The 1153433-nt window shown below is 35.9% G+C and overlaps 4 protein-coding genes across 5 annotated transcripts; 2 read left to right on the top strand and 2 right to left on the bottom strand.

Moving 5' to 3' along the window:
• Positions 1 to 426614: 426614 nt before the first annotated feature.
• On the bottom strand, positions 426615 to 428846 carry LOC141390980 (phenoloxidase 2-like). The gene is made up of 3 exons (XM_073963897.1): positions 427244 to 428846; positions 426938 to 427173; positions 426615 to 426869 (listed from the first exon to the last, which is right to left on the bottom strand). Exons 1-3 carry the CDS (start codon positions 428844 to 428846, stop codon positions 426657 to 426659), a joined length of 2052 nt encoding a protein of 683 aa, XP_073819998.1. The 3' UTR covers positions 426615 to 426656.
• Positions 428847 to 454019: 25173 nt separating this feature from the next.
• On the top strand, positions 454020 to 456209 carry LOC141388793 (phenoloxidase 2-like). The gene is made up of 3 exons (XM_073959144.1): positions 454020 to 455622; positions 455695 to 455930; positions 455997 to 456209. Exons 1-3 carry the CDS (start codon positions 454020 to 454022, stop codon positions 456207 to 456209), a joined length of 2052 nt encoding a protein of 683 aa, XP_073815245.1.
• A 25058-nt stretch (positions 456210 to 481267) lies between these two features.
• Gfrl (Glial cell line-derived neurotrophic family receptor-like) lies at positions 481268 to 1099531 on the bottom strand. 2 transcript variants are annotated; one of them, XM_073959142.1, is made up of 18 exons: positions 1098735 to 1099531; positions 949454 to 950431; positions 715538 to 715660; positions 690652 to 690822; positions 686127 to 686274; positions 671344 to 671471; positions 584194 to 584496; positions 565875 to 565930; positions 556477 to 556661; positions 556038 to 556196; positions 538230 to 538435; positions 537920 to 538146; positions 529850 to 530465; positions 515278 to 515342; positions 509681 to 509903; positions 503298 to 503425; positions 503014 to 503124; positions 481268 to 497496 (listed from the first exon to the last, which is right to left on the bottom strand). In XM_073959142.1, the coding sequence occupies exons 2-18, from the start codon at positions 949686 to 949688 to the stop codon at positions 497191 to 497193; spliced, it is 3390 nt and encodes a 1129-aa protein (XP_073815243.1). In that variant the 5' UTR covers positions 949689 to 950431; positions 1098735 to 1099531; the 3' UTR covers positions 481268 to 497190. The 2 variants fall into 2 exon arrangements, with proteins under 2 accessions (XP_073815243.1, XP_073815244.1); XM_073959143.1 differs by lacking the exon at positions 584194 to 584496.
• On the top strand, positions 719040 to 727903 carry LOC141388791 (serine/threonine-protein phosphatase 2A regulatory subunit B'' subunit gamma-like). Its single transcript, XM_073959141.1, has 2 exons — positions 719040 to 720440; positions 727236 to 727903. Exons 1-2 carry the CDS (start codon positions 719173 to 719175, stop codon positions 727324 to 727326), a joined length of 1359 nt encoding a protein of 452 aa, XP_073815242.1. The 5' UTR covers positions 719040 to 719172; the 3' UTR covers positions 727327 to 727903.
• Positions 1099532 to 1153433: the final 53902 nt, after the last annotated feature.

Genomic DNA, 1153433 nt, shown 5'->3' with positions numbered 1-1153433 from the left:
ATTATATTCAAATCGGTTCAGATTTGGATATAGATCCCACATACATATATTTTCAGCCGATTTCCTTATTTTATGTACCAAACATGCTATTTATGCCCAATTTCGATGAAATTTTGAATTTCTCACGGAATTTGTTCTAGAAATAAACGTGCTAAATTATATAGAGATCGGTTCAGATTTGAATATAGCTCCCATATATATATTTTCGCCGATTTCCTGTATTTTATGCACCAATCACGCTATATATGTCCAATTTCGCTGAAATCTGAAATGTGTAACGGAATTTGGTCTAGACATAAATGTGCCGAATTATATCGAAATCGGTTCAGATTTGGATATATCTCCCTTATATATTTTCGACCGATTTTCCGCATTTGATGCACCAAACACGCTATATACGTCCAATTTCGCTGAAATTTGGAATGTGTAACGGAATTTGGTCTAGGCATAAATGTGCCGAATTATATCGAAAACGGTTCAGATTTGGATATAGCTCCAATATATATTTTCGGCGGATTTTCCACATTTTATGCACCAAACACGCTGTATATGTTCAATTTCGCTGAAATTTGGAGGGTCTGACGGAATTTGTTCCAGAAATAAACGTGCTAACTAATGTAGAGATCGGTTCAGATTTGAATATAGCTCCCATATATATTTTCGGCCGATTTCCTGTAGTTTATGCACCAAGCACGCTATATATGTCCAATTTCGCTGAAATTTGGAATGTGTTACAGAACTTGGTCTAGAAATAAATGTGCCAAATTATATCGAAATCGGTTCAGATTTGGATATAGCTCCTGTATATATCTTCGGCCGATTTCCTGTATTTTATGAACCAAACTCACTATTTATGTCCAATTTCGGTGAAATTTGGAATGCGTAACGGGATTTGGTCTAGACATAAATGTGCCAAATCATATCGAAATCGGTTCAGATTTGGATATTGCTCCTATCTATATTTTAGGCCGATTTTCTGTATTTGATGCTCTAAACACGCTATATCTGTCCAATGTCGCTGAAATTTGGGATGTCTGACGGAATTTGTTCCAAATATAAATGTGCCAAATTATATCGAGACCGGTTCAGATTTGGACACACTACATATGTCCAATTTCACTGAAATTTGGAAAGCGTGACGCAATTCGTTCTAGAAATAAATGGGACAAATCATACCGAAATCGGTTCAGATTAGAATATAGCTCCCATATATATTTTCGGCTGATTTTCTGTATTTTATGCACAAAATGTGAATGTGAGACGGGATTTGGTCTAAAAATAAATATGACAAATTATATCGAGAGCGGTTCATATACGAATATAGCTACCCATATATATTTTCGGTCGCTTTCATGTTTTTGTTACGTATGTTCAATTTCAATTAAATTTTGAAGTCTTAGCAGTCAGTAAAAGTCATCATTATTTACAGAAGTACTTATAGTCGGGAAGGAATTGACCAAGGCTACAGCTATTAAGTATCATGTCTTTGAGAGACTTCTTAAGATTTATGTTTTATTATGATATATCTAAATCATTAGGAATACTTATAGTCGGAAAGGCTTTCGGAGGAGTGTTACCTCCTGAAACATACAAAAATACCATAGTAGCTCCATAACAACCCTGAATAGGTATATAACGCCTTCATATCTCCTATATTTATTTGTTAAAATATTAAAAACGTTAAAATAATTCTGGCATTCCATTATATTTTATCGTAGTCGGGCAGCAAAGCGCACCGGGTTCAGCTAAAAACAAAAACAAAAAACAAATTTTTAAGGGTTTTTTTCCTATCGAAATGGGACTAAAGAAAATGTTGTAGCTATGGAAATTCTCTACAAGATTTTCTACAAGACTTTTAGGATATCTTCGCAGTTTTTACCGTTATTGGGATATAGAAATTCAAACTAGAACAATGGATTGACTATATCGCCTGCTTATATTACAATGTTATGCACAGTGCACCTTAACCATCTTTAAATGAAAACCGCTTACACAAGGAAAGTTTATGCGGATTCTGAAACAGCAATGTTTAAAAATGAAAAAAGTCCGAAAACAAGAAAAAAATCGCTGGATGGAGTTTTCAATAAATCGCGATTAAAGTTCACATTTTTAGGTTTTGTTTGGAACCGTCCTATCCAGATGGGAACAAGTCCTATCGAAATGGGACTTAAGAAAATTTTGTAGCAGTGAAAATTCTATAGGAGGTTGGCTGATTGATATTTTCCTAGGTTTTACCATTTTTAGAGCTTGAAAACTGCAAAGCCTTTCGAAATGGGACTAAAGAATATGTTGTAGTTGTAAAATTTATCTACAAGATTGTCTTTCGTTATCTTTCCTAGGTTGTGCCATTTTTCAGATATTTAAGTTTAAGTTTGAAAATTGTAGTCATTGTCCTAATTTGCACTTCTATATCTCAATGATATCATAAAAGTTATCTTGTAGAGAATTTTCATATCTACAGCGGCTAGCGGTTTCTAAGCAAAATCGTGAAAACCTAAAAAATCCTTAAAAATGTCAACTTGAGTCGCGATTTATTTAAAAAGCGCTCCAGCGATTTTTTTTCGATTTTTCTCGCCTATGAACATTTTAACGTTTCAGAATCCGCAAAAACTTCCCAGGTGTAACCACCATAGTTTTATTTGTTATACCCTACACCACTATGTGTATGTATGTATGTATGCGTATTATAAGTTTGTTGTGGCAAAAATTCATCTAACACCGCGAAATAGTCGTAGGAGACCCCCAATGTGGTATACCAAACTTCATATCTCGACGATATAAAACGATTTTGAGATGTGTGTCCGTCCGTCCGTCCGTCTTTCTATTATAAATTGTAATCAAACTCCAGGCCGCAATTTTGGACCAATCGTCACGAAGTTGTGTATGGACGTTAGGTTCACACCGGAATAGATCCCTATTTTTATTGGTTATGATCGTGAAATATTAAGAGGGTGAAATGGACCAAACACATAATATTTATCCAATTTTGTAGCAGCTCTGTAGGTCGCTATAATAGCCCGATCAACGCGAAATTTTAAATAATGTAAGAGTATATCGCTCATTTACTCAAAGAATGAGTTTTCTGAATTAGCAATTTTTTCTATGACTTCTACTTTATCTTGTGTCAAATTTTCATACTGATATCTCTTAAACTCGACGAGTTACAGCTCATTTACTACGAGTTTCGCATAATTCAACACAAAAGTTTTTTGAGTTTATGAAGCACAAAACACTTCAAGTCGTGCTTGATCTTGCACAGGAATTTAGCTCTGATATCCGGCTAGCTCTTTGCAAAATATAGCCCTAGTAGTTATTTTAGTTTTAGTGTAATAATTTTTTTTATGTGGGGAAGACAAATTTTAATAGCCAACTTAAATCGCGTTTTTCTCGAAACTGGATTTTTTGAAATGTGTCACTCTTTGCGTAAATGAGCGATATGACAAAGAAGAAGCTTGCAGTTTGAGATGACTATCAGATAATATTTAGAGGGTTAAGTGGATCAGAACTTTTATGTGAACATTTTTAATATACAGCTTATATCTTCATTCCTGGAAGAGACATTCCGGGCAAGTAAGCTATGTTTGGAAGAGGAACGCTTGACCTTTCTACTGATGTCAATTGTGTTGGTGTACATGATAAGATAGCAGAGTTATAGCCTAATATACACAGTTACTTGTTTGTAGTGTAATCATAAACACGCTAGAGGTCGCAATTATAATCACGAAATTTTGCACGAGGTAAGAGTTTAGGTAGAAAAAGATGCCTACAGTTTTGGATGATGATTTGATCTTATTTAGTGGATGACATGGACTGTTACTAAAAAATATTTTTGGTCTATATTTTATTTCCTGGAGGATATCTACCGACAAAGTACTCTACTTATGAAAAAAGATCTACTGACCTTTCCTCCTGATACAAATTGCAATCACGCGTATGCTGGCTAACGGACCTAATGCCTAATATATAATGGGTTTTGTGTAGAGAACCACATTTTCCCATTCCCAATTTTTTGCATTATTGCAAATTACATGGCGCCAATTTGATCTTTATACATACATTGCACCATGGGTCGCTTTGCCACCTTTTTTCAAAACGATTCCCCAGCCAGGCAACATCGAATTTTCAACGGTGGCAAAATACCCTTCAGTAATGTTGGCGACATTTTCTGAGTATTTCAGCCATGTAAAACTTCTCTACAAGCTGTGTCTTAGGACACACCGTTCGGACTCGGACATAAGCTGTGGGTCCCGTATCATTGAGCGAATATGAATCGGGGTACACTCACTCATTGATATGAGAGAAGTCTCCCTTGTCCCTTCTGGGATGTTTGTAAAACAATTATTATAATATTTTTTAACCTTGGTGTAATACGGTGCCACTGTGCAACATTTTTAAGGTGGGATTTTTTGAAAGTACAGACCCAAACGACAAGAAACCCTAGTTGAGTTTTGTTGTGTCAGATCCAGCTCGGATTTTATGGCCCCATCTAAACATGGTTAAATATTGGGTTTTTAAAGAAATTCGGGGCTATATCTCTGAAACCATTGCGAATCTTCTTCTGACCTCTGAAGCAAATTTGTAGATAAGGACAAGAATAAAACATTTGGAGAAATAATGAACTCGAAAACCTACATTTATTGCCTCAAATTTCAAAATATATGCAAAAATTCCACAATTTTTATACATTTCGCGCCGTATCTCGAAAACCATTAATTTTTTCTGAATATTTTCTTTTGGAAAAATATTCCCTGGAATGTAGTACACAACTCTTCAGAACATGTCATTGTTGTAAGCCGTTGTTTTCAGTACATTTTTCAACGACGATTTAATAAAAATGTCAAAAATGTAGTGAAATCCGAAAAGCGAGAATAAACTCTTGGTGTGAACTGTGTTTGAAATACGTGTTGTAAAAGATATGATGCAAAATACCGCTGAAACAACATGAAGTAAGCATTTCAGAGTTTCAGAATGTTCTAAAAAATTGTTGAGAACTTTATTTGGAAGATTTTTGCAAAAGGTTACACGGTTCAACTCCCAATAGTTTAGCCGATACTGACCAGAATTTCAGCAATTATGTATAATTTTCTTTATTTTATAGATTTTGATGCCCTAGATGCAGTTTTTCATATGTAGTTTTTTCAAAAGATAACTTCTTCTGGTTTAGGGCTACAATATTGCTAAAGACAGCAAGGCCAAATTCCTATTCGTTTCTGAGATAAAGGCCTAATAAATGCAAAAAAGTGTAGATTTAGCCCGGTTTAGATGAGGCCATAAAATACGAACTGGATCTGACAGGACAAAACTCTACTAGTGGCTTACTTGTTTTTCATTGTTGAATTGTATTTTGAATAGAACGGAGTAAATTGTTTCGTAAGTTTTTCATTTGAAATATCTTAAATATATATGGTAATATTCAAAAATGTTTTACAATCGTTGAAGTTGAGGTTCACCATTTAATAAGTCGCGAACTGCCAATATATTTTATATAATATGAATATATTTATATTAATTGAAGTGTTTTAGCCGGGGTCTCATAATATAGACCATAATAAATAAATTACGTGGAAGCTGTGTTGGTGGTAATATAAAAAAATGGGTAAAAATGTATTGAAGGTAGCAAGTTTTTTTGTGTTTTTTCTTGATTTCTGGTCAAACCAGGGAAAATTCAAACCTGAGCTCAAAGAAAGAATAGAAGAATACCCCTTGGGCAACATGGTTCTAATGTATGACTTATCGATATATACAGTGCATCCCCCTTAAATCGATACTGACATTTTGAAGTTTTGAAATCGGGGTTTTTTGAATTTTTCTTATAATTAAAGGGCGCAACCAGATAATGACCTAAACTATTTATTGGATAGTAGAACTCGTGATTCCACGTTGTTTGATGTATATCTCATGAGTGTGCTCCGTACAGCTCCCTAGTAATAGGAGTCCAAAGTCGAATTTTTGGTGCGTAAATTTTCTTTAAAAACCTATTTTTTGGCTTCAAAATTTACAACTGTGACTCAGGTACCCTTGAACCCCGCGTGATTTTAGTTTTTTTCCGCGCCGGATTTAATGAGCCCTACCGCGATCGAATCCACCCACTAAAACCGCTGATATAGATACCCTGAAAATAAGCAAAATTTTATTTTGACTAATCGCCATACTAAACCGCGATTTCCCTTAAAATTTTTTACATAAATGGAATCCTTTATACGCGATTATAATATTTGTCGAAAAGGTGTGTCATAAATTACAGAGATTCGGGAGTAGTATTCGTATTTAACCAAAAATAGAATCAGGTAGCACATCCGCGGTTCTTGACGAATCTGTATAAAATTTGTCTTATTGACGTATTTTTAACAGGGGGTCACTGAAATCGGATGCGCCTTATAATCATATGAACATCGCGTTATTTTTACCAAAATGAAGCATTTTGGTGTAGTAAGATGCAACTGATGGCACACTTTGGTCGCTGAATGAAACATGGAAAAATGCAAACATATTGACAGAGATGCACTCGCTCTATGCGAAAAGCACATGCGCCTCAACTGATTTTAACTATTTCGCGAGTTATACGGTTTTTAACTTTTATGTTTTTTCTTTGATTGTAATATCAATATCACTCTTAATTTTCTAATTCTATTGCTTATCACACTAAGCAAATATACTTTCACGATGATAAACTATTTTCCTTGAAGAGGTTTTAGCAAAATAATTCAGGTTTTGTTTGGAAATTTAGCGAAATAGTAGAATATCTCCCAAAAAATGTTCTTAAATTTTTCGTATTAAACCAAAAAATATGTTCTTGAAATAATGTTCCAACAATAAACTTTTGTCTTTTGTTGTAGCTGCAATATGCCATTTAAAATCCTAATCTATAAAGTTTTGGTCTCACATTTTTCTGGACATTGTCTAGATTCTGTACGTATTTTTAATTTATTTTTTTAAAGATTTTTATGGAGTCTGAGTTAGAATAAATAAAATTTACTCCAAGATTCCTTCATTATTTTTTGATTTTCCGCGAAAATGAAAATAAATTTAGCAAATATTAAGGCGTCTATGTATAGATATTAAATGTTGTTACCGATTTATATATACATTTTGGTATTACAACACAATGGGAATTTTTAAATATTTTTTCTTTATAAGGGAATAAAACCCCCCATAACTTTTGGGCGCAGCATCCAATTTTGTGAACGCGAACAGATTTGAAACCACGATTTTTTTCTTAACCCATGTACCAAAAATCGTGAATGTGCTTGTAAAAAAATTTTGTAATTTTTTTTCGATGGAATTGTAAAGGAAATTTGAAATTTACCATATACCAAGTTTATGTCAATATTTTTCCTTCTTAGAATAAAAAGTAGTTTTTAACAATAAACTGGCCTTTTATGAGCCCAAGACCCCACAGGCAATTAACAATTGTTTTATTAAATCAATTTTGGAGCTGTTTTTAAGATCCTGTGGACATGAGTCCGTATTTTACTCGTAGGTCGGGATATTGTCAGCTGAATCAATAAATAGAAGATGCCGTTCTATCGAACTCCCAAGAGAGGAAGAGGAGGTAAGAATACGTTAGACCAAACGCGTGAAGGAAGTGAAGAACATAACCATGAAGAATCAAGGGATATTGCAAATCAGTTAAATAACAAGTAAGAAAAGTGTTAAGTTCGGTCGGGCCGAACTTTTTTACCCTCCACCACAATTTTCAGTCATTTCGGTGGATTAATGTGGCCACAACCTTCAAAATACCGAAAATCGGAAGGTACAGTTCTATGGGGGCTATATGATGGCGTGGACCTATACCTACAAATTTCTGGGGGAAAGTTTCATACCCCCAACGAACACTAAATACCAAATTTCAGCCATCTCGGTGTGATAACGAGGCCAAAACCTTCAAAATACCGAAAATGTGGACCTATATAAACGTTTTATGGTAGAAATGTTTCTTAGCCTCTGGAAACACAAAATACAAAGTTACAACCGATTCTGTTGTCAAATGGGACTAATACATTCAAAATATATTAAAATGACGCGTACTTTATATGGGGCGTTATATGGTGGCTATACCAAAACGTGGACCTATATAAACCAACGTTGGTAGGAATGTTTTTTTGGTCTCTGGAGGCACAAAATACCAAATTACAACCAATTCGGTGGTTAAATGGGACAAATATCTTAAAAATTCCTTAAAACGACGACGCGTCACGCGTCATTTTGTATGGGGGCTATAAGAAAGCGTGGACCTACATAGCCCGCTTTCAATACCAAAAGTCCTACGTACATATAATAGATTTTCCCAAAATTTCATCCACCTACGTCAATCCGTTCGGACGATAGAGTGATTTCCACAGACGGGCAGACGGACGGACATGGCTATATCGATGTAGAATTGCACGCTGATCAGGAATATATATAGTTTGTGGGGTCTACAATGATTATTTCGAGTAGTTACAAACGTAGTGACAAACTTAATATACCCCCATCCTATGGTGGAGGGTATAAAAATGCCCAAGGCCATAGTAATTCTGTATAGAATGTTCAAGATTCGATTGTAAGTGTGACCCAACGACAATTTGAACATTGGTGATAGGCAAGATTTGGAAGCCAGAATTGATAGAATGCAGCAAAAAATTTTGGATATGCAAAATATGATATTGCCCCAAATCCAGACAGTAAGTTTGCAGAATTCCCAATGTGTTGGCGTTTAGTCCGAGAATGTTTCAAGCGGTAGGACTTAGGCAGGGAATCTTCCGGTTCAAGCAAGAGTAATAACAACTGATGGTACCGTAAGTGCACAATTGCCAGTGAGAAAAAACTTAACTGGAGCTGTGCCAAAACCAAAGAAAATTTATCCATTGGCTGAATTTCGTGGCATGCCAGAAGAATTGGCAATTTTCATAGAGGATTTTAAGTTTTCCACGCGGAAATTTGGCTATTTACCACTGCAGAACCTAATGGGGTTACGCGATTCTTTGAAGTGCCGCGCCAAGGAAACTGTGGAAGCCCTTCTAACCAATTCGTCGAATGTGGATGAAATAATACATATATTGGAAGGGACGCCAAATTTATAATATTAGGAAAACCAGACAGGTTGTTGATAACCACATGGAAGGTTTAGTGATATTTGCCAACGAGGTAATAAATATAGTTACATTCTTACGTAACACAAAAGGAAAACACCATCTGTCGAACCCATCACTTTTGAGTGAACTCGTTGCCAAATTGCCACAGAGTCGGCAAATCCAATGGGCTGAGAAAAGTTTAACATTGAGTGAACCAGCAACTGTTACAGATTTTAGTGCATGGTTACTCGCAGTCCGCAAATTTGCACACGTAGTCATCGATTCACTTCCTGTAACAGATTCGAAATGCCAAAGATCTAGTGACATTAAGAAAGTACACCATGCATCAACTACAGTCAATGCATGCGCTATTTGTGGAGGAAGTTGCAAACAAGCAGATCTATGTAAAATGTTTTTGGATTCTGACATTGATAAACGCACCGAGATAGTGAAACGATTAGGAATGTGCTGTAGTTACCTCAAGATTGTCCATTGAGTTTCCCGGCATTTTAAGAAGGTAAGATGTAAAAAGTGCAACGAGGTGCATCATGTTTTCCTTCACAATGCCGATTTTCGGTATTTTAACCCACTTAGCGCCAAGATTTTTTTTGCGAGATAACTTAAAATTTTCTATGAAAATTATATTTTTGAGATTTTTTAAGCATTTTTTAACAAATAACTTTTTTTCTCTAAAACGTATAGTTTTCCTGCAATCGGGCCTTCTTTTAAAAGTTCCAAAAACTTTGGAGGGTAATATAGGTGTATCTTTACATGCCAATCCCTTGGTTTTTTATTGAGAAAATACTCTTACTATATTCCTAACAAATCCATGACTTTATATGATTCTAACATTTTTGATTAAATTTTTATCGCATATTTAAATTTTTCATCAGAAGTCGAAAATTACAAAAAGTCGATTTTTTGGCCAATTGCGTTGGTCTAATGAAGCGTTATCAGCGTGAACTTACAGATAACAGACAATACTATAACAAAATGCAAAAAACCCCACAAAAATATTCGAAAAAACCAGAGTTTTACGTCAATTTTTGCAACCATTTTTTGTGGCGTTTAAACGACCAGTGGCTTTATCTGGGTTAAAGGTTGTTGCCTCATAGAACAGTACCTGAATAGTTCCTCCGAAATGGCTGAAATTTCTATAGGGGTTTAAAACTTTCCACCTGAACTTTTTCGGTATACATAGGTCCACGTCTTCATGTAACTCCCACAGAAGTGTACGTCCAGATTTTCGGTATTTTTAAGTTTGTGCCCTCAATATTTAAAAACTTTTCACCTGAAATTTGGTATTTCATTTAGCATATTTCACTTCTCTGAGGAATAAGCCTTGATGTGGCTCAAAATTTAGTACTTTCATAAACGAAAGTTAACTAATTGTTCCATTTGACATCAATGCAACTCATGGTGGCGGTTATAAAAAGTTCGGCCCGACCGAATTTAAGACCCTTCTTACTTTTTCTTGTTTTATATTACCACCAACGTAGCTTGAATAATTTCTTATTGTCCGTATTTTGGGATCTGGCTAAAACACGTAATTTTATGGAAATATATTTAAATTGTATAAAATACATTAATAGTTCCAGAATTATTAATTGGTGAAACTCAGCTGCAAAGAGTGCAAAATATTTTTGAATATTATCATATGTAAGGCATTCAAAATGTGAAGTATTCGAGTTTCAATATGTATATCGACACTAATCAACTGCTGTTCAACGGAAATTGGAATATTTTTATGTCAACTCTCTCTCCTTGGTTTGATAATAGATTGACAAATTAACATCACTTTATTTGTCATATTCTACAAAACAAATCTCTGCCACTCAAAAAGAACAACTTAATTTATTTAGACAATTTACTGGCTCCTCTATATAAAAAATTTGCATAATAATTTTTGGGGTCATGACAACAATTTAATCACTCGAACATTGAGTTCTTTATTTTATGTTATTTCCTAATAAATCATAAATAACTCAATTCAGTGGGAGGCCCATTACTCATAGTCAACAACACAGAATCGAAACGGACGAACGCACGCACGCACTCACACACCATATCAGACATAATATATATGCATATTTTATACCCACACTTATGGCCATTCTCACATCCATACATACACACGTAGACAATTTTATTTTCTTCCTCTGTTTCAACATTCATGGTACACAACTAGACTTGTTATTCCACAGAATTCCACACAGACTACCGGAGCAGACCAATGTGTACGCTCCCTGTTCTTATATGGAAATGAAAACGAATACCGAAAATGAACAGAAAAGTAGCGAAAAGTCTTGAGAGCGCACGTGACCTGCTTTGGATGTCATCATAGCCTATTTAACCCCAAATAGGTGTCATAATGAAACGAATGAAACGAAAAAGATGCTACCTAAAGTAAATTATTATCAAATCGTGATTGGCATACTATCGCCGGCAAGTAGCTGCTTCAGTTTAGCTAGAATAGCAGATTGGATGGATGGAAGGATGATGGTGTGGCTGGAGTTGTGAGATTGTAAACAAACAAAATCATAGATTAGGACCATTATGGGGTAGATTGAAATAACTAAGGCTGTTGAAGAGACCGTGTTATGATGCCCTTAATAGCCGGTGGACAAAAAAGTTTGTATTTGGTGTCACGTTGATAATATCTCTTCAGAAACATATCAATCTGTTTAATGCCACAATCATTATTCTCAATCTGCCCAATCTAACTATGTAACGACCAATCAATGCGGCATTATTAACGCCATTATTTTATTGTTAGGCCAGGCAATTGACCTCTCTGACCTAAAGTTGTAATGATGAACATTTAGCAGATTTCTGCTGCTGTGAATAATAATTTGCTTCCTAAATGCATTATCATGAAATAATAAAGAATTATGAAGACAATCGTGGGTAACGTAGATGCTGATACTTAAAAAAATATACGCATATGGTAAAATCAAATTTCATTAGCTATTCCATTTGAAAAAAAAAAAAAATAAAAAAAATTTTTGCGAGCACATCTAAGATTTTTGGTATACAGGTATGCGAGCACATCTACGATTTTTGGTATACAGGTTAAGAAAAACATTTTGGTTCCAAATCCGTTCGCGTTAACAAAATTGGCCGATGCGCGCAAAAGTTATAGCGGTTCTCAAAGTCTGGGGTTGGAAAATTTCTTTTGAAGATGAAAGCCCTTGATGAGTATACTAAGAACCCAAAAAGAAATTTTCGCCATAGGTCAAGTTTCTGAGATATCGCGCGATGATGTCTTTGATTTTTTCCCTATAATACTTGGGAAAATAGCTCCATATCTCTGTTTGGCGTTGTTGTAGCTTCGTTTATGCATATTCCGATGTTTCACTCAGCGATCAAAGTGTGCCGTCGGTTGCAACACACAATGCAAAAAAAAAAATTAAAGGTAAATGTAAAATGTAAAGTTAAGCCAGAAATCGTTAGGGAACAGAAAAAAATTTTTGGCTAGAACCCATTTTTCTACATTGATGTGTTGGCAGCTTCCACGCAAATTAATTTTAATGGTCGAAATTAGGAGGGATCCCATAAAACACTTCGTTTTAAAGAATTTCAGTCATACTGTTAACTGTTCGCAAATTCTAGGAGGGTTCGGATTCATCGATTGTAAAACATATTTGGTTTTTAAATGGTTTTATTTAGCTCACCCCGTTTGTTTTATTATTTATTCTTGGGTCAAATTTAGTAATTCAAATTTGACCCTCTTCCTGTTAACCGATTAATCTGAAATTTTGTATACACTTTGGATTTTGGTGACAATACAATTATGTTTATTCATTATCATTATAAATTCAAGATGGCCGCCGCTACAAAATGACGGATAACGTAGGTTTTATCAATCCCATTAATATGGGTATCAAATGAAAGGGCTCAACAAGCAGAAAACAAAATACTATAAAAAAAATTTAAATCCAAGATGGCGGCCGCTACAAAATGGCGGATTATGTAGGTCCTATCAATCCCATCAATATGGGTATCAAATGAAAGGGCTCAACAAGCAGAATACAATATACTATAAAAAAATTTAAAACCAAGATGGCGGCCGCTACAAAATGGCGGATAACGTAGGTTTTATCAATCTCATCAATATGGGTATCAAATGAAAGTGCTCAACCAGTAGGATACAATGTACTATATAAAATTAAAATCCAAGATGGCGGCCTCTACAAAATGGCGGATAACTTAGGTTTTATTAATCCCATCAACATGGGTATCAAATGAAACGTCTCAACAAGTAGAATACAATTTACTATGCAAAATTGAAATCTAAGATTGTCGCCGCCGCTACCAATTGGCTGATAACAATTTTTTATCAATATGGGTATCAAAAAAAGGGCTTGACAAGAAGAATACAGTGCACTATACAACCTCAATATTTAAGATGGGCGCAGCCACTTAATGGCGTATAATTAAGATTTAAATTTAGAAATTGAATCTGTAATGTAGGTATCTGATTAATCCAGCCTGAATCCACCACCCAAGTCAAGATTTTTTATCGTGTTGAGGACTCTGTGGCGTTAGGGTGGCAAAAAATGATACGTCGTTAGCGGTACACCACCCAAGTTAAGGTGAAAGGTTAAAACGCGCCGAGAACTGTATGGCATTAGGGTGGATAAAAATGATATGTCGTTAGCGTTTTCCCCTCAAGACTCAGGCGCATCTTGTTGTACATAGCCTTGCCCCTTTATTGGACCTCTGGGGGGGTCAACCGTTTAAATGTCCATTACTCGTGGGAACAAAATGGTAAAAAAATATAAAAAATACAAACACAAATAAAACGAAAACTGCAACACAACGTAAACGAAGGCTTCAAAAAGCGAAAGAAAAGTATAAAGCAAAACGAGCTAAGGAAAGTGAAGGTGATAGAAATAGTCGATTACAGAAACGGCGGGAACAATTAGCGTCAAAAACACCTAAGCAATATGAGGCCAGGTTAAAAAAGCAACGTCAGCGATATACACAAATGACGGCGTCAGAAACGCCTGAAGAATAGAAGCCAGGTTAACAAAGCAACGTGAGCGATACACACAGATGATAGCGTCAGAAACACCTGAAGAATATGAAGCCAGGTTAACAAAACAACGGGAGCGATACACACAGATGTGTGTTGCCTTTAATACTATCATGGGATTCTACAATACATAAAATGCAGGGCAGCACTGTGGATCACGCAGTCGTATACTTAGGTGCGAAACTGTTTGAAGAAGGTCAAGCCTACGTGGCTCTTAGTAGAGTAAGATCTTTGCAGGGACTACGTATGGAGGAGTGGGACTGCAATAAACTAACGGGCAAGAAACCTTGCAATAATGAAGCACTAAATGAATTAAACAGAATGCGAAATAAAAACTAAAAACTAGAAAATAAAAATAGGTAAACAACTTTTTAAGTTAAACGGTTTTATGTTAAACATACATTGCAATGTTTAAGATAAATGTACTAAAAACAAAAAAATAATAAAGTAGATACAGTCGTGGGAATTATAAACATATGCATAGACTAGACTAAAATAAAACCGTGGGGCACGTCAATTGTCTACAAATTATCGACTTAATGTGCGATAGAAGAATCGTTTAATTCGTCGTTAGGCAGTTGGCCCGCAGACGGTGAGGAAATTACTTACTATTTTCTTGCTCATGGAAATTCCAATAGTTATACACTCCATGTAAATAAAAGAGATGTTTCAACTAGTTTATCGTTGGACATTCACACTGCTGGCTGACGAGGAATCGTTTCACTGCTCGTAGTTTGCCTTTAATCAACAAAGTACTACTCGCTCACCACTATGAAACCCTAAAACTCGCTTATAATCGAGCTTGCTAGCTTGTTTCCACATTCTAGCCCTACTTATCACACGTCCATCGTTGTCGGTTGAACAACTGCCTAATTAAAGTGTAACATTACAAAACAAACATTTTAATCAACGATTGTAGAAAATTGACGTGCCCAACGGTTTTATTTTAGTCTAGTCTATGCATATGTTTATAATTCCCACGACTGTATCTATTTTATTATTTTTTTGTTTTTAGTACATTTATCTTAAACATTGCAATGTATGTTTAACATAAAACCGTTTAACTTAAAAAGTTTTTTTTACCTATTTTTATTATACCCTCAGCCTTTAGGCTATGAAGGGTATATACACTTTCATACGGGCAAAATGTGCCTCATCGAAATAATGGTTTTAGACCCCAAGTATGTTTGGACGAAATGTGTTTCAGACAATTTGGAGTCGATTGAGCAATGTCCGTCCGTCTGTCTGTCTGTCTGTCTGTCTGGCTGGCTGGAGCGCACGATAACTCTCGAACGGATGAACCGATTCGGTTTAAATTTTGGCTTTCGTAATATTTTGCCCAAACTTAGTTTAAGTTCGAAGATGAGCTATATCGGTCCACTCCTTCCGGTACCTTTCCCACGAAAGTTCGGAAATGTTCGGAAAATTTGTGCGCACGATAACTCTTGAAGGGAGTAACCGATTTGGTCCATACTTTGCCCATCGTGGAGCGTGTACCAGACTTAGATCAGGTTTTAATATGGACTCAATCGGTCCACTCCGTTGGGTACCTCCCACACAAAAATTTGGAAAAGTTCAGTTTAGGACCATCTCTCGAATCGCTTTGATTTTTGCTTTAGCTACTTGTATTCACTGCCCTCCATACGACGGTATAAGTTTCATCAGGGGCAAGTCCATACTTCCTGAGGAAACAGCCTGAAAGTTGCAAAAAACCCCTATGACACCGTGTGAGGAGGTTGGAGGGCAAAATAACTCTCGAACAGGTCTGCCGATTCGGTCCAAAGTTTGGTCTTAGTAATATTTTGTCCAAACATAGTTTAAGTTCGAAGATAAGCCATATCGGCCCACTCCTTCAGGTACCTCCCCCACAAAAGTTCAAAAATGTTCGGAAAAATTGTGCGTACGATAACTCTTGAAGAGAGTGGCCGAATTGGACCATACTTTACACATCCTAATATATCTACCAGATATAGATCAGGTTCAAATATGGACTATATTTGTCCACTCCATCCGGTACCTCCCACACAAAATTTCGGATACATGTTCACTTTAAGACCTGCTTTCGAATCACTTTGATTTTTGTTGAAGCAACTTGCATTCGCCGCCTCAATTGCGATTGTTTCAGGGGCAAGTCCATACTTCTTGAGCAAACAGCCCGAAGGGTGTAAAAACCCCCTATGGCACCATATGTAGTGGCTGGAGATCCACTTCCATAATGGTCAATGTCGATCCATTCCTTTTTGTATCTCCTCCGCAAAACGATTGATCTTTAATCATAATCAACATTTTTGTCGGTTCAAACGCCCAAAATTTTTAAAACCCCCTTAATACATACGTTTTTTGGGAAAAAAAGTTTCAATATATTCAGGCTGAGGGTATATCTCTGTCGGCAAAGCCGACTGATACTTTTTTACTTGTTATTACAGTGTTTTATTTAACTTGCTTTGGTCCGTTTAGTTTAAATCTGGTAACTAATTTTTAACACAGTTGCAGTTGACCAAACGAACTGAAACTTTGCACACTTTTAAGATTTAGATGACAATACATGAATATGGAATCAAAACCAATATTGGTCCATTTTATAGTGTTTTAACGGTGTTTTATTTAAATTGCATTTCAAATCTGGTAACTCAATTTTGACACAGTTGCAGTTGACCAATCAGACTAAAACTTTGTACACTTTCCAGATTTGGGTTACAATAAATTAATATGAAACTGAAACTTTGCACACAATACATGAATATGAGCCCAATTTTTGCTACAGCCCCCATATAGCGGTACCACTCGATTTCAGGTATTTTGAGGATTTATCTTCATGTTTGCCCGAATTAGCTGTCATTTGGCATTTCCAATGATACATACATTTCCCCACCAAGAATTGTGAACATAGGTCCAGGTTTTGGTATAGCCCCCTTATAGCGGTACCACCCGATTTCAAGTATTATGAGGACTTTATCTTCATTTTAAGGCCGAATTTGCTGTAACTTGGCATTTGGAGTCCCCAGTGGTACAGAAACTTCCCCATTAAAAATATGGACATAAGTCCAGGTTTTGGTATAGCCTTTATATAACGGTACTACACGATTTCAGGCATTTTAAAGTTTTTATCTAAATTTTCGGCCTAAATTGTTTATAATTTTGTTGTCAGTGGTCAAAAAATGTATTTACTAAAAAGTTAAAAATAAAATATAATTTAAAAAAATTAAGTTTCAGTGTTTTATTTAGAAATGCACTTAAAACTTGGAAATTATTTGTCGCTTAGCCTCAATAAATATATTCTTTCTCATGATGGAATATCTCAAATAAAACGCTTGCATTTAAATTATAAATGGTGGGGAAATTAATCGGCAAGCGTTTTATTTGAGAGATTCCATCATGAGAAAGGATATATTTATTGAGGCTAAGCGACAAATTATTTCCTAGTTTTAAGTGCATTTCTAAATAAAACACTGAAACTTAATTGTTTTAAATTATATTTTATTACCTATGGACAATTTTTAGCCAATAAGTTTTCAATCTTCTAGGAACACATAATTGCAATTAATAACCAATTCGGTAAAAATATGTGATTAAAATATTGGAAAAATTTAAATCGGATGGTTCCCTTATACGGTGTAATCTTCTACCAGGGATGTTTTGTAGCTGTAATAATGATTAATTGGGGTACCCTACCGAAAATTGGGAGTGTCAAAACGTGGAGCAGTACCGAGAAATTTCTGAAGGAAAGTTTTGTAACGCCAACGAAGGCTAAATTCCAGCTTTTAGTCGTTTTGGTCGAATAACGGGGAAAAAACTTTAAAAATACCGAAAATTGGTGGGGGGTGGACCTTTCTATGAAAACGTGGACCTTTACCGACAAACTTTTGGTGAAAACGTAGACTAAATACTAATTTTCAGCCATTTCGATGCGACATTGATGCCACAACCTTCAGAAAATCGAAAATCGGAAGGCATTGTTTTACGCGGGCTACATAAAAACGTAGATCTATACCCCATCTAAGACTATGTACAAAATTTATGCCATTTCTGTTTGAAAATAACAAAAAATCGGGGACAGTTCTATGGGGACTATACGAAGGCGTGGAAAAACTTTCTGGTGGAAAGTTTTATACCCCCAACGAAGACTAAATGACAAATTTCAGCCATTTCGGTTGGATATTGGGGGTCACAACCTTTAAAATACCGAAAATAGGAAAGTAACGTTCTAAGGGGGCCATATGAAATCGTACTCACTGAAAATTCTCTTCTGGAATATTTTATTACCCCGTCAAAGACTAGTTACCAAATTTCATCAATTTCGGTTCGATAATGTCGCTGAAACCTTTGCCACCAGACAAGTCCACCCTTGGTTAAAATGGACAGGACCTTTGTTACATAAAGCCAATGTATGACTTGTGGTATAAGTCCCCAACTTTTGCCAATAGAGTTTTTGAATGAGTAGGGTGCAATAAGTCCTTTCATTGGCCGCACCTCGTTACTTCCATTTCCATGTCAAGGAATGTTCCAAGGAATTTAGCTTCTGGAGAAATCGCCAATGCAACTCCGTCCAAATTGGAGACTTAGAATCGGGAATTTTATTGGGAGTAGTACAAGTCCCGTCTTCTCTGGATTGACTACAATACCATTTTCATTAGCCAGTTGCCACTGATAACGCTACTAGGTCATCAGCCTATGCCACCACCTTGATTCAACCAGTCAAGAGGCACAAGAATTCCGTTTATAAGCAGAAGACAGAGCAGATAACAAAAACCAAGAAACTAAAATAGGGGAAATATTTGAGTTAAGATTACTTGGAACCCTTGCACTTTACGTATACGCTGTCTTTGGCTACTCTACTGACAAGAATGCGAGGAATATTTTTCTTAAAAAATTTAACCCTTTAAAATCTCTTAAAAAATGTGAGATCAGGTCAAAATATTATAGAAATTTGTTCGCCATAAAATTTGACTATAGGTCCTAGAATACACTAAATACCCTACACACTATGTGGAAAGTATTATAAGTTTATTATAAGTTTATTTTTCAGAAATTTCATGGACAATAATTACGGCCATTAAAGCAATTTCGTAAAAATTCACCGTTGACCCCTTACAAATTACTATGGAAACTGTTTACATCTTCCAAATGTGCTTAAACTTTGGCAGCTTTGGGGTGCCGCCTAAAAAATCCGACATCGATTTTGCCAGTTAAAACCATCATGTTTGGATATGGCTAAGATATGTCGCAGGGTTAGTGGTGTAGATTATCACAGGTCTGCCCCGCCCGATTATAGCCCTTTCTAACTTGTTTTTTTTTTAATTTTCTGAATTAACTAAAGTATGTACATATATATCTGCAAGACAAAATATCACATAAAAACGAAAAGTGCAAATATATTCAGGATGTTTAGATGAAAATTGGTAAAAAACTCTTCGCTTTTTATGACACAGACCAACTCTATTGAACTTGAAAAAATCAACAAGTTATCGGACATCAGTTATTAAAAAAAAAATTAAACATTCATTAAAATTACAAAAAAAAAAAAAAAATAATAAAAAAGTTTTTTTTTTTTGATATTACCACAATGTGTAAGTTTGTTTTACTGAAAATGTATGCACCCAAATTCATATCTAGACGAGATAAAGGGATTTTGAGATGTGTATCCATTCGTCCGTCCACTAAAAATTATAATCAAACTACAGGCCGCAATTATGGACCAATCGTCACGGAATTTTGAGTGGACGTCGGTTTCGGACATTTAGGAGGTTTAACATGATGATCAAAAAATATTTAGCCAGTTAAATGGACCAAAACTTTTGTGAGAAAATTGGTAAAATTTTCAATATTTATCATATATTTTTATTTCTGCCCACATGAGTTATATTTAGAAGAGGACCTTTCCATTGATGTAAATTTTATTGATCAGATAACCGAGTTCAATTGCGGAAAGAAAACTTGAAAACCAACTGTTTACCTCTCCTTCGATGGTAATTATATCAATGTAGCGGTTAGAATACGAAACTACTGTCTAATATATGTATAGAACTATCACGGTGCTCTTGAATCAAATTTAAATGGAAGGTGCTTACACCTGAGAACTTTTTGCGGATTCTGGAACTACAATGTTCATAGATGAGAAAAATCAAAAAACAAAAAAAAATCGCCGGAGCGCTTTTTAAATAAATCGCGATTCAAGTTGACATTTTTATACCCTACACCACTATGTGGGGAGGGTATTATAAGTTGGTTTTGGCCAAAAAGTTTGTAACGCATCGAAATAATGGTCGTAGACCCATACTTATATATATCAAAATTAATGTCTCGACGAGCTGAGTCGATCTGGCTATGTGTGTCCGTCCGTCAGTCCGTCCGTCCGTCCGTCTGTCCGTCTGTCCATCTAAACCTTGTAATCACGCTACAGGTCGCAATTTTGATCGGATCGTCACGAAATTTTGGATGTTGATGGGGGTCCCGGAGGGGAAGAAGCCTATTGATTTTGGTGACGGTCGGATAATATTTAGGGGTCGGAAAGGGCATAAAACTTAGGTGGGTAAAAAGACAACGTTTTTTTCCAAAGCCAATATCTCATTTTCTGTATGGGGTATACCAAAAGCAAAACCTGACAATGAAAGTAGAAAATATCACCTTTCTAATGATGTAAAGTAGGTGCTCGTAGGTGATCAAACAACGAAGATATCGCAATAGTAGCAAATAAAACCCCAATTTTCATTTTTGCGATTTTAATTATATTGACAAATATCACAGCTTTGGTTGAAAATTTTCCAAAAGCAAAGCCTGACTATGAAAGTAGAAGATCCCGTCTTTACAATGATGCAAACTAGGTCGGCGTAGGTAACCAAATAACGGAGATATCGCAATAGTCGGTAATACATCCCATTTTTCTATTTTTTTGGAAATCACGCTACAGGTCGCAATATTGATCGGATCGTCACGAAAATTTCAGGGTTAATGGGGGTCTCACAGATGAAGAAGCATATTGATTTTGGTGATGGTCGGATAATATTTAGGGGTCGGAATGGGCAAACACTTATGTGGAGAAAAGTCAACATTTTATTTCAAAGCCAATATCTCTGTTTCTTTAAGAGGTATATCAAAAGCAAAACCTGGAAAGGGAAGTAGAAAATATCACCTTTACAACGATGTAAATTATGTTGTCATAGGTGGTCAAATAGCAGAGATATGGCAATAGTCGATAATGCATCCCATTTCCGATTTTTTGTAATCACGCCACAGGTCGCAATTTTGATCGGATCGTCACGAAAGTTTAGGGGTTAATGGGGGTCCCACAGAGGAAGAAGCCTACTGATTTTAATGATGGTCGGGTAATATTTAGGGGTCGGAATGGGCAAACACTTATTTGGAGAAAAGTCAACATTTTATTTCAAAGCCAATATCTCTGTTTCTTTAAGAGGTATATCAAAAGCAAAACCTGGCAAGGAAAGTAGAAAATATCACCTTTACAACGATGTAAAGTAGGTTGTCGTAGCTGCTCAAACAACAAAGGTATCGCAATAGTCGGTAATGCATCCCATTTTCCGATTTGTTTGTAATCACGCTACAGGTCGCAATTTTAATCGGATCGTCACGAATTTTTTGGGAGTTGATGCGGGTCCCACATAGGAAGAAGCCTATTGATTTGGAATGGGGAAAAACTCATTTGGAGACAAATTCAAAATTTTATTCTTTGTGAATATATAGGCTTCTAGTAGGGGTATTCCAACGACAAAGCCTGTCAATGGAAGAAGAAAATATTACCTTTACATTGGTGTAAAGCAGGTTGACGAAGGTGGTCAAACAAGGGAGATACCACAATAGTCGGTAATGCATCCAATTCTTCCATTTTTTTGCAATAAAGCTACAGGTCGTAATTTTGATCGGATGGTCACGACATTTTGGTTGCTTATGGGGGTCCCAGAGACGAATAGGCATATTATTTTTGGTGGTAGCCGGTTTATATTCCCTAAAAGAAATGTTTACCAGTGAAAAGCTTATGCACAGGGGTAGTGGTGTAGGGTATCACATGGTCGGCCCCGTCCCGACTATAGCCTTTGCTCACTTGTTAGGGGTTGTTTAGGTTTTCACAATTCTGCTTAGAAACCGCACGTCCTATCAATATGAGACGGAAGAAAATGTTGTAGCTATGAAAATTCTCTACAAGATTGACCTTTATGGTGTTTTCGTAGGATTTACCATTTTTGAGATATTGAAGTTCAAATTGGGACAATGCACTGACTGTATCGCCCCCTCTGTAAAACAATGTCATGAAGGGTGCCCCTTAACTAACTTTTAATGAAAACCGCTTACACAGGGGAAGTTTTTGTGAATTCTGAAACAGCAATGTTCATAGATGAGAAAAATCCAAAAACAAGAAAAAATCGCTTTAGGGATTTTTAAATAAATCGCGGTCAAAATTCACATTTTTAGGTGTTTTTTAGGTTTTCGTGATTTTTCTTGGAAACCGCAAGTCCAATCGAAATGTAGCTAAAGAAAATGTTGTAGCTGTGAAAATTCTCTACAGGATTGATGTTTATGATTTGTTCTCAGGCTGTACCATTTTGGAGATAAAGAAGCTCATCTTATAGCTGTGAAAATTCTCTACAAGACTGGCTTATGTAATTTTTCCTAGGTTGTAAATATATAAGTTTTTTAAATATATAAGTTTAAGTTGGGAATTTGCAGTCATGCAGGAGACTATACAGAATTGAATTGAATTTGAATTGTCCCAATTTCAACTTCTATATCTCACAAGTTGTAAAACCTACGAAAATATCATTAATGTCATTCGTGTAGAGAATTTTGATAGCTACAACATTTTTTTTATTCCCATTTTGATAGGACTTGCGGTTTCCAAGCAAAATCGCAGAAACCTAAACAACCCCTAAAAATGTCAACTTCAATCGCGATTTATTTAAAAAGCGCTCCGGCGATTTTTTTGTTTTTTTGATTTTCCTCATCTCAGGTGTAAGCACGTTCCATTTAAATTTGATTCAATTTGCCTTCCATGCCACAAAATGTCGGAAACATGTCAGAAGAGTTAAGAATTATGATAGAGGAATTCCAAATATTTTTAAATTGATGCAAATTACAAAGTCGTACGGGGTCTTGAAGTTTTTGTGCTAACTTTTGTAATACCTCGAAATACTGGTCGTTTATTCATTGGTCGATAAAAATCGCCCAAAAGCTATTTCTAAATGTCTTTTGATATTTTTTTTTTAATACATAATGGTCCGTCTGTCCAATATAAAATAAGGAAAATTACACATAACTTTTCCAGTAATGATGGTGTATGTATGTTCAATAGTTCTGAGACGTTATCATGTATATCAACTTTTGTATGTATTATCGGACGGCAAAAATATTACGCAATCATATTAAATACTTACTTACTTAGCTAGCCCATTACAGAACATTTGTTCTATAGGCCGAACTAAGAAGAGATCTCCATTCCTCTCTATTTGTTGCTTCGCAGTCTGGAATACCGCGCCTTTTCATCTCATCATCCACTTGTTTGCGCCATCTATTCCTTGACCTGCCATGTGGCATGTATTCATACGCCTTTTTAGCGGGTTCATCATCGCTCATTCTTATGATATGGCCTAGCCAACGCAATCGCTGCATCTCAATACGTTTAACTATATTGATGTCGTTGTATAGCAGATACAGCTCGTGGTTCATGCGACGTCGATATTCACCGTCAACGCAGATTGGTCCGTAGATCTTTCGAAGAATTTTTCTCTCAAACACACCAAGCACTGCCATATCTGCATGCGCAAGTACCCAGGCTTCGGAACCATACATCAGCACGGGTAGTATCAGTGTTTTGTAGAGCGTTATTTTTGTTTGACGAGATGTGGCTTTGTTTTTAAACTGCTTACTTAAACCAAAGTAGCATCTGTTGGCCAATACAATTCTTTTTTTTTATTTCACAACTGATGTCGTTTGTTGTGTTTATGGAGGTGCCGAGGTAGACAAAGTCTTTTACTACCTCAATATTATAGGAACCAACATCCACAGTCGGCCCGAGCTCAATGGATGCATTGCGCGTCGACACCATCAACTTGGTCTTCTCACCGTTTACCGCCAGACCCACTTTAGCAGATTCTCCTTCGACCTTTATAAAGGTATCAGTTACTTCTTTTACTGATCGGCCCATAATGTCTATATCATCAGCATAAGCAAGTAACATGTGACTATTGGTGTAGATTGTGCCACTTCTTTTGACGTTTGCCTCTCGTATAACCTTTTCTAGCAGGATGTTGAAGAGGTCACAAGAAAGGCTGTCTCCTTGTCTGAAACCTCTTTTGGTACCAAACTCTTCGGAGAGGTTCTTTCCTATTTTAACTGAGGACCTCGTGTCAGTTAAAGTCATTTTACAAAGCCGTATGAGCTTTGGGGGGATACCAAATTCAGACATGGCTTGGAATACCTTTGAACGCAGCGGGCTGTCGAAGGCTGCTTTATAATCGACAAAAAGGTGGTAGGTGTCGATCTGCATCTCTCGGGTCTTCTCCAGGATTTGCCGCAGGGTAAATATCTGGTCAATGGTGGACTTGCCAGGTCTAAAGCCGCATTTGTATGGTCCAATTATCTGGTTGACCATAGGCTTTAGTCGTTCGCACAATATCCCTGACACGATCTTGTAGGCAATAGGGAGTAGACTTATGCCCGTATAGGTAGAGCATACAGTCTTATCTCCCTTCTTGTGGACGGGGCACAGGATACCAGGTTCCAATCTTCGGGTACTCGTTCTTCCTGCCAGATGGTGCTAACTAGCTGATGAATACACCTTATCAGCGTGTCGCCTCCGGGTTTGAACAGCTCGGCTGGTAAGCCAACGGCCCCTGCTGCCTTATTATTCTTCAGCCGATTTATTGCTGTCTTTACCTCATCTTGGCTGGGCGGTATACATTCAATACCATCTTCTGGGATTGGGACTGTGGTATCTTCGTCGTCTTCGCTGCTATTGGATACTAACAGATTTGAAAAATGTTCTTTCCATATCCTGAATACACTATCTGTATCAGTTACCAAATTACCTTGCTGGTCTCTACAGGAGGATGTGCCTGTACCAAAGCCATCAGTTTGATGCTTGACTCTTTGGTAGAATTTTCGGACTTCATTCTGGCTCCTGTACATCTCGATTTTTTCACACTCCCGCTTTACCATCTCTCTCTTTTTCCTGCGGTAAAGACGTTTCTCCTCTCTCCTTTTCTCCCTGTATCTCTCTCGTGCGCTACGCGTTGCTACGGATTGTAAAGTAGCCCTATATGCCGCACTTTTCTCTTCGGTGGCAGCACGACACTCCTCATCATACCATGGATTCCTTGGTGGAGGTCTCTGGTATCCAAGTATTGATTTTGAGGCTGTTTGCATGGAGTGGGCAATGCTTTGCCATTGCGCTGATATGTTATCGGGATGAGGAGTGCTTTGATTAAGCAATTGGGCTAGTTGAGTGGAATATGCTGTGACTATCTGTTGTGATTGCAGCTTACCGATGTCTAACTTTCGTGTTGTGTCTGTTCGTACTTTGTTTGCTACGTTTAAGCGGGTGCGTACCTTTGCTGCAACAAGGTAGTGGTCCGAATCAATGTTTGCGCCTCGGAACGATCGTACATCCAACACGCTCGATGAATGCCTTCCATCTATCACAACATGATCAATTTGGTTTCTTGTTTTCTGATCTGGAGACAGCCAGGTGCCCTTATGAATATCGAGATGATTAAATCTGGTACTGCTAACTACCATGTTTTTTGCAGGTGCAAAGTCTATCAGCCTCATACCATTGTCAGATGTTTCACTGTGGAGACTGAATTTCCCGACTGTTGGGCCAAAGATATTCTCCTTTCCAATTTTGGCATTAAAATCGCCTAGAATGATTTTAATGTCATGGGCAGGGCAACGGTCATATGTTTCTTCTAAGCGCTCGTAAAATATATCTTTGGTCTGTTCGTCCTTGTCTTCAGTGGGAGCATGAGCGCAAATAAAGCTGATGTTGAAGAATTTAGCTTTTATTCGAATTGCAGCAAGTCTTTCATTCACTGGGGTGAAGCTGAATACCAGCAACGGTCCTGACCCGATTTCACATATTTTGAAGATTTTATCTACGTTTTCGGTCCATATTGGATATCATTTGACTTTGTCAGTATTAGGACAAATATTTCTAGTGATATAAAACGAATTTACACATACATATATGCGTTTTTGATGACCGCCTACATTATATAGGTATGCACATATGTTTGCAGAATACCAAGTAATCTTTCATTCGCATTACAACGATCTGGAAAAATCCACTTTATTTGTATTTTAACAAACATTTTACAAATCGCAAAAGCATTAAATTAAATGTTCGTAATTAATTATGCGAACACATGACTTACAACAGTCATGGCGCACACATACCCACATACATATGTACCTAGAAAGAGCATCCTGCCAACAGTCAACGTTAATTTGTCGAGCAAAAGCGAAATGGAATAAAATGACAAAATGAAATAGAAAAAAAATGCCATGGTAAATTAAACATAGAAAACACTCACAAATACAAAGACACAAGGGGAATATGTTGGCAAAAATACATTAGGAATCAACCACCCCTTCCCCATCAGGAAAAATATTTATGGCTTTTATAGCGGAAAAAATACTTAATTTCAAACACACATTAAATTTACATTGTATTTGATTTTGCCAGTCTGGAGAAAAAAGTATTGTAACATTTATTTAGAACAGTTCTAACAAGTAAAATATGGAGTTTGCAAAACTAGAATGGGAAGGGCAGATAATGTTAAACAATTTTTACAAGATCGATACAGAACTCATAATTATCCTTTTAGATGTGCGGAAAATCTCAATCAAATATTAAAATTTCAAGTTTCAATTGCGTAGTTTTTCACATTCCATCCCTTCCACGGCCTTTTTACCATTTCAATCTCTATTCAACAACGTACGAAACTACATCCCATATCTATTGTCATAAATTCCAACATGTTCATTAAGTGGATAAACATAAAGCTTCTCTCGTACAAGCTTTATGTTTATCCACTTAATGAACATGCTGGAATTTCTTCTATTAATTCAATGATGTTTTTCTATCTTTTCCATTGAATTACTTAATAAATTAAATACACTACCGGCAACTAGTTCATAGTAAATTGAATTGCTTTTAATTACAAATTCGCAGAATAATGTCATCGTCGTACGACCAACGATATATTTATTGTGAACGGATTGTCACATTTGTCCACTCTTTTTAAAATATATTTTTAATTTTCAACTTTAATTGAATTTTATTACTACCATTAATTGTTAACATTTAACGGCATTCGTTGTCTAATTTTGTTGAACAAATGAAAAGAGGAGACATGTTGACTTTTTGTTGGGTTGAATGGATACGGGTGTTAAATTAGATTGATAAGTAAACTTTTATATATTTTATATTTAAAAGTGTTAAATAATGATGACTGGCTGATTCACTGATTCAACGCCCAGGCTAAACGGCTAACGCTAGAATCTTAAAATTTTGGGTGAGGTCACTCTTGGTCCGAAGGTGTCAGATTTTATTATTATTATTTATTCCTTTTTACTCCAATGTGCAGCATAGGGCCACAACAAAATTGTTCCATTCTAGTCTATTTAATGGTAAATGTTTAACTTCACTCCAACTTCGACCCGTACTCGCTGCTTCTGCCTCGACAGACCTACTCCATGTATTTGCCGGTCTACCTCTCCTCCGGCTACCTTGCGGATTCCACTCAAGCGCTTGTCTGGCAATGTCTTCTCTGTCCTTCCGTAGGGTATGACTTATCCATTTCCATTTCCGTCTCGTTATTTCTATGCTAACCGGTTCCTGTTTAGTTTCCCGCCACATTGAGATGTTCGATATGGTGTTGGGCCAGAATATGCCCATTATTCTACGCAAGTACCTGTTTATGAAGACTTGCAGCGGTTTAACCTCATTTGTCGCTACGTGTCAGATAAGACAGTTTTTATACCCTTCACCATAATATGGAGGGTATAATTAAATTTGTCATTCCCTTTGTAACACATTGAAATATACATCGCCGGCCCCCTATAATGTATGCATATCCTTGATCAGGGTAAAATTCTAAGTCGATTCTAAGTCGCTCTCAATTTATAAGATAGAGCTTTGTAATTTGGGATAAAAGTTTCTAATACTCCTAGGATGTTTGGTATTGCAAATGGGATATATCGGTCCACGTTTTGATATAGTCCCCATAGAACGGAACCACCCGATTTTCGGTATTTTCAAGGTTTTAACTTCATTATCACACCGAAATGGCTGAAATTTGGTACTTAGTCTTTGTTGTGGGTATAAAACTCTTCCCCAGAATTTTGTTGGTATAGGCCCACGCCTTCATATAGCCCCCATAGAACGGTACCTACGGATTTTCGGTATTTTGAAGGCTGTGGCCACAATAATCCACTGAAATGGAACGGTACATCCCAATTTTCATCCCAATAAATATAGCACCATTTGTATTTAGCAAACCAGTAGAGTTATAATTCTAAAATTTGGAATGACGGTGACTGATGGAATGTAGAACAGATGTACGAAAGGGTTTTATACATTTAAGTTCAATTCAAATTATTTAAATTCAAACTAGAAGGGTACGAAAAGTACTATAATGTACTAAACTTGGTGTCATTTGGAATTTTTTGAACGGATAGAGCTAAAAGCTTGAAATTTTAAATGAGAATCAAGGTTGAGGAGTAGGGTTGATATATTGGAGGTGGTTTTGGAAATGTATAGTCAATTGTAAGAAAAATGCTAAATGGTAATAAATTTAGTACAATTTGGGTGTTAGAGCTGGAATTCTGAAATTTGGAACTAAGATTGTTGTTGGAGTGGAGGATTGTGGTAGTTTTGGAAATTTGTACTTATGGGAACGAAAAGTAGTGAATGGTAATAAATTTGGAACAATTTGGATTTTGGTGAACGGATAGAGCAGGCATCTTTAGGTATGGAATTAATATTACTGTCGAAGTGTAGGATTCAGGTAGTTTTAACAATTCGTGCTTAAATTTCGTACAATTTGGAATGTGGAATTAAGATTACTGTGGGAGAGCAGGTTTGAGTTGTGGAGATAATTTTGGAAATTTGCATTTCTGTGTTCGAAAAGTGTAAAAGTACTAAATTTGGTACCATTTTGCTGTTGCATAAACGATAAGATAAGGAGTTTTTAATTGCGAACAAATTCTGAATTTTGTTTAATTGTATTTTGTTGAATTTTGTTTAACATACAATAAAACAAAGACTTTTACTTTTGGCGCGCTAAATCGGTACTTTTTTCCACTGTGCAGCGCTTTGAAATTTCTTATGAGGATCACTGTTGGGATTAGATCAAATTGGTTAGGAAAATTCGCACTTAAAATAAATGACATGTTGACAAAATAAAAAATGTTAATAAAGATTAAAAGTCAAAATTTAAACGCAATTTGGCAATAATCTAATACGTAGATATGATATTCAGAGGAAGGGTGGTTATTAAAGCTTACTTTTAAATATCATATATCAAAATATTTGAAACCGTGCTTAAATTCATCGCTATCCACTTGTGCTCAAAAGCGGGCCTGTAAATCCTAACAAATTGTAAAAAATTATACTCGCGGTGTGACAATTTTTGTTCGTTATGATCGTGGACGTTTTAAAAAGTTGAATGTGTATACAAATATTAAGAAAAATTCGTTGGAAACCGATATGGATCAAAGTAGGAATTTTTCATTCCTATGCTCTCATAAGTATTTGTACAAAAATTCATAAATCTAGGTCAACTCCTTCTGCTTTTGTCCACGTTTACAAGGAAGCGGCAACGTTGTGGGACGCACAGTGGTTTAGAATAGTTTTCTCCCGGTCAAAACTCTGTACCTTTTCAACGGATAGAGATATTTTCATAATTTTTTTCGAAAGATAACATAATCAGCTTTCCAGTGCAAAAAAAAAGTTTGAGTTTTTTTCGTTTTTTGCATCAAAATGTGAGACTTTTTGAGTTTTTATATGTTCTAACTTTTTAGAATGGTCAAACAACAATGAATAAACGAAAAGTTTTCAAAAAATTTAAATGTTTTCCAAAATTAAAAAAAAAAACTCTTGTAAAAACTCACATATTAACTAAAATGTCCATTTGTGTGGGTGACGTAGGGGATGAAAGATACCAAGGAACGGTCCTGACCGGCTTTAACATGGCAAAGCCCAGGATTTATCTTGGTCCCTCTTTCATCTCAAGTGGACACTGACCTCCTCGTGGTGTCACCTGGGAAGCTGCCTTTAACACCCGTTAAAGGTAGTGAGCTAAAATATGCCGCACGTTCACCCATAAGAACGTTAAAAACTTGGGTTTGGGCGTCGGGTTAGTAACCCTCCCCTAGAAAAAGCACCCTACTATGAAAAAACGAAAGAAAAGAAAAAAATCCCTCTAAATTTGACGAACCCCGCAAATGTTTTAACGACCATGATCTGCGAATCTGCACCTGGAATGTTCGCACTCTTTATAGAAAAGGTGCAGTTTAGGCATTGGCAGATGTACTTGAAAAGTACAAGGCCGACATTACTGCCATACAGGAAATACGATGGATTGGGAAAGGCGTAACAACAACACCTAAAGGTGACGCACTGTATTATAGCTGCCATGACACAAAGCATGAGTTTGGTTGCGGATTTGTAGTTGGTGGGAGGTATAAACATCTGGTCTCCAGCTTCACCCCAGTGAATAAAAGACTGGCTGCAATTCGACTAAAAGCTAAATTCGTCAACATCAGCTTTATTTGCGCTCATCCTCCCACTGAAGACAAGGACGAACAGACCAAAGGTATATTTTACGCGCGCCTAGAAGAAACTTATGACCTTTGCCCTGCCCATGACATTAAAATTATACTAGACGATAGATAGATAGATAGATAGATAGATAGATAGATAGATAGATAGATAGATAGATAGATAGATAGATAGATAGATAGATAGATAGATAGATAGATAGATAGGTAGGTAGATAGATAGATAGATAGATAGATAGATAGATAGATAGATAGATAGATAGATAGATAGATAGATAGATAGATAGATAGATAGATAGATAGATAGATAGATAGATAGATAGATAGATAGATAGATAGATAGATAGATAGATAGATAGATAGATAGATAGATACCAGATTTAAGCATCTCGATATTATTAAGGGCACCTGGTTGCCTCCAGATCAAAGAACAAGTAATAAAATTGATCATGTTGTGATAGATGGAAGACATTCATCGAGCGTGTTGGATGTACAATCGTTCCGGGGAGCAAACATAGATTCGGACCAATACCTTGTTGCAGCAAAGTTACAGATACAACGTGGAAGTTGGACATCGGTAGGATACAAACACAATAGATAGCTACAGCATATTCCACTCAACTAACCCAATTGCTTAATGAAAGTACTCCTCGTCCCGATAACATATCAGCACAATGGCAAATCATTGCCCACTCCAAACAGCCGCAAAATCGGTACTTGGATACCAGAGACCTCCACCAAAGAATTCAGGGTATGACCAGGAGTGTCGTGCTGCTACCGAAGAGAAAAATGCGGCATATAGGGCTACTTTGCAATCAGTAGCGCACAAGAGAGGTATCGGGTGAAAAGGAGAGAGGAGATGGAAAAGCGGGAGTGTGAACAAATCGAGATGTACAGGAGACAGAATGAAGTCCGAAAATTCTACCAACGAGTGAAACATCAAACTGATGGCTTTTGTACTAGCACATCCTCCTGTAGAGACCAGAATGGTAATTTGGTAACTGATACAAATAGTGTGCTATGGATATGGAAAGAGCATTTTTCTAAACTTCTGGTATCCAATAGTAGCGAAGTCGACGAAGATACCACAGATCCAATCCCAGAAGATGGTATTGAATGTATACCACCGGGCCAAGATGAGGTAAAGACAGCAATAAACCGGCCTACCAGCCGAGATGTTTAAAACCGGAGGCGAAACGCTGATAAGGTGTATTCATCAGCTAGTTAGCACCATCTGGCAGGAAGAACGAGTACCCAACGATTGGAACCTGAGTATCCTGTGCCCCGTCCACAAAAAGGGAGATAAGACTGTATGCTCCAACTATAGGGGCATAAGTCTTCTCCCTATTGCCTATAAGATAGTGTCAGGGATATTGTGCGAACGACTAAAGCCAATGGCCAACAAAATAATTGGACCATACCAATGTGGCTTTAGACCTGGCAAGTCCACCATTGACCACATATTTACCCTGCGGCAAATCCTAGAGAAGACCCAAGAGATGCAGATCGACACATTTCACCTTTTTGTCGATTATTAAGCAGCATTCGACAGTCCCCTCCGATCAAAGGTATTCCACGCAATGTCTGAATTTGGTATCCCCGCAAAGCTCATCCGACTTTGTAAGATGACTTTAACTGATACTAGGTCCCCAGTTAAAATTGGAAAGAACCTCTCCGAAGAATTTTGTACCAAAAGAGGTTTCAGACAAGGAGACAGCCTTTCTGGTGGTAAACGGCGAAAAGACCAAATTGATGGTGTCGACGCGCAAAGCGTCCATAGAGCTCGGACCAACTGTGGAAGTTGGTACCTACAATTTTGAGGTAGTTAAAGACTTCGTCTACCTCGGCACTGCCATAAACACAACAAACAACATCAGTTGTGAAATAAGAAGAAGAATTGTATTGGCCAACAGATGCTACTATGGTCTAAGTAAGCAATTTCAAAACAAAGCCACATCTCGTCAAACAAAAATAACACTATACAAAACACTGATACTACCCGTGCTAATGTATGGCTCCGAAGCATGGGTACTTGCGAAAGCAGATAAGGCAGTGCTTGGTGTGTTTGAGAGGAAAATTCTTCGAAAGATCTACGGGCCGATTTACGTTGACGGTGAATATCGACGTCGTATAAACCACGAGCTATATAAGCTATACAAAGACATGAATATAGTTAAACGTATCGAGATGCAACGATTGCGTTGGCTAGGCCATATCATGAGAATGAGCGATGATTAACCCGCTAAAAAGGCGTATGAATACATGCCACATGGCGGTGCACGCAGAATCGGCAGGCCTAAGCTTCAATGGGGCATACAAGTGGATGAAGAAATGAAAAGGCGCGGTATTCCAAAAAGTCACGCGAAAAACAGAGAGGAATGGAGATCTTTTCTTAGTTCGGTCTATGGAACAAATGTTCTGTAATGGGCCAACTAAGTAAGTAAGTATGTCTCTCTTGGTCCGAAGTTGTCAGATTTTATTATTATTTATTCCTTTTTACTTCAATGTGCAGCATAAGGCCACAACAAAATTGTTCCATTCTAGTCTATTTAATGTTAAATGTTTAACTTCACTCCAACTTCGACCCGTACTCGCTGCTTTCCTCGACTGACCTACTCCATGTATTTGCCGGTCTACTTCTTCTCCGGCTACCTTGCGGATTCCACTCAAGCGCTTGTCTGGCAATGTCTTCTCTGTCCTTCCGTAGGGTATGACCTATCCATTTCCATTTCCGTCTCGTTATTTCTATGCTAACCGGTTCCTGTTTAGTTTCCCGCCACATTGAGATGTTCGATATGGTGTTGGGCCAGAATATGCCCATTATTCTACGCAAGCACCTGTTTATGAAGACTTGCAGCGATTTAACCTCATTTGTCGCTACGTGTCAGATAAGACAGTTTTTTTACCCTTCACCATAAAATGGAGAATATAATTAAATTTGTCATTCCCTTTGTAACACATTGAAATATTCATCGCCGACCCCCTATAAAGCATGCATATCCTTGATCAGGGTAAAATTCTAAGTCGATATAACCATGTCCATCTGTTGAAATCAAGATACAGCTCTCAATTTATAAGATAGAGCTTTGTAATTTGGGATAAAAGTTTCTAATGCTCCTAAGATGTTTGGTATTGCAAATGGGATATATCGGTCCATGTTTTGATATAGTCCCCATAGAACGGAACCACCCCATTTTCGGTATTTTCAAGGTTTTAACTTCATTATCACACCGAAATGGCTGAAATTTGGTACTTAGTCTTCGTTGTGGGTATAAAACTCTCCCCCAGAATTTTATTGGTATAGGCCCACGCCTTCATATAGCCCCCATAGAACGGTACCTACGGATTTTCGGTATTTTGAAGGCTGTGACCACAATAATCCACTGAAATGGCTGAAATTTGATATTTAGTCTTCATTTGGGGGTATTCAACTTTTCCCTCTAAATTTGTAGGTATAGATCCACGCCTTCATATAGCCCCATAGAACGGTACATCCCAATTTTCTACATTTTGAAGGTTGTGGCCCGTGTTTTTTACTTGTTTTCTTTTTTTGGGAATCCCTACCAGAGCGGTACAAAAAGTACTAAATATAGCACCATTTGTATTTAGCAAACCAGTAGAGTTATAATTCTAAAATTTGGAATGACGGTGACTGATGGAATGTAGAACAGATTTACGAAAGGGTTTTATACATTTAAATTCAATTCAAATTATTTAAATTCAAACTAGGAGTGTACGAAAAGTACTTTAATGTACTAAACTTGGTATCATTTGGAATTTTTTGAACGGATAGAATGAGAATCAAGGTTGAGGAGTAGGGTTGATATATTGGAGGTGGTTTTGGAAATGTAATTCAATTGTAAGAAAAATACTAAATGGTAATAAATTTAGTACAATTTGGGTGTTAGAGCTGGAATCCTGAAATTTGGAACTAAGATTGTTGTTGGGGTGGAGGATTGTGGTAGTTTTGGAAATTCGTACTTATGTGCACAAAAGTACAAATTGGATTTGGGCGAACGGATAGAGCTGGAATCCTGAAATTTAGAACTAAGATTGCTGTTGGAGTGGAGGATTGTGGTAGTTTTGGAAATTTGTACTTATGGGAACGAAAAGTGGTGAATGGTAATAAATTCGGAACAATTTGGATTTGGGTGAACGGATAGAGCAGGCATCTTGAGGTATGGAATTAATATTACTGTCGAAGTGTAGGATTCAGGTAGTTTTGGAAATTCGTACTTATATTTCGTACAATTTGGAATGTGGAATTAAGATTACTGTTGGGGTGCAGGTTTGAGTTGTGGAGATAATTTTGGAAATTTGCATTTCTGTGTTCGAAAAGTGAAAAAATACTAAATTTGGTACCATTTTGCTGTTGCATTAACAATAAGATAAGGAGTTTTTTTTTAATTCTAAGTTATGTTTAATAGTGGGCTGAGCCTTGGAAGTGGTATTGGAAATACGAAAAATACTAAATGGTACTAAATTTGGTGTTGCAGCGCTTTGAAATTTCTTATGATCATGATCTTATGATGGGATTAGATCAAATTGGTTAAGAAAATTCGCACTTAAAATAAATGACATGTTTCTACATGTAAAACAAATAGGAATTGGGTTAACAGTTAAGGCTAAAACTTTTAGGTCGTGGGTTTTAAAAATTGTATTGAATATTGTACCAATGAACTATACGTAATTTGGACAGGTTTTTAGGCAAAAAGTAGATTTTTGCAATTTTAATAACGCGAGTTTTCTAATTTGATTCGTAGAAAGAAAATTTCAATTTAAACGGATGTGCAATTTGTTTTCAAAAATGCTCAAAATTCGCGGTATATATCGATGTTAAAATCAAAATTTGGAAGACAAAATAAAAAATTTTAAAAAAGATTAAAAGTCAGAATTTAAACGCAATTTGGCAATATTCTAATACGTAGATATGATATTTAGAGGAACGGTGGTTATTAAAGCTTACTTTTAAATATCATATATAAAAATATTTGAAACCGTGCTTAAATTCATCGCTATCCGCTTGTGCTCAAAATCAGGCCTGTAAATCCTAACAAATTGTAAAAAATTATACTCGCGGTGTGACAATTTTTGTTCGTTATGATCGTGGTCGTTTTAAAAAGTTGAATGTGTATACAAATATTAAGAAAAATTCTTTGGGAACACAAAACTGTGTTATTCTTTGTTTTAGCTTACTTTTGCACATAAAGCATCAAACGTGTATAAAAAGCTCAGGACAAATTACCTATAGTGCGTTGGTTTCATGAGATCGAGAAGGTGCTTTCTATATTTTCAACAAAATTGTTTTTTTATTCTGAACGTTTTTGTAAGTTCATCTGGAATCGTAGACCTTTGCGCATTTTTTTCAAGAATGTTTTTACTCCCTGAATCCCCAGAAACCCCTAAATATAAATACCTCAAAAAATGCGGGTAGATTTTTATGTGTGGGGGGAAGAAAATCGAATCGAATCGAAAATCTATTAAATGAATAATAGTTTTATCTTTAATTTTTAACTTTCGTTATATTTTTCGGTAGTAGAACATACCCTCTTTTTCACAGAAAAAATTTAATTTTTTTAATTTCAAAAGCAATTTTGTTATGGATCAGGATTCGTCCAGGTCATATTTTTTTGTTTATTGAATACCTTACACATTCAGCTTTTCTATAAAGAAAACAATAGCCGCCGAATCCCGCCTATTTCGTAAATACAGCAGTTCAAAGTATTTTGTTAAAAAAAAATTAAAAAAACATTTTTTTATTTTATGTTTTTTGTTAACTATGGAGATACCTAGTTCGTCGGGGGTGAAAATAGTGACCCGTAAATGTCTGTTTGAGCAAATTCAACTGCAAAATTTACCAAGTTTGGATGAGAAATTGGAGTTTTTAGAAAACCACTTGCTATTGTCTTGCGGAGACTCTGTGGAAAGAAAAAAGAGTTATCAACCCTTAACGAAATTGAAAGAAAATCATTAACGATAATTTATAAATGGGGGTGTGACGGGTCACAACAAGCACGGTACAAACAAAAATTCTCGGAAGACGCCGAATCCGATGCTAGTATATTTTTGGGTTCTTTTGTCCCACTTCAAATTATTTGTGGTAAAGAAAACAATAAAGTGTTGTGGCAAAACCCAACACCATCATCACCACGATTTTGCCGCCCCATCAGATTTCGGTATGTGAAAGAAACTACAGATGTAACAAAGGAGGAAATAAGTTATGTGCAAAATGAAATTAAGAACCTCACTCCTACAAAAGTAAATATTGATGGAAAAGAATTTGCTTATAATCACATTTTAAAAATGACCATGGTTGATGGCAAAGTTTGCAATGCTGTAACCAACACGACCTCAACTAGCCGATGCTATATATGTGGCACCACTTCCAAAGATTTCAATAATTTAAGCAAAAAGAACAAGATAAGTCAAGATGCTCTTGAGTTTGGAATTTCGGTATTGCACGCAAAAATACGTATTTTTGAAAGCATTCTGCATTTGGCATATAAATTGCCCGTGAAGAAATATGGAAAGAAAAGGACCCAGGAAGAGAAAACATTAGAAGAAGAAAGGAAAAAATAAATCCAAGAAAGATTCCGCTTAGAAACTGGGCTGTTGGTGGACATGCCTAAAGCCAATTTTGGTAATACCAATGATGGCAATACGAGTAGGAGATTTTTTGAAAACACATAATTAGCGGCGGACAGAACAGGCATTAACCACGAATTAATACATAGATTTAAAATCTTATTAGAGGCGATTTCAAGTGGACACAAAATAAATACAACAAAATTCGAAGAATATGCCTTCAACACCGCGTAAATGTATGTGGAATTATACGACAGCCACCCATGACTCCAACAATACATAAATTACTATTACATGGGGCGACCATCATAGATAATGTACTGCTGCCAATCGGTCAATTGTCGGAGGAGGCTGCAGAAGCTCGAAATAAACATTTTCGGTCATACAGACAGAATTTTTCAAGAAAATGTTCAAGGGAAGAATGCAACCGTGATATTTATCAAAGATTGCTTCTTACTTCAGATCCACTAATAAGTAGTGAAAGATCGTTAAAGAAAACTTCACACAAGATGTTTTCCAGTGAAGTCATAGAACTATTAGAACCTGCCGAACTCCACACACAATCATGCATTGAGCACGAAGAAGTCGAGATAGAAACATCTTTTAATAAGACAATTTAATTTATTTATAATTTTTATTTATTTATGATTTATGAAAATAAAATGTGTTTTTATTATAATATATATGTTTTTCTTATTTATTTTGTTAAATAAATACATATTTTTTAAAAATACTGTCTTTCGAAGCCATTAAAGTCCAAAAATATTTTTGGCCGCCTAAATATTTCAAATCGACCACTGTGCGAGGGTATATACACTTTCATACGGGCAAAATGTGTACGTACGATAACTCTTGAAGGGAGTAACCGATTTGGTCAATACTTTGCAAATCGTGAAATGTCTACAAGACTTAGATGAGTTTCCAATATGGACTCAATCGGTCTACTCCTTCGGGTACCTCCCACACAAAATTTGGGGAAAGATCAGTTTAGGACCAGCTCTCGAATCGCTTTGATTTTTGTTTTAGCATCTTGTATTCACTGCCCCCATACGACGGTACAAGTTTTATCAGGGGCAAGTCCACACTTCCAGAGAAAATAGCCCCAAAGTTGCAAAAAAAAACCCTATGACACCGTGTGAGGTGGTTGCTCCAACCAAAATTTGGCCTTAGTAATATTTTGTCCAAACATTGCTTAAGTTCGAAGATAAGCAATATCGGTCCACACCTTCAGGCACCTCCCCACAAAAGGTCAAAAATGTTCGGAAAAGTTTTTCGTACGGCAACTCTTGAAGGGAGTAGCCGGATTGGTCCATACTTTACACATCCTAATATATCTACCAGATATAGATCAGGTTCAAATATGGACTATATTTGTCAACTCCATCCGGTACCTTCAACATAAAATTTCGGATAAATTCACTTTAAGACATGCTCTCGAATCACTTTAATTCTTGTTGAAGCAACTTGCATTCGCTACCTCAATTAAGATGGTAAAAGTTTTTTTAGGGGCAAGTCCATACTTCTTGAATTTTGAACGGTACGGTATCTATGGACCAGAATCGGAGAAAAAAGTATAAAAATCTAATATTTTCAAAAGTTTTTTTTCTATTTTGACCTTTAAGAACAGTTCGTAGTGGGTTCTGATGTTCCACAAGGTTGTATACTGATATATTCGCTATTATTGTGGTTGAATGTTTTCTTGAATTTTGAATGGTTTGATTTCTATGGAGCAGAAACCGAAAAAAGAAAATAAAAAAGAAAAAATTGCATTTGTTTTGCTATTTTGACCTTTAAGAACCATTTCTACAGGGTTCGTATGTTCAAGAAAGTTGTTTATTGGGATCTAAGGTACATTTTTGTAGTTGGTTGTTTGATTCAATTTTGATCGGTTTGATATCTGTACGCCAAAATCTGAGAAAAAATTATAACGGAAACTTGACCTTAACGATTTTGACCTTGAAGATAAGGTTGAATGGATTTTATGTCTTCACAATTATTATTCTTTAAGATGAGAGCTACTAATTTGCCTCCACGAGTAAACCAAAATTCTTAGCGGTTTAGAAGATATGAGCCTGACAAAATGGTCATTTTTGACATCAAGGCCTCAGGTCTTTGGGGGCCCATAACCGCGAAATTCGAAGTAACAGGGAAAAACGCCGGGACACGTGTCTTCTTATTTTTCGTCTTCTATCACGCTGCTGTGTCAGAATGTGGTTAATTTTCCATGACACAAAAAATTACACACATTGTTTTTGTTGAAGCAACTTGCATTCGCTGCCTCAATTACGATGGTAAAATTTCTTTCAGTGGCAAGTCCATACTTCTTGAGCAAACAACCCGAAGGGTGTGAAAACCCCCTTTGGCACCATATGTAGTAGCTGGAGATCCACTTCCATAATGGTCAATGTCGATCCATTCCTTTTAGTATCTCCTCCGCAAAACTTTTGATCTTTTATCCTAATCAACATTTTTGTCGGTTCATACATCCAAAATTTTTAAAACCCCCTAAATACATACGTTTTTTTGGGAACAATTGTTCAAATATACACAGGCTGAGGGTATATCTCTGTCAGCAAAGCTGACTGATACTGTTTAACTTGTTTTATTGTTCCCTTTCCGCTTACGAAGTAGCGGCCACTTTGCTAGTTTAATATAATACAATTTATAGGATCATAAAGAAACATATTAACATGGAAATGAAGTTGTGAAAATATATGTTCATATATTACAAACGGAATTACAAAGATAGTGTATTCAACCTAATATGATAGAGGTATAAAAAAACAAGGAAAAAAGTATCTATAGCCACACTATCCGAGGGGTTGTCTTAAACTGAGTTAAACCACAAAAGTGTTAGAATTTTGCGTAGAAGGTACCTGAAAGAATTAAGGGAGCCACTGCAGTCGATACACGGAAAAAGGTCTCTCTAACATATGCCCCAAACATATTTTGCAGTTCGGGTCTTCTAAGCAAATAAATGTTTGGGTGCGAGAGCCCTGTTGTTACGCTCTTTGACAAAAATCCTCACTCGACCCATAAAAAATATGTTCTAACATAAAAAATATGTTGGTACCCAAACAAATAAAATTAAGATATATTACAAAATGTTGCAAAGAGCCTGACTATTTTGAAAAAAATATATGCAGGGACTATATCCAAATGTGAACCGATTCTTGTCTTAATCGGTAAAACTGATCAGGGGCCCATGAAAAGATCGCATATTGAACTTGAGGGTTATTCAATTAAAGTTCACCGAGTTATAGCCAAATCTGGGGTCTCTATCCAAATCGGAACCGATATGGAGCAAAGTAGGAATTTTTCATTCCTATGCCATCATAAGTATTTGTACAAAAATTCATAAACTTCTTCTGCTTTTGTCCACGTTTACAAGGAAGCGGCAACGTTGTGGGACGCACAGTGGTTCAGAATAGTTCCTTTCCCGGTCAAAACTCTGTAACTTTTCAACGGATAAAGATATTTTCATAATTTTGTTCGACAGATAAAATAATCAGCTTTCCAGTGCAAAAAAAAGTGTGAGTTTTTTTTCATTTTTTGCATCAAAATATGAGACTTTTTGAGCTTTTATATATTCTAACTTTTCAGAAAGGTCAAACAACAATGAACAAACAAAAATTTTTCAAAAAATTTAAATGTTTTCCAAAATTAAAAAAAACTCTTGTAAAAACTCACATATTAACTAAAATGTCCATTTGTGAGGGTGACGTAGGGGATGAAAGATACCAAGGAACGGTCCTGACCGGCTTTAACATGGCAAAGCCCAGGATTTATCTTGGTCCCTCTTTCATCTCAAGTGGACACTGACCTCCTCGTGGTGTCACCTGGGAAGCTGCCTTTAACACCCGTTAAAGGTAGTGATCTAAAATATGCCGCACGTGCACCCATAAGAACGTTAAAAACTTGGGTTTGGGCGTCAGGTTAGTAACCCTCCCCTAGAAAAAGCACCCTACTATGAAAAAACGAAAGAAAAGAAAAAAACCCTCTAAATTTGACGAACCCCGCAAATGTTTTAAAGACCATGATCTGCGAATCTGCACCTTGAATGTTCGCACTCTTTATAGAGAAGGTGCAGTTTAGGCATTGGCAGATGTACTTGAAAAGTACAAGGCCGACATTACTGCCATACAGGAAATACGATGGATTGGGAAAAGCGTAACAACACCTAAAGGTGACGCACTGTATTATAGCTGCCATGACACTAAGCATGAGTTTGGTTGGGGATTTGTAGTTGTTCGGAGGTATAAACATCTGGTCTCCTGCTTCACCCCAGTGAATGAAAGACTGGCTGCAATTCGATTAAAAGCTAAATTCTTCAACATCATGACATTAAAATTATACTAGGCGATTTTAATGCCAAAATTGGAAAGGAGATTATCTTTGGCCCAACAGTCGGGAAATTCAGTCTCCATAGTGAAACATCTGACAATGCTATGAGGCTGATAGAGCTTGCAGCTGCAAAAAACATGGTAGATAGCAGTACCAGATTTAAGCATCTCGATATTCATAAGGACACCTGGCTGTCGCCAGATTAAAGAATAACAAATCAAATTAATCACGTTGTGATAGATGGAAGACATTCATCGAGCGTGTTGGATGAGCAATCGTTCCAAAGTGCAAACATAGACTCGGACCACTACCTTGTTGCAGCAAAGGTACGTACCACATTAAACGTAGCAAATAAATTGCGAACGGACAAAACACGGAAGTTGGACATCGGTAAGTTGCAATCACAACAGATAGCCACAGCATATTCCACTCAACTGGCCGAATTGCTTAATCAAAGCACTCCACGTCCCGATAACATATCAGGAAAATGGCAAAACATTGCCCACTCCATGCAAACAGCCGCAAAATCAGTACTTGGATATCAGAGACCTCCACCAAGGAATCCATGGTATGACCAGGAGTGTCGTGCTGCTACCGAAGAGAAAAATGCGGCATATAGGGCTACTTTACAATCAGTAGCAACGCGTAGCACTCGAGAGAGGTATCGGGAGAAAAGGAGAGAGGAGAAACGTCTTTTCTGCAAGAAAAAGAGAGAGAGATGGAAAAGCGGGAGTGTGAACAAATCGAGTTGTACAGGAGACAGCATGAAGTCCGAAAATTCTACCAAAAAGTGAAACATCAAACTGATGGCTTTGGTACTAGCACATCCTCCTGTAGAGACCAGAATGGTAATTTGGTAACTGATACAGATAGTGTGCTAAGGATATGGAAAGATCATTTTTCCAAACTTCTGGTATCCAATAGTAGCGAAGTCGACGAAGATACCACAGATCCAATCCCAGAAGATGGTATTGAATGTATACCACCGGGCCAAGATGAGGTAAAGGCAGCAATAAACCGGCCTACCAGCCGAGCTTTTTAAAACCGGAGGCGACACGCTGATAAGGTGTATGCCTCAGCTAGTTAGCTCCATCTGTCAGGAAGAACGCGTACCCGACGATTGGAACCTGAGCATCCTGTGTCCCGTCCATAAGAAAGGAGATAAGACTTTATGCTCCAACTATGGGAGCATATTGGAAGTTGCTTATAAGTAACTTCGGGCCGTTGAGGTAGACTTCATGGCATTAATAAATTAAAACAAGTTTATTAGAACATACAAATTGCTTGTTATTTATTCTTTAAGAATCATTTTTGATATAATATTATATATTATATCAATAATACCTTAGTATGATGGGCAAGAAAACAATTTTATTTGTATTTGAACATAGATGAACACCACACAGGTGTTCCTGTCTTGCTAAAACGACGTCGACCTTTTTCGCCCATACCTCCCAATGGCGAATTTGGCAGGACGTAAGTAACTTTACGGCGCTTGGAACTGGAACATGACGCTCGACCCTCTCTGGATACTTTACAACACGTAGTTCAATGGTGCTATCTTGTAGCAAATTGATCTCTATTTCTTCACCTCTCTCCAAAATTTCGTTCAAACCATTCTACATAAACTCTTCTTCTTCATCTTCGCGCTCTTCATCAGAAGATATGTTTCAGTCGAACTCCATAATGGCTTGGATATTTGTTTCCAGAGACGTTTAGGTGGTTTGTTCATATTTTCGATTTCAATGGTTTTCACTATCACCGTGGACCAAAGTTGCTTATAAACAACTTCAAAAAAGAAAAAAATATTGTAAAGGAACAATGCCACATTTTTTCAAAATGTTATTTTTGTTTTATAACTATACCTGTTAGTAATAACAATGCGTATTTGTTTTTTAAAATTATTATTTAAAAATATTTTTTTTTAACTTTACTTTATGCACTATTTTTTTAGAGCGCGCGATTTGCTAGACTTCATAGTGAATAATGCTTAATAAATAGGTCGATCGTCACATAACTGATATTTTTGCTGTTGTTTTTTATTCTCAGAACTTCAATTAACTAAACCATTGCCAGTTTTGATGAGAAAATCCGATCAGTTTCAAATTAAATCATGCTAAAAATCGAAGTTGCTTATAAGCAACGTTGGGGTCGAAAGGGTTAAGATGGGAAAGAACCTCTCCGAAGAGTTTTATACCAAAAGAGGTTTCAGGCAAGGATACAGCCTTTCGTGTGATCGCTGAAGAGATCCTGCTTGAAAAGGTTATACGAGAGGCAAACGTCAAAAGAAGGGCACAATCTACATCAATAGCCACATGTTACTTGCTTATGCCGATGATATAGACATCATGGGACGATCAGTAAAAGAAGTAACCGATACCTTTATGAAAGTCGAAGGAAAATCTGCTAAAGTGGGTCTGGCAGTAAACGGCGAGAGGACCAAGCTGATGGTGTCGACGCGCAATGCGTCCATTGAGATCGGACCAACTGTTGAAGTTGGTTCCTATAATTTTGAGGTAGTAAAAGACTTCGTATACCTCGGCACCTCCGTAAACACAACAAACGACATCAGTTGTGAAATAAACAGAAGAATTGTATTGGCCAACAGATGGCTTAAGTAAGCACTTTAAAAACTAAGCCACAACTCGTCAAACAAAAATAACGCTTTACAAAGCACTGATACTACCCGTGCTGATGTATGGCTCCGAAGCCTGGGTACTTGCGCAAGCAGATAAGGCAGTGCTTATCGTGTTTGAGAGAAAAATTCTTCAAAAGATCTACGGACCAATCTGCGTTAACGGTTAATATCGACGTCGTATGAACCACGAGGTGTATCAGCTATACAACAACATCAGTATAGATAAACGTATCGAGATGCAGCGATTGCGTTGGGTAGGCCATATAAGAATGAGCGATGATGAACCCGCTAAAAAGGCAGAATTGGCAGGCCAAAGAATAGATGGCGCAAGCAAGTGGATGAAGAGATGACAAGGCGCGGTATTCCACAGAGCGAAGCAATAGGCAGAGAGAAATGGAGATCTTTTCTTAGTTCGGTCTATGGAACAAATGTTCTGTAATGGGCCAGCTAAGTAAGTAAGTAATTAAGTCCATTTGTGTAAAAAAGCTATAATTTATATGGGAAACGGTATGGAAACAAGTAAGAAAGTATCAGTCGACGGCCTATGTGAACTAAAACTTTGTTGCCTTTTTGGGACATTTGATCTTGCGATCTTTTGAATCACTATGTAAGGAAGCATTGACTTACCCACAAAACATAATATCGATTTTGTGGGGGAGGTACCACAAGGAGAAGACCGATATGAACCCTTTTCCAACTTAAACTACATTTGGGCAAAATATTAAAAGATCCAAATTTGGACCAAATCGGTTGCTCCGTTCAACAGGTGTAATGTGTACCATTTTAGTGTAATTTTTTTATCTTATTTTTGGTGGTGGGTCTATAACCATTATTTCGATGAGGCACATTTTGCCCGTATGAAAGTGTATATGGGCAATATTATTGAAAATTTAACATCGGTGAAGCCAAGGTTTACCCCTTTATAACTCGCGAATAGTAGTTGTATATTGTACAATTTAAATGCTTTTGGATAAAATGAAATGTTTTTAGACTTGGCAAAAAATATTGGCCTTCAAAATTGATTTGCGTGGAAGCTGTGGCTATATTTATGTTAAACAAGTAAAAAAGCATTAAGTTCGGCCGGGCCGAACTTTTCATACCCTCCACCATAAAATATTCTGAACTAAAATGGAATAATTACTTTTCATTCCTGTCCCCAACTTTAAGTGGGTACGTTAAAATGTCAGATAATGTTTATGTACATTTATGCTTCATTCGGGAGGCCCTTTTTTATGGTGCCTATATCTAACTATGTATGTCGACAATTTTTGGTGGGCTAGAAATTGGGAGGTACTGTTATATAGGGGTTATAATAAAACATGGGCCTATGTTGACAGTTTTTGATGGGAGCCTTTAATGTCAAATAACTCCTAATTCGGTTAAAAATTTAGCTAGAATCTTCAAAATATCGAAAATCGGTACATAACGTGGGAACTTCATGTCATTAACAGCTAGTTCGGAGGTATCTGGGCTATACGAAAATATGAACTTAAATGAACCGTTATATGGGGGCTATACCAAAACGTGGACCTATGTCCACAAGTTTTGTCATATAAGTTTATTGACATTTAAGAACTTTAAATGTCAAATTATAGCTACATCGGTCTGAAAATGTAGCTACAAACGTCAAAACACCGCAAATCGGGGGTACCGTTATATGGGGGCTATACCAAAACGTGGACCTATGTCCACAACTTTTGTTATATAAGTTTATTGACATTTAAGAACCCTAAATGTCAAATTATAGCTACATCGGTCTGAAAATGTAGCTAAAAACGTCAAAATATCGCAAATCGGAAGGTACCGTTATATGGGGGCAATACCAAAACGTGGACTTATGTCCACAACTTTTGTTATATATGTTTATTGACACTTAAGAACCCTAAATGTCAAATTATAGCTATATCGGTCTAAAAATGTAGCTAAAACATCAAAACACCGTAAATCGGGGGGCACTGTTATATGGGGGCTATATCAAAACGGGGACCTATGTCCAAAACTTTTGTTATATAAGTTTATTGACACTTAAGAACCCTAAATGTTAAATTATAGCTACATCGGTCTGAAAATGTAGCTAAAAACGTCAAAATACCGCAAATCGGAGGGTACCGTTATATGGGGGCTATACCAAAACGGGGACTTATGTCCACAACTTTTGTTATATAAGTTCATTGACACTTAAGAACCCTAAATGTCAAGTTATAGCTAACTCGGTCTGAAAATGTAGCTAAAAACGTCAAAATACCGCAAATCAGGGGGTTCCGTTATATGGGGGCTATACCAAAACGTGGACCTATGTCCACAAGTTTTGTTCTATATGTTTATTGACACTTAAGAACCCTAAATGTCAAATTATAGCCAAATCGGTCTGTAAATGTAGCTGAAAACGTCAAAATACCGTAAATCGGGGGGTACCGTTATATGGGGGCTATACCAAAACGTGGACCGATATATCCCATCTTCGAACTTGATCTTCCGACGGCTAAAAAAATGGTATTCCCCAATTTTCAGCGAAATCGGTCAACAAATGCGACCTGTATGTTGCGAACGGACGGACGGACATGCATAAATCGACTCAGAAAGTGATTCTATGTATATCCCTAGGAGGAACTATATGTCTATCTCGCTTCCTTTTGTATGTTACATACAAATGCACTAACACATAATACCCCTTACCACATAGTGGTGTAGGGTATAAAAATGGGTAAAAATGGGTTGAAGCCAACGTGACTTTTTTTGTTTTCTCTCGATTTCTGATTAAACCACATTTTTCCCGATTTTCCTGTCAAAGTGAAAGTAGAAGACAACTAAATAAGGATAATCCCACCAATGTATAACTTTTCAAAATTTGATCTGCGTCTATCATAAAATGATGCTGACATTTTGAAGCCAGATTTTTAGTGTTTTTTGAAATTTTGTTATAATTTCGTTCCGCAAACAGGTTTTTCAAAAAATCATATACAGGAATGAAGAACTCAGGATTCTGATTTATTTGATATATGTGTCGTGAATGTAGCCTACACAGCTTCAGAAAAATCAAATACGAAAATTTTGTGCGAACAAATTTCTAAAAATCATATAATTCGGGTCTAATTTGTACAATTGGCATTCGATTTACTCGTGCATGATTGCAAATTTTGGATTTTTACGTTGCGGATCTAATAAATCATTATTCGTTAAAATCCATCTACTAATAGATAGGAGAAATTCCAAGGTAGGAAAATCACCTAATATTGTTTTTGAAAATATCGCGCATTTGCGCGCGCTTGCACTACTATGAAAAAACTAGTGCACCATCTTCCTTTTTGCGGAAACAGAGATTTAAAAACTTCACTGATAAGGGAACTACATTCATTCCATCCCAAAAATAGTGTGTGATGCTACATCCACGGTTCTTGACTGATTGCCCTGAAATAGGTATATATCGACGCAGATTTTCATGGTGACACTAAACCCGGATGCGGAACGAAATTGTATGAACTTTGCGCAAATTAGCGATATTTTATAGGTTTTTTAATGCTAAGATGCAGCCGATGCTACATCTTAGCATCCAAATTATATTTCGAAAAATATATACAAATTAAAAGATATGGTCTTGCTGTACATGAAAATCACATGCGTACAAAACGATTTTGATAATTACGCGATTTACACATATTTTAATAATGCATATAAGTTAAAGCGGTTTATTTTCAAAAAATTCGGATTACATTTTAAATTTTGACAATTTTTTGTAAATTCCGCGAATGCTGAGTAACATTTTACAAATATTATGCAATCTACTTAATGACGTCACTTCGTGATAACTTTTTAGTGACAATTGTGCTCAATAAAATAATTAGCGTTTTTATAATAATTTTTTCTTAAAAAACAGAAGTAAAACCGCGATAACATTTGTCCGCAACAACCAAAAATTTGTTCGCGAGCGGATTTGTACTGGGGAATTTTTTCTTAACCTATGTACCAAAAATCGTTAATGTAGCGCGAAAAGAAAAAATTCAATTTTTTGGAAATGGGATATGAAATAATTGGCAACATTTCCCATATACCCTCGTTACCATAAATGCTGAGGGTATAAAAACACAAATTTTTACCCATGTAATTTCAAAAAATTAAAAAATGTGTTAAACGGACGGAACAGACGATTACAAAAGTATATACGGAACGGAACTTTGTTCCAAGCTGTTCTCTAAAAGCTCTAATCCACTAAAACTGGAGTTTCACTATAACTTCGTGAACACCAATGAACACAATACCTGTTATAGTTTCCTATTTCTTTCTCCAGAAATTTGCAAATTTTCCAAAAATTGTTAAAAAATGCTCGTCTTTCAATATTTTGACATTTTACTTGCAAAAGTTCATATTTGGTACAACCAAATCGGTTGGAAAATGTGGCTAGTATCCTCAAAATACTGAAACTCGTGCGGTACCTTTATATGGGCGTTATACCTAAACCAAGACCTATATTAAATATTTTTTTTCAAGGAAGTATTTTGTTGACTCAGAATTCCAAATGGAAAATTACAGCCAAATCGATAAAAGTTAATTTAGGTAAAGTCGTTAAAACACTAACAGTCGGATCACAGTTTATACAGTTGGCCATTCAGCCCAAACTAGTTAGCCCTGACTATTTAGTTTGCTGTCAAATAGATAAAATACAAAGGAAATCAAATCACAATAATGAACAATCTATTATGTTTGTTGTCAAATGTTGTTAACAGAACTCTGAATGGCCAACTGTATAAACTGTGAGTCGGATGTACCTTTATAAGGGGGCTACATCTAAATGTAAACCTACATCCACTCAAATGTTTTTCTAAATTTTAGGCTCCCCTTTCCATACAAGTGGGATCCTGTGCATTGCACCTATCACGCAATAGTATCTAATATATTTTGATTACGATACTTTGCATACTTTTGCGATAGACTGTTTACATATTTATCTTTACTTATTCAAATATATAATCTGTTAATATGTGAAATTTACAAATGAATAATTCATTATATTTACATTTATACATTAAACCACAATCAAGTCGATTAATTACATTATTACAAAACCTCAAGGCATTTACGCAATTCACTAATTCATCAATAGGTGTTAAGTCAAATAAATTTAATTTTGATTTGAATTAAATTGATCTTTAAAGCCACAATTGAATGCAATATAAATTGATATGGTGCCTACGATATAAATGATATGCATTTCATGAAATTGTAATAATTAAATACTGAAGTCGATACGATATTCTATACCACATAAATGATTGTATTCTCGTTTTAGTTAATAAGACATTCAATTTGTGGTCTTAATGTGTGATAACTGTTTACATTACTTAAATACCAGATATACATACATCTATAGCACATATTTATGTTTCATTAAGCTACATGTAAGTTGACATTTGAGGTCACAAAACAATTTTACCAAATTTCACAAAAAAGTGTTGGTTACTTTTCTATAAGTACCAAATTCGGATATTTGCCCGTCAAATATTTTCCCCAAAACGAACATTTAATAATACTTTTCTCGGGGTATTACTCGCACTGGTGTATTTCTGAGACAATCAATTTCGATGACTACGTGAATTGTGATGAAGATGTCCAGAGATATGTTATGGTATTATGCTAACTGATGACAACTTGTTCAATTGATTAAATAATTTACCTCATATATTTTAAGACTTGAAGTGAAATACTCTACAATACACCGTTTTGATTTTTGACGATAATGTTCTACTTGTTGTCCTTTTGCATAAAGTTGAGATGAGATTTTTGTAACTACCAAGATTGGACCAAATCGATTGTTCCCTTCGAGAGTTATCGTTCACAACATTTTACAGAAAATTTTGTATTGTTGTGTGTGAGGTACCCGAAGGTGTGACCGATTATGGCCCATCTTCGAACTTAAACAAAGTTTAAGAAAAATATTACAAAGTGCAAAATTTGGTTAGATTCTGTTGATTCAGTCGAGAGTTATCGTGCACCAGCTAATCAGGCAGACAGACGGACGGACATGGCTAAATCAACTCCTAATTTTCTGAAACGGTTTTCGTCCAAAAATACTTGGGGTATAAAGCCGTTATTTCGATGAGACACATTTTTGGTCGTATCAAAGTGTTAGCCTAAAGGGTGAGAGTATAAAAAATGTTCAAGAATATCAAAAAGTACAATCATTAATATTTATAAAAATTTGCTTAAAATAATAAATCGCGAAAATTGCTTCCCATTGTGCAAAACATTTTTTTACTTTTTATTAGATAGCTGAAAAAAAAACAAAAAAAATATTTTTTCTCATATACTTTCTATAGAATTCTACTAATGGGTGCGGAGATACCGCCCTTTAATATCTCCGCAAAATCTTAAAATCTACTGAAATGTTTTGCTGATGAGCAGCATCAACACTGCCAAAAATAAAGGAAATCAAAAACCCCTCTTTTCTGAAGTGTCCGATTTTAATCAGAATTCCCCATATACATACAAATGATTATTGTAATAAAAATGTAGTGTTTTTCACTATATCATAATATAAAATAACATAAAATCAAAATATGTAAAAATGTAGATAATAAAACAAACAGAAAATTATATGTACAGTATAGTCTCGATAATCCGGACACTCGTTAATCCGGACAACGCGGTAATCCTGACACTAAAATATTTTACATTGTAGACTCTGTAATCCCGACACCACATATTTTTTTTTACCTCGATAATCCGGACACCAACATTTTTTTCTATCGTCAGCATTAGATTCTTATTTATTTAAGTAATGTTTTTGTTCTTAGCAATAACAATTGGAGTATAAATAAGAAAAAAAAAATAGTTTTTCAAAGTTTTCGATACAAATCTCGACTTTTTAGCTAGCCACTGTTGACTTAGTCATACATTCAATACGGAATTAATAACCTGAATATTTCGAATGATTTTTCTACTGTGAAAATAAGAAAAAAATAGTTTTTCAAAGTTTTCGGTCCAAATCTCGACTTTTTAGCTAGCCACTGTTGACTTACTCGTAGTTGTACAGTAGGGATATAACTTTTTGCACTTTTTTGCAAATATCAAAAATACCACCACATAGCCGTGTAGAGCATGAAAAACTATTATGAAAAAAGGTGTAATTTTTTCTCTATCGCGAAAAAAGTTTCCGCACCAAATGCATTGAAGTTCAGTAATGCATTTTTTAATTTTAGCTGTTATGACAACATATTTGCTTTTAATTAAATTTTTTATTTTTTTGTAATCTAATTTAAAATCAATACCAAAGCGTTCTGGACCAATTTGTTCTCAAATCGCGCCATTTCGGAGCATTTTATGCATTTTTGACACTATTGCAATTTTCGGTTTTTCTTTATAAACTCGTGAATTTTATGTTTATATTTTTTGTACCTATCGGACAAGAGAATATGGTGTCATTTGCAACAAATTCGCGAAAGTTACAGACAGTTTTTAATGACTTTGCCTGTGAGAATTGTATTTTTTCTATGAATATTTATTCAAACAAAGCAAATTTAAAATTATAAGTAGAAAAAATATCAAAAGGGTTTTAGTAATTACAGTCGGCGCGGAAACTTTTTTCACCGAATCGATCTTAGAAACGCGTTTTCATTATTAGGACAAAATTCCCCACGTGGTACTGGTGTTGTATTTTTGTAAAAAACAAATACGATTCTCACAGGCAAAGTCAACAAAAACAGCCTGTAACTTTCGCGACTTCGTTGCAAATGACCCCATATTCTTTTGTCCGGTAGGTACAAAAAATATAAACATAAAATTCACGAGTTTATAAAGAAAAAGCAAAAACTGCAATAGTGTCAAAAATTCATAAAATGCTCCGAAATGGCGCGATTTGAGAACAAATTGGTCCAGAACACTTTGATAATGATTTTAAATTAGATTACAAAAAAATAAAAAATTTAATTAAAAGCAAATATGTTGTCATAACAGCTAAAATTTAAAAATGCATTACTGAACTTCAATGCATTTGGTGCGGAAACTTTTTTCGCGATAAAGAAAAATTGACGTCGTATTTCATAATAGTTTTCCATGCTCTACACGGCTATGTGGTGGTATTTTTTTGGTTATAGCCCTATTGTACAGTCAATACGGAATTAATAACCTGAATATGTCAAATGATTTTTCTACTCTTCAACCATGGATGACAGACTATAATAAGCAACAGTATTTAAAACCTAGTGTCGGGTAGTGTAGTTCCCTCAAAAATTAATGTTGAGTCTTACTTTCCTCTAAAGGAATTAGTTCATTAGCCTTCCGATTAGTGAGAATGTCCATTGGGAGCACGTAATATATTCCAAGAATGTTTTACCTACAAATTTGTAAAACATTTAACGATTTGGAATTAATAGCTTAGTTTATTGGCATTTAAACCTGAACGTGGAAACGAGTAGAGACCTTGTATAGAATTTCAATAAATTATTCAAAAAATGCTTATGTTTCGCTTCTCTTATTTTCTTTCATTGACATTCAAAATCACATGTAAGGCTAGGGATTGTTGTATTGTACTCGCGCAATTATGAATTCAATAGATTTAAATTCCATTTTGTCTTATTCGTAGGCTATATATAACATTTATATAAAAAAATATATCCTTTATGTTTTGAGGGCGAGATGAAGCCATTTGTTGATGTTCATAGATAAGGTTAAAATAAATTCACCATAATGAGTGCATTTAAATTCTGAAGTTCTATTCCGAGTCGTAAGAGACTCATGTTCACAAGTCGTGAAATCAATGTATACACATAGGCTATGAAGTTTATATCCTTAAAAACACTTTAAATAAATATAAATCAATTGTATAGAGGTTTTAGGCAACAAAAATAATCGGGAAATGTCACCTAAATTATACTGGAGGAATATAAGAAGTAAATGTGGTAGTCAGGAGAGCGGCTCCCAGTCTTAAAATGGTCGCAGCCCGTGATATTTGCTTAAAATGAATTCGATTACCTTAGATATCAGTGTATTATCTATTAAACGTCCGTTATTAATGATTAAAACTTGCAAACTTATATGTTTTTGTTACTACTCGGTAATACGGACAATTCGATAATCCGGACACCGCCGAAACATGTGGTGTCCGGATTATCGAGATTATACTGTCCCCTTTTGAAGGGCTATGTAGTACATAAGATCTATATAATATGATTCTATTTTCCAGTTTATTTTATAGAATTTGTAAATATATATTAATAATTAATATAATTAAATTAAATTAATTAAAATAATTAATAATGAATAAAAAATAAACTACAACAAAAAAAAAAAAATGATTATTGCGTAAATGTGTATGTACACTACACAACTAACTGTTAAAATTTCGTTGATTGTGCTTCGTGGGATTTCTGGTAAGATACAACAGCTTTAAATGAAATATTCTGCTTAATGACTTATTTCCGTTTCCTTAAACGAAAAATGACTTTATGGTCGACACAGATTAAGCTACAACATTGTTACAGTGGATGTAGATGAGCAGACACTGAGGATGTTACTTTTGTTCCCAAAGTGGTTGGTCTATTAATTCAGTAAAAAAGGAGTGTACATTACATAGTACGAGTACATATTCCTCTCTTAACATTAGAGATATATTAGATATATATTAGAGATAAAATAAAAAACATTTTAAGGAACAAAACCAAAAATTTTTTTCAACCGTCCTCGTTGGTAATATTTCAACACAAAATTTGGCAAATGTTTTCTGTTGTTCTTTTCGCATTTTGCAACATCATTGTGACCGTAGTAATTTCATTTCTGACTCTGGTTATTTGAAAAGACTTCTTGAAGTTGCTTGTCGAGTCTGTTAACAAACTTTCGTTTATTTTTGTATATTTTGTGTTAATTTTGGGGGTAATTAAAGTTAATTAAGCTGAAATAATTGTTTTTCTTTGCTAGATTATTTTTGAGTTATTTATTTGTGCCAACTTAAATACTTATATTAGTTGCATTGTTTTTCTCTATTAATGGTAATAATGTGATTATTTTCTTTGAAATATATGGGAGCTATACAATAATTGCTCTGTTCCAGAACCTGCAAGAAGCTACTATTTTTTACTACGATAACATTTTTTCCTTATGTTATCGGAAAAAATAGTAAAAATTAGTAGATTCTTGCAGTACTGGAACAGACCAAATATTAAATAAAGCAAGTAAGAAAAGTCTATAGTCGGACGGAGCCGACCATGGGATACCCTATACCACTATCCCTGGACAATCGCTCTCCACGGAACTTCTTTTCAATGATTGTGAAAATTTAATTATCAAATATCAGAGATGTAATGTATAATACTTATGACCAAACCAAAAAGTTATCTAGCATGACAAAGACATTTTTGTAGCAGGAAAGGACAATTTAGTTCACACAAACTAAAATGTAATGAAACCCACTTATGTAGTACTACTACTTCCGTTGTTTAACCGCTACGTTATTGAAATTTTTACCAATTTAACACAAAAGTTTCAGTCCATATAACCCGCTAAGTATTATCTGTTCTTCACGTTGGTTTGTACGCTTCTTCATCAACATAAACTCAAATTTTGTTTAAAATTTTGCGGGTTATTATTTTGACCTACAGAGCCGCTACAAAATTGGTTAAAATTTTGTTTTTGGTCCATTTCATCCCCTGAACATTTCACGATCATCACCAAAAACTAATCATTTCTATTTTGGCCCGAACCCAACCTCCTTTTTTTACAATCGGTCCATAATTGCGGCCTTAAGCTTGTTTACAATTTTTAATAGACGGACACACATCGCTAAATCGCTTTATCTCGTCGAGATATGAATTTTGGCATACCAAATAAGGGGTCTAGGACGAATATTTCGTGGTGTTACATAAACTTTTGGAGAGACAATATGTAGCATGAAATAAAAATGTGGTTCTCTAGACAGAACCCATTATATATTAGGCAGTAGGCCCGGTATCTAGCAAACACTTTATTGCAATTTACATCAGAGGAAACTTCAGTAGTTTTTTCCATATGTAGACTACTTTGCGAAATCCGATCGCCATCTCAAATTCCAAGCTTCTCCTTTGTGATATACTCTTACCTTATTTAAAATTACGCGTTGATCGGACTATTATTGAGACCTACAGAGCCGCTAGAAAATTGGATAAATATTATGTTTTTGGTCCATTTCACGATCATCACCAAAAAGAATAGGGATCTATTCTGATCTGAACCCCACCTCCATACAAAATTTCGTGACGATCGGTCCATAATTGCGGCCTGGAGCGTGTTTACAATTTATAATGGACAGACGGACGGACACACATCTCAAAATCGCTTTATCTCGTCGAGATATGAAGATTTGTATACCACATTGGGGGTCTCCGACGAATATTTCGCGGTGTTACATACATTTTTACCAAAACAAACTTATAATACCATTTTCCACAATGTGGTATAGGGTATAAAAAATAGGCTGTGTGAACATTGTTTGAAATATATGTTGTAGAAAGTATACTATGAAATGAAATACCGACTAAACAACATGAAATAAGTATTTTGGAGTTTCAGAATGTGCTGAAGAAATACTGAGCACATTATTTGGAAATTTTTTGCGAAACGTTATTTGGTTCGCCTCCCAATAGTTAAGCTGCTATTGACCAAAGTTCCAGAAATTTTGTAGACATTCATATATTTTATAAATTTTTACCCGCTAGAAGCAGTTTTTCCCAGTTGACCTGTCCGGCTGAACACCACAAAGCAAAATTCTAATTAGTTTTTGAGATAAAGCCTCGAACAATGGGAAAAAGGGTTGTTTTTGCCGGATATAGATGGGCTGTAAAATCCAAACCCCATCTAACAATGCAAAACCCAACTAGGGTTTTTGTAGTCTTAATATGTACTTTCAGAAAATGCCCATTGTAAGTTGTTTGCATTTCCAGTGTTGCACAGTGTAATCAATAATACGTACGTATTGTTTAATAAACGAATTATTTGAATTATAATTTTCAAAAATATGCAAAAATCCGATGTCTAGTAATTATTGTAAATATATAATTTTTAAACAATAGGGTATAGTGGAAGTTCCCCGCCCCTAAGAAACTAAGTTTGTTTCCTATTTTAACCGGGAGGACATCCCTGTGCATTCTCTGAAAATTTCAGAAAAATCGGTTCAATAGTTTATGTAGAAAATATTAAAATTGAAAATTGAAAAAGGGGGCATAAAAACCTAAGTTGGGTTATGACGAACATTTCAAATCGGTCCAGCCGTTCTTTACCGATGCCATTACCAACGAACGGCATTTGAATTTTATTTATAAAGATTTTACCAATTTTCACACAAAAATGTTGGCCTATTCAACCAGCTAAATTGGTTGTTTTTTACATTGTTTTGCAGATTGTTTTGTTTCCCCATGCTAATTTTTTGCATCATAGGATAATCGGTACTTCTGTTCAAGACATCTTGTATTAACAGCATAAAAAATTCATAGCATACACCCCCTCCAAAGGTGAAAGAGGAGAATGCTACGCTCATGGTTTCGTATAACAGTCTTAGCTGATGTTATCTGTTCTAAAGCATGATACGCTACTTCTGAGACTGTGTTTATCAATATTAGATATTATAGTGTTGGTGTATGAGTGAATGTACAGTGGATCCAAGCGAAAGTCGTAAACCTAATGGAACTTATTTAATTGACTTATATCTCCCACACAAAAAGGGATATGAAGAAAATATTTACGCAGCTTTTTAGTCCATTTAGTCGACAATTTAAGAACACGAAATAAGAAAATAATCAACCCAGTTTACATTGTTGAAAAACTAAATTAGCTTAAATACTAAGAACTTTAGCACCAAAAGTCATACAGCAATTATAAAGATGAAGTATTTGTTAATATTATTAATCAAAGTACATGTTTATACCCTAAGCCTTTAAGTTAGAAAGGGTATATACATTTTGATACGACAAAAAATGTGCCTCATCGAAATTACGGTTTTAGACCAAATTCGTTTCATACAATTTGGAGTCGATTTAGCCATGTCCGTCGGTCTGTCTGTATGGCTGGTGCGCACGTCAACTCTCGAACGGATCAACCGATTCAAACCAAATTTTGGGTATCGTAATATTTCGTCCAAGTTTAGTTAAATATAGAAGATGGACCATATCGGTCCACTCCTTCAGGTACCTCCCCGACAAAAGTGCAAAATTGTTCTGTAAACTGGTGTGAAGGATAACACTCGAAGGGAGCAATCGATTTAGTCCGGACTTTGCACATCGTATTACACCTTCCAGATATAGATCGGGTTCGAATATGGACTTAATTCGTCCATTCCGTCGGGTACCTCCCACACAAAATTCGGATAAAGTGAAGTTTAAGAGCTCCTCTCGGATCTGCAAGGACAACCTACTGAAACGTCCTTGCGTGCTGCTCCCTTTACGACGGTACAATTTCTTACTTGCGCAAGTCCTTAGTTCCTGAGGTATTGGCCTAAAAGCTCCAAGAAACCCTGACGGCACCAATCAAAATGGCAAATCCGCAAGATAATTCTCGCAGGGAGTTTCTGATTGGTAGAGACTTTGCACATCATATTATTTCATCCAGTCAGTATCAGGTTGGAATATGGACTAAATCGGTCCACTCCTTCGGGTAGCTCCCACACCAAATTCGGATAAAATGAAGTTTAAGAGCTCCTCTCGCATCATTTTGATTCTTTTTTCAGTAGGTTGTTCTAGCGGCCTCATTTACAATGGTACATTTTTTCCGGAGTAAGTTAATACTTCCTGAGATAATGGCCCATGCTCCAAAACCCTGCTGGCACATGATAACATGGCTGTTGTGCCAGATAACTCTAAAACTTTTTAAAAAATTTCATTCAAACTTAGTTTAACGTAATTTAATATTTCGAGTTCTTTATGAAGATGTTTGGTTATAAAAATGCTTGGTATAGTTCACATTACGGTACATACAGATTTTAAAGCAAACTTGTGATACAAAGTCAATACATTTTATATAGAGCATAATTATTTTGTTAAGTTTGTTTTTTTGTCAGTAACTGAGGTATATATCCGTCAGCACAACTGACTGATACTTTTTTACTAGTTTTATTTTTTATTAAATCCTACGATTGATTTAGCGTAACATCACTACTTCCTTATAACACAGTGCGACACGAAAAAAATTAACCACATTCTGACACCGCAGCGTGATAGAAGACGAAAAATAAGAAGACACGTGTCTCGTGTTCCAGGAAGTTGTTAACTGACATCTTAGGTACATTTTTGTAGTTGCTTGTATTCTTGAATTTTGAACGGTTCGGTATCTATGGACCAGAATTGGAGAAAGAAGTATAAAAATCGAATATTTTCTAAAGTTTTTTGCTATTTTGACCTTTAAGAACAGTTCGTAGTGGGCTCTGCTGTTCCTCAAAGTTGTATACTGATATATTCGCTACATTATTGTGGTTGAATGTGTTCTTGACTTTTGAATGGTTTAATTTCTATGGAGTAGAAACCGAAAAAAGAAAATAAAAATAGCATTTGTTTTGCTATTTTGACCTTTAAGAACCAATTCTACAGGGTTCGTATGTTCTAGAAAGTTGTTTACTGAGATCTAAGGTACATTTTTGTAGTTGGTTGTTTGATTCAATTTTGATCGGTTTGATATCTGTAGGCCAAAATCTGAGAAAAAATTTTAACGGAAACGCGACCTTAACGATTTTGACCTTGAAGACAAGGTTGAATGGATTTTATGTCTTCACAATTATTATTCTTTAAGATGAGAGCTACAACTTTGCCTCCACGAGTAAACCAAAAATTCTTAGCGGGTTAGAAGATATGAGCCTGACAAAATGGTCCTTTTTGGCATCAAGGCCTCAGGTTTTTGGGGGCCCATAACCGCGAAATTCGGAGTAACAGGGAAAAACGCCGAGACACGTATTTTCTTATTTTCCGTCTTCCATTATGCTGCGGTGTCAGAATATGGTTAATTATCCATGACACAAAAAATTACACACAGTGTAATCTATTAATTCTGGAAACTTAAATAAGATTAAGTGGACAGATTTTTATGAAACCAAATGACAAAATAATTAACTCTACTTTACAAAATATTTTTTTTTTCGATTTAGCAGATATCGAAAATTGAAACTGCATTAAAACACTATCCAATACTTTGATGTGTGAATTTAAAGAAAAAAAAACATAAATTATTTAAAATAACTCAAAAATTAAAAGAAAAATATTTTCTTGTGGATAGTTTAATACACGAATTTCAAAATGAGTTGATCATTAGCTATACATAAATGTTATCCAAGAGCAATGTTTAGAATATCAAAACAATACCAATGAAGGCATAACAATTATAAGAAGAGTGTTATTTTATATATGCAACAAATTTTGTGCGGATCCAGACCTTATATAGCGAAAGAGTCCCACTATCTAATACAGGAATACTAAAACATAACTCATCGGTGTATCAGTGAGGGTGTGGGGATTATCTTTCAGATATGAATTTTAGTTTTAAGGTTTTTTGAAGTTGCGGTCCGAACTATCCGATTTTACAGTTTAATGTATTGTACAGTTTAATGTATCACTACCTCGTGAGTGATGTATTGGTCAAGGTAAGTATAGTTCTTTCTGCCAAAACTCTGACTTCAAGCATAAAAGCTTAATATTTGGGGTCAACGCTATATATTAATGTTTTCGATAATATTGGTTCGCTAGAACGTAGTCCAATCTTAAAAATAAATCATCTATAGTGGTTGTAAACCTGGAAAATTTCTCCATATGATCTGTTCTTCCAAACATCTTTATAGGAGATCTTCTCATAACAAACGGCGACATATTTCATACTACAGTTGTATAGAACCGGCTAAACGTATTCTTAATCGATTACAGAATTCAAATGAAACCAGAAATGTGTACAAGGATTAATTATATTAACAAATACTGTGTCTTTATAATTGCTGTAAGACTTTCGGTTGGTGTTCTTCCAAACATCTTTATAGGAGATCTTCTCATAACAAACGGCGACATATTTCATACTACAGTTGTATAGAACCGGCTAAACGTATTCTTAATCGATTACAGAATTCAAATGAAACCAGAAATGTGTACAAGGATTAATTATATTAACAAATACTGTGTCTTTATAATTGCTGTAAGACTTTCGGTTGGTGCTAAAATTCTTAGTATTTTAACTAATTTAATTTTTATACCCTACACCACTATGTGGAAAGGGTATTATAAGTTTGTTTTGGTAAAAATTCATGTAACACCGCGAAATATTCGTGGGAGACCCCCAATGTGGTATACAAATCTTCATATCTCGGCGAGATAAAGCGATTTTGAGATGTGTGTCCGTACGTGTGTCCGTCTGTCCATTATAAATTGTAATCAAACTCCAGGCCGCAATTGTGGACCGATCGTCACGAAATTTGGTATGGAGGTCGGTTTCACATCAAAATAGAACGCTATTTTAATTGGTGATGATCGTGAAATATTTAGCGGCTGAAATGGACCAAAAACATAATTTTTATTGGATTTTGTAGGTGCTCTGTAGGTCGCAATAATAGCCCGCTCGCGTCGGAAATTCGAACGAGATAACAGTATATGACAAAGAAAATGCTTGCAATTTGAGATGGTGATCGGATGATGTTTAGAGGGTTAAATGGACCACAACTTTTGTGTGAAAATTGTGAAAATTTTTTATATACCGGTTATATCTTTATTCCTGGAAGACCCATCCCGGCCACGTGAGTAATATGTGGAAGGCCAACTCTTGCTCTTTCCATTGATACCAATTATGTTGATTTACGTAGTCAGACAACAGAGTTACAGCCTAATATACCCAGTTTTTTGCTTGTAGTGTAATCATAAGCACGCTAGAGGTCGCAATTATAGCTCAATAGTCACGAAATTTTGCACGAGGTAAGGGTTTAGGTCAAAGAAGATGTCTAAAATTTTTGATGAAGATCTGATATTGTTTAGCTGGTGATATGGACCATTACTTTTGTACGAAAAATAAAAACAAAATATTTTTGGTCGATATTTAAATTCCTGGAGGGCATACACCGGCAAAGTCGCCAAAATATGGAAAAATAACTACTGACCTTTCCTCTGATGAAAATTGCAATAATATGTGTGTTTGATAACGGGTCTACTGCCTAATATATAATGAGTTCTCTGAAGAAGACCATGCTACAAATTGTCTCTATCATGACAGAGAAATTATCAGTTTTTTTATTGCTTGGAGCCCAATTGTCCAAAAGTAAAAAATGTAGCAGAAGGGATTAAAGAACGCCAATTTTCAAATTTAAGATCATTTATTAGAAATGTATAATATATAACTGTTCCACTCATATCAGTGAGTGTACCCCAATTAATATTAGCTCAGTGATATGTAGACAGTGGAATTTTATAAAACCTCTACTTTTGTCAAATTTTGGGACTGGGCATATTTTTGGCTTCTGGTTAAATTGTAATCGAAATATATCACAGAAAAATTCGGGTATTTTACAAATTTTCGTATGCATTAAATATTTCAATAATATCTTCTAAAATGTTTGTGAGCACATTTTTTTTCTGTTAAAATTCTCCTCAGACAGAAAATAGGGAAATCTGTAACCACAGCCACAACCTTCAAAATATCGAAAATGGGGAGATATCGTTCTATGGGAGGTATATTAAGACTTAGATCAATACCGACAAATTTCAAGTGGAAAATCTTATACCCCCAACGAAGACTTAATACCAAATTCCAGACATTTCGGAGGGATATTGAGACCATAACCTACAAAATACAGAAAACCTGCAAATTTCAGGTTGAAAGTTGTATACCCGCAACGAACAATTAATAGAACATGTCAGCCATTTGAGTGGGATATTGAGGCCACACCCTTCCAAATGCCGAAAATCGAGGGGTATCTTTCTAGGGGAGCTATATGTTGACGCGGACCTATAACGACAAATTTCAAGTGGAAAGTTTAATACCCCCAACGAAAGCTTAATACAAAATGTCAGCCATTTCAGTGGGATATTGAGGCCACAGCCTTCAAAATACCACATATCGGGAGGTACTGTTCTATGGGAGCTTTATGAAGACGTGGACCTATACCGATAAATTTCTATTCGAAAATTTTATACCCCCAACGGAGATTTAATACAAAATTTCAGCCAATTGGTGGGATATTTGGGCCACAAATCCTTGCATATGTTTTTGCTTATGTTCATTTTAATGCAAATATGACAAAATATGCAAAAATAGGTCAAGACTAATTCGTTTTATTTTATTATAAAACGAGTTTTTGTCTAATCACATTACCTCTACGACATTCCTAACCATATGTGCATTCACATAGAATTACGCTGTCTGATGATATGGAACCTACTGTTTATCGCCGAGTCCGAAAGGCGTGTCCTAAGACACCACTTGTAGAGAAGTTTTTCATGACTGAGATACTCAGGAAATGTCGCCAAAATTACTGAAAGGTATTTTGCCATCGTTGAAATTTTGATACCATTGCACCATGTTGGCACCCTATTAGAAATGTCATAACATGGGAATTTTACATTTTCTGATTTTCAAAGAATAGACGTCCTATACATTTACTCGTAATATGATCAATGCCAAAAAATCATTACGTATCTTCGTTTTTAATATTATGCCACAGAGTGGAGCTATATCAACTTCCTCAAATTTCCATTATAAAATTATTTATTGGTGCCACCGTGGTTCAATTGTATGCACACCCGCCTTGCACGCTGAAGGTCGGGGGTTCGATTCCCGGCCAGCCAACATCAAATTTGTAACGATGGCAAAATATCCCTCAGTAAAGTTGGCGACATTTTTTGAGTATTTTAGGCATGTAAAACATCTCTACAGGTGATGTCTTAAGACACGCCTTTCGGACTCGGCGATAAACTGTTGGCCCCATATGATTGATGTAATATGAATAGTGGTGCACTCCCCGTCCCTTCTGGGATGTTTGTGGAACTTATATATTGTAAGTTATTTCTTACAATAATATTTGTCCTAAAGGAATTTTGATTTGCTGAAAGCTAATTCGCAGGGTGGTGGTGTAGGGTATTGCATGGTCGGCCCTGTCTGACTATAGCCTTTGCTTACTTGTTTAATAATGTAAACGGGTTTGATTATTTTCTTCTATCGTGTTTTCAAATTGTCGACCGAGTGGACTCAAAAGCTGCGTAAGTACATTCTTCATATCCCTTGTTGTGTCGGAGATAAATATAAGTCAATTAAATCCATTTCATTAGGTGCGCGACTTTCGCTTGGATCCACTGTATGTGTTCTTAATAAAAAGTTACGCTTTCGGATATATGACAATTCGTTTAGTGAAGACCATGGATTAACTGTCGATTCCAGTAACGGAATTTTGTAACAACTTTCATTATAAGTTTGCAGCGCTATTCTTCTCGATTTTCAAAATGATATTTTCACAACTGTCACAACTGTTTGTTTTCGGCTACAAATAAAAAACTAAGAAAGAAAACTGAGTTAAAATACCAACTCCTGGCAAAAAATGTGAATTTATGATAATGGGAAACATGATAAAGTGCAATATTTTACGTACATACACTAGCGGTCATCTGAATAGGTTTGAATTTTTTTCTTTTTATATGTTAAGGTATCTTCTGATGTGTTCGTATTGCAGACCCATACTATTTAGTTTTTGAGAGTCCTATACTATGCCAACATTCCCAAGAAAAAAGTTGACGGCGTTGCCATATTTTCGGAAAATATCCCAATTATAATAAAAAATTTACAAAAAAGTGTCCAATTTTTGCGATCATCAGAATAGGTTTGAATAAAAAAAATTGAAAAATTGTACTACCCAAGCAAATATTGCGCAGTTTTTTGGTTTAGTTTAGTAAAATGGAACATTCTGATAAATCCTACAACAAATTTGATCCGCTTTATTTGGAACGTGGGTTCAATTCTCAACATGGAAAAGTTACCAAGAACTTTCAGATAAAATCAAGAAATATTCAAACAAAAACGTTTTATAAACTTGCTTTAAATGACTTTTTGATTTGGTTACATCTCTTCTGAGCTTCGAAAATTGTCTGAAAGCAAATACCAAGTGTAGCCATATTATTAGGATCGATAATTTAGAAAAGTCATTGAAAATAGTTGGTATTTTAGTTCAAGTTTCATTATTTAATTAACCTTGCAGTACAAATTTATGCATTATCATGCTCACAAATCCACCATAGTTGACCACACGTATCATAAATGTTCGAAAATTGGTCTGGAACAATGTTTCTTCGAGGACAATAAAGTAGAAAATTGTAATTCAAATTTAACTCAAAGGGGCATGATATCGCCGACTTTTATAGTGATGTATAACCTCAGTAGTCCATTCTTTTGTACTTATTCGTGTTTGTTTTATGACTTGTGAACAGAAAAAAACTTTTTGACCTGACTATATAGGAATTACAGCACTATAAAAGTCGGTGATATCATGCCCCTTTGACTTAAATTTGAATTACAAATTTCTACTTTATTGTCGTCGATGAAACATTCTTCCATACCAATTTTCGAACATTTATGATACGTGTGGTCAACTATGGTGGATTTGTGAGCATGATAATGCATAAATTTGTACTGCAAGGTTAGTTAAAAAATGAAACTTGAACTAAAATACCAACTATTTTCAATGACCTTTCTAAATTATCGATCCTAATAATATGGCTACACTTGGTATTTGCTTTCAGACAATTTTCGAAGCTCAGAAGAGATGTAACGAAATCAAAAAGTCATTTAAAGCAAGTTTATAAAACGTTTTTGTTTGAATATTTCTTGATTTTATCTGAAAGTTCTTGGTAACTTTTCCATGTTGAGAATTGAACCCACGTTCCAAATAAAGCGGGTCAAATTTGTTGTAGGATTTATAAGAATGTTCCATTTTACTAAACTAAACAAAAAAACTGCGCAATATTTGCTTGGGTAGTACAATTTTTGAATTTTTTTTTATTCAAACCTATTCTGATGATCGCAAAAATTGGACACTTTTTTGTACATTTTTTATTATAATTGGGATATTTTCCGAAAATATGGCAACACCGTCAAGTTTTTTCTTGGGAATGTTGGCATAGTATAGGACTCTCAAAAACTAAATAGTATGGATCTGCAATACGAACACATCAGAAGATACCTTAACATATAAAAAGAAAATAAATCAAACCTATTCAGATGACCGCTAGTGTATGTACGTGTAAATACACATTTCCTCAATCTGCAGGTGTTTTGTATCTTTTATAGCTATTAACTCATAATGATTGAACTTAAAATTCAAATAAATTACTATTATTTGCATGACAAAGGAAGAAACGAAGTGGGACTATACTACTCCGCAGACACACACCCATTCCATCAGGAATATATGGCGCATCATTGTAATAAATGTGATTTTGTCAGAAGCAATTTTTTATTGTGTCAGACATTTGATACATAGATGTTGTAATATTTTATCATCAAAGGAGAACGAACACCAGCATCCCAAGTGAACAATGAAATGCGGAAGCTCGCCGAGAAAGATCTATTGATAAACGATATGTCTGCACATTCGTACATGCAGGTGGGGTACAACATATAAATCATGTTCCATGAAAAATCATGTCACAATACTTTACTGTTAGCCGCTCTATTGAACATACATATGTAGAATCATGTGCGCGTGTATACTCTTCAATGCTTTCCCAAACACATTTGCAGGTAAAATAATAGTTAAACAACATTTTCCAATTCATTGAATTTCAATTCGTATTCTTTTCATCAACATGTCGTTGCATTGTATCCGAAAACAATATGAGAAATGATTATCCGTGTGTAATTTTTAGATGAACAAAAGTAGATTAGGAAGTTGTCACCGAACCGGAAGCGAATATTGTGCACATGTGAATTCTATTCTTAGAAAAATACCAGACGCAATTCGAAGGATTCACAGTGACAGGTATAACTTTTCCTATGAATTTAATATTCCTGTTGACTTAGAGGAAATATACATATCGTGCCCAAACATAGTATTTGATTGTTTTTGAAGTTCCAACGTGTTTTACGTATACACAACTTATTTCCAGGTAACGCAGTAATCATACGACATGTATATCCATTATACATATACCCAAAAATTAAATTACAGTGTTTTATATAGCTTGCTTATTTGGCTATATGGCTCAAATCTAGTAATTCATTTTTAACGCAGTTGCAGTTGACTAATCGTATCGAAATTTTGCACACTTTCAGATGACAATACATAAATATTAAAAAAATAAATAAATTAAGAAAAAAAAACAACCAACAATATTAAAACAAATTGTTAAAAAAAATAAAAAAATCTAAAAAATTTACATATAACAAGTAAAAGAAACTTTAAGTTCGGCCGGGCCGACATATGTTACATGAATTTTCCGAAAAAACAACTTTTAACATTGTGGTGTAGGGTATAAAAATGATCTTCGCCCTAATAGGCAAAATTTTCAAATTAATTAAAATTCTTTATGCCATACGTAGATATACAACACCATAACGTGAAATTAAAATCGAGTATTATGCTAAACGTATCCTATTGTAGTAATTTTATGATTTTTGTAACTAAATTGAAGGTACCTACTTTAATTACACTGTGCAACATTTTTAAGGTGATCTTGTGCAAACAATTCGAACTGAGGATTTTTTGAAAGTACAGACCTAAACGACAAGAAACCCTAATTGGGTTTTCTTGTGTCAGATCCAGCTCGGATTTTATGGCCCCATCTAAACATGGTCAAATATTGACTTTTTAAAGAAATTAGGGGCTATATCTCTGAAACCAATGCGAATCTTCTTCTGACCTCTGAAGCAAATTTGTAGGTTAGGACAAGAATAAAATATTTGGAGAAATAATGAACTCGAAAAACTACATTTATTGCCTCAAATTTCAAAATATATGCAAAAATGCCAAAATTTTTATACATTTCGAACCGTATCTCCAAAACCGTTAACTTTTTCTCAATATTTTCTTTTGAAAAAATATTCCCTGGAATGCAATACACAACTCTTCAGAACATGTCATTGTTGTAAAATGCCTTTATCCCGTTGTTTTCAGTACATTTTTAAATGACGACTTAATAAAAATGTCAATAATGTGTGTGAACTGTGTTTGAAATACGTGCTGTAAAAGATATGATGCAAAATACCGCTGAAACAACATGAAGTAAGCATTCTAGAAATTCAGAATGTTCTAAAGAATTGTTGAGAACTTTATTTGGACGATTTTTGATAAAGGTTACTTGGTTCAACTCCCAACAGTTTAGCCGATACGGACCAGAATTTCAGCAATTATGTAAAATTTTCTATATTTTATAGATTTTGATGCCCTAGATGGAGTTTTTCTTATGTGTTCTGTTCAAATGATAAGTTCTACTAGTTCAGGGCTACAATATTGCTAAAGACAACAAGGCCAAATCCCTATTCGTTTCTGAGATAAAGGCCTGATAAATGCAAAAAAGTGTAGATTTATCCCGGTTTAGATGAGGCCATAAAATCCGAACTGGATCTGACAGGACAAAACCCAACTAGGGTTTTTGTAGTCTAAATATGTACTTTCAAAAAATCCATACTAGAAGTTGTTTGCATTTTCAGTGTTGCATAGTGTTAACTGCTAGAATATGTTTCTCTTCGTGGATTTTAGAATCAGTTTTGATTATTCAATGAAAAACATGTTTCTTTTTTGCATTATATTTAAATTACAGTTTATGGCTTCGCCGCTTTTTCACATTTTGTAACTTTTCAAAAGTTACATTATAACCATTTATTTATCAATATTTAGTCAATATATGCTAAAATTTCTATTAAAAATAATATTTGAAAACATTTTAACAGTGTCGATATAAGAACATTTAGAACAAATGGGTGGCGGAGGCGCCTCATGTAACCATACATCATAGGTGATTATTTCATTGCATTGCAAACGAAAAAAAACAAGCTTAACATACCTCCCATATTATGGTGGAAAATACCAAAATAAAGTGACCCCAAACACCAAAGTTATTGTTGCGAATATTTATTTATTTATATAATTTATATAAATATAAAATATAATTTATATATATAATAATTGTTCCACAAACATCCCAGATGGGACAAGGGAGACTTCTCTCATATCAATGAGTGCACGCCGATTCATATTGGCTCAATGATATGGGACCTACTTCTTATTGCCGAGTCCGAACGGCGTGTCTTACGACACCACTTGTAGAGAAGTTTTTCATGGCTTAAATACTCAGGAAATGTCGCCAGCATTACTGAGGGGGAATTTTGCCACCGTTGAAAATTTGATGTTGCTTGGCCTGGGATTCGAACCGCAGACCTTCTGAGTGCAAGGCGGACGTGCTAGCCATTGCACCACGGTGGCCCCCATAATTTATATATAATTTATATAAATATATAATATAAATATAAGATAAATTTGGAGAATAGCATTAGCAGCTTAGGCCATCAGCTATAAATTGTTGCGAATATAACGGGTGGGTTTTAGTTAATTTAGATGAATTTCTGTTAATTTAAGAATTTGAATTGTAACATAAACTTTTGTTAAACATTTAGTATATTTTTATCAGTTTTTCAACAACAACTACTGGATGGAGTTTATTACAATCTTGAAATGATCGGTTAAAGCCTTTTTAGACTAGCACATTTTATGATTTCGTTTTACGCAATCCTAGAAATAAATGAAGTTTATTTACATTTGCTTTTTGCGTCATTTCTTTACACATACACACGCACGCAATAACACTAGAGTTGGGTAATCTAGTTCCTAGTTCCTTGTACTAGTTCCAAAACGTATGAGTAACATCATGAAATAAAACGTGTGATAATAAGTATACGCAGTTTGTTCAAAGAAAAAATGTGGGCCATTGGAACTGCGAAGTGAACTATATAATTCCATATAGTTCCTTTGGCACAACTCTAAATAACACAGACACACGCACACAACACACGTACACAATAATTTTATTCAAAAACAAGTAAGAAAAGTCTATAGTCGGACGGAGCCGACCATGGGATACCCTATACCACTATCCCTGGACAAACGCTCTCCACGGAACTTCTTTTCAATGATTGTGAAAATGTAATTATCAAATACCAGAGATGTAATGTATAATACTTATGACCAAAACCAAAAAGTTATCTAGCATGACAAAGACATTTTTGTAGCAGGAAAGGAAAATTTAGTTCACACAAACTAAAATGTAATGAAACCCACTTATGTAGTACTACTACTTCCGTTGTTTAACCGCTACGTTATTGAAATTTTTACCAATTTCACACAAAAGTTTCAGTCCATTAACCCGCTAAGTATTATCTGATCTTCACGTTGGTTTGTACGCTTCTTCTTCATCATAAACTCAAACTTTGTTTAAATTTTGCGGGTTATTATTTTGACCTACAGAGCCGATACAAAATTGGTTAAAAATTTGTTTTTGGTCCATTTCATCCCGTGAACATTTCACGATCATCACCAAAAACTAATCATTTCTATTCTGGCCCGAACCCAATCTCCTTAAGATTGTTTACATTTTTTAATGGACGGATCACATCGCTAAATCGCTTTATCTCGTCGAGATATGAATTTTGGCATACCAAATAAGGGGTCTAGGACGAATATTTCGTGGTGTTACATAAACTTTTGGAGAGACAATATGTAGCATGGGATAAAAATGTGGTTCTCTACACAGAACCCATTATATATTTGGCAGTAGGCCCGTTATCTAGCAAACACTTTATTGCAATTTACATCAGAGGAAAGGTCAGTAGTTTTTTCCCATATGTAAGCTACTTTGCGAAATATATATGTATGTCCTCAAGGAATTAAAATATCGACCAAAAATAAAATTTGTATATTTTTCATACAAAAGTAATGGTCCATTTCACCCGCTAAAGTATATCAGATCATCATTCAAAATTGTAGGCATATTTTTCGACATATACTCTTACCCGGTGTAAAATTTCGTGACTATTGATGTATAATTGCGACTTCTAGCGAGTTTATTATTACACTACAAACAAATAACGGAATATATTAGGCTGTAACTCTGTTATCTGATCATGCACACCAACATAATTGGCATCAATTGAAAGGTCAAGCGTTCCACTTTCAAGTATATCTCACTTGTCCGGAATGTCACTTCCCGGAATTAAGATATAAGCTGTATATTAAAAATTTTCACAATTTTCACACAAAAGTTTTGGTCCATTTAACCCTCTAAATATTATCCGATCGCCATCTCAAATTGCAAGCTTCTCCTTTGTGATATACTCTTACCTTATTTAAAATTACGCGTTGATCGGACTATTATCGAGACCTACAGAGCCGCTAGAAAATTGGATAAATATTATGTTTTTGGTCCATTTCACCCGCTAAATATTTCACGATCATCACCAATAGGAATAGGGATCCATTCTGATCTGAACCCGACCTCAATACAAAATTTCGTGACGATCGGTCCATAATTGCGGCCTGGAGCGTGTTTACAATTTATAATGGACAGACGGACACACATCTCAAAATCGCTTTATCTCGTCGAGATATGAAGATTGGTATACCACATTGGGGGTCTCCGACGAATATTTCGCGGTGTTACATGAATTTTTACCAAAACAAACTTATAATACCCTTTTCCACATTGTGGTATAGGGTATAACAAGTAAAAAAGTATCAGTCGGCTTTGCCGACAGAGATATACCCTCAGCCTGTGTGAAGGTACCCTAAAGTGAAGATCGATATGGACAATTTTGGAAGTTAAACTACATTTGGATTTTCTGTGTTTTACAGGTTGTGGCCTACATATTCCTCCGAAATGGCTGAAATTTGGTATTTAGCCTTCGTTGTGGGTATAAAATTTTCGCCCAGAAATATTTCGGTACCTGTTCATGCCTTTATATAGCCCCCATAGAACGGTACCTACCGATTTTTGATATGTTGAAAGTTGTGACCACAATAATGCATCGAAATGGCCAAAATTTGGTATTTAGTCTTCGTTGGGGGTACAAAACTTTCCACTTGAAGTTTTTAGGTATAGGTCTACGCCTTCATATAGCCCCCATAGAACGGTACATCCCGATTTTCGGTCTTTTAAAGGAAAAAAATCCCCTTCTAAAATGGACTATGTCAGTTCAATTTAAGCCAGATGCATATTTTTCGGCAAGTTCGTAAAGACATACATTTTTGGGGAGAACGATTTTGGAGTATCGATCTTTCCGTAGATGAAAGTTTCAATTCACACAGGCTGAAGGTATACCAGTCGGAAAAGCTGACAGATACTTTTTACTTTTTTTATGAGACACCTTTTAGGCATTGTATTTATACCCTATTCCACAATGTGGAAAAGGGTATTATAAGTTTGTTTTGGTAAAAATTCATGTAACACCGCGAAATATTCGTCGGAGACCCCCAATGTGGTATTCCAATCTACATATCTCGATGAGATAAAGCGATTTTGAGATGTATGTCCGTCGGTCCGTCCGTCTGTCCATTATAAATTGTAAACACGCTCCAGGCCGCAATTATGGACCGTTCGTCACGAAATTTTGTATGGAGGTCGGGTTCAGATCAGAATAGATCCCTATTCTTATTGGTGATGATAGTGAAATATTTAGCGGGTGAAATGGACCAAAAACATAATATATATCCAATTAGTGGCTCTGTAGGTCTCAATAGTAGTCCGATCAACGCGTAATTTTAAATAAGGTAAGAGTATATCACAATGGAGAAGCTTGCAATTTGAGATGGCGATCGGATAATATTTAGAGAGTTAAATGGACTAAAACTTTTGTGTGGAAATTGTGAAATTTTTTAATATACATCTTATAACTTAATTCCTGGAAGTGACATTCCGGACAAGTGAGATACACTTGAAAGTGGAACGCTTGACCTTTCAATTGATGCCAATTATGTTGGTGTGCATGATCAGATAACAGAGTTACAGCCTAATATATTCCGTTATTTGTTTGTGGTGTAATAATAAACTTGCTAGAAGTCGCAATTATACATCCATAGTCACGAAATTTTGCACCGGGTAAGAGTATAGGTGGAAAAAGATGCCTACAATTTTGAATGATGATCTGATAATCTTTAGCGGGTGAAATGGACCATTACTTTTGTATGAAATATATAAAAATTTTATTTTTGGTCGATATTTTAATTCCTTGAGGACATATATATTTCGCAAAGTAGCCTACATAAGGGAAAAAACTACTGACCTTTCCTCTGATGTAAATTGCAATAAAGTGTTTGCTAGATAACGGACCTACTGCCTAATATATAATGGGTTCTGTGTAGAGAACCACATTTTTATCCCATGCTACATATTGTCTCTCCAAAAGTTTATGTAACACCACGCAATATTCGTCCTAGACCCCTTACTTGTTATGCCTAAATTCATATCTCGACGAGATAAAGCGATTTAGCGATGTGATCCGTCCATTAAAAAATGTAAAAAGGCTTAAGGCCGCAATTATGGACCGATTGAAACGAATTTTTTAAGGAGGTTGGGTTCGGGCCAGAATATAAATGATTAGTTTTTGGTGATGATCGTGAAATGTTCAGGGGATGAAATGGACCAAAAACAAAATTTTGACCAATTTTGTAGCGGCTCTGTAGGTCAAATAATAACCCGCAAAATTTTAAACAAAGTTTGAGTTTATGATGAAGAAGAAGCGTACAAACCAACGTGAAGATCAGATACTACTTAGCGGGTTAAATGGACTGAAACTTTTGTGTGAAATTGGTAAAAATTTCAATAACGTAGCGGTTAAACAACGGAAGTAGTAGTACTACATAAGTGGGTTTCATTACATTTTAGTTTGTGTGCACTAAATTTTCCTTTCCTGCTACAAAAATGTCTTTGTCATGCTAGATAACTTTTTGGTTTTGGTCATAAGTATTATACATTAGATCTCTGATATTTCATAATTAAATTTTCACAATCATTGAAAAGAAGTTCCGTGGAGAGCGATTGTCCCGGGATAGTGGTATAGGGTATCCCATGGTCGGCTCCGTCCGACTATAGACTTTTCTTACTTGTTTTTTCATTTGACAGTTTTCTCCTTTATAAAAGTTTTCATTTCACTTTAGTACGTTGTAATCAGAATACCAGTTTAAACAACACAATTATAACAGTTAATCTGTGTATTTCGAATATGCGCTAACCACGCTTTATTTAATTACATGACGTGGATAAACATATATATATATATATATATATATATATATATATATATATATATATATATATATATATATATATATATAAAGGACAATTTAATGTTAATCTTTAAATTCCTTGATATTGAAACTTATGCGTGAATCCTTGATACTGGGACTTATGTTGCTTATGTTTATTTGGTCCTGGGAATGTGCAACTCAAGTGTGCTTCAGATAATTCAGATGTACCTGAAATAAAATACATTAAAGTTTATTAAGATAATTAAAAAAATGTATTGTCCCAAAAAGTATCTATACTTACCAAATATTATTCTAAAAATATTCATCCTTTTTTAATTTAGCCCAATAACATGTTTGTTGCATCTTTATTTAACAACTAGCTGAACCCGATGCGCTTTGCTACCCCGACTTAGATAAAATATAATGCAATGTTTTTTTAATATTTTAACGTATAAATATAGGAGATATGAAGGCGTTCTCTACCCATTCAGGGCTGTTTTGGAGCTACTATGGTATTTTTGTATTTTTCGACTATAAGTATTCCTACGGTAGTTATACACTCTTACAATATTAATTTCTCTTTATTTGTACAGATTGGATTTGGAGTGAATAAAATTAAGAATAGAACTAGGTTTGAGAACCTTAGGTTTGAGGGTAGTTGTAATTTATTTTATAAATGGGACTTATTATTTCCAGGTCATATACATATTAACATATTGTGATATCTGAAATTACTTTTATGATAACTCCCACTCGTATTCATAATTTTTACTCAAATAATGATTTAGTTATATCATATTAAAACATTATTCTTAAGAAGTCTCTCAAAGATATAATATTTAATGCTGTAGCCTTGGTCAATTCCTTCTCAACTATAAGTACTCGTACTTATGTATATAATGATGACTTCTAAGTATCTTCAAAATTTCTTTCAAATTAGACATATGTAACAAAAATATGAAAATATATATGGGAGCTATATTCCGATCTGAACAGATCTCGATATCATTTTGCACATTTATTTTTACACCAAATCCCGTCTCGCATTCCAAATTGCAATGAATTTGAACATACATAACGTGTTTGGTGCACAAAATGCAAGAAATCGGTCGAAAATATATATGGGAGCTACATCCCAATCTGAACCGATTTCGATATAATTTGGCACATGTTTTTCTAGACCAAGTTCAGTCACACTTTCCAAATTTTATTGAAATTGGATATCAATAGCGTGTTTGGTGCCTCAAATACATGAAATCGGCAGAAAATATACGTAGGAGCTATATCCAACTCTGAACCGATTTCGATATAAATTGGCACATATATTTCTAGGCCAATATCCATCACACATTTTAAATTTCAGCGAAATTGGACATATATAGCGTGTTTGGTGCATAAAATAAGGAAATCGGCCGAAAATATATGTATATGGGAGCTACATATATCCAAATCTGAACCAATCTCCATATAATTTGGCATATTTATTTCTAGAACAAATTGCGTCAGACATTCAAAATTTCATCGAAATTGGACATATATAGCGTGTTTGGTACATAAAATAAAGAAGTCGGCCGAAAATATATGTGTATGGGAGCTATTTCCAAATATGAACCGATTTTGATATAATTTGGCACGTTTATTTCCAGACCAAGTTCCGTCACACATTTCAAATTTCATTGAAGTTGGACATAAATACCATGTTTGGTACATAAAATAAGGAAATCGGCCGAAAATATATGTATGTGGGAGCTATATCCAAATCTGAACCGATTTGAATATAATTTGGTAAATTTATTTCTACATCACATTCTGTCACACATATAAAATTTGGAGATTGTATCTGTAATAGTTCTAAAGATATTTGCATACAAATTCTACATTTTCTGGAGATACCTCCGGTTTTGATGCTATATCTCCAGATCAACGCGAAATTTCAAAAAATGATATAGCCTATTTTCATTCCAGGCCATGTAGCAATGTACCCTAAAAATTTCAGTAAGATCGGTTCAGCGGTTTTCGAGTCTATAAGGCACAAACAAACAAACGTACAAACAAATTTCAATTTTATATATATAGATAGGCCAATTCTACCACACATTCCAAATGTCATTGAAATCGGACATATATAGCGTGTTTGATACATCAAATACTTGAAATCAGACGAAAATATATGTGGGAGCTATATCCAAATCTGAACCGATTTCGATGTATAATGGAACATATAGTTATAGACCAAATTCCGTCACACATTCCAAATTTCATTGAAATCGGACATGTATGTATAGCGTGTTTGGTACACCAAATACTTGAAATCGGACGAAAATATATATGGGAGCTATATCCAAATCTGAACCGATTTCGATATAGTTTGGTACATTTACTTATAGGCCAAATTCCGTCACACATTCCAAATTTCATTAGAATCGGACATATATAGCGTGTTTGGTACATCAAATCAAATATGGGATCTATATCCAAATCTGAACCGATTTTGATATAGTTTGGTACATTTTGTTACAAGCCACGTTCCGTCACGCATTCCAAATTTCATGGAAATCGGACATATATAGCGTGTTTGGTACATCAAATACTTGAAATCGGACGAAAATATGTATATAGATATTTGCATACAAAGTTTACATTTTTTGAAGGTACCTCCGATTCTGATGCTATATCTCCAGATCAGAGAGGAATTTCGAAACTTTTTATAGCCTATGTTACTTTCAGGCGATGTAGTAATATACCCTGAAAATTTCAGCAAGATCGGTTCATCGGTTTTTGAGTCTATAAATTTCAAACAAACAAACAAACATACAAACATTTTTTCTATTTTATATATCGTCTGCTCCGTCGGAGGAAGAAAAAACTTTCCAGCGCTTTCTGCATTAAAGATTTTATTATGGTGGTAAAGGCAGTATTCTTCGTTTATTTATTCCGCTTCAATACCTGTACTTTGTTTGTTAAAATTCCGTCGCGTTTGGGAGATAATTGGATGTCTTTGGACTTACGACCTTTTCCTTGTACAGTTTTGTATTTTTGTGGGGACTTACGACCTTTTCCTACAATTTACGGACGTTTTTAAAATAAAATATTTATACTTTACAAAACAATGGGGAAAGGTTTGTTTTGTCCAATATCCGTGTAACATCGCGAATCCCCTTGCCATTTTTTCATATCTTGACGATATAAAGCGATCTAGCTATGTGTCCGTCCATCCATTAACAATTGTAATAAAACTCCAGGCCTCAATTTTGGACCGATCGTCACGAAATTTTGTGGAGAGGTCGGGTTCCGACCAAAAGTGACCCCATTAGATGTTGGCTGTGATCGAAAGGTGTGAAATGGACCAAACCCATAAAAAGTTGTCATCAAACCTCATTACGACGGGTCAGCAACACGGACCGGGGTCTGTTAGTATTTAATATAAAACATGATTATTTTAATTTATACATCTTTATTCCTTTAATGATAATATTAACTAAGATATACGACAGAAAAAAAACCAGTGATATTTTAAAAATCAGTATTAATGAAAAGATCAGAAGACAATCTTTAATAATCAGTTCGCTTGTAGAATAAAATATATTTCTAATGTAAAATTTCGTTGAAATATAGAAATTCTCACATTTTTGTTCAAAAGTTTGGACCACTGGCTCCGCCAAATTTCATCCGATTATCATCCAAAGGTCTAGGCTAGTTCTTTGCATTTTACCCCAACCGTGGATGCCTTCAAACATTATATCTGAACTTCATTAGCTGTAGCATTCTTTTAAAGTATAAATTTTCCTGTGGACTTACGACCTTTCGTACTCAAATTTGTACGTTTTATGGACTTACGACCTTTTCCGACAAGGGCAAAACATATAGAGAAACGCGACATACTACCATTTTCTTTGTATCATACGACGTGTTTTGACTTGTGCTATCATTCTGTAACAAAAAAGCGAATTCCAAAAAAAGTGGACTTACGACCTTTTCCGACGGAGCAGACGATATGGTAAATAACAAAAATGTTTTGCAATCGATGAATCCGAGTTTCACCCTTTCAGAATTCGCGAACTGTTAACATATTCAACAAAGTATGACTACAAATCTTTAAAATGAAGTGTTTTAGGAGGGATCCCATAATGTCGACCATTAAAATTAATTTTCGTGGAAGCTGTGTTGGCATCAATGTAGAAAACTGAGTAAAAATGGGTTGAAGCCAACAAGTTTTTTTATGTCCCCATACGATTTCTGGCTTAACCTTACATTTTATAGACCTATCCCCAAAGAAAGAATCACAGAATACTCCATGGGCAACATGATTGTAGTGTATGATTTTTCGATATATCCAGTGCATCCACCTAAAATTGATGCTGACATTTTGAAGCCGGAATTTCGGGGTTTTTTGAATTTTTTTAATAATCCGGACGCGCAAGAAGATAATATTCCAAACTCTTAACAGGATTGTAGAACTCGTGATTTTGCGTTGTTTGATGCATATCTCATGAGTGTGCTCCTTACAGCATCCTAGTAATTGGAGTCGAAAGGCCAAAATTTGATGCGTGAATTTTCTTACAAGACCTATTTTTTGCGTGTAAAATTTACAACTGTCATTCCATTTCCTTTGAAACCCGCGTGAATTTAGTTTTTTTAAGCGACGGTTCTAATGAAGACTTCCGCGATCGAATCCATCTACTAAAACCGCGGATATAGATACCTTGAAAATCGGAAAATCAGCAAAAATATATTTTGGCAAATCCGCGTACTAAACCGCGATTTTCTTTAAAATTTTTTACATAAGTGGAATCCTTTACTGGCGATTATAATATTTGCGAAAACGCGTGTCATAAAAGAAAAGAGATACGCGAGTAATATGGGTCTTTCACAAAAAATTGAATGTGGAGGCACATCCGCGGTTCTTGAAGAATCTAATTAAAATTGGTATATTTTGACGTATTTTTGATAGGCGCTGATGAAACCGGATGCGCATCAAAATCGCATGCACATTGCGCGACTTTTACCAACTTTAAGGTTTTTTGCAGTGTATGATGCAACTGGCGGCACACAATGGCCCCTGTGTGAAACATCGAAATATGCATAAATTTTTAAAGAGATTGATTCGCTGTATCCAAAAACGGATGCGCATCAACCGACTTTAACTAATTCGCGAATAACGAGCTTTTTAATTTTAATATTAATTGAATGATTGTAATTTCAATATTACTCTTAATTTCCTACCCTTATAAGTTATCACAGTAATCAGTTAAACTCTCGCGATGGTAAACCATATTTTTTGATGAAGTTTTAACAGTATACATTCATTATTATATGGGATTTTAGCAAAATAGTTGTAGAACTCCCAAATATTTTTTTCTAATTTTTAGAATCAAACCAAAAAAATATTTGCAACAATATTTTCCAACAATAAATTTTTCTCTTTTGTTGTTGCTATAATATGCAATTTATGACCCAATCTCTATAAATTGGTATCATATTTTTCTACGCATTGTCTAGATTCCGCATATATTATTTAATTTATTTTTTGAGGGTTTGTACGGATTCTAGGACAGGATAATTTGGATGTACTTCAAAAGTTTTTATTATTTGTTGCTTTTCCGCGAAAATAATAATAAATTTAATAACTATTTAAACATCTACTAATAGATATGGAATGCTGTTAACGATTTATGCATACATTTTCTCATAACAACAAAAAATATATTTTTAAATATAGCTGATGGCCTTAGTAGCCAATGCTACCTTCTTATTAACTTTGTATTTACTACTAGTTAATGTAAATAAAATAAATAAATAAATAAATAAATATTTTTAAATATTTTTTCTTTATATGAGAATAAAAACCGCTATAACTTTTGCGCGCATTTGCCAATTTCGTGAACGCGAGCAGATTTGAAACCGAATTTTTTTTCTTTACCTCTATACCAAAAATCGTAGATGGGCTCGCAGAAAATTTTTTTAATTTTTTTCAAATGGAATTGTAAAGGAATTTTGTTATTCGCCATATATAGATACGTTTTTGCACATCAAACGCACCAAAAAACTTTTTTTAAGTTCAGAATAAAAAATAAATTGTATACAAAATGACAATACATTTATTCTATTTTGTTTTCAAAAAGAGAAATAATGTTGAAGAGAGATTACAAGAGAGAAACATTGTCGATTACACTATCCATCGGTAGTCTATAAAATAGTCAATATATTACACACCGCATTACCTGTAACTAGTGAGTTGGCATGATAGACAGGGACGCCCTTTTCCAGTGAGAAAAGCAAGCTATTGGCTATTTTATTTGACATTTTTGAGTGTAAAGTAACTAGGAGCAATGAGTAACTAGTTACATGCCTATGTAAAAGTAGACAATTGCTATTTATTGAACAACTGGGTACTGAAAACACCAAAATTGTGAGAAAAAATAGAAAAGATGAATGAAAATAATAGAATTTAATATTAAATAGATATCTGAAAGAAGGATACATATTTTTTCAGTTCATATCAATTACCTTTATTCGTCTTTTGGCTGAAACTTTCTTTAAAATCAGTAAACAAAAACCATGAAAATATGAATCATGTTGCAATGAATTGTGTTCCATGTCATATGAACGGGTTAATTCGTGTATGTAATTATGAGAACGCACAACGTGATTCAAATGCTGGTATGAACATGGCATAAGGAATAAGGTGGTGTTTCATTCTTAATTCCTTACACATTTCTTGCCCATTTGTTCAAAATCGCGTAAAAAAGTTAGAAGTAACAAGTGAGAAAAGCCTATAGTCGGGACGGGGTGGACTATGTGATACCCTACCCCACTTCCCCTGTGTATAAGATTTTCATACGTAAACATTTCTTTTAGGGAGGTACTAAATTTTCGGCTATCTGGCTTTTATAACAAATTACTTAATGCAAACTGAAACAAAATAATTAAAATTGAATTTTGACTACTGTCGTCATCTACTTGGTAATGATTGAATGCGTTGCTGGTCTTCTTGATTAGCATTTTATATGTCTTTAATACATCAAATAGAAGCAGAAGTATTTGTCATTAAAGTAAAAGCTTCATAATATTAAAATTGTGATAGCTCAGCGCCTTTGGAAATAACTCTGATGTTTTATTAGGAGGGTTGGCGTTTTTTATTTGGGAAGACGACTTCTATTTTGGTTTTCAAAATAGGCAGGCTTAATCCTATAGTCGTTGTTTTAATATTTTATTAAAACAACTTTAATTTATTAGTGGGAAAAAAATTGGCGATGTTTACCAAAGGGGTAAGGCAGGGAAGACTATAGTTTCAGATCTCGCCACAGATCTTCATTAGTTCTCTTGTTTCTTGTTCTCAAAAAGAAACTTTTTATACCCAATCATAATAAAGGTCATATTTTCCTCATCCATTGACTAGCTTTCCTTTTGGAATACGACTACTGAAAGCGGAGATATTCGCATTCGAATAAAACTTTGAAGGTTCTCCACATAAGTTTCTTGCCCATTCCGACCCCCGAATATTATCCGACCATCACCAAAATCAATTAGCTTCTTCTTATCTATGGGACCCCCATTAACCCCCAAAATTTCGCGACGATCCGATCAAAAGTGGGAAAAATTGGATGCATTACCGACTTTTGCGATATCTCCCTTATTGTAAAGATGGGATTTTCTACTTTCATAGTCATCCTTGGCTTTTGGAAGGTCCCCAACCAAAGCTGTGATATTGGTCATTATAATTCAAAACGCAAAAATAAAAAATTGGGTTTTATTAGCGACTATTGATATATATTCGTTTTTTGACCACCCACTACAACCTACTTGACACCGTTAGAATGTTGATATTTTCTACTTTCATTGTCAGACTTTGCTTTTGGTATACCCCTTATAGAAGCTGAGATATTTGCTTTGGAATAAAACGTTGACTTTTTCTCCAAATAAGTTTTTTTGCCCATTCCGATCCCTGAATATTATCCGGCCATCACTAAAATTAGTAGTCTTCTTCCCCTCCCCTCGAAAATGCAACCTGTAGCGTTATTTCAAAAAAAATAAAAATGGGATGTATTATCGACCATTGCGATATCTCCGTTATTTGACCACCTACGACAACCTTCTTTGCATCATTGTAAAGATGGGGTTATCTACATTCATAGTCAGGCTTTGCTTTTGGTATACCCCCTATAGAAGCTGAAATATTCTTTTTGGAAAAAATTGACTTTTTCTACAAAGATATTTTTTGTCCATTCCGACCCCTAAATATTATCCTCCCATCACCAAAATCAATAGGCTTCTTCCCCTTCAGGACCCCCATCAACAACCAAAGTTTGGTGACGATCGGATTAAAATTGCGACCTGTAGCGTGATTACAAGGTTTAGATGGACAGAGGGACGGACACACTTAGCCAGATCGACTCAGCTCGTCGAGACATTCATTTTGGTATATATAAGTATGGGTCTACGACCATTATATCAATGCAAACTTTACAAACAAACTTTTTGGCCAAAACCAACCCCCATATAGTGGTGTAGGGTATACAAAATTAGAAATTTCCAAGAAATCGTTAGGTATGTGTGACGATTGCACAAAATCAACATTGGGACGATGGCTGAACAAATTTGTGGGAAGCAATGGGCGGAAAACGTTCATTTATGCGCAAAGACTGAATTGTCCTATTTGCTAATATTACCATAATCCAAAGAAGACAAATCTATCATCAATACCGATATAGACTTTTACTTTTGCTTGTCAGTGTCCTAATGTCATTTGCAAAAATACAAATCAATACAACGATCCAAAATTTTTGTTTACATGTCTGTCTAGAACAGGGATTTATAAAAGGTTTTTTTATATTTTTCCTCCATATCAACAACGACAACACTCACCTATAAGTGTTTTTTTTTTGTGTTCACCAATGAAACACACAAAAGACAACATTCACATATCCTTTAAGATTTCTCTTTGTTTGGTCTTCTCCATCTTCACTCGTGTACATTATTCACCATTTTTGTGACGCTGCTGCGTGATGGATGACACTGTGACGTGATATGTTGATAGAAAGGTGGAATGTGGCCTCACCAAAGGCTTTAGTTTCGAATTCCTAAGATTCCATTTCCATTACAATTTTTAGACTTTCTATGTTTTGTGATTTTTGATTGGGTGTTTTTTTGTTGTTTTCAGATTCGTCTTGTTTTTAGCAGGCACTTTTCCAGCACAGAAAACAAAGGGAACACATACCCCTTAAAGTATGAAGTCAATGATGTAGTAGTGGAAACTTTGCATGTGTCAACGAATGTCAATAAACGATTTGTAAAAATGTCGTACGTTTGGTTTTCTTTTGCCAGTCAATATTTTTTGTGTGTAAGCGACAGATTTGTGCTACCAAGTTTTTGATGTTTTCAGTTTCTGTTTGTGTTTTGCGAAACATTTGGGACGCTTTTAACGTTCACATGAGTTACAAGAGTCTGCTGCTATCCACGTTGTGCATGGAACACCTGCACATCAATACCTTTGTCCTGATTCTGTCAAAAGCAATTTGCATATTCGTTCAAGCAGAACAATAACAATTATTAAATTGACTTTTGGTATGAACCACCAGCACCAGTTGTGCTCGACTTAAGGTCGTGACTCTATTCCACTTGAATGAACTTTAAACGATATATTAGCTGATACTCAATTTTCGATATGTACATACATTCACATGTACATCCATCTTTGTGGTGGTGTGTCCTTACGTTCAACAAGATATGAAATTATTGTAAATTGTTTGTATATTCAAAAACAAGATAATCTATCTTCTATATATATCGTCACCATAAATGCCCGAAGACGTAACCCACAAAAACAAAACTTTACAGGAGAAGCAAAAAAAGGTTAAATAATGAAAAACTGTTTTATAGAATATCAATCTTATGAGGGGGAGTTTTGGGGTATTATCACTCACGTATGAATGAAAGTAAATAATAAATGCAAACCCGCGAAAAAACTTGGTTTTGTGATCCGCCATTACAACAAAATCTGCAATGATATCCCATTTTCCGAAATGCCATTTCTTGAATAGGATCGTTATTTTTGAACGTGGAAGCTTGAAATTTTGCCGAATCATGTATTTTAGCGTTATGTATAAAATTCCATCAAAAACCAATTCCGATTTTCATGTGGGTTACGTCTTTGGGCATTTATGATGACGATATATAAATGAGCTTGGTGATAAGTGATTGACTGACTGACTGACTCATCATCAACGCCCAGCCAAAACGGCTAAAGCTAGGAGCTTGAAATTTTACCAGTGGGTCACTGTTGATGCAAATGTGCGAGATAAGGCCGGGTTTTAGAAAATTCGTCCTGGAACCACAAAAAATAACAAAAACAAAAATCCTTTTTTTCATTATTATTACGTACTTATTCACTTAGTTGGCCCTCTGCAAGACATGTGTCAAATTAACAATGCTATAACTTCATGATACCGTAAACGATCACACATAATTTCAAATTTTGTAGTTTACTTCTAGGCGCACTTATTTTATCGTAAACCACTAAATAATAGAAAGACAACACATTTGTTATCTTCCATTGCAACAGATGTCGCAGTTGGTGATAATGATATAAACATCAATTACGCGAAAAATACAAACCGATCCTGATTTAGTTTTCACATAACAGGTGTCGCACAAAAGATTTTCATTCGTTAAAATACAGTTAGAAAAAATGATTACAAACGATGCATTTGTAAAAATTTTAATTTTCAATTTAAAATTAAAACAAAAATTCTTTCAATAGAGCTTCTAAAAGGAAATGGTTTGGAAAATTACCAATCATGTGTACGAAAAGTACTAAATGGTACTAAATTTAGTACAATTTAGATTGGGTGAACGTAAAGAGCTGGAAACCTGAAATTCGGAACTAAGGTTACTGTTGTAGTGTAGGATTGAGATATGAGGGTAGTTTTGGAAATTCGTGCTTATGTGTACGAAAAGTACTAAATAGTACTAAATTTGGTACAATAGGGATTTGGGTGAACGGATAGAGCTGGAATCCTGATATTTGGAATTGAGATTACTGTTGGAGTTTAGGATTGAAGAACTTTTGGAAATTCGTACTTATGTGTATGAAAAGTACTAAATGGTACTAAATTTGATACAATGGGGATTTGGGTGAACGGATAAAAGCTGGAATCTCGAAATTTGGAATTGAGAGGTAGTTTTGAAAATTCGTACTTATGCGTACGAAAAGCACTAAATGGTACTAAATTTAGTACCATTTGGATTTGAATGTAAGGAAAGAGCTGGAAACCTGAAATTTGGAATTAATATTACTGTTGAAGTGTAGGATTGTGTTTGAGTCCTGAAATTTGAAATTAGGATAACTATTGGAGTGTAGGACTGAGGTAGTAAGGGTACGAAAAGTACTAAGTGGTACTACCTGTGGTACAATTTGGATTTGGGGGAACGGATAGAGCTGGAATCCTGGAATTCGGTCAGACTGCTGTTGGAGTATAAGATTGAGATGGAAGTAGTTTTTGAAATTCGTACTTATGGGTACGAAATGTACCAAATGGTACAACTTGGATTTGAGTGCACGGATAGCGCTGGAATCCTGTTATTTGGAATTATGGTTACTGTTGAAGTGAAGGATTAAGGTTGTTTTGGAAAATCGAATTGTACAGAATTTGGTACAATTTGTTTTTGTGTAAAGGGGTTTTTGGAAATTCGTCGTAGAAAGGTACGAAAAGTGCTAAAGTGTACTAAATATGGAATCCATTGTATTAGGCAAACGCGAAGAGCTAGAATTCTGAAATTTTGAACGAGTGGTCATTGATGGAGAGTTAGGAAGATGTACCAAAGGGTATTTAGAAACTCGACCTATAAGTGTACGAAAAGTACTAAAAGTTTCTAAATTTGGTACCAATTGCATATTTTTAATGGATAAAGCTAGAATGTTCAAATTTGATATGGGAATCAAGGTTGGGAAATGGCGTTGAAATAAGGATATGGTTTTGGAAGTTCGTATTTATGATTACGAGCAGTACTAAATTTGGATTTGGGTGAACGGATAGAGCTGGAATCCTAAAGTTTTGAATTAAGATTACTGTAGGGGTGTAGGATTGAGATAGTTTTGGAAATTCGTACCTTTGGGTACGAAAAGTACTAAATGGTACTAAATTTGGTACAATTTGGATTTGGATGAACGGAACTAAGATTACTGCCGGACAGTAGAATTGAGGTAGTTTTGGAAATTCGTACTTATGGGTACAGAAAGCACTAAATTTGGTACAATTTGAATTTTAGTAAACGTATAGTGTTGGAATTAGGAATTAAGATTACTGTAGGAGTGTAGTATTGAGGAAATTTTGAAAAGTCGTACGTATGGGTACGAGAAGTACTAAATGGTACTAAATATGGTACAACATGGATTTGGGTGAACGGGTAGAGCTGGAATCCTGAAATTTTTGTTTGGGAAAGAAATGGTACTAAATTTGATACAATTTGGATTCGGGTGAATTAATAGAGCTGGAATCCTGAAATTTGGAATTACGATTACAGTCGAAGAGTAGGATTCAGGTTGTTTTGAAAAAGCAAACTTATGGTACTAAATTTAATACAATTTGTATGTAGGTGAACGGATAGCGGTGGAATCCTGCAATTTGAAAGTATGATTATTGTAGCCCTGTTGCGTTGAGGAAGTTTTGAAAATTGGTAGAAAATTCTAAATTGTTCTAAATTTAGTACAATTTTAATTTGGTTTAACGGATAGAGTTTGAATCCTGAAATTTGGATGTAAGATTACTACTAAAGTGAAGGATTGAGGTAGTTTTGGAAAATCTTACTTATGGGTACGAAGAGTTCGACTTGATACTAAGTTTGGTACAATTTGGAATTGGACGAACGGATACAGCTGGAATCTTGAGATTTGGAATTACTGTAATTATTATGGAATTTACTGTAATTATTTTGTATTAATGTCCGTGTATGGCTGAGATATGTCGTCGAAATACGTACCATAAGTATGCGAAAATTACTTAATGGTACTCAATTTGTTTTTGGGTGTAGGGACAGTGCTGGAATTTTTATTTTTTGGAGTTAGGGTGTGTATTGGTGTGCAACGTTGATCTCGCTGTTAATGTGTAAGGGTGAGATACGGCTGATCTTTTTGAAAATCGAACTTAAGGGGATACGTACAGTACTAAGATAAAAATAAATATTGATTAAAATTGGTATTAGTGCGACTAAATTTTCAGTGTTTGTCATTTCCATATTATATATTGTTTATTTGTTTTTTTTTATATCCTTTCCGCATACGAAGTAGCGGGCATTTTGCTAGTAAATTATATAAAAAGTAACGACTTCTGTGCAATTATAATATATCAATTTAGCAATAATTAATAACATTGTGCAACAAAATGGAGGTGAAAGTCTGGGGCACGGAAAATTCCTCTTGGGGAAGAAAGGCCTTGGTGAGTATATTAAGAACCCCAACGTACAGATCCGCAGTGAGTCGGACTTCCGCGTTATGGCGTGATGAAGTTTTTGCTAGAGACCCTGTAACCCGTCAGGAATTGGCGTTATATCTTTCTACACTGTTGCTTTAGCTTATGTTTGAGATGACATGTCTTCAGTCGAACCGAAGCACAGAGGGGAAACATATGCCTAAAGTTGCTCAAAACTCAAAATATGAAAATCGTTTTTTATGAAAAAAAAATGTTGATAAGCGGCAACCAGACTCTTTTCTACATTTGCTATAACCATCCTCGACTTTGTAAGATTAACCAATCCAATGCAGCAGTCGATTGAACTCAGCCATACTGAAAACAAAAAGTAATTTTTCGAAAACTAAGAAATTAGGTGAACATTAAAATGACATTATTTTCGCGAAAATTTATATTTTTCAAGATTTATTGTTTTTGTACAGTCTCCGAATAAGATTAGCATTTAAAATTTTCAGATTGATTTTACATCTTTGCTCTTTAATAATGGTGATACATATCCTCTTTATGAAAATTTTTTATGATAATTTTTAAGATTACTACAATTTCAATAGTGAAAAAGTCTATTTCCCCGTCGTTTCCCGAAACATTCACGGCTTTTCTCATGTGAATTGAGAAAAATTTAATTTAAGTAAGTTTCAAAAAATAAAATTTGGAATAAAATATATGCATATGGGACTATATATGGTAAATTTCAAATTTCCTTTGCAATTACATAGAAAAAAAATTAAAAACTTTTTTGGCAAGCACTTCCGCCATTTTTGGTACATGGGTTACGAAAAAAGTCGTGGTTTCAAATCTGTTCGGGTTCACAAAATTGGATGCTGCACTCAAAAGTTATATGCGGTTTTACTCTCTTGTAAAGAAGAAAATATTTAAAAATGCCTATTGTGTTGTAATATGAACATGTATATATGAATCGTTAGCAGCATTTGATATCTATCCATAGATGCTAAAATAGTTGCTAAATTTATTTTTATGTTCGCGGAAAATCAAAAAATATTGAAGAAATCTTGGAATAAATTTTATTTATTCTAAATCAGAGTCCAAAAAATCTCTAAAAAAATAATTTAAAAATACGTACAGAATCTAGACAACGCGTAGAAAAATGTGAGACCAAAATTATAAAGATCGCGTTTATAACTTGCATATTACAGCAACAACAAAGAACGCAAACTTATTGTTGGAAATTATTTCAAAAATATATTTTTGGTAAAATACGAAAAATTTGAAAAATAAATGTTGGGAGTTATTCTATTATTTCGCTAAATTTCGATTCAAATCCTGAAGTATTTTGCTTAAACTTCTACGAGAAAAGTAATTAGTCATCGTGAAAGTATATTTGCTTTCTGTGATAAGCAATAGAAATAAGAAGTAGAGAGTAATATTGAAATTACAATCAAAGAAAAAACATAGAAGTTAAAAACCGAATAATTCGCGAATTGGTTAAAATTGGTTGAGGTGCATGTGCTTTTCGGATACAGGGAGTCCATGTCTATCAATATGCATGGATTTTCCCATGTTTCATTCAGCGGCCAAAGTGTGCCATCAGTTGCATCTTACTATTCAAAAAAACTTCAAGTGGGCAAAAATTACGCGATATGCATATGGTGATAAGGTGCATCCGATTTCAATGGCCCCCTATTAAAAATACGTCAATATAAATTATTTTAGGCAGATTCGTCAAGAACTGCGGATGTGCCACCGCATTCTATTTTGGGATAAATAGGGATATTACTCCTGAATCTTTGTAATTTGTGACACACCTTTTTGGCAAATATTATAATCGCATATAAAGGATTACATTTATGCAAAAATAATCAAAGAAAATCGCGGTTCAATTCGAGGAATTGTCAAAATATATTTTTGCAGATTTTCCTACTTTCAAGGTATCTATATCCGGCGTTTTAGTGGATGGATTCGACCGCGGAAGAGCTCATTAGATCCGGCACGTAAAAAAACTAAAATCACGCGGGGTTCAGGGGTACCTGTACGACAGTTGTAAATTTTAAAGCCAAAAAATAGGTTTTTTCAGAAAATTTACGCACCAAATTTTCGCCTTTGGACTCCTATTACTAGGAAGCTGTACGGAGCACACTCATGAGATATACATCGAACGACGTGGAATCGCGAGTTCTACAATCCTATAAACTAGTTTGGATTATTATCTAGTTGCACCCACTATTTATAAGAAAAATTCGAAAAACCCAGTTTTCAAAACTTCAAAATGTCAGCATCGATTTTAGGGGGATGCAGTGTATATATCGAGAAGTCATACATTAGAACCATGTTGCCCAAGGGGTATTCTTCAATTCTTTCTTTGAGCTTATGTCTGAATTTTCCGTGGTTTGACCAGAAATCAAGAAAGAACACAAAAAAACTTGTAAACTTCAACACATTTTTACCTATTTTTTAATATTACCACCAACGCAGCTTCCACGAAAATTATTTGTTATGGTCCATATTATAAGATCATGGCGAAAACACTTCAATTAATATAAATATATTCGTATTTTATAAAATATATTAACAGTTCGCTACTTATTAAATGGTAAACCTCAACTTCAACGATTGCAAAACTTTTTTGAATATTACCATATACATCTGTACCGATTTGTTTTAAAATTGGCTCAATGTTTTTTAAGCTAGTTCAGGTTGCATGTGTCAAATTTCAGTGATTTTGGTGCATTTTTATCTCACATCAGATGCGAATATATATGGAAGTTGCATCCAAATCTGGACCGATTTTCATTATTTTCTATAGGATTAATCCTTGTACAGAAGATATGCTTTGTGCACAATTTTATATCAATCCGACTATAAATGAGCTTTCTAGGGCTTTTGATTAAATTTTAACACACATTTCCCTTCTGTGCGAAGAACGAAAAGGGCATCGATGGAAGCGAGTTAGAAGGTTGAAGTGCTCTACGAAAATAATCCTCATTCGATTCGACTGAAGACATGTCATCTCAAAACTAAGCTAAAGCAACAGTGAACAAAGATAAAACGCTAATTCCTGACAGCTTACAGGGTCTCTAGCAAAAACTCCATCACGCCATAACGCGGAAGTTCGACTCACGGCGGATCTGTCCTTTGGGATTCTTAATATACTCACCAAGGGCTTTCATCTCCAAAAGGAATTATCTCTGCCCCAGTGTAATCTCAGTGTAAGTTGTATCAGAAATATATCCTCATCTATAAATTAAAAAAATTCATACATTATTAATGCAAGCTCTCCAAGTGCAGATTTTATAGGTGGCTATTTTCTATCGCAAATTAAGGTAGTCATGTATACAACGCGAAATATTCGTCGTAGACTCCCAATGTTACATACATTTTTTCATATCTCGACGAGATAAAGCGATATAGCGATGTGTCCGTCCGTCCGTGTGTCCGTCTGTCCATTATAAATTGTAATCAAACTCCAGGCTGCAATTATGGACCGATCATCAAGAAATTTGGTATGGAGGTCGGTTTCACATTAGAATAGATCGCTATTGTTATTGGTGATGATCGTGAAATGGATGAAATGGGTGTAATGGATCAAATTTTTTTTCCGAATTTGTATCTTTTCTGCAGGTCGTAGTCATAGTCCGATCAGCGCGAAATTTTAAATATGGTGTGAGCTTATGATAGAAAGAAGCTTGCAATTCTACATATGATCAGATAGTTTTTAGCGGGTGAAATGGACCGAAACTTTTCTGTGAAAATTGGAAAAAATGTTTATATATACCTTATATCTTTATTCCTTTTAGACACATTCGGACTACGTGAGGGTTTTTTTGAAAAAAAAAAAAAACAATCTCTCGACTTTCCATAGATGCCAATTATATTGATGTACGTGTGCAGATAACAGAGTTACAGCCTAGTATATACAGAAATTCCGCAGTTTTTTATTGTGTGTATAGTAACCATAACCACGTTAGAGTTCGCTGTTATAGTTTAATACTGAACAATTTTTACACGAGGTAAGAATTTTGGTCAAGGAAAATGCCAACAATTTTGGATAATGAGCGGAGAGTTTTTAGCGGGGGAACTTTTGTGGGAAATATATCCAAATTCGGTTAGATATCTGAACTACTGCCTAACATATATGTTAGTGGGTTTTTATACCCTCCACGATAATATAGTGGGTATAATTAAATTTGTCTTTCCGTTCGTAACACATCGAAATATTCATCGTAGACTCTATAAAGTATGTATATAAGGGCTATAACCAAAAAATACCACCACATAGCCGCGTAGAGCAGAGAAAACTATTATGAAATACGGTGTAAATTTTTCTCTATCGCGAAAAATATTTCCGCACCAAATGCATTGAAGTTCAGTAATGCATTTTTTAATTTTATCTGAATTTGAAGTCAATTTCCTCATGTCCGTCCGCCTGTCTGGCTGGCTGGTTAATCTGTGTTGAACACGATAACTTTCGAAGAATCAACCATTGTAAATTTTGTCCAAACTTAGTTTAAGTTGGAAAATGGATCGCTCTACCCTTTCCGTTAATTACCCCCATTTTCGCTTAGATTATTCGCACGATAGTTCGAGAAGAGGCTAACCGAATTGTTTCAAACTGGGGATGTGGAAATATTACTTCCATGCATATATCACGATGGAATATGGACTTGAAAAATGTTCGCCTTGGTATTGACTTTACTTATTTTCTTTGTGTCCGAGGTAGAGGGTATATCTCGGCTCAGCTGACTGATACTTTCTAAGTTGTTTTAATAATATGTAGCGAAAAAGCCCCGATTTGTCATTATAAAATACAGAAAATAATACCTTACATTTCCAGTAAGGACGGCGTATGTATTTATGTTCTATATCTCTGGTATGTTACCATGTATATACATCAACTTATGTATGTATGACCGGACGGCTAAAATATGTCGCAATCATATAAAAGAAAATCAATTCAATCATTCCTTGAAAAATTGTGCCCAGGTGTAGTGGAGTAGGGTATCACATGGTCGGCCCTATCCGACTATAAACCTCTTTTACTTGTTATTTATATTGTTTCTCACATATAGTTTTTCATTCGACTTATATTTCTTATTTAGGATTAAGTAATAACTACAATTTTTGGTATAATTTAACCTTTTGGTATCTAACTCAACTTTTTTGGTCTAATGCATTTAAAATATATATCTGAATCAATATTAGAATTAATACAAATGCAATCCTTCACCCTTGTCTTAAATAAATTCAATATTTGCTTTTTTTTACATTGTTTATTTATTAGTAGAGTACAAATGTAAACATGCAATCACTTTCGAAACAAGTTGTCTGTCTGTCAGTATGCCAACAGACAGCTCTCACCTTTTTAAAAATCCACGATAAGACATTCGCTGGCACATTCTACAAATCAAAATTGAACATTCAAGGTTATTTTTGACATATTTCGCAGAAAAGTAAAACTATTTGTGCTATCTTGCAACAACATCTTGAAGACATGGCACACAAGAAACATTTTGGATTGACAGGGTTTGTTTTCTTTAGCAAAAGATAGTGCATTGTAATGACGTAAAGACAATTTTCATAATAACTGAATATTTTGTAGATTTCAAATGTAAGTTTCATGAATAACATTGTCACACGAAGAACTGCAAGGTTGTCGACATGCTAAGATGTAGTAAGGATTACTTAATGCAGAATGGATAAAATTGATTAATCATTCGAAGTAATGATATCGGATATTACACCATCGTTTGGGAATAAGCTAACAAATTGCCTTCAAAACTTATAACGAAGGCAGAGGTTAGCTCAGCCGTTACCAGGGTCGACTCAAGGACCCACAAACTTAAGTAAATGAAACACGATGGAAGTGTGCTTCAGTGTTTTACTTATATTACTTCGTAAGCATACGATTCTGACAGTATGGAGATTAGCTAATGTTGTAATATATGTTGGTAAAGTTGGGGAACAGCTTCGAATTGCTCGGTAGAAAATAGGCGATAATCGGCTAATACCAGATGGGGTTGGTCGTCGACAGTCCGTCGATAACACTTGGCTTGGCAACCTTGAGATCGGTAATCCTCTGATAGGCGGTCCTCATTTGGCAATACTCGTGTCGGCAGTTTACGATGTTGTGGTATCGCACGGCTCGGTGTTATTCGGATTGCTATCGGCTCGCTAGTCTTCGGCTGTGGAGTTCGGTTCGGTAGTCTTCGACTGTGGAGTTCGGTTCGGTAGTCTTCGGCTGTGGAGTTCGGTTCGGTAGTCTTCGGCTGTGGGGTTCGGCTCGGTAGTCTTCGGGTGTTGGGTTCGGTCCGTTCGTATTCCAATTGCTGATCTGTAAAGAAAAGAGTCGGGTATAGTTAGACAACAGAGCGAACGAATCGACAGGAGCGAACGAATCGCCAGGAGCGAACGAATCGGCAGGAGCGAACGAATCGACAGGAGCGAAAGAATCGACAGGAGCGAACGAATCGACAGGAGTGAACGAATCGATAGGAGCGAACAAATCGACAGGAGCGAACGAATCGACAGGAGTGAACGTATCGCACGGTCGATGACTGATGTAGTCTTCGGTTCAATCGAATAGGACTGCGGACAATGCCACACGTCTTCTCTTTCACGTCTGTTAACGCCAGCACTCGACAAATTCAGCGACGAAAACTAAACATCTTATCCATCTGAGTTTACGGAGTGAATGAGAATTATTTGTAACGCGAGACAACCAGGAAATACACTGAAGTGTAAATAATGTGTAAATAATGTAATGGATTATGCATGCACTGATAAGGTCGTTTTGTATTGATACTGGATGTAATATCAGAGGGGCGTTTCGCAATGTAGCGGTCACGTTACAAACTTCAAACTAATTCAGGAATTGATTAGCCTGTGGAAACTATAAATGCTAAGATATGTACATCTACTTTGCTCACCTATTACCCATTTTGCATCTCACATTTCCGTACTTGGAGAAAAAATGACTCAAGGTTTACGAGTGCAATATTCCATGACAACAACACGGTGATCTTGAACCAACTTTAAATGAAAGGAGTTTTCACCGGGGAAGTTTTTGCGGATTCTGAAACTAGAATGTTCACAGAGGAGAAAAATCAAAAAAACAAAAAATCGCCGGAGCGCTTTTTAAATAAATCGCAGTTCACATTTTTAGTGATGTTTTGGTTTTGACAATTTTGCTTGGAAAATGTAGTAGCAGTAAAAATTCTCTACAAAATTGTCCTTTATGATATGTTCGTAAAACATTTTTGAGAAGTTAAAATTGGGACAATGCACTGACTGTATCATCCCCTTATAATTAACTCCTAACTAACTTTAAATAAAAACCGCTTACACCTTGGACATTTTTGCGGATTCTGAAACTACAGTGTTCATAGATGAGAAAAATAAAAAAACAAGAAAAAAAAAAAAAACGCCGGAGCGCTTTTTAAATAAATCGCCATCAACGTTTACATTTTTAGGTTTATTTTAGGTTTTCGCGATTTTGCTTGGAAACCCAAGTCCTACCGAAACGGGGCTCAAGAAAATATTGTAGCTGCGAAAATTCGCTAGAGAATTGGCCGTTATGATTTGTTTCTAGGTTTTACCATTCTTGAGATATAGAAGTTCAGGTCACATTTTTAGGTTTTAAGTTGGGAAATTGCAGGCGTGACATTGTTTTATAAGGAGACGCTGGTAAAACCTAAAAAATCCTAGAAAAACATTGACCGCAATTTATTTAAAAAGCGCTCGGGCGATTTTTTGTTTTTTGATTTTTCTCATCTATGAACATTGTACTTTCAGAATCCGCAGAAGTTGTTTCAAGAGCACAGTGACAAGATTGTCCATGCCCAAGATATTTATAACACAGATTTTTTTAATGCCTATTAAATAATTATATAAATACTAGCAGACCCAGGTCCGCGTTGCTGGCCCGTCGTTTTGTTTTTCAATGGAAACTTTTAATGCATTTTACACTTTTCAATTTAAAACAAGTAAGAGAAGGCTATAGTCGGACGGGCCGACCATGCAATACCCTACACCACTTCCTCGGGATACTATTTTATGTGATTGAGACACGTTATGTGATATTTTCTTTATTTTATATTGAACAGACGAACCGATTTTATGAAAAAATTAAAATTTGTATTAAATATATATAAAAAAGTAAAAAAGTATCAGTCGGCTTTGCCGACAGAGATATACCCTCAGCCTATGTGAATTGAAACTTTTATCTACGAATTGAACGAACGTATTTTGTGGCCCTTTTTGGACATTTGAACTTGCCACCAGAAATGTGGATTAGGAGTAAAGTTCAAAAGTGTTGTGGAGGAGGTACGTGAAGGAATGGACCGACATAGTTCATTATGGAAGTGGATCTTATTTTGGAAGTCATATCTTTTTGATAGATATCGCGCACACTAGTCATTTCAGTTGCTCATCGTATTACTTTGGACCAGTATGCTGTAAGCAGGACCACAACGAACAACACCGGTATACATTTCCAAAGGATCTTCGAACAGACCCTAAACTGCACTTGAATTTTTGGAGAGTACCGATATTGACTGATATAGATTTAACTAAATTTGGACAGAATATTAGGATATCCAAAATATGGACCAAATTGGTTGCCCCGATCAAGAGATATCGTGCATCCCATGTTAGTGAAATTTTTCTAAATTTTGGGGGGAAGTACAGGAAGTTGTGGACCGGTATTGCCCGTCTTCGAACTGAAACTAAGTTTGGACAAAATATGACGAAGGCCAAATTTTGGACCAAATCGGCTGATCAGTTCGAGAGTTATCATGAACTCCAGCCACTACATATGGTGCTATAGGGTTTTTTTACACCTTTTGGGCTGCTTTCTCAAGAAGTATGGACTTGCAGCGGGCAGCGAATGCATGTTGCTTCAACAAAAATCAAAGTGATTCGGTAGCAGGTCTTAAAGTGAACTTATCCGAAATCTTGTGTGGGAGGTACGAAGGAGTGGACAAATATAGTCCATATTCGAACCTGATCTATATCTGAAAGATATATTAGGATGTGTAAAGTATGGACCAAATCGGTCACTCGCTTGAAAAGTTATCATGCATACAATATTTCCGAACATTTTTGAACTTTTGTGGGGGAGTGGACCGATATGGCTTATCTTCGAACTTAAACTAATTTTATACAAAATATTACGAAGGCCAAATTTTGGATCGAATCGGCAGATCCGTTCGAGAGTTATCTTGCGCTCCAACCTCTACACACGGTGTCACAGGGGGTTTTTGTAACTTTCAGGCTATTTTCTCAGGAAGTATGAACTTGCCCCTGATGAAAATTGTACCGTCGTATGGGGGACAGTGAATACAAGTTGATACAATAAAAAGGAGTGTACCAATTGAGTCCATATTGCAACCTCATCTAATTCTGGTAGAAATTTCACAATGCGCAAGGTATGGAGAAAATCGGTTAGTGCCTTTAAGAGTTATCATGCACACAAATTTTCCTAATATTTTTGAACTTTTGTGGGGGAGGTACTGGAAGGAGTGTACCGATATAACTCATCTTCGAACATAAACTATGTTTTTACAAAATATTACGAAAGCCAAATTTTGGACCGAATCGGTTTATCCGTTCAAGATAAACCAGACAGACGGACGGACATTGCTAAATCAACTGAAACGGATTTCATCCAAACATACTTGGGGTCAAACCCATTATTTCGATAAGGCACATTTTGCCCGTATGAAAGTGTATATGCCCTCGTTAGCATAAATACTGAGGGTATAACAAGTAAGCAAGTGCTATAGTCGGACGGGGCCGACCATGTGATACCCTACACCACTACCCCTGCAATTAGCTACTAGCACATCAAAATTCCTTTATTTATCAAATAAATTTATTGTAAGAAATAACTTTGTGGATTCTCCCGTGTCCTAAGACTCCACTTGTAAAGAAGTTGTTCATGGCTGAAATATTCAGGAAATGTCGCCAACATTACTGAGGGTTATTTTGCCACCATTAAAAATGTTATGTTGCCTGGCTGGAAAAGTTCATATTCAATTATACGTCAGGAGGCTTTGGATGTCTTCGCCTTCACCAAAATTAATATTAAAACAAGCAAGAAAAGTCTATAGTCGGACGGAGCCGACCATGGGATACCCTATACCACTATCCCTGGACAATCGCTCTCGACGGAACTTTTTTTCAATGATTGTGAAAATTTAATTATCAAATATAAGAGATGTAATGTATAATACTTATGACCAAAACCAAAAAGTTATCTAGCATGACAAAGACATTTTTGTAGCAGGAAAGGAATATTTAGTTCACACAAACTAAAATGTAATGAAACCCACTTATGTAGTACTTCTAGTTCCGTTGTTTAACCGCTACGTTATTGAAATTTTTACCAATTTCACACAAAAGTTTCAGTCCATTTAACCCGCTAAGTATTATCTGATCTTCACGTTGGTTTATCTTCTTCATCATAAACTCAAACATTGTTTAACATTTTGCGGGTTATTATTTTGACCGACAGTGCCGCTACAAAATTGGTTAAAATTTTGTTTTTGGTCCATTTCATCCCCTGAACAGTTCACGATCATCACCAAAAACTAATCATTTCTATTCTGGCCCGAACCCAACATCCTTAAACAATTCGTTACAATCGGACCATAATTGCGGCCTTAAGCCTGTTTAAAATGTTTAATGGACGGACACACATCGCTAAATCGCTTTATCTTGTCGAGATATGAATTTTGGCATACCAAATAAGGGGTATAGGACGAATATTTCGTGGTGTTACATAAACTTTTGGAGAGACAATATGTAGCATGGGATAAAAATGTGGTTCTCTACACAGAACCTATAATATATTAGGAAGTAGGCCCGTTATCTAGCAAACACTTTATTGCAATTTACATCAGTAGTTTTTTCCATATGTAGGCTACTTTGCGAAATATATATGGGCAATATTATTGAAAATTTAACATCGTTGAAGCCAAGGCCAAGCCCTTTATAACTCGCGAATAGTGGTTGTATATTGTACAATTTAAATGCTTTTGGATAAAATGAAATGTTTTTAGACTTGGCAAAAAATATTGGCTTTCAAAGTTGATTTGTGTGGAAGCTGTGGCTATATTTATGTTAAAAAATGGGTAAAAATGGGTTGAAGCCAACGTGACTTTTTTTGTTTTCTCTCGATTTGTGAATAAACCACATTTTTCCCGATTTTCCTGTCAAAGTGAAAGTAGAAGCCAACTAAGTAAGGATCATCCCACTAATGCATAAATTTTCAAAATTTTATCTGCGTCTACCATTAAATGATGCTGACATTTTGAAGCCAGATTTTAAGTGTTTTTTTGAAATTTTCATATAATTTCGTTCCGCAAATAGGTTTTTCAAAAAATCATATATAGGAATGAAGAACTCACGACTCTGATTTGTTTGATATATGTATCGTGAATGTAGCCTACACAGCTTCAGATAAATCTGTATCCAAAAACGAAAATTTTGTGCGAACAAATTTCTAAAAATCATATATTTCGGGTCTAATTTGTACAATTGGCATTCGATTTACTAGTGCATGATTACAAATTTTGGATTTTTACGTTGCGTATCTAATAAATCATTATTCGTTAAAATCCATCTACTAAAACGCGAGATAGGTGAAATTCCAAGGTAGGAAAATCACCTAATATTGTTTTTGAAAATATCGCGCATTTTATCGCGAATTCTGTCGGCCGCTTGCACTGCTATGAAAAAACTAGTGCATAAGGGAACTACATTCATTTTATCCCAAAAATAGTGTGTGATGCTTCGTCCACGGTTCTTGACTGATTGCCTTGAAATAGGTATATATCGATGCAGATGTTCATGGTGACACTAAAACCGGATGCGGAACGAAATTGTATGAACTTTGCGCAAATTAGCTATGTTTTATAGGTTTTTTAATGCTAAGATGCAGCCGATGCTACATCTTAGCGTCCAAATTATATTTCGAAAAATGATTGTTTAAGTCTGGAGTTTCCCCCATTGGCTTAACTTCATCACTTTCCTCTTTGCAGAGAAAAATGTTTACAAAACGCACTGACAGCTTGCAAAATTTACTGATCGCTACCAATATCATGATTTCATCCCGACGAAGGGAATTATCAATTGGCTTTTCAGTTTTTGAAATGATGATTTTTTTAGTGAAAACCTGAACTCTTTAAGCATCGAGTATTCTCATGTTAATGAGAATGATGCTCACTTTTCGGCTTTCCCAAAAAAACACCAGAACAAAATATTTGCAAGCTGACAGCACGATTCAACTAAGAAATCATCGATTTCTGTTAAGTTGAAATAACATCAACACAGTTACCTGTGTAAATAAAATTCCAACGACATACTCACAGGTAACTGTGTTGATGTTATTTCAACTTAACAGAAATCGATGATTTCTTAGTTGAATCGTGCTGTCAGCTTGCAAATATTTTGTTCTGGTGTTTTTTTGGGAAAGCCGAAAAGTGAGCATCATTCTCATTAACATGAGAATACTCGATCCTTAAAAAGTTCAGGTTTTCACTAAAAAAATCATCATTTCAAAAACTGAAAAGCCAATTGATAATTCCCTTCGTCGGGATGAAATCATGATATTGGTAGCGATCAGTAAATTTTGCAAGCTGTCAGTGCGTTTTGTAAACATTTTTCTCTGCAAAGAGGAAAGTGATGAAGTTAAGCCAATGGGGGAAACTCCAGACTTAAACAATCATATGATTGAATCTTCAACTAAAACAAAACAAACATTTCGAAAAATATATACAAATTAAAATATATGGTCTTGCTGTACATGCAAATCACATGCGGACAAAACGATTTTGATAATTACGCGATTTACACATATTTTAATAATGCATATAAGTTAAAGCGGTTTATTTGAACTCTATTTCCGTTTAAGAAGTCTAATGATTTATTTCAACAACCCCATAACTTGCCTCAATGGGTAACCTTCTATGAGAATGTAGATAAAGAAAATCCGCTCATTTTCTTGGTAGTTTCAAGAAAAATAAAAGAAGTACTCCTATAGATTTTCTCCAATATTTTCAACTATAGAATGCATGTGAAAACTATTATTCCAAACCAAAATTTGTTTTTTGTAACACAAATATGTGTTTATTTTGGCTATAACATCCTAACTACTATCCCGATGATTATAAGCTTGGTCTCATTAGATTCCCCATGAAGTCTTTCTTTAAAACTGATAATTTTTTTTTGCAATTTTTGACGGGTAAATGGACCCATATTTTCAAAAAATTCGGATTACATTTAAAATTTTGTAAATTTTTTGTAAATTCCGCGAATGCTGAGTAACATTTTACAAATATTATGCAATCTACTTAATGACGTCACTTCGTGATAACTTTTTAGTGACCATTGTGCTCAATAAAATAATTAGCGTTTTTATAATAATTTTTTCTTAAAAGCAAAAGTAAAACCGCGATAACATTTGTGCGCAACAACCAAAAATTTGCTCGCGAGCGGATTTGTACTGGGGAATTTGTTCTTAACCTATGTACCAAAAATCGTTAATGTAGCGCGAAAGGAAAAAATTCAATTTTTTGGAAATGGAATATGAAATAATTGGCACCATTTCCCATATGTCCTCAAGGAATTAAAATATCGACCAAAAATAAAATTTTTATATTTTTCATAGAAAAGTAATGGTCCATTTCACCCACTAAAGAATATCAGATCATCATTCAAAATAGTAGGCATCTTTTTCGACCTATACTCATATCCGGTGCAAAATTTCGTGACTATTGATGTATAATTGCGACTTCTAGCGAGTTTATTATTACACTACAAACAAATAACGGAATATATTAGGCTGTAACTCTGTTATCTGATCATGCACACCAACATAATTGGCATCAATTGAAAGGTCAAGCATTCCACTTTCAAGTGTATCTCACTTGTCCGGAATGTCACTTCCAGGAATTAAGATATAAGCTGTATATTAAAAATTTTCACAATTTTCACACAAAAGTTTTGCCCCATTTAACCCTCTAAATATTATCCGATCGCCATCTCAAATTGCAAGCTTCTCCTTTGTGATATACTCTTACCTTATTTAAAATTACGCGTTGATCGGACTATTATTGAGACTTCCAGAGCCGCTAGAAAATTGGATAAATATTATGTTTTTGGTCCATTTCACCCGCTAAATATTTCATGAACCCAACCTCCATACAAAATTTCGTGACGATCGGTACATAATTGCGGCCTGGAGCGTGTTTACAATTTATAATGGACAGACGGACGGACGGACACATATCTCAAAATCGCTTTATCTCGTCGAGATATGACGATTGGTATACAACATTGGGGGTCTCCGACGAATATTTCGCGGCGTTACATGAATTTTTACCAAAACAAACTTATAATACCCTTTTCCACATTGTGGTATAGGGTATAAAAACATTAACGACAGCTACACCGAGTACATTTTGCAAAAAGTATGTATAAAAATCCAATGGACCAATTAATACGCTGAGGCTCCACCTAATTTGCAATAATGCCAGAACTGGGAATTTCTCCGTCATGATAGAGACAATTTGTAGCATGTGAGGAAACGGTGGTTCTCTACAAAAAACCTACTATATATTAGGGAGTAGGCCCGTTATCTGGCCTAGGCAACACGCAGTGTCGCCAGGCGTCATTTGACATTTTTTGTGGAAAGTTTGACAGTCTTTAGCCTAAGCGTACTCAGGACACTTTGACATACGACCATGTCTTGTGTTGTTTATAGTGACTTGAAAAAATCACTTGCCAAAAAAAATGGAATTTACTTGTGAACATTTTCGTCCTATAATTTTTCACAAATTTCCATAATGGGCCAACCGATATCACTATGAAAATCTGGCTTAATGAATACAATCGTGGCCGACACTCGCAAAAAAACGAAGGTCGACCCAAAATCGTCCGTTGTGGCAGCAAAGAAACTAAGCCGTGCCTGAACGGATAATGCAATATCGCCATGTTATATAGCGTGAGATAGAGACATCCTTTGGCATTTCATCCACCAGCTAAGATTTGATATTGCATTTACACTTGCCCGCAAAAATGGATTTTTATCGCTGGCTCCAGTAAAATTGGTCAATCGCTCAAAAAAGGCTCTTCTGGATTTGTGCAATAATTGTGTATAAAAACGCGGTGCTTCAAACGACATTCATAAGAACGTCACAGACGACGAATCATGGATCTTATGCGGAAACAAAACTGGAATCGGCCATTTGGGTCTTCGAAAGCGAGCCCAATCCAATGAAAGTTGTTCATGGAAGAAGACCTTCGAAGCAAATTGTCCCCTGCTTCTTCGGCAAAACTGACCGTGTGGCGACTACACGGCTTGAGATATGTAGGACGGAGTTTGATTACAATTTATAATGGACGGACAGACTGAGGAACGAACAAAACCTATCTCAAAATCGCTTTATCTCGTCGATATATGAAGATTGGTATATCACATAGGGGGTCTCCGACGAATATTTCGCGGTGTTACATGAATTTTTGCCAAAACAAACTTATAATACCATTGCCACATAGTGGTGTAGGGTATAATTACCAAAGGCATTATACCTTGCTTTCGCTGATTTTACCGAACCCGGTGCGTCTGAATTAACTGCAAACACAAAAAAAACCCTCGAGATATTTTTAAATAAATCGCGGTAAAAAATTCACATCCGACAACAAGTTATGGTCAATTTCACTCGCTAAATACTATCCAATCATTATCCAAAGTTATTGGCATTTTCCTTGACCAAATCTCTTACCTCGTGCAAAAAGTTGTCAATATTGATGGTAGAATGTTGAAAAGATCACCCTATGGGCTGTGTCTTTGTCTGAAGTTATTTTAAAAGCTTTTTGAGTTTTGCAGATATGGTTTGGCTTCCCATTCCGCAGCCACCTTGGCCTAAGAAAATACTGCTGCCGGATTAAAACCGAATATCTTAATTTTATCTCCTGTTCTAATATCTAAAGCTGCTTCCATGTTTATAAGAAAATCATTATTTGTCAACATTTCAAAATACGTTATCCCAGATTATAAAATGTTGTGACATATAAATGCTACTTCGAAGGACTTTTGCACTTGCATTCATACATATGCAACAGAAAGCCTTTTTTACATTTCCAAAGTAAAGAAAAACATATTTTAATCCGTACTAATGTGAGATTAAAAAATTATGTTATTTTCATTCTTAATTTTTTTCTAGTTAAACCCTTTTACGTTCATGCGTACATATATAAATCCTATTAGAATTGCATACTAATATGAATGTTACTTTGTTTCGAATATCTGGAAAATATAAAAATCTGCTTAAATTGTAATTCGTATTTGCAATGTTAACTATGACCTTAATAACCTAAACATAAACCTTCGTACGTAGATATACAAGTTATGAACACATACTAAGTGAAAAGTCATAACTGTAGAACTGTAAATGTTTGTTTGCTAAATCTAAATGGTTGGACTGTGAATAGGGTTTTGGGTTTTCCCGGTTTTTATCATTCCCGGGAAACGGGAATCATAAAATCGCCATTCCCGGGAATCCGGGAATTCCCGGGAAATTTTAAAATACGAGAGTGGATCAATACTTCCGTGATTTTTTATCTTCCCATAGTAATTCTAAATATCTAAAAATGCACCATGTTGCCCGTATTTTGCCCACATTGATCATTTCCAATATTCAATAATAAGGAAATCGCTCGATGGAAAGTGATTTGGCTCAAACATTGAATTTATTGATCAGAAATTCCAATTTTACGGACCTCGAAAATCGTATGTTTTATTCTTATGCTTAAGACTGCTTGAAACAAGTAAGAAACTATCAGTCAGCAGTGCCGACAGCCTCGGACATAAAGAAAATAAGCAAACAAAATATTTCTGACGTTTCCAGGGCCTTTTTGAGTTTTTGGGTCAATTTCTCAGGAAGTATGGATTTGCCCCGAAAAAAATTTGTACCGTTTTAACTAGGGCCGCACACAAAACATATTGCCAAACACTTAAAAGAGAGACTATGTTAGATTTATCTTACGAACTTCCTCCTAACTCAGGAAGAGTGGACTTGCCCTCCCAAAACAAGTTGCGCCGTCGTAACAGGGCCTTCAAGTTGAACTTTTTGGATAGAATTTAAAAAAAAAATTGAGATGAGCTGTTAATGTGCACTTTTCCTAAATTTTGTGTTGGAGGTAACCGAAGGACTTGACCGATATAGTCCATATTCCAATCTGACACATGACTAGATGAAATAATATTATGTGCAAAGTTTTGCCAATCAGAAACTTCCTGCGGAAGTTATCTTGCCAATTTTCCATTTTAGTTGTTGTCGTCAAGATTTCTTGGAGCTTTTAAGGCATTATATCAGGAAGTATGGACTTGCCCCCCGACAATATTTGTACCGTCGTAAAGGGGGCCGTAAAGACAAACTGCGGAAAACATTTCAAATCGATCCGAAAGGAGCTCTTAAACTTCACTTTTTCCGAATCTTGTGTCTTGTCCGTTCTATCCGTTCTAATATTCCAATATGCAAAATTATGACCGATTCGGTTACTCCCTTCGAGAGTTGTCGTGCGCACCATTTTAGCGATAATTGTTGAACTTTTATGGGAAAGGTACCGGAAGTAGTGGACCACCGATATGGTCCATCTTCGAACTTAAACTAAGTTTGAAAAAAGTATCGAATGCCAAATTTTTGACCTGATCGGTGGCTTTGTTCGAGAGTTATCGTGCTCACCAGCTAGCCGGACCATCTTTAGACCAATGGGTGAGGGTGTAAAAATGGGACTTTAAAATAGAAAATATTGCCTCGTACTTAAATGGAACAGAATAAAAATCCGTCATTATAGTCCATGTTTTTGGTGCGGCTCATATAACTTTTTCCCTGAAAACACTTTTGTAGATTAAAGGTATTTCCAAATCTTTTGTAATTTATTGATTCTGTAAAATCTAATCGAATTCTGATCCTATGGTATATAAGTGACGGACATAATTTATTCATTCATTCAATATTTGTTGTGATAAATGTAAAAAGATATTTCCCGATTTCCCGGGAAATATGAGTTTGTTTCCCGGGAAAATCCCGTCACCAAAAAACCGAGAATTCCCGGGAATTCCCGGTGCGGGATTTCCCTACCCAAAACCCTAACTGTGAAATGCAATGCGGTAAAGTGAAAGTAATAGAATTTAATATACACTGAACAAGATCTATATGCTTTGCATAAGGTTAACATATTATCAAATCTATATAAACAAAAAACAAATGTCGTTCGTTGGTAATTGCATCAGTTGAGAACGGCTGGACCGATTTGGATAATTTTTTAATGTTCGTCATGGGCCAACTTAGGTTTTTATGGAAAGAAAATATGTATTCTATATGTATTATATCTTCAAACCTACTTACCAATTTTCCTGACATTTTCAGGGAATGTTCGGGGATATTTCCTCTTAAAAAAGGCAACATATTTTGTGAATTTCGGAGTGGGCGGGGTACTTCCCCTATGCCATATTAAAACAAGTAAGAAACGTCTATAGTCGGACGGAGCCGACCATGGGATACGCTATACCACTATCCCTGGACAATCGCTCTCCACGGAACTTCTTTTCAATGATTGTGAAAATTTTATTATCAAATATCAGAGATGTAATGTATAATACTTATGACTAAAACCAAAAAGTTGTCTAGCATGACAAAGACATTTTTGTAGCAGGAAAGGAAAATTTAGTTCACACAAACTAAAATGTAATGAAACCCACTTATGTAGTACTACTTCTTCCGTTGATTAACCGCTACATTACCAATTTCACACAAAAGTTTCAGTCCATTTAACCCGCTAAGTATTATCTGATCTTCACGTTGGTTTGTACGCTTCTTCTTCATCATTAACTCAAATTTTGTTTAAAATTTTGCGGGTTATTATTTTGACCTACAGAGCCGCTCATAATTGGTTAAAATTTTGTTTTTGGTCCAATTCATTCCCTGAACATTTCACGATCATCAGCAAAAACTAATCATTTCTATTCTGGCCCGAACCCAACCTCCTTAAAAAATTCGTTACAATCGGCCCATAATTGCGGCCTTAAGCTTGTGTACAATTTTTAATGGACGGACACACATCGCTAAATCGCTTTATTTCGTCGAGATATGAATTTTGGCATACCAAATAAGGGGTCTAGGACGAATATTTCGTGGTGTTACATAAACTTTTGGAGAGACAATTGTGACGACGTGTTATCTCACTTTGAAGCTGGGGTAGGTTCAGCGGGGCCAGGGTCGTCACAAGAATTTATTTCAGATATTGGACGTAAGGGAGAGAAACTCACACTGATATATTTTGTTCAATAAATCGTTATAAATGTCTTTATTTACTTAAACACTATCACTACACTACACTGAACACTTTGTCTGCACGGCAACAATAACACAAAAACAGCTTATCGTTAATACGGGAGCATTGTAAATTCAGCAGCGGATCTGTTGTTGAAGTTATTAACGAGATGCAGCAACAGCGGCACGATGAGTTAGGTTGGATGACGGCGAGTTGTATTGGCAGCGGCTTGGCCACAGCGGCGACCCGATGTGGATGGCGTAGATTGTTACTGGCGGCGGCTTTGGTACAGCGGCGGCCCGATGCGGATGACGACGAATGGTTATATTGGCCACTTGGACAGTAGCGGCACGATAAAGATGATGGCGGCAGCTTTGCCCAACTGCCCGATGATGAAGCGCTATGATGGTGGCAGATTTGGCACAACAACTGTCCGCTGATGATACGCTATGATGACGGCAGCTTCGACACAACAGCTGCCCGAAGCTCACAACGATGACACGTGGTGACGCTATGCTGACACGGTCAATGTACGATAAGTCGGCGTCGGCGCAGCCCTAAGAATAGGGTGTATTGCTACAGCCCCCACTTGGCCCTGCGGTCAGTCGGCGTCGGCGCAGCCCGAAGAATAGGGTGTATTGCTACAGCCCCCACTTGGCCCTGCGGTCAGTCGGCGTCGGCGCAGCCCGAAGAATAGGGTGTATTGCTACAGCCCCCACTTGGCCCTGCGGTCAGTCGGCGTCGGCGCAGCCCGAAGAATAGGGTGTATTGCTACAGCCCCCACTTCGCCCTGCGGTCAGTCAGGCGTCAACGCAGCCCGAAGAATAGGGTGTATTGCTACAGCCCCCACTTGGCCCTGCGGTCAGTCGGCGTCGGCGCAGCCCGAAGAATAGGGTGTATTACTACAGCCCCCACTTGGCCCTGCGGTCAGTCAGGCGTCAACGCAGCCCGAAGAATAGGGTGTATTGCTACAGCCCCCACTTGGCCCTGCGTTCAGTCGGCGTCAGCGCAGCCCGAAGAATAGGGTGTATTACTACAGCCCCCACTTGGCCCTGCGGTCAGTCAGGCGTCAACGCAGCCCGAAGAATAGGGTGTATTGCTACAGCCCCCACTTGGCCCTGCGGTCAGTCAGGCGTCAACGCAGCCCGAAGAATAGGGTGTATTGCTACAGCCCCCACTTGGCCCTGCGTTCAGTCGGCGTCAGCGCAGCCCGAAGAATAGGGTGTATTACTACAGCCCCCACTTGGCCCTGCGGTCAGTCAGGCGTCAACGCAGCCCGAAGAATAGGGTGTATTGCTACAGCCCCCACTTGGCCCTGCGGTCAGTCAGGCGTCAACGCAGCCCGAAGAATAGGGTGTATTGCTACAGCCCCCACTTGGCCCTGCGTTCAGTCGGCGTCAACGCAGCCCGAAGAATAGGGTGTATTACTACAGCCCCCACTTGGCCCTGCGGTCAGTCAGGCGTCAACGCAGCCCGAAGAATAGGGTGTATTGCTACAGCCCCCACTTGGCCCTGCGCACGGTCCAGTCACCACAACGAGTTACGGCTTATTGTTCAGCTTACTAAGGCTCAGACCAACCAAAGTTGCGCACCTTTTCTTCTTCCCAATCAACCTCACTCATCAGCCATCAACAGACGACTGTCCAGAATGTGTGAACAACAGCTCCTTTTATAGCAGAACGGCCGCTCACTCCATCCACTCACTGCTTTCCCACAGGCAATGTTTACAGTACGTTGTTCTGTCAGTGGTACTATTAATTGTCGCTTTAGTCTCATTCTTAGCCGCCAGGGGTGCATATATGTGTTGATGTTTAATATCCTCACTAGGTGGCCTGTTTGACCGTTAATATTTAAATGATAATTTAAATAATTTATTATTTCAAATATAAAGAAAATAAAGTTTACTTCATCCATTAAAGGTAAATATATGAAAATTAATTACAAAGTATAAAATAAACACATTAATATTCATAGATACTTCGGTAACATATTGAATAAAAAAAATAATATTTATAATGAACCCCAAAAACAAGCGTAGGGACTTTTGGGCGTTACATGGCCCCCTTTTTTTCCTCTGATTTTTTTTTTGTTTTCCCCTTGTGTGGCTGTCTCGCTGCGGTTGGTTACGAACTGCAGGGAAGCCCGGTGGATTGTTCTTACAGTTTTATCATCAGCATAGGAGCTTTCGTTCGACTTGATAAGTGTCGAATTCTAAGGTATGTCTGCGACTGATGCAGAGGCTCGGCGGGACACTTTAACGACCCCGTCCGCTGTTATCACGATCCGGTACTGCTGCCCTTCGGATTTAATAATACGCTTCAATTTGTATCCTCTCTTCCAATTTTCTTTAATTTTTTGTATACGGGCTTGTAGGGCTACTGGGTACTCCACCACATCGGAATATTGATCGCCCACATTTTCCTTTGGTATGGCCCCTGTTGTATGATCAGGCAGCTGGGGCTTCGCCGTGTTTGGAGTATCATCAATGGGTGTAAATATTTCATTGATATATTGCACACTGCGACATACTTTATTTGGTGGCACTGACGAATTGGTCGACGTCGATACGCTAGTTGACGATTCCGACATCGATCGGGAACTGGATGAAACTGACGAACAGCTAGTAGAGTTGGGACTGTTTTGTTTTCCACTCTCTTCATCTGAGGTGTCTGGCTTAGGGTTTGACCAGCCATAGCAGGTACCTGTTGTGGTTGGTACTTTGAACGCTTCGCCTTGTGATATATTTTCCTCTACTGGTATAGACAGAGGGGATGGTGGCGGGACACCAACTAATGTTTGCCACTGTGTCCACCACTCCATACTTGGTTCCTCTGAAACTGTCACGAAACTGTTCTGGGAAGATCGTGAGTCTTCTTCCCACTGAGGGTTCGGGTATGACGATGAAGGGACGTCCTCCTCGGTAGGTGCTAGGGCGGGACTTTGTATAGCGTGTTTTCCCATTCCTTGGAGGGAGTTCATCTCATCACTCCTAGCGACGACGTCAGTGTGGGTGTCCCCAGTTGATTTCTGCTGTATGGTCATGTCACCTGCTTCATCGCTATCGGATGTCTGTTGGGCTGCTACGGTCAGTGGGGGTTCACCTTCTACGTCGCCGATAGCTGGTACCGTATCTTGATCGTTATCTGGTACTAGAAGCTGGACAGTAACCGTCCTTTCGTAGCAACGGCAGCCTAGATATTTGTATTGACGATCTGTTTGGCGTATGAAACCCAAGCCACGTCTACGGGGTGGGGTGGGTGTATGGAAATCTTCGTCTCCCGATCCCTCCATTGAAACATCACTCTCTGACAGCGGTGATCGTGATCGGCGCATGACATCTCGGTCTAAATAACCATACAGCGTGTGACGATCCCCTTCGTCCATGTCGCCTAAGGTTTCTGTTTCTGACTCATCATTTATTGATCGAGGGATTGTTGATTCATCATCGGAGTCAAGGCACCACCCTCTACCCGGGGTAATGGGTATTTCTGAGCCTATCGACGTGGATGGTGTTACGGTTGTGGTGGTCTGTTTATTGCTCCTTGGGGACTCAAAATCTCTGGCATAGGTTGGTGTGCGAGGGACGTCCATATTGGGCTGTGTTTCTTCGTCCACCGGGCGGTTTTCTTGCTCAACACTGTCACTCGTTTTCTGGTCTGTCTCCACCTGTTCATTGAATGTTTCATTTGGCGTAGTATGTTGCATTCGATAAAAAATTTGTTGTGCGGATGACATTGGAGTTTGTTGGCTACTAGGCGTTCTTTGATTTGGCTTACGACTTGTTCTCCCTCTGGATGCTTGGCTTGTACTCGGGCCCTCCTCTAGCCAGATCGTTCGACGTTTTTGCGCTTCCGCTTTTTCCCAGTTCGCTCGAAACTTCTGTTTAGCGTTTTTGAATTTTTGTGTATTTGGACTATCTGGCTCCATGGTTGCCGTGCAGAGTAGCGTATGTTATTTAATTTCTGATTATTCGGTTGGTACTTAACTATCGATTTTAATTTTACTGATTTCAATTTGTGGTCTATAAATAAAAGAATGAGAAACAGTTGTTAGGAAATTAAAGTGACTCGACTACCATGCAACCGAACTACGATTTACTACGAATCTATGAATCTACGGACTATTTCTACTTTGTTCTGCTTCAAAATAAGGTTTCATATCGCTCAAGTGGGCCACTCGCGTATCATTGTCCTTTCCCCTAACGACTGCGATGACGGGGGATTTATATGTCTGGACTATAAAAGGACCTCCGTATTTTGGGGCTAATTTTGCAGCGAAACTGTCGATGGCTTTCGATTGTGGGTGGAGACGAACCAGTACTTTCTCACCAATTTGAGGCTTCCAGACCCGCCGTCTTAAGTTGTACTGTCGTCGTTGGTTTTGGGAAGCTTTAGCCAGATTCCTTCGAACAATAGTAAAGATCTCCTTCAACTCTTGGGCACGATCATCGGGTAGCACCTCTCTTGCGCCGGTCCCCGTCGTTACCTGATCATACAGAGCCTGGGGTAGCCTTGGTTCTCGGCCCTGTGTCAGGTATGCCGGTGAGTATCCTGTAGACTCCGATGCGCTGGTATTTATAGCCAACATAATTTCTGGCAGCTTATCGTCCCATTTGTTGTGATGTTGCTGTGACACCTGGGCTATCATCGTTTTTACTGTCCTATTTGCTCTTTCCGTGGGATTTTCCTGTGGCGTATAAGGAGCCGTCAGCTGGTGTCTAATGCCCATTTCTGCGAGGAATTTCCCAAATTGCTTGCTCGTGAATTGTGTACCGTTATCGGTTATTATTACTTTTGGGACTCCATATCTGGAAATTATTCTTTCCCTGCATCCTTTTATCAGTCCTTCCGATGTAGCTTTTCGCAGTGGGATCAATTCGGTCCATTTTGAGAACCGGTCCACAATTACGAGAAGCATCGTGTTTCCATGCTTCGATCGTGGAAGTGGCCCTACGAAATCGGCACAAATAGTGGCCCATGGTTCCTCCGGTATTCTCGTAAGCATTTCCCCGGCTGGCTTCTGTTGACTGACCTTGTATTTCTGGCAAGATTCACAACTGGCCAGTAATACCGGTTTGCCACTTTGTTGCTGGTCTTCCTAATACCCATGTGCCCTCCTGTCACGCTATCGTGGTTTTCTTTAAGCACCTGTGTTCTTGAAGCGGTAGGCACGCACAATTTCCACGGCGTACAGTCTTCATCGTTGATTTGTTTCGGTAGATGACGATACACGTTTCCTTCAATGATGGTGTAATCGGCGTGCTTTGTGGGGTTTTTCTGAATGGTTTTTTTCAACGTCTCGATCCAAGAACAGCTACTATTGTCGGTTTTTATCGAAGCCAAGCCCAGCATCTCTACCGGCTGCCTAGAGAGAGCATCAGCGACAACATTCTGCTTTCCTCGACGATATTTAATTGTAAAATTGAACTGTTGAAGCTCAAGGGCCCAACGAGCAAGTCGGCCGGTGGGACTTTCAATAGAATTTAGCCACTTTAAAGCTAAATGGTCCGTAATAACGATGAAGTTATAGCCCTCTAGGTATGGCCTCATCTGCCTAATGCCCCAAATAATAGCCAAACACTCCTTTTCTGTGGCCGAGTAATTTCGTTCGGCCTTGTTGAGGTGTCGGCTGGCATAGGCTATTACTCTTTCTTCACCCTCCAATTCTTGCGTCAACACTGCCCCAAGTCCATAATCGCTGGCATCTGTTTGTAGAGAGAAGGTTTTGGTAAAATCTGGGCATGCGAGCACCGGAGCCTCCGTTAATTTGGTTTTCAGTGTTTCAAAGGCTTTCTCCTGTTCTGGTCCCCATTTCCAGTGCCTTCCTTTCTTCAGCATACTCGTTAGTGGCTGGGATATGGTCGCAAATTGAGGCACGAATCTCCGATACCAAGATGCTACCCCGAGAAATCGTCGTACTTCCTTCACGGATGTTGGCGGCTTCATATCAGCAATGGCCGCAACCTTGGCGGGATCTGTTTTTATGCCATCGCTGCTGACGACATGGCCTAAATACTTGGTTTCCGTTCTGAAAAATTCACATTTCTCCACATTAATTTTGAGGTTAGCCGCTCGTAGTCTCATAAAGACCTTCCGCAGGTTATCCAGGTGCTCCTCAAAAGTTCTGCCAATTACGATTATATCGTCGAGGTATGCGAAGGCGTGGGGATCCATTTCTGGTCCAATTACACTATCTAGTGCTCTTTGGAAGGTTGCTGGCGCAGAATGCAACCCGAACGGCATCACCTTCCATTGATACAACCCTCTTCCAGCTACTGCAAATGCGGTATACTTTCGACTTTCTTTTTCCATGGGAATTTGCCAGTAGCCATCTTTGAGATCCAAACTACTCACATATTTGGCGTTCCGGAGTCGATTTAATATTGAGTCTACGCGCGGCAAAGGGTATGCATCTGGAACGGATCTTTTATTTAGTTGGCGAAAATCCATGCATGTCCTCCAGTCTCCATTTTTCTTCCTAACTAGGGTTATAGGGAAACTATATGGACTTTTCGAAGGCTCAATACAACCACGTTCGATGAGTTTATTTACTTCAGCATCAATGACGGCTTGCATAGCAGGATTTCTTGGCGCATACCGCAACTTAATGGGCCGATCGTCTGTCATACAAATTTTGTGTTCTGCTATCGTTGAGAGACCCCTTAATTTGTTGAACAATGGCAATTCTTGCGATAAAAAGTCTTTGATGATATCTCTTTGGGATAACGTTAGGCGATCATTAAGCACATTTAGTTCTTCTAGGACATTTTCTACCACTGTCACTGACTTTCTTACCTCATTCGACGTATCATCACTTTCAATGACCATTGTACAGCGCTCGGTCGAAGTAGTGGGCTTTCCTAGGGTGACACTTAATCCTGCACAATGAATAGTGGTCGGAAATAACTTCAAGAATTCCAATCCTAAAATTATGTTTTCCTTAAACTGCGGCATGATGAAGAACGGGCAATTTGAACTTTGGTTTCCAAAAGTGACGTAAAGTAAGGTTGATTTGGTGATGTTTACCGCCGTGCCGTCTGCAAGGATGACACTGGATTGTTGTCGTGTGTAGGCTACATTCTTCTTTAAACTTTCAGCAAATTCCCTCTTGATAAAACAGCTGGTGGCCCCTGTGTCGACAGTTGCTTTAACTAATCGTCCTTCTATTAAAACGGTAGCAGTAAGCCGGTGTTCTTCACATACAAATGATGTGGCTTGGCGATCACTCTTTCTGGTGGGGGGTTCATCCCGTTGCTGTATTGCACCCGATGAATTCCTTCTTTTCGACTGATTGTCTTGTTCCGTTCTGTAGAGATTATTCCGGTGACTGTCTGTTTGTCGACTATGATGCGGCATATATCTCTGGGGCTCAGGACGACCAGGATTCGGAATGCTCTCCAGTTCATCTGCTAGCGCAATCAATTCTGGTAGCGTAGTAAAGTCTTTACGGCGAATATACCATTGATATTCTGGCTGCGAATTCCGAAAAATACGCTCCAATTTTTGTTCCTGGGTCATGTCGATGTGTTGCATCAGGTTCTGAATAGCCAGTACATATTCCTTAAACGGCTCTCTATGTCGTTGTGATCTCTTCCGAATTTCATCCTCCAGTTTCTCGAAGTATCTTGGTGGTAGGAAGAAATTCAGGAAATCTCGTTTGAATTCACTCCACGTAGACCAGTGTCCATTATTATTCCTTAACCAGATTAAAGATTTACCTCGCAACAATTCAGGAATTACTTTGGTTAAGAGATTTAATTGCACACAGTATGTGGTTGCCAATTCTTCAACCCGTTCCACAAATCCAATGGGGTCCTTTCCGTTGTCGAATGTAACATTCCATTTATGAATTTGATCGAGGATTATATGCAATTGGCGGGGGGAGTTGTTGGCTGCTTCAGGTAGCGTAATTTTACGGCGGGCACCCTCAGTTTGTACAGGTGATAACTTTTTCGTGTTTTTTTCGTTTAGCACTCCATTAGGGACTTGTGTCTCTTTAGTAGGATCCATCTTGGATGAAGAGTGTGGTAGGAGGTTCTCCATTAGCGCAGGTGTCGGGGTTACTATTATAAATGGCAACTTATTTCGTGACGAGGTAGGAGTGACACACTCGTGTTTGCTTTGTAATGCCAGGAGTCTTGAGTAGACGCTTTCGTCGTGATCTTCGTGCAAAAATTTCGCCAACCTTTTCCGAAGTTCATCCACTTTCCCGTTTGTATCAAGTTTGAATTCGGTTAGATATTCAACCAAATCTTCTTGTTTCAGCATGTAAGCCCAGGATACTTTCAACGATGTATTATCTTTTTGCATGGTTTCTATTATTTTTTTCACTTCACCGAGTTTCTTTTTTTTTCACGTCTTTTATAAATTAATTGTTTTATTGTTAATACATATATTTTTTTCTTTTAATATCTCTCCCTTTTAATGTCCCTGCTCGGGCGCCATTGTGACGACGTGTTATCTCACTTTGAAGCTGGGGTAGGTTCAGCGGGGCCAGGGTCGTCACAAGAATTTATTTCAGATATTGGACGTAAGGGAGAGAAACTCACACTGATATATTTTGTTCAATAAATCGTTATAAATGTCTTTATTTACTTAAACACTATCACTACACTACACTGAACACTTTGTCTGCACGGCAACAATAACACAAAAACAGCTTATCGTTAATACGGGAGCATTGTAAATTCAGCAGCGGATCTGTTGTTGAAGTTATTAACGAGATGCAGCAACAGCGGCACGATGAGTTAGGTTGGATGACGGCGAGTTGTATTGGCAGCGGCTTGGCCACAGCGGCGACCCGATGTGGATGGCGTAGATTGTTACTGGCGGCGGCTTTGGTACAGCGGCGGCCCGATGCGGATGACGACGAATGGTTATATTGGCCACTTGGACAGTAGCGGCACGATAAAGATGATGGCGGCAGCTTTGCCCAACTGCCCGATGATGAAGCGCTATGATGGTGGCAGATTTGGCACAACAACTGCCCGCTGATGATACGCTATGATGACGGCAGCTTCGACACAACAGCTGCCCGAAGCTCACAACGATGACACGTGGTGACGCTATGCTGACACGGTCAATGTACGATAAGTCGGCGTCGGCGCAGCCCTAAGAATAGGGTGTATTGCTACAGCCCCCACTTGGCCCTGCGGTCAGTCGGCGTCGGCGCAGCCCGAAGAATAGGGTGTATTGCTACAGCCCCCACTTGGCCCTGCGGTCAGTCGGCGTCGGCGCAGCCCGAAGAATAGGGTGTATTGCTACAGCCCCCACTTGGCCCTGCGGTCAGTCGGCGTCGGCGCAGCCCGAAGAATAGGGTGTATTGCTACAGCCCCCACTTCGCCCTGCGGTCAGTCAGGCGTCAACGCAGCCCGAAGAATAGGGTGTATTGCTACAGCCCCCACTTGGCCCTGCGGTCAGTCGGCGTCGGCGCAGCCCGAAGAATAGGGTGTATTACTACAGCCCCCACTTGGCCCTGCGGTCAGTCAGGCGTCAACGCAGCCCGAAGAATAGGGTGTATTGCTACAGCCCCCACTTGGCCCTGCGTTCAGTCGGCGTCAGCGCAGCCCGAAGAATAGGGTGTATTACTACAGCCCCCACTTGGCCCTGCGGTCAGTCAGGCGTCAACGCAGCCCGAAGAATAGGGTGTATTGCTACAGCCCACACTTGGCCCTGCGGTCAGTCAGGCGTCAACGCAGCCCGAAGAATAGGGTGTATTGCTACAGCCCCCACTTGGCCCTGCGTTCAGTCGGCGTCAGCGCAGCCCGAAGAATAGGGTGTATTACTACAGCCCCCACTTGGCCCTGCGGTCAGTCAGGCGTCAACGCAGCCCGAAGAATAGGGTGTATTGCTACAGCCCCCACTTGGCCCTGCGGTCAGTCAGGCGTCAACGCAGCCCGAAGAATAGGGTGTATTGCTACAGCCCCCACTTGGCCCTGCGTTCAGTCGGCGTCAACGCAGCCCGAAGAATAGGGTGTATTACTACAGCCCCCACTTGGCCCTGCGGTCAGTCAGGCGTCAACGCAGCCCGAAGAATAGGGTGTATTGCTACAGCCCCCACTTGGCCCTGCGCACGGTCCAGTCACCACAACGAGTTACGGCTTATTGTTCAGCTTACTAAGGCTCAGACCAACCAAAGTTGCGCACCTTTTCTTCTTCCCAATCAACCTCACTCATCAGCCATCAACAGACGACTGTCCAGAATGTGTGAACAACAGCTCCTTTTATAGCAGAACGGCCGCTCACTCCATCCACTCACTGCTTTCCCACAGGCAATGTTTACAGTACGTTGTTCTGTCAGTGGTACTATTAATTGTCGCTTTAGTCTCATTCTTAGCCGCCAGGGGTGCATATATGTGTTGATGTTTAATATCCTCACTAGGTGGCCTGTTTGACCGTTAATATTTAAATGATAATTTAAATAATTTATTATTTCAAATATAAAGAAAATAAAGTTTACTTCATCCATTAAAGGTAAATATATGAAAATTAATTACAAAGTATAAAATAAACACATTAATATTCATAGATACTTCGGTAACATATTGAATAAAAAAAATAATATTTATAATGAACCCCAAAAACAAGCGTAGGGACTTTTGGGCGTTACACAATATGTAGCATGGGATAAAAATGTGATTCTCTACACAGAACCCATTATATATTAGGCAGTAGGCCCGTTATCTAGCAAACAATTATTGCAATTTACATCAGAGGAAAGGTCAGTAGTTTTTTTTTCCATATGTAGGTTACTTTGCGAAATATATATGTCCTCAAGGAATTAAAATATCGACCAAAACTAAAATTGAACATTGGTGGCGTTTATTTAATTGGGATAGCTGTTACAATTTTGATTTTTCAAAATAGTCTGGCTTAATCCCTTTTGTTGTTTGGTATATAAGCTACCAAACAGCATTTGGGTATGTGCATTTGTTGAAAAATCAACGACACATACGAGTGGAAGAAGATTTACTTTGTTTCGTAAACACTTTCGTCGGAGTTGTGTTAGGTTACCAAAGAAAAACTTCTCATTGAAGGGTTTTCTTTGTTTATGTTTATACTTCGAGCTGACGATTGATGTTTGGGTATAAAAAGTTCCTTGTTGAAGAAGTTATTGAAAAATAACTTCGGTGGAGAATATCCACAAACAAGAAACAAAGGGAACTGATGAGATCCAGTGGCGTGGATCGAAACTAGTCTTCCTTGCCTTACCCCTTGGCGAACAATGCCAAACCTTCTCCACTAATAAACTTGTTGTTTTAAATATTAAAACAACAAAAGGGATTAAGCCAGACTATTTTGAAAAATCAAAATCAAAACTAAAATTTTTATATTCTTCATACAAAAGTAATGGTCCATTTCACCCGCTAAAGAATATCAGATCATCATTCAAAATTGTAGGCATCTTTTTTGACCTATACTCTTACCCGGTGCAAAATTTCGTGACTATTGATGTATAATTGCGACTTCTAGCGAGTTTATTATTACACTACAAACAAATAACGGAATATATTAGGCTGGAACTCTGTTATCTGATCATGCACACCAACATAATTGGCATCAATTGAAAGGTCAAGCGTTCCACTTTCAAGTATATCTCACTTGTCCGGAATGTCACTTCCAGGAATTAAGATATAAGCTGTATATTAAAATTTTTCACAATTTAACCCTCTAAATATTATCCGATCGCCATCTCAAATTGCAAGCTTCTCCTTTGTGATATACGCTTACATTTTTTAAAATTACGCGTTGATCGGACTATTTTTGAGACCTACAGAGCCGCTAGAAAATTGGATAAGTATTATGTTTTTGGTCCACTTCACCCGCTAAATATTTCACGATCATCACCAATAAGAATAGGGATTTATTCTGATCTGAACCCGACCTCCATACAAAATTTCGTGACGATCGGTCCATAATTGCGGCCTGGAACGTGTTTACAATTTATAATGGACAGACGGACGGACGGACGGACACACATCTCAAAATCGCTTTATATCGTCGAGATATGAAGATTGGTATACCACATTGGGGGTAAAGGGTATAAAAACGCTAAATTTGCAAAAGTCAAATTTTCGAATTAATGTAGAATCTAGGTACTTCTTTGGGGTCTTCTTTTTAATATGTTATACCTCCAACACTACTGAGCCGATTTGCATAACAAGGTTCGCCGTGGTAATGTATATTTTATGAATTTCTCGGGAGGTGGGGTACCTTCCATAGGCCCTTCTTGTAAATGCCAAACTAATGACCCTATCCGTTTCAACATTCGGCTTTGCAAATTAATTTTCGAGACAACGGTAGTTGCGATCAAATATTCTTACTAGGGGCCCGAAGTCCCGAACATTGGCACTTTTTAAGTATCTCTTTATCCGCCATTATTATAAGTATTCTATTGCTATAGTTTAGATTTACCCAACAGATTTATAGCTTTCTGGTTAATATAAAGTGAAAAGTGATGATTAAATTTCAAGGAGGAGCTTCTTGGAAATAACGTTCAATGCAAAAATTATATTTTTAATGTCTGTATATTAGTTTATTTCGCGTTTTCAAATCCACCAGATAGTAAAACAACACATATAATAATGGTCCTATATCTTGAAAACTAAGTCCAGGCCCACACTAGAGTAATTTCATGGAAAAAAAAATCATGAAGCTTGGCGTTCTTAGGTCGAGTTCCCCACTACAGCAAATTTCATGATAATTGCACGACATTTTTTCAATGAAATTACTCTAGTGTGGACAGAGACTAAGGAACCGATTTTCATGAAATTTTGTGGAATGTGCAGTGGTACACGTGATACAAATTGCCTTATATGATGAAGTTCAACGGTCTATCAGCCATGGAAAACTAAAAACATATAATATAATATATAATTGTTCCACAAACATCGCTGATGGAACAAGGGAGACGGGGGAGACTTCTCTCATATCAATGAGTGCACCCCGATTCATATTAGCTCAATGATATGGGACCTACTGTTTTTTGTCAAGTCTGAACAGCGTGCCTATGACACCAATTGTAGAGAAGTTTTACAAGACTGAAATACTCAGAAAATGTCGCAAACATCACTGAGGGGTATTTTGCCACCGTTGAAAATGTTGATGTTGCCTGGCCTGGAAATCGAACCCACGACCTTTAGCGTGCAAAGGGGGTGTGCATACCACTGCTTCACTATGGCACAAAAAAACATATAATAAGCGGGTGAATTCGAATTTAGCATTTTTATATCCTCCACCAAAATATGGAGGTTATAATTAAATTTGTCATTCCATAAAGCTTTCCATATGAAATTTGTCGGTATAGGTCCAAGCCTTTATATAGCCCCCATAGAACGGCACCTCCCGATTTTCTGCATTTTTAAGGTTTTGGCCTCAACATTCTAATGAAATGGCTGAAATTTTGTATTTAGTTCCCCTTTGGGCTACAAAACATTCCCACGGAGATTTGTCGGAGGAGCTGTTTTTAACACCCGTTAAAGGTAGTGAGCTAAAATGTGCCGCGCGTTCAGCCATAATAATGTTAAAAACTTGACTTGGGCAACCCTGCGAAAAACATCGTACTATGAAAAAAGAAACACGACAAATCTAACCCGTTTAAAGGCCATGATCTGCGAATCTGTACCTGACATATCCAGACTCTTTTCAGAGTAGGTGCAGTTTGCTCACTGGCAGATGTACTTGCAAGGTACAAGGCCGGTATTACTCCCACTCTACAGGAAATACAATTATGAAAGGCGTCACAACAACACCAAAAGGTGACGCACTGCACGGTGCTCTTGAATCAAATTTAAATGGAAGGTGCTTACACCTGGGAAGTTTTTGCGGATTCTGAATATACAATGTTCATAGATGAGCAAAATCAAAAAAACAAAAAAATCGCCGGAGCGCTTTTTAAATAAATCGCGATTCAATTAGACATTTTTAGGGGTTGTTTATGTTTTCACGATTTTGCTTAGAAACCGCGAGTCCTATCAAAATGGGACTGAAAAAAATGTTGTAGCTATGAAAATTCTCTACAAGATTGACCTTACGGTGTTTTCGTAGGTTTTACCATTTTTGATATATTGAAATTCAAATTGGGACAATGCACTGACTGTATTGCCCCCTTATAAAAAAATGTCATGAAGGGTGCGGCTTAACTAACTTTTAATGAAAACCGCTTACACAGGCGAAGTTTTTGTGAATTCTGAAACAGCAATGTTCATAGATGAGAAAAATACAAAAACAAGAAAAAATCGCTGTAGGGATTTTTAAATAAATCGCGGTCAAAATTCAAATTTATAGGTGTTTTTAGGTTTTCACGATTTTGCTTGGAAACCGCAAGTCCAATCGAAATGGAACTAAAGAAAATGTTGTAGCTGTGAAAATTCTGTACAGGATTGACGTTTAAGATTTGTTCTCAGGCTGTACCATTTTTGAAATAAAGAAGCTCAGTTTAAATTTTTAGGTTTTTTTGTTAGGGTTTCGCGATTTTGCTTGAATACGGCAAGTCTTATCGGCATGGGACCTGAGAAAATCATATACCTGTGAAAATTCTCTACAAGACTGGCTTATGCAGTTTTTCCTAGGTTGTACCATTTTTTTTAGATATATAAGTTTAAGTTGGGAAATTGCAGTCATGACATTGTTTTATAAGGAGACGATACAGAATTGAATTAAATTTGAATTGTCCCAATTTCAACTTCTATATCTCACAAGTTGTAAAACCAACGAAAATATCATTAAGGTCAATCTTGTAGATAATTTTGATAGCTACAACATTTTCTCTATTCCCATTTTGATAGGACTTGCGGTTTCCAAGCAAAATCGCAAAAACCTAAACAACACCTAAAAATATCAATTTGAATCGCGATTTATTTAAAAAGCGTTCCGACGATTTTTTTTTGTTTTTTGATTTTTCTCATCTATGAACATTGTAGTTTCAAAATCCGCAAAAACTTCCCAGGTGTAAGCACCTTCCATTTAAATTTGATTCAAGAGCACCGTGACTGTATTAAAGCTGTCATGACATAAATCATGCGTTTGGTTCCCACTTAGTAGTTAGTCGGGAGTTGACCATGTTCTACAGCTTCCCCAGTTCAGATTAATGTAAAATTCTTCAACATTAGTTTTATCTGTGCTCAAGCTTTCACTGAAGACAAGGACGAACGGCAAAATATATATTTTAAAAGCGATTATAAGAAAGATATGACCGTTGCCCTGCCCATGACATTAAAATTATTCTAGGCAATTTTAATGCTACCATTGGGAACTTCAGTCCCCACAGTGAAACGTCTGACAATGGAATGAGGCTGATAGACTTTGCAGCACCAAAAACATGGTGGTTAGCAGTGCGAGATTTAAGCATCTCGACATTCATTAGAATACCTGGCTGGGTCCAGAAGAGCGTGCTGGATGTACGATCATTCCGATGCAGCAAAAGTACGTACCCGATTAAACATAGCAAATGAAGTACGAACATATACAGCGCGGAAGTTAGACATTGGTAAGTTGCAATCACAATAGATAGCCACATCAAATTCCACACAACTGGGTCAATTACTTAATAAAGGCACTCTTCGTACCATAATATATCAGCACATTGCAAACTGCCGCAATATACATACATATGTTCCCACTACATCCCCGAAGGGACAGAGAAGACTTCTCTCATATCAATGAGTGCACGCCGACTCATATTGGCTCAAGGATATGGGACTTAATTTTTTTTTGTCGAGCCCGAACGGCGTGTCTTACGACATGGTTTTTCATGGCTTCACTGAGGGGGATTTTTGCCACCGTTGAATATTTGATGTTGCTTGGCCTGGGATTCGAACCGCAGACATTCTTAGTGCAATGCTGACGTGCTAACCATTGCACCAAGGAGGCCCCTAATATCCATACTTGAATACCAGAGACCTCTACAAAGGAACACATGGTATGACCAGGAGTTTTGCGCTGGTACCGAAGGAAAGAATACAGCATATAGAGCTACTTTACAATTAGTAGCAACGCGTGGCGCACGAGAAAGATATCGGGAGAAAAAGAGAGAGGAGAAACGTCTTTTCTGTAGGACAACGAGAGAAACGGAAAGGTGGGAGTGAGAAAAATGAAGAGGTACCAGAGGTAGAATAAAGACCAGAAATGCTACCAAAGAGTGAAATATGAAACCTATGGCTTTGGTACATGTACAGGTACATCCCCCATCCTCAGGATTTGTAAAGAACATTTTTCCAAACTATTGGTAACCCATAACGAAGTGAAAGAAGATACCACAAACCCAATCCCAGAACATGGTATTGAGGGTATACCACCCGCCCAAAGATCCGGTAAAGACAGCAGTAAACTGGCTGAAGAATGATTAGGCAGAAAGAGCCAACGGCTTACCATTCGAACTATTCAAATCCGGACCCGACACGCTAATAAGTGTATGCATCAGCTAGTTACCACCATCTGTCAGGGAACACGTACTCGCGATTGGGACCTGAGCATAAAGCACCCGGCAAGCAACGACATCAGTATAGTTAAACGTATCCAGATACAACGATTGCGTTGGCAAGAATAAAGAATAAGAATAAAATGTTGCTGAGCATTTTTATTCGATGGTTCTCACTTCATCATGGACTCCCTAGCCTCTTCCCATGGTGTGGCTCGGAAAACCAAACAACCGGGCAGCTTTAATTCGCTTTCGAACAAAACTTTAGCTGGGGTACGACATGTGGAATCATCGATGACCGATCTATATGACAGCCAAAACGTTGGTATATACTCATCCTGTCCACCACTTTCCGTAGATATTCTTCCAGAGTGCGATTAAAACTTTCCACAATGCCATCAGACTGGGGATGTAAGGAAGTTGTTTTGGTTTTCTTAATTTCGTAGGTGTCGCACAATTTCTTGAATATAGCTGGCAAAAAATTTCTGCCTTGGTCGGAATGCATCTCGGATGGAACATAAGGGCGACATACCCAATTTTGGCTGAAGACATCCACAATTATCTTGGTTTCTTGCTTTGGAGTGGCCTATTTCACATATTTGCTGCACCAAACACACTATATATGTCCGATTTCAATAAAATTTAGAATGTGTGACTGAATTTCGAAATCAGTTCATGTTTGGATATAGCTCCCATACATATTTTCGGCCGAATTCACGTATTTGCTGCACCAAACACCGAATATCTGTCCAATTTTGACGGAATTTGGTCTAGTAATAAGTGTACCAAATTATATCGAAATCAGTTCAGATTTATATATATTTTACATGTTCACAGTGGTGTAGGGTATCGTATATTCGACCCCGCCCGACTTTGATAATTTCCTTACTGGTTTATTATTTTACTTGTTCCTATGCAACATTTTTTCCCGCACAGAGTTTTCAATAGTTTTTGCTTCCATACTTTTCTAAAAGTTTGTACATATGTTTTCTATGCTTTAATTTTTGTTGGAAATATTGAGTGCAACCGTGGGAATTTATAGAACTTTCCAACGACATTTAACAACTTTATGACACATAAGGTGTATTTAGATGTTAAAAAGTTTCAAATACAAGAACATTTGTACAGCATTTTTTTCACTTTCGATGCTTTGCACATTGGCAAACTTTTTGACATTTAAATGATGTTTTGTTCCTATAAATGGCTACGAAGTATAAATGTAGCAAACATTGTTAAGACATAAAATGAATTCGTTTTGATATAAATTAATATACTTTAAACACTTATATATTACATTAACAACGAGGCTGAGTGAAGGTGCAGCAGCAGGAAAAAATTTGACGTTTTTTCGAGGAAAGTTTAACGTCGAAGCAGATTATTTTTAATTGTAAGGTAACATTTGTAAGGTAACACATGTAAGGATAAGTAACATTTCAGCAAAATTTCGTCAGCCTACGTCAAGTGGTTCGGCAGTTAAAGAGTTTTTACCCATGGTTAGGGTAAATACTTGAAATCGGGGTACCCTTATATGGGGGCTATAAGAAAGCGTGGATCTACGTTGACAAATTTGTGCAAGGATATATTATACTCCTTGAGGACTCACTTTGCCAAATTACGGCCACATTGTTTGTAAAATGTGGCTAATAGGTGAAAAACACCTTAAATCGGGAGGTACGGTTATATGGGAGTTATATCAAAACATGGACCCAGAGACCCCATTTTCAATACCAGATGTTCTCTTGATATAAGTAAGATTTGAGCCAAATTTCGTCAGGCTACGTCAAGTGGTTCGGCAGTTAAAGAGTTTTTACCCAACATTTGGGTAAATACTCGGGTATTTACCCACTTGTTTAAAGTATTGTAAAACTATCCATTTTGAAACGATTTCACAACCTAAACCCAGAAATAGGGTGTAAGATGTCTTATTGGCGATTCAATATAGTAAATACCCAAATAAATACCCACAAATGGGTATTTTCCCGGTATTTACGGAATTTACCCAATATACCGGGTATTTACCCATTGGGTATTTACCCACTGTCCATCTCTAACTGTACCCCAACGTGGGGCATACCAACAAATTGGCCTATATTGACAATTGTTCAAAAGGTGAATTCTTAGGCATTCAGAACTATAAATATTAGCTTGATCAAAAATTAACATAAATAAAACCGTAAAAATACATAACAAGCTGGTCACGATTCTGTGTTTCCTTCGGACGACTTAAATATGATCTCGAATATTACACCCTATATCTGGCAGTAGTTAGTGGTCGGAATTACGACACCATCGAACAATATGTTCAGGGGGAGTCTCATTTCAGCCTTCAACTTAGAGGGCAACTTGGAAACAGTTTCTAATCATGAAGAGGAGTAGTGTCTCTATTGGCTACTGGCGACAAGTGGAAAATCGGCACGTACGATTCGCCTTTGATGGCATCCTGGCTCTGCCTCAGTAGCGCGAATAGTCTGCCAACTTTTCAGTCTTCTGGTGCAATATGGGTGCCCAAATACTTGATTTCTGACTAAAAATCCAAAAAAATATATATCAATTTACACTGCGTGTAGTTATACAAAAAACATTTACGTTTCTTTGTGAAATGTTTTTTTTATAATTCGACCTATCTCTATGTTTAAGACTTTGTCTAATGGGCTAAAAGTTCATTTTTTGTTCAATGAAAATAAAGATTATTTATTTCATTTTTTCGTTGGTATTTTCCAACATCTTCAGGGATACGTATTTTATTGAATCTGCTCTGTTCCAGAACCTGCAAGAATCTAAAATTTTTTACTACGATAACAATTTTTCCTTTATGTTATCGGAAAAAAATTGTAAAAATTAGTAGATTCTTGCAGTACTGGAACAGACCATTTATTAGTTTATGCTTTACACATTTTGTTTTTCTTAGCACTATGGAATGGTGTACTTACATACATATAATCTTTCGTAAAATTTTACATTTATATATCGTCAAAATTAAGGTTGATAAAATACACAACAATTAAACTAATAATAAATGCAAATGAAATTATATAAATGCAATTATCTTTAATTTCTATCGTGAATTGCAACTTTTTATGGTATCTGTTTAGTGTTTCCAGTATTTTTATTTCATCCCCTCGTTTTATAAAGACAAACATATCGCACCTGTTCAACGAAAGGGTAGTAACTCAAAATTTTGAAATTTTCACTTTTCATCAAAAAACGATACATAATAATCAACTCCACCTATTGTAAAAAATTCCCAATGTTTTGTCTACTCTTTCGTCAAAAAATGTCGATTTGTCAATTGTCTTCTCTTCAGAATAACTACTCTGTATCGACAAAAGAGACTTTGTTCAAGTTGAGCCCACATGTTTCAGGCGTTTACATCGCGATTTTTTCAGCAAAAGAGTAGTATTTCGAATTGTTCCCTCTTAATGTTATCAATCGCCGCCCATTTTTTCAGTTAAAGGGGCACAAGTCGAAATAATTTCTTTACTAAAACAAACATTTGTTTCAACAAAATGGTAGTAACTCGATAAATGGTTAGACATATGGCCAAATAGTTAATGAAATATAAAGAAATCCAGTGCTGTAGTGTAGTAAAAAATATATCTTTACGATGGCATAATTTTTTTGTGTATTATACATACATTAACATAAATCGTTTTTTGTCTCTACTGAAAAGTAGAAAATTTTGAGTTACTACCCTTTTGTTGAACAGGTGCGATATCGTCTACATATTTAGTTAGGTATTTGAGTTAGGAGAGTATCGAGGACTATGTCGGCAATTGTTGGAGAGAGGGGATTGCCCATCGGAATGTCATATACTTGCGAATAGTAATATCCGTCCTATTTGAAATAAATGTTGTCGTTGAGGCGACAATATGTTTTGGTAGCTTGTAGCATGGGACTTCTACTGAAGTGGGTATAAAGGCAGGTCAAAGTGACCCTGTTGGAAAATAATTTGTATACCCTCAGCATTTACGCTAACGAGGGTATATACACTTTCATAGCCTGAAAATTACAAAAAATCCCTATGACACCATGTGTAGTTGTTGAAGGGCAAGATAACTCTCGAATGAATCTGCCGACTCGGTCCAACATTTGACCTTCGTAATATTTTGTAAGCCATATCGGTCCACTATTTCAGGTACCTCTCCCATAAAAATTCAAAAATATTCGGACGAATTATGCTCACGATAAATCTTGAAGGGATGCGGTCCATATTTTACACATCCTGATATATCTACCAGGTATAGATCAGGTTCGAATATGTATATTTTATTAATATTTTTTTCACTAATTCGGGTACCTCCCACATAATTTTTTGGATAAGTTCACTTTAAGACCTGCTCTCGAATCACATTGATTTTTGTTGAAGCAACTTGCATACACTGACCCCTTTACGATGGTACACGTTTCTTCAGGGGCAAGTAAATACTTCCTGAGAAAAAAGATCGAAAGTTGTAAAAATTCCTATGGCACCATGTGTAGTGGCTGGAGCGCACTATAGCACACGAATTGGTCAACCGATTTGGTCCGAAGTTTGGCCTTCGTCACATTTTGTCCAAACTTAATTTCAGTTCGAAGATGGGCAATACCGGTCCACAACTTGCAGTACTAACCCCAAAATTTAAAAAGTGTCAATACAATGGTATGCACGATACACTCTATTAAACGGGGTAACAAATTTGGTCCAAACTTTGGTTCTTCTAGTATTTTGTCCAAATTTAGTTTAACTTCTAAAATTGCCCATATTGGTCCTCTCCTTAAGGTAACTCCCCTCCAAAAACCCAATATTTTTGTTTATGTGGAGTTTAGTGTCTGTTCGAAGATCCTTTGAAAATGTATACCAATGCTATTCGTTGTGGTCCTGTTTACAACAATATTATTTATGTTTTCTGTGGACAAGTTCACGGTTCCTGGCCTACTACTCCAAATGTTATACGATGACCCACTGAAATGACTAGTGGGTGCGATATCTACCGAAAAGGTGTCTCGCAATATAAGATCCACTTTCATAAGGGACTATGTCGGTCCATTCCTTCAAGTACTTCCTCGGCAAAACTTTTGAATTTTAATCCTAATCCACAATTTTATCGGCAAGTTCAAATGTTCAAAAAGGGTCACAAAATTCTGAAAAGACCCTAAATACATTCGATCTTGCCGTAGATGAAAGTTTCAATTTACATAGGCTGAGGGTATATCTCTGTCGCCAAAGCCGACTGATACTTTGTTATTTCTTTTTTTTTCAATATTTAAGTTGTTTTTTTAATATTATAATATCCAAAATAAGCAACGGTTTTTAAATATTTTGTTTGTAATTGTGTGAAACGAATTTAAAATGTTCAGTGTCGCCAATGAAGTGCACGTTTTTTTTATAATTTGTATCCGTACTTGTTGAGTTTTTTTACTTTTTAACAATAAATCATGAAAATAGTTGTGAATAAGATCGAGTTGGGTTATATACCTTATCATTTCATTAAAACGAGAGAGTTTTTTACCAATTTCCATCGGAACATCCTGCACATATTGCACTTTTCGTTTTTATGTGATATTCTGTCTTGCAGAATATAGTATAGGTCACTTCCTGGCGTTTGGGTTTAATTTAGAGCTTTGACGTATTCTAGGACCTATAGTCAAATTTTATGGAGAACAAAGACCCCTTTTATGACTCGCACAAGGGTTAATTTTTTTAAGAAAAATATTCCTCGCATTATTATTAGTAAAGTTGCCGAAGACACCATATACCTAAAGTGCGAGTATTCCAAGCAATCTTAACTCAAATATTTCCAAAACTGTAGAAAGTGTAGACGCTTGCCTCCCTATTTTAGGTTATTGGTTTTGAAAAAATTGATACCGATATTTCCTTGGTATGTAATGCAAATACAGATTTCATTTCTTTGGTGACGTACAGTGAAATTTGGCGGAGAACTCTTTTGTCTTTGACATCATTCTTGTAAAATGATGTTTTGTATGACAACGTGAAGAGCGGCCTTAAATCTAAAATGTGTTTTTAATTTTGCATATTACTGGAGTTTAGGTAAGATATATGGCGAACAAATTTGTAGAATATTTTGACGTAATACTATCATATTTTATTGGAGAAGGGACCAAAAAGACCCCTTTAATGACCGTCTGAGGGGTAAAAAATATGAAGAAAGAAACCAGCGGCCCTAAAAACATAAGTACCCAAGGTTAGGTCCAGATCCATTAAATTTTCGTAAAATTAGCCACTTTGAAACGCTTTGGGTGAGATCTGCAACATGGCATATTGTAAATTGGCTGGGAGGGCTGCCCTATCACTTTCAGAGTGCTCTATAAATTTTCGGTTACCATAAGACGCACCTTTTCTGATCTGTCAGCTTTTAGAAAGTAACAAAGGTTTGTGGCTTCGATTCCCCGGCCAGGCAACATCAAAACACTCATCAACGGTGGCAAAATACCCCTCAGTAATGTTGGCGACATTTCCCGAGTATTTCAGCCATGTAAAACTTCTCTACAAAAGTGGTGTCTTAGACACGCCGTTCGGACTCGGCGATAAACTGTAGGTCCCATATCATTGAGCTATTATGAATCGGGGTCACTCATTGATATGAGAGAAGTCTCCCTTGTCCCTTATGGGATGTTTGTGTAACAATTATATTATGATGAAGCACATCCCGCGCATGAAGACATGGAGAAATAACGGAAAATTGTAGGTGGAAAATTTTATACCACCAACGAAGACCAAATACTAAATTTCAGCCACTTCGGTGTGATAATGAGGGTAAAATTCTCCAAATACCTAAAATCGGGTGTTACCAGTCTATGGGGGCTATGTGAAGGCGTGGGCCTCTACCGACAAATTTCAAGTGAAAAATTTCATACCAAATTTCTGTTATTTCGGGGGGAAATTGAGGCTAAAATCTTCAAGATAGCGAAAATCGGGAGGTACCGTTCTATGGGGGCTATCTGAGGACGTGGATATATATCGACAAATTTAAGGTAAATAGTTTTAGACCCCCAACGAAAACTAGACCCCAAATTTCAGACATTTCGGTGGGATATTTAGGTAACAACTTTAAAAATACCGAAAATCGGGAGGTACCGATATATGGGGGTTTTATGAAGGCATGGACCAATACCGACAAGTTTCAGGTGGAAAGTTTTTTACCCCTAACGAAGACTAAATACCAATTTTCAGTCATTCCGATGTGATAATGAGTGTAAAATTCTCAAAATTCCGTAAATCGGAAGATACCTTTCTATGGGGGCTATATGAAGGCGTGGACCTATACCGACAAATTACAGGTAGAAAGACTAAATACCAAATGTCAGCGATTTCGTTGTGATAATGAGGTTAAAAATCTTCAAAATACCGAAAATCGTGAGGAACCATATACCGATATAGCCCATTTTCAATACCAATTCAATTTGAACAGATATCGCCTTAGAATTTTATGCTGATCAAGAATAAAAATATGGGGATTTCTGAGTGAAATCGGACACTTTTTCAAGATGAGGTTTTTGATTTCCTTAATTTTTTGCTATGGTGATGCTGCTCATCAGCAAAACATTTTAGTATATTTTCAGATTTTTTTTGACTAACGGTTCCAGAGATATCGCGCCTTGAAAAAGTAAAATTCTGTAAAAACTATGTGCAAAGAAATACTCATAACTTCTTTAATTTTGGTCCAAGTGGAAAAAACATACAAAATAGAAAAGAATTTTGCGCAGTAGGCTTGGATGCAATTTGCGCGATTTAAAATTTATAATCAATTATTATCAATTATTGTAATCTTCGATTTTATTGAATTTTTTGTATTAAACGCCGATTAATTACTAAAATTTTAAGACCTGGGATTCGAACGATTACTATTTCTTCTTCATTTCTAAAAATTTGTTAATACAATTCTTCCTTAATACCAATGTGAAACATTTGTTACTTTACCAAAAAAAAAAAAAATAAGAAATGAAATTTGTCTACATTTGCTTTCTACTTTCATTTGGGAATTTATCTAAAAGGTCTTAGAAACTTCGCCTTTTTTCGAATTTGAAAATGGCTTAGTTGTAATTGTACCAGCCGTACAATAAATTAAGTAAATTGATGATCAAAAGACTACAGCTTGGAAATTATATGAATGGGCATCCTAGGCGAATAATCTACCAAATATTAAAGTGATATTTTCACCAGAAAAAGGATTTGAATTTGACATATTAAATGACCAAAGTTATCGCGGGCACATTCGGTAATCCGCACTAATGCTGGTACACTAATTGCAAAACCATTCTTTAAATCGCAAAATGAAGAAATCAAAAGGAAGGAAGGAAATCAAAAACCTCATCTTGAAAAAGTGTCCGATTTCACTCAGAAATCCCTATATATACTTCGACAAATATTTCGATGTGTTACAAACGGAATGACAAATTGAATTATACCCTCCATATTATGGTGGAGGGTATAATAAAACGGGTACATTTCGCGTGAGATACCATACCGTCAAAATGAAGACCCGAATCCAACGAAATATGGAAAGAGCACAATTCCAGAATTAGCGATGAAGACAAGGCCACAGAACCAATCCCAGAAACTGACATTGAAGGTAAACTGGATGTTTTCAAGTCGCAATCACCATAAAGGCAGCATTAGTAGCGGGTTTACCACTGCTGAGGACAGGAGCACACTGATAATATTTGTGCATGTTAAATGCTCGATATAGACCATCTTAGAACACGTATGTGCAGAGGTTGGACAAATGTCAGTCCCTTCTTTCGATTATCGTGAAAAATAGGCATTTAAGCTGGTCGTCGCAGGATTTATACCCTAGACAGACGGCAGCGTTAATTGCCTTCTTCTTCTTTATTTGCCAATCCGTGTTCGGATGTTAGCGATCATACAATTATAATGCAGTGTTACATAATTTAACTTAACTAATTGTTAATATTATAGTACAATTAAATATGTTCTATTCAATTATCGAAAGGCTTCGGTTTCTGGCGGCATTTAAAAGAATTCGTTCCTTTTGCACACCCGTCCATTCTTTAATGTTACTTATCCATATTGTTTCTTTTCTTCCTCTGGGTCTTTTTCCTTCGATATTGGTCTGTATAATGGCTTGGAGCAGCTTATATTTTTCATTCCTCATTAAATGGCCCAAATAGGCAGTTTTTCTGGTTTTTATCATACGTGTAATTTGAAGTTCGGTATTCATGCGTCTAAGCACTTCTTCATTTGAGATACGTTCAGTCCAACGAATTTTTAAAATGCGGCGATATATCCACATTTCAAACGAATTTAATCTTTTCTGATCTGTTACTTTTACCGTCCAGGTTTCGGCTGAGTATAATAGTACTGGCCATATGTAACATTTAACAAAGCGCATTTTTGTTGTTAGGCTTATATCATGACTTGTAAGCGTTTTTTTATATTTAAAAAATGAATTTCGTGCCATTTGAATTCTGCACTTGATTTCTTTCGACATATCTCACTGATCGTTAATCTGGACTCCCAGGTATTTAAACGTTTTAACTCTTTCTATTTCGGTATTGCTTATTAACATAGGTGCAGTTGTTTCCACAGACTTTCTGCTCACAATCATATATTTGGTCTTTTTTATGTTAATGCGTAATCCATATATTTCACTTGTTTTCACAAGTACATCTAATAATCTTTGTAGCCCCGCAAAACTGCTTGAAAGTAACGTAGTATTCTATTAACTTGAGTACTTCGACAGGTATATCATCTGGCCCCGGTGCCTTTTTGTCTTTCATAGATTTTATTGCCGATTCTAATTCTTCCTCATTGATTAGTCTTCCTGGAATACCGATTTGGGGTGTATTGGTTAGGAACTGGGTTCGACTCTCGTCAGTAAATAAATTTCTGATATATCTCTCCCATAGTTTACTCTTATCCTCACGTTCGTAGTGAGCTACATTATTATCGTCGCAAATAAACGCGGACGTTCTTTTTGCATATATACCGGATGCCTCTTTCATTTTTTTGTGGAGATTGAAATCGTCATGGAGAAGTTGTAATCTTTCAATTTCCTGGCATTCTCTGTTTATTTGTACATTTTTCGCGGCACGAATTGCGGTTTTAATTTCTTGATTCAATTCCCAATATTTTTCATAGTTATTATTTCTGTATTTGCTCCGTTCTTCTCGAAGTGCACGTATTTCTTCTGTTATCCAGTTGTTCTTCTTCCGTCTAGTTGTAGTTGTACCTAATACATCTTTCGACACGTTGTTGATTGATTCTTTTAAACTGTTCCACTGCTGTTCATTGTTGTCCCCAACGAAGGCTAGTTTGGCGTTTATTTGATATTTCATTGTTTGTTTCGTAAAGGGGTCGCTAAGTATTTCGAAATCTATTTTCTTCCGGGGGTTTCTCCTGCGGGTGATAGCCAATTTTATACCAATTTTACAAAGTAGGAGGGTGTGATCTGATGGAACGTCAGCACCGGGATATGTGGAGCATCTACTCACGCAGGAAGAATATCGCTTATTTATAATTATGTAGTCGATTTGGTTTCTGACTATATTATTATTGCTGTCTTGTGGCGACTTCCAAGTATATAATCGTCTCGGATGGAGCTTGAACATAGTGTTACTAATTTTAAACTTGTGTTCTTGGCAAAATTGAATTAGCCTTTCTCCTCTTTCGTTACGTTGGCCCAACCCAAATTTACCTGTAACATCAGTTGTTTCTTCCTTTCCAACTTTCGCATTAAAATCCCCCTGTATAATTGTGATATCATGGGGTTTCGTCATTATCAACACTTTTTCCACATCACTGTAAACTTGTTCTACCTCGAGATTGTCGCCATCACATGTGGGTGCATACACTTGTATTACGTTCAAGTTAACCGGTTAATTGCCTTAATTCATATTAATTCGTGCATTATCCACATGTTTAATGCACAAAATCAAAGTGAATATAAACTGAATTTAGGTATTTCAATATGGCAATACTGTAGAAGAGAGCCCATACTCATGTAAGGGATAGAGCATATTCATGCTCTGAGACACAATTTACATAGCAAACAACAACAAAACACTTTTTTACCTGGAATCAGCTGTGTCGTAAATGCAGAAACTGTCGTCTGTCACTGTAAAATTAAATGCAGTTCTTAATGCAAATTAACGCTGCCGTCTGTCTAGGGTATTAAGCTTTTGACCATTATGTCTGGATGCATGGTTATGCCCACTATCGCAATAAACAGGACCACTATGAGTACCTTAAGTATATTTTAAAATTTATCCTCTAACAGCCAGGGCTTCGGAGTCGGAGTCGGTGTCGGAGTCTGGAGTCGGAGTCTAGCAAATTTTGCTGGAGTCGGAGTCGGAGTCTGGAGTCGTGAAAAAAAGCTCGACTCCGACTCCGGGCAAAATGTTTTTTTCTACATTTATCAAAAGAGTTTTTATTTTTTTATGATAGAGAGATTAACTTTATTAAAATTTTGATAAATCGTTTATTCATTTTATAGGAAATCTATGAGTAAACTTGTAAGCAAAGGATTTATTATATTTAGTAATGTTCCATGACAATAGAATTATAATTGCATATTTCAATATGAATCGATTTCTTAATATACCATCACATTTATGACAAAACGTATATGAGGAAAAGTCAAAATTTTTTAGTTTCCATGAAGCCAAGGTTTGCACTATTATAATACGCGAACTATTGTAGTTTACCAGTAACTATGACTTTTGCTGGATTAATTTAGATGTTTTTGTACAAAGCTCAAAAATTTAGCAAAAAAATTAATTTACGTGGTAGTTACGACCGCGTAAAGGAAAAAACATAGTTAAAAACACGTTGAAGCTAAACAGGTTTTTTACATTGATATTCGATTTCTGATTAAACCATTCAAATGACGGACATCTGTCCAAAGCAAAAGTAGGAGAATACAAAATGAAGATTACACTTCTAATGTAACACTTTCCAAAATTTCCACTGCATCCACCTTTTATGGATGCTAACATTTTGAAGCCGGATTTCAGGTGTTTTTTGTATTTTTTATGTAACTGGGACGCGCATTCGGATATTTCGAAAAAACAATTATAGGATTAAAGAACTCGCGATTTCGCATAATCTTATATGTATATAGAGTATGTAGCCCACACAGCAGCAGAGTAATCTACTGCCAAAGGCCAAAATTTAGTGCGATATTTTTTCTAAAAAACCTATTTTTTGGGTACAGTATTTACAATATCGTTTTGAGTGTGCTGGTACCCCGCGATATTTTAGTTTTTCGACGATCCGGATCATATGAATCACAAATCGTATAAATCCATCTTCTAGAACGGCGGAAATGGCTACTGCAAAAATTGAAAAATTTGCGAAAAATGTTTTTCAAAATATCGCTGACTAATTCGCGCTTTATGTGGATCGTTTCCATTTCAATGAAGAAAGTGAATCATCACTCGCGTTTGTGCGAAAACAGCGGTTTGAAAAATTTAGTGGCATGGGAGCTGTATCCGATTTATCCAAAAAATACTGTGTGATGCTACATCCACGGTTCTTGATGGATTTTATTGAAAAATGTTTAGATCGATGTATTTTTTCGCGGTTGATAGTGAAATCGGATGCGCATAAAAGTGTGTTTGTTGCACACTAAATTGCAGACGATGCTACATCTTAGCGGCCAAAGTAAATCCTGGCAAATGTGTACAAATTAAAAGAGAAGAATTCGCTGTATTGGTAAACCGCATGCGCATCAAGTGATTTTGAGGATTTCGCGATTTACACGAACTTCAAAATGAACATTACCCGATACAATTTTATTTCAAGATTATACCCCATTTAAAGGAACCCAACATTTATTTGAAAGATATCCATATCTTCTGCTAGATGCTAGCGTGTTTTCGAGAAGTGATTAGAATAAAAAATGTGATTTATTGCGTGAAATTTAACTAAAATAGAAGAAAAACTCCGACCTATTTTTCTTACTTTTTGTTCAACTAACTCACAAAATAAATTTTAATAAATATTTTCTCTTACAAAAATTTTATAAATTTCCTCAATATATTTTTTGTTTTTTGCTATAATATGCAAACCGCTAAACGGATTTGTATAGTTTTGGTTTCACTTGAATCTTCGCGATGTTTAGATTACGTACATATTTTTTTATATATTTTTCAGATGCATAGACAGCTTGAATTTTATTAGAACAAGTTGTAAACTACCAATTGTTTTGAATGCCTTCCTAATTTCCGCGAAAATTTAGAACTTTTTCACTAAAGTTGTGGGACCTCAGTACACATATAGTATGTAGGGAGCCCCTAATTAAGAGAGTTTCTCAATATAATGAGTAGAGTCTTTTAAAGATTTTTTTCTTTTTATCAGAATTGAAACCGCCATAAATTTTGCGCGCAACAACCAAAATTAGTATCTCGAATACATTTAAGAATGGGTCTTTTCTTCATATACACTCTGGAATACTAGTTTTAGATCTCACATATTTATACTTCACAATATAATGTGGAAAAAGTATTATGTATAAGTTTATTTTGTCCACAATTAAGGGGTTATGGTCACTAATTGTGCACGAAATATGAAATTTTTCATGAATTTTTACAAGTAATCTACCAATATTTTCAAAAAGATATTGTTTTCATCTGATTTATAATACCTTGAGCTACATTCAGATTCTTTTTTTTTTTTTTTTGAAAAATATTGCACATTTTTCTGACAAATGGCCACCTACGAAACACTGTTTTTACTAAAGCAGTTTGCGGTGACCACTATAGCTCGAAAACGAATAAACCGATCAGCATATGTTTTTGTGGGATCATTAAGAACATAATAATCGTGTACTTAAGCGAAACGAATTAAAAAATATGCATTTAAAAAAAATGTGAACTGTAGAAGTCAAAATTTCAATTTTACCTAAAAAAGTTTAGAGTTTTTTCGCCATAAATCCGTCAAAATTTTTTGTAAAAAGTCTCTTGCTTAAGTACAATCTTTTTATACGTATAATAATCCCAAAATGCTATTTTGAGAAAACCGTGTTTCAAACTTCGATGTTACATACAAATCACAATGAATTTTCTGACGCTCATATCTCAGCTAATTTTTATCCGTTCGACATATTCTATTCTACATGTACTTTAAAATGAGTCAGCAAAAAATTATCGCCTTCGTAAAATCTGTAAGTAACAAATTACTGTTGGCATACCCATCTTCATATTTCGACAAAATTAAACGAAAAAGATATGTGACACGTCCGTACAAAAAAATTTAATCAAACTCGTCAGTTCTACTTGTTTTTGTTTTAAATTGATAATCTGAGGGTATACTCGTACATATATTTCGGCAAAATCTACTGAAACTTTCTAAATTCTTTCTGTTGTTTTTGTTCTTTTTGATATAAGATACAGCAGATTCAATACGGAACATCAATTTTACATCGCATTGCATTACAAATTGTCTTAGAGAAAAGAACAGATAAGCATATAGGGTCCTAGTATAGGAAAAGTTGAAAAATTTAGCAAATTTTATTAATTTTTGGTGGTATAGGAAATTACCCTCGGAGTCGACTGCGGAGTCGGAGTCGTGAAAAAAAACTGGCCTGCAGTCGGAGTCGGAGTCGAAGGAAAAATGGCTCGAATCCGAAACCCTGCTAACAGCCCTTAAAATGAACTTCACCAAAAATTTGAGGGAAGTGAGACTTTCTTGGGACTTACGGGATTTTAACCATTTTCGAACTTGATTAAAGCTTGGACAAAATATATAAAATATTGTTTGTACTAAATTTGGAACCAACTCGGTTGATCTGTTCGATAGTTATCGTGCGCTCCAGGCAGCTAGACAGACTAACTATGTGTGCGTAGTGTGTATTTAATGGTGAACCAAACATTATAATGACTTCATATTTCAATTGCATTTGATGGTATTGTTAAACGTTTACCAAATGTTGCAAACGTTTAAATAAAACATTTTAACACATCGCTATTATATCGTGTGTGAATTTTAGCTATTTGGTAATGGGATTTTTACAGTTTTCAAACCATTTGCTTTGATTTGATACCTTTACTAGCATCATTAAATGTACCTGCAATACAATCAACATCAACGCCACTCCACCACCACCATAATCATCGGCACCAGAGCAGCATCATAAATGATGTAATGTAACAAACGAGAATCAAACTTTTCCCCATGTGATTTGTTACAAAAATTACAACGATATAAAAAACAAACTTCGAAGTCTTCATGTGGCATAACATGATTTTTACATTTGTGTATGTGTGTGTCTTCATAATGGGATCGACACATTTTTAAGTGCATATGTTAGAGAATGTGTGTTTGTGTTAAAGAAAAAGCCTAATAGTGGAAACAAGATGTCGCTAATATGCTTGTAAGTTTCCGCCGGTAACGGAAACAACATGCTTCAACTGATTTCCTACAGTTTTAGAAAATAATGGGGATATTAAAAAAGCTATACGGAAATATCAATAAGTGTACTCTCCAAAACATCCGTTAAAGACAGTGGGCTAACATGTGCCGCTCGTTCACCCATAAGAACGTTAAAAACTTGGGCCCTAGAAAAAAGCAGCCTACTATGAAAAAACAAAAGAAAAGAAAAACAAACCCCTCTAAAGTTGACGACCCCCGCAGACGTTTTAAGGACTATGATCTGAGAATCTGTACCTGGAATGATCGCACTCTTTATAGAGAAGGTGCAGTTTATGCGCTGGCTGATGTACTTGAAAAGTACAAGGCCTTACAGGAAATACGATAGATTGGGAAAGGCGTCACAACAACACCTAAAGATGACGCACTGTATTATAGCTGCCATGACACAAAACATGAGTTTGGTTGTGGTTTTTTAATTGGTCGGAGGTTAAAACATCTGGTCTCCAGCATCATCCCAGTGAATGAAAGACTTGCTGCAATACAGATAAAAGCAAAATTCTTCAACATTAGCTTTATCTGCGATCATGCTCCAACCGAAGGCAAGGACGAACAGACCAAATATACATATGTTCTACGAGCGCCTAGAAGAAACATATGACCGTTGTCCTGCCCATGACATTAAACTTATTATAGGATATTTTAATGCCAAAATTGGAAAGGAGAATATCTTTGGCCCAACAGCATCCACAGTGAAACATCTGAAAATTGAATAAGGCTGGTAGTTAGTAGTACCAGATTTAAGCATATCGATATTCATAACGGCACCAGGTTGTCTCCAGATCAAAGAACAATAAATCATATTGACCATGTTGTGATAGATAGAAGACATTCATCGAGCGTGTTAGATGTACGATCGTTCCGAGGAGCAAACATAGACTCGGACCACTACCTTGTTGCAGCAAAGGTACGTAAGCAAACACAACTTATAGCCACATCATATTCGGCTCAACTAGCCCAATTGCTTAATGAAAGCACTCCTCGTCCCGATAAGATATCAGCGCAAATGCAAAATTTTGACCACTCCATGCAAACAACCGCAAAATCTAAAAGCGTAGTGCTGGAGGGAGGTGTAAGGGGAAAAGGAGAGAGGAGAAACGTCTTTTCCGCAGGAAAAAGAGAGAAATGAAATAGCGGGAGTGTGAAAAAATCGAGATGTACAGGAGTCAGAATGAAGTCCGAAAATTCTACCAACGAGTGAAACATCACACTGATGGCTTTGGAACTGGCACATCCTCTTGTAGAGACCAGCAAGGTAATTTGGTAACTGATACATATAGTGTGCTCGGGATATGGAAAGAACATTTCTCCAAACTGTGGGTATCCGATAGTAGCGAAAACGGCAAAGATACTGCAGATCCAGTCCCAGAAGATGGTACTGAATGTTTACCGCCCGGCCAAGATTAGGTAAAGACAGCAATAAACCGGCTGAAGAATAATAAGGCAGCAGGAGCCTATGGCCTGCCAGCCGAGCTGTTCATATCCGGAGGTGACAAGCTGATAAGGTGTATACATCAGCTAGTTAGTATCCTATGTCCAGTCCTTAAGAAGGGAGTTAAGACTGTGTTCTCCAAATACAGGGGCATAAGTCTGCTTCCTATTGCATATAAGGTAGTATCTGACATATTGGGTGAGCAACTAAAGCCTATGGTCAACGAAATAATTGGACCCTATCAGTGCGGCCTAAGACCGGGCAAATCTACTATTAACCATATATTTACCTTGAGACAAATCCTGGAAAACACCAAAGAAATACACATCGACACCTTCCATATTTTTGTCGATTATAAAGCAGCCTTCGACAGTCCTATACGTTCAAAGGTGTTCCAAGCCATGCCTGATTTTGATAATCCCGCTAAGCTCATTCGTCTTTGTAAGATTACATTAACTGATACTCGGTACTCAGTTAAAATAGAAAAGAACCTCTCCGAAGAATTTATTACCAAAATAGGTTTCAGACATTGACATCATGGGTCGATCGGTAAAGGAAGTAACTGACACCTTTGTAAAAGTCGAAAGGGAAGTCGGTCTGGCAATAAACGGTGCTAAAACCAAGTTGATGGTATCGACGCATAATACGTCCACAGATCTCGCAACATCTGTGGTACCTACAATTTTGAGGTAGTAAAGAACTTCGTCTATTTCGTCACCGCCATAAACACAACAAACAACATCAGTTGTGAAATACGAAGAAGAATAGAGTTGGCCAACAGATGCTATATTGGGCTGAGTAAGCAGTTAAGGAATAAACCCACATCTTGTCAAACAAAAGTGACACAATACAAAACACTGATACTGCCCTTGCTAATGATAAGGCAGTGCTTGGTGTGTTGGAGAGAAAAATTCTTCGAAAGATCTACGGGCCAATCTGCGTTGACGACGCATATCGACGTCGTGTGAACAACGAGCTGTATTCGTTGTAGCGAACAAGTGAAACGAGACATCAGAAAGCTACATATCCCACATTGGGAAAATACAACAGCAAACAGAGAGGATTGGAGATATTTTCTTAGTTCGGTTTATGGAACAAATGTTCTGTAAAAATTCAGCTATCTAAGTACTCTCAATTAAGTCATACTGTCGAGTGTTTGTATAACTTGTGTGGAATATATTTTATGTGGAAAGGGTATTATAAGTTTGTTTTTCCGAAAATTCATGTAACACCGCGAAATATTCGTCGTAAAGCCCCCATTTGGTATACCAAAATTCATATCTCGACTAGATAAAGCGACTTTAAATTGTAAAAATTGTAATCAAACTCCAGATCGCAATTATGGACCAATCGTCACGAAGTTTAGTATGGAATTCGGGTTCCGACCAGAATATACACCTATTACTATTAGCGATGATCGTGAAATATTTAGGGGGTGAAATGGACCAAAAACAACATTATGTCAGAGAAGAAGCTTGAAATATAAGATTATGATCAGATAATATTTAGCGGGTTAAATGGACCAAAGCTTTTGTGTGAAAATTGGTAAAATTTTTAGTATAACGACTATAATCGTTTTCCTGGAAGATATGCTCCACGCACGCAACTTATACTTAAAAGAAGAACTCTTGACCTTTCCAATGATGCCAAATATGTTTATGTACGTGGTCAGATAACAGAGTCAGAAGCTAATATTTACATTATCCCACATTATCTAATTGTGAGAAGTGTAAACATATTCAACCTAGAGGTCGCAGATATATGTAGTTCTATACCGACAAATTTGTTCACAAAGTAAGAATTTTGAGCAAGGACAACGCCAATATTTTTTCGAAAATGACAGGATAATATTTACCTATCAAATTTACCACAATTTTTTGTGAGAAATATATCCAAATTTGGTTTTTGGTAGATATTTTAAAAACTGGGAGGCATATTTTGACATATTCCAACAAACTACGAAAACGAAACTAAAAAAAAAACTTTTGACCACTCCCTTGATGCAAATTCTGTTAGTGTAGCGGTAACATATGAGTCTAACATATAAGTGGTTTTCTTTATCGCTTCGCTTTGTTTGGAAAGAAATACCATTACCTTCCATGCTACAAATTGTCTCAATCATGATAGAAAAGTTTTCAAATCGTGATAGGGAAATTCCCGTTTTAACAGTGTTTTATTTAACTTGCATTGTTTCATGTCTGCTTGGTTCAAATCTAGTAACTCATTTTTAACACAGTTGCAGTTGAGCAATCGAACTAAAACATAGCACACTTTTAACATTTCGATGACAATACATGAATATGAAACCAAAACCAATATGGATCCATTTTATTCGTATAGCGGAACGGTACCACCCTAGTTCAGGTATTTTGAGGATTTTGTTTTCAATCCTATCCCGAATTGCCTGTAACTTGGATTTTGGGGATCCCAAAGCTACAGACACTTCCCCACTAAAAATTGTGGACATAGGTCCAGGTTTTTGGTATAGCTCCCCATATAACGGTACCACCCGATTTCTGGCATTTTAATAAAAATAGGTAAAAAACTTTTTAAGTTAAACGGTTTTATGTTAAACATACATTGCAATGTTTAAGATAAATGTACTAAAAACCAAAAAATAATAAAATAGATACAGTCGTGGGAATTATAAACATATGCATAGACTAGACTAAAATAAAACCGTGGGGCACGTCAATTGTCTACAAATTATCGACTTAATGTGCGATAGAAGAATCGTTTAATTCGTAGTTAGGCAGTTGGCCGCAGACGGTGAGGAAATTACTTACTATTTTCTTGCTCATGGAAATTCCAATAGTTATACACTCCATGTAAATAAAAGAGATGTTTCAACTAGTTTTTCGTTGGACATTCACACTGCTGGCTGGGAAGGAATCGTTTCACTGCTCGTAGTTTGTCTTTAATCGGCAAAGTAGTACTCGCTCACCACTATGAAACCCTAAAACTCGCTTATAATCGAGCTTGCTAGCTTGTTTCCACATTCTAGCCCTACTTATCACACGTCCATCGTTGTCGGTTGAGCAACTGACTAATTATAGTGTAACATTACAAAACAAACATTTTAATCAACGATTACAGACAATTGACGTGCTCCACGGTTTTATTTATCTAGTCTATGCATATGTTTATAATTCCCACGACTGTATCTATTTTATTATTTTTTGGTTTTTAGTACATTTATCTTAAACATTGCAATGTATGTTTAACATAAAACGGTTTAACTTAAAAAGTTTTTTACCTATTTTTATTTTCTAGTTTTTAGTTTTTATTTCGCATTCTGTTTAATTCATTTAGAGCTTCATTATTGCAAGGTTTCTTGCCCGTTAGTTTATTGCAGTCCAACTCCTCTATACGTAGCCCCTGCAAAGATCTTACTCTACTAAGAGCCACGTAGGCTTGACCTTCTTCAAACAGTTTCGCACCTAAGTATACGACTGCGTGATCCACAGTGCTGCCCTGCATTTTATGTATTGTAGAAGCCCATTATAGTATTAAAGGCAACACACATCTGAGTGTATCGCTCCCGTTGTTTTGTTAACCTGGCTTCATATTCTTCAGGTGTTTCTGACGCTATCATCTGTGTGTATCGCTCACGTTGCTTTGTTAACCTGGCTTCATATTCTTCAGGCGTTTCTGACGCCGTCATTTGTGTATATCGCTGACGTTGCTTTTTAGCCTGGCCTCATATTGCTCAGGTGTTTTTGACGCTAATTGTAATCGACTATTTCTATCACCTTCACTTTCTTTAGCTGGTTTTGCTTTATACTTTTCTTTCGCTTTTTGAAGCCTTCGTTTACGTTGTGTTGCAGTTTCTGTTTTATTTGTGTTTGTATTTTTTATATTTTTTTACCATTTTGTTCCCACGAGTAATGGACATTTAAACGGTCGACCCCCCAGAGGTCCAATAAAGGGGCAAGGCTATGTACAACAAGATGCGCCTGAGTCTTGAGGGGAAAACGCTAACGATATATCATTTTTATCCACCCTAATGCCATACAGTTCTCGGCGCGTTTTAACCTTTCACCTTAACTTGGGTGGTGTACCGCTAACGACGTATCATTTTTAGCCACCCTAACGCCACACAGTCCTCAACACGATAAAAAATCTTGACTTGGGTGGTGGATTCAGGCTGGATTAATCAGATACCTAAATTACAGATTCAATTTCTAAATTTAAATCTTAATTATACGCCATTTAGTGGCTGCGTCCATCTTAAATATTGAGGTTGTATAGTGCACTGTATTCTTCTTGTCAAGCCCTTTTATTTGATACCCATATTGGTGGGATTGATAAAAAATTGTTATCAGCCATTTGGTAGCGGCGGCCATCTTAGATTTCAATCTGGCATAGTAAATTTAAATTCTACTTGTAGAGACCTCTCATTTGATACCCATGTTGATGGGATTGATAAAACTTAAGTTATCCGCCATTTTGTAGAGGCCGCCATCTTGGATTTTAATTTTATATAGTACATTGTATTCTACTGGTTGAGCACTTTCATTTGATACCCATATTGACGGGATTGATAAAACCTACGTTATCCGCCATTTTGTAGCGGCCGCCATCTTGGATTTCAATTTTTTATAGTATATTGTATTCTGCTTGTTGAGCCCTTTCATTTGATACCCATATTGATGGCATTAATAAAACCTACGTTATCCGCCATTTTGTAGCGGCCGCCATCTTGGATTTCAATTTTTTATAGTATATTGTATTCTGCTTGTTGAGCCCTTTCATTTGATACCCATATTGATGGGATTGATAAAACATACGTTATCCGCCATTTTGTAGCGGCCGCCATCTTGGATTTAAATTTTTTATAGTATATTGTATTCTGCTTGTTGAGCCCTTCATTTGATACCCATATTGATGGGATTGATAAAACCTACGTTATCCGCCATTTTGTAGCGGCGGCCATCTTGAATTTATAATGATAATGAATAAACATAATTGTATTGTCACCAAAATCCAAAGTGTATACAAAATTTCAGATTAATCGGTTGACAGGAAGAGGGTGAAATTTGAATTACTAAATTTGACCCAAGAATAAATAATAAAACAAACGGGGTGAGCTAAATAAAACCATTTAAAAACTAGTAAGCCATGGCTATATTCGGACGGGGCCGACCATGTGGTACCCTACACCACTTTCAACAAACCGAAATTTCTTTATGGAACTTGGGAAGTGTTTTGCGGAATCTGAAACATCAATGTTCAAAGATAAGAAAAATCCAAAAACAAGAAAAAACGCTGGAGGGATTTTTAAATAAATCGCGGTCAAAGTTCACACATTAAGGTTTGTTTTAGTTTTTCAGAATTTTGCTTGGAAACGGCTTAAAGAAAATGTTTAGCGCTGAAAATCCTCTACATCATTCTCTTTAGTCCCATTTCGATAGGACTTGCCGTTTTCAAACAAAATCTTGAAAACCGAAAATAAACCTAAAAAAGTGAACTTTGACCGCGATTTATTTAAAAATCCCTCCAGCGTTTTTTCTTGTTTTTGGATTTTTCTTATCTTTGAACATTGATGTTTCAGATTCCGCAAAACACTTCCCAGGTCACTTTGGTCATTTAAAGTTAGTCGAGGCGCACCGTATGTAAGAAATGATTTTGTGGATTCAGGCACCGTATCACACCAAGCTTAAATAAGAATATAATAATTGCTTCACATATATCGCAGAATTGACATAGCCCAGTCAAAGTAGCCATTGAAATAGCAAAAATTCCAACAGAGCTGAATTTTGGTGGAGAGCTAGAAGCAACGTCCTAAATGTCACCATCGATCACATGTGTGCAAAAAAACTTATTCGGGGTCAAAGGTCAAATTTTAAGGGTTTTTAGGTTTTCGGATTTATTTATTAAAAAGGGTTGGTCTAATCAAAAAGTGACTAAAGTAAATATTGTAGACAGAAAAATTATCTACAAGTTTGATTTTTATAATATTTTTCCTAGAAAGAACCGTTCTTGAGATATAGCTGTTCTAAAAAAACACATGATTTTTATGCTCTTATAAGGGAAATATGCACATATTCAGACGAACCGGCTAAAATAAGCGAAGTAACCGGGTCTGTCCCCCCAACAAATATATATTTTCTTGAAGAACGAAATTATACCTATCTTTTAAAAAAATTCCAACAGAATCGGAGCGTGTTTATAAGAGTTATTCAATGTTAGAGTAATTTAATGCAAAAATAGTCCATTTAACCCACATGCGTAATCGAAAGCCCAACGGGAACGACCCCAACGAAAACTCTCTGATTATTTTTTAATTTTGTCCGAAGGTAGGGTTTGTTGCGCTGATTACGGAAATGTATAATTTTTAAGGGTGGCGAATCCGGTTCGCCGTTTATTCGACCCGAAAGGCTAAATATAAAAACCGGGTTAGACCCGGTTCTACTGAACCGATTACTGCAAAGTGGATATCGTTTGAAAGCTTATGGAAGTACCTAACACATAGTGCCGTTACTCTAACCGGTTCGCCTAATAATGTACTTACGCGGCTAATTTTTTATTTGACCTTTAGATCGCAATATCTCGAAAATGGTAAGTCTTTTTTAAAAATCATAAAGACCACTCTTGTAGACAATTATTAAATCTACAACTTTTGCTTTAGCCGGCTTTTACTAAGTCTTACCGTTTTGAGAAAAATTAAAAAAAAAACTGAATAATGCCTCCAAAAATTACCTTTGACCCCGAATAACTTTTTTTTGCACACATGGGATCGATGAAGACTTTTAGGACGTTGCTTCTAATGGTGCACCCTAGCTCTCCACCAAAATGCAGCTCTCTATCGTCCCATTAACACCATGAAACCGCTAGAAATTGAGTTACATAACTTTTTACACTTGCAATAAAGAACCACCAACCCAGAATTCAACGCGCCATAACTCAAACTTTCGATTCACGGCGGATCTGTCCTTCAGGTTTTTTTATATATTCATCAAGGGCTTTCACCTCCAAAAGGAATTCTCTACCCCCAGGTTATGATTATAATTTTTTTGACGCACAGAAATGTGTCCTCTCAAACGTTAAGACGCGGTTCAAGAATTCGGTTTTTTGTTCCAGCACCATAACCGCTTAAAATGTCTAAAGCATATTAATCACATTTGATTGACAATTTTAATAGCTTTCAAATGATATACATATACGGTTAATCGGTTCATAAAAACCGAATAAAAATTAGGTTTAATATCAGAATATCCGGTTCCCAAAATTCGGAAATCCGGATATGTATTCCAAAAAATAATGATATTAACGGGCAAAACGAGATCAAACTGTGCTCAGTATTTTAAATGACTCCGAGAATTCTAGATCATCAATATATTTAAATAAATAAATATAGGGTTGTATGAGCAAGATTCGGGTGAAAGTGAAAAAGACCACTTATACAAGATAATATTGATATCATGTCTTCGGGAACCGCACCTAAAATCTCCCGAGTGGCATTTTTGCAGAATATTCCGAAGCTGAAAAATGTTATCTTGTGGTACTTTTATTGCGGTTCTTGAAATAAAGGACGAAAACCAAAATATTCATCACGTCATAATGCGAAAATTCGACACACGGCGAATCTGTCCTTCGGGGTTCTGTGTATACTCACCAAGGGCTTTCATCTGCAGAAGGAATTTTCCAAACGCAGACTTTGAGCTCGATTTTGTTGCACAGTCTAATTTGTCTATGATTTGATATTGCTCCCTTGGAAAGTTTTTACCGATTTAGAGAATTTTGAAGGTTTTAGCCTTTTAGTCTTCATGTGGGCTACACAACTGTACCCAGGAAAGTGTTAGTACAGGCTATGCACGTTTTGATACAGACCAGCCGGACTTATAAAACATTCTCCCAGAAAATGGTCGCTACAAGTTCAGGTTTTAATATCCCTCATTGAATGGTACCTCCCGATTTTCATTATTTTTAAGATATTAGCCACATTATTCTGCTACATCATCCAATCGAAATGGCCTAAATTTGTTTTCAATAAAACTTATGTTTTTATACCCTCCACCATAGTATGGAGGGTATATTAAGTTTGTTTTTCCGTTTGTAACGCATTGAAATACTCATTTGCGACCCTATAAAGTATATATATTCTTGATCAGGGTAAAATTCTGAGTCGATCTGTGCACGTCCGTCCGTCCGTCCGTCTGTGGTAATCACTCTAGCATCCACAAAAATGGAGATAGGACGCTGAAATTTTGGGAAAATTCGTCTTTTGTGTGCAGGCAGGTCAAGTTCGATGATGGGCTATATCGGTCCACGTTTAACCCCCATATAACGGTACCCCCCGATTTACGGTATTTTGACGTTTTCAGCTACATTTTCAGACCGATTTAGCTATTTGACATTTAGGGTTCTTAAGTGTCAATAAACTTATATAACAAAACTTGTGGACATAGGTCCACGTTTTGGTATAGCCCCCATATAACGGTACCCCCCGATTTACGGTATTTTGACGTTTTTAGCTACATTTTCAGACCGATGTAGCTATAATTTGACATTTATGGTTCTTAAGTGTCAAAAAACTTATATAACAAAAGTTGTGGACATAGGTCCACGTTTTGGTATAGTCCCCATATAACGGTACCACCAGTTTACGGTATTTTGCCGTTTTTAGCTACATTTTCAGACCGATTTAGCTCTAATTGACATTTAGGGTTCTTAAGCGTCACTAAACTTATATAACAAAACTTGTGGACATAGGTCCACGTTTTGGTATAGCCCCATATAACGGTACCTCCTGATTTTGGGTATTTTGAGATTTTTACCTACAAGTTTTAACCGAATTAGCTGTAATTTGAACATTTGACATTTGAAGTTCTTAGTGGTCACCACACCTCTCCACCAAAATTGTCTGAAATTTTGGGAAAATGCGTATTTTGTTTGCAGGCAGGTCAAGTTGGATGATGGGCTATATCGGTCCACGTTTTGGTATAGCCCCCATATAACGGTACCCCCCGATTTACGGTATTTTAACGTTTTTAGCTATATTTTTAGACCGATGTAGCTATAATTTGACACTTAGGGTTCTTAAATGTCAATAAACTTATTATCACTAAACTTATATAACAAAACTTGTGGACATAGGTCCAGGTTTTGGTATAGCACCCATATAACGGTGCCCCCCGATTTATGGCAATTTGACGTTTTTAGTTACATTTACAGACCGATTTAGCTACAAATTGACATGTAGGTCTCCTAAATGTCAATAAACTTATATAACTAGTGGACATAGGTCCATGTTTGGAATAGTCCCCATATAACGTTACCGCACGATTTCAGGTATTTTGACGTTTAAATTCACATTTCTAGACCGAATTAGCTATAATTTGATATTTAGGGTTCTTAGTGACCAAAAAACTTATATTCGAAATAATTATGAACGTAGGTCCATGTTTTGGTATAGCCCCATATAACGGTACCTCAGTATAACGGATTTCGATATCCCCATTTAACGGATTTTCGGTATTTTGAGAATTTTACTTACAAGTTTTAACCGAATTATCTGTAATTTGAACATTTGACATTTGAAATTCTTAGTGGTCACCACACCTCTCCACCAAAAATTTTCAAGAAAGGTCGATGTATTGATAAAGCTCCTATATAAAAGTACCTCCCGATTATCAGTAATTTGATGATTTTAACTACAATATTAAACCGAACTAGCAGTAATTTGACATTTGAAGTTCTTAGTGGTTACAACACCTCTCCATAAAAAATTGTCAACATAGGTCCATGTTCGGATATAGCTCCCATATAACGGTACCTCCAATTTTCAGTAATTGACAATTTTAGCTAGAATTTTTAACCGAACTAACTGTAATTTGACATTAGAAGGTTGTAGTGGTCACCACACATCTGCATCAACAATTTTCAACATAGCCCCAATATGACGATACTTCCCGATTTTCGGTACTTTGAGGATTTTACTTAAAATGTTTAACCGAACGTAGGTCCATGTTTTGGTATAGCCCCAAAACAAACCTCCCGATTTTCCGTACCTTAGCTTTATTTTTTGGACCAACTTTCTGTAATTTGAAATTTAAAAGCCAACAAAAATTGTTCATTTAAGTTCATATTTTCGTATAGCCCACATACCTCCGAACTAGCTGTTAATGAAATTTGAAGTTCCCACGTTATGTACCGATTTTCGGTATTTTGAGGATTCTAGCTACAATTTTTAACCGAATTAGGAGTTATTTGACATTAAAGGCTCCCATCAAAAACTGTCAACATAGGTACAGGTTTTATTATAACCACTATATAACGGTACCTCCCAATTTCTAGCCCACCAAAAATTGTCAACATGCATAGTTAGATATAGGCACCATAAAAAAAGGGCCTACCGAATGAAACATTTTATGTACATTATCTGACATTTTAAGTTGGGGACAGGAATGAAAACTAATTATTCCATTTTAGTTCAGAATATTTTATGGTGGAGGGTATGAAAAGTTCGGCCCGGCCGAACTTAACGCGTTTTTACTTGTTTTTTTGTTAGAATTATTGTTGACCTTTGGACTGTATTAACTTCTTGATTTGTTTGGCTTTAGGTCAGAAAATAAAAACGATAGGATTTTGTTTTTTAAATGGTTTTATTTAGCTCACCCCGTTTGTTTTATTATTTATTCTTTGGTCAAATTTAGTAATTCAAATTTCACCCTCTTCCTGTCAACCGATTAATCTGAAATTTTGTACACACTTTGGATTTTGGTGACAATACAATTATGTTTATTCATTATCATTATAAATTCAAGATGGCGGCCGCTACAAAATGGCGGATAACGTAGGTTTTATCAATCCCATCAATATGGGTGTCAAATGAAAGTGCTCAACAAGCAGAATACAATATACTATAAAAAATTCAAATCCAAAATGGCGGCCGCTACAAAATGGCTGATAACAATTTTTTATCAATCCCACCAATATAGGTATCAAATAAAAGGGCTTGACAAGAAGAATACAGTGCACTATACATTACATCTTATACACCCGAAAGCCATACAGTTTCCAGCTAAGTACAATTACGGGACGGCTGAAAGAAAACTGTTGCCTTTATTACTATCATGGGCTTCTACTATACATAAAATGCAGGGCAGCACTGTGGATCACGCAGTCGTATACTTAGGTGCGAAACTGTTTGAAGAAGGTCAAGCCTACGTGGCTCTTAGTAGAGTAAGATCTTTGCAGGGACTACGTATAGAGGAGTTGGACTGCAATAAACCAACGGGCAAGAAACCTTGCAATAATGAAGCACTAAACGAATTAAACAGAATGCGAAATAAAAACTAAAAACTAGAAAATAAAAATAGGTAAAAAAACTTTTTAAGTTAAACGGTTTTATGTTAAACATACATTGAAATGTTTAAGATAAATGTACTAAAAACCAAAAAAATAATAAAATAGATACAGTCGTGGGAATTATAAACATATGCATAGACTAGATTAAAATAAAACCGTGGGGCACATTCTAGCCCTACTTATCACACGTCCATCGTTGTCGGTGGAACAACTGCCTAATTATAGTGTAACATTACAAAACAAACATTTTAATCAACGATTGTAGACAATTGACGTGCCCCACGGTTTTATTTTAGTCTAGTCTATGCATATGTTTATAATTCCCACGACTGTATCTATTTTATTATTTTTTGGTTTTTAGTACATTTATCTTAAACATTTCAATGTATGTTTAACATAAAACCGTTTAACTTAAAAAGTTTTTTTACCTATTTTTATTTATTTTAGTTTTATTTTTCCAATATTTCGAACCTCTCCGAAGGTCATCATCAGGGAAATCGACTTTAAAATAACAATTAACAATTATTATATAAATATTAAACAAAAATATTTAACATAATTACATTTTGTTCTCCTTTTTTAGCGATAGTCAATTATGCACATCTTATTTTTTGCACGAGTATTTAACAAATAAACTAAAGTCTTTTTATGTCTCTCTATTGCATTTCTATAAATTTGTGCACAGTGTTCCGAATCCATTTTGTGGTTTATAAGATTTTCCACTGGCACGTTTATGATATGTAGCATCTCCAGCATAAATCTTCGTTTGTAATTTCTTTCATGTGCCAATACTTATGGTTGAGGGTATTAAAATTTCGGCCGGACAAACTTCGATGCAATTTTACTATTTCTTAAGATAGATATTGCATAGTTTTCATACTGAGAAGGTAGTCCATAACGGGAACTTGTATATTGGGAAACATGTTGCCATTTTTCATACACATATCGAATAATGATATTAAAAGCGAGACACATCACATCATAATGGGCAAAAACTCGATACCATGAAACAATCCAAAGAAATAAATTATTTGGTATAATTAAAATATTTTTTATTGATTACAATTGTATATTTGTTTGGCATTACAACTTATTGGAAACTTTCCATCTCTGCAATTTAGAAAATATTGATGCCAATATCATAATATTTTTCAATAAAGTTTCGGTTTTACTTAGATAACCCTTTTCGAATTCAATTTTTTCCTACTTACGAAAAGTTCTCCTTATATGTATACATATACTCGTATGTATGTTTTCACACTAAGGGATTTTAGTTACAAGTTACGTGAGTCGCTTAAGTCATTTGCTTTTTATTGCATCTTCTGATGGCGTAATGTATGTACATGAACATTTAGTTTTAGTGAAATTCATATTTGTATTTAAGTGCATACCGCTGTAAATAATGACAAGAGTTTGTGATTGAAAAGAATGGGGAACGTGTGGCTCGTTGCTATTAAAAAATATATTTTTTTAGATAATATTGAAGTAGGTCATCAATGTGGCAGAGGATAAATGTACAATATCATATTATATATGGAAGTTACATATAACCAAATCTGTACCGATAAGCATAAGCACCTTTGAATAAAAGTGGACCATCCTCAATTTTCAACCGGATATCAAAATAAATAAACATGCACAAATTGACTCAGAATGTATGTTAAGCACATACTAAAAAGTAACATTGGACTATTTCGTTTCCTTTTGCATGTTGCATACAAATGTAGAAAGACATAATAAATACCCTTTACGACAGTGTGGTGTAGGTGAGGTGGATAGTACTTGAACATATCCCCTTTGACTACTCCCATTTGTGTTGCGACTGACGCCTTCGGGAATTCCTTAGAGGAAAATCCTGCTCTGGCTATTTTTTCTGTCTTTTTCTTATCAAAAAGTCCGTCCGATCCGTCCGATCCCATGTCATCTCTGTAAGACCTACTCTAGTTAGATGCCCTAACTTCACCAGTTTGATTACATTCTTTCACTAGCTTTGAGGTGACACTGTGACACTTGTTTAGCTTGGCTGTATCTTTGGGGCTATATAACGATCCGCAAATTTCAACCCAGGATTGTGTTTTACAACGACATGATTACAGTTTTGATAGCTCGGACGTCTACCATTGTGATTTTCGAGCGCTTCAGTGGGCATAATATTTTAAAAGCTGTATTTAAGGATTTGCCTAAAATCGTTTCAGCTTTTTCTATATTAGCTGAAGTAACATCTCTGTGTGCAATATTGCAAAGTTTATCTTTCAAAGCCCTGCCCTCCCAGTTTGTTGTTTTAGGATTGGGGAGACATTTAAACAAATTTAAATTTCAATGTTAAAGAGTGTCCAATTTTTCGTACACAAGAGTGAGCCCGATTACCATGTGCGCTTCTTATATAATGTCTATCTCTAGTTCCTCCTCAAACTGAAGGATCTGCAGGTTATCATAAGCAACTATACCGTCCTTCAGATTGATCTACAATAAATTAAGTATCAGTTTTGTGGGAAATATACGGATTTTTCATCCAGCTACATATTGTGCGGCAGCTTTTCGGCGTCGTCAACGTCATCTATATACGTCGTCTTCTTTATTCAACCATGTACGTAAGATTTCAACTTTGACTCGTTTATGCCAAATAACAGCTTGTCTCCCAATCTCTCCAATATCTCCTTTCAGAAGCTTTTGACCATCGCCCAGGATACTTTTGAGAAATAGGAAATAGGGACCAAGGCAATTCCTCACTTTTGTTACGTAAATCTCAGACAAACTTCCTTTATGCCGGTGGCTACAGCCCGGATCTATATGCATATACTTCAATAATAACAACTAAAATAGTTCATAAATATATCCTTAGCCAATGACATGAAAAATAAAAAAATGGGGGACCCGACCGTGTTCCATTTGCTTGGACTTACGGATAGAAACGGCGTTGTTAAATTCTATGTATTTCAACTTTTAACCTAAACCTAACATTTTCAGAGTTTATACTCGGAATTCCTTATCTTAGGACATGTGGACGTTACGTAAATTACACCTTCTTAGCAGGGTCCCAACGGATATATGCATTAAAAATCGTAAACATTGTCTAAATTATGGACTTAAACTGGATTTAGCATAAATGATCTTTTTGAGGGAGGTACTCGAAAGAGTAACATGGACTCCCATGGACTTTTTGTGGGAAGTACTAGAGCAGTGATGGCCAGCAGAGACAAATCATATGCCTGCGGGCACAGGCATTTTCTGCTTGCGCTTCACGCAGCTTTACATACACAAAACACTGAATTGTGTGCAAAGCCAATGGTTTGTTTCTGCTGCTATACGTCGCACAATGGTTCAGGAATCGATTTTCCTGGCCAAAAATCAAAATTTTGTTTTGTCAAAGATATTTAATTTGTTTATGGGATTCGATAGTAAACATATTGAAACTAAGGAAGCCAAAAAACAAGTAAGAAAAGCCTATAGTCGGACGGAGCCGACCATGGGATACCCTATACCACTATCACTGGACAATCCCTCTCCACGGAACTTATTTTCAATGATTGTGAAAATTTAATTATCAAATATCAGAGATGTAATGTATAATACTTATGACCAAAACCAAAAAGTTATCTAGCATGACAAAGACATTTTTGTAGCAGGAAAGGAAAATTTAGTTCACACAAACTAAAATGTAATGAAACCCACTTATGTAGTACTACTACTTCCGTTATTGAAATTTTTACCAATTTCACACAAAAGTTTCAGTCCATTTAACCCGCTAAGTATTATCTGATCTTCACGTTGGTTTGTACGCTTCTTCTGCATCATAAATTCAAACTTTGTTTAAAATTTTGCGGGTTATTATTTTGACCTACAGAGCCGCTACAAAATTGGTTAAAATTTTGTTTTTTGGTCCATTTCATCCCCTGAACATTTCACGATCATCATCAAAAACTAATCATTTCTATTCTGGCCCGAACCCAACCTCCTTAATAAATTCGTTACAATCGGTCCATAATTGCAGCCTTAAGCTTGTTTACAATTTTTAATGGACGGACACACATTGCTGAATCGCTTTATCTCGTCGAGATACATTTTGGCATACCAAATAAGAGGTCTAGGACAAATATTTCGTGGTGTTACATAAAGTTTTGGAGAGACAATATGTAGCATGGGATAAAAATGTGGTTCTCTACACAGAACCCATTATATATTAGGCAGTAGGCCCGTTATGTAGCAAACACTTTATTGCAATTTACATCAGAGGAAAGGTCAGTAGTTTTTTCCCATATGTAGGCTACTTTGCGAAATATATATGTCCTCAAGAAATTAAAATATCGACCAAAAATAAAATTTTTATATTTTTCATGCAAAAGTAATGGTCCATTTCACCCGCTAAAGGATATCAGATCATCATTCAAAATTGTAGGCATCTTTTTCGACCTATACTCTTACCCGGTGAAAAATTTCGTGTCTATTGATGTATAATTGCGACTTCTAGCGAGTTTATTATTACACTACAAACAAATAACGGAATATGTTAGGCTGTAACTCTGTTATCTGATCATGCACACCAACATAATTGGCATCAATTGAAAGGTCAAGCGTTCTACTTTCAAGTATATCTCACTTGTCCGGAATGTCACTTCCAGGAATTAAGATATAAGTTGTATATTAAAAATTTTCACACAAAAGTTTTGGTCCATTTAACCCTCTAAATATTATCCGATCGCCATCTCAAATTGCAAGCTTCTCCTTTGTGATATACTCTTACCTTATCTAAAATTACGCGTTGATCGGACTATTATTGAGACCTACAGAGCCGCTAGAAAATTGGATAAATATTATGTTTTTGGTCCATTTCACCCGCTAAATATTTCGCGATCATCACCAATAAGAATAGGGATCTATTCTGATCTGAACCCGACCTCCATACAAAATTTCGTGACGATCGGTCCATAATTGCGGCCTGGAGCGTGTTTACAATTTATAATGGACAGACGGACGGACGGACGGACGGACGGACGGACACACATCTCAAAATCGCTTTATCTCGTCGAGATATGAAGATTGGTATACCACATTGGGGGTCTCCGACGAATATTTCGCGGTGTTACATGAATTTTTACCAAAACAAACTTATAATACCCTTTTCCACATTGTGGTATAGGGTATAATTAGGCCCAAATACTGGAAGGTGTGGGCGTGGCGTGCCCCTAAAGACAAGCATTTTCCCCATTTTTGGGAAATACGTCATTTTTGCAAATTTCTGTAGAAAGACGAAGCTATTTCTCTGAAACTATAACAGCTATTGTGTTCATTGTTTTTTTATAAGGTAGGTAGGATTGTGGCCTTTAAAAATCGTTTTTGTAAATTACCGTAGCGTTTACACAACATGATCTATTTTATTTTTCCTCGGGTACTCAATTTTATGAAATTCCAAATTTAATGGACTAGAACTTTTGTGGAACAACATGGAACAAAGTTCTGTTTTCACAGAAAGATGCCCAAAAGTCTCCTCTTCCAGCCCATATATACTTCTGCACCCGTCCCGTTCCGTCCGTTTAACACTTTTTTTTAATTTATTGAAATTACATGAGTAAAAATGTGTGTTTTTCTATACTGTTTCCATATGAATTACAGTTTTTTGACACAAATTACAACTTTTTTGAGTATATGAGTTTTTATACGAGTTATATAAGTTTTATTAAAACCTAAGGAGAATTTTTTTAATTTTTGAAAAAATGTAAATTTTTTTTGTAAAAAAATTTTTTACAAATTTTTGAAAAAAAAAATTTCCGACATTTTTTCGAATTTTTTTTTAGTTTTTTGGTAATTATTTTGTTTATTTGTTGGTGTTTGACCATCTTTAATACATAGGAAGATATAAAAACCACAAAAACACTCATATTTTGATGAAAAATAGGTAAAAAACTTAAAAGTTTAACTTTGACCTTGAATTTCTCTGCAACTACCATACCGAACTTGACCGCTTATAATTCGCCTGAAAGCTGATTGTGTTATCTGTCTAACAAAAAAAGAATTGTGAATATATCTCTCTATCCGTTCAAAAGTTACAGAATTTTGACCAGGAAAAAACGATTCTGAACCACTGTGCGTCGTAAACAGAAATGTCGCTGCAATTCTTGGCCCACAGAGACTATAACGGTTACTCATGGTGCGCACGAGGCAGTTTAGTAACTATCAGTAGGGTTTTTGAGTTTTCGAACAATTCTTTTAGAAATTATGAAAAAAAACGAAACTGGCACAAAAATGCATTAAACTGTATGGAGAGACTTATTCCATCTTCGAACTTGATCTGGGACTGGCAGAAATATTACCACATGCAAAGTTTGGACCAACTCGTAGGGGGTCTTAGTAGTTATCGGACCAATTTCTAGGGGGAAAAACTTGTAACGTCGGACAACATGTTACCAAAAAATTCAACACGATCCCAGAGGTGGTCATAAACGGCACTTTTGCGAAAAATTTTGAAATTTGTTGTGGGAAGTAAGCGAAGGAGTGCAGCTATATACTCCATATTCGAACTTTATCTATGGGTGGAAAAAATATTGTGGGGGAGGTACCCGAAGGAGCGGACCGATGTAAAACTAAGTTTGGACAAAATATTACGAAATTCAACATTAGGACCCAATCGTTTGATCCGTTCGAGAGTTATCGTGCGCTTCAGCCAGCCGGATCGACTCTGAATTGTCTGAAACAGATTTTGTCCAAATATACCTGGCATCTAAGCCCATTATTTCGATGAGAAAAATGTTGGTCGTATGAAAGTGTACATACCTTGTTTAGCTTAAAGTCTGAGGGTATAAAAAGAGGTGATAACAAGTAATAACGGCTTGAAACTTGTTATATCATCCACCACGAACTGTACTGAAGTGAATAAGAACAAATCCTCTTATTCCTTGCAGGAGCAGAGTATCTTAACCCCCTTAAAAATAGCTCATATGGGTCATGTATAATGTATATGTACATTATATGATATGTTACAAACGGAATGACAGTTTTAATTACACCCTCCATATTATGGTGGAGGGTATATAAAGTATATCGCACCAAAATGGCTGAACTTTGGTGCTTAGTCTTCGTTGCAGGTATAAAACTATTCTCCAGAATTTTGTCGGTATAGGACCACGCCTTCACATAAACCCCATAGAACAGTACCTCCCGATTTGCGGTATTTTGAATGTTGTGGCCTCAATATTCCACCGAAACTTTCCATACGAAATTTGTCGGTATAGGACCATGCCTATATATATCCCCCATAGAACGGTACCTTCCGATTTTCGGTATTTTAAATGTTGTGGCCTCAATATTCCTCCGAAATATCTGAAATTTGGTATTTAGTCTTCGTTTGGGGTGCACAACTTTCCACCTGAAACTTGTAGGTATAAGTCCACACCTTTATAATGCTCCCATAGAAGTGTACCTCCAGATTTTCGGTATTTTTAATGTTGTGGCTTCAATATTCCACCAAAGTGGCTGAAATTTCGTTGGTGGTATAAAACTTTCCACGTTTCAATATAACCCCTTTTACTTTCCGATGTTCGTAATCCCGCCGAAATGACTGAAATTGGTTATTTAGTCTTCCATGGGGTTATAAAATATTCCAGAAGAGAATAATCAGTATAAGTGCACGACTTCCTATATCGCCATAGAAGCGTATCTCTTGATTTTCGTTATTTTTAAGGATTTATGTATATTACCTTATCGGAAATTTGGTCTTCCTTTAGTCTAAAAACTTTTAAGAAATTTTTCGGTATAGACCGACTTTTTGGTATAGCCCCCATAGAACAGTACTCTCCGATTTCGGTATTTAGAAGGTAAGCCACATTGTTTTACCGAAATTGCTAAAATTTGGTATTTAGTCTTCTTCATAAACGAAAGGAAACTAATTGTTCAGTTTTACTTCAATACAACTCGTGGTAATGGGTATAACAAGTCCGGCCCGGGCGAGAACTTTATATAAAACTTTCCCCGAGAAATATGTCGGTTTAGGTCCACGCCTTCATATAGCCCCCAAAGAACTGTACTTCCCGATTTTCGGTATTTTGAAGGTTTTATCCTCATTATCTAACCGATATGGCCGAAATTTTGGTCCTCCACCTAAATTTTATCGGTATAGGGTCATTCATCATATTCCCGATTTTCGGTATTTTGAAGGTTGTGGCTTCAAATATCCCACCAAAATTTCTGAAATTTGGTCTTCGTTGGGGGTATAAAACTTTTCACTTTAAATATGTCGGTATAGGTCCATGTCTTCAAATAGCCCTATAGAACAGTACCTTTTGATTATGATTATGAATAAGTATTAATTTTGAAGATTGTGGCCTCAACATCCCACCGTATAAAACTTTCAACCTGAAATTGTTCGATATTGCTCCACCTCTTCCTGTAACTCCATAGAATGGCTACTCCCAATTTTTGGTATTTTGAAAATGTTGTCTCCAATATCCCACCGAAATGGTTTAAAGTTTGGTATTTAGTCTTCGTTGGAAGTGTAAAACTTTCCACTAGAAATTGGTCGATATGCCATAATCTTCATATAGTTCCCTAGTCTTCATATGCAGTCGACTCCGCTTTACTGTAAGTCGCTTAACTGGAAAATATCGGATAACTGGAATTGAGTTCCTGCACCATTACATTTTAAGGTCAATTTCTCACATTTTACTCCGTATTACAGAAACTCCGCATAACCGAAAATATCGGATAACTGAAATGATTTTTGAAGTCAATTATTGCAATTTCTATTGAAATTACTCCGCTTTACTGAAAAAAATGCCATTTGGTTTACATAATATCAACTGCTCAAATTCATTAAAAGGTAAAATAATGACGGAATTGGATATCTATTATTCATATTTAGATAAGTTGAATCTTCTAATTCCTTTTAACTTGAATAAGTGAAACAAAAACAAAATAAGCAAAGAATTAAATGAACATTATGTTCAAAGAAATCAAACATGTCCAGTAAATATAAGTGTTTGTCTATTAAAGAAATTATTAACATTATAAGTGTAGTGCCGCGACAGTAAGTCGAATTGTAAAATATAAGCAATGTATCACCAATGTAATGGATCAAAACAGAAATGTTTTGATGAAAAGACAAAGGACAAGATTACATAAAAATTTTGAGGATGCTTTACTAATTTGATTTAAAGTTATGCGATCAAAACAGGCCACAATAACTGGGCCATTGTTTTTGGAGAAAGCAAATGATTTTGCGCATAAGTTCAATGTGAATTTTAAACCATCGAATGGTTGGTTCGAACGGTAGAAGAAGTGAGAGAATATTCATATCAATCAATTTCAGTGGTGAAACCAGTGTGACTAGACAAAATTCTCCCAAAATACCTTGCAGAATATTCAGCTGACAACATATATAGTGCTGATGATTCGTCATTATTCTACAAACTTGCGAAGTTCGAATAACTGAAAAAATTTTCACTTATGCGAAGTTCGGATAACTGGAAAAATGTTCAGTTATCCGAACTCCGCTTAAGCGCAAACTTCGGATAACTGAAACGAACAAGCCGTTTCTGTAAAGCGGAGTCGACTGTAGTACCCTCCTATTTTCAGTATTTTTAAAGTTTTAGCCACATTATTGAACCGGAATAATTAACTACATATTGTTCTATTGTAATTCAATAGAACTCCGTTCTTACTTGCTATACAAAACTAATAGAACTGATGATAATGTGTGGCGACATCCGAAGTTATAGTTTTAATCAATCTAACTATATTAAATATGTTTAAGTTTTTAAAAATTTCAACCAGCAAAATATGGACAGTAGCTAAAATAAATACACCCTTTCGTTACCAGTCGAAAAATAGACATTTTTTGTCTAAAATTTTTCTAATATTACGCTTATTTACTCTTAAAAATTTCATATTATAATTGTTGCCTATGCCTTGCAAATCACAATTTAAAGTTTATTTCAACAATTACCGCATTCAAGTAGTTATGTCATAAAGTTTCATAATAATTTATGTTTGTTGTTTTATGATTCTTTGTGTTTACAATTTTCAATCTCAAATAATAACAATACTCAACTTTTACATTAGTTTACTAAGTGTCTGGCTTCCGTACGTTTGTCTATTCATTGTGGCCTTTGTCTAGTTTGTCGTTTTTTAATTATACAAAACACAAATCTCCAAATCCGACAATTGGGCTTTACTTGCAACCATCCTTGGTTGTAGAATACCAGTGACCACGACCCGCCCACAAAAAGTTACTTGTGTATGTGTGATTCAAGTGAATGCTCTTCTCCCAAAAATGCAAACATATCAGAATTCTTGTAACTAGAGTTAACCCATATTTGATTTGCATAAATTTTTAGGCAAAACATGTTTCTATTTTGGTTTTGCTCCGTAAAACATGTTCAAAATTACAAGGATCCAATTCAAAACTTTGTTTGGCAACAATTGTGTACATTTTTGTAAATAGGTTTTGATACATATTAATTCTGGTTTTTTTAGATATTCAAAGTATTTTCACTGATGATATGAGAAGATGTATCAGACCTTGCATTAATCTACAAAATCTTGACGACATATGCAGATAATTTATAATATCAAAGAACCAGGAAGCAGTCTATTTTAAGAATGATAAAAAATATTTTGCACTAATATCTCATGTTTGGATTTCTTCACATAAGATTACTGTTCTATTCCGTTAGAAAAGGCGCGTCGAGTGTGGTACTACACAACTCATAGAAAACTTTTGCATGCTGAAGAATTTTACCACCGCCACAAATGCGATTTTGGCCAGCTATATTATCATATTAAGAACGGGGCATAAAACTTTCCACCTGAAATTTTTCGGTACTGCTTCACGTCTCCTATAGAACCGTCACTCCCAATTTTCGGTATTTTGAAGTTTAAGCCACATTATTCAACCGCAATAGCTGAACTTTTGTATTTAGTCTTCGCTAAAGGTACAAAACATTTTTACGGTTACAAAACATCCCTTGCAAAAAATCAGACAGTACAGGTCTACGTTTTGGTATAGCACCCATATATTATCTCATTCTATGTTCAAAATCAATACAGTTTGTAGGGTACTATTCCAAATTTACCTATGTTTAGAACACAAATAAAACTAATCCTAATGATAACTTGTTTGCCTAGTAAAGAAACTCTTAAATATTCCATGAGGTTTAGGAGTGATAGATTTCAGTAATTAATGCCAAATGTTTAATATATACTAATGATTGTGGCTATAACGTAACTTTTGTTTGTGTCAATGTGAAGGCAAATGTAGAACAGTATTCCAAGTCCTTCGAGGAATTTAGCTGAGAGTTTCGAACCAAATGTTCGAGTATCCATGATGAAAGTTAATAATCATGCGTTAAGATGATTTTTGAATAAAATGAAAGAAATGATGAATGAATCCTCTTAAAGTGAAATCATCTTAAAGTTTAGAAAACATCCGAATAAAAATTCTATAATATCAGTCTTAACTGCGTCCATACCCCGGCCGAACACATGCACGATTAAACCATAAAAACATTTTATGAAAACCTTGGAAGAGCACAGACCGATGCCCAGACCATTACATTAAAATTATTTTATTCGATTTTAATGCCAAAGAGTGGAAAGGATGGTATGTACTGCTGAAAAATGTAGAAACTAAACATCTGCACAATCCACTTGTTTCTCCATTCAAGCATTGGAACAAAAAACAAGTTAAGTCGTTCTAGGTCAAGTAAATCAACTCAACGAAATTTTCAAGACCAATCAAGCCTGCCTACTCAACGAACACATCTATAGCACTGTGATACAAAAGTTGACAAAAATTTTTGCATTGGTTCTGATGCATAAATTCGATTTTGTGGGATTATTAAGTAGAAAAATTCAAGTTACAATCAGTTACAAAGAAGTAGCTTGCAATTTGAGATGGCGATCAGATAATATTTAGAGGGTTAAATGGACCAAAACTTTTGTGTGAAAATTGTGAAAAATTTTAGTATACAGCTTATATCTTTATTCCTGGAAGAGACATTCCGGGCAAGTAAGCTATACATAGAAGAGGAACGCTTGACCTTTCTATTGATGTCAATTGTGTTGTTGTACATGATAAGATAACAGAGTTACAGCCTAATATACCCTGTTATTTGTTTGTGTTGTAATGATAAACACGCTAGAGTTCGGTTCAGGTTAAAAGTTCAATAATGACGAAATTTTGCATGAGGTGAGAGTTTAGGTCGAAGAAGGGGCTTACAATTTTGGATGATAATCTGATATTATTTAGCGGGTGAAATGGACCATTACATTTGTATGAAAAATACAAAAAAAAATATTTTTGGTATTTTTTTTTTCCTGGAGGGCATATACGGCAAAGTAGACTACGCATGAAAATAGCAATAAAAAAAAATTGCAATAAAGTGTCTGCTAGATAACGGGCCTACTGCTTAATATATAATGGGTTATGTGTAGAGAACCACATTTTCCCATTCCCAGTTGTTGCATTGCTGCATATTACATAGAGCCCTATCGTTTTAATTGTCCAATTGGATTTTTATACATACATTGCGGCATGATTCGCTTTGCCACCTTCTTTCAAAACGATTCCCCAGCCAGACAAAATCAAATTTTAAAACGGTTTTAATACGCGATGAGTTAATACATATATGTAGTGGTGTAGGGTATCACATGGTCGGCCCGTCCGACTATAGCCCTCTCTTATTTGTTTTTTAATAATATTTGCGCTATTTCATGCAAAATTAATTGTTTTCATTTTAACGTATATGACATTTATTTATTTTTGTTATTTTTATTTATTTGCTTTGCAATAAATTGTGGCCAATTTATATAATTACAAAGAATCCACCTAAATACCATAGCTACAATAAAAGCAATTTCATATATATAAAACATTTTTTAATCTAGAAATTGGAGATCTAATTATTATGGTTACAATTATGTTATTTCATTTTTTAGACAAATTTTCATTACTTCATAGCTACTCCAATGTTACAACAACTCGTAAATTGAATATAAATTAATAATAAATATGTCGTATAAGTTACAAGTTAAATTATGAAATGATAATTATGTAAATGATAATCAAATTACGCGTAAAAAATTAAGTTAAAGCTAATTATTTTGACTACAGTTATGCTCTTTCATTTTGTTTTTAGAAAATTCTTCATTACATCATAGCTTCTCCAATGTTAATGCAACTCGTATGTTGAATACAAATTAATAATCAAACATAACAATTTAATATTAATGATAATTAACAGATATATGATATGGTATGTGAATGATAATGAATTTTTGCGCAGAGAAAAAAACTCGTTAAAGCTAGATATGGGAGATCTAGTTATTTTGATTGCAATTATTCTCGTGCAGTTTTTCAAAAATTCGTCATTACATCATACATAGCTACTCCAAGTATTTGCTGCACCAGACACCCTATGTCTGCCAAATTTATTAGACAGCTGATAAAAAAAAAAAAAAACAAAAAATAACAATTACCGAAGTTATGAGTATTTGTTTGCATATAGTTACATAGCTTCTATAACATATAGTTTTATCCGCTCAGAATTCCCCATATGACCACAATGGTGTGTATATTGTGAAAATGGCACGTTGGCACTTACAGTCAAACAAACTTGTGGTCGATGTGGTCAAGCCTATACAAGCCATCACACAATGTCGTACATGAACGAGTCCATAACTGTGATGTGAATGATGCGGCTTCGGGCGAATGGCTTGAATAAATAAAATAACAGGTATTTCGGTCAAAAAAAAAAAAAAAAGCTAAAATCCCCAAAATACCTAAAATCGAGACTTAACGTTGTAAGGGGGTTTTAATAAAACATCAACCAATGTCTACAATTTTTGGTGTATAAGTTTTTCGACCACTGGGAACCTCAAATGTCAAATTAACCCTATTTCAGTAAAAATGTAGCTAAAATTCTCAAAATACCGAAAATGAGGAGGTATCGCCGCACAGTGTCACGACCGTGGCCAAAAATGGTAAAAACTAAATACTTCGTTGAACAAATTTATTGATGGGGAGTGATAGAAAACATATTAATTAAGAAGAATCTGAATTTTGGTACTAATACGTGAAGTAGCCCAGCGAAATTTGAAGGAAGGGGTTCTTTGCGATGACGTGATTTCATGTCATCTTTTGCAATGGTTCAAAGGAAGTCGTGAAAGATCCGATCTTTTCATCAGCATTTGTACCCATTCCATTGATCCAATAGAGATGATGTTTGTGTTTTTATTTACACACCTGTTTATTTTCATTTTGGTATGTTCCAGTACTGCAAAAATCCACTAATTTTTACTATTTTTTTATAAAGGAAAAATTGTTATCGTAGTAAAAATAAGTAGATTCTTGCAGGTTCTGGAACAGACCAAAGTTGTTAGAACTGTCGTCGTGATGTTGTCTTACATTTCCTGCATATCAGACAACTAAAACTTCTAAACAATTGGAATTGTATGAAGCTAGAAATGTCTGCAATAAAAATGAAGTCCCAATCATCGAGCTAAAAATAGAATCGGACTGCACACATTGCTATTTTAAAAGTTCCCTTGTCTGTTCTAAATCTGACATAGAATGAAATCAATCAAATCTCGCTTCTTGGAATTTGAAAAAAAGTCCGAAGCGAAAAGGAACAAGAATCTGAAAATAAAGAAGAAACGACTTTGGGAAAGAAACAATTAAAAATAAATTAATTAAGCAAAAATGGTATTTTCCAGAAAAATTCTCTCCTCCCCGTTCGTTACATTTTGTTCTTAGAGATCCCTAAAGCAAGCCGGGTTGTAGATCCCTACATATTTTCGTCACTAAACAAAAGAGTATAAATTTCCAAAATGTTGTTATAAAATAAGAAAATTATAAAATAAAAGTAATTTACGAAATAAAAATACTTAAAGGAGTACTTTTGGAGTCCATGTCGAAATTTGAACTGGTGATGGGAAGATAATAAAAACAAGTAAAAAGTCGTTAAGTTCGGCCAGGCCGATCTTTTTATACCCTCCACCATAAAATAGTCTTTCACAATTTTCGGTGGAACAACTTTTCGACAATGGATAGACTCCTATTGCCTCCCACTTTTGCTTAAATTACACTGTGAACACAAATGTTGGGGCAGAGATAATTCCTTTTGGAGATGAAAGCCCTTGGTGTGTGTATATTAAAAACCCTGAAGGACAGATGTGCCGTGAGTCGAACTTCCGCGTTATGACGTGATGAAGTTTTTGCAAGAGACCCTGTAAGCCATCATGAATTAGCATTATATCTTTGCTTGTTGTTTTTGTAGAGCACTTAAGCAACAGTGAACAAAGATATAACGCTAATTCCTGATGGCCCACAGGGTCTCTAACAAAAATTTCATCACGCCATAACGCGGAAGTTCGACTCACAGCGGATCTGTCCTTCGGGGTTCATAACATACTCACCAAGGAATTTCTTCCCCAAGAGGAATTTTATGTGCCCCAGACTTTCACCTCCATTTTGTTGCACAGTGTTATCTAATCTAATCTAAAAAAATGTGTTCAGCTAGGTAAAAGGTACCACCTACGGGGCTATATCAAAGAGTCAACCTATCTTTAAATTTTTTGGCGGAAAAGTTTCATAGCTGCACGGAACTTATAGAGTCACATTGAGGGTAGTTTCATCAAAACAATGTAGACCCTCAAAAATGGACCCATGTTGACGAATTTTGGTGAAGAAATTTCGTGACCACCGAAAATCGGGAGGTACAGTTATATGGGGGGATATACCAAAACATGGACCTATATTGACTATTATTTTTGAATAGACAAAACTGTAGCTAAAATTCTCAAAATACCGATCATTACAGCTAGTTCGGTTAAAAATTGCAGCTAAAATTCTGAAAATACCGAAAATCGGGAGATACCGTTATATGGGGGCTATACCAAAACATGGACCTATGTTGACGATGTTTCGTTGGAGATGTTTTATGACCATTGAGAACTTCAATGTCAAATTACAGCTATTTCGGTTAAAAACTGTAGCTAAAATTCTCAAAATACCGAAAATCGGGAGGTACCGTTATATACATAGGGGCTATACCAAAACGTGGACCTATGTTGACGATGTTTGGTGGAGATGTTTCATGAGCACAGAGAACCTCAAATGGCAAATTACAGCTTGTTCGGTTAAAAATTGTATCTAAAATTCTCAAAATACCGAAAATCGGGAGGTACCGATATATGGGGGCTATACCAAAACATGGACCTATGTTGACGATGTTTCGTGGAGATGCTTCATAACAACTAAGAACCTCAAATGTCAAATTACAGCTACTTCGGTTAAAAATTGTAACTAATATGCTCAAAATATCGAAAATCGGGAGGTACGGTTATAAGGGGGCCATACCAAAATATGGACCTATGTTGACGATGTTTGGTGGAGATGATTCACGACCACTGAGAACCTCAAATGGCAAATTACAGCTAGTGCGGTTAAAAATTGTAGCTAAAATTCTCAAAATACCGAAAATCGGGAGGTACCAATATATGGGGGCTATACCAAAACATGGACCTATGTTGACGATGTTCCGTGGAGATGTTTCATAACCACTGAGAACCTCAAATGTCACATTACAGCTAGTTCGGTTAAAAATTGTAACTAAAATGTTCAAAATATCGAAAATCGGGAGGTACGGTTATAAGGGGGCCATACCAAAACATGGACCTATGTTGACGATATTTGGTGGAGATGTTTCTTGACCACTGAGAACCTCAAATGTCAAATTGCAGATAGTTCGGTTAAACATTGTGCCTAAAATTCTCAAAATACCGAAAATCGGGAGGTACCGTTATATGGGTGCTATACCAAAACATGGACCTATGTTGACGATGTTTGGTGGAGATATTTCATTACCACTGAGAACCTCAAATGGCAAATTACAGCTAGTTCGGTTAAAAATTGTAGCAAAAATTCTCAAAATATCGAAAATCGGGAGGTATCGATATATGGGGGCTATACCAAAACGTGGACCTATGTTGACGATGTTTAGTGGCGATATTTCATGACCACTGAGAACCTCAAATGTCAAATTGCAGATAGTTCGGTTAAAAATTGTGGCTAAAATTCTCAAAATACCGAAAATCGGGAGGTACCGTTATATGGGGACTATACCAAAACATGGACCTATGCCCATATCCTTTGGGATATAAGTTTGCTGATCACAAATGTGGCGAAGAACGTCAAAATACCTCAAATCCGAGGTACCGTTATATGGGGGCTATACCAAAGAGTGGACCGATATAGCCCATCTTCGAACTTGACCTGCCTATGGAAAAAAAACCCTCGGGTGCAAAATTTCAGCACTCTATCTCAATTATTGCGGACGCTAGAGTGATTACAACAGACGGACAGACGGACGGACAGACGGACATGGCTAGATCGTCTTAGAATTTTATCCTGATCAAGAATATATATACTTTATAGGGTCGCAAATGATTAGTTCGATGTGTTACAAACGGAATGACAAACTTAATATACCCTCCATACTATGGTGGAGGGTATAAAAAATGTGTTCAGCTAGGTGAAAGGTACCACTAACGGGGCTATATCAAAGAGTCAACCTATCTTTAAATTTTGTTGGCGGAAAAGTTTTAAAGCTGCAGGCAACTTCAAGAGTCAAATTGAGGGTAGTTTCATCAAAACAATGTAGATCCTCAAAAATGGAACAATGTTGACGAATTTTAGTGAAGAAATTTCATGACCACTGAAAATTCCCGAAAATCGGGAGGTACAGTTATATGGGGGGATATACCAAAACATGGACCTATCTTGACGATGTTTGGTGGAGATATTTCATGGCCACTGAGAACCTCAAATGGCAAATTACAGCTAGTTCGGTTAAAATTTCTAGCTAAAATTCTCAAAATACCGAAAATCGGAAGGTACCGATATATGGGGGCTATACCAAAACGTGGACCTATGTTGACGATGTTTAGTGGAGATATTTCATGGCCACTGAGAACCTCAAATGGCAAATTACAGCTAGTTCGGTTAAAAATTGTGGCTAAAATTCTCAAAATACCGAAAATCGGGAGGTACCGTTATATGGGGGCTATACCAAAACGTGGACCTATGTTGACGATGTTTGGTGGAGATATTTCATGGCCACTGAGAACCTCAAATGGCAAATTACAGCTAGTTCGGTTAAAATTTCTAGCTAAAATTCTCAAAATACCGAAAATCGGAAGGTACCGATATATGGGGGCTATACTAAAACGTGGACCTATGTTGACGATGTTTAGTGGAGATATTTCATGGCCACTGAGAACCTCAAATGGCAAATTACAGCTAGTTCGGTTAAAAATTGTGGCTAAAATTCTCAAAATACCGAAAATCGGGAGGTACCGTTATATGGGGACTATACCAAAACATGGACCTATGCCCATATCCTTTGGGAAATAAGTTTGTTGATCACTAGGAACCCTAAGTGCCAAATTATAGCTAATTCGGTCTGCAAATGTGGCGAAGAACGTCAAAATACCTCAAATCCGGAGGTACCGTTATATGGGGGCTATACCAAATTGTGGACCGATATAGCCCATCTTCAAACTTGACCTTGACCTCGGGTGCAAAATTTCAGCACTCTATCTCAATTATTGCAGACGCTAGAGTGATTACAACAGACGGACAGACAGACGGACAGACGGACATGGCTAGATCGTCTTAGAATTTTATCCTGATCAAGAATATATATACTTTATAGGGTCGCAAATGATTACTTCGATGTGTTACAAACGGAATGACAAACTTAATATACCCTCCATACTATGGAGGAGGGTATAAAAACCTTTTGTAAGATGAAAGAATATCTGTTGTGGAGAACGGAGGAAGTAAACTTTTGCGTTGCAGCGGTGGTGATTATATTGCAATTTTGGATGTAAACTTTTTGCTGATCAATTAATTGTAGTTATTTCATAAATTCGTTTGAATTAATAAAGTTTTGTTTTTCATGAAATTCATATTTCAATACAGCATTTCCATTTTCCAAACAAGACATGAAAATTTCATGCCAAGGGGTTGGTGAAAATGACATGCCAAAGCATTGGTTAAAATGACATGTCAAAGCATGGGTGAAAATGACGTGTCAATGCATTGGTTAAAAAAATTACATATCAAAGCATTGGTGAAAATGACATGTCAATGCATTGGTTAAAATGACATGATTAGGATCCAAAAAAACGTAATCTTTTGGGGGTCACGCTCATATAAAATTCATGAGTGAAAATGACAAAAAGATGACATGCCAGATCACTTGCACCCATGATTCAACTCATGATTTGTCATCGAAGATTTTACTGGGTAGTTTTTGCTATATGAGGATTTAAATCCGACAATTTTAGTTAATACGTATTTTTGTGTTTTTTTTGTTCTAAAATTAATAAATTATATTATGCGTTAATATTTAAATTTAAAAGTAACGGTCGCTGCAAAAATGTTTCCTAAGTTCTCCTGGGATGTAATAAACTTGGCTATACTTTTGTTTGCATGTAAATATTAATCATATGGTGTTTACATTTACCCAAACATTTATTACTAAGTTTATTAATTTTCTGAAGCAAATTTTAAATTGATTGGAGTGGGAAAAAATTGTATAAAAGTGTATATCGATATTTTTTCTGTATGAGTAGTAAAAAGTGAGTACTTCAAATATATAAAGGTCCCAGCTGCAGAGGTTTGCAGACGAATGTGTCATTTCTCTTTTTCAGCGACCACCTCACTGAGAGGATACCGCATTTTTTAACAAATCGTTTTGCGGTGTTGGCTATAGCGCGAAAACGAATGAACCGATCATCATATATTTTGTGGGCTTATCTAATAATCTTGCTTTCAATTTTTAAAAAAACTAATTTTTAAAAAAATTGTGAGCAGCGAATATGAAAATTCGAATTTTTACAAAAAATTTACCGTTTTTTTGACCACTAATCGGTCAAAAATGTTTTTAAAGGAAATTTCTCATATATAAAGACAAAAGTTTGATATATTCAATATGCTCACAAACAATATGAAGACTAAACACCAAATTTCAGTCATATCGGGTGGATATTGAGGCCAAAACACTCAAAATACCGAAAATGAGGAGGCACGGTTCTATGGGGGCTATAGGAAGACGAGGACCTATACCGACATATTTCTGGTGGAAGGTTATAAGTCCCCCAACGGAGACTTAATACCAATTTTCAGCCATTTCGGTGTAATAATGAGGCTAAAATCTTCAAAATACCGATAATCGGGAGGTACCGTTGTATGGGGGCTATATCAAAACGTTGACCTAAGCCCACAATTCTCTGTTGGAATGTTTGATACCTCTGCCGAAGGCTAACCACAAAATTTGAATACTTTCGGTTGGTCATTGTGTCTAAAAAATTCAAAATACCGAAAATCGGGAGGTACGGTTCTATGGGGGCTATATCAAAACGTGGACCGACCAACCCAATTTGTTGTCCTGAAGATTGCAAGTCAATATTAGGTACGTGTACCAAAATTGATGCACCTACGACAACTCCTTCTATTTTTGGCCACAGTTAATGTGAACTCGCGACATTGTGCCCCGCCATATGCGGGCTATACAAAAACATGTACCTATGTATGTTGAACATTTTTGGTGGAGAAGTTTCGTGGCTGCAGGGAACCTAAAGTCTCGAAAAAACCTTCAAGTTTCTCGCGGACAAAAACTTGAATTTGGAATTGTTCTCCTTAAAACAAAACAAACAATGGAAAAAAATAAGAAAATGAAGATAAAGTTACAGTGCAGGCCATAAATAACCCCGTACTGGCGGGGATCAGTGATCTGCCGGCGAATCACACCTCGTATCACAAAGCGATCGTGAGCAATAATCTCCCACAGGAATTCGTGCTTTGATATCTTTGGTCGAAGGTACTGCTACCATACAACATGAAGGAAAAAGGAGGATGAGAAATGGAAGCATAGGGAGAGGTTAACCGTTAGAGACTGGCAGCTGACTTGGAATCTGACAGCAATATCAAATTAACAAAAACGGTGTGGAAGTTTTCACTTAATAGATGCCGTATGAAGTGAGCGAGAGCATTGCAATGCTCACAACGAAAAGAAAGGAGCTCAACGACGGAAGTTCAAGTAGGACCTGTAATAACTAAATAAAAACCACTAAGGAAAGGATCAAAGTCGGGGGGGCCGACTATATGATACCCACTGTGAATATGTAAAATATAAATCGGAGCTATATCCAGATCTTAACCGATTTCGATATAATTTGGCACATTTATTTCCAGACCGAATTCAGTCACACATTCCAAATATCATTGAAATCGGACTTATATAGCGTGTTTGGTGCAGCAAATCGGCCGAAAATATATATGGGAGCTATATCCAAATCTGAACCGATTTCGATATAATTTGGCACATTTATTTCTAGACCGAATTCAGTCACACATTCCAAATTTCATCGATATCGGAAAAATATAGCGTGTTTGGTACAGAAAATACGTGAAATCGGCCGAAAATATACTAAAACCATGAAAACACCGAATTTCGGTATTTTCAAGATTTTAGCCTCATTATCACACCGTAACGGCTGAATTTTGGTGTCTAGTCCTCCTTGGGGCTACAGAATTTTCGCCCGGAAATTTGTAAGTATAGGAAAATGTCTCTATACAGCTCTAATAGAAGGGTAACTCCCGATTTTTTGAAGCTTGAGGCCTCAATATCCAACTGAAATGGACGAAATTTAAATAAATATAAGATTTTCCCGAACAGAATTGTGAGTATAGGTCACAATTTTATATTTTATATTTATTTATTTTTATTTTTATATAGCCTCCTCCATTCCTTACAAAATTCAGACAGCATAGGTTAAAGTCTTTAAATAGCCACCATATAAGTGTTACAGTTGTCCCAATATTGTTCAATTGAACGATCTAGTTAACTACGTACGTGCTTAGTTCTACCGAGATGACTGTAATTTGGTATTGGATACAAATGCTGAATTCCCAAAGTTGTAAATATGGATCCATGTTTTGGAAAGAACAAGGTATCAGTTAAGATATTCTATTCCTCTAAAGAAGAAGTCTTACCGTGAAGAAAGAGCTTAACCAAAGGAGATTTAAGCTAGGGTAAAGCTAGGGTCACACTAGGCAAATATTTGCTCCAGCGACAGGGAGTGTGTGTTTACTGAGAGCAATTGAGCATAAATTTCAATGCATTATTCAGCGTTGTCTGTATTGGGGATTTTTCCCCAAATTGGGGAATTTTTATTTGATATGGGGAAAAAAATTTCGACTTGGGGAATTGGGAAAATGTTGAGGAAATCTGAAAAATATTTGGGGATTTTTGGGGAATTTCTTTTTTGACTAATTTGGTCTGTTCCTTTACTTTTGAAAGTGGTAAAACCGGCAAAAGTAGCAAAAGTTGTAAACTGCTCCCATATGAATTGTATGGTGTCTGAAGTAAAGGAACGCTTTTCGAGTAAAAAGTGGTAAAACTTGAAGATTCTTGCACGTAAAGGAACAGAGCTATTACTTCAGATTATCTGATCTTTTTAGTTCCAATACTCTTGTGCCAGACACTGAAAATAACACATGAAATTTGTTTAGCTTTTAGGAGAGAGAGGAGGTGAAGGAGCTCCCTTTCTCCCTTCTTACCCATAAGCTCAAACCATTTTCATGAAAATTTTCATAGTCTGGCACAAGAGATACGTGAATATTAGTAGCGCATGCCTGACGCACAAATAACGTGCATCATATACTAACTGCTCGCAGCTGTAATAATTTATGACAGATTTGAAGTGTTATCATGTGGTTCGACGACTGACAGCGTACTAAAACAGTGCGTTGAATTGAAATAACATTTTCCATAATTTCTACTGCTGAAGAGGACATAACTGCAGAAATGATTTCTGGATTGATGGGAAATGATGAAATAAAACTTTATTTAACATTCGTGGCTCCAATTATAAAAGAGATAAATATGCTTAGGCCCTTAATTTTGTTTTTTTATTTATTTTATTCTTTTTGTAGTTCAATGTTGGCCGATTTTGGACAGATAACCCGTTTTTATTCCAAAAGTTTGCTTTAATAATTAAGTGTCAGATAAATTAAAAGGAACTTTTTGTTGCTTTTAAAATTTAAAGTGCGCGCAAAAACAAGAAAAATTTGAGAGCAAGTTCAAATCAACCCATCCGATTTGAGTAAATTTGATGTATACAGACTGTTTTGTTTGAAATGGAATGGAAGATGTAATAACAAATCCCTGGTAATGCGAACTTTATTCCTTATTTTTCTTAAAGTAGACTAATATGCATTTTCCCTGTACACTCAAATATTGAAACCATTTATAAAACAAGTAAGAAAAGTCTATAGTCGGACGGAGCCGACCATGGGATACCCTATACCACTACCCCTGGACAATCGCTCTCCACGGAACTTCTTTTCAATGATTGTGAAAATGTAATTATCAAATATCAGAGATGTAATGTATAATACTTATGACCAAAACCAAAAAGTTATCTAGCATGACAAAGACATTTTTGTAGCAGGAAAGGAAAATTTAGTTCACACAAACTAAAATGTAATGAAACCCACTTATGTAGTACCACTACTTCCGTTGTTTAACCGCTACGTTATTGAAATTTTTACCAATTTCACACAAAAGTTTCAGTCCATTTAACCCGCCAAGTATTATCTGATCTTCACGTTGGTTTGTACGCTTGTTCTTCATCATAAACTCAAACTTTGTTTAAAATTTTGCGGGTTATTATTTTGACCTACAGAGCCGCTACAAAATTGGTTAAAATTTTGTTTTTGGTCCATTTCATCCCCTGAACATTTCACGATCATCACCAAAAACTAATCATTTCTATTCTGGCCCGAACACAATCTCCTTAAAAAATTTGTTATTGAAGTTCAAATTGCATTAAGCTTGTTTACAATTTTTAATGGACGGACACACTCCGCTAAATCGCTTTATCTCGTCGAGATATGAATTTTGGCATACCAAATAAGGGGTCTAGGACGAATATTTCGTGATGTTACATAAACTATTGGAGAGACAATATGTAGCATGGTATAAAAATGTGGTTCTCTACACAGAACCCAATATATACATATTAGGCAGTAGGCCCGTTATCTAGCAAACACTTTATTACAATTTACATCAGAGGAAAGGTCAGTAGTTATTTTCCATATGTAGACTACTTTGCGAAATATATATGTAATCAAGGAATTAAAATATCGACCAAAAATACAATTTTTATATTTTTCATACAAAAGTAATGGTCCATTTCACCCGCTAAAGAATATCAGATCATCATTCAAAATTGTAGGCATCTTTTTAGACCTATACTCTTACCCGGTGCAAAATTTCGTGACTATTGATGTATAATTGCGACTTCTATCGAGTTTATTATTACACTACAAACAAATAACGGAATATATTAGGCTCTAACTCTGTTATCTGATCATGCACACCAACATAATTGGCATCAATTGAAAGGTCAAGCGTTCCACTTTCAAGTATATCTCACTTGTCCGGAATGTCACTTCCAGGAATTAAGATATAAGCTGTTTATTAAAAATTTTCACAATTTTCACACAAAACTTTTGGTCCATTTAACCCTCTAAATATTATCCGATCGCCATCTCAAATTGCAAGCTTCTCCTTTGTGATATACTCTTACCTTATTTAAAATTACTCGTTTATCGGACTATTATTGAGACCTACAGAGCCGCTACAAAATTGGATAAATATTATGTTTTTGGTCCATTTCACCCGCTAAATATTTCACGATCATCACCAATAAGAATAGGGATCTATTCTGATCTGAACCCGACCTCCATACAAAATTTCGTGACGATCGGTCCATAATTGCGGCCTGGAGCGTGTTTACAATTTATAATGGACAGACGGACGGACGGACGGACTGACGGACGGACACACATCTCAAAATCGCTTTAGCTCGTCTAGATATGAAAAATGGTATACCACATTGGGGGTCTCCGACGAATATTTCGCGGTGTTACATGAATTTTTACCAAAACAAACTTATAATACCCTTTTCCACATTGTGGTATAGGGTATAAAAATTAAGAAGATATTGAAAAAATAGTGGAATCGATCGAAAATGATTCGGCATATTTGCCATGAGGAGCCATGGACCTAGGCTTAATTTTTGACTTGTGTTTTTATGAGTAAACAATTATTAAAGTTAAAAAGACCAGTGCCGAATATCTTAAACGCTGTTAATTCAAATGCTGAAACCGATGCCTACAAATATGCAATTTTTTAAACTTACAAGCAATTTTACCCCAATATTCAATATTCACAGGATCAACGCAATTTTAGCTCTCTACGAACGTTTTTGGAACCAGTTGTCAACACAAAAATCTCCACTGATGTTTCCGAATCGCAATGGAGAAAATTATCATTAGTAAATTGGAGATGGTATTAAATATGCTTTCCGTTCCAACAAGTAATTCTTAAGTAGAAAGAGTCTTCTATTCTGAACCATATTCAGGAATAAAATGCTGTAAAAGTTACTAGAGTAAATAATCAATTTTCTAACAACTCCATTTGTTGTACAAATTTTGACCCACCTAAAGAAATTTTACAACTCATTCAATATAAAAAGTTACATATGTAAATCCAATGAGACTAATGATTCTGAATCACTTGAAAGTGAAGTTTTCAGTATCGTTATTTTAATTCATATATAAGTGTATAGAATACTTTACAAGATTAATGATATGAATTTCAATAGTAAAATAAGACTACTTTTTTTGTAAATTTTTTTGTAATTATTTGTTAAAAAATGTTTGGGGATTTTTTTGAGGAAATTCAATAAAATCTGGGGAATTTTGGGGAAAAGTTTTGGACAAGTTGGGGAAAAGAGGCTAAAAAATACTGGCAACACTGGCATTATTTACGTTCATTTGCTCTCAGTAAGCGCACACTGCCGCAGGGGTGCCAAGTTGGTGGTTTTCCCGCTACTTGTGGTGATTTTTGACGTACAAAAACCACTGTTTAAGCAGGAACGTCAACTGTTATAAGGTAAAAATCGCTACAGACCTATGGTGCGTATGTGGCTGTAGCGATTTTTACCTCGGAACAGTTGGCATCCCTGCACTGCCGGTCGCTAGAGCAAATATTTGCCTAATGTGACCCTAGCTTAACATTAGGCAAATATTTGCTATAGCGACCGGCAGTGTGCGCTTACTGAGAGCAAATGAGCGTAAATAATGCATTGAAATTTATGCTCACTTGCTCTCAGTAAACACACACTCCCTGTCGCTGGAGCAAATATTTGCCTAGTGTGACCCTAGCTTAATTATTCCTTTTGACGTCAATACAATTCTTGGTGAAGGGTATGAAAAGTTCGGCCCGGTCAAAATTAATGCCGATCTACCTTGCTTCTTATTAAATTCATAACATCATAACATTATAACTCCGGCCTATTCCGGCTCAAGCAACATTGTACAACTCAGACATTTAGACCCTAACTTCGGGACCTGAATTTAAATGTCAAATTTGGCATTCAAAAATTATTCGTAGGAAAAGCTTAGGCTTAAAAATAGATTTTCTGGTTTTCTATCACCCTACAATTCCCCGCCTTTTCAAATATTTGTGACATGTTGTCACATAGTTCACAATTGTTTTACTTGTTCTTGTACAAACAAATCTAACAGAAAAGTTTTGAATGTGCATACATATGCATCCATTATATGCAGCATAATACCTAACATTTGTATTTACTTCTACAAATAAAACTTTGCCCTTTTTGCACAGATTTTAGCACTGATACGAAAAAAGAATGGTGCATCACTGACTGGTGGGCAAGCGGCAGGAAAAGAGAGAAATGTTGTCAAATAAATAAAAGTGTAGAATTTCGGTTATTACAAAACTTCTTTGTTCAACATTGTGATGTTATTGTCCATATTGCAATTGGTTGTTGCTGTATTACTATTAACAGTTGGTCGCAGATTTTGTTGGTATTGTAGTTGTCGGTTTTTAGCCGTCACCGTCATCATCTCCGCTAACGTTGTATGCAAACATTTGCTGCATGCAACATTAAATGTGTCAATGTGTAAACATTTACAAGACTTTTTTGTTTGTTTGGTTACATTGAATGTGGTGTTAACATCAGTTCTTCGTACCGTTTTAATTCCCGTGTATGTAGATGTATGTATGCCTCTCGACATTTTTGGCAATCATTCTATGTTTTTCTCTGAAAAAAACAAAGCCAGACTTTTTGTGCATCATTTTTCTGCCTTGTTTGTTTGATTGTTGGTTGGTTGGACTTGGTAAACAACGTAGAGAATAGCAAAAACTATTTGTCTCTGCCGAAGGATAAAGCAGTGCAAGTAACATAAAAACGGAGGACAATTTTATGGTCAACATCTATTTTTTTGTGGGTTTTGGCGGAAAGATGACTGTTGTGATGTGTCTATTATTGTTTTTGTGTTTACTGTCATGTGTTTTGTTTTTGTGTCTTATTCATTTGTTCGGATTTGGAGTTTTTCTTAGTTAACTAAGTTGCAAAATGCAATATGTGTCATTTCAAATATTTGTATAATAGCATTGGAAGGACACTAAATCTAAACGTTACATGAATTTAAGTAATATAGGTTATGTAAATAAAAAAAAATATTCTTTAAAAATCCACGTTTCTGTGGTCTGATGGTGCATAAAATATTTATAACGATTGGTTTTATCTAGGGCTAAGGTGAACTCAGTCGCTGCCAGGCTCGACCTAAGAACCCACAAACCTTAAGTAAAACGCGAGTGTTTACGATTTAAATCTTTATTATAAACTCTCGGTGTTTGTTAAACGAATAATATATATGTGAGGAAAATGGATGCGGTATGAGCTATTAGTTGAGTTCGTTTCTGTGTTGCGGTAATTGTAGGCTCGTGCTAAGCGCGCTTGCTACGAGCTGGGAGCGTGCTAAGCGCAGAGAGCTTGCTATGAGCTGGGAGCTTGCTATGAGCTGGGAGCGTACTAACCGCTGAGAGCTTGCTAAGAGCTGGGAGCTTGCTATGAGCTGGGAGCTTGCTATGAGCTGGGAGCGTACTAAGCGCTGAGAGCTTGCTAAGAGCTGGGAGCTTGCTATGAGCTGGGAGCTTGCTAAGAGCTGAGAGCTTGTTATGAGCTGGATCGATTCGTGGCTAACTAGTATGGCTAACTACTAAGTTAAATTTGTCCACTATGCTGACTGTGTAGTGTTGCTTGATGGTAATGAATGCATGTAGAAATACATGCATTCATTACCATCAAAAACCACGTTTTTTGGTCTGATGGTGCATAAAAATATTCTTTAAAAAATCACATTTTTGTGGTCTGGTGGTGCATAAAAATATCCTCCAAAAAATCTACGTTTTGTCGTCTGATGGCGCATAAAAATATTCTTAAACAAGTAAAAAAGTATCAGTCGGCTTTGCCGACAGAGATATACCCTCAGCCTATGTATATTGAAACAATTTTTCCCAAAATACGTATGTATTTAGGGGGTTTTAACAATTTTGGGCATTTGAACCGTCAAAAAAGTTGATTAGGATTAAAGATCAAAAGTTTTGCGGAGGAGATACTACAATGAATGGATCGACATTGACCGTTGTGGAAGTGAATCTCCAGCCACAAAATATGGTGCCATAGGGGGTTTTTACACTCTTCGGGCTGTTTGCACAAGAAGTATGGACTTGCCCCTAAAAAAAACTTTTACCATCGTAATTGAGGCAGCGAATGCAAGTTGCTTCAACAAAAATCAAAGTGATTCGATATTAGGTCTTAAAGTGAACTTATCCGCAATTTTGTGTGGGAGGTACCGGAAAGGTTGGACAAATATAGTCCATATTTGAACCTGAATTATATCTGGTAGATGTATTAGGATGTGTAAAGTATAGACCAATTCGGCCACTCCCTTCAAGAGTTACCGTACGAACAATTTTTCCGAACATTTTTGAACTTTTGTGGGGGAGGTACCTGAAGGAGGGGACCGATATGGCTTATCTTCAAACTTAAACTATGTTTTGACAAAATATTACTAAGGCCATATTTTAGACCGAATCGGCAGATCCGTTCAAGAGCTATCTTGCGCTCCAACCACCTCACACGGAGTCATAGGGGGTTTTTGCAACTTTCATGCTATTTTCTCAGGAAGTATGGACTTGCCCCTGATGAAACTTGTACCGTCGTATGGAGGGCAGTGAATACAAGTTGCTTAAACAAAAATCAAAGCGATTCGAGAGATGGCCCTAAACTGAAACTTTTCCGAAATTTTGTGTGGGAGGTACCTGAAGGAGTGGACCTATTGAGACCATATTGGAACCTCATCTATGTTTGGTAGAAAGTTCACGATGTGTAAAGTATGGAGCAGATCTGTTACTTACTTCAAGAGTTATCGTTAGCACAATTTTTCCGAACATTTTCGAACTTATGTGGGGGAGGTACCGGAAGGAGTGGACCGATATAACCCATCTTCGAACTTAAACTAAGTTTGGACAAAATATTACGAAAGCCAAAATTTGAACCGAATCGGTTCATCCGTTCGAGAGTTATCGTGCGCTCCAGCCAGCAGGACAGACAGACAGACAGACAGACAGACGGACGGACATGGCTAGATCGACTCCAAATTGTCTGAAACACATTTCGTCCAAACATACTTGGGGTCTAAAACCATTATTTCGATGAGGCACATTTTCATCGTATCAAAGTGTATATACCCTCCTTAGCCTAAAGGCTGAGGGTATAAAAAATCTAGTTTTTTTTGTCGTCTGATGGTGCATACAAATATATTTTTTTTAAATCCACGTTTTGTGGTCTGATGATGAATAAAAATATTCTTTGTGAAATCCACGTTTTTGTGGTCTATGGTGCATAAAAATATTCTTTAAAAATTCACGTTTTTGTGGTCTGATGGTGCATAAAAATATTCTTTAAAAAATCCACGTTTTTGTGGTCTGATGGTGCATAAAAATATTCTTTAAAAAATCCAAGTTGTTGTGGTCTGATGGTGGATAAAAATATTCTATAAAAAATCCACGTTTTTGTGATCTGATGGTGCATAAAAATGTTCTTTAAAAAAAAACACGTTTTTGTGGTCTGATGGTGGATAAAAATATTCTTGACAAAATTCTCGCTTTTGTGGTGTGATTGTGCATAAAAATATGCTTTAAAAATCCACGAGTTTGTGGTCTAATGGAGCATAAAAACATTCTTTAAAAAATCCACGATTCTGTGGTCAGATGGTGCATAACATATTTTTTAAAACATCCACGTTTTGTGGTCTGATGGTGAAAAAAATTATTCTTTAAAAAATTTACGTTTTTGAGGTCTGATGGTGCATGCAAATATTGTTAAAAAATCCACGTTTTTTGTGGTTGATGGTGCATAAAAATATTCGTTAAAAAATCCACGTTTTTTGGGTCTGATGGTGCATACGAATATTCTTAAAAAGTCCACATTTTTGTTGTCTGATGGTGCATAAAAATATTCTTTAAAAAATCCATGTTTTTGTGGTCTTATGGTGCATAAAAAGATTCTTAAAAATCCGCGTTTTTGTGGTCTGATGATACATACAAATATTCTTTAAAAACTCAAGGTTTTTGTGGTCTGGTAGTAAAACAAAAATATTCCTTAAAAAATTTACGTTTTTGAGGTCTGATGGTGCATGAAAATATTGTTAAACAATTCACGTTTTTGTGGTCTGATGGTGCATGAAAATATTGTTAAAAAATCCACGTTTTTGTGGTCTGATGATGCATAAAAATATTCTTTAAAAAATCCACGTTTTTGTGGTCTGATGATGCATAAAAATATTCTTTAAAAAATTCACGCATTTGTGGTCTGATGATGCATAAAAATATTCTTTCAAAATTCCACGTTTTTGTGGCCTGATGATGCATAAAAATATTCTTTAAACAAGTAAGAACGGCGTTAAGTTCGGCCGGGCCGAACTTGTTATACCCTCCACCACAAGTTGTATTGAAGTAAAATGGAATAATTAGTTTCCTTTCGTGTATGAAAATTTCAGCAATTTCGGTAAAACAATTGTGAGGCACCATTCTATAGGGGCTATTTCAAAACGTCGATATATACCGACGAATTTCAGACGGACAGTTTTTAGGCTCAAAGAAGACTAAATACCAAATTTCCTATAGAGAATGTGGCGAAAACTTAAAAAAATACCGAAAATCAAGAAGTACGCTTCTATGGGGATATAGGAAGACGTGGACCTATACTGATAATACTCTTCTGGAATATTTTATAACTCTTGGAAGACGAAATAACGAATTTCAGCCATTTCGGTTGGACATTGACGTCACAATCTTCAGTATTACGAAAATCGGGAGGTACCGTTCTATGGGGGCTAATCGAAACGTGGACCTATACCGACGAATTTTAGTCAGAAATGGGGCAATATTAAAGCGTGGACCTGTACAGACATATTTCTGGCGAACAGTTTTATATCATATTGAAGACTAAATACCAAATTTCAGCCATTTTGGTGGAATATTGAAGACACAACCTTCAAAATACGAAAAATCGGGAGGTGCCTTTCCATGGGGGCTATACGAATGCGTGGACCTATACCGACAAATTTAAAGGGGAAGTTTGAGTACCCCAACGAAGTCTAAATACCAAATTTCAGCCATTTCGGTGGAATATTGAGGCCACAACATTCAAAATACCGAAAATCGAGAGGTACTGTTCTATGGGGGTTATATGAAAGCATGGACCGATACCGACAAAATTCTGGGGGAAGTTTTATACCACCAACGTAGACTAGGTACCAAATTTCAGCCATTTCGGTGTGATAATGAATCTAAAACCTTCAAAATACCGAAAATCGGGAGGTACCGTTCTATGGGGGATATATGAAGGTGTGGACCGATACCGACAAAATTCTGGGGGAAAGTTTTATACCCCTAAAGAAGACTACGTACCAAATTTCAGCCATTTTGGTAGGATAATGCGGCTAAAACCTTAAAAATACCGAAAATGAATGAAGGTGTGAACCGATACCGACAAAATTCTGGAGGAAAGTTTTGTACCCCTAAAGAAGACTACGTACCAAATTTCAGCCATATTGGTAGGATAAGGAAGCTAAAACCTTAAAAATACCGAAAATCGGGAGGTACCGTTCTATGGGGGCTATATGAAGGTGTGGACCGATACCGACAAAATTCTGGGGGAAAGTTTAATACCACCAACGTAGACTAAGTACCAAATTTCAGCCATTTTGATAGGATAAAGAAGCTAAAACCTTCAAAATACCGAAAATCGGGAGGTACCGTTCTATGGGGGCTATATGAAGGTGTGAACCGATACCGACAAAATTCTGGGGGAAAGTTTAATACCCCTAAAGAAGACTACGTACCAAATTTTAGCAATTTTGATAGGATAAAGAAGCTAAAACCTTCAAAATACCGAAAATCGGGAGGTACCGTTCTATGGGGGCTATATGAAGGTGTGAGCCGATACCGACAAAATGCTGGGGGAAAGTTTTATACCCCTACAGAAGACTACGTACCAAATTTCAGCCATTTTGGTAGCATAATGAGGCTAAAACCTTAAAAATACCGAAAATCGGGACGTACCGTTCTATGGGGGCTATATGAAGGTGTGGACCGATACCGACAAAATTCTGGAGGAAAGTTTTATACCCCTAAAGAAGACTACGTACCAAATTTTAGCCATTTTGGTAGGATAATGAAGCTAAAACCTTAAAAATACCGAAAATCGGGAGGTACCGTTCTATGGGGGCTATATCAAAACGTGGACCGATATATCCCATTTTCAATACCAACCATCCTGCAAGTAATAAAAACCTCTGTACCAAATTTTGACTCTCTATCTTTAAAATTGCGAGCTGTATCTTGATTTCAACAGACAGACGGACGGACGAACGGACGGACAGACGGACATGGTCAAATCGACATAGAATTTTATGCTGATCAATAATATATATACTTTATAGGGTCTCCGACGAATATTTCGATGTGTTACAAACGGAATGACAAATTTAATTATACCCTCCATATAAAAATCCACGTTTTTGTGGTCTGATGATGCATAAAAATATTCTTTAAAAAATCCATGGTTTTGTGGTCTGATGATGCATAAAAATATTCTTTAAAAAATCCGAGTTTTTGTGGTCTGATGATGCATAAAAATATTCTTTAAAAAATCCACGTTTTTGTGGTCTGATAATGCATACAAATATTCTTTAAAAAAATCCACGATTTTGTGGTCTGATGGTGCATAAAATATTCTTTAAAAAAATCCAATTTTTGTGGTATGATGGTGAAAAAAATATTCTTTAAAAATCCCACGTTTTTGTGGTCTGATGGTGCATAAAAATATTCTTTAAAAAATCCACCTTTTCGTGGTCTGATGGTGCGTGAAAATATTCTTTGAAAAATCCACGTTTTTGTGGTCTAATGGTGTATAAAAAATTCCTTGAAAAATCCACGTTTCTTAAGACACACTGTTCGGACTTGGGGATAAAAAATTGGTCTCATATCATAGTATGACTTTTAACCGTTTAAATTAAGGTCCAGTATTTTGCTGTATTCTGAAAGATGTATGTCGAAAAATTTTTGGAAGATTTCGACTTTTGAACTCCTGTTTTCAAGGAGTATCTAAATTGTATTTGAAAAAATGGACTGAAAAGGCCTGTTCAGTGGCTCTATGGGGGGAAGAGAAAAATTTTGCTCTGCAACATATTTTGCCTTTTTACGTCATTGGTTTGTCGTTGTCGGTCTAATTAACGGACATTCTTGGTGTCTTATTTATTTCTTATAAATCGATGTAAACAACCTTACACAATTCTCTTGAAAGCATTTTCAACAAAACACATTTTGAACGTTTTATTTCCATGTAAGTCTGTACGGTATTGGCTGTTTCCAAGCAATTTTGTTTATTTAAGCACGTAAAAGGAAAATATTTTTAAAAATAAATTTAATGATCTCTAATCCAACGTGAATGCTTAATATGAAATATAGAAATTTAATAAACCAAATCGTTATATTGTATTTATGGTTTCCGGGTGCTTCTTTCATTCCTTCCTGCTCAATGAATTATAGCTAATCCCTTGGTTATATATTAAACTTAATTTTCCGTCTCAAATCATCCTTAAAAGCTAAAAGATGAACAACAACATCAGCAGCAACAGGAGCAACAAATTGACTAACAGTCATAAATGCAAATACATTAAAAATTATGTTCGGTTCAGTGGGGGCATAATAACGCTCCAAAAGAAATAAAATACAAATTAAACTAAATTGATTTATCTGAATGCTTACACCCCATATATGAGCAAACACGCGCCAAGCATTTTAAACACACACACATACACAAATTCCACTTATAATTTAAATAATAAAAAAATAAAAAAGCACGACAAACTCTCACACATACTTACATATATACATATGTATATTAGGGTTAGTCATTTTTTCATTTTTTTTCGAATATCAAAAATCTGTGGAAATGGCATGTAGGGCAGGCAAAAATAATAAGAATTGCGTTTTTACTTTTTCGAAATTGTAAAAAAACCTTCCGCACAAAATGCAATTACTTTAGCTAAAAACAAACTTTTTTAGTTTACTTTTTTTTAAATTTTTAAATTTGAGAAATTTTTTTCTGCAATAGTTGTTCTTGGAAATAATTTTTTTTAGTTGGTTTTAGTGCATCGATTTCAAATATGCAAAAAAAAAAAAACGATATAAATTATGTATTATGACATTACTTCTTTATTGTCAAACTTTTATTAGAGCAACTCGTTTAAAATTTTTAAAACTGGGAAATGAAACCGAGTTGCAAATTTTAAAATCGATGTAGCTTAAAAACTAAATGACAGATTTTTGATCAAATTGCATATTTGAAATCGATGCACTAAAACCAACTAAAAAAAATTATTTCCAAGAACAACTATTGCAGAAAAAAATTTCTCAAATTTAAAAATTTAAAAAAAAGTAAACTAAAAAAGTTTGTTTTTAGCTAAAGTAATTGCATTTTGTGCGGAACGTTTTTTCACAATTTCGAAAAAGTAAAAACGCAATTCTGCTTGTTTTTGCCTGCCCTATATGCTATTTCCACAGATTTTGAATCTAAAAAAAATGACTAACCCTAATGTATATGCATATGTTTTTTGTAATAATAAACCATATGCCAGCCAGCCAGACAAACAAACATTTACATTTGGTGATGATGGTAATGGTGATTGCCATGACGGGGACACGGGGACATCAGTGGGAGCAGCAATGAAAAGCCATTGCCCGAAGAAAGAATTTCTGCAAAAGAAATGAATGTGACAAACAAACACAAAACGTGAACGAAAGCGGCATGGTAATCATTGGGGACACATTAACTGTGAGGTAGATGACAAACACATTTACACACACAATCATACATAGGCAAAAAATGGAAATAAATAACCACATATGAATACAAATGAAATAATATGTGCTACATATACACATCCCCTCAACAAATATTCTCACAAATTCAACCACATTCATTCGAGAATATTTGTGTCCATGCATATGCAAAATTTTGAAATAAATGATTACACTTACAGGTTTAGGAAGAGTTTTGGTAAAAAAAACTTTTAATACATACATCCTGTGCAATATTAAGGTGTCCAGTTTATCCAGGGTCTCCTTAAGGATCCTCTAACGGATGTTGGCTTCGGAAACCAATCATTGATGTACGCTTTTCTGTCTAGCTATCGGCAATGGGTTGATGTCGAATGGAAGTGAATCCTCGACGAGTTGGCAGCGAGGACAAACGCGAGTGGTTTTAACACAGTTAAGATCAGGTAGATGCAGACGTAACAGTATTATACACGAATGGACAAAACGATACTTAACACACGTCCTGTGTGTTTGGTTGAGATCATTTTCGACCACTTGGAACACTAAACGTCAAATTATATAATAACAAAATTACGTTCTTATATCAACCATATATACAAACCGTGATTCTCATTTCCAACTCTATCAGTTCCCGCGAAACCCATTTATAGTACTTTACATATAAATACATAAGTACGAATTTCCGAATCCTCCTCCTTATATTTCAAAAATGCCTGCCAACCTCTTTATACAATAACAAATGCATTTCCAAAGCCATCACCATTAATTAACGCCAAATACCAACAGTGACCCTAAGAACAAATTTCCAGTTCTTTTTCTACATCCTATACAACATTGTGACCGCTTTAGTAATTTGCGTAGACCTATGGTACGTATTTTTTAAAACACTTACAAATACGAACGTTACACACCAATTATCACCCTAACTCCAAAATATACAGCTTCTAGCTCTGCCCCTACACTCAATAACAAATGGACTGTCATTTAGTAATTTTCGTATACTTATGGTTAGACATCGGATTTTGCATATTTGCATATTTTTTAATAATAGAGATACGAAGATTCTGATTGGACCAAAATTCGTTTCAAAGAAATCTAAATTCAATGGCAGGTTCATATTTCGTATTTATTTTGCATATTTGCATATTTTGCATATGCACAAAATATGCAAAAAATATGCAAAATATGCAAAAAATATGCAAAATATGCAAAATATGCAAAAAATATGCAGAATATGCAAAAAATATGCAAAATATGCAAACAGTTTTTGGCCGAAAATCGTCATAAAAGTCGTAAAATTGACAATTAAAGTTGGGAAAAATCATCAAAGTGTCCTAAATTAAAATTGTTGGCCGTTTAACGTCGCCTTTTTAGCAGATTATTATGCTATTGAGACCCCTTACCACAGTGTGGATATACAAATATATATGTTATATGTATATTGTAATACCATTTTTTATTATTAACCTATTAAAAAATAAAAAATTTGTTAAATTGTCAAATATTTTATTTAAAATTCAATATTTTCTTTGTCTTAATTTGTTGCATTAGTCTGGTTTTAACTCAAAGGGAAAACATCGATATCGGATTTTTTTATGCGGCACTCCCCTAAAGTGTTTAGTTTGGTTAGATTTTAAAATTATTAAAGTTTGAACACAATTGGAATATGTTAACACAGGCCACTGGGTCCTCGTAGTTATCAAAATCTCGACTTTTTGGCTATTTGACGACTTCAGCTACCCATATCTATGGAACGGTTACAACTATTTACCCGTGTTATGCATTAAATTAAATGCCATACTATTCTTAATATTTCTTGCCGAACAACAAAATACGTAAGTAATACTGAATTCAAGATAATAAAGCCAATGTCCCGAAAACGCCTTAGGGTGAAAATGGAGTCTTTTGTGAAAAAACCCTTTTTACAGTGTTTAATTTAACTTGCTTTTGTGTCTGTTTAGGCCAAATCTAGTAACTTATTTTCCACACAGTTGTAGTTGACCAATCGAACTAAAACGTTGCACACTTTTTAGACTTGGATGACAATACATGAATATGAAACCAAAACCAATATCGGTCCATTTTTTTCTTAGAGCCCCCATATAGCGGTACCACCCGATTTAAAGTATTTTAAGGATTCTGGTAAAATTTTTAGGGCGAATTGGCTATAACTTGGCATTTGGGGTTCCCAAAGATACAGAAACTTCCTCACTAAAAATGTTGGACTCAGGTCAAGGTTTTGGGATAGCCCCTATATAACGGTACAACTCGATTTCAGGTATTTTAAAGTCTTTATCTACATTTTCGGCCTAAATTGGCTATAATTTTGTTATGAGGTTCCCAGTGGTCAAAAAAATTAAATGCTGAAAAGTTAAAAATAAAAAAATATTTAAAAAATAAGTTACAGTGTTTTATTTACAAATGCACTTAAAACTAGAAAATATTTTTAATGATTAAATCTCTCAAATAAAGCGCTTGCATTTGAGTTAAAAATTGTGGCAATATTAAACGGCCACCAGCGTTTTATTTGAGAGAATCTATCATTAAAAATTATGTTCTAGTTTTAAGTGCTTTAGTAAATAAAACATTGTAACTTAATTTTTAAATTATTTTTTATTTCTTCCCATATTATCAATTTTTGGGAATGAAAACAAATGTCTTTTACATTTTGTTCATATTTAAATTTATTTAAGGGGCTGACATAATGTGATTTTGGAGACATCTGGGTAAAGATGACTACTTGGTGATGAACTCGACTCCTTGTTCTGCTATGTCGTTCACAACTTTCAAGTTGTTTAACATCCTTTCCTTCCTGGTAATTGATGTTCTGCGGTCAAGTTACAGGATCTTTTTCAAGAAATTCGGAGTTAATGCTTAATCTCTTGAACAACAAGTAAGTATACCCTGTAATTACGCCTGGTAGACTTTTTCTGGAAATTTCGGCAGTTGTTCTTTTGTTATACCCCGGTTACACTTAGCCGGATTAACCGAGTGGGTTTGGATTTCAAATGTCAATTCCATAGCGCAAACGTCAAATCCTCTCGAAGTGGGTTAACCCGGCAAAAAAAACTCTAGTGTAACCGTACTATTAGTTTGGTTTTTTCTATTTTTTTTTTCTATTTTTCCATGCCAGTGCACGCAAATCCTTGTTTTGGGGTATCTTCCTTGAAGTTGTTGCGAGTATTTTCGCTGTTTATTCTCCGGAATAAACGGATAAAGCTTCTAAAGATCACATATTTTTTGGGGGTCCTCTCCGAGAGCTTCAGCTGTAGAAAAAATGATACGACTAACGTTCCTATAGGACACTTTACAGGGATCCAGCAGCAATGACAATTTCATGGTTAGGAGTTTTTGTTGAAGCTGCGCTTGATTATTTTCGGGACAGATGGTTCTTCAGATTCTACGAAGCGTTTAGCATCAAAAGAAGACCTAGACCTCATTGAAAATCTATTTAAATACAAAAACATAGAGAGTAAAAGGAAATAAAAAATGATAAATCACCTGTGGTATCTTAGTCCTGAACTTGTTGGCTGGGCATTGTTTGATCCGACAGTGCAAAACACCGTAAAGAGTCAAATGGCGACAAAAATCTTAACAAAGCGAAGATGGAAACTTCTCCGGAAATATTCGACCCAAACTTACAAAAGAACAACTGTTCGAAATTCATAAAAAAAGTCACATTAACACATTTTATAAAAATAGTATTACAATACCATATACCCTACACCACACCGTCGTAAGAGGTATCAATAACAGAATAATCTGCTAAAAAATCGACGTTAAATGGCCAACAGTCTTAATTTAGGACACTTTAAAGTTTTTTTGATGATTTTTTCCAACTTTAATTGTAAATTTTACGACTTTTTTGACGATTTTCGACCAAAAACTGCTTGCATATTTTGCATATTTTTTGCATATTCTGCATATTTTTTGCATATTTTGCATATTTTTTGCATATTTTGCACATTTTTTGCATATTTTGCATATTTTTTTCATATTTAGCATATTTTTTGCATATTTTGCATATTTTTTGGCATATTTTTTGCATATTTTTTGCATATTTTTTGCATGTTTTTGATATGACCCCAAATATCGAAAAATTGACCCTCAAAACGGCTAGATCCAAAATTTGAGTCCAATCGGATGAGAAATAAAAAACATGCAAAAATCCGATGTCTACTTATGGTACTCATTTGACATATATCTCACCCCTCCAGAGACATTAACACAAAATAGTAACAGTAATCTTAATTCCAAATTTCCAAATTTAGTACCGTTTAGTAATTTTCGTAACAATAAGTACGAATTTCTAAAACTATCTTAGACCTACACTCCAGATTACTTTTGGATTAAATTTCTGGATTCCAGCTCTATCCGTTTACCCAAATCCAAATTGTACCAAATTTAATACTTTTCGTAACCATAAGTAAGGATCTCCAAAACTTCTTCAATCCTACTTTCCAACAGTAATCTTAATTCCAAATTTCAGGAATCGAGCTCTGTCCCTTCACCCAAATATAAATTGTACCTAATTTAGTACAATTTAATACTTTTCGTACCCTTATGTACGAATTACTCAATCCTACACTCCAACAGTAACCTTAATTCCAAATTTCAGCTTTCCAGTTAAATCCGTTCGCTCAAATCCAAATTTTACCAAATTTAATACTTTCCGTACATATGTATAAGAACAAATTTTTACAACTTCCTCCATATGTCAATCCTACACTCCAATAGCAATTTTAATTCCAAATTTCAGGATTATATCTCTATTTGTTCATACAAACCCAAATTGTACCAAATTTAGTACCATTTAGTGCGTACACAAAAGTACAAATTTCCAAACTACCTCCATATTTCATTCTAATACACCAACAGTAACTTTAATTCCAAATTTCACGTCTCCTGCTCTATCCGTTCGCCCGAACTCAAGTCGTACAATTTCATACACATGAGTAAGAATTTCCAAAGCTACTTCCATATCTCAATCCTACACTACAGCAGTGATCTTAATTCCAAATTACAGAATACCCGATATTGCCGTTCACCCAAATCCAAATTGTACCAAATGTAGTATCATTTAGTATAGATAAGTAGGAATTTCGAAAACTACCTCCATTTAGTACTTTTCATACACATAAGTACGAATTTCCCAAACTACCTCAAAGATATATTCCAACAGCAATCTTAATTCCAAATGTCAGGATTAAAGTTCTATCATTTCACCAAAATCCAAATTGTACTAAATTTAGTACCACTTAGTACTATTCGTACACATAAATACGAATTTTCAAAACCATATCATAACTCAATCCTACACTACAAATGTAATATTAATTCAAGACTACAGCTCTATCCATTCATCTAAATGCAAGTTGTACTAAATTTGGTACCATTTAGTACCTTTCTTTCACATAGGTACGAATTTCCAAGCCTATCTCAAACCTTTACTTCAAAGGTAACCATAATTCCAGCCCCATCCGTTCAGCCAAATCCAATTTGTACTAGATTTAGTACTTTTCGTACACATAAATACGAATTTCCAAAACCATTTTGTTATATCATTAGAATCATCATTATACCCTACACCACTATGTGCAAAGAGTACTATAAGTTTGTTTTGGGAAAAATTCATGTAACACCGCGAAATATTCGTCGGAGACCCCTAATGTGGTAAGATTGGTATACCAACGAGATAAAGCGATTTTGTGATGTGTGTCCGTCCGTCCGTCCGTGTGTCCGTCTGTCCATTATAAATTGTAATCAAACTCCTGGCCGCAATTATGGACCGATCGTCACGAAATTTGGTGTGGAGGTCGGTTTCACATCAGAATAGATCGCTATTTTAATTGGTGATGATAGCGAAATATTTAGAAGGTAAAATGGACCAAAAACATAATTTTTATCCGATTTTGTAACAGCTCTGTAGGTTGCAGTAATAGTTCGATCGCCTCGACATTTTAAATAAGGTAAGAGTATATGACAAAGAAGAAGCTAGCAATTTGAAATGGACCACAACTTTTGTGTGAACATTGTGAAAAGTTTTAATATACAGCTTATATCTTTTTTCCTGGAAGAGACACTCCGGGAAGAGGAACGCTTGACTTTTCTATTGATGTCAATTGTGTTGATGTATGTGATCAGATAACAGAGTTACAGTCTAATATATCGAGTTTTTTGTTTGTAGTGTTATCATAAACACGCTAGAGGTCGCAATTACAGCTCAATAGTCGCGAAATTTTCCTCGAGGTAAGAGTTTAGGTTGAAGAAAATGCCTATAATTTTGCATGATGATCTGATATTATTTAGCGGGTGACATAGACCATTGCTTTTGTATGAAAAATATATAAATTTTATTTTTGGTCCATATTTTAATTCCTGGAGGGCATATACCGGCAAAGTAGCTTACATATGGAAAAATAACTACTGACATTTCCCCTGATGCAAATTGCAATAATGTGTCTTCTAGATAACGGGCCTACTGCCTTATATATAATGGGTTTTGTGTAGAGAACCACAATTTCCTCCCATGCTATAAATTGTATCTATCATGACAGAGAATTTTTCACTTCAGTTGTCCAATTGGATTTTTCATACAAATATTGCAGCATTTGGTCGCTTCCCCAACTATTTGATACTCTCGGCCTCATCGAAATAATGGCTTTAGACCCCAAGTATATTTGGACTAAATTCGTTTCAGGCAATTTGGAGTCGATTTAGCCCTGTCCGCTGTCTCTCTTACTGTCTAGCTGGCTGGTGCGCAGAATATGTAACCACAATGAACTATTTATATAATTGTTCCACAAACATCCCAGTAGGGACATGGGAGGCTTCTCTTATATCAATGGATTTATATTAGATCATTGATATGTGTCTTAGTTTTTATTGCCGAATCCGAAAGGCATGCCCTAAGTTGACACTTGTGGAGAAGTTTTTTATTGCTGAAATACTCAGGAAATATCGCAAACATTACAAAGAGGTATTTTTCTACCGTTGAAAATTTTAGGTGTCCAGGCCTGGGCATCGAAACCGGCATTCAGGGGGTTGTGGTGTAGGGTATCACATGGTCGGCCCCGTCCGACTATAGCCTTTGCTTACTTGTTTTATTATATGTAACACCACTTCCCAACCTTGATTCCCATACCAAATTGCAATCTTCTAGATATATCCGTTCAAAATATGTAATTGGTACCAAATTAAATAACTTTTTGTGCTTTTCGCACACTTATAGTTTCTCCATCCGTGACCCTCACTTCAAATTTCCGAATTCTTGCTCCTCCAATTTGCCTACTACAAAGCATGCCCTATTTAGTACCTTTTATTACTTTTCGTACCCTTCTGGTTCGAATTTCCAAGAACCCGGCCTTATATCACCGCTACACGCCAACAGCAACCCACACCCGAAATTTCAAGGTTCTTGCTTCAGCGGTTTCGTCTGGGCGATGATATTTCTGTCACTTACTCAGTTAGTCACTAAGCTCTTTTATATATAGATAGGGTCACAAACGATTATTGCAAAGCGTTACTAACGGAAACTAAATGTATTCTCTTTACTATGGCGGAGGGTATACAAAACGTAATAACAAATCGATAGGAGGAACCGACATCGTACAAGTTTTGTTCGGGGATCAATGTCGATGTTGAAAAAATGTTGAAAAAATTCGCTTTGTGTCCCGATGCACTGTGGCCCTAACCTGCGGCAAAAATCAAAAAATCGATATCAACAAATGTCAAATGACAATTCGGCGAATTGTCTCTAAATATATCATAATATTCCAGCAAAATTTTTGTAATTTATAACGGTACTGTTCGAAAACAAAATTATCCAGCAAAAGAGATCCAGTTTGGAGAGTTTTGTGACTGAGAACTTGCAAATTTTTTCTGGGAAAATTTGTCCCGCAAAAATTTGCAAGTCTGATCAGCTGACTTTTAATCACCTGTTCAATGTAAACAACAACGAAATGTTAACATTTTAAACAATTGCACATTTTTTAGATTCTAAAGCATTGTAGATAGGATTAAAGCATTAACTAAGTAACCTGCAATTTTAAAATGTATGTTTTTGTTCCGTTTAGTTTAAAATATGAAAAGAAACAAAAACAAATTTCATACATTTTCGGAAATAGCTGACTTTCTTGCAAGTTTTTTTGCAAAATTATGTTCGATAACTTTCTGCAATTTTTCTTGCCTGAGAGAGTAAAATTCACTGAGAGAGGTTGCTGGAACTGACTGAGTAATTATTGCTGGGAAAGTTATCGTACACACCTATTGTCATTTAAGTATGTCCCAATTTACATTGGGCGAGTTTACTTGCGGCAATTGTCATTTTGTAGGAGAGAGAGGTGAGGCATATGGTAACCCTTTGCCTCTCAGCACCCTCTCTCACCTACAAACTGACAATTGCCGCAAGTAAACTCGCCTAATGTAAATTGGGACTATGATAACTTAAGAATTTTAAAAAAAACCCCAGTAACGTACTGACTTCTTACACCGGAAAAAAAAAACAAAAAATTTAAAAGATAAAATATTTTTTTTCGAAATGGAAGTTTTAGTAAATATACCACGGTGCTCTTGAAACAATATTAAATGGAAGGTGCTTACACCTCGGAAGTTTTTGCGGATTCTGAAACTACAATGTTTATAGATGAGAAAAATCAAAAAAAAAAACAAAAAAAATCGCCAGAGCTCTTTTTAAATAAATCGCAATTCAGGTTGACATTTTTAGGGGTTGTTTACGTTTTCACGGTTTTTCTTAGAAACCGCAAGTCCTTTCAAAATGGGACTAAAGAAAATGTTGTAGCTACAAGATTGACCTTTATGGTGTTCTCGTCGGTTTTACCGTTTTTGAGATATAGAAGTTGAAATTGGGACAATTCAAATTCAATTCAATTCTGTATCGCCCTCTTATAAAACAATGCCATGACTGCAATTTCCCAATTTAAACTTATATATCTAAAACAAGTGAGAAAAGGCTATAGTCGGTACGGGGCCGACTATGTGATACGGGGTCACTACCTCTGTGCATAATCATTTCACTCGAAAACATTTCTTTTAGGGAGATACGAATGTTTTCACCTATCTGGCTTTTATACCAAATGACTTAAGGCGAACTGAACCAAAATAATTCATATTTAATTTTATATTTGACTACTATCGACATCACCAATATCAATATGCTGCTATCTCTGTGAGAAAATTTCGTGATGTATTACCGACTATTGCGAAATCTCTATTATTTGACCACCTACTTTGCATTATTTTAAAGATTGAATTTGCTACTTTCTTAGTCAGGCTTTGCTTTTAGATGGTCCCCAACCAAAGGTGTGATGTTCGTCATTATTATTAAAATCGCAAAAATGAAAAGTTGGGTTCTATCAGCGACTATTGCGATATCTTCGTTGTTTGACCACCTACGACAACCTACTTTACATCGTTGCAAAGGTGATATTTTCTACTTTCCTTGCCAGGTTTTACTTTTGGTATACCTTATATAGAAACTGAGATATTAGCTTTGGAATAAAACGTTGTCTTTTTATATAAATTAGTATTTTGCCCATTACGACCCCTAAATATTATTCGACCATTACCAAAATCAATAGGCTTCTTCATCTGTGAGACCCCCATTAACCCTCAAAATTTCTTGACGATCCGATCAAAATTGCGACCTGTAGCGTGATTACAAGGTTTAGATGGACAGACGGACGGACGGACAGCTCGACTCAGCTCGTCGAGACATTCATTTTGGTATATATAAGTATGGGTGTACGACCATTATTTCGATGCGTTATAAACTTTTTGGCCAAAACCAACTTATAATACCCTCCCCACATAGTGGTGTGGGATATAAAAATGGTACAACCTAGGAAAAATTACATAAGCCAGTCTTGTAGAGAATTTTCACAGCTATAAGGCTTTCTCAGGTCCCATGCCGATAAGACTTGCTGTAATCAAGCAAAATCGCGAAACCCTAACAAAAAAAACCTAAAAATGTAAACTGAGCTTCTTTATCTCAAAAATGGTACAGCCTGAGAACAAATCCTACAAGTCAATCCTGTAGAGAATTTTCACAGCTACAACATTTTCTTTAGCTCCATTTCGATTGGACTTGCGGTTTCCAAGCAAAATCGTGAAAATCTAAAAAACACCTAAAAATGTGAATTTTGACCGCGATTTATTTAAAAATCCCTACAGCGATTTTTTCTTGTTTTTGGATTTTTCTCATCTATGAACAGTGTTTGAATTTGCTGCTAGTTTTTCACAGCACAGCACAAGGTCTGTGCTGGCGCTGTGAAAGTGACGCAGCATAGCACATAGTCACAGCATCAAAAATAAAAACGAGTGCTATTGGTATGCTGTGCTGTTTTCAAAAACAAAATCGAAAACTGTTGCTGTGCTGTGCTGCGAACATAAAAGTAGCATAGCACTTGGTCTATGCTGTGCTTCTGAAATCTTCACAGCACATAGCATAGCATAGTCATCAAAATCAAAAACGAATGCTATTGCTATGCTGTGCTGTTTTCAAAAACAAAAACGAAAACTGTTGCTGTGCTATGCTACGAACATAAAAGTAGCATAGCACATAGCATAGTCATGAAATCGAAAAACGATTGCTGTGCTCTGCTGTGCTGTAAACATTTCCACATAGCATAGCATAATTAATGTTAACCCAGCAAACTCACTAACCCCCATTATTATAAATAAGCTTTCTTTGGTTATAGTTTGGATTTTTCGATCAGATTTTTTAGCGTTCCGGTTAAAATAATATTAAAATGTGAAAATTATATTTTTAATGTCTTCAAATTCGTTTATTTTGCGTTTTCAAATACATCCAATAGTAAACGAAAACTTATAATAATGGCCCTATGAGTTGTTCAGTGCTGTTTATTGCTTACAAGGTACATAAATGGTACTTTTTTGATCAATTGGATAATAAATGTGGTCTATAGAGTGATTTTCTGAAAATTCGCCATTGGCCCTATAAAATTTTAATTTTAATTTGTATTGGCGAATTTTCACTTTACAGATCACATTTATTGTTCAATCGATGAAAACAGTTTACTAGCTGCTAAACAAGTAATCCCACAAAAATTTTTGAAAATCGGGTCAGATTTTACTTTTGGCTATATAAAGGGCCCATGGAAACTTTGAGGCACCAGTGGCACGTGTTAACATACTCCGATTGAGCTCAAACTCTGTCAATCTTAATTTTTAACAAAACTAAACGTTTTAGGAGGGTGCCGCATAAAAATTGGACATCGATTTTTAAAACCACTCTAGTACATATATTAAAACAGGTACAAGTGGCAATAACATGCATTTAGAAACTCGCAGTTCGCTTCCATAAGCCATAGACGCCAATAGCGAGAATTTTATTAAATTTCATGAAATTAGGCGTTCTTAGATCGTATTCTCCACTACATCAATTTCACGATTTTACTCTACTGTGGAACTTGATCTAGAAACACAAAATGTTATTAAGTTGTTTGATGAAATTCATGCTAGTGTGGTTACCGACTAAATAAATTAGTTTCAAGAAACTATTGTTACTATATTTATACCCCCAGCCTTTAGGCTAAAGAGGGTATTTACACTTTGATACGACCAAAATGTGCCTCATCGAAATAATGGTTTTAGACCCCAAGTATGTTTGTATGATATCCGTTTCAGACAATTTTGAGTAGATCTAGCAATGTCCGTCCGTCTGTCTGTCAGTCTGTCTGGCTGGCTGGCTGGTGCGCACGATAAGTCTCGAACGGATCAATCGATTCGTTTTAAATTTTGGGTATCAAAATATTTTGTCCAGATTTGATTTAAGTTCGAAGATGGGCCATATAGGTCCACTCCTTCAGGTACCTCCCCCACAAATGTTCAAAAATTGTCGCAAAATTTGTGCGCACGATAACTCTCGAACCCCCCACACAAAATTTGAAATAAGTGCAGTTTAGTGACACCTCACGAATCGTTATGAAATTTTTTGTAACAGAATGTTCGTGCGGCCTCTTTTACGTCATTGTAATTTTTTTCGAGGGCAAGTCCATAGTTCCCGAGATAATGGCGCATAACCTCAAAAAACGCTGCACTATGTCGCGAGTTCGAATAAACGGTGGCCAAATATAAAAGGAGTTGGCGTTGTCAGATGAATTTTGGCATAAATATTTATAGTTCACTGACAATGTTGAGACTCAATCGGTCCACTCCTTCGGGTACTTCCCACACAAAATTTCGGTAAAGTTCAGTTTAGGGCCTGTTCAAGAATCGCTTTGATTTTTGTTGTAGCAACTTGCATCCACTGCCCCTCATATAACGGTATAATCTTCATCAGGGCCAAGTCCATACTTCCTGAGAAAAGTCCACAATTTGGTCTTTGTAATATTTTGTGCAAACTTAGTTTAAGTTCGAAGATAAGTCATATCGTTTCACTCCTTCATGTACCTCCCCCACAAAATTTAAAAAATGTTCGGAAAAATTGTGCACACGATAACTCTTGATGGGAGTGACCGATTTGGTTCATACTTTACACATCCTAAAATATCTACCAGATATAGATCAGGTTCGAATATGGACTATATTTGTCCACCCATTCGTGTACCTCCCACACAAAATTTTGGAAAAATTCACTTTAAGACCCGCTCTCGAATCACTTTGATTTTTAATTAAAAGACAATAATAAATAAACACTTTGATTTTTGTTGAAACAACTTGCATTAGCTGTTTCAATAACGACAGTAAAAGTTTTTTCAGGGGCAAGTCCATACTTCTTGAGAAAAGAGCCCGTAAGTTGTAAAAAACCTCTATGACACCATATGGAAGGCTCGAACCGAATATAGCTATATTATGTTTTTCGCTGGCTAGTGTGATAATCCTATTAATACTTTTGTCGGTGCATACGGCCAACATTTTGAAACCCCCCCTAAATACATAAGTTTTTTTTTTTTTTGGGAAAAAAGGTATGTCTATCCATACAGGATGAGGGTATATCTCTGTCGACAAGGCCGACTGATACTTTTTTACTTGTTTTATAATATTTTGTGTCAAATTTGTTATATTTTAGCGGTCTATCGAAATGTTTTTATATTTGTCCTAAGAATAGTTTTAGAACGATCAATTATTCAATATTTTTTTTGAAATTTTGTTATCTATAACAACAATTATTTAGTTGCAGAACATACAGGAATGTTTGGGCTTTTTACAGTAGACCAATAATAATAATCAGCAAATAGTCATGGGGTTTCTTTCCTTATTTCTCAAATTTTTCATTCAGGTAAAGAGATTCGTAACAATTTGACATAAGAGATTTTTTGGTACTTTAAAAAATTATATATTACTGTTTTGTCAATTAACAGACATAGTAGTGTGTTAAAAATATCGAAATGTGCATTTAGTCATGGTTTCACAGGTCAATAGCAAATTCTGTTACATTTAAAATACATACATACTTCTTTGCCATCAAACATTTTTCTGGGTTATGTTTGATGCTATGCTGTTGACTTTGTTCATAGCACAGTACAGCAATAGTTTTCGTTTTTGTTTTCTAGACTGCGGCTGTTTACTATGCTGTTAAAATGTCTGCAGCACAGCATAGCAACAGCATTCGTTTTTGATTTTGATGACTATGCTATGCTATGTGCTGTGAAGATTTCAGAAGCACAGCATAGACCATGTGCTATGCTACTTTTATGTTCGCAGCACAGCATAGCAACAGCATTCGTTTTTTGATTTTGATGACTATGCTATGCTATGTGCTGTGAAGATTTCAGAAGCACAGCATAGACCATGTGCTATGCTACTTTTATGTTCGCAGCACAGCATAGCAACAGCATTCGTTTTTGATTTTGATGACTATGCTATGCTATGTGCTGTGAAGATTTCAGAAGCACAGCATAGACCATGTGCTGTGCTACTTTTATGTTCGCAGCATAGCACAGCAACAGTTTTCGATTTTGTTTTTGAAAACAGCACAGCATAGCAATAGCATATTTTTAGTGATTTCAGTGCTATGCTGGTAGCAAATTCAAACACTGTCTATGAACATTGCTGTTTCAGAATTCACAAAAACTTCCCCTGTGTAAGCGGTTTTCATTAAAAGTTAGTTAAGGCGCACCATTCATGACATTGTTTTATAAGGAGTCGATACAGTCAGTGCATTGTCCTAATTTGAACTTCCGTAAAGGTCAATCTTGTAGAAAATTTCATAGTGATAACATTTTTCTTCAGTCTCATTTGATAGGACTTGTGGTTTCTAAGCAAAATCGTGAAAACCTAAACAACCACTAAAAATGTCAATTTGAAACGCGATTTTTTTAAGAAGCGCTCCTTCGATTTTTTTGTTTTTTGATTTTTCTCATCTATGAACATTGTAGTTTCAGAATCCGCAAAAACTTCCCAGGTGAAAGCACCTTACATTTAAAATTGTTTCAAGAGCACCGTGATACTTCAAAATTTATTTATTTATTTTTTTTTTTTTGAAGTCATCAATATTGAAGTTGAGTTGTACTAATTAGATCATCAGAGGCTATTCTCAATTTTTTTTTCTGCAGAATCTTCAAAATAAATACTAACGATGCCTCTATGCTGTATATGTGAACATGCTGTATGGTTGTGTTTTTATACCCTACACCACCCTGTGGTAAGGGTATTATGTGTTAGTGCATTTGTATGTAACATGCCTAAGGAAAAGAGATAGACCCATAGTTCCTTCTAGGGATATGCATCGATTCACATTCTGAGTCGATATATGCATGTCCGTCCGTCCGTTCGCAACGTGCAGGTCGCATTTATTATTCGATTTGGCTGAAAATTGGGGAAGATAATTTTTTTAGCCTAATGAAGAACGCTAGTGCTTTTGGTGAAAATCGGTTCAGATTTGGATATAGTCCCATATATATTTTCGGCCGATTTGAAGTATTTGATGCATCAAACATGCTGTATCTGTCCAATTTTGATGAAATTTGGAATGTGTTACGGAATTAGGTCTATAGATAAATGTGTTAAATTATATCAAAATCGGTTCAGATTTGGATATAGCTCCCATATAAATTTTCGGCCGATTTTTGGTATTTGGTGCACGAAAGGCGTTATTTATGTCTGATCTCAATGAAATTTGGAATGTGTGACGGGGTTTGGTCTAAGAATAAGTGTGCCAAATAATATCAACATCGGTTCAGATTTGGATATAGCTCCCATATATATTTTTGGCCGATTTTTGGACTTTAGTTCTCGAAAGACGTTATATTTATATGTCCGATCTCAATGAAATTTGGAATGTGTGCCGGTCTAGAAATAAGTGTGCCAAATTTGATGGAAATCGGTTCGGATTTGGATTTGAATTTAAGGTCTTTGATGCACCTAAGACGCTGTGTGTCTAATATTGATGAAATTTGGAATGTGTGACGGTGTTTGGTCTAGAAATATATGTGTCAAATTATATCGTAATCTGTTCACATTAGGTTTTAGCTCCCATATATATTTTACCTATTCACAGTGGTGTAGGGTATTATATAGTCGGTCGGGGCCGAGATTTAGACACTTGTTGTTTTAGGATCTAACTAGCAAAGTTCCCGCTACTTCGTATGCGGAAAGAGAATAAAAACACAAATAAACAATATTTAATATGGAAATGGTGAACATTGAAAATTTTGTTGTACTAATACCTATTTTTATTGATATTTAATTTCGGACAAAACGGTTATTCCAAATCATATAATTCCAGCTTTATTCCTGCACCAAATGTAGTGCCATTTAGTAGGTATTTCATTACCACCATCATAGCTCAGCTCTCAGCGACCTTCATATCATATTGCAGAATTCGTACACATTTCAAGAAAACTCCCTATCAATTCGTTTATGCAATACCAAAATGATACCAAATTTAGTACTTTTTGTATACTTGGGTATGAGCTCAAAATTGCCTCGTTATATCAACCCTATAACATAACATGAGCATTCCAAACTAAGTGCACGAACGCCATAATTTACCCCTAAAAGGGGCTAATTTGGGAATTATATGTAATAAATATAGATCAATATTCTTCCAGAATTATACGAGCTCAACAGTTTATGGTTTTCCACATCATATGTAATAAAAATATAATAATAATTCAAAGACTTAAGAAACAAACTGTGTTAATTTTTTTCTACCCATAATGCCCAATGTTGCCAACAGCCAATTTTTGGTAACTTCCTAACCGCAAGAAATTAATAAGAATTTTTTTCACAGACTGCTTATCATAATAGATAAAAACAATATTTTTATCTCGATGGACAAAAACCATGTGGATCTTGATTACAACGGGCTGATAACAATGAACTTCGTGGCAAATTCGTGCTTCCCGAATCATGGAACCGAAACTTTTAAAAGTCCTACAGTTTTTTTTTTTTTTTTTAATAGGGATGTCATTTCAATATTTAAGTCTATTTCAGAACCACATTACAAATTGTGAATTCTTTACTTCAAAGCAACATGAGGATTTTAAAAAAGATATAAATTTATTGAAATCCCGTCAAAATATGTTTGGATTTTTTCAAGGGTGGGACTCAAGCCTGAAACGTCTGTTTTAATATGCCTACCTTGAATGGGTCTTAAAATTAGTGCTCTGGAGTTTTGTGCATAGAGTGTAGCATCCTTTAAGTGTAGCATCATTCATTTGCCAAAGGCTGTCAGTGCACACAAATGCAAATTACAACCACAAATAAAGGAATAAATAAATAAAACGAAAAACGAGAAAACCGTGAAGGAATGTCAGGTTTTTCTACCGGCTATAAAAATGAATTTTTTACCGTTTTTTTTTTGTTATGTATATATTGTTATTGTGGTTACAAAAATGTATTATTTGGATAATTTTACATTTTTACTTCAATATATCTCCTGATATTATTTTATTAATTCATTGGTAAATATTTTTTGTAGATTAAAAAGTCATGTAAATGCAACAAATGTGTCTTTGTACTTTTGCAGCTTTATGATTTTCTGGCAATCGGATGAGATTTGTTTGTTTATGTATTAAAAAATTATAGAAAACTTGTTGAAGCTAAATTTATGAAGTTCAACCTTGACTCAAAATTTTGAAATATTAAAATAATGTGAACCCTTACGTAAAGCTATTTAAAAGATTGTTGTTAGTTGATTTTACATAGAAAAAATGCATTTTAGGAATAGTGTTCATAAAGTTAAAATTTCTGCATTTCATTAAAGCCTTTCATAAAGCAAAAATACTGGTTTCTTCTGAGAGATTAAAACACAATTTTGGCGAGTTATTTTGTTTTTATTGACTAACCAACCAAAACCACCAACAAAACTAGAGACTAGTCTTGATACTTTTTATAATGGTTTAATTATACCCTCAGCCTTTTGGCTAGAAAGGGTATATGGTAAAAACCTAATTTCCTTTGCAATTCCATCTGAAAAAATTTAAAAAAAATTTTTGCGAGCACATCTACAATTTTTGGTATAGAGGTTAAGCAAAAAATTCTGGTTTCACATCTGTTCGCGTTCACAAAATTGGACGATGCGCACAAAAGTTATAGCGGTTTTTATTCTCATATAAAGAAGAAATATTTAAAAATATCTTATTTGTTGTTATGAGAAAATGTATGCATAAATCGTTAACACCATTTCATATCTATTCGTAGATGTTTAAATATTTACTAAATTTATTTTTATTTTCGCAAAAAAAAAACACAAATAATAATAAATTAAAAATATCTGCGGAATCTAGACAATGCGTGGAAAAATATGAAACCAAATTTATAGAGATTGGGTACATAAATTGCATATTATATCAACAACAAAAGAGAAAAAATTATTGTTGGAAAATATTGTTAGAAATATATTTTTTGGTTTGTTTCGAAAAATTTTTGTTTGTTTCGAAGTTCTCGAACTATTTCGCTAAAATGCAATACAATCATTAATGTGTTCTGCTAAAACTTCATCAAACAATTTTGTATACCATCGCGAAAGCTTAGTTGATTACTGTGATAACTTATAAGGATAGTAAATGTAGAGTAATATTTAAATTACAATCGTTCAAAAAACGTGAAAATTAGAACGCCTATTATTATAAAATCAGTTGATGCGCATCAGTTTATGGATACATCGAATCAATCTCTTTCAATATATATGCATATATCGATGTTTCAGTCAGGGGCCAAAGTATGCCGCCAGTTGCATCACACCATGCAAAAAACCTTAAAGTGGGTAAAAGTCGCGCAATGTGCATACGATTTGGATGCACATTCGGTTCCAGTAGCACCCATTAACAAGTAAGAACGGCGTTAAGTTCGGCCGGGAGGAACTTGTAAAATGTAATAATTAGTTCCCTTTCGTGTATGAAGAAGACTTAATACTAAATTTCAGCAATTTCGGTAAAGCAATGTGAGGCACCATTCTGTGGGGGCTTTTTTAAAACGTCGATCTATACCGACATATTTCTGACGGAACGTGTATAGGCTCAAAGCAGGCTAAATACCAAATTTCCTATATTTCGGTAGGAGAATGTAGCTGAAACTTAAAAAATACCGAAAATCAAGAAGTACGCTTCTATGGGGATATAGGAAGACGTGGACCTAGACTGATAATACTCTTCTGGAATATTTTATAACTCTTTGAAGACGAAATAACGAATTTCAGCCATTTCGGTTGGATATTGACGTCATAATCTTCAGTATTACGAAAATCGGGAGGTACCGTTCTATGGGAGCTATGTCGAAACGTGGACCTATTCCGACGAATTTTAGTCAAAAATGGGGCAATATGAAAGCGTGGACCTGTACAGACATATTTCTGGCGAACAGTTTTATATAACACTAGCAAGTGCCCGCTACTTCGTTAGCGGAGAATTCACACGAATATAAAGGAGGATAATAAATAAATAAATTAAAATGCAGAGTATAGTTTCACCCGTTCCTATTTACAAATTCTTTAACCAGTAAAGTACGACAGTTTAAGGTATTACCACATATTCTTTCGGTAATTACAGAAATTATAAGCATTTTAATTTTACCGACACTTGTCGGTAACTCACAAAATTAGTTTGTGAATCGCACTACTGAACAGATTTAATTACACATTTGTTTTAAAATAGTTGTTTGGTGGATAGAATATACGGAATCGGGAGAATATATGGGAGCTATATCCAAATCTCAACCTATTCTCGTCAAAAGCAATGGCTATAGTCCTTTGGTCTAAATTGCGACCATCATAAATTTTAACCCGGATAGGATAATAAATGCGACAAAAGTGCATTAACGGATGGACGGGCACGTATAAATGGACTCAGAATGTGATGCTATGTAGATCATCGAAAGGAACCATTGACCTATTTCGTTTCCTTTTGCATGTTACATACAAATGCACAAATTGATAATACCCCTTAAGCTACTTTGCTTCATCAAAAAAGTCATCCCAATGAGCAGTGGGAAAACATATATGATCGGGAACTTTGTTTCGCAACTATTTCTTAAACTGGGAAAGAAAAGGCAATTCAAAACATATTGCACGATTCGTCAGTCTTCGAATCTAAACAAAACCAAATGATAAACTTGCTGATCTCTACAATTTTATCGTAGTTTGCGTTCGATCACCACAAAAAATATTTTAACTGATATTTTTCCTCATAAACCACTGTTTTGTTTTGACACATTGTGTGCGCAATGTAATACTAAAGTGGACTTCAATAAGAGCGCTGTTGAAAGATATTGTTTATTAATTCGTTATAGGGAGGTTATTTTGTGTGGGAAATATAACTTGTGCTTAAAAAAACTTCTTTATAGAGAAGTATTCGTTATAGGGAAGTTCGTTATATAGAGGTTAAAATAGGTGAGCATGGACTGAAAAAACTGTGTTTTCAATATTTCTTCGTTATAGAGAAAAATTCGTTATTGGGAAGTTCGTTATAGAGAAGTTCGCGCCATACTTTTTGTGTCCCCTCGTAATAATACAACATAATGTTCGTCTCATTAGAAAATATAACGTCATCAAAGTACTTTAAAGGGCTTGAAATCTTCTCTGTAGAAAATTCGTTTCCCTATATTTTATGGGGAGAGCAGTGGTTTTTCCTATCCCTTCGTGATAATGCTTTTCTGATTCCAAAATCGTTTTCAATTACAAAACCAAAATTTGATTCTGGTTTGTGGTCTATTATTGATTTCCTAAATTATTTAGTGACGAAAAGTTATAGACTCTACATTTCTTATACCAAGAACGCCATAATAATTCTTAATTGCAAACAGAACAACTCAATTAAAAACGCAATTTTTAAAACATCTTCTTCTAACATTACAGTATGTATAGCATTTTTATTTTCCAGGGCTGTGAGAGGGTTGCGCCATATTTGTTGGGTTCCGTCGTAATAGTGCAACATAATTTTCATCTCATCAGAAATATAACGTCATCAAAGTACTTTAACGGGCTTGAAATTAGTAGCAAATCTGATTCGTTCTTTAAATTTTGCGGGGAGAGAACTTTTTCCTAACCCTTCTTGATGAATACTTGTTATGTATTACGTTTCTGCCTTTTTCACGTAACACACATACTCCAAAATCGTTTTCAATTACAGAACCAATCTTTTGTCTCTGGTTTGGGACCTTTTATTGATTTTATTAATTATTTAGCCATTTCTTCAAATTACAGATTTTGAAATTGAAAATTGAATAGTTATGACTGTACATCTCCATAGACGATAAAATTCTTAATTGCAAATAAATCGGGGTAATATGCACCATTTTATTGCACTTTCATTGATTTGCAAACATTTAGTTATTACTAAAAAAGTCAAGTCCATACAATTTTTAGTTGTTGTTATTTCTGGCCGATTTCTGAATTTATTCCCCTAATGTTGTCTTCAACAGCAACTCATTTGTTCAACAAACCCAACATTATTTATTGAAAGAATTTTTGTTTTAATTTTAAATTGAAAATCAAAATTATTACAAATGCATCGCTTGTAATCATTTTTTCTAACTGGACTTTAACGAATGAAAATCTTTTGTGCAACACCTGTTATGTGAAAACATAATCAGGACCGGTTTGTCTTTGTCTTTCTATTATTAGTGGTTTGCGATAAAATAAGTGCGCCTAGAAGTAAATTACAAAATTTGAAATTATGTGTGATCGTTTACGGTATCAAGAAGTTATAGCATTGTTAATTTGACACATGTCTTGCAGAGGGCCAACTAAGTGAATAAGTACGTAATAATAATGAAAAATAAGGATTTTTGTTGTTGTTATTTTTTGTGGTTCCAGGACGAATTTTCTAAAACCCGGCCTTATCTCGCACATTTGCATCAACAGCGACCCACTGGTAAAATTTCAAGCTCCTAGCTTTAGCCGTTTCGGCTGGGCGTTGATGATGAGTCAGTCAGTCAGTACCTTATCACCAAGCTCATTTATATATATAGATTGAAGACTAAATACCAATTTTCAGCCATTTTGTTGGCATTTTGAAGACACAACCTTCAAAATACGAAAAATCGGGAGGTACTTTTCCATGAGGCGTGGACCTATACGGACAAATTTAAAGGGGAAGTTTGAGTACCCCCAACTAAGTCTAAATACCAAATTTCAGCCATTTCGGTGGAATATTGAGGCCACAACGTTCAAAATACTGAAAGTCGGGAGGTACCGTTCTATGGGGGCTATAAGAAAGCATGGACCGATACCGACAAAGTTTTATACCGCCAACGTAGACTAAGTACCAAGTTTCAGCCATTTCGGCTAAAACCTTCAAAAAAGCTAAAACCTTCAAAATACCGAAAATTGGGAGGTACCGTTCTATGGGGGCTATATGAATGTAGACCGATACCGACAACATTCTGGGGGAAAGTTTTATACCCCTAAAGAAGACTACGTACCAAATTTCAGCCATTTTGGTAGGATAATGAAGCTAAAACCTTAAAAATACCGAAAATCGGCAGGTACCGTTCTATGGGGGCTATATCAAAACGTGGACCGATATATCCCATTTTCAATACCAACCATCCTGCAAGTAATAAAAACTTCTGTACCAAATTTTGACTCTCTATCTTTAAAATTGCGAGCTGTATCTTGCTTTCAACAGAAAGACAGACGGAATGACGGACGGACGGACATGGTTAAATCGACATAGAATTTTATGCTGATCAATAATATATATACTTTATAAGGTCTCTGACGAATATTTCGATGTGTTACAAACGGAATGACAAATTTAATTATACCCTCCATATGGTGGAGGGTATAAAAATACGTAAAAACACACCTGTGCCTCCACATTTTTTTTTTTTTTTGCGTAAGATACCCATATTACTCGCGTATCTCTTTATGACACGCGTTTTCGCAAATATTATAATCGCGTATAAAGTATTCCATTTATGTAAAATTTTTTTAAAGAAAATCGCGGTTTAGTACGCGGATTTGTCAAACTATGTTATTGCTGATTTTCCGATTTTCATGGTATTTATATCCGCGGTTTGAGTGGATGGAAGGGCTCATTAGATCCGTCGCGTAAAAAAAAAACTAAACTCACGCGGGGTTCAAAGGAAATCAAATGACACTTGTAAATATGACACTCAAAAAATAGGTTTTTTAAACAAATTCACGCATGAAATTTTGGCCTTTAGATTCCAATTACTAGGATAACTTTAGAGTCCAATTACTAGGATGGTCATGAGATATACATAAAACTATGTAAAATCACGAGCTCTAGAATCCTATTATGAGTTTTGAGCATTATCTTATTGCGCGTCCAGATTATAAAAAAAAAATCAAAAACCCCGGTTTCATCATCGGTTTCACATCAGAATAGATCGCTATTTTAATCGGAGATGATCGTGCGATATTTAACGGGTGAGATGGACCAAAAACAAAATTTTTACCCGATTTTGTAGCTGCTATGTAGGTCGCAATAATAGTCCAGTCGACGGGACATTTTAAATTAGGTTTGAGTTCATGACAAAGGCGAAGCACGCAATCTTAGAAGATGATCAGATAATATTTAGCAGGTTAAATGGACCAAAACTTTTGTGTGAAAATTGTAAAAAATTTAATGTACAACCTGTATCTTTATTCTTGGAAGACCCATTACAGTCCAGTATGTGATATTTGGAAGAGGAACTTTTGACCTTTCCATTGATATCAATTATATTGACTTAGGTGGTCAGATGACAGCATAATATATACAGGGTTCACACATTTTTAATTGTATGTCGTTTAACATAATCACGCTACATGTTGCAGTTATAATGCAATTCTGACTAAATTTTCAACTCAATGAAGATACCAATAATTTTGGATGATGATCGAATGGTGTTTATCGTGGTTAATTGGTCATAACTTTTGCGTGAAAAATATTTAAATTCAAGTTTTAGTCCATATTTAAATTTCTGGAGGTATATTTCTGCCAACTAGCTTATATAGACAAAATCAACTCTTGATATTTAACTTTCTGCTTATTGTTATATTGCAGCGGTTTGATAACGGAACTGCTCCCTAATATATATACATAGGTTGGTTCCATAGTTTTTTGTTGCGTGTCAAAAACCTACATTTTTATTTCATGCTACAAAATGTCGCTTTCATTATAAAGAAATTGTCGCTATCATGGTGGAGAAACGACGATGCTGAGGGTCTTTAAATTTCTGTATAATTTTTGAATTTGCTCAAACGTAATGTTATACCACAAAATGTTGGTGCCTTAAGTATAGCGATCCCATTTTATTCATAAAAATATTATAACTAAATGAATTATATCGTCTGCTCCGTCGGAAAAGGTCGTAAGTCCCTCTCAATAAATTTTTCAGGAGGAAGAAAAAACATTCCAGCGCTTTCTGTATTAAAGATTTTATTATGGTGGTAAAGGCAGTATTTTTCGTTTATTTATTCCGCTTCAATACCTGTACTTTGTTTTATAAAATTCCGTCCCGTTTGGGAGATAATTGAATGTTTTTGGACTTACGACCTTTTCCTTGCACAGGTTTGTATTTTTGTAAGGACTTACGACCTTTTCCTACAATTTACGGACGTTTTTAAAATAAAATATTTATACTTTACAAAACAATGTGGAAAGGGTATTATATGTTTGTTTTGTCCAATATTCGTGTGACATCGCGAAGTATTCGTCGTAGACCCCCTCCCCTTGCTATTTTTTCATATCTTGACGAGATAAAGCGATCTAGCTATGTGTGTCCGTCCATCCATTAACAATTGTAATAAAACTCCAGGCCTCAATTTTGGACCGATCGTCACGAAATTTTGTGGAGGGGTCGGGTTCCGACCAGAAGGGACCCCATTAGATGTTGGTTATGATCGAAAGGTGTGAAATGGACCAAACCCGACTTTGTAGCTGTCCTGTAGATCGCAATAATATTCCGATCAGAGCGAAGTTTTAAGCATGATTTGAGTTTAAGACATAGAATAAGCTTACAATTTAACATGGTGATGAAATAATTATTAGCGGGTTTGATGGACCAAAACGTTTGTGTGAAATCTTATGTTTTATGTTCCGCATAGACTCGAAAAACGGCTGAACCGATTCTTTTGAAAATTTCAGAGAATATACAAGGAACAACCGAGGTGAAAATAGGCTTTATATTTTTTGAAATTCGGAGGGGGCGGGGGCAGGCCTTTTTGCAAAAGTTATGAAAGTATCGCAGAAAATTAATTTACGAGGCAACGGTTGTTGAATCTCCGACCCTAAGTACTTATTCCATGTAATTTTCACAGGGATGTCCCTTGGTGGAAGTAGGATATATATTTTGTTGAATTTCGGAGTAGCGGGTTTCACCTGTGCCCTATTTTTTAAATGCGCTATAAATATAAAACTTACGAACGATTCCGTTTTCCCAATCCTGGGTACATATTTTAGCAATAAGACCCGACCAGTAGTGCGATTCTCTATCTCATTTTTTGAGTTACCGACAATTGTCGGTAAAATTAAAATGCTTATAATTTCGGTAATTAACGATATTTTTCGGTAAGTTAGCGACAAATAAAAAGTAGTCGTAAAGTTCTACCGATAGCAAGAGTGTTGTCAACTTTTATTTGAACTTTTCATACACAATTTTGTGTTCTAATTTTACCGATTTTTGTCGGTAACTCAAAAAATGTGTTACAGAATCGCACTACTGAGTAAAACTCTAAGTCAGTATAACCATGACAGTCTGTCCGTCTTTTGAAATTAAGATACAGCTCGCAATTTTTAAGATAGATCTTCGTGATTTGGTATAGAAGTTTCTATTACCTCTAGGATGTTTGGTATTGACGCCTTCATATAGCCCCCATAGAACGGTACCTCCTGATTTCCGGTATTTTGAAGATGTGGCCTCAATATTCCTCCGAAATGGCTGAAATTTGGTATTTATTCTTCGTTTCGGGTATAAAACTTTCTCCCATAAATTTGTCTATATAGGTCCACGCCTTCATATAGCCCCATAGAACGGTGCTTCCCGAATTTCGGTATTTTGAAAGTTAGCCACATTGTTTTACCGAAATTGCTGAAATTTGGTATTTAGTCTACTTCATAAACGGAAGGAAACTAATTGAAGTAAAATTCAATACAACTCACGGTGGAGGGTATAACAAGTTCGGCCTGGCCGAATTTAACGACGTTCTTACTTTTTATTGATATTCACTTGCATATCCCAACTAATTTGCGATGCAAAAACATTTAATTGACATAAGAAAAGGTAATATAAACTGTTTCAAGGGCCAGCAACGTGGACCGTTTCGGCTAATATTTAATAAAACAAGTAAAAAAAGTATCAGTCGGCTTTGCCGACAGAGATATACCCTCAGCCTGTATATTGAAACAAATTTTCACCAAAATAGGTATGTATTTAGGGGGTTTTAAAAATTTTGGGCATTTGAATCGACAAAAATGTTGATTAGGATTAAAGATCAAAAGTTTTTCGGAGGAGATACTAAAAGTAATGGATCGACATTGAACGTTATGGAAGTGGATCTCCAGCCACAACATATGGTGCCATAGGGGGTTTTTACACTATACGGGCTGTTTGCTCAAGAAGTATGGACTTGCCCCTAAAAAACTTTTACCATCGTAATAGACGCAGCGAATGCAAGTTGCTTCAAAAAAAATCAAAGTGATTCGATATTACGTCATAAAGTGAACTTATCCGAAATTTTGTGTGGGAGGTACCGGATGGAGTGGACAAATATAGTCCATATTTAAACCTGATCTACATCTGGCAGATATATAAGAATGTGTAAAGTATAGACCAATTCGGCCACTCCCTTCAAGAGTTACCGTACGAACAATTTTTCCGAACATGTTTGAACTTTTGTGGGGGAGGTACCTGAAGGTGTGGACCAATATGGCTTATCTTCAAACTTGAACTATGTTTGGACAAATTATTACTAAGGCCGTATTTTGGACCGAATCGGCAGATCCGTTCGAGAGTTATCTTGGACTCCAACCACCTCACACGGTGTCATAAGGGTTTTTTGCAACTTTCAGGCTATTTTCTCAGGAAGTGTGAACTTGCCCCTGATGAAACTTGTACCGTCGATTGGAGGGCAGTGAATACAAGTTGCTAAAACAAAAATCAAAGCGATTCGCGAGATGGCCCTAAACTGAACTTTTCCAAAATTTTGTGTGGGAAGTACCCGAAGGAGTGGACCTATTGAGACCATATTGGAACCTCATATTACTCTGGTAGAAAGTTTACGCTATACAAAGTATGGATCAAATCGGTCACTCCCTTCAAGAGTTATCGTGCGCACAAACTTTCCGAACATTTTCGAACTTTTGTGGGGGAGGTACCGGAAGGAGTAGACCGACGTAGGTCATCTTCGAACTTAAACTAAGTTTGGGCAAAATATTACGAAAGCCAAAATTTGAACCAAATCGGTTCATCCGTTCGAGAGTTATCGTGCGCTCCAGCCAGCAGGACAGACAGACAGACGGACGGACATGGCTAGATCGACTCCAAATTGTCTGAAACATATTTCGTCCAAACATACTTGGGGTCTAAAATCATTATTTCGATGAGGCACATTTTCATCGTATCAAAGTGTATATACCCTCCTTAGCCTAAAGGCTAAGGGTATAAAAACATGACACGTTGTACTTACGACCTTGTTTTTTGCCTTACGACCTTTTCCTTCTTAGCTACATTGTAATCCCAAATAGTGTCCTTTTTTGTCTTCCCAAGTATTTCTGCCTAACTCACTGCATCTTTTGTTTTTGTCTGCAAACCATATAGAATCTTCCGCATGTAATGTCTTCCTGCGTTTAGGAAGTTTATCATCAGAGCTTTCAGAATCACCGTGAAAACAATAGGGAACTAGACCTATGACACTATCGTCTAATTCCATTCCAAATTCATACTTTGTTAGCAAAAACCATGATGTCTTCGTAGTTTAATAACATTTCAATCAATTATTATTTTAACATCATTAAATAATATAAACATTGCACTTACCCGTCCGTAAGAAGGTATTACATTATTGAATTCAGAATACCAACTAATCTCGTTATGTGAATAAAAATGTCCCTAGAGAAACCACAAATTACCAGTTGACAAAGTTAAGTAAGATATACGACAGTAAAAATTTTGATTTTTTTACAAATTTTTCAATATATGAGGTATTACAGCATCTCAATTTGTATCAATGAAAAGGCCAGAAGTTCATCTTTCATAATCAGTTCGCTTATAAGGGAAAATAGATTTCAAATGTAAATTTTCGTTGCAATATAGAAATTATCAAATTTTTGTTCAAAAGTTTGGTCCACAGGCTCCGCCAAATATCATCAGATTATCATCCAAAGGTGTACGCTAGTTCTTTACATTGTACCCCAACCATGGATGACGTTAAACATTATATCTGAACTATATTAGCTGTAGGATTCTTTTAAAGTATACATTTTCCTGTGGACTTACGACCTTTTCGTACTCAAATTTGTACGTTTTGTGGACTTACGACCTTTTCCGACAAGGGCAAAACATATAGAAAAGCGCGACATACTACCATTTTCTTTGTAGCATACGACGTGTTTTGACTTGTACTATCATTCTGTTACAAAAAAGCGATTTCCAAAAAAGTGGACTTACAACCTTTTCCGACGGAGCAGACGATATGTAATTATAATATATTATAATTATAATAATATTTTTTTATGAATAAAATGGTATGGAGCTTAGCGTTGGTATTGGGAAGGGTTAATGAAAAAAATCGCGCGATTTTTTCATTAACCCTACCGATCCCTTTAACCATCCTGACGCTAAACTCCATACCATTATATTCATTAAAATATTATAACTAATTAAATTATATGGATATGGATATTAGCTGATTTTTTCATGATGTTGGTGAAAAAGGTCGACATGGGAAATACAAAATTGCGCAATTTTTTATTTCCCATGCCGAACTCTTTCGCAATAATAGCGTTAACATCTGTATCTGACGGAATTTGTTCTAGAAATAAATGTGCCAAATTATATTGAGATTGGTTCAGATTTGGATAAAGCTCCCATACACATATATTTTCGGGCGATTTCCTTATTTTATGCACCAAACACGCTATATATGTCCAATTTCGCTGAAATTTGGGGGCTCTGACTAAATTTGTTCTAAAAATAAATGTGCTATATAGAGATCGGTTCAGATTTGAATATAGCTCCCATATATATTTTCGCCAGATTTTCCGCATTTGATGCACCAAACACTGTATATATGTGCACTTTCGCTGAAATTTGGAATGTGTAACGGAATTTGGTCTAGAAATAAATGTGCCGAATTATATTTTATTTTATGCACCAAGCACGCTATATGTGTCCAATTTCGCTGAAATTTGGAAAGTGTTACAGAACTTGGTCAAGACATAAATGTGCCAAATCATATCGAAATCGGTTCAGATTTGGATATTGCTCCTATCTATATTTTAGGCCGATTTTCTGTTTTTGATGCTCTAAACACGCTATATGTGTCCAATGTCTCTGAAATTTGGGATGTCTGACGGAATTTGTTCCAAACATAAATGTGCCAAATTATATCGAGACCCGTTCAGATTTGGACACACTACATATGTCCAATTTCACTGAAATTTGGAAAGCGTGACGGAATTCGTTCTAGAAATAAATGGGACAAATTATATCGAGAGCTGATCATATAGGAATATAGCTCACATATATATTTTCGATCGATTTTATATTTTTGTTACGTATGTTCAGTTTCAATGAAATTTTGAAGACTTAGCAGTGAGTAAAAGTCCTCATTATTTACAGAAGTACTTATAGTCGGGAAGGAATTGACCAAGGCTACAGCTATTAAGTATCATATCTTTGAGAGACTTCTTAAGATTTATGTTTTATTATGATATAGCTAAATCATTAGGAATACTTATAGGCGGAAAGGTGTTACCTCCTGAAACATACAAAAATACCATAGTAGCTCCATAACAACCCTGAATAGGTATATAACGCCTTTATATCTCCTATATTTATTCGTTATAATATTCCATTCCATTATATTTTATCGTAGTCGGGACAGCAAAGCGCACCGGGTTCAGCTAGTATTTGTATAAAAATGGAAGCAAGACTCTTTGAAAATATGAGTATTATTCCCCGAAAATCGATTCTTATGAAAATAGGCGTTATGATAACCCTACCGATCCCATCAACCATCCTGACGCTAAAATTTATATAATTTTCTCATAAAAATATAATAACTAATTTAAAACTTCCTTGAATATGCCTATTGATTTTTGCGTGATTAATGTCAAAGAAGTCGGCAAGTGAAATAATATAATTGGATTAATTTTCATTGAAAACCCAAATGACCCCAACCTAAAAGCAACTTCGAAGTTGGGGTGATATTGCACTTTCTGGTTTTGGGGCAATTTTTCAATTGCATTGAAATGTAATTATGCCCCAAAAAAATTATGCAGAAATATCCCAAAAAAGTGAAAATTTGCCCCAAATTTCGTGTTGTTGTAACCCATACTTTATTTTTGGGGTCATTTTGCATTTTTTGTTTGGGGCAATTATGTTTTGGGGCCACTATTCGCAGAGCCGTACTTAGCTACCGATTACAATAAAAATTTCATTAATGTTATGTAATTTCAAAATTTCCCGAAAGTTCCACTAAATTTCGGACTGTGTGTTGGTGCATTCCTTTAATACAGTTTAAGACCACTCTTCGGATCATGTGTCTCTCGATAAAGCTGACTGATAGATTCTATTTATACCATACAGCACAAAGTAAAAAGGGTACTATAAGTCTGTTTTTTTTTCGAAAAGTTCATGTAACACCGCGAAATGTTCGTCTTAGACCCCCCATGTGATATACCAAAATTCATATCTCGACGAGCTAATGCGATTTTGAGATATGTGTCCGTCCATTAAAAAGTCGTGAAAGATCCGATTTTTTCATCAGCATTTGAACCCATTCCATCTATCCGATAGAGATGAATGTTGCGTTTTTATTTATAAAATGTTTTCTAAATATATATGATTAACTGTCGGAGACTCTTGATGTTGTCGGAGACTCGAAATCAAAAACAACGTTGTTCAAACTCTCGTCTTAATGATAATGTCATTGTAAAAGGTTGGTGGAAATGACATGCCAAAGTATTGGTGAAAATGACATGTCGAAGCATTGGTGTAAATGACATGCTTTGGATACAAAAATGAATAGCCTATTTTGGGGTCCACGCTCATATAAAATTATCGATGAAGATGCTAAAAAGATGACATGCCAGCTCACTTGCACCCATGATTGAATGGCATCTTTGGCATCGAACATTTTGCTGGGTGCTTAGTTCATGTTGATTCAGCGATATTTTGCATCATATCTTTTACAACACGTATTTCAAACACAGTTCACACCAACAGTTTATTCTCACATTTCGGATTTCAGTACTTTATTGAAATTTTTATTAAATCGTCGTTGAAAAATGTACTGAAAACAAGGGGATAGAGGCATTTTTCAACATGTTCTAAAGAGTTGTGTATTACATTCCAGGGAATATTTTTCCCAAAGAAGATATTCAGAAAAAAGTAACGGTTTTGGAGATACGGTGCGAAATGTATAAAAATTGTGACATTTTTGCATATATTTTGAAATTTGAGGCAATAAATGTAGTTTTTCGAGTTCATTATTTCTCCTAACCTACAAATTTGCTTCAGAGGTCAGAAGAAGATTCGCATTGGTTTCAGAGATGTAGCCCCGAATTTCTTTAAAAACTCAATATTTAACCATGTTTTGATGGGGCCATAAAATCCGAGCTGGATCTGACACAACAAAACCCAACTAGGGTTTCTTGTCGTTTGGGTCTGTACCAAGATCTATTTAACAGGTCACGTAAGTAGCACAACAATAACTCAATTTTGGACGAAAATTCTTCAATATGTCAAAATGTTTGTTTACGTTTTCATACAATTTATTCACAATAACAAAATATTTGACAGATTGAAACCAATCAGCTGGCCGTTTTACGCCACCTTATAATTTCATCATGGTCTGTACTCTCAAAAAATCCTCAGTTCGAATTGTTTGCACAAGATCACCTTAAACATGTTGCACAGTGTAATTAATCTTATATATTTAGAAAAATGTGTATAAGTAAAAACACAAAATTCATCTCTATTGGATCCATGGAATGGGTTCAAATGCTGATGAAAAGATCGGATCTTCCACGACATCCTTTGCATGGGTTCAAATGCTGATAAAAATATCGGATCTTTCACGACTTCCTTTCCATTGGTTCAAATGCTAATGAAAATATCGGATCTTTCTCGACTTCGTTTGAACAAATGCAAAATATGCGATGAAATCATGTCATCGCATGGAACCCATTCCTTCAAATTTTGCTGGGGATTAAGCGGGTCAAATGGACCAAAATGACTACATATTTATTCCTGAACTTTGAACTTAAATTCCTCCGAAATTGATAGTTTTTGACACACCGGAAATCTGAACAAAAAAATTATGACGAGGTAAAGACGATTCTGTGTCACTGCAGCCCAGCAAGTAGTGATTGAATAGCTTTTTTTGAAGCAGTCCACGCAGAGTCATGAAAAATGCAGTCCGTTCTTCACATTTTGACAATGTCCGATTTGAATCCATTTCATAAATTTTTCACGTTTTAGAAATTTCAAAATTTTGCAAAAAAAAAAAAAAAAAAAAAAAAAAAACTTAAAAAGACAAAGAACATAATTTGTTTCATGTTAATTATAATAACAGCAATATGTTTGCATCCATAAAAAGTAATTTGTATACAAAAAATAATAAAAGTGATTTCGAACTACATCTTTGTTTGTAGCCAAAGAAGTAGTTGAATCATATGTTGTTGTGATTTATTCACTACAAAGAACTAATGCAAAATGTGTGCCTAAGAAGTAAATTAGACAGTATCCTCACTGCACCATGCCCTTGTAAAAATCATGACTTCTTTCACGTAAAAACATGTAGTCCAGAAGAACTTGCACTCATGATTCAACTACTTTTTTGGCTACAAACATTTTGCTGGGAGGCAGTAAAATTTTCCCGCATTTCCACTTTTAAATATGGCCCCTATTACCCACTAATTTTATGCAGAACCAAATTGTGATTAAATTGACAAGAAACGTTTGTTTTGCTATCGTAGAAGATACAATTATATGATTGTTTTTTGTTTGATGATTTTTGGTTTAAAATCGAGCTCTTTAAGTATCGAGTATTCCCATCCAAAACACTTCTCGCCTCTCCCAAAAAAAAGCAACTCAGCGAGTTCTATAAGTTCTACACAAAAAATAATATTTCACGAATTTTTACGTATTTTCGTTCATGATGTAGTTTTACCCTACACCACTATGGGTATTATAAATTGATTTTAGCCAAAAAGTTTGTAACGAATCGAAATAATGATCGTAGACGCACACTTATATATACCAAAATGAATGTCTCGACGAGCTGAGTCGATCTGGCTATGTGTCCGTCTGTCAATCTAAAACTTGTAATCACGCTTCAGGTCGCAATTTTGATCAGATCGTCTCGACCGTTGATGACGGTCCCGGAGGGGAAGAAGCCTTTTGATTTTGGTGATGGTCGGATAATAATCAGGGGTCGGAATGGGCAAAAAACTTATTTGGAGAAAATGTCAACGTTTTTTACCAAAGCGAATATCTCAGCTTCTATAAAGGGTATACCAAAAGCAAAACCAGCTAATGAAAGTAAAAAATATCACCTTTGCAACGATGTGACGACGAGCATCCTGTGTCCCGTCCACAAGAAAGGAGATAAGACTATATGCTCTAACTATAGGGGCATAAGTCTGTATTGTATACGAGGCAGTTCGGAAACTTCTCACCCTAGCACAAAAAGCGCGGTATAAACAGAAAAAAGTTAAGTGTTTGGAAACCTCCATCCCTGTTATGAACACATGTTAAATTTTGTTTCGTTCTGGCACCTCCTTCATATAGAAACAGGTGTTCAAAAAAGACGCATCCGCAATTTTTTTACTATGAAAAAATTAAAATTGTCATTAAATATTTACATAAAAAAGGTTTATCGGGACAAGAAATTCATAAAGATATGGTGAATGTGTTAGGTGAAAGTGCTCCTTCATATGCAACAGTAAAAAATTGGGTTGCTGAATTTAAGCGTGGTCGTACAAGCATTGAAGATGAACCACTTAGTGGACGTCCAAAAACAGCAACAACAACAGAAATTGTTGCCAAAGTGCATGATATGGTATTAAATGGTCGACGAATAAAAGTGCGTGAAATTGGTAATATCATGGGCATCTCAAATGATCGAGTCCATTTAATTTTACATGAAGAACTACAGATGAAAAAGCTTTCTGCAAGATGGGTGCCGCATTTGTTAACAGTCAATCAAAAACGCATAAGAATGAACATTTCTCAAGTTTGTTTGGATCGTTTTAAGCGAAATAAAATGGATTTTAAGCGTCGTTTCATAACTGTTGATGAGACATGGATCCACCACTATACTCCAGAGACAAAAGAACAATCCAAACAATGGACTGAAGCTGGAGGAAGTGCCCCAAAGAAGGCAAAAACAATTCAATCGGCTGGTAAGGTTATGGCAACGGTTTTTTGGGACTTCAAAGGTATTTTATTGATTGACAATCTGCAAAAGGGTAAAACAATAAATTCAGAGTACTATTGCAACCTTTTGGATCAATTAAATGTACAAATTCGAGAAAACCGTCCTGGCTTACAACACAAAAAAATATTTATTCATCGAGACAACGCACCAGCGCACAAGAGTGTTTTAACAATGGCTAAAACCAAATAATTAAAGTACGAGTTGCTTGACCACCCACCTTATTCTCTTGATTTAGCTCCCAGTGACTTTTACTTGTTCCCAAATCTAAAAAAATCCTTGCTGGCAAGCGTTTTACTTCAAATGAAGATGCAATTACAGTTGTAAACCTCTATTTTGAAGACCTTGAGGAAAACTATTTTAACCAAGGGATAGAATTGCTAGAAAAGCGTTGGACTAAGTGTATTAAAGTTTCAGGAGATTATATTGAAAAATAAAAATATTTTTGAAAAACTAACAATTCTCTTTCATTGATAGGCTAAGAAGTTTCCGAACCGCCCTCGTATTGCCTATAAGATAGTGTCAGGGATATTGTGCGAACGACTAAATCCAATGGTCAACGAAATAATTGGACCATACCAATGTGGCTTTAGACCTGGCAAGTCCACCATTGACCAGATATTTACCCAGCGGCAAATCCTGGAGAAGACCCATGTCTCGACACATATTACCTTTTTGTCGATTATAAAGCAGCATTCGACAGTCCCTTCCGATCAATTATATTCCATGCAATGTCTGAATTTGGCATCCCCGAAAAGCTCATCCGGCTTTTTAAAATGACTTTAACTGATACTAGGTGCTCAGTTAAAATTGGAAATAACCTCTCCGAACAGTTCAGTACCAAAAGAGGTTTCAGACAAGGAGACAGCTTTTCGTGTGACCTATTCAACATGTTGCTGGAAACGGTAATACGAGATGCAAATGTTAAAAGAAATGGCACAATTTACACCAATTTACACCAATCATGGGCCGATCAGTAAAGGAAGTAACTGATACCTTTAGGAAGGTCGAAGCAGAATCTGCGAAAGTGGGTCTGGCGGTAAACACAAAAAAATCCCAGATTGATGATATCGACGCGTAAAGCGTCCATAGAGCTCGGACCAACTGTGGAAGTTGGTACCTATTATTTTGAGGCAGTTAAAGACTTCGTCTACCTCGGCACTGCCATAAACACAAGAAACAACATCAGTTGTGAAATAAGAAGAAGAATTGTATTGGCCAACAGATGCTACTATGGTTTAAGTAAGCAATTTAAAAACAAAGCCACATCTCGTCAAACAAAAATAACACTATACAAAACGCTGCTCTACCCGTGCTAATGTATGGCTCCGAAGCATGGGTACTTGCGCAAGCAGATAAGACAGTGCTTGGTGTGTTTGAGAGGAAAATTCTTCGAAAGATCTACGGGCCGATTTGCGTTGACGGTGAATATCGACGTCGTATGAACCACACGCTATATCAGCTATACAAAGACACGAATATAGTTAAACGTATCGAGATGCAACGATTGCAACGTATCGAGATGCAACGATGAGCGATGATGAGCCCGCTAAAAAGGCGTATGAATACATGCACATGGCGGTGCACGCAGAATCGGCAGGCCTAAGCTTCGATGGAGCATACAAGTGGATCAAGAAATTAAAAGGCGCGGTATTCCAGAAAGCGAAGCGAAAAACAGAGAGAATTGGATATATTTTCTTAGTTCGATCTACGGAACAAATGTTCTGTAATGAGCCACCTAAGGAAGTAAGTAAGACTACGAGGGCAGCACGAAAACTATCTGGCCTAGGCATCACCGCGTGTTACCAGGCGCCATTTGAATTTTTTTGGAAAGTGTGACAGTTTTTAGCCTTTAAGTACTCAGGACAGTTTGTCATACGACCATGTGTTGTTTACAGTTACTTTAAAATTTACTTTGCAAAAAAATGAAATTTAGTTGCAAACACCATTTCTCACAACTTTCGACGTGGATAATCACGGCAAGAGTGCTCGATCAAATTAAATCCTTGTATGTCGATAAAGGGCCATTCTATAGCATTATGAAAAACTGGTTTAATGAATTCAATCGCCTAAAAACATAAGTTTTTCAAAAAAATACATGTTGAGGGTGATTTAGGCAGCATTCCAGTTGACACCATTGAAAGTTTTTGCCCACTTGACTTGAAATAGTATCGAGATAAAACTCGTACTTGACACGTTAAAACCGATCAGGACCTTTTCTTGCTAACTTTTACGGTTTTCTTTATATTTACCTTTTTAATACATTCTTTATTAAGGAATTTTATTCAGAACAGGAAAATAATAATATTTATTCAAATTATATCACTTAATTTTCTCTTATCCATTTCCAAATGCATACGAATATCTACTTTATTATGATGAATAAATTTATGTATGTTTGTACATATTTCAAAGGATTTTTTTTCAATTTCATTCTTTTTATGTGTTCCGATTTTTTATTTGCTCATTTTTTCAATCCGATGTGCCTTTTTTGGTACTTTCAGTTTATAATAGCCTAAGGTAAGTTAACATATTTTATATTTTTATTTTGTTAAATATGACCTTTTTCATATTTCTGCGTTTGTTCTTTTTTTTTTTTTTTGCTTCTGTTGAATAAATACACACAGCCATTCAAACGAAACACTGAATACAAAAAAAGAAGATTTGCATAAATGGTTTTATCGAAGTATAAATGACTTGCCAGCTTCATAAATTTATTCTTTACACTATATTCACATATTCATTCATACTAAGTATTATTTGGATATATGTTTGTTAGGGCTATAACTTTTCCGCATTTCTTGCAAATATCAAAAATACCACCACATAGCCTTATAGAGCATGGAAAGATATTAAGAAATTCATTATCGCACCGATTGCATACAGTTTGTTCTTATATGTTTTCCATTATAATAGCATATTGAAATTTAAAATAATTTAAACTGAATACATATAAATGTATACATATAAATGTTTAGCTGGTTTATACTTATGATTCGAAATCCACTGGATTTCACGAAATCCTGAAATACCCCCCTTTGTTTACATTTTTATACCTTCCACCATAGTGTGGAGGGTATATTAAGTTTGTTTTTCCGTTTTCAACGCATTGAAATAATCATTTGCGACCCTATAAAGTATATATATTCTTGACAAGGGTAAAATTCTGAGTCGATCCATGCATGTCCGTCCGTCAATTTACAATTTTTAACCGCACTAGCTGCAATTTGACATTTGAGGTTGGCAGTGGTCATGAAACTTATCCACCAAACATCGTCAACATAGGTCCATGTTTTAGTATAGCCCCCAAATAACGGTACCTCCCGATTTTCGGTATTTTGAGAATTTTAACTACAATTTTTAACCGAACTAGCTGCACTTTGACCTTTGAGGTTCTCAGTTTTTATGAAATTTCTCCGCCAAACATCGTCAACATAGGTCCATGTTTTGGTATGGCGCCCATATAACGGTTCCAACCGATTTTCGGTATTTGAGAATTTTAGCTACAATTTTTAACCACACTAGCTGCAATTTGACATTTGAAGTTCTCAGTGGTCATGAAACTTATCCACCAAACATCGTCAACATAGGACCATGTTTTGGTATAGCCCCATATAACGGTACCTCCCGATTTTCGGTATTTTGAGAACTTTAGCTACAATTTTGAACCGAACTAGCTGCAATTTGACAACTAACTGCAATTTGATTCTCAGTGGTTATGAAACTTCTCCACCAAACATCATCAACATAGGACCATGTTTTGGTATAGCCCCATTTTCGGTATTTTGAGAATTTTAGCTACAATTTTTAACCGAACTAGCTGTTATTGGCATTTGAGGTTCTCAGTGGTCACGAAATGTACTCAACAAAAATCGCCAACATAGGTCCATGTTTTGGTATAGCCCCCATATAACGGTACCTCCAAATTTCGGTATTTTAAGGATTTTAGCTACTTTTTTTAACCGAACCAGCTGTAATTTGACATTTGAGGTTCTCAGTGGTCCCGAAATGTCTCCACCTAATATCGTGAATATTGGTTAATTTTTATACCCTACACCACTATGTGGAGAGGGTATTATAAGTTGGTTTTGTCTAAAAAGTTTGTAACGCATCGAAATAATGGTCGCAGACCCATACTTATATATACCAAAATGAATGTCTCGACGAGCTGAGTCGATCTGGCTATGTGTGCCCGTCCGTCTGTCCATATAAACCTTGTAATCACGCTACGGATCGCAATTTTGATGATCGGATCGTCACGAAAAATGGGGGTCCCACAGAGTAAGAATCCTATTGATTTTGATCATGGTCGGATAATATACAGTGGTCGGAATGGGCAAAAATTTATTTGAAGAAAAGTTCAACGTTTTATTACAAAGCCTATATCTCTGTCTCTTTAAGAGGTGTATCAAAAGCAAAACCTGACAAGTAGAAAATGTCACCTTTACAACGATGTAGTAGGTGTAGTAGTAGATGGTCAAACAGCAGAGATATCGCAATATCCGGTAATGCATCCCATTTTCCGATTATTTTGTAATCACGCCACAGATCGCAATTTTGATCGGATCGTCACGAAATTTTGGATGTTGATGTTGGCGTATTGATTTTGGTGATGGTCGGACAATATTTAGGGGTCGGAAAGGGCAAAAAACTAAGGTGGATAAAAAGACAACGTTTTTTTCCAAAGCGAATATCTCAACTTCTATATGAAGTATACCAAAAGCAATGAAAGTAGAAAATATCACCTTTCTAATGATGTATAGTAGGTGCTCGTAAGTGATCAAACAACGAAGATATCACAATAGTAGCAAATAAAACCCCAATTTTCATTTTGCGATTTTAATTATATTGACGAGTATCACAGTTTTGGTCGAAAACTTTCCAAAAGCAAAGCCTGACTATGAAATTAGAAGATCCCATCTTTACAATGATGCAAACTAGGTCGGCGTAGGTAACCAAATAACGGAGATATCGCAATTGTCGGTAATTCATCCCATTTTTCTATTTTTTTTTTTTTTTGCCATTTTGATCGGATCGTCACGAAATTTTGAGGGTTAATGGGGGTCTCATAGATGAAGAAGCCTATTGATTTTGGTGATGGTTGCATAATATTTAGGGGTCGGAATGGGCAAACACTTATTTGGAGAAAAGTCAACATTTTATTTCAAAGCCAATATCTCTGTTTCTTTAAGAGGTATATCAAAAGCAAAACCTAGTAAGGAAAATAGAAAATATCAACTTTACAACGATGTAAAGTAGGCTGTCGTAGGTGGTCAAATAGCAGAGATATGGCAATAGTCGATAATGCATCCCATTTTCCTATTGATTTTGATGATGGTCGGATAATATTCAGGGGTCGGAATGGGCAAACACTTATTTGGAGAAAGGTCAACGTTTTATTTCAAAGCCAATATCTCTCTCTTTAAGAGGTATATCTAAAGCAAAACCTGGCAAGGAAAGTAGAAAATATCACCTTTACAACGATGATGTTGTCGTAGCTGCTCAAACAACAGAGATATCGCAATAGTCGGTAATGCATCCCATTTTTCAATTTTTTTTTTTTTCGAAATCGTGCTACAGGTCGCCATTTTGATCGGATCGTCACGAAATTTTGGGGTTAATGGGGGTCCCACAGAGTAAGAAGCCTATTGATTTTGATCATGGTCGGATAATATACAGAGGTCGGAATGGGCAAAAATTTATTTGAAGAAAAGTTCAACGTTTTATTACAAAGCCAATATCTCTGTCTCTTTAAAGGTGTATCAAAAGCAAAACCTGACAAGGAAAGTAGAAAATGTCACCTTTACCACGATGTAGTAGGTGGTCAAACAACAGAGATATCGCAATATCCGGTAATGCATCCCATTTTCCGATTATTTTGTAATCACGCCACAGATCGCAATTTTGATCGGATCGTCACGAATTTTTTTGGAGTTGATGCGTGTCCCACAGAGGAAGAAACCTATTAAGTTAGGTGATGGTCGGATAATATTCAGGAGTCGAAATAAGCGAAAAGTTTATGTGGAGAAAAGTCAACGTTTTTTCCTTATGCGAATATCTCCGCTTCTGGTTGGAGTATTCCAAAAGGAGAATAGTCAACGTTTTTCCTTATGCGAATATCTCAGCTTCTGGTTGGAGTATTCCAAAAGGAATACCCGTCAATGGAAGAAGAAAAGATCTCTTTTATATTGGTGCAAAGTATGTTGGCGTAAGTGAGCAAACCGAGATATTGCAAAATTCAGTAATATACCAAATTTTTCAATTTTTTGTAGTCACGCTAGAAGTTGGAATTTTGATCGGATAGTGACGAAATTTTGGGGGTAGATGGGGTCCCCACAGAGGAAGAAGCCTATTGACTTTGGTGATAGTCGGATAATATTTAGGGGTCGGAATGGGGAAAACTCATTTGGAGACAAATTCAAAGTTTTATACTTTGTGAATATGTCGGCTTCTAGTAGGAGTATTCCAATGGCAAAGCCTGTCAATGGAAGAAGAAAATATTACCTTTACATTGGTGTACCACAATAGTCAGTAATGCATCCAATTCTTCCATTTTTTGCAATCAAGCTACAGGTCGTAATTTTGATCGGATGGTCACGAAATTTTGGTTGCTTATGGGGGTCCCAGAGAGAAAGAGGCATATTATTTTTGGTGGTAGTCGGATTATATCCCCTAAAAGAAATGTTTACCAGTGAAAAGCTTATGCACAGGGGTAGTGGTGTAGGGTATCACATGGTCGGCCCCGTCCCGACTACAGCCTTTGCTCACTTGGTTTTTCTTTGTAAAAATTTTGACCTTAACCTTTTGAAAAAATGCTTGGTTTACATTCGGCATCGTTTGGGGATTTCGCAGGCGTCTGGTGATTTCACGAGAAACCAAACAAAATTCACCATGATTTTGCATACAAAAAATGGAATCATCTCCTTTCGTGATTTCAGCAAAATCAACATCGACAACCCTGTTTTTGTCTAAAAAAGGTCCAAAAGTTACAACGCTTATTTGTAAGCAAAGCAAAAGAAATTAAATTACTTTATTAGAAGGTTAAATTTTGATTGTGCTGCTTACTTTTTTTCGTCGTAAAATTAGCAAATGAGCGAAATGTGAAAAATACTATCCTATACAAATTCGTTCCAACAGTCCGGGAACGGAAAAATTGCAGAAATTGCAAAAACTCTAGCAGAAATGTCAAAATCAATTCTGCTCCATTTTTGTTGAAAGAGAAGTGCGAGTTTAGTACGGAAACGCGTTTCTGGCTTAAAAGGGACAAACATAATGCGCGTAGTACTAGTTTGCGGGTTCTGGAACATAACTTTATGCCTATTCCAGAATCTTCAAGAATCTAAAAAAATTTTACTACGACAACAATTTTTCCCTTATGTTATCGAGAAAAATAGTGATTGATAAATGGAAGAAGACCTTCGAAGCAAATTACCCCTATTTATTCCACAAAACTGATCATGTGGCGACTATACGGCTTGAGATATGTAGGACGGTTAATTCTGAGTGTTACACTACAATTTGTTTGTCTGAAGTCTCCTGAGAAATTCGAAAAACGAACAAGTCGGATCGTTCCGCATTATGACAAGGCGAGCTCTCTCACACAGCGATTCAAACCAGCGCCTGTTTTACCGGACAAAACGTGGAATTGATGGGTTATGCGCCGTACATCCCTGACTGGGGATACAATGATTTCATTTAATTGCAGATTTGTATACCACATTTTAGGCCTCCGACGAATATTTCGCGGTGTTACATTCATTTTTGCCAAAAACAAACTTATTATACCCTTTCCACATAGTGGTGTAGGGTATAGTTATCAAAAGGTCTTTAGAAATCTTAGTCGGTGCGGAAACTTTTTTCACCGAATATATCTAAAACACGCGTTTTCGTTATCAGGACAATATACCGCACATGGTACTGGCGTGGTATTTTTTGGTTATAGCCCTAATGTATGTATGAATGTATGTACATATGTATATCTGTTTGAATAAAAACATACAGGCATTTATGTATGTGATTCTACACAATCACATGTAGCTTTTTGCACAATCGTATATACATACACACGTACACGCACGATTATAGAGGCATAAACTTATGGAATTTTATAACTCTCAGAAGGCTCATAATAAAACATACTTAGCATATAGACACTTTCATTCATATTTATTTAGCCATAAATTGACAGTAGAACAAATTGCACTAAAAGAAGTTCCGCTGTTTTTTTTTTACATTCTGTGTTTTGTGGAAATGGCTGGATGTCTATTATTAGGGATTTAGAATTTTATTTAGTATTACAGATTACGTTAGTATCAACCTCAAACTGTGACATAACGCAAAGAACCAAATGCAGCACAGTTTGTTTTTCCAAAACATTACTTTGCTGATGAGTGTTGAGAGAACTATTCGAAATAAAGCCTAACGTTTGAACTTTTGTTTCGAATTTAACATAAGTTTGGAAGAACGATAACGAGTGAACAAAATGCAAGACTTACTTTAAGAGCTATAGTTGGTGACCATAGGGATTTTTACAACTTTAGGTTAAATATTTCAGTCAGTATGGCTTACCATTTATTACCATCTGGCTTATCCTTGATATATCGTAATATCAGCCGCGAGGACTACCTGCTGGAAGACATTCAATACGCTCCTAGATATGTCTCTAAACTGTACATTTGCGAACAGATTTAAAGCTTTTTTTGAAAGGTACCCGAAGGAATGGCCGAAAAAATCCATATTCGAATATAATTTAAGAGTAAAAGAAATATTATTATGCACCATTATATTGCTGTAAAAAGGACAACCACAAGAAGTAATTTCGGTAAATATTTGCAAACTATCCTCGAACAGTCATTAAACAGCACTTAAGCTAAAATATTGAACTTTTGTGAGAGACGTACCAGAAGGTGTTTTCCAATAGAATCCTTCTTAGATGTTGATGTAAGTTTGGAAGGAATTTTACGATGTGAAAATTTTCGGCCAAGTCGGAAAAAATGATATGATATATGATATGATATATGATATATGATATGATATATGATATGATATCAAATTATGCATTTTCACTCATGATTTTTACAAGGGAGTGACTACTGAAAGAGACACTCCATTGCACCGCATTTTAACTGACCCTTTGGCATTGCATTTTAACTGAACCTTTGGCACTGCATTTTAACTGACCCTTTGGCATTGCATTTTAACTGACCCTTTGGGGTAGAATATGAGGCAGTTCAGAGCACGTGTTTTGAATAACAAAATAAAATGCATTTATTAATTGTGTAAAACAAAAATATTAATAACTTTATTAAATTAACACAAATTATGAAAATTCTCTATTGTATTCAATCGCAAACATGTGTGTGCTCTTCATTTAATCCAAGCTTAAGTGCTTTTGCTTCATCTGCTAAATGGGTTTGATATTGTCTTTCCATCACCAGTTAAGATTTCGACATGTACTCCAACAGCACTCCATTGGGAAAGTTTCTTCTCGTGAGTTACCGGAAAAATGTTCACAAATTAAATATTATTTAGTTTGTATTAACAAATGTTTGGAAATGTTAACACGATTATCTCCTTTTGGAAATGTATTCCGGTGCCTGTAGAGATGTACAAACTGATTTATGTACATGTAGCGATCTCTAACAACTGCTAATAAAATGTAGTGAACGGAGTGCCTTTTTCACGACTCCGTTTGCACTGCATCCGGATGCTGTTAAATTGTGAGGAATTGGAGTGCCTTTTTCACGACTCCGTTGAACTGCCTCCGGATGTTGTTAAAATGTGACAAATGGATGTGATTCTTTGGATTGCTCCCAAATGCGGTTAAAATGTGGGGAATGGAGTGCCTTTTTCACGACTCCGTTTGAACTGCATAAAAACATGCCGTGAAAGAACTAGTCTACATTGCACTACTTCCAATTTATTTTGCTGGGTAGTAACGCTCTTTTAAAAATCATGAGTGAAAATGACTAAGTTAACTGCGTCTTTGAAGCCAAACTTTTTGCTGGGTAGTAAACGCGATGCAGAGAAACGTTGAATCTATATATGGTAACATGGGGCGGCTTCGCCACTGGGGCGCCTTCGCCAGCGCCGATTTTCTTGATAACTATAACTGCTAGAGAAATGCCGTTAAAGGGAAAATTGTGAGTTTAACGAAGATCTTTCATCTTCCAATAATTGGCATTTCTATCAAAAATATAATTGCTGATGCACGCGGTTTCATGTTTTTGGGGTATTGCGAAAAATATTCATGGTAGGTATATTTTTTGATATCTTTTATACCTTTGGTGATATCAAAATTATATTTTATACCGTTAATAGACAACTACCAAAAATTAAATTTGGAAAAACTTTAATGATGCCGATATGAGAACATATTGAACAAAAACGTGGCGAAGGCGCCCCATGTTACCATATATGTTTAAAATAGCTTAGTGATGACTGAGTGACTGACATATCAGACTGACATAAAGTTAAAATTTTGACTGTGGGTTGCTGTTGGTGTATAGGGGTGAGATAAGGCTGGGTTTTTGTAAATTCGTCCTAGAAGGGTACGAAAAGTACTAAATAGAATTCTTAAATTTGGAACGAGGGTCACTGATGGAAAGTTAAAAAGATATACCTTAGGGTTTTTTCGAAATTCGTACAATAAGTGTACGACAAGTTACTAAATTTGGTACCAATTTCTGGGTTGGGAAGTAGTGTTTATAAAATTTTAGTACAATTTGGATACAATCTGGAAACCTGAAATTTGGAATTAAAATTACTGTTGAAGTGTAGAATTAAGATATGAGGGTGGTATCGAAAATTCATATTTATGTGTACGAAAAGTACTAAAATTGGCACAATTTGGATGTAAGAGAACGGATTGAGCTGGAAACGTGAAATTTGGAATTAATATTATTGTAGAAGTGTAGGACTAATATATGAGGAAAAATACTTAAAAGTACTAAATTTGGTACAATTTTGATTTGGGTAAATGGATAGAGCTAGAAACCTGAATTTTGGAATTAGGATTACTGTTGACGTGTAGGATGAGAAATTTGGAAATCCGTACTTATGTGTACGAGATATACTAAATGGTACTAAATTTGGTAGTATATTTATTTTGGAGAACGGATGGAGTTGGAATCCTCACATCACACATTAATATTGGAGTGTAGAATCGAGTTATGGAGGTATTTTTGGAAATTCGTACTTAAAATGTACTAAATTTGGTACTATCTGGATTTGAGCGGGGTGAGCGGATAGAGCTAGGATCCTGAAATTTAGAATTAATATAACAGTTGGAGTGTAGGATTGAGATATGGAGGCGGTTTGGGAAATTCGTACTTACGTGTACGAAAGCTACTAAATGGTACTATATCTGGTACAATGTTGATTTGGAATTGAGTTTTGGAGGTATTTTTGGAAATTCGTACTTAAAATGTACTAAATTTGGTACTATTCGGATTTGATTGAACGGATAGAGGTTGAATTCTGAAATTTGAAAATAAGATTGCTGTTGGAGTATAGGATTGAGGTAGTTTTGGAAAGTATTACTAAATTTAGTAAAATTTGGTTTGGATAGAGCTAGCATCCTGAAATTTAGAATTAAGATTACTATTGGAGTGTGGGATTGAGATAGTATTGTGAATATCGTACTTATGTGTACGAAAAGTACTAAATGGTACTAAATGTGGTACAATTTGGATTTGGGTGAATCGATAGAGGTGAAATCCTGAAATTTGGAATTTAGATTACTGTTGGAGTTGAGGATTGAGATTTGGAGGGATATAGTTTTGGATATAGGGATGTAATTTTTATGAGTCTTATACATATTATAAGTACTGAATTAGGTACCGTTTTGAAGTTGCATAAAGGGATATAGCTGGAGTTTCGAATTTTAGTATTAGTGTCTTTGTTGATATTTAGATAAGGAGTTTTTGAAATGCATACCAATTCTGGAAGTTGGTATAGAGGTCGCTACTAAGGACTGAGTTTTTGAGTTGGTGTTGGAAATACGAAAAGTACATAATGGTACTAAATTTGGTGTTGGGTGAAGCTGGAATTATATAATTAGTATGCAAAAGAACGAAAGTGCAAGAAGTATGGCATTGGGCTAAGGAATAAAAGTTGAATTCTGATTTATTATTTATTTGTTAGGTTCACTGTTAGAGGTGGCAGTACAATAATGTAAGTATTAAATAATACCAAATATTGACGCAATTGTATTGAGTGAACCGATAAATGAATTTTGTTATGAGGATCACTGTTGAGATTGGATCAGAATGCTTTTGAAAAGCCGCCTTTAAAATATATGAAATGTTTCTACAGGTAATACCATGATAAGGTACTATTGCTTTTATGTTAACGCGAATGCGGTTTCTAAACAAGTAAGAAAAGTCTATAGTCGGACGGAGCCGACCATGGGATACCCTATACCCCTATCCCTGGACAATCGTTCTCCACGGAACTTCTTTTCAATGCTTGTGAAAATTTATTTATCAAATATCAGAGATGTAATGTGTAATACTTATGACCAAACCCAAAAAGTTATCTAGCATGACAAAGACATTTTTGTAGCAGGAAAGGAAAATTTAGTTCACGTAAAATGTAATGAAACCCACTTATGTAGTACTACTACTTCCGTTGTTTAACCGCTACGTTATTGAAATTTGTTGTTTTTGATCCATTTCATCCCCTGAACATTTCACGATCATCGCCAAAAACTAATCATTTCTATACTGGCTTGAACCCAACCTCCTTAAAAAATTCATTACAATCGGTCCATAATTGCGGCCTTAAGCTTGTTTACAATTGTTAATGGACGGACATACATCGCTAAATCGCTTTATCTCGTCGAGATATGAATTTTGGCATACCAAATAAGGGGTCTAGGACGAATATTTCGTGGTGTTACATAAACTTTTGGAGAGACAATAAGCAGTATGGGATAAAAATGTGGTTCTCTACAGAGAACCCATTATATATTAGGCAGTAGGCCCGTTATCTAGCAAACACTTTATTGCAATTTACATCAGAGGAAAGGTCAGTAGTTTTTTTCCATATGTAGGCTACTTTGCGAAATATATATGTCCTCAAGGAATTAAAATATCGACCAAAAATAAAATTTTTATATTTTTCGTACAAAAGTAATGGTCCATTCCACCCGCTAAAGAATATCAGATCATCATTTAAAATTGTAGGCATCTTTTTCGACCTATATTCTTACCCGGTGCAAACTTTCGTGACTATGGATGTATAATTGCGACTTCTAGCGAGTTTATTATTACACTACAAACAAATAACGGAATATATTAGGCTGTAATTCTGTTATCTGATCATGCACACCAACATAATTGGCATCAATTGAAAGGTCAAGCGTTCCACTTTCAAGTATATCTCACTTGTCCGGAATGTCACTTCCAGGAATTAAGATATAAGCTGTATATTAAAAATTTTCACAATTTTCACACAAAAGTTTTGGTCCATTTAACCCTCTAAATATTATCCGATCGCCATCTCAAATTGCAAGCTTCTCCTTTGTGATATACTCTTACCTTATTTAAAATTACGCGTTGATCGGACTATTATTGAGACCTACAGAGCCGCTAGAAAATTGGATAAATATTATGTTTTTGGTCTATTTCACCCGGTAAATACTTCACGATCATCACCAATAAGAATAGGGATCTATTCTGATCTGAACCCGAACTCCATACAAAATTTCATGATGATCGGTCCATAATTGCGGCCTGGAGCGTGTTTACAATTTATAATGGACAGACGGACTGACGGACAGACACACATCTCAAAATCGCTTTATCTCGTCGAGATATGAAGATTGGTATACCACAATGGGGGTCTCCGACGAATATTTCGTCGGTGTTACATGAATTTTTACCAAAACAAACTTATAATACCCTTTTCCACATTGTGGTATAGGGTATAATAATGCACTGAAATCAAAAGTCTAACGTATCTTTTGAATTTTTTTTATTCTTGACATTTTAGAAAGTATATTTGAAAACATAAATCTATGCGACTATTATTTTGCAAGTTAAATTAAAATGTCTCAAAAAATTAACTGTTGTATAGGGACCAGGTCAAAACGTGCGCATTAAGTAAAATTTTTTGAATAAAAGTTTCCTACATTTTGATATCACAAATTCCGAAATAACAGCTAATTCGGTTGGAAATGTGGATAAATCATCCAAATACCCGTACCGTTCTAATAAAACCTGGACTGAAATTTAAAATATGGTTTGCTGTTTATGTGTAGGAGTGCGATATGTTCTTTTTGGAAATTTTGAACTATAGGCATTCGAACTGTATTTAAATGAAATTAAATATCAATTAAAATTTTCAGTGTCCACTATTTTCGTAGTATTTTCGTAATATTTTCCAAATACGACGTAGCGGGCATTTTGCTAGTATATTGATATATCTCCCTTTCACATTTGGGCGCCAGTGTCCAGCATAGAACCATTTCCTTAAAATGTTGCTGGGATATTTTAAATGTCGTTGTTTGTTTCTTAAACGTAACCAGCATCAGCTAACATTTTTGCAGCAGGACTATAATTTTGTTATTAAGCTTCCTGGTCCCATTTTTGGACTTCATTCTAAGACGTAAATGTATTTTTCTTAATTTTTTCTTGACTAGTTCTGAAAAAGGGGTGCCAACGTGGTGCAATGGTATGCACATGTAAAACTTCTCTACAAAAGTGGTGTCTTAGGCACGCCGTTCGGACTCGGCGATAAACTGTAGGTTCCATATCATTGAGCTAATATGAATCGGGGTGCACTCCTTGATATGAGAGAAGTCTCCCTTGTCCCTTATGGGATGTTTGTGGAACAATTATTATATATAGTTCTGAAAATGATTTAATTGCTTATATAGTAAAAAAGTTTCAAACTCACAGATACTAAATTTCAAACTGGTGTTAGTTTCTATTAGTTAAATGTCTAGAAAACTCTTCACTGAGTAAAGCCAAAATCTCTCAACTATTCATGGAGCGTAAATATTATTTCTCACTTTCTTTCAATTAACGACTGACTAAAATAAAATCCATTAAAAACCTATTCAGATATCTTCAATATATATATGTAGTTAATCATTTTACGAGACTATTTCCAATGATTCCAAGATAGCAGACATTTTGCAATTGGAAAATATAAGAACAAAACGCCATTGTGAAGAAAAAAATGAAAATGGCATTGGTGGCAGCCGAGTGAGCCCCCTAATCGTTTTCAACACTTAACATCATAAGTCACAGCAATTGTTATAAATGACTGACAGTAGTCGTCATCAGTACCATTATCATCATCTCCGACTCCTGTCCGGCATAAAACGAACATACAAACAAAAATTCCATTCATTGTTCTTGCATCCATCATTCTCACTCCTTCACTCGTTTCAGATGATAGCCTTATCTTATGTCATACTTGGCGGAATCTTGTTGTCTGCTCTAAGCCTAAAGCTTCACAATCATTTTCTATTTGTTTTCATTTCTATACTTCAGCTTCTTTTTTACTGTACGACCTTGTTTGCTAATGGTAACGGTTTCATTGTCAAGGCAATGGGATGCTGATGGTGGTAGTGGTGAATCAATGCCTTTCAATGTTCGTCTTGTTGTCTACAGAAAACACAAGCCGGAGTAGAAAAAAAAAACAGAAACGTTTAAATCCCATTGGCTTGATTTACCGCAATAATACTTCACAAATCTATTGTAATATTCAGACGTCCACATAGCTTTAGTATTTTGGCAGAAATCTTGAAGGGTAGATGTAACATTTTGGCATCATTAGCATTGATTTATGGTTTAAAATTCATTTTTAATTTCTGGTAAGCCAATATTTAAAAAGATTTAAAACGTTTGCTACCCAAAGACAGAGAGATATTTTAAATGCCAGCAGAGACATTGGAGCCATATTGAATGGATATGCTGTGTTTAAAGCGTATAAAATCAATAAGGCGATACTTTGTTTAAATTATGTAATTAGCTATGTCGAAGGTTGTACTTGATATCAAAATGAAATACAGTAGTGTATATTCTATCCATAAGTATTAATTAATTTCCGTCTTGTGTGACCTTTGATCCGTGATATATTTCATGAATATGGCCAAACATAATGAAGTTATTTTATTATTTTGTACAAGGACTTGCCGAAGTTTATTACGAGTATAAAAGCTAAGACAAAACCCAATGAATACAATTCGACACCTCCAAATAATAGTATGCTAAGTCTAAAAAGTGAGTTTTGCAGTAGAAGCTCTCAAAGTGTGGAAATTTTTTTGAACTTCAGTACTATGCTAAGTCAATATTTGTTTATAACTTCTGTTCGGATTGACCGATAATTACCAAAATTTGACAGAATTTAAGTTAAAGGACGTTCGACACCTCCGAATAATAGTTTGCTAATTCTGAACAGTGAGTTTTGCAGGACAAGCTCTAAAAGTTTGGAAATTTCTTTGACCTTCAGTACTATGCTAAGTAAATATTTGTTTATAACTTCTGTTCGGATTGTCCGATTATTATCAAAATTTGACAGAATTTAAGTTAAAGGACGTTAAATATAAAAATGTAAAGAACTTGAAAACATGCTAAGTCGACTTAGCATACTATTGTTTGGAGTCGTCGAATTGTAATCTATATAATCTATGTGTTCCTCCGTAACTTGATCACGCTATCAGTATCTGTTATGAGAATACCTTGTTTGTATCTAAGGAGAATATACATTCACCAAGACCGTCAGCTGGATGTTTCACTCTTTGGTAACATTTTGGGAGTTTGATCTAACTCGTATAAACACTCCTTTTATGTTTTTTTTACTATTCTCCCGATACCTATCCCGTTTGCTACGTGTTGTTGCTGAATACAGATTATTAAGGTCTTATCTTCTCTAACTCCGCCATTGCCGCTCCCAAGCCCTGATGAGAAAGGACGAGGGTATAGGCGAAGGGTTAATAACCCTCCCTTATAAAAAGGCTACTACCATGAAAAACAAAGGGAAATAGAAACAAATCCCCAAATGTTGACGACCCCCGCAAACGTTTCAAGGACCATCATCTGCGAATCTGTACATGGAATGTACGGACACCAAATTCAGATGGTGCAGTTCGTGCACTAGCGAAAGTACTTCATGAGTTCAATGCCGATATCACTGCCATACAAGAAAAACGATGGACAAAACAGAAAACCACGCAACCAATACCAATACCTAAAGGTGGCGTATTATACCATAGCTGCCATGACACCAGACGTGAATTTGGCTGTGGATAGACAGAGGCTTAAAGAACGTGTCTCTAGATTCACTCCAGTAGATGAAAGACTAGCAACAATTCGGATAAAAGCTAAATTCTTCAACATCAGTCTAATCTGTGCCAATGCCCCGACCGAAGAGAAAGACGAGCAAACCAAAGATATTTTCTACGAGCGACTTGAGAAAACGTGTGATCGATGCCCTGCTCATGACATTAAAATCATTCTAGGTGACTTTAATGCAAAAATTGGAAAGGAGAATATTTTTGGCCCTACAGTCGGTAAATTTAGCCTCCACAGTGAAACATCCGATAACGGAATGAGGCTGATTGATTTCGCAGCTGCCAGGAACATGGTAATTAGCAGCACCAAGTTTAGACATCCCGATATACACAAGGCCACATGGAAGTCACCAGATCATAAAACAAGAAACCAAATTGATCATGTTGTGATAGATGGAAGGTATGCGTCGTGTGTGCTGGACGTGAGACACGGTGCGCCTTAACTAATTTTAAATGGAAGGTGCTTACACCTGGAAAGTTTATGCAGATTCTGAAACTACAATGTTCACAGATGAGAAATATCAAGAAACAAAAAAATCGCCGGAGGGATTTTCAAATAAATCCCGATATAAGTTCACATTTTTAGGGGTTCATTAGGTTTTCACTATTGTGCTTGGAAACTGCGACTCCTATGAAAATGGGCCAAAATAAAATGTTGTAGCTGTAAAAATTCTCCACAAGATTGATGTTTTTGACATTTTAGTAGGTTTTACCGTTTTTGAGACATAGATGTTCAAATTGGGACAAGTCTCCAATTCAAATTGGGACAAGTCTCCTTATAAAAAAATGTTATGACTGCAATTTCCCAACTTAAACGTATATATCTCAAAAATGTTACAGCCTAAAAAAATCAGCCAATCTTGTAGAGAATTTTCACAGGTACAAGATTTTCTTTAGTCCCATTTTGACATGACTTGCGGTTTTCAAGTAAAATCTTGAAGACTTAAGATAAAAACCTAAAAATTTGAACTGAACCTCCATATCTCAAAAATGGAAAACCCAACGAAAAAGCCTAAAGGTCAGTCTTGTAGAGCTACAACATTTTCTTTAGTCCCATTCCGATAGGACTTGCGGTTTCCAAGCAAAATCGTGAAAATATAAAAAACACCTAAAAATGTGAATTTTGACCGCGATTTATTTAAAAATCCCTATAGCAATTTTTTCTAGTTTTGGGATTTTTCTCATCTATGAACATTGCGGTTGCAGAATTCACAAAAACGTCCCCTGTGTAAGCATTTTCCACTAAAAGTTAGTTAAGGCGCACCCTTCATGATATTGTTTTATGCATTGTCTCAATTTGAACTTCTATATCTCAAAAACAGTAAAACCTACAAAAATATCAAAGAGGACAGTCTTGTGGAAAATTGTCACAGTTACAACATTTTCTTTATGCCCATTTACATAGAACTCACGGTTTCCAAGCAAAATCGTGAAAACCTTAAGAACACCTAAAAATGTAAACTTAAATCGCGATTTATTTGAAAATACCTCCGGCGATTTTTTTTGTTTCTTGATATTTCTCACCTATGAGCATTGTAGTTTCAGAATCTGCAAAAACTTCCCAGGTGTAAGCACCTTCCAAATAAATTTGGTTAAGACACACCGTGGAGATCATTTCGAGGAGCAAACATCGACTCGGATCACTACCTTGTTGCAGCCAAGGTACGCACGCGGCTGAACCTGGACATCGGAAAGCTGCAATCCCAGGGGACAATTACAGCATATTCCACTCAACTAACGCAATTATTGCATATAAACACTCCTTTTCCGGTAACAGAAAAGCACAATGGCAAAGGATTGCCTAATCCATGCAAACAGCTGCAAGAACTGTGCTTGGATACGAAAAACCTCCACCAAAGAACACATGGTACGATGAAGAGTGTCGTGCTGCTACTAAAGAAAAGAATGCAGCGCACAAAGCTACATTACAATCAGTAGCAACACGTAGTACACTAGAGCGATATCGGGAGAAAAGAAGAGAGGAGAAACGTCTTTTCCGCAGAAAGAAGAGAGAAATGGAAAAGCGCGAATGTGAAGAAATCGAGATGTATAGGAGTCAAAATGAAGCCAGAAAATTTTACCAAAGAGTGAAACATCAAACTGGTGCCTTCGGTACAAGCACATTCTCCTGTAGAGACGAACATGGAAACCTGGTAACTGATACCGAAAGTGTACTCAAGGCATGGAAAGAACATTTTTCTAAGTTATTGATAACAAGCTGCAACGATGATGACGAGGCGACAGCACCAATCCCAGATGACGGAATTGAATGCATTCCGCCCAGCCATAGTGAGTTTATGACAGCAATAAGTAGATTGAAAAATAATAAGGAAGCAAGAGCTGACGGGATACCGGCTGAACTGTTCAAAACCGGAGGGGACGAGTTGATAAGATGCATGCACAAGCTCATTAACACCATATGGCAGGAGGAAAGCATGCCTGATGATTGGAACTTGAGTATCCTGTGCCCCGTGCATAAAAAAGGTGATAAGACTGTATGTTCCAATTATAGAGGCATAAGTCTGCTCCCTATCGCCTATAAAATTATATCCAGTATACTATGCGAACGACAAAAGTCAACGATATAATAGGTCCATATCAATGCGGCTTTAGATCTGGTAAATCCACCATTGACCAGATTTTCACCCTAAAGCAAATACTGGAAAAAACTCAAGAGAAAGAGATCGACACCTACCATCTTTTTGTCGACTACAATACTGCCTTTGACAGTCCATTACGTTCAAAAGTATTTCAAGCCATGACTGAGTTTGGTATCCCCGCAAAGCTGATACTACTTTGCAAGATGGCGCTAACAAAAACGCGAACATCAGTTAAAATCGGGAAGAACCTCTCTGAGGATTTCACCACCAAAAGAGGCTTCAAGTAAGCATGTGATCTATTCAACATACTGTTGGAAAAAATCATACGAGATGCTGAGGCAAACAGAAATGGCACGATATACTATAAGAACCACATGCTACTCGCTTATGCCGACGACATCAACATCATAGGTCGATCGGAACAAATAGTGATTAACAGCTTTATAAGAATAGAAGAAGAATCTGCTAGAGTAGGGATGGCAGTGAACGGAGATAAGACGAAATTGATGGTATCGACACACAATGCATCAACTGAAACCAGAAAACTTTGGAAGTTGGCACATACAATTTTGAGGTTGTCAACGACTTCATCTACCTCGGCACCGCCATAAATAAAACAAATAACATCAGTTCTGAAATAAGGAGACGAATAATATTGGCAAATAGATGCTACTTTGGACTAAGTAAGCAGTTTAGAAACAAGGCCATCTCTTGTGATACTAAAGTCACACTCTACAAAACACTGATACTACCTATGCTAATGTATGGCTCCGAAGCATGGGTACTTGCGCAAGCAGATAAGGCAGTACTTGTTGTGTTCGAGGGAAAAATCTCCGAAAGATATACGGCCCAATCTCCGTTGGTGATGAATATCGTTGTCGAATGACCCAGATATATGAGGAAAAGTCAAAATTTTTTAGTTTCCATGAAGCCAAGGTTTGCACTATTATAATACGCGAACTATTGTAGTTTACCAGTAACTATGACTATTGCTGGATTAATTAAGATGTTTTTGTACAAAGCTCAAAAATTTAGCAAAAAAATTAATTTACGTGGAAGTTACGACCGCGTAAAGGAAAAAACATAGGTAAAAACACGTTGAAGCTAAACAGGTTTTTTACATTGCTATTCGATTTCTGATTAAACCATTCAAATGACGGACATCTGTCCAAAGTAAAAGAAGGAGAATACAAAATTAAGATTACACTTCTAATGTATCACTTTCCAAAATTTCCACTGCATCCACCTTTTATGGATGCTGACATTTTGAAGCCGGATTTCAGGTGTTTTTTGTATTTTTTATATAACTGGGACGCGCATTCGGATATTTCGAAAAACCAATTTTAGGATTAAAGAACTCTCGATTTCGCATAATCTGATATGTATATTGAGTATGTAGCCCACTCAACAGCAGAGTAATCTACTGCCAAAGGGCAAAATTTAGTGCGATATTTTTTCTAAAAAACCTATTTTTTGGGTACAGTATTTGCAATATCGTTTTGAGTGTGGTGGTACCCCGCGATATTTTAGTTTTTCCACGATCCGCATCATATGAATCACAGATCGTAAATATCCATCTACTAGAACGGCGGAAATGGCAAAAATTAAAAAAATTTGCGAAAAATGTTTTTCAAAATATCGCTGACTAATTCGCGTTTTATGTGGATCGTTTCCATTTCAATGAAGAAAGTGAATCATCACTGCCGTTTGTGCGAAAACAGCGGTTTGAAAAATTTAGTGGCATGGGAGCTGTATCCGATTTATCCAAAAACAAGTAAGAAAAGGCTATAGTCGGACGGGCCGACCATGTGATACCCTACACCTTTACACCTTGGAATTAGCTTTCCATATATCAAAATTTCTTTATGGAACAAATAAGATTATTTTAAGAAGTAACTTTGTGCATTCTTGTACCTTATCACACCAAGCTTGTATAATAATACTAGCAAAGTGCCCGCTACTTCGTATGCGGAAAGGATATAATAAACAGTATAAAATATAAAAATGGCGAACACTGAAAATTTTATTGCACTAATACCAATTTTAATCAATATTTATTGTTATTTTAGTACTGTTCGAATCCTCTTTAGTTCGATTTGAAAAAGATCAGCAGTATCTCACCCTTACATATTAACAGCGATACCAACTTTGCACACCAATACTCACCCTAAATCCAAAGAATACAGATTTCAGCACTGTCTCTACACCCAACAACAAATTGAGTGTCATTAAGTACTCTTCGTACCCATAAGTACGAATTTCCAAAACTACCTCAATCCTACTCTTCAACAATAATCTCAATTCCAAATTTCAGGATTCCAGATTCCAAATCCCAATTGTACGAAATGTAATACTTTTCGTTCTCATAAGTACGAATTTCCAAAACAACCACAATCCTACACTCCAACAAAAATCTCAATTCCACATTTCAGGATTCCAGTTTTATCCATTCACCCAAATCCCCATTGTACAACATTTAGTACCATTTAGTACTTTTTGTACTCTAAGTACGAATTTCCAAAACTCCTTAGTTCTACACTGCAACAGTAATGTCAATTCCGAATTTGAGGATTCCAGCTCTATCCGTTCACCCAAATCCAATTTGTACTATATATAGTACCATTTAGCACTGTTCGTACACATAAGTAAAAATTTCCAAGAGTACCTCAATTCTATACTTCAACAATAATCTCAATTCTACCCTCTAACAGTAGCCTTAGTTCAAAATTTCAGGATTCCAGCTCCATCCGTTCGCCCACGTCGTAATTGTACCAAATGTAGTACAATTTAGTACTTTTCGTAACCATAAGTACGAATTTTCAAAACTACTTCCATGCTACCCTCCAACTGTAGCCTTAATTCAAAAATTTCAGGATTCCAGCTCTATCCGTTCAACCTTTATCCAAATTGTACCAAATTTAGTACCCTTTAGTACTTTTCGTACCCATAAGTACGAATGTTCAAAACTACTTCCATTTTACTCTCCAACAGTAACCTTAGTTCAAAATTTCAGGATTCCAACTCTATCCGTTCGCCCAAATTATAAGGGTACCAAATTTAGTACCATTTAGTACTTTTCGCACCCATAAGTACGAATTTTCAAAATTACGTCCATTCTACTCTCCAACAGTAGCCTTAATTCAAAATTTCAGGATTCCAGCTCTATCCGTTCAACCTTTATCCAAATTGTACAAAATTTAGTACCCTTTAGTACTTTTCGTACCCATAAGTACGAATGTTCAAAACTACTTCCATTTTACTCTGCAACAGTAACCTTAGTTCAAAATTTCAGGATTCCAACTCTATCCGTTCGCCCAAATCATAAGGGTACCAAATTTAGTACCATTTAGTACTTTTCGCACCCATAAGTACGAATTTTCAAAACTACGTCCATTCTACTCTCCAACAGTAGCCTTTATTCAAAATTTCAGGATTCCAGCTCTATCCGTTCGCACAAATCATAATTGTACCAAATTTAGTACCATTTAGTACTTTTCGTACACATGTGTACACTTTTCCTAAACCACCTCCTTATGTCAACCGTACCTTTTAACCTTGATTCTCACACCAAATTTCAACCTATAACCTTTATCCGTTCGCAAAGTACGAATTGGCACCAAATTTAGTACACTTTAGTACTTTTCGTACACTTATAGTCCGAATTTCTAAAAACCCTTTGGTACACCTTTCTAACTCTCCATCAGTGACCTTCATTCCAAATTTCAAAGTTCTAGCTTTACCGGTTCGCCAAATACAAACGGTACCATATTTAGTACCTTTTAGTACTTTTAGTACCCTTCCAGTTCGAATTTCCAAAAACCAAGCCTTATCTGTCACCTTCGGACCAAGAGTGACCCTCACCCAAAATTTCATGATTCTAGCTTCAGCCGTTTCGTCTGTGCGTTGATGAATCAATCAGTCAGTCAGTCAGTCAGTGAATCAGTCACTCTACTCTTTTATTAATATAGATAATAAATGTTTCACAAGCATCCTATAAGGCACAACGGAGACTTCTCTCATATCAATGAGTGAGTGTTTTGAAAAAAGGTGGCAAAGCGACCCATGCTGCAATGTATGTTTAAAAATCCAATTGGACAATTAAAACGTTAGGGCACCATGTAATTTGCAATAGTGCAAAAATTGGGAATGGGCAAGTGTGGTTCTCTACACAAAACCTATTATATATTAAGCAGTAGGCCCGTTATATGGCAGACACGAAGATCAGTAGATCTATTTCCATATGTAAACTACTTTGCCGGTATATTTCCTCCAGGAAATAAAATATAGACCAAATTTTTTTTTTATTTTTCATACAAAAGTAATGGTCCGTTTTACCCGCTAAATGTTATCAGATCGTCATCCAAAATTGTAAGCATCTACTTCGACATAAAGTCTTACCTCGTGAAAAATTTCGTGATTATTGAGCTGTAATTGCGACCTCTAGCGTGTTTATGATTACACTACAAAGATATAACAGGGTATATTAGACTGTAACTCTGTTATCTTATCATGTACACCAACACAATTGACATCGATAGAAAGGTCAAGCGTTCCTCTTCCAAGTATAGCTTACTTTCCCGGAATGTCTCTTCCAGGAAAAAAGGTATAAGCTGTATATTAAAATTTTCACACAAATGTTGTGGTCCATTTAACCCTCTAAATATTATCTGATCGCGATCTCAAATTGCAAACTTCTTCTTTGTCATATTTTCTTACCTTATTTAAAATTTCGAGGCGATCGGACCATTATTGCGACCTAGAGAGCAGCTACAAAATCGGATAAAAATTCTGTTTTGGTCCATTTCACCCGCTAAATATTTCACGATCATCACCAAATAAAATAGCGATCTATTCTGATATGAAACCGACCTCCATACCAAATTTCGTGACGATCGGTCCATAATTGCGGCCTGGAGTTTGATTACAATTTATAAGGACACACGGACGGAAGGACGGACGGACACACATCTCAAAATCGCTTTATCTCGCCGAGATATGAAGATTGGTATACCACATTGGGGGTCTCCGACGAGTATTTCGCGGTGTTACATGAAGTTTTACCAAAACAAACTTATAATACCCTTTCCACATAGTGGTGTAGGGTATAAATACTGTGTGATGCTACATCCACGGTTCTTGGTGGATTTTATTGAAATATGTTTAGATCGATGTATTTTTTCACGGTTGATAGTGAAATCGGATGCGCATAAAAAGAGTATGCACTTTGTGCAAATTATAAGCATTATACAGTTTTTTGCACACTAAACTGTAGACGATGCTACATCGTAGCCGCCAAAATAAATCTTGTTAAATGTATTCAAAGGAAAAGAAAACAATTCGTTGTATCGGGAAACCGCATGCGCATCACCTGATTTTGAGGATTTCGCGATTTTCATGCATTTCGAAATATAGAGTTTTATTTCAAGACTATTCTCCCATTTAAAGGAACCCAAAATTTATTTGAACGTTGCCCATATCTTCATCTAGATGTTAGCGTGTACTCGAGAACTGATTAGAATAAAAAATGTGATTTTTTGTGTGAAATTTGACTAAAATAGGAGAATAACTCCGACCTAATTTTACTACATTTTCTTCAACCACCCCTAAAACAAATTTGAAAAAAAAAATTTCTCTTAAAAAAATTTTATAAATTCCCACAATATATTTTTTGTTTTTGCTATAATATGCAAACCGCTAAAGAGATTTGTATATTTTTTGTTTCATTTGAATCTTTGCGATGTTTAGATTACGTACATATTTTTTAAATATTTTTAGAATGCATAAACAGCTTGAATTTATTAAAACAAGTTGCAGACTTCAATTTCTTCAATTCTTACATAATTTCCGCGAAAATCTACAACTTTTTCACTAATGTTATGAGACCTCAGTAATCATACAGTACGTAGGAAGCCCTTAATTAACAATGTTTCGCAATATAATGATTAGAGTCTTTTAAAGATTTTTTTCTTTTTATCAGAATTGAAACCGCCATATCTTTTGCGCGCAACAACCAAAATTAGTATCTCGAACAGATTTAAGAATGGGATTTTTTTTCCCAATCTATGTACCAAAAACCTTTCATGTAGTTAAAAAAAAATTAATTTTTTTTATGGAAAACTAAAAAATGTTGTCTTTTCTTCATATACTGACATCGACATAGTTTAGCGTATTAAGTTACAACGATTGCGTTGGCTTGGTCATACGAATGAACGGTGCTTCCTCCGCCAAAAAGGCTTATGCACATGAGCCACAAGGCGGTAAACGAAATGCTGGTAGGCCAAGACTTCGATGGAAAGAACAGGTGAAAGTTGATATCGAAGATCGTGGTATTCCCACTAACTAGGAAGAGATTGCTAGAGATCGGGGAAAATGGAAATCTATCCTTAGTTCGGCTTATGGAACAAATGTTCTGTGCGCCAACAGAGCCACCTAAGTAAGTAAGTAATCTTCTCTTCGGTAGTTCTACGACACTCGTGGTGGTATAACGGGTTAATTTAAGAGCTTTTTGCTTCGCGTAGGCAATACGTGGCAATGGTATTTTGTTGTTATTGTAGCAGTGTTTAATATTGTATGTTTCCGTCTTCGTTCTTCTGCTCTGGGTATATGGTAAAAACCAAAAATGTTTTACAATAGATGAATCCGAGTTTCACTCATTCAGAATCCGCGAAATGTTGACATATTCTATATAATATGACTGAAATTGTTTAAAATTAAGTGTTTTAGGAGGGATCCCATAATATCGACTATAAAAATTAATTTTCGTGGAAGCTGTGTTGGCATCAATGTAGGAAAATGTGAAAAATGGGTTCAAGCCAAAAGCCATAACCATACATTTTATAGACCTATGCCCAAAGAAAGAATGGCAGAATACTCCATGGGCAACATGATCCACCTAAAAATGATGCTGACATTTTGAAGCTGGAATTTCTGTTTTTCTTTTTTAATTTTCTTAATAATCCGGACGCGCAACAAGATAATATTCCATATAGAACTCGTGATTTTATGTCGTTTAATGTATATCTCATGAGTGTGCTGCTTACGGTATCCTAGTAATTGGAGTATAAAGGTCAACAGTTGATGGGTGAATTTTCTTAAAAAAAAACTATTTTTTGCGTTTAGAATTTACAATTGTCCTTCAATTTCCTTTGAGCCCGGCGTGAATTTAGTTTTTTACGCGACGGATCTAATGAGCCCTTCCGCGATCGAATCTATCCACTAAAACCGCGGATATAGATTCCTTGGAAATAGGAAAAACGAGATTTTCTTTAATTTTTTTTACATAAATGGAATGCTTTATACGCGATTATAATATTTGCGAGAACGCGAGTCATAAATTACAGAGATACGCGAGTAATATGGGTTTTTTACGCAAACTAGAATGTGGAGGCACATCCGCAGTTCTTGAAGAATCTATTTGAAATATGTGTATATTGACGTAGTTTTGATGGGTGCTAATGAAACCGGATGCGCATCAAAATCTAATGCACATTGCGCGTCTTTTACCCACATTAAGGTTTTTGGCATTGTGAGATGCAACTGAAGGGCACACAATGGCCGCTGAGTGAAACATCGAAATATGCATAGATATTGAAAGAGATTGATTCACTGTATCCAAAATCGGATGCGCTTCAACCGACTTTAATTAATTCGGGAATAACAGGCTTTTTAATTTTCATATTTTTTTAATGATTGTAATTTCAATATTACTTTTAATTTCCTATCCTTATAAATTATCACAGTAAGCAGTTAAGCTTTCGCGATGGTAAACCATATTTCTTGATGGAGGTTTAGCAGTATACATTAAGTATTGTATGGGATTTTAGCGAAATAGTTGGAGAACTCCCAAATATTTTTTTCTAATTTTTCTATTCGAACCAAAAAATATATTTGGTATAATATTTTAAAAATAAGCTTTTTCTCCTTTGTTGTTGCTATAAGATGCAATTTTTAAAGCCAATATTTTTTAATTTTGGTTTTATATTTTTACGCGTTGTATAGATTCTGTACTTATTTTTAATTTATTTTTTAGAGGTTTACACCGACTCTGATGTAGTATAATTTAGATTTGCTCCCAATTTTTTTTTAATTTTTTTGATTTTCCGCGAAATTAAAAACAAATTTTAGAAATTATGGTGCATCTACGGATGGATATCAAATGCTGTTACTGATATGTAGAAAATTTCTCAATACAACAATATTAAAATATTTATTTTTACAAGAGAATAAAAACCGCTATAACTTCTGCGCGCATCGGCCAATTTTGTGAACGCGAACGGATTTGAAACCAGAATTTTTTCCTTAACCTCAATGCCAAAAACCGAAGATGTGCTCCAAAAAAAAATTTAATTTTTTTCAAATATATAGATAGAGATATATAGATTTATATATAGATTTCTTTACTTATTTATTTATTTAGTCTAAGGAATAGACATATTTCCTTACAGACAATACTTATATTACTTTTATCTAAAAAGTATATTCAATCTAAAGTGTAAATAAATTTTGACAATTGATCAGAAAAATCTATATGACTGATAGTCCTATTGGTAAATTCATTTTGCTCGTGCTATAGGTTTTTCTCTATCCTGGCACGGACAAAATTGCTCAGAGCAGGCACTCCATTCCACACTGAACAAATACACGAACACAAACTCATACTTATTGGTGTGACGTCCCCTGTTGGAATATTTCTCCGAGTCAATTCGGTCCATAAAACCGACCGTCGTGGGATTGTTCTGCAGTTGTCATATGTGTTTGCAACTTTTCGATGTCTAGCGTTCGGGTCCATAGCTTTGCTGAGACAAAATAGTGATCAGAATCAGACAAAAGTTAGGTATTTGTTGTCAAAAAACTTCTCCACCTAATATTGTGGGCATTGGTACTTTCGTAACAGAGTAATAAAATTCTGCCCGGCCGAACTTAAGTCTTTCTTATTTTTTTACTTACCCCTTTTCTACCCAAGTTTCCTTTACACTAAGTTTTGCTAGTTTTGCCTTTTATGCTGCATTCTACTGCCGCTTGAAGGAAAATAAGCTTTCATTAATACTAGGAAAAGAGCTGCAAATTTGATGTGGCAAATACATATATACATACCAAGTATCATTGATTTCCATTTCAAACAATAATAATCTGTATATATATGAATAATAAAAATAAATAACTAAGCGATCTTAATTCAAAGTATGTAGTATAAACATATATTAACATAGATATATACGTATATATTTCATGCACCATTAATTTCAATATACACACACTGCTAATATAACTCAACAAATTATTTTAGCTCCACCATAGATGTCTAGAAAACCCCTGAGCAAAACCCATCTCTACCGTTTTTGGCACATAAACATATATCATTTTTGTCATTTCATACGATTTAACCATAGTCTAACATTTTTTACGTGAAATCAGATTTCTATTTGTTTCCATTTTTATTTCAACAATTCATTTTTTATATTTCACTTTTTTGTTCTCCTTTTTTGCCTAAATCCATTTTCAAGCATTAAATTTGCTATCTTTGTTCTCTGGAGTGTGTGGTAGTGTGTGGAAGAAGAAAAAAGACATTCTACCCCCCACACACGCACATTGTTTGGATCATTTTAGCGTTTAGGCCTTTTTGTTTGTCTGAGTGTTCCAATTCGTTTGTTATTATTTATGATGTACTGAAATACGATTCCATTTCACCACCTTCTCTGTTAATGGTTGTGTGCATGTTTGTTGGTATCAGGAAATAGAAACAAGGTAAACCCACACACACCCACACATTCATGATTCTATCGTTAGGGCAACATAATTGAAAGAGATCGACGTTACGAGTATACACATCAATGATTTCATATGCCTTGCCACACAATTAAAGTTAAAGAAGCTGTTAAATTGGATAACATGAAACGAAACAATAAATAAATGACGGAATAGATGAATTATTCAGTAGTCATTCATTCATTCATTCATTCATTCGGTGAATGTGAAATGTCATTTCTCTTAAAATTGTTGTCTTAGCAGTCGTATGAAGTTTGAAACGATTACATGTCAATCATACGCCTCAATGACATCTATCACATTGCCACATTAACATGTTAATGGAAATGTACATTTTTTGTTTGCTTTTGAAAATAAAGACAATTGAATTGCTAATATCGGAATTGTTTGTTGGATTACATTATACTTTGTTATTTTAAATTCCAATAATTTTATAAACTTTGAAACTGTGTGCCCAATATTTCTTTTTGGAATTTTGTTGTGCATTATTCCATACATGAAGAAAAGATTTTTTCAGAATTTGTGGCCGAAAGAGAATTTTGATTTAGCATTGTTTCAGAAAATACGCAAGCTTACATACAAACATAGGTTCCCTCAACATACCCGAAGGGACAAGGGAGACTTCTCTTTTATCAATGAGTTCACGCCGATTCATATTGGCCCAATGATATGGGATCTATTTTTTATCGCCGAATTGGGACGGCATGTCTTACGACAACACTTTTAGAGAAAATTTTCATGGATGAAATACTCAGGAAATGTAAGTCAGTATTACAGTGAGGGGATTTGTAACCGTCGAAAATTAAGATGTTCTGGTCAAGGATTGAACAGCAGACCATCTGAGTGTAAGGCGGGTGTGCTTGACACTGCACCACATGCATATCAAAGTATTTCCTTCGGGCATATCTTAGGAGGCAATCATCGTCGGAGTAAGAGGTACCCCCACAGTCTTCCCAACAAATACAAACGTAACACTTTACACCACATATTGTTGTTGGATGAATAGTTGTGATCTGTGTTATATGGCTGATATGAACTCGCTTTTCGAGGGAAATAACTGTCTGGTGCTAGGGGACTTCTATGCCCCGGCAGACATCGCCATTGTGGCACCTTGTCTAATAAATGGCGATTCCTGGCAACGCATCATGGCAACCCGTCATCGGCTCAGACCACCTTCCTATCATCGTCTTCCTACCGCGGCACAGTGGTTCACAATAATTTTTGCTGGTCAAAAATCTGACACTTCTGAACGGTAGAGACAGATTTCAGCTCTCCGATGCATTAGAAACATTCAAATTCGGTCTAGTAGTTGCAGAGGAATTCAGAGTTAAAGTAAACAATTTTAATTTTCTTCATATTTTGCATCAAACTATGAGTGTTTTTGAGATTTTCATATGTTCCAACTTTTTAAAAAGGTCAAACACCAGTAAACAAACCATAAAAATAAAAACAAATAAAATAAAAAAAATATTTATTGCTGTCTTATTAAGACAAAGGTCATTTATTTGTGAACGTTTTATTTTAATTGAATTAATTGAGTTATCATGACCTATGAAGTTTGTATGTGATATCTAGTGAAGTCCACACACATCCAACCAATTTGCTACGATCGTTTTGCGCAGCTCATCAGGCATATCAAATGTGGACTTCGCTAGATATCACTTTTTTCAATACAAATGCCTTAGGTCATTCAATTAATTCAATTAAAATAGAAAGACAACAATAAATACAAATTCACAGAAGAGCCCGGCTTCCCAGGCAGAGGTTTGAACCTGGGACCTCTCCAACAAACAGACAATGTTGCCGACGACTTAGCGTTTTAAGCCACTGCCAATATATCAACACTTCCGAACTGGAAGGCATTACAAGTCATGAAGGAAAAACACCTTCGAGTGAATATACTACAGAGACACTAGGTTGACTTGATAGTAAAAAGGCTTCAAAAATACTTCGCATTTGCAAATTTGCAATAAGTTTAGTATTTATACAAGTTTTCAAACTCAGGCTTCGTCTAGCACCTCATCTGATATGCCTGATGAGCTGAATTAACCACCAGCGAAACGATCGTAGCACATTGGTTGGATGTGTGTGGACTTTTTCAATACAAACTCCAACCTCTGATAGCTCAATTAATTCAATTAAAATAAAAAAATCTATATTACGAGACATGTGCACCTATAGAAGCTATGGAGAAAAACGAACTGACAACGGACACCTCAATTGCACCTTGGATTTACGGTCTTCCTAAGATCCACAAAGAGGGAACACCATTACGACCCATTTGTTCTTCCATAAATTCACCCGTATATGGACTTTCTAAATATATTGTCAACATTTTAAAACATTTGACAAAGGGATCGACTTACAATATTAAAGATGCAGACACAAACCTGAATTTAAAAACGTTGACATTCTTGCACAAGAAAATAACTATAAAAGACGATTTACTCTAGAGATGCTCATTTTATTAATATACCTAATGACAAGAGAACTAATTATAAAACAGGCACAGACCACTGTGCACACATATGTATAGGAACGTAGTTCATAAACACCGACGAAAGCTCAGTTGACGTTGACATTAATAAGACAATAGTCGCACTTCTTCCGTAAATAAAATTAAAAATACAAAATATAAAATAAAAACAAGTAAGCAAAGGCTATAGTCGGACGGGGCCGACCATGTGATGCCCTACACCACAACCTGTACGAATTAGCTATGTGCAACCGCCTTGCACGCTGAATGTCCGGGTTCGATACCCATCAAATTGTCAACGGTGGCATGAGTATTTCAGCCATGAAAAACGTCTCTACAAGTGGCAACTTAGGACATGCCGCACAGTGTTGCCGCGTGTACAAAAATCAAAAAATGTGATGTTAACATTCACATATGTTTATATTTTTTTCTTACAGTAAACACATCCGATACGAGGTATCTGAAAGAATTTTGTCGATATGTGCATCCATAATGAAGTTATAGCTCTTTAAATATGAAAAATATTTCCCAGGTAATCTAAGGCGATAATCTTATAAAAATAAGGCGACATTTAAAATAAAATTTTCTGAAAAATTTGTTGATAATACTAAAAGTTTTGGATGGGGATTTGATGAGTGGGCTATAAATATAACGTTTTAGTACAAAAAGTTGACATTAACTGCACATGGGCAATGTACCGTTATCAACAAATCAAAATTTAAATTTTATAAAAAAATCAAAATTCTTAATATTTAGTGGAGCAGATCTTTTGATTGCCACCTATTGGCCACCTTGGCTCCTGCTTTCCGTTAATTGGACATATCTTCCAAATCAAAATGTGTAAAAACATTCTGCCCATCCTTGCAACCTTCTGAGATATATCGGTTCAGATTTTATATAGCCCCCATATATATCTTTTCCCAATTTTGCTACAACTCGTTCAATTTTGATCGAATATCCTTTCAAATTTAGTATGTGTTATTTTCTTAGGCTCCTGAGTAGTTTCACCGATTTTACCAAAAATCGGTTCAGATTTGGATATAGCCCCTATTTATATCTTTCCCCGATTTTGCTATAATTCGCTCAATTTTTGATGAATAGCCTTCAAATTTAACATGTAATATTTTCTTAGGTCCCTGAATAGGTTCACCGATTTTCGTAAAAATCGGTTTCAGAGACAATGGGGTTGTGTGTACCCTAGGTACATATTTGAAGCCAAAATAGCGGACCACGCCCACTTTTTAAATATGTTACATCTTGAAGACTGATGACCACACGCACTCTTTTCAATACAGTTTTTTTCCAAAACTATTGAACCTAATTTCAGGAATGTCCCGTGGTCCAAAATGCTATATATTTGTAGACGAATTTCGGGGGCCTATTTTTTTATAATCGCTATATTTGCTAAACTTACAAATTAATTTTCGAGATAACGGTGGCTGCGCCCCCGATAAAGAAAAACGATATATTTACAAACTTCCTTAAATGGTGAGCCTCAACGTTCCATCAGCCATGAAAAACTAAAACATATAAGTCTCCATAAGCGGGAGAAGCATTTTTGAAAAACTTTAATAATTAGATCGCTTTAGGATAAAGACAGGGACATGGACGATAACAAATCCTAAACAGAATCAATAGTTGAAAAAATCCGACAAAGTCCGTAAGAGAAAAGGAAGGTTAAAGACAAAATCTATTGATAAATTTAATATCCTCCTCGGTTTGAAAATGGATTAAATGGAAATTATCAAGCATAAAGTTCATAAAAAGTTGTCATTAATACTCATTACAACAGGCCAGCAACGCGGACCGGGGTCTGCTAGTGAAAAATAAAAATTAAGACAACAAAATAAACAACAGTTTTTTAATGACCTACAGTCAAACTAGAAGAAATAAAAATGTTTCGTCAAAATTTGTTCCAATTGTTATACCCTACACCACTATGTGGAAAGGGTATTATAAGTTTGTTTTGGTATAAATTCATGTAACACCGCGAAATATTCGTCGGAGACCCCCAATGTGGTATACCAATCATCATATCTCGACGAGATAAAGCGATTTTGAGATGTGTATCCGTCCGTCTGTCCATTATAAATTGTAATCAAACTACAGGCCGCAATTGTGGACCGATCGTCACGAAATTTTGTACGGAGGTCGGTTTAAGACCAGAATAGATCCCTATTCTTATTGGTGATGATCGTGAAATATTTAGCGGGTGAAATGGACCAAAAATATAAATTTTATCCAATTTTGTAGCGGCTCTGTAGGTCGCAATAATAGTCCGATCAACGACATAAAATAAATATGGTAAGATTATATGACAAAGAAGTAGCTTGAAATTTGAGATGCTGATCAGATAATATTTAGAGGGTTAAATGGACCAGAACTTTTGTGTGAAAATTGTAAAAAATTTTAATATACAGCTTATATCTTTGTTCCTGAAAGACACATTCATGCCTCGTGAGTTATATTTGCAAGACGATCTCTAGACCTTTGCACTGATGATTACGTTGATGTACGTGATCAGATAACAGAGATATAGCCTAATATATCCAGTTTTTGTTTGTAGTGTAGTAATTAACACTATAGAGGTCGCAATTATAGCTCAATAGTCACGAAATTTTGCACGAGGTAAGAGTTTAGGTAGAAGAAAATGCCTATAATTTTGCATGATTATCTGATATTATTTAGCGGGTGACATAGACCATTACTTTTGTATGAGAAATATACAAATTTTATTTTTGGTCCATATGTTAATTCCTGGAGGGCATATACCGGCAAAGTAGCCTACATATGGAATAATAACTACTGACCTTTCCCCTGATGCAAATTGCAATAATGTGTCTGCTAGATTACGGGCCTACTGCCCAATATATAATGGGTTTTGTGTAGAGAACCACAATTTCCTCCCATGCTACAAATTGTCTCTATCATGACAGAGAAATGTTCAGTTCAGTTGTCAAATTGAAGTTTTTATACAAATATTGCAAAATGGCGAACTTGCCACCCATTTTATACCTCAGGATTTAGGGTAAAGGGGATACAAACAAAATACAACCAAAGAAGTGTTTCATTGAAATATTGGGTTTAGACCCCAAGTATGTTTGGACGAAATTCGTTTCAGACAATTTGGAGTCTATTTAGCCCTGTCCGTTCATCTGTCTCTCTTAATGTCTAGCTGGCTGGTGCGCACGATAACTCTGGAACGGATCTACCGATTATAACCAAATTCTATACTTCGTAATATTTTGCCCAAACTTTGTTTAAGTTCGAAAGTAGGCTATGTAGGTCCACACATCCTCCAAAAAAGTTCAAAATGGTTTTCGAAAATATGTGTGAACCATAACTGGCGAAGTGAGCAATCGATTTGCTCTAAACTTTCCATATATTATTATTCCTTCCAGATCGGATAAGACTATATCGGTCCACACCTTATGGTACCTCCCACACAAATTTCGGAAAAGTGAAATTTAAGAGTCCTCTCGAATCGTTTTGATTTTTTTTCACCAGATTTTACTTGCACCGCAAATCCGCAAGATAACTCTCAAGGGGATTTTCTGATTGGTCGAAACTTTACACATCGTATTATTTCATCCAGTTATGTATCAGGTTGGAATATGGTCTATATCGGGCCGTCCCCCTCACAAAATTTGGGAAAAGTGCAGTTTGAAGAACCGTATCGGATCTATTTGATTATTATTATTATTTTTTTTTGTTAAGAAGGTTCTTTTCACGGTCCCTATTCTGGTCCATTTTCCGGGGTAAGTCATACTTCCTAAGATAATAGTCCAGAAGTTCCAAAAACCCCTGCCGGTTCGAACTAAAACAAGTAAGCAAAGGCTATAGTCGGACGGGGCCGACCATGCGATACCCTACACCACAACCTGTAGGAATTAGCTATGTGAAACCGCCTTGCACGCTGAATGTCCGGGTTCGATTCCCATCAAAATACCCCTTAGTAATGTTAGCGATATCTTCAGCCATGAAAAACGTCTCTACCAGTGGCAACTTAGGGCACGCCGTTCGGACTCGGCGATAAAAACTAAGTCACATACCAATAACTTAATATGAATCCATTGATATAAGATAAGCCTCTCATGTCTTTGCTGAGATGTTTGTGAAAAAATATAAATTATACATTTCTAAAAAATATTCGAAAATTGGAAAATTCACATTGATTAGCCCCTCCTGCTACATCTTCAAATTGTCTTTGAATATCAGGGCCCTTTTTGGAATACGCCAAAAAGAAATAAATAAATATATATACCATGCAATTTGGTATATTTGATATATTTCGTCCAAAAATTGTGCACTTGTATCTCACATATGCTTCGAAAATAGTTCATATATTGCATATATTGTGATATCAAAAATATATTTTATACCGGTAGAAATAACTAACAATGAATAGGAATTCAAAAAACTTTCATGTAAACAAATTTATAATTCCCAAAATAATTCATACTCATTTACACACTAAAGAAGATAGTATAAGTCAGATGCGCTAACGGTGATATACCCTCAGCTTCTGCTGTATAAAAATATTTTTATTTTATAACACGAGTTTGCTTCAAAATACGTGGAATCTGTAGGTATCGTAATATAGGTCTATACCAAATCAATTTTAGTAAGCTAACTTTTGAGTATTGGAAAAGTTTGAGAATTATTTTTTCAGATTTGTAATTTTAGTTGGAGCCGGCAGAGGTTTTTGGAACTTCTGGACTATTATCTCAGGAAGTATAAATTACCCCGGAAGAGGGACCGTGAAAAGAACCTTCTTCAAAAAAAAAAAAATAAAAATAAATAAATAATCAAATAGATCCGATACGGGTCCTCAAACTGCACTTTTCCCCAAATTTTGTGTGGGAGGTACTCGAAGGACGGACCGATATAGTCCATATTCCAACCTGATACATGACTGGATGAAATAACTCAATGTGTAAAGTTTCGACCTATCAGAAAATCCGCTTGAGGGTTATCTTGCGGATTTGCGGCGCAAATACAATCTGCTGAAAAAATTTAAAACGATTGGAGAGGACTCTTAAATTGCACTTTTCCGAAATTTGTGTGGGAGGTACCATAAGGTGTGGACCGATATAGTCTTATCCGATTTATATCTGCAAAGAATAATAATATATGGAAAGTTTAGAGCAAATCGATTGCTCACTTCGCCAGTTATGGTTCACACAATTTTTCGAAAACCATTTTGAACTTTTTTGGGGGAGGTGTGGACCGACATAGCCTACATTCGAACTTAAACACAGTTTGGGCAAAATATTACAAAGTATAAAATTTGGTTCTAACCGGTAGATCCGTTCGAGAGCTGCGCACCAGCCAGCTAGACATTAAGAGAGACAGATGAACGGACAGGGCTAAATAGACTCCAAACTGTCTGAAACGAATTTCGTCCAAACATACTTGGGGTCTAAAACCAATATTTCGATGAGACACATCTTTGGTCGTATTTTGTTTGTATCCCCTGTATTTACGGTAATCCTGAGGTATAAAATAGGTGGCGACGCGACCTCATGCTGCATTATTTGTATAAAAAATCCAATTTGACAACTGAACTGAAAATTTCTCTGTCATGAGAGAGACAATTTGTAGCATGGGAGGAAATTGTGGTTCTCTACACAAAACCCATTATATATTAGGCAGTAGGCCCGTTATCTAGCAGACACATTATTGTAATTTGCACCACGGGAAAGGTCAGTAGTTATTATTCCATATGTTCACGTTCGTGAAGGATCGAAGTTTGGAATCCCTATCTGTTGTGTCAAACCATTACATCAAGGGTTGATCTGGCCACTCTGTCTGAAGCGTGGGATATTTTTCACTGGTTGCTAAGATGGCGCACTCGTTGGAATTTGATGGAGCGAATATTTAGCTTTTTTATTGTTTTTTAAGTTCATTCGTTGTTAATCGTTGAACGGAGAACACGTCCGAATAGCGCAATCGAATAAATTGTATCTATTTCTTTATTAAATCGAATTCGACACATTTACTCTCTTTTTAATTCAATAAAAAAAAGGAAAGTGTTTTTTTTTTTTGATTCGCATACTGCGGGAAAATAAGTGTTTTTTTATTTCTCATTAAAAGTGCCTGTTTTTCGCAGTCGTTGGTTCCAGTTGTGCTCCACCGGTGTTTTTATTTTCTTGGTTTTGGGATTTGCCCTTAGTTTTGTTTCGGAACAAAACATCGTCCTTCGAGCCGGATCGCGAGTACGAGGTTCATTTTTTCTCTTTTGTTGGATATTGGCGAAATTCAGGTAACGATATCGTTTTTGCATATAATTTGTTTAATTTTTATATAAAATTAACATTTTTGTTAATAAAAAATTATTTGCAACAATTCCCAAAAATTTTTAAAGTTCCCCATTTTTGGTCGAAAAATTTTTGATCTGGCAACGCCATCACAGCTGATCGCCGTTTTTGACAGATAAACACAGAAAAACACCAACAACTAATAGTGGATTACTCGTTGGTCTTCTTCTTGTTAGTTGAATTGTGTGTTTTGGTTTTTCTTTTGTATTTTTCCTTCTTATAATATTTTGCAAATCGTTTTTATTATTTTATTAAATTAAAATATTTTTAAAAAAGTGAAATAGCAAAATTAAGGAAAAACAAATAATTGAATACCAAGAATTTTGTGAAAGTGATCGCTAGTGGTGTTGTTGTTAAGAAAAAAAAAACCAAGAACAATATTTTTCGTGCATTTTTTCGTTTAATTGCAATAGCAAGTTTTGTGGTTTTTTATGCAAATTTGTGTGGGTTGTTTGTTGTTGCCCACTGCTATTGACAGGTGCAGTCTATGCTAGAAGGAGACTTGTTATAACAAGGTGAGTGAGTCACTTGAATACCAAGAATTTTGTGAAAGTGATCGCTAGTGGTGTTGTTGTTAAGAAAAAAAAAACCAAGAACAATATTTTTCGTGCATTTTTTCGTTTAATTGCAATAGCAAGTTTTGTGTTTTTTTATGCAAATTTGTGTGGGTTGTTTGTTGTTGCCCACTGCTATTGACAGGTGCAGTCTATGCTAGAAGGAGACTTGTTATAACAAGGTGAGTCGTCCTTCACATTACGATAACATATTATTTGTGTGCTGGGTATCAAACATCGCCAAATTTTGGTGGTTATTTCTGAGTTTCAACAGAGTTCATTGTCCGTAAAAATATTTTGTTGTTCTGATATTTACGTTTTGAGATTTTTTTTTAAAGAAAGAAATGGCAGAGTCGAAAGTTTTACTGAAATTTAAAGCACTTGCAGCTTTGTTGTTAGAATTTGAGACAGACTTTAACGCCACTAAGAGTAGTGTAACCATGTTTGATGTGGAGCCTCGAAAGGCTGAATTAAAAAGGCTATGGGCTAGAATTAACTCTACATATGAACATGTTTGTATTGAGTGTAGTGGGTCCAAGGACGAAGTAGCCATTCTCTATAGGCAGTGTAGAGAAGCTTATATGAGTTGTTCTGCTCAAATGGGTGAATTAGCTCAAACCTCCCGCGGGAGTTTGTTAGTTCTCCTACCGGGCGCGTCCCCACCGGCGGATATGGGGAGGAGGATGGTCGTACCACTCTGTCCAATACCTATTGCATGGTGGGTCTGGGGCAGAGAGGTGGGATTATCCACCTCTGGAAACCTTGAGTTTCCCGCGGACAAAAAACTGACTATGGGGGTGTTCCCCTAAAACAAAAAACAAATATGGAAGGAAAAAAAGAAGAAAAAGTTACGGTGCAGGGCCTAATAAACCCAGTGCCGGCGGGGACCAGTGATCTGCCTACGAGTCACACCCCGTCGATATCATGCGATCGTGAGCAATCTCCCATAGATGTGGGTGCCTTGGCATCTGTGGTCGAAGGTAATGCTACAAGCACACAACCTAGTGTAAAACCTAGTGTAAAAACGGAGGAGGATAAAGGGCAGCACAGGGGGAGGATTAACTTGACCCAACTATCTGATGATGGTAGCGACCCTGATTCCGAATCCGATAGCTGCGGCAAAACAAACACCACCGTTGTGGAAAATCCCATGAAAGAGGAAGTCCACAAGATGGTAGAAGAAGTGAGCGAGAGCATCGCAAAGCTCACGACGAAAAGAGTGCAGTGGTCTGGGGCCCAAAGGAAGAAACTTAAGAGGAACCAGGCAAAACTAAAGAAGGAAAAACAGCTGGCTGCTTCAAAGGTTACCACAGAAAGTCCCTCCACTTCTTCGGAAGCGGCGAAGAGGACAAGGTCTCCTGAGGAGCAGAACGTGGCAAAACCCAGTAAGAAGAAAAAGGGCTTCCCACCTTCAATTGCCCAGAACAAACCTCGTCAGGACAAAAGCCAAGGAGACTGCCAAAAGGATCCTTCAAATGATACTGAAGAGGCGAGTTCTGACAAAAAAAAGGTGAGCGCGACGTCGGAATCTTCTGCGGTGGCCAAGGACTCAGTAAAGAAGCCTACTACCACCCAGAAGAGGAAGATGGACGCTGAAACCGGAACGGAGCCGCCATCGACTTACGCCAAGGTAGCCAAGAGATACTACAAGGACGAGCTGTGCTACGCAGTAATCGATACTAGTAAAGGATCTGGAAGGCTACACAAAGAGTACTTACCGGAGATCGAGAAATCGATCAACGATAAAATATTGGAACAAATCCTGCAAGGACGAGTCTCAATAAAAATAAACTGCTGTGAGCCAAGGGGGGACCTCCTATTGTACCACCTGGACTCACACGCAAACTCTGCAGCTCTCGGGGAGGTAGTCAGCAGTATAGCAACTCCATGGGAAGGTGGCAGACTAAAACTGGTGAGGAAAGACGAAATTCCTCACCTAACCAAAGCATCGGTGTACGTCAAGGGGTATGGCTGCAAGCTCGAGACGGAGCGCATGCTCGAGGTCTTTGGCGTACAAAACGAGGCCCTTAAAGGTGGAAAGATGGGAGGTCTTCCACAGGGAGGAGAAGGAAGACGGCACTCTCCTTGTGATGGGGATCGACGATCTCTCGCTAGCCGGGCTCGTCAAAACCAAGGGCAAGGCATTCTTCGTCTCGAACTCGGTCTACTTCAAAGTTGGAAAGGCAAGAGTTGGTGAGGAGGAGATTGCCAAACCAAATAACCAAGAGGTCAACCTACCAAAAGGCTTTCAGAAGGGAGGAGCAGACGAAATTAGCGACTCCCAAGAAGCCAACCTTCTGGAGGACCAATGATTGAGGTCATCCAGATCAACCTCCATCGGAGCGAAACGGCAACACTAGCCCTGATGGACAAAATAACTAAAGGTAATATACATATTGGTTTAATCCAAGAACCTTGGACCATAAAAAACAAGGTTTCTGGACTTAACCATATAAATTATCAACTTTTTTACGCAAATACGGGATCCCGACCGAGGACCTGCATTATATGCCACAAAAACTTATGCTTTCTTTTTTCTCCAGAGTTGTCATCGTCGGACGTTACAGTATTGAAGCAGGGGAATGGTAACATATACCTAGCATCATTATACCTGCCGTTCGACTCCCCGACATTACCACCTTCGTCGGAATTGCAGCAACTGGTGAGAAGGATAAAGCAAACAGGTAACGAAGTACTAGTAGGTAGCGATGCTAACTCTCACCACATCTCGTGGGGTAGTACTAACATTAACAAAAGGGGACAAGCCCTTATAGATTACTTAAATACTAACGACCTAATTACACTTAACACCGGGAATACGCCAACCTTTGTTAATAGAATTAGGGAGGAAGTACTAGATATAACGATATGTTCAGAAAATTTAATAAACGAGGTACACGAGTGGAGCGTCCTGGAGGAACACTCCTTCTCAGACCATAAGTATATTAGATTTAAAATAGCTAGGCCATCGCCTAACCCGATAACCTTCCGAAACAAATCCAAAACAAATTGGACAAAGTTCGGAAAACGAGTAAAAGAAAGACTTGGGCAACCAGATGAGGAATGCCTAAGTAAGGAGGACATAGAGAGAGATGTCCTAAAGTTAACTGAGGCACTAGTAAAGTCTTTCGAGGAAAGTTGTCCCCTTCGAGAGAGGAAATCCGCCTACGAAAAACCCTGGATGACAGGGGAAATTCGGAATAAAGGCAAGGAGGTCCGCAGACTTTATAATAGGGCCAAACGTAAAAAAGCAGCTGTATTCTGGGACAACTATCAGGCAAAATTAAAGGAATACAACAAAATAACAAGAAACGCCAAACGAAACTCCTGGAAGCTTTTCTGCGAACAGGTGGATAGTGTAAATGACGTTTCAAAGATTAAAAAGTTTCTATCTAAAACCCATACACAGACCGAGCAATTGGTCGATGGAAATGGAAAAAGGATTGAAACAACAGAAGAAACTCTAGGCCTTCTGATGAAAACGCACTTCCCGCAGAATACCATGGTTAACACTGAGGCATCGACGGAATGTATTAACTCATCGGAAGAAGCACCAAAGATCGACAGCTTAATGGTCCAACAAGCCATTTTAAGCTTTTCACCATATAAAGCAGCTGGACCAGACCAGATCTTCCCGGCTTTATTACAGAGGGAAGTGGACTTTATTGCGTCCAAACTGGTCGGGATCTTTAATGCATGCTTAAAACTTGCATACACTCCTATAGCCTGGCAGGAGGCAAGGGTAGTCTTTATACCCAAACCTGGCAAGGCAAGTTATGCAACACCAAAATCTTATCGACCGATAAGTTTAACTTCATTCTTACTCAAAACAATGGAACGGACAGTCGACACCATGATAAAGAGTAAGATCCCCAACGATATGCTTAAATTCAAACAACATGCATACGTTAAAGGCAGATCAGTGGAAACCGCATTGCATGAGGTAGTACACCACATAGAAAGAACCTTCGAAATGAAAATGTACACACTTGCTGTATGCATCGACATCGAAGGCGCTTTCAATAACGTAAGCACCGAGACACTTATCCACTCCTTAGACGAGTTTCAGGTAGACAGGGCCTTAAGGAACTGGATAAACCACATGCTAAGGAATAGATGGATAAGCTGCGGGCTATACGACGTGAAAATAAGAGACAAAGTTGGACAAGGAACGCCACAGGGAGGGATACTTTCACCTCTGTTGTGGGTTACCACCATAAACAGTCTCTTGAGGACCCTAACCGAAGAAGGATTTGACCCAGTCTGCTACGCAGACGACGTTATAATACTTCTGAGGGGAAAGAATCCGAATCAACTCTGTCGTAGAGCAGAAACGGCTCTAAAAATTGCTTTTAACTGGGCCAGGCCGAGAGGTCTGAACGTCAACCCAGAAAAAACAGAATTATGTCTATTCACTAGGAAAACGAAAATGGGGCACTACGAGGAACCAGTTTTTCTAGATAAGACAATAAATATCTCCTGTACAGTTAAATATCTAGGAGTAATTCTGGATAGGAAACTTAAATGGAAAGACCACATACAAGAAAGGGCCAACAAGGCCCAAATATGTTGGTCAACCTGCAGAAGGGCGATAGGCTCAAAATGGGGGTTCAATCCTAGGATGATACACTGGCTATACAGAAGCGTAATTAGACCAATTCTAACCTACGCGTCTGTGGTATGGTGGACAGCCATGGACAAAAAATGCAATGTGGAAATATTCCAAAAGGTCCAAAGAACATGCTGCCTAAGCATTAGCGGAGCAATGAGGACCACACCGACTAGGGCTCTAGAAACAATTTTGTTTGTACACCCAATAGAGATCAGGTAAGGTATGAGGCAGCCATCGCAGCTGTAAGGCTAAAGTCGATGAGCGAGTGGATCGAAAAGAGCCACCAAACATACCACCAAAACATATTAAAGGTCACAACGGGTGAATCTATAAATCAGGTAGTATCGGACCGTATACCTGAAACTAGTGAAGTAGCCTTGTGTGAAGTGTCAATACCTGACAGAGACATGTGGATCGAGGGAGCTCTAGCACTGATTCCCGCTGGAAGCTGTGGGTTTAAGGATGGGGCTGTGCTAGGGGGGAGAACCGGACTGGGTCTTTATATAATGGAACCGGAAATCTCCCTCCGTCTGCCGGATCATAACACGATCCTGCAGGCGGAACTCCGGGCGATAACAGAGTGTCTGCTTTGGTTTGATACACACACAAGGCCTACCACTGTAAATATCCTTACGGATAGCAAAGCAGCCATTAGAGCTATATCAACCAAGACAGTGAAATCTAGAACTGTCTTGGAATGTATTAAATCTATAAATAATTACTCCCAACACGGTAAGGTAAACATTATATGGGTACCCGGGCATACCGGGATTAGGGGTAATGAAATAGCAAACTCCTTGGCAAAACAAGCCAAGGAGCAACCAACGGTAAGTCTAGAAAACGCTAAGCCGTTTAAAGCTACGCGACTAGAACTAAAGACATGGGCAAAAAATGCACATGTATCCCTCTGGAGTAGTGGAGAGAAGGGAAAAAACACAAAAATCCTATGGGGAAACCCAGACGAGGACAAAACAAAAGAATTACTTTTACTAAGTAAAAAAGATATTAGTAGACTGACAGGAATCCTTACAGGTCACCTAGGTCTAAAAGCGCACCTGCACAAAATAGGTTGTGCAGAAAACAGTGAATGCAGAGCATGCGGAGAGGACGACGAAACGTTGGAACATTACCTCTGCCATTGTCAAGCCTTCACAAATCTGAGAACCCAGTTACTAGGGAATGACATTATACCAGGACTCGACCAAATTAGGACAATCGAGTTCAAAAAGATCAGAGACTATGTAAATAGGACAGAGATCCTAGACTAAGTCAAAAAAAAAAAAAGTATAATCCTCCATAACCCAAAATTAGAGCGCACAACAGGCCTACTTATGGCTTAAGTGTATGTCCACATGGGCATGTGGTGATCTAGTATCACCCCTCTTATCAACCTAACCTAACCTAACCTAACCCTAGCTCAAACCTTTGTTGACAACTCTACTTTGTCGTCCACTATGGCTAGCCCGAGGCATCGAACAAATTTTTCGGAAGGCAATGTTGCCGACCATCGTTTACGTTTACCTCCGTGCACGACGGAGATCTTTTATGGTGATTATTTGTCGTGGCCGTCTTTTAGACATGTTCACCGCTGTATACATTAATTGTAAATCTATAACTCCGGTGGAAAAATTATTTTATTTACGCCAAAGTACTCAGGGTGAGGCTTTGGAGATTGTTAAAAAATCACCTTTGACAAACGATGGTTTTGCGAATGTTTGGTCAAATCTAAAAGATAGATACGAGAACAAGCGGATCTTAGTGAATAGTCAATTAAAGATCCTATTTAGTTTGGGAACAGTAAAAAATGAGTCAGCTGGAGAAATTAAACGACTCCAAAGGGACGTTAACAATTGCATCACGGCCCTGAAGTTACATCAAATAGACATTGATAGTTGGGATCCAATTTTTGTATTTTTATGTTCCATCAAATTGCCCACAAATACCTTATCGCTTTGTGAGCAGACTGTCAGAAATAAAACTGAGGTATCTAAATGGTCTGAGCTTGATGAGTTTTTGACAGCCAGATTTCAGTCATTAGAGACAGTGCATGACTTAACGCGTTCGCAAGATGTTAGGTCTTCTGGATCCAAAAGTTCTCATGATGTTTCTCGTCCGAGCAAAGGAGTGAAGTCTTATCAGACGAATACAAATAAAAATGTTTGCTTTGTTTGTTCTCAAGATCACTGGTTGAAGTCTTGTCCGAAATTTTTGAAGATGAACCAGGAACAACGATTTCTTGTAATAAAACGAAATAATCTTTGTTTAAACTGCTTCAGCAACAATCAAAAGTTGAATCAATGTGCAAAGAAGATGAGTTGTTCAAAATGTTATTTAAAGCATCATACTCTTTTGCATAGAGATTCTAAGCAGAGTAATTCAGCTGTGATTACCGATTCTGATGCGCAACCTAGTACTAGTCGACAGGCTGCACAGACCATAAATAATACTGAGTCCAGGGTGCAGAATTGTTTTGTTGCTACTCAGAAACAGGTTCTATTGGGAACGGCCATTGTCCAAATTGACGTCAATGGTGTTATTTTTACTGCCAGAGATTTGATTGATTCGGGATCTCAGGCAACATTTATTTCCGAGAAGCTTCAGCGACGACTTAACCTTCCAATTAAGAAAGTCAACGCAAGAATTTCTGGTCTTAATGATGCATTAGCGGGATCTACTGAAAAGCAATGTACGTTTTTGTTGAAATCGCCTCATAGTGATAGTTTTGAAGTCCAAGTTTCTAGTTTGGTTTTGCCAAGATTGACTGGAAAACTACCTAGTTACACTCTGGACATTCCAGATATTTATTCGTTGGGCATTGCGCCTTTAGCTGATCCCAAATTTGCTAAGAGTGACCAGGTCGACATTCTATTGGGTGGAGATATTTATCCACAGATTTTGTTGGGTGGCGTGCAACAAAATGTGCTAGGGTCGCTTTTGGCCCAAGAGACTATTTTCGGTTGGGTTCTGACAGGTCCGATTGCTAGCGCGAACACGGGGTCATTTACGACCTGTGTCTCTTTTTGTACGGCAGTCGAAATGGACAAATTGTTAGAGAATTTTTGGAAGTTAGAGGAACCACCGAAAATTTCAGAATACAGTCCAGAAGAAGAATATTGTGAGGATGTATACCAAAAGACCACGAGAAGATTGTCAGATGGTCGTTATGTGGTTTCCTTGCCTTTTAAGCCTCAGTATGAGAATGGAAAGGGTCTAGGTCTGTCAAGAATGAGAGCTTGTAGACAGTTTTTTCGAAACGAATCATCATTGTGCAAGAAACTGGAATTCAAAGTTATATACGATAACGTGTTGGAAGAGTATGAGTCTTTAGGTCATATGACTGAGGTGACACAAGATGATGAGGACTCCAGTTCTTTTTATCTGCCACATCATGCTGTCATTAAACCTGAAAGTTCTTCAACCAAGGTTAGAGTGGTTTTTAATGCCTCCAGTAGGTCCACTACAGGTTTGAGTTTGAATGATACTCTATATCCGGGTCCGATTTTGCAAAACGACTTGATGTTACTGATAATTCGTTGGCGTTTTTATCGTTATGTCTTCAATGGTGATGTTGAGAAAATGTATCGCCAGATTTGGTTAAATGAGGATCATACAAGGTTTCAAAGATTGGTTTTTCGTACGGATCCTAAAGCCTCTTTAAAGAATTTTTAATTGAAGACAGTCACGTTTGGTGTAAATTGTGCACCTTTTTTGGCCATTAGAACTTTGCTTCAGTTAGCGTCAGATGTTGAAAAGGACTTGCCTTTAGCGGCCAAAGTTTTGCGTCGAATGATGTACGTGGATGACGCCCTAGCATGTGCTCATGAATTAGAAGTAGCAATAGAAGCTAGGGATCAATTGGTTTGTGCTCTATCTTCTGCTGGGTTTTCTATGAGGAAGTGGACTTCTAACGAAGAGCACATTTTGCAAGGGTTACCACCAGATCATCATCTGTCTGAAAAGTTTCTAGAGATTGAGGATGAGAGTAACGCCAAAACCCTAGGCATTAGATGGAATGCCAAGAGTGATTTTTTCTATTTCTCCGTCAAGCCCATCCAGATGAAGTCGAATTTTACAAAAAGGGAAGTTTTGTCTATTATTGCAAGTTTGTTTGATCCCGCAGGTTGGTTAGGCCCTGTGATCGTCGTGGAAAAAATGTTGATGCAAGAGATCTGGAGTGAGGGAATTGGATGGGATGAAGTAGTGCCCGCGAAAATACTCCATAAGTGGGAACAATTCGTTGCTGACTATCTTTCGTTGAACAATATTAAAATCCCTAGATGGGTGGGTTTTCACCCAAGCGCTCAAGTTGAAATTTATGGTTTTTCAGACGCTTCTGAGAAAGCTTATGGGGCTTGTGTTTATGTGAGGGTTGCATCTGATGATGGATCAGTGCAAACTCATTTGTTGTTGGCAAAATCAAGAGTGGCTCCGTTGAAAGTTGTTTCGTTGCCTAGGTTGGAACTATGCGGGGCTCTTTTGTTATCAGAATTGATGGGATCTGTAAGAACCGATTTGTGTCTTGATGAGAAGAACACTAAATTTTATTGTTGGTCTGATTCCATGGTCGTACTCGCATGGCTACAAAAACCACCAAGTTCATGGAACACCTTTGTTGCTAACAGAGTGTCGAAAATTGTTGATAAGGTTGGAAAACACAATTGGAGGCATGTTCGATCAGAATTTAATCCTGCAGACCTGATCAGTAGAGGTATTCGACCTCAAACTCTTGTAGATGAGCCGCTCTGGTGGTATGGACCCTCATGGCTTAAAGATTCGAGTAGCCAGTGGGAAGGAGACATTGGTGATTTCGATACGCAGGAAGAAGGGAGAAAAATTTAAGTATTCTCTACTTTTATCAAAGAGTATGATGATGTCTTGGGCGTATTTTCATCGTATGCCAAAGCTCTACGTCTTATGTCATATGTTTTCCGTATCGTTGATCGTCTCAAAGGGCAGACAAGTTTCTCCAATAAAGTGGTTGGGTCCGAAGAGCTCCAAAGTACAAAAGAACGTTTAGTGATTATTGCTCAAAAGGTTTATTACATTGATGAGTACCATTGTTTATTGAATGGCAAAAAGCTTTCTTCTAGAAGTAATTTACTTAGCTTAAATCCCTTTATTGACTCGAGGGGTTTAATGCGCGTTGGTGGCCGGCCGGCAAATGCAACAGAGCTGTCGCCTCGCGAACGGCATCCACTCATTCTGCCGTATAATTGTAAAATGTCAAGTCTGCTTGTTAACTTTATTCATCAAATTACTTTACATGGCAGTAATCAACTGATGTTTCGGGTTCTTAGAACAGAATTTTGGATACCGAGAGCAAAGAATCTAATTCGATGGTCTATTGGTCGTTGCCGAATTTGTACCATCATGGCCAAACAGACACGAAGTCAATTAATGGCTCCATTGCCGATCTCTAGGACTATACTTGATAGGCCTTTCACTCGAACTGGTGTTGACTTTGCTGGCCCCTATGATATTAAGAATTATACAGGTCGGGCTTGTTTAATTACCAAAGGCTACGTGTGTCTTTTTGTGTGTTTTGCCACACGTGCCATCCACCTAGAAGCAGTAAGTGACTTATCGTCGCCTTCTTTTTTGGCAGCTTTTTCCCGCTTTGTTTCCCGACGAGGTTGTCCTAAGGAGATGTATTCGGACAACGGAACGAATTTCGTTGGGTCATCGAAGATTTTGAGAAGTGAATTTCTCACATTTATTCAATCAGTTGGCCCCGAACTTATGAAAAATTATTCTGCGAGGGGTATGAGTTGGAATTTTAACCCTGCGGGTGCACCACACATGGGTGGTTTATGGGAGGCTGGTGTGAAATCCTTTAAACATCACTTCAGAAGGATAGCAGCAAATCTGAAGTATACGTTTGAAGAGTTTTCTACGCTTTTAGCTCGAGTAGAGGCATGTTTAAATTCGAGGCCCTTGTGTCCTATGTCAGAAGATTCCTCTTCTCTTGATGTGTTGACTCCGGGACATTTTTTGATAGGCGGGCTCCGGAACCCGAAATCCACGAGGCTCCTGAATCAATTCATAACAGATGGCAAAGAGTCAAAGCATTAAACCAACGCCTATGTTTACGTTGGAAGGAAGAGTATTTAAAGGAGCTCACAAAACGGAATAAATGGAAAAATCCAGAAGAAAATGTTAAAGTTGATGACATGGTGGTTATCAAAGAAGACAATATTCCACCTAACGAATGGAGGTTAGGTCGTATTGTTAAAGTGTTGCCAGGCGTCGATCAGCTTGTGCGCGTTGCAGAGGTCAAGACTGAACGTGGTCTTATAACTAGGCCGGTAGTTAAATTGGTCGTGTTACCCTCCAACTAGATTTGTTTTTTTTTTTAGAATCATGGTTAAAGCTAAAAAGTACAATGCCGAAAATCGTGTGAGCAAGAAACGGATTGTTTGTCTCAACGATCATCCACTTCGTTTTTGTAAGAAATTTTTGAGCATGGAGTACGCTGAGAGGATGAAGATGGTGTCCATTTACCAACATTGTGCCGGTTGTCTGGGACACGACCACACATGGCGCACATGCACAAGTAAAGGGGAGTGCAAAAAATGTGGAGATACGCACCACACTTTGCTTCACAAACCTGGACCTCGTTCGTCTAAAGATTTAGTGAAGAAAGGCGCTGATGAGAAAAGACCTAGTTCGTCCAGATCTCAACCGAAGAAAGGACCGCGTTCGTCTAATTCTTCGGATAAGCCAGAACCATCGCATAATGGACCTAGTTCGTCCAAAAATGCGTCTCAGAAGGGACCCAGTTCGTCCCAAGCTTCTAAGCAAAAGGGACCCAGTTCGTCCCACGCTTTTAAGCATGCATCCTCCACCAAATCATCGAAGGAGTCCTCCAATGAAATGGTTCCGTACAATGGTCGGAAGAGTAAATCGTATAGGCGAAAGGAAAAGTCGACAGAATTGATCCCTACGTGCAGTCTGCGGGAGACGATATTGTTGAAAGCAACAGCAGTGGTCAAGATCATCTGTGGGGATCGGTATATCCACGAACGTGCCGTGCTCGACCCCAGTATCGAGAGTTCGATTATTGCCGAGTCTTTGGTGCATAGAATGGGGCAAAAGGTTGTTCGAGTCGGGAACAAGAACAGGTGCCTTCTTCAACTTAGAGGAAATTTCGGGATGTCGACTACTGTGGAAAGTTATGCGGAAGTTCGTCGCAACCATGTAGTGGTTACTCCTAAGAAGTCGGTAGATGTACGCATTGTGGAAGAGTTCCCGGGATTGCAGCTAGCCGACGAGCATTTCCATACTTCGGCGCCAGTTCACATAACCTTAGGTGGTGATTTGTATGCGAAGATGATTCGGAATGGTGTTAGCGGAGGTGCTTTTGGAAAACCTTTGGCGCAATTCACTATTTTCGGATACGTTATATCCGGGACATATACCCCTTAGATTTGCGTAAAGCAGAATGTATATTTGCTTTAACCATGATGCACTTTATGTATTACTCTTTTGCAGCCTGTGTCCCAATGGATTTTATTTTGTTAAATTTAACAGAGCTTTGGATTTTGCTGTTGGATTTAACAAAGTTTTTATTGCTGTTTTAATTACTTTGTATTATTGATGAATGAATTTATCATTACTTTTTTTGAATTGAATTTTTATGGTTTCAAAACTGAATTAAAATGAAACCAATGTGCATAATTTGCACTTTTATGTAGTAACCCACTAATGCTCCTTATTTTTTTGTTTCTTTTTTTATTTTTTGATATCTTTCCATGAGTTTCGAGTTCTTTTCGGGACTGTCTGGCTCCAAAAGACTGAAAGGTGGCCGGGATGTTCACGTTCGTGAAGGATCGAAGTTTGGAATCCCTATCTGTTGTGTCAAACCATTACATCAAGGGTTGATCTGGCCACTCTGTCTGAAGCGTGGTATATTTTTCACTGGTTGCTAAGATGGCGCACTCGTTGGAATTTGATGGAGCGAATATTTAGCTTTTTTATTGTTTTTTAAGTTCATTCTTTGTTAATCGTTGAACGGAGAACACGTCCGAATAGCGCAATCGAATAAATTGTATCTCTTTCTTTATTAAATCGAATTCGACACATTTACTCTCTTTTTAATTCAATACAAAAAGGAAAGTGTTTTTTTTTTTTTTGATTCGCATACTGCGGGAAAATAAGTGTTTTTTTATTTCTCATTAAAAGTTCCTGTTTTTCGCAGTCGTTGGTTCCAGTTGTGCTCCACGGTGTTTTTATTTTGTTGGTTTTGGGATTTGCCCTTAGTTTTGTTTCGGAACAAAACACCATATGTAGACTACTTTGCCGGTATATGCCCTCCAGGAATTAAAATATGGACCAAAAATAATAAAAAATAATAATTTTTATATTTTTGATACAAAAGTAATGGTCTATGTCACCCGCTTAATAATATCAGATCATCATGCAAAATTATAGGTATTTTCTTCTACCTAAATTCTTACCTCGTGAAAAATTTCGTGACTATTGAGCTACAATTGCGACCTCTAGAGTGTTAATTACTACACTACAAACAAACAAGTAAAAAAGAGTTAAGTTCGGCCGGGCCGAACTTTTCATACCCTCCACCATAAAATATTCTGAACTAAAATGGAATAATTAGTTTTCATTCCTGTCCCCAACTTTAAGTGGGTACGTTAAAATGTCAGATCATTTACATAAAATGCTTCATTCGGGAGGCCCGTTATATAGGGGTTATAATAAAACATGGACCTATGTTGACAGTTTTTGATGGGAGCCTTTAATGTCAAATAACTCCTAATTCGGTTAAAAATTGTAGCTAGAATCCTCAAAATACCAAAAATCGGTACATAATGTGGGAGCTTCAAATGTCATTAACAGCTAGGTCGGAGGTGTGTGGCCTATACGAAAATATGAACGTAAATGAACAATTTTTGTTGCAGAATTTATGTTGGCTTTTAAATTTCAAATTACAGAAAGTTCGTCCAAAAATAAAGCTAAAATACGGAAAATCGGGAGGTTTGTTTTGGGGCTATACCAAAATATGGACCTACGTTCGGTTAAACATTTTAAGTAAAATCCTCAAAGTACCGAAAATCGGGAAGTATCGTTATATTGGGGCTATGTTGAAAATTGTTGATGCAGATGTGTGGTGACCACTACAACCTTCAAATGTCAAATTACAGTTAGTTCGGTTAAAAATTGTAGCTAAAATTGCCAATTACTGAAAATTGGAAGGTACCGTTATATGGGAGCTATATCCGAACATGGACCTATGTTGAAAATTTTTTATTTTTGTGACCACTAAGAACTTCAAATGTCCAATTACTGCTAGTTCGGTTTAATATTGTAGCTAAAATCATCAAATTACTGAAAATCGGGAGGTACTTTTATATGGGAGCTTTATAAATACATCGACCTTTCTTGACAATTTTTGGTGGAGAGGTGTGGTGACCACTAAGATTATTCGGTTACAACTTGTAGGTTATACCGAGGTACCGTTATATGGGGCTATACCAAAACATGGACCTTCGTTCATAATTATTTCGAATATAAGTTTTTAGGTCACTAAGAACCCTAAATATCAAATTATAGCTAATTCGGTCTAGAAATGTGAATTTAAACGTCAAAATACATGAAATATGGCGGTAACGTTATATGGGGGCTATTCCAAAACATGGACCTGTGTCCACTATTTATATAAGTTAATTGACATTTAAGAACCCTAAACGTCAATTTATAGCTAAATCGGTCTGAAAATATAACTAAAAATGCCATAAATCGGGGGTACCGTTATATGGGGGCTATACCAAAACGTGGACCGATATAGCCCATCATCGAACTTGACCTGCCTGCAACAAAATACGCATTTCCCCAAAATTCCAGACAATTTTGGTGGAGAGGTCTGGTGACCACTAAGAACTTCAAATGTCAAATGTTCAAATTACAGCTAATTCGGTTAAAACTTGTAGGTAAAAATCTCAAAATACCGAAAATCAGGAGGTACCGTTATATGGGGATATACCAAAACATGTACCTATGTTCATAACTTTTTCGAATATAAGTTTTTTGGTCACTAAGAACCCTAAATATAAAATTATAGCTAATTCGGTCTAGAAATGCGACTTAAATCGTTAAAATACCTGAAAGTTATATAGGGCTATTCCAAAACCAAAACCTTCCAAAACATTGACACTTAAGAACCCTAAATGTCAAATTATAGCTAAATCGGTCTGAAAATGTAGCTAAAAACGGCAAAATACCGTAAATCGGGGGGTACCGTTATATGGGGGCTATACCAAAACGTAGACCTATGTCCACAACTTTTGTTATATAAGTTTATTGACACTTAAGAACCCTAAATGTCAAATTATAGCTAAATCGGTCTGAAAATGTAGCTAAAAACGGTAAAATACCGTAAATCGGGGGGTACCGTTATATGTGGGCTTTACCAAAACGTGGACCGATATAGCCCATCATCGAACTTGACCTGCCTGCAAACAAAAGACGCGTTTTCCCAAAATTTCAGCGTTCTATCTCCATTTTTGTGGATGCTAGAGTGATTACCACAGACGGACGGACGGACATGCACAGATCGACTCAGAATTTTACCCTAATCAAGAATATATATACTTTATAGGGTCGCAAATGAGTATTTCAATGCGTTACAAACGGAAAAACAAACTTAATATACCCTCCATACTATTGTGGAGGGTATAAAAGCTGGATATATTAGGCTATATCTCTGTTATCTGATCACGTACATCAACGTTATCGACATCAGTGTAAAGGTCACGAGATCCTCTTCCAAATATAACTCACGAGGGAAGAATGAGTCTTTCAGGAACAAAGATATAAGCTGTATATTAAAATTTTTCACAATTTTCACACAAAAGTTCTGGTCCATTTAAACCTCTAAATATTATCTGACCGGCATCTCAATTTGCAAGCTATTTCTTTGTCATATACTCTTACCATATTTTAAATTTCGCGTTGATCGGACTATTATTGCGACTTACAGAGCCGCTACAAAATTGGATAAAAATTACGTTTTTGGTCCATTTCACCCGCTAAATATTTCACGATCATCTCCAACAAAAATAGGGATATATTCTGGTCTGAACCCGACCTCCATGCAAAATTTCGTGACGATCGGTCCATAATTGCGGCCTGGAGTTTGATTACAATTTATAATGGACAGACGGACGGACGGACACACATCTCCAATTCGCTTTAACTCGTCGAGATATGAAGATTGGTATACCACATTGGGGGTCTCCGCCCAATATTTCGCGGTGTTACATGAATTTTTACCAAAACAAACTTATAATACCCTTTCCACATAGTGGTGTAGGGTATAATTACAAATCTGAAAAAATAATTCTCAAGCTTTTCCAAAACTCAAAAGTTAGCTTACAAAATTGATTTGGTATAGCCCCATATTACGATACCTACAGATTCCGCGTATTCTGAAGCAAACTCGTGTTACAAAATAAAAATATATTTTTATACGGCAGAGGCTGAGGGCATATCACCGTTAGCGCAGCTGACTTATACTATCTTCTTCGGTTTCCCAGCAAAAATTCGGATTCATTAGTCATTACGTAACCCATTACAAAGTAATGTAAACAAGCTTCTTTTCCCATTACAAGTAATCAGAAAAGTAATGGGATACTTCTTAAAAAAGTTACAAGGCAAACCTACTTACTTTGCTCCTCACTAAGTAATGAGGACGGTGGCACAGTGAGTGTGTGTCCGACTATAAATCCTAGGGTTGTTTTAATTAAAAAATAACAGTTCGTGGTGCACATGTGCACTGCACATTTAAGTTCTTAAGCAACCGTTAATGTTCGTGTGCGTGGCATAGTATGTAGTGTCTTTGGCTAGAAATCAGAGGGTTCGTGTGTTCAACTCGCACAGCGAGCGAAATAAAATAAAGTAAAATAAAAGTAAGAATTGTGGTGAAATTAAAAAAAATCTCTACATCAACAGTTCTAAAAACTGAATTTTTTTCAACTTACTTTTCAACTTCTAGTGACCAAAGAATAACTAGTTATTCTAGTGGTCATAAAATAACTAAAAACTGAGTGCGACATGCCCTTGTAAAAATAATGGGGAAGAAAGGGGGTTTGCGAGTAGTTACGGCTGCCAAAAATCCCATACAAAACCCATGATTTTGGGAGGACTTTTTTGCTGGGTTGTAATTGAATATGAATAATTTTGGGATTTATAAATTTGTTTGCATGCATAATTTTTGAATTTCTATTCATTGTTAGTTATTTCTACCGGTATACAATATATTTTTGATATCACAATATATGCCCACAATGAACTATTTTCGAAGCATATGTGAGATACAAGTGCACAATTTTTGGACGAAATATATCAAATATACCAAATTGCATGGTATATATATGTACTTATTTCTTTTAGGCGTATTCCAAAAAGGAACCTGATATTCAAATACAATTTGAAGATGTAGCAGAAGGGGCTAATCAATGTGAATTTTCCAATTTTCGAATATTTTTATACCCTCCACCATAGTATGGAGGGTATATTAAGTTTGTTTTTCCGTTTGTAACGCATTGAAATACTCATTTGCGACCCTATAAAGTATATATATTCTTGATCAGGGTAAAATTCTAAGTCGATCTGAGCACGTCCGTCCGTCCGTCCGTCCGTCTGTGGTAATCACTCTAGCATCCACAAAAATGGAGATAGGACGCTGAAATTTTGGGAAAATGCGTCTTTTGTTTGCAGGCAGGTCAAGTTCGATGATGGGCTATATCGGTCCACGTTTTGGTATAGCCCCCATATAACGGTACCCCCCGATTTACGGTATTTTGACGTTTTTAGCTACATTTTCAGACCGATTTGGCTATAATTTGACATTTAGGGTTCTTAAGTATCAATAAACATATATAACAAAACTTGTGGACATGAGTCCACGTTTTGGTATAGCCCCCATATAACGGTACCCCCCGATTTGCGGTATTTTGACGTTTTTAGCTACATTTTTAGACCGATTTAGCTATAATTTGACATTTAGGGTTCTTAAGTATCAATAAACATATATAACAAAAGTTGTGGGCATAGGTCCACGTTTTGGTATAGCCCCCATATAATGGTACCCCCCGATTTACGGTATTTTGACGTTTTTAGCTACATTTTCAGACCGATTTGGCTATAATTTGACATTTAGGGTTCTTAAGTATCAATAAACATATATAACAAAACTTGTGGACATGAGTCCACGTTTTGGTATAGCCCCCATATAACGGTACCCCCCGATTTGCGGTATTTTGACGTTTTTAGCTACATTTTTAGACCGATTTAGCTATAATTTGACATTTAGGGTTCTTAAGTATCAATAAACTTATATAACAAAAGTTGTGGACATAGGTCCACGCTTTGGTATAGCCCCCATATAACGGTACCCCCTGATTTACGATATTTTGACGTTTTTAGCTACATTTTCAGACCGATGAAGCTATAATTTGACATTTGAAGTTCTTAAATTTCAATAAACTTATGTGACAAAATAGGGGACATAAGGTCCACGTTTTGGGATAGCCCCCATATAACGGTACCCCCCGATTTACGGTATTTTGACGTTTTTAGCTACATTTTCAGACCGATATAGCTATAATTTGACATTTAGGGTTCTTAAGTCTAACTAAACTTATACAACATAAGTTGTGGACCTAGGTCCACGTTTTGGTATAGCCCCCATATAACGGTACCCCCGATTGACGGCATTTTGACGTTTTTATCTACATTTTCAGACCGATTTAGCTATCAATTGACATTTAGGGTTCTTAAATGTCAATAAACTTATATAACTAGTGGACATAGGTCCATGTTTTGGAATAGCCCCCATATAACGTTACCGCCCGATTTCAGGTATTTTGAGAATTTTACCAACAAGTTTTAACCGAATTATCTGTAATTTGAACATTTGACATTTGAAATTCTTAGTGGTCACTACACCTCCCCAAAAATTGTCAAGAAAGCCCCCATATAACGGTACCTCCCGATTTTCAGTAATTTGATGATTTTAGCTGCAATATTAAACCGAACTAGCAGTAATTTGACATTTGAAGTTCTTAGTGGTCACAACACCTCTCCATGAAAAATTGTTAACATAGGTCCATGTTCGGATATAGCTCCCATGTAACGGTACCTCCCAATTTTCAGTAATTTGGCAATTTTAGCTACAATTTTTAACAGAACTAACTGTAATTTGACATTTGAAGGTTGTAGTGGTCACCACACATCTGCATCAACAATTTTCAACATAGCCCCAATATAACGATACTTCCCGATTTTCGGTACTTTGAGGATTTTACTTAAAATGTTTAACCGAACGTAGGTCCATGTTTTTGTATAGCCCCAAAACAAACCTCCCGATTTTCCGTACCTTAGCTTTATTTTTTGGACGAACTTTTTATAATTTGAAATTTAAAAGTCAACAAAAATTCTGCAACAAAAATTGTTCATTTAAGTTCATATTTTCGTATAGCCCAGATACCTCCGAACTAGCTGTTAATGACATTTGAAGTTCCCACGTTATGTACCGATTTTCGATATTTTGAGGATTCTAGCTAAATTTTTTAACCGAATTAGGAGTTATTTGACATTAAAGGCTCCCATCAAAAACTGTCAACATAGGCCCATGTTTTATTATAACCCCTATATAACAGTACCTCCCAATTTCTAGCCCACCAAAAATTGTCAACAGTTAGATATAGGCACCATAAAAAATGGTCTCCCGAATGAAGCATTTTATGTACATTATCTGACATTTTAACGTACTCACTTAAAGTTGGGGACAGGAATGAATATTTTATGGTGGAGGGTATGAAAAGTTCGGCCCGGCCGAACTTAATGCTTTTTTACTTGTTTAGAAATGTATAATTTATATATTTTTCCACAAACATCCCAGGAAAGACAAGGGAGGCTTCTCTTATATCAATGGATTCATATTAAATTATTGATATGTGACCTAGTTTTTATCGCCGAGTCCGAACGGCGTGCCCTAAGTTGCCACTTGTAGAGACGTTTTTCATGTCTAAAATATTCAGGAAATATCGCCAATATTACTAAGTGGTATTTTACCACCGTTGACAATTTGATGGGAATCGAACCCGGACATTCAGCTTGCAAGGCGGTTGCACATAGCTAATTCCTACAGGTTGTAGTGTAGGGTATCACATGGTCGGCCCCGTCCGACTATAGCCTTTGCTTACTTGTTTTGTCTTCTTATGGTTTATTTTGGCTTGAGGTCAGCTGAAAATAAAAACAGTGTTTGTTTTTTATTTTTGATTCTTATTTTTCCGATATTTCGATCATAATCTATGATCATCAGACACAGAACACTGTGCCCAAATATACAGGAACGTAATTAAAAAACACGGAAAAATTTCGTTTATAATCAACTTAACGGATTGGCTATATTTAGACACATATCAGGAATACAGGTATTTTCATAGGTTTTGTCTCATCTTCGATTAACATCAGCTGAAAATGTTCGTTTAGGGTTATGGATGAATGGAAAGGATGAAAATATTCCTTGAAAAGTTTTCGAGATAAAATACTTCCTACTAATGCCCTCTTTAAGCGGTGAGTCAGTTTTGAATGATAGTTTTTATCGATTTCCGACAAACATAGACTGTCAAGCAACCGATATTTGAGCTATAAGCTGTCATTCAAAATTGACAAAGAGTACCCAACTTTACCTTGCTGTATTACTGCAAAATCGATAACCATAGGGAAACCTATCTTCTGAAAGCTGTTTTATAACGGTATTTAAGAGATATTTTGTTCGATTTATTGCTGTGGGTTGTATATTTTATGTTGTCAGTCTCATTGAGAAAACTATCTGCGAAAAAATCGTATAAAATGTTAACCAAACCAAACATAGGTTTGGATATTTTTGACGATTTTCCAAATTATGTTGACTATTTTTTGACGATTTCCGATCAAAAACTATCGGAAACGCTGACCACAGTACATCGGTGCAAAGCTGGGATATTCGGCATTATAATTCAAATCAAAAAATGAAAAATGGCATGTATTACGGACTATTGTAATATCTCCGTGGTTTGACCACCTACGCCAATCAAATGTAAAGGTGATCTTTTCGTCTTCCATCCACGTGCTTTCCTTTTTTCCTTTCCTTACTTTCCTTTCCTCTACTAGACGCGGGGATATTCCCATATGAATAAAACGTTGAACTTTTTCCACATAAGTTTTTGCCCACTCAGAACCCTGAATATTATCCAGCATAACCAAAAAAATAAATAATAATAATCAACTGGCTTATTCCCTGTGGGACCCCCATCAACCCCCAAAATTTGTATGATCCAATTGTTGGTGTTTGACTACATATTGAAGAAAAAAGGACATGCAGGGAATTGATTTAGAAGGCTAAATATCCTACAAAAAGATTCGGAATTCGATTTTACTTGTAATCTGAGACATGAAGCTGTTTTTTCAAGCATTATAGGGAGACAATCCAAAAATGTATCACGCCATAACTCAGGTACCTCTAGCAAAGTTTTCCTTCTGCATGTACTCACTAAGCGCTTGCGGTAGGTGAAAGCGCCAAGTCTTGGTTACAAATTTGTGTCACACATCGCATAAATTGACCCTGATATCTAAAAAATTAAATCTATTTTATACTCTCATGAAGACGGGATAAACATGATGACATGGTTATAATATTAATGCCTTGGATCTTCCTCAGATCTGAATTGATTTAAAAATATAGCTTTAAGAAAATTGTACTTCTTTGTAAATGAATGGAGCTTTGTTTTTGCAACAAGTCATTCACATGCCGCATGTTGAAAGGCAAACTAACAACAAAAAGATAACTTAAACGTTATATAATGCCATGAAACAGGAGCCATCCGTCATTTCGCTTTACATCACATCCTCACGTACGTTTTTGCTGCTTACCCTCAGGCTGTGTTTTTGTCACACTCGTTACTCCTCTCGTTGAATTCCACTGAACTTTTGTATGACTGTGCCTAGGGTTCTTTGTTTTTGTTCGTATCGAACAGAATTGATTTCATTTATTTTGTGTATGAATTTGTGCAAAGTGTTTTGCTGTTCCTACTGTTGTCACTGCTGCTGCTCCTGATGATGATGTTTCCACCTATACCATGTTATACGGGTACTCACCATGATTCGTTTGTTATAAGAACCGCACTCAGATTCATGAACAAAATGAGACTTTTGTTTTGTGTCTCTTTGTTGTTTTTGAGTTGGGGGTATTGCTTTGTTATGTTTTTTTTTTTTTTTTGGTTATTTAGCCTTAATGTAAAGTAATATTGAATGGAGTTGTGGAGTACCATACTGAAAAAAACACAAAACAGTCTCTCAACATTGCATTCATAAAAGCTTGTGGCTTTATTAAATTTTCACTAGCATTTCATATTGAATTTGTATTCACAATATTCGGTTAAAACCACACACTAGAAATGAAATTGAATTGTTGGAAAGTAATGTATTTATTATTTTTTGATAGGATTTTTGTAGTGTAACAAAATATTTGTCGCGATTTTTTAATACTGAAAATAAAGGGTTGTGATTTGAATTACAGAAACCCACACAAAGAATCCCCAAAAAAAAAAAAAAAAAAATATTAGACACGAAAAAATGAAGGCAACAAGCGGAGAGTGAAAAAAATAATCAAATCGCTATGAAAGCTTCCACTAATGAAAATTATGACAAAATTAACAGTAAGCGGAATCAATCTATTTGTTCAATCCTGAAACGACGCATTTATATGTGTGGCAATCTTGGTCCATGAAGAAAACGGACAAAGGTTATTGAGTTATACTATTCCCAGTCAGTACCTTGTACCTTTTTACATGGAATGTTTTGTACCTATTATAATGTTTTGTACTCCAGCGAAGACTAAATACAAAATTTCAGTCATTTCGGTTGAATAATGTGGCTAAAATTTTCAAAACACCGAAAATCAGGAGGACCGTTCTAAGGCAGTTCTATCGAAACCTGGACCTGTACCGAGAAATTTAAGGAGGAATAAGTTATAAGTGGTCTTCCAAATTAACTGGTGATTTTTATGAAGCAGTATTTAAAATGGAAGCTGTCTTAGGCATTGAACATCAACATTGCGATATTAACATTTGCGCATATATTCGCAACAAAAAAGTCGTCATCGTAAAATTCAACAACATTTAAAAAAAAAGCTAAACATTGGAACTTGGAATGTCCGAAGTTTATACGAAGTCAGTAGATTTAACAACACCATTAATGAATTGAATCGACTTAAGATTGATATACTAGATATCAGCGAAACCTGGCGGACAGAATATGGCAATTTTGAATCACAAGTTGCTGTAATATACCACTTAGGCATATACCACGTATGCATTATTGTCAAAAAAGGCATTGCATACTGTGTGATTGGATCTTTCTCAATGTTTGAAAGGGCTATGAAGATAAAAATCTCAGCACAGCCATTGAATTTAAATATTATCCAAGTATATGCCCCTACATGTGATGGAAACAGCGATGAGTTTGAACATTTTTATTAAAAAATAAGTGAACTACTAAAAATGACGAAATCACATGAAATAATAATAACACTGTGCAACATTTTTAAGGAGATCTTGGGCAAACAATTAGAACTTAGGATTTTTTTGAAAAGGACAGACCCAAACGACCAGAAACCCTAGTTGGGTTTTGTTGTGTCAGATCCAGCTCGGATTTTATGGCCCCATCTAAACATGGTTAAATATTGAGTTTTTAAATAAATTGGGGCTATATCTCTGAAACCAATGCGAATCTTCTTCTGACCTCTGAAGCAAATTTTTAGGATAGGACAAGAATAAAATATTTAGGGAAATAATGAACTCGAAAACTACATTTATTGCCTCAAATTTTATAAAATATCGAAAATTTCCATAATTTTTGTACATTTCGCACCGTATCTCCAAAACCGACGATTTAATGAATATGTCAATAATGTACCGAAATGCGGGAATAAACTATTGGTGTAAACTGTGTTTGTGATACGTGTTGTAAAAGATGTGATGCAGAATACCGCTGAAACAACATGAAATAAGCATTTTAGAGTTTCAGAATGTTCTGAAGAATTGTTGGGAACTTTATTTGGAAGATTTTTGCAAAGGGTTACTTGGTTCAACTCCCAATAGTTTAGCCGATACTGACCAGAATTTCAGCAATTATGTAAAATTTTCTATATTTTATAATTTGCCATTTGAGGTTCTCAGTGGTCATGAAATATCTCCACCAAGCATCGTCAACATAGGTCCATGTTTTGGTATAGCCCCCATATAACGGTACCTCCCAATTTTCGGTATTTTGAGAATTTTAGCCTCCCGATTTTCGGTATTTTGAGAATTTTAGCCACAATTTGTAACCGAACTATCTGCAATTTGACATTTGAGGTTCTCAGTGGTCATGAAATATCTCCACCAAACATCGTCAACATAGGTCCATGTTTTGGTATAGCCCCCATATAACGGTACCTCCCGATTTTCGGTATTTTGAGCATTTTAGTTACAATTTTTAACCGAACTAGCTGTAATTTGCCACCGTGGTGCAATGGTATGCACCCCCGCCTTGCACGCAGAAGGTCGTGGGTTCGATTCCCCGGCCAGGCAACATCAAAATTTTCAACGGTGGCAAAATACCCCTCAGTAATGTAGGCGACATTTCCTGAGTATTTCAGCCATGTAAAACTTCTCTATAAAGTGGTGTCGTAAGACACGCCGTTCGGACTCGGCTATAAACAGTAGGTCCCATATCATTGAGCTAATATGAATCGGGGTGCACTCATTGATATGAGAGAAGTCTCCCCTGTCCCGTTTGGGATGTTTGTGGAACAATTATTATTATAGCTGTAATTTGCCATTTGAAGTTCTCAGTGGTCATAAAACATCTCCAACGAAACATCGTCAACATAGGTCCATGTTTTGGTATAGCCCCCATATAACGGTATCTCCCGTTTTTCGGTATTTTGAGAATTTTAGCTACAATTTTTAACCGAAGTAGCTGTAATTTGCCATTTGAGGTTCTCAGTGGTCATGAAATATCTCCACCAAGTATCGTCAACATAGGTCCATGTTTTGGTATAGCCCCCATATAACGGTACCTCCCAATTTTCGGTATTTTGAGAATTTTAGCTACAGTTTTTAACCGAAATAGCTGTAATTTGACATTTGAAGTTCTCAGTGGTCATAAAACATCTCCAACGAAACATCGTCAACATAGGTCCATGTTTTGGTATAGCCCCCATATAACGGTATCTCCCGATTTTCGGTATTTTGAGAATTTTAGCTGCAATTTTTAACCGAACTATCTGCAATTTGACATTTGAGGTTCTCAGTGGTCATGAAATATCTCCAACGAAACATCGTCAACATAGGTCCATGTTTTGGTATAGCCCCCATATATCGGTATCTCCCGATTTTCGGTATTTTGAGAATTTTAGCTGCAATTTTTAACCGAACTATCTGCAATTTGACATTTGAATTTCTTAGTGGTCATGAAATATCCCCACCAAACATCGTCAACATAGGTCCATGTTTTGGTATATCCCCCATATAACGGAACCTCCCAATTTTCGGTATTTTGAGAATTTTAGCTACAGGTTTTAACCGAAATAGCTGTAATTTGACATTTGAGGTTCTCAGTGGTCATGAAATATCTCCAACGAAACATCGTCAACATAGGTCCATGTTTTGGTATAGCCACCATATAACGGTATCTCCCGTTTTTCAGTATTTTTAAAATTTTAGCTACAATTTTTAACCGAACTAGCTGTAATGATCGGTATTTTGAGAATTTTAGCTACAATTTTGTCTATTCAAAAATAATCGTCAATATAGGTCCATGTTTTGGTATATCCCCCATATAACTGTACCTCCCGATTTTCGGGAATTTTCAGTGGTCACGAAATTTCTTCACTAAAATTCGTCAACATGGGTCCATTTTTAAGGTCTACATTGTTTTGATGAAACTACCCTCAATTTGACTCTTGAAGTTCCCTGCAGCTATAAAACTTTTCCGCCAAAAAATTTAAAGATAGGTTGACTCTTTGATATAGCCCTGTAGGTGGTACCTTTCACCTAGCTGAACACATTTTTTTAGATTAGATAACACTGTGCAACAAAATGGAGGTGAAAGTCTGGGGCACGGAAAATTCCTCTTGGGGAAGAAAGGCCTTGGTGAGTATATTATGAACCCAGAAGGACAGATCCGCCGTGAGTCGAACTTCCGCGTTATGGCGTGATGAAATTTTTGTTAGAGACCCTGTGGGCCATCAGGAATTAGCTTTATATCTTTGTTCACTGTTGCTTAAGTGCTTTACAAAAATAAAAAACAAAGATATAATGCTAATTCATGATGACTTACCGGGTCTTTTGCAAAAACTTCATCACGACTCACGGCGCATCTGTCCTTCGGGATTTTTAATAAACACACACCAAGGGCTTTCATCTCCAAAAAGAATTATCTCTGCCCCAACATTTGTGTTCACAGTGTAATTTAAGCAATAGTGGGAGGCAGTAGGAGTCTATTGTAAAAGGACCCTAATTATTCCATTTTAATTAAGACTATTTTATGGTGGAGGGTATAAAAAGTTCGGCCCGGCCGAACTTAACAACTTTTTACTTGTTGAAATATAAAACCGTATTAACCAATCACGACGCACAGTGGTGCCGCTTCCATGTAAACGTGGACAAAAATAGAAGGAGTTGACCTAGGACGACGAATTTTTGTACAAGTATTTGTGACGGCATAGGAATGAAAAATAGCAACTTTGGTCCATATCGGTTCAGATTTGATTATAGTCCTCATATATATCTTTCCCCGATATTGGTATTACTCGGTCAACTTTCAAAGAATAGATTTCAAATTAAATATCTGATATTTTCCTAGGCCTCTAATCCGTTTCACCGATTTTGATAAAAATCGGTTCAGATACATATCTTTTCCCGATTTTGCAATAAATCAGTCAATTTTAATTGAATATCGTTCAAATTTAAAATGAGCAGTTTTTTTTAGGTCGTTGATCCGTTTTATCGATTTTGACAAAAAATCGGTTCAGACTTTGATATAGTCCCTATATATTATTTTCCGATTTTGCTATAACTCAGTCAATATTAATTAATACCCTTCAAATTTAATATGCGATATTTTTTCAAGTTCAATTTTACCATAGTCATGTTTATACTAACGGTTTTTTATCTCGATTTATTTGACTTGAAATATCCGAAAACACATGCCAACTAAATCAAGATTATCTTGACAATGTAAAATTTTTTAAGACCAATGGACACTCTTTAATTCCCAATTCAAAAGTTGTAATATACTCTTTGTCCAAAATTAGAACGTTTGTAGGTTGAATTTATCATACATATAACAACAATATCCCACTCCTATCAAAATAGTGGCATTAACTATCGGCAAAATTATTTCATTTTCGAGCTTTTTCAAGTTTTTTCGACAACGTATTAACAAAAATTACAGGAGGTAGTCAAATAAAGTGAATTGGTAAACTGAGGCAAAATGCATGTTTCGTAGATACTGTTTATGAAAATATGGTTGTGTCTCAAAGAGTCGGATTTTGTCGGATGTAATTTTTGCATACTTTTATTCGAAAGGGATGCCTGTTTCATGTACTAAATGGCCGAAACTGCAATTTGCTGCAAGTTTTTGATACCCTTCATGAAAGAAGCGATATTCGTGAGTAATGTATCACATGCTATTGCTTCAATCAACATTACGGTACTTTGTGTATAAACATTTTATTTAAAAGTTTTTGTCCACAAAAAGGGCGTCTATTGGCCACTCTTTAATTCCCAATTGAAGAGTTTTAATAAACTTTAATAATAACTTGTTTATATACAGTTTCTTGAACATGTGGTCCATTATTTTATAAATTTCAATATAAGCTACCTACGAATAATGTTTATGTTTGAGGAGCTATAGCTTTATAGTAACAGCATATATCGGCAAAATTCATTCACGATCTCCTATTTGAAGTGTTCTCAATAAAATAAAACCATACAATTATAAAAAGTCGACTACACATTTTTCGATTTTTATCCACTGAAGCACCATTGTGCGACGTAAGCCTGTCAACAAAGATAAGATTTATGAAATGCTGCATTTAGTCTGTGCTATTATATGTAGTCGAAACCTGGACAATCAAAAGTGTAGATGAAAAGAAAATCGAAGCGTTCGAAATATGGTTATATCGACAAATTTTAAAAATACCCTATACTGCACACAAAAAAACCCAGGATGTTCTGAGAAGAATTAACACTATTTATTTATTTAAGCATTTATATAAATGTATTAAACATTTATTTTTGAAACGAATATGGGTGAAGGTTGTATTATTTAAAAAATGGAAGATACTTTAGGTAGGAACATTAACGCTACAGCAATATGGTGTCTGGACCTCAGTACTGAAAACTTTAATATAATTCACTTTAATGCTCAAAGTTTGGTAAGTGGCTTAAACACTGGCAAAATTAATGAAATGCGTGATATTTTCTCTGATAAAACGGGTTGAAACCATTTTTTTCCCATTCCCACATTTTCGTATTCTGAATAAAATTTTGTGGGAGTTTTATCCCATTTCCCATCTCCCCTCATTCTGAATGCAGTTCGAATTGAAATTTGTTCCCATGGGAAAAAGTATGCATTCTCTATCTTGAATTGAGGGAGAAATTTGTGTCTTTTTGTCGGAAAAATCTCCCCAGCAAACAGTGTGGGAGTTTGAAAAAAGTTTCAAGAAATTTCACATTTTTATGAAATTTTATATTTTTAGACATCTACATGACAAAATCATTGCAAATATTTATAATCGGCATGTGTATGCTTAAAAAAGCATACATACTGTATTGTAAAATATGGCATTAGTAGACTTCGGATTTTGCATATTCTTATATGATGGAAAAATATATACTACTACAATTGTTGTAAGTTTTAGCGTCTTAGATCCATAAAATATCGAAAGAAACAAAACAATTTCATGATCCTGAGGACGGATTTATTGGGTTAAACAGAGCATTTGTTTTTTGATACGACAAATGGAATCTAAAATTTTTTACACCGATAAAAAATTGTCCTTTCTGTTATCGAACAAAAAAAAAATAGTAACAAGTAAGAACGGCGTTAAGTTCGGCCGGGCCGAACTTGTTATGCCCTCCACCACGAATTGTGATTAAGTAAAATGAAACAATTAGTTTCAATTTGTTCAGCAATTTCGGTAAAACAGTGTGGCTAACCTTCGGGAGGTACCGTTCCATGGAGCCTATATTAAGGCGTGAACCTATACCGAAAAACTTATATGGGAATGTTATATACCCCCAACGAAGACAAAATACCACATTTCAGTCATTTCGGAGAAATATTGAGGCCACAATCTTGAAAATACCAAAAATCTGGAGGTAACGTTCTATGGGGGCTGTATGAAGACGTGGACCTATACCAACAAAATTCTGGGGGAAAGTTGTATACTCCTAAGTACCAAATTTCAGCCATTTCGGAGTGATAATGAAGCTAAAACCTTCAAAATACCGAAAATCGCGGGGTACCGTTGTATGGGGACTATATCAAAAATTGGACCGATATAGCCCATTTGCAATACCAAACATCCTAGGAGTAATAGAAACTTCTTTACCAAATTGCAAAGCTCTGTCTTAAAAATTGCGAGCTGTATCTTGATTTCATGGACATGGTTATATCGACTTAGAATTTTACTCTGATCAAGAATATACATACTTTATAGGGTCTCCCAACTTGACCAAATATCATGAAAAATTCAAATGTTGTGTAGCGTTACGTAAACCTATTTTAAGGGGTTATGACCGCTTATAAGCATCAGAAATGCCATTTTCATGCATTATTTATAAGAAATCTATTAAACTTGATTTACCTTCTAATTTATTTATTTATTTTTTTTAAATATATACAGCACTGTTTTTACTAAAGCAGTTTGCGGTACCCACTGCAGTTTAAAAAGTATAAATCGATCAGCATATATTTTTGTGGGATCATTACGAACCTAAATGGGTGCCACCGTGGTGCAATGGTATGCACACCCGCCTTGCACGCAGAAGGTTGTGGGTTCGATTCCCCGGCCAACCAACCTGAGTATTTCAGCCATGTAAAATTTCTCTACCATTGGTGTCTTCAGACACGTCGTTCGGACTCGGCGATAAACAGTAGGTCCCATATCATTGAGCTAATATGAATCGGGGTGCACTCATTGATATGAGAGAAGTCTCCCTTGTCCCTTCTGGGATGTTTGTGGAACAATTATTATATTACGAACCTAATAATCTTGTCCATTATCGAAACGGAATTAATTAAAATTAATTTTTAAAAATTTTGAACAGTTAAAATCATAACTTCGATTTTAACAAAAAAAAAAAAAAACAACACTGTAAAAAATTGATATTTTTCGGACTCCGTCAGCAGTTTTTTAAAGACTCTCTCGGTTAAGCACATGATTTATGTGTATAATAGTCCCACAAAAACATATGAAGACCGAAGCATCCGTTTTCGAGTTACAGTGGGTACCGTTTTCAAAAGTGTCACTTCGAGGAAAAGACGTTTTTAGTTTCTATGCTACATACAAAACACAATAAATGTTTCCCTTCGAATGCTAATATCTCGGTAAATATTTGTCCGATGGACTCGAAATTTTGGCACATATTCTATTCTACACGTACTTTAAAATAAAACAAAAAAATTGGATTTTTCGAATTTTGTATAAAATATTGGTTTAAAGTATATAAATTCAATAGAAAGAATTCATAATATTTAGTATACAATTTTAAATATTTACAGAGTAGGATATTTAGAATTGAAATTGAATATCGGACCACTTTCGGTAAAGTCGCCATGTAAAATGTACGCCCCGTTTTTAGTGTATTGAAGTTTTTAATCATACAGGCGCACATTATAGTTTATCGGAGAATTTTACAACCACAAAGAATTACCGGTGTCTTTGCTATAGCAAGATTTTTACTATTTCTATGATCTTAGTCTATCTTTTAAGAATATCGACTGCCGTTGTCGTTGATATGTTTCCAAATGAAAACATTAAGAAAAATTTAACAGTTTTGGAGATATGGTGCGAAATCTATACAATTATGGAATTTTTAGATATATTATAACATTTGAGGTAATAAATGTAGTTTTTCCAGTTCATTATTTGTCCAAATATTTTATTCTGACCCTTATCTACAAATTTGATTCAGAGGTCAGAAGAAGATTTGCATTGGTTTCAGAGATATAGCCTCGAGTTACTTTAAAAAGTCGATATTTAACAATTTCTGGGTGGGGCCATAAAATCCAAGCTGGATCTGACTCAATAAAACGCAACTAGGGCTTTTGTACTTTGGGTCTATACTTTCAAAAAATCCTCACTTCAAATTGTGTGCACAAGATTACCTTAAAAATGTCGCACAGTGTTATTTACCGGAAGAGATAGGGTCTGATTCCAGGATTATTTTTACTTTTAATATAATGTTAAAAAATAAGCGTTATATTTTTTCTTAATTTTACGATTAGAAGTTTTTAGACTCGATGACAAACAATTTGATGGACTTAGTTCTATATACACTGAAAGAAAATTACGTTGTATCAATGAAATTTGTCATTGATTTTGAACCAACGTAAGACTTTCTTTGTATTAATGAAGAAGTTCATTGAGTTTCATAAAATAGCCTTCATTATTGTTGCATAGTATTAATGTGAAAATTTAATAGCAATAATAGAATTGTGACTTCTAATTACTTTATTGAATATAATAAAGAAGTATCATTGTATAATTGAGGAAATTTCATTGGAATAATGACGAAACTCATTATTGTTAATTAATGAAAGTTTTCATTTATTCAATGCAACTCTACGTTGGTTCAAAATCAATGAATCATTTTTCTTTCAGAGTAGTTTTGACAAATAACAATCGATCCTTATTGAACCCCACTTAATTGTTCGCTAATAATAAGCTAATTAATTTTAGAAATGGATCTTATTTTGAGAGACACTCCTCTCGTTAGTTACCGCGCCCATAAGCTATTTTAGTTGGTCACCGTAGTATTTAGAGCTTTGCCAGGAAGCATGAACTTGTCCACGGAAAATAGGATTTCGCTGTAAACAAGACTACAAAATGTCCAAAGGATCCTCGAGCAGTCTTTAAACTGCAGTTATGTTAGTCTTGTATGAGGGACCTGAAGATGTTGTCCAAACATATTCTCTTGGAAGTTGATGTACTTTTGGAAGTAATTTTGCGAGTGGACCGAGATAGTCCAAATTAGGTTTGATTTTAGACCGAATCGGTTAGTCCCTTCGACCATTTTAGTGAACATTTTTGAACTTTTATGGCGGTGGTACCGAAAGGACTTAAATTTAATTTGGACAAAACATCACGAGATCCATAACTTGGACCACATCGGTTGATCCGTTCGAGAGTTATCATGAGTTCCAACCTGCCAGACAAACAGAGATACAGACGGACGGACGGTGGTATGTACTTCCATCTTGTCTGAAACGAATATCGTCCATACATATGTATGTGGAGTCTAAAATCATTATTTGATGAGACCTATTTGTATCGTATCCTAGTGTATATAATCTCGTAACCTTAAAGTCTGAGGCTACAATTATACTTCGGTGATAAAAAGGAAAAAAAATCAAATGACGCACAAAAATTAATTTGTCTTCATTATTTTCTCATACTGTTTAGCAGCAAATTTGTCTAAAAAAACAATAAGAAAATTTTGGCGATGTCAGTAAAACAAATTTCTAATTGGCTTTCAAGATGAAGTCCACGAAGCACCGGACCTTCATACATTTTATCCAATAGACATTTCTTCATATACTTCCATTCCCACCATACTGAACTCGTTTTTTTGTTGTTACACAATGAGTTTTAAGCCTCGAGAGCTCTATATAGTTCGAATATGACATAAACCTGGAGTATATTCATTATGGAATTCGAATTTGATAGTGGAATGATATGACATGAAGAAGTAACTCAGATTGCATTGGAAGTTTCTCTCAAAAACAGCATACAAACAAACATTTCTTAAATATTTTCTTACAAAACTTGTTAATGATGTACATTTTCTGTTCAGAAACTTAAGAAAATATTTAAGTTAAGTTTATTTTAATTTGAAATCTGCAAACATACAAACATTTTTATTAGAAAATAACTAATAATAACTAGTTACAGTATAACTGGTTACAGTAGCTTAACAAATTTTGTTCGACCAAACCTGCCCACCATATTATGGTTGAGGGTATAATAGTAGATTTTTGCTATTCTGGAACAATTGAAATACGAGAAGAGTCATGGTTGAATCTATTAACGCAGTGCAGAGAATAAAAACAAATCAATTTAAAAAGAATTTTTGGCAATAATTATTAAAATATATTGGAAAATAACCATAATATATACAATCTTTACAAATTTTATTAATTTTCGTAATATAACCTTCTGGTTTTTTAATCAGATGACTAACGTTCTCCTCATCGACTACGACAACGATAACACAAACGTACATAAATACATTCCAAATTATTGCAATTCTATTCCTTTTTCCGAAATGCCTTATCTTGAATAGGATCGTTATTTTTGAGCGTAGAAGCTTGAAATTTTGCAAGGACATGTGTTTTAGTTTTTAGTCTTAGATTCAATCAAGAAACGAATTTTATTCTTTTGGAGATACGTCTTCGGAAAATTATGGTGACGATATATAATAACACGCAAAAATTTGTAATAACCGAGAAAAATATCCGAATTTATCTTTTTGAATTTTTTTAATAATATGCAAAATACGAGTTCTAGCGATCATTAGGAATAAGTAAAACTAGCGATATACTCGTTAAACCCCTAACTAAAATTATTCCGAATGGACATCAACATACATTTTTTAAATTCGTTACAAACTTAAAAAGTTCGTATTACTTTATACACAAACATTATGTTTGCCTACTAATTTGAAGAAAATGTGCTTATTAGTACAACACCACACAACGTTTGACTCCATTCACTTAAAAATTCCATAAATCAATACACGGTTGTTGAATTATGTGAGTTGTGCTTTTGCTAATCTAATTCAAAAACCGTGAATTCAATGCAAATATGCATTTTGTATTACAAAACAATATTACAGCATCCATAAGTATGCTGTAATAATTTGGTGTGACTAATTTCGAATTTTGAAATTGAATGGGAAATTTGTATCCCATGGGAAACAGTTCCCATGAGAATATTCAGAATAGGGCTGCATATATTTCAAATAAAGCCGTTGATGTGGAGGGATACTGTTTGTATAGGATGAATAGAGATGTAAGCACCATTAAAGCTAAGGTTGTTTGCGAGATATCAAATTTTTGTGTATCAGAAGGCATATTTGTTGAAGTGGAAGTTCAAAATGGTAGGAAAATGTTGGTGGGTGTCCTATATCTTCCCTATCACAATATGAACATATGGTTCTGATGTGTGACTTTAATATAAATCTTTTATCTAGGAGTACTGAAATGCGCAACCACATTTTACCGAGTGGATTGGAATTTTTACACAATTCCATTCCAACTCATTATTGCATTCAATCAAATACCACAACATTTATTGACAATTTTTTAGTTAGTGATAGTAATTTTGTTGAATCCAAAGGCCAGTTTCTATTTCCGTCATTGAACTCGCACCACGCTGCAATATTCATGTCGTACGGTGTTACAAAACTCGAGACTCCAACCAAAACAAAACAAGTAAGAGAGGGTTATAGTACGTTTAGACATACGAAATCCACTCGATTTATAATGTCAATTCCATATCAAATACGTCAAATTAAATCGAGTGGATTTAAAACTAGGATTTATTTGACATATATGCTATGGGAATGACATTTGAAATCGAGTGGATTTATAAATCTAAACGTGGTATTATAGTCGGACAGGGCCGACCATGTGATACCCTACTCCACTAAACCTAGGCACTATTTTACAAAGAATTTATTTTATATGATTGCGACATATTTCAGCTGTCTGGTCATACATACATAAGTTGATATATACATGGTAACATACCAGTCATATAGAACTTACATACATATATACGGCGACATTACTGGTAACGTAAGGTATTATTTTCTGTATTTTATTATGACCAATACGGGGCTTTTTCGCTACATGTTATTAAAACAAGTTAGAAAGCATTAGTCAGCTGTGCCGACGGAGATAAATATACCCTCAGCCTCGGGCACAAAAAAAATTAAACTCAATACTTATAACGTCTCTATGTTTTTTTTAAATTTTGGGCCAATTTCTCCAGAAGAATGGACCTTCACCCAAAAAAAAAATTACCTTCAAGGGACACAAAGAAAAAAATGCAAAAAAAATATTGAAACAATCCGAGTAGAGTTCTTAAACGGCTCTCTTTCCGAAATTTGGGAGACACCCGAAGGAGTGTTCCGATGTAGTCCATATTGGGACGTAATCCAAGCCTCTAAGAAATAATACGATGAACAAAATTATGACCAAACCGGTTTCTCCCTTCGATGATTATCTTAGGCACTAGTCAGTTTAGTTGGCGTCACTCAGGAAGTATGGACTTGCCCTAAAAAAATTGCACCGTCGTAAAAGGAGGCGCAAGGCGAACATGTTTTAAGCAAATTCAAAACGGTTCGAGAAGAGCTGTTAAACTATACTTTTCCCATAGGAGTGGACCGACATAGTCCATATTCGAACCTGATATTTACATAGAAGTAATATTTCCACATCCGTAGTTTGGAACAATTTGCTTAGTCCCTTCTGGGACTAACGTGCGAATAATCGTAGTGAAAATTTTTGAACATTTGTGGGGTAATTAACGGAAGGGGTTGACCGATGTGGTCCATATTCGAATTTAAGCTAAGTTTGAACAAAGAATTTACGAAACCTAAAATTTTAACCAAATAGGTTGATTCTTCGAGAGTTGTTGTGCGCACCAGCCAGCCAGACAGACGGACGGACATGGGTACATCGACTTCAAATTGTCTGGAATGAATTTCGTCCAAACATACTTGGGGTCTAAAATTATTATTTCCATAATCTCGTTGGCCTTAATGTTGAGGGTATAAACAAATATTAAAAGAATTTTAGAAATAGTTTTCGATGATTTTTATCGAATCGATAAATGAAAAAAGAACAATATTTCGAGGTACTATTACATTACTTTTTACCAAAGGTACCACAAAAATTTCAAGGCCCCGTACAGCAATGTAATTTGTAGCAATTTAAAAACGTGAGAATTCTTCTTACATGATTTGAAAACTTTTCTATCATGATTTCGACATTTTGTAACATCCCAGCAAAAATACTCATTACATATTGGCCTACTTTCTCATTATTTTAACACGGGCATGTCATAGGGAGTAAGTACTTATTTTTTGGCCACTAAAAAGTAGATAAATAGGTAGTTACTCCCTGGTTACTTTAAGTCGTAACTACTTATTTAAGTACTTATGTATTTACTTTTAAGTGTCAAAAAATAAGTACTTACTCCCTATGACATGCCCGTGTTAAAATAATGAGAAAGTAGGACAATTTTTTATGAGTATTTTTGCTGGGATGGAATGTAAATGTAGTTCTATGCAAGAAAATCACAACAATAGAAAGAAAACCACTTATATGTTAGGCAGTAGTTCAGTTATCTAACAGCTATATTCATGTTGGTTTTCAAGATTATTTTCGTAGATTGCCGAAATATGTCTCTTAGAAATAAAATATAGACCAACAATTTAATTTGGATATTTTTCCACAACTGTTCTCCCGCTAAGAACTATTCGCTTATTATCCAAAATTGTTGGCATCTTCCTTGACCAAAATTCGTACCTCGTGTAAAAATTTGTCAGTACTAAGTCATAACCGCGAACTCCAGCGTGGTTATGGTTACTATACACACAACTAAAACTGTGGAATTTCTGTATATGGGTGAATATTGCGAAAAGACTAGGTTCTGTGTCCCGAGGCATTTAGGGTTAAAAATATTGAAAACAAGTAAGCAAAGGTTATAGTCAGACGGGACCGACCATGTTATACCCTACACCACTGTCCCTGGGAAGTAGCTTTCAGCAAATCAAAATTCCTTTATGGAACAAATAAGCTTATTGTAAGAAATACTTTTTTTGGATTCTGCCACCTTATCACATTAAGCTTGGGACCTACAGTTTATCGCCGAGTCCGAAGGGAGTGTCCTAAGACACCACTTTTAGAGAAGTTTTATACGGCTTAAATATTCAGAAAATGTCGCCAACATTATTGAGGTGTATTTTGCCACCGTTGAAAGTTTGATGTTACCTCGCCGAGGAATCGAACAGACGATGTTTGTGGAACAATTATGTATATCATTATACATGTCTGATAAAAGTTCCAAAATTGGAAATTTGACATTGGTACCCTCTTCTGATACATCTATAAATTTTCTTTGAATACCAGGTTCCTTTTTGGAATACACCTAATATAAATAAATATATAAGCCGCTGCAAATATACCCAGACGGACATTGCTCGACAGACCGACTATACTCCAATTTAATTGAACAAATGTAAATGCTATATACAAATTTTCAAAGGGAACATTGTGAGTTTATTGAAGATCTATCGTCCAAAAAAAAGTGCACTCGTACCATACATATTGTTTGGAAATGCACGCGATTTTGTGTATTTCGAAAATAGTTCATGGTGGATATATATTGTGATATCAAAAATATATTTTAACCGGTAAAAAACAACTAATAATGAGTAGAAATTCAAACAATGTGCATGCAAACAAATTTATGGCTAGGGTTCCACATAATTTGCAATAATGCTGGGAATTTATATATCATGATAGAGACAAATTGAAGCATGGGAAGAAAATGTTGTATTCTACACAAAGCCTATTATATGTTAGGCAGTAGGCCCGTTAGTTACCCAGGATACACATTATTCCAATTTGCATCAGGGGAAAGATCAGTAGTTCATTTTCCATATGTAGGCTACTTTGCTAGTACGTGGATGTAAAATATGGACCAAATTTTAAATTTTTATATTTTTCATGCAAAAGTAATGTTTCATTTAACCCACTAGATCATATGAGATCATCATCCAAAATTGTAGGTATGTTCTTCGACCTAAACTCTTACATCGTGCAAAATCTCGTGACTATTGATCTATAACCGCGACCTCTAGCGTGCTTCTGATTACACTACAAACAAATAACTGGATATATTAGGCTGTAACTCTGTTATCTGAGCACGTAAATCAACATAATTGGCATCAATGGAAAGTTCAAGAAATGGCCTTCCTAATTTTATTTACGTGGGCGGAGTGTATCTTCCAGGAATACATATATAAGCTGTATATTAAACATTTTCACAATTTTCACACAAAAGTTGTGGTCCATTTCACTCGCTAAATATTTCACGATCATCACCAATAACAATAGGTGTCTATTCTGGTCTGTACCCGACCTCCATGAAAAACTTCGTGATGATCGGTCCATAATTGCGGCCTGGAGTTTGATTACAATTTATAATGGCCAGACGGACGGAAGGACGGACACACATCTCAAAATCGCTTTATCTCGTCGAGATATGAAGATTGTTATACCACACTGGGGGTCTACGACCGATATTTCGCGGTGTTACATGAATTTTTCCCAAAACAAACTTATAATACCCTTTCCACATAGTGGAGTAGGGTATAAAAATTAAATTTTTACCCCCAGGTTTTGTAAAAAAAATTATTCTTCTCACACGAATTGTCAAATTTTCTAGATCGATTTACTCGCCTTAGCGTAAATGTACAGCTCTGATTTTTAAATGAGGAGTTCTCTACTAAATACGGAACGCGTTTAAGAATAATTAGGTATGTATGTATGTCATCTGGGGGCAGAGCTGTGGATGCTTAAATTATTACGAAAATAGACTAACGAACAAAATTTAGCTACAAAAACAGGGGGTTAGAAACAGAATAAGTAAAACAAAATGTCCTTTAACGAGGTTCGAAAAACAAAATAAAATATTTTACATATTTATATCCAAAAAAATTGGTCGCAAGGTGCAAAACGTCATTACAGTGCGTGTACCCAACAGATTTGTGTTAAAAAAACACTGATATTCATTAATTTATTAAAATCTTATAAATAAAAGGCAATGTGTGTATGTTAGTATGTTCCGCATAGACTCAAAAACCGATTTTCTTGAAAATTTCAGAGAATGTACAGGGAACACCGTTGGTGAAAATAGGCTATATATTTTTTTGCATTTCGGAGGGGCGGGGTACCTCCCCCATGCACTACTTTTTTAAAAGAAAACTCTATTTTAGCGCTCCCACTTTTTAAATATGTTATGTTATGAATGTACAGGGAGGAACCTTGGCTATATATTTTGTTGATTTTTTAAAAACGCTATTTAATTAAAGCTGAAATGAAAGATTGAATTAATTCCAAACCACCCCTCTCCGAACCACCCTGCTCCGAACTTCCACCCTGCGCTTCACCCTGCTTCGAACTTCCACCTTACAAATCGATGTTACTCGATTGTACTCTAAGACTAAACTTTACTTGAGAGTTCAATAAATCACATATATCTTCTTATATATAAAAGACAATGTGTGTCGATATGAACCGATATTCTGAAAATTTCAGAGAATTTACAGTAGGGCTATAACCAAAAAAAATACCACCACATAGCCGTGTAGAGCATGAAAAACTATTATGAAATACGGTGTCAATTTTTCTCTACCGCGAAAAAAGTTTCCGCACCAAATGCATTGAAGTTCTGTAATGCATTTTTTAATTTTATCTGTCATAACACCATATTTGCATTTCATTAAAATTTTTATTTTTTTGTAATCTAATTTAAAATCATTATCAAAGCGTTCTGGACCAATTTGTTCTCAAATCGCGCCATTTCGGACCATATTAGGATTATTTGACACTATTGCAATTTTTGGTTTTTTGTATAAACTCGTGAATTTTATGTTTATATTTTTTTAACCTATCGGACAAGGGAATATGGGGTCATTTGCAATGAATTCGCGAAAGTTACAGGCTGTTTTTGTTGAATTTGCTTGTGAGATTCGTATTTGTTTTCTACAAAAATACAACACCAGTACCATGTGGGGAATTTTGTCCTAATAATGAAAACGCGTTTCTAAGATCGATTCGGTGAAAAAAGTCTCCGCACCAACTGTGATTACTAAAACCCTTTTGATATGTTTTCTACTTAAAATTTTAAATTTGCTTTGTTTGAATAAATATTTATAGAAAATAAATACAATTCTCACAGGCAGTCACTAAAAACGGTCTGTAACTTTCGCGAATTTGTTGCAAATGACACCATATTCTCTTGTCCGATAGGTACAGTAAATATAAACATAAAATTCACGAGTTTATAAAGAAAAACCAAAAATTGCAATAGTGTCAAAAAATCCTAATATGGTCCGAAATGGCGCGATTTGAGAACAAATTGGTCCAGAACGCTTTGATAATGATTTTAAATTAGATTACAAAAAAATAAAAATTTTAATGAAATGCAAATATGGTTTTATGACAGATAAAATTAAACAAGTAAAAAAGCATTAAGTTCGGCCGGGCCGAACTTTTCATACCCTCCACCATAAAATATTCATTCCTGTCCCCAACTTTAAGTGAGTACGTTAAAATGTCAGATAATGTACATAAAATGCTTCATTCGGGAGACCATTTTTTATGGTGCCTATATCTAACTGTTGACAATTTTTGGTGGGCTAGAAATTGGGAGGTACTGTTATATAGGGGTTATAATAAAACATGGGCCTATGTTGACAGTTTTTGATGGGAGCCTTTAATGTCAAATAACTCCTAATTCGGTTAAAAAATTTAGCTAGAATCCTCAAAATATCGAAAATCGGTACATAACGTGGGAACTTCAAATGTCATTAACAGCTAGTTCGGAGGTATCTGGGCTATACGAAAATATGAACTTAAATGAACAATTTTTGTTGCAGAATTTTTGTTGACTTTTAAATTTCAAATTATAAAAAGTTCGTCCAAAAAATAAAGCTAAGGTACGGAAAATCGGGAGGTTTGTTTTGGGGCTATACAAAAACATGGACCTACGTTCGGTTAAACATTTTAAGTAAAATCCTCAAAGTACCGAAAATCGGGAAGTATCGTTATATTGGGGCTATGTTGAAAATTGTTGATGCAGATGTGTGGTGACCACTACAACCTTCAAATGTCAAATTACAGTTAGTTCTGTTAAAAATTGTAGCTAAAATTGCCAAATTACTGAAAATTGGGAGGTACCGTTACATGGGAGCTATATCCGAACATGGACCTATGTTAACAATTTTTCATGGAGAGGTGTTGTGACCACTAAGAACTTCAAATGTCAAATTACTGCCAGTTCGGTTTAATATTGCAGCTAAAATCATCAAATTACTGAAAATCGGGAGGTACCGTTATATGGGGGCTTTCTTGACAATTTTTGGGGAGGTGTAGTGACCACTAAGAATTTCAAATGTCAAATGTTCAAATTACAGATAATTCGGTTAAAACTTGTTGGTAAAATTCTCAAAATACCTGAAATCGGGCGGTAACGTTATATGGGGGCTATTCCAAAACATGGACCTATGTCCACTAGTTATATAAGTTTATTGACATTTAAGAACCCTAAATGTCAATTGATAGCTAAATCGGTCTGAAAATGTAGATAAAAACGTCAAAATGCCGTCAATCGGGGGTACCGTTATATGGGGGCTATACCAAAACGTGGACCTAGGTCCACAACTTATGTTGTATAAGTTTAGTTAGACTTAAGAACCCTAAATGTCAAATTATAGCTATATCGGTCTGAAAATGTAGCTAAAAACGTCAAAATACCGTAAATCGGGGGGTACCGTTATATGGGGGCTATCCCAAAACGTGGACCTTATGTCCCCTATTTTGTCACATAAGTTTATTGAAATTTAAGAACTTCAAATGTCAAATTATAGCTTCATCGGTCTGAAAATGTAGCTAAAAACGTCAAAATATCGTAAATCAGGGGGTACCGTTATATGGGGGCTATACCAAAGCGTGGACCTATGTCCACAACTTTTGTTATATAAGTTTATTGATACTTAAGAACCCTAAATGTCAAATTATAGCTAAATCGGTCTAAAAATGTAGCTAAAAACGTCAAAATACCGCAAATCGGGGGGTACCGTTATATGGGGGCTATACCAAAACGTGGACTCATGTCCACAAGTTTTGTTATATATGTTTATTGATACTTAAGAACCCTAAATGTCAAATTATAGCCAAATCGGTCTGAAAATGCAGCTAAAAACGTCAAAATACCGTAAATCGGGGGGTACCATTATATGGGGGCTATACCAAAACGTGGACCTATGCCCACAACTTTTGTTATATATGTTTATTGATACTTAAGAACCCTAAATGTCAAATTATAGCTAAATCGGTCTAAAAATGTAGCTAAAAACGTCAAAATACCGCAAATCGGGGGGTACCGTTATATGGGGGCTATACCAAAACGTGGACTCATGTCCACAAGTTTTGTTATATATGTTTATTGATACTTAAGAACCCTAAATGTCAAATTATAGCCAAATCGGTCTGAAAATGTAGCTAAAAACGTCAAAATACCGTAAATCGGGGGGTACCGTTATATGGGGGCTATACCAAAACGTGGACCGATATAGCCCATCATCGAACTTGACCTGCCTGCAAACAAAAGACGCATTTTCCCAAAATTTCAGCGTCCTATCTCCATTTTTGTGGATGCTAGAGTGATTACCACAGACGGACGGACGGACGTGCTCAGATCGACTTAGAATTTTACCCTGATCAAGAATATATATACTTTATAGGGTCGCAAATGAGTATTTCAATGCGTTACAAACGGAAAAACAAACTTAATATACCCTCCATACTATGGTGGAGGGTATAACAAGGGCCAGGAACGCTGACCGGGTCAGCTAGTATATTATATAAATGAAGTACGCCGAATTATTCTAGAAGAATGGACCAAGTCAATTTTGATTTCATAAATATAATTTTATTTTTTAAATTATGTTTTCGCGACATTTTAGTCGTGTCCCAATTTTTTTGTCATTCCCGTGCGTCAATGTGTTTATTAAGAAACAATTCTGTAAACCGGTATTTCCCGTTCCCGTTAGTTTTAAAGATAATCGACAGAAGTGAAAAATGTAGTCAGTTGTGTTAGAGCTGTTGAAGTGTTCAGTGTTTTGTGCATGTTCCACAAATTTCGGCATTCCCGTGGTGAGTATATTTTCCGTTATTTATGTTATAATTTCCAAATTATTGGTATGTGTATGTTAATCTTTTTAGTCTGCATTTAATTATTTTAAATTTTATAAAAAAAATAAGATTTGCACATTTAAATCCAAGAATACTCACGTTTCCATCATTACCGTGTCGTCATTACCGTGCGTATAATTAATGTAAATTCGAGATTACTCAATCTATGATAATTATTAAATAAATTTATCATAGGATTTTAAAACAAACCATCAAATACAACATGGAACCATAAAGAAAAAGTAGAAATGTAGAGAAAAAATAAATAGTCAATAATGAAAGGATCATGTCGACCGGACCCGACTATACGATACCTTACACCACTATGAATATGTTAAATTGTATTTGGGAGCTATATCAAAATAGATCACTTTAAAGTCAAGGCTGTAGTTAATTAAAACAATGGAAGGACAAATATATATAGTCCTTTTAATTCCGACTGGAACATAGGACCGTCACAAATGTTTTCCATCTATCTCTATCCATGGCAAGGTTTTTCATTTCACTCTTTTAATTCAGATTCTACTTGGCGCCTCCAGGTGTTTTTCGGTCGACCAATACGTCTCGAACCTTGGGGATTGTACTCGATTAGTTGTTTGGTTACGTCAGTCGACGCTTTCCTCATGGTATGACCAAGCCATCTGTATTTCTTTCCTTTAATTTCATCTTCCAGTGGTTGTTGATTCGACATATTCCACAGAGCATTGTTGGTTATGGGGTTGGGCCAGTAAATACCATATATGCGACGCAGGCACCTATTCGTGAATGCTTGCATGGAGCGCATTGGGTTCTTTGGAATCAACCAGGTTTCACATCCATATAACATAACAGATTTTACATTGCTGTTAAATACTTTTAGTTTGGTTCCCGAGGATATAGTCCTATCTCTCCATAGTTTATTAAGCATTCCAAATGCAGTTTTAGCTTTGTTTAGTCTACATTGTATGTCTTTGTCGCTACCGCCATTTGTAGTTATAATGCTGCCGAGATAATTGAATGAGGATACATCTTCAATTGGCTGGTTCATCACTTGGAAGTGGTTGGTGTTTCCGCTATGTATTCTCATTGATTTGGTTTTTGCTATATTGATGTGAAGTCCAGCTCTAACAGCTCTGTCCGTAAGATTTGTAAGTTTTGAAGACATGTCGGAGAAACGGTGTGACAGGAGGCAAATGTCATCTGCGTAGTCAAGATCATCTAAATTTCCTTGTAGGCCTATTGTCACTCCACATTGTTCTGCCATAGCTCTTCTCATAATAACATCAAGAACAATGTTAAATAGAAGCGGCGATAGGACGCAACCTTGTCTCACTCCAACATTAACCTTTATTTCTTCACTTACAAGGCCTTCGTGAGATATACGGCAATGTGCATCTTTATATAGCTCTTTGATCAGGTTAATTATTTTACGGGGTACACCTTTACATTCCAATGCATTCCAAATAGCATTGTGGTGGATTGTGTCGAACGCTCGTTTAAAGTTCACAAATATTAGATACAGTGGAGAACGCCATTCAGCAGACTGTTCCACGATCACTCGGATGCTGTTAATGTGGTCTACACATGACTTGTTTGGTCTGAAACCTGCTTGCGCTGGTCTTAGTTGGGGTTCAATAATTGTTGATATGCGCTTATGAAGAATAAGTGCAATGATTTTATTTAACATATTTAGCAACGTTATTCCTCTCCAGTTGCTAACGTTTTGAAGATCGCCTTTTTTGGGTAACTTTATGACTAATCCCTCTTTTAGTTGTTTCGGCAGGTGCTCATTTGTCCAAAAGTGATTAATAATTGGATATATTAACCTTGTCGTTAGCTGAATATCAATTTTTAAGATTTCAGGAGGAATGCCGTCTGGCCCTGCCGCTTTGCCACTTTTAAGTTGCTGGACTGCTTCCGATATTTCGGCCGGTGTTGGAGTTAAAACATTAATATCTTCTCTGATGTTGTTTGTGTGCTGCATTGGATCACAGTCACATATATCGTCTGCTCCGTCGGAAAAGGTCGTAAGTCCCTCTCAATAAATTTTTCAGGAGGAAGAAAAAACATTCCAGCGCTTTCTGTATTAAAGATTTTATTATGGTGGTAAAGGCATTCTTCTTCGTTTGTTTATTCCGCTTCAATACCTGTACCTTGTTTGATAAAGTTCCGACGCGTTTGGGAGATAATTGGATGTCTTTGGACTTACGACCTTTTTCTTGTACAGTTTTGTATGTTTGTAGGGACTTACGACCTTTTCCTACAATTTACGGACGTTTTTAAAATAAAATATTTTACTTTACAAAACAATGTGGAAAGGGTATTACAAGTTTGTTGTGTCCAATATTTGTGTAACATCGCGAAATATTCGTCGTAGACCCCCTCCCCTTGCCATTTTTTCATATCTTGACGAGATAAAGCGATCTAGCTATGTGTGTCCGTCCATCCATTAACAATTGTAATAAAACTCCAGGCCTCAATTTTGGACCGATCGTCACGAAATTTTGTGCAGAGGTCGGGTTCCGACCAGAAGTGGCCCCATTAGATGTTGGTTATGATCGGAAGGTGTGAAATGGACCAAACACACTATTTTTACCCAACTTTGTAGCTGTCCTGTAGATCGCAGTAATATGCCGATCGGAGCGAAATTTTAAAAATGATTTGAGTTTAAGACAAAGAAGGCACCATAATGATACCCACCATAAGATGGAGGGCATAGTTAAATTTGTCATTCAGTTTGTAACATATCGATATATTCAGCGGCGACCCTATAAATTATATATATTCTTGATCAGAGTAAAATTCTAAGTCGGTATAACCATGACCGTCTGTCCGTCTTTTGAAATTAAGATACAGCTCGCAATTTTAAAGATAGATCTTAGTGATTTGGTATAGAAGTTTCTATTACTTCTAGGATGTTTGGCATTGACGCCTTCATATAGCCCCCATAGAACGGTACCTCCCGATTTCCGGTATTTTGAAGGTGTGGCCTCAATATTCCTCAGAAATGGCTGAAATTTGGTATTTATTATTCGTTTGGGGTTTTTTGTTTTTGTCTGCAAACCATGTAGAATCGTCAGCATGTAATGTCTTCCTGGGCTTAGGAAGTTTATCATCAGAGCTTTCAGAATCACTGTGAAAACCATAGGAAGCTAGACCCATGACACCATCGTCTAATTCCTTTCCAAATTCATACTGCTATTTGTTAGCAAAAACCATTATGTCTTCAATCAGTTATTATTCCAGAATCATTTAATAATATAAACATTGCACTTACCCGTCCGTTAGAAGGTATTACTATATTCAATTCAGAACACAAACTAATCTCGTTATGTGAATAAATGTCCCTAGAGAAACCACAAATTACCAGTTAATAGAGTTAAGTAAGATTTACGACAGTAAAACAGTAAAAATCTTGTCTTTTTTTTTTAATTTTTTCAATATATGAGGTATTTGAACACATACAGCATCCCAATTTGTATCAATGAAAAGGCCAGAAGTCCATCTTTCATAATCAGTTCGCTTATAGGGGAAAATAGATTTCAAATGTAAATTTTCGTTGCAATATAGAAATTATCACATTTTTGTTCAAAAGTTTGGTCCAAAGGCTCCGCCAAATATCATCCGATTATCATCCAAAGGTGTAGGCTAGTTCTTTACATTGTACCCCAACCATGGATGACGTTAAACATTATATCTGAACTACATTAGCTGTAGTATTCTTTTAAAGTATACATTACGAGTGGACCTACGACCTTTTCGTACTCAAATTTGTACGTTTTGTGGACTTAAGACCTTTTCCGACAAGGGCAAAACATATAGAAAAACGCGACATACTACCATTTTCTTTGTATCATACGACGTGTTTTGACGTGTACTATCATCCTGTAACAAAAACGCGATTTCCAAAAAAAGTGGACTTACGACCTTTTCCGACGGAGCAGACGATATTTATATTTTCATTGTTGCTCGTTGTCAATAGTCCTTTATAGTACTTTTCCCAGATTTTCAACTGCTTGTCCTTATCGCATGTAAGGATTCCATTTTCATTTTTGAGGGGTTTTGCGCTGCATTTGTTGTTTCCTGCAATTTGTTTTGTTATTTTGTACAGGTCTTTCAATCTTCCTGTCTCGCTGGCTTTTTCTGCTTCTTCTGCAAGACTTTGTATCCAGTTCCTCCTATCTTTCCTGGCACTTCTTTTTACTTTCTTATCTTCAGAGTTGTATTGTCTTAACTTTTCTCCTAATTGATTGGGGGAATTGGCCTTGTTGATTTCGGCTTTCAACTGTTTCCTCTTTACAATGTGTTCCCATGTTGTGTCTGAAATCCATGGACAAATGAATCTTACAAAATTTAATATTTAAATATCATTCCCGTGCGACTACCGTCATTCCCGTGCTTTGAAAAATAAGGCATAAAATAGTCTTATACAACAGTATCAAACGAAAAATAGTTATTTCAAGCCATTTTCGCACTTTGCCGTTTTCTACCCCAAAAACTAGTCTTTTCGCAATATTCACCCATATACCAGCCTGTAACTCTGTTATTTGAGCACGTACATCAACATAATTAGCATCTATGGAAAGGTCGTGAGATCGTCATTCAAAAATAACTTACGTGGGCGGAATGTGTCTACGAGGAATAGAGATGGACAGTGTAAATACTCGGTAAATTGGGTAAATTGGGTAAATACCGGGTAAATACCCATTTGTGGGTATTTCTTTGGGTATTTACTATCATGAATCTCCAATACAACATCCTACACCCTATTTCTGGGTTTAGGTTGTGAAATCGTTTCAAAATGGGTACACGCACAGAAACAATATTTTTCGCTTTTGTTGGAACAAAAATATATGTTTTGGTTCCAAAAATGAATTTGTTTTGTTCAAACATTGTAATCCAAATCCAAAAATACTATCTTTTGTTCCAAACATAGAAAACAAAAACAACTTTCGAATTTCCGCAATATTGTTAAAATCGTTAACAATACCGATTGTAGGAACTATCATAATCTAATTTTGTTTACAAAAAGTATTGTCAATACAGAAAACCAGCCCAGAAATTTTTGATTTGAGTGCATATACTTCTCATATACACTTTTCGCATAACTTGGATATAAATGTCGCGTATAATATTGCAATCATTGATGAACACAATACATGGTTTGCTGCATTGGCTGACAACAAAGACAAACAAAAAGCCACAAGAACCCACCACAACATAAGGAATAATTAAACACCATAACAAACATGTAAAGGAAAGAAGAATGAAACAAAACAGAAACAAATAAAAACAAGAGTCTCACAAGACATACACACAAAAACAAATGTAAAGGCAGCATGTCATACAAACACACCACAACTCACCAAAATTGTTTTTTCAACACGGCATCGAATAGCGAGAGAAGAGAAACAAATTTTCGAAGAAAAGAGAGAAATATTGTTCAGTTGACACAAACTATTTTTGGATTTACAATACTACATGAGGAATCCAACAATATGTTAACAATACATATTTTGCTCTTGGAATATTGTTGGATCAAACATATTTTTTTCTCTGCGTGTAGTTTTACAATACTTTAAACAAGTGGGTAAATACCCAAAAGTGGGTAAAAACTCTTTAACTGTCGAACCACTTGACGTTGGCTGACAAAATTTGGCTCAAAACATTCTTATATCAATAGTATTAAAGGTATTGAAAATGGAGTCCCTGGGTCCATGTTTTGGTATAGCCCCCATATAGTCGTACCTCCCGATTTAAGGTATTTTTCATATATTAGCCACATTTTTACAACCAAATTGGCTGTAATTTGGCGCAGTAAGTCTTCAATGAGTATAATATATCCTTGCAAAAATTTGTCAACGTTGGTCCATGTTTTTTGTAGCCCCCATATAAGGATACCCCGATTTCGAGTATTTACCCAAAAGTGGGTAAAAACTTTTTAACTGCCGAAACACTTGACGTAGGCTGACGAAATTTGGCTGTTATCTTAATTATATCAAGAGAACATCTGGTATTGAAAATGGGGTCTGTGAGTCCATGTTTTGATAACCGTACCTCCCGATTTCAGAAACCCATATTGGGGCTGCAAGAAAACGTGGACCTACATACGTCGACAATTTTTTGCAAGGATATTTTATACATATTGTGAACTCACTGTACCAAATTACAGTCAGTATAAATGTAAAATGTGCTAATATGTAAAAAATACTTTATATCGGGAGGTACGGCTATATGGGGGCTATATTTTTAATACCTTTAATACTATTGATATAAGAAAGTTTTGAGCCAAATTTCGTCAGCCTACGTCAAGTGGTTGCAAGTGCGAGCAGCTACAAATTCGGATCAAAATTTTGTTTTTGATCCACTTCACCCCTTAAATATTTCACGATCATCACCAATAACAATAGCAATCTATTCTGATGTGAAACCGACCTCCATACCAAATTTCGTGACGATCGGTCCATAATTGCGGCCTGAGGCGTGTTTACAATTTATAATGGACAGACGGACGGACACACATCGCTATATCGCTCTATCTCGTCGTGATATGAAAAACGGTATATAACATTGGGGGTCTACGACGAATATTTGGCGGTGTTACATTAATTTTAACCAAAACAAACTTATAACACACTTCCCACATTGTGCTGTAGGGTATAACTACCGAAAACTATAATAAATATTCGAATAAAACAGCTTAAGTTTGAATGTTTTCATCATTCTATGTTTTTTCAGAAATAATGAAACCTGCCTACATTCACTTTGTTTGCTTCCATAAAGTTATCCATTTGAATGATTTAACCAATGAATCCGAATAAGGTAAAAGGAAATATTTTAATTGTTGCGATATTTGCTTTCGATTTCTTTTCACACTATATCTGCTAGCCAGATACATTACGTTCCGCACTTTCATATAAAATTCAATATTGCAACATTATCCTTTGCATTCAATTAAAATTCAATACGCCGCCGCAACACATAATCCTACAGCCATTCGATAATTTGTTGTTACCACTGAAACACCAGAAACAGCAGCAGCGGTATTTGCGTATTAAAGATCTGTTTAAAAGAGTGTAAATTGTAAAAGGTGTTGTTTACACATTCACACGTAATTTCAATAAGTCGCAGGCTATGTTTTAAATACCAATTTACAGCAAACAGCTTAAATGGAAATGTGTTACGAGAAAAAAATGAGTGGAAATGAAATTAAGAACAACAATGAAAAATCGACAAATAAATAACGAAAAAAGAACATAATAGCCCGAGATGAGAAGTGTCATCGTATAAGTTTAAATGTTTTTCTCCTACGTTCTACCCAATGTAATGGAGAAGGGAAAAATATAGCAAGATTACCATATAGTATTTTGCATAGCCTCGGTTCGTTACAGAAGTGTTGTCGCTTGATTATTATGCCAGCGACTGCTCAAAAGGAAACACCAGTATGATCTCATGGACATGTTAAAATGTAAAATAAGGAAACGGAAATGTAACAACGTATTGACATTTTTTCATGTATTGAACATACATACGTACGTGTACCACACACACTTACACTTGCTGACATCCATTTGCAAGCGTGAACGTTTTAAGCATTTCTTTAATTTATTTACAGGAGATGTGTGTATGCAGAAAAAAGAACGAATCCTGAACTAAAGGAAATTACGCAAAAATGTTTTATATACGACAACCGTAAATTTATGCAAATTTTTATTCATGCATCGATTTAAGATGGTTCATCGTTCAAAAGGAAATGAAAAACACGGTTGCTTTACACAAAATTAAGTTCATATCAATGAATGTTATAAAAATCTGATAAAAATATATGGTAGTGAAATAAATAAGCAACATGCTTGACTGAAATGTCGTAACACGTTTAAAATAAGTAAACAAGAAAGAACAGAGTTCAGTTCGGCTGGACCGAACATTTATTATGCTCCACCAAAAGATATATTAAAACCAAATTTCAGCAATTTCGGTTGGTTGATGTGGCTGAAACTTAAAACTTCTGAAAATCAAGTGGTACCATTCTGTGGGGGGCTACGTATAAACTTGGACCTGTACCAACAATTATCTGCAGGAATGTGTAACAACCCCAACGGAGATCAAATTTCTGCCATTTCTGTTGAAGTTGGGAGTTACCATTCTATGGGGGCTAAACCAAAACGAAGACCAGTACTGTAAGACTAAATAAAATTTGTAGCCATTTCCGTGTGACATTGAGGCAAAAATCTTTAAAATACAGAAAATCAAGCGGTATCGGTTTTTCGGGGCTATTTCGAAACGTGGTCTTGTGCCGACCATTCTCGAGATGAATACAGAGAATTCTCTGAAGGAATATCTTAAATCCCCATCGAAGACAACATACCAAGTTTCAGACATATATGTAGGAAAATGCTGCTAAAACAGCTAGGTGAGGTCTATGGTTTCTTTAAAAGTACGTTTACATTTACCTGCAGATTTCTGGGGGAAAGCCCCAACGAAGACTCAGTAACCGTTTTAAGCCGTTACTGTGGTAAAAACTTTCAAAATATCGAAAATCAGAAGGTATCGTTGTGTGTGGCCTATACTGCCTGCGTAAAGGTGAGTAGTGTTTAAAAACGCCGATGAATAGTTGAGCTTGCGTTATATGCCTGATATTACTTCGCTTTTGGGTGCCAATAACCGTCTGGTTCTAAGGGACTTAGATGCTCATTTTGAGTTTTCGGACTCGGCGTGTTCTCATTGATATAAGAGAAGTTTCCCTTATCCCTTCTGGTATATTGTGGGGACGCACATATGGCACTTGTTCATCAAAAGGGTAGTAACTCAAAATTTTATCGGACATTTTGTGGAATTCACTGTGTATCCACTTTACATCACACATGTACTTCCCCTGTAAAGGCAATGGTGTTTCTGTACTTCAAGTCAAAAGAACTTTTAAAAGCTTTATTAGAGCTTTTAATATTTATCATGAACATTGAATAACACCCCGCTTGACATTGAATAACACCCCTATAACTGCGTCTCGACTTCATAACCTCTTTTCTTAATCATGGGAAAGTTGATGGGCAAGGGTTCGCAGGATTTACTGTTCCAGAGAACTTTCAATTCCCTTAGATCATCAAATAACTAAGAGAATTTTCCGGGACATTATCACCCCTGCTACCGCTCTCTACATACCTGCTGGTCGAATACCGGAAATTAAACGCGTGTTATTTTATCCGGCAATTTATAGAGCACACCGTGTAGTTCGTTGGGCGAAGACCAGCAAACTACACGGTATAAGATTCCTCTCAGCCGATTAGCGAGCGATGTTGCAAATGTTATCAGAAACGGGAAAACATTGAAAGCGTTACGCCCATACAGAATCTCAATGGTAATGCCTAAGCAACTGGATTTGACAAGTGTCCTCAATTTGTCGGTTGGCATCGATATTGTGCCTGATAGCTAGAAAGTTGGCAGGGTGGTCCCGCTGGTGAAGCCATGTAAGACTGCACATGCCATATTCACACATATCAGTCGAGGACTGACCTAGAAGAGGGCGTGCGACCGAAAAGTCATAATGGCTCTTGAGCTATCAAAGGTCTTCGATACAGTCAACCGTGCCAAGTTGTTCGAGGACATAGAGTAGACTTTCCTCTAGCCGTGTTTAAAACGTTGGATAATTCCTTTTGGAGATGAAAGCCCTTGGTGAGTATATTAAGAACCCCGAAGGGCAGCTTTATTTTAAAATAACAGTCAAATCGAATGAGGATTATTTTCGTTGAGCACCTTCTAACTCGCTTCCTTCCATGTCCTTTTGGTCCTTTATTTTAAGAGCCGCTATAAAAGTACCACAAGATGACGTTTTTCAGCTTCGAAATCTTCTGCAAAAATGTCGCTCAGATAATTCCAGATACGGCTCTAATTTTAGATAGAGCCATCAGGCACATCCTCCTGTAGAGACCAGCAAGGTAATCTGGTAACAGATACAGATAGCGTGTTCAGGATATGGAAGGAACATTTCTCCAATCTGCTGGTATCCAATAGTAGCGAAGACGATGATACCACAGATCCAATCGCAGAAGATGGTATACAATGTATACCGCCCGGCCAAGATGTGGTAAAAACAGCAATCAACCGGCTGATGAATAATAAAGCAGCAGGAGCCAATGGCTTACTAGCCGAGCAGTTTACAACCGGAGGCGACGCACTGATAAGGTGTATGCATCAGCTAGTTAGCACCATCTAGCAGGAAGAACGCGTACCCGACGATTGGAACCTGATCATCCTGTGTCCCGTCCACAAGAAAGGAGATACGACTGTATGATCCAACTATAGGGGCATAAGTCTTCTCCCTATTGCTTATAAGATAGTGTCAGGGATATTGTGCGAACGACTAAAGCCAATGGTCAATGAAATAATTTTACCATACCAATGTGGCTTTAGACCTGACAAGTCCACCATTGACCAGATATTTACCCTGCGGCAAATCCTGGAGAAGACCCAAGAGATGCAGATCGACAAATTTCACCTTTTTGTCGATTATAAAGCAGCATTCGACAGTCCCCTCCGATCAAAGGTATTCCATGCAATGTCTGAATTTGGTATCCCCGCAAAGCTCATCGGGCCTAGTAAGATGACTTTAACTGATACTAGGTCCTCAGTTAAAATTGGAAAGATCCTCTCCGAACAGTTCAGTACCAAAAGAGGTTTCAGACAAGGAGACAGCCTTTCGTGTGACCTATTCAACATTTTGCTGGAAAAGGTAATACGAGATGCAAATGTCAAAAGAAATGGCACAATTTACACCAATAGCCACATGTTACTTGCTTATGCTGATGACATAGACATCATGGGACCATCAGTAAAGGAAGTAACTGATACCTTTAGGAAGGTCGAAGCAGAATCTGCGAAAGTGGGTTCGGCGGTAAACGGCGAAAATACCAAATTGATGGTGTCGACGCGCAAAGCGTCCATAGATCTCGGACCAACTGTTAAGGTAGTAAGAGACTTCGTCTACCTCGGCACTGCCAAAAACACAACAAACAACATCAATTGTGAAATAAGAAGAAGAATTTTATTGGCCAACAGATGCTACTATGGTTTAAGTAAGCCATTTAAAAACAAAGCCACATCTCGTCAAACAAAAATAACACTATACAAAACGATGATATTACCGGTGTTAATGTATGGCTCCAAAGCATGGGTACTTGCGCAAGCACATAAGGCAGTGCTTGGTGTGTTTGAGAGGAAAATTCTTCGAAAGATCTACGGGCCGATTTGCGTTGACGGTGAATATCGACGTCGTATGAACCACGAGCTATAGTAGCCATACAAAGACATGAATATAGTTAAACGTATCGAGATGCAACGATTGCGTTGGCTAGGCCATGTCCTAAGAATGAGCGATGATGAACTCGCTAAAAAGGCGTATGAATACATGCCACATGGCGGTGCACGCAGAATCGGCAGGCCTAAGCTTCGATGGAGCATACAAGTGGATGAAGAAATGAAAAGGCGCAGTATTCCAAAAAGCGAAGCGAAAAACAGAGAGGAATGGAGATCTTTTCTCAGTTCGGTCTATGGAAAAAATGTTCTGTAATGGGCCAGCTAAGTAAGTAAGTAAGCTTACAGGGTCTCTAGCAAAAACTTCATCACGTCATAACGCGGAAGTTCGACTCATGGTGGATCTGTCCTTCGGGGTTCTTAATAAACTCACCAAGGCCTTTCTTCCCCAAGAGGAATTTTTTGTGCCCCAGACTTTCACCTCAATTTTGTTGCACAGTGTAATCAAATATGTGTGACCAGTTGTTTGTGAATTTCTGAAATAAGAAGTCGAATACACGTAGAGTGGAACAGGTAAACAAGTAAAAAATATTAGCCGATTTTCCCGACAGAGATATACCACTGTGGGTTTAAACTAACTTTAAATGAAAGCTGCTTACACCTGGGAAGTTTTTGCGGATTCTGAAACTACAATGTTCATAGATGAGAAAAACTAAAAAACGAAAAAATCGACGGATGGATTTTCAAATAAATCGCGGTCAAAGTTCAAATTTTTGGGGCTTTATTATGTTTTCATGATTTTGCTTAAAAACCGCAAGTACTATTGAAATGAGATTAGAGCGTGTGCTGTAGCATTGAAAATTCTCTACAAGATTGACCTTAATGTTATTTTCGTAGGTTTTACCGTTTTTGAGATATTGATATAAATAAATATATATATATATATATATATATATATATATATATATATATATATATATATATATATATATATATATATATATATATATATATATATTTCCACCGTTAAAAATTTGATTTTGCTGGGGAATCGTTTTGAAAAAATAATACAAAAACTGGGAATGGGCAATTATTATATATTAAGCAGTAGGCCCGTTATATGTAGTCTACTTTGCCGGTATATGTCCTCCAGGAAATAAAATATAGACCAATTTTTTTTTGTATTTTTTCATACAAAAGTAATGGTCCATTTTACCCGCTTAATATTATCAGATCATCATCCAAAATTGTCAGCATCTACTTCGACCTAAAGTCTTACCTCGTGCAAAATTTCGTGATTATTGAGCTATAATTGCGACCCCTAGTATGTTTATGATTACACTACAAAGAAATAACAGGGTATATAAGGCTGTAACGCTATTATCTTATCATGTACACCAACACAATTGACATAAATAGAAAGTATAGCTTACTTGCCTGTAATGTTTCTTCCAGGAATAAAGATAAAAGCTGTATATTAAAAATGTTCACAGTTTTCACACAAAAGTTGTGGTCCATTTAGCCCAGGGTTTCGGAGTCGGAGTCGGAGTCGGAGTCTACGAGTCGGAGTCTACGAGTCGGAGTCGAGCAATTTTGCTGGAGTCGGAGTCGGAGTCTGAGTCGGAAAAAATAACTCGACTCCGACTCCGGGCAAATTTTTTTCCACGTTATAGAAACATAAGATTAAATTTGGAACAAGAATCATTAATCATTATTTATTTAAAAAAAAAATTATAAGAAAATATATGTGCAAACGGTAGTTTATACTAATTTAAAGGACAATTCGCAGGATATTTACTATCCTCTGAAGTGTAGTCTATTCATCCCTATTTTGTTGATCCAAATTATTCTTTACATTTTTGCAAACAAAAGTAAAGTTATATGACAATAAAATTAAGATTGGACCTTTAACCTTTTTCATCAGAAGTCTTACTGGTCTTCTCACAAAGGTCTATTGGTATTCTCATCCTGTTTTTTATGAGAAATCATCCTTGTCCTCTATTAAAGACATTGTGGTCTTTATGTATTTCGGTAAATTTCACATAATCTATTAAATATATATGTAATTCAGATTAAATTCGTTGTTTGTCAACGACAGATTCATCCCGCCATAATTCAGAAGTCTGACAAACGGCGAATCTTTCTTCTAGGATTCTTTATGTACTCAATGAGGGCATTAGATGTAGACATTCAAATAACCGGATCTGTCCGCCAGGAACAGACATAGTTCATGTGTATCCGAGTTTTCTAGACAATCAATAGCATATACGAAATTCAATGAAATACATAACCATAGAGTTTTCATGAAAAAGGATCGGGTAAAAGTGATAAAGTCTTAAAAGTCTTAGTGGACCGACCCTACATAAAATTTTTCTAGCAACATTTTTGTAGAATATTTTCATGCTAATTTTTTCGTGTGCTAATTTTTCAGTTCCAGAAAACATCTGTCTGCCTACGTGATGGGTGGTTTACACAATATATCTAAAAAAATTTCAATAAAATTATCCACTCCACACCAAAGTTCAAAATGTGAGCGCTGAATTTTAGTATTAATAGCATAGCATAGAATATGTAATCAAATTTTTAAGTCGATCGGAACAATATTGTCATAGTATAAGCGTTGGATGGAACAATTTATTTTATTTTGTATGCAGCAAATAAACTGTGTTTTTCTCGAAATCGGCCACCAAAATATATGACAATTGGCTTATATGTTTTCGAGGTAGAGTTGGTTGGCACCGCAAAATGCTTTAATATTCGTATTATTCGTAATATTTTTCGCTTTCAGATGAAGAAAAAAATCACGCAAAAAGTTACGTAGTTTTCTCGGAAAAAATCATGAAAAATGGCTTTTCTTGAGCTTTACAACTGGGGGTCTCCTTTTAAGGCTAAGCGCACTAAAAGTTGGGTTACATCCAGTTTGAATTGCTTATAATTTTTATTACATGTAGTCCTTATGATTTGTATTGCCCCTTCATTTTCACATATTTTGAAAGCTTAAAAATTTTCTTACGCAGAAGAATTCCATCCAGAATATAATAATATAATATAATTGTTCCACAAACATCCCATACGGGACAAGGGTGACTTCTCTCATATCAATGAGTGCACCCCGATTCATATTAGCTCAATGATATGGGACCTACTGTTTATCGCCGAGTCCGAACGGCGTGTCTTAAGAAGTTTTACATGGCTGAAATACTCAGGAAATGTCGCCAACATTACTGAGGGGTATTTTGCCACCGTTAAAAATTGTTTGATGTTGCTTGGCCGGGGAATCGAACCCACGACCTTCAGCGTGCAAGGCGGGTATGCATACCATTGCACCACGGTGCCACCCGTCCAGAATATACTCGTGCAAAAAAGGAAAACCGACAAAAACTTTCGAGTCGTCGGCTTTCCTTTTTCAGATGAATTATTGATCATTAAGCTCGATTTCCAACGAGAAATTAATTAAAAATTAATACTAAAAAGGCAAACTTAACAAAAAAAAACTTTCTAAATTTGCTATTTTAAATGTAAGATTCGCGGAAACAATATTGATATGTTCGAATGTATTCAAACGAATGCCCTTTCTAATGAATTTGTAAGGAAAAACTAACACATTAACCTATACAGGCCAAAATATAGGAAAAAGTTAAAAATGTGTGCACCTTTTATTCATTTTTAGTGGTATAGGAATTCACTCTCGGAGTCGACCCGGAGTCGGAGTCGGAGCCGGAGTCGTGAAAAAAACTCGTCTGGAGTCGGAGTCGAGCCAAAAATACCTCGACTCCGAAACCCTGATTTAGCCATCTAAATATTATGTGATCGTAATCTCAAATAGCAAGCTTCTCCTTTGTCATATTCTCTAAGCTTATTTAAAATTTCGCGGCGATCGGACTATTAATCCGACCTACAGAGCAGCTACAAAATCGGATAAAAATTACGTTTTTGGCCCATTTCACCCGCTAAATATTTCACGATCATCACCAATTAAAATATTCTGATGTGAAACCGACCTCCATATAAAATTTCGTGACGATCGGTCCATAATTGCGGTCTGGACTTTGATTACAATTTATAATGGACAGACGGACACACGGACGGACGGACGAGCATTTCGCGGTGTTACATGCATTTTTACCAAAACAAACTTATAATACACTTTCCACCTAGTGGTGTAGGGTATAATTAATAATATTAATAATTGCTAAATCGACTTTTTGCCTCAAAAACTGGGCAAATTACCTATAGTTCAATGGAAGAAGTGGACCGATATAGTCCATATTGGAACAAGATTTAAATATGGAACAAATATTGAACATGATTTAACACAAGAAGTACATTCGGTAAAAAATTTTTAAAGATTCTCGAACAGCCCACAAAATGGACTTAAGCAAGATATTGTTAGAGAGGTACGCGAATGCCTTTTCCAATATAGATCTTCTTAGAACTTGGTGTATGTTTGGAGGAAATTTAACGATGTGCAAAATTTCGGCATATCAGATACCAAATTCGTATATCTTCGTGCTTAGCAGTCATTCGCAAAAAGTATGAACTTGCCCCCGAAAAAATTATACCGTCATTACGTCATTGATAATTTGTATGGGAGGTACACGAATGGGTGGACCGATCTAGTTCAAGATCTAGTTTTGGACAAAATATTGCGGGAAAAAAATTAGGACCAAATCCGTTGATCCGTTTGGGAATAATAGTGCGCTCCAGCTAGCCAGACAGACAGATGGACTGACATGGCTAAATCGCCTCTAAATTGTCTGAAAGAGATTTCCTCCGTCCATTATTTCGATTAGGCACATTTTCATCGTATCAAAGTGTGTATTCGTATGCCCTAAAGGCTGGGGATATAAAAACCTATATAGGTGACTAAGTGCAGTTCTCTCATCTGAGGAATATAAAAATAACCGTCACTAAATCTACTGTCACATTGTTTATCACATGTACGGCTAAAATGATGATCCCCATGAAAATATTGATCAATGGTGTCCTGATACTGACCATTAACTTCCAAAGATATTGAGTATAACGTTTGATAGCATGATTTAGTCGTCCGCACAGGCCATAGGTATTTGCTACAAGATGAAAAGTAGGAACACGGTACTCAACCGACTTGAGGTAGAACTTAGAGTACTGACAAAGAAACCTTGTTGACCTGTATACAGCAATAGGCTGTTCTGTGGTAAGCTGTGTTATGATTTATCGGTGTATCAGTACAACAAGATATATCTGCTTGTGGAAAGGCTTCCCACACTCAGGCACGCCAAGAGAGATTTTCATGATCTAGAGACAAAGGTCCAAAGTTTAAAACGGGAACCTCTAAATCAAAGAGCCTACCAGGCAGATTTAGATAGCATTCACTCTGATGCAGTTGCAAAGGCAATTCAAAGGTATAGTGGTGGAGATCACACCTATCCATCGCAGCAACTGGTGTCCAAGGCATTCCAAGTCTCTGACTGACTGCATTCTAAATCGGTCGTGTGTAATGGATCCTCCTGCAAACACTTTGTGCGCGAAATGTTTTAATGCGCTAAAATCTAAGTTTATTGCCTGCCATTTATGCAGAGCAAGATACCATCTAATTTGTGCAAAAATTGAAGATAAATTCGGTGAACTGTTTTTACAAAATCCTAACATTGTATACAATTGCAATGATTGCCTAAAAGTTACGTCTAACCTAATCTCTCATGTCTCTTCATTGTCTAGTGAAGTGAGAGAGTTACGTGAGCTAATAAAAAACTCAATATCTGCTCAATTATCTGAACTAAAAGAAAAGATTATGGAGGACGGCAAACAAGAGAGTCAAGCAAAACATGAAGAAATAAACAAACAACAAAGTAACCATCAAGCTGTTGTTGTATCGCATTCCACATCTAAAACGCAACAAAAGGCTAATGATAAAAACAAGAAAATAATATTCCCCCCTTTATCTTGTTCGTCGCTATCGTCACAACACACAGATGCTAATACAGTAAGTCATGCTGATACTGATAATGCTAGCAACGACATGTTTGATGCAACTGTCCAACCTGCAGTTAATACCCATGACTGGGTTGATGTTCAGAGGCGTAGGCATAGAAGACGTAGAATTGTTTTTGGTGCTAACTCAGAACCTAATGAGTTAGATGTTATTAAATCAAAAAAATGGATACATTTGGCATCCTTTAAGCCGAGTGTTTCTGCTGATCAAGTTATTGATTATGTGGCAAAGAAATCTAGTATTGCGAAAGAACATATGCAATGTTTTAAATTATTAAAAAAAGATGCTGACACTTCGAATTTGAAGAAGGTTAATTTTAAATTTGGCATTTCTTCCTGTTTTTATAACGACATTTTGGATCCAAAGATTTGGCCTATGGACATTAAGGTCCGTCCCTTTATAAATTTTCGGAGGAACCTAACCCAAAATCAACAAAACTAGCTGACGTCAATAGCAGATTATCAATTTATTACCAGAATGTTTCTGGCATGCGTACAAAATCTAAGCAAATTTTTGAATTTTCGTCCCAATGTGACTTTGATGTTATTGCTCTTGTGGAAACGTGGCTAAATGAGGACTTTTTTAGTTCTGAATTCTTTGATGCAAACTTGTTTGATGTCTACAGAAAAGACCGTAATGGCGATATCACTGGTTGTTCGAGAGGAGGTGGAGTGCTTTTAGCAGTAAAGAAGGAGTTAAAATCGGAGCTTTATGATATATATAATGATAATGGCTTACTTGATCAGCTAATTATATGCGTTCGTGGTGACAAGGTCAAAATATACTTATGCATTTCATATGTACCACCTGGCAGTCCTGGGAGTTTATACGATAAACACGTTTCTAATATATTAACGCTGGATGGAGTGGTCAATAACAATTCGTTTTTGTGTGTATTGGGCGATTTCAACCTACCAAACATCTCATGGGCCCGTCATGATTGTAGTGAGTTTTTAGATCCTATAAATGTTACTAGAGATTATGAAATTTCTTTTATTGATACTCTTCTTGCCATGGGCTTAGTTCAAATTAATCATGTCTCAAATAACCTTCAACGTTTTCTTGACCTTGTATTTGTATCTGATGAATGTAAATTTTATCTTAGTGAATCTTTATCACCTCTATCGCCGTCGAATATACATCACAACCCATTGGTAATTGAAATAGATTCATTTCTTTATATGCAAAGTTCTTTAAATAATGATACTGCAAATTTTAATTTTTATAAATGTAATTTTGAATTGCTTAATTCTATATTGGCCTCTGTTAACTGGATTGCATTGTTTGAAGGTAGTTCGACTCAGCACTGTTATGACTTATTCATAAGAGAAATGTCTAATATTATAAATGAACATGTTCCGCGAAGGACAAACACATCTTATAAACAGCCTTGGTACAACAAAAATCTGAAGAAAATTAAAAATCTTCGTAATAAATTTCAAAGAAGATTCATCAAATCAAACTCCCCTTATGATAGGGAAAAATTTATTCACTATCAACGTGAATTTAATTTCCTAAACAAATATCTATATAAACATTATATACTCAATAAGGAATCAGAAATAAAATCTAATCCCAAAGCATTTTGGTCATTCATAAATTCTAAAAAGAAACAATCTGATATCCCTACCACAGTCTCTCTGAATGGTAGGACCTCTATTTCAGGTAATGATGCTGTTAACTTTTTTGCCGAATATTTTAAATCTAATTTTGAAGTTCCCACATCTTTTAATGGTGAATTTTGTTTATCGCAAACCAATTTGAATATTGGATCTATGTGCATTTCAAAAGATGAGGTTTTTGAAGCAATACATGGTTCGAAGAACGACACTAAAATTGATGCCGATGGTCTTTGTTATTTCCTCCTTAAAAAATGCAACAATAGTCTGTGCATTGCTATCACGCATATTTTCAATTTGTCCCTCAAAGAAGGTGTTTTTTTAAACTGCTGGAAAACAGCATCAATCACCCCAGTTTTTAAAAGCGGCAATAAACATGATGTTTCTTGTTACCGGCCTATATCTAAATTATCCTGCGTGTCAAAGTTATTTGAGCGTATTGTATACAAAAGGTTGTTTTTCTTAACAAAATCTGTTATTTCTCCGCAACAGCACGGATTTTTCACTGGCAGATCCACAGTTACAAATCTTGCAACATTTAGTGAATATTGCATCTCAGCATTGGAGCATAAAAGCCAAGTTGAGACAATATATACGGACTTCTCCAAAGCTTTTGATAAAGTGTCCCATTCGATATTAATATACAAATTACAATGTTTAGGCTTCCACTCATCTTTTTTACAATGGATTGATTCCTACTTATCAAATAGAATCTGTAGAGTAAGGATTGCTGATTTCATTTCTACACCATATGTTCAAACATCTGGTGTTCCACAGGGGAGTGTATTAGGTCCCTTGTTCTTCAATTTGTTCATTAATGATATTTCTTCTTGTTTCTTTAGATCCCAATTTCTGCTTTACGCAGACGATCTTAAGATTTTTTCGAAAGTAGATTCATTATTGGATGCAGTTTATCTGCAGGCTGATCTTGATAATATATACAATTGGTGCATTTCGAATAGAATACCTTTAAATATCTCTAAATGTTTTCACATATCATATAACAAATCCCATCATCCTATTTCATACCGCTTTAAACTTGGTGAACATACATTGACGACAGTTGAAACTATTCGTGATCTTGGGGTTGTTTTCGATTCAGCCATGTCGTTTGTGCCTCATATCGATTACATGCTTCCGAAAGCTTATAAAATGTTAGCATTTATTAAGAGAAATTGTAATGACTTTACTGATCCTTGCACTCTAAAAGTTATTTACACAGCTTTTGTGAGATCTAGAGTTGAATATGCTTCAATTATTTGGGATCCACATGGTATATCCCATACCTCCCGCGTAGAAAGAATTCAACGATTATTTATTAAACATGCTTTAAAATCTTTTCCTTCCATTTGCCATTCCACATACATTTCTAAGTGTTTGTTTTTGGGATTACAAACTCTTGAGCATCGTAGAAAAATTAATTCGGCTCTCTTTGTTTTTGATTTGATTAATGATTCAATTGATTCTCCAGAATTAATATCGCGTATACCGCTTTATGTACCACCTAGGCAAATGAGATATACCGATGTGTTTAACGTTTGCCTACACCGCGTTAACTATGCTAATCATAGCCCATTAACACGGGCTTTTTGTTTTATCAATTCCATTAACATGAAATACCAAAAGAAATTTAACCAGTGTATAGAATTCAGCATTTCAAAAGATAATTTTAAATTATATTTTTTAACTAAATTTGATTAAAAATATGTTTTTCTTTTTTTTTTTTTTGTAAATATTTATATTTTTTAAATCATAGTCTGTAAGGAAATTATGTTCCATAGACCGAAATAAATAAATAAATAAATAAATAAATAAAAAATTAGTGGTTTAAGTAAAATTAATGCAGCCAGTCCTGGTTGCAGATTTTTTTAATCTGGATAGATAACTGAAAGAGATATACGATAATCGCATTAGTTTTAAAATGATATAAAGATAAACAATTAAAAACCTATTAATTTCGGTCGGGCCGAGCATAAAATTGTGTAAACGAAGTCTTATAAAGTTTTTAGAATCTACAGGAAAATCATGGAGCGAAATAAAAGCAGTAGCAAATGACAGGTCATCCTGGAGGAGGTTTGTAGGGGCCTTATGATCTTCAAGGAGTTAGGCGGAAAAGAAGAAGAAGGTCCTAAATTCCAAAATTTGGGAAAATTTAGTAAAAAGCTCAAAATGCCTAAAATCGGGTGGCACCCTTATGTGCGGGGTTATTCCAAAACATGGACTTAAGTCCACAATTTTGTAGTGGAGAACATATCTTACGCTAGGAACCCTATGTCTCAAATAAAGTCGAATTTATAACGAAAATGCTGATAAAAATTCAAAATACCTCAAATCATGGTTCTAAGTCCACAATTTGGATGAGACGTTTTTGACCACTAGGTTAGGGGTTCCTAAACTACATCCAATTTGGACCGAAAATGTGGATAAAAACTTTAAAATGCCTAAATAGGGGCTATTCAAAACGTGGTAGTATATTCCATAATTCTTGGTGGATAAGTTTTTTAACCACGTTGAACATTAGATGCTATATTACATTCAATTTGGGACGAAAATTTCTTAATAGTTGTAATCCTGCACTGTAATTTATAAGATCTTGATCTTGTTGTGCAGGAAGAAATAAATAAATAAAAATAAAATGTAGCCAAAAACTAAAAAAAATGCCTGAAATCATTCTATGGGGGTTATTCCAAAAACATGGACCCACGTGGTGAAGATATTTGTTAACCACTCTAAATGCATACTTATATCTTATTCTTGCAGAAAATGTAGCTAAAAACTAAAAATACCTGGAATTGGCCGGTACCATTATATGGGGGCTATTCCAAAACGTGAATCTCTTTCCGCAATTTTTAGACGAGAATTTTGTTTACAACTTTGAGCACCAAGTGCCAAATATTTCTAATTCGTACAGAAAATGTAGCTGGAATCGGGCGGTACTAATATGGGGCTATTCCAAAGAGTGGACCCAAGTCCACAATTTATGATGGACAACTTGGAACCCTAATTGCCAAATAACATTAAAATTGGGCCGAAAATATCGATAAATTCTCCAAACATCTGAAATCGGCTGGTGCAGTTATTTATTCAAAGAATCCTTGCCAAAGCAGAATATACGGGTGTATCCTTAATCAGAAGGGATATACTTTTAGTGAATATTACTGAAAGTACTTCGTTTTCAATATAAAGTGATTATGTATCGCTATTCTAATACAATCTTTCTGTATTCCCAAGTTTTAAATGGGGATTCTATTCAAATGACCCAACATTTTTACTTCAGTTTTTATACCCTATACCACAATGTGGAAAAGGGTATTATAAGTTTGTTTTGGTAAAAATTCATGTAACACCGCGAAATATTCGTCGGAGACCTCCAATGTGGTATACCAATCTTCATATCTCGACGAGATAAAGCGATTTTGAGATGTGTGTCCGTCCGTCCGTCTGTCCATTATAAATTGTAAACACGCTCCAGGCCGCAATTGTGGACCGATCGTCACGAAATGTTGTATGGAGGTCGGGTTCAGATCAGAATATATCCCTATTCTTATTGGTGATGATCGTGAAATATTTAGCGGGTGAAATGGACCAAAAACATAATATTTATCCAATTTTCTAGCGGCTCTGTAGGTCTCAATAATAGTCCAATCAACGCGTAATTTTAAATAAGGTAAGAGTATATCACAAAGGAGAAGCTTGCAATTTGAGATGGCGATCGGATAATATTTAGAGGGTTAAATAGACCAAAACTTTTGTGTGAAAATTGTGAAAGTTTTTAATATACAGCTTATATCATAATTCGTGGAAGTGACATTCCGGACAAGTGAGATATACTTGAAAGTGGAACGCTTGACCTTTCACTTGATGCCAATTATGTTGGTGTGCATGATCAGATAACAGAGTTACAGCTTAATATATTCCGTTATTTGTTTGTAGTGTAATAATAAACTCGCTAGAAGTCGCAATAATACATCAATAGTCACGAAATTTTGCACCGGGTAAGAGTATAGTTCGAAAAAGATGCCTACAATTTTGAATGATGATCTGATGTTCTTTAGCGGGTGAAATGGACCATTACTTTTGTATGAGAAATATAAAAATTTTATTTTTGGTCGATATTTTAATTCCTTGAGGACATATATATTTCGCAAAGTAGCCTACATATGGGAAAAAACTACTGACCTTTCCTCTGATGTAAATTGCAATAAAGTGTTTGCTAGATAACGGGCCTACTGCCTAATATATAATGGGACCTGTGTAGAGAACCACATTTTTATCTCATGCTACATATTGTCTCTCAAAAAGTTTATGTAACACCACGAAATATTCGTCCTAGACACCTTATTTGGTATGCCAAAATTCATATCTCGACGAGATAAAGCGATTTAGCGATATGTGTCCATCCATTAAAAATTGTAAACAAGCTTAAGGCCGCAATTATGGACCGATTGTAACGAATTTTTAAGGAGGTTGGGTTCGGGCCAGAATAGAAATGATTAGTCTTTGGTGATGATCGTGAAATGTTCAGGGGATGAAATGGACCAAAAACAAAATTTTAACCAATTTTGTAGCGGCTCTGTAGGTCAAAAGAATAACCCGCAAAATTTTAAACAAAGTTTGAGTTTATGATGATGAAGAAGCGTACAAACCAACGTGAAGAAATAGACGATTTGCAAAAGAAATAGACGATTTGCACGGTTGAAAATCTATGCTTAGTTTGGCTTAAGGACCATTTTTGTAATTACATGGTGATTGTTTCCGCAGAAGTGAAGTTTCAACCTACATATGTAAGTAAGTTTATTATTGGTTACCATTACAATTTATGTTAAGCATATTTATTTACACTAAAGATTATTACAAAACTCATAACATGAATTATAAATTTTATATATGATTTTATAATATAACATTAACACTATCGCTGTTGAAATATTCATTGGCTTTTTTTATTTGAAAGTAAATATTTGAATTTCATCACAGAACGGTTATTGTAGGAACTACAAAGCATTTCCTCATAGTGGTATTCTTTCTTCAGCATACTCATACCCATACATAAAAATGTATATGTATGTTTTTATATTCCATATAGCCACCTACAACTGATGGATATTTGCATTCTCCTTTTTGTTATCTGTTAATATCGACATTCATGTCGACTATTGCATTGACGTCGATGCCAAACATCAGCATATTCGGAAATAAATAACTTACACCCCGTCGTTGTCGGTAACAAGAAAAAGGTGTGATAAAAGAACAAACTGCAACTGAATTCCGATGAGAGATGCTCGACGTAACGCTATGGAAGGACCAAACAATTGTTATACAAGCATGGCGACAGACAATTTGCACTTTGTAAGCGACAGATGCCCACCATAGACAATTCCTGTGTTTGTGTAGGTGTTTTCAGAATATTTTGTATTGAATCGAATGCACAAAGAGCATTTGGTGAATTGTTGTTGGTTTTGCGACGTAGACATTTTGTTTGATGCATGTTTTGACTTTTTGTATTTTCATTTATTGAATATTTCTCCAATAGGCCTTGGTCGTTGTGTGATGACTGGATAGAATTGAAGTTAGATTTGGGTTAGGTCAAAGGACGCCCAGTTGTTGTTATTGATAGACACTTCACTCGGAGACCCTTGTGGACCATTGTGTTCATCCTGATAGAGTGCAAAAAATAAAGTTATGGAGGAAATATGTATTGTGGAAAGAAGAAAAAGACGTGTATCAGAGATTTGAGACAAATACTGAAAATATATTGAAGATTTAGGTATAAAGGAGAGAGAGGATGGGCCAGATTGCCTTGTATACCTTATAGCTAGGGTCGTGGTTCCACATCGGCTAGCATTGTCTCGATATCTTTGTTCCAACTGCAGCATATAGTGGCACAAGGGTGGCTTGATCGAGTTGTCGACTTCAATATCGGTTGATTCTAATCCGCAACGTGCCAGTTCTTCCGCTAATTCCCCTCAATGTTGCGATGACCCGACATGCAACACAAGGTAGCGATTGATTTAAGCGCCCCAAGATATTACTACAGTCCAAAACCGCCGAAAACCTGATAGAGTGCGATTTAATGAATTTGATGGTCGTTTGGCTATCAACATAGATAATCACCGGTCCAGCAATGTCCCTTTTATGTTACTTACCAGCTCTGCAGCTTTTCGGACCGCAAAGATCTCAGCTTGGAAGACACTATAATTTCCGTTCAACCTGTATGAGAGCCGTAAATTGAGGATACCGCTAAAGACGTCTGTTCCCGTTTCCACCTTGGAGCCATCGGTATATACCTTTATACATAGTAGCTGTGGAGTATTTCGAGACCAGCCCTCTCTATGGGGTATTTTTACGTTAAACTCGTTGAAGTGCACTTGTGCTTATATACAATCACTGATTACCTCCGATCTCAGTGGTATTCCCGATCGTCGAAAGATTGCTCGTGACCATACTCAGTGTTGCGCCATGAGCATATCTCCTTTACTTGGACAGCACTACAGCTCCTGTACTACAAGATTGAACGGGTCAAGGTCAAGCAGTACATTGCGGGCAGCCTGTGGAATGCTTCTCATGGCACAAGTGATTAGTAGTGATGCTGCTTTTGGACCTTGTTTATTTTAGGAAGATACGATTTCTTAGCACCATAGCAAAGAACCATAGATAAGAATAGATAAGAATTGGGCGGAGGGATTTTCAATCAATATAGGTTCATATTGGGATATTGCACTAACTCCATCGCCAGCTTATAAAACACGGTGCGCTTTAATTAACTTTAAATGAAAACTAATTTTAAATGGGAAGCTTTTGCAGATTCTGAAAAAAAAAAACAATATAAATAAATATTAATTCAAAAACTGAAAGCATTACAATTCATGAAGGAAACCCCCCTTCGATTGTATATGTGTATGTACCCAGTTGTTCAAGAAATAGCAATTGTCTACTTTGACATAGTTATGTAACTAGTTACTCATTGATCCTAGTTACTTTACACCCAAAAATGACACACAAAATAGCCTATAGCCTGCTTTTGTCACTGGAAATGGCCTTCCCTGCCTATCATGTAAATTCACTAGTTACTGGTAATGCGGAGTGTGATATATTGACTATTTTATAGACTACCGATGGATAGTGGAATTAACAATGTTTCTCTCTTGAAATCTCTTTTCAAAATTATTATCTCTCTTTTTGAAAACAAAATAGAAAAAATGTCAACTTAATTTAATTTTTTTCTGAATTTATAAAAGACGTATTTTGATGCGTTGATGTGCAAAAATTTGTTGTTAAATTAAGATACAACAAACATGAAGAACAGAAGAATATTTGGTAAGTATCGATATTTTTGGGACAATAAATTTTTTATTATCTCATTACATTTTCTACATTTTATTTCAGATACTTCTGAATTATCTGAAAGACACTTGAGATGAACATTTTCAGGACCAAATATACCGTTCTAGTTCATGGATTCACACACAAGTTTCAATAACAAGAATCAAAAGATTAACATTAAACTGTCCTTTGTGATATATGTACGCATATACACGTCATGTAATTAAATAAAGCGTGGTTAGCGCATATACAGATTAACTGTTATAATTATCTTTTTTAAACTGATATAATATCCGTTACACGTTAAGAATTTACCCATTTAACTGATCAAAACATACTAGTGATTTTGGCTATCATTTCTAACTATCGATTTAACTGGTTACTGGTAATGCAATGAAGGGACAATTGAGTTTCCCAAGACTATCCAATTACCTGGTTACTGGTAATGCAATGAAGGGACAATTGACTTTCCAAGACTATCGAATTGTCTGGTTACTGGTAATGCAGTGAGGGGGCAATAGACCCCTTCCTATGACATCCCCATGTTAAATTCACCAGTCTATAACATTGCGAGTAGATTGGGCGGTAACTATGGGTGTTTACCACAGAGGTCCGCAAAATGCATATAAAAGGCACACTCTATTGCCTTTTCCCAAAAGCGAATAGTGCAGTGCCTTGCATATAAAAAATATGAATGTGCAAAAAGCAGATTCACCCCAAAAAATGATTCACTGCTTTAGTGCATGCTTGCTTGCTTTTACATTTGTATTCACACGATTCGCAAATGCAGTATGCACAATACTGCATACCAACACACAGTATCGTACCATCTTCTGTTTGAATAAATAAATACATTTGCCAAATTTCGCTTTTTTCTAGTAATTGTTTTTATTGTCTCAACATTAATTTTTTATGTTTATTAACATGTAAATTTGACCAGAAATATCTACTGCTTTTTGTAATGCAACGTGCTTTTTCGAAGGCAGCGTGCAAAAAAAAAGGCAACGAGCTCTTGTAGTGTGTTGTGTGTGTGCAATTGGCACACACTCATGAAAGTAAAGGCAAAGCAAGCAATAGCATTAAACAGAGATGGCAATAGCAAGCAATGAAAAAAGCACGAAATCGCGAATATGCATTAAAAGCGAGTGGCATTTTGCGGACCTCTGGTTTACCAGTAGCTAGCAAAATTGCTAGTTATTCCCTAGTTACCCGAACAACTGGGTATTGAAAAAATGATTCCTAGACAAGACACTAGGGTGACTTGATAAAGAAAAAGACTTCAATAAATACTTCATAATTACAAATTTGTAAAAATGTTTGTAGAAATAGAAGTTATCAAAATCAGAAGTTATCAAAATCTAGCCATTATCATTCAAATGCGCCTGATGAGCCTGGATTAAACCACCAGGCGAAACGATCGTAGCGTAATGGTTGAGTGTGTGGTATTTCGCTAGAATTCATTTTTCAATACAAAACTCCTTAGGCCATGTTAGCTCGATTATTCCAATTAATTAAATCGCGGTCAAAAGTCACATTTTTAGGGTTTTTATACCTTCAGCATTTATGCTAACGAGGTCTATTGTTTGTTCAGTTTCCGAAAATTGCTTAGTCTTTTTATACTCTCAGCCTTTAGGCTAGAAAGGATATATACACTTTCATACGGACACAATGTGCCTCATCGAATTAATGGTTTTAGACCCCAAGTATGTTTGGACGAAATCCGTTTCAGACAATTTGTAGCCGATTTAGCCATGTCCGTCCGTCTGTCTGGCTGGTTCGCACGAGGATGAGCCGATTTGGTCCAAAATTTGGCCATGGTAATATTTTGTCCAAACTTAGTTTAAGTGGTAAGCCATATCGAAAAAGTTCTAAAATGTTCGGAAAATTTGTGCACACGATAACTTTTGAAGGGAGTAACCGATTTGGTACATACTTTGCTCATCGTGAAATTTACACGATACATAGATCAGGTTTGAATATGGACCATATAAATTTCGCAAAACTGCAAAGCATGCCTTTCGAATCGCACATACTTTGCACATTGCGAAAGTTCTACCAGACATAGATGAGGTTCCAATATGGACTCTACCGTTCCACTCATTTGGGTACCTCCCACATAGATTTTTGGAAAAGTTTAGGACCTCTTCTAGAATCGCTTTGATTTTTGTTGTAACAACTTGTAGTCGCTGGCCCCATTACGAAGGTAACAATATCAGAGGCAAGTCAATATTTCCTGAGAAAATAGACCGAAAGGTGTAAAATCAGGTTCGAATATGGACTATATATGTATGTCAACTCCTTCAGGCACTTTCCACTCAAAATTTCGGAAAAATACCTTCTTCCGAATCGCATTTATCTTTGCTATAACTGATTGTATTCGTTGCTACTCTTCAAGTATTTTCAGGGGCAAATTTATAGTTCTTGAGAAAATAGCGAAAGCAGGCACCATGCGTACGATAACTCTCGAACAGATGCGCCGCTTCGGTCCAAAAATTGGCCTTCGTAATTTTGAGTTTAAACTACTACGTTTATGTTTGAAGATGGTCACAATCGGAGCGCACCTTCCGGAACCGTGGGCAAGTCCATGCTTCCTGACGACGTGGCACTAAACCTCTAAGTTATACGGTGACCAACTGAAATGACTGGTGGGCACAATATCTATCGAAAGGAATGACACCCAAAATAAGATCCACTTCCAAAACTATGAACTATGTCGGTCCATTCCTCCACAACACTTTTGAGCTTCAAACCAAATATATTTTTTGTCGGCAAGTTTATACTTCCAAACAATGCCACAAAATCTGAGAAGCCGGCCTTAGATTCGATATGTCAATAGATGAACGTTTAAATTCACACAGGCTGATGGTATATCTCTGTCGGTAAAGCCGACTTATACTTTTTTACTTGTTTTTAGGTTTTCGCTATTTAGCTTGGCTATCAACATAGACAGTCACCGGTCCAGCTAAGTCTCTTTTGTGTTATTTATCAGCTCTGCATCTTTCCAGAGGGCAAAAATATCAGCTTGGAAGACACTACAATTTCCGTTCAACCTGTAAGAGAGCCGTAAATTGAGGATATCGATATAGACGCTGCTCCCTCCCGCGATTTTTTGTCTCATTTCGATAAAACTTGCTGTTTTCAAGGAAAATCCTGAAGACGTAAAAATTGTACAAATGAGAACTTTGACCGTGATTTATTTAAAAATCACTGCGGCGTTTTTGTTTTTGTTTTTTTATTTTTGTTTTTCGATTTTTCGCATCTATGAACATGGTCGTTTCAGAATCCGCAACATCTTCCAGGTGTAAGCTCCTTTCATTTAAAGTCAGTGTTCAAATACTTTGAACAGAAATTTATAGCTGCCATATCGTTGCGAGTGGGCAGCATGTTCAATATACTTTGAACAGAATTTTATATTTTTATGTATTTGGTCATTGAAGATTAAAAAATGTAAATGTAAATTAAAGATGCCTCAGCATCCAACAACACCAGACAGCCCCAGCTCATCTGTGTTCAAAATAAGAAGAGAGACCAACACGTCCAAACTCGTTGGGTATATATAAGGCACTCCGAACGTCTGCATCAAGTGAGTGGTTGTAAGGCACTGATTTGTTTAATAATATTTTACCTAACTGTAACAATACATTCCAATGCTTAACCTATTCTATTACAATTCATAATTCTTATCAAGTAAGTCGACGCTCTAAAAATACAAACACTTGATAATTGAAGAATTTTCCCATAATGCATGTGCCATTAAAAGGGTACCCCTGCCTGTGGGATCTTAAAGTTTTATCTTCAATGACAAAATCAATACAAAATATAAAAATCTGTCCCAAGCTAATTTAACAAGCTGCCCACTCGCAAAGAGATGACAGCAACAAATTTCTGTTCAAAGTAGTTTGAACAGTCAGTTCAGGCGCACTGTACTTAGTTTGAGAGACCAGTATGGATTGATTCATGCTTAAGGTTATTAAAGACATCTTCTATGTCAAGTAAACCTGCTAACGTATAGTTTGAGCCCTCCATATTCCTCTTAATAAGACACACGACACCATTCAATGTGGTCTCCACTGATTTGCCTTTGATATATGTAGGCAAGTTGGGCAGGACATATGGCAGTACTTGAAAGCCTGGCCCTGATTTCAAGGTCCAGAAGCCTTTCTTAGGTTTTTTGTAGAAAGGAAGATAGGCTGATCGGTCTATAGTCTTTATGAAGCATGCGGCTTGACTTCCCTGTTTTGGGGATGTATGTCACTTTGACCTCCTACAAGTTAACCGGAGTGAACGACAGACACAGACAAACCCTGAAAATTTGATCCAGATGTGGGATCAATACCTCCAGGGCATATTGTAGCATTGCAGGAAAGATACCGTCTGAACCGGGTGATTTAAAAGGCTTGAAGGTGTCTATCGCCAAAGCAATTTTCTCTTCAACCCATTGGCCTGGTTGCATACGGTTGGAGCGCTTGAGCATTCATGCAGTTGGGAAAGTGGCTATTGGCTAAGGGATCCAGAGTTTCTAGACCGGAATTAGTCTATTTGTCTTCTTTCCGTTTGTTACAGCCGATGGATTTGGGATCCTTCGAAAATAATCTGTGAAATCTGACTACGTCTTTTACACCCCGCGTCGACTAGCTAAAGCAGATCCAAGATCAGCGCTTAGCCTTCTTTATTTCACTGTTGTACTTACGCGGTGCGTATAGCATTCAGTTTCATAGTGACGTTAGATGTCGTGAATGCTATAGCATTCACATGCAAAGTCAATTTTTAGTCATTTACATGTATACAATCGTAAGTTTTGGTGATTAATGTACATAATACGACTAATAATATAATAAATGATAAAAACAAGTAAGAACAGACTATAGTCGGACGGGGCCGACCATGTGATACCCTATACCACTATCCCTGTGCACTAGCTTTCCGGGCTAGCTTTTGATAAATGATAACTTTTATTTAAATGTATACACAAAAGTTTTGATCAATTTAACCCGCTAAATATTATCCGATCATACCGTTGACTTGCACGCTACTTCTTCATCTCAAACCAAAACTACGTTTAAAATTTCGCGCCGATCGGACTATTATTGCGACCTACAGAGCGGCTACAAAATCGAGCAAAAATTTTGTTTTTGGTCCATTTCATCCCTTTAACATTTCACGATCATCGCCAAAAACTAATCAGTTCTATTCTGGTCCAAACCCGACCTCCATACTAAATTTCGTGACAATCGGTCCATAATTGCGGCCTCTAGCTTGATTACAATTTTTAATGGACGGACAGACGGACGGACGGACGGACGGACACACATCGCTAAATCGCTTTATCTCGTCGAGATATGAAGTTTGGTATACCACATGAGGGGTCTACGACGAATATTTCGCGGCGTTACATGAATTTTTGGGAAAACAAACTTATTATACCCTTTTCCACATTGTGGTATAGGGTATAAATAATATTAATAATCTATATATATAAAATAGAAAAATGTTTGTATGTTTGTTTGTTTGTTTGTTTGTTTGTTTGAAATTTATAGACTCAAAAACCGCTGAACCGATCTTGCTGAAATTTTCAGGGTATATTACTACATCGCCTGAAAGTAACATAGGCTATAAAAAGTTTCGAAATTCCGCTCTGATCCGGAGATATAGCATCAGAATCGGAGGTACCTCCAAAAAATTTAAACTTTGTATGCAAGTATCTATAGAACGGTTATAGATACAGACTCCAAATTTGAAATGTGTGATGGATTTTTGCCTAAAAATAAATGTGCCAAAATATATCGAAATCGGCCCGGATTTGGATATAGCTCCCATATATATTTTCGTCCGATTTCAAGTATTTGATGTACCAAACACGCTATATATGTCCGATTTCCATGAAATTTGGAATGCGTGACGGAACGTGGCTTATAACAAAATGTACCAAACTATATCGAAATCAGTTCAGATTTGGATATAGATCCCATATATATTTTCGGACGATTTCATGTATTTGATGCACCAAACCCACTATGTATGTCCAATTTCAATGAAATTTGGAATGTGTGACGTGGTGCAATGGTATGCACGCCCGCCTTGCACGCAGAAGGTCGGGGGTTCGATTCCCCGGCCAGGCAACATCAAACATTTTTCAACGGTGGCAAAAAACCCCTCAGTAATGTTGGCGACATTTTCTGAGTATTTCAGCCTTGAAAAACTTCTCCATAAGTGGTGTCTTAAGACACGCCGTTCGGACTCGGCGATAAACAGTAGGTCCCATATCATTGAGCTAAATATGAATCGGGGTGCACTCATTGATATGAGAGAAGTCTCCCTTGTCCCGTATGGGATGTTGTGGAACAATGTTTTTTTTTTGTTTGACTAAATTTGTTGTAGAAATGAGTATGCCAAATTATATTGAAATCGGTTCAGATTTGGATATAGCTCCTATATATATTTTCGGCCGATTTCAAGTATTTGATATACCAAATTTCAAGTATTTGATATACCAAACACGCTACATATGTCCGATTTCAATGAAATTTGGAATGTGCGACTAAATTTGTCGTAGAAATGAGTATGCCAAATTATATTGAAATCGGTTCAGATTTGGATATAGTTCCTATATATATTTTCGGATGATTTCATGTATTTGATGCACCAAACCCACTATGTATGTCCAATTTCAATGAAATTTGGAATGTGTGACTAAATTTGTTGTAGAAATGAGTATGCCAAATTATGTTGAAATCGGTTCAGATTTGGATATAGTTCCTATATATATTTTCGGATGATTTCATGTATTTGATGCACCAAACCCACTATGTATGTCAAATTTCAATGAAATTTGGAATGTGTGACTAAATTTTTTGTAGAAATGAGTATGCCAAGTTATATTGAAATCGGTTCAGATTTGGATATAGCTCCTATATATATTTTCGGCCGATTTCATGTATTTGATGCCCCAAACACGCTATGTATGTCCAATGTGTATCTAAATTTGGTGTAGAAATAAGTATTGAAATCGGTGTTGATTTGGCTATAGCTCCCATATTTATTTCAATGAAATTTGTGCGGTATTCTATATCTATAAACGAGGAAAATGTTTGTACGTTTGTTTGTTTGTTTGTTTGAAGTTTATGTACTCAAAAACCGCTGAACCGATCTTCCTGAAACTTTCAGAGTATATTACCACATGGCCTGCAAGTCTCACAGGCTATATAAATCTTAAAAATTCCGCCCCAATCTGGAGATATAGCCTCAGGATCGGAGGTACCTCCAAAAAATGTAGACTTTGTATGCTGATATCTAACGAACGATTATCGATACAGTCTTCAAATTTCGAATGTGTGACGGAATTTAGTCTAAAAATAAATTTGCCAAGGTAATTTGAAAGGTAATTTGAAATTTGGATATATATTTTCGGCCGATTTAATGCATTCGATGCATAAAACACGTTTTGTATGCCCAATTCCAATGAAATTTGGAATGTGTGACGGAATTTATTGCAGAAATAAATGTTCCAAACTATTTTGAAATCGGTTCAGATTAGGATAAAGCTAACATATATATTTTTTGTCGATTTCATGTATTTTCTACACCAAACACGCCATGTATGTTCAATTTTGACGAAATTTGGAATCTATGACGGAATTGATCCTAGAAATTAGTTTGCCAAATTATATTGAAATCGGATCAGATTTGGCCGATTTCATGTATTTTATGCAATAAATACCTTATGTATGTCCAATTTCAATGAAATTTGAAAAATTTGGCGGAAATTGATCTACAAAAAAAATTTGTCAAATTATATTGAAATCGGTTCAGATTTACATATAGCTCCCATATATATTTTCGGTCGATTTCATGTATTTGATGCACCAAACACGCTATGTAATAAGCCCAATTTCAATGAAATTTGGAATATGTTGCGAAAATTGGTCTACAAAACAAATTGGTAAATTATATTGAAAGAATTTCAGTCAATAGAATTTCAGGACTCTTCATGTATGGGGCCTAAATTTAGCATGTTCTTGCTTTTCTCATGGTCAGCTCTACGTTGCATGTTCACGTGTTGGTAGACCGGCCGATTTGTTTGTTTACGCTCCTGAAGGAAAAACAAAAAACATTGTATATCCTAAAGCATTACAATAAATACTTTACTTTAAATTTTTTAATTTGATTTCTTTCTGATTTCAAAAAATCCGTAAAATTTCAAATGCATATCAATCTAAAGGGGTAGCGAAGCGCACCGGGTTCAGCTAGTTAATTAATAAATGCAAAAAAAACTAATTTCGAAATAAAATTGGGTGTCATCCTTCGCACCTCTCTGAGTTTTTTTGGTCAGCGAACGTGTTAAATGCATGGTGCTTACACCTGGGAAGTTTTTGCGGATTTTGAAACTACAAGGTTCGTCTACAGATGAGAAAACTCCAAAAACAAAAAAAAAGTTGCGGCGGTCAAAATTCACATTTTTAGGGTCTTTTAGGTTTACGGCTTTGTTTGGAAACCGCAAGACCTATCGTAACCGGACTAAAAAAAATGCTGTAGCAGTAAAAATTATCTACAAGACTGACCTTTTTGACTTTTTCCTAGGTTTTACCATTTTTGAGATATAGAAGTTAAATTGGGACAATGCACTGTCTGTATCACCTCCTTATAAAACAATATAATGTACGGTACCCTTAACTAACATTAAATGAAAACCACTTACACCTGGGAAATTGTGTGCTGATTCTGAAACAGCAATGTTCATAGATGAGAAAAATCCAAAAACAAAAAATCGCTGGAGGGATTTTTAAATAAATCGAGGTCATTTTTCACATTTTCAGCTTTATTTTAGATTTTCAGGATTTTGCTTGGAATCGGCAAGTCCTATTGAGATGTGACTAATGAAAATGTTGTAGCAGTGAAATTCCTCTACAACATTTTCTTCAGGTTAATTTTGATAGGACTTGTGGTTTCCCAGCAAAGTCGCGAAAATCTAAAATAAACCTAAAAATGTTAACTTTGATAGCGATTTATTTAAAAATCCCTCCAGCGACTTTTTCTTTTCTTTTTATACCCTACACCACTATGTGGTAAGGGGTATTATGTGTTAGTGCATTTGTATGTAACATACAAAAGGAAGCGAGATAGACCCATAGTTCCTTCTAGGGATATACATAGAATCACTTTCTGATTCGACTTATGCATGTCCGTCCGTCCGTCCGTTCGCAACATACAGGTCGCATTTGTTGACCGATTTCGCTGAAAATTGGGGAATACCATTTTTTAGCCGTCGGAAGATCAAGTTCGAAGATGGGCTATATCGGTCCAAGTTTTGGTATAGCCCCCATATAACGGTATCTCCCGATTTAAGGTATTTTAAGGATCTTAGCCGCATTTGTTGCCCAAACCTGCTGAAATTTTACATTTGAGGTTCCCAATGGCCGCGAAATTGCTCCACTAAAAATTTTCAAGATAGGTCCACGGTTCGGTATAGTCCCCATATAACGATACCTCCCGATTTAAGGTATTTTATGGATCTTAGCCACATTTTTTGCCCAAACTAGCTGAAATTTTACATTTGAGGTTCTCAATGGCCGCGAAATTGCTCCACTAAAAATTGTCAAGATAGGTCCACGGTTCGGTATAGTCCCCATATAACGATACCTCCCGATTTAAGGTATTTTAGGGAACTTAGCCACATTTTTTGCGTGAACTAGCTGAAATTTTACATATGTGGTTCCCAGTGGCCACGAAATTTCGCCACTTAAAATTGTTAAGATAGGTCCATGTTTTTTTGTAGCCCCCATATAACGGTACCTCCCGATTTTAGGTATTTTAACGATTTTCTCCAAATATGGCTCCAATATGCCATTTGGAGTTTAATGAGTTCAAAAAATTTACTTTAATGTTTGTTTTGGGTTATTAAAAAACTTCTCCACCAAGAATTATGGACATACATATGTCCACGTTTTGATATAGCCCCGAATTTTGGTATAGCTTCCATATTAAAGTACCGCTAGATTTTATATACTTTTTATACCCTACACCACTATGTAATAAGGGGTATTATGTGTTAGTGCATTTGTATGTAACATACAAAAGGAAGCGAAATAGACCCATAGTTCCTTCTAGGGATATACATAAAATTACTTTCTGAGTCGATTTATGCAAGTCCGTCCGTCCGTTCGCAACGTATAGGTCGCATTTGTTGTCCGATTTTGCTGAAAATTGGGGAATATCGTTTTTTTAGCCGTCGGAAGAACGCTATTTATTTTGGAGAATCGGTTCAGATTTGAGTATAGCTCCCATATATATTTTCGGCCGATTTCGCGTATTTGCTGCACCAAACACTCTATATAAGTCCGATTTCAATGATATTTGGAGTGTGTGACTGAATTCGGTCTGGAAATAAATGTGCCAAATTAAATCGAAATCGGTTAAGATCTGGATATAGATCCGATTTATATTTTACATATTCACAGTGGTGTAGGGTATCATATAGTCGGCCCCGCCCGACTTTGATTCTTTCCTTACTGTTTTTTTTTTTTGATTTTTCCAAATTTCAAAGTTCGCAAAAACTACCCAGGTGTAAGAACCTCTAATTTAAAGTTAGTTAAAGCGCACCGTGCTTAATGAAATACACTTTGTAGTTCTCCCAATCTGTGGACAACTTCGTTTTATTTGCTTTGTTGTAATGCCTTCTGCTAATCTTCCTAAGATTTGCTATATCTTTCAACCGGTTGACATCTTCTGCCCGGGTGAGTAAGCGGGCAGGCGGTCTCATAGCTGTCCAAAAGAACCTTTGTAATTTGTTTCACTGCGCTATCAACCTCGTTGGCTGTTGAAGGGTAATGTGATACCCCCAGCTTGGAGTTTACTAGTTCGGCGAATTTGTTTCAATCAGTCTTCCGTGGATTTATATGTGGTGGTTGTCGAATGCCGTCATCCGTCGGTCATCCTAAGTGGAGCACTCCAGTCAATGATCAGAGATTGGTCTCTGTTAATGAGGGTTAGGTTAACAACATAATCCCTGGTTCTATTTTGAAAATTGCCCTCATTTCCCCTGTTACATATTCTTATATTATATTTCAAAATTAAAATAAAAGAATTGAAGTTACAATGGTATTTGGTTTTGATTTCTCCAAAGAACCGAAATGACAAAAGAAATATGTTCAATGTCGGACGAAAAAGCTTTTTGTGATCAAATTGCTCATTTACTCAAAGTGACTTAAGTCAAAAATTTATATTTTTGGCATAATTAAACAAAAACAATTAATAAGGCAAAACAAAGAAATGATTTCAGCATGAGCTGAGATTCGAACCTGGGTCTCCGACAACCAAGTCACACGGTTGCCGGCGTCTTAGCGTTCTAAGCCACCATCAACTTGTCAAAGCTTCCGTTGACAAATATTGATGATAAAAAAATCTTCTATACAGAAGGACAAATACTAACAACGGTGGAATAAAGCTGCTATAGTATTTGTAATAAGCATTGAAAAATAGGGTTGCCATAAGTCGGACTATAGGAAAAGTTTGGAATTAAATAACTGGCATTAAAATAAATTAAACAATTCGAAAATACAATTTTCGAATGATTTGTGGTATAAATACTAGTTACCAAGCTTAGCCTTCGTCCACCCACTAAAAATAACATTCTAATATGCCTGATGATCGGATTTAACCACTGTGAAACGTAGCATAATGATTGAATGTGTGGGACTTCGGTGGATTCCTAATTTTTCAATGTACCTCTTAGGTCTAAACAGCTAAACTCGAAAGAGAATTAATTAAACAAAAAAGTTGTTTATGAAGCACTAAAACACTTCAAATCATGCTTGATCTTCCACAAAAATGAATCTGGGTAGTTGTTTGCAAAATATGGTAGTTGTTTAAATTTTGGTCAATCGCCAACTTAAAACGCATTTTTCTCGAAAAGTTAAGGACTGAAATGTTCTGTACCTATAATTATAATTCATGAGGCCATGACTGTGGAAATTGCATACTCAGATGTCAGTATGTGTGTAAATACATATGTTTTTAGCTCCTTCTTCTTCATCTACTTCAGTCACTGGAGTATTTGTTGAATTGTTTCCGCTCGTTTTAGTACTAAAATCGATAACAACAAAAATATTCATATTTGCATTTGCCAATGTCATGTTGTGAACGATGTGTATTTTTACTCGAGGAATGCAATCAATTTACAAATTTGTACCTACTGCCACTACAGTTGTTGAAGTTTTTTCTTCCCTTTTTATACCCTCCACCATAGGATGGGGGTATATTAAGTTTGTCACTACGTTTGTAACTACTCGAAATAATCATTGTAGACCCCACAAAGTATATATATTCTTGATCAGCGTGCAATTCTACATCGATATAGCCATGTCCGTCCGTCTGTCCGTCTGTGGAAATCACTCTAGCGTCCGAACGGATTGACGTAGGTTGATGAAATTTTGGGAAAATATGTTATATTTACGTAGGACTTTTGGTATTGAAAGTGGGCTATGTAGGTCCACGCTTTCGTATAGCCCCCATACAAAATGACGCGTGACGCGTCGTCGTTTTAAGGAATTTTTAAGATATTTGGCCCATTTTACCACCGAATTGGTTGTAATTTGGTACTTTGTGTCTCCAGAGGCCAAAAAATATTTCTACCAAAGTTGGGTTATATAGGTCCACGTTTTGGTATAGCCCCCATATAAGGCCCCATATAAAGTACGCGTCATTTTAATATATTTTGAATGTATTAGACCCATTTGACCACAGAATTGGTTGTAATTTGGTATTTTGTGTCTTCAGAGGCCAGAAAACATTCCTACCAAAGTTGGGTTATATAGGTCCACGTTTTGGTATAGCCCCCTCATAAGGCCCCTTATAAAGTACGCGTCATTTTAATATATTTTGAATGTATTAGACCCACTTAACAGAAGAATCGGTTGTAACTTTGTATTTTGTGTTTCTAGAGGCTAAGAAACATTTCTACCATAAAATGTTTATATAGGTCCACGTGTTGATATAGCCCCCATAATACAATATCTCCCGATTTTCGATATTTTGAACGTTTTAGCCTCATTATCACACCGAGATGGCTGAAATTTGGTATTTAGTCTTCTTTAGGCGTATAAAACTTTCCCCCAGAAATTTGTAGGTATAGGTCCGCGCCATCATATAGCCCCCATAGAACGGTACCTTCCGAATTTCGGTATTTTGAAGGTTGTGGCCACATTAATCCACCGAAATGGCTGAAATTTGTGGTGGAGGGTATAAAAAGTTTGGCCCGACCGAACTTAACGCTTTTCTTACTTGTTTCTTTTCAATTCTTTGTTGGTATTTATTTTGTGAGTGCATCCAACATTAGTTCAATCACTACTACCACCATTACTATGTATATTCGAAGTCAGAATAAAAGATTTCTGCATATAATTCGAGAAAATTGTACGTCTATTTCATGATTTCTTATCACTCTTTATATTGTTGTCAGTGAATTGATGCTACTTTACCATCATTTGGTCTAGTCAAAGTATGTGTTTGTTTTCCCATTGTAATTCTTTCAAGATTTGTGTTATGTTATGGATGTGAAATGAATTTTTAGAGGGTTACAAATATACTAAGTGATAGGATAGTTACAGTCGAAATCACTTATAAGGTCTTCCCTTATAAAGACACAATTACACATAAATATAGGATATACGAATGCGTTCTCAGTCAGATCTGTTCTGTGAAGAAGTTTATAAGGTATATTGCAGGAGGTAACGCTCTTCTTATATCCTTTCTGACTATAAGTACTCCTACGTAGGTCACATTTAAAAAATGTATATGGTAAATAACAAAAATGTTTTGCAATCGATGAATCCGAGTTTCACCCTTTCAGAATTCGCGAACTGTTAACATATTCTATAAAGTATGACTACAATTCTTTAAAATGAAATGTTTTAGAAGGGATCCCATAATGTCGACAATTAAAATTAATTTTCGTGGAAGCTGTGTTGGCATCAATGTAGAAAAATGGGTAAAAATGGGTTGAAGCCAACAAGTTTTTTTATGTTCCCATGTGATTTCTGGCTTAACCTTACATTTTATAGACCTATTCCCAAAGAATGGATCACATAATACTCCATGGACAATAAGATAGCAGTGTATGATTTTTCGATGTATCCACTACATCCACCTAAAATTGATGCTGACATTTTGAAGCCGGAATTTCGGGGTTTTTTGAATTTTTTTAATAATCCGGACGCGCAAGATAATATTCCAAACTCATAACACGATTATAGAATTCGTGGTTTTACGTCGTTTGGTGCATATCTCATGAGTGTGCTCCTTACAGCATCCTAGTAATTGTAGTCAAAAGGCCAACATTTCATGCGTGAATTTTCTTACAAAACATATTTTTTGCGTGTAAAATTTACAACTGTCATTCAATTTCCTTTGAAACCCGCGTGAATTTAGTTTTTTTACGCGACGGTTCTAATGAAGCCTTCCGCGATCGAATTCACCTACTAAAACCGCGGATATAGATACCTTGAAAATCGGAAAATCAACAAAAATAAATTTTGACAAATCCGCGTACTAAACCGCGATTTTTTTTAAATGTTATTATCGAGATTTTGCTGTATTTAAAAAATGTATCTTTACCTAGCTATTCCAAGGACTGAAATCAATGCTCATGAAGTTTCACTTCCCACATTTTGAGATTTTATCCGTAATTATAATATTTTCAAAAATCGAACACGATCGAGGTATTCTGATTCCAATGATGATATTGTTTTGTATATCAATAACTTTGTCTGATTTCCAATGGATCTTTCTGGAATTTCGATCTTGTGACATCTCAAGTTATCCGGATTTTACTGTATTCCAAAATGTGGAGTTGATCGCGCTGTCCCACTTATTGTTTAGTGTTCAGCGTTTATAGCGTTTTTTAGGCACGCTTACAAAATTATGTATATTATCTGAAATAATAAATGTTTGCAAATTTTGCGATGACTGCGATATTTCACTTCCGCGAAGACCGTTTAGGGTCAGTATTGCAAACAATCTGTAAACAATACGTTCAAAAATATCATGGATTTCAGATTAAAAAAAAAATTTTTTTTGAAGGAGAACCTCCGTTCACTACACTTAGCCGTATTAAAATAGCTCACGACCGCGCTATCCCACTTGTTTAAGCTAGTGTTTATATCATTTTTGTATCACGCTTACTAAAATTATGTATATTAATTGAAATAATACATTTTTGAAAACTTTGTGATGACCGCGATCATTCAGGAAAACAATCTGTAAACAATACGTTCAAAAATATCAAAGATTTCAGGTTTTCTTAAAAACATTGTGGGGGAGGACCACCGGTCACTACTCCTAGCCGTATAAAAACATCTTACGACAGTTCTAATTAATTGAAATAATACATTTTTGAAAATTTTGGGATGACCGCGATTTTCACTTCCGCGACGACCATTCAGGGTCAAGACTGTAATTACCATAGCATTGCAAACAATTTGTAAACAATATATTAAAACGTATTTTAAATTTCGCGGTTTTCTTAAAAAATTGTGGGGAGGACCACCGGTCACTACACTTAGCGGGATAATAACATAGATTACGACCTATTCTAAGCCTAAAAACTCCACATACAAAATTTCATAAGATTTCCCAATCGATTTTTCGGAATTTCTATATAGTGACATCTCAAGTCATCGGGATTGTACTGTATTCCAAAATATGGCGTTGACCGCGTTATCGCACATATTGAAGCCAGTGTTATAGCGGTTTTGTAGTCACGCTTACTAAAATTAGGTATATTATCTGAAATAATACATTTTTCAATAATTTGGGATGACCGCGATATTTCACTTCCGCGACGACCATTCAACAAAATATATAGCCTATTTTCACCACCGGTGTTCCCAGTACATTATCTGAAATTTTCAAGAAAATCTATTTAGCCGTTTTTGAGTCTATTCGGAACATACAAACATAGTAACATACACACATTGCCTTTTATATATTAGACTAGCTGAACCCGGTGCGCTTCGCTACCCCTTTAGATTGATATGCATTTGAAATTTTACGGATTTTTTGAAATCAGAAAGAAATCAATTTAAAAAATTTAAAGTAAAGTATTTATTGTAATGCTTTAGGATATACAATGTTTTTTGTTTTTCCTTCAGGAGCGTAAACAAACAAATCGGCCGGTCTACCAACACGTGAACATGCAACGTAGAGCTGACCATGAGAAAAGCAAGAACATGCTAAATTTAGGCCCCATACATGAAGAGTCCTGAAATTCTATTGACTGAAATTCTTTCAATATAATTTACCAATTTGTTTTGTAGACCAATTTTCGCAACATATTCCAAATTTCATTGAAATTGGGCTTATTACATAGCGTGTTTGGTGCATCAAATACATGAAATCGACCGAAAATATATATGGGAGCTATATGTAAATCTGAACCGATTTCAATATAATTTGACAAATTTTTTTTGTAGATCAATTTCCGCCAAATTTTTCAAATTTCATTGAAATTGGACATACATAAGGTATTTATTGCATAAAATACATGAAATCGGCCAAATCTGATCCGATTTCAATATAATTTGGCAAACTAATTTCTAGGATCAATTCCGTCAAAGATTCCAAATTTCGTCAAAATTGAACATACATGGCGTGTTTGGTGTAGAAAATACATGAAATCGACAAAAAATATATATGTTAGCTTTATCCCAATCTGAACCGATTTCAAAATAGTTTGGAACATTTATTTCTGCAATAAATTCCGTCACACATTCCAAATTTCATTGGAATTGGGCATACAAAACGTGTTTTATGCATCGAATGCATTAAATCGGCCGAAAATATATATCCAAATTTCAAATTACCTTTCAAATTACCTTGGCAAATTTATTTTTAGACTAAATTCCGTCACACATTCGAAATTTGAAGACTGTATCGATAATCGTTCGTTAGATATCAGCATACAAAGTCTACATTTTTTGGAGGTACCTCCGATCCTGAGGCTATATCTCCAGATTGGGGCGGAATTTTTAAAATTTATATAGCCTGTGAGACTTGCAGGCCATGTGGTAATATACTCTGGAAGTTTCAGGAAGATCGGTTCAGCGGTTTTTGAGTACATAAACTTCAAACAAACAAACAAACAAACGTACAAACATTTTCCTCGTTTATAGATATAGAATACCGCACAAATTTCATTGAAATAAATATGGGAGCTATAGCCAAATCAACACCGATTTCAATACTTATTTCTACACCAAATTTAGATACACATTGGACATACATAGCGTGTTTGGGGCATCAAATACATGAAATCGGCCGAAAATATATATAGGAGCTATATCCAAATCTGAACCGATTTCAATATAACTTGGCATACTCGTTTCTACAAAAAATTTAGTCACACATTCCAAATTTCATTGAAATTTGACATACATAGTGGGTTGGGTGCATCAAATACATGAAATCGGCCGAAAACATATATAGGAGCTATATCCAAATCTGAACCGATTTCAACATAATTTGGCATACTCATTTCTACAACAAATTTAGTCACACATTCCAAATTTCATTGAAATTGGACATACATAGTGGGTTTGGTGCATCAAATACATGAAATCATCCGAAAATATATATAGGAACTATATCCAAATCTGAACCGATTTCAATATAATTTGGCATACTCATTTCTACGACAAATTTAGTCGCACATTCCAAATTTCATTGAAATCGGACATATGTAGCGTGTTTGGTATATCAAATACTTGAAATTTGGTATATCAAATACTTGAAATCGGCCGAAAATATATATAGGAGCTATATCCAAATCTGAACCGATTTCAATATAATTTGGCATACTCATTTCTACAACAAATTTAGTCACACATTCCAAATTTCATTGAAATTGGACATACATAGTGGGTTTGGTGCATCAAATACATGAAATCGTCCGAAAATATATATGGGATCTATATCCAAATCTGAACTGATTTCGATATAGTTTGGTACATTTTGTTATAAGCCACGTTCCGTCACGCATTCCAAATTTCATGGAAATCGGACATATATAGCGTGTTTGGTACATCAAATACTTGAAATCGGACGAAAATATATATGGGAGCTATATCCAAATCCGGGCCGATTTCGATATATTTTGGCACATTTATTTTTAGGCAAAAATCCATCACACATTTCAAATTTGGAGTCTGTATCTATAACCGTTCTATAGATACTTGCATACAAAGTTTAAATTTTTTGGAGGTACCTCCGATTCTGATGCTATATCTCCGGATCAGAGCGGAATTTCGAAACTTTTTATAGCCTATGTTACTTTCAGGCGATGTAGTAATATACCCTGAAAATTTCAGCAAGATCGGTTCAGCGGTTTTTGAGTCTATAAATTTAAAACAAACAAACAAACAAACAAACATACAAACATTTTTCTATTTTATATATATAGATATAATAAATAAATTAACTTACTAAAATCATATAAAAATGTTTTCCTACAATTTGTGAACAAAATGGACACAACATTACAGTACCGTGATCGTTATGTTTCTGTTGACTTTCCTTGAAACAAGGTTTACTAGCATACACAATTTTTCAAACCTGCAATTTCATTTTTAAAACATATTTCGTATAGCAGATTTTTCTGAGGAATAGATCTCCGGATTCACTATAAATTGTATGTGCTTCGTCTAAAACATTGTGGATAAATTGATTGTTGATCTTATTGGTTCCCCTTTGTAGAAACATTTTGGACGTTACTTGTTTTTTTTTTTTTTTTTTTTTTTGAAAGTTATTGTGTTGTTCTTGCATTTAGAAGACTGTTTTTTCAAAAATCACATTGAGGAGTCTTTTTAGAGTCCTTTTGGTGATCAAAAATTGATTAAGTCGCTTGTGTGATCAGAAAGGGACTCAAAAGTGACTCCCTGTAATGATTAAAAAGAGTTCAATTTAAAATACAACAACAAATGTGTAGCAATCACAAATAAATCATTGAGGTGTTTAAAATGTGACAATTTTTTGTTATTTATTGTCACATTTTTATCATCTGGAAGATTGAAAAATGCTTAATCAAAAAAGGGTCATACAGGTGTTTGAAAAGTGATTATAATTATGTAAATTCTGATCATATTTTGAACAGTTAGATGATTAAAAACTGATTGTTTTGTTTTATTTTTGTTTGGTTGTAAATAATTCTCATATACACTTTCTACAAAACTTTGATATAAATGTAACGTATAATATTAAGAGTATAGACAAACACAACACATGTTCAGGTTTTGCCAAGTGAAATGAAGAAGCAGTATACTCACCGCGCAACATAAAGAATAATTAAAAGACATAACAAAGCAGAAAAGACAACGAAACAAAGAAAAGAAACAAAAAAGAATAAAGAGATATTTCTTTTAATTTATTTTGTCTAATAAATGACTCCTTAAAGACTCATAAACGATTAAAAACATGACCCAAAAAAGAGTCCCAAAGTAATCAACAAATCACCAATAAATGATTGAAATACGACTCGAAAAAGACTTTATATACTATCAGAAAATGGGCAAAAATGACTCGAAACTAATGCAGAGGAAGACTCATTTGTGATTTGCTTAGACGAGGTTATGTTTTCCTACCGACAAAGGAGTCATTTATGATCAGAAAATGAACTCATATTCCAGCTTTTTAATCGTGCAGTCGGATCAAAAAAGACTCGAATTTGATTAAAATTTTAAAAAAATGCTGGCTGGGTGTGTGCTTACGATGCTTCTACAACGACATACACAATTGTAAATAAAACATTGAGCCATAGAGCAAACCTGAATATACTGGAAGCGATGGAGCAAAAGTCAAAAAAGGTATATTTTATAAGAAAACGCGCGCGCGATTTTTTATGAATATACATTTTTGACTTTTGCTCCATCGCTTCCAGCATATTCAGGTTTGCTTTATGACTCAATTTATTTACAATAAGGAAACAATTTTAAATACATAGAAATATTAAACTTAACAGCTTACGAAAGCGATCGAGCAAAAGTCGAAAACGGTATATTTTATAAAAATCGCGCGCGCGATAACAAACTAGCTTTGATGTAAAGCGAAGACGGACAGTAGCTCTTCTCATAAAAATTCAGTACGTTTCTTATATAAATCCAATACGATTTCTCACAGAAGATCAATAGAAGTTCTGTTAAAGACCAGTAACACATTTATATATAACGAATTGATCTACTTAATGAAGATCAGTAGGATTCATAAAAAGGGTATCGAAAGTACTAGTTTGGTATTTTGAAGGCTTTTGATGCCAGTTTCCCTTCTTTCCCGAAACAATTTTTTAGTTATCAGGTGGCAAAGGCGATCCAATAAAAAAATATTGCTACTTAAAATAAATACATGCATCCATTGAAAGTTAAATGTTTTCCCTGAACAATAACGATGTTCTTCGTTTTGCTTGAAAACATTTCTAACACCTGCTCATATCTCGTTGTCATGACACCATCATTAGTCTTTCGATGTAGTTTCATTTTGAAGGTCTTTCACAAACCGTAAAAGCATTTGTATGTTTCGATATAATATTTTCTTGTCACTTGATTGAATTGTGTAAAAGTAAATATGGCGATTATCACTGCTCCCCATGTTACCCAGCATATGTATGGGTGTAAATATGTATGTGAAACAAATCACTTAACAACTACATGAGAAACACATAACAATGAAATTATATTGTGTCCCAAAATGTTCTTTTGTTCCATTTGTCAACGTACACAAATTTCAAATTTTCCAAAAAAAGCAGTCAGACACTGTCATGAGATTTAACTAAAAGGTAAACAACAGCTTTATTTAATTTTTTATTTATTATTTATTCGTATCAATCAGAACTTTTTTGCCTTTAGAACAAATTGATCTCGAAATGTTTGTTTGCTTGCTTTGAGGTGCCAAGGCAAAATATTCACTATCTGTACAGTTTATCATATAGGAGACTATCGATGTGTTTCCTTTGGATATAAATATGCTTTGAAACGTTCATTTATTTTATGAAGGAATTTACGAAATACGATTAAATAAGCTAAGGGAAGAAGAATTATTTACTTCTGGAAGCTACGACCGTGCCCCCTAAACTCACTAACTAGTGTCAAACACCTTTCCGAAAATCTTAACAAGAATGTTCTTCATCCAAATCACAGATTTGTTGTTTTGTTTGCATATGCGGCAACGAGAGTTTTTGAATGTTTCTGTTGAATTCGCATTTAAACGAATTCGTCGGTCACATTTATTCTTGAGCTCGAGTCGTCATAAAATTGGGTTCTTTGCTTCAATACAAAGAAATAAGAGAACTGATGAGTCCAAGTGGCGTTGGACAAAACTAGTATTCTCTGCCCTTCCCTAAATTAAATCAATTTTAACTGAATTACTTTAAAAACTTGTTGTTTTTAAAATTTGAAAACAACAAATCTGTAATTAAGCTGGGTCTTACTTTAAAAATAAAACGTAAACACACATCACAACAAAACTGCCAAAGTGAATCTATGAACAACATCGGCTAATATTCTGGTATAGGCCCCATATAACTGGGGGCTACACCCAAATTAGTTGCATTTTGGTACTTAGGGTTTCTATTGGTCACTTAACCTTTTCACTAAAAATTGTGGACATAGGTCCAAGTTTGAGTATAAACCCCTTTTTAGACAACTCCCGATTTTCAGTATTTTGTGGGATTTAAGCTAAATTTTCCGCCCAAATCAGGTCTAATTTGGTATTTGGAGTTCTCAGTGGACACTAACATTCTCCGCCAAAAATAGTGGACATAGGTCTACGTTTTGATATTGCCCCCATATAACTGTACCGCCCCATTTTTGTATTTTGAGGATTTAAGCTACATATTCCAACATTTTTATCAGCAAGAATTGCGGCTATTTACAGCCAAAAGTTGATTATTCGGAATGTAGGAAGTCCAATTTAATTTGTCGAAAAAGAATCGGACTAGACATTAGAGAACTTTTGTACTTACGCTCCATTTAACAAAAGTATATTACACTCAAAAACACAAGAAAAATAATCATTTTTGACAATTTTTGCTATTACCTATGTACCTCCAGGCCCAAACTATTTTTTTTTCATTTAATTTACACTCTCCTGTATTAATAATAAAAATAGGTAAAAAAACTTTTTAACTTAAACGGTTTTATGTTAAACATACATTGCAATGTTTAAGACAAATGTACTAAAAACCAAAAAAATAATAAAATAGATACAGTCGTGGGAATTATAAACATATGCATAGACTAGACTAAAATAAAACCGTGGGGCACGTAAATTGTCTACAATCGTTGATTAAAATGAACGATGGACGTATGATAAGTAGGGCTAGAATGTGGAAACAAGCTAGCAAGCTCGATTATAAGCTAGTTTTAGGGTTTCATAGTACTTTGTCGATTAAAGACAAACTACGAGCAGTGCAACGATTCCTCGCCAGCCAGCAGTGTGAATGTCCAACGATAAACTAGTTAAAACATCTCTTTTATTTACATGGAGTGTATAACTATTGGAATTTCCATGAGCAAGAAAATAGTAAGAATTTCCTCACCGTCTGCGGGCCAACTGCCTAACGACGAATTAAACAATTCTTCTATCGCACATTAAGTCGATAATTTGTAGACAATTGACGTGCCGCATGGTTTTATTTTAGTCTAGTCTATGCATATGTTTATAATTCCCACGACTGTATCTATTTTATTATTTTTTGGTTTTTAGTGCATTTATCTTAAACATTGCAATGTATGTTTAACATAAAACCGTTTAAGTTAAAACGTTTTTTTACCTATTTTTATTTTCTAGTTTTTAGTTTTTATTTCGCATTCTGTTTAATTCATTTAGTGCTTCATTATTGCAAGGTTTCTTGCCCGTTAGTTTATTGCAGTCCAACTCCTCTATACGTAGTCCCTGCAAAGATCTTACTCTACTAAGAGCCACGTAGGCTTGACCTTCTTCAAACAGTTTCGCACCTAAGTATACGACTGCGTGATCCACAGTGCTGCCCTGCATTTTATGTATTGTAGAAGCCCATGATAGTATTAAAGGCAACACACATCTGTGTGTATCGCTCCCGTTGTTTTGTTAACCTGGCTTCATATTCTTCAGGCGTTTCTGACGCTATCATCTGTGTGTATCGCTTACGTTGCTTTGTTAACCTGGCTTCATATTCTTCAGGCGTTTCTGACGCCGTCATTCGTGTATATCGCTGACGTTGCTTTTTTAACCTGGCCTCATATTGCTCAGGTGTTTTTGACGCTAATTGTTCCCGTCGTTTCTGTAATCGACTATTTCTATCACCTTCACTTTCTTTAGCTCGTTTTGCTTTATACTTTTCTTTCGGTTTTTGAAGCCTTCGTTTACGTTGTGTTGCAGTTTCTGTTTTATTTGTGTTTGTATTTTTTATATTTTTTTAACATTTTGTTCCTACGAGTAATGGACATTTAAACGGTCGACCCACCCAGAAGTCCAATAAAGGGGCAAGGCTATGTACAACAAGATGCGCCTGAGTCTTGAGGGGAAAACGCTAACGACGTATCATTTTTAGCCACCCTAACGCCACGCAGTCCTCAACACGATAAAAAATCTTGACTTGGGTGGTGGATTCAGGCTGGATTAATCAGATACCTAAATTACAGATTCAATTTCTAAATTTAAATCTTAATTATACGCCATTTAGTGGCTGCGTTCATCTTAAATATTGAAGTTGTATAGTGCACTGTATTCTTCTTGTCAAGCCCTTTTATTTGATACCCATTTTGGTGGGATTGATAAAAAATTGTTATCAGCCATTTGGTAGCAGCGGCCATCTTAGATTTCAATTTTGCATAGTAAATTGTATTCTATAAAATCTAAGTTATCCACCATTTTGTAGAGGCCGCCATCTTGGATTTTAATTTTATATAGTACATTGTATTCTACTGGTTGAGCACTTTCATTTGATACCCATATTGATGGGATTGATAAAACCTAGGTCATCCGCCATTTTGTAGCGGCCGCCATCTTGGATTTAAATTTTTTATAGTATATTGTATTCTGCTTGTTGAGCCCTTTTATTTGATACCCATATTGATGGGATTGATAAAACGTACGTTATCCGCCATTTTGTATCGGCCGCCATCTTGGATTTCAATTTTTTATAGTATATTGTATTCTGCTTGTTGAGCCCTTTCATTTGATACCCATATTGATGGGATTGATAAAACCTACATTATCCGCCATTTTGTAGCGGCATAATTGTATTGTCACCAAAATCCAAAGTGTATACAAAATTTCAGATTAATCGGTTCACAGGAAGGGGGTGAAATTTGAAGTACTAAATTTGACCCAAGAATAAATAATAAATAAAACAAACGGGGTGAGCTAAATAAAACCATTTAAAAATAAACTTTTTTTAGTTTCATTAAGAATTTATTTAACAATTAAAAAAAATATGAAGATAGATATTTTGCAAAAATTTGCTTAAAATCTGATGCAGCAAAGTTTCATGCATTGGTTAGTGAATAGCTCAGAGAATATTTACAACAATGGAAAACGTTTCTCAGGTTTATAGTTTGATTTTTTACCTTCGCACCGGTAGATCAGTGGTTTCGACCAGTGTGCAGCGAAACGAACGTATCATATTGGTTGGATGTGTCTGTGGCCTTCCCTAGATATCACCTTTTCAAAACAAACTCCTTCGGTCATGATAAGCTCTATTAATTCATTCAGTTAAAACATTCTAAATTGGCCTTCGTCCTAATAAGACAACAATCAATAAGAAATTCTGTTCAGTGGCAAATGCTGCCTTTAACTGGGTTTTAAATATAGTTGAATCAGTCGTTGTTTAACTTTGCTACTAGCCAGACGTGTTACTGCTTAAAACGGCAATATTTCGTTAACAACAATTTCATATAAAATTGCAACGGTTTATTTATTTTTTGTTCTATAATTTTAACAAACAAAAAGGCTGTGCACTGTCTTGCAGTGTTCCAATTTTTTGCATGCGTGCATTAATTGCATTGCTTGCAAAACCTGAATTAACCACAACACAAAAAATAACAATAATTAAAAAAATAGCCGCAATGAGTGGTACAACAAAAAGTAATGCAACTGATTGCATTGATGATCAAGAAGAAAAGTGGCAGGAAGTGTCAACCAAAAGAAAAATACCTGTGTCCCCACCTTTAGGTAATTCGCAAAAAGGAAGCAAGTGGTTGATGACAACCAGCCGTCCACATACAACAGATTTAGTGTATTATCAACTACGGAAAATGAAAACAACATCTATGAAGCAGATCAAGCTGAACCGAATCAACCAGAACCAAATCAAGCTGTACCAAAACTGCCACCAATTTTTATTCCGGACGTCAAGAATGTTACTAAAATGTTGGATAGCATAAATAAAATTATTCCAGTTGAAGATTTTAATTTTAAATCTCTTCTAAAAGGTGAAGTTCGTCTAATGATAAAAAACGGAAAGAGTTTACTGGGTAGTAATTAAAAATTTACACTACACAACCGATGTATCGGATATAAAAGCCTTTTTAATGAGCAAGGGTCACGATGTAAGGAGCGTACGTAACATAATTAGCAGAAAAACCAAGGAGTCTTTACCCATGTTCTTCGTTGATTTGGACTCCAGAAGTAACAATAAAGAGAGAAATAAATTTGTTAAGCAAGATAGAATCTTTGCTAACAAAACAAATAGAAATGACAAATTCTTTAATGAATATGCTGACATTGCTAATGTCAAAATTATGCAAGTAGATTTGATCATTGCTGAGTGGAATGCCAATGGCATTTAAAATCATAGAAATGAAATAGAATTATTTCTTCAAAAAAATTCATAGATATTCTACTTATTTCTGAAACTCATTTTACAAGCAAATCATACTTCAGAATTAAAGATTATGACATTATAACAGCGAATCATCCAGATAGCGGAGCCAATCTTAGAATCTTTTATGCAGGCAGCTGGTGTTAATATAATATGCGAATATTCAAAAGTATCTATTTACTCCGTATATCTTCCTCCTTGATTTTATTTAAAATGTATACAATATGAAAATTTCTTCCAAAACCTTGGAAACAAATTCATCGTCGGTGGCGTTTTCAATGCCAAACATACTTGGTGGGGATCTCGCCTATCAAACCCCAAAGGAAGAGAACTGAATAAATGCATCGCTTTAAACCATTACGAAGTTTTGTCAACTGGTAGTCCTACATATTGGCCTGCAGACCCAAATAAAATTCCCGATCTAAGATCAATTGGATAATTACTTTACACCTTTTGATTTATGTAGTCCCCAAAGAAATAAATTAATTTCCGATTTTTTGGATGTTCCATGCCAAATGAGTCGCCCTATTAAACATTTTACGTTTAGTGAAGTTTGTAAGAAAATTAAAAATCTAAAGAAAAAAACAGCAGGGTCAGACTTAGTTGATCACAAAGTCATAAGATTGCTTCCAAAGAAGGGTTTGGTGTTCCTAACAACAATTTATAATTCTATTATGAGGCTGTCCCATTTTCCAGTGCAATGGAAATGTGCTAAAATAAATACCAAAACCTGTCAAACCTGAAAACCTGTTATCATCGTATAGGCCTAAAAGTTTATTGCCCATATTTTCTAAACTGTTCGAAAAATTGTTTCGAAAGCGACTTTTTCCGATTTTAAATAATATAAATGTTATGCCAGATCATCAGTTTGGATTCAGAGAAAATCACGGAACACCTGAGCAGTGTCATAGACTGGTGAAGGTTATAAGAGATTGTTTGGAATGTAAGCAGTTCTGTTCTGCAGCCTTTCTGGATGTCAAACAGGCGTTTGCTAGGGTTTGGCATCAAGGCTTGTTATATAAACTAACAAGTAAGAACGGCGTTAAGTTCGGCCGGGACGAACTTGTTATACCCTCCACCACAAGTTGTATTGAAGTAAAATGGAATAATTAGTTCCCTTTCGTGTATGAAGAAGACTTAATACTAAATTTCAGCAATTTCGGTAAAGCAATGTGAGGCACCATTCTATAGGGGCTTTTTTAAAACGTCGATCTATACCGACAAATTTCTGACGGAAAGTGTTTAGGCTCAAAGAAGACTAAATACCAAATTTCCTATATTTGGGTAGGAGAATGTAGCTAAAACTTAAAAAATACCGAAAATCAAGAAGTACGCTTCTATGGGGATATAGGAAGACGTGGACCTATACTGATAATACTCTTCTGGAATATTTTATAACTCTTTGAAGACGAAATAACGAATTTCAGCCATTTCGGTTGGATATTGACGTCACAATCTTCAGTATTACGAAAATCGGGAGGTACCGTTCTATGGGAGCTATATCGAAACGTGGACCTATACCGACGAATTTTAGTCAAAAATGGGGCAATATGAAAGCGTGGACCTGTACAGACATATTTCTGGCGAACAGTTTTATATAACATTGAAGACTAAATACCAATTTTCAGCCATTTTGTTGGCATTTTGAAGACACAACCTTCAAAATACGAAAAATCGGGAGGTACTTTTCCATGAGGGCTGTATGAAGGCGTGGACCTATACGGACAAATTTAAAGGGGAAGTTTGAGTACCCCCAACTAAGTCTAAATACCAAGTTTCAGCCATTGCGTTGGAATATTGAGGCCACAACGTTCAAAATACTGAAAATCGGGAGGTACCGTTCTATGGGGGCTATAAGAAAGCATAGACCGATACCGACAAAGTTCTGGGGAAAAATTTTATACCGCCAACGTAGACTAAGTACCAAATTTCAGCCATTTCGGTGTGATAATGAAGCTAAAACCTTCAAAATACCGAAAATCGGGAGGTACCGTTCTATGGGGGCTATATGAAGGTGTAGACCGATACCGACAAAATTCTGGGGGAAAGTTTTATACCCCTAAAGAAGACTACGTACCAAATTTCAGCCATTTTGGTAGGATAATGAAGCTAAAACCTTAAAAATACCGAAAATCGGGAGGTACCGTTCTATGGGGGCTATATCAAAACATGGAACGATATATCCCATTTTCCATACCAACCATCCTGCACGTAATAAAATCTTCTGTACCAAATGTTGACTCTCTATCTTTAAAATGGCGAGCTGTATCTTGATTTCAACAGACAGACGGACGGACTGACTGACGGACGGACGGACATGGTTAAATCGACATAGAATTTTATGCTGATCAATAATATATATACTTTCTGACGAATATTTCCATGTGTTACAAACGGAATGACAAATTTAATTATACCCTCCATATGGTGGAGGATATAAAAATGTTATTACCTGCTCCTTTTTATTTATTATTAAATTCATATCTGAATGGGAGAATATTTAATGTACACATCAATGATAAAGAATCTAATTTTGGCGTCATTAAAGCTTGTGTGCAGCAAGGTAGTGTTTTAGGACCTGTTTTATATACCCTTTATATAGCAGATATGCCTGTAAGAAATGAGACTATGATTGCTACTTATGCAGATGATACTGCCGTTCTTGCTATTAACGATGATCCTTCTTCAGCCACTGACTTACTCCAAACACATCTGAATGATATCGAGAAATGGTTTAATAACTGGAATATTGGAGTCAATACTGAAAAATCTGTGCATGTTACATTTTCCTTAAGGAAAGGAAACTGTCCTTCTCCAAAATTGAATGGACTTACAATTCCTTCTGCAGATTGTGTTAAATATCTCGGTCTGCACCTTGATAGAAAACTTAACTGGAAAAATCATATAACATATAAGAGACAGCAACTAGATCTAAAGACTAAAAGAATGTTCTGGCTTCTTGGTCCAAAATCAAAACTGAACCTGAATAACAAATAACTACTGTATAAGACCATTCTTAAGCCTATTTGGACATATGGAGTACAACTATGGGGAACAGCCAGCAATTCTAATATTGAGATACTTCAACGATATCAAAGACGCTTAGATTGATTACGGGTGCTCCTTGGTTTCTAAATAATAACGCGATTCATAGAGATTTAAACATAAATAAAATTACAGATGAAATTAAAAAAAATTGTACTAATACTACGTATCTTAACAGATTAAGTAACCATTCGAATGTGTTAGCAATTAATCTATTAGATGACACAGATTAATATTAGAAGACTAAAACGAAGACATGTTTTAGACCTCCCATTTATTTATTATTATTTATTTATATGTAATCTGAAATTAAAATTGTAATATGTATTTATTGTTAAATCCACTGGGGTTTAACAATTATGTTATATTGTAGTAATTATGTGCTTTCTTGAACGGTCTTCGGATTAGGGCGATGACTTCTCCACTCTGGTTTTTTTCTCAAAAAAAATTCTCAAATTACTGTAAAAGGAATAAAAAGCTCCCAATTTGCCATCACCCAAAATGAGATATTGATCATAGAAATCGGTGAATATTTTTAATTTTTATTTACAACTAGCAGGCTTGGGTCCGCGTTTCTGGCCCGTTTTTTAAAGAGTTTTTCACCTAAAAAATAAAAAAACAATGAACGTTGCACGCAAAAATATTACCATTTTAATTTTAATAATTAGAAAAAAAATCTTAAAAAATCGAGGCTTGATTTCAGAATCTGTTATATGATATTACCATTGAAAAATGGGATTACCAAGCAGGACTATAGGAAAAGTTTGGAGTTTCAATTAACTGACATAATTTCGCATATACATTTATCTAATGAAGTGCGATATATATACTAGTTTCCAAGCTTTGCCTTCGTCTGCCACAACAACAACATCCTAATACACCTGAAGATCGGCTTTACCACCCGTGAAACGTAGTGTAATGGTTGGATGCGTGGGACTTCGGTAGACTCTAAAGGCCTAACAGCTCAACTCAAAAGAGAATTAAAAATAGTTTTATTCTAATTCTTTTTTTATGCTCTTATAAGAAAATTAAAAAAAATGTTTGAGTTGTGAAAATGTTTAATATACCGGTTATATCTTTATTCCTGGAAGACACATTTTGGTCCATATTTGAATTCCTGGAGGGCATAAACCGGCAAAGTCGCTTATATGTGGAAAAATAACTACAGATCTTTCCTCTGATGAAAATTGTAATAATATGCGTGGTTGATAACGGGCCTAGTGCCTAATATATAATGTGTTTTGTGAAGAGAACCACATCTTCCTCGCATGCTACAAATTGTCTCTATCATGACAGAATTTAAAGATGTAGCAGAAGGGGCTAAACAACTCCAATTTTCCAATTTAAGAATATTTATTAGAAATGTATAATATAAAGCCTTCTCTCATATCAATGAATGCACCCCAATTAATATTAGCTCAATTACACTGTGAACCGAAATTTTGGGGCGTGGAAAATTGCTATTGGGGGTAAAAGCCCATGATGAGTACATACATAACCCTAAAGGGCAGATCCGCCGTGAGTCGAACTTTTGAGTTATGGCGTGATGAATTTTTCACTGGAGACCCTATAAGCCATCAGAAATTAGCGTTATATCATTGTTCGCTCTCGTTTTGGCTTATTTTTGGCTTTGGCTTTTTCGTAGAACATCTCGGCCTTCTAACTCGCTTCCTTCCATGTCCTTTTCGTACTTTATTTCAAGAACCGCAATAAAAGTACCAGAAGATGGCATTTTCAGCTTCGACATATTCTGCAAAAATGTCCAACTAAATTTCAGCCATTTCGGCGGGATATTGGAACCATAACCTTCAAAATACAAAAAATCGGTAGGGAGCTATATGTAGACGTGGATGGATATATACCGACAAATTTCAGGTCGAAAGTTTTATACCACCAACGAAAACTTAATCCAAATTTCACGATTCAGTGGGGTATTTAGGCCTTGCATACGGTTTTGCATATGTTCATTTTATGCAAATATGTCTAAATATGCAAAAAATTAGGTCTAGACTAATTCGTTTCATTTTGTTATAAAACGAGTTTTTGTCTTATCACATTACCTCTGCGACATTCCTAACCATATATGCATTTGCATAGGATTCCGCTGTCTAATGATATGGGACCTACTGTGTGAGATACTCAAGAACATTACTGAAAGGTATTTTGCCATCGTTAAAAAATTGATACCATTGCACCACACTGGCACCCTATTAGAAATGTCATAACATGGAAATGTTACATGTTCTGATTTTTATAGAACAGACGCACAGAGGGGAAACATAGGCCTAAAGTTGCTCAAAACTCAAAATATGAAAATCGTTTGTTTATGAAAAAAATGTTGATAAACGGCAACCAGACTCTTTTCTACATTTGCTATAACCATCCTCGACTTTGTAAGATTAACTAATCTAATGCAGCAGTCGATTGAACTCAGCCATACTGAAAACAAAAAGTAAATTTTCGAAAACTAAGAAATTAGATGAACATTAAAATCACATTATTTACGCGAAAATTTATATTTTTCAAGATTTATTGTTTTTGTACAGTCTCGGAACAAGATTGGCATTTAAATTTTTCAGATTGATTTTACATCTTTGCTCTTTAATAATGGTGATACATATCCTCTTTATGAAAATTTTTTATGATAATTTTTAAGATTACTACAATTTCCCCGTCGTTTCCCGACCATAGTTTCACCTAATGTTTTATGCGCTTGAGTCTCAAATATCAGATTCAATCATAAACAAGTAAAAAAGTATCAGTCGGCTTTGCCGACAGAGATATACCCTCAGCCTGTGCAAATTGAAACACTTTTTTCACAAAAAACTTATGTATTTAGGGGGTTTCAAAATTTTGATCGTTTGAACCGACAAAAATGTTGATTAGGATTAAAGTTCAAAAATTTTGCGGAAAAGGTATTTAAAGGAATGGCCGACATAGACCATGGGGGTGTCATAAGGGGTTTTTACACCCTTCGGGCTGTTTTCTCAAGAAGTATGGACTTTGCCCCTGAAACAACTTTTACCATCGTAATTGAGGCAGCGAATGTAAGTTACTTCAACAAAAATCAAAATGATTCAATAGCAGGTCTTAAAGTGAACTTATCCAAAATGTTGTGTGGGAGGTACGGGATGGAGTGGACAAATATAGTTCATATTCGAACCTGATCTATATCTGGTAGATATTAGCAGAATGTGTAAAGTATGGACCAAATCGGTCACTCTCATCAAGAGTTATCGCGCGCACAATTTTTCCGAATATTTTTGAATTTTTGTGGGGTAGGTACCTGAAGGAGTGGACCGATATGGCTTATCTACGAACTTAAACTAAGTTTGGAAACAATATTACGAAGGTCAAATTTTGGCCGGAATCGGCATTTCCGTTCAAGAATTATATTGCGCTTCCACCCATAAACATGGTGTCATAGGGTTTGTTTTTCAACTTTCAGCCTATTTTTTCAGGAAGTATGGACTTGCCCCTGAGGAAACTTTTACCTTCGTATAAGGGACAGTGAATACAATATGTTACAACAAAAACCAAGGCGATTCGAGAGCAGGTCCTAAACTGAACTTTTCCGAAATTTTGTGTGGAAGGTACTCGAAGGAGTTTACCGATTGAGTCCATATTGGAACCTCAGCTAAGTCTGGTAGAAATTTCATAATGTGCAAAGTATGGACCAAATCGGTTACTCCCTTCAAGAGTTATCGTGCGCACAATTTTTGCGACAATTTTTGAACATTTGTGGGGGAGGTACCAGAAGGAGTGGACCGACATAATCCATCTTTGAACTTGAACTAAGTTTGGACAAAATATTACGAAAGCCAAATTTTGGACCGAATTGGCAGATCCGTTCGAGAGTTATCTTGCGCTCCAACCACTACATACGGTGTCATAGGGTTTTTTGTAACTTTCAGGCTATTTTCTCAGGAAGTATGGACTTGCCCCTAATGAAACTTACAGCGTCATATAGAGGACAGCGAATACAACATGCGTAAACAAAAATCGAATCGATTCGAGACCAGGTCCTAAACTGAACTTTTCCGAAATTTTGTGTGGGAGGTACCCGAAGGAGTGGACCGATTGAGTCCATATTGGAACCTCATCTAAGTTTGGTAGAAATTACACGATGTGCAAAGTATGGACCAAATCGGTTATTCCCTACAAGAGTTATCGTGCCCACAAGTTTTGCGGTAATTTTTGAACATTTGTGGGGGAGGTACCTGAAGGAGTGGACCTATATGGCCCATCTTCGAACTTAAATCGAATCTGGGCAAAATATTTCGATACCCAAAATTTGAACCGAATCGATTGATCCGTTCGAGAGTCATCGTGCGCACCAGCCAGCCAGACCGACAGACAGACAGACGGACGGACATTGCTAGATCTACTCAAAATTGTCTGAAACGGATATCGTGCGATGAGGCACATTTTTGGTCGTATCAAAGTGTAAATACCCTCTTTAGCCTAAAGGCTGAGGGTATAAAAATTGCGCATATTTGCGCAATTCCGAAAAAATCTAATTTTTCTCAACTAAAATATGAAATATTTTTATATGGAATTGCAAGGTTTACTCACACTAAATTTTGTTCCGCCGTATAACCGGGACTCTTATTTATCAGACTAAACCAACACCTATCAAATATGTTTGCATTATTCAGAAACATTCACGGCTTTTCTCATGTGAATTGAGAAAAATTTAATTTAAGTAAGTTTCAAAAAATAAAATTTGGAATGAAATATATGCATATGGGACTATATATACATCTGTACCGATTTGTTTGAAAATTGGCTCAATGTTTTTTTAGGCTAGTTCAGGTTGCATGTGTCAAACTTCAGTGATTTTGGTGCATTTTTATCTCAAATCAGATGCGAATATATATGGAAGCTGCATCCAAATCTGGACCGATTTTCATTATTTCCTATAGGATTAATCCTTGTACAGAAGATATGCTTTGTGCAATATTTTATATCAATCCGACTATAAATGATCTTTCTAGGGCTTTTGATCAAATTTTAACACAAGTTTCCCCTCTGTGAGACGTCATGTACATTTAATATGATCAATATCAAATAAAAAAAAAAAACAAAAAATAATAAAGTATCTTCGTTTCTAATATTATGCCATACCATCAATACCAAAAAAATAATAAAGTATCTTCGTTTCTAATATTATTATCAACTTCCTCAAATGTCCATGGTAAAATTATTTATTGGTGCCACCGCGGTACAATTGTATGCACACCCGCCTAGCACGCTGAAGGTCGGGGGTTCGATTCCCGGCCAGCCAACATAAAATTTCTAACGGTGGCAAAATACCCCTCAGTAAAGTTGAAGATATTTTCTGAGTATTTCAGCCATGTAAAACTTCTTTACAAGTGGTGTCTTAAGACACGCCACGGTGCTCTTGAAACAATTTTAAATGGAAGGTGTTTACACCTCGGAAGTTTTTGCGGATTTTTGTGGATGAGAACAATCAAAAAACCAAAAAAATCGCCGGAGCGATTTTTCAATAAATCGCGATTTAAGTTAACATTTTTAGGGGTTGTTTAGGTTTTCACGACGATGCTTAGAAACCGCAAGTCCAATCAAAATGGGACTAAAGAAAATGATGTAGCTATGAAAATTCTCTACAAGATCGACCCTTGTGGTATTTTCATACTTTTTGCCATTTTACTTCCATTTCATGGAGGGTGCGCCTTAACTAACTTTTGATGAAAATCGCTTACACAGGCAAAGTTTTTGTGAATTCTGAAACAGCAGTGTTCAGATGAGAAAAATCTAAAAACAAGAAAAAATCACTGAAGGGATTTTTAAATAAATCGCGGTCAAAATTCACATTTTTAGTGTTTTTTAAGTTTTCACGATTTTGCTTGGAAACCGCAAGTCCAATCGAAATGGAGCTAAAGAAAATGTTGTAGCTGTGAAAATTCTCTAGAGGATTGACGTTTATTATTTGTTCCCAGCCTGTACCATTTTTGAGATAAAGAAGCTCAGTTTACATTTTTAGGTTTTTTGTTAGGGTTTCGCGATTTTGCTTGAATACGGCAAGTCTTATCGATATGGGACCTGAGAAAATCTTAAAGTTGTGAAAATTCTCCACAAGACTGCCTTAAGTATCTTATCCTAAGTTGTAACATTTGTTTAGATATATAAGTTTAAGTTGGGAATTTGCAGTCATGACATTGTTTTATAAGGGGGCGATACAGAATTGAATTGAATTTGAATTGTCCCAATTTGAACTTCTATATCTCAAAAATGATAAAACCGACGAGAATACCATAAAGATCAATCTTGTAGAGAATTTTCATAGCTACAACATTTGTTTTAGTCCTACGTTGATATGAATTGCGATTTCTAAGAAAAATCGCGAAAACCTAAACAACTCCAAAAAATGTCAACTTAAATCGCGATTTATTTAAAAAGCGCTCCGGCGATTTTTTTTGTTTTTTGATTGTTCTCATCTATAAACATTGTAGTTTCAGAATCCGCAAAAACTTTCGAGGTGTAAGCACCTTTCATTTAAAATTGTTTCAAGAGCACCGTGACGCCTTTCGGACTGGGCGATAAACTGTAGGCCCCATATCATTGAAGTAATATGAATCGTGGTGCACTCCCTGTCCCTTCTGGGATGTGATAAGGTGGCAGACTCCACAAAGTTATTTCTTTCAATAACTTTATTTGTCCAAAAGGAATTTTGATTTGCTGAAAGCTAATTCGCAGGGTAGTGGTGTAGGGTATAGCATGGTCGGCCCTGTACGACTATAGCCTTTACTTACTTGTTATATTTAATTTCAAGGACTTCCGATAAAAGCGTGATAGTTGAAATTACAAGATGTGCATCCGATTTTCCAACACATCGAATCAATCCCTGTTGTTTGATATATAATTTGTGCGGCCATGAAGTAGCATTAGTTGCATATTATGGTGCAAAAACAGTAAAATGGCCATAATTTCCACGAAGTACGCATCCGATTTCAATGATCACCATTAAAAATTACATCATTATATGCAGTTTCAATGCGATTCATAAATAATATTGGATGTAGCATCACACTCAATTTTTAGATAAAAATCTGTTACGTTTTTAAATATTTGTTTCCGCACATTTTAAGCAAGAATGTCGTTCTGAGTAGAAATGACACATCCAAAAAGGGTTTCGAAATTTCGGGGGTATTATATCCGCCTATCTATTTTTCATTAATTTACTTAAAAAGTGTAAACACATACATACAGCTGAGAAAAAATATTAGCACCACCTCCTACAAAATGGCTTGGAGGCATTCTTATTTACATATGCAAATATTGCTAACCGTTTCATGCGTCTAAAGAATTTAAAACTATCAAAAATCATAATTTTTTACGACACTTTTTAAAAAAATTAGGCAATTTTTACAAAAACCCCAAAAAGTCGGAAAAAAAATAATAGCACCACTATTAAAATATTATTTTAAAATGTTAGAAATTAGACAAATGTCTACACTTTATCACTCAAGAATAGTAGTATATCATGAAAAACAAGTCCCTACTGATTTATTGTTCAGTTGAATTCGATAGTAACACATCGGGCTAGACTTGGTGTTGAACAAGCGGATTCCGGTATTGGCTGCAGGATTCTTTTTCAAGGACCTCTAAGTAACTGTCCAAAATGATTTTCTGGTCGTTAGTTTTAATGCTGTGGTTGCCTTATTGACCTTCGCTAACACTTTGTTGATTTGTCATAGTCTAGGGACAGCGCACAATTTCTACTACTTTTTCCAGATGATACCCCAGATTATTACTGTTTATATTCGGTTGGAAAACCAAACTAGTGCCAAATTATCTTCTTCATTAAATGGAGTCATAATTTCCGGGATTTCAACGAAACCAAGTTAATTCTTTACAGTTTTGATGCCGTGTATAGGGCTTAGTCTCTGACGACAAAGTCAACCTCAACAGGTTAAAAAAATCCCCTGTTAATGGATTTTCGAGTTTTTGAAAACATCTAACAAACAAACGAAAATATTATCCTCCACACATAAATATTTTGTCCCACAACAAGATAAAATATGGTCCCACTGTCGGTCTAGCAAATGTAGAATTTCCTTGTTAACTTCTTTGGGTTCCGCATCGTGTAGTGAGTTAAAATTATGATTTTAAATTATGTTCTCTGAGACATTTTCCAACTTTTTGTTCTATTTCCGATACAATATAATGCTTTATAGTATACTAGGACCTTTGAAATATTAGTTTTTGGCATTTCGGATGCAAATTCTAACCTGATGTTCTGTCTGGGGTCATATAATTCCAATATTTTATGAATTTTCTTTACAGTTAATTGCGTGAAGAATAATTTTCTTAGATTTTCAAACAAATCTGACAACTTACCTGTAAAATGTTGCCATCAACACAGGTGTTCTTTATTATTTTGGGATTCTCTGCACAATATGCACTATTTTAATTTAAAACATCCTATTTTTTAATGTTGGAATATCCAAAAAATGGAAATTAATGTTCAAAGAGTCAAACAAATGTTTAAATGCTAGAAAATGTCCCTAAAGTTAAACGTTTTATATAGAAAATGTAAGTGGTGGTATTATTTATTTCGCCCCTTTCTTTTTGGTTAAAGCTGCTAAAAACATTTATAATAATGTGAATGTTACTTTTACTTTTAATACCCTCAGCCTTTATGCTAAAGAGGGTATTTACACTTTGATACGACCAAAAATGTGCTTCATCGAAATAATGGTTTTAGACCCCAAGTATGTTTGTACGATATCCGTTTTAGACAATTTTGAGCAGATCTAGCAATGTCCGTCCGTCTGTCTGTCTGTCTGGCAGGCTGGTGCGCAAGATAACTCTCGAACGGATCAATCGATTCGGTTCAAATTTTGGGTATCGAAATATTTTGTCCAGATTCGATTTAAGTTCGAAGGCCATATAGGTCCACCCCTTCAGGTACCTCCCCCACAAATGCTCAAAAATTGTCGCAAAACTTGTGCGCACGATAACTCTTGTAGGGAATAACCGATTTGGTCCATACTTTGCACATCGTGTAATTTCTACCAAGCTTAGATGAGGTTCCAATATGGACTCAATCGGTCCACTCCTTCGGGTACCTCCCACACAAAATTTCGGAAAAGTTCAGTTTAGGACCTGGTCTCGAATCGCTTTGATTTTTCTTTACGCAAGTTGTATTCGCTGTCCTCTATACGAGGCTGTAAGTTTCCTTAGGGGCAAGTCCACTCCTTCCGGTACCTCCCCCACAAAAGTTCGAAAATATTCGGAAAAATTGTGCGCATGATAACTCTTGAAGGGAGTGATCGATTTGGTCCATACTTTACACATTCTCATAGTATCTACTAGATATAGATCAGGTTCGAATATGAACTATATTTGTCCACTCCATCCCGTACCACCCACACAAAATTTTGGGTAAGTTCACTTTAAGACCTGCTATTGAATCACTTTGATTTTTGTTGAAGCAACTTACATTCTCTGCCTCAATTACGATGGTAAAAGTTGTTTCAGGGGCAAGTCCATACTTCTTGAGAAAACAGCCCGAAGGGTAAAAAAAACCCCCTATGGCACCCCCATGGTCTATGTCGGTCCATTCCTTTAAGTACCTTTTCCGCAAAATTTTTGAACTTTAATCCTAATCAACATTTTTGTCGGTTCATACGACCAAAATTTTGAAACCCCCTAAATACATAAGGTTTTTGTGAAAAAAGTGTTTCAATTTTCTCAGGCTGAGGGTATATCTCTGTCGGCAAAGCCGACTGATACTTTTTTACTTGTTTTATAAAAGAGAACACCTTGAAAAAAGTTTCCGCGCCGACTGCTAGTAATAGCCCTTTTGATATTTTTTTGTCCACTTTCTGAGAAAATAGCCTGAAAGGTACACACATATGACACCGTGTGTAGTGGTTGGAGCGCAAGATAACTTTCGAACGGGTCTGCCGATTCGGTCCAAAAAGTGGCCTTCGTAATATTTTGTGCAAACTTGTTTTAAGTTCGAAGATAAGCCATATCGGTCCACTTCTTCAGGTACCTCCCCCACAAAAGCTCAAAAATGTTCGGAAAAATTGTGCGCACGATAACTCTTGATGGGAGTGACCGATTTGGTCCATACTTTACACATCCTAATATATCTACCAGATATAGATTCAGGTTCCTTCGTGTAACTCCAACACATACTTTCGGATAAGTACACTTTAAGACCTGCACTGCCTTCGGATCACTATACTTTTTCTTGAAGCAACTTGTAATCGCTGCTTCAATACGAAGGTAAAAGTTTATTCATGGGAAAGTCCATACTTCTTGACAAAACACCTCGAAAGGTGTCCAAACCCCCTATGTAATCATATGTAGTGGCTGAGCTCGATCCGAATATTGCGTTCGTCCACACTTTGGATATTATAGTATTTCTTCGAATATTAGATGAAATTCGAAGATGGTGATTATAGGTCCACTCCTTCCGGTACCTCCCCCACAAAAGTTCGAAAATATTCGTAACAACCGCTTTGGCCCAAACTTTAGATCTATAAATATTATCGAAACTTAGTTTATGTTCAAATTTGGGCCCTAAGTGTCCAATCCTTGTGGTACCACCAACACAAATGTTCAACATTTTTATGTTCGAGGATCCTTTGGGCATTTTTACGAAGGTTTTCCTAATGGCCCTGTTTACAGCGATATTATGTTTTTCGTAAGCTAGTGTGATAAAAAAGCCCTATCTATCGGTATCCCCGCAAATTTTTGAGCTTTAGTCCTATCCACACTTTTGTCGGTTCATACGCCCAATAGTTTATATATTTCATTCATATATTATTTAACTTGCATTTCAAATCTGGTAACTCATTTTTGACACAGTTGCAGTTGACCAATCGAACTGAAAATTTGCACACTTTTCAGATTTGCATAACAATACATGAATATGAAATCAAATCCAAAATGGGTCCGGTTTTTCCTATAACCACCCGATTTAGTTCAGATCTAGCAGTTGCAGTTGACCAATCGAACTGAAAATTTGCACACTTTTCAGATTTGGACAATACATGAATATGGGCGCAATTTTTCCTACAGCCCCCATATAGCGGTATCACCCGATTTCAGGTATTTTGAGGATTTTATCTTAATTTTTGCCCGAATTAGCTGTCATTTGGCCATTGGGATTTCCAATGATACAGACATTTCCCCACCATAAATTGTGAACATAGATCCAGGTTTTGGTATAGCGGTACCACTCGATTTCTAGTATTATGAAGATTTTATCTTCATTTTTAGGCCGAATTGGCTGTAACTTGGTATTTAGAGTCCCCAATTGTACAGAAACTTCCTCACTAAAAATGATGGACATAGGTACAGGTTTTGGTATAGCCCTCATGTAGCGGTACCACCCAATTCCAAGTGTTTTAAGGATTTTATCTTCATTTTTAGTCAGAATTGGCCGTAACTTGGCGTTTGGAGTTCATAATGGTTCAGAAACTTCCCCACCAAAAATTATGGACATAAGTCCAGGTTTTGGTATAGCCTTTATATAACGGTACTACACGATTTCAGGCATTTAAAAGTTTTTATCTAAATTTTCGGCTTAAATTGACTATAGTTTTGTTCTCAGTGATCAAAAAAATGTATTTACTAAAAAGTTAAAAATAAAAAATAATTTTAAAAAATTCAGTTTCAGTGTTTTATTTAGAAGTGCACTTAAAACTAGAAAATAATTTGTCGCTTAGCCTCAATAAATATATTCTTTCTCATGATGGAATCACTCAAATAAAATGCTTGCATTTAAATTATAAATGGTGGCAAAATTAAACGGCTAGCGTTTTATTTGAGAGATTCCATCATTCCGTTAGATTCCATTAGTAAGTAATTACGACTACCAAAAAGTGCTATAACGACCGATTATTTAATAATGATTTTTTTCTAGGTATGTATATAATACATAGTTCGTACATTCTATACTCATTTATAGAGGAAGATGCTGAATAAATGGAGATTTCTATTAAATTTTCATGAACATTGTTAACTCAGCATCAAAAACTGATTTTATAATTATGAAACCGATGAAGAGTCAAGGACATTAACAAGAACTAATTCGATCGTGCAAAAAATCTTGTATTGTCAGAAACCCAAATAAGACCCACCGATTTGCCGCAACTCGAAAGATTTATCCATTTTAATTCCACTCATTAAATTACATTAAATAAAATAAAAAATGAGACATAGAATATTTTTTCTTAATGTCAAAAACTGCAAAAATAAAATTGGTGTGAGTTTTTCTTGTCCATACGGTTTTCCATTTTTTTCTATTATAATATTTTTCTAGGGACATCAACAACAACGATATGTCCTGTTTCCGGTTTTGCTTTTTCTTTTTCTAGCATACGGAATCTGTGAAGAAATCCTAATCTCATATTCTTCGGTAACACTTAACAAGACATTTCAAATTTCATGGTTTATTTGATGCTCGTTATGGTTGTAGCATTGAATTTTGTTTTCATGGCATTCGGTGTCACACCCTTGGTTTCAGAATAACAAACTAAATAACAAGAAAAAAAAACAACACGAGAAAAATAAGTGACATATGTTTCTGTTTCCATCCAAAAAATCCCTGTTTAGGACATTTGTTGCTCCAGTTGTTGTCTGTTGTTGTGGATGTTATAGTTGTTTCGTTTACATGGAAATGGTCAGTCATCAATATTTGGCAAATTATTTCGATATGTTACACTTGGACACTTTTTAAAGGACTACAACATGGATCAACTCACTCATGGTCATTGGCGTTGTCGTTGCTGCTGTCGGTTGCCGACCATTCAGTTTTGTTGTTGTGTATTTCATTGGATTTTTATTGCTGGACTGTAAGAAGTTTGTCGGTGCCCTGTTCGATACGATTTGGTAGTTCGTTTTATTTGTGTCGATGTCACTCATTGTCAGGGATACATGATGATGTCCTGTTTTTTTCTTCTTGTTCGCAAAGGATGCTCATATTTTATGGCTCAATGAATTTGTTGTTCATCGTTGAATTATTTATAAGTTGAGAGAGGAGATGGCTGGGATGGGTCTATGAAAAAATGAACAGCTAAAATGAAAATTGAACATCTCGAAAATATGATGCATACCAATGACAATTGGGTGATCTTTTAACCTGAATACAAAAATACAAATGCCATTTGTTTTGTTTCAAGGAACAAGTGTCATGTCAGAATATTTGAAATTTTTTCCATTGAGAATTTATTTGATTATTTCGGAAGTTTTTTCTCTGCAAAATTATTTACCAGGAATGATTTTTTGAAAGGGTAAAACTGTCTTATTTACTGTGTTTTATTACATAGGGGGCCTAACTATGTTGAATTGCAGCAAAAACTCAGATTTATTGATCTAAGGCAGACTAAGGCCTAACTCGATTTGTTTTTGCTTGCTGCGTTCAAGATAAGTGTTTAAAAGTTATATCCACCAATTTGCCGTTGATTATCTGTGTCGTGAGACTCATGAGCTGAAGCAGATACACACGGACTCTTTACAGTGAAAGTGAAGACTACATACTCGCAGATGTACTTGCAAAGGGAAGGATCGATATTACTGCCAGTGGATTGGGAAAGGCATCACAACAACACCTATAGGTGACGTATTGAAGCTGCCATGATATAAAGCACGAATTTGGTTGCCGATTTGTAGTTTGTCGGAGGCTAAAATATCTGGTCTCGAGCTTTACCCCGCGAGCGCTTAGAAAAAAACATTTACCTGTGTCCTGCCCTTGACACTAAAGTTATTCTATGCGATTTTATTGGCAAACTATCTCTCAGCAATCCCACGGTAGCCTGTTCTATGTACCAGATTGACTAGGAGGAATCTTTGACCAGTCACATCAACAATTATGTGTTTGTATAATTTTTTACTATGGAGCGGAATGTCTGCTCGGAGCTTTTTGTCCATGCCGGGATATAGAAGAGCCGCGGGCCATAGATCTATTCCGTTTGTCAGGTTCGCATCCACCGGACGTCAACTTCGGTGCTAAGTTATGTCTTCGACTTAGTCGTCAGATTAATCTATGGAATACGAATCACCTAAGCAGTCTCCCAAACAACAACAACGGCAGCATTGTTCCTCCAATTAAATTGTAATGGTCTCCCCCACAAAATCAGTGAAATTGTAAAATTTATTTGTCGATGTTTTGCGGAAGAATAAGCCAAGGAGGATTTGCCTCCCTTAGTTCGCTTGTGGAGGGCAATAAGCTTTGTCATTATGTTCTTACTTGTCATAAAGTATCCCGGCGACCCGCCATTTCCCTTGGTTTAGACTACCTTCCAATCATCGTCTCCGTAGACAGACAACCCGACTTCATAACCTCTGACCGCCATACTATTCTGAACCATGAAAAAGCTAATTGCCAAGGCTTCAGAAAATTTATTAATCATCGCTTCAGGGAACTACCCATTAACTCAGAACCTCAAGTAACTGAAAGAATTTTCCGGGACATTATCACAGCTGTTGTCCCTCTCTACATACCTGTTAGTCGAATTCTCGAGCTTCATAGCAGACTTAGTGTTGTTCTTCCATCTGAAAAATATGAAAATATCTACAGCTAAATCCACTGCCCATTTTCAACATCTGGACGGCTGAAATGAGGCTCACCCGAAAGATATTGGTCGATGGTGTCTTGATTCCCCAACTACCCCAACATATTGTGTGTAATTTTCGCTAGCATTTTTAAATCGTCCGCCGCGCACGCCACAGCTATTTGCGACAGAATCAGAAGTAAGAACAAGGTCCTCAAGCCACTAGCCGGCGCTCGTATACAAAGAAACTTTGTTGACCTCTAGGCCGGTCTGTGGTAAGATATGCGGCACCAGTGTGGAATGCAAATGCTAGCGCTACGCATTGGAAGAATGACAGGAAGCCTCTTCATGACACCAGTTTAATATATTCACGAAGATTTTACCTGTACATCAACACAACATGATGTTGTTGATGAATTCAACAGCTGAGACAAGAAAATTCTTTTGTTGCGTCAGAAATACGTGTGAATGGAATACCTTACCAACATAATGAGAACCTGATTGAAATTTTCAGCAAAATTTGTAGTTCCATAAATGTCGCAAAACCACGAGTTGAGTCCCAATACTATATCAATGAAAATTTGTCGAACACCAACTATCAACTTTTTAAGGATGCTATACACCTGAGGAAAAAAGGACTTATCAAAGCGGCGTATACATTTCGTGGCCTGGTATACATCAAAAACCTCGATTGCAACGAGCCCATATGCGTTTTTCATCCTAAAGTCATTGATGTATTTCGGACTCCGAGAGATGGATCCAGTGCAGTTTTACAAAGCTAAAAAGGTCAAATTAAATATCTCTAATTTTTTCACTTGTTTATGGACCTTTTTATATATCATTATATCCTTTTTCGTTTACTTTCATATTTTATTGTAATATTTAAAAACTCATATTTATCAATGTCATCTATTCGCGTTGCTGATGCTTTAAACCCATACCAATCTTCACTTTTAAATGACTATGGGTAACAGCGATACATCTTCCAGAGACGTTACTAAAAACCTCGTTAGAATATTGGCCAAACAGAGATATGGGCTAAAATTGTGTCACTTCAATTTTCAAAGTTTGGTTAACAAATTAGCCGAATTTAAATACATATTCGAAGACTCGGCTCTTGATATCATTTGTATTTCGGAAACTTGGCTTCACTCCTCTATTCCTGATAGTTTGATCCATTTAAATGGCTATACCGTTTTCAGATCTGATAGGGAAAGACGTGGCGGGGGCGTTGCAATTTTTGCTAAAAAGAACTTAAATGTGAAATTGAAGTTAAAATCATTTGTTGGGGATTCTATTGAATACGTTTTCGTTGAACTAACATCAAATACTAAAAAATTCTCATTGGTTGTGTTTATCGACCCAATAACAGAGTTGATACGCAAAAGTTTATGGACATTCTAAATAGTGTTACCGTGGGATATCATGATGTAGTTATTTCTGGAGACTTTAATTCCAACGTTCTTGTTGATACCTCCTTATTAGACAAAATGTCGACCCTAAGCCTTTTCAACACTAATAGTACGTATCCAACACATTTCTCGCCATATGCCAATACTCTTTTGGACCTGTTTTTATACCCTATACCACAATGTGGAAAAGGGTATAATAAGTTTGTTTTCCCAAAAATTCATGTAACGCCGCGAAATATTCGTCGTAGACCCCTCATGTGGTATACCAAACTTCATATCTCGACGAGATAAAGCGATTTAGCGATGTGTGTCCGTCCGTCCGTCTGTCCGTCCATTAAAAATTGTAATCAAGCTAGAGGCCGCAATTATGGACCGATTGTCACGAAATTTAGTATGGAGGTCCCCCCCGTCCGACTATAGTCTGTTCTTACTTGTTTGTTAATAACCTACGTAATATTTTTCTGTATGATCAAATTTCTTTTCCAGCTTTTTCGAAGCACGACCTTATATTTCTGGCCTACAACTTCTTCATACATGATAATGTAGAGCCTGACACATACACTTATCGCGACTACAAAAATCTGAATTATACAGAGCTAAATGAAAAGATCTGCGACGTCGACTGGAGTATGATTTTCAACCTCACCTCTGTGGACCAGAAACTCGAATTTCTTCAACAAAATATTGTTTGCATTTACAACCAAACTATCCCCATCAAAAATAAAACAAGTGAGCAAAGGCTATAGTCGGGACGGAGCCGACCATGTGATACCCTACACCACTACCCCTATGCATAAGCTTTTCACTGGTAAACATTTCTTTTAGGGAATATAATCCGACTACCACCAAAAATAATATGCCTCTTTCTCTCTGGGACCCCCATAAGCAACCAAAATTACGTGACCATCCGATCAAAATTACGACCTGTAGCTTGATTGCAAAAAATGGAAGAATTGGATGCATTATCTCACTCGGTATTTCCCTCGTTTGACCACCTTCGCCAACCTGCTTCACACCAATGTAAAGGTAATATTTTCTTCTTCCATAGACAGGCTTTGCCGTTGGTATACCCCTACTAGAAGCCGATATATTCACAAAGAAAAAAACTTTGAATTTGTCTCCAAATGAGTTTTTCCCCATTCCGACCCCTAAATATTATCCGACTATCACCAAAATCAATAGGCTTCTTCCTCTGTGGGGCCCCCATCTACCCCCAAAAATTTTGTCACTATACGATCAAAATTCCAACTTGTAGCGTGATTACAAAAAATGGAAATATTGGGTATATTACTGAATTTTGCAATATCTCGGTTTGCTCACTTACGCCAACATACTTTGCATCAATATAAACGAGATCTTTTCTTCTGCCATTGAGGGGTATTCCTTTTGGAATACTCCAACCAGAAGCGGAGATATTCGCATAAAAAACGTTGACATTTCTCCATATAAGCTTTTCGCTCCAAATGAGTTTTTCCCCATTCCGACCCCTAAATATTATCCGACTATCACCAAAATCAATAGGCTTCTTCCTCTGTGGGACCCGCATCAACTCCCAAAAAATTCGTGACGATCCGATGAAAATTGCGGCCGATTACAAAAAAACCGTGATTACAAAAAAATTGGAAAATAGGACGCATTATCGACTATTGCCATATCTCTGCTATTTGACCACCTACGACAACCTGCTTTACATCCTTGTAAAGGTGATATTTTCCACTTTCCTTGCCAGGTTTTGCTTTAGATGTACCTCTTAAATAAACAGAGATATTGGCTTTGTAATAAAACGTTGACCTTTCTCCAAATAAGTGTTTGCCCATTCCGACCCCTGAATATTATCCGACCATCATCAAAATCAATAGGCTTCTTTCTCTTTGGGACCCCCATTAACCCCCAAATTTTCGTGACGATCCGATTAAAATTGCGACCTGTAGCGTGATTACAAGAAAATCGGAAAATGGAATGCATTATCGACTATTGCCATATCTCTGCTATTTGACCTCCTACGACAACCTATTTTACATCGTTGTAAAGGTGATATTTTCTACTTTCCTTGCCAGGTTTTGCTTTTGATATACCTCTTAAAGAAACAGAGATATTGGTTTTAATATAAAATGTTGACTTTTCTCCAAAGAAGTGTTTGCCCATTCCGACCCTAATTATTATCCGACCAACACCAAAATCAATACGCTTCTTCATCTGTGAGACCCCCATTAACCCTCAAGTTTTCGTGACGATCCGATTAAAATTGCGACCTGTAGCGTGATTTCCAAAAAAATAGAACAATGGGATGTATTACCGACTATTGCGATATCTCCGTTATTTGGTTACCTACGCCGACCTAGTTTGCATCATTGTAAAGACGGGATCTTCTACTTTCATAGTCAGACTTTGCTTTTGGAAAGTTTTCAACCAAAGCTGTGATATTCGTCAATATAGTTAAAATCGCAAAAATGAAAATTGGGGTTTTATTTGCTACTATTGTTATATCTTCGTTGTTTGATTACCTACGAGCACCTGCTTTACATAATTAGAAAGGTGATATTTTCTTCTTTCATTGTCAGGTTTTGCTTTTGGTATACCCCGTATAGAAGCTGAGATATTCGCTTTGGAAAAAAACGTTGTCATTTTATCCACCTAAGATTTTTGCCCTTTCCGACCCCTAAATATTATCCGACCATCACCAAAATCAATAGGCTTCTTCCCCTCCGGGACCCCTATCAACATGCAAAATTTCGTGACGATCCGATCCAAATTGCGACCTGTAGCGTGATTACAAGGTTTAGATGGACAGACGGACAGACGGACAGACGGACGGACGGACGGACGGACACACATAGCCAGATCGACTCAGCTCGTCGAGACATTCATTTTGATATATATATGTATGGGTCTACGACCATTATTTCGATGCGTTACAAACTTTTTGGCCAAAACCAACTTATAATACCCTCCCCACATAGTGGTGTAGGGTATAAAAAGCACATCTTGTATCAAACCATGGTTTAATTCCACGATTAAGCAGAACATAAATGACAGAGAATTGGCATATTCCAGATGGAAAAGGTTTAAAACACCCGAACTCCACGAAGAATATCGCTTAGCAAGAAATAGTGTGAACAACCTCATAAAAGCTGCTAAAACTGCATATTATGCCGATAAATTTTACAATGCTATGGGTACTAAAAGCACTTGGAACGTCGTACGTGATATTGGCATTGGAAAATCAAAAACCTTTCATCAATACCCCGGAGATATTGATGATCTCAATAAAAACTTTGTGGACATTCCTACCATACCAATAAATGCATCATTTTATGGTAATAACAATGGGACACTGGAGACTACTAATACTAGCTCCTCTTTTGAATTTCGATGTGTAACCATAGATGAGGTTCTCAAAAGTTTTCTACAAGTGAAGTCGAATGCTATTGGACTGGATGGTATTGATCCAAAATTTTTAAGCATAATACTTCCAAAACTTCTGCCTTACTTTACACATTTGTTTAATACTATTTTGACCACGAGTGTATATCCCACCATATGGAAATACGCAAAAAGTCATTCCAGTTCCAAAGTCCAATCAAGATTTTCGGCCAATCTCAATTCTTTGTTACACGTCAAAAGTATTTGCAAAAAATTCTTCACTCACAAATGTCTGAATATCTTCACCGAGAGTCACTACTCACAGAAAATCAGACAGGGTTTCGACCTAATCACAGTTGTATTACTGCGTTAGTAGAGGTTTCAGAATCGATACGAAAGGATATTGATGAAAATAAGATTGCTTTCCTTGTTCTTCTAGACCATTCTAAAGCCTTCGACTCTGTCGATCACACTATTTTATGCATGAAACTACAGCGTTTCTTTAATTTCTCAATAACTGCTGTGAACTTAAATCAGTCATATCTCAGCAAAAGGTCACAATCGGTGTGTACAGGCACGAAGCTATCAAAACCACTATCTGTTTCCAAAGGTGTTCCCCAGGGTTCAGTTATTGGTCCTTTATTGTTCTCTCTTTATGCAATAGCCAAATAAAAATGTATGCAGATGATGTGCAACTATTTCTAAGTGGACCCGTTAATAATGCTTATGAAACAATTGACAAACTCAATGCGGATCTCTCGCGTGTTTTCAACTGGGCCACCGCAAACGGTTTGCTGCTAAACCCAAAAAAAATCTAAAAGTTTAATAATTCACAAAAGCAAAAATTTTAAACTACAAAATGCCAATATTTATATTACTAATCAGAAAATTGAAGTAGTACCTAAGGCAAAGAACCTAGGAGTTATCTTTAATAGCTCTCTTCGCTGGACTGATCATGTAAACTCTGTTGTTGGTCAAACTTATGGTAAACTTCGAGTCTTATGGATTTCGCACTCCTACACACCTATTAACATCCGCATCATGTTAGCGAAAACTTGCCTCGTGCCTCGCTTGATATATGGCTGCGAACTATTTGCTAATTGCGACTCCTTAAGTATGCGAAAGTTAAATGTTGCCCTTAATAACGTCAACCGTTATGTCTACGGCTTAAATAAAATGCAGAGTGTCACACACCATGTGTTATCCCTTTACGGTTTTACTTTTAATACCCTCCTCAATACCAGAGCTTTATTTCTCTTGCATAAAATATTTGTGAATCGAAAACCAAAATGCTTATATGACCAATAAATAAGATAAAATTAAAACCTTTTAAAAGGAGAAGCCTTTTCGTTTGCACCACACGTCTCTGGAACACATTACCCCACGAAATCCAAAGCATCAGCAACGTTTTTACCTTTAAAAAACGAATTTTACATTTCTTCTTGAATAACTGATCATTTCACCTAAACCCACTTTAATATTTTTCTATATGTAATGATTTTTTACTACAAAACCTTTCTCAAAGATCTTTCCCTTAGTTAAGATGGATATATCATGTCAATTAATAATTCTACACTGTAATTATAAGATATTATCTTGTTGTGTAGAAAAACAAGTAAAAAAGTATCAGTCGGCTTTGCCGACAGAGATATACCCTCAGCCTGTGTATATTGAAACATTTTTTTCCCAAAATACGTATGTATTTAGGGGGTTTTAAAAATTTTGGGCGTTTAAACTGACAAAACTGTTGATTAGGATTAAAGATCAAAAGTTTTGCGGAGGAGATACTAAAAGGAACGTATCGACATTGACCGCTATGGAAGTGGATCTCCAGCCACAACATACGGTGCCATTGGGGATTTTTACAACTTTCGGGCTATTTTCTCAGAAAGTATTTACTTGCCCCTGAAAAAATTTTACCAACGTAAGTGGGTCAGTGGTGCCACCGTGGTGCAAAGGTATGCACGCCCGCCTTGCACGCAGAAGGTCGGGGGTTCGATTCCCCGGCCAAGCAACATCAAAAATTTTTCAACGGTGGCAAAATAACCCTCAGTAATGTTGGCGACATTTCCTGAGTATTTCAGCCCTGAAAAACTTCTCCATAAGTGTTGTCTTAAGACACGCCGTTCGGACTCGGCGATAAACAGTAGGTCCCATATCATTGAGCTAAATATGAATCGGGGTGCACTCATTGATATGAGAGAAGTCTCCCTTGTCCCGTATGGGATGTTGTGGAACAATGTTTTTGTTTTGTAAGTGGGTCAGTGAATGGAAGTTGTTTCAACAAAACTCAAAGTTATTGGAGAGCAGGTCTTAAAGTGAACTTATCCGATATTTTGTGGGGGAGTACCCGAAGGAGTGGAAAAATATAGTCCATATTCGAACCTGATCTATAACTGGAAGATATATTAGGATGTGTAAAGAATGTACTAAATCGGTCACTCCCTTCAAGAGTTGTCGTACGCACAATTTATCCGAACATTTTTGAACTTTTGTGGAGGAGGTACCTGAAGGAGTGGATTGATATGGCTTATCTTCGAACTTAAACTAAGTTTGCACAAAATATTGCGAAGGCCAAATGTTGGACCGAATCGGCAGATCCGTTCGAGAGTTATCTTGCGCTCCAACCAACTCACATGGTGTCATAGGGGTATTTTTGCAACTTTCAAGCTATTTTCTCAGGAAGTATGGACTTGCCCCTGATGAAACTTGTACCGTCGTATGGAGGGCAGTGAATACAAGTTGCTAAAACAAAAATCATTCGAGAGATGGCTCTAAACTGAACTTTTCCGAAATTTGGCGTGGGAGGTACCCGAAAGAGTGGACCGATATAATCCATATTCGAACTTGATGTATGCCTAGAGGTAGTATTACCATATGCAAAGGGTTCAATTCGGTTACTCCCTTCGAGAGTTATCGTGCGCACAAGCTTTGCGACAATTTTTGAACATTTGTGGGGGAGGTACCTGAAGGAGTGGACCTATAGGGCCCATCTTCGAACTTAAATCAAATCTGGACAAAATATTTGGATACCCAAAATTTGAACCAAATCGATTGATCCGTTCGAGAGTTATCGTGCGCACCAGCCAGCCAGACAGACAGACGGACGGACATTGCTAGATCTACTCAAAATTGTCTGAAACGGATATCGTACAAGCTTACTTGGGTTCTAAAAGCATTATTTCGATGAGGCACATTTTTGGTCGTATCAAAGTGTAAATACCCTCTTTAGCCTAAAGGCTGAGGGTATAAAAAAAATAAATAAAATAAATAAATGATGCAGTACTCTGCTTGGTTGTTACCGCGGTAAGAATCCCTACCACGACCTAGTGTAATGGCTTCCCCATCCAGGCACGTCAGGAGAGGTCTTCATGATGTGAAGAGAGAGGTCCAAATGTATTAAAGAGATCCTCTAGATGATCAACGAGCATATCTGACAAGCCTGAATAGCGTTCATACTAACGCTGTTGCGCAGGCAATACAAAAAAATAGTGTGAAGGTCGTACTCGGAGACCATCACCGATCCATCACTGCCCAAGAATGCCCGCTGCAAACGCGAGTGGTTTTAATCCAGTTAAGATCCAGAAAATGTAGCCGATGTGGATTGGGGCCACACGACTTGCAACATTTGTTTAGCTGCCCAGCTGTCTCCTGTTTCTTTATGGACGCAGCCAGTGCAGGTTGCAGCATTTGTATACCCTCCACCATAATATGGAGGGTATAATTAAAGTTGTCATTCCGTTTGTAACACATAGAAATATTCACTTGACCAGGCTAAAATTATAAGTCGATATAACTATGTCCGTCTGTCAGTCCGCCAGTCTGTTGAAATCAAGATACAGCTCCCAATTCTTAAGATAGAGCTTTGTAATTTGGTATAGAAGTTTCTATTACTCCTGGGTTGTTTGGTATTGCATATGGGCTATATCGGTCCAAGTTTTGATATAGCCCCCATAAAACGGTACCACCCGATTTTCGGTATTTTGAAGGTTTGAGCCTCATTATCAAACACGGTGCCCTTGAAGCAACTTTAAATGGAAGGTGCTTACACCTGGGAATTTTTTGCGGATTCTGATGTGAAAAGGTAAAAAACAAAAAAATTGCCGGAGCGCTTTTTAAATAAATCGCGATTCAAGTTGTCCTTTTTAGGGATTTTGGGTTTTCAAATCGTGAAAACCTAACAAAAAAGCTAAAAATGTGACTTAAACATCTATATATCTCACAAATGGTAAAACATAGGAAGAAATAACCGTCATTCCTCTAGAGAATTTTTACAGCTACAACATTTTCTTTAGCCCCATTTCGATGGGACTTGCGGTTTCCAAGCAAAATCGTGAAAACCTAAAATAAACCTAAAAATGTGAATTTTGATCGCGATTTATTTAAAAATCCCTCCTGCGATTTTTTCTATTTTTTTTTTTTTTTGGATTGTACCCATCTATGAACATTGCTGTTTGAAAATCTGAAGAAATTTCCCAGGTGTAACCGGTTATCACTTAAAGATAGTTAAGGCGCACCATGTATGACATTGTTTTATAAGGTAGAGATACAGTCAACGCATTGTCCCAATTTGAACTTCTATATCTCAATAACGGAAAATCCTACGAAATTATCATAAAGTTCAATCTTGTAGAGAATTTTCATAGCTACAACATTTTTTTAGTCCCATTTCGATAGGACTTGCGGTTTCCAAGGAAAATCGTAAAAACCTAAAACCTTGAATCGCGATTTATTTAAAAAGGGCTCCGGCGATTTTTTGTTTTTTTTTAATTTTTCTCATATATGAACATTGTAGTTGCAGAATCCGCACAAACTTTCCTGGTGTAAGCACCTTCCATTTAAAGTTTCTTCAAGAGCACCGTGCACACCGAAATGGTTGAAATTTGGTATTTAGACTTCTTTGGGGGTATACAACTTTCGCCCAGAAATTGGTCGGTACAGGTCGATGCCTTCATATAGCCCCCAATAACCTCCCAATTGTCGGCATTTTCAAGGTTTTAGACTCAATATTCCACCAAAATGGCTAAATTTAGTATTTTGTCTTCAATGGGGTGTACAACGTTCCCTATGAAATTTGTCGGTCCCGATACTTCCCAATTTTCGTAATTCTGAAGGTATTGACGCCAAAACCTTCACAATTACAAAAATCGGGAGGTACCGGGACTATACCGAAACGAAATGACTGAAATTTGTTATTTAGTCTTCCATGGGGTTATAAAATAGTTCAGAAGAGAATTATCAGCATAGGTGCACTTTATCATATGTCCCCAATAAAAGCGTACCTCTTGATTTTCGGTATTTTGAACGTCTTAGCCACATTATCTTACAGAAATATAGGAAATTTGCAATTTAGTCTTCTAAAAACTTTCCGCCAGAAATATGTCGGTGTAGATCGATGTTTTGATATAGCCTCCATAGAACGGTACCTCCCGAATTTCGGTATTTTGAATGTTAGCCACATTGTGTCATAAACGAAAGGAAACTAATTATTATATTTTATTTAAATACAACTCGTGGTGGAGGATACAACATGTTTGGCCCGGCCGAGCTTAACGCCGTTCTTACTTGTTGAATCAGGATACAGACTAAGCAGAAACAGATAACTTAATAAAATATACGAACGAACATATGTGCTAGAACAACAAACCTTGCTGTTGTGCAGATCTAATGCGTTGATACATCGACTTACAGCGCATTTACATCAAACTGGGTTTTGGTGTCAGTGTAAATCAAACATTAAACCGATGCAGTAAGGGATTGTTACCGTAACCCGATTTGGTAGTACTTGTTGTGTTTGAGAACATTTTTATTTGAAAGTTATGTCGATCAATCTGCGATTGGTGTCCGAGTTATGTGAATCGTGAACTGTGCCAGCTGCACACAGACATCAGCATAGATAAATCTATGCAGTATAAAAAGGACGCAACCTATATTATAATTTTCCAAACATTGGAAAGTAATCCATTTCGCATTCATTTGATACATTTCTACATTTTGACACGAATTAAGGTCTCACCTTCCGCAATTTTCATTAAAAACTAAAAATTCAAAATATTTGTATCCACTTTGCCTTTCTTTGACTTTGGCTTCCATTGATGTTTTGTTTAACACCGACCGAGTTTTATTTCGTTTGTTGTTTTCTTTTTTCCCTTTGTACATTTCATAGGTGTTCTATTTTTCATTATTGATAAAGTGTACCACGAGAACGTTGTATTTCTTGTTAATTAAACTTTACTCTTCAGGCTATGTTTCGTTTTACCATTCATTTTTAACTTATTTCCATTTCCATTCACATTTATTCTAGTTTAGATTCCTACTCATACAAAAAAAATTGAAAAAAAATTGTTTTAATTAAAAATATTTTCATATCAAGCTAACAATCGGGCAAGGAGTCCACACGAGTATTAAGAGTAAGAGCGGGTGCAGGTAGTGAGAAGAGCTAAGTTCGTGAGTGACATCGACGAGGTTCATTATGTTATCAAATGAACGAATTAAATTACACAGGAATTTAATGTAACATAGACGCAGCAGCCAAAACAACAAATAGTAACAAACTACCATGAGCTTTTGTTTGTTTGTACATGCATTTTCACACATAGAACATGGATATATTACTGTGTCACATTCTTTTTAATCTTTTCTTTTTACAGAAATGCAATGTAATACAATCACCTGTTCGATGTTAATCATGATTTCAACGCGTTGGAAATGTCTTGTTTTTCTCTATTTATCTAATAGCTTAGATACAAATGATATTTTCTGTTACTTCATTAAAACCCAGTTGAACATTTGTAGCTAACATATTCAGTTGCGCGATGTTGAAGTCGAAGCTATCAATTACATATCAATTTCATTTTAGGGAAGTTTGAAATATTAATCTATAGACTTTTAGATTAGCAAATACAAAGTATTTTTTTATTTTTTAATACCATCCACCATGAGATATTCTGAACTTTTATGGAATAATTTGTTTTCTTTCTGTTACGAAAGTACCACTGCCAAAAATTTTAGATTAATAAGTTTTTTGACCACAGGAAACCAAGTCGGTTAACAAAAAACATAAAAAAACATGAAATCGGTGATGCTGTTCTATGCGGCCACGCCATAAAGTGTGGTAGAAAGTTTAAGTTTTTTAAACAACTATGAACCCTGAATTCCAAATGACATCCAAATACTTTTAATCGGGAAGTACCGTTTTATGCGGGCTATTTCAAAAGTGGACCTACTTTTGGCGCAGAAGTTTGTTGACCACTGGGAACCCTAACTGCCAAATTAAGCTGAAAATGTAGATAATGGGGGTTATCATGAACGGCAATTCCCCGTGATTTTTTTCACTTTTTCCCTCACGTTGCAACGGCGGAAAGACGAAACTCACGGGGAAATTTCATTCATGATAACCCCAAATAATTTTCAAATACCTGAAATCGTGCGGTACCGGTTGATGGGGTCTACACCAAAGCGTATAACTGTGTCTATCATTTTTGGTGGAAAACTTTTTTTACTACTTTAAACCATAAATTCCAAATTATAGAAAATGCAGATAGATAATATACATATGTAGATATAATCTTCAAAATAACTGAAATGCCCACTAAGAACCCCAGATAATAAATTACAAATAAGTCGGAAAATGTATGTGAAAACTTAAAAATACTTCAAATGAGGATGTACATTTTTATGGGTGATATTTCAAAACGTGGACATCTGTCCACATTTTTTTGGTGGAGTTTTTTGATCACTTCAAACTTTAATTGATTTTAAGTGGATAAGTTGATAAGTTTTATAACCACATCGACCCACCAATCGTACGGCGGATTGACTCGGAGGAATTTTCGACGAGGGCCCGTCACCTCAACAATTATGAGTTTGGGTCCATGTATTTTTTCACCAATTTATCCCAGAATACCTGCTCCGAGCTATTTTGGTCCGTGCCGAAATTAAGATGAACCTAGGACCAGTATCAATGTGATCCAGGAAAAAAGCTCACCGCCACCTACAGCTTGCAACGTTGTGATGGCTACAAAGTTTTTCGGAAAGATCGCGCAAGAAGCGACCTATCTCGCTTGCACTTAACTCTAGTGATCCATACATGCAATGTGAAGAGGACTTGCCTTCCTAATAGACCAGTCTGTCAAGTACAGATTTATCTCGTTTGAGCTTAACTCTAGTGACCCATACATAGAATGTATGGGGGTACCACCAATGCTTAAGCAACTGGATGAACCCGGAGTTGAGTATTTAACAAGTGTCCTCAACCTATCGTTGTACCAGAAGCCTGGCGCGGTGGTCCGGCTACTGAATCCCGGCAAGGATCCCAGCAGAGATGGATCGTACAGGCCGATTTTACTCCTGTCGCCAGTAGCAAATATCCTACACTACTCCTCCCTAAGATGAGAAGCTGTTTTCCAGTTGCCCAACATCAACATTGTTTTCTGAAAATGCATAGTACTACAACAGCATTAGACGCCATATCCACACATATCGGTGGAGGCCTGAACCAGGACAGGCCGTAATACCGAACAGTCATGGTGGCTCTTATCCTATCGAAGGCCTTCGATACCGTCAACGATGCCAAGCTGTTCCAGGTAATAGAGAAGAATACTCTCCAGCCGTTTTTGAATCGTTGGGTTGTCAACTATATGTGCGGACGCCAGTTGGCTTCGGGTCCTATCGTCGATGACATATGTAATAGGTTAAATGTATGAGGAATATGAAAATATGCGCCGCTAAATCCACTACCACACTGTTCACTACTTGGACAGCTGAAATGAGATTCCCACTGAACATATTGGTCGATGCTGTACTGATTTCGATCACTAACTACCCCAAAATATTGGGTCTGTGGTAAACTATGCGACTCCAGCGTGGTATGCAAATGTTAGCGCTACGCAGTGGAAGAATATTCAAACCTGCCAGAATGCCGCCATGAGGACTGCAACTTATGACACAAATGGACCAACTTCATGAGAAGACGAAAGTTTTAGCGGTGCATAAGCACAACAAGATGCTGCCGATGCAGTACCTGCTTGGGTGTTATCGCAGTTAGCATCCCTGTAACCATTTATTTGACAGGCTTTCCCCAGAGATACAGTACAGAGATGCAGTTTGATTGCCGTACTAGGGGACCACCTCCCATCCATCGCAGCAAAAGAACGCCAGCTGTCAAGGCAAACACGATTGGTTTTAGGCCAGTTAAGATCCGGACGATGCACTATGGGCCCAATGACAGATTTTTGAGGCAACAAGTCATTGGAAGGAGCTGGACCTTTCAAATCTCGTTTCTATGTTTATAATGAGCATTAAAATAAATCTGCAATATTTGGTAGGAATCGGTTCACATATAGATATAGCTTTCTTATATATGTTTCATCTAATTTTATCCGATTTTATATTTAAGCTGCAAAAAGTTCACAATTTACACTATTTACTCCTCTGAAATGGCTGGACTGAATTTAATAAAATTTTGTTTGTAGATTCGTTAGTTCTGAGAATAGACCATAAGGCAGTTTTTATACCGAACAAGTAAAAAAGTATCAGTTGGCCTTGCCGACAGAGATATACCCTCAGCCTATGTGAATTGAAACGTTCATCTACGGACAGATCGAATGTATTTAGGGTATTTTCAGAATTTTATGGATCTTTTTGGACATTTGAACTTTGTGACAAAAATGTGGATAAGTATTAAAGCTCAAAAATGTTGCGGAGGAGGTACTTAAAGGAATGGATCGACATACTTAAAGGAATAGATCGACATTGTGAAAGTGGATCTTATTTCGGGAGTCATATCATTTCGATAGATATCGCCCCCTTTAGTAATTTCAGTGGGTCATCGTATAACTTTTGGACCTGTATGCTGGGAACAATGGACTTGTCCACGGATAATATAATATCGCTTTAAACAGGACCACAACGAACAGCATCGGTATACATTTCTAAAGGATCTTTGAACATACCCTAAACTGCACTTAGACAAAAATGTTGAACTTTTGTGTGGGAGGTACCCTAAGGAGAGAACCATTATGGGCCATTTTAGAAGTTAAACTAAATTTGGGCAAAATATTAGTTTGGACCAAATTGGTTTAGTGAAATTTTTGAAATATTCCCATCTTCGAACTGAAAATAAGTTTGGACAAAATATGACGATGGCCAAATTTTGAATCAAATAGGTTGATCAGTTCGAGAGTTATCATACTCTCCACCAACTACGTATGTTGCCATAGGGGATTTTTACATCTTTCGCGCTGTTTTCTCAATGAATATGGACTTGCCCCTGAAAAACTTTTACCGTCTTAATTGGGGCAGCGAATGCAAGTTGCATCAACAAAAATCAAAGTGATTCGAGAGCAGGTCTTATAAGAAACTGCGTTGGAGGTACCCGAAGGAGTGGACAGGTAGATATATTAGGAGGTGTAAAGTGTAGACCAAATCGGATACTACCTTCCAGAGTTATCGTGCGCACAAGTTTTCCGAACATTTTTGAACTTTTGTGGGGGAGTTGCCTGAAGGAGTGGACCGATATGGCTTATCTTCGGACCTAAACTAAGTTTGGACAAAATATTACGAAGGCCAAATTTTGGACAGAATCGACAGATCTGTTTGAGAGTTATCTTGCCCTCCAACAACTACACACCGTGTGATAGGGGATTTTTGCACCTTACAGGCTATTTTGTCCCCGTGTACCGTCGTATGGGGTTCACTGAATACAAGTTGTTACAATAAAAATCAAAGCGATTCGCGAGCTGGTCCTAAACTGAACTTTTCCGAAATTTTGTATGGGATACAAATTTTCCGAACATTTCGGAACTTCTTCGAACTTAAACAAAGTTTGGACAAAATATTACGATAGCCAAATTTTGGACCGAATCCAGACAAACAGACGGACATGGCTAAATCAACTCCAAATTCGGGGTCGATGAGGCATATTTTACCCGTATGAAAGGTATATGGTAATATACCAATCGTTGAAGTTGAGGTTCACCATTTAATAAGTCGCAAACAGTCAATATATTTTATATAATATAAATATATTTATATTAATTGAAGTGTTTTAGCCGGGGTGTCATAATATAGACCATAATAAATAAATTACGTGGAAGCTGTGTTGGTGGTAATATAAAAAAATGGGTAAAAATGTGTTGAAGTTAACAAGTTTTTTTGTGTTTTTTTCTTGATTTCTGGTCAAACCAGGGAAAATTCAGACCTGAGCTCAAAAAAAGAATTGAAGAATACCCATTGGGCATCATGGTTCTAATGTATGACTTCTCGATATATACAGTGCATCACCCTTAAATCGATGCTGACATTTTTAAGTTTTGAAATCGGGGTTTTTTGATTTTTTCTTGTAAGTGGAAGGCGCAACCAGATAATGACCTAAACTATTTATTTGATTGCAGAACTCGTAATTCCCCTTAAACATTTTTACATAAATGGAATCCTTTATACGCGATTATAATATTTGTCAAAAAGGTGTGTCATAAATTACAGAGATTCGGGAGTAGTATTCGTATTAAACCAAAAATAGAATCAGGTAGCTCATCCGCGGTTCTTGACGAATCTGTATAAAATGTGTCTTATTGACGTATTTTTAACAGGGGGTCACTGAAATCGGATGCGCATTATAATCATATGAACATCGCGTTATGTTATGAAGAATTTTGGTGTGGTAAGATGCAACTGATGGCACACTTTGGTCGCTGAATGAAACATGGAAAAATGCAAACATAATGACAGAGATGCTCTCGCTCTATGCGAAAAGCACATGCGCCTCAACTGATTTTAACTATTTCCCGCGTTATACGGTTTTTAACTTTTATGTTTTTTCTTTGATTGTAATATCAATATCACTCTTTATTTCCTAATTCTATTTCTTATCACACTAAGCAAATATACTTTCACGATGATAAACTATTTTCCTTGAAGAGGTTTTAGCAAAATAATTCAGGTTTTGTTTGGAAATTTAGCGAAATAGTAGAATAACTCCCAAGAAATGTTCTCAAATTTTTCGTATTAAACCAAAAAATGTAATCTTGAAATAATGTTCCAACAATAAACTTTTGTCTTTTGTCAATATGCTATTTAAAATCCTAATCTATAAAATTTTGGTCTCACATTTTTCTGGACATTGTCTAGATTCTGTACGTATTTTAATTTATTTTTTTAGAGATTTTTATGGACTCTGAGTTAGAATAAACAAGTAAAAAGGTATCAGTCGGCTTTGCCGACAGAGATATACTCTCAGCCTGTGCAAATTGAAACACTTTTTTCACAAAAAACTTATGTATTTAGGGGGTTTCAAAATGTTGGTCGTATGAACCGACAAAAATGTTGATTAGGATTAAAGTTCAAAAATTTTGCGGAAAAGGTGCTTAAAGGAATGGACCGACACAGACCATGGGGGTGTCATAGGGAGTTTTTACACCCTTTGGGCTGTTTTCTCAAGAAGTATGGACTTGCCCCTGAAACAACTTTTACCATCGTAATTGAGGCAGCGAATGTAAGTTGCTTCAACAAAAATCAAAGTGATTCAATAGAAGGTCTTAAAGTGAACTTATCTAAAATTTTGTGTGGGAGGTACGGGGTGGAGAGGACAAATATAGTTCATATTCGTAGATCTATATCTGGTAGATATTATGAGAATGTGTAAAGTATGGACCAAATCGGTCACTCCCATCAAGAGTTGTCGTGAGCACAATTTTTCCGAATATTTTTTAACTTTTGTGGGGTAGGTACCTGAAGGAGTGGACCGATATGGCTTATCTACGAACTTAAACTAAGTTTGGAAACAATATTACGAAGGTCAAATTTTGGCCGGAATCGGCATTTCCGTTCGAGAATTATATTGCGCTTCCACCCATAAACATGGTGTCATAGGGTTTGTTTTTCAACTTTCAGGCTATTTTTTCAGGAAGTATGGACTTGCCCCTGAGGAAACTTGTACCTTCGTATAGGGGACAGTAAATACAATATGTTACAACAAAAACCAAGGCGATTCGAAAGCAGGTGCTATACTGAACTTTTCCAAAATTTGGTGTGGGAGGTACTCGAAGGAGATTACCGATTGAGTCCATATTGGAACCTCATCTAAGTCTGGTAGAAATTTCATAAAGTGCAAAGTATGGACCAAATCGGTTACTCCCTTCAAGAGTTATCGTGCGCACAAGTTTTGCGACAATTTTTGAACATTTGTGGGGGAGGTACCTGATGGAGTGGACCGATATAATCCATCTTTGAACTGGAACTAAGTTTGGACAAAATATTACGATAGCCAAATTTTGAACCGAATCGGCCGATCCGTTCGAGAGTTATATTGCGCTCTAACCACTACACACGGTGTCATAGGGTTTTTTGTAACTTTCAGGCTATTTTCTCCGGAAGTATGGACTTGCCCCTAATGAAATTTACAGCGTCGTATAGAGGACAGCGAATACAACTTGCGTAAACAAAAATCAAAGCGATTCGAGACCAGGTCCTAAACTGATCTTTTCCGAAATTTTGTGTGGGAGGTACCCGAAGGATTGGACCGATTGAGTCCATATTGGAACCTCATCTAAGTTTGGTAGAAATTACACGATGTGCAAAGTATGGACCAAATCGGTTATTCCCTACAAGAGTTATCGTGCGCACAAGTTTTGCGACAATTTTTTAACATTTGTGGGGGAGGTACCTGAAGGAGTGGACCTATATGGCCCATCTTCGAACTTAAATCGATTCTAGACAAAATTTTTCGATACCCAAAATTTGAACCGAATCGATTGACCCGTTCGAGAGTTATCGTGCGCACCAGCCAGACAGACCGACAGACAGACAGACAGACAGACGGACGGACATTGCTAGATCTACTCAAAATTGTCTGAAACGGATATCGTACAAACATACTTGGGGTCTAAAACCATTATTTCGATGAGGCACATTTTTGGTCGTATCAAAGTGTAAATACCCTCTTTAGCCTAAAGGCTGAGGGTATAATAAAATTTACTCCAAGATTCCTTCATTATTTTTTGGTTTTCCGCGAAAATGAAAGTAAATGTAGCAAATATTTAGGCGTCTACGAATAGATATTAAATGTTGTTACCGATTCTGATTTATATATACATTTTGGTATTGCAACACAAAGGTCATTTATAAATATTTTTTTACCCTCCACCATAGTATGGAGGGTATATTAAGTTTGTCATTCCGTTTGTAACACATCGAACTAATCGAACTAATTTTTTGCGACCCTATAAAGTATATATATTCTTGATCAGGATAAAATTCTAAGACGATCTAGCCATGTCCGTCTGTCCGTCCGTCTGTTGTAATCACTCTAGCGTCCGCAATAATTGAGATAGAGTGCTGAAATTTTGCATCCGAGTGTCTCTTTTCCATAGGCAGGTCAAGTTCGAAGATGGGCTATATCGGTCCACTCTTTGGTATAGCCCCCATATAACGGTACCTCCGGATTTGAGGTATTTTGACGTTCTTCGCCACATTTGCAGACCGAATTAGCTATAATTTGGCACTTAGGGTTCCTAGTGATCAACAAACTTATACCCCAAAGGATATGGGCATAGGTCCATGTTTTGGTATAGTCCCCATATAACGATACCTCCCGATTTTCGGTATTTTGAGAATTTTAGCTACAATTTTTAACCGAACTAGCTGTAATTTGCCAGTTGAGGTTCTCAGTGGTCATGCAATATCTCCACTAAACATCGTCAACATAGGTCTATGTTTTGGTATAGCCCCCATATAACGGTACCTCCCGATTTTCGGTATTTTTAGGATTTTAGCTACAATTTTTAACCGAACTATCTGCAATTTGACATTTGAGGTTCTCAGTGGTCATGAAATATCTCCACGAAACATCGTCAACATAGGTCCATGTTTTGGTATAGCCCCCATATAACGGTACCTCCCGATTTTCGGTATTTTTAGAATTTTAGCCACAATTTGTAACCGAACTATCTGCAATTTGACATTTGATATTCTAAGTGGTCATGAAACATCTCCACCAAACATCGTCAACATAGGTCCATGTTTTGGTATGGCCCCCTTATGACCGTACCTCCCGATTTTCGGTATTTTGATAATTTTAGCTACAGTTTTTAACCGAAAGAGCTGTAATTTGACATTTGAAGTTCTCAGTGGTCATAAAACATCTCCAACGAAACATCGTTAACATAGGTCCATGTTTTGGTATAGCCTCCATATAACGGTATCTCCCGATTTTCGGTATTTTGAGAATTTTAACTTGCAATTTTTAACCGAACTAGCTGTAATGATCGGTATTTTGAGAATTTTAGCTACAATTTTGTCTATTCAAGAATAATCGTCAATATAGGTCCATGTTTTGGTATATCCCCCCATATAACTGTACCTCCCGATTTTCGGTAACTTTCAGTGGTCACGAAATTTCTTCACTAAAATTCGTCAACATGGGTCCATTTTTGAGGGTCTACATTGTTTTGATGAAACTACCCTCAATTTGACTCTTGAAGTTCCCTGCAGCTATAAAACTTTTCCGCCAAAAAATTTAAAGATAGGTTGACTCTTTGATATAGCCCCGTAGGTGGTACCTTTCACCTAGCTGAACACATTTTTATACCCTCCACCATAGTATGCAGGGTATATTAAGTCTGTTTTTCCGTTTGTAACGCATTGAAATACTCATTTGCGACCCTATAAAGTATATATATTCTTGATCAGGGTAAAATTCTGAGTCGATCTGTGTCCGTCCGTCCGTCTGTGGTAATCACTCTAGCATCCACAAAAATGGAGATAGAACGCTGAAATTTTGGGAAAATGCGTCTGTTGTTTGCAGGCAGGTCAAGTTCGATGATGGGCTATATCGGTCCACGTTTTGATATAGCCCCCATATAACGGTACCCCCCGATTTACGGTATTTTGCCGTTTTTAGCTACATTTTCAGACCGATTAAGCTATAATTTGACATTTAGGGTTCTTAAGTGTCAATAAATTTATATAACAAAAGTCGTGGACAGTTGCACCCCCCATATAACGGTACCCCCCGATTTACGGTATTTTGACGTTTTTAGCTACATTTTCCGACCGATTTAGCTATAATTTGACATTTAGGGTTCTTAAGTGTCAATAAACTTATACAACAAAAGTTTTTGACATAGGTCCACGTTTTGGTATAGCCCCCATATAACGGTACCCCCGGATTTACGGTATTTTGACGTTTTCAGCTACATTTTCAGACCGATTTAGCTATAATTTGACATTTAGGGTTCTTAAGTGTCAATAAATTTATATAACAAAAGTTGTGGACATAGGTGCACGTTTTGGTATAGCCCCCATATAACGGTACCCCCGGATTTACGGTATTTTGACGTTTTCAGCTACATTTTCAGACCGATTTAGCTATAATTTGGCATTTAGGGTTCTTAAGTGTCAATAAACTTATACAACAAAAGTTTTTGACATAGGTCCACGTTTTGGTATAGTCCCCATATAACGGTACCCCCGATTTACGGTATGACGTTTTTAGCTACATTTTCAGATCGATTTAGCTATAAATTGACATTTAGGGTTCTTAAGTGTCAATAAAGTTTTACAACAAAAGTTTTTGACATAGGTCCCCATATAACGGTACCTCCCGATTTTCGGTATTTTGAGATTTTTACCTACAAGTTTTAACCGAATTAGCTGTAATTTGAACATTTGAAGTTCTTAGCAGTCACCACACCTCTCCACCAACATTTTCAGACTGATGTAGCTATAATTTGACATTTGGGGTTCTTAAATGTCAATAAACTTATATAACAAAACTTGTGGACATAGGTCCACGTTTTGGTATAGCCCCCATATAACGGTGACCCCGATTTACGATATTTTGACGTTTTTAGCTACATTTTCAGACCGATTTAGCTATAAATTGACATTTAGGGTTCTTAAATGTCAATAAACTTATATAACTAGTGGACATAGGTCCATGTTTTGGAATAGCCCCCATCCCATTTAAGTCACATTTCTAGACCGAATTAGATATATTTTGATATTCAGGGTTCTTAGTGACCAAAAGACTTATATTCGAAAAAATTATGAACATAGGTCCATATTTACAAGTTTTAACCGAATTATCTGTAATTTGACATTTGAAATTCTTAGTGGTCACCACATATCTCCACCAAAAATTGTCAAGAAAGGTCGATGTATTGATAAAGCCCCCATATAAAATTACCTCCCGATTTTCAGTAATTTGATAATCTTAGCTACAATATTAAACCAAACTAGCAGTAATTTGACATTTGAAGTTCTTAGTGGTCACAACACCCCTCCATCAAAAAGTGTCAACATAGGTCCATGTTCGGATATAGCTCCCATATAACGGTACCTCCCAATTTTCAGTAATTTGGCAATTTTAGCTAACTGTAATTTGACATTTGAAGGTTGTAGTGGTCACCACACATCTGCATCAAAAATTTTCAACATAGCCCCAATATTTTACTTAAAATTTTTAACCGAACGTAGGTCCATGTTTTGGTTTAGCCCCAAAACAAACCTCCCTATTTTCCGTACCTTAGCTTTATTTGTTGGACGAACTTTCCGTAATTTGAAATTTAAAAGCCATAAAAAATTCTGCAACAAAATCTGTTCATTTAAGTTCATATTTTCGCATAGCCCACATACCTCCGAACTAGCTGTTCCCACGTTATGTACCGATTTTCGGTATTTTGAGGATTGTAGTTACAATTTTTAACCGAATTAGGAGTTATTTTACATTAAAGGCTCCCATCAAAAACTGTCAAAATAGGTCCATGTTTTATTATAACCCCTATATAACGGTACCTCCCAATTTCTAGCCCACCAAAAATTGTCAAAAAATTGTTAGATATAGGCACCATAAAAAAGGGCCTCCCGAATGAAGCATTTTATGTACATTATCTGACATTTTAACGTACCCACTTAAAGTTGGGGACAAGAATGAAAACTAATTATTCCATTTTAGTTCAGAATATTTTATGGTGGAGGGTATGAAAAGTTCGGCCCGGCCGAACTTAACGCTTTTTTACTTGTTTTAGATTAAATTAGATAACACTGTGCAACAAAATGGAGGTGAAAGTCTGGGGCACTTAAAATTCCTCTTGGGGAAGAAAGGCTTTGGTGAGTATATTATGAACCCCGAAGGACAGATCCGCCGCGAGTCGAACTTCCGCGCTATGGCGTGATGAAATTTTTGTTAGCGACCCTGTGGGCCATTAGGAATTAGCGTTATATCTTTGTTCATTGTTGCTTAAGTGCTCTACAAAAACAACAAACAAAGATATAAATCTAATTCATGATGGCTTACAGCGTCTCTTGCAAAAACTTCATCACGCCATAACGCGGAAATTCGACTCACGGCGCATCTGTCCTTCGGGGTTTTTAATATACACACACCAAGGGCTTTCATCTCCAAAAGGAATTATCTCTGCCCCAACATTTGTGTTCACAGTGTAATTTAAGCAATAGTGGGAGGCAGAAGGTGTCTATCCATTGTCGAAAATTTGTTCCAACTAAAGTTGTGAAAGGACCCTAATTATTCCATTTTATTTAAGACTATTTTATGGTGGAGGGTATAAAAAGTTCGGCCCGGCCGAACTTAACGACTTTTTACTTGTTAAATTTACCCCTGTTTGCTCAAGAAAAAAAAACTGTGTTTTTGTATGTTCTGTAACGAATATACAAACAACAAAATATAGCCTTTTTATACCCTCCACCATAGTATGGAGGGTATATTAAGTTTGTCATTCTGTTTGTAACACATCGAACTAATCATTTGCGACCCTATAAAGTATATATATTCTTGATCAGGATAAAATTCTAAGACGATCTAGCCATGTCCGTCTGTCCGTCTGTCCGTCTGTCCGTCTGTCCGTCCGTCTGTTCGTCTGTTGTAATCACTCTAGCGTCCGCAATAATTGAGATAGAGTGCTAAAATTTGCACCCGAGGGTCTTTTTCCCATAGGCAGGTCAAGTTCGAAGATGGGCTATATCGGTCCACTCTTTGGTATAGCCCCCATATAACGGTACCTCCGGATTAAAGGTATTTTGACGTTCTTCGCCACATTTGCAGACCGAATTAGCTATAATTTGGCACTTAGGGTTCCTAATGATCAACAAACTTATATCCCAAACGATATGGGCATAGGTCCATGTTTTGGTATAGTCCCCATATAACGGTACCTCCCGATTTTCGGTATTTTGAGAATTTTAGCCACAGTTTTTAACCAAACTACCTGCAATTTGACATTTGAGGTTCTCAGTGGTCAAAAAACATCTCCACCAAACATCGTCAACATAGGTCCATGTTTTGGTATAGCCCCCATATAACGGTACCTCCCGATTTTCGGTATTTTGAGAATTTTAGCTACAATTTTTAACCGAACTATCTGCAATTTGACATTTGAGGTTCTCAGTGGTCATGATACATCTCCGCCAAACATCGTCAACATAGGTCCATGTTTTGGTATAGCCCCCATATAAGGGTACCTCCCGATTTTCGGTATTTTGAGCATTTTAGTTACAATTTTTAACCGAACTAGCTGTAATTTGACATTTAAGGTTCTCAGTGGTCATGAAACATCTCCACGAAACATCGTCAACATAGGTCCATGTTTTGGTATAGCCCCCATATATCGGTACCTTCCGATTTTCGGTATTTTGAGAATTTTAGCTACAATTTTCAACTGAACTAGCTGTAATTTGCCATTTGAGGTTCTCAGTGGTCAGAAAACATCTCCAACGAAACATCGTCAACATAGGTCCATGTTTTGGTATAGCCCCCATATAACGGTACCTCCCGATTTTCGGTATTTTGAGAATTTTAGCTGCAATTTTTAACCGAACTAGCTGTAATGATCGGTATTTTGAGAATTTTAGCTACAATTTTGTCTATTTAAAAATAATCGTCAATATAGGTCCATGTTTTGGTATATCCCCCCATATAACTTTACCTCCCGATTTTCGGGAATTTTCAGTGGTCACGAAATTTCTTCACTAAAATTCGTCAACATGCGCCCATTTTTGAGGGCCTACATTGTTTTGATGAAACTACCCTCAATTTGACTCTTGAAGTTCCCTGCAGCTATAAAACTTTTCCGCCAAAAAATTTAAAGATAGGTTAACTCTTTGATATAGCCCCGTAGGTGGTACCTTTCACCTAGCTGAACACATTTTTATACCCTCCACCATAGTATGGAGGGTATATTAAGTTTGTCATTCCGTTTGTAACACATCGAACTAATCATTTGCGACCCTATAAAGTATATATATTCTTGATCAGGATAAAATTCTAAGACGATCTAGCCATGTCCGTCTGTCCGTCTGTCTGTCCGTCTGTCCGTCTGTTGTAATCACTCTAGCGTCCGCAATAATTGAGATAGAGTGCTGAAATTTTGCATCCGTGGGTCTTTTTTCCATAGGCAGGTCAAGTTCGAAGATGGGCTATATCGGTCCACTCTTTCGTATAGCCCCCATATAACGGTACCTCCGAATTTGAGGTATTTTGACGTTCTTCGCCACATTTGCGGACCGAATTAGCTATAATTTGGCACTTAGGGTTCCTAGTAATCAACAAACTTATATCCCAAAGGACATGGGCATAGGTCCATGTTTTGGTATAGTCCCCATATAACGGTACCTCCCGATTTTCGGTATTTTGAGAATTTTAGCCACAATTTTTAACCGAACTATCTGCAATTTTACATTTGAGGTTCTTAGTGGTCATGAAACATCTCCACCAAACATCGTCAACATAGGTCCATGTTTTGGTATAGGCCCCATATATCGGTACCTCCCGATTTTTGGTATTTTGAGATTTTTAGCTACAATTTTTAACCGAACTAGCTGTAATTTGCCATTTGAGGTTCTCAGTGGTCATGAAATATCTCCACCAAACATCGTCAACATAGGTCCATGTTTTGGTATAGCCCCCATATAACGGTACCTCCCGATTTTCGGTATTTTGAGAATTTTAGCCACAATTTGCAACCGAACTATCTGCAATTTGACATTTGAGGTTCTCAGTGGTCATGAAACATCTCCACCAAACATCGTCAACATAGGTCCATGGTTTGGTATAGCCCCCATATAACGGTACCTCCCGATTTTCGGTATTTTGAGAATTTTAGCTACAATTTGTATCCGAACTATCTGCAATTTGACATTTGGGGTTCTCATTGGTCATGAAACATCTTCACCAAACATCGTCAACATAGGTCCATGTTTTGGTATGGCCCACTTATAATCGTACCTCCCGATTTTCGGTATTTTGAGCATTTTAGTTACAATTTTTAACCGAACTAGCTGTAATTTGACATTTGAGGTTCTCAATGGTCATGAAACATCTCCACGAAACATCGTCAACATAGGTCCATGTTTTGGTATAGCCCTCATATAACGGTATCTCCCGATTTTCGGTATTTTGAGAATTTTAGCTGCAATTTTTAACCGAACTAGCTGTAATGATCGGTATTTTGAGATTTTTAGCTACAATTTTGTCTATTTAAAAATAATCGTCAATATATGTCCATGTTTTGGTATATCCCCCCATATAACTGTACCTCCCGATTTTCGGGAATTTTCAGTGGTCACGAAATTTCTTCACTAAAATTCGTCAACATGGGTCCATTTTTGAGGGTCTACATTGCTTTGATGAAACTACCCTCAATTTGGCTCTTGAAGTTCCCTGCAGCTATAAAACTTTTCCGCCAAAAAATTTAAAGATAGGTTGACTCTTTGATATAGCCCCGTAGGTGGTACCTTTCACCTAGCTGAAACATTTTTTAGATTAGATAACACTGTGCAACAAAATGGAGGTGAAAGTCTGAGGCACGGAAAATTCCTCTTGGGGAAGAAAGGCCTTGGTGAGTATATTATGAACCCCGAAGGACAGATCCGCCGTGAGTCGAACTTCCGCGTTAGGGCATGATGAAATTTTTGTTAGAGACCCTGTGGGACATCCGGAATTAGCGTTATATATTTGTTCACTGTTGCTTAAGTGCTCTACAAAAACAACAAACAAAGATATAATGCTAATTCATGATGGCTTACAGGGTCTCTTGCAAAAACCATCACGCCATAACGCCGAAGTTCGACTCACGGCGCATCTGTCCTTCTGGGTTTTTAATATACACACACCATGGGCTTTCATCTCCAAAAGGAATTATATCTGCCCCAACATTTGTGTTCACAGTGTAATTTAAGCAATAGTGGGAGGCAGTAGGAGTCTATCCATTGTCGAAAAGTTGTTCCACCTAAAATTGTGAAAGGACCCTAATTATTCCATTTTAATTAACACTATTTTATGGTGGAGGGTATAAAAAGTTTGGCCCGGCCGAACTTAACGACTTTTTACTTGTTCTGAACAAAAACAGGGTAAATGCACAAAACGACCACAAAAACGCGACAAACGCGACCACCAGCGACAACGCATTTAAAATAAAAAAAAAAACTTTAAAAAATGTTGACAATTTTTGCTATTTTGGTGTCACTATGTCAACAGAAAATGACGTAGAAGAGGATGTCGACAATATACTTAAGAAAGCTAAATCGGCATTCGGAAGACTCAACAAAACCTGGCGATCAAGCCAGATATCGTATAAAACAAAACTGCGTTTGTTTAATGCATGTGTGAAGTCCACATTGCTTTACGGAAGCGAAACTTGGCCCGTAACAAACACAATAACACAAAAACTCCAGATATTCGTAAACAAATGCCTCCGGATAATAAGCAAAATATTTTGGCCCAACAAAAGCTCAAACCCTGCACTATACCAGATGGCAAATGAAGAACCAATCGCCCGAGAGATTGCAAGGAGAAAATGGAAATGGATATGGCATATATTGCGAAAACCACACAATAGCATTTCCGGGATGGCATTGGAATGGAACCCACAGTGAAGCAGACGCCCTGGCCGCCCAACAATTACATGGCACAGAACCATACTCAATGAACTGAAGAAAGCCAACAAAACTTTAGATGATATCAAAATATTATGTAACGATATAATAAGTTGGAACAATCTTGTAGAAGCCCTATGTTCCCAAGTGGAATAATAAAAGGGAAAAAACATTTATAAAAAAATGATATTTTTTGTTCCTAATGTTTGTTTTTGTGATGCTCTATGAATATGTAACAAAAAACAAAAAAAAAAACATCGACAAGTAGCAAATATTACAAAAAAATATTGTTTTCGCTCTCCTGAAAATTTTGATTTTTAGACTTGTGTTGTTTTCCAAGAAATCCACAGATATGTTGTCAAAACGGTCCGTCTGCCCATTAAAAAAAAGGAAAGTAACACTTAACGTTTCCAGCAATGGCGGTATATGTATGTGATATATCTCTGATTTGTTATCAATTATATCAACTCATGTATGTGTAACCGTCACATGTGTCGCAATCATATAAAATAAATTCCGTGGGGAATTAATGCCCGGGGGTAGTGGTGTAGGGTATCACATTGCTGCAATAAATAAAATTCTTTGTGTTCCAGAACCTCCAAGATAGTACTATATTGTCCTATTTTCCCAAGTTTGTGCTTGTAAAGCGTCAAGACTTCGAAAAGTAACAAGACTTAAACTTCTCTTAAACGAAAATGGATCTGAAAGGCATTCTCTTCTCCTATTTTCTGCTAGACAAAGATGGCCAATTAGAGTCCTACTTTAAATTAGTACTTTAAAAATATTAATAGAATGGCGCTTTTAATTGATAGTACTTGTAAATATGTTTATACCCTCAGCCTTTAGGCTAAGGAGGGTATATACACTTTGATACGATGAAAATGTGCCTCATCGAAATAATGGTTTTAGACCCCAAGTATGTTTGGACGAAATGTGTTTCAGACAATTTGGAGTCGATCTAGCCATGTCCGTCCGTCTGTATGTCTGTCCTGCTGGCGGGAGCGCACGATAACGCTCGAACGGATGAACCGATTCGGTTCAAATTTTGGCTTTCGTAATATTTTGCCCAAACTTAGTTTAAGTTCGAAGATGAGCTACCTCGGTCCACTCCTTCCGGTACCTCCCCCACAAAAGTTCGAAAATGTTCGGAAAGTTTGTGCGCACGATAACTCTTGAAGGGAGTGACCGATTTGGTCCATACTTTGTATAGTGTAAACTTTCTACCAGAGTAATATGAGGTTCCAAAATGGTCTCAATAGGTCCACTCCTTCTGGTACCTCCCACACAAAATTTCGGAAAAATTCAGTTTAGGGCCATCTCTCGAATCACTTTGATTTTTGTTGAAGCAACTTGCATTCGCTGCCTCATTTACGATGGTAAAAGTTTTTTTTAGGGGCAAGTCCATACTTCTTGAGCAAACAGCCCGAAGAGTGTAAAAACCCCCTGTGGCACCATATGTTGCGGCTGGAGATCCACTTCCATAACGGTCAATGTCGATCCATTCCTTTTAGTATCTCCTTCGCAAAACTTTTGATCTTTAATACTAATCAACATTTTTGTCTGTTCAAACGCCCAAAATTTTTAAAAATCCCTAAATACATACATATTTTGGGAAAAAATTGTTTCAATATACACAGGCTGAGGGTATATTTCTGTCGGCAAAGCCGACTGATACTTTTTTACTTGTTTTAACCAGCGTTTAAAAGCAATGACCTAGACTGACCAAAAAATGAATGATATGTTGGTAAAATGAAATTCAATCAAGAACAATACAATTTTTTGAATTTGTCTGGAAGAACAAGAGTAAAAAAAAACATTTACAACGTCTCTTTTGTCACATACAATTTAGGCGATATAGAGACAACAAAAACCACTGAAAAGTGGCTGTCGCACAATACCCTTCACAAGTACTTCTTGATTCCTTTTAATTGTTTCTTCATTCATTGTGAGCGACGCAAAGTCAATAGAAATCTCCTGCCAAAAGTAACACCCACTTTTTGTACTTTTTTTAAAGTCTCTTTTGTACTTGAAAGCAAGCACAAGAAATACCAGACAATATTCGGCACACACAATAGCCTTCTTGCTGTCCACTTGTTATTGTTGGTATTGAGTAAATTAGAGCAAACCTTATTTCTGCCAGGGCACAAAAACCCCATATAACAAAGGCCTGCCAGTCATGTGAATAGATTCCACAAAACGAGGGGGGAATTTCATTTCTAAGGGGAACAGAGTTCTCAACATTGGCGCGAACGAATATAAAAAGTCGAACGCAATGAGAAACATGGTGAACAGACACCATGGAGACGAGAATCGTATTGGAAATATATGACAACAATAACATTTAAAGCTTTTATAATTATTATTGAATATTTTGGTGAATATTTTTAAAGGACTATCAACAATTTTTTACACCCTCCACCAACAACTTAAGTCCATGTTTTGGTGTAGCCTCAATATAACGGTACCTCCCGATATCGGCATTTTGAGGATTTAAGCTAAAATTTGTAACCGAACTACCTGTAATTTGCCATTTGACGTTCCTAGGGGCCAACAAAATGTTACACTAAATATAACTATAGGTCAATGTATAGCATAGCCACCATGTATCAGTTTTTTTGGCTGAACTACCTGTAATTTGACATTCGAGGTTCCCAGTGATGGCAAAACTTCTACACCCAAAATTGTTAACATAGGTCGATATGTCCGTATAGAGCGGTACCTACTTTTTTGTGGCCTTAGCTATATTTGTAGGCAGAACGATCTGTAATTTGACATTTGAAGATCCAAATTATCACAAAACTACTCAAAAAAAATTTAACATTGCTCCATGGTTTGTGTAGCCCGATATATCGGTACCTCCAGATTTTAGAGGGTTTGAGGAATTTAGCTACATTTGAGGACCAAACTATCTCTAATTTGACATTAGAGGTTACTAATGGCAACAACACTTCTCCTCAAAAAATTTTCTACATAGGTCCCTGCTTCGGTATAGCCCCCCTATAACGATACCTCCTTTCAGTATTTTGAGGATATATGCTAAAATTTTTATACGAACTAGCTGTAATTTTACACTAGAGTTTCCCAGTGGACTTCAACACCATGCCTTGTCCTTAGTCCCCATATAAAGGTACGGCCGAAGTGCTACAATATTGGAACATGAAGTTGTAAATTGTGGACAATGGTTAAGATGTTATGAAAACCTGGGAAAATAATGCTCGGACATATGTCACGTTTAACGGCGTAGTTGTTCCAGATTCGAAACAGTTTGACAATTTACTGAGCACACCGATAGTGACCGTCGTTTGCGATCTCTTCCAGTCGAGGAAGATCCACCACAGTTTACGAGTGGTGGTGGTGCAAAATTAGCCAAAGCGCTTGGTCATGATTGGTATTTTAATGGTGATACTAAATCAGCTGGATGAACCAGGAGTTAAGTTTCTGAGCAAAGTCCTCGTTAGCTACACTAATAGTTTCCGAAGCCTCGAAAATGGTCAGAATATTTCTGTAACTAAAGTCTGGTAAGTCATCTGCTTGGGTGCTATATACAAAACCATATAAATCAACTTCTAGTGGATAGGTAACACCCGCCCAGGCATGTCGGGAAATATATTCATGATCTAGAGAGGAAGGTCAAAAGATACAAAAGAGAACAACTAAATCTTCAGACATATTAGGCAGATTTAAATTGTATTGGTACTTACGCAGCCGCGTAGAATATAATAACCTATAGTGTGATTACTGTCCTCACCCATCAACCGTGGCAGCTAAAAAACGACAATTGCATCAACAAACGAATATTGTTTTCGAGCATCTGGGATCCCGTTGGTTCAGCCGGGTGAATGGAGTGGAAAGGGCTATACAGATATATGGGGGCTGTACCAAAACATGGACCGATGTCCACTATTTGTAGAAGATAAGTTTTATTGAATAAGAAGAAAAAACAATCTCCTCTAATGTTGATGACGTTGTTAAGATAATCTCCCCGAGGATCATCTCGAATCTGCACTTTGTAAGTACAAAGCTGATATTATCGCCTTACAGGAAATGCGATGGATCAAGATTATACAGTGGAACTTCCCTATAACAAATGCTTCCCTATAACGAAGTGTTTTTATTCCACAAGTGCAAATTCTCACTCAAAATAACCTCTCTATAACGAATTTTTGTCAAACTTTTTCTCATGGATGTTTACACAATAAATGAAAAACAAAACACATTCATAACACTTTTTATTTTTGTGGACACTAAAAAAGAGAAACAAAACAAATTTTCAGAGCTTTATAATGAAATTTGCTTCAAAATAAGTTACATTTTTAATGACTAGCGTGCCTAAATTCTCGGAAATTAGGCACCTAAAGGGAAAAAAACTAACCATTGTTCTAACAAGTAATAACGGCTGGGCCGAACTTGTTATACCCTCCACCACGAGTTGTATTGAAGTAAAATGGAACAATTAATTTCCTTTCGCATATGAAGAAGACTTAATACCAAATTTCAGCAATTTCGGTAAAACAATGTAGCTAACCTTCAAAATACCGAAATTCGGAAGGTACCATTCCATGGGGCTGTATCAAAACGTCGATCTATACCGAGAAATTTCTGGTGGGAAGAAGACTAAATACCAAATTTCCAATATTTCGGTACGATAATGTGCCTAAAACCTTAAAAATATCGAAAATCAAAAGGTACGCTTCTTTGGAGGATATAGGAACCCGCGGAGCTATGCTGATAATTCTCTTCTGGAATGTTTTAAAACCCCATGGAAGACTAAATAAAAAATTCAATCATTTCGGTGGGATATTGACGTCACTACCTTTAGAATTACGAAAATCAGGAGGTGCCGTTCTATGGGGCCAATATCGAAATGTGTACCTATACCAACGAATTTCAATCGGGAGGTACCGTTCTATGGGGGCTATATTAAGGCGCGGACTTGTACCGTCGAATTTCTGCGGGAAAGTTTTATACCCACAACGAAGATTAAATACCACATTTGGGCCACTTCGGTGGAATATTGAAGCCAAAACGTTAAAAATACCGCAAATCTAGAGTTACCGTTTTACCTCCAACGTAGACTAAATTCAAAATTTCAGCCATTTCGGTGGCTGTTTGGGTCAACAAATTTCTAGGGGAAAGTTGTATACCCCCAACAAACACTAAGTACCAAATATCAGCAATTTCGGTGGAATATTGAGGCCATAACCTTCAAAATACCGAATATTGGGGGCTATATAATCGCGTGGACCTATACCGACAATTTTAGGGGGGAAAGTTGAAAACCCTCTAACGGACGAAATGCCAAATTTTAGCAATTTCGGTGGGTTATTGTGGCCACCACATTCAAAATACGGAAAATCGGGAGGTACCGTTCTATGGGGACTATATGAAGGCGTGGACCTATACCGTCAAATTTAACGGGGAAAGTTGAATACCCATAAAAAAGGCTAAAAACAAAATTTCAGCCATTTCGATGGGTTATTGTGGCCACAACTTTCAAAGTACCTAAAATATGGAGGTACTGTTCTATGGGGGATATATTAAGGCGTGGACCTGTACCGCGAAATTTCTGGGAGGAAGTTTTATACCTACAACGAAGATTAAATCCCAAATTTCAGCCATTTCGGTGGATTATTGAGGCCAAGGCTTTTAAAATACCGAAAATCGGGAGGTACCGTTCTACCGATACAGTCCATTTGCAAAGTCAAGCATCCTAAGAGTAATAGAAACTTCTATACCAAATTACAAAACTCTATTTTCAAAATTGCTAGCTGTATCTTGATTTAAACAGACTGACGGACGCACAGACGGACATGGTTATATCGACTTAGAATTTTACATGATCAAGAATATATCGCTCATTTACTCAAAGAGTGACATAACTCAAAAAATGCGTTTTCTGAGCTCGAAGAGCTACAGCTCGTTTAATACGAGTTTCGCATAATCCAACCCAAATGTTTTTTGAGTATATGAAGCACTAACACACTTCAAATCATGCTTGATCTTGCACAGAAATTTAGCACTGACATCAGGCTAGCTGTTTGGAAAATATGGTCCACGCAGTTATTTTAGTTTTTGTGAAATAATCTTTTTAAGTTGGAAAGTCAAATTTTAATCGCCAACTTCAAATGCGTTTTTCTCGAAACTAGCTTTTTTGAGATGTGTCACTCTTTGAGTAAATGAGCGATATGTACTTTATAAGGTCTCGAATGAATATTTCGATGTGCTACAAACGGAATGACAAATTTAATTATACGCGCCATAATATAGTGGAGGGTATAAAAAGGCTGTTTTTCGTAGTAGAAGTTGCTTTATTGAAGAAAATAATTTTTCTATGAAAAAATAGGGTCTCAATATGTACAGAAATAATATTGAAGATTTTACGATTGAAGACCATGTTTATCTATGAATTAACATTTTTTGGAGTTCGGAACAATGTTGCCTGCCACATTTTTTACAATTTTGTTACAACTTGAGGTGGCCGATTGTCGTGTTCGTGGCACTAGAAAACAATGAACAATAACAACTAAAAAAAAATGTGCGTCCGATTCCAAATCTTAGAGTTGTATGTTCAACGCTCAACGTCGGCTACAAATTAGAAGTTCGCATGATCGAAGGCAGTAGAAAGGGAAATAATATAATATAAAATAAAATAAAATAAAATAATAAGAGAGTTGGCGTTTTTTATTTGGGATGATGACTTCTATTTTGTTTTTCAAAATAGTCAGGCTTAATCGCTCAAATCGATAAGAGTCCAAAGAAACACTCTGATTGCGAGACCGGGCACCGTCGAGAAAGTGTTGGTTTATTGCGGTATTAAGCAATACCACACAAATTAGTTTTGTGTATTTTGTTGAGAATCAACGAACGCAAAGCAGTGGGAAAGATTTGGTTTTGTTTGCAAGCGAAATTGCTCGAGTTTAGGTAGTGCCAAAGAAATTCTCGATCAGAGTGTTTCTTTGGACACTTATCTATTTGAGCGAGTAATTGACACTTGGGTATAAAAAGTTTCTTGTTGAAAAACAAGAAACAAGGCAACTGATGAAGACCTGTGGAGAGGTCTGAAACTATAGTCTTCCCTGCCTTACCCCTTGGTAAACATCGCCAATTTTTCCCACTAATAAATTAAAGTTGTTTTAATAAAATATTAAAACAACAACTATGGGATTAAGCCTGACTGTTTTGAAAAAAAAAAAAAATAAATAAATAAATAAAATAAAATGAAAATAGGAAGTGTGCGCACGGTGCTCTTGAATCAAATTTAAATGAAAGGTGCTTACACTTGGAAAGTTTTTGCGGTTTCTGAAACAACAATGTTCATAGATGAGAAAAATCAAAAAACAAAAAAAATCGCCGGAGCGCTTTTTAAATAAATCGCGATTCAAGTTGACATTTTTATAGGTTGTTTAGCTCTTCACGATGTTTTGGCTATCAAAATTCTCTACAAGATTGACCTTTACGGTATTTTCGTAGGTTTTACCATTTTTGAGATATTGAAGTTCAAATTGGGACAATGTACTGACTGTATCGCCCCCTTATACAACAATGTCATGAAGAGTGTGTCTTAACCAACTTTTAATGAAAACCACTTACACAGGAGAAGTTTTTGTGAATTCTGGAACAGCGATGTTCATAGATGAGAAAAATCCAAAAACAAGAAAAAATCGCTGTAGGGATTTTTAAATAAATCGCGGTCAAAATTCAAATTTTTAGGTGTTTTTTTAAGTTTTTACGATTTTGCTTGGAAACCGCAAGTCCAATCGAAATGGAGCCAAAGAAAATGTTGTAGCTGTGAAAATTTTCTACAGGATTGACGTTTATGATTTGCTCTCAGGCTATACTATTTTTGAGATAAAGAAGCTCAGGTTACATTTTTAGGTTTTTTTTTTGTTACGGTTTCGCGGTTTTGCTTGAATACGGCAAGTTTTATCGGCATGGGACCTGAGAAAATCTTATAGCTGTGCAAACTCTCTACAAGACTGGCTTATGTAATTTGTCCTAAGTTGTACCATTTTTTTAAATATATAAGTTGAAGTTGGGAAATTGCAGTCATGACATTGTTTTATAAGGAGACGATACAGAATTGAATTGAACTTGAATTGTCTCAATTTCAACTTCTATATCTCAAAAGTTGTAAAACATTTTCTTTACTCCCATTTTGATTGGACTTGCGGTTTCTAAGCAAAATCGTGAAAACCTAAAAAACCCCGAAAAATGTCAACTTGAATCGCGATTTATTTAAAAAGCGCTCCGTCGATTTTTTTTTGTTTTTTATTTTTCTCATCTATGAACATTGTAGTTTCAGAATCCTCAAAAACTTCCCAGGTGTAAGCACCTTCCATTTAAATTTGATTGGAGAGCACCGTGTGTGTTAAAATTGAAAACAAATTTTACCTTAATTCTTCTAAAGACTTTTTAGCTTACTTTTCAATCTGTAGAATAAATTGTTACTCTAGTGGCCACAGAATAACTAGTACAGTCGAACTTCTCTATAACGCACTTCCCTATAACGAAGAAAAGTTGAAAACACAGCTTTTTCCGCTCTTTTTCACCTATCTTAACTTCCCTATAACGAACTTCTCCATAACAAAGTGTTTTTATTGCACAAGTGGGAATTCTCACACAAAATTACCTCTCTATAACGACTTTGGCAAATTTTTCTTTCTCTGATGTTTACGCGATAAATGAGAAACATAGCACATTTTTAACGCTGTTTTTATTGAAGTGCACATGGAAATTGTTTCAAAATAAGTGTCTTGCTGCTCGGAAATTCGACATCTTAAGGGAAACTATTGACCATTGTTTTAAAAAGGCTGGTTTTCTTAGTACAGCTATAGATGCTGATATTATTAAAAATAGGGTTTCTTTAATATGTATTGAAGATGTTAAGATTGAAGACCATTGCAATATCGATTGCGAATCTTTAACTAAGAATTATTCCTTGTTTGAGTCTCGAAACAATGTTCCCGGTCATATGTTTTCTTCCATTGCTAGTTGTGAAGACTTTTTTTTTTTTTTTTTTTTTTTTTTTTTTTTTTATCGATCGTTCCCAACGCCACACTTTCCCGCCCCTGCCGACCGAGAGGGCCACCTCCCCTTAACGTAGGGAGCGCGTACACCTCATATTCCGGAATATGGGGGGTTAGTAGACTAGGGAAAACCAGCTACAGCAAAACAACAGCCGGTTATAAAATTACATTTTAAAGACAAACACATCAAAAAATAAACAGGTCTAATCTAACATATTGTCTGGCAACTGTTACAACAATACTAAGAACGTAAGATAAAGTTTTTTATGACATGCAGAGGTTCGGATAAAGAAATCCTATTATATAACTTGTTATATTCATCACATAAAGATCGGAGTGGATTACTTATTTCATAATTAGATTTCGCTAACGTTAATTTAAGTGGTATGTAGTTTCGAGTACTACGTAAAGGTACATTAAAATTTATTTCGCCAATTAAAAACTGTGATTCAATTTGTCCACGCAAGAGTTTAATAATGAATACAGATCTGAGCATTAAACGTCTTTTCTCCAATGTTGGAAGGTCAATTAACTTTAGACGGTTTTCATATGGTGGAAGAGATTCAGTTGAGCTCCACCCTAAACCTCTAAGAGCAAACAAAAGAAATTGAACTTGTACTGATTCTATCTTATCAGAATCACATTTGTAAAAAGGACTCCAAAGTACACAACCGTATTCTAATGTTGGTCGAACAAGGCTAATGAACAAGCGTTTGGTCACGTATGGATCGTCAAATTCCTTAGACCAGCGTTTTATAAAGCCCAGTAATGACTTCGCTTTATTAACACAAGACTCTATATGTAAGTTGAAACGCAATTTACTGTCTAAAATAACTCCAAGATCTACAAACGAATCTACATTATCCAATTTGTGCGAACCTATGAAGTAATCGCAAGAGTCAGGACGAGATCTATAAAATGATAATTTTTTACATTTTTTTAAGTTTAATGACATACCGTTGACACTACACCAGTTGGAAAGAGAATATAAGTCTTGTTGCAGATTAATTGATTGATTATAAGAATCATGATTGCTAAACAGTTTAACATCATCAGCAAACATTAATACTTTAGAGCAACGAATAACAGATGGAAGGTCATTTAAGTAAAGTACAAAAAGTAATGGACCTAAATGGCTACCTTGAGGAACACCAGAATGCACAGTTATATTTTTTGATAAAATATCATTAAAAGAAACCCTTTGGGTACGGTCCTGTAAATAAGAACGTATCCATGACAAGAGTATTGATGGGAAACCCATAGAATCAAGCTTATATATTAACAATTCGTGTACAACGGTGTCAAAGGCCTTACTGAAATCTGTGTATATAACGTCAGTTTGACATTTATTTACGAATCCACTGTGAACGTGACATGTAAGTTCCAATAAATTTGTCAAGGTAGACCTACCCTTAACGAAACCATGTTGATAAGGTGATATTATAGATCTAGCGAAATGAGTTATTCGGCGTGAAACCAGAAGCTCAAAAAGTTTAGGAATTGCACTTAGTTTTGCAATACCTCTATAGTTTTCAATCACACATCTACTATCAGATTTATGCAAAGGAATAATAAAGCTAGATCTCCAGACAAGGGGGAAATATCCCAATGTCAACGAGTCGTTGAAAATATTTGTTAGGGGACGATAAAGTTCATAAGCACATGATTTTAAAATAGAAGTCGGTACACCATCTGGACCTGGTGAGTTTGAATATTTCAATGACAATAAACCATTTAATACTTCATCCTCAGTGAGAATAATGCGAGGAAACTGGTTAAGTTTATGAATAGTATAAGGGTAATTAAGGGAGTTAGTTGAAAATTTGGAGTAGGTACTTTGAAAAAAGTCAGCAAACATATTCGCAATGTCGTTAGGGTCACATGATTCTCTACAACCAAGTCTCATGCTACTAGGAAATTCACGTACTTTTCTTTTAGAGTTTACGAATTTATAAAAGTTTTTGGGATTCCTATGAAAATTATTTCGCATCTTTATTAAGTAATTTGAATAACACCTTGAATTTTCACTATTGAACGCATTTCTAGCTTTTGCATAGTTGGTAAAATTTAAAGTGGAATTGCATCTTTTAAATTTTTTATACATTCTACTTTTCATATTGCGTAAACTCCTGAGATGTGGAGTAAACCAAGCAGGACCCATTTCTGAGCACATCTTTAAGAGAGGGACTGATACTGTCAATGCATCATTAAGTACTTTATAAAAATTTGAAATACTGGAATCAATGTTTCCCTGAGGTAACCAACTATTATTTGATAAGATAGAACGCAGTAGGATCACATTAGTTTTACCAAAATTTAGTTTACTTGACTTAGTTTGCGGTAAAGTTTTAGTAGTTGAAATATTATTGAGTTCAAGAGTTACCATAAGGGTGGGATGATAAATATCTTCAGGTTCTGAGAATGGAGGACTTGCACATACAGAAGAGTTTATGGTTGAAGAAAACACTAAGTCTAAAATTTTGCCTTTAGAATTATAGATATTATTTATTTGATAGAGACATTGATCAAAAATATTTTCCCAGAAGGATAACATGTCTGTAGATAGTTCTGTTGCTGAAACAGGTACATAATCCACAGTGTTGTCGCCTGAGACCCATGTTAAGTTTGGTAAATTAAAATCACCAAGACAAATCAATTCAGAATTTGCTGAATGCCGTAAAGAAACTTCTTTTATTAATTCGGAATGTTTAAGATAAATGTCTATGTTTGAGTTTGGAGCAATGTAGGAGCACGTTATAATAAAGGATTGATTTAAATATTTTATTTTAACACACACAAATTCAATATAAGGGTATTCAGTAAGTATAATTCGCTCTGAGGCAATGGAATTATGAACTGCAATGAATACTTTGATAAAGCAAAGTAACAAAATCAAAAACAAACGAAAACAATAAAAATTCAATTTATGTTTATTCATATACACACGTTTGTTTCTTCATTACTCAAGTATGTTGGTCAAACTCAGCAAAAATCCTCATTACAATTATTTCAGTGGTTACAAAATAACCAGAAATTTCGCGCGACATGCCCTTGTTAAAATAATGGGTGGGAAAGGAGGTTTGTAATGAGGATTTTTGCTGGGAATTAATCAAATTAACCATTTTGCCTTGGTTTCTCAATAACGAATTTTCTCTATAAAGTAGTAATTCATCGGTCTCCAAGTGTTATGTTCTTGAGAAGTTCGACTGTATATACTTTATAAAGTCGCAAGCACTTATTTCAATGCATTACAAACGGAAAAACAAACTTAGTATACACTCTAAGATTTAGTGGAGGGTATAAAAATGTGGAATTACACAGCGGAATCTTTCATTGTGAACTTTGCTATATTTCATGGATCGAACCTCGTACAGTAAATTGGCTATTTACTTGCTTTACTAAACGGGTCAATCATTTTAATGCCAAAGATGTTTGTATGCTCGGCACTAAACTGAAAGTTCTGTTGGTCATGTCGTCACGGCGCCAAGAACACATAGTCGACAACTCACGTATGTTTTATATAGTTTAAGGTTTTGGAGAAGAATCGAGCCTGTCCTTGCCATGCTAATTTAGTCATTGTTCTTCTTGTAGCCAGCCCTTCTTCTCAAATAGGGGAAACGTTTGTTCACCAACACTTTTCACCTTCTTTCTTTCTACACTTCCACTTAATTAGGTAATAAATGATTGAAGAAATTATGTCTAGACGTGACAAACATTTTAAGAGGACTACATGTTTGCCTTTTGTTTTTCTTATTCCTTTCGTTCCATTGATGTCCTGCTATTTCATTTATTAAAGCATAGCCACACACACAGACACAAAAGGGAATCTGTTTCACATTATATTTTATTTGGTTTAGATTTCAGTTTCGTATAAAATTTTATTGGCCTATTGTTTGGTTAGGTTTTTGTTTTCAGCAGATCCGTTTCCTGTTTGTTTTTCAAGATTTTTTGTCTTTTTTCGTTGTGTGTATGTTTTTTCATCTGCTTGTTGTTTTTTTTTTTTTCAAATGTTTACTGTTCTGTCGCTGAGAAACGTGTTGTGAATTATTTTCCTGTTTCGCTTTCATTTGAGACAAATCTCGTTCCCAGTGGGAATTCAATTTTATTGTTCTGTTGAAATGTTTAACAAATTAGTTCAACATTTTAATAAAATTTTAACAGCATTGAAGTTGTTGACAGTTTACTGCAAATCAAAGTGTGTTGAATTTTGAACAAAAGGTAAAATATGAACAGAGTCTTTACATTTTAAATAGATATACAATTGCGTTAATTTAAATTGATCACATTAAACTTCCATAAATAAGCATATGTAGGGCAATTTTAGAATAACCCTGTGCTACACAAAACTGCAGGGGCTCTCATGCCCCAAATCAGTTATGTTGGAGTCCATGGAATATGATACCTATGATCACTTCGTAAGGTGAAATTATAACGGTAACTACACGCAGAAAAATATATGTTAGAATTATGTTTGGATGTAAACAAATATTTGTTTGGGACTGATGGCAAACAAACATATGTTTGGATCCAAACATAATGCTGTTTTATAATAAAGAGCTGTGTGTATGGTGTAATAGGAGACGCAGAAGATTTGGTGGTGTGTATGCGGTGAATCGGGTGTGTTTCGTGCTTTTTTGTTGTTAGCCAAAGTAGCAAGCGAAGAGGTAAAGAAAAAAATTTTATTAATTATGTTGTTCTTTTTTCTTCAGTTTTCTAAATACAATCGTTGAGTAAAGACGGTAAAGTGAGTGACTAAATCAGTGTTTTGTCTTTTCTTAAAGAAATGGTAATTTTTAGTGAATTAAATGCCCAATACATTTTATAATTGAATCAAAAAGGTGAATGTAAATATTTTATTGGACAAGGAAGAAATCGTATTTAACCCACTTACAGCCACTGGTCGTTTAAACGCATTAAGAATTGTAGCAAAAATTGACGTAAAACTTTAATATCTTCGCACATTTTTGTGGGGTTTTTGCATTTTTTATAGTATTGCCTGTTGCCTGTCATTCCATGCTCATAAAGCTTCATTTGCTCTATGCATTTCCACGCAATTGGCATAAAACGAAAGCAATTATAAAATCTACTTTTTTGTAATTTTCGACTTTTGATGAAAAATTTAAATATGCGATAAAAATTTAATCATAAACGTTACATTCATATAAAGTCAGATATTTGTTAGGAATGTTGTATGAGTATTTTCTCAATCCAAAACCATGGGATTGGCATTTAAAAACACACCTATATTACACTTCGAAGTTTTCGGGACTTTAAAAAGAAAGCCTGAGTGCAGAAGAACTATACGTTTTAGAGAATAAAGATATTTTATTAAAAAATGCTTAAAAAGTCTAAAAATATCATTTTCACATAAAATTTTAAGTTTTCTCGCGAAAAAATTCTCGGCGCTAAGTGGGTAGTATTGGTAATTACAACAATAAATTTTTCATATACATACTTACATACATATGTATATTTGAAATATAGATGTACGTATTTATTACATTATATAATCATTTGATTCCAGATGCCGATTTCCCGCTGATGATTTCAACTTTGAGGAAAATGTGTTTTATTTCACAACTAAGGATAAGCGTTTCTATATAATTTTTTTCTTTTTAAAAGTGCGACTTTTTATAAATTATTTCATTCAGTTTTTCTTTTATTAAAGTTTTATGTATGTTATGTATTTCTTTGGAATTTTTATGTACCTATGCACAGTGGATCCACTTGTATGGAGAAAGTGGCCAAAAATATTTAGAGTGTAAAAATCAAGCCAACGCGCCGGTTACAGCTTTGCGAAGAGGGTTTTAAGAACCACGAGCGTAACATTCTCCCCCTTTTCCCCTCTGGAGGGGGTATACGGTAAGAATTGATTTAAGCTGTTAATACAAAACAAGTAAAAAAGTATCAGTCGGCTTTGCCGACAGAGATATACCCTCAGCCTGTGCAAATTAAAACACTTTTTTCACAAAAAATTTATGTATATAGGGGGTTTCAAAATGTTGGTCGTATGAACCGACAAAAATGTTGATTAGGATAAGAGTTCAAAAATTTTGCGGAAAAGGTACTTAAAGGAATCGACCGACATAGCCATGGGGGTGCCATAGGGGGTTTTTACACTCTTCGGGCTGTTTTCTCAAGAAGTATGGACTTGCCCCTGAAACAACTTTTACCATCGTAATTGAGGCAGCAAATGTAAGTTGCTTCAACAAAAATCAAAGTGATTCAATAGCAGGTCTTAAAGTGAACTTATCCGCAATTTTGTGTGGGAGGTACGGGATGGAGTGGACAAATATAGTCCATATTCGAACCTGATCTATATCTGGTAGATATTATGAGAATGTGTAAAGTATGGACCAAATCGGTCACTCCCATCAAGAGTCATCGTGCGCACAATTTTTCCGAATATTTTTGAACTTTTGTGGGGTAGGTACCTGAAGGATTGGACCGATATGGCTTATCTACGAAATTAAATTAAGTTTGGAAACAATATTACGAAGGCCAAATTTTGGCCGGAATCATCATTTCCGTTCGAGAATTATCTTGCCCTTCCACCCAAAACATGGTTTGTTTTTCAACTTTCAGGCTATTTTTTCAGGAAGAATGGACTTGCCACTGAGGAAATTTGTACCTTCGTATAGGGGACAGTGAATACAATATGTTACAACAAAAACCAAGGCTATTCGAGAGCAGGTCCTAAACTGAACTTTTCCGAAATTTTGTGTGGGAGGTACTCGAAGCAGTTTACCGATTGAGTCCATATTGGAACCTCATCTTATTCTGGTAGAAATTTCATAATGTGCAAAGTATGGACCAAATCGGTTACTCCCTTCAAGAGTTATCATATGCACAAATTTTCCGAAAATTTTCGAACTTTTGTGGCGGAGGTACCGGAAGGAGTGGACCGATATAATCCATCTTTGAACTTGAACTAAGTTTGGACAAAATATTACGAAAGCCAAATTTTGGACCGAATAGGCAGATCCTTTCGAGAGTTATCTTGCCCTCCAACCACTACACACGGTGTCATAGGGTTTTTGTAACTTTCAGGCTATTTTCTCAGGAACTTGCCCCTTATGAAACTTACAGCGTCGTATAGAGGACAGCGAATACAACATGCGTAAAAAATCAAAGCGATTCGAGACCAGGTCCTAAACTGAACTTTTCCGAAATTTTGTGTGGGAGGTACCCGAAGGAGTGGACCGATTGAGTCCATATTGGAACCTCATCTAAGTTTGGTAGAAATTACACGATGTGCAAAGTATGGAACAAATCGGTTATTCCCTACAAGAGTTATCGTGCGTACAAGTTTTGCGACAATTTTTGAACATTTGTGGGGGAGGTACCTGAAGGAGTGGACCTATATGGCCCATCTTCGAACTTAAATCGAATCTGGACAAAATATACCCAAAATTTTAACCGAATCGATTGATCCGTTCGAGAGTTATCGTGCGCACCAGCCTGCCAGACATACAGACAGACGGACGGACATTGCTAGATATACTCAAAATTGTCTGAAACGGATATCGTACAAACATACTTGGGGTCTAAAACCATTATTTCGATGAGGCACATTTTTGGTCGTATCATAGTGTAAATACCCTCTTTAGCCTAAAGGCTGAGGGTATAATGACATGAACAAAGGTCCCGATTATCCTGTGATGTAAAAATAGGCTTCGGGAAACAAAACAATCTCAAGAACAACATAAGATCCAACCAATTTAGCGGATTAAAAAAAATCAACATTTTTGTCTGAAAATTGGTAAAATATTTAATATAGATCTTATAGCGTTCTTCTTGGAAGGCACGTACCGCCAACGTAAGACAAATTTGGAAGAATATTTCTTCATCTTGGCACTGATACCAATAATGTTAATGTACGTGGTCAGATAACAGAATTATACGCTTATATATCCATAGAAACCCTATTCTAGGGCAGCTTTAGTCAGCGTACCACCATTTATAGACTGGCACTAGATGGCAGCTGATTTTAACACTGAATAATAATAATACAACAACAACAACACTGAATAATCTTAAACCCATGACCTACATTGGAAAATTATTCCCGAGGTGGGCACTGGTGGGCATCATGAATAAAAACTTATGTCATATTTTAGTATATGATCGAATTGGCATTACAAAATACACGAAGAAAATATGCAGCTAACTACAATTCCACAACACACTAAAACACTATTTTTAATGAAAATTAAATCCACTATAATATCTTCAAAATCCACTATAATATTTGCTATATGTATTAGTTTCGCGATATTTTGAATATATTTACTTGTACTTAAATATAGGTTGTACTCACAACAAAAAATATTAGTCAAATGCTCCGACTTTTGAAGCTATTCTTAAGAAGATCGCGTTCGAATGAAACAAAACCGAACAGGTTTTTAAAAAGGTCCATGACATAGCTGTCAGAGTTGCCAGATATTGTACCAAAATTTTGACATTAATTTTTTTTATTTTTGGCCAATGGGTGGATCCACTGTGCTATGTGTCTATTATTTCTTTTGCTTTTTTTCTATGCCTTTCAATAAACCACCACCATTTATAAATGTGTGTATATGTTTGAGATAGCCAGTGAGCGCTTACTGAGATCAAGTGAGCATACATTTCAATGTGTTTCAAAAAAGTCGTTTTCTGAGTTAGCAATTCAAATATATCACAAAAAACCGACGTTACAACCGATATTTCTCTATAAGCATTGACGTTATAAGCGATATTTATTTGTGTGGAATATAAAGAGCAGAAATTCGGGACTTTTGGATTTCGTCGCTATAAGCGATGTGACGTTATAAACGACGACGTTATAAGCGATTTCGACTGTCAAATCATTGACATATACCAAACATTTTTAGTAACCATACTTCCTCTAAGTTTGGAAGAAATTTTTGAAAAATTTGTCTTGCACAATAGCCATTTTAGTATGTGCCGGCAGGGTTTTGGAGCTTTAGGGTCATTATCTCGGGAAGTATTGACTTACACCGGAAAGATTGTACCATTCTAAATGAGGCCGCTAGAAATGCGTAACGAAACACGTTCCCAATGAAATAAGCCCCAAATTGAATTTGAAATAAGTCCCCAAATTTGGGGTGTTATTTCATAATGAAAAAATTTCCCAAGAATTCAAATGAATTAACTCCGCAACTAAGTGAAATAACAGCCAGTTTTTGTTAAAAAAATATTTTTCAAACGTATCCTTCGTACTCAAACGAATCCGTTTCATAAAAAATTTACTGCCTGTTCATGTATGTCGACCGAAAGGTTTCTTGCGCTTCGGAAGGGGAAAAAATCCTGTTCTGTTCATATTAAAGCCTTCGAAACGAAAATCTATGCGACCGACAAGCCATACGAAATAACACGTCAACGTACACTTTTCCATGTAAATCTCGGTTTATGTATTTCGAAAGGACTGTCTTTTGCAGAAACAGAATGTCAAAATCATTCACTTGCTTTGTAACTGTCGAGTAGAACGTAAACTCGCGAATAACACCGAAAATCTTAAAACAAATTTATGCAACACATTCTTGAAACAAAATAAAAATTTTACAGACACGTTTTAAAATCGGTTTCATTCATTATTTTGAAGAAATCAGTTAAATAAAATGATTCAAAATACCGACACATTTTATTTTCTAAAACAAAACAAAACAAAACAAACATATTCCAATGTTTGTATCCCAGCAAAAATACTCATTACAAATTGGCCTACTTTCTCATTATTTTAACACGGGCATGTCATAGGGAGTAAGTACTTATTTTTTGGCCACTAAAAAGTAGATAAATAAGTAGTTACTCCCTGGTTACTTCAAGTCGTAACTACTTATTTAAGTACTTATTTATTTACTTTTAAGTGCCAAAAAATAAGTACTTACTCCCTATGGCCAATTTGTAATGAGTATTTTTGCTGGGATGTATATGTGGATTTTGTTTGTATTTCTCATTTGGCTCTCATTTATGGAACATGGCTGTACAATTGTACGTTCAAATTAGTATTTCGCATAGCATACGTAACGGCAGTAGCACGATAGTTTGCGAAATACACGAACGTATTTTTAGACAGAAGTGGGTTTCGTGCGACATACATGAACAGGCTGTTAAAAGTATCCCAATAGAAAATCGAGTCTTTGATGACATTTTCGTTGACGAATGTTCCGAAATTGTCATGAACGACAACTTGAATGACCATGTCTTGCATTGTGTCTTGCCAACAAACCGGAAAATGTCCAAAAGTGTGCTTTGAAACAATTGTACACATCCCAATAGAAAATCAAGTCATCGAAGACATTTTCGTCGACGAATCGTTGACAAAATTACCGAAATTGTCATGCACGACGCGATGCATGACCATGTCTTGCAATGTGTCACCAGAAAAAAAACAAACTCAAAAATGTTCAAAAAAGCGTGCTATGAAATGATTGTTCACATATTGATTCAAATATACAATTTTCATTTTGGAATAATTGTAAGATAATAAAATAGTATAATTCTGAAATCACGTCAATACTAATGAGTGGGCTTTAAGAGCGGTAAGTAAGAAAAATTATATTAAGGAACTAGGAGGGTTGGCGTTTGTTATTTGGGATGACGACTTATATTTTGTGTTTCAAAATAGTCAAGCTTAATAATTTAATTTAATACATATATGTATGTAGTGAAGTCATGGAGAATTCCGAAAATCCCAGCGGTTTTAAAAGATGCGGCAGTGGTATATGGTAAGATTATAGATTATTTTAGTGGTTATTGTCAACATTCATTCATAATGTTTTCTTTTTACAGAATCCATATATAAAGGAGGTCGCCCCTCCATAGGTTGTGATGAGAAATTGAGGCGCGGATAAATTCAAAAATTGGTGGGTCGGAGAATATTCAGGACCGAATCATTATTAATGTAAGATAAAATTAATAAAATGATGTATTTTTAATGTAATTAATACATATATGTATGTATGTAGTGAAGTCATGGAGAATTCCGAAAATCCCAGCGGTTTTAAAAGATGCGGCAGTGGTATATGGTAAGATTATAGATTATTTTAGTGGTTATTGTCAACATTCATTCATAATGTTTCCTTTTTACAGAATCCATATATAAAGGAGGTCGCCCCTCCATAGGTTGTGATGAGAAATAAATTCAAAAACTGGTGGGTCGGAGAATATTCAGGACCGAATCATTATTAATGTAAGATAAAATTTATAAAATGATGTATTTTTAATGTAATAAAAATAAAAATTTGACACACGACAACAAAATAAAATTGTCTGTCTCTGTAAAGCTGTCGTCAACGAAATAACGGGTTTTTTGTCTTCGAAGTCGTCGTCGACGACAGCTTCGTTTACCTTGTCGCCCAAGTTGTCGTGCATGCATACTGGGACACTTGTGCGAAAAAGTCGTCAACGATCCCAATGGGCTGTCTGCAAGGAGTCGTGAACGAATTGGAAATGTCGTGTACGATTCATCAATGTTGTCTTAAAGACACTTTCTATTGGGATGTTTATTCAAATATACAATTTTTGATTTGTAATAAATATAAAATTATAAAATCCCAAAACAAAATAAGAAACCGCGTTACTGATTAAAAAAAATTATTTATACAAACTGAATTATGCAGAAAACGGTAAGTTAGAATAAATAGAATTAAATACTTTAAAATTAATTATAGTTATTTTTTAATAGATGCATTTAAGTTGAAGAACATTGAAAATTCCAGCGACTGTATAATACAGCGCCTGTGGTATATGATAAGATTTTAGAATATATAGGGGATATTCACAATATTCATTTAAAATAATTTCTTCTTCCAGAATCCAAAAATAGAGGGAGGTCGCCTTTCGGTCGGCTGGGGTAAGAAGTGTAAGGCGTGGTAAAGCTGGAAGAAAATGGTGGATTGCAGAACATACGGGAGCTAAGTATTTGAAATTATTTAACTTATTTGTTTTGTAAAAATTATATATTTTATAATTAAATAAAAATTTGACACATGACAACATAAACGAAATTGTCTTTAGCTGGGTCATTGATGACTAGTAGCAAGACAGGGTCGGTGAAACAGTCGTCAACGAAATACGGGAATTTTAGTCATTTAGATCGTCGTCGACGACAACTTCGCTTACCCTGTCGCCCAAGTTGTCGTGCATGAATACTGGGACACTTGTGCGAAAATGTCGTACACGACATCTGCAAGAATTGGAAATGTCGTGCACGATTCATCAATGTTGTCTTAAAGACACTTTCTACTGGGATTCGTTTGATTACGAAAAGCTTTGTATATCAGTGTTTTCATTATGTTAATTTTTAAATTTTTTTAATTGTTCTCTTTGAAAAATATGTTCCTTGTGGCAATCACAAAAAAATATTCAATATACACACAAATTTAGAAAAGAATTTTCAAAAAATGTCAAAATACATTTTAGAAAAATTGTGATATTTGGCCCGTATGGCGGATTTTTACGTATATGAGTATCTTAAAATTTCGCTAAATCAATTTCCCATCATATTCATGCGAAATTCTGTAACAAACAACAAAATTTCAGCTCAAAACGTTGGGTCTCTATCTATCGTCTTTTTCAGATGTTTTCGTTTGTATTTTTTTGTTATGAAAACTAAATACATATATGAGGGAAATCAAAAGTTTCCAAATAGAAAGTGTCTTTAAGACAACATTGATGAATCGTACACGACATTTCCAATTCGTTCACGACTCCTTGCAGACAGCCCTTTGGGATCGTTGACGACTTTTTCACACAAGTGTCCCAGTATTCATGTACGACAACTTGGGCGAAAGGGTAAGCGAAGCTGTCGTCGACGACGACTTCGAAGACAAAAACCATATTTTTCGTTAACGATCCTTTTGCAGAAAATGTCTTGTAATTTATCACCAACGACCCTCCTAAAGATAATTTTATTTACATACATAAATATGTTTTTAACATTTTTTATTTTATTAACATACAAAATATAACATTTATGTACATATAAAATTATACTACATAATATAAAAGCATTTCCGCGGCAGTGTGGTCTATAATCCAGAACGCCCCAAGACTCCATTTAACAACAACTCCTAGGACAGCTAGACTTTTTAGGTAAATTCTGCAAATAGTAAAGCATTATGGGCAATTTTGTGATGTATCACTTTGGCAGTTTTGTTGTGATGTGTGTTTACTTTTTATTTTTAAAGTTAGCCCGTTAGAAGTAAGCGTTGGACGAAACTAGTATTCTCTGCCCTTCCCTAAAGTAAATCAATCTTAACAACACCCCCTTTAAAAACTTGTTGTTTTTAAAATTTGAAAACAACAAATCTGTGATTAAGCTGGCTTACTTTAAAAATAAAAAGTTAAAATATATGTATGTATGTCATTTATACATACGGTGACCACTATTTTGGGATGGAAATAGAGTACACATACGAGGGCTACTACATAAGTTTCGGGGCTAGACAACAATGCCAGGCGTCATTTACCATTTCCATTGAAAAGCTTAACAGTTTCTAGCATAAGCGTACTAAATGCGGTTTGACGTACCACGTATTGCGTTTTTTACAGGACTTAAAGGATTAATTTGCATAAAAAATATGGAATTTACTTGTGAACATTTTCGCCCAATCATTTTTCACAATTTTCTACGCGATGAAGCAACATCCTATAGTCAGTAGTCAATAGCGTGACGTAGTCTCAGTTGGAGTCGAGAAGTTATGCTGTAGACGGAGACTAAGTCGAAAAAATAACTTGGCTCCAAACCTGGGCAACAATTTTTTCTACATTTATCGAAAATGAATTTGTTGTTGGCTTTGTATTGTTGGACTGCAAAATAATACTTGTTGTGTATTTATTTCAGCTAAAGTCCATATTTTGTTGCTTCAAAATTTGAAGAAACAAAATGTTTAACAGTGGGTAATGAAATTGATTACTACGAGCGGAGGCAGAGAAGACTATAGTTTCGGAAGCAGCCAAACTTCCTCATCAGTTCTCTTAACCGCTGACTCTGTATCGATAAACAGGTCAATAAGAGTGACCAGAAAATTAAACAGAACGAGAAATTTTCTGTATCCTCTTAAATCTGTTGACCGCACAATTGAGTCAGAATAATCAAAATCATATACCCACTACAGTTTTTTATGCTGTCTTTGCATCGCAAAGAAGACAAGCATGAGTAGTGTTGTTCTCTGCCTCCGCTCGTAGTAATCAATTTCATTACCCACTGTTAAACATTTTGTTTCTTCAAATTTTGAAGCAACAAAATATGGACTTTAGCTGAAATAAATACACAACAAGGAAAATGAATTTCAAGAAATTTTTTGGTCCAATTAATACTCTAAAGCAAACTTAAAATTCCATGACAATCGAATTAGAGTTTCATATTCCCGAGCGAAAGTCTGCACACTTCAGAACCTCTTACACAGAGTTTCAAATTTCAGTGATCTTGTATTTTTATTATAATCGTAGAAGTTTTAAACAAAGAAGTTTTGTAGTTGTGTATGTTCTTTTCTTATAGGAAAAAGTTGGAAACTTGTGTATATTTTATTCGTATAGAGTACTATTAGAAAGTATTCTCGGCGTCGACTCCGAAGTCGGAGTCGAAACAAAAATGGCTCGACTCCGAAAGTTTGAGTTTTCCTTTCCAAACTTTGTACTTCCAAGAGAAACAACATCATTTGTCAGACCAGGTGACACGATGGTTATGTCTGTGACACTTGCCGCTAATTCTGGAAGGGGCGTCCTCATTGGGCGTACAAAACTTAGAGCTATATTTCAAAAACTAAATTTACTTTACCGAAAAATTTATACATATTATTACTGACATAGCTCTGTGAAAATCTGGTTTAATAAATTCAATCGTAGCGAACGCTTGTTCAGCGAAGAAAGTAGTAAGGGTGGTCCAAAAACTGCCATTGTGACAGAAAACATTGAAGCCGTGAGTAAACTGATAATGCAAGATCGCCATGACAGAGGCATCCTTGGACATTTCTTTCACCGGCTAACATTCCATACTGCATGAAAACCTGGCCGAAAAAAAGGTTTCTTATCGACGGAATCCGAACGGATTGGAGCAAGAAATTGCAAAAAAATACGACCGCTGTATAAGCCTTATACGATGCGTATGAAACGACTGATTTCATTTCAACAGCGACAATATTTGGTTAAATTTCTGCCTAGGTTTCTCGGATTTCATTGTATTACCTTTGTATTCACATGTATTTGTAAAACAAATCAAAAATAGAGGACATAGAGTACATATGATGAAAATAGAGGACAAATAGAGTACGTTGAAAAAATAGAGTACGGACACCTAACATAGAGTACTGTCCTCTATAATAGAGTACGGTTGGTCACCGTATTTATACACTTACTTTTAATTGTTTCCACGATCGCGTTCCCCTATAAAAGACTCCAAATAAAAAAATCTCTCTGTTGATTGCTTAATCCTAGTTAAAGAAACAAACAAAATCATTGTTTTAATGTTCATATGTATGTCAGTCATACTATTTCTCACTTACCTCCAGCTGTTTAGAAAAAGTCGCGAATATTTAATTCAAACTGCAATGTTTGACCGATTTCAGTCGTATTGAAATATTAACAATTCCTAGGAAATTGAATCTGCGATGACCATTTCATCAACGAAAAATTTCAAAATTGTCTTTAAACAAGACGGTGTCACCAAAATGGTCACACTTCCATGTGCGGTGTGTGACATTCTTAACGAAAATACCTTGCAATGTGCCTTGGTACAAGTTAATGTTTATTCTATAGTCCATGAAGACAACTTCGCTTACCTTATCGCTCAACTTATCGTGCACGAGTTTTGCGACCTTTGTGTGAAAATTTCGTCGATAATCGCAAAGGGCTGTCGTCTTCAATGGATTGGATACAACTTTAAAGACACATTGCAGACAACTTCCAACTGGGATATTTTGTTTGATTATTATTTTTTTTTCTGGTGACACATTGCAAGAAATTGTCATGCATCGTGTCGTGCACGACAATTTCGGAAACTTCATCAACGAATCGTCGACGAAAATGTCATCGAAGACTCGATTTTCGATTGGGAGAAACCAACATGTTTTTTTGTGGGTGACAAACACGACCCAATAGAAAATGTCTTCATGACAACATTGATGACTCGTGCACGACATTTCCAATTCGTTCACGACTCTTTGCAGACAGCCCTTTGGGATCGTTGACGTCTTTTTCACACAAGTGTCCCAGTATTAATGCACGACAACATGGGCGTCAAGGTAAGCGAAGCTGTCGTCGACGACTACTTCGAAGACAAAAAACCGTTATTTCGTTGACGACAGCTTTACAGACACTGTCTATTTGTCGCTAACGACACTACTAAAGACAATTTTATTTTGTTGTCGTGTGTCAAATTTTTATATTTATTACATTAAAAATATATAATTTTATAAATTTTATCTTAAATTAATAATAATTCGTTCCTGAATATTCTCCGATCCGCTTAGTTTTGAACTTATCCGCGCCTCATTTTCTCATCATAACCTATTGTAGAAAGCTAAAGGGCACTTTCTGGTGTGAAAACCTTCAAACCTTGGCAGGCACGCAATGTCCCCTAATAGGACGATTGCTACAGCAGCCATCCAAATGCTGCTGATTGCCTTAGCGGGAGTCGGCGCGCAACCTCCAAAAACTGCTACAATAGCCCATCTAAATGACTATTTATTACCTACAAGAGATACCAAATATGGTTTAATTTAAAGTTTTACTTCCCTTCAGAGCTTAGATGTGGTTCCTTCGATGGCCGTGAGTAAAAGAGGCCGCATTTTATTAGTTTATATTTGAAATTTACAATTATTTGACAATGAGAAAAGGAACAAAGAACTAAGTATACAATGATGCCAAATTTACATTATTTTACAGAGTTGGATATTACAATTCATCATATTATAAAATTGTTTGAACGAAGTTTAAACACCTATAGAGGGGCGACCTCCTTTATATATGGATTCTGTAAAAACAAAACATTATGAATGGATTTTGTACAATAACCACAAATATAATCTATAATCGTACCATATACCACTGCCGCATCTTTTAAAACCGCTGGAATTTTCGGAAATTTCCATGACTTATTATGTTTAAAGTTCCTTAATATAATTATTCTGACTGACCGCTCTTTGGTTAAAGCGGAATGTTTAGAGTTGACGTGATTTCAGAAAATGAAGATTTTATTATCGTACAATTATTCCAAAATGAAAATAATATATATGAATTAAAATGTTAACAATCATTTCATAGCACGCTTTTTTGAATATTTTTGAGTTTTTTGCCACGACACATTGCCAGACATGGTCATGCATATTGTCATACAAGACGATTTCGGTAAGTTCGTTAACTTTATCGATGTCGGTCGGTTGGACATACGACGTCGGTACTCACCGTCAACGCATATTGGTCCATAAATCTTTCGAAGAATTTTTCTCTCAAACACACCAAGTTCTGCCTCATATGCTTTCGCAAGTACCTATGCTTCAGATCCATACATAAGTACGGGTAGTATCAGTGTCTGGTAGAGTGTAAGTTTTGTTTGACGAGTTACAAACATTTTAAAGAACATGTATCTTCAGGTCTGAAGCCTAGCAGTAGCCGAGTCTAGTGCTCATCGTCAAACCTGGGAAGGCAAGTTACACAAGTTTTAAGTTTTATGGACCGAAAAGCCTAACATTTTTCTTACTGAAAACCATTTAAAGTACAGTCGATACCATGATTATGAACAAGATCTCAAACGATAAAGAAAGATGTACGAGTATTGACATAGACAATGCTTACGATAATATCAGCCCTTATCCAATCCCTAGATTATTTTCAGTTGGACCGGACACTTTGAGACTGTAAAAAAGCTAAAAGAACAGTTGGGTTTTTGGTTTGGTTTTCAGACGAACATTTCGAGTTACTATATTACGGTGAGCTTATGAAAACATTATTTTAAATACTTTTTTTGCTTTTAATATTTAGTACTTTATTAAAAGAGAAACATTTTTATAAGATTCAAAGCAAGTAATGTAAATAAGTTTGTAAATATGGTATAAAATATATGCAATTTTTCATTTATAAATTCAGCATAGAAAATTTCAATGATTTTTTACTGTCTTACAACAGTTTTATTTGGATCATGACGGATGACGACGTCAACAAGACTCATATTGGGAGTCAAGAAACTGGCTAAACGATCAGCACCTTGGCGTGGCAGACGATCGAATGGATAACCCATGGCACGACGATCAGGGTAACGGCGATCACGAACACCACAATAGGAAGCAGCATCACTGCAGGAACCGACCAAATCTTGATCAACCTGAAACAGTAGAATAATATAAGAGCATGCTTCTCAAATATCAATAGTTACCCTAACACTACACTTACACGATCATCTTCATAGTTGGAGACCATAACGAACAATTCACATGGCATACCCTCTGGCAAACCCTTGGGAATCAACATATGCTCTGGCCAACCACAACCACAGAAATTGAATTCCAATTCTTCAGCTGAACCAGCAACAGGACGATTTGCATCCAAATTGCGGAATACACGTTCAAATGGAATTGTAACACTAGATTCGGAAGAGCGACGTCTAATGGTGTTTTGGCCAGGATTCACTGCAAGACAAGCAAAAATACAAAATAATTAGGAAATTCGCTTAAACCCCTCTCCCCTCTTCCAACTTACATTGCACCACGAACTTATCCAATTCAACCATCATCAAACGTTGGTCTCTCAACATCCATGGCTGGCCACGTTCATCGGTCTTGGGTCCCAAGAATATACGCACTGTGCCGAAACGTTGAGCACCACTGGCATTATTCACATTAATAGTGTAGGTGAATGGGGTATGTTGCAAATGAGTGAAACGAGCGAATACATTGCCACGTGGAACAAAGTCCATGCCACGAGATAAATCAACATCAGATTGTTGCCAGAATGTAGACAAAATATTGGGACTTCCACCATCCGAACTGACTTGGACACCAGCAATAGATATGCCATCGTATTGCAATTGAGGCAAAGTATAGGGTGGCAAACGAGTCTTATGTTCTTGGAAAATATCATCGATGTAGGCATGCCATCTGTAGAAGACAGGATCACGCATAGCCGTAGCTGAATCACCCATAACACCAAAAGATTCCAAATGACGATGATCAGGATCGTGAGAGTATGAAATGAAGACATGGCCCAAATTGTGTAAATCTCCATAAACCGATTGATTGGGAGAAATAATGGAAGCCTCCAACATATTACCCAAAATATCAATACCACGTGTTTCATCTAATGGAATTCGATTGCCACTGCTGTCAACAACAAAACCTTGATGGATAGCTTCAAAAATGCGATCACGCCATCTTTCCAAATCGGCAACGTCCAAGTTGATTTGATCCAATTCACGATTCAAATCCTTCAAAGTGGTATTATCAAAGCGTGGAGGCCAAGCACGGCTGGCAACCAATGAGTCCATTTTAGGGAAATAACCTTCAGCAATGGGTTCACGGAAGTTGTTGAAGCGGGTGACACGGGGCAAGTTGTTGCTAAAACGTTCCATATTGTAACGAGCCACTACTTGTTCGTGCATATAGTAGAACAATTCACCACGACGATCCTTGTCAACGATTCTGCGATCACCAGCTTCGAAGGGGTAAACCAAATGCCAATGCCAGTGATGCAAATTAATACCCATGTCTTCACGGAAATACCATAAACGATGTTCAGGATCCAAATCTGAAGCGGTATAATCTCTGGGTACCACAATTGGCATACGGGAGCCCTCCGGTACAACAGTGGCTTCCTCTCTCATCTGACGGAAGACCTGTGAGTCTATGAATTTATCGGGGAAACTCTGAGCAAAGGATGGTAAATCCACACCCTGGGTATCAGGGCGATGCAACAAAGCCACTGACAAGGCATAATTGAAGAGGTAAGGATTGACACGATCACGAGCATATACGGCAATACTCATCAAGTCATCAACTGTACGCATTCCCAGGAAAATATCAATCAAGCGACCAGCAATGCGGCGATGACGTGGTATGAACAAAGAAAATTGTTCATCACGTCCCAAGGACATGGGAATACGAAGATCAGGCAAGCTAATGTCCTTTACAGGTACACGTTGTTCCGCAGTCTCACCAAAACGACTTTGAACTTCATTGCCAATAGGGCGGTAACGATCTGTTAGGAATTTGTCAGGCACATCGAAAACCGTTTTGTTGCCCTTTTCCATGAACACTGGTTCAGTGGGGCGGTCGAACAACAACAAGATATTCTTCTTGGTAGCCATAATGATGGATATTCAAATTTAAAAATTATTGTTATTCGAAACCTTAAAGGCTCTAATTGAAACTTAAAATGTTTGCAATTCGTTGGAGAAAGTCAGCCGATGAACTGATGACCTAAGCATATAACCTGCGACCTTTTATACTAAATTATAATGTCATAGAAATTACGAACCTCTTATCTCTATTTCACACGCATATTAACAAATGCGTATGCGGTTTGACAGAATCAACATATCAACACAATAGTTTGTGGTTAGATTTCGTTTGGTTGGGCTGGTAGGCGGCGGTCTGTCATTCTTTACATATCACATTTGATTTAAAATATTGTTATCATTATTATTATTTTGGAAATTATACTAATGTTAGAAACCTTTTTACCGCAGAGTACAATATGAACGAAATCATATTATCATATATTATAGAACAATTAGAGTAAACGAAAACAATGTTATTGGAAAATTTAAGAAATGTCACTTTACATAGATGGCAGGAAAACCGAAAAAGGGTGTATGCAACATGGGTTATATAAAGATTATAATGTAAAATTGACTTTAATGTATTTACGAAAATTTCCGGGGTGTTATAGGTTTATGAACTCAACACTAACACTTTCTAAGAGATTTCACATGAAAACACATATTCACACGTGTTCATTCTCTTCTTTAAAATCTAACAATAATAAAATACTTGCTTTTGTAAAGAAAATAATAATAGTTACTACGGTGATAGAGAGATTATTTTGGTGTGAAATATTTTTCTCACATTTTTTTAATATTTGCATTTATATTTATAGTTGTCTTATTAGGACGAATGTCATTATTCCAATTCTATTCCAATTCTCAGGATTCCACCTCTATCCGCTCAGCCAAATCCAAGTTGTACCCAATTTAGTGTCATTTAGTAATTTTCGTACCTATAAGTACGATTTTCCAAAACCAACTGAATCCTACACTCCAACAGTAATCGTAATTCCAAATTTCAGTATTCCAGCTCTATCCGTTCACCCAAATCAAAATTGTACCAAATTTAGTTCTTTTCGTACCCATACGTACGAATATCCAAACTACCTGAATCCTACCCAAATCCTAATTGTACCAAATTTTGTATCATTTATTACTTTTCATAAACACAAGCACTAATTTCCACTATCTTGACCCTACAATCCACCTGTAATATTAATTCCAAATTTCAGGGTTGCAGCCCTACCTGTTCCCCCAAATCTATATGTAGTACTATTTAGCTCTTTTCGTTCACATAAGTAAAAATTTTCAAAACTTCCTCAAGCCTACATTAATCAGAATTCCAAATTTCAGCATTCCAGATCTATACGTTCGCTCTATTCCAAATTGTACCAAAGTGAGTATTTTCCGTACCCATAAGTACGAATTTCCAAAACCAACATTCATATACTCCAACAGCACTGTTTATTCCGAATTTCAGGATTCCAGCTCTATCCGTTCACCCGAATCTAAATTGTACCAAATTTAGTACTTTCCGTATCCACAAATACGAATTTTCAAAACTTCCTCAATCCTACAGTCCAACAGTAATCTTAATTCCAAATTTCAGGATTCCAGCTCTCGACTGTAATCTTAATTCCATATCAAAGGATTCCTGCTCTATCTATTCACCCAAATCCAAATTGTACCACTTATAGTACTTTTCTTAAACATAAGTACGAATTTCCCAAACTACCTCAATCCTGCACTCCACCAGTAATCCCAAATTTCAGGGTTCCAGCTCTATCCGCTCACCCAAATCCAAATTGTACCAAATTTAGTATTGTCTAGTTCTGTTCGTGCACATAAGTACGAATTTTCAAAACTTCCTCAATCCTACACTCTATCAGTAATATTTATTCCAAATTTCAGGATTCCAGCTCTATCCGTTCTAAGCGAACGTTTTTGAGATTTGAGCAATCTAAATTGCGCCAAAATTAGTACTTTCCGTACCCAATTACGAATTTCCAACACTACCTCAATCCTATGCTCAGTAATCTTAAATCCAAACTGCAGGATTCCATCTCTATCCGTTTACACAATTCTAAATGACACCAAATTTAGCACCACTTAGTACTTTCCATACCCATAAAAAGAATTTCAAAACTACGCCCATATCTGAATTCTACACCCTAACAGTAATCCTTATTCCAAATTTCAGGTTTCCCGCTCTCTCCGTTCACCCAAATCCAAGTTGTATTTTGTACTTTTTGTGCACATAAGTACGAATTTCCAACACAATTTCCTTACATCAACACCAGCTTGATTCCAAACCAAATTTCACGATTCAGCACGGTGCGCCTTAACTAACTTTAAATGAAAGGTGCTTACACCTGGGAAGTTTTTGCGGATTCTGAAAGTAGAATGTTCATACATGAGTAAAATAAAACAAGTAAAAAAGGCCGGGCCGAACTTTTCATACCCTCCACCATAAAATATTCTTAAATAAAATGGAATAATTAGTTTCTGTCCTGTCCCCAACTTTAAGTGGGAGGCCTTTTTTTATGGTGCCTATATCTAACTATGTATGTTGACAATTTTTGGTGGGCGAGAAATTGGGAGGTACCGTTATATAGGGGTTATAATAAAACATGGACCTATGTTGACAGTTTTTGATGGGAGCCTTTAATGTCAAATAACTCCTAATTCGGTTAAAAATTGTAGCTAAAATCCTCAAAATACCGAAAATCGGTACATAACGTGGGAACTTCAAATGTCATTAACAGCTAGTTCGGAGGTATGTGGGCTATACGAAAATATGAACTTAAATGAACAATTTTTGTTGCAGAATTTTTGTTGGCTTTTAAATTTCAAATTACAGAAATTTCGTCCAAAAAATAAAGCTAAGGTACGGAAATTCGGGAGGTTTGTTTTGGGGCTATACCAAAACATGGACCTACGTGGTTAAACATTTTAAGTAAAACCCTCAAAGTACCGAAAATCGGGAAGTATCGTTATATTGGGGCTATGTTGAAAATTTTTTATGGAGAGGTGTTGTGACCACTAAGACCGTCAAATGTCAAATTACTGCTAGTTCGGTTTAATATTATAGCTAAAATCATCAAATTACTGAAAATCGGGAGGTACTTTTATATGGGAGCTTTATCAATACATCGACCTTTCATGCCAATTTTGTTCAAATGTTCAAATTACAATGTTAAATGTTCAAATTACGGATAATTCGGTTAAAACTTGTAGGTAAAATTCCGAAATCCGTTATACCGAGGTACCGTTATATGGGGCTATACCAAAACCTGCACCGATATAGCCCATCATCGAACTTGACCTGCCTGCAAACAAAAGACGCATTTTCCCAAAATTTCAGACAATTTTGGTGGAGAGGTGTGGTGACCTCTAAGAACTTCAAATGTCAAATGTTCAAATTACAGCTAATTCTGTTAAAACTTGTAGGTAAAAATCTCAAAATACCGAAAATCAGGAGGTACCGTTATATGGGGCTATACCAAAACATGTACCTATGTTCATAATTTGTTCGAATATAAGTTTTCTGGCCACTAAGAACCCTAAATATCAAATTATATCTATATCGGTCTAGAAATGCGACTTAAATCGTCAAAATACCTGAAATCGGTCGGTAACGTTATATGGGGGCTATTCCAAAACATTGATCTACGTCCGCTAGTTTTGTTATATAAGTTTATTGACACTTAATAACCCTAAATGTCAATTTATAGCTAAATCGGTCTGAAAATGTAGCTAAAAACGTCAAAATACCGTAAATCGGGGGGTACCGTTGTATGGGGGCTATACCAAAACGTGGACCTATGTCCACAACTTTTGTTATATAAGTTTATTGACACTTAATAACCCTAAATGTCAAATTATAGCTAAATCGGTCTGAAAATGTAGCTAAAAATGTCAAAATACCGTAAATCGGGGGTACTGTTATATGGGGGCTATACCAAAAGGTGGACCTATGTCCACAACTTTTGTTATATAAGTTTATTGACACTTAAGAACCCTATATGTCAAATTATAGCTAAATCGGTCTGAAAATGTAGCTAAAAACGGCAAAATACCGTAAATCGGGAGGTACCGTTGTATGGGGGCTATACCAAAACGTGGACCTATCTCCACAACTTTTGTTATATAAGTTTATTGACACTTAAGAACCCTAAATGTCAAATTATAGCTAAATCGGTCTGAAAATGTAGCTAAAAACGTCAAAATACCGTAAATCGGGGGGTACCGTTATATGGGGGCTATACCAAAACGTGGACCGATATAGCCCATCATCGAACTTGACCTGCCTGTAAACAAAAGACGCATTTTCCCAAAATTTCAGCGTTCTATCTCCATTTTTGTGGATGCTAGAGTGATTACCACAGACGGACGGACGTGCTCATATCGACTCAGAATTTTACCCTGATCAAGAATATATATACTTTATAGGGTCGCAAATGAGTATTTCAATGCGTTACAAACGGAAAAACAAACTTAATATACCCTCCATACTATGGTGGAGGGTATAAAAAAAAAACAAGTAAGAACGGCGTTAAGTTACGTTAAGTTAAATACCCTCCACCACGAGCTGTATTGAAGTAAAAGGGAACAATTAGTTTCCTTTCGTTTATGAAGAAGACAAATACCAATATTTCTGTAAGATAATGTGGCTAAAACCTAAAAAATACAAAAAATCAAGAGGTATGCATCTATGGGGGATATAGAAAGACGTTGACCTATAGTAAAAATTCTTTTCTGGAATATTTTATAACACCATGGAAGAAATAACCCCAACGAAGACTCAATACCCAATTTCAGCCACTTCGATGGATTATTGTGGCCATAACCTTCAAAATACCGAAAATCGGATGGTACCGTTCTATTAGGGCTATATCAAAACGTGGACCGGTATATCCCATTTGCAATACCAAACATCCTAGAAGTAATATGAACTTCTATACCAAATTACAAAGCTCTATCTTAAAAATTGCGAGCTGTATCTTGATTTCAACAGACGGACGGACAGACGGACATAGTTATATCGACTAGAATTTTACCCTGATCAAATATATATATATATATACTTTATAGGGTCTTCGATGAATATTTCGAAGTGTTACAAACGGAATGACAAATTTAATTATATCCTCCATATTATGGTGGAGGGTATAAAAACGCGGTCAAAGTTCACATATTTATGGTTTTTTTTAGGTTTTCACGATTTTGCTTGGAAACCTCAAGTCCAAAGGATATTGTAGCTGTGAAAATTCTCTATAAAATTGACCTTAATGGTATTTTCGTAGGTTTTACCTCAAAGTTTCAATGGGCCCTATATATAGCTAATATTAAAATCCGAGCCGATTTTTACAATTTTTTGTAGGATTAGTATTTTATAGTACGGTTACACTAGAGTTTGGCTGCCGGGTTAATCCACTTCGAGAGGATTTATTTGCCGTTTGCACTATGGAATTGACATTTGAAATCCAAACCCATTGGGTTAATCCGGTTAAGTGTAACCAGGGTATTAGGCACAACAAAGAAAGAACTGTTAAATTCTTTTACCGATTGGACAATAAATGTGGTATGTAGAGCAATTTCGGGAAAATTCTCCTTTGGCCCCATACAAATTACTATGGAAACTTCGAGGCCCCTGTGGCACGTGTTAACATATTCCGATTGTGCTCAAACTTGGGATATCTTCAAAACTAAACACTATAGGGGAGTCATCGATTTCTTTCCTTTGAGTTAAAACCATCTTAATATGTACTCTATTTTCAGTGCCTAGAAATATTTTTGTCACAACTTTCCATGTAAGTGCCACCACTGTGCACTGGTCAACAAAATGAATCAAGTTGGCTGTTTTATTAGATTTTTTTTTTTTTTTTTCTAACTCAATTTGGCGAGTTATTTTCAAAGGGTTTGGTTTCGAGATATAGCTCAGGTCCTATTTATGACTTTTACCCGAATTTTGGTTATCCTTGGTAACCTAAAATATTTTTCCGTACTTTTTATACCCTATACCACAATGTGGAAAAGGGTATTATAAGTTTGTTTTGGTAAAAATTCATGTAACACCGCGAAATATTCGTCGGAGACCCCCAATGTGGTATACCAATCTTCATATCTCGACGAGATAAAGCGATTTTGAGATGTGTGTCTGTCCGTCCGTCCGTCCGTCCGTCTGTCCATTATAAATTGTAAACACGCTCCAGGCCGCATTTATGGACCGATCGTCACGAAATTTTGTATAGAGGTCGGGTTCAGATCAGAATAGATCCCTATTCTTATTGGTGATGATCGTGAAATATTTAGCGGGTGAAATGGACCAAAAACATAATATTTATCCAATTTTCTAGCGGCTCTGTAGGTCTCAATAATAGTCCGATCAACGCGTAATTTTAAATAAGGTAAGAGTATATCACAAAGGAGAAGCTTGCAATTTGAGATGGCGATCGGATAATATTTAGAGGGTTAAATGGACCAAAACTTTTGTGTGAAAATTGTGAACATTTTTAATATACAGCTTATATCTTAATTCCTGGAAGTGACATTCCGGACAAGTGAGATAAACTTGAAAGTGGAACGTTTGACCTTTCAATTGATGCCAATTATGTTGGTGTGCATGATCAGATAACAGAGTTAGAGCCTAATATACTCTGTTATTTGTTTGTAGTGTAATAATAAACTCGCTAGAAGTCGCAATTATACATCAATAGTCACGAAATTTTGCACCGGGTAAGAGTATAGGTCAAAAAAGATGCCTACAATTTTGAATGATGACCTGATATTCTTTAGCGGGTGAAATAGACCATTACTTTTGTATGAAAAATATAAAAATTTTATTTTTGGTCGATATTTTAATTCCTTGAGGACATATATATTTCTCAAAGTAGCCTACATATGGGAAAAACTACTGACCTTTCCTCTTGTGTAAATTGCAATAAAGTGTTTTCTAGATAACTGGCCTACTGCCTAATATATAATGGGTTCTGTGTAGCGAACCACATTTTTATCCCATGCTACATATTGTCTCTCCAAAAATTTATGTAACACCGCGAAATATTCGTCCTAGACCCCTTATTTGGTATGCCAAAATTCATATCTCGACGAGATAAAGCGATTTAGCGATGTGTGTCCGTCCATTAAAAATTACAAACAAGCTTAAGGCCGCAATTATGGACCGATTGTAACGAATTTTTTAAGGAGGTTGGGTTCGGGCCGTGAAGTGTTCAGGGGATAAAATGGAATTTTAACCAATTTTGTAGCGGCTCTGTAGGTCAAAATAATAACCCGCAAACATTTAAACAAAGTTTGAGTTTATGATTAAAAAGAAGCGTACAAACCAACGTGAATATCAGGTAATACTTAGCGGTTTAAATGGACTTAAAATTTTGTGTGAAATTGGTTAAAATTTCAATAACGTAGCGGTTAAACAACGGAAGTATTAGTACTACATAAGTGGGTTTCATTACATTTTAGTTTGTGTGAACTAAATTTTCCTTTCCTGCTACAAAAATGTCTTTGTCATGCTAGATAACTTTTTGGTTTTGGTCATAAGTATTATACATTACATCTCTGATATTTGATAATTAAATTTTCACAATCATTGAAATAAAGTTCCGTAGAGAGCGCTTGTCCAGGGATAGTGGTATAGGGTATCCCATGGTCGGCTCCGTTCGACTATAGACTTTTCTTACTTGTTTAAACATGATTTTGTGAATATATGTACATGAAAAAATATGAAGGTCGCCTATTGGACTTGGTAAAAGAACTTTAATGTAGAACTACATAATCGGGACAAACCATGGATATCTCATATTGTATGTCGCAATGCGTGGCATGTTCACGGCTTTTATCCAGTGAAAAATAATTATGTTAAAACGGGCGTAACATCCGAGATTTTGTCACCAGGAGTCGGAGTCGGAGTCGGAGTAGGAGTCTACGAGTCGGAGTCGAGCAATTTTGCTGGAGTTGGAGTCTGAGTCAAAAAAAAATAACTCAATTCCGACTCCGGGCAAAATTGTTTCCACGTTATAGAAATATAACTTTAAATTTGGAACAAGAAATTTTTTTTTAAAAAGTAAAGTAAATCAATTTTTAAAGGCCGATAGCCCCAGTTGCTAGTGCTTTTTTTATAATTTTTTATTATGATTTTTAATTGTAATAAATATTTTGAAAATAAAAAAAATAAAAATAAAAAATCAATTTTTACTACATCCACTTTAAAAACTTGTTGTTTTTAAAATTTGAAAACAACAAATCTGTGATTATGCTTGGCTTACTTTAAAAATAAAAAGTAAACACACATCACAACAAAACTGCCAAAGTGAATCTATTCATTATTTATTTTAAAAGAAAGGTATAAGAAAACATATATGCAAACGGTATATTATACTAAGTAAAAGGACAATTCACAGGATATTTACTATACTCTGGAGTGTAGCATATTCATCCCTATTTTGTTGGTCAAATTGATTCTTCACATTTTTCCAAACAAAAGTAAAGTTCTATGACATTCGAATTAAGATTGGACATTTAATCTCTTTCGTCAGAAGTCTTACTGGTCTTCTCACAAAGGTCTATTGGTATTCAACATCAAGATCTGGGGAAACATTTCTTTTTGGAATGAAGGGCCTAATTGGGAACCCCAACGGATCCCGTAGCTGAAATTTCTGAGTTATGACATAATGCATTTTTTGATTGACCAACATCAGTCATTGAGAAAATAGCTTTATATCTCTTTTGGAGATATTGTTTCATAATTTTTAGATGACATATTTTCAGTTAAATAGAATGAGGAACCTTTCTGTCGAATATGCTGTCCTTCTAGCTCAGTTCCTTCCATGTCCTTTTTGTTCTTGAACTCAAAAAGTAAAACAAAACGAAATTTTCTACAAAAATGTTCAACTGAAAATTATATGTAGGTTTCCCATATCCAATAAATCGATATTGTCACGTTTTCATTGTCCTTTATCAGTTTTACTTCCTCACAAAAACTATATGTTTATGTATTTTGGTAAATTTCGCATAATCCATTAACTACTGCACCCCGGTTATATACCTCTCTGCTTAACTACCTTTCCCGTTTAATTGCCTCACAACCTAAATCCCCAAAGTTTTTCATATAAATCAGTTAAAACTGTCCCGGTTAACTAATTTTCTATAAGTACCCAATTCGGATATTTGCCCGTCAAATATTTCCCCAAAAGGAACATTTAGTAATACTTTTATCGGTTTATTACCCGAACTGGTGTATTTCTGAGATAATCAATTGCGATGACTAACTGAATTGTGACGAAGATGTCCAGTGTTATGTTATGATGTTATGCTTACTGATGACTAAATTTCTTGTTGATTAAATAATATAACTTATATATTTTTAGACTTAAAATATTTATGTTTTAATTGTTGTCATGTTTTGAAAGGTTGGGATGAGATTTTTATAACTAGCCACATAAGGTAGCTATGCGAGGTTTTCTTAACTGCCTTGCCCACATAACTGTCTCAATTTTTTGGAATTTTATGGGAGGTAGTTAACCGGGGTGCAGTGTATATATGAAAATTGGATGATTACGCTTCTGAATTAGGGCATCATAAATTCGTTGTTGATCAACCACAGATTCATTCACCCATAACTCAGAAATCGGACAAACGGCGAATCTTTCTTCTAGGAATTATTATATATTCAATGAGGGCTTTAGATATAGACATTCAAATAACCGGATCTGTCCGCCAAGAACAGATATAGTTCATGTGTATCCGAGTTTCCTACACAATCAATAGCATATACGAAATTCAATGAAATACATAATCATGGAGTTATCATGAGAAAGGATCGGGTAAATGATAAAGGATAAAGGACAATGAAAACATGACTATCGATTACTAGTCCTAGTGGACCGACCCTACATAAAATTTTCTTAGCAACATTTCTGTAGAATATTTTCATGCACGACATCTCATCGTGTGCTAATTTTTCAGTTCCAGAAAACATCAATCTGCATACGTGCTGGATGGTGTACACAATATATCTCAAATATTTAAATAAAATTATCCACTCCACACCAAAGTTCAAAATGTGTAAAAAAAGTATAAATAGCATAGAATATGTGGTCAATTTTTAAGTCGATCGGAACAATGTTGCCTTAGTATGAGCGTTGGATGGGAAAAAATTCTTTTATTTTGTATGCATAATATAAACTGTGTTGTTCTCGAAATCGGGCACAAAAATATATGACAATTGGTTTATTAGTTTTCGAGCTAGAGTTGGCATCGCAAAATGCTTTAATAAAAACAGGGTTTTGTAGACGGCCTCAAAACTTCGTAATATTTTTCTTTTTCAGATGAAGAAAAAATCTGCTAAAAAGTTATTTAGTTTTCTCGGAAAAAAAATCATGAAAAATTGCTTTTACTGAGCTTTACAACTGGTTGTCTCCTTTTAAGACTAAGCACACTAAAATGTTGGCTTACATATTAATTTATTATAGCATGTAGTCTTCATGATTTGTATTGCCCCTTAATTCTCACAAATTTTGAAAGCTTAAAGATTTTCTCACACGGAACAATTCCGTCCAGAATATACTCGTGCAAAAAAGGAAAACCGACAAAAACTTTCTAACTTTGCTATTTTTTGCCCTTTCTAATGAATATGTAAGGTAAGACTAACACGTTAGCCAATATAGGCCAAAATATAGGAAAAATTTAAAAATTTGTGCATATTTTATTCATTTTTAGTGGTATAGGAATTCACTGTCGGAGTCGACCTGGAACTCGATGTCTGGGGGTGGAAATTCCTTTTTGGGGTGAAAGCCCTTGATGAGTATATACAGAACCCCAAAGGGCAGATCCGCCGTGAGTCGAACTTTTGAGTTATGGTGTGATGAATTTTTCACTGGAGACCCTACAAGCCATCAGAAATTAGCGTTATTTCTTTGTTCGCTGTTGTTCTGGCTTATTTTTGATATGACATGTCTTCAGTCAAATCTAATGAGGATCTTTTTCATAGAACATTTCGACCTTCTAACTCGCTTCATTTCATCTGCTTTTCATCCTTTATTTCGAAAACCGCAATAAAAGTACCACAAGATGACATTTTTCAGCTTCGGCATGTTCTGTAAAAATGTCGCTAAGAAAATTTTAGGTACGGCTCTCATTGACAACTAGTCGATATTGGCGCGTTTTCTTGGTCCTTGGGTTGGTACCCAGTTTTTGTTCAGAAAAAAAAACTATATTTTGTTTTTTTGTATATTCGTTTTTTTTTTTTGGTTGTTGGAATATACAGAATACTCGAGTTTTTTGTTACTAAAATTAAGAACCCTTAATGTTCGCACGCGTGGAGTTTCCTGGATCAAATCCAGCAGAGAGCATATAAAATCAAATATGAAGTGTGATGAAAATAAAAACAAATTCCAACTCAACTGTTCTAAAAATAGAACATACGTTGTTTGCTAGAAGTTCAAAAATAACTTCTAGTGGCCAAAGAATAACTTGTTATTCTAGTGGTTATAGAATAACTAGTTATATAGTGCGATATGCTCTCGACTTTTGGGGTCAGAAAAATGTTTTTATGATTAAAATGCTATTAGATCATATTATTTTATAAAAAAATCTTATTTAGATTAATTTAAACCTTCTTTACTTAAACCTACTTTGTATAGTATTATATTCTTTATCGCAATACATCTCACTTTCGTTTATTCGTTAGTAAGAGATTTGATAAACAAATATTTATTTATTATAAACACGTAATTTTAAACATTGGAATTCAACGAAAAAAGAGATCTGATCAAAAAATAAACGTTATTTTCAAATTTTGTGAGTTACGTATGTTCGATTTTTAAATGGTTTTATTTAGCTCACCCCGTTTGTTTTATTATTTATTCTTGGGTCAAATTTAGTAATTCAAATTTCACCCTCTTCCTGTCAACCGATTAATCTGAAATTTTGTATACACTTTGGATTTTGGTGACAATACAATTATATTTATTCATTATCATTATAAATTCAAGATGGCGGCCGCTACAAAATGGCGGATAACGTAGGTTTTATCAATCTCATTAATATGGGTATCAAATGAAAGGGCTCAACAAGCAGAAAACAATATACTATAAATAATTGAAATCCAAGATGGCCGCCGCTACCAAATGGCGGATAACTTAGGTTTTATCAATCCCATCAATATGGGTATCAAATGAAAGGGCTCAACAAGCAGAATACAATGTTCTATATAGAATTAAAATCCAAGATGGCGGCCTCTACACAATGGTGGATAACTTAGGTTTTATCAATCCCATCAACATGGGTATCAAATGAAAGGTCTCTACAAGTAGAATACAATTTACTATGCAAAATTGAAATCTAAGATGGCCGCCGCTACCAAATGGCTGATAACAATTTTTTATCAATCCCACCAATATGGGTATCAAATAAGAGGGCTTGACAAGAAGAATACAGTGCACTATACAACCTTAATATTTAAGATGGGCGCAGCCACTAAATGGAGTGTAATTAAGATTTAAATTTAGAAATTGAATCTGTAATTTAGGAGTCTGATTAATCCAGCCTGAATCCACCACCCATGTCAAGATTTTTTATCGTGTTGAGGACTGTGTGGCGTTAGGGTGGCTAAAAATGATACGTCGTTAGCGGTACACCACTCAAATTAAGGTGAAAGGTTAAAACGCGCCGAGAACTGTATGGCATTAGGGTGGATAAAAATGATATGTCGTTAGCGTTGTACATAGCCTTGCCCCTTTATTGGACCTCTGGGGGGGTCGACCGTTTAAATGTCCATTACTCGTGGGAGCAAAATGGTAAAAAATATATAAAAAATACAAACACAAATAAAACAGAAACTGCAACACAACGTAAACGAAGGCTTCAAAATGCGAAAGAAAAGTATAAAGCAAAACGAGGTAAAGAAAGTGAAGTTGATAGAAATAGTCGATTACAGAAACGACGGCAACAATTAGCGTCAAAAACACCTGAGCAATATGAGGCCAGGTTAAAAAAGCAACGTCAGCGATATACACAAATGACGGCGTCAGAAACGCCTGAAGAATATGAAGCCAGGTTAACAAAGCAACGTGAGCGATACACACAGATGTGTGTTGCCTTTAATACTATCATGGGCTTCTACAATACATAAAATGCAGGCCAACACTGTGGATCACGCAGTCGTATACTTAGGTGCGACACTGTTTGAAGAAGGTCAAGCCTACGTGGCTCTTAGTAGAGTAAGATCTTTGCAGGGACTACGTATAGAGGAGTTGGATTGCAATAAACTAACGGGCAAGAAACCTTGCAATAATGAAGCACTAAATGAATTAAACAGAATGCGAAATAAAAACTAAAAACTAGAAAATAAAAATAGGTAAAAAAACTTTTTAAGTTAAACGGTTTTATGTTAAACATACATTGCAATGTTTAAGATAAATGTACTAAAAACAAAAAAATAATAAAATAGATACAGTCGTGGGAATTATAAACATATGCATAGACTAGACTAAAATAAAACCGTGGGGCACGTCAATTGTCTGCAATCGTTGATTAAAATGTTTGTTTTGTAATGTTACACTATAATTAGGCAGTTGTTCAACCGACAACGATGGACGTGTGATAAGTAGAGCTAGAATGTGGAATCAAGCTAGTAAGCTCGATTATAAGCGAGTTTTAGGGTTTCATAGTGGTGAGCGAGTAGTACTTTGTCGATTAAAGACAAACTACGAGCAGTGAAACGATTCCTCGCCAGCCAGCAGTGTGAATGTCCAACGATAAACTATTTGAAACATCTCTTTTATTTACATGGAGTGTATCACTATTGGAATTTCCATGAGCAAGAAAATAGTAAGTAATTTCCTCACCGTCTGCGGCCAACTGCCTAACGACGAATTAAACGATTCTTCTATCGCACATTAAGTCGATAATTTGTAGACAATTGACGTGCCCCACGGTTTTATTTTAGTCTAGTCTATGCATATGTTTATAATTCCCACGACTGTATCTATTTTATTATTTTTTGGTTTTTAGTACATTTATCTTAAACATTGCAATGTATGTTTAACATAAAACCGTTTAACTTAAAAAGTTTTTTTACCTATTTTTATTCTGTTATGTTGGTACACATTTACATATGTTATATATGTACATACACTAGCTGACCCGGGTCCGCGTTTCTGGCCCGTTGTTTGTGTTCTTCTAGTAAACTATCTCCGGCTCTCGGTCGAAATTTTTCAGTATGCAAATCCTACCTGAAAAATGAAAGTATTTATACTTCCAGATGCTATTTGTTTAATTTTTCAGTAACATTTTCTAACTGAATTGACAATAATTATACATTCTTCTTGAAAGTTCATAATATAAATCCACGTTTTCTCATAATTCTTGTGCATTGGTATTTCCAGATTTTAGACAGGAAATCTTCAAAATTCATAATTCATTTCTATTGTAAATTCGAAAAAATCTCAGTAGTTCGTAAAAATACTTTTAAATAATAGTTGTAATTATAGATATTTTACTGTATTCAAAAATATGATATATGAATCATTCCATGTAATGAAATCAATGTTGTGGCGTTTTTGTAGTCCCTCTTCTGAGTTCTAATATCTTATCTGCAAATAGAAAGTTTTCAAAAAAGCGGACGCGAGCTTGTTATTCTACTTCCGAAACAACTATTAATGACAGATTTCAGATCTGCAGACTCTACGTACAAAATTTCATCAAATTCGGTCAAGACGTTTCGGAGGAGTATATTTTTTTCAAAAACTATCATGATTGATATAAAATAAGAAGAATTTTATATATCGTCATCATAAATGCCAAAAGACGTAGCTCCAAAAAGTTCATAATTCGTTTTTTGATTGAAGCTGATACATAATGCGAAAATACGTGTTGTTGCAAAATTCAAAAATCAAAATTCTGCATTTAAAAATACCGATCCTATGCATGAAATGGAATGAAGGATCCCAGAACCAAGCGTTTTTGCTGTTTTGGTTTCATTACTTACTGCCATTCGTACATGATTGATAATATCCAAAATGCTCACCCTCATAAGATTGATATTCTATAAAGCAGTTTTCATTTTTAACGTTTTTTGCTTTTCCTTTAAAATTTTGTTTTTTAGTAAATGCTTAAAGATTTATGGTGACGATTAGGGATGTCGAACGGGATAGGTTTTCAAAAATCCCGGGATTCGGGTTTTCGAAATTCCTTATACTGAGTTTTCGGGATTTTTCGGGGCAATTTTGAGACTTCGGGATTTGTCGGGACTTGCCGCTATAGGAGTACTTCGTAAAGTAAAAAAAATCAGTTTTAATTGAAAATTGAAATAAATTGATCCAATTAAAATAGGAATAAGTATTTGAATAAAAAATAAAGTAATAATATAAAAAATAAAGCTGTATCCAACGAACTCTGAGAAATTACTCCCTTACCAAAAAGCTAATTCGTTAGATGCTTTTTTTATCACACTAAGACCTTTTTGTTATTTAAGTACCGATGCACAGTGGTGCCGCTTTCTTGTAAACGTGGACAAAATTAGAAGGAGTTGACCTAGGATGATGCATTTTTGTACAAGTATTTATGAGGGCGTATGAATGAAAAATATCATCTTTGGTCCATATCGGTTCAGATTTAGATATAGCCCCCATATATGTCTTTCCTCGATATTGTTATTACTCGGTCAATTTTAAGATAATAGCCTTCAAATTAGGTATCTGATATTTTCTTAGGTCCCTAATCAGTTTTACCGATTTTGACAAAAACCGGTTCAGATTTGGATATAGCCTCCATATATATCTTTCCCCGATTTTGCATAAAATCGGTCAATTTTAATTAAGTATCCTTCAAATTTAATATGCGATGTTTTCTTAGGTCGTTGATCAGTTTTATCAATTTTGACAAAAATCGGTTCAGATTTTGATATTGTCCCTATATATAATTCTCCGAGTTTGCTATAACTCAGTCAATTTTAATTTAATAGCCTTCAAATTTAATATGAGGTATTTTCTAAGGTTCAATTTTATCGAATTAAAAAAAAATTGTTCAGATTTGGATGTACCCCTGTATATAATGTTACTTTTGTTTTTTTACATTCCCTCTTTAACAACCTGCCTGGAGTTGGCACATAGTTGGTTTGATTTGATATAAAACAAGTAAAAAAGTATCAGTCGGCTTTGCCGACCGAGATATACCCTCAGCCTGTGTATATTGAAACAATTTTTTCCCAAAAAAACCCATGTATTTTGGGCGTTTGAACTGACAAAAATGTTGATTAGGATTAGAGATCAAAATTTTGCGGAGGAGATACTAAAAAGAATGGATCTCCAGCCACTACATATGGTACCATAGGGGTTTTTTACAACTTCAGGGATGTTTGCTCAAGAAGTATGGACTTGCCCCTGAAACAACTTTTACCACCGCAATTGAGGCAGCGAATGCAAGTTGCTTCAACAAAAATCAAAGTGATTCGAAAGCAGGTCTTAAAGGGAACATGTATCCGACATTTTGTGTGGGAGGTACCGGATGGAGTGGACAAATATATTCCATATTTGAACCTGATCTATATCTGGTAGATATATTAGGATGTGTAAAGTATGGTCCAATTCGGCCACTCTCTTCAAGAGTTTATCGTACGCACATTTTTTCCGACCATTTTTGAACTTTTGTGGGGGAGGTACCTGAAGGAGTGGACCGATATGGCTTATCTTCGAACTTAAACTATGTTTGGACAAAATATTACTAATTTGGACCGAATCGGCAGACCTGTTCGATAGTTATTTTGCCCTCCAACCTCCTCACACGGTGTCATAGGGGTTTTTTGCAACTTTCAGGCTATTTTCTCAGGAAGTATGGACTTGCCCCTGATGAAACTTATACCGTCGTATGGAGGGCAGCGAATACAAGTTGCTAAAGCAAAAATCAAAGCGATTCGAGAGATGGTCCTAAACTGAACTTTTCCAAATTTTTGTGTGGGAGGTACCCGACGGAGTGGACCGATTGAGTCCATATTAAAACCTGATCTAAGTCTGGTACACGCTCCACGATGGGCAAAGTATGGACCAAATCGGTTACTCCTTTCAAGAGTTATCGTGCGCACAAATTTTCCGAACATTTTCGAACTTTTGTGGGGGAGGTACCGGAAGGAGTGGACCTATATAGCACATCTTCGAACTTAAACTAAGTTTGGGGAAAATGTTACGAAAGCCAAAATTTGAACCGAATCGGTTCATCCGTTCGAGAGTTATCGTGCGCTCCAGCCAGCCAGACAGACGGACGGACATTGCTCAATCGACTCTAAATTGTCTGAAACACATTTCGTCCAAACATACTTGGGGTCTAAAACCATTATTTCGATGAGGCACATTTTGACCGTATGAAAGTGTATATACCCTTCATAGCCTAAAGGCTGAGGGTATAATTATTTCGACAAACCCGCGTACTAAACCGCGATTTTCTTTAACATTTTTTACATAATTGGAATCCTTTATACGCGATTATAATATGTGTAAAAACCCGTGTCATAAATTACAGAGATTCGCGAGTAATATGGGTTTTTTACCAAACAAGTAAAAAAGTATCAGTCGGCTTTGCCGACAGAGATATACCCTCAGCATTTGTATATTGAAACAATTTTTCCCTAAATACGTATGTATTTAGGGGGTTTTAAAAATTTTGGGCGTTTGAACCGACAAAAAGTTTGATTAGGATTAAAGATCAAATTTTTGCGGAGGAGATACTAAAAGGAATGGATCGATATTGACCCTTATGGAAGTGGATCTCCAGTCACAACATATGGTGCCATAGGGGGTTTTTACACTCTTCTGGCTGCTTGCACAAGAAGTATGGACTTGCCCCTAAAAAAAATTTTACCATCGTAATTGAGGCAGCGAATGCAAGTTGCTTCAACAAAAATCAAAGTGATTCTGTATTAGGTCTTAAAGTGAACTTATCCGAAATTTTGTGTGGGAGGTACCGGATGGAGTGGACAAATATAGTCCATATTTGAGCCTGATCTATATCTGGTAGATATATTAGGATGTGTAAAGTATAGACTAATTCGGCCACTCCCTTCAAGAGTTACCGTACGAACAATTTTTTCGAACATTTTTGAACTTTTGTGGGGGAGGTACCTGAAGGAGTGGACCGATATGGCTTATCTTCAAACTTAAACTATGTTTGGATAAAATATTACTAAGGCCAAATTTTGGACCGAATCGGCAGATCCGTTCGAGTGTTATCTTGCGCTCCAACCACCTCACACGGTGTCATAGGTGTTTTTTGCAACTCTCAGGCTATTTTCTCAAGAAGTATGGACTTGCCCCTGATGAAACTTGTACCGTCGTATGGAGGACAGTGAATACAAACTGCTAAAACAAATCAAAGCGATTCGAGAGATGGTCCTAGACTGAACTTTTCCGAAATTTTGTGTGGGAAGTACCCGAAGGAGTGGACCGAGTGAGTCCATATTAAAACCTTATCTAAGTCTGGTACACATTTCACGATGTGCAAAGTATGGACCAACTCGGTTACTCCCTTCAAGAGTTATCGTGCGCACAAATGTTCTGAACATTTTCGAACTTTTGTGGGGGAGGTACCGGAAGGAGTGGACCTATATAGCCCATCTTCAAACTTAAACTAAGTTTGGGCAAAATACTACGAAAGCCAAAATTTGAACCGAATCGGTTTATCCATTCGAGAGTTATCGTGCGCTCCAGCCAGCCAGCCAGACAGACGGACGGACATTGCTCAATCGACTCCAAATTGTCTGAAACACATTTCGTCCAAACATACTTGGGGTCTAAAACCGTTATTTCGATCAGGCACATTTTGCCCGTATGAAAGTGTATATACCCTCGTTAGCATAAATGCTGAGGGTATAAAAATAGAATGTGGAGGCACATTCGCGGTTCTTCAAGAATCTATTTGAAATATGTGTATATAGACGTATTTTTGATGGATGCGTATGCAAATTGCGCGATTTGTACCCACTTTAAGGTTTTTTGCATTGTGTGATGCAACTAGCGGCACACTTTGACCGCTGAGTGAAACATCGAAATATGCATATTTCGCTGTATCTAAAAACGGATGCGCATCAACTGATTTTAGCAAATTCGCGAATAATAGCCTTTTAATTTTCACATTTTTTTAATGATTGTAATTTCAATATTACTCTTAATTTCCTATCCTTATAAGTTATCACAGTAAGCAAATAAGCTTTCACGATGGTTAACCATATTTCTTAATGAAGTTTTAGCATTACGCATTAATTGTTGTATGGGATTTTAGCAAAATAGTTGGAGAACTCCCAGATATTTTTTTCTAATTTTTCGAATCAAACCAACAAATATACATATTTGCAACAATATTTTCCAACAATAAGTTTTTCTCTTTTGTTGTTGCTATAATATGCAATTTATGTACCCTTACTTACTTACTTAGCTGGCCTTTTACAGAACATTTGTTCCATAAGCCGAACTAAGAAAAAATCTCCAATCCTCTCTGTTTGCTGCTGTATTTTCACAATCTGGGATATGTAGTTTACTGATATCTCGTTTCACTTGTTCGCTCCAACGAAGCTTTGGCCTTCCAGATCTGCGAGAACCTCCATGCGGCCCGTATTTATACGCCTTTTTAGCGGGTTCATCATCACTCATTCTTATAACATGGCCTAGCCATCGCAATCGTTGTATCTCGATTTGTTCAACTACATTGATGTCATTGTATAGTTGATACAGCTCGTTGTTCATACGACGCCGATATTCGCCGTCAACACAGATTGGCCCGTAGATCTTTCGAAGAATTTTTCTCTCGAACACACCAAGCACTGCCTTATCTGCTTGAGCAAGTACCCATGCTTCGGAACCATACATTAGCACGGGTAGTATCAGTGTTTTGTAAAGTGTTACTTTTGTTTGACGAGAGGTGGCTTTATTTCTAAACTGTTTACTCAGCCCAAAGTAGCATCTGTTAGCCAACATTATTCTTCTTCGCATTTCACAACTGATGTTATTTGTTGTGTTTATGGCGGTGCCGAGGTAGAAAAAGTCCTTTACTACCTCAAAATTGTAGGTACCAACATTCACAAATGGTGCGGGGTTTGTGGTAAAATTACGCGTCGATACCATCAACTTGGTTTTTTCGCCGTTTACTGCCAGACCAACTTTAGCAGATTCTCTTTCGACTTTTGTAAAGGTGTCAGTTACTTCCTTTACCGATCGACCCATGATGTCAATGTCGTCGGCATAAGCCAGTAACATATGGCTGTTCGTGTATATCGTTCCATTTCTTTTGACCTTCGCGTCTCGTATGACCTTTTCCAGCAGGATGTTGAATAGATCACACGACAGGCCGTCTCCTTGTCTGAAACCTCTTTTGGTAATAAACTCTTCGGAGAGGTTCTTTCCTATTTTAACTGAGGATCTCGTCTCAGTTAATGTCATTCTACAAAGCCGAATGAGCTTTGCAGGAATACCAAAATCAGACATGGCTTGGAACACCTTTGAACGTATAGGGCTGTCGAATGCTGCTTTATAATCGACGAAAAGATGGAAGGTGTCGATCTGCATTTCTTGGGTCTTTTCCAGGATTTGTCTCAAGGTAAATATCTGGTCAATGGTGGATTTGCCGGGTCTAAAGCCGCACTGATAGGGTCCAATAATTTCATTGACCATAGGCTTTAGTCTCTCACACAATATGCCAGATACTATCTTATATGCAATAGGGAGCAGACTTATGCCCCTGTAATTGGAGCACACAGTCTTATCACCCTTCTTGTGGACTGGACATAGGATGCTCACGTTCCAATCGTCGGGTACGCGTTCTTCCTGCCAGATGGTGCTAACTAGCTGATGCATACACCTTATCAGCGTGTCGCCTCCGGTTTTGAACAGCTCGGCTGGTAGGCCATCTGCTCCTGCCGCCTTATTATTCTTTAGCCGGTTTATTGCTGTCCTTACCTCATCTTGGCTGGGCGGTATACATTCAATACCATCTTCTGTGATTGGATCTGTGGTATCTTCGCCGTCTTCACTGCTGTCGGATTCCAACAGTTTGGAAAAATGTTCTTTCCATATCCTGAGCACACTGTCTGTATCAGTTACCAAATTACCTTGTTGGTCTCTACAGGAGGATATGCCTGTACCAAAGCCATGCTTCACTCTTTGGTAGAATTTTCTGACTTCGTTCTGTCTCCTGTACATCTCTATTTGTTCACACTCCCACTTTTCCATCTCTCTCTTTTTCCTGCGGAAAAGACGTTTCTCCTCTCTCCTTTTTTCCCGATACCTCTCTCGTGCGCTACGCGTTGCTACTGATTGTAAAGTAGCCATATATGCCGCATTTTTTTCTTCGGTAGCAGCACGGCACTCCTGGTCATGCCATGGATTCTTTGGTGGAGGTCTCTGGTATCCAAGTACTGATTTTGCGGCAGTTTGCATGGAGTGGGAAATATTTTGCCACTGTGCTGATATGTTATCGGGACGAGAAGCGCTTTCATTAAGCAATTGGGTCAGTTGAGTGGAATATGCTGTTGCTATCTGTTGTGTTTGCAGCTTAGCGATGTCCAACTTTCGTGTTGTGTCTGTCCGTGCTTTATTTGCAACGTTAAGACGGGTACGTACCTTTGCTGCAACGAGGTAATGGTCCGAATCTATGTTTGCTCCTCGGAACGATCGTACATCCAACACGCTCGATGAATGTCTTCCATCTATCACAACGTGATCAATTTGATTTATTGTTCTTTGGTCTGGAGACAGCCAAGTGCCCTTATGAATATCGAGATGCTTAAATCTGGTACTGCTAACTACCATGTTTTTTGCCGCTGCGAAGTCTATCAGCCTCATTCCATTGTCTGATGTTTCACTATGTAGACTGAATTTCCCGACTGTTTGTCCAAAGATATTCTCCTTTCCAATTTTGGCATTGAAATCGCCTAGAACAATTTTAATGTCATGGGCAGGACAACGGTCATATGTTTCTTCTAAGCGCTCGTAGAATATATCTTTGGTCTGTTCGTCCTTGTCTTCGGTTGGAGCATGAGCGCAGATAAAGCTGATGTTGAAGAATTTTGCTTTTAATCGAATTGTAGCAAGTCTTTCATTCACTGGGGTGAAGCTGGAGACCAGATGTTTTAACCTCTGACCAACTACAAAACCGCAACCAAACTCATGCTTTGTGTCATGGCAGCTATAATACAGTGCGTCACCTTTAGGTGTTGTTGTGACATCTTTCCCAGTCCATCGTATTTCCTGTATGGCAGTAATGTCGGCCTTGTACTTTTCAAGTACATCTGCCAGCGCGTACACTGCACCTTCTCTATAAAGAGTGCGAACATTCCAGGTGCAGATTCGCAGATCATGGTCCTTAAAACGTTTGCGGGGGTCGTCAACTTTAGAGGGGTTTGTTTTTCTTTTCTTTTGTTTTTTCATAGTAGGCTGCTTTTTTCTAGGGAAGGGTTACTAGCCCGACGCCCAAACCCAAGTTTTTAACGTTCTTATGGGTGAACGCGCGGCACATGTTAGCTCACTAACTTTAGCGGGTGTTAAAGGCAGTTCCCCAGGTGACACCACGGGGACGTCAGTGTCCACTTGGGATGAAAGAGGGACCAAGATAAATCCTGGGCTTTGCCATGTTAAAACCGGTCAGGACGGTTGCTTGGTATCTTCCATCCCCTACGTCACCCAATTTATGTACCCAATCTCTATAAATTTGGTATCATATTTTTTTCTACACATTGCCTAGATTCCGCATATATTTTTATACCCTCAGCATTTATGCTAACGAAGGTATATACACTTTCATACGGGCAAAATGTGCCTCATCGAAATAATGGTTTTAGACCCGAAGTATGTTTGGACGAAATGTGTTTCAGACAATTTGGAGTCGATTGAGCAATGGCCGTCCGTCTGGCTGGAGCGCACGATAACTCTCCTTCCGGTACCTCCCACACAAAAGTTCGAAAATGTTCGGAAAATTTGTGCGCACGATAACTCTTGAAGGGAGTAACCGATTTAGTCCATACTTTGCACATCGTGAAATTTGTACCAGACTTAGATAAGGTTTCAATATGGACTCACCCGGTCCACTCCTTCGGGTACCTCCCACACAAAATTTCGGAAAAGTTCTGTTTAGGGCCATCTCTCGAATCGCTTTGATTTTTGTTGTAGCAACTTGTATTCGTTGCCCCCCATACGTCGGTACAAGTTTAATTAGCGGCAAGTCCATACTTCCTGAGAAAATATCATGAAAGTTGCAAAAAAACCCCTATGGCACCGAGTGAGGTCCCTTCAGGAACCTCAATTCTCTGCCTCAATTACGATGGTAAAAAGTTTTTTTCAGGGGCATGTCCATACTTCTTGAGCAAACAGCCCGAAGGGTGTTAAAACCCCCTATGGCACCATATCGTCGGTGTCTTGCTTAAGTGTTCCATACGCCATTTTTGACTTTTTGAGATACAGGTGATTTCTAGGGTTTTCCGGTATGCTCTTTCTGAATTTCTAGTCGGCTTTCTCCTATCTGCTCTAGTTTCCGAGATATCCACGCCTCGATGGGAAAGCATAAACTTTTTTCAGTTATGAAATCAATATTTTAAAAACTTACAAGTTTAAAAACACATTTCAAAAATCAGAATTTTAATTTTCGATTTAGAAGTATTTAATTAGTTGGGGCAAAGATGGAAAATGTTTTTGTCACTTTGTTCCATGTGATTTACAATATTTCACATTTGTGTCACAAGTGCGGATATGGAACAAATCGACAAAAATTCTTTTTTTAAAAAAATCTCTATAACTTTTATATTCCAATACATATTCCTCTAAATTTTTGCAAATAAGTTCTATACACTATTATTAATATTTAAAGTCAAAAATATAAATATTTGCTTTAGCCAGCTCGACACAGTTGTGACGCAAAACATTAAAATGCGATTATCTCAAAACTTAAGCATGACACCGACGATATGTAGTGGCTGGAGATCCACTTCCATAATGGTCAATGTCCACAAAGCAAAACCGACTGATACTTTTTTACTTGTGTAATTTATTTTTTGTACGGACTCTGGGACAGGATAATTTGGATTTACTTCAAAATTTTTTTTATTATTTGTTGATTTTCCGCGAAAATAATAATAAATTTAATAACTATTTAAACATCTACGAATAGATATGGAAAGCTGTTAACGATTTATGCATACATTTTCTCATAACAACAAATAGGATATTTTTAAATATTTTTTCTTTATATGAGAATAAAAACCGCTATAACTTTTGCGCGCATCGTCCAATTTTGTGAACGCGGACAGATTTGAAACCAGAATTTTTTTGTTAACCTCTATGCCAAAAATTGTAGATGTGCTCGCAAAAAAATATTTTTTTCAAATGGAATTGCAAAGGATTTTTGGTTTTTGCCATATCGCAATCATATTAAATAAGTTCCGAGAAATAGTAGACATGGGTAGTGGTGTAGGGTATCACATGGTTGGCACCATCCGACTATAGGCCTCTCTTACTCGTTTTATCATATGTCAATATGCAAGTCAATAACACATAGGCCATCCTCCAACTATGTGTTCTTATGTGAGATCTCTTAGAATAATTTAGTGTTGAGTTCATACACATATAGAAACCTAGAAACATTTCGGATATAAATAATGCCAATTTTACGTTCATCTTTGTATAACCCTTTTCTTATACATACAAACATCCATTTTCCTTTTACCTTTACTCTTAGTAAAGTGACATTTCTTGAAATTTCCAATAATGTTGTTTTCGTTTACACTAATTGTTCTATAACATTTGATAATATGATTTCGTTCATATTCTACTTTGCGGTAAAAAGGTTTCTAACATTAGTATAATTTCCAAAATAATAATTATGATGATAACAATATTTTAAATCAAATGTGATATGTAAAGAATGACAGACCGCCGCCTACCAACCCACAGAAAACTAACCACAAACTATTGTGTTGATATGTTGATTCTGACAAACCGCATACGCATTTGTTAATATGCGTGTGAAATGGAGATAAGAGGTTCGAAATGTCTATGGCATTATAATTTAGTATAAAAGGTCGCAGGTTATATGCTTAGGTCATCAGTTCATCAGCTGACTTTCTCCAGCGAATTGCAAACATTTTAAGTTTCAATTAGAGCCTTTAAGGTTTCGAAAAATAAAAATTTTTAAATTTGAATATCATTGAAGACACCAGCTCCAATAATGGCTACCAAGAAGAATATCTTGTTGTTGTTCGACCGTCCCACTGAACCAGTGTTCATGGAAAAGGGCAACAAAACGGTTTTCGATGTGCCTGACAAATTCCTAACAGATCGTTACCGCCCTATTGGCAATGAAGTTCAAAGTCGTTTTGGTGAGGCTGCGGAACAACGTGTACCTGTAAAGGACATTAGCTTGCCTGATCTTCGTATTCCCATGTCCTTGGGACGTGATGAACAATTTTCTTTGTTCATACCACGTCATCGCCGAATTGCTGGTCGCTTGATTGATATTTTCCTGGGAATGCGTACTGTCGATGACTTGATGAGTATTGCCGTATATGCTCGTGATCGTGTCAATCCTTATCTCTTTAATTATGCTTTGTCCGTGGCTTTGTTGCATCGTCCTGATACCCAGGGTGTGGATTTACCATCCTTCGCTCAGAGTTTCCCCGATAAATTCATTGACTCACAGGTCTTCCGTCAGATGAGAGAGGAAGCCACTGTTGTACCGGAGGGCTCCCGTATGCCAATTGTGGTACCCAGAGATTATACAGCTTCAGATTTGGATCCTGAACATCGTTTGTGGTATTTCCGTGAAGACATGGGTATTAATTTGCATCACTGGCATTGGCATTTGGTTTACCCCTTCGAAGCAGGTGATCGCAGAATCGTTGACAAGGATCGTCGTGGTGAATTGTTCTACTATATGCACGAACAAGTAGTGGCTCGTTACAATATGGAACGTTTTAGCAACAACTTGCCCCGTGTCACTCGCTTCAACAACTTCCGTGAACCCATTGCTGAAGGTTATTTCCCTAAAATGGACTCATTAGTTGCTAGCCGTGCTTGGCCTCCACGCTTTGATAATACCACTTTGAAGGATTTGAATCGTGAATTGGATCAAATCAACTTGGACGTTGCCGATTTGGAAAGATGGCGTGATCGCATTTTTGAAGCTATCCATCAAGGTTTTGTTGTTGACAGCAGTGGCAATCGAATTCCATTAGATGAAACACGTGGTATTGATATTTTGGGTAATATGTTGGAGGCTTCTATTATTTCTCCCAATCAATCGGTTTATGGAGATTTACACAATTTGGGCCATGTCTTTATTTCATACTCTCACGATCCTGATCATCGTCATTTGGAATCTTTTGGTGTTATGGGTGATTCGGCTACGGCTATGCGTGATCCTGTCTTCTACAGATGGCATGCCTACATCGATGATATTTTCCAAGAACACAAGACTCGTTTGCCACCCTATACCTTGCCTCAATTACAATACGATGGCATTTCCATTGCTGGGGTCCAAGTCAGTTCTGATGGTGGAAGACCCAATGTTTTGTCCACTTTCTGGCAAGAATCTGATGTTGATCTATCTCGTGGCATGGACTTTGTTCCACGCGGCAATGTATTTGCTCGTTTCACTCATTTGCAACACACTCCATTCACCTACACCATTAATGTGAATAACGCCAGTGGTGCTCAACGTTTCGGCACAGTGCGTATATTCTTGGGACCCAAGACCGATGAACGTGGCCAGCCGTGGATGTTGAGAGATCAACGTTTAATGATGGTTGAATTGGATAAATTCGTTGTGCAATGTAAGTTGGAAGAGGGGGTAGGAGTTTAATATAAGTTCCTAATTGTTTTGTATTTGTTTTTCTGTCTTGCAGTGAATCCTGGCCAAAACACCATTAGACGTCGTTCTTCCGAATCTAGTGTTACAATTCCATTTGAACGTGTTTTCCGCAATTTGGATGCAAATCGTCCTGCTGCTGGTTCAGCTGAAGAATTGGAATTCAATTTCTGTGGTTGTGGTTGGCCAGAGCATATGTTGATTCCCAAGGGTTTGCCAGAGGGTATGCCATGTGAATTGTTCGTTATGGTCTCCAACTATGAAGATGATCGTGTAAGTGTTGTTAGAAAAAATATTTATATTTCAGAAGCATTTTCTTATATTCTTCTCCTGTTTCAGGTTGATCAAGATTTGGTGGGCTCCTGCAGTGATGCTGCTTCCTATTGTGGTGTTCGTGATCGCCGTTATCCTGATCGTCGTGCCATGGGTTATCCATTCGATCGTCTGCCACGCCAAGGTGCTGATCGTTTAGCCAGTTTCTTGACTCCCAATATGAGTCTTGTTGATGTCGTCATCCGTCATGATCCCAACAAAAATGTTGTAAGACAGTAAAAAAATCATTGAAATTTTTAATGCTGAATTTATAAATGGAAAATTACACAAATTTAATAGGATACTAATTTCTTATATATCACATTTTATTCTTGAAATTTGATACAACTAATTCTCTTATAATAAAGTACTAAATATTTACAGCAAATATATTAAAAATTATGTTTTAATACCCTCGCCATAATATGTAGTGATCAACATTCGTTTAAGTGCAGGACAAATTTTTGTGTTTATTTTTATAGTAGTTGAACCCGGTGCGCTTCGCAACCCAGAGTAAGATCAAATTACATTAATTTACAGGTTACATTTATCAAGATCTAAGATTTGTACGATATTTCGTTAGATTAGAGGTACATCTTCCCTGAGGCTAATCTATCCTATAAAGAAATTCGTTTCACTATGACACTAAGTTTGAATGCTGCAACCATGAGTATAATTATAGATTGTTTTTATCTTTTATCCTATGGTAGTAATATTGTCCAACTCCAATTATGGCACCCTAAAATTGTTCTTAGGACGACTCTCACTTCAGCTCGTATTGTTGATATTTCTCACACTTATAGTGAGTCTGATGTGATTTCCAGCTTACCCTGTCCTTGTAGGCTACCCTATAGACCAAATTTTGTTTCGAATCGTCTATAAAGTTTTTTTTTTTTTTTTTTTTTTTTTTTTTTTTTTTTTTTTTATCGATCGTTCCCAACGCCACACTTTCCCGCCCCTGCCGACCGAGAGGGCCACCTCCCCTTAACGTAGGGAGCGCGTACACCTCATATTCCGGAATATGGGGGGTTAGTAGACTAGGGAAAACCAGCTACAGCAAAACAACAGCCGGTTATAAAATTACATTTTAAAGACAAACACATCAAAAAATAAACAGGTCTAATCTAACATATTGTCTGGCAACTGTTACAACAATACTAAGAACGTAAGATAAAGTTTTTTATGACATGCAGAGGTTCGGATAAAGAAATCCTATTATATAACTTGTTATATTCATCACATAAAGATCGGAGTGGATTACTTATTTCATAATTAGATTTCGCTAACGTTAATTTAAGTGGTATGTAGTTTCGAGTACTACGTAAAGGTACATTAAAATTTATTTCGCCAATTAAAAACTGTGATTCAATTTGTCCACGCAAGAGTTTAATAATGAATACAGATCTGAGCATTAAACGTCTTTTCTCCAATGTTGGAAGGTCAATTAACTTTAGACGGTTTTCATATGGTGGAAGAGATTCAGTTGAGCTCCACCCTAAACCTCTAAGAGCAAACAAAAGAAATTGAACTTGTACTGATTCTATCTTATCAGAATCACATTTGTAAAAAGGACTCCAAAGTACACAACCGTATTCTAATGTTGGTCGAACAAGGCTAATGAACAAGCGTTTGGTCACGTATGGATCGTCAAATTCCTTAGACCAGCGTTTTATAAAGCCCAGTAATGACTTCGCTTTATTAACACAAGACTCTATATGTAAGTTGAAACGCAATTTACTGTCTAAAATAACTCCAAGATCTACAAACGAATCTACATTATCCAATTTGTGCGAACCTATGAAGTAATCGCAATAATCAGGACGAGATCTATAAAATGATAATTTTTTACATTTTTTTAAGTTTAATGACATACCGTTGACACTACACCAGTTGGAAAGAGAATATAAGTCTTGTTGCAGATTAATTGATTGATTATAAGAATCATGATTGCTAAACAGTTTAACATCATCAGCAAACATTAATACTTTAGAGCAACGAATAACAGATGGAAGGTCATTTAAGTAAAGTACAAAAAGTAATGGACCTAAATGGCTACCTTGAGGAACACCAGAATGCACAGTTATATTTTTTGATAAAATATCATTAAAAGAAACCCTTTGGGTACGGTCCTGTAAATAAGAACGTATCCATGACAAGAGTATTGATGGGAAACCCATAGAATCAAGCTTATATATTAACAATTCGTGTACAACGGTGTCAAAGGCCTTACTGAAATCTGTGTATATAACGTCAGTTTGACATTTATTTACGAATCCACTGTGAATGTGACATGTAAGTTCCAATAAATTTGTCAAGGTAGACCTACCCTTAACGAAACCATGTTGATAAGGTGATATTATAGATCTAGCGAAATGAGTTATTCGGCGTGAAACCAGAAGCTCAAAAAGTTTAGGAATTGCACTTAGTTTTGCAATACCTCTATAGTTTTCAATCACACATCTACTATCAGATTTATGCAAAGGAATAATAAAGCTAGATCTCCAGACAAGGGGGAAATATCCCAATGTCAACGAGTCGTTGAAAATATTTGTTAGGGGACGATAAAGTTCATAAGCACATGATTTTAAAATAGAAGTCGGTACACCATCTGGACCTGGTGAGTTTGAATATTTCAATGACAATAAACCATTTAATACTTCATCCTCAGTGAGAATAATGCGAGGAAACTGGTTAAGTTTATGAATAGTATAAGGGTAATTAAGGGAGTTAGTTGAAAATTTGGAGTAGGTACTTTGAAAAAAGTCAGCAAACATATTCGCAATGTCGTTAGGGTCACATGATTCTCTACAACCAAGTCTCATGCTACTAGGAAATTCACGTACTTTTCTTTTAGAGTTTACGAATTTATAAAAGTTTTTGGGATTCCTATGGAAATTATTTCGCATCTTTATTAAGTAATTTGAATAACACCTTGAATTTTCTCTATTGAACGCATTTCTAGCTTTTGCATAGTTGGTAAAATTTAAAGTGGAATTGCATCTTTTAAATTTTTTATACATTCTACTTTTCATATTGCGTAAACTCCTGAGATGTGGAGTAAACCAAGCAGGACCCATTTCTGAGCACATCTTTAAGAGAGGGACTGATACTGTCAATGCATCATTAAGTACTTTATAAAAATTTGAAATACTGGAATCAATGTTTCCCTGAGGTAACCAACTATTATTTGATAAGATAGAACGCAGTAGGACCACATTAGTTTTACCAAAATTTAGTTTACTTGACTTAGTTTGCGGTAAAGTTTTAGTAGTTGAAATATTATTGAGTTCAAGAGTTACCATAAGGGTGGGATGATAAATATCTTCAGGTTCTGAGAATGGAGGACTTGCACATACAGAAGAGTTTATGGTTGAAGAAAACACTAAGTCTAAAATTTTGCCTTTAGAATTATAGATATTATTTATTTGATAGAGACATTGATCAAAAATATTTTCCCAGAAGGATAACATGTCTGTAGACAGTTCTGTTGCTGAAACAGGTACATAATCCACAGTGTTGTCACCTGAGACCCATGTTAAGTTTGGTAAATTAAAATCACCAAGACAAATCAATTCAGAATTTGCTGAATGCCGTAAAGAAACTTCTTTTATTAATTCGGAATGTTTAAGATAAATGTCTATGTTTGAGTTTGGAGCAATGTAGGAGCACGTTATAATAAAGGATTGATTTAAATATTTTATTTTAACACACACAAATTCAATATAAGGGTATTCAGTAAGTATAATTCGCTCTGAGGCAATGGAATTATGAACTGCAATGAATACTCCTCCACCAATTTTGTTTAGTCTATCTTTTCTGTATACTTGGTACTGATCTGACAAAATCTCAGTGTCACGAATACCTGGTTTCAGCCAAGTTTCTGTAAAAACTAGGATTTTGAGATCACAACCAAAAGATTTTAAGTAAATATTATTAAGTTTAGTATTTAGACCTCTAACATTTTGGTAAAGTATGGATAGCGAACTTATTGGTTTTTTGAAACAGACACGACTGAAGGAATAACTACAGGATTAATAGTATTAGATTTCTCTCTGTATATATATTCTTTAACTAGTGTACTTTCTGGCCAAAATGATTCATTTAATATAACATTAAAGAACTCATGAGGCACAGTTAATTTGAAAGATGATATGACACGTGGCCTTGACGAATTATATTTCATAATTTTACAGTCAGTGTCACGTATGTTATTCAATCTAGCTTTTATGTAATTATAAATGTTATCTACAGTCGTATTAGGATGTAATCTAGAAATAAAAATATTTTTTCTGGGAGGAATTACGATTAGTTCATTACTACCCCCGGACCATGAAGGATTGGAATTTAAAGATGACTCAGTTTCCTGAACTTGAGGTGTAATTGGAACAGAAGCATTAACATTCGAACAGGGTGTATTAACAGTAACTAGAGGAACAGCATTAGTAAGAGAGCATATGGGTAACATTTCTGAAGAAGGCGTTTCAGTTGTCGAGTTTCCTTTTGAACTTGAAACGATTGGAAGTGATGAACGCTGCCCCGGAAGGGCCAGGCTATTTTCCGAAGGTAAGGTCTCAACAGACTTGCGTGGCGGAACCACAGCTGGTGAATTAAGGCTAATTAAATTATCACCAGGAACAATAGTTAAGATTTTTTTACGTTTCGGAGAGCCATCAGCGAAATCAAAATTTTTAAACATTTTTTCAAAAATTTCAAGCCTAGAAAAAACGACTTCAAAATCCTTCCTCATGGCAGCAAGCTCCATTTTAGATTCCCTGAAAAGACGGTAAAAATCTACTTCCAGAGACCTACAATTGGCACATGCCCAACGAAATCCATTATTGCGGTCAGTAATGACATCAAAATGCTTGCCGGTAAAACCCAAGCATTTCAAATGTTCATGCTTCTCACATAACCAACAAGTCAACAAACGTTCTTTCAAACTTGTAACTTTACAGTCTTTATTTAAACATTCCATTATTACTGGTTATGCCTAAAAGTATGCTATACCAGATGCCAATAAAAAGTTGTAAAAAATTCAATGTTAGTTAATTTTAAAACCGCCTAAAAGTATGCTCTAAATCTTAGTCTAATAAAATATTACGAATAAATAAAAACACAAGACAGAAAAATAGCAAATGTCAAAAATAGAACAAAAACAAAATAATCACCAAGAAACACTGAGATAGACACAAATTCAAACTCACTTATCTGTTTAAACTAATAAGTTATAAAACAGAACTTCACTGATCACTAAAGCGAATAATTCTATATTTTTATTATTTCAGTAAATCACACACGAAAACAACACTGAAACTAATAAAATTTTATAATAAATTATCCACTTTGCAGAACACAAAAATAACACAACTAAACACAACAAGAGTTGCCAGATGACTTTAGTTACTTGGATCCTATTGGAGTTACTTGTCTGCCTTTGACTAACCGCCGTTTTTATTTGTGACACATAGGATTGTTTTTTGCATTACTTCTAATAAGTTTAAACACTCTATAACTAATAGTGATTTAAATATATACTCCATATCCATTTGGGATATTTCTCCCTTATTATATTTTCCTTAAACTGCAATTGGTGAGGGGACAACCTCCTACAACTTTGTATGATTTTGCGAAAATTTTACTTTATAAATATAACATTAAGTACGAGTATTTGAATTAGGTATATCAAACTTAATACAGCGATAAATGAAATGTACCAAATTTGATATTTGTGTTACGAGATTGATATTTCTCAAGGATAAAGTGAGTCTGATATATTAAATTTATTATTTTTATGTATTATAGGGTACCTTCCCTATGCCACTACTCTCTTACCTTATCATTAGTGATATTATAAACTATAACGTGGTGATGACTGCTGACATTTGACAATTCTCAATAATAAGGCAGAAATATTAATTTTTGTAGTTTGGTCCTATGGGGTTACTTCCCCCGCCAATTCCTAACATGATTTGTCGCTCGTGGCACATTAGATTGGTTTGACCATAACTTCCTATGAGTTTAAAGCATTTCAAGCTTATAGTTATTCAAATTGATGATATTTGATATAAAGGGAAGACTGCTCCCCTTGACCCCACCCCGCTAATTTTTTTTTATGAGATGACGCGCATATACTTCCCCTTATGTTGACAAAATCTAGAGACCATATCTGTTACCATTCTACAGATACAGATTCCCGCTGAATGTCAAAAATTTATATAGGCTGTATAAATTTTTGACATACTTTCTAACGATTTTAGAATATACTCTCAAAATTTCAGGAAAACCTGTCCTGCCGTTTTTGAGTTATTAAGGCGCAAACAAACAAACGTACAAACAAATAATTTTTTTATATATAGATGGCGATTGAAGTTAGTGCCGACAATTTCGAGTTCATGTCGTTCTTATCAATTTTTATACCCTCAGCATTTATGCTAACGAGGGTATATACACTTTCATACGGGCAAAATGTGCCTCATCGAAATAATGGTTTTAGACCCCAAGTATGTTTGGACCAAATGTGTTTCAGACAATTTGGAGTCGATTGAGCAATGTCCGTCCGTCTGTCTGTCTGTCTGGCTGGCTGGAGCGCACGATAACTCTCGAAAGGATGAACCGATTCGGTTCAAATTTTGGCTTTCGTAATATTTTGCCCAAACTTAGTTTAAGTTCGAAGATGGGCTATGTCGGTCCACTCCTTCCGGTTCCTCCCCCACAAATATCGAAAATGTTTGGAAAATTTGTGCGCACGATAACTCTTGAAGGGAGTAACCGATTTGGTCCATGCTTTGCCCCTCGTAAAGTGTGCACCAGACTTAGATAATGTTTCAATATGGACTCAATCGGCCCACTCCTTCGGGTACCTCCCACACAAAAGTTCAGTTTAGGGCTATCTCTCGAATCGCTCTGATTTTTGTTTTAGCAACTTGTATTCACCGCCCTCCATACGACGCACAGAAGGGAAATTTGTGTTAAAACTTGATCAAAAGGCCTAGAAAGCTCATTTATAGTCGGATTGATATAAAATTTTGCACAAAGCATAAAACATTGAGCCAATTTTCAAACAAATCGGTACAGATGTATAAATAGTCCCATATACATATATGTCATTCCAAATTTTATTTTTTGAAACTTACTTAAATTAAATTTTTCTCAATTCACATGAGAAAAGCCGTGAATATTTCTGAATAATGCAAACATATTTCATAAGTGTTGGTTTAGTATGATAAATAATAGTCCCGGTTATAAGGCGGAACAAAATTTAGTGTGAGTAAACCTTGCAATTCCATATAAAAATATTTCATATTTTAGTTAGGAAAAATTAGATTTTTTCGAAATGGCGCAAATATGCGCAATTTTTTATGATTGAATCTGACATTTGAGACTCAAGCGCATAAAACATTAGAAGAAACTATGGTCGGGAAACGACGGGGAAATAGACTTTTTCACTATTGAAATTGTAGTAATCTTAAAAATTATCATAAAAAATTTTCATAAAGAGGAAAATCAATCTGAAAATTTTAAATGCTAATCATGTTCGGAGACTGTACAAAAACAATAAATCTTGAAAATTATAAATTTTCGCGAAAATAATGTCATTTTAATGTTCACCTAATTTCTTAGTTTTCGAAAATTTACTTTTTGTTTTCTGTATGGCTGTGTTCAATCGACTGCTGCATCGGAATGGTTAATCTTACAAAGTCGAGGATGGTTATAGCAAATGTAGAAAAGAGTCTGGTTGCCGTTTATTAACATTTTTTTCATAAAAAAACGATTTTCATATTTTGTGTTTTGAGCAACTTTAGGCCCTCTGTGCGACGGTACAAGTTGCATTAGGGGCATGTCCATACTTTCTGAGAATATAGCCTGAAAGGTGAAAAATACCCGTATGACACCGTGTGAGGCGGTTGGAGCGCAAGATAACTCTAGAACGGATCTGCCGATTCGGTCCAAAATTTGGCGTTACGGTAACTCTTGAAGGGAGTGGCCGAATTGGTCCAATTTACACATCTTAATATATCTACTAGATATAGATCAAGTTCAAATATGAACTATATTTTTCCACTCCATCCGGTACCTCCCACCCAAAATTTCGGATAAGTTCACTTTAAGACCTGCTATCGAATCACTTTGATTTTTGTTGAAGCAACTTGCATTCGCTGCCTCAATTACGATCGTAAACGTTTTTTCAGGGGCAAGTCCATACTTCTTGAATAAACATCACGAAGGGTGAAAAGCCCCCTATGGCACCATATGTAGTGGCTGGAAATCCACTTCCATAATGGTCAATGTAGATCCATTCCTATTAGTATCTCCTCCGCAAAACTTTTGATCTCTAATGCTAATGAACATTTTTGTCGGTTCAAATTCCCAATACTTTTAAAAACTCCTAAATACATACGTTTTTTGGGAACAATTATTTCAATATATACAGGCTGAGGGTATATCTCTGTCGGCAAAGCCGACTGATACTTTTTTACTTGTCATATAAACTTCCACTTTATTTGCAATTACCAGGTGATACAGTAACAGCGCTGCCGACAGTTTTTGGTGAAATCGTCAAAAAAATCGTCAAATCGTCAACAAAATTTGGAAAATCGTCAAAAAATCGTCATCATGATCCAAAACTAGGATTTTTAATGCGATTTTTAGCCGATAGGTTTGTCAATGAGACTGACAACATAAAATATACAACCCACAGCAATAAATATAACCCAATCTCACTTAAAGGGTTGTCCCTAGTTGGGCAGACCAAAAAAAAATCATTTTCTTGAATTGTTTTCAAAAAAACTATAATTTTTTTAAAAAAGTTCGTTCATAAAGAAAAATATTGCAAAGTCTTGTGGTAAATGGCTATCTGCGAAACCCTTTTTTATAAAAGCGTTTTGCGATGCCAACGATGACTCGAAAACGAATGGGTCGATTGCCGCACATGTTTGTAAGCATTTTAAGAACCTATTAATCTTGCCTTAAGACGAAACAGAATTTTAAACAAACTCTTTTATAAAAAAATTTAACTGTCAAAGTCAAAATTTCGATTTTAACGAAAAAATTGAGTGTTTCTTTTTATGTCAAAAAATCTGGCAGACATTTTTTTAAAATCTGTCTCGCTTAAGGACAAGCCTTTTATTTATTTAATAAGCTCACCAAACCATGTGAAGATCGGTCAATTCGGTTTCGAGCTATCGTTGGCACCGACTTCAAAAATGCCATTTCGAGAAAAACGCGTTTAAAGTATCTATGCTATATACAAATCTCAAGAAATTGTTCCCTACTTGAAGTTTTTGCGGCATACTCTACACTTCCTGTACTTCAAAATAAGCCAATATTTTTTTTTTTGTTTGAAAGTGACAAGTAGAGGTAACCCCTTAGTTACCGCTATAAAACAGCTTTCAAAAGATGATAGTTTTCCCCGTGGTTTTCTAATTTGCAGTAATGCAGCAAGGTAAAGCTGAGTACACATTGCCTGTTTTGAATGGGAGATTAGCTCAAACATCGCTTGCTTGACAGTGTGACCGTCTATGTTTGTCGGTACACGTACATTTGGTTGATGGGCAGTCGAAAATCGAAAAAAAAAACTCTCATTAAAGAGGACATGGGTCGGAAGTATTATATCTCGAAAAATTTTCAAGGCAGATTTTCATTCATTAACAATCCTACATGAAAATTTTCAGCTGATGTAAATCCAAGATAAGGCAAAAACTATGAAAATACCTCTATTCCAGATATGTGCCTAAATAAAGCCAATCCGTCTCGAAATTGTTTAAAAACATTAAAATAGCTCATGAAACCGAGTTTGGAATATTGCTTTCCTTAAAGACATTCGTGAAATTCTGGTCAAAATATTGTTATCATGTTTTATTTCATGCAATTCGGGATTACGTGAAAAATCTTCATTTTGAACCATAAAAACGTCAAATCGTCATTTTTCAATTTTAGGCCAAAAAATCGTCAAAATGACGATAAATCGTCAAATTCGGCAACACTGTACAGTAATCCCAGCTAGTATCTTCTTATACTACTGACAAACGCCCCCCTCGGGTGTTACTCACCGTTTTTCTAAAGACAAAAACTTCTCAATTAGTAAGGCATATCATAACGTCAAACAATATTTTGTCTACCTTTAACTTACCAAACATTTTCCATTGTAAAGAAAAATTCACAATTTTTTATTTAAATTGACAATCAGCATTTCTTTTATTTCATTCCTATTCATTATGAATGTATATATTTTTTTGGTTTCTTTTACAATTTGCTTTTGTTTTATTGGTTATGCTTTCTTGTTACAATTTTATTAATAATAATATTTTCATTATTCTGTTAACATAGTAAGTAGTTGTTTTCTTTGTTTTTTTTTAAGTAATATAAAGCCATCTTATAAACAAATTTTATTTTTATAGATTAAACATATTTAATAATAGTTATCATATTGACAATTCTCTATGTTTATTTTTTGTGGTTTTATCATTCATGTATGTGTGATTATGTGTGTTTTTGCTATTTTATTTGGTTTTCAATTACGTACAGACAGTTATAGTATTGCGCTCTATTTTTCTATGGCTTTGTGTGTGTATGTTTTTTTTTTTAATTTATATTGTTTAATTTCCAGTCAACGGGTACATTTGTCTGTAGCATCGCATTTCTAAAGTAATGTTTAGTAATGTAATATTATCTTTTTTATTGATTATTTTGTTTGTAATGAAATTATTAAATTCTATCAAAATAGAAATGTATAGATTGTTTTTTTTTTTCGTAAATAAGTAAATCTCAATCAAAAACTTTTCGAACACGTTTATTAACAAGTCACAATAACTTACATTTATGACAAATTAAACATTTTTAAAAACAACTTACGATTTATTCAGAAAAGTTCTTTCCAAAGCGCTGTCTATTAACATGTAATAATGTGTCTGTTGGCCATAATATTTTGCGATATGACGAACTCTTCGGTATCGATCTCTATAATTCGGAATAATACGATCCCCATTATTCAGAATAATTCTATAAGGAGATATGAAACGTAATTAAGGTATGCAAAGATGGAAATTCTGAAAGGATACTTTATGATAATTTACTATGGGCTGAGTTGGGGATTATAGAAACAAGTATTCAAAATTTTCGGTATGGACGTTTTCTTCTCGCCGTGTGAAATATGGGACGTTTAGTGGAAAACATTCAAAGCTAAGTGTCACTCCGCGATGGAATCGGGCAGACGTAAACATCGCAAATGATTTCGCACTGTAATAGCTGTCACGAAACGAAACATGTTCTAGATGTTGGATTTATGGTAAATCTGAAACTTAAAAACCTGCTCTTCAGATTCACATATTTTACATCTGGCTGGAAAAGGTCATGCAAGATGCAAATGTATTTAATGACAGCACGCATTTCTAATTTTTCCATTGTAAAAAAATTGCGGATGCGTCTTTTTTGAACACCTGTTTCTATATGAAGGAGTTGCCATATCGAAACAAAATTTAACAGAGATGGAAGTTTCCAAAACACTTAACTTTTTTCTGTTTATACCGCGCTTTTTGTGCTAGGCTAAGAAGTTTCCGAACCGCTCTCGTATATACAAAAAATTATATAATTAACACTATACACCATAAATAAATAATATTATTGGCGTATTTAGATGACATTGATATCATAGGTCGATCGAAACGAGTCATAACAGCCAACTTTGGAAAAATTGAAAAACAATCTGCCAAAGTGGGTCTTGCGGTAAACGGCGACAAGACCAAGTTTATGGTAGGAACACGAAAGTCGTGTATTTGACTCGAACCAACTGTGGACATCGAAAACTAAAAATTTCGAGTAGTTATTGACGTTATTTACCTAGCCAACGCATTGGCGTTGCAACGCCATATATGAAACAAACAACATCAGTTTTTAAAAAAAGAGACAAATAATATTTCCCAGCAGATGCTACGTTGGTCTAATTAAACAGTTTAAAAGCAAAAGCAGCTATCTACCAGACACTCATATTACCTGAACTTATTTATGGATCTGAAGCAAGGGTACTTGCGAAGGCAGATGAGGCAGAACTTGATGTGTTGTAGAGAAAAATTCTTCGAAAGATTTATGGACCAATATGAATGTGCTCAGTTTTCACATCCGCATCCACCAAATTCAAACTTCGCTGAAATGCAATAGATGCCGGGAGTGGGTGCATATCAGGGGTTGATATCGACTCGTCCATGTGAGGGAGTACGACAGGAACTATGTTGCTGCATGCTGTGGAACAGACCGCCCAGTGAGTATTCGTTATCAGAATACGAGACTCCCAGAAGTCCCCCCCCCCTCCTCCCCACCAGCAGGTGCATACGCAGCGCAATTGCAATGGACTACGAGGTAAGATCGAGGAAATAGCGGATTTTATGAGTCGAAAGAATATCATCCAGTCACCAAACTCAACAACAACTGCTGCTTAGAGCATTGTGATAGTTACAACGAACTGAGGAAAGATCGCACCTGAAGTGGAGATGGGGGATTAGGTTAGATGTTGCATCAGTCTGTTCAATACAGACATATCTCGCTTGAGCGTAGCTCCAATGACCCGTACATGGAATGTATGGGGGTAAAAATCTAGTGTGAAGATTCCGAAGTAGAATTGCTTAACGTATACAACCCGTTATTAAATAGCTGTACTCCAGGTTATAGGCCTAAGATTAGCCCGCTTTTTGAACGTCGTTTTGGACGATAAATGATGACGCCCCTACGACAATTAGCGGAAAGTGTCACTGTTCACCAGATATAACTATTGTGTCATCATTAGTTTGACAAATGACGTCAGTTAGCAATCTGTCGTTTTTCTTTGGTCAGATTATCTTAACACAAAGGTCTGAACGCCGCTCTTTCGTTTCACTAATCACCACTTCAGAGATCTACCCAATCCTTCTGATGTTAGGGTAGCAGAAAAGACGTTCCGAGACATAATCACTGCTGCAGCCGATCGGTATATACCTCTTGGTCGAATACTCAATGGTGAGCATCGTCGTGCCAACCCTAATGACCCCAGGGTCAATGAGCTCAAACTAAAAGTTAACTGGTTGTTCGGTGAGCACAAGCGAAAAAAGTGGCTAAATCATCTGAAGAGTTGCAACATCGAAGCTGGAAGAGAATTGTGGGCAACTGTTAAGTCACTCTCGAACACTGGGAAGAAGGAAAGTAGGACTCTAATCACGTTTGGCGACGTTATGCTAACTGAGCCGAAAAGTCGCGCAAGATAGCACCCCGAGCACCCCAGGGCGACGAGAAGAGCACTACGTCGCAACAGATGAGGAATCACCACAATTTACAATGGATGATGTTGCTAATGCCATAAAGTCATATAAAGTGTGGGGCACTGATGGAATCAACATGCTAATGCTGAAACAGTTCGACGAGCCGGTAGTCGAATATCTAACCAAAGTTTTCAATCTATCCCTAGCCACACGGACAGACTATTGAAGCTTTAGAAATCCAAGCCACGTAGAGTGAAACATGGAGTTCTCCAAGATGAGGTGATATCTCCTGTATAACTGTTCTGTATTTCGTCCTGTATTGGGATCGTAACTTATTGAGGATGATTGTACAATCTTGGCGCCCCTCCCTGATATCATTTGTGAAAGGCTGAACTCCTTTTTCCACGCCAGGAATATGCAAATATCCTCCAATAAAGCTACGGCCAATCTGTTCACCACATGGACTGCAGGAGTGAGCACTGAGTTGCATGTCATGGTCGATGGTAGCAGAATTCCGACCACTAACTTGTCCAAAATTCTAGGGGTCACATTCGACAGCAGGTTCATGTCGACAGCGCATGCCACAGCTACCTGCGATAAGCTCAAATGTAGGAACAAGGTCCTCAAGTCCCTAGCCGGCAGCATTTGGGGTGTAGATAAGTAACCCTTGTTGACCACATATAACAATATAGGTCGGTCTGTGGTAAGCTATGCGGCGACAGTTTGGTCGTCGAATATAAGAGCAACGCAATGGATAAATATTCAAACCTGCTAGAATAGCGTCTTAATGCATCCTTATGTTTTCAGTGGACCACCTACATCAGGAAATATAGATTCATCCAGTACAGCAATAAAATGACATGCTCCCGTTGCCGTACTTGCTCGGGTGTTACGGCGAGAGCCATCCTAATCACTATGGGAGTTATCATGAACGGCAATTCCCCGTGAATTTTTTCACTTTCCCCCTTAAGTTGCAACGGCGGAAAGACAAAACTCACGGGAAAATTTCATTCATGATAACCCCCTATATGTTTTCCAAGGCATGTCATGATCTAGAATGAGAGGTCCAACATTACAAGAGAGAACCCTTAGATCTACAAGCCTATCAGTATGCAGTCGCAGATGCCATAAACAACTACCGTTTAAATGCGATCCTCGGAGAACATCCCCCATCTATTGCAGCTGAAGAGCGTTTGCTGCCACGACAAACCAGATTAGTTTCGGCTCAACTACGCTCGGGATGGTGCAGCTTTCTAAATTCCTGTATTGATGACACTGTGCAAAACATCTGCACAAATGCTCTGCAAATCCCAGATAACTATGTCCGGTAGTTTTGTGGTTAAAACCATTGAAGCAGGCGCATTCCTAGAACTGGAAATAGACCCAGAGCCAGATTTATCAGAAAAATAACAACAACAACAATCGGCGACTTATTAACCATAAGCTGTATTAGCCGACCGACAGCGTTATAGTAAAACGTATCGAGCATTGGTTGAGCCATGTCAACAAGATGGATAAAGGATGCCCCTGCCAGATAGGCTTATGAATATGAAACATTTGACGATATACGCCCCAAGGAAAGGCCATAACTCCGATGGAAGAAAGACCAAGTTGATGATGATATCACAAAACATGACATCCAAAATTGGAGAAGTAAAGTAAAAGATCGGTAAATTTGGGAATCTATTCTTAGTTCGGCTTATGGTCATCGACTATCCAAGTAAGTAATGATGAAGTTTTAAATAAATAAAATTTCAATGAAGATATTACAGTCTACAGAAATGTCCTTAGCTGGAGAAACCATATAATAATGTATTAGCTCAGAACAGGTTGCAATATAGAACGAAATCTTATATAATCGCTAAACATATTTATAAAAAAGAGAAAAGAGTAATGTATATAATGAATGTATACCCTCCTAATAATAATATCTCTAACTAGCAGACCCAGATCCGCATTGCACGCCCGTCGTATTGAGTGTCTTTTACAACTTTTTATGGACTTTATGCTTTACAATACATAAATAGGTACTTTCTACCTCATTTCTTCAAGTACATTGTCAAACCGTGTTACCGTTAAATTTGTCAAGCGATTTTGTATGTAACCCTTCTTTTCTCTTGCGGACTTTGTCGGATTTTTTCGTCCATATATGCTGTTTAGGATTTATTATCGTTCATGTCCTCTATCTTTATCCTAAAGCTATCTAATTATAAAAGTTAAAAAATATGGTAAAGCCGCTTATTGAGACTTTTATGTTTTAGGTTTTCATGCCTTATGGACCGTTAAACCTTTAAGGAAATTGGTAAATATATCGTTTTTATACCCTCCTCCATAATATAGAGGGTATAATTAAATTTGTCATTCCGTTGGTAAAACATCGAAATATTCATCGGAGACCCTATAAAATATGTATATTCTTGATCAGGGTAAAATTTTAAGTCGATATAACCATGTCCGACTATCCGTCCGTTCGTCTGTTGAAATTTGGTATAGAAGGTTCTATTATTCCCAGGATGTTGGGTAGTGCAAATGGGCTATATTGGTCCACGTTTTGATATAGCCCCCATAGAATGCTACCCCCTGATTTTCGGTATTTTAAAGTGTGTGTCATCAATATTCCTTGAAATGGCTAAATTCTGGTATTTTCCCCCAGAATTCTGTCAGTATAGGTCCGCGCTTTCCAATAGCCACCATTAAACGGTGCCTACTGATTTCCGGTATTTTGAAGTTTGTGTCATCAATATTCCACAGAAATTTTGTATTTAGTATTCAATTGTGGTATAAAACTTTTTCATATGAATTCGAGTAAGGTCCACGCCTTCATATAGCGCCCATAGAACAATACCACCCGATTTTCGGTATTTTGAAGGTTGTGGCCTCAATACTCCTGCGAAATAGCAGAAATTTGGTATTTAGTTTTCGTTGGAAGTACAAACTTTTTCCCCATAACTCTGTCGATAAAGGTCCACGCCTTCATATAGCCCCCACAGAACCTTCCGATTTTCGGTATTTTGAAGGTTGTGGCCACAATAATTCACCAAAATGGCTTAAATTTGGTATTTAGTCTTCGTTGGGGTATACAACTTTTCATATGAAATTTGTCGGTGTAGGTCCACGCCTTTATGTAGCTCCCATAGAACGGTACCTCCGGATTTCCGGTATTTTGAAGTTTGTGGCATCAATGTTCCACCGAAATTGCTGAAATTTGGTATTTAATCTTCATTTGGGGTACCAAATTTTTCATTTGAAATTTGTCAGTATAGATCCACGCCTTCATATAGCCCCCATAGAACAATACGTCCAGATTTTCGGTATTTGGAAGGTTTTGGCCTCAATATTCCTCCGAAATGGCTGAAATTTGGTATTTAGTCTTCGTTGGGGGTATACAACTTTCCTCCAGAAATTTTTTGGTACCGGTTCACGCCTTAGAATAGCCCCCATAGAACCGTACCTCCCGATTTTCGGTATTTTGAAGGTTGTGGCCAAAATAATTCACCGAAAAGGCTGAAATTTGTTATTAAGTCTTCGTTTAAGATATAAAGCTTTTCATATGAAATTTGTCGGTATAGGTCCACACTTTCAAATAGCCCACATAGAACGGTACCTCCCGATTTTGGGTATTTTGAAGGTTGTGGCTTCTATATTCCATCGAAATGGCTGCAATTTGGTATTTAATCTTCGTTGGGTTTTTTCACCTTTCCCCCAGAATTTTTCCGGTAAAGGTTTTCGCCTTCATGTAGCCCTCATAGAACGGTACGTACGATTTTCGGTATTTTGAAGGTTGTGGCTACAACATTTTACCGTAATATCGGAAATTTGGTATTTAGTCTTCTTTGAGTCTAAAAACTTTCCGCCCGAAATAGCCCCCATATAGCCTCCCGAATTTCGGCATTTTGAAGGTTAGCCACATTGTTTACCTAAAATGCTTCAATTTGGTCATTAGTCTTCTTCATAAACGAAAGGAAACTAATTGTTCCATTTTACCATTTTATAAAGAAGATATATTTTAAAAATAAGGTATAGGGGAAGTTCCCTGCTCCCTTCCGAAATTCAACAAAATATGCATCCTATTTTCACTGGGGACAATCCCTGTACATTGCCTTGGAATTTCAGGAAAATCGGTTCAGTAGTTTTGTAGATTTAACATATTTTAAAAAGTGGGCGTGATCAAATCTTTTGTTCCCAAATAAGTACGTAAGGTCGGACACACAACCACAATTGTCTCGCAAATTAATCTTCAAACCGATACATTCTTAATTATTGTAAAAATTTATAAAAATAGGTATGGGGGAAGTATCCCGCCCCTACGATATTCAACAAAATATTTAGCCTATTTTCACCGGGGGCCATCCCTGTACTTTCCTGAATATTTCAGGAATTTCAGTAGTTTTTGTGCGCACGGTCAAATTTTCTTTCCATAAAACCTAAGTTGGGTTAAGACGAATATTTCGAAACAAATTATCCAAATCGGTGCAGATTTTCCAAACTGTTGCAATCACTAACGAACGACATTTGAATTTTATTTATAGAGAAAATCGTATAGCTGTTAAAATTCTCTACAAGATTGGCATACGCAATTTGTTCCTAGGTTGTATCATTTTTGAGATATATAAGTTTAAGTTGGGAAATTGCCGTCACGACATTGTTCTATAAGGAGGCGATACAGTCAGTGAATTGTCCCAATTGTCCCTACGAAAATATCATGGTAGAATAATAAAGGTAATCATACGCTAACAGCACACAGCATTGTATTCGCCTTGACGTAACTTAATTGTCAAAACGATTTTGACACACCTTGTATGTAGGTATGTGTATTGTGTATGTAAACAAACATATATGATGACAACTTCTAAATAAAATAAAATATGTTTTTTTCGCAAAATTCAAATCTTTTCGCAGATCTTTTCGTCCTGATTACAAAAATATAAATATAAAGAAGACCATACTACCCTAGATATGTTCCTGTGAAGTTCCCGAAAACTTGGAAAAAAATTGACAATTTAAAAGAATGTTTTGTATTCCCGTGTGCGAGATTTGCAACTGCACAGCAGAAAGTCTTATATCCCCCGCCGGAGGCCGTCTATTTAGAGATACGTTGTATTATATATGATAGAGTACTCCGTAAGCTTTAGAATTGTATCCATATTATCATTATCCGTTCACAAATGCCGAAGTTATAAACAATGGAAATTTCGGAAGTTCAAAAGCCTATATATCGAGAAGTTTTCAAAAGCCTATATATCGGCAATATTTACATTTGACGATGATAGTCTATTCTATCGTAGATTTAAGTAAACGTCAAGTTTTTTAGAAACATTTGTATAATATGTACCCTGAAGAAGCAATGTAAACTATTGCGAAATATTGGTGACAACAAAAAATAAAATACATCCCAATAAAGACCTTAAGCTCAAAAAAAAAAACACTCGTCTCTTTATTTAATATCAACAAAAGGTCGAAGAAAATCAAAATAGAAAATCGGGAAGAACTTTACATTTTTATAATCAGAAAAGATCTACCCCTGGTTCAAATTACAGATACATAATTCCGACAGCTTGACGAGTATTCAATTTGTTCCTTTTCCGCTTTTAAATATGCTTAAATATATTTAGCAACGGTTATGTGTATGAGAAATAAGTCAGTCACTCCTTTCGATAGCTATCATACCCACCGGAGATTTTGGGCCATTATGTCACGAAGCCTGGACTAGCCACTTAAAATTTTACATCGTTGTAAACTATCCTCGTAAGTTGTCGTGCTCATTAGTCTTTTTAGTTAGTGCCGCAAACGATGTTTAAAAGCGTTTCTTCTATTATTACAGAAAATATGGACTTGCCCCGAAAATAATGTCCCGTTATAGGAGCTCGTGCAGAACCCATGAACAATCCAAGACATGTCCTTAATATTTTGAAATTTTGTGGGGGAGCTACCCTAGGGAATTGATCGATACCCAGCAAATGTTCAATGCCAAACATGAGTGCAAGTGATTTGACATATTACCAACTCTTTAGGCTAATAATAGGCTGACTTCCGAAATGTCAGTTGCTTTGTAAATGTCTAAAAATGTTGTAAGAATCCTATTCCATATCGCAGTGATGCAGAATGAATGCGAAGTGTTTAATTACGTGTCGGAAGTCAGCCATACCTCGGTGGAGACAAAATACGAAAGATATGTTTAATTTCTTAAATATATACATATATTTATACTATGATAAATAAAAACAAGTGAGCCAAGGCTATAGTCGGGTCGGGGCCGACTATGTGATACCCTACACCACTACCCCTGTTCACAAGCTTTTGACTAATAAAATTCGAAATATTAAAATTGGGATAGATTAGCGCCTTTGCTCTGAATGTCTTCATTAACACAGGTCAATTTTTTTGAAACGCATTTCAGTGCATCGACAGTACAACCCAAATAAAAAATGTTAGACCCCCATCAACCCCCAAAATTTCGTGACGATCCGACCAAAATTTCGTAGTGTGATTGCACAAAAATGGAAAAAGGGATGCATTACCGACTATTGCGATATCTCTCTTGTTTGACCACCTATGACAACCTAGTTCACATCATTGTAAAGGTGATATTTTCTACTTTCCTTGCCAGGTTTTGCTTTCGATATACCTCCTACAGAAGGGAGATATTAACTTTGAAATAAAACGTTGGTCCTTTTTCCAAATATTTTTTTTGTCACATTCCGACTCCTGAATAATATTCGACCATTATCAAAAATCAAAAGGTTTTTCCTCTGTGGGACCCCCAATAACACCCAAAATTTCGTGACGATCCAATTAAAATTGCGACCTGTAGCGTGATTTCCAAAAAAGTGGAAAAATGGGATGTATTACCGACTATTGCGATATCTCCGTTATTTGGATACCTACGCCAACCTGCTTTACATCATTGTAATGATGGGATTTTTTACTTTCATTGTCAGACTTTGCTTTTGGAAGGTCCCGAACCAAAGCTGTGATATTCGTCATTATTATTAAAATCGCAAAAATGAAAAGTTGTGTTCTATTAACGGCTTTTGCGATATCTTCGTTGTTTGACCATCTAAATAAGTTTTTTGCCCATTCCGACCCCTAAATATTATCCGACCATCACCAAAATCAATAGGCTTCTTTCTCTGTAGGATCCCCATTAGCCCCCAAAATTTCGTGACGATCCGATCAAAATTGAGACCTGTAGCGTGATTTCCAAAAAAGTAGAAAAATGGGATGTATTACCGACTATTGCGATATCTCCGTTATTTGGTCACCAACGCCGACCTAGTTTACATCATTGTAAAGATGGGATCTTCTACTTTCATAGCCAGGCTTTGCTTTTGGAAAGTCCCCAACTAAAGCCGTGATATTCGTCATTATTATAATTAAAATCGCAAAAATGAAAATTTGGGTTTTATTTGCGACTATTGTGATATCTTCGTTGTTTGATCACCTACGAGAACCTACTTTACATCATTAGAAAGGTGATATTTTCTACTTTTACTGTCAGGTTTTGCTTTTGGTATACCCCGTATAGAAGCTGAGATATTCGCTTTGGAAAAAAACGTTGTCTTTTTATCCACATAAGTTTTTTGCCCATTCCGACCCCTAAATATTATCCTACCATCACCAAAATCAATAGGCTTCTTCCCCTCCGGGACCCCCATCAACATCCAAAATTTCGTGACGATCCGATCAAAATTGCGACCTGTAGCGTGATTACAAGGTTTAGATGGACAGACGGACGGACGGACTGACGGACGGACACACATAGCCAGATCGACTCAGCTCGTCGAGACATTCATTTTGGTATATATAAGTATGGGTCTACGACCATTATTTCGATGCGTTACAAACTTTTTGGCCAAAACCAACTTATAATACCCTCCCCACATAGTGGTGTAGGGTATAACAACAAAGTATAAATTGTGTTTAACATTCATTAAAATTGGTCCATATGTTGAAGAAAGGATTCGATGTTTCACAATTCACTTGGACATTCTGTAATTGAGCATTTCTATAAGTCCAGAGATATATCTACGATTTTTTTTAAATGAGGTTAGCTTCTATTACTCTACCATGCGAAAATATCATAAAGGTCAATCTTGTAGTGAATTTTTACAGCTACAATATTTTCTCTAATCCCATTTCGATACGACTTGCGGTTTCCACGCAAAATCGTGAAAACCTAAAAACTCTAAAAATGTGAAATTTGACGATTTATTCAAAAAGATCTCCGGCGATTTTTTATTGATTTTTCTCATCTATGAACATTGTAGTTTCAGAATCCGCAACAACATTCCAAGTTCAAGAGCACCATGTACAACAAAACCTGAAATCTAGACGTAGCAATACATGATGGCCATAATGAAGTTTTCTGATAACTAAACCACTTAAATCCAAGTTTCTGATGGGTAGAGAAAAGTGGCTTCAACCTTTAAAAATGCCCGTTTCCTTTCTCAGTATACAAGTTAGATAAAAAACCAATCCAGAAGATGAAATATTAAAATATCCAATCAAAATATGTTTTTATAATAATTTATTTTTATTGCTGTATTTTTTCTCACAAATGTATTCAATCGTAATTGAAATCAAGCTATTCAATGATTTTTGAATTGTTTAATGTTTTATGGACTGATTTATATTTGATGTGAATATTTGTTTTGTTTTTTTATTATTGTTGGTTTTAGTAATTAGTATCTTCAAGCTTTTGTATTACTTATGTGTATGTTTATTTATTATCCACTAGTGACTAGATTACTTGTTTTATTTTCATTCACAATATTTATTCTATATAATTAGATTATGCATTTATTTATATGTGTGTATATTTTGTGATATAATAGGCTATGGGGGATAAATTTTTCAACTCTTAAGCTTTTTGCTGTATAACATTTTTAGTTTTAGTTATTTATGTTTTGTTTTCCGTCTTATAAATTCGTCTAATATATATTTGTTTTATTAAGTTTATTTTTTTGTGTTATTGCTATAAAAATTTACAGTGTCTTTTGAGTATTCAGTTAGGGTTTAGGATCAAAGGGATATCTTTCCATTTTTTCTAACATTAAAGCATTTCATTTTAAGTTTGTTTTGTTTAAGTTTTCAACTTTAACGTTTTTGTTAACAGTATCAGGAATGTAACAATAGTTTTGCACGTTAACAATCATAATAGTTTTCATTTAGAGGGGTAGGGGAATTACTTTTTTTGTAAAGAAAATTTAAATAATTTACAAAAGTTTTAGTTAGTAATTATAGTTTAGATATTTGACCATATAGTTTAGAATTTTATAATAATAGCCTGTTAGATATATTTACGTTTTGTTCTTGCTGTTAAATGTATTCCTTTTCTTTTTCAAGCATAGCTTTGTTTAGTAACATTTTGTAGGCTTTTGTTTTAAATAAATACTTCTTAATTTTTCTAATTGTGGAATTTTATTTTATATGTTTGGGAAATTGTTTTGTTTTAATAAATGTTTGTTGTTGTTTCATAAGGAAGACTTTTTTCATGATTGTGACCATTGTAGGAAAATTGAAGATTTTGGTTAAGTTTTTTTTTTTTTTTTAATTTAGAAAAACAAAAATCATGAAATATGAATTGTATTTGAAAATGGTCATTACAAATTGCTACTTTCTCTTAGTTAAATTTAAAGGCTTGTTTTTATTTGGAATAGTATTTGTATATACAGCTTTTATATATTTATATATTTTTCTCATGTACATTATTTCAAATGGACTAACAAGTCTGGCATATGATCCTAACAAATAGAATTATTAAAGGAATTAAAAAATATATAAAATATTCTTCCCCACGTTGCACAGTGGATCCACTTGTATGGAGAAAGTGGCCAAAAATATTTAGAGTGTAAAAATCAAGCCAATGCGCCCGTTACAGCTCTGTGCTGCTGCGAAGAGTGTTTTAAGAGACCACGAGCGTAACATTCTCCCCCCTTTCGCCTCTGGAGGGTGTATACGGTAAGAATTGTTTTATGCTGTTAATACAAAATGGCATGAACAAAGCTCCCGATTATCTTATGATGCAAAAATAGGCTTGGGGAAGCAAAACAATCTCCAAAACAACATAGCGGATTAAAATAAATCGAAATTTTTGTCTGAAAATTCGTAAAATTTTTAATATAGATCTTATAGCGTTCTTCCTGGAAGGCACATACCGCCAACGTAAGACAAATTTAGAAGAAGATTTCTTCATCTTGCCACTGATGCCACTTATGTTAACGTACGTGGTCAGATAATCGAGTTATATGCTAATATATCCATAGAAACCTTATTCGAAGGCAGCTTTAGTCAGCGACCCACCATTTGTAGTCTGGCACTAGATGGCAGCTGATTTTAATACTGAATAATCTTAAACCCATGACCTACTTTGGAAAATTATTCCCGAGGTGGGCACTGGTGGGCATCATGACTAAAACCTTAGGTCAAATTTAAGTATACGGTCGAATTGGCATTACAAAATACACTAAGAAAATATGCAGCTAACTAGAATTTCACAACACGCTAAAACACTATTTTTCAATGAAAATTAAGCTAATACCTTCTCCTTTAAAACCCACTATAATATGTTGCTATACGTATTAGTTTCGCGATATTTTGAATATATTTTCTTGCACTTAAAATATAGGTTGTACTCACAGCAAAAAATATTAGTCAAATGTTCCGACTTTTAAGCTATTCTTAAGAAGTTCGCGTTCGAATGAAACAAAAACTAATATATTTTTAAAAAGGTCCATGTCATAGCTATCAGAGTTGCCAGATGTTGTACCAAAATTTTGACATTCATTTTTTTATTTTTGGCCAATGTGTGGATCCACTGTGCGTTGGAAGGTTTAATACCAATATGGCAATAAATATGGCAATTTCTTGGAGGCCCCAGTAGCACGTGTTAACATATTCCGATTATGCTCACATTTTGCCACTCTTAAAATGTAACAAAACTAAACACTCGTTTTTTAAAATCACCCTAATGTTGAGTTTAGTCATAAAAATGACACTCTCAGTTCTCCCAATATTAATTATGATGTTTCGAAAACGATCAATTGGGAAACAACGTATTACCTAAAAACATTGTGTAGGGAAATATTACAATGAAAAAGTCCTTTTGGGGCTCGACGAGACGAACACAGTTTTATGAAATGACACCATGACAAGACGTGATATGATACCATTACAACACATGACATGATACCATGACAAGACATGAAATGATACCATGACAAGGCATGAGCAAATCTTGTGGGTTTCTCTATTTCTCCTGAGTGACATGCTCTACGTCAAATACCAAGCAATAAGCACGATTGGCTTTAAAATGACAAAGTCCAGTAGTTATAGCATATTTATAGGTTTGTACTCAAACTCGATAATTTTTACTAAATGTTGCTGTAACACATTTTTCAGCAAATTATCCATTATACAACTGTCAATTTTAAAAACATTTATAATAATTATTAAAAATTATATTATATACGGACAGGCATTAAATAAAAACATTCATAGAATTTAAAGTTCATTATTTGTTTTTTTTTTAATTAAAAACCATTACCTTTGAAGTCCTGAGACTTGTTAATCCACTTGTTGTATAACTTAATTATTATTAAATATTTACAATATATTTATATTTACCATAAATAATTCCAACTGTTTTTAACATCGGTTACATATATAACATAATAATGAAGATTTACAACGTAATAATTATATTTATAGCTTATTTAAATTATAACATTTATATTATAGGTGTTCATTTGTGATATGTTTATGTTTAATATTTTATATTTATTTATTTTATATATATTTTTACATGTTTTGTTATTTTCTTATTTTTTTACTTTTCTCGTTAATTATAAAAATATTATTTTTTCCTGTTTAAATAGAAAATATTTTCCCTTATGAAACCTTGGGCTTAAGAAGCAAATATTTTCTATAAATTGACTTAAAAAAACTTATCTAATAACTATCTTAAAATTGTAAATAGGAAAAAAAACTAAAAAAACTAAAAAGATAAAATAAAAAGTAAATAACAACACTGAAGACTACAACAGATTAAACAAAAATTTAGGGTACAATTCATTATTTTTCATAGAGGGAAACTGCAGCTGCAGATAAGGGAGTGAAATCAGTGGTCTAACATACTAAGAGCTTCTATAAACATATGTCTTGTGTATAAGCAAGTGATTAAATATTAGGTTTGTACTTTTACGTACTAAATTTTACTGAACAAATTTCCTCAGTAATGTTTAGCAACATTTTCATTGAGCACTTGTGAAAATTTATGTAAAAGGGCATCATTCAGTAAGCAACTGGGTTAAAAATGAGTTACCAGATTTGAACTAAACACACACCAAAGCAAGTTAAATAAAACACTGTAAAAATGTAATAATTATTACAAGATATCGGGTACACGGACTTCAATTTTTTAGGCAAAATGCTTCAACATACAAAAACTGGTATTGCGGTGCTCTTGAAGCAACTTTAAATGGAAAGTGCTTACACCAGGGAAGTTTTGGCGGATTCTGAAACTGAAAGAAAAAAATCAAAAAACAAAAAAATCGGCGTAGCGCTTTTTAAAAAAATCGAGATTCAATTCGGCAATTTTAAATGGTTTTTAGGTTTTCATGAATTTGCTTGGAAAACGCGAGTATGCCAGGAAGCATGAACTTGTCCATGGAAAACATAATATCATTCTAAACAGGACCACAACGAACACCATCGGTATATATTTACAAACAATCTTCGAACAGAGCCTTAACTGCACTTAGGCAGAAACTTTGAACTTTTGTGGGAGAGGTACCCTTAGAAGAGGACCTATATGGGCCATTTTAGAAGTTAAACTAAATATGGACAAAATATTAACAATTGGTTGATCTATAATATACATATATAATTGTTCCACAAACATCCCATACGGGACAAGGGAGACTTCTCTCATATCAATGAGTGCACCCCGATTCATATTAGCTCAATGATATGGGACCTACTGTTTATTGCCGAGTCCGAACGGCGTGTCCTAAGACACCACTTGCAGATAAGTTTTTCATGACTGGAATACTCACGAAATGTCGCCAACATTACAATTGGTTCATCGGTTCGGGAAATATCGTGCTTTCCAGCCACTACATATTGTGCCATAGGGATTTTTTACCCCTTTCGGGCTGTTGTCTAAAGAAATATGGACTTGCCTCTGAAAAAACGTTTACCGTCGTAATTGAGGCAGAAAATTCAAATTGCTTCAACAAAAATCAAAGTGATTCGAGAGCAGGTCTTAAAGTGAACTTATCGGAATTTTTGTGTGGGAGGTAGCCGAAGGAGTGGACAAATATAGTCCATATTCAAACCTGATCTATATCTGGTATATATATTAGGATGTGTAAAGTATGGACCAAATCGGTCACCCCCCTCAAGAGTTATCGTGACCACAATTTTTTCGAACATTTTTGAACTTTTGTGGGGGAGGTACCTGAAGGAGTGGACCGATATGGCTTATCTTCGAACTTAAACTAAGGTTCCACAAAATATTACGAAGGCCACATTTTTGACCGAATCGGCAAATCCGTTCGAGAGTTATCTTGCGCTCCAACTACTACACACGGAGTCATAGGGGTTTTTTTGCAGCTTTCAGGCTATTTGCCCAGGAAGTATAGACTTGCCCCTGATGAAACTACTACTGACTACAAGTTGCTACAACAAAAATTGAAGCGATTCGAGAGCAGGCCCTAAACTGAACTTTTCTGAAATTTTATGTGGGAGGTACCCGAAGGAGTGGACCGATTGAGTCCATATTGGAACCTCATCTAAGTCTGGTATACGTTTCACGATGTGCAAAGTATGAACCAAAATCTGTTACTCCCTTTAAAAGTTATCGGACGCACAAATTTTCTGAACATTTTCGAACTTTTGTGGGGGATGTACCGGAAGGAGTGGACCGATATAACCCATCTTCGAACTTAAACTAACTTTTCACAAAAAATTTAGAAAGCCAAAATTTGAACCGAATTGTTTCATCCGTTCGTGAGTTATAGTGCGCACCAGCCAGCCAGACAGACGGACATGGCTAAATCAACTCCAAATTATCTGAAACACATTTCGTCCAAACATACTTGGGGTCTAAAACCATTATTTCGATGAGGCACATTATGCCCGTATGAAAGTGTATATACCCTTTCTAGCCTAAAGGCTGAGGGTATAAAAAGACTAAGCAATTTTCGGAAACTGAACAAACAATAGACCTGTCCTTGTACCTGACAATTTGTACAAAATGTTGCTGAAACACATTTTTTCCATTATACATCTGTCAACTTTAGAAACATTTGTAATAATTAGGCGTATCTTTTTAATTACTAAATGTTGCTGAAACCTTTTTGTTCCAGTTACCAATTATTGAATAAGAAAATCTGCGCTTAAATTCGTAAAAACCATTTTAGAGAGCTCCAAAACTATCGATATCGTCAAAATTTGATAGTTTCGATAACAATCGAACTGTTTTAAATTACATAAACGGATTTTTCCAACTGTACCCAGAATTGGTAGGTATGATGATTTTCTTGGCTTTTAACGACCAAAAGGTAGTAAACGTAGAAAACGTTATATATCTGTATAAAATGTAGAAAAAGTAGTAAACGTAGTAAATGTTTTACAGAGTGTGTAAAAATACTGGAATTGTGTGAGGGATAGGAAGTGTTACGTTTATAAAGCGCGAGATGTTGCTACTAATCGACCTCAAAATAGTCAGAATCAGTGAAATAATGGTTCTATGCAAAGATTTACAGAAGAAAACAAGTAAAGAAGCATTAAGTTCGGCCGGGCCGAACTTTTCATACCCTCCACCATAAAATATTCTGAACTAAAATGGAATAATTACTTTTCATTCCTGTCCCCAACTTTAAGCGTTTACGTTAAAATGTCAGATAATGTTTATGTACATTTATGCTTCATTCGGGAGGCCCTTTTTTATGGTGCATATATCTAACTATGTATGTTGACAATTTTTGGTGGGCTAGAAATTGGGAGGTACTGTTATATTGGGGTTATAATAAAACATGGGCCTATGTTGACAGTTTTTGATGGGAGCCTTTAATGTCAAATAAGTCCTAATTCGGTTAAAAAATTTAGCTAGAATCTTCAAAATATCGAAAATCGGTACATAACGTGGGAACTTCAAATGTCATTAACATGTAGTTCGGAGGTATCTGGGCTATACGAAAATATGAACTTAAACGAACCGTTATATGGGGGCAATATCAAAACGTGGACCTATGTCCACAAGTTTTGTTATATAAGTTTATTGACACTTAAGAACCCTAAGTGTCAAAATATAGCTAAATCGGTCTGAAAATGTATGTTATATAACTTTATTGACATTTAAGAACCCTAAATGTCAAATTATAGCTACATCGGTCTCAAAATGTAGCTAAAAACGTCAAAATACCGCAAATCGGAGGGTACCGTTATATGGGGGCTATACCAAAACGTGGACCTATGTCCACAACTTTTGTTATATAAGTTTATTGACACCTAAGAACCCTAAATGTCAAATTATAGCTATATCGGTCTGAAAATGTAGCTAAAAACATCAAAACACCGTGAATAGGGGGGCACCGTTATATGGGGGCTATACCAAAACGGGGACCTATGTCCACAACTTTTGTTATATAAGTTTATTGACACTTAAGAACCCTAAGTGTCAAAATATAGCTAAATCGGTCTGAAAATGTAGCTAAAACTGTCAAAATACCGTAAATCGGGGGGTACCATTATATGGGGGCTATACCGAAACGTGAACCTATGTCCACAACTTTTGTTATATAACTTTATTGACATTTAAGAACCCTAAATGTCAAATTGTAGCTACATCGGTCTCAAAATGTAGCTAAAAACGTCAAAATACCGCAAATCGGAGGGTACCGTTATATGGGGGCTATACCAAAACGGGGACCTATGTCCACAACTTTTGTTATATAAGTTTATTGACACTTAGGAACCCTAAATGTTAAATTATAGCTACATCGGACTGAAAATGTAGCTAAAAACGTCAAAATACCGTAAATTGGGGGGTAACGTTATATGTGGGCTATACCAAAACGTGGACCTATGTCCACAACTTTTGTTATATAAGTTTATTGATACTTAAGAACCCTAAATGTCAAGTTATAGCTAAATCGGTCTGAAAATGTAGCTAAAAACGTCAAAATACCGTAAATTGGGGGGTAACGTTATATGGGGGCTATACCAAAACGTGGACCTATGTCCACAACTTTTGTTATATAAGTTTATTGATACTTAGGAACCCTAAATGTCAAATTATAGTTAAATCGGTCTGAAAATGTAGCTGAAAACGTCAAAATACCGTAAATCGGGGGTACCGTTATATGGGGACTATACCAAAACGTGGACCGATATATCCCATCTTCGAACTTGATCTTCCGACGGCTAAAAAAATGGTATTCCCCAATTTTCAGCGAAATCGGTCAACAAATGCGACCTGTACGTTGCGAACGGACGGAAGGACGGACGGACATGCATAAATCGACTCAAAAAGTGATTCTATGTATATCCCTAGAAGGAACTATGGGTCTATCTCGCTTCCTTTTGTATGTTACATAAAAATGCACTAACACATAATACCCCTTACCACATAGTGGTGTAGGGTATAAATATAAACCCAAAATTTGCTTTGCCAATGATCTCATTGAGGTTGAGCTTTATATGAGGAATCTATTTGAGTTCCTTCTTCAGGGTTCAGTATTCAGTATTTTGTACCCTCAATAAAGAATAAATACTGACTTCTTGACATTTCGGTTGTATAAAGTGGCTGAAACCTTTTCAAAGAAAACACAAAAAAAATAATAATAAATGTATCAGTTTTGCCTAAAACTTTCATCTCTGGACAGGCTGAATAGCGGCTACACAACTCAAATCTTTTTTCCAAATATTTTTTGCGAATGATATCTTTTCACTTCAGTCGTTCACCATATAACTTAGAGCATGAAAAACATAATATCAATGAAAACAGAACCGCAAGAAGTTGCTTCGGTAACAATTTCTAAAGGATCCTCGAACAGACCTTAAAATGCATATAAACAAAATTGTTAAACTGTTATGAGGGTGGTACCCTAAGCAGTGGACCGATATGGTCAATTTCGCAATTTAACTAAGTTTGGATAACATATTACTAGATCCAAATCTTGGGCCAAATCGGTTGCTCTTTTCAAGAGATAGCGGGCGTACCATTTTAGCGAATATTTTGGAGTAGGAGTAGGAGTGGACCGAAAAAGAACTATCTTCAAACCTTGGCTAAGATTTGCCTAAATATTATAGAAATACTAGCAGACCCCGGTCCGCGTTGCTGGGCCGTCGTAATGAGATTTAATGACAACTTTATATGGACTTTATGCTTGAAAATTAAAAAATAGTTATTTTCTACCTCACTTCTTCGGTCTATTGTCAAACCGAGAAGGAGTTTTTTTCTGTAACCTTTCTTTTCTCTTACGGGCTTTGTCGGATTTTTTCGCCAATTTATGCTTTTTAGGATTTATTATCGTCCATGTCCCTGTCTTTGTCCTAAAGCGATCTAATTTTAAAGGTTAAAAAGTGGTTAAATCGAATTCTCCCGCTTATTGAGACTTATATGTTTCAGATTTTCATGGCTGATGGACCGTTGAACCTCACCATTCAAGTAAATTTGTAAATATATAGTTTTTCTTGATCGGGGGCGCAACCACCGTTGTCTCGAAAACTAATTTGCAACCCGATGCACTCAAAAGTTTAGCAAATATAGCGATTATAAAATAATAGGCCCCGAAATTCGTCTACAAATATATGGCATTTTGGACCACGGGACATTCCTGAACATTTTCTGAATATTAGGTTCAGTAGTTTTGGAAAAATAATGTTTTGAAAAGAGTGGGCGTGGTCATCAGTTTTCAAGATATAGCATATTAAAAAAGTAGGCCTGGTCCGGTGTCTTGGCTCCAAATATGTACCTAGGGTGCACACGACTTCATTGCCTACCAAAATGTATGCTGAAACCGATATAATCATACATTTGGCTTATATATAGCGTTTAACAGAAAGGCATGGGGAAGGTACCCCACCTCTTCCGAAATTCATAATATATACATAACAACAAACATTGAGCTTTTGTCGCAAATTTTATGGAAATCCCTTCAGTAGTATTGGAGTTATGACATATTAAAAAAAACAGGCGTGGTCGGGCCTATACGCCCTAAAGAAGTACCTAGATTGTAGATTAATCCGTAAATTTTTAATCCGATACATGCATAATTTTTGCAAATATAACGTTTTTTAAAAATATCACATATGGGAGGTACCCCGCTCCCTCTGGAATTCAATAAAATATGTAACCTGTTTTCGGGGGGCGTGGCAAACTTTTCTTTCCAAAAAATCTAAGTTGGGTTATGACAGCATTTGATTTTTATTAATAAAGGTAAGGCGTTTTTTTCAAATATGCCTCCTTCAAAATTCATGAAAATATGCCCCTACATTCCCTGACATTTTCAGGAAAATCGGTCAGTAGTTTTGTAGATGTAACATATTTTAAAAAATTGGTGTGGTCAAGTCATTGGATCCTAAAAAAGTGGGTAAGGTCTTCCGAAATAGATACATTCGTAATTATTGTAAATATAACATTTTTAAAAAGGTAGGGTATAGGGGAAGTACCCCGCCCCTTCCGAAATTCAACTGAATTTGTAGCCTATTTTAAGCGGGGGCCATCCTAGTACATTCCCTGGCAATTTCAGGAAAATCGGTTCAGTAGTTTTTCTAGAAATGATAAAAATTTAAAATTGAAAAAAAGTGGGTGTAAATGTTCTTTGCATAAAAAAATATCGAAATCGGTCCAGCCGTTCTCAACTGATGCCATGACCAACGAACGACATTTGATTTTTATTTTTAAAGATTTAAAAGTTTAGACAAATCGCGATTTCCTTGACAATCCCTTCAGTAGTTTTGTAGATATAACCTAATTAGAAAGTGAGCGTGGTCGGATCTTAAGTCCCGAAATAAGTACGTAAGGGTGGAGACACAATCGCCATTGACTCGTAAATAAATTCCGAAACCGATACATTCGTATTTGTTGCAAATATTGCATTTTTACAAAAATAGGGCATAGGGGAAGTACCCGCCCGATCCGAAAGTCAAAAAATATGTAGCCTATTTTTATCGGGGACCCTGTACATTCGCTGAAAGTTTCAGGAAAATCGATTCAGTAGTTTCGTAACATATTTAAAAAAGTGGGCGTTGTCCAGTCTTAATGCCCCAAATAAGCACGTAAGGTCGGAGACACAATCGCCATTGACTCGGAAATTAATTTTCAAAGCGATACATTTGTAATTGTTGCAAATATTGCATTTTTACAAAAATAGGGTATAGGGGAGGTACCCCGCCCGATCCGAAATTTAACCAAATGGGTAGCCCATTTCAACAGGGGGCCATCACTCTACGTTCCCTGAAAATTTCAGGAAAATCTGTTGAGTAGTTTCGTAGATATAACATATTTATAAAAGTGGGCGGAAAAGTGGGTGTGGCCAATTTTTCTTTGCATAAAAACCTAAACTGGACTATGACTAACATTTCCACAAAAAATTGTCCAAATCGCTCCAGCCGTTTTCTACTGATTCAATTACCAACAAACGACAATTGAGTTTTATATATAAAGAAGATTATGATATGCAAAGTTTGGAAAAACCTAGTATCTAGTTCGAAAGTTGTCTTGTGCACCAACCACTATATATGGTGGCCATAGGGTTTATTTAAGTTTTCGAGCCATTTTTAGGATGTATGGACTTGCCCCTTAAAAAACATGTACCGTCGTAATGGCGGCAGTGAAATCAAGTTGTTGCAAAAAATCAAAGCAATTCGAGAGCAGGGTCTGGATTCTTGTTCTATGAAAATTTGAAATGAAAAATTTGTTCTTTATAATTTTTTTCATTTTACAGTTTTCTTCTTTATAAAGGTTTTCATTTCACATTTTCATAGAAACAGAATTGGGCCCCAGACCTTAATCTGCTCTTGTCCGAAATATTGTGTGGGAGATACGCGAAGGTGTGGACCGATATAGTCCATATTCAAACATGATTTATGTCTTGCAGAAATATTGGAAAGTATGGACCAAATCGGTTACTCCCTCCGGGAGATATCGTTCGCACCAATTTATAAAAAAATTGAACTTTTGTCGGGTAGGTACCAGAGGGAGCGTATCGATATGACTCATATTCAAATTTGATCTAAATTTTGACAAAGTATTACGAGGACCAAATTTTGGACCGAATCGGTTAATCCGTTTTAGAGTTACCGTACGCGAGCCAGGCAGACAGACGGACTTATGCGTGGAGATGAGAAATGGGTAAATACCCAAATGGTAAATACTCATTAAAATGGGTACAAATGTGTAAATACCCCGGTATTTGCCCAATATGTGAGTAAAAACTACAGAAACTAAAATCATCCAATTGGACGCGAAAACGCAATATGTTAACAAATTTTAACTGACCATGAATAAAATTACCTTTTTTGGAAATGTGACTAGTTAATAGTTTACCAATTTTGGTCCATATTTTTGGTAAATCTCTCATATATAGTTACAGAGTAATTTTTGACATATCAGGGCTTTTAGGACGGTTTGCTGAAGTCCTTCTTGAGGAAAAACGTAAATGCTGGACCGATATTCTTATTTTTTTCATATATCTGATGGCTTAACTTATGATTTCAGCTGAAAAACTTGAGATTTTGGTCCTCTTCGCCAAAGCTATATTTGCTGCGGTCTGCATTAATTTTCTTCCCACATACAATTCCAAAGCTCGATTTTACATATAAAAAGTATAGTCCGCGAGGTTAAACCGTTTTTTATTCTTTTTAATTTTCTGTCTGACAGAAAAGCAAAATTTTCATTTCAAAATAAATATTTAAATACCCAAATAAACACCCGAAAAAGGTATTTATCGGGAATTTACCAGGTATTTACCCAAGTTTTGGGTAAATACGGGGTAGAATCCCATCTATACTTATGCAATATCAAACCCTGTAGCGACCATTCTCTGGATGAAAATAGAGTACATATAAAAATGGATGAAAAGCTTTTCACAACGAGGGCGGGAATTTTGTAATACATTAAAATGAATAATGATTAATGATTCTGTTACACTGTGCAACACGAAAAAAGTTAAACCTGTTCTGACACCGCAGCGTGATAGAAGATATAAAAGAGAAGTCATCACTTGTTCTTTCACGGTTATAGGCCCCAAATACTTCAAGTCACGATATCAAAGGGATCATTTTGTCCAGGCGCATATCTTCCAAGCCGTTAAGAGTTTTGATTTTGAATTTTGAATGGTTTGGTATCATGGACCATAACCACAAAAATGATTAAAATATTCTTATTTGTTTAATATTATTTCGCAATTTTGACTTTCTACCTTTTGTTGTTGATTGTTTCATCGAATTGCTACTAAAAACTAGAGTGAAATATTTAAAGCTTTTATAATTACAGCAAATATTTCTCAAAAAGAAAACCCTTTTCATTTTCGTGAAAATAAATCACAAACTTAAACAGATTTCTTCCGCATCATTTGCCTTCGGCTTTAAATGTGTTTAAACTTATTATTGTTGTGTGTGTGATTTTTTAATAATTGCATTGCAATTAACATTAACGCAACAAATTTTTTTGTCATGACTAATGAAATATGGCTACCATTGACTCTCGCGCTATCTCTCTTTATTAATTTATCTTTTAACACACTTAATGTCCATAAGTGAAACGTTGTTCCGGTTTGTATATTTAATGTTTTATACCCAAGTTGTTGGTTGAAAGCATTAACGTAACGTCCAATAAAAATGGAGAAACATATTGCGAATTATTGGACATAGACGAATGTTAAGTAGACTACGTCAAGAGAATGAGTAATGTATTTTTGAATATTATATATGTAGATATAAATATTTTTTTACTTGAAATGTAAATGTAATTTTTCAACAAAATTGTCATGATTATGAGAACACATTACCAAATAACAATAAATATTGTAGAGTGCATGTCACACACTTAATAAAAGTTTTGTGCCCTGACAAAATGACATATTAAATTTTACTCACTAGACTGTGTCGCCATGTCGCCTATAATGGCTATAAAAGTGCAACATTTCCCTTTTTTGTGATGTAAATTTTCACACAATATTTTTCCCATTCATGCAAAACGCATTACAATTTGTTTTTGTGCGTTGCCACAAACGATTTCAATATAACATATTCTTACATACAAATGGCTATGTATTTATGTACGTATGTTTATGTATGTAGATGATGGGAAACAGTGATATTTTTGTGTATTTTTTGTCATTAAATACATATGTTGTGGTCGTCATTAAACTATTTAAAATGAGGCAAAATAAGTGTGCGGTTACATTCTATGTGATATATATTTTTTGTACATTACATACATATATACATACATATGTGTACATATCACAAGTACTTTTATGTCATCTGTGTGTTGTTGTTGTAGCATGTATTTAATTTTTAGTAAATATGTCGCCTATCCTTATGAAGTACTACATGCATGTTATCCATTCACACTCTAGTTTGTTAGTCAAATAGGTATGTAATTTCAGGTCATATTTTTTTCTATGTTAACCACAGAGAAATCTGAAGAAAAGTCAGCTTAGAAATGCTTCTTTTTTAATTAATGAACGCAATTGAAATATACCAGTGTAAGTGTTGAAAAGAAATGAATGTTATTTAGGTATCTAGAACATCATTATCCCGTAGTAATTGATAATTGTAGCATAGGTTGAACAATGTTTTTATTTGGAATCAAAAGTACAATTATTACCCCAGCGCCTCTTAGACATTGTTGAGACGAATTGGCCAGGATAAAACAAATACCTTGCACCATCAAAATCAATCATCGGGCTATATATACATACACAAAGTCATTTGAATATTTCCAAATTTAATCGCAGAATTTTAATTTTGTAAAAAATATTAATTTTTATTAATTCTTGATATAGATCACAACCTACATAAGGCAAAATTACTTGCGGCAAGTCTCTGTTTGCAGAGGAATAGAAGTGGAAGAAAATTGCTCGTAGAGGCAATTTTTTATATTTTTCATAATTGACATTTTTTATAGGCTCAGGAGGGTTGGCACCGTGGTGCAATGGTATACACACCCGCCTTGCACGCGGAAGGTCGTGGGTTCGTTCCTGGCTAGGCAACATCAAATTTTCAACGGTGGCAAAATACCCCTCAGTAATGTTGGCAACATTTCCTGAGTATTTCAGCCATGTACAACTTCTCTACAAGTGATGTCTTGGGACACGCCGTTCGGACTCGGCGATAAACTGTAGATCCCATATCGTTGAACTAATATGAATAGGGCTGCACTCAGACTCAGGAGGCAATGTAAATCTTTGGTGCGAAACCAAATATTTTAATGTGAATCAAAATATCTCCCACTCTATAAAAACGAGTGACGTAGATTATGAAACTTACCGAGAAATGTTTTTAGTCGGCTTTAATTTGCAAATCTAAACGTCTTATCTTGATTTCTCGTTAATTTCAAATTAACGCTAAATTTATCATAGAGTGACCTAGGGTTCTGATCGCCTTTATAATGATATAGATCACAATCTACATAAGGCAAAATTACTTGCGGCAAGTCTCTGTTTGTAGGGGAATAGAAGTGGAAGAAAATTGCTCGTAGAGGCAATTTTTTATATTTTTCATAATTGACATTTTTTGTTTTGAAAGCAAGACTTGCCGGAAAATAATTGCTTTTATAGGCTCAGGAGGATTGGCACCGTGGTGCAATGGTATACACACCCGCCTTGCACGCGGAAGGTCGTGGGTTCGTTCCCCGGCTAGGCAAAATCAAATTTTCAACGGTGGCAAAATACCCCTCAGTAATGTTGGCAACATTTCCTGAGTATTTCAGCCATGTACAACTTCTCTACAAGTGGTGTCTTGGGACACGCCGTTCGGACTCGGTGATAAACTGTAGGTCCATTTCGTTGAGCTAATATGAATCAGGGTGCACTCAGACTCAGGAGGCAATTTTAAAAAGGGAGCGAATGTAAATCTTTAGGTGGAAACCAAATGTTTTAATGTGAATCAAAATATCTCCCACTTTATAAAAACGAGTGACGTAGATTATGAAACTTGCCGAGATATGTTTTTGGTCGGCTTTAATTTGCAAATCTAAACGGCTTAACTTGATTTCTCGTTAATTTCAAATTAACGCTAAATTTATCATAGAGTGACTGTCTGATCGCCTTTATAATGACAATGTTCAGAATCTATCAACTATTCAACACATGTTGAACTTTAAAACCTTGGGTATAACGTGGTGTCAGTAGAAGCAACTAACTATGAAAACCAGTAAAAAATTATCAGTCGGCTTTGCCGACAAAGATATACCCTCAGCCTGTGTTAATTGAAACACTTCCTTCCCAAAAAAATTATGTATTTAGGAGGTTCTCAAAAAAAAAACTTGCCGCCAAAAATATGAATTTGGATTAAAGCTCAAAAGTTTTGCAGGGAAGTACCTAAAGGCATTGACGGAAATAGTCCATTTTGGAAGTGGTCTTATTTTGGGAGACTTTCCTCCCGATGGACATCGCGCCATTATATCAGGAAATATGGACTTTCCCACGAGAAATATATTATCGCTGTAAACAGGGACACTAGGAGTACCTTGGGTAAAAATTTCCAAAAGATCCTCGAACAAACCCTTATCTGCAATTAAAGCAAAATGTTTAACATTTGTGTGATTTGCGTGGGTGGTACCCCAAGCAGTGGACCGATAGGACCCACTTTTGAGCATAAACTAAGTTTGGACACAATATATCGAGATCCAAATTTTGGACCAAATTGGTTGCTCCGTTTATGAGATTTTAGGGAATATTTTCAAACTTTTGTGGGGAAGGTACTGGTAGAAGATTACATATAAGCACCAACTTCGAAATTTGTCTAATATTCGTAGAAATATTCGAAGAAATTGGTTCGACACTTGTTGGGGTTCGTTACACAAGAAGTATGGACTTGCAACTCAAAAAAAATTTAGCATCGTAATAGGGGCCTTGAGTGCAACCTGTTGCAAGATAAATCAAAACGATTCGTGAGGAGGTCCTGCACTTCTTCGAAATTTTGTGTGAAAGATGCCCGAAGGAGTTGACATATATAGTCCATATTATAACCTGATTTATGTCTCGTAAAAATATCACAATGTACAAAGTATGGACCACATCGGTTACTGCATTCGAGAGTTATCGTGCGTACAATTTAAGCGAAAAGTTTAAACTGTTGTGGGGGAGGTAACCATAGGAGTGAACCTATAGCCCATCTTAGAACTTGATTTAAGTTTGCGCAAAATATTACGTCTACAAAATTTTGGAGCGAATTGGTTTATCCGATCCGATATAGTCCTTATTCAAACATTATGCATGTCTGGTAGAAATATAACGATGTGCAAAGTATGGACCGAATCGGTTAGTCCCTTCGAAAGTTATCGTGCGCATAATTTTTGAGAAAAAAAAACCAGTAAGGAAAGGATCAAAGTCGGGCCAAATTCCGTCACATAGTCCAAATTTCACCAAAATTGGACATATGTAGCGTGTTTCGTGCATCAAATACCTCAAATCGGTCGAAAATATATATGGGAGCTATATCCAAATCTGAACCGATTTCTATATGATTAGCCACAGTTATTTCTAGACTAACCATCGTCACACATCCCAAATTTCATTGAAATCGGACAAATTTAACGTGTTTCGTGCACCAAATTCCTTAAATCGGGCGAAAATTTATATGGGGGCTATATCCAAATCTGAACCGATTTCTATATAATTTGGCACACTTATTTCTAGACTAAATTCCGTCGCACATTCCAAATTTCCTTGAAATCGGACATAAATAGCGTGTTTCGTGCACCAAATGCCTTAAATCGGGCGAAGATATATATGGGGTCTATATCCAAATCTGAACCGATTTTTACCAAAATAGATAGCGTTCGTCCTTTGGCCAAAAAAAACTATCTTCCCCAATTTTCATGCGAATCGGACAATAAATGCGACATGTACTTTGTTTACATAAATACATGGACAGACGGTCAGACGGACAGACAGGCGGACATGCGTAAATCGACTCAGAAAGTGATTCTATGTATATCCCTAAAAGGAACTATGGGTCTATCTCGTTTCCTTTTGCATATTACAAACTAATGCACAAAGACATAATACCCCTTACCACAAGGTGGTGTAGGATATAATTAACTTTTGTGGGGGAGGCACCCGATGGAGTGCACCGTTATTGCCCATCTTCGAACTTAAACTAAGTTTGGACATCAAATAGGTTAATCCATTCGAAATGCTACTGGACAGCCATAAGGCATACAGAGCAACCCAGCAGTCAGTAGCAACTTGAAGCGCCAAGCTAAAATATCGGAAGAAGTGGAGAGAGGAGAAGCGTATTTCCAGGTGAAAGAAAAACGAGCAAAAAAATTGAGCATGGGATACTCGAGATGTTCAGGAATCAGAATGAAGTCCGAAAATTTTATCAGAGTATAAAACTGAAGGGTACGGTACAGGCACATTCTCCTGCAAAGATGGTGAAGGGAACCTGGTAACTGATACAGATCGCATACTGAGAATCAAATATGGACGGCCATGAAGATACCACAGAACCAATCCCAAACGACGACATTGAGTGTTTACCATTTAGCGAAAGTGCGGTCAATACAGCAATGTATCGGCTGAAGAAGATAATAAGGCAGCGGGAGCTGTCAGACTGTCAGGCTGCCAGTCAAAGCGTTTAAGGACGTTGTCGAAATGCTGATAAGAAGTATGCATCAGTTGATTAGCAAAATTTGGCTGGAGGAATGCATACCCAAAGATTGGAACCTCAGTGCGCTATGTCCTGTGCACAAGACGGTTTGTGCCAACTACAGAGACATAAGTCTCCTACCCATCTCATATTAAGTGCGGTCGGGTGCATTGTGTGAACGGCTACGGTCAATGGAATAATTGAGTCATATCAATGCGATTTTAAGGTCAAAGGTGTGCCAAGCCATACCCGAGTTTGGTATTATGCAGAATATTATTAACTGACAAGAAATAATCAATACCAGACGAAGTTTCAGACAATGTAAAGTCTATTGTGTGACCTTTTTAACATATTTCTGGAAAAGGTCATACGAGATTCAAATATACAAACAAATAAAAAAATCGTTCACTTCGGCAGGGCCGAAATTTTTATTACTTCCACCATTCAGAATTAAAATGGTTTTTCCTTTTCTATGTTCACTTTTGGTTAAGATGTTTTGCGATATGTACTTTCAAGAAAATCTGCTCAGCAGTTTTAGAGTCAATAAAGAACAAACAGAAAATAAATGAACCAAATAATAAATGCTGTAAATTATATCTAAAACCAAACATTAAACTCAAGTCGTTATCAAATAATGTATGGTTATCGAAAATTGTCAAACCTTTTATTATACCAAATAATGTATGTTAATCGAAATATAATAATTCAAATGAATTACCTTATTATATTGGTTACATATGGCCAAAACACATTATTAAAGGATTAGGTTGTAGGAATGGAGGGATATACATACATATCTAACACTGTACACTTTATAAAATATTCCATTCGTTTTAGTTCTATTTTCTTATATTCCCATTAGCCTTATAGGTTTTATGACTGACTATAAGTAGGTATGTATATTAGTTTTACTTTTGTAGCTATAATGGTTTCTCCTGTACATATTTAGTGTTTTAATTTTTTTCCTTTTTTATTATTAATAATAATATAAACAATAGTTAATAATAATGTTACAATATGTGTATAAGTATAATTAAGTATATTCTCATATAGGCGTATGTATAAATGTATATACTTGAACATAATGCATATGTATGTATGAGTGTGTGTGTTTGTATGTATATTTATAGACCTAATTACCATCTAATTATGTAATTTGTTTAATGTCATGTCAACACTAACGCCAAATGTCGTTTACTCACGTGTTGCAAACTATTGACCTGTTGTGATGTCAATAAAACTGTCATGGCCGTAGTGGCCATTAACGACGACATCATCATTATTAATAGCGTTAAACTTGAGCTATAAGTGGATGTTGTGGAACGAAGACTACTTGTGGCAGCACTGCTTTCGGGCCAAACTACTTCAACTTCAGCCATTTTGAAAATGCTTAAAAGTCGGTGGGATTGCAATTCATGATGTTCGGAATTGATGTGATGACTTATGGTGCGCAGAACCGAGGTACATTCATCCTGGAAGTAACAAAGAAATAAATAAATAAATTTGTTGTTTATTTTTAATTTCAGCTATTAGGGTAAAAATACATAATTTAAATTAAATAAAAACAAGTAAGCAAAGGCTATAGTCGGACAGGGCCGACCATACGATACCCTACACCACTACCCAGCGAGTTAGCTTTCAGCAAATCAAAGTTTCTTTTGGACAAATAAGCTCATTGTAAGAAATAAATTGTTGGAGTCTGCACCCTTATCATATTAAGTTTAAATAACAATATAATAATTGTTTCACAAACATCACAGAAGGGACAGGGCGTGCACCACGATTCATATTACAGCAATAGTATGGGGCCTACTGTTTATCGCTGGGTCCGAAAGGCATGTCTTAAAACACCACCTGTAAAGAAGTTGTACATGGTTGAAATACTCAGTAAATGTCTCCAACTTTAATGAGGGGTATTTTGCCATCGTTGGAAATTTTATGTTTGCTGGCCGGGAATCGAACGCCCGACCTTCAGCTTGCAAGGCGGGTATGCAAACAATTGTACCATGGTGGCACCAATAAGTAATTTTTGATCGGACATTTAGTCTGGACCTAATTTTTTGCATATTTTGACATATTTGCTAAACCATATGCAAGACTTTGTGTCCTAAATATCCCATCGAATTGGCTGAAAGTTTGCATTAAGTATTCGTTCATCACAATTTTCGACCTGAAATTTATCGGTATAGGTCCAGGTCTTCATATACATAGCTCCCATAGAACCGTACCTCCCGATATCCGGTATTTTGAAGGTTGTGGCCTCAATATCAAACTGAAATGGCTGGCATTTTGTATTCAGTCTTCGTTGGAGGTAAAAAACTTTCCACCTGAAATTTGTCGTTATATGACCACGTCTTCATATAGCTCCCATAACCAGAACCTACCGATTTTCTGTATTTGAAGGTTATGGTCTCAATATCCCTCCGAATTGGCTAAAATTTGGTATTAAGTCTTCATTGGGGGTATTAAACTTTCCATCTGAAATTTGTCGGTATAGGTCTAGGCGTTCATATAGCTCCCATACAACGAAAGCTCCCCATTTTCGACATTTTGAAGATTGTAGCTCTGGTTACAGATTTCTCTATTTTATTGACTTGTCTGAAGTGAATTTCAAACAGAAAAATGTAAACAGAAACATTTAAGAAGATATTATTGAAATATATGTAAATATGTGAAATACAGAAATTTTCCATATGCAAAAATAATATTTGCATATGCATAATTTATACATTTCGCATATTTTTGTATATGTGATATATTTCGATTGGAATTTAATTAGAAGCCAAAAATATGCAAATTTTACAAAAATATGTGTTGCATAAAATTCCGCTGTTTACATATCATTGAGCTGATTTTAATTGGGGTGCTCTCATTGATATGAGAGAAGGGTCCCTTGTTCCAACTGGGACGTTTGTGGAACAATTATATACTGTACATTTTAAGAGATATCCTTAAATTTGAAAATTGGCGTTGTTTAGCAATTTCTGCTACATCTTTAAATTTTGACAATTGGACAGGTAATATGATAGGGTTCCACGCAATTTGTAAGAACTGGAAATTTGTCTGTCATGATAGAGACAATTTGTAGCATGGGAGGAAGATGTGGTTTTCTTCACAAAACTCATTATATCTTAGGTAGTAGGTCCGTTACCAAGCACACATATTATTGCAATTTTCATCAGAGGAAAGATCGGTAGTTAATTTTTCATATATAGGCGACTTTGCCGGTATATGGCCTCCAGGGATTCAAATATGGACCAAAAATAAAATGTTTTTATTTAGCATACAAAAGTAATGGTCCTTTGCACCCGCTAAATAATATCAGATCATCATCAAAACTTGTAGGCATCTTCTTCCACTTAAACCCCTACCTCATGCAAAATTTCGTGACTATTGATCTATAATTGCGACCTCTAGTATGCTTTTGATTACATTACAAGCAAAACACTGGATATATTAGGCTGTAACTCTGTTATCTGACCACATAAATCAACATAATTGGCATTAGTTGAAAGGGCAAGAGTTGTCCTTCCAAATATTATTTATGTGGGCGGAATGCGTGGTCCAGGAATAAAGATATTACCGGTATATTAAAAATTTTCACAATTTTCACACAAAAGTTGTGGTCCATTTAACCCTCTAAACATCATTCGATTACCATCTCAAATTGCAAGCTTCTTCTTTGTCATATAATCTTACATTATTTAAAATTTCGAGGCGATCGGACTATAATTGCGACATACAGAGCCGCTACAAAATCGGATAAAAATTTTGTTTTTGGTCCATTTCACCCGCTAAATATTTCTCGATTATCACCAAAAAGAATAGGGATCTATTCTGGCCTGAACCCGACCTCCATACAAAATTTCGTGACGATTGGTCCATAATTGCGGCCTGGAGCGTGTTTACAATTTATAATGGACAGACGGACGGACGGACGGACGGACAGTCACACATCTCAAAATCGCTTTATCTCGTCGAGATATGAAGATTGGTATACCACATTGGGGGTCTCCGACGAATATTTCGCGGTGTTATATGAATTCTTACCAAAACAAACTTATAATACCCTTTTCCACATTGTGGTATAGGGTATAATAAAGAAAGGGTATTTCTAAAGACCCTTCTGTAGAGAAAGGCTACTTTTAAAGAGCCATTCGGAAATACGGAGTGCTTCTAAACACACTTTCGAAAAGAAAGGGTGATTCTAAAGACCCTTTCGGAAAGAAAAGGTGATTCCAAAGACCTGTTCTGATAAAGACTGTTTCGGAAAGAAAGAGTGCTTCTAAAGACTATTTCTTCCCTTCGGGAAGAAAGGGTGCTTCTAAAGACTTTTTTGGGAAAGAAATGTATCTTCTATAGACCCTTTCTGAAAGAAATCGTTCTTCTTCAGATACATTTTGAAAAAAATAGCCTTTCGGAAAGAAATGTTTTCCTAAGAACGCTATCGGGAAAAAAGGGTGCTTCTAAAGACCCTCTAGGGAAGAAAGAGTGCTTCAATAGACTCTATCTGAAAGAAAGGGCGCTTCTGTAGATCTTTCTAAAAGAAAATATCTTTCTATACACTCTTTCTGAAAGACCCTTTCTGGAAAAAACTATCCTTCTGTAGACCTTTTCTGAAGGAAAGTATCCTACTATAGACCCTTTCTGAAAGAATGTATCCATCTATAGACCCTTTCTGAAAAAAGTATCCTTATAAACACCCTTTCTGAACGGAAGGATGCTACAGTTCACCCTTCCTGAATGAAAGGGTGCTTCAGTATACCCTTTCTGAATAAAAAGGTGCTTCAGAACACCCTTTCTGAATGAAATTGTGCTTCAGTACACCCTTTCTGAATGAAAGGGTGCTTCAGTATACCCTTTCTGAATAAAAAGGTGCTTCAGCACACCCTTTCTGAATGAAAGGGGACTTCAGTACACCCTTTCTAAATAAAAGGGTGCTTCAGTACACCCTTTCTGAATGAATACCCTTTCAATATACCCTTTCTGTATGAAAGGGGACTTCAGTACACCCTTTCTAAATGAAAGGGTGCTTTGGTACACCCTTTCTGTATGAAAGGGTGCTTTGGTACACCCTTTATGTGTGAAAGGGTGCTTCAGTACAACCTTTCTGTGTGAAAGGGTGATTCAGTGCAAACTTTCTAAATGAAAGGGAAAGGGTGATTCAGTACACCCATTCTGAATGAAAGGATGCTTCAGTACACCCATTCTGAATGAAAGGGTGCTTCAGTTCATCTTTCCTGAATGAAACTGTGTTTAAGTATGCACACAATTCCTTAATGAAAGGGTGCTTAAGTACACCCTTTCTGAATGAAAGGGTCCTTCAGTACACCCTTTCTGAATGAAAGTGTTCTTAAATACACCCTTTCTGAATGAAAGGATGCTTCAGTGCAACCTTTCTGAAGGGAAGGGTGATTCAGTACACCCTTTCTGAATGAAAGGGTGGTTCAGTACACCCTTTCTGAATGAAAGGGTGCTTCAGTACACCCTTTCTGTATGAAAGGGTGCTTTGGTACACCCTTTCTGTATGAAAGGGTGCTTCAGTACAACCTTTCTGTGTGAAAGGGTGATTCAGTACACCCTTTCTGAATGAAAGGGTGGTTCAGTACACCCTTTCTGAATGAATACCCTTTCAATATACCCTTTCTGTATGAAAGGGGACTTCAGTACACCCTTTCTAAATAAAAGGGTGCTTTGGTACACCTTTTCTGTATGAAAGGGTGCTTCAGTACACCCTTTCTGAATGAAAGGGTGCTTCAGTACACCCTTTCTGAATGAAAGGGTGGTTCAGTACACCCTTTCTGAATGAAAGGGTGCTTCAGTACACCCTTTCTGAATAAAAGTTCACCCTTTCTTAATAAAAGTACACCCTTTCTGAATGAAAGGGTGGTTCAGTACACACTTTCTGAATGAAAGGGTGGTTCAGTACACCCTTTCTGAATACAAGTGTTCTTAAATACACCCTTTCTGAATGAAAGGATGCTTCAGTGCAACCTTTCTGAAGGGAAGGGTGATTCAGTACACCCTTTCTGAATGAAAGGGTGGTTCAGTACACCCTTTCTGAATGAAAGGGTGCTTCTGTGCAACCTTTCTGTGTGAAAGGGTGATTCAGTACACCCTTTCTAAATAAAAGGGTGCTTCAGTACACCCTTTCTGAATGAATACCCTTTCAATATACCCTTTCTGTATGAAAGGGGACATCAGTACACCCTTTCTAAATAAAAGGGTGCTTTGGTACACCCTTTCTGTATGAAAGAGTGCTTTGGTACACCCTTCCTGTATGAAAGGGTGCTTCAGTACAACCTTTCTGTGTGAAAGTGTGATTCAGTACACCCTTTCTGAATGAAAGGGTGGTTCAGTACACCCTTTCTGAATGAAAGGGTGGTTCAGTACACCCTTTCTGAATGAAAGGGTGCTCCAGTACACCCTTTCTGAATAAAAGTTCACCCTTTCTTAATAAAAGTACACCCTTTCTGAATGAAAGGGTGTTTCAGTACACCCTTTCTAAATGAAAGGGTGCTTCAGTACACCCTTTCTGAATGAAAGTGTGCTTCGGTGCACCCTTTTAAAATGAACGGGTTCTTCAATACACCCTTTCTGAATGAAACGGTGCTTCAGTACGCCCTTCTTGAATGAAAGGGTTCTTCGGTACACCCTTTCTGAATGAAACGGTGCTTCAGTACGCCCTTCTTGAATGAAAGGGTTCTTCGGTACACCCTTTCTGAATAAATCGGTGGTTTAGTACACCTTTCTGGATGAAGGGTTGCTCCTACAGACCGTTTCTTAAAGAAAGGGTCCTTTTTGTGCACACTTTCTAAAGGAAAGGATGCCTCACTAGACCATTTCTGAAAGAAAGAGTTCTTAAATAGGTCCTTTCGGAAAGAAAGGGTTCTACCATAGACCGTTTAAGAGAGAAAGCGCTCTACCAGCGATTTATTCGTCATTATTAAAATATAAATAAAAGTAAATTTTCCAAAAATTCTGCTTACCTTTTCCTTTTTCAGCAATTCCATTGGTTTCAATTTTGCATCATGAGGCAAACGAGCAGCTATTATGATATTTTCTTCAGTCATATTGAAAAGCGTTAAAGTGCACTGAGTCTGCATTTTTGAAAAGAATAAAAAACAGAAAGGGATATTAAATAAATCGCATTATCAATTTTGCACACCTAAACGGATCCTTGCTTTAATTAAAACAAGCAAATAATTGATTATCTTTCCTCCACGGTGTCCCATTTTTTGCAAAGCATTAATCATCAAAACTCATAACTCACCTGATTATCAATGTAAGAGCTAACATATTGCTGTAGAGCTCTGACAGCATCCTGAACACCTAAATTGGTGTGGGGTCGTAATAGAGCTTCATCGGCAGCACTGTAACCCAGCATAAGGAAAACACCACCTGCAGATAGAGAAAAGAAAAAAACAACAAAAAATAAAGATAGATAATCAGCAAAAAATTCACAGCTTTTCCAAAGGTGTAGTTGAAAATTAGTAATAGTTCTTACAAACTCCCCTCTGCCCCCGCAAGAAATTTTCTTCTTTTTTTCTATTTGTGCATGGCAGGTGTTACTCATGATGATGGTGATGCTTTTCAAAACACGCACACTTCAAGGATCATTATAAACAAATAGCTAAACTACCAACTCTCCTTTACATCAAAGTGCTTACTTAATAGCATACAAAAGCAAAAAACCTCCAACAACAAAAATAACGAGCTTAAATCAAACAACTCCAGCGTAACCTCTATTATGACCACACCGTCGCATAGTTTAAGGACATACCCACCAAAGTATTCCATCAGCATCTCAAGTTGAAGGTATAAACCAACCTGAGATATTGTACACAATACGCTCTCGCTGTCAACTATCTTTTCTATTTTATTCTGTTCTATTTAATCATCATTCATCATAAAATAAAATCATTACCCCGTAGCTGTAATCTAATCCATAAGAAACGTGTCTTCCCGTGAGGTATGAGGTACATATAGAAATTGTGGTAAATATTGTGATAAAATAACCACAAACACACAAACGTATACTAACATTGTTATCACACCAGCTCACTGGGGAAATAGTAAACTACCCGCACAAGAGGGATTGCGGATTGTCATAGACCGACCATTTCAACAATATCATGCCCAATACTGACAGCCATGCACACCCACCCACATAATACACTAACAATTGGATCGTATTAAACAGATAATAGCTAAGGAATATGAGAAAGAACATGAAGAAGTGATAGCGTAAGTGGGAGTTTTGTGGAAATTTCTTAACGGAAGGACAGTGAAAAGGTACTTGAATTTTTAAAAATAAGTTTCCTCCAATCAGTATGCAGGAAACAAAGTCCAAGAAAAGTGGCAGGTCAAGTTCGAAGATGGGCTAATATCTGTAATTTGACATTTGACGTTCCCAGTGGTCACAAAACTGCTCAACCAAAACGACGGAACTTGCAAATGAGTCGGATGAGCTTCGTCGTACGAACCCTAAAGACCCACGAGTTGGAGAAACTACTCGTGAAGTCAGCTGGCTAGTAGGCGTACATGAGCGAAAAAGTGGCTAGGCCACCTGACTGAAATTCAACATTAGTACAGGATTAAGTAAATGGTGCGCAACTCTTGAATCACACTCGTATGTGGGAATGAAGGATGATAGAACGGCAGTTACCTCCAACGCCTGGTTTTTAAACGGCTGTTTCTAGAACACCCCGAGGAGAAGAGGGGTGTGCTACGCCGTGGAGGAGCCTTCCCAGCCGAGGAGGAACCACCACAATTTACGATGGGCAATGTTGCATACGTCAAACGAAACGCGAAATCATCAAGAGCGTGGGTCTCACACGGAATCTCAGTGGCAATGCTTAAACTGGATGAAACCGGAGTTGAGTATTTTACAAGTGTCTTTAATCTATCCTTAACAACCCATGTGTATCAGAAGCCTGGAGAGTTGGCAGGGTGGTCCGTTACTGAAGCCAGATAATACCAGCAGAAGTAAATCGTATAGGCCAATTTCCTTCTGTCACCAGGAGCAAAGATTCTAGAGGACTCCCTAGCAGCGTACGTAAAAATACTTTAAATAACATTTCCAATCGTTTCGTTTCGTATTTTCCATAGGAACAATACAAAACGAAACATAACCCACGTTGGCCTAGCTCGCTGTTTAGTTTTGTTTTGTTTACATTCGTGAATGCGAACAAAACGAAAAGCGAAAAGTACTCAACTCGACAAGAGCAGATAGAAAACGGAATAGTACTAAACACATGTGAATAAATCAAAAACGTTTGGTGGTTGATAAAATTCACTGTGATATGCTGATGCTAACTTATAGGGTTGTTAAGCAATCACATGTGCGTGTGTCTGAGTGTGTCACAATAAGTACGGCAAACGTTTCCCAAAAATACTTCTTGTTTCGGTGGTGAATGAAACAGCTCGGCAAAGCATAGCCGAAGTTACATTTCAGCAATCGTACGGTTTTCATCTTTTTACATTGAAAAGTTTGTGTTTTTGTTTTGGTTGTGAGAATGAAACGATTCATTGCTCCCTAGTTGCCTAACATCAACATGTATTCCGGAAAGTCCATAGTACTACAACAGCATTACACGCCATATGCACACATAACAGTAGATGACTGAACCAGAACGGCGGAACCATCAACCATCCAAAGCTGTTGGTGGATATAGAAAAGACTTCCCCAGCCGTGTTTGAAACGTTGGATAATCAACTATATTTGTGGCTGGACGCAAGCCATTTGTAGAATTTAGAAACAAGAAGTCGAAGACCCGTGGAGTGAAACATGGTATTTTCCAAGGCGGGGTGATATCTCCAGAAATGTTTAACAGTCTTTACCTTTCTGAAATTCCATATCTTCCAGATGGCTTATAGATCGTAATGTATGCGGATGGCATCGGGTCCCATCGTCGAAGACATATGTGATAGGTTAAATATCTACATGGCTGACATAGTACAATTCTTTCATCAGAGGAATACGAAAATATCCGCCAATAACACTGTGCAATATTTTTAAGGTAATCTTGTGCAAACAATTTGAGTCGAGGATTTTTTGAAAGTAATATTGACTTTTTTAGGCAATTCTGGGCTATATCTCTAACACCTGTGTGAATCTTCATCTGACCTCTGAAGCAATTTTGGAGATAAGGGCAAGAATAAAATATTTGGAAAAATAATGAACTCGAAAAACTACATTTATTGCCTCAAATTTTATAAAATATCGAAAATTTCCATAATTTGTACACATTTAGCACCATATCTCCAAAACCGTTAATCTTTTCTTGATGTTTTCTTTCGAAAAAATATTCGGTGGAATGTAATACAAAACTCCTCAAAACATACCATTGTTGTCAAATGCTTCTATCACATTGTTTTCAGTATATTTTTCAACGGCGATTTAATAAATATGTCAATAATGTGGTGAAATCCGAAATGCGAAAATAAACTGTTGGTGTGAACTTTGTTTAAAATACGTGATGTAAAGGATATGATGCAAAATACCGCTGAAACAAGATGAAGTAAACATTTTAGAGTTTCAGAATGTTCTGAAGATATTCTGAGAACTTTATTTGGAAGATTTTTGCAAAGATTACTTGGTTCAACTCCCAATAGATTAGCTGATCTGATCAGAATTTCAGCAATTATGTAAATGCGATAAATGCAAACAACTGTAGTTTTAGCCCGATTTAGATGAGGCCATAAAATCCGATCTGGATCCGACAGGACAAACCGACAGGGGTTTTGTAGTCTCAATATGTACTTTCAAAATATGCATACTAGAAGTTGTTTGCATTTTGAGTGTTGCAATGTGTAATTCAACTGTCACACTGTTCACCACATGGACGGCTGAACTTATTGTTCGACGGTATCCTGATTCCGAACACAAACTAACCCAAAATATTTGGTGTAACGTTCGATAGCATGTTTAAGTCGTCCGCGCCAGCCATAGCTATTTGCGATAAGATCAGAACTAGAAACAAGGTTCTACAGTTGCTGACAGGAAGCACTTGAGATGGTGAAAAAGAAACACGGTGCTCTTGAACCAACTTTAAATGAAAGAAGCTTACACCTGGGAAGTTTTTTCAGATTCTGAAACTACAATGTTCATAGATGAAAAAAATAAAAAAAAAAATAATAGCCTGAGTGCTTTTTAAATAAATCGCGATCAAAGTTTTTTTTTTAGAATTTTTGTAGGTTTTCAAGATTTTGCTTGGAAACCGCAAGTTCTATCGAAATGAGATTGGCGAAGCTGTGAAAATTCTGTACAATATTGACCTTTATGATATTTTCGTAGATTTTTGAGATATAGAAGTTTAAATCGGGACAATGTATCACCTTCTTATAAGACAATGTTATGCACGGTGCGCCTTAACTAACTTTAAATGAAAATCGCTTACACCTGGGAAGTTTTTGCGGATTCGGATACAGCAATGTTCATAGATGAGAAAATCCAAAAACAAGAAATTGTCACTGGATGGATTTTTAAATAAAACGCGGTCAATGTTCACGTTTTTAGGTTTATTTTAGGTTTTAGCGATTTTGCTTAGAAACCGCAAATCCTATCTAAATGGGGCTTAAAAAAATGTTGTAGCTGTGAAAATTCTCTAGAGGATTGACTGCTATGATTTGTTCTTAGGTTTTACCACTTGTGAGATATGGAAGTTTAGGTCACATTTTTAGGTTTTTTGGTAAGTTTTCACTATTTGCATGAAAATGATAAGTTTTATCGAAATGGGACTAAAATAAAACATACTGATGTGAAAATTCTCTTCTAGATTGGCTTTCATAATTTGTTCCTAGATTGTACCATTTTTGAGATATATAAATTAGGAGATTGCAGTTATAAGAAAACGATAAAGCCAGTGAATTGTCGCAATTTGAACTTCTCTACCGCAATAATGGCAAAATCTACGAAAATTGGATAAAGGTCAGTCTTGTAGAGAATTTTCGCAGCTACAATATTTTTTCCAATCCCGTTTCGATAGGACTTGCGGTTTCCCTGCAAAGTCGTGAAACCTAAAAAAACGTTAAAAAATGTGAACTTTGACCGCGATTTATTTAAAAAGCTTTCCGGCGATTTTTTTTTTTGTTTTGTTTTTTTATGTTCCTTATCTATGAATATTGTAGATTCAGAATCCGCAAAAGCTATGCGGCGCCAGCTTGGTATGCAAATGTTACCGCTACGCAGTGGGCGAATATTCAAATCTCGTCTCATGAGGAGACGAAAGTTTTATTGGTGCATCATCGCAACAACATGTTGTCGAAGCACACTTGCTTGGGTGAGCATCCCTATCATGATTTAGTGGACAGGCTTCCCCAACCCTTACACGTCAGAATAGATCTTCAAGATTTAGAGAGAGAGCGGTCCTGACTAACGAGCCTATCAGCCAGGCTTGGATAGTATTCACATTGATGCAATCGCAGTACGGAGATACAGTGTGAATGCCGTACTGGGAGACCACACACCATCCATCGCAACAGAAGAACGCCAGCTGCCAAGCAAACACGAGTGGTTTTAGCCCAGTTAAGATCCGGACGATGCAGCCGCTACAACTCATATCGGACCTGAATTGATGCCACGATACACCTCACATGCACTGCATATGGATAGGGACCACACGACACACTAGATTTGCCTGGCTGCCCACCTAACCAACTCACCTGTGTGGTGATTCTTTATGGACGCAGGCAGTCCAGAATTTTTGAGTCTGGATACAGAGGAACAAGAATCAGATACAACCAAACCACAACAACCAAAAATTGTTAAGAAAATATTTGATATTTCGATAAAAAAAACGGGTTAAAAAAAATCTACTTTTAACATGTTTCTTTCCTCTATATTAGTGAAGACATCGGCTTAATATGTTGTTTGCACTGTAAAGTTCTCCTCATGTAATTGGACAAGAATTTCCACACTAAACGTCCATATAGGCCCATTTAAACAAGAACACAAATTTATTTTATTGTTATTTTTTCGGCTTTTGCCATCGCCAATACTAAAAAAGTGTTTTTTCTTTCTATTTTTCTTCTGTCAACTGCAGATTAGGGATCACCAGTCCGTTCTTTGTTTGTGGGAATTTAATGAAATTGAAACAACGTGGAATTGAAATTCGATGCGGATCCCATCACATCTAAAAACAATTCACTCGTTGTGGGCAAATCGTTTTCATTGCAAATCGATTCGAAATTCATCACATACCTGTGTGTGTTAACAAAAAATTCCGTTCCATCAGCACAAGAAGATGTTGTTCATGCACTACCTGCTTGGGTTTTCTCGCCGTGAGCATTGCTGCCACAGTCTATGAATAGCATTAACACAATAAAAAGATATAGTGTGACTACTGTACTCGGAGAACACTCACATCCATCGCAGAAGAAAAAAACACCGGCTGACAAGGCAAACGTGAGTAGTCTTAACTAAGATCCCAACGGTACAACCGCTTCAGTTTCTTTTTTAATTCATCAATATCTCAAATACATTTATTAGTCCCTAATGACATTTTTATAAAGAATATTTGAAATTTAATGATTTTATCTCAAAATAGCTTCTCTAATTTTAGAAATAAAACACTAATTTCTATCTCCACTGTGCAATATGACGTTTTACATATACAGCACATTATATCAACCAACCACATTTTGTACACTTACCTGGTAATGAATAGTCACCCAACGGTGGTTTCATGCAGATAAAACTTCCCGAATAGCAAAGACAGCGACCACGAAACGCTTGATATGCCGGTGATGCATGACTGTAAAATGCCAATGCCGTACGGCATGGAGCGAATGGCACGCAAAGGGCATGGCATGTAAGTGTTAGTGATTCACCGCAGATGCATAATTCACTGCATTCAGCATCGTCCAAAGAGTAAATCTGTTAAGTAATCACAAGATGGAATAAAAAAACGATTAACAATTAGAACAATAGCGTAAACATTTAAAGAGGAATGAGGTTACGGACGAGAAGTATAAATTAAAATTGCTTGGAAATAAGTAATAATTATAAAAAATCTAGGGAAAATATTAAATACCAGAGAGGGTAGTGTATGGGAAATGGTTTAAACAGTTGGTAATAATCAGATAATACAGGATTATAGACTTAAGCAATTAATATGAATATAAAAATAATTTGTACAAATATTATTATAACTTCTTGTTTGTAATTTCATAACTAAAATAGCTATGGCAGAACCTTTGATATTGTACCCAAACTCACGATACACTCTCTAGTCCATGGAATATCCACGTTATGTTTCTAATTTCTAATATCGAGCTTCGTAATGATCTTCTCCCCCTTCTGCATGAATCGTTTGCAAAAACAGATTTCAAATGGTTTTTACCCTGAACGCACAGATGTATTTCCACAAAAACAACAGAATAACATTTTTCATGAAGTGCATTCACAGCCATGTTTATTAAGCAAATTTCATTCAAAACAAGTATACATTCATTCATTCATTCATTCAAAACTGGTATACAATACGGAAATCACTATATCAAATAGGATTTATAGCTAATCGGGAACTCAGTAGGAAGGTATCATAATATCCAGTGGGGAACTCGATATAAAGATATTCAGGCTTAAATCTAGTTTAGTAAAAACTCTCCGATTTTTTCGAAATTTTTTCCATAGGTAGATATTTTTACGCTGATTACGGGAATGTAAAATTTTCTTGGGGGACGGACCCGGTTACCCGGTTATTCGACCCGAAAGTCCGCGTACCCGGTACCCGATAGACCCGGTTCTACTGAACCGATTCTTACAAAATGGGTATCGTTAGAAAGCTTATGAAACTACCTATCCAACAAGTGGTCATATGATGGGGTTATCTCCAGGGGTTCAGAAGTTATAACCAAAATACCTCTTTTTGGACCCGGGTTTTTCCATAAAACCCTCAAAAAGTCGAAAAAGGGCCCATTATGGGTGCTCATTTAATTCACGTAATTTTATAGCTCATACTTCAACCTTTCCAAAATGGTGCCATTTGTTATAATACCTTCACTGGGTCCAGAGATATTGACCTTAGAATGAGAGAAAAATTTAAAATTTAGAAGAAAATGTTGTTCCCATTCCCTAGATTTGAACCTGTCCATAGGAGAAAGTCTTAAATCCCCGGCCGAAGGCCGGCTACTTAGAGAAAATTTATAATTTAAAAGAAAATGTTGTTCCCATTCCCTAGATTTGAACCTGTCCATAGGAGAAAGTCTTAAATCCCCGGCCGAAGGCCGGCTACTTAGAGAAAATTTATAATTTAAAAGAAAATGTTGTTCCCATTCCCTAGATTTGAACCTGTCCATAGGAGAAAGTCTTAAATCCCCGGCCGAAGGCCGGCTACTTAGAGAAAATTTATAATTTAAAAGAAAATGTTGTTCCCATTCCCTAGATTTGAACCTGTCCATAGGAGAAAGTCTTAAATCCCCGGCCGAAGGCCGGCTACTTAGAGAAAATTTATAATTTAAAAGAAAATGTTGTTCCCATTCCCTAGATTTGAACCTGTCCATAGGAGAAAGTCTTAAATCCCCGGCCGAAGGCCGGCTACTTAGAGAAAATTTATAATTTAAAAGAAAATGTTGTTCCCATTCCCTAGATTTGAACCTGTCCATAGGAGAAAGTCTTAAATCCCCGGCCGAAGGCCGGCTACTTAGAGAAAATTTATAATTTAAAAGAAAATGTTGTTCCCATTCCCTAGATTTGAACCTGTCCATAGGAGAAAGTCTTAAATCCCCGGCCGAAGGCCGGCTACTTAGAGAAAATTTATAATTTAAAAGAAAATGTTGTTCCCATTCCCTAGATTTGAACCTGTCCATAGGAGAAAGTCTTAAATCCCCGGCCGAAGGCCGGCTACTAAGAGAAAATTTATAATTTAAAAGAAAATGTTGTTCCCATTCCCTAGATTTGAACCTGTCCATAGGAGAAAGTCTTAAATCCCCGGCCGAAGGCCGGCTACTTAGAAAAAAATTTACTTAAAAAAAGTGATGAATTTAGAAAAACTCTGGACCCAGTGAAGGTATTATAACAAATGGCACCATTTTGGAAAGGTTGAAGTATGAGCTATAAAATTACGTGAATGAATTGAGCACCCATAATGGGCCCTTTTCCGACTTTTTGAGGGTTTTATGGAAAAACCCGGGTCCAAAAAGAGGTATTTTGGTTATAACTTCTGAACCCCTGGAGATAACCCCATCATATGACCACTTGTTGGATAGGTAGTTTCATAAGCTTTCCAACGATACCCATTTTGTAAGAATCGGTTCAGTAGAACCGGGTCTATCGGGTACCGGGTACCCGGACTTTCGGGTCGAATAACCGGGTAACCGGGTCCGTCCCCCAAGAAAATTTTATATTCCCGTAATCAGCGTAAAAATACCTACCTCTGGAAAAAATTTCAAAAAAATCGGAGAGTTTTTACTAAACTAGATTTGTTCCGATATTCAAATACTGATGAAGATATTCTGGTGGTGGACGGCTTGTGGGAAATCTAAGTGATCGATCGGCTGCTCAATGCAACGGAGCTAGGGTTGTTGATGATTGGCAGACAATATTTCAATTACTGTGATGCTTTTCCCTCTGTAAACGATTTGAAGAATATCGGTAACTCGACATAACGAAGTTCAAGTTGTTGAGGGTTGTAAGTATCGACCTTCGCTATATCTCCGTTGCTTGACCACCTACGCCAACTTAATTTGGAACAAGGTAAAGGAAATCTTACGCCTACTAGAAGCGGAGATATTGGCATATGAATAAAACGTTGAATGATCTGCACATAAGTTGTTTGCCCATTCCGACATCTGAATATTAATCGACCATCACCAACATCAATAGGCTTATTTCCCAGTGAGACCCCCGTCAAACCCCAAAATTTCGTGATGATCCTTTAGTTATACCCCTTATCGAAACTGGGATATTCGCTTTTAAAACAAAAAAACGTTGAGTTTTTCTCCAAATAAGTGTTTTGCCCCAAAATATTATCCGACCATCACCGAAGTCAAAATCAAAATTGCGACCTGTAGCGTGATTACATGGTTTAGATCGACTCAGCTCGTCGAGACATTCATTTTGGTATATATAAGAATGGGTCACGACCATTATTTCGATGCGTTACAAACTATTTGGCAAAAACCAACTTACAATACCCTCCCCACATAGTGGTGTAGGGTATAAATATCCAGCTCTGATAGTCCCCCTAAAAATATTTATTTCAAAATCTACGAGCTCTGATAGTGTCTCTAAAAATATTTCATTAAATATCCATGAAATAAATATTTTAATGGGGACTATCAGACCCCCTAAAATATTTATTACGAAATCCACGAGCTCTGATAGTGTCTCTAAAAATATTTCATTAAATATCCATGAAATAAATATTTTAATGGGGACTATCAGACCCCCTAAAATATTTATTACGAAATCCACGAGCTCTGATAGTGTCTCTAAAAATATTTCTTTCAAAATTTACGATCTCTAATAGTGTCCCTAAAATATTTCTTTAAAATCCACGAACTCTAATAGTGTTTCTAAAAATATTTGTTTAAAAATCCCCGAGCTCAAATAGTGTCTCTATAATTATTTCTTTAAATATCCACGAGCTCTAATAGTGTCTCTAAAAATATTTCTTTAAAAATCTACGAGCTCTAATAGTGTCTCTAAAAATATTTCTTTAAAAATCCACGAGCTCTAATAGTGTCTCTAAAAATATTTCTTTAAAAATCCACGAGCTCTAATAGTGTCTCTGAAAATATTTCTTTAAAAATCCACGAGCTCTAATAGTGTCTCTGAAAATATTTCTTTAAAAATCCACGAGCTCTAATAGTGTCTCTAAAAATATTTCTTTAAAAATCCACGAGCTCTAATAGTGTCTCTAAAAATATTTCTTTAAAAATCCACGAGCTTTAATAGTGTCTCTAAAAATATTTCTTTAAAAATCCACGAGCTCTAATAGTGTCTCTAAAAATATTTCTTAAAAATCCACAAGCTCTAATAGTGTCTCTAAAAATATTTCTTTAAAAATCCACGAGCTCTAATAGTGTCTCAAAAAATATTTCTTTAAAAATTCACGAGCTCTAATAGTGTCTCTAAAAATATTTCTTTAAAAATCCACGAGCTCTAATAGTGTCTCTAAAAATATTTCTTTAAAAATCCACGAGCTCTGATAGTGTATCAAAAAATATTTTTTACAAATTCACGAGATCTGATAGTGTCTCAAAAAATATTTTTTAAAAATCCACGAGCTCTGATAGTGGCTCTAACAATATTTCTTTAACAATTCACGAGTTCTAATAGTGTCTCTAAAAATAATTCGTTAAAAATTCACGAACTCTATCAGTGTCTCTAAAAATATTTCTTTAAAAATCCACGAGCTCTGATAATGTCTCTAAAAATATTCTTTAAAAATCTACGAGCACTGATAGTGTCTCTAAAAATATTTCTTAAAAAAATCCATGAGGTCTGGTAGTGTCTATAAAAATATTTATTTAAAAATCCACGAGCTCTTTTAGTGTCTCTAATAATATTTTTTTAAAATCCACGAGGTCAGATAGTATCTATAAAATATTTCTTTAATAATCCGCGAGCTCTGATAGTGTCTCCAAAATATGTCTTTAAATATTCACGAGCTCTAATAGTGTCTCTAAAAATATTTCTTTAAAATCTACGAGCTTTGATAGTGTCTCTAAAAATATTTCTTTAAAAATCCACAAGCTCTCTGACAGTGTCTCAAAGTTAATTCTTAAATATCCACGACCTCTGATGGTTTCTCTAAAAATATTTTTTAAAAATCCACGAGCTCTGATAGAGTCTCTAAAAATATTTCTTTAAAACGATCTCTGATAGTGTCTTTAAAAATAATTCTTTAAACATTTGTCCTTCTGAAATATTATATTAATTGTATAATAATATAACTAGGGAATTTAGGACAGGTTAACAGAGGTGATATCATAACGAGGCTATTGTCCCCTTCTTATGAAAGTGGTACACAGATATGTCATAGACTTTGAAATGTTAAATCCAATTAGGACTCTTGTTTCATATTTATCGCTAACAGTAGACCCAATATTCCCTTAATAATAAAAATGCAGTTACATAAGTTCCGATTATAGGGGTCTGATATTAGTTAAATTCATTTATTTCGACCTTGAAAAATATTAAGTAGTTATAATTGACTAACTTCCAATTTAATTAATTTCCTTACCTTTTTATGTTTTCAAGAAATAATGAGAAAATTGCTTTTTCTAATTTCATGGTTACTTACCCTTCTGCCGGTACCCTCTCGTATAAGTTGATCAGATTGACGAGGCCTCTGAACCACACAGTGCCCTAAAAAGGAAAGAAAATAAAAATACACATTTAATTTGAGTTTATCACACCAACATTCATCAACAATTCTCCAACACTTAGACTCTTGGACGAGAGCTATTGGCGAGTCGAAATAAAAATTCAATTTTCAAATACGAACACACATGAAAAACCATTAAAATGATTCATTCGCATGAAATAAACTTACCGATATTGCACAACAAAGAGCGGACGATGAAGAAAAAAACCCACTACTCCACAATATATCAAATGGAACTACAATAAAAACGCAATTTCAAACAAACGCGTTACGAATCATAGATCTAGTGGAGATGAGAAAGAAGAAGAACCAACAAAAATTATGTTCAACGACAAACTAACAAACCAACTTGATGCTGATAATAATGTGAACATAACAAATAAACATTCGCTTGATTTAATTCTCCTACAAATACTGTGACTCGGAACAGGACAAAACATCCAGAAGAGGACTTGAATCCACACATACTTCTCGCTAAATGACAAACCAAACACTCGACGCAAGGAATAAGCAAAAAAAAACGTCGCACTTAGTTATGTGTGGGCGGGTATTTGTGTGTGACTGTGTGTGTGCTCGTCCTCTTATATGTAGTACCCACATGAGTATAATAACAAAGGATCATCATTTAATGTAATCCTTCACAATTTATTTGCTTTTCTGTCTGTCCATTCATTCCGTTTGCACATGTATTGAAGTGATGTTATGCGTAAGCAAGTGTTTGGGCGAGTATTCACACATGACTGCCATACGACAATATACTACGGATACTACTATTGTCGTAATACTCGTATGTAGTAGTAGCAGTTGTTGTTATGGATGTTGTTGGTGTTGTTGTAATTGTTATGAAATTGTTGAAATAATAAATGATTCAACAAGCAACACATTTACCAAAGCAATTGCTTTTGCAGCCATCACATCATACCAAAAGATTTTTCATGCTATACACCTCCCTAATTTATTCTTCAACACTCACCGACTGGTTCACTATCAGTAGGTCATCTCACCCCTATCATGTGTGAGTGGACACGAGTAGTGTAAAAACAGTGGGCGTATCTACAAATATTTGCTCAAAATGAGATTTTTGTCCTTCTACTGAAATAGTTGACTTGTTTCCCACGAAGATAAAAAATTTATATTTCTTCAACAATTTAAAAAACAAAATAAGAAAAAATTAAAATAATCTCATAATATAATACCCATATAACGACGGTACCTTCCGATTTCAGTTATTTTGAGGATTTTAACTAAAATTTTTAAATGAATTCGCTGTAATTTGACATTTGAGGTTCCCAGGGCTCACAAAACTTATCCACCAAAAATTATTAACATAGATCCATGTTTTGGTATAGCCCCATGTAACGGTACCTTTAGATTTTCTGTATTTCTATAATGTTAGCATTTTTTGTCCGAACTACATGAAATTTGAGGTTTCCAGTGGACACAAAACCCACAAAATTATCAGCATAGATCCATGATTTGTTATTGTCCCCATATAGATGAGGAGTTTACCTACAATGTTTTAACCGAACTAGCTGTAATTTGCTATTTGAGGTCCCCAGTGGTCACAAAACTTCTCCACCAAAAATTGTCAATATACATATGTCCATGTTTTGGGGTATCCTTCATACAAAGGTACCTCCTGATTTTCGGTATTTTGAGGTTCCGAGTGGTCGCAAAACTTCAGCATCAAAAATTATCAATATAGATTCTAGTTTTGGTATATAATAATTGTTCCACGAACCTCCTAGTTGGGACAAGGGAGATTTCTCTCATATCAATGATTCATATTAGCTCAATGATATGGGACCTACGAGTCCGAACGGCGTGTTTTAAGACACCACTTGTAGAGAAATTTTACATGGCTGAAATATTAAGGAAATGTCGCCAACATTACTGAGGGGTATTTTGCCACCGTTGAAAATTGTTTGCTGTTGCTGGGCCGGGGAAACGAGCCCACGACCACCACGATGGCACCCTACGTTTGGGTATAGCCCCTATAAAACAGTACCTACCGATTTTCTTTACATTCATAAGATAGCTGTTACAATTTTGATTTTCAAACTAGTCCATCTTAATCCTATTGTTGTTGTTTTAAAATTTAAAACAACTGATTTATTAGTGGAGAAGGTTTGGCATTGTTCGCCAAGGGGTAAGGCAGGGAAGTCTAGTTTCGATCCTCGCAACAGGATCTCATCAGTTTTTGTTGTTGTTTTGTTGGTGGATATTCTCCACCGTAGTTATTTTTCAATAACTTTTTCAACAAAAAACTTTTTATACCCAATCATCAATCATCAGCTCGAAGTATAAAGGTGAAGTTTTTCTTTGGCAACCTCACACAAACCCGACGAAAGTATTTGCAAAACAAAGCAAACCTTCTTCCACTGTTATGTGTCGTTGATTTTCAATGAATACATTATAACAAAATGCTGCTGGTAGCTGTTTTCTAGCCATAACAAACCGTGCCAGTGTTTCTCAAATAGAACATTGGTGGCGTTTTTTTTTTAATAAATAAATTAGTTGTTTTAAATATTAAAACAACAACAATGGGATTAAGCCAGACTATTTTGAAAATCATTCACAATTTTTGCTAAATATTCACTGAACAATCTGTAATTTGCCATTTGAGGTCACAAAATTTCTCCACCAAAATTCTCAACAGTACAACAGTAAAGTACTTCTCGTACTCCTTTAAGTTCAGTCAAAATAGACATTGGAATAGCAAAAATTCCCACAAAGCTGAATTTTGGTGGAGAGCTAGGGTTTGGCATTAGAAGCAATGTTCTACAAGTCCCATGTTAGCAAAAACAGTTATTCTGGGCCAAAGCTCAAAATTTAAGGATTTTTGAGGTTACTGGAGCAAATATTAGGCAAAATCTCTACAAGAACACACCTTTTACATCCACTTATAAGGGAAATACGCACATATTCAGGTGAAACTGCTAATATAACCGGAGTAACCGTGTCTGTCCCTACAAAAAAATATATGTTTCATTGAAGAGAGAAATTATACCAATCTTCTAAAAAAATCGAACAAAATCGGAGCGTGTCTAGTAGAGTTACTCCATGTTAGAGTCATTTTATGCAAAAATAGCCTATTTAACCCACATATATAATCGAAAGCCCAACGGGAACGATCCCAACGAAAGCTCTCCGATTTTTTCGAATTTTTGTCAAAAGATAGGGTTTGTTGCGCTGATTACGGAAATCTATAATTTTAATGGTCGGCGGATCTGGTTCGTCTGTTATTTGACGCGAAAGGCCATATTTAAAACCGGCAGAGGGGGTGTCGTTTGAAAGCTTATAGAAATACCTAACACATGGCGTTGTTATTTAACAGGTTTGCCTCACGATGTTCTTAAGCGGCTTACTTCTTCCCATGTATAATTCTACACTTATATCACGATATCTCAAGAATGGTGGCTCCGATTGAAAAACTTTTAAGATCGTTGTTGTAGAAATTTTTTAAGCCTACAACTTTTACTTTAGTCGATCTGATAGGTCTTACCGTTTTTGAGAAAAATAAAAAAGAGGCCTTTAAATAAAACCTTTGACCCTGAATAACTTCGTTTGCACATGAGATCGATGGGAAGTTTTAGGAAGTTACTTCTAATGACAAACCTTAGCTTTCCATCAAAATTGAGCTTTGTGGGAATTTTTGCTATTTCCCCCTTTATACGCATGCCTACTTTGACTGGACTATTTTTACAACGATATAATGTTTTTCGTGGGTAAGTCAATGTTTCCTACATAATGGACAAAAGGCTCTAAAAAATCCAGTGTGACCAACTAAAGTGTCAACAATAACTATCAACTATTAAAAAAATCATATTCATAAATCATTGTATAAAATTCGAAAGTTGTAGTATAACACTCTGAATTAACCTTCCTACATTTCTCAAGCCGTATAGTCGCTACACGGACGGTTTTGCCGAAGAAACAGGAGACCATTTGCTTCGAAGGTCTTCTTCAATGAACAACTTCCGTTGGATTTGGCTCGCTTTCGAAGACCCAAACGGTCGATTTCTGTTTTGTTTCGGGCTCTTAAGCTTAGATTCAAGATTCGTCGTCTGTGACGATCTTATAAATGTCGTTTGAAGCGCTGCGATTGTTTTTATTCACAATTTCTTTGCATCAGTCCACGAGAGCCCTTTTTGAGCGATTGACCAATTTTGTGGATCTATCGAGAAAAATCTATTTTTGTGGCCAGGTGTTCATGAAATATCAAATGTTAGTTGGTGGAAGCAATGTCCAAGGGTGCCTCAATCTCACGGTATAACATTTGATTCCTAGACTATTTCGGTCTACTTCTTATGGTGCCACTCTAATAAGGGTCAAACATTTAGGTAAGAAAAGGTTGAGTTATGTTCGCGAATAAATTTTAAATTTTATTTCAGATAAGTCTCGCAGTATTCATTACAACAATAATGCTTTGGAGTCGTTCTTAAACCATAACTATGAACTGGTAATATGTGACCTGTATAACAATTTCGTGGAAATCCTCCATTGGCTCTATGGAAATTACTAGGGAAATAGATGCAGCTTTTTTTGTTGTTGTTATGGTAACCGATCGCCGTGGTATTTCGTGTTTAGGATTTTTGGATCAAATGGAAAATAAATTGTATGGTATGCATATCAAATAAAACTATTGTTTTTTTATTTGGACACCCTAATGTACGTGCTTCAAAATTTATTATATCCAACCGTTTCAATTGGTTAACATGCGAACATGGTGGCAACATTAACAACATTCATGTTAAACAACACCAAAACGGATGTCCGTTGCTTGGTGTGTCCATGCATTTACCATCATGCAGTCATCATCCTATACATGGATATACATATCGCTCATTTACTCAAAGTGTGACACATCTCAAAAAATCCGCTTTCGAGAAAAACGCGTTTTAGTTGGCAATTAAAATTTGACTTCCCAAATTAGAACCAGTAAGGAAAGGATCATAGTTGGGCGGAGCCGACTACGACACTGTGAATATGTAAAATATATAAGATATATATCAATTTGAACTGATAATATGGTACACTTATTACTAGAGAAAATTTCCTTCACACATTCCAAATTTCATCAAAATTGGACAGATCGGGCGAAAATATACATAGGATCTATATCCAAATCAGAACCGATTTCGATATAAGTTGGTACAGTTATTTCTAGACCAAATTCAGTCACATATTCCAAATTTCATCAAAATTGGACGTAAAAAGCGTGTTTGGTGCAGCAAATACTTCAAATCGGCCGAAAATACATATGGGAGCTATATCCAAATCTGAACCGATTTCGATGTAGTTTAACACATTTATTTTTAGACCGAATTCAGCCACACATGCCAAATTTCATCAAAATCGGACGTATATAGGGTGTTTGGTGCAGAAAATAAGTCAAATCGTCCGAAAATATATGTATATGGGAGCTATATCCAAATCTGAACCGATTTCGATATAACTAAATACACTTATTTCTAGACCGAATTCAGTCAAACAATTCAAATTTCATCAAAATCGGACGCATATAGCGTGTGTGGTGCAGCAAATACGTGAAATCGGGCGAAAATATATATGGGAGCTATATCCAAATCTGAACCGATTTCGATATAATTTGGCACATTTATTTCCAGACCGAATTCAGTCACACATTTTAAATTTCATCAAAATTAGACAAATATAGCGTGTTTGGTGCATCAAATACCTCAAATCGGACGAAAATATATATGGGAGCTATATCCAAACATGAACCGATTTTCACCAAAAGCAATAGCGTTCTTCCGACGGCTAAAAAAATGATCTTGCCAATTTTCAGTCAAATCGGACAGCAAATGCGACCTGTACGTTGCGAACGGACGGACGGACATGCATAAATCGACTCAGAAATTGATTCTATGCATATCCCTAGAAGGAACTATGGGTCTATCTCTTTTCCTTATGCATGTTACATATAAATGCACTAACACATAATACCCATTACCACAGTGTGGTGTAGGGTATAAAGATGATTACACAAAGCCGAAAATAACTTCTTGGACCATATTTTGTAAACAGCTAGTCAGATATACGTGCTAAGTTTCTGTCCAATATCAAGCATGATTTGAATTGTTTATGGCTTCATAAACTCAAAAAGCATTTTTTGTTGAATTGTGCCAAACTTTAAGATATATCAACATGAAAATGACACAAGATAAAATGGAAGTTGTACAGGAGCACTAAAAAACATGATGGCCTAGGCAACATGCAGTATCGCCAGGCGCTATTCGACACTTTTTTGGAAAGTTTGACGGTTTTTAGACTAAGCGTACTCAGGATAGTTTGACATAGGTCATGTGTTGGGTTGTTTACAGTGGCTTGATTGAGGTACCTCCAAACGCTTTTAAAGCATTTTCTGGCGACGAAAATCGTTCACCACGGCTTTTTTTCTTGATATGCTGGAATAAAATGATGTCCCAGTCAGAGCTGTACGGCGCATGACCCATTAATCCGGTCAGACGCTGGTTTTAATCGATGTGTGAGAACTCGCATTGTCATGATGCATATGATTCGTCTTCTCTTGTTTGTTTTTCGAATTTCTCAGGAGACATCGGGCATAAAGGTGTAGTGTAACCGTCCTACATTTCTCAAGCCGTATAGTCGCCACATGGTCGGTTTTGTCGAAGAAACAGGAGACCATTTGCTTCAAAGGTCTTCTTCAATGAACAACTTCCGTTGGATTTGGCTCGCTTTCGAAGACCCAAACGGTCGATTTCTGTTTTGTTTCTGGCGCTGCAATTGTTTTTATTCACAATTTCTTTGCACCAGTCCACCAGAGCCCTTTTGTGGCCAGGTGTTCATGAAATATCAAATGTTAGTTGGTGGAAGAAATGTCCAAGGGTGCCTCAATCTCACGATTCCGATCCGTTCACGCACGGCTTTATTTTTTTCTGACACAACGTCCGATTTTGGGCGACCCTTACCACCTTCGGAGACCCCCAATGTGGTATACCAATCTTCATATCTCGACGAGATAAAGCGATTTTGAGATGTGTGTCCGTCCGCCCGTCTGTCCATTATAAATTGTAAACACGCTCCAGGCCGCAATTATGGACCGATCGTCACGTCAGGCCAGAATAGATCCCTATTGTTATTGGTGATGATCGTGAAATATTTAGCGGGTGAAATGGACCAAAAACTAAATTTTTAACCGATTTTGTAACTGCTCTGTAGGTCGCAATAATAGTCCGATCGCCTCTAAATTTTAAATAATGCAAGATTTTATGACAAAGAAGAAGCTTGCAATTTGAGATGGTGATCGGATGATGTTTAGAGGGTTAAATGGACCACAACTTTTGTGTGAAAATTGTGAAAAATTTTAATATACCAGTTATATCTTTATTGCCGGACCACACACTCCGCCCATGTAAATAATATTTAGAAGGCCAATTCTTGCCCTTTCAATTGATGCCAATTATGTTGATTTATGTGGTCAGATTGAAGATTTACAGCCTAATATATCCAGTTTTTTGCTTGTAGTGTAATCATAAGCACAATAAAAAACGCATTTTTTGAGTTACGTCACTTTTTGGGTAAATGAGGGATATATATTGTCGGTGTGTCATTAGTATTACCCGTCAATGATTGTGTGTGTCTGTCACGCAATTTCGACGTCTTAGACACGCATTTCGGACTCGGAGATAAGCTGTTGGTCCCATGTCATTGATCTAATATGATTCGGAGTGCACTCATTGATATGAGAGAAGTCTCCTTAGTCCCTTGTGTGATGTTTGAGGAACAATTATTATATATCTGCACTTGGAATTTTCGGACATTTTATGGAGAATATCTTTAAACTGCATTACACCTCTTATGAAAAGGAGAGGTTTAGTCAATTCAATTTTTCGCCATTAGAATTATCTATGTTCATTCCCCGACCGAAGATTTTGATTAGACGAACGCTTAAAATAAAGGTAGATTCTTCAATCTTTCTAAAGCACTCTTATCTGTGTTCATTTCCGGACAGAAGACAAGGACTAGAAGATGAAAATTATGACCATGCCATTGACATTTTTAGGTTTAGAAATCATACAACGGGACAATGCTGATATACTTTCGCTAGCAACCTTGTAAAATGTTCGCACCCGAATAAATAATTACGTATGAACTCACGCATTACGGTTAGAGGATATCAAAACATCACTGAACTTAATCAGGCAGTGATATTTAACCTGTTAAAGATAGAGCTGGTAAACTATCGATATCGGAAACATTTAATAGTTTCGATATTTATTTTAAATAATATATGTAAATGGGAAAATAACACGTTCCTATGGGCGCTTATTATCTGATCATTTTCTTTCTATTTGCAAATAAGTTGTGTGCTACTTTTTTGGCTTAACAAATCATTGTTATAGAATACCGTAGCTATTGTAAAAAAATTGAAACTACTAGGAATACATGAAAATGTTGACTCTGCTGTTTCTTCTGATAATATCAAAAGAGAAAACTATCAATCGATAGTACCATCGATTGTTTCCCAGAAGATGGTATTGAATGTATACCGCCCAGCCAAGATGAGGTACTTTCAGCAATAAGCCGGCTAAAGAATAATAAGGTAGCAGGAGCCGATGGCTTACCAGCCGAGCCGGAGGCGACACGCTGATAAGGTGTATGCATCAGCTAGTTAGCACCATCTGACAGGAAGAACGCGTACCCGACGATTGGAACCTGAGAATCATGTGGAAAGGAGATAAGACTGTATGCTCTAACTATAGGGGCATAAGTCTTATTCCTATTGCCTACTAGATAGTGGCAGTGATATTGTGCGAACGACTAAATCCTATGGTCAATGAAATATTTGGATCCTATCAGAGCGGCTTTAGACCGGGCAAAGCCAAAACTGACCAATGGGCCAATCTGCGTTGACGGTGAATATCGACGTTGTATTAACCACGAGCTGTATCTGCTATACAACGACGAGATAAACGTATCGAGATGCAACTATGATGAACCCGCTAAAAAGGCGTACAAATCAGGGTTTCGGAGTCCAGGTATTTTTGGCTCGACTCTGACTCCAGACCGGCTTTTTCACGACTCCGGCTCCCACTCCGACTGCGAGGATAAATTCCTATACCATTAAAATTAATAAAATTTGCACAAATGTTTAACTTTTTCCTATATTTGGCCCAGATAGGTTAATTTATTGGCAACAAAATACAATTTAGAAAGCTTTTGTCGGTTTGTCGTATTTTTTTCTTCGCACGAGTAAATTTTGGAAGGAACTCTTCCCCGTGACAAAATATTTAAGCTTTCAAAATATGTGAAAAGAGGGGGCAATACAAATCATAAAAACTGCATGCGGTAAAAATTATAAGCAATTCATAAAAAGGTTTTAAAACACTGTGCAACAAAATTAAATTTTTTTCAAAATGATGGGAAAAACTTTTTAGATTATGAAAGTAGAGATATGACACGGCTTTCTTAAATTTTACATCGGAAAGTACCCAAAGTAGGCGGAGCAAGTTCCGCCTATTTCTAGTTTTTTTTCGAAATATTCGAGTTAAGTTATCTTGGAATCCTTGCATTTTAGGTATATAGTGTCTTTAGCAACTATACAGAGGATGTGGGGAATATTTTTGTTAAAAATTTTAACCCTCATGCGGTTCATCAAAGGGGTCTCTTTGGTCGTTTTTTTTAAATCTTTCAAAAACTCCTTTAAAATGTGATCATATTAAATTCTAATATTCCAGAAATCTCTAAAAAATGCAAAACACATTTTAGTGTTAATGTCGGACTTCATCTGACTTTATTCAAAATTATCCCACAAAACGTAATTTTAGAGAGATGATGTCAAAGACAGAAAAATTATTCGTCTAATTTCACAATAGGTCACCAAAGGAATGAAATGTCTATTTACATTATATATCATGAAAATATCAATATCAATTTTGCTGAAAAAAAAAAACATGAAAATATTTCCCAATTTTTTTGGTGGAATTTTGTCCTTCTTTTTTCGAGTTGATGCATGAATGTAATATGAAACTTGGCTCTAGGTGAAAAGTGTCAAAAGAAGAACAATTCCAAACAAAATTTTACTATGAGTTTTAGAATAAACCGTATATCTAGGTATATTATTTTATTAAGAAAATTAGATTACAAATTAAAAATTAACAGTCCAAAATTTAAAGAAATAATTTCATCCAAAAATGTATAAATTTGTAATCTTAAGAAAATAATATACCAGGTATACGTTTTATTCTGAAACTCATTGTAAAATTTTATTTGGAATTTTTCTTCTTTTGACACCTTTCACCTAGAACCAAGTTTCATATTACTTTCATACATCAATTCGAAAAAAGAAGGAAAAAAATGTCACCAAAAAATTGGGAAATAATTTCATGTTTTTTTTTTCAATCAAAATTGATACTGATATTTTCATGATATATAATGTAAATAGACATGTCTTTTCTTTAGTGACCCACTGCGAAATTTGACGAAGACTATTTCCATCCTTGACGTCATCTCTCTAAAAGAATATTTAGATGAAGTCCAACTTTAACCCTAAAACGTGTTTTGCATTTTTAGAAATTCCTGGCGATTAGATACGATTTACAGGTTTGGTGTATATGATCACATTTTAAAGCAGTTTTTCAACGATTTTTCAAAAAAGGACCAAAGAGACCCATTTGCGGTTCATGCATGAGGGTTAAAACTTTTAAGAAACATGTTACCCACATCCTCCTCTGTAAAGTTGCAAAAGACACTATATACTTGAAATGCAAGGATTCCAATAAATCTTAACACGAATATTTCGAAAAAACTAGAAATGGGCGGAACTTCTTTGGTTACTTTCCAACGTAAACTTTAAAAACGCCGTCTCATATTTTTAGCTTTCATAATCTAATCAGTTTTCCTTGTCATTTTTTTTGTCTTGTCGCACAGTGATATGGATGTAAGCCAACATTTTAGAATGCTTCGAGAGCCTTAAAAAGCCATTTTCATGAATCTATTCCTATCGATTTTGTAAAAAATTAGATTTTACGGAATGGTGGACAGAAAAAGTCAAAATATTAATGTTTGGCTTAAAAAACTAAAGTTTTTGTCATAAAACGGGCCAACAAAATATGACAAATAAAATCGATCGATGAATTCCTGGGTTCTGATGTCCTTTCTAGATTTTTATAGAATCATCTAATAATTAAGATGTTATCTAATTTTATGTAAAAGCTCTTCAAAATAGACGTTAAATGCCCAATTAAAATTCGAATATCATAGAACTTTACTTTTGCTTGCAAAAAATCAAAGCATCAATTGGACCATAATATATATTTAACATGCATTTTGTAATCAAAATAGAGATGAAAAGATTTGACTTCAAAGAATAGTAGATATCTTTTTGCTTAATTGTTTTCTTATAATTTTCTTTTAAAATAAATATGTAATGATTTTTTGAAAAAAAAAATTTGGTGTCCCGAATTTAATGTTATATATCTATAGTGCAGAAAAAAAAAGTGCCCGGAGTCGGAGTCGAGATATTTTATTTGACTCAGACTCCGATTCCGAATCCAGTAAAATTGCTCGACTCCGACTCCGAAACCCTGGTATAAATACAGCCCACATGGCGGTACACCCAGAACTGGCGGGTCAAGTGGAAAATATATGGAAAAACACGGTATTCCAAAAAGCGAAGCAATAAACAGACTGAAATGGAGATCTTTTCTTAGTTCGGCTTAACAAATGTTCTGTAATGGGCCAGCTAAGTAAGTATTTATGGCAGTTTGTACATCATTACATCATTAATCTTGTTGCAGTGTGATTTCTAGAAGTCTTTGTTTATATTTGGCATAAAAATAAACAGATATTTACTGACCATATGCAAGATATGAAAACATCCTTAATAACCTAAAGACATATCATATGAAATACACTGTGCAACACGAAAATTATTAACCATATTCTGACACCGCAGCGTGATTGAAGACCAAAAAAGAGAGGACACTTGTCTCGCCGTTTTTTCGTATCTCATCAACTTTCGCGGTTATATGCCTCCAAAGGTTTGAGGCTTTGATGTAAAAAGGGTCGTTTAGTCAAGACTATATCTTCCAAACCGTTAGGAAATTTTAATTCATCTCAGAGGCAAAGTTGTAGCTCTTGTCTTAAAGAACAACAATTTTGAACACATATAATCCATCAAACTTCATCTGCAAGGTCAAAATCGCCATAGTCAAAATTCTTTAAAATTTTTATCTCAAGTTTTGTTACACAGCTATTAAACCGATTAAATTTGAAGCAAACAACCAACTACAAAAATGTGGTTGACTGTATCCTTAATTTTTGGGCGGTTGTGTATCTTTGGACCAGAGTCTTCGAAAAAAGTATAAAAATTTGATATTTTCAAAAGATTTTTGCTATTTTTACCATTAAGAACCGTTCATAGACATTTCGTATGTTCCAGAATGTTGTTTATTTATGCCTTTGCTACAATATTGTGGTTGATTGTTTTCTTGAATTTTGAACGGTTTAGTATCTATGGAGCAGAAGCCGAGAAAAGAGGATGAAAATCGAAATTGTTTTGCTATTTTGACCATTAAGATCCGTTTCTACAGAGTTCGTATATTCAAGAAAGATGATTATTGAGATCTGAGGTACATTTTTGTAGTTGGTTGTTTGCTTCAAATTTGATCGGTTTGTAGCTGCATAACAAAACTTGAGAAAAAATTTTAAAAGAAATTTGACCATGGCGATTTTAACCTTGCAGATGATGTTTGATGGATTATATGTGTTCACAATTTTTGTTCTTTAAGACAAGAGCTACAACTTTGCCTCTGAAATAAATTCAAATTTCCTAACGGTTTGGAAGATATAGCCCTGACAAAATGACCCTTTTTACATCAAAGCCTCAAATCTTTGGAGGCCTATAACCGCGAAAGTTGATGAGATAGGGAAAAAGGGCGAGAAAAGTGTCTTCTCATTTTTTGTGTTCTATCACACTGTGGAGTCAGAATATGGTTAATAAAACATGACTCAAAAAATTACACACAGTGATATCTACCTTTAAAAGTAAGGAAATGCTCGATTTGGATGATGATTCTACTCATTTTAATTCAGCAAAAACTACATTTCACTTCCAAACATTAGTGTGACGAAATATATGTAGGATAACCCGGACATGCCTAGGGGCAAACCAATGCAGCACTTTTCGTGATTTTTTATAATAGTGTTATTCTTACTGATAATATTACAAAACTGAAGAAAAAATAAAGAAAAATATTTTCTAACTTGGATTTTTAGGCAGTACTACAAGTAATACACTCGCCATATACGTATGTATTAACAATTTTTTAAAACAATTCCACTGGAATTGTTGTTTGCTTTATTTAAATTAAGAAAAACTTTTAATCTGCTGCTAAAAATATTATTAAAATTATTCAATTTTCTTAATGAAATGTTATTCTTGTAACCATAAATTAATTTCAATATGACAAAAATAACCACATATCGAACGTTGACCACAATTTAATTTTCCTGCCAAAACATTTCATGAAATTGTAAGTAAATTGCTTAAAAATTAATGGCATACAAAAAATAATAATCAAAATGTCATCAATAAACCATGACAAATAATACACGCATACATATATATGCACATATAAAAGTTTGCATGTATGTATGTTTTATGAGTCACAATATTTGGCACAACTAAATCTGAACAGTTGTTAAATGTGCATAATCTGTTCAAACATTCAACTCGAAAGAAAAATTCATAATAAATCTCATAATCATCAATTGGATGAATGAATATTTTGCAAAAATTTAATTCCTCTCCATGGCGCAGTGATAATTATGCATTGCAATGTGTAATACCAACAATTTGTGTTGGTATGTATATTCGGTAGGTGTGTATATGTGCAAATTTAAAATTGTATGGTATGGTGATACATATATTTAATGATTCAATATAGAGCAAGGATTCTGTTGAAAATTTAATAAAGCAGTAACCAGTGTCGGATATATGGTAAATGAATAGTGTGGTAGAAAATGTTTGTTTGCGCGGTATCACTATTTGCATTTTTAATGATGTTTACAAATATCAAAATGTCGATGGTTTTACATTTTCCTATTACATTCAACAAAATAGTTGATATTTTAGGTGAAGTCCAGATCAAAAATATGGATCTGTACATAATTAAAATATTATATTTTATTAAAATACTATTACCCTCCACGCAACATGCACATTTTTATTCAAATATAGAATTAATCTTATGTTTAATTCTTAAAAAAATTTCTACTTTAGTGATCTAACTCCTCGGCCTGAAGTTCGCCATCACTTACAATTATATTGTTTTCAGTGGCGCCACTTGGTTTTGATTGGCTTAAAATTAAACACTTTTCATAAAATATTTATTTATATGTATGTGCAATATACATATTTATATATGTATGTATGTATCTTATAGTTGTATGTCTGTTTTTCAAAATCACATATGTTTATAATTATTTATGTACTTACTTGGTGCTTGTGTTGTTGTGGTCATTGGTGTTGTGGTCGGCATGGTTGTTGATTCAATAACCGCAAATTCAGTTGTATCCACTGGTTCCGAATAAATTGTCTGATCATCGAAATCGACAATTACCGCACCATCATCTACACCATTACCACCCATAACTGGACCAACGCCATTGCCGCCAACACCACCACCACCATTACTAAGAACTCCGGCTGTATTAATGCTGGCAGCTCCATTGCCGTTACCGTTACCGTTTCCATTAACATGGCCATTGCCATGACCATTTCCGTTTCCGTTGCCATTATCATCAGCTGTGGATGCTGCTTTGTGTGTTGCATGTTTGCCATTGCCGTTACGACCATTTTTGATGAATCTCCCTCGGCCAATGCCGCCGTTACCAATACCACCGTTACCGCCATTATTATTGGTAATACCAGATTTGTTGTTGCCATTGATACCATTGTGGCCGTTGCCATTGCTACCACCACTACTACTGCTGCTACTGCTACTGTGATAATCGTCATTTCCGCTATTTCCGTTTTCTTCATTTCCGCTATACACTGGCTGTTCTATTATATTATGCTCTATTGATGATGATGGCTCCGATATTTCTTTTGGCTATTTTTTTGCGCATTTTGTTTGTTCAGGGTTTTGGTAACATTTGTAGTTGAAGTTGTTGTTGTGGTTGTTTTTGTCGTTGTTACGGTTAGCCGCAATACATATGTTTGCATGTTGTAAAGGTTTCCACAGGGTTATTGTTGTTGTTGTTCCATTTTTTCGTTCCATGAAGATTTTTTCGGGTTGGTTGGTTGATTGGTTGGATGTCCGTTTGTTTGTCATTTGTTAGAGTATTTTTTGTTGTGACCGTTGGTTAAATAGAACATCGCCATTGCAGAGTGGTTTGTGCATTGCCATAAAAAAGAAACAGATCAAAGATGAACAAGAAGTAAGTAACGGAAGAGACAAATTAGAAAATTGCTTCATTGTATTGGATTTCAATTTTTAACGAGCTTCTTCTGACATTGTTGTGGAATTTAAAGGGAACATTGTAAAATGAAAATTAGAGGGTAAATGTGGTGGAGTTATAATAAGAAAGGATCAGTTTTTCATTTCAAAATAGTAATTTATAAATGGTTATTTAATTATTAATTTATCTTCTTATTATTGTAATGAGCTGACAAATTTGATCCTGATCTAATAGCCAAACGTTCAATATGCATATCGGCCTTTTTGTAGAAAATTTACTTCTGTTGAAACTGAGGTATGGGGTATTGTATCTCGCGAATTGTTGTAATATACCATAACTTTTGAACGCATTTAGGTAAAATAAACTGTTTTAGCACGATTCACCGATGGATTTCTTAAAATTATAATTTGAGCGGAAGCTGTGGTCATATTAATGTAAAAAAATAGAAAAAAATCGTTGAAGGAAACGAGTTTTTTAAAGTCAATTTTCAATTAGTGGCTTTACAATACAACGTAGAGTATAATGTTCAAAGAAGAAGTTAAAGAATACACTTCAGAGATGAAGTTTCTAATGTATGATTTTTTAATATAACCACCGCATCAATCTCAAACGGATGCTGACATTTTGAAGACTGAAAAATTGGGTTTTTTGAATTTTTGCTCTAATCGGAACGCGCAACTGTACTCGTTTAAAAACTGATTATGAGATTGTAGTACTCGCGATTACGCATTTTTTGATGTATAACTAGGGCGTGTAGCCTTCAAAGGTTCACAACAATCTCAGCTTAAAGTCGAAATTTTTGTGCGTATTTTTTTTTTAAAAACCAGTTTTTTGGATTCACAACTTACAAATGCCTTTCGATTTCAGTGGAAACCCGCGTGAATTTAGTTTTTTTACGTTCTGAATCTAAGAAGCCTTTGCGCGTCTAAATCCATCCACTAGATCGGCGGATAGGATACCCCTCAAATTTCGAAAATATGCAAAAAATATTTTTGAAAATATCGCGTATTTAGACGCGTTTTAGATGTGTGATTCCTACTTAGATAAATAGAGCGAAACGCATATTTAAAATGTGCGAAAACAGATATTGAAAAACGTTCGCAAATCCGGAGATATAATAGATTTTTTCTAAAAACTGAGTGCGATGCTACATCCACGGTTCTTGATGGATCGCATTGAAATGACATAGGATGATGTATTTTTTAATGGTGATCATTGAAATCGGATGCGCATAAAATGCAAATGTACTTCGTGGAAATTATGGGCAGTTTACTGTTTTTTGCACCCTAACATGCAACTGATGCTACATCGTGGTCGTCAAATGGAATTTCACAAAGTGTATATCAAATAAGAGGGATTGATTCGCTGTTTTGGAAAATCGGATGCGCATCTTGTGATTTCCACTATTACGCGGTTTCTATGCGTTTCAAATGTTGTAATATTCAATATAACATTATTTTAATGTTATGCCACAATTGGAATTCCTTGTGATTTAATATAATGTTCTAAAAATATTCGCCAATAGGAAAACTATAAGTGAAAAAGTTGTTGCAACGGAATATCTTCATTATTGCGTGAAATTTGGACGAAAATGACGAAGAACTCAATCATTTTTTCTTCAACATTTCCTATAAAACCATAAAAAAATAAAATTAGAATAACATAATTTTTATTTTTTCGTCACATTTTCATTGTATTTTTGCAAATAACACGAATACTATAGCTCCAAACTTCACGACTTAGGTTTCATTTTATTCCTCACAATGTCTGGATGCTGCTATAATTTTTTTTATATATTTTTTGTAAGTATAAGCGCTATTGTTTCAAATATATGTTTGTAAATACGTGAAATTATTTAATAAATTTAATTTTTCGCGAATCCATTGAAACTTTTTGAATTTTTTTTTTTTGCATATTCTCAAAGGGTGCGAATTCAGTTAACGACAATTGGATATAACAGCTTACTATATTAAGCCGCGATTTTTTTAGAATTTTTTCTAATTACCATAATTAAAACGGTCATATCTTTTGCGCGCAACAATCAAAGTTGGTAACGAAAACAGATTTGGAATGACGATTTTTTTCTTAATCTATGTACCAAAAATCATAGATGTAGTATCAACATTTTTTTTTTGATTTTTTTGAAATGGAAAAGACGATTTTAGACATTTTTGCTGATATACATACATTCAAAATAAGTAAAAACAGCGTGTACCTATGCCGTGCAGGAATATTTGATAGATCCAAAGGAGACTAAATACCAAATTTCAGCTATTTAGTTTGGATATTGCGGCTAAAACCTTAAAAATTAACAAAATCGGAAAGTTCTGTTCTATGGGGGCCATATCAAAACAACGACCTACACCGACAAAATTTTGGGTGAGATTTATGTAGCCATAGCGAAGATTAAATACCAAATTTAAGCCATTTCGGTGGAATAATGAGGTTGAAACCTACCAAAAATCGGGTGTACCTTTCTACGAGGGCTATATCAAACGAGATTTTTGTAGCCATAGCAAAGATTAAATACCGAATTTAAGCCATTTCGGTGGAATGAATAATGAGGTTGAAACCTACCAAAAATCGGGTGTACCTTTCTACGAGGGCTATATCAAACGACCGATATAATCCATTTTCAATACCAAACATCCTAGAAGAATTATAAACTTCTGTTCAGACAGACGCACACTGGTCGAAACTACTGATCTAGCGGCGCAAAAGTCAAAAAATCGAACTATAAAATTGCGAAATATTTTCCATTGTATCGATTACAGACACTTCGCAGACAAAGATTTTGTTTTTTAATTTTTGTTGTTGTAAATATTCACTCAGTTATTCACTATCAAATGCAAGAGTTTTTGTTGCATAAGATTTTAAAAAATTGTTGCAAAAAATTAGCTTCATATTTGTTTAAATGTTAAATGCATTCGTAATGAAACTGGACAAGATTTATATTCAATTAATAGCAGAGGGTGAGATTTAAATTATAAAAATTAGTTTGGGGTCTGGAGGTACTTAGTTATATAGCAATACATTTTCAAAAAATTAAATTTTTTTGAGTTTTTATGGGTTGTACGCGCTTGTTCCATAGAGTGCATCTTGTAAACTTAGCCGAACATAGGTTCGATTATTTTTGGGGGAAAGAAATTAGACACTCTGGATACGGAATAACCACATTTGGGCTGCAAATATTTGCAAATCTTTTGATGACGGCACTTTAAAAAAAAAAGAGATTTTGCACGAAATTCATACAAATTTAGCTGTGCATTTGTATGGGAGCTAAATCAAAATATGGACCTATCTTGAGAAATGTTTGCAAGGAGGATTTCTACCCCCGGAGACACTATAATACCATATTATAGCTAAATATGTTATTAAATATGGGATAACAAGTAAAAATTCAACGAATCGGGGGTACCATAAAAGGGGCTACATCGAAACATAAATCCGTGTTGAAAATGTTTTGTAAGAAGATTTTATACGCAGTGAGAACACGGAATGCAAAATTACAGCCAAGTTGGTTTAAAAATGTGGTCATGATATTCAAAATACCTTAAATTGAGAGGTACGGTTACATGGGGGCTATATCAAAACGTGCACCTATGTCCATAATTTTTGGTGAAATTATTTTTTGACCACTAGGAACCCTAAGTACCAAATTACAGGTGATTTGCTACGAAATTGTGGCTTAAATCCTCAAAATACCGAAAATCTTAAGGTACCGTTATATGGGGGCTATACCAAAACATCAGCCGATATTGTTCATATTTGGCCCATTATTACAAGCTGAGTTTGTGCCAAATTTCAGTGACGTATCTCAATACGTTTGCAAGTTATTAATTTCGCGCCGCTAGATCAGTGCTTTCGACCACCGTGAGACGGAGGGACATCGTTCCATCGACTATAAAATTTGTCATTCTTGAAATGATGTGCCTTTGGCAAAAAGTTATTAAACTTGTTTTCTGAAATTCGGTTTAGTTTCTGAATTTTGTAATTCCCGAAAGCAGGATAATGATGGACAAAATGTTTCCACGTTTTGTCGTCATCCGAAATCGCTGTTTTCTGCACAATCTGAGCTTGCATACCACGGTGTCCTGTTAGTATACCTTCTAGTAATATCTACCTGAGATCGATTCTACCGGCATTGATTCTCAGCTCAGACAATATCACATTTTCAACGGTGACAAATATACTCCTCAGCGTAATGTTGGCTACAATTTCTTAATATTTTAGCCATATAAAACTGCTCTAGAAGTGGTGTCTTAAGATATGTCGTTCGGACTTGGCTAAGAAAGTAGGCCCCATATTATTAAACTAGCATGAGTCGAAGTACAATCATTGATATGAGAGAAATATTCCTTGTACTCAATAATAGTAGGTTCTTTGTGATATTCCCCTCCCGATTTCCACATAGCATGTTATATTTTTATACCCTCAGCATTTATGCTAACGAGGGTATATACACATTCATACGGGCAAAATGTGCATCATCGAAATCCGTCCGTCTGTCTGTATGGCTGGCTGGAGCGCACGATAAATCTCGAACGCATCAACTGATTCTGTCCAAAATTGGTTTTCCTAATCACTTGTCCAAAATAATTTTAATTTCGTTCCACTCCTTCCGGTACCTCCCCCACAAAAGTTCGAAAATGTTCGGAAAATTTGTGCGCACGTTTACTTTGGAAGGGAGTAACCGATTTCGTCCATACTTTGCATGTCGTGAAATTTCTACCAGACTTAGATGAGGTTCGGGTACCTCCCACACATAATTTCGGAAAATTCAGTTTAGTACCTGCTCTCGAATCGCTTTGGTTTTTATTGTAGCAACTTGTATTCACTACCCCCCATACGGCACTACATGTTTCATCAGGGGTAAGTCCATAGTTTCTGAGAAAATAGCCTGAAAGGTACAAAAACCCCTATGACACCGTGTGTAGTGATTGGAGCGCAAGATAACTCCCGAACGGATCTGCCGATTCGGTCCAAAATTGCGTCTTCGTAATATTTTGTCGAAATTTAGTTTAGGTTCGAAGATAAGCCATATCGGTCCACTCCTTCAGGTACCTTCCCCACAAAAGTTCAAAAATGTCCAAAAAAATGTGCACACGATAACTCTTGAAGGGAGTTACATCCTAATATATCTACCAGATATAGATCAGGTTCGATTATGGACTATATTTGTCCACTTCGTTGGGTAACTCCTACACAAAATTCCGGATAAGTTCACTTTAACACCTGACCGCGAATCGCTTTGATTTCTGTTGAAGCAACTTACATTCGCTGTCTCAATTACGACGGTAAAAGTTGTTCAGGGGCAAGTCCATACTTCTTGAGAAAACAGCCCGAAAGGTGTAAAAACCCTTATGATACCATATGTAGTGGCTGGAGACCACGATAACTCTCAAACTGATCAATCGATTTGGTCCACAATTTGCCCTTCGTCATATTTTGTTCAAACTTAGTTTCAGTTCGAAGATGGGCAATACAGGTCCGTACCTTACGGTACTTCGCCCCAGTATTTAAAAAATGTCACTAAAATGGTGTGTACGATATATCTTGAACGGGGCAATCACTTTGGTCCATACTTTGGATCTCCTAATATTTTGTCCAAATGTAGTTTAACTTCTCCTCTCCTTAGGGTACTTCGCCCACAAAAGTTTTCTAAGTGCAGTTTAGGGTCTGTTCGATGATCCTTTGGAAATGTATACCGATGTTGTTCGTTTTGATCCTGTTTATAGTCATATTGAGTTTTCCGTGGCAAGTGCGTGCTTCCTGGCATACTGGTCCAAACGTTATACGATGACCCACTGAAATGACTAGTGGGAGCAATATCTATCGAAAAGATATGACTCTCAAAATAAGATCCACTTCCATAATGGACTATATCGATCCATTCCTTTAAATACCTCTTCCGCAATACTTTTGAACTTTAATCCTAATCCACATTTTTGTCGGCAAGTTCAAATGTCCAAAAAGGGCCACAAAATTCAAATTCTGCCGGCAAAGCCGACTGATACTTTTTAGTTGTTCCCTATCTATTCATTATTCCAACGAGAAATGAATCAATTTAGACACTCTAAAATCTCTCGGACTTCCGCAGAATCAACGATTATTTATGGTAGGGTTCCAAAATCCACATGTCTCTGTCCGGTACTAACTTTTGACATATATTAACTACATTTTTTTCGGGTATACGATCTGACGGACCGGTCTATTAAATAATCCGAAGTGACCCTTAATATGTTTTGGTTGTGTGTTCTGTGGTCTCTTTTGATACACTCTCTCATCGCATTTATGGTTACAATGTGAAGAACGTTTCTAATACCCTAGTTGGTGTTGTCTGCATTGCCTCGTTGATTCTGTTGAAATTATTTGTCAATAAATGTCCACCATACTTCATCTGAGTAAGTTAAATTTGATCTAATCATCCTATATTGATCAACATCTGTTAGATCTTCTAGTTATAGTCTTTCTATTCGAGTTCCCTAACTAACAGGTAGTTCACTTTATCATATGTTTATTGTATCATATATGAAAACTGGCTTCTCAAAAGTTCCCATTCTCGTTTTCCCCGTGAATAGACATAAAACCTTTTTCGGTTTGACATTTAGACCGGTTGTTTTAGCCCAGCTGTAAGCTATGTTTAGAGCCGTTCCCATTTCCATAGCAAACTGGTTCCAATCCTTTCCAAAGTTCTTAAATGACTACTAATGGTGGCAACACAAAAAAGAGGTGATTATGAGCGGTCATTATTTAAAGCACGATTTATAGTCTAAAGACCTATGGTGCAAAACACTGAACTTGCTGCATGTATCTGTTCAACCAATTGCCCGTAACTAACAAAATTTCAGGAAGAGAAAAAATGGTGCAGAAAAAACCCAACCGTTGGTTCATGGAAGCAGAAAAAAACCCAACGGTTGGTTCATGGAAGGAATTGTTTGGAATCCCCAAGGAAAAAGGCGAATGGACCGATATAGTCCATATTCGAACCTGATGAAGGCTGAATGTATTAATGGGAGTCACAGATTTTTAATATTAAAACTCGTTACTTTGCAATACAATTGAATGAAGAAAATATTTAACAAAATTTTAAATCTAAACTTACATATGACGGTGGCCTACGTCCAGATTTAGGTGGTATAACCACGGGCGGTGGCATACGATGTGTTGTTGTAGTAGTAGTTGTTGTGGGCGGAGGAGGTGGAGGCGGCGGTGGAGCTCTGGTTGTTGTTGTCGTCGTAGTTGTTGTTGTGGTAGTAGTAGTTGTTGAGGTTGTTGTCAAATAACCCAATTCTGCCAAACGTTTCATGTGGAAATCTTTTTGGGCTTCAACTGAAAAATGCAAAGGAAATTTTAGGTAAAGAATATTCCATTACAAAATAAAATGTTTTTTTATAGTACATCCTGCTACTTACCCACACATGGATTCATCCACAGAAGACGTCTCCAGCCAACACACTGATACAAATATTGCGGATCATTGCCATGGCAGGCACAGGTGGTACGCAATGTTGTACCCAATATTCCAATCATGGCCGTACGACAGCCACTTGGTCGGCCAGCACATTTTTTCGTTACACTATCCACGGCACAGGCCTGTTCGAAATATTCCAGCTTCAGGCTGTAAATAAATAAAAAAATAATAAAATATTTAGAAATAAATGCAAATAAACGAAATATCTGTTTTCTTCAGGTTACATCAGACATAGACAAATTACAATCTCAATATCCTTTGGGCATAGCAGTATATTATAATTAAAAACTCTGTGTTACCATTCATCCCCTCTTTGAACCTTCAATCAATCTAACATTGGATGTATACAAATATTTCGTCATCAATAATGTAACTCCTCATTTAATTTCAATTAAAACCAAAAATCAAGCCAATGCAATTTTCTTATATTGGTAAATAATTTCATTTACTTCACATTTCAATCCACACAAAATTCTCAATTTATCCTTTGGTGTCATGTTGCAATTTGCAATATTTTCACAGCATACTTTAAATTTTTGGGAAATTTTAGTTTTAATTGACTTCCCAGTTTGGGAAATTGCTCAATCATTGTGTGTTGGAATAATATGTGGAAGAATTTCTATTTAGCCCTACAGAGGATGTACAAACTTAGAAAAGGAATTTTGTTGGTATGTACGAGTATGTATGTATATGCAAACAGTTAATAAAAAGTTGTGTCTTTATACGACTCAAACACAAACAAACATGTATTTTCCCACAAACATCAACGCATATAAAATTTATTGTAACTTTGTGTGTCACCATTTCATTGTGTGTATGTCTCTATGTACGTATGTTGGAAAATTCTTAAAATACCAATCACGTTCTCATATTGCTTTAATGACCAAAAATGCAATCAAGCAAACTATGAGATCCACAAATATGCCAATGCAGAGACGATTTACCAAACCGACTATATCAACCAACCAATGCAGTAGTAACATTTTCAACAGCAACAACTACAACGCTAATAATAAAAACAACAACAACACTTACTGCAATATCAACTTTTGCTATTGATGATGATAACAGCAATAATATCAAAGTTAAATGCATACCAGAGAGTGCAAAACCACAACTACATAAACAGAAGAGCAAACGACCAAATTTCTAACATTCTTTTAATTTGAACTTGGGGGGCAAATACACGCAGAGAAGAGATATTGTAGGTGCAATCATATTCTAAGAACAAAACACTGTATTTTAAAAATCTGAAAATATATATTGTTGATTCGACAATATATTTTGTGCATTATGGTTCCTGACACAAAATATATTATTGGAACAACAATATATATTTTCAGATTTTTAAAATACTGTATTTTTTTCTTAGAATATGATTGCTCCTACAATATCTCTTCCCTGCGTGTACGGGTTGAACAGATTTCAATCAAAACGAAAACCAATACAAAGTAATCCAACGGCACGGTGCTCTTGAAACAATTTTAAATGGAAGGTGCTTACACCTCGGAAGTTTTTGTGGATTCTTACAATGTTTATAGATGAGAAAAACCAAAAATCATAGCTACAACATTTTCTTTAGTCCCATTTTGATAGGACTAGCGGTTTCTAAGCAAAATCGTGAAAAACTAGACAACCCCTAAAAATGTCAACTTAAATCGCGATTTATTTAAAAAGCGCTCCGCTGATTTTTTTTTTTTTTTTTTTTTTTGTTTTTTGATTTTTCTCATCTATGAACATTGTAGTTTCAGAATCTGCAAAAACTTCCAAGGTGTAAGCACCTTCCATTTAAAATTGTTTCAAGAGCACCGTGACGGGGCATATGTAGTTATACCCTACTCCATAAAATGAAACATAACTATTTCCCAATACCATTTCAGAAGAGAGTTCACATCACAGAGTGCAATCCGATTCTATTTAGCTAAATGATATAAGACGTCCATTTATTCGAATAAAATAACGAACATAGTTTGACCTCACATGTAAGAAAGTTTTACATCGCTTAAATACTCAAGAAATGTAAGCATACTCATAACCGTTGATGTACACGCCTGCACGTTGTCGTAACAACAGAGAATAACAAATCCAAATGAGAGCCATGTCAGCCGTTGTTTAACATAGGGACATTACTCTCAAAACAATTCTCTCTCATTTATTTTGGACACCAATGCTCATAACCTTCTGTATGCACAACGGGGGGAAACTTTATATCACGGTAGAACCTAATATTGATTACACACTCAGCATTTATGCTAACGATGGAATACATACACTGTCATACGGGCAAAATGTGCCTCATCGAAATAATGGTTTTAGACCCCAAGTAAGTTCGGACGAAATCCGTTTCAAACAATTTGGAGTCGATTTAGCCATGTCCGTCAGTCTGTCTGTGCGCACGATAACTCTCGAACGGATTAACCGATTTGGTCCACAATTTGGCTTTCGTAATATTTTGTCCAATTTTAGTTTAAGTTCATAGATGGACCATATCGACGCACTTCCTCGGGTACCTCCCCAACAAAAGTTTAATTTGTTTCGCAAAAATTATGCGCACGATAACTCTCGAAGGGACTAACCGATTTGGTCCATACTTTGCACATCATAATATTTCTACCAGACATAGATAAAGTTCGATTGAGGGCTATATTGGTTCACTCCTTCGGGTACCCACCACACACAATTTTGGAAAAGTGCAGTAAAGGACCTCCTCTCGAATCCTTCTGAGTTTTGTTGTGGCAACTTGTATTCGCTGCCCCATTACAACGGTGCAAGTTTTATCAGGGGTAAGTCCATACTTCCTTAGAAAATGGCCTAAAAGCTGTAAAAACCAGCTATGGCGGATATTGTGGATAGAGCGCGCGGTAACTCTCGAACTGATAAACCGATTCGCCCAAAATTTCGCAATCGTAATATTTTGCCCAAAGTTAAATCAAGTTCTAAGATGGGCCTTATCAGTGCACTCCTTTGGGTAGCTCCACCACAAAAGTTCGAAACTTTTCGCTAAAATGGTGCGGATGATAACTATCGAAGGCAGTAACCGATTTGGTCCATACTTTGGGCATCGTAATATTTCTACTAGGCATATGTCAGGTTAGAATCTGAACTATATATGTCAACTCCTTCGGATACCTTACACACCAAATTTCGGAAAAGTGCAGGTTAGGACCTCAGCTCGAATAGTTTTGATTTTTCTTGCAACACTCAAGGCCCCTGAGAAAATGGCCCGAAAACTCATACGGCCAGCATTTTTGGTGGCTGGTACGCACAACAACTCTCGAACCCTTAGTCCACACTTTGCATATCGTAATATTTCTTAGAATATTAGCTAAAATTCGAAGATGGTGTTTATGGGTCCACCCCTTCCGGTACCCCCCCACCCCCTACAAAAGTTCAAAAAGATCCGCTAAAGTGGTAAGCGCAATATCTTATAAACGGAGCAACCAATTTCGTCCAAACTTTGTATCTCGAAATATTTTGTCCAAACTTTGATTATATTCAAAAGTGGGCCCTATCTCACTCACACAAATGAGCAACATTTTTGTTTAAGTGCGGTTAAGGGTCTGTGCGAGAATCCATTGGGAATTTTTACGGAAGGTACTCCTAGTAGCCCTGCTTACAGCGATATGATGTTTTTCGGGGGCAAGTCCATGTTTCCTGATTTAATGGTCCTATGGAGAGGATTGACTCCCAAAATTAGACAAACTTCTAAAATGGTCTATGTCGGTCCATTCCTTTAGGCCCCTCCCCCGCAAATCTTTTCTGATTTTAACCTAATCCATATATTTGTCGGCAAGTTCATATGCCCCAAATTCTGAAGAACCCCTAAATACATACGTTTTTTGGGAAAAGAGTGTTTTAATTCACACAGGCTGATGGTATTTAATAACACTGTACAACACAACAAATAATTACAAGATAATTGCCAGTATTATGAAAGAGGATCGAAAAAAAGATGACAGGTGTATCGGCGTTTTGAAAGTTTACGTCGGGAAGTAACCTAAATAGGCGTGACAAGTTCCGCCCATCCGCCCATCCAGGTTTTGAAATATTCGACATCAGATTCTTGGAATCCTTACATTTTAGGTATTAAATGTCTTTGACAATATTACTGACAACAATGCGGGGTATCTTTTTATGAAAAAAATTAACCCTCATGCGAGTCACTAAACGGGTCTTTTTGGTCCCTTTTTTTCAAAAACGTTTAAAAACTCCTTTAAAATGTGATCGTATATCGTAGGTTCCCGAATACACCAAAACTCTAAATCCTAAAAGTCAGGAACCTACCAAAAGTAAAATCACGTTTTAGGCTTAATGTTGTACTTAATGTGAATTTATTAGGGTTTGTGTCACACATCTTCATTCTAGGTAGAAGACGTCAAAGACAAAAATATTCTCCATCAAATTTCAATATAAGTCGCCGAATAAACAAAATATCTTTTTACAATATATATCAAGAAAATCTATACATCAAGTTTGCTAACAAAACACCCAAATATTTTTGTAATAAATTTGTTTTGTTCTTTTTTCCAGTTGATGCATGAAAGTAACATGAAATTTAGTTTTAGACGAAAGATGTTAAAAGAAGAAATATTCTACACAAAATTTCACTTTATGTCCCAGAACAAACTAAATATCTAAGTAAAATACTTTGTTAAGAAAATGACGTTACAAAATTAGATATTATAGGTAGAAATTATTTGTTAAACTTTTAGACTCTTAATTAAAATTTATTTCATACTGAGTCAAAATCTCCTAAAATACTTCACTTTTTTTGGCATTGTGTCAAAAGAAGAAATGTTCCAAATCAAATTTCATTACGAGTCTCTGAACGAAAGAAATTTGTAGCTATAATATTTAATCTACAGAAGCTTTAGTATTTATATATGATTTAGGACCATATTCTACCGTTTTTATTCACATTTTCGTTATCTGCGTTCACAAAATATATTTTATTTATGTTTTTCATAATAAATTCTTTCAGATGATTATGTGTGCTCGCTCCAAACTGTTTTTGGGATATCTATGGTGAAAATATCCAGTGTGAAACAATTGTTACTTTACCAAAAATACAAAATTACATTATTTAACATTTGTTTTGCTGTTTTATTTAGGAATTTATCTTAAACACTTAAAAACTGCGTCATTTTTCAATTTTGAAAATGGATTAGCAATAAGTGTCTTCTCGAAAATCCCACTAAAAAGTTCAAAAATATTCACGTAAGTGAATTTCAGCGAACTTAACTATGTTTTACTTGTTAGAATACAAGTTTAAAAGTATGTAGAACTTTGTGATCGGCATAAGACGGCGTTATTTATCTTTTGGGGCATGCCCACATTTCCTAAGATAATGAATTCCCAGTATATAAGAATTCTGTAACACTTTTTGTGTTACTAAAAACCGGTAAAATTAAATATGTAAATTAACGCCGTTTCTGTCCGTAAGTGGAAACGAATGGTTGCTAAATGTCAATATTTTCTCCCTTATTTATTTTTCTGTCTTTAGCTGAGGATATACATCAGATACTTTTTTACTTGTTATAACTTATATTAAACAGTGTGATAAATGAACATTAATAATCCTTAAATTTAAAGATTTTCTGATAAGATTAAGTATTTACATACATACATGCATAAGCATTACGTATTATACACGTATATCTGTTATAATTGGGCCGAAGTATTATCATTTTCTATTAAATTTAACATAATTGAGAAACCACATAAACCACAAAGTACCAAAGCAATGAATGAAAAAGTCCCTTCAAACTAACATTGACATAAATTGAATATTAAGACCATTAACAAAACCGTCCGATTTGTGGTATTATGTGAATGTGACAGATTCAATCCAGATAAATACTGTGACAAGTTTTCGATGCCAACTTAGGAATTTATGTTAATAATAAATACCCATTTATTAAGAAAACTTTAAAAAGGAGTGGTTTTTCATCCCAGTACTACTGATGTCTTCATGTGCACTGCATTTTATTCAGGTATAGTATTAATTGTATCGCATGTATCAAAAAAGACTTCTTCCATTATGGATTTAATATTAACAATTCAATTTGTTTGCACTTAATCTGATATCGTATCATATAGCTTAATAAATTTTCAACAAAGTTTTAAAGATAACAGGTATTGTAAAAAATAAATAACAATTAAAAAATCATATATTTTGTTTTGATCTAAAGACAAACTTTTACATATAATCCTTGACAAGGATTACATGTGCAATCTAATGGTTAAAATAAACCCCAACATGTAGACATGCATTTGACTAAGGATACGCAAAGGCTTTAGAGAATTACATGTAAACACATAACACTTGAATGCACAAAGAAACATCTATCTACACACATCCTTGTTGGTACATATATTGCAAAGAAAATCAAAATTGCTGTATACATATATACCTGTATATATATTTCTAAATCTACAGGCAAACTTGGTTGTAAGGGAAAAATATAAATTCCTATTCTTTAAGTGTTTCTTTAGGTATACGTTATTAAAAGTATATAGTTCGTTATATCCATGTTCCACTGCATGTGTTGATTGCACCAAAGGTATATATTGTCATTGACAAAAGCAACAAGAAAGAAAAAAGTGACACACTTGTTATCCTGTAAAATTGTAGACTAAATGCTAATAAAGTTGGCTAAATATTTACATGACTTTTAAACTGCAGGAAAAAAACCAAACAAAATGACTGAAAACTTTTGACAAGCCAAACAAATTTTACAGCTGTGAACCATTTGGCAAATTTGTTCTTGTGCCAACTAAACACAAAGGACGAACTTTTCAATAGAGGAGGCTATAAAAAAGTGTTGTTTTACGACCTCAGGTAACAACCAACTAAATGAAGCATAGCTAAATTTGAAAACATTTAGAAAAGATAGTTAAATTTTCTGCAGCAAGATTTTAAAGAGCCCACACGGAAACTGTGATTTAAATCCATTTTAATTACGACCTGAAAAGAAAAATATTTTCTTGATCTGAGCAAAATTCCAAGTCGATCTAGCCATATCCGTATGTTGTTATAACTCTAGCATCCGCAAAAATATTTGCAATGTAGGACAATTTCGAATATGAGCCGCCCAGCGATTAACTGCATAAAACGAAAAGTCGAGAAATGCGATGGTGTAATGTATATTTCCAATTATATCTCTGTATATTTGTCATTGTATGTTTGCCAGTGCAGTTAATCGAAGTGTGCGTGCACTGAGCGGTTCATATAACAGTACCTCCGGATTTAAGGTATTTTGAACACATTAATTGAATTTTTTGACCGAGCTACCTGTTATTTGTCATTTGAGGTTTCCAGTGTTCACAGAAATTCTCCATCAAAAATATCAACATAAGTCCATGTTTTGGGAATTTTGAGGAGTTTATCTACAATTTTGTTTCGGTATAGCCCCCATATGTATAACGGTACCTTCCGATTTTGAGCAACATTTTTTAAACAAAATAACGGTATTTTTACATTTGAGGTTCCCAGGGGTCACAATACGTATTCACGAAAAATTGTCAATATAGGTCCATGTTTTGGTATATCTCCCATATAACGCAATCTTCCGATTTTACTTATTTTGAGATTTTTTTCTACATTTCTTGACCGAACTAACTGTTGTTTGACATTTGATTTTGTTAGTGTTCACAAAACCTGGTTTTGCAGCTGCTCTGTAAGTCACATTAATATTCCGATCTGCGCCAAATTTTAAATATGGTTTGAATTTATGACAAAGAAAAAACTTAAAATTTAACATGATCATAAGATACTATTTAATGGATTAAATGTATCGAAACTTTTGTATGTAAATTGGTAAAATTTGTAATATATTTTATATAATTTTTCTGGTAAACACACATAAGCTATATTTAAACGACGATCTCTTTACTATTTCATTGATTCAAATTATTTTGATTTACGTGGTCAGATAACAGAGTTACAACCTGATGGGAAAATCATAATTTATACAAATAATGATTTTAGACCCCAAGTACGTTTGGACGAAATCCATTTCAGACAATTTGGCGTCGATTTACCCATGTCCGTCGGTCTGTCTGGCAGGCTGGTACGCACGATAACTCTCGAAAAATCAACGTATTTGGTTCAAATTTTAGGTCTCGTAAATTTTGTCCAAACTTAGTTTAAGTTCGAAGATGGACCATATCGGTCTACCCCTTCCGTTAATTAACCCCACAAAAGTTAAAAATTTTTCGCCAAGGTTATTCGCACGATAGTTCCAGGATGTGGAAATATTACTTCCATGCATATATCAGGTTCGAATATGGAATATGTATGTATGACCGCGCGCCTAAAATATGTCGCAACCATATAAATGAAATTCGGTGGAAAACTATTTTCCAAGAGTTGTGCTGTAGAGTTTCACATGGTCGGCCCCATCCGTCTCTTACTTCTGATCTTCGAACAAAATTTGTTTTCATATGACATTTATGGTTCCCAGTGGTTAACAACTTCCCAATAAAAATTGTTCACATTGGCCTTGGTATACCCCAATACAACGGTTACGCCCGATTTCATATATTTTTATATATTTTCATATATTTCATATATGTATGTATTTTCATCGACCGAATTAGGTATTTTCGGTTTCCAGTTGTCAAAAAACTTTTCCACCTAAAATTATGGGCATTAGTACTTTTGTAGCCGAACTAATTATTCAATTTTAGCTCAGAATATTTCATAATGTAGGGTATAAAAAGTTCGGCCCTACCTAACTTAACGCATTTTTATTTGCCCAAAGTTGTGCCGTAGGATATCAGATGGTCTGCCAGCTACAAATAAAGTCTTTTCATAATTCCTCTGTCTCGTGCATTCTTTTTTTCTAATTATGTATATTCATTCGTTCCTTATATTCTTTTATTCCAATTAATCTCCTCGCAAACATTGCCTATTGTTGTTTGAAGTGTTTTTGACAGTTTAGTAGCGTTAAATTAACACTTCGCAGCATGTAAAGCAATCAATGCACAATCTCTGCAATAATCCCTACTCTCACGACAATGACAATAACATGGCTGATGACGACGACGATGATGGTGACAAAGATAATTACATCAGGACATCACACAGCACAACAAAGTGTTCAATTAATTTATAGCAAAAGCCTTTGCATTAGCTTGTCCCTATACATACATAGGATGCAAAGGAGTGTAACGGTTCTTTTGGGGAGACCTAAGTAAACTTTACAAGGATGATAGGATATACTTATGTGTCATAATAAAATCTTAGAAATGCATTAAATTACCCAGTAGATCCATTGAGATTCCTTTCTACATCTAATCCTAGTTCAAATGGTGTGTCGGATCCCAGCAAAAATTCGGATCCGTTAGTCATTATAACCCATTACAAAGTAATGTAAACAAGAATAACTACTTATGTTACTCCTTACTAAGTTATGAGTACGATGGCACAGAGCGTGTGTGTCCGACTACAAATCAGAGGGTTGTGTGTTCAATGCTCACCACCGGCCGGGTACTTTTTGTTAAACAAAACAAAGAACAGTTGGTGGTACACATGCGAGCACATGTATGCGTTTAAACAACCCTTAATGTTCGTACGCGTGGCCTAGTGTGTAGTGTGTTTGGCTACAAATCAGAAGTTTGCAAGATCAAATCCAGCAGATAGCGGAACAAAATATAATAAAACAAGTAAGAGATGGCTATGGTCGGACAGGGCCGACCGTGTGATACCCTACACCACTACCACTGGGCACTAGTTTTCTACGGAAATTAATATGTATATGGACCAAAAATTAAATATGGATATTTTTCCCACAAAAGTTATGATATCCTTGACCAAAACTAATACCTCGTGAAACATTTGTCAGTATTGAACTATAACTGCGATCTATATCGTGATTAAGGTTACACTACCCACAATTAAAACTAAGGTATCCGTGCATATACTAGGCTGTAATTCTGTTATCTGACCTCATAGTTGCAGTTAATCAATCTAACTAAAACTTTGCACACTTCCCACATTTAGATGAAAATACATGAAAATGAAACCAAAAGCAATATGGGTTCATTTTTTCCTATCGCATCCCTATTTAGCGGTACCACCCGATTTCAGGTATTTTGAGGATTTTATCTTAATTTTTAGGACGAATTGGCTGTAGGTTGGCATTTGGAGTTCCCAATGGTACAGAAACTTCCCCACCAAAAATTGTGGACATAGGTCCAGGTTTTGGTATAGTCCCCATATACCGGTACGACCCGATTTCAAGTGTTTTTAAGATTTTATCTTCATTTTTAGGCCGAATTGGCTGTACAATGGCATTTGGAGCTCCCAAAGGTACAAAAACTTCCCCACCAAAAATTGTGGACATATGACCAAGTTTTGGTATAGTCCCCATATAGCAGTACGACCCGATTTCAAATGTTTCAAGGATTTTATCTTCATTTTTAGGCCGAATTAGCTGTAAAATGGCATTTGGAGTTGCCAATGATACAGAAACTTCTCCACCAAAAATTGTGAACATAGGTCCACGTTTTGTTATAATCCCCATATAGCGGTACCACCCGGTTTCAAGTGTTTTAAGGATTTTTATCTTCATTTTCATGGCAAGCGGTTTATTTGAGAGAATTCATCATGAAGAAGAATATACATATTGAAGCTAAGCGAAAAATTATTTTCTACTTTTCAGTACATTTATAAATAAAACACTGTTACTTCTTTTTTTATACCCTCCACCATAGAATGGGGGGTATATTAAGTTTGTCACTCCGTTTGTAACTACTCGAAATAATCGTTGTAGACCCCGCAAACTATATATATTATTGATCAGCGGGCAATTCTACATCGATATAGCCATGTCCGTCCGTCTGTGGAAATCACTCTAGCGTCCGAACGGATTGAAGTAGGTGGATGAAATTTTGGTAAAATCTATTATATGTATGTAGGACTTTTGGTATTGAAAGCGGGCTATGTAGGTCCACGTTTTCGTATAGCTCCCATACAAAGTGACGCGTGACGCGTCGTCGTTTTAAGGAAATGTTAAGATATTTGTCCCATTTGACCCCCCGAATTGGTTGCAATTTGGTATTTTGTGTCTCCAGAGGCTAAAAAATATTTATATTAAACTTTGTTTATATAGGTCCACGTTTTGGTATAGCCCCCATATAAGGCCCCATATATAGTACGCGTCATTTTAAGATATTTTGAATGTATTAGTCTCATTTGACCACAGAATCGGATGTAACTTTGCATTTTGCATTTCGAGAGGCTATGAAACATATCTCCCATAACATGTTTACATAGGTCCACGTTTTGGTATAGCCCCCATATAACGCCCCATATATAGTACGCGTTATTTAAAGATATTTTGAATGTATTAGTCCCATTTGACCACAGAATCGGTGGTAAGTTTGTATTTTGTGTTTCCAGAGGCTAAGAAATACTTCTACTATAAACTGTTTATATAGGTCCAGGTTTTGTTATAGACCCCATAGGACGATATCTCCCGATTTTCGGTATTTTGAAGGTTTTAGCCTCATTATAGCAGCGAAATGCCTAAAATTTGGTATTTAGTCTTCGTTGTTGATACAAAACTTTCCCCCGGAAATTTGTAGGTATAGATCCACGCCTTCATATAGCCCCCATAGGACGGTACCTCCCGATTTTCGGTATTTTGAAGGTTGTGGCCTTAATATTCCACCGAAAGGCTAAAATTTGGTGGTTAGTCTTCATTTGGGGTATAAAACATTCCATATGAAATTTGTCGGTATAGGTCACACGCCCTCATATAGTTCCCATAGGACGATATCTCCCAATTTTCGGTATTTTTGAAGGTTTTAGCTATATTATACTACCAAAATGCCTGAAATTTGATATTTCGTCCTCTTTCGGGATGCAAAACTTTCTCCCAGAAATTTATCTGTATCGGTCCACGCTGTAATGTACACACCATGGAACGGTACATCCTAATTTTCGGTGTTTTGAAGGGTATAGCCTCATTATAACACCGAAATGGCTAAAATTTGGTACATACAACGGCACCGCCTCATTATTTCACCGAAGTAGCTGCAATTTGGTATTTAGTCTTTTTCTGGGCTACAAAAATTTCCCTCAAAAATTTGTCGGTATACGTGCATGTTTTGGGGGGTACCCCCATAGAACGGTATATCACAATTTTCGCTATATAGAAGGTTTAAGCCTCATTATAACACGGCAATGGCTGCAAGATGGTACTTAGTCTTCGTTGAGGGTATAAAACTTTCCACCTAAAATTTGTCGGTATAGGCCCATGTCTTCCCATAGAACGGAACCTCCCGATTTTCTACATATAGCTCGTTCTCCACCAAAATAGCTGATATTTGGTATTAAGTATGAAATTTCAGTATGAAACATTCCAGCCGAAATGTGCCGGTATAGGCCGACGTTCTCAAATACCCCCATAGGACCGTACCTTCTGATTTACGGTATTTTGAAAGTTATGGCCTCAATATACCACCGATATGACTAAAATTTAGTATTTAAATTGCCATGGGTGTGTAAAATATTGCAGAAGAGAATTATCAGTATAAGCCCTTTTCTTCAAATAACCCCCAAAGAAGCGTACTTCCCGATTTTCGCGATTTTATCATCAATATCCCATCGAAACGGATGAAATTTAATATTTAATCTCCGTTGGTGGTATAAAACTTCCAACCTGAAAATTTCCGGTATTGTTCCATGGTTTTATATACCCCCCATAGAAAGATCCCTCCCAATTTTCGGTATTTTTGAAAGTTTTAGCCACAATATTCAATGGGAATAACTGAAATTTGGTATTGAGTCTTCGCTGGAGCTACGCAACTTTCCTCCAGAAATTTATCGGTACAGGTTAACATTTTATACAGCCTCCATAGAACGGTGCTCCCAATGTTGTTAACTATCCAAATCCAGAATATCCACGTCTAGGTCTAATCGGTTTTGTACAATTTTTGAAGGGAGTATTATCAGTTGAGATATATGTACTCCTCATGCAATAAAAGGAAGAGTTTAGTACTTTCATAAACGAAATAAAACTAATTGTTCCTATTCACTTCTACACAGTTCGTGGTGGAGGGTATAAAAAGTTCGGCCTGGCCGAACTTAACGCTTTTCTTACTTGTCTTTTTTAAATTATTTTTTATTTAGCTTCGTTTTCAACTTCTATAACTAGTTATTCTAGTGGTCGTATAATAACTAGTTATTCAGTGCGACATGCCCTAGTTAAAACAAGGGGTTAGTAGGGGTTTTGTAAGTAGTTACGACTACCAAAAAGTACTATAACAATCCATTATTTTGTGAGATTTTTTTTTGCTGGGATATATTAGCACCACATCACGTACATATATAGATTTATAGATGAAGACCATTTAAACGTTTTTCTACTAGCACAAGGAATGTCTTCTATGATAAAAACGTTCAAAAGATTTGTTTCTCACCAATTTTCTTTAAACCTGAGAATCATAAAAATGTCGAAAACGCGTTTTTCAAAGATATAATCTAAAAAAATCGAAATGGCTTGTGCATGACTTTTTTCAATATTTGAATAGAATAAACGTTATTTTAGTTAATAGACTTTAGCTTATTTAGTTAGTAGACTTTAGCTTATTCAATCGCGCAATAGGAAATCATTTTTGATCTTTTTTCATACATTTTTTCAAAAAAAAAAAATATTTTTTTTATAATTCAATGGAATAAACATTACTTTAGTGCTACATGAAATAATTTTGAAGAAAAAATATCGAAAAATCATAACCCTAATGTACACAATTAAAATATCTTGCATGAAAAGAGGAATAATTATTCTTCTCTACAGGAGGAGGAGGAGTCTGCACCAATGCCATTAGTTACACTTTATTTCATATTCGCCAACCCTTTTTAATATCGCCAGATACGGAGCATTCTATGTTTCAATACGCTGCTGTTCACTTGTCAATATTCATGAAGAGCATGGAAAATAAAACAACAACTACAAAGCAACATCAATTTACTACTTGAAAACTCAAAAGTGTCGTAAACACATCTTAGCAAGTTAAACGGTGCACAATTTAGTGGGGGCGCCGTTACTGAACACTTTTATTTCGATATTGACAGGAGGTTAAAATTAAAATCACATTCATTCAACAAACTACAACAATAACAACTTTTGTAAAACGTGGTGCAAATAAAGTATTACCATCATGGCGCCAAAGCCTTCCTTCCTATGTCTGGTACTAAAACCAAAAGCTTAAATTAGTTTTACATGATTTAGAGATGTTCTTCATTTTATATCGTTTACTAGCGACAACAACAACAAAAATAGCAAAAACAACTCAAGAGACACTCTTGTTTAGCTATTAAATAATTTAACTTAAAACAGTTAGTCATGTTGCTTTGGCTTCGGCTGGATATGGGAAAAAGACTGAGATTGCTGTTGCAATAAGTGGAGTAGTTGCAAGTTGTGATTTTTCCCAAGAGGTAGAACATAATATGTGTATGCGTGTGTTGCAAGTTGACTGAAGTGAAGGATTTATCCTTGTTTACGGCATTATTGTGTCATTATGTATTTAACTAAAACTTAACTTTAAACGACCGCAAAGTACGTGGCTGTGAAATTAATTGCCTTTTAAGTGAATCACCCTTGTAGAAGTAGTAAAAGGAGCAGATGCAGGATAAGGTGACTTTCCTGCCACATTTATAGTAAACAACTAAATAACTTAAATCCTAAGTAGCGTAAGGATACAATAAGATAAACACATCCTGCTAAACAGGATGTTTGGCAGTCTGTGTGTGTGCTTTTTTTAATACATGACTGGGATTAAATCTTGATGTCAATAAGAATAAATAAAACAAGTAAAACAAGTAAGAACGGCGTTAAGTTCGCCCAAGCCGAACTTGTTATACCCTCCACCACGAGTTGTATTGAAGTAAAATGGAACAATTAGTTTCCTTTCGTTTATGAAGAAGACTAAATGTCAAATTTCAGCAAGTTCGGCAAAACAATGTGGTCAACCTTCAAAATACCGAAATTCGGGGGTACCGTTCAAAACGTCGATCTATACCTACAAATTTCTGACGGAAAGTTTTTAGACACAAAGAATAACGAAAATCAAGAGGTACGCTTCTATGGGGGATATAGGAACCCGTGGACCTACACTGATAATTCTCTTCTGCAATATTTTATAACTCCATGGAAGACTTAATAACAAATTTCAGTCTTTCGGTGGGATATTGACGTCACGACCTTCAGAATTACGAAAATTGGGAGGTAACGTTCTATGGGGGCTATATCGAAACGTGGACCTATACCGACGAATATCGGTCAGAAAGGCTTTTACAGCAAAAACTAAATACCAAATTTCAGCCATTTCAGTGGGTTGCTGTGGCCACAGCCTTCAAAATACAGAAATCGGGATGTACCGTTCTATGGGTGCTACCCAGCAAAAATCCTCATTACAAACCTCCTTTCCCACCCATTATTTTAACAAGGGCATGACGCGCGAAATATCTGGTTATTTTGTAACCACTGACATAAGTAGTCAGAATCTACTCAGTATCTACTTATTTCAGTGGTTACCATCTACTTTGTTCAGTGGTTACAAAATAACCAGATATTTCGCGCGACATGCCCTTGTTAAAATAATGGGTGGGAAAGGAGGTTTGTAATGAGGATTTTTGCTGGGTATATGAATGCGTGGACCTATACCGACTAATTTCTGGGAGAAAGTGTTATACTCCCAACGAAGACTAAGTACCAATTTTCAGCAATTTCGGTGTAATTATGAGGTAAAACCTTCAAAATACCGGAAATAGAGAGGTACCCTTATATGGGGGCTATGCTAGTGCGTTGACCTATACCGACAAATTTCATATGAAGCGTTTAGTAACCCAAATGAAGACCAAATACCAAAAATCTTCAAAATACTGAAAATAGGGAGGTACCGTTCAATGGGGGCTATACTATGGCGTTGACCTGTACCGACAAGTTTCTGGGGGAAAGTTTTATACCCACAACGAAGACTACATACCGAATTTCAGCTATTTTTGAGGAATACTGAGGAATACCTTCAAAACACCGAAAATCGGGAAAATCTATGTAGGCTATTTGAAGGCGTGGACCTATAACGACAAATTTCATATGAAACGTTTAATGCCCCAAATGAAGACCAAATACCAAATTTCTGCCATTTCTGTGGATTATTGTGGCCACAACCTTCAAAATACAGAAAATTGCGAGGTACCGTTCTATCGGGGCTATACTAAGGCGTGGACTTATACTGACACATTACAGGGGGGAAAGTTTTGTATCCCCAACGAAGACTAAGTACCAAATTTCAGCCATTTTGGTGAGATAATGGGGCTAAGACCTTCAAAATACCGAAAATCGGGTGGTATCGTTCAATGGGGTTATATCAAAACGTGGACCGATATAGTCCATTTGCAATACTAAACATCCTAGGAGTAATAGAAACTTCTATACCAAATTACAAAGCTCTATCTTAAAAAATGCGAGCTCTATCTTGATTTCAGCAGACGGACGGGCAGACATAGTTGTATCGACTTAGAATTTTACCCTGATCAAGAATATATATACTTTATAGGGTCTCCGAGGTCGGAATGACAAATTTAATTATACCCTCCAAATTATGGTGGTGGGTATAAAAAGTGTAAGGCTCTGCCCGGCCGACCTCAAATGTCACATAACAGGTAGTTCGGTCAAAAAAAAGTTGTTAAATCTCCAAAATACCTAAGTCGAAATTTGTTGGTGCAGGATTTCCATGACTGTAGAGAACCTCACAATCAAATGACTGGTACTTCAATCAAAAAGTGTATCTAAAACCCTCAAAATACCGAACATCGGGAGGTACCGTTATAGGAGGGCTATACCAAAACATGTGCCGATATAGCTCATTTTCGAACTTGACCTGTCTACGGAAAAATCATACTCGGGAGCAAAAATATAGCGCTCTGGCTCAGACGTGAGTAGATACCCTGTTGTAGTCTTTAGGGTTGCATTCAGACAAGTTTGAAAGTTCTTCCATTGCATAATACTTAGCTGTGACATGACTTTTTATAAATTATTTCATTCAGTTTTTCTTTTATTAAATTCTGTTATGTATTTCTTTGGAATTTTTTATGTACCTATGTGTCTGCTGTTGCTTTTGCTTTTTATATGCCTTTCAAAAAACCACCACCATTTATAAATGTGTGTATATGTATGTTATATAGCCAGTGACCGCTTACTGAGACCAAGTGAGCATACATTTCAATGTGTTTCACATTGAAATTTACGATCCCTTGCTCTCAGAAAGCTCCCACAGGTGCATGTGTTTGTTTTTTGTGGCTTTTGGCTTTGTATTTGTTTGCACCCAAACATATAATTTTTTTGCACCCAAAAATTTGTTATGTTTCGGACTGATAGCAAAAAAATATATGTTTTCTGCAAAATATATTTGGGACATATTTTAGAGAGGCGTTTTTTCATCCGTGTGGAGATTATTTTAAGAGATAGTCCGACCCAAGGGTAATGAAGGCCAATTGTCGGAGATGTCACAAAAACACTAAGCCATCCCAATTTCCCCAATTTCCCAATTCCGATTTGATGTATTTCAGTAAAAGTGGATAATGTAAAAGAAGACCATCTGAGCTTTAAATCTATACCAATTATATAAATGAAGGCAGAAGAAGAAGTCTCCCTTGTCCCGTATGGGATGTTTGTGGAACAATTATTATTATATTTATATTTTTTATATATTTTTCTTTTCTACTTGAACTTACCGACATTCACGATCTTCTTTGCAGGCTTCGGCCACAGCGTGACATGATGGCGGTGGTGTATAACTTTGTTGATTATTGTTATCAGGTGGTCTTTGGGCACAAACCGGATGTAGTTTTTCCTGAGCAATCATACAACTGTCATGACGATTTGAAGTTTTCCTGTTGGATGGTGAAATAAAAGAAATTAGAAGGACAAGCAACATGGGCCAATGAAAAATACACACAAACACTTCAAAGCAAAAAAACACTTCAAAGCAAAAAAAGTCAATTTGTTCTCACTATTTTTGCTCTTCCAACTATATTTTTCTGTTCGTGTATAAAACTCAAATAATTGTTCTCAAATATTGAGAAGGTGTGTGTAAAAATGTGTTTTCTTCATTTGACTTGTATTTACCAATCCAAACACACACACAACAGAAACAACAAAACTTCAACTTACTTGCATAGACAAAAGGCCACATCTAAATTTAAGTCCTCGTGCGGTCCTTTGTAGAAGGCCTGCAATGAAGTCATGCATGCATTACGATTACAGCGATGCATCTCACAATGCTGCAGCATTGGTTGCAGTGATGAAGCACAGGACGGATCTTCACGGCATGTATCCAATGCTGTATGACAGGTACTCTAATGAGACCCAATCACAATGGCCAGCCAGCCAACGTCAAACAGACGTTGTCAAAGTAGAAATAGTGGTAGCGTAGAGATATTTGGTAGTTGTTGTATATGAGCAATCATTTGGCGTAGTCATCATCATCAACAGCAAGCAGCAGCAGGATGAACACCATAGTAATCAATGTTGGAAGTTGTTTTGTGCAGTATTTCCAAAAACGGACACCAAGAGAAAAAACAAACATGAAAAAAAGAACAAAAAGCATTACAAAAGAGTTTATAAATGAATGAGTTCAATCAGTTAAGATAACAGGAGGATGATCCAGCTGCAGCAAAGTACAATACAAAGACATTGTCATAGACAATGTGCCACAAACAAACACACATCATTCAACAAGACCTGAATTGACAAATAAACAAAGTCAGAATATTCATATGTACCACTTTGTCCGTTTTGCATTTTTGAAAAGTTGAGAGCAGAAGATAAATATTTAGTCCTTTAAGGGGATTTGTTTTAAATTATAAAATTTCTGAAACTCAAAGCAATGTAGAAATGGGACTTAAACGTTATTGATAACACTATAATAATGTTAAAACGAAAACTCATTACAAATCGACCTACTAACCCATTATTTATGTTATATGTCTACAGAAATAAGTAGTTATATTTTGGCCACTTAAAATCGACAAATAAATAGTTTGTTTGGCTACTAAAAGACGTAACTACTTATTCGTCGACTTTTAGTGGCCAAAAAATAATTACTTCTGGTAACATGGTATTGTTAAAACAATAAGTTAATAGGTAGATTTAAAAAAAATCATATAATATAACTATCTCAGTATCACATGTTAAATATTAGGGATAGGTAATGGAAAGCAATAATCGATTTTTCGACTATTCGATTATGGTCTAAATCTAAAAATGAGATTTTTTGGTCTTCCGATTATTTCAGTTGTCTTAAAACTCGACTTTCGACTTTTTCATAACCGCAGAAAATCGATTATAATCGACTTTTCAACAAGTCAACAATCTATGGTCAAACTCGAAAATAGATCACAAGATAATCGATTATGCGATTTTCCTTCCAGACAAAAGTCGACCACGATTTTTGAATTTTTGACTACAAAAAATCGATTAATCGATTAACCGAAAGTCGACTTACCTATCCCTATTAAATATATTACGCTGATAGATTTCTGAAGCTGAAGAATGTCATGCTACGTTGGGTTGAACTTCTTGCCTCCCAGGCACATTTTGGTCCTATTCAACTCCCTAATCAAATCATGGCTAGGCATAACTGACTTCATCGTTCACCCCGTAGACATAGTAAGACATATTTCGATCCTTTTTCATTTAAAGTGGATCTTACAAAAAATTGTGCTCATGGTCTGGGGTGGATTATTCTCTTTGAGGATAAAAGTCCTCGGTGGGTATATTCAAGTGGATCTTGATCACCCTGACGTCTCTACTAAGAACCTAACACATGTTATAGGAAACACTATACAACAAAATTGTGCTCATGGTCTAGGTGGATTAGTTCTTTTGTGGATTATTTCTTTTGAGGACGAAAGTCCTTGTGGATATATTAAGAATCCTGAAGGACGGATCCGCGAACTTTTGAATTATGGCTTGGTGATTTTGTATACCCTCCACCATATTATGGAGGGTATAATTAAATTTTTCATTCCGTTTTTAACACATCGAACTATTCATCGGAGGCCCTATAAAATATATATATTCTTGATCAGGGTAAAATTCTAAGTCGATATAACCATGTCCGTCCGTCCGTCTGTGGTTATCAAGATATAGCTCGCAATTTTGAAGATAGAGCTTTGTAATTTGGTATAGAAGTTTCTACTACTCCTAGGAAGTTTGGTATTGCAAATGGGCTATATCGGTCCACGTTTTGATATAGCTCCCATAGAACGGTACCACTCGATTTTCGGTATTTTGAAGACTTTAGACTCATTATCACAACGAAGTGTTATTTGTTCTTCGTTGGGGGTATACAACTTACCCACAGAAATTTCTCGGTACAGGTCCACGAGTTCATATAGCCCCCATAGAACGGTAGCTCCCGATTTTCGGTATTTTGAAGGCATTGGCCTCAATATTCCACTGCAATGGCTGAATGTTGGTATATAGTCTTCGTTGTGGGTATAATACTTTCCACCAGAAATATGTCCGTACAGGTCCACGCCTTAATATAGCCCCAATAGAACGGTACCTCCCGATTTTCGGTATTTTGAAGGCTGTGGCCACAATAACCAACCGAAATGGCTGAAATTTGACATTTAGTTTTTGTTGGAGTTATTCAACTTTCCCACCTAATTTTGTCGGTATACGCCCACGCTTTTATGTAGCCCCCATAGAACGGTACTTCCCAATATTCCCCAGCAAAATGTTCGATGCCAAAGATGTGATTCAATCATGGGTGCAAGTGATCTGGTATGTCATCTTTTTAGCATCTTCATCGATGAATTTTATATGAGCGTGGACGCCAAAAGATGCCATTCATTTTTGGATCCAAAGCAAGTCATTTACACCAATGCTTTAAAATGTAATTTTCACCAATGCTTTGGCATGTCATTTCCACCAGTGCTTTGGCATGTCATTTTCACCAAAACTTTTCAATGACATTATCCTTACGTCGAGAGTTTGAACAACGTTGGTTGTGATTTCGAGTCTCCGACATCAAGCCTATTGTAAATAATAAATAATATACATAGATATCGAAAAATTTGTATAAATAGACAAAAAATTCATGTCTATTGGATCGATGAAAGTGGTTCAAATGCTGATGAAAAGATCGGATCTTTCACGACATCCTTTGCATTGGTTCAAATGTTAATGAAAAGATCGGTTCTTTCACGACTTAGTTAGAACCAATGCAAAAGATGCCATGAAACCACGTCATCGTATGGAACCCCTTACTTCAAATTTTGCTGTGTCGGTATTTTGAAGGTTATGGTCTCAATATTCAACAAAAATGGCTGAAATTTGGTATTTAGTGTTTGTTGGGGGTATACAACTTTCCCCCAGAAATTTGTCGGCACGGGTCCACGCCTTCATGTAGTCCCCATAGAACGGTACCTCACGATTTTTGGTATTTTGAACTTTGTGGCCCCAACAACCCTCCGAAATGGCTGAAATTTGGTATTCAGTCTACGTTGGAAGTAAAAACCCTTCCGATTGAAATTCGTTTGTATAGGTACAGGTTTCGATATTGACCCCATAGAACGGTACCTCCCTATTTTCGTCATTTTCGTGACGTCAATATCCCACCTAAATGAATGAAATTGTTTTTTTAGTCTTCAATTAGGTTATAAAATATTCCAGAAGAGAATTATCAGTATAAGTCCACGTCTTTCTATATCCCCCATAAAAGCGTACCTCTTCCGTATTTTTAATGTTTTAGGCACATTATCTTACGCAAATATCGGAAATTTGGTAGTTAGTCTTTTTTCCGCCAGAAATTTGTCGGTACCTCCCGAATTTCGGTATTTTGAAGGTTAGCCACATTGTTTTACCGAAATTGCTGAAACTTGGTATTTAGTCTTCTTCATAAACGTAAAGAAACTAATTTTGCTGCAATACAACTCGTGGTGGAGGGTATAACAAGTTCGGCCCGGCCGACCTTGACGCCGTTCTAACTCAGAAATATTGTTTTAGATTATTTTGGAGATGAGAGGTATTTTGTACCAAACCCAACTTATAATACCCTCACCGCTTGGTGTTGTATATTTATAGTACCTTACAATGTATAGACCTGAAACATTTCATTCGTAGGTACGGGCTACTTTCTATGGTATAAAAGGAAACGACTTTAGTTAGTCAGGGACGACCTTATGATATCTTACACCACTACCTCTGGCCATTACTTTTTGCAAATAAAAATTCCTACATATTTTTATCTCGTCGAAATAGGGTCGGACAAATGTAGTGACATTTTCCTTGGGTCGAACATCTGTCTAACCTTATCTCCACTAATAAACCACCCTACTTAATAATCTCTAAAATCGGTACTTCCCTTAACAATGGAACAACCAATTGGACAGAACTCAGAGAATTGGAACACCTAAAAGAAAACCTAACTTCCCAACAGATGCGTCCGGATTACCCAATAGCTAGAGCAAATGAAATGCTGCAACTTTGGAGAAGGAGGTAGTAAATTGTGCGGAACGGTTTGTTCGTTATCAAACCTCGGGGAAAATTATAGTGTTGGGCAAGCTCGTTCATTGGTCATTTTGTTTATTAGATGATTTTCATTCAATATAACATTTTACTGTCCTGAAGGAACTATATTCACTCGTTCACCCTAATAAACTAGATGAGCTATATGAATTAGAGGAACTAAACAAAAGATAACACAAATGAACGATATAAACGAGTCAACAGAATATGGTTCCGTTCGTTCATTTCACGAAATCGTTACGTTGAACTTGTTCATTTTGATGGATACAACTCTCAAAAAAAAAAAAAAAAGATCAACATGATCCGAAGATATGCGCGGCTTATTGTTTCCGACAATTTATTGTGTACCCCGATAGCAACCGGGCGTAGAGAAGTGTTGAATTAGTTAATTTTGATGCATACAATTCTCTAAAAAATGATCGGACATCTGCCATATTTAACGTCATGGTTGTGACAGATCCGAAGTGGTGCGCAGCTTATTGTTGCCGATAGCAACCGGGTGTAGAGAAGTGTTATGCGTTGTTTGTGAGAACCACCACAGACTTATACAATGGTTGATTTTACAGATGTTATCTGAGGCGGAAAATCATCTAAAGCTCTTGAACCCAGACGGAATTTCAATGGTGATGCTAAAGCAGCTGCATAATCATCAACTCATCTTTGACCTGCAACATACAGGCTCACCTCACTTTTGTCAAAAAAAAAACATCACCGCATGTCATTTTGACACATATTAGGATAGATCTGAACTAAAACAGGTCGTGTCACAGAGCAGTAATGCTACAATTTGACCTCACAAAGCCTTTGATACCGTCAGCCTGCTAAGCAATCCTATTTTGCAGATTTCCATGCTGGTAAAGGTGTTTTCGTTACTGCCATATTTCTCCTACTATCGAACGCTTGTAATAGGATAGTGTTGCACATTTTGATTTTGATGGATGAAAGCTCACTGACCTAAAAGAACTAGATAAATATAGTTCTTTTAGGTCAGTGAGCTTTCATTCCAACTAATAAACTAGAAGTGCTATATGAACGAGATGAGATAAATGAACGATATAAACGACCTGATCTGGTTACGGTTCCGTTCGTTCATTTCACGGAATCGTTTCTTTAAACTATTTCGTTCATAAACGACACAACTTTAAAAAGAATGATCGGTCTTGTGTCATATTTTATGGATCCGAAGAGGTGCGTGGTATATTTATTGCAACTCGCGAAGCCTGGAAAATGGTAAGGGTAGTCCCGCAACTGTATCCAGCAAGAGATGACAGCAAAGGTGAATCATACATGCCGATCTCAGTTTTGTTACCAGTTGCGAAGATTCCTCAAGCAGATTCCGGAAGCACCCACAACAGCACTGCACTTTATTCCACACATATGATCAACTAGAACAGGCAGTATTAAAAAGCACAAATTGTAGCTTTGAGAGCCAACGTGGTAATGTGCCCAAATCCCTCTTGTGTTCGGGTAGGTAAGGAAACACCACAGTTTACATTGATTAATGTTCCACTATTATCTGAGGGTCAAAATCATCCGAAGAGATTGAACCTGACAGAATTTCAACGGCGATGTGGAAGGACCAGTAGTCGGGTATTTGAGCAAAATTCTCCACTTATCGTCAGCCATACGAATTGTTTCCGAAGCCTAGAAACCACAGGTTGGTTCCGCTACAGTGGCCACGTAAGGATGTCAGCAAAGGTGAATCTTACAGGTCGATATCAATTTTGTCATCAATAGCCAAGAATCTTGAGGCGTTACTGATCAACACAATCAGAGCACGATAGCCAGTTGTGGATCATCAACACGGGTTACGAAAGCAGCATAGTACCACAATAGCACTGTACGCCATTTCCACACACACATTAGAAGAGCTCTCAACCAGAACAGGCAGTGTCACAGAACAGTAATGTAATGAATAACAACTTTGATACGGTCTGCCATGCTAAGCTGCTCGAGGACTATACCCCGTGGAGTGAAGCAAGGAGTTACACAAGATGGGGTAATATGAACTAATTAACATTCACCTTTCTCCAATTCCTTTCTGCATTGAATAATTACGTTTGCGAATGATTGTCCGCTCATGGCGTCAGGTCCTACCATTGATGACATTTGTTTCTTGCTGAGTTCTTCCACACGAGGAATATGAAGATGAAGGGTGTACTAACTTTGTCATTCTGTTTGTAACTCATCGAAATATTCGTCTGAGACCATATTAGGTATAAACATTATTGATCCGGATATAATTCGAAGTCGATACAAGTATGTCCGTCTGTTTGTTGTGGCAATTCACATCAAGATATACTCGTAAAATTTAAGATGGGGCTTTATTTTTTTGTACTGAAGTTTCTATTAATCATAGGATGTTTGGTATTGAAACCTATCAATTTAGGTTTATCCCTCCAAAGTGGCTGGAATTTGGTCTTCGTTGGAGGTATTAAAAATTCTGGAGGAGAATGGTCGGTACAGGACCATGTTTTGATAAAGCCCCAATAAAACGGTACCTCCGTTTTTCGCTTTTTCGAAGATTTTAGCATTATTTAAAACTTGGTATTTAGTCTTCATTGTGGGTACAAAATATTCCTGTAGAGAATATTTGGTGCAGGACCACGTTTTAATATAGACCCCACAGCACTGTACCTTCCAAATTTAGGCATTTTGAAGGTTTTTTGCCACATTATCCCACCAATATAATCAGAATTTTATATTTGGTCTTCGGTGGAGGTATAAAACATTCCCGCGGAGAACGTTCGGTTTCGGTCCACGTTTTCATATAGCCCCCATTGAACGGTACCTACAGATTTTAGGTATTTTGAAGGTTCTAGCCTCATTATCCCAATACCGTGCTTGGAATTCGGTCTTCGGTGGAGGTATAAAATATTCCAGAGGAGAATTGTCGATACAGGACCATGTTTTGGTATAGCCCCCACAGAACGGTACCTCCGATTTTTGTTATTTTAAAGATTTTAGCAACATTATATAACCGAAATATTTAAAACTTGGTATTTAGCACTCTTTGTGGGTACAAAATATTCCTGTAGAGAATGTTTGATGCTGAACCACGTTTTGATATAGACCCCACAGAACGATTCCTTCCGAATTTGGGCATTTATAAGGTTTTTTCGCGGCATTATCCCACCAATATAACTGACATTTTGTGTTTGGTCTTCGGTGGAGGTATAAAACAGAGAACGGTCGGATTAGGTTCACGTTTTCATATAGCCTCCATTGAAGGATACCTACCGATTTTTTTTATTTTGAAGATTTTATCGACATTATATAACCGAATTATTTAAAACTTGGTATACAGTTTTCGTTGTGGGCACAAATTATTCCTGTAGAGATTGTTTGATGCAGGACCACCCCCATAGAACTGTAACTCCTGATTTTTGGAATTTGGAAGCTTTTAGCTGCTTTATCATACCAAAATGGTGGGAATTTAATTTTCGCTGGAGGTATAAAATGTTCTGCCAGAGAATTGTTGGAACAGGACCTGATAAACTAGATGAGCTATATGAACTAGAAGAACTAGAAGAACTAAACAAAGGAGATCATATAAATTAACGATATAAACAAGTGAACTGAATATGGCTCCGTTCGTTCATTTCACGAAATCATTACTTTGTACTTGTTCATTTTGATGGATACAACTCTGTAAAAATGGTCGGACATATGTCATATTTAATGGCGTGGTTGTGACAGATCCAAAGAGGTGCGCGGCTTATTGTTGCTGACAATTCATTGTGCACCACGATAGCAACCGGGTGTAGAGAAGTGTTCTGCGTTCTTTGTGAGAACCACCACAGATTTTTACGATGGTTGATATTACAGATGTTATCTGTAAAGCACTTGAACCCAGACGAAATTTCAATGGTGATGCTAAAGCAGATTTACGATCATCTTCTCATCTTTGACCTAGTTGATAAAATTCAGCCAAAGATGAAACAGGCTCACCTCCCTTTTGTCACCAGCAACGAAGATTCTTAAGGCCTTAGTATTAGATCGCGTTATTTAGTTGTGGATCGTCAACACGGGTGGATTCCGAAAAAGCAGCACTGCATGCCACTTCGACACATATTAGCAGAGATCTGAACTAAAACGGTCCGTGTCACAGAACACTAATGCAAGAATTTGACCTTGACTTGCATCAAAGCTTTTGATACAGTCAGCCTGCTAAGCAATCCTATTTGGCAGATTTGCATCCTCCTTCGTTACTTCCATAGCTCGCTCGCTTTCGAAACTTTGTAGAAGGATAGTGTTGGACATTCTCGTTCATTGGGAGGATCGATCTTTATCATTGTGTAGAAAGTGGGTATTAAATATTCCCGAAGAAAATGGTTGAAACAGGACCCGATTTCGGGAATTTTGAAGGGTTTAGCCACATTATCCAAACAAAGTAGCTGGGATTTGGCATTTAGTCTCCGTTGGGGGTAAAAAGTGTTCTTGCAGAGAGTAGTTGGTATAAGTTCTAGTTTTAATAGGCACCTTCCGATTATGGGAATTTTGAAGGTTTTAGCCACATGATCCAACAAAAATAGCAGCTTTTTGTTTTTAGTCTTCATTGGTTACCACCAAAATATTTTAGCAGAGAGTTGTCCATACATGAACGGTACCTCCCGATTTTCAGATTTTTTTTTATTATAGCCCAATCATCCAGCTGAATTTGCGTTCATTATAATTTATGGAGGTGGGTCAAATATAACGTTGGCTTATTTGTTTAATTTTACTGAAATTATTCAGAAATTTGTAACTTTTGTCAATATTCATTTGCCATTTCCAACATTGCTTCACAATATCCGTATTTGGAATGTTCCCCCCAAAAGTCTTGCGAAAACCAAATTGTTAATAAATGCTGTCTAGCTGCTCATAGTTGCTTTTCATTTGACAAACAAAAACCCAACGACAACTTGCTGAAAATGTTGAAAATCTTGACATTATATATGACATAATTCTGATATATGTATGTATGGATGTATGTTTGTCTGACTTTGCTGCAAATAATAGTTGTAGTTGTTGTTATACCTGTTGTGGCTTACCTGAAAGTGTTGCTTGATTATTTCCGTTGAGAGGTCCACTTCAACATCCTGACCACCTATAATACCATACCATGGTAAAAGCAGGCAAATACAGACACACATACGCACATAAGGAGATATAACACCAAACCATGTAGGTGGCATTACAGGTCGAAGGAATAAAAACAGTGTCATCAGCATTATCATCATCGTCGTTAGGTGATGGCAACAGTAGCAGCAATATCGCATCATGGTAAACATTCAACCCAAAAACAGACCACATATACAGGTTGTTGTAATTACGTACATTAACACAGAGCAGAACAGAACACCAAAGCATTGCATTCCATTTTCAGATGGCAGTCGTTGCAGTTGTTGTTGTTGTTGGTCGTCGTGGAATAGTAGCATTGTTAGCATACAATTTCACATATTTAGAATAGTAGGTTGCAACATTGGTAGGTTTGTTTGCGTCCACATACAACAACAACGCATCATCAAAACGTGTCCAAGTGTACAAAGTTGTTTTGGAGAATTTAATGCATCCATGTTTTCGCATTGCATTTTGTATTTGTAGGATTTCCAGCCAGGAGAAAAGTTGTTCATTATAAAGTTCATTAGAACGTTGCATTCAAAAGATTTCACACGCACATAAACACACACACACAATTATTATGATGATGATGATAACATAGTTGTAAGGATTCCATTTTGTTGTGAATTGTGTGTTATTTTTTTTATTTTACAAATAAAAAAAGTCAAAGCGTAGCCAGTAGAATAAAAATGCGAAGAGAAAGAGAAAAAGAAAAAGTAGAGTATAAAAAATATTTATTTTAATTAATTTTGTTATATGTAGTAAAAATTGAATTTGCTGTAAAAATTTTACCATATATTTATAGAAATTAGAATTTGAAAAATCGTTGTGTTGTTCGCATTTCGAAATACATTTTCAATATTTCAAAGATTAATCAGATATGTGCTTTTGCTCATAAATACAATTGTTATCCGGCCATTTCCAGTACTCAGAAAATTTGCTCATTGGCATGCCTAACAAATGATTTAGGTCTGGACCCTCAGCATGTGACATAAACAAGAAGCAAACCCAAATCTTTAGTCCAGACTCTATAAAATATATTAAATCAATGATATTCTGCTAATTCGATAACATTTTAAAAGCGCCGGAGTGCTTTTTAAATAAATCGCGGTAAGAGTTCAAATTTGTAGGGTTTATTTAGGTTTTCAAGATTTTGCTTGGAAACCGATTTATTTAAAATCCCTCCAGCGATTTTCTCTAGTCTTGGGATTTTTCTCATCTATGAACATTACTGTTTGAGACTCCGCAAAACCTTCCCAGGTGTAACCAGTTTTTATTTAAATTTAGTTAAGGTGCACCGTGCATGACATTGTTTTATAAGAAGGCGACACTCTCAATGAATTGTCGCAATTTTAACTTCTATACCACTGTGTGTAATTTTTTGAGTCATGGTTTATTAACCAGTTCCTGACACCGAAGCGTGATAGAAGACCAAAATAAGAAGATACATATTCCGGCGTTTTTCCCTATCACTTCAACTTTCGGGGTTATGGACCCACAAAGGCCTGAGGCCTTGATGCCAAAAGGGATCATTTTGTCAGGCACATATCTTCTAAGCCGCTAAGAATTTGGGTTTACTCGTAAAAGAAAAGTTGTAGCTCTCGTCTTAAGGAATAATAATTGTGAACACATAAAATCCATTCAACCTCACCATCAAGGTCAAAATCGTCAAGTTAAAATTTTCTTTCAATTTTTTCTCGGATTTTAGTCTACAGATATGACTAAAGATATGTGCCTGACAAAATGATCCCTTTTGACATCAAGGCTTCAAGGACATCAAGGCCGGGACACGTGTCTTCTTATTTTTGGTCTTCTATCCCGCTGCGGTGTCAGAATATGGTCAATAATTTTCATGACGCACAGTGTATCTCAAAATTGATAAAACCTACGAAAATATGATAAGGGACAATCTTATAGAGAATTTTCACAGCTACAATATTTTTTCTAGTCCCATTTCAATAGGACTTGCGGTTTTCAAGCAAAATTGTGAAAACCCTAAAAAATGTGAACTTTGATCGCGATTTAGTTAAAAAGCGCTCCGGCGATTTTTTTAATTTTTAACCATTTTTTTTTTTTGCCTTTTTAGGGGCGAAGGCCATTATTTGTGAGATTTTAATTAATTTAATTAATCGAGCTTTATGACCTAGGGAGATTACATTGAAAAATGTATATCTAGAGAAGTCCTACACACACTTCAACCGCTATGCGACGATCTATTCGTTAACTGTTTAGGTTAACAACCTCAGGCATATTAGATGTTGTTTGTTGCTAGACAATTTTCGCCATTTGGAGCCCCTATTTATACATCCAAGATTGCAAATTTACATTTGTGAATTTAAAATTGAAGCTTTTTATTTCCACAGACGAGTCATTTGTCCACCTTCTATTCCAGAAATAAATTTTTCAATATTATATTCATATTACAGTAGATGGCTTTTTTTCATCGTAGACTGTATATGTCTTTCACATCGAAAGATTTTAAGTGGATTGTGGTTCAGAACACTAAGACGTCAGCAACATTGTCTGTTAGTTGGCGACGACCCAGGTTCGAAAGCCAGCCGGGCTCAGCTGTGTTAAACGAAACGTTAAATATTCCAGTTGAAAATATTGGAAGTCAGAAGCGCTTTTAGGCTCGGGAAGACGAAGATGTGGGATGAGTCGCGTTTTGGACACGCTTTAATCCTACACAATGGAGGCTGTCTGGGAATTCCGTGATTACCTCTCACCAACACTTTTAGAGCGGTTAACAAGACCAATTCTACAGCAACTTAATGGTTTTAGGAGGTCGGTAGTGGTGTTTTTCGACAGCCAGGCGGCATTTAAATCCTGCTTTATCAAATCCAAAGTTGTTAACATGTGTAGAAATCTGCTAGAAAGGCTACAGAATAAAATCACTTTCTTTTGGGTATCGGGGCACTGTGATATTGACGGGAATAAGATTGCCACTGAGGAAGCATGTGAAGGATAACAGTCTCCGAATATTACAATTGAAGAATCTGTGCAACTTTTATAAAGATCTAACTGTTCGTGAATGGCAGAATTAACCCATCCACAACTTGTGTATGAGGAGTAGACATAGACCGTCGAGCATCTACTATGCCAGTATCCAATGTTAAACAATACTAGATGCAGATTCTTCCGTAATTAAGAGTTCTCGTCTGTCTCACACCTATCAGACATGGGGAATGTACTCTGAGGGTCTACAAGGTTTAAACTAAAATGCAATCAGCTGACGACTTCTTCGTTGTAATCCTATCTATATTTTCTGTATAGTATTGTATTTATTACAGTCGATCGTCCTTAAATCTAACACATCTTCTTGTAATATACAGTGTAATCTCGGTATACGGACACCACATGTTTCGGCGGTGTCCGGATTATCGAATTATCCGGATTTCGGAGTAGTAACAAAAACATATAATTTGTAAATTTAAATCATTAACAACGGACGGTTACTAAATAATAATGTGACATCTAAGATAAACAAATTCATATTAGACAAATGTGACCGGTTGTGACAATTTTAAGACTGGGAGCAGCTTTCCTGGCTACCAAATTATTTCTTATATTCCTCTAGCATAATTTAGGTGACATATCCTGAGTATTTTTGTCGCCTAATACTTCTCTAGAAGTTATGTTTACGAGAATGTTCGTATGTTCTATAAAGTTGTTTATTAAAATCTTAGGTACATTTTTTTAGTCTGGCTGTATCCTTAAATTTTGGACGGCTTCGCATATATGGACCCGAATCGGAAATAAACGCCTAAAAATCTAAAATTTTCTAAATTGTGTTTAGCTATCTTGACCTTTAAGAACTTTTCACATAGTGTTTGTATGCTACATTATTGCAGTTGATTGTTTCCTCGGATTTTGAACTGTTAAGGGATAAAAATCGCAATATTTTGCTATTTTGACTTTAAAGAGCCATTTCTAAGAGTTTATTGAGATCTAAGGTACATTTTTGTAGTTGGTTATTTGCTTAAATTTTCTTCGTTAGAGATCTCAAGACCAAAACCCGAGACAGATTTTTAAAATAAATTAGACCTTGTCGTTTTTAACTTTGAAGACTAGGTTTGATTGATGTTTATAAGCAAAATCGTGAAAACCTAAAATAAACCTAAAAATGTGAATTTTTACCGCGATTTTTTAGAAATCCCTCCAGCGATTTTTTCTTGGTTTTGGATTTTTCTTACCAATGAACATTGCTTTTTCAAAAATTCGCAAAAACTTCCCAGGTGTAAGCGGTTTTTATTTAAAATTAGTTCAGGCGCACCATGTATGACATTGTTTTATAAGGAGGCGATACAGTCAATGCATTATCCCAATTTGAACTTCTATATCTCAATAAAGGTAAAACCTACGAAATTATCATAAAGGTCAATCATGTAGAGAATTTGTAACGTGACCATTACATTTATTCCTTTTCCTTAAAAATATTTTATTTTGTTGTTAACCCACCTCATTATATGCCCCACCTTAATGTGCATATTTCTACGAGTCCCGCCATCTATGAATTTACCATTGGCCAATACATACTCTGCAATCTTCATAAAATACCCTCAGACATAACACTCGATGTAATGGAATTATTTTACTTCGGTGCATATAAATGAGTCATTTCCACAGTGTGTGAATATAATTCTCATTCGCTTCCTTTTGCTACCCACATAAGTATTTCGGTTTTGGACACCAGAAGTCGTGAAGTGCTGGAGTTAACCGAGGATACACGAAGTTGACGTGTGGCAGTGTCCGCAGTCGCCTGGTACCCAACATAACCGAAGCTTCCTGCGATTCGTTCGCTTCCGCGATTCGTTCGCTTCCGCGACTCGTTCGCTTCCGCGATTCGTTCGCCTCCGCGACTCGTTCGCTTCCGCGATTCGTTCGCTTCCGCGATTCGTTCGCTTCCGCGACTCGTTCGCTTTCCTCTAAATACGATCGTCTTCTCGTTCCAGGCTGACTAAACCTAAGGGCCCCAACGAGAACCACCAACCCGACTGCCACAGCCGAACCCAAAGCCGAGGGCCACAAGACGATCGCACAAAGCCGACGACACCTAGCCGAATATCATCAGCCCGAGCCGAGGATTACCAACACGTTACACCAAGCCGACGACACTTAGACACAATCACACCAAGCCGAGTGCCATCAATCCGAATACCACAAGCCGAGTCGCTTCAACACGACCACATCAACCCGAATATAACAAGCCGAGTAGCTCAACACGACCACATCAACCCGAATACAACAAGCCGAGTCGCTCCTACACGACTATACCAAGCCGAGTATCATCAACCCGAAGACATCAGTCCGAGTCGCTCCAACACGACTACACTAAGCCGAGTATCATCAACCCGAAGACATCAGCCCGAGTCGCTTCAACACGACTGCACTAAGCCGAGTATCATCAACCCGAAGGCATCGGCCCGAGTCGCTTCAACACGACTACACCAAGCCGAGCAACATCAACCCGAGTCGCTTCACACGACTACACCAAGCCGAATACCATCAACACGACTACAAAACTCAGAAGCCAAACAAGCCGAGTCGTTGGGTGCGAGTACTACAGCCGAGCATCAACGTAACGACCACTACCACCGGGTACGATTAAGCCAACACCGCTACAACTACAACTTTACCAACATCACTCTTTCTCGTGTCGCCCGAAGACGATTGACTACGAGCCCACAGTAAGGTTCCACCCAGCTGAGACGAATAACCACCATATATAATTGCATTTATCACATAAGTATCCACATGTTAATCATAAATTAAGCACCAAGGGGTGATAATAAAGAATTGAATTGTCATCACTCGTGTTTTCACTTAAGGTTTCGTGGGTCCTTGAGTTGACCCTGGCTGCGACTGAACTCATCTCAGCCCTAGACAAAACCCTCGTTATAAATTTTCATAGCTGCAACATTTTCTTTAGTCCCATTTCGATAGGACTTGCAGTTTCCAAGCAAAATCGTGAAAACCTAAAAACTCCTAAAAATGTCAACTTGACTCGAGATTTTTATGAAAAGCGCTCCGTCTATTTTTTTGTTTTTTGATTTTTCTCATCTATGCACATTGTAGTTTCGGAATCCGCAAAAACTTTCCAGGTGTAAGCACCTTCCATTTAAATTTGCTTCAAGAGCACCGTGCTCAGTAATGCTGACTCTGTATCTAAGCTTTCCAGCAAAATAAAACTTCTCCACAAGCGGTGACGTATAATTTTCGACACAGCATGTGAAATTGGATTAATGGTTAAGGGCGTATAGTACTGAACTAGAAATAAAATCTAGTAGCATCTATTAAAATGATAAAATTTAAGTCAGAAGATTTATTCGAGTTTAAAACGCTTTGCTAAAAACTGTATCAAAATATGAATTCCTCAAATGTATCTGTAAAATGGTTTTCAAATATTTTAAATGTAAATTTTACTTGAAAGAGAGAGGATTTTTTTGCCTTTCAACTGTATTTAAAAAATATTTATAACTGTGTTCCGAATGAAAACGGTAAGAAGGACATTTCATTAATGTTCATATTTATCTTTCTATTCATATTATTTTCATTTCAATTTATATCACAATCTATACACAACACAACGATTTTTCCAAGTTATAAAGTTATTAAAACAAGAAATACATAATTAATACATTTCTTAAAAATAAAAAATTCCCTAACATTTGAAGTCATGGCATTTCAAATAGTCCCTGAAGAAATTATTGTACACAATAAAACCCGAAAATAAATAAAACAAATATCAAAAACTAAATCATAACTGCACTGTAGAGGACTGTATTCTGGTATGTCTGATGCTAATCTATTTCATATAATAATAAATCTGATCTGGAGGGAATAAAGGATTTTCAAATTTCTCTTTGGGGAAAATATAACTACTAGACAAATAATACTGGCACTAGACTTCTAAATACTTAACAAGTTAAATTCGTTTAAAAATGTTTGCCCAATCAAACCAATCACACTGTGGACTCAAGATCAACTACGTTGAGACTCCACAGTCTTGGCTTAGTAGATTAGACCATCATCATAATATATTTGTTTACACACCTTTACAATTGTACTAATATTTTTGTACACTTAAAAATTTTACAAGTATTATATAAAAATCTTAGTCGACTATAAATATAAGTGCAACATTTCACTGTTGTTTTTGCTTTTATTACAAAATATTTTATTTTAATTGAAGAAAATACATAAATATAAATACTTTTTTTTTAATTTTTACCACTACTTTAGTTTACCAAAAGGAAAACAAAATATTGAAAGAAAAAACAATGAGTATAGCTTCTGTTTTAAGCTTTTTTTATTAAAAAGTTCTACAGCAACTTAGTTTAAATACGAAAATAAAAAAGACATAAACAAAAACTAAAAAATGGATAAAACTCAAAAATAAGCTTTATGTTTGAAGAACTAAAAATTTATTGAAAAATGTTTTTATGGTGTATTTATTAAAAATTTTGGTATTTTTCAGGAAAGTTTTTTTTAGGAGTTTGAAAGCAACAAAATATTCAAAGGAAATTTAAATTAAAACTAAAACAAAAATAATTTGTGGGAATTTTAAGGTTTGTATTCTCTTCTTTTTTGGGTTGGTTTTATGTGAAAACAGTTTACATTGAAAGGGAACTCATTTAAGTGATAGATTTTAGTGAAAATGTTTTTATTTTGGCTAAATTGTTGCCAAACATTTAATAAAATTAGTACCGAACGATGCACCAAATTTCCAAAAAAAAAACGAAATTCCAAAATGACATGGTGTCTAAAAATAAACTAAATATAAAAATCTTGGCTATAAAAAGATTGAAAATTCTTTAATTCTTTAAGTGAGTTCGGAAATCGCCCTCAAAGTTACATTTACACATATATTACTACTTCCCACGAACATACCTTATGTGACAAGACTGAATTGTCTTATTGCGATGAGGGCTGCCAAAAAATCTATTTTTAGAAAAGTTGAGGTGGAACTTGTTTTCAGTTTAGCACACTTCATATTTTTATTTACTCTGCCATGCGTACGAACATTAAGGGTTGTTTAAAAGCTTACATGTGCACCACCATCCGTTTTTTAATTTTGTCAACAAAAAAATCGCGTGCTGACGGTGAGTGTTGAACACACAACCCTAGAATTTGTAGTCGGACACACAAGCTCTGTGCCACCGTACTCCTTATTTAGTAAGGATTAATAAAAGTAGTTATTTTTGTTTACATTACTTTGCAATGGGTTACATAATGACTAACTGATCCGAATTTTTGTAATTATAGCATTTTCGTATACGACAAAAGAATTTTAGAAGCTTCCAGATTTGTGTGGTGGGTATTATAAACAATGGGCCTAATTATTCCACTGAGACACCCTTAAACGACTACTAATCACTTTAGCGCAAGAGGTATATGACGGAATGGCCCTAAATATTGACACTTTTTGGGACCTATCTCTCAGGTACTTTTGGCTTCCCCTAGCAAGAAAACAAACAAACAAACAAAACATACCCGCTGTTAAAATTTCAAAACGATTCGGGATGTGGTCGTAAACCGGATGAAATTTTCAAAACAATTTTGAACTTTTGTTAGGTATGTGGCGGAAGGAGTTTTCCGATACAGTCCATCGTGGAACTTGATTTAAGTTTGAGAGAAATATTACTTTGCTCAAAGGTATATGTCAGTCACTCCTTTCTGTTGTTATTGTATCCACCAGCCATTTTAGTTGTTCGCCGTAGGGGATTTTTTACGAGCTTTTGGGCCATTAAGTCAGAAAGCATGGACTTGCCCACCAAAAACATTTTATTGCTATTAACAGGACCACAAGGAATGCCTTCTGTAGAATTTTCAAAACCGTCCTCGCACAGCCCATAAACTACTCATAAACAAATATATTGACTTTTTGTGAGGAATATACCGAAGATGTTGTCCCATATAGACTTTCAAATATATTGACTTTTTGTGAGGAATATACCGAAGATGTTGTCCCATATAGACTTTCTTGGAACTTTATGTCCATTTGGAAGTATTTCTTACGATATTCAAAGTTTCGGCCATACGGATACTAAATTCGTAATATCAGATTGAAAAATTCTAAACAAATGCAGTGTGTCGTACGGCCCCAATCTACATGCCGGGTACATGACGTGTTATCAATTCGGATTCACTATGAATTTGGGCGACTGCATTGTCCGGATCTTAACTAGGATAAAATCAATCCTGTTTGCCTTGGCAGATTACGCTCTTCTGCTGCGATGGATAACGGGAAGGTCTCCGATTACGGCATTCACAGTGTACCTTTGTACTGCTTGCGCAACTGTGAATGCTATCCAAACCGTTTCACTAGAGGTTCCCGTTTGTATCTTTGGACTCTCTCTTACGAAGATCTCTCCTGACGTGCCTTGGTGGGTGATAACCTGTCTACAAGAGTGGGGGTGCCCATGGCGGTAACACCCAAGCAACATCTTATTGTGCCGACGCTCAGGTAAAATATTAGCCGCCTCACGAAGATCGTGTCATGTGGAGGCACCCTGTTGCAATATTGAATATTCTTCCACTATCTAGCGCAAACATTTGTATACCAAGCTGGCGCCTTGTTCATACTTCTGATCTAGTCGCAACTAGCTGTGGCTTGCGCTGATGACTTAAACATGCTTTCGAACGTTACAACCAATCACTAGAGGTAGTTATTGGTCGGAATCAGGGCACCATCGAGCCTGGGGGAGCCTCATTTTTGCCATCAAGGTGGTGAACTGTGTAGCAGTGGATTTAGCGGCGTATATTTTCATATTTCTCAAATGGAATAATTGCATTAAATCTGCTATGTAGACTTTTAACCTATCACATATGTCATCGACGTAAAACTCGACGTCAAGATCGTACAATCATCGGCATACATCATTCAAATTCAGAAAGGTATATTTTTAACAGTTGCGAAGATATTGCCCCGATTTGGGGAACTTCCTGTTTCACTTTTGGACTTCTTATTTCTGAATTCTACAAACGACTGGCATTGACACACATAGTTGGTTGTTCAATGTTTCAAACACGACTGGAGGAAAATCGTATCTACATACATATATCCTCGAACAGCTTGGCGTGGTTGACGGTGTCGAAGGCCTTCGATAAGTCAACAGGCTTGTTCGGGATCAGTTCTGGACTAATATGTGTGAATATGGTATGTAATGCTGTTGTGGTGATGTGTATTTACCGGAATTAATGCAACTGGGATGCTTCTCATCATGGAGAGAAGAAGTGCCTCTAGAATCTTTGCTACAGGTTGGCAACCTTGAGTAGCGGGTACAGCTTGCCAACTTTCCAGGCTTCCCATACTATAAGGCTTCGGGATCGTCCAGGTGCTTAAGCATTACCGTTCAGTTTCTGTGTGAGCCGAATGAGCCCATTGCTTATCGTAAATTTTAGTGGTACGTCTTCGGCTTAGAGTGCGCTTATACGGCGTAGCGCACTACTCTCCGCCCTATCCCTCTCGGGGTGCTCTATAAACTGCCGGTTCAAATAACACGCGCACCTCTTCGGATCTGTTACTATTGCGGCGATGAAAGTAACACTCATTCTATTATCCTTCGTTCTCGGATTCGAGAGTGATTTAACCATTACCCATGTAACCTAACCACTTTTCCGCTTATGTTCGTCTACGAACCTGTTGACTTCAAGAGTAAGTTGGTTCTTCAGAGTTCATCACGCTCATTTAATAGTCCAGTCGTCTCTGTTGGGAAGTTTGTGCTGATTTTGGGTATTCGACCATCAGGTATGTAGCAAGCGGCTACAGCTGTGGTCCCGAACAATTCTCCCAGCTACCAGAAGTCCTGAGGGAATGGGCAGGTCTCTGAAGCAGCAATAGGCAAATTGTTTGAAGCCATGTTAAACAGCTTTGCCATGATTCAGGAAAATACGGCGGCCAGGTTATGAAGTCGAGTGGTTCCATATCGGAGAAAGATGGTATGAACCAAGAAAATTAAAGGATTGACAAGAAACGTCTGGCAAGCTGTGACAATCTCCTCTTATCCCCATTGGAGCGTCTTCGTTCGTTATCCGTGCAAAATGAGGTTATAAAAAGTTTTTTGTTGATGAAGTTATTGAAAAATAACTTCGTTGGAGAATATCCACAAACAAGAAACAAGGGAACTGATGAGATCCTGTGGCGAGGATTGAAACTAGTCTTCCCTGCCTTACCCATTGGCCAACAATGTCAAACTTTCTCCACTAATAAATTAGTTGTTTTAAAATATTAAAACAACAACAATGGGTTTAAGCCAGACTATTACAAAAAAAAAAAAAAAAAACAAAAAAAAAAACAAAATTATAACATTTCCAGAGAGAAAAAAAAAAATAATATACAGCATAATTTCCGAAGTAAAAATTAGCGGAAATGCTGAAATTCCAGGGAAGAGAATTTCCGATCTATCATGTACAAAGTGTGAACCAAACCGCGAGTCCATTTTTGTAATTATCGTACTCACCAGCCATAAAATCATTATATCGATGAGACATATATATTAGACTGTCCCAAAAAGGAAAAAAATTAAATGCTCACCATCCAAATTTTTTAAAATCTTAATTAGGAACTTGTTCTGTATGGGGTGGGAGTCACCGTGGTGCAGTTGTAATAAAACATTCTCTACAAGTGGTGTCGTAAGGCACGTCGCTCGGACTCGGCGATAAAACATAGGTTCCATGTGATTGAGTCAGAGCGCTGATGGATATGAGAGATGTCTCCGTTGTCCTTGGATGAAGGTTAACTTTAATTTTTACGAAATTGCTCCAAATACAGCAATTATTTACGAAACGATAAGAAAGTTTTAAAACTTCATTTTGCGGCTAAAATCCGAAACTTACAAAAGTATATGAAAATCGGCAATCGTACTCATTATTAAGTAATGAGTTTTACCTTATAAAATTTGAAAGACATAACCAATTATTAGTCAAAGTGCATTTAATACTAAACTGACATCTGCAATGCGTCGTTGATAAAAATTACATCATTTTTAGTGTTTAGAATCGAAAATTCATTCATATAGATTCCACTACTTAAGTGAAAACACTACTATGAGTTCCCCTAAATGTTTGTTTTCCAAGTGTTTGTAGGATTGTTTTTAAAACTGTTAATGGTCTTTTTTTGGATTTGGGTTGTTTGGCAATGGAATGGATTTCTTTGGATTGACAATGATTTTGAATTGTCAATGACTTTTTGTTAATGACTTTTGTTTTGTTTTGATTACTTTGGAAAATAAAAACATTTGCATTTGCTTCACTTTTTTGGTTATTGATATTAATGATCTAGGAATTGTTGTTATTTGGGACTTTAAAAATCCTCTATGAAATATGGTTTGTATGAAAAATAACAATTCTATTTGTTTTTATTGTTGTTTTGTTTTAGCATAGAGAAGAAACATGATGACATTATGGTAATGACAATGAAATATGAAGTTGTGTGTATATATGTTGTTGTTGTATTCGTTATGCCAGTATTATTCATAATTGAACAACAAATTTCATGGTGATAGGTGTTTTTGTTTTGTTTTGGTTTTATTAAAAATCTGATTTAGTTTTTGTTTGGGTTTTTTTGTCTAGAGTTTTACGTCTGGCTTCTTTGTTTTAGTTTGAATTTTTTGAATTGCATATATTTTCATTTTGGAATGTTTATTTAACAAAAAGTTTTCAAGTGGTGCTTAGAAGAAAAAAATTAAATTAAACTCTGAATTAGCGTGCTGTGAAAGAAAACGTTTGTATTTAACATTTTGTCTTTTGAAAAGGGTTATCATTAAAAATTCATATGTTAATTTTTTGAATTTTGAGAAAAAATTGTAATTTTTCATTTTGGTTGGTAAAACAATTAAAAATGGAACAGTAACGCAAAAAAGTTTGAAATATATATAGAGAATTGGAAAAACATGTTTGTTGGACTTAAGAAATATTGTGATTACGTTTCTTTTTTGTTGAATGACAATTTGATCAATTAAAAGAAAATACAACTAAAAATTTTCAAAACTAAGCAAAAGATATTTGTTTTTAATTAAACTCATAAGAAAATTTAGCAAACTACTGCAAATATTAAATTGCTTAAGAAAAATATAAATTAAAGTTAGTAAAAGGAGTACAATAGAACGCAACATAGAAAACACAATGTTCAGAGAAAAGAAAAAAACGTATGTAACAACATTGATTAGTATAATTTTTGGCATTAATATACTTATACGTATGTAACTATTAAACAAAAACATGTTTGAAACTTAACAATTTTGTGTTAAATAGTTTTTTTTTTTGTTAGCTGTTGTTGTTGCGTTCAGAGCAGAACAATAAAAAATAATGTATTTAATTACACCACACACATATATGTATAAATAAAATCTTTATTATTTTATTTAAAACACCCTGTTCTAGCTTACATTCGATATAAACGAAACATAATATAAGTCCCTAAACAAATAATGTTATTTATATATTAAACCTATTTTAAGAACTAACAAACCAATATTAAAAAAATAAAACCTACCTTATCAAATACAGTCGAACGTGGTTAAAATATATTTAACATATTTAAAAATGTTAATGTTAAATTATATATACTGGTAACAAAAAATTTAGACTGTTTTTCTTGGGATAATTTTTATCGTTTCCCTGTGATTTGATCTTTGGTTTTCGGCAAAACATGGAAATAAATCAACTAAGACAAATAGAAAGAAACATCTAGAAATATATTGAATAGGTTATCTCTATACACGTTTTCCTTACAAAATAATATTTAATTGATTTTGGTTGATTTATACTTAGATATAAAAAAAGATTTGTGTTATTGTGGTTCTTAAAGAGTAAGAATTTGACGAAAAAAATACTTTAACGACTTTTTAAGCTATCTTCAAGGCGATTAAAAGTGGATTTTCTAAAGAATTTTTAAAATCTTCTTCAAGGCGATAACACGTGAATCTTTGTAAAGAAATTTTAAAATCATCTTCAAGTCGATAAAATGTAGATTTTTTAAAGAATTTTTAAAGCCACCTCAAGGCGATAAAATGTATATTTTTGAGCAATTTTTAAAGCCACCTTCAAGGCAATAAAACGTAACTTTTTTAAAGAGTTTTAAAGCCATCTTCAAGACGAAGAAGCGTGGATTTTTTAAAGAATTTTTAAAATCACTTTTAAGGCGATAAAACGAGAACTTTTTAAAGAATTTTTAAAGTCACCTTCAAGGCGATAAAATGTAGATTTTTGAAAGAAACTTTAAAGGCACCTTCAAGGTGATAAAGCGTAGATTTTTATAGGAATTTTTAAAGCCATCTTCAAAGCGATAAACCGTAGATTTTTCAAAGAATTTATAAAATCCCCTTCAAGGCGATAAAACGTGGATTTCTTCAAAGAATTTTTAAAGCCACATTCAATGCGATAAAATGTGAATTTTTTAAAGAATTTTTAAAGGCACATTCAAGGCGATAAAACGTGGATTTAAAAAAAAAAACATTTTAAAGCTACCTTCAAGGCGATAAAACGTGGATTGTTTAAAGCCACCTTCAAGGCGATAAAATGTGGATTTTTTAAAGAAGTTTTAAAGCCACCTTAAAACAAATAAAACGTGGGGTTTTAAAGAATTTTTAAAACCACCTTCAAGGCGATAAAACGTTGATTTTTAAAAGAATTTTTAAAGCCATATTTAAGGCGATGAAAGATGGATTTTTAAAAGAATTTTTAACGCCACCTTCAAGGCGATAAAATGTGTATTTTTATAGAATTTTTAAAGCAACCTTCAAGACGATAAAACGTGGATTTTTTAAAGCCACATTTAAGGCGATAAAACGAGGATTTTTTTAAGAATTTTTAAAGCCACCTTCAAGACTATAAAACGTGGATTTTTTAACGAATTTTTAAAGCCAACATAAGACGATAATACTTGGACGTTTTAAAGAAATTTTAACGCCACCTTCAACGCGATAAAACGTGGATTTTTTAAAGAATTTTTAAAGCCACCTTCAAGACGATAATACGTGGATTTTTTAACGAATGTTTAAAGCCACCTTCAAGACGATAATACGTGGATTTTTTAACGAATTTTTAAAGCCAACTTAAGACGATAATACGTGGATTTTTTAAAGAAATGTTAAAGCCATCTCCAAGACGATAATACGTGGATTTTTTAAAGAAATTTTTAAGCCATTTCCAAGGCGATAAGACGTGGATTTTTTAAAGAAATTTTAAAGCCATCTCCAAGGCGATAAAAGGTGGATTTTTTAAAGAATTTTTGAAGCCACCTTCAAGGCGATAAAACTTGGATTTTTAAAGAATTTTTAAACCCACATTCAAAACGATAAAACGTGGATTTTTTAAAGAATTCTTGAAGCCACCTTCAAAGCGATAAAACTTGGAATTTTTAAAGAATTTTTAAAGCCACATTCAAGACGGTAAAACGTGGATTTTTTTAAGAAATTTTAAAGCCACCTTCAAGGCGATAAAACGTGGACTTTTTAAAGGAATTTTAAAGCCACCTTCAAGGCGATAAAACGTGGATTTGTTTAAGAAATTTTAAAGCCTCCTTCAAGCCGATAAAACGTGGATTTTTTAAAGGAATTTTAAAAGGCGATAAAACGTGGACTTTTTAAAGGAATTTTAAAAGGCGATAAAACGTGGACTTTTTAAAGGAATTTTAAAAGGCGATAAAACGTGGACTTTTTAAAGGAATTTTAAAAGGCGATAAAACGTGGACTTTTTAAAGGAATTTTAAAGCCACCTTCAAGGCGATATAACGTGGATTTCTTTAAGAAATTTTAAAGCCACCTTCAAGGCGATATAACGTGGATTTCTTTAAGAAATGTTAAAGCCGGCTTCAAGGCGATAAAACGTGGATTTTTTAAAGGAATTTTAAAGCCAACTTCAAGGCGAGAAAACGTGGATTTTTTTAAGAAATGTTAAAGCCTTCTTCAAGCCGATAAAACGTGGATTTTTTAAAGGAATTTTAAAGCCACCTTCAAGGCGATAAAACGTGGACTTTTTAAAGGAATTTTAAAGCCACCTTCAAGGCCAAAAAACGTGGACTTTTTAAAGGAATTTTAAAGCCACCTTCAAGGCTATAAAACGTGGATTTTTTTAAGAAATTTTAAAGCCGGCTTCAAGGCAATAAAACGTGGATTTTTTAAAGGAATTTTAAAGCCAACTTCAAGGCGATAAAACCTGGATTTTTAAAAGAATTTTTAAAGCCAACTTCAAGGCGATAAAACCTGGATTTTTAAAAGAATTTTTAAAGTCATATTTGAGACGATAAAAGGTGGATTTTTAAAAGAATTTTTAAAGCCACCTTCAAGGCGTTAAAACGTAGATTTTTAAAGAATTTTTAAAGCCACCTTCAAGACGATAAAACGTAGATTTTTTAAAGAAATTTTAAAGCCACCTTCAAGACGATAAAACATGGATTTTTTTAAAGGAATTTTAAAGCCACCTTAAAGGCGATAAAACGTGGATTTTTTAAAGGAATTTTAAAGCCACCTTCAAGGCGATAAAACGTGGATTTTTAAAAGAATTTTTAAAGCCACCTTCAAGGCGATAAAACGTGGATTTTTTTAAGAAATTTTAAAGTCACCTTCAAGGCGATAAAACTCGGATTTTTTAAAGGAATTTTAAAGCCACCTTCAAGGCGATAAAACGTGGATTTTTAAAAGAATTTTTAAAGCCATATTTAAGACAATAAAAGGTGGATTTTTAAAATAATTTTTAAAGCCATAATGAAGACCATAAAAGAATTTTTAAAGCCATATTTAAGACGATAAAACGTGGATTTTTTTTAAGCAATTTTAAAGCCACCTTCAAGGTGATAAAACTTGGATTTTTTTAAGAATTTTTAAAGCCACCTTCAAGGCGATAAAACTTGGATTTTTTAAGGGAATTTTAAAGCCACCTTCAAGGCGACAAAACGTGGATTTTTAAAAGAATTTTTAAAGCCACCTTCAAGGCGATAATAATAATAATAATAATAATAATAATAATAATAATAATAATAATAATAATAATAATAATAATAATAATAATAATAATAATAATAAGAATAATAATAATAATAATAATAATAATAATAATAATAATAATAATAATAATAATAATAATAATAATAATAATAATAATAATAATAATAATAATAATAATAATAATAATAATAATAATAATAATAATAATAATAATAATAATAATAATAATAATAATAATAATAATAATAATAATAATAATAATAATAATAATAATAATAATAATAATAATAATAATAATAATAATAATAATAATAATAATAATAATAATAATAATAATAATAATAATAATAATAATAATAATAATAATAAAGCCACATTCAAGACGATAAAACGTGGATTTTTTAAGAAGTTTTATAGCAACCTTCAAGGCGGTAAAACGTGGATTATTTGTGAATTTTTAAAGCCATCTTCATGGCGAAAAACTGTATTATTTATGAATTATTATCAAGACGATAAAACGTTGATTTTTTAATTGTTAAGTAAAGTTTTTAAAGGATTTTTAAAGCCATATTAAGGCAATGAAACGTAGATTTTTTAAGAATTTTTAAAGCCATATTTAAGGCACTAAAACGTGGATATTTTAAAGAATTTTTAACACCATATTCATATGATTTTTATGAAGAATTTAAAATCATGTGTTAGGCTATAAAAATTGGCGATAAAACGTAGATTTTTGTATAGATTTTTAACGTTTTTTTATTTTGATGGCATTTGTTGTACTTGTTAGGACCCTAAATTTGGCCTCGATTCACGAATTTCCCTGTCTAAAATATTCATCATATCGTTTAGAATTTTATTGAATTCAGACTTTTTCAATTCCATCGATTTTTGGTTAGTGTTTATTTTGACGCCCGGAACCAGATTTCTGCATTAAAATTTTTTATTGTATTTTGTACCTTGCTCGTAAAGGCGAAAACGTTTTTTCTTTACTTTTAAATGTTTATTAAACAAACTTGCTTATGATAAACAATCAAATAACCACATTCGACTGCAAAATACAAACAAAAAAAAATAAATCATACCAACCAAATAGCCCTACAGAATACAACTACCTAGTCCTAAATGTGAAATGCAATTGAGTTTGAAGTAAAACAAAAACATATTTTATAAGGAAATGGGGGATTTAAATTTAGGATTAAATGGTAGGGTAAATGTTTGTGGGAGTTGTTTTGTTGTTGTTTTCTTTCTTTCTTTGTTTTTGTCGACACAAAAAAAAACACATGTAATTAAAAGCGAAACATACTTTGATAATAAATATCACTTTTGCCATTGCTAGTAGCACCGTTATATATATCAGTATCGATGATATCCAAATCTCTGCTATTCGCCGTTGTCATAGCCGCCATATGTCTTTGATGGAATTCACTCATATTGAAGGGATACAAGAGTACCCCTTGTAGGCTACTAAAACCATTGGCTGCTGCTGCACCCAAACTGCTGGAATAATGGATGCTATTTGTTGTCGCTATTAACGGTGTATCGATCAAATTCAAATTATCTTCGAAGATTTTCTGATGCAATTTATCGTCCATGCCCATAATTCTAACTGGAAATTCAAGGTATGTAGAAAGAAAAAAAGAAGAACAGAAAAACGAAACAACAAACAAACAACGAACGAAATAACGGAAAAAGAAAAAAAGAAATGAAATGATTTTTCAATGACATTTTCTTGATACAATGTGAGACATGTGAGAGAGAGAAATTTATTGTTGTTGTTTTTCTGTAATGATTTTTCTTTGTTTTCATCTGGACGTTTGTCTTAAAGTCTAGTAGAAAAATAATATATTTTGTACGCCTGTGTATTATTATTTTCCTATTTGCAAATTTATTTTAGAGTTTTTTGTATTTTTTTAATTTTCTATTTCCAAAAAAGTTTCCAAACCATAATTGAATAAAAAATGTTAACTCATTAAATGAAACAATTAACCCAAAGTAAATTCTTGTCTTGATTATGAAACAAAATGTACATAAATTTGAACAAAACTTTATATAAATGAAATATATATTGATTTTTTTTATTTAAATAAATATAATATATGGAAAATTGGTGCAATTATTAGAAATATACATTGTGCAATACATTGAAGTGCTCTGAAGTAAATGATGGTGCACATTTATTTGATGTATAAATGTTATTTGTTTCCATACCATTCTGTGTTTTTCATATATACGGTCTTATATAAGAAATTGTTTGCAAATAACTCACCTTGTTTAGCTGAAGAAAGTTCTGTTTAAAATAAGTTCAAGTCAATAATAAACAAATTCACAGAAATACTTATCGGGCGGTGCTTAGTATCATCCCTTAAATATCAATATTCAAACATTTAACATTCAACGAAAGTAAATGTCACATTGTATCAAATAATAACCATACGACACATATCAATATGTACATCAAGATACAGCTCGCAATTTTAAAGATAGAGAGTCAAAATTTGGTACAGAAGTTTTTATTACTTGCAGGATGGTTGGTATAGAACGGTACCTCCCGATTTTCGGTATTTTTAAGGTTTTAGCTTCATTATCCTACCAAAATGGCCGAAATTTTTTACATAGTCTTCTTTAGGGGTATAAAACTTTCCCCCAGAATTTTGTCGGTATCGGTCTACACCTTCATATAGCCCCCATAGAACGGTACCTCCCGATTTTCGGTATTTTGAAGGTTTTAGCTTCATTATCCTACCAAAATGGCTGAAATTTGGTACTCAGTCTACGTTGGTGGTATAAAACTTTCCCCCAGAACTTTGTTGGTATCGGTCCATGCCTTCATATAGCCCCCATGGAAAGGTACCTCCCGATTTTTCGTATTTTGAAGGTTGTGTCTTCAATATTCCACCAAAATGGCTGAAATTTGGTATTTAGTCTTCAATGTGATATAAAACTGTTCGCCAGAAATATGTCTGTACAGGTCCACGCTTTCATATTGCCCCATTTCTGACTAAAATTCGTCGGTATAGGTCCACGTTTCGATATAGCCCATAAAGAACGGTACCTCCCGATTTTCGTAATACTGAAGATTTTGACGTCATTATCCAACCGAAATGGCTGAAATTCGTTATTTCGTCTTCCAAGAGTTATAAAATATTCCAGAAGAATATATTCAGTATAGATCCACGTCTTCCTATATCCCCATAGAAGCGTACATCTTGATTTTCGGTATTTTTTAAGTTTTAGCCACATTCTCTTTCCGAAATATAGGAAATTTGGTATTTAGTCTTCTTTGAGCCTAAAAACTTTCCGTCAGAAATTTGTCGGTATAGATTTGTCGGTATATTTGAAATAGCCCTCATAGAATGATGCCTCACATTGTTTTACAGAAATTGCTAAAATTTAGTATTAAGTCTTCTTCATACACGAAAGGAAACTAATTATTCCATTTTACTTCAATACAACTTGTGGTGGAGGGTATAACAAGTTCGGCCCGGCCGAACTTAACGCCGTTCTTACTTGTTCCTATTATGGCAAAGATCATTCTATTAAATTCTCTTTGGAGCATAATGGTCGAAGATATTTCACCAATGAAAAAAGAAAGCCGATTAGATTACACACACCCATCAAATTGTGTGGCCGGTTTCGATGTTCGTTACGCGGCCCCTTATATCTTCGCCCTAATAGGCAAAAACTTTAAAGAACAAGTAAAAAAACATCAGTCATCTTTGCCGACAGAGATATACACACAGCCGATGACTATACAAAACAGAATAACAGAGGCGGTGCCTCTAATTGTACTAAAAACAGATCAAACGTTTAAAAAAATAAGAAGTAAAAAGGAAGAAAGCGTTATTAAATATAATAATTATTTTTCTTTCTGCTTCGAATGTGCCAATGTCCAATGGGAAAATTAAATGCAAGTAGAAAAAAAAAAACTTTAAAATACCTGAAATCGGGCAATACCTTTATATGTGTAATATATTAAAACATGTCCATATATTGACAACTTTGGTGGAGAAGTTTCGTGACAGCAGGGAACCTCAAGTGTCCTTCAAAAAACGTAGATAAAACCATAAAAATACTCAAAATCGGGACGTATGCATCGTTATATGGGGGCTATACCAAACCATGAACCTATGTTGTCAATTTTTAGGAAGAATTTCGTGACTGCAGTGAACCTCATATGTCAAATTACGGACAGTTCATTCAAAAAACGTAGCTAAAACCATAAAAATACAAAAAATCGGGACGTATGTATCGTTATATGGGGGCTATACCAAACCATGTTGTAAATTTTTAGTGAACAAGTTTTTTTACCGCTGGGAATCTTAAAATGTCAAAATACAAGTAGTTTGGTCATCCACGTACATTGTGGTTGTTGAAGGATCGGATATCGATAGAAACTGTCATTCGAAATCTGGCCTCATACATTTTTTCACAACGAAATTGGTACAATTCCCATTTCAAGTCGACAACTTTTCAAGGAAGATTTAAGTCCACTAACAATCCTAAACGAAAGTTTTCAGCTGATATAATTCAAAGGTGGGGCAAAAATCATAAAAATACCGAGGTACCATTGTCTACAAAGAAATTCAGACACTTAAATATAGTCAATATGGCTGGAAAGTGCTACGAACTTTATAAAATATGTTTTATTTCAAGCAATTTTGGCTTACGCGAAAAATCAAATCGTCAAATAATGATTTTTTAAATTTTGGCCCAAAAAAATCGTCAAAATGACGATAAATCGTAAAATTAGGCAACCCTGGTCGTATACAAAAACATGGATGTATGTTTTGATGGAGTCCCGATAGAACGTTATCTCCCGATTCTTTTTATTTTTAATTTGTCGGTATAGGTCCACGTTTTGATATAGCCCCCATATAACGATACATGCCGTTTTTTTTATACCCTCCACCATAGTATGGAGGGTATATTAAGTTTGTTTTTCCGTTTGTAACGCATTGAAATACTCATTTGCGACCCTATAAAGTATATATATTCTTGATCAGGGTAAAATTCTAAGTCGATCTGAGCACGTCCGCCCGTCCGTCCGTCCGTCTGTGGTAATCACTCCAGCATCCACAAAAATAGAGATAGGACGCTGAAATTTTGGGAAAATGCGTCTTTTGTCTGCAGGCAGGTCAAGTTCGATGATGGGCTATATCGGTCCACGTTTTGGTATAGCCCCCATATAACGGTACCCCCCGATTTACGGTATTTTGACGTTTTTAGCTACATTTTCAGACCGATTTGGCTATAATTTAACATTTAGGGTTCTTAAGTGTCAACAAACATATATATAACAAAACTTGTGGACATAGGTCCACGTTTTGGTATAGCCCCCATATAACGGTACCCCCCGATTTGCGGTATTTTGACGTTTTTAGCTACATTTTTAGACCGATTTAGCTATAATTTGAAATTTAGGGTTCTTAAGTATCAATAAACTTATATAACAAAAGTTGTGGACATAGGTACACGTTTTGGTATAGCCCCCATATAACGGTACCCCCCGATATACGGTATTTTGACGTTTTTAGCTACATTATCAGACCGATGAAGCTATAATTTGACATTTAGGGTTCTTAAGTGTTAATAAACTTATAAATTAGAAGTTGTGGACATAGGTCCACGTTTTGGTATAGCCCCCATATAACGGTACCCCCGATTTGCGGTATTTTGACGTTTTTAGCTACATTTTCAGACCGATGTAGCTATAATTTCACATTTGTGGTTCTTAAAAGTCAATAAACTTATATAACAAAAGTTGTGGACATAGGTCCACGTATTGGTATAGCCCCCATATAACGGTACCCCCCGATTTACGGTATTTTGACGGGTTTAGCTACATTTTCAGACCGATTTAGCTATAATTTGACATCTAGGGTTCTTAAAAGTCAGTAAACTTATATAACAAAAGTTGTGGACATAGGTCCACGTATTGGTATAGCCCCCATATAACGGTACCCCCCGATTTACGGTATTTTGACGGGTTTAGCTACATTTTCAGACCGATTTAGCTATAATTTGACATTTGAAGTTCTTAAATGTCAATAAACTTATGTGACAAAACTTGTGGACATAGGTCCACGTTTTGGTATAGCCCCCATATAACGGTACCCCCCGATTTACGGTATTTTGACGTTTTTAGCTACATTTTCAGACCGATATAGCTATAATTTGACATTTAGGGTTCTTAAGTGTAACTAAACTTATATAACAAAAGTTGTGGACCTAGGTCCAAGTTTTGGTATAGCCCCCATATAATAATTACATTTTCAGACCGATTTAGCTATCAATTGACATTTAGGGTTCTTAAATGTCAATAAACTTATATAACTAGTGGACATAGGTCAATGTTTTGGAATAGCCCCCATATAACGTTACCGCCCGATTTCAGGTATTTTAAGAATTTTACCAACAAGTTTTAACCGAATTATCTGTAATTTGAACATTTGACATTTGAAATTTTTAGTGGTCACCACACCTCTCCACCAAAAATTGTCAAGAAAGCCCCCATATAACGGTACCTCCCGATTTTCAGTAATTTGATGATTTTAGCTACAATATTAAACCAAGCAGTAATTTGACATTTGAAGTTCTTATTGGTCACAACACCTCTCCATCAAAAATTGTCAACATAGGTCCATGTTCGGATATAGCTCCCATGTAACGGTACCTCCCAATTTTCAGTAATTTGGCAATTTTAGCTACAATTTTTAACTGACTAGAACTAACTGTAATTTGACATTTGAAGGTTGTAGTGGTCACCACACGTCTGCATCAACAATTTTCAACATATCCCCAATATAACGATACTTACCTATTTTCGGTACTTTGAGGATTTTACTTAAAATGTTTAACCGAACGTAGGTCCATGTTTGTGTATAGCCCCAAAACAAACCTCCCGATTTTCCGTACCTTAGCTTTATTTTTTGGACGAACTTTCTGTAATTTGAAATTTAAAAGTCAACAAAAATTGTTCATTTAAGTTCTTATTTTCGTATAGCCCAGATACCTCCGAACTAGCTGTTAATGACATTTGAAGTTCTCACGTTATGTACCGATTTTCGATATTTTGAGGATTCTAGCTAAATTTTTTAACCCAATTAGGAGTTATTTGACATTAAAGGCTCCCATCAAAAACTGTCAACATAGGCCCATGTTTTATTATAACCCCTATATAACAGTACCTCCCAATTTCTAGCCCACCAAAAATTGTCAACAGTTAGATATAGGCACCATAAAAAAGGGCCTCCCGAATGAAGCATTTTATGTACATTATCTGACATTTTAACGTACTCACTTAAAGTTGGGGACAGGAATGAATATTTTATGGTGGAGGGTATGAAAAGTTCGGCCCGGCCGAACTTAATGCTTTTTTACTTGTTTTATTTTTTAAGATTTTAGTTTCATTATTTCAAGGTAATGGCTGATCTTTGGGAATCAAAACATCTCCTAGGAATGTTTAGGTACAGTTCCAGCTGTTGAAATGGCCTCCTTAGAACGTTGACCTTGTAGGCTAACATGTCGTATTTACTCTTTGTTGGCGATATAAAACATCGCCGCAAAGTGGTTCAGAAATCAATTTTCCTGACCAAAACCCCAATTTTTTGTCCTCGCCGATTTTTAAGAACCATTTTAATAAATTCGTAGCGTTTTCACTTAGTGAGCTACATATTTTATTTTTCCTCAGATGCTAACTTTTATTGAAATTCCAACTTAAGTGGAGTATAACTTTTAGGGAACAACATGGAACAAAGTTTCGTTTTCGCATAATGATGCCTGAGAGTGTCCTCCTTCAGCCCATATATACTTCTGTACCCGACCCGTTCCGTCCGCTTAACACTTTTTTAAATTTATTGAAATTATATGGGTAAAAATGTGTGTTTTTGCTTACATTTTGTGTTTTTTCTTTACCCATATGAATTTCAGAAATTTTACACAAATGAACTTTTTAAAAAAATTAGTTTTAGTTTGAAATGAGTTTTATGAATTTTTGAACAAAAATTTGAAATTTTTTCCTCATTATACCCTAAACCACTATGTGGAAAGCGTATTATAAGTTTGTTTTGGAAAAAATTCATGTAACATCGCGAAATATTCGCCGGAGACCCCCAATGTGTTATACCAATCTTCATATCTCGACGAGATAAAGCGATTTTGAGATGTGTGTCCGTCCGTCCGTCCGTCTGTCCGTTATAAATTGTAAACACGCTCCAGGCCGCAATTATGGACCGATCGTCACGAAATTTTGTATGGAGGTCGGGTTCAGGCCAGAATAGATCCCTATTCTTATTGGTGATGATCGAGAAATATTTAGCGGGTGAAATGGACCAAAAACAAAATTATTATCCGATTTTGTAGCGGCTCTGTATGTCGCAATTATAGAAATTTTAAATAATGTAAGATTATATGACAAAGAAGATGCTTGCAATTTGAGATGGTGATCGGATGATGTTTAGAGGGTTAAATGGACCACAACTTTTGTGTGAAAATTGTGAAAATTTTTAATATATCGGTAATATCTTTATTCCTGGACCACACATTTCGCCCACATAAGTAATATTTGGAAGGACAACTTTTGGCCTTTCAATTGATGCCAATTATGTTGATTTATGTGGTCAGATAACAGAGTTACAGCCTAATATATCCAGTTTTTTGCTTGTAGTGTAATCATAAGCACTCTAGAGGTCGCAATTATAGCTCAATAGTCACGAAATTTTGCACGAGGTAAGGGTTTAGGTCGAAGAAGATGCCTACATTTTTTGATGATGATCTGATATTATTTAGCGGGTGCAATGGACCATTACTTTTGTATGCTAAATAAAAACATTTTATTTTTGGTCCATATTTGAATCCCTGGAGGGCATATACCGGCAAAGTCGCCTATATATGAAAAATTACCGATCTTTCCTCTGATGAAAATTGCAATAATATGTGTGCTTAATAACGGACCTACTACCTAAGATATAATGAGTTTTGTGAAGAGAACCACGTCTTCCTCCCATGCTACAAATTGCCTCTATCATGACAGACAAATTCCCAGTTCTTCCTATCGTATTACCTGTCCAATTTTCCAAATTTAAAAGATGTAGCAGAAATTGCTGAACAACGCCAATTTTCAAATTTAAGAATATTTCTTACAATGTACAATATATAATTGTTCCACAAACATCCCAGTAGGGACAAGGGAGCCTTCTCTCATACCAATGAGAGCACCCCGATTAATATCAGCTCAATGATATGTAGACAGCGGAATTTTATGCAACACCTATTTTTGTAAAAATTGCATAATTTTGGCTTCTAATTAAATTCCAATCGAAATATATCACATATGCAAAAATATGCGAAATGTATAAATTATGCATATGCAAATATTATTTTTGCATATGGAAAATTTCTGTATTTCACATATTTTCGTGTGCTACATATATTTCAATAATATCTTCTAAAATGTTTATGTGTAAATTTTTCTGTTTGAAATTCACTTCAGACAAGTCAATAAAACAGAGAAATCTGTAAGCAGAGCCACAATCTTCAAAATTACGAAAATGGGGAGCTTTCGTTGTATGGGAGCTATATGAACGCCTAGACCTATACCGACAAATTTCAGATGGAAAGTTTAATACTCCCAATGAAGACTTAATACCAAATTTTAGCCAATTCGGAGGGATATTGATACCATAACCTTCAAAGTACAGAAAATCGGTAGGTTCTGGCTATGGGAGCTATATGAAGACATGGACATATAACGACAAATTTCAGATGGAAAGTTTTTTTACCTCCAACGAAGACTGAATACAAATTTCAGTTTGATATTGAGGCTACAACCTTCAAAATACCGGATATCGGGAGGTACGGTTCTATGGGAGCTATATGAAGACCTGGACCTATAACGATAAATTTGAGGTCAAAAATTGTGATGAATGAATACTTATTACAAACTTTCAGGCAATTCGGTGGGATATTTAGGACACAAAGTCTTCCATATGGTTTAGCAAATATGTCAAAATATTCAAAAAATTAGGTCCAGACTAAATGTCTATTGCTGTAATATGAATCGTGATGCACGCCCTGTCCCTTCTGTGATGTTTGTGGAACAATTATTATATTGTTATTTAAACTTAATGTGATAAGGTTGCAGACTCCAAAAAGTTATTTCTTACAATAAGCTTATTTGTCCAAAAGAAACTTTGATTTGCTGAAAGCTAACTCGCAGGGTAGTGGTGTAGGGTATCGTATGGTCGGCCCTGTCCGACTATAGCCTTTGCTTACTTGTTTTTTGTATGGTTTGTTTATTGGTGTTTTACCTTTTTATTAAATGGTTTTATTTAGCTCACCCCGTTTGTTTTATTATTTATTCTTGGGTCAAAATTTAGTAATTCAAATTTCACCCTCTTCCTGTCAACCGATTAATCTGAAATTTTGTATACACTTTGGATTTTGGTGACAATACAATTATATTTATTCATTATCATTATAAATTCAAGATGGCGGCCGCTACAAAATGGCGGATAACGTAGGTTTTATCAATCCCATCAATATGGGTATCAAATGAAAGGGCTCAAAAAGCTCAACAACAATATACTATAAAAAAATTGAAATCCAAGATGGCGGCCGCTACAAAATGGCGGATAACGTAGGTTTTATCAATCCCATCAAAATGGGTATCAAATGAAAGCGCTCAGCAAGCAGAATACAATATACTATAAAAAATTTAAATCCAAGATGGCGGCCGCTACAAAATGGCGGATAACGTAGGTTTTATCAATCCCATCAATATGGGTATCAAATGAAAGGGCTCAACAAGCAGAATACAATATACTGTAAAAAATTGAAATCCAAGATGGCGGCCACTACAAAATGGCGGATAACGTAGGTTTTATCAATCCCATCAATATGGGTATCAAATGAAAGGGCTCAACAAGCAGAATACAATATACTGTAAAAAATTGAAATCCAAAATGGCGGCCGCTACAAAATGGCGGATAACGTAGGTTTTATCAATCCCATCAATATTGGTATCAAATGAAAGGGCTCAACAAGCAGAATACAATATACTATAAAAAATTTAAATCCAAGATGGCGGCCGCTACAAAATGGCGGATAACGTAGGTTTTATCAATCCCATCAATATGGGTATCATATGAAAGGGCTCAACAAGCAGAATACAATATACTAAAAAAATTGAAATCCAAGATGGCGGCCGCTACAAAATGGCGGATAACGTAGGTTTTATCAATCCCATCAATATGGGTATCAAATGAAAGGGCTCAACAAGCAGAATACAATATACTGTAAAAAATTGAAATCCAAAATGGCGGCCGCTACAAAATGGCGGATAACGTAGGTTTTATCAATCCCATCAATATTGGTATCAAATGAAAGGGCTCAACAAGCAGAATACAATATACTATAAAAAATTTAAATCCAAGATGGCGGCCGCTACAAAATGGCGGATAACGTAGGTTTTATCAATCCCATCAATATGGGTATCATATGAAAGGGCTCAACAAGCAGAATACAATATACTAAAAAAATTGAAATCCAAGATGGCGGCCGCTACAAAATGGCGGATAACGTAGGTTTTATCAATCCCATCAATATGGGTGTCAAATGAAAGTGCTCAACCAGTAGAATACAATGTACTATATAAAATTAAAATCTAAGAGGGCGGCCTCTACAAAATGGCGGATAACTTAGGTTTTATCAATCCCCTCAAAATGGGTATCAAATGAAAGGTCTCAACAAGTAGAATACAATTTACTATGCAAAATTGAAATCTAAGATGGCCGCCGCTACCAAATGGCTGATAACAATTTTTTATCAATCCCACCAATATGGGTATCAAATAAAAGGGCTTGACAAGAAGAATACAGTGCACTATACAGTACATCTTATACACCCGAAAGCCATACAGTTTCCAGCTAAGTACAATTACGGGACGGCTGAAAGAAGAATGTTGCCTTTAATACTATCATGGGCTTCTACTATACATAAAATGCAGGGCAGCACTGTGGATCACGCAGTCGTATACTTAGGTGCGAAACTGTTTGAAGAAGGTCAAGCCTACGTGGCTCTTAGTAGAGTAAGATCTTTGCAGGGACTACGTATAGAGGAGATGGACTGCAATAAACTAACGGGCAAGAAACCTTGAAATAATGAAGCACTAAACGAATTAAACAGAATGCGAAATAAAAACTAAAAACTAGAAAATAAAAATAGGTAAAAAAACTTTTTAAGTTAAACGGTTTTATGTTAAACATACATTGTAATGTTTAAGATAAATGTACTAAAAACCAAAAAAATAATAAAATAGATACAGTCGTGGGAATTATAAACATATGCATAGACTAGACTAAAATAAAACCGTGGGGCACGTCAATTGTCTACAAATTATCGACTTAATGTGCGATAGAAGAATCGTTTAATTCGTCGTTAGGCAGTTGGCCCGCAAGTGGTGTGGAAATTACTTACTATTTCTTGCTCATGGAAATTCCAATAGTTATACACTCCATGTAAATAAAGGAGATGTTTCAACTAGTTTATCGTTGGACATTCACATTGCTGCCTGGCGAGGAAGCGTTTCACTGCTCGTAGTTTGTCTTTAATCGACAAAGTACTACTCGCTCACCACTATGAAACCCTAAAACTCGCTTATAATCGAGCTTGCTAGCTTGTTTCCACATTCTAGCCCTACTTATCACACGTCCATCGTTGTCGGTTGAGCAACTGCCTAATTATAGTGTAACATTACAAAACAAACATTTTAATCAACGATTGTAGACAATTGACGTGCCCCACGGTTTTATTTTAGTCTAGTCTATGCATATGTTTATAATTCCCACGACTGTATCTATTTTATTATTTTTTGGTTTTTAGTACATTTATCTTAAACATTGCAATGTGTGTTTAACATAAAACCGTTTAACTTAAAAAGTTTTTTTACCTATTTTTATTTAATACATTGGAACATATGAAAAACTCAAAAACACTCATATTTTGATGCAAAATGTGAAAAAAAAACTCAACATTTTAACTTTGTCCTTGAATTTATGTGCAACTACTAGCGAATTTGATCGTTTTTCATGCATCGGAAAGCTGATTGTGTTCACTGTCGAACAAACAAATTGTGAAAATATCTTTACAGAGTTTTGAAAAAACTATTCTAAACCACAGGTCCACGTTTTCATATGGCTCCATAGAACATTATAAGTTGGTTTTTCGAAAAATTCACGTAACACAGCGAATTATTCGTCGACGACCCCCCATTTGGTATACATACCAAAATTCATATATCGACGAGATAAATCGATTTTGAGATGTGTGTCAGTCCGTCGGTCTATTAAAAATTATAGTCAAACTACAGGCCGCAATTATGGACCACTTTTCACGAGTATGGAAGTTGGGTTCAGACCAGAATAGGTACCTATTGTTTTTGGCGATGGTCGTGAATTAATTAGGGAGTGAAATGGACCAAAAACAAAATTGTTATCAAATTTTGTAGTGGCTCTGTATGTCGCAATGGTAAATTTTATGTAAGGTTTGGGTTTAAGACAAAGAAGTAGATGGCAATTTAACGTGATGATCAGAAAATATTTAGCCGGTTAAATGGACCAGAACTTTTGTGTGAATATTGGCAACATTTTTAGTATAATGACTGTAACATTACTCCTGGAAGATATGTTTCACACACAAAAGTTATATTCAGAAGAGGAACTCCTGACATTTCCATTGAAGTCAATTATGTTGATGTACATGGTTAGACAACAGAGATACAGCCTTATATATACAGAGATCCCACAGCTTTAGTTTTGTGGAAGTGTAAACATAATATAATTCTGAAACAGTAATGTTAAAATAAATCGCGAAATTGAAATGTGACCTTTGACAGCGTCATTAAAAAGCCCTCAGGCGAAATTTATGTTTTGGCATTAAAACAATATCTTAGCTTCAGTAATGTCTTTACGATAAACAATTGTTTGCGTATGTACATTGTAAATATGTAACACTTTTCTCCAAAATAAATTTTTTAAAGCAATTCATTTTGCAAAAATTTAATAATTTAAAATATTTTTCATTAATTAGACAAAATTGCAAAACAATTCTTAAATAAAAAACTCATTGAATTCATCTTCCTTTTTCGAAATTCTGATGCTGTTAATATCTCTGTTATTGCTTTAGAAAAACAGTACTATTTGTTCAACAATGACTTTGAATTTGAGCTGGTCAACACGGGGGGTGTTACAACAAAGAAAATATTTGTTCAACACATGTTTTCAATGATTCCAGTATCCTTTCCCATTCTATTCTATTAACATCGTCATCATTATCATCATCAACTGTTAACAACAACGACATTGTGAGTGATATCAACAGCATTTTCATCAAAGCCCAGCACAATTCCCTCAACAATGAATGTTTAACTAAGCCAACTAAGAATAACAAAAGCGAAAAAAGACACAATAAAGTCTTTTAGCTCATTGCTGCTGTTGCTGTTGAACGATGTCATTTTGTTTGTTGAGATAATATTGTGAAAGACGAAACCAGACATTGTAGTCGGGACTTGATTGAAAAGAACAGAGAAGAAAAACAAAAAAATATCAACAGTAATGACAAAGAGATATTTATAGAAGCTAACGATAAATAATGGAAAATAGGTAAATACTATAATGTATACTGACATTTAAATTATCGATGTTTTATTCAAAGATATTGCTAAAGATTTAAATATACAAGAAGACTACTTGGGAGAAAGACTAGATATAAACAGACATCCGTCATCACATCTATTAGTATTTAGTATCAGGAAAATAAATTGAGTCTGTAACACGAAAGACCAATATTTTCATTTAAAAAAAATATTAGCAATACCTTTGAAAACACATTGCCACCATCCGTTATTTGAATGGGAACAGAACTATGTACGCGTGAGTTCTACAAGTCAATTATTAAGCACAAGGTATTATGTGTCGTATGATTATTATTATTATTTAGTTTTATTGCATTTAAATATAAACCTGTTAATTTCCTGTCCTAAGACTTGATTTAACATTCTACAAAAATATCCCATGACACTCAATTAGTTTTATAATTGCAATATGATTTTCACTAAAAATCGCTTTTTGAATTTTATCTTTTTTCCATGTTTATTAAAAGCAATAATATGTGTTGATTGCTCAAAATGTTTTTCCCCCACAATTTAAATCGTTATCTATAATGTTATAGATTTTTTCGAGCGAGTAATTACTCACCATCAACATCATCGTGGTATATATACATACATATTTATTGTTATTATTTGTGTTAGAGTTTAAATAAAAAATATGTTTATTATCATTATTAACTATCAATTATTATTGTTGTTATTTCTTGTTGTTGAGTCTGCTATTTGTGTGTTTATTATATGGAATATTAATTTTTATGATTTTTTAAATATGATTTTTGTAATTTCATAAATGTGTAGCTGATTTTATTTTGCATCAACTGACTTTGATTGAGAAAATAAATATAAATAGTGAATAAATTATATATGTATGTACGTAAAATATGTTCATAATCAAATTATTGTTTTATGAAAAATTAAAATATTTTACCAATATAACGATTAGTTAGTTAGTTGGTGCCATGCATAAACAAGTTTATTTATTTGAAAAGCTGCAGTCAATTTTGTATTAAATTTTTTTATTAAGACAGCTATAAACGCTTTTGAATGTGAAATGTTGCGTTTTTGGCCATTAAAGTTAAATCTAAAATACATAAGTGTTAAAATTTTTTTGTATATTTAAACAAGAAACAAAGTTTTTTATTTTTAACTCTCAGCCTTTGATACGATAAACATGTGCCTAATATCGAAATAATGGTTTTTACCCCAAGTATGATTGGAAGAAATCCGTTTCAGACAAATTGGAGTCGATTTCGACAATGTAAAATTTTTGGTACAACATCTGGCAACCCTGACAGTTATGACATGGACCTTTTTTAAACTATATTTTTGTTTCAATCGAACGCGCTCTTGTTAAAAAAGCTCAAAAAGTAGGAACTTTTGACTAATATTTATTTTTGTAAATACAATTTACATACAATTTACGTGCAAGTAAATATATTCAAATTCTGAGTCGATCTGTGCAGGTCCGTCCGTCCGTTTGTGGTAATCACTCTAGCGTCCACAAAAATGGAGATAGAACGCTGAAATTTTGGGAAGATGCGTCTTTTGCAGGCAAGTCAAGTTCGATGATGGTCTATATCGGTTCACGTTTTGGTATAGCCCCCATATAACGGTACCCCCGATTTACGGTATTTTGACGTTTTTAGCTACATTTTCAAACCGAATTAGCTACAATTTCACTTTCAGGATTCTTAGTGATCAACAAACTTATATTCTAAATATTATGGACATAAGTCCATGTTTTGGTATAGCCCCTATATAACGGTACCTTCCGTTTTTCGGCATTATGAGGATTCTAGCAAAAAAATTCAACCGAACTAGCTGTAATTTGACATTTGAGGTTCTCTAAGGCCACGAAACTTCTCCACCAAAAATCGTCAGTATAGGTCCACGTTTTGGTATAGCCCCCATATGACGGTACCTCCCGATTTTCGGTATTATGAGGATTTTAACTACAATTTCTAACCGAACTAGCTGTAATTTCACATTTGAAGTTTGCAGTGGTCACGAAACTTTTCCACTAAAAATCGTCGGCATAGGTCTAGGTTTTGGTATTGCCCCCATATAACGGTACCTCCCGATTTTCGGTATTTTGAGGATTTTAGGTACAATTTTTATCCGAACTAGCTGTAATTTCACATTTGAGGTTCTCAGTGGTCAAGAAACTTCTCCACAAAAAATCGTCAATATAGGTCCATGTTTTGGTATAGACCTCATATAACGGTACCTCCCGGTTTTCGGTAATTTGAGGGTTTAAGCTACAATTTTTAACGGAACATTTGAGGTTCTCTGTGTGCCTCGAAACTTATGCACGAAAAATCGAACTAGCTGTAATTTGACATTTGAAGCTTTCAGTGGTCACGAAATTTCTTCACTAAAAATCGTCAACGTAGGACCATGCTTTGGTATAGTTCCCATATAATGTACCTCCCGATTTTCGGTATTTTGAGGGTCTTGGTTACATTGTTTGATTGAACTACCCGTAATTTAACTTTTGAGCTCCCCTGCTGTTATAAAAATTTTCCCCCAAAGATTGTAAACGTAGGTCCACACTTTAATAAAGCTCCGTAGATGATACCTTTCACCTGGCTGGACACTCTTTTTAGATTAGATTAGATAATTTGTCCACCTAAAATTGTGAAAGAAAACTAAACATTCCGTTTTAATTAAGACTATTTTACGGTGGAGGGTATAAAAAATTGGGCCCGGCCGAACTAAACGACTTTTTACTTGTTTTTTTTTTTTAATAGCGCGTTGTGTCGTTTTATTTAGCAGAATGTTTTCTACTGTATTTTGCAATGTCAATTCGGTCATGCCCACCAGTGCCCACCTCGGGAATAATATTCCAATGTAGGCCATGGTTTTAGGATTATCCAGTATTAATATGAGCTGCCATCTAGTGCCAGACTATAAATGGTGGGCCACAGACTAAAGATGTCCTAGAATATGGGTTCTATGGATATATTAGGGGGTAACTCTTTTATCTGACCACGCACTTTTATATATATGGCAACAATGGAAAGGTTAAGAATTCTTCTTCAATATGCGACTTACGTGGGTGGTACGCTTCTTCCAGGAAGAACGCTAGAAGGCCTATATTAAAAATTTTACCAATTTTCAGACAAAAATGTTAGGGTGTTTAACCAGCTAAATTGGTTGGTTTTTATGTTGTTATGCAGATTGTTTTGTTTCCCCATGCCTATTTTTGCATCATAGGATAATCCATTCTTCTGTTCAAGACATTCTATACTAACAGCAAAAAACTATTAATACCATATACCCACTCCAGAGGGGAAAGAGGGGGGAATGCTACGCTCATGGTTTCGTTTAACAATCTTTGCAGCAGCATAAAGCTGTACCCAGCGCATTAGTTTAATATTTACACAGAAATATTTTTGGCCATTTTTCCATACAAGTGGATCCACTGTGGATCGTTTTGAAATTTTTTGAAAAAGGGTTTCCTAGCTGTCCATATAACAACAATACAATCTTACGAACTGCATATCCAAATTGGCTGAAACTTTTTATATCGTAAAAAATCTTGCAAAATTACATCAAGTTCCAAGAAGGTCTATATCGGATGATTCGTTCAAAAGCTCAAAATTTTCGCTGTTTAAGGTCGTTTTGACATTTTCATCGAAATTAGTCCTTGTACTTCCTTCTATACAGCGACATAATGTTTTTCTTGGGCAAGCCCATATTTTCTGACTTAATGGTCCACCGACGTAGCCAGGGGCCCGGAGGCCCGGACCCCACCCGAGATGGTAAATATTTAGACATTTCAAAGAAGTTAAAATTTTGCCCATTGCATTTTCGCCAAAGGAAGTGATTCTGATTACAGCTATATAAATTTTTTCGCGAGCAAGTCCATGTTTCCAAATTCAAAGGAATGACTCCATTTTCATAATGGACCATGTCGGTTCATTCTATCAGGTACCTTCTCCGCAATTGTTAAAGAACTTTGCACTTTAAGGGGTGACCCGCACTTGTAAAGCCCAAAAAAGGCAATTTTTCATGATTTTTTTCTAAGAAAACTACCATTTTTTTTGCTCAATTTTTTTCATCCTAAAGAGCACATCTTTATCTGGTATCTGATTTTTTTCGTTGAAAAATATTATGTGGTTTTGTGGCAAATGCCCGTTCACGAAACCTTTCTTTTTTGTAAAAGCGTTTTGCGGTGCCAACTCTAGCCAACTCTAGAAAACTAATTAACCGATCGTCATATATTGTTGTGAGCTTATTTAGAACATAAAGATCTAGTCGTTCATCTATTGAGTTTCTTTAAATATTAGATTTGGTGTATATAATGGACCAAAAAATCAAAATTTCAATTTTCGGCTTTTAAGACTGATGTTTTCCGGCAAAAAAAAAAAAAAACATTTAAAAATAAAATCGATCGATGAAGAACTAGATTTTGATGTCCTTGATAACCCCACAAAATTGTATGACAATCGGTTTATTAGTTTTCGAGCTAGAGTTGGCAGCGATTTCAAATCGTCACTTCTATGTTGCATACAGAACACAATAAATGTTTCCCTTCCAAAGCTCATATCTCCGGCAAAATTGTTCCGATCGACTTGAAAATTCATATTCCATCATATTCATACTTTAAAAAACAATAACAATTTTTCGATTTTGTTAAATTTAAAAGTGGGGGGTCACCCCTTAGTCACAATCAAATTTATTACAAAATGTTCGCATTTATTCGGAACGCCGTTAATGCTCGGAAAATCGGGCAGTTCCTTTCAACCTAAATCGGAAGATACCCTTACATGGGGACTATAGCAAAACATCGACCCACGTTGAGAATTTCTGAGGGAGAAGTTTTGTGACCACTAAGAACCTCAAAAGTAAAACTACCACTAGTTCGGTCAAAAAATATACCTGAAATCCTTAAAATGCCTAAAATCGAGACGTACCGTCATATAGGACAATTGTCGGTGGAGAATGTGTGACCACTAAGAACCTCAAATGCCAGCAAAAAATTAAATAAAATCCTCAAAATACCAACTGCCAATTTGCGGTGGAGAAGTTTTGTGACCCTGGGAACCTCAAATGTAAAATTACCGCTAGTACGGTAACAAAATTATAGCTAATATTCTCAAAATACCTAAAATGTGGAGGTATCGTGATATGGGAGCTATACTAAAATATGAAGCAATGTTCATAACTTTTGGTGGAGAATATCTGTGACTACAGGGAACCTCAAATGTTAAATTACAATTACTTTGGTCAACATATGTAGCTAAACTCTTCAAACCACCTAAAATCGGGAAGGAACCGTGATAAGCGGGCGGGCTATACCAGCACATGAACCCACGTTGACAATTTTTGAAGATAAGTTTGCGGCTACTGGAAACATCAAATGTCGAATAACAATTTTTGTTGGAGAAGTATAAATGCCGATTTATAGCTATTTCGGTCAAAAATTTAGCTAAAATCCTCAAAATACCTAAAATCGGGAGGTACCGTTATATGGGGGCTATACTAAAACATGGGAGAAGTTTTGTGACCGAACAAATGTAGCTAAAATCCTCAAAATACCTAGAATCGGGGGTACCGTAATAATGGTGATATACCAAGGCATGGACCTATGCCTGCAATTTTTGGTGGAGAAGTTTCGTGAACCCTTAGAACCTCTTCAAAAATGTAGCAAAAATCATCAAAATACCTAACTTCGGAGGAACCATTCTATTGGTGCTATGTCAAAACTTGGACCTTTGTTATTTGGAGGTAAGAGGAAGACTAATCACATATTTCACATATTTCGGTCGAATAATGTGGCTAAAGCCTTCAAAACATCAAACATCGGTAGGTACCGTTCTATGGGGGTATATGAAAACGTGGACCTACGAGAATATTTTATACCCACTAAGTAAATACCATTTATAAATACTAAATATCAGCGATTTCGGTGGTGTGACGCTAAAACGTTCACAATACCGAAAATCAGGAGTAACCGTTCTATGGAAGCTATATCAAAACGAGGACCTATAACGACAAATCTCAGCAGATATGTGACAGTCGCCCATTTTATTAAATAATGTGGCTACAACGTTCAAGTACGGAAAACCGGGAGGTACTGTTCTATAGAGGGCTATATGAAAATCGAAAATGTATGTCGACACAATATCGGGGGGCCAACGGACAAGAATTTAACTTTTGCAACTTTGTGGATCTATACCGACCATTCTCTGCGGAAATTGTTCGTACCCCAACGAATACTATGTTCCAAATTCAAGCCATTTTGGTAGGAAATTACGGTTAAAACTTTGAAAGTATCAACAATCTGGCGATACGTTCTATGGTATAACAATTTTCTATATTAAATTACAGCAAAATTCAGCAGATAAACGGGCGAATGACTGACGGACATTGTTATATCGCCATAGAATTTATTGCTGATCAAGAATATGTATACTTTATACGGTCTCCGACGAGTAAATTTTAAAGTTTTGCAAACGGAATGACATATGTAGTTAATTCTAATCTAAATACTATGGTGGAGGGTATTAAAAATTCGAAAATGGATCTGACAAGTGGAACTGGATGTAAACGGTAATCTCGGACTTTGGAACTACTACTAAGAGTTTACCAATACCATAACTTTTAAAAATTAAAGTTTCAAAGTACGGCCGGCATTCGGCGTTTTCTGTGGGTACGTTCTTTTTTTTTTTAATTTATCTTTATTTGCAATCTATTAAATAATATTAAGCAAATGAAATAACATTTTACAATAAAAAATGACAGAAATAACTGATGATCCTATTCTTTCTTTAGAATAGGATAACTATACATATATATTCCTATATAGAGATGATAAGTGGTGGTTTAATGCCGAAATGGTAAATCTAGGACATGACATCTTTTGAGTCGTCTTACAGTATCACTTTCGTCCAATAATGTAATTGCCAATACATTCGTGTGGTTGCTTAATCTTTCCAAATATTTGGTACTGATGTTTTTGATTTCTGATTCTACGAAAGGAATGCCAAGATCATTGTTTATAGTTTTATTGGTAACATACCATTCAGCGCCCGTAATGCTTCGTAGGATTTTTGATTGTACTGTTTGAATCATTTTTATATTCGATTTGCTACAGGTACCCCAAAGGTGTATCCCGTAGGTCCAAATAGGCTTAACTATTGATTTATATAGCATAACTTTATTCTCCAAACTTAACTCGGATTTCGCCCCAAGAAGCCAGTACATCTTTTTAAATTTCATATTTATCTGATTTTTCTTGGCTTTCAAATGCTCTTTCCATAACAATTTTCTATCCAAATGTATGCCTAAGTATTTGACGGATAAACAATGTGGTATTATCGAACCATTTAAATTAACGTCAGGACAATCTCCATGTCTGAGTGCAAAAGTAATATGAGATGATTTTTGGGTGTTAATTGTTATGTTCCAAGCAATTAACCATTCCCATAACATGTCTAACTGCCTTTGGATTATCCGTGAAGCCTCAATTTTACATTCATTAGAGTATAGAAAAGCAGTGTCGTCTGCATATGTTGCCACAGTTACCCCTTCAATACAGGGCATATCATAAGTAAATATAGTGTATAGAATAGGACCTAATACACTTCCCTGGGGTATGCCAGCGTGAATATCATAAATTCGCGACTGTTTATCATTTACTTTGACATAGAAGCTTCTTTCATGAAGATACGATTTAAAAAATATGTAGTAAGGCGCAGGAAGTATTTTCTTTAACTTATAAAGTAAGCCCAAATGCCAGACTTTGTCAAATGCTTGTTGCACGTCCAGAAATACAGCTGAGCAATACATTTTATGCTCTAGAGCATTAGCTATAACATTTACGATTCTGTGACATTGTTCCGGAGTTCCATGTTTATGTCGAAATCCAAATTGGTGTTCCGGAATAATATTATATCTCTCCAAAATAGGCAGTAACCTTTGTACAAATAGCCTCTCAAATATTTTAGAAAATGTAGTGAGAAGACTGATTGGCCTATATGATGAAACTCGGTTTTCTGGCTTATTTGGCTTGGGTACCATAACAATTTCAGCACATTTCCATTGTGTCGGGAAATGTTGTAATCGCAGGAGGGTACGTTCTTTGAACAATCTTTTTATCCATTACACTGTGCAACATTTTTAAGGTGATCTTGTGCAAACAATTTGAACTGAGGATTTTTTGAAAGTACAGACCCAAACGACAAGAAACCCTAGTTATGTTTTGTTGTGTCAGATCCAGCTCGGATTTTATGGCCCCATCTAAACATGGTTAAATATTGAGTTTTTAAAGAAATTCGGGGCTATATCTCTGAAACCAATGCGAATCTTCGTCTGACCTCTGAAGCAAATTTGTAGATAAGAACAAGAATAAAATACTTGGAGAAATAATGAACTCGAAAAACTACATTTATTGCCTCAAATTTCAAAATATATGCAAAAATTCTACAATTTTTATACATTTCGCACCGTATCTCCAAAACCGTTAATTTTTTCTGAATACTTTCTTTTGGAAAAATATTCCCTGGAATGTAATACACAACTCTTCGGAACATGTCATTGTTGTAAAATGTCTCTATGCCGTTGTTTTCAGAACATTTTTATACCCTCAGCCTTTAGGCTAAAGAGGGTATTTACACTTTGATACGACCAAAAATGTGCCTCATCGAAATAATGGTTTTAGACCCCAAGTATGTTTGTACGATATCCGTTTCAGACAATTTTGAGTAGATCTAGCAATGTCCGTCCGTCTGTCTGTCTGTCCGTCTGTCTGTCTGTCTGTCTGGCTGGCTGGTGCGCACGATAAATCTCGAACGGATCAATCGATTCGGTTCAAATTTTGGGTATCGAAATATTTTGTCCAGATTCGATTTAAGTTCTAAGATGGGCCATATAGGTCCACTCCTTCAGGTACCTCCCCCACAAATGGTCAAAAATTGTCGCAAAACTTGTGCGCACGATAACTCTTGTAGGGAATAACCGATTTGGTCCATACTTTGCACATCGTGTAATTTCTACCAAACTTAGATGAGGTTCCAATACGGACTCAATCGGTCTACTCCTTCGGGTACCTCCCACACAAAATTTCGGAAAAGTTCAGTTTAGGACCTGGTCTCGAATCGCTTTGATTTTTGTTTACGCAAGTTGTATTCGCTCTCCTCTATACGACGCTGTAAGTTTCATCAGGGGCAAGTCCATACTTCCTGAGAAAATAGCCTGAAAGTTACAAAAAAAAACCCTATGAAACCGTGTGTAGTGGTTGGAGCGCAAGATAACTTTCGAACGGATCTGCCGATTCGTAATATTTTGTCCAAACTTAGTTCAAGTTCAAAGATGGATTATATCGGTCCACTCCTTCCGGCACCTCCCCCACAAAAGTTCGAAAATGTTCGGAAAATTTGTGCGTACGATAACTCTTGAAGGGAGCAACCGATTTGGTTCATCCTTTGCACATTATGAAATTTCTACCAGACTTAGATGAGGTTCCAATATGGACTAAATCGGTAAACTCCTTCGAGTACCTCCCACACAAAATTTCGGCAAAGTTCAGTTTAGGACCTGCTCTCGAATCGCCTTGGTTTTTGTTGTAACATCTTGTATTCACTGTTCCCTATACGAAGGTACAAGTTTCATCAGGGGCAAGTCCATACTTCCCGAGAAAATGGCCGGAAAGTTGCAAAAAGCCCCTATGACACCTTGTGTAGTGGTAGGAGCGCAAGATAACTCTCGAACGGATCTGTCGATTCGGTCCAAAATTTGGCCTTCGTAATATTTAAAACATATTTATAATAATATAGTTTAAATTCGAAGATGGGCTATATCGGTCCACTCCTTCAGGTACCTCCCCCACAGAACGTCAGAAATGTTGGGAAAAATTTTGCGCACGATAACTCCTGAAGGGAGTGACCGATGTAATCCATACTTTGCACATCCTAATATATCTACCAGATATAGATCAGGTTCGAATATGGGCTACATTTGTCTACTCCTTCTGGTACCTCTCACACAAAATGTCGGATAAGTTCACTTTAAGACCTGCTGTCGAATCACTTGGATTTTTGTTGAAGCTATATGCATACGCTACCACCATTAAGACGGTAAAAGTTTTTTCAGGGTAAGTCCATATTTCTTGCGAAAACAGCCCGAAAGGTGTAAAAAACCCCTATGTCACCATATGTGGCGGTCGAAGAACACGATAACTCTCGAACTGTTCAACCGATTTGGTCCAACATTTGGTCTTCGTCATATTATATCCAAACTTAGTCACATGGGCAATACCCGTCCACAACTTTCGGTACTTCTCCCCAATATTTTAAATATATCACTTTGGATCTCCTAATATTTTATCAAAATTTAGTTAAACTTCTAAAATGGCCAATATAGGTCCTCCCTAAGAGTACCTGCCCTACAAAAGTTCAACATTTGTGTCTTAGCGCAGTTAATTCCTATTCCACATTATTGTCGGCAAGTTCAAATGTCCAAAAAGGGCCAAATTCTGAAGAGACCTGAAATACATTCGATCTGTCCGGAGGTAAAAGCTTCGCTTCACTTTGGCTGAGGGTATATATCTGTCGGCAAAGTCGACTGACACTTTTTTACTTGTTCAACGACGATTTAATAAAAATGTCAATAATGTTGTGAAATCCGAAATGCGAGAATAAACTGGTGGTGTGAACTGTGTTTGAAATACGTGCTGTAAAAGATATGATGCAAAATACCGCTGAAACAACGTGAAACAAGCATTTTAGAGTTTCAGAATGTTCTAAGGAATTGTTGAGAACTTTATTCGGAAGATTTTTGCAAAAGGTTACTTGGATCAACTCCCAACAGTTTAGCCGATACTGACCAGAATTTCAGCAATTATGTAAAATTTTCCATATTTTATACATTTTGATGCCATAGATGGAGTTTTTCTTGTGTGGGTTTTTCAAAAGATAAGTTCTACTAGTTTAGGGCTACAATATTGCTAAAGACAGCAAGGCCAAATTCCTATTCGTTTCTGAGATAAAGACCTGATCAGTGCCAAAAAGTGTAAATTTGGCCCGGTTTAGATGAGGCCATAAAATCCGAACTGGATCTGACAGGACAAAACCTTACTAGGGTTTTTATAGCCTAAATATGTACTTTCAAAAAATGCACACTAGAAGTTGTTTGCATTTTCAGTGTTGCATAGTGTTATTTAACTACAAGTGAATGATGCACAAACTGATAATAATTTACTCTAAACTAATATATTATGTTTGGAATTTATGCAAATGTTCGTGCATACAAACATATGTATGTGCCCTATTGTGTGATATTATTGTCACAAACAATTGTAATAAATTGTAAAATGTGCAATTATTTTCTAAACATAACAGTACCCAAGAGAGTGATGATACTCAAAACCAAATGCCATAAACACATGTTGTACTATGTTACTACTACTCTTCCAATGATTAAAGGGTGGAATGAATGGGAATTACATTATGATGGTATCTATATTTGCTAACAGTAAGTCGTACAATACCAATGGCAGACTAAAAATGTCGTCAATATTATGGATTTATTTTGAAATTTAAAGTATTTAAATTTAATTTAGGTTTTATTCAACATTATCTATGCGAACATTGAATTTTGATATCTTGATTCACTTGAAGAGTAAAGTTTTAAATTTTATTCGATCATGCATTCATCTCATTACTAAATATCATATTTAAATGCACTCCTAAAGTCATAATAGTCCACCTCGGAAAATAAATAATGTATGTAAATTTTTTTGATTAAATTAATTATTTTATTTAATCAAAAATAAGGTCTTATGAGCAAATTATATACACATGTAAAAACCTTCATGTTTATACAAATGACGCGCTTGATTTTTTAAATATGTGCGTTAGGCCGTTTTGGCGTCGAGCGCCTCAAATGTATATAAGGTTCCATTTTTGTCTCTCGACACACTGAGGATGATCTCCTTTTACATGTAAACAGAATGTTTTTTCGAACAAATTTCATTTAACTAACAACAACACACACCGGCGGCCACATTCTTTTTAATAATATTCTACATTACACCTGAACTCAGATGCCAACACATAAATATACATATTTATTATATCGTTGACCCATGAAACGTATGGCACATTTGAATACACATCCATGCATATGTATGTATGTTTGTATTTAATAAAATAAATGTTATAATATCATTTGGTTTTTATTATCATATATTTGTTTCGACATTTTTGCCTTTCTGAATTGTTTTCTCTTTCTGTTTCCAACAGTCATCAACAGAATAATTCTGCAAATGATTATACATATTCGACGTTCAGTCATTTATGGTTTGAAACAAGTGATTTTTTTTTTTTTTTTGTGAAATTCCTTTAATGCTTTAAAATTATTTTAAAATACACGTACGTTTTTCAAAGAAGGAAATACACAAATATTTTAGGATTTGTCTTTTGTGGGTGCAACACATCGAAATATTCGTCAGAGACCCTATAAAGAATATTTATTGTTTATCAGCATAAAATTCTAAGTCAATATAATCATGTTCTTCAGCTCGAAATTTTTAAGATAGTGCGTTATAATTATATACGAGTACAATAGTTTCTATTACTCTTAGAATGTTTGGTATTGAAAATGGGCCATATCGTCGAGGTTTTGATATTGGCCCCAAAGAATGATACCTCCCGATTTCCGCAATGAATAAAATTTAGTATTTAGTCTTTGATATGGGATTAGAATATTCCTACAGATAATTGCTGGTATAGATTCAAGTTTTGATATAGTTCCATATAAGAGCTACGCCCGATTTTCAGCATTTTGTGAGTATTTTAGCATATTTGTATATCCTCCACCATACTATGCGGAGTATATTAAGTTTGTCATTTCGTTTGTAATTACTCGAAATAATCATTTTAGACCCAACAATCTATATATATTCTTGATCGGCGTGCAATTCTACATCGATATAACCATGTCCATCTGTGGAAATCACTTTAGCGTCCGAACAGTTTGAAGTAGGTTGATGAAATTTTGGTAAAATCTAATGTATGTACGTAGGACTTTGGTACTGAAAATGAGCTATGAAGGTCCCATACAAAGCGTTGCGCGAAGCCTCGACGTTTTAAGGAATTTCAAAGATATTTGTCCCATTTGGCCACCGAATTGGTTATAATTTCGTACTTTGTGTCTCCAGAGGCTAAAAAACATTTCTACCTAAAATTGTTTATATAGGTCAAAGTTTTGGTATAGCCCCCATATAACGCCCCTATATAGTACGCGTTACTTAAGGATATTTTGAATGTATTAGTCCCGTTTGACTACATAATCGCTTGTAATTTGGTATTTTGTGTTTCCCGACGCTAAGAAATATTTGCACAAAAAATTTTATATAGGACGGTATCTCCCGATTTTCGGTACATTGAAGTTTTAAGATATATTATCCTACCAAAACAGCTGAAATTTGATATTTAGTCTTCCCTTGGGCTACAAAACTTTCCCACAGAAATTTAACGGTATCGGTACACCTTTTGATATCCCCCCATAGAACGGACATCCCGATTTTCGGTATTTTGAAGGTTTTAGCCTCATTATCACACCAAAGTGGCTGAAATTTGGTATTTAGTCTTTTTCGGTGCTACAAAACTTTCTCCCAGAAATTTGTCGGTATCGGTCCACGTTTTGATGTACCCCCATAAAACGGTGCCTGCCGATATTCGGTACTTTGAAGGTTTGAGCCTCATTATCACACCGAAATGACTGAAATTTGGTATTTAGTCTAGTCTGGGACTACACAACTTTCACCCTGAATTTTGCCGGTATCGGTCCACGTTTTGATATACCCCCATAGAACGGTACATCCCGATTTTCCGTATTTTGAAGGTTTTAGATTCAATATGTCAATAAAATGGCTGGAATTTAGTATTTGGTCTTCATTTGGGGTATAAAACGTTCCACCTGAAATTTGTCGGTATAGGTTAACGTCTTCATATAGCCCCCTTAGAACGGTACCTCCCGAATTTCGACATTTTCAAGGTTTTAGCCTCAATATACCACTGAAATGGCTGGAATTTGGAATTAAATTTGTTGGTATAGGTTAACTTTTATGAGACATAGGTCGCATAACTTCTTATAAATATGATAAAAAGTTACCATAGATTGTCAAACATTGTAATTACACTGTGCAACAAAGTTCAATTTTGCAACAAAATTCAAATGATGGAAAAAACCGATTAGATTATAAAAGTAGTGCTAAAAATATGAAACACATGTATCTGCGTTTTTAAAGTTTACATAGGGAAGTAACCTAAGTAGACGCGGCAAGTTCCGCCCGTTTATAGTTTTTTTTTTTCGAAACATTCGACATGCATCCCAATATGTCAAGGATTGGTTCCACGACAATATAATAAAGTTACTTGTCTCACCTAGGCAGTAATCGGACATGAATGCTATAGTAAACTTCTGCGGACACTTAAATCAGTGCATTGGTACACAATCGTTCCAAAATAAACATCAAATGTTGATTTGTATACAAACAAGTAAAAAAGTATCAGTCGGCTTTGCCGACAGAGATATACCCTCAGTCTGTGTAAAGTGAAACGCTTGTTTCCACAAAAAAAAAACACACCTTATGTATTTATTGGGGCTTCCACAATTTTGGGCGTATGAACCGACAAAAATATGGATTGGATTAAAGCTCAAAAATTTGCGGGGGATATCGATAGATAGGGCTTTTGTACTATACTTTCCTACGAAAAACACAATATCGCTGTAAACGGGGCCGCTAGGAAAATCTTCGGTAAAAATTTCCAAAGGATCTTCGAACAGACCCTTAACCACACAAAAATGTTGAACATTTGTACCGCAAGAATTGGGCCGATAGGGCCCACATTTGAACATAAACTATGTTTGGACAAAATATTTAGGGTTCCAAAATTTGGACCAAATCGGTTGTTGCGTTTATGAGATATCGCGCGTACCATTTTGGCGAATATTTTCGAACTTTTGTGGGAAGGAGTGGACCTAAAAGCACCATCTTTGAATTTCATCTAACATTCGAAGAAATATTATATCCAAATTGTGGAAGAACGCAGTATTCGGTTCGAGCTCTCCAGCCACTACATATGGTGGTATAGGGGTTTTTACATCTTTCGGGCTCTTTTCTCAAGAAGTATGAACTTACCCCTGACAAAAAAAAAAAACTTTTACTGTCATAATTGAGTTGCTACAGCAAAAATCAAAGTGATTCGAGAGCAGGTCTTAAAGTGAATTTGACCAGAATTTTGTGTGGGAGGTACCCGAAGGAGTGGACAAATATAGTCCATATTCGAACCTGAACTATATCTGGTAGACATATTAAGATGTGCAAAGTACGGAAGGAGCATTCCAATGATTTTGCGATGTATTAGAGAGTTTTCATTTACTGTCTTGGCTACAATGTTTGTCTTTGTGTTGGATCGAAAATCTCAATGGTTTGGCTGCTATATGCCAAAATATCCAAAAAACGTCAATAAAAAACTTAAAGTCAAAATCGGGAGGCTCGATTTTCACGGTAGATATATGGTCCAGTGGACTTTTTTGCTCAGTTCAATCCCAGGAATCAGAAACGCGAAGGGCTCTTTAAGGTTTTTTTCCTTCCACACAAATAGCCCCACCCTAATGCATACTAATGGTTGTACTTATTATTTTGTGTATTTTAAAATTTTTACGACTAAAAATTTTGAATATTTTGATCTGATATGACCACAATTTAAAGGAGTTTTTGAACGATTTTCGAAAATAGAAACAAAAAGACCCCTTTGATGACACGCAATATTCCCCACATTCTTGTCAGTAAAGTTCCAAAACATTCCAAGATATTTTAACTCGAATACATATTTCGAGAAAATTATAAATGGGCGGAACTTGCCCGTCTGCTTAGGTCACTTTCCGATGAAAACTTTAAAAAGCCGATACACGTTTCTCATATTTTTAGCTCTACTTTCATAATCTGCTCAGTTTTCCTTGTAATTTTTTAGTGCTGCACAGTGTTCTCGTTTCTTATCATTTCTATTTTCCAGAATAATTTATTTCTACCTTCTAAATCTCAAATCACCAATATCGAACTAAACTAAGCTAACTATTCCTTGCTATTTTTTCAATAAATTCTCTTAGCAACATTTTAATACCAAAGTCTGGACAGCGTTCTTGTGCAGAACTTATTTTGTTGTATAGCCAGGAGTCTTCTTAAAAGATTGCTTGCGTTGGTATGGACTTTCGAGTGGGCTATTAGTTTAATGTTGCGAAAATTGATAGCTATTAATTATAAAATATTTAATGATTGAACCCTTTTTAGACACCTTCGCATTGATTATTTTATTTATTTAAAATTAGGAAAGAATAATTAATAAATGACGAATATTTCGTCACTAAAAACCCCCTTCACTATGACATTTACTTTATGACCTTAATTAAATTCCTTTACGCAACACTTGAACACATTCACGTTTTGCGCAAGTCTCAACGTTATCGAATAACATTAATTAAGAGTTTGAAATCTTAAAACCTTCTTGCCATCATCATCGTCTTAAGAACGAATTGTCCTGCATACCCCCTATGCAATGATGATCCAATATAGTTAGCAATAAGAATATCCTTTTACGGTTAACATAACCTACAAAAGTTGCTGTTGTTGTTGCTGCTGTTCAAGTGTAATGAATGAGTGAAATTATAATAGGCTTACATGTGTGGTTCCGAATAGCAATCTGATTCACTTAGTTCTAAGTGAATTTACTTGGTTGCATGTAATCATTATACTCTATGTATATTTGTGTGTGTGTGTGTGTTATTAGGATGAAACACACACCACACATTGTCCTGAAAGTCCTGAGAGTGCGTGACCAAAAGTAGTTCAAAATTATGTTAGAAATATTCATGTAATGAATTAAATGCATTTGACGGTATGGCGTAAACAATTAGATAATATCTTGAAATTATTTGAAAAAGTTATTAATTACTTTAGTTGTTGCTGATTCGAATCTAGAAGCTCAACTTGATTGATTTTGTAACGCATTATAATAATGACACAGTGTTTCTATAAAAAGTGGAAGGCGTCTTAAGGGATTACTATTGGAGTTTACGTAAAAAAATAGTAACGTACAGTTGCTATAAACCGATACGAAAGCAACAAAATTGCTGTTGTTATTTTAATATAACAGGTGTTTGAAAGTATTTCGAACAAATTCGCTTTCTAATTTTCTTAGAGAAACTGACAATTATTTATTTATAATATCCTTCAAAATATGTCTCGATCTCTATTTTAATCCTTTAAAATTGAACTACTCATTTATTTAAACAACAACGACAACAACATATTCATTGACATATTCCCTACATTCATTTTGACATGACAATTGCAAATCACAATAAATATTATAAAACCATTGGATACCAGTTTAAATGAACTTCAAGACAATGCCATCAACACTTGGTCTTGAAGCATGAAATTGAACATATTTTAGTTAACTATAATTGACTCTGTGAGTATGTGTATGTGTGCATAGAAGTGTGCCTATACATCTACTTGTGTTTGTTAGTTGTTATTACTTGTACTTCCGCTTGTTAGAACTAGTGTTATGGAATGTTGTGATTGTTGTTATTATCCTTGTTATTGTTATGGCTTAATGAAGTTACTCTTATACACACACACACTTATAGGCCAAATAAGAAATATGCCTGTTTTATGGCTTGAAACCATAGGCCGCCCATAACTATGCACACAAACAATTATGGAGTCATTGGTTGACTGGTTGGCTGTTGGTTGGTTGGTTAGTTAGTTGGACTTCAATCTAATGACCGAGTTCATGTCCTCGATATTGTTGATATGTTATCCCCATGGCTACAACAAAAATGTTTAGACACATATACGTAAACATGTATGGTATGTTTATGTAAGGATATATATTCTTTTGTATGTTCAAGTGCTGCTCTAAGTTTTCCCCATTATTATAGAGAATGTCAATAGAGTTTCGATATAATTCAAATATTCTTATAGGCAATATGAAGTCATGCATGGTCATAGAACAGCGACCATTCGCAATAATTAACATACATGTGAGATAGGGCATTAAAATGGAACTACGGATAATATCCTTAACTATTTGTTCACTCCGCTGGCTTTAACTAACTCAGAACAAGTGAACAAAGGCTATAGTCGGGACGGGGCCGACCATGTGATGCCCTACACCACTACCCATGTGCATAAGCTTTACACTGGTAAATATTTCTTTTAGGGAATATAATCCGACTACCACCAAAAATAATATGCCTATTTCTCTCTGGGACCCCCATAAGCAACCAAAATTTCGTGACCATCCGATTGCAAAAAATGGAAGAATTGGATACATTACCGACTAATGTGGTATCTCCCTGGTTTGACCACCTTCGCCAACCTGCTTTACACCAAGGTAAAGGTAATATTTTCTTCTTCCATTGACAGGCTTTGCCGTTGGAATACCCCTACTAGAAGCCGATATATTCACAAAGAATAAAACTTTGAATTTGTCTCCAAATGAGTTTTTTCCCATTCCGATCCCAAATATTATCCGGCTATCACCAAAATTAATAGGCTTCTTCCTCTGTGGGGCCCTCATCTACCCCTAAAATTTCGTCACTATCCCATCAAAATTCCAACTTGTAGCGTGACTATAAAAAATGGAAAAAATGGGTTTATTACTGAATTTTGCAATATCTCGGTTTGCTCACTTACGCCAACATACTTTTCATCAATATAAACGAGATCTTTTCTTCTTCCATTGACGGGTATTCTTTTTGGAATACTCCAACCAGAAGCGGAGATATTCGCATAAGAAAAAAACGTTGACCTTCCTCCACATACGCTTTTCGCTTATTACGACTCCTGAATATTATCCGACCATCACCAAACTAAATAGGCTTCTTCTTCCGTGGGACCCGCATCCACTCCCAAAAAATTCGTGACGATCCGATCAAAATTGCGACCTGTAGCGTGATTACAAACAAATCAGAAAATGGGATGCATTACCGACTATTGCGATATCTCTGTTGTTTGAGCAGCTACGACAATCTAATTTACATCGTTGTAAAGGTGGTATTTTCAACTTTCCTTGCCAGGTTTTGCTTTAGATATACCTCTTACAGAAACAGAGATATTGGCTTTGAAATAAAACGTTGACCTTTCTCAAAATAAGTGTTTGCCCATTCCGACCCCTGAATATTATCCGACCATCATCAAAATCAATAGGCTTCTTTCCCTTTGGGACCCCCATTAACCCCCAAAAGTTCGCGACGATCCGATCAAAATTGCGACCTGTAGCGTGATTACAAAAAAATCGGAAAATGGGATGCATTATCGACTATTGCCATGTCTCTGCTATTTGACCACCTACGACAACCTACTTTACATCGTTGTAAAGGTGATATTTTCTACTTTCCCTGCCAGGTTTTGCTTTTGATATACCTCTTAAAGAAACAGAGACATTGACTTTGAAATAAAATGTTGACTTTTCTACAATTAAGTGTTTGCCCATTCCGACTCCTAAATATTATCCGACTATCACCCAAATCAATAGGCTTCTTTATCTGTGAGACCCCTATTAACCCTCAAATTTTCGTGACGATCCGATCAAAATTGCGACCTGTAGCGTGATTTCCAAAAAAAAATAGAAAAATGGGATGTATTACCGACTATTGCGATATCTCCGTTATTTGGTTACCTACGCCGACCTAGTTTGCATCATTGTAAAGACGGGATCTTCTTCATTCATAGTCAGGCTTTGCTTTTGGAAAATTTTCAACCGAAGCTGTGATATTCGTCAACATAATTAAAATCGCAAAAATGCAAATTGGGGTTTTATTTCCTAATATTGCGATTTCTTCTTTGTTTGACCACTTACAACAACCTACTATACATCGTTGAAAAGGTGATATTTTCTACTGTCATTAGCAGGTTTTGCTTTTGAGATACCCATTATAGATGCGGAGATATTCGCTTTGAAATAAAACGTTGACTTTTTCCCCAAATAAGTTTTTTGCCCATTCCGACCCCTGAATATTATCCGACCATCACCAAAATCAATAGGCTTCTTCCCCTCCGGGACCCTTATCAACATCCAAAATTTGGTGACGATGCGATCAAAATTGCGACCTGTAGCGTGATTACAAGGTTTAGATGGACAGACGGACAGACGGACGGACGGACACACATAGCCAGATCGACTCAGCTCGTCGAGACATTCAGTTTGGTATATATAAGTATGGGTCTAGGACAATTATTTCGATGCCTTACAAACTTTTTGGCCAAAACCAACTTATAATACCCTCCCCACATAGTGGTGTAGGGTATAAAAATGTATTTATTTCTAGATGCACGATGGTAGTTTAGTTCTGGCAGGTTTGATTGCTTTGATTACTTTATAAGGGATCTTTCTCTGAACCTCAGTACTGCCGGCCAGCAACGAGAGAAAATTCTTTCTACTTCTGATCTTGCAGCAAATAGCTGTGTCTTGCTCGGACGAATGTCAGACCCAATACCTTGTGGTAGTTAGTGGCCGAAATCATGACACCAGCGACAAATATGTTCAGGGGGAGCTTCCATCCAGGTGGAACAGTGTATGTACAGCCAGAAGAAAGAACTGCAGGTATGTAGACTTTGAACCTATAAGATCGTACAAGTATCAGCATACATTACCATCTCCATGCCTTCTGGACATATCACCCGGCCTTGGGGAACTCACTGTTTCAATTTACGGGTATTCGACTTATTATTTATGAATTTCACAAACGATTGCCACCCACGCATGTAATTGATTATCCATCGTTTCAAACTCGCCTGAATAGAAGTTTTCTTTATGTCCTTGCGATTTGTATGGAAGGAAAAAAATCTTAATGTGCGCTTCGGAATTGTACTGAGCAAAAAAGTCCACTAGACCATATGTCTACAGTGAAAATCGAGCTTCCCGATTTTGACTTGAATTTTGTGACTTTTGTCACGTTTTTGAATATTTTGGAATATAGCAGAGAACCCAGAAAAACGCTATCTACAAAAATTTATGATGATCGGTTAACGTTAACCTATGCCCCTGACCGACCTTTATTTCCAGAGTACTTTGCATGGGGGCCAAAGGCGAATTTTCAGAAAATCGCTCTACAGGTCACAATTATTTTCCAATCGATGAAAAAATTAACCGTTATTATTATGGCTTACAAAGAATTCTACAAACATTTATGAAAATTTATTGTCGAGCGCATATTACCTCTAATTGGCATGTTGGAGCGATATCAACATCTGGCCCAATTTTTATAAATTTTTGTAAAATTCGTTTTTAGCCACAACATTAAACTGTTAAAGTTTTTTCATCGATTGGACCATAATTGCGGCCCTTAGGGAATTTACGTTAAAATGCTCCTTTGGCCACAAATTACTTTGGAAACAAAGGTCGCTAGGTTGGCACGGGTTAACGTTAACCGATCGCCATAAAATTTCATATATCAGGAAAAATGTCTAAAATTGTCTTTTCCATTTCAAAAAAAATTAAAAAAATTTTTTGATACCACATCAATGATTTTTGGTACATAGATTAAGAAAAAAATCAGCATTCCAAATCTGTTTTCGTTATTAACTTTGATCATTGCGCGCAAAAGATATGACCGTTTTAATTATGATAATTAGAAAAAAATTCTAAAAAAATAGCAGCTTAATATAGTTAGCTTGTTTATCCTATTATCGTTAACTGAATTCATAACATTTGCGATGATACAAAAAATAATCGCAAAGTCTCAATGGATTCGCGAAAAATCAGATTTGTTAAATAATTTCACGTATTTACAAACATATTTTTGAAAAAATAGCGCTCATACTTACGAAAAATATATAAAACAAGTGAGCAAAGGCTATAGTCGAGACGGGGCCGACCATGTGATACCCTACACCACTACCCCTGTGCATAAGCTTTTCACTGGTAAACATTTCTTTTAGGGAATATAAACCGACTACTACCAAAAATAATATGCCTCTTTGTCTCTGGGACCCCCATAAACAACAAAAATTTCGTGACCATCCGATCAAAATTACGACCTTTAGCTTGATTGCAAAAAAATGGAAGAATTGGATGCATTACCGACTATTGTGGTATCTCCCTTGTTTGACCACCTTCGCCAACCTGCTTTACACCAATGTAAAGGTAATATTTTCTTCTTCCATTGACAGGCTTTGTCGTTGGAATACCCCTACTAGAAGCCAATATATTCACAAAGAATAAAACTTTGAATTTGTCTCCAAATGAGTGTTTCCCCATTCCGACCCCTAAATATTATCCGGCTATCACCAAAATCAATAGGCTTCTTCCTATGTGGGACCCGCATCAACTCCGAAAAAATTCGTGACCATCCGATTAAAATTGCGACCTGTAGCGTGATTACAAACAAATCGGAAAATGGGATACATTACCGACTATTGCGATATCTTTGTTATTTGAGCAGCTATGACAACCTACTTTACATCGTTGTAAAGGTGATATTTTCTACTTTCCTTGCCAGGTTTTGCTTTTGATATACCTCTTAAAGAAACAGAGATATTGGCTTTGAAATAAAACGTAGACCTTTTCTCCAAATAAGTTTTTGCCCATTCCGACCCTTGAATATGATCCGACCATCATTAAAATCAGTAGGCTTCTTCCTTTGTGGGACCCCCATTAACCCCTAAACTTTCGTGACGATCCTATCAAAATTGCGACCTGTGGCGTGATTACAAAAAAATCGGAAATCGGATGCATTATCGATTATTGCCATATCTCTGCTATTTGACCACCTATGACAACCTAATTTACATCGTTGTAAAGGTGATATTTTCTACTTTCCTTGCCAGATTTTGCTTTTGATATACCTCTTAAAGAAACAGAGATATTGGCTTTGAAATAAAACGTTGACGTTTCTCCAAATAAGTGTTTGCCCATTCCGACCCCTGAATATTATCCGACCATCATCAAAATCAATAGGCTTCTTTCTTTTTGGGACCCCCATTAACCCCCAAAATTTCGTGACCATCCGATCAAAATTGCGACCTGTAGCGTGATTACAAAAAAATCGGAAAATGGGATGCATTATCGGCTATTGCCATATCTCTGCTATTTGACCACCTATGACAACCTAATTTACATCGTTGTAAAGGTGATATTTTCTACTTTCCTTGCCAGATTTTGCTTTTGATATACCTCTTAAAGAAACGGAGATATTGGCTTTGAAATAAAATGTTGACTTTTCTCCAAATAAGTGTTTGCCCATTCCGACCCCTAAATATTATCCGACCATCACCAAAATCAATATGCTTCTTCATCTGTGAGACCCCCATTAACCCTGAAATTTTCGTGACGATCCGATCAATATTACGACCTGTAGCGTGATTTCCAAAAAAATAGAAAAATGGGATGTATTACCGACTATTGCGATATCTCCGTTATTTGGTTACCTACGCCGACCTTGTTTGTATCATTGTAAAGACGGGAACTTCTACTTTCAAAGTCAGGCTTTGCTTTTGGAAAATTTTCAACCAAAGGTGTGATATTTGTCAATATAATTAAAATCGCAAAAATGAAAATTGGGGTTTTATTTGCTACTATTGCAATATCTTCGTTGTTTGATCACCTACGAGCACCTACTTTACATCATTAGATAGGTGATATTTTCTGCTTTCATTGTCAGGTTTTGCTTTTGGTATACCCCATATAGAAGCTGAGATATTGGCTTTGGAAAAAAGCGTTGTCTTTTTATCCACCTAAGTTTTTTGCCCTTTCCGACCCCTAAATATTATCCGACCATCACCAAAATCAATAGGCTTCTTCCCCTCCGGGACCCCCGTCAACATCCAAAATTTCGTGACGATCCGATCAAAATTGCGGCCTGTAGCGTGATTACAAGGTTTAGATGGACAGACGGACAGACGGACGGACTGACGGACGGACACACATAACCAGATCGACTCAGCTCGTCGAGACATTCATCATATATAAGTATGGGTCTACGACCATTATTTCGATGCGTTACAAACTTTTTGGCCAAAACCAACTTATAATACCCTCCCCACATAGTGGTGTAGGGTATAAAAATTATAACAGCATCCAGACATTTTGAGGAATAAAATGAAACCTAAGTTGTGAAGGTTGGAGCTATAGTATTCATGTTATTTGCAAAAATACGAAGAAAATATGACGAAAAAATTAAAATCATATTATTCTAATTTTATTTTTTTATGGTTTTATAGAAAAAGTTGGAGAACAAATGTTTGAGTTGTTCGGCATTTTCGTCAAAATTTCACGCAATAATAATGATATTCCGTTGTAAAAAATTTTTCGCTTATAGTTTTCCTATTGGATAATATTATTAGAACCTTATATTAAATCACAAGGAATTTCAATTGTGGCATAACGTTAAAATAATGTTATATTGAATATTACAACATTTGAGACGCATATAAACCGCGTAATTATGAAAATGGCATGATGTGCATCCGATTTTCCAACACAGCGAATAAATCCCTCTTTTTTGATGTACAGTTTGTGAAATTCTATTTGGCGGCCACGATGTAGCATCTGCTGCATATTAGGGTGCAAAAAATACAGTAAAATGGTCATAATTTCCTCGAAGTTCATTTACATTTTATGCGCATCCGATTTTAATAATCACCATTAAAAAATACATCATTCTATGCCGTTTCAATGCGATCCATCAAGAACCGTGGATGTAGCATCGCACTCAATTTTTAGAAAAAATCGGTTATATCTCTGGATTTACGAGAGTTTTTAAATATCTGTTTTCGCGCAGTTTAAACACGCGTATCGATCTATTTATTTAAGTAGAACTGACACATCCAAAACGCGTTTTAATATGCGATATTTTCAAAATAATTTTTTGAAAATGTTCGAAATTTGAGGGGTATCATATCCGCCGATATAGTGGGTGGATTTTTACGCGTTGTGGCTTGTTAGATCCAGTACGTAAAAAAAACTAAATTTACGCGGGTTTCCACGGAAATCGAATGACTTTTGTTAATTTTAAACCAAAAAAATAGGTTTTTGAGAAAAATTTAAGCACAAAAATTTCGTGTTTGGGCGCAGATTACTGTGATCCTGTGAGGGCTACACCCTCATGTTATACATTAAAAAATGCGAAATCGCGAGTACTACAATCAAATAATAAGATTTTAGGGAAATCCAGCTGCGCGTCCCGATTAGAGCAACAATTCAAAAAAAAACATTTTTCAGGTTTCAAAATGTCAGCATCCGTTTGAGGTAGATACAGTGGATATATTAAAAAATCATACATTAGAAACTTAAACTCTGAAGTGTACTCTTTAACTTCTCCTTTGAGCATTAAGCTCTACATTGTGTTGTAAACCACTAATTGGAAAATAACATAATGAAACTAGTTTGCTTCAACGATTTTTTCCGATTTTTTTACGTTAGTACGACCACAGCTTCCGCTCAAATTATTATTTTAAGAAGCCCCTCGGTGAATCGGGGTAAAACAGTTTATTTTGCCGAAATGCGGTCAAAAGTTATGGTATAGTAAAACTAATCGCGAGTTGCAATACCCCATACCTCAGTTCAACATAAGTTAATTTTCTACAAAAAGCTTGATATAAGATTTTTTTATGAAATGGAAAAAATTTTGGGGGTAGGAGTTCCAATTTTTTTTTGTTTTTGTATATTCATTAGGTCGTTACCTTGTGCAGAAAATGTTCCTGATAATGAAAATGCGTTTTTTAGTTCGATTCGGTGAAAAAAGCTTCCGCAACGACACTTATACTTTCGTACGGGCAAAATGTCTCTCATCGAAATAGTGGTTTTAGACCCCAAGTATGTGAGGAAATCCGTTTCAGACCATTTGGAGTCGATTTAGCAAAGTCCATCGAATCGTTTTGATTTTTATTGTAACAATTTGTATTCACTGCCCCCATTACGAATATACAAGGTTTTTAGGGGCAAAACTGCAGTTTAGAACCTCCATACTTCCTGAGAAAATGGACCGAAAGCTGCAAAAACCCGATATGGAACCACAATAACTCTCGAACGGTTAAACTGATTTCGATCAAAATTTTGCAGTTGTAATATTATGCGCAAACTTAAATCAACTTCGAATATTGGTCCACTCCTTTGGGTAACTCCCCCACAAAGGTTCAAAAATTTTCTCAAAAATTGTGCGCACAATAACTCTCGAAGACAGTAACCGATTTGGTGCGTACTATGCACATCGTTATGTTTCTTCCAGACATATATCAAGTTCTAATATGGACTATTTCGGTCCACAACTTCGGGTACCTGCTACACAAAATTTCGGAAAAAGGGCTGTTTAGGAACTCCTGGTGAATTGTTTTGATTCTTTTGCAACAAATTGCACTTAATGCCCATATTACGACGGTACAAGTTTTATTAGTGGCAAGTCCATACTTCTTAAGAAAATGACCCGAAAGCTGTAAAAAACCCCTAAGACCAGCATGTGTATTGGCTACTGCCCACGACAACTCTCGAACCGTATACTGTGTTGGTCCACACTTTGCATATCGAAATATTTCCCTGAATTTTAGATGAAATTTGAAAGTGGTGCTTATAGGTCCACTCCTTCCGATACCTTCCCCACAAAACATCGGAAATATTCGCTAAAATGGTACGCGCGATATCTCATAAACGGAACAACAGATTTTGGATCTCGAAATTTTGTATCCAAATTTAGTTTATGTTCAAAAGTGGGTCCTATCGGTCCACTCCTTGGGGTACCACCCACACAAATGTTCAATATTTTTGTTGAAGTGAGCTTAAGGGTCTGTTTTCATGGGCAAGTCCATGTTTCCTGATATAATGGTCCGAAAGCTTTAAATTATATGGTGACCAACTGAAATGTCTGGTGGGCGGAATGACTCCCAAAATAAGACCCACTTCCAAAATGGACTATGTCGGTCCATTCCTGTAGTTACCTCCCCCGCAAAGCTTTTAAGCTTTAATACAATTCCATACTTTTGTCGGCAAGCTCATACGCCCAAAACCCCGTAAATACAAAAGTTTTTTGAAAAAAAAAGTGTTTCAATTCACACAGGCTGAGGGTTAGGCCGGGGCGATTTGTGTGGAAGGAAAAAAACCTTAATGGGCCCTTTGCGTTTCTGATTCCTGGGATTGAACTGAGCAAAAAAGTCCACTGGACCATATGTCTACGATGAAAATCGAGCCTCCCGATTTTGACTTGAATTTTTTTATTGACGTTTTTTGGATATTTTGGCATATAACACCCAAACCATTGAGATTTGCGATCCAAAACTAAGAACAAAATTGTAGCCAACACAATAATTAAGAAATCTCTAGTATTGGAATGCTTCTTCAGGCAGTTTTGGCCTTGAGAATATGCACATATTTCGAAAAATATCGATAAATCGACACTGTGCTACAAAAGTTGACCAGAAAAATATTCAAGCGTTCTGTTATAAAATTCTATCGTGTTGGGGTCCATACACAACGAAAATACCTTTGGTTCGTTTGCGTCACTTCGTTTTGCTAATTTATAACGGTAAAAGTATTGAAAATTTGGGTATTTTACATTTTCAAATTTAAATTTTTTTATAACGGATTTCTATTGATCCTTTTTCCTTTTAAAGGGGTGAATAATATCTTTCGAATAAGCTATTAATTGTTGAAATCGGTTAATAAATGGCTAAGTTTTAGTGGTTTATGTCTGAAAAACCCCACAAAAAAACTATAACTGAATTTCTCACAATTTTCAAAAATATAATGTTTTTTTTTATTTTGTTCAATATCTTTTTTGAAAATTCTGAGAAATTCAGTTATAGTTTTTTGTGGGGTTTTTCAGACATAAACCAATATAACTCAGCCATTTGTTAGCCGATTAAAAAAATAATAACTTGTTCGAAAGATATTATTCACCCCTTTAAAAGGAAGAAGGGTCAAGAATCCGTTGTGAAAAAAAGATATCCCCGTTTAAATTTGAAAATGTAAGAAACCCAGATTTTTTACTACTTTTAGCATTATAAAACAATAAAACGAAGTAACCCAAACAAACTAAAGGCATTTTCGTTGTCCATGGATCCCAGAATTTTGCATCAGAACGCTTGAATATTTTTCTGGTCAACTTTTGTAGCACAGTGCCATTTATCAACATTTTCCGAAAAGTTTGCACCTTCTCAAGGCCAAAACGGCCTGAAGGAGCATTCCAATGCTTTTGCGATGTATTAGAGAGTTCTTAATTACTGTATTGGCTACAATTCGCCTTCGTGTTGGATCGAAAATCTCAATGGCTTGGCCGTTATATGCTAAAATGTCAAAAAAAACGTGGATAAAAAAATTAAAGTCAAAATCGGAAGGCTCGATTTTCTCCGTAGACCTATCTATGGTCTACACCTTTTTCAGATGTAATTCGAATTATTTAAATTGTAATTCGAGAATTCTATTTGTAATTCGAAATATTCCATTTGTAATTTGAATTATTCCATTTGAAATTTGAATTATTTCATATGTAATTCCAATTATTCCATTTGTAATTCGAATTATTCCATTTGAAATTCGAATTATTCTATTTGTAATTCGAATTATTCTATTTGTAATTCGTATTATTTTATTTGTAATTCGAATTATTCTAATTGAAATTACAAATAGAATAATACGAATTACAAATAAAACAATTCGAATTACAAATACAATAATACGAATTACAAATAAAATAATTCGAACTACAAATAAAATAATACGAATTAAAAATAGAATAATTCGAATTACAAATAGAATAATTCGAATTTCAAATGGAATAATTCAAATTACAAATGGAATAGTTCGAATAACAAATAGAATAATTCGAATTACAAATGGAATAATTCGAAATACAATTGAAATGTTTCGAATTACAAATGAAATTCTCGAATTACAAATAAAATGTTACGAATTGCAAATAGAATTCTCGAATTACAAATAAAATGATTCGAATTACCTCTGAAAAAAGGTGTAGTGGAATTTTTTGCTCAGTTCAATTCCAGGAATCAGAAACGCGAAGGGCCCATTAAGGTTTTCAAATCGCAACGGCCTATTTTACAGACTTCGAATTCCAGCAAAAAGAAACAATAATTATCGAGAGGACCAAAATGTATGTACTTTATACGAATGATCGCAATTTTTACGATGGACCCTAAGTGTGTTACAAATTATCGGGAATTTCGAAATATCGGGGCACAAATAATCGCTATTCCACTATATTTCCAATATTAAAGAAATATAAGACAAATAATATACGACTTATATATGAAAATACAAATACCGGTATTCCCGGGAATTTCAAAAAAATTTCCCGGGAAATCCCGTCAAAATTCGGGAATTCCCGACCCCAAACTCTAGTTCATACCTATGGACATACATATGTATGCCACATAGAGGCTGAGCATCGAAGGCCTGAAATAATATGAATCTACATAAACAATCTCCACCATCTTAGAAGATATTCACTTATGTATGCCCTAATGATGTAATAGATAGCATGCTTATTTAAACATGGAGGTTCTGGGTTCGAGCCCACACCACCTTCATTACTGACAATGAACCACATAGATACGAACTCTAAACCTTTATTATCTCAAATCACATGCTTTAATAACGAATATCCCATATCTTTTTTATTTCCAGCGAACTCTGCTTTTCTTCAGCTAGTATGGCTTTTCGATTTTCGTATATCGCCAAAATATTCATGTGCATATGCATCGTGAAAATCCCCAAAAGTATGCTACATAACAAGTCATTTAAATTGTCTGCTGCTGCTGGTGCAAAGTGAATGTGATGCAACGAAGCGTAACGCAATGCAACGTAAAATATTATGAAAAGACGACAACTAGGATATATGGAAATACGCAAGATACACACAATATATATGCATGTATGTATCTTAGACTGTCACCGAACCAAAAACAATTGTGCTTTTGCTTGAGCACTTTAAAGGATGTACATATGTATGTATGTATACGAGAGAGAGTATTTATGTTTGCGTCACCATAAACTACTGCAAATAATAATCGAATATAACAGCTAAAGCTTCCTGGCACTCAAACCAAAGGAGGAAGAACGGGTAAATAAATTTCAATGTGGATTTGTGTGTTTCTGAGTGTGTACTTTATAGTTTGCAATTGGTGATGTGTTAAGTCACAGCACCCAGATGATGACGACAAAGGCAACAGCACTGACGCCAACGAATATGATGATCATGATGTTGATGATTTTGTTATTTTTAGTCCGGCTATTGTGCTTTCGGAAACAGTGACGTTGACATTATAGACTAGATGCTTCAGTATCTGTCCGTCCATACTGACTGGCTGTATTTCCGCCTGTTGTTCAATACAATCGTTGTCAATGAAAATTTATTGCATTCAAATGCAGATATCATACTTAAAAGTGCCAAAGCCAAGCCGTAAAAGTAACACATTCAAACATATACATATACAGACACAAAATACATGTTCTGCATTGAACACTTTATATATGTAAGTATGCTTGCACGTCAATACTTTTATGGGAAAATTTATAAGCGTGTTATGCATAAGGGTTCCGCTCTCAGTTTTATATATTTGTTACGCTTTTTTAAACGATTTACCTCAAATGAGACATTTCAGACTCTTACTAGGAAAAGACTCATGATGAAGCAATGAAGAGATATACCCTAAGCCTCATAGGCTTTTGAAACTTTTATCTACGGACAGATCAAATGTCTTTTCAGAATGTTGTGTCCCTTTTTGGACATTTGAACTTGCCGACAAAAATGTGGATTAGGATTAAAGTTCAAAAGTGTTGCGGAGGAATTACTTAAAGCAATGGACCGACATAGTCCATTGTGGAAGTGGATCTTATTTTACTACTAGTCATTTCATCGTATTACATTTGGACCAGTATGCCAGGAAGCATACTGGAAAACATAACATGGCTATAAACAGGACCACAACGAACAGACCCTAAACTGCACTTAGACACAAATGTTGAACTTTTGTGGGGGAGGTATCATAAGAAGAAGGTCGATATCGGCCATTTTAGAAATTAAACTAAATTTGGACAAAATATTAGGAGATCCAAAGTCTGGACCAAATCTGGACCAGATATCGTGCATACCATTTGAGTGACATTTTTTAAATATTGTTAGGAAGTACCGCAATTTATGGACCGGTATTGCCCATCTTCGAATTGAAGCTTAGTCTGGACAAAATCTGACGAAGGCCATATTTTGGACCATATCGGTGCTCTCCAGCAACTACATACATATGGTGTCATAGAGGTTTTACACTTTTCTGAAGAAGTATGGACTTGCCCCTGAAAAAAACTTTTACCGTCATAATTGAGGCAGCGAATGCAAGTTGCTTCAACAAATATCAAAGTGATTCGAGAGCAGGTCTTAAAGTGAACTTATCTGAAATTTTTTGTGGGAGGTACCCAAAGGAGTTGTCCATATTCACACCTGATATACATCGGGTAGATTTATTAGGATGTGTAAAGTATGGACCACATCGGCCACTCCCTTCAAGAGTTATCGTGCGCAAATTTTTCTGAACATTTTTGAACTTTTGTGGGAGAGGTACCTGAAGGAGGGGACCGATGTGGCTTATCTTCGAACTTAAACTAAGTTTGGACACAATATTAAGAAGGCCAAATCTGTTAGAGACTTATCTTGCGTTCCAACAACTACACACGGTGTCATAGAATTTTTTTGCAACTTTCAGGATATTTTTCAGGAAGTATGGACTTGCCGCAGATGAAACTTGTGCCGTCTTATGGGGGCGGTAATACAAGTTGTTACAACAAAAATCAAAGCTATTCGAGAGCAGGTCCCAAACTGAACTTTTCCGAAATTTTGTGTGGGTGGTATCCCAAGGAGTGGACGGGTTGCGTCCATATTGGAACCTCATTTAAGTATGGTAGAAATTTGACGATTTGCAAAATATGGACCAAATCGGTTACTCCCTTCAAGAGTTATCGTTCGCACAAATTTTCCGAACTTTTGTGAGGGAGGTACCGGAAGTGGACCGATATAACCCATCTTCGAACTTTGGACAAAATATTACTAAAGCCTAACTTTGAACCGAATCGGTTTATCCGTTCGAGACTTATCGTGCGTTCCACCCAGCCAGACAGACAGGCAGACGGACGGAAATGGCTAAATCAACTCCAAATTGTCTGAAACAAATTTCGTCCAAATATACTTGGGGTCTAAAATCATTATTTTGCCCATATTAAAGTGTATACACCCTCGTTATCATTAATGCTGAGGGTATAAACAATATTGGTAAAACCTTAAGAAATCATCAGAACCCTTCCCGTAAAATTTCCCCTTTAAAATCAAACCTAATTTTTGGTCTAATTTTTACCCCAATTAAAAGCAAAAAATAAAACCACGACATTTCAGATTTTCAGACTATTCCCTTCCTTTTCTGTATTTTTTCGGGGAGGAGGAAATGTAAACAACCCAAATCAAAATTATGACAATGATGATGAACTCAAATACATTGATTCATGAATGCATGGGATGTGTGTTCCAAAGAACATAAATGTTTTATATACATACATACAAAAACGCACACACATATGTATTCACATAGTGCATGGATGGGTTTGCATGTTGTCTGGATGATATCAATGTGTGTCAGTTTGCATACTCATGTATGCACAAAGCCATTGTTTATATGAGTCTCATCTTTTTTTTGGAAAAGCAAAATCTGCACAAGTGGCTCATAAATTTCAAATCAAAATTCACAATCGAAATCAATACTTGTTGTAGTTATGAACGTCAAAGAACAACAAGAAGAGAAAAAAATGACATAGACAAACAGACATTTGCAAATAAAAATTTAATTTAAACAAATATCAATAAAAACAATTCACGTGAATTTTGATAACCGCTACATTATGAGCCAAAAAAGTACTAACGATTTAGGTATAAGCATAAAAACATAAAAGTACTATTTTGTGATTTTTTAGTTAGTCAATTGTTATTTAATATATGAAATGTGAGAATATTGTTTATAACATTTGACAATTATTGTGTAATTGAATAAACAAATAAGTATTAAATTAAAAATTAACTAAATGATCATTTGTCATTTGGTAAGAAACCGGTAACGGATTTTGAACCAAAAAAAGCAATAGCAAATCAACTTCGTTTATGTTCAAAATATAAAATGAAAATTGTATGTACAAATTTCTCCCCACTGAATACCCTACGGTTATGGGGGTTACCAGAAGTAATTTTGGTCCTTCTTTCATCCCATATGGACTATGGAATTACCTGGCTTTTCGACATTTTTTCTTAAAAAATTATTTCCAGTAGCACGGATGAATGAATTTTTACCCTATTAATCACTGAAATAACGTTTATTCCATTGAAATATGTATAAAAAAGTTCACGTACAAATCGATTTTAAGAAAATATATATGGAACAAAAAATCTCAAAAATTATTTCCTCTTACACAAATAAATACACTGAAGCCTAGTTATGACTAAAATAACGTTTATACCATTCAACAAGTAAGCCAAGGCTATAGTCGGACGCGGCCGACCATGCGATACCCTACACCTTTACCACTGGGTATTAGCTTTTCACAAATCAAAATTTTTTTATGGAACAAATAAACTTATTGCAAGAAATAACTTTGTGGATTGTGGTACCGTATCAAACCAAACTTAGATAAAAATATAATAATTGTGTCACAAACATCGCATGAGGGAAAGGGGAGACTTCCCTCATATCAATGATTGAGTGCACCCCGATTCATATTCGCTCAATGATATGGGCTCCACAGGTTATCTCCAAGTCCGAACGGCGTGCCCTAAGACACCACTTATAGAGAAGATTTACATGACTGAAATACTCAGTTCAATTTCCAGTTGTTCTATTTCCATATGCCCTACAGGAAATAAAATATAGACCAAAAATATTTTTTGTATTTTTCATACAAAAGTAATGGTCCATTTCACCCGCTAAATAATATCAGATCGTCATCCAAAATTGTAAGAAACTTCTTCTACCTATACTTTTACCTCGAGCAAAATTTCGTGATTATTGAGCTATAATTGCGAACTGTAGCGTGTTTATGATAACATTACAAACAAATAACTGGGTATATTAGGCTGTAACTCTGTTATCTTATCGTGTACACCAACACAATTGAAATCAATAGAAAGGTCAAGCGTTCCTCTTCCAAGTATAGCTTACTTTCCCGGAATGTCTCTACCAGGAAAAAAGATATAAACATTATGTTTTCACTATCATAACCAATTAAAATACCGATCTATTCTGATGTGAAACCGATCCCCATACCAAATTTCGTGACGATCGGTCCATAATTGCGGCCTGGAGTTTGATTACAATTTATAATGGACAGACGGACCCACGGACGGACGGACACACATCTCAAAATCCCTTTATCTCGCAGAGATATGAAGATTGGTATACCACATTGGGGGTCTCCGACGAATATTTCGCGGTGTTACATGAATTTGTACCAAAACAAACTTATAATAATACCCTTTCCACATAGTGGTGTAGGGTATAAATATTGAACAAGTAAAAAGTCGTTGTATTCGTCCGACCCGAGTTTTTTATACCCTCCACCATAAAATATTCTTAATTAAAATGGAATAATTAGTTTTCTTTCCCGCAATTTTAGGAGCAAACATTTTTCGACTATGGATACCCCAAATGCCTAAATTATGTAATCTAATCTAAGAAATGTGTTCAACTAGGTGAAAGGTACCACCGATGGATCGGTGAGGCAATATCAAAGTATGGATCTATCTTGACAATTTTTGATGGAACTGCTGGGAACCGGGTAGTTCCGTCGAACAGTGTAGCTAAAACCCTCAAAATACCGAAACTCGGGATGTACCGGGATTATGTAATCTAATCTAAGAAATGTGTTCAACTAGGTGAAAGGTACCACCGATGCATCGGTGAGGCAATATCAAAGTACGGATCTCTCTTGACAATTTTTGATGGATCAGTTCGGTAACTGCTGGGAACCGGGTAGTTCCGTCGAACAGTGTAGCTAAAACCCTCAAAATACCGAAACTCGGGATGTACCGTTATATGGGGGCTATACCAAAACATGTACCTATACCAAAACATGTACCTATACCAAAACATACCTATACCAAAACATGTACCTACCTGACCTCGGAGAACTTAAGATGTCATATTACTGCTAGTTCGGTTTAAAATTGTAAGTTAAACCCTCAAAATACCGAAAATCGGTAGGTAGCGTTAAATGGGGGCTATACCAAAACATGGACCTATGTTGACAATTTTTGGTGGAGAACTTTCCTGACTAATGAGAACTTAAAATGTCAAATTACAACAAGTTCACTTAAAAATTGTAGGTAAAATCCTCAATATACCGAAAATCGGGAGGTACCGTTATATGGGGGCTATGCCAAAACATGGACCTATGTTGACAATTTTTGGTAGAGAACTTAAGTGACTACTGAGAACTTAAAATGTCAAATTGCAGCTTGTTCGGTTTAGAGTTTTAGCTAAAATCCTCAAAATACCGTTATAATATACGTTTTGTGGTCACTAGGAACCCTAACTGTCAAACTATAGCCAATTCGGTCTAAAAATATGACTAACAAGTGAGCAAAGGCTATAGTCGGAACGGGGCCGACAATGTGATACCCTACACCACTGCCCATGTGCATAAGCTTTTCACTGGTAAACATTTATTTTAGGGAATATAATCCGACTACCACCAAACATAATATGCCTCTTTCTCTCTGGGACCCCCATAAGCAATTTCGTGACCATCCGATCAAAATTACTACCTGTAGCGTGATTGCAAAAAATGGAAGAATTGGATACATTACCGACTATTGTGGTATCTCCCTTGTTTGACCACCTTCGCCAACTTACTTTACACCAATGAAAGGTAATATTCTTCCATTGAAAGGCTTTGCCGTTGGAATACCCCTACTATAAGCCGATGTATTCACAACGAATAAAACTTTGAAATTGTCTCCACATGAGTTTTTCCCCATTCCGACCATTAAATATTATCCGACTCTCGCCAAAATCAATATGCTTCTCCCTCTGTGGGGCCCCCATCAACTCCCAAAATTTCGTGACTATGAAAAAATTGGATATAGTACTGACTTTTGCGATATCTCGGTTGTTTGCCCACTTACGCCAATATCCTTTGCATCAATATAAAGGAGATCTTTTCTTCTTCCATTGACGGGCCTTCCTTTTGGATTACTCCTACCAGAAGCGGAGATATTCGGATAAGAAAAAAATTTTGACTTTTCTCCACATAAGCTTTTTGCTTATTTCGACTCCTGAATATTATCCGACTATCACCAAACTTAATAGGCTTCTTCCTCTGAGGGAACCGTATCAACTCCCAACAAATTCGTGACGATCCGATCAAAATTGCAACCTGTAGCGTGATTACAAAAAAAATCGGAAAATGGGATGCATTATCGACTATTGCTATATATCTGCTGTTTGACCACCTACGACAACGTACTTTACATCGTTGTAAAGGTGATATTTTCTACTTTCCTTGCCAGGTTTTGCTTTCGATATACCTCTTAAAGAAACAGAGATATTGGCTTTGAAATAAAACGTTGACATTTCTCCAAATAAGTTTTTGTTCATTCCAACCCCTGAATATTATCCGACCATCATCAAAATCAATAGGCTTCTTCCTCTGTGAGACCCCTATTAACCCCCAAAATTTCGATTCTATCAAAACTGCGACCTGTGGCGCGATTTAGAAAAAAATTAAAAATGGGATATATTACCGACTATTGCTATATCTCCGTTATTTGGCCACTAACGCCAACCTAATTTGCATTATTGTAAAGGTGGGATATTCTACTTTCATAGTCAGGCTTTGCTTTTGGAAGTTTCCCATCAGAAGCTGTGATATTCTTCATTATAATCAAAATTGCAAAAATGAAAAGTTGGGTTGTATTAGCGACTATAGCGATATTTTCGTAGTAAAGGTCATATTTTCTACTTTCATTAGCAGGTTTTGCTTTTGGTATACTCCTTATCGATGGGGAGATAAATAAAACGTTGACTTTTTCTCCAAATAAGTTTTTTGGCCATTCCAACCCCTGAATATTATCCGGCCATCACCAAAATCGATAGGCTTCTTCCCCTCCGGGACCCTCATAAACACCAAAAATTTGGTGACGATCCGATCAAAATTGCGACCTGTAGCGTGATTACAAGGTTTAGATGGACAGATCGACTCAGCTGGTCGAGACATTAATTTTGGTATATATAAGTATGGGTCTACGGCCAAAACCAACTTATAATATCCTCCCCACATAGTGGTGTAGGGTATAAAAACTTCAAAATATCTGAAATCGGACAGTAACTTTACATGGACCTATGTCCACAAGTTTTGTTATATAAGATTCTTGATACTTAGGAACTCCAAATGTTAAATTATAGCTAATTCGGTCTGTAAATGTAGCAAAAACCGTGAACATACCGGAAATCGGGGGGTACCGTTATACCAAAACGTGGACCAATATAGCCCATCATCGAACTTGACCAGTCTGCAAACAAAAAACACAACTTCCCAAAATGTCAGCATCCTATCTCCATTTTTGTGGATGCTAGAGTAATTACCTCAAACAATCGGACGGACATGCATAGATCGACTCAGAATTTTACCTTGATCAAGAATATAATACTTTATGATTTTTTTAATACAAACGGAGAAACAAACTAAATATACCCTCCATACTATGGTGGAGGGTAGAAAAAAGTCATGCACACACACACACCACTTTGAAAAAATTTTGAAACCAACAAGTGGGTCACTAAAGGCGAGCACGAATTGCCTATTTGTTTAATATAAATCTCTGGGAAAGCATTTTCTTAATGACACAGGTGCTGACATTTTAGTCATACCCGTGGATCACAACAAAGGTAGCAGTCGTCTTGTAAAAGATTCCTTTCTTGCGGTGAATGATACATCAATAAAACCCTACGGAACGACTATAATATCTCATGCACTTGCTTTTCGAGGATCATTTCCGTGGAAATGTGTATATGCTGATGTATCTCATTCTATCATCGGAGCCGATTTTTGATGCATTATAGTTTACTTGTGGATATAAAACAATGCAGACTCATAGATCCTGTAACTGGCATCAATATTAAAGGAGAAGTGGAATCAATTCCAAGCTACGTAGAAATTAAAACTATGGTAAGGAAGTGATTGATTTCAAAGCATAACAATATAAAGGCATCGACACATAAGAAGCATGGCATTCTTGCTTAAGTCATATCTGATAAAAGACTAAAGGCCAAGTTCGACCTAATAAAAAGATTTCAGAATCACATTTGAATTTGGTCGAACCTGGTCTTTAGTCATTTACCAGATATGACTTAAGCAAGAATGCCATGCTTCTTATGTGTCGAGGACTTAACACTAGACTAGATTTCGTTGAAATGACAAGTCATTAAGCATTCAGTTTGTTAGAGCGTTTGGGAAAAGCTAGGAAGTAAATATTATCCTCAATAACATGAGCTTACATGATACTTAAATAACTAGATTTTCATCGAAGTCATCACCTTATTACAGGTATTTCAATCGGTTAATCCATACATTAAAGTTATTAACAGCTAAAAAAGTATAAACATGACAAACTCAGGGACTGCCTACAAATAAACAAATATGCTTTTTGGTTACCATTTTTTTCCTGCTACAATTACGAACGAGGCAAGTTATACTGAAACGTGAATATAAGCAAATGTCATAGGTGCACTTGTAATTAAGTAAAAAATAACATTTATGTATATAATATAGCAATTTTTTGTACTTATAATTATACAAATAAAACTTTGTGAAAATACCCCTAAACGTATACCCCATTATTAGATACTAACTAAGCTCTTAAAAGTAGGCCATGTACTTCAATTAAATGAATTTATATCTTTATAATTACTTACACTTCTTTATATTAAACTAAAAGAAATATACACATACATACTTATGAAAATATGTCATGGACTTACCTCTCTCATTCATTGCGGTTTCACCTTCATAGGTGCGGTGGGTTAGTATGTCACTACCGGTGGTAAAATCATCATTAAAAATTGGCAATTTATGGTGCATTTTGGTGGTGCTAGAGCTACAGCGTGAGATTTTGTGAGTTACATACATATGTATTACATAGTTAAGGTGAGATGGTGCGTTAAACATAAAAGCAAATGTTGCAGTGCCGACGAGAACGATGTCGACATCATAGCGTCGTAGATAAGTGCATGATTAGTTAAGTAAGGGGTGAAAGTTTACGTAGAAAAAAAAAACAAGAAAAATGGCAAAAGAAAACATTTAGATAAAGATATTTTATGTAAAGTGATAAATAAAATATGTATTTTTTTAATCTTCAGACATTTAGCAATAAAAGGTAATGGCATAGAGATTACATAGATATCACTTTGAAATTGCCTAAATACAAATTGTATGCTTCTTACATACACAGTTGCGGTTGCTTGTTTTCGAATACACTTAAATATGCCTTACTGCATCCTTGGCTGCATGATATTTTAATCTTTGTCAAGCCATAAATTCTTAGAAACTCTTGAATGTACGTAAAACGAATGGCTCAATGAAAGAATGTTGATGTGGCATTTTGTCTATTCAGATCGGATTTGTTGTAAATAGCATTTCCTATGGCATTTTTATATCCGGTGTTAAATATGCCTTTTGGACTTTTTGTCACACACATATGAACAAACACAGAACACACATACATATCTATGTGGCAGACAATTGACTTATTAAATATTAATAGAGATAATTTAAGATATGTGGATGAAAATTATACCTCTTTGTTTATTTGCTTATAGAAAATGTAACAGAAAATAAATATTAAATATTTTATTAAATTTATACGTATTTAATGTAATGCCAAACTTTAAGACATCTCGACAGGAAATAGAGTTTGCAAAAAACTAATGAAGTCGTGAATAGCATTGTACAAGGCAACAAGAAGGTCTTCTAGTAGAAGACATGAAGTTCTTCTAATAGAAGACATTAAGGAAGACAAAAGTACCTCTTTTTTAAAGAAAATAACGTATTCTCATAAAAATATCCAACAGTTATACATACACTAGCGGTCATCTGAATAGGTTTGAATTTTTTTCTTTTTATGTTAAGGTTTCTTCTGATGTGTTCGTATTGCAGATCCATACTATTTAGTTTTTGAGAGTCCTATACTATGCCAACATTCCCAAGAAAAAACTTGACGGTGTTGCCATATTTTCGGAAAATATCCCAATTATAATAAAAAATGTACAAAAAAGTGACCAATTTTTGCGATCATCAGAATAGGTTTGATTCAAATAAAATTGAAAAATTGTACTATCCAAGCAAATATTGCGCAGTTTTTTGGTTTAGTTTAGTAAAATGGAACATTCTGATAAATCCTACAACAAATTTGACCCGCTTTATTTGGAACGTGGGTTCAATTCTCAACATTGAAAAGTTACCAAGAACTTTCAGATAAAATCAAGAAATATTCAAACCAAAACGTTTTACAAACTTGCTTTAAATGACTTTTTGATTTCGTTACATCTCTTCTGAGCTTCGAAAATTGTCTGAAAGCAAATACCAAGTGTAGACATATGATTAGGATCGATAAAATAGAAAGGTCATTGAAAATAGTTGGTATTTTAGTTCAAGTTTCATTTTTTAACTATCCTTGCAGTACAAATTTATGTGTTATCATGCTCACAAATCCACCATAGTTGCCCACATGTATCATAAATGTTCGAAAATTGGTATGGAAGAATGTTTCTTCGACGACAATAAAGTAGAAAATTGTAATTCAGATTTAAGTCAAAGGGGCATGATATCGCCGACTTTGTTCGAAAATTGGTATGGAAGAATGTTTCTTCGACGACAATAAAGTAGAAAATTGTAATTCAGATTTAAGTCAAAGGGGCATGATATCGCCGACTTTTATAGTGCTGTATAACCTCAGTAGTCCATTCTTTTGTACTTATTCGTGTTTGTTTTATGACTTGTGAACAGAAAAAAAACTTTTTGACCTGACTATATAGGTATCACAGCACTATAACAGTCAGTGATATCATGCCCCTTTGACTTAAATTTGAATTACAATTTTCTACTTTATTGTCGTCGATGAAACATTCTTCCAGACCAATTTTCGAACAGTTATGATACATGTGGTCAACTATGGTGGATTTGTGAGCATGATAAGACTTAAATTTGTACTGCAAGGATAGTTAAAAAATGAAACTTGTACTAAAATACCAACTATTTTCAATGACCTTTCTATTTTATCGATCCTAATAATATGGCTACACTTGGTATTTGCTTTCAGGCAATTTTCGAAGCTCAGAAGAGATCTTACGAAATCAAAAAGTCATTTAAAGCAAGTTTATAAAACGTTTTGGTTTGAATATTTTTTGATTTTATCTGAAAGTTCTTGGTAACTTTTCAATGTTGAGAATTGAACTCACGTTCCAAATAAAGCGGGTCAAATTTGTTGTAGGATTTATTAGAATGTTCCATTTTACTAAACTAAACCAAAAAACTGCGCAATATTTGTTTGTATAGTACAATTTTTCAATTTTATTTGATTCAAACCTATTCTGATGATCGCAAAAATTGGTCACTTTTTTGTACATTTTTTATTATAATTGGGATATTTTCCGAAAATATGGCAACACCGTCAAGTTTTTTCTTGGGAATGTTGGCATAGTATAGGACTCTCAAAAACTAAATAGTATGGATCTGCAATACGAACACATCAGAAGATACCTTAACATATAAAAAGAAAACAAGTAAGAACGGCGTTAAGTTCGGCGGGGCCGAACTTGTTATACCCTCCACCACAAGTTGTATTGAAATAAAATGGAATAATTAGTTTTCTTTCGTGTATGAAGAAGACTTAATACTAAATTTCAGCAATTTCGGTAAAACAATGTGAGGCACCATTCTATGGGGGCTATTTCAAAACGTCGATCAATACCGACAAATTTCTGACGGAAAGTTTTTAGGCTCAAAGAAGACTAAGTACCAAATTTCCTATATTACGGTAAGAGAATGTGGCTAAAACTTAAAAAATACCGAAAATCAAGAAGTTAGCTTCTATGCGGATATAGGAAGACGTGGACCTATACTGATAATACTCTTCTGGAATATTTTATAACTCTTGGAAGACGAAATAACGAATTTCAGCCATTTCGGTTGGATATTGACTTCACAATCTTCAGTATTACGAAAATCGGGAGGTACCGTTCTATGGGGGCTATATCGAAACGTGGACCTATACCGGCGAATTTTAGTCAGAAATGGGGCACTATGAAAGCGTGGACCTGTACAGACATATTTCTGGCGAACAGTTTTATATCACATTGAAGACTAAATACCAAATTTCAGCCATTTCGGTGGAATATTGAGGCCACAACGTTCAAAATACCGAAAATCGGGAGGTACCGTTCTATGGGGGCTATATGAAGGCATGGACCGATACCGACAAAGTTCTGGGAGAAAGTTTTATACCACCAACGTTGACTAAGTACCAAATTTCAGCCATTTCGGTGGAATATTGAGGCCACAACGTTCAAAATACCGAAAATCGGGAGGTACCGTTCTATGGGGGCTATATGAAGGCATGGACCGATACCGACAAAGTTCTGGGAGAAAGTTTTATACCACCAACGTTGACTAAGTACCAAATTTCAGCCATTTCGGTGTGATAATGAAGCTAAAACCTTCAAAATACCGAAAATCGGAAGGTACCGTTCTATGGGGGCTATATGAAGGTGTGGACCGATACCGACAAAATTCTGGGGGAAAGTTTTATACCCCCAAAGAAGACTACGTACCAAATTTCAGCCATTTTGGTAGGATAATGAAGCTAAAACCTTCAAAATACCAAAAATCGGGAGGTACCGTTCTATGGGGGCTATATGAAGGTGTGGACCGATAACGACGAAATTCGAGGGAAAAGTTTTATACCCCCAAAGAAGACTACGTACCAAATTTCAGCCATTTTGGTAGGATATTGAAGCTAAAACCTTAAAAATACCGAAAATCGGGAGGTATCGTTCTATGGGGGCTATATGAAGGTGTGGACCGATAACGACGAAATTCGAGGGAAAAGTTTTATACCCCTAAAGAAGACTACGTACCAAATTTCAGCCATTTTGGTGGGATAATGAAGCTAAAACCTTAAAAATACCGAAAATCGGGAGGTACCGTTCTATGGGGGCTATATCAAAACGTGGACCGATATATCCCATTTTCAATACCAACCATCCTGCAAGTAATAAAAACTTCTGTGCCAAATTTGGACTTTCTATCTTTAAAAATGCGAGCTGTATCTTGATTTCAACAGACAGACAGACGGACGGACGGACGGACGGACGGACAGACGGACATGGTCAAATCGACATAGAATTTTATGCTGATCAATAATATATATACTTTATAGGGTCTCCGACGAATATTTCGATGTGTTACAAACGGAATGACAAATTTAATTATACCCTCCATATGGTGGAGGGTATAAAAATTCAAACCTATTCAGATGACCGCTAGTGTACTTATACAAGACCAAACGTTTTTTATAGAAGATTATGAAGGTATTCTAACACATTTTTTGAGATTCAATGAAATTGTTTTTGTGAAATGACAACAGTCGCTTTTTACACTTTTTCAGATACTCTGAAGAGACACATTTGCTGAGAGAAGATATATTTAGCTTCCAAATGTTTGGAGGGTGATAGCAAGTGAGCATACATTTCAATGTGTTCTACATTTAAATTTACGCTCCCTTGCTCTCAGTAAGCGCCCAATGGTGAATGTGCCCGTTTTTTGTGGCTTTTGGGTTTGTATTTGTTTGCACCCAAACATATAATTTGTTTGCACCCAAACATATAATTTGTTTAGACCCAAACATATATTTGTTTGGGACTGATTGCAAACAAACAAATGTTTGCTGCAAAATATATTAGGGACATATGTTAGATAAGCCTTTTTTCCTCCGTGTATAGAACACCAGATGGACTAGCGCCTATACAACTACATAGCACATTTTGGAAGTGTATTTAATTTTAGGAGTCACTCCTTTCGATAGTTATAGTGACAATCAACTAATTTAGTTGGTTAGGAAGCACGAATTTGTCTTTTAAAAAAATACATCGTTGCAATCAGAACCACTCTACCTTCCATGAAACTATACTCGAATTAAACTGCCTTTAGGCAAACATTTTTTAATTTTTGAGAGGAAGGTACCCGAAGATGTTGTCCAATATAGATCTTCTTGGAACTTGATATAAGTTTAGATACATTTTTACAATGTGTTAAATTTCAGCCAAATCCCATACTCCTTCTCAACAGTCATTATATATACAACAGATTTTAGAGCTTTTGGGTCATTATCTCAGGAAGTATGAACTTGCGGCCGACATATTATACAGTGGTAATAGGGCCGCCAGGATAAACTGCTGCAAAAAGACAATCCGACACAAGTCCTTAAACTGCACATGTGCGATTTTTTAAACTTTGTCTGGGAGGTGCCCGAGGGAATAGACAGATAGATTCGAATTGAATCCTTGTCTTGTTGAAATATTTCGAGAAACAAATTCTAGACATAATCGGTTAATAATTTCAAAAGTTATGTGTACACTATTTTAGCAAAAACTTTTGAAATGTTGTGGGGGAGATACCGGAAGAAGTGGACCAAAATGGTTCAGCTTCGAATTTTATATAGCTTCGATAAAATATTATCTGGAAAATATGGTCTTTTCACAGACAAGATGGTTTCGTCCTTGAATACTAAGAAGCACAGGAGGCATTTTTGTGGAAAAACTTGGTCCTTTCATAGAACACCAAGAATTCTTCTTACAAACGACCAGGAGGTGTCCTCATAGCAAGAAGTTTTTTTTTAGCCAAAGTCACGAAGCCTTCTTATAAAATACCAGGAGGTTTCACTTAAAGGCTAAAAGGAAATTTTTTTAGAGGACGACAACTTTTCATAGATGTTTAGGAGGTTCTTCTCATAGATGTTCCTCCCATAGAAGGACGAAGAAAGGTTATTCTTATAGAAGACCAGACATTTTTTTTATAGAAGACTGGTTTTATCATATAAGTCCGAATGGTCGTCCCATAGAAGACAAGTTGGTCTACTCATGTACGAACGGATGGTATTCTCATAGACGGATGGTCTTCTAATATAATACCGGTTGGTCTTCTAAGACCGGATGGTTTTCCCATAAAGGACCCGTTGGTAATCTCATAAAAGGTCGGGTGGCCTTCTTAGAGAAGACCGTGTGATTTTCTTACAGAAGATCGTCTGGATTGTGTTCTCAAAGCGGACCGGTTGGTTTTCTCATAGAAGACCGGATGGTCTTATCATAGAACACCGGTAGGTCGTCTACTCATAGAAGACCGAACGCTCTTCTCATAGACGACCGAATAGACTTGTCATAGAAAAACGGATGATCTTCTCATAGAAGACCGGATGGCTTCCCCATATTGGTTGGTATTTTTATAGATGACTGGAAGTTCTTCTAATAGAAGGCCGAATAGTCATACCATAGAAGACCAAACGCTGTTCTCACAGAAGACCGAATAAGCTTGACATAGAAAATCGGATGGTCTTCTCATAGAAGAGCGAACGCTCTTCTCATAGAAGACCAGACGCTCTTCTCATAGAAGACCGAACGCTCTTCTCATAGACGGCCGAATAGACTTGTTCTAAAAAACGTATGATCTTCTCATAGAAGACCGGATGCCCACCCCATAGAAGACCGGTTGGTATTCTTATAGATGACTGGATGTTCTTCTAATAGAAGGCCGAATGGTCTTACTATCGAACACCGAATAATCTCATAGAAGACCGAACGCTTTTCTCATAGAAGACCGAATAGGCTTGTCATTGAAAATCGGATGGTCTTCTCATAGAAGACCGATTTGTCTTCTCATATAAGACCTGTTGGTCTTCTCATATAAGACCGGTTGGTCTTCTCACAGAAGACCGGATGGTCTTCTCATAGAAGACCAGATGGTTCTCACACAGAAGACCGGTTGGTTTTCTCGCCGATGACGGGTTGGTCTCTCATAGAAGAACTAAATTCTTCTTCAAAACAATGATTTCTTCCCATAGAAGGACGGTTGGTCTTCTCACAGAAGACCGGTTGTGCTTCTCACAGAAGACCAAATGGTCCTCTCACAGAAGACCGGTTGGTCTTCTCATAGAAGACCGAAATTCTTCTTACAAACAATGATTTCTTCCCATAGAAGGCCAGTTCGTCTTCTCACGGAAGACCGGTTGAGCTTCTCACAGAAGGCCAAATGGTCCTCTCAAAGAAGACCGTTTGGTCTTCTCATAGATGACCGGTTGGTCTTCTCATAGAAGACCGAAATTCTTCTTACAAACAATGATTTCTTCCCCTAGAAGGCCAATTAGTCTTCCCACAGAAGACCGGTTGAGCTTCTCACAGAAGGCCAAATGGTCCTCTCAAAGAAGACCGGTTGGTCCTCTAAAGAAGACCGGTTGGTCTTCTCATAGAAGACAGCAATTCTTCTTACAAACAATGATTTCTTCCCATAGAAGGCATGTTAGTCTTCTCACGGAAGACCGGTTGAGCTTCTCACAGAAGGCCAAATGGTCCTCTCAAAGAAGACCGGTTGGTCTTCTCATAGAAGACCGGTTGGTCTTCTCATAGAAGACCGGTTTGTCTTCCCATAGAAGACCGGTTGGTCTTCTCACAGAAGACCGGGAATAGAAGACCAGAAATAACAAAAGAGCGATTGGTCTTCTCATAGGAAACCAGATGATATTCTATAGCAACCACTTTTGTCTTCTCAGAAAATACCAGAAGATACTCAAATAAAAGACCGAAAGGTTTTCCATACAAGACGAAGAAGTCTCCTCATGGCAGAACAGAATTTTTCTGATAAAAGACAAGGAAATCTCATAGAAAACGAGGAGACCTCCTCAAAAAGGCCAGTAGGTCTTATAGAAGGCCAGGAGGTCTGTTCAACGTAGATCATGAGTTCTTCGTTTAGAAACCTCTAATAAATGAACAGTAGTTGTTCTAATAGAATAGCAGAAAATGTCTTATAGAAGACAAGGAGGACTTCTATTAGAAAGCCAGGAACTCTTATAAAACACGCCAGTAAGTCTTCTCATAGAAGCCCTTAATTTCTTCTTTACACCGAGATTAATAGGGTCAAAAAGGTCAGGAGCTATTCTTATAAAAGGCCAGGAATTGTTCTTATAGAAGCTAGGAGGTTTTCCCTAAGGTAAACAAGGGCTTCATATTAAATTCCAGCAGATATTCATATAACAAACCAATAGGACTTCTCATAGAAATCCAAGAGATTTTAATAAATGACGATACTTTTTAGCAGAAGTCTAGAAGATCAAAAGGTGGTCCCATAGAAGCCTCTAATAAAGAACCAGATGTTATTCTCGCAGAAGACCAAAATTCAACTTATAGAAGACAAGGAGGCGTTCTCATAGAAGACAAAATGGTATTTCATAGAAGCCAAGATCATCTTTTCATAGAATACCGAACCTCTTTTTAACTAACACAAGATACCTACTGGTCTCCCGTATGATGATTTCTGGGGTTTCTATAAGACGATTTTTCGCGTTCTTTGAGAAGACCTCCTGCACCGCTATGAGAAAAACATCAGGTGTTCAATAAGAAGCTCTACATGCCCTTTTAAAGAGACCTCCTGACATTTAAAAAAATCTACCTTAAGAATATCAATAGGTATTCTTAAAGAAGACAAATCGGTCTTTTTAAGGAAGACAAAAACTTTTATAGGAGAAAAGGTGGTATTATAGAAGTCTATTGGGTCTTGTTATAAAAAAGGAAGTGTTCGTATAGAATACCAGGAGGCCTTAGTAGAACAGGAAGTATTCATTTAGGACACCAGTAGGTATCATGGTCTGATAGAAGACCTCTAGGACTTCTCAAAGTACAACAGTGAGTTTCACATGTAGCACCAAAGCTGTCTTCTTATAGAAGTTAGTAGCACCCTTGCTTTTGGCAATAACCTACAGTCCGTTATAGAGGCAGCTAATTTTGAGCTGCGCTAACTTTTTATATACTCCACCTTAAATAATATTGAAACCAGATTTCGGACATTTCGGTTTCAATAACCTTCTAAATTCCCAAAAAACGGGACTTTCTTTCCTATAGAAGCCACAACAAAACGTGGTCCTATACTTATGGGATATTCTGCTATTAAAGCAAAAGAGGAAGACCCAGTTGCTTTCCCACGAACATTCCCGAAGTGACAGATGTTGTCATCTCTCTACTAGAAACTAGAGGTTTCAAATTCCATTGCCACATCAAACATATAATTCAATTTTTTTCCACAATAAATCTAATTATCCAACAGAACATTGAACTTATTTCACTTTTTTCTTTTCATCTATTCCACAGAGAGAGTTTTCCATGTTTGTTTTCACATTACCTTTGATAATAAACACACTCATTTATAAAAAAAATATTTTCATTGAAATATTAGAAACCATTGTTTATGTATTTAATTTCCCCAAACTACCATCAAATACCGGTTGGTAAACATTTCCTTAAAACACACTCCCTTCCCTCTCTCTCTCTCTCTTCACCAATGTAGAGATATTTAGTGTTTCTTGTGTACTAAATTTCATTTTAAAATCAGATTACTTCGTAATTCCCAAATGTCAAGAGTTAAATATTCGCACACACACGAATATACATTTCATGTGTGTGCTATAATATATATTACTTTTATTTAGGTTAGAATATTAGAGTGCAGGAGTATTTAAGAGAATAAACCTCAAACGAATTACATTCTTTGTATTTTAAATTTAAAAACCTCGAAATAAATTGTCTAAAGAATTTTAGTAATTGGAAAAATGGTTCCATTTTTTAATATTTAACAATGAAATTGTAATTTAATTGACTTTGGTATGTTGTGGGACGATGTAGTCAGTCATTTATAGCTTCCCAGGACAATAGGAGGAGTAGGTAATAGGTAAGCACATGTCTAGGTTTCCATGGCAATCTGCTGTGTACGTTTATTGTGGTTTAACACACAATCAAGAACAAAACAAAAAAAGAACAAGTGAACACGAAAAACTCACATGAAATACTCAAAGGAATAAATTATTTTAAAAGCTTTTTAAATAGCTCAAAAAATAGGTTTGGGATTTTAGCACAAATGCAACACCGTTGAGTGATGTGACTGAACGGTGGAAAGATTTAAAGAATAAATCAAATTTGTAACGTTTTTGTTTGAATGCTTTGAAAAGTCATAATTAGTCAATATTAATTAGATTTGATTAGAAAATGGAATTGTAATTGGAATAAAAAAATCATATAGTGATAGTATGATTGTTATACCCTCCACCATATAAGATGAGGGTAGATGAGGTGAAAGATGCCAAGCAAAGGCTCTGAACGGCTTTAAAATGGCAAAGCCCAGGACTTATCTAGAGTTGTGTAGTTCCGGAACGAACTAGTTCCAAGAAACTATCCCGGATAAGGAACTATTGCAACTATATCCGGCTCTTGCATTTATATAGTTCCTTTATTGATACAGTTCCAGTCATCCATACAATTCCTTTCATTTGTATAGTTCATTTTTTCCTTTAATTCCACATCATTCAGATGCGAAATAAACGTAAATCCCATATTCGTTACAGAAAGATAAAGATTCGTTAAACTACTTCACTCTCTGAACTATTTGGAACGAAGGAAATAAAAAGAACGACGGAAGAGAAATATTCATTGAACTGTATTGGTCTCAGAACTATTTGGAACGATGGAACGAAGGAAAGAACGATAAAAGAGAAAGATTAATTGAACTATATCACGCTCGGAACTAATTGGAACTAAGGAACTATATTAAGGAACTATTTCCTTTTGGGAAAAGGAACTGGAAAGATCGATCCGCTCCGGGAAATAGATTGCCCAACTCTAGATTTATCTTGGTCCCTCTTTCATCTCAAGTGGTCACTGACCTCCCCGTGTTGTCACCTTGGGAGCCGCCTTTAACACCTGTTAAATTTAGTGAGCTAACAGAAAACCCATAAGAACGATACAAACTTGGGTTGGGCGTTGGGTTAGTAACCACCCCTACAAAACCAAATCGTACTATGAAAAAAACAAACAAAAGGAGAAAAAATCCTTTCTTATTCACTTGCAAAAAATCTTCGATCATCCAGCTCAACTCCAACGAGAAGAAATTAAAAACAGGTTAATTTCAAATAAAAACCAGGCCCACGTACTCGAAACCATATAAAGGTGTTATCACGCCGTGTTAGCGTTCAAAACCAAACTCATAACTTCCAAAGGCTGCGCTAAAAAAGCCTTTGTCATGGAAGCTATGCAGATTGAATGGACAAAAATCGCATTTGAGAAATCCAGGTTCGACGATATGTCTGATGAGCTGCCTAAGACCAAATACCACATAATTTGATGGTTGCGTGCATTACAATCTTCGGCTTTCCTTTTTCACTTGCAAAAAATCTTCGATCATCCAACTCAACTCCAAAAAGAAAAAATTAACATTAAGATAATCTTCGACCCAACAGGGAAATTTTCAAATAAAACGCTTCTAATGTTGACGAACCCCACAAACGTTTTAAGGGCCATGTCTGCGAATCTGCACCTGAAATATTCGGACTCTTTATAGAGAAGGTTCTCGTTACACAATGGTAGATGTATAACAAAGTACAAGGCCGATATTACTGAAATACGGTAGATTGGGAAAGCTGCATTACTATTTGGTTGCGGATTTGTAGTAGTCGCAGGATAAAACATCTTGCCTGCAGCTTCACTTCGATGCATGAAAGACTATAATTCAGATAAAAGATACTTTTTTCTTATTTGCTCTCACTGAAGACAAGGACGAGCAGACTAAAATACAGTCTACACAGTGAAACACAGTCTACATAGCTAAAACATAGTCTACACAGTTAAACATATGACACTATAATGAGGCAGATATACTTCGCAGCGGCACAAAACAGGGTAGTTAACAGTACCAGATTTATGCATCACGACATTCATAAGGGAAACCAGTTAAAAATAAGTAAAAAAGTATCAGCCGGCTTTGTTGACAGAGATATACTCTCAGCCTATGTGAATTGGAACTTCCATCTACGGACAGATCGAATGTATTTATTGGTTTTTTCAGAATTTTGTGGCACTTTTTGCCGACAAAAATGTGGATTAGGATTAAAATTCAAAAGTTTTGCGGAGGAGGGAATGGACCGACATAGTGCATTACGGAAGTGGATCTTATTTTGAGAGTCATATCTTTTCGATAGATATCGCGCCCACTAGCCATTTCAGTGGGTTATCGTACACCTGTTGGACCAGTATGCCAGGATGCATGGACTTGTCCACGGAAAACATAATATGGCTGTAAACAGGACCACAAAGAACATCATCGGTATAAATTTCCAAAGCATCTCCGAACAGACCCTAAACTACACTTGGACACAAATGCTGAACTTTTGTGGGGAAGGTATCCTAAGGAGGGGACCGATATGAGCCATTTTAGACGTTAAACTAAGTTTGGACAAAATATGACGAAGGCCAAATTTTGGGCCAAATCGGTTTATCAGTTCGAGAGTTATTGTGCTCTCCAGCTACTACATATGGTTCCACAGGGGTTTTTTACAATTTTCGGACTGTTTTCCCAAGAAGTATGGACTTACCACTGAACAATTTTTTACCGTCGTAATTAAGACAGCGATTGCAAGTTGCCTCAAAGTTAGTCAAGAGCAGGTCTTAAAGTGAACTTATCCGAAATTTTGTGTGGGAGGTACCCGAAGGAACGGACAAATGTAGTCCATATTCAAACCTGATATATATCTGGTAGATATATTAGGATGCGTAAAGTATGGACCAAGTCGGTCACTCCCTTTCAAGAGTTATCGTGCGCACAATTTTTCCGAACATTTTCGAACTTTTGTGGGGGAGGTACTTGAAGGAGTGAACCGATATGGCTTATCTTCGAACATAAACTAAGTTTGGACAAAATATTATGAATGGCAACTTTTAGATCGAATCGGCAGATCCGTTCGAGAGTTATCTTGCGCTCCAACCAATACACACGGTGTCATAGGGCTTTTTTTGAAACTTTTAGGCTATTTTCTCAGGAAGTATGGGGCCGTGAATACAAGATGTTACAACAAAAATCAAAACGATTTGAGAGCAGGTCCTAAGCTGAACTTTTCCGAAATTTTGCGTGGGAGGTACCCGAAGGCGTGGACCGATTGAGTCCATATTGGAACCTCATCTAAGTTTGGTATAAATTCCACCACGTGCAAAGCATGGACCAAATCGGTTACTCCTTTCAAGAATTATCGTGCGCACAAATTTTCCAAATCGGTTCATCCGTTCGAGAGTTATCGTGCGCACCTGCCAGACAGACAGACGGACGGACATTGCTAAATCAACTCCAAATTGTCTGAAACACATTTCGTCCAAACATACTTGGGATCTAAAACAATTATTTCGATGAGGCACATTTTGCCCGTATGAAAGTGTATATACCCTCGTTAGCATAAATGCTGAGGGTATAAAAAACAGAAAATCAAATTGATCACGTTGTGATAGTTAGAAGATATTCACCCGAGCGTGTTGAGTGTACCAACGTTCCGAGGAGCAAACATCGACTCGCATGACAACCTTGTAGCAGCAAAGGCACCTACCCGATTATCGATTTCGATAATATATGTGATAGGTTAAATGTCTACGTAGCTGACTAAGTGTAGTTCTTCCGTCTGAGGAATATGAAAATATCCGCCGCTAAATCTACACTGTTCGCCACCTGGACGGGTGAAATGAGGCCCCACGCTGAACATATTGGTCGAAGTTTCCCCTTATTCCGACCACTAACTACCCGAAGGTTCTCAAGTCGCTGGCAGGCAGCACTTGGGGTGCTGACAAGGAAACACCGTTGACCTCTTATCAAGAAATATGACGGTATGTGGTAAGCCACGCGGCACCAGTGTAGTATGCAAATTTTAGCACTACGCAGTAGAAGGATATTCAAGCCTGCCAAAATGGCACACGGAGGCTACAACAGGGTTCCTCCTCATGAAACCAGTGGTCCATATTCATGAGACGAAGATATTACCGATACATCAACACAACAAGATGTTGGCGAGGCAGTGTCTGCTTAGGTGTTACCACCGTGAGGAGAGATTTTCATGATCTGGAGAGAGAGGTCCAAAGGCATAAACGAAAACCTTTAGATCAACGAGCTTAACAGGCAGGCTTGAATAGTATTCATATCGATGCAGTTGCGCAGGCAGGTACAGTATGAATTCCGTACCCAGAGACCGTCCCAAATCCATCGCAGCAGAAGAACGACATTTGGGGTATAGGTCCACGCCTTCATAGAGCCCCCAAAGAACGACCTCCCGATTTTCGGAGTTTTGAAGGTTGTGGTCTCAATATTCCTCAAAAATTGCTGAAATTTGGTATTTAGTCTTCGATGGGTGTATAAAACTTTCCCACAGAAACTTGTCGGTGCAGGTCCACGCCTTAGTGTAGCCCCCATAAAACGGTACCTACCTATTTCCGGTATTTTGAAGGTTGTGGCCTCAATATTTCACCGAAATATCTAAAATTTGGTACATAGTCTTCGTCATTTAGGGTATTAAAAGTTCCATATGAAATTTGTCGGCAGAGGTCCACGCCTTCATGTAGTCCCCATAGAACCGTACCATCCGATTTTCGGTATTTTGAAGGCTCATTATCACAACGAAATGGCTGAAATTTGTTATTTATCCTTCATTGGGGTATAAAACCTTCACCCAGAAATTTGTCGGTATAGGTCCATGCCTTCATATAGGCCCCATAGAACGGTACAATCCGATTTCGGTATTTTGAAGGTTGCGGCCACAGCAACCCACCGAAATGGCTGAAATTTGGTATTTACTCTTTGCTGGAGGTAAAAGCCTTTCTGACTGAAATTCGTCAGTATAGGTCCACGTCTTTATATAGTCCCCATAGAACGGTACCACCCGATTTTCGGCATTTTGAAGGTTTTAGCCTTATTATCACACCGGAATGGCTGAAATTTGGTATTTGGTCTTCGTTTGGGGTATAAAACTTTCTCCCAGAAATTTTTTCGGTATAGGTCCACCGCCCTCATATAGCCCCATAGATCGGTAACTCCCGGTTTTCGTAATTCTGCAGATTGTGACGACAATATCCCACCGAAAGACTGAAATTTTTTATTTAGTCTTTCATGGGGTTATAACATATTCCAGAAGAGAATTATCAGTATAGGTCCGCGGGTTCCTATATCCCCCATAGAAGCGAACCACTTGATTTTCGGTATTTTGAAGGTTTTACCGAAATATCAGAGATTTGGTATTTAGTCTTCTTTGAGTCCAAAAAATTTCCGCCAGAAATTTGTAGGTGTAGATCGACGTTTTGATATAGCCCCCATGGAACGGTACCTCCCGAATTTCGGTGTTTTGAAGGTTAGCCACATTGTTTTACCGAACTTGCTGAAATTTGATATTTAGTCTTCTTTATAAACCAAAGGAAACTAATTGTTCCATTTTGCTTCAACTCGTGGTGGAGGTTATAACAAATTCGGCCTGGCCGAACTTAACGCCGTTCTTACTTGTTATCATCTGTCGTTGCTTAGCAGAGAGATTAATGCACGAAACAAAGTGCTTGGTGTGTTTTAAAGAAAAAATCTTAGCAAAATTTACTGGCTAATATGCGTTGACAGTGAATATCGACCACGTATGAACCAAGAGCTGTATCGGCTATACAGCGACATCGGCATAGGTAAACGTATCGAGATATCGGTTTATTGGACAAATATTCTGTAAAAGCCACCTATGTAAGTAAGTATTCCCGGATGGTCGAAACTATCTTGAGGGCGCAACACAAAATCAATGATTTGAAAGGGTTTTCCTCCTGAAGAGGCTGTAACTTGGTATTTCGGATTCTCTCTGTGTAGAAAACTTCCACACAGAAAAAGATCAACACAGGTCCCTATATCCCATGTAACGGCACTTCCTAATTTTAGGTATTTTGGAAGTTTTACACAGATCATTCAAACGGAAAGGCTGTAACTCGGTATTTCCAGAGTATTAAAAATATGGCTCGGTCTTTCTTATCGCCGTTTTTATTTCTTTTGTGCCTCCCGATTTACAGTATTTTGAGGATTTTATTTACAATTTTTAACCGAACTAGCTGCAATATGACATTTAAGGTTCTTAGGTGTCACAACCTTCTTCGCCACAAACTGTTAACATAGGGCCATGTTTAGGTAAAGCCCACATATAACGGTACCTCCGGATTTTCGTTATTTTGAGAGTTTAAGCTACATTTTTCAATTGAACTATCTATAATTTGACATTTAATGTACCTGCAGTCAACATGGGCCCGACCGAACTTAACGCCGTTTTCACTTGTTCTCATTCGATTACAAAGAGAGCAGGTAGACACGTGTCTTGCCCATTTAGTGTGACCTAACCCATTGTTTTCTTATATAATAATGACTCATTAAAATGCATATTAAAATAAATGTATATACATATGTACATATGTATATACACGAAACCACCTATATAAATAAAAACTTTCATTTTTTGAAAATTGTCCAAAGAAAATGTTTGTCATAGAAGTCACATTTGTTGATAATTGCTTACGAAGGACATGCAATGCAGCATGTCTATTCACATCCTTGTCGCCATTGTCCTTTGGCAAACATTCAAGAGCTTCAAAGAATTTATTTTCTGCTGATTATTGAAATTTGATGAATCTTTTAACTCTGTTATTGTACTTTTTTTTCTCCACAAATTCCGCTTAAGGTGCATTTCGAAGAAGAACAAAAATGCGCATAATTTGCAAAGGAAACAGAAACAAACATTTCATCTAACGGCATACTTTCAAAAGGATAATTTACAATGGACATACAACCGAACCAATAGATGACATACATGAAATGCTTGCTGGAATCATTGAAAAATATTGTTGAGCCATTGGCCAGGTTTGTGGCCACCGTGGTTGGCAAGCCATTAAATATTGGTGGTTTTTGTTGTTGCTGGTGCTGCTGCTGTCGATCTTGATTGTGTTTGTAAAGGATATCATCATTAGTATGAGAATAATAGGTTTGTCGATGCATATCATGAATATCATCAGCATCAACATGATTTTGGTTACCCAGACCGGTGGTTTCTATTGTTCCAATATCGATACTTATGCCACCACTGCCGCTAATGCCGGTTCCAAATTTACGCGAGCCACCAGTATCCACAACAACAACAACATCATCTACACTATGCTGCAAATCATCATCAAAAGTATGATGACGATGCTGCTGCTGGTGTACGGTGCCGGTGGTTGTTTGGTCATTGTATTTTTGATGCTTGAGAATGATAACACCTGGCAATGCAGTTGTTGGTATAAAAGTGGACGGAAATAAAGCAGCAGAAGAAGAAGCCGACGACGTCAAATAACTATGGGCTTTCACTGTGGTACTTGTAAAAGGTGAAGATGTAACACCACCACCCGCAGCACTGCCACCCATCTCAATTACAACATCATCATCCTCTGAAGTATGCGGACTATGCGAGGCCAAGACCAGGGGATTATTCAAGCCCCACGATGGTGGATGCAAATAATGCGGATAACTTGAATAAATTTCCGCTCGTATGCGATCATCATAATCGTCGTAATCTTCAGCATCTTCCTCCTCCTCATTATCGCCCTCAGCATCAGCAGCATTTGCATTAGCATTACCCGAGTGACGAGCCGGATAGACATCATCACCTGTCTCCATATAATCATCGCGATTATCAAAATGTTGTTGCTGTTGTTGTGGTTGACGATGATGGTGGCGTAGATGGTCTTTACTGCGGATATCTTCGATGTCATTATTAAGATTTTCACTTTCACCAGCTGCAGTGCCACTCGAACTAATGGTACCAAAACCATGATGGCTGCTGCTGGTGTTGCTGTTGTTAAATTGATGCTGTTGTCCTTGTTGCCGTTGTTGTTGCTTTTGTTTAAAGGACATTTGTTGCTGTTTTTTCTTAAGCTTCTCCTGTTTGAATTGTTGCTTCAATTTGGGTGTTAAGCCATTAGGAAAGAATATTAATCTGTCTGTAATTAAACGTTTTATTTTTTTTTTTGTCGCAGAAACGGATACAGGAAACATAATAAAGTTGCCCAAGATGATGAAGAAGAGAAGATGTTTTATAAGAAGTAGAGAAAGAAAAAACAAAGATATGCCAAATATATAAACATACATTTATATGTAATAGCAAAAGTGTGTGTGTGTGTCTTGTTGGTGTGTGCATTTTGGTGCAGACATTCTTAATGTGCAACAACAAATTGTTGTTGTTTGTAGTAGTAGCAGTGGTGGTGCTGGTAGTGGTGTTGTTAAAATTGGTGCTCTCTTTGTATTGTAGTGATGATTCTATTCTGTGTGTGAAAAGTGGGTGCTGGTGGTGGTGACTGAGAGGGGGCGTATGCCCGTGAAAAGTGATGCAATTATTCGAGTGCTCTCAATTAAGTGTTTCAGTGCATATCCGAGACAAGTGCCACTAATTAAGTGTTGAGTGCTTTGTTAAGTTTCTTTGCAAAACCACAAAAATTAAGTGCAACAAAAATGAAAATGAAAAACACAACAATAACAATATCACCGAAATTAAGAATAAAGAATGAACTGAAGATGCTTTGTGTGCAAAGCTAAGTAACAAAAGATGGTGTTAAGTGAATGGTGACATTAATAATGGTGCACTAAAGTATATTTTTCAAGGACTGTTACATCCTTAAAGTTATTTTTAAAAAATATATATTTTTAAGCGTAATCTTTTTTTCCAAACATGGATTTGTAAGGAAATTTTCTCGATAACTATTTGACCCAAAAACTGAAAAGTCGAAGCAAACCTCTGAAAAGTCTTTAAAGTAAGAACAGGGCATCACATCATTGAACACATTGGCCAAGGCGAGTACATCTCCGGCAACTGGGACCTATTCACAAACTGGAAAGGTAAATGGACATAGCAACAGAATGCCTTAAGGAGTGACCTCCACTTGTAAATTTAAAAATCGAAAAAAAAATATTATTGACTTATTTTAAAGAAGAAGTAGCATAGAATATGTGGTACAATTTTCAAGTCGGTCGAAACAATATTGCCTAAGATATGACCCAGCAAAATTTTATGGAAGTGGTTCCATGAGATGCCATGATTTCACTGGATCTTTTGCATTGGTTCAAATGAAGTCGTGATAGAACCGATCTTTTCTTCAGCATTTGAACGAATTCCACGAATGATAAATCAACTCGTGAAAGATCCGATCTTTTCTTCAACATTTAAACCCATTCAAAGGAAGTCGTGAAAGATCCGATATTTTCATCGGTATTTGAACCCATTCCATGGATCCAATTGAGATGAAGTTTATTTTTAGGTATATTTTCTTTTATTTATTACACTGTGCAACAAAATGGATGTGAAAATCTGGGGCACGGAAAATTCCTCTTGGGGAAGAAAGGCCTTGATGAGTATATTAAGAACCCCGAAGGACAGATCCGCCGTGAGTCGAACTTTCGCGTTGTGGCGTGATGAATTTTTTGCTAGAGGCCCTGTAAGGCATCAGGAATTAGCGTTGTATCTTTGTTCACTGATGTTTTAGCTCTTAAAATAAGAACAAAAAGGATATTGAAGGAAGCGAGTTAGAAGGCCGAAGTGCTCTACGAAAATAATCCTCATTCGATTTGACTGAAGACGTATTATCTTAAAAATAAGCTAAAACAACAGTGAACAAAGATATAACGCTAATTCCTGATGTCTTACAGCGTCTGTAGCAAAAACTTCCTCACGCCATAATGCGGAAGTTCGACTCATGGCAGATCTGTCCTTCGGGGTTCTTAATATACTTACCAAGGGCTTTCATCCCCAAAGAGAATCGTCCATGCCCCAAAATTTCTGTTCACTGTGTTATTTATAGGAAGTCCCCAATATGCAGCCAAAAAGTAGAATCGAACTGCACTCTTTGATACTAAAAGAGTTTCCTTGTCTATGCTAGGATCTTATTTGTAAATACATAAGTATATTTTATAAAAGGTTTTAATTAGTAGTATGTCCTTATGCATTTCTTGTAAATGTTTGCTTGAATCCTATTTCAAGTACATAAATATATGCAAAATCTGTCGAATTGGTTAAGATGTCATGCCAAAGGGTTGGTAAAGATGACATGCCAAAGGGTTTGTGAAAATGCTATTCAAGGAATTGGTTAAGATGTCATGCCAAAGAATTGGTTAAAATGCCATTCCACGGGGTTAGTGAAGATGACATGCTTAGGATCTGAAAAGGAATTGCATCTTTTGGGGGTCACGCTCTTGTAAAAAGAATGAATGAAGATGCTAAAAAATGGCATTCCATATCACTTGTACCCATTCTTGAATAGCTTCTTTGGCATCGAACATTTTGCTGGGGAGCTTCGGAAGGCAAAAATTTATTGTGTTTGGTATGCAACGTAGAAACTAAAAACTTGTTTTTCTCGAAATGACATTTTGAAATCGGTTCCAACTCTAGCTCAAAAACTAATGAACCGATTTTCATACAATTGTAAGGGATTATCAAGGACTTCAAAATCCAGTCCTTCATCGACCGATTTTATCTTTAAAAATTCGTTTTGCCCTTTTTATGACCATAAAAATTCAGTTTTTTAAACCAACAATTGAAATTTTGACTTTTTGCTCCACTGTTTTTTAAAAAATCGATCTATGAAGAGTAAATCTTTATGTTATAAAGAAGCCCACAAAAATATATGACGATCGTTGAATTAGGTTTCGAGCCAGAGTTGGTACCACAAAACGGTTTTACAAAAAAAAAAACGGTTTCGTGGACAGCCGCATAATATTTTTCAAAAAAAATAAAAAATAAAAAATTCATACGCTACATTAAGATGTGCTCCTTCAAATGAAAAAAAATCTACCAAAAAAGGTTGGTAGTTTTCTTTGAAAAAATTCATGAAAAATTGCCTTTTATGGGCTTGGCAATTTTCCCACCACTTCCAAAAGAATTGAACCCTGACAAACCTGCCGCCACACAATCCTCCACAAAGAGTGGGAATACTAACACGAATACCAATATAACACAAGAGAGACGCCGTCTTAAGAGAAATTAGCACTAAGCCGAGTACACACGATCTGTTTTGACTGTCGATTTTTCGGAAATATCGATAAATGTCAAACTGTCCAGCAACCACAAAATATTTTGTGGTTGTCTGATGAATGACAAAAATGAACGGCCACACTGGCAAGCAACCGATTTTTTTGAGCAAAACTGACAGTTAAAACTAATCGTGTGTACCGCACTTTACTGTTTTGGAAAGAACACCGATATCACCCGATTCATTCACGTTTTTAGAGGCCTCAGTGGTTAAAAACTTCTCAATCGAAAAATTGTGGACATAGGACCACATTTTGGTATAGCCCCCCTATAACGGGTGCATCTAATGGGTTACTCTGGACTCGTCCATGTGAGGAACTACGACAGGCACTATGCTACTGCAAGCTGCTAGAACCCAGCCTCCAGTGAATCATTGTCATCAGAACACAAGACACCCTCGGAGTCCCGCAACAGCAACTGCACACACAGAACTTAGCACCAGTCGTTGCTGTCCAAATCCCAGCAAATGTATCCTTTTTAATCAACTCCGAGGTGAGGTCGAGTAAATAGTGAATTTTATGAGTCGGAAGTGTAGCAAGTTCAACAAGAACTGCAGCGTTGTAATAGCATCAGCATAGCATCAGAAATGGAGGTGGGGGACTAGCTTTCCTGTTGCACCAGTCTGTTCAATACGGACCTATCTTGCTTGAGCCTGGCTCTAATGACCCGTGCATGGAATGTATGGTGGTAGCAGTCAGGTGTGAAACTGCCGAGGTAGAGTTGCCCAACATATACATATTCTTGCTGTTAAAAGGCCAACATTAGCCCTTGTTGAAAGGTTTCAAGGGACTGGTCCTAGGGGACTTGATGCTCAGCATGCGTTGATGCATTCTATGCATTCAGGTAATGACTAGAGGGATATAATTCTATCCTGGGAAAGCTAGTTGGCCTAATTTTAGAGAGTTCACCAATCACCCTTCTGATGTTTGGGTAGCAACAAGGATGTTCCGGGACATTATCACAGCTACAGGCCCTCGATTTATACCTGAAATACTCCCTGACTTCCATCGAGCCACCTGGTGTCTGGTGGGAGCTGGCACTGAAACTTAACAGGTCGGTCAGTAAGCACAAGCGAAAGAATTGGCTAAGTGAAGAATTGCCACATTGGAGCCGAAATATATGGGTAACGGTTAAATCGCTTTCCAACCCTGAAAAGATGGAAGATAGGTCTTAAGGTAAGGTCATATTAGGCAAATATTAGACCCAAAGACCGGCAGTGAGCGCTTACTGAGAGCAATTGAGCATACGTTTCAATGCATAATTTACGCTCCCTTGCTCTCAGTAAGCGCAAGTATTTGGCTAATGTGACCTTACCATTAGTCACGCTGACTGATTCGAAGAGTTGCGCAAGTGATTTTAATCGACAATTTGTCACCCGACTGTGGTGACAAGGCGAAAAGAAGACTAATAAGTCGCATTAGGTATCTTCCTGCCGAAGGGTTAGCCACCACAATTTACAATGGATAATGTTGTAAATGCCATTAGGAGTGGTAATTTGTCCAAAACGTTGGGTCCGTATTTCAATGGTAATGCTGAAACAGCTGAGTTGAGTCTTTACTCTTCCCCAGCATCAGTAATAGCTATCCATTTGCCGATCATAAGTATCTCCACACATATTACTCGATGACTCAAACAGAAAACGTCGTGCAATTGGTCAGTGTTGGTGATGCTCGACTTATCAAAACCCTTTGATACCGTTTGAAGCAGACTACCCATTCTGGAACAAGTAGAGTGAAACAGGCAGTTCCCGAAGTGGAGCGATATTTCCGCGACGGTTTAACCTCTATCTTCCCTATATTACAGCCCCTCCAGACCGCATTGAGATTTTATGTTTGTGAATGATTGCACAATCTTGGCTTTTCCGGACGATTTTACCACATTTTCAAAGTAAGTTTGGACAAAATATTACGAAAGCCAAATTTTAGACCGAATCGGCAGATTCGTTCCAGAGTTAACTTGCGATCCAACCACTACACACGGTGTCATAGGAGTTTCTTGCACCTATCGGGGTATTTTTTCAGGAAATATAGACTTGCCCCTGATGATTTTACGGTCGTATAGGAGGCAGTGAATACAAGTTGTTACAACAAAAATCAAAGCAATACGAGAGCTGGTCCTAAACTGAACTTATCCGAAATTTTTGTGGGAGGTACCCGAAGGAGTGGACCGATTAATTCCATATTAGAACCTTATCCATGTCTGGCAAAAACTTCACGATGTGCAAAGTATGGACCAAGTCGGTTACTCCCTTCAAGCGTTATCGTGCACACAAATTTTCCGAACATTTTCGAACTTTTGTAGGGTAGGTACCGGAAGGAGTGGACCGATATAACCCATCTTCGAACTTAAACTAAGTTTGGACAAAATATTACGAAAGTCAAATTTTGGACCGAATCGGTTGATCCGTTCGAGAGTTATCGTGCGCTCCAGCCAGCCAGACAGACGGACGGACATGGCTAAATCAACTCCAAATTGTCTGAAACGGATTTCGTCCAAACATACTTGGGGTCTAAAACCATTATTTCGATGAGGCATATTTTGCCCGTATGAAAGTGTATATACCCTCGTTAGCATATATTCAATTTATATACCTTTTTGACAATTAGCATTGTCCTAGGATATAAATTTTGTTTTATACCAGCAAAATACTCATTACATAACACCTTGCTAACCTATTATTTTAACAAGAGTAAGTCCCGAGTAATTTGCAGTTATTTTTAGGCTACTAAAATAAGTAGTAACTAAAAATCGTAGATACTTATTTTAGTACCCAAAAATAACCACTGTTAAACACTTGTTAAAGTAAGGGGTTAGTAAGGGGTTTTGTAAAGAGTATTTTTGCTGGGAAGGATTATCTTATTGTATTTTTTAAGAATATGAATATGTAATCAAGGTTCATCAGACCCTAAATCTTTTAACTTTATTATAAATTATCATTTTAAATTAATTGTGCGCTTTATTTAAACCACTGTGCAAATATGTGAAATGATGAATAAAGAAAAAGTAGAAAATGTGCATTAAATGCTTGGATGCAACAGCAACACCAACAACCAAAGAAAAACAAATATAATAAATTACCATTTAGTAGTCATTTAGATAAGTTTGCAGTAAAAACTTATATTAGATAATACTTTCCTGTTGTTGCTTCGCTTTCTCTGTCTTTCGTTGTCGATATTACCTTGAAAACCATTCTTATGGAAACACAAAGACGGAAATGTAGAAAAAAAAAACACTTTGTGAAAATATTTTGAAGTTTGCAGTGTGCAAGTAGTGGCGCAGCTCAATTAAAACTAATTACAAGCAAATACTTGTGGTGCTGGACAACGAAACAAATAAAATATTTATATGGACATTAACATAGAACATTTAGTTTTTGGTTTTGGCAAAAAAAACGTTTGCCCGCCATTTCCAAATATGCATGAGCAGCAGCGGCAGCAGAGGCAGGAGAAAAATGAATATTATAATAGAAACCGTTTTTTTTTTTTTGTTTTTAGTGTGGCTGTGTTACGGCAAATGGACATTCATGAGCATGACAAAGAAAAAAGAAAACAAACGGCAATTGGAAGCGGTGATCAGGGTGCTGGTGTAGAGTATTGGTGCTGACTGACTAGCTGCCTAGCTGGCTGACTGACTGACAGGCTGGCTGGCTATATGCAAGACATCAAAAGGTCCTATTGCGAAATGCAAAAAAACTAAAAAAATGGTGCAAATATTTTGTAAGCTTTAGAATTTTTTTGCTTTGCTGCTTTTATTAGTATTGGTTTTCATTTCAGCGTTATTTTTTTCGTTTTAGTTTCTTTTTCAGCTATTTTATACATTGAGAATAGATAATTACAACTGAAGCAAATGCTTTTGTTAGGAGTTTCTTTTTTTGTTTAATTTAATTTGATTACTTTGTTGGTTTTCTTGATAATCTTTTTTTCTTTCGTTCGTTCATTGTGGAAATTGGTGAAATTACAGTGATACAGAGATAGATTGAGAGAGATAGAGCATTAGAAGGATCTTTTAGGTTTTTAGAGGTATTTTTTTAAGTTTGGTGAAATTAAAATAAAACGCACACACACACTACAAGATATTTGGTTAGGTTTTTCTGTTTTTTTTTTTTTTTTTGGTTTAGCATTATTCGTTCCATTTATACTATGAAGATTACAAGAGGATAATGAGATTTTGTTGTTAATACCCCACACCACCATAAGGAAAATATATTACTTTTTTGTCAGGGTAAGTAGTTACTTATTGTTATGAAATTATATGTTTTTTGAAGGTTTGAAAAAAAGGCTCAATAAACATAAACTTAAACTTATTCCCATAAAAGGGTGTTTCTAGTTATTGTGCAATATTTTCCGAACATATTTTTGTCCATTTCTTAAAAAAATTTAAATTTCTTGACCAGGCGATGAACGTGATATTAAACAAATATTTTCAGGGCTTTCTAAGCTAAATATGTGGATTAGTAGAAATATCTTAATTTTTTGATAGGTTAGAAAAATTGTTCATAAATTATTCCAAAGACATAGTGAGTTAAAGTCCTAGTTTTTTGAATAATCGGTCCGTAATCTTTTTTAAAACGTGGATTTATTAAGAACTAGCTGAACCCGGTGCGCTTTGCTACCCCTACTTAGATAAAATATTATTGAATGCTACAATTATGTATATTAACTCCATTTTTTTTAATATTTTAATGCATAAATATAGGAAATGTGAATGTGTTCTTACCCATTCAGGGCTGTTATGGAGCTTTTATGGTATTTTTGTATGTTGCAGGAGATAACACTCCTCCCAAATCTTTAACGATTATGAGTATTCCTAGGTAAATAACTTTAAAAATTTCATATACTCGTACACTCTTTATTTCTCTTTATTTCGACAGATTGAATTTAGATCTACCTGAGCCTACTCTCCTCTTTAAAAAGTAATTTAAATTACGAATAGCACCAGGTTTGGGAATAGTTATAATTTATTTTATTCATTAGACTTATTTTTTCCAAGTGCATATGGTAAAAACCAAATTTCCTTTACAATTCCATTTGAAAAAAAAATAAAAAAAATTGCGAGCACATCTACGATTTTTGTTATAGAGGTTCAGGAAAAAATCCTGGTTTCAAATCTGTTCGCGTTCACAGAATTGGCCGATGCGCGCAAAAGTTATAGCGGTTTTTATTCCCTCATAAAAAAAATATTTTAAACTTTGTTATTTGTTGTATTGAGAAAATGTATGAATATATCAGTAACAGCATTTGATATCTTTACGTAGATCCACCATAATTTCTAAAATTTGTTTTCATTTTCGCGGAAAATCAAAAAAACTTAAAAAAAAATCTGGAAGCAAATCTAAATTATACTACCTCAGAGTCCTTATAAACCTCTTAAAAAGTAAATTTATAATACATACAAAATCTAGACAACGCCTAAAAAAATATGAAACCAAAATTATAAACATTGGCTTTATAAATGCATATTATAGCAACAACAAAAGAGAAAAAAACTTATTATTAAAATATTATACCAAATATATTTTTGGTTCGATTAGGAAAATTAGAAAAAATATTTGGGAGTTCTTCAACTATTTCGCTAAAATCCCATACAATAATTAATGTATACTGCTAAAACTTCATCAAAGCTTAACTGCTTACTCTGATAACTTATTAGGATAGGGAATTAAGAGTAATATTGAAATTACAATTACACTGTACAACAAAATCGAACTTTTTAAAAAATTACTTTTTAAAAAACCCCGCACAGATTATGAAAGAGGACCGAAAAAAAGAAGACACGTGTATCGGCGTTTTGAAAGTTTACGTCGGCAAGTAACATAAATAGGCGTGGCAAGTTCCGCCCATTTCTACAGGTTTTGAAATATTCGACATCAGATTCCTTGGAATCCTTGCATTTTAGGTATAAAGTGTCTTAGGCAATATTACTGACAAAAATGCGGGGTATTTTTTTATGAAAAAATTAACCCTCATGCGAGTCACTAAACGGGTCTTTTTGGTCCCTTTTTTTCAAAAACGTTTAAAAACTCCTTTAAAATGTGATCGTATCAGATCAAAATATTCTACAAAATTATTTGTTATAAAGTTCTACTATATAATAATAATAATAATAATAATTGTTCCACAAACATCCCAGATGGGACAAGGGAGACTTCTCTCATATCAATGAGTGCACGCCGATTCATATTGGCTCAATGATATGGGACCTACTTTTTATTGCCGAGTCCGAACGGCGTGCCTTACGACACCACTTGTAGAGAAGTTTTTCATGGCTTAAATACTCAGGAAATGTCGCCGGCATTACTGAGGGGGAATTTTTGCCACCGTTGAAAATTTGATGTTGCTTGGCCTGGGATTCGAACCGCAGACCTTCTGAGTGCAAGGCGGACGTGCTAACCATTCTACTATAGGTCCCCGAATACACCAAAACCCTAAATCGTACCTAAACGCCAGAAATCTGCCAAAAGTAAAATCACGTTTTAGGGTTAATGTTATACTTTATCTGAGTTTATTAAGTTTTGTCCCACAAAACTTCATTCTAGATAGAACACGTCAACGACAAAAATAATCTCCATCAAATTTCAATATAAGTCGCCGAATAAATGAGATATGTATTTGCAATATATATCAAGAAAATATATACATCAAATTTGCCAACAAAACACCCAAATATTTTTTGAATAAATTTGTTTTGTTCTTTTTTCGAGTTGATGCATGAAAGTAACATGAAATTTAGTTCTAGACGAAAGGTGTTAAAAGAAGAAATATTCTGCTCAAAATTTCATTGTAAGTCTTAGAACAAACTAGATATCTGGATAAAATACTTTGTTAAGAAAATGACGTTACAAAATTAGATATTATAGGTAGAAATTATTTGTTACACTTTTAGAATCTTAATTAAAATTTATTCCATACTGAGCCAAAATCTGCTAAAATACCTCACTTCTTGGGGGTTGTGTCAAAAGAAAAAATGTTCCAAATCAAATTTCATTATGAGTCTCTGAGCAAAAGAAATTTGTAGCTATAGCATTTAACATCTCCAGAAGCTTTCGCTTTTTATATATGATTTATTCACATTTTCGTTATCTGCGATCACAAAATATATTTTATTGATGTTTTTTCATAATAAATTCTTTCAGAAGATTATGTGTGCTCGATCCAAACTGTTTTTGAAATATCTATGGTGAATATATGTATGTATATAGGGAAAATATTGATAACCCAGATCGGACTTTGAAAAATTACTATAGACTAAAATAACGTCATCAGGATAAGTCATAGGTTCCTGATATTGTATCTGAAAATGCGGGGATAGTATACGGCTATTGTCCATACGAGTCCTAACATCCATGGTTTTGCATGATCCTAAATACTCTAATGATGGCAGCTACTCCTGCTCTGATAAAATTATTCGGCGACTTATATTGAAATTTGATGGAAATTATTTTGTCTTTGACGTCTTCTATCTAGAATGAAGTTTTGTTAATAAACTCAGATAAAGTATAACATTAACCCTAAAACGTGATTTTACTTTTGGCAGATTCCTGGCGTTTAGGTACGAGTTTTGGTGTATTCGGGGACCTATAGTAAAATTTTATGACAAATAATTTTGTAGAATATTTTGATCTGATACGATCACATTTTAAAGGAGTTTTTAAACGTTTTTGAAAAAAGGGACCAAAAACCCCGTTTAGTGACTCGCATGAGGGTTAATTTTTTTCATAAAAAGATTCCCCGCATTTTTGTCAGTAATATTGCCAAAGACACTTAATACCTAAAATGCAAGTATTCCAAGGAATCTGATGTCGAATATTTCAAAACCTGTAGAAATGGGCGGAACTTGCCACGCCTATTTATGTTACTTCCCGACGTAAACTTTCAAAACGCCGATACACGTGTCTTCTTTTTTCGGTCCTCTTTCATAATCTGGTCGAATTATCTTGTAATTATTTTTTGTGTTGTACAGTGTTATACAAAAAATATGAAAATTAAAAAGCCTGTTATTTGCGAATAAGTTAAAGTCGGTTGATGCGCATACGATTTTGAATACAGTGAATCAACTGGCTACACATTCTATTTTGCGTTAAAGACCCATATTAATTGCGTATCTCTCTAATTTATGACACGCGTTTTCGCAAATATTATATTATATCAATAACTTTGGTTCACTAGACTATAGCCCAAGCTTGAAAAATAAATCGTGTATAGTGGTCGTATAGTTGGAAAATATCTTCGAACGACTAATTATTCCTAACATCTATATAACAGAGATTTTCAAAACAAGCGGCGACATATTCTATACTTCAGTTGTACAAAACTAGTAAAAAATATTCTAAATCAATTGCAGAATTCAACTGAAATCAGGAATATGCTGAAGGATTAATTATTTTAATAAATATTTTGTCTGTAAATTCCTGTACTACTTTCGCTTGACGCTAAAACTCTTAGTTTTTATCTAATTTAATTGTTAAGCAATGAAAACGGGTTGATTATTTTCTTATTTCGGTGTTTCAAATTATCGACCGAATGAACAAAAAGCTGTGTAAATACTTTCTTAATATCCGTTTTTGTGTCGGAGAAATAAGTCAATTAAATGCATTTCATTAGCTGTATAACTTTCGCTTGGATCCACTGTCGTTCAATGGACTCCGATCGTTTGTTTGAACAAACTGCGTATACGTAATATCATACATTAGTTACTAATACGTTTTTAACAAGGACCGTGAACTATGAACTAGATTTGTCAACTCTATGTGTCAAGAGATGAAAAGGGGATGAAAGATACCAAGGAACGGCACTGAACGGCTTTAACATGGCAAAGCCCAGGGGGAGCTGCAGGACAATGATCTGCGCCTAGAATGTTCGCACACTTTATAGAGAAGGTGCAGTATACGCATTGTCAGATGTACTTAAAAAGTACAAGGCCGACATTACTGCCATACAGGAAATACGATAGATTGGGAAAGGCGTCACAACAACATCAAAAGGTGACGCACTGCATTATAGCTGCCATGACACAAAGCATGAGTTTGGTTGCGGATTTATAGTTGGTCGGATGTTAAAACATCTGGTCTCCAGCTTCACCTCAGTGAATGAAAGACTCGCTACAATTCGATTAAAACCAAAATTCTTCATCATCAGCTTTATTTGCGCTCATGCTCCCACTGAAGACAAGGACTAACAGACCAAAGATATATTTTACGACCGCTTAGAAGAAACTTATGAGTGCTTAGAAGAAACTTATGACTTATGAAACTTATGAGCTGCAAAAAACGTGGTAGTTAGCAGTACCAGATTTAATCATCTCGATATTCATAAGGGCACCTGACTGTCTCCAGATCAGAAAACATGAAATCAAATTGATCATGTTGTGATAGATGGAAGACATTCATCGAGCGTGTTGGATGTACAATCGTTCCGGGGAGCAATCATAGATTCGGACCACTACCTTGTTGCAGCAAAGGTATAGGTACAACGTGGAACTTGGACATCGGTAGGCTACAAACACAACAGATAGCCACAGCATATTCCACTCAACTAACCCAATTGCTTAAATAAAGTACTCCTCGTCCCGATAACATATCAGCACAATGGCAAATATTGTCCACTCCATGCAAACAGCCGCAAAATCCACACTTGGATACCAGAGACCTCCACCAAGGAATCCATGGTATGACCAAGAGTGTAGTGCTGCTACCGAAGAGAAAAATGCGGCATATAGCGCACGAGAAAGGTATCTGGAGAAAAGGAGAGAAGAGAAACGTTTTTCCGCAGGAAAAAGAGAGAAATGGAAAGGCGAAAATGTGAAAGTGTGAAAAAATCGAGATGTACAGGAGCCGGAATGAACCATCAAATTGATGGCTTTGGTACAGGCACATCCTCCTGTAGTGACCAGCAAGGTAATTTGGTAACTGATACAGATAGTGTGCTCAGGATATGAAAAGAACATTTTTCCAAACTGTTGGTATCCGATAGTAGCGAAGACGGCGAAGATACCACAGATCCAACCCCAGAAAATGGTATTGAATGTATACCGCAATAAGACAGCAATAAACCGGCTGAAGAATAATAAGGCAGCAGGAGTCGATGGCTTACCAACCGAGTTGTTCAATGCCGGAGGCGACACACTGCACTATAGGTCAAACAGCCCATTTTACTGGCCAAAAGTCAGATTTCGCACTTTGTATTTTCACTTATTTTGTGTTACTTTCTTGTAAGAAATACTTCAAATATAATAAAAATAAATAGTGTTTTTGTATGAGAAATTATACCGTTACATGGCAGGCTGCCAAATACGTATTATCCAAATAACTTTAAAAACTTTTTAACGAAATATGTTTACTTGTATACGTTCAGGTTGAAACAAAATCACAATATTAGCATAAGTAACGATTTGATTAGAAATAATTCGATATCTATTTATCAAAAATGCCCTCCTATCATCATTTATGTGTATAAATAGTTATTAAATGGGTGTTAACTTTGAATTTTCGAAAAAAGTAGAACATTTTGAGGTCATGTACGCTTTTAAAGTCTCGGCAACGATCGGCAATGAAAGTGAAAATTGAAATTAGTTCATTAACTCGTGCCGAATGCAGAAAATTTTATGTGATTTTGCGTAAATTTGCTCGACAAGAATTATACAACTTTTTTTAGGTTACCATATTTTCCATAAAATTGATTTTTTTGAAGTCAGGGTTAAACCTCTTATCAAATAATGTTAGCCAAATTGGAGTCTACAGCATTCTGCTGTGTTCTAAAGTCATATTATTTACAAATCTTTTATAAATATATACAGTTATAGTCAAAATATGTCACATCATATTGTGGGATTTTCAAGGTAATAATTTTAAGGCATATTCACATTAAAACTAAAACGAAACACAACAAAAAAGCTTCTGAACTTATCGGACGTCGATGCCTTCAATTCTGTAGACAAATAACAGACCTTCCAGTTTTTGTCCCCAAAGGGTTAAGGTACCAGTTGTGTATTTGGTCCATAAAGGGTTAATTTCTTGGCCCACGTTGTTCCATTTTTCTCCCTGAATCTAAAAACGCTATATTAACTTAAACCAAATACTTGTTTTAACTTTAAGACTTTTGGCCAATAAAATGGACCGTTTGACCTATAGTGCACTGATAAGGTGTATTCATCAGCTAGTTAGCAGAATCTGGCCGGAAGAACGAGTATCCGACGATTGCAACCTGATCATCCTGTGACCTGTCCACAAGAAATTAGATAAGACTGTATGCTCTAACTATAGGGGCATAAGTATTCTCCCTATTGCCTACAAGATATTGTCAGGGATATTATGCGAAGGACTAAAGCCTATGGTCAATGAAATAATTGGACCATACCAATGCGGCTTTAGACCTGGGAAATCTACCACTGACCAGATATTTACCTTGCGGCAAATCCTGGAGAAGACGCAAGAGATGCAGATCGACACCTACCACTTTTTGTCGATTACAAAGCAGCCTTCGACAGTCCCCTGCGTTCGAAGGTATTCCAAGCCATGTCTGAATTTGGTATCCCTGCAAAGCTCATTCGGCTTGGTAGAATGATATTAACTGATACTCGGTCCTCAGTTAAAATAGGAAAGAGCCTATCCGAAGAGTTTAGTACCAAAAGAGGTTTCAGGCAAGGAGACACCCTCTCGTGTTACTTATTCAACATTCTGCTGGAAAAAGTTACACAAGATGCGAAGGTCAAAAGAAGTGCACAATATTTACAAACAGCCATATGTTACTTGCTTTTGCCGATGCCATTGACATCATGGGTCGATCGGTAAAGGAAGTAACTGATACCTTTCCAAAAGTCGAAAGGGAATCTGCTAAAGTGGGTCTGGTGGTAAACGGCGAGAATACCAAGTTGGTGGTGTCGACGCGCAATGCGTCCATAGAGATCGGACCAACTGTTGACGTTGGTTCCTATAATTTTGAGGTAGTAAAAGACTTCGACTACCTCGGCACCGCCGTAAACACAACAAACAACATCAGTTGTGAAATAAAAAGAAGAAAGATGCTACTTTGGCTTAAGTAAACAGTTTAAGAACAAAGCCACATCACGTCAAACAAAAACAGCGCTTACAAAACACTGATACTACCCGTGCTGATGTATGCTTCCGAAGCCTGGGTACTTGCGCAAGCAAGATCTTCGAAAGATCTATGTACCAATCTGGGTTAGCGGTGAATATCGACGTCGTATGAACCACGAGCTGTATCTGCTATAGAACGACATCCGTATAGATAAACGTATCGAGGTGTAACGATTGCGTTGGCTAGGCCATATCTTAAGAATGAGCGATGATGAACCCGCTAAAAAGACGTATAAATACGTGGCGGTGCACGCAGAATTGGCAGGCCTAAGCATAGATGGAGCAAACAAGTGGATGAAGAGATGAAAAGGGCGTGGTAATCCAGAGAGCGATTGTTAGTTCGGCGTATGGAACAAATGTTCTGTAATGGGCCAGCTAAGTAAGTATATGTCATGGGAATGAATTATGGTGCTCCATGTAAAAAGGCCTTTAAAATTATCGTCACGATTGAAAATTTATTCTAATTTCGATTTATAGAAGAAAAAACTATAAAGCTTATTTGACAATTGAGAATTTTTTTAATGACGATTTAAGCAGTGAAGAAATTCCTTTGAATTATATATTTTCTTGTTATACAAACCAGTTACAGACAACAGAAGTATTGAATATGCAGCATGTTTCGATAAGAAAGTGGTAAAACGAACTCAAAAAATCACAACACAGGAATTTTCTGCGTTTTTTTTTTTTTGTTTTCAATACAAATAGATAATTTGAAAACACAAAGGAGTTTGTGTATTTTCCCTTTGCATTCATAATCGAAACGAGATACAGAACCAAAAACTTATTTTGTGAAAAAATGTATCTTATTTAATACAAATATAGTGGTGTAGGGTATTATATGATCGACTTGGCCGACCATTAACTGATTACTTTGGTGTTGTGGTTTTGTTGGTTAAGGTTATATATAGACTATTTCAAATATACACAATGATTTGTTTTTTTTTTACTTTGGTTAAGGATAGTTGTTTTTGGTTTCGTTTAGTTCAATGCAGAAGCGTGCGTATAGTTGATAGTTCATTATATATTTTTTACTTTTAGTTTAGGCGAGTGATTTTTAAATAATAAAAATAAAACTAAATTAAAAACAAGTAGGGGGATAATGTACACACATAATGACAAAACAAATATTCAACAAATAAAAATTAAGAAAATATATTTTAATAAATAATTTTAACAAAATTATCTAAAATAAAGAAAATATTTAAAATCGTTCGAAAAAAATCTTCTTTTTCTTGTTTTTCTCATCTTGTGTTTATTGTTGTAATTTTTGTTAAAAAATTTCAGTGTTTTTATAGTTCTGAATGTTTGGATGACAAGTGTATCTCCTATAAAAGTGTTATTGTGTTTGTGTTTATTTATTTCTTATTTTTATGACGCTCTTAGTGTGTTATTGTTATTATTATCCTGTGTTATTGTTGTTTTAGTTGGTTATTGTCTTTTGGTTTTTTTTTGGACATGGTAAAACTTACCCACACACGGATTGTGATTAACTATATTAAATATACGATCACAGCGTTTCTTCATATGATTATTGGGACATATACAACCAAACATGGGCGATAATCTTAGATTAGTCCATGAATCATGACAGGCGTCTCTGTAAAGAATGAAAAATAAACAAGGAAATTACTAAGGAGAAAAATCTCAAAAAAAAAATTTTAACAATTTTTCAAAGTTCTTTAATATATAGATAGTGAAATTCTGCAACACTTTTTTGAAAAGTGAAAAATAAAAGTTGACAAGAATCAGAAGGGCCTAGAGACTACTTAATTTTGGTCACTAACTTACCGAAAAATGTACTTAATTACGAAAATCATAAGCATTTTAATTTTACTTTTTTGGAAACCAAAAAAACGAGATACAGAATTCCACTACTGATCCCCTTTAAATTCACAAATAGCTTTACACAAAATATATCTTTATTACATATACGCAGAAAAATATATGTTAGAAATATGTTTGGATCCAAACAAATATATGTTTGGGACTGGTTGTAAGGAAATATATGTTTGCAACATTTTGTAACATATCTCTATTTTATTTGTTTGGGTACCATAATATTTTTTATGTTTGAACATATTTTTTATGGGTGGAGGGAGGATTTTTGTCAAAGAGCGTAACAACATGGCTCTCGCTAATTTCATAATAAAGAGCTGTGTGTATGGTGCAATAGAAGACGTGGAAGCGACAACGGGTGGGTGAAAAACTTTGTGTTTGCTTTTGTGGTATGTATACGGCCAAATACGTGTGTTCCGTTCTTTGTTGTTGTTGTTGTTGAGATTTATTCATCAACAAGTCAGTCAAGTCATTTTTTTCTGCAACTTGTTAACTGTTGTTAACTAGCAAGCGAAGGGGAAAAGAAAAAAATTGTATGAATTATTTTCTTTTTGCGAGAAATACATTTTTTTCTTCAGTTTTCCCAAGGCAGTCGTTGAATAAAGACGTTAAAGTGAGTGAATAAATCAGTTTATTTGAAATATGCCTATTACCTACTTATTACATTATATAATCATTTGATTTCAGATGCCGCTGTCCCGTTAATGATTTCAATTGTGAGGAGAATGTGCTTTATTTTACAGCTAACGAGAAGCGTTCAACGATGTTTTTATAGTTTTTATTAATAATTTTCTTTCTAAACGTGTGACACTATTTCTTTTATTTGGGATTTTGTATGTATCTACGCGTCTGTTGTTGCTTTTGTGTTTGGAATTTCTTTACATTTCAATAAAAGAACAAGTAAAAAAGCATTAAGTTCGGCCGGGCCGAACTTTTCATACCCTCCACCATAAAATATTCATTCCTGTCCCCAACTTTAAGTGAGTACGTTAAAATGTCAGATAATGTACATAAAATGCTTCATTCAGGAGGCCCTTTTTTATGGTGCCTATATTTAACTGTTGACAATTTTTGGTGGGCTAGAAATTGGGAGGTACTGTTATATAGGGGTTATAAGAAAACATGGGCCTATGATGACAGTTTTTGATGGGAGCCTTTAATGTCAAATAACTCCTAATTCGGTTAAAAAATTTAGCTAGAATCCTCAAAATATCGAAAATCGGTACATAACGTGGGAACTTCAAATGTCATTAACAGCTAGTTCGGAGGTATCTGGGCTATACGAAAATATGAACTTAAATGAACAATTTTTGTTGCAGAATTTTTGTTGACTTTTAAATTTCAAATTACAGAAAGTTCGTCCACAAAATAAAGCTAAGGTACGGAAAATCGGGAGGTTTGTTGTGGGGCTATACAAAAACATGGACCTACGTTCGGTTAAACATTTTAAGTAAAATCCTCAAAGTACCGAAAATCGGGAAGTATCGTTATATTGGGGTTATGTTGAAAATTGTTGATGCAGATGTGTGGTGACCACTACAACCTTCAAATGTCAAATTACAGTTAGTTCTGTTAAAAATTGTAGCTAAAATTGCCAAATTACTGAAAATTGGGAGGTACCGTTACATGGGAGCTATATCCGAACATGGACCTATGTTGACAATTTTTGATGGAGAGGTGTTGTGACCGCTAAGAACTTCAATTGTCAAATTACTGCTAGGTACCGTTACATGGGAGCTATATCCGAACATGGACCTATGTTGACAATTCTTGATGGAGAGGTGTTGTGACCGCTAAGAACTTCAAATGTCAAATTACTGCTAGTTCGGTTTAATATTTTAGCTAAAATCATCAAATTACTGAAAATCGGGAGGTACCGTTATTTGGGGGCTTTCTTGACAATTTTTGGTAGAGAGGTGTGGTGACCACTAAGAATTTCAAATGTTCAAATTACAGATACTTCGGTTAAAACTTGTTGGTAAAATTCTCAAAATACCTGAAATCGGGCGGTAACGTTATATGGCGGCTATTCCAAAACATGGACCTATGTCCACTAGTTATATAAGTTTATTGATATTTAAGAACCCTAAATGTCAATTGATAGCTAAATCGGTCTGAAAATGTAGATAAAAATGCCGTAAATCGGGGGTACAGTTATATGGGGGCTATACCAAAACGTGGACCTAGGTCCACAACTTTTGTTATATAAGTTTAGTTACACTTAAGAACCCTAAATGTCAAATTATAGCTATATCGGTCTGAAAATATAGCTAAAAACGTTAAAATACCGTAAATCGGCGGGTACCGTTATATGGGGGCTATACCAAAACGTGGACCTATGTCCACCAGTTTTGTCACATAAGTTTATTGACATTTAAGAACTTCAAATGTCAAATTATAGCTTCATCGGTCTGAAAATGTAGCTAAAAACGTCAAAATACCGTAAATCGGGGGGTACCGTTATATGGGGGCTATACCAAAACGTGGACCTATGTCCACAACTTTTGTTAAATAAGTTTAATGACACTTAAGAACCCTAAATGTGAAATTATAGCTACATCGGTCTGATAATGTAGCTAAAAACGTCAAAATACCGCAAATCGGGGGGTATCGTTATATGGGAGCTATACCAAAACGTGGACCTATGTCCACAACTACTAATATATAAGTTTTTTAACACTTAAGAACCCTAAAGGTCAAATTATAGCTACATCGGTCTAAAAATGTAGCTAAAAACGTCAAAATACCGCAAATCGGGGGGTATCGTTATATGGGAGCTATACCAAAACGTGGACCTATGTCCACAACTACTAATATATAAGTTTTTTAACACTTAAGAACCCTAAATGTGAAATTATAGCTACATCGGTCTGATAATGTAGCTAAAAACGTCAAAATACCGCAAATCGGGGGGTATCGTTATATGGGAGCTATACCAAAACGTGGACCTATGTCCACAACTACTAATATATAAGTTTTTTAACACTTAAGAACCCTAAAGGTCAAATTATAGCTACATCGGTCTGATAATGTAGCTAAAAACGTCAAAATACCGCAAATCGGGGGGTATCGTTATATGGGAGCTATACCAAAACGTGGACCTATGTCCACAACTACTAATATATAAGTTTTTTAACACTTAAGAACCCTAAATGTGAAATTATAGCTACATCGGTCTGATAATGTAGCTAAAAACGTCAAAATACCGCAAATCGGGGGGTATCGTTATATGGGAGCTATACCAAAACGTGGACCTATGTCCACAACTACTAATATATAAGTTTTTTAACACTTAAGAACCCTAAAGGTCAAATTATAGCTAAATCGGTCTAAAAATGTAGCTAAAAACGTCAAAATACCGCAAATCGGGGGGTACCGTTACATGGGGGCTATACCAAAACGTAGACCTATGTCCACAAGTATTGTTATATATGTTTATTGACACTTAAGAACCCTAAATGTTAAATTATAGCCAAATCGGTCTGAAAATGTAGCTAGAACCGTCAAAATACCGTAAATCGGGGGGTACCGTTATATGGGGGCTATACCAAAACGTGGACCTATGTCCACAACTTCTAATATATAAGTTTATTAACACTTAAGAACCCTAAATGTCAAATTATAGCTACATCGGTCTAATAATGTAGCTAAAAACGTCAAAATACCGTATATCGGGGGGTACCGTTATATGGGGGCTATACCAAATCGTGGACCTATGTCCACAACTTTTGTTATATATGTTTATTGATACTTAAGAACCCTAAATGTCAAATTATAGCTAAATCGGTCAAAAAATGTAGCTAAAAACGTCAAAATACCGCAAATCGGGGGGTACCGTTATATGGGGGCTATACCAAAACGTGGACCTATGTCCACAAGTTTCGTTATATATGTTTATTGACACTTAAGAACCCTAAATGTCAAGTTATAGCCAAATCTGTCTGAAAATGTAGCTAAAAACGTCAAAATACCGTAAATCGGGGGGTACCGTTATATGGGGGCTATACCAAAACGTGGACCGATATAGCCCATCATCGAACTTGACCTGCCTGCAAACAAAAGACGCATTTTCCCAAAATTTCAGCGTCCTATCTCCATTTTTGTGGATGCTAGAGTGATTACCACAGACGGACGGACGGACGGACGGACGTGCTCAGATCGACTTAGAATTTTACCCTGATTAAGAATATATATACTTTATAGGGTCGCAAATGAGTATTTCAATGCGTTACAAACGGAAAAACAAACTTAATATACCCTCCATACTATGGTGGAGGGTATAAAAACAACCACAATTTATGGTAACATGGGGCGCCTTCGCCACTGGGGCGGCTACGCCAGTTTAATTAAGATCTATCATCTCCCAAAAGATTGCAGTTGTGTCATCGGTATGATAGCGGACGCGCTAGGTTTTTTGTTTTCAGGGTATTGGGAAAAATAATTATCGTAGGTATTTTTTGTGATATCTTCTTTACCTTTAGTTATATCAAAAACACATTTTATTCCGTTAAAAGACAACTACTGAAGAATATAAATCCCAATAATTCGCATGAAAAAAGCAATTACAACTGTCAATATATTAATATTATGAAATATGTAAGGGATGGGGCGCCTACGCCATGATAGGGGTGTGGTGTGTTAATGTTCGAAATTTGTCATGTTTAATTTAAATTCTTTATTCCGTAGATATGCCACACATAATGTGAAGTTAAAATCAAATATTATCGTAACCGTATCATGTTTTAGTTATATTATGATTATTGTACCTAAATTCAAGGTACCTACTTCAATTAACCGCTAGAATCCGTTACTTTTTGTGAATTTTAAAATCCTTTTTGATTATTCAATAGAAAACATGTTCCTTTATTGCATAATGTTTATATTTTAGGAAGAAGTATGGTAAATTACAGTTTTAGAGTCCGTTGGAGAATGTTCAATATCGATGGCGAAGCTGCCCCATGGGTGGGAAGGCTTCGCCACTTTTTAGACAATTTGTAAATTCTCAAAAATAATATTTTAAAAACAAAATTTATATATCAAAACTTATAGTCAAGATATGCTAATATTTGTACCAAAAGTAATAATTGAAAAAACTTTGACGGTGTCGGTATGAGAACACTTTGAACAAAAACGTGGCGAAGGCGCCCCATGTTACCATATAAATGTGTGTATGCTGGAGTAAGACAATGGGTGAGCGTAAATTTACTCTCGGTCAACACCAGTCAGAGTCTACAGGTTGTGAGCGACAGTAAATTTAAGCTCACGGGAGACCCATTGCCTTAGTCCGGTGTATGTGTATCCGTTTTTGTGGATTTTGGGTTTGTATTTATATTTCATTTAAACAAATATTTATTTGCACCCAAACAAATATTTGTTTGCACCTAAACTTAAACGTATTTGTTTGCAGGGCCCAAACATATGTTATGTTTGGGATTGTTGCAAACATATATGTATATGTTTGCTGCAAAATATGTTTGGGACATATTTTGTAGTTGTACTTTATTAATTTCTGAATCACCTCTTTCTGTGCAGTAATAATGGGAGATTTTCAGCCTACTTATGCATGCCGGTAATCTGTTAATACTTGAGGATTTCTGAGCGAAATCGGGCACTTTTTCAAAAAGTAATTTTCGATTTCCTTTATTATACCCTCAGCATTTAAGCTAACGAGTGTATATAGACTTTTATACGGGCAAAATGTGCCTCATCGAAATAATGATTTGAGACCCCAAATATGTTTGGACGAAATCCGTTTCAGAAAATTTGGAGTCGATTTAGCAATGTCCGTCCGTCTGTCTGTCTGGGTGGTGCGCACGATAACTCTCGAACGGATGAACCGATTTGGTCCAATATTTGGCCTTTGTAATATTATGTCCAAACTTAGTTTAAGCTCGAAGATATCGGTCCACTCCTTCAGGTACCTCCCCTAAAAAAGTTCGAAAATGTGCGAACGATAACTCTTAAAGGTCCATACTTTACACAACGTGAAATTTCTACCAGACACAGATGACTCTTTCGTGAACCTCCAACAGGGAAAAGTTCAGTTTTGGACCTGCTGTCGAATCGTTTTGATTTTTTGTTGTAACAACTTGTATTTGCGACAGTACAAATTTTATTAAGGGCAAGTCCATACTCCCTGAGAAAATAGCCCGAAGTTGTAAAAAAACCCTATGGAACCAAGTGTAGGGGTTGGAGCGCATGACAACTCTCGAACGGATCTGCAGATTGGATCCAAAATTTTGCAATCGTAATATTTTGTATGAACTTAGTTTAAGTTCAAAGATGAGCCATACCGCTCCACTCCTTTTGGAGATTACGTGCATGGTTTCCACATCGTTATATTTAAACGAGACATAGATCAGGTTCCAATATGGACTCAATCGGTACACTCCTTCGGGTACCTCTCGCACAAAATTTCGGAAAAATGCAGTTTAATGGCTGCAATCGAATAGCTTTGATCTTTGTTGTAGCATCTATTATTCGCTGCCATTACGACGGTACAAGTTTTTTTCAGGGACAAGTCCATACTTCCTAAGAAAAAAGCCCGAAAGCTGAAAAAATGCTCGAGATTATATTTTTCGTAGCCAAGTCCATGCTATTATTTTATTAGATAGCTGAAAAAGAAACAACAAATAAAAAACGGATTTGTTCTATTTGGACCAATATTAAAGAAGTTATGAATATTTCTTTGAACATGGTTTTTCCAGAATTTGACTTTTTAAGGCGCTATATCTCTGAAACCGTTAGTCAAAAAAATCTGAAAACACAGCAAAAAAAATAAAGGAAATCAAAAACCACATTTTGAAAAAGTGTCCGATTTCACTCAGAAATCTCCATTTATATATTCCATTTCAATTTACTGTAGCGCCTTAATGTAGGCCCTATATACGTTCGTACTGTACAGTAAAAAATAATATATTTTGTTAAACAAAATTCGAAGAAATTTCTTCTCCACAAAAATTCCATTAAATTTAATCGACGAAGAAAGTCACTTCAATTTCATCTTTGCCAAAGTTAAAGTAAAAATTCTTTTTGGCACTTTAAGAACTCACACACATTTTTGGCAAATATTACATAATTGTTTCTATCATCATTTGTATTTACCTGCTTCGAACTGTTATTTCCATTTCGAATACATTCTCATAGGTATTGCCACAACAACCTTGTGGGATTTTTAATAAAATGTAAAACTTTATCATATAAAATTGTTTAAACAAACAATCTATATACATATATGTTTATTCATATACATATACACACATACACTTGCAATCAGACCCATAATTGCAAGCACAACATTAAAGTTGGTCTCATGAACTCTCATATCTATACCGGATACACAATCATTAGAAATGTACTGCAATTTACTTGCCGGTTTGAATTCATTTACTTGGCATAGACGAGGCACGTTGTGGAAGTGATGTTAAATATTGTGTAAGAATATGTAATAAAATGTTGTAATATGTAACATTTAACTTAATTATGTATTTAATTTGGAACACGAATTTTTATACCCTCCACCATAATATGCAGCGTATAATTAAATAAAATATTCGTCGGAGACCCTATAAAATACATATGGGGATTTCTGCATGAAATCGGGCTCTATTTCAAAATTAGGTTTTTGATTTCCTTTATTTTTCGCCGAGGTGATGCTGCTCATCAGCAAAACATTTTAATATATTTTTAGATTTTTTTAGACTAAACGTTACAGAGATATCGCGCCTTAAAAATGTCGAAACTCTTATAAGTTCTTTAATATTGGTACAAATAGAAAAATTCAGTTTTTATTTTTTTAACTTTTTTATCAGCTATCTAATACAAATTGAACAGTGGGCTTGGATGCAATTTTTGCGATTTAATATTTATTGTGGGTGCCACCGTGGTGCAATGGTATGCACACCCGCCTTGCACGCTAAAGGTCGTGGGTTCGATTCCCCGGCCAGTCAACATCAAACACTTTTCAACGGTGGCAAAATACCCCTCAGTAATGTTGGCGACATTTTCTGAGTATTTCAGCCTTGTACAACTTCTCTACAAGTGGTGTCTTAGACACGCCGTTCGGACTCGGCGATAAACAGTAGGTCCCATATCATTGAGCTAATATGAATCGGGGTGCACTCATTGATATGAGAGAAGTCTCCCCTGTCCCGACTGGGATGTTTGTGGAACAATTATAATATTTAAAATAAATTTTTATCAACGATTGTACTCTTCGATTTTCTTGAAATTATTTTGTATTAAATGAAATTTACGTCCTAGCTGGTAGTGGAATTCAAATAGTTACAATTTTTTCTTAATTTTTTAAAATTTGTTAATGCAAATTTTCCTTTATACCAATGTGAAACATTTGTTATTTAAAATAAATAAAAAAAATTTTAGGAGGTTTGGAGTTTTTTATTTGGGATGACGACTTCTATTTTGTTTTTCAAAATAGTCAGGCTTAATCCCATAATCGTTGTTTTAATATTTTATTAAAACAACATTAATTTATTAGTGAGAAAAAATTGGCGATGTTTACCAAGGGGTAAGGCAGGGAAGACTATAGTTTCAGATCTCGTGTTTCTTTGCTCACGTATCTATTTGAGCGAGCAATTGACGCTTGGGTATAAAAAGTTTCTTGTTGAAAAACAAGAAACAAGGGAACTGATGAAGATCTGTGGCGAGATCTGAAACTATAGTCTTCCCTGCCTTACCCCTTGGTAAACATCGCCAATTTTTTCTCACTAATAAATCAATGTTGTTTTAATAAAATATTAAAACAACGACTATGGGATTAAGCCTGACTATTTTGAAAAACAAAATAAAAAATATTTTTTTACCATTTGCTTTGTTTTTCACCATTTGCTAACCTTAAACAAAGGAAAAGCGGAGTTATTTTTCGATTTTTAAAATGGATAAGCAATTATTGTACCAGCCGGGATTATATGACTGGACATCCGAGCTAAATAATCAAACAAGATGATCATTTTAATGCGAAAGAGGATTTGAATTAGAAATATGCAATTGTTAAACCTATAGCTGGTACACTAATTGCTAAAGCATTCTTAAAATCGCAAAATGATGAAGTAGTTTTTAGTATGTTTAAGATAAATTCCTAAATAAAACAATAATACAAATGTTAATAATTGCAACGTATAATTTTTTTTTTTTTTTGGTAAAATAACATATTTTTCACCGTGGAAAAACTTTATTGACAAATTTTAACAAATTTATAAAAAAATAGTAGTTATTCGAATCCCACTACCAAATAGGACTTAAAATTAATTAATCCTAGATTAATACAAACAATTGCAAGAAAATCGAAGAGTACAATAATTAATAACAAGTAAGAACGGCGTTAAGTTCGTCCGGGCCGAACTTGTTATACCCTCCACCACAAGTTGTATTAAAGTAAAATGGAATAATTAGTTTCCTTTCGTGTATGAAGAAGACTTAATACTAAATTTCAGCAATTTCGGTAAACAATGTGAGGGACCGTTCTATGGGGGCTAATTCAAAACGTCGATCTATACCGACAAATTTCTGACGGAAAGTTTTTAGACTTAAAGAAGACTAAATACCAAATTTCCTATATTTCAGTAAGAGAAGGTAGCTACAACTTAAAAAATACCGAAAATCAAGAAGTACGCTTCTATGGGGATATAGGAAGACGTGGACCTATACTGATAATACTCTTCTGGAATATATTATAACTCTTGGAAGACTAAATAACGAATTTCAGCCATTTTGGTGGGATATTGTCGTCACAATGTTCAGTATTACGAAAATCGGGAGGTACCGTTCTAAGGGGGCTATATCGAAACGTGGACCTATACCGACGAATTCTAGTCGCAAATGGGGCAATATGAAAGCGTAGACCAGTACAGACAAATTTCTGGCGAACTGTTTTATATCACATTGAAGACTAAATACCAAATTTCAGCCATTTTGGTGGAATATTGAAGCCACAACCTTCAAAATACGGAAAATCGGGAGGTACCTTTCCATGGGGGCTATATGAAGGCATGGACCTATACCGACAAATTTAAAGGGGAAGTTTCAGTACCCCCAACGAAGTCTAAATACCAAATTTCAGCCATTTCGGTGGAATATTGAGGCCACAACGTTCAAAATACCGAACATCGGGAGGTACCTTTCTATGGGGCTATATGAAGGCATGGACCGACATTTCGGTGTGATAACGAAGCTAAAACCTTCAAAATACCGAAAATCGGGAGGTACCGTTCTATGGGGCCTATATGAAGGCGTGGACCGATATCGACATAATTCTGGGGGAAAGTTTTATACCCCTAGAGACGACTACGTACCCAATTTCAGCCATTTCGGTAGGATAATGAAGCTAAAACCTTAAAAATACCGAAAATCGGGAGGTACCGTTCTATGGGGGCTATAGAAAGCATGGACCGATACCGACAAAGTTCTCGGGGAAAGTTTTATACGACCAACGTAGACTAAGTACCAAATTTCAGCCATTTCGGTGTGATAATGAAGCTAAAACCTTCAAAATACCAAAAATCGGGAGGTACCGTTCTATGGGGCCTATATGAAGGCGTGGGCCGATACCGACAAAATTGGGGGAAAGTTGTATACCCCTAGAGAAGACTACGTACCAAATTTCAACCATTTTGGTAGGATAATGAAGCTAAAACCTTAAAAATACCGAAAATCGGGAGGTACCGTTCCATGGGGGCTATATCAAAACGTGGACCGATATATCCCATTTTCAGTACCAACCATCTTGCAAGTAATAAAAACTTCTGTACCAAATATCGTCTCTCTATCTTTAAAATTGCAACCTGTATCTTGATTTCAACAGACAGACAGACAGACGGACATGGTTAAATCGACATAGAATTTTATGCTGATCAATAATATATATATATACTTTATAGGGTCGGTCTCCGACGAATATTTCGATGTGTTACAAACGGAATGACAAAATTAATTATACCCTCCATATGGTGGAGGGTACAAAAATTGATTTTAAATATTAAATCGCGAAAATTGCATCCAAACCCACTGTGCAATTGTCTTCTATGTTTTATTAGATAGTTGATAAAACAATAAAAAATACAAAAAAAAAGATTTTTCTATTTGCACCAATATTAAAGAAGTTATTAGTATTTCTTTGCATATACTCGTAGTTTTTAGAGAATTCGATTTTTTCAAGGCGCGATATCTTTAGAACCTTTAGTCAGAAAAATCTGAACATATACTATAATGTTTTTCAGAAATCCCCATATATACATATGTATATTATTTATCAAGATAAAATTCTGAGTCGATCTAGTCATGCCATCCGATCCATCTGCTGTAATAACTCTAGCTTCTACAATAATTGAGAAAATGAAAATGAAATTGTTTGCCCCGAGTGCCTTTTTTCGAAATACAGACATTTGAATTTCCCTGCAGCCACAAAACTTCCCCGCCAAAAATTGTAAGCAAAGGTGCTACATATAACGACATTACCTCCAGATTTTCGAAAATTTTAATGTTCAGCTCAAAGATTGAACCGCCAATATTCGGAGTGCAAGGCGAACGTGCTTACTTACCACTGCACCTTGGTGGCTCCCACGCACCATATCCATCCAAAATTGTCAACATAGGCATTTAAAGTTTGAGGTGGTCAAAAAACTTCTCCACTAAAAAATTTTGGACATAAGCATACATTTTGGAATAGGTTGCATATAACGGTGATCCCGATTTCATGTATTTTGACGTTTTCAGCTACATTTTCAGACCGAATTAGTTAAAAATTGGCATTAACGGTTCTTAGTGGTCAGAAAACTTATCCACTAACAATTTAGGACATATATCCACATATGTCCCCATTTAACGATACCGCCCGATTTCATTTAGCGTTCCAAGTTGTCAACAAACTTATCCATTAACAAGTAAGAACGGCGTTAAGTTCGGCCGAGCCGAACTTGTTATACCCTCCACCGCTAGTTATATTGAAGTAAAATGGACCTTTTGTTTATGAAGAAGACTAAATACCAAATTTCAGAAACTTCGATAAAACAATGTGGCTAACCTTCAAAATACCGAAATTCGGGAAGCACCGTTCTATGGGGGCTATATGAAGGTGTGGGCACATTTCATATGTAAAGTTTCATACCACAAATGAAGACTAAATACCAAATTTCAGCCATTTCGGTGGATTATTGTGGCCACAACCTTCAACATACCGAAAATCGGGACGTACCGTTCTATGGGCGCTATATAATATCTTGGGGAAAGCTGTATACCCCCAACGAAGACTAAATATCAATTTTCAGACATTCTGGAGGAATGTTTAAGCCACAATTATCAAAATACCGAAAATCGGGAGGTACCGTTCTATGGGGACTATATCAAAACGGGGACCGATATAACCCATTTGCAATACCAAACATCCTAGGAGTAATATAAACTTCTATACCAAATTACAAATCTCTATCTTAAAAATTGCGAGCTGTATCGTGATTTTAACAGACGGACGGCGGACGGACTGACAGACGGACATGGTTATATCGACTTAGAATTTTACCCTGATCAAGAATATATATACTGTATAGGGTGTCCGATGAATATTTCGATGTGTTACAAACGGAATGACAAATTTAATTATACCCTCCATATTATAGTGGAGGGTATAAAAATTGTGGATATATGTAGGTCCACGTTATGACATATACCAGTACCGTCCTATTTCAGATATTTTTAAATAGCTGTAATTTAGCAAGTAGGTATGGTTCGTAGTGATCAAAAAATTTATCCGCCAAAAGTTGTGGACATAGGTAAACGTTTTGTAATAGTCCGCGTAAAACTGTACCGCCCTATTTAAGGTATTTGGATTTCAATGGAAATTTAAGGTTTACAGTGATTAAAATAAAAATAAAAATCTTTTCCACCAAAAATTGCGAACATAAGCCTCATATTACGGAACCACCACCAAGTATGACCCCTTTACTTGTTGCAAAAATCTATGTTAGCAAGATCTAAATTCGTCTACAAAATGTAGAGTACTAGTCACCGTGAGCAGGCCTTGCCAATTGAATACCTGAGTTTGAGTACCTGCAGAGAATTGTAGATTTTTCAATAATAGCAAAAACCTCTCAAGGTAATTATAGCTACATTTCCTTTGTATTCTCAGACATGTAAAGCTTCTCTGTACGTGGTGTAGTACTGTCATTTGGACTAGGCAAGAAGGCAGCCTCATATCATCGAGTTAAAAATAGAATCGAATAGCATTTATTGATATTAGTTGCTGATTAATTATATATCACATCAAAAGTCACCTTATATGTGATACATATCCCCCACTAGAACACTTTTTGATAATTTCAGTAACTTTCACATCGGACTTCAGAAGCCACCACAATGAAAAGTCAAAAGAAGAACACAAAGACTTCCATAATATTATGATTATGTGTGTACTGTTAGTCAAGTCAAGTTGAGTTGAATTTAAGTTTTACTTTTACGGTACTACCATTACCACGGACACCACAACTACTGCAAGTAGTTTTAGTACTTCCAGTAACCTTTGGTAAAGTGTAAAAGGGGGCAGAGAAGGCGTAGAAAATAAGGGCACAACTAGTGTTAGTATTACTACAAAAATACCTGTGAGAGAGAGTAAAAAGTTTATATTTTTACTAAAGTTGTGTGCATATGTTTTGTTTTTTTAGTTTATATACACAAACACATACATACATATATTTTAAATATATATGTATGTATATGTTTGCGTTTTGCTATGGCCACTACTATTCTTCCACTTCCATATTCATATAAAATATAAATGAGTTTGGGGGGGTTTTTTCTTGTGCCATGGAGAGCAAACAAAGTAAAGTTTTTACGATGTTTCCTGGCAAACCATAGAAACCGAACGAACCAAAGTTGCATGCAACAGCACTTGAACATGAATGAATGTGAAAAGAGTAAAAACGCTTATGGCCATAATTATTAATTATTGAGCAATCATAGACTTCTGCCCCTTTTTTGCACAAAACAACAACAAAAAATACACAAAATCCAAAAGTGACTTTTCTTTTACCCACAACATTGTGAACAACTAGTTTCACTTTACAGTAGTCGTCGTTCAATTGCTAACTGACATTTTGTGTGATGGTAAAACTTTTTTTGCCCCCCTCCCGTGTCAGTAATGGCAATTGTTGCAATTATCTTTGGCAATTGGATATAACCAATAAATGCTATTTTCGGGCCAAAATGCCATGCCGCAAGAGATATTTGAAAATTGAATGCAATTGAATAATAATGAAGATTACTGACCCTGCAGGGATTTTATTTCTGTTGAATTTGGGGTTTAGATATTCAAATTCGAGAGAAGTTTGCTGATGACTGTTGGCATGGTTATTGTTTTTGTGGCTGTTCTATTGTGGTCGTTGTTCTTGTTGTTGTTGCTTTTACTTACCTACTCTCCATTTTACATTTATTGTCTCTAACTTTACAGTGTGTTTTGAAATCTTCAAATAGTTTTAGGCATTTACGTTCTTGTTGACACACCGATAGGGCATGGTTGCAGGTTGGTAATGCATCAATAGGATATGGATCTTTTTCGGCTGCAAATAAAGGAAGAAGAATTGTTAGAATTTAGTGGAATTAATAAAATAATTTATTAAAGATTATAGAAATAAACATTTGGATGTGGTGTATAATTTTAATTAGTATGGGAAAGGGTTAATCAAGACAAGACTGGTCAAAACTAAGCTATTTATGCAAATATTCTGTAGATAGAAGATCTTTTATGAACAGAATACATTTAATGAAAACTACGAATAGAAGACATTTTGAAGAAAACCCTTAACCGATATAATGCCAAGTTTTCTATAAATGAAAGGTCCTTTCATAGGTCATTTATGGATATAAAACCCTTTATGAGGCATTCTGTCGATAGAAAACATTCAAATTGCCTTCTATAGATAGAATTTGTAGACGTTTTTTTTTTCAGATAGAAGACCTTTCACTGGGTGAGTCACCGTGGTGTAGTGGTACGCACGTCCACCTTGCACTCAGAAGATTTACGGTTCAATCCCTGACTGGAAAATCAAAATTTTCGACGGTGGCAAAACCTCTCAGCGCAAGGTTGGTTTATATTTCCTGTGTATTGCAGCCACACTCTACCATTCATCCACTTCTCTACAAGTGGTATTGTAAAACACGCCGTTAGGACTCGGCCCATATCATTGAACCAATATGAAACGGTGTACACACATTGATATAAGAGAAGTCTCTCTTCGGGGATGTTGTGGAAAAACATATACGCATGACCTTTTTCAGGTCCTTTATATCCTTATTAGGTCCTTTTATATTTCTTTTTGGAAGAGAAGTCTTTCCTTCCAAAAATATAATAAAATATATAATTTTGATATCTTTTGTGGATGGAAATTAATTTTGATGTATTCTGTAGATAGAAAGAAGACTTTCTATGCATGTCTATACATGGCCTTTTACATGTCTTTAATGGCTAAACAACCTTTAATAGATGTTTTATGTATAGGAGATCATTACAGAGGTCTTACAGATAGATTACCTCTTAGAGGTCGTAGAGGAAGAACAGGCCTTTCACAATTCTTTCGAGAGGTGCTCTGTGGATAAAAGCCCTTACATAGGTCAAGTATATACAAACTTCCAAAGGCGTTTTCTGGATAGAATCCGTTTCAGTGAGCTTCGGTTGGTAGAAGATTTTCAAATTGACTTCGACCTTTGGGATGCACAGCTGGGTACAGTAGCAAGCGGTCCAAATTTTTTACTTTTTTCACAAAAATTCTTTCCTGAAGCAGGAACTCCCACGGCAGCGGATTCTTCCTAGTGTACATATGTTTGTATTTGTATCGATTTTCTGCATTGGGAGCAGCATAGCCCGGATTCCTGCTACCGATTTTTTGGTCCGTGATGGGATGTGCTGTATTTGTTACATCCGCCTCCACCACACTCAAACTTCGAAGATATGCAATATATGCGGGTAGCAGGTGCAACTCAGGGGTTACTCCGGACTCGTCCTTGTGAGGCAATACGATATGGATGCATGTTGATGCATGCTGCGTAAATTCAGCCGCCAGTGAGTCATCGTCATCACACTAAGGGAAACCTCCACAGTCCCCCTAACAGTTCCAATTCCTGAAAATCAGAGGTACGTCATCCGTTTTAGAAATAGGACATTGAACTAGGTTGTTCAATTGGCCAACTCTAGGTAAAATCGAGGGAATATAGGATTTTATAAGTCGGAAGAATATCATGGTTGCGACGGTGCAGGAAACCAAGGCCAAGAAGAACTCAGCTTACAACCTTGTGATGGTTTCAATGTACTGAGGAAGGGTCACACCAGAAGTGGGGATGGGGGATTAGCTTTGATATTGCGCCAGTCTGCTCAATATAGACTTCTCTCTCGCTTGAGCCTGGATCTAATAACCCGTACATGGAATGTAGGTAGCAGTCAGCTGTGGAACTGCCGAAGTAGATTTGCTTTACGTATATATTCCTCCGGTAAATGTAGCTGTACTCCATGTAATAAATCCAACATTAGCCTGATTTTGGAAGCTCAAAACCGATTGGTCTTGGGAGACTATATTGTTCATTAGGTCCTCGAAAACTGCCCAGTGGTGTATAGTGCTCGATGAGCAGATTTATAGCCCTATGTTTTGCACTGTAAATGAGGACTCCCTACCAGAATCAGCAGAAAGTTCGCCAGATATAACTTAACCGTGTAACATAGTCTGACAAATAGCGTCACCTGGCAACCCGCCATTTCTCGTGGGTCAGACCATCTTCCCTAAATTGTCTGCATCTTCCGACCGCCAGATTTCCTCACCTCTGAATGCCACACTTTCACCAGTCATGGAAAGCTAGTTGGCATAGTTTCAGAAAGTTCACTAATCACGGCTTCAGAGATCTGCCCAACCTTGTTGATGTTCGGGTAGCAGAGAGGGCGTTCGGAGACATCATCACTACTCCAGCCGCTCGCTATATACCTACCGGAGGAATATCCGAACTTAGACAACATTTCCCAGCAGTGGCTACGGAATTAAAAACTGAGCGTGATAAGCTTCTTCGTGCCAACACCAGTGATCCTAAGGAGCTGACTCTGGAAGTTAACAGGTTGTTCAGTGGGCATAAACGGAGCAAGTAGGTAAATCATCTGGAGAGTTGCAACATTGGAGCCGGAATAAGTGAATCGAGGAAAGTAGGAAGATAGGACCTCAGTGCTGTTTGGCGACGTTACTTTGGCTGATGCGAAGAGGTGTGCAAGTTTTTTCAATCGACTGTTTGTCAAGCAGCCTGGGAGTGTCAGGGCGAAGAGTACTACGTCGCATTAGATCACTTCCTGCCGAGAATGTACCACCACAATTTACAATGGATGATGTTGCAAATGTCATCGGGAACGCTAAGTTATTCAAAGCGTTGGGCTCTGATGGAATCTAATGCTGAAACGGCTGGATGTATCGGAAGTCAAGTATCTCAATAAAGTTCTCAACTTGTCGCTGTCCCGAAGTCTGAAGCCAAGCAACGATGTCAGCAAAGATGAATCGTACACAGCGATTTCGCTTTTGTCGCCCTTAGCAAAGACCCAAAGGCTTCAATCCTTCCCAGCGTCAGAAATAGCTATCCAGTTGTCGGTAATCAGCATGGGTTTCATAAGCATCACGCCAACAGTGCTGCACGCCATCTCCACACATATTAGTAAAGGATTCAACCAGAGCAAGCCGTGCGATAGTCCTGGTGGTGTTCGATAGTGTTGGTGGTTTTCGACTTAGCCAAAAAAAAAGCCTTTCATACTATCAAACACTCCACGCTTTCTGAGGACATCGAGCAGACGGTAGTCTCCGGCCAAAGCCCCACATAGAGCGGTACCTCGCGATTTTCGATATTTTGAAGGTTTTTCGATATTTTGAAGGTTTATCAAGATGACTGAAATTTAGTATTTAGTCTTCTTTAGGGCTACAAAACTTACTCCCATAAACCTGTCGATATAGGATCTCATGCCGATATAGACCCCATAGAACGGTAACACACCTGTGTTCTTGTTGATACCATACGGTGTTGCATTTGAATCGACTTTTTTCCCTCTGTGTAAGGAAGTACTACATGTCTGCTTTCCTACTTTCAAATTCTATTTTGAATCCCATTGCCCTAAATATTTTAAATACATGAACGCTCTTAATTTTCATTTTAATGCATTTCCATAATATTATAATTTTAAATCCTTTTAGAATTAAAAATATTTTCCTTTTTAATGTTTCCTTTTTTAACAAAATAAGATAGTTTTAGGGGAATTTGCACACATGTACATAATTATGTACAACTATTCCAAATTTTGCAAGAACAATAAATTTCCCTGTCTATTTTTTGTCTGGTGAAATGTATTTGTACAAAACTTTTTATGTTTCCAAGTGAATCATTATCATATGCCAGTAGCAGCTAGAAGCTAACATACAGGTTGTTAGGATTTATGTCCTGCCTAGATTTCCTCAGCCGGGTTTCAGAAATGTCGAAAAAAGTCATTGTTTTACAAGTGACTGTAGCACAAACACTTAAGGAAACAATTTTACATATGTATGTGAGTGAATAAGTTCCTTCTTTTGTATTTTTGTTTTCGTTAGTTTTTCTACACACTGCTTGTCAGGATAAACAATAGAACACTTATGTTAAATAATTGTAACCATTGTTTGTGTTATTCTATAGTACACAAACACACACACATATCCTCTCATGTTGGGGGAGGTAAGCAAGTAACTAGGTAGATACTTGTGGAAAAGTTTTACTTTCGCATTCACTCAAGAATAACAAATGAGCCAACAAAAGAAGAAACACATGAAATCTTAAAAGGGTTTGTTGTTGTTAACATTTGTTATTGTTGTTTAAGATTTCAGTTTTCATCATAATGTTAACGGAAAGGATGGAAATTAATAAGTTATTTTTTAATGTACTTTCGAACTTACCTTTCTTAAGCACAAAACCACACGGATGATCGAATAAGAAATCTCGAAAATGATTACAATCAGGATCCATACCCGGTTCCTTGCACAGGCACGTGGGACGAAAGAATTGAAAGGCTTGCAGGGTTCTTAAAGCCGCTTGGCATTTTGTAACGGTTACTGTACTGCAGGATACTGAAAGGAAAATAGAAATAATTACCAGTTTTTTAAATACTTGTACAAAAGCGTATTTTTTAACATTAAAAGCTTATCCTAAACCTTAAAATTAAGCGTTTAAAATATAAAATTATTGACTGCATGACCAGGAGAAGGAAGTATAAGTCGGCTAATGTTAATTTTGAGTTATTTGGTATCATGTACATTTATTATTTGGAAGGGCTAACCTAACCGCAAAGCCTTAAAAGTGAATATCTCTTTCTCAAGTTTTAGACATGTGGCTGCTTCGATGGGTTGTAGCCACAAAGCTACTGGAGTTAGTTGAGTAGGTTAGTTGAAAAAGAGCCTGTGTCGCGTGCTGGGCAGATGTTTCGCACGGTGCCATCGAACATTGCCCTATAGGAATTTAGACAGCTGCACCATACCGAGCTTAGTTGAGTCAAAACTACTCTGGTTTGAATACTATTTAAACCTGATTCATACACTTGTTGATCTAGGGGTTCTCTATTGTAACGTTGGACCTCTCTTTCAACATCATGAAGATCCCTCCTGTCATGCCTGCGTGGCTCTCAGGGTAACTCCGAGCAAATACTACAATGAGAGAATGTTATTGTGTTGATGTGCTGTAAGAATCTTTGTCTTCTCATGTGGATGGTCCACTGAAGACATGAGGAGGCACATTGTTGTAGTTCCAAAATGGCGTTCTGATAGGTTTACATATTTTTACATCCCGCTGCACTTATTTTCTCGGACCACACTGGTGCCGCAGACCGACCTGTCACGTTATGTGAATACAAGGTTTCTTTATCTACCCCAAGTGCTGCCGGCTAGGGACTTGAGGACCTTGTTCCTACATCTCAGCTTGCCGCAGATAGCTGGGTACCACCGTGGATAATTGGTAGACGGAATTCTGCTACCATCGACCACGACCAAACCAAATAGGAATTCAGCCTTTCACAAAGACATCAGGAAAGGTACTGGTTCCAAGATCTTACAATCATCCGCAAACGATACGATCTCAATGCCGTGGAATACAGAAGAGGTCGAGGTTAAACAGTTCCGGAGATATCATCCCACCTTCGGGAAACTCCCTGTTTTAATTAACGGGGTTTGGACTTCTTGGTCATGAATTCTACCTACGACTGGCGGCCACACATATAATTGATTTGACAGTATCAAAAGCTTTTAGTAAGCCGAGTGCCACAATCACTGTCCTATCACAAGCATTGGTCTGGTTGAGTCCTCGACTAATACGTGTGGAAATGGCATGCAGTGATGTTGTCGTGCTGTGCTACTTACGGGACACATGCTGATGATCGGCAACTGGTAAGCTATTTCTGACTTTGTGGAGGATTAAAGCCTCAATGGGCCATGCTACGGGCGACAAACGCTAAATCAGTCTGCATGATTCACCTTTGCTGGCTTCAGCAGCGCGACCATCCTGTCCATTTTTCAGACATCGGAAACGATGTCGATGGTAAGCGGATGTGAAGCAGGAAGAGATCTAATGCGACGTAGTACACGACAAACAGTCGATTATAATACTTGCGCACCTCTTCGGATCAGTCAGCGTAACTTCGCCAAACGTTCATTAGGGCCCACCGCTTTGGATGATTTAGCATTCCTGATGACATTCGCACCTTACTCTATTTTAAATTGCGGTGGCTTATCCTTGGCAGGAAGAGTTCTAATGCGACGTAGTACTCTACCCTTCATCCTGTCACTCCCTTCGGATTAGTCAGCGTAACTTCGCCAAACTTTCGAGAGTTACCTCCAATGCTGCATCTCTTCAAATGATTTAGCCACTTGTTCCGCTTATGTTCACGGACCAACCTGTTAACTTCCAGTGTAAGCTCCCTGATTCATCACGCGCAGTTCCAAATATCGTCGCCTCTGCTGTAAAATTTGGTTTCGACCCGAAGGTATATCACGAGCGGCTGCAGCAGAAATGATGTCTAAGAACGTCGTTTGCTAGCCGAAAATCAGAAGGGTGGGACAGATCTTTGAAGCGGCGATTAGTAAACTCTCTGATTTCACATGATTGATGAAAGGTTCAGTCGTGATGAAATCGAGCGGTCTGCTGGATATAATTATGGGGAGATGGTTTGACTCAAGTGAAACGACTCCTTTCCGAGAATTGAATGCCACAACTTATGATGAGCATTAAAGCCCAGACCAGACGATTATGTACTTCTAAAAGCGAACTAATGTTTTGGCCAATAATCTGGAGTACAGCTATAAATCAGTGGGATGTGTACGTTAAGCAGTTCTAGCTCGGCAGTTCCACACCAGACTGCTACACCCATATATTTCATAGGCTCAAGCGAGAAAGGTCTGCGCTGAACTGTACTGAAACTTCAAGACGCTGAGCTCCACTCACATTATTGTAAAATCTGAAAAATTCTCTGTACTGATAGCGACATTTTGTAGCATGGATATGAATTCCCTTAAACCGTATACCGTCAAATGGCTGATATTTATATGCCCTATTGGCGGGGACATTTTTGTCCATCCTATTGGTTTGACTATATAGGTCGATATGTTTTACTATAGCTATGCCGGTCAGCTGGTAGTGGTTCATGCGACGCCGGTATTTGCCATCAAAGCATATTGGTTCATAAATCTTTCAAAGAATTTCTCTCCAAAACACACCAACTTCTGCTTCATCTGCTTTCGCAGGCACCCATGCTTCGGATCATACATACTTACGGGTAGTAAGTGCCTGGTTTAGTATGATTTTTGTTTAAAGGTAGATGGTTTTGCTTTACTAACCCGACGGTCAGCCCAATTTTTGTATCGTTATTATGGGTCAACACGCGGCACGTGTTCGTTCCCGACCTTTAACTGGCGTTGAAGGCAGTTGCATAGGTGGCAACATGACACACAATTTGAACTTTTACGAGTAAATTATTCAAAAAATGTTTAAAAATTGTCATTTCTGTCCGAATTCCCATCCTTGAGGATAGATAAATTTAATTGATTTCTCTTTACATGTTTACTTGTATGAAGGTAACTACAGTGTCGGAAAAAAAGAAAAGAAATAATTAATTTTCGGAAAGTGTAGCTTAAACCAGGGTTTCGGAGTCGAGGTATTTTTGGCTCGACTCCAGACGATTTTTTTTCACGACTCCGGCTCCGACTCCGGGTCGACTCCGAGAGTGAATTCCTATACCAATAAAAATGAATAAAATGTGCACAATTTTTTAAATGTTTCCTATATTTTGGCCTATATAACTCTAGCTCGAAAACTAAGAAACCAATTGTCATATATTTGTGTGGCCGATTTCGAGAAAAACACAGCTTATTTGCTGCATACAAAATAAAATTACCGAAATAAAAAAAAAAAATTTACCGAAATACATAAACATACTGTCTTTTTTTTTTTGAGAAAATAACGGGTAAAACTGATAAAGGACAATGAAAACGTGACAGTTGGATATGGGAAAGCTACATATAATTTTCTGTGGAACATTTTTGTAGAAAATTTCATTTTGTTTTACTTTTTGAGTTCAAGAAAAAAAAGGACATGGAAGGAACTGTGCTAGAAGGGCAGCATATTCGACAGAAAGGTCCCTCATCCTATTTAACTGAAAACATGTCATCTAAAATAGATGAAACTATATCCCCAGAGAGATATAAAGCTATTTTCTCAATGATTGATGGGGGTCAATCAAAAATGCATTATGTCATAACCCAGAAATTGCAGCTATTTTGGGGTTCTCAATTGGGCTTTCATTCTGAAAAGGAATTTTTCCACCCCCAGATCTTGACTTCCGTTTTGTATCACAGGGTATTCGTACGATTTTCCATAGAGACCACCATGTTTCTAATAGAAGACAAGGATGACTTCTCAAAAAAAAAAAAAAAGAAAAGAAGATGACAATACCAATAGACCTTTGTGAGAAGACCAGTAAGAAAGAGGTTAAAGGTCCAATCTTAATACTATTATCATAGAACTTTACTTTTGTTTGCAAAAATGTAGACTACACTTCAGGGGATAATAGATATCCTGTGAATGGTCTTTAACTTAGTATAATATAGCATTTGCATATATGTTTTCTTATACCTTTCTTTTAAAATAAATAATGATTTTTAAAAGAATTTTCTTGCTCCAAATTGCATGTTATATTTCTATAACGTGGAAAAAAATTTTCCCGGAGTCGGAGTCGAGTTATTTTTTTCGACTCAGACTCCGACTCCAGCAAAATTCCTCGACTCCGACTCCGAAACCCTGGCTTAAACCATCACAATACTGAGAATCGGGCGGTACCGTTATATGGGGGCTATACCCTAACGTGGACCCATGTCCGCAATTTTTGGTGGAGTTTTGTAACCACTAGAACCCAAACCATAAAATGCCGAAAACCGGGAGATACCGCTATAAGAGGGCTATACCAATACATTACCCGATATTGTTCATATTCATCCAAAAATTATTCTACAGCATCTTCTGGCCAAATACAAAGTCGCTTAGATTTAAAAATTATTTTGTCGACGGCGAGAAAAAAACCATTTATATGGACAAAACAATGAAAACACCAAGACCCATCTGAACTGTAGTGTCCAAAAATGGCGGACTGTGCTGTTTTTTGATGAATCTAAGTTTAATTTAAAGGATTCAGGTGGCATAATGCGTGAACCAAATGGGCAAAGATTAAATCCCAAATATTGCAAAGGCACTGTAAAACATGGGGGCATGAACATGGTCTGATATTTTTCTCGGAGCAAGGGATTGGACCTATCGATAAAATTAATGGAATAACACTATGCAACACCGAAAATGCAAACAACTTCTAGTATGAATTTTTTTGAAAGTACATATTTAGACTACAAAAACCCTAGTAGGGTTTTGTCCTGTCAGATCCAGCACGGATTTTATGGCCTCATCTAAACCGGGCTAAAACTACACTTTTTTGCATTTATCAGGCCTCTATCTCTGAAACGCATAGGAATTTGGCCTTGCTGTCTTTAGCAATATTGTAGCCCTAAACTAGTAAACTTATCTTTTGAACAGACCACATAAGAAAAACTTCATCTAGGGCATCAAAATCTATAAAATATAGAAAATTTTACATAATTGCTGAAATTCTGGTCAATATCGGCTAAACTATTGGGAGTTGAACCAAGTAATCTTTTGCACAAATCTTCCAAATAATGTTCTCAACAATTCTTCAGAACATTCTGAAACTCTTAAATGCTTACTTCATGTTGTTTCAGCGGTATTTTGCATCATATCATTTACAACACGTATTTCAATCTAAGTTCACACCAACAGTTTATTCTCGCATTTCGGATTTCACTACACTATTGACATTTTTATTAAATCGCTGTTGAAAAAATTACTGAAAACAACCGGATAGAGGCATTTTACAATATTGACATGTTCTTAAGAGTTGTGTATTACATTCCAGGGAATATTTTTCAAAAATATTCAGAAAAAAATAACGGTTTTGGAGATACGGTGCGAATTGTATAAAAATTATGGAATTTTTGCATATATTTTGAAACTTGAGCTACTAAATGTAGTTTTTCGAGTACATTATTTCCCCAAATATTTTATTCTTGTCCTTATCTACAAATTTGCTTCAGAGGTCAGAAGAAGATTCGGATTGGTTTCAGAGAAATAGTACCGAATTTTTTTAAAAACTCAATATTTAACCACATTTAGATGGGGCCATAAAATCCGAGGTGGAACTGACACAAAAAAAACCCAACTACGGTTTTTTGTCGTTTGGGTCTACACTTTCAAACAATCCTCAGTTCGAATTGTTTGCACAAGATTACCTTAAAAATGTTGCACAGTCTAATGGAACGTTACAAGTATCGTAACGTATTAAAAGGCTTGATGTTGCCTTATGCTGAATAAGAGATGCCATTTAGATGGACATTCCAACAAGATAACGAGGCAAAATATGTATCGAAAGTGGTTAAGGAGTGATTCCAAAACAATTCGACAGAAAATATCCATTGGCCTGCCCAATCCCCCGTTCTTACCTATTGATTGAGACCTGTGGGAGATCGTAAACTCAAAAATCGATGCGGAAAAAATTGCAAAACGAAAGAAAATTTATTTGAAGCCGGAAAGGTAGCCTTGGAAACAATATCGTCTGTAACAAATTATAATTTAATATCGTATATGCATACAAGATATCGATGTCTTACATCCTCAACCTCGTATGTTAAAAAATAAAATTTTTGAGAAGAGATAAAAAAACTATCATTTTTGTATACATGGAGGTTTTTGAAAAAGTTTAAACGCAGTTATTAGGGAATTCGATGTACCCAACTTTGTAATAATTGTGTTTTAATTGTGTCCGCTTATAAATGCGTCATAAAATGTTTTTTGTTTTTGAATTTTAATTTTTTTATTAAATTCAGAATTCCTTAATTTTGTTATTTTTTTTTTTCAATAATAAAAAATATAAATAAATAAAAAACAGATTTATAACTTTGTTTTCTTAAAAAAATTATCTTTTTAAAAAAATGTACTGAGGGGGTGTTTTTTCTGACACTTTATGTACATCTTCCTAGCATTCATTTCGTTTACACGATCAATTGAAACTTTTGATATGCCTCATATTCGGATGCATTGGCCCAATCGAACAAATTGCACTTTTAACTTGATTCATTTTCTGCATCCGGATAAAGAAGACAAATTTCCATATACATATGCATATTTCCATCATGATATGCATTGACTACCAATAGTATTTATGATGCCATTTTCTCTTCCTTTTCAAATTTGTTACTTTGTTTCTTTATTTTCTTTCTTGCTATTTGCCTACCCTTTGAAAAATCTTCTCAATTTTGTTATTGTTAATATGCCCAGTTGTTTGAAGTTTATGCATTATTTATGATCCCTTACAGAGACTAACAGTGGCTTAAATGATAAAACAAAATAAAAAGAACAAAAAAAAGAGTCCTTAATATCAAACCATAAAACTTTCGTACAAATTTGCTCACTATAATATGTCATATAAATGGAAATATGTACATAGAAGACACATTTAGCTAAACGTAATGCGGTAATGGTATGGAAATTTGGAGGAATGATGAAAATATTGTTTAAAAAAGTTTGGTTTATTCTATTCAATATACGATTTTTGGTATTTTGAAGGTGTTGATTTAGGGAGATTTAGGGAACCTACCAGTGGTAAGATTGTCCGCCTTGCACTCAGAAGGTTTGCGGTTCAATCCCTGACCAGAACATCAAAATATTTATTTTTTTTTTTATTTATTTATTTATTTATTTATTTATTTATTTATTTATTTATTTATTTATTTATTTATTTATTTATTTATGTTTTCTACACAACAAGACATTAATCTTATAATTAAAGTGTAGATGTATAATCAGAAAAAAATATCCTAGTTAAGTAGGGTCACAATGAATAAAAAAGGGACGAATTAAATAAATATAATTAAATTAAAAAAAGATATATAATCAGAAAGAAATATCCTAGTTAAGTAGGGTCACAATGAATAAAAAGGGATGAAATTAAATAAAACCTGATAAATATTAATTTGAAAAACATTTGAAAAAGCATTAATATCCACGTTGACTAATAATGTGCTGAATGTGCTGAATAAGGCGTTTTTTAAATGTGAGAGCGTTGCTGATGCTTTGAATATTGTGTGGTAAATTATTCCAAAGACGTATAGTGTTGATATAAAATTGTTTTTCGGACATAGAGCTCCGACGTGTGAATGGTTTTAAAATTCTTCCTCTGTCAGATTGGGCAAAAATAAGTTTTTCAAACAGATATTTAGGCTTTTGTTTCACTATAAGTTTATGTAACAAAATTAAAGATCTGATTTCAAGAAGATTGTTAAAACTATAGCCATAGAGAGAAATCGAAAGTTGTGAAATGTGCTGTGACCTGTTTAAACCATATACATATATATCGAAAGTGACATTAAGTTTGCGAAGACTGGAGGAATCGCAGTTTGCAAAGAGCTCGCACCCATAAGTCAGGTACGACTTTGCAAGTAGAATCCGAATATTAATTGGTGTATAGCAATGTGTGATCCATAAAACACGCAGTTTAGCATAAGTTTGACCGGCAACAGTGCTTGCATGGTCGGACCAACTCAAAGAACTATTAAAAGTTACACCCAAGTTCTTTGCGCTTCGCACTACATCAATCTTTTGATTGTTGATTAATATATCTGGCGGGCGTAAACTGATTTTTTTTGTTGTTATGAATAATTAAGCATTTTGACTTTTTGGGATTCAATAATAAGCCATTTGCAGTCGCCCAATTGTGGACGCGAGTGAGATCTTCGTTCAGTTTTGCTATGCAGTCATCTACGTTATTTACCGATGCACTTAAATATAACTGCACATCATCTGCATACATCATAATATCACAGTGGTTCAATTGGCGTGGTAAGTCATTGGCGTAAAGCGAAAAAAGGAGTGGGCCTATGATTGAACCCTGTGGGACACCTTTAGGTACCAGTAACGGATCTGATTTAGTATTTCCCACGAAAACAGATTGTAGCCTGTTAGTGAGATATGACATGATTAAATTGGTTGCTGTTGTTGAAAAGTTGAAAAACCTCTGGAGTTTTTGGCATAAGTTTAAATGATCCACAGAGTCAAAAGCTTTAGAGTGATCTAAAAGAACTAAAAAGCTGACATTATTGTGATCAATGCTTTTTCTAATTGTTTCCGATACTTCTACCAAAGCTGTAATGCAGCTGTGATCGGAGCGAAAACCTGACTGCCTATCTGATAACATTGACTCTCGGTCAAGATACTCGGACATCTGAGTATGTAGAAGTTTTTCAAAAACTTTTGAGAAATAGAATAAGATGGAGATGGGTCGATAATCAACATTTGATTTAGGAATAGGGATAATTTTGGCATGTTTCCAGATTTCAGGATATACACTTGAGCTCAGAATTGTGTTAAACAGGTATGTCAAATAGGGTAAGAGATTTGGAAGTAAAATTCTAACAAATTTAGGATCAAAACCATCAAGGCCAATTGCGTTTGACTTGACTCGTGCAAAGCTATTATAGACTTCACTTTGATTGACACATCTAAATTCAAAAGAATTTGAATTATCAAGATTGAACATTGCATCGTTATTATTATAAAATTGAAAATCTATTTCTGTATCAGGTATGTCTACGAAAGTCCTATTGAGATCATTCAAGTCACCGTTATACCTAGTGTTGGTCTTAGCTTTTCCACCCCCGATATCATGTATTAACTTCCATTTACTTTTTGAGTCAATAGCGAAATTAAATCTAGACGAATAATATTCCCTTTTAGCAGTATTAATAGAAATGTTAACTTTTTTCCTGGCCTCACGAAACTCTTCTTTCAGCTCGGGAGTCTTAAATCGCTTCCATCGATTGTACGCTAAGTCCCTATCCATTATAAGACTTTTAATTTCTGAATTGAACCATGGCTTGGTTCTGGTAGAAGTTTTATATGTTTTCAAAGGAACTGTTTCATTGTATAGACGCAGTATATTGTCCTGAATAAACGATATTTGCTCATCAGCAGATATGAGTGAATATATTTCATTCCAATTGACTTGGCGAAACATATAATCTAAAAGCGTGTAATTTTTTTTTGAAATCACGGTAAACAAAGTTTTCCTCCTCCTCTTCTACTACATACTTGTAAGCAAGAAAAATCAAGTCATGCCTTGAGAAACTTGGGGCTGATATCTGGTCGTACAATAATATGTTTAGACGATTGTTAACGAAAAAACAAATCTAGAAGAGTATTGACAGTAGGTGTGAAATGTGTGGGGTTTGTATAATTGGTTGCAAATAAGCCAAGTGTCGACAAACTGTCAGTTAAAGACGAATCCACAAGAGTATTTGAATTGAAGTCTCCTGTGATTATTACATCTTGATATCCTAATGATACAGTTTCTAAAACGCTATGCAACTGATTTATGTCAATCATGTTATTCGGACGATAGATACAACCAATTAATATTTTTTTGCGATTTGAGGAAAGTTCAACAAAAACATGTTCAATCTGATCGCCAATCGCTGACTTTAACCGAAACTTAGCTTTAAGAGGATTCCTGGCATATATGGCAACACCACCACCTCGACTCCCCCTATCTGATCTGAATACTTTATAGCCATTTAAATTAATCAAAGAATCTGGAATATTGGGACTTAGCCAAGTTTCAGAGAGGCATATAATATCAATCCCCGAATTTTCGAATATATATTTGAATTCTTCAACTTTGTTTACAAGACTTTGCGAATTTATGTGACAAATTTTTAATCCAGTTTTTTGTTTGACCAATATTCTGACTAGATGTCTAGTGCCGTCTTTGGAATATCTATATTCGTTACCGATATGTGTCATTAAAGGCGTTTGAAAAGTTAATGTATATGGCATCAGCATCGCTATAAAAAGTCAAATTTCCTATAGTGCAACGTTAAATGTAATACGGTTCATAATATGATAAAATATGTAAATTTGATTAACAGATAAGATCGTAACTCTATGCATGATTACAAATATTATAATATGTTTAAACAAGTAAGAAAAGCGTTAAGTTCGGTCGGGCCGAACTTTTTATACCCTCCACCACAAATTTCAGACATTTCGGTGGATTAATGTTGCCACAACCTTCAAAATACCGAAATTCGGAAGGTACCGTTCTATGGGGGCTATATGATGGCGTAGACCTATACCTACAAATTTCTGGGGGAAAGTTTTATACGCCTAAAGAAGACTAAATACCAAATTTCAGCCATGTCGGTGTGATAATGAGGCTAAAACGTTCAAAATATCGAAAATCGGGAGATATTGTATTATGGGGGCTATATCAACACGTGGACCTATATAACAATTTTATGGTAGAAATGTTTCTTAGCCTCTGGAAACACAAAATACAATGTTACAACCGATTCTTTGGTCAAATGGGTCTAATACATTCAAAATATATTAAAATGACGCGTACTTTATAAGGGGCCTTATGTGGGGGCTATACCAAAACGTGGACCTATATAACCCAACTTTGGTAGGAATGTTTTCTGGCCTCTAAAGACACAAAATACTAAATTACAACCATTTCTGTGGTCAAATGGGTCTAATACATTCAAAATATATTAAAATGACGCGTACTTTATATGGGGCCTTATATGGGGGCTATACCAAAACGTGGACCTATATAACCCAACTTTGGTAGGAATATTTTTTGGCCTCTGGAGACACAGAGTACCAAATTACAACCAATTCGGTGGTAAAATGGGCCAAATATCTTAAAAATTCCTTAAAATGACGACGCGTCACGCGTCATTTTGTATGGGGGCTATACGAAAGCGTGGACCTACATAGCCCGCTTTCAATACCAAAAGTCCTACGTAAATATAACATATTTTCCCAAAATTTCATCAACCTACGTCAATCCGTTCGGACGCTAGAGTGATTTCCACAGACGGACAGACGGACGGACATGGCTATATCGATGTAGAATTGCACGCTGATCAAGAATATATATACTTTGTGGGGTCTACAATGATTATTTCGAGTAGTTACAAACGTAGTGACAAACTTAATATACCCCCATCCTATGGTGGAGGGTATAAAAATACGACACAGTATATTAAAAAAAGTTTAGGATTAGCTCTGTGAGTGTGGACAAGGTTCATTTGGAGTACACCGAAATTCATCAAGAACTTTGGAGTGATAAACGCATATGGGCTCATTGCTATCAATGCGTTTAATGTACACCAGCCCGAGAAAGGTATATGCCGATTTTATAAGCCCTTTCTTTTTAACATGAATCGCATCTTGTAGTAATTGGTAATTGTTGTTTGAAATGTTTTCATTAATGTAATATGGCGAGTCGGAATTATACCCAATGATCCTCAGAGATAGTTTGTTATTATTTTGTTTTTTGTATCCAGATACAGACTTCAGGAAAAATTTTTTGTCATATGGGGACAAAAATTTAATAAGGATAACTTCGTTGTTTAGTATTATTCCTGTTTTGCAGGCGGTGACAGGATAAAAAAATTCTCTCGGACTAGGCGATAAAAAGTAGGGCGTTTATCATTGAGCCAATATGAATCGGCTTTCACTCATTAATATGAGAGAAGTTTCCCATGTTTCTTTGGGGATATTGTGGGAGCATATGCATGTAGGGTCGAAATGATTATTTCGAAATCGCTTATAACGTTGTCGTTTATAACGTCATATCGGTTATAACGACGATATCCAAAAGTCCCAAATCTCTGGGGCCCTTTATAGCCCTATCGCTTATAACGACATATCGGTTATAGCGACAAATTCCGTCGGTCCCTTGACCGACGTTATAAGCGATTTCGACTGTACTTAAGTATGTTAAGTATATTATACTATGGTGGAGGGTATACAAAAGAATTGTGCCTTTGCTGTTGACTGCTCAAAGTTGCCTCCTTTGGAAATTGTATTTTCTTCCAATCGATTTACATATGTATGTACATATTTTTTCTGGTACTTATCAAACTGTTCACCTCAATTGTGACATATGTGTGCATTCACACAATATAAACGCTCTAGGAATAAAAATGCCTATCAATGTCATTTGTTGTTGGTACGTTTTTGTTCGGTGTGACCACTTGCCAGTCATAATAAATGATATCATCTCAATTTTCTAATGTCCAAAACATTTATTGTGACATCCATAATCGGAAACAGGACGAAACTCGTACACACACCACAACTCTTATACAAAACACACACACACCCTGCCACACATCAATTGTCCAAAAATTTAATGGTCAAAGTGATATATCATTATATGGCATCGTTTCATAACCTACCGACAGACGGAAATACAGACACATACCGTGAAGTGTAGAAAGTGAATTGTGCATGTGTGTGTTCGTTGTCCAGTTATCAGTGGCTGGCTGTAGTTATTATGATGACGTTGCCCGATAAATATGAAATCTATATTGGAATATTGCATAGTAGACCTATCTAATTAATGACCATAATTAAAAACGAATCAAAATGTCAAATGTTGATCGTGAACATTTTGTGATGGCGTTAAGTTATGACCCAGCGAAGTAGAGTGAAAAATTTTATGGGTACAATTTTGGATAGGGTGACATGGAGCTTGTTAAATGGTTTTATGACTTTTTAATTGCCATTGAAAGTCATGTCGCATTTTAATTAAAGGGGGAATATGTTTCGTTTGTTACGAGGAGGAAGATATGGAAGGGGCAGATTTTAATACTACTTAAATATTGTGTTTGTCGATTTTGAAAGGGCTTAAGGGCTTACAATTATATGTGTTATATGGAGAGGAGGGAAATTTAATAGACTATCTACCAGGTTCTATCCTCTGCAAGCCTTTGGTGCGCTAAAACGTTTTAAGGACAATCACATAGACAACTGGGATATGCTAATTTTGTCTTAGTAAGCAATTTAAAAATAAATCCACCAAACAAAAATCCCTTTCACTAAGACACTGATACTTACCGTCGTAATGTGCCGAACAGGTTGAAAATGTGTCGAAATATCTGCGGAAAACCGCCATTGGTGATCAGAAGCCCGGACGTAAAAGGAGGAGGGTAAAGGCGATGGGTTGGTAAACCACCTTCCAAAAAAAATCCGTTACCATGAAACGCAACGGACAAGAGAAACAAATCCCTCAAAAGCTGACAACCACCGTAAACTTTTTAAAATCCATGAACTGCGAATCTTCACCTGGCACTCTGTATAGAGAAGGGACAGTTTGATGCAGATGCCCATACAAAGTACAAGGTGTCGCACTTTATTATTATGTCATGACACAAATCATGAGTTTGGTTGTGGATTTGTAGTTAGTCGAAGATTAAAACATTCGGTCTGCATTTTCACCCCGGTGGTTGAAAGACTAAATTTCGGATAAAAGCTAAATTTTTCAACATCAGTTTTATTTGCCTTCATTCACCTATTAAGGTCAGGGATTGAAGAGTCCTTAGAAAAAATATATGAACGATATCCTGCCCATGACATCAACATTATTCTAGTCGGCACCTGCTAAAAAGGATGGGATTTAGCAGTACCAGATTTAATCATATCGGCATTCATAAGTGGACGGGCTGCCACCAGATCAAAAAATAAGACATCAAATTGGTACAACGTGATCAAGAAATTGTATCGAACTTGTTGAACGTACGATCGTTCAGAGGAGCAAACATCGTCTCGGATCACAACCTTGTTGTCAGGGATGCCAACGGTTCTGAGGTAAAAATCGCTACAGCCACATACGCACCATAGGTCTGTAGCGATTTTTACCTTAAAACAGTTGCCATTTCTGCTTAAACAGTGGTTTTTGTACGTCAAAAATCACCACAAGTAGCGGGAAAACCACCAACTTGGCACCCCTGCTTGTTGTACCAAAAGTACATAACCGATTAAAGATTAAAAATACAGTACGAACAGTCACAACACGGAAGTTGGACATCGGTAAGCTACAATCACAGCAGATATGTACAGCAGCATCAGGCATCCCATACCAACGCACATTGCGTTGTTTGCATTAGTGTTGAAGACATAACATGCATAATAGTCATTTCGCTAAGGGGACGCATACACAAAAAACAAAAGAAGCGACGCACAACCTTCTTCATTGCCTGTTCAGTTGAGACTAAATTGTTTTGTTCTCTCCACATGTTGTGTACGTGAATCAATGGTGCACAAGAAGAGAATGCTATATTGGGTTTTTGTATGGGAAAGAGAGTTTTAGTTAACTTTTTCGTAAAGACACGTGCATGGCTGACGTGAATAAATGTACGCTCCCAAAGAGCGTGCGTGCACCCCTTGCCTGATGCAGATGTACAGCACATGGCTGCCAGATTTGACGATTTATCGTCATTTTGACGATTTTTTGGTCAAAAATTGATAAATGACGATTTGACGATTTTTGGTTATTTTGCTAATTAAGTCATAATTAATTTTTTTTTTCAATTCATTTTATTTATTTTGTGATATATACAATTTGTTTCAATCTGTTATATACATAATAAGAGTTTAAGGATATGGCCCTTTTTCAACTTAAATATTAAACTTGATAATTTATATAATACAATGGAATATAATATTGAAATTGGAGGAAAAAATTAACAAAAAACCTATGTGAATTATTTTTATATTATGATAAAAAACTTAAAACCTACTTATAACTATATAAAAACTTTACTCACAGAGAGCTAAGCTCAACAATATGATCATATTCTGAATATGTACATTTAATACTGAATCTTTGAGTTAATTTTTCAATTCTGGTAGCGACAGTGTCCACTTTCGCCACGCTATGTAATCTACTAGTAGAGTAATATTTAGGAAAATTATGAATTAACTTCAGAACTTTATTTTGTGCTACTTGAAGCTTTTTTATATGGCAATTGGCACTTTTGGACCAAACAGGCGCAGCATAGCAAAATATTGCTTGAAATATTGCCTTAAAAATTAGCATTTTGTTCTCAATGCTAAGAGATGAGTTTCTATTTATGAATGGGTATAGATTTCTAATGAGTAAATTTGACTTATTTACTATATAGGAAATGTGATCATTATAACATAATTTGGAATCTAAAATTATTCCTAAATATTTGACATTCTTTTCCCAACTGATTTCGGCATTGTTAATAATTATATTACTTTGAGGAGTATAACATTCTTTTCTTTTTCTAGTAAAAAAAATTGCTTGACTTTTATTACAATTCAATGCTATTTTCCACTTAAAAAAATATTTGGTTAATGTTTCAAGAGCTATGTGCAGGTTGCGTATGATTTCTTCAGAGAAAATACCCGAGCTCAATATTGCTGTGTCATCGGCAAAAATAGACATGGTACAGTTAGGAATAACAGGTATATCAGACGTAAATATATTGCAAAGGATAGGAGATAAACAGGAGCCTTGTGGGCAGCCTGCCAAAATGTTAAATAACGTAGAACTTTTTGACCCTATATGAACTCTATAGGATCTGGAGCTTAAAAAGCTTGTGATTATTTTAATGATGTAACTAGGGAAGTTTAGTTTGATTAATTTAAAGATCAGACCTTCATGCCAAACAGAATCGAATGCGGCTTTTATATCTAGGAGAATCATTCCAGTAGATTTTTGACAAGTGAAATTGTTTTTAACCAAGTTACGGATAGTCGGTACGGGGCCGACTATGTGATACTCTACACCACTACCTCTGTGCATAATCTTTTCACTTTTCTTTTAGGGAGATTCGAAAGTTTTCACCTATCTGGCTTTTATACCAAATGACTTAAGACGAACTGAACCAAAATAATTAATATTTAATTTTATATTTGATATCACCATCATCAATATGCTTCTATCTCTGTGAGAAAATTTCGTTATGATCCGATCAAAATTCCGACCTGTAGTGTGATTGCAGAAAAATTGGAAAAAGGGATGTATTACCGACTATTGCGATATCTCTATTATTTGACCACTTACGCCAACTGTGCAAATTTTTTATATCTTTCATTCATTCATTCATTTCAAAACGTACAAAAAAAGTTTTTTTTAAAGTGGACCAGTATTATGAGTATTTTCTTGCATATAGTTTTAACCAGGGTTTAAAAGCCAGCATCTAAAAACATTAGCATTAGCTGTACACTTCAACTGCTACACAATATTGACACACACGGCTAAATAAGCAACCGAACGCATATTTATTTTTGCACATTGTTGCTTATTTCGTTTTTCACGCCTAATCTTTTTTGCGTTAGGCATAATCGACAACCACGCTACATATTTAGCAGTCGGCTGACCATTCGTAAGAACGAATTAGCATTCGAGGGTGGTTTTTTGATTAGAGTTGCCAACGCAATAATAAAAAAGGTGTAATTTAATGTCAAAATGCCTCCATCATAAGGTAGAACCTAAAGAATACTAATTATTATTGTTTTAAAATAAAACAAGTAAAAAAGTATCAGTCGGCTTTGCCGACAGAGATATACCCTCAGCCTGTGTATATTAAAAAATTTTTTTCCCAAAATACGTATGTATGTATTGGATATTTGAACCGACAACAATGTTGATTGGGATTAAAGTTCAAAAGTTTTGGGGAGGAGATACTAAAAGGAATGGATCGACATTGACCGTTATGGAAGTGGATCTCCAGCCACAACATATGGTGCCTTAGGATGTTTTTACACTCTTCAGGCTGTTTGCTCAAAAAGTATAGACTTGCCCCTAAAAAAAACTTTTACCATCGTAATTGAGGCAACGAATGCAAGTTGTCTCAACAAAAATCAAAGTGATTCCACAGCAGGTCTTAAAGTGAACTTATCCGAAATTTTGTGTGGGAGGTACGGGATGGAGTGGACAAATATAGTCCATATTTGAACCTGATCTATATCTGGTAGATGTATTAGGATGTGCAAAGTATAGACCAATTTGGCAACTACCTTCAAGAGTTACCGTACGAACAATTTTTCCGAACATTTTGGAACTGTTGTGGGGGAGGTACCTGAAAGAGTGGACCGATATGGCTTTTCTTCAAACTTAAACTATGTTTGGACAAAATATTACTAAGGCCAGATTTTGGACCGAATCGGCAGTTCCGTTCGAGAGTTATCTTGCGCTTCAACCACCTCACACGGTGTCATAGGGTTTTTTGCAACTTTCAGGCTATTCTCTCGGGAAGTATGGTTTTGCCCCTGCTGAAACTTGTACCGTCGTATGGAGGGCAGTGAATACAAGCTGCTAAAACAAAAATCAAAGCGATTCGAGAGCTGGCCCTAAACTGAACTTTTCCGAAATTTTGTGTGGGAGGTACCCCAAGGAGTGGACCGATTGAGTCCATATTGAAACCTTATCTAAGTCTGGTACACGCTCCACGATGGGCAAAGTATGGACCAAATCGGTTACTCCCTTCAAGAGTTATCGTGCGCACAAATTTTCCGAACATTTTCGAACTTTTGTGGGGGAGGTACCGGAAGGAGTGGACCGATATAGCCCATCTTCGAACTTAAACTAAGTTTGGATAAAATATTACGAAAGCCAAAATTTGAACCGAATCGGTTTATCCGTTCGAGAGTTATCGTGCGCTCCAGCCAGCCAGACAGACAGACAGACGGACGGACATTGCTCAATCGACTCCAAATTGTCTGAAACACATTTCGTCCAAACATACTTGGGGTCTAAAACCATTATTTCGATGAGGCACATTTTGCCCGTATGAAAGTGTATATACCCTTCATAGCCTAAAGGCTGAGGGTATAAAAATATATATTGAACAGCTTCACCAAAAATTCACATGTCCTTTGAACGAAAAAATGGAATTATTTATATCGTGATTTTTAATGCATTACACTGGTAACCCTGATCTCAAAAACAATTGTTTGCTGAAAACATGGCTAAGCCGTTGAAACTTTGTTGCTTATTCTCTTTTCTGATATGTGTTGATCATGAGTGCTGCAAAATATGAGTATGCGTGCCCAATGCTATTTTATTAAAGCAACAATATCAAATAGCATCAGCATCGCTAGCAATATTTTTGTGAAATTTGTTGCTGAACTATAGCCCTCATAGAACGGTACCTCCCGATTTTTGGTATTTTCAAGATTTTAGCCTCATTATCACATAAAATTAGTTTAAATTTAGATACGAAATTCTCCATTTGGAGTTTTTAGCTATCTCACAGAAGTTGTTTGATCAAGGTCCACGTTTTGATGTTTCAAGGTTTTAGCCTAATTTTGACAACGAAATGGCTTAAAGTTCGTATTAAGTATCTTTGGGAGTGCTGAACGTCCTTTCAGAAATTTGTAGCTCCACATATTTTTTAAATGTATTTCGAATCATTTTAGTTGTAATTCGAGATTTCCATTTGTAATTCATAACATTTTAATTGTAATTCGATAATTCCATTTGTAATTCGAAACATTTCAATTGTAATTCGAATTATTCCATTTTAATTCGAATTACTCTATTTGTAAATTGAATTATTCCATTTGTAATTCGAATTATTCTATTTGTAATTTGAATTATTCCATTGGTAATTCAAATTATTTTATTTGTAATTCGAATCTATCCATTTGTAATTCGAATAATTCAATTTGTTATTCGAATTATTCTATTTATAATTTGAATTATTCCATTTGTAATTCGAATTATTTTATTTGAAATTAGAATTATTCCATTTGTAATACGAATTATTGCATTTTTAATTCGAAACATTTCATTTGTAATTCGAAAAACTACACCTGTTTCAGATATATTTTGAATCAAGAACAACACCTCCCGATTTTCCAACAAACAAAAATCCCACTCTCCAAGACACTAATACTTACCGTGGTAATATGCGGAACAGGTTAAAAAATTCGTCGAAAGATCTGCGGAAATCCGCCATTGGCTGTCACAAGCCCGGATGTGAAAAGAGAAGTGTATAGGCGATGGGTTGCTAACCCTACCTGGTAAAAAACCTGTTACCATGAAAAACAACAACAATTGTCAAGGTTTTAGCCTCATTATCACACCGAAATGGCTGAAATTTGGTATTTGGTCTTTGCTAGGGGTATAAAGCATTCCTACAGAGAAATGTCGGTATAGATCCACAATTTAAAATAGCGCCCATGTAATGATACCGCCCGATTTTTTTTGTCACATTTTCGGACTGAAATGTGAAAACTTTTTATTAAAGAACAATGTTTTGGGTATGGACGCCATGGCGGAGGAGCCTAGTCCTAAAATAAAGAAAACTTATTTTCCATTTTATTTTATTAACACATAGGGATGACTAACATTTCCTTTATAAAAGTAATGAAATTTATAAAGACAAATAAAATTTATGATAAAATAAAATTTATTTGCAACAGTATGTTTCCCCAAGCAGCATCAATGTCGAAACATAAATCTTTTGAAATTCATTCTTTTTTTTTTGCTTTTGGTAATGTAATAATTCATATTAAAATCATAAATAATCCTTGTATATACATATGTATGTATGTCATCTTGATGATGACAATGAAAGAGGGGTACATAAATAAATGTCTGGCAAACGCAATTATATTTGAAATGCCCCTCCAAAACAAAAAGAGAAATTAGTAGAACGTGAGCAAATTTGATACTTCAATTTAATTTCAAGTGATAGCCTGTATCCCTGTAGCTTTAAGAGCTACTACATTTAATTTCATTTCCTGCTGTCTGCATAAATTAGCACTACAGGCTTTCACTTCAATAAAGGACAACTTCACGACCGCCAAATAAAAGGTTTTATGACATCAAACATATGTTTGAGTGATGCCTTTTTTTGCAGTTCGCCATATGCAACAAACCACTACAAAGGCAACAACAGCAACAATGTACATATATGTGTATCATTGTTGTTGTTGCTCATATTGTGACCGGGATCCACATACCCCCAACGACGAACGGACTCACACACACAAGTGGTTGGCCAAAACAAAGAGGACTTTTATGGACCACATGTTGTGCTAATGTGACAACACACACGGTTTCACAACGTGGCGTAAAAACAAACAAAACGCACATACACCGATATATACTGGAACACAGACACATTAAAAAATCGCAGCACATAACACACATATCTAGGACACACATTCATACACATCCCTACAAGAATGAATGAATAAAAAAGGATTTCGTAAAATGTTTCTTTCATCTTTGTTTTTAAGTTTTTTGTTGTTTATAAAAAACCAAGTTGTATATTTGTATGTACATATGTATGTACAAATTATAATATATGTATGTAATGTTTGTATTCCTTGATTGCTATGTATGTGCTTGGTAAGCATGTGAAATCCTTCTTTCACAAGTTCAAGTAGGTTGTTTTAAAGTAGTTTTTTCCATTAAAGAATATGCAAATACACATTCCGCTATAAAAATAGGGCTACTCATGAGTCGGAGAAATTTGGTATTTTATAATGGACTGCCATAACTGCGGCATGTGAATATGACCATGTGTTTTATAAATGTCTAGGAGGTATAATGGGGTTTTAAAATAATTTTTGAGAACATGTAGCACTTAAAGTTTTGTTGCATAAAGAAAAGAAGAGAGATGTCAAAGAAAACAAATAGACAAATAGACCTTCTCACAGAAAACATTGAAGTTCAATAGATCTTCTTCTCATAGAAGACCAATGGGTCTTCTCATAGAAAACCAGAATATCTTCTCACAAAAGACCAAAGTGTCTTCTCGCAGAATACCAATGTGTCTTATCGTAGAAGACCAATAGGTCTTCAAAAAGAATACCAATAGGCCTTCTAAAAGAAAACCAAAAGGTTTTTTCAAAGTAGACCAATAGCCCTTCCATAGATGACCATAAGGTCTTCCCACAGTAGACCAAAGGTATGAGAAGTCACATGAAGAGAGATTTTGGTTTTCTATGAGAAGACCTATTAGTCCTCTAAGAAAAGTCCAATTAGTATTCTTTGAGAAGACCCGGTTTCCCGGGAATGAAAATTTCGCACATTCCCGGAATGTGCATCGGGAATTCCCAAACTCTATACATTGGTATTTTATATGAAGACATTTTGTCTTCACTGAGAAGATCCATTGGTCTTTATTGAAAAAGACCCTTAAGATTTCTTTGAGAAGACCCAGTGGTATTTCATCAGAAGACCCCTTGGCCTTCTATTAGAAGACCCATCGGTCATTTGCTCTTAGAAGACCAATTGAATTTCTCATATTTTTATGACAAAACACTGTGAGAGGCGGTTTAAGATTAATCCCAAGATATATGACCGTGGAAAGTAAACTATTTGTTTTGACTTTGTTTCGTTAACTCTTGCCCTACGTAAAGAAGATACAAGGACCAAGCAAGCGAAAACCAACACCACTACCAGCACCTTCATTATTATCGTCATCACCATAAAGTGCAATGTTAAAAAAAAAAACAAAGAGGAATTTTTGGCATTTGTGGTGTTCCTTAATTAAATTAATTGTGGTCTTGGGTAAAAAAAAAAGATATATAATACACATATAATGTATAAGGAATTGTGTTAATGTATACACTAGGGTTATAACTTTTTTACAACTTCGTATCCCTGTATCATATTCTCTTAAGTTTTTAGCTGAGATTAGATAAAATCTTAATTATTAGGTGATTCGGTAAAAAAGATCAAGCAGAAAATCATTTGAAAATTTTTCGGTATAAGCTTTTTTGACAAACTTTTGAAGCCCCTATAAGCAGATATATTAATGAAAATAAGCCTAGAAGTCACACGACATAACCAAAATTGCATAACCTTTTGTTTGCCACCGTAGTGCAATGGTAAGCACACCCGCCTTGCATATCAATTAGAAGTGGTTTGTGCGGGACCTTTTTCAATATTTAAATGGAATAAAAGTTATTATAATCAATAATAGACAAATGGTCATTCATTCGTTCAACAGGAAATTATTTTTTGAGATTTTTTTCTTTTCAAAGTGGTTTGTGCCTGACCTTTTTTATTACTTAAACAGAATTAGCTTTTTTGTCATTTATAGGCAAAAGTTCATTCATTCTTGGTACAGGAAATCATTTTTGAGAAAAAAGGTCAAAAAGTCATAACCTCAGTATACACACATACATACATATTTCACTACCACTTGCAAACACTTTGGACATACTATTTAACTAAAGCAGGTTATTTATTGATTGCTCCTTACCCTGCGTTTACAAATGCCAGTATTGGCAAGACAATAGCAAAAATACAAACCTTTTTCACAAATACATTGATACATTTTTAAATATGTGTAGAGAAAAATATGAATGTATTGGTGAAAATGGTTTGTAACTTAGCTATTGTCTTGCCAATACTCGCTGTGTGTAAACGCCTAGTTAAAGTAGTAATGGCAACCAACAAAAATGGCCTTGCTGCTCATTTTGGGTAAGACTTTCCTGAAGTCCACATACTCAAGTGTATATTTTCTTTATTGTGTGTTTGTCAAATATTAACAAATGCCATTAACAAGGAATTAACAAATATTTATTTAAGTAATAATCATTGAGTTTTCGTTACAAATGGCTTAGCTAGTGAAGGTTAATATTAATAATGATTTTCTAACGACATATCGATAGTTAGATGGATAAGCAAATTGCTGACAGTCTAGTATTTGGCTACAGGAAAAGAAGTTGAGGAAATTATTATGTGTTTGCATATCATTAGGTGCTATGTAAATATATGCAGGGCAAATCAAATTTGACTGTATTTTCTCAACTCCAATCTTAGATTAAAATTTTTTATGGGCTTCTGATGATTTGTCTATTTTTCATAGTTAACGAGAAATTTTTATTGGATCAAAGTTGATTGCACTATTATAACACTAATCATTAACTCATATCAAACGTTCTGCTCTTTAACTTGCAAGAATCTTCAAATTTAACTCTTTGTACTTAAAAAGCGTTCGAGTATGAAGAGGAGCAAAAATTATAAGAAAGTTGTACACTATTTTTTAATTCTGCTGTTTTTGACATTTAAAGCTGAAAACACATCCAACGTTTGGGTAAAGTTTTATGTCGTTTTGGCCGTCTGTTGGGTATGATGCCGAAAAATTCAAGTTCATTTGAAATATATGCCGGCAAACAGATCAAAGCTGGACTTTGGTGTCGGCATCGCCCTGTTGTTATTGTTTTTTTTTTTTTTCAACGCTCAACACAAAACTTTACTCAAATGTTGAATATGTTTTCAGCTTAAAGGGTGAAGGAATATATCTGTAGACTTCGTTATATGTAGATGTAGTTAATTTCAATTCCTCGTCTCTTGTATGAGGAATGATGTATGGACTATGTGTGTCCACAAGGAAGTACAACAGTTAACACCGAAGTCGTTAACAAAATGTAAAAGTCTGGTGTATGAGTTTTTTTTTTTTTGCAAAACGACTTTTAAACAGCAGAAAACATGATCCGTTATGATTATTTTTTACTTTTTATAGTAGAGAATTCGCTTTTATTGCTCAAAAATACTCGAAAACTTCTTAAGAAATGCTTTTTTATTGACTTCCACAGAGTCATGCAAAATATGTGATGAAGATACAAATTAGACAGTATCCTCACTGCACCATGCCCTTGTAAAAATCGTGAGTTCTTTCACGTAAAAAGATGTAGTCCAGAAGCACTTGCACTCATGATTCAACTACTTTTTTGGCTACAAATATTTTGCTGGGTACTGTTAAATTGTGTTAAATATATTTTGTTTGTGAATAGATAGAATAGATAAATCGGATCTAATAATAACCTTTAATGCATCTTCAGTATGTTGAATTCAATACCTACTACAAAGAATGCATACACTACATACATATAAAAAAATCTATATTGTTATATATTCTTCTTTTATAAACATCATTATTATGGCCAACATCATTTCCTGCAAACCATTTCGACAAATAATCGGAAATACTTATGGTATGACCATCAACAAGAACATATTTTCATAGCTTATAACTTTTCTTTTATAGCTCTTAGGATACCCAACACATAGACGGTGTTGTATTGGTTATGTTTTCATCCCATGATAACAAAACTTGTTGAATAGCAAATAGTATTATATTGTACTTGTAAACCCACATATAAATAGTTTAAGAACTTAGAATAAAATAAAATTATATGCATGGGTGTATATTTAAAAGCAATAATATGAAAAACAACAAACAGTTTTATTAAAACAAGAATTTACGATCAATAACAAGGCTATATGGTTTCAGAAATATTTTTATATGATAGTTAAATAAACCGAATGTATTTTTTTTAGTTTCTAATATTATATTATACTTTACAAACATATATTTACAGTTTGTAACTTACCTGGTATTGGACCGCATACTCTGGGTATTATTTCTAGTATTGCTGAACATGAGGGATCTTCAAAACATAATTGACGGGCTAATATACAATTTAATATTGCCGAAGCGACTTTTATATTAGAACCTGTAAAGAAAAGACAAATTATTGTAAGTTTATTTGAAATGTATTCAAAACATAAATCTTAAATTAATTGATGTATTTTCACATTATAAATGGTCGCCTAAAAGTCGACTATGATTTTGGACTTCATTTCACTTCCAATCACTTTATGGTAAAGTGATACCTAATTGAAAAGAGTATTTTTCAAACCACAAAGACTGAAGCCGCATTTACATTTAACAGTACGTTTAGCAAATCCAATTGATGTTAGTTGTCGTTTTCATGCAATATATGTCAAAAAACGACGTAATGCACTTAATCAACGTTAAAGTGTATGGTCTATAAGGCGTTTAACAGGTTAAGAAATGCGTCGTTTAAGTTGTCAATTCCATAGAATATTTGTCAAATAAATAGCGTATTTGCCCCGAATAAATTGTTTATATTACTCTTAGGACCGAAACGATTCCAACAAAATGATTGACATTTCATTTTTAGTATTCACTATGGAGTGCAACACATGCTCAAAGAGAACTATTGGTACGGGTCCACATTTGGTTATAACCCCCACAGAACGGATTTTCGATTATTTTTTGAACGGTTTACCCACATTATTCAATATAAATGGTCTTCAGTGGGTGTTTCAAAAATTTGTTTAGATAATTGTCGATATAGGTCCACGTTTTTATAATTGTCGGTATAGGCATGTTTCCCTAAGACGATTCGAAACCAAATTCGTTCGAATTACTACCAAACTCCTGTTATTGTAGAAAAAAAAAAACAGAATTTTGGTAGTAGTTCGAACCGTCTTAGTGAAATAAGTCTTCAATGTGAGGATACATTAATTTCTTAGGGTATAGGCCTACGATTAATATATATTTGGAGAGATTGTCACACAAAAGTTATATTTGAAAAAAAAACTGTAAATATAGGTCCATTATTTCGTAGAACAACGTGTAAAAATACTGCACCATATGATCTATTTTGAAGGATTTTACGCATTTTCCGACTGAAGAGGATGTTACTTTGTGTTTCGGATTCTCAATTGGTAGAAAATATCCAAACAGAAAACGTTCAATATGTACATATATGGCATTACATTTCAAGCAAAATCTTCTTTATAAAATATGAGTAGCTCCTCTCATTAAATAGCAATTGGATCGATTAGTTTTTCTTACATAATACCACAGGTTCTTCTTTTGCAAATTCGTTCGTCAATAGCTTTCTAAAAGGCCTTATTATAGTATACAAGTAGAATTTTTAAAGAATGTCAGAAAAATCATATTATAAAAGACCCCAGCTTTTCTTATAGAAATTTAGAAACATCTTCAGTAGATTTCCTCATAAGAGATCGATATCACTATAAAAGATCAGTTAGTCTTCTTATTCAATATGGTCATTTCATGCAAAACCCGAATGACTCCTTAGTCCATATTTACATTAGGCAATTTTCCTTGCGGCAATTGTCAGTTTGTCGATGAGAGAGGGTGTTGAGAGGCAAAGGGTTACCATATGTCTCACCTCTCTCTCCATCAAACTGACAATTGCCGCAAGGAAAATTGCCTAATATAAATATGGACTTATTGAAGATATAGATATATATAGTATATCTTTGCCAATAATATATGGGATCTGAAACCAAATGCATTTTGTAATCAAAAAAGGGACAAAAATAGTGGTGTTTAAAAGTAATGTTCTACAACACTGTGCAACATTGTTAAGGTAATCTTGTGCAAACAATTTTAGATGACGCTTTTTTGAAAGTACAGACCCAAACGACAAAAACCTTAGTTGGGTTTTGTTGTGTCAGATCCAGCTAGGATTTTATGGCCCCATCTAAACATGGTTAAATATTGACTTTTTAAAGCAATTCTGGTCTATATCTCTGAAACCTATGTGAACCGCCATCTCACCTTTGAAGCAAATTTGTAGATAAGGGCAAGAATAAAATATTTGTAGAAATAATGAACTCGAAAGATTACATTTATTGCCTCAAGTTTTAAAAAATATTGAAAATTTCCATAATATTTCGCACCATATCTCCAAAACCGTTATTTTTTTCTTGATGTTTTCTTCTTCTTCTTCTATTCGCTGGAATGTAATACACAACTCTTCAGAACATGTCATTGTTGTAAAATTCCTCTATCACGTTGTTTTCAGTATATTTTTCAACGACCATTTATTAAATATGTCAATAATGTGGTGATATCCGAAATGCGAGAGTAAACTGTTGGTGTGAAATGTATTTGTAATAACTGTTGTAAAAGATATGATGCAAAATATCGCTGAAACAACATGAAGTATGCATTTTAGAGTTTCAGAATGTTCTGAAGAATTGCTGAGAAGAAGATTTTTGCAAAGAGTTACTTGGTTCAACTCCCAATAGTTAGTCCCGGTCCACACAAGCGTGAATTTCATTAAAAAATTTCATGAAATTAGGCTTTCTTAAATCGAATTCCCGACTACAGAAATTTTATGATTTTACTCTATTATGGAAGTCGATCTAGAGCCGCATAATTTCATGCAATTTTTTTAATGAAATCACTCTAGTGTGGAGCGAGACTTAAGCTGATACTGACCAGAATTTCAGCAAATATGGAAAATCGTATATATTTTTTTGATTTTGATTCCCTATATGGAGCTTTTCTTATATGGTCTGTTCAAAAATAAGTTCTACTAGTTTAGGGCTACAATAACGCCAAAGACAGCAATGCTAAATTCCTATTCGTTTCTGAGATAAAGGCCCGATAAATGCAAAAAATGTAGTTTTAGCCCGGTTTAGATGAGGCCATAAAATTCGAACTGGATCTAACAGGACAAAACTCTACTAGGGTTTTTGTAGTCTCAATATGTACTTTCCAAACATGCATACTAGACGTTGTTTGCATTTTCATTGTTGCATAGTGTAATAGTATGAATTTTGTTTTCTCATACCTTGTGCAATCATATGTTTAACGTAAACATGTTATTAATACAAATATTCAATAGCTGTGTCTTTTTACGTGATAATTAGTAATAGTTATTACTAATGTTGCAGATTTTGAAAGCTGTATAAAGGAAAAGTTGATGAAAAAATGTTTCAGCAACATTTAGTAAGTAAAAAGACACACTTATTTTTTTTCTATTATTTATTCTATTCGTAGCAATTACAATTGTGCCATCATTGTTCATTGTACCATGAATTCTTCCATGATTCGTAGTTTACTTTCATTTACTTTTTTTTTATTTTAATGTACTTGTTTTTCTTAAATTATTTTATTATTGCATTTTTTATTCAATTTTCGAATAATGTTTAAATTTAACGGATTTTTAAAATTTTGTACCTCGAAATGCGACCCTGCATTGTGATCAGTTTTTATTTTTACTCTCCCAAAACAAGCAAAATATTCTCACTCTCTCTCTCACCATACAACACAATTGACAGCCAAACAGCTGTTTACACAAAATTGTAGATATCATTTTTTTCTCAAAGAATTTAAACAAAAGTGCGGAAAAAATAAGTTAATTAAATCCCCTTAAAATACAACAATAAACTAAACATGGAATTGGATCCGGATATTATTAAAGAATTTGAAAATCTTGAAGTATCAACCCAGAGGCCAAGTGAAGAAGAAATCAAGAAATTTGATGAAAATGCACCGCTCAAAGGCATCCACAGCAACAATGGCAAACACAATGGTCAAAGTGGTGAAAAGCCAAATGTTTATCATCCCACATACTCAACCATACCAAAATTCTTTCATGCTCCACCGGCTCCAACAGATACCTTAAGGCAAAATCTACGCAAAGAAGCTCATTCATTGTTTTTGCAAAAACGTTCCCAAGAGTTGTTGGACAACGAAGAACTGAATACATTATGGTCTATTTTGGAGAAACATTGTACACAAGTGACACCAATGGGTCAGCAATTGATTGGCTATGATGACTATCTAAAGGTTATGCAAGCAGTTAGTGCCAAATGTCGCAAATATCTAACTGCCCGGCTATTTGCCAAACTACAATGTCATTCGGGGTATTCGGGTAAAGTGGAGATTGTTTCCATTTTCAATTACACAATGCGTAAAGTATGGCTAACACAAGGACGTATTGGACTGTCGTTCTATGATGATGTGGGTCAAGGTTATTTACGAGAAATCGATATGGAGAATTATATTATTGATATAATACCAACATTGGCACAAATAAGTGGATGTGTTCAACCATCATTTCAGAGTTTCTACGTATGTACTGTGGTAAAGAAATTCTTTTTCTTTTTGGATCCTCTCCATACTGGGCGTATACGCATACGTGACATTTTGGCGTCTGGTCTTTTGACTGAACTTTTAGAATTACGTGATGAGGAATCATCGAAAGAATCTCAAGAACATAATTGGTTTTCAATGCCATCCGTGTTGACAGTTTACGGCAATTATTTAAATCTGGATAAAGACCACAATGGTATGTTGAGTAAACAAGAGTTGGCAGATTATGGTTCCGGCACGTTGACGTCGGTGTTTTTGGACCGCGTTTTTGATGAATGTCGCACCTTTGACGGTGAAATGGATTATAAAACCTTTCTTGATTTTGTTTTGGCATTGGATAATCGTCATGAACCACAATCGCTGCATTATCTATTTCGCATTTTGGATGTCCAGCACAAGGGATACTTGACCGCCCAAACATTGCATTATTTCTTCAAGGGGATACAAGAGCAAATACGTGCTGTCAATGCAGAGGCTGTGAATTTTGAAGATTTGAAGGATGAAATTTTTGATATGGTCAAATCAAAGGACCCATATAAGATAACATTGCAGGACTTGATTAATTGGTAAGGAATTGCAGTTTACATAACGGGGGTTGTCATGAATAAAATTTCCCCGTGAGTTTCGTCTTTCCGCCGTTGCAACTTAAGGGAGAAAGGGAAAAAATGTACGGGGAATTGTCGTTCATGATAAACTCCAACATCTTCCTTAGTCCAAAACCAAAATCCACAAAATTTTAGCCACATTTTGTTAGATTTCGGGTATAAAAACTTGTCTGTAGTGTTATACTGTATTCCATGATGTAATGAGCTTCTTACACCATGCTGTGTTCTATATAGACCCCATAGATCGGCAACTCACGATTTTCGATATTTTGTAGATTTAAGCCAAATTCGAATTAGTTTTATTCTCCTTTGGGGATATTAATCTTTCCTGCAGGGAATTGTCCCGATATTGGTAACGTTGAATGCTTCATCCACATCCAACCGAAATAGCTAATTTTATGCTATATCGGTTCACGTTTTCATATGGCCTCCATAGAAGTTTATTCGCGATTTTAGTTATTTTAAAGTTAATCGAGACACCCCACTATTAACCCACTTAGCGCCGAGAAAACTTAAAATTGTTTATGAAATTATATTTCTGAGACTATCTAAGCATTTTTCAAAAAAAAAAAAAAACAATTTTTTTCTTTACATGTATGTATAGTTTTCCTGCAATCGGGCCTTCTTTTAAAATTGCCAAAAACTTTGGGGGTTATATAGGTGTATCCTTATATGTCAATCCCTTGGTTTTTGATTGAGAAAATACTCTTACTATATTCCTAACAAATTCCTGACTTTATATGATTCTAACATTTATGATTAGCTTTTTATCGCATATTTAGGGCCATTATTACACGTGTTCTTTTACTATCTGATGGATTTGAAAACGCAAAATAAACCAATTTGGAGGCACTAAAAATATAATTTTTACATTGAAAGTTTATGCCAAGAAGCTCTTCCTTGAAATTCAATTATCACTTTTAACTTTAAGTTGAGCGGAACGCTCTAAATGTGTTCGGTAAATCCAAAATATAACAAAAGAAGACTTGTAATGTTGTAAAAGTCGAAAATTACAAAAAAGTCGATTTTTTGAATAGCTTGGGGTTTAGGCCAATTGCGTGGAAATGCATAGGTCAAACGAAGCTTTATAAGCGTGAAATGACAAATAACAGACAATACTAAAACAAAATGCAAATAACCCCACAGAAATTTGAAAGGTCCCTCACGATTTTCGGCATTTTGAAGATTTTAGCGTCATTATCAAACCGAAATAGCTAAAGTTTAGCATTTAGTTTTCGATGGGGCTATAAAATATTCCAGAAGACAATTGTTAGGATAGGTCCACGCTTTCATATACCTCCCGATTTTTTGTGTTTTGAATGTCGTGGCGTCAATATCGTACTAAAATGGTTGAAATTTGATATTTAGGCTTCTTTGGGAGTATATAACGGTACCTCCCGATTATCCGCATTTCCGGAATTTAGCTACATTTGGTGACGGAGCTACCTGTGATTTAACATTTGAGATTCCAAGTGGTCACAAAAATTCTGCACCAAAAATTGTCAACGGTTTGGTATAGCCCCCATGTAACGGTATCTCCTTATATGTAACGGTATCTCCTTATAATCCAACAAAAATTGTCAATATAGGTCCATGAAGTCTTCAGCTACATTTTTGACTGAACTATATGTAATATGATATTAGAGGGTCCCAGTGGTCACAAAACTTCTCCAACAAATATTCTAGTCTAGCTTTAGATGGTGCCAGTGGTCACAAAACTTCTCCATCAAACATTCTAGCATAGCTTTCATATCATGGTCTCTCCCGATTTTATGTATTTTGAGGATTTCAGCTACAATATTCACCCAACTAGCTGTAATTCGACAGTTGAAGTCCCCAGTGGTCAAAAACTTCTTGGCGACATAGGTCCATGTTTTAGATATAGCCTCCATATAACGGTACTCCTGATTTCAGGAGTTTATATACATTTGTTGACAGAACTATTTGTAATTTGACATTTGTGGTTTAAATTGGTCGCAAAACTTCTCCACTAAAAATTATGAACACAAGTCCACTCTTTGATATAAGTTCCATATAAAGATGAATCCGGGTTGAAGATATTTTTAGATGAATTTTCCTAAGATATTATTATAAAGTATCTCCACCTAAAATTGTTGCAGGAAAGAAAACTAATTATTCCACTTTAGTTCAGAAGAGATATTGGGTTGTAACCATAAAGCTTCTGGACTTAGTTCAGTAGGTTTGGCAGGGCAGTTGAAAAGGTGCAGTATGTCGTGAGGGCATGTGCCGCATGCTGGGCAGATGCTTTGCACGCTCTTATCAATCCTTGTCCAACAGGAATTTAGACGGTTTGGCTTGGCAGATGACTCTCCTCAGTTGAGATAGATGGGGAAACATATCACAGGATAGTTGTTGTATCATCATAGGTTTGATGCTTTGTCTACAGCCGCTGATCTATGGGTTCTATATTAAAACCTGCAGGGAGAAATTCGAAATGATTAGCTTAGGAGATAATGTGTGAACTTCATTGGAAGCGAAGGATTGTGGATTGCAAGTCTCATTTACTAATTTTGCTTTTTCAGAATACTACTCGATTGGTTCTGTTTTGCAAAGGTAGACGTTCAACGAATTGGCATTGCACATTTTTTAGCATCGTTAGAAAGTTATTGAATTTTATTTGTTTTTATTATTCCTGATACCATATAGACTTTCAAATGTAGACCAAAGCTGCTTGGTATTGCAGTGGTCAAGATGTTTTAGACAAGAACAACCTTGATCAGAAGTTGAGAGGCCTGTTTATATTTAGGGCTTCATGTATGCATCTTGAACTTCGGTTGTTAGTTCATGAATGACCATTTTACAAGGTCAGGCAGGATATATCGTGACGGTAGTACCCAAGTATGTACAGCATCGACAACACATTGTTGATGAAGATATTGTGGGATACAGTACAGTCAGCCCGGCCGAAACCAAAGTCATTTCCCTGAAACAAACAAACTTCATCTAAAGTTGCACTTCTACTGTATTCATTTTGTCTTTTTATTACATTTAGTTACAAAACGTTGCCATATTTTTCTCTTTAAACTTAAATGCTTTTTAAATTTAATCTGTATTGTCAAAATCTCCTTCCCCATTGCATCCTTTTTTTGCATATCCATAACTCACATATATTTTTTTAATTTAATACGAAAATACACACAATCAACGCTTCAGAAATCCCTATACACATAACGTTGGAATCTCATTATTGTATTTAATGATGTTTAAATTAATTTGCTTACGTATTTAAAAATTATTTTATTATTATTTTACACACACTTACACAAAACCATACATATATAGCTCTCACACAATTTTAATATTTATGATGCATTTAACATTAACATATTGACCTCATTTACCGAATATGTATGGAAATGGGTATGCAAATATGTGTATGTATGAACTTGTATATGTATATACACATGTCTATATGATCACTTCTTGTACACTTTTTATTCACTGTTGATATGCTATATATAAAAGTTGGTATTCTGTATTTAACTTTTATTACATTCCATTTAATATTCCTTTCTTGCTTCAATACTACTCTATCCAGCTGCTTACTTACTTATACACAAGTACCGCAGTTATATATATCTAAGTATGTATGTACATAAGAGGGTGGCACATATCACTGTATCCTTGTAAGTTGTAGTATTTTGCCATTATTAACATTACACGTTACGCTGTTATCAATGTATATACATAAGTGCATTTATGTTTTTATGTAGTCTTCACACATAGTACGTATGTGTATATTTTTGTGTTTCAACCAAATGCAAATGTTTGTATGGTGGTATGTATATAAACTTTTATACGTATACACAGTTGCGAAAAAATAATAGCAACACCTCCATCGGAAGGAAATCTTAAGTAGGCTTTCATATTTGGACTTGTAAGTTTTGTTAACCGTTTTATTCACTTTTAGAACTTAACGATTCTAAAATAATAGAAACATAACTATGCTTACAATTAAAAAAAAATATTAAAAACTCATCAAAATTTTTTAAAAGTCATTGACGTTTAATAAAGGAAAATAGGACCGATGTCCTTACATTCGCACTCAAACAAAACAAATCTCTATGAGGTGGTAACGCCTGCGGATTGTCTTGAAATCAAATAATTATTATTAATCAAGGACCACTGAATGTCATGGTCTACTGTCCCCATCCATCTCCATCGTACTTGAGAACAGACATTGAATTTCAATCGCATATTTTCTTTGCCTTTTTCGGCGCCACTATGGTGCAGTCGTATGCACAAACGCATTACACAGTATGGACTCGAATCCAAGGCCAGACAATATAACATTTTCAAAGGAAGCTTAAACACCTCTCAGCATAAAGTAGGCTACATTTCCTGACTATTGTAAATTTGTCCTTGCCCTATAGGAATTTAGACGGCTGCACCATACCGAAGGTAGAGCCAAAACTACTCTGGTTTGTCGTGATAGCTGACTTCCTGTAGCAGACAGATGGGGATGTACTCCGATGACCGCATTCACACGATATTTGTTTTTATGATCTGCGACTGCATCTATGTGTATCCCACACCACTTGATAAAGTTGCTGATATAAAGGTTATTTCTTATATCGTTGGGCCTCTCTCTCTTTAGATCATGAAGATTCCATTCCACATCCCCCATATGGTCCATATGGTGTAATGAGAGCATCCTACTTTATTGCCCTACTGGAAGAATCTTCGTCTCATGGCATGAAGAAGCATCCTGTTTCAGTTCTCAGAGCGGTGTTCTGACCGATTTAAATACTTTTCTATCGACCAGGACATTCTACTCTGTGCTCATCTCCGCAGTCCACGTGGCAAACAGAATGGCCGTAGATTTAGTGGTGGATATTTGCACATTCCTCACTTGTAAAAATGTGGTAAGGTCGATCATATAGGAGTTCAAACTTTCACAAATGTCATTAGGGAAGGTACCCGACGTCAAGATCGTATAATCAGATCGTATAATGTTTAACACTACGGGGCTTGGACTTGTTGTTCCTGAATTCCACTTACGACTGGCGTCCACACATATAATTGATTATCCAACGTTTCAAACTTGGCTGGAGGGAGGTCTTCTCGATGTCCTCAAACAACGTGGATTGCTTGACAGTATCAAAGGCCGCCAACATTATCGCACAGCTAGCTCTTGTTGAGTCCTCGACTAATGTGTAACTCTATAGCTAATTATGGCGCTTTGGAGAAGTAAAATCATCGGACTGTACGATTCACATTTGCTGGCATCCTTGCTTGGCTTCAGTAGCGGATCCACCACGCCCATTTCCGAGACTTCGGACACGATGTTGGAACGAGAGGTTAAACATTTTGTTGAGATATTTAACTCTCGGCTCAAGTCCCAACGCTTTGGACGATTTAACATCTTCCATTGTAAATTGTGGTGGATCTTCTCGACAGGAAGAGCAATATAGTCACTGTTACTCCCGGGGTTATCGAAAAAGTTCGATTATAATAACTTTCGCTCCTCTTCTGATCAGTCTGTGTAATGTCGCAAAACTTTACTGAGGTCCTACCTTCTTTCTTCTCTGGGATCGAAAGTGACTTAACCGTTGCCCACAATTCACTTATTCCACTCCAATGTTGGTCCGCTTATGCTCTCCGAGCAATCTGTTAAGGTTCAGTGTCAGATCCCTGACTCTGGGGTTACTAGAATTGGCTCTACGAAGGTCATTCACGCTCATTTGCTAGTCCCGTCGCCTCTGCTGCGAAATTAAAAAAGTTGGATGTTTCATCCGAATTTGTTTGTGCTTCCAACTGAAGTTCATAGGGCCTATGATTCGGTCATAACCAAAAAATCGTCTGAAGACTGCTAAAGAGTAGTAAAGAGTAGTGGTAAATGACATCTCGTTAAAGGTCTTCATGACGATTTTTATGTTATGGCCAAATCATGAGCGCTATGAAATTTATATTATATATTCAGAAATAACTCGCCGACTTCAGTTAGAAGCACAAACAAATTCGGATGAAACAACCAACTGTTTTAGTTTTGTTGACCAGTGTAATTGATGAGCTACATTCAAAGCGGCTTTGAACAACGTCTTATTTTAAAATCCTTCCAAATTAGTATTATAGTCATTTGACGTTCAATATTCTTATTGTACCTACTTATCATACTATAAAAATGCCATAAAACATACACTGAGCATTGTGTATATGATCTGAACCCGTGATATCGGTACATAACTATCTAGCTATCAATGAATGGCTTGTATGGATTTTTTTGTTATTACCTCTTCTTCGATTATGTTTGCCACTGCAGTAACATGGACCCATGCACACACAGCCACACCCACATAAATATCCATAGGTTCACTCGTGAACGTGTAATGCAAGTTTCATGTTTCTTTTCAATAAAAAAAATAATAATAATGAATGTGATGGTGATGATTACGATGATACTCAGCATCATCATCCTCGCATTTCTCACTTATATCTCCACTGGAGCATGTAAATTTAATTTAGCAGATATTAATTAAAATCATACATATTGAATATGCATGTGCAATACGTACGTACGTACGGCTTCTTGCTATCACTGTTGCAATTGTGCTTTGTAAAGATTGCTGCTGCCTGCAGTAGCTCAGCAGATTTGTTGAAATTTATTCTTTGTTTTGTCTGTGGCATAGTTATTATATATCACAAGTTTCACATTTCCTCTTTTTTCATTTCCAATTTTCCATTTTGATTGCATAATTCACTTTTTTCTTTACTTTCTTTTGTTTTTCATTTTAGTGGCCAAGCTGAAACCGTTGTCTCCATACTAATTGAATTTCACAAATTCTGGGCTTATGAAAATCGTGAAGAAGGTTCACATAATGTTTAATTTAAAATTACTTATTACCCGTCTTATTGTTTTCACATGCAGCAGGCAATTTTAAGCTATTCTCTGTGCTATGTGTGTGTGCAGCTGGAGAAAGTTTTCTTAATTAAGTTATTATTTTAGTTTCCTTTTTAAGTCCTAGTTCGAGTAAGGTAGTATTATAGGGGAATATGAAATAAGATCTAATTATAGTTGCTTTTATATTTTATCATAAAACGAACGAAAAATCTTTTAAAATTTATTTGGTGTACTTAATTTTTTTGTTGTATATTAATAACTTATTTCAATGTTTAATATTTTCAAAATATTTAAAAACAGATTGTCTGTTTAGCAAAACTTTTCTTATTATATAACTACATTTAAGATTTTTCATTTTAAGTTATAACATTCCAATTATATTTTTTTCATTATTTTGATTTAAAATTATTTTGTTTATATTAGGACTTCAAGATTATGACACATATTTAATTATGTTGTTGCTTTTTTCTTCAGAACTCATTTCTTTACATCCAACATTTTATTTCACTTTAGATTGTTAAAGTTTAGTTTTAAATAAATGTTCTTTAATTATAAATAATAATTTTTTGTATTTTATTTATCATTTATAATAAAATAGACCAGTAGCGCGATTCTCTAACTGATTTTTGAGTTACCGACAACGATCGGTAAAATTGAAGCGCAAAAAATAAACTTGCTTACTTTTTACGACTATTTTTTGTCATAAACTTTACGAAAAATATCGATGATTACCGAAATTATAAGCATCTTATTTTCTCTTTCGAGACAAGCTGATGATCAGAGGGTTTTTCTAAATGAAAAATAATGTTAGAGAAATTGTCATTACAAACCACTACACTACATTTGAGAAATCCCATCATGAAGAAGAAAACACTTATTGAGGCTAAGAGAAAAATTATTTTCTAGTTTATAGTGCATTTTTAAATAATTTTTTTAATTATTTCTTTTTAATTTTTTAGTAAATATTTTTTTCATATTTATGTGTTGTCATTCAAATCTGTGCAAAAGGGTTAGTTCAATCGGTCAACTGAACTGTGTTACCGACGATTATGTTGATTTATTTGAATCATACAGACAACAAAGCAGGTTAAATAAAACACTGTAAAAACAATTGAAACATATTTCAAAAAAACAGAAATTTGGTACTAGTTCGACCGAATTTTTATTCGAATCGTCTTAGTGAAATAGGGCATTAATATTTTTCCATTGTAATTAATTAAACTTTGTCTAATATTACAAATTCCAAGAGAAAACATTCGTGTTTGCCTAACATTTGCTTAAGACAAGTAAAACAACAATAACAGTGACACCCTTTTAGGTCTGCAACAAAAAAAAAAAAAAAAAAAAAAAAAAAATAACAGATAAAACTTAACAAGGTATGAATAAATTCAATAGAATTTCAACATGCCTATCAAAAAGTACTTTAGGCCAAATGGAAATGGCCGAAAAAAACGAAAGACCGGAAAATGTAAATTGTATGTGGTAAACCATAAATATTATGGTGAATTGTTGCTGCTGCCTGCTACTTCTACACTTCTACTGCTACTGTGCTGCGGTTGTTATCTATTTGCCTAAGTGTTATTTTAAATACTGAAAACCGCAAATAACAATAACCTCAAACAACCATGACCACACAAACATTCCATACTTTGGTGGCACAAAGGCCGCCAAATCAAGCAAACGACCTATAGGCAGGCGGCATACAGGTCAAATAAAAATATACTCATCATTAACATCAACAAAACAAAACAAACAATTGTAACAAGAACTTAAGCGTTGAATTCACTATTAGACCAACCACCCACCACCCATGGCATGGGAAGGAAGAAGGAGGCAACAACACAGACAGATAACAATTGTCCGTTAACAAGGAGTACATAATATTTGCCAACACCCCACAAAACATTTGTCCATTGGCCCCAAAAATACCTAGTTTTAAATGGACAAAAGAAAACAAATTAGAATATTTTAACGAAGCTCATTTGAAACCCAAACCATCCAAACAACAAAATTATTTAGTTCAAAGAATTATTTTTGTTTTTTTTTTTTTTTTTGGAAAACTGGAAAAACTATGCGGAAATCTAATGTTTATTCTTGTAAAAACGTTGCACAAAGAAGTTGTATTTGTGGGATAAGCAGATAGAAGGAATGTGTAGAAAAGAAATAGGGTCACTGGAAGTTCCTGCTACCAACGGAAGTTGTAAAGCTGCCATTTTATGTGGATTTAAAAACTTTGGTTTGTCTTTCTTCTATTACAAAAAGTTAAACCGACATATAGTTCGGTTGGTCAGATAGGTCCAAAGCTACATGGATATTAGGGTGATGATTGACGAGTTTCTTAACAAATATTTTAATCGCTAAAATAACGTTTATTCCATTTAAATATTAACCAGTAAGAAAGAACCAGAGTCGTGCGGGGCCGACTATATGATACCCACCACGATTTCAATATAATTTGGAGAATTTTTTCTAGAATAGATTGCGTCACATTTTCCAAATTTCACAAAATACGTCAAATCGGGCAAACATATGCATATGTGGGAGCTATATCCAAAACTGAACTGATTTCAATATAATTTGGTAAACTTTTTTGTGGAGCAAATTCCGTCCCATATTCCAAATTTCATCAAAATTGGGCATACATAGGCGAGATTGGTGCAGCAAATACCTTAAATCGGGTAAACATATATATGAGAGCTATATCCAAATCAGCACCGATTTCAAAATAATTTGGCAAACTTATTTCTAGTTGGAATTCGGAGACATTTTCCAAATTGCATCAAAATAACTTAGATCGGGCAAAGATATATGTGGGAGTTATATCCAAATCTGAACTGACTTCAATATAACTTGGCAAACTTTTTTCTATTGCAAATTCCGACACACATTCTAAATTTCATCTAAATTGGATACACATAACGTGATTGGTGCACCAAATAACTCAAAACGGATGAACATTTGTATGGTAGCTACATCCAAATCTGGACCGATTTTCACCAAAGGCAATAGCGTACTTCCATGACTAAAAAAATGATCTTCCTCAATTTTCAACTGAATTCGTCCTGTACGTTGCGAATGGACCGACATACATAAATCGACTCGGAAAGTGATTCTAGGCATATACCGCTGTTTGTCATCTCCAAGGTAAAAGGGGAATGATTGGATGTGCAAAGGGGAAATAACCTCTATAAATTACAAATTGAGAGCAAATGTCGCTGGTGCCAACATAACCCTTCCAAGTGAGTGAGAATAATGGAAACTACCGTATTCACGCTTACTAGCTCAGCAATACCTGATGTTTCCGAAAGTAGCTCGGACTCATTCGACAACATAACAACGAACAACAAAGAGAGGATTACCCAACAGGCATTACAAGACACTTTGTTATAAGCTTAAAACAATTGTCCGGCGAATCAACAACGGTATGCCACCAGCTTTCCGCTGAGGGCATTGAAACTCCAACGCCACACTAGTCAGCTGCTCAGGTGAGGAAGTACTTGAGAGCTTTGGTATCATGCCGTGGTGGTCCCCAAGAATGAATCGATAGAAATTAATTTGGCTGCACTAAAATTGAAAAATGGGAAAGCTCAATCACAGAAGAACTCTACAAGATATAAGGGGCCTATACCGGTATATGTCGACATAATCATATTGCCCCCCAAAGAACGGTCCCTCCCGATTTTTGGCATTTTGCAGAAGAGATTTATCAGCATGGTCCACGTTTTTGTTTTGGCCCCTCATACAACGATACCTCCCGATTTTCGGTATTTTGAAACCGTTAAATATCCAACCAAAATGACTAGAATTTGGCACTTACCCCCTGTTTTTGTAACTATTTGTTCTTTGTTCGTCTATATTCGTTATAATTTAGGAATCCATAGCTCAGCCTGACGACATACAGACCTAATTTTTCATAGACCCGTTCCATATATATAGCGCTCTATATTTGCGCCAAGACGAGTAAATCGATCTACAAAATTTGACAATTCGTGTGAAAAAAAAATTACAAAAACAGGGGGTTAGTCTTTGGTGGAGTTGTACAACATTCCACCTGAAATATGTCAGTATAGGTTCGCGTCATAATTTAGCCGCCATGGAACGGTGTTTCCCCAATTTCGGTATATTGAAGGTTTTGGCGTCATTATTAAACCGAAATGACTGAAATTTTGTATTGAGTCTTCGATGGGGGTATAAAACATTCCAGGAGAGAATTGTTGTCAAACCGAAATGGCCGAAATTTGGCATTTAGTCTTCGGTGGAGGTATACAACTTTCCACCTGAAAATTGTCGGTATTGGTCTACGTCTTCATATGGCCGCCCCCACGAATTAAGATATTTTGAAAGTTTTAGTTACATTGTTCAACTGAAATGACTGAAATTTGGTATTTACTAAATACTATTTAGTTTTCGTTGGAATTACAAAACTTTCCTGCAGAAAATTCTCGGTAAAGGTAAACTTTTTGATACAACCTCCATAGAATGGTACTTCTGATTTTAGTTTTGTTGTAATTTTTAGCTATATTTTTCAATCGGAATAACAGAAATTTGACATTTAGCCTTCGGTCAGGGTACAAATCATTATTAAAAGTACAAAACATCCATATATGTATACGAGGGCTGCATGAAAACTATCTGGCCTAGCCAACACCGCTTGTTGCTAGATGACATTTGACATTTTTTGGAAAGTTTGACAGTTTTTAGCCTAAACGTACTCAGGACAATTTGTCATACGACCATGTATTGTGCTGTTTACAGTGACTTGAAAAAAATCACTTTGCGAAAAAAATGGAATTTACTTGTGAACATTTTGGTCCGATCACTTTTTAAAAACCTTCGACGTGAATAATCGCGACAAGAGTGCATCGATCAATTTAAATCTTTGTATGTCGATAAAGGACCATCCTTTAGCATTATGAAAAACTGGTTTAATGAATTCTATCGTGGCCGACACTCGCCAAAAACGAAGGTCGTGAGGGTCGTCCAAAAACGGCCGTTGTTCCAGAAAAAATTAAGCCGTATGTAAACGGATAATGCAAGATCGCCATGTTATATATCGTGAGATAGTGGTGTCCTTGGGCATTTCTTCCACCAACTTACATTTGATATTGCATGAACACATGACCTCAAAAATGACTTTTTCTCGTTAGATCCGGCAAAATTGGACAATCGCTCAAAAAAGGGTCTTTTGCATTGGTGCAAAGAAATTGTGAATTAAAAAGATCGCGGTGCATCAAACGACGTTTTTAAGATTGTCACAGACAGTTTGCAATGCTGTAACCAACACGACCTCAACTAGCCGATGCTATATATGTGGCGCCACTTCCAAAGATTTCAATAATTTAAGCAAAAAGAACGAGATAAGTCAAGATGCTCTTGAGTTTGGAATTTCGGTATTGCACGCAAAAATACGTATTTTTGAAAGCATTCTGCATTTGGCATATAAATTGCCCGTGAAGAAATATGGAAAGAAAAGGACCCAGGAAGAGAAAGCTTTAGAAGAAGAAAAGAAAAAAAATCCAAGAATGATTCCGCTTAGAAATTGGGCTGTTGGTGGACATGCCTAAAGCCAATTTTGGTAATATGTACCAATGATGGAAATACGAGTAGGAGATTTTTTGAAAACACAGAATTAGCGGCGGACATAACAGGCATTAACTACGAATTAATACATAGATTTAAAATCTTATTAGAGGTGATTTCAAGTGGACACAAAATAAATACAACAAAATTCGAAGTATATGCCTTTAACACCGCGCAAATGTATGTGGAATTATACGACTGCAATCCCATGACTCCAACAATGCATAAATTACTATTACATGGGGCGACCATCATAGATAATGCACTGCTGCCAATCGGCCAATTGTCGGAGGAGGCTGCAGAAGCTCGAAATAAACATTTTCGGTCATACAGACAGAATTTTTCAAGAAAATTTTCAAGGGAAGAATGCAACCGTGATATCTATCAAAGATTGCTTCTTACATCAGATCCACTCATAAGTAGTGAAAGATCGTTAAAGAAAACTTCACACAAGATGTTTTCCAGTGAAGTTATAGAACTATTAGAACCTGCCGAACTCCACACACAATCATGTATTGAGCACGAAGAAGTCGAGATAGAAACATCATTTAATAAGACAATTTAATTTATTTATAATTTTTATTTATTTATGATTTATGAAAAAATGTGTTTTTATTATAAAATATATGTTTTTCTTATTTATTTTGTTAAATAAATACATATCTTTTTAAAATATTGTCTTTCGAAGCCATTAATGTATTTTTGGCCGTCTAAATATTTCAAATCTACCACTGTGAGACGACGAATCTTGGATCTATGCTTAGGAACCCGAAACAAAAGGTCTTCTCTAAATCCAAAGAAAGTTGTTCATGTAAGAAGCACTTCAAAGCAAATGGTCGCCTGTTTTCTAGGACGGTTAATTCTGTGTTGTACACTACAATTTGTTTGCCAGAAGTCTCCTGAAATTCGAAAAACGAGCAAGACAAAGCGCATCATTCTGCAACATGACAATGCAAGCTCTCACACATCGCTTCAAACCAGCGCCTGTTTGACCGGACAAAACGTGGAATTGATGGGTCATCCGCCGTGCAGCCCTGACTGGGGATCCAATGACTTCATTTGGTTAAAGCATATAGCATATTAAGAAAAAAACGGCGTGGTCAATGATTTTCGTTGCCAGAAGATGCTGTTGAAGCGTTCAAAAACCATGTTTTGGAGCAATTGGTTTATGCGCATGAAAAAGTGTATAAATCATACTTAGAAAAACAATAAAACTATCAATGATGGTAAATGTTCGCGTCATCAACATGAAGACCAAAATCATCAACATGTTGACCAAAATGTTTTCTACATAAGTCCTAAGATCTTTTATGAGGAAACATACTGGATTTAAAAGAAGAGATTAGAACAATTTCTATGAGAAGACCTATTGGTTTGCCTATACATTGGCTGGTGTTCATGATAAATCTGGAATATTTTGATAACATTTTTCATTCCACTCCTTCGGGTACAATTCCAAAAATTTTTAAAATGTGTGGGCTTATATTAATTACTACAAACGTTTGGATTGGATCTAGTTTAAGAACTGGTCTTGAAGTGCTTACCCCATACAGTACTTATGATCCGATTACACTTACATAAATTAAGAAGTTTTGTAATTTGCATTAAACAATCCAAAAAAGATTTTGTTGTCATATCCTACATTCTTGAACAAAGTTTTTCTAGTTTAGAACCTCTTATACAAGCATTAAAATTTTGATGAAATATGTATTAAGAGAAATGCTATTACATCATGGTGATCTCTCCTTGCATGTTAAATTACCGGCATTGCCTTCATCACCGTCCACCATCTATCTGTGAAATCAATATAGAGCTTTAGGGTAGTTTCTTCAAATTTAACACAGATTTTTTATCCAACCGAATTTCAAAATGATAATCTGAGCGTTTTTACGATGCCACTACCTGGGTAATTGTGCCATGCATAAACTTTCTAACTTGTTTCTGTTGCTACGTTTCGATATAAGACACAGCAGAATCAATATGGAACATGCATTACAAAATACCATAGGAAAAACAAAATATATAAGCAAATATGGTCCAAGTATAGAAAAACTTTAAAATTTGTGCATGTTTTATTCATTTTCAGTGGTATATGAAATTACACTCGGAGTCGACTCCGGCGTCGGAGTCGTGAAAAAAACTGGCCTGAAATCGGAGTCGAAGGGAAAATGTCTCGACTCCGAAGCCCTGGTTGGTACCCAAACAAATAAAATTGAGATATGTTACAAAATGTTCCGAACACATATTTGATTGAACCCAAACATATATTTGTTAGCAACCAGTCTCCAAACAGATATTTGTTTGGATCCACACATATTTCAAACATATATTTTTCTGCATGTAGCCCTCATGAACCGGCATTGCCCAACTGTATGTATTTCGATGGTAAATTCATTCATTCATTCTTTAACATGTTTCACGTTGATGCTAATCGTAATAATTATGTTTTGAATATCCCAATAAATAGGGCGTTATTAAACATTAATACTCTTAATAGATCTTTTCCGATTGCTTTTAGTGTAACAAAGTATGCATTTAAAACAGTTTTGAAACAACATAACTTGTAATTATGAATACTATTTAATTATTTTCTTTGTATATACTTATTTATGTATAATTTACACATTATTTATTGAATTACTGTTAGTCTGTAAGGAACTATGTTCTCCTGACTATTATGAAATAAAGAAATAAAAAATAAATTCTGTAATTAAATATTTTGTGTTGATAGAGGCAGGGCTTCGGAGTCGGAGTCTGGATTCGGAGTCTAGTAAATTTTGCCGGAGTCGGAGTCGCGAAAAAAAGCTCGACTCCGACTCCGGGCAACAATCTGTTCTACATTTATCAAAATTTGTCAAATCAATTTAATTTATTTAAATGATCATAGTTTAAAACAAGTAAAAAAGCGTTAAGTTCGGCCGGGCCGAACTTTTCATACCCTCCACCATAAAATATTCATTCCTGTCCCCAACTTTAAGTGAGTACGTTAAAATGTCAGATAATGTACATAAAATGCTTTATTCGGGAGGCCCTTTTTTATGGTGCCTATATCTAACTGTTGACAATTTTTGGTGGGCTAGAAATTGGGAGGTACTGTTATATAGGGATTATAATAAAACATGGGCCTATGTAACTCCTAATTCGGTTAAAAAATTTAGCTAGAATCCTCAAAATATCGAAAATCGGTACATAACGTGGAAACTTCAAATGTCATTAACAGCTAGTTCGGAGGTCTCTGGGCTATACGAAAATGTGAACTTAAATGAAAAATTTTTGTTGCAGACTTTTTGTTGACTTTTAAATTTCAAATTACAGAAAGTTCGTCCAAAAAATAAAGCTAAGGTACGGAAAATCGGGAGGTTTGTTTTGGGGCTATACAAAAACATGGACCTACGTTCGGTTAAACATTTTAAGTAAAATCCTCAAAGTACCGAAAATCGGGAAGTATCGTAGTATTGGGGCTATGTTGAAAATTGTTGATGCAGATGTGTGGTGACCACTACAACCTTCAAATGTCAAATTACAGTTAGTTCTGTTAAAAATTTTAGCTAAAATGGCCGAATTACTGAAAATTGGGAGGTACCGTTACATGGGAGCTATATCCGAACATGGACCAATGTTGACAACTTTTGATGGAGAAGTGTTGCGACCACTAAGAACTTCAAATGTCAAATTACTGCTAGTTCGGTTTAATATTGTAGCTTAAATCATCAAATTACTGAAAATCGGGAGGTAGCGTTATATGGGGGCTTTCTTGACAATTTTTGGTGTGGTGACCACTAAGAATTTCAAATGTCAAATGTTCAAATTACAGATAATTCGGTTAAAACTTGTTGGTAAAATTCTCAAAATACCTGAAATCGGGCGGTAACGTTATATGGGGGCTATTCCAAAACATGGACCTATGTCCACTAGTTATATAAGTTTAATGACATTTAAGAACCTTAAATGTCAAATTATAGCTAAATCGGTCTGAACATGTAGCTACAAACGTCAAAATACCGCAAATCGGGGGGTACCGTTACCCAGCAAAATGTTCGATGCCAAAGATGCCATTCAATCATGGGTGAAAGTGATCTGGCATGTCATCTTTTTAGCATCTTCATCGATGAATTTTATATGAGCGTGGACCCCAAAAGATGCTATTCATTTTTGGATCCAAAGCATGTCATTTACACCAATGCTTTGGCATGTCATTTTCACCAATGATTTGGCATGTCATTTCCACCAATGCTTTGGCATGTCATTTTCATCAAACCTTTGCAATGACATTTTCATTACGACGAGAGTTTTAACAACGTTGGTTGTTATTTCGAGTCTCCGACAACATCAAGCCTATTGTAAATAATTAATAATTAATATTTAGAAAAATGTGTAGAAATAAAAACACAATATTCATCTGTATTGGATCAATGGGATGGGTTCAAATGCTGATGAAAAGATCGGATCTTTCACGACTTCGTTTGAACCAATGCAAAAGATGACATGAAATCACGTCATCGCATGGAACTCCTTCCTTCAAATTTTGCTGGGTATATGGGGGCTATACCAAAACGTGGACCTATGTCCACAACTTTTGTTATATGAGTTTATTTATACTTAAGAACCCTTAATGTCAAATTATAGCTAAATCGGTCTGAAAATGTAGCTAAAACCATCAAAATACCGTAAATCGGGGGGTACCGTTATATGGAGGCTATACCAAAACGTGGACCTATGTCCACAACTTTTGTTATATAAGTTTACTGACATTTAAGAACCCTAAATGTCAAATTATAGCTACATCGGTCTGAAAATGTAGCTAAAAACGTCAAAGTACCGTAAATCGGGGGTTACCGTTATATGGGGACTATACCAAAACGTGGACCTATGTCCACAAATTTTGTTATATAAGTTTATTGACACTTAAGAACCCTAAATGTCAAATTATAGCTAAATCGGTCTGGAAATGTAGCTACAAACGTCAAAATACCGCAAATCGGGGGGTACCGTTATATGGGGGCTATACCAAAACGTGGACCTATGTCCACAACTTCTAATATATAAGTTTATTAACACTTAAGAACCCTAAATGTCAAATTATAGCTACATCGGTCTGATAATGTAGCTAAAAACGTCAAAATACCGTATATCGGGGGGTACCGTTATATGGGGGCTATACCAAAACGTGGACCTATGTCCACCAGTTTTGTTATATATGTTTATTTACACTTAAGAACCCTAAATGTCAAATTATAGCCAAATCGGTCTGAAAATGTAGCTAAAAACGTGAAAATACCGTAAATCGGGGGGTACCGTTATATGGGGGCTATACCAAAACGTGGACCGATATAGCCCATCATCGAACTTGACCTGCCTGCAAACAAAAGACGCATTTTCCCAAAATTTCAGCGTCCTATCTCCATTTTTGTGGATGCTAGAGTGATTACCACAGACGGACGGACGGACGGACGGACGGACGTGCTCAGATCGACTTAGAATTTTACCCTGATCAAGAATATATATACTTTATAGGGTCGCAAATGAGTATTTCAATGCGTTACAAACGGAAAAACAAACTTAATATACCCTCCATACTATGGTGGAGGGTATAAAAACTCTTAACCTTTATTTTGACTACAAAATGCATATCGGAAGCATTTTTGGGTCAATTGATTGGAATAATGTTTTCATGCTCCAAACATACTTGGGTAAGATCTTTTAGAAGATTTACAAGTCATTTTAAGGAAGACTCACTGGTCTTCTCTTGTTTTTTTATTAGAATTCATTTATGTCTGCTGTAAAAGAACCTGTTGGACTTCTATGAAAGACCTTGTAGTACTTTAAGGAAATCATACGAAAGACTTACCACGGTGCCCCTTAACCAAATTTAAATGGTAGGAGCTTACACCTGAGAAGTTTTCGCAGATTCTGAAACTGCCATAGCTGCAAACTTCACACTTATAGTGGTTTTTTAATTTTTCACGTTTTTGCTTGAAAACCACAAGTCCTATGGAAATGATGTAAAGAAAATGTTGTAGCAGTGAAAATTTTCTCTGCACTGACTGTATCGCCTCTTTATAAAACTATGTCATGACTACAATTTACCAATTTAAACTTATATATCTCAAATATAGTAGAACCTAGGAAATTATTGCAAAAGTCAGTATTGTAGAGAATTTCCACAGCTATATGATTTTCTCCAGTCCCATTTCGATAAGACTTGCCGTTCCCAAGCTAAATGGTGAAAACCTAATAATAAAAACCTAAAAATGTGACCTAAACTTCTATATCTCAAAAATGGTAAAACCTACGAAATTGTAAAGGTCTAGTGAATTTTTGCAGAATCAATATTTTCTTTAGCCCTATTTCGATAGGACTTACCGTTTTCAAGGAAAATCGTGAAAACCTTAAAAAAACCCTAAAAATGTGAACTTCAAGTAACTTTAACCACGAAAGTGTATGTTAAAGGGAAAAAGGCTATTTTGGTCTTCGTTATTTCTCCATAACTCAAAAAATTACAAAGAGTGTTACCGGACAGTAATTATGGTAATTTGATATTTCGAGTCTCATTGTGTACATAAGTCAAATTCGGAAAATTGTAAATATAATCGTATGTTGGTGTTTAGGTAGAGAAACCTTGTAACGATACCGTCCGATTGCAGTTGCTTTGAAGGGGTTTGCTACATGTTCTGAAGTGTGAAGTATACTGAAGTGCTTGTTACTTTGTATTCTGCATTGTCAACGAAAAAAAAAGAACAACTATGTTTTGGTATCCTCCCAATGTAATGTATCTTGAAAGTTCAAACTGAAATGACTCTAATTTGTGAATTTTATTTTATCTATTTTCGGAGTCGTCTCCGGAGTTGGAGTCGGAGTCGAGAAAAAAATTGGACTGGAGTCGGAGTCTGCCCAAAAATGGCTCGACTCCAAAGCCTTGGTTAGAGGATACAAAGCTCAATTCGGAAAAGTGTAAATAATGGTCCATGTTTTGAAAAGAACAACGATGACGCACCATATGAGCTCTATTAAATCGATTATTAATTAAGATATTCTGCTTATCAATTAAGATATTCTGCTCCTGCAAGGAATAAGATGAAGAGCTTAGTACTTTCATAAACGAAAGAAAGCTACTTGTTCCTATTTGCTTCGATACAGATACAGTGATGGAGGGTATAAAAAGTTCGGCCCGGCAGAACTTATCGTCCTTCTTACTTGCTTTTGTTAAAATACATCAGTACCTTACTATCTTATCAGCGATATGCATACCTTATTGTCTTCAATGTATTCGGTCTTAAAGCTTCACTAAAAATATATATGTATGTTTGTATGTATGGTACACAAAGTTTCCGCTCAATTATTATTTTATTCTCAAAAACTTAAAACTTTAATAATAGATACATATTAAAAACATTATAGCATATCTAATGGGTTAATTAAAGAGTTTTAAACTGATTAAAAATACATACAAGCAGATAAAAACACACACATAAACACATCATAGAAAAGTTAAAATCTGGTAGGAGATAATGTGATTAGTATAAAATAACATAATATTGAAAACAAACTTTTGTATAACAACAAAACAAACATTCTATGAAGAAGAAGAGGAAGGAGGGGAGCATAACAGAAAACGTACAAACATAAACATCTGGCTAAAATTAAACTTCATAGAACTTAGTTAATTCTATAAGTTCCCATGGACAAAAAGGTAGGTTACATGGGGAAAAGGAAAAAAAGTGGAAGGCTTAACAAATTTAAGTGTATAGGGAGAGTAGGACACATGTTGATCTGAACAATGATAATTTATAATTTATTAAGCCAGTATAAGCATCAAATGTCCTGTTTCTTGTTTTGGTTTCGTTTTTATTTAATTTTTTTTTCAAATTTCCATTTATCCCAACCAACTGCAAACGCCAGTGGTCAATCTTTGTTAAGAGCCATTTCCTCTTGGTTACTTAACCACTCAGCCCGGCACTCTGTGGTGGTAACTCCTTGTTCCGTTTTAACAACTGTATATTATGACCGAACGACCAACCAACCGAACAACAAAGTTGCCATGGACTCGGTGATGATAGTGGCTAGAGAGATAGAGTATAGTGTAACGCGATTGGCTCATAATGGTTGTTGTTTTATTTTTATTTTGGTTTTCGTTTTTTTTATTTTCACTCTCATCCTTTTTGGGAGGCTTTACTTGCCCAGTTTTAATGTTGACGACGTTGTTGAAGTTGAACTAACCACAGTAATAAAAACTTATATAACCACAAACAATTTGCGGTGCAGTCTTTATATGCAAAACCAAAGTCATAAAAATCCATAATGAAAACTGTGAACAAAGGCAGGAGAAGTGGAAGAAAACCACCACCAACAACAACACAATTTTTATGTTAAGAATTGCAACAAATAGTCATTGAAAGGGTTATTAAGAAGGGATAGGATCATTTTGAATAGAATTTTATGGAGAATAGGCTAATTTTTCTAAAGCCTAAAGATTTATTGGGAATTTCTTGGGCCAGTTCTTTTTGTCGGAGGATTTTCAACCCTCTGAGAACTCGACATTTCTAGCTATATGGTCGAAAGAATTAAAATATTTCTGATAAGTACAATCTCAGGACTGGAAAGCAAAATTGTAAAAAAGAACAAATAAACAAGTAAAAAAGCATTAAGTTCGGCCGGGCCGAACTTTTCATACCCTCCACCATAAAATATTCATTCCTGTCCCCAACTTTAAGTGAGTACGTTAAAATGTCAGATAATGTACATAAAATGCTTCATTCGGGAGGCCCTTTTTTATGGTGCCTATATCTAACTGTTGACAATTTTTGGTGGGCTAGAAATTGGGAGGTACTGTTATATAGGGGTTATAATAAAACATGGGCCTATGTTGACAGTTTTTGATGGGAGCTTTTAATGTCAAATAACTCCTAATTCGGTTAAAAAATTTAGCTAGAATCCTCAAAATATCGAAAATCGGTACATAACGTGGGAACTTCAAATGTCATTAACAGCTAGTTCGAAAGTATCTGGGCTATACGAAAATATGAACTTAAACGAACAATTTTTGTTGCAGAATTTTTGTTGACTTTTAAATTTCAAATTACAGAAAGTTTGTCCAAAAAATCCTTAGAAAATCGGGATGTTTGTTTTGGGGCTATACAAAAACATGGACCTACGTTCGGTTGAACATTTTAAGTAAAATCCTCAAAGTACCGAACATCGGGAAGTATCGTTATATTGGGGCTATGTTGAAAATTGTTGATGCAGATGTGTGGTGACCACTACAACCTTCAAATGCCAAATTACAGTTAGTTCTGTTAAAAATTGTAGCTAAAATTGCCAAATTACTGAAAATTGGGAGGTACCGTTACATGGGAGCTATATCCGAACATGGACCTATGTTGACAATTTTTGATGGAGAGGTGTTGTGACCACTAAGAACTTCAAATATCAAATTACTGCTAGTTCGGTTTAATATTGTAGCTAAAATCATCAAATTACTGAAAATCGGTAGGTACCGTTATATGGGGCTTTCTGACAATTTTTGGTGGAGAGGTGTGGTGACCACTAAGAATTTCAAATGTCAAATGTTCAAATTACAGATAATTCGGTTAAAACTTGTTGGTAAAATTCTCAAAATACCTGAAATCGGGCGGTAACGTTATATGGGGGCTATTCCAAAACATGGACCTATGTCCACTAGTTATATAAGTTTATTGACATTTAAGAACCCTAAATGTCAATTGATAGCTAAATAGGTCTGAAAATGTAGATGAAAACGTCAAAATGCCGTAAATCGGGGGTACCGTTATATGGGGGCTATACCAAAACGTGGACCTAGGTCCACAACTGTTGTTATATAAGTTTAGTTACACTCAAGAACCCTAAATGTTAAATTATAGCTATATCGGTCTGAGAATGTAGATAAAAACGTAAAAATACCGTAAATCGGGGGGTCCCGTTATATGGGGGCTATACAAAAACGTGGACCTATGTCCACAACTTTTGTTATATAAGTTTATTGACATTTAGGAACCCTAAATGTCAAATTATAGCTATATCGGTCTGAAAATGTAGCTAAAAACGTCAAAATACCGTAAATCGGGGGCTACCGTTATATGGGGCCTATACCAAAACGTAGACCTATGTCCACAAGTTTTGTCACATAAGTTTATTGATATTTAAGAACTTCAAATGTCAAATTATAGCTCCATCGGTCTGAAAATGTAGCTAAAAACGTCAAAATACCGTAAATCGGGGGGTACCGTTATATGGGGGCTATACCAAAACGTGGACCTATGTCCACAACTTTTGTTATATAAGTTTATTGATACTTAAGAACCCTAAATGTCAAATTATAGCTAAATCGGTCTAAAAATGTAGCTAAAAACGTCAAAATACCGCAAATCGGGGGTACCGTTATATGGGGGCTATACCAAAACGTGGACCTATGTCCACAAGTTTTGTTATATATGTTTATTGACACTTAAGAACCTTAAATGTCAAATTATAGCCAAATCGGTCTGAAAATGTAGCTAAAACCGTCAAAATACCGTTAATCGGGGGGTACCGTTATATGGGGGCTATACCAAAACGTGGACCTATGTCCACAACTTTTGTTATATAAGTTTATTGACATTCAAGAACCCTAAATGTCAAATTATAGCTACATCGGTCTGAAAATGTAGCTAAAAACGTCAAAATACCGCAAATCGGGGGGTACCGTTATATGGGGGCTATACCAAAACGTGGTACCACAAGTTTTGTTATATATGTTTATTGACACTTAAGAACCTTAAATGTCAAATTATAGCCAAATCGGTCTGAAAATGTAGCTAAAACCGTCAAAATACCGTTAATCGGGGGGTACCGTTATATGGGGGCTATACCAAAACGTGGACCTATGTCCACAACTTTTGTTATATAAGTTTATTGACATTCAAGAACCCTAAATGTCAAATTATAGCTACATCGGTCTGAAAATGTAGCTAAAAACGTCAAAATACCGCAAATCGGGGGGTACCGTTATATGGGGGCTATACCAAAACGTGGACCTATGTCCACATCTTTTGTTATATAAGTTTATTGATACTTAAGAACCCTAAATTTCAAATTATAGCTAAATCGGTCTAAAAATGTAGCTAAAAACTTCAAAATACCGCAAATCGGGGGGTACCGTTATATGGGGGCTATACCAAAACGTGGACCTAAGTCTACAAGTTTTGTTATATATGTTTATTGACACTTAGGAACCCTAAATGTCAAATTATAGCCAAATCGGTCTGAAAATGTAGCTAAAAACGTCAAAATACCGTTAATCGGGGGGTACCGTTATATGGGGGCTATACCAAAACGTGGACCGATATAGCCCATCATCGAACTTGACCTGCCTGCAAACAAAAGACGCATTTTCCCAAAATTTCAGCGTCCTATCTCCATTTTTGTGGATGCTAGAGTGATTACCACAGACGGACGGACGGACGGACGGACGTGCTCAGATCGACTTAGAATTTTACCCTGATCAAGAATATATATACTTTATAGGGTCGCAAATGAGTATTTCAATGCGTTACAAACGGAAAAACAAACTTAATATACCCTCCATACTATGGTGGAGGGTATAAAAAGTATTAATGGGCTATGCTGTCAGACTTTGATCTATGGGCGGACCGGTTACTTACCTACTTAGATGGCTTTTATACTAAACAGAACGTCTTGTTCCATAAGCCGAACTAAGAATAGATTTCCAAACCACCGATCTTTTGTTTTACTTCTCCAATTTTGGATGCCATGTTTTGTGATAACTTCTTCAACTTGGTCTTTCCATTGGAGTTTTGACCTTCCCTTGGGGCGTATACCGTCGAATGGCTCGTATTCAAATGCCTTTCTGGCGGGGGCATCTTTATCCATCCTGCAGACATGGCCCAGCCAACGCAATCGTTGTAGCTCTATACGTTTTACTATATCGATGTCGGTCGGATGGTATTACTCGTGGTTCATACGACGTCGGTATTCACCGTCAACGCATATTGGTCCATACATCTTTCGAATAATTTTTCTCTCAAACACACCAAGTTCTGCCGCATCTGCTTTCGCAAGTACCCATGGTTCAGATCCATACATAAGTACGGGTAGTATCAGTGTCTGGTAGAGACCAATGTTGTTAGGTTTTTATGGCGGTGCCGAGGTATATAAAGTCATTTACTACCTCAAATTTGTAATTCTCAATATCCACAGTTGGTCCGAGTCTACTGGACAACTTGCGTGTTGATAACATATACTTCGTCTTATAGCCGTTGACTGCCAGAACCACTTTGGCCGACTCTTTTTTAATTTTAGCAACGGTGGCTGTTACGGCTCGCGTTGATCTACCTATTGTGTCAATGTCATCTGCAAGCAACATTACATCTTTATTGTATATCGTGCTGTTTTTATCTCTGCCCGTATATAGATTCTCATCTCGTATGACCTTTTCCAGTAAGATGCTAAATAGTTCACACGATTTACAGTCACCTTGTGTTACAGCGGAGCGGTCCGAATATTAAACGCGCTGGATGAATGCTTTAACAACACTGATCATTCTTTATTTTGTATCATCTTATGTTCTATGTTATCCTATCACACTAAACTACTTAACACTACTTATAGACAATGTGGTCTAATCATATTTTGTTTACCACCGCAAAGGGTCGTTACATTTACAGACAGACATAAAGAGTTAAAGCACTCATAAAACTAAAACTCATATTTCTGTAGAAGTCGTAAATGCTCTTAATATAAATATGAAAATAACATTTATGATCTATGCAAGTAAAATATCTTCTAAACCTAAACAAAACCTAACCATCAAATTGTTATCAATACGAAAATATTAAAAATATAATTCTGTTCGAATGTATTTCGAACACCCTGTCTGAAACCTCGTTTTGTGTTGACAGGCTCGGAGAGGTTCTTTCCTATTTTAACTGCTGATCTTGTGTCAGCCAATGTCATCCTGCATAGTCGAATTAGTGTTGCAGGGCCTTATAGTCGACGAACAGGTGGTATATTTCGATCTGTCTTTCGTGGGTATTTTCCAGTATTTGGCACATTGTGAAGATTTGGTCAATTGTCGACTTACCAGGTCTAAAGCCGCATTGGTATGACTCGATTATTTCTTTGACCACGGGTTTTAAACGTTCACACAGTATGCTCGACAGCACTTTGTATGCGATGGGTAGGAGACTTATTCCTCTGTAATTTACACAAACCGTCTTGTCTCCGTTCTTATGTACGGGACATAGTAGGCTGAAGTTCCAATCGTTGGGTATTCTTTCTTCCTGCCAAATTTCGAAAATTTACTGATGCATACTCCTTATCAGCATTTCGCCACCGGTCTTGAACAGTTCGGCGGGAAGTCTATCAGCTCCTGTTACCGTACTGTTTTTCAGCTGATTAATAGATGTCATAACCTGGCTTTGGCTAGGTGGTAGACATTCAACTTTGTCATTTACGATTGGTTCTGGAGTATCTTCGTCGCCACTCATATTCGATACCAAGAGCTTCAGAAAGTGCTCCTTTCAAATCCTCACTATCTGTATCAGTTACCAGATTCCCTTCTTCATCTTTGCAGGAGAATGTGCCTGCACCATATCCTTCAGTCTGGTGTTTTATACTCTGGTAAAAGTTAAAAGAGGCATCTGGAATATATTCAAAAAGATCATCTGCATTTATTTTCGACGAGAATAATACAGCCATATACGAAACTTCAGAGAAGAAGAAACACTGGGAAAAATATATTAGAAGTCTTCACAGATACAAGAACAGAAATGCATAACACAGATAGAGGAACCAATTTTAGAGGAAGACGCATTACAGGAAGCGAATTAGATGTGGCCATAAATTCAATGAAAAACAACAAAGCTACCGGGCCGGATGAAGTCCCATCTGAATTATTTAAATTACTAGATGGAAGAAATAAACAACTATTGTTGAAATTTTTCAACCAAATTTATGAAACAGGACAATACCCTCAAGATTGGATGAAATCTACTTTTATTATGATTCCCAAGAAAAATAATGCAAAGACGTGCGGAGATTATAGATTAATAAGTCTTATGAGTCATGCCCTTAAAATATTCTTAAAGATAATACATAGGCGCATATACCCAATATGCGAAGCACACATGGGAAAATCGCAATTTGGCTTCAAGGAAGGCATGGGAACTCGAGAGGCCCTACTTAGCTTGAATGTACTTATACAAAATTGCCGCGATGTACAAAAGGATGTATATATATGTTTTGTCGACTACGAGAAGGCATTCGTACGGTCAACCATGACAAATTGATGGAAATTTTGATTTCAATTGGGTTAGATGATAGCGATATAAAATGCATCAAAAACCTATACTGGCAACAGACAGCAAACATTCAAGTAGATGGTGAACTTACTGGAAATGTTCCAATCTCGAAAGGTGTAAGGCAGGGTTGCGTACTATCGCCCCTTCTGTTTAATTTATACTCCCAAAAAATATTTGAGGATTCAATATGTGCGAAAAACATCGGAATAAGAATAAACAACACAATTATAAACAATATACGTTATGCCGACGACACCACCCTAATTGCAAGCAGCCTCGCAGGACTACAAAAACTAATAGATGCTCTTGAACATGCCAGTACGTCATATGCCTTAAAAATTAATATAAAAAAGACAAAGTTCATGATTATAAGTAGAAGGGGCATTGAATCCAACACTCCTTTAAGCATCAATGGTACTCAAATAGAAAGAGTCTCAACATTCAAATATCTCGGAGTTCAAATTAATGAAAACTGGGATCCATCAAAAGAAATAAAATGTCGAATTGAAATGGCAAAAAACTCTTTTCATAAATTTAGAAAAATATTAACGAGCCATGACATAGCTCTGGAAACTAAAAAAAACGATATGTAAAATGCTACATATGGTCAGTACTATTATACTCGGCAGAAACATGGACACTAAAAGCAGCAGACGAGAGAAGACTGCACTCGTTTGAGATTTGGATATACCGACGGATCTTAAAGATATCCTGGACAAATCACATCTCAAATAATGAAGTACTGAGGCGAATGAATACCGAAAATCAAATTATCAGAACTGCTTATTATGGGACACATTATGCGAAATAAAAAATATAATCTCCTCCAAGCTATCATAAGTACCAAAATTGAAGGTCGCAGACCAAGAGAAAGACGAGAAATAACATGGATGAAAAACATTCAGGAATGGACAGGACACCAAGATGAAATAAGCCTTTTAAGCGCCGCAAGAAACAGAGAACTAGCTATAATTGAATGAAATGTTTTAACTTTATAATATGTAATTAAATAACTCTGTAATAATTAACATTGTATGATCGCTAATATCCGAATACGGATTTGCAAATAAAGAAGAAGAATTTTTTCGGACTTAATTCTGACTACTGCTACTGAATGCAGCATTGCTCTGTGTGTCGCGTTCTTCTCTTATGTAGCCTTACGACTCTCCTGATCGTACCATACATTCTTAGGTGGAGGTTTTTGGTACCCAAGTATAGATTTTGAGTGGACTATTCTTTGCCACTGCGTTTCTACATTATCGGGACAAGGAGTGCTGCCTTCCAGCATGCGGGTCAGTTGAGCGGAGTAGGCTTGTGCTGTCTGTTGTGTTTGCAGCTTCTCGATATCCAGCTTCCGTCCTGTGTTAGATCGCTCTTTTGCTGTAACATTAAGATGAGTGCGTACCTTGGCTGCTACAAGGAAATGGTCCGAATCGATGTTCGCATCTCGAATCGATCGGACATCTAACACACTGGACGAGTGTCTTCCGTCTATCACAACATGATCAATCTGATTTTTTGTTTTCCCATCTGGGGATATCCGCGTAGCCTTTTGTATGTCGAAGTGTTGGAACCTGGTGCTGCTCACTACCATGTTCTTTGCCGCTGCAAAATCGGTTAGCCTCATTCCGTTTTCGGAAGTTACCTCATGAAGGCTAAACTTGCCGACCGTGGGACCAAATATATTCTCCCTTCCAATTTTAGCATTAAAATCTTCTAGAACAATCTTAATGTCATGGCCAGGGCAGCGGGCATATGCTCTCTCTGGGCGCTCGTAGAATATATCCTTGTTCTGTTCGTCTTTCACTTCGCTCGGGGCATGGGCGCATATGAGACTGATGTTAAAAACTTTGCTTTTATGCGGATTGTGGCAATTCCCTCATCAACCGGAGTGAAGCTGGATACGAGATTTTTAAGCCTCCGATTTACTATAAATCCAACACCTAGCTCATGCTTCGTTTCATGGCAGCTATAATACAATGCGCAATAGTTTGTGATCTTTACGTCTGCCCGAGTCCATCGCACTTCCTGTAAGGCGATAATATCAGTTTTGTACTTATCAAGTATATCCGCCAGTGCACAAACTGCACCTACTATGTAGAGAGTCCTGACATTCCAGGTGCAGATTCGCAGATCATGGTTCTTCAAACGTTGGCGGGGGTCGCCAACTTTAGAGGGGTTTATTTTTCTTTTTTTTTCTTTATTTTTTTCATAGTAAGCTGTTTTGACGGGGTGAGTTACTAGCCCAACTCTAGTTTTTATCGTTCTTATGGGTGAACGCGCAGCACATGTTAGCTCACTACCTTTAACGGGTGTTAAAGGCAGCTCCCCTGGTGATACCACGGTGAGGTCAATGTCCACTTGCAATGAAAGAGGGACCAAGACAAGTCCTGGGTTAAAGCCGGTCAAGACCGTTCCTTGGCATCATTCATACCCTACGTTACCATAAATGCGGACGCTGTAACGTGACCGTTCCATACAATTTTAACATTTCCTTTATTTATATCTCTCAATTTAATACCGTCTATGCCATCAATCTTCCCAATAGTTAACATTGTTCAACCATCGTTAAGCCTATACTTAGGTTCGATGTAAGTATTGTGGAAACAATTCTCATTCATTTCGTGTTATTAGCATGTGAATCCCTTATTGCCGACCCAATAATCTTCGTCCAGATCATATCATCGCGATTACCATTGACTTGACCATATCAACAGATTACATCAACCCGACAGCAACAACCCTATTGTCAACGAGCCTACCGACATCAACACACCGATTATCTTCGACCCATTAATATCAAGCGTCTGAGCTTACTTCAGTTAAATAAAACCATTCATTACAATGGTTTGCTATTACATTTGATTTATATTGAAGTGCAAAAATGTTATGCATTTGCGGAGGAGGATCCTGAAAGAATTGTCCGACATTGTCCATTTTGGAAGAGTATATTATATTGGGAGTTATTTTTATCCATCAGCTATGTAGATATCTAACCTATAACATATGTATGTCTTCGACGATAAGAGTCGACCTCAAGATCGGATAAGCATTCGCATACGTTACGATCTGTATGCCTTCGGGAGGGTGTTCATTTTCAGAAAGGTAGAGATTAAATAGTTCCGTAGATATCACCCACCGCTTAGGGAACTCCCTGTGTTATTCTATTTTATTTATTTTTTATTCTTCGATTTCTTATTTCTGAATTCCACGTTTTAAAGACGGCTTGAGAGAAATCTTCTATATGTCCTTGAACTGCTTGACATGATTGACAATATCGAATGCCTTCGACAGGTCAAGAAAAACCATCTCTGATCATGGTGAGAAGTAGTGGTTCTAGAATTTTCGCTGACATCCTTGTTTGACTTTAGTAAAGGCACCACCCCGCAACATTACAGGCTTCGGGTTGAATGTGTGGGACTAACGTTAGATGCAGGACAGCTGCTTAATCATTACCATTACCCGTGTAGGCGCAACCTTTTTGATGATTTCGCGCTTCGAATAACATAGGCAACATCGCCCATCGTAAATGGTTGTGGTACCTCATCGGCTGAGAGGGCTCTTATACGAAGTAGTACGCTTCTCTTTCACACTTGGGGTGCTTTAAAACTCGCCGGTTAAATAAATACGCGCGCCACTTCGGATCTGTCACTGTCACGCCGTTAAAATTAACAGCCGTTTTATCCTTATTTTCCGGATTCTAGAGTGATTTAAGCTTTTCCCAAAATTAACTCAATTCTGTGCCTACGTTGCATGGCTTCAGATGGTCTAGCCACTTTTTCCGTCTACGTTCGCCTACTAACCTGTTGAATTCAAGAGTAAGTACCCTAACTCTTGGCTCTTTAGGGTTTGTACGACGAAGCTCATCACGTTCATATGTTAGTCCCGTCGTCTCTGTAGGGAAATTTGGTCCAATTTCGGTTATTCGACCAGCAAGTATGTAGCGAGCGGGGTTCGCAGCTGTGATGATGTCTCGGAAAATTCTCTTAGCTAACCGAAGATCTGAGGGAAAGGGCATATACTTTGAACCCATACCAATCAACTTCTCCAGGTTTCAGAAAATTACGACGGGCAGAGATTAGGAAATCGGGTGGTCTGTTAACTGAGACGATGATACGAAGGTGGTCGTAGCAAAGCGAAATGACGGGTTGCCAGATACGTCATTTATCAGACCAGGTGACACAATGGTGATGTGGCAATCTTATCTTATCCTCATGGAAGCGCCTTTGTTCACCGTGCAAAATAGGGAGCTATCAATTTGCTCGGCCTGTGTTGTATCCCTCTGGTCATTGCGTGGTATAGAAAGATGAGCATTGATGCCCCACCAAATTCTATATTCATCGGCGATATATACAAATTAAGCAATTCTACCTCGGCACTCCCACACTTTACTGCTAATCCCATACAATCCATGTAAGGGTTATTAGAGTAAAGCTTAAGGGACATAGATCTATATAGGACAGACTGGTGTATAAGGAAAGTAAGTCCTCCTCCTCCGTATTTTGTACTATTTCTTCGTAAAACGTTGTAACCATTGCAGAGTTACAAGCTACAGGTGATGGTGAACTTGTTTCCTGGATCGCGACGATTATGATGTTACTCCGACTCATAAAGTCTAAAATTTTGCTGACTTTGTTACAGAGTCCGTTACAATTGAATTGCAGGAATGATGCATTACAGCAAGCAGCACTATAAGCGATATCGCAGTAGTTCTGGAGGCGACTAAGACCAGAACAGCCTCGAAAATGCACCCATTACCTATATCCATTACATCTCACCAATGTAGACATGTGGTGGATGTGGATTTAGCAAATGAAACAAATCCATACCCAGGGGTTCTTTTCTATACCGACACGGACTAAAAGAACACAAACACATAATTGTTGAGATGACGGCCCCTCGTCGGGGCCGTAGGACTTTTGTTGGTGCCAGAGAAAAAGTGACACCATACATTGTCAAACTGACCACATACGTTGACGATTGTGTATCAACACCGTCGAAATGAGCACACCGTTGTTAATTTGAAAATGAGATGGTGTCAACGGTTTCGAGAATTGACAACCTAACGAGGTCAAAGTGAGCACGTTTGTGGTCGAAATATTAAAAATTGAGCACTTATGTGCTCATATTGAACCATTAGTGGTTGGATTAAAAAAAAGAAACAAAAAAAGCGTTAAGGTCGGCCAGAACTTTTCATACCCTCCACCATAGAATATTCTGAGCTAAAACGGAATAATTATTTTCGTTCTTGTTGACAATTTTAGGCGGAGATATTTTGTGACCACTGATTCCCAAATAAGGTAAAAAAGGGAAAAAATGTATTCAATCGGGCTATATCAAATCGGGCTACCTATGTTTTTGGTGGAGATGTTTTGTGACCATTGGGAACCTCAAATGTAGATACTTAGGTAAAAAATTGTAGCTAAAATCCAAAAACCGAAAATCGGGAGGTACCGTTATATGGGGGCTCTACGAAAATATGGACCTATGTTGACAGTTTTTCCAATTACAGATAGTTCGGTCAAATATACCGAAAATGGGGAGGCACCGTTATATGGGGGTTGTTCCAAGACGTGGACTTATATTCACAGTTTTTGAAGGAGATATATTATAACTACTGGGAACCTCAAATGTTATATTACGGGTAGTTAGTTCGGTTAAAAATTGTAGCCAAAATCTTCAAACAACTGAAAATCAGGAGGTACTGCTATATGGGGGCTATACCGAAACATGTACCTATGTTGACATTTTTAGTGGAGATGGTTTGTGATCACTAGGAACCTCAACTGCCAAATTACTGGTAGTTCAGTGAAAACAAATTTAGCTAAAATCCTCAAAATAACAAAAATCTGGAGGTAGCGTTATATGGGGCTATACCAAAATATGGATCTATGTTGAAAGTTTTAGATGGAGATGTTTTGTGATTATTAGGAACCTCAACTGTCGAATTACAGGTAGTTCGGTCAAAAGTGGACCGATATAGCCCATCTTCGAACTTGACCTGTCTATGGAAAAAGACACGCTGGTGCAAAATATAGCACTCTAGCTTAATTATTGCGAACACTAGAGTGATTAAAACAGACGGACAGACGGGCATGGTTAGATCGTCTTAGAATTTTATCCAGATCAAATGATTAGTTCGATGTGTTACAAACAGAAAAACAAACTTAACATACCCTGCATACTATGGCGGAGGGTATAAACAAAATGACAACAGCCGTGGTAAAAAAATTGAACCCGCCCGTGCTCATGTTGACACCATACGGTGTTGATTTTTTCCCTCTCTGTATGGCCATTGCCTCAGGAATTCTAGATCTGCCCTCGAAAAAATGCACCGTTGTTATAGGGGTCACGAGGACAACCTGAAATTTTGTGTGGGGTGTACTTAAACTAGTCCGACATAGTCCATATTCGAACCTGATCTATGCATGGAAGAAATATTACGATGTGTAAAGAAGGGACTCTTCTTCGAAAGGTACTGCCTGCTAGTCATTTTAGCGCAAATTTTGAACCGATAGAGTGGTCCGATATGACCCATCATTGAAGTTGGTGTAAGTTGGAACAAAATATTAAGAGATGCAAGTTTGGACCCTATCGTCTAAACATACTTGAGTTTGGATCCCAAAATAAATGGAATATATTTTTAAGTTCCTTATCTATGGAAAATCTTCAAAGAAGCCTCTAATAAGATCTTTTATTTATACTATGTAAAAGACTTCGATTAGGTCTTCTCTATAAAGCATTTTATGTCTGGAAGTTAAGGTAATCAATTATATACTTCTTCTATCAGGGTTACGGTTTATAAAAGATCACTGTAAAAATCCATAGCTGCAACTAAACTGCCAACTTGATAACTTTCTTCTAACATTATTACATCTTAATTGTAACTGTTGTCGATTAATAAGCTTCACTCAGTGGAATGGACAAATAAAACTGCAGGACATTCTGCAGAAAAAAACGAAAACAAACAAAATATTTCGAAAGAAATAAACACACAACAATAATAATGACAGACAAAAAATGCACTACTGCCACTTCATAACAATAAATTTGTTGGATTTTTCATTTCCGTTTACTTTTTTTGGAGAAGCGAGAGGAGAACAGAGAATGAAAGGTGGGATCCCCAAAGGAAGAGCAGCAAAAAACCAACAACTTCAACAAAAACCGGAACGACAAAAATGGCATAAGATTTTTCAAACTTGTCATGACCTCACACAGCTAGGTTCTCCTTTGGCTGTGAACATTATTGTATAACCACGGAGTAACGTGTTCTTAGCATGACAACAATGTCCATGAAAAATATCAACGTTTGCAATGAATGCTATGGCTCCGCAAAACCACTAAGGCAAGCTGTTAACACAGAGGCATACACACACACAATATTTCCCAGCAAGTTAGGCTCATTTTGCCAAAAAAAATGCAATACAAGTACCACCATAGCAAGAGGCTTGGTTGGTTGGTTGGTTCTTGCCTGGTTTACTAAATGGATGGATGGCTAGATGGATTGCTGGCATTTGTGTTGCCCTGCTAAAGTCACTTTACTTATTCATATATTCACTCATTCTAACATTTGTCCATCTATGCAATCCATACATCCATCCATCTATCTACCCAAAAACTTCCAAACATGCCAACCGTATAGCCAAAGTGTGAGCTCCAACCACAGAAACGACATTCGTCAGTCGTCATCATCAAGTTGTCGTCATCATCAGTAAGTTGTATAACTGACCACATTTCAGTTCTGCATTCGAAAGTTGAGTAGAAACAACAACAACACCAAAAATGTCCATAGTAGTTGTACTTCATTTTGTAGACCGTGTTGATGAGAGATTTGTTTGAAACTTCATTTGTTGTTGTACACGGAATTATGGGCATTTTTTCATTATTAGAGTTTTCCTATTTGGCGCCTAGTCACAAAACCCACCGCCCCCTGTAGTAACGAAAAATTTACATTTGACCATGTGACACATATTTGGATATTTACTCTCTATTAGGAGGTGGAAACAGCTTCACATAACATCTGTTTATTACAAAAGTGATTTGATATTCGAAGCCCATGTACGGATGTGACACTGTCCAATTCTCAATTCAATTCTGGTAGTGTTTGGTTACCTATTGAATGTTTTCTATAAGAAAAATTATTCACCAAACAATGCGGAGAAAAATTATAGGCATACTTTTTTCTATAAGAAACCATTATCAGGATATTATTATCGGTAAGAAAACATTATCCATATAAAAAAATTATCTGGATAATATTTTCATATGGAAAACAAACATTTTTCGGATAATATTTTCGTATATTTTCAAAAGAAAAAGGTATCCGGATAATGTTCTCATATAGAAATATTATCCGGACAATATTTTCGTATAGAAAACGTTATCTGGATAATATTTTATATAGAAAACGTCATCTTGATAATGGTGTCTTCTACAAAACGTTATCTGGATAGTGGTTTCTTCTAGAAGGTATTATCCGCATAATGTTTTCTTATAGAAAATGTTATCCGGATAATGTTTTCTAATAGAAAATGTTATCCGGATAATGTTTTCATATAGAACATGTTATCCGGACAATGTTTTCGTATAGAAAATGTTATCCGGATAATGTTTTCGTATAGAAAATGTTATCCGTATAATGTTTTCGTATAGAAAATGTTATCCAGATAATGTTTTCGTATAAAAAATTTTATCTGGATAATGTTTTCGTATAGGAAATGTTATCCGGATAACGTTTTCGTATAGAAAATGTTATCCGGATAACGTTTTCGTATAGAAAATGTTATCCGGATAATGTTTTCGTATAGAAAATGTTATCCGGATAATGTTTTCGTATAGAACATGTTATCCGGATAATGTTTTCATATAGAACATGTTATCCGGACAATGTTTTCGTATAGAAAATGTTATCCGGATAATGTTTTCGTATAGAAAATGTTATCCGTATAATGTTTTCGTATAGAACATGTTATCCGGACAATGTTTTCGTATAGAAAATGTTATCCGGATAATGTTTTCGTATAGAAAATGTTATCCGTATAATGTTTTCGTATAGAAAATGTCATGCGGATAATACATTCATATAGAAAATGTTTTCATATAGAAAATTTCCGGAAGATTTTTTCATATAGAATGTGTTATCCGGATAATGTTTTCTTATAGAAAATGTTATTCGCATAATGTTTTCGTATAGAAAATGTTATCCGGATAATGTTTTCGTATAGAAAATGTTATCCGGATAATGTTTTCGTATAGAACATGTTATCCGGATAATGTTTTCATATAGAACATGTTATCCGGACAATGTTTTCGTATAGAAAATGTTATCCGGATAATGTTTTCGTATAGAAAATGTTATCCGTATAATGTTTTCGTATAGAAAATGTTATCCGGATAATGTTTTCGTATAAAAAATTTTACCTGGATAATGTTTTCGTATAGGAAATGTTATCCGGATAACGTTTTCGTATAGAAAATGTTATCCGGATAACGTTTTTGTATAGAAAATGTTATCCGGATAACGTTTTCGTATAGAAAATGTTATCCGGATAACGTTTTCGTATAGAAAATGTTATCCGGATAACGTTTTCGTATAGAAAATGTTATCCGGATAACGTTTTCGTATAGAAAATGTTATCCGGATAACGTTTTCGTATAGAAAATGTTATCCGGATAACGTTTTCGTATAGAAAATGTTATCCGGATAACGTTTTCGTATAGAAAATGTTATCCGGATAAAGTTTTCGTATAGAAAATGTTATCCGGATAACGTTTTCGTATAGAAAATGTTATCCAAATAATTTTTTTGTATAGAAAATGTTATCCGGATAATGTTTTTGTATAGAAAATGCTATCTTGATGATGTTTTCATGTAGAAACAGTTATCCTGATAATGATTTCATAGAGAAAATTTTATCCGGTGGAGGTTTCATAAAGAAAATGTTATCCGAATAATCTTTTCTTATAAAATATATATTCTCCCGATAATGTTCTCATAAAGAAAACATTATACGGATAATGCTTTCGAATAGAAAAAAAGGATTAAAAAATATTATCCGGGTAATGTTTTCATACAGAAAATGTTATCCAGATAATGGTTTCTTATAGAAAATGTTATCCGGATAATGTTTTCTTACATAAAATGTTATCAGGATAATATTTTCTTACATAATACATTATACGGATAACGCTTTCGTATAGAAAAAAGTATCTGGATGATGTTTTCTTAAAAAATATTATCCGTGTAATGTTTTTTTCGTATAGAAAATGTTATCCAAATAATTTTTTTGTATAGAAAATGTTATCCGGATAATGTTTTTGTATAGAAAATGCTATCTTGATGATGTTTTCATGTAGAAACAGTTATCCTGATAATGATTTCATAGAGAAAATTTTATCCGGTGGAGGTTTCATAAAGAAAATGTTATCCGAATAATCTTTTCTTATAAAATATATATTCTCCCGATAATGTTCTCATAAAGAAAACATTATACGGATAATGCTTTCGAATAGAAAAAAAGGATTAAAAAATATTATCCGGGTAATGTTTTCATACAGAAAATGTTATCCAGATAATGGTTTCTTATAGAAAATGTTATCCGGATAATGTTTTCTTACATAAAATGTTATCAGGATAATATTTTCTTACATAATACATTATACGGATAACGCTTTCGTATAGAAAAAAGTATCTGGATGATGTTTTCTTAAAAAATATTATCCGTGTAATGTTTTCTTATAGAAAATGCTAATGTTTTCTTATAGAAAATGTTATCCGGATAATGCTTTCATATAGAAATGCTTTCTATAGAAAATATTATATGGATAATGTCATCCTGTAGAAAGTATTATACGTATAATGTTTTCCTATAGAAAAGGTTTTCCCAAAGAAAATTTTATCCGGACAATATTTCCGTATGGAAAATGTTATCAGGACAATATCTTTTTATGTTGAAAATGTTATCCGGATAATGTTCTCAAGTCAAAAATGTTATCCGGATAAAGTCTGCTTATAAGGAAAATTATTCGAATAATGTTTTCTTACAGAAAATGTTATCCGGATAATGTTTCCATATAGAAAATGTTATCCGGATAATGTCTTCTTATAGAAAATGTGATCTGGATAATATTTTCGTATAGAAAGTATTATCCGGAGAATGTGTTCACAGAGATACTTTTATCCGTATAATATTTTCATATAGAAAATTTTATCCGGATAATGTTTTAATATAGAAAATATTTTTAGAATAATATTTTCTAATAACAACTTTTATCCAAATAATGTTGTCATATAGAAAAACTTATCCGGATGATGCTATCCTGTAGTAAATATTATCCAGATAATGTTTTCCGGATAATGATTTCTTGTAGAAAATGTTATCCGGATGATGATTTCTTATAGAAAATGTTATCGGGATAATGATTTCTTATAGAAAATGTTATCCGGATAATGGTTTCTTATAGAAAATGTTATCCGTCTATTGTTTTCTTATAGAAAATTATTCGTAGCTTATGTTTTCAATGAAAATATTATCACGTAAACATGTTAGCTTTTATGTGGTTAGATGAACTGTCCATAGCTAAGAGCTCATTTTTCTTCCTTTTATTCCCGTGTTCTCTCGGCAAACCGGAAACCTTGACTTAGCCATGAATGAAACATTAACTTAATATTACTTTAACCCAACTTCACTTTTGAACTATAGTCTTGATAAAGTTTTACCATTCCGGCACTTTTTGGAATGGACATTTTTCTATTATTTTCTCTTACAAATTCATGCAAATGTGAAATATTTCATTTTCTCCCTTTTTGCCGCACACATTCAGCCGCTATTTGCATGGTTGGTTAGTTGGATGTCCTTTTTCCACGTTTTGTTTCTGTTTTTGGAGAATTTGCATTTAATTTTACACGGTCGTTTGTAATTGTGGTTTGGTGTGTGTGTGTCTGTATTCAACTAAGTCTGTTACTGTTGCTGTTCCAGTTCCATGAATTAACATGAGTGACTTCATTCAGCATTGGGTAAAAGTAGGAGATTTGTAGTTTTCACTAGGGGCAAGGCTTGTGTTCATCATGACCGCCATCCATAATGTTTCTGTGTGTGTGTCCGTTAATGCATTAGAAAGAAACATTCTCAGTTTTCAGTTCCTTTTTGTTTTGCATTTTCCAAAACTTTTCCTAAAGAAAACTAGTATATTATCCGTGTCGGAATTCAAAGCAAATGACGGACGTACAACGATGGCTGCAATGGTTTTCACACGCCTCTGACAACGACCATAATGATGGTATAGCGGTAAGCCAGCATATGCCAACTGAAAATGTCACTTTCGGCCGAAAAAAAACAAAACTAAGCTAAGAGGGAAGGGAATTATAAGCAGGATTTTTCGTGTTTTCTACGGAAAATCATTTGGTCTTGGCAGAACGGAGAAGAAATTAATCAATAAAGAGAGCCAAGCAATTTGGTAATGAAATCGTTACACTTTGGTCTCTGTGGCGAGGGACATATATTTGTGATGGAATTCAATGTGAATCATGGAAATAGAATGAAAATAGATGGAAAATAATGCTTAGATTAGTTTGAAACAGAGGATACCTGTTTTGCAAAGACAGCATTCTTGTTCTTTTGTTGCACCCATATATTGGTATGGGTTTTTTATTTTGATGGTATCAGTGTGAGCAATACTGTTTTGAAAATAACGCTTGAAAAGCCTCGATCACAGGTAGGCGATAGTGGATGTTTCAAATGTGTTTCATTTTGATTTGGTACTAATTTTCAAAACATAGTTTAGGTTATGGCTTAGTTATTCCGTCTTATTACTATTTACTTGCACCCCTACCCACTCTCTTTCATTCAAATACACCCCACCTAACTATTTAACTATTATGCAATTATCCGAACTATACTTGAGAGTGTCGAAGAAAACTATTTTACAGCAAATTACTTTAAATCCAATCAACTTTATTTTGAATAAGACGATGAAAATAATAATAAAGAGAAAATATAAAGACAGACGAAATAACTAGAAGACGTAGAAGAACAAGACTAAGCTCAATGCACTTCTTTTTAAGAAATTGAGCAATTTTTTGAGACGCGCACAAGCTTAGCTGCTATAATAAAAAACAATTGCGATTCATTACAAATTATGGCAACTGAGTAGTAGGGTGGCAACGGTAACGATGCCATGCTACAATGACAGCAAACATGAAAATTGTATTTGTCTGGTAATTGGAAATGAAACGAATAACGAACGTAAAAATAAGGAGACATTTATTCAAATGCTGATGAAATCCATAAAAAAAATCTTTCGATGTGTGGGGGAAAATGTCAACAGGGAACATTAAAGAAAACAACTAAGAAAGTATCAGTCAGCTGTGTCGACAATGATATACCCTCAGCCTCGGAACTAAAGAAAAGAAGTAAACACAATACTTCTGACGTCTAAAGGGGTTTTTGAGTTTTTGGGCCAATTTCTCAGTAAGTATGGACATGCACCGAAAATAATTGTACCATTGTAACTGGTGTCCAACGATCCTAAACGTGTCTTTACACTGCACTCTTTCCAAACTTTGCGTAGGAGATACCCGAAAGAGTGGTCCTATGTAGTCAATATTCGGACATATTCAGAGCCTGTAAGAAATAAAACAATGTACCAAGTCTTGGACCAAATCGGTTGCTCCCTTCGAGGTTTATTCTAAGTACTACCCAGGCTCTTTTGTAGTATATTGCAGTTGGTGCCGGCTGGCTTTTTTGGCGCTTTTGGGCCATTATCTCAGGAAGTACGTATTTGCCTTTAACTGCTAAACCTAAATAACGAGACGTACACAAATAGTTCACCAACCTACCAAAACAACGCTCTCTGAGCGTCCGTATCACCCAAATACGTTGAGTCCAAAATCACATTTGAAACACAAAATCCGCGACCGATACTTACTTAAATGTTTTCATTCGTAAAACAAATAACTCTCCTTTGCAATGAATTGTATTTCATGTTTTGTTGTGCTTTTGTTTTTAAAATACAAAACACACACATACAAACAAAGTTAAACTTTTTCAACTTACAAAAAGTATAAGCTCGGTAGTTCTCATAAGAACACATGTGTTCTACTTTTTTCACTACAAACGCCCTGCGTATACGTCCGTAGATAGGCATGGGCCTTACAAAAAGTATACGCTCGAAGTATTTTGGTAGTTCTCATAAGTATACATGTGTTCTACTTTGTTCTACTTTTCACCACACACGCCCTGGGTATACGTCCGTATATAGGTATGGGCCTAAAAAACTTGTTATAGAAATTTTCAAAACGATCCGAGACGAGCTGTTAAACTTTACTTTTTATACCCTGCACCACTATCGAAATAAAGGTCTGACTGACAATTTCTTTGGCTCAGAATACCTACCTATCATAGTCATCCGACTTCTGACTTTTCTCAATCATGGATAAGGTGATTGGCGAGCGTTCGGAGAATTTACCAATCACGCTGTAGAGCGACATCAACAAAGCTGTAGCCGCTCGCTATATACCTGTTAGTCGAATACCCGAAATCACACCAAATTTAACAGCAGATGCGATGTGACGGCCGATCTCCCTCCTGTCTCCAGTAGCAAAGATTCTAGAGGTAATACCCATGATGAGAAGCAGGGTTTCCAGTTGCCCAATATCAGCAAAATTCCGGCAAATTTACAGCACCACAAAGTCATTACACGCGAAGACTGAACCAGAACAGTCCGTGCGACCGAAGAGTTATGGTAGCTTTTGACCTATCGAAGGCCATGCGTTGGAAGAATTCAGAAAGAAGAAGGAACTTTCTAACCTCTATCATTCTGAAATGAGGCTTCTCCAGAACATATTAATCGATGTTGTACTAATTCCGACTACTAACTAAGATTTTGGGTGGATCGTTCAACAGAAGCTATTTGCAAAAAGATAAGAATTAAGAATAAAGTTCTCAAGCCGCAGGCCGGCAGCACTTGGGGTGCTGACAAAAAAACCTTGTAAACCTCATGAGACATCTCCAAAACATGGTTTTTGAATGCTCCAACAGCATCTTCTGACGACGAAAATCGTTGACCACGACCTCTTTCTTGATGTGCGGAAATCAAATGAAGTCATTGGGTTTCAAGTCAGAACTGTATGGCGGATGACTCATCAGTTCTACGTTTTGTCCGGTCAAAAAGGCGCTGATTTGAATCGATGTGTCAGAGCTCACATTGTCATGGTGCACAATGATTTATCTACTCTTGTTCGTTTTTCGAATTTCTCAGGAGGCTTCAGTCAAACAAATTGTTGTGTACCACTCATAATTAACCGTCCTGCGTTCCTCAAGCCGTCTGGTAGCCACATGATCAGTGCTTCTTCCACGAACAACTTTCGCTAGATTTGGATAGCCTTCGAAGACCCCCACGGTCGATTACTGTTTTATTTCGGGATCATATGAATAGATCCAAGATTCGCCGTCTGTGACGATCTTATTAACGTCGTTTGAAGCAACTTCTGAAGCGATTGTCAAAATGTGCTGGATGTAACGAGAAAAACATTTTTTGTGACCGTGTTCATTCAATTTCAATTCTAGTTGGTGGAAGAAATACCCAAGGATGGCTCTATCTCACTGTATATAATATGGCGATCTTGCATTATCCGTTCATGCACGGATTAATTTTTTTCTGGCACAACGGCCTTTTTTGGAAGATCCTCACTATATTCGTTTTTTAGCGAGTGTCGACCACGATTGAATTCATTAAACTATACAAAAATTTTATTTGACTGATGCACTCTTGCCGTGATTATCCATGTCGAATGTTGTGAAAAATGATTGGACGAAAATGTTCACAAGTAAATTCCATTTTTTGTAAAGTGATTTTTAAAGTCACTGTAAAACTGTCAAACTTTGCAAAAAAAAAATTTCAAATGGTGTCTGGAAACACTAAGTGTTGCCTAGACCAGAAACTTTTATAGTTCCTCTAGTGGCTTATGTTCGAAGATGGGTCATATAGGTCCACGTCTTCGTGTACCTCCTCCACAACATTTCGGCGGAGTTTATTCGCTGGCCTCATTACGACTGTTCGTGTTTTTTCAGGGGAAAGTTCATATTTCGTGAGAAAATATCCCGAAAGTTGTAAAAAACCCCTATGGCACCATATGTAGTGGCTGGACCGCCCGATAACTCTCAAATGGATGAACCGAATTGGTCCAAAATTTGACTTTCGTAATATTTAGATTTAGTCATCACGTCATCGAAGGGCCATATCGGTCCACCCCTTTGGGAAACTCCCCCTCGAGAGTGCAAACCATTTCACTAAATGGTACACACAATTATCTTCAACGGATCAACAGATTTGGTTAGGTAGTTTAACTTCAGAAATGATCCATATTGGTCTTGTCCTTGGGGTACATCCACCAAAATAGTTCAAAATTTTTGTTTAAGTGCAGTTTAGATCTTTTGGAAAGTTATACTGATGCTATTCATTGTGCTCCTGTTGGGAAAAAGGATTGTGGTTGTGTAACCGGTATTGGATTCGATTTTGTCAATAGACGAATGTTTTAATTCACATAGGCTGAGGCAAAATCGACTCCTACTTTTTACTTGTTATACCCTCCACCATAATATGGGGGTTAAAATTAGATTTGTCATTCCGTTTGTAACACATTTAAATATTCATCGAAGACACTAAGTCGATTTAACCATATCCGTCTGTCCGTCCATCCGACGGTCCGTCTGTTGAAATCAAGATATAGCTCGAAAATTTTAAGATAGAGCTTTGTAATTTGGTACAGAAGTTTCTGTTACTCCTAGGATATTTGGTATTGCAAATGGGCTATATCGGTCCACGTTTTGATATAGCCCCCATAGAACGGTATCACCCGATTTTCGGTATTTTTAAGGCTTTAGCCTCATTATCACTACGAAATGGCTGAAATGTGGTACTAAGTCTTCTTTGGGTGTATGAAACTTTCTCCCAAAATTTTATCGGTATAGATCCACGCCTTCATATAGCCCCCATAGAACGGTAACTCGCGATTTTCGGTATTTTGAAGGTTGTGGCCACAATAATCCACCAAATTGACAGAAATTTGGCACTTGGTCTTCATTTGGGGTATTAAACGTTCCAGTTGAAACTTGTCAGAACAGGTCAACGGCTTAGTATATCCCCCATAGAACGGCACATCCCTATTTCCGGTATTTTGAGGGTTGCGACCTAAATATTCCACCGAAATGGCTGAAATTTGGCACTTGGTCTTCATTTCGGGTACTAAATGTTCCATTTGCAATTTGTGAGCGTAGGTCCACGTCTTAGTATAGCCCCCATAGAACGTCACCTCCCTATTTCCGGTATTTTGAAGGTTGTGAACGCATTATTCCACCGAAATTTGGTATTTAGTCGTTGTAAAAAAGTAAAAGTAAAAAACTTTCTCCCAGAAATTTGTCCTCGCCTTCATATAGGCCCCATAGAACGGTACCTTTCGATTTTCGGTATGTTGAAGGTTGTGGCCACAGCAATCCACTGAAATGGCTGAAATTTGGTATTTAGTCTGTGTTGGAGGTAAAAGCCTTTCTGAATGAAATTGGTCGGTATAGGTCCACGTTTCGATATAGTGCCAATAGAACGGTACCTCGCGATTTTCGTAATTCTAAAGGTTGTGACGTCAATATCTCACCGAAAGACTAAAATTTGTTATTTCGTCTTCCATAGGGATATAAAATATTCCAGAAGAGAATTATTAGTATAGGTCCGCGGGTTCTTATATCCCCCTCTTGATTTTCGGTTCTTGAAGGTTTTACCGAAGTATCGGAAATTTGGTATTTAGTCTTCTTTGAGTCTAAAAACTTTCCGCCATAAATTTGTAGGTATAGATCGACGCTTTGATATAGCCCCTACGGTACGGTTTTTCGGTATTTTGAAGTTTAGCCACATTGTTTTAACAGACTTGCTCATAAACGAAATTAATTGTTCCATTTTACTTCAATACAACTCGTGGTGGAGGGTAGAACAAGTTCGGCCCGAAAGAACTTAACGACGTTCTTACTTGTTCTATATTAATTCATAATGTGTTTAATTTTTTATAGAATAAAACAAATGAATAACAAATTCATATTTTTGCCTTAAATAAAGACAAAATAAAATTTTAAATTGTGCCCAAAAATTATTGCTTGTATTTAAAAGAAAGTGTACAGGCATTCTTTTACAATTTTCTTTCAACCCAAATCAAATAAATATTTCCAAAACATAAAAGCCAAAATGGTGAGCTGTTAAAGGGAACAAATTACAAATACATAACTTAAAATGAAAACAGCAATTTTGTTTTTGTAACATTTGTAAATTTTGCAATTTGTAAATGTTGTATCTGAAAGTGACACAAATAAATTTTGTTGTTTTTGTTAGTTGTCGCTGTTTTCTTCTGCACTCTTTTTTGGGGGGAAAGTAACATTTCGCGACTAACAGACGAAATTCTTAGAAAAGAACATTGAATATTCGAAACATAAGGACTGTTCTTGTTCATAAAGACTTCAAAGGATTTATGTAAAAATTTTAGGAGAAAATTATTGGAGAGGACAAAATGTTGAACACATCTATTAATAGATTCCTACCACAGATAACGATTAAAATTTAACTAAATATTTCGAACGGTTGAAACCAATTGAAGTTGAATTTATTCACTTTAAACTAAAACAGTACAGTTCTTATTTCCAAAATAAACAAAAAATAAGTTTATTACACTCTTCATGTGGCCTTTCCTGTTTTCTTTTTTAACTCTGCCCCCAACTCACTTTCCAAGAAAATGACAATAACAAACAAACGAAAACAACACCAAAAACGAATTACAAACAGGCCCCGATAAAAACGGTTACAGCCATTGGTTACATTTTGGTATGCAAATTTATTGTTTCCCTTCCACCCCAACCCCTCTCCTTCCATGCCATTCTGGCAAATTTTAAATGCCTGATAATTGTTTTATTGTGTCTTAGATTTTATTTATATTTGATTTGTGCTCTCCCCCATCCCTCTCGTGCATTCCATGCCATAAACCTGAGTGTGAATGTATAAATTTTCAACGCCAACAAAAATTGGTATTTAAAATTCACGAATCACGTAATAAAAACGAAAATACCATGGAAATTGGCGGGGAAACACAAACAGCAGACAAGGGTGGATGGATGATTGTAATGATTGGCATGATTGTTGTTAAGATAGTATATTGAATTTATCGATTTGTTCTTTTTTATTTTTGTTGTATTTTGTTTGTATGTCTACAAAATGTTTAAATTAAGGGTGCCTTGCCTTTCAAATGAGATATTTGCAACGAAATTTTATAGCTTGCGAAATAAATATTACTCTGATGCGGATTACCACCATTTGATGGTGATTATTTTATATTTGATCTGATAGCAGAGTTATTTGAATGTTTTATTTTGTCAATGACAATCGTTTTGAGTTTTTATGGGCGAAGATAAGATAAACAAATTAAACATTAAACAAAACATATAAAATAGCATGTCATGGATACATCTAAAATGTTTTTTCTTGTTTCTGAAAAAGGGAAATGCATGGAAATTACATCACACATCCAGCTTTTAACCAAGCGTTTTGCCGATGGATAAACGGTTCGTGAAATGTGTGAAATAGCCTGCACATATGAAGTTAGTTTTCGATATTTTTTTTTTTACATATTTTAACCATTATCCAACACTTAACGCTTCCGTTATTTAAGTTCACTCCAAACAAATTGTATCTAATTCAGGAACCCCAGAACTCATGTATTGTTGCTTTATTTGTCTTATTTCACAATTTTCTTCTTTTTGCTCACCTTTTATTCCCAAAAACCAAACTACTTTTAGAAAATCGACTTATTTCACTTTTTTCTCTATTCGTTTAATAAAAATGCAAATTTAATCATCAAAAACAACAACAACTGTTCTACCTCTACTTGCATTTGCCTAAGTAGTTATTCATTGGCGGAAGATAACTTTTATTCGGACCATCCTCAACCATTGAAACTTTTAGTTCGTCTGGCCAGAGTGTTTTGGTCTGTTAAACTCGGTTAAAGCAGGACAAGGAGAAAAAAGTTTAAGGTGAAAATAAAAAACAAACAAACATTAAAAGAACAAAAAAAAACAGAGAAAACCTTAAACTAAGTTTATTTTTCCAATGAATTCGTAACTCCCTAAGTTCTAGTGAAGCAAGAAATGATTATGTTAAACGCGTTTTTTTTTCTGTTTCTTAACTTAAATAAATAATGAAATTTTTAGATGGAAAAGATTTAGGTGTAAAATGTGGAACTTTTGAGAAACGCATTAGCTTTGCTTAAGGTATTAATAAGCAAAGCTAAGCAATAGTTTGAGGTATTGACTGTTCGTGGACAAAGCTATTGAGTGAGATAAGAGGGGTTTGTCGCATGTCCTTATGAAAACACACTTGAGCCAGAGTAGGCCTGTTGTGCACTCTAGGCTACATTTTTTATGGAGGAGGTTAGATAACATTTTTTTCTATCAATTTATCATTTTAGGAATTCTGTGCCCTTGACAAAATCCCTGGAGTTTTAAAACTCGTTTGTTCTCATTTGGTTGAGTTCCTGGAAATGGAACTCTCGTGCCATTCTAACTCTTCCTGCGTTTATTCTGATGCCTGAAACCCGTAACAGGTTGCATAAAATCTGTTCATTTATTTCTAACTCATGGACTGATCATTGATTCAGTAATCAATTGATCCGCGCTGAAGATTTCGAAGAACTATCTGCAGCTCTGAATGACTACACAAAAGCTCTCAAATGCTTGAAAACGTACTGGAAATAAGTTGAATCTCCAACCAGCATTGCCCGAACCAACCGGTGCTGTGAGCTTGCGATCAAAGTTATGCACGAATTACACAACTCCTGTCACAAGAAGGACAATCTCTAACATGATATTCAATAAGATATATCTGCTTACAGGATCAGGGTAAAAATCTAAGTCGATATAACCATGTCCGTCTGTTGAAAGATACAGCTCGCAAATTTTTAAGATAGAGCTTTGTAATTTGGTATAGAAGTTTCTATTACTCCTAGGATTTTTGGTATTGCAAATGGGCTATATGGGTCCACGTTTTGATATAGCCTCCATGGAACGGTATCACCCTATTTTCGATATTTTGTAGGTTTTAGCCGAAATGGCTGAAATGTGTTACATAGTCTTCGTTGAAGGTATAAAACTTTCCCCCATAAATTTGTCGGTGTTGGTCAACGCCTTCATATAGCCCCCATAGGACAGTACCTCGCGATTTTCGATATTTTGAAGGATGTGGCCACAATAATCCACTGAAATGATTGAAATTTGGTCTTCATTTGGGGTACTAAACGTTCCATACGAAATTTATCGGTATAGGTCCACGCCTTAGTGTAGCCCTCATAGAACGGTACCTCCGTTATTTCGAAGGTTGTGGCCTCAATATTCCAGCGAAATGGCTGAAATTTGGTATTTGGTCTTCATTTAGGGTACTAAACGTTCCATATGAAATTTATCGGTATAGGTCCACGCCTTAGTGTAGCCCTCATAGAACCGTACTTCCGTTATTTCGAAGGTTGTGGCCTCAATATTCCAGCGAAATGCTGAAATTTGGTATTTGGTGTTCATTTAGGGTAGTAAACGTTCCCTATGTAATTTATCGATATAGGTCCACGCCTTCATATAGCCTCCATATAACTGTACCTCCCGATTTTTGGTATAATCCACTTGGTACTTAGTCTTCGTTGGGGGTACAAAACTTTCTCCCAGAACTTTGTCGGTGTTGGTCAACGCCTTCATATAGCCCCCATAGAACAGCACCTCGCGATTTTCGATATTTTGAAGGATGTGGCCACAATAATCCACCGAAATGACTGAAATTTGGTCTTCATTTGGGGTACTAAACGTTCCATATGAAATTTATCGGTATATGTCCACGCCTTAGTGTAGCCCTCATAGAACGGTACCTCCGTTATTTCGAAGGTTGTGGCCTCAATATTCCAGCGAAATGGCTGAAATTTGGTATTTGGTCTTCATTTAGGGTACTAAACGTTCGCTGTGTAATTAATCGGTATAGGTCCACGCCTGTATATAGCCTCCATATAACTGTACCTCCCGATTTTTGGTATAATCCACTTGGTACTTAGTCTTCGTTGGGGGTACAAAACTTTCTCCCAGAACTTTGTCGGTATAGGTCCATGCCTTCATATAGCCCCCATAACGGTAGCTTCCGATTTTCTGTGTTTTGAAGGTTGTTGCCACAGCAACCCACCGAAGTGGCTGAAATTTGGTATTTAGTCTTTGTCTGAGGTAAAAGTCTTTCTGACTGAAATTTGTCGGTATAGGTCCACGTTTCGATATATCCCCCATAGAACGGTACCTCCCGATTTTCACCATTCTGAAGGTTGTGACATCAATATCCCATTGATCGAATGAGACCGAAGTGAGACCAAACTTCCCTGTATAGGCGACGGGACTAGCAAATGAGCGTGATTAATGAGAAGTTGGTCGGTGATCATAAACGGAACAAGTGGTTAAATCATCTGAACACTTGCAATATTGGAGTCGAACAAGTGAATTGTGGGCAACGGTTAAATCACTCCCCAATTCTGGAAAGAAGGTCATATCTTCCTTCTTCCAGAGTTGGGGAGTGATTTAAAAAAGTTACGTTTGGCGGCGTTGCGTTCATTGAGCTCGGACCGACTGTGGAAGTTGGTTCCTATAATATTGAGGTAGTAAAAGACTTCGTCTACCTCGGCACCTCCGTCAACACAACAAACGACATCAGTTGTGAAATAAAAAGAAGAATTGTATTGGCCAACAGATGCTACTTTGGATTAAGTAAGCAGTTTAAAAACAAAGCCACATCTCGTCAAACAAAAATAACGCTCTACAAAACACTGATACTACCCGTGCTGATGTATGGCTCCGAAGCCTGGGTACTTGCGCAAGCAGACATGGCAGTGCTTGGTGTGTTTGAGAGAAAAATTCTTCGAAAGATCTACGGACCAATCTGCGTTGACGGTGAATATCGACGTCGCATGAACCACGAGCTGTATCTGCTATACAACGACATCAATATTGTTAAACGTATCGAGATGCAGCGATTGCGTTGGCTAGGCCATATCATAAGAATGAGCGATGATGAACCCGCTAAAAAGGCGTATGAATACATGCCACATGGCGGTGCACGCAGAATTGGCAGGCCAAGGAATAGATGGCGCAAACAAGTGGATGATGAGATGACAAGCGCGGTATTCCAGTGTGCAAAGCAACAAATAGAGAGGAATGGAGATCTCTTCTTAGTTCGGCCTATAGAACAAATGTTCTGTAATGGGCCAGCTAAGTAAGTAAGTACGTTTGGCGGCGTTAGGCTGAGTGATCCGAAGGGGTGCGCAAGTTATTTCAATCCACAGTTTGTCGAGCATCTCGGGAGTGACAGGGCGAAGAGAAGGGTACTACTCCTGCCAAGGAAGAACCACCACAATTTACAATGTATAAAGCGTTGGGCACTAACGAAATCTTCATGGTAATGCTAAAACAGTTGAGCATTTCATGAAAGTTCTCAACCTGTCGCTAGTCATCCACATAATACACGGCAGTGCGATACCCCTTCTGAAGTCTGGCAATGACGTCAACAAAGGTGAATCCTACAGACCGATTTGGCACGTAGCAAAGTCTCCTTCCAAGCCTCAAAAAAGGCTATCCAGTTGCCGATCATCAACATACTGTACTACAACAGTACTGTACTACAACAGCGCTGCACAACATCTTCATTAATATTAGTGTAGGACTCAATTATAACAAGTCGTGCTCAACTTATTGAAAGTATTTGATACTGTCAAGCAGGATCGAACAGACTACCTTCCGATCAAGTTTGGAACGTTGGATAATTAATTATATATATGGCTTCCAATCGTACGTGGGATTCAGGAGCATGAAATAAAAGACCCTTAACTTGAAACAAGGAGTTCCCCAAGATAGGGTGATAACTCCGAAACTGTTTAGCCTCTCTACATTTCCTGTATTCCAACACCTCCAGACGGCATTGATATGTACGGTCATTACGTCTGTTACCTTTTCTAATGCCATTTATGAAAGGCTGAACTGATTTGGGTGCCACCGTGGTGCAATGGTATGCACACCCGCCTTGCCGTTCGGACTCGGCGACAAACTGTAGGTCCCATATCATTGAGCTAATATGAATCGGGGTGCACTCATTGATATGAGAGAAGTCTCCCTTGTCCCTTATGGGATGTTTGTGGAACAATTATTATAACTGATCGTTCTTACCAACTTTTTTCGCACAAAGAATATCAATATATCCGCCACAAAATCTACGGCATGTTCAGTACAAGGACTGCGGAGATGAGCCTTTTTTCAGTACTTGGGGTGCAAGTAAAGACACCTTGTTGACCACATAACGCGACAGATCTGTCTATGTAAACTATGCCGCGCGAATGTGTTCCGTGAATATACGTACAACGCGATGGAAAAAATTTAAACTTGGCAGAATGCCGCACTGAGAACTGCATGAAGGTGCACCCTCATGCCTTCTGTGAACCGTCTGGGCGAGGAGGCGAGGATTCTTCCAGTACAGCAACACAATACGTTAACCGATCGCAATAAAATGTCATATATGAGGTTTTTGGATCAAATGGAACAAATGTAGGCGGTGGGACTTAAAAAACAACATTTCTTTTTTTTTCTATTTCCTACCACCTACATTTTTTCCATTTGATCTAAATTATGGTCCGAATGTTGAAATAACTGACATAGCTCCAATATGCATATTTGGCCGATTATGGGTATTTTGAGCCTTACCCGATCCGATTTTCAACTTTTTTGTAGAAATCGTTTTTTTCCACAGTAATGAACTGGTAAAGTTTTTTCATCATTCGGACCATAATTGTGGCATTTAGAGAATTTTGGTAGGGTAGGAAATACAAAAAATTAAATTTTGTTTTTTGGGTCACCCTAATGTACATGTACCCTCGACAATAAAAGCTTAGGTTGGCGCCGTTGTTCATTCTTTTCTCAGAAAAGACTTAGCAAAATTATCAAGCCTCTTATGTACCGAGGCCTTGTCGTTGTCATCATAAGATTCGTTAAAATTCATGGCTATAAGATTTTTTAAACTCTTTTAAATATATTAAATCTTTATTAGAAATGTTTAAAAATTATTTGAAAACGATAAAAAAAACATTTCACCAATTTCCTTTTTCCCATTCGCTCACTAATAAAAAAACAATTGTTGTGGACTTTAAAAACCGAAATATTTTGCAGCAATTCAATTAGTATTCAATTTGTTGCTCCTTATTTTATTGTCCATTTGTAGGACATTAAATTTTCCATTCATAACAACAAAATGGGAATTATGTGTTTTAATTACAACAATAAAAGCTGTAATAAAACAATCTACATTTCCATAGATAATGGCAGTCAATTCGTCGTCGGGACAAGTGGTCGGCTTCGGTCTTGGTCGGTCACAGCCATAACAATAATGCAAACAAATATCATGCTGAGAGAGTGGAGCGATGATGATGGCACGACCGACAACAACAATTATTATTCAATGCTTACTGACCATACCACACACACACACACACACAAATACGCACAATATGCCAAAACATTTAACAATAATTGTGATGGGCGTTTTGCAAAAATGATTATGGAACAACGGGGTTACGGGTGGTCGGTCGGTCAGAGGCCACAATAACTGCAGTGTAAACAGCAATTAAAGTACTTTTTAAGCCTCAAAAATTATACGTTATTACAAGCCATCATTGTCAACTCATCATCGAGAGAACATTATGGCCCATAATGGCCAACCATGGTGAGGCTGCTAACGATGATAATAATGATTTTAAATGATTTTTATTGGTCATAGCCATGGTTAAGAACAAAAGCCATAAGCTTCCACTCAAAATAAAGCCCTGTGGGATAAAGGATATGAATCTTATATGAGACAGTGGCGTAGTAAGGGGTTTTTTTGAGGAACAAGGAGGGAATTATGTCATATGAGTGTGGCACGATTCTATTTTTAGCTCGATGACATGGGATTTCGTTTTTTGTCGTTGCCTAATAGCATCCATTGCGTAGAGGTATTGATATTGTCTTGTCTAGGTCTCGAACTCAGATACTCAGAGCCCAAGACAGGCATGCTATTCCTTGTCCCAAATCGAAAAGGTAAGATTGAATTAAATATTTTCTGACGGTTAGCAATCGATTTTATCAACAAATAAAAATAAAAAAAATTACACTATTGTTCTACACCCTTGTCAACCACTTCAGCCGACAGCCCTGATCCCCTCAAAAAGGGATTAAACCCTTTTTCCTTGTGTCCTTACAATGTTCTTCATATTTGTCATTTGGGCATTTGTTTTTTTTTTCTGATTCTATTTTTCTCTAACATTTTTACAGATTCCTCCTGATTATATGAATCACAATCTGACTGATGCATTATGAATCACTTTGGAGCATTTTGTGAAGTGATTGTCGTCCGTCCATCCATATTCGTATTTCAGCTTGTTGAACATAAGTGTATCTTATCTTTCAATTTCATCTAGCATTGCATTTTCTGCAGTCTGCAGTGGTTAAGTTACCAGCTTAAAATTGAATAAATGAACAGTTCGGAAATAGGAATACTTAGAGGAGTGGTTGGTTGGTCGGTTGAATGAATGCACCATTATGAATGAAGCCTCGAGTATTGACATTTTCCACATGCAAGCAGCAGCGGGAGCATTCAAGCACAAGTACCCACAATTACTTCGATGACCGTAACGAGAATGAATGGATATAGAGAAAGGATGCTACATCTGCTGATGTTTTGTTGAAAGTTGTGAAGAGATATTGTCGACTAGAGTGACTAGCGAAGTGGTGGTATGGTAGTGGTGGTCCAAGCAGATGTTATTGTAGTATATGCAGCATTGCCTACAGCAATTGGTCATTGGACGGGCAGCACATTTGTAATGATTGTTAAACAGTGGTATGTCAGGGGTAACTAGCAGCACTTTTTGTTGTTGTTAGTAATCGAAGTGAAATGTTATGCCGCTTAACGAAATTGTCAATATATACCAGGGCGTGATATATATTTCTGTCAAAACAGATGGCCATGTCGACAGATTGCGGGGACTATGACCACAGGTGGGCCCTCCCACGGCGGCGGGTACTTCGATATCGTATTTAGCCGGAACCACGCAACACCCGTGTTCCTGCCAGCGGCTGTCATCTCAGTGTACACATGTTTGCCAACTGCACATGTTTCTGTTTTGTTTCAGTATATATCAGAATGCCTGCTCCGGTTTGTTTTGGTCCGTGTCGAAACGGAAGAGCACCCGGGACCAATATACAGTCAAGGGACCGACGGAATTCGTCGCTATAACCAATATGTCGTTATAAGCGATAGAGCTATAAAGGGCCCCAGAGATTTGGGACTTTTGGATATCGACGTTATAACCGATATGACGTTATAAACGACGACGTTATAAGCGATTTCAACTGTATTTCGGCCAGCGGCTGCCACATCAGTGCACACATGTTTGCCACATCAGTGTGCGCATTTTTCTGTGTTGGGAGCAACATATCCCGAAATGCCTGCTCCGGATTCTTTTGGTAGATGTAGAGATGGAGGAAAAGACAGGACCAATATGTATGTGCTCAGTTTGTCAAATCCGCATCCACCACACTTCGGTGAGATGAGATAGATGCCGGGATTGGGTGCATCTCTGGAGTTGTTTTGGACTCATCCATGTGAGGGCCTACGAAAAGAACTATGTTGCTGCAACTGCTTGAGACATCGCTGTCGTCGTCAGCCGCACACGCAGCACTTAACATTATCCGTTGCTGTTCCAATCCCTGACAATGCACCCTATTTGCAATTTAATTCCTATGGACTCCGTGGTAAGATCGTGCAAATATTGGAGCTCATGAGTTGGAAGAATACCATAGCGTAGATAATCACATTCAAAACAACTGCAGCCGAGAAAGGATAGCACCAGAAAGAACAAAAGTCATAAGCTTCCACTCAAAATAAAGCCCTGTAGCAAGGAGTTTATTGAGGGACAAGGGGAGCCGATCATCAGCACCCGATCATGCCGTGAGGAGCACAGCACAGCAGCAACGCTGCACTTCATCTTCACACATATTAGTCGAGGACTCAACCAGAGCAAGCCAGTGTTGGGGGCGCTCGATTAAGCAAATGCCTTTGATGCTGTTAAGCACTCAACGCGGTTTGAGAACATTGAGCAAACTACGCCCCGTATAAGTTTGGGACGTTGGACAATCAATTATATGTGTGGACGCCAGTTGTACGTGGAATTCAGGAACAAGAGGTCCAAACATAGTAGAGTGAAACAGGGAGTTCCAAAAGGTGGGGTGATATTACCAAAACTGTTTAACCTCTACCTCTCATATATTCCGACCCCCTCCAGACGGCATTGAGAACCTAACGTATGCGAAAGATTGTACGATATTGCCGTCAGTTATCTTCCCTGATGTCAGTTGTGAATGGCTGAACTCCTATTTGATTGATGTTATCACATTTTTCCACTAGAGGAGTATGCAAATATCCGCCACTAAATTTACAGTCACTTTGTTAACCACAGAGGTGAGCAATGAGTTGAATGTCATTGTCGATGGTAGCAGAATTTCGACCACCGACTACGTCAAGATTCTAGGGGTCACATTCGACAGCATGTTCACATCGTCCGCGCATGGCACAGCAATCTGCGATAGGTTGAGATGTAGGAACAAGTTCCTCAAGTCACTAGCTGGCAGCAGTTGGTTTGCAGACAAAGAAATCTCGTTGACCATATATAACGCGATAGGTCGGTCTGTGGTAAGCTATGCGGCGCCAGTTTGGTCCCCGAATTTAGTTGATACGAATTGGAAAGAGATTCACACTTGTCAGAATGCCGCCATGAGAACAGCAACCGGGTGCCTTCTTAAGTCTTCAGTGAACCATCTACATGAGGAGACAAAGATTCTTCCTGTACAGCAACACAATGAGATGCTTTCGTTTCACTACTTGCACCGAATTTTTGCAGCCTTGCCTGCTAAAATTTCTTCCAAATATGTTTAGCAACAATAAACAACGGCAACATGTAGCAACAAATTTCACAAAAATATTGCTAGCGATGCTGATGCTATTTAATATCGTCGCTGTCATAAAATAGTGTCACACACGCATACCCATATTTTGCAGCACACATGATCAACACATATCAGAAAAGACAATAAGCAACAAACTTTCAACGGCTTAGCCAGGTTTTCAGCAAACAATTGTTTTTGATATCAGGGTTACCAGTGTAATGCATTAAAAATCACGATATAATTATTTCCAATTTTTCGTTCAAAGCTCATTTGAATTTTTGGTGAAGCCGTTTAATATATATATTTTTTTATTTTTAAACAATAATTATTAGTATTCTTTAGTTTCTATCATATGATGGAGACATTTTGACATTAAATGCTACATTTTTTATTACTGCGTTGGCAACTCTAATCAGAAAAACACACTCTGTTGCTATTTTCCTGCGACGTATGGTCAGCCGACTGCTAAATATGTAGCGTGGTTGTCGATTATGCCTAACGAAAAAAAGATTAGGCGTCGAAAACGAAATAAGCAAAAATGCACAAAAATAAATATGCGTTCGGCTGCTTATTTAGCCATGTGTGTCAATATTGTGTAGCAGTTGAAGTGTACCGCTAATGCTAATGGTTTTAGATGCTGGCTTTTAAACCCTGCGTGAGAGCCATCCCAATCACCAACGTACACAGAAATTTATTTCGCCCAGTAGACCAAATATGGTGGCCTGGGCGTACGCATACGCCCTGCGTACGTCCCTGATCCCAATCACCATCTGCTATGAGGCCCTAGTGTGATCCGCGATGGAAACATATTCAAACCTGTCAGAATGTCGCCCTGAAAACTGCAAGGTTTGCCTCCTCGTGTTTTCAGTGGTCCAACAACATGTGGAGACCAAAATTTTTCCAGTACATCAACACAATGGCATGCTTTGTTGGCAGTACTACTCAACTAACTCCAGTGGATCTGTGGTTACAACCCATCGAATCAGCCATATTCCTAGAACTGGAGATAGATCAAATTAAGCAGAAAAAATAACTTACAAGCATTCTCGTCATAAAACACCAACAGGTGGGCCAAAACCTAAGAGAAATTAAAATATCAACTGGTGTTCTATGAGAAGGTCTACTGGACTTCTATGAGAAGGCCAAGTTGTCTTCCATGAGTAGACCAAATCGTCTTCAATGAGAATCTACTGTGAGAAGACCAACTGGTCTAATATGAAAAGACAAAATGGTCTACTATGAGAAGACCAAATGGTCTTCTACCAGAAAATCTAACGGTCTATGAGAAAAACTGCTGATCTTCTATAAGATGACCAAATGATCTTCTATGTTAAAACTTCTATAAGAAGGACAACTAGTCTTCTATGAGAAGACCTACTAATTTTCAATAAGAAGAACAACTTCAAAAGAAGACCAACTGGTCTTCTCATAGGTTTTCATGGTCTTTTGTGAGAAGACCAACTGGTCTGTTATGATCAGACCAAGTAGTCTTCTATGAAAATACCTACTGACTTTTTATAAGAATACCAAGTTGTCTTTTTTGAGAAGATCAAGCAGTCTTCCTAGAGAAGACCAAGTAATTTTCTTTGAGAATACCTACTGGTCTTCTATGAGAAGGCCAAGCAGTCTTCTTTGAGAAAACCAAGCAGTCTTCTTTAAGAAGACCCACTGGTCTTCATTAGTAGACCAAGGAGTCTTCTTTGATATAAGTTACTGATCTTCTATGAGAAGATCAACTGGTCTTCTAAAGTTGAGAAGACCAACTGGTCTTCTATATTGAGAAGACCAACTGGTCTTCTGTATTGAGAAGACCAACTGGTCTTCTATATTGAGAAGACCAACTGGTCTTCTAAAGTTGAGAAGACCAACTGGTCTTCTATGAGAAGACCAAGTAGTCTTCTTTGAGATGACCTACTGGTCTTCTATGAGAAGACCAACTGGTCTTCTATGTTGAGAATATTAACTGGTCTTCTATGAGGAGACCAACTGGTCTTCTATAAGAAGGCCATGTAGTCTTTGTGGTCTTCTACAAGAAGAGACGGAGATAACTTCTCCCTCAATAAATTATCATCATAATTCGTAAATATTTCCCATATACTCGTACCACAGCACCACTGTTCCTCTTGTTTAAAGAAGTTTTTTTGCACTTAAACGAATAGAGCAATTTTTATCAGAATTATCACCATACTCATCGTCATCAGTATTATGGTCTTCGTTGTCACTATTGGATTGGGGGAACCTGCTGTCCACATACATTCATGGCAAATAAGGCAAACAATTTCATTGCTTGTGGGCCAATTCTTGTGGATAAGTTCAAGTGGCTTGTAAGAACAACAGGAAAAAATAACAAAAGAAAATTTAACGAATGGGGAAGACTGGTGGACAAAAAAAAAAAAAAACAATAGAAAAAAACCAAAGACCCAACATCCATATTAACCAAGCCGAACATAAGGATTTATTTTTAAGGAAGCAATCCTCCTTGTTTTCATTCGTTCGTTTTTTTTCTTGCAACATGGATTTACTTATTTAACCTACTAACGTTTGACATACTGACATACACATACTCGTATACTGGACTCAGAGAGACACAGAGTTCCTTTCACTTGCTACTACTGCCTGGTGCTGTGGGCATTATGGTCAATTATGTGCGAACCCCCCATTGTCTTTGCCAGTAGAATTTGTGTGTTGTATTTTTTATTTTATATTTCATAGTGTGTGTGTGTGTGTCTGGCTACTACCAGAGAGATTATTTGGACAGACCATTGTTGATAATTGAATAACTCGTATGGATGAAAAAAAAAAAAAATGAAAATACTCCATGGATGTCAGTGGGAGTTCAAGACAAACAAATGAATTAAGCATACCAACGATAGCCCCGAATAAATGATATATTGGCTAAATATTTTATGAGGAGAACCAAAAAAGAAGCATGCGATAAAATCAATGTTGTATATCCTCTTGAATTGGAAAATAATCTTAATGAATTGTTTTCAGGCGTAGCTATGTGAATTCATCAAAGATCAATGATGCTTGTGATTATTGCTTGCTTTCTAAACAAAAATGTGTCATTACGAGTAATAGCCATTTGAAATATTATTTGGATGCAGAGAATGCCTTGAAAGATATCAAATCATTGTTGCCAAGGACATTAGAAGGAAGGATATCGATGATATATGTGGAAGAGGAGAGAATAAAGTCTGAAAGTTTTATCAAAGTATAATTATCATCCGCTCAATTTACTGAATTGCAATGTCTATGGAGTGCCAAGTGCTACAAAAAAGGTGAAAATGAAATACTGCGTTAACCTACTAACTGAACCTGATTCCAAGTGGCGATTCAAATTGTAAAGAGATATTAAATTGATTCCTTTGATGCAAGTCTTTAATCACTGAATAATTATAAGAACAAGGATATGAATTAAGATGACAAATTCTGCAGATGTTTTATAGACTGAAATGTGGTTAGGGTGAAGATGCGGATGCTACAAACCGAGCATAAATATATTGGTCCTGGGGTTTCCTCATTCTCGGCACGGACTAAAAGAATCCGGAGCAGATATTCCGGGAAATGCTGCGTAGAAAAACGATACAAATGCAAACATATGTATACTGAGAGGGCAGCCGCTGGCCGGAACAGGGGTGTTGTTTGGTTCCAAGTCAATGCTATGTCGGTGAACCCTATTTTTCACTGAATTCAAGCCCTTTTATATTTTGTGACTGACAATTTCTTATTTTCCACAAAAACAAAAAAAGTAGCAAACAAAAATGTGTTCGCTTTAAAAATTAAAGCGATTTATTACTCCGAAGTTTAAACAGAGTTTTTTTCTCTTGTTTTCTGTCAACATTCTTGCACCTTTTTTCTCGTTTTGATAAAATAACTCAACATGAAATCAGGGTGTAGAAGAAGAAGTTGAACTTATTATTCTGTTGGTTACAATTCAGGCTAATACTCCTAGCCCTTACCCACAGTGAGGGGCTAACACTGATACTTACACAGAAAAAATTGCTCAAGATTTATGGGAATATTTGCGTTGTCATTTTATGCAGTTTTTTTTCTATCTTATTTACTGTTCTATATTAAATGTTACCACCTTCCATTGGCCTGGTATACCAGGGGTTTTCACGTGTTCTCAGTTTTTGCTATTACCAGTTTTACCCCCGAAACTCCACAACAACCTCAAAATCACCCTTGTTTAAAGCTTTAGACTTTGACTAATGATAGCTTATAAATTTTATGCTGTTACCACCAACCTGTTTGGGTTAAGATTTGAACAACATTTTAAATCCTTACCACCTAGCCTTATTTAAGGTGATGTTGAGGTGTTGCACAAGGGTTTTGTGGGTGGGTTTGTGTGTGTGTGTGGGTACAATATCTGTTGTTGTATGATGTATAAGTGATTTCATGTTGGTTCTTGGCCATGTTTAATGGCAATAATCAATGGCAAATTTGTTTAGTTTGGGGGAGGAACATTCATATTTTGGAGAAGGCATTCATAAACATATTTTGACGTGGAAACATATGTATGCATATTTATTTCTTCTTCTTATATTTCTTTGAATTTATAATTGAAATACATATTATATTTTAAGGTAATATAATGCAAATGTCGGATGTCGACTTTGGACCTGTTCTAAGGTAAAAACTTTTACCCTTGAAGCCCGACTGTCTTTTGAACATAATTTAATAAATTAAAAAAGTTGCCCTCTTTTGGCCATTATGACCATTAGTTGTTGTGAAACGCGAACTCCTACAAGTATTAATCAATGAAACCGCCAAAGATGAGGGTATTTCGAAAGGAGATTTGAATGTCAAATATTGTCGGCAATGAAAAATGCATAAGACCAACTGCAGATCTTTGGTACTTACCGCTCTTGACAATTTATGCCTCAAACAGTCTGAATAAAAACAAGTAAAAAAGCGTTAAGTTCGGCCGGGCCGAACTTTTTATAGAGATATTTTGTGACCACGTAAACCCAACTGTCTATACGTATAAGGTCAGAAAATGTCTTCAATCGGACGCCACCTTTATATGGGGGCTATATCAAAGTGTTTTTGGCAGAGAAATTTTGTGACCACTGGGAACGTCAAATGTCAAATTACAGATAGTTCGGTCAAAAAGTAATTAATATTATTAAAAAAACCTAAAATCGGAAAGTAACGTTATATGGGGAATATACCAAAAAAATGGACAATTAACATTAACAATTGTAGCTGAAATATTCAAAATAATGAAAATCAGGAGGTACCGTTATATTAAAACCAAACCCAAGTTAACAATTTTTGGTGAAACCTCAAATGTCAAATAACAAAATTATTTAAAATTCACAAAATACCTATAATTGGAGGTACCAAAATACTGAAAATCGGGAGGTACCGTTATATGTGAGCTATAACGAGACATGGACCTATGTTGTCAAATTACAGGTAGTTTGTTCAAGAAATTCTGCTAAACCCCTCAAAATACCGAGCGAGATCTGGGAACTTCAAGTGTAAAATTGCAGGTAGTTGGGTCAAAAATGGAGCTAAAAACTTCAAAATACCGAAAATTGGGAGGTATCGCTATACGGGGGCTATACCAAAAAATGGATCTATGTTGAAAATTTTTGGTGGAGATATTTTGTGGCCTTTGGGAACCTCAAGCATCAAATTACAGGTAGTTTGGTCAAGAAATGTTGGTAAACCCATCAAAATACCGAAAATCGGGAGGTACAGTTATATGGGGGCTATACCGAAACATGAATCTATGTTAATGATTTTTAATGGAGATATTTCATCTGTGACATCTGGGAATTGCAAGTGTCAAATTACAGATAAAATCCTCAAAATACCGAAAACCGGGAGGTACCGTTATATGGGGGCTATACAGCGTTGCCGACAGTTTTTGATCAGAAATCGTCAAAAAAATCGTCAAATCGTCAAAAATGTTTGAAAAATCGTCAAAAAATCGTCAACATGGTTCAAAACTCGGTTTGGTTACCGTTGAATGCGATATTTCGCTGCTATTTTTGTGAATGAGACTGACAACATAAGATATACAATCCACAGCAATAAATCTAACCCAATATCACTTAAATACTGCTATAAAAACAGCTTTCAGAAAATGATAGTTTTCCTATGGTTATCGAGTTTGAAGCAATGCAGTATGGTAAAGCTGGTTACACATTGTCATTTTAAATGGTATCTTAGCTCAAATATCGCTTGCTTGACAGTGTGACTGTCCATATTTGTCCGTACACGTACATTTTGGTTGTTGGGCAGTCGAAAATCGATAAAAATTTTCATTCAAAACTGGCTGACAGCTTAAAGAGGACATTTGTAGGAAGTTAATAAAGCTGGACTCATTTTTTTATAACAAAATATATTTAAGTAATATTTTATCTCGAAAACTTTTTAAGGAAGATTTTCATCTATTACCAAAACTAAACGAAAATTTTCAGCTCATGTAATTTGAATGTGGGGCAAAAACTATGAAATACCTGTGCCTAGATATGCCAGATATGTGCCTAAATATATCCAATCCGTCTGGAAATTGCTATAAAACATCAAAAAGCTCAAAAATCGAGTTTGGAACATTGCTTTCCTTAAAATCTTTCGTGAAACTTTCGTCAAAATGTAGTTATCGTCTTTTATTTCATGCATTTCTGGCTTAGGTGAAAAATCGTCATTTTGAACCATAAAATCGTCAAATCTTCATTTTTCAATTTTGGGCCAAAAAATCGTCAAAATGACGATAAATCAGCAAATTCGGCAACACTGGGGCTATATCAAAACATGGACCTATGTTCACAATTTTGGGTGGACATGTTTTGTGACCTCTGGGAACCTCAAACGTCAAATTACAGGAAGTTCTATCAAAAAATTTTGCTAAAACCTCAAAATACCAAAAATCGGTAAGTAAAGTAATATGGGGGCTATACCAAAACTTGGACCTATTTTTAAAAATTTTTGTATAGCAGTTTTGTGACTCAAACGTCAAATTACAGGTATTTCTGTCAAAAAAGGTAGCTAAAATCCCCAACATACCGAAAATCGGTAAATAAAGTTATATGGGGGCTATACCGAGATATTTTATGACTTTTGGGAGCCTCAAACGTCAAATGACAGGTAGTTCAGTCAAAAAGTGTAGCTAAAATCCTCAAAATACCGAAAATCGGGAGGTAACGTTATACGGGGTCTATACCAAAACGTGGGATCTGCCTATGGAAAAAGAAAATCGGGTGCAAAAATATAGCGTTGTAGGTCAACTATTGCGGACGAACATGGGTACATACAGTGGCGGCCAGCTAATTAGGGACACACTTTTGTTTTTTTCAATCCTTCGATTTTTGTACTTTGTAATAAAAAATGCATTGTTTTTTTATTTTTATACCATTGTGCCATATGTAAACTTTTATTAAGAGAAAAAAGAAAAATAAAATTCTTTCAATTCCTATTTAAAAAAAAATAAATACAAAATTTTGCCGATTTTTGCCTGGCCAGCTAATTAAGGACACTTCACGTTTTTGTAAAACAATTGAGGAACAGCTTAAAAAATTTTGATGATACCGTGTAATTCTTTTCGTATATTGGTTTTAGACTAATATTTAGTTGGATAACCTTTGGCCTCAAGCACAGCTATGCATCTGCGAGGGAGACTCTCTACAAGATGTTGACATCTTTCAACTGGGATATTTTTCCAAATATTTTCCACAGTATGGAATAATTCATTTTCATTCTTGGTTGTTTTTTGTTCTAGAGCTCTCTCTACATCTGCCCAAAGGTTTTCGATTGGGTTTAAGTCCGGACTTTGGGCAGGCCAGGTTAAAACATTTACATTTTCACTCGAAAACCAGGATCTCACCAATCTAGACGTGTGTTTAGGGTCGTTATCCTGCATAAATATGAATGGAGATGGCATGAAATCAACGGCAAAAGGTTTCATTGTAGTCTCCAAGATATTCCTATACACATATTGGTCCATTTTCCCAGTGATTCTGCAGATCGGGCCCACACCATACCACGAAAAAGCAGCCCAAACCATAATATTGCCACCTCCGTGTTTAATGGTCTTCAAGGTATACCGAGGATCAAGTGCTTTGTTTGTAGGTCGGCGCACATACCTCTTACCATCCGATCCAAACAAATTAAACTTAGATTCATCACTCCACAAGACCTGTTTCCAAAATTCTATTGGCTTTTCGTAATGCTCCTTTGCAAAATCAATTCGACATTTTAAATTTTTTTGAGAAACATGTGGTTTTTTTCTCGCTATGCACCCACGAAGCCCTGACTCTTGGAGTCGACGTCTTATGGTACGAGCCGATATTTCATTAGCAATTTCGGGGATTATATCTCTCATAATTTGCTTTGAAGTAAAAAATGGATTGGCCTTGCTTATTCTTACAATTTTGCGGTCTTCTGCTGCTGTCGTTTTTCTTGCCCGAATAGCCCTTTTTACGTTTTGAACGGTTCCGTTACTTCGAAAGTGCTCAATAGCATTGTGAACCATAGTTTTTGAACATAAAAGTTCTTCAGCAATGCGTCGAATGGATTTGTTTTCTTTCACGTGTTTGCAAATTATAATTTTCCGTATTTCTGGAGTGCAGCTCTTATTCCGACCCATTTTTTCTATAAAAAATTGATGCTGTTTATTCTCTTATACTTTATTTTCATCATGTGTAATACTCACATTTTTTAATTTAACTTTTTTCTGCTAAAATTCAAAAGAATTCGCTACTGTCCCTAATTAGGTGACAATCACCCTCTTGCGAATGAAAACAGTAACTTTGAGTGACTTCTAATTATAGATTATGGTTGAGCACAGTTAGGAGGTCCCGTTACAATTTATAGTTGAGGAAAAAAGTGCGTGGAGAGTATAACAACAAATGCTGCAATATTGAATATTACATTTTTTTGAGTTGTCCCTAATTAGCTGGCCGCCACTGTATATCTACTCAGAATTTTATCCTGAGCAAGAATATATATGGGGATATCTGAGTGAAATGGGAAACTTTTTCAAGATGAGGTTTTCCTTTATTTTTTGCTGTTGTAATGCTACTCGTCAACAAAACATTTTAGTACATTTTCAGATTTTTTTTAATAAATTCCATGCATGGACCCTGTCGAATTTTGTATTTAATTTGTTCAGTTTTATTATTTTCCTCTTCTGCTTTACAATATCTACAAAAAATCCGCTCTCACATTGTTTGCCAAAAATGTGCTGAAACATTATTTGAGCACTTTTCATAATGCTTTGTTTACCAATCATAAGAGCGTTACTGGCAATTGGATGAACTTCTTCATTTTAAGTTTTTTTTATTTTTTAAACTATTTTTTCTTTCATTTCTTGTTTTTTTTTCTTTTAATCCTTCTGATATCATTGAGTTGAGTTGAGTTTTTTTATCTTTGTCATGTTTGTGTGTTAACAACATAGCTTTTAGGCTAAAAGTAAAAGGTGATAGAAATATGGGTCAAAAGGTGTGTCACATACACATATGTCAAGTGACTTTAAGACGTGCTAAAGCCAACAGCATCATCACCAAATACCAAATGGAAAAAAGAAAACAAAAAGTGGAAAGAACGCAAAAAAACGATGCAAAAAGTACAAGTGCCAACATTTCTCTTTCTTTCGTTTTTTTGTTGTATCTGGCAAGATAGTAGTTGTTTTTAAAAAAAGATGACCTCAATTTGTTTTTAGCATTCATATCCTACAACATATAAATCATTGCAAGTGTTTGTCCTGCCAACTGCAAAGGGAGGTGGTTGGTAGTGTTGTGAAATTGTTTCAAAAAAAGTTCTTTTGTTTTATTTTTTTTTTCGTTTATTTATTTATGTATCGTTTGTATGCTTCTGTAAAGGAATGTATAACAAGAGACTGACAAATGCCATCTTCGAATAAAAATAAAAAAAATCAATTTTTAACGTACACAGTTTCTCAGAAGCCAGACTTACATTAAGCCCGTTTTCTTTATTTTAACAGTGTTTTATTTAACTTGCTTTGGTGTCTGTTTAGTTCATTTTCCATACAGTTCCAGTTAACCAATCAAACTGAAACTTTGCACACATTTCAGATTTGGATGACAATACATGAATATCAAACCAAAACCAACATGGGCTAATTTTTTCCTAAAGCCCCCATACAGCGGTACTACCCCATTTTAGGTGTTTTGAGGATTTTGTCTTCCCAAACAAAATTTGTGGACATGGGTCAGATTTTGGGGTAGCTCCCCATATAACTAAAATATAAAAAAAATAACTAAAATACTAAGGTACTACACCAAAACGTGGCTAGATATGGCTCATCTTCGAACTTGGCCTGCCTATGGGAACTAAGACGCTCGTGTACAAAAATATAGCGTTCCAGCTCAATTATTGTGGACGCTAGTGTTATTACAAAATAGGGACAGGTCTAGATCGATTCAGTATTTTATCTTAATTAAAAAACATATGTATATTTTATAGGGTCGCAATTGATTATTTCAATACATTGCAAACGGAAAAACAAACTTTATATACCCTCCATAATAAAAATGACTATTCTAAAAGTACAACGTTTATTCGGACCGTCCACAATTGTCAATTGTCGTATACATTTTTGACAGGCGCATACTTTCTGAAAAGCAACAAAATACTAAATTGCGAAAATTCCCTAAATAAATAATTTTTATGCAAAAATTATTTCGGTTGTGTTGTCAGGATTTCAAGATTTAGATTTGTTTCTTTCCTTTATGTCACAGGCTGTAGGTATATCTCTGTTGGAAAAGACGACAGCTATTTTTACTTGCTTTATTTCATGTTTTTGTACCCTCAGCATTTATGCTAACGGGGGTATATACACTTTCAAACGGGCAAAATGTGCCTCATCGAAATTATGGTTTTAGACCCCAAGTATGTTTGGACGAAATCCGTTTCAAATAATTTGCAGTCGACTTAGCAATGTCCGTCCATCTGTCCGTCTGGCTGGTAGGTAGGTAGTAACCGATTTGGTCCATACTTTACACATCGTTAAATTTCTACCAGACGTAGATGATGTTCCAATATGGACTCTATCGGTGCACTGCTTCGGGTACCTCCCACACAAAATGTCGGAAAAATTCAGTTTAGGACCTGCTCTCGAATCGCTCTGATTTTTGTTGTATCAACTTGTACTCGCTGCCCCTATTACGATGGTGCAAGGTTTTTTCAGGGGCATGTTCATACTTCCTGAGAAAATGGTCTGAAAACTGCAAAAACCTGCTTTGGCACCATGTGTTGTGGATGGAGCGCGCGATAGCTCTCTATCTAACTGCTATCGTAATATTTTGCCCAAAGTTTATTCAAGTTCTAAGATGAGACTTATCGGTCCACTCATTTGGGTACCTCCCCCACAAAGGTTCCACAATGTTCGGAAAAATTGTGCGCACGATAACTCTTAAAGGTAGTAACCGATTTGATCCATACTTTGCATATCGTAATATTTCTACCAGACATAAATCATGTCCCAATATGGACTCTATCGGTCCACTTCTTCGGGTACCTGCCGCACAAAATTTCGGAAAACTGCAGTCTAGGACCTCCTCGAATCATTTTGATTTTGCTTGAAACATGTTGCACCCCAAAATAGTAGACATTTTTGTTTAAGTGCTTTTATGGGTCTGTGCGAGAATCGTATGGAAATTTATTGAAGGTACTCCTAGTAGGCCTGTTTACAGCGATATGATCTTTTTCGTTGGCGAATCCATGTTTCCTGATATAATTGTCCTATCGAGAAGAATGACTCGCAAAATAAGACACACTTCCAAAATAGACTATGTCGGTCCATTCCTTTAGGAACCTCCCCCGCAAAACATTTGAGATCTTATCCTAATCCATATCTTTATCGGCAAGTTCATACGCCCAAAATTCTAAAGACCCCCTAAATACATATGTTTTTTGGGAAAAAGGTGAATCAATTCACACAGGCTGAGGGTATACCTCTGTCGACAAAGCCGACTGATTCTTTTTTACTTGTTTTTTCTTTCTCAATTTCTAGCACTGAAAACCTTGCTCAGATTATAGACTTTGACTAATTGTTGCCACTAGTTGTGTTCATCATATCCCGGTATTAATTCATTAAAAATATTTTATTACTTTTAAAATTTTGTGTCATGACCATGATCCTTTGTAACAAAAAGTTATATTTTCATTGCATTTGCTTTGAAGATGAAGAGTATTGTTAAATTCATTCCTTTGTAAAAAATAAAAAAATATATGCGTATAAATATTCTCAAAGTTTACTGTCGGCCATACATTTGTACATACATACACATAACAATTTCTCTGTTTAAATATGCAAAATATTATTCAAGCTTCAAAATTGTTGTATGTATGTATGTCCTTCTACTGTTTGTAGTCAGTCAGCCTGTATTAAATGAATATGCTTGTATGATACGAATTCACTCATATATACACATAAAAAAATATGGCAACGTGTAAATGTATTTATGAAATGTAAAATAATAAAACAGAAAGAATTTATTATTCATAACATTGCTGAATGAATTTGTGTGGGGTTCGAAATAAAACAACAACAGGACAAATAAAAAACCAAACAAAAAGAGGAGAAATGGAAATAAAAGTGTAAAGAAGGAAAATTTTAATGTTTTTTGTTACAGTCAACATTTGGTGTTTTTTTACTCTCGCTTTAAGTTATATACCAGGGGGAGGGGGTTAGTGTTACCTGGGATTTTGTAACTGCTACAGGTTTTTGTTTTGTTTATTCCTGTTGTTGTTGTTGCTGTTTATATTTACGCCTGGTTCATGTCGCAGATGCCAAAAATGCGAAAAAGAAAACGACAAGTTGTCTTCATTTATGCAAGCCAGGTCCATAACACTAACACCCAGTCAAACCTTGCCTTAAATATTTGACTAACCAGGTAAACCCGTCCATCCATCCAACCAACCATCCTCCTAGCTGTCCCACATCACAATAACCCTCCAGTAGAGCAACTCTCTAAACATATGATTTATTCATAACTTTATTTTGTTTGCTGCTATTGTTTTTCCGGGGTTTCCTTTTGTTAAGTTCATTTTAGAAATATCGGGTAGGGATGTGAATGAATTCTCTAAACAGATTTGTATTTTGTTAACAATTTTTTGCAGAAATATTCAAACCCAGTACCACAACTTATGGTCTCATTGTGTGGAATTATGACAAATGTTGTTACATTTCTAGAGTTGTTTTGTCATTGTTTTCCATCTTCTTTTTGTTTTTCTGACTTATGTACATAGTTATTTTATTATGAGGAAATACCAACATAATTAATTTTCCCAAAAACGAATGATGAAGTTACAATTGTTACCCTTTGGAGGATTGGGAATTGTATTAAATTAAAAAAAGTAAGAACGGCGTTTACTCGAGTTGTATTGAAGTTAAATTGAACAATTAGTTTCCTTTCGTTTGTGAAGAAGTCTAAATATCAAATTTCAGCAATTTCAAAATACCGAAATTCGGGAGGTTCCGTTCTATGGGAGCTATATCAAAACTTCGATCTATACCGACAAATTTCTGGCGGAAAATTTTTAGAATCAAAGAAGACTACATACCAAACATCCGATATTTCGGTTGGATAATGTGGGTAAAACCTTCAAAATACCGAAAATCATGAGGTACGTTTCTATGGGGAATATAGGAAGACGTGGACCTATACTGATAATTCTCTTCTGAAATATTGTATTACCCCATTGAAGACTAAATAACAAATTTCAGTTATTTCAGTGAGATATTGACGTCACAATCCTCAGAATTAAGAAAATCGGAAGGTACTGTTCTATGAGGGCTATATCGAAACGTGAACCTATACCGACGAATTTCAGTTGGAAAAGTTTTTACCGCCAAGGTTTTATAGCCCCAACGAAGACTAAGTACCGAATTTCAGCCATCTCGGAGGAATATTGAGGCCATAAGCTTCAAAATACCAAAATCGGGAGGTATTGTTCTGTGAAGGCAGACCTATACCGACAAATTTCATACGGAAAGTTGTGTACCCCAAATGAAGACTAAATACCAAACTTCAACAGTTTCGGTGGAATATTGATACCACAAACTTCAAAATACCGAAAATCCGGAGGTACCATTCTATGGGGGCTATATGAAGGCGTGGACCGATACCGACAAAATTCTGAGGGAATGTTTTATAGCCCCAACGAAGACTAAGTACCGAATTTCAGCCATCTCGGAGAAATATTATGGCTATAAGCTTCAAAATACCGAAAATCGGGACGTATTGTTCTATGGGGGCTATATGAAGGCGTAGACCTATACCGACGAATTTCATACGGAAGTTTTATACCCAAATTAAAGATTAAATACCAAATTCCTACAATTTCTTTGGAATATTGATGCCAGAAACTTCAAAGTACCGAAAATCGGGAGGTACCGTTTTATGGGGGCTATATGAAGGCGGGGACCTATACCGACAAAATTCTGGGCGAAAGTTTTATTCGCCCAACGAGAACTAAATACCAAATTTCAGCCATTTCGATGTGACAATGAAGTTAAAACCTTTAAAATACTGAAAATCGGGTGGTACCGTTCTATGGGGGCTATATCAAAACGGGGACCGATGTGGCCCATTTGCAATACCAAACATCCTAAGCCATACCAAATTACAAAGCTCTATCTTAAAAATTGCGAGCTGTATCTTGATTTCAACAGACGGACATGGTTATATCGGCATAGAATGTTACCCTGATCAAGAATATACATTAGACCGGGTGATTTGAAAACCTTAATGGGCCCTTCGCGCTTCTGATTCCTGGGATTGAACTGAGCAAAAAAGTCCACTAGACCATAGGTCTACGGTGAAAATCGAGCCTCCCGATTTAGACTTTAAGTTTTTTATCCACGCTTTTTGGACATTTTGGCATATAACGGCCAAACCATTGAGATTTTCCATACAACACACAGAAAAATTTTCTAGCCAAGACAGTAGCTAAGAACTCTCTAATACATTGCAAAAGCATTAGAACGTTCCTTCAGGCAGTTTTGGCCTTGAGAAGGTGCAAACTTTTTGGTAAATGTCGATAAATGGCTCTGTGCTACAAAAGTTGACCAGAAAAAGATTCAAGCGTTCTGATGCAAAATGCTATCGTGTTGTGATCCATGGACAACAAAATTGCCTTTAGTTCGTTTGGGTCACTTCGTTTTATTTTTTTATTACGGTAAAAAGTAGTGAAAATCTTGGTTTCTCACATTTTCAAATTTAAACGGGCATAACGGATTTCTTCCTTTTAAAGGGGTAAATAATATCTTTCGAACAAGTTATTATTTTTTAAATCGGTTAACAAATGACTAAGTTATAGTGGTTTATGTCTGAAAAACCCCACCAACACTTTATAGGGTCTCCGATGGATATTTCGATGTGTTACAAATGGAATCACATATTTAATTATACCCTCCATATTATGGTGAAAGGTATAAAAAATAAATAAAATAAAAAAAGACAATGGAAATTCAGATTTCGTTAAAATGTAAGTTTTTAATGTGTTCCGCATGGGAGGCTGATGTTTTGCACGGTGTCATCCTTGCCCTAAAGGAATGTAGACGGCTCCGCCATCACGAGCGTAGTTTGCCCAAAACTTGGTTTGTCTTGTTTGTCGTGGCAGATGACGTTCGTCAGCTGAAATAGATAGAGTATATTCTCCAAAGTAGCAACCGCCTTGCATTCAGAATGTCTGTGGTTCAACCCCTGACCAGAACGTCAAATTTTTCGGCGGTGACAAATTCCTTCAGAGTAATGTAGTCGAAATTTCCTTAGTATTTAAAAACTTCTCTACAAGTGGTGTCGTAAGACACGCCGTTTGGACTCGGCGATAAAAAGTAGATCTTTTCTGGAATGCTGTAGGAACTTATGCATGTATTCCGAGGACCGCATTCACGCGATAGTTGTTTATGAAATCTGTAACTGTATCTGTGTTAATGCTATTCAAACGTGTTGATCTAGGGGATATCTGTGGTATTATTGGACCTCTCTCTCTCTCTCTAGATCATGAAGATCTCACCTGACATGCCTGGGTTGGGGGTGCTATTCACCATAATGGCTCTCACAATACACCTTGCTACACACTTGAGGACCTTGATCGTACATCTCAGTCTGTCGCAGGTAGCAGTGATATTCGCGGGTGACCTGAACATGCTGTCGAATTTGATCTTGGGTGATTATTGGCCGGAGTTCGGCTACCATAGACCAGACATTCAACTCTGTGCTCACTTCAGCAGACGGGTATTTGTATATTCCTTGAGTGGACAAAAGTGATAAGAACAGTAAATTAGGAGTTCGAACTTTCACAAATGCCACCAAGATTGCACAATAATCCGCACACATTATGATCTCAATGAGGGTGTGGAATACAGAAGAGGTAGAGGTAACAAAGTTCCGGAGATATCACTCCATCTTGGGAAACAGCCTGTTTCACTCTACGTGGCTTGGACTTTTTGTTGTTCAATTCCACGTAGGACTGCCATCCACACATATAATTGATTATCCAACGTTATAAACTTGGCCGGAGGGTAGTCCACTCAATGTCCTCAAACAGCGTGGAGTGCATGACAGTGTCAAAGGCTTTTGATAAGTCGAGTGAAGCCAACATAGCACGGTTACTGGTTGAATCTTCGACTAATATGTGTGGAGATGGCATGCAGTGCTGTGCCACTTGCGGAACCCGTGCTGATGATCGGCAACTGGATAGCTATTTCTGGCACTGGGGGGAAGTAAAACCTTAAGAAACTTTGCTATGGGCGACAAAAGCGAATTCGGTCTGAACGACTGACCTTTGCTGGTATTCTTTATTATTCTTGCCTAGCTTCAGTAGCGGGACCATATTGGCCATTTTCTGCACTTCGGGTACGATATGGCCGGCTAACAAAAAGTTGAGAACTTTAGTGAGATACTTAACTGTCGGCTCACCCAGCTGTTTCAGCATTACTATGGAGATTCTATCAGGGCCCAACGCTTTGGATGAATTAGCGTTTGTTGATGGCATTCGTAACATCATTTATAGTAAATTGTGGTGGATTCTCCTCGGAAGGAAGAAATCTAATGTCTACGTAGTACACTTCTCTTCGCCCTGTCACTTTTGAGGTGCTAGACAAAGTGTCGATCAAAATAACTTAAGAACCTTCTCGGATCAGTCAGCGTAAAGCCCGTCCTGCCCGGGTTCGAGAGTGACTTATCCATTGCTCACAATGCACTTACTCCAGTATTGCAACTATTCATATTTTTTAGCCACTTGTTCTCCTCATGCTCACCGACCGACCTGTTAACTCCCAGTGTAAGCTCCCTGACATCACGCTCATTTGTTAATCCCGCCTCTGCCTGTGCTGGTAAGTTTGGTCTCACTTCGGGTATTCGACCAGTAGGTACGTGGCGAGCGGCTGCAGCAGTGATAATGTCTCGGAACGACCTTTCCGCTACTTGAAGGATTGGGCAGATCTTTGAAACGGTGATTAGTGAACTCTTTGAAATCAACATTCCCATGATTGACGAAAGTGCGGTCAAAGGTGATGACACCGGGCAGTCTGCTGATGGAGACAATTATGATGAAATGGTCTGACCCAAGAGAAACGACGGGTTACCAGGTGGAATCATTTGACACGATGGTTGTCTGGCGAACTTTGATACTCTCCGCTGATTCTGGTAGGGGCGTCCTCATTGACCGTGCAAAATGTAGAGCTATTAATATGTTCAGCCAGCACTATACCTCTCATTGCCCAAATGACCGAATGTCGCAATTCATGATGAGCATTAATGTCACGTAGGACCAGTTGGTTATGACTTCCCAAAAGCGGGCTAATGTTGGGCCTATAGCCTGGAATACAGCTATGTATCGGCGGGATGTATACGTTAAGCAACTCTACCTTGGTAGTTACACACCAGACTGCTACCCCAAACATTCCATGTACGGGTAATTAGCGCAAGCGAGATAGGTCTGTAGTGAACAGACCGGCGCAATAGTTGGTTATGTTGGGCCTATACAGCTATTTATTGGCGGGATGTAGACGTTAAGCAACACTACCCCTGTAGTTACACACCTGACTAACATTCCATGTACGGGTAATTAGCGCAAGCGAGATAGGTCTGTAGTGAACATACACCTCCCTTTCTGGTGCGATTCTTCTTTTAGGTGCAGTTATGGTTGAGCTTGGTGTCCTGCATCGCCAAAAAATTAAAATGTTTAAAAAAAAATTATACAACTTTTTCAAGAGAAAAAAGAATAATAATTTTTTGTATTTTTACAGTTTGTTTTTTGGTGTTTGACTTTTTTTAAAAATTTAGAACATAAGAAAACCTAAAAAACAATCATAATATGACTTTCTCTGCAACTACTAGACCGAATTCGATTGTTTCAAATGCATTGAAAATCTGATTATGCTATCTGCCAAACAAAAATATAAGAAAATATCCGTTCAAAAAATATGAAAATGTCTTTATCCGTCCATTGGCCGTTTTTTGACCAGGAAAAAACGATTCTGAACCACTGTGCGCAATAGGCTAAATCGTGGTGGCGTAGAGTATCATATAGTTGGTCCTTCCCAACTCAGATTCTTTCCTTACTACCTGAATATTGGTTTATTTCTACACGCAGAAAAGTAAAAACAGCGAACAAATAATATGTTTGGTGCATATTTTTTTCTTCGAGTAAATATCCTTGATTAGCAATTATTTTTTATCACAAAAGACTCATTATATGATTTTACTTTTACTTGCCGGAACAGATGACCTAAAAATTGCGCCAAGAGCAGACAAGTTGCATTAATGCGCATTTGTTTACAGACCTTGGTGTTGGCATAACAAACCCAACATTTTGTAACAATTTTTTTTTAATTTTTCTGTGATTTATACATTCCACTATTTTATCCCAAGTTAATTCTAATATTTCCCGACCTTCCAGAAATATATGTTCCTCTTCTAGATTAAATGCAATGCAAATAAAATGCAATGTGCAAAATATTGTTGTTGTTATATTTTATTTTTCTTTTTCTCCCCAACCCCTCCACCTCCTCCATTTACATTTCCATTATTGCAAATCAACATAACGAATAATCACCAAAGCAACAGCAAATAATCCAATAGTAAAATGCAAACAAATTTTCCATCAGCTGCACCAGCAGCAGTCACAGCGGCTGGAAAAGCAAGTGAAAAATTAAATCCAAGTAAAATTTCCCCACCGTAAAAAAAGAATCACTAAAAGAAATGTAATTTTTCTTTGACAACGATAACAGAGTCCTTGGATACGGAGCAACAACTGCTTGCTGATACTACTTTAATAATGCCATTGGCTGAATAGAATTGGCAGCATAGTAAGAAATTAGTTGGAAAATGAAGAAAAACATAAATGTTTTTCTATTAGAACTCTTTCTATTAGAACAGCAACAGAAAATATTGGCAAGACCAACCAACACCGACAACAGCAACAACAACAATTTGCCAGAAAAAGAAATTCCGCGTATTTGGAAATTAATCTTAAAATGTGGACGAAAGTTGAAGTATTTGTGTGTGTTTGCTGAATAAGGGTTCTTTAAGAATGTATCGTAGAAATATTAAAGTTTTTGCAACAATGTGGAATTTACCAAGGATTAAGAACATAATTTTCACCACTTATCATTTTATGTTTAAACGATATGACAGATGCCATAATGAAAATCTTAGCATTCTCTCACTTAATCATGTTATCCACATTGTCGGACATTTGAAACTAATATGTGGATCGTGTCCATCTATTATTTTCACAAAATTTTTGAAGATTGAACAATCAAAAATTCATACATACATACTTAAATACCTGAAAAGTAGTTTAAATTGTCCAAAATCATACCTGGAAAGAAAAAAGACATTTTTTAATTAAATATAAGTATTGATAAAAGAAGAAAGTAAGTTTTCGAAATAATGAAAATCAGTTTCAGATAATTTGGTGGCAATATCGGTCCACTACCTTCGGATACCTCCCCACCAAAATTAAATTTTTTTTAATAAATTGGTGTGCAAAATAACTCTCGAAAGGATTAACCGATTTGGACCATACTTTGCGCATCGTAATATTTCTACCAGACATAGAAAGATTTGGACTATATCGGTCAACTCCTTCGGATAACTTCAACACAAAATTTCAAAAATTTTCGAAAAAGTGCAGTTTATGGACAAGTTTTTTCCAGAACAAGCCATACTTCCCGAGGTAATTATCTTAAAGCTAAAGGGGCCACCAACTAAAATGGCTAGTGAGCAAAAAAACTTCCGAATGTAGTAACCGATTAATAGTTTTTCCAAAATTAAATATGGACTATATCGGTCCTCTCCTTCCAGATCAAAGCAAAACTTGATATCGAATAAACGTTATGGTTAATTTCGGAAATTCTTGATATCCTCAGTCTAATGGCTAAAGATCGATATAATGAGAGCCTTCAGTCTCGCTGGAGCGCACTGTAAGTCAATTGAGCGGAGTAACGATTTCATTTTAACTTTTTAAAGACTAATATTTCTTCCAAGAAAACACCGTGGTCTGCAGTTCAATTCCCAAATAGGACATCATCGGCTGTGGCAAATCCCCTCAGTGTAACGATGGCTTATATTCCCTGAGTATTTCAGCCATGTATCAGTTTGGACTTCGTAAGACAATCAGTTTGGACTTGGCGACAAAAAGTAGGTACCATATCAATTTGAATCGGCGTGCACATATAATATAAGAGAAGTTACCCTTGTTCTGGAAACATGTACATATATGTGTGTAATATTTCTTCCAAATACACAACATTCATCTTCCGGCGCGGAATACCTGCTTCGAATTATTTTGTTCCTCGCCGGAACGGAGGAAAACTCATAACCAACTCATGCTCGGTTTGTGACACCCGCATTCACCACAATCAAACTTCTGTGAGATGCGATAGATGATGGTAGTAGGTGCATTTCAGGGGTTGATCTGGACTCTTCACGTGAGGGACTATTTTGCTGCAAGCTGCGTGAACACAGCCCCCAGTGAGTCATTGTCGTCATCAGAATGCGAGATTCCTTCATAGTCCCCATAATAAAAACCGTATACGAAGCCTTAAAACCAGTCCCTGAAAAGCACCCTTTATGCAATTTACAGGAAGGAAGGCACCAGAAGTGGAGATGGGGAATTAGCTTTCCTATTGCACCAGTCTGTTCAATACAGACCTATCTGAGCCTGGCTTTAATGATCCGTACATAAAATGTATGGGGGGGAAGCAGTCAGGTGTGGAACTAGCGATCTAGAGTTGCTTAACGTATGTATATACGGGATATATATGTAACTGTCGTTATAGGCCCAACATAAGCCCGCTTTTGGAAGGTCATAACCAACTGGCCGACCCTAGGGAACTTTACTGCTCATCATGAGTTGTGGCCTTCGATCCTCGGTAATGACCAGTGCAGTGGTGGCTGAGCAGAGAAATAGCTCTACGTTTTACATAGTAAATGAGCACGCCTCCACCAGAATTAGCGGAGAGTGTCACAGTTTGCCAGATATAAATACCGTGTCACCTGGTCTGACAAATGATGCCATCTGGCAACCCGTCGTTTCTCTTCGGTCGGACATGTTTCGATAATTGTTTTCGTCAACAGGCTGAGCTTCTCCCATCACCTACAAACGCCATCAATCATTACAAGGCTCATTGGCTTAATTTCAGAGATCTGCCCAACCTGATATTTGGGTAGCAGAGAGGACGTTCACATACATGTTGGTTGGAGAACATAAGCGGAATAAATGGCTAAATGATCTGAAGGGTTGTAACATTGGAGCTGTAATAAATTAATTGTTATTACTATTATTATTATTATTATTATTATTATTATTATTATTATTATTATTATTATTATTATTATTATTATTAATATTATTATTATTATTATTATTATCATTATTATTATTATTATTATTATTATTATTATTATTATTATTATTATTATTATTATTATTATTATTATTTTTATTATTATTATTATTATTATTATTATTATTATTATTATTATTATTATTATTATTATTATTATTATTATTATTATTATTATTATTATTATTATTATTATTATTATTATTATTATGGCGCTCCATCCTAGGTCCTGGCCTCTGGAATATAAATTAAGATGATATTCTGAGGATAGATATGCCTGTGAACACATTTTAGTAGGGTATGCTGATAACATCGCCGCAGTAATATAGGCAAGAAACACTAAGAATGCTTAACGCAAACTAAATCAAGTAATGATCCGAAGCAAAAAATGGTTAGAGGCACACGGCTTAGAATTAGCTATGCACAGAGCTGAGCTGCTACTATTGACTAGAAAGCATATACCAGTTGAAGTCGATATGAGGATAAACCACATTGTTATACGCACGCAGAAGACTGTCATTTACCTTGGGATACAACTTGACAATAAACTGTCGTTATCACCACAGATGAACCGCGCGTGTGAAAAAGCTACAGCAATTACAAGGCAACTGAGCAGATTGATGGCCAATATAGGAGGGCCGATACCTAATACCTAATAAAAGAAAATTATTAATGGAAACCTGCAATAGCATCCTACTCTACGGATGTGAAGTCTGGGCTTCGAGCCTCTCTACTTAAAGCAGAGCACAAAAATTGTTAGCGGTGCAAAGAACGGCGGCAATGCGAGTTGCATCTGCATACCGCACAGTTTGGGGAACAGCTGTGCATATAATAGCGGGTATGACTTAATGGCAGAAGAGCTGATGAAAATCTACCAAATGAAACGTTCCCAACATGCTGCAGGAGATATTTCTCAAATAAAAGATGAAACCTCATAATAAAATGGCAAACACGCTGGAACAGAGAGATTTGTGGTAGATGGACGCCGAAACTTATCCAATATATCAAACCCTGGGTGGACAGAAAACATGGAGAGGTAAACTACTACCTGACGCAGATGCTCACCGGATATGGATACTTCCGAAAGTATTTGTTTAGACAAGGAAAGTGCATTTCCCCCTTCTGTCCCTACGAAGAAGAGGATATCCATAGATGACGCGGACCATACATTTTTTGTATGCAGCCGATGGTCTAATGTCCGTGCCACAACAGAGGCAGAAACAGGCGCACTATCAGCCGAAAATGTTGTGCAAACAATTTTGATAAGCAATGAAAACTGACTCACCGTTGCAAGATACTGAGAACTACTGCTGAGAACAAATAAAATAGACCTAGACAACGCTAATAGCGCAAAATAAAGCGGGAAATACAGGGGAGCTTGGATGCAATCAATATTGAGAAGAAGCCTGAGAGTCATCTCGAAGTAATGCGAAAGCGGTGTCGTGGTGGATGCAGCTCTCAGAGGTGAGGAGGTGGGTTTTTAGTCGGGAGGAAGATCGAGTCCGACATACCACGTTGAGGGAAGGCCCATCGTGACTGCATAATGCATTTTCCCATCTCCGCAGCAAAAAATATTATTATTACTATATTATTGACACAGACGTAGTCGCAGATTCCCTTAACAAGTATTGTGTGAATGCGGTTTTCGGAGTGCATCCCTCATTTTTCGTAGCTGAGGAGCGTCAGCTACCACGACAAACCAGAGCACTTTTTATTAAACTACGCTAGGAATAAAACAGCAGTCTAAATTCTTATAGGCCAAGGATTGAAGGCGACGTGCAAAACATTTGCCCTGCATTCGGTGCAGTCCCCCACGACACACTGCACCATTTCAATTTTCACTATGAAAATCAATTGTTCTGTTGTTCTAGGAAAGTACTGAAGTTTTTTATTCATTGACAACATTTCATTTATTTCTTAATTATGAGAAATTCAATTATTTGCCTACACTATTCCTTAAATATTATTTTCAATATTTTGCAATAAAACTAATTATAGCAAATGAACACAGTTTATAATTTGACTTGGTTTCAAATTGCAATCTATGGAAAATGCAATATGATTCGAAATTTCCCATTAAAATTATTGCAAATCTTGTTTGGATTGCGAAAAAAAATCATCATAATCACCATCATCACCATTAGTAGCGATAGTAGCAACAAGAGTAGTAGCAGCAAATATAAAATCTGTAACGACGAAGATAAAGTTTCAATATTGAAATTAATCTCTCAATAATTCACTTTCATAGATAAATATTTAAATAAGCAACAAATAAAAGTTTTGCATTTTCATCGCCCGCTTATACTTCTACACTTTTTGGCTCACACATAGGGAGGGTTGCGTGCCAACAACAGCTACAACTGCTTAGTCGGTTATAATAAAGAAAATCGAGTCAATAAACTTTGAGAGCTAAATTTAACTTTTATACAGTTTTGCCTTAAAAATATTGGCTTAATCAAAGGCGTAGTGGGGCCGGAAAGAAATTATGGTGTTGTTTTTCTGTTAAGGCTCATATTTATGAAATCAATAAAACTACTTCCTAAAACCATTGATTTCCAAGTTAACAAAAATGCCATTTAGACATTTAATAAGCTTCCTAAAGATCTCCTTCCAAACTACGTCACTGTCCATTGAGGATATCCCAACGTGGCAAGGAAGCCGAACTAAAGAAAATAGTTTTTCTTTTAAAGTTGGCAAAATGACTTCAAAACAAATACTAACTCAAAGTGAAGTGAAAAGGACAACACCGGCAAAAGCAACAATACGGGGGAGTGAGTTCAACTTAACAATAAGGATATCCGTAAAAATTCGTGAAGAGTGAGTGTTACTGTTGGAATAGTAGTCAGTCGTAATCGAAATCTGTTTTCAACATTGGAAATAATTTTTTTGGCAAGAGTTTTTCTTTTCAGTTTTTTTTTTCGTTTTGTGCTGTTTCTCAAGAAAAAGTCAACAATGTTTCTCTATCTCTCTTACCCCCGCTTATGATAAGGGAGAAACAAAAAAACGAGAAAACGAAATTTCCGTTTCCTTGATTGGAGTTTTCGTTTATTTTTACCATTAATTTTGTTAAATTTGTACAAATGCAATAAAGAAGAACTGTTAAATAAAACGAAAATAGAACTAAATAATAAGGAAATGGCAACAAGAGTTGGTAACAACAGTGGTAACGGAACTGTGCTGACAAGAAGTATCATGGTGTGGTGTGATTGTGAAAAAAAGTTGAAAAAGTTTAAAATATTACCACAATGTGGGTTGAGGCATGACACATTTCTTGGTCATTTAATTTTTTTTAATAAAACCTAATTATTGTGTGGCTTGGTGGATGATAAAACTGAGGGTAACGGTAAAGGAACACTGTTTATAGAAGCAATAGGCTTTTGTTTATAGATGTATGTAGTCGAGCTGAGCGCCGTTGAATTGAGACCCTTCTATTTGTGCAGAAAAAACAAGTGAGCAGAGGGTATAGTCGCGACGGGGCCGACTATGCGATACCCTACACTACTACCCCAGTGTATAAGCTTTTCACTCGTAAACATTTCTTTCAGGGAGATACAAAAGTTTTCACTTATCTGGCTTTTATGCCAAATGATTTAAGGCGAACTGAACCAAAACAATTAATAATTAATTTTCTGTTTGACTAATAATAATATTTAATTCTATATCTGCTGGTCTTCTTGATTAGCATTTTACATGTCTTTAATATACCAAATAAAAGTAGAGAGATATGTATTTGTCATTAAAGTAAAAACTTCAAAATATTAAAAATGTGATTACTTAGCGACTTTTGCAATAACCCTGATATATTACCAAAAATACCACATTTTGTATTAATTCAAAGCTCAGATAGTTTAGATTCATTCTCATGCTCTCTTCTTGTAATATGTCCAACAGAAGCAGAAATGTCTGACATGGAAATAAAATTCCATTTATTAGAAATTGGGATAGCCCAGCGTCTTTTTCAACATCACAAGCATTTCAACAATTTTGGTAACGCAATTGGGAACATTTTACAATAAAGTTGACATTTTCCTCATCCATTGACGGATTTCCTTTTGGAATACGCCTAATAAAAGCAGATATATTCGCATAAGAATAAATCTTTGAATTTTTGTCCACATAAGTTTTTTGCCCGTTCCTACTCTTGAATATTATCCAACCATCACCAAAGTCAATATGCTTCTTCCTCTCTGTGAGCCCTATTATCATGGCAATAATATCAAAATTGCGACCTTTAGCGTGATTACAAAAAATGGAAAAATGGCCGGTAATGCATCCAGACTTTTGCGATATCTCCGTTGTTTGACCACCTACGCCAACCTGTAAAGGAAATCGTATCTTCTTTCATCGACGGGCTCCGTTTGGAATACGCTTACTAAAAGCGGAGATATTTGCATATGAATAAAACGTTTAATGTTCTCCACATAAGTTTTTTGCCCATTCCATCCCCTGAATATTATCCGACCATCACCAAAATAGGTTTCTTCCTCTGTGGGACCCCCATTAACCCTCAACATTTCTTTCAGTTCGGCCCTCTACCACGATTTGTATTGAAGTGAAATGGAACAATTAGTTTCCTATCGTTTATGAAGAAGACTAAATAACAAATTTCAGTCTTTCGGTGAGATGTTGACGTCACAACCATCAGAATTACGAAAATCGGGATGTACCGATTTTTGAGGGCTATTTAGAAACGTGGACCTTACCGACGAAAGAAAGGAAAGAAAGGCTTTTACCTCCAATAAAGACTAAATACCAAATTTCAGCCACTTCAGTGGGTTGCTGGGGCCACAACCTTCAAAATACCGAAAATCGGGTGGTACCGTTCTATGGGGGCTATATGAAGGCGTGGATCTATACAAATTTCATGTGGAACGTTTAATACCCCAAATTAAGACCTAATACCAAATTTCAGCCATTTCGGTGGAATATTGAGGTCACAACCATCAAAATACCGGAAATAAGGAGGTACCGTTCTATGGGGGCTATACTAAGGCGTGGGCTTATACCGGCAAGTTTCTGGAGGAAGCTTTTATACCCCAACGAAGACTAAATACCAAATTTCAGCTATTTCTGAGGCCACAAACACATACCGAAAAATTTCATATGGAACGTTTAGTACCCGAGAGAAGAACAAATACCAAATTTCAGTCATTTCGGTGTCATAATGAGGCTAAAACCTTCAAAATACAGAATATCGGGTGCTATATCAAAACGTGGACCGATATAACCCATTTGCAATACCAAACATTCTAGAGGTAATATAAATTTCTATACCAAATTACAAAGCTCTATCTAAAAATTTGCGAACTGTATCTTGATTTCAATAGGCGGACGGACAGATGGGTATCGTTATATCGACTTAGAATTTTATCCTGATCAAGAATATATATACTTGATAGGGTCTCTGATGAATATTTCGATGTGTTACAAACGGAATTCCAAATTTAATTATGCCCTCCATATTATGGTGGAGGATATAAATAAATGGCTACCAGTTAAACCCTTTTTTGTAAAAGCGTTTTGCGGCGCTAACGTTAGCTTGAAAACGAACCGGTCGCTCTTCGTGTATTTTTATGGGCATTGAAAGGGCCTAATCTAATAATCTTGTTCTTAAGCGAAACAGAATTTTAAGAAATCTATTTAAAAAAATTGTGAACTGTCAAAGTCAAAATTTCGATTTTAACGAAAAATTTGCGGCATACTCAATTTTTTGAAAGTGATAAGTAGAGGAGTTTTGCTACATCTGTTGACAGAACTACCTGTAATTTCGAATTTCCCAGTGGTCATAAAATTGTTTGATATAAAGGTACTGTCTGATTGAGGACATTTTTAGATACATGTTTAGCCTGTATTGTGTATCCATGTTCATAAAATATTTCCATCTAAAATTGTGAACAGGAAAGAAATCTAATTATTCCATTTTAGTTCAGAATATTTATGGTGGAAGGTATACAAATTTCGGTCCGGTCGAAGATAACGATTGTTTACCTGTTAATGTAACTCTTTATTATGAACGACACACAGTGGTTCAGAAATCGATTTTCCTGGCCAAAACCTCCATTTTTTTTGTCACCAATTGTTAATTTCCATATGGGATTCGATAGTAAACATATTTTTAAACAAAGGAAACCAAAAAATTAGATCAAAATATTGGAAGGTGGCGTGCTCCTAAAGACGAAAAATGTTTCCCAATTTTGGAAAATACGTAATTTTTGCAAATTTCTGGAGAAAGAAACAGCTATTTCTCATAAACTATAACAGATATTGTATTCATTGTTTTTTATGTTTAAGAGTAGTTTTAATAAATTACCGTAGCGTTTACACGAAGTAAGCTATTTTATTTTTCCTCGGGAACTAAATGTTAGTGAAATTCCAAGTTTAAAAAATATTTCGAAAGAAATTGCCTATATAGGTTTCCTATCACAATATTTTCAGTATTTCGAAGATCTTATTGTAATATTTAAGAATATCGGCTTTTGGTTTCAGAACCTCCATGTAATAAAATAAATCCACGTTTTAATCCATATATACATATAACTCTGTTCCCGAATATGTCGAAAGGTGTTATACATGGTTTTAATGTGGTGAAGGGAATAAACACTTCGACCCAAATATCCCGGCCACCACTCCTGCTTACGTCCCTGTACGCCTGTGTATGTAATTTTTTTCTGAGTAAACTTTAGTTCCTATAAAACTTACTATTGAAAACCATCCTTTAAAGTCAATTCTTTTGCGTTCGTAAAAAACTTAATTTATCTTCCAAAATTACTTACTTTTCGTCCTGATTAAAAAACCTTTATTGAAGTATTGAAAGAAAAGTATTTTCAGAAAAATGTTTTTAGTTATTGCAACAAAGGTGTCCTTTTGTTGAAAGTTGTTGCTTTTTTTCTTTCAAACTTCATGTCTGTTTTTCTCTCTCTCCCGCTCAATCGATTGAAAACACATGTGTTTCTGTCACGTTACAGGGTTGCGCTTCAATTGAAGTCAATGAAATGAATGAACGAACGAACATACCTTCTTACCACCTACAACAACAAGTACAACATTAAAGCCATTCGTTTGGCTTTTCGCTCTACGTAAGTTCTGCAATGATATAAGGAGTTTAAAATCGTTATGCAAGAATGTGAATGGGGAGAGTGCGTTCAGTTTCTTTTTTGCACTGCATGAAGAGGAAAGGAAAAATAGTTTAACTGTTTAACTTTATTACAAATTTTGTAGAGATTCTTTGTTTTTGGCAGGAGCAACAGCAGCATTGTAACCTACTATTGTTGCTGCTGTAAGGCATTTTTTGCTGGTTTTCTAGGTCTTGAATAACTTTTCAACCATTAGTTTTCAATGCCTTTTTATCGCAACATTGCACTTGCCGTTTGTACAATTGGAATCATTTGGAAGTTATTGAAAGTTTTGAATGTGTGAATGTAGGTAGGCAGGTACATATGTATTTGTGCATGTACCTGAATTAAAGTTCCGCAAAGAAAAGGTATAAAGGAGGAAGGTTCAAAACTTAAAAGGGATATTTGAAAAAGTTAAGCAATTGATATGCTATTTGAAAAAAAGGGGAATTATATTCAAATGTGATAGTTATTTAACAGAGATTCAATGCGGAGTTAAACTTTCATAATTACATTTTTTATTACACTGTGCAACTTAAATTCCATCTTAAGTTAATTTTATTGAGGTTAAAAAAATACTGTGAGGGAATTGAGTTAGAGAAATGGATGTAGAATCGTTGATCATGAGGGCCACAATTCAAAAAGTTTTCTGAAGTGCTCGGTCTTTTGAATCCACCAATCGGCATGAATACGGAGGCAAGGTCATCAATTCTCAAATTTTCCATAAATGCAACACCTTGCTCATGTTTCAATTCAGGACTGTTTAGAACTAATAATATTGGGCTGAATTCTTTGCGCTCCGATCATCAACATTAGTAGACTTTGATATAACTTATACCCTCAGCATTTATGTTAACGGGTGTATATTAGGGTTATGACTTTTTTACAACCTCATATCCCTGTATCATAGCGTGATGACTTTTGCCATAAGATTACATAAAATCTTAATTATAAGGTGATTCGGTGAAAAAACCTCACGCACAAAATGATTTTAAAATTTGAATTTATCAAAATTATGGACAATTTTTTGAAGTCACTGAAAACAGATATATAACTGAAAATAAACTTTAGAGCCACATGAGATAATTAAAATTACATAAAATTTATTTCTCACTATTTTTCTTCAATTCTGAGAATCGTAAAAATGTCGTAAACGCTTTTATTCAAAAATATAATTTTTTAACAAAAAACAAAAAATTTAAAATTTTTTCAAAGTGAATTTTTTCGCGATTTTTTTAATATTTGAATGAAATAAACGTTATTATAGTTATAAGTAGGCTTATAATTATTCATTCGTGCAACAAAAAATAATTTTTTGAAAAAAAAATTTTTTTTCATTTCATATATTTTTTCAAAAAATTATTTTTTTAAAATCGATTTGTGCGTGAACTTTTTTTATATTTCAATGGAATAAACGATAGCATAGTGATTAATAGGCAAAAGTTCATTCATCCCTGCTACAGGAAATCATTTTTGAGGAAAAATGTCAAAAAGTCATAACCCTAGTGTATATAGCCCGAAAGCTATAAAAACCGGCTAACGCGCCATGTGTAGTGGAGACAGCGCACCACAACTCTCCAACGGATAAATAAATTCGATCCAAAATTTGGCAGTCGTAATATTTTGCGCAAAATTAAAATATGTTCTAAGATGGGCCATATCGGTCCGATTCTTCGGGTACCTCTCCCACAAAAGTTCAAAACTTTTCGCTAAAATGGTGCGCGCGATAACTCTAGAAGGCAGTAACCGATTTGATCCATAATTTACACATCGTAATATTTCTACGAGACATAGATCCGGTTAAAATATATACCATATATGTCAACTCCTTAGGGTACCTCCCGCAGAAAATTTCGAAAAAGTGCAGTTTAGGACCTCCCCTGTATCGTTTTGGTTTCTATTGTAACAGGTTGCACTCAAGACCCCTATTACAATGGTACAAGTTTTTTCAGTGGCAAGCCCATACTTATTGAGAGTTTGAGAATAAACGGAGTAACCGATTTGGTCCAAACTTTTCATCTCGAAATATTTTGTCCAAGCTTAGTTTATGTTGAAAAGTGGGTCCTATCGGTCCACTCCTTGGGGTACCACCCACACAAATGTTCAACATTTTGTGCGGTCTTTTCGAGGACTCTTTGGAAATTTTAACCGAAGGTACTCCTGTAAACAGGGCGCCCACAGTGATATTATATTTTTTCGTAGGCAAGTAAATGTTTCGTGATACACAACAATGACAGATGGGCGCGATATCTATCAAGGGGAATGACTCCCAAAATAGAACCCACTTCCAAAATGGACTATGTTGGTCCATTCCTTTAGGTACCTCCCCCGCAAAACTTTTGAGCTTTAATCTAAATCCATATTTTAGTCGGTTCATATGGCCAGAATTTTAAAAATCTCCTAAATACATAAGTTTTTTTTTGGGAAAAACTGTTTCAACATTTCAACATTTTAGTCTCACTTCGATATGACTTGCCGCTTCCAAGCAAAATCCTGAAAATCTAAAATAAACCTAAAAATGTGAACTTTGACTGCGATTTACTTGAAAATCCCTCCGGCGATTTTTTTGTTTTTTGAGTTTGCTCATCTATGAACATTGTAGTTTCAGAATCCGCAAAAACTTCCCAATATGCAAGGATTTGTGGCCTGAATATCCCACCGAAACGACTGAAATTTGGTATTAAATCTTCGTTGGGTGTATGAAACTTTACACCTGAAATTTGTCTACATAGTTCCACGTCTTCATATAGATCCTATTGAACGGAACTTCTCCATTTCCGATATTTGGAAGGTTGTGGCCTCAATATAACACTGAAATGACTGAAATATTGTAATAAGTCTTCGTTGGGGTATACAACTATGGACCTGCAATTTATTGGTATAGGTCGACGTCTTCACATAGCACCCATATAGCGATTCCTCCCGATTTTCGGTATTTTGAAGGTTGTGGCCACAATATCCCACCGAAATGACTGAAACTTGGTTGGGGGTAAAAAATTATCGATCTCAAATTTGTCTGTATTGGTGCACGTCTTCATATATACCTCCCGATTTTCGGTATTTTGAAGGTTGTGGCCTCATTATAATAGCGAAATGGCTGAAATTTGGTATTTAGTCTTCGCTGGGGGTACAAAACTTTCCACCTGACATTTGTCGGTATAGGTCCACGTCTTCATATAGCCCCCAGAGAATGGTACCTCCCTATTGTGGGCATTTTGAATGTTTAGGCCTCAATATCTCTCCGAAATGGCTGAAATTTTTATTAAGTCTTCCTTGGGGATATAAAACTTTCCACCTGAAATTTGTCAGTATATGTCCAGGCCTCTATATAGCCCCCATAGAACGATACCTCCCGATTTTCGGTTATGCCTGTGGTTATACATTTCTCTATTTTATTGACTTTTAAACAGAAAAATTTTACACACAAGCATTTTCGTTTCTTTTAATGAAATATTTGTTGCATAAGAAAATATGTAAAATACATAAATTTTGCATATGCAAATATTATTTTTTGCATATGCAAAATTTATGCATTTTCCATATGCCATATTTTTCGATTGCAATTTAATCAGAAGCCAAAAATATGACCAATCCCAAAATTTGACATGAATCGGACCAAAAATAGGGGTTGCATACTGTACTAGTTCCAAAACGTATGAGTAACGTCATAAAATATAGCGTGTGATATTAAGTATACGCAGTATGTTCATACAAATTATGTGAGCCATCGAAACTTCGTAGTGAACTAGATATTACCACATATGTATGTAGTTCCTTTGGCACAACTCTAACTGGGGTCCCCAAATATAATTTCTCATCCAACGTTTCAATTTCGGCCTGAGGGTAGTCAGCTCAATGTCCTCAAACAGCGTGGTGGGGGTCATCACATTAGATTTTGATAAGTCGAGCACGAGCGAGTCGTGTAGCGCTGTGATTGTGCTGTGCTGCTTACGGAACCCATGCTGATGATTGGCAATTGGATAACTAATTTTGACTCTGGAGAGAAGTTAAACCTCAAGATTCATTACTGCGGGCGACTAAAGCGAAATCGGTCTGTACGATTCGCTGACTTCAGTTGCGAAACCACTATGCTGATTTTCAAGACTTCTTGCACGATATGGTCGACAGGTTGAGAATTTTAGTAAGATACTCATTAACTGTAAATTGTGGTGGTTCCTCCTCGGCAGAACAAGATCTAATGCGACCTAGTACTCTTTTCTTCGCCCTGTCAATCCAGGAGTACTCGACGAACTATCGATTAAAATAACTTGGACACCTCTTCGGATCTGTCAGCGTAACTTCGCCAAAAGAGATTTGTATCTTCCCAGGGTTTACTTATTCCGGCTCCAATTTTGTAACTCTTCAGATGATTTAGTCACTCGTTCCGCTTATACTCGCCGACCAACCTGTAAACTTCCAGAGTCAGTTCCCCGACTCTTGGGTCAGTGGGGTTGGCTCGACAAACCTTATTACGTTCATTTGCTAATTTCGCCGTCTCTGCTGGGAAATTTGGTTTCACTTATGGCATTCGACCAGCAGTTATGTAGCAAGCGATTGCAGCAGTGATGATGTCTCGGAATGTCCCTTCTGCTACTCAAACATCAGATCCCTGAAGTGGTGATTAACTTTCTCATGATTGATGAATGTGGGGCGTTCAGAGGTGATGAAATCGGGCGGACTGCTTTCTCCGCTAACGTTTTGTGGTCTGATGGTGCATAAAAATATTCTTTAAAAAATCCACGTTTTGTGGTCTGATGGCACAAATCACAGATCTATCAGTCTGCTCAGCCAGCGATATACATATTAGGGTTATGACTTTTTTACAACCTCATATCCCTGTATCATAGCGTGATGACTTTTGCCATAAGATTACATAAAATCTTAATTATAAGGTGATTCGGTGAAAAAACCTCACGCACAAAATGATTTTAAAATTTGAATTTATCAAAATTATGGACAATTTTTTGAAGTCACTGAAAACAGATATATAACTGAAAATAAACTTTAGAGCCACATGAGATAATTAAAATTACATAAAATTTATTTCTCACTATTTTTCTTCAATTCTGAGAATCGTAAAAATGTCGTAAACGCTTTTATTCAAAAATATAATTTTTTAACAAAAAACAAAAAATTTAAAATTTTTTCAAAGTGAATTTTTTCGCGATTTTTTTAATATTTGAATGAAATAAACGTTATTATAGTTATAAGTAGGCTTATAATTATTCATTCGTGCAACAAAAAATAATTTTTTGAAAAAAAAATTTTTTTTCATTTCATATATTTTTTCAAAAAATTATTTTTTTAAAATCGATTTGTGCGTGAACTTTTTTTATATTTCAATGGAATAAACGATAGCATAGTGATTAATAGGCAAAAGTTCATTCATCCCTGCTACAGGAAATCATTTTTGAGGAAAAATGTCAAAAAGTCATAACCCTAATACATATACCTCTGGGATTGAATGCCACAACTCAAGAAGAACATTAAAGACCTCTAAGACCAGTCGATTATAACGTTGAGTCCAGCTAGGTGATGACGTTGGATGGTCTTCTGATGGAGACAATTTAGAGAGTTGGTCCGATCCAAGAAAAACGACGGGTTGCATGTGACGTTATTTGTCATACGAGGTGACACAATATTATTGTTGTTGTAGCATCAAAGAAACCCACGTAGCAGGATAGGTTTGATGCTGGGTTGACACCTGCTGAACGAAATACTATGGTTCCAGGTCAACCCGGTACGAAAGAACCGCCTGCCGTGAGACGCAAAGGTTATGTTTGACGAAGTGTGACACACTCTTTTAATTGTGGCGGGGGCGTCTTTATAAATCGTCTAAAACGTACAGCTTTCGATCTGTTCAGCCCCTAGGCAATGACAAGAGGGGTACAGAACTGGCTGCGATGATGTCACGAAACGTCCTTTTTGCTATCTCAACATCAAAAGAGTTGGACAGTTCTCTGAAGATGTGATTGGTGATCTCTGTATGCTATAATTTTATGCCAATAAATTTTCCCATGATTGATGAAAGTGCGGGATTCACAGGTGATGAAGCCGAGCGGTCTGCAGTCTCCGCCAATTGCGGTGGAGCGTACAAAACATAGACCTATCTATCCGCTCAGCCAGGACCAAATGCCACAACTCATGATGAGCATTAAAGTTCTTTAAAACCAGTCGATTATAATCTGGAATACAGCTATTAATCGGCGGGATGCATACGCTAAACAACTTTATCTCAGCCGTTTCTCATCTGACTGCTATCCCCATACATTCCATTTACGGGTCAGTAGATGTCGGCTTATGCATGATAGGACTGTATTAACAGAACAAGAAAGCTAGTCCGCCACCTCCACTTCTGGTCCAATCATTCCTCAATACGTTGTGACCATTAGCGTTATGAGCTGCAGTTGTTGTTGGCCTTTATTTCCTGCACGATCGCAATTTAGATATTCTTGCAACTCATAAAGTCCACTATTTCTCCGATCGTACCTTGAAGTCGTTTGCAATAAATTGGAAAAATTACGCATTTCCTGGGGTTAGAACAGTATATATTGCATCTCACTGAAGTTTAGGGTGGTGGATGTGGATGTGACAAACCGAGCATATCCACAGTGGTCCTGGAATTTCGGATTATGCTGCTGTCAACACAGAAAAACGATACAAAGACAAACATACGTACACTGGGGTGGCAGCCGCTGCCCGGTACCCTGATGTAGTGTGGTTCTGGGTCGATCCGAAAAACCCGACGCCGTGGGATACATGATATCAATTGTCACCCTTAATAGATGTAAAAACTACCTTTGGACGGCATGAGTTAATTTAAGAAAATCTATTCACAAGAAAGTTTTTCATATTCATTTTTTAATTCAACGATTATATGTCGATTCCTGACAACAGTTAAATGTGTAAAACAAAATTATTATCTCTCCCATCTGAATCACATATAAATAAATCTTCTGATAAATTAAAGCACTGTTAACATACAACAACAATTTTTTTACATTGACATGAGAATGACAAAAAACAGAAGTTTTCACTCAACAGACTGGTAAACTCTTGTTCAACACACACACACATACATTCTTTTATTTTTATAAATTTCCAAAGGGGCTACAAAAAGTACGAAAGAAAAAATCTCTTCACTGCCATTGGAATTATCAATGGTGTTCTGCTTCCTGTAAAAAATGTAGCTTGAAACTATTTTTGGTGCATTTCCAAAATTTTTTTCACTTTTTTCTTTCTACTTATTTTGTAAAATTCCTCAATATTAAATCGGGAATAGAAAAACCCCAAACATGTATGTACGTATGTGAAAAAATGCAGTTGTTTAACAATTGGTATGTGGTTAACTTTGTATACAACTGAATCACAGCTACTGCACCTTGGTGGTAGCGGGGGGTAATGTGGTGTGAATCTGGAGGTAATAGTTTTTTAGCTCTTGGCATACAAAGTTATTACGCTCAATCACACATGTGTTAGGTAACATGCATATGAGTGTGTATAAATGTGTTTGTTTGTTGGAATATTTCGAATCTTTCTTTACTAAACACTCAACCAGAGTGTCATCTTGTTTTCATCCCTTTCGATTGGTGACGTTTTTTTTCTTTCTTTCTCAACTATTTCAGCACAATCACGGGAATTGTTTGTGCAACCATCGACAACAATTGCTTGTGAAGAAGTTAAGAAAATATTTAAGACAAGTTAAACCAGAAAAGAAAAAAAAGTTCTTACTACTTTTTTGGTTTTTGTTAAGTTGTATTCTCCTCGATTTTTTTGGGATTTCTTTAAAGAAAAAAATTTATGGTTTATTTCACTTCAATTCTTTTTTTCATTGAAATGATGCAGAAAAACAGGAAGGGAACTAACATGGTCTTTAGTAGTAAATATGATGTGGGAGGAGGATATAAGGAGGATAGTTGCTGAGGATCTTTAGGGGAGCACAAAATATGATGGTCAAGTATTTTAGTTATTTTGAAAACTTTATTCTAAGTACAAATATAAACTACGCTATTATATTTTCCCAAGTATTTTTGTTTTATTAAAGAAGTCATCATGCTAGACATGTTGTTTGGCATTTTGTTTGCCCGCAAATTATCATCTCTTTATTTGCTGGGTACTTCAGTTTGAGTAGTTTTGTTTAGTTGTTTAGAAAAATGGGTGGCGTTTTATTATTGGGATATCGTTTGCAATTTTGTTTTTTTTTTTTCAAAAAAGTCTGGCTTAATCTCACTGTTGTTGTTTGAATATTTTAAAACAACTTATTTATTAGTGGAGAAATTTGGCATTGTTCGTCAAGGGGTAAGGCATGGAAGACTATAGTTTCGATTCTCGTCACAGGATCTCATCAGTACCCTTGTTTCTTGTTTGTGGATATTAACAACATGTTATACCTAAACATCAATCGTCTGCTCGCAGTATAAGCGTGACCAAAGAAAAAAACTTCAATGAACAGTTTTTTCCTTGGCAACCTCATACAACCCCGACGAAAGTGCTTATTACAGCAACAACATATGACCGTGCCAGTGTCTGCAATTAGATACATTGGTGGCGTTTCTATAGCTATCCTGGCACAGACGTTTTAATTACTTTTATGATTTTTTTGTATTGAAAATAGGCTGTAAAAGTCCACGTTTTGATATTGCCCCCAATAGAACAATACCTGCCGATTTTCGGTGCAGCAGTCCCCGTACAAGAGGTACACCCGATTATGTTTTTTGAGGATTTTGCTGTTTTGAGGCTTTTAGTTTATTTTTAAAAATACACATTAAGTCATTTAAGATTCCACGATGTCTGAATATTTGTCTACGAAGAAATTGGACCCATATGTCCACATTTGTCTATAATTTCGAGCTCAAACTGCTCTTATTTGCAATATAATGTTTTTAGTTGTTTAAAAATTTATCCAGAAAAATGTGTTACATTTTGAATCGATAGAATGCATTGATGTCTTATTGTAGTAAACCTTGTTTTAAAGAAAGTGATATTCTTCAGTTAGCTTAGTCTACTTCTCCTATGAATAAACATTGACGTGACGGAAGAGCTTAGTATTTTCCATTTTACTTCTTACTGGTTTTTTGTGAATTTTTATGACGGCTAAGTGAGCCTTTATTTTGAAAAAAATGTGTGCTACATTGAATAAGTAATCAACTTATTGAACATCCCGCTAATACAGAGTAACATTTTACAAATATGCACTCATTGATATGAAAGAAGTTTCCCCGCATTCTTGTATGTAAATAACAATCTGTTTATGTATGTCGAAATACTATTTCCAAATTTGAAAAACACACGAGTTTTCTAGTATTTTTTACGCATTCGATTTTGTATCGACATTCTTAAACAGGCTGTAAGTGTCGAGCTCAATAAAACTAAAAATTTGAGCGCATATTTTGGGTGAAATCAATCATACGCACTATATCTATACTTATAAAAGAGTTCAGTAATGATGACCCACTGACTCACTGATTCACTGACTCACTGACTGACTGACTGACTGATAATCAACGCCCAGACTAAACGGCTAAAGCTAGAATCTTGAAATTTTGGGTGAGGGTCACTCTTGGTCCGAAGGTGTCAGATAAGGCTGGATTTTTGGAAATTCGAACTAGAACTGTACTAAAAGTACTAAAAGGTACTAAATATGGTACCCTTTGTATTAGGCAAATGCGAAGAGCTAGAATTCTGAAATTTGGAATGAGGTTCACTGATGGTGAGTTAGAAAGGTGTACCAAATGGTTTTTGGAAATTCGAACTATAAGTGTACGAAAAGTACTAAAAGTTACTAAATTTAGTACTATTTGGTATTACGTGAACGGATAGAGCTAAAATCTTGAAATTTGGAATGCAAATCAAGGTTAGGAAGATGAGTTGATACAAGGAGGTGATTTTGAAAATGTGCACTCATGTGTACGAATAGTACTAAATGGTACTAAATTTGGTACAATTTGAATTAGGGCGAACCGATAAAGTTGGAATTCTGAAATTTGTGAATTACTATTACTGTTGGAGTGTAGGTTAGAGATATGGAGGTAGTTTTCGAAGTTCGTACATATGGGTACGAAAGGTACTAAATAGTACCAAATAAGGTGCAATTTGGATTTGGGGGAACGGATGGAGTTGGAATCCTGAAATTTAGAATTAGGATTACTGTCGGGGTGTAGGATAGAAGTATTTTGGAAATTCGTACTTTTGGGTACGAAAAGTACTAAATGGTACCAAATGAATTTAAGTACAATATGAATTTAAGTGATCGGATAGAGCTGGAATAGTGAAATTTGGAATTAAGATTACTATTGGAGTGTGGGATTGGGATACTTTTGGAAATGCGTACTTATGGCAACGAAAAATACTAAATGGTACCAAATTTTGTACAGTTTGGATTTGGGTAATCAGATACATTTGGAATCCTGAAATTCGAAAGTAAGATTACTTTTGGAGTGTTGGATAGAAGCAGGTTTGGAAATTCGGACCTATGGGAACAAAAAGTACTAAATGGTACTAAATTTGACACAATTTGGAATACGGTGATCTGATGCAGCTGTAATTCTGAAATTTGAAATTAAGATTACTGTTCGCGTGTAGGATTGAGGTAGTTGTGGATATTGGTACTCTTGGGTACGAATAGTACTAAATAGTACCAAATTTGGTACAATTTGGATTTGGGTGAACGGATATAGCTGAAATTCCGAGATTTGGAATAAGGAGTACTATTGGAGTGTGGATAGATATAGTTTTGGAAATTTTTAGTTATGGGTAGGAAAAGTACTAAATAGTACTAAATTTGGTAAAATTTAGATTTCAATGATGGGATACATTTGGAATCGTGAAATTCGGAATAAAAATTGTTGTTGGAGTGTTGATAGAGGTAGGTTTAGAAATTCGTACTATGGATACGAATAGTACTAAATGGAACCAAATTTGGATTTGAGTTATCGTTTGAACATAGCACTGAGGTAGTTTTGAAAATTTGTACTTATGGGTACGAAAAGTACTAAATGGTACTAAATTTGGTACAATTTGGATTTTGGTGATCTGATGTAGCTGCCATCCCCAATTTTGAATTTAAAATACCTGTTGAATTGTAGGATTGATAAAATTTTGGAAATTTTTAGTTATGGGTAGGAAAAGTACTAAATAGTACTAAATTTGGTACAATTTGGATTTGAGCGAACGGATAGAGTTGGAATCAAGAAATTTGGAATTAAGATTATTGTTGGAGTGTAGGATTGAGATATAGTAGTAGTTTTTGAAATTCGTACTTATGAGTGCGAAAAGTACTAAATTTGGTACAATTTGGATTTGAGCAAACGGCTAGAGCTGGAATCTTGAAGTTTGGAATTAAGATTACTGTTGGGGTGTAGGATTGATGAAGTTTTGGAAATTCGTACTTATATGTACGAAAAGTACTAAACGGTACTAAATTTGGTACAACTTGGATTTGAGCGAACGGGTAGAGCTGGAATCAAGATATTTGGAATTAATATTACTGTTGGAGTGTAGGATTGAGATATGCTACAACTTGGATTTGAGCGAACGGTTAGAGCTGGAATATTGAATTTTGGAGTTAATATTACTGTTGGGGTTAGTTTTGGAAATGCGTACTTAGTTTTAGAAATGCGTACTTATGCTTACAAAAAGTACTACATTTTGTACAATTAGGATTTAGGTGAAATTATAGCGCTCGAATCCTAAAATGTGGAATTAGGTACACTTAGGGGTACGAAATGGTTCCATGTATGGTACAATTTTGTATTGGATGAACGGATAGATCTGGATTCGTGAGATTTGGAATTAAGATTATTGTTATCATTTGCTTATAACGTCCGATTTAAGAAATATGTGCCATAAATATACGTAAAAAGTTGTAAATGGCACAGGATTTGGTACAATTTGTTATTGTGTAATGGGAATTTTGAAATAATAGGAGGAGGTTCGTATGTATATATTTACATGTAAAGTACTAAATAGTTCTATAATTGGGGGAACAGATAGAGCTAGAAATGAGGATGGCGGTTGTTGGGTTAGGCCGTATTTACGCTGAGAACCTCAATTAAAATTTCTCAAAAAATGTGGATTGCTCTTGATGTGTAGGCGTGACAAAAATCGAACTAAAGTGGTACGTATTAGTACACAAAATGTTTCCACCATTCTATATTATATATTGTTCATTTGTTTTATATATTTAACGCATACGAAGTAGCGGGCACTTTGCTAGTGACTTTATATTTATTAAATAGACACAAAATCTATGACTTCCAATGTAACATAAATACCTGCTGAATTATTTATTAAAGTTTTGTTTAGAGATAGACAGACATTGTGAAAAACAAACCACATGAAAAATCCCCATAAAAATATTGCATGAATATATTAATAAAGTATGCAGCATACATACACACGAATTCGTATGTAGATACATTTGTGTAAATGAGAAAATAACTGACAATGACGAATGGTGTGATGGTTTTGTGTGTGTTTTTCATTATGACTCAAATGAAATGACACGCCAGAATTACAGTTGCAAAAATTTCCATATATGTATGTCAGTTTTAGCCACCCATATCTATTTTTGTTGTTTAGATATTTTTGACAGTATTGTTATGACATTGACATTTTGTTTGGGTTAGGTTGTTGCTGTTATTATTGCTATTTGTGTGCATTGTTTATATAAAACCACTCAAACAAAAACAATTGCTGTCTATGAGAGAATGTGTGTTCATTGTGTTGTCAATCTATATAGAGTCGTGGTGTGAAATATAGTATTGCAATTACATGTGATTACAAATATGTATGTATAATACATATTTACATATACATATGTATGTGTAGTCTGTATATAAGAATCTATTTCATATAATTAATGATAATTATAGGTAACAAATGAAACAAGATTAAAGTCTTTAAGTAAAAAAACTAATTATTTCAAAGTAATTTTTTAATTATGTTATGAAACCACTCCTTTTCTGAAAGGGTTTGTTTTATTGATTTTCATTTCTATGAATAGTATTGAATGATTTTATGAAGAATTTTTATTTTAATTAAAATGTAATTAATACAAAATATGTACATTTGGAGTTCTACTGTGACAAAGTGTTTTGCATGGTTGCTTAGCTACAGAAAATTTAGTGGTAGGAAGGTACTCCTATTAATTTTACGATAACTTTTAACATTAACGTAACCGGGAGTTATGAATCTTTTATAAAATTATTTTTTTCACAAGTTCTGAATTTAATTTCAAATAAGTAGACCCTTCGATGCGTAGCCGCTTTTGCGCTACGCTATATAAAGCAAACTTATACATAATGTTAAATTAATTATAAGTTAATAAAAATACAATATATTCTAAAACGAATATGGATAGAGATGCAATTACTATAGAAACCATTGGCAAGGATTTTATTTTATAAAGTGAAAAAATTAAAAATAAGACATTTCATAGACTGGACGTTTATTCACCACATATCGGTTAACTTAATTAATATATCATTAAAATATTTAAATCAGTACAAAATTTAATATCGTCACCTGAAAGCCGTAACCCACAACACCATAAATTTACAGGAGAAGCAAAAAACGTTATAAATCGAAAAACGGTTTTATAGAATACTAGCAAAATGCCTGCTACTTCGTATGCGGAAAAACACTGGATTTTTGTATACTAATAGCTATTTGAATTTCTATTTAATTTCATTTAAGTAATTAATGTTTGTTCATCTTAAGTTGGATTTCCAAAAAATCGCAATATGTAACTACTACACACCATCACCTCCGCAAATTTTAAATTTCAGATTTATTGCTTTACGCGTTCGCTAATAATCGCATCGCATTTAACTCCCTTTTAATTTGAATTTCCAAAACTACGAATTTATATCAGAGATGCATACTTAAAGTGACTTGACCTACAGTGACGTTGGAAATTTCATAATTCTAATAATGGTTTTACCCTTTCATTAACAAAGAATTTTGTACTTTTCGTACCCTCCAGTAAGTATTTCCAAACACCCAACCTTATCAAGCACCTACACGCCAACAGTAACTCACATTCCAAATTCAAGGTTCTAGCTTCAGCGGTTTTGCCAAGAACCCAAATACTTTCGTAAAATGTACGGTATTCAAAATGTCCATATATGTCACGTTAACTATATACAATTAGAGTCAAAAGAAAGTTAACACCTAGCATTTTAGTTTAAATTTCATTATTTCACAGATATACGGATATGATACGATATAAAATGTAAATGCATTTTTTAGGTATTTAGGGGTGAATTAAAATCAAGAAAATATAAGGACTTCAAAAGCTTCATTAGAGAAAAAATGAGGATTTAACAAAATAACCCACAATTTTACGAGTCAAAAGAAAGTTAACACCCTAGTAAAACGTAGGAATTGTTTCTGTATTTCTTTAACTTGTATGCCCTTAGTTTGGCATACAGTAATCAAAATTCCAAATTTCAGGATTCCAGCACCTAAATCCAAATTGTACCAAATGTGAAACCATTTAGTACTCTTCGTACCAATAAGTACGAATTCCTAAAAGTACTTTATTTCTACACTCCAACAGTAATAGTAATTCCAAATCCCAGGATTCCTGCTCTATTCGTTCACCCAAATCCAAGTTGTACCAAATTTAGTAACATTTAGTACTTTTCGTACCCATATGTACGAATTCCCAAAACTGCCTCCATATCTCGAACCGACACTCCAACAGTAATCTTAAGTACAAATTTCAGGATTCCAACTCTACCGGTTAGCTCAAATCCTAATTGTACCAAATTTAGTAACATTTTGTACTTCTCGTACTCATGAGTTCACATTTCCAAAACCACCACAAACTTCTTCACCTCTACTTCTCAGCCTTGATTTTTATTCCAAATGTTAAGCTTTTAGCTCTATCAGTTGTTATAATACCAAATGTTACAAAATTTGGTACAATTTAGTACTTTTGTACACATTAGTACGAATTTACTACATCCATATCCCAATCCTACATTCCAACAGTAATCTTAATTCCAAATTTCAGGATTCCAGCTCTATCCGTCCACCCAAATCCATATTGTACCAAATTTAGTACAATTTAGTACTTTTCGTACACATAAGTATTTCCAAACATAACTCCATATCTCAATCTTATATTCCAACAATAATCTTAAAACCAATCAGGATTTCAATTCTATCTGTTTAACTAAATCCAAGTTGTGCAAAATTTAGTACCATTTAGTGCATTTGCTACACATTAGTACGAATTTCAAAACTACATCCATATATTAATTCTACACTCCAACAGGTATTTTAATAGCAAATTGCAGGTTTCCAGCTATATCCGTTCACCCAAATCCACACTGTACCAAATTTAGTACTTCTTAGTACTTTTCGTACACATATGTAAAAATTTTCAAAACTGCCTCCATATCTCAATCTTACACTCCAACAGTAATACTAAATTCAAATTTCAAGTTTATAGCTCTATCCGTTCATCCGAATCAAAATTGTACCAAATTTAGTACCATTTAGTATTTTTCGTACACATAAGTACGAATTCCCAAAAGCATTTCCTTATATCAGCATCACTTCCCATCCTTTATTCCCGTACCAAATTTCAAGATTCTAGCTATATCCTTTCAAAATATACAATTGGTACTAAATTTAGTAACTTTTAGTACTTTTCGTACACTTATAGGTCCAATTTCCAAAAAACCCTTTGGTACACCTTTCTAACTCTCCATCAGTGATCCTCATTCCAAATTTCAGAATTCTAGCTCTACCGGTTCGCCTACTACAAGTGGTACCATATTTAGTACCTTTCAGTACTTTTCGTACCTTTGGACCAAGAGTGACCCCCACCCAAAATTTTAAGATTCTAGCTGCTGCCGTTTAGCCTGGGCGTTGATTAACAGTCAGTCAGTCGATATTACAACAACATCTGCAATGTTAACCCATTTTCCGAAATGCCATTTCTCCAATAGGATCTTTATTTTTGAAGGTAGAAGCTTGAAATTTTTCCAGAGCATGTATTTTATTTTATATATCCGATTCCATAAAAATTTTGGCTTTCATGTGGATTACGTCTTCGGGCATTTCTAGTGACGATATGTTTGTTGCAAATGTCTATATCATTACAGTCCGATTTTCCGAAAAACCTGGCCAAAACTCTAAAAATGAATGGATTTTGACCTAACCTTTGGTTCTTATGTTTATCGGCCCGCTGATTACATTTTTGATATTAATTAACCCTCAGGCGGTCATTTAAGGGGTCTTTTTGGTCCCTCCTCCTATAAAATGTGATCTTATCGGATAAAAGTATTCTACAAATTTGTTCGCATCAATTTCTACTATAGGTCCTAGAATACACCAAAACTCTATATCTTACCTAAACTCCAGAAATATGCAAAATTATAAACACATTTTAGGGTTAATGACGTAATTTATATGGGTTTTGGCAAAATTGTCATACAAAGCATCATTTTAGAAGAATGGCATCAAAGACAAAAATGTTCTCCGCTAAATTTCACTATAAGTCATTAAAGAAATGAAATCTCTATTTCCATTACATACAAAGGAAATATCGGTATCAATTTTGCCAAAATACCAAGAAACTAAAATAGGGTGGCAAGCTTCTACCATTTCTACAGTTTTGGAAATGTTTGAGTTAAGATCACTTGGAATCCTTGCACTTGAGGTGTATAATGTCTTTGGCAACTTTACTGACAAGAATGCGAGGAATATTTTTCTTAAAAAATTAACCGTCGTGCGAGTCATAAAAGGGGTCTTTTTGGTCCCTTTTTCTAAAAATCTTTAAAATCTTCTATAAAATGTAATGGAATCAGATCAAAATATTCTACAAATTTGTTCGCCATAAAATTTTATTATAGGTCTTAGAATACATCAAAACTCTAAATTATAACCAAACGCCAGAAAGTGACCCTATCCTATATTCTGACATTCTGAATCAAAGAAAATCTGTACATATCTGCAAGACAAAATATCACATAAAAACGAAAAGTGCAAATATGTGCAGGATGTTTCGATGGAAATTGGTAAAAAACTCTTCCCTTTTTATGAAATGAAAAGTTAGACAGCCCAACTCGATCTTACTGTGAAAATTACTTACTTACTTTATTGTGAAAATTTATCTTGAAAAAAATTAACAAGTACGGACATCAATTATTAAAGAACGCACAATTCATTGGCGACACTGAACATCTTAAATACGTTTCACTTACCTTTCATTACAATTACAAAAGAAAAATATTTAATAACCGTTGTTTATTTTGCATATTATCATAGATTTATAACAACTTAAATATTGAAAAAAAAGAAAAATTTCAAATAGGGTCACTTCTACCTGCTTTTATACGCACTTATTAAACAAGAAATGAATATATTTTTTCATAACTACACGCACTGGGATCCTATAAACAATATCTGACCCTTTTTAGTGTAAATTGATAAAATTTTTTTTTCGATTTTTGGCCAGGTTTTTTGGAATATCGGACACTGTGCATTGACATAAAAATATAATTACACTTTTTCTTATTTCTTAGAAAATATTTCAGGATCTTTTCAAAAATTGTCAAAAATCTGAGTGTGGATGTAACTAAAGTTCCATATAATGATTAAATTATTTCTTATTTGTGGACCTACTCGATCTCATATAGAATATTAATGCATACAAACAATCCTATTTCATATAGTTGGAACTTTAATCCTATGCTGGCACCATACTAAATTTATGAACTAAACTTCATAAACCCATTATTATACTTATTATCTACATTTGTTATTTGAACGTTCAAGTGTTCATTCCTGTATCAAATACGTGCTCATTTCATAAATTCACCATTGTGTTCCAGTGATGTCACACTTGTATGGGAATAGAGGGGAATGACTTGCGTTTTTTTGTGTTAGCCTCTGTTACCATTTGACATGTAATGATGATCAATAATTAAGATAACATTACCAATTTAGTTATACATTTTGTTATTGTCACCACTTGTGCCGTCATAAACGTATGTCAGTTGTTTGTATGTGTGTGAAGATACAAATGCAAGCAGAGAGGAACAGGCAGCTAGACAGAAACACATTGTTGAATTGTTGCTGTTCAAGTGGTAAGGTGAATAGTATCATTGTGTTATGCATATACACGAATATGAAGCACTCTATAGTAAAATGGAGATGGATAAGTAAGAAATAAAATCTTACTTCCCCAATTTATTCCATTTAATTTGATGTCAATAGAAGTTTTGGTATCTTGGAGGGTCTCAATACATACATTTTATCATTGAAATAAGAAGCAAAAAAAAAAAACGTTTAAAGCAAGTCGGTAAGTTCGGCCTGGCCGAATTTTTTACTTACTCCACCACGACTCATCATATTAAGGCTTTTTTCTAGGAGAAGTTAAATATGCTACCTGTAAAATATTTCGAAATAGCCTTATATTATATTAGGTTTAATTCGATGTTTTCTGCCCATTCAATATCCGAAATACCATATTGCAGTGGTTCCACTTGGACGATGTCTGTACAAAGTGGAACTATGTAGAACTAGGTATGCCTAAAATTTGTATGGGCTGTTTTATCGGAAAATTTAGTTTAAATCCTGAAACACGATGCCCCTGAACTAAATTTAAATGAAAGATGCTTACACTTGGAAAGCTTTTGCAAATTCTAAAACTAAAATGTTCACAGATTAGAAAATTAAGAAAACAAAATCGCCGGATGGCTTTTTAAAAAAATCGCGCTCATGGTTCAAATTTTTTGGGTTTTTAAGTTTTCGCGATTTTGCTTAGAAATCGCAAGTCTTTTGGAAATGGGACTAAATAAGATTTTGTAGCAATGAAAATTCTCCACATGATTGTCGTTTATGATATTTTCGTAAATTTTACCGTTATTGAGATATATAAGTTCAAATTGGGACAATGCACGGACTGTATCGCTTCCATATCAAATAATGCCATGCACGGTGGGCCTTAACTAACTATATATGAAAGGTGATTAAACCTGGGAAGTTTTTGCGGATAAGGAAACAGCAATATTTATAGGTGAGAAAAATCCAAAAAACAACAAAAAATTGCTCGATGAATTTTAAAAAAAATCCCGGTTTTTACAATTTTGCTTGGAAACGGCAAAACTATCGAAATTGGACTAAAGAAAATGTAGTAGAGAATTTTCACCGCTACAACATTTTGTTTAGTCCGATTTTCATAGGACTTGCGGTTTCCAAGCATAGTCGTGAAACCCTAAAAAACAAAACAGTTAACCTTGAACTTAATTTAAATAGCTCTCCGGCGATTTTTTTGTTTTTTGATTTTTCTCATCTATGATCATTGTAATTTCAGAATCCGCAAAAACTTATCAGGTGCAAGAACTTTTCATTTAAAATTAGTTTCTAGGTATTGCATACTTTTTAGCAAATGTACCACAATCATTACAAAACCTCGTACAGCATTGTAATTTGAACAATTAAAAAAAAAAATTGGGAATTTCTGTACCATGATTGAAAAAATTTATATCATGATTGCGGCATTTTGTAGTATGGAAGGTAAATATTGTTATTTACACACAAACCAAAACGATAAAGGAACCTACTTTTGTATATGTTAGGCAGTAGTTCCATTATCTAACCGTTACATTGTTATATTTTCCATCAATGTAGAGGTCAAAAATTGGTTTAAAGTTTCACGTTCCCACTTTTTCGAAATATGCCCCACAGAATTTAAAATATGCCCAAAAAGTATATTTAGATATTTTTCCGACAACAAATTATGGCCAATTTCACCTGCTTAATACTATCCTATCATTATCCGAAGTGGGATCTCTGTATATATTTGATTGTAATTCTGTTATCTGGCCATATACATCAACATAATTGGCTTCAATGGAAAGGTCAAGAGTTCCTCTTCTGAATAAAACATACGTGTGTGGAACATATCTTTCAGGAGTAAAGTAATATTCTGATCTGAACCTGACCTACGAAATTTCGTGAAGATTGGCCCATAATTGCGGCCCGTAGTTTGATTAAAATGTTCAATGGTCGGATGGACACACATTTCAAAATCGCTTTATCTCGTTGAGATATGAGTTTTAGTATACCACATGGGGGTCTACAAGGAATATTTCGCGGTGTTACATGCATTTTTCGAAAAACAAATTTATACTACCCTTTCCGTATTGTTAACGTCAAAATCCTGGGTCATAGAGGTCCTTGGTGACTTCTGGCAACGCAGGCTTTTTTCGTACTCAATTTATTAATTTTCCTTCGCACATACCTCTCACCTATCATAAATCACTTACTATTCAACCATCCTGTCATTCGGTAAGAGTCTCCTGCTATTTTCTTTCAATAAAAAGAGCATTTGTCGGTTCAAATACACATCCTGATTCTGCCTGTGTTTCTCTTTTTTTCACGCAATCCAATTTGGGAGAAATATTGTGTTCCAAACAATATTTCTTTGGTTCGGGTTCTAAGCTTTTCTTCCACTTCTACAGGAAAGCATCCAACGTCAATTCTTGGTGTTTTTCATTTGGTCCTTCGAGCCGGATACAAGCCAACCCCCGAAAATTCTGTTCCCGTTTTGGATTCATTTCATCCAGCCAAATATTTTTCATATCTTCTTCCATCAAAATCTAAGGTAAGTTTGCGTTTCGTTCATAGGAATATAAATAAAAAGAAATCCGTGCAAATTTTTCAATGGAATTCAAGTTTTATTTCAGGATAGAAATATGGATGTCTCAGGATAGAAACATGTTATTTTTCATTTGTGCACGAACTCAGGAACTACAATGAATAAGGACCTCTATGACCCAGGATTTTGACGTTAAGACGTATTGTATTACCCTTATAATTCCCTTTCCACATATAAATATATTAATTACATAACGTTGTTGGAGAGAATTCAGATATTCCAGTTACAGATTGGGACTTACTGGTCCTCATAAAGGTTGCCGGAGGTCCTTAACGTTAGTGCGTTCGTTAGTCTTCTTTTTCGTTATTTTTTTATAGCAAATTCTCTTTTCTCATGTCGTGTGGCTTCCATTCCAATGTCCTAATATTTAGTGAGGACTTCGTTACAGCAATTGATGGTGCTTTAATCAATTTAGTTTTCATCCTGTGGGACACTATTAATACCTTAATTATGGAATGACTCATACACCTTGTGCACATTTAAACATTTGACACGGTGTATGGTTCATGCCATGGTGGCTGCTCACAATCATAAACCATTACAATTACCTTATAATGACATTTCCTGGCGCACTACAGATTATTACGATATGTGACACTAAAGTGCATTTGTGTCAATTTTCTATTATGGCTTTTGGCTTCAATGGTATCCACCAAAAACCCAAAACAGTTGGGGACAATATTATTAAAATATTGTAAATACAAAATAAATTGTTAACAAATACGAAACTAAAATAGTTATTAAAAACCAAAAATCTTTAAAAATTCAAGCTTGTGGGAACAGCATCTCCAAAGGGACCAGGTAGACTCGAGGTCTTTATAAAAAAATTTTAAAATATCCAAGCGTATTGTCGTCTATAGATTCTACAAAAAAATGCACACATTGCCCAGTTTATGTGATTCTAATATTGTAAAAAAATAACGGCAGTTGTCAACGTCCTCCTAAAATTGTTTTAAAAGAAAGCGTATGGTTGTATTTGGTCGTCCAAAAACTGTGTATGAAAGGTATGCGAAACGTATTTAAGATGTTCAGTGTCGCCAATGAATTATGCGTTCTTTAATAATTGATGTCCGTACTTGTTAATTTTTTTTCAAGATAAATTTTCACAATAAATTATGAAAAATCATTAATAATGATCTTCGCCCTTACAGGCAAAATTTCAAAAAATAAAAAACAGGATGAGCCCGGCTGGGATTTGAACCCACGTCCTTGAAAACATATCAAAAACTGTTGTCACGGCGTGTTAGCGTTCAAAGCCAAAACTCATAACTTCAAAGGCAGCGCAAAAAAAGCGTTTGTCGTGAAGAAAATACATTTCTGTGGCCAAGTATCCGCGTAAATGTACAAAACACATTTGCATTTGAAAAACGATAAGTTCTAGGCAGGGTTTCGGAGTCGGAGTCGGAGTCTACGAGTCGGAGTCGAGCAATTTTGCTGGAGTGGGTTCGAGTCCTTGGCTTTCCTTTTTCACTTGCAAATAATTTCCGATCATCAAGCTTAACTCTAAACGAGAAAATTAATAAAAAATTATGAAAATAGTTGTGAGTAAGATCGAGTTGGTCCGTGTAATTTACCATTTCATAAAAAAGGAAGGGTTTTTTACCAATTTCCATCGAAACATCCTGCACATATTTGCACTTTTCGTTTTTATGTGATATTTTGTCTTGCAGGTATATACAGATTTTCTTTCATTCAGAATGTCAGAATATAGTAAAGGGTCACTTTCTGGTGTTTGGGCATAATATAGAGTTTTGATATATGTTAAGACCTATAGTAAAATTTTATGGCGAACAAATTTCTAGAATATTTTGGTCTGATCCGACCACATTTTATAGGAGATTTTAAAGATTTGTGGAAAAAGGGACCAAAAGGACCCCTTTTATGACTCGCACGAGTGTTAATTTTTTAAGACAAATATTCCTCGCATTCTTGTCAGTAAAGTTGCCAAAGACATTATACACCTAATGTGCAAGGATTCCAAGTGATCTTAACTCAAATATTTCCAGAACTGTAGAAATTGTGGAAGCTTGCACCCCTATTTTAGTTTCTTGGTTTTTTGGCAAAATTGATACCGATATTTCCTTGGTATGTAATGCAAATAGAGATTTCATTTCTTTGGTGACTTATAGTGAAATTTAGCTGAGAACATTTTTGTCTTTGACGCCATTCTTCTAAAATTATGCTTTGTATGACAATTTTGCCAAAACTTTGATAAAGTACGACATTAACCCTAAAATGTTTTTTTTTAATTTGCATATTTCTGGAGTTAAGGTAAGATATAGAGTTTTGGTGTATTCTAGAACCTATAGTAAAAATTGATGGCGAAGAAATTTGTAGAATATTTTGATTCGATAAGATCACATTTTATAGGAGGGGGGACCAAAAAGACCCAAAATAACCGCCTGAGGGTTAAATAATATCAAAAATGTAATCAGCGGCCCGAAAAACATAAGAACCAAAGGTTAGGTCAAAATACATTCATTTTTAGAGTTTTGGCCAGGTTTTTCGGAAAATCGGATACTGTGCGTTGTTGAGTTAATGTCCCTTAACAAATACTTAAAAAAATCAGGCTAATCGCTTACTTTATGTCTGCCTTAAAATGTTCGATCCTTTACAACTTTACGTACTCCTAGAATTCTTTAAAAAATATTTAATGATTATTTTTTTATTCAGGACCCACACAATCGTCTATTCCGATCAATTTCCAGAGATACGGGAAGACTTCTCTCATACCCATTATATATTTAGCTCAATGATATGAAACTACTTCTTTATCATGGAGTACCAATGGCGTATTGACCTGGTGCAACGATATTTATTATATTAAATTTGTCCCGGCGCTGGATTCTTGTTCTATGAAAATTTGAAATGAAAATTATTTTCTTTATACAATTTTTCATTTGATATTTATTTCCTTTATATAAGTTTTCATTTCAAATGTTCATAGAACAAGAATTGAGCACCAGCTTAATACTGAGAGGTTTCTCTTCTCAGATTCAGTTATTATGAACTCTACTGTCACCACTTTAATTAACTTTCGCAAGTATAATGACGGTCCTTTGTATTTTTTCCGGTGGTGTATAATGTTTGTTGAACATATTAAATTCGTGTTAGATAGAATCAAAAACAAATTATGTATGTTACACATTTTGGCGATAAATTAAAAGTTACAAAATATTGTTTAACTATAGATAACATGGTGAGAGCGAAAATAATATAATTTAACAGTTTGATTATTTAATTTATTTTGCAATAAATTTAAAAATTAGTCTTTAGTATTTCAGTTTTTCATTGTTTTTTGTTTACAACCTCGGGTTATAAAATAAATTGCTGTTTTACGTATTTCCTATCACCTTTAGACATCTCTTAAGTAGCTACTTTTATTCACCATTTTCTTTTTTGTTTCTTCTTCTGTGAATGTTGTCACTTTATACTAATCCACAGTTTCCTGCCTAAGTGCAACGTTACTTAAGTCCTCGAGGAAATGGAAAAAAAGTAACAAAATAACACTTAAACTCGTAGAACTTTGCTTCAATGTAAGAAACACAAAAAATAATCTTATAGTCGTAATGAGAGTTGTAGAAATATGTATACTAAAAGAAACATTGCAATAAGGATATATTTTTGTTGTGGCTGAAGAAAACCTCATTTATAGAGGAAAGGAAAAAACTTAATTTGAATGCATCGCCACTGGTTAAAAAGCTGTAATGAAACAATTGAAGTCGCTCGGGTCGCGATAACCCTACCTTTCACAGCATTTTTTATCTTTGATATTTATAAAGGGGATAAATAATTAAATGGCATAACTCTCGGACACGGCAAAGAGAAGGAAGTTCAATATCACAAAACTAGCAACTTAGAATCTGACTCTGAAGTTAGAGAACTCGATCCTTTCTTGGGATGTTGTTGTAATACTCTGAAAAAATCATTTGTCACCCTATAAAGTATATACATATATTTTTGATCAGGGTAAAATTCTGACTCAATTTAGGCCTACCCGCCCGTCCCTCTGATGTAATCAATCTAGCATCCAGAAAAAGATTCGACTTTTGTCTGCAGGTAGGTCAAATTCAAAGATGGGATATATCGTTTCTCGTTTTGATATAGCCCCCATATAACGGTACCTCCCAGTGCTCAACAAACTTCTACATTGAAAATTGTTTCAGTCCCAAGACGGCCGGTTCTATGCACTGGATTGATTCGGAGGAATCTTCGTATGAGTTGAAAGACACCAAGCAACGGCTCTGACCAGCTTTAGTATGGTAAAACGGACCTATATTGGTCCCTATATCATGGTGACAATATATTTCGGTATACCAGCTATGACCTTTTTGCTTCGTGCTGGGATAGAGATAAACCCTGGGGCATAGATCTGTTCCATTTGCCAGATCCGCATTAACCAGATGTCAATATTGGTGACATGTAATAGATATAGTGAATGGGTGCACTTCCGAGGAAGCTCTGGCTTTTGTCACCTCCAGGATTGCTGCGATAGGAGCTATGTTGTTGCTTGCTGTGCCATAGCATCTCCTAGCGTATCTCCAACTTAGTCGTCGGAATCATGATCGCACATCTTCGCAGCATCAAACATTCCAAGTTATTGTTCAGGGCCGAGAAATGCATCATTCCTGCCATTTAATTGCAACGGTCTCCGCAACAAAGTCAGGGAAATAGTAGACATTGTAGTCGCCGCGATCCAGGAAACCAAAATTCACCGTCACCTGTAGTTTGCAACGTTTTGCGGAAGAATCGTACAAGGAGCGGAGGAGAAGGACTTGCTTTCCTAATACACCAGTCTGCCCAGTACAAACATGTCTCGCTTGAGCTTGACTCTAGTGACCCAAACATGGAATGTATGGAGGTAGCAGTAAAGTGTGGTAGTACTGCCGAGGTAGAGACGCATGATGAATAGCTGTGCCCTGTATTATATGCCCCATATTAGGTTGTTTTAGAGGGCAATAACCGTGTGGCGCTAGGGGACTCCAATGCCCATCATGAGTTTTAGCATTCTGTCGTAAGTAATGTCCAGAAGGGTGCAGCGCTGGTCGAGCAGATAATACCTCCACGTTTTGAACGGTGAATGAAGACGCTACTACGAGAATAAGATAATATTGGTACAGATCGCCAGATATCACCATTGTGGAACCAGGTATGATAAATGACTTGTCCGGGCAACCGGTTATTTCCTTGGCTCAGACCATCTTCCGATTATCGTAAGCAGACCACCCGACTTCATAACTTGTGACCGCCGTACTTTTCGGAACCATGGATAAGCTGATTGGCTACGGTTCAGAGAATTTATCAATCACCACTGTGCATTCCCTCAGATCGTCGGGTAGCTGAGAGAATTTTTTGGGACATCATCACTGCTGCAGCCACTCGCTACATACCTGTTGGTCCAGTACACGAAATTAGACCAAATTTCCCACCAGACCAATAGTCCCACGGGACTATCAAATGACCGTAATTAGCTTCGTCGAACAAACCCCGAAGACTCAAGAAACATTGGTACATGATTATGTGAATTGTAGGCAACTTTCGAATCCGGGAATGCAGAATGGTAAAACGACTGTTACTTTCAATGGTGTGGCAGGAACTGATCCGAAAAGGTGCGCGTGTTATTTTAATCGGCTGTTTATAGAGCACCCGAGGAGTGATAGGATGAAGAGGAGCGTGCTACGCCGTACAAGAACCCTTCCAGCTGAGGAAGTACCACCACCATTTTCAATGGGCGATATTGCAGTCGTCATCGGAAACGCGAAATCATCCAAAGCATTGGGTCCACTTGGAATCCTAATGACAATACTTAAGCAACTGTATGAACCCGGAGTTGAGTTTTTATCAAGTGTCCTCAAACTATCATTAGCCACCCATACTGTACCAGAATGTTGCCAGGGTGGTCCCGCAACTGAAGCCTTGTAACATCCATGACGGAAAACGTTTTCCAGGTGTCCAAAATCAGCATTCCACACATCAGCCATTTCCACATATATCAGTCGAGGACTGAACCAGAACAATCTATGCGACCGCACAGTTATGGTCGCTCTTGGCCTATCGAAGATGAGAAGCTGTTCGAGGATATATAGAAGACTTCCCTCCAGCGGCATTTGATTCTACTAGATAATCAACTATATGTGTGGACGCCGGCCTTTTGAAGGATCCATAAATAAAAATCCAAAACGCGAATCACCTCTAGACGGAGTGATATCTTTTGAACCTATCTATACCTTTCTGAAATTCCACACCCAACAGTCGGCATAAAGATCGTAATGTGTGCGGATGGTTGTATGATTTTGATAGATTAAATGTCTACAACGCTGACTTAGTGCAGTTCTTCCGTTTGAGGAAAATGAAATTATCCGCCGCTAAATCCACTGCCACACTGTTCACCACGGCTGAAATGAGGCACCCTGTAAACATATTGGTCAACGTTGCTCTGGTTCCGAACACTAACTACCCCACAACATTGCGGGGTGTAAGTTTCGAAAGCTATTTGCAAAAATATCAGAAGTAGGAACAAGGTCCTCAAGTTGATGGGCGGCAGCACTTGGAGTGCTGACAAACAAACTTTCAAGCAATAGGTCACCGGTCGGTGGTAAGCCATGCGGTGCCAGTGTGGTATGCAAATGTTAGCACTAAGCAGTGGAAGAATATTCAAACCTCCCAGAATGCCGCCTGAGGACTACAACAGGGTGCCTACTCATGACACCAGTGGAGCATCTTCATGAGGAGACTAATAATTTACCGGTACATAAACACAACAAAATGTTGTCAATGCAGTACCTGCTTGGGTGTTTCTGCCGGTAGCATGTGACGATAGAGTGTCTTCGACAGACCGACAGACATGGCTATATCAATGTAGAATTGCACGCTGAATATATAAACCTTGTGGATCTAACATGATTTCTTCGAGGACTTACAAACGGAATGACAACCTTAATATGTGATGGAGGGTATAAAACAGAAATAAACTTCTGTTTGTCAACAGAAAGAAATAAAAATTTTTCCAACAATTGATTATCTTCAATTGTCTATTTGTTTTCAGCAAAATGGCATCCAACCTTATCTCGAATCTAAAGATATTTACAGGTTTAAATCTGAACTTACCTTTAACCCCGAGTTCAAGCCTTTGCTTCAAGAAAGATGTCTAGCACTGTTGAAGATAAATAACTGTTCACACCCTTATTCAAGAGAAAAAAAGAAGGAACATAGAATTTGTTTTTGTTTTCTTTTTCAAATGCTTCACTGAGTCCTTCCTTCAACGTTTTAAGTGCAAATTCCAATGTTCTTTGTTTGTATTTTTTCTTTTATTGTCTTCCTTGTTCTTACCTTAGCTACCGACCTTTGCTACTTACTCTACGAAAGAGTTTCTTGTTAAGAGTAACAGACAAACCTCTTAGTCATTTTCAAGTATTGCCGTTTGCATTTTTTCTCCAACGGTTGTTGTTTCAATTGTATTTAAAAGTGTTAGAATTCAATACTTGAAATGAGTGAAACAACAATTAACCGGAAGTGAATACTTGCTGTATTTACTCGAATTGTCAAGAGTACCTATTATGTAGTGTCTAGCAAAGAGTTATTTGAGTTTGCGAAGAAACATTCGTAGAGAAAGGAGTATTTAGAGATATGTCTTAAAACCTTCCCTCAACTTAACTAATATTAAATTTCAATCAAAGGTGAAGATTTTTGTAAATCTATAGAGAAAAATATCGAACAACTCTGACGGAATTGACAGAATTGACGGTATCAAACAACATATTGCCTACGTAAGGATTTATGTTTCGATAGGAAACGGTGTTGTAATAACAGTACAAAGATATAATACTTTGTAAGGTCGGTTTCTTGTTTAATCTGACTCTGGGTCTATCTCCAGGTCTAGGATTGTGGCTGCTTCGATGGGTTGTAGCCATAAAGCTACTGGAGTTTTTTTTTTTGAGTAGATTTGGCAGGGTTTAAATGGTACAGTTTGTTGTGCGCAACTGTGCCGCACGCTGGGCACATGTTTTGCACGGTGTCATCGATCCATCCCCTATAGGAATTGAAAGGGTTGCATCATTCTGAGCATAGTTGAGCCAAAACTGCTCTGCTTTGTCGTGACAACTGAAGCTCATCAGCTGCAATTGATTGGGGGATGTTCTCCGAGGATAGAATTCACCCAGTAGTTTTTGTGGCATCTGCGACTGCATCTGTGTGTATGCCGTCTGGATAGGCTTTTAATATTTGACTACATATTAATAGCCTATCCAGAAGGTTCCTTGGGAATTGAGGATCTTGTTCCTACATCTCAGATTGTCGCAGATAGCATGGTATCTTTATCTACGCCAGAAGTGCTGCCTGCTGGCAACTGGAGGACCTTGTTCCTACATCTCAGCTTGTAGCTGTGGCATGCGCGGCTGCACCATTCTGAGCATAGTTGAGCCAAAACTACTCTGGTTTGTCGTCTCAACTGAGCTCATCAGCTGCAATTGATTGGGGTATGCTCTCCGAAGACATGATTCACACGGTAGTTGTTTGTAGCATCTGTGTGAATGCCTTCTGTATAGGCATTTAATATGAGATCAACAAGGTTTTTTATCTGCACCCCTAGGTGCTGGCGGCTGGCGAATTGAGGATCTTGTTCTTACATCACAGATTGTCACAGATAGTATGGTATCTTTATCTGCGCCCCAAGTGCTGCCGTCTAGCGACTTGCGGACATTGTACCTACATACATCTCAGCTTGTAGCTGTGCATGCGCGGCGGCACCATTCCGAGCATAGTTGAGCCAAAACTACTCTGCTTTGTCGTGACAACTGACGCTCAGCAGATGCGATTGATTGGGGGATGTTCTCCGAGGACAGGATTCATACGGTAGTTGTCTGTGGCATATGTGACTGCATCTGAGTGAATGCCTTCTGGATAGGCTTTTAATGTATAGTCAACAAGGTTTCTTTATCTGCACACCCAGGTGCTGCCGGCTACGGAATTGAGGATCTTTCTCCTACATCTCAGCTTGTCGCAGATAGCTGTGGCATGGTGGTCGCAATTCTGCTACCATCGATCATAACATTAATCTCAGTGCTCACCTCTGCAGTCCAGGTGGTGAACAGAGTGGTCGTAGATTTAGTGGCAGATATGTTCACGTTGTGGTAAGATGAACCAAATAAGAGTTCAGACTTTTACAGATGAAATCAGGGAAGAAGGTACCTGGCGGAAAGATCGTAGAATCACTCACACACCTTACTATCTCAACGCTGTCTGGTGGGGTGGAAAAAATGAGAAATAGAGGTAAACCAAATCCGGAGATATCACCCCACATAGGGGGAACTCGCTGTTTTACTCTACGGGCTTAAACTTTTTGTTCCTGAATTTCACGTACGACTGACAAATATATTTTATTTTTCAACCTTTCAAATTGGTTCGAAGGTTCATCAGCCTCAAACACTTTGACAGTATCAAAGGCTTTTGATAAGTCTAGCGCCACCACTGTCCTATCACATGGCTTGCTCTGGTTGAGCTCTCGACTAAAATGTGTGGAAATGGGAGTGAAGCGCTTTGGTTGTGCTGTGCTGATTAAGGAACTCATGCTGATGGTCGGCAACTATAGCTATTTCTGACTTTCGGGAAGAGTAAATCCTCAAAAGTCTTTGCTACGGGCTATAAAAGCGAAATTGCCCTATTTCCTTTGCTGGCATCCTTGCCTGCCTTCAGTTGGGAAACCATCGACATGTTGAGAACTTTAGTAAGATACTCAACTGCCGGATTTTCCAGCTGTCTCAGCATTACCGTTGAGATTTCATCATGGCTCAGCGCTTAGGATGACTTAGCGTGGTGGTTCTTTCTCGAAAGGCAGAGATATATTGCGACGTCACCCTGCCATTCCAAGGGTGCTCGAAAAACTGCCCTTTAAAAATTGCCTGCTCATCTCTTCGGATCAGTCAGCATAACATCACCAAACGCGACTTTGTTCCAGGGTTCGAGAGTGACTTAACCGTTGCCCACAATTCACATATTCCGGCTATAATGTCGCAACTTTTCACATTATTTCGCAACTTTTTCGGCTTCTGCTCGTCGACCAACCTCTTAACTAGGGTTAGCACGTCGTAGCTCATCTGGCAAATTTGTTCGTACTTCGGGTAATCCACTAGCAAATATATAGCGGCTGCAGCAGTGCTGATGTCCCGCAACCTGGTTTATGCTATCCCATCATCAGAAGCGGTGATTAGTGAACTCTTTTAAACTAGACCAGTTCAGTTCAGAGGTTATGAAATCGGGCGGTCTGGTGATGGAGACAATGTAGGGGAGATAGACTGACCAAAGGGAAACGACGGGTTGCCAGGCGACGCTATTTCTCAGACCAGTAGTGGGATTCTGTAACTCATTTTTGCTGTTATCGATAATTATCGGTAAAATTAAAATGCTTATAATGTCGATAATTAACGAAAATTATCGGTAAGTTAACGATGAAAAAAAGTAGTCGCTAGCCTCTACCGACACAAACAGTGATGCCAACTTTTCTTTATGTTTTTAGTCATAATTTTGCGATTTAATTTTAGCGATTTTTGTCGGTAACAGCAAAAGTGAGTTACAGAATCCCACTACAGGTGACACGATGGTTATATCTAGCTAACTCTGACACTCTTCGCTAATTTTATTTAGAGGTCCACATTGACTGTGCAAAAAGTAGAGCTATCAATCTGGTCAGTCAATACTATACCCCTATGATCATTACCGAGTATATAATGCCACAACTCATGATGAACCTTCAAGTCCCGCACGACCAAGACCAAGACGGTTACGATTTTCCAAAAGGGGGGTAATTTTGGACCTATAATCTGGAGTACAGCGTGATGTATACGTCAAACAACTCTACCAACTCTACAATTAAATTGCAAAAAGGACGAATTTTCTGGGACTGAAAGGGCAACGGCTGGTTTTAAGTGCTGCGTTTGCGGCTACTATGGGGGAGTCTCGATTACGACCACGACTCACTGGGGCTGTGTGCACGTAACATGCATCAACATAGTTCCTGGCGTTGTCCCTCACATGAACGAGACCAGAGCAACCCGTGAGATGTTCCAATCTATTGCATCTCGCCGAGGTTTGAGTGTGGTGGATGTGAATGTGACAAACTGAATACATCCATAATTATCCTGGTGTTTCCCGGCATGGACCAGAAAAATCCGGAATCAGGCAGGCATTCCAGGGTATGATATCATTAGGATTGGGGAATTGAAGTGCTCGCTCAAACCATTACAGATATAAGACCACTCTGCCTGAGGAACTTCCACATATATAAGTAAAAAACCGACAGATTCCATTTAATTCGGAAAACACTGAAATTAGATTATGGCACTCTCTTTAAACATAGTTAGTCTAGAGCACACCGCCGGCTATAAATGTCGTAATTATATGTTACCAGGTGGTGGTATAGACGTGCAGTAGTATAAGTGATCTATGAACTCTCTTTATTTCTCGTTAATATAATGCTTAGATCTTGAGGTACTAAGGTTTTCAGAATTTGTACTTCATTTAATAATATGAATTAAATATTGAACGCCTTCTTCCTTTTCTCAGAAAAAAAACTTGAAACCTCTCTCCAACCCTTACAGAGAACCTCCCTTTTATTAGTACCAATATTAAAGTGAAATATTAATGATACCCAGAAATGTAGCCAATACCGAACGTCGTACTACCACTACACAGTGTAATCATGTTAATCACACATCCAACCACATGTTGGAATTAATTTGTATATGTGTGGGTATTTGAACACATGTGTATGTGACATATGATTTGTTTGGTGTAAACTCCCTTTGCCCAAAAAGCTGGGAACATTTTCAAATATGTTGGCCACCTCTTGTGGCTTTGTGTCCTTTGTGCATGGGAAAAAGGATTGATGTGTCACTGACTGTTATTCTTAAACACCATGCATGTGCCTTTGACCTGATATTTTGTGGTAATCCACTAGAGGAGGGAGCGGAATACAGACAGCATAACGAATATCTGAGACTCTGTGTTTTTCTCGTTGGTGATGGGTATTTCTTTTTGTGTGCGTCAAAAACCCCGAAAAAATCAGGTAAATCTGTTGCTGATAAACAGATTGAAAATCAAAAATAAACAACAAAAATACAAAAAAAAAAAAACACCAACAACAACCCACTATAGTGAAATCAACATCCAGAGCTTTATTTTATAAAATAAGCATATCACTCCCACAACAACATCGTGTCATCATGTCACTCTGGTTGAGTTAGACATGTGTGTGTTTGTGTGTTTTGCTCCCTTATATCTCTGTCTGCTAGTCCTTTATGATTACATTCAGTTGTATATGTGTAGTAATTGTGTGTGTGTGTGGCTCTGTCAGCTGTGATGTGAATCCGTCAAAATTTATGTTACTCATGATGACATTTTTAACGCCAAAGGACAATCTGCCAAAAATGTGTTCATTTACTTTTTGTTAGTATCTGTGTAATGTGACGGTATGGTTCGCTTCTTTTGGGGTTTGCTGTTGATATATTTTTAAGTGGAAATGTGTTCTAAAGGGATATTTTCACACATGGTACCCTACAATACAGGATATGAATGTTTGGGCGATTTTGGGCCTTATATATATAGCTATACCAACATCCGATCCGATTTTCACAAATGTTTGTGTCCCGGTAAGTGGGTATGGTGGGCTGTTAAATAGATTCAATACTTTTTAGGGTCTAATTCATGCTGTCAAATCGGCCCAATACAAATTCGGCACGATTCGGATCATATTTTAGCTAAAACCATGCGTATTTGCCTTGACAGTTGTGGTTATTCTGCTGCGATGGTCTCCGGGTACGGCTTTCACACTGTTCCTTTTTACTGCTTGCGGAACTACATCAGTATGAATGATATTCAAGCCTGCCTGATAGGTTTGTAGATCTAGAGGTTCTCGTTTATACCTTTGGTAGGGATGCTCACGGCGGTAACGCCCAAGCTGATACCTCATCGACAACAGCTTGTTGTGTTGATGTACTAATAAAATCTTCGTTTCCTCATGAAAATGGTCCACAGGTGTAATGAGGAGGCGCCCTGTTGTAGTCCTCAGGGCGGCATTCTGGCTAGTTTGAATATTCTTTCACTGCGTAGCGCTATCATCTGCATACCACACTGGCGCCGTATAGCATACCGTAGATAAGATAAGAAGTCAACAAGATTTCTTTGTCAGCACACCAAGTTCAGCCGGACAGCGACTTGAGAACTTTGTTTCTACTTCCTATTTTTTCGCAAATAGCTGTGGCTTGAACTCCCTGTTTTACTCTTCGGAGTATGGACTTATCATGCATATAACGGCAGTCCCACACTTTACTGCTACCCTGATACAAACAATATAGGTATGTACTAGGCAGACTGGTATATAAGGATAGCAAGTCCTCCTCCTCCAAAATGTTATAATTATCGCAACGTTGCAAGCTACAGGCGGCTGTGAGCTTTGTTTTCTGAATCGCGTAGTCCATGATGTTTCTTCGGCCCATAAAATCTACAAATTCGCTGACTTTTTTGCGTATACGATTTCAATCGAATTACAGAAATGAAGCATTAACGGGGCGTTGAACAACAACATGGGGTGTAAGATGTTGCGCTTATCGCTGTTGCGGAGACTGCGGGGGTGTCTCATATTCTGACGACGACGAAGTTAGAGACTCTTTACGCAAAAAGCATCAACAGAACACCTATCGCAGCAGTCCTGAAAGCGGCTAAGACCAAATCAGCCTCGGATGTGGCAAATGAATACGGCACGGAACAAAAAACTCGGATCAGACATTTTGTCTTATAAGGAGAAAGATTATTATTTATGGAAGTTTTCAATTAATTGAATTAATTGAGCTAACATGTCCTAAGAAGTTTGTATTGAAAAAGTGAATTCTGGTGGGAAAATGAAGCTAAAACCTTCAAAATACCGAATATCGGGAGGTACCGTTCTATGGGGGCTATATGAAGGCGTGCACCTATACCAACAAATTTCAGGTGGAACGATTTTTTATATCCTCAAAGAAGACGAATTACTAAATTTTAACCATTTTGGTGGGATAATGAAGCTAAAACCTCCAAAATACCGAATATCGGGAGGTACCGTTCTATGGGGGCTATATCAAAACGTGGACCGATTTATCCCATTTTCAATACCAACCATCCTGCAAGTAATAACAACTTCTGCACCAAATATTGACTCTCTATCTTTAAAATTGCGAGTTGTATCTTGATTTCAACAGACAGACGGACGGACGGACAGACGGACATGGTTAAATCGACATAGAATTTTATGCTGATCAATAATATATATACTTTATAGGGTCTCCGACTAATATTACGATGTTTTACAAACGGAATGACAAATTTAATTATACCCTCCATTTGGTGGAGGGTATAAAAAAAGATAAAACTTCAAAATATACTAACTCGGCTGCTACCGTTTTAAGGGGGTATACCAAAATGTGGACATATGTATGTCCTCAATGACAAATGGGATTCTCAGTGCCAACCTCCTGAAATCAGGATGTAACGTTGTTTCGGGGCTATTAAAAACGTGGACCCAAGTTCACAAGGTTTGGTGGCGAAAATGCGCGATCACCTGGAACCCTACATGCCAAATTATAGCAAATTCTGTCAGAAAATGCAGCTAGAAACAATAAAAAACTGAAATCGGGCAGAACCGTCTGTCCACGTGGGCCTAAGTACACAATTTTTTTGGTGGAGAAGTTTTCTGACCACTAGGAACCCTAAATGCCAAAGTATAGCTAATTCATAGCTTAAAACTCCAAAATACCTGGAATCGGGCGGTACCGTTTTATGGGGGCTATTCTAAAACAATCTTTATTGTAAACATACGTCCATTTTGGGCAGACAATATCTATAAAAACTTCAAAATATTTGAAATCGCCTGGTACCGTTATATGAGTTAGTGTGGGGCGATTGAACACCATCACGGGCGCCTGGAGTTTCTGATTCTTGGGATTGTACTGACCAAAAAAGTCTACCAGACCATATGTCTGAAATGGAAATCGAGCCTCCGGATTTTGACTTGAATTTTTTATCCAGGTTTTTTGCACATTTTGGCATATGACAGCCAAACCATTGCCTGAAGGAGCATTCCAATGCTTTTGAGTTGTACTAGAGAGGTCTTAATTATTGTCTTGGCTACAATTTCTGTCTGTGTGTTGGATCGAAAATCTCAATGGTTTGGCTGTCATATGCCAAAATGTGCAAAAAACCTGGATAAAAAACTTAAAGTCAAAATCCGGGGTCTCGATTTCCATTTTAGACATATGGTCTGGTAGACGTTTTTGCTCAGTACAATCCCAAGAATCAGTACAGTCCCGAACTCCAGGCGTCCGTTAACATTTTTGTCCTTCCATACAAATCGCCCCGGCCTAATATGGGTACTATTCCAAAGCGTAGTCCTATGTCCACAATTTTTGGTGGACAAGTTTTTTTTTTACCATTAGGAACCCTAAATGCAAAATTTTTGCTAATTCCGTCTGAAAATGTAGATAAAAACTTCAAGATACCAGAAGTTGGACGGTACCGTTGAGTACCGGTACCGATGAGGGCTATACATGGACTCAAATCCATAATTTTTATAGATACGTTTTTGGACCACCAAATTAAAGCTAATTTGGTCTGAAAATGTAGCTAAAAACTCTGGAACTCGATGTTCTTATCAACCCGCATGGGTATGTAATTTTCAAAGGTGTCAGAGTTCAGTGTATGACTGATAAAAATATTGTCACCCTGACCAAAACATTTTTATTAATTTTCTCGTTTAGGGTTAAGCTTGATGAAATTTGTTTGCTAGTGAAAAAGGAAAGCCGAAGACTCGAACCCACAAAGCCACCAAATTATGTGACTAGTTTCGCTGTTAGTTGGGCAGCTTTTCTGACATATCGATTGTGGAATGACTTTTCTGTCCTCAAACTTTTGGTTTTTAAATGTAAGTGTGTTTTTATACATTAACGGACATTTGGCCGTTGAATTGTATTTCTTTATGACAAAGTCCTTTTTTGCGCTCTTTTAATGTTATGAGTTTGGCTTTGAACGCTAACACGCCGTGACAACATTTTTTCATATGTTTTCAAGGACGTGGGTTCAAATCCCGGAAGGGCTCAGCCTGTTTTTTATACCCTCCACCATAGTATGGAGGGTATATTAAGTTTGTCATTCTGTTTGTAACACATCGAACTAATCATTTGCGACCCTATAAAGTATATATATTCTTGATCAGGATAAAATTCTAAGACGATCTAGCCATGTCCGTCTGTCCGTCCGTCTGTCCGTCTGTTGTAATCACTCTAGCGTCCGCAATAATTGAGATAGAGTGCTGAAATTTTGCACCCGAGGGTCTTTTTTCCATAGGCAGGTCAAGTTCGAAGATGGGCTATATCGGTCCACCCTTTGGTATAGCCCCCATATAACGGTACCTCCGGATTTGAGGTATTTTGACGTTCTTCGCCACATTTGCAGACCGAATTAGCTATAATTTGGCACTTAGGGTTCCTAGTGATCAACAAACTTATATCCCAACGGATATGGGAATAGGTCCATGTTTTGGTATAGTCCCCATATAACGGTACCTCCCGATTTTCGGTATTTAAAGAATTTTAGCCACAATTTTTAACCGAACTACCTGCAACGTGACATTTGAGGTTCTCAGTGGTCATGAAACATCTCCACCAAACATCGTCAACATAGGTCCATGTTTTGGTGCAGCCCCCATATATCGGTACCTCCCGATTTTCGGTATTTTGAGAATTTTAGCTACAATTTGTAACCGAACTAGCTGTAATTTGCCATTTGGGGTTCTCAGTGGTCATGAAATATCTCCACCAAACATCGTCAACATAGGTCCATGTTTTGGTATAGCCCCCATATAACGGTACCTCCCGATTTTCGGTATTTTGAGAATTTTAGCCACAATTTGTAACCGAACTATCTGCAATTTGACATTTGAGGTTCTCAGTTGTCATGAAATATCTCCACCAAACATCGTCAACATAGGTCCATGTTTTGGTATGGCCCCCTTATAACCGTACCTCCCGATTTTCGGTATTTTGAGCATTTTAGTTACAATTTTTAACCGAACTAGCTGTAATTTGACATTTAGGGTTCTCAGTGATCATGAAACATCACCACGAAACATCGTCAACATAGGTCCATATTTTGGTATATCCCCCATATATCGGTACCTCCCGATTTTCGGTATTTTGAGCATTTTAGTTACAATTTTTAACCGAACTAGCTGTAATTTGACATTTAGGGTTCTCAGTGATCATGAAACATCACCACGAAACATTGTCAACATAGGTTCATGTGTTGGTATATCCCCCATATATCGGTACCTCCCGATTTTCGGTATTTTGAGAATTTTAGCCACAATTTGTAACCGAACTAACTGCAATTTGACATTTGAGGTTCTCAGTGCTCATGAAACATCTCCACCAAACATCGTCAACATAGGTCCATGTTTTGGTATGGCCCCCATATAACGGTACCTCCCGATTTTTGGTATTTTGAGAATTTTAGCTACAGTTTTTAACCGAAATAGCTGTAATTTGACATTTGAAGTTCTCAGTGGTCATAAAACATCTCCAACGAAACATTGTCAACTTAGGTCCATGTTTTGATATAGCCCCCATATAACGGTATCTCCCGATTTTCGGTATTTTGAGAATTTTAGCTGCAATTTTTAACCGAACTAGCTGTAATGATCGGTATTTTGAGAATTTTAGCTAAAATTTTGTCTATTTAAAAAAATAATCGTCAATATAGGTCCATGTTTTGGTATATCCCCCCATATAACTTTACCTCCCGAATTCGGGAATTTTCAGTGGTCACGAAATTTCTTCACTAAAGTTCGTCAACGTGGGCACATTTTTGAGGGTCTACATTGTTTTGATGAAACTACCCTCAATTTGACTCTTGAAGTTCCCTGCAGCTATAAAACTTTTGCGCCAAAAAATTTAAAGATAGGTTGACTCTTTGATATAGCCCCGTAGGTGATACCTTTCACCTAGCTGAACACATTTTTAAATTAGATTAGATAACACTGTGCAACAAAATGGAGGTGAAAGTCTGGGGCACGGAAAATTCCTCTTGTGGAAGAAAGGCCTTGGTGAGTATGAACCCCGAAGGACAGATCCACCGTGAGTCGAACTTCCGCGTTATGGCGTGACGAAATTTTTGTTAGAGACCCTGTGGGCCATCAGGAATTAGCGTTACATCTTTGTTCACTGTTGCTTAAGTGCTTTACAAAAACAACAAACAAAGATATAATGCTAATTCATGATGGCTTACAGGGTCTCTTGCAAAAACTTCATCACGCCATAACGCGGAAGTTCGACTCACGGCGCATCTGTCCTTCGGGGTTTTTAATATACTCACCATTGTCGAAAAGTTGTTACACCTTAAATTGTAAAAGGACCCTAATAATTCCATTTTAATAAAGACTTTTTTATGGTGGAGGGTATAAAAAGTTCGGCCCGGCCGAACTTAACGACTTTTTACTTGTTTATTTTTTATTTTTTGAAATTTTGCCTGCTAGGGCGAAGATCACTTTTTATGATTTTTATTAATTTTCCCGTTTAGAGTTAAGCTTGATGGTCGACATTTTTTTGCAAGTGAAAAAGGAAAGCCATTTTGTTTTCTTTTCAAAATCACAAATCGCTCTTCCATAAACTCTCATCGGAATAAGTTTCGATCCAGATTCGAGTCATGTGTTTGGAATGCTAAATTCAGCTTCTTTTCTACTAAATAGGGTGAATATTGCGTTTCGGTATAGGTAGGATTTTAATATAGCAGTTCCGCCCTGGTCTCTAAACATTTTCTATTTAAAACCCTCATTAGTTGTATAGATTAATTTAAAATTGCTCCTGTAATGTTCTCAGCGACCAAATGTAATGTCACTGCAACTGGCTTTCTGTTTCAAATAACAAATCTATTTTCAATAGGGAACTTATGGTATCAATTTCCATTTCAGAATTTCTAGAACAAAAAAAGGACAAATATTCAACATTTGAAGTACTGAAACTTTTCCGCCACCTCTATACAACCTTTAAACAAACTTTAATCATGCCTGGCAAAATAATCAATTTTGCTATCATAACAGAATAACGCTGGCATAAAACCCATGGAGAAGGTGGTGGTTTTAGCATGGTTGAGTGGTAATTGCCTAAGGATTTATTGTTGTTTACATGTAAGCGATTATGGTGTATATTGACTTTTGATGCGAACTTTTGTCGTATCGTATGTAACGAGTATATTTTGCCAGACAGTCAGGCAACCAACCAACCAGCCATCCTGCAAACGACCACAAGGGTCATCATGGATGGTTCCTTGAATGTCAACAGGAAATTCAATGGAATTTCACATGAACTTTAGCCCAGTCTATACGACCTCGAACTATTTGTTTGTTTATTCATTGGTATTAAGATTTTAGAGAGCTTATGTTACAGATTTTTGTGAAATCCTATTTTCAGTTTCTGATTGCAAAATAAACAATTCAAAGAAAAGATTTCCAAGGCCTATAAAAGCTATTATCATATTTACTTAAAAATTAATCTATTGTTATGGTAATGCAATAAGAGTATTTAAAAAAATAAAATTCATTTTTCAAATATATAAATGTCAGATCTGTTTGTTTGTTTGCTTTTATTTTGAATGCTAATAGCCTCCACCTTGACCTTATTTTAGTTGAAAAACTGCATCCATTCCCACACCATTATAAAGAGGACTACATACAAGTGGTTGTAAAAATATATCTTCTGTTGCTCTGTTGTTTGTGGTTTTGCACTGCTGGTGATGAGGATGATGATCCTCCAGCCACAAAGTGATTCATAATTCTCCTTTACTTATGTGCGTTTAAAAGAAAAGGGCTTTGTAAAAAACAACCGTATTTAAAACAAAAGACCCTGAAAATATATCTGTAGCAACAGTTTCATTTCAATGCAAGTGGCTTTTGTAGCTTATTGTGAAAAGAAAGGGTTATTCACCTTGAACTGCATAACATAGATTGGGTTGGGTTGAATAAAACAAAAATGCTAATTTTATGAAGGCTTTGTGGAAACATTTAAAAACCAAATAGCAACTTTATGGCAGCGTATAGAAAATATTTAAGCATCACATGGGCTTGGTAGTTAGTTAAGAAAGGAAATTTGGCATTTTTAATTAATTGGGTTTTTGATTTGACAACGTTCAATACGGGGAAATTATTTCAAGAGACCGCCAATTTTTTAAAAATTTTTCGCTGTATTATATTTATCTTGGTTAAAATCATCAGGATTCTTCAGTAATACCCTTTTGGTACTGATCAATTTAAGTTATTTCTATATCTAGGGCCTAGATATGAAAGTAATAATATGAATGGTCTAATACTTAGACATGATGAGCAACAACAATTATAAAAAGACAATGCCTTGCATACGAAATTGCTGATTTATAATAATTTTAATAATTGTTCCACAAACATCCCATAAGGGACAAGGGAGACTTCTCTCATATCGATGAGTGCACCCCGATTCATATTAACTCAATGATAAGGGACCTACTGTTTTTTGCCGAGTCCGAACGGCGTGTCCTAAGACACCACTTGTAGAGAAATTCCACATGGTTGAAATACTCCGGAAATGTCGCCAACATTACTGAGGGGTATTCTGCCACCGTTGAAATGATGTTGCTTGGCCGGGGAATCGAACCCCCGACCTTTAGCGTGCAAGGCGGGTGTGCATACCATTGCACCACGGTGCTTATTTAGTCCAAGATATTTTATTAACAATTTCTCAACCCTATATCCTGATGACTGACACTGTCATTACATAAAGGAGAGGACCTTTTGCTAAGGGTTTTCACTTACTCGATTCCCAGTTGCTTCATTACTGTTTGTCAACTATAATTTTTGTAAAGGAAAATAAAAACAACAACAGCAACAAAAGAATAAAAACGAGTCTTGAGCATTTAAAAAGTAATTCTTATGTTTTCGTTTTGCCAAAGGAAATGTAGGCCACATAAAACAATTGCTATATTTTTAGACTCAACCATAGAGTATGGAGGGTATACGAAGTTTGTCATTCTGTTTATAAATCCTCGAAATAATAATCATTTTGATCCCACCGTGCCATGGGGGCTATATCAAAACGTGGATCTATACCTACCGATTTCTGGCGGAAAGTTTTTAGACTCAAAGAAGACAAAATACCAACCTTCAACCGAAAATCAAGAGGTATGCTTCTGTGGCGGATATAGGAAGACATAGACCTATACTGATAATTAACTTCTGGAATATTTTATAACCCAATGGAAGACTAAATGACAAATTTCAGTCATTTCGGTGAGATATGGACGTCACAACCCTCAGAATTACGAAAATCGGAATGTAACGTAAAACGTGCACCAATAGCGACGAATTTCAGCCATTTCGTTGGAATATTGCGGCCACAACCTTCAAAATATCGAAAATTGGGATGTACCGTTCTATGGGGGCAATATGACAAATTTAGAGGGAGTAACTAAATACACCCAATGAAGACTAAATACCAAATTTCAGCTATTTCGATGGATTATTGGGGTCACAACCTTCAAAATACCGAAAATCGGAAGGTACCGTTCTATGAGGGCTATATTAAGGTGTGAAGGGGTACCAAAAATTTATGGGGGACTGTTTTATACCTCCAACGAAGAATAAATACCAAATGTCAGCCATTTCTGAGGAATATTAAGGCCACAACTTGCAAAATACCGAAAATCCGAAGGTATTGTTCTATGGGGGTCGATTTATACCGATAAATTTTATATGGAAAGTTTTGTACCCCCAACGAAGGCTAAATACCAAATTTCAGAAATTTCGACGGACCGAAAATCGGTAGGTACCTTTATATAGGGGCTATATTAAGGCATGAACCGGTACCGGAAAATTTCTGGGGGAATGGTTTATACCCCCAACGAAGACTAAATATCAAATTTCAGCAATTTCTAAGGAATATTGGGGCCACAACCTTCAAAATACCGATAATCCGAAGAAACCGTTCTATGGGGACTATATGAAGGCGTGGACCTGTACCGGCAAATTTCATATAGAAAGTTTTATACCCCCAACGAAGACTAAATACCAATTTTTAGCCATTTCGATGGCATATTGATGCCACAAACTTCAAAATACCGGAAATCCGGAGGTACCGTTCTATTAGGCCTATATGAAGGCGGGGACCTATACCAAACAATTTCTGGGAGAAAATTGTATACCCCCAACGAAGACTAAATACCAAATGTCAGCCAATTCGGAGGATTAGTGATGCCACAAACCTCAAAACACTGAAAATCTGGAGGTATTGTCCTAGGGGGCCATATGAAGTTGTGGAGCTATACCGAAAAATGTCATACGGAAAGTTTTATACCCCTAAATTTCAGCCTATTCAGTGGATTATTGTGGTCACAACCTTCAAAACACCGAAAATCTGGAGGTACCTATATCGAAAAACAATTTCGATGGAATATTGATTCCACAAACTTCAAAATACCGGAAATCCGGAGGTACCGTTCTATGGGGGCTATATGAAGGCATGGACCTATACCGAAAAAATTCAGGGGAATTTTTTATACCACCAACAAAGGCTAAGTAAAAAATTTCCGCAATTTCGGAGGAATATTGTTGCCACAAAACGCAAAATACCGGAAATCCGCAGGCACCGTTCTATGGGGGCTGTATGAAGGCGTGGACCTGTACCGACAAATTTCATATGGAAAGTTTTATACCCTAAATGAAGAAAAATAGCTTAAATCCTTAAAATATCCAAAATCTGGCTGTACAGTTATATGGTGGCTATATCAAAACATAGACCTATGTTCACAATTTTTGGTGGAGAAGATGTGTGTATAATCAACGATAACCTTCTATGCCAAAATTCAGCTTGTTTGGTCTGAAAATTTGGACAAAACCCCCAAAATACTGAAAATCGGGAGGTACCTAAAAAGGGGCCTATACCCAAACGTGGACCTACATATGTCCACAATTTTTGGTGGAAACATTTAGTGACCACTAGAAACCCTAAGTACCAAATTACAACTAATTTGGAAGGAAAGGGTGGCTTAAATCCTTAAAATACCGAATATCAGGAGGTACCGTTATATGGAGGCTATTCCAAAATATGTACCGATGTTATTCATATTTAGTCCATTATTACCCACGGACACATACTGAGTTTGTGCGAAATTTCAGAAAGATATCTCCATTTGTTTCCAAGTTATTAAATTCGCGGTGCTATATCAGTCATTTCCACCGCCACCGTGGTGCAATGGTATGCACGCCCGCCAGGCAACATCAAATTTTCAACGGTGGCAAAATACCCCGTCAGTGATGTTAGCGACATTTCCTGAGTATTTCAGCCTTGTAAAACTTCTCTACAAGTGGTGTCTTAGGACACGCCGTTCGGACTCGGCAATAAACAGTAGGTCCCACATCATTGAGCTAATATGAAGAGAAGTCTCCCTTGTCCAATCTGGGATGTTTGTGGAACATTTATATATATATATATATATATATATATATATATATATATATATATATATATATATATATATATATATATCTGTCATTTCGACCACTGTGCATCGGTGCCCTTAGTTTTAGTAAGAGGTGGTTTAGGCATGATAACGGGTTTCTTTTTGGGCAAAAACTAGGTGGTGCCTTATAATGGTGCAAAATCCATGATTGGTTTTTCCACAATTCTGCGCGTTTCTTACGAAGTGCATTTCGCATAACTTCAAGGTAGAATTCCCTTTTGACCGTACGACCTTGTGACAAAAATTCGTAATGTAACATTGCAGTCGAAAAAAACTGTGAGAAAAATGTTCACATTTGACCGAACTTGACGTGCTTTTTCGGTCTTGATCAGGAATGCTACGATCGGAAAGCATCGGGAACGTCACCTCAACTTCCCCAATTGCTGGAGGAAACCACTCCTCGTCCGATAACACATCAGAGAAATGGCATCGTATTGTTCACTACATTCAAACAGCCGGCAAAGTACGTTCTTGGGTACCAGAGGTGGTTTAGCGGTAGATATTTCCATATTTCTCAGATGCAACGACGTAGCCAAGGAATAGATCTATTATTCTGGTACAATATGAGGGACTAGCATCATATTGAGGATACATGTTATATGCTCAACTCCAAGTTTATTTGTTTAGCATTTGTTTCCTATTTTATTATTCTCTAATACTCTAAGACCTGGTTATTATTTTTTTCCCTCTTAAATATTAAAGTATTTAAAAACGGCTTTCACTTTTTCCTGCCCAACTGCTTTTATTTTTTTGTTCTTGGTGTTAAATCTGTTCGTTTTGTTTTTTGAATTACAACCACAAAAATACATGTATGCTAGCATGTGACCAGAGAACATGGGCAAAAAGTACATTATAAACATTTGTTGCCGTAAAAATATATTTTACTCTTCCATTACACACACACATTCGTGCTTGTACATAAGTGGCTACATAAAATCCACAAGAAATTCAGTTGCATTAAGATTAAAGAGAGAAAGAAAAAAACATGTTGCCACTTAAATACTTACACTCGCCGGATCATACATTTATTTACATTTCAAAGTGGTGAAACATTAACATAATTCAGTTGAGATAACTATATGTGAGGCTGATTTTTTTTTTTTTAATTTCGAAAGAAAAACAAAGATTGCATAAGAAATATATTTATATGGGGTAAGCGTAGGAGTATGACATATGGGATGAAAGATATTAAGGAACAGTTCTGAGCGGCAAAGCCCAGGACTTATATTGACCCCTTTTTCATCTAAAGCTGACAATGTCGTGGTGTAATCCAGGGTACTGCCTTTCACCCATAAGAACGATAAATACTTGGGTGGTGGTCGGGTTACTAGCCCACTCCTATAAAAACCACAACCTACTATGAAACAAACCTCTCTAAAATTGATCACCTACGATAAGTTGGTAAGGGCCATGATATGCGAATCTGCATGATCGGGCTCCGTATAGAGAAGGTGTTGTTTATGCACTGTCAGATGTACTTGCAAATATAAGTCCTACAGGAAATACAAGGGATTGCAAAAGACGTAACAACAACTCCCAAAGATTACGCACTGTATTATAGCTATCATAATATAAAGCACACATTTCACTGGGAGTTTATAGTTACCTGGAGGAAAATACATCTAGTCTCAAGGTTTAGCCCGGGGGATGAAAGTCGACTGTGCGCCGCATCCGCTCATTTTTTACAAATTGCCGCAGCACAGTTGTTTATTAATTGATTTTCCTGGCTAAAACTCAAATTTTTTGTCGTCACCGATTGTTAATTTCTATATGGAATTCGCATGGTAGAACAATAAAATGTAACAGCAATACACAGCTGATTGAACTGGGTTGTAATGTTAGTGTCAAATTCCATACGACATTTTATATATTTATTTCTATTTCGATGTACATAAGGGATATAAATTTTTTGAGGAAAAAAACTATTTCCCAGAAAGTCTTCTTCATATCAATGATATGTAACCTCCTCCAAGTCCGAACGACGAGCCGCACAATAAAGCACCGCTTACAGAGGCGGTACAACGTTTGCTAATATGTGAGGTATTTTCTTAAATTTGAAAAAAGGCTTATTCCTAGTTTAGCTATAACTGTCGGATGAAATTTTTACCATAGATAGACCTTGATGCCCTGATTACGAAAATATAAAATTTTACCGGCGGTCATAACCGTTTATCCGATTATTTGAACCGAAATTACGGGTACAGGAAATTTACGAAAATACGTCATATTTGCAAATTTCTGGAAAAAGAAATAGCTATTTCTCGAAAACTACAACAGATAGTGTGTTCACTGTTTTTTAGGTAGGTAGGATTGTTTTCTTTACGAACCTTTTAAATAAAATATCGTAGCGTTTTCAAGAAGTGACCTATTTTATTTTTCCTCAGATACAAAATTAATGAAATTCCAAATTTAGTGGAAAAAGCTTGGGACAAACTTCCGTTTCCACAGAATGATACCGGAGAGTGTTCTTTTTCAGCTCATATACGTCAGCCTTTGTACCCATACCAAGCAACGGTCCTGACCGGTTTTAACATGGCAAAGCCCAGGATTTATCTTGGTCCCTCTTTCATCTCAAGTGGACACTGACCTCCCCGTGGTGTCACCTGGGGAACTGCCTTTAACACCCGTTAAAGGTAGTGAGCTAACATGTGCCGCGCGTTCTCCCATAAGAACGTTAAAAACTTGGGTTTGGGCGTCGGGTTAGCAACCCTCCCCTAGAAAAAACAGCATACTATGAAAAAACGAAAGAAAAGAAAAACAACCCCCTCTAAAGTTGTCGAACCCCGCAAACGTTTTAAGGACCATGATCTGCGAATCTGCACCTGGAATGTTCGCACTCTTTATAGAGAAGGTGCCGTCTTCGCATTGGCAGACGTACTTGAGAAGTACAAGGCCGATATTACTGCCATACAGGAAATACGATGGATTGGGAAAGGCGTCACAACAACACCTAAAGGTGACGTACTGTATTATAGCTGCCATGACGTAAAGCATGCATGAGCATGAGCATCTGGTATCCAGCTTCACTCCAGTGAATGAAAGACTTGCTGCAATTCGAATAAAAGCTAAATTCTTCAACATCAGCTTTATTTGCGCTCATGCTCCCACTGAAGAAAAGGACGAACAGACCAAAGATATATTTTACGAGCGCTTAGAAGAAACATATGACCGTTGCCCTGCCCATGACATTAAAATCATTCTAGGCGATTTTAATGCCAAAATTGGAAAGGAGAATATCTTTGGCCCAACAGTCGGGAAATTCAGTCTCCACAGTGAAACATCTGACAATGGTATGAGACTGATAGACTTTGCAGCTGCAAAAAACATGGTAGTTAGCAGTACCAGATTTAATCATCTCGATATTCATAAGGGCACCTGGCTGTCTCCAGATCAGAAAACAAGAAACCAAATTGATCATGTTGTGATAGATGGAAGACATTCATCGAGCGTGTTGGATGTACGATCGTTCCGAGGCGCAAACATTGATTTGGACCACTACCTTGTTGCAGCAAAGGCACGCACCCGCTTAAACGTAGCAAACAAAGTACGAACAGACACAACACTAAAGTTAGACATCGGTAAGCTGCAATCACAACAGATAGCCACAGCATATTCCACTCAACTAGCCCAATTGCTTAATCAAAGCACTCCTCATCCCGATAACATACCAGCGCAATGGCAAAGCATTGCCCACTCCATGCAAACAGCCGCAAAATCCATATTTGGATACCAGAGGCCTCCACCAAGGAATCCATGATATGATCAGGAGTGTCGTGCTGCCACCGAAGAGAAAAATGCGGCATATAGGGCTACTTTACAATCCGTAGCAACGCGTAGCGCACGAGAAAGATACAGGGAGAAAAGGAGAGAGGACAAACGTCTTTTCCGCAGGAAAAAGAGAGAGATGGAAAAGCGGCAGTGTGAAAAAATCGAGATGTACAGGAGCCAGAATGAAGTCCGAAAATTCTACCAAAGAGTCAAGCATCAAACTGATGGCTTTGGTACAGGCACATTCTCCTGTAGAGACCAGCAAGGTAATTTGGTAACTGATACAGATAGTGTACTCAGGATATGGAAATAACATTTTTCAAAACTGTTGGTATCCAATAGCAGCGAAGACGACGAAGATACCACAGTCCCAATCCCAGAAGATGGTATTGAATGTATACCGCCCAGCCAAGATGAGGTAAAGACAGGAATAAATCGGCTGAAGAATAATAAGGCAGCAGGAGTCGATGGCTTACCAGCCGAGCTGTTCAAAACCGGAGGCGACACGCTGATGAGGTGTATTCATCAGCTAGTTAGCACCATCTGGCAGGAAGAACGAGTACCCGACGATTGGAACCTGAGTATCCTGTGCCCCGTCCATAAGAAGGGAGATAAGACTATATGCTCTAACTATAGGGGCATAAGTCCCCAGCAAAATAAATTGGAAGTAGTCCTATGTAGACTACTTCTTTCACGGCATGTTTTTATGCAGTTCAAACGGAGTCGTGAAAAAGGCACTCTATTCCTCACAATTTAACAGCATCCGGATGCAGTGCAAACGGAGTCGTGAAAAAGGCACTCCATTCACTACATTTTATTAGCAGTTGTTAGAGATCCCTACATGTACATAAATCAGTTTGTACAACTCTATAGGCTGCGGAATACATTTCCAAAAAGAGATAATCGTGTTAACATTTCCAAACATTTGTTAATACAAACTAAATAATATTTAATTTGTGAACATTTTTCCGGTAACTCACGAGAAGAAAATTTCCCAATGGAGTGCTGTTGGAGTACATGTCGAAATCTTAACTAGTGATGGCAAGACAATATCAAAAGCAAAAGCACTTAAGCTTGGATTAAATGAAGAGCGGAGGAAACACACATGTTTGCGATTCAATTCAATAGAGAATTTTCATAATTTGCGTTCATTTACGTAATAAAGTTATTAATATGTTTGTTTTACACAAATAATAAATGCATTTGATTTTGTTATTCAAAACACGTGCTCTGGACTGCTTCCTATTCTACCCCAAAGGGTCAGTTAAAATGCAATGCCAAAGGGTCAGTTAAAATGCAGTGCCAAAGGTTCAGTTAAAATGCAATGCCAAAGGGTCAGTTAAAATGCGGTGCAATAGAGTGCCTCTTTCCGGGGTCACTCCCTTGTAAAAATCATGAGTGAAAATTCATAATTTTATGCACTTCCAAATCACTTGTACATATCATTTAACTGCCTCTTTGGAGGCAAACTTTTCGCTTAGCCCAGCAAAATAAATTGGAAGTAGTGCAATCTGGACTAGTTCTTTCACGGCATGTTTTGATGCAGTTCAAACTGAGTCGTGAAAAAGGCACTCCATTCCTCACATTTTAACTGCACATGGATGCAATCCAATCACATCCATTTGTCACATTTTAACAACATCCGGATGCAGTCCAAACGGAGTCGTGAAAAAGGCACTCCGTTCGCTACATTTTATTAGCAGTTATTAGAGACCCCTACATGTACATCCCCTCTTGTACATCTCAACAGGCACCGGCATACATTTTCCAAAAAGAGATAAGCGTGTTAACATTTCCAAAAATTTTTTAATATAAAATAAAAAATATTTAATTTGCGAACATTTTCTCGGTAAGAAAATTTCCCAATGGAGTGCTGTTGGAGTACATGTCGGAATCTTAACTGGTGATGGGAAGACAATATCAAACTCATTTAGCAGATGAAGCAAGAACAGTTCAGCTTGGATTAAATGGAGAGCGGAGGAAACACGCATGGTTGCAATTGAATTCAATGGAGAATTTACATAATTTGTGTTAATGTAATAAAGTTCTTAATATTTTTGTTTTACACCAATAATTTGTTCTGGCATATTTTGTAATGGCTTGCACACATTCCGCAGAATGTATCAAAACACGTGCTTTGGACTGCATCTTATTCTACCTCAAAGGGTCAGTTAAAATGCAGTGCCAGAGGGTCAGTTAAAATGCAGTGCCAAAGGGTCAGTTAAAATGCAGTGCCAAAGGGTCAGTTAAAATTCAGTGCAATGGAGTGCATCTTTCAGTAGTCATGCTCTTGTAAAAATCATGAGTGAAAATGCATAATTTGATGCACTTCCAAATCACTTGTACATATGATTTAACTGTCTCTTTGGAGGCAAACTTTTTGCTGGGTCTACTCCCTATTGCCTACAAGATCGTGTCAGGGATATTGTGCGAACGACTAAAGCCTATGGTCAACGAGATAATTGGACCATACCAATGCGGCTTTAGACCTGGCAAGTCCACCATTGACCAGATATTTACCCTGCGGCAAATCCTGGAGAAGACCCAAGAGATGCAGATCGACACCTACCACATTTTTGTCGATTATAAAGCAGCCTTCGACAGCCCGCTGCGTTCAAAGGTATTCCAAGCCATGTCTGAATTTGGTATCCCCGCAAAGCTCATCCGGCTTTGCAAAATGACTTTAACTGACACGAGGTCCTCAGTTAAAATAGGAAAGAACCTCTCCGAAGAGTTTGGTACCAAAAGAGGTTTCAGACAAGGAGACAGCCTTTCGTGTGATCTCTTTAACATCCTGCTGTAAAAGGTTATACGAGAGGCAAACGTCAAAAGAAGTGGCACAATCTACACCAATAGTCACATGTTACTTGCTTATGCTGATGATATAGACATCATAGGCCGATCAGTAAAAGAAGTAACTGATACCTTTATGAAGGTCGAAGGAGAATCTGCTAAAGTGGGTCTGGCGGTAAACGGTGAGAAGACCATGTTGATGGTGTCGACGCGCAATGCGTCCATTGAGCTCGGACCGACTGTGGAAGTTGGTTTCTATAATATTGAGGTAGTAAAAGACTTCGTCTACCTCGGCACCTCCGTAAACACAACAAACGACATCAGTTGTGAAATAAAAAGAAGAATTGTATTGACCAACAGATGCTACTTTGGTTCAAGTAAGCAGTTTAAAAACAAAGCCACATCTCGTCAAACAAAAATAACGCTCTACAAAACACTGATACTACCCGTGCTGATGTATGGCTCCGAAGCCTGGGTACTTGCGCAAGCAGACATGGCAGTGCTTGGTGTGTTCGAGAGAAAAATTCTTCGAAAGATCTACGGACCAATCTGCGTTGACGGTGAATATCGACGTCGCATGAACCACGAGCTGTATCTGCTGTACAACGACATCAATATTGTTAAACGTATCGAGATGCAGCGATTGCGTTGGCTAGGCCATGTCATAAGAATGAGCGATGATGACCCCGCTAAAAAGGTGTATAAACACGGACCGCTTGACGGTGCACGCAGAATTGGCAGGCCAAGGAATAGATGGCGCAAACAAGTGGATGATGCGATGAAAAGGCGCGGTATTCCAGAAAGCGAAGCAACAAATAGAGAGAATTGGAGATCTTTTCTTAGTTCGGCCTATAGAACAAATGTTCTGTAATGGGCCAGCTAAGTAAGCAAGTTGTACCCATTCCATCTGTTTAAAATTTTTTAATTGTTTGAAATAACATGGGTAAAAATGTGTTTTTTTTCGAACACCGTTTCCCATATAAATTATAGCTTATATACACAAATAAAATTTTTTTAATATATGAGTTTTTATAAGACTTTCATGAGTTTTATGAAAACCCAAGGAACATTTTATTTAATTTTGGGAAAAATTAAATTGTTGAAAAAAAAATTTTAGAATTTTTTTTCCATTTTTTTTTTAATTTTTGTATTTTTATGGTTGCTTATTTTAATGGTTGTTTGACTTTTTTAAATAGTTAGAACGTATGAAAAACTTAAAAGCGCTCATCTTTTGATGCTAAATTTGAAAAAAAACTAAAATTTTTAAATTTGCATTGAATTCCTTTGCAACTACTAGACCGAATTCGAATGTTTTTAGTGCATCAGAAAGCTGTTATCAGTCGAAAAAATATGAAAATATCTCTATCCGTTTAAAAGTTCCACAGTTTTGACCCGGAAAAACATGTTTGAAGCACTGTGGGCGCCAGATCCGAAAAAAATGGGACGCGCCGTTAATTTTTTTTTGACATACATATGGATTCATATATATTTATATATACATATATAAAAAATAATACCAATATAACTTCTTTAATAGAAGACCTTCGAGTTTTAAATTGTATTGCCAAAAATTATCAAATACAAGACATGAACTCTCGCTAAGCAATGGCGAGTTCGTACTTCTGAATTTAAGCATTTTTCCCGCTGGTCTTTAAGTATTTCCGGGCAATTCAGCACCAAGAAAGGTTTCAGGCAGCCTTTTGTGTGATCTTTATTTCCTACATCGTTACACTCCAATATACATATGGATATTATGAATATATATGCGCGTCCTTTGTTTGTTTTAGGTATTCTTGTTTTTTGTTATTGTCAAGTTGCTTATTAAATTGTTTGCGGTATGTTGTAGCAACACAACACCTTTTTTTAAATCTCTCACTTTCTTCTGACACATCTCTCCAACAGGGGTGCCAAGTTGGTGGTTTTCCCGCTACATGTGGTGATTTTTGACGTACAAAAACCACTGTTTAACCAGGAATGTCAACTGTTTTAAGGTAAAAATCGCTACAGACCTATGGTGCGTATGTTGCTGTAGTGGTTTTTACCTCGGAACAGTTGGCATCCCTGCTCTCCAACGCTTTCACCAAATTGCCTAAACACAAAGACATACCTACACACCCTTTGTATGTAGAAATATGCATTTTTATAGTGTCGTTTTTATTATTCTCTTATTTAGTGGGTTAGCCTTCCATTTCATTTCACTTTAGTAATAACCAAAACGCATACATACATATGCATGAAAATGTTCTGACATGTGTGAAAATTGGCACAAAAGAAAAAAAAAACATTTCCATAATAACCAGTAAAAACCGTTTGTTAGAGATAAAAGTAAACGTAAAACGTGTGAGAGTGTGTGTGTGTGAAAGTGATGCATAAACATTTAAATGAAACTTTTTTTGTTTAAAGAAAATGTGAAAGGAATTCAGCAAAGAGATAAATTTTTACACAATCATATGTGCGGAAAAACAACCCAGCAAAAAGTTTGCCTCCAAAGAGGCAGTTAAATGATATGTACAAGTGATCTGGAAGTGCATCAAATTATGCATTTTCACTCATGATTTTTACAAGAGCGTGACTACTGAAAGAGGCACTCCATTGCACTGCATTTTAACTGACCCTTTGGCACTGCATTTTAACTGACCCTCTGGCACTGCATTTTAACTGACCTTTTGGCACTGCATTTTAACTGACCCTTTGGCATTGCATTTTAACTAACCCTTTGGGGTAGAATAGGAGGCAGTCCAAAGCACGTGTTTTGATACAGGCATTCTGCGGAAATTGTGCAAGCCATTACAAAATATGCCAGAACAAATAAAATGCATTTATTATTTGTGTAAAACATAAATATTAAGAACTTTATTACATTAACACAAATTATGAAAATTCTCAATTGAATCGCAAACATGCGTGTTTCCTCCGCCCTCCATTTGTTCCAAGCTGAACTGTTTTTACTTCATTTGCTAAATGGGTTGCCTTCCCATCACCAGTTAAGATTTCGACATGTACTCCAACAGCACTCCATTCGGAAATTTTCTTCTCGTGAGTTACCGGAAAAATGTTCACAAATTAAATATTATTTAGTTTGTATTAACAAATGTTTGGAAATGTTAACACGCTTATCTCTTTTTGGAAAATGTAGAGATGTACAAACTGATTTATGTACATGTAGGGATCTCTAACAACTGCTAATAAAATGTAGCGAACGGAGTGCCTTTTTCACGACTCCGTTTGGACTGCATCCGGATGCTGTTAAATTGTGAGGAATTGGAGTGCCTTTTTCACGACTCCGCTGAACTGCATCAGGATGTCGTTGAAATGTGACAAGTGGATGTGATTCTTTGGATTGCATCCAAATGCGGTTAAAATGTGAGGACTGGAGTGCCTTTTTCACGACTCCGGTTGAACTGCATCAAAACATGCCGTGACAGAACTAGTCCACATTGCACTACTTCCAATTTATTTTGCTGGGAAGGCTTGAACATTCCAAACAATACAATCATTCATACATACACACGTTCAATTGTATGAAATCATGTGTGTAAGTTTGTATATGTTTGGTTTTTAGTTTAATCTCCGATGTTAATGTTAAGTTTTTATATACATGTTGTTGTATTGTATTGTTATCACTGTCGCTTTTTTATTTCTGTTGTTGTTGCTTTTATATTTTAATTTTGTATGATGCTGCTTAAAATATGCTACATTATTATTTCCCCACTTGAGTATAAAATTATGCCTTGTTTTTTTGTTTCTTGTCGCGAAACGAATGGTATGCGGTGCAAATATTGTAATTTGTATGCACGCATACATACATACATTTGTATATATTATTGTTTTTGTTAAGAAATTCGCAACATACATATGCTATTGTTGGGGATTTAATGCAAATTCTTAAGAATCGCAGTGGTGGGGCGATGCGTATTGGTGTTTTAAATAATAAAGTTAAAGTGTTAGGTGCTCATATTTATTATGTTGTGTTCCTTTAAAACAGCATAATTTGACTTAGAAAAAATACTGTATGTACCAGAATAGATAAACCCAATCATTTTGAAAATATTATAAATTTTGCATTCCTAAAAATTTCAAGTTTCGACTTATATCCACAGAATTATATGGACTTCATTGACCATTGTTTGGAAGAAGAGCCGAAGAAATTCCCACACAACCGCCAAATTATGCGCCTGCTTTCGCTGTTAGTTACACAACTCGTCAGACATGAGCGTTTCGCTCAGCTATGGCGAGTTCTTATTTCTGAATTTAAGCATTTTTCCACTATATTTCAAATAAGCCGAACTTTAGCCGCGAGTCGGTAAAAAAGTCGGCGCCCCGCTTTTGCCTGTAAGGGGAAGATAATTTGTTTAATATTAATGTTTGTTAATCTCTCTTCGGCTATACTTTTTAATTTGCAAAACATCTTTGATCATTCAACTCAACCCCAAAGAGAAATTAATAAAGATTTTATTTAGTTTGCAGATAATTTTTTAATTTTATGTGTTTACAATATTTTTTTCTTTGTAAAAAAGCAACGTTTGTTTTGAGAGTAATTCAAAGATGTGAGCTTAAGGAGATGATCACAATTGTGCAAAATTTATTGACCCAGACAAACCTTTGGTACCTATAAAAACCCAAGACAGTTAAAACTGGCATAGTTTATGAAAAATACCTAGGAACGATCTTGACCGGCTTCAACATTGCAAACCACAGGACCTATTTTGGTCCCTTTTTCATCTTATGTGGACACTGATCTCCCCATTGTGTCACCTGGGAACTTTCTTTAACATCCGTTAAAAGTAGTAAGCTAATATGAGTGGCGCGTTCACCCATAAGAACGGTAAAAACGCGGATTGTGCTTCTTGTTACTTACCCTCTAAAGTTGACGCACCTCCGCAAACGTTCTAAGGACCATGTATCTGCGAAACAGGATCTGGAATGTTCGGACATTTTATAGAGTAGGTTATTGATCACATTGTGATAGATGGATGACATTCATCGAGCATACTGGGTACGATCGTTCCGGGAGAAAACATCGACTCGGATCACCACCTTGTTGCAGCAAAGATACGTACCAGATTAACCGTAACAAATAAAATGCGAACACACACAGCACGGAAAGTGGACATCGATAAGTCACAATTATAACATATTGCCACAGCATGTTCCACTCAACTAGTCCAGCTGAGTAATAAAAGCACTCCTTGTCCCGATAACATATCAGCACAATGGCAAAGTATTGTCCACCCTATCCATACTTGGTTACCAGAGACCTCTACCAAGGAACCGATGGTATGCTTCTACCGAAGAGAAGATAGAATGCGATATATAGGGCTACCTTACAATCAGTAGCAATGAGTAGCGCCCAAGAGATGTATCAGAAGAAAAGGAGAGAGAAGAAATGTCTTTGCAGCAGGAAACAGAGAGAAATCGAAAAGCGGGAGTGTGATAAAAATCGAGATGTACAGGTACCAAAATGAAGTCCGAAAATTCTGCCAAAGTGTGAAAAATCAAATTGATGGCTTTGCTACAGGCACATGTTCATACATGTTCAAGGTAATTTGGTAACGACGACGATATCGTCAGATTATTCAAACTGTTGGTATCCAATACTGATAAAGATGACAAAGATACCAATTCCAATATATCATATTTAGTGTATACCACCCAACCAGGATTACATAAATACAGCAAAAAAATTGGCTGAAAAAATAGTAAAGCCACAAGAATAGATGGTTTACGAGCCGAACAGTTTAAGAAATAAGTTGTATGCATCTTTCTGGCGTAAGGACGCGTACGTGAGCATTCAAATTATAAATCTTTAGATCTGAAAAAATACACCACTGACCAGATATTTATATTGCGACAAATTCTGGAAAAGACCCAAAATATGCAGAGTTATCGTATTTATCATATTTATTCATTCCAATTGTAACACATTGACATATTCGTCGGAGAGCCTCTTTGTAACCATCATTTTCTAAGTCGATATAACGATGTCCGCCTGTTTGTCTGTATGTTGAAGTCAACATACAGCTCGCAATATTTTACATAGAGCTTTATGATTTGGAGCAGAATTTTCTATTACCTCTGGGATGTTTGCTATTGAAAATGGGTTATTTAAAATGGTCTCCACCAGTGGTGAGGCCAAGGTTTTGATATAGCTCCTATTGAACAGTACTTCCCAATTTTGGGATTTTAACGTTTTTAAGTTAAATTTGTATCTGTCTTCGTGGGTTTAAATATTCCTACAGAGAATGGTCGGTACAGGTCCACGTTTTTATATACACCCCCCCCCCCCCCAATAGAACCACACCTCCCGATTGAAGGTATTTTGAAGGTTTTAGCTACATTATCCAACTGAAATTGCTTAAATTTGGTAATTAGTTTTCTTTGGTATTTAGTCATTCCGGCGAAAATTTGTCAGTATTCATATGTATGTCTACGGTTTGATATAGACCCCGTAGTAGGTACCTCCCGATTTTCTGCACACACATTATGTTACCGAAATGGGATCTCAATATCCAACAGAAGTGGCTGAAATTTGGCACTTAGTCTTCGTTGGGGTATACAACTTTCAACCTCAAATTTAGCGGTCCAGCCCGATGTTTTGACTCAGCCATTATATAACGGTACACGCGATTTTAGGTATTTTGAAAGTTATAGCTACATTATTCAACCGACATGGCCGAAATTTGATCTTGGTCTTCAGACAGTGTAGCTTGGTATAGTCTCGTTATAACTGTTCCACCCGATTTAAGATTTCTTGAAGAGAAAAGAGAAAACTTACTCGCTCTTACCCAGCAGCCCCCATGAACCTGTAGAGCTCGATTTTATGTATTTCGAGGGTATTTTTGTCAGATTTTTTAACCGAGATTGCTGTAATTTGGTGTAGTATGTTGTCAAAGGATACAAAAGCAGAATTCGAAAAATTGTATATATCTATATTTTCCTTCTAAAGTGGATGTAATTTGGTATTTTCGAATCTGAATGGGTAGAAAACCTCTATACTGAATATTATCAATATAGAGTGATTCTACTCGTTCAAGGAATAAGTCCTAACGTGGAGGAACAGCTTAGTACGTACTTCATAAAAGAAGGAATCTTATTGTTCTTATTTACTTCAATACTGTTCGTGGGGAAAAGTATAAAAATTCGGTCCAATCGAACTAATCGCCGTTTTTACTTGTTTATTTTATGATAAAGTCTCGACAAAGGGTACCTCCTAAGTCTTCCTTGCCAATCGATATTGTCTGTAGATGATAGTATTTGGTTAGAAGAGCAAAACTTGAAAAAGGCTTTGAATTATGGGGCCTGTTTTGTTGTTTTTCTAATAAAGTCTCCTTATAGGGGTTCTTCCCAAGTACACGTTTCCAACTAATATAGTCTGGGTGAGTAAAAAATAATCAAAACCTCTTCAAAGACAAAAGGCCAAATTACAACCGGAGGTCAAATGGGACTGATGTCTTTAAAATTCCTTAAAGTGACGCCTCGGGTTATATTAAGAGCTATATGGAGGCTATATTTAAACGTAAACCTTTATAGCCTATTTTATATGGATGTAGAATTCCACGCTGATCAAGAACATATATACTTTGTTGGATCTAAAAAGATTATTTCTAGGAGTTACAAAGGAATATACCCTATATACCCTCCATTATATGGTGGTGGGTATAAAACTGTATAATACAAAAAATTTAAATTATTGCCAAATATTACTAATTTAAATCTTGATAACAATTTTCAAAGTTATCTAATTTATTGTAAATATCCCTTAAACGCTTTCGTATTTCTTAACTCTAGTGTTTAGATATCACAACAACACTATTTATAATATCTAATGGGTAATTATTGCCACTTTTGGCAAATTATATAATCGTCTTAAACTCTTACAAAATACCTTCAAGAAAATTAACTTTTCCCACAGCTACTGCCCATATTTTTGTGGCTACTGATTAAATCTTAAGCTAATTAGCCAAGTGAAGTGGGGTTTTATTTTTGTAATTTTTTGCTTTGCAACAGCAACAAATTGAATTAACATCTCAATAAACCCAACAACAAAAATTCCCTCAAGACATGGTAGATGTTTTGTGGAAACAAGTGGTAGAAACAACAACAGCAGCAACAACAACAGTCATATCCTACCATAGAACCAGACTCATAAAAAGATTTGCCAATAACCGAAAGAATAAACAATTAAATAAAACAGAGAGGCTAAGCACAATAATAATAGTAGCCAAACAGCAATAAAACAGCAGTAACAAGAAGAAGAAGAAGTAGAAGTAGAATAACAACAGCAACAAGCAAAGCTAAGCATCAGCATCATGAGAATCATGATTGCTATTGTTGTTGTTGTCGCTGCTGGTTGTTGGTAATAGCCACAGCAACAGTAACCACATAATCCCCAAATGAATGAAAATGGATGGTTAAATGATAAAAATCTCTCCTTAAAGCACAAATAAAACACATAATACCACATAAGTAGTACAACTAGACGGACGTCGAATAAAATGTACGTTTACTATGGCTGTCTGTCTGTATGTGGTTCTTCTTCATCTTCTCTCTTTAGGTTAGGCAGGAAAAAAAATAATAACAACAGATGTTGTAGGTGGTGTTGGTGGTTAGGAGTTTATTTTATTCATGATGCCAACAGCAATTGGTTGCTATAATATACCCGTTATGGAAAGTAGGTTTCATTAGGTAGGTAGGTATGTTTCGTTAAGAGCTGGAAAAATTTTGGTTTGCCACGAGTTTAGCATTTGGATTAATCTTGGATAGCCAAAGAATTGTTCCATCTTTAAAGCAATCATATTCTGAAGCCAAAACAGTGTATTGTAAATATATATCATCGGAACAACAATATATCTTATGTCATTATGTACTTTGAACAGAAATATATGTTTGCTGCAACAATATTTATTTTGATGTGTTTACAATATCTTTTTATCAGAATGTGCTTTCATCAATATTATTCTTTTTCTGAGTGTAGGAAAGGCCTAATACCATATTACACCTAATTATATCGAAACTCTGATCCATATTGAAACTTTTATCGTAGGAAGTTTTTTGCGGAATTCCAAATTTTAAGAAATTCCATTTCATGGCTTTGCTAAATATTTGTTTATGTGTGCATTAGATTGGTTTTTACTCAAAGGAAAAAATCGATGTCGGATTTTTTATGCGGCAACTTCCTAAAGATTTTAGTTTTATTAGATTTTAAGATTGATATAGTTTAAGCACAATCGGAATATGTTAACATGTTCCACTCACTGGGGACTCAAAGTTTCCATAGTAATTTCTATGGGGCCAAATGTGAATTTTCGCGAAATTGCTTTAAGGCCACATTTGTTGTGTAATCGAAGAGAAAATATTGCCAGTTCATTTCTGTGGCTGAATCGGCTGGATTTTTATATAAAGCTATATTATAGAGCCAATTGGTCAAATATACTATATCAAAATTTTTTTCTAGCCACAGCAATGAGCTGGGAAAACTTTCTCATCGATTAGACAATAAATGTTGCCTTTAGGGCAATTTCTTGAAAATTCGCCTTTGGCCCCATACAAATTACTTTGGATTGTGAGCAAACTTTGACAATTTTAAAATCTAACAAAACTAAAGAGTTTAGGTTGGTGCCGCATCAACAATTCGACATAGATATTTAAAACAACCTTAGTGCGCATATTTCAGAATTTCATATTTGTTTGAGGCGTCAGTCTAGTAAACACCCTTAGCAATATTAATTTATAATAGAACAAACAAGAACTGCGTTAAGTTCGACAGATCCGAACTCTTTATACCCTCTACCATGAGTTGTACTGAAGTAAAATGGAATGTACTAAGCTCTTCCGTTACGTCAAGGCTTATTCCGAGGAGATGTGGAATATGCTAAGTGAAGAATATCACTTTCGCTTTAACAAATCTTTTTTAATGAGACATACTTAGACGAGACGATAAAACTCATTTTTTTCTTGAATTTTATTTCATCTGAAAGAGCACATCATATACTATTTTTGGTTTTTTTGTTGTTGACAAATATTGCGTAGTTTTGTGGAAAAAGCGTTTTGCAGTGCCAACGATAGCTCGAAACCGAAAGGGCCGATCTTCGTATTTTTTGTGGCATTTTAAGATACTAATAATCTTGTCGTTAACCAGAAAAGAATTTAAAAATATCGATTTAAAAAAATTGTGAACTGTCAAAGTCAAAATTTTGATTTTAGCGAAAAAAAATTGACCGCCTATTGTCCAAAAATCTATCAAAAAATATTTTTAAAAAAACTCTGTCTCGCTTAAAGACCGGGGGCTCTATTCTGTTTCAATGAAAATATTAAAATTTAATAATAAAAATTTATGGCCTGTTCCCGTACTTTATAAAGTGGTAAAAGTTGTAAAAGTCGTAAACGATTTTCATATAAATTTTGTGTACGGGAACGCAAAATGTGTAAAAGTGGTAAAAATTGTAAAAACTTTTTAGTTCTGGAACAGAGCTTTAGTAATTAAATGAACAATTTTATAAAGGAAATAAACGTCAAATGAAAACAAGTTATAAAGAAATTCAAATCTTCATTGAGCAATAATTCAGCCCCAGGTTTTTATGTATTTAATAAGCTCAACAAAATATAGTCCATATGCCCATATTTATATATTTAGGTAATTTTCCTTGTGACAATTGTCAGTTTGATGGCGAGAGAGGTGAGGCATATGTTAACCCTTTGCTTTTCAACACCCTCTCTCACCTACAAACTGACAATTGTCGTAAGGAAAATTGCCTAATGTAAATATGGAATATCTACATATGCCTCACCTCTCTCTCTCCATCAAACTGACAATTGCTGCAAGGAAAATTGGGTAATGTAGATATGGACATATGAAGATTAGTCTATTCGTTTTGGAGCAATCGTTGGCACCGATTTCGAAAATGCCATTTCGAGAAAAACGTTTTTTAAGTTGCGCCTCTACTTGAAAACAAACCAATAAATTTATTTTCGATTTTTTTAAAGTGATAAGCAGAGGTAATCCCTAAAAGACTTGACTCCGGGCGGTATAGTTCACGTCTTAATCAGGAGGAACTATTATATGTGGCCTACGTATGTCTAAACATTTTGTGGATAAGCTTTTTTAACCACTAGAACACTTAAATTGCAAATTGAAGCTACTTTTGTTGGAAAACATAGTTCATAAAGTAGCTAAAATCGTGAGGTACCGTGATAGGGGGGTAATACTAAAATGAGAACATATGGCGGCAATTTTTCGAAGAGACATTTTCTGACCCCTTGGAACTTTAAATGAAGATTTATTGTTATTATTATACCCTCTGTCTTTAGGCTAACGAGGGTATATACACTTTGATACGACCTAAAATGTGCCCTATCGAAAAAATGGTTTTAAGCCCAAGTATGTATGGACGAAAGCTGAATCAGACAATTTCGAGTCGATATAGCCATGTCCGTGAGTTTTCCGGTTTGGCTGGCTGGTGCACACTATAACTCTCGAACGTATCAACCGATTCGAACCAATTTGTACTTCGTAATATTTTGCCCTAAATTAGTTGAAATTCGATTGGCCATATCGGTCACACCTTCGGGTACCTCCTACACAAAAGTTCAAAATTTTTCTTTAAAATGGTGTGAACCATAACATTCGAATGGAGCAATCAATTTGGTCCAAACTTTGCTCATCGTATTATTCTTTCCACATATAGATAGGATTCGAATATAGAGTATATCAGTCCACTCCTTCGGGTACCTGCCACACAAAATTTAAAAAAAAGTGAAGTTTGAGAGCTCCTTTCGTTAAGAGCTCCTCCTGAGATAATGGCCTAAAAGCTCCAAGAAACTCTGACGGCGCCAACTAAAATAGATCCGTAAGATAATTTTCGCCGGGAGTTTCTGATTGGTCCAAACATTCGAATGGATCATTTAATTTGGTCCAAACACATATAGATAGGATTCGAATATAGAGTATATCAGTCCACTCCTTCGGGTACCTGCTACACAAAATTAAAAAAGTGAAGTTTGAGAGCTCCTTTCGTTTAAGAGCTCCTCCAAGAAACTATGACGGCGCGAACTAAAATGGATCCGTAAGATAATTTTCGCAGGGAGTTTCTGATTGGTCCAAACTGCGCACATCATATTATTACATCCAGTCATGTATCATGTTGGAATATGGAGTATATCGGTGCCATCCATTGGGTTCCTCCCACACAAAATTTGGGAAAAGTGCAGTTTGAAGACTCGTCTCGGATCTATTTGAAAATTGTTGCAGAGGGTTGTTTTCACGGTGACTATTACAACGGTACAATTTGTTTTTCCCAAAATAAGCCATACATTCCGGAGATAATGATCCAAAAGCTCCAAAACCCCTGCCGGCACATACTAAAATCGCTAGCCACGCAATTTAACACTCAACATTTTTATAAGTGTCTTCCAAATTTGGTTTAAATTTAATTACGTTAAATTTAATATTTCGAGTTCTATATGAATCATAACTTTGCTTACTAACATTTCTAGGTCTATGTCAAGGATTTGGTAGAGCTCCCGATTACGATACCTATAGATTCCACGTATTTTGAAGAAAACTCGTGGTACAAAATCAATATATTTTATATAAGGCATATTTTTTTTTTTTTGTTTGCTTCCATTTTTGGTCAGAGGCAGCTGTCTGATACTTTCTTATTTGTTGTATGAAAATTAAACTAAATTCCTCATAAGAGCTGAACATCGGGCGTACCTCTTTAATTTTCAGGCTATATTAAAACTTGCATCTATATCCACAATTTTCTGTAGGAATATTGTGTTCCGATAGCGAAGACTAAATACCAAATTGTAATCAATTGGGTATAAAAAGTATTTTGTTGAGGAAGTTATTGAAAAATAACTTCGGTGGAGAATATCCACAAACAAGAAACTAGGGTACTGATGAGAACCTGCGGCGAGGATCGAAACTAGTCTTCCCTACCTTACCCCTTGGCGAACAATTATAAATTAAATATTATAAATTAGTTGTTTTAAATATTAAAACAACAACAATGGGATTAAGCCAGACTATTTTGACAAATCAAATATCGGCTAGATAATGTGTCTAAAATCGAAAATCAGGACGACAATTTTTGGCGGACAAGTTTTGTGACCACTGAGAACCTTAAATGTCAAATTAGAGCAAGTTCGGACAGAAAATTCAGCTACAATTCTCAAAATACCTGAAGTCGGGAGTTATCGTTATATATGGGAGCACTGGGAAACTCAAATGTCAAATTACAGCATGTTCGGACAAACATTTAGCTCAAGTCCTAAAAATACATAAAATCGGGAGGTATTGTTATATGGGAACATGGATTTATGTCGACAATTGTTGGTGGAGAAGTTTTGTGACCACTGGGAACCTCAAACGGCAAATTGCAGGTAGTTTAATAAAAAACAAATAGTTAATATCCTCAAAATACCTAAAATCGGTAGGTACGACGATCGGTAGACGATTTTTGGTGGAGAAGTTTTGTGACCACTGGGACCATCAAGTGACAAACTACAGGTATTTGGGACAAAAAACTAAGCTTAAAATTTTCAAAATATCTAAAATCGGGAGATGCATTTAAATTCGTGCTTAACTAAAACGTGGACTGATATAGCTCATTTTTGAACCTGACCTCGGGTGCAAGAATAATCGTTTATTAACAAATCAATTATAGTGTACGCTAGACTGATCCGCATATGATTATTTTAATGAGTTAGAAACAGAAAAACAATCTCAATATACCGTCCCTACTATGCACTATAGGTAATTTGCCCAGTTTTTGAGGCAAAAAGTCGATTTTGCAACTTTTAATAATAATAATGTTTTAGCTGGCATTGAAAAAAGAACATCTCAAAATTTATTAATATGAATGATATTTTTCAAAATAGCGTCATTATCGCGGTTTAAATTGCAATCAAAGAGAGAATTTCGAAGAAGAACTAAAAAAAAATATATTGTAAGGCATATTTCAATTTATTTAAAACCGCGGAAAAATAAACCAAATATAAATATATGTAAAATGGAATAGATTGGCAATTGTGGGAGGAATTTATTTAATATATAATATAGCTTAAACGTTTTGGGTAGCGACCAAAAAACACAAAAAGTCAGAAATAAATATTTTATTTTTCTTAAACTCACTTCATATAGACTTATACTAAATTGGCCGTGTTTGGCCGTGATTTTGCCACCTAGAACACATTACTGAAAGTCTTCTGCATTGGTATTATTAGGTTTCAAAACCCGATTTTGCCCGTTTTTTGATATTTATGAGATTTTATTAGGTTACTTCTCAGTAAAAACTCTTAAAATTGAGGAAGTTTGGTTTGAGGAAATAAGTAATAAATGTAAAAAATATTGTTGTTTACAATTTCATTGCAAGTAAAATAAGTAATGGCGACAAATTGTTCGGTATATCCGTGGTTTCCTATAACCGATGCGGTATGAGTAAGCTTTATTTTATCTCTCTATTGCATATTAATCATTGATATGGTTTAAAGGAGTACTAAACTCGTCTTTATTAACGTATATTCAAAAAATATACAAAACTGTAGTAACAATTCGTTGGAAAATCTACTCGCGGGGACAAAATTTGTGTTACTTACTACCGTGATCGTTTTCGTCAGTTTGTTGTGTATAAGAAAACCAATGAAAATGGCATTATAGAAAATAGCTTTGTTCGTTATATACGTAGTTGCTTATAACCGTTGTTCCTTATATCCGAATTTATCTGTGAAAATCTTTGTTTTATCTCACTTTTACACATAAATAATTTAAAAAGTTAAAAAATCCTTTAATTTCGCGGTTATTAATTTTTGTCTCAAAAACAGAGCAAATTACCTATAGTGCTATGGTATAAAAATAGTTTGCTGCTCACGAGAATGAGAATATGATTATGGACCGTGACATTAAAATTGTTATAGGCGATTATATAGACTCTATTCGGCTCGTCCGAATAGGAAGGTTTCTTTCTGATCGTCTACCTGATCACAAAAATATGGTTGTAGACGCCAATTATGTTTTGGCAAAATCAATTTCAGACACCGACGTAGCCAGGGGGGGCCCGGGCCCCCCGGTTTTCGTTCCCATAGAATATTAGCTTATGTTACACATTTTTTTTTAATTTTTGAGTAAAATTTTAAAATGTTTTAGATTTTTAAAGAAATATGTAAAGTATTTGTGTCAACTACATTGGTTTACTTATTGAAAGTATGAAATAATGAAGAAGTTAGGTTTTTTGAGCAACTTTCTGCATAGTTGTTGGTAAGTTTTAAGGTGTTGTTTAAGCGTTTAATAGTAATTTTAGGCTGACTCTAAGTGCTGTTGTGTTCAGAACGAGATGTTTACTGGCTTGTAAACAATATCTAAAAAAAACATTCTTGTGGTCCTTATTCTTTATTATGTTTCAAATTTGCAAAAAAGAACTATACCAACCATTTTTTATGATAAAACTTCTGTTCCACCGCAGTCTCGTTCGTTGAGATTATGCATTAGAAACTGGTCTATTGTAAAAAAAGGATTTTTCTGTCGTACTTTTATGTTTTGTTCTACCTTTCGAATGTTAATAAAACCAAGATTAATGAGCTTGATGTCAATATTTATATTTTATTTATTGCATATTATTTCCAATATTTCGAAATTACATTGAATTTCAACTTCAGGGATTTTTTCTGTCGATTACACTGTGCAACATTTTTAATGTGATCTTGTGCAAACAATTCGAACTGATGATTTTTTGAAAGTACAGACCCCAACGACAAGAAACCTTAGTTGGGTTTTGTTGTGTCAGATCCAGCTCGGATTTTATGGTTAACATGGTTAAATATTGAGTTTTTAAAGAAATTCGCGCTATATCTTTGAAACCAATGCGAATCTTCTTCTGACCTCTGAAGCAAATTTGTAGATAAGGACAAGCATAAAATATTTGGAGAAATAATGAACTCGAAAAACTGCATTTATTGGCTCAAATTTCAAAATATATGCAAAAATTCCACAATTTTTATACATTTCGCACCGTATCTCCACAACCGTTAATTTTTTCTGAATATTTTCTTTTGGAAAAACATTCCCTGAAGTAAGCATTTTAGAGTTTCAGAATGTTCTAAAGAGTTGTTGAGAACTTTATTTGGAAGATTTTTGCAAAAGGTTACTTGGTTCAACTCCCAATAGTTTAGCCCATACTGACCAGAATTTCAGCAGTTATGTAAAATTTTCTATATTTTATAGATTTTGATGCCGTAGACGGAGTTTTTCTTATGTGGGTTTTTCAGAAGATAAGTTATTCTAGTACAGGGCTACAATATTGCTAAAGACAGCAAGGCCAAATTCCTATTCGTTTCTGAGATAAAGGCCTGATAAATGCAAAAACGTGTAGATTTAGCCCCGTTTAGATGAGGCCTTAAAATCCGAACTGGATCTGACAGGACAAAACCCTACTAGGGTTTTTGTAGTCTAAATATGTATTTTCAAAAAATTCATACTAGAAGTTGTTTGCATTTTCAGTGTTGTATAGTGTTACTCTTTGAATTGTATTTTGGGAATTATGGATACACATTTGTAGAAATGTTCCTTTTTCCTGCTTTGACAAAGGACTTTGTGACGACAAACGAAATCAAAAAAAAAAAAAAAATAAAAACTGATCGGAAACAGATTCTCTTCTTCCTCAAAATCTCAACAAGAATCAGTCGGCTTTGCGGACAGGAATATAATCTGAGTCTGTGTGAACTGAAATTTTCATCTACGGACAGATCCAATATGAATAGATCCAAAGACAACCAAAATCCTTTAACCCAAAGCTATGTATTAGGAGATTTTCAGAATTGTGTAGCCATTTTCGGACGTGTGAACTTGGCGACAAAATGTGGATTATATCATTGATCACAAGTGTTGCGGAGAAGGTACCTGAAGAAATGGACCGGACCGACATAGTTCATTTTGAAAGTAGATTTTATTTTGGAAGTCATTCCTTTTAACCGGACCGACATAGTTCATTTTGAAAGTAGATTTTATTTTGCAAGTCATTCCTTTTAAAATATTTTGCTCCCACCAATCATTTCAGTTCGTCACAGAATATTTTTCAGTTTTTTTTCCGTTTTAAACACAAGGAATACCTTCAGTAAACATTTCTAAAGATCCTCGAACAGACCTTAAACTATATTTAACAACTATTTTGATGGTTTTACATTTGATGGTTCCTTACAGCTTTCGGGCCATTTTCTCTGAAAGTGTGGACTTGCCCCTGAAAAACTTGTACTGTAGTAATAGTGGCCCCGAGAACACTTGTTGCAAAAAAGGAAAGCGTTTCCGGAGAGGTCTTTTTATTTATTAATTTATTTATATCATATTTTTACTTATAACTAAATTATTAGCAAAAAGGAAGTGAAGCCATGACTACTTAGGTCTTCAGCTTACACTTATCCACTTATTTATTGTCGAGAGAGGTCTTAAACTGCACATCTCTGAACATTTTTGAAGGCCAAATTTTGGACCGATCTGTTCGAGAATCATCGTGTCCTCCACCAATACGTACGAACATAACTAAGTCGACTTCAAGTTTTCTGAAACAGATTTCTTCCAAACACACTTTGGCCCTAAAACCATTATTTCGATGAGGATTATTTTGACTAAAGGCTGAGAGTATAAAAAATGTAGATTGGGAAACATTTTGTTCATGGATTTTTGATAAAAGAATGTATACATGTATTGATCTTGGATTGGACGCCAGAATTTCATTTTAAAAGAATTCAAGACTGGTTTCCAGAGTTTTCCTAGTTCCTGATCAATTTATGAGAAGATCCACGATCGGAAACCAGAATATCTATAAGAGAAGTCCGACGATTGGACGCCAAAATAGTCTATTTATATGCACGATTGGGCAATAGAATTCGTCATTTACATACCCGCGGTTAGGTGCTAGAATTTCATGATTGATAGACTCACTATTGCTCAGAATATTTTTTGTATCAAGAAAACCACTATCGGCCTTCAGAAATTCTTTGTGATAAGATCTACGATTGGACACCAAAATATCTTTAGGGAAATAACGATAGTTGGTTTCTTTATGACAATAAAAACGATTGGACACCTGATCTTCCGAAACTGAAAAATTGACCATACTGGAGTGGAAAATTGAAGCCTGAAACAAGGGGAAATTGGCCAAAAAATCTTACGCCATTTTAATTAAAAAATAGTAATGAAAATTATTTCATCAGTAAAAGAAGCCTAAAATAAAGTTTAAATCATTGCTAAATAATAAATTTTCGCTAACTTTAATTTTAAAAATTTTGGTCAGGTGGGCCCCCCCCGAAATGAAATCCTGGCTACGTCCCTGATTTCAGACAATTTGGGGTCGATTTAGACTTGTCCGTCTGACTGACTGGTTGGTGCGCACTACATCTCTCAAGGGGATTGTAGGATTCGTTTTTACCCACAAAAATGAACTGCTAAATTGTTTTCATCGATTGGGAAATACTTGCGGCCTGTAGAGCGATTTTCTGAAAATTTGCCTTTTACCCCCATAGAAAGTGCTATGGAAATAACTATTGTCATAAATGTGTAAAAATCGTTTTTTTAACCACAACAATGAACTGGTAAAGTTTTTTCATCGATTGGGCCACAATTGCGGTCATTAGAGAATTTTTTTGAAAATGTAATTTCGGCCCCAAACAAATTACTATGAAATGAAATGTCATATACATACATACATATGTATGTACATATGTATGTATAAAGTTTTTGAATCAAACGAAAAAAATTAGGGGTTGGAGTTTCAAAAAAAAAAAGTTTTTTTTTTGGTAGTTTGCCATCCGATTTATTTACATTCATGCTTTTATCAATATTTTCGTCATACATAGGCTGTCATTTGGCATTTATGGTTCTCAGTAGTTGATAATTTTTCTTCCAAAAATTGTAGACATAGACCCATGTTTTAGTACAGCCCCCGTATAAAGAATCCGCTCTTCAATTATGTGGATATTTCTTTAGAGTACGCTTAGTCTTCCAAAAACCTAAAACTCTCATGATGTTCTTATTTCATGACCCTGTATCAATCTATGACTATGACCCGCAATAACCCTTAATGAATTGTAACCGCAAATACACAAAACTCAGAATTCCACACAATATTATCGATAACAATGATCCGATAGAATAAATGTAACAAAGACATTGGCTACGTTCGCAACATAGGCGTGGGGAGGAAGGCAGACCGTTAACATTTAACTCAATAAACTGTAAATAAACACATCGCAATGTTGCTGCTGCTTCAAGAGCAGCCACAATTGTTATTTCTCTGTTTGCCAAATAAGATTACGACAGGCCGCAACATAAAGACAAACAGCATAACAATGGACAAGAAGAGAATTGTTTGAACAACAGACAGATGGACGGACGGTTGGACAGACAGGCAGACACAAACCTTCAAGAGAGAAAGAAGTACCACAACAAAAATGAGGAAAAAATGAGGAAAAGCGAAATATTGCCAATAAAAACGCAATTGATAAGTGTATCGGACTTCTTTTTTTTCTTAGACATTCCCCACCCAACCAACTCCCGCCCTTAAAAGACCATAAGAGGAAAGGGATTTGTTTCCTTTGGATTCTCATGGTTAGGATATATCATTGTCGTTTTTTATTCTTATCCTTATTGTTTTTGTTGTGTTTTCATGGATGGCATGATGCCACGTTAGCCTTGACGGTAAATAATAAACGATGTTATAAAATAAAATTTGTTCTTGCCATTTTCTGGGGGCCTTGTTCCAGTTGCTGATGTTGTTGCTGTCTTAGCTGCCTCCTTGGATTGTTGTTTTAAATGTCTTTGTTTTGTTTTCGTGTTGCTGCCGTTGTTCAAATTTCAACCTCAATTTAGCGAATAGCTATTACGATAATAATATACGTATAAGTGTCTTAAAGCGCCGTCAGGCTTCTTTTTAAGGCAAACAGAAAAAATTAAATAAGCGGAAAGATGTTATATTGACCAATAAACAATCAATACAAATGAAACGTATACAACGAAGGGAATGATATCGGTGGGATTGGTTGGGGAAATTCTAAGAGGAGAAATATTTACCAATCAATAAGATTATAGCTAACATTATAAATCGATTTATGTGGAACTACACTAATCAGTGGACCCATTTTGTAATGATTTTGCTTCCACCTAAGAAACGAGGCTTTTTTTATATTCTATAGAAGCCTATTATGGAGGCCTTTTTTATATTCTATAGAAGCCTCCTATGGAGGCATTCTATTCTTTAGAAGCCTCCTATGAAGGCCTTCTATTCTTTAGAAGCCTCCTATGGAGGCCTTCTATTCTAGGCCTACTGTTCTATAGAAGCCTCCTATGGAGGCCTTATATTCTATAGAAGCCTCCTATGGAGGCCTTATATTCTATAGAAGCCTCCTATGGAGGCCTTATATTCTATAGAAGCCTCCTATGGAGGCCTTCTATTCTATAGAAGCCTCCTATGGAGGCTTTCTATTCTATAGAAGCCTCCTATGGAGGCCTTCTATTCTATAGAAGCCTCCTATGGAGGCCTTCTATTGTATAGAAGCCTCCTATGGAGGCCTTCTATTCTATAGAAGCCTCCTATGGAGGCATTCTATTCTGTAGAAGCCTCCTATGTAGGCCTTCTATTCTGTAGAAGCCTCCTATGTAGGCCTTCTATTCTATAGAAGCCTCCTATGGAGGCCTTCTATTCTGTAGAAGCCTCCTTAGAGGTCTTCTGTTGTATAGAAGCCTCCTATGGAGGCCTGCTATTCTATAGAAGCCTCCTATGGAGGCCTTCTGTTCTACAGAAGCCTCCTATGGAGGCCTTTTATTCTATAGAAGTCTCCTATGAAGGCCTTCTACTCCATAGAAGCCTCATCTGGAGGCCTTCTATTCTATAGAAGCCTTCTATGGCGGCCTTATGTTGTATAGAAGCCTCCTCTAGAGGCCTTCTATTCTATAGAAGCCTCCTCTGGAGGCCTCCTATTCTATAGAAGCCTCCTCTGGAGGCCCTCTATTCTATAAAAGCCTCCTCTGGAGGCCTTCTATTCTATAGGAGCCTCCCCTGGAGTCCTTCTATTCTATAGAAGCTTCCTCTGGAGGCCTTTTATTCTATAGAAGCCTACTCTGGAGGCCTTATCTTCTATAGGAGCCTCCTTCGGAGGCCTTCTATTCTATAGAAACTTCCAACGGAGGCCTTCTATTCTATAGAAGCCTCAAAAGGAGGCCTTCGATTCTATAGAAGTCTGCTACGAAGGCCTTCTTTTCTATAGAGGCCTCCTACGGATGCCTTCTGTTCTATAGGCTTTTTATTGCATAGAAACCTTCTACGGAAGCCTTTTTTTCTATAGAAGTCTCCTACGGAGGATTTTTATTCTATAGAAACCTCCCACGGAGGCCTTCTATTTCATAGAAGCCTCGTATGGAGGCCTTTTACTCTATAGAAGTCTTTTATGGAGGCCTTTTATGCTATAGAGACCTCGGAAGTACGGATGCCTTCTGGTTTCTGTTCCTTAGAAGCTCCTTATGGAGGCTTTTCACTTTTTTAATTAGATACGAAATTCATTCACCAAACAGAGAATTGTTCGAACTTCTGAAGAAGAGCACAACTTTGGACAGAATCTGTATGGTTCTCCTAAGAGCAACTTAAAAGACATCTCCCTGTACCTGATATCGAAATGGATAATAAGGTAATCCCATGTCAGTTTAACAGTAGGTGTCAGATGCTCTAGGAAGCAGACAACGGGACAACTGTCGATGAACCACTAGTTGCACAAGGCCTCGCCGATGTAAACACGGACATAAGCGCACCAAAAGTAATAAGCCAAATGAAAGGTAGGATAGGCATGCCTATTGGACCCCAACGGGGTATCGTAAGTGGAATTCCGCATGATCCGGCGTAACTCAGGTTCGAGAGGTCTTTTTAGAGGAAATACCCTAACGTTCTGTAAAGTTTCCAACAATTTATGTGCTTTCCGATCAACGATCCGGCTGTGGCCACATAAGCTAAGGATATGCTGACTTCATCGGTTCTGAAAAAACGTCAAAAATTGGTGGAAATACTGTTAAAAAAACAGGTGACTTTAAGTAGCTCTAACCCCGGTTGTGCCGTGGTAAGCACGTCTGCCTTGGACTCAGAAAGTCAGCGGTTCAATCCCTGACCAAAACATCCAACTTTTTGGCGGAGGCAAATCCCTCAGTGTAATGTCGGCTTACAATACCAGAGTATTTTAGCCATGAAAAATTTCTTGTCGTAAGACACGCCGTTTGGACTCGGTGATAAAAAGGTGGTCCCATATCATTGAGTCAATATAAATTGCCGTGCACTCATTGATATGAGAGAAGTGTCGCTTGTCACTTCGGGGATGTTATGTACGTAACCCCTGTCGAACTCTAGTTGTGCGCATCTTAATTCCATCGGCACTACTGGTCGATATCTAACAGGATGCTCATCGTATTGAAGTCGGTGAAGTGAAACTTGCCGATGAACCAGTCGCACGAGACCTCAACGGGAGTGAATAATTCTTCTGCAGCTATCGCCACGGCTGTAGGAGAAAGGAAGAATTCAGGAGTTCAGAAGCTCCCAAAAACAGGCGGCTTTAACTAGTTCGAACCCCTTACAGACATAATTTGAGTCTGCAGCAGTGTCGAGAAACTTAAGTCCATCGGCACTATTGGTGGCAGCTTAACAAGTCGCCCATCGTATTGAAGGAGTAACCTCCATAGTAGGCAGCTAATTCTCTAATATTGCTTCAGAACGGCGGAAGATCTATATTAGTAATCTCTATATAAGAGTATATCACTTAACCTATCCCAACCTTATCTAGTTTCCATCGTTGTCATTTTGTAATCTAATAAACTTGTATAAATCCCCTTTTGTTACAGACACCTTTATCTACTCTTCCTATAATATCATTTCATATCCTTTTCCTGTGAGTTCAACAAATTGCCATATCCGCAGCATCATTTATTCAATAGTCATATCCTCCCTTCGTGTTTCCGTTGCCGTTATAAAGAAATAAAAAAAAAACAAAACAACAATAAACCTCCAACACCGCCTGTCATTATCTTCATCGTCTATTAAGTAAAATGTAAGAAAGAGGCGAAAGGAAATCGAAAATGAGCGATATCCAATTTTATTTCGATTGTTATCCAATTTCTGAGCAAATAAGTGAAAATGTTTTCATTTTCATGCCTTAAAGCATTATGCCATTCATTTTCGGCAGACACAAGCGGCTACTATCCCCCATCAGCATCATCATCATCTTCTTTTTCTTGTGGGCTACAATGTGTAATAATTTCATTTCAAAGGAAAGAAATGTATTTCCATGTTCATCTCTGTGTTTGTCGGTGAACTTATGGTTGTCTGTTTTTGTATGTGTGCGTATTTGTGTCATTGTGTTGATGGTTGGTTATGTTGCTGCTGCTACTGCTGTGATGCCTTCACAGAAAAATGGGCACAAGAAACGCGGGTCAGAAATAAAGTGGAAAGCATTGCTTACAAAGTGTCTATAATTTGGTTCAAGTGAAGCAAGAATTAGCATTGCCAATCTTTCTTTGTATGTCTGCCTGTCTGTCCGTCTGTCTGCCTGTCAGTCTGTTCGGTCTCCTTTGGTATCGTTGCTTTGAATGTTTGTTATATGTTGGTATATTTTTGCGTATGTCAAGCATTTCGGATGTCTGTCTATCTGTATGCCTGAGTCTGACTGGGTGCTTTCTTTATCCATCAAATTGCCCTAACCTACATTTTCAACATCACACTAAAAGACACCCTATTCCTTGTGATGATGATGATTTTCATGCCACATTCATACTAGACAGTGAAAGAAATAAAAATAGATCCACTTGACATACTGATACACAGAAAAAAAACTAATTGCAAAACTCGTTAGGAACCCATAATTTTAACAGGGACATGTTGCCAGAATATGTATTTACTTATTTAACTGCGACCTTTAGTAGATGCCAGAAATAACTACTTATTTCTAGAAAAACAAGCAGTCTCACCTCAGCGGGTTCTTTCGTACCGGATTGACCCGAAAGCATAGTGTTTCGCCTTATAAAAATAATGGATTAGCAAGGAGATCTGTAATGAGTTTTTTTGCTGGGTAGGTTTACAGGGAATCGGGCCGGTTAATAAGTAATTCTTACGAAGAAATGATGGTGGTTTGAACGCTTTCGGCCTTTGAGAGGCCGGCCATTAGAGTTTTGAAGTTTGGTGTCGAAAAGTGAAAGTACAGGTCCTCCTGTTTTTCTTATACTTACATATTCGCAATATAACAAAATCCACTGAATTTTGCAGATACTGCAATTCAATCATACAATGGCGGAAATATTGATGCAGAAAGCAAGAGGAAGACAACGGCCAACAACATCATATTTTTTCCAATATATGCAATTGCTTCTTGAAAGCTTTTCTGTTCTACAACACGACCATAAATAAATACCCTTAAGTGTATATTTCAACAGGATAGCCTGAAAAACCAACGATTTGCACAAATTCCGCGTAGTTATTCTAGCGGAAATATACGTATAATAATGCCTTTCATAAACCCAATACTTCTGTATTGATGATTCAAAGTTCACATGGCAATGCATACTCGCACATACATATTCAACATATCCGGCTAGATAAGCATGCACGGAAACTTTATTATGGCAAACTATGAGAAACTCAATGAGCTCATAGAATATGCTAAAGAAAGGGTATAAGAAAGGTGAAAACGAAAGTGGAGAGTTAAAGAAATGTAACAAAAAACGCTGAAAAATTCACATTCAATGTATTGTGTGGAGTAGTGGTTCTATAAACAACTTTTTATACTTTTTACATAAATGAAAAATTCTCAACTAATACAAAGACATAACCAAAATTCTAGAGTAATTCAGTTCATTGCCACTTCTGAAACTTTAAGTCTTAAATTTTAAGAACTTTAAAAAATATAAATATTTTACAAATTATTATTTTTTGGCAGACACACGTCATTATGTCAAAAGGTATTAGTGTTTTTTTTGTTACATGTTACTTGAATTGGAATAAAAATTCAAGTAACAATATACATATGCCTGTCCGTCCTCATTAATTTGTAATAAGTATTACTAATGTTTCTAAAACTGACGGGCCACGGCCCACGGCCCACGTTTTGGTATAGCCCCCATTTAACGGTGTCTCCCGATTTTCGCTGTTTTGAGGATTATAGCTGCGTTTTTTGCCCGAACTTGCTGCACTTTGACACTTCGGGCTCCTAGTGGTAACAAAACTTCTCCACCAAAAATTGTCAACATGGGTACTTGTTTTGGTTTGGAGTCTGGCTATATTATTTGACCGAACTACCTGTAATCTGACTTCTCCACTAAAAATTGCCAACATAGGACCATGTTATGTTATGTTACAAATGACGAACGAATTTTCGGTATTTTGAGGAGTTTTTATACCCTCCACCATAGGATGGGGGTATATTAAGTTTGTCACTACGTTTGTAACTATTCGAAATAATCATTGTAGACCCCACAAAGTATATATATTCTTGATCAGCGTGCAATTCTACATCGATATAGCAATGTCCGTCCGTCTGTCCGTCTGTCCGTCTGTCCGTCTGTCCGTCTGTCCGTCTGTGGAAATCACTCTAGCGTCCGAACGGATTGACGTAGGTTGACGAAATTTTGGGAAAATATGTTATATTTATGTAGGACTTTTGGTATTGAAAGCGGGCTATGTAGGTCCACGCTTTCGTATAGCCCCCATACAAAATGACGCGTGACGCGTCGTCGTTTTAAGGAATTTTTAAGATATTTGGCCCATTTTACCACCGAATTGGTTGTAATTTGGTACTTTGTGTCTCCAGAGGCCAAAAAATATTCCTACCAAAGTTGGGTTATATAGGTCCACGTTTTGGTATAGCCCCCATATAAGGCCCCATATAAAGTACGCGTCATTTTAATATATTTTGAATGTATTAGACCCATTTGACCACAGAATTGGTTGTAATTTGGTATTTTGTGTCTTCAGAGGCCAGAAAACATTCCTACCAAAGTTGGGTTATATAGGTCCACGTTTTGGTATAGCCCCCACATAAGGCCCCTTATAAAGTACGCGTCATTTTAATATATTTTGAATGTATTAGACCCATTTGACCAAAGAATCGGTTGTAACTTTGTATTTTGTCTTTCCAGAGCCTAAGAAACATTTCTACCATAAAATGTTTATATAGGTCCACGTGTTGATATAGCCCCCATAATACAAATCTCCCGATTTTCGATATTTTGAACGTTTTGGCCTCATTATCACACCGAGATGGCTGAAATTTGGTATTTAGTCTTCTTTAGGCGTATAAAACTTTCCCCCAGAAATTTGTAGGTATAGGTCTACGCCATCATATAGCCCCCATAGAACGGTACCTTCCGAATTTCGGCATTTTGAAGGTTGTGGCCACATTAATCCACCGAAATGGCTGAAATTATTGGTGGAGGGTATAAAAAGTTCGGCCCGACCGAACTTAACGCTTTTCTTACTTGTTTAACTTCAACTAGCTGTAATTTGACATTGTAGGTTCCCAGTGGTCACAAAATTTCTCCACAAAAAATTGTCTATATAGGTCTATGTTTTGTTATAACTCCCAATTAACGGTATCTTTCGTTTTTATGTGTTTTGAGGAGTATAGCTATAGCAGTGGTCGCAAAATTGCTCCACTAAAAATTTTCAATATAGGTCAAAATGTAAACACTTCTCAATAATCTATATTTGACTAAACCGAGTAAAGTCAATAAAATAATTGTGTATCTCTTGTTAGATCCATCTTTTCAAGTCGGACATCATATCAGCTTTGCTTGTCTGACTCCTGGTTAGTTCCTTTAATGCTAGTCGAACTTCTAACTAGTACCTTCAATGGCGGTCGGACCTCTAAATAACACCTCCTATGGTGGTCGGATCTCTAACCACACTTCCTATGGTAATCGGACCTCTAACTAGCACTGCCTATTCTAGTCTAACAAACTCCTCCAAACTTCTAACGAAATCCTCATACACTAGTCGGACTGCTAACAAACACCTCTTATTCTGGTTGGACTGTAACAAGCTCCTCCTATAGTAGGCGGACTTCTAACCAGCTTCTCGTGTACAAGCTCCTCATATACAAGCTCCACCTATACTAGTCGGACCTTACACATGCTACTCCTTTACCAGTCAGACCTGTTACGAGCTCCTCCTTTACTATTCTGACTTCTTACGAGCTCCTCCTGTACTAATCTTATGAGGTCCTCCTATACTAGTGGTACCTTTAACAATATCCTCTTACCAGTCAGACATCTAAAGAGCTCCTCCTATACATTTATAAGCTCTCCATATAAAAGTCAAACCTTTTACAAGCTCCTTCTATTCTAGTCGGACCTCTAACTAGATGTTCATATACTAATCGGATCTCTAACTAGAACCTCCTATTCTGGTCATACTTCTAACTAACACCTTCTGTACTAGGCGGACCTTTAACGAGCTATTACTATACTACCATTTACAAGTTCATCATATACTAGCCGAACCTTTTATAAGCTCCTCCGGAGCTTTTACAAGCTTCTCCTGTACTAGTCGGAGCGTTTACAAGATTCTCATATACAAGTCGGAGCTTTTACATTCTTCTCCTATACTAGTCGGACATCTTACGAGCTCTTCCAATATTAGTCGGGCCTCTAACGAATTCGTCTGATGTTAGTCAAACCTCTAATGAGCTCATCCGATATTAGTCGATCCTCTAAAGAGCTCCTCTTATATTAGTCGAACTTCTAACGAGTTCCTCCTGTACTAGTCGGACATCTAACGTGTTCCTCCTGTACTAGTCGGACCTCTTACGTGGTCCTTCAGTAATAGCCGGACCTCTAACGAGTTCCTCCTGTAATAGTCGGACCTCTAATGAGTTCCTCCTGTACTTGTCGGACCTTTAAGGAGCTCCTCCTCTACTAGTTGCACCTCTAAAGAGCTCCTCCTGTAATAGTCGGACCATTAAGGAGCTCCTCTTCTACTAGTCGAACCTCTATCGACCTTTTCCTCTACTAGTCGGACCTTTACCGAGCTCCTGCTGTACTAGTCGGATCTTTAACGAGCTCCTCTTCTACTAGTCAGACCTCTAACGAGCTCCTCATGTAATAGTCGGATCTCTAACGACCTCCTCCTGTAATAGCCGGAGCACTAACGACTTCCTCCTGTAATAGTCGGAACTGTAACGAGTTCCTCCTGTAATAGACGGACCTCTAGCGAGTTCCTCCTGTACTAGTCGATATTAGTCAAACCTCTAACGAGCTCATCCGATATTAGTCGAACCTCTCACGAGCTCCACTTATATTAGTCTGACCTCTAACGAGTTCCTCCTTTATTAGTCTGACCTCTAACGAGTTCGTCCTTTACTAGTCGGACCTCTAACGAATTCCTCCTTTACTAGTCGGACATTAAACGAGTTCCTCCTGTAATAGTTAGACCTCTAACGGATCTTTAACGAGCTCCTCTTCTACTAGTCAGACCTCTAACGAGCTCCTCCTGTAATAGTATGTTCTCTAACGACCTCCTCCTGTAATAGACGGACCTCTAACGAGTTCCTTCTGTAATAACGGGAGCACTAACGACTTCCTCCTGTAATAGTCGAAACTGTAAAGTGTTCCTGCTGTAATAGACGGACCTCTAGCGAGTTCCTCCTGTACTAGTCGATATTAGTCGAACCTCTAACGAGCTCATCCGATATTAGTCGAACCACTAACGAGCTCCACTTATATTAGTCCGACCTCTAACGAGTTCCTCCTTTACTAGTCTGACCTCTAACGAGTTCCTCCTTTACTAGTCGGACCTCTAACGAATTCCTCCTTTACTAGTCGGACATTTAACGAGTTCCTCCTGTAATAGTTAGACCTCTAACGAGTTCCTCCTGTAATAGTCGGACCATTAAGGAGCTCCTCTTCTACTAGTCGGACCTCTATCGACCTTCTCCTCTACTAGTCGGACCTTTACCGAGCTCCTGCTGTACTAGTCGGATCTTTAACGAGCTCCTCTTCTACTACTCAGACCTCCTATACCAGTTGGTCCTCTTACGAGATCTTCTTATAATAGCCGAACCCCCTACGAGCTCGTTCTATACTAGTAGGACCTCTTACGAGCTTCTCCTATACTAGTCAGACCTCTAACGAGGGTTTTTATAGTACTTTTTGGTAGTCGTAACTACTTACAAAACCCCCTACTAACCCATTATATTAACAAGGGAATGTCGCACTAAATTACTAGTTATTCTATTGCCACTAGAGTAACTTGTTATTCTATTCTTGTTATTCTATGGCCACTAGAGTACCTAGTTATTCTGTGGCAACAATGATCGTTGAACACACAACCCTAGGATTTGGAGTCGGTGTTTTCTAGTATTCAGTGTTTTCTAGTGCCACGAACACGACAATCGGCCACGTCTAGTTCAAGGTCAACTTCGTGAATACCCGTTGAAGGTCTGCTACCCGAAATGGGGCCCTAATTTCTTTGGAGGTCTGACTAGATGACATCTAGATGACCAAAGCGCTTGAAGATTTTTTTCTAAAGATTGGCTGCTAGAAACATAATTGATTCCCGAGGAAAACAATGCTATTCTACATAACGGCTTTTTACTTCTTATAAATATCTAAAAAATAATTGTTTATCACTTTCATTTGTTATGCCATGCCCTCTAATTGTACTTGTCATTTTATTGTCATAAAATTTGAAATTTTATTTTCCATGTAAATTCCCCAGACGAATTGTTTTAGGAAGAAAATTTAAAATGTTATTGATTTTTTATAGCCAATGCTGAGAGGATAAGCACATGCCACTCTTGATGAACTATGCGGAGTGTATACATGTCGAGGTCATTGTGCAAATACAATCTGCTCGGTAAATTCATTTAATTGCTCGAATGTGGCAAAGCTCAATTGGCATATTTACAATTTATGTTTTCACGCGGTAGGTACATAGGTAGCGTGAAAATGGAATAAAAACGGTAACATGAAAAAAGAAAGAAGACGAAAAAAAACGAAGAGAAAAATAAACAACCTTGTTATGGATGTTGGTTAGCTTTTGGTGGACTGTGGTTTCACATCACATCACATAGCTGATATTTAAAAGAAATAATTCTTCAAATACATATATCGGGGTAGAATTTCAGGAATTTTCATTATGAATTTTAAAATAATTCTTCATAAGACAATAATTATATAACATGTTTAACGATCCAACCAAGGCACATTTATATAAGGTAGATGTGACAATCAGCTGCATTTTTACCTTTTTGTAAATTTGGTTTTCAAAATGTAGTAGGGTCTACTCATGAAATTTGAAACTTCGAAATTTGCTACCAAATAATACTGCTTTTCATCCTAAACGCGTAATAAAAAGGACCTACGACAGTTCTGAATGATTTATATTTACATTTTGATTCAAATTTGTTCTATTTTAAATGATTTTCAAAATGTATTTCTGTTTTTCCTACGAAAATTTTAAGAACGACCCTATTATTCAATATTTTCTTTGACATTTAATTTTCAATATACCTTATATAAATGTTCCTTGGATCCAACATACTCGTATTTGTTGTGAATATTATTGTCATATCTATGTAAAAGCGTAATTTTCTCTTATCTTAAGCCGATTTTTTGGATTTGTGATGTTTTATACCCACTGTCCATGCAATAGAAAAACCATGATAATATTGTGTCCTATATCGGTGCCACTGCCACAGTTGTTTATTAACACTCGCGACTAACAAAGGCAACGGACCGTATGATCAACTCCGGGTAGCAATTGTTTATTTAGCACAAAGCTAAACAAATTGTCAAACACTCCCTGCCCCAGTGCACACACGCCAATATGCTGGACACACACACATATATACATACATTATATTTCCACGTTATTTCCCAGCAAACCAAATGTCTGATGTCCGACAAGTCTGAACAATTTCGGAAGCAAAGTCGTTCAGATTCCGTTACGATTTCTAAACTATTTTTCGGACAGAAAATAGTTCAGATTTTGTACAGATTTCGTTCCGATTTCGGAACGAATGTCGGAAAAAATTTCCTTTCCGAATTTCCCAAGGATTTTCTTCAGATTTCGTTACGAAATCGGACCGAAATCGATCCGATGTCGCTCCGACATTTCGTTCCGAAATTATGTCAACCACTTCATACAACTTTCGTTAAGATATCGTTACGATTTCGGATCAGATTTCGGATGTATCGTCCGAATTTTGTTCCGATTTCGTTACGATGTCGGTACGATTGGTTTGCTGGGTTGCCACGGATAACTACGTATGGACATAAAATCTCATACATACATACACACACATAAGGGGATACTTTCGGGACTGCTGTTGTTATTTAAGCTTTAAAATAAACTGCAATCACTTGACTGTCTGAAATAGGGTGGGCCCCGATTGCCGTTATATGATCTGCAAATAAACAACTGCATTGGTAATTGTGGCAAAATGTTTGTGGTATTTCCGTACTCTACTCCAGTAGCTCACACTCTTCGCATCAGTGTGTATTCAAAATATTATCGAGTCTATCGTTGGGCCCATGCATCTACATATGTATGCATCTCCGTGTGAGTATGTGTGTTTGTATAAAATAAATACCCAAGCGTATGAGAAAGAGTTTACAAATTTATTAAGATTGAACTAATATTGGCTAAACGAATTATCTCAAGTATCGAACAGTTGTGGGCCGTTTACTGCAATGTATATCTGAATGTTAGTATGAATGTATCCATGTATGTGTGACATGTCATCTAAATCAAATTGCCTGCCAATGGGTTGGTCAACGGTTGAGTGATTATAGTGTCAAGGATAGTTGGTGTCCTCGTTATTTTTATGAGGAATTTATGTGGACAATGTTCAGCACATAAAATTTCATATGTACGAGTATTTGTGTGTACACTGAAGGATGAATGGTATTTACTATGACTTGTATTGGGCTAGGTTAGGATGAATTCTAGTTCTAGTAACGGGGTTGTTTTACTCGAAAATCTGTAGATTTTTGAACAACATTTCTGATGTTCATGAGAAGAATATATTTAATAATAAATTATGCCCATCTGAGAAGTGTATTTGAGTGCTATCGGAAGCATCCACGCAAATTAAATATAAAGACGCGGACAGAGTCTAGTAGTAAATTTTCAAGTAACTTGTATGTGACAGCGACATTGACAAGGGTCAAACCTTGAATACAGTAATGGATACTTTGAGAAACTAAAAAAAAGCATTCGGCTTTGCCGACAGAGATATATCCTCAGCCTGTGTGAAGTGCAAATTTATCTATAGATAAATCGAATACTGGTTACACAGCCAAAGTTATTTTCCCCCAAAAATTATGTATTTAGGGTTTTTTCAGAATATTGTGGCCCTTTTGGACGAATGAACTTGAATGTGGATCAAACTTAAAAAGCGTTGCTTAGAAGGTATCTGAAGGAATATACAGCATTGTCCATTTTCGAAGTGCATCTTATTTTACGAGTTATTCAAAATGGAATAATTAGTTTCCTTTCGTTTATGAAGAAGATTAAATACCCAATTTTAGCAATTTCGGTTAAACAATAAGGCTAACCTTAAAAATACGGAAATTCGGGAGGTACCGGTCTATGTCAAAACGTCAATATACCAACAAATTTCTGGAGGAAAGTTGTTAGACTCAAAGAAGACTAAATACCAAATTTCCGATATTTCGGTAAGATAATGTGGCTAAAACCTAAAAAATACCGAAAATCAAGAGGTACGTTTCTATGGGGGATATATAATGATAATTCTCTTCTGGAGTATTTTATAACCCCATGGAAGACTAAATAACAAATTTCCTGTGGGAACTATATCGAAACGTCGACCTATACCGACGGATTTCAGTCGGAAAGGTTTTTACTTCCAACGTTAACTAAATACCAAATTTAAGCCATTGTTGTGGCCACAACCTTCAAAATACTGAAAATCGGGAGGTACCGTTCAATGGGGGCTATATGAAGGCGGGGACCTTTACGGACAAATTTCTGGGGGAACGCTTTATACTACCAACGGAGACCAAATACCAAATTTCAGCCATTTCGGTGTGGTAATGAAGCTAAAACGTTCAAAACACCGAAAATCGGGTGGTACCGTTCTATGGGGGCTATATCACAACGTGGACCGATATAGCCCAATTGCAATACCAAACATCCTAGGAGTAATGGAAACTTAATGAATATTTGGATGAATACTTCGATGTGCTACAAACGGAATCAGAGAGTTGACCAGAGAGTTGAATAAACAGTTGGAAAAGATAAAGGTACAAATTCTGAACTTGGCACAACATGCTGAACACGCTACGATTGACATCGGCTTACGGTCTACGCAAAGAGAAATTGGGGACACGTCTAGGAGAATTTGACCGTGACACTATTGGAACCGTCGAGGAATTGATTGAAATGTTTGTGCAAAACGACGCACCAACCTTCTGATTCTACAAACTAAGCATTAGGGATCAACATCACCAGCTACGTCCAGACGCGCATTGCCAAAAAATTTGCCGGGAATTGCGATAATCAACGTAGATGGTAATGCAATTTCGCCGGGGAAGCTCGAGCGGGTGATGACAACCTTAACAACAGAAAAGTGGAGGACTCTCGATTTTGTGGGGGATGGTCTACCCAAGGCAAAGAGAAAGCCACGAACGAACCACGAACGCCTAGACTCATCACAAAGCACCCACACGACGCAAAAACCACTTATTGAAAAAGTGTCCGATTTCACTAAGAAATCCCCATATACGAGGGCGGTTCGGAAACTTCTTAGCCTATCAATGAAAGAGAATAGTTAGTTTTTCAAAAATATTTTTATTTTTCAATATAATCTCCTGAAACTTCAATACACTTAGTCCAACGCTTTTCTAGCAATTCTATCCCTTGATTAAAATAGTTTTCCTCAAGGTCTTTAAAATAGTGGTTTACAACTGTAATTGCATCTTCATTTGAGGTAAAACGCTGGCCAGCAAGGAATTTTTTTAGATTTGGGAACAAGTAAAAGTCACTGGGAGCTAAATCAGGAGAATAAGGTGGGTGGTCAAGCAACTCGTACTTTAATTCGTTGATTTTAGCCATTGTTAAAACACTCTTGTGCGCTGGTGCGTTGTCTTGATGAAAAATTATTTTTTTGTGTTGTAAGCCAGGACGTTTTTCTCGAATTTGTACATTTAATTGATCCAATTGCAATAGTACTCTGAATTTATTGTTTTACCCTTTTGCAGATAGTCAATCAATAAAATACCTTTGATGTCCCAAAAAACCGTGGCCATAATCTTACCAGCCGATTGAATTGTTTTTGCCTTCTTTGGGCATTTCCTCCAGCTTCAGTCCATTGTTTGGATTGTTCTTTTGTCTCTTGAGTATAGTGGTGGATCCATGTCTCATCAACAGTTATGAAACGGCGCTTAAAATCCATTTTATTTTAAAACGATCCAAACAAGCTTGAGAAATGTTCATTCCTATGCGTTTTTATACCCTCAGCATTTATGCTAACGAGGGTATATGGTAAATTTCAAATTTCCTTTACAATTACATAGAAAAAAAATTAAAAACTTTTTTGGCGAGCACATCCGCCATTTTTTGGTACATGGGTTACGAAAAAAATTGTGGTTTCAAATCTGTTCGCGTTCACAAAATTGGATGCTGCACTCAAAAGTTATATGCGGTTTTACTCTCTTGTAAAGAAAAAATATTTAAAAATTCCTATTGTGTTGTAATAAGAACATGTATATATGAATCGTTAGCACCATTTGATATCTATCCGTAGATGCTAAAATAGTTGCTAAATTTATTGTTATTTTCGCGGAAAATCAAAAAATATTGAAGAAATCTTGGAATAAATTTTATTTATTCTAAATCAGAGTCCAAAAAATCTCAAAAAAAAATAATTTTAAAATACGTACAGAATCTAGACAACGCGTAGAAAAATGTGAGACCAAAATTATAAAGATCGCGTTTATAACTTGCATATTACAGCAATAACAAAGAACGGAAACTTATTGTTGGAAATTATTTCAAAAATATATTTTTTGGTTAAATACGAAAAATTTGAAAAATAAATGTTGGGGGTTATTCTATTATTTCGCTAAATTTCGATCCAAATCCTGAAGTAATTTGCTTAAACTTCTACGAGAAAAATAATTAGTCATCGTGAAAGTATATTTGCTTTCTGTGATAAGCAATAGAAATAAGAAGTAGAGAGTAATATTGAAATTACAATCAAAGAAAAAACACAAAAATTAAAAAGCGTGTAATTCACGAATCCGTTTAAATCAGTTGAGGTGCATGTGCTTTTCGGATACATGGAGTCCATGTCTATCAATATGCATGGATTTTCCCATGTTTCATTCAGCGGCCAAAGTGTGCCATCAGTTGCATCTTACTATTCAAAAAACCTTCAAGTGGTCAAAAATTACGCGATGTGCATATGATTATAAGGTGCATCCGATTTCAATAGACCCCTATTAAAAATACGCCAATATAAATTATTTTAGACACATTCGTCAAGAACTGCGGATGTGCCACCACATTCTATTTTGGGATAAATAGGGATATTACTCCTGAATCTTTGTAATTTGTGACACACCTTTTTGGCAAATATTATAATCGCGTATAAAGGATTACATTTATGCAAAAAAATCAATGAAAATCGCGATTCAATTCGCGGAATTGTCAAAATATATTTTTGCAGATTTTCCTACTTTCAAGGTATCTATATCCGGCGTTTTAGTGGATGGATTCGACCGCGGAAGAGCTCATTAGATCCGGCACATAAAAAAACTAAAATCACGCGGGGTTCAGGGGTACCTGTACGACAGTTGTAAATTTTAAAGCCAAAAAATAGGTTTTTTCAGAAAATTTACGCACCAAATTTTCGCCTTTGGAGTCCTATTACTAGGAAGCTGTATGGAGCACACTCATGAGATATACATCGAACGACGTGGAATCGCGAGTTCTACAATCCTATAAACTAGTTTCGATTATTATCTAGTTGCACCATCTAATTATAAGAAAAATTCGAAAAACACTGAAATCAAAACTTCAAAATGTCAGCATCGATTTTTGGGGGATGCAGTGTATATATAGAAAAGTCATACACTAGAACCATATTGCCTAAGGGGTATTCTTTAGTTCTTTCTTTGAGCACAGGTTTGAATTTTGCGTGGTTTGGCCAGAAATCAAGAAAGAGCACAAAAAAACTTGTAAACTTCAACACATGTTTCCCATTTTTTTATATTACCACCAGCGCAGCTTCCACGAAAATTATTTGTTATGGTCCATATTATGAGATCGTAGCTAAAACACTTCAATATATATAAATGTATTCATATTTTATAAAATATATTAACAGTTCGCGACTTATTAAATGGTGAACCTCAACTTCTACGATTGTAAAACTTTTTTGAATATTACCATATACACTTTCATACGGGCAAAATGTGCCTCATCCAAATAATGGTTTTAGACCCCAAGTATGTTTGGACGAAATGTGTTTCAGACAATTTGGAGTTGATTTAGCCATGTCCGTCCGTCCGTCTGTCTGTCTGTCCGTCTGTCTGGCTGGTGCGCACGATAACTCTCGAACGGAGCAACCGATTCGGTTCAAAATTTGGCTTTCGTAATATTTTGCCCAAACTTAGTTTAAGTTCGAAGATGTGTTATATCGGTCCACTCCTTCCGGTACCTCCCCCACAAATGTTCGGAAAATTTGTGCGCACGATAACTCTTAAAGGGAGTAACCGATTTGGCCCACACTTTGTACATCGTGAAAGTTCTACCAGACTTAGATGAAGTTTAAATATGGACTCAATCGGTCCACTCATTCGGGTACCTCCCACACAAAATTTCGGAAAAGTTCAGTTTAGGACCTGCCCTCGAATCGCTTTGATTTTTGTTGTAGCAACTTGTATTCGCTGTCCCCCATACGACGATACAAGTTTCATAAGGGGCAAGTCCATACTTCCTGAGAAAATAGTCTGAAAGGTACAAAAAAAAACCACTATGACACCGTGTGTAGTGGTTGGAGCGCAAGATAAATCTCGAACGGATCTGCCAGTTCGGTCCAAAATTTTGCCTTCGTAATATTTTGTCCAAACATAGTTTAGGTTCGAAGATAAACCATGTCGGTCCACTCCTTCAGGTAACTCCCTCACAAAAATTCAACAATCTTCGGAAAAAATATGCGCACGATAACACTTGAAGGGAGTGACTGATGTAATCCATACTCTGCACATCCTAATATATCCACCAGATATAGATCAGGTTCGAATATGAACTCTATTTGTGCACTCCTTTGGGTACCTCCCACACAAAATTTCGGATAAGTTCACTTTAAGACCTGCTCTCGAATTACTTTGATTTTTTGTTGAAGCGATTTGCATTCGCTACCTCCATTACGACGGTAAAAGTTTTTTCAGGAGCAGGTCCATATTTCTTGGGAAAACATCCCGAAAGGTGTAAAAAGCCCTATGTGCAATATTTGGTCTTCGTCATATTTTATTCAAACTTAGTTTCATGGGACAATACCGGTCCCCAAATTCCGGTACTTCTCCCCAACATTTAAAAAATCTCACTAAAATGTTAGGACGATATCACTTGAATTGTGCAACCAATTTGGTCCAAACTTTGGATCTCCTAATATTTTGTCAAAATTTAGTTTAACTTATAAAATGGCCCATATCGGTCCTCCCTAAGGGTATCTCCCCCACAAAAGTTCAACATTTGTGTTAATTCCTAATCCACATTTTTGTCGGCAAGTTCAAATGTTGAAAAAGGGCCACAAAATTCTGAAGAGACGCTAAATACACTCTATCTCTCCGTAGATGAAAGTTTCGATTCACATTGGCTGAGGGTATACCTCTGTCGGAAAGCCGACTGACACTTTTTTACTTGTTGATCGACTGTTAACAAATGCGGCACCCATCTTGCAGAAAGCTTTTTCATCTGTAGTTCTTCATGCAAAATTAAATGGACTCGATCATTTGAGATGCCCATGATATTAGCAATTTCACGCACTTTTATTCGTCGATCATTTAATACCACATCATGCACTTTGGCTACAATTTCTGTTCTTGTTGATGTTTTTGGACGTTCACTACGTGGTTCATCTTCAATGCTTGTACGACCACGTTTAAATTCAGCAACCCAATTTTTGGAAGGGGCCGACCCTATTTGGCCCTACAGTACTACTCCTGGGTATTAACTTTTGGCGATATTTTTTCAAGATAGCTATATCCATTCGTTATACTTAAAAAGGCAACATTTATATGATTATATTTTGTACAAAAAAGGAAACAAAACTAAATACTTGAATTAATCGACCTAACATGACCTAAGAAGTCATGTTAGCTCGATTAATTCAATTAATTGAAAAAAAAAACGTTCATAAATAATGACTTTCGTCCTAATAAGACAACAATAAAAGTAAATAATTGAGATCTGACGGATTTATATCTTAAATTTACCATATTAACTAATTTGTATGTAATTTATTAATATGTTAAAACTTATATGGGAGCTTTATCCAAAACTGAATGGATTTTAATATAATTTAGTAAGCCTATTTCTAGACCAAAAACCGTCACATTTTCCAACTTTTATCAAAATTGGACAGACTAACACATGAAATAAGTAGAAATTATAAAGGAGCTTTAATCAGATCGCAACGGATTTTGCTGATATCGTTGAGGGAAAACTACAATTTGAGAATCGATATTTTATATGGTAAAGTGAGAAAAAAGGGGAAAAATGTTGTTCATTTGGAATTACGTCTTTCTTTTAACTATATACTGCAACATTATCCTTTTATTTTATATTAGCAATAACATTACCGTTTAAAACCCCTCTATAACAAATTAATATTGTTTGGTATTTAAAGCTGCAATTCACCTTGGACCACCTTTTGCGATATGTATTTCCACTTATATGAATTTCCGTTTTTTCCGGTTTGGTTTCGTTCGCTAACATAACATCTCAATGACCTATAAAATATTTATATATTTTTATAGATTCACTTTTATTTTTCCTCATTTCGCCACACGCTGTGTTTGGTTTTACCTGCTGTTCTATTTCATTGCTCTCAACATAGAGTAGTGATATTTTGCAGCAATATTTGTAGCTACCGGGGAAAAAAATACACAACAAATTTAACAAAACAGGAAAAGGAAAACCTAGCCATCATCCATTTCATTTAAAACTGTGTATGAACCACAACCATCGGTAAACAACAGCAGCAAAAAAAAAACGTTAAAGTGGAAACACACAAAAAATTTATTGTTCAGACCATAAAATGTAGCCATGTCAAAGAGAAAAGTCAATGTTTAACTGCATTCAACTCTACTCTGACCTAATAATGTTGATAAAGTTCAGTAGGGGTGTTGTTGCATTCTTGCCATATTGTTTTCGTTGGTTGGTGGCGGTAGGAGTAGCAATAAGTATGACATGATGATGAAAGCTTTTAAATAAAGGTATCTTTGTACTATACACTTTCTCTCATTTTCTCTATCATGTTTTTATGTGGCATTTTTTTGTGTCATGGTGAACTTGAAACCAAACAACCGTTAATAATTAATTATTATAATTATGTTGATGTAGAACAAAAAAAGAAAAAAGGTCACCTGTTTTGTTAGCGGACGGGTTTCATTTTATTTCACTGTGTTTTATTTCACCTTTGGCTGTTTTATTCCATCCTTCATTTTTCTTCAATCACAATATTTACCAGACAAATTTACTAGAAGTGTTACATACCTGCAAAGAAACAAAATGGTAAAAAGTATGTTAATAAAACATTTAAAAAAGGATACTTTTCTTTAGAAATTCAGAACAATTAACTTCAATTTCAGGAAAAGAATAACAGTTAATTATTGTAATTTTCTTCGGTATTACTTTGTAAGGCTGGAGGCAAGGATTTTAATAGGTTGCGAGAACTGCCAAAAAGAAGTTGTTTGTTTTATGTCATCTTCGGTGGATTGACCAAATTAAATATGTATTTGTGTATTTTAGTGTAGAGTAATGAAAAATATAAATAGTTTTTAGTGGAAAAAAGAAAACACAGCTTCAAAGAGTGGTAGGAAATAGCTATTCAGATGACTCCAAGTAATGGTTAGTGCGTACTTAAGATGAAAAAAGCAGAAGAACCAATGAGAACCGTTGCCTTGTAAAAAAAAAACACAAAAAACCCAACTGAACCTCAAGAGAAATTTCTTGTATTAATACCTAACCCCTATTTATGCTCTCAGCTAAATACAAACAACTCATTTGCAATAACACTACTTCTATTACCTTATTGTGATCAAGCCTTTTTTAACATTTTCATTAGAAGAAGAAAAAAATCAACATCAACACAACAAGAACCAGCAACATAATCATCAGCATAGATTCGAATGTTTCCTGATGGTTTTCTGTTTAACAAGAAATTGCAACACCAGAATTTCTCTTCATTTATGATGGAAAATTTTTGCTTTTTTTTGTAAGTTTTTACTCCCAACACTACTTGACAACAATTTTCCAAAGTCCTTAAGAGGGAATAAAACATAAGGAAAAAACAGGAAAATTGAGGTGATAGTGCATTACCGCTCAGGGAAGCCAACAAACGGACATAGCCCAACCGGCCGTTAGGAACCAGTCGACAAGGCGCTTAATATAGAAAACTAACTAGAGAAATAGTAATAACAAGACTATAAAAATCACAATTCAAAAGCTGGGATTTTTTCCTTGTGCATAAATACAGTGGAATTGAAATCATTGAAATAAACAGAAGTAGCTTTTATGGTATTAGAACGTCTTGGAGATAAAAGTGAGAAGAAGTAGACAGAGAAAATAATGCAAATAGTCTATGAAAATAAATAGCTTTGCAAAATATTGTATTTTTTTGCATAAGAGAATTGAAAAAAAAAAACAAGTAAAAAAGCGTCAAGTTCGGCCGGGCCGAACTTTTCATACCCTCCACCATAAAATATTCTGAACTAAAATGGAATAATTAGTTTTCATTCCTGTCCCCAACTTCAAGTGGGTAAGTTAAAATGTCATATAATGCACATAAAATGTTTTATTCGGTAGGCCCTTTTTATGGTGCCTATATCTAACTATGTACGTTGACAATTTTTGGTGGGCTAGAAATTGGGAGGTACCGTTATATAGGGGTTATAATAAAACATGGACCTATGTTGACAATTTTTGATGGGAGCCTTTAATGTCAAATAACTCCTAATTCGGTTCAAAATTGTAGCTAGAATCTTCAAAATACCGAAAATCGGTACATAAGGTGGGAACTTCAAATGTCATTAACAGGTAGTTCGGAGGTATGTATGTGGGCCATACGAAAATATGAACTTAAATTAACAATTTTTGTTGGCTTTTAAATTTCAAATTACAGAAAGTTCGTCCAAAAAATAAAGCTAAGGTACGGAAAATCGGGAGGTTTGTTTTGGGGCTATACCAAAACATGGACCTACGTTCGGTTAAACATTTTAAGTAAAATCCTCAAAGTACCGAAAATCGGGAAGTATCGTTATATTGGGGCTATGTTGAAAATTGTTGATGCAGATGTGTGGTGACCACTACAACCTTCAAAAGTCAAATTACAGTTATTTCGGTTAAAAATTTTAGCCAAAATTGCCAATTACTGAAAATTGGGAGGTACCGTTATATGGGAGCTATATCCAAACATGGACCTATGTTGACAATTTTTTATGGAGAGGTGTTGTGACCAATAAGAACTTCAAATGTCAAATTACTGCTAGTTCGGTTTAATATTGTAGTTAAAATCATCAAATTACTGAAAATCGGGAGGTACTTTTATATGGGGGCTTTATCAATACATCGACCTTTTTTGACAATTTTTGGTGGAGAGGTGTGGTGACCACTAAGAATTTTAAATGTCAAATGTTCAAATTACAGATAAATCGGTTAAAACTTGTAGCTAAAATTCTCAAAATACCGAAAATCCGTTATATGGGGATACCGAAATCCATTATACCGAGGTACCGTTATATGGGGCTATACCAAAACATGGACCTACGTTCATAATTATTTCGAATATAAGTTTTTTGGTCACTAAGAACATAAAATATCAAATTAAAGCTAATTCGGTCCAGAAATGTGAAATGTGTAGATAAATCGGTCTCAAAATGTAGCTAAAAACGTAAATCGGGGGTACCGTTATATGGGGGCTATACCTATGTCCACAAGTTTTATTATAGAAGTTTAGTGACGCTTAAGAGCCCTAAATGTCAAATTAGAGCTAAATCGGTCTGAAAATGTAGCTAAAAACGTCAAAATACCGTAAATCGGGGGTACCGTTATATGGGGGCTATACCAAACCGTGGACCTATGTCCACAACTTTTGTTATATAAGTTTATTGACACCTAAGAACCCCAAATGTCAAATTATAGCTACATCGGGGCTATACCAAAACGTGGACCTATGTTCACAAGTTTTCTTATATAAGTTTATTGGTACTTAAGAACCCTAAAAGTTCAAATTATAGCTAAATCGGTTTGAAAATGTAGCTAAAAACGTCAAAATACCGTAAATCGGGGGGTACCGTTATATGGGGGCTATACCAAAACGTGGACCGATATAGCCCATCATCGAACTTGACCTGCCTGCAAACAAAAGACGCATTTTCCCAAAATTTCAGCGTCCTATCTCAATTTTTGTGGATGCTAGAGTGATTGCCACAGACGGACGGACGGACGGACGTGCACAGATCGACTCAATATTTTACCCTGATCAAGAATATATATACTTTATAGGGTCGCAAATGAGTATTTCAATGCGTTACAAACGGAAAAACAAACTTAATATACCCTCCATACTATGGTGGAGGGTATAAAAATACAAATCTGAATTGCTGTTTATTTTAAAAACAAAACTTTGTATACACTGGACCTATAACGATCATTCTGTGCAGAAATGGGGACTAAATAATGGGTGCGAAAATAATATGGCTCAAATCTTCAAATATCGAAATTCGGATGGTACCGTTCTATGGGGTCTATATCAAATCGTGAACCTGTACCGACCATTCTATGTGAGTTATTTCGAAGGTGTTTCCACTGAAGTGGGTCTTTCTTTGTGTTTCGAATTTTCAATGGATAGAAAACTTCCACGCAGAAAATGGTCAATTAAGGCCCAAGCATTAGTATATATTTGGAAGGTTTTGCCCCTGAATGTGTTGACATTGCCTTAAATAAAGTTTTATTCATCGGTAACATATTTTAAAACCGGCAAAGCATAGGATTTATCTTGGTCCCTCTTTCATCTCAAGTGGACACTGACCTCCACGTGGTGTCACCTGGGGAACTGCTATTAAAGGTAGTGAGCTAACATGTGCAGCGCGTTCACCAATGAGAACGTTAAAAACTTGGGTTAACGTCGGTTTAGTAACCATTTCCTAGAAAAAACAGCCTACTATGAAAAAAAAAGAAAAGAAGAACAAATACCTCTAAAGTTGACGAACCCCGCAAATGTTTTAAGGACCATGATCTGCACCTGGAATGTTCGCACTCTTTATAGAGAAGGTGCAGTCTTCGCATTGGCAGACGTACTTGAAAAGTACAAGGCCGATATTACTGGAAATTCGATGGATTGGGAAAGTCGTCACAACAACACCTAAAGGTGACGCACTGTATTATAGCTGCCATGACGTAAAGCATGAGTTTGGTTGCGGATTCGTAGTTAGTCGGAGACTAAAACATATGGTGTTCAACTTCACCCCAGTGAATGAAAAACTTGCTGCAATTCGAATAAAAGCTAAATTCTTCAACATGAGCTTTAATTGCGCTCATGCTCCCACTGAAGAAAAGAACGAACAATGCAAAGATATATTTTACGAGCGCTTAGAAGAAACAAATGACCGTTGTCCTGCCCATGACATTAAAATCATTCTAGGCGATTTTAATGCCAAAATGGTAAAGGAGAATATCTTTGGCCCAACAGTCGGGAAATTCAGTCTCCACAGTGAAACATCTGACAATGGTATGAGGCTGATAGACTTTGCAGCTGCAAAAAACATGGTGGTTAGCAGTACCAGATTTAATCATCTCGATATTCATAAGGGCACCTGGCTGTCTCCAGATCAAAGAACAAGTAATCAAATTGATCATGTTGGGATAGATTGAATACATTTATCGAGCGTGTTGGATGTACTATCGTTGCGAGGCGCAAACATGGATTCCGACCACTATCTTGTTGCAGCAAAGGTACGTACCCGTCTAAACGTTGCAAATAAAACACGAACAGACACAATGCGGAAGTTGAACATCGATGCAAACACAACAGGTAGCCACAGCATATTCCACTCAACTAGCCCAATTGCTTAATGAGAGCACTCCTTGTCCCGATAACATAACAACACAATAGCAAAATATTGCCCACTCCATGTAAACAGCCCCAAAATCCATATTTGGATACCAGAGACCTCCACAAAGGAATTCATGGTATGACCAGGAGTGTCGTGCTGCTACCGAAGAGAAAAATGCGGCATATAGAGCTACATTACAATCAGTAGCAACGCGTAGCGCACGAGAGAGATATCTGGAGAAAAGAAGAGAAGAGAAACGTGTTTTCCGCAAGCAAAAGAGAGAAATGGAAAAGCGGGAGTGTGAAAAAATCGAGATGTACATGAGCCAAAATTCTACCAAAGAGTGAAACATCAAACAGATGGCTTTGGTACAGGCACATCCCCCTGCAGAGACCAGCAAGGAAATCTGGTAACAGATACAGATAGCGTGCTCAGGATATGGAAGGAACATTTCTCCAATCTGCTGGTATCCAATAGTATTGAAGACGATGATACCACAGATCCAATCCCGAAAGATGGTATAGAATGTATACCGCCCGGCCAAGATGAGGTAAAAACAGGAATCAACCGGCTGAAGAATAATAAAGCAGCAGGAGCCGATGGCTTACCAGCCGAGCTGTTAAAAACCGGAGGCGACGCGCTGATAAGGTGTATTCTTCACCTAGTTATCACCATCTGGCAGGAAGAACGCGTACCCGACGATTGGAACCTGAGCATCCTGTGTCCCGTCCACAAGAAAGGAGATAAGACTGTATGCTCCAACTATGGGGCATAAGTCTTCTTCCTATTGCCTATAAGATAGTGTCAGGGATATTGTGCGAACGACTAAAGCCAAAGGTCAACGAAATAATTGGACCATACCAATGTGGCTTTAGACCTGGCAAGACCACCATCGACCTGATATTTACCCTGCGCAAATCCTGGAGAAGACCCAAGAGATGCAGATCGACACATATCACCTTTTTGTCGATTATAAAGCAGCATTCGACAGTCCCCTCCGAACAAAGGTATCCCATTAAAATTGGAAAGAACCTCTCCGAACAGTTCAGTACCAAAAGAGTTTTCAGACAAGGAGACAGCCTTTCGTGTGACTTATTCAACATTTTGCTGGAAAAGGTAATACGAGATGCAAATGTCAAAAGAAATGACACAATTTACACCAATAGCCACATGTTACTTGCTTATGCTGATGACATAGACATCATGGGACGATCAGTAAAGGAAGTAACTGATACCTTTAGGAAGGACGAAGCAGAATCTGCGAAAGTGGGTGTGGCGGTAAACGGCGAAAATACCAAATTGATGGTGTCTACGCGCAAAGCGTCCATAGAGCTCGGATCAACTGTGGAAGTTGATACCTATAATTTTGAGGTAGTTAAAGACTTCGTCTACCTCGGCACTGCCATAAACACAACAACCAACATCAGTTGTGAAATAAGAAGAAGAATTGAATTGGCCCACAGATGCTACTATGGTTTAAGTAAGCAATTTAAAAACAAAGCCACATCTCGTCAAACAAAAATAACACTATACAAAACGCTGATACTACCCGTGCTAATGTATGGCTCCGATGCATGGGTACTTGCGCAAGCAGAATATAGTTAAACGTATCGAGATGCAACGATTGCGTTGGCTAGGCCATATCATAGGAATGAGCGATGATGAAGCCGCTAAAAAGGCGTATGAATAATTGCCACATGGCGGTGCACGCAGAATCGGCAGGCCTAAGCTTCGATGGAGCGTACAAGCGGATGAAGAAGTGAAAAGGCGCGGTATTCCAGTAAGCGAAGCGAAAAACAGAGCGAATTGGAGATCTTTTCATAGTTCGGTCTATGGAACAAATGTTCTGTAATGGGCCTGCTAAGTAAGTAAGTATGTTGTCCTTGCGGCTCCCTTTACGATTCTACGATTTTTTTTCTTGTGGAAGTCCATACTTCCGGAGGTATTGGCTTGAAAGCTTCAATAAACCCTGATCAACCAAAATGGCAAATCTGCAAGATAATTCTCGCAAGGAAGTTCTAATTGGTGCAGACTTTGCACATCGTATTATTTTATTCAGTCATGTATCAGGTTAGAATATGGACTACATCGGTCCACTCCTTCGGGTAATTCCCACACAAAATTCGGAAAAACTGAACTTTAAGAGCTCCTCCCGCATCGGGCTCTTTCAGTAAGTTGTTCTAGCGGCCTCATTACGTCCTGAGATAATGGCCCAAAAGCTCCATAACCCTGCCGGCACATACTAAAATGGCTGTTGTGCAAGATAACTCTAAAACTTTTTTTGTCAGTGGCTGAGGTCAGCACAACTGACTGATACTTTCTTACTTGTTTTTTTTACCAAAATCCTTTACATTTACGAAAGTTCGTCAAAATTTGACAAACATGTGTGGCAAGTAAACAAGCTTGCCTCCGTAACGTCTTAACAAGCAAAAACAATGTTGACATCGCTCAGGAGCTGTTGATCATCATTAAGACGATTCAGATTACCTCAAAATGCTCATAATTGGTGACGAATCATGGGCGTATGGCTATGACATTGAAACCAAAGCCCAATCATCACAATAAAAAGCTCTAGAAGAGCCAAGACCAAAAAAACACGTCAAGTTCGTTCAAATGTGAAGGTTTTTCTCACTGTTTACTGCGACTGCAATGGCGTGGTGCATCATGAATTCTTTCCAGAAGGTCCAATGGTCAATAAGGAATAGTACACTGAAATTTTGCACAGAATTGTGGGATGACCAATCATGGATTTTGCACAATGATAACGCACCAGCACGCACATTACACTTCCCAAAACTGAAGAAAGATAAGCGTTTTTCTACGACTGGGGAGATAAAAGAAAAATCGAAACAGGAGCTGTTGGCTATGCCAAAAAGTGCGTTTCAGAAATGTTTCGAGGATTGAAAAAAGACGCTGGGGGGATTGCTTTGAAGTGGACAAAATAGGTATTGATTAATAAAAACAATACTCTTGATTAGACCTATTTGTTACTAAAATAAAATTTTTTTAAATTGCTTTAACTGCTTTACCCATCAATACCAACATATTTGGTATTTATTTAAAGCTCAGACGGCCTTAATTTATTATCACCTACTTTGGACTACGTTGAACAGAAGTCCGCTGTGGAAATAACGTTTCCTAAATTGGAAATTGGGATAGTTGAGCGTCTTTTTCTATATCTTCAGTATTTGGCCACTTTTGGTAAAGAAATTGGGACCAATTTAAAGCTCAGTCCTTCTTTAATATTGGCTGGATATAACCAAACAAAAATTAACAAAACAAGCGTTAAGTTCCATCATCAGAAATTCTGAATTTATATAGACTAAGTAATATTATTTCCGCTGCGAATGGGCCAATGCCTACAATTTTAGCTGAAAAAAATTGCCCCAAATACCTAACTTTAGCTGGGCTAAAGACTTGGAAATACCTGAAATCGGGCGGTACCGTTATATGGGACCTGTACCAAAACATATACCCATGACGACAATTTTTGGTGTAGAACTTTTCTGATCACTTGGATCATTAAATGTCAAATTATAGCTAGTTCGGAGTAAAATGTAAGCAAACCGGAGGTACCATTATATGGGGGCTATACCAAAACGTGTGCCGATATAACCCATATTCGAACTTGACCCGTCTATGAAAAAAATAACCTCGGGTGCAAAAAATTCAGCATTCCAGTTCTATTATTGCGGACGGTAGAGTGATTACAACAGACGGACTTATGTAGATCGACTCAGAATTTTATCCTGATTAAGAATAAATATATATATGGAGATTTCTGAGTGAAATCGGATACTTTTTCAAAACGTGGTTTTTGATTTCCTTTTTGATGCTGCTCATAAGCAAAACATTTTAGTAAACCTTCAGATTTAATTTTTGGCTAACGGTTTCAGAGATATCGCGTCTTGAATAAGTCGAGTTCTGTAAAAATTATATACAAAGAAATAGTCAGATCTTCTTCTTATTGTATTTTTTTATCAGCTATCTAATAACAAATAGAAAAAAATTTAAAAAATTTTGAATGAAATTTTCTCAATTATTTTCATTGATTGTATACCTCGATTTTCTTGTGATACTCTCCACCATAATATGGAGGGTATAATTGAATTTGTCATTCCGTTTGTAACATATCGAAATATTCATCGGAGACCCCATAAAGTATGTATGTATATTCATGATCATGAACTGAACAGGGACCCGAGGAAACATCTCATGCTAAATTTGAAGGCTATTCATCAAAAATTGAGCGATTTATAGAAAAAATCCGAGAAAGATATATATGAGGGCTATTCAAGGGCCTAAGAAAATAACACATATTAAAGTTAAAGGCTATTCGATCAAAATTGAACGAGTTGTAGCAAAATCGGGAAATATATATATGGGGGTTATATCCAAATCTGTACCGATATGGACCAAAGTTAATATTTTTCATTGCTGTGCCCTCATATGTACAATGCCTTCTATTTTTGTCAGTTTTGTATGGAATCGGCAACGCTGTGCGCCGTTCGGACTCGGCGATAAACAGTAGGTCCCATATTAGTGAGCTAATATAAATCGAGGTACACTCATTGATATTATGTGAGAGAAGTCTACATTGTCTCTTCTGGGATGTAGGCGGAACAATTATTATATATGTATTATATTTTGCACCAGAAGGCAAGTCGCCTATAGAGTTTCTCTTAAATTTATTTATAAAGTATCCAAGTTGTAGGTTTATTAGCACTCCTTGTTTGTCTCCTCTTTTAACTCGCCCACAAATTCCTCCCTCATTTGTTTTAAGGCGCTTTTTAAAGATTCCAGCCCTGACTGCATACCGAAACTTTTTGTTATATTCTATTAGGATTCGCTTACTGTCGTATATAAAGTCTTTCGTCTTTACGCCTTAAGAACATTCCTCCCTTACTAATATGTCTTTCAAATAATTGTAAAAAATCGAATTATTTTCACATTTTATCTTCCACTTCACACCATTAACGTTAACATGTTATCGATTTAAATTTTCTATCAAAATAGCTAAACAAATTTTATGTATACAATTTTATTTGGAGCATTTGCAAAAAGAATGTGCCTCGGTAGCAAATTTTTATCTCAACTGAGTCGATAGCAAATCCTCTACATGTGCCATCACGGAGAGGGTGGGAATGCAAATGGGTTCTTTCCTTTCAACCAGTATCGATTTCTTGATGTAATCTAAACCAAACAAACACACTTAAAGTCAACTTAAAACATCAGGTAATATTGGGATGAGTCGCATGTGACTGTGAAGACATTTATATGTATATAATTTTACATTCCAAAAATTGTATGACTGAAAAATTATTTATGTACAATTTTAATGCTATTTTCACATATCATTTAAGATAATTAATTTTAATTAATTTTATTTTTTATTTTGTTTTTATTTTTTGTATTTATATTGTTTCAATTTTGGTTTTTTTGTTTATATATTGTTGTTTTATATTGTTTCTCTAACATTTTATTTATTTTATTTCACATACAATTATAGCCTTGTCACATTCCACCCCAATAATCACATTTTTACATAAGTGTCAAACAAAATGAAGGCATGTACCATAATTGTGGCATATGCGTGTTTTAATATTTGAAAAAAAAAAATAAAACGAAAATCTCTGCAACACGATGGTGGTGGTGATTCACATTAGATGAGAATTTAGTGGTCCCCGCCACCGCTGGTTGGTTAGTTGGTTGTCGTTGAACATTTCTTTAATGTTTATATTCCCAAACATATCAAATCATTAGGATCTAAATGGCATTTTGACAGGAGATGACTACAACAACGAATAAGACGACGACAACGACGATGATGGTGCTGTTGATGACGACGACTGCGACAATTCTAAGGCAACTTCACATGAATGTTGTTTTGAATTTGAATGAGAGTTAAATTTAAAAAAATAGAGGTATAAAAAATACGCTAAGAGAAAATCAACGCTCACAAAAAATACACACAAATTTAATACAAATTCTGAAATTAGAAGGAAAACATGCAACAAAAAGACCTACATAAAACGACAATTTGACAAAATATAAAAAAACGCGACCTGACACCAATTCACTTCCTTTTGAATAAAATTTCCTAAATCTAGCTGTGAACTGTTGCAAATTTTATAGTTTGTTTTTCTATACCAGAAATAAATTTAATGAATACAAATTTGGCAACAATGAAGCGGCATGGAAATTAAATTAATGAATGAAAGAAAGGGAAAACATTTTTTGGGAAATGTATAATAGGGTTGTGACTTTTTCACAACCAACAGTCCTGTATCATTATACCCTCAGCATTTATGCTAACGAGGGTATATGCACTTTCATACGGCCAAAATGTGCCTCATCGAAATAATGGTTATAGGCCCCAAGTATGTTTGGACGAAATCCGTTTCAGACAATTTGGAGTCGATTTAGCAATGTCCGTCCGTCTGTCTAGCTGGTGCGCACGATAACTCTCAAACGGATGAACCGATTTGGTCCAAAATTTGGCTTTTGTAACATTTTGCCCAAACTTAGTTTAAGTTCGAAGATGGGTTATATCGGTCCACTCCTTCCGGTACCTCCCCCACAAAAGTTCGGAAATGTTCGGAAAATTTGTGCGCTCTAAAACTCTTAAAGGGAGAAACCGATGTGGTCCATACTTTGTACATCTTGATATTTCTACCAGACTTAGATGAGGTTTTAGTATGGACTCAATCGGTCCACACCTTCTGGTACCTCCAACACAAAATTTCGGAAAAGTTCAGTTCAGGACCTGTTCTCAAATCTCTTTGAGTTTTGTTGTAGCAAGTTGTATTCACTGCCCTGCTTACGGCGGTACATGTATCATTAGGGGCTAGTCCACATTTCCTGAGAAAATAGCATGAAACATGCAAAAAGCCCCTATGAGACCGTGTATATTGGTTGGAGCGCAAGATAACTCTCGAACGGATGAACCGATTCCAAAATTTGGCCCTATCACACAAAATTACTTTGATTATACCCTCAGCCTTTAGGCTAAAGAGGGTATTTACACTTTGATACGACCAAAAATGTGCCTCATCGAAATAATGGTTTTAGACCCCAAGTATGTTTGTACGATATCCGTTTCAGACAATTTTGAGTAGATCTAGCAATGTCCGTCCGTCTGTCTGTCTGGCTGGCTGGTGCGCACGATAACTCTCGAACGGATCAATCGATTCGGTTCAAATTTTGGGTATCGAATTATTTTGTCCAGATTCGATTTAAGTTCGAAGATGGTCCATATAGGTCCACTCCTTCAGGTACCTCCCCCACAAATGTTCAAAAATGTCGCAAAACTTGTGCGCACGATAACTCTTGTAGGGAATAACCGATTTGGCCCATACTTTGCACATCGTGTAATTTCTACCAAACTTAGATGAGGTTTCAATATGGACTCAATCGGTCCACTCCTTCGGGTACCTCCCACACAAAATTTCGGAAAAGTTCAGTTTAGGACCTGGTCTCGAATCGCTTTGATTTTTGTTTACGCAAGTTGTATTCGCTGTCCTCTATACGACGCTGTAAATTTCATTAGGGGCAAGTCCATACTTCCTGAGGAAATAGCCTGAAAGTTAAAAAAAGCCCTGTGACACCGTGTGTAATGGTTGGAGCGCAAGATAACCCTCGAACGGATCTGCCGATTCGGTCCAAAATTTGGCTTTCGTAATATTTTGTCCAAACTTAGTTCAAGTTCAAAGATGGATTATATCGGTCCACTCCTTCCGGTACCTCCCCCACAAAAGTTCGAAAATGTTCGGAAAATTTGTGCGTACGATAACTCTTGAAAGAAGTTACCGATTTGGTCATTACTTTGCACATTATGAAATTTCTACCAGACTTAGATGAGGTTCCAATCGGTAAACTCCTTCGAGTACCTCCCACGCAAAATTTCGGAAAGTTAAGTTTAGGACCTGCTCACGAATCGCCTTGGTTTTTGTTGTAACATCTTGTATTCACTGTCCTCTATACGAAGGTACAAGTTTCCTCAGGGGCAAGTCCATACTACCTGAAAAATAGCCTGAAAGTTGAAAAACAAACCCTATGACACCATGTTTATGGGTGGAAGCGCAAGATAATTCTCGAACAGAAATGCCGATTCCGGCCAAAATTTGGCCTTCGTAATATTGTTTCCAAACTTAGTTTAAGTTCGTAGATAAGCCATATCGGTCCACTCCTTCAGGTACCTACCCCACAAAAGTTCAAAAATATTCGGAACAAGTAAAATAGTATCAGTCGGCTTTGCCGACAGAGATATACCCTCAGCCTGTATATATTGAAACAATTTTTTTTCCCAAAATACGTATGTATTTAGGGGGTTTTAAAAATTTTGGGCGTTTGAACCGACAAAAATGTTGATTAGGATTAAAGATCAAAAGTTTTGCGGAGGAGATACTAAAAGGATCGACTTTGACCGTTATGGTAGTGGATCTCCAGCCACAACATATGGTGCCATAGGGGGTTTTTACATTTTTCGGGTTGTTTGCTCAAGAAGTATGGACTTGCCCCTAAAAAAACTTTTACCATCGTTATTGAGGCAGCGAATGAAAGTTGCTTCAACAAAAATCAAAGTGATTCGACATTAGGTCTTAAAGTGAACTTATCCGAAATTTTGTGTGGGAGGTACCAGATGGAGTGGACAAATATAGTCCATATTTGAACCTGATCTATATCTGGTATACATATTAGGATGTGTAAAGTGTATACCAATTCGGCCACTCCCTTCAAGAGTTACCGTACGAACAAATTTTCCGAACATTTTTGAACTTTTGTGGGAGAGGTACCTAAAGGAGTGGACCGATATGGCTTATCTTCAAACTTAAACTATGTTTTGACAAAATATAACTAAGGCCGTATTTTGGACCGAATCGGCAGATCCGTTCGAGAGTTATCTTGCGCTCCAACCACCTCACACGGTGTCATATGGGTTTTGTGCAACTTTCATGCTATTTTCTCAGGAAGTATGGAATTGCCCCTGATGAAACTTATACCGTCGTACGGAGGGCAGTGAATACAAGTTGCTAAAACAAAAATCAAAGCGATTCGAGAGATGGCCCTAAACTGAACTTTTCCGAAATTTTGTGTGGGAGGTACCCGAAGGTGTGGACCTATTGAGACCATATTGGAACCTCATATTACTCTAGTAGAAAGTTTACGCTATACAAAGTATGGACAAAATCGGTCACTCCCTTCAAGAGTTATCGTGTGCACAAACTTTCCGAACATTTTGAACTTTTGTGGGGGAGGTACCGGAAGGAGTGGACCGATGTAGCTCATCTTCGAACTTAAACTAAGTTTGGGCAAAATATTACGAAAGCCAAAATTTGAACCGAATCGGTTCATCCGTTCGAGAGTTATCGTGCGCTCCAGCCAGCAGGACAGACAGACAGACAGACAGACGGACGGACATGGCTAGATCGACTGCAAATTGTCTGAAACACATTTCGTCCAAACATACTTGGGGTCTAAAACCATTATTTCGATGAGGCACATTTTCATCGTATCAAAGTGTATATACCCTCCTTAGCCTAAAGGCTGAGGGTATAAAAATTGTGCGCACGATAACTCTTGATGGGAGTGACCGATTTGGTCCATACTTTACACATTCTCATAATATCTACCACATATTGATCAGGTTCGAATATGGACTATATTTGTCCACTCCATCCCGTACCTCCCACACACAATTTTGGATAAGTTCACTTTAAGACCTGCTATTGAATCACTTTGATTTTTGTTGAAGCAACTTACATTCGCTGCCTCAATTAGGATGGTAAAAGTTATTTCAGGGGCAAGTCCATACTTCTTGAGAAAACAGCCCGAAGGGTGTAAAACCCCCTATGACACCCCCATGGTCTATGTCGGTCCATTCCTTTAAGTACCTTTTCCGCAAAAATTTTGAACTTTAATCCCAATCAACATTTTTGTCGGTTTATACGACCAAAATTTTGAAACCCCCTAACTATATAAAAAAAGTGTTTCAATTTGCCCATGCTGAGGGTATATCTCTGTCGGCAAAGCCGACTGATACTTTTTTTACTTGTTTTTTTGAAGCAACTTGCATTCGCTGCCTCAATAAAAAAGATATGACTTAAAAAAAATCCACTTCGACAATGGACTATGTCGGCCCATTCCTTTAAGCACCTCATCCGCAACACTTTTAAAATTTAATCCTAATCCAAATTTTTGTCGGCAATTTTAAATGTCCAAAAAGGGCTACAAAATTCTGAAAAGACCCTAAATACATTCGATCTGTCCGTAGGTAAAACTTTCAATTCACATAGGCTGAGGGTATATCTCTGTCGGCAAAGCAGACTGATACTTTTTTACTTGTTTTTGATGACTTTTTATTTTTTATTTAGGTAAAATCTTATATATAAGGTGATTCAATGAAAAACCTCATGTAAAAATTTTTGGTGGAGAAGTTTCGTGACTGCAGGGAACCTCAAATGTGAAATTACCTTAGTTCAGTCAAAAATGTTTCTGAAACCCCAAAAAGTCCGAAAATCGGGATGGGGGCTATACATAAACAACAACAACAATTTTTAGTGAATAAGCTTCGTGGCCACAAGAAACATCACATGTCAAATAACAGGTAGTTCGGTAAAAAAATGTAGCTAAAAACTTCAAAATACCGCAAATCGAGAATTACGTTATACAGGGGTTGTACCAAAACATGGACCTATTTTACATTTTTAGTGGAGAAGTTTTGTAACTTCAGGGGGGACCTCGAATATCAAGTTACGGATAGTTCAGTCAAAAATGTAGCCAAAACCTTCAAAATAACGAAAATCGAGAGGTATCGATATATGAGAGCTATACTAAAACATGGACCTTTGTCCATGCTTCGCGGCCACTAGGAAATCTAAATACGGAATTATAGATAATTCAGTCTGAAAATGTGGATAAAATCGTCAAAATACCTCAAATACGCATCATCCCAGCGTCCTATCTCCATTTTTGTATACGCTAGAGTGATTACAACAGACAGACAGACGAACATGCATAAAACTCAGCCTTTGTCTAGCACCACATCCAAATATGCCTGATGAGCTGAATTAAACCACCAGCGAAACGATCGTAGCATATTGGTGGATGTGTGTGGACTTCACTTTTCAATACAAATACTCCTTACGTCATGATGGCTCAATTAATTCAATAATATGCATAAATCTACTCAGAATTTTACCCTGATTACAAATTTATACTTTATAGGGTCACAAATGAAAAACAAACTTAATATACCTTCCCAGTGGTTAATAACTTCACCATCAAAATTATAGGCATAGGCCCATGTGGTGGTAAAACATCCATATAACAGTACTGCACGATTTAAGGTATTTTCAAGTTTTACAAGTTTTTTGCAGATTAGGTATAGGGAGTTTTCAGTGATCAAAAACGTTTTCATCCAAAAACTGTGTGCATTGGTACTTTCGTAACAGAAATAAAATTAATTACGAGGTTGAACGAAAACTTTCTAGCCTGGGCAGCAGCGCGTGATGCCAGGCGCCATTTGAATTTTTTTGGAAAGTTTGACAGGGCAGTTTGTCGTACGACCATGTGTTTTGTTGTTTACAGTGTCGTGAAAAAATCACTTTGCAAAAAAAGAATTTACATGTGAACATTTTCGTCCTATCATTTTTCACAAATGTCGAGGTGGATAATAAGGGCAAGAGTGCATCGATCAAATTAAACCTTTTATGTCGATAAAGGCCCATCCTATAGCACTATGGAAAACTGGTTTAATGAATTCAATCGTGGCCGACACTCGCCAAAAAACGAAGGTCGCCAAGGTGCCAGAAAAAATTAAGCAGTTCGTGAACGGATAATGCAAGATCTCTATGTTATATGATAGAGGCATACTAGCCACCAACTAGCATTTGATATTGCATGAACACTTGGCCTAAAAATGGATTTTTCTCGTTAGGTCCAGCAAAATTGGGCAATCGCTGAAAAAGGCTCGGGTAGATTCGAGCAAAGAAATTAAGAGTAAAAACGATCGAATCGTGAAACTATACTCAGGAGCCCGAAACAAAACAGTAATCGACCGCGTAGGTCTTTGATAATTGTTCATGTTGATATAGTTGTTCATGTAAGAATCACTTTGAAACATATCGTCGCCTGTTTCTTCTGCAAAACTGACCATGTGGCGACTATACGGCTCGAAAAATGTATGATGGATAATTCTGAAAGATACACTACAATTTTTTTGTCTGAAGTCTCCTGAGAAATTCGAAAAACGAACAAGAGAAGGAAAATCATGACTATGACCAGCGCCTGTTTGACAATGACCAGCGCCTGTTTGACCGGACAAAACGTGGAATTGATGGGTCATTCGCCGTACAGCCCTGACTGGGGATCCAATGACTTCATTTGATTCCATCATATCAAGGCAAAAATGTATGGTCAACGTTTTTAGTTGTTGTTGTTGTTGTAGCAGCATATAATGCCAGACGATGCTGTAAAAAATCCATATTTTGGAGGTGTCTCAATCGGAGAGGAAAAAGTGATTCAACAATAGTGTTGAGCGCATAAAAAAGTGTACAAATCATGCTGGAGATTGCTTAAGAAAACAATAAAACTATTTTTGATGATAAACAAATTCACCTTTTCATTCTTAGGCCAGATAGTTATCGTGCAACCCCCGTATTCCACATAATTTCAGAATATTTTATTTAAATATTTCAAGTCATTCTTAGTTATTTATTTTTTTCATTTCCAAAAATTCGTTCGACCATTTAGCTCAATTAGAAAGAGCAATTAAATGAATATTTGTTCATACTCCTTTAGTTTTTATTATTTTAAAATTCATACCAAATTCATATCACACTCAGTTTTTTTTTCATTATTGGTAAAAGTAAAAGCCTTAAACTATATTTCGCTTTGTTGTTATACTGTCTTAATTATATTGTTCTTGAGCTTTCGCAAACGAAATGCATACGAGCTCATTTGTGAACAATGTGCATATGTATGTATCTTTGATGTGTATGTATAAATGTGTGCATAATAATTTGTGTGTTGTCGCTTTGTTTATCTGCATTCTTCTTGTTTACACTTTGTATATTTTAGATGTTTACCATATTGTGTGAGTAATACACAAACAAGTACAACAACTATAATGGAAATTGTTCTGGTACCGGAGGAGTAATACTTGTACTTGTATTTTCACTTGCAATCAAGTTGGTGTGTGTCACAGCCCTGTAGGAAATGTCAATAGTGAATCTATACTGACTTACTACTGACATTGTCAACAGTACTACTGACAAACTGTAGACAACTAATGTAATTTCCTATAGACATTTTGTATGAACGTGTCATTCGAAAGTAAGTACTGACATTGGAACTAGTATGTCAGTAGTAAGTCAGTAGTTCCTGAGGAACCATGTGTTGACATTGGAGGTAGTGAGTCAGTAGAGACATTGGAGGTAGTGAGTCAATAGTTCAAAAAGGGTCATATGGAGACTTTGGTACCAGACTTTCCTTACAAAGTTTTTTGGCTTATATGAACTTTTTATAGATTAAAAAGCTATATGGTACGTTTAATAAGACGATGATCTTACACTTTTGTTTAAATAGTATATTTTATTAAAGAAAAATACATATTATTGAAAATGCTAAAAAAGTAAAAATTGCGCATAACGGGTTTTAAATAAGTGCTAAGTCCAAGATTCCACATAAGTTCAAAATAAAGCCAATGTTTTCGAGGTTGGCTAAACATTTGAATATTTAAATAATAACAAAGTCGCCTTTATTGTCAGAAATATCATCGCCTTTTATTTTCTTGGCCATAAGACTTGGTGCGACTTGTCTGCTCAAAATATTTCTTCTTCTGCTGCACTTAACCTTTTATCATGCGATTCGCTGTTGATATAACATCTAGGAATTAAAAAAAAATAAGCATGTATAAAAAAAATTGTCCTTAAATTTGCTTACCTATTACAGCTGTATAAACAGTGGACATTATAACTCATTATTATGTCGTGTTCAAATATGTATTGGGTTCAGCATTTCCAGCAAGACGGGACATTATATTCGCCAGGCTTCACAATCTTCTCTAAAGATTCCACAAAATGTCTAATTGTGGAAGTTTCACCACACATGTTGTCAGCCGCCTCAGAATTTGTATTTTCATAATTGTCCATTTTTTCACTTGTCTTTTATAATTTCTTTTGATCATACTTGTTATTAAAAGCCGAATCACACGTTAAATTCACGATATTTTATTGATTTTTCACAAAAACACTTTTTTCACGAAGCGCCAAAATTATTTTACACCAAACAATCGTTGGGCTATCAGCTGTTAAAATAATCAATGCTTCTTCTTATTACGATAAAAGTATCAATAGTTGACAAAATGTTGACAAAGTGTTGACTTTGTCACCATAATAGTAGACAAAGTGTTGACATGTCGACACATGTCCCCATGCTTCCTACAGGGAGGGTATCTAGATGCAAACATACATACAAACAAAAACATGTATGCATGTTCGAAGGTCGTCGACGATGTTCGAAAGTATTCAACTGCAGGACATAGTAGTTATATGTTCGAGACATACAAACATACTTATGTTCACATGTAGTATGTATAAAGAAACAATTGTTATTCATAAACTCAAATCTCTGTATGACAACTTTGATGTGAAATGTTTGCTGTTTTTTTGGAGTTCTTGGGGTATACACTATTATTGGTGTCGATGTTGTTGTTTGTGTAAGAACATATGGGGATTTCTGAGTGAAAACGGACACTTTTCTCAAAATGAGGTTTTCGATTCCCTTCATTGTTTGCTGTGGTGATTATCAGCAAAACATTTCAGTATATTTTTAAATTTTTTTTGACCAGCGCCTTGAAAAAGTCGAATTCTGCAAAAATGTCCGGTTCTTAAATGCGAAAATAGGCAAAAACTTTTGAAAATATTCGATTTTTATACTTTTTTCTCCGATTCCGGTCCACAGATGCTGAACCGCCCAAAAATTAAGGATACAGTCAACTACAAAAATGTACCTAAGATTTTAATAAACAACTTTCTGGAACTTTAGAAGATTCTAGGAACGGCTGAAATTCACAAAAAATTAAATTATTTTTAACGTTTCCCCCAGCTCAGGTCTGGAAATAACATATTGTTCAAAACTCAAGGAAATTTGAAAGGTTTGTTATTTACGGACCTGAACAGGAAAGAATGATAGTTTTACAGAATTCGACTTTTTCAAGGCGCGAAAAAAATCTGAAAATATACTAAACTGTTTTGCTGATGAGCAGCATCACCACAGCAAAAAATAAAGGAAATAAAAAACCTCATTTTGAAAAAGTGTGTCGGATTTTACTCAAAAATCCCCATATATATTATCGTGGAATTAGTAATGAATCAAAAAGTCAAACTATGTCAAATACTATTTCCTCAATTAATTTGCGTTACAAAGAAAATTTTTCAAACAGCTTTCTTGTAGATTTAATGTCATGCTTTGGTTTTATTTTATGACCGTGAAACAGGCGTTGTAATAACAGTTTAAAACATCCACTTGGATCAAACAACAACCTGTGAATATATTGTTTGCGGCAGTTAGAGTTATGGAAAAATGAGCCAGTGAAGTTTATTGCCTGCAATAGCAGTCTTTGGCATTTGTCCAAAAATTGAAGAATACTAAATATAACATGTTCCGAATTCCTTAAGCCATGTGTAATTTACAAACCCCCAAAATTACATATTATAACATTTAATAATTCCCCCCAAAATAACAAACAATCCATAAATTCCCGAAGAAGAGTCATTTGCGAAATACGTGTTGTCCTGTAAGTCAAATAACCATAAAACAATAAACTTGAAAGAAAAATGACTACTCTCAATAATAATCGTTTAGCTGTTACAACAACAAACGCTTCCCGCCCGGTAACAACAACACCACAACATTTACAACAACCACGATCAGCACAATTTTGAGAAGGAATTGCACGTATTCGTTGGTATACGTGAGTGCATTAACTGTCACCTGACGTAAGGATAAATTGAAAACAAAATTTGAAATACATATCGAAGTAAGAAGAACCATGCACTGGACAATGACGGCCATTGTGGAAGCATGGATGTAGCTTTTGCTGTAAATAAAATGGAAACAAATTTTAATGCAATGTGGTTCTCAATAAAAAACACATAGCGTTATAGTGCACGGGATCCTTACGAGATAAAGCTACATTAAGAATTAGCAAAATTTTTTGCATGAAATATCAGATAACAAATTACAACAACAAAGTTCATAATATCAGCCTGTAGAAAAAAAAGTTAGAACTAATCTATTGAAAAAGCATGTATAAAAGCAGGTATCGGCACCAATACCAATGCATTCGGCCTCACGCATACGACTCTCTCTCGCTCTCTCCACAAACAGCGCGTGCGTTAATGCATTGCTAAAATTAAAAATCATTGAAACAACCGACAACAGAACCTTCTTCTTTGACTTCTGAACGAAGACTGAGAGGTGGTTGTTCTGTTGTTATTCTCATCAAGGGCACGTGTGCCCCTTTTTGCCGGACATTGTATAAAAGGGTTGCGTGTGATCGAACAGATGTTGTTATATGAGGGATACAATATGTTTCTGGCCTCGTAATGTAAACCTGAATATTTATAACCAAAAACAAAAAATTAAAAAAAAAAAAAAAAAAACAGTGACAGGGCCGACCATGTTATATTCTACACCACTTCAACGAAATTTGTAGTATACATACATACATATTTCTTAAAAAAAATTGTTTTGGGAAAAAATACTGAAGGCATTTCCAAATAGCCTTTCCAGCCAATATTTTAACCAAGGGTAGCACGAAAACTTCAAGACCCCGTACTCTATTGCAAAAACCATCAATTAAAAAAAAGAACAACTACATACCAAATGTCAGCAATTTTAAAATACCGAAATTCGGGATGTTCTGTTCTGTTCTTTGGGGGGCTATATCAAAACTTCGATCTATACCAACAAATTTCTGGCAAAAAGTTTTTAGATTCAAATAAGACTAAATACCAAACTTCCGATATTTCGGTAAGATAATGTGGTTAAAAGCTTCCAAATCAAGAGGTACGCTTCTATGGGGGATATAGGAACGAGGACCTATACTGATAATTCTCTTCTGGAATATTTTATAACCCCATGGAAGACTAAATAACAAATTTCAGTCATTTCGGTGGGATATTGATGTCACAACCCTCAGAATTACGAAAATCGGGAGGTACATCCCAATTATCGATATTTTGAAGGTCGTGGCCTCAATATTCCACCGAAATGGCTGAAATTGTTATTTAGTCTTCGTTGGGGGTACATAAATGTCCACCCCCAACGATGACTAAGTACCAAATTTCAGCCATTTCGGAGGAATATTGAGGCCACAACCTTCCAAATACCGAAAATAGGGAGGTATTGTTCTATGGGGGCTATATGAAGGCGTGGGCGGACCTATACCGACAAAATTTCATATGGAAAGTTTTATACCCCGAATGAAGACTAAATACCAAATTTCAACAATGTCGGTGGAAAAGCCACAACCTTTTAAATACTGAAAATCGGTTGGTACCGTTTTATGGGGGCATATGAAGGCATGGGCCTATACCGATAAAATTCATATGGAAAATTTTATACCCCAAATGAAGACTAAATACCAAATTTCAGCCATTGCAGTGAATTATTGTAGCCACAACCTTCAAAATGCCGAAATCGGGAGGTACCGTTCTATTAGGGCTATATGAAGGCGTGGGCCTATACCACCGACAAAATTCATATGGAAAGTTTTGTACCCCCAACGAAGACAAAGTACCAAATTTTAGCCATTTCGGTGTGATAATGAAGCTAAAACCTACAAAATACCGAAAATCGGTACCGTTCTATGGGGGCTATATCAAAACCTGGACCGATATAGCCCATTAGCAAACCAAACATCCTAGGAGTAATAGAAACTTCTACACCAAATTACAAAGCTCTCTCATAAAAATTGTGAGATGTAGATTGATTTCAACAGACGGACGGAGAGACGGATTAAGAATATAAATACTTTATAAGGAATATAAGAATATAAATACTTTCTGGCCTGAAACTGACCTTCATACAAAATTTCGTGATGATTGGTCCATAATTGCGGCCAGGGGTTTGATAAAAATTTTTAATGAACGGATTGACGGACGGACACATCTCAAAATTGCTTTACCTCGTCGAGTTATTATTCGGGTCTACGACGAACATTACGCGGTGTTAGATGAATTTTCGGAAAAACAAAAGTATAATACCCTTTACACATTGTGATGTATGGTATTAAAAGTTCTATTGTTCTCTAAGGTATTCCTCAGCATGATTTATACACTTTTACATGTGCTTAACCCAATTGTTGAAGTACTTTTTTCTCACTCATAGAGACACCTCCAAAACGTGGGTTTTGACCGCTTCAACATCATGTTCTGGCGATGAAAATCGTTGACAACCCCTTTTTTCTTGATGTGTGGGAACAAAAAGAAGTTACTGGGTGCCAAGTCAGGGCTGTACGGCGGATGACCTATCAATTCCACGTTTTATTCCGTCAAAAAGGATGTGTGAGAGCTCGCATTGTCATGATGCGCAATGATTCGGTCAAAAAATGTTGCTAAAATCCTCAAAATACCGAAAATCGGAAGATACCGTTATATGGCGGCTATATAAAAACCACGGACATATGATGACCATATTTGGTGGAGAAGTTTGGAGACAACAGGGAACCTTAGATATCATCAGCGAGTTCGGTCCAAAAACGTAGATAAAATCCTCAAAATATCTAAAATCCAGAGGTTCCGTAATATGGGGGGCTATACTAAATCGAGGGCCTATGTTGAAAATTCTTGATGGAGAAGTTTTGTGACCACTGGGAACCTCAAATGTCAAATTAATGTAGCTAATATCCTCAAAACATCTTTAATCTGGAGGTACCGTTTTATGGGGGCTATACCAAAGCGACGGCCTATGTCCAAAATTTTTGGTGGATAAGTTTTTTGAACACTTAATAGGATGAATAGGAATGTGCTACGTCGTATAAGAGCCCTCCCAGCCGAGGTGATACCAACACAATGTACGATGAGCGATGTCCGAAACTCGAAATCATCCAAATCGTTATGCCCACACGGAATCTCAGTGGTAATGCTGGATGATCGCGTGGTTGAATATTTAAGAAGTGTCCTCAATCTATCGTTAGCCACCCACATTGTACCAGGAGCCTGGAAAGTTGTCAGTGTGGTCCCGTAAGGATTGCAGTAGAGGTGAATGGTATAGGCCGATCTTCCTTATGTCGCTAGTAGCAATGCTTATAAAGGCTTTACTCCTGCCCATGATAAGAAGCAGTTTCCCGGTTGCCCATACACGTCATACCCACACATATCAGTCGAGTACTTAACCAGGGCAGGCTGTGCGACTAAACATTTATTGTGGTTCTTGACCTATAAACTGTTGTTTAAGTATATAGAGAAGACTTGCCTCATGCTGTGTTTGAAACGTTGGATAATATGTGTGGACGCTACTCGTTTTGTAGAATTCAGAAATAAGAAGTTCTAGGCCCACAAAATGAAACTGGGAGTTTTTCAAAGCGGGGTGATATCTCCTAAACTGTATAACCTCTAACTTTCTGAAATCCCACGTTAAATGTGTATATAGCTTAATTAGTACAATTCTTCCACCGGAGGAGTATGAAAATATCCGCGAGCTGAAATGAGGCCCTCTAAACATATTGAGTTCGACATGATTTTGATGTTGTCCGCGCAAACCACAGTTATTTGTGACAAGATCATGAGTAGGAACATTGTTCTCAAGTCGGTGGCCTTGGGCGCTGGCAAAGAAACATTGTTGACATCATATGAGGCAATAGGCCGGTCTGTGATAAGTTATGAGACGCCAGTATGGTTTGCAAATGTTAGCACTTGGCAGTGGTGGAATATTCAAACATTTCAAGATGCCGCCCTGAGGACTGCAACAGGGTGCCATCTTCATGACAGCATGACAACAAGATGTTGGCGAAGAAAAACGCAAGCTCCATAACTGCGACGATAGTCCAATTCCAAACGACGATATTGGATGTAGTACCAGTCAAAGTTAGGTCTTGGCACCTATAAAATGGCTTTAAAAAAGACATCAGGAGCAGATGGACTTCCAAACGAACGATTCAATACCTGTGGCAAGATGCTGGAGAGGAGAACAGTAACAGTGTTGTAACAATTACATAGCCAAATACTGTTCTTCTTCTTCCTCTTCTCTTTTTTGACAACCTCCTTAACTGTTGTTATTTTGTTTCTTGTTATAAGTAACAGATATAGCAGCATAAATAAATGCTGGTAATAAAGAATATGAAAACACCATGTTTTGCACGTGCCCTCAACGCAAATGAGATGCGCCACTACTAGCATCATGAAGCAGCATGAGGACCACAAACAAGTGGGCATAAAAAAGAAAAAGAAAAAAAAAACACCAAATTTCCACTCGCGTATAACACATAAAATACGTTTGGGCGTATCATAGTCGTGTATATTTCGTATGCATGTTCATGCCCCCAACAACGGCAGCAACAACAAATCTATAGATAGTTGGTTGTGGATGAACTTTTGAAGGCCATTTTTTTAACATTGAAACTGTAGGAAAATAACAGCAGTAAGTAAGCGATAGATATTACAAAAATAGTCATCATCATCAACAACAACAACATAAATTGCGAACAGTATTTCTATAATGAGAGAAAATCAAGTAAGGCTCTGAAGCTTTTGAAAACCGAAAAAATCGCAACAAATTTTTTGTGAGATATTTTTATTTCTCATGATATATGTATTTCTTAAAGAGACGAATTCGAACTATGTAGCTTTAAGAAGTCCCTCTCAATTTATTTTAAGTCCAATAATATTAGATCTACTTCTTGTTACCTCTTGCGATCTACTTGTCAACGTAGTACAACTTATAGACAAGGTTTATATGGCATACCACTGAAAATGTCGCAATTTGCTTGTAGAGTTTTGGCTTTTTTAAAATAAATGTTAACATTTTCAAAGCTGCCCCCATTGTGCACCATGATGATCAACAAGGTATTCTGATACATGAGCCTTAGTGTCAACATGTAGCTGCAAGATATTTAAACCTGCTATGATATATTGTTAAAGGTAAAAAACCCAGCTAACCCACTCAACCTTTCTCCACCATCTTAACCTTTACTTTAAGATGAATGCAATAAATGCATAAATAAGGTAACAACATGTTTGCCCTGTTCAACAATTTTCATTCTTTCGTTTCGTTTTTCTTTTGCTTTTGTTGCAACTGTTGATGTTTTGCATACCCAATGAGCCTATTTCAGTAAACATTACTAAACTTGAGATGCATAATAAACCACACACGTACGTAGACACAAACACATACACACACATTTTTCTTTTCCATGTTTTGGTTCCTTTTTCTCTCCTCCATTCTTGTTGACATTTTGGTGCAGTTTTACTTTCACTTTAACGTCTGTCAAGAATTATGTTAGTATGGGTATGTTTTTAGTTTAGAAGTCATTTTAGCGACAGCATTGTTGCCTGCATCTCTCAAGGAGATATAAAAATATGAAAAACTACCAACATTTGTTAACAAAAATCCTTTAAACGTGGCTTTGCATACTTAATGTCGTCGAACAAAGACTCTGTGACGTTGATGATTTCTTCTTCTTCTCTTTTTGCCACAACAACAAGGTCAACAAGGCTGGTTTTGTAAAAAGAAAAAAATACTTACTTGTGTGTATTGCATTCTGTGTGCGTCATTAATTATTTACGATTTTTGTCTCTAATGAATATAATTTGTTTTCGAAATCTTGATTTTGCAGAAGATTAAGAATAAAATGTGAATAAAATAAAAACTTTTAACGAATGAATCGTTGCTTAACTTGTTTTTTTTTTATTGAATCGAAGATTTTTTACCTAAAAGGGTAGATGTATTTTTCCGGTTGTATAAGTAGACTACGAAGGATTCTATGAAACGTTGCACTACTGTTTTAATAAGTAGTGTGAGATCTATGCGAAGAGTCCTTAAAGCCTGATCTATCTCTTGTAGAAATAATACAAACCGTATACTTTTGTTCTGTCGTGCGTCTCACCTAAGCGACATTTTTTGAACTTTTGTGGGCGAGGTACACGACGGGCTTTTTGAACATTTTATTCCCAAAAGTCATATTTGGTCTAGCGTCTCCATTAAAAGTTGTGGACATAGATTTTCTTTTTTCTTATGTCCCTATATAACGGTACCACCGATTTCAGCCTTTTATACCCTCAATCTTTACACTTTATATTAGGGCTGCTCATACAACTACAAACATATTTATACCCTATACCACAATGTGGAAAAGGGTATTATAAGTTTGTTTTGGTAAAAATTCATGTAACACCGCGAAATATTCGTCGGAGACCCCCAATGTGGTATACCAATCTTCATATCTCGACGAGATAAAGCGATTTTGAGATGTGTGTCCGTCCGTCCGTCTGTCCATTATAAATTGTAAACACGCTCCAGGCCGCAATTATGGACCGATCGTCACAAATTTTGTATGAAGGTCGGATTCAGATCAGAATAGATCCCTATTCTTATTGGTGATGATCGTGAAATATTTAGCGGGTGAAATGGACCAAAAACATAATATTTATCCAATCTTCTAGCGGCTCTGTAGGTCTCAAAAATAGTCCGACCAACGCGTAATTTTAAATAAGGTAAGAGTATATCACAAAGGAGAAGCTTGCAATTTGGGATGGCAATCGGATAATATTTAGAGGGTTAAATGGACCAAAAATTTTGTGTGAAAATTGTGAAAATTTTTAATATACAGCTTATATCTTAATTCCTGGAAGTGACATTCCGGACAAGTGAGATATACTTGAAAGTGGAACGCTTGACCTTTTAATTGATGTCAATTATGTTGGTGTGCATGATCAGATAACAGGGTTACAGCCTAATATATTCCGTTATTTGTTTGTAGTCTAATAAAAAACTCGCTAGAAGTCGCAATAATACATCAATAGTCACGAAATTTTGCACCGGGTAAGAGCATAGGTGGAAAAAGATGCCTACAATTTTGAATGATGATCTGATATTCTTTAGCGGGTGAAATGGACCATTACTTTTGTATGAAAAATATAAAAATTTTATTTTTGGTCGATATTTTAATTCCTTGAGGACATATATATATTTCGCAAAGTAGACTACATATGGGAAAAAACTACTGACCTTTCCTCTGATGTAAATTGCAATAAAGTGTTTGCTAGATAACGGGCCTACTGCCTAATATATAATGGGTTCTGTGTATAGAACCACATTTTTATCCCATGCTACAGTTTGTCTCTCCAAAAGTTTATGTAACACCACGAAATATTCGTCCTAGACCCCTTATTTGGTATGCCAAAATTCATATCTCGACGAGATAAAGCGATTTAGCGATGTGTGTCCGTCCATTAAAAATTGTAAACAAGCTTAAGGCCGCAATTATGGACCGATTTTTAAGGAGGTTGGGTTCGGGCCAGAATAGAAATGATTAGTTTTTGCTGATGATCGTGAAATGTTCAGGGAATGAAATGAACCAAAAACAAAATTTTAACCTTTGTATATGGTTATTGTTGACCTTTGATCAGTAATTTTCTTCTTCTAATAGTTTGGCTTAAGGTCATAAAAAATTAAAAACAGAACATTTTCGGTTTTTAGTTTTAAATTAAAAATAAAAACTAAAAACCGAAAATGTTCTGTTTTTAATTTTTTATGACCTTAAGCCAAACTATTAGAAGAATAAAATTTTAACCAATTTGTAGCGGCTCTGTAGGTCAAAATAATAACCCGCAAAATTTTAAACAAAGTTTGAGTTTATGATGAAGAAGAAGCGTACAAACCAACGTGAAGAAGCAATTATGGACCGATTGTAACTAATTTTTTAAGGAGGATGGGTTGGGGCCAGAATAGAAATGATTAGTATTTGCTGATGTTCGTGAAATGTTCAGGGAATGAAATGGACCAAAACAAAAATTTTAACCAACTTTGTAGCGGCTCTGTAGGTCAAAATAATAACCCGCAAAATTTTAAACAAAGTTTGAGTTTATGATGAAGAAGAAGTGTACAAACCAACGTGAAGATCAGATAATACTTAGCGGGTTAAATGGACTGAAACTTTTGTGTGAAATTGGTAAAATTTTCATAAGTAGGTTTCATTACTACATAAGTGGGTTTCATTACAGTTAAGTTTGTGTGAACTAAATTTTCCTATCCTGCTACAAAAATGTCTTTGTTATGCTAGATAACTTTTTGGTTTTGGTCATAAGTATTATACATTACATCTCTGATATTTGATAATTACATTTTCACAATCATTGAAAAGAAGTTCCGTGGAGAGCGATTGTCTAGGGATAGTGGTATAGGGTATCCCATGGTCGGCTCCGTCCGACTATAGACTTTTCTTACTTGTTTGTTATTGTGTTGGTTTTGAAACACAAACATTTCCCAACTTACCGTTCAGTCTGATTTTATAAAATTTAAGAAAAATAATTCGTATAAATACATTCTTCAATTACACGAATAAGCTAATAATTAGCATAAACATTCATTATTTTCAAGAGAATCAAGTTTCGTTTATTCTCCAGTGGCTATACAAGAATTTATAATTCAAATATGATGTTTTTTCGAGTAATGTTGGTGTTTTGGGTTGTCTTGTGTAATGGAAAAAAATTGTGTATTGAAAATTTTCATTTCAAAAACAACCCAGTAGAAAATCGAATCTTCGATGACATTTTCATTGATGATGCATTGACGAAATTTCCAAAATGGTCATGTACGACAAGTTGCATGACCATATCTTGCAGTGTGTCTTAGCAAAAAACCCGAAAAATTTTTAAAAAGCGTGCTTTGATGTTATTGTACACATGTTTATGCAAATAGAAAATTTTCTATTTGTAATAAATGTAATAATATAAAATTTGTAAACCGCCCCAGTTGGAAATTTAATCTGCGATGACCATTTCATCAACGAAAAATTTCTAAATTGTCTTTAAGCAAGGCAGCGTCACCGAATTTGTCACTCTTCGATGTGCGATGCGTGACGTTCTGAACGAAAATGTCTTGCAATGTGCCTTGGTACAAGTTAATGTTCATTCTATCGTCCGTGAAGACAACTTCGCTTACATTGTCGCTCAAATAGTCGTGCACGAGTTTTGCGACATTTGTGTGAAAATGTCGTCGATGATCGCAAAGGGCAGTCATCGAGCCGTCTTCAATGGATTGGGGACAACTTTGAAGACACATAGCAGACAAATTCCAACTGGGGCGTCACGAACTAAACTGTTTTTATTTATTGCGCATTAAATAGAAAATGGTAAGTTAGAATAAGTATATTAAATTGCATTTAAAATAATTGTAATAATTTTTTAAATTCGTGTACTTAGGTTGAAGTCAAAGCAGAGGTTTGAAAATCTCAATAAGAAGCTCGGTAAGGTTTTAGAAAATATTAGTGGCAATTTACAAGATTGATTTATCATAGTTTCTTTTTGAAGAATCCATAAATAAGGATATGTAGATCGCCCTTCAGTCGGCTGGGGTAAGAAGTACGGTGCCAAGGCAGGCAGCCAAGGTTCGAAGAATGGTGACTGGCGGAAATATGGGAGCTAAGTATTATTCATTTAAGATAAAATTTGTAAACATATTAAATTTTATAATTTAATAAAAAAAATTGACACACGACAACATAAATTAAATTGTCTTTAGTTGGTTCATCAATGACTAATAACAAGACAGTATCTGTGGAACAGTCGTCAACGATATATAAGGTTTTTAGTCATCGAAGTTGTCATCAACGAAAAGTAGGGAGTTTAGTCATCGAAGTTGTCTTCAGTAACAACTTCGCTTACCCTGTCGCTCAGGTTGTCTTACACGAATACTGGGACATTTGTGTAAAAATTTCGTCGATGATTGCACATTGCTGCCTGCAAGGTGTCTTCAGGGATATAGCATTGTCTTAAACGAATCATTAATGTTGTCTTCAAGACATTTTCTACTAAGAAAAGCACTCTTTTTTAACTGTGTGAGAGAGCAAAGAAGTGCGCCTTTGAGCAGCCTTGCTTTATATACAATCTTATACAGGCAAAATGTCACACAACGAAATAATGGTTTAGGACACCAAGTATGTTTGGACGAAATCCATTTCAGACAATTTTGAATCGATTTAGCAATGTCCATGAGCCATATAAGCCATATTGGTCCACTACTTCCGATACCTTCCCCACTAAAACTCAAAAATATTCGGGAAAATAGTACGAACGATAATTCTTGAAGGGATTAAACGATTTGGTCCATACTTTGCACATCGTGAAATCTTTACCAAATATAGATGAGGTTCCAATTTGGACTCTATTGGTCCACTCCTTTGGATACTTCCCAAACAAAATTTCGGATAAGTTCAGATTAAGACCTGCTCTCGAATCGCCTTGATTTTTGTTGAGCACATTGTGTTCGCTTTCCCCATTACGACGATACCAGTTTTAAGGGGCAAGTCTATACTTCCTGTGAAAAAAGCTTGAAAGCTGTATGCAACCCCTATGGTACCATGTAGCAGGTGTAGCGCACGATCTACTTAAGACCTGCTCTCGAATCACTTTTGTTTTAATTTTTCAAAAAAAGCCGTATGTAATGACGGTTACAATACGTCGCAATCACAGTTTCGTGGAAAAATATTGCCCAGGGTTGTTGGTATCATATCGACGCCTCCAAACAATAGTATGCTAAGTCGACTTAGCATGTTTTCAAGTTCTTTACATTTTTATATTTAACGTCCTTTAACTTAAATTCTGTCAAATTTTGGTAATAATCGGACAATCCGAACAGAAGTTATAAACAAATATTTACTTAGCATAGTACTGAAGGTCAAAGAAATTTCCAAACTTTTAGAGCTTGTCCTGCAAAACTCACTGTTCAGAATTAGCAAACTATTATTTGGGGGTGTCGAACGTCCTTTAACTTAAATTCTGTCAAATTTTGGTAATGATCGGTCAAACCGAACAGAAGTTATAAACAAATATTGACTTAGCATAGTACTGAAGTTCAAAAAAATGTCCACACTTTGAGAGCTTCTCCTGCAAAACTCACTTTTTAGACTTAGCATACTATTATTTGGAGGTGTAGATATGGTCAGCCACTTCCGACTATTGCCCTCTCTTACTTGTTTTATAAAAGTTCAGAGTACATAGTTAATGGTGGAGGGTATAACAACTTCAGCCCGACCGAACTTAACACGTTTTTACTTGTTTTTGCTATGGTAAATATAGTTCTGCAGATAACCCTATATACCAAATTACAGTTAGTTGAAAAATATAAAATAGGTCGAAACGGCATATGAAAAAGCAATTAAAATGTTTATCTGAACTTTTTATACCCTACTTCACAATGTGGGAATGGTGTTATAAGTTTGTTTTGCTAAAAATTCATGTAACACTGCGAAATGTTCGCCCTAGACCCCCAATGTGGTATACCATTTTTCATATCTCGACGAGATAAAGCGATATAGCGTTGTGTGTCCGTCCGTCCGTCTGTCCATTATAAATTGTAATAAAACTCCAGGCCGCAATTATGAACCGATCATTACGAAATTTTGAATGGAGGTCGGTTTCAGACCAGAATAGATCCCTATTGTTGTTCGTAATGATCGGAAAATATTTAGCGGGTGAAATGGACCAACTACAGAATTTTTATCCGATTTTGTAGCTGCTCTGTAGGGCGCAATAATTGTCCGATCGCCTCGAAATTCTAAATAAGGTAAGATTATATCGCTCATTTACTCAAAGAGTGACACATCTCAAAAAATCAAGTTTCGAGAAAAACGCGTTTTAATTTGGCTACTGAAATTTGACATCCCAACTTAAAAATATTATTACACAAAAACTAAAATAACTACTTGGACCATTTTTGCAAACAGCTTGCCAGATATAACTGCTAAATTTCTGTGCAAGACCTAGCATGATTTTAAATGTTTTAGTGTTTCAAAATCTCAAAAAACTTTTGTGTTGAATTATGCGAAACTCGTAGTAAATGATCTGTAGCTCGTCGAGTTATAGTGATATCAGCATGATAATTTGACACAAGATAAACTAGAAGTCGCAGAAAAAATAGGAATTGCTAACTAGGGATATAACTTTTTGCACTTTTTTGCAAATATCAAAAATACCACCACATAGCCGTGTAGAGCATGAAGAACTATTATGAAAAACGGTGTCATTTTTTCTCTATCGCGAAAAAAGTTTCCGCACCAAATGCATTGAAGTTCAGTAATGCATTTTTTAAATATATCTGTTATAACAACATATTTGCTTTTCTTTAAAATTTTTATTTTTTTTTTGTAATCTAATTTAAAATCATTATCAAACCGTTCTGGTCCAATTTGTTCTCAAATCGCGCCATTTCGGAGCATATTAGGAACTTTTGACACTATTGCAATTTTTGGTTTTTCTTTATAAACTCGTGAATTTTATGTTTATATTTTTTGTACCTATCGGACAAGAGAATATGGGGTCATTTGCAATGAATTCGCGAAAGTTACAGGCTGTTTTTGTTGACATTGCCTGTGAGATTCGTATTTATTTTCTAAAAATATTTTTCAAACAAAGCAAATTTAAAATTTTAAGTATAAAAAATATCAAAAGGGTTTTAGTAATCACAATCGGTGCGGAAACATTTTTCACCGAATCGATCTTAGAAACGCGTTTTCATTATTAGCACAAAATTCCCCACATGGTAATGGTGTTGTATTTTTGTAGAAAACAAATACGATTCTCACAGGCAGCGTCAACAAAAACATCCTGTAACTTTCGCGAATTCGTTGCAAATGACCCCATATTCTCTTGTCCTATATGTACAAAAAATATAAATATAAAATTCACGAGTTTATAAAGAAAAACCAAAAATTGCAATAGTGTCAAAAGTTCCTAATATGCTCCGAAATGGCGCGATTTGAGAACAAATTGGTCCAGAACGGGTTGATAATGATTTTAAATTAGATTACAAAAAAATAAAAATTTTAAAGAAAAGCAAATATGTTGTTATAACAGATATATTTAAAAAATGCATTACTGAACTTCAATGCATTTGGTGCGGAAACTTTTTTCGCGATAGAGAAAAAATGACACCGTTTTTCATAATAGTTTTCCATGCTCTACACGGCTATGTGGTGGTATTTTTTTGGTTATAGCCCTATTGCTAACTCAGAAAACTTATTTTTAGAGTTATGCCACTATTTGAGTAAATGAGCGATATGACGAAAAAGAAGCTTGCAATATGAGATGGTGGTCAGATAATATTTAGCGAGTTAAATGTTCCGAAACTTTTGTGTGAAAATTGAAAAAAAATGTAATATTCAGCTTATATCTTTATTCCTGAAAGACACATCCCTGGCAAGTAAGCCACACTTGGACAAGGATTTCTTGACCTTTTTATTGATGCCAATTATGTTGATCTAGGTGATGAGATAACAGAGTTACATCCTAATATATCCAGTTATTTGCTTGTAATGTAATCATAACCACAGTATATGTCGCAATTATATTTTAATAGTCACTAAATGTAGCACGAGGTAAGAGTTTGGGTCGAGGAAAAGCATACAATTTCGGATGATGATCTGATATTATTTAGCTGGTGAAATTTACTATAACTTTTGTAAAAATTTAATTTCTGGGTGATGTTTTAATTCCAGAAGGTTAAATAACTCCTGACTTTCCCCTGATGCATATTATAACAATGCACATGTCCGATTATCAATTTACACTAAAAAGGGTCAGATATTGTTTATAGGATCCCAGTGCGTGTAGTTATGAAAAAATATATACATTTCTTGTTTAATAAGTGGGTATGAAAGCAGGTCGAAGTGACCCTATTTGGAATTTTATTTTTTTTAATATTTAAGTTGTTTATAAATCTATGATAATATGCAAAATTAACAACGGTTATTAAATATTTTTTTTTGTAATTGTAATGATAGGTATGTGAAACGTATTTAAGATGTTCAATGTCGCCAATGAATTGTGCTTTCTTTAATAATTGATGTCCGTACTTGTTAATTTTTTTCAAGATCAATTTTCACAATAAATTGTGAATATAGTTGTGAGTAAGATCGAGTTGGGCCGTGTAATTTATCATTTCACAAAAAAGGAAGGGTTTTTTACCAATTTCCATCGAAACATCCTGCACATATTTGCACTTTTCGTTTTTATGTGATATTTTGTCTTGCAGGTATATACAGATTTTCTTTCATTCAGAATGTCAGAATATAGTATAGGGTCCCTTGACCCCTTTTATGACCAAATGACCCCTTTTATGACTCGCACGAGTGTTATTTTTTTAATACAAATATTCCTTGAATTCTTGTCAGTAAAGTTGCCAAAGACATTATACACCTAAAGTGCAAGGATTCCAAGTGATCTTAACTCAAATATTTCCAAAACTGTAGAAATTGTGGAAGCTTGCACCCCTATTTTAGTTTCTTGGTTTTTTGGCAAAATTGATACCGATATTTCCTTGGTATGTAATGCAAATAGAGATTTCATTTCTTTGGTGACTTATAGTGAAATTTAGCTGAGAACATTTTTGTCTTTGACGCCATTCATCTAAAATGATGTTTTGTATGACAATTTTGCCAAAACTTTGATGAAGTACGACATTAACCCTAAAATGTTTTTCTAATTTGCATATTTCTGGTAAAAATTGATGGCGAAGAAATTTGTAGAATATTTTGATCCGATAAGATCACATTTTATAGGAGGAGGGACCAAAAAGACCCCTTAAATGACCGCCTGAGTGTTAATTAATATCAACAAGTAAGAAATTATCAGTCAGCTGAGCCGACAGAGATATACCCTCAGCCACGTACCCGAAGAAAAAAAGTTAACACAATACTTCTGTAGGTTTTTTAGCTGTTGGGAAAATTTTCCAGGATGGAAAGGGCCGCAAAAAACTACATGTTGCAACAAAATTCAGAATGATCCAAGACGAGTGCATTTTTTCCAAACTTTGGGTAGGGTGTACCCATAGGAGTGATCCGATGTTGTACATATTCGGACCTAATACAAATCTGTAGGAAATATTTTTTTTTCTTTATTAGTCTATGGATATTTTCCTTACAGACTATATAATTAAATATGTTGTACTTAATTTTCTGAATTTAAATATATTACAATTTAACTTTCCAATTTACAAAGTTTGAGCTAAATCGATTTCTCTCTTAAAGGGTTATTTTACACATTAGCCAGTTTAGGTGGTGCCGGTAGGATTTTCTGGACCTTTTTTGGGTCATTATCTCAGGAAGTATGAACTTTCCCACGAAAAAAAATTACAACGTCGTAACAGGGGCCGCAAGTGCAACCTGCTGCGTCACAAATTAATAAGATCAGAGAGGAGTTGTTAAACTATACTTTTTCCAAATTTTGTGTGGGAGGTACTCAAATGAGTGGACCGGTATAGTCCATATTAGAACTCGATATATGCCTGAAAGTAATATTACCAATAGCAAAGTTTGGCTCAATTCGGTTATTCCCTCCTAGAGTTATCATGCCCGACAAATTTTGAACCTTTGTGGGGGAGGTACCGGAAGGAGTGGACCGATATGGTCTATCTTCGAATTTAAACTAAGTTTGGACAAACCAAATATGTTGATCCGTTAGAGAGTTATCGTGCACTCCAACTACGACACATGGTATTATATGGGTTGTTTGCATTTTGAAAAAAATTTCTGAAAAAAAATCATATCGTCGTAATGGGGGTAGTGAATACAAGTGGCTGCAACAAAAATAAAAGCGATTCGAGAGCAGGCCTTAAACTGCACTTAAGCAAAATTTTGTGTGGGAGGTACCCGAAAGAGTGAACCAATAGGGTCCATATTGGAACCTCATCTATGTCTGGTAGAAATGTCACGATGTGCAAGTATGGACTAATTCGGTTACTCCCTTCAAGAGTTATCATGCGGACAATTTTTCCGAACATTTTTGAACTTTTGTGGGGGAGGTACCTGAAGGAGTGGACCGATATGGCCAACTTAAATCACATCTGGACAAAATATTTCGATACCCAAAATTTGAACCGAATCGATTGATCCGTTCGAGAGTTATCGTGCGCACCAGCCAGACAGACGGACAGATAGACAGACAGACGGACGGACATTGCTAGACCGACTCAAAATTGTCTGAAACGGATATCGGACAAACATACTTGGGGTCTAAAACCATTATTTCGATGAGGCACATTTTTGGCCGTATCAAAGTGTAAATACCCTCTTTAGCCTAAAGGCTAAGGGTATAAAAATGTAATCAGCGGCCCGAAAAACATAAGAACCAAAGGTTAGGTCAAAATCCATTCATTTTTAGAGTTTTCGGAAAATCAGACACTGTGCAATATGTCAGTTAGATAACCTACTGCCTAATATGTAATGGACTCATTATACCCTACTCCAGAATGCGGTAAGGGTATTATAAGTTTGTTTTGCTAAAAAATGTGGTATACCATTTTTCATATTTCGAGGAGATAAAGCGATTTAGCGATGTGTGTCCGTCCGTCCGTCCGTCCGTCCGTCTGTCCATTATAAATTTTAATCAAACTCTAAATTTTGCTAAATTTTATAGGTAGCGGCAAAATATTTTTTTTTACATTATGTCGGTATTCTGATGACCAGATTACCATGTTTTGTTGACTTAAAAATGCCTCATAACACATCCTTTAAAAAGGATTTTCACCCTAATAACTCATCCAAACTGGTTAATAAGTAATTCAAGGATAATTGTACACCCAGTATGGAACGGTAATTGTAGTGTATGGTTCGAAATGATGTCTGCGGTTACTAAAACTATACTTTTTGTTATAAAGTGCCAAAGAATATCCATATTTTTTGTGCATTAACGGAAAATAAATCCTAAGGCACATTTTTGGGAATATAGTAATACTTCGGCCCCCTAAATGACTTTCAGCGGGGGGAAAGCATGAAATCAGTAGAATAAACTATAAACTAACTATTCTTGTATAATAATGTGCATCAATTAACCTTAAAGTTGATTTTACTACTAATGTCCCTAATTAGCTGTCCAGGCTAATATGGACCATTTTTAGAAAAGTGGGCTGTACTTCCCCCACATATGGAGAATCTCCATACGTTTTGACATCACCCGATAGTGCTGATACTAATACCTTATATGCAAAATTTATTTAATCAAAAGCTTCACAATTTTAAATGCAATCGAGTCATATATTAAACTGAATTTATTGTCCCTAATTAGCTGACCGCCACTGTACAAGCATAAAATTCGCGAGTTTATAAAGAAAAACAAAAAAAATGCAATATCGTCAAAGGTGCATTAATTAATATAAAATGTCGCGATTCCATAACAAATAGATCCAGAAGGGTTTGATATTGAATTTAAATTAGATTAAAACTATAAATAAATTATAACAAAAAGCGTATATGCCATTATGACAAATAAAATTAAATAATGCATTACTGAACTTCAATGCATTTGGTGCGGAAACTTTTTTCGCGATAGAGAAAAAATGACACCGTATTTCATAGTAGTTTTTCATGCTCTATACGGCAATGCGTTGGTATTTTTGATATTTGGAAAAATTGCAAAAAAGAATAGAAACAACCAATGTTGCCTACAAATACCGTTATATCTAACGATAGGAGAGGAACTGAAAATTATGTTTTTGTGGTCATGTAGACTATATAGTAGCCGATATTTTCAATACCTAACATGTTTCACATATCGGCCTTTTTGTAGAAAATTTACTTATGTTGAAACTGAGGTATGGGGTATTGTAACTCGCGAATTGTTGTAATATACCAAAACTTTTGAACGCATTTAGGTAAAATAAACTGTTTTAGCACGATTCAACGATGGTTTTCTTAAAATTATAATTTGAGCGGAAGTTGTGGTCATATTAATGTAAAAAAATAGGAAAAAATCGTTGAAGGAAACGAGTTTTTTTAAGTCAATTTTCAATTAGTGGCTTTACAATACAATGTAGAGAATAATGTTCAAAGAAGAAGTTAAAGAATATACTTCAGAGATGAAGTTTCTAATGTATGATTTTTTAATATCACCACTGCATCAATCTCAAACGGATGCTGACATTTTGAAGACTGAAAAATTGGGTTTTTTAAATTTTTGCTCTAATCGGGACGCGCAACTGTACTCGTTTAAAAACTGATTATGAGATTGTAGTACTCGCGATTACGCTTTTTTTGATGTATAACTCGGGCGTGTAGCCTTCAAAGGTTCACAACAATCTCAGCTTAAAGTCGACATTTTTGTGCGTAAATTTTTATAAAAAATCTGTTTTTTGATTCAAAATTTGCAACTGCCATTAAATTGTCGGTGAAACCCGCGTGAACTTAGTTTTTTACGTTCTGAATCTAATAAGCCATGATGGGTCCAAATCCGTCCACTAGATCAGCGGATATGATACCCCTCAAATTTCGAAAATCTGCAAAAAATGTTTTTGAAAATTGCGCGCATTGAAACGCGTTTTGGAAGTTTAATTTTTACTGATATAAATAGAGCTATATGCCTGTTTAACATGTGCGAAAACATGTATTTCAAAATTATCGCTAATCCGGAGATAGAATTGATTTTTTTCTAAAAATTAAGTGCAATGCTACATCCACGGTTCTTTATGGATCGCAATGAAACAACATCAAATGATGTATTTTTTAAAGGTTATCATCGAAATCGGATGCGCATAAAATGTAAATGAACTTCGTGGAAATTATGACCATTTTACTGTATTCTGCGCCCTTATATGCAACAGATGCTACATCGTGGCCGCCAAATAGAATTTCACAAACTGTACATCAAATAAAAGGGATTGATTCGCTATATTGGAAAATCGGATGCGCATCATGTCATTTTCACTATTACGCGGTTTATATGCGTTTCAAATGTTGTAATATTCAATATAACATTATTTTAATGTAATGCCACAATTGGTATTCCCTGTGATTTAATATAATGTTCTAATAATATTATCCAATAGCAAAACTATTAGCGAAAAATTTGTTGCAACGGAATATCTTCATTATTGCGTGAAATTTGGACGAAAATGACGAAGAACTCAAACATTTTTTCTTCAACCTTTCCTATAACACCACAAATAAATAAAATTAGAATAACATGATTTTTATTTTTTTCGTCATATTTTCTTTGTATTTTTGCAAATAAAATGAATACTGTAGTTCCAAACTTCACGACTTAGGTTTCATTTTATTCCTCACAAAGTCTGGATGCTGCTATAATTTTTATATATATTTTTTTGTAAGTATAAGCGCTATTGTTTCAAAATATGTTTGTAAATACGTGAAATTATTTAACAAATTTAATTTTTCGCGAATCCATTGAGACTTTTCAAATTTATTTTTGCGTCATCGAAAAGGGTACAAATTCAGTTAATGATAATAGGATATAACAGCTTACTATATTAAGCCGCGATTTTTTTAGCATTTTATCTAATTAGCATAATTAAAACGGTCATATCTTTTGCGCGCAACGATCAAAGTTGGTAACGAAAACAGATTTGGAATGACGATTTTTTTCTTAATCTATGGACCAAAAATCATTGATGTAGTATCAAAAAATTTTTTTGATTTTTTTGAAATGGAAAAGACAATTTTAGACATTTTTGCTAATATGCGTTATGACGGTACTTTTTTCTCGCTTTATAAAAAAATGTCAAAATATTAGCAAATGTGACTTCTTTGTACTTTTGTTGTAGTCTTGAAAATATTGAACCTAATTCAGTATACATATGTGACTTTGTAAATTGTTTCTATCGATATCTTCATAAGAATATTTTGTGGAGCTCTAAGCATCGATTTTCCTCATATTCCAAGACCTTAATACAACTTTTGCCCAATATCTGTTGGAAATGGACACTCATTTGTAATTATAAATAGTTTTTTGTAAGACTTATCCACATTTGGCAAAGGGTTTGTGCAAAGTCTTATGTTAGTTCTTTCCTGGTGAACCATTAAAACATGCTAATATTTTGACATTTTCTCATACAGCGAGAAAAAAGTACCGTTATAACGCATACGTGAAACATGTTAGGAATTGAAAATATCGGCAACTGTATACTCTACATGACCTCAAAAATATAATTTTCAATTCCTCTCCTATCGTTAGATATAACGGTATTTGTAGGCAAAATTGGTTGGTTTAATTCAGATGAACCGAAATGTATTTTGCTAAAGAACTCAGGAGAACTCAATTCATTTCCTTGTTATAGCCTGTTTATATTAGAGCTTTTTGTGAGGTTAACCTTATTTATGAGGATTTATTTGAAGTATGGGCAATGGAATAGACATTTAAAACCCAGTGGGTTTGTTAAATCCTCTTATATATAAACGTACTATTATACAATTACCTTTAACTAGGAACTAAAAAGATAAAACGAATACCTAATTCACTAATTCATATCATACAATTTTAGGATTTTTGTCATGTGCTTTCAATAAAAAAGCAATTGCCTAGATAATATATTACAAGAATATTTATTACTACGTAGGCAATTTTCAATTTAAAAATCCTTTCCTTTTTGATGGCAATAATTTCCAATTAAAAATTCTCTTTGCGGTGGTAATTTTCTTGCAATTATTATTATGTTTCAAATGACTTACCGAAGAACTCAAACGAACGAAAATTAAACAATAATGCCAATAAGAACTCACAAAATGTCTGTGAAGTTCTGTTTGTGGTAGTTTTTCTTTAAGTGTTTCTATTTATAATTAACAGTTTTATTATTCATATCGTATTCTTGGAAATAATTTTGAAATTGTATTTTATATGTAAATTAATACAAACAGTAATACACAGGACAGTCACATGGTTTCGCATAATAAATGTGGCAGAAAAGAAAAAACAACCAATATTGTGTGTTCTTTCAAGCACTCTAAGTACCTAGGTAGTTATGTATTTCGTTGTGGTCATGAGAAGAATACACCTGTCGCTTTTGTTTTACCCCATGTTCAATGCATAGTCAACATATAGAGAAAACAGGTGGGAGTGTATTTATCATTGTGGTTGATATCTGGGTATTTTTATAGCGACTTATTCAGACAGCTATTAATGTGTAGTTTATATTTGTCTGCTAATTCATAAAGAAATATTCGATATAAGAGAATAAGAGTTAGTTGTTGGTGTAGTAGACATATGGACAGGGATTGAGAGATTTTAAGAAGACCCATACCTATTTTTCTCTACTTATATGTAGATGGCTCCTTACTGAATATTTTTCCTCTGGGCCGAATGGTCTTCCAACTGAACAGCTCTCCAACGCATTTTTACTCATTGTGTTTTGTTTATCTTTGTTTCGTTTTAAGTTTTTCGATGTCCGCTTCCCGTGTTGCGTTAGGTTGCTCTGCTCTTTGGACTTATATTAATTTGGGTGTAAACCTTGGCTCCTGTAAGAAAATGGTCTAAATCGATATTAGTTTGGGTGAACTAGCAAAGTTTTGAAGTTGTATGTGTATGTTTGAGGATGAAGACAGTTTTCTGCATCAGTGAAGTCTATCAGCCTCAAGTATTAAGGACATTACCTCATGAGCTCTACTTCCCTCTTCTCTGAGTGTAGTTAACGAGCTTGAAATGTAATTCATTTTTGATTGACATACTTCCTACATTTTATTTGACTGCATTTTAACACAAAAAAAAGAAAAATATATCGATCGATATTTTAACATACTCAATGCCTGTAGTACTTGCGTATTTTTATTTCCATTGTGCTTGCTAGAGTCCAAGTATATATTTGCCCAAGTTCTATGTGTGCGTGAGTGTATATATAGCCTTTCTTTAGCAAATTTGTATGCATGTATACACACATAAGTGGAAAATTAACTTTGAAGTGGTCATGTGCACAATATTGAATGAACATTAACTGGCTACACATGCGAACCTAACGATGGCCGGCCTTAGTTACTTTCCACATTTGGGTTGTTTTTTTGTTTGAGGTATACTGTAAGTCAACTGCCTTTATGCTAGTTTAATGTGGGCTTACAAGTACAACAACTTAAGGAACCTGAACGTACATTTCAACCTGGGTATATAATCATTTTGTCATTTAAGTTTGTGGATGGGCGTGCATGTAAGTAACATTTATGACATATACGTTCCCGTTCATGGCAATCGATTTTTTTCTTACGTTCAAACATTTGTAAGTTACATGTTGATAAGAAGGTTGGATACAGTGCGGGCTATATTTTCAAAAAATTTATGATATATATGTATATAAAAAGAAAATCTGTTTAAAATGGAAACAATTTAAAGAAGGAGTCACTTTCGGCCGGATGGAACTTTGTGTACCTTCCACAATTGGGAAAACGGAAATATTCAAAACTTTGAATATTTGCCAGACACTCTAATATACCAATAAAAGTAATATTATATATGGTTGCAACAAATTTTGATCTTATCTGGACGCATTTTGCAGGAGGTTTTGTACCCATAGCAAACTTGAAATGATAAAGTAATTTTGTAGAAAATAATAATAAAAATAAAATGAGACAAAACCGCTCTCATTTTGACTGTACCCAACTTTTTTGCCCTTCACCACGAGTTGTATTGAATTAATATGGAAAGTATTATAGCCCCAAAGAATACAAAATACTAAACTGCATGATAATGCTGCTAATCCCCTGCAAATACCGAAAATCGGGCAGTGCCATTCTATGGGGAATAAATCAAATCATTGATTTGTAGGATTCTCTCTCTCAGTTTTTGAGTTACCGAAAAAAACGGTAAACATAAAATGCTCATAATTTCGATAATTAACGATATTTTTCGGTATGTTAGAGATCAATAAAAAGTGGTCATTAGTTCCACTAGCAATCGTGCAGCTGTCAACTTTTATTTGAAATGTTCATTCATAATTTTCCGTTTTATTTTTACCGATTTTTGCCGGTATCTCAAAAAATGAGTAAGAGAAAGTTGTATAGCCCCAAGGAACCTTCAAAATACTGAAAATTGGGAGGTACTGTTCTATGGAGCTGTATCAAAACGTGGACCAAAATAGCCTGCTTTCAATACCAAATATAAATTTCTGTATCAAATTATAAACCTCTATCTCAAATACAGAGAGCTGTATCTTGATTTCGATAGATAGACAGACGGTAATCGTTATTTTGAATTAGAATTCCATGCTAATCAAGAATATATACTTGACAGGGTCTCTGATAAATATATCGAACGGAATGACAGATATAATTGAAGGTCTTATGGTGTAGGGTATAACAAAACATTGGTTTTTTCTGCACAAGAACCGGGAAGAAGTCAAAAAGGACGATCAGAAAATGTCAAAGTCGACTAGTTGCTCTGAAAATCGTATCTAAAATCTTCTGACCTCCATACATAATACAAAAGTATATATATTCTTAATCAGCACCACCCAGATGACTGATGTTTCGTATTTAGTCTTAAAATTATCCACCAGAAATTTGTCGGTATAGGTCCATGTCTTTATATAGCCCCGGATTTTCGGTATTTTTAAACGTTCTTATCGAAACGAAATGGATAAAATTTGGTACTATTTAGTCTTCGATGAGGGTATAAATCATTCCACCTGAAATTTGTGGGTATAGGTACACGCCTTCATATAGCCCTCATAGACCGATATCCCCCGGTTTTGGTTATTTTTACAGTTATTAGACAGTATTGGTCCGGATTTTGTTATAGCCTCATATACCCAGCAAAATTTTAAGGAGGGGGTTCCAAGCGATGACGTGTTTTCATGGCATCTTTTGCATTGCTTCAAACGAAGTCGTGAAAGATCCGATCTTTATACCCTCAGCCTTTAGGCTAAAGAGGGTATTTACACTTTGATACGACCAAAAATGTGCCTCATCGAAATAATGGTTTTAGACCCCAAGTATGTTTGTACGATATCCGTTTCAGACAATTTTGAGTAGATCTAGCAATGTCCGTCCGTCTGTCTGTCTGTCCGTCTGTCTGTCTGGCTGGCTGGTGCGCACGATAACTCTCGAACGGATCAATCGATTCGGTTCATATTTTGGGTATCGAAATATTTTGTCCAGATTCGATTTAAGTTCGAAGATGGGCCATATAGGTCCACTCCTTCAGGTACCTCCCCCACAAATGTTCAAAAATTGTCGCAAAACTTGTGCGCACGATAACTCTTATAGGGAATAACCGATTTGGTCCATACTTTGCACATCGTGTAATTTCTACCAAACTTAGATGAGGTCCCAATATGGACTCAATCGGTCCACTCCTTCGGGTACCTCCCACACAAAATTTCGGAAAAGTTCTGTTTAGGACCTGGTCTCGAATAGCTTTGATTTTTGTTTACGCAAGTTGTATTTGCTGTCCTCTATACGACGCTGTAAGTTTCATTAGGGGCAAGTCCATACTTCCTGAGAAAATAGCCTGAAAGTTACAAAAAACCCTTTGACACCGTGTGTAGTGGTTGGAGCGCAAGATAACTCTCGAACGGATCTGCCGATTCGGTCCAAAATTTGGCTTTCATAATATTTTGTCCAAACTTAGTTCAAGTTCAAAGATGGATTATATCGGTTCACTCCTTCCGATACCTCCCCTACAAAAGTTCGAAAATGTTCGGAAAATTTGTGCGTACGATAACTCTTGAAGGGAGTAACCGATTTTGTCCATACTTTGCACATTATGAAATTTCTACCAGACTTAGATGAGGTTCCAATATGGACTCAATCGGTAAACTCCTTCGAGTACCTCCCACACAAAATTTCGGAAAAGTTCAGTTTAGGACCTGCTCTCGAATCGCCTTGGTTTTTGTTGTAACATCTTGTATTCACTATCCCCTATACGAAGGTACAAGTTTCCATAGGGGCCAGTCCATACTTCCTGAAAAAATAGCCTGAAAGTTGAAAAACAAACCCTATGACACCATGTTTATGGGTGGAAGCGCAAGATAATTCTCGAACGGGTATGCCGATTCCGGCCAAAATTTGGCCTTCGTAATATTGTTTCCAAACTTAGTTTAAGTTCGTAGATAAGCCATATCGGTCCACTCTTGATGGGAGTGACCGATTTAGTCCATACTTTACACATTCTCATAATATCTACCAGATATAGATCAGGTTCGAATATGGACTATATTTGTCCACTCCATCCCGTACCTCCCACACAAAATTTTGGATAAGTTCACTTTAAGACCTGCTATTGAATCACTTTGATTTTTGTTGAAGCAACTTACATTCGCTGCCGCAATTACGATGGTAAAATTTGTTTCAGGGGCAAGTCCATACTTCTTGAGTAAACAGCCCGAAGGGTGTAGAAATCCAATATGGCACCCCCATGGTCATGTCGGTCCATTCCTTTAAGTACCTTTTCCGTAAAATTTTTGAACTTTAATCCTAATCAACATTTTTGTCGGTTCATACGACCAAAATTTTGAAACCCCCTAAATACATAAGTTTTTTTGTGAAAAAAAGTGTTTCAATTTGCACAGGCTGAGGGTATAACTCTGTCGGCAAAGCCGACTGATACTTTTTTACTTGTTTCATTAGCATTTGAACCAATGCAAAGGATGTCGTGAAAGATCCGATCTTTTGATCAGTATTTGCACCCATGCAAAGGAAGTCGTGAGAGATCGGATCTTTTCATCAGCATTTGAACCCATTCCATCGACCCAAAAGAGTTGAATTTTGTGTTTTTATTTATACACATTTTTCTAAATATATAAGATTAATTATTTACAATAGGCTTGATGTTGTCGGAGACTCGAAATCACTACCAACGTTGTTAAAACTCCCGTCGTAATGATAATGTCATTGCAAAGGGTTGGTGAAAATTACATGGCAAATCGTTTGTGGAAATGACATGCCAAAGCATTGGTGAAAATGACATGTCAAAGCATTGGTGTAAATGACATGATTTGGATCCAAAAATGAATAGCATCTTTTGGGGTCCACGCTCATATAAAATTCATCGATGAAGATGCTAAAAAGATGACATGCTGGATCACTTGCACCCATGATTGAATGGCATCTTTGGCAAAGAACATTTTGCTGGGTAAGGATACCACCCGAAATAAAAATATATTTAAAATAGTTTTTGAAAGTGAAATTAGGTATTTTTGCAATTACACTGTGCAACATTTTAAGGTAATATTGTGCAAACAATTTGAGCTTAGGACTTTTTGAAAGTACGAACCCAAACGACAAAAACCCTGGTTGGGTTTTGTTCTGTCAGATCCAGCTTCGACTTGATGGCCTCATCTAAACATAGTTGAAAATTAACTTTTAGACCAATTCTGGGCTATATCTCTGAAACCTATGTGAATCGTCATCTGACCTCTGAAGCAATTTTGTAGATAAGGGCAAGAATAATTTGGAGAAATAATGAACTCGAAACACTACATTTATTGCCTCAAATTTTATAAAATATCAAAAGTTTCCATAATTTGTATAGATTTTGCACCATATCTCCAAAACTGTTAATTTTTCTTAATGTTTTCTTTTTGAAGAATATTCGCTGGAATGTAATACACAACTCTTCAGAACACGCTATTATTGTAAAATGCCTTTATCACGTTGTTTTTAGCATATTTTCAATGACGATGTAATACATTATGTCAATAATGTGGTGAAATCCGAAATGCGAGACTAAACTGTTGGTGTGAACTGTGTGTGAAATACGAGTTGTAAAAGATATGATGTAAAATACCTCTGAAAAAACATGAAGTAAGCATTTAAGAGTTTCAGAATGTACTGAACAATTGCTGAGAACTTTATTTGGAAGATTTTTGCAAAGGGATACTTGGTTCAACTCCCAATAGTTTAGCTGATACCGACCAGAATTTCAGCAATTATGTAAAGTTTTCTATATTTTATCGATTTGGATAACCTAGATGGAGTTTTTCTTATGTGGTCCTTTCAAAAGATAAGTTCTACTAGTTTAGGGCTACAATATTTCCAAAGCAGCAAAGCCATATTGCTAATCGTTTCTGAGATAAAGGCCCGATAAATCCAAAAAACTGTAGTATTAGCCCGGTTTAGATGAGGCCATAAGATCCGAACTGGATTTGACGGGACAAAACCCTACTAGGTTTCTTTCCTCTCAATATATAATTTAAAAAAATGTATACTAGATGTTGTCTGCATTTTCAATGTTGCATAGTGTTATTTATATTTTATTGGTTAAAAAATAAGAAAATAAAAAGCTCTATATACCATAACAATTATAATACATAATTTATAATACATAACACGCCTTAAAATTTAATGGTCAAAACCTATGCAACTGAACCAAATCGCATGCAAAAATCTTCAATATTTTGTAAAAGAGCATTTTTTATATGATTCAAATCGTTACCTTTTAATTTGGAAGTAAAAAGTTTAAACTGATATCAGTCATACGTACTTCACCGTTGGGTTCGTGTTCATAGGGGACAAGCATGAACATTAGGGCTATAACTACGGTGACCAATATTTTTCGATGAAAACAGAGTACACATACGAGGGCTACTACTTGACAACAATACCAAAGCGTACTCACTACGGTATGACGTACCACGTATAGCGTTTTTTACAGGACTTGAAGAATTAATTTGCAAAAAAAATATGGAATTTACTTGTGAACATTTTCGTCCGACCATTTTTCACAATTTTCTACGTGATGACGACGCGATGAAGCAACATCCTATAGTCACTAGTCAATAGGGTGTCGTAGTCTGAGTTGGAGTCGAGCAATTATGCTGTAGTCGGAGACTGAGTCGAAAAATAACTTGGTTCCAACTCCGGGCAACAATTTTTTCTACATTTATTAAAAATGAATTTCAAGAACTTTTTTGGTCCAACTAATACCCCAGCAAAATTTGAAGGAAGGGGTTTCATGCGATGACGTGATTTCATGGCATCTTTTGCATTGGTTTAAACGAAGTCGTGAAAGATCCCATCTTTTCATTAGCATTTGAACCAATGCAAAGAAAGTCGTGAAAGATCCGATCATTTCATCAGCATTTGAACCCATGCAAAGGAAGTCATTAAAGATCCGACCTTTTCATCAGCATTTGAACCCATTTCCATCGATCCAATAGAGATGAATTTTGTGTTTTTATTTATAGAAATTTTTCTAAATATATAAGATAAATTATTTAAAAGGCTTGATGTTGACGGAGATTCGAAATCACAATCAATTAAAACTCTCGTCGTAATGATAATGTTATTGCAAAGGGTTCGTGAAAATGATATGCCAAAGCATTGGTGGAAATGACATGTCAAAGCATTGGTGTAAATTACATGCTCTGGATCCAAAAATGAATAGCATCTTTTGGGGTCCACGCTCACATAAAATTCATCGATGTAGATGCTAAAAAGATGGCATGCCAGATCACTTGCAGCCATGATTGAATGGCATCTTTGGGATCGAACATTTTGCTGGGACTCTAAAGCAAACTTAAATCTCCATGACAATCGAGTTAGGTTTTCAACTTTGGCGTGAATTTGCAACCTGGGTCGATTTCTTAATATACGATAAGAAATGTATAAATATTTTGGAATATTTGTTTTAGATCCCACACATTCTTGATCTAGAATATGATCAATGTTATTCCAAGAAGATGACCTCAAATTACTCATATTCTCGAGCGAACGCCTGTCCACTTCAGAACCTGTTACACAGAGTTTTAAATTTGGGTGATCTTGCATTTTTATTATTGTATACACAATTGTAGTTGTGTATTATATTCGACACATGTTCTTTTCAAGGAACACCTCAGAAAAAGGCCAACATATAGGAAAAAAATTGGAAACATGTGTATATTTTATTCATATTGAGCGCTATTAGGAATTATCTTCGGAGTCAGAGTCGAAACAAAAATGTCTCGACTCCGAAACGTTGATAGTCACACGTAAAAGGTTTGTCGTAAAGTAAATTGAGTTTTTGTTAAATTGATTGTAGAGAAGCTCTATCCTTCCCGCTCTCTATCAAACACTCAATATATTTTACGGCAAACTTTGTACGTCCAAGAGAAACGACATCATTTGTCAGACCAGGGGCTCAATTCTGTTTCTATGAAAATGTGAAATGAAAAGTTTTATAAAGGAGAAAACTGCCAAATGAAAAAAAATATAAAGGAAATATTTTTCGTTTCAAATGTTCATAGAACCAGAATCCAGCCCCAGGTGATTTGTCAGACAAATCAAAAATAGAAGACATAGAGTACATATGATGAAAATAGAGGACAAATGGAGTACGGTGAAAAAATAGAGTACGGACACCTTAAATAGAGTACTGTCTTCTATAAAGAGTTCGGTTGGTCACCGTAGCTATAACCAAAAAATATCACGCCAGTACCATGTGCGGAATATTGTCCTGATAACGAAAACGTGTGTTTCTGTTCGATTCTGTGAAAAAAGTTTCGGCACCGACTGCGATTACTAAAGCCTCTTTGGTATTTTTTCTATTTAAACATTTAAATTTGCTTTGTTTGAATAAATATTTATAGAAAAGTCATTAAAAACAAGCTGTAACTTTCGCAAATTCGTTGCTAATGACCACATATTCTCTTGTCTGATAGGTACAATACATATAAACATATAATTCGAGAGTTTGTAAAGAAAAACAAAAAATTGCAATATTGTCAAAGGTGCATTAAATGTTCTGAAATATTGCGATTTGATAACAAATTGGTCCAGAATTGTTTGATATTGATTTTAAATTAAATTAAAACTATTAATGAACCTAATGCATTTGGTGCGGAAACTTTTTTCCCGATAGAGAAAAAATGGCACCGTATTTCATAGTAGCTGTTCATGCTATACACGGCTATGAGGTGTTATTTTTGATATTTGCAAAAATTGCAAAAAAGTTGTAACCCTAGTGAACATAATTCAAAGAGTCAGAAACTTCGAAAATAATGGAAATTTCTTCACATTTCAGTTTTCGATTTAATAAAAATCAAAGTCAAGAGTATAGTTATATCGTTTATTAGCAAAAGTCAGAAGTCGGGTTCTTGAAAAACATAATACTGATCTATTGATGAAATATTCTACGAAAAAAAATCGTCATGTAATCTCAAAACAAAGCTACAATAACGCCAAACATTGATATAAAGTTGTTTTCTCCAGCATTGTAGGGGACCATCAAAAAATGTATCGCCCCATAACTCAGAAACTTGACCTATGGCGAAAATTTCCTGATGGCTTCTAAGCAAAAACTAAATTTCCCCATGTCAAAATAAGGAAAATATGTGTATTACGAATCTAGATTTCCCGAGAATTTTCATTTTTCTACTGCATAGACAATCAACACTTGTTAGCCACTGTCGTAGTGTTTGCCAAAGAAAAACAAGTAAGAAAAGTCTATAGTCGGACGGAGCCGACCATGGGATGCCCTATACCACTATCCCTGGACAATCGCTCTCCACGGAACTTATTTTCAATGATTAATTATCAAATATCACAGATGTAATGTATAATACTTATGACCAAAACCAAAAAGTTATCTAGCATGACAAAGACATTTTTGTAGCAGGAAAGGAAAATTTAGTTCACACAAACTAAAATGTAATGAAACCCACTTATGTAGTACTACTACTTCCGTTGTTTAACCTCTACGTTATTGAAATTTTTACCAATTTCACACAAAAGTTTCAGTCCATTTAACCCGCTAAGTATTCTCTGATCTTCACGTTGGTTTGTACGCTTCTTCTTCATCATAAACACAAACTTTGTTCAAAATTTTGCGGGTTATTATTTTGACATACAGAGCCGCTACAAAATTGGTTAAAATTTTGTTTTTGGTCCATTTCATCCCCTGAACATTTCACGATCATCACCAAAAGCTAATCATTTCTATTCTGGCCCGAACCCAACCTCCTTAAAAAATTCGTTACAATCGGTCCATAATTGCGGCCTTAAGTTTGTTTACAATTTTTAATGGACGGACACACATCGCAAAATCGCTTTATCTCGTCGAGATATGAATTTTGGCATACCAAATATGGGGTCTAGGACGAATATTTCGTGTTGTTACCTAAACTGTTGGAGAGACAATATGTAGCATGGGATAAAAATATTAGGCAGTAGGCCCGTTATCTAGCAAACACTTTATTGCAATTTACATCAGAGGATAGGTCAGTAGTTTTTTCCCATATGTAGGCTACTTTGCGAAATATATATGTCCTCAAGGAATTAAAATATCGACCAAAAATAAAATTTTTATATTTCTTACAAAAGTAATGGTCCATTTCACCCGCTAAAGAATATCAGATCATCATTCAAAATTGTAGGCATCTTTTTCGACCTATACTCTTACCCTGTGCAAAATTTCGTGACTATTGATGTATAATTGCGACTTCTAGCGAGTTTATTATTACACTACAAACAAATAACGGAATATATTAGGCTGTAACTCTGTTATCTGACCATGCACACCAATATAATTGGCATCAATTGAAAGGTCAAGCGTTCCACTTTCAAGTATATCTCACTTGTCCGGAATGTCACTTCCAGGAATTAAGATATAAGCGGTATATTTAAAATTTTCAAAAATTTCACACAAAAGTTTTGGTCCATTTAACCCTCTAAATATTATCCGATCGCCATCTCAAATTGCAAGCTTCTCTTTTGTGATATACTCTTACATTATTTAAAATTACGCGTTGATCCGACTATTATTGAGACCTACAGAGGCGCTAGAAAATTGGATAAATATTATGTTTTTGGTCCATTTCACCCGCTAAATATTTCACGGTCATCACCAATAAGAATAGGGATCTATTCTGATCTGAAGCCGACCTCCATACAAAATTTCGTGATGATCGGACCATAATTGCGGCCTGGAGCGTGTTTACAATTTATAATGGACAGACGGACGGACGGACTGACGGACGGACACACATCTCAAAATCGCTTTTTCTCGTCGAGATATGAAGATTGGTATACCACATTGGGGGTCTCCGACGAATATTTCACGGTGTTACATGAATTTTTACCAAAACAAACTTATAATACCCTTTTCCACATTGTGGTATAGGGTATAAAAAGTAATTGAAATTCAATCGATATACTGCACACACACTTTAATATTTTTTCAATTACAGCTATTTTTGTACAAGCAAAGCAGTCTGTTGCTCCTTTCCCTAACTCGTTAAACCCTTCTTTGGGTTTCTTTGCCATTTTGTTTTTCACAGAAAAAAAGAAAATGATTATAACGTTTATAGTTTGTTATGAAGAGGTTATTGGACTATTGGCAACATTGCCATTATTAAAAATTTATAAACTTCTCTTGTAACAGTCCGTTTCTTCCTTACATACATACTATATAGAGCTTCAACAGCATGTTATCCATTTATGACAGAATAGCCAGGCAGCCAGCAAGCCAACAAGCACTTGTCCACTCAATTCTTGGACAATTGACATTTTTAATATGCTACTAATTTGACAGGAAAATGCAATTTAATAATATTTGCTCATAGCCACAAGTAAAGAAAAGAAATGCCAGCTATCGAAACGAACAACGACATGTTTCACTACATCAGTAAAAGAAAAAAAAAACAGAAATATTAAATGATTTAACAATTTTCCTTATATATGTGGTTAGTCTATTTAGGTCAGAAATTAAGTGACAAAATACAAAGAGAATTACAAATCCATTCAAATAACATATGAGGTTATGTTTTCAATATTATAACATTTATGGGGATAATTACAGTTGCGATTGCAATACGGTGCTGAACAATAGTTAATTTATTCTTATTAAATGGAAAATGCCGAGCGTATACGTGTTGACATAATGTATTCGCCATACTAATTAAATATTTCTTATATTTTCTTATTCTACAACTAATTTTTATGATTTTTCTTTGGGGTTTTCATTTAATCACTTGGCTTATTAAAAAAATTAAAAACTAAAATATTTTCAATTAACATTCATTCAACAACAGCAATGCCCTCAAAGTAGTTGCGAATAAAAAAACGCAAAATCGTATTGTTGCCGTCACTGTGATGGGCAGATGGATGGAAAGCATCTCTTTTTCACGAACCAAGTTTTTTGTTGTTGATTTTCTTCTGTGTTTTTTCACTTACCTGATCTGCCAACTGATATTGTCTGTATGGCTGTTGTTGCTGACAACGTTTTATCTGTGGGTAATGCCGCAGGTGGCAACGGCAATGGACTTACGGTGGAGGTTGTTGTCAAGTCACAGCATTCCCGTTCCGGAAATTCACTACAACGTACCAATTGTAGAGCACCAAATATAACAAACCATATGCTGAGGCAACACGATAGAATTTTTAAGTTTTTTATTTTAAAGCGGGTCATGATGGTGATGATGACGATGCGAACAAAAATGCGGCCAGCCGAGAAAGTGACAGTAGTAACGGTGATGGAGAATACTTCAGCAGCAACAACAGTAGCAATGTTAACGTCACCAACAATGGCAACGTTGTGTTGTAGAAGTTATACTGTAGTAAATGGTTTAAAGAGTTGGTCGGGAGATGATGCTGTTTTTATAACAGTTGTTGTTTTTTTAGCTGTTTTTTTGGTTTTGTATGTGGCCACCTTCTCCTCTTGCTGTTGTTATGGTGATTATTTTGTTGTTAGTTTTTCTTGCCTAGTTTTGCTTCCCTTATAAATATTTACTTATTTTCTTTGACGATGTTGCAATACTTTTACAAGGATACTAGGGCCAGAAGGAGTTAAAATGTTGGTTTTGTTAGCTTCGCTTGGGTAAAGTTTTATCCTTTTTTTGTATACTTTTCCTGTGGATATTTTGTTGTTATAGCTCTCACAAATACTGTAGTTTTTGTTATTGTCACTGATATTGTTTTTGTTGTTATTATCTCGTAGTTTGTGATTTGTTGTTGTTCTCCTCTTTACTTTAAGATTATTTCTGCTGATAGCAGGCAGCAACACTTTTCTGCTTGGTTGATAGTTTTTCTTTGCCTTTAGTCTTTGCTGCTGCTGCTGCTTTTGTTGTATTTGTTTTTTGCACAATTCCAAGGCATGGTTGTAAAATGTGTTTGTTAAATGTTGCTGAGATTGTGTGATTTCTTTTAAATATTCTAAAAATGGAAAAAATTCAGTTTAGCTGAAAATCGATAACATTTTAAAGTGGAAAGTGTTTGCAAGTAAAGCCATTTATGTCATGTGTTTCCGGCATTTTTCAAATTTCTTTTTGTTTGTTTCGGTTTGCATATCTAATTGGCTGTAGAAGTTTTCATCAATTTCGTTACCTGTGTCTTTTCTTACCTTTATGAGCATTTTTCTGGTCTGCAATGTTTTTCTTATTTAAATCAATCTCAAAATGTAGCTTTTATCTAAATTTTCTTAAAATAATGTTCAATTTTTTTATCGTTTGAATATTTTACTGTCATGCTTAATATACGACGCTACGTACAATTATTATTCACCTTACTACCAGAACAACGCTCTCTAGGCGTCCGTATTACCCAAAAACGTTAAGACCGAAATCCCTTTTAAGGGATTACGGACACTTATTGAGCACGAAAAATTACAGTTTTCATGAATTTTTTACAAGAAATCTACCAAATTTGTTTTCTTCTGATAGATCACAGCCTGAGCTACGTGCGGATTTTTTTGTTGAAAAGTATTGCACAGTGTTGTGACAAATACCAAACATTCTTTTTACTAAAGTGATTTGCGGATCCCGTTGTAGCTCGCAAACGAATAAACCGATCATCATGTGTTTTTGTGGGATCATTAAGAACCAAATCTTGTAGTTATAAAAGTTGTGAACTGTCAAAGTCAAAATTTTGATTTTAACTAAAAAAATTGATAGTTTTTTCGCCATAAATCCGTCAAGATTTCGTGCTCTAACTATAAAGGCATAAATCTGTTCCTATTTGCGTATAAGATTGTGTCAAATATATTTTACGATCGACTAAAGCCTACGGTCAAGGAAATAATCGGTCCATACCATTTGTGTTTTAGACCAGGCGAATCCACGGTTGACCAAGAGATGCACATCGATACACAATATTTTTGTCGAACATAGAGCAGCCTTCGACTGCACCTTACGTTCAAAGTTATTACAAGTCATATCTGGATTTGATATCGCCGCACTGATACCCGATCCTTAGTTAAAATAGGAAAGAAGCTCTCCCAACAGATATCACAAAGAAGGGAGCAAAGGCTATAGTCGAGCCGACTATGTGATAACCTACATCACTACCGATTAGAGGTGGGCGCATGTCGTGCCGTGAGTAGTGCGTGTTCGTGCCTTCTCGAAAAACGCAGTGTTTGTGCGTGAATATGCATAAAAATTTTGGTCCGTGTTCGTGCATGTTCGTGCCTAATTTTTTAGGCACGCGCCCATCTCTACTACCGATGTGCGTAAGCTTTTAACTCGTAAACATTTCTTTTAGGAAGATACTATAGTTTTCTGGCTTTTATACCAAATGACTTTAGGAGAATTTAACCAAAAAAAATAATATTTAATTTTATATTTGAATACTGTTGAAATCTGATTGAAAGCTTTGCTGTTCTTCCTGATTAGCACTTTACATGTCTTCAATATACCAAATTCAAATAAAAAATGGGTAAGTGGGATGTGCGCCAACGTAGTGCGTCCACAGAACTTGGAAAAACTGTGATTGTTGGTAATTATAAATGTTAGGTAGTTAATGATTTCGTCTACCTCGGCACCGCCACAAACGCAAAAACAAGATCAGTCGTGAAATAAGAATAGTATTGGCCAACTAATTAAGCTTAAGTACATACAAACATACGTTTCCACAATATCCTCGAAGGAACAGGGAGATTTCTCTCTTATCAATGAGTGCAAGCCGATTCATATTGACTTAATCATATGGGACCTAATTTTTATAGGCGAGATGGCATGGCTGAATTACTCAGGAAATATTAGCCAACATTACATTGAGGGGATTTGCCACCGACGAAAATTATGATGCTCTGGCCAGGTCTTAAACCGTCGATCTTCTGAGTGCACTGCAGCATGTTTAACAACGAAACAACATATCGTTAAAAAAAGGTTTGTGATGTTTTTGCAAGGTTGCCAAGGAACCTCGTCGAGATGACGATTGATGTTTGGGTATAACAAGTTTTTTGTTAAAGAGGTCATTGAAAAATAACTTTGGTGGAGAATATCCACAAACAAGAAACAAGGGAACTGATGAGATTCTGTGGCGAGAATCGAAACTATAGTCCTTCCTGCCTCACCCTTTGGAGAACAATGCCAAATTTTCTCCAGTAATAAATTAGTTGTTTTAAAATATGAATACAACAGCAATGGGATTAAGCCAGACTATTAAAAAAAAACAAATTAAAATAAAAAACAAAAAACACTTCAAAACACTGCTACTAGCCGTGCTAAAGCCTGGGTACTTGCCACGCAGATAAGGCCAGGCACTGCCTGTGTTTGATAAAAAACTCTATGAAAGCTCTGCGGGCCAATATGCGATGACGGTGATCATTGACATCGTATGAACCACGAGTTGTATCAGCTATACAAAGACATCAGTGTGGTTAAACCTATCGAGAAACAACGATTGCGTCCAACCCTGTCATAAGAATAAGCGATTATGACCGCGTAAACAAGTGCAAGACGAGATGGAAAAACATGGATCGTTTCTTTTTCAGTTAAGAAACCGACACAGCACTCGAGTTTTTGCGGAAACAGAGTTTTAAATAGTCTAGAGGTATGGAAGCTGTATCCGATTTATACCGAAAATTGGTTCTTGAGAGTTTTTTTTTTTTTTAATTTGGCTGCCTTTGCCTTTTCCAAAATTAGTACATCGAAAAACTTAAACTGTAGCGACATCGACAACATTTAAAAAAGTGGCGAAGCGACCCCATGCTGCAATAAATGTACAAAAAACCAATTGGACAATTAATACGCTATGACTCCACGTAATTTGCAATAATGCAAAAACTGGACTTCCTCTACCATGATAGGGACAATTTGTAGCCTGGGAGGTTCTCTACACAAAACCCATTATGTATTATGCAGCAAGCCCGTTATCTAGCAGACATTTTATAGCAATTTGCATCAGGGGAAAAGTCACTAGTTCTTTTTTCAAATGTAGGCTACTTTGGCGGTATATGCCCTCCAAGAATTCAGATATGGACGAAAAATAAAATTTTTATATTTTTTATACAAAAGTAATGGCCCATTTCACCCGCTAAATAATATCATATCATCATCCAAAATTGTAGGCATCTTCTTCCACCTAAACTCTTACCTCGTGCAAAATTTCGTGACTATTGCTCTACAATTGCGACCTCTAGCATGTTTATGATTACACTACAAACAAATAAGTGGGTATGTTAGGCTGTCAACTGTTATCTGACCATGTACACCAACGCATTTGGCATCAATATAAAGGTCAAGAGTTCATCTTCCCAGTATAGCTTACTTACCCGGAATGTGTCTTCCAAAAATAAAGATTTAAGCTGTATATTAAAAATTTCTCCAATGTTCACACAAATGTTGTGGTCCATTTTACCTCTAAATATTATCTGATCATCATCTAAATTTGCAAGCTTTTTCTTTGTCACATACTCTTACCTCATTTAAAATCGAGGCGATCGGGCTGTTGTTGTGACCCACAGAGCCGCTACAAAATTGGATAAGAATTATGTTTTTAGCCCACAAAATATTTCACCATCATCACGAATAACAATAGGTGTCTATTTTTTTCTCAACCCGACCTCCATGTAAAATTTCGTGATGCTCGGTAGATAATTGCGGCCTGGCTTTTGACTTCAATTTATAATCGACAGACGGACGGACGGACTTACTTACTTACTTAGCTGGCCCATTACAGAACATTTGTTCTATAGGCCGAACTAAGAAAAGATCTCCAATTCTCTCTATTTGTTGTTTCGCTTTCTGGAATACCGCGCCTTTTCATCTCATCATCCACTTGTTTGCGTCATCTATTCCTTGGCCTGCCAATTCTGCGTGCACCGCCAAGCGGTCCGTGTTTATACACTTTTTTAGCGGGGTCATCATCGCTCATTCTTATGATATGGCCTAGCCAACGCAATCGCTGCATCTCGATACGTTTAACAATATTGATGTCGTTGTACAGCAGATACAGCTCGTGGTTCATGCGACGTCGATATTCACCGTCAACGCAGATTGGTCCGTAGATCTTTCGAAGAATTTTTCTCTCAAACACACCAAGCACTGCCATGTCTGCTTGCGCAAGTACCCAGGCTTCGGAGCCATACATCAGCATGGGTAGTATCAGTGTTTTGTAGAGCGTTATTTTTGTTTGGCGAGATGTGGCTTTGTTTTTAAACTGCTTACTTAAACCAAAGTAGCATCTGTTTGCCAATACGATTCTTCTTTTTATTTCACAACTGATGTCGTTTGTTGTGTTTACGGAGGTGCCGAGGTAGACGAAGTCTTTTACTACCTCAATATTATAGGAACCAACTTCCACAGTCGGTCCGAGCTCAATGGACGCATTGCGCGTCGACACCATCAACTTGGTCTTCTCACCGTTTACCGCCAGACCCACTTTAGCAGATTTCCCTTCGACCTTCATAAAGGTATCGGTTACTTCTTTTACTGATCGGCCTATGATGTCTATATCATCAGCGTAAGCAAGTAACATGTGACTATTGGTGTAGATTGTGCAACTTCTTTTGACGTTTGCCTCTCGTATAACCTTTTCTAGTAGGATGTTAAAGAGATCACACGAAAGGCTGTCTCCTTGTCTGAAACCTCTTTTGGTACCAAACTCTTCGGAGAGGTTCTTTCCTATTTTAACTGATGACCTCGTGTCAGTTAAAGTCATTTTGCAAAGCTGGATGAGCTTTGCGGGGATACCAAATTCAGACATGGCTTGGAATACCTTTGAACGCAGGGGGCTGTCGAAGGCTGCTTTATAATCGACAAAAAGGTGGTAGGTGTCGATCTGCATCTCTTGGGTCTTCTCCAGGATTTGCCGCAGGGTAAATATCTGGTCAATGGTGGACTTGCCAGGTCTAAAGCCGCATTGGTATGGTCCAATTATCTCGTTGACCATAGGCTTTAGTCGTTCGCACAATATCCTTGACACGATCTTGTAGGCAATAGGGAGTAGACTTATGCCCCTGTAGTTAGAGCATACAGTCTTATCTCCCTTCTTGTGGACGGGGCACAGGATACTCAGGTTCCAATCGTCGGGTACTCGTTCTTCCTGCCAGATGGTGGTAACTAGCTGATGAATACACCTTATCAGCGTGTCGCCTCCGGTTTTGAACAGCTCGGCTGGTAAGCCATCGGCTCCTGCTGCCTTATTATTCTTCAGCCGATTTATTGCTGTCTTTACCTCATCTTGGCTGGGCGGTATACATTCAATACCATCTTCTGGGATTGGGACTGTGGTATCTTCGTCGTCTTCGCTGCTATTGGATACCAACAGTTTTGAAAAATGTTCTTTCCATATCCTGAGTACACTATCTGTATCAGTTACCAAATTACCTTGCTGGTCTCTACAGGAGGATGTGCCTGTACCAAAGCCATCAGTTTGATGCTTGACTCTTTGGTAGAATTTTCGGACTTCATTCTGGCTCCTGTACATCTCGATTTTTTCACACTCCCGCTTTTCCATCTCTCTCTTTTTCCTGCGGAAAAGACGTTTCTCCTCTCTCCTTTTCTCCCTGTATTTCTCTCGTGCGCTACGCGTTGCTACGGATTGTAAAGTAGCCCTATATGCCGCATTTTTCTCTTCGGTGGCAGCACGACACTCCTGATCATACCATGGATTCCTTGGTGGAGGCCTCTGGTATCCAAGTATGGATTTTGCGGCTGTTTGCATGGAGTGGGCAATGCTTTGCCATTGCGCTGATATGTTATCGGGATGAGGAGTGCTTTGATTAAGCAATTGGGCTAGTTGAGTGGAATATGCTGTGGCTATCTGTTGTGATTGCAGCTTACCGATGTCTAACTTTCGTGTTGTGTCTGTTCGTATTTTGTTTGCCACGTTTAAGCGGGTGCGTACCTTTGCTGCAACAAGGTAGTGGTCCGAATCAATGTTTGCGCCTCGGAACGATCGTACATCCAACACGCTCGATGAATGTCTTCCATCTATCACAACATGATCAATTTGATTTCTAGTTTTCTGATCTGGAGACAGCCAGGTGCCCTTATGAATATCGAGATGATTAAATCTGGTACTGCTAACTACCATGTTTTTTGCAGCTGCAAAGTCTATCAGCCTCATACCATTGTCAGATGTTTCACTGTGGAGGCTGAATTTCCCGACTGTTGGGCCAAAGATATTCTCCTTTCCAATTTTGGCATTAAAATCGCCTAGAATGATTTTAATGTCATGGGCAGGGCAACGGTCATATGTTTCTTCTAAGCGCTCGTAAAATATATCTTTGGTCTGTTCGTCCTTTTCTTCAGTGGGAGCATGAGCGCAAATAAAGCTGATGGTGAAGAATTTAGCTTTTATCCGAATTGCAGCAAGTCTTTCATTCACTGGAGTGAAGCTGGATACCAGATGTTTTAGTCTCCGACTAACTACGAATCCACAACCAAACTCATGCTTTACGTCATGGCAGCTATAATACAGTGCGTCACCTTTAGGTGTTGTTGTGACGCGTTTCCCAGTCCATCGTATTTCCTGTATGGCAGTAATATCGGCCTTGTACTTTTCAAGTACGTCTGCCAATGCGAAGACGGCACCTTCTCTATAAAGAGTGCGAACATTCCAGGTACAGATTCGCAGATCATGGTCCTTAAAACATTTGCGAGGTTCGTCAACATTAGAGGGGGTTGTTTTCCTTTTCTCTCGTTTTTTCATAGTATGCTGTTTTTTCTAGGGGAGGGTTACTAACCCGACGCCCAAACCCAAGTTTTTAACGTTCTTATGGGAGAACGCGCGGCACATGTTAGCTCACTACCTTTAACGGGTGTTAAAGGCAGTTCCCCAGGTGACACCACGGGGAGGTCAGTGTCCACTTGAGATGAAAGAGGGACCAAGATAAATCCTGGGCTTTGCCATGTTAAAACCGGTCAGGACCGTTGCTTGGTATCTTCCATCCCCTACGTCACCCACGGACGGACGGACACACATCTCAAAATCACTTTATCTCGTCGTGATATGAAGATTGGTATGCCACAACGGGGGTCTCCGACGAATATTTCGCGGTGTTACATGAATTGTTGTCCAAACAAACTTATAATACAATTTCCACATAGTGGTGTAGGCTATATAAACACATTTTGAACACATTGTGTGCGGCTACACTGAAAATGTTTGATTTTGTATAGCTTGGGAATCGATGTCAGATATTTAGCATCCAAGGGGCCATGCGTAACGATGCCATACGTTGGTATGAGCATCACTCGCATATGATTTATGACACTACTTATACGTTACATGTTCTATGACAGAGAAGTCTTTAAAACAATTTTTTGAAACATTTCGTATTGCAACAATTTAATAGTTATTATTAAATTATCAAATTGTTTTTAAATTTTTCATTACAGTAGTTGTCTACATGTATTTTACTAGTTTCATAGAAAAAAACAAGTATTTATTTAAAATATTTAAAGTATTTATTAAAAGTCAAAACTGATTTTCTTTCCCGTCTATTTCTTGTAGTACCAAATTTTCCATTTCGGCCTCTAGTTCCTTTTGTTATAGGCAAAGTTTATATTGTTTCCATAACATTTTATAGCCATAATGCAAAAGTTTGTCTAAAATCTGGCTGTTGTTGTGTGTGTGTGTTTATATCTACGCTATTTGTATGTTTGTTAAAGGCCATTATGTTTCCCCTATGCCAGACAGCAGCTATATCAGACAAAACATGTATATTATTGTTGTGTAGATTTTCAACGTTCCAGTACCCTCTCTCACTCTCTTCATCTGTTTAAAAACTCATTGTAGTAAATTGCATGTATTTCATTTGCTCTTGTTGTTGCTAGTTTGTATTTTGTACAATTTTAATTACAATGTCTGCAGTGTGTTTAGTTTTATTCAACATTGCTTTACCAACTCCATTCGCATTACCATCATTCTCTTGTTGTTAAATTTTCTATTATTACTTATTTGCAGTTTTGTTAAGTTTTTATTGTAGTTGCTTTTTTGTTTTGTGTAATTTTTTGGTTGTTCTGCCTCTTTTTTGTTGTTTTTGCATGAAACTGACACAGTTTCTATTTATTTTTGACATAATAACATAATTTTGTGTGTGTGTTTCTATTTTGTGGAACAGTATAATTTATGATATGTATAAGTTTTCCATGTTTATAGTTTCGAAAACAAAATTTTTTTGTGCACATTTTCTATTGTATTTTAGTGTGGTAATTAGACTGTCTGTAAAATCAAAAATTTCGTAAAATATATATTTCAATGGTTCTCAATTGTTTTTAAATGTGTCATTGGTAACATTGGTCGTATTACAGAAATTTCTAAAGCTGAACATATAATTTTTCAAATTATTGGTTATTACATACTATTATTTTTTTTCAATTCTTTAGAACTTAAATTACAATTATTAACAAACCCGTCAAATATTTGTAATATGTATAAACTTTGTGACAGGCACCTTAAAAATCGCTGTACATTAATGGAAATAATAGCATTTCATAACAATACACAAATGTCAATATTTTAAATTTCCAAAGAGACGAGCTAATCGTTAAAATAGCCTACAGTTATCTGAGACGGAGGAAGGGGAAACTTTGTCTGCTATCTACAATAAAACTGTATCACAAAATCGAAAAAATAAATTTTCATTAAAAATTTATCTCTGACCTTTAACAACGTTAATTTAGTTTAAATGACGTGTATTGAGAATATTGGAAAGTGCTTCGCTTTGTTGTTACGTCCCTCGACAAAATGCTGTTTTACCAATTTAAAAATAAAATAAAATCCAACAAAAGCCAATTTTATTTCCCCAACGGTTAATATGCAGTTTTGGGAAAATGTTCAGAGGGATTCATTGAATGTCAATTTGTTTTTTAATTATCCTAATTTTAGCCAATTAAGTTATTAAAATATACAATAGTGAATTTAGAGCGGGGAAAATGCGAATGACAACCGAATTTATTGGAGAAATACAGTGACGTTTGAAATTACAGGAAATATATCCCAGCAAAAAATGTAATTACCACATAATGGGTTTTTGTAGTACTTTTTGGTAATCATAACTACTTACAAATCACATACTAACTCGCTGTTTTGTGTCCTAGCTGCCCCAATTACGACGGTAAAATTTTCTTTTAATGTTAAGTCCCTACTTCCTGAAAAAGGATCCGAAAGCTGTAAAATGCGTACGACGTCTTTCGAACTGGATACATCGTTAGAATGAACCAACCGGGTTGGTCCAAACTTTGCACGACGTAATAATTCTTCCCGACATAGATCAGGATGAAATATACACTACATGGATCCACACCTTCAGTACCTTTGTCGCAAAATTGCAACTTACTCGTAAGAACATGTGTCGCATAGTTTTGAATTTTTTGCAGTATGTTGAACCCGCCAGGGGTAACAATTCTGACGCGATACCGGGGCTTAGGTAGCAATTTTTCGGCACTCGATATGTCATCCTGAATGGAAGATTCTTCATAGCATTTTGAGAGCGAAAAAGTGTGACTGACCAAAGGTTATACAGGTAGTAATCTCCTACCAATCAGAGATCCCCCAACACCGGGGTTTCATGCGGAATAACCGTGCTTATCGGTGTTTTAAGGTTTGCGGTGGAGTACCAACGCACTTCAACTATGGGCGGGGACGAGAGCCCGGGATTGGAAATTATAAACGACAGTATGAGCAGACATAGTAGGGAACTACTCACAAAAATTGAGGAAAACTTTTCCCCACGCAACAGGGTGGAGCGCGAACAGGTCGACAATGTGAACGACTTAACTTTAACCAATGAGGATGGGATAATGGACATTACTATTGTTCCCTACCCCGGTCGAGCTGAGTCGTCACATTTGTCCAAAAAGGTCACAATTCCAACCTGCTCAGAGGGGACGGACGAATCTCACAAACCTCTGCTTCTCAGACTGACCGCGCTGGATGAGGTTGTCGGAGAGTGTGACGCAACCATGGACAACATGGATGAGTCACAATAACCTTCGGCATCTAAAAGCGCCGCGAGCAAAGAAGCAATGGACAGGAACGACTGTCGTTTTGCGATATCGTATTACTCACTTAGCGATAAAGGATCTTCCAATTAATAATATTCCCACGTCTTGTGAGGGAGGGAATCCTGTCGAAACTCCCATGGAAGTGACGACAGAAGGTCCCCATTCAAATCCCGCAGCTGACCAGGCACATCACATCCCGAACAGACTGTGTAGAAGCCAAAAAGATCAAAAACCAGACCAAAAAAGCCAAGGACAAACGCCTCCCCAAACCCTTCTGTTGCCTCCTCTTTCAAAACCCCTAAACAAGGTGATGGAGGAGGGTTAGCTGATGGACAGGGGGAAGCAACCTCAAAAATGTGGGTGTCTTCAAAGGCTGGAGATCCCTCGGCACGAGATCCCACAGCACCTACAATGGTGAAGAGGATGAGGTCTTTAGAGGAGCAACATCCAGCTGCGAAGAGATCAACGCTGTCACAGTCGATCAACTCGTCTATCTCTGAAGTATTGCACGATAATCGACATGTGTGACTGACATTGATCTTACCTTGCACATGGTAATGTTTCTCTCAAACTCACATGAAGTTCGAAGAGGGTCTATATTGGACAACACACTCAGGCACCTCCCTTTTTATAAGGGAAGACAACACTCGCTGCGATGTGGGCCCCGAAATTGCCCAATTTTTAGGGTCACTTCCTCATATATCTCTCGCACTAAAGTTTTTGGAAAAATATTTTACTAACTGAGTCTTTATACCATCAAAAATGTGCATCATGGAAATAATATCGAAGATAGACTAAATTGATCTAGTGCTTCCGATACTTCTCACAGTAAATTTGTTTTAATTGAAATATAGTTTTCGACTTTTTCCGATCAGAGTTCAGGATGCTTTGGTTGAATATCTGGTTACGTTGATGGTGGGATTTTAGATAAGTTGAAGATAAACACTGCCTTAAATATCATTCTGTCTTGGGAGCGCTTTTTTAACACCACGGAGCTGCGATTCTTTGACACGCGGTTCACAGCAGGCATGAACTCATCTTTGTTACAACTTAAAGCTAGAAACCATTCAAATGGTGGTTTGGCGCACAGTGTGAATAGTTTTAATACCCTACACCACTATGTGGGGAGGGTATTATAAGTTGGTTTTGCCAATATACCAAAATGAATGTCCCGACGAGCTGAGGCGATCTGGTTATGTGTGTCCGCCCGCCCGTCCGTCTGACTAAACTAAACCTTGTAATTACGCTACAATTTTGATCGCATCGTCACCATATTTTGGATGTTGATGGGGTCCCGGCGGGCCGAAATGGGCAAAAAACTTTTGTGGAGAACATTCAACGTTTTATTCATATGATAATATCTCCGATTCTAGTAAGCGTATTCCAAAAGGAAAGCCCGTCAATGGAAAAGATAAGATTTTCGTTAACATTGTTGCAAAATAGGTTGGCGAAGGAGGTCAAACAATGGAGATATCGCAAAAATCGGTAATGCATCCCATTTTTCCATAATTTGTAATCACGCTACAAGTCGCAATTTTCATAGGATCGTCACAAAATTTTGGTGGTTAATAGGGCTCCCACAAAGGAACAAGCATATTGAGTTTGGTGATAGTCGGATTATACTAAAGAGTCGGAATGGGAAAAAAACTTGGGTGGAAAATGCATCGTTTTATTCTTATGCAAATACCTCCGCTTTTAGTAGTCCTTTTCCAAAAGGAAAGCCCATCAATGGATGAGGAAAATATCACCTTTATTATGATGCAAAGTAGGTTGGGGCACATCCCACTTTTCCGTTTGTATTTTTGTTGGAAAAGTCAATATTTTATATATTTCGGGAGATACGAGAACTGACGTGGAAAATATATTCCGAAAATGCTTGCTGGCGTGTGCGCTGAGTGATGAAGCTACGTTTGAGGAACTCACTAAACATATTAGATGTAATCATTGCGTTACATTTAATAGGTTTAGTGAGGTTTGTTGATAATGGTCAAATGGTATGAGAAAAGTGCGTACTGTAACGTTCCGAAACAACAACGATGTTACGGCCAGTGTATGCGACCCAAACCATTTTGTCACCATCTGATAACAATGGAAAAATTTAAATTTACCTAAGTGTATAATACTGATCTTAAACAAAAACATTCATTCTCCTTTTTTCGCTTTCGTCGATTAAGCCACAAATGTTTGATCCTATCATCGAAGCTCCAATTTTTCTTTTAATTTAATTGAAAGCAAACAGAAAACTGTTTCAACTCTAAGTAATTGCACCTGAGTAAAGGTCCTTTACCATTTCATTCCTTCACAGGGGCGATGGTGTGTGTCTGTGTCACAAAGACACAAAGAGTTACAAAAGACAGAAACCTATAGCCAAGGAAAAAAGGCACGACTCTGTAGACAAACAAAGAAGAAAAGTTGTAATGATGATTTTATCCTCGACTAAGTTTTCATTTCCGTCTGTCTGTCTGTTTGTTTGTCTGACTCTTTTTCAGTCTTTGTGTTTATCTTGTGTGACCGTCAGTCAGTCAGTCATCAGCATTTCGTTTCTCTTTCTTACTCTCCGTATATGCACTCAAGGGAAATGCCTGCATGGTGCATTTTATCAAGGCGAAAAAAAGAACTAAAACGACAAGTGGGTAGTGTCTGCGTGCAAATCCTTGTAAGACGCCATGGTTGACAAGAGACAGGCAATGTTGAAAAAAAGCACACACACATTGTAAAACTGCAACTGAAGCAAACCAAGTTCAAGATACTGTCAATCCAGCCAGTTACGACAACAAAAAGTAAACATCTCCAGTGTCATGTATTGTTACCCAACTCCTCTGTAAGGCGTACAACAACACAACATGTATGAGTATGTCATAGTTGTTGCTTTCTTGTTAGACAAATAATAAATTGAAACAATGGCAAAACGGCTGTGAAAAAAATTGCAAAACTGCAGGAACACATGCACACTTAGTCGTTGAAAAACGTTTTACAAGGGCAAACAATTTAAAAGTCATCAGTTTCAGTCAATCAAATACTAAACAACAAAATGATATCTAGCAGAAGAAGAAGAAGAAAAGATAAACAAAAAAATTTGGTTTCACTCGATTTAACGCAGAGTCTTGGTTTCGGTAAAAAGTTGTGCAATTGATTAAATATTTTATTTAGGTATAATATATATACATATTATGTATTATAGTATACATTTACAAAGTGTTATATTGCAGGTAGTGGAAGTGATTTGAGAGGGATAGTGCAGCTTAGATGCAGATTGATATAACCACCTTACAGGAATTGCAATGGAATTGATGGAATGTAAAGGTATGAAGAAATATTTAAAGGAGTGGCACTGCATTAAAGCTTCAATGAAATTATTTATTATTATGGCTGTGGACCGGAGTCTATAATATCTCGTTTCCAGACTCATCCCGTGGATGAAGAACTGTCAACTGTGCGTTCAACTGCAAAAAGAAGCTGGCATCGACAGTGGCATAAGAAAAATACTGATAGCTTTCTTGTCTGCAAAAATATGACAGTGAGCAACAGTGGACTCAAAGGTTTGGATATACAAAAGACTTCCTGTCTGTCGTCAAGCATTCCCCTGTACATAATAACTTTGTCTAAAAGTGGATTTTCATTTCCTTTTTGCTGTGGTGATGCTGCTCATCAGCAAAACATTCCAGTATATTTTAAGATTTTTTTTGACTAACGGTTTTAGAGATCGCTCCTTGAAAAGTCGAATTCTGTAAAAACTATTGGCAAGGAAATACTCATACCCCCATTATTATAAGTCTTCTTTTGTTATAGTTTGGATTTACCGAACAGATTTATAGCGTTCCGATTAACTCAAAGTTAAAAGTGATGATTGAATTTCAAGGAGGAGCTTCTTAACATTAACTTGCAATGTAAAAATTATATTTTTAATGCCTACAAATTGGTTTATTTTGCGTTTTGAAATCCATCAGATAGTAAAAGAACACATATAATAATGGCCCATAATCTATTTAATATTGGTCCAAATGGAAAAAAATGTTTGTACATTTTGTTTTGTTTTTATAAGCTATCAACAGAACAAGATTTTAACAATGATTGTACTCTTCGATTTTCTTGTATTTGTATTAAACTACGATTAGTTACAAAAATTTTATTTTCTGTTTGGTAGTGTGATTCGAACGTTACTATTTTTTCTTAATTTTTAAAATTTGTCAATACAAATTTTCCTTTATACCAGTGGTCTCATATCGACATTTTCTGGCTAAAACTGTTTCAATGTCCAATTTGTATTGAAATTGATTATTATTTATAATATATGTGTAAAAACAGCAATTCTTACGTTTTATCTACTAAAAACAGCCAACATTTATTGAACAGGGACAGGGACCACCCTTTGTATGGGGTCTAAACCAAAACATTGACATATGTTAATAATTTTTGGTACAAAGGATTCATATCTTCCAAGAGGCTGAAATACCAAATTTCAGCGGAATCGATCATAAAGTGTTGCTAAAATCCCCAAAATATCTAAAATCGGACGGTACTTTTATGTGGGGCTATGAGAAAAATTTACATATTTTCAAAAAAGTGATACATACTTGTTTTCTACACTCTGAAACCCTTAAATATGAATTTTAAGGAAAATTGGTTGATAAATCAATTGGTTGATTATATCATATACCTAGTTTTATATGCACTCTGAGTAGTGATAACATACACATATGTAATATAATGTAATTCATTTAAATTGGCCCGATGGCTTAGAATTATTGTAAAGTTGATAAATAAATAAAATAAAAAAAAAATCTGGGCATTACCGTTCTATTTCAATGGAATACTACATACATTTTAAAATAGAACAAGTAAGAACAGCGTTAAGTTCGGCCGGCCCGAACCACCACGAGTTGTAATACAAAATTTCAGCAATTTCGGTAAAACAATGTGAAACACCGTTGTATCGGGGGTATTTCAAAACGTCGGTATATACAGACAAATATCTGACGGAAAGTTTTTAGACTCAAAGAAAATTCAGTACCAAATTTCAGCCATTTCGGTGGAATATTGAAGCCACAATCTTCAAAAAACCGAAAATCGGGAGGTACCTTTCCATGGGGGCTATATGAAGGAGTGGACCTATACGACAAATTTAAAGAGGAAAGTTTAAACCACCAAACGATGTCTAAATACCAAATTTCAGCCATTTCGGAGCAAAGTTGAGGCCACAACCTTCAAAATAGCGAAAATTGGGAGGTACCGTTCTATGGGGGCTACATGAAGGCGTGGACCTATACCGACAAATTTATAGGGGGAAGTTGTATACCCCCAACAAAGGCTATATACCAAACTTCAGCCATTTCGGTGTAATATTGAGGCCACCACGTTCAAAATACCGAGAATCGGGAGGTACCGTTCTATGGGGGCTACATGAAGGCGTGGACCTATACCGACAAATTTATAGGGGGAAGTTGTATACCCCCAACAAAGGCTATTTACAAAATTTCAGCCATTTCGGTGTAATAATGAAACTAATACCTTCAAAATACCGAAAATCGGGTGGTACTATTCTATGGGAGATATATCAAAACGTGGACCGATATAGCCCATTTTCAATACCAACCATCCTGCAAGTAATGAAAACTTCTGTACCAAATATTGGCTCTCTATCTTTAAAATTGCGAGCTCTATCTTGATTTCAACAGACAGACAGACGGACGGACAGACGGACATGGTTAAATCGACATAGAATTTTATGCTGATCAATAATATATATAATTTATGGGGTCTCCGACGAATATTTCGATGTGTTACAAATGGAATGACAAATTTAATTATACCCTCCATATGGTGGAGGGTATAAAAATCCACTTTATTTTAACTGTGGCAAATTTGAGCAAGATTTGACTTCTGAATTTATTAGTACAGACCCCCTGCTAGCTTCCAAATTCGATTTGGAGGTGGACATATTTGGAAATTTTTTTAAAGTTTAAATATATGTAAACATATTTGTAAAAAATAATTTTCAATATATATAAAACATTGATTTTTCTTTCTTCGTCCTTTTTTTATACCCTCCACCATAGGATGGGGGTATATTAAGTTTGTCACTACGTTTGTAACTACTCTAAATAATCATTGTAGACCCCACAAAGTATATATATTCTTGATCAGCGTGCAATTCTGCATCGATATAGCCATGTCCGTCCGTCTGTCCGTCTGTGGAAATCACTTTAGCGTCCGAACGGATTGACGTAGGTTGATGAAATTTTGGGAAAATATGTTATATTTACGTAGGACTTTTGGTATTGAAAGCGGGCTATGTAGGTCCACGCTTTCGTATAGCCCCCATACAAAATGACGCGTCGTCGTTTTAAGGAATTTTTAAGATATTTGGCCCATTTTACCACCGAATTGGTTGTAATTTGGTACTTTGTGTCTCCAGAGGCCAAAAAATATTCCTACCAAAGTTGGGTTATATAGGTTTACGTTTTGGTATAGCCCCCATATAAGGCCCCATATATAGTACGCGTCATTTTAATGTATTTTGAATGTATTAGATCGATTTGACCACAGAATTGGTTGTAATTTGGTATTTTGTGTCTTTAGAGGCCAGAAAGCATTCCTACCAAAGTTGGGTTATATAGGTCCATGTTTTGGTATAGCCCCCACATAAGGCCCCTTATAAAGTACGCGTCATTTTAATATATTTTGAATGTATTAGACCCATTTGACCAAAGAATCGGTTGTAACTTTGTATTTTTTGTTTCCAGAGGCTAAAAAAACATTTCTACCATAAAATGTTTATATAGGTCCACGTGTTGATATAGCCCCCATAATACAATATCTTCCGATTTTCGATATTTTGAACGTTTTAGTTTCATTATCACACCGAGATAGCTGAAATTTGTTATTTAGTCTTCTTTAGGCGTATAAAACTTTCTCCCAGAAATTTGTAGGTATAGGTCCACGCCAGCATATAGCCCCCATAGAACGGTACCTTCCGAATTTCGGTATTTTGTAGGTTGTGGCCACATTAATCCACCGAAATGGCTGAAATTTGTGGTGGAGGGTATAAAAAGTTCGGCCCGACCGAACTTAACGCTTTTCTTACTTGTTTAATATTACGAAAGTGCTCACTAACAGCTTCCCGATTCATAATAACTTTGGTCGTACTTCTGTATATTTATGCAGCGACACAACGCAAAAAAATTATTTATGTTACAGCACAAAGTCTGTTTTATTTGTATACAAAAAAGTGTCAATTTTGGCACTGCGCCAATAAACGGCAACTAACTGTATTTACAAAAACTAATTATTTTTGGTTGATTTGAAGTGTTTTTATTAAATAAAAAAAAATTGTTTTGGCCAAAAAATTCCTGCTTCAGTCACTCTCTTGCTCTCGTCAGTAACAGACGTGTTTCTACGCATAACGTTGATTTGTGTAATTATTACTTACAACAACAATTATACTACGAATTAAGTGATCAAAACAAACAAAATAAAACGTGCACATGGCCACGATGATCAAAACGCACAGTGCGTTTTAAATATGAACAAGAAAAATAGGCCTAATTCAGCATCATTTATGATGACATCAAATAATTATTATGCTCCACTACAAACAGTGGATAACGAAGATGTTGATGATGAAGTTATCATTGAAAAAAAGCCTGCAAAAATCCAGGTTTCTCCTATTACTATCTTAAAGGTTACAACTGTGGAAGTTCATGAGATTTGTAAATCTGTCAATGTTGAAAATTATTCGGTACGAAAAATTTCTATCGGAGTAAAGTTATTCTGTCAATTGAAGGCTGATTTTGAAAAGATTTGTAAATGCTTGGAAAGCAAGTACGAGTATTTTACATACGCTACAAAGGATGAGAAACCATACAAAGCTCTGCTTTTTGGACTCGACAAACAAGATCCTCAAATTGTAAAGAAAAAATTGATAGATATGGGTCTGAAGTGCCTTGATGTAAAATTGGTGGTAAAGAAAGCAGTTCGTTTGCCAGAATTTATAATATTTGTTGTATATTTTCAACGCAAAACCATAACAATGAAGCAGCTAAGGCAGTATTACTCTGATATTGAACGTAACAAAGTCACATGGGATTATCAGAGTTCAAACAAAACTCAAATAACGCAATGTTACAATTGCCAAATGTTTGGCCATGGAGCTAGCCGATGCAACGTCAAAACATTTTGTGCAAACTGTGCAGGTGCCCATAAAACGTCTGATTGCAAGGACAATGTAATAAAATGTGCAAATTGCGGTGGCGGTCACCAATCTGTTTCAGACAAATGCCCAAATAGGCAGTCATATCTAGAGATTCGTCAACGAATTCAACGTACTTCTCGAAGACAACCTATTGCCAGTAACAATTTCAATATGAACCATAGTAATTTTCCAAACAAACTCCAACAACCGCAACCTATTTCAGGTCCCGCTTGGCAAACTGGAGTCAACAACATCAACATCACTTCATATGATAACAACAATGTATCTAACAATGATTTATTTTCAATGGAAGAAATTAGAAATCTAACTCTAGATCTCATAACTAATCTTAAAAACTGTAAAACTAAGGCAGACCAATTCGTGGTTATTACCAATTTGGCTTGCAAATTTCTCTCTTAATGGATAAAATCAATATTATTACTTGGAATGCTAGAGGCATTCGCAATAAAAATATCGAACTTTTTAATTTTCTTTTAAGCAATGACATTCATGTATGTTTAGTGTCTGAAACCTGGTTAAAACCAAACATTTCTATAAGGCACAGTGCATTTCGTATTTACCGCTATGATAGGGATACTATTAGGGGCGGAGGAGTAGCTGTCATTGTCAAAAAGTCGGTGAGACATAGTTTGCTACCTATAGTCAACACACATATAATTGAAAATGTGGGTATCCAAATTATTACCAGTTCTACACCCATAGATATTTATGCCTGTTATTTTCCGGGGGGAGCAGTGAGATCTGATACTAACAGGAAATTTCTTTTTGCAAATGACCTCTTTAAGCTAACAAGAGGCGATAAATATATTTTAGGTGGAGATTTCAATTGCCGCCACCAAGATTGGGGATGCCTAAGAGCTAATGCTTGGGGTAATGTGCTTCGTGAAAAAATAACAACATACAATACCAATATTATCTATCCAAGTGACCACACGTACATACCATCTAATAGAAATAGGCAAGGGTCAACCCTTGACTTCTTCCTATCCAACATTCCAGAATTTTTATCTCAAGCAACCTCGCTGAATAATCTAAATTCAGATCATTTACCTGTTAAGATAACGGTAGATCATAGTGTTATATGTCAACAATTCTTAAAGTATGATTTTAATAAAGCCAACTGGAGGGCTTATTCTAGAAGTATTAATTCAAGCCTAGTTACTCCTAACATTAACGAAATAGTAAACACCGAACAAGTGGACTCATTAATATCTATGTTTAAAGATTCCATTAAAAGAGCCATATCTTTTAGCGTTCCTCAAATACCAGTTAAACACACTGGAAAACAACTCCCTTTATACATAAAAAATTTAATAAAATCTAGAAACAGATCAAGACGTATCTAGCAACGTTACCGTCAGTACCAGGATTTTCATGATATGAAGTCACTGGATGTAATAATTCAAGCTGAAATCCAAAAATTTAGAAATAATTCATGGAATACCCTGTTATCTACGTTGGAAAAAGGTTCGCCACCGTTCTGGAATATTACTAAAATTCTTAGGAAAAAAGTTGTCAATATACCTACTTTGAAATATAATAACAGCTCTTATAATACTAACACCGAAAAATGTGAAATTCTTGCCAATACTTTCGCTAATAACTCTCTAACATCATACACTAGTGATCCATCAACAGTGTTAGAAGTCCAGAGCAGTTTGGAATCCCTTTGTTTATCCAATGCAATACCTGGAAACGATATATCTGTAAACTTTTCACAAGTCTCATTCATAATCAAAAATTTAAAAACTAAAAAGTCCCCTGGATGTGACGGTATAAATAACAGATGCCTTAAAGCCTTGCCAAGAAACGGTATACACTTCTTAACCACTATTATCAATGGTTGTTTAAAATTTAATTATTTTCCCAATGAATTCAAAGAGGCAAAAGTAATTCCTATTAGGAAGCCCCATAAACCTCCTGATTCGCCGTTATCATATCGGCCAATTAGCCTACTTTCGTCGATAGGCAAAATTTTAGAAAAAATCATAAAAAATAAACTTAATGATTTCATAGAAGAAAATAATATCCTTCCCCCACAACAATTTGGTTTAGGAGACAGCACAATACGGTTCATCCTCTTGTTAGAATAAAAAATATTGTTCGCTCAAATTTTGAGCAAAATAAATCAACAGGCATGGTCCTCTTGGACATCAAAGCCGCTTTTGACACCGTGTGGCATGATGGTCTTATTCATAAAATGTTAAAATTTAATATACCAATAACATTAATTAAAATAATTAAAAATTTCCTAACTGGTCGAACATTTAAGGTATATATAGGCTCACACTGTTCTAACTCAATGTTTATGACTGCTGGTTGTCCACAGGGATCCTGTTTGTCTCCCGTCTTATATAATTTGTATACTGCAGATGTACCTAAATTCAATAATTGTCAAATGTCAATCTTTGCTGACGATACAGCAATTTTATGTTCGGACTTGCTAGCATCCGATATTATATTAAAATTGCAAACCACCACCAAAGACATAATATCATATTTCAAAAAATGGAAAATTGCGATAAAATACAGGCTATATATTTTTCAAGAAAAAGGAAGCCTTGTTTTCTTCCTCAGTCGTCTATTATTATAAATAACACATCAATACCCTGGGAGCAGAATGTTAAATATTTGGGAGTCATGCTAGACCCCAAATTAACTTTCAAAAATCATATCCCTTATATTATAGATAAAATTAATAATACGATACGTATTCTGTACCCACTGATATGTAGGAAATCATTACTATCTATTACCAATAAAAAATAATTTTTAAATGCATTTTTCACGCGATTATGTTCTATGCGGCACCTGTTTGGTCCAGCTGCGCAAATACACATATTAAAAAGTTACAGGTCGCTCAAAATAAGCTACTAAAACTTATGTATAATTTACCTTGGCACTACTCCACCGCAAGATTACATGAACTAGCTAATATAGAGACAGTAGATACCAGATTATTAAGGTTAACAGAAAATTTTAAAACCAGATGCGTATATTCTGATTTTTCTCATATTAATGATATAATATCATACTAAATGTTCCTGTGTTATTAGTCTAGCCTTAGAATAAGTTAATTTTACAATTATTTTTAAGTCTTCAAATAGGTTTTTCCAATTTTTTCCTTCCAAAAAGTCATGCTTAAATACGTATACATATTTTAATTTTTTTATTAATATCATAGAAGAAAAAGATGTATTCTTGAACTCTAAATCCTTATGAATTGTATCCAAAAATTTGTAATATTATTTGAAATAAATGAAATGAAAAAAAATTCCTGCTTAAAACCATAGTGCTGTGTAGAAAATTTGTTATTCTACCAAATAAAAAGTTAAATTTTAATTAATTTCTCGTTATAGTCAAGCTTAATGGCCAATGATTTTTGCAAGTGAAAAAGGAAAGCCCTTCGGCTTTCGAACCCACACTACCACCATTATGTGACATGTTTCGCCTTTGGTAGAGGCTCATCAGACATATCGGTTGTGGAGCAGCTTCGCTATCATCTAACTTTTCCTCTTTCAAATGCAATTTGTTTTTTACAACGCTGAATATACATATGTTCATTCATTATATGCCTTCCATGGCAACCGCTTAGCGTAGACTTTCAAAGTCATGAGTTCGGCTCTGAACGCTAACAATCCGTGACAACAAGTTTTTTCATGTGTGTTTTCAAGGACGTGGGTTGAAAACTCAGACTGGCTCAAGCTGATTTTATATGGGGGGTTTAATTAAATTTATCATTTCGTTTGTAACACATCGAAATATTCATCGGAGACCCTATAAAGTATATATGGAGATTTCTGAATGAAATCGGATACTTTTTTCAAGGTGAAGTTTTTGATTACCTTTAGTTTTTGCAGTGGTGATGCAGCTCATTTGCAAAACTTTTTAGTATATTTTCAGATTTTTTTGACTAACGTTTCCAGAGATATCACGCCTTGAAAAAGTCAAATTCTGTAAAAACTACATGCAAAGAAATACTCATAACTTCTTTGATATTGGTCAAATTTGAAAAAAATCTGTTTTGTTGTTTTATCAGCTATTAAATAAAAATAGCAAAAAAATTGCGCAGCGGGCTTGGATGCTATTTTCGCGATTTAATATTTAAAATCAAGTTATAAAGATGTCCGACCCCTTCGATTTTCTTTAAATTTTGTTGTATTAAACTACGTTCAATTACAAAAATTTTAAGTCCTATGTGGTAATGGGGTTCGGAGGATTACTATTTTGTCTGAATTTTTTAAAATTTGTCAATACAATTTTTCCTTATCAAGGTACAGTTCGCAATTTTTCAGATAAAGGTTTGTAATTTAGTACAAAAGCATGGTATTTGAAATGGGCTATATCGATCCACGTTTTGATATAGCCCCCATAGAACGGCACCACCCGATTTTCGGTATTTTGAAGGTTTTAGCTTAATTATCACACCGAAATGGCTGAAATTTGGTACTTAGTCTTTGCTGGGTTTATAAAACTGATCTCCAGAATTTTGTCGGTATAGGTACAAGACTTCATATAGCCCCATAGAAAGGTAACTTCCGATTTTCGGTATTTTGAAGGTAGTGGCTTCAATATTCATGCGAAATGGCTAAAATTTAGTATTTAGTCTTCGTTGGGGTATAAAACTTTCTCCCAGAAATTTGTCGGTACAGGTTCACGCCTTCAGACAGCCCCCATAGAGCGGTACATCCCCATGTTCAGTATTTTGAAGGTTGCGGCCCAACATTGCACCGAAATGGCTGACATTTGGTATTTAGTCTTCGTTGGGGGGTATACAACTTTTCACCTAAAACTTGTAGGTATACGTCCACGCCTTCATATAGACCCCATATAACGGTACCTACCGGTTTCCGGTATTTTGAAGGTTGTGGTTTGTCTTCATTTGTGGTACAATACTTTGTCCCAGCAATTTGTCGGTACAGGTCCACGCCTTCATGTAGCCCCCATAGAACGGTACTTCCAGATTTTCGGTATTTTAAAGGTTATGACCTCAACCTTGCTCCGAATTGGCTGAAATTTGCTATTTAGTCTTCGTGAGGGGTAGAAAACTTTCTGCACAGGTCCACGCCTTAATATAGCCCACATACATAGAACGGTACATCCCAATTTTCGGTATTTTGTAGTTTGTGGCCTCAATATTCCACCGACATAACTGAAATTTGGTGTTTAGTCTTCGTTGGTGGTATAAAATTTTCCACCTGAAATTTGTCCGTACAGGTCGACGCCTTCATAAAGTCCACATAGAAAGGTACCTCCCGATTTTCGGTATTTGTAAGGTTGTACCCACAACAACCCATCGAAGTGGTTGAATTTTGGTTTAAGTCAACGTTGGAGGTAAGAACCTTTCCGACCGAAATTCGTCGGCCCTAGAACGAAACAGTCCTAGAACTGTACCCTCTGATTTTCTAAATTCTGAAGGTTGTGATGTCAATATTTAGTCTTCCATTTGGTTATAAAATATTCCAGAAGAGAAATAGGTCGGCTTCTTTCTATATCCCCCAAAGAAGAGAACCTCTTGAATTTCTGTATTTTTTAGCTTTCGGCCACATTATCTTACCGAAATATCGCAAATTTGGTATTGAATCTACTTTGAGTCTAAAAACTCTCCGTCAGATATGTGTCGGTATAGATCGATATAGCCCCTATAGAACGGTACCTTCCGAATTGCGGTATTTTTAAGCTTAACGACATTGTTTTACCGAAATTGCTGAAATTGGATATTCAGTCTTCTTTATAAACGAACATAAACAACTTCTGGTCGTTCTTAACGCTACTTCTTTTGAAAACACTAACAACACTACTTCTTTTACATGAGTGAAATGTAAGCCAGCATGAAGAGGTTTTTTATTGCCACCCTTAAACAGATGTCTTATGTTCTGTAGGCCGGTAAACGAATTTAACGTGCATGAGGGGTATTGTAACCATTGGACCACGGTGCCACCCATACACTTTCTTTAAACAAAAACTTATTAGACATTTGTAAATAATTTATTTATTTTCTTCCGCACGCATAGAACTTTTGAAGGCCAACTTAATTTTCTAATGGGAAATTTTTCTTCAATTTTAAATTACGTTTTAATCTTTCTGTCCGTCCCTTTGGATAGTAAAATGTTTCAATATTCAATTAAGTTTTTCGATATAGACCATCAACATTTCCTTATCTTCTTTTCTTAAGCAAAGAAGATTTTGCAGAGGTAGAATAATGTAAAATTGAATAATTCATATTAATGCGGCATTTATAGCAAAACCATGTAAGATATTTTAGGCAAAACTAGTAAGACCCTCCATTCGCAGACATACGTACATACATACATACATGTATGTAGATGTATATAGTTTTCTATGTTGCCAAAAATGCTGGCATTTTTCTAACACAGAATATGGGGAAAGACTTAAAAAATATCTTACCAAAAAACTGTTAAACTTCTGGTATTGGCACCAATGGTGGCTGGTGGTTTCCATCAAATCAGTCAGATTTTCGTTTTCTGTTTTTTTTTGTTACACACATCACATCAATATTAACCAAGAGCAAGACAACCTAGAGACTGTAACATATCTCTGCCATTTGCCTGTATTGATAAATTGTCAATTTTTATTTTATCCTCTTCCATTATATGCAACGTTACGTTAAATTATGATTCTGACTATGACGATGACGACGAAGACAGTCAAGCTGATATTGATGAGGACGAAACTGACTGAGACTGACGATGCTGGTGTTAAGAGACAGGTAGCAAGTTTCTCATTGAGAGGTTTTCAGAAAAAAAAAAAACGAAAAGAATATTTTATGTGTTCTGCCGTATTCTTCTTGGCTAGTTTGGAAATATCCACTTAAAACTCCTGAATATATGAGTGTAATATTTACTTACAATGTGAAATAGTATGTGTGTGTCTGCATTTGACATAAGTGTCATGACATCAGTATTGTATGCTGTACACACACGCAAACCTATAGTAGAATTTTCCCAAAACATACCAAGAAACCAACATCATATTTTTGGTTAAAATTTTCCCAACCGCCAACACCGAAACATCGAAAAACCATAAAGTGTGAACAACGTCAAGAAGCAGAAGAAGAAGACGGAGGTAGACATCCTAAATCAGTTGGTATTGCTTGCAAGTTGCAAAGAATATTTTACCCTGTCTCAAAAAAGAAAGCAACCACGAAAATTGGTTCATGGTAGTTTGATTATTGACAAATTGATGGAATGTCATTTCACCAGTCAACGAAACCAAAGATGAAGATATATACAAAAGAGAAAAAAGTAATACAATCGTATCAAAATTCTGGTTATGGCAGGTAAGTGGTAAGAAAAAACAACAAAAAAATGGCAAAAGAGACAAACTCTGGAATGTTAAAGGGCTGCTTTAAGAAGATAAGAAATATTGAAAAGTCAAAATAAATACTAAGTTAAACGTAACAAAATATTTTGTGTATTTACATTTCTATGTTTAACCACCCGGCGAACTTCGTCTCGCAGTCTGTTTGGTATTGATTGTAATGATTTTTGCAAAACATATAATATATTTATTGCTATCGCGTTGCAGAATATATGAGGTCAAGTGAAAATATGTTTTTGGTTTGAACTATTTTGGGGTGATTTAGAATCCTTAAATCACTAAGTTTAGATTTATAATGGGCAATTTTACTTGCGGCAATCGTCAGTTAAACTGATTGGATTTCCCAACATAAATCTGAACTTAGTGGTTCAAGTTGCCTAATGTAAATTAGGGCTAAGATACATATATTTTTGAGTACATTATTTACTCAAAAATACACATTTGCAATATCAATTAAAAATATTTTTTTCAGAATTGACTATTTTTAGAAATTCATGTTTGCCGTCACATAACGTGATATTTCACTAAAGCACTTGTAAGTATGAGTTACGAAACCTCGGGATGGGGTCCTACTCGCTGGCTTTTTCAATATACATAATTTAATGCTGAATATTGGAATTTCAATGCCGAATGAACTATGCGCTAACCTTCAAGAAGAACGGTCAATATCTTGGAATGTGCCATTGGACATTTTGGATTTGGAAGTTTCATTACTCCTAGGATGTTTGGTATTGCAAATGGGCTATATCGGTCCAAGTTTTGATATAGCCCCCATAGAACGGTACCACCCGATTTTCGGTATTTTGAAGGTTTTAGCCTCATTATCCCACCGAAATGGCTGAAATTTGGTACTTAGTCTTCGTAGGGTGTATAAAACATTCTCCCAGAAATTTTTCGGTATAGGTCCACGCCTTCATATTGCCCCCGATATGACTGAAATTTGGCATTTGGTCTTCATTTGAGGTATTAAATTTTCCATATGAAATTTGTCGGTATAGGTCCACGCCTTCATATAACCTCCCTAGAACGGTACCTCCCGATTTTCGGTATTTCGGTTTCGGTTGTGGCCACAATAATTCACCGAAATGGCTGAAATTTGGTATTTGGTCTTCATTTGGGATACTAAACGTTCCACATGAAATTTGTTGGTATACGTTCACGCCTTCATATATCCCCCATAGAACGGCACCTCATGAAGATGGTACACTGGAGACACCCAGTTACAGTCCTCAGGGTGGCATTCTGGTAGGTTTGAATCTTCTTCCACTGCGTAGTGCTAACCTTTGCAGACCACACTGGCGCAGACCAAGTGCTGCCGGACAGTGACTTGAGGACTTTATCCCTACTTATAATCTTGTCGCAAATAGCTGTTACTTCTGCGGATTATTTTGGTGTAGTTAGGTGTACACAATCGACCAATATGTTCAGTGGGAGCCACATTTTAGCAGAATTGTTTCTGATAGTTGATTATCTAACGTTTCAAACACGGTTGGAGAGTGCCCTTCTCTATATCCTCGAACAGCTTGGAATGGTTGTCGGTATCGATTTGTTTATACCTCTTCGAAGGCCTTCGATAGGTGAAGCACCACCATGACTGTTCGTTCGCACGGCCTGTTCTGGTTCCGTCCTCTACTGATATGTGTGGATATGGTGTGTAACTTGGTCTTATCGCTGTTTGCTGCCAGACCCACTTTTGCAGATTCGCCTACGACCTTCTTAACGATAACAGTTGTTTCTTGTATTGATCGACCCATGATGTATGACTTCAGCATAAGCAAATAACATGTGGCTCTTGGTATATATTGTGCCATTTGACGTTTGGATAGCGTATAACTTTTTCCAGCCGAATGTTGAATAGGTTACACAAAAGGCTGTTCCTTGTCTGAAACCTCTTTAGCTTATAAACTGTTCGAAGAGGTTGTTTCCTATTTTAACTGTGGACCGGGTATTAGTCAATGTCGTCTTACGAATCCAAAAAAGGTTTGCAGGGATACTAAATTCAGGCATGGTTTAGAATACTTGTGAATGTATAGGGGTGTCGAAGGCTTCTTTACAGGATTTGCTGCGGGATAAATATAAGGTCAATGGTGGATTAGCCAGGTCCGTTCGTTGACCATAGGCTTTAGTCGTTCAAACAATATCCCTGACACTATTTTATAAACAATAGAGAGCAAACATATGGTCCTATGGTTAGAACACACAGTCTTATCTCTTTCCTTGTGGACGGACCACGGAATGCTCATTTTCCAATCATCGGGTACGCGCTCTTCCTGCCAGATGGTGCAACTTTATCAGCGTGGAGGCTACAGGTTTGAAAAGCTCGGCTTCTGATGCTTTATTATTCTTCAGTCGGTTTATTGCTATCTTTACCTTATCTGGGCCGGGTAGTATATATTCAATACTATCTTCTGGGATCGGATCTATGGTATCTTTGTCGTCTTCGCTAGTATTGGATACCAAGAGTTTGGAAAATGCTCTTTTTATATACATTACCACGCGATCAGTTTCAATTACCAAATTACCTTGCTGGTCTCTACAGGAGAATGTGGCTCTAGCAAAGCCATTAGTTTGAAATTTCAGTATTTTTTTCCAGAAAATACGTTTATCCTCTCCCTTATCGGGAGATACCTCTCTCGTGCGTTAGGTGTTGGTTCTGATCGTAGAGCATATGTCGCATTTTTCTATTCGATAGCAGTAGTGGAATTCTGTAACTCAATTTTCCAGTTGCCGACAAAAATCGGTAAAATTAAAATGGTTCTAATTGCCGTAATAACCGATATTATTCGGTATGTTAGCGACCAATAGTAGTCGCAAAGTTCTACCGATGGCAACAGTGTTGTCAATTTTTATTCGAACTTTTCATTCATAATTTTTCGTTTTAAAGTTACCGATTTTTGTCTGTAACTCAAGAAATGAGATAGAGAATCGCACTACAGCAAGACACTCTTGGTCTTGGTTCTTGGTGGAAGTTTGTGGTGTTTCCATGGAGTGGACAATACTTTGCCACGGTACTGATGTGTTATTTTGGTATTGCTTTGATCAAGCAAGTGGGAAAATGCTGTGGCTATCTGTTTTGTTTGCATCTTACCGATCCAACTTCCGTGTTGTGTCTTTTTCGTGCTTTATTTCCAACATTTAATCGGGTACGTACCTTTGCTGCAACAAGGTGGTTTTCCGACTCTATGGTTGTTTCTTGATAGTATATCCAACACGCTCGAATATGGTGTCAAATCTATCACAACGTGATCAATTTGATTTCTTGTTTTGGGTTGGGTGACAGCCAGGAGCACGTATGAATGTCGCGATTCTAGATATTGTGCTGCTAACTACCACGTTTTTGCCGCTGCGAAGTATATCAGTATCATTCCAAAGTCTCATGTTTCCAAAATTAGTCATTTTTGTAAGCCTTTTTTCTTAAGAAAAATGTCAAAAATAAGATATGTTTCGAAAAAGTTGGAATGTTTAGAAGCTATTTGGATCTTTAAATTTTTAAAATGGTGACATGAATTTTTTGATTTTTGTCATTGGGTGTCTTTTTCCTGTTCTTTTCATGGAGGGATGGGTTACTGGGCCAACGCCCAACCAAAGTTTTTAACTTTCTTATGGGTGAACGCGCTGCACATGTTAGCTCACTACCTTACTCACTCCCCAGGTCACAGTCCATTTGTGTCCACTTGGGATGGAAGAGAAAACCATGATAAGTCCTGGGTTTTGCCATGTTAAAGCTGGTTACGGCAGTTGCTTGGCATTTTCATCCCTACGTCTAGTGTCCACAATAATGAAGCTGGAATACTATATTTTTGTACCCGCGTGTATTTTTTCTATATGCAGAACAAGTTCGAATATGGATTGTATTGGTAACCGTTTTGGTATAGCCCCCACATAACGGTACCTTCGGATTTTAGGTATTTTGAGAATTTAAGCTGTATTTTATGTACGAATTAACAGTAATTTGAAATTTTAGGTTATTGGTGGTCACATTTTCTCCATGTTTTTTAGAGCTCACGGTACCTAACGATTTTAGTTATTTTGAAACCCGAACTATCTGTAATTTGACCTTTGAAGTTCTCAGTGGTTACAAAACTTCTCCACCAGAAATTGTCAACATAGGCTAATGTTTTGGAATTACCCCCACATAGCTGTATCCTTCGATTTTAGGTGTTTTGAGGAGTTTACCTACATACATATGTTGACCAAACTATCTGTAATTTTACATTTGAGGTTTCCAGCGATCACAAAACTTATCTATCAAAAATTGTCAACATAGGATCATATTTTGCTATAGCCCCCATATAACTTTATCTCCTGATTTCATGTGTTTTGAGGTGCTATCTACATTTGCTGACCGAACTATTTTTCATTTGACATTTGAAGTTCGAGGTGGTCACAAAACTTCTCCACTAAAAATTGCCTGCCTAGGTCCATATCTTGGTATAGTCCCATTTAACGGTACCTTCGGGATTTTGGTTTTTTGATGTGTTTAGCTACACTTGTTGACCGCACTATCTGTAATTTTATATTTGAGGTTCCTAGTGCTTACAAAACTTCTCCACCAAAAATTGTCAACATAGACTCATGTTTTGGTATAGCCACCATATTAAAGTACCTCCAGATTTAAGGTGTTTTGAAGAGTCTAGCTACATTTGATGACCGAACTAGCTGTAATTTGACATTTGAGGTTCTCAGCGGTTACAAAAATTTTCAATTAAAAACGGTCAACGTAGGTCCATGTTTTGATATAGCCCCCATGTAACGGAACCCCTCGATTTGTAAGTATTTTGAATATATTAGCTACATTTGCTGACCTGTAATTTGACATTTGAGGTTACAAAACTTCTCCATTAACATTGTCAATACAGGTCCATTTTTTGTATAGTCCCCATATAACGGTACCTCCCGATATCTACGTTTATGGGTATGATTGGATGTCCTTTGGCATTTATGGTTCCCAGTGGTTAAACATTTCTCCATCAATAATTTTGGACATGGGCCCACGTTGAAGTATAGCCAGCCCGTCATATTACGTTACCGTTATTTTAAATTTTTTAACTGCCCAATTAGTTAATTTAGGGCTCCCAGTGGTCAAAAAACGTTTCCACCTAAAATTGTGGGCATTGATACTTTTGTTACAGAAAGAGAATAAATTATTCCATGCAAGTTCATGGTTCGGGTTATGAAAATTTCGACCCGGTCGAACTTAAAGCCGTTTTAAGCTGTTTAAGTAGTCATTTTATTACAGTCTTAACATCTGCGGTCGGCTTATGATCGATTTTTGTTATTTCCGCCACCTTTTCATATTTGTGTTCGTCAAAGGTAACGGTAAGAAGATTGCAATCTGAATTGAAAAGGGCATTTTCATTAATATTCTGTCAGTTTTTTGTATTTGTTGTTTTTATCCTTTCATTTTTGCGGACATTTTATGACATTTCTGTTGAGGTTTTTGGAAATTAGTTTATACCTCTTCGTTTTTTTTGTTCCTATCAAAAATACGATTCGATACTTTGATAAACGATGTGTTTCATCTGCAATAAGGTACGAAAGAATGTACAAAACTATGTATGTATGTAGGTAGATCCGTTGGAAACTAACAAATACTATACGTTGTGCCGTGGTGGAATGTGCCACAAAACGTAGTGGGAATTAGAATTTTTGAAATGGGGACAAAGTTGAGATAGATGTTAGGCCAGCTAGCCAATAATGATTGTTTGATTGAGTTACTTATTTTTTGTGCTCTTTTTGTTTTTTGTGTCATGGTCAGTTTGGGAAAATATGAAAAATGCAATTAAGTGGTCATGGGGGTAGGTATGTATGAACAAACCCATTTCAGAGTTCAACAAATTTTTTGCTAAATGTTGAGCAGGAGAATTTTTGTGGGCAAAATGTTTTGAAATATTTATTCACACACTTTTCTGAGATAGACAACAAAATCTTTCCTGAGACAAAATATGTTTTTATTTCAAAATTCCCTTGATACTAACCGCCCATTACACTGTACAACACAAAAAATAATTACAAGATAATTCGGCCAGATTATGAAAGAGGACCGAAAAAAAGAAGACACGTGTATCGGTGTTTTGAAACTTTACGTCGAGAAGTAACCTAAATAGGCGTGGCAAGTTCCGCCCATTTCTACAGGTTTTGAAATATTCGACATTAGATTCCTTGGAATCCTTGCATTTTAGGTATAAAGTGTATGTATGTTTTGGGTATGTTTTTATGTAAAAAATTAACCCTCATACGAGTCACTAAAGGGGTCTTTTTGGTCCATTTTTTCAAAAAAAGTTTAAAAACTCCTTTAAAATGAGATCGTATCAAATCAAAATATTCCACAAAATTATTTGTCATAAAATTTTACTATAGGCCCCCGAATACACCAAAACTCTAAATCGTACCTAAACGGCAGGAATCTGCCAAAAGTAAAATCACGTTTTAGGGTTAATGTTGTACTTTATCTGAGTTTCTTACGTTTTGTCCCACAAAAATTCATTCTAGATAGAAGACATCAAAGACAAAAATATTCTCCATCAAATTTCAATATAAGTCGCCAAATAAATGAAATATGTATCTACAATATATATCAAGAAAATATGTACATCAAATTTGCCAACAAAACACCCAAATATTTTTTGAATAAATTTGTTTTGCTCTTTTTCGGGTTGATACATGAAAGTAACATGAAATTTAGTTTTAGACGAAAGTTGTTAAAAGAAGAAATATTCTACACAAAATTTCGCTATAAATCCCAGACCAAACTATGTATCTAAGTAAAATAATTTGTTAAGAAAATTACGTTACAAAATTAGATATTATAGGTAGAAATTATTTGCTAACCTTTAAGAATCTTAATTGAAATTTATTCCATTCTTAGTCAAAATCTCCTAAAGTACTTCACGTTTTGGGGATTGTGTCAAAAGAAGAAATGTTCCAAATCAAATTTCATTATGAGTCTCTGAACAAAAGAAATTAGTAGCTATAATATTTAACATCTCCAGAAGCGTTCGCTTTTCGTTCTAAGCGAACGCTTTTATTTGGAACATTTCTTCTTTTGACACAATCCCCAAAACGTGAAGTACTTTAGGAGATTTTGACTAAGAATGGAATAAATTTCAATTAAGATTCTTAAAGTTATCAAATAATTTCTACCTATAATATCTAATTTTGTAACGTAATTTTCTTAACAAAGTATTTTACTTAGATATATAGTTTGGTCTGGGATTTATAGTGAAATTTTGTGTAGAATATTTCTTCTTTTAACAACTTTCGTCTAAAACTAAATTTCATGTTACTTTCATGTCGACACCTCCAAATAATAGTATGCTAAGTCTAAAAAGTGAGTTTTGCAGGAGAAGCTCTCAAAGTTTGGAAATTTTTTTGAACTTCAGTACTATGCTAAGTCAATATTTGTTTATAACTTCTGTTCGGATTGACCGATCATTACCAAAATTAGACAGAATTTAAGTTAAAGGACGTTCGACACCTCCAAATAATAGTTTGCTAATTCTGAAAAGCGAGTTTTGCAGGACAAGCTCTAAAAGTTTGGAAATTTCTTTGACCTTCAGTACTATGCTAAGTAAATATTTGTTTATAACTTCTGTTCGGATTGTCCGATCATTACCAAAATTTGACAGAATTTAAGTTAAAGGACGTTAAATATAAAAATGTAAAGAACTTGAAAACATGCTAAGTCGACTTAGCATACTATTGTTTGGAGGCGTCGATGTATCAACCCGAAAAAAGAGCAAAACAAATTTATTCAAAAAATATTTGGGTGTTTTGTTGGCAAATTTGATGTGTATATTGTCTTGATATATATTGTAAATACATATTTCATTTATTTGGCGACTTATATTGAAATTTGATGGAGAATATTTTTGTCTTTGATGTCTTCTATCTAGAATGAAGTTTTGTGGGACAAAACGTAAGAAACTCAGATAAAGTACAACATTAACCGTAAAACGTGATTTTACTTGTGGTAGATTCCTGGCGTTTAGGTACGATTTAGAGTTTTGGTGTATTCGGGGACCTATAGTACAATTTTATGACAAATAATTTTGTGGAATATTTTGATTTGATACGATCTCATTTTAAAGGAGTTTTTAAACTTTTTTGAAAAAATGGACCAAAAAGACCCCTTTAGTGACTCGCATGAGGGTTAATTTTTTACATAAAAAGATACCCCGTATTGTTGTCAGTAATATTGCCAAGGATACTTTATACCTAAAATGCAAGGATTCCAAGGAACCTAATGTGGAATATTTACTTCTTGACGTAAAGTTTCAAAACGCCGGTACACGTGTCTTCTTTTTTTCGGTCCTCTTTCATGATCTGAGCGGGGTTTCTTGTAATTTTAAGAAAAGTTCAATTTTGTTGTACAGTGTTATTATTATTACCCTATTTCACCAACATTCTAGGTCCAATCGATAATATTAAACTTTTCTTTGCTTCAGTTTTAACAACCAACACAACATCCATTAAAACAGATTTCAGACAACTGTCACAAGCACAATTTATGATGCTACAGCTTGTTAATGTCATAAAACCAAAGTTCCAACAAATTAAATTGATTGAGTTAATATTGCGTAAAAATTAGGTTTATTAAACGTCGTTGTCAAAGTTCGACACACAGACAACACTTGTTTTGGCTACAAAAGACGGAGAGACCTTTCCAACATCCAGTCTTAAGATATTATTTCGATGAAAGTAAAACTCTGCACCATGAAATAATGAAGGAAACACAAAAAAAAGATTTCGAAAGCCAAAAGGTAAGCATGTATGTGTATAACACTGGTAATACAATAAACCACAAGTCTAAATCTGATATTGTTGTTTATTTAAAACTTTTTTTACTTTGTTCCTCTGTTGATAGGTAGGAATTTAAAAAGTTTTGTGTTTTGTTTGTTTAAAAAAAATATTATGAGAGCTAAACTTCCTGACATTTAAAGCAGCTGCTATTATTTTCAGAGTTGTTTACGGTTGTTGTGGTTTTAGATTTTGTTCCGGTAGCTGGTTTCATATAAAATTATAAGGCAAAATTATAAGCCTGATTTGATTTCATTTTGTTTTGATATGGTTGTGGTTAAACACAGGAAATTATTGTTGTACTTTAAAATAGGTATGCCAATGTACATAGGTAAATACATATCTGTAATGAATAACATGGAAAAACTATATTAAAAACAAATTTAGCAGAAATTAAATGTCACCTTTCCAAACATTCCATATTTCTCCTTGTCTCTACTTTGGGTTTTGACCGTCTATTACGGCGCACAGTGGTTCAGAATCGTTTTTTCCTGGTCAAAACTTTGTAAATTTTGAACGGATAGAGATGTTAGCATATTTTTTTGTTCGACAGATAACATAATCAACAGATTCGAATTCGGTCTAGCAGATTCGAATTCTTGCAGAGAAATTCAAGATCAAAGTTACAAATTTTAGTTTTTTTCATAGCTTGCATAAAAATATGAGTGAGGTTTTCAAACACCAACAAACAAAACAAAAAATACAAACATGAATATCCAAAATATTTTTTTTTATTTTTTTTTCAAAAAATGTAATTTTTTTCCAAAATTGAAAAGAAAAATACTCCTTGGGTGTTCATAAAACTCATATAACTATTATAAAAACTCGTATATTAAAAAAAATCCATTTGCCTAAAAACGCAATAATATACCCTCCAACATAAAATATTCTGAACTGAAATTGAATGAATTGAGTGCGTACCTAAAAATGTCAAATAATGTACCTAAAATGTCTTTATTCGGGCGGCACTTTTATATGGTGCCTTTATCTACCAATGTATGTTGACACTTTTTAGGGGAGAAGTTTTGCGAACACTGGGAACCTTAAATGTCAAATAATTCCTAGTTCGGTTAAAAATTGTAGCTAAAATCCTCCAAAAACCGAAAATCTATACCAAAACTTAGATCTATGTTGAATATTTCTATTGGATTGTGATCAATTGAAACTTCAAATGTCAAATAACAGTTTGTTCGGATAAAAATCGTGACTAGAATCTTCACAATACCGAAATTCTGGAGGTACCGCTATATGTGGGCTATACGAAAATATAGACCTAAATTAACCATTTTTGTTAGCTCTCAAATTTCAAATTACATAGAGTTCGGCCAAAAAATCAAGCTAAAATACTCAAAATACTGAAAATCGGAAGGTTTCGGTAGGTTTGTATGCGGGCCATACCAAAACATGGACCTACGTTGACAATTTTTGGTGTAGAAGTTTTGCGCCATTAGGTAAAAAAAATGTAGATACAATTCTCAAAATACAGAAAATATGGAGTTACCGTTTTGTGGGCGCTATACGGAAACATGGACCTATGTTTACAATTTTTTACAATATAATAATTGGGTCTACACCGATACATGGACCTACATCTACAATTTTTGTAGAGAAGTTTCAGAGAACCATAACGGGTAGTTCAGTCAAAAAATGTAGGTAAAACCTTTAAAATACTGAAAATTGGGAGGTACCGTTATGTGTGGGCTATACCAAAACATGGACCTGTGTTGAAAATTTTTGGAGGAAAGATGTGATGACTTCAAATTTCAAATTACAGCTAGTTTGGTAAAAATTTTAGCTAAAAATCCTCAAAATACCGAAAATCGGGAGGTACCATTATATGGGGCATATATCCAAATATGGAGCTATGTTGAAAATTTTCGGTGAATATATGTAGCGACCACTAAGAATTTTAAATATCAAATTACAGCTGTTTCGGTTGAAAATTGTAGCTAAAATCGTCAAATTATTGAAAATTGGGAGGTATCGCTGTATGGGGGCTATATCCAAACATAAAGCTATGTTGACAATTTTTAGTGGAGAGGTGTGCTGACCACTAAAAACTTCAAATGTCAAATTAATGATAGTTCGGTTAAAATGGCAGGTTAAATCCTCAACATACAGAAAATCGGTAGGTACCAAAACATGTACCTATGCCCATATTTTTTAAATGTCAAATTACAGGTAATTCTGTCTAAAAATGTGACTTAAAACTTCAAAATACCTGAAATTGGGCGGTCCCGTAAATGGGGGCTATTCCAAAAAATGTACTTATGTCCACAAGCTTTGTTATACGCATATGTTTCTTGATACTTAAGAACCCTACATGTCAAATTATAGCTAATACGGTCTGAAAATGTAGCTAAAAAAGGTTGTTAAAAAATAAATCCTACCTACCTAACAAAAAAAACAATGAATACAATATCTGTTACAGTTTCCGAGAAATAGCTATTTATTTCTCCCGACATTTGAAAAAATGATGTATTTTCCAAAATTACGAAAAAATGTCGTCTTTAGGAGCACGCCATGCCCACACCTTCCAATACGTTGACCCAATTGATTGACATTAGTCGAACCTTTACGCATCGCTATAACTGTCCACTCCTCAGTTATATTCCACATAACATTTCATAATTTTTCGCAAATGCGCAGTTAAGGGACATGTCTACGATAGTTTTGAAATTTTCAGAGCAGGTAGTCCTTGCGGCTTATATTACGGAGTATATTCTTTTTATAGAGTGTAAGTCTATACTGAAGGAGATAATTACCTAAAGCCATAAAGACGCTACATCTACCAACTAAAATGGCTCTTAAATGGAGTCCTGGGTCTGGTCCAATATATGCACATTAGGGTTATGACTTCTTTACAACCTCATGACCCATCAACATTTGAAGGAAGGGGTTCCATGCGATGACGTGATTTCATGGCAAACGAAGTCGTGAAAGATCCGATCTGTTCATTAGAATTTGACATGCTTTGGATCCAAAAATGAATATCATCTTTTGTGGTCCACGCTCATATAAAATTCATCGATGAAGATGCTAAGAAGATGACATGCCAGATCAATTGCACCCATGACTGAATGGCATCTTTGGCATCGAACATTTTGCTAGGGTATCATAGCGTGAAGAGTTTCTACATAAGATTATATAAAATCTTAATTATAAGGTGATTCGGTGAACAAATGTCACGCACAAAATGATTTTAAAATTTGAATTTATCAGAATTATGGACAATTTTCTAAAGTCACTGTAAGCAGATATATAATTGAAAATAAACTTTAGAGCCACATAAGATAACCAAACTGACATAACATTTATTTCTCACTAATTTTCTTTAATTCTAATGGCCTGTTTTTCTAAGACGATTTGAATTCAAATTCGTTCGAATTACTATGAAACTCCTGTAGAAAATTTTTATTTGATTTAAAACACATTTTTCTAAAAACAGAAGTTTGGTAATTGTTCGCACGAATTTGAATTCGAATTGTCTTAGTGAAACAGGTCCTTAGAATCATAAAAATTTCGTAAACGCTTTTTTTAAAGATATAATTTTTATTCGTTTTGGTTCTTTTGGCTTAAAGTCAAAATTAAAAGAATTGGGGTTTTAATTTTTATTTTCTTTTTATTATTCCAATATTTCGACTGTATTCTTCAGTCATCTTCAGGGAAATACTGCAAATGACAAAAATTAACAAATGGAAATAACGTAATAATAACACAAATTTTTACATTGTTGAGAAAAGCGGCAGGTTTGTTACACCGTCGATGCTAAACTAAGTTTTTGTCAGCTTATGCTTATGAACTAAGTTTCTATAAATATGTGCACAGTGGTCCGTGTCAGTCTTAAAATTCATTCTTTTATCGTTTGGAACATTTATTATATTTAACATTTCCAAAGTGAACCGCCTCTTATAATTATTTTCTTGTGTCAATATTTTAACGTCTTTAAAATTTGGTTTATGTCCAGTTATAGTGCAATGTGCTGCAAACGCCGTCTTTTGTTCGAGTGGTTTGTCTGCTCTCTGATCCGATTTGTGTCCTGATATCCTAGTCTTAAGTTTAGTTTTAGTTGTACCAACATATACCTTTTGGCATATGTTGGTTCCGTCTCCATTACAACCTATCTTATAAACTACATTGCACTTATCTTCATTATTTATTCTGGACTTTGTTTTGCTAAATAGGCTATTGAAACTATTTTTAGATTTAAATGCTAACTGGTGTGTGTCCTTATTGTAGATATTTGAATTACATAGTCTCTCTGATAGTCCAGGTATATACGTTATTGGCTTGTATAGTTTCCCCACTTTTTCTTCTTTGGTGGTTTTCTTTAAGGCGTATTTGAATAACTCATTTATGGTCATCTTCGGGAAATCGTTCTTCGATAGTATACTTCGAATCCTTTCTTCATTTTTCTTATGAAATCGTTTGTCGCTAATGTTAAGAACTCTGTCAATGAAGTTTATGGCTGTATTTATCTTTATTCGTCTGGGATGCTTAGAGTAAAATTTGATCAATCGTCCTGATGCTGTCGGCTTTTGGTACCAATCTAATATTAATTCCTTGTCATCTCTGATTATTACCGCGTCCAAATAAGGTAATTTTTATAAAATAATATAATTTTTACCAAAATAAACAAAATTCAAATTTTTTCAAATTGGTTTGTGCCTTTTCCAATATTTAAATGGAATAAATGTTATTTTAGTTGTTAGAAGGCTTAATTTTATCCATTCGTGCAACAGGAAATAATTTTTGAGAATTTTTTTTTATTTCATAAATTTTTTCAAAAAAAAGAAAAATATATATATTTTTTTAAATTTGTGCGTGAACTTTGTAGGTCATCGAAATATTCATCGGAGACCCTATAAAGTATATATATTCTTGATCAGGGTAAAATTCTAAGTCGATATAACCATGTCCATCTGTCCGTCCGTACGTCTGTTGAAATCAAGATGCAGCTCACATTTTTATACCCTATACCACAATGTGGAAAAGGGTATTATAAGTTTGTTTTGGTAAAAATTCATGTAACACCGCGAAATATTCGTCGGAGACCCCCAATGTGGTATACCAATCTTCATATCTCGACGAGATAAAGCGATTTTGAGATGTGTGTCTGTCCGTCCGTCCGTCTGTCCATTATAAATTGTAAACACGCTCCAGGCCGCAATTATGGACCGATCGTCACGAAATTTTGTATGGAGGTCGGGTTCAGATCAGAATAGATCCCTATTCTTATTGGTGATGATCGAGAAATATTAAGCGGGTGAAATGGACCAAAAACAAAATTTTTATCCGATTTTGTAGCGGCTCTGTATGTCGCAATTATAGTCCGATCGCCTCGAAATTTTAAATAATGTGAGATTATATGACAAAGAAGAAGCTTGCTATTTGAGATGGTGATCGGATGATGTTTAGAGGGTTAAATGGACCACAACTTTTGTGTGAAAATTGTGAAAATTTTTAATATACCGGTAATATTTTTATTCCTTGACCACTCATTCCGCCCACATAAATAGTTTTTGGAAGGACAACAATTGCCCTTTCAATTAATGCCAATTATGTTGATTTATGTGGTCAGATAACAGAGTTACAACCTAATATATCGTGTGTTTTGCTTGTAATGTAATCAAAAGCATACTAGAGGTCGCAATTATATATCAATAGTTCCGAAATTTTGAACGAGGTAGGGGTTTAGGTCGAAGAAGATGCCTACAATTTTTGATGATGATCTGATATTATTTAGCGGGTGCAATGGACCATTACTTTTGTATGCTAAATAAAGACATTTTATTTTTGATCCATATTTGAATCCCTGGAGGCCATATACCGGCAAAGTCGCCTATATATGAAAAATTAACTACCGATCTTTCCTCTGATGAAAATTGCAATAATATGTGTGCTTGGTAACGGACCTACTAGCTAAGATATAATGAGTTTTGTGAAGAGAACCACATCTTCCTGCCATGCTACAAATTTTCTGTGTCATGACAGACAAATTCCCAGTTCTTACAAATTGCGTGGAACCCTATCATATTACCTGTCCAATTGTTGAAAATTTAAAGATGTAGCAGAAATTGCTAAACAACGCAAATTTTCAAATTTAAGAATATTTTTTAAAATGTACTGTATATAATTGTTCCACAAACATCCCAGTAGGGACAAGGGAGCCTTCTCTCATATCAGTGAGAGCACCCCGATTAATATCAGCTCAATGATATGTAGACAGCGGAATTTTATGCAACACCTATTTTTGTAAAATTTGCATATTTTTGGCTTCTAATTAAATTCCAATCGAAATATGTATATCACATATGCAAAAATATGCGAAATGTATAAATTATGCATATGCAAATATTAATTTTGCATATGGAAAAGTTCTGTATTTCACATATTTTCGTATGCTACATATATTTCAATAATATGTTCTAAAATGTTTATGTGTACATTTTTTGTTTGAAATTCACTTCAAACAAGTCAATAAAATAGAGAAATCTGTAACCAGAGCCACAATCTTCAAAATGTCGAAAATGGGGAGCTTTAGTAGTATGGGAGCTATATGAACGCCTAGACCTATACCGACAAATTTCAGATGGAAAGTTTAATACCCCCAATGAAGACTTAATACCAAATTTTAGCCAATTCGGTGGGATATTGAGACCATAACCTTAAAAGTACAGAAAATCGGTAGGTTCTGGTTATGGAAGCTATATGAAGACGTGGACATATAACGACAAATTTCAGGTGGAAAGTTTTTTTACCTCCAACGAAGACTGAATACAAAATGTCAGCCATTTCAGTTTGATATTGAGGCCACAACCATCAAAATTTCAACCATGTACAACTTCTCTACAGGTGGTGTTTTAAGACAAGCCTTTCGGACTCGGCGATAAACAGTAGGCCCCATACTATTGCTGTAATATGAATCGTGGTGCACGCCCTGTCCCTTCTGTGATGTTTGTGGAACAATTATTATATTGTTATTTAAACTTAATGTGATAAGGTTGCAGACTTCAAAAATGTATTTCTTACAATGAGCTTATTTGTCCAAAAGAAACTTTGATTTGCTGAAAGCTAACTCGCAGGGTAGTGGTGTAGGGTATCGTATGGTCGGCCCTGTCCGACTATATCCTTTGCTTACTTGTTTAAGATATAGCTTTGTAATTTGGTATAGAAGTTTATAATACTGCTAGGATGTTTGGTATTGCAAATGGGCTATATGGGTCCAAGTTTTGTTATAGCCCCCATAGAACGGTACCACCCAATTTTCGGTATTTTGAAGGTTTTAACCTCATTATCACACCGCAATGTCTGAAATTTGGTACATAGTCTTCGTCGGGGGTACAAAACTTTCCCCCAGATAATTATCGTTATAGGTACACGCCTTTATATAGCTCCCATAGAACGGTACTTCCCGATTGTCGGTTCTTTGATGTTTGAACCTCAATATTCCGCCGAAATGGCTGAAATTTGGTATTAAGCCTTCATTTGGGGTATTAAACGTTCCATATGAAATTTGTCGGTATAGGTTCACGCCTTCATGTAGCCCCCATAGCATGGTACCACCCGATTTTCGGTATTTTGAAGGTTGTGGCCTCATTATTCCACTGAAAAGGATGAAATTTGATATTTGGTATTCATTTGGGGTATTTAACGTTCTATATGAAATTTGTCGGTAAAGGTGCACGCCTTCATATAGTCCCATAGAAGGGTACCTCCCGTTTTTCGGTATTTTGGAGGTTGTTGCCACAGCAGCCCTCCGAAATGGTTGAAATTTGGTGTTTAGTCTTTGTTGGAGGTAAACTTTTTCGACTGAAATTTGTCGGTATAGGTCTACGTTTCGATATAGCCCCTATTGAAAGGTACCTCCCGATTTTCGTAATTCTGAAGGTTGTGACATCAACATCCCACTGACAGACTGAAATTTGTTTTTTACTCTTCCTTGGTGTTATCAAATATTCCAGGAGAAAATTATCAGTATAGGTGCACCGGTTCCTATATCCCCCATAGAATCGTACCTCTTGATTTTCGGTATTTTGAAATTTTTACCGAAATATCGGAAATTTGGTTTTTAGCCTTCATTTAGTCTAAAACTTTTCCGCCACAAATTTGTAGGTATAGATCAGTGATGGCCACCAACAACAACTTTCCTATGCCTGCGGTCATACGACACACACGTGTACTGTAAACACATTCGTTCGGTTAATGCATTGTTTACGTTTCCACTCACTCTATCGAAAGTTATAATCTGCAAATGTGTGATTTTGGCCATCACTGGTATAGATCGACGTTTTGATATAGCCCCAAGTAACGGTAACTCCCGAATTTCGGTATTTTTAAGTTTAGTCACATTGTTTTACCGAACTTGCTAAAATTTGGTATTTAGTCTTTTTCATAAACGAAAGAAAACTAATTGTTCCATTTTTCTTCAATACAATTCGTGGTGGAAGGTATAACAAGTTCGGCCTGGTCGAACTTAACGCCGTCCTAACTTGTTTATATTTCAATGGACTAAACGTTAGTTTAGTGATTAATAGGCAAAAGTTCATTCATTCTCGCTACAGGAAATGCACATACTAAATGTTCTTGCAAACGTATATCAAATTCGAAGATGAACTATATCGGTCCACCCCCAAAAAAAGTTCAACAATTTAGTTGTTGATCGTCCGCTGCCACGGATGGAGGGTGATCTCTGAGGACGACGAATACCGCTCTTATAGCCTTCGCTGTTGCATCAGTATGAACCTAACCTCACTTTTTATTTTGATAAATATCTAATTTTTGTTAATTTTTTGTTTGGTTTTATAAACTTCTACCAAATCCCCTAAATGAACTTTTGTTAAGAATTCGATTTTATATGAATATAAATGCATACGATTACGTACATGTGTATTTACATGATTTGAAATTGCGTCTCACTTCTTGCACATCTGTTTAAAAATGCATCAACTCAAAACATGTGAATAGAATGCTATAATTCAAATTGAAGTCAAATGAGCATTTTCTGCAATTTGTTAAAATCTGAAAGCATTTACGAGGTGCATTAGGAAAATCCAGGTACAAGAGAGGATCTAACTTAGGTATTTTAATATTAGTTTGGTTTGAATTGGAAACAATATGCTGTGAATAATTGTTTTATGTCCAAGTTGGGATATTTAATTTTTTGTTCTAATATTTCAGCAATATGAAACTTTACATATTCAATTTTATGCACCCATAGTATTTGGAATGTACATACTAGTATTTTTGTATGTATTTGGATATATGTATGTATGTAATCTGCATACTCCATATGTTGGCATTTTGTGAATTTCCATTTGTATGACTTCGTATAGAGTTCCCATAATAATGTATTTTTCATGCGTCTATGTACGCTCTAAGAAATCATCTATTATGCAAATGTGATTGTGAGAACGCAAGGACATGTCATCTCTATTGCCATGACATCGATGGAAATTTACAGCATGAAACATGTTTATGCATATGTTTGGGTGTGTGAGTGTGATGAATAGTTCTAGTATAGCTGAATACTCTTCCACGTCGCTAGTCGCTAGTTAATGGCTGGTTTGAACCTGTACTAGATTGCATTTTGTATTGTGCAAAAAGGACTTGCTATTCAATATCCTTGGGGGATTTTAGATATGCATTTGTTTGTCACCGGGGAAAGCAAGTTGTGGCGTTTTTCAGGAATTTACGATGGTTTTTTGTCGAACTGAGAAATGTTGTATTAATTGACTTGTGAAAGGAGGTTGGGGGTCGAAAAGGGAATGGGTTTGAATCGATTGATTCAAAATGAGCAATTGATAACGATCAAGCGACGCTTTAAAATTGTGGAACACGCAATTTAAACAATATAATTCAATTAAAAAATTAAGGAAAATAACAAATACTATTTTGGAGGTGAAACATATCAAGCAACGGCTTATTTTCGCCCCTTTTCAAGTGAAGGGACGTCACGACGAAAAGTTGCGGTTGTTTATAAGAGTCATATGGTACTGGATATAACTTTATTTGGGATCTTGTTAGTTGGAGGCAGGAAGAGTACGTCTCCAGATTCATATGGGCTCTACTGAAGACAACACTAGGATGAACAAAGGACATATTTTGTGAGTTCCTGGAAGGGAATATGAATGCCGCCCTAAGCATTACATTAAATATTTTCTAGGCCATGTTTAAAAAAGTTAACATGTTTGACTTCAATTTCGAAACATATATCCTCAGCATTCAACTATTCAATGAGGCTGATAGGCTATCAGACGGCATCACCGACTTAATCATAGTAATCAAAGCTTCCACCTTTCTAAGTCATTTTCCTGGCAAAGCCATGATATCATTTCAATATTTAAATTTAAGCCCCCACTCCCCCCTTTATTTTGAAATATAAATTACCTAAAAATTAATCTTTACCTCCACTCTTTTGTAAAATTCACGCCTTGCTTCCGAATTCTTGGTAATCACCAAATAAATGAATCAACAATGATTGGCATAATGTGGAATGACCTTTCCTTCTCTGCTCAATCTGTTTGGCTAGATTAAAATTCATTTCAATTTCCTGCTAATCACGATTGTCAAGGACGTCCAAAAAGAAACAGACAGAATTGAAATATTTTCAACATTTCAATGTAGTAGCTGTTTCCCACGAGGTCAACTCTTCCACCTTAGACTCTACCCCTGCCAAAATCCTTTCAATTCATGACGATGACTGATATTTGCACTGCAGAATAATTAATTACAATCACTTAACAATGATTTCAGATTCTTAGTCATATAATCTGTGTTTTTGTTTTCAATTTCTTGCTGTTCTTCTTTTTCAAGGATTCTCATTCATTCATTAACCAGCGGCTTATGTTGCACTAATAAAGCTAATTTTCGGCCATAAAAGTCAAGACGGCGATTTTTGTTTAACAAACAAAAGAAGCACGGACCGGTGGAAAAAAACCCCGTCCTTCCTTGAAGGCATTTCCATGCTACTTTCTTTCTCATCTTTTTCATTATCCGCGTAGAATTTCGTTTTATTAGTAGGACAACCAGCAACTGGATAAACAAAGACACCAACATAAAACAACTGCCACCAAAACGACAAAGATTAAAAGTTAAGTCATAAGGACAGCAATGCTGCCACCCAAAGAAAAGTTGTATAAAGAAAACTGAATGAATGTAGAAGGAAACTTAACTAGACAACATTTAAACGCTTACACAACCAGAAAACCCTATGTCACTGTGTGAGAGGGGGAGATGGAGCGAATGAATGAGATATACAATTACAAGCAAAATTTTACCAAAGGCTATTTGTTGTCAAAACAGCTGTAGAGGGTGGGTATAGAGATAAAATGTTCATAAGCCAAGGTTGAAAGGCGTGATTTTCTTTCATCAACCCCATGACAGTACAAGTGTTGTCAATCTTACAGAGGGGTTCAAGAAGTGGGTGGACTGTTTGTTGTGATGTACAAGGAACATCACTTCTATATTTATCATTTAATAATTATAATATAAATGTTATGTGAATATCATAACAAAATGTAAAAGAAATAGTAATGGAAATAATAATAATAATTATTGGAAAACACAAATATAAGGAATTCAGAATGTAATAAACAAAAGTTAAAACTCAAAAAAACATTTTATGTCGCAAATATGAGCGGACAAAACTAAAGCACCCCCCAATATGAAGCATAACAAAAACGATTGAAATCAATATTTCGTTGCGTATCCTTTATTCTGGATGAAACAAGCACATATTTTAGGCATAGAGGATACTAAACTATTATTATTGCTTCCCGGGCTATTTTTACGGATTCAAATAAATCTTCTTTGGCTTTGCAATTTTTTTGGTTGATTTTTGAGTTAACGATCTGCCACAGGCCCCAATCGAGAGCTAAGATCAGGGGATTGGGAAAGCCAATAGAAAACTTCTGTCTAATTGTCTGTCTAAAGGCAAATCAGTGGAGACTGCCTTGCATGAGGTGATCGGGCATGTTAAGAAGCATATGGAAAATTCAGGCTTCACGCTGGCGGCCTTCCTCGATATAGAGGGGACTTTCAATAACGTGAAGCTTGGATCAATCCACAATGCTCTAAGCAACACAAGCATTTCCTCCATCCTTGTGGAATGGATTGATGAGATGCTGAAGAGTAGAATCATCAACTCATGCATATTAGAGAGTTTCGTGAGGAAATCTGTTAACAGAGGCACTCCGCAGGGAGGAGTTCTCTCACCCCTGCTATGGCTTCTGGTAATAAATGAAATACTTGTGTGCTTCGACCGGTTGAAGAACAAGGTGGTTGCTTATGCTGATAAGCGGCAAATTCCTGCTAACCCTATCTGAGCTCAAGCAAAGAGCCTTAGTACAACTTGCAAACTGGGCCCAGAACAACGGTCTGGGAGTAAACCCGGAAAAACAGAGCTTGTACTATTCACTAAGAAACGCAAAATTCCCAATTGCGAGCCTCCAGTCCTGGACGGGGTGGCCCTGGAACTTTCTACGGAAGCTAAATACCTCGGCACCATTCTGGAGCATCGCTTGTCATGGAAAAGAAATGTAGAGGAGCGAACGAAGAAAGGACTCATGACACTCTATTCCTGTAAGAACTCCATTGGGAAAAGCTGGGGATTGAGACCACAGATCATACAGTGGCTGTACGTAACCGTGGTCCTACCCATACTTACCTATGGTGGACTGGTGTGGTGGCAAGCTCTTGGGAACAAAGCGTAAACTATTATATGCCTACCTCATTCAAGTTTGACTCCTTAACTGTTATCTTCCCAAGCAGAGACGCATGGGCTGAGTGAATATATCCTCTGGACGGTCTGGCAATTTATAGAGACGGGTCCAAGATGGAAGAAGGTACTGGCACTGGCGCCTACTGCGAGAATCCACTAATTAAAAACTCATATAAGCTTGACGACAATTGTTGTGTTTTTCAGGCGCAGATTCTTGCTATCAAGAAAGCAGCTGAATTGGTGAAAGGGCTTGAAGGCAGTCTTACAGGACCGGTGACTATATATGTCGATAGTCAAGCGGCCCTCAAGGCTCTCAAGTCACGGACCATAAACTTAAGAGCTATTCTTGATTGTAGGAGAGCTCTGCAGGATATACACGATATCGTAAAGCTATGTTGGGTTCCGGGTCACAGCAACATCATGGGAAACGAGATAGCAGATGAACTGGCTCGAGGTGGCTCTAGGTCTATCGACTTATCAGTTGATGAAACCGTCCGGCCACCGATGTGCCACTACGTCGGCAAACTTCGGGAGATCTTCAATGAGAAAGCACATCAAAGATGGCTATTGGAACCTGGTTGTAGGGTGTCCAAAGCAATCTGGCCTGTGGTTTCTCGTCGAAGAACGGCTTCCCTCCTCTCACTTGATAAGTTGGGGATGAAAATCGCGGTGGGACTTATAACAGGTCACTGCAGGGTGAGGTCCCTAACTTCAAAATGGGACGACAGTGGCATTGACTACTGCAGACTATATGAAGAGACATTCGAACATCTGCTTTGTAGTTGTCCCATGTTGCAAACAAGGAGATACCGTACACTAGGCAAATATGAGATAGACACTCTGACCTTCCTGTCTAACATAGATCCCATCGTCCTACTCTACTTTGCCAGACATCTAGCATGGATTGGCAAAGGTCCATAACAACCCTTAATAATCAGACTCTTTTCACTCTTCCAGATAATTCCTTGGCGTCAATCTCTACATCTCTTACACTCACCATCATCTCATCATCTCTATCCTATCATCCTCATCTCATCAAGCTGCATCAACACTCTTGCCTTTGCAAGATTTAGGATTTAACCATCGCAGATTGGGTCCACGCCTTATGCTATCTGAGTCCTTTTAATTAAACTTAGATTCATCAGAAAACAGCACAGTCCTCCATTTTTGAACACTACAGTTCAGATGGGTCTGGCTTATTCGTTTTTTGTCGATATGAAAGGTTTTTTGCTGGTCTTCGACAGAATAAGTCGCCCTCTACCGCTCTTCTGTGATTCATTCTTTTGCTAATGTTTAAATCTAATACATTTTGTATTTGAGCAGAAGATGCTGTGCAGAATAAGATGATTTTTGGATGAATATGAACAATATCGGCTAATGTTTTGGTATAGTCCCCTTATAGCGGTACCTCTCGATTTTTGGTATTTTGAGGATGTAAGCCACATTTAGTTTTGTCCGCTTATATTTATTTGGTTTTTGCATTTTAAATTTTGTTTATTAATTTCTGAATTCCTTATGTTTGTGGTTTCCAATAATATAAATCTATATATATAAAATTGAAATTTGTTTGTCTGTTTGTTTGTTTGTTTGTGCCTTATAGACTCGAAAACCGCTGAACAGATCTTACTGAAATGTTTAGGGTACATTGCTACATGGCCTGGAATGAAAATAGGCTATATCATTTTTTGAAATTTCGCGTTGATCTGGAGATATAGCATCATAACCGGAGGTACTTCCAAAAAATTTAGATTTTGTATGCAAATATCTGTAGAACTATTACAGATACACTATTCAAATTTTGTATGTGCGACGGAATTTGATGTAGAAATAAATTTACTACATTATATTCAAATCGGTTCAGATTTGGATATAGCTCCCACATACATATATTTTCGGCCGATTTCCTTATTTTATGTACCAAACATGCTATTTATGTCCAATTTCAATGAAATTTGGAATGTGTGGCGAAATTTGTTTTAGAAATAAATGTGCCAAATTATATCGAGTTTAGTTCAGATTTGGATATAGCTCCCATCTACATATATTTTCGACCGATTTCCTTATTTTATTCACCAAGCACGCTATATATGTCCAATTTCGTTGAAATTTAGAATGTGTGATGGATATTGGCCTAGAAATATATGTGCCAATTTATTTTGAAATCGGTTCAGATTTGGATATAGCTCCTATATATATTTTCTGCCGAGTTCATGTATTTGATGCACCAAACACACTATATATGTCCGAATTCACTGAAATTTAGAATGTGTTACTGAACTTGGTCTGGAAATAAATGTGCCAAATTATATCGAAATCGGTTCAGATTTGGATATAGCTCCCATATATATTTTCGGCAGATTTTCCGCATTTGATGCACCAAACACGCTATATATGTCCAATTTCGCTGAAATTTGCAATGTGTAACGGAATTTGGTCGAGACATAAATGTGCCGAGTTATATCAAAATCGGTTCAGATTTGGATGTAGCTCCCATATATATTTTCGGCCGATTTTCCGCATTTGATGCACCAAACACCAAACATTCGCTGAAATTTGGAATGTGTTACAGAACTTGGTCTAGAAATAAATACGCCAAATTATATCGAAATCGGTTCAGATTTGGATATAGCTCCCATATATATTTTCGGCCGATTTTCCGCATTTGATGCACCAAACACGCTATATATGTCCAATTTCGCTGAAATTTGGAATGTGTAACGGAATTTGGTCTAGACATAAATGTGCCGAATTATATCGAAATCGGTTCAGTTTTGGATATTGCTCCTATATATATTATTGGCCGATTTTCTGTATTTGATGCATCAAACACGCTGTATGTGTCCAATGTCGCTGAAATTTGGGATGTCTGACGGAATTTGTTCCAGATATAAATGTGCCAAATTATATCGAGACCGGTTCAGATTTGGACACACTTATAGTCCAATTTCACTGAAATTTGGAAAGCGTGGCGGAATTCGTTCTAGAAATAAATGGGACAAATTATATCGCAATCGGTTCAGATTTGAATTGATTTTCTGTATTTTATGCACAAATCACGCTATGTATGTTCAATTTAAATAAAATTTGGAATGTGAGACGGGATTTGGTCTAAAAATAAATTTGACAAATTATATCGAGATCGGTGCATATAGGAATATAGCTCCCATATATATTTTCGGTCGATTTCATGTTTTTGTTACGTATGTCCAATTTCAATGAAATTTTGAAGACTTAGCAGTCAGTAGGAGTCATCATTATTTACACAAGTACTTATAGTTGGGAAGGAATTGACCAAGGCTACAGCTATTAAGTCTCATATCTTTGAGAGGCTTCTTAAGATTTATGTTTTACTAGCTGAACCCGGTGCGCTTTGCTGCCCCGACTACGACAAAATATAATGGAATGCATAATTATATTAACCTTTTTAATATTTTAGCGCATAAATATAGGAGATAGGAAGGCGTTATATACCTATTCAGGGTTGTTACGGAGCTACTATGGTATTTTTATATGTTTCAGGAGGTTACACTCTTCCGAAAGCCTTCCCGCCTATAAGTATTCCTAATGATTTAGATATACCATAATAAAACATAAATCTTAAGATAGATATATGATATATCTAAATCATTAGGAATACTTATAGGTGGGAAGGCTTTCGGAAGAGTGTAACCTCCTGAAACATACAAAAATACCATAGTAGCTCCGTAACAACCCTGAATAGGTATATAACGCCTTCCTATCTCCTATATTTATTAATATAATTATGCATTCCATTATATTTTGTCGTAGTCGGGGCAGCAAAGCGCACCGGGTTCAGCTAGTAAATCTATATATATTAAATTTAAATTTGTTTGTCTGTTTGTTTGTTTGTGCCTTATAGACTCGAAACCCGCTGAACAGATCTTACTGAACTGTTTAGGGTACATTGCTACATGGCCTGGAATGAAAATAGGCTATATCATTTTTTGAAATTTCGCGTTAATCTGGAGATATAGCATCAAAACCGGAGGTACCTCCAAAAAATTTAGATTTTATATGCAAATATCTTTAGAAGTATTACAGATACAATCTCCAAATTTTGTATGTGTGACGGAATTTGATGTAGAAATAAATTTACCAAATTATATTCAAATCGGTTCAGATTTGGATATAGCTCCCACATACATATATTTTCGGCTGATTTCCTTATTTTATGTACCAAACATGCTATTTATGTCCAATTTCGATGAAATTTGGAATGTATGACGGAACTTGGTCTGGAAATAAACGTGCCAATTTATATCAAAATCGGTTCAGATTTGGATATAGCTCCCATACACATATATTTTCTGCCGACTTCCTTATTTTATGCACCAAATACGCTATATATGTCTAATTACGCTGAAATTTTGAATTTCTCACGGAATTTGTTCTAGAAATAAATGTGCCAGATTATATTGAGATTGATTTAGATTTGGATATAGCTCCCATACACATATATTTTCGGCCGATTTCCTTATTTTATGCACCAAACACGCTATATATGTCCAATTTCGCTGAAATTTGGAGGGTCTGACGGAATTTGTTCTAGAAATAAACGTGCTAAATTATATAGATATCGGTTCAGATTTGAATATAGCTCCCAAATATATTTTCGCCGATTTTCTGTATTTTATGCACCAACCACGCTATATATGTCCAATTTCGTTGAAATTTGAAATGTGTAACGGAATTTGGTCTAGACATAAATGTGCCGAATTTTATCGAAATCGGTTCAGATTTGGATATAGCTCCCATATATATTTTCGGCCGATTTTCCGCATTTGATGCACCAAACACGCTATATACGTCCAATTTCGCTGAAATTTGAAATGTGTAACGGAATTTGGTCTAGACATAAATGTGCCGAATTTTATCGAAATCGGTTCAGATTTGGATATAACTCCCATATATATTTTCGGCCGATTTTCCGCATTTGATGCACCAAAAACGCTATATACGTCCAATTTCGCTGAAATTTGGAATGCGTAACGGGATTTGGTCTAGACATAGATGTGCCAAATCATATCGAAATCGGTTCAGATTTGGATATTGCTCCTATCTATATTTTAGTCCGATTTTCTGTATTTGATGCTCTAAACACGCTATATGTGTCCAATGCCGCTGAAATTTGGGATGTCTGACGTAATTTGTTCTAAATATAAATGTGCCAAATCCTATGGAGACCGGTTCAGATTTGGACACACTACATATGTCCAATTTCACTGAAATTTGGAAAGCATGACGCAATTCGTTCCAGAAATAAATGGGACAAATTATACCGAAATCGGTTCAGATTAGAATATAGCTCCCATATATATTTTCGGCTGATTTTCCGTATTTTATGCACAAAATGTGAATGTAAGACGGGATTTGGTCTAAAAATAAATATGACAAGTTATATCGAGAGCGGTTCATATAGGAATATAGCTACCCATATATATTTTCGGTCGATTTAATGTTTTTGTTACGTATGTTAAATTTCAATGAAATTTTGAAGACTTAGCAGTCAGTAAAAGTCATCATTATTTACAGAAGTACTTATAGTTGGGAAGGAATTGACCAAGGCTGTTAAGTATCATATCTTTGAGAGACTTCTTAAGATTTATGTTTTATTATGGAAAGCGGAAAGGCTTTCGAAGGAGTGTTTCCTCCTGAAACTTAAAAAAATACCATAGTAGCTCCATAAAAACCCTGAATAGGTATATAGCTCCTTCATATCTCCTATATTTATTCGTTAAAATATTAAAAACGTTAATATAATTATGGCATTCCATTATATTTTATCGTAGTCGGGGCAGCAAAGCGCGCCGGGTTCAGCTAGTAAAATATATAAATAAATAAAAAGAAAAGTACCAATAAAAAAATTTAAAAAAATGTACTGAGGGGTGCTTTAGTTTTGGCCGATACTGTATGTCATATGGAGAAACAAAATTATATTGTCGTAATATAAGCCGGGAGGGATCGTAAGAATGTCCTGAAACTGCATATTTGGGAAGAGTTTTGAAATTGTGTGAAAAGTCTATTTGGTCACCCTGGATTTTTAAGAACTATTGGACTATTATGTCACTATCACTGTAAATAGGACCACAAAAAGTGCTTTCGGTGACAGCTCTTAAACTGCACATAGCAAAATGTCGTACTTTTGTGAGGAAGGTACCCCAAAATATTTTCCAATCTAGACCTTCTCGGAACTTGATGCAAGTTTGGAAGACATTTTACGATGTGGAAATTTTCGTCCAAATCACATACTCAATTCGTAAGTTCTTGCTCATCAGTCATTTCAGTTGGAATTAGAACTATGGGGACATCATCTCACTAAGTATGGACTTACCGTTGAAAAAAAGTATCGTCGTAAATGAGGACATGAGCACAACCTTCTGCAAAATATCATGATGATTTGAGAATGTTCTTACTCTGCACTTGTGTCAAAAATTTTGTGTAGGAGATGCACGAAGGAGTATACCGATGTAATCTAAATGCGAACCTGATTTATATCTTAAAGAAATATTACGACGTGCAAAATTTGGACCAAATCGGTTACTCTTTTCGAAACTGATCGTGCACAAAATTTTAATGACAAATTTTTAGTGGAGTGTTATGGCCATATTCGAACTCAAGCTAAGGTTGGGCAAAATATTACGAGAAATAAATTTTGAACCAAATCGGTAGATCGGTGCGCTCCAGATAACCTGCCAAACCGACAGGCCTTAATCGTATTTAGTCTAAATATGCTTGGGGTCCAAAACCATTATTTCGATGACTTAAAACTCGTATAAAAGATCGTCTTGGTGTTTTGATCGAGTTGGTCTGATGACAGCCATGTGGCCATATGTACATTAAAGTGACCTAAACAAGGAATAACATATAAAAACGGCGTGCAGTTCGTGCTGGTCGAACCTTTTATACCCTCGACCACGATTATAAAATTTATTATTTATAAAATCACTAAGCTCTACCGCCGTAGGGGGTGACGTAGGGGATGGAAGATACCAAGGAACGGTCCTGACCGGTTTTAACATGGCAAAGCCCAGGATTTATCTTGGTCCCTCTTTCATCCCAAGTGGACACTGACCTCCCCGTGGTGTCACCTGGGGAACTGCCTTTAACACCCGTTAAAGGTAGTGAGCTAACATGTGCCGCGCGTTCACCCATAAGAACGTTAAAAACTTGGGTTTGGGCGTCGGGTTAGTAACCCTCCCCTAGAAAAAACAGCCTACTATGAAAAAACGAAAGAAAAGAAAAACAAACCCCTCTAAAGTTGACGAACCCCGCAAACGTTTTAAGGACCATGATCTGCGAATCTGCACCTGGAATGTTCGCACTCTTTATAGAGAAGGTGCAGTCTTCGCATTGGCAGACGTACTTGAAAAGTACAAGACCGATATTACTGCCATACAGGAAATACGATGGATTGGGAAAGGCGTCACAACAACACCTAAAGGTGACGCACTGTATCATAGCTGCCATGACGTAAAGCATGAGTTTGGTTGTGGATTCGTAGTTAGTCGGAGACTAAAACATCTGGTATCCAGCTTCACTCCAGTGAATGAAAGACTTGCTGCTATTCGAATAAAAGCTAAATTCTTCAACATCAGCTTTATTTGCGCTCATGCTCCCACTGAAGAAAAGGACGAACAGACCAAAGATATATTTTACGAGCGCTTAGAAGAAACATATGACCGTTGCCCTGCCCATGACATTAAAATCATTCTAGGCGATTTTAATGCCAAAATTGGAAAGGAGAATATCTTTGGCCCAACAGTCGGGAAATTCAGTCTCCACAGTGAAACATCTGACAATGGTATGAGACTGATAGACTTTGCAGCTGCAAAAAACATGGTAGTTAGCAGTACCAGATTTAATCATCTCGATATTCATAAGGGCACCTGGCTGTCTCCAGATCAGAAAACAAGAAACCAAATTGATCATGTTGTGATAGATGGAAGACATTCATCGAGCGTATTGGATGTACGATCGTTCCGAGGCGCAAATATTGATTCGGACCACTACCTTGTTGCAGCAAAGGTACGCACCCGCTTAAACGTAGCAAACAAAGTACGAACAGACACAACACGAAAGTTAGACATCGGTAAGCTGCAATCACAACAGATAGCCACAGCATATTCCACTCAACTAGCCCAATTGCTTAATCAAAGCCCTCCTCATCCCGATAACATATCAGCGCAATGGCAAAGCATTGCCCACTCCATGCAAACAGCCGCAAAATCCATACTTGGATACCAGAGACCTCCACCAAGGAATCCATGGTATGATGAGGAGTGTCGTGCTGCCACCGTAGAGAAAAATGCGGCATATAAGGCTACTTTACAATCCGTAGCAACGCGTAGCGCACGAGAGAGATACAGGGAGAAAAGGAGAGAGGAGAAACGTCTTTTCCGCAGGAAAAAGAGAGAGATGGAAAAGCGGGAGTGTGAAAAAATCGAGATGTACAGGAGCCAGAATGAAGTCCGAAAATTCTACCAAAGAGTCAAGCATCAAACTGATGGCTTTGGTACAGGCACATCCTCCTGTAGAGACCAGCAAGGTAATTTGGTAACTGATACAGATAGTGTACTCAGGATATGGAAAGAACATTTTTCAAATCTGTTGGTATCCAATAGCAGCGAAGACGACGAAGATACCACAGTCCCAATCCCAGAAGATGGTATTGAATGTATACCGCCCAGCCAAGATGAGGTAAAGACAGCAATAAATCGGCTGAAGAATAATAAGGCAGCAGGGGCCGATGGCTTACCAGCCGAGCTGTTCAAAACCGGAGGCGACACGCTGATAAGGTGTATTCATCAGCTAGTTAGCACCATCTGGCAGGAAGAACGAGTACCCGACGATTGGAACCTGAGTATCCTGTGCCCCGTCCACAAGAAGGGAGATAAGACTGTATGCTCTAACTATAGGGGCATAAGTCTACTCCCTATTGCCTACAAGATCGTGTCAGGGATATTGTGCGAACGACTAAAGCCAATGGTCAACGAGATTATTGGACCATACCAATGCGGCTTTAGACCTGGCAAGTCCACCATTGACCAGATATTTACCCTGCGGCAAATCCTGGAGAAGACCCAAGAGATGCAGATCGACACCTACCACCTTTTTGTCGATTATAAAGCAGCCTTCGACAGTCCGCTGCGCTCAAAGGTATTCCAAGCCATGTCTGAATTTGGTATTCCCGCAAAGCTCATCCGGCTTTGTAAAATTACTTTAACTGACACGAGGTCCTCAGTTAAAATAGGAAAGAACCTCTCCGAAGAGTTTGGTACCAAAAGAGGTTTCAGACAAGGAAACAGCCTTTCGTGTGACCTCTTCAACATCCTGCTAGAAAAGGTTATACGAGAGGCAAACGTCAAAAGAAGTGGCACAATATACACCAATAGTCACATGTTACTTGCTTATGCTGATGATATAGACATCATGGGTCGATCAGTAAAAGAAGTAACTGATACCTTTATAAAGGTCGAAGGAGAATCTGCTAAAGTGGGTCTGGCGGTAAACGGTGAGAAGACCAAGTTGATGGTGTCGACGCGCAATGCGTCCATTGAGCTCGGACCGACTGTGGAAGTTGGTTCCTATAATATTGAGGTAGTAAAAGACTTCGTCTACCTCGGCACCTCCGTCAACACAACAAACGACATCAGTTGTGAAATAAAAAGAAGAATTGTATTGGCCAACAGATGCTACTTTGGATTAAGTAAGCAGTTTAAAAACAAAGCCACATCTCGTCAAACAAAAATAACGCTCTACAAAACACTGATACTACCCGTGCTGATGTATGGCTCCGAAGCCTGGGTACTTGCGCAAGCAGACATGGCAGTGCTTGGTGTGTTTGAGAGAAAAATTCTTCGAAAGATCTACGGACCAATCTGCGTTGACGGTGAATATCGACGTCGCATGAACCACGAGCTGTATCTGCTATACAACGACATCAATATTGTTAAACGTATCGAGAAGCAGCGATTGCGTTGGCTAGGCCATATCAAAAGAATGAGCGATGATGAACCCGCTAAAAAGGCGTATGAATACATGCCACATGGCGGTGCACGCAGAATTGGCAGGCCAAGGAATAGATGGCGCAAACAAGTGGATGATGAGATGAAAAGGCGCGGTATTCCAGAGTGCAAAGCAACAAATAGAGAGGAATGGAGATCTCTTCTTAGTTCGGCCTATAGAACAAATGTTCTGTAATGGGCCAGCTAAGTAAGTAAGTAAGTAAGCTCTACCGCCACGTCAATGCTTATTCCTAGGGGATGTGTAATCTGCTAACTGAAGAATATCAATTTCTTTTAAAAAAGGTTTAATTCCATCGTGCAGTAACGTTTACCTTCCAATATGAGAACCCCTTATCAATAAGTATGCACAAAAGTTTAGCCACTTCGATTGAATAATGCGCTTAAAACCTTCAAAATACCGGAAATCTGGAGGTATCATTCTATATCAAAACGAGGTTCTATAACGGCAGTTTTCTGCAGGAATGTTTTATATTCCCAACGAAGATTACATAGGTAATTTTACCCATTTCTGTAGGATAAAATTCGTTCTATAGGGGCTATACCAACAAATTTCTGAGAGAAAGTTTTGTAGTCCCTATGGAGACAAAATACCAAATTTCAGGCATTTCCGTCTAATAATCAGGTTTACACCTAGAAAATATCGACAATCGGGAGTTAACGTTCTATGGGGTCTATATCAAAACGTGTATAGATTGACTTTATATAGGAAAAGGGCATATCCTATATAAGTTCTTTATTTTCATAGTAATTTGTACGGGACCAAATGTGAATTTTAATGAAAATGCTCTAATGTACGCGTTAAAGTCCTAATCGATGCAAAATTATATTTGGTATACTTTTGCCGATTAAGGATTTCTAGGCATTTTATGCCTCATACGAATTGAAAAAGGATCGTTCAGGGGATATTTAATATTTTTGGATCAAATAGAAAAAAATAAGGGTGAGCCTTTCAAACAAAAATCCTTTTTTCGGCCCTCCTAATTTACATACATGTATCGAGGTGTTCAAATCTGGTGTTACTAGGTACCAGGTTTTTTTGCCAAAAATAAATCTGTTTCCCAATTTTGGCATTAAACTCGCCTAGAATAATATTATTGTCTTAGTTTGAGGATTGGTCATATGTTTTTATTATCGCTTGGAACTCAATATCTTTTGTCTGCTCTTCTTTGTGTTTGGTTGAAGAATTTTTACCCGAATCTGGCTAAAGGGACCCATATCCCTATATTATTTTCTGAGTGCAAGTGATCAGAAAAACTTTCGAATTATAGTTTAGAGATATAAGTCCCCCCGTATTGCACCCAAGTCAAGTTGTGTCAAGGACTAAAGTCTATAGACCAACATATAAGTTTTTCAAGGGGTTTGATTTCCGGCTGCGACATAACTAGGTAATGTAGCTTTAATTAAATCATTATCATGCGAAATAGCCCCTAGATGATACGTCAGAGTTCATTCAGACCGCATAAATGATGGAATAGTTTATGCTATGTACACATTAACACGTGCTTATTATCAACTAGGACGGGATTCAACATTTTGGTGGTAAAGACCACCAACTGTAAACTCGATGTCCTCTGGTAAAGGTAATTTTGGGCATGTATGTATATGTATTCGTCAATTTAAACTAGGTAGATATTTGGCGAATATTTCAAACCTTTTCCAACTCAAGTTCTCCGTCAAATTGAACATAATACTTATCACTACGTATGCATGTGTGTCTCTGGTATTTACAACCATGCGTTTATTATATTAGATGTGTTTATTTATAATTTTATGCTATATTTATTAACGTTTGAAGTATGTCTAATTTGTTTTCTTTTGCGACTCACTCGCAAATATTTATGTGTTAATTTCAAAGAGAATCCTCCATACCCCATCGTTGTTACGAAACCTGCCTGCCTGCTCATCTTTAGCCTGTGGTTGTGTTTTCCGTTTTGAAACGAAACATTCGTCTGCTAAATCTACTTAACCCACTACACTTTGCTTTGTTGTTGAGAAATTTTCTTTAGATCAAAAACCTTTGAAAAATTAATTTTCCACAATTTGGTGCTAGAGGGAGGGAACTAAGGGGTCATTGTTGTTAACCCCTTATTGAAATTCTTATGTAAGATTTCCTTTTATCAAAGTGAAATATTTCAACAATAAAATCAAATAATTGAATGTAATGATACGTATTGATGGGTATGATTGTTAAAGAGGAGGGATTTTGAAAAAACGAAGGATGGGGTTTGTTAAGCGAAGCAATTATTCTTCCTGTAATTACTATAATTTGTTGTAATTTAATAAAGAGTAAAGGGTTCAATAAATGCCAAAAGGATGAGACATTAGTCGGTAGTGGAGGCCTATGTAAAACTTCAAGGATACTTTAAATTTTGTAGTTCTGGTTTTACAAGAGTTTAGTTGTTAAAATAACATATAAGACAAAAAACAATTTATTAAACTTTGGACCATAAAGCGTGGATTTTTGAAGAATATTTTTTTAACGACCATTAGACCAATAAAAGTGGATTTTTAAAGAATATTTTTTCAACAACCATTAGACCAATAAAAGTGGATTTTTAAAGAATATTTTTCAACAACCATTAGACCAATAACCGTGAATTTTTAAGGAATACTTTTTTCAACAACCATTAGACCATTAACAGTGGATTTTTAAAAAATACTTTTTTACAACCTTTAGACCAATAACAATAGATTTTTAAAGAATATTATTTCAACAACCATTGGACAAATAACAGTCGATTTTTAAAAAAATAATTTTTCAACAACCATTAGACCAATAACCGTGAATTTTTAAAGAATATTTTTTTAACAAGCATTTGACCAATAACCGTGGATTTTTAGTTTTTTAACAACCATTCGACCAATAACCGTGGATATTTAAAGAATATTTTTTCAACGACCATTGGACCATTAGACCAATAACCGTGGATTATCAAATAATATTTTATCAATGACAATTAGACCAATAACCGTGGATTTTTGAAGAACATTTTTTCATCGACCATTAGACCAATAACCGTGGAGTTTTAAAGTATATTTTTTCAACGACAGATTTAGATGTTGTTAGAACAAATTATTTGATTTTAGTTCAGACTATTTCGTAGTGCAGGGTACAAAGAGTTCGGCCCACCCAAACGGAACGTTTTTATGCCCTCAGCATTTATGCTAACGAGGGTATATACACTTTTATACGGGCAAAATGTGCCTCATCGAAATAGTGGTTTTAGACCCCAAGTATGTTTGGACGAAATGTGTTTCAGACAATTTGGAGTCGATTGGGCAATGTCCGTCCGTCTTTCTGTCTGTCTGGCTGGCTGGAGCGCACGATAACTCTTGAACGGATAAACCGATTTGGTTCAAATTTTGGCTTTCGTAATATTTTACCCAAACTTAGTTTAAGTTCGAAGATGGAATATATATCGGTCCACTCCTTCCGGTACCTTCCCCACAAAAGTTCGAAAATATTCGGAAAATTTGTACGTACGATAACTCTTGAAGGAAGTAACCTATTTGGTCCATATTTTGCAAATCGTGAAATGTCTATGAGACTTAGATGAGTTTTCAATATGATCGGTCCACTCCTTCGGGTACCTCCCACACAAAATTTCGGAAAAGTTCAGTTTAGGGCTATCTCTCGAATCGCTTTGAATTTTGTTTTAGCGACTTGTATTCACTGCCCTCCATACGACGGTACAAGTTTCATCAGGGGCAAGTCCAAACTTCCTGAGAAAATCACCTGAAAGTTGCAAAAAACCCCTATGACAACGTGTGAGGTGGTTGGAGCGCAAGATAACTCTCGAACGGATCTGCCGCTTCGATCCAAGATTTGGCCTTAGTAATATTTTGTCCAAACATAATAGATAAGCCATATCGGTCCACTCCTTCAGGTACCTCCCCCACAAAAGTTCAAAAATGTTCGGAAAAATTGTTCGTACGGTAACTCTTGAAGGGAGTGGCCGAATTGGTCTATAATTTACACATCCTAATATATCTACCGGATATAGATCAGGGTGAAATATAGACTATATTTGTCCACTCCATCCGGTACCTTCCACACAAAATTTCGGATAAGTTCACTTTAAGACCTGATATCGAATCACTTTGATTATTGTTGAAGCAACTTGCATTCGCTGCCTCAATTACGATGTAAAAGTTTTTTAGGGGCAAGTCCATACTTCTTGAGCATACAGCCCGAAGAGTGTAAAAACCCCCTATGCACCATATGTTGTGGCTGGAATCCACTTCCATAACGGTCAATGTCTATCCATTCCTTTTAGTATCTCCTATACAAAACTTTTGATCTTTAATTCTAATCAACATTTTTGTCGGTTCAAACGCCCAAAATTTTTAAAACCCCCTAAATACATACGTATTTTGGGAACACATTTTTTCAATATACACAGGCTGAGGGTATATCTCTGTCGGCAAAGCCGACTGATACGTTTTTTACTTGTTTTACTTATTTTTAGCATCGGATTTTTGCATATTTTTGAAATTTCAACCAATTGTAACTGCGTTATTACATAGAATTATAATCAATAATACGTAAAATGTTTCAGCTTCTATTGTTTAATAAACGAATTATTTGCATTATAATTTTCAAAAATGTTAAAAAATCCGATGTCTACTTATTTTTAATTAAATTCCCAGAGTCCATCCAGGCGTATGATTGTTGTTGCCACTGATACGCCACAAAATTCCAAGCCCTATATCACATTCAAATCAATAATCTAATTGTAACGCTTTATAAACCCATAATCACTATAACTCTGTATGTATCGTTGTGTTTTGCACATCCTACATTTATCATCTACCCTATCAGTACGACAAGAGACGCCATCATAATGTCTGCCATTCACTTGACTGATGCTGTCTAAATGAATGAACAATTGTGTCTGGCTGAATCGGAGCAAAATTGAGTGCGTGTGTGTACATGAAGATGATAGGCAAAAAATCTTCTTCTTGTTCTGCACATTAACTATGACCTAAGGCTTTCAAGTTCATTCGTTCATAGTAACAATGTTTATTGGTGCTGTCATTACTGTGCCATTGGCATAAAGCAGCAGCAGCAACGGCAGCAGACGTTTCCGACTTGTTAGGATCCCACGTTTGGTTGTTGTTCGTGTTTCTACTGTTACTATTTGCCCTGATTGTTTATGTCGTTCTCGTTTACATTGTTGCCTTGTCTTGTCGATGTCTCTTTTTGCCTGTGGCCTAACAATAGCAATAACAACAAATATCGCAATTAGTCGTCTTCAGTGGCTTAAGGAGTAATGTGCCAGAAATACGCCACTTTTAATTATCCAACACAATCGTATGTTAATTTACATGACTCAGATTCTTGAGATTATATACTTGAGGGGTATTCTGTTGTGACTCCTTTCAAAATAGCTGCAACGATGTAAAGATGCCACAAGAAAAATATGTTTTTAATTAGTCAAATGCCTTTGCTTTTCAGCTGTTAGCATCGCAGTGACAGAACAACATCTTGGAAATATGTGTGTACAACATATGTACAAACATGTCTAATTTACCATAAAATTATTTGAATTTACACATGTCTATCTGACTGTCTGTATGTGGTTTGTCACAATGTCTGTCTAATAAGGCAAAATAATATAATTAAGGCGACCAGTCAAGTTATAGATATCATTCCCAACTAAAGATTTTCGGTATGAAGCTATTGCATGTCTTCTAATTTCACAACGTTTAGAAATCCAGGGAATTTATTTAAGTGTTTCCCGTGCTTTAAAACTTTGAATAAATTTAAAAACTAAACATCGTAAAAATGTCAAAAGCGCAGCTTCTGGAGCAAAGCATATTTATATGTAAATTTTATGTACCTGTCCATTGTGACGAGATTTAGAATCAATAATAAAAAATCAACGTATATTTATTTATATTTTGAAAGAAGAAAGTCTCAAATTATTCATTTTTAAAGAGCGCCACAACAACATTGGTTTCTTTCTTTCAACAAACCCCACCATTATATTTACTGCGGCTTGTCGTTGGTAGAATGTAAATATTTTGTACATACGTATGTACATATCGTTGAGTCTACTCTGACATATAGGGTTTTGTTCCATGCTTGATAATTAACTTCAGTCAGTATGTATATATGTAGACATTTTTTTCTTGTGGTTGAGGTAATTAAAAAGTCATACATTTCATCGCAGCATGTGATGTGGTCTGTAAGGGAAACATTTTTTAAGGTTAATTTTTTTATTTCTTCATAAAACTGAGTTTTTACGTTTTGTATTTAAACTTTTAAGGCCATCTTAAATTATTTCATTCTTGGGATATTAATTACATTGGTTTTAAAATTTAAGGTAAGACTTACAAAATAGTAAAATGGGTTTCCGAATATTCGTAATACGTCTTTGCAATATCGCAAATCTCACAATATGTTTGAAAGAACAATACCCTCCTCATATCCTTCATATATTCAAGAGAAATAATTTCAATTGTATTAATTTGGCATTTGGGGTTCGAATTGGTCAAAAAACTTTTCCATTGAAATGTTTGGACATTAGTCCACGTTTTGGAATAGCTCCCGTCTGTATTTTCGGTCCAAATTTTATGTAATTGGTAACTATGACTTCCAGTGGCCAGTAGTCACAAATTGTGGACATTGGTACTTTCGTAACATAATGAAAAATAATTATTTACTTTTAGTTTGGAATATTTGGAGTTTCACATCACCAAGGTAAAAGATGAATGGATGTGCAAAGAGAAAATAAAATCCTGGGCTGTTTGTGGAACAATTATCTGCAATTTTGAATGAATACACATAAGCAAATGCTTGAAGACCTATTTATATAATTTAAATTTAATTTAAAACAAATTGCCCAAAATGCTGATAAATAAAGAGTCATTTCGTGTGTGATGGTTTTTCTGATCGAATAACCTTATATCTATTCTAAATAAAAAAAAAACTTATCAAAATAAATGCAGGGATGTGTGGTTGTAAAAAAGTCACCACCCTAATATATGTACATGGAATCTATACAGTCATTTTCTCGCTAATGTAGTCTGAAATAAGTTTATTGAAACTTAGTATTAAACCTTAACAAGTAATTTTTTTGCCGGGTTAACCCACTTCGAGAGGATTTATTTGACGTTTGCGCTATAGAATTAACATTTTGAATCCAAACCCACTGGGTTAATCCGGTTAAGTGTTACCGAGGTATTAAGTTCGGCCGGGCTGAACTTGTTATTCCCTCCACCATGAGTATTATTGAAGTAAAATGGAACAATTAGTTTCCTTTCGTTTATGAAGAAGACAAATACCAATATCTCTGTAAGATAATGTGGCTAAAACGTAAAAAAGACCAAAAATCAATAGGTATACTTCTATGGGGGGTATAAGAGGGCGTGGACCTACACTATAATTCTTTCCTGGAATATTTTATAACCCCATGGAAGACTAAATAACACATTTCAATCATTTCGGTGGAATATTCACGTCACAATCTTCAGAACTACGAAAATCGGGAGGTACCGTTCTATGGGGGCTATATGAAGGCGTGAACCTGTACCAACAAATTTCAGGTGGAAAGTTCTATACACCCAACGATAACTAAATACCAAATTTCAGTCATTTTGGTGGGATAATGAAGCTAAGACCTTCAAAATACCGAATATAGGGAGGTACCGTTCTATGAAGACTACATTAAGGCGTGGACCTATACGAGCAAATTTTAGGTGGAACGTTTTATATCCTCAACGAAGACTTATTAACAAATTTCAACAATTTTGATGGGATAATGAAGTTAAAACATTCAAAATACCGAATATAGGAAGGTACCGTTCCATGGGGGCTATATGAAGGCGTGAACATATACCAACAAATTTCAGGTGGAAAGTTCTATACACCCAACTATAACAAAATACAAAATTTCAGCCATTTTGGTGGGATAATGAAGCTAAATCCTCCAAAATACTGAATATGGGGAGGCACCGTTCTATGGGGGCTATATGAATTCGTGGACTTATACCAACAAATTTCAGGTGGAATGTTTAATACACCCAACGATAACGTAAGACCAAATTTCAGCCATATTGGTAGGATAATGAAGTTAAAACCTTAAAAATACCGAAAATCGGGAGGTACCTTTCTATGGGGGCTATATCAAAACGTGGACGGTTATATCCCATTTTCAATACCAACCATTCTGCAAGTAATAAAAACTTCTGTACCAAATATTGACTCTCTATTTTTAAAATTGCGAGCTTTATCTTGATTTCAACAGACATACGGACGGACATGGTTAAATCGACATAGAATTTTACGCTGATCTTAATTGTTCCACAAACATCCCATAAGGGACAAGGGAGACTTCTCTCATCTCAATGAGTGCACCCCGATTCATATTAGCTCAATGATATGGGACCTACAGTTTATCGCCGAGTCCGAACGGCGTGTCTAAGACACCACTTTTGTAGAGAAGTTTTACATGGCTGAAACACTCAGGAAATGTCGCCAACATTACTGAGGGGTATTTTGCCACCGTTGAAAAGTGTTTTGATGTTGCCTGGCCGGGGAATCGAACCCACGACCTTATGTGTGCAAGGCGGGTGTGCATACCATTGCTCCACGGTGGCACCCAATTTTATGCTGATCAATATTATATATATACTTAATAGGGTCTCCGACGAATATTTCGATGTGTTACAAACGGAATGGCAAATATAATTATACCCTCCATATGATGGGGTTATAAAAACAGTGTGAAGTTCGGCCGGGCCAATCCTTTTTTACCCTCCGATACGAGTTGTGCTGAAGTAAAATGGAACAATTAGTTTCCTTTCGTTTATGAAAGTACTAACCTCTTCTGCCACGCAAAATGAAGAATATCACTTTCTTTTTAAGAAGGTTTAACACCAATGACCCATCGATATTTTCTACCCCTTCAGAATCCGAAATACCGTGTCACAGCCATTCCATTTGGACGTTTCGTGTATAACCTTAAAAATCGTAAAATCGAAAAGTACCTTCATATTGGGAATATACCAAAAATATGAACCTTTTACGATCATTTTCTGCATGGAGGTTTTATGCCCATTAAGAATCCGTTATACCAAGTTACAGTAGACTAATCCTTTAAAAGACTTCAAACCTAGTGGTATCGTAGTAGTACCTGTCAATCTGAAAACCCGCATTATCTCTTCTATGGGGCTACATTAAAACGTGCATCTATAACCACTATTTTCTGTGGGGATGTTTTATATCCATATCGAATATTAAATACCAAATTTCAGTTATTTCGATAGGATAATGCTGTTAAAACTTTCAAAATACCGAAAATCGGGAGGAATTGTTATAGGGGGTGCTATACCAAAACGTAGATCTATATTGAGAAATTTGTGGGTTAAAGTTTTTTTGCCCCAAAGAAGATTAAGTACCAAATAATGTGGCTAATCTTCAATACCGAAAATGGGGAGGTTGTATACCCCCAAAAGAAGACTAAATTTCAAATTTCAGCCATTTCGGTGGAAAAATTAGGACACAACCTTTAAAATACTGAAAATCATGAGTTAAAATTCTATGGGGGCTACATGAAGGCGTGCACCTGTACCGACAAATTTCAGGTGGAATTTTTTGTACCTCCAACGAAGACTAAAACCAAATTTCAGGGAATTTTTAAATAAATTTCAATAACTCACTCACAGGTAACGGTGTTGATGATTTTCGACTTACAGAAATCGATGATTTCTTAGTTGAATCGTGCTGTCAGCTTGCAAATATTATATATCGACTTAGAATTATATGCTTGTCCACATGAAAGGAGATAAGACTGTATGCTCCAACTAAAGGGGCATAAGTCTTCTCCCTATTACCTATAAGATAGTGTCAGGGATATTGTGCGAACGACTAAAGCCAATGGTCAACGAAATAATTGGACCATACCAATGTGTCTTTAGACCTGGCAAGTCCACCATTGACCAGATATTTACCCTGCGGCAAATCCTAGAGAAGACCCAAGAGATGCAGATCGACACATATCACCTTTTTGTCGATTATAAAGCAGCATTCGACAGTCCACTCCGATCAAAGGTATGCCATGCAATGTCTGAATTTGGTATCCCCGCAAAGCTCATCCGCAAAGCTCTGACTCTAACTGATACTAGGTCCTCAGTTAAAATTGAAAAGAACCTCTCCGAAGAATTTTGTACCAAAAGAGGTTTCAGACAAGGAGACAGCCTTTCGTGTGACCTATTCAACATTTTGCTGGAAAAGGTAATACGAGATGCAAATGTCAACAGAAATGGCACAATTTACACCAATAGCCACATGTTACTTGCTAATGCTGATGACATAGACATCATGGGACGATCAGTAAATTAAGTAACTGATACCTTTAGGAAGGTCGAAGCAGAATCTGCGAAAGTGGGTCTGGCGGTAAACGGCGAAAAGACCAAATTGATGGTGTCGACGCGCAAAGCGTCCATAGAGCTCGGACCAACTGTGGAAGTTGCTACCTACAATTTTGAGGTAGTTAAAGGCTTCGTCTACCTCGGCACTGCTATAAACACAACAAACAACATCAGTTGTGAAATAAGAAGAAGAATTGTACTGGCCATCAGATGCTACTATGGTTTAAGTAAGCAATTTAAAAACAATGCCACATCTCGTCAAACAAAAATAACACTATACAAAACTACCCGTGCTAATGTATGGCTCCGAAGCATGGGTACTTGCGCAAGCAGATAAGGCAGTGCTTGGTGTGTTTGAGAGGAAAATTCTCGTTGACTACAACTGATTGTATTCGCTGAGAAAGATATGTATGAATCAGTTTGGCAGCAGTGGTAGAGAATTTAAATTGTTCTCGTAGTTTTAGGCACAAAATACCATGATCTACACAATCGAATGCCTTTGAGTGATCTATTAACACGAGGAATGCTATGTGGTTACTGTCTATGTCACATCTTATATTCTCTGCAACGTCTAACAGTGTTGTGACACAACTATGTTTTGGTCTGAAGCCTGACTGTTTATCAGTGAGAAGTTTATTATGGTGAAGAAATTCGCTGATTTGCGTATGTATAAGCTTTTCGAAGGCTTTCGAAAGGTAGGGTAATATAGCAATAGGTCGGTAACAGCCTGTTGATTTGCCTTTAGGTACGGGTATTATTTTTGCATATTTCCAGACACTTGGATATTAGCTCGTTGTAAAAATTGTGTTAAAAATGTGTGTGATGTGATTTAGTAACTTTGGTAGTAGGATCTTTATAAATTTGGGATGCACATAGTCAAGACCCATGGCAGTCGATTTGATTGCAAGACAGTTATCTGATACTTCGGCTAAGGAGACACATCTAAATTCAAAGCAGTTATTTGTTGGTAACATGGGTACTGTTGCAGATGCTAAAATCGGCGGCAACGACGAGTCATTGATTGGTAATTTCAAAAAAGTTTCATTTATCTCATCCAGGTTTTCCATAACGGCTGTATCAGTTTTTTTGCCAATACCAATTTCTTTGATGATATTCCACTTTCTTTTTGAGCTTATTGCGGATCCAAACTTATTCTCAAAATGTCGGGCCTTGGCTACTCGTATAGCTTTATTTGCCTCTCTGCGCTTCCTTCGGAATTCTTCATGTAGAGCATCCGTTTCAAATCTTTTCCATCTTCTGTAAGAGACGTCTCGCATTTCAATCAAACCTCTCAGGTGGGCGTTGAACCATGCCTTAGTACTCTGGGGTGTTCTAACTGTTCGGAGTGGGACAGATGAATGAAATAAGTTCACTACGTTTTCGTTGAAAAAAAGCAACTGATCGTTCGCATCCGTCATAGTATAGACGGCATTCCAATTTATTTGTTGAAATTCCGATTCTAAGAAATTGTGATCAATTTGTCGAAAGTCATATAAAGTTTGGGGAAGACCGTACTCGTTACACTTGACATCATAGGATAGGAAAATCATGTCGTGTTTAGAGAAGCAGGGGGCACATAACTGATCGTACAACAAGACTTTAGATATGTCATCAACGAGAAATAGATCCAAAAGTGTATTCGTGGATGTTGTGTAATGAGTAGGTGTGACAGAATTTACATTAAACAATCCAATCGAGGAAAAAGCATCTAACAGGTTATTCTCTTTAAGTATGTTCGAGTTGAGATCACCCGTTTATATAAAATCTACATATTCAACAGCCATTGCTTCGATCAATTCTATGAACTTATCATATTGAATATATCTGTTGGGTCTGTAGACACAGCCGATAAGTATTTTTTCCGAATTTATGTATGCCTCCATGAGAATATACTCCACAGTATCATTAGGCAATGATTTGCACACAATTTTGCATTGTATATTCTTCCGCACGTATATGGCGATACCGCCACCAAGTGTCTGTCTGTCGTTGCGATAAGTGTTGTATCCCATCATACTTATCAAATTGTCCACAATGTCTTCATTAAACCATGTTTCTGATACACAAACCATAGCCATTCCTGAATTCTCAAATAAATGTCGAAACTCGTCTATCTTCTTCGTCAGACTCTGAGCGTTAATGTTGCAGATGTTTAGACCATTACGTCGTTTTGATAAAATTCTCACCATGCTCCTCAGACTTTCATTGGAACTCGCATAATTTGTATTAATCGTTACCATTTAAAAACGAAGAAAACAAGGCAAAGCAATAGCTTATTATTTGGTAAAAACATGTTGGTTCAAGAGAAAAAGTATAGTGAAAAGTAAAACATAAGATAAAACATTGAAATAAGTTATTGTTGAAACAAAAGGTAATTGAGATAAAATTATAATATAGGTGTAATTTAGTAGTTTTCAGGTGCGGATTCTACTAAATTACACCTATATTATAATTTTATCTCAATTACCTTTTGTTTCAACAATAACTTATTTCAATGTTTTATCTTATGTTTTACTTTTCACTATACTTTTTCTCTTGAACCAACATGTTTTTACGAAATAATAAGCTATTGCTTTGCCTTGTTTTCTTCGTTTTTAATATGGGGATTTCTGAGTGAAATGGGACACGTTTGATTTCGTTTATTTTTTGCTGGGGTGATGCTGCTCCTCAGCAAAACATTTCAATATTTTTTCAGATTTTTTGACTAAAGGTTTCAGAGATATGCCACCTTGAAAAAGTTGAATACTCTAAAGAGAAACACTCATTAAATATACTCATATCGGCTATCTCATAAGCAATAGAAACAAATTTGCACAGTGGGCTTAAGTGACATTTTCACGATTTACTATAAAAAATCAATTTTTATCAATGATTGTACTATTAGATTTTCTTGAAATGTTTATGTATTAAACTACTATAAATTACAAAAATTGTATGTCGTATTTGGTAGTGGGATTCGAATAACTATTATTTTTCTAATTTTTTTTTTTAAATTTGTCAATACAATTCTTCTTTTTTGCCTGTGTAAAAAAGCTATTTTGAGATGTGTGCCCGTCCCTCGGTCCATTAATAATTCTAATCAAACTAAAGGCAGCATTTCGGGACCAGTCTTAAGTTGGGTTAAGACCAGAATAGACCCCTATTGTTTTTGGCGATGATCGTGAAATATTTAGGGGATGAAATGAACCAATTTTGTATCGGCTTTGTTGGTCGCGACAAAGAAGTAGCTTGCAATTTAAAGTGATTGGGTTAAATGGAACAAAACTATTGTGTGAAATTTTGTAAAATTTTTAGTGAAATGACTAAATCCTTATTCCTGGAAAATACGTTAAAACCTTGTAAGTTATATGTTGAAGAGGAACTCTTGATCTTTCCATTGATGACAATTATGTTGATCAGATAACAAAGTTACAGTCTAGTATATATAGAGATTCCTTAGTTTTAATTGTGGTAGTGTAACCCTAATTGCGCTAGAAGTCGCAGTTATAATTAAACACTGGAAAATATTTGCACAATGTAATAGTTTTGGTTAAGGATAGTACCAATAATTTTTGATAATTATCGGATAGTATTTAACGTGTGAAATTTACCATAACTTTTGTGGGAAAATATTCAAATTTAATTTTTAGCCAGTATTTTAACTCCCAAAACAACAAGGATATAAATAATAACAAATAACAATCTTATAAATAAATTCCATAGAAAACTAATGCCCAGGGGAAGTGGTGTAGGGTATCGCATGGTCGGCTTCATCCGACTATAGCCCCTTTTACTTGTTGTTTTAAATTACATACATTGTAAGTTTTGATAATAGACAAAATATTTAGTTTTAACACAAGCCTATTTATTATGATATTTGTCCTTCAACTATAATTTAAGAATATATAATTAAAAACCTAAATTGAAGCACTTTCTCCCCAGCAGTTGCATGTATCTAGTCGTTAAATGTTAAAAATATAATTCAAACTGTGTGATATTCGTTTATGTTGCCACAGACATTCATTTTTGTTATTCTATTTTCATACTTCATGTCCTATATACTTACACATAGTTCGTGTTGTGAAAATATTTATTAACACACATGGAGATTATGAGTCTATACATACATATGTATGTACTCGTATGTATGCATGCTATTTATACACACCCCCAGGAATGACATTTATAATGATGAGTGTCGCTTATTTTGTTGTTTACAAAATCTCCCACAGCAACAACAACAACAAATGTGGCAATGCACCATTAATTTGTTGTAAAAAAACATATTTTAATTAACATACAAACAATTTGCAAACTTGTTGTACAAATATTAACCAATCAAACAAAAGACAAAAAGCAAATATTCAAAACACAATACTTAAAAAAAATGAAATAAAATAAACCATTACAAATTGTTTATATAGTCTAAATATTGTATGACATTTTAATTTATAAACACTTTTTAATACTTTAATTAAGGCTGTAGCAAAAATTAATTGCAAATAATGTATGTGTTTTTTCTTTCACAATTCAACAAAAGCGCATTATATGCGGTCTGTGTTGATAAATAATGTATTTCATGGCCATATTTTTAATGTCTTATAACCACAGAATTTTATTCAATTTTAAAAATGCTTATAATTATGTATGCGTAAATTAAAATAATTTGTTAATTATTATGTAATTTATATACGTAGAGAGTGAGAAAGAGAAGGTAGTTGTTTCACAAATGACTCCACGGGGGGATCGGTATTTACTTGAGGCGGAAGAGGAACGAAGCGAAGTCTTGGACTCTACCATGTTAATTCCGATCAATATAAAATATATATGAAGCGAAGTTTTAATACCAGACAGAGATATGTACATCGATGAAACTCTAGCACAGATTCCCGCTGAAAGCTGTGGGTTTACGGCTGGGGCTGTGCTAGAGGGGAGAACCGGACTGGGTCTATATATCATGGAACCGGAAACGAAAATCTTCCTCTGACTGCCGGATCACAATACGATTCTTCAGACGGAAATCCGAGCGATAACAGAGTGTCTGAACTGGTTCGACACTTACACAAAGCCTACCACTGCAAACATCCCTACGGACAGCAAACCAGCCATTATGGCTATAACAAATAAGACAGTGAAATCTATAACTGTCGTGGAATGTATACAGTTTATAAACAACTACTCCCAACATGGCACAGTAAACATTATATGTGTACCAGGGCACATAGGGATTAGAGGTAATGAAATAGCGGACTCCTAGGCAAAACAAGCCAGGGAGCAATCTACAGTGAGCCTAGATAACGTGAACCCAGACGAGGAAAAACAAAGGGACTACTTTTAATAAGTAAAAAAGACATCAGTAGACTGAAGGGAATCCTACAAGCTACAAGCGCACCTGCACAAAATAGGTTGTGAAGAAAACTGTGAATGCAGACAGAGCATGCGGAGTGGATGACGAAACGTTGGAACACTACCTTTGTCATTGACAGACCCTCACAAACCCGAGAACCCAGCTACTAGGGAGCGACATAATACAAGGACAATCGAACCCAAAAAATTAACAGACTATCTCAATTTGACAGAAAGCCTAAACTAACGTCAATAAAGAAATCAGGAATTTAACTAATGAATACTTACACTTAATTATACAAACTCATCCTGACCCCTAATTAGAGCGCACAACAGGCCTACTTATTGGCTTAAATGTATGTCCCCACGGACATGTGGTGATCCTGCTTCACCCTTTTTTATACCCTCAGCCTTTAGGCTATGAAGGGTATATACACTTTCATACGGGCAAAATGTGCCTCATCGAAATAATGGTTTTAGACCCCAAGTATGTTTGGACGAAATGTGTTTCAGACAATTTGGACTCGATTGAGCAATGTCCGTCCGTCTGTCTGTCTGTCTGTCTGGCTGGCTGGAGCGCACGATAACTCTCGAAGGGATGAACCGATTCGGTTCAAATTTTGGCCTTCGTAATATTTTGTCCAAACATAGTTTAAGTTCGAAGATGAGCTATATCGGTCCACTCCTTCCGGTACCTCCCCCACAAAAGTTCGAAAATGTTCGGAAAATTTGTACGCACGATAACTCTTGAAGGGTGTAACCGATTTGGTCCATACTTTGCCCATTGTGGAGCGTGTACCATACTTAGATCAGGTTTTAATATGGACTCAATCGGTCCACTCCGTCGGGTACCTCCCACACAAAATTTTGGAAAAGTTCAGTTTAGGAACATCTCTCGAATCGCTTTGATTTTTGCTTTAGCAACTTGTATTCACTGCCCTCCATACGACGGTATAAGTTTCATCAGGGGCAAGTCCATACTTCCTGAGAAAATAGCCTGAAAGTTGCAAAAAACCCCTATGACACCGTGTGAGGAGGTTGGAGGGCAAAATAACTCTCGAACAGGTCTGCCGATTTGGTCCAAAGTTTGGCCTTAGTAATATTTTGTCCAAACATAGTTTAAGTTCGAAGATAAACCATATCAGACCACTCCTTCAGGTACCTCCCCCCACAAAAGTTCAAAAATGTTCGGAAAAATTGTGCGTACGATAACTCTTGAAGAGAGTGGCCGAATTGATCCATACTTTACACATCCTAATATATCTACCAGATATAGATCAGGTTCAAATATGGACTATATTTGTCCACTCCATCCGGTACCTCCCACTCAAAATTTCGGATACATGTTCACTTTAAGACCTGCTTTTGAATCACTTTGATTTTTGTTGAAGCAACTTGCATTCGCTGCCTGAATTGCGATGGTAAAAGTTGTTTCAGGGGCAAGTTCATACTTCTTGAGCAAACATCCCTGAAGTTCTAAAAAACCCCTATGGTACCATATATAGTGGCTGGAGATCCATTCTTTTTAGTATCTCCTCCGCAAAACTTTTGATATTAAATCCTTATCAACATTTTTGTCAGTTCAAACGCCCAAAATTCTTAAAACTCCCTAAATACATGTTTCAATATACACAGGCTGAGGGTATATCTCTGTCGGCAAAGCCGACTGATACTTTTTTACTTGTTTCAAGCTAACCTAACCTAAGTATATATATTCATGATCCGGGTAAAATTCTAAGTCGATATAACCATGCCCGACAGTCCATCCGTCTGTAAAAATCAAGATACAGCAATTTTTATACCCTCCACCACAATATGAAGTGTATAATTAAATTTGTCATTCCGTTTGTAAACACATCGAAATATTCATCGCAGACACTATAAAGTATATGTATTCTTGATCAGGGTAAAATCTTAAGTCGATATAACCACGTCCGTCTGTCCGTCCGTCTGTCCGTCCGTCTGTTGCAATTAAGATACAGCTCGCAATTTTTTAATATAGAGCTTTGTAATTTGGTATAGAAGTTTCTATTACTCCTCGGATGTTTGGTATTGGAAATGGGCTCTATCGGTTCACGCTTTGATATAGCCCCATAGAACGGTTTTAGCTTCATTGTGGCCTCAATATTCCACCGAAATGGCTGAAATTTGGTATTCAGTCTTCGTTGGGGGTACAAAACTTTCCACTTGAAATTTGTAGGTGTAGGTCTACGTCTTCATATTGTCCCCATAGTACGGTAACTCCCGATTTTCGGTATTTTGAAAGTTGTGGTTTCGTTGGTGGTATAAAACTTTCCCCCCGAAAATTTGTCCGTACAGGTCCACGCCTTCATATAGACCCATAGAACGGAAAGTTGTGGCCACAACAACTCAAGAAAATGGCTGAAATTTGGTAGTTAGTCTTCGTTGGGGGTATTCAACTTCTGAATCTAAATTTGTCGGTATGGATTGACACCTTGGTATAGTCGTCATAGAACGGTACCACCCGATTTTCGGTATTAAGAAGGGTTTTGCTTCATTGAGGCCTCAATATTCCACGTTTTCGAATATCCACCATATAAAGGTCCAGCCCAGTTTTCCTGGAGGGTTTCGGTTCAATTTAAGTGTAGTTTTTATTCAGGGTTCTCAGTGGCCATGAAATTTGTCCTCTAAAGACTTTAGACATAGGTCCACTTTCTGGAATAGTCCCCATATAACGGTACCTCCCGATTTCAGCTATTTTGAAGTTTTTATCGACGTTTTCGGCCCAATTTGGATGTAATTCGATATTCGAGATCTGATGTGGTCAGAAAACTTTTCCATCCAAAATTATGCATATAGGTCCACGTTTTGGAATAGCCCCCATATAACGGTACCGCACGTCCACGTCTTGGAGTAGGCCCCATATAACAATACCATCAAACTTAAGGTATTTTTAAGTTACTATTGACGTTTCGGCCCAATTTGGATGAAATTTCGCTTCTTCACTGTTTTAAATAGCCCCTATATAACGGGACTGTCCGATTTCAGGTTTTTTTAAGTTTTCATCCACGTTTTCGTTCCAAATTGGATGTAAATTGGCGTTTAGGGGTCGAAGTGGTCAAGAAACGTCTCCACCAAAAGTTTTTGACATAGCTTCACGTTTTGGATCAGCCCCATATAACGGTACTGCCCAATTTAAGGTATTTTGAAGTTTTAAGCTACAATTTCTGACCGAATTAGCCATAATTTGGCATTTAGGATTCCTAATAGCCAATAAAATTTTACACAAAAATTGTAGACACAGGTCAACGTGAGTGACACTTAGGGCCTGCAGTGGCCAAGGAATTTTTCCTAAAAAAATTGTGTATAGGTCCACATTTTCAAATAGGGGCCATATAAGGGGACTGTCCGTTTTCAGATATTTAGAAGTTTTTATCTATAATTTCAGCGGAACTTGGATTTAATGTGGCATTAAGTATTCGAAGTGATGGTCTTTATCACTCTGCACCGACTTCGGCGACTTATGTAGGCAACGCCCGGTTCCTGGTATTTTGAAGTTTTCATCTACATTTTCGACCAAAATTGGATGTAATTTTGCATTTAGGGGTTTAATAACTTCTCCATAAAAATTGCGCACCAAGCGATTTCAGGTATTTAGAAGTTTTTATCTAGATTTTCGGAGCAAACTTAATTGGTATATAGGATTCCCCGTGGTCAGAGTTCACCTCAAATTGGTACTTTCGTAAAAGAAAGGAAATTAGTTATTTCCTTTCAATTCAGAATATTTCATGGTTCGGCCCTGCAAAACGTAACGCTTTTTGACTAGTTATGCTTCAGCAATATTATGCAACCAAAATTACTGAAATATGGTTTCAATATAATTTATGGTGGAGGATATAAAAGTTCGGCCCGGCTGTTTCTACCCTGCACCACACATTTGTATGTAACATACAAAAGTTCCTTCTAGGCATATACATAAAACCACTTTCTAAGTCGATTTATTCATGTTCATTGGTCCGTTCGCAACTTACAGGTCGCATTTATTGTCCGATTCAGCTGAAAATTGGGGAATATAATTTTTTTAGCTTTTGGTGAAAATGGCCGATTTTCGACCAATTTCTCGTATTTGCTGCACCAAACACGCTATATCCGATTTCAATGAAATTTGGGATGTGTGACTGAATTTGGTCTAAAACTAAATGTGCCAAATTTTACCGAAATCGGTTCAGATTTGGATATAGCTCCCATATATATTTGCGGCCGATTTCATGTGTTTGCGGCACCAAACACTCTATATATGTCCAATTTTGATTAAATTTGGAATGTGTGACCGAATGTGGTCTAGTAAAAAGTGTTCCATGTTATATCGATATCAGTTCATGTTTATATATGTATATCTCCCATATATATTTTACATATTCACTTTGATCTTTTACTAACTGGTGTTACTAGTTTTAGTGATAGGAAAGTTGTCCAACTATATTATGAAGTAGTTCATAGAATGCAGCGATATCCTTCATGTACACAAATTTAAGATAGAATTGTCTTTAAGACACTCGCTTACATCTGAGCTCCATAATAACACAAGCAGTACCAGTGTCTAGTATAAAATGGCATTTGTCTTATCTTCTTCAAAGAGAACCAATTTAAATGTTCATAAAACTTAAAGGCTTTCTTTTTGGTCATCATAATATACCAATTTAAATTGTTAACCAGACAAACAAATAGCCAATAAGCACACACACCGAAGAAAACTTATTCAAGGTATATTTTGAAAAATAGCTCACTAAATTTATAACAACAAACATAAATACATATGTCCATATTTCGATTAACAAGAAAAACAACACTTGTTGGCTTTAAAATGGATGATAACCTATCATAGAGAAATATAGATAGAGACAAACTGGCATATGATGTTCTTTTTAGACTAGGCCAAAGGTTGAATTGTTGCACACATCCACACACACAAATTTACCAGGATGCCAACTTTAATCTATCTTTTCATCCATGGATCTAGGAGGAGCATGCATTCACATTGTCCACACATACAGAGTAGGCCATTGAAGGCCATTCATTCATTGCTTGCCAAAGGAACAGAAGATTGGTTTGCATGTTGTCATTTTCATGTTTACTTGATAAACGGCATACTACAATCATAACACAAACACAGACATACATGTGTATGCATTTATGTATATGAAAACACAGGTAAACCTGTTTAGTCACTAAGTGGTTGTCGTAACACTAAAACAGATCTTTTTGCCTTTGTTTAAACATATTTCTTGACATTACCTACGGAAACACATTTTTGTAAACACCAGTGTCTTCCTGTAAAAGGTTCCACTGTTCATGTATGTGTTATGCAAGCTCCTATTATTATTTATTAGTTTTTGTTGAAAGGACTGCAGAAAAATATATGTGCATAAATTATCTCCCAAAGATTATATTAATTAATATAATTATCTACTAATATTATATAATCCTGTTTTTGATATGATCACCGATAAGGATTAAGTATTGTGTAATAATGATTATGTTAAGTCCATAAAAGGGAAATAATAACAAAAACAATATTTTTTATTTTTAAAAATTCTAAATAGTGTTAAGTTGGCACAATTTACTAGGCTAACGCCAACATGTTCTGGAATGAAATGTACATCAAGTAGGCAAATTTTAATTGAATTGAAAGATGAAAATTTGGTAGCTGAATATTATGTTTTAAGCTGTACAGTGTTGGGCAATTTTTGTGCAATAATTTAGGTTCATTGACTGAACGATGACGAGATATTGCCTAGTAAGAAATCCTTACTAAATAATGGGTTTTTATTGGTAGTCGTAACTAATTACAAAACCCACTACTAACCCGTTATTTTAACAAGGGCATGTCGCAAAATAAGCTAAAATACATACATATGTATGTTTTCCTATTTTTACAGTGTTTTATTTAACTTGCTTTGGTGTCCGTTTAGTTCAAATCTGGCAACTCATTTTTAACACAGTTGCAGTTGACCAATCGAACTGAAATTTTGCACACTTTTCTAATTCAGATGACAATACAAGAATATTGAATCAAAACCAATATTGGTCCATTTTTATTGTGTTTTAATGGTGTTTTATTTAAATTACATTTCAAATCTGGCAACTCAATTGTGACACAGTTGCAGTAGACCAATCGGACTAAAACTTTGCACACTTTTCAGATTTGGATGACAATACATGAATAGGGGCCATTTTTTCCTACAGCCCCCATATAGTGCTACCACCCGATTTCAAGTATTTTGAGGATTTTTTCTTCATTTGGCATTTGGGATTTCCAATGATACAGACATTTCCCAACCAAAAATTGTGAACAGGTTTTGGTATAGCCCCCTTATAGCGGTACCACCCGATTCCAAGTATTTTGAGGATTTTTTCTTCGTTTGGAATTTGGGATTTCCAATGATACAGACATTTTCCCACCAAGAATTGTGAATAGGTTTTGGTATAGCCCCCTTATAGCGGTACCACCCGATTTCAAATATTATGAGGATTTTATCTTCATTTTTAGACTGAATTGGCTGTAACTTGGCAATGGGACCCCCCATTGGTACAGAAACTTCCTCAGTGAAATGATGGACATAGGTACATGTTTTGGTATAGCCCCGATATAGCGGTTCCACCTGATTTCAAGTGTTTTAAGGATTTTATCTTCATTTTTAACCCCAATAGGCTGCAATTTGGCACCTAGGGTTCCCAATGGTACTGAAACTTCCCCACTAAAAATTGTGGACATAGGTCCTGGTTTTGGTAAAGCCCCCCATAAAGCGGTACGGGCGATTTCAAGTGTTTTAAAGATTTTATCTTAATTTTTAGGCCGAATTGGCTGTAACTTGGCATTCGGAGTCCCCAGTGGTACAGAAACTTCTCCACCAAAAATTGTTGACATAGGTCCAGGTTTTGGTATAGCCCCATATAGTTGTACCACCCGATTTCAAGTGTTTTAAGGATTTTATCTTCATTATTAGCCAGAATTGGCTGTAACTTGGCACTTTTAGTTCCCAATGGTACAGAAACTTCCGCACCAAAAATTATGGACATATGTAAGTCTAGGTTTTGGTATAGCCTTTATATAATGGTACTACACTACAGGCATTTTAAAGTTTTTATCTAAATTTTCGGCTTAAATTTACTATAATTTTGTTCTCAGTGGTCAAAAAAATGTATTTACTAAAAAGTTAAAAATAAAAAGTAATTTAAACAAGTAAAAAAGTCTCAGTCGGCTTTGCGGACAGCTATATACCCTCAGCCAATATGAAGCGAAACTTTCACCTCCGGACAGATCGAATTTAAATACATTCGTCTCTTCAGAATTTTGTGGCCCTTTTTGGACATTTGAACTTGCCGACAAAAATGTGGATTAGGAATTATCTGCACTAACACGCAAATGTTAAATCGCTTCAACAAAAATCAAAGTGATTCGAGAGCAGGTCTTAAAGTGAACTTATCCGAAATTTTGTGTGAGAGGTACCAGAAGGAGTAGACAAATATAGTCCATATTCGAACCTGATCTATATTTGGTAGATCGGTCACTCCCTTCAAGAGTTATCGTGCGCAAAATTTCGAAAATTTTTGAAGATTTGTGGGGGAGGTACCTGAAGGAGTTGACCGATATAGGCCATCTTCGAATTTAAACTATGTGTTGATAAAATATTACGAAGGCCAAATTTTGGATCGAATCGACAGATCCGTTCGAGAGTTATCTTGCACTCCAACCACTACACAAGGTGTCATAGGGGCTTTTTGCACCTTTCCAGCCATTTTCTCAGGAAGTATGGACTTGCCCCAGATGGAACTTGTACCGTCGTATGGGGGAAGTGAATACAAGTTGTTGCAATAAAAATCAAAGCGATTCGAGAGCAGGTCCTAACTTATCCGAAATTTTGTGTGGGAGGTACCCGAAGGAGTGGGCCGATTGAGTCCATATTGGAACCTCATCTAAGTCTGGAAAATTTCACGATGTGCAAAGTATGAACCAAATCGGTTACTCCCTTCAAGAGTTATCATGCCCACAAATTTTCCGAACATTTTGGAACTTTTGTGGGGGAGGTACCTGAAGGAGTGGACCGATATAGGCCATCTTCGAATTTAAACTATGTGTTGATAAAATATTACGAAGGCCAAATTTTGGATCGAATCGACAGATTCGTTCGAGAGTTATCTTGCGCTCCAACCACTACACAAGGTGTCATAGTGGCTTTTTGCACCTTTCCAGTCATTTTCTCAGGAAGTATGGGCTTGCCCCTGATGAAACTTGTACCGTCGTATGGGGGAAGTGAATACAAGTTGTTGCAACAAAAATCAAAGCGACTCGAGAGCTGGTCCTAAACTGAACTTATCCGACATTTTGTGTGAGAGGTACCCGAAAGAGTGGGCCGATTGAGTCCATATTGGAACCTCATCTAAGTCTGGTAGAAATTTCACGATGTGCAAAATATGGACCAAATTGGTTACTCCCTTCTAGATTTATCATGCCCACAAATTTTCCGAACATTTTGGAACTTTTGTGGGGGAGGTACCGGAAGGAGTGGACCGATATAGCTCATCTTCCAACTTAAACTAAGTTTGGACAAAATATTGCGAAAGCCAAATTTTGGACCAAATCGGTTTATCCATTCGAGAGTTATCGTGCGCATCAGCCAGGCAGCCAGACAGACGGACGGACATTGCTAAATCGACTCCAAATTGTCTGAAACACATTTCGTCCAAACATACTTGGGGTCTAAAACCATTATTTCGATGTGGCACATTTTGCCCGTATGAAAGTGTATATACCCTCGTTAGCATAAATAGATCACGCCTGAGATGGAGAATATTGCACCACTCTTTTGGTTACGGGTACCTCTTTTGTGAAGTTCAATATTTTCGCTTAAGTGTAGTTTATGGGCTGTTCGAAGATAGTTTTGAAAATTCCATTGGAGGTAGCCTTTGTGATTGTGATTACAACGATATATAATTTTTGTGGATAACTCCATAACAAAATAACCCAGAGCTCTAATAAATACTACCGTGAGCACTGATTGGACGCTATAACTATCGAAAGAAATGACTCCCAAAATTAGATGCACTTCTACGATGTGCAATGTTGGTCCAGGTTGGTTGGTTCCGTCAGGTACCGTCTCCAAAGTGCAACTCTTATGGAAGTTAATCAAGTCGATTATCAAAATAGAACGCTCACAATCGTTAAGAAAAATACTTCAAAAATTTGACAAAAACATATTTTTGTCGGTAAAACATTTCTCCAAAAAATGGTGGTGCCCTGATTCCGACCACTAACTACCCCAAGATATTAGGTGTAACATTTGACAGCATGTTTAATTTGTCCGCGGCAAAGCAATTTGCGAATATATCAGAGGTGGGAATAAGGTTCTTAGGTAGCTGACCGGCAGCACTTGGAGTACTGACAAGGAAATGTTGTTGACATTTGTCTGTCTGTTGTATGGTATGCGGCGACAATGCCGTATGCATATATTAACGGTACCTGAGTGTTACTGCAGTGAGTATCCCTGTTGCGATTTAATGGAGAATAGAAGTGTTCATGATTTGGTGAGAGAGGTCCGAAGGTATCAACGAGAACCGCTAGAACAACGAGCCTATCAGGCAGGCTTTAATAACATTCATACTGGTGCTGTTACGCAGGCAGTATAAATGTACATTGATAATACCATACTCGGAGACCACATCCATTGCAGCAGAAGAACGCCAGCTTCCAAGGCAAACACGAGTGGTCTTAGCCTAGATGCAGACGCCTCAATTCCTATTGGGCCCCAATTGATATTTGGGGTACATGCACTGCATGTGGATTGGGACCGTTCTACACGCAGCATTGTTAAGGTAACCTCATTCACCTGTCTCCTGATTATTTAGGGATGCATCCAGATTGCAGAATTTTAGGACCTGTACATTAATACCACGCTTAAAAATTCCAGCTCCATACTTTCATTGAAATCAAAATTGTACCAGATTTAGTACCATTAAGTACATTTTGTACAAATAGATATGTACATATTTCTTTTCAGACTCGACTCTCATTCTATATTTGATTAACACCATCCGCTCACAAACAAATTGTACTAAATTAAGTACATTTTAGTACTTTTCGTACACTTATAGTTCTAGTTTTCCTAAACTCTTTGGTACATCTAGTTTACAGAAAATCTGGAATGATCCTGATTTGAATTATATTTCAGTATTCTAGCTTCACCCGTTTGCCCAATGGGAAGGGTACAAATTTTATTAACTTTTGATACATTTATAGCCTTCCAGTACAAATTTCCAAAAACCAAATTTCATTGCTCCTCCTTAAGGCTTTCGAAAAATGACAAAATTTAATACTTTTGGTCCTTTTTTCAAAAACCAAAAAATCAGCCATACCTTACACTTCCACCCCAAGAGCGGTCCTCACTCCAAAGTTTAAGGGTTTAGCTTCAGCCATTTCACCCGGGCGGAGATGAATCAAATCAATTTGATTTCTTTTTATACCCTCCACCATAATATGGAGGGTATAATAAAATTTGTCATTGCGTTTGAAATACATCGAAAAATTCGTATATTCATATATATTCTTGATCAGGGTAAAATTCTAAGTCGATATAACCAAGTCCACCTGTCCGTCCGTCTGTTGAAATCAAGATACAGCTCGCAATTTTTAAGATAGAGCTTTGTAATTTGGTACATACGTTTCTGTTACTCTTAGGATGTTTGGTATTGCAAATGGGCTATATCGGTCCACGTTTTGATATAGCCTCCATAGAACGGTACCACCCGATTTTCGGTATTTTGAAAGATTTAGCTTCATTACAATACCGAAATGGCTAAAATTTTCCCAAATTATGTCGGTATAGGTTCACGCCTTCAAATAGCCCCCATAGAACGGTACCTCCTGATTTGCGGTATTTTGAAGGTTGCGGCTTCAATATTCCACCGAAATGGCTGAAATTTGGTATTTTGTTTTCGTTGGGTGTATTCAACTTTCGCTCTAAATTTGTCGGTATTGGTCCACGCCTTCATATAGCCGCCATAGAACGGTACCTTCCGATTTTCGGTATTTTGAAGGTTGTGGCAACAATAACCCACCGAAATGGCTGAAATTTGGTATTTTGTCTTCGTTTAGTGTACTCAACTTTCCCTCTTCAATTTGTCGGTAAAGTTCCATGCCTTCATATAGCCCCAATGAAAGATACCTCCTGATTTTCGATATTTTGAATGTTGTGGCTTCAATATCCCACCTAAATTACTGAAATTTGGTAGTTAGTCTTCGTTGGTGGTACAAAACTTTTCCCCAAAAAATTGTCAGTATAGGTTAACGCTATATATAGCCATATAGCCCCGATCAAACGGTTCCTCCCGATTTTTGTAATTATGAATGTTGTGACGTCAATTTCCCACTGAACTGACTGAAATGTTTTATTTAGTCTTCCATGTGGTTATAAAATATTGCAGAAGTTTATTATTAGTATAGGTATACGTCTTTCTATATCCGCCATAGAAGCGCACCTTTTGATTTTCGGTATTTTGAAGGCTTTAGCCACATTGTTTTATCGAAGTTGCTGAAATTTGTTTTTAGGCTTCTTCATAAACAAAAGGAAATCAATTGTTCCATTTTACTTCATTACAATTCGTGGTCGAGGGTATACAAGATCGGCCCGGCTGAACTTAACAATGCCGTTCTAACTTGTTACTCTTTTTTTTGATTTTGTTTTGTGCACTTTAGTACAATACTCTATTATACTCGTAAATAAACAATAAGCAATATACATTTTTATATTTATACATAACACTATAGATACATTTAATTAGCCTTTTTTGTTCTACTCCATAAATTGGCAACATTTTATTGTAGCACATTTACAAAAATTATTAGCATGATTTACAACTGTCATTTAATACAATAATTACAACAATTAATTAAATATCAATCAAACAATAAGTTTAATCAATTATCGTTACAATGTCATCTCTTGAGAGTGAATGAGAGCGATTGTTAGCCATTGTAAAATATTACCACCAATTGAAGTATGAACATAAAAGCTAGACACAGACTATTATCGGACAATATGAACAGCCATTGTTTAAAACACATACATGCACGAACGTGCAAAATAAACAAATTCACAAAGTGAGAAAAATTTGTTTTTAAATCGAAACGTTACACCCATATGATTGAATCTTTTTTAAGCGATTGTGTGTCTGAGTTTTATGGTTTTATTGTATTTTAATTATAGGCTTTTATTGGCGGGCGCCCACAACCATCAACGTGGACGTACATACCTATGAACACATGTGTACACTATAATTCGCATCATTTAATCAATTATGTGATAGAAAACATCAATTAAACGCATTAAATACTTATCGTACTTAATTGTTTGTTTACATTTGCCATTACCATACGGGCATGACCATGCAACAGACAAAATAGCTGGGCGACAATTGAATATAATTATCTATTATTGAGGAGTTGTATTTTTGTGTTAGTGTAACATTGCCTCAATTTTTTGGAGAGGAGAGTTGAGTTTTGTAGAGTGAAGGTGCTCCTAATTAATTTCAATGTTTTTTTCCTTTGTCATTTAGGAGGATTTGAGTTAAGTTCGATTATGTACAGATTTCATCGCTTGCCCCTCATGGGAATGGATTTACACATTTATTGCATTCTCTCTCACAACTTGGGTTCTTAGAGCTTATTAGAGTTGGGTAATCTCGTTAAATTGCACGATACGGATCACTATCTCGTTCAATGGACACCGGTATTTTCTTTGACAAAACTGCGTATACTTAATTGCACACGTTTGTTTTTACGAGTTACTTATTCGTCTTTGAACGATTATAGTGTTTCGGATCGTTCAATTGAACGAGATTGTCCAACCGTAGTGCGTATGCATTATATTGACACAAAACACCACGTCACGTATACGTTCCACTGGACAACTTGAACGTAGTCCCAGCATAGTAACACTGTGCGACAACAACAAAAAATGACAAGGAAAACTGAGTAGATTATGAAAGTAGAGCAAAAAATATGAGATACGTGTATTGGCGTTTTTAATGTTTAAAGTAGTAAAGTAGGAGGGGCAAGTTCCGCCCATTTCTAGTTTTTTCGAAATATTCGAGTTAAGATATTATGGAAACCTTGCATTTTAGGTATATAGTGCCTTTGGCAACTTTACAGAAGAGGATGTGGGCAATATTTTAGCACTCATGCGGTTCATCCAAGAGGTCTTTTTGGTCATTTTTTTGAAAATCTTTCAAAAACTCCTTTAAAATGTGATCATATCAAATACAAATATTCTACAAAACTGATCGCAATAAAATCGTATCTAATCGCCAAAAATTTCTAAGAATGCAAAACACGTATTAGGGTTAAAGTCGGACTTCATATGAGTTTATTCAAAATTGTTTCTATTATTCCTAGGATGTTTGGTATTGCAAATGGGCTACATATACCCCCCATAGAACGGTACCTCCCGATTTTCGGAATTTTTAAGGTTATGGCCACGATAATTCATCGAAATGACGGAAATTTGTAACTTAGTCTTCATTAGGGGTATTCTACTTTCCCCTCTAAATTTGTAGGAATAGTCCACGCCTTCATATAGCCCCCACAGAAAGGTACATCCCGATTTTCGGTATTTGAAAGGTTGTGGCTTCAGTATTCCTCCGAAATGACTGAAATTTGGTATTTAGTCTTCGTTGGTGGTATAAAACTTACCCCCACCCACCCCGAGATCTGTCCCTACAGCTTCACGCCTTCATATAGCGCCCATATGATGGTACCTCCTGAATTTCGGTATTTTGAAAGTTTGCCACATTGTTTTACGGAAATTGCTGGAATTTGGTATATAGTCTTCTTCATAAACGAAATGAAACTAGTTGTTCAGATTTACTTCAACACAACTCGTGGTGGAGGGTACAACAAGTTCGTCTGGGCCGAACTTAACGCCGTTCTTACTTATTTTTTTATACCCTCCACCATAGTATGGAGGGTATATTAAGTTTGTTTTTCCGTTTGTAACGCATTGAAATACTCATTTGCGACCCTATAAAGTATATATATTCTTGATCAGGGTAAAATTCTAAGTCGATCTGAGCACGTCCGTCCGTCCGTCCGTCTGTGGTAATCACTCTAGCATCCACAAAAATAGAGATAGGACGCTGAAATTTTGGGAAAATGCGTCTTTTGTTTGCAGGCAGGTCAAGTTCGATGATGGGCTATATCGGTCCACGTTTTGGTATAGCCCCCATATAAAGGTACCCCCCGATTTGCGGTATTTTGACGTTTTTAGCAACATTTTTAGACCGATTTAGCTATAATTTGAAATTTATGGTTCCTAAGTGTTAATAAACTTATAAATTAGAAGTTGTGGACATAGGTCCACGTTTTGGTATAGCCCCCATATAACGGTACCCCCCGATTTGCGGTATTTTGACGTTTTTAGCTACATTTTCAGACCGATGTAGCTATTATTTGACATTTGGGGTTCTTAAAAGTCTATAAACTTATATAACAAAAGTTGTGGACATAGGTCCACGTATTGGTATAGCCCCCATATAACGGTACCCCCGATTTACGGTATTTTGACGGGTTTAGCTACATTTTCAGACCGATTTAGCTAGAATTTGACATTTAGGGTTCTTGAAAGTCAATAAACTTATATAACAAAAGTTGTGGACATAGGTCCACGTATTGGTATAGCCCCCATATAACGGTACCCCCCGATTTACGGTATTTTGACGGGTTTAGCTAAATTTTCAGACCGATTTAGCTATAATTTGACATTTGAAGTTCTTAAATGTCAATAAACTTATGTGACAAAACTTGTGGACATAGGCCCACGTTTTGGTATAGCCCCTATATAACGGTACCCCCCGATTTACGGTATTTTGACGTTTTTAGCTACATTTTCAGACCGATATAGCTATAATTTGACATTTAGGGTTCTTAACTGTAACTAAACTTATATAACAAAAGTTGTGGACCTAGGTTCAAGTTTTGGTATAGCCCCCATATAACGGTACCCCCGATTTACGGCATTTTGACGTTTTTATCTACATTTTCAGACCGATTTAGCTATTAATTGACATTTAGGGTTCTTAAATGTCAATAAACTTATATAACTAGTGGACATAGGTCCATGTTTTGGAATAGCCCCCATATAACGTTACCGCCCGATTTCAGGTATTTTGAGAATTTTACCAACAAATTTTAACCGAATTATCTGTAATTTGAACATTTGACATTTGAAATTCTTAGTGGTCACCACACCTCTCCACCAAAAATTGTCAAGAAAGCCCCCATATAACGGTACCTCCCGATTTTCAGTAATTTGATGATTTTAGCTACAATATTAAACCGAACAAGCAGTAATTTGACATTTGAAGTTCTTAGTGGTCACAACACCTCTCCATCAAAAATTGTCAACATAGGTCCATGTTCGGATATAGCTCCCATGTAACGGTACCTCCCAATTTTCAGTAATTTGGCAATTTTTAACAGAACTAACTGTAATTTTACATTTGAAGGTTGTAGTGGTCACCACATATCTGCATCAACAATTTTCAACATAGCCCCAATATAACGATAATTCCCGATTTTCGGTACTTTGAGGATTTTACTTAAAATATTTAACCGAACGTAGGTCCATGTTTTGGTATAGCCCCAAAACAAACCTCCCGATTTTCCGTACCTTAGCTTTATTTTTTGGACGAACTTTCTGTAATTTGAAATTTAAAAGTCAACAAAAATTCTGCAACAAAAATTGTTCATTTAAGTTCATATTTTCTCGTATAGCCCAGATACCTCCGAACTAGCTGTTAATGACATTTGAAGTTCAAACGTTATGTACCGATTTTCGATATTTTAACCGAATTAGGAGTTATTTGACAGTAACGGCTCCCATCAAAAACTGTCAACATAGGCCCATGTTTTATTATAACCCCTATATAACAGTACCTCCCAATTTCTAGCCCACCAAAAATTGTCAACAGTTAGATATAGGCACCATAAAAAAGGGCCTCCCGAATGAAGCATTTTATGTACATTATCTGACATTTTAACGTACTCACATAAAGTTGGGGACAGGAATGAATATTTTATGGTGGAGGGTATGAAAAGTTCGGCCGGGCCGAACCTTTTTAGTAGATTGGAACATACGAAAAACTAAAACACAATCATTTTAATTAATTCTCTGTCGAGTTGAGCTATTTAGACCTATTAAGTACATTAAAAATTAGGAATCCACCGATGTCCCACACATTCAACCATTATGCTACGTTTCACGGGTGGTTAAATCCAGTCATCAGGCATATTAGAATGACATTGTTAGTGGGTGGACGAAGGCAAAGCTTGGTAACTACCCAGCAAAGTAATGTAAACAAGCTTCTTTTCCCATTACAAGTAATCTGAAAAGTAATGGGATACTTCTTAAAAAAAATTACAAGGCAAACCTACTTACTTTGCTCCTCACTAAGTAATGAGGACGGTGGCACAGTGAGTGTGTGTCCGACTATAAATCCCAGGGTTGTGTGTTCAACGCTCACTGTCGGCACGCGAGTTTTTTAATTAAAAAATAACAGTTCGTGGTGCACATGTGTACTGCACATTTAAGTTCTTAAGCAACCCTTAATGTTCGTGTGCGTGGCAAAGTATGTAGTGTCTTTGGATAGAAATCAGAGGGTTCCTGTGTTCAACTCGCACAGCGAGCGAAATAAAATAAAATAAAGTAAAATAAAATAAAAGTAAGAAGAGTGATGAAATTAAACAAATCTCTACATCAACTGTTCTAAAAAAAGAATTTTTTTCAACTTACTTTTCAACTTCTAGTGGACACAGAATAACTAGTTATTCTAGTGGTAAAAATAATGGGGAAGAAAGGGAGTTTGTGAGTAGTTACGGCTGCCAAAAATCCCTTACAAAACCCATGATTTTGGGAGGACTTTTTTTGCTGGGTAGTATTTATACCACAAATCATTCGAAAATTGTATATTCGAATTATTTATTTTATTTTAATGCAAGTTTTTTACTTCCAAACTTTTCCTATAGTCCGACTTATGGCAACCCTATTTTACAATGCTTATACAAATACTATGTCAGCTTTATTCCACCGTTATTAGTATATGTTTTTTTTTTGTATCAGAAGATTTTTTGATCATCAATAATTGTTAACGGAAGCTCTGACATATTCATATTTTGATGTAAAATATGAGAACAAATCAAAAAAACTTCGTCCTTAATTCTACTAAATCGAATTTGATCGTTGTTGATGCATCGGAAAGCTGAAAGTGTTATCTATCGAAAATAAAAAAAAAACATTAAAAATCTCTATCCGTTCAAAAGTTACAGAATTTTGACCTGGAAAAAAACTATTCTGAACCACTGTGCGGTGTGTCTTACGGCACCACTTGCAGAGAAGTTTGTAATACATCCAAATAATGGTCGTAGACCCATACGAAAATGAATGCGTGCGACATGCCCTTTTTATAAGTAGTTACGGCTGCCAAAAATCCCTCACAAAACCCATTATTTGAAAGGATTTTTTGCTGGTAATGCACAAAAGTTCAAAATTATTAGAAAATGTGAAATTTTAGGGACATTTTGAATTTTTTTCAGCAGGTAGTCCTCGCAACTCATATTAGGACGGTATACTTTTTATCGGGGGTAAATCCATATTGTCACCAACTATAGCTCCTTAAATGAATGCTCCATTTTTGAAATCATTGTTACGATATGCTATATGTTTTTTTTCAAATTTACATAATTTCAAACATTTAGTCTTAAGAACAGTTTCCGACATATTCGAGGATAAATTTTAATTTTCATTTCGTATAGTTCTCGTAGTAATGTTTTGGAAAAACGGCTCATACTGTGTTTGCTTCAGCTCATTAGGTTGAGGGCATATCTCTGTCGGCAAAGCCGACTGATACTTTTTTTTACTTGTTTCTTTATATTTTTGAGTATTTTTATTATTCACAGATTTCAATACAATTTTTCAAAATGTCCCTTTATTTGTTTCGTGATCGAAAAGTGAAATATATTGCATGATAACCGCACCACTCTCTTGTCAAAATTATAACTTCACGTAAAGATGAAGTCCGGAATCAACTATGTTACTCATTAATGTTTAGTTAAAATTCAATTTAATTGCAAATAAAATTATATTAGATGTATTATTACTATTGTCAAACTTCACTATTATCCTCTTATATTGCATTTATTTTTCTCAATAATTGCTAGACTGTTCAATTGAATTCAATAGCTAATTGAATTAATGTGAATCGATAAAACACGAAACGTATATATTTTTTTATTTATTTTATTTACCTAGCTTCCTCATTCCTAGAATGCCCTTACATAATCAATTACTAATTCGTAAGCTTCGTCTAGTGCTATTCATAATCTGACAACTATGAAAAATATCAAAAAAAAAAAAAAGATCTCTATAGATTATTGCAAATGTCAGTAGGGGAAAATATTGCATGGAGAATTTTCGCCTGTAATACAATATTTCCTCCAGCACATAACATTTCAATAGAGATATAACACGTAGCTTATGACGAAACAAGTTGAATTGTTCTATTTTTAATGATATTATTTCATTCTCTCACTCTCTCTTTCCACTTCTCTGCCATTTCGTTTCAAACGTGAACGTGAATTATTAAAACAACTGCAATTACTTAAAAACCCCATGGCATACCGAACATAGAAATCATAATGAAATGTAGGTCATGTGTCCATACATATTTGTTTCATACAGACACATATAAATATGAAATAGATGCACTATCAATTGAATAGAACGTATAGAAGAAGATGTTTTGGGGAGAAAGAAAATAAATGCATAGGGAACATGAGATTTTTCACTAAGGGGAAACTAATGAAGTGGAGTTGGATATTATGTTGTTAATTTTTCCTTAATATAAAGAAATAAATGAAAGCGAAATGTTCAGCCGGGCGGAATTTTTGAGGCGGACTACTGTGAGGAATGTTTAAAATTTTGATTATGCGAAATCGTATCACTTGATGTACGTAGGTTAAATAAACCGACTTGATGTGTGAGACTTCGTTTCATAACAATTTTCAATACTAACTAGTTGTATCAAATAATTTAATTGATGGAAAAAGTTTTTTTAGCAAGGCTAAAATCGAAACGGAGCAAACTATGTGATACTACTACATGTCATTCAAAATCAGCTCGGCAAACAAGGAGTTGAACTAGGAAACCTGGACAAAGAACCAATTTCAGTTTAAAAAGCCAACAAGAAGAGACATCGTGGCATGACATTGTTCAAGCACCATTGAGAGAGAGAGAGAGAGAGAGAGGATCGGTCGAATTGCTCTGAAATATTATTATTATTATTATTACACTGTACAACAAAATTGAACTTTTTTTAAATCACAATAAACCCCGCACATATTATGAAAGAGAACCGAAAAAAAGAAGACACGTGTATCGGCGTTTTGAAAGTTTACGTCGAGAAGTAACCTAAATAGGCGTGGCAAGTTCCGCCCATTTCTACAGGTTTTGAAATATTCGACATCAGATTCCTTGGAATCCTTGCATTTTAGGTATAAAGTGTCTTTGCAAATATTACTGACAACAATACGGGGTATCTTTTTATGAAAAAAATTAGCCCTCATGCGAGTCACTAAAGTGGTATTTTTGGTCCATTTTTCCAAAAAAGTTTAAAAACTCCTTTAAAATGAGATCGTATCAAATCAAAATATTCCACAAAATTATTTGTCATAAAATTTTACTATAGGTCCCCGAATACACCAAAACTCTAAATCGTACCTAAACGCCAGGAATCTGCCAAAAGCAAAATCACGTTTTACGGTTAATGTTGTACATTATCTTTGTTTATTAAGTTTTGTCCCACAAAACTTCATTCCAGATAGAAGACGTCAAAGACATAAAAATTCTCCATCAAATTTCAATATAAGTCGCCGAATAAATGAAATATGTATTTACAATATATATCAAGAAAATATATACATCAAGTTTGCCAACAAAACACCCAAATATTTTTTGAATAAATTAGTTTTGTTTTTTTTTCGGGTTGATGCATGAAAGTAACATGAAATTTAGTTTTAGACGAAAGTTGTTAAAAGAAGAAATATCCTACACAAAATTTCACTATAAGTTTCAGAACAAACTATATATCTAAGAAAAATACTTTCTTAAGAAAATGACGTTACAAAATTAGATATTATAGGTAGAAATTATTTGTTAAACTTTTAGACTTTTTGGCATGGTCCTAAATACTATAATGATGACAGCTACTTCTGCTCTGATAAAATTGACTGAATTAACCCTAGAAACTGACACACATGAGTGTATAATGAACGATCATAACAAATTTAGTTAAGATATGACTAGTTATTTCGATTTCTAGGGTTAATTCAGTCAATTTTATCAGAGCAGAAGTAGGTGTCATCATTATAGTATTTAGGACCATGTCAAAATCATGGCTGTTAGGACTTGTATGTCAGATATATATTCACTGGACAATAGCCGTAGACTATACCCGAATTTTCACATACAATATCAGGAACCTACGACTTATCCTGATGACTTTATTTTAGTTTATAGTACTAAAATACGTAATTTTACAAAGTCCGATCTGGGTTGTCAATATTTTCCCTATATATATTCACCATAGATATTTCAAAAACAGTTGGGATCGAGCACACATAATCTATTCTACAGCAATCGTAGGCAACATTTTAGCGAAAACTTTTCAACTTTTTGGGAAGGTACCGGAAATAGTTGACTGATATGGCATTTCTTCGAAATCGATCTAAGTTTGAACAAAATATTAAGTTGTGAACTGTATCGGTTGATCGCTTCGAAATTTATAGTGGGCTCCTAATGACGTCAGAAAGTCAGAAGGACTGGCAGGACTAAATCGACTTTCGGTAAATTTTTATATTTTAAAGTGAATATAATACCCTCGTTAGTATGAAGGCTGAGGGTATAAACAAGGACATAATTCAGGACATGATTCTATATAAATAAAAATCAAATGTCGTTCGTTGGTAATGGCATCAGTTGAGAACGGCTGGACCGATTTGGATAATTTATTTTTTGGAATGTTCATCATAAACCAATTTGGGTTTTTATGCATAAAAATTAGACCACGCCCACCACTTTTACCACACTTTTTTCAATTTTAATCTTTTCTACAAAAACTACTGAACTGATTTTCCTGCACAGCGATGGCCCCCGGTGAAAATAGGCTACATATTTTGTTGAATTCCGGAAGGGGCGGGGTAGTTCCCGTATACCCTACTTCTTAAAGATAAAATCTGTTGAAGTAGTGAGGTAGAAAATACCAATTTTTGAATTGTGAAGCATAAAGTCCATAAAAATTTTTATTAAAACTCATTACAACGTGCCAGAAGCGGGCGTTTAAAAACATATTCTAAGTTTTGCTTATGGAATAGTCATCACTCAGTAAGAAATAATTCAATATAAACAAGTAAGAACAGACTATAGTCGGACGGGGCCGACCATGTGATACCCTATACCACTATCCCTGTGCACTAGCTTTCCGGGCTAGCTGTTATAAGATGTGCATTAGAAATTTTACCAATTTTCACACAAAAGTTTTGATCAATTTAACCCGCTAAATATTATCCGATCATACCGTTGACTTGCACGCTACTTCTTCATCTCAAACCAAAACTACGTTTAAAATTTCGCGCCGATCGGACTATTATTGCGACCTACAGAGCGGCTACAAAATCGAGCAAAAATTTTGTTTTTGGTCCATTTCATCCCTTTAACATTTCACGATCATCGCCAAAAACTAATCAGTTCTATTCTGGTCCAAACCCGACCTCCATACTAAATTTCGTGACAATCGGTCCATAATTGCGGCCTCTAGCTTGATTACAATTTTTAATGGACGGACAGACGGACGGACGGACGGACACACATCGCTAAATCGCTTTATCTCGTCGAGATATGAAGTTTGGTATACCACATGAGGGGTCTACGACGAATATTTCGCGGCGTTACATGAATTTTTGGGAAAACAAACTTATTATACCCTTTTCCACATTGTGGTATAGGGTATAATAAAAAGTTCATACTGCAAAGCGCCAAATGGTCTGGCTAGAATATTATCGTATAGGCGTTTTCGTAAAAACGGCATGTCTCCTCTACTATCGTTTACTTCCTACTTCATTAAAACAAACTCAACAAAACAAATACAAATACAAATACATTTGCCTGCACAGCGATGGCCCCCGGTGAAAATAGGCTACATATTTTGTTGAATTTCGGAAGGGGCGGGGTAGCTCCCGTATACCCTACTTCTTTAAAAAGTCTATATTTACAATAATTATGAATGTATAGGTTTGGAAATTAATTTGCGAGACAATTGAGGTTGTGTCTCCGACCTTACCTACTTTTTAAGGACCCAAAGATGTTACATCTATAAAACTACGGAATCGATTTCCATGAAATTTTCAGGGAAAGTACTGAGATGACCCCCGGTGAAATAAGATGCATATTTTTTGAATTTTGAATTTTTTGAAAGGGGCGGCGTACTTCCCCATGACATATTAAAAAAAAAACCTTAGTTTTTTATGGAAAGAAAATTTTACCACGCCCACTTTTTTCAATGTAAATTTCTTCAGCAAAAACTACTGATCCTATTTTCCTGAAATTGTCAGGGAATGTACAGGGATGGCGGCGTACCTCCCCATGCGATATTTTAAAAAAGCTTTTTTCAATTTTCAATTTAAATTTTTTTCTGCAAAAACTACTGAACCTATTTTCCTGAAATTGTCAGGGAATGTACAGGGATGGCCCCCGAAATCACGTTACATATTTTATTAAAGTCCAGAGGAGGCGGGGTATCTGCCCTCTGCGATATTTTTAAAAAAACGCTATATTTGCAAAAATTACGCATGTGTCAGTTTAAAAATTTACGGATTAATCTACAATCAAGTTACTTCTTTAGGGCCTAAAGACCCGACAACGCCTGGTTTTTTTTAAATATGTTATATCTCCTATCTACTGAAGCGATTTCCATCAAATTTGCAGCAAAAGCTCAATATTTGCCGGTGTTATGTATATTTTATAAATTTCGGAGGAGGTGGGGTACTTTCCCCACGCCATTCTTTTAAACGCTATATCTGTGGTTTTCCTACATAACGACATAAGTCGAGTTATGTAAATTTTGAGTTATTGGCACCACGTAGTTGTACTTTCTGAGAGCTTTCCATATCACTACTCCGTATTTGAAAAAAATGTACCGTTTCTGATATATTTTGTGGCAAAACTACGTAAGTGGGACTTTTTACAAAATAATTGTCATAAAAAACTTATTATATCGACATTTGCTGCAGTATATCGCAAACATATTCATAAAAAAGAACACAAGGTGACTTAGGTCGTTTTGTATGTAATAATAATTAAAATATTTGTTGATTATCTTTCAAGAGAAAACCACGTAAAACTGAATGTGCTCTTTTGCATGCTCTTTTATCTTAATTTTCAGTTTTTTTATGTCGTTTACTCTCAAACATAAGTCCCGTTACGTTGATTTTATGAAAACAGAGATGCAAGCCTCACAGCAAGAAAGGCTGTTAACTAACGATGAGACAGTTACAGCTACTATACTAAAAAATAACATATTACAATCCAGAGCAGAAAAATTATGAAGAAATTTCTATTTCGACTGAAAAAAAGAAAGATTTACTGCCACTTATCTCCGATGTATTCCATGATTTCTATAAAAGTTTAAAGTACTATATGTCGATAATTAATATCTTATAATAACGTTCCATTTCTAAAATATGAAGAATTTTTTGGTTTTATTTTAGTTTTTTCCGTCACATTGAAATAAAATTTTTTAATTCAAATTTTTAACAGATGTGTTTTATTTGCATTAAGATTGGGTAATAATTTGTAAAAAAAATATTCACAGAAAAACAACACAATTTTACATGTGTTATCCATTTTCCTCCGCTATTTTTCATAGAATACAACATAAGTATAAATATGTCATTTTGTGAAAAAAATAAGACGCACACGCAAAGATATGTTTTTAAAAAAATTTAATAAAAAGTACATTTATAAAAAAATTTAAATTTTTTTATTCATAACAATTGTTTTTGGCATGCTCTATCCGTATGTAAGAAAAAACCAAAACAAAGTCACCGGCATGTAGAAAATATTACAAAAAATTTTTGTTTTCGCTCTCCTGAAAATTTTGATTTTTAGACTTATGTCGTTATGTAGGAAAACCACAGATATGTATTAGCAAAACTTATGATTATATCGTTTTCAGCATACATTTGGGGAGACAATGGGGTTGTGTGTACCATAGGTACATATTTGAAGCCAAAATAGCGGACCACGCCCACTTTTTTAAATATGTTATGTCTTTAAAACTGAAAGAAAACAATTTTCCGAACAAAGATATATTTAAAAATTTCCTTAAATGGTGAGGTTCAATGGTCCATCAGCCATGAAAAACTAAAACATAGAAGTCTCACTGAGCGGGAGAATTCGACTTAAACATTTTTTAACTTTTATAATTAGATCGCTTTAGGATAAAGGCAGGGGACACGGACGATAATGAATCTTAAACAGCATTAATGGGCGAACAAATCCGACAAAGTCCGTAAGAGAAAAGAAAGATTAAAGATAAAATCTGTTTAAGTAGTGAAGTAGAAAATACCAAATTTTGAATTGTGAAGCATAAAGTCCATAAAAAATTTTATTAAAACTTATTACTACGTGCCAGAAGCGGGCGTTTAAAAACATATTCTAAGTTTTGCTTATGGAATAGTCATCACTCAATAAGAAATAATTCAATATAAATAAAAAGTTTATACTGTAAAGCGCCAAATGGTCTGGCTAGAATATTATCGTATAGGCGTTTTCGTAAATACGGCATGTCTCCTCTACTATCGTTTACTTCCTACTTCATTAAAACAAACTCAACAAAACAAATACAAAACAACCTTCGTATAAAATCGATTTGCAAATTGTGTAAATATGTACATTATTATATAGATTTGGGTGTGTGTCCGTTTGCATTTTTGCAATGCAATCCTTTAACTTAGTTGCTGCTGCCGTGACCTGGTGCTGATGCTATTGTTGTTGTTGTCGTTATTCAAACAACAATAGTTTTCAAATTTAAATAAATGTTTATGTATTTGACTTTTATTTCTTACACTCGATTGTGCAAATGTTTTCAAATAAGAGAAGACAACATTTTTCGTTTGGGGTTTTTTATGTGGCAAAGGATATTTTTTGTCTAAAGTTGTTGTTGTTGTTTACTCTTGGTGTTTGGTTTCTTTATTTATATCATTGTTGTTTTATTTATTTGGTTTTGATTCCTCCAATGTTTTTTTTTTTTCTTTGCTCCTGTAGTGGTAGTTTTTCCTTGTCATTTGTAGAGAATTTTTACTTTTTTTTCCTCCCCACTAGCCGTTGGTGAGAACTTTAGCTACGGTAGTTTAAGTTTAAAAATGGTTTACTGTCACGCTTGATTTGTTTCAATGCTTGTCTGAATTTTGTTTTGTCTATATCAACGAGTTTGTTTTGTTTGTTTTTGGCATTCGAATGAACAGTGGTACAAGGTGTATACATTTCAAAGTTGTTGGGATTTTAAAGAGCATTTTATCTTTGAGTTGATGTTTTGTTAGCATGTATTGCTTCATGACTGTTGAACAGTAACTATCACAGTGACCATCAAACATAGCTGAAAAAAATTTATATTTTTTTCTCAAATTTCTCCTTACCACTGTCCAATAACCTAGAATGCATTTTTCAACTTCATAGCCAACTTGGCAAAAATAGGAAAAAAAACCTCTGCTAATTCTTTTTATGTACTTTGTGGTTGAAAGTCTATTTCTGGCGAATTTTGTGATTGTTGAGGTTTTTTTGTTGTCATTGTTTTTTTGTTTATTTCTTATTCTGGTGTGATTCGTGTGTATTTTTGTTATATTTGATAAGCGGATTTTTGTGTGATTTTTATTTAAAGTTTTCTTTTTGTCTATTTTATATGGTATTTTTGTAGTTGTTGCACCACAACCATTCGACTATATGTTGACCCACAAAATATGTGTTTATAACTATGTTAAAACACACAAAATAGATGGTTTTAAAGGTTTTGTTTTTTTTTTGTGCATTTTAAATAGATTTATATGTGTTTCGGTGTGTCTGTGTGATTAGGATTTACATATGTGTGGTTGTGGTTGGCATTTTATTCAGTTTTATTGTTGGTTGAAATTTTCATTCGTTTGGCGAATAAATGCCTGTCTGTCTGTCTTTTATCCAACTGTTTTGTGGGTTTTTGTTGTGTATTTAACTGTTTTGTTAACTCGATAGTTTTATTTTTAGAATCAAATAAAATATTCCAAAAATACGGATTTTATTGAATTTGTAATCAGTTGGAAACAGTGTTATTTAGACTGGTTTTTTTTTGTCATTTCTACATTTTTGTTTGGATGTAGTTGCACGAGCTTGTTTACAAGGATTACCCACTAGCAGCCATGGGCTTATATTTAGGGAACAAGTTAAATATTGTATACCCTATATAATATAATGAGAGTTAATTTAATTTTGTTATTTCATTTTCAACACCTTAAAATCTACTCCCTAATAGGGCAAATTTTAGAACCGATTAAAATAATGTTATAAAGAAAAATCGTTAGTATAATAATATTTTTTAGCTATTTTCCTATATATACCCTTTGGAAACGTAAAGATTGTAAGGTTTCTTCGTCATCAAACACAAGACTTGTCCTCAAACGCAACCCCCTCACACGTGGTGTGCCAAATCCTGGGCTTACTGTCATTCGATTGTAATGGATTTTTAGTCGCCACGAAGTACGAAATCAATGCCAAAAGCATTAGACGAGTGGCAACATCAGTAGGCAAAAATACATGCAGTGTGCCTTTATAGTATGTGGTTTATCATACAGTTCCTGCTGTCATTATTTATCAACGAACCCCAAACAACGGTATTCTTGTTTCAGGAGACAAGAATGCTTACAGTGTAGCTACATAGCATGCTATATATCACAGCTACTAATGACAAATAATCTGTCCACCTTTCTACTACTACTCAGTGGTTCAGTATTTATATAGTAAACGAATACAAATAAGTAAAACCTGATATTCAAGGTAGCATTGCAAGCATCGTCTGAATATCACTGAATATCATACATAAATTTGTGTTCGTTGTGGACGTTGAAGATTTAAACCAATAAATCATCTACATAAATAAAAATCAAATGACGTTCGTTTGTAATGGCATTAGTTGAGAACGGCGGGACCTATTTCGATAATTCTTTCTTTTTTTTTTGAAATGTTCTTCATAACCCAACTTAGGTATTTGTCAGAGGTGGAAGCGAGTCGACTTTCGGTCGGCGGCGCGCCGACGCTTCTCTTTTTTTAAGGTTTTAGCCGCTGCAGATTACATCGTCTCAAATCGGCTATAAATCGCCGCCGTCAACTCGACTGGAGATGGCGCGCGCCGATATTTTTTAATCCATTTAACGCAAAAACGCTTATTATCATATTAGTTGTCAAAATATTTATTGTGAATAAAATCACATACAAAACGTAAACGAGAAATTCACAGTAATGCGTTATTTTTAACAAATTTTGAGTTTTAGACTGATTTTGAGCGACTGATGTAACACCTTCTTACTCCGCCATGATTTACACGTACCGGCACAACCCAAATGACTGCTGAGCAATAAAACTTATCCGATATAGCCGAAAATTCATATATCGTAAAATTTCTTGCAAACATACCATAAGTTCCAAGAGTTCGCAAGGTACATCATTCACAAAAGTTCAACATTTTTGCTTAAGTACATTTTAGAGACATGTCTAGGATCGCTTTTAAATATTTACAACGGGCCCGTGCGGCTCATATTACGACAGTATAATTTTTATCGCGTTTAAGTCCATACTGACTGAGATAATTGCCCTGTATAAATCCGACTGCCACCATTTGTTCCTTTAAAATTTTAAAAGCAATAAAATGTTGTTGGCGTTTTTTATTGTTGGACTGCAGAATTTTACATCTTTGTGTTTATTTCAGCTTTAGTCCATATTTTGTTGTAATTCAATTTTTTGAATAAGAACAACATATTTTAAAGTGGATATGAAATTGATTAGTTGCGGGCGAAGGGTAGGGAATACTATAGTTTCAGTTGTCACCAAACAACTTCATCAGTTCCCTTTTTCGCCGACTCTGTATCGATAAACAGGTCAACAGGATGGCTTTATTGACCTGTTTATCGATACAGAGTCGGCGAAAAAGGGAACTGATGAAGTTGTTTGGTGACAACTGAAACTATAGTATTCCCTACCCTTCGCCCGCAACTAATCAATTTCATATCCACTTTAAAATATTTTGTTGTTATTCAAACAATTGAATTACAACAAAATATGGACTAAAGCTGAAATAAACACAAAGAAGCAATAAAATGTTAAGATTCTTGGATAGTAAAACAACAACATCAAGAGTATTTTCACTCCACGATCTCTCAAAACCCCACTTTTCTGTACGGTAAATTTTGTTCTACAAAATATGCCAAAATTAGCCGCCAGTCGGTAAATTAGTAGGCGCGCCGCCGCCGATTGTCTACCATATGAACTGAGCGAGCGAGTCGAAAAACGGGGTCGACTTCGTTGTCAAAGACTCTTTGTGCAAGAAAAATTTGACCACGCCCACTTTTTCAATTTTCAATTTTAATATATTCTACAAAAACTACTAAACTGATTTTCCTGAAATTGTCATGGAATGTACAGGTATGGCCCCCGGTGAAAATAGCCTACATATTTTGTTGTGTTTCGGAAGGGGCGGGGCACCTCCCCTATTCCCTATTTCTTTAAAAAATGCTATATCTATATAAATAAAAATTAAATGTCGTTCGTTGGAATTGGCATCAGTTGTGAACGGCTGGACCGATTTGGATAATTCTTTTTTGAAATGTTCTTTATAACACTGTGCAACATTTTTAGGGTGATCTTGTGCAAACAATTCGAACTGAGGATTTTTTGAAAGTACAGACCCAAACGACAAGAAACCCTAGTTGGGTTTTGTTTTGTCAGATCCAGCTCGGATTTTATGGCCCCATCTGAACATGGTTAAATATTGAGTTTTTAAAGAAATTCGGAGATATATCTTAAACCAATGCGAATCTTCTTCTGACCTCTGAAGAAAATTTGTAGGCAAGGACAAGAATAAAATATTTGGAGAAATAATGAACTAGACAAAACTACATTTATTGCCACAAATTTCAAAATATATGCAAAAATGCCACAATTTTTATACATTTCGCACCGTTAATTTTTTCTTAATATTTTCTTTTGGAAAAATATTCCCTGGAATGTAATACACAACTCTTCAGAACATGTCATTGTTGTAAAATGCCTCTATGACGTTGTTTTCAGTACATTTTTCAACAGCGATTTAATAAAAATGTCAATAATGTCGTGAAATCCGAAATGCGAGAATAAACTGTTGGTGTGAACTGTGTTTGAAATGAGTGTTGTAAAAGATATGATGCAAAATACCGCAGAAATAACATGAAGTAAGCATTTTAGAGTTTCAGAATGTTCTGAAGAATTGTTGAGAACTTTATTTGGAAGATTTTTGCAAAAGGTTACTTGGTTCAACTCCCAATAGTTTAGCCGATACTGACCAGAATTTCAGCAATTTTGTAAAATTTTCTATATTTTATAGATTTTTAAGCCCTAGATGGAGTTTTTCTTATGTGTTTTTTTTTCAAAAGATAAGTTCTACTAGCTTAGGGCTACAATATTGCTTAAGACAGCAAGGATAAATTCATATTCGTTTCTGAGATAAAGGTCTGATAATTGCAAAAAAGTGTAGATTTAGTCCGGTCTAGATGAGGCCATAAAATCCGAACTGGATCTGACAGGACAAAACCCTACTAGGGTTTTGATAGTCTAAATATGTACTTTCAAAAAAGCATACTAGAAGTTGGTTGTATTTTCAGTGTTGCATAGTGTAATTCAACTAAGCTTTTTATACAAAGAGATTTTCACCAGGCCCATCTGTGTTGCTGTCGGCTCGTCCATGTGAAGAGGACAGGGACTATGTTGCTGCACGCTGCGAGAACACACTAAATATGAGATTCCCCAATAGCAAACCATCCGATGCTTTTCCAATCCCTGGATATGCATTATTTTCGCAATTAAATTGCAATGGATTCCGAGGTAAGATAGAGGAAATAGTACACATTATAATAATTGTTCCACAAACATCCCAGACGGAAGGGAGACTTCTCTCATATCAATGAGTGCACTCCGATTCATATTAGCCGAGTGCGAACGGCTTGCCTAAGGACGCCACTTGCAGAATAATTTTACATGGCGTGCCTTAAGACACCACTTATAGAATCATTTTAAATGGCTGAAATACTCAGGAAATGTCACCAACATTACTGAAGGGCAGTTTACCACCGTTGAAAATTTTAATCGAAAACACGACCTTCTGCGCGCAAGGCGGGTATGCATACCATTACACCACGGTGGCGCCCAATAGTGCGTATTATGAGTCGGAAAAATCCAAGCTGAACGTTAAATCGTATTAGATTTTCTGTTGCACCACCAGTCTGCTAAATACAGACCTAGCTCTCATTAGACTGGCCCAAATGATGCGTATATGGAATAGGTTGCAGTCTGGCATGGAGTTGAGATATCTAGGTTATAGGGTCAAACCAGCCTGCTTTTGGAAGATCATAACCCACTGGTTTTAGGGGATGTTTATGGTCTTAGGCTGAGGAGCGGAGAGTGCCATATTTCACTAGATATAACCAGTCGTTTCTCTTGGATCAGAATATCTCACTAAAATTGTCCCCATTAGCAGACTTCAGCTCGACTTAATCATCTCTGAACGCCGCACTTTCATCAGTTAGGGGAAAGACAACTGACATAATTTCACAGAGTTCACCAATCGTCGCTTCAGAGAGTTGGCCCAAGCCTTCTGATGGTCGAGTAGCTGGAAAGATGTTCCGGAACATCATCACAGCTTCAGCCGCAAGCTATCTACGTACCTGCTGTTCGAATAACCGAAGTGAGGCCATTCAATTTCCCAGCGGAGGCGGCCGAAGTAGCAAATGAGCGTGACGAGCTTCTTCGAGACAATATTAGGGGCATTGGCGCCTGAATTGGTGAATTGTGGGCACTCTCGAACCCTGGAAAGAAGGAAAATATGACCTAAGTCACGTTTGGAGACGTTACGCTGATCGATCCGAAGAGGTTTGCAAGCCATTTTAATCGACAATTTGTCAGGCACCCCTGCCCCTGCCATCTTCCTGCCGATAAGGAATCATCACTATTGCAAATGTCATCAGGAACGCTAAATCATCAGCTGAAGCGAGAGCTGAGTATCTTACGAAAGTTTTTAGCCTATAGCTCACAACTTACATCTTGCACGAGGTCTGGGAAAGGGTCCCTCTACTGAAGACAGGCAATGATGCCAACAATGGTGATTCGTACATGCCGATTCCCCATCTTCTTGTACCTTTCTTCGTGTTATGTGCGAAAGTCTGAACTCTAATTTGCCCGATATTACCACCATTCACGACGGGAGGAATATGCAAATATCCGCCACTAAGTCTACGGCCACTATGTTCACCACATGGATCCGGAGACGAGCACAGAGTTGAATGCCCTGGTCTATGGTAAGCACTAACTGCCCCAAGTTCCTTCGGTAGCTTGTTTTGGTAGTCTGCACAATACAAAGAAACCTTGTTGACCACATTTGTATAACGCGATAGGTCAGCCTGTGGTAAGCAACGTGACGCCCGTGAGGTCCCCGAAATGTCATGCTCTCGTTGCAGTACTCGCTCGGGTGTTACCACGAAAGTCATCACAATCACCGTATGGCGGATAGGACTCCCCCACCCAGACATGTCCGGAGGAATCTTCATGATATAGATAAACAGAGGTCCAACGATATGAGAGAGAACGATTAGATCAGCAAGCTAATCAAGCAGCTCTGGATACCATTCACTCCGATGCAGTCGCAGACACCATAAACAACTATCATGTAAAAGTTCAGCTCGGAGTATATCTCCGAGCAGCCGAAGAACGTCATCTGCAATGACAAGCCCTAGTAGCTTTGGCTCAACTACGTTCGAGATGGTGCAGCCGCAAAATTCGTCTAGGCATTGGGTTGATGACACCGTACAAAATATCTGCCAAGCATGCGGTATAGACCCTCATGACATACTGCACCTTTTCAACTGCCTTGTTAAACCTCTTCATCTAACTCTAATAACCAATTGAAGCAACCGCATTTTAAAACCGATCAAGAACAAGAACAACAACCTTTGAACCAATCAAAATGATCCCTGACTCAGTGAACTCTTACGAAAGAAAAATAAGTTGAAAGGCTAGCGTGATCAGCATAATTTTTGAGGACTTCGCCCAAAACGTTATCAAAGAAATTCCCAAGCTTTCGCGATATCTTAGTTAGTTTTGTGCCTGATGTATGGCAGAGAAAGTGCTCCAACGTGTCGTTTCTTTACAATCTATTTCGTCCAGATGTGGTTGTAAATCAAGGTGCCCTGTAAGGATGTCCTGTTTTGTCTTCAACTGGGTTTCCCCATATAGTTTTGGGTGTTTTTCCTATCTTTTGTCCCTGTTTTTATCACTAGACGCACCGTATTTAGGCGCTCAGCTTTGTCTAGGTTTACAGTAGTGCGTTCTCTGGTATTCTTTGTCAAATATTTAAATATCCCGTTACCTCTAATCTCTGATTGTCCTAGCATCCATAATGAACACGTGTTGGTAGCTGTTGTAGCTCTTACTGCTTTTTTACCGTCCGTAAGGAAGTGAACCATAGTTGTCCTCGATTTAGACAATCTGTAATCGCTAGGACATTCGCATGAAGGATTTTTTTATGATCCGGCAATCCTCAAGACAGATTTAGATTTTTGCCTTCTTATTTTTAAATAAAAAGCTTTATATCTCCTTTACCGGAAAGATGTATATTCTTTGAGAATTGAATGTGTCTATTTCTATGTTGTGAACGTCATTGGCATTACACTGACATCGCTGAAATCGAGTGGTATTGCTATATGGGTATTAGGCCTAAGACATAACCCCCATACAGTGATATCTGCGATTTCAGGGAGTTCAAAGAAATGCAACTAAAATAGCGGTAAAGATTGCCTATATTATATTCCTGTAATGGATTCTGAATTCGTATCTTATTTTGCGAATGTTATGTTCTGAATAACCATAAAATTATTACACATGACTAGTAAGCTAGATTTCATGTATCACAAACATTCACCAATAAAAAAAATATATTTTTTTAAACACAAAAAAAGAAAAACAAATTCAAACACATATTCCTTTCTATTCTTTATGTATGAAAATATTGTTAACCTTTAGCCTCTGTAACACTTCCAAACTCATTCAATTTTTTTTTGTGTTAGTCATTGCTAGTCTCAAAAAGCTAATAAATTTAACCTTAGGGCTAATATGTTTCAAATAACTTTGAAAAAGATTGTTTGTCTAGTTTGTTGAAAAAGTTCACAAAAAATACATTTTGTATACAAAAGCAACCTTCTACTTTTATATGGAAATAATGATGAAGGTTGCATGGAAATTTATTGAAAACATATTTTTGCATTTTCATATCGAAATTGTTTTTCGTTTCTGGGAAAGTTTTAAATTAAAATGTTTTACATTTTTTATTTTCTCTATATCTGGTTGCAATAGCAAATAAATTTAAATATTGCTATTGAATAAAAAAAAAGAAATGTACGAATATGGTCACAAATAGTTTGATTAAAAACAGCAGGATATTTTACTAAATTAGAAGTTTTAAAAGAAATATAATGACATTTAACAAAATGCTTTTGTAGGTAGATATTTTAAGGTAGAAAAATGTTACCAAAAATCATATAAAAAGGCAGCCAATATTGTTTGACATTTTGCAAAGTATGATATGCTGAAATTCAATACATACTCTTATAGGATTTGAGATATCCAACTAATTCTAAGTAGTACACCGAAAGGGACAAGGAGCACTTTTCTCACCAAGGAGTACTGCAATATCAAATTTTTAGCTTAAACGCCTTGTAGAACATGTTACGGCACCATTTGTGAAGAATTTTTGCCTGACAGGAATACACAGGGAATTTAAGCCAACGCCAACCATGATTATAAAGCAGAGGTAGGCATACAAAAATGTCTTTAAAAACCCACGATTATAGAGCAGAGGTAGGCCTACAAAATTGTATTTATAAATCCACTATTCTAAACCAGAAGTAGGCCAATAAAATTGTCTTTAAACATCCACTATTCTAAACCAGAATTAGACAGTTTTGACTTTAAAAATCCACTATTCTAAACCAGAAGTAGGCCTACAAAATTGCCTCTAAAAATCCACGAATATATAGCAGAATTAGGCCTACAAAATATATAAAAATCTTTTATTATAAAGCGGAGGTAGGACTACAAAATGTCTTTGAAAATATACGATTATAGAACAGAGGTAGACCTACAAAAATGTGTTTAAAAATCCACCATTATAGATCAGAAGTAGGCCTACAAAATTGTCTTTAAAAATCCATGATTATAGAACAGAGGTAGGCCCACAAAATTGCCTTTAGAAATTCACGAATATAGAACAGAGGTAGGCCCACAAAATTGTCTTTAAAAATCCACGATTACAGAGCAGAAATAGGCCTACAAAATTCTGTTTAAAATTCCACGATTATAAAACAGAGGTAGGGCTACATAATTATCTTTAAAAATCCACGATTGCAAAGCAGAGGTAGGCATACAATGTTTTTTTTTTTTTTTTAATCCACGATTATAGGGCAGAAGTAGGCCTGCAAAATTGTCTTTAAAATCCACGATTATAGAGCAGAGGTAGGCCTACAAAATTGTCTTTAAAATTCCACGATTATAGAGCAGAGTTACGCCTAAAAAACCAAATTTAAAAATCTTTTATTATAAAACGGAGGTAGGCCTACAAAATTGTCTTTAAATATCCACGACTATAGGGCAGAGGAAGGCCTACAAAATTGTATTTAAAAGTCCAGGATTATAGGGCATAAGTAGGCCTACAAAATTGTTGCTAAACATCCACGACTATAGATCAGAAGTAGGCATACAAAATTGTCTTTTAAAATCCACAATTATAGAGCGGAGGTAGACCTAAAAAGTGTCTTTAGAAATCCACGATTATAGAGCAGAGGTAGGCCTTCAAAATTGTCTTTAAAAATCCACTATTATAAAGCAGAGTTAGGCCTAAAAATATATTTAAAACGCTTATATTATAAAGTGGAGGTAGACCTACAAAAATGTCTTTAAAAATCTACGATTATAGAACAGAGGTTGGCCTACAAAATTATCTTTAAAAATCCACTGTTATTATGTAGAAGAAGGCCCACAATATAGTCTTTAAAAATCCACGATTATAAAGCAGAAGTAGGCCTACAAAATTGTCATTAAAAATCCATGATTATGAAGAAGAGATAGACCTACAAAATTGTCTTTAAAAATTCACGATTATAAAGCCTACAATTTTTTTAAATCCTCGATTGTAAAGCAGAGATAGGCCTACAAAATTGTCTTTAAAAATGCACGATCATAAAATTTTCTTTAAAAATTCCCTCACACTGAGCATGTGAGGACGTAATGCTAATCACTACTCCACGAAAATACCAATAGCGTCTTTAATTTTGTATCTGCCCTGAGTTTTTATATTAGAATTGTCAAGTCATATGTAATTCTTAGACAGTAAATTCTTGTGAGACAATTAAGAACCTATTGAAAATATTCACGTCACAATTTATTAATATTTAATTTATGAAAATTATATTATTACAATAACAACCAGTTCAAATTCTTCAATAATAATAAGAATACCTGCTATTTTTTATTATTCCTCCCTCACATCAAATTGAACTCATCAGCCTTATGGTAATATTTATGAACACTATTGTGTATGGTGGTGGAAATGACGCATTCTTTCCCCTGTTCATTATCCTTTGCAACACATGTGCTGTCTGATGTTCATTATTGACCTCTGGTGGCCAGACTCTCTTGTATATTATTAATTTAAATATGCTTTGTAGTGAGATACCTGGCTTAGTGTTTTTGTTATTATTATTGCTTCCCATCGACTAGACCACTTTATGAATATTTATACATATTTGCGTACATTTGATTATGGTAGTTCTTTGTTGTTTGTGCAAATTTCCTTTGTAGGTTGTAACATACTTATAAGGTGCAATATGTAGCCCATATTTCTAGCAAACTAATTGGGTCGTCTGGGGATAAAGAAATGTGGGAATGGTATATAATATTTACTGAAATTATTATAATAAAATATGTCGGTTTAATGATGTAAATAACACTATCGTAGGCATATTGTGGCGAATTCCCAATTTTTTCTGTGTAACAACAACAATCCGTAAGGCTTTGTCAGGATTTAATGATTCACATTATGTAACTACGACTATTCTAGGTATACGGTCCAATGCTATATTATCCCTTGACTCTCCCGTTGTTGCCCGTAATATGTTTTTGGACCTTTTTGATCCACTCGTCCATCGCCTAGTGTCGTATATCTGTGGTCAAGGAATCGATTTTCCTGGCCAAAACACAAATTGTCCTCAACGATTGTTAATTTCTATATGGGATTTGATTGTAGTCATATTAAAACTCGGGAAACCAATAAATCAGGTCAAAATATTGGAAGGTGAAGGCGTTGTGTGTTTCTAAAGTTTTTCCCCAATTTTGGAAAATACGTAATTTTTTCTGAAGAAAGAAATACCTACATAATTCTCATAAATATTGTGTTCATTATTTTTTATTAGGAATGTAGGATTGTTGCCTTTTAATAAATTGCCGAAGAGTTTACGAAGTGAACTATTTTATTTTTCCTTAGGTGCTAAATTTTACTAAAATTCCAAATTTAGTGGACTAGAACAGAATGATGACTGTTCTTTTTCATTGAAAAACAAGTAAGAAAAGGCTATTGTCGGACGGAGCCGACCATGGGATACCCTATACCACTATCCCTGGACAATCGCTCTTCAGGGAACTTCTTTTCAATGATTGTGAAAATTTAATTATCAAATATCAGAGATGTAATGTATGATACTTATGACCAAAACCAAAAAGTTATCTAGCATGACAAAGACATTTTTGTAGCAGGAAAGGAAAATTTAATTCACACAAACCAAAATGTAATGAAACCCACTTATGTAGTACTACTATTTCCGTTGTTTAACCGCTACGTTATTGAAATTTTTACCAATTTCACACAAAAGTTTCAGTCCATTTAACCCGCTAAGTATTATCTGATCTTCACGTTGGTTTGTACGATTCTTCTTCATCATAAACTCAAACTTTGTTTAAAATTTTGCGGGTTATTATTTTGACCGAGAGACGCTACAATATTGGTTAAAATTTTGTTTTTGGTCCATTTCATCCCCTGAACATTTCACGATCATCACCAAAAACTAATCATTCCTTTTCTGGCCCGAACCCAACCTCCTTAAAAAATCGTTACAATCGGTCCATAATTGCGGCCTGGAGCGTGTTTATAATTTTTAATGGATGGACACACATCGCTAAATCGCTTTATCTCGTCGAGATATGAATTTTGGCATACCAAATAAGGGGTTTAGGACGAATATTTCGTGGTGTTACATAAGCTTTTGGAGAGACAATATGTAGCATGGGATAAAAATGTGGTTCTCTACACAGAACCCATTATATATTAGGCAGTAGGCCCGTTATCTAGCAAACACTTTATTGCAATTTACATCAGAGGAAAGGTCAGTAGTTTTTTTCCATATGTAGGCTACTTTGCGAAATATATATGTCCTCAAGGAATTAAAATATCAACCAAAAATAACATTTTTATATTTTTCATACAAAAGTAATGGTCCATTTCACCCGCTAAAGAATATCAGATCATCATTCAAAATTGTAGGCATCTTATTCGACCTATACTCTTACCCGGTGAAAAATTTCGTGACTATTGATGTATAATTGCGACTTCTAGCGAGTTTATTACACTACAAACAAATAACGGAATATATTAGGCTGTAACTCTGTTATCTGATCATGCACACCAACATAATTGGCATCAATTGAAAGGTCAAGCGTTCCACTTTCAAGTGTATCTCACTTGTCCGGAATGTCACTTCCAGGAATTAAGATATAAACTGTACATTAAAAATATTCACGATTTTCACACAAAAGTTTTGGTCCATTTAACCCTCTAAATATTACCTGTCGCCATCTCAAATTGCAAGCTTCATGTTTGTCATATACTCTTACTTTTCTAAAGTTACGCATTGATCGGACTATTATTGAGACCTACAGAGCCGCTAGAAAATTGGATAAATATTATATTTTTGGTCCATTTCACCCGCTAAATATTTCACGATCATCACCAATAAGAATGGGGATCTATTCTGATCTGAACCCGACCTCCATTCAAAATTTCGTGACAATCGGTCCATAATTGCGGCCTGGAGCGTGTTTACAATTTATAATGGACAGACGGACACACATCTCAAAATCGCTTTATCTCGTCGAGATATGAAGAATGGTATACCACATTGGGGGTCTCCGACGAATATTTCGCGGTGCTACATGAGTTTTTACCAAAACAAACTTATAATACCCTTTTCCACATTGTGGTATAGTGTATAATTATTGAAATTACATGGATAAACAAATGTATATCTTTACTTACCGTTTTTTCGTACGAATTATAGCTTTTTTCAAAATTGAACTATTTTGTTTGTGTATTTTTATGGTTTGACCCTTTTTCATAGATTGGAACATATGAAAAACTCAAAACCACTCCTATTTTGATACAAAATGTGGAAAAATCTAAATTTTAACCATGACCTTGAATTTCTCTGCAATTAAAAAATTTAAAAAAGTCTGCGATTCAATCCCCAACCTGAACATCAAATTTTTTTGCGATGAAAAATCCCCTCAGTTAGCTTACATTTCCTGAGTGTTTCAGTATTTCATTACATTTCCTGAGTAAATAGAATACTTTGGTCCAATCCATATTGCACCAAAGAAGCTTAAGCATATTTTGTATTTATAGTTGTCCACCAGCCACCACCACTTTTGAACAGCTAATGTCTTATCTGGAGGATTGCGACCCCATTTGGTACCCATAACCCTTCTACAGATTGACCAACATCTGTAAACTTTTTTAAGCTCTTTCTTGGATGAGGTCCTCCCATTTTAGTTTTGTAACCAGCATTACCCACAGATATTTAACCTTATTAGAAATACTGATTGCCTTGTTCAGGAATGCTGGTTCGCCGAGTTGTCCCAATTTTGTTTTCCTTCGTGGTCTAGCCCAGTTGCAAGTTTTATAGCCAATTTAGCACTTCTGCATAACAAATTTAGGTTTTTATCCTCATAAGTGTTATAAAGTTCTTTGTATAGTTTAAAGTTCTTTTTACGGTAGTAACCCGTTATAATATCTGTCCAAACATCGAATACTTCTTTATGTAGGATTTTCTGAACAACTATGTTGCTAAATATTAAACATGTCTTAAATTGGGATGTGCCGTTCTATAAGGGCTTTACCAGAACATTGAAAATTTTTTATACAGAAGCTTGTGAACACTGGGAACTTCAAACCTTTAACTGATAGTTCTGTCAAAAATGTAGGTAATATTTTCAAAATACTTAAAATATGCAGAAGACCGTTATATGGGTGCCACGGTGCGCTTTAACTAATTTTAAATGGATGGTGCTTACACCTGGGAAGTTTTAGCGAATTCTGAAACTACATGTTCATAGATCAGAAAAATCAAAAACAAAAAAATCGCCAGAGAGCTTTTTAAATAAATCGCAATCAAAGTTCACATTTTTGAGTTTTCACGTTTTTACTTGCAAACCGCAAGTCCTTTGGAAATGGGACTAAAGAAATGTTATAGCAAGATTGACCTTTATGATATTTTCTTAGGTTTTATCGTTTTTGAGATATAGAAGTTCAAATTGGGACAATGCACTGCCTGTATCGCCTCCTTATAAAACAGTGTCATCCACGGTGCGCCTTAACTATCTCTAAAAGTGCTTATACCTGAAACTACAATGTTGATAGATGAAAAAATCAAAAACAAAAAAATCTCCAACCCAAGAAAAATCGTCGAAGGGCTTTTTACATAAATCGTGGTCACATGTTTAAGGTTTTCGCGAGTTTGCTTGGAAATCGCAAGTCCTATCGAAATTGGCCTAAAGAAAATGTTGCAGCTTTATGATTTGTTCCTAGGTTTTATAATTTTTTGGATATAGAAGTTCAGCTCACATTTTTAGGTTTTTTTGTTAGGTCTTCATGGTTTTGCTTGAAAAGGCAAGTCTTATCGAAATGCGACTAGGGACAATCTTATAGCTATGAATTTTAAATTAATTTGATTATTAAATAGAAAACATGTTCATTTTTTGCATAATGTTGATATTTAAGGAAGAAATATGGTAAATTATAGTATTATAGTGCCACCGTGGTGCAATGGTATGCACGCCCGCCTTGCACGCAGAAGGCCAGCGGTTCGATTCCCCGGCCAGGCAACATCAAACATTTTTCAACGATGGCAAAATACCCCTCAGTAATGTTGGCGACATTTCCTGAGTATTTCAGCCTTGAAAAACTTCTCCATAAGTGGTGTCTTAAGACACGCCGTTCGGACTCGGCGATAAACAGTAGGTCCCATATCATTGAGCTAAATATGAATCGGGGTGCACTCATTGATATGAGAGAAGTCTCCCTTGTCCCGTATGGGATGTTGTGGAACAATGTTTTTTTTTTTTTTGTATAGTATTAGAGTCCGTTGGAGAATATTCAATATCGATGGCGAAGCTGTCCAATGGATGGGGAGGCTTCGCCAGTTTTTAGACATTTTGTAAATTCTCAAAAATAATATTTAAAAAACAAAATTATAACCATTTATATATAAAATCCTATAGTCAATATACGCTTATATTTGTACCAAGAATAATATTTGAAAAAAAAACAAGTGACAAAAGGCTATAGTCGGTACTGGGCCGACTATGTGATTCCCTACACCATTACCTCTGTGAATAATATTATCACTCGAAAACATTTCTTTTATGGAGATACGAAAGTTTTCACCTATCTGGCCCTTAAAGCAAATGACTTAAGGCGAACTGAACCAAAATAATTAATATTTAATTTTATATTTGACTACTGTCGACATCACCAACATCAATAGGCTCTATCTCTGTGAGAAAATTTCGTGATGATCCGATCAAAATTCCGACCTATAGTGTGATTGCAGAAAAAGTGGAAAAAAGGGATGCATTAACGACTATTGCGATATCTCTATTATTTGACTACCTACGCAAACCTACTTTGCATAATTTCAAAGATGGGATTTTCTACTTTCTTAGTCAGGCTTTGCTTTTAGAAGGTCCCCAACCAATGGTGTGATATACGTCATTATTATTAAAATCGCAAAAATGAGAAGTTGGGTTTTATTATATTATTTTATTATCAAAATCAATAGGCTTCTTCCTCTGTGAGAATCTCATTAACCCTCGAAATTTCGTGACGATCCGATCAAAATTGCGCCCAGTAGCGTGATTTCCAAAAAAATGGAAAAATGGGATGTATTACCGAATATTACGAAATCTCCGCTATTTGGTCACCTACGCCGACCTAGTTTGAATCATTGTTAAGGTGGAATCTTCTACTTTCATAGTCAGGCTTTGCTTTTGGAAAGTCCCCAGCCAAAGCTGTTATAGTCGTCATTATAATAACTAAAATCGCAAACATGATAATTTGGGGTTTATTTGCGACTATTGTGATATCTTCGTTGTTTGATCACCTGCAGTAACCTACTTTACATCGTTAGAAAGGTGATATTTTCTACCTTCATTGTCAGGTTTTGCTTTTGGTGTACCCCATATAAAAGCTGAGATATTAGCTTTGGAAAAAAACGTTGACTTTTTATCCAAATAAGTTTTTGCCCATTCCGACCCCTAAATATTATTCGACCCTCACCAAAATCAATAGGCTTCTTCCTCTTTGAGATCCCCATTAACTCTCAAAATTTCGTGACGATCCGATCAAAACTGCGGCCTGTAGCGTGATTTCCAAAAAAATGGAAAAATGGGATGAATTACCGACTATTGTGATATCTCCGCTACTTGGTCACCTACACCGACCTAGTTTGCATCATTGTAAAGTTGGAATTCTCTACTTTCATAGTCAGGCTTTGCTTTTGGAAAGTCCCCAGCCAAAGGTGTGATATACGTCATTATTATTAAAATCGCAAACATGAAAATTTGGGGTTTATTTGCGACTATTGTGATATCTTCGTTGTTTGATCACCTACAAGAACATACTTTACATCATTAGAAAGGTGATATTTTCTACTTTCATTGTCAGGTTTTATTTTTGGTATACCCCTATAGAAGCTGAGATACTCGCTTTGGAAAAAAATTGTCTTTTTATCCACATAAGTTTTTTGCCCATTCCGACCCCTAAATATTATCCGACCATCACCAAAATCAATAGGCTTCTTCCCCTCTGGGACCCCCATCAACACCCAAAATTTCGTGACGATCCGATCAAAATTGCGACCTGTAGCGTGATTACAAGGTTTAGATGGACAGACGGACAGACGGACGGACTGACGGACGGACACACATAGCCAGATCGACTCAGCTCGTCGACACATTCATTTTGATATATATAAGTATGGGTCTACGACCATTATTTCGATGCGTTACAAACTTTTTGGCCAAAACCAACTTATAATACCCTCCCCACATAGTGGTGTAGGGTATAAAAAAACTCTAACGATGTCGGCATGAGAACATTTTGAACAAAAACGTGGAGGAGGCGCCCCATGTTACCATATATCAGAAACGGTAAAACTTACGAAAATATCGTAGAGGTCAATCTTGTAGAGAATTTTCACTGCTACAAAATTTAATCGCATTTCCATAGGACTTGGGGTTTCCAAGCAAGATCGTGAAAACCTAAAAAAACCCTAAAAATATGAACCTTGACCGCGATTTATTTAAAAAAAGCACTCCGTCGAATTTTTTAGTTTTTTTATTTTTCTCATCAATGAACGTTGTAGTTTCACAATATGCAAAAAGTACGTAGTTGGTTAAGGCGCACTTTGGTGCTACACAGAACATGGACCTATGTTGAACATTTTTGATACAGAACTTTTGTGACCACTAGGAACTTCAAACTTTAGCTACTATCTTAAAAAAATTTAAATCGGGAGGTATGGGTTATACCAAGTCATGGACATATATTGACAATTTTTAGTGAAGGTGTTTTATGAACACTGGGAACCTCAAATGCCAAATTACAGGTACTTCCGTCAAAAAAGTAGCTAAAATCCAAAATTAAATTTTTGGTGGAGAAGGTTTGGGACCACTGAGAATCTCAAACGTCAAATTACAGATAACAAGGGGGAAAATTTTAGTTAAAATCCCCTAAATCTCGAAAACCAGAAGGTACCGTTATGTTAAGGCTATACCAAAACGTGGACCTATGTTGGCAATGTTTTGTGACCACTAGCAATCTAAAATGTCAAATTATCCAGTCGAAAATTGTGAAAAATTATTGGATGAAAATGTTTATTAGTAAATTCCATCTTTATTTTGCAAAGTAATTTTTTGAAGTCACTGTAAACAACACAACACATGGTCTATGTCAAACTGTCTTGAGTACGTTCAGACTGAAAAATGTCAAATGGAGTTCCCCTCGTACAAACGAAAAAACTAACTTAATATACCCTCCATACTATTGTGGAGGTTTTAAAAATTATTTTGTGCTTGAGGTTAAACATTTATCTTATATTGACCCATAAAAATATGATACAGGGATACGAGGTTGTAATAAAATAATCACCCCAATGGCGATTCTGTATTCGATGTTTTAAAAGGGAACTAGAAGCTAATATAATACCCGAGCAATATCAAGTATATTGTAACGTGTAAACTATTTGAATTATTCTATATGAAAGATTAGGTTTTGATAAACTGTGAAATCTATCTTCCTTTATATGTATATCTTCATTATAAGACCATGACATTTAAACATTTTATTCTAATTAAATGTACGTGTTGACCTTCTATAGACAAATTAAAATGTTGACCTTCTATAGACAATTTAAAACGATTTCTTATTTCCGTTTTGTTCTTATTTTTTGTGTATTTTTGTTGGCAAAAGTACAAATGCATTTGTACTGCCCATAAAGTAGATAGGATTTCTAATACTATTTGATAAAATGTTGTTTTTGTTACTTCGAATAAATCAAGTACACCAAGGCTCCATTTTGGTGAGGTAATTTGTAATTTACGTCAGTCAGCAAATAGATATCCAAGTGGTTTTAAATTGAGTGTGAAAACTAATTGCACTGACGCAACATTTGAGTCGTTGGCAAAGATTTATTTTGCAATTGAAAATTGAGTCACTTTATAGCCGGACATCCAACTGATTCCCAACATAATGCAAATACAAAAGGATTTGTAATGGCAATGGTCATTTGTGGCGTATAAGTAATTTTATTTTCAATGCCCCAGCAAAATTTGACGGAAGGGGTTCTTTGCGATGACGTGATTTCATGTCATCTTTTGCATTGGTTCAAAGGAAGTCGTGAAAGATCCGATCTTTTCATTAGGATTTGAACCAATGCAAAGGAAGTCGTGAAAGATCCGATCTTTTCATCAGCATTTGTACCCATTCCATCGATCCAATAGAGATGATGTTTGTGTTTTTATTTTCATTTTGGTATGTTCCAGTACTGCAAAAATCTACTAATTTTTACTATTTTTTCCGATAACATAAAGGAAAAATTGTTATCGTAGTAAAAATAAGTAGATTCTTGCAGTTTCTGGAACAGACCAAAGTTGTTAGAACTGTCGTCGTGATGTTGTCTTACATTTCCTGCATATCAAACAACTAAAACTTCTAAACAATTGGTATTATATGAAGTCCCAACCATCGAGTTAAAAATAGAATCGGACTGCACACATTGCTATTTTAAAAGTTCCCTTGTCTGTTCTAAATCTGACATAGAATAAAATCAATCAAATCTCGCTTCTTGGAATTTGAAAAAAAAGTCCGAAACGAAAAGGGACAAGAATCTGAAAATAAAGAAGAAACTACTTTTGGAAAGAAACAATTAAAAATAAATTAATTAAGCATAAATGGTATTTTCCATAAAAAGTCTCTCCTCCCCGTTCGTTACATTTTTTTCTTAGAGATCCCTAAAGCAAGCCGGGTTATAGATCCCTACATATTTCCGTCACTAAACAAAAGAGTATAAATTACCAAAATGTTGTTATAAAATAACAAAATTATAAAATAAAAGTAATTTACGAAATAAAAATACTTAAAGGAGTCCGTTTGGAGTCCATGTCGAAATCTGAACTGGTGATGGGAAGATAATTGAAAAAACCTTTTGTAAGATGAAAGAATATCAGTTGCGGAGAACGGAGGAAGTAATCTTTTGCGTTGCAGCGGTGGTGATTACATTGCAATTTTGGATGTAAACTTTTGAAAAACTAAACTGATAAATTAATTGTAGTTATTTCATGAATTCGTTTGAATTAATAAAGAGTTTTGATTTTCATGAAAACCATATTTCAATACAGCATTTCCATTTTCCAAACAAGACATGAAAATTTCATGCCAAGGGGTTGTTGAAAATGACATGCAAAAGCATTGGTTAAAATGACATGTCAAAGCATGGGTGAAAATGACATGTCAAATCATTGGTGGAAATGACATGCCAAAGCATTGGTGGAAATGACATGTCAACGCATTGGTTAAAATGACATGCTTAGGATCCAGAAAAGAACGTCATCTTTTGGGGTCCACGCTCATATAAAATTCATCGATGAAGATGCTAAAAAGATGACATGCCAGATCACTTGCACCCATGATTGAATGTCATCTTTGGCATCGAACATTTTGCTGGGGCAATAATGGTTTATAAATACTCATACGCTCCGATGATGGCATAATGTTATAAACATATTTTCTGTAGTATGAGTCAATAACAACAATAAATACATCATTTTGTTTTATTTTATTTTGTCGGAATGATAAATGTAATAGTGAATAATTTATTATTATTGCCATTGATATCAATAATTTTAGATATGATATGACTAGCTGACTGAACACAAATTCATGCATTATTCAGTAACGTGGGCCAGGCAAATTGAAAATAGAGGTTTTTGTTGTCAGGTGGTGGTGGTGGGGAGCAACAATAAAATATTATCGTTTTATAATTTATAATGCAATAAAATGTATAGTAGGTATTTGACGGCAACGGTGGTATTTGCACAACGAAATATTGAATTTATTTCAATTCAAGGTAAAAATTTGAAGATGTAAATTTAGGGGAATAAGGAAAAAAGCTCATTCATTACATAATATATACTTAAATATTAATTTCTAATTTACATAATAACCCCAATTGTCAAGTATTTAAAGGATTAAAGCATATAGCCAAAACCAGCTTATGAGCATCCATTATTTTACTTTGCCTCAAAAACTACAACTGTTTAATTAATTACCGTTTTTTGTTTATTTGTAGGTCACTCGAAAATATCACGGAAAAATGAACACAACCGCAATGACATTCATGAATTTTAAATTCAATTTGGAAAATTGACTGGCTTTGTTAATTTTTTGTTATACATTTATTGTAGTTGTTGCAAATTTTATTTGTTGTTTATTTGAAGTATGCGTATTTGTGTCCAGCAGCTTTAAAGTCCTTTGATACTCATAAATATTTACATCTAAAATTAATGGCCATCGGAGCGTTGCAATAATTTTTGTTGTTTGTATCCAACTGTGCGAGTCATTCTCCATAGACAGTGCTTTTTTTTTGGTTTCATTTTTGTGACAAAAATGCCATAGAACAACAACAACAAAAATGAGAAAAAAATAGCTGTATAACGCTTTAGTGAAATTTATGGACAATAGAAAATAGATAAATTATATTTTTCACAAGCATACACACACTCACACCGAAAATTGGCAAAAAGACAAAAAATGGCAACTAATACTCCAGAAGCAAACAATAACAAGCAGCACCATGGAAACTTTTGGGAATTTACATAAATGAATCTATTTTTATTAAAGACAAAAAGACGACAACAACCTCTTTAATGAATATTTAAACAATGTATTTAAGAACAATTAAGGAGAAAATAAAATAAATGACTTCTTAAAAAAGAAAACATCAAAAACATAAATCACACAATTATGGTAGAGTTGTTGTTGTTTTTTTATATGTAACAGGTGTAGCATATTTCATGTAAAGTTTTCTTATTTGTGTTTTTTTTTTGTCAATTAAATAAACAAAATGGTTACAGAGTTTTTTATTTAATTTAAAGCAATCCTTAGAAATAAGTGGTTAAATACAAACAAGTAATTGCAAGGTATATGGAATAAATTCTCTTTCTGGATGCAAATGATTTAAACCTCCGTAATGTAGTTTATTCATTCAGTTCGCTTAAAAATGTAGGTTTTTTTTACTTCCGATAAAGCAAGTACACCAAGGCTCTATTTTGGTGATGCAATTTTTAATTTACATCAATCAGCAAATAAATATCCAAGTGGGTTTGCAAATAATTGTTACGACGCCCAGTCATATAAAATTGACTAAATTTTTAAATAAATTTAAAATAAATTCCTAAATAAAACAACAAAATTAATGTTAAAAAAAATAATTTTTTTTTTTTTGGGTAAAATAACAAATGTTTTACACTGATATAAAGGAAAAATTGTATTCAAAAATTTTAAAAATTAAGAAAAAATAGTAATCATTCGAATCCCACTACCAAATAGAATTTAAAATTTTTGTAATTCATCGTAGTTTAATACAATACAATTTTAAGAAAACCGAAAAGTACAATCATGTAAAAAATAGATTTTAAATGTTATATCTCAAAAATTTGCTTCCAAGCCCACTATGCAAAAGCGAATAAAACAACAAATCATACAAAAAAGATTTCGATTTCACTCGAAAATCCCCATAAATATTTTCGGATTCTCAGACAAAAATTTTGTGGTGTTGAAACCGAAATGGCATTATTAATTTACCCCATAAGATAGGTGGAGATAGGTGGAGAAAAATGTGGCAAAAAGCTTTAAAATGCCGAGAATGGGGCATACCCCTTTTATGAGGGCTGCATTAAAACGTGCATCTATACCCACAATTCTTTGTAGATATGGGTTATTCCCATCTTATCTAATATATAAAAGGCAATGTGTGTATGTTAGTATGTTTGTTTGTTTGTATGTTTGTTTGTTTGTATGTTTGTATGTTCCGAATAGACTCAAAAACGGCTGAATAGATTTTCTTGAAAATTTCAGATAATGTACTGGGAACACCGGTGGTGAAAATAGGCTATATATTTATTTGAATGGTCGTCGCGGAAGTGATATATCGCGGTCGTCCCAAATTATTCAAAAATGTATTATTTCAGATAATATACCTAATTTTAGTAAGCGTGACTACAAAACCGCTAAAACACTGGCTTCAATATGTGGGATAACGCGGTCAACGCCATAGTTTGGAATACAGTAAAATCCCGATGACTTGAGATGTCACTATATAGAAATTCCGAAAAATCGATTGGGAAATCTTATGAAATTTTGTATGTGGAGTTTTTAGGTCTGAGAATAGGTCGTAATCTATTTTTTTATCCCGCTATGTGTAGTGACCGGTGGTCCTCCCCACAATTTTTTTAAGAAAACCGCGAAATTCAAGATACTTTTTAATATATTGTTTACAAATTGTTTGCAATGCTATGGTAATTACAGTCTTGACCCTGAATGGTCGTCGCGGAAGTGAAAATCGCGGTCATCCCAAAATTTTCAAAAATGTATTATTTCAATTAATTAGAACTGTCGTAAGCTGTTTTTATACGGCTAGGAGTAGTGACCGGTGGTCCTCCCCCACAATGTTTTTAAGAAAATCTGAAATCTTTGATATTTTTGAACGTATTGTTTACAGATTGTTTTCCCTGAATGATTGTTTTCCCTGAATGTATTATTTCAATTAATATACATAATTTTAGTAAGCGTGACACAAAAATGATATAAACACTAGCTTGAACAAGTGGGATAACGCGGTCGTGAGCTATTTTAATACGGCTAAGTGTAGTGGCCGGAGGTTCTCCTTCAAAAATTTTTTTTTTTTTAAATCTGAAGTCCATGGTATTTTTGAACGTATTGTTTACAGATTGTTTGCAATACTACTGTAATTACTGTCTTGACCCTGAATGGTCTTCGCGGAAGTGAAATATCGCGAAAAGTGAAATATCGCGTTCATCACAAAATTTGCAAACATTTATTATTTCAGATAATATACATAAGTTTGTAAGCGTGGGGCAGCGCGATCAACTCCACATTTTGGAATACAGTAAAATCCGGATAACTTGAGATGTCACAAGATCGAAATTCCAAAAAGATCCATTGGAAATCAGACAAAGTTATTGATATACAATACAATATCATCATTGGAATCAGAATACCCCGATCGTGTTCAATTTTTGAAAATATTATAATTACGGATAAAATCTCAAAATGTGGGAAGTGAAACTTCATGAGCATTGATTTAAGTCCTTGGAATAGCTCGGTAAAGATAAATTTTTTAAATACAGCAAAATCTCGATAATAACTACTACAATTTATAGAAGTAATTTTTTTTATGAATTATATAAATGTTGCCATACATATCCCGAAGGAACATACATTTCGCTGAGGGGTATTTTACCACTATTGCATATAGAGCGCGAAGCAAAAAAGCGTTACGTTCGATCGGCCTGAATGAGGTTAAATCCACCAAAAATAGCGAAAATCAGGCGCCACCGTTCTATGGGAGCTATATCAAAACGAGGACGTATACTGAACAGTGGCTATATCTCTGAACTATCGAAAATCGGGAGGTACTGTTTTATATGAGCTATATCAAAACGTGAACCTATTACTGTTACATGCCGAGCGGAAATAAAAAGGCGTGTCTTTCGGTCGATACGAATATTTATGCTCTCCTCTTTAAAATATATTAAAACCAGATTTCAGCCATTTCGGTGTGATAATGATGTTAAATCCTTAAAAATAGCGAATATCAGCCGGTACCGTTCTATGGGAGCTATATCAAAGCGTGGACCTATACTAACATTTCTCTGCAGTAATAATTACGACCCCAACCGAGACCAACAATCCAATATATAGCAATGTTAATTGACGTGCACCGACCATTATATGTGGGTCACAAAGTGCTTTAAACTGTCGATTTATGGTGAAGGGTATAATAAAAGAGATTTTATATCTTAAATCTGGGGGATACCATTATATGGAATTTATGTCAAAACAATGATTTATATTATGAAGTTTCTAGAGGGATGCCTAATTATGGGTGTATCAATACTGGATAGATAACTAAAGTTTACACGGAGAACCCAAACAACGGGCCAGCAACGCGGACCGGGTCAGCTAGTATATACATAAAAGGCAATGTGTGTATGTTAGTATGTTTGTATGTTCCGTATAGACTCAAAAACTGCTTAACCGATTTTCTTGAAAGTTTCAGAAAATGTACAGGAAACACCGGTGGTGAAAGTAGGCAATATATTTTTGCATTTCGGCGAGGGCGGGGTACCTACCCTATGCCCTATTTTTTAAAAACGCTTTTTTAACAGAAATTGACGAACGTATCGGAGAGAAAATGAATTTGCGAGACAATGGTTGTTGTGTCTCGATCCTAGGTACTGATTTGGGGCCTAAAGTCCCGACCACGCCCACCTTTTTAAATAGCTTATATATTAAAAACTGCTTAACCGATTTTCCTGAAAATTTCAGATAATCTGCTGAGAGGACCCGTGGTGAAAATAAGGTATATATTTAGGGACGGGGTACCTCAGCCACGCCCTACTTTTTTAAGAACTCTATTTTAACGAAGCTGACGAACGTATCGGTGAGAAAATTAATTTGCGAGACAATGGTTGTTGTGTCTCCGACCCTAGGTACTGGTTTGGGGCCCAAAGACCCGACCACGCCCACTTTTTTAAATAGCTTATATATCATAAACTACTTAACCGATTTTCTTGAAAATTTCAGATAATCTACTGGGAGGACCCTTGGTGAAAATAGGGTATATATTTTGTTGAATTTCGGAGGGGGCGGGGTACCTCCCCCATGCCCTACTGAGAAAATTAATTTGCGAGACAATGGTTGTTGTTTCTCCGAACCTAGGTACTGGTTTGGGAACCAAAAACCCGACCACGTCCACTTTTTTAAATCTAATATATAAAAGACAATGTGTGCATGTTAGAATGTTTGTTTGTTTGTATGTTTCGTATAGACTTAAAAACAGCTGAACCGATTTTCTTGAAAATTTCAGGGAATGTACAGGGAACACCCGTGGTGAAAATAGGCTATATTTTTTATAAACGCTATTTTAATAAAACTGAAACGAACGATTGAATTAATTCTTCCGACCTTCCACCCTCCGAACCACCCCGCTCCGAACTTCCACCCTCCGATCTACTCCGCTCTTAACTTCCACCTTCCGAACCATTCTGCTCCGAACTTCTTCCACCCTCGAACCACCCTGCTCTGAACTTCCACCCTCCGATTCACCCGGCCCCGAACAATTCTGCTCCGAACTTCCACCCTCCGATTCACCCGGCCCCGAACAATTCTGCTCCGAACTTCCACCCTCCGGAAAGCCCTGCTCCGAACTTCCACCCTCCGATTCACCCGGCTTCGAATTTCCATCATCCAAATCATTCTGCTCCGAACCAGCCAGTTCCGAACCAACCAATTCCGAACCTCCCCCTCCGAACTGCCACCCTACAAATCGATGTTACTCGATTTCACCCTTAGACTATACTCTATTTGAGAGTTTAATAAAATTACATCTTAGATATAAAAGCCATTGTGTGTATGTTAGTATGTTCCGTATAGACTCAAAACCTGAACCGATTTTCTTGAAAATATCAAGGAATGTACAGGGAACACCCGTGGTGAAGATATGCGATATATGTTTTTTGAATTTAGGAGTGGCGGGGTACCACCCCTATGCCCCATTTTTAAAAACGCTATTAAAGCAAAGCTGAAACTAGCGACTGAATTAATTCCGAACCCCCCTTCTCCGAACCACCCTGCTCCGAACTTCCACCCCCCAAACCACCCCGCTCCGAACTTCCACCTTCCGAACCACTCTGCTCCGAACTTCCACCATCCGAATCACCCCGCTCCGAACTTCCACCCACCGAACCACCCTGCTACGCACTTCCAACCTCCGATTCACCCTGCTTCGAACTTCCATCTTACAAATCGATGTTACTCGATTTTACTCTTAGACTAAACTCTACTTGAGAGTTTAATAAATTACATATACCTTCTTATATATAAAAATGTGTTGTTGGTATGTGCTGAAAATAGGCTAAATTTTTTTTTTGTTGAATTTCGGAGGGGGCGCTGTACCTTCCCATTTTCATGTACCGGGATAATCCTGGTGAAAATAGGCTGCATATCTCCTGATGAAAATAAGCTATATATTATGTGAAATTTAGGCGGAGCGGGGTTTGAAAATTAACTCGATAGACAATGGTGGTTGTGTCTCCGACCCCAGGCACTTATTTGTGGCCTTAAGACCCCAAAACTACTAAACTTTTCTGGTCATTTTCAATTGATGTATTGGAATGGCCCTTGGTGGAAAAAGCCTATATAAATTGTTCAATTTCGGAGGTGCGGGTTATGGCCTGCGCCTTTTTTTGTAAAATGCGCTATATATATAAAACTTACGAACCGTAAGACCCAATCACTCCCACTTTCTTAAATATGTTACAAATCGTTGGAAATACCAGATGTTATTCATAACGAAGCTTTGGACTTTTTGGAAAGCAAATATTCAAATTAGAAGGCAACATATCGATTAGATTTCAGACAAGCAAGTTATACTATTGCAGCAGATGAAATAAATGTATGCCTCACGTCATCAGTTTGTATATTAAAATTGGATTGCGGTATGTTAAAATTGCATATCGACACCAACATGTCTGAAAATTTTTTATTTATAGTCACTAATTAGCGATGCAAGGAAAATATAATTGATGATTTAATAAAAGGTAACATAAAACAAGGGCCAGCAACGCGGACCGGGTTGGCTAGTTCCTATATAAATAAAAGTCAAATGTCGTTCGTTGGTAATTGTTTCAGTTGAGAACGGCTCTACCGATTTGCATTTTTTTTTAATGTTCGACATAGTCCAACTTATTGGCTGTTTATTCTATAGCGATTTTGCCGGGCTAACCTTATTTATGAGGATTTGTTTGACGTAAAATTATGGACGTATCAGCTTGAAAATTAATTTTCGAAAAAATAGTGGTTGCGTCTCAGTATTTGAGTACTTCTTTGGGGCCTAACGGACAGACCACGCCTACTTTTGTTATTGTGTAATATCTTCAAAAGTACTGAAACTTTTTTCATGGCAAAGTATATTTTTTATAATAACGTCTGGTTTTTTACACCTTATATATGCACAACTTATGAGCATATCTATTTGAGCATTAATATTTGGAGACAATGGAGTTGTGTTCCGACCCCATGTGCGTTTTTAAATATATTATGTCTTGACAATTGATGACCACGACCACTCTTTTCCATAATAATGAACTTAATTTCATGAAATTTTTAGAAAATATTGAGGAATGTCCCCTGTTGGAAACAGGCAATATATTTGTTGACGAATTTCGGAGGGTGCTTTTGTTTAATAGTCTCTATATTTTCTAAGCTTATGAACGCATCGGCATGCAGATTAATACGCGAGAAAACCGTGGCGTGCCTTCGATCAAATATTCTTAGTTGGCAACGGACCTTAAGAAATGAGGTAGAAAATACCGAGTTAAGAATCAAAACGACACCAGCAATGCGAAATATGTTCATGTTGCATTTTGTTCATAATTAGCCACATCGCATTTAGTAGCACTTTTTCCGTTTATATGATTTCATATGGGTCAACATATAAAGTTTGTATTTGTTAATTTCACAAAAATTATATCTTTCAACTGAACTTTTAAATTTTTCAAACGTTTGTTATTTTTGATCCCAAAGTCGTTTCCCTATATTTAATTTTAAATTTATCAGCAAAGCAAATTAAAGAAACCCCTATTTACTTACTTTAACTCCAAGCCCACTCTTCAAAACCCATTTCGTGAGTTCACGAACAACAGAAGAAAAAGAAAAAATTAACCTAACTTTCACCTTTTTTATGATAACATAAAGAGACACCCTTAAAGTTATAAGCCACCCATATTTACCCGCTCATGAACAACTACTTAAGACAAAGAAGACAAAACAAAAACAATAACAAAAGATTTGGTTATAAATGTAGCGTTAAGGAAATAATGAAACACCAGAAGAAAAAAACACCCATTCCTCCTTTTTTTCCAAAACAAATATCAACAAAGGTATTTTATGTTTGTGGGCCAACACCAGGAATGCTTTGGTGTTTTCATACATACGCACATACACACATACAACATAATATCCAGACTGGAACATTTGGAATAGAATACAATCAAATAGAATAAAGCTAGATTTGTGTTGATAAGGGGAAATGAGAGAAAACGTGTGCCATCAGTGTTGCTTGAGGCTAAAGTAAAACAATATAATCATTAGATTAACTTAAGTATTAGGTTACCAGATTTTATTGGATAAGTAGAAAATCTGTGGAATGTGTGCGTGTGTGGGTATGTGTTTGGTTTTGAGAGATGTTATGGTTTTTGATTTAATGCTGATGGGTGTTACTTTGCATAAACCACATTAAATAATTTGATTTAATGAAACGGCTAAATGTAAGGTTGCGGTTACTTAATGTAGGGATTTTCAAATTGAATTAGTTTAATATAGTTTCGTGTAAAATTTTAAATAATTAATAGCCTGTGAGTGGTAACATCTTTATATGCGCAAATATTACCACAAAAACGTCATCATATGATTCAATATCCTTTCAATCGGTGAATTTGTACTTTTTCTGGAAATCGCGGAAGACAAACATTGTCTATGTGTTTTCAAAGAGATTTGTTACAGTCGCGTTACCAACATTAGTCTTAACTTTGTGGTTAACAAACTCATCTTTACGTACCTTTATTACGGTTTACGAAAACTGAATGAAATCTGCATTGAAGAAATAGAGTAAAAATACGAAATCTATCTATATATCAGGAATATTGTCAATTATTTCATATTCCATTTCAGAAAAAAAGGATAATTTTTTTTCGCGCTACATCAACGATTTTTGATATGTAGGTTAAGAAAAAGATTCCCAGTATGAATCTGGTCGCGAGCCAATTTTTGGTTGTTGCGGACAAAAGTTATGGCGCTTTTATTTCGCTTTTTAAGAAAGAAAATATTATAAAAACGCTAATTATTTTAATGAGCACAATTGTAACAAAAAAGTTCTCTCGAAGTGACTTCAGCGAGTAGATTGCATTATACCTGCAAAATGTTACACAGAATTCGCGGAATGTACATAAAATTGATAAATTATTGAATATAAGTCTACTTTTTTCAAAATTAAGGCCCATTCAGTGATCATAAAATTACATAACAATTTGTTGTGGATCAACACTTCACGGCGAATCAAATGAGACTACAATCATACAGATTGGTGTTATAATTTCGATGTTACAGCCAAAATAAGCACATATTTTGGTCAAAAAATAATTTTTTGTTTGAAAAAATATTTTTTTCACATGCATTATGTAGTAGAAAATGTTGTAAAAATTTATAGGAATACTTCCTTCATTTTGCTTAAATCTCCCAAGAAAATAGACGGATTTTGCTTTATTGACATTCATATTAAAGCTTCCCCATTAGGGAAGCTAATTGGGTTGATGAGGATATATTTCAAAGCTTCTGAAATGGAAATAGAGGTCATATAACCAATTTTTATTTATATTCATTTTAAAATACGTGTAAATCACGTAATTATCAAAATCATTTTGTCCGCATGTGATTTTCATGTACAGCAAGACCATATCTTTTAATTTGTATATATTTTTCGAAATTTAATTTGGAGGCTAAGATGTAGCATCAGCTGCATCATAGCATTAAAATACCTATAAAATATCGCTAATTTGCGCAAAGTGCATACAATTTTTGTCCGCATCCGATTTCAATGTCCACCATGAAAATCTACATCGATATATATATATTTCAAGGCGATCAATTAAGAACCGTGGATGTAGCATCACACACTATTTTTTGGGATAAAATGAATGTAGCTCCCTTATCAGTGAAGTTCTCAAATCTCTGTTTCCGCTAAAACGAAGATGCTGTATTAGTTGTTTTATTGCAGTGGAAACGAACCGCAGAAAACGCGATAAAATTCGCGATATTTCCAAAAACAATTTTAGGTGATTTTTCTACTTTGGACTTTCTTGTAACTCGCGTTTTAGTAGATGGATTTTTACGGGGAATGATTTGTTAGATCCGGAACGTAAAAAACTAAAATGTGCAATCAAGTAAGAGGAAATCGAATGACAATTATAAAAATTAGCCCCAAAAAATATGTTTTTTACAAAAATGTTCGCACTAAATTTCCGCATTTGGATGTAGATTTCTATGAAGCTGTGCAGACTACATTCACATTAGTCATATCAAATAACTCAGAATCGCAAGTACTACAATCCTATATATGATTTTTTGAAAAACCAGTTTGCGGAATGAAATTAGAAGAAAATGTCAAAACACACTGTAAATCTGGCTTCCAAATGTCAGCATCATTTAATGGTAGAAGCAGTTCAAATTTTGAAAAGTAATACATTAGTGAGATGATCCTTATTTAGTTTGCTTCTACTTTTACTTTGACAGGAAAATCGAGAGAAGTGTGGTTTACTCACAAATCGAGAGAAAAAAAAAGACATGGTGGCTTCAACCCATTTTTACCCATTTTTTAACATAAATATAGACACAGCTTCCACACAAATTATCTTTTAAGGCCAATATTTTTGCCACGTCCAACAACATTTCATTTTATCCAAAAATATTTAATTTGTATAATATAGAACCACAAGTCGCGTATTCTAAAAGGGTAAACCTTGGCTTCAGCTATGTTAAATTTTCAAAAATATTGGTGATATATAAAATTGGAATTTGTTTGTCTGTTTGTTTGTTTGTGCCTTATAGACTCGAAAACCGCTGAATAGATCTTACTGAAATTTTTAGGGTACATTGCTGCATGGCCTGGAATGAAAATAGGCTATATCATTTTTTGAAATTTAGCGTTGATCTGGAGATATAGCATCAAAATCGGAGGTACCTCCAAAAAATATATTTTGTATGCAAATATCTTTAGAACTATTACAGATACAATCTCCAAATTTTGTATGTGAAACGGAGTTTTATGTAGAAACAAATTTACAAAATTATATTCAAATCGGTTGAGATTTGGATATAGCTCCCACATACATATATTTTCGGCCAATTTCCTTATTTTATGTACCAAACATGCTATTTATGTCCAATTTCAATGAAATTTGGAATGTGTGACGGAACTTGGTCTGGAAATAAATGTGACAAATTATATCAAAATCGGTTCAGATTTGGATATAGCTGCTATAATATTTTCGGCCGATTTCCTGTATTTTATGCACCAAACACGCTATGTATGTTCAATTTCAATGAAATTCAGAATGTATGAAAGAATGTGTTCTAAAAATAAGTGTGCCAATTTATGTAGAAATCGGTTCAGATTTGAATATAGCTCCCATATATATGTCTAGCCGATTTAATATATTTGATGCACCAAACACATTGTATATGTCCGATTTTATTGAAATTTGGAATGTGTGACTGAATTTGGTCTAGAACTAAATGTGCCAAATTATATCGAAATCGGTAAACACGCTATATACGTCCGATTTCAATGACATTTGGAATATGTGACTGAATTCGGCCCAGAAATGAATGTGCCAAATTATATCGAAATCGGTTCAGATTTGGATATAGCTCCTATTAGAGTTTCTGGTCGGGAATTCCCGACCCGGGATTTCCCGGGAATTCTCGATTTTTTACGGACTGGATTTCCCGGGAAATTTTTTTGAAATTCCCGGGAATACGGGTATTTGTGTTTTTCTTATATAAGTCTTATATTATTTGTCTTATAGTTATTTAATGTTGAAAATATAGTGGAACAGCGATTATTCATGTCCCGATAATTCGTAAGTCCCGATCATTTGTAACAAACTTAGGGTCCATAGTAAAAATCGCGATAATTCGTGTAAAGTACATACATTTTGGTCCTCTCAACAATTATTGTTTTTTCTGGAATTCGAAGTCTGTGTAACCTCACATAATTCTGAACTTTTTGAAGCCATTTCCTTGTTGTTCTAGTACATATTTTTATTAATGACATTCTTGAAGATATAAACTCTGTGATCGATTCGAATTGTTGTTTTCTCCAAAATTATTGTATGTAATATTAAAAACTGCATAATGTGTAAGTGACAAATCGTGTATATTAGGAATGGAAGTCAGTAATGTATGTTCACATAAGTACGCCTCTATATCTTTGGTGCCACCGTGGTGCAATTGTGAATCTTTGTACACAAAAGGTCAACCTTGTAAAAGTCCTTTATCAACGGATTTATTCTATGATCGACACACCCTGCGAACCATAAAAAGAACCCCCAATATCATTGACCTAAAAAATAGAGTCGCACAGCAATCTTTGATATGAAGGAAGCTTTTGCGAGAATCGCCGTGGGAAACAGCAATTTATATAATCTCCGCAAATTAGTCAGGAAGTATTGGCTGGCTTGAACAGCTGCCATATATGATGTATTGGTACTTTCAAGGGTTTTGGCGTATCGTCGTTAATATTGTTCCATATTGTTCCAAAGAGATAACTAATGATACAACTATACATACATATAAGGAGTATTTATTTCCTTTAGGGGTAGTTTACACTATATGTAAATGTCATATGACATGAAACTTTCCATCGTTATATATTCGCTAATATGTGTAATATTAGAGATTTTCCTTACGCCATTTACTCTGTGCGTCCACGCCAGCAAATTGTAAAAAAACTACGTCTCCTCATTGCCTCCGTGGGTAAATATGGAATGTTTTTATTTCGTGTCATATGACATTGATAGATAGTGTAAACTACCTCTTATGTTTGCTCTCTGTCACGTCTATGCCCTACAAACTCGATTTCTCATAGTCCCGGGAATTCCCGGGTTCCCGGGAATGAGAAATTTGTATTCCCGATTTCCCGGGAATGAAAAAAAGTCGGGAATTCCCAAAATCTAGCTCCTATATATATTTTCGGCTGATTTCACGTATTTGCTGCACCAAACACGCTATATACATATGTCCGATTTCAATGAAATTTGGAATATGTGATGTATATTGGCCTAGAAAGTGATGTGCCAATTTATATGGAAATCGGTTCAGTAGTGGAATTCTGTAACTCATTGTTTTGAGTTACCGACAAAAATCGGTAAAATTAAACGCAAAATTATGAATAAAAAGTATCAATAAATGTTGACAACACTGTTCCTATCGGTATGAGTTAGCGACAGCTTTATATTGATTATTAACTTACCGACAAATTTCGTTAATTTCCCAAATTAAAAGCTTTTTAATTTTACCGACATATGTCGGTAACTCAAAAAATGAGTTACAGAATTCCACTACAGATTTGGATATAGCTCAAATATATATTTTCGGCCGATTTCATATATTTGATGCAACCAAACGCGCTATATATGTCATTGGCATATAAATAGATGTCAAATTTTTATTGAAATCGGTTCAAATTTTTATATAGCCCCCATATAGAAGTACTTTTAGTCGAAAAGGATTTACGAAAAGTGCTAACTCCTACAAGATACAAAAATACCATTCACAGCTCGGATCGGTCTGATAACGCATTCATATATTTCTCCATTAAAATATTTAAATAATGCTAACTATTAGAGGTAATATAATTATAGTCATTCCTTTACATTTTACCTTAGGTGGGGTAGCGAAGCGCACCGGGTTCAGCTAGTATTCTATAAAACGAGTAAAAAAAATTTAAGTTCGAACGGGCCAAAATGGAACATTAAGAACTAAAATGAAATAATGAAGAATTTGGGTAACCTCGTTATCAATTACTGTAAATTTGGGCCGAAAATATAGATTAAAACTTCAAATTACCTGAAGTCGGGAGGCACCATTATATGGAGGCCATTACGAAATGTAGGCCAACATAAATCCAGAATGTTAATTGGAGAAGTGTTTTCACCACCAGGATACCGAAATACCAAATTACTGCTAATTCGGTCTGACAAAACCGCGTGCAAAACCGCGATTTTCTTTGAAAAATTTTAAGTAAATAGAATCCTTTATACGCGATTATAATATTTGCAAAAACATGTGTCATGAATTACAGAGATACGGGAGTAATATTGGCATTTTACCCAAAATAGAATGAGGAGGCACATCCGCGGTTCTTGAAGAATCTGTTTGACATAGGTGTATATTGACGTATTTTTGATGGGTGCTTTGAAATCGGATGTCCATCAAAATCGTATGTATATTACGCAACTTTTACCCACTTCAAGGTTTTTTTGCATTGTCTGTTGCAGCTGATGTCACACGTTGGCCGTTGAGTAAAACATAGAAATATGTATAAATACTGAAAGTAATTGATTCGTTGTATCCAAAATCGTATGCGCATCAACGCATTTTAACTAACTAGAGAATGAGAGGCTTTTTATACCCTCCACCTTAATATGGAGGGTATAATTAAATTTGTCATTCCGTTTGTAGCACATCGAAATATTCATCGGATACCGTATAACGTATATATATTCTTGATCAGGGTAAAATTTTAAGTCGATATAACCATGTCCGTCTGTCCGTCCGTCCGTCTGTCTGTTGAAATCAAGATACAGCTCGCAATTTTTAAGATAGAGCTTTGTAATTTCGTATAGAAGTTTATATTACTCCTAGGATGTTTGGTATTGTAAATGGACTATATCGATCCACGTTTTTATATAGCCCCAATAGAACGGTACCTCCTGATTTTCGGTATTTTGAAGGTTTTAGACTCAAGGTGGGTGCCACCGTGGTGCAATAGTATGCACGCCCGCCTTGCACGCAGAAGGTCGGTGGTTCGATTCCCCGGCCATGCAACACCAAACATTTTTCAACGGTGGCAAAATACCCCTCAGTAATGTTGGCGACATTTTCTGAGTATTTCAGCCTTGGAAAGCTTCTCTACAAGTGGTGTCTTAGGACACGCCGTTCGGACTCGGCGATAAACAGTAGGTCCCATATCATTGATCTAAATATGAATCGGGGTGCACTCCTTGATATGAGAGAAGTCTCCCTTGTCCCGTATGGGATGTTGTGGAACAATGTTTTTTGTTTGTTAGACTCATTATCCCACCGAAGTAGCTAAAATTTGGTACTTAGTTTTCGTTTTGTGTATAAAAATTTCTCCCAGAAATTTGTCTGTATAGGTCCACGCCTTCATAAAGCCCCCATAGAGCGGTTCCTCCCGATTTTGAAGGTTGTGGTCACAATAACCCACCGAAATGGTTGAAATTTTGCATTTGGTCTTCATTTGAGGTATTAATCGTTCTAAACGTCCACGTTTTGATAAAGCCCCAATTTTTAAGCTTTTAGCCTCATTATCACACCGAAATAGCTGAAATTTGTTGCTTAGTCATCGTTGGGGATACAAAACTTTCGCCCAGAAATTTGTCGGTATAGGTCCACACCTTCATATAGCCCCCATAGAACAGTTCCTCCCTATTTTCGGTACTTTGAAGGTTGTGGCCACAATAATCAACCGAAATGGATGAAATTTAGCATTTGGTCTTCATTTGGGGTATTACACTTATATTTCCACGTTTTGATATAGCCCCCATGGAACGGCACCTCCCGAATTTCAGTATTTTGAAAGTTGGCCACATTGCTTTACCGAAGTTGCTGAACTTTGGTATTTAGTCTTCTTCATAAAAGAAAGGAAACTAATTGTTCCATTTTACTTCAATACAACTCGTTGTGGAGAGTATAGCAAATTCGTCCTGGCCGAACTTAACGCCGTTTTTACTTGTTAATTTTAATATTTTTTATAAGATTGCAATTTTAATATTACTCTAAATTTGCTATTCCTATAAGTTGTCACAGTAAGCAACCAAGCTAAGAAATTCATATTTTTCAAGCTTCTTATCTAACCAAAAAATATATTTGGAACAATATTTCAACAATAAGTTTTTTACTCCTTTGTTGTTGCTATAATATACAATTTATATACCCAATCTCTATACATTTGTTTTCAAATTTTTCTATGCGTTGTCTAGAATCTGTAGATGTGTTTAATATATTTTTTTAGAGGTTTGTATGGATTCTCGGGCACGATAATTTGGATTTATTTCAAATTTTTTTTTTTATTATTTGTTGATTTTTTTCAGAAAATAAAAACAAATTTAGTAAAAATGTAAACATCTACGAATAAATATGGAATGCTGTAAGATAAATTTTCTTATAAAAACAAATAAGACATTGTTAAATATATTTTTTTTATATAGAAGCGCATCGGCCGATTTTGTGAACGCGAATGAAATGGAAACCAATTTTTTTCCTTAACCACTATATCAAAAATCGTTGATGTGCTTGCAATTTTTTTTATTTTTATTCTATTGGAATTGCAAAAGAAATTTGGTTTTTACCATATGCAGGTAAACTCCTCAAAACACCTAAAATCTGGAGATTCCGTTTTATTGGGATAATACCAAAATATGTATCTATGTTGAAAAATTTTAGCGTAGAAGTTTTTAGACTACGTAAGTTTCCATTATAGGGACAATTTTTGGTATTTTTTTGCGGCCACTGGGAACCCTAAATGGTAAACTACAACTAGTTCGGTTAAAAATTGTATACGTGGGCTATACCAAAGCATGGACCTCTATTGACAATTTTTGGTGGAGAATTTTTATGGCCACTGGGAATTTTATATGTCAGATGTTAACTTAGTGAAACATTTTGGTTAAAGTTCTCAAAATACCGACAATCGTCAGGTAACGAAACGTTGGCCGAAAGACATTCAGGTGCAAAAATATAGCATTCTAGCTAAGCTAGGGTGATTACAGCAGACGGACAAACGGACGGACAATGCTAGATCGACTCTGAATTATATTCTGATCATCAATATATATACATTATATGGTCACAATATATTATTTCAATGCATTACAAACGAAAAAAAAATAATAAACCCCTATGCTGTGGTGGAGGGTGCAAAAACAAAAACAATATTTTCCACATTTGCTCATCAACCTTACAGCTAAGGGTATAAAAGTCTGCAATTAAATCTATGTTCCTTTTCCAAATAATTAAGTCTCACAACATTTGTCAAATTGACTGTCAAATGCAAAGTAAACCATAAAGCCACCAAGACTTTTCAAATATTTAAGTTATTCTTTTATATTTTGCACTCATTTTAAATACACACACAAACACACTAAGTTAAGCATTAAAAGGATGTTGGAACGTGTGTCTGGGTGTAGGAATGCGTTTTTGTTTCCTGTATTTTAATATTACACTTTTACTGAAAAATCCCTGGAAAGTCAAATGCTTCCCTGACTTCTTCTGCTTCTTTCATTTCTACATAACCATACAATTAGCGGAAACGGAAATGCCTTTTACTTTAAGTATACACTTTAACATGTTGTTGTTAGGTATGTATGTCGTGGTGGTGGCGGTGCTGATGATGGTGATGTGGCGCTATATACCTTGCAATGTACATATAAATTTCTACATATGTAGAGTCATTTGTGTTGTTTTACCTCTTTCCACTACAAGGTAACAACCGATTCTAGTGTCTGAACAATTCTCTCGCTCTAAAATTGGATGTGAGTCTAAGCTTATTTGCAAAGTTATGTTACCACATGCTGTTTGTATGTGTTCATATGTGTGTGTCTAACATATTATGAAGCTACAAATCGTAAGCAGTTTTCTTTATGCCTTGTTTCCCTTTCCCTGATTCTCATAAAAGAAATTGAAGTTTATGCAACAACTTGTGTTCTACATAAGAGTATTTGTTTGTGTTACCATTACTTTTGTTGTTGTGGTAGTTGTTGCGTTATTTTGCTTATTGTATATTTGTTGTTTTTGGGCTTTGTTGCAACTCCATTCTTGTTTGAAGTTTTCCCAAAGGCTTTGGGAACCACACATACACACACAAAGACTCACTTAATATGGCCCACCGTCGTAGACACACAAATGCATACCATTTGTCAGTTATTATTATGAAGGGTTATAAAGTCAGTGGTGAATCTCATTCTATTAAAAACAATACTCTTAGAGTGTAGAATAATCAGTGGTATTAGAAACAATCAGAAAAGTATGTTAAGTGATGTTGTAAGAACACACTCACACAAACTTGCAAATGTGGGAAATTTTATTCACTTACATATTTGACATGTGGTACTTTAAAAGGGAGAGAACGTCTGAACATATTAAATAATTGTTTGTTAGTGACTCCAATTGTAAGAGGAAAACAGAAAATCTGGAAAATTTTATTGTTTAAATGAAAGAGACGATATGATAAATTAAAAAAAATATAACTCATCTTATTAAAGAGTTGCTTCCAGTTCTGTTTATAGCAGAATTTCGCAGCCCTTTACTCGCGAGCAAGCTTTTGTATTTGTTTGCATCCAAACATATATTTGTTTGCAGGACCTAAACATATGTTATGTTTGGAACTGCTTGCAAACAAATATATGTTTGCTGCAAAATATGTTTGGGACATATGTTAGAGAAATTATTGTTGGTTTATGGAAAAAATTGAGACAGGAAAACAGAAAATCTGTGGTACGATCAGGAGTGTCGTAAGGCTACTGAAGAGAAGAACGCGGCATACAGAGCACCCCTGCACTCATTAGCAACACAAAGCGCGAAAGAATAATATTGGGGGAAGAGGAGAAGCGTATTTTCAGGAGAAGTAATAAAGAACAAGAAAAACGTTAGCGTGAGAATGTAGTGAGGTCAGAACATTTTAATAGAGTATAAAAACCCCTTCAGTCTGGTTTTTTACAATCTAGCAAAGATGGTGAAGAGAACCTAGTAACTGATAGATATAGCGTACTGTGGATCTGGATTGAGCATTTAAGCAAGCTTTTGGTATGGAATATGGACGCGATGAAGATACCCCAGAACCAATCACAATTGACGGTAGACAGTGGTTCAATTAGCTTAAAATATTGGAAGGCCTGGGATTGGCTTGTTCCTAAAGACCACTTTTTTTCGGAATTTTTTAAAATACGCCATTTTGCAAATTTCTGGAGAAAGTAATTGCTGTTTCTCGGAAACTATAACAGATATTGTGTTCATATTTTTTGTTGGGTAGGTAGGATTCTTCTCATTAAGGACCGCTTCAATGAATTACCATAGCGTTCAGAAAGCTGATTATCTGTCGAGCAAAAGAAAAATTATGAAAATATTGTTACGGAATTAGGTTTTGAACTTAATCCCGTGTAGACGTTGTTTTATTCCCCAGTACGATTTGTACCAAATAAAACAGGGTTCGTTTTGGATTACGATTCTACAATGCTTTATTGACGTTATTCACTTCAGTTATTCACACAAGACTTTATTTCTCTACTAGCACACAGCAAACTCTCCAGTAAGCACAAAGCCTTACTCTATTCAGGTTACTCTTTAGATTACACTTACGGTTTAAATCTCGCGGTTGATTATTCACTACTACTCACTCCCAGCTTTTCCTTCCCCGTTTTTATATGTGCCCGCTGCTACATAGACTGTTCTAGTCTCCTTGATCTAGGAGCTTCTACAATGTTCCGACGAACTGCTAACCAATTGGCAAATACACACATGTACGCACATACAGACTGACCGGTGAGTGTTTACAACTAAGGGGCACTTTAGTAAATAAGGGAGAGGAGAAGGGGTTACAATGCTGAAGCATAATCGAATGGTTAAAGTAAATGGACAGAGTACAACAACAATAGCTAAGTAAACAGTGTAAATAAAGACTAAGCGATAATTCCATAATTGCAGTAATATTTGTTGTTGCAGAAATAAATAAGAGATAGAGAACTGAAGGCGTACAACAATAACAAGATCATACCAAACAAAAGAAAAGTAGTGATTGAAATTCTTATAGAGTAATTGTTGTTGTAAATTTGATTTAAATAAACTAACTGCTTAATGAAAATTTACGTTACAATTCAAATTCATAAATTAATAGAAATTCGTCTACCTAGACAAAGTGAGATCAAGACAGCACCTACTCATCTGAAGAACAATATAGCATCAGAAGCTGATGTGCTGCCGGACGAACTGTTCAAGACCGGTGGCGACACACTGATAAGGAGTATTCATCAACTGATTAGCAAAATTTGGCTGGAGGAATGCATACCCAACAGTAATGACCTCAGTCTGCTATACCTCTTGCAGAAGAAAGGAGACAAGACGATTTGGCCAAATACATAGGCATACGTCTCCTACCAATCGCATATAATCATCTGAAGAACAATATAGCATCAGAAGCTGATGTGCTGCCTGACGAACAGTTCAAGACCGGTGGCGACACACTGATAAGGAGTATTCATCAACTGATTAGCAAAATTTGGCTGGAGGAATGCATACCCAACAGTAATGACCTCAGTCTGCTATACCTCTTGCAGAAGAAAGGAGACAAGACGATTTGGCCAAATACATAGGCATACGTCTCCTACCAATCGCATATAAAATGCTGTCGGAGGAATTTTTTGAACTGCTAAAACCTATGTTGAATATTATAATCGGGACCAAATCCTAGAGAAGACACATGAGAAACAGATCGATATATACCACCTATATAAAGCCGCCTTCGACAGCCATATAGGGTTATCTTGGCTTAGTCATGTCTTTTATCAGACCTGTGACTCAATTCTGGTTCTATGAAAATGTGAAATGAAAAAAATTTATAAAGGCAAAACCGTCAAATGAAAACAATTATAAAGAAAATATTTTTCATTTTAAATTTTCATAGAACAAGAATCCAGCCACTGGTATATTCTTCTTTGGGTCTGGAAAAATTTCTTCCAGACATGTGTTGCACGTTTTGAAATAGCCGCCATAGAACGATACCTCCCAACATTTGTTATTTTGAAGATTTAAACCAATTTATTCTACCGAAGTGACTGAAATCTAGTATTAGGGAGAATTGGGGGTATATGTTTACGTTCTGATAAAGAACCATTGAAAAGATACATCAAATTTTTGACATTGTTGACATTTTTCACTTTTAAGCTACCTTATGCATTTGTTATTCCGTTTGCAACACCACCATATATTTTTCTAATGTTCCTTGTAGATTTAACTATGTCCCTCCGCATGTCTGTTAAAATCAAGGTAGAAGTCACAATACGAGGGAAACTAAGAGGAAAATCATTTTGAGAAAAAAAAAATGGAATTTCTTGTAAACATTTTCGACCCATCATTTTTCACAACTTTTGACGTGGATAATCACGGCAAGAGTGCATCGATCAAATTAAATTTTTGTACATCGGTAATGGGCCGTCCTATAGCACTATGAAAAACTGGTTTAATGAATTCATTCGCGGCCGACACTCGTTAAAAAACAAAGGTTCTGAGGGTCGTACAAAATCGGACGTTGTGCCAGAAAAAAAATTAAGCCGTGGGTGAACGGATAATGCAAGATCGCCACGTTACATACCGAAAGATAGAGGCACCTTTGGACATTTCTTTCACCAACTAGCAATTGATATTGATTGAACACCTGGCCGCAAAAATGAGTTTATCTCGTTAGATCCAGTACAATTAGACAATCGCTCAAAACAGATAAGAAAGTGTCAATCGATATATACCCTCAGCCAATGTGAAGTGAAACTTTCACCTACGGACAGATCGAATGTATTTAAGGTCTCTTCAGAATTTTGTGGCCCTTTTTGGACATTTGAACATGCCGACAAAAATGTGGATTAGGAATTAACTGCACTAAGACACAAATGTTGAACCTTTGTGGGGGAGGTACCCTTAGGCGGCCATCAGACCATCTGCTTAGGGAGGACCGATATGGACCATTTTAAAAAAGATAAATAAATTTTGACAAAATATTAGGAGATCCAAAGTTTGGACCAAATTGGTTGCCCCATTCAAGTGATATCGTCCTAGCATTTTAGTTACATTTTTTAAATATTGTGGAGAAGTACCGGAATCTGTGGACCGGTATTGCCCCATGAAACTATGTTTGGATATAACATGCCGAAGACCAAATCGGGTGAACAGTTCGAGAGTTATCGTGCTCTCCGACAGCCACATATGGTGACATAGGGATTTTTTACACCTTTCTGGCGGTTTTCCTCAGAAATATGGACTTGCCCCTGAAAAAACTTTTACCGTCGTAATGGAGGTAGCGATTGCAAATCGCTTCAGCAAAAATCAAAGTGATTCGAGAGCAGGTCTTAAAGTGAACTGTGTGAGAGGTACCAGAAGGAATGGACAAATATAGTCCATATTCGAACCTGATCTATATCTGGTAGATATATTAGGATGTGCAAAGTATGGATTACATCGGTCACTTCCTTCAACAGTTATCGTGCGCACAATTTTTCCGAACACTTTTGAACTTTTGTGGGGGAGTGGACCGATATGGCTTATCTTCGAATTTAACTATGTTTGGACAAAATATTACGAAGGCCAAATTTTGGACCGAATCGGCAGATTCGTTCGAGAGTTATCTTGCGCTTCATCCACTATACACGGTGTTATAGGGGCTTTTTGCATCTTGCAATGAATGCAAGTTGTTGCAACACAAATCAAAGCGATTCGAGAGCAGTTCTTAATCTGAATTTATCCGAAATTTTAAATTCTAAGTGTAGTAGAAATTTCACGATGTGCAAATATGGGTCAAATCGGTTACTTCCTTCAAGAGTTATCGTGCGCACAAATTTTCCGAACATTTTCGAACTTTTATGGGGGAGGTACCGGAAGGAGTGGACCGATATAGCCCATCTTCGAACTTAAACTAAGTTTGGACAAAATATTACGAAAGCCAAATTTTGGATCCAACCGGTTGATCCGTTCGAGAGTTATCGTGCGCTCCAGCCAGACAGACAGACGGACGGATATTGCTCAATCGACTCCAAATTGTCTGAAACACATTTCGTCCAAACATACTTGGGGTCTAAAACCATTTTTCGATGAGACACATTTTGCCCGTATGAAAGTGTATATACCCTCGTTAGCATAAATGCTGAGGGTATAAAAAGGCTCTTGTCAGTTGGTGCAATGAAATTGTGAATAAATACGATCGCCGTGCTTCAAACGACGGTTATAAGATAGTCACAAACGACGATCTTGGATCTATGCTTAGGAGATCGAAACAAAACAGGAATCGACCTTATGGCGAGCCAAATCCAACGAAACTTGTTCATGCAAGAAGCACTTCCAAGCAAATGGCAGCCTGTACGGCTTGGAAAATGTAGGATGGTTAATTCTGAGTGGTAAACTACAATTTATTTGCCTGAAATCTCCTGAGAAATTCGAAAAACGAACAAGAGAAGACGAATCATTCTGCGCCATGTCAATGCGAGTTTACCGGACAAAAATTGGAATTGATGGGTCATCCGCCATACAGGCCTGACTGGGGATCCAATGACTTCGTTTGATTCCAGCACATCAAGCAAAAAGGCGTGTCGCTAGAAGATGCTTTAAAAACTTTCAAAAACCTCGTTTTGGGGGTTGTCTCAGTCAAGTCACTCTAAACCACACAAAACATGATCGTGTGTCAAACTGTCCTAACTGTCAAACTTTTCTAACTAATTGTTCACTCAACAATAGCTGTAATTAGACATTCTAAGTTCTAAGAGGTCAGAAAACATATCTACGAAAAATTTACGCCATAAGTCTACATGTTGGTGTGTTGAAGCTACTTTGTGGAATTCAGCTATATTTTCCGACTAAAGTGTCTCTAGTTTGCTAGTTGTTAAAAAACTCATCCACAAAGATTGCAGAATTAAATTCACATTTTGATATAAGCCCCATAAAACGGTTCCTCTGATCGTAATTGCTATACTTTGGTACTGCGTGACAGAGAAATACAGGAAAGTGGCCTTAAAAAATTTTTGTTTATTTTCTTCAGTAAGTACGACCCTTTTCAGTAAGCAAATCCTTTTGCAAAGATTGCAATGCAGAATCTCAGTGTTCTATCCAACTTGAAACCAACTTCGTGCAGTGCGTTAAGGTAATGTGCATTGCGGTGGGAGATATTCCACCAACTAAAACCCGACACTCTGAACTTTTAATATACCTAAAATTGCCTATGCAAAATGTTCCTACGTAAATACATACATGGTTTTATATCATTGATCTAAAACGTATACTCGGATACATTCGCCGATATAAGTTTTTATATATGTTTTTCACTTCCTTTATTTTCAGGAGTCTTTATTTTTTTATTATTACAAAAACAAGTTTCCCTATTAAAATTCAAACTTTTATTCGTAAAATCATCGAAAAATAACCCTTTTATTAACGAGCAAGAATTATTCCTATCCCAGTTGATTTTATTTCCTCTATGGTTTTATAGGAACAAAAAAATATATTTTCTATTCGCTAACATGAATTGCACTAAAGCGCATATAAAGTAGTTGTAGAGAGTTTCCATTTTTTTCTTTTGCCCTTAAAGCTTGGAGAGGCAAAATGAATGTTTTACTCACATATTCATCGTCTTAGTCTCAACGTACTTTGGCGGCTTCAAACATTGAAATGTGGAGGGAGGCAAACAAAATAATAAAAGAACTATTCAAAGCCATTGTTATGCGTTTATGTTTTGCTTTATTTTTGTAGATTTTCCTGATTTTATATATTTCCTCGTTTTTTTTATTTGTTCCTTGTTTGTTGTTTTAGTGTGCGCTTTTTGTAAAAAAATACGAACAAGATGTATGGAAGCTTTCTTGAACAACGACTTATGCCAGTATAAAGAATATAAATTGTTTGAGAAACAAATTTTTGCATTTTATTTTTGTTTTTGTTATGCGTTGCTTTTTGATAATAACAAATGAAGGGTAAATAAATTTTTGGATATTCATATATGTTGTGGTGGTGGAATGCATACAAATTGTTATTTTTTATTTAAAATTGATCTTTTTGAAATCATACACCAAAATTGAAGCATACCACGTTTTTACATTTTAAATGTCTGCATACTTTGATTAAAATTAGTAACTGTTTTTACTATAAACTTCAGATTTATTGGAAAATGTTAGGGGTTTTTTTCGGAAAATAAAAAAAAATATATAAGGCACCCTTGGTAAAGCTGGCTACCCATTGTCAGTTTTGAATGACAGCTTTGCTCAAATAATAGGTTGGCTGTTAATTTTTGTCATTCATCATGCAAACACAAAATATTTTGCGATTGTTGGACGGTTGGACAGTTATCGATAAATGCGAAAAATCAACATTCAAAACTGACAATGTGTACTGCACTTAAAGTATTTGTAGTATGCACTGAGTAAAAAATCGGGGTGATTAAAAAAGATTTTTTTAAGTTCGGTATCCAGAGAGTCCAATTTAATTCCCTAAAAAATAGTCGAACCCAAGATCGGCCAAGTTTACAAGATGCACTCTATTTAACAAGCGGGTACAACCCATAAAAACACTGTAAAAATTTTATTTTTTATTAATTTATTGCTATATAACTATGTACCTCCAGGCCCCAACCTATTTTTTATAATTTAAATTATACCCTCCGCTATCAATTAAAAATAAATGTTGTTCAGTTTTATTACGAATTTATTTAACATGTAACAATTTTTCGTGTATTTGATATTGAATAACTGAGCGAATATTTAAAACAACAAAAGAATAGAAACAGAGTGTCTGTAATCGATACAATGGAAAATATTCGATCCGCTAGATCAGTGGTTTCGACCAGAAGAAAGAAATGTTGGAAAACCTGGCAAAATCTCGAGACATTCTGTTGAAGTCGAAATGATTATTAATCTGGGATCAACATAGTTCTAAACCATTTGAGAAGGATAACGTTAACTGTGCGTCAATGGGAGTAAAAGGAATTAAAATTTATTTTCGAATTTTTAATTACCCTCCACCATATTATGGTGGGTATACTAAGTTTGTAACACGTTGCAATAATCATTTCATATCCTTTACAGAATACATTATTGACCTGGGAAAATTTTTGAGTCGATGTTGACATGTCCATCCATTGTAATCAATCAACTCAACATGCAAACGAATTGAAAGATATCTCTACAATTTTGAAATGATACGTCTGTTATTTGCAGAAGGATTATTTTCGAAGACCAACATTTCTTATAGCCCAAATATAATATGTCTCGCCCGATTTTATGTATTTTGACGTTTTTGCTAAATTTTCTGCCTAAATTAGCTATTGTTTGATATTGGTTCCCAGTGTCGAAAAACTACTCACCCAACCCAGTCACTGAAAATTCACTATGGAAAAAGCTTAACGTTCATTCCGTTATATACATTTTTCAGATATAAATCGAAACATTTTAGTTGTAATTCATAACATTTCATTACACATTACAATTACAAATGGAATAATTTGAAATTAGAATTAATCTTTTTGTAATTCGAATTATTTCATTTGTAATAAGAATTATTCTATTTGTAAATCGAGCTATTTTATTTGAAATTCGAAACAAAAACAAAGATTACAAAATATTTTTGTATTGATTTTATTGATTTTTTTCGAATTACAAATAAAATGATTCAAATTGCAAATGAAATAATTAGAATTACAAATGGAATAATTCGAATTACAACTGGAATAATTCGAATTACAATCGGAATAATTCAAATTTCAATGGAATAATTCGAATTAGAAATGGAATATTTCGAGTTAAAAATTGAATAATTCGAATTACAAATGGAATTCTCGAATTAAAAATGAAATTTTACGAATTACAAATATAACTCTCGAATTACAATTAAAGTAATTCGAATTATATCTGAAAAAGTTGTAGTCCATTTCCATTTCAAATCTGGTAACTCATTTTTAACACATTGCAGTTGACCAATCGAACTGAAACTTTGCACACTTTTCAGATTTGGATGGCAATACATGAATATGAAATCAAAACCAATATTGGTCCATTTCTACAGTGTTTTTTTACGGTGGTTTATTTGGGTAAGGTTAGGTTGCTTTTCAAATCTGGTAACTAATTTTCCACGCAGTTACAGTTGACCAATCGAACTGAAACTTTGCACACGTTTCAGATTTGGACGACAATACATGAAAATTGGCCCATTTTTTCCTATAGCCCCCATATAGCGGTACCACCCGATTTCAGGTATTTTGAAGATTTTATCTTCATTTTTAGCTGTCATTCGGCATTTGAGATTCCCAATGACACAGACATTTCCCCACCAAAAATTGTGAACATAGGTCCAGGTTTTGGTATAGCCCCCATATAGGGGTACCACCCGATTTCAAGTATTATGAGGATTTTATCTTAATTTCAGCACGAATTGGGTGTAACTTGGCAATGGAACCCCTCATTGGTACAGAAACTTCCTAACTAAAAATGATGGAAATAGGTACAGGTTTTAGTATATACCCCATATAGCGGTATCACCCGATTTCAAGTGTTTTAAGGATTTTATCTTAATTTTTAGGCAGAATTGACTATTACTTGGCATTTAGAGTCCCCAGTGGTACAGAAACTTATCCACTAAAAATTGTTGACATAGGTCCATGTATTGGTATAGCCCCCATATAGCGGTACCACCCGATTTCAAGTGTTTTGAGGACTTTATCTTCATTTTTAGGCACAATTGTCTGTAACTTGGCATTTAAAGTTCTCAATGGTACAGAAACTTACCCACCAAAAATTATGGACATAAGTCCAGGTTTTGGTATAGCTTTTATATAACGGTACCACACGATTTCAGGCATTTTAAAGTTTTTATCTACATTTTCGGCCTAAATTGACTATAATTTTGTTCTCAGTGCTCATTATTTTACTAAAAAGTTAAAAATAAAATATAATTTAAAAAAAATTAGTTTCAGTGTTTTTTTTTTTTTTATAAATGCATTTAAAACTAGAAAATAATTTGTCGCTTAGCCTCAATGAGTATATCCTTTCTCATAATGGAATCTCTCAAATAAAACGCTTGTATTAAAATTGTAAATGGTGACAAAATTAAACGGCAAGCGTTTTATTTGATAGATTCCATCATGAGAAAGAAATACTTATTGAGGCCAAGCGACAAATTATTTTTTAGTTTTAAGTGCATTTATAAATAAAACACTGAAACTTAATTTTTTTTTTTAAATTATTTTTTTATATTTTCAGAATTTTTTATGAAAAATGCGGCCAGGTCGTGTTTCTTGTTTCACTCTATTAAGACTACTTTATGGTCTTTGCTTCCATATCCAGGAAAAAAATATATGTTATCGGATCTTTAATAATACTATAGTGTCAACCAGACATTATAATTGGTCATTTAGGCGTTATAATTCCTTACTAGGCGTTATAATTCCCACTTTTTCTAATTTTCATTGTTTATCGCTTGAATAATGAAAATTTCTTCTGTTAAAATAAATCTGATCCATCATATAAATATACACAGTTTTTCCGATTGAACCGATTTCTTAGTATAAACACATAATATATTACATTCATATACAAATTCCCCTAATTTTTTACACATCCGTATCTTCTGAGTCACTCAAGACACGGAACGCAACCTCATACAAAAAAGGAATATTTACGACACTTCAAAGCATAAAGCATTTCAATTCCTTTGAACACAATCCTCTATTAAAACCTCACAACTATCAATTATTTGTATTTTCAACATATTTGAATTGTCGGCTTAACATAAGCTTTCAGTTGCATTTTGGTTAAAAATTCAACCCACATTTTGCATTCCTTACACAAATCGAGCAAAAAAACTTCATTCGTAACCATGTTGAGCCACAAAAAAATGAAAAAAAAAACTTCTAGTTTAGATATAGGTGCCGCCAACCAATAGTACGCAAGAAGGTGAGAAACAAAAAAACTCACAAACTTAACTTTATTTCTTTTAGTTCGCCTAGGTTTCGTTCACCTTAGAACATGTCTTTACTCCTTCTGTTTTGCCATTCAAGACATGGCTGGTCGTAGTCGTCAGCGTCAATGCAAGACGAACAAAATACCTTTACAGCAACATGAAATTTATTATCAAACCGGGGCAAACACACACATACACACAACACTCGTCGCACTTACGTTTGCCGTCGTCTAACACTTGGAACAGGAAACACGTAAACGGCTTTACTTGCAATTCTTTCCTACGTTTCGGGTTTTTTTTTTTCGTTAACTAAGAATGTAACACCAAAAAACTTCATATAGCTTACTTGTATTCTTCTTCTTCTGCGTTGAAAAATACTAGGGAATTTTGGATAGAAAACTATTTCTTTAGTAGTTGTATTTCTTGGAAAAATTTTTTGTTATTTTTTATTTTCTTTTAAAGGATTTACTTGGATAAGATTTTCTTTTTTCATATTATATTTTTTTTTCTTTGAGGACTTTATGTGTAGGTCCACTTTCTTAAACTTGTTGTTGTTATTTTTCACAATTATTTTGAAAATTCCACTTGAATTTGAAATCTTTGTAAAGCACACACGCACGTCTTGCTGTTTAATTTCCTTTTATTAATCGAGCCGACACAAAAACAAAGAAGCCATTACCATTACCACACACACATATATTCCCACTCGCACAACACTTGTAAGTAATTAATACACGTTTGGGTGTGTGTGGATGTTTTGGTTCTTTGCCACTACTTAGCATTGCATTGCATAGATCCTTTGGTGTTTTTTTTCTGTTTGGGGAACTGAAAAGGATTACTCTGAACGTAAAACTTTCAAATGCTAACAAACGTCCGCTTTAGACTATAAACCGTTCGTTTCAATGGTTCGTAACAAACTGGTTGGCTTCGTGAAAATCGGGTTTCCTTTCACCGTATCCACTTTACGGTTATTCGTCCTTTTGTCTGGTGTATGTTGTTACATTTTTTCTTCGTCTCGTTTGTTGTGTGCCGTGTGCCTTTCATGCAATTTGTAGTGATTTCTTGTTGAAAGTTTGTGTGTGCTAATGCGAGTGCTTTACTCGTGTGTATGAGAGCGTGTTCCATATCCTTTGGCCCCCATACGAATGTTTACGAGTGCGGGAGTAAGTGAGAATCTTGGCCATAGCTTGAGAAAGAGAGAGCGAATGCATTCCCAATAAATGGATGAGAGTAAGAGAGTAAGCCCGGAACTGTTATACTTGCATGTTTTGGTATTTTGGCCTTAGCTCTTGGCGCCAAAATATACTATAGGTATTTGTAGTAGTTTGGATACCAGTGATTTTCAAACTGTTGCCCCACAATTACGTGCTGTTTTCGAAAATTGTTATACAAAGTGCACTTGTTATGATTTTTATATGAGTTTTGACTTTCATAAGGATTTGTGTACATCATTCGTCGTCACCGCAGCCGTCGTTGTAGTCGTGTTTATGTCTCAATGTTTCATATTTTTTGTTTTGTTTTATTATTCGTAAGTGACTTTGATGGTGGAAAGTATTAGGCTAAGTAACTTTAGAAGCCAAAGTAACACTTGAGTAAAGCGTGGAGTACTTTTGTTAAAAAATTATTTTAATAGGCTATTTATTAAAAATTGATCTTGTTAATAATTGGAATATTTCGACAACGAATATATTCAACTATAATTGCAATACAAACTATTAATTAAAAATTAAAAAAGAAAAGGACGAATAAAAAGGGAAAGGCGACTTTGACAAACAAAAAAAAAAAAAAAAATTTTTTGCAAATTCTTATATTAGTAGATTTTAAAAGATTTGGTCAATTACTTTGGACTTTTGAATAAAAATATATTTTTTTTTCAATTTGGAGCTCATGTTACAATCCTGTTTTTCTGTAATCAAAATATTTTAAAACGAAAACCATTTTTGCTCTGTTCAAGGTCCTGCAAGAACATTTTTTGAAATGTGTAAATTTTTTTCCTCTATAATCCTTTCTGTGAAATTTTGGTGGAAAATATATTAGATTCAGTTAGACAACCATATTTCAAAGAAGCTCGTTTCCAATAACATCATACGTAGTGTATATACCATTTTTAGCCATTAGGTTGAACATATAGAAACTACTATATTTATAGACTCAGCCACCCTCAGCCCTTACTAGGCCTTTATACCAGATATTTTTGAGACAGAATCAAATATAAAGACATTTTTCACAAAAACATTCATACTTTTTACATATATAGGAACTGTCTTCGAATTTTCCTTTTTGAACAAAAAATTAAAAAATATATATATATATTTCAAATAATAAACAAATAAGAGAGGGTTATAGTCGTAGAGGACCGACCATGTGATACCATACTCCACTACACCTGAGCACTATTTTCCAAGGAATTTCTTTTATATGATTGCCACAGTCTTGTACATACCATAGATATAGAACATGCATACAAATGTATATACGCCGTCATTACTGGAAACGTAAGGTATTATTTTCCGTATTTTATAATGAGTAATCGAGCCTTTTTCACTACATATTATTAAAACAAGTTAGAAAGTATCAGTCAACTGTGCAGACGGAGATATACCCTCAGCCTCGACACAAAGAAAATAGTATATCTATGCATAACGTCTCTACGGTTTTTTTTAAATTTTGGGCCAATGTTCTAAGAAGAATGGACCTTGATCCAAAAAAAAATTGTACCGTCGTAACAAGGGCCACAAAGACAGAAAATATTCAAAAATAATAAAACAATCCTTAAACGGCACTCTTTCCAAAATTCGTGTGTGAGGCACCCGAAGAAGTGTTCCGATGTAGTCCATATTCGTACGTAATCCAAGTCTCTAAAAAATAATACGATGTAAAAAAATTAGACCAAACCGGTTTCAGCCTTCGAGGGAAGGAAGACGAACGTGGTAAATGCATGGACGTAATATTTCCACATCCCTAGTTCTGAATAATTCCGTTAGTCCCCTTTGGAAATAAAAAATAACTCACGTGGGCGGAATGTGTCTACCAGGAATAAAGATATAAGAGTGAGGAATAAAGTTATAAGTGTCATTCAATTTCCTTTGAACCCCGCGTAAGTTTGGGTATTTTATGCAACGGATATAATGAGCACTTCCGCGTTCGAATAAACCACTAAAATGGTAGATACAGATACCTTGAGAATAGGAAAATCTGCAAAAATATATTTTGACAAATCCGAGCACTAAACCGCGATTTTCTTTGAAAAATTGGAATCCTTTGTACATGTGTATGTATTGAGAAAATGATTCCTAGACTAGACACAAAAATCAGTCGGCTTTGCCGACAGAGATTACCCTCAGCCTGTGCAAATTGAAACACTTTTTTCACAAAAAACTTATGTATTTAGGGGGTTTCAAAATTTTGGTCGTATGAACCGACAAAAATGTTGATTAGGATTTAAATTCAAAAATTTTACAGAAAATGTACTTAAAGGAATGGACGGACATAGACCATGGGGATGCCATAGGGGGTTTTTACACCCTTCGGGCTGTTTTCTCAAGAAGTATGGACTTGCCCCTGAAACAACTTTACCATCGTAATTGAGGCAGTGAATGTAAGTTGCTTCAACAAAAAACAAAGTGATTTAAAAGCAGGTCTTAAAGTGAACTTATCCAAAATTTTGTGTTGGAGGTACATGAAGAAGTGGACAAATATAGACCATATTTCAACCTGATCTATATCAGGAAGATATTATTAGAATGTGTAAAGTATGGATCAAATCGGTCACTCCCATCAAGAGTTATTGTGTGGGGTAGGTACCTGAAAGGGTGGACCGATATGGCTTATCTACGAACTTAAAGTAAGATTGGAAACAATATTACGAAGGACAAATTTTGGCCGGAATCGGCATTTCCTTTCGAGAATTATCTTGCGCTTCCACCCATAAACATGGTGTCATAGGGTTTGTTTTTCAACTTTCAGGCTATTTTTTCAGGAAGTATGGACTTGCCCCTGAGGAAACTTGTACCTTCGTATAGGGGACAGTGAATACAAGATGTTACAACAAAAACCAAGGCGACTCGAGAGCAGGTCCTAAACTGAACTTTTCCGAAATTTTGTGTGGGAGGTACTTGAAGGAGTTTACCGATTGAGTCCATATTGGAACCTCATCTAAATCTGGTAGAAATTTCATAATGTGCAAAGTATGGACCAAATCGGTTACTCCCTTCAAGAGTTATCGTACGCACAAATTTTCCGAAGATTTTCGAACTTTTGTGGGGGAGGTACCGGAAGGAGTGGACCGATATAATCCATCTTTGAACTTGAACTAAGTTTGGACAAAATATTACGAAAGCCAAATTTTGGACCGAATCGGCAGATCCGTTCGAGAGTTATCTTGCGCTCCAACCACTACACACGGTGTCATAAGGGTTTTTGTAACTTTCAGGCTATTTTCTCAGGAAGTATGGACTTGCCCCTAATGAAACTTACAGCGTCGTATAGAGGACAGCGAATACAACTTGCGTAAACGAAAATCAAAGCGATTCGAGACCAGGTCCTAAACTGAACATTTCCGAATTTTTGTGTGGGAGGTACTCGAAGGAGTTTACAGATTGAGTCCATATTGGAACCTCATCTAAGTCTGGTAGAAATTTCATAATGTGCAAAGTATGGACCAAATCGGTTACTTCCTTCAAGAGTTATCGTGCGCACAATTTTTGCGACAATTTTTGAACATTTGAACATCTTCGAACTTAAATCGAATCTGGACAAAATATTTCAATACCCAAAATTTGAACCGAATCGATTGATCCGTTCGAAAGTTATCGTGCGCACCAGCCTGCCAGACAGACAGACAGACGGACGGACATTGCTAGATCTGCTCAAAATTGTCTAAAACGGATATCGTACAAACATACTTGGGGTCTAAAACCATTATTTCGATGAGGCACATTTTTAATCGTAATATAATAATTGTTCCACAAACATCCCAGATGGGACAAGGGAGACTTCTCTCATATCAATGAGTGCACGCCGATTCATATTGGCTCAATGATATGGGACCTACTTTTTATTGCCGAGTCCGAACGGCGTGTCTTACGACACCACTTGTAGAGAAGTTTTTCATGGCTTAAATACTCAGGAAATGTCGCCAGCATTACTGAGGGGGAATTTTGCCACCGTTGAAAATTTGATGTTGCTTGGCCTGGGATTCGAACCGCAGACCTTCTGAGTGCAAGGCGGACGTGCTAACCATTGCACCACGGTGGCCCCCAACATTTTTAATCGTATCAAAGTGTAAATACCCTCTTTAGCCTAAAGGCTGAGGGTATAAAAAGACTTAAAAAAATAATTCATATCTACAAATTTGTAAAAATGGTTGTAAAAATAGAAGTTATCAAAATCATCCTTTGTCTTCTAGCCATTTACATTTACATGCCTGATGAGCTGGCTTAAATCACCAGCGAAATGATCGTAGCATAATGGTTGGGTGTGAAGTACTTCGCTAGAATTCATTTTTCAATACAAACTCCTTGGGCCATGTTAGCTCGATTAATTCAATTAATTAATTTTTATTTTATTTTTTATTTTGGTGCCACCGTAGTGCAATGGTATGCATACCCGCCTTGCACACATAGGGTCGTGGGTTCGATTCCCCGGTCAGGCAACATCAAAACACTTCTCAACGGTGGCAAAATACCCCTCAGTAATGTTGGCGACATTTCCTGAGTATTTCAGCCATGTAAAACTTCTCTACAAAAGTGGTGTCTTAGACACGCCGTTCGGACTCGGCGATAAACTGTAGGTCCCATATCATTGAGCTAATATGAATCGGGGTGCACTCATTGATATGAGTCTCCCTTGTCCCTTATGGGATGTTTGTGGAACAATTATATTATATATTTTTTATTTTATTTGAATAAAAAAAACACATAGTGTAGATTAGGGTGGGGCGATTTGTGTGGAAGGAAAAAAACCTTAATGAGCCCTTCGCGTTTCTAATTCCTGGGATTGAACTGAGCAAAAAAGTCCACTGGACTAAATTTGACCAGGAAATTATTCAAGCGTTCGGATGCAAAATTCTATCGTGTTGGAATCCATGGAAAACGAAAATGTCTTTATTTCGATTGGGTAACTCCGTTTCATTTTTTATAACACTAAAAGTAGTGAACATCTGGGTTTCTTATATTTTCAAATTTAAACGCGCAGATCTTCTTTTTTCACAACAGATTTCTATTGATCCTTCTTCCGTTTAAAGGGGTGAATAATATCTTTCGAATAAGCTACTATTTGTTCAAATCGGCTAACAAATGACTAAGTTATAGTGGTTTAAGTCTGAAAAACCCCACAAAAAAACTATAACTGAATTTCTCATAATTTTCAAAAATATAATGTTTTTTTGTTTTGTTCAATATTTATTTTGAAAATTGTGAGAAATTCAGTTATAGTTTTTTTGTGGGGTTTTTCAGACTTAAACCAATATAACTTAGTCATTTGTTAGCCGGTTCTTAAGGCCAAAACTGCCTGAAGGAGCGTTCCTATGGTTTTGCGATGTATTAGACAGTTTTCAATTACTGTCTTGGCTACAATTTTTGTCTTTGCGTTGGATCGAAAATCTCAATGGTTTGGCTGTTATATGCCAAAATATCTAAAAAACGTCAATAAAAAACTTAATGTCAAAATCGGGAGGCTCGATTTTCACGGTAGATATATGGTCCAGTGGACTTTTTTGCTCAGTTCAATCCCAGGAATCAGAAAAGCGAAGGGCTCATTAAGGTTTTCAAATCGCCCCGGCCTAGTGTAGATGCATAACAATTTACAAGTAAAAGGACAACCCTATTGTTATAGAAAATATAATGCCAGAGGAAATATTAAATAATAGTCTATTTTATTAAATCGCTTGAAAATCCTTTAAATAGAAAATAAATGATTTAAAATGTTAAAATAAAGCATTCAAAAATAAAATCAGTTGGAAGCAATTTTCGATTTTAAAAATTTCATGAGTTAAATTCTGAAAAATTTATTTACAAAAAAGTAAAAACCAGGTGATTGTCACTCTTATCTTCTATAATAAGACACGGTTGGTCTTCATACCCTTAACTCACACAAATCCAAACAATGGTTTTTAATTTCAATTCTTTGTGTCTTAATTCATTTTTTAGAAAAATAGAAACCTTGTTAGAATTAATTTTTTTCTAACAAAGCAATAAAAATATTTCGTTTGAAATATTTGGGACAATTAATTCTGCCATAATATTTTGTGTTTTTGTGTAGACGGATGAAAGTGGTAAATCCGTTACTATTTTTGTTTGTAAGAAACGCGACCTAGATTCACACACTGTTTCACACACACCCTACCACCACGCATACACTTCTTCTGTGTTGTTTTGTTTTCACAACACTGCTATGTCACACCAACTGCTGTTGAAAGTTAAAGGAAATGATATGTAAACTTTTGTTATTGAAATAGAGTAGAGTGTCTGTGTGTATGAGTGTGTGAATGACGATGATGATGAAATCACAAACCTAAATATTCACGCCGATACTTAGAAACAATTTTATAAACATTTACACGAACACACACACACTCTCACTTATATGCTTTAGTCATAACCCAGCAAGCATTTTCTATCGCCAATTACCCGAAGTAGTCACTCCCGGGCGATAGAAACACGCATCCGCGATATCGCATTCTAATTGATGTAGGCACACCGTTCGGGAAGAAATGAACCACGCATTCGTTTCCTCATAAAAATATCGCCATCGTGACTCTCGACTCTGGACTAAAGCGATTCTTTCAAAGACAACGCATGAGACACATTTATAGGAAACGAGTGCGTGATTCATTTCTTCCCGAACGGTGTGCCTACATCAATTAGAATGCGATATCGCGGATGCGTGTTTCTATCGCCCGGGAGTGACTGCTTCGGGTAATGGGCGATAGAAAATGCTTGTTGGATATAGTACCTTTAGGCGACAAATAAGTACATTGTTTGAAAGATATTGCATATTTTCCCATAAAATAGTGGCAATGACCAATAAATAAATAAATAAATAAATAAATAAATAAATAAATAAATAAATAAATAAATAAATAAATAAATAAATAAATAAATAACTAAATAAATAAATAAATAAATAACTAAATAAATAAATAAATAAATAAATAAATAAATAAATAAATAAATAAATAAATAAATGAATAAATAAATAAATAAATAAATAAATAAATAAATAAATAAATAAATAAATAAATAAATAAATAAATAAATAAATAAATAAATAAATAAATAAATAAATAAATAAATAAATAAATAAATAAATAAATAAATAAATAAATAAATAAATAAATAAATAAATAAATAAATAAATAAATAAATAAATAAAATAAAAAATCGAAAATGTGTACATTTTAAAAGTCCAATTAAATATTAGTAATTTTAGTATTCATAAACCACTATTATATTATCATTATTTCTGCAAACTTATTTGTTTTAATTTTCTCTGTCGAATGAATGTAATAAGTATTGTTGGCATTTTTGACTTTTTAGATTTTTTCCATTTTTTGTTTTTTTTTCTAATATTCAAATTCACTCTTATCATAGAGAAAATGAAATTTATTTTTTTTTATCTAAATATCAATCACATTATACACAATACATATTATTTGTCTGCTTATTATCAGTCACAATCATATAGTCACTGCACTTTTTTACTTTTCAATTTATTAATGATTAAATATTAAATTATTAATTATATTTTTGAAATTTCACTTTCCCGTACTTTTCGCACTTGAAATGTTAAACTGAATGATATTTTTCTTGTTGTTGGTCTTTGCAAATACTTGGAATAGCTGTAAAACTCTCACCGTATCTCTCTCACGAGAAGAAATAGTAAAACAATCTAAATTGTTTGTGTAAACAATCAAATGCAGAATTTTCATCTTCTTCTGTGACACTAGGTAGTTCATGCAGATCGATCTAATTTGAACAGTAATACATTTGTTATTGTAAAATGATAAAGTATCGCTCTTTTATAGAAAAGAAGTTCAGAATGCGATTACTTTTGGTAGAGGAAGTGAGTAACTCACTTCCAAATGCTAGCTGGGAAGTATTATAATTATCACATATAGAATAGAAGTGGAGAACAAATTACATGAAGTACAAACAGAACAAGAAAAAAACTAAAGGCTTATTATGAATGCCCAGGGTCATATGAAAATTCTTGTGGACAAGTACATACAACATAGATGTGGAAAGAATGTAGACAAGTGTAATGTATTCGTGTATAAAACCACCTTTATCCATAAACAAACAAACAATTATACAAGGACACATACACACAATCACAATTTAAGTTGGTAAGGTATATATTGCATTGTACACCGGTCTGCACGTGTGTGTGTGGCGTCTTTTGTTTGCATGGTCATTATACCGCACACACAAGTTGTGAATTGTGGTAATAGGACAACTTGTAATAAATCCACTTGTATAAAAATACGTGTGTATGAGTGTGTTCATGTTTGTTTGTTACTGTGTTAGCTTTTATGATTGTAAACAGTTACAATAAAAACAAATTGCAACAACAACAAAAATGTAAATTATATTAATATGACACTGTGAAAAATGTTAACTTTTTTTAAAGTTTTGAGGAATGCCTAACCTAGGTCAAAATATTGTTTTTGTGTGTACAAATAAAACACCATTCCACAGTGGTGGTACTTACATGGGAAGGTGTGACAAAAATACTTATAGATAATATGTTGAACTAAAATTTTCATCAATGGGTCCTGATGGCCTAAAAACACTGTAACAAAAATATTGCAGTTCTGCATCCATGTTTTCGCGTGGTTCCCGTGTAACAAATCATCCTGAATTGAAGTACTTTACTGTTACCAACACTTTGTTAAGCGGAATTTGCTGTAATCCGATACCAGGAGTTCTTATTGCATAGCAAACCTCCCCTCGAGAATTGGTCCATATTTTGTATACTCCTTATACGATTTATACTTCAATTCATTTCGGCAGATGTGAACCAAATATTTAAACCGAATAGGTTTTAATAATGAATTCAGAGTTCAGAACACCATTTTATAAAGAAATGTGACATCGGTCCACTTTTGATTATTTGATCCTCCATATAGCGTTACCATCCACTATTCGGTACTTTATACGATCTTACGACTTTATTCTGCAGAATTACCTATAATAATGTAATTTTGGTTCTCAGTGTGAACTTTCTTTGTGTGAACTTTGAACTGAAATTTTGTTTCAGAATACGAAAAAAACTGCCCAGGTGTAAGCGGTTTTCATTTCACAAAATCGTGAAAACCTAAAAAACCCATAAAAATGTGAACTTTGATCGCGATTTATTTAAAAAACGTTCCGGCTATTTTTTTTTTGTTTTTTGATTTTTCTCATCTATGGGAATTGTAGTTTCAGAATCCCCAAAAACTTCCCAGGTATAAGTACCTTCCATATAAGGTTGATTCAGCCGCACCTTGTTGGTAGCAAACGAGTAACAAGCTACAATTGCGAACATATTGTGACGAATTTTGAGAAGTGGGTCTACATCCCACCGGCGGCAGCTGCGAACATCTGCTGAACAATATTACTTTTTTAGTTCTTACCACTTCACCGAAAGTCTTTCACTTTTAACTTGACCTTTTACTGCTAACCCTACTGGTAGATACTTTCGCTTTCTCTGATTGTTTTTATCCATTATGTCAATGTCATCTGCGTTGCCAACTTCGGTAAGCAAAGTCCTTTTGAAACTGTTAATATCAACCATAGTTTGGTATTGAAAGGTTCGAATATATTCATTTATATTTTAACTGTTTATAACGCAACATTTAAGGTCATCCCGCTTAATCTTAATCCTTCAAAAGTATTTGATGTTTAAAGCACGTGATCACGACGATAATTATTGTTTTTATTTTGCAGGCAAGCTGCTTATTTGGCTTTCACTTTTCTCGTTACACAGAAGTTGCTGTTTTCGGATAATTTTGAATTGTTAACCGTAGATTGTACATGATGTCCTGATTACAACGATTTATTACTTATTTCGGAAGGTTAGACTTTCCGTAATGGAGACCAAATTTGTTGTCTCATTAGGTCGAACGGCATTTTTTGTGGAAGTTTTAATTAATAGAGGTATCATGGGCTAAAAAGTTTGTATTGAAAAAGTGATTCCTTTCGAAAACCTTCACATCCAACCAATCGCTGGAGAGAGTAGTTTTTTATATAGCTAAAATTTCGGCAACGCCATCTGTTGTGGTTGGTTTCTTTACGAAGAAAGGCATTTGGGAATTTTTTATAGCCTTAGCCTTTGTGTGTTTAGAATGTTTAAACATTTTAGTACCATTGAACTAACGGTTTTAGAGACCATCTTGAGGCCAAATATATTTCAGGCCAATCTATGGATTCGATTTAGGCGTGTCCTTCTATCTGGCTGTAGTTTGAAGGATTTGGTTACATTCTCCAACCAATTAAGCTTTCGAGTTCACTGTTGTAAGAAGTCTTCTTAGCAAAAATATCTGAAATAAGCCAATATTTTAAAATTATCCCTTTACTAATTTTAAGGGGTTTTGCTAAATTTTCCAACCGACTCATTCGGTGATCTTTGTGGTTCTGATTTCAAATTTGATATAATAAATTCATTCGGCAGTTTTGGTGTGAAGGCCCATAATGTTTTGAAAAACCATATATTTCTTCCGACAAGTTCATAATTCACTCCAAAAGCACCACGAAATTTTGACACCCCTAAATAAAAAATTTTTGGGAAAGAGAATTCGAAAGATAAGTTTTGTTGTTAAATTTACTATTAGTTTTGAAATTGTCTACAGATTATGTACCTCAAATGAAAATATGTTCAAATTTCGACGGGATATGATGGTTAGTAACTCATGATTGATTCATTCCTTTTGGCAAGTAGACACCAGAAGAAGATAATGCATTATTAAGCTCAAAGAATGGTTCTATTAGACTCAATAATATCACTCGTTACAACAAAATTTCCAGGTTTTACGATGATGTAAGTAAGAGCTATTATATTACAAGTAAAAAAGTGTTAAGTTCGGCCGGGCCGAACTTTTCATACCCTCCACCATAAAATATTCTGAACTAAAATGGTTTAGTTTTGATTCCTGTCCCCAACTTTAAGTGGGTACGTTAAAATGTCAGATAATGTACATAAAATGCTTCATTCGGGAGGCCCTTTTTATGGTGCCTATATCCAACTATGTATGTTGACAATTTTTGGTGGGCTAGAAATTGGTAGTGTTGGGTAATCTCGTTCATTGAGCGGATCGATCTTTTTCATTCCGTTCACCAAAAAGATCCGGGTCGTTTACTTCGTTCGTTGGCTCTTTTTCGTTCAACAATACATTTGACTGTATCTTTTGAAGCCGTTCGTTCTCTGCTGCATATGACTCTGTCGCTCTTTTCACCGAATCGTTCTTTTGAAAGTGTTCGTTCACGAATGACACATTGTGTGCTAATGGGGGTGGTTTTGTTTCTGAACGTAGTGGTGGTGGTTTTGACATGAAAGAAGCAGATGAACGAATGATGCAAAAGAAAGATATGACCGAGATGTGCTACTGAACGAGGTGAGTTACTGAGCGAGAGTAGCTCTCTGAATCATTGTTTGTTTTGTGTGGAAATTTGTGCTGCTTGCTCTAACGCAGCGTTTGTTTAGAGTTTGACTGCAAAACCAATGCTGCTAATTTTGTAAGCAGCAATGACTCGTCCATCGGGGATCTAAATGAACGATATAAAAGAATGGGCTGGATACGGATCCGTTCGTTCTTTTCACGGAATCGTTCCTTTGAGCCGGTTCGTTCATGAACGACGCAACTCTAGAAATTGGGAGGTACCGTTATATAGGAATTATAATAAAAAAACACTTTTTGATGGGAGCCTTTAATGTCAAATAACTACTAATTCGGTTAAAAATTGCAGCTAGAATCCTCAAAATACCGAAAATCGGTACATAACGTGTGAACTTCAAATGTAATTAACAGCTAGTTCGGAGGTATGTGGGCTATACGAAAATATGAACTTAAATGAACAATTTTTGTTGCAGAACTTTTGTTGGCTTTTAAATTTCAAATCACAGAAACTTCGTCCAAAAAATAAAGCTACGATACGGAAAATCGGAGGTTTGTTTTGGGGCTATACCAAAACATGGACCTACGTTCGGTTAAACATTTTAAGTAAAATACTCAAAGTACCGAAAATCGGGAAGTATTGTTATATTGGGGGCTTCGGTTAAAAATGTAGCTAAAATTGCAAAACTACTGAAAATTGGCAGGTACCGTTATATGGGAGCTATATCCGAACATGGACCTATGTTGACAATTTTTGATGAAGATGTGTTGTGACCACTAAGAACTTCAAATGTCAAATTACTGCTAGTTCGGTTAATATTGTAGCTAAAATCATCAAATTAGTGAAAATCGGGAGGCACCGTTATATGGGGGCTTTATCAATACATCGACCTTTCTTGACAATTTTTGGTGGAGAGGTGTGGTGACCACTAGGAATTTCAAATGTCAAATGTTCAAATTACAGATAATTCGGTTAAAACTTGTAGGTAAAATTCTCAAAATACCGTAAATCGGGGGGTACCGTTATATGGGGGCTATACCAAAACGTGGACCTATATCCACAACTTTTGTTATATAAGTTTATTGACACCTAAGAACCCTAAATGTCAAATTATAGCTAAATCGGTCTAAAAATATAGCTAAAAACATCAAAATACCGTAAATCGGGGGGTACCGTTATATGGGGGCTATAGCAAAACGTGGACCTATGTCCACAACTTTTGTTATATAAGTTTATTGACACTTAAGAACCCTATATGTCAAATTATAGCTACATCGGTCTGAAAATGTAGCTAAAAACGTCAAAATACCTTAAATCGGGGGTACCGTTATATGGGGGCTATACCAAAACGTGGACCTATGTCCACAACTTTTGTTATATATGTTTATTGACACTTAAGAACCCTATAAGTCAAATTATAGCTACATCGGTCTGAAAATGTAGCTAAAAACGTCAAAATACCGTAAATCGGGGGGTACCATTATATGGGGGCTATACCAAAACGTGGACCTATGTCCACAACTGATATAAGTTTATTGACACTTAAGAACCCTAAATGTCAAATTATAGCTAAATCGGTCTGAAAATGTAACTAAAAACGTCAAAATACCGTAAATCGGGGGGGTACCGTTATATGGGGGCTATACCAAATCGTGGACCTATGTCCACAACTTTTGTTATATAAGTTTATTGACACTTATGAACCCTAAATGTCAAATTATAGCTAAATCGGTCTGAAAATGTAGCTAAAAACGTCAAAATACCGTAAATCGGGGGTACCGTTATATGGGGGCTATACCAAAACGTGGACCTATGTCCACAACTTTTGTTATATAAGTTTATTGACATTTATGAACCCTAAATGTCAAATTATAGCTAAATCGGTCTGAAAATGTAGCTAAAAACGTCAAAATACCGTAAATCGGGGGTACCGTTATATGGGGGCTATACCAAAATGTGGACGTATGTCCACAACTTTTGTTATATAAGTTTATTGACACTTAAGAACCCTAAATGTCAAATTATAGCTAAATCGGTCTGAAAATGTAGCTAAAAACGTCAAAATACCGTAAATCGGGGGTACCGTTATATGGGGGCTATACCAAAATGTGGACGTATGTCCACAACTTTTGTTATATAAGTTTATTGACACTTAAGAACCCTAAATGTCAAATTATAGCTAAATCGGTCTGAAAATGTAGCTAAAAACGTCAAAATACCGTAAATCGGGGGGTACCGTTTTATGGGGGCTATACCAAACCGTGGACCTATGTCCACAACTTTTGTTATATAAGTTTATTGACACTTAAGAACCCTATATGTCAAATTATAGCTACATCGGTCTGAAAATGTAGCTAAAAACGTCAAAATACCGTAAATCGGGGGGTACCGTTATATGGGGGCTATACCAAAACGTGGACCGATATAGCCCATCATCGAACTTGACCTGCCTGCAAACAAAAGACGCATTTTCCCAAAATTTCAGCGTCCTATCTCCATTTTTGTGGATGCTAGAGTGATTACCACAGACGGACGGACGTGCACAGATCGACTCAGAATTTTACCCTGATCAAGAATATATATACTTTATAGGGTCGCAAATGAGTATTTCAATGCGTTACAAACGGAAAAACAAACTTAATATACCCTCCATACTATGGTGGAGGGTATAAAAAATAATTCGGTCGGTCCTGTTCGATTTATCTTTTTATTATTACTTTAAGGAGATCGGTAGTAACTCAAAATTTTGAAATTTTGACATTTTATTAAAACTCAGGGCTTTGGAGTCGGAGTTGGAGTCGGAGTCTAGCAAATTTTGCTGGAGTTGGAGTCGGAGCCGGAATCGTGAAAAAAAGCTCGACTCCGACTCCGGGCAACAATCTGTTCTACATTTATCAAAATTTGTCAAATCAATTTAAATTATTTAAATGATCATAATTTAAAAAACTCTTAATCTCTATTTTGACTACAAAATGTATATCGGAAACATTTTTGGGTCAATTGATTGGAATAATGTTTGCATGTTCCAAATATACTTAGGGAAGATCTTTTAGAAGATTTACAGGCCATTTTATAGAAGACTCACTGTTCTTCTCTTGTTGTTTTTTTATTAGAAGTCATTTATGTCTGCTGTGAAAAACCTGTTGGACTTCTATGAAAGACCTTGTAGTACTTTAAGGGAAATCATACGAAAGACCTACTAGACTTCTTGCTGAATTTGTATGAGGAAAGTTAGAGTCTTCTTAAATACGATGTTCCTGCTATTTTTTAAACGACATATTCGGTCTTTTGAGGAATCATGCGTCTTTTATAAAGTCTGCTTTTTATACCCTATACCACAATGTGGAAAAGGGTATTATAAGTTTGTTTTGGTAAAAATTCATGTAACACCGCGAAATATTCGTCGGAGACCCCCAATTTGGTATACCAATCTTCATATCTCGACTAGATAAAGCGATTTAGCGATGTGTGTCCGTCCATTAAAAATTGTAAACCAGCTTAAGGCCGCAATTATGGACCGATTGTAACGAATTTTTTAAGGAGGTTGTGTTCGGGCCAGTATAGAAATGATTAGTTTTTGGTGATGATAGTGAAATGCTCAGGGGATGAAATGGACCAAAAACAAAAAATTTCAATAACGTAGCGATTAAACAACGAAAGTAGTAGTACTACATAAGTGGGTTTCATTACATTTTACGTGAACTAATTTTTTGCCATGCTAGATAACTTTTTGGTTTTGGTCATAAGTATTATACATTATATCTCTGATATTTGATAATTAAAGTTCCGTGGAGAGCGATTATCCAGGGATAGTGGTATAGGGTATCCCATGGTCGGCTCCGTCCGACTATAGTCTTTTCTTACTTGTTTATAATAGAATAGTGTGTGGTTATCTATAAGTAAAACTACTTAACTATTTCTCTCTCTATTTAAGGGGATATTCTTATGCTATTCTGTTGTTCTGCGATGAGAGGAGATCCAATGATTTTTCGATTAAGTCATGCATCTGGGATATAAATTTGTCAATATATTTATGCTGAGGAATGAAAAATATTTAACAAATTGACGTTAAATTATGAGCATTACCTCTATAGGATGGTAGATATGTATATACATTTCTAGAACTATTTAATCATTTCCGATTGTCAGTTCGGCTTAGCCATACTAAACGTTGGTTTTACTTGTATTCTTTTTGAGGTGGTAGACAAAAGACACTTTCCACCATAAGATACTAACTTGTCATTCCGTTTGAAACACATCGAAATATTTGTCGGGAACTTTATAAAGTATAAAGATGTAAAATTGCCGGTATAGGTTTACGATTTAGTATAACGGCACGGACCGATTTTATGTATTTCGAAGGTTTTTTTTGTCACATTACGTGGTGCAATATGTAAAAAATAACTATGGGTGGACAAGAATCCGAGATATTGTCCTTGAAGATGAAGAGTTATGTAGGCAAAGGCCTACAAGTGTAAATCAAAATTCTTAACGGTTTGAAGAAAATGATACCTTTTGACATAAAGGTTTCAAGTAACCTTAACCACGAAAGTGTATGTTAAGGGGCAATACGCTATTTTGGTCTTCTATCACGTTGCGTTGTTAAAATATCTTTAATTTTCCATAACTCAAAAAATTACAAAGAGTGTTACCGGTCAGTAATTATGGTATTTCGAGTCTCATTGCGTACATAAGTCAAATTCGGAAAATTGTAATAATCTTCGTATGTCGGTGTTTAGGTAGAGAAACCTTGTAACGATACCGTCCGATTGCAGTTGCTTTGAAAGGTTTTTCTACATGTTCTGAAGTGTGAAGTATGCTGAACTGCTTGTTACTTTGTATTCCGTTTTGTCAACGAGAAAGAAACGAACAATATAGGTCTATATTTTGGTATCCTCCCAATGTAATGTATCTTGAAAGTTCGAACTGAGATGACTGTAATTTAAGTTGTGAATTTTATTTTATCTATTTTCGGAGTCGACTCCGGAGTTGGAGTCGGAGTCGGAGTCGAGCAAAAAATTGGACTGGGGTCGGAGTCTGACCAAAAATGGCTCGACTCCGAAGCCCTGATTAAAACACTATACGCTATGATTAACTACACCCACTCCACTCTTCATATCTTCAGAGTTACTACTAAAATTTACTGCAGTATTAAACATACAAAATGACAAATATATAATTTTGAGTTACTACCCTTTTGTCCAACAGGTGCGATACCTTTGCTATATACTGCCACAGAGAAGATTGACAAACCGAGTGTATTGAACGATAAGATGAAAGTAACAAGTGAAAATCAGACTGAACTCTTGACATAAAAGGAGAATTCTAATTTTCTTAGAAATCAAATAACGAATAAACTTTTTCGAATAGAATAAAATTAAGTTCTAGAGGCTTCTGGCATATTAAAATTCATAAAATAACATTCTTTCATAGCAATAATTTGAAAAACACAATTCCTTATTTTTTCAAGTGCAAAACAAAAATATATTTTATTGCTTGTTAGCTGGTTGGCTAACTGAGGTGAATAGCAGTAAGTGGAAATGTGTTGGTTAGAGAGTAACCAACACGCACGCAATGAATAAAATTTTATAATTTTCAACAACATTATACTGTAAGTAGTGGCCGGTAGACGGGGACTTATTTTTCTGTCGTTTGTTTTGATTTGGCCATTCGTGGAGAGAATGCAAAACATAAAATGTGAGAGTAAGGACACGTTTTTTTCACGCTCTTCTCACAATAAAAAGCTTTTTGATAAAATTTGTCTCTCTCTCTCTCTCTTACTCTCATTCAATGTTTCAACTCTCTCGCTCTCACAATATTTGGCTTTGGCCGCCATAAAATAACATTGTTTATTATTTTGCTAGTTGTGTTGTCCTAGGACAATATTCAAGTGAAAAGCTTTTTCGGCCGACAAGCCTCTAACGTTTTGCCATAGCATACTTTCCATCATTATTGCCGTATTCGTAGTATACGATTGTCATGCTGGCCATCAAATAAAGCCAATTCGTTTACTACGGCCATAGAACAACGACAATGGGTACTACCTACCCCTACCCCCACAACATTGGGTTCAAACATTTTTACATGTACATGGCGTTCAATAAACTTGAATGGTACTTGCACACAATAACACCTTATTCTTACCTCATTCGTAAGTACCTATGTATATGACGTGACAAATATATCAACAAACATGAGAAAATATAATAGAAAGGATTAAGGGTTTTCTTTGCTAAAAGGTTATAATATAAGAATGTATTTATTATATATTGTTACGGAATTAGATTTAACTAATCTCCGTGTAGACGTTGTTTTATTTTTTTTTTTTTTTTTTTTTATTTATTTATTTATTTATATATTTCATTTCAATTTCATTACAATATTTATATGTCGCCCCAGCGCCTTAAAGCTATAGGGGCTAATGTGTTTGATTATAATTCAAGAACGGAAATTATATAAACAAAATTATTTAGTTATTTACTATTTTTTTTTTAAAGTAGAGAAAATATATGTTTAAAAGAAAATTAAATGAAAAGTAAATGAAAATTAAATTACTCCAGAAGCATTCCTGTGTTTGCCAGTAAAAACGATTTTAGCTCTCTTTTAAACGATGAAATTTCTGTCAGATTCTTAATGTCGTTCGGAAGATGGTTATATTCCAGACATCCATTATGTTCTATACATTGTTTTGTGACTTCTAATCGGCATCTTTTTACCCTTAGATTCGAGCAGTTTCTGGTATCTACCAAATTTTGACTAACGTTAAATAGAATTGACGTATGTCCAATGTTCTTAACAGCTTTAAACATATATGTTAGCAACTGCAATTTATAAATACCGTACAGTGGCAAGATATTTTTTGATACATTACCATATAGACGAAGTGTGGGAAATAATCGAGGTAAATTGTATACAGTTTTGAGAGCATTATTTTGGAGTCTTTGTAATGATTTAAAATTTGTGGTTTTCCTGTACCCATAAATTAGTGCCATGTAGTTGAAATGACTTTGAATCAACGAGTTATAAAGCAAAAGTTTAGTTTCGACGCTAAACTTATTTCTGAACTTGCGCAAAATTCCAATGGCTGGCGATATTTTAGCCTTTAACGCATCAATATGCACATTCCATGACAGATTATTCTGCATATGAATGCCCAAATATTTTAATGATTGGCTTTCATAAATAATAGTTTCTCCAATTGAAAAATTGAAATGTAGATCATTTTGCGGACATCGGGGTCTAAATCTTATGATTTTTGTTTTGTTGGAGTTAATGACAAGTTTATTAATCCGACAGAATTCAGTTAACATTTTTGCATCATCTTCCATTTGGCCTTTTAATATAAGTTCGTGGTTATACGGATATAAAAGAGTTATGTCATCGGCATACATGATTAATTTTCCATGAAGACTTAGCTTAGATATGTCGTTAAGATAGAGAGTAAATAACATGGGTCCCAATACGCTTCCTTGAGGTACTCCATGCTGTGCAACACCAATATTTCCTCTTACGCCATTGATTTCAACAAACTGCTTCCTGTTTTTTATGTAACTTTCCAAAAGTTTTAGTTCTTGGCCTTGAATACCATAATATGGCAGTTTTGAAAGTAATATACGGTGGTCAATAAGATCAAAGGCTTTCGAAAAATCATAAAATACAGCACCCACTCCTCCGAAACATCCATCAAGGCTTTCACAGATTCTGTTTACAACGTACGGCCTCTTGGGTGCCACTGTGTTTTTTGAACCCGAATTGCATAGAAAATAACTGCCGAGTCTCTTCTAGAAAATTTGACAGCTGCTTGTAGATCAACTTTTCATATAATTTTCCAATTAATGGCAACAAAGCTATAGGCCTGTAGTAACTTGTCTTACATGAATTTGAAGATTTAGGAATTGGGATTATTTTAGAAATTTTAAGTACTTCAGGGTATACTGAAGTGCTTACCATTGTGTTAAATATGTGGGCTAGGTGTAGGCTAATTAAATCTTTGGATGAACTTAGTACTTTGCCACAAATTTCGTCATACCCAGGGCTTTTGCTAGTGTCTATATTTTCAATTAAATCTCTTATATCACTTTGATCTACGATTTCCAAGTGAAATATTGAGTTACATTGAGTTAAACTGCGTAAAGAATTGCAATGGTCATCATCTCTGTAGTCAATGCTACTCTTCAAAACTTTGGGAATATCCAAAAAATACTCATTGAACATGTTGCATTTGATAGTGTCATCATAAACTATCTCATCCATATCATTTCTTAGTAGAATTTGTTTCTTTCCATTTCTTCCCAAACATTCATTTAAAAATTCCCAGCATTTTCGAGGGTTTTGATTCATATTTTCCAAATTCCGACTCATGTACGAATTCATACAAATTGAGCTAGCAATTTTTATCACGCGACTTAAGTGCTTTAGAGTGTACTCAGTTTTTTCATTCTTGCCATTTTTCCTTCTTCGTGCTAATAATTTCTCTTTCAATTTCCTTAGGGATTGAAGCTCGCCATTCTCCCATGGTGTTAGTAAGGTTTTTGAATTTACTTTGATTTCTTTTGTAGTACTGTGCGTGCTTATACCTTCTGAAATTATGGATACGATATTTTGCATATCGATGGAAGGATTTCCTGAATATATGAAATCTGCTGTATTATTTCGAATATGTGTTGTTATATTATTATAATTACGCAGCTTTATGAACTTCCTAGTTATCTGACTATTTTTTATATGACTTCTTAATCGACACCATATAATGTTGTGGTCTGAAAGTTCACATTAGATTGAGTCAATACACATCCTATTTGCCAAATTGCTATAAACATGGTCTATAGACTTTTTACTCATCGGTCTTGTAATTAATGTGTGACATGTTTCATAGTCCACAGAAGCAAGAGTCGAATAAATGTCAGATGATTCACTCGGATTAAGCTGGTCTATATTCGAATCTCCAACAACTATAGACGCTGTACCATAACTACCACATAACTCATTCTCTAAGTACTCAACAAATGTGTTAACATGACATTTCGGGGAACGGTAAAAAGATGTAATTCTCAACGGTGTTCCATCAATGATGAATGTATCCAAGGAAATTCTAATAGATTCTATAAAGTTTTGACTTTCACAGAGTTCAACTGAGTATGCCAGATTCTCTCGTATATATACGGAGGTTCCTCCGTACCCATCAAAACGACAACTGTGTATGGCATTATATCCTGGAATTTTAGACAATTGTGTTAAGTCTCTCTTAAACCAGGTTTCCTGAACCGCTATAATGTCAGGCAGAACAGGACATTGTGCAATAACTGCTTTAAATTGACCAAATTTACTAAAGGAGGATATGCTTCTGGAGTTCACAGACATGATATTGAAAGTGGAAAAATTGTTTTTAGAAAAGTTATTTGCAAATAAATCTATATTTTCAAAATATTTATTATTATCCAACATTATATTGAAAAAATTAAAGAAAAATTATTCGAATATATAAATACAAAAATTAAATTGCATGGTTTAAATCAGGTGATACGAAAGTACTTGGGTCATCTTTCTCCTTATCAGTATCTTCATCATCATCTGAAACTGGCACCATTCTCATCGACCTTCTTCCAGGAAATGTGTTTGTAGCAGCTTGTATTAATAAGTCATCAACGTCTTCCTTTCTTCGAATCAACTTTGGCTTGTTTATGGCACTTTTTTTGGCAAAGATTTTATTTCCATTTGTATATATGAAATTATATCCGACGGTTTTCAATGTCTTGGTGTAATTAAATAGTTGAAGTGACTCTTTGCTCAAAAAATCATTCACAAATATAGACTTAGTATTTTCATGTTCTTTAAGATTTTTCTTAGCTTCCATGAGCTTATTTTTTGCAGATTTTGTATTAAATTTGACTATCAATGATTGATTTTTATTATTGTTATTGTTTTTCTTTTTTATGAAATAGGCTTCTTCAATGTTATTTTCATCAATATTAACACCAACAGTTTTTGAAAGTTCAATAACCGTTTCTACAGCACTTTTACCATCATCAACAGTAATCCCATTGACAACACAATCATTTTTTACACGTTGATCGTTCAACATTTTCACTGTGTCTTTTAATGATACCACTTCAGCCTTGAGCTTCACATTTTCCTTTTCAATAAACTCGATTCTTTTTGCGTTGGCCTTTATGCCTTTCATCAGTTCATCAAATCTAGTGGACATAAAATCCACTGAATCAGCTAGTCGGTCAATTTTATTTAGCTTTTCTTCCATGCGGTGTAGCTGCTGTTGCATTTGGGTTTCATTTTGCATCTTGCAATTATGACAGATATATTCTTCTTTTCTATTTTTTACTAAAAAGTCGAATTGCTGTTTATCAAGTTTTGTGCAAGCAAAATGATATAACTTTTCACATTTGTCGCATTCTATAAAGTCCTCTTTCCCTTCGTTTATTCCTAGTTTACACTGATCACAGAATATTTTCTTCGATCTCAAACTTCTCCGGCCAGTTGTTGAGGGCATTTTTATGATTTATTATTTATGTTGTAATTATATTTAACAGTTTGTTTTTTTCTATTTAAGTAACGCTCTTAATGGGGAACTTTACTTTTTATTTTATTTAAATATATGTGTAGAAAACTTTTGCATATTTTTAGGAGCATAAATTAATTTTCTGATTAATTTTCCCAGTACGATTTGTACCAAATAAAATAGGGTTCGTTTTAGATTACGTTTCTACAATGCTTTATTTACTTTATTACACTTATTCGGAACCGACTTTAATTACTAAGCACACAGCAAGTCTCTAGTTAGCACGCAGCACTTCTTTTACCGATCTGTTCAGTTCAACGCTTAAAACACAACTCACTCGTCATTGCCAGTTCCCCTGTATTTATACCCCAAAGTCTCCTTGGTCTAGAATTATCCAGAAAGTCTGGCAACACCTAGAATCTGTGCAACGAACACACAGACGCACATTCGCACTAAGCGAACAATAATACTCACATACATACATGGGGGAAATACAATTGGAAGACAATCACAGTAATGACGTAACTACAACAACAAACAGATGCAAGAAATAAGGAAGTGACAAACTAAACAATAATTACATGACTATGGCAAAACAAAATAAAAGCACATTAATGAAAGGTAAAGTAACATCTAGAATAATGAAGAGAGTTCTACATGGTAGTTGTTGTTGCTTAAATAAAGTAACTGCGTAATAAAAACTTTACGTTACAATTCAAATTTTTAAATTAACGGAAATTAAACTAAACTAACTTAAACCTATCAGTTACATTCGTAACAATATGTATATGTACCACCGTGATAACACAAGCAAGTACATTCGAGTCTCCACTAAGAAAAAATAACATTTTTTTCCGTTTTGTTTCATAGAGCCTTTTATCGTGATATTAATTGTTTGCAAATTGGACTGACAATTTTGTGCTGAACCAAATAGTATTACATGTTCTAGAAAGACATTAGCGGTGATTAAATTATATGAATCATCATAATATGCGAATCTGCACGGAAAATGATAACGAAAAAACGGCTTTAGACCCCAAGTCTATTTGGGCGAAATTAGTTTCCGACAGATGGTCTCGATTAAGCCACGTCCGTTCATCTGTCCGGCCGGCTGGTGCGCACGATAACTTTCCAACGGATCAACCGATTAGATCCAAAATTTGGCTTTCGTAATATTTTGTTCAAACTTTGTTTAAGTTCGAAGAGGGGTTATATCGTTCTACTCTTTCTGGTACCTCCCCCACAAAAGTTCCAAATTTGTCTGTAAACTGGTGTGAACGATAACTCTCGAAGGGAGCAATCGATTTGGTCCAAACTTTGAACATCGTATTATTTCTTCTGATATAGATCGGGTTCGAATATGGACTAGATCGGTCCACTCCTTCGATTACCTCCCACACAAAATTCGGAAAAAGTGAAGTTTAAGAGCTCCTCTCGGATAGTTTTGAAATTTGTTTCAGTAGGTTGAACTTGCGGCTTCCTTTACGACGGTAAAAATTTTTTCTTGCGCAAGTCCATACTTCCTGAGATATTGGCCTTAAAGCTCCAAGAAACCCTGACGGCACCAACCAAAATGGCAAATCCGCAAGATAGTTCTCGCAGGGAGTCACGTATCAGGTTGGAATATGGACTAAATCGGTCCACTCCTTCGAATATATCCCACACATAATTCGAAAAAAGTAAGAGCTGCTCTAGCATAGTTTTTATCCTTTTTTTCAGTAGGTTGTTCCAGCGGGTTCATTTCCAACGGTACAATTTTTGTCCGGAGTAAGTCAGTGCTTCCTGAGATAATGGCCCAAAAGTTACAAACCCCTGCCGGCATATACTAAAATGGTTATTGTGCAAGATAACTTTAAAACTTTTTCAAAAATTTCTTCCAAACTTAGTTTAACGTAATTCAATATTTGGAGTCCTTTATGAAGAAGTTTGGTTACTAAAAATAATTGGTATATGTCAATGATTTGATATTGCCCTACATTACGGTACCTACAGATTTTCAAGCAAACTCTTGATACAAAATCAATATATTTTATATACGGCATAATTATTTTGTTTGGTTTTGTTTTTTTTTTTTTATTTATTTGTTGGTCCGTGGCTGAGAAATATCTCCGTCAGCACAGCTGACTGATACTTTTTTACTTGTTCACAACATTCGACGTGGAAAGACTGGTTTAATGAATTCAATCGTGGCCGGGATTCACCAAAAAACGAAATTCGTGAGGGTCGTCCAAAAAGATGGATGGATCCAGGTGACGAATCATGGAACTAAGCGTATGAATCTGAAAAATAGAAGCAATCGCCATAATATGCTGCAAAAGCGTTCAAAAACCATGTTTTTGAGGTGTCTCAAAAAAGCCAATGTAACCAACCCAACGAACACATGGTCGTATGTCACACTGTCCTGAGTACGCTTACGTAAAAAACTGTCAAACTTTCCAAAAAAATGTCAAATGACGACTGGCGCCACTGCGTGTTGCCTAGGCCAGATAGTTTTCCAGTGACCCTCGTACAAAGGTGATATATCCACATACGACCTTACTACAGTTAGAATGAAGTCAAAAAATTTTACCAAAAATGCTGATATAATGGCCAATTTCAATAATTTTTTAAAAGTTGTTGGTAATATATATATATTATAACACTGTTCAACAACATTGAAAAAGTTAAATATTTCAACCTAATTTTTTTTCGTTTCTTACTGAAATCGGCGTGTTATTTTCAAATCCGGTCACGGTTTTTCTCCATCAGCTCTTGTTCTTAAGAAATAGCTCAAATAGTTTTTTACGAGTTTTACTCAGAATTTCGTTATTTTCGGATACAAACAAATATTTTTGTGGGTTTTTCGACACTAATATATCAAGAAGATGTTGTACGCTCGATATAAAAAGTTTTTTAAATAATTATGGTGAATATATATTTAAAATATATAGAAATCATACTACGGACCTTGTAAAACTTGCATATTTTGAGTAAGTTAAGCTGTAATTACCACATCGGGGGAAGTCATAGAATCTTCATATGGCATACCGGATATGCTTAGGGTGTCTACTATATAGTCTAGTATCCAAATATTTAATATAAAGTTCATAGCGCCCATGATTCGGCCATAACCTAAAAATCGTCATGAAGTCTGCTAAAGTAATGACAAAACAGTCAGAACGGTTAGTAAGGCCGGGCCGAAGATTTTATACCATCCGCCACGAGTTGTATTGAAAAGTGCTGAGATCTTTCACAAGCCACGGTTTCTTCCTATGAGAATTGGAGTATAATAACTGAAGAATATTACTCATTTTTTGAAAGCAGATTCAATTTAAATGATACATCAATGTTTTCTACCCATTCAAAATTCGAAATACCATGTTGCAGTCACTCCATGAGCGACCACAAATACAAATATTTTGGTCGAAAAATGTAGCTAAAGTCCTCAAAGTAGCTAAAATCGTAAGGTAATACCAAATTATATGTCCCCAATTTGTCGGAAAATTTGTTGACCCCTTGGAACTTTAACTTATGTATTACTGCTATTTTTTATGAAAAATGCTAATATCCTCACAATAGCAACAATTCTCAAAAAATGCCGAAAATCGGGAGTACATCTTATATGGGGGCAATATTAAAACTTGCGTCTATACCCAAAATTCCTTGTGGGAATGTTTTATTGAAGAATAGCTGCAAAATTTCAGACAATTCGGTTAACTACTACGGTTCACTACAATCTTCAAAACACCGAAAATCTGGTGGTACCGTACTTAGGGACAATACCAAAACGTTTACTAGTACTGATAAATTTCTTCGACAAAAATTTGTAGCCCCAATGAAGACTAAATAATAAATTTCAGTCATTCGGTGTAATATTGTGGCTATAACCTTAAAAATACAGAAAATCAGGAAGCACCGGCCAGACAATATCAAATTTTCAACGGTGGCAAAAATACCCCTCAGTAATATTAGCGACATTTTCTGAGTATTTCAGTCATGTAAAACTTTTCTAAAGGTGATGTCTTAGGACACGCCGTTCAGACTCGGTGAAAAACTGTAGGTCCCGTATCATTGAGCTAATATGAATCGGGGTACACTCATTGATATGAGAGAAGTCTCCCTTGTTCCTTCTGGGATTTTTGTGAAAATATTACGTTGTGGCAACAAACTTCAAAATACCCAAAAGCAGGTATCTCCTTTCGGTTCTTGGGGACTGTTAGAAAATTTGACCTAAATCCATAATTTTTAGCGGAGAAGTTGCATGACCACTGCGGACCCTAAGTGCCATATTACAGCTAATTCGTCCAGAAAATGTAGGTAAACAACTTCAAAATACCTGAAATCGGGTGATAAAGTTATATGGGAGCTTCACCAAAACATGGACCGATGTAGCGGATCTCAGATTTTTATCTGGTTGCAAACAAAAGAAGCATTTGTGCACAATTTTAGTGATCAATTTCAAATTCTCTGAATGCTAGTATGATTACCACAGAAAACCAGGAGTTTTCCAGCGTAAATTTTTACGAGTTTGTTAATGTGTATGTATGGTAAATAGTCGGCCTAATATTCCTCTGACATAATCGATCAACACAGTCTACACAAATAAAATCTGTAAGCATACATAGAACACCATTTAGTGGGGTTTTTGGATGTTTCGGACCATTATCGAAGGATGTATGGAGAATAAAATTACAGATTTGTGGTAGATATCCCAAGGACTTTTGAAGTTAAAGCCCGGGTTAAATTGCAGTTTTGTGCGGAAGCTGTATGAAGTACCGTGGACTATACCGACAAATTTAGAGGGGAATGTTGAATATCCTCAATGAAGACTAAAGTATAGTACACATTGACAAGCAAAACTGACAGTCATCGAGGTTTATTTCGTGAATAGCAAAGCCTAATTGAAAAATTTATTTTATAATCTCTAAATAATACCGTAAATATTGTATTTCAAACGTTTTTAGCTAAATAAAATTTGTTATTTGCCAGAAAATTGTCCTTAAAGTACGTTGACTGTCAGTTTTGACTGTTAGTGTGTACTCCCCTTAAGTACAAAATGTCAGCCATTTCGATGGATTATTGTGGCCGTAACCTTCAAAATACCGTAAATCGGGATGCAGCGTTCTATGGGGGCTATATTAAGGCGTGGACTGGACCGACACATTTCTGGGGGAAGTTTTGCGCCCCTTACGAAGATTAAATACCAATATTCAGCCATTTCGGTTTAATATTGAGGCCACAACCTTCCGTAAATCGGGAGGTACCGTTCTATGGGGGCTATATAAGGCGTGGGCTTATGCCAACAAATTTCTGTGGAAAAGAATTTTTCCCTGATGAAGAATATATACTTTATAGGGTCTCCGATGAATGTTTCGATGTGTTCCAACGGAATGACAAATTTAATTATACCGGAATGACAATTTAATTATAACAAAAAATCTCCGTTGGGGGTTTTTAAATAAATCAAGGTCAAAGATAATATTTTGAGGGTTTTTTAGGTTTTCAGGATTTTGCTTGAAATAAAGAAGTTCAAATTAGCACATTTCATTAACTTGATCGCCTGCTTCCAGAAAATGCTGGTCATAGCATTGTTTTATAAGCAGAAGATGGAGTCAGTACAATGTCCCAAATTGAACGTCTATAACTAAACAATGCCAAACCTAGGAAAAAATCATTTTTTTTATTTTGATTCTTCTCATCTATGAACATTGTAGTTTCAGATTTCGCAAAAACTTCCAAGGTTTAAGCACCTTTCATTTAAAGTTAGTTCAGATGCTCCGTGGTTAGGATTCATGGCCTAGCCAACAAAAAATCATTTAAATGAAATCGTGACCACACGAACTACCTATCCTTGAACAGCTCGCATTATATCCGAAGGTATTGTACTCAAGACCACACGAACTATCTTTGGTAAAAATTCCAACACGATTCTAGAAGAGCCCTTAAAGTGTACCTACTCCCATTTTTTTAACTTTAGATCAAACCGATTGCACCCTTCCAGACGAAAGAACTGACTTGGTGAGATCGACTCCAATCGAAATAAATATAAAACAAGTAAGAAAGTATCAGTCAACTGTGCTGACGGAGATATACCCGTATATATATTATATATTTTTAACCAAGAGTTTGCTTTAAAATCGGTAGGTACCGTAATGTGGGGCTATACCAAATCACTGACATATACCAAACATTTTTAGTAACCAAACTTCTTCATAAATAACTCGAAATATTAAATTAGTTTTAGAGTTATCTTGAACTATAGCTATTTTAGTGTGTGCCGGCAGGGTTATGAAGCTTTTGGGCCATTACCTCAGGAAGTATTAAATTACTCAAGAAAGAATTTGTACCGTTGTAAATGAAGCCGCTAGAACACCCTACTGAACAAAGAATCAAAACGATACGAGAGAAGATCTTAAACTTAATTTTTCATAGGGAGGTACCGAAGCAGTGGACCGATATAGTCCATATTCCAACCTGATACATGACTGGATAAAATAGTAGGATGTGCGAAGTCTGCACCAATCAGAAACCCGCCGCGAGAATTATCTTGAGGATTTGCAATTTTGCTTGGTGCCGTCAGGGTTTCTTGGAGCTATTAGGCCAATATCTCAGGAAGTATGGACTTGCGCAAAAAAAGTTGTACTGTCATAAAGGTAGCCGCAAGGGCAACCTACTGAAAAAAAAAATTCAGAATGATCCGAGAGGAGCGTTTAAATTTCACTTCATCCGAAGGAGTCGACCGATACAGTCCATATTCGAACACGATATATACCTGGAAGGAATAATACGAAGTGCAAAGTTTGGACCAAATCAATTGCTCCCTTCGAGAGTTATCGATCACACCATTTTACATGCAAATTTTGAACTTTTGTGGGGGAGGTACCGGAAACAGTGGACCGATTGGCCCACCTTCGAACTTAAACAAAGTTTAGACAAAATATTACGATGCCCAAAATTTGAATCGAATCGGTTGATCCGTTCGAGAGTTATCGTGCGCACCAGCCAGCCAGACAGACAGACGGATGGACATGGCTAAATCGACTCAAAATTGTCTGAAACGAATTTCGTCCAAACATACTTGGGGTCTAAAGTGTATCAAAGTGTATATACCCTTTCTAGCCTATAGGCTGAGGCTATAATAATGGATGCAAGAACTATTATTATATATTTGGAACAGACGAAATGTGTGTTAACTGTTAATTCTATATATTTGTATAATATACAGTGTCGGTCAAAACTAAAGCACACCTTAGTACATTTTTTAAAATGGTAATTTTGTTAAGAAAACAAAGTTATAAATTTGTTTTGTATTTTTCTTTTTTTTTATATATTTATTATTGAAAAATATACACATAAAGAATTCAGATTTTAATAAACAAAATTAAAATTCAAAAAATATTTTAGGTCGCAAATTTAAGCAGACAAAACTAAAGCACCCCCAATTCGAGGTACAACAAAAACTATTGAAAACAACATTTCGTTTCGTATCCTTTATTCTGGACGACACACGCACATCTTGTAGGTATATAGGATATTGAATTATTAATTATTACAGGCGAAATAATTAATTTTCAGAAAATGTAGCTTAAAACCTCAAAACGCTGAAAATCGGGAGGTACCGTTATATGGGGGCCCAAACGTGGACCTAGATTACAGCTAATTTAGTAGAAAAATGTGGCTTAAATCCTCAAAATACCGAAAATCGGAAGGTGCCGCTATAAGAGGGCTATACCAAAACATTACACGATATTGTTCATATTCATCCAAAAATGATGCTACAACATCTTCTGGTCAAAAACAAAGTCGCTTAGATTTAAAAATTAGCAAAATAACGATTTACAGAAGAGCGGTAGAGGCCGGTTTATTCAGTCGACGACCAACAATAGAAATGAAAATGCCAGACTTAAAATCACCAAGACCCATCTTAACGAAAGTATCAAAAAATGGAGGTTTTCTGATGAATCTAAGTTGATTTTAAAGGATTCGAATGGCATAAGGCGTAGATCAAATGGACAACGGTTAAATCCTTATCCTCTTAATCCTTAATCTTAGCTCTCAATTGGGGCTTGTGGGAAATCGTTAACTCAAAAATCAACCGAAAAAATGCAAAGCCAAAGAAAATGTATTTGAAGCCGGAAAAATAGCCTGGGAAGCAATATCGCTTGCAATAATTAATAATTTAATATCCGCTATACCTAAAAGATGTGTTTGTGTCATCCAGAACAAAGGATACGCAACGAAATATTGATTTCAATAGTTTTTGTTGTACCTCGAACTGTGGGGTGTTTTAGTTTTGTCCGCTTATATTTGCAACTTCAAATGTTTTTTAAATTTTTACTTTTGTTTGTTAAATTCTGAATTTATTATGTTTATATCTTTATATATAAAACTCAATTGTCGTTTGTTGGTAATTGAATCAGTTGAAAACGGCTGGAGCGATTTGGATAATTTTTTGTGGAAATGTTAGTCATAATCCAGTTTAGGTTTTTATGCAAAGAAAAATTGGCCACGCCCACTTTTCCGCCCACTTTTATAAATATGTTATATCTACGAAACTACTCAACAGATTTTCCTGAAATTTTCAGGGAACGTAGAGTGATGGCCCCCTGTTGGCTACACATTTGATTGAATCTCGGATCGGGCGGGGTACCTCCCCTATGCCCTATTTTTGTAAAAATGCAATATTTGCAACAATTACAAATGTATCGCTTTGAAAATTAATTTCCGAGTCAATGGCGATTGTGTCTCCGACCTTACGTGCTTATTTGGGGCATTAAGACTGGACAACGCCCACTTTTTTAAATATGTTATATCTACGAAACTACTGAATCGATTTTCCTGAAACTTTCAACGAATGTACTGGGTTGGTCACCGATAAAAATAGGCTACATATTTTTTGACTTTCGGATCGGGCGGGTACTTCCCCTATGCCCTATTTTTGTAAAAATTCAATATTTGCAACAAATACGAATGTATCGGTTTCGGAATTTATTTGCGAGTCAATGGCAATTGTGTCTCCAACCTTACGTACTTATTTTGGGACTTAAGATCCGACCACGCTCACTTTCTAATTAGGTTATATCTACAAAACTACTGAAGGGATTTTCAAGGAAATCGCCCTCCGAAAACAGGTTACATATTTTATTGAATTCCAGAGGGAGCGGTGTACCTCCCCTATGCGATATTTTTAAAAAAACGTTATATTTGCAAAAATTATGCATGTATCGGATTAAAAATTTACGGATTAATCTACAATCTAGGTACTTCTTTAGGGCCTATAGGCCCGACCACGCCTGTTTTTTTTAATATGTCATAACTCCAATACTACTGAAGGTATTTCCATACAATTTGCGACAAAAGCTCAATGTATATATTATGAATTTCGAAAGAGGTGGGGTACCTTCCCCATGCCTTTCTGTTAAACGCTATATATAAGCCAAATGTATGATTATATCGGTTTCAGCATACATTTTGGTAGGCAATGAAGTTGTGTGCACCCTAGGTACATATGTATTTGGAGCCAAAATACAGGACCAGACCTACTTTTTTTAATATGTTATATCTTGAAAACTGATGACCACGCCCACTCTTTTTTAAAAACAATACTTTTCCAAAACTACTGAACCTAACATTCAGAAAATGTTCAGGAATGTCCCGTGGTCCAAAATGCTATATATTTGTAGACGAATTTCGGGGCGCATTATTTTATAATCACTATATTTGCTAAACTTATGAGTGCATCGGGTTGCAAATTAGTTTTCGAGATAACGGTGGTTGCGCCCCCGATCAAGAAAAACTATATATTTACAAATTTAATTGAATGGTGAGGTTCAACGGTCCATCAGCCATGAACAGCTAAACCTTTAAAATTAGATCGCTTTAGGATAAAGACAGGGACATGGACGATAATAAATCCTAAAAAGCATAAATTGGCGAAAAAATCCCACAAAGTCCGTAAGAGAAAAGAAAGGTTACAGACAAAAAATCCTTCTCGATTTGGCAATAGACCGAAGAAGTGAGGTAGAAAATACCTATTTTTGAATTTTCAAGCATAAAGTCGATAAAAAGTTGTCATTAAAACTCTTACGACGGGTCAGCAACGCGGACCGGGGTCTGCTAGTTTTCCAATAAAAATGATATAAAGAAATAAAAAGAAGAATACAAAACAAATTTATAACTTTGTTTTGACCGACACTGTAAATCTTTAAAACCCATTGATATTTTTGAAATTTTAAAACAATCAAACTACATATATAACTACATTTCAATATCTTAAATTTCCTTAGAAATGTATAACAACTAAATGCATAATTTCAGTTTCAAATGATTTGTACAGTTTTGCAATTTTCAACTAGTAAAGACTAATTGCAGTTGTATTCGTCAACTTGAAACAATAGCATGAATGACGCCCATGGGTTATATTTTTAAATTTGAAAAACACTAAAATTAATCATTTATTTGTTGTATTCATTTTCATCTCTCAAATCACATTAGGCGAAAACTATTTTTGTTAATTCCTGTTTTTTTTTCCTAAAAATCAAAAACTATTTAAACTACAACTAACAGAACTGTAGATGCGTGTACACCTCTATGTGTGTGCTTGTGACCGTACGTAAAATTGTTTATTTGCGTGTTTATATTTATTTCTTCATTCATTTTGGCATTGCTTTGGTGTAATTTGAAAATAATTCTCTTGTGATTTGTGTTGAGGTAATTGCCAAAATACCAAGGAAGGAAAATACAAAAGCAACTTTACAACAATCCAAAACAACTTTTTGTGGTTCCGTAAAACTTTATATGTGCATACTGTTTAACAGACACACGCACTTTATGACGTATCTATGTCTATTTCACTAACATATGTATGTATTCACATAAATGTGATTGTGACACGTTTAAATTGCCATGGTGTCGTAACGAGTGCTAACGAGTAAGTAGAATATAGTAGACCATGTGCGTGAGGGCATGTGTATTGGAACATGGACAGGTGTTTCTTGTATTTCAATCATTAAACACGTACGGTTAAATCAATTGACGAAAAAAAAAAGAAATCAAAATAGGTGTTTTAAGAGTTTTATGGCTTAATCAAGTAGTTCGAGTTATTTGTTGTTCCAAAAGAATGCTTGATTGAGGATGCTGCTCGTATTGAGTGATTACTGTGACTATCAGGGTTATTTGGAGAGACATTCTAGTAATGACAAGACGACACTTATTACACTGGCCAAGTCGCCTTGGGTTTATTTGATTTTAAAGTGGCAATATCAATCAAAATACAAAGAATCGGGTGGTACCCTTATGAGGGGCTATAGCAAACCATGGGTCTGTGTTGTTAAATATTGGCAAAGGGGTAATGTATTTAAATTGCTACTGCTGCTCCCAGCTTGGATGAAAAAGAAGGAGAGGTTTAGTCACTCCTAAAAAAACAAAGGAAATTATAACAAACCCTTGACGACCCCTGTAAACGTTTTAAGTGCCATAATCTCCGCATCTGCGTCTGAAATGCCCGAATTCTCAATGCAGATGGCAAAGTTCGTCCATTGGAGGATGTGTTGAGAAGTGCATATAGAAAATACGATGTAACAAGCACAATACCACATCACCAATATCAATACTTCAATTTGGATGTGGGTTTGTAATTATTCAAAGGTTAAATAATTTCGTCTCCATGAAATACCTCCCAAAATTCGGTTAAATCTTCAACATCAGTTTTATGCTCCGACCATGCTCCGACTGAAGACAAGGATAAGTATACCAAAGATTTTTACGAATGCCTTGAGAAAAACGCATGATTCTGCTAATGACATTAAAATAATCTTAGGCAATTTAACACAGATGTTGAAGAGAAAAATATCTTAGTCCCAACTGTCGGAAAACTCATCCAGAAACGGAACGACTCGTCCACTTCGCGACGGCAAAGAACACTGTAGGTAACAGCACCAGGTTTAGAGATAGGGAAGTATTGTGGCCTCTGATCAACATGTTGCAACAAACACGGCAGCGGGTTATTTCGTACCGGATTGACCCGGAACCGTAGCGTTTCGGCCAGCGGCTGCCAACCCAGCATTAAACCTATGCGTCTATGTAGGGTTAAATGCTGCTACAACAACAACCAACGTGTTGCAGCAAAGGTTCCTACCGGACTAAACGTAATGAATAATGTACACATAGACATAGCACGAAAACTGGACATCGGAAAGTTGCAACATACTCCACACAACTTACGCATGTGCCAAATGTAAGCAAAACATAACACCACAAGGGTAAATTATGATCCACTCCATGCAAACAGTTGCAAAACCCATGCTTTGCTGAGCTCTTTATCACTAATTGCCGTCCTGCAAAGACCAGAAAGGTAACCTGTTAACATATACAAGAAGCGTGCTGATGGTATGAAAAGGACATTTATCCAAGCTAAGGCGGTTAAACAATAATAAGGCAACAGGGACCGGCAAGTTGATAAGCCGTACACAGTTTGAAGAACAGCATCAGGAAATTAGAGCAACCTATGCCATTACTGATTGCTCCAATTTAAGAGTCATAGACCAATCTTGTTCAAGTCATATCTGCTTTCGATAGCCCCGCAAAGCTGATACGAAATGTAAGCTGAAATTACTTTAATTGACAAGCGGTCGTCTTTTGAAATAAGAAGGAAACTCTCTGGAGACAGTCATTATGGTAATTTTTATACTACATTACATCAAGTTGTTGTTCCGTTTGTAACGCATTGAAATAATCATTTGCGACCATCTTTCTTGATCAGGATAAAATTCTGAGTTGATATACCAATGTCCGCCTGTTGTAAACACTCTAGCGTCTACAATAATTGAGCTAGAACGCTATATTTTTGCACCCGAGTGTCTTTTTTCCATATTTTTTCCCCCGATTATCTGAAGCTTGAGGGTTTAGAAAAATTCTTTATCGAACTACCTGTAATTTAACGTTTGAGGTTCCCAGTGGTCACAAAATATCTCTCCCAAAAGTTTTCAATATATATAAAAAACCCCAACATAACGGTTGCTCCCGATGTTCGTCATTTGAAAGGTTTTTACAACATTTTTGACCGATCTGTCTGTAATTTGACTCTTGAGGTTAGCAGAGGTCACAAAATATCTCCACCAATATTTTCAAAATAATGGACCTGTTTTGAAAATATTGGTGGAGATATGTTGTGGCCTCTGGGAACCTCAAGAGTCAAATTACAGGCAGATCGGCCAAAAATGTTGCAAAAACCCTTAAAATACCGAACATCGGTATAGCCCCCATGTAACAGTACCTCCCGATTTTCGGTATTTTTTAGGGTTTTAGCAACATTTTTTGATCGAACTACCATTGAGTTCGACATTTGAGGTTCCCAAAGGTCACAAACCATCTCCACCAACAGTGTTTTAGGTCCATATTCTGGTTTAGGCCCCATATAACAATACCTCCCGATTTGCGGTATTTTTATTATATTATAATTTAACATTTGATATACCCATTGGTATATCAAACTATCTCCCTAAAAAATGTTTAACATAGGTCCATGTTTTGGTATATCCCCCATATAACGGTACCTCCCGATTTTCGGTATTTTAATGATTTTAGCTACATTTTTTTACCGAACTAACTGTAATTTAACATTTGATGTTCCCAAAACTCACCAAATATATCCAACAAAAATTTTTAACATTGGTTCATATTTTAGTATGGCCCCCATATAGCGGTACCTCCCGATTTACGAGACTACCTGTTATTTGTCGTTTATTTTTGGCGTTAGGAATTTTAAGGATTTTTAGCTACCATATAGCGGTGCCTGCCGATTTTCGGTGTAGGGTTTTAACAAAAAATTTTGACCGCAGTACCTGTAATATTACGTTTGGGGTTCCCAAATGTCTCAAAACATCTCCACCAAAAATAGGTCCTCAAGATTGGTCCTCGTTTTCCTTATATAACGGAACGTCCCGATTTCCGATATTTTGACGATTTTAGCTAACTTTTCATGTTCAGTATTTTGAGGGTTTAGCTAGATTTTTTCACCGAACTACCTGTAGTTTAACTTTAAGGTTTCCGGAGCTCATGAAACATTTCCCCCAAAAACTGTCAACATTGTCCATGATTTGGCATATCCTCCATATAACGGCATCTTCCGATTTTCGTTGTTTTTGAGAATTTTAACTACTTTTTGACCGAACTACCTGTTATTTGAACTTTGACGTTCAAAGTGGTCACAGAACTTCTCCCCCATAAATGATCATTTGTTATGGATTTAGCTAAATGTGTTGACCAAACTATCAGTAATTTGATATTTAAGGATCCCAGTGGTCACAAAATGTCTCCTCCAAAATTGTCTTCATGGGGCCACACTTTGATATGACCCCCATATAAAGGTCTCGCCCGGTTAAAGAAATTTTGTTTGATACATTTTCTGACCTTATATAGGCATTTGGGTTTCCGTGGTCACAAAATATCTCCATTTAAAATTATTGACCATACTATCCACCATAAATTAATTAGAGGCATATTTCAGCCACTGCGGCTGGATACTGCGGCTAAAACTTTAAAAACACCGAAAATCGGTACCGCTCTATTGGGGCTATACTAAAGCGTGGACCTATACAGACAATTCTGTGCAGAAATATCTAACAGCTCCAAGGGAAGTTAAATAATGTGTTTGAGAATAATTTGGATAAAACTTTTAAATACCGAAATAGGACGACGAACTGATCCTACAAATTTCTAGAGACGTTTTGTGGCCCAAGAGAAGTCTAAAAACCAAATGTCAATCGTTCCGATGGGATAATGAGGTTAAAACCTTAAAAATGCCGCAAATGGTGTATCATCGTTCTATGGGGGCTTTATAAAAACGATGACCTGCTTCGAGAAATTTCTGGAGAAATTTCTGCCATTTCTATGGCGAGGTCCGAATATATAGTCTTCCTTGCCCTACCCCTTGACGAACAATGCCAAATTGTCTCTACTAAAAACATAGTGGTTTTAATAAAATATTAAATACACAAAGTATGGGATTAATCCAGACCATATTGTCCTATCTATACAGATAAAAAAAAACGCCACCAATTTTATATACACAATTTCAACAGCACAGGTTCATATGTACATACATATATCAGAAACCGAAAACTAGGTTGTAATAGCCAAGGTCACATATGAGTAAGACAAGGTTATGACTTCAATTAATATAAGGTAATAAATTAAGAGTTTGCAGAAGAGTAGGAGATATCTTCAAATGTTTTCGCATATTACAACTCCTCTGCAAACGTGAATTACATTGCAGTTTTCAATATACTTACACACATTCTTATATACATACATATATAAGAATATTCCCCCAATGAAAACAACACCTAACAATTTGTCATTTCGTAAAATAATTTTGTCATTAATCCGCTTAGATTTTATGAAGGCGTTACTATCGAATTTATTTTCGGGTCATTTCAACAATTAAGATCATGAAAGTGTTGCCACTTGTATTTTGTATGTCAACGTTGTCGTTGTTATCAAACATGATGATGGATAGCCTTACGGCAGTTACATGCCGTTAACTATTTCATAAACGATACAACGATACCCACTGCCTGTCAGCCTACCTTGCTTGTTTTCAGCCAGCTAACAATCTTTTGTTATTCCCCGCCTACAATTTGGCACATTTACCGCCGTCAGTAAAAACACACACCCCCACCCATCCTCCGAGTGGCTTGCACGTAGAAGTTATAATTATTGTATGAAATCATAACAACGTTAGATTTCTTTGAGGATAACTGAGGTAAGAACGGTAAAATAAATGAAATCAAAACTAAGGCAACTGTCATAATACCAGTCAGCCATAACCGGTTTTGAAGTTTTCGTTTGTTTTTAGTTAAATCTATAAAGAGATGTTGGTTGGTAATTTGATGATTCCTTGTTTTACAATGAAAATTCAGCTTATGTGAAATAAGTATAGCGTTGAGAATTACTTGATTGTTGTATTTGTTTTATACCTTAAGGATTTAAAGAAAATTAAACTCTTAAGTTCTTAAGTGGGTTTTGTTCTGTTACAGTAAAAAAACGAGGTAGGGTAAGAAATTGTGGTAATAATATATAGCCATTCAAAGTAGATACCTATGTGTATGAAGGGGAATTATACAAATGTCCGCATAGCCGACTTTTGGTGGAGAGGTAGGGTTTGCCATCATTAACCAAAAATTAAGCTCTGTGGGAATCCACGTTTTTTAGCCTGTTGATCCTTACAAATATGATAAAAAAAGCAAAGCCCTGTGGTTTGTTGATCCTTGAAAACATATTCTTAAAAAATCCACGCTTTGTGGCCTGTTGTTACTTGAAAAATGTTCTTAAAACATGCGCGCTTTGTGACCTTGTGTTACTTGAAAAAATATTCTTAAAAAATCCAAGCTTTGTGGCCTCTTGCTACTTGAAAAAATATTCTTAAAAACAATCCACGCTTTGTGATCTGTTGTTATTTGAAAAAATATTCTTAAACAAGTAAAAAAGTGTCAGTCGGCTTTGCCGACAGATATATACCCTTAGCCAATGTGAAGCGAAACTTTCACCTCCGGACAGATCGAATGTATTTAAGGTGTTTTCAGAATTTTGTGGCCCTTTTTGGACATTTGAACTTGCCGACAAAAATGTGGATTAGCGCAGTTAATCCTTGATACCTTGGGCGGTACTGTTCCACGGGGGTTATATCAAAACGTGAACCAATACCAACAATTTTCTGTAAAAATATTTCGCAAGACCTGGCGAAGACTAAATACCAAATATCAGCTACATTGGTTGTTTAATGTGGCTAAAACCTTGGAAATACCGAAAATCGCGCGATACCGTTCTATTGGAGCTATATGAAAACGTGGACCTATGTACATAATTTTTATCAGAAAAGTTTTTTGGTCCATTGGGAAACCACAATGCAAAATTTCGGCGTATTTGGTCGTGAAACATATGTAAAATCCGACAATCGGGAGGTACCATTATATGGGGTCTATATCAAACCGTGGACCTATGTCCATAATTTTTATCGGAAAAGTTTTTTGTAAAGTGAAACCCCCGCATCTCGAAATTCAAACAATTTGGTTGATAAGTTTAGTTCAAATATTCAAAATACCGAAACATAAAGAAGTACCGTTGCATGGGGACTATCCCAAAACGTGGACCGACCTTCCCAATTTTTTGCTCTCGACATTGTCAGTGAACTATAAGTATTTATATAGTATTTTTTGAGGTTATGCGCCATTATCTCGGGAACTATGGACTTCCCCTCGAAAAAAATTACAATGACGTAACGGGGGCCGCACAAACGTCCTGTTACAAAAAATTTCATAACGATTCGTGAGGTGTCACTAAAATGCACTTATTTTAAATTTTGTGTGGGAGGTACCTGAAGGAGTGGACCGATATAATCCATATTCGAACTTGATGTATGCTTAGAGGTAGTATTACCATATGCAAAGTTTGGTTCAATTCGGTTACTTCCTTCGAGAGTTATCGTGCGCACAAGTTTTGCGACAATTTTTGAGCATTTGTGGGGGAGGTACCTGAAGGAGTGGACCTATATGGCCCATCTTCGAACTTAAATCAAATCTGGACTAAATATTTCGATACCCAAAATTTGAACCGAATCGATTGATCCGTTCGAGAGTTATCGTGCGCACCAGCCAGCCAGACAGACGGACAGACAGACAGACAGACGGACGGACGGACATTGCTAGATCTACTCAAAATTGTCTGAAACGGATATCGTACAAACATACTTGGGGTCTAAAACCATTATTTCGATGAGGCACATTTTTGGTCGTATCAAAGTGTAAATACCCTCTTTAGCCTAAAGGCTGAGGGTATAAAAATCTACGCTTTGTGGCCTGTTGTTAATTGAAAAAAAAATTCTTAAAAAATCCACGCGTTGTGGCCTGTTGCTACTTTATAAAATATTCTTAAAAAATCCCCGCTTTGTGGCCTGTTGCTACTTTAAAAAATATTCTTAAAAAATCCACGCTTTGTGGCCTGTTGTTACTTGAAAAAATATTCTTAAACAAGTAAAAAAGCATTAAGTTCGGCCGGGCCGAACTTTTCATACCCTCCACCATAAAATATTCATTCCTGTCCCCAACTTTAAGTGAGTACGTTAAAATGTCAGATAATGTACATAAAATGCTTCATTCGGGAGGCCCTTTTTTATGGTGCCTATATCTAACTGTTGACAATTTTTGGTGGGCTAGAAATTGGGAGGTACTGTTATATAGGGGTTATAATAAAACATGGGCCTATGTTGACAGTTTTTGATGGGAGCCTTTAATGTCAAATAACTCCTAATTCGGTCAAAAAATTTAGCTAGAATCCTCAAAATATCGAAAATCGGTACATAACGTGGGAACTTCAAATGTCAATTTTTGTTGCAGAATTTTTGTTGACTTTTAAATTTCAAATTACAGAAAGTTCGTCAAAAAATTAAGCTAAGGTACGGAAAATCGGGAGGTTTGTTTTGGGGCTATACAAAAACATGGACCTACGTTCGGTTAAACATTTTAAGTAAAATCTTCAAAGTACCGAAAATAGGAAAGTATCGTTATATTGGGGCTATGTTGAAAATTGTTGATGCAGATGTGTGGTGACCACTACAACCTTCAAATGTCAAATTACAGTTAGTTCTGTTAAAAATTGTAGCTAAAATTGCCAAATTACTGAAAATTGGTAGGTACCGTTACATGGGAGATATATCCGAACATGGACCTATGTTGACAATTTTTGATGGAGAGGTGTTGTGACCACTAAGAACTTCAAATGTCAAATTACTGCTTGTTCGGTTTAATATTGTAGCTAAAATCATCAAATTACTGAAAATCGGGAGGTACCGTTATATGGGGGCTTTCTTGACAATTTTTGGTGGAGAGGTGTGGTGACCACTAAGAATTTCAAATGTCAAATGTTCAAATTACAGATAATTCGGTTAAAACTTGTTGGCAAAATTCTCAAAATACCTGAAATCGGGCGGTAACGTTATATGGGGGCTATTCCAAAACATGGACCTATGTCCACTAGTTATATAAGTTTATTGACATTTAAGAACCCTAAATGTCAATTGATAGCTAAATCGGTCTGAAAATGTAGATAAAAACGTCAAAATGCCGTAAATCGGAGGTACCGTTATATGGGGGCTATACCAAAACTTGGACCTATGTCCACAAGTTTTCTTATATAAGTTTATTGGCACTTAAGAACCCTAAATGTCAAATTATAGCTAAATCGGTCTGAAATTGTAGCTAAAAACGTCAAAATACCGTAAATCGGGGGTACCGTTATATGGGGGCTATACCAAAACGTGGACCTATGTCCACAACTTCTAATTTATAAGTTTATTAACACTTAAGAACCCTAAATGTCAAATTATAGCTACATCGGTCTGATAATGTAGCTAAAAACGTCAAAATACCGTATATCGGGGGGTACCGTTATATGGGGGCTATACCAAAACGTGGACCTATGTCCACAACTTTTGTTATATAAGTTTATTGATACTTAAGAACCCTAAATTTCAAATTATAGCTAAATCGGTCTAAAAATGTAGCTAAAAACGTCAAAATACCGCAAATCGGGGGGTACCGTTATATGGGGGCTATACCAAAACGTGGACCTATGTCCACAAGTTTTGTTATATATGTTTGTTGACACTTAAGAACCCTAAATGTCAAATTATAGCCAAATCGGTCTGAAAATGTAGCTAAAAACGTCAAAATACCGTAAATCGGTGGGTACCGTTATATGGGGGCTATACCAAATCGTGGACCGATATAGCCCATCATCGAACTTGATCTTCCGACGGCTAAAAAAATGGTATTCCCCAATTTTCAGCGAAATCGGTCAACAAATGCGACCTGTATGTTGCGAACGGACGGACGGACGGACATGCATAAATCGACTCAGAAAGTGATTCTATATATATCCCTAGAAGGAACTATGGGTCTATCTCGCTTCCTTTTGTATGTTACATACAAATGCACTAACACATAATACCCCTTACCACATAGTGGTGTAGGGTATAAAAATCCACGATTTGTGGCCTTTTGTTACATGAAAAAATATTCCTTAAAAAATCCACGATTTGTGGCCTTTTGTTACATGAAAAAATATTTTTAAAAATCCACGCTTTGTGGTCTGTTGTTAATAGAAAAAATATTCTAAAACTCCAGGCTTTGTGGTCTGGTGTTACTTGAAAAAGTATTCTTAAAAAAATCCACGCTTTGAGGCCTGTTTATTATTGAAATTTGTGCTTAAAAACTCTCGGCTTAGTGGTCTGCTTTGTTACTTGAACAAATATTCTTAAAAAAATTCACGCTTTGTTACTTGAACAAATATTCTTAAAAAAGTTCACGCTTTGTTACTTGAACAAATATTCTTAAAAATCCAATATTTGAGGCATGTTGTTACTTAAAAAAAAATATTCTTAAAAAATTCAAGCTTTGTTACGTGAACAAATATTCTTAAAAAATACACACTTTGCGGCCTGTTGTTACTTAAAAAAAAATTCTTAAAAAGTCCACAATTTGTGGCCTGTTGTTACTTGAAAAAAAAAATCTTAAAAAATTCACCATTTGTGGCCTGTTGTTACTTGAAAAAAATATTCTTAAAACATCCATGCTTTGTGTCCTGTTGTTACTTGAAAAAATATTCTTAAAAAATCCACGCTTTGTGTCCTGTTGTTACTTGAAAAAATATTCTTAAAAATCCACGCTTTGTGTCCGGTTGTTACTTGAAAAAATATTCTTAAAAAATCCATGCTTTGTGGCCTGTTACTTAAAAAAATATTCTTAAAAAATCCACGCCTTGTGGCCTGTTACTTAAAAAAATATTCTTAAAAAATCCACGCTTTGTGGCCTGTTGTTACTTGAAAAAATATTCTTAAAATATTCTGTTCCTGGAAAAAGTATTCTTTCAAAATCCACGCTTTTTGGGCTTTTAATCTTTGAAAAATATTCTTAAAAATTCACGCCTTGTAACCTGAGGATTTTGGGACGGGGAAGATAGGATGGAAGCGATGCGGTTATAACGTAATTTAATCTGGTTATGGCTGCCTTACTTAGTATTTTTCCTACCTTAATAAACTCCCTCCTGTTTTAAAGCACATTTTCGGTTAATTTGTTCAAAAGTTTTGTTGTTAACATTCCAAATAAGTTTAGGGTTAATCATTTTGCGTTTGCCAAACAAAGTTTTTTCTTTCTGCCTTTTTGGATATTTTTTCTTGATTTTTATCATAATATTAATTATGATTACTTTATTTTGTTTGCAACAACCAATGAGAAAAACAACAACAATAGCAACCGGGTGAAACTTTATCGATTTACCTTTGGTGTAAGTATGCATTTGCGACACTAAAATACTTCAAGTCGTACAAAAGTTGGAGTATATGTTCGAGTATAATGAGCTATAGGTGTTTTTGGGGTGTCCCTAATGCATTTCATAATTAGTTCAGCTAAAGCGATAGCCTGTTAGATAATTATGCCTTAACTTTAATGGGCAGTTAAGTATTTACATTTTTCACGATTTTTTTAACTGTAGAGTATGTTGAGATATGAGATACAATTTCAGCAGAAAAAATCAAAATAAAACATTTAAAACACCTTTAAGACGGTGGTATAACACTTTTTTAAGAAACCTTTAAATTCAAATTATGGAACTTTATTGACGTTATTTGGTTGTATACATTTCTCGATTCCTCATAAATCACAAATAAATCAATTGTGATCAATTTGTTCACAGATATTAGAAAATAATCAATTTCCTTAATAGAAATTTGATCCCAATTTCTATTGCTTTTTGCTATCACATGTTAAAGTATCAATTTCAGGATTGTTATCATAGTGTCCTTTTTAAGTGTATTGTTATTAGAAATTTACCCTTTTTAGCCACAAGTAGCTTAATGTACAACGTAAATATGTTTCAATCACTGGCAAAGTGGTGTGGTATGACGTTTCATGTTACTCGGGTTCAGGTTATTCATGTCGTTGTGTTTATTTTTTAAAGGTGTTTAGGGCAAATTGGAGTTATACCAAATGCAAATTACCTTCGCCTAAGGTTAAGGGTAGCTACCTATGTTCTTAACTAGATTGTGTTTGACTTGTTAACGACAACGCTTGACGTGACCATAATAAGGGTGACCATGTCTAATGGCAATGAGTGATCTATGACACTTTTTGGTTATAGAATAAAGGGGATTTTAAATTTGTATGATTTTTTTATTATATTATTTAGTAGGTGTTTTTAATGGTACACTGCTGTATTTTTGTGCAATAAAGTGTGAATTTCGGGTAAAAACTATCTTACCATTATTCTGATGTATTTTGACTGTGAAATTCGTGGAAAAACTATCTTACCGTTTTCTTCAATGTATTTTAACTTACCTAAAAAGAAAAAAGAAGAAAAATATGTTAAGTTTGGAAAAAACTAAAATTGAATAATATTTTAAATTTCATAAAATTACTTTCTGTTTTGTCAGTCTTTTTCAAATGAATGCATGCAGATGCTTAAATATTAAAATAGGATCGAAAAAGGGCAAAGTGGAAAACCATGCTCAATTTCGGCAGAGTATTGTTAACTACAGAGAACATTATTTGTGAGGATTCGTATATCCGGGTTATTTTATACACCTGAAAAATTCGGCTTTGTGAATTTCCCAACTTAATCAGAAATAGTAAGAGCTAACATGTAAAAAATCCTCGACCTATAATGATACAAAAAAAATGAGAACAATAACAGGAGTGGTGGACTCAAATGCACTATGTACTGATCACCAATTTTAAAAGTAAATAGCATTTTCGTATGTGACAAAAGACGTTTTGGTCAGATAGTTCCACGTTGCCATATAGCCCCCATTGAAATGTCCCTCCGGATTTCGAGTATTTTGAAGGTTTTAGCGCCATTTTCAAACCAAAATGACTGAATTTTTTTAGTTGGTCGTCGTTGGGGTATTAGGCATTCCAGAATAAAATTAGTGGTATGGGTCTACATTTGTATATTACCCCCATAGGTCAGTATAGATCGGTATTGACCCCGGTATTTTGCAGGTTCTGCTCTCAATATCACATCGAAATCGATGCAATTTGGTATTTAGTATTCATTGCAGGTATACAACTTTCCACCGCAAATTTGTTGGTATAGGTCCAAGTCTTCATACAGTCCACATAGAACAGTACAACCATGACGCCCCGTGTGGCCTCTTTTAAAGGGTTTTGCTATATTTTCCTTCAAAAGTGGATTAAACTTCGTACTTTGGACTCTCAACGGATAGAAAATCTCCACGCAGAAAATTATCACTACAAAGTGATTTTCATCAGTTAAGAAACTCCACTCCTTTAAGGAATTAGCTTTAACGCTGAGAATGAGCTTAGTACATTCAGAAACAAAAGGAAATTAATTGTTTCTATTTTTTTAGTACAGTTCGTGGTTCTTACTTGTTGATTTTAACTTGTTGATTGATCTGGCTGTCATCAGATCCAAAAACAAGACACCAAATTAATCATGTTGTGATAGATGGAAGACATTTATCGAGCGCTTTATATGTAGGGACGCTCCGAGATGCAACTATTGACTTCGATCACTCCCTTGTTGCACCAAAGGTACGTATCCAAATAAACGTAGCAAAACTACGAGCAGACCCAGCACAAAAGTTAAACATTGGTAAGCTGCAATCACAAAAGATAGCTATATCATCTTCCACTCAACGGACCTAGTTGCTTATTCCGATAATATATCTGCACAGAGCAAGCTATTGCTCCCAACATGGAAACAGTGCCGAAATCTATACTTGGATACCAGAATAAAAATTGTTTGTCCTTTTTTTCAGCAGAATTTTTTTGTTGGAACAATTCACCGATGCTTCTACCATTGTTATTGCATAATGTCAACAATAGTAAAGTCAAAAAATAGGACATTATAAAAAAATACATATTGTAATTAGCTGTTAGCTGTGGCCTAACTATACTTTATTCTACCATGCTACATACGTATGTATATGAAATCGGGTGGTACCGTGGAGGAGGGTATAAAAATGCCACAATGATAAGCGCACATATGTAAATTGATTCAGCTCACATTCAAGATTTAATATATGTACATGGTTTTGTAATTTTCTATTAAAAAAATCTCAACCTATCTAGCGTATCATCGGTCATTTATTCTCCGCTTTTGCCCAATATTTTGTCATGCGTATATTAAAATTTAATTTCACATTTGGCAATTCATACTCGGAATCAAATTTTGTATAATTAATAAATTCTCAACGCAAAGAGGAAAATATTAATAGATTTGCACCTTAAAATAAAGCAACTCAATTTGATAGCACTTATCAAAAACGGAAGTAGAATCCCTTTTTAATTAAAAATCATTTCCGGTAGACGATATCCATTCACATGTTAACGCACTCACATGCACACACAAAACACACTTGAGAATGCCCAACAACTTTACAATTAGCATATCTATGTCCCCAAAGCGGAAGGATTTCAAATCACATTAGAATCAGTTCACACAATCAAAATACAAAAACACACACAAATGAAAAATCACCTACATTAACACCATAAGTCGTTCAAATATTCTTACCCTCACATCTATTCTTCATACATAACAAATGAGGTTCGAAATGACCTTTATTGTCGTCTGTAAGTTAATCCATAATAACTCTACTGTTCATAGAAAATGTACAATTCTCTAACTATTTATGTGGATGCCAAACAGAGAGAACGATATACATACATAACCTCACACTCTATAAAACTATTCACCACTTTTGCTTCCGGCCTGCTGTGAAGAATTTATTTAAAATATGGCAAAGTTTAAGAGGCAGACAAAAAAACGAAAAGGTCAAAGCGACACAAAGTCATATAAAGTATTTAATGGATTGATATGCTATTGTATTGCTAAGTGTTTGTTTATGTGTGTGTGTTTCTATACAGAAGCATATGCATGTTTTAACGAAGGAAAAAGGATACATTTATGCAAGACCTTCTTTTAAACATTGAATGTCCACCTTTTATGCTAGACATAATAAACGAAATATCTTTGTTAATTCGTTCTTACACACTGTAGAGAAAGTGAATAAGAAAACAAGTAAAAAAAGCATTAAGTTCGGCCGGGCCGAACTTTTCATACCCTCCACCATAAAATATTCATTCCTGTCCCCAATTTTAAGTGAGTACGTTAAAATGTCAGATAATGTACATAAAATGCTTCAAAATGCTTACTATTGTAGCTTAAATCATCAAATTACTGAAAATCGGGAGGTACCGTTATATGGGGGCTTTCTTGACAATTTTTGGTGGAGAGGTGTGGTGACCACTAAGAATTTCAAATGTCAAATGTTCAAATTACAGATAATTCGGTTAAAACTTGTTGGTAAAATTCTCAAAACACCTGAAATCGGGCAGTAACGTTATATGGGGGCTATTCCAAAACATGGACCTATGTCGACTAGTTATATAAGTTTATTGACATTTAAGAACCCTAAATGTCAAATTATAGCTAAATCGGTCTGAAAATGTAGCTACAAACGTCAAAATACCGCAAATCGGGGGGTACCGTTATATGGGGGCTATACCAAAACGTGGACCTAGGTCCACAACTTTTGTTATATAAGTTTAGTTACACTTAAGAACCCTAAATGTCAAATTATAGCTATATCGGTCTGAAAATGTAGCTAAAAACGTTAAAATACCGTAAATTGGGGGTACCGTTATATGGGGGCTATACCAAAACGTGGACCTATGTCCACAACTTTTGCTATATAAGTTTATTGATACTTAAGAACCCTAAATGTCAAATAATAGCCAAATCGGTCTGAAAATGTAGCTAAAACCGTCAAAATACCGTAAATCGGGGGGTACCGTTATATGGGGGCTATACCAAAACGTGGACCTATGTCCACAACTTTTGCTATATAAGTTTATTGACATTTAAGAACCATAAATGTAAAATTATAGCTACATCGGTCTGATAATGTAGCTAAAAACGTCAAAATACCGCAAATCGGGGGGTACCGTTATATGGGGGCTATACCAAAACGTGGACCTATGTCCACAACTTTTGTTATATAAGTTTATTGATACTTAAGAACCCTAAATGTCAAATTATAGCTAAATCGGTCTAAACATGTAGCTAAAAACGTCAAAATACCGCAAATCGGGGGGTACCGTTATATGGGGGCTATACCAAAACGTGGACCTATGTCCACCAGTTTTGTTATATATGTTTATTGACACTTAAGAACCCTAAATGTCAAATTATAGCCAAATCGGTCTGAAAATGTAGCTAAAAACGTCAAAATACCGCAAATCGGGGGGTACCGTTATATGGGGGCTATACCAAAACGTGAACCGATATAGCCCATCATCGAACTTGACCTGCCTGCAAACAAAAGACGCATTTTCCCAAAATTTCAGCGTCCTATCTCCATTTTTGTGGATGCTAGAGTGATTACCACAGACGGACGGACGGACGGACGGACGGACGGACGGACGTGCTCAGATCGACTTAGAATTTTACCCTGATCAAGAATATATATACTTTATAGGGCCGCAAATGAGTATTTCAATGCGTTACAAACGGAAAAACAAACTTAATATACCCTCCATACTATGGTGGAGGGTATAAAAACAAAAGGATCAGTTGGCTTTGTCGAGTCCCTCAACCTATGAATGTACAGAAAATAAAAACAGGTTTAAACAAGTAAGCAAAGGCTATAGTCGGACGGGGCCGACCATGTGATACCCTACACCACAACCTGTAGGAATAGCTGTAGGATGTAGATATGTGCAACCGCCTTGCACGCTGAATGTCCAGGTTCGATTCCCATCTCAACGTAGGACAACTAGGTCACATATCAATAACTTAATATAAATCCATTGATATAAGAGAATCCTCCCTTGTCTTTACTAGGATGTTTGTGGAAAAATATATAAATTATACATTTCTAAATAATATTCGAAAAATGGAAAATTCGCATTGATTAGCCCCTTCTGCTACATCTTCAATGAATAGAAATTCAAAAATTTTGCATGCAAACAAATTTATAAATCCCAAAATTATTCATATTCAATTATACAGGAAAGAAGATAGTATAAGTCAGCTGCGCTAACGGTGATATACCTTCAGCCTCTAAAAATATATTTACATATTTTGTAACACGAGTTTGCTTCAAAATACGTGGAATCTGTAGGTATCTTAATATGGGGATATACCAAATCAATTTTAGTAAGCTAAATTCTGAGTTTTGGAAATATTTGAGTTTTAGTTGGAGCCGGCAGGGGTTTATGGAACTTCTGGACTATTATCTCAGGAAGTATGACTTACCTCGGGATAGGGACCGTAAAAATAACCATCTTCAAAAAAAAAAAAAATAATAATAATAATATAGATCCGATACGCGTCCTCAAACTGCACTTTTCCCAAATTTTGTGTGAGAGTTACCAGGGTTTCGGAGTCGAGGTACTTTTGGCTCGACTTCGACTCCGACTCCAGGCGAGTTTTTTTTCACGACTCCGACTCCGACTCCGGGTCGACTCCGAGAGTGAATTCCTATACCACTAAAAATGAATAAAATGTACACACATTTTTAACTTTTTCCTATATTTTGGCCAATATAGGCTAATGTGTTAGTTTTTCCTTACATATTCATTAGAAAGGGCATTCGTTCGAATACATTCGAACATATCAATATTGTTTGCCGAATCTTACATTGAAAATAGGAAATTTGGAAAGTTTTTTTTTGTTGAAAATTTAGCCATTTTAGGCGAAGATCATTCTAGTATTAATTTTTAATTAATTTCTCGTTGGAAATCGAGCTTAATAATCAATAATGCATCTGAAAAAGGAAAGCCGACGACTCGAAAGTTTTTGTCGGTTTTCCTTTTTTGCACGAGTATATTCTGGACGGAATTCTTCCGCGTGAGAAAATCTTTAAGCTTTCAAAATATGTGAAAATGAAGGGGCAATACAAATCATAAGGACTACATGCAATAAAAATTGTAATCAATTCAAAGTGGATGTAACCCTACATTTTAGTCACTTAGCCTTAAAAGGAGACCCCCAGTTGTAAAGCTCAACAAAAACCATTTTTCATGATTTTTTTTGAGAAAAATACGTAACTTTTTGCGAGATTTTTTACTTCATCTGAAAGCGAAAAATATTACGAAGTTTTGAGACCGTCTACGAAACCTTGTTTTTATTAAAGCATTTTGCGGTGCCAACCAACTCTACCTCGAAAACTGATAAACCAATTGTCATATATTTTGGTGACCGATTTCGAGAAAAAAAAACACAGTTTATTTGCTGCATGCAAAATAAAATAAATTGTTCCCATCCAACCCTTATACTATGGCAATATTGTTCCGATCGACTTAAAAATTTGATCACATATTCTATGCTATGCTATTTATACTAAAATTCAGCGCTCACATTTTGAACTTTGGCGTGGAGTGGATAATTTTATTGAAATATTTGAGATATATTGTGTAAACAACCCATCACGTAGGCAGACAGATGTTTTCTGGAACTGAAAAATTAGCCCACGAAAAAATTAGCATGAAAATATTCTACAAAAATGATGCTAGGAAAATTGTATGTAGGGTCGGTCCACCAAGACAACAAAGCGATATTGTCATGTTTCCATTGTCCTTTATCACTTTTACCCTATCCTTTCTCATGAAAACTCTATGGTAGTGTATTTCATTGAATTTCGTATATGCTATTGATTGTGTAGAAAACTCGGATACACATGAACTACGTCTGTTCCTGGCGGACAGATCCGGTTATTTGAATGTCTACATCTAATGCCCTCATTGAGTACATAAAGAATCCTAGAAGAAAGATTCGCCGTTTGTCAGATTTCTGAGTTATGGCGGGATAAATCTGTCGTTGACAAACAACTAATTTAATCTAAATTTCATATATAGTTAAAAGATTATGCGAAATTTACCGAAATACATAGAGAACACAATGTCTTTAATAGAGGACAAGGATGGTTTCTCATAAAAAACAGGATGAGAATACAATAGACCTTTGTGAGAAGACCAGTAAGACTTCTGACGAAAGAGGTTAAAGGTCCAATCATAATTTTATTGCCATAGAATTTTACTTTTGTTTGCAAAAATGTAAAGGATCATTTGGATCAACAAAATAGGGATGAATAGACTACACTTCAGAGGATAGTAAATATCCTGTGATTTGTCCTTTAAATTAGTATAAAATACCGTTTGCATGTATATTTTCTTATAATTTTCTTTTAAAATAAATAATGATTTAAAAAATGTTCTTGTTCCAAATTTAATCTTATGTTTCTATAACGTGGAAAAAATTTTGCCCGGAGTCGGAGTCGAGTTATTTTTTCCGACTCAGACTCCGACTCCAGCAAAATTGCTCGACTCCGACTCGTAGACTCCGACTCCGACTCCGAAACCCTGAGAGTTACTCGAAGGACGAACCGATATAGTCCATATTCCGACCTGACACATGGCTGGATGAAACAATACGATGTGTAAAGTTTCGACCAATCAGAAAATCCCTTGAGAGTTTACTTGCGGATTTGCGGCGCAAGTACAATCTGCTGAAAAAATTCAAAACGATTCGAGAGGACTCTTAAATTTTCCTTTTCCGAATTTTGTGTCGGAGGTACCCAAAGGACCGATATAGTCTTATCCGATCTATATCTGGAAGGAATAATAATATGTGGAAAGTTTGGAGCAAATCGATTGCTCACTTCTGCAGTTATCGTTCACACAATTTTTCGAAAACAATTTTGAACTTTTTTGGGGGAGGTGTGGACCGACATAGCCTACATTCGAACTTAAACAAAGTTTTGGCAAAATATTACGTTGTATAAAATTGGGTTCTAATCGGTAGATCCGTTCGAGAGTTATCGTGCGCAACAGCCAGTTAGACATTAAGAGAGACAGTTGAACGGACAGCGCTAAATAGACTCCAAATTATCTGACACGAATTTCATCCAAATATACCAATATTTCGATGAGACACATCTTTGGTCGTATTTTGTTTGTATCCCCTTTACCCTAAACCCTGAGGTATAAAATAGGTGGCGAGGCGACCCTATGTTCCAATTTTTGTAAAAAATTCAATTTGACAACCGAACTGAAAATTTCTCTATCATGATAAACACAATTTGTGGCATGGGAGGAAATTGTGCTTCTCTACACAAAACACATTATATATCAGGCAGTAGGTGCGTTGTCTAGCAGACACATTTTTGCAATTTGCATCAGGGGAAAGGTCAGTAGTTATTATTCCATATGTAGGCTACTTTGCCGGTATATGCCATCCAGGAATGAAAATAAGGACCAAAAATAAAATTTGTATATTTTTCATACACAAGTAATGGTGAATGTCAACCGCTAAATAATATCAGATCATCTTACAAAATTATAGGCATTTTCTTCAACCTAAACTCTTACCTCGTGCAAAATTTCGTGACTATTGAGCTATAATTGCGACCTCTAGCGGGTTTAAGATTACACTACAAACAAAAAACTGGATATATTAGGCTGTAACTCTGTTATCTGATCACGTACATCAACATAATTGACATCAATTGAAAGGTCAAGGGATCGTCTTCCAAATATAACCCACGAGTGGGGAATGTGTCTTTCAGGAACAAAGATATAAGCTGTTTATTACAAATTTTCACAATTTTCACACAGAAGTTGTGGGCCATTTAACCCTCTAAATATTATCTGATCGCCATCTCAAATCGCAAGCTATTTCTTTGTCATATACTCATGCCTTATTTAAAATTTCGAGGCGATCGAACTATTATTGCGACCTACAGAGCAGCTACAAAATCTGATAAAAATTATGTTTTTGGTCAATTTTACGCGGTAAATATTTCACGCTCATCACCAATTCAAATAGCGATCTATTCTGATGTGAAACCGACCTCCATAGCAAATTTCGTGACGATCGGTCCATAATTGCGGCCTGGAGTTTGATTACAATTTATAATGGACAGACGGACACACGGACGGACGGACGGACACACATATCAAAATCGCTTTATCTCGTCGAGATATGAAGATTGGTATACCACATTGGGGGTCTCCAACATATATTGCGCGGTGTTACATGAATTTTTCCCAAAACAAACTTATAATACCCTTTCCACATAGTGGTGTAGGGTATAAAAACGAAATACAAACTTCCCTTAACAAGCAATGGGATTGGCTATTCCACTGACGGATCCAATCTATACATCGTACACGAACAAAATTCTCCATCATGTATATATTGCAAAAACTATAGGGTCTTTATCGTGGGTGTAGGGAAAATAAAATTATAGTTTTGTAACAGAGACCACAAAGACTACCTGAAGTAAAAACTTGGTCTTAACGGCAAATATGCGTGGGAGGTGTATGAAGAAGTGGACTTTGATAATGACATATATTTCGGGAAGAATTGCATATAAAAATAGTAATATTATGATGGTCACAAGGACTACACTCTACAAAAATTTCAACTGGATAAATGTACAAAGTGAGAAGATTTATCGTGTCAACCATCAATTTTTAGAGCTTTCCAGCTGTTATTACATTATTAACAAGACTACAAGCCCTATATTCGATAAACAGTTCAAATTTATCCTCGAAGAGACTTTAAACTGCAGTAAAAAAACTTGTTTAGCTTAACGTACAAAGTTATATGTTTTTGTTATTACTCGGTAATACGGAAAATTTGATAATCCGGACACTGCCGAAACATAACTGATTTCTTCCAATGAATGTTTCATGCTTGGTACCCCTGGCCAATTACCAAATTTCAGTGGCGACAACTTTCAAAATACTGAAAATCGCTAGTACTGTTCAATGGGGTCTGTATAAATATTAAGCCCTATACTGAAAATTTTCAAGTGGAAAGTTGTAAACCCCCAACGAGGACTAAATACACATTTTTATCCTTTTCGGTTCGATAATGA

This window comes from Musca autumnalis, unplaced genomic scaffold, assembly GCF_047663935.1.
Source record: "Musca autumnalis isolate F117 unplaced genomic scaffold, ASM4766393v1 scaffold_1, whole genome shotgun sequence".
NCBI classification, from domain to species: domain Eukaryota; kingdom Metazoa; phylum Arthropoda; class Insecta; order Diptera; family Muscidae; genus Musca; species Musca autumnalis.
Note: the sequence above shows the minus strand (reverse complement) of the source record. Positions and strands in the feature narration are given on the sequence as shown.

Excerpts from the sequence above, each read along its gene's own strand:
- LOC141390980 (XM_073963897.1), bottom strand. The coding sequence starts at position 428,846 with ATGGCTACCAAGAAGAATATCTTGTTGTTGTTCGACCGCCCCACTGAA. Across the intron at positions 427,174-427,243 it reads GGATAAGTTCGTGGTGCAAT|TGAATCCTGGCCAAAACACC; the intron begins GTAAGTTGGAAG and ends CTTGTCTTGCAG. Across the intron at positions 426,870-426,937 it reads CCAACTATGAAGATGATCGT|GTTGATCAAGATTTGGTCGG; the intron begins GTAAGTGTAGTG and ends CTACTGTTTCAG.
- LOC141388793 (XM_073959144.1), top strand. The coding sequence starts at position 454,020 with ATGGCTACCAAGAAGAATATCTTGTTGTTGTTCGACCGTCCCACTGAA. Across the intron at positions 455,623-455,694 it reads GGATAAATTCGTTGTGCAAT|TGAATCCTGGCCAAAACACC; the intron begins GTAAGTTGGAAG and ends TCTGTCTTGCAG. Across the intron at positions 455,931-455,996 it reads CCAACTATGAAGATGATCGT|GTTGATCAAGATTTGGTGGG; the intron begins GTAAGTGTTGTT and ends CTCCTGTTTCAG.
- LOC141388791 (XM_073959141.1), top strand. The coding sequence starts at position 719,173 with ATGGAATTGGATCCGGATATTATTAAAGAATTTGAAAATCTTGAAGTA. Across the intron at positions 720,441-727,235 it reads TTGCAGGACTTGATTAATTG|TGGCCAAGCTGAAACCGTTG; the intron begins GTAAGGAATTGC and ends TTTTCATTTTAG.
- Gfrl (XM_073959142.1), bottom strand. The coding sequence starts at position 949,688 with ATGACCCGCTTTAAAATAAAAAACTTAAAAATTCTATCGTGTTGCCTC. Across the intron at positions 538,436-556,037 it reads AAAGAAGATCGTGAATGTCG|CCTGAAGCTGGAATATTTCG; the intron begins GTAAGTTCAAGT and ends ATTTATTTACAG. Across the intron at positions 509,904-515,277 it reads GAGAGGGTACCGGCAGAAGG|ATTTACTCTTTGGACGATGC; the intron begins GTAAGTAACCAT and ends ATTACTTAACAG.